At 41.3% G+C, this 1,084,705-nt stretch overlaps 3 protein-coding genes, 1 long non-coding RNA gene and 1 other non-coding gene across 24 annotated transcripts; 2 read left to right on the top strand and 3 right to left on the bottom strand.

Annotated features, from left to right (window-relative positions):
* Window positions 1–57,091: 57,091 nt before the first annotated feature.
* Window positions 57,092–135,680, bottom strand: LOC126353765 (reticulon-4-interacting protein 1 homolog, mitochondrial). Its single transcript, XM_050002846.1, has 6 exons — window positions 134,901–135,680; window positions 82,422–82,648; window positions 71,233–71,430; window positions 64,610–64,722; window positions 59,205–59,493; window positions 57,092–57,880 (listed from the first exon to the last, which is right to left on the bottom strand). Exons 1-6 carry the CDS (start codon window positions 135,178–135,180, stop codon window positions 57,731–57,733), a joined length of 1,257 nt encoding a protein of 418 aa, XP_049858803.1. The 5' UTR covers window positions 135,181–135,680; the 3' UTR covers window positions 57,092–57,730.
* Window positions 135,681–233,586: 97,906 nt separating this feature from the next.
* Window positions 233,587–772,279, bottom strand: LOC126353762 (serine/threonine-protein kinase tousled-like 2). Of its 20 annotated transcripts, none has more exons than XM_050002821.1 (20): window positions 770,903–771,620; window positions 769,559–769,620; window positions 546,874–546,975; window positions 535,704–535,832; window positions 406,656–406,741; window positions 362,692–362,811; window positions 276,230–276,320; window positions 275,524–275,783; window positions 264,455–264,574; window positions 263,940–264,032; window positions 258,351–258,598; window positions 254,916–255,141; window positions 254,630–254,833; window positions 252,400–252,491; window positions 252,162–252,309; window positions 250,486–250,597; window positions 250,013–250,151; window positions 248,958–249,069; window positions 244,505–244,612; window positions 233,587–235,687 (listed from the first exon to the last, which is right to left on the bottom strand). In XM_050002821.1, the coding sequence occupies exons 2-20, from the start codon at window positions 769,587–769,589 to the stop codon at window positions 235,454–235,456; spliced, it is 2,655 nt and encodes an 884-aa protein (XP_049858778.1). In that variant the 5' UTR covers window positions 769,590–769,620; window positions 770,903–771,620; the 3' UTR covers window positions 233,587–235,453. The 20 variants fall into 20 exon arrangements, with proteins under 20 accessions (XP_049858778.1, XP_049858777.1, XP_049858783.1 ...); XM_050002820.1 differs by having other exon boundaries at window positions 264,455–264,589; window positions 770,903–771,439; XM_050002826.1 differs by lacking the exon at window positions 535,704–535,832 and having other exon boundaries at window positions 770,903–772,279.
* Window positions 293,838–317,168, top strand: LOC126353766 (uncharacterized). The gene is made up of 3 exons (XR_007565200.1): window positions 293,838–294,166; window positions 306,723–306,904; window positions 316,914–317,168. It is a non-coding gene; the product is annotated as an uncharacterized LOC126353766 (long non-coding RNA).
* Window positions 674,563–674,637, top strand: Trnat-ugu (transfer RNA threonine (anticodon UGU)). The gene has a single exon. It is a non-coding gene; the product is annotated as a tRNA-Thr (tRNA).
* An 82,603-nt stretch (window positions 772,280–854,882) lies between the features above and the next one.
* LOC126355344 (cilia- and flagella-associated protein 61-like) lies at window positions 854,883–1,078,565 on the bottom strand. Its single transcript, XM_050005638.1, has 14 exons — window positions 1,078,558–1,078,565; window positions 1,067,359–1,067,523; window positions 1,046,735–1,046,939; window positions 1,034,100–1,034,338; window positions 999,313–999,459; window positions 984,283–984,404; window positions 975,073–975,224; window positions 948,303–948,504; window positions 938,906–939,069; window positions 903,507–903,710; window positions 893,859–893,963; window positions 863,109–863,303; window positions 862,947–863,012; window positions 854,883–855,110 (listed from the first exon to the last, which is right to left on the bottom strand). The coding sequence occupies exons 1-14, from the start codon at window positions 1,078,563–1,078,565 to the stop codon at window positions 854,961–854,963; spliced, it is 2,124 nt and encodes a 707-aa protein (XP_049861595.1). The 3' UTR covers window positions 854,883–854,960.
* Between the last annotated feature and the right edge of the window lie 6,140 nt (window positions 1,078,566–1,084,705).

Here is a 1,084,705-nt window from a genome sequence, read left to right as displayed (position 1 = left end):
GTGCATTGTCCTGTTGGAACAGCAAGTTCCCTTGCCGGTCTAGGAATGGTAGAACGATGGGTTCGATGACGGTTTGGATGTACCGTGCACTATTCAGTGTCCCCTCGACGATCACCAGAGGTGTACGGCCAGTGTAGGAGATCGCTCCCCACACCTTGATGCCGGGTGTTGGCCCTGTGTGCCTCGGTCGTATGCAGTCCTGATTGTGGCGCTCACCTGCACGGCGCCAAACACGCATACGACCATCATTGGCACCAAGGCAGAAGCGACTCTCATCGCTGAAGACGACACGTCTCCATTCGTCCCTCCATTCACGCCTGTCGCGACACCACTGGAGATGGGCTGCACGATGTTGGGGCGTGAGCGGAAGACGGCCTAATGGTGTGCGGGACCGTAGCCCAGCTTCACGGAGACGGTTGCGAATGGTCCTCGCCGATACCCCAGGAGCAACAGTGCCCCTAATTTGTTGGGAAGTGGCGGTGCGGTCCCCTACGGCACTGTGTAGGATCCTACGGTCTTGGCGTGCATCCGTGCGTCGCTGCGGTCCGGTCCCAGGTCGACGGGCACGTGCACCTTCCGCCGACCACTGGCGACAACATCGATGTACTGTGGAGACCTCACGCCCCACGTGTTGAGCAATTCGGCGGTACGTCCACCCGGCCTCCCGCATGCCCACTATACGCCCTCGCTCAAAGTCCGTCAACTGCACATACGGTTCACGTCCACGCTGTCGCGGCATGCTACCAGTGTTACAGACTGCGATGAAGCTCCGTATGCCACGGCAAACTGGCTGACACTGACGGCGGCGGTGCACAAATGCTGCGCAGCTAGCGCCATTCGACGGCCAACAGCGCGGTTCCTGGTGTGTCCGCTGTGCCGTGCGTGTGATCATTGCTTGTACAGCCCTCTCGCAGTGTCCGGAGCAAGTATGGTGGGTTTGACACACCGTTGTCAATGTGTTCTTTTTTCCATTTCCAGGAGTGTATATGATTTCCCTTACTTGGTGGTAAAAAAATTATGCGATGTGCACCTTGTAAGGGACTCTGAAGTCCCGCATTGGCTATTTTCCGCTAATTTACCTTATTCGCGTAACTCATTTCGAAACGTTTTTTTTCGTCTATCGTCGAAGCTTCCGTGACGTAGCGTGAAATCACGCACGTGGGCGCGGTCCGAATCCATGCGGGAGACGCTAGATTCACCCCGGTAACACTTTTCCATGAAGTCACTATGACGTGTGCATGCTCAGTTTTCGAACATCAGGGACGTTTATCGACTTCCTTGGTGGTATCGAGTTCTGAAATGTGTGAGAAGCCATATTCGATAGGTTTTAATCTACCATGATACGAATATAGGCTACTTCAAATATTCAGGATCTCACGTAAACGAGTCACTTTTGGTGTATTTTTTTTATAATTAAACGTAATGTAGAAACATAATGGGAGCTGACGTCTTCACGGTGTTTAATTTTGAAACCGCGTAGCAATCTGCACTGCTCCCCAGTGGAGTAGTAGTTAAAAGATTCGGAATATGAAACGAAATCTACCTGGTGTGTCGATATGCATCGTGTTACATATGAAACGTTTTTCCCCCTTCGCTTTATTAAAAGATTCTGGTCCTGCTATCTAAAATAAGAGACTTCTTTTGCAGACAAGAATAACTTCCACGTATGCAGACGTAATGTATTCTGGTACTGTTATAAGAATGGACCTGCAGCTTTTTCTTCTCATTGTTTCAGTTACTTTCAAATGTGCAAGGGAAGAAGTTCGTTTTTATCACAGTGAAATGTAATTTTTCGCGCCATTTATGTCACCATAGTTATGCCATTGGGAAAGCTTGCTCTACTACTTAATTACGGTACGTAAATAACGGGTATCAAATTGGCTGGCTCTCTTTCAAAGATAGAAAACGCAAGAAAAATTTTCAAAATTGCAATGGATGTACCAGCTGAAGATATGAGTCACTGCTTTAATTCGTGAGCAAGAATGGCTAGACCCTACTGCGATCACAACGATACTCCGTATTTACAATCTTGTTACAGTGGCAGAAGAGTGTTATGGTATTACTACATTTATTATCCTGGTGTGGAAAGCACATGTAATTTGGTATATGTAGCTAGAGAAAATTCTGTTATGTATAGCGTCCTCATATGAAGGTCACATAGAATGAGGAAGATGTGAATAGCCAACCAATTAATCCGCTTCCATTTTTTAATACTAATGAAGCACACATAATGAGTTGATGTTTGTAGACCATTTCTGTGCATACCAGTAACCTCGTTATCTGTACATTACGTTCAAGCTTGGAAATAATTAAGTACGGTATTGAAAACAGCGACCAGTCACATTATTTTATATTGGTAAAAAGGTTCCCTAGGTGGTGACATCAACACGATGATGGTGCCAACTCCCAAGTAAAGCCATAAGAGGCTCCCAGCGGTGATGCCCCTCCGTAAACACAAGACGGATGAACGTACCGCGGGCGACTCAGGGCGGTCAGCCTCGATACGACCACGAAAGATGACGTGCCCGACAGTCGAAACTGGGCATGAATACGTCATAGTGGCGTCACAGAGAACGGTCACCTAAGTCTATCTAGCCTCTCCCGAATCTCTGCACTCTTGGCACTTTCGAGCGTCAGTATCGTTGCAAGTGTCCGCCTTCAGCCGGACATTTCCGGCTTTTTACGGCCGTGTCCGGACCAGTGTATACAAAGTCCGGAGTATGTTAGGCTTTTTAGCGAAGGCCCATCCTAGCTAATGACGTAAGCGTGAGGCTCAGTACAAGGAGGAACAAGGAAATGTAGCATAAGAATACACAGGGTGATTCCATGATGTCACGAACTCTCAGTGATGATAGAGAAGGATACGAGGATGATTTGTTAAGTCTGATAAAAAAAGCAGTAAAAATGTTTATTTCATAAACAAATCACCTCCCTTCTCGATGTAGTCTCCTACTACATACACTTGTTCCAGTGTCCTCCAGCTTTTTCATCCCATCGGCAAAATAAGTTATGTGAGTCTCTACAAAATACGCGCTGACTGCAACTACCACTTTCTCATTTGATGAAAATTCCAGCAAGCCAAATTTTCGAAATGTGGAACAGGAAGAAGTCACTTGGGACTAAGGCTGGTGAATAGGATGGACGAGGAACCAGTTCAAAGCCAAGCTCATGCACTGTCGCCATAGTTATCGTCGATGTGTGAGATGACGCATTGTCCTCGTGGAAGATCACTTTTTACGTGCCAACCTTGGTTTTTTTTCGGGCAAAGTAAGTTTCAAACGATCCAGCAATGAAACATAATAGTGTCCAGATATGGTTCTGTCTTTTTCCAAGTAATCTATGAGGATTGTTCCTTGGAAATTTCAAAAACCGTTGGCCATCATCTTATCAGTTGACAAAATGTCCTTTGCCTTTTTCAGTACACTTTCACCATCCTTCGTCCATTGTTTTGACTGTCGTTTTGTCTGATGTGTAATGGTGAATCCAGTTTTCGTCAACGGTCACTAATCGGCGCAAAACGTCTTGTGGATTGCGATTAAATATCGCCAGACTTTGTGTTGAAATGTTGTGCCGAAAGCACTTTTGGTCGACTATGAGTAATCGCGGCACCAGTTAGCACACAGTTTCTTCATAGCCAATTCTCCGTGCGGCATGTTATGCACTCGCTCGTTTGAGGTGCCGTCAGATTCAGCAATATCATAAATTTTTATTCGGCCGTCATGTATTACCATATCATGAATTTTTTGCAGTGGTTTCCTTTGTGGTGACCTCAGGTCGACAGTGTATGTCTTCTGCTGTAAGTTCTTTGCTTTCCATATTCTGGGAGGCGATAGTGTGGGTGAAAAGAAGACAAAAATGTCCAGTAAATGTGGGCTCTAAAATGTATACCTTCAGAGCTATTGGCACTTGGTCTGTAGAAGAGACGTGTTTCACAGAAGCGATAACAAACAAGTGCTCACAGCTCTTAATGTATGCACTTTAGAGTGCATGTTAACTGGAGTTTCCGATCCGGCCGCTGTGGCCTAGAGCTTCTAGGCGCTTCAGTCTGGAACCGCGCTGCTGCTTCTACGGTCGCAGGTTCGAATCCTGCCTCGGGCATGGATGTGTGTGATGTCCTTAGGTTAGTTAGGTTTAGGTAGTTCCTTGTAGGGGACTGATGACCTAAAATTTTAAGTCCCATACTGCTTAGAGCCATTTGAACCATTTTTTTCACTGGAAACTGTTTTCTTGTTTTGATCCATACTACTTCCTCTCAAAATATGGAAAGCAAAGAGCTTCCAGGAGAAGAGATCCACTGCCAGAGGTATCAGAACAATTTTCGCTTATAATCATCGACTCACTCATTTCCGCACCAGGATCCCTTAGTTCAAATTGATACATTTACTCTTGTCCAACATCCCTGACAGTTTGTAACATTAACGTGGAATCACCCTGTATAAATACCAACCAACGTTACGTCTGTGTCCTGCGTTTTTCCCTGTGTGCCTAACGAGCCTAACACACAATGTCACGTTCATAGAGATCGAGCAAGGTATAGGGTGTTGCAGAAGCACATTAATATTTGAAAATGTATTAATTCATGGAATAATGTAGATAGAGAGGTACAACTTGACACACGTGCCTGAAAATGACTTGGGATTTTATTGAAGCCAAGAACGGGTGCAAAGGACGCTGGACAGCGACACATCATTGACCCGAATGAGAATCGTGTACCAAAGTGCAGAATTTTGGCTACCTATAACTGTCATGGAAACACATTCTATGACGAGAAAGTCACGGTATGATGTGGATTTACCACATCAATCGTGATCATACCCTTTTCCTTCAAGGAAAAGCTGGGTGCTGCTTTTCGAATTGTCAGCGTGACAGTTGCGAGGTACGCCGATGTGTTACAGAATAGCATCATCCTCAGACTGGCTAAAAACATCTGCTGAAAGATACCTCTTTTTGCAGGGTGGTGTTACATCCCATACTGCTACACCTGTGAAAGCTCTCTTGCACACAGCGTTTGTAGAGGATCTCGTCCTGAGCTGCCACTTCCGTCATGCTTCGCCACCCAGGTCCCCATACCTCAATCCGTGTGAATATTGGTTGTGAGGTTACCTAAGGTGCAGGTCTACCGCGATCGTACGATCACATTAGGGATGCCAAAGGACAACATCCGACTGCAAAATCTCACCATACCTACTGATACGCTCTACAGTGCTGTTCACAGCATTGTCCCTCGACTACAGGTATTATTGATGAATAACATTTTTGTTGCGCCTTCGCTGTTTGATTATTCCAAGCAAAAACACTGTATTTGCTAAAAATCAATTGATATGCTAATTCCTGCTCTTGTATCATATGACGTACCATCTGCTGATCATTTTGTGCACATTTTTTTGTTTCAATAAAATTACTTGTCATTTCAAGCACGTGCGTTAATTTTTACCCTTCTACCCACATTATACGGTGGATTATTGAATTATCAAATGTTAACAAACTCTTGGGTCATCCTGCAACACCAGCCTGTGCCAAAGCGCCTCGGCCCGCCGCCATAGTGCGTCTCTCTTACCTCTCCTACGCTCTTGTAGTGCGTCGCGCGTGCTTTCGCACGTGATGACTTCCTTTTTATTCGTGAGCGGAAGACCTCATTGGTTTTTTGTTCATTGCAAGACTTTTCCTTTATTTTGACATAAAGTTACCCATCTTGGAAGAAGATGAGCGATTGAAGAGATGGAGGAGCACTTAGCTGCTGTCACAATTGCTACATTATGAAGCTGTTTATTGACTGTATTTTTTATAATTTAAGCACGTTTAAGGTCGATCTTATAGAAACTTACTGTAATTGATAGCTAATGAATTTCTGAAAATACCCAACTGACTGCATATCTATTTTAGGATCTGGAAACAGCCGCGGGAGTTACACTCAACAGACTTATTCGGAAACTATTATTGGCACTGTCGAATTAAATCTCTTCACTGTTAAAAATAAATATCACAATTGAATTTTAAGCTCTGTTCCCGTTATTGCAGAAAATAATAATGAATTAAAGAAGGTCTGCCTTTTTTGCAAGAACATAATTCTTGTTGCGTGTAAAACCCAAACATGTAACACCACAGTAGTGACATCCTCATTGGACCATTTTTTTTCCTTTTATTGTTCCTTTTTGTCCATTATGTGTGCGCTGTCCTGGGCTGTACTTTGTTTTTTTATTTGCTAAGCAGACGTCGAATGCCCCGACGGCCCAATGCGGCGTCTTGTTTGCTGCGCGTTCTGTCTACTCTACGGGCCATTCAAACTGCTGAACCACGAAGATGACGCGCTACAGACGCGAAATTTAACCTACAGGAAAAAGATGCTGTGATATGCAAATGATTTGCTTTTCAGAGCATTCACATAAGGTTGGCGCCGGTGGCGACACTTACAACGTGCTGACATGAGGAAAGTTTCCAACCGATTTCTCATACACAAACAGCAGTTGAACGGCGTTGCCTTATGAAACGTCGTTGCGATGTCTCGTATGAGGAGAAGAAATGCGTACCATCACGTTTCCGACGTTGATAAAGGTCGGATTGTAGCCTATCGCGATTGCCGTTTATCGTATCGCGACACTGCTGCTCGCGTTGGTCGAGATCCGATGATTGTTAGCAGAATATGGAATCGGTGGGTTCGGGAGGGTAATTCGGAACGCCGTGCTGGATCCCAACGGCCTCGTGTCACTAGCAGTCGAGATGACAAGCATCTTATCCACATAGCTGTAACGGATCGTGCAGCCACGTCTCGATCACTGAGTCAACAAACGGGGACGTTTGCAAGACAACAACCATCTGCACGGACAGTTCGCCGACCTTTGCAGCAGCATGGACTATCAGCTCGGAGACCATGGCTGTGGTTACCCTTGACGCTCCATCACAGACGGGAGCGCCTGCGATGTTGTACTCAACGACGAACCTGGGTGCACGAATGGCAGAACGTCATTTTTTCGGGTGGAATCCAGGTTCTGTTTACAGCATCATAATGGTCACATCCGTCTTTGGCGACATCGCGGTGAACGCACATTGGAAGCGTGTATTCGTCATCGCCATACTGGCGTATCACCGGGCGTCATGGTATGGGGTGCCATTGGTTACACGTCTCGGTCACCTCTTGTTCGCATTGACGGCACTTCGAACAGTGGACGTTACATTTCAGAAATGTTACGACCCGTGGCCCTACCTTTCATTCGATCCCTGCGAAACCCTTCATTTCAGCAGGATAATGCACGCCCGCATGTTGCAGGTCCTGTACGGGCCTTTCTGGATACAGGAAATGTTCGACTGCTGCCATGGCCAGCACATTCTCCAGATCTCTCACCAACTGAAAACCTCTGGTCAGTGGTGGCCGAGCAACTGGCTCGTCACAATACGCCAGTCACTACTCTTGATGAACTGTGGTATCGCGTTGAAGCTGCATGGGCAGCTGTACCCGTCCACGCCATCCAAGTTCCGTTTGACTCAATGCCAAGGCGTATCAAGGCCGTTATTACGGCCAGAGGTGGTTGTTCTGGGTACTGATTTCTCATGATCTATGCACCCAAATTGCGTGAAAATATAATCACATGTCAGTTCTAGTATAATATATTTGTCCAATGAATACTCGTTATCATCTGCTTTTCTTCTTGGTGTAGCAATTTTAATGGCCAGTAGTGTAGTTCCGACCTCGGCCATACGTGGCTGTATGATGTTCTGGGGGAATTTGTCATACCATGACTTCGGCCCATTCGTTCTGATTGTCGGGAGACCGCATCCTCACATGGGACAAGACACACACACACACACACACACACACACACACACACTGACAAGCCAAAACATAATGACCACTGCCCACCGCGACGTTGGATAATGCCTGGGGGCATTACGGGCCCGTGACACGATAACGAAAGTGTGTAGGCGGAGCAAACACGGACGGGGGTCATCCTAGCGAAGACATGGTCTGCAAATGGAGAAATCCATTGAGATAAGCGACTTTGAGAAAGGGCAGATTATTATTGTGCAGAGCCTGTGAACGATTATCTCGAAAGCGGCGAAGCTGGTAGAATGTTCACGTGCTACTGTCGTGAGCATCTACAGAAAGCAGTAGAAGAACAGTAAACTACCACTAGGCGCTAAATGGTTGGACGTCTATGTCTCTTCATAGAACGTGGGGTTCGGAGGCTTGTCTGCTCCGTAAAGTAGGATAGATGATGACCCATGGCATCTCTGCCTCGTAAAAAGCACAATGATGGTGCACGCGCAAGTGTTTCGGAGCACACGGTTCATCTTACATTGCTGAACATGGAGGTCCGCGGCGGCCACACTTCGTGTTCACATGTTGACGCAACGACATCGTCAATTAAGAGTAGGGGGCTCGGGACCACCGGGATTCCACCGTATATCAATGGAAACTTGTCGGTTGTTCGAGTGAATCAAATATTTGCTACACTAGGTCGACGGTCGTCTCGACAACCGCCGTCATCGAAACGTGCAGTGCACCACTGACGCATGCTAGTAGGAGCAGTATTATGCTATAGCAGACATTCTCCCGCGCTTGTATGGGACCTGTGGTAGAAAGCGAAGACACTCTAACAGCTGCGAACCACCTGCATCCCTTCAGCCTGATGCCTTCCCCGACGCCGATGTCATCTTTCAGCAGTATAACTGTCCGTGTCTCGGAGCCAGAACCATCTTGCTACATTGGTTTGAGGAGCATTATAGTGAACTCACGCTGATGTCTCGGCGGCCGAATTCGCCTCATGTAAATCCTATGGTACCCATCTCGGTCGCCATCATCACGTATGCAAATCAGCGGCCCGTTTTTACGCGAATTACATGACCTGTGCATAGACATCTAATGCAACATACCTCCACAAACCTACCAAAAACTTATCGGATCCCTGACCGCAGAATCAGTGATGTATTTCTTTCTAAAGACGGGCAAAAGAGCTGTTAAACAGGTGATAGTAATGTTTTGGCTTATCAGTGACTATTTACTTTATACACATTCGTTTGCTTATTTTTTCATCCAGATGAGTGGAAGAAAAGGTAAAGTCTGCATTTACTTTGTTTCAGCGTTTAAGCTGCGAGCAGTTTGAGTCAGTATTCGGAGGTCGTTGTTGGCTGGCGTCAGAAGCACATGGATAGTTCAATAAATATCCGACTTTTGTTTATAAAACCAGTCTTTATTCGGATACAATTGGTGACACTAGTGGCCTTCTACACACCTATTCCAACGCTGCTGCCGCCGCTAGAAGCATCGCTGGAAAACCTCTTTTGGTATCGTGCGCAGCTGTTCTATTGAATATTGCATAATGCCTCTGTTCTGAAATCTGGGCCATTTCAGAACTTTTGTCAGTTTGGGGAAAATCCAGACGTCAGGAGGTGCTAGGTCAGGTGGACAGGAAGGCTGCCGAACCACAGCCGTGTTGTGTTTGGCCAACTTCAGAACGATGAGCGGGTCGCGTTATCGTGCTGAAAGTGCCAACTGGCCACAAGTCCGGCCATCTGCGTCTCACTGCTTCCCGAAGGCGACGCAGGACCTTTTGGTAGTACTCCTTATTGCCCTTAGTGCCTCCTGGGGCGTACTCGTGATCGACCAAGCCACTGGCGTCAAAAAAAGACTCTCAGCATGACTTTCACATGCTGCGAACCTGCTGAAACGTCCCCTTTGAACACTTATACATGACTGTGCTTAAACTGACACACAATATTTTTTAGCGCAACGCAATCTGATTTTCAAAAATCCCTACAAAAGAATGGCCCTGACTAAATTAACCTATACGTTTCACAAATCACTTACCTCACAAAAATCTTGGTTACTCGAACTACTGCAATACAGCGAGCGCCACTACTGCCAGCTAAATAAAAGATTCAAACTACAGAAGGCACTAACTACTGATAGGCATAGTTAGCAAATGAAAGATTTTGAGAGAGAACAAACAATGAATTTACCTTAATAGTGTTCAAAAGTCATAATATATATAGCAGTTCATGACATCCAGTCTTACAAATTTCAAAACTCCGCCATCTCTCTCCCCACATTCACCACTGCTGGCGGCTCACCTCCAACTGCGCAACGCTACGCGCTGTTGACATCCAGCTGCCCAACACTACAATGGCGAGTATTACAACAATGCCAACCAGCCACAGACTGCACACAGCACAGCCAGTGATTTTCATACAGAGCGCTACGTGGCGTTACCAATACAAAAAAAAAAACGTAAACCGCCTACTTACACTGCCCCACTGTTTTGGGTCTCGAGGAAATGAATGCTTCCATTACGATGACTAGAACTTCGTTTCTGGATCGTGCTCAAAAACTCAAGACTCGTTATCAGTGATCACAGTGTTAAGAAAATTGGGGTTACTGTTCACAGTATCCAGCGTATCCTGTGTGATCACGGAATGAAGTTGCTTCTTCCCAGTCGTTAGTTTTCTGAAGCTCATATTGAAGATATAAATGTGAAAAAAGCTTATCGATGTGGGTAGAATGGAAAGAAATACATGTGTTTACTGTAGTTAAATATAAAGTTTCTGTGTGGAAGTTCGGACATTTGTAATATGGCTGGGCCTAAATGCTCTTGCACCGGCCATTGTCTACGGCAGGGTCATGTTATGGGGGAAGGAGGCCTTCCTTAATTCTCCTAAATTAGTGGCAGATTGAGTCTACTAGGCTGTCTTACAGAGCAAGAAATTTCCCCATGGCGGCCGATGTTCGATGTTTCCAACATCCACGGCACAGAAAATCCCGCCAGCAAGCAGCGCCTTACAGAAGCGCTATTGGCGGGAGCGAGAAATGGCCAATGAAATGCCTACATTCTGCTCCCGATTCTGATTGGCTGGAACGCCTGTATAATTTAAGTAATTCCATGGAGCGCTCTGGAGCTCGGCAAAGCGGGGGAATCACGTGCTCTCTGGCTCGGAGTTTCTATTTCGAAGTCGTTACTAGTTTGGGAGTCTGGAATTAGTGAGCCTGTGTGACCAACGAGATTACGTTCCCGATACGAATAGATTACAAAGCATTCGAAAATGTATTCCTGTCACGGGTGTTGTATTCCTGGTTTTACCGTCGAGTGTTGCGGATTAGTAAATATCGACTTGTTCGATAAAAATAATTCGCACAGCACAGAATGGAGCCATTAGCTAGCTCGAGATGGTGCGGCCTTGACTAGTGTTAATTGATACCAAATGTATTTCATTGGTTCCGTGCAAATTTAATAGTGATGTTTTGGTGTGACTGAGTTCGAACTGTATTGCAGATCTGTTGTGTGGAAGTAGTAGACGGCAGCTGTTAGACGCCAGCTAGAGGCGGTATAAGAGCTGTCAGCTGTAAACCTGTTCCAGTCTAGTGGTCGGACCTTGGAAAATTTCCTGAAAGTACCGATTGGTTATAATTAAAGTGTAACGAGACTTTGTAGGTTTCTAATGCGTTAAATCGGAACCGATTTAAGCTGGAAACGAAATTAAATCGAATTGTAGCCACCAGGTGAAAATCTGACGCTTTACACTGTTTGTATGACGGCATGATATCCACACTGTTATCTGATAATCCATAACATCAGCGAGCAGTGTGGCTATTGAGAAGAGAGGCGGTGCGGTGTCAGTGAAATTGTTTTATATCAACAGCAGCAATTAAGAGTGCTACATTGAGAGAATATCGCCGACTGACCGTGAAAGGTCTGAGGAGAGGTCCGATGTCATTATATTGTTCGAGGAAGAAAACACGGGTGACCTTGGTATGGCACCTGGAAGAGCAAGGCGTCCTATTCCGGTGGAAGTTCTTTACGAGATTGCTGTCGTTGTGATTGGCCAGGCAGTACATGCTCTATGTAGTGCTAGTGCTCAAGCAGTGTCATGAGAATTCTTCATCCCATGGTCAACAATACGGGAAGTTTTGGGATCTATTTTATACTGGTATCTGTACGACATCCAGACAGTGAAGCAGCTGGAACCTCATGATTCACAGCAACGTTCTGAATTTGCTCTTCGTTTTCTGGCACAGATCAAAGTTGATGACATGTGGCTGGGCAATATTCTATGGAGTGGCAGGCACTACATGGTGCAATGAATACACAGTACTGCCGAATATGGGATTCTGTTAAATCTCATGTTCTGCAAGAAGAGCCATTGCACACGACGTATGTGACTGTGTGACGCGGATTCGCGTTTATTTTCGGTCCGTTCTTCTTTGGAGAGAATACACCCAGAGGGCCAGTCATATACCGTGACGCCTGCACTTTATCGAGACCTGCTCGTGGATCATGTGATTCCTGCTTTGGAAGAGCGCAACTGAGCGGAAGTCGTTGTTTTCGTGCAACATGGGGCAACACACTTCAAGCTGCTAGCCCAGTGGGCGATCTGCTTAATGCAACCTTTCACGAACGAGTTGTCCCCAAAGGCTTTCCTCGTGCATGGACTGCAAGATCACCTGATCTGAACCATGTTATTATGTCACACGGTTTAGGGGCACAAAACGCGTGGGTGTTTTCAGCTCGTTACTAAATGTAAATAAGTAGGAGGCCGAGTCGATAGGAGCTGAAGGAGTCCAGGTTGCAATAATATGCGGTACGGCACATAAAAGAAAGTTGTAAACATGGAAGAATCCTGGAAATACTAGAAGGTATGAGATAGATTATATAATGAAAAGGCAGAGATTTAGGAACCAGGTATTAAATTGTAAGACATTTCCAGGGGCAGATGCTGACTCTGACCACAATCTATTGGTTATGAACTGTAGATTAAAACTGAAGAAACTGCAAAAAGGTGAGAATTTAAGGAGATGGGACCTGGACAAACTGATTAAACCAGAGGTTGTACAGAGTTTCAGGGAGAGCATAAGGGAACAGTTGTCACAAATGGGGGAAAGAAATACAGTAGAAGAAGAATGGGTAGCAGAAGGCAGCAGAGGATCAAGAGGGGAAAAAAACGAGGGCTAGTAGAAATCCTAGGGTAACGGAAGAAATATTGAATTTAATTGATGAAAGGAGAAAATATAAAAACGCAGTAAATGAAGCAGGCATAAAGGAATACAAACGTTTCAAAAATGACATCGACAGGAAGTGCAAAATGGCTAAGCAGGGATGGCTAGAGGACAAATGTAAGGATGTAGAGGCTTATCTCACTAGGGGTAAAATAGATACTGCCTACAGGAAAATTCAAGAGACCTTTGGAGAGAAGAGAACCACGTGCATGAATATCAAAAGCTCAGATGGCAACCCAGTTCTAAGCAAAGAAGGGAAAGTAGAAAGGTGGAAGGAGAATATAGAGGGTCTATACAAGGGCGACGTACTTGAGGACGATATTATGGAAATGGAAGAGAATGTAGATGAAGACGAAATGGGAGACACAATACTGCGTGAAGAGTTTGACAGAGCAATGAAAGACGTGAGTCGAAACAAGGCCCTGGGAGTAGACAACATTCCATTAGAACTACTGACGGCCTTGGGAGAGCCAGTCCTGACAAAACTCTACCATCTGCTGAGCAAGATGTATGAGACAGGCGAAGTACCCTCAGACTTCAAGAAGAATATAATAATTCCAATCTCAAAGAAAACAGGTGCTGACAGATGTGAAAATTACCGAACTATCAGTTTAATAAGCCACAGCTGCAAAATACTAACGCGAATTCTTTACAGACGAATGGAAAAACTGGTAGAAGCTGACCTTTGGAAAGATCAGTTTGGATTCCGTAAAAATATTGGAACACGTGAGGCAACACTGACCTTACGACTTATCTTAGAAGAAAGATTAAGGAAAGGCAAACCTACGTTTCTAGCATTTGTAGACTTAGAGAAAGCTTTTGACAATGTTGACGGGAATACTCTCTTTCAAATTCTTAAGGTGGCAGGGGTACAATACAGGGAGCGAAAGGCTATTTACAATTTGTACAGAAACCAGATGGCAGTTATGAAGAGTCGAGGGACATGAAAGGGAAGCAGCGGTTGGGAAGGGGGTGAGACAGGGTTGTAGCCTCTCCCCGATGTTATTGAATCTGTATATTGAGCAAGCAGTAAAGGATACAAGAGAAAAATTTGGAGTAGGTATTAAAATCCATGGAGAAGAAATAGAAACTTTGAGGTTCGCCGATGACACTGTAATTCTGTCAGAGACAGCAAAGGACCTGGAAGAGCAGTTGAACGGAATGGACAGTGTCTTGAAAGGAGGATATAAGATGAACATCAACAAAAGCAAAACAAGGCTAATGGAATGTAGTCGAATTAAGTCGGGTGATGCTGAGGGAATTAGATTAGGAAATGAGACACTTAAAGTAGTAAAGACGTTTTGCTATTTGGGGAGCAAAATAACTGATGATGGTCGAAGTAGAGAGGGTATAAAATGTAGACTGGCAATGGCAAGGAAAGCGTTTCTGAAGAAGAGAAATTTGTTAACATCGAGTATAGATTTAAGTGTCAGGAAGTCTTTTCTGAAAGTATTTGTATGGAGTGTAGCCACGTATGGAAGTGAAACATGGACGATAAATAGTTTGGACAAGAAGAGAATAGAAGCTTTCGAAATTTGGTGCTACAGAAGAATGCTGAAGATTAGATGGGTAGATCGCATAACTAATGAGGAAGTATTGAATAGGATTGGAGAGAAGAGAAGTTTGTGGCACAACTTGACCAGAAGAAGGGATCGGTTGGTAGGACATGTTCTGAGGCATCAAGGGATCACAAATTTAGCATTGGAGGGCAGTGTGGAGGGTAAAAATCGTAGAGGGAGACCAAGAGATGGATACACTAAGCAGATTCAGAAGGACGTAGGTTGCAATGCTTGTACAGGATAGGGTAGCATGGACAGCTGTATCAAACCAGTCTCAGGACTGAAGACCACAACAACACCGCACACTGTTATAGAGAAGGATTATTATTCAAGAAACACATAGTACAACGAAAATTACTTATCTTCAGTAGTTTGTAGGACTGCAGTTACGGCTATAACGAACATAACATATTCTCAGGGACTAAGCCTGATGGGCCCTCCTCAGAGAATCAATGCAAACAGTACAGAACTGGCTGAGGGCCGATTATGAAAGTGCGTCTGCCTAGGTTGAAATCTAGCTAGTGGCTAAGAAGTGAACGAAGCACACTCCAGTTCCGTCTAGCAGCACAGCCCGCTAGAGTGCGCTGTGCTCGGCAAACGACGGGCTGCCAACATTGTGTTGGCGCGGTGTTGTAGTAGTTTCTGTGGCAATGATACTACACGTGACTTTTTGCTCTGGAAATACTAAAGAGAACTCTTTTACTGGGGACACGTTTGGCCTCTGTCTGGTCTAAAGGCCAACATACATGAAAAGGTTGCTCAGATTCCACCGGAACTGCCGCTAACAACTGTTGATGACGTCGTTTTACAGATGCAGTATCTCGTCAACGCCTCCAGCAGTACAAACTGTAAACGGCGGTTAATAACAAAATCAGCTTTATGTCTTTATCTCTTGTTTGACCTCCCCTGCCCACGTCCCATCTCTAATCCATTACATATGGAAACAGTACTATACGTTTTCTAGCAGTGATAGCGCCTGATTTGCATTAGCTTAACTACCAACTTAACTAAAGCCCACATTGGACATCTGTGAGTAGCTACACTTTAATTATAACCACTCGGTATAGGGGCAGTCACATGGAAAAAGTAAGTTAACTTAATTATTTCAAAATTAATCGTCGTAGCTGTTTATTGATTTAGCCCACGGTGAGGCAAGACAATCAGTGTCTTCGTGGAAAAATGTCTGCGTTTGCATATAGAACTATGATTGCACCCAGGCGTGTATCCCTTCGTCTGAAACAAGTCGCTGCCAGGTATGTCTTTTTTAGGGCTCCAGAAATATGGAAATCAGGTGGAAAGTGATCGATACTGTATGGAGAACGCGTAGGGGCTTCCCCGCGTAACTTCTGCAGCATAGTCGTAACAACCTTGGAAACAGTCCCGATCTCTCATCAAGCGATTTCCATGACCGTCGATTTGCTTCGGACGAAGAGATGCACGCCTGGATGCAATCATGGTCCCATAGGGCAGCCGCAAACATTTTTACTTAAGGCATTGTCTCACAGTGGGACAAATGTATTAACTACATTAAATGTATTCGCACCTGCGAACATTGACAACCATCAGCTGTATAATAAAATGACGACAATGAAAATTTATGTCAGACCAGGACCAGATCCCGGATCTGTCGCTTATCGTTAGCAGTTGTCTTTCCGTTTTTGTTTCGTTATTGATCGTTTTATGTGGTCGCCTACCGTGGTGACATGTTAGGCTATCCGAATGCAATCCACGACCAGACCCTAATTTCCATTTGTCGACAAACAATGTAATTCCTCTCATGGGAGACATTTTAATTGAATGTCGATTGCCCGGTGTCCGCGAATAAATACAATATTGCAGTGCATGAGTTGTTCAGAATTACGATGCAATGTTCCTTCAGACATGCATGCATGTCCAAAGGATCGTAATTCTATAAACCACAGGCACTCCAGCAACATAAGTGTGTAAACAGTTACGGCGATTACTTTTGAAATGGTGAACAATTTAGTGACTTTGTCCCATCTGGCTGCCCGTTATATATAGAAAGCTACAGGGCTTTTAAGTTGTGAAGTTTGTCTCGTGGGTAAATGCAAGCCTGGCGACACTTATTTAGAGAGGTTTTTTTTTAAAAAAAAAAAAATTATTGGCTCCTCGAACGGAGGAAATCTCCGACCCGGCCGGAATCAAACCTGCACTCTTTCAGTTAGCAATCAGACGCACCGCGCAGCAACTAAGGCGGACAGAGTGATTTTATGGTGTATTAGAACAGAGAATTAATCCGCCAATAAATTTCTGCGACAAAATCCACAGAGCTATACGTCATATTTGTCTCGCGCGCCGCACGTTGCGCGGAGTTCATGAATTAAGACCGCGGTCACACGTGTGGTTTCGTTTGATACCAGGGAACCTCCGAGGTTCAAGCGGAAGAAACGCTCCACAGTAATCGTGATATCTAGCAGACTACAGTGTGTGATGACTTTAGCATAATCTATCTTGGAACAATAAATAATCACTCTTTTGCATTAATTGTGTTACAGCATTATCAAACAGATCATTTTATGAACCATGTACCAATAACCCAGCCCTAAGAAAATATAGAAATCAGAGTGATGGAAAGACGATAATGACTGATAATTATAAGTAACAGTAGTTCAAAGTCAAACCAGTAATCAAAGTCTGTTATAAACTTTAAGCCAAGTTAAAGGCTATCTTATAATGCCGTATGTGACAAAAGAATATCACCAGACGGGATAGCAGTGCAGCGTACTGTAGATGGGAACCGACGCTTTGTATGCTTACCACACATGTAAATCAGGATGGTGAAGGAGGGTAGCACTTTCTTCTGTATCTTCATGATGTGTTTGCTGTGGATACCCCCATCTTCCAAGATGACAACAGGGCTGCACGCGTACATTCATAGTTGACGAACATTCAGGCACACTTCTGAACCTCGAGAGGCCCGCTGAATCATTCAATCTTAATTCCCCAAGAACCCACCTGAAACTATATGGAACAGCGGGTGAAGTGTAGCAATCTACATCCCCACAGCTTGGTACACTATGTGATCAAAAGTATCCGGACACCCCCAAAAACATACGTTTTTCATATTAGGTGCATTGTGCTTCCACCTACTGCCAGGTACTCCATATCAGCGACGTCAGTAGTCATTAGACATCGTGAGAGAGCAGATTGGGGCACTCTGCGAGACTCACGCACTTCGAACGTGGACAGGTGATTGGGTGTCACTTGTGTAATACGTCTGTACGAGAGATTTCCACACTCCTATACTGTTTCCAATGTGATAGTGAAGCGGGAACGTGAAGGGACACGTGCAGCACAAAATCGCACAGGCCGACCTCGTCTGTTGACTGACAGAGACCGCCGACAGTTGAGAGGGTCTTAATGTGTAATAGGCAGACGTCTATCCAGACCATCACACAGGAATTCCAAACTGCACCAGGATCCAATGCAAGTGCTATGACAGTTTGGCGGGAGGTGAGAAAACTTGGATTTCATGTTCGAGAAACTGCTCATAAGCCACACATCACGCCAGTAAATGCCAAATGACGCCGCGCTTGGTGTAAGGAGCATGACTTTGGACGGTTGCACAGTGGAAAAACGTTGTGTGGAGTGACGAATCACGGTACACAATCTGACGATCCAATTGCAGTGTGTGCGTAGGGCGAACGCCCGGTGAACGTTATGTGCCAGCGTGTGTAGTGCTAACAGTAAAATTCGGAGACGGTGGTGTTATGGTGTGGTCGTGTTTTTCATGGAGGGAGCTTGCACCCCTTGTTGTTTTGCGTGACACAATCACGACATAAGCCTACATTGATGTTTTAAGCACCTTCTTGCTTCCCACTGTTAAAGAGTAATTCGGGGATGGCGATTGCATCTCTCTACACGATCTAAGACCTGTTCATAATGCACGACCTTTAGCGGGTTGATTAAAAGACAATAACATCTCTGTAATGGACTGGCTTGCACAGAGTCCTGACCACAATCCTATAGCACCTTTGGGATGTTTTGGAATGCCGACTTCGTGCCAGGCCTCACCGACCGACATCGATACCTCTCCTCAGTGCAGCACTCCGTGAAGATGGGCTGCCATTCCCCAAGAAACCTCCTAGTACCTGTTTGAACGTATGCTTGCAAGGGTGGAAGCTGTCATCATGGCTAACGGTGGGCCAACACCATATTGAATTTCAGCATACCGTTGGAGTGTGTCACGAACTTGCAAGTCATTTTCAGCCAGATGTCCGAATACTTTTGATCACATAGAGTAGCTCTGCTGGATGTAATCATCAATGAGTGGTTTCAACTGGATATGGCATACATGAAGAAAGTTGTGGTCACTCTTCCTCACCGAAATGAGCGTGTTGTCAAGGCTGGATTTAGTGTTACATACTGTTGGTGTGACCTTTCCTGAGATGAGTAGCTTTCTTTCTTTCTTTTTTTCATCAAGCGTTTTGTTCAAAAGGCTCAAACGATATTGTGGAATGGCACCTTGGGCTGCATATGTACCAGTCTTATTATTAATTGATAAACTACAAAAGTTAGTATGTTATGAGCCGCCGACAGACTAGCTGTAGTATGGGTGCCCCTCGAAGTACAGATCGTTCGGTGTCGGCGCTATTCGGAAGACTTCGTGTCGATTGTTTTTTGTTTCTGAATGCTGCCACCCTCAGCTACGCCAAAGTCGTGGCTCTGTAATTACCTAACCAAATGTTGTTGTCTGTGTGAAGGGATAATTAACTGATTAATAACAGTAATTGTACTTATATTTAAATGTATTGTGTCAGCTGCTGCAGGAGTGAGTATGGACAGAAACAAGGAAGGAGAGAAAAATCGTTCAAATGATTCTGAGCACTATGGGACTTAACATCTGAGGTCATCAGTGCCCTAGAACTTAGAAATACTTAAAGCTAACTAACCTAAGGACATCACACACATCCATGCTCGAGGCAGGATTCGAACCTGCGACCGTAGCGGTCTCGCGGTTTCATACTGAAGCGCCTAGGTCCGGTCGGCCACACCAGCCGGCAAGGTAGGGGAGAAATTGCGATGACCGGTAGCAGGAATCCAAAATGATCTCTTCGTATTACATGCTGATTTATATAACATTTTGTTTCTAAAAAGAAAAGAAACATAACTTCTTGTGCCTCCTATGTGCAATTACATTACTAGCCAGTAATGCTCACAGGACACAGGCTAAGTAACGTCTTCCTATTAATCACAACTGATTCTCTCGAAGTCTGCTACCGAACTGGGGGCAAGCACCGATGGGCAGCTGGTTAAATCAGTGTTGGCAGGGGGCGTTGAACTCTGTCTTCCTGGAGTTGTGGCACTGCCGACTTTTTCCATTGGTGCACGGATCAGCGCCCTTTTGATACCGTTTCACGGCGATGTGCTAGTCGAATATGCATCGATGCCTTAGGAATACACAAAATTCATTATCCAATATGAGATACAATCATTGATGTTTACTAAATGTTGGGAATATCATTTTTCTTCTGCTCGTTGTGTAGTATTACAACAGTCTTAATTTCATATTCATTGCTACAAAAATGTACTGCATCTGAAGATGCTCATCTGACAAGTGCGCATTCACGAATCCATGTTACTTCCGGCTCAGAGTTTATACCATAGCAGTTTATCGATAAGAGCAGCACACGCATGTGAGTTATCAGCACTGGAACACAAGCAGATATCTTCAGAAAGACGAAAACCGAATTTCGGAAACTGTATTTCGCTGTCGCGTTTGCATGTTAAGGTCTGAAGTGGATTTGCTAAACCAGTTAGATATGGCGCCTGGAAAACAGCTGATACAATTTATGATTTAGTCAGCACAATCGCTATTTCTCTTCAGTTAGATGAGGTGTAAACAACTACAGTCTAATGTTTCTCCTTATCCTATACTTTACAAAAAGCTACACCATAGCTAACGCGTGATTAAGAGAAACGTTGGTGGCTGTTAATGCATTAGAATATCTTTAAGTTTAATTTAACGTAACTTAGTAGGGCCTTCCTCCAAGAGCGAAACAACACCAGTGTACATGTGCTACTGCTTCTGACCAATCCTCGCGTTTGTGTCCGTTTACATCAGGTTTATTCTTATGATGAGCAGAATTTAGTCACGTCCATTGTTTCAGTGGTTTTGTTTTTATTTGTATAAAGTTTAACGTTTTTACGTGTATTGTGTAACGTGTTGTGCACTAAGCCGCCCGAAAAAAGGAATGTCGTTTCGTGGATATATGACCATCCTGGAACATGTACATATGACAGAAATGTTTTATATTGTCGAGTTTGCGAGAAAACATTTCGTGCAAAAAAAAGTTCAAATAAACCAGCATGTCAAGACAACACTTCACATCGCAAAAATGCAAAAGAAGCGCCCACAACAACTTTTGACAGCGGCGGATAGCAGTATCAGTGATTTAACCTCCAAAGGTAACCAAAAACAATCGCTTTAACATGGATTTATGTGAAGCATTCATTGCAAGTAGTATTCCTCTTCAAAAACTTACACACCGCGTAATATGCCAGATGAATCAACACTGCGTAAAAATTACATACCGACAATTTACCTGCATGTTCTGGAAGAAATACGAGATGAACTCAAGGACATTATATGGATTTCATTTTATGAAAGGCGACACTTGTGACCGTTACATTGCAAATTTAATTGTTGGTGTGTTAAAACAATAACCTTCATATTTCTATGTAGTAACCTGCAGAGGACTTGAAAAGACATATCGTTCTACGGTCGCCTCTTCTCTGAATGAGAGTACTAGAAAAATACTTTCACACTCTTCTGCAGATGAAAGGATGTTTGTGTTTCTCTCAGATTCTGCTCCCTATATGATCAAAGCGGGAAAATCCCTCCAAGTATTTTATGCCAGTTCGATTCGTGTGACGTGCTTTGCTCACAGAGTACATCGCTTCGCTGTAGAAGTACGATCTAAGTTCGGGAATATAAATAAACTGATTTCATCCACAGAGAAAGTGTTAGCACTCATTTTTCCCATATACCCGCTAGTATTAAAAAAGCATGAAACTCAAGCTTTCGAGTTGAATGAATCTGTTCAGTTAGTGAGTAAAATTAGTCTAATGAGCTCCTTATTGCTGGAGGTATTCCTAAGAAAATTTAAAGAAAAGTTCGAAAACATTTTGAACGGTAACTCAGGCTTTAAACCCATGTCCCAAACTGATAGTTTTATTAATGGTACAGGTGAACTTTTTCCAGAAACAGTAAGTGCCAACATAGCACCCAAATTCAAATACTGCCCTCTGACCTCAGTCGATATAGAACGCTCGTTTTCTGCTTATAAAAATGTTTTGAGTGGTCGAAGACACAATCTTATTATCGAACACTTGGAATAGTACCTGATCCTTTATCTTTACAATAGCAGAAAATGTAAAAAAGTTTGTAAACGACATTTTATTCCGGTAATTTAAATTAAACGTTAATATACATCAAAAAAATTCCTGACTGTATGTTGTTTATGAAATAAAATACTACGGACTGCTTGTGCGTACACGCTGCATGCGATATATCTCTAAGTTGGACCTGTGCATATCGATTGTTTCCCGGCGAGTAAGTCATGCATTCGCTTGTTACCGACAACAGCAGCAAAGAAGGAACAATATTTGAAACACTGGGTGCGTCTTCTTTCTGCAGTCTTTTAAAAACTTATTTCAAAAAGGACCCTGCCTCACCTGTATGATAAAGTATACAGATGATTAGTTCAACATTCTGAATGTGCCGGTTCTCGCGTGGCCGGCGCTCTTCCTCACAATATATATGACACAGGTCCATAAGCCACAAGTGTATCAGATGAAAGGCTGGGGTCCTTCTTATATGAAGAATTAAAGGAAGCTTTGCCCTAGAAAGAAGTCGTGTTTGTTTAATAATGTCAAAAAGCAACTGTGAAAATGTATTTCTGAATGTTTGGGCGGTTTCAAGAGGAAATCAGCTGATTTTGTGCACCAGTTTATTACTGAAGATGATACGTGGTAACTGGAGAAATGGACAGAAGTCTTTGAAAAACTAGACGAAAAAAATACTTGAGACTACAAAAAAAAGGCAAATTTCACCAGGACAGTGCGCACGCCAATAAAAATGCTTTGAGGTTGGAAGATGTTTTGAGTCCAATGAAGAGCATGTGGTAGTTGTAATATGTACTTTTCAGACTTTTCCCATTCAAAACTGGGCTTACCTGATGCTCCACTTAATCGATCCTTATTCATAAGTACCTCCAGGGTTTCGGAGGCGACCGTGAGAAGATAAGACACGCATCATTGGATCTCTCAATGTGTATAAAATTCGCGCAAACAAAGTTGACACCCGGCGTCGTGGCTGATGGTAGCAGCTGTAAATGGGAAATGCCTTTACAGTCGCTCCCATCAACCACCGCGCCTAGTGTCAACTTCGTTTGCGCGCGTAGTAGCTCACATTGCATATAATCCAAATGGGCACTATTTGTAATGCGGCAGACGTCAACACGGAATTCACATTCTTGCAGTACGTCCCAACGAAACATCGTCGACCGCGTTAGTTGCACCTCATTGCAATTGTTCCAGACTATGGTAGTGGAGACAGTAACACACGCTCTTTGACATAACGCCGTAAGAAGAAATCACATAGTTAAGTCTGGTGGCCTTAGGGACTATTGAAGAAGAATCATGATGGAAAGTATGTCCAATCTAACGCTGAGTCAGTTCAGAATTGAGGTAAACATGAACGAGGTAAATATGAACACCTGAAAGAAAGTGTGATGGAGTTGTGTCAGGTTGCAAAATAAAGTCTCCACTGCCTTGCTGTAATTGTCGCAACCCCTTCCAAGTACACGACAGAGCCGTACTGACTCCCAAAACAAAAACTACCTTTCTACAGTGTTTTCTACACAAATTCAGAGAGTTTTGTAACTTGTAAGGTACGTTTAATAAAAAATAAGCTTTACTGAAAAATATTACTTACACTATGTGATCAAAAGTACCCGGACACCCCCAAAAACATACATTTTTATATTAGGTGCATTGTGCTGCCACCTACTGCCAGGTACCACATATCAGCGTCCTCAGTGGTCATTAGACATCGTGCGAGAGCAGAATGAGAAGCTCGGCGGAACTCGCGGTCTTCGAGCGTGGTCAGGTGATTGGGTGTCACTTGTGTCATACATCTGTACGCGAGATTTCCACACTCCTGAACATCCCTAGGTCCACTGTTTCCGATGTGATAGTGAAGTGGAAACGTTAAAGGACACGTAGAGCACAAAATCGTACAGACCGACCTCGCCAGTTGACTGACAGACTGCCGACAGTTGAAGAGGGTAGTAATGTGTAATAGGCAGACATCTATGCAGACCATCACACAGGAATTCCAAACTGCATCAGGACCCACTGCAAGTACTATGACAGTTAGGCGGGAGGTGAGAAGACTTGGATTTCATGATCGAGCAGCCGCTCTTAAGCCACTCATCACGCCGGTAATGCCAAACGACGCCTCGCTTGGTGTAAGAAACGTAAACATTGGACGATTGAACAATGGAAAAACGTTGTGTGGAGTGACAAATCACGGAACACAATGTGGCGATCCGATGGCAGGGTGTGAGTATGGCGAATGCCCAGTGAACGTCATCTGCCAGGGTGTGTAGTGCCAACAGTAAAATTCGGAAGCGGTGGTGTTATGGTGCGGTCGTGTTTTTCATGGAGGGAGCTTGCACGCCTTGTTGTTCTGCGTGTCTCTATCAGCACAGGCCTACCTACATTGATATTTTAAGCACCTTCTTGCTTCCCACTGTTGAAGAGCAATTCGGGGATGGCTATTCCATCTTTCAACACGATCGAGCACCTGTTCATAATGCACGGCCTGTGGCGAAGTGGTTACACGAGAGTAACACCCCTGTAATGGACTGGCCTGCAAAGAGTCCTGACCTGAATCCCATGAACACCTTTGGGATGTTTTGGAACGTCAACTTCATGCCAAGCGTCACTGACTGACACTGATACCTCTCCTGAGTGCAGCACTCCGTGAAGAATGGGCTGCCATTCCCCACGAAACCTTACAGCACCTTATTGAACGTATGCCTGTGAGAGTGGAAATGTCTTACAACTCAATTTTTTAAAAAAAATCTTTGCCTGACCATTATCTAATCGATCTGAAAACTTCGGTTGCTTTAGATCTCTTTCACACATACAACCCACTTGCATGATTCTTAAACCAACTACTGGCGATGATTAAATTATGCTCTGTTCAAAATTCTATTAGGCGGCTTTCTGTTTCATTCATTTTACCCAGTCTTTCTTTTCTTACGATCGAATTCAAATCATGCATCACAATTATATTTTCACTCCCTTGACTACCTAAATATTTCCGTTGTGCCGGCCGAAGTGGCCGTGCGGTTCTAATCGCTACAGTCTGGAACCGCGAGACCGCTACGGTCGCAGGTTCGAATCCTGTCTTGGGCATGTGATGTCCTTAGGTTAGTTAGGTTTAAGTAGTTCTCAGTTCTAGGGGACTGATGACCTCAGAAGTTGAGTACTATAGTGTTTAGAGCCATTTGAACCATTTCCGTTATCTCATCATGCACTGCATTACCCTAACCCTTTTGTGTTGATAACCTGGTTCTGGCCTGACCAGAAGCCTCGTTCTTCCTGCTGCTGCACTTCACTGATTCCCATTATATTTAACTTCAAACATTTCTTTTCCTCTTTTAATTTCTGTTACCCGATTAAGGGACCTTATAATCGATGCTCTGACCCGAAGAGTGCCAATTTTGTTTTTCTTGACATGGGTAGAATATCCAAATACGTTACACGAGTTGTGTCGGCAATTTGATGAACTTTCTCCTCCAAATGCGAAAATATTTTGTTGGCACCGACCTACAGAGGGAGAAATGATCATTGTAATAATATAAGACAAATCAGAGCTCGTACAGAAAGAAACATTCGTTTTTTCCGGCGCACTGTTCGACAGTAGAACGATAGCGAAATGGCTTGAAGGTGGTTCGATAATCACTTTGCCAGGCAGTTGGGCATTTATTGCAGTGCTGTCATCTAGACGTAATGTAAGTGTAGAGTGGTCCCCGTCCAGATATACGAATGGGGTATTATTTTATGTTGTTCAAATGTGTATGAATTCCTAAGGGACCAAACTGCTGAGGTCATCGGTCCCTAGACTTACACACTACTTAAACTAACTTATGCTAAGAACAATACACACACCCATGCCCGAGGGAGGACTCGAACATCCGGTGGGAGGGGCCACGCAATCCGTGACATGGCACCTGACGTGGCCACTACGCGCGGCTTATTATTTTATCCCTGGAATATTTTACACTAGAGGATGCCACCATTTACCTACACAGTAGAGCAGCCTACCCTCGGGAAAACGTCAGGGCTGCAGTTTGCCCTTACCTTCAGCGGTTCGCAGTACCAGCACAGCAAGTCCACGCTGACTAATGTTACAAGGCCAGATCAATCAGTCATGTAGACTGTTTCCCCTGCAACTCATGAAAAGGCTGCTGCCACTCTACAGGAAACACGTGTTAGTCTGGCCTCTTAACAGATACTTCTCCTTTATGATTTATGGTGTCACCGCCAGACACCACACTTGGAAGGTGCTAGCCTTTAAATCGGCCGCGGTCCGGTAGTATACGTCGGACCCGCGTGTCGCCACTATCAGTGATTGCAGACCGAGCGCCGCCACACGGCAGGTCTAGAGAGACTTCCTAGCACTAGCCCCAGTTGTACAGCCGACTTTGGTAGCGATGGTTCACTGAATAAATACGCTCTCATTTGCCGAGACGATAGTTAGCATAGCCTTCAGCTACGTCATTTGCTACGACCTAGCAAGGCACCATTATCAGTTACCATTGATACTGTGAATCATGTAATGTCAAGAGCGACGTTCACCATTAATGGATTAAAGTTAAGTAAAGCCTAATTTCCTTGTCCTGTTCCAGACCTCACGCCAGCCTGCGTGAGCTAAAACGCGTGCCTTTCAGCCTCCTCTAGTAACACGGTGTTGACTATCCTGCCAGTCACAACATTGGCGACGAGAGTAAAAGTGTTCTTATCGATATTGCCCTGATTTACTTGTGTAATGGCTTCGCCACAATCTCCAGATGTACTGTCCGAATTTTATCACTTACAGAATCAGCAGACGCAGGCCTTACTGGATGCCCTTGGACAGCTCGTCCAGGGTCAACGTGCGATGCAAAACGATGCGGCAGCAGCCGCTTCACCGCTAACGCAGCCACAACACGCTATTGCACCAAATTTTCGACCTTTTGATGCTGCACTGGAAAGCTGGGCGGAGTGGTCATGCCAATTTGGATTCCATCTCGCCGCCTACAGAATTCAAGATAAAGAGCGGCAGCCTTTTTTGCTATCGTCGGTCGGCGTGACTACGTACCGTGTGATAGTCAAATTATTTCCCCGACGCGACGTAGAAACTCTATCCTACGAAGAAATTTTGTCTGCATTAGATGCATATTTCAAAGAATCAGTCAATGTAGTTGCGAAAAGGTATACCTTCTTTCGTACAAAACGTACGGCAGGTCAGACTAATCGGGAGTGGGTTGCAACCTTGCAAGGCCTTACTAGGGATTGTGCTTTTAAGTGTCAATGTGGACTACCTTATTCAGATACTATAATACGTGATGCAATTGCACATAACGTTTCTGATGTTCTTATCAGGGAACAGATTTTGAAACTAGTCGATCCCTCCCTTCAACAAGTGTTGGAAATATTGGATCGGCAGGACACACTTGACTTTGCTCAGGAATCATTTGAAACTTCGCCAGCAGTGTGTCAGGTTAACCGGCCCGCCGGGCGAGCTGCGCGGAGCGGTAAACAGCCCTCACGCCCGGTCGCGCCGCTGCCGCCAGGCTCTCAGCCACGTGTGCCGGGCCGGCATGCAAATGCAGTGATCAAATCATGCCCGCGGTGTGCTACTAAACATTCGCGTGAGAATTGCCCTTCACGCCAAGCTATTTGCTTTTATTGTAATAAAAAAGGACATGTTCAGAGTGTTTGCCAGAAAAAGCTCAGATCGGTAGCTCAAAACCGTTCCAGGCCCTTTGCTTCGCGCCGGAATCGGAATCGAACCAAGGATACTCAGGCCCGCGAAACTTCGCCCATGGAAATTCATGTAGTTCATTTCACTCCGCGCAGTGCCACTCTCTCTAACAGTGACTGTGTTCGTCCCAAAAATAGTGTGCGTCGACATCGCCGGAACTCCCGTCAAGTCGCAAGTGATTATGTACCAGCGTCAGTTCACGTTGCACGAGACAGTCGCTCTTGTCGTCAGCAGGACAATAAACCTTTTGTAGACTTAGAAATTGACGGCAAAGTGATACCATTCCAGCTCGATACCGGAGCTGCAGTTTCACTGATCAATCAAGACACTTACAAACTGCTGGGCACACCTCCGTTGCGTGCCGCAAATGTTAACTAGCTTTTCAGGTCAAGATATCCCTGTGTTAGGACAGTGCAGCCTTCTTGCAACATACAAAGGACAAAAAAAACTTGTGTCATTTTACGTCCTTCATTCTTCTTCTGCAGTGAACTTGTTTTGTTTCGATTTATTTCAGTTGTTTAACTTGTCTATAGTAAATCAGGACCTATCAGTGAACCAGACGGTGCCTTCATACAGTGTTTTTCGTCTATGTGAAGAATTTGCAGACATTTTTGTACCGGGCCTCGGTTGCGCTAAGAACTATAAAGCACATTTGGAACTGAAAGTAAACGTGCAACCGAAATTTTTCAGAGCGCGCAATGTTTCCCACGCATTGCGGGATGAGGTCGCAAAAACATTATACGATTTGGAATCATAAGGTGTAATTGAACGTGTGCAGGCTTCTCTCTGGGCATCACCCGTAGTAATTTTGCCAAAACCTTCCGGCAAATTGAGGCTTTGTGTGGACTTCAAGGCAACAGTGAATCCACAACTAGTGATTGCAACTTTTCCTTTACCCCGCCCGGAAGATCTTTTTGACAAACTGTGCCCGGTAAATATTTTTCGAAGTTGGACCTCGCAGATGCGTACTTGCAAATACGGGTGGACGAAGAATCCCAGCGCGTTTTGGTGGCTAACACACATCTTGGGTCGTATCGATTCAAACGACTGCCACTCGGGTGTGCATCCGCCCCTGCATTGTATCAGCAATATCTACAAACGGTTTGTGCGTCGGTCCCTACTGCAGCAAATTATCTGGACGATATTGTGATCTCCGGAAAGACGGAAGAAGAACATTTGGCCAATCTCCGGACATTATTTCAGGTCTTGCGACAAAATGGTCTTCGCTTGCGGAAGGACAAATGTGTGCATTTTGCTCGGGACTTGCCATACTTGGGACATGTACTCAATGCCCAAGGCATACATCCCAGTCCAACGCACCTCCGTGCCATACAAGACTTGCCTTCGCCGCAGAACTTGAAGCAGCTACAGAGTGTGCTGGGAAAAATTACGTATTATAATAAATATGTTGCGCATGCCTCTTCCATTTCAGCTCCGCTTCATCGCTTACGCCGTAAAGGTGTTCCGTTCGTCTGGACGACGGAATGCGAACGCGCCTTTCGCCAGTTGAAATCGGCGTTGCTTTCCAATACTTGCCTTACGCCATTCGATCCCCAGAAGCCCCTTTTGTTGATGGTGGATGCATCGGATTTCGGGATCGGTGCTGTGCTTGCGCACAAAGATGGATCGCACGATCGCCCTATTGCCTTTGCGTCCAAATTGCTCTCGTCTGCGCAAAGACATTATTCACAGATCGAGAAAGAAGCATTGGCTCTCGTATTTGGTGTTACAAAGTTTCATGATTTCTTGTATGGTCGTCACTTTACCATAATCTCGGACCACAAACCTTTGACATCGCTTTTTCATCCGACCAAGCCTGTACCTCCACGTACAGCGCAGAAATTCATTCGCTGGTCTATTTTCCTCTCGCAGTACCGCTACGATATCTTGTATCGGTCCACTGCTAAGCACTGAAACGCCGATACGTTGTCCCGCTTGCCTGTTGCTGAGGATAGGGCATTCGATTCCTCTGAGCTTGCTTGCATATTTATTGATGTGGAAACCGATGACGTGGTCGAATCGTTTCCGATTGATTTTCGTCGTGTAGCTACAGCCACAGCTGCCGACCCTGTCCTTGCTCCCGTTCTGCGTTTTGTTGCTACGCAATGGCCCTTGTCAAAGTCTCGGATCGGGGACCCGTTGGTTCGCCGATTTTTTGCCACAAGGAGAGACTTTTTGTACGACGTGGTATTTTGCTGTTGCGTTCTGATAATTATCAGTCCAGGGTCGTGGTACCATGTTCGTTACAGTCCTCTGTCTTACAGCTGCTGCACCAAGGACATTGGGGTATAGTGAGAACGAAACAACTTGCTCGTCAGCACTGTACTTGGTTCGGAATCGATGCCGCGATTACGAATATGTGCTCTTCTTGCATGGAGTGTGCCGAACAACCATCAGCACCACCGCGGAAATTATTTCCATGGCCAAAAGCCACTTCCCCTTGGCAACGCTTACACATCGATTTTGCTGCTCCATTCTTGAATGCTCGATGGTTGGTTGTGGTAGATTCATTCAGTAATTTTCCTTTTGTTGTCCGGATGTCTTCCACGACGTTATCTGCCACCATCCAAGCGTTATCCGCTATCTTTTGCATTGAAGGACTTCCACAGACTATTGTTTCCGACAATGGCCCACAATTCATGTCCGCAGAATTTCAGTCATTCTGCAAGGCCAATGGTATTCAACATCTGACGTCCGCGCCGTTTTCGCCACAGTCAAACGATGCCGCTGAACGATTGGTCAGGACTTTCAAGTCACAGATGTAGAAGTTGCGAAAGTTGCATTCTCGGGAGGACGCGTTATTGCTCTTTTTGTCCTCGTATCGCTCTCAGCCCCGAGATGGTCGCTCGCGGGCTGAGTTGCTCCACGGTCGTCATCATCGAACCTTGATGTCTTTGCTACATCCGCCGAATCAGGTTCCTGTGCAGCGGCAGACACCTGCTTTTGCTCCAGGCGACGTTGTCTACTATCGTCACTATCGAGGTTCACGGCGTTGGCTCGAAGGGCGCATTCTTCGCTGCCTCGGACGCGCTATGTATCTGGTTTTGGGGGCCTCTGGTGAGGTGCGTCGGCATCTCAATCAGCTGCGCCTCTGTCGTCGCACGGGATCTGCCGCTCGCCGTCTGCTTTCAGCGACGGTGCCGTCCGATCGGCGCCCTGGGGACCCATCTACTGGCTCGCCTCAGCCCTAGGTGTTACCGACGCTGCCTTCCATTTTGCCCCGTGGCAACGCGCCGCCGCCGCCGCCGCCGCCGCCGCCGCCACCGCGCCGCCTGTTCTCCCGCCGGTGACGCCCGCAGTGGATGCTTCGCTGCAACCGCCGGGCGCCTCCCTGGGTCACGCGCCGTCGATCGCTTCCCGTGACGAGTTGTCCTTCGACATGGAACTCTTGTCCGCTCCGGACCATATGTCGTCTTCGCCCGTCGGGTGCCCCGGCCCGATGGAGGTCGACCCTTCGGCCCCTCCTGTCTCTCTACGGGCGCATACACCGCATGTTGGCGTGCACCCTAGAGCAGGTTTTCAGGCGTTTCCTAGCTCCCCGCGGTCCGAATGGCAGGATGCGGGTGGCACAGCCTCGCCCGTTGTTAGGCTCCCCACTTCGTCGCATACGTCAACATGGGGTCCTCCCCACGGCGGGCGGAAGCCTTATGCCACAACCGTACGCCGATTTGCGGGGGAGGAATGTGGTGTCACCGCCAGACACCACACTTGCTAGGTGGTAGCCTTTAAATCGGCCGCGGTCCGGTAGTATACGTCGGACCCTCGCGTCGCTACTATCAGTGATTGCAGACCGAGCGCCGCCACACGGCAGGTCTAGAGAGACTTTCTAGCACTAGCTCCAGTTGTACAGCCGACTTTGGTAGCGATGGTTCACTGAATAAATACGCTCTCATTTGCCGAGACGATAGTTAGCATAGCCTTCAGCTACGTCATTTGCAACGACCTAGCAAGGCGCCATTATCAGTTACCATTGATACTGTGAATCATGTAATGTCAAGAGCGACGTTCACCATTAATGGGTTCAAATTAAGTATTCCACCAGCTACGACCGTTTTTCTGAAGTCCTGTTCCAGACCTCACGCCAGCCTGCGTGAGCTAAAACGCGTGCCTTTCGGCCTCCTCTAGTAACACGGTGTTGGCTCTCCTGCCAATCACAACATGATTATACCTCAAGTACGATCATCTGCTAGTTGCGCCTACTACGGTCATTCGAAAAGAAACGAGGCAAAGGCTTACAGCCTCCGACTCGTTTCATTTTGTATGACTTTAATATACACCTTATTTACAATATATGATCAAAAGTATCCGAACACCTGGCTGTAAATGACTTACGTGAACCCTAATCATAATTTATTGGTTTGAAATTGCAGAAATTAAGGAGATGGAATAAGGATAAATTGAACCAGAGATTGTTGACAGTTTCAGGGGGCACATTAGACAACGTTTGACTGAAACAGGGGAAAGGAATAAAACTTAAAACGAATGGACAATTTTAAGTGAAATAGTGAAGGCGGCAAATGATCACATATATAAAAAGATGAGACATAGTAAAATCCTCGGATAATGCAGGAGAGATTGAATTTTACTGATGAAAAGAGAAAATACAAAAATGTAGCGAATGAAGCAGGCGAAAGGGAATACAGACATCTAAAAAGTGAGACTGATAGAAAGTGCATTAATATAGAGGATGGGATGGAGAACAAATGCAAGGCAGTGGAAGCTTACGCAACTAGAGAAAAGATAAGGGCTGCCGATAAGAAAATTAAAGAGATGTTTGAAGAAAAGAGAAGGAACTGTACGAACTTCAAGAGCTCTGGTAGCAAACCAATGCTATGCAAAGAAGGGAAGGTTGGAAGGTGGGGGGATATTGTAAGACTTCTACAAGGGAAATGAAGTTGATGACAGTTTAGGGTGTACATAAAGACCGGGAACAATGTCAATTATTTATTGCACAAGAACCAAGCATTGTACAGATATCATACGTATGTCATTTTGAAGAGAAACCCTGAAAGCTTTTTATGTGTACCGCCACAGCGTAATTAGGTAATTTGCCGATAGTCATTGCTAGTCGCAAACATGGCGAGTTCAGGTGCAGAGCGAGCTTTCTGTGTGTTGAAGTTCGACAAAAACAAGTGTGCTACAGCTGCTCGACGGGTGTTTAGAACCAAGTACAGTGAGGAGCCACCAACAACGTAGGACATTTACCACTGGCACAACAAATTCGTTATGACGGGTTGCTTCTGCCGGCAAAGACAAGCAGGCGTTCCAGTGTGAGTGAGGTGAATGTGGAGCGCGTACGAGAAACATTCATAAGGAGTCCAAAGAAAAAGGGTGCGTCGTGCATCTCGTGAACTCGTAATGGCTCCAGTGACAGTGTGGAAAATGCTGGGACAGAAGCTGTCTATGAACCCATTCAAATTGGAGCTGGTGCACAAGCTCAATGACGACGACAAAGACAACCGTTTTGAGTTTTGTTCGCAGTTGCAACAACTGAATCAGAATGTTGATCGGCTAATTTTTAGCAAGGAAGCCACTTTTCACACTAACAGGAAAGTGATCAGGCATAATTGTCGAATCCGGGTGCAGATCATTCACACGAATACATTGAATTTGAGCGTGATACCCCAAAGGTAAATGTTTTTTGTGCCTTGTCACGGCGAAAACAGTATGGGCCATTCTTCTTCGCCGAGAGCACTGTCACTGGATATTCCTACTTGACATCTTGCAGCAACAGCTGATGCCTCAAATGCAATTGGACTCTCCATTCATCTTTCAGCAGAACGGGGCTCCACCCCATTCTCATCGTGAAGTTCGTTGGTACCTGAACAAGGAGCTGTCGCATTGATGGATTGGCTGTACTACAGAAGGGGACAGCTGTTTCATGAAATGGCCTCCCCGGTCGCCATATCTCACTCCGTGTGACTTTTTTCTGTGGGGACACATTAAAGATCTGGTGTATGTACCGCCTCCACCACGTGATGTAGCAGAGCTCCGGGAGAGAATACGGGAAGCGACTGCCACTGGGACGGGTATGGCAAGAATTCGATTACCGTATCGACGTCTGCCGGGTCACTCATGCTTCGCATATCGAATGTTTGTAAAAAAAGCTTTGAGTTTCTCTTAAAAATGCAATATGTATGACATCTGTACAATGTTTAGTTCTTGTGCAATAAATAATTGAAAGTGTTCCCGGACTTTATGTGCATCCTGTATTATGGAACGGGAATAGGCAGTAGTTGAAGATGAGATTGGGTGTATAATACAGCGAGATGAATTTGCCAGAGCACTGTAAGACGTACGTCCATCACTTGTAGATTTAGGGAAAGGTTTTCACACTGTCGGTTCTCTCTGCGTTACTGAAATTCTTGCGAAAGCCAGCAATGACAAAATTATTCTACTTTGTGTGCAAGATATGCGACACAGGCGAAATTCCCTTTGACTTCACGAAGAAGGCATGTGATGATGGGCTGCGAATACAACTACTGGACCACAAGTTATGATTTAAAACACGTGCATGAATTATTTATAGAAAAATGGAAAAATAGGTAGAGGCTGACGTTGGGAAAGATCAGTCTGGGTTCCGGAGAAATGTAGAAACGCGTAGGGCAATACTGACCTTTTGACTTATGCTAGAAGAAAGGCTGAAGGAAAACAAACATACACTATGTGATAAAAGTATCCGGACACCCCCAAAAACATACGAGTTTCATATTAGGTGCATTGTCTGCCACCTACGGCCAGGTACTTCGTATCAGTGACCTCAGTAGTCATTAGACATCGTGAGAGAGCAGAATGGGGCACTCCGAGGAACTCACGGACTTCGAACATGGTCAGGTGATTGAGTGTCACTTGTGTAATACGTTTGTACGCGAGATTTCCACTCTCCTAAACATCTCTAGGTCCACTGTTTCCGATGTGATAGTGAAGTGGAAAAGTGAATAGACACGTACAGCACAAAAGCGTACAGGCCGACATCATCTATTGACTGACAGAGACCGCCGACAGTTAAGGAGGTCCGTAATCTGTAATAGGCGCACATCTATGCAGACCATCACACACGAATTCCAAACTGCATCTGGATCCACTGCTGTACTATGACAGTTAGGCGGGAGGTGAGAAGACTTGGATTTCATGATCGAGCAGCTGCTCTTAAGCCACTCATCACGCCGGTAAATGCCAAACGACGCCTCGCTTGGTGTAAGGAGCGTCAACATTGGACGATTGAACAGTGAAGAACGTTGTGCGGAGTGACTAATCACGGTAAACAATGTGGCGATCCGATGGCAGGGTGTGAGTATGGCGAACGCCCAGTGAACGTCATCTGCCAGCGTCTGTACTGCCAACAGTAAAATTCGGAAGCGTTGGTGTTATGGTGTGGTCTTGTTTTCATGGAGGGGCCTGCACCCCTTGTTGTTTTGCGTAGCACTATCACAACACAGGCCTACACTGATGATTTAAGCACCTTCTTGCTTTCCACTGTTAAAGAGCAATTCGGAGATGGCGATTGCATCTTTCAACACGGTCGAGTACCTGTTCATAATGCACGATCAGTGGCGGAGTTGTTACACGAGAGTAACACCCCTGTAATGGACCGGTGGCACAGAGTCCTGACCTGAATCCTATAGAACACCTTTGGGATGTTTTGGAACGCCAACTTCGTGCCAGCCCAGACCTCACAGACCGACATCGATACTCTCCTGAGTGCAGCACTCCGTGAAGAATGGCTGCCATTCCTCAAGAAACCTTCCAAGACGCGACTTAACGTATGCCTGCGAGAGTGGAAGCTGTCATCAAGGCTAAGTGTGAGCCAAAACCATATTGAAGTCCGGTGTTGCCGATGGAGGGCGCCACGAACAAGCCTTTTTCAGCCAGCTGTCCGGAGGCTTTTGATCACATAGTGTACGTTTACATCACTTGTAGATTCAGGGAAATGTTTTCACACTGTTGATTCGATTGCATTCACTGAAATTTTAAAGGTAGCAGGAATAAAATACAGCGTCCGAAAGGTTATTTGTAATTTGTACAGGAACCAGGCTGCAATTACTAGAGCCGAAGGAAATGAAAGCGAAACAGTAGATCAGAAACGAGTGAGAAAGGGTTGTAGCCTATCTCGATGTTATTCGATCTGAACACTGAGTAAGCTGTGGAGGTAACCAAAGGGGATTTTGTAAAGCTAAATAACATTCGGGAAGGAGAAATGAAAACTTCGTGGTTTGCTGATGACATTGTAATTCGGTCGAAGACGGCTAAGGGCTTGGAAGGGCATTTGAACGGTTTGGATTATGTATTGAAGACAGACATAAGGTGTACATCAATGAAAGTAAAGCAATATTGACAGAACGTAATCGAAGTAAATCAGACGATGCTGAGGGAATTAGATTAGGAAATGAGGCACTAATAGTGGTATCTGAGTTTCCTTCTTTGAGCGGTAAAGTGACTGACGGTGGCCGAATTACGAAAGAAATAAAATGAAAACTGGAAATGGATTAAATGAATTTTTGTGAAGAAGAGGGATTTCATTAAAATCTAATATAAACCTGTTAGGAAGTCTTTTCTGCAGGTTTCTGCGTCGAGTTTGGCTTGGCTTTTTATGGAAGCGAAAGGTGGACGGTGGGCAGTTCAAACAAGAAGGAAATTGTAACGAAATGCAGGAAGACCTGCAAATGATCGACACTTGGGGCAGGGAGTGGCAAACATGAAATGTTCGTATGGCATTGTTGGCCGGGCGGCCCCATTCTGGGGAGTTCGGCCGCCGTATTGCAAGTCCTTTTTAGTTGACGGCCACTTCGGCGACTTGCGAGACAATGGTGATGAAATGATTTTACCAATACTTGAATATTGTTCATCATTATGGGATCCGAATCAGATAGGGCTGATAGAGGAAACAAAGAAGATCCAAAGTAGAGCAGCGAGTTTCGTCACAGGTTCATTTAGTAAGCACGAAAACGTCTCAGATATGACCAACCAACTCCACTGGCAGAAGCTGCACGAGAGGCATTCTACATCACGGTTTGGTTTATTGTCAAAGTTCCGAGAGCGTACGTTCCTAAAAGAGTCAAAAATATATTGCTTCCTTTAAAGTTTATCTCGTGAAAAGTTCATGAAGTTAAAATTAGATTCGAGCCCACTCGGAGGTTTACCAGCCATCGTTCTTCCCGTAAATTATTCGTGACAGGTACAGGAAAGAGAGGAAGTGACAGCGATACACTAAGAGTCCTCCGTCACACACAGCAAGGCGGCTTGCGGCTTATAGATGTAGATGTAGGAAGATCGAATGACAAATAAGGAGTTACTGTACTACTTGGGAAAAAAAGGAATTTAGACAGAACTCGAGTAAAAGAAGGGTTCGGTTAGTAGGTCGCATCCTGAGGCATCAAGGAACGGTCATTTTCGTAATGGAAATAAGTGTGTGTGCTAGGAGGAGGGGGGGGGGGGGAAATGTACAAACTGTATAGAGAGACTTATGCTTGAATACAATAAGCATATTCGAATGGATGTAGGTTGCGGTTAATTATACAGAGATGAAGGGGCTTGCATGGAGAGCTGCAACAATCCAGTCTCCGGATAGAGGACCACAACAAAACATCAAAAAGATTGCACATGGTTACCTAAATGTATCATTGTTCTAAATAAATTACATACTGTATAAACTTTCTTTAAAAAATTGAAAGCAAAACCAAATCTACATCTTATTTTTTATGTAGACGACTGGTCACTTATTTTAGTAAGATGCATAATAAGTAAGGTTTTTACTTGCTACTCATAAATTAACAGTAATTTATAAATTATTAATTCGAAATAAAAGGAAAAGTGCTATAAATAAGTGTTGAAAACATCTTCCTTTTCAAGAATTATGTTTTTATTATAATTTTAGTCCCCATTCCCTTGCATTGATTATGCCCCTGAAGTAAATTTTAGCAGCTGTGTCGTATTGTGTCGACAAGAGCTGAATTTCACAGTCTGCTTTACTTATTCTCGATCGTAAGCAGCCTTTGTTTTTGGTTTTAGATATTTAATTTGCTAAAACTGCATTGACGAGAGCACTCTCTGGAACTGTCATAAATATACTCTGTAGCGGCGCCACCGTTTATGATAAGAAAGATAATTTTGTTTGATATTCGGAGCACGAGGTAGAGCCAAGTGCGGGCCGGATTGCAGTAAGTTACGCATACCAGCAGTTGCAAAGGCAAATAGACGCCACAGGGGCGTAGAACTACCGGACAGCAGTTTCCAAGGCGCAAGTCACAGGCAGAAGAGGGCCTCTGGCCAGCCTAAGTGTTAATGCATATGTGACGCGAAGTGACACGCTTCGAAAAACAGAGGCGCACAGCCAAGGTGTTGCTTTCTAATGAGATTCATTCTGGTGTTTCACCTCTCCTGGACCGCGAGGCATGTCACACTGCCAGGCTACACAGAGCAACAGATGGGATGTCAGCGTCCCAGTCCACGGCGGGTCGTTGGTTCGACCCTATTAGGCCGACGCGGGGTCGCAGCCAGCCAGGGTGAGCCACTCTCGGCTCGCTACCGCGGGCAGTCGTCTCGGCTCCCGACACACGCTGGAGACTTCCGAGGCGAGGGCCGCAGACACGGACGCCGGATGGCGGGCGGTCGTTGCCACCACGTTCTAAGCTACGCCAGCGAGGAACAAGCCGCAGCAGGGCCGGCCTACGGCTCCTGGCGGAGCAGCGTGGAGTCAATGGGGACGGTGGCCGTTGAGTGGGCTGCTGGCGCAGCCATCCAGATGTAATCGGAGCTCTGCAGGTGGCGTACAAGGCCAGCACGACACAGCTTTGCGTTGCACAGGCCACTGACGTTAAGGGAGCACTGCAGTGGAAACAAATAAATCATTTGGAAAGTTCTGGCTGAGTTTTAATACGGCACCTCCTGGCCACCATCCACAAGATTTGGTGTCAGAATAGTGGACGTCGTCTGTCCAGTACGACGTTTGAGCCCACCGACTGCAGTACAGTCACAAGATGTGGTGAGTGCTGACAAAATCGTGTTGGACGTTTTCTTTCATTTTTGTTTGTGTTTTGAGTATGAAGTGTCAAAAGCCACATTGTAGATGCTTTGCGTGGACATGGTATTTTTTGTTGTCAGAGTAAGTGTTAGTGCATTTGGGGCAGTAAGATTTATTATTTTTTCGTGGCATTTGATTACTTTTGTATTGGTTTATGTGATACTTAGTATGATGATATGGAGCTGTAGGAAGTCAGATTATTCTTGTACTTAGTCCCGAAACAAAACGACTAACTGCGATCGAAAGCAACACAATGGCAGAGTCAAGGATGCAAGGTGTGTCGGAACCAGAAGCGGTGCGCAACTTTTTTTGGAAAAAGTAGCACAACTGACAGCAGACAATACGCAGTTGAGAAATGAATTAACATCTAGAAGTGAGCGGGAAACCGCATCTGATTAGTCGTTGTTGCCTAGGGTGCAGGAAATCGATACAGCTGCCACAAGTTTGAAGAAATGGCTCTGAGCACTATGGGACTTAACATCTATGGTCAACAGTCCCCTAGAACTTAGAACTACTTAAACCTAACTAACCTAAGGACAACACACAACACCCAGCCATCACCACAAGTTTGATTATTCTGTTTTCTGGCAAGGCATATGAGATTGTGCGTTCATTTGTGGAGGACTTGGAGACTTCAGCGGTGATGAATGGTTGGTCTGATGAGCAGTTGTTACATATAGCCAAGATTAGATTAATGAATGAAGTGAAAACATATGTAAGGTGTTCTGAGGCCTTACAGAAGGCAGGACAGTTTAAGCAGTTAAAAGAAGGGCTTTTACAAAGGAACAAGAAACAGATTACCGCTCAGTACTTTAGGGAGAGGTTAAGTACAATGACAAAGAGACAGTGGGGGGAGAGGGGGGGGGGAGACGGTGGAGAAATTTGCAGACAGGATAAGGGACATTAACGAGCACACTTACGAGTTGGTCAGAGCGATGAAGCGAATAGTGTTCTGTGGCAGGAGGCCGAGCAAAGGGCACTTGATGCATTTTTGAGACGGTTACCAGCGAATATGTCACGGAAAGTGGGTGAAGGGAATCCAAAAGATTTGTATTCGGCCACGCAGCCGGCAGTTAAATGTGCGGAGATAGACGTGGCAACAGGGGGACGCAAGAGGTAAAAAGTATTTGTAGTGGGTATAAAATGTGTAAGTGTGGTCATACGGGACATGTGCAGAGGCAATGTACCCGTCACCAAGGAATAGAGGAAGGGGTGGAAATCAGCAGCATGGAGGATGGAGAAGTGGAGACAGGAGAGGTGGACATGCGTTAAATGGCAGAGGGATCTCCCATTTAATTTCGACGCTACGAATACATACGCAAAAGTGGGATGTTCAATGGTAGGATCAGTAGGAACTAAAAAATTTAAGATTTTGTTGGAGACAGGGGCGCATGTGTCAGTGGCTACTAAGAATATGATGGGACGAAGGAAGTTAGACCCAAAACGTTACAGGTTGTGTGGAGTGGGGGAAAGGAGGTCACGCTTTTGGGGTCTGTGACAGTTGACTTTCGCATAGGGAAAGTCTGATTTAATGCATGCATGGAGGTAGTACCATGGCTGAACGAGGGCTACGACATGATCCTACGAGTAGATTTCTTGCATCAACATCATGCCAAAATTGACCTTGACAACGAACTGTGGAAGTTGGTGGAATGTTATTTCCGCTAGGGCAAACTGTTGTCAATGCAGAGCTGTCGCGAGGGGCGTTCAACGTAATGAAGAAACCAATTGAACCGCGTACATTAGCATTAAGGCTTAATTCGCATGAGTGTGTGTCTAGTGGCACCAGGAAGTCGCTTCGGGAAGTGTGGAGTCGAATCTATAAAGGGACTTAACAATAAGACACTAGTTTCTCACTCCTACAGGCATGGACAGAGCATTGGTATAAGAGGTGACATATCAGATGAGAAGGGTCCTTCAGGCCCCTCACGAGACAGAAACTTGTAGCATAAGACACATTTTACAGCCACCGACACTGACAACAAAGAAGGACAATGCCAAATTTTAATGCCAACAATTAGTTTAAAAATGGTTCAAAGAGAGGGTAGACATTACCTGGGATTTTTGGGATATCTGGTAGGGGACAATGTTTTACAACATCAAGTTGTGGGTCACTACCTACATAATAATTTATGTTTATGAGCTCCTCCATTATTTTATAAGAATTTCTTTTTATTTTATGTGTGGTTTTGTAGGTGATAATTATCAGTGGTTAGGATTAAAGCACAGTTATTCACAGATGTCCAGTGTGGCTTGTAACTATCATATGGCAGTGAAACTTGGTAAGTATTCTAATGTGTTACTGCGGAACTGATTTACTCTAGAAAAAAATTAGTTCCAGTTTTGGCCACCAAGTGCAAATGTGGTGTTGCAAATGCTCGAAATAGGTATAGTATTGTTTCCAAATGTAATGGATTAGGGATGAGACGTGGGCAAAAAAGGTCAAACAAGAGAGAAAGGCACAATGCTGATTTTATTATTAATTGCTGCTTACACAGTTTGTTCAATATGAACACTGGAGATATTGATGAGATGCTGTGCAGTTCCAGATTTGCACTTGGTGGCCAAAATTGGAACTAAATTTTTTTTCAGCGTAAATTTGTTCCATATTAACACATTTACATATCTACCAAGTTTCACTGCTGAATGGTAATTACAGCCTACACTGGAACTCCCTGAGAAGTTGCACTTTTAATTACAACTACCTGATATTTCTCCAGGAAATAACTGTTCTACAGCTAAAATTTATATTTTCTTTTATTTCATTTTTCAGTTGGTTGATTTGGGGCGAGGGGACCAAACAGCAAGGTCATTGGTCTCATTGGATTAGGGAAGGATGGTGAAGGAAGTTGGCTGTGACCTTTCAGGGGAACCACCCAGGCATTTGGCTGAAGCGATGTAGGGAAATCACAAAAAATCTAAATCGGGATGGTCGGACATGAGTTTGGATCGTTGTTCTCCCGAATGCGAGTGCAGAGGGCTACGAACTGCACCACATTGCTCAGTATTTCATTATTTGCTTTGAGTTTTGCCATCACAGACTTGAATGGGAATGTAGGTGTGACACGAAAGCTAGTATAATACAACAAAAGAAAAAATAAAATAAACCTGTAAAACAGTTATTTCCAGGCGAAAAATGATGGGTAGCATCCGTTGGGTGAGCTTTACAAATGGGGTTGAGTAGCTGTAGAATGCAGCAAGTGGCAACCTTTGTCATCTTCAAAATGTCATGCAAGATGTTGGAAAGTCATCCATTTTGCCTCAATTGTCTGAACCCCCTGGTACTCCAATACCCTTGCAATTCCTCGCTCTTTCCAGTGAGATGGTCTTCATCTTTCAGGATTGTTTGACCACACTGGAAGTTCCTGCACGACCTAACCACTGCACCATATGAGGGTGCATCATTCTTGTTCATATCCAGCAACTGAACATGGATTGCTGCAGTGCTGTTCTCAGTGAAATGCAGAAAATGAACTTCACAGCACTCCATTTTATCAATGGGATGTGCCATTTTTTGGGCTCTTTTAGCAGTGTGCTATGGTACTGCGGTGCAAGGACTTCACTGTGTACCAGGGCTTCACCACTGCTCCTTCCACATAGCCAACTCTTGAGAAATGAATATTATAAATAAAGAGACAAGACGATATGCCAGAAAAAAGGTGACAGATACAGGTCAATAGTTTTGTGGATTAGTTCTGCTGCCTGCCAACCCCATTCCACTAGCCCCTTTGTTTTTTAAAGACTTGTTGAGTTTTAGCGATTTCAGCTGCTTTTCAACACAGCTATGCCAGTCAGCATTGCAGCAGTATTGCAACTGAATGTCAGTGTCATTCTTTCCATCTCCTTTATGAAGGAACATTTGAAAATAGCAGCATTTTGGCTTTCCCTTTGCTGCTGTATATACCACTAACCAGAAATTATAATAAATAACAAGAAGTGTGTGTATACTGTTTAGTAGGAAGAATATGTGATTAAAATTGTAGGTGGCTTGGCACCATACATGGCGCAAAATTGAGTACACAAAATTGCCAGCTCTGTTTGAACTCAAGTGTCACAAGGTTTCATCAGGCTATACCCAGAGCATGAAGACTGTTCACATGAGAAGAAAGGCTGCATTACCTACATATATGGATATATCTTAGAAGGCAATATAAGGTCTGCAGTCTAGGTGGGAAAATTATGTTAAAGATGAGTTACTTTTAGGCCTTTTAGGTACTCCATAAAAGATGGTTTATGAAAAACTGTGAGCATCCACTGTTTCCTCCACTCTACATAACGCAAACATGGTATAGTGCATGACTTGTACATGAGCTGCCAGTTGTCATTACTTTACATAGCTTCCATGGGGATGCGCTGGGTGGTGGGGAGCCCCATGTATTGACTGATCTCCACTTACAGTTTTGGCCCTATGGCTGCACCTCCTGCATCATATTTACTATCTCTGCTTGAAAAAAATGAAGTTAACCTCTCGGAGAAGGTGAAGGTGGGTGTAATATCCTCCTCAGTCCTGGTGTTTGCTATGGAAGACATAACACAAAGCATTATTTGAAATTTTTTCGCTGAGCTCGTGTCGTGTTAGCAATGCTGAAGAGTGTTTTAAAAGGCAATTTAGAGAGGGCAGTACCTCGTGCAACAGCAGTTCATCATCATTGTGTTGAATCACATTGTTGCCAGGCAGAATAGAAAATAGCTGACAGAAGAAAGTGTGATTTCAGATGAGAGGCTCTTTGTAAGTATTTTATTACTACTTTATTCCGTTTTAATCAATATAGTTTATATGGGATAATGTAAATGAATAGTCAGAGAAAAATAATTTTAATAACTGTACAATTGTCTTTGAAAAATGAATTTCAATTCGAGTGTACCTTGTAGGGGACATCAGGACTTAGTTTAACGTATAACGTCATTTGTCAACAAAATGTATTTCATCTCTCTCTCTCTCTCTCTCTCTCTCTCTCTCTCTCTCTCTCTCTCTCTCTCTCTCTCTCTTTATTTTTTATTTTTTTTTTACAAAAATAATATTTTAATTCTTCATTTTATATTCTGTAGTGAATATCAGATTAATATTAATTATGTTTCAGGAATTGTAATCTACAGGTGAACTAGGCCTGATTGAAAAAAAAAGACAAAGGCATTTGAGTATTTCGTAAATGAATTATCTGATGGAAATGTTAATGAACTGGAGCTCTCTGATGATGATGATGATGATGATGATGATGATGATGATGTCTGTACAGATCCAGATTACCATGTTAGTAATGAACATAAATTAGATAAAGCTCATGAAGATGAAGATGAAGACAGGAATGGTAGCAGATATGAAAGAATCTGCTCTAGTCAATCTACCACCACAGGATATTTTGGAAGAAGACTGGATTTTTTCCCCTTACCACCTGCACCTAACATGAGGAACAAGTGGCAGTCAGTGTGAACTTACCACCTCATGACTATGTGAGTAAATATTTGCCATAAAATATTTTTAGCACCCTTACTGAATATATGAACAGAAGGTATCTTAAAAATACTGGAAGAGAGCAGAAACGTACGGTAGATGAAATGAAAAGATTTCTCTCTGCAACAGTGATGATGTCATATTTGTGCTATCCTTGGATTACAATGTATTGGGCCAAAAAGACTAGGGTGGAAGGTATTGCTTAAAAATGGTGTGACAGATATTTTACAATTAGAACACATCTTAAACTTGTTGATGATGATGAAGTGCCCCTCGAAGTAAAATAAAATAATAGATTTTGGAAAATACAGCCTATTCTTGAAAGTGTACGGAATGGTTGCAGATTGAACCCCAGGCACACTAACATTTTTGTTGATGAACAGATGATTCCATTTTCAGGTCACAGTCCAGCAAGACAAGTCATAAAATCAAAACCTAATCCTTGTGGACTAAAGAATTTTGAACTGGCTGCAACTGATGGCCTTCCTTTAGATTTCTTCTTTTACCAAAGGAAAGGTGATCCTAAAGTGACTGACACTCAATGTGAACATTTGCATGCAAGTGGAAAATCTGTTATAAAAGTGACAGCCACAATTCCTCCTGAAGTGACCATATACATGGACCATTATTTCACATCGGAGTCACTTTAGACAAATTGCACAGTGAAGCTGACTGTCAAGTTACTGGAACATTACAGAACTCCAGAATTCCAAAAGATTCCTAATTATCATTGGACAAAGATATGAAGAAAAATTGTAGAGGATCCATTGATCAGTCAGTGAGAAGTGATGGGCAAGTTTGTGTAGTGAAGTGGTTCGACAATCACCCTGTTATCTTCATATCCCATAGAGGAGCAGTAAATCCAGATGATAAATGTCACCGCTGGTGCAGGAAAAAAAAAGTACATTCCTATGGACTGTACTGCAATTGTAAGCACCTACAGTTCAAATATGGGAGGTGTTGACTTTCTCGACAGGTTGATCAGCTATTATAAAATAAGTGCCCGAACTAAGAAGTGGACTGCAAAAGTGATCATGCACTTTACTGATTTTGCTATTCGTGCTTCATTGCTAGAGTACATGTGTGATCAAGCTGTCTTGGGTACACTGAAGAATGATATTCTAGATGGCCTCCAGTTCAGAAAAAAGTATGAGGAATATCTATGGCATACACATGAACCTGAAGTGATATCTGTTGATGATCTTTACTTCGAAAATCCAGCACCGAAGCATTCAAAATCTAGAGTTGATCACCCTCCTGTGGAGGACATCCATTTATAGGACTGGGAGCAATGAATGATTTTTTAAACATTTTCTTGTGTTTCTGGTATTGCTTAATAAGCAAATTATGGAAGAATATATATATATATATATATATATATATATATATATATATATATATATATATATATATATATTCTCAGGACTGAGGAGGGTATAGGACAGAGATCTAATAAGAGTGATATCTCATTGCCTAATATGCCTCTTAGACATACTTGGGTAGACTTTTAAGAAACTTTTGTGCCATACTGGAAAGTCATTGTGTGTTGCGTGGCATGAATGAATGGCAATTTCTTTTATCTATAACACTCTGTATTCTATATTAAAAACAAAGATTCCAAGACTTACCAAGCAGGAAAGCGCCAGTAGATAGGCACAATAAATAAAACACACAAACACACATACAGAATTTCTAGCTTTCGCAACCGACGGTTGCTTCTTCAGGAAAGAGGGAAGAAGAGGGAAAGACGAAAGGATGTGGGTTTTAAGGGAGAGGGTAAGGAGTCATTCCAATCCCGGGAGTGGCCTTTACAAATGTCTGCTTGTGTCTGTGTATGTGCAGATGGATGTGTGTGTGTGTGCGAGTGTACACCTGTCCCTTTTTCCCCCTAAGGTAAGTCTTTCCGCTCCCGGGATTGGAATGACTCCTTACCCTCTCCCTTAAAACCAACATCTTTTCGTCTTTCCCTCTCCTTCCCTCTTTCCTGAAGAAGCAACCGTCGGTTGCGAAAGCTAGAAATTCTGTGTGTGTGTTCGTGTGTTTTATTTATTGTGCCTATGTACCGGTGCTTTCCCACTTGGTAAGCCTTGGAATCTTTGTTTTTAATATATTTTTCCCATGTGGAAGTTTCTTTCTATTTTATTTACACTCTGTAGTCTATTATAATGCGTGCTGTATACTTCTTTATTAAATTACAGACATCAGTGTCTTGGTCAGATGTTAGTATACAGCCATCATCAGATCCAATGAACATGGCAGAGATGTGTAGGTGTGTAATCAGTACAACTAAACTATTCACTTTCTACATTGTCCGTGCACTCCTTGACTGAAATGTTTCATTTAATTTCTCACTGCAGTGCATTATTTCAGACAACAACTGTATGTTGAAAATAACACTTCCACAAACCCAAGCAAAGTCCTGGGCACCTTCGGAACTAAATGTGATCATCTGACAAAATTTGTACTGTTATTTTATAGTACAAGAACAGCATGTTTGTGTTTGTGTCTAATGTTATACTGAAGCCAGGGCCAGTTTAACATCATGAGTGGCATGTAGAACTGAAACTACAAGGCACCTTTCATACAATATGTACTTTTTTTTTTTTTACTCTATCAGTACATACTATGTAAAGATAACATCTAATAACATTTGATTTCACTAATTTAAGAATTTTACCACTAACAGAGGCTAGACACTTTAATTCTTGAAACATTATCTGATCAATGTATTAAAGACCCACCACAGTAAATTTTTACCAGCCCTGCTCACAAAACAAGGAGAAAACCATGATTGATATGTTGGCTGTCATGTGATCAGTGGCAGCCACAGCAGAAACATATGCATGACACTGAGTGTCTGTCAATGGCCATAGCAGAACCTCATACCTAAGACTGCGTGCCTGGTGGTGAAACATCCATCACTCCATGCGCAACAATCAGCATGTTAAAGAAGTAAAAAGATACAGGTTGCCCCGGGTTTTGTATGTTTACCAGCAGGGAATTTACTAACATGCTGTGATAGTATGTCAGGCGGTGTAGGCAAATGCAGTCCCAAATTGATCCCACATTGTTCTGAGTCTAATCTACTGGTAAGCCTCATTGTGATTTTAATGTGGTTGTTGCTGTCTTCATTCTGAAGACTGTTTTAATGCCTCTCTCCACATTTATCTATCCTGGATAAGTTCTTCATCTATAAATATCTGAGAGTATGAGTCACAGCCTCTGCTAAAATGTAGTTCATTATGCGGTCAGAGATATATATTTGACATTGTGTACAGAGTAGAGAAAGCACCCTCTGGTAGCAGGCAGATGTAACATCAGACAACAGATGCAGGAAGAGACATGCTGAGCAAGGAGAGGTTACTTTGTTTTTGGCTGCCACAAAAGCAACATCTGTTTATAGGAATGTACCTACGAATGTTCAGCACACATGACACTTTTTATTTCAACCAATCATGAGGGACTGATGACCTCAGCAGTTTGGTCCCTTAGGAATTCACACACAGTGGAAAATTTTGAACCAATCATGACTCTTCTTCAAATATTTAACAGTTCTTATTTTTAAAACGGTAAGAGGGCATAATAATATGATGAAATCACAAACACAAAGCTGTGATTGATGTGCAAAATCAAAAGGGAATTCAGATGACAAGAAATACTTAAGGTTCCTTCTAAAGTGTAAACAACTCTGGAAGCAACATCGGAAGCCCTAGTGGTTTTGGTGCATAGAAACTGCCAGCATCGCCATGTGGCGCAACTGAACAACTGTAGCAGATGGCACCAAGTAGTGGAAAATCTAGCAAGGGGCAGTGTCAACTATGCGACGGCATTTGGAAGGGAAGCATACCACAGCCCTATGGCTCTTAGGAAGCAGCATACACTCCAAAAGATAAGTAGAAATACCACAAAATGAACTTTCTTGAGTAGAGGTGTTTTTGTGGCTTTGTCGCATTTAGTAAGAATTTAAAAATGAAAAAACTAGCCAGAAATTGTATTAATAAAGTTACCAGCTACTGTAGATATTCACCAATTTCATCGGTGCTGCTAACAGCGGAGATGCTGAGTTGCAGATAGGCAAAACACAAAACCATAGAAAGTGAGCTTTTAGCCAATAAGTCCATCATAGGAAAACACACACACACACACACACACACACACACACACACAGTCTCTGGCTACTGAAGCCAGCCTGGCCTCAGTAGCCAGAGTTTTGTGTGGCCAAAAGCTAATTTTCTGACAGTCTTTTGATGTGCCTATCTGCTCATCATCTCCTCCATATGGTGAATAAAAACTATCCTTTTCATAATATTCCTTGTTTTATAATGCTATCCAAAATTCCATTCCTCTTTATAATGACAGATGTTTCATTGAACATAACCCAGCATTGATTTTCTAAAGCGTGTTCCGCCAAGTCTGACTTTTCAGGGTAGTGTAGGTGTGAAAATCTCTGTGTTCTGTCCGGGATAGCTTCACAGTGCATACTTTTTCCTGATGCAGTAGCAGCCACACTGGCATGGTATCTTGCACACTCCAGGCATTCTGAGGCCTTCACAGGTCTGATAAGCTACATCCTCATTAATTATTCGATCTTCCCATTTAATCTTAGCATTCTTCTGCAGCATCACATTCCAAAGGCCTCTATCCTCTTCTTGTCTGGATTGTTTACCATCCACATTTCATTTCCAAACAAGACTATACCCCAGAAAAAATATTCAGAATAATATACTTAAATCTATATTCAATGTTACAAAATTTTTCTCCTTCAGAAAGGATTTTCTTGTTATGCCTGTCTGCATTTTATATCCTCTCTACTGCTGTCATCATCAATTATTTTGCTGCTCAAACAGCAAAACTGATCTACTGGTTTTAGTGTCTCATTATTGCCAGATTTGAAAACAGTCAATTGCTATGTTTTACTTTTGTTGATGCACATTTTGTATCCTCTTGGCAGCCACTACTCGTTCCATTCAACTGCTTTTTTAAGTCCTTTGTGGCCTCTGTCACACTTAAAGTGACTTTGTAAAATGTCATAGTTTTTATTTCTTCTCCCTGAACAGGGATTCCTTTCCCAAATTTCTCTTTGGTTTCCTTTACTGCTTCCTAAATATAAAGACTACTAACATTGAGGATAGGCTACAACCCTGTCTCACGCCCTTCTCAACCACTGTTTCCCTTTCATGCCACTCTCTTCTCAACTACTGTTTTCCTTTCATGCCCTTTGACTCTTATAACTGCACTCTACTTTCTGTACAAGTTGCAAATAGCCTTTTGCTACCTGCATTTTACCCCTAATGCCTTCAGAAATTCAGAGAGAGTATGCCAGTCAACATTGTCGAAAGCTGTTGCTAAGTCTACAAATTCTATAAATGTAGATTTATCTTTCCTTAATCCATTTTCTAAGATAAGTCACAAGGTCAGTATTGCCTTGTGTTTTCTAACATTTACCTGGAGCTCAAACTGGTCTTCTCCTAGGTTGGCTTCTACTAGTTTCTCCACTCTTCTGTTTATAATTTGTGTTAGTATTTTTCAACTATGACTTATTAAACTGATAGTAATATTCACAGCTGTCAGAACCTGTTATCCCACCAACTGCCATGCACGGCACTGCTGTCAGATTGACACTCTCTGGTGGTTGTTTTCACAACCCAAGGCTTGTAGCAGCCAGAGATGAGGTCTTCTCAATCGTTACAGCAAATACTGCAGAGCTATCCACCAGTTTGATGCCACCTCCAACAGTTGTGTTATAGGTTTTCGTTGTTGTATCACTGAGGCATGCAGTCACATATGTAGTGGCAGTTGTGCCAGCACCAGCTTTGCTGTCATGGGCAGCCAAGTACAGTTGCATTCTGTGTAGTATTCTCCTACATAACAGAAATACTTGGATGATTTTCCTCAGTTGTTCGATTGATCGTTTATTTAGTAATAGCAAACTGATTGAGCATCACCTAGAGTGTTACATTCTACTGCCAGTAGTAAGTTGTATTTTGGTGTAGGCACCAGCATGCTGACACCTGTCTCACAATGACTTTATTGTGTGTGGTGTGTTCCTAGCTAGTCACGTATCACATATTAAATGCATGTTTCTGTCCCCTGGGTACGTCAAACATCTGGAGGTTTGGGCCTCAATAATTATTTGTCAATGTTTTGCACTGGCAGCTATACATAGAGATGTTTTTGGTTTGGGCAGTCTGATCTGAATTCTGCACTACTAGTTTCTAGCAGAGGTGGCACCACTCCTGCAGCCACTTAAGTGACTTGACAATGAAATCTGCAAGAGTCATATACTAAACAGGATGCTTCTGGAAGTCAAATGTTGATGAATTGTTCCCTCAGCTGTCACATGGCTTACTATCCCACGCACAAGTGGCTGTTGAGAGCTGTGTCCAAGAGAGAATCAATTTCGCTGGCTCTATTGCATCAAATAGTTTTAATCTTGTTGACTGTCTATTAACTTGATAAATGTGTGTGCATTTAGTTATGTTGTCATCTTGTGATGTCCTGTGCTCGTCTCCAGTATTCTCATCGTGTTCAGTGTCAATTGTGTAGGAGACACACGGGTGTATATTTATTTAAATCATTGCCCTGTGCTGATCAGTCTGAATTGCTTTTTGAAGTTGTGTTGGTTGGTTCAAAGGAACAATGTCCATGCTGCTTGTGTTTGGTAAAACTTTTGTACTCCCATTAGTTTTTTTTATTGTACTCATGGGCATGTACTTTATTGAGATGTTATCTTGCATTTCATCTGAGGGCAACAGACATGTCTTTTGTTGAGGTTCCTCAATGGCTATCCAGAACTCACATATCAAGAATAGTTCTAAGTCTTTTAGTGGTAAATTAGCCTAAAGTGTTGATTATTATGAAGCATGCCATTCTATAACTGTGTTATAATGTAGTTTTCATCAGACTAGTGCCTGTTTAGTTATAAATGAGTGAAGTCTTCGCTAAAAACTGAAAACTTATATTGAGCTACAGCTAGTGCTGATTACCATAAGAGAGTTATCACCTGATAGTCGAGTATTATCTTGTGATAAATGCCTACTGGCATAGTTGTAAGTGATATCAATTGAACAGTGAGCATGCTAGCTTAAACAGCTTAGGTATAGCTTAGTATTTCCACCTCTGTCTACTAATGTGCAGTGAATTTTAGCACTTTCTGGGTACATGGAGGGGTCTGTTATGTATGTAACTATTTTGTTGTCAACATTGTTCTTAATTATAGTGTGTGTTGCCTTTTCATTTAATATTTTACTGAGACCAGAAATTTTCAGATCATTAGTAAGTGCAGATTTGATTCAAGTTTAGAATTTTCTATGGGATATGATTAACCTTGTCAGCCAATGGAGTTAGTTGAAATCAGATCAATTTGCTTATACAGATCTCTCTGCCAGAGCTTGTACTTTCCACAGTTACATGGCATGTGCTGCCACTGCTTGAAATGAGCAGACTCTCACATCTGGTGCTTAGCTCACTCTGAGGATGTCAGCAATTCCAAATTGGCATCAGGTTACAAGACTTGCTAATGAAGTTCATATTGGGAAAAATAATAAAAATTATAATATTTGTTTCATCCCAACCACTCTCAGTCGTGAACAATCCAGTTCTCTGTTCCTCAACCATGATACATGGTATGAAGGATATCAGTAGTCCTAATGGAATATCATATACTCCAGGAGTCTTGTTTCAACTTACGTATTTCAGCGTTCTGTCAAATTCTTCTGGCAGTATCACATTTTCAGTCATGTTTGCATTTTCTTCCTCTTACCTTTCTGCAATATTGCTTCCATGGTCATTTTCTTTGTGTAGCCCTTCTATTCTTTCCATCTTTCTGTTTTTCTTTGTTCTCTTAGTACTGGCTTGCCGTATGAGCTCTTGATAGTCATACAGCCACTACTCTTTTCTCCAAAGGTCTGTCTAATTTTTCCCCTCATTGTGCATCATTTTACAGCCTTGCATTTATCTTCAAAGCCATTTTGCTACCCTGTTGATCTCATTTCCCTTTCACCTACTTCATTTCTGCATCTTTGTTTATTCTCAATTTCTCAATTAAATTCAATATCTCCAACGTTATCAAGGATTTCTATTGGGCCTTGTACTTCTACCTATTTAATCCTCTGCTACATTTACCATTTCATCAAACAAAGCTACCTATTTGTCTTTCGTTCTATTCCTTTCCCCCACTTCAGCCAAATGTTGCCTAAAGCTCCCTCTGAAACTCTCGATTATCTCTTGTTCCTTCAAGTCATCCACATCCTGTTTCCTTAATCTTGTATCTTTTTGCATTTTCTTCCATCATAACCAATAAATTATGATCAGAGTCCACATCTGCCACTAGAAATGTCTTACAGTTTATAACTTGGTTTCATAATCTCTTTCTTAGCATTATAAGATAATTCATCTGAAAACTTCCATTGTATCCAGATCTCTTCCATTTATACAACATTCTTACACAGTTTGTAAACCAATTGTTAATGGTGACTGAATTATGCTCTGTCCAAAATTATATTATACAGTTGCCTCTTTAATATATATCTCTCTGTCCATGTTCCCCTACTAATTTTTCCTTTTCTGACTATCAAATTCCAGTATCACACATTCTTTGAATGTTCCCAGCACCTGCAAAGGAAGTAAGCATATAAACTCGTATTACTGTGGTTGGTGTTGGCTTTGGGTCCATCTTGCTGCAATACAGCACATCCACATTCCTACTTCCTTATTCATCAATAGACTATTCTTCCGTTACCCCTATTCGATTTTGTAATTATAATTATGTATTCACAAGATCAAAAGTTGTGTTCTTCCTGTCACTGCACTTCACTAATTCCTACAGTATATCTAACTTCAACCTGTTCCCCAGTGGCTGACTTCTGCAATTATTTCAGTAAGCATTTGTTAATCCCCTAAGATTTTATGAATGGAAAGTTTATGTAGGTGGTCAATGTATTGTTCTGGGCAAAATAAGATTAAAATAAAAAATTTAATAAATTGATGTGATTCACCAAAATTTTAGAAGATGTTTAAAGTGAATACTGTTTATGATAGAAAATAACTGAAATCTGTGATATTTTCAGAAAACTCAATTCAAATACCAGTCGTTGTTGTGGTCTTCAGTCCTGAGACTGGTTTGATGCAGCTCTCCATGCTACTCTATCCTGTGCAAGCATCTTCATATCCCAGTACCTACTGCACCCTACATCCTTCTGAATCTGCTTAGTGTATTCATCTCTTGGTCTCCCTCTATGATTTTTACCCTCCACACTGCCCTCCAATACTAAATTGGTCATCCCTTGATGCCTAAACACATATCCTACCAACCGATCCCTTCCTCTAGTCAAGTTGTGCCACAAGCTCCTCTTCTCCCCAATTCTACTCAATACTTCCTCATTAGTTATGTGATGTACCCATCTAATCTTCAGCATTCTTCTGTAGCACCACATTTCAAAAGCTTCTATTCTCTTCTTGTCCAAACTATTTATCGTCCACGTCTCACTTCCATACATGGCTACACTCAATACAAATACTTTCAGAAATGACTTCCTGACACTTAAATCTATACTCGATGTTAACAAATTTCTCTTCTTCAGAAACGCTTTCCTTGCCATTGCCAGTCTACATTTTATATCCTCTCTACTTCAACCATCATCAGTTATTTTGCTCCCCAAATAGCAAAACTCTTTTACTACTTTAAGTGTCTCATTTCCTAAACTAATTCCCTCAGCATCACCCGACTTAATTCGACTACATTCCATTATCTTCGTTTTTCTTTTGTTGATGTCCATCTTATACCCTCCTTTCAAGACACTCAAAGTTTTTATTTCTTCTCCGTGGATTTTAATACCTACTCTGTACTTTTCTTTTGTTTCCTTTACTGCTTGCTCAATATACAGATTGAATAGCATCGGGGAGAGGCTACTACCCTGTCTCACTCCCTTCCCAACCACTGCTTCCCTTTCATACCCCTCGACTATTATAACTGCCATCTGGTTTCTGTACAAATTGTAAATAGCCTGTCGCTCCCTGTATTTTACCTCTGCCACCTTCAGAATTTGAAAGAGAATATTGCAATCAACATTGTCAAAAGCTTTCTCTAAGTCTACAAATGCTAGAAATGTAGGTTTGCCTTTCCTCAATCTTTCTTCTAAGATAAGTCGTTGGGTCAGTATTGCCTCAAGTGTTCCAACATTTCTACAGAATCCCAACTGATCTTCCCCAAGATTGGCTTCTGTCAGTTTTTCCGTTTGTCTGTAAAGAGTTTGCATTAGTATTTTGCAGCTGTGACTTATTAAACTGATAGTTTGGTAATTTTCACATCTGTCAACACTTGCTTTCTTTGGGATTGGAATTATTATATTCTTCTTGAAGTCTGAGGGTACTTCGCCTGTCTCATACATCTTGCTCACCAGATGGTAGAGTTTTGTCAGGACTGGCTCTCCCAAGGCTGTCAGTAGTTCTAATGGAATGTTGTCTACTCCAGGGGCCTTGTTTCAACTCAGGTCTTTCAGTGCTCTGTCACACTCTTCACACAGTATCATATCTCCCATTTCATCTTCATCTACATCCTCTTCCATTTCCATAGTATTGTCCTCAAGTACATCACCCTTGTATAGACCCTCTATATACTCCTTCCACCTTTCTGCTTTCCCTTCTTGGCTTAGTACTAGGTTTCCATCTAAGCCCTTGATATTCATGCAAGTGGTTCTCCTTTCTCCAAAGGTCTCTTTAATTTTCCTGTAGGCAGTATCTATCTTACCCCTAGTGAGATAAGCCTCTACATACTTGCATTTGTCCTCTAGCCATCCCTGCTTAGCCATTTTGCACTTCCTGTCAATCTCATTTTTGAGACGTTTGTATTCCTTTTTTACCTGCTTTATTTACTGCATTTTTATATTTTCTCCTTTCATCAATTAAATTCAATATTTATTATGTTACCCAAGGATTTCTACTAACCCTCGTCTTTTTAACTATTTGATCTTGTGCTGCCTTCACTATTTCATCCCTCAAAGCTACTCATTCTTCTTCTACAGTATTTATTTCCCTCATTCCTGTCAATTGTTCCCTTATGCTCTCCCTGAAACTCTGTACAACCTCTGGTTCTTTCAGTTTATCCAGGTCCCATCTCCTTAAATTCCCACCTTTTTGCAGTTTCTTCAGTTTTAATCTACAGTTCATAACCAATAGATTGTGGTCCGAGTCCACATCTGCCCCTGGAAATGTCTTACAATTTAAAACCTGGTTCCCAAATCTCTGTCTTACCATTCTATAATCTATCTGAAACCTTTTAGTATCTCCAGAGTTCTTCCATGTATACAACCTTCTTTCATGATTCTTAAACCAAGTGTTAGCTATGATTAAATTGTGCTCTGCACAAAATTCTACCAGGCAGTCTCCTCTTTCATTTCTTAGCCCCAATCCATATTCACCTACTATGTTTCCTTCTCTCTCTTTTCCTACTCTTGAATTCCAGTCACCCATGACTATTAAATTTTCGTCTCCCTTCACTACCTGAATAATTTCTTTTATCTCATCATACATTTCATCAATTTCTTCATCATCTGCAGAGCTAGTTGGCATATAAACTTGTACTACTGTAGTAGGTGTGGGCTTTATGTCTATCTCGGCCACAATAATGCGTTCACTATGCTGTTTGTAGTAGCTTACCCACACTCCTATTTTTTTATTCTTTGTCAAACCTACTCCTGCATTACCCTTATTTGATTTTGTATTTATAACCCTGTAGTTACCTGACCAAAAGTCTTGTTCCTCCTGCCACCGAACTTCACTAATTCCCACTATATCTAACTTTAACCTATCCATTTCCCTTTTTAAATTTTCTAACCTACCTGCCTGATTAAGGGATCTGACATTCCACACTCCAATTCGTAGAGTGCCAGTTTTCTTTCTCCTGATAACCACGTCCTCCTGAGTAGTCCCCGCCCTGAGATCCGAATGCGGGACTATTTTACCTCCGGAATATTGTACCCAAGAGGATGCCATCATCATTTAATCATACAGTAAAGCTGCATGCCCTCGGGAAAAATTACGGCCGTAGTTTCCCCCTTGCTTTCAGCCGTTTGCAGTACCAGAACAGCAAGGCCATTTTGGTTAGTGTTACAAGGCCAGATCAGTCAATCATCTAGACTGTTGCCCCTGCAACTACTGAAAAGGCTGCTGCCCCTCTTCAGGAACCACATGTTTGTCTGACCTCCGTTGTGGTTGCACCTATGGTACGACTATCTATATCGATGAGGCACGCAAGCCTCCCCACCAACGGCAAGGTCCATGGTTCATGGAGAGGTCAAATACCTAAAAAGTACCTAAAAATCATGAAAACAATGCTCTTGGAATGTGAAAGTACATGAAGTATGCTGCTGCCGAATGTTGTCCCAGTGCTACACTAAAAAAATATATTGCTGTATTGTTGTGATGAAATAAACCATGACTTACTCAACAGTGTTGAGTATATTAGTATATTACAGGAAGTTCTGAACACAGTCTAGTCCAAAATTACTAAAAACAAGCAGAAATTATCTTTATTTTCCAAAGTAGTGCTGACACTGTGATAAAGAGCTTTCTTTAAGTAAATGCTGGCACCTACTTAGAATAAGAAGAAAGAAAATCTTCTAACCCCAAGAACACTTTAATTTAATGCTCAGCTGAACACACTTGTACAAGGCAAGGTACAATACAATGAATGGGGATGGCACAGCCTTGTGCTCCTGTCTATACAGTCCTTAGTTCCAACAGAGGGTGCAGCTGGCAGGGTGTGCATGCGACAGCTGTTGTATTAGCAGGCTCAGTGGCGTCTAGTGGCTGAATCAAGCACAAACGTCACATGTGAACTACGAAGTGGTGCACACACAACACTAGAGGTTACAGTAGAGAACAAATGATTTACTGAAAGAGTGTGATGCAAAGAACATGCTACAATCAGGCACAGCAATTTCCCTTATTCCCTGTGATAAAGAAATATATTTTTGATGCGTTGTACTTACTGAGGAGGTTGGGATAAAACAGTGAAAAATGTTTACAAACTATATATTGTCAGACATAATTAGATAGACAACATCAGTTACATACACAGTTTTAGTGTGAGAATTGTACTGTAAATCTTCTGATTGACAAGATAATTAATGTGACGTTTATTTTTATCCATTTCCGTACAGTTAAGAACAAAAAATTACATTTTTAATATATATTTGTTTAAATGAATATGACAGTGTAAACACACTTTAGAAGGAATAATTTACACCCACAAATAAATGGGATACTGTTTTAGAGTGCAATGATCACACTATTTGAAGTCAGTGTTACCACTGAAAGTTCATAAATACATATGAGAAACAAGTTCACATTCTCAAGTCTGTACCCACAGATAGTTTTTGAGAAAAGTTCTTAAACCATCCAGTTTTTATCCAGGATGATAATTTCAGAGAAATGGTAGCATTACATAACATTCAGAGCAAGGGCTACAAAAGCAAAATTAAAGTTGAATAAAAATAAGTAGGTCTCAGTTTTAAGTGATTCCTGTAATGGTAAATGCCAATTTAAAGTAAAAATATTTCAACTGCTGTTCAACCAGTCTTCTTGTTATTTGCAGAAAGGTATTCAAACAGATGTGCCTATGGAAACTTGAAGTAATATAAACTAACACAAATAATTACTCTCTACTTTGAACTGCTTGCTCACTCTGCTGTTTAATGGAATCCATATCAACCACTACTTTCCCTCTCAGATGACCAGTTTTCATTCTATCAAAGGCAGCAGGTACTTCCTCAAAAGGATAAACTTTCTCCACCAGTGGAATTATCTGTAACAGGATAACAAGACAACTCACACACAAATTGTGAATCTACAACAAATACAGAATACATTCATTTACAATGAATACAGTAATAATTCTTCACAATTACTTTATATGTTACAAACTTCAATTACACAATGATAAGATGTTATAAAACAAACAATAGTGGTGAAGGTAACTACTCCCTGAACAGATGTTGTGTTGAGTGGCCAGTGGACACACAAACAGACTGAAAATATTGCTGAACTTTTCAGCAACATACTTTTACAGAGATAACAAATGCAAAAACAAACAAGCATGCATGCAAACACCCCCCCCTCCCCCCCCCCCCCCCCCCCCCCACACACACACACACACAAACTGCAGCTTGAAGGCTCATATGTGGGACACTGGTTAGCTCTGGAGGACGTTTCTAAAAACTAAGCAAGATTATCAATTTTGTTTATGAAACTTCCCCAGGCTGTGGCTAAGCCATGTCTCCACAGTATCCTTTCTTTCAGGAGTGCTAGTTCTGCATGTTTCGCAGAAGAGCTTCTGTAAAGTTTGGAAGGTAGGAGACGGATACTGGCAGAAGTAAAGCTGTGAGTACCGGGCGTGAATCGTGCTTCGGTAGCTCAGTTGGTAGAGCACTTGCCCGCGAAAGGCAAAGGTCCCGAGTTCGAGTCTCGGTCGGGCACACAGTTTTAATCTGCCAGGAAGTTTCATATCAGCGCACATTCCGCTGCAGAGTGAAAATCTCATTCTGGAATTTTGTTTATATTTACTGGACACTCAAGGTCTCAACTGTATGGGGTGTGCTTATCTTTCCTTCTCCTGTTATTTATATTCCACCCAGTACTTTCCATTATGAGATCTGTAAAACAGTTTGTATCTGTGAAAAAAAGATCTGTAAAACAATTTCAACTGCTCTTGAGTATTCAAGGAGGTTGAATCATACAGGTATTGTGAAATCTTAGCAAGCTGACTTGTTACAATTATCAGAGTATATTTTGCAGGGTAGTGTAATTCATATTTTACAAAATTTTGGCAAGTCAACTCTTACTGAGCTTGGGGAAATTTTGTAAAATCTAGTGAAAGCTACCTAGTGGAATGTACTCTAGATCATTCCAAAATCATCAAATCACCATACAACAGAAAAACATAAAAGTCCACATCACAAAATGTGCTGAAAAACCATGTGCGATATGTTTCACTTATAACATTTACTTGTGTGCAATAAATGTATTTCACTTTACATCAAGTTTGCAGGAAATAACAAATACCAACTGAAACTACTTATGCATTCATGACCATTCACATGCTTTATGGTGTGATATAACAAACACTTTACCTTTCCAGTCCCTACTAATGTGCCAATTTCTGTGATGGCGTCTGTTGATGGGATGAAAAAGCCCCATCGGACTGAACTTGTCGGATTAGAAAGCCCTGTTCTTACATTTGGAGCAACAAGTTCTGCAATGTTCTTCAGCATTCCACCAACAATTCCGAACTCATCTACATTCTTCAACAAAGGAGATCTCAATGTGATGTACTTTGAAAGGCTTAAGTTTTTGAGGCAATCAGCATATCCTGGTCCAGCATCAGCACCAAGTCCAGCAGCATCAAGTATAATATCGTATCTGTAAAATCACCACAAATTGTAGGTTACAGGAATAAAAACTGTCTGGAAATATGTAAGTTCAATTGACCTACTGTGTTTTATATGGGAACCACATTTTTAAGGAACTGTGACATGTAACACTACATATACCTAAACACTACAAATTATTATGAAGTGCTTGGCTATTGCACCATTTATTAGGTTTTCCTTCCATTCCCTTCACATATGGAACATATGAATCATGATATGGAACATATGAATCATGATATGGAACATATGATTGCTTAAACACCTCTGCAAGCATTGTGTCTAGTCTAATTTTGTTTTTGTGATCTCTATGGGAGCGATATGTGGGATTGTATTTGTATTCCTGGATTTCTCACTTAAAAAAGGTTCTTGAAACTTTGTAAGTAGCCTTTCACAGGATAGCTTGCTATTTTCAGGTTTCTGTTATTTCAGTTTTTCTGGCACCTCCATGACATGGCACAAACAAATCTGCGAGCATTCATGCTGTTGTTTTTTGTAAACATTCAGTATCCCCCTTTTCGCCTATGTGCAGCAACATGTATGCTGCATATTTTTGTATTATGGAAGTATAAATTCAAATTCCACCAACAGGAAAAGTTAATGCTTCAAGTCACTATACATAATGTAGCTACAAGAAAAGCAAAGTTTTCACATATAATATTTGTCTCGAAGATTAATAAGCTACAAGCGAAGCTACACTTTCACATATGTTGATCTGTTTAGCACATGTTACACTTGAAGATAAATCAAACAAATACGACAGTAAAATTTTTAATACAGACATAAATCTCTGATCTTCTGGGCTTGAAATTATACTCAATGGCCCGTCATCAAAGAGTTGATTTTTAAATGACAGCAAACACTCTTTGATTTAAGAAATTCATTGTACATTCTTGCACATAGTCCATTTTGCTTAAATGAAATTTACTTTGAAAATAATTCTTTTCTAACCACAATTTGCAATATTTTCCCGCAATCTGTTAGATTCATTTCAGCAGTTGCCAGATAAGAGGCATCACTGCGCTTGCGCAGCTACAGTGAGGTAGGAAGCTCATATGTGTAAAACATTAAAAGATCTTGTCATAAAAGAAACAAGACATCAGAGAATATTCCAAGAGCATCAGAATTTTGTGAACGATACTAAAATGCATAATTAGGCTTAAAGTACACATTCGTATGTGCAGATTCCCAATGACATCAGGCCTCGACCTGATGTTAAGCTTTTCGGTGAGGTTTTCGGGACGTAAATTTTCTTGGATAACCAGTACTGTATTATCTCATGTTTGGTTCTTTATTATGGCATAATGCAATGTATGCTAGAAGATGAAAACGTGCACTTGAAATGCAGTGAACAGTTGAAACTAGCCAATAGTGTGGAGTGAAACACTTCGTTTCAAATAAATTTACTGCCTCAGCAGCAAAGCTTAATAAAAGCCAAATTTCTTTAACAAACCAACAAAAATAACTTTATTGTTCTGCAAGGCAATTGATGCTGGACTGTCAGAAAGGTGGAAATAAAATAAAATCTGCCACTAGCAACATATTTTTAGCCTTCCGCAATTATGTGAATGTATTTTAAATTCACTTGATAGCTCCCAGCCACAGAAATCCGTCTTGTTTTCATTTGACATGAGAGCAGTAAATGAAGAGGAAACAGAAAAATCACTAAATGTAAACACGGGTCACATGGAGACTACCTCCTCCCCTCCCCCACCCCCCTCTATAACTCAGACTGCTCTGCACATCATAAAAAAAAAGAATAAAATAAAAACTTTTCAAAAATAGGTTCATTTTGTATCACACACATCTTTCTGAAGAGTCTGATACATAAAACATATGTACGGCATGTTATTTGGTCTTAAATGTGATGAAGTGCAGTGCCACGCCTCTGCGAACAACGTTCTTATACCGCACATCACTGTATTTCGCTCTGTAGAACTCAAACATGTATATTTTGTAATGGATGCCATCAAACTATTTCAAGACAGTGGAAATTAAAATGCCCTGCAGTGCCTCTCCTGCACCCAGACAGCTGGTTGGATGTCTTGCCCCTTTTACAAATAATAATAATAATAATAATAATAATAATAATAATAATAATATACAAAAGAAAACAGGGGAGAAAATTGAAAAATACATCCAATTGGCTGAGGAAGTCAAAGACATGTGGCATCAGGATAAAGTTGACATTATACCAATTATACTATCAACTACAGGAGTCATACCACACAACATTCACCAGTACATCAATGCAATACAGCTACATCCAAACTTATATATACAACTACAGAAATCTGTAATTATTGATACATTTTGAATTACCCGAAAGTTCCTAATGCAATATAACATATACCGTACAGTTAGAAGGAAGTCACACTTGATCAAGGCCTGCGTCACTTTCCATTTTTGACCAGACATAACGTCTGAGAAAAGAAAGAAAGAATAATAATAATAATAATAATAATAATAATAATAACAATAACAATAATAATAAATCAATTAATACTGGATGGGATTGTTTGTAACCGGGAGAACATGAACTCTTCAGAAAATATGGACACTCTATTGCCTATTAGCTAATAACTTGCTCTTCTGTGTGACATAAAATTAAATATAGGATACTTAAAATCAGTAAAGACAAGAGACAGGCAAGACAGTACACATTTCTTCAATCCTTAGATCGTAGCGATTTTTCTCTCTGGTCTTACTATAGCTTTACATGGCATGCTTTCCTTTCTGTGAAAGAACTATTACTTCATCATAGTTCATCAAACATTTTTCTGCGTGAAAAATCAAATTGTCGTCATCTAATACTGAAAAAGCTGTTGACACAAACAGTACCCAAGACTGTGTGCTGGATAAAACAAAATAGGCCTTTCTAGTATTGCAGCAATTGTAACATATACCAAATAAGTGAGACTGTCTTGAAAATAATGATCATTTTTATAGTACGACAATATTTAACTTAATCGTGTACGCTCCACCTCACATCAGCCTATGTTTGATGGGCCATGACCCGCCATAAACTGCAGCTACAAACAGTCGCTCCCTTACAAACCTGACCCGCTATCTACGCACATGTGCAAGACAAGGGAAGTTACTTGAATGTGCATGTGCATATGAATACGAGAAAGTTAATACATGGGTCGGGGCTAAACAGCCCATATATTCCCAACCGTGGATCAATGTATTTCAAAAAATGAAATGGATAGAACAACAGACAAGCTAAATAGGAGATGAAACCTAAAAATAACTGCACACAGTTGCTTATGCTAGAAAAGAAACTTATATCTGAAGCAACCTATGACAACAGGAGGAACTCTTAAAAACTATACCTAAAGCCAGTAGTTAGCCTGGGAGGGGGTGAGGGAGCGGGGGATGAGGGGACGTAATCTAAAGACGTCGTGGTAATAAAAATATAGGGATAAAACGTGAGGTGTTCAAAGGGCTAAAATCATCTTCATCATAAAACGAAAATGAGGATAAAAAGAAAGAAGACTAAGAGCTCAACCAACCACGCTCGTCAATCAGCGCGCGCATGTAATAATCCCCAGATCATCAGATTTACAAGTATGAAGAACAAAGTAAAGGGGCGAAACCTTCAAAAAATTTTCTTTTTCTTAGTAGGAGTTGGTCATTGAGGATATTGTTTTTAACAAGTTGCAGATGCTTAAAGATCTGCATTTCTTCCAAAACATCTAATTTTAAGCCCTTAACCTCGGCATGTAGTAACTCGATATTAACTGGAGGGCTCGGCACATGAGCCATTTGCACAAGGTGTTCTGCATAAGTAGAGCCCTTAGTACCATCACCGCTTCTAGTAGGAATATGCTCTTTATACCTGAGACCCAGAGCTCGCCCCTTTTGCCCGATGTCAAATTTTGGACAATCCCCGCATGTAATTTTATACACTCCTGATTGGGAAAGTTCATCGCTCTTACTCTGCAATGAGTGAATTAAATTCCTACGTAAACTATTATTAGTAGAATAGGCGACTCTGAAATTATGGGCTCGGAGTAAACACCCCAATTTGTAACTTATATTGCCTATGTAAGGGATAGATATCGTTGCCACCTGTTTGTCATCTAACACACCCCTAGGATGGAAGGCGTAATATTATCTTTATTTATTTTCTTGTTATACATCTGTCTTACCAACTGAGGCCTATAGCCATTATTTATAGCAATATTCTCAAGTGTGATCAGTTCAGTTTCTACCTCATCTGGTGCAAGAGGGATAGCTGTAACTCGACAAATATTCTAATGAAAAAAGGCCATCTTATGGGTGTACAGATGGGCCGAGTCTGCAGGTATAATATTGTCGGAAAACATGTTTTTCCGAAAAATATTAAATTCAATGCAGTTGTCAACCACAGTTAAAGTGAGGTCCAAAGAATTTAAGGACCTAGTATCGGATTCTCGCTCAATTGTAAAACTGATATTATGGTGAAGCTCATTAAAAATCGAAAAAATATGGTCTACATCATTTTGAGAACCATTAATGACTAATAGAAAGTCGTCAACATATCTTTTGTAAAATTTTATTCTCCTAAGAATCTCTCTGTCACTGGCAAAAAAATCAGACTCTAAGTAGTTAATAAAAATTTCTGATAAAATCCCAGCGAGAGGGCTTCCCATAGCCAAACCTGCAAATTGTAAGTAAAATCTCCCATTAAATGTAAAGTAGTTGTGTTTTAAAATGATCCAAAGCAGCATCAACAACTCATTGATCTCTTTATCCAGAAGTTTTTTATGGTGACGTAAATTGCACTCTAGTATTTGCAGTGTGTGGCCGACCAGTATATTAGTGTATAAACTTGTTATGTCAAATGACACTAGTTTAGAATCTTCAGAACAAGGTACCTCGCGTAAACTGGTAGCTAAATGAATGGAATTTTTAACGGAATAGTTTTTACTAAAAACAAAATTTTCTTTAATTTTAATATGCAAGTATTTCACCAGCTTATGATAGGCACTTCCTGTACTGTCAACGATAGGGAGAATTGGGTAATTTAACTTATGAACTGTTTCAGAATTACAGATGCTCAAGTAAAATTACATTTAGATACAAATGTAACAAATTCAAAATAAGTCATAAAATGTCCTTACTTTCCTGCTTTTCTGATAAGTATCTCTGCATCTGGATTAGTGTAATCAATGACCACATCTGCACCCAGAGATTCAACTAGTGGTACTGCATCAGTGGCACAGGTTGCAACAACCTTCACAGAACATCAGGTAAATCAGCAACTCTAGAATAACAGTCAAAGCAAGTTTTTAACATACACAGTTCAATTCAACAACAAATAGAATCCTTCATTGTTAATCACCCTGTTACGCACTATTTCTATACTTTTGTTTTGCCACTAAGTGTTACCGCAATACAGTGGAACTTCCCTTGACGGGCACCTCCAATAATACGCAATTCACATAACGAGCAAAACAAATTGTAAAAAAATGACTTGCTTACAAGTGATATTTCGCATAGAGAATGACAACGATTTAGTGTGATGTCACCAGTCATTCACGTGCAGCATGGGTAATGTTCCACAACATGAACACCTTTCATTGTCGGCAGGGGCATACGAACAATGTCTTTAGTGCATTCTTCAGTTCAGTGCTCTTTCTGCTACCATCTTAGTGCGGCTTGTAATCACATATTTTTACAAACTTGTGTTCACACAGTGTGTTGTTTTTTTTGTGCAAATTTTAATAAACTTTATAGAAATGTCCCCGAAGGTAAAATGGCAAGACGACGACCATAGGGGAAAGAAAATGACCTTAGAAACAAAACGTAAAATCATTGAAAAATGTGAACATAGTGTACGTGTCGCTGATTTAGCACACACGTACAATAGGTCTACATCAACTATGTGCACTATTATGAAGAACAAGGACAAGATTAAGGAGATAGATGCTTCAAAGGGGTGACAAGAGTGTCTTAACAATAGTTTGTCTTCTGTATTAAGTTGAAAGGTTGCTCCTTATATGGATAAATGAAAAGCAATGGCAAGGTGACACTATTAATGAGAGCATCATTTGCAAGATGAAAAGAATGATTTTTGCCGACCTTTTTAAGAAAATGCCAAGATCATCAGCAGGGAAGCTGTGGGTGGCTTGAAAAGTTTAAGAGAAGAACCGGCATCCACAGTGTTGTGAAGCACGGCACAAGGTGGTAGAGAAATTCATCAGCAACTTCAAGATGCTTGTAGACCATGAGGGTTATCTGCTGCAACAGGTTTTTAATTTGATGAGATGGGCCTCTTCTGGAAAAGGATGCCGAATCATACATTTGTAACAGCACAGGAGAATGCATTGCCTAGTCACAAGCCAATGAAAGACCGTATCATACTGCTATTCTGGCAATTTGAAAATTAAACCTTGCCTGTTTACAATTCAAAAACTCCATGAGCCTTCAAGAGGTGTAAGGCCCAGAATGTGATGTGGAGGTCCAACAACAACACTTGAGTGACACATGATCTTTCTTGCAATTGGGTCAGTGAAGTGTCTGGTCCTTGCTTGAGATGAATTTGCCACTCCATGTCTGGGTTGTTACGGACAACACTCCTGCCCATTCACCAGACTTACAAGACCACCGCCTTCAAGAATTTGAATTCATCAAGATCCAATTTCTGTCTACCAAGACCACTCCGTTACTCCACCTTATGGACCAGCAGATTACTTCTAACATTAAGGAGCTCTACACTAAAATACTCTTTGAGAATTGCTTTGAGTTGACTGAAGCTGCCAATCTCACTCTCACAGAGTTTTGGAACTATAACTTCAACATCACGTCATCTGTAAACATCACCGAAAAGGCAGGGAAGGGCTTACCGAGTGAACTCTCACTTCTGCTTGGAAGAAGCTTTGGCCAGAGTGTGTTGTCTAAAGTGAATCTTAGGCATTTGAGTCAGTACCTGTGGAACCAGTAGTCAGTGAGATTGTGTCTTTGGCCACAAGCATAGAACTAGAACTGGATGGCAATGATATTGATGAGCTCGGGGAAGATCACAGCCAAGAAATGACCAGCAAAGAGCTTAAGGAGTTGCAATGTGTTTCACAGCAGGAAGTTGTGAAGAGGAGCTCGGAGGAGGAGGAGGAGGAGGCAGTAACAGCAAAGTAGCAATCTTCTGGCACAGAAAGAGAAATGCTGAAAGCATGGTAATCCATTGCATCATACACTGAACATCATCATCCCAATAAAAGTTGCTATGCACGATACAAATTTATTCGATGATGATGCTGCATCATATATTTGCCAAGAGTATTGAAGCATCGGCAGAAACAAATGACTATACGTAGCTTCTTAGGAAAAAAAGAATTAGTTATGTAAGCAAATAGTAAAGTACATAATACTGTATGTATAATTTTCTTTGAATAAATGGCATGGAACATATATTCTTATTTCACATTAATTTATATGGGACAAATTGTTCAGCCTAACAAATGTTTTGCCCTATGAGTAGGATTCTAGAATAAATTATGCTCGCTATGTGAGGTTCCACTGTATATGTAGTAAAACAAAATATGTTTATCTGTCAGCATAACACAGATACAAAGTACGTAAGGCTAGCTCCTAACAGTTGTAATTCCCCAATCTCCCATATGCCACTTTAGTCTACATCACAACATCAATACTGACATCGTGCAACATCAATATCTTGTGCGTGCTTGAAGGTCATCTGTTATCACAATAAATCTAATGTAGTATTTGGAACAATCACTTCTTGAGTTGTAGAAAGGGATCAATGGTGAGAGTCTTGGTTATCTGGGTCATCACTGTCTTCGGTTAACATCATGAATTGGTTAGTGAACAAAATGTTTTCATTTCTGAAATGCTTTTTCAAGGGGAAAAAAACATACAAATCATGGTACCAATAGAATTTTGCTCTATTTAAGCATGCTGTAAAGCTTTTCGGGGCCCGAGTTGGAAGAACTTGAAGATGGTGGGCACATTTTACATTTTTCAGTATTTACTAAGTTTCAAGAAATGTTCTTTAGTCATCCAATTGCTTCACTTGGTAACATTAGTTTGCCTGTTCAATCACCTGAGCTGACTATGTGTCATATTTGTCTCCAGTGATGCCAAAGGATTAAGGCAGACACAAATAAATGAAACAATATGACATGAAGCCACCATTACTTCATCTGTAATAATCCACAAAGCTGCGTACAAAATCCATGAACAGTTTCAACAGTATATCAACAGTAACAGACACAACTGAAAGCTGTTCTCTCTTTTTAAAGCTTGGAACAATATTGTACAACAGGTAGCTTTATTGAGTAACAGGACTTTTTGTGTTGCATGTTTTGCTTGTGGATGTTATTTCTGCTGTGTCCTGCTTTTTATAAATTCTACCTTCATACAACTTTCTCTCAAACACCCAGAAATATAGCTGGTAGTGCTAAACTTAACTGAGTTAAGCTATGGTTATGAAGACAATGATAAAAATGATATACCACTACAAAGTTAACATTAAATCTAAAAATATTTTAAACAAAGGCTATATCATGTGGAAAAGGTATCTCCATGATCCTTCTTAAATGTACTGGGATAATTAAAAAAATCTACCCACGAAGTGGTAAAAGGAGAAAAAACACACACACACACACACACACACACACACACACACACACACACACACACACACACACACACAAAGAAACACATTGAATGGCTACAGATAGGATGTTCATATTCACAGGAGGTGTACATTAGAATATTCTGCAGAAATGATTAGCATTTGAGTCACTTTGGTTCAGCATGTATCCTGCTAGCTAGTAGCACAGGGTCCACCATGGGTTCTGGTAACTTGTCCCTGTGTGATGACATCAATGCACATAAGGCACAAATGGTGTTCTGTGGTACAGCCATCCATGTTGCATTCACCTGGTTCTAAAGTTCATCTGTGGTTGTTGGCACTGGGTCACAGTGGTGAACCCATCGTTTCATCATATTCCACGCATTTTTGATTGGCGACAAGTCTGGTGATCTGGTGGGCCAGGGCAAAAGACTGACATCCTGTGATATCAAGAAGGCCCATGTTCGTGCATCAACATGTGGTTGTGCATCATTTTTCTGAAAAAATGACACCTGGGGTGTTGTGCAAAAAGGATGTCATTCACATAGGTCACTCTGGTCACAGTGGCCTGGACATGCACTAATTGTGATTTGTGGTTGCACTCAATAGCACCCCATTCTACAAGACCTTCAGTTGTTGCTGTGTGTCTTGTACAAATACAGTCACTATGATGCCGCTCTCTGTCTGCAGCAAACCAAAATGCAGCCATCTTATTCAAACAAACATAAACTGGATTCAGCTAAAAAAAAAAAAAAAAACTATCTGATGCCATTCCTGTCCCCAGAGATGTCATTTCATACACCATTGCCACCTAGCATGTTCATGCACATTCGCCAAAGGTAGGCAGAGAAATGGATGACACACAAGTGACCTGTGCAAAAATAAATGGCAACAGACTGTCACATAGTCTAAGATGTGTTAGACTGTTCCAATGTTATGCCAGAGATGAGGAGGATGCAGATCTCTCCTACAATGCCATTCGGATGAGGTGTCGATCTACTCAGAGGTTCGTGTGGGTGGTGCAACCTGATCCATTTTGCCATGTTCTACGCCCTTCTGTGAACCATTCTGCATACATATGTTGCACTGCCACAACACCTCATCCCACAAGACCAGCAATTTTTCCGATGGATACTTTCTCACATGCCAATAACGTGTCCTCTTTCAAACTCACAGATCTGATGGTATGGTTCGCACATGTCTGCGAGGCATCCTACATGTCTCCTCAAGTTACACTGATCCATTACTTTCAATTTGTAGCGACAACAAGAGCCACAGGCACATTATACTGCAGGTGGTGTTGCATCACGATATTGATGTTGACCTAGAAACCATGGACCAACATGGCTCAAATGCTGATCATTTCTGGAGAACATACTAATGTACATGTTCTGTGAATATGAACTTCCAACCAACCTCTAATCATTCAAGGTGTTCTGTTTTTCTCTGAACACGAGTGTGTGTAAGGGGGAGAAAGAGAGGTGAAGGAAAAGGACTGGAGAGATATATCAAAAGGGTAACATGCAGGACACAGACTACTAAACATAGTGCATTGCATGCAATATGGGGAGGGGGGAGCGAGGCTGGACAGACAGGTCAGAAAATGGAAACTATAGAAAACTAAAATGGAGTGAAGAAAGAAATAGTTACTGTGAAGAAATGCTGAGATGGAAGAAATTAATGTGAATTAAGGCCAGGTGGGTGGCCAGAAACAAGAATATGTTGTAACACCAGTTCTACCTGCTAAGTCCTGAGAAACTGATGTCTGCAGGAAGAATCCAGATGTCACATGTGGTGAAACAGGCACTGAGGTCATGACTGTCATGTTGTGGCAAATGCTCTTCAACAGGATATTGTGTGGTGCCAGTATACACCCCCCCCCCCCCCCCAGCTCTGCCCTTTCATTCTAATTGATAACTTGGTGGTAGGCATGCCAATGTAAAAAGCCGAACAGTGTTTACATAAGAGCTGGTATATGACTCATTTCATTTCACATGTGGCTTTCACTTTGATAGCATTATTTTGCCAGTAACAGGGCTGTCATAAGTGGTGATGGAAGGGTGCTTAGGGCAGCTCTTGAAGCAGGGACAGTCACAGGGGTAGGGGCCTTAGGGTAGGGAAGTTGGTGCAGAAGGAGCTTAGGGACTGACAAGGATACTGTTGAGATTGGAAGGGTGATGAAAGCTGTTGTCTGTGTGGTGGGCAAAATCTCAGACAGAATGGAACTAATTTAAGGGTATGATTTTAGGAAGTTATGGCCTTGTCTAAGTAGCTTATTAATACATTCAAGACTATGGTCAGGATTTTTGGAGGGATTAGTGGCACCAGGATTAGATGTGACAGCCCAGGAAATCTGCTTTTGACCTAGGCTGATGGGGTAATTATGTCCAGTAAAAGAGGCGAGAGTGATGGTGTTGCTGTCAAGAGACTGCATCTGAACAAATACGTTTGACTTGAATGCCAAGGCTATAGGGAAGGGAATGTTTGACATGTAAGGGATAGCAACTGTCAAAATGCAAGTGCTGCTGTTTGTTAGTAGGTTTTACATGGACAGAAATGTGCAGCTTGCCTTCAGTGAGGATGAAATCAACATCAAGGAGAGCGGCATGGGACTTGCAATACAATCCTGTGCAATTTAATTGGGAGAGAGCATGTGTTGACAGATTCCATACATTTTAACAGTTCTGCCTCACTATGAGTCCATATAGCAAAGATGAAGTCAATGTATCCAAACCAAACCAGGGGCTGAAGGCTTATGTATTCCAGGAAAGCCTTCTCCAAATGACACATGGAAACATTGGCATAGGAAGGAGCCATCATGGTTCCCATGGTCATACCCCTGATCTGTTTAAACATATGTTTGCCCCACGAAGGTGAAGTAATTGCTGGTAACTTAAGTAGTGGTACTGAATGTAAATTCAGTATGTTGTAACATGATAGAATAAGCTGACAAAAATCCGTATCAGAGTGCTTATAGTGCATAATGACATGCTTTCTCATAGTTTTGAAGATATTTTCAATAACTTATAGCCATTACTATAGTATTCAGAAACGTAGCATAATGATGATCCAAAAACAAAAGCAACTATAGCTATAATAATATATTATTGTAAGATATAAAGCATTATTAAAATATGTAATCACAGTTACCTGTGTGCCCCACGCTTTTAACAGTTGCACAGCTACAGTGCCAACACCACCTGAACCTCCCAGAACTAAAACCCTCCTCCCATGTGCAGGTAAAAGAAACAAGTCTCCTGATATCTTGAGAGCTGACCATGCAGTTACACCAGTATATAATAATGATGCTGCCTCAACACGGTTCAGATTTCTTGGTTTCCTCTGCACCTAAAAATTCAGAAAGAAACAGCATACAGCACAAGAAAGAAACTGACCTAACTGTTATGCTAAAAGTCTGAGTCTGATGCTAAATTTTCACAAGGAAAACTCTATAAAACTCTACACAAGGCATAAGACAACTAGTTTCTTAATGAAGTCCAAGAACATGGGCAGATTCATTACATCTATGCTCAACAGATCAGGGTGAACAAAATTTAGTACCATTAATCTCCATGTCTGTCTCATGTGCAGTTGAATATAATTTTTCAAATTTTGCATTGTGTTTCACTACATTTACTCTGAAGAATCATCAGTAAGATTGAAACCATTTACATTTATACATACAAGGAGGCATCACCAGGGGGGTTGGGGGCTGACTTTTTGAAACCATCTACACAATGATTAAAATAAGGTCCCAGGTATCACACCCCTCACCCTGATGGGCCCTTGGGTACAAGCAATTGACAAAAAAAAATCAGAATTTTGCATGAAGCTCTACAGCTTTAAAGAAGAATGCTATGCAGACTGGTTGTGTAGCACAATGGTTAATGTACAGTCCTCGAATAAAAAAGGTTGTCGGTTGGAATCTCGTCGGGTGCTTTGAATTTTTTTTATTTGTAAATCTATCAAAATTACTTTGATAATTATTTTTATTCTATTAAATGGTTTACATGTATTAACTTTTACATTTGCTCTAATTTTTCTTCCCCTCATTCTTTTTCCACTGGGAATCTTTAGGCATGTGATTTTAATTATTTTTATGTATTAACCTTGATCTTATTTCTTTCCTTTTATCATCCTATATTTTCATCCCTGTTATTGTGTTCATTACTTCTACTGCTCATTTTGCTCTACTTATAATTCCTTTTTTTTTCAATTAATTCTCTATCTGTGATATTTTGTCTATAGTGTAGTAAGAATTCATGTTTGAAATATCTGTACGATGATTACTGCGCGAAAAAATTTACTTCTCATACAGTGATGAAAAATATATTATTGACACCATTCCACAGTCAATTTAAATAGATTATTTCATCTTTTGTTCTTTAACTGACAGAGTAGCATTTTCAAATGTTCAAATATTATGAGGGACAAACAAAATAATTAAATTCACATGCACAAAAATACCAAGCAGAAAAAAAGGAGAGGAGGAAAAATAAGACCAAGTGGAAAAATTAATACACTGAGTAAAATAATGTTACAGAGGCAAAGGAATGAAAGAATTAAACAAATTAATTGAATAAAAATACTGATGAATATCATTTTGATACCAAATTACAAATAAAAAAATTTTAAGGCACTTAACAAGATTCAAACCCATAACCCTTTGAATGTGAGGATTGTATGTTAACCACTATGCTAAGCAACCAGTAAGTATGGCATTTCTTTTTACAACTACAGAGAATCATGTAAAATCTGGAATTTTTTTCGTTAATTACTCATAAACAAGGTGAATCGTTGCAGGGACCTTATCCTTTATCACTATACAGATAGTTTCAGAAAGTAGATCCCAGCACCAGGTAGGACCTCTCCTTGTTAGACAATAACACACATTTATAAGAAACATTTTTGTAAACTTTATGGTTTTATATTTCTTCAGCACCTACACAATATTCTATTCCTGCACTACATTTATTTTTGATTTTTTGCAACTCAGAGCATGCATCCTGTCACTTTTAGAGAAACTTTGATCACAATGAGCAGCAACACAACATTCCTGTAACATTATTCCACTAAAGTTCATTTCGTAAATAGCTACAGGACACACAGTATCAACATCAACTGTCCTTAATTGCATTTCTCTCTACCCCAGCCATCATGAATTACTTTACTGCCCAAATAGCAAAACGCATCTACTACTTTTAGTTTCTTATGTCTTAATCTAAACCCCTCTTCACCTGACTTAATTCAGCTACAGTACATCACTATTGTTTTGCTTTTGTTCATGTTCATCTTATCTCCTCCTTTCAAGACACTGTCCATTCTATTCAATTGTACTTCCAAGTCCTTTACTGCCTCTGACACGATCACAATGCCATAGGCAAAGCTCAAAGTTTTTATTTTTTCTCCCAAAATTTGAATTCATTCTCCAAATTTTTCTTTGGTGTTCTTTAGTGCTTGTTCAATGTGGACATTGAATACTGGAGAATAATAGATACTGCCTACAGGTAATTTAAAGAGGCCTTTGGAGGAAAGAGAAGCAGTTATATGAATATCAAGAGCTCAGATGAAAAACTAGCACTAAGCAAAGAAGGGAAAGCTGAAAGATGGAAGGAAATAGAGTGGCTACACAAGGGAAATGGTCATGAAGGCAACATTATAGAAAGGGAAGAGAAAGGAGATGATGATGAGATAAGAAATATAATACTGCGAGAAGAATTGGATAGAGCACTGAAAAACCTAAGCTGAAACAAGGTCTCTGGAGGAGATGACATTCCGTCAGAACTACTGATATCCTTGGGAGAGCTAGCCACAACTAAACTATTCTACTGGGTCTGCCAGCTGTATGAGACAGGAGAAATACCCTCAGACTTCAGGAAGAATGTAAATTTCCAATTCCAATGAAATCAGATGTCAAAAGGTATGAATATTACTGAACTATCTGCTTAATAAGTCGCTGATGCAAAATGCTGACATGAATTCTTTACAGAAGAATGGGAAAACAGGAAAAAGCCAGCCTCGGGGAAGAACAGTTTGTGCTCCAGTAAAAACTAGCGGCATTCGAGGCAATACTGGTCCTATAACTTATCTTAGAAGACGCCCACTTCAATAGCTGAGTGGTTAGTGTGGCAGAATGTTGTGCAAAGGGGCCCGAGTTCAATTACCAGCTGGGTCAGAGATTTTCTCCGCTCAGAGACTGTGTGTTGTCTTTTCTTCATCATCGTATCATCCCCCATCAACATGCAAGTTGCCAAAGTAGCATCAACTCAAAAGACTCGAAACAGGCGACCAGTCTACCCAACTGGGGGCCTTACTCACACGACATTTCATTATTTGTCTTAGAAGACAAGTTAAGAAAAGGCAAACCTACTTTAATAGCATTTGTAGATTTGAAGAAAGCTTTTGACAATGTTGACGAGTACGCTTGGAACATCTGAAGGTAGAAGGGATAAAATATAGATAGTGTAGGGTTATTTACAAGTTGCACAGAAACCAGACAGTAGTAATAAGGCTATAAGGACATAAAAGAGAAGCAGTGGTTGAGAAGGGAGTGAGACATGGGTACTGACGATGGCTGAAATAAAGAGGACATAAAATGTACACACAACCGCCATAAAATCATTTCTGAAGAAGAGAAATTTCTTTACATTGAATATAATCTTAAGTGGTAGGAAGCGTTTTCTGAAGGTATTTTTCTGGAGTGTAGCCTTGCACGGAAGTGAAATGTGGATGGTAAAACAGTTCAGACAAGAACAGAATAGAAGTTTTTGAAATGTGGTGCTACAGTAGACTGCTTAAGATTAGACGAGTAGACTGCATAACTAATGAGGAGGTAACAGAATTGGCACACCCTGACTAAAAGAAGGGACTGCTTGGTAGATTACATTCTCAGAAATAAAGGAATCATCAGTTTAAAGTTAGAGGGATGTGGGGGAGGAGGGGGGGAGGGGGAGGGGGATGGGGGCAGGGGGGTAGAGGGTGAAAATTATGGAGGGAGACCAAGAGATGAATACAGAAAGCAAGTTCACATGGATGTAGGTTACAGCAGTTATTTAGAGATGAAGAGGCTTGTGCGGTATAGAGTGCTTTGGAGAGCTGTATCAAACCAGTCTTCAGACTGAAGACCATAACAACAATTATATTCCTAAAGGTGACAATTATGCATTTATGATGATGCCATGTGTCCTATTAGCAAAACAATAGTGCATAAACACACACACACACACACACACACACACACACACACACACAAACAAAAATCATAAATGCCAGCATTCCAAAAGAAGAGGTATTATACTTACTAACGAACTGTACTCTAGCTTGAATTTGACACTGTAAGAATTCCAGAATGAAACTTTCACTCTGCAGCAGAGTGTGTGCTGATATAAAACTTCCTGGTAGATTAAAAGAGTGTGACAAACTGAGACTCGGTCCAGCACACAGCTTTAATCTGCCAGGCAGTTTCACTCTAAGAATTATTGTGAGTAAAAGAATTTATCTACATTTCTTCAAGACACCAGTCTCACCATCTCAGCTTTTGAGAACTAATCATTTGTAAAATAAATTAATTCACATCTGCAGAATGTGAGGAATGTGATAAAATGTACCCAAAACATTTCACTATTAATAGGATCAACAGCAATCGCAGGTATGAGGGTTGAATGAAAAGTAATGCCTCCACTTTCGTTAATTAGGTTTGGATGGGAGTATTTTAATAAATGAAATGCAGAAATAATCCTTAGAATGTGATCTTTAATTACCAATACTCACTTTTCCACATAATCACCAGCCAATTGGATATATTTCTGCCAATGATGAACAAGTTTTCTGAACCGTCACGGAAGAAGTCAACACACTGTTTCCACAATCACAGTCTCACAGTTCTCTCGACATCTTCATCAGAAGCTTAATGATGACCCGCAGATCGTATTTCATTTTCGGGAACAGATGGAAGTCAGATGTTGCTAAATCTGGACTGCATGGAGGATGCCGTATGGTGGTGAGATTCAGTCTCTGAAGTTCTGCTGAGGTGGAATGTGAAGTCTGTGGTTTGGCATTGTCATGCTGCAGAAAAACATTTCCCTTTTCCTTTTGGACCCTTGTTAGCTGTTGTTTCGGAGTCCGCATGTTGTGATGTAACACTCTGAATTTGTTGTTGTTCCACGATCAAGGAAATCAGCACAGATAACACCATCTGGGTCCCAGAACACTGCTGCCATGATTTTTCCAGATGAGGGCTGCATCTTGAATTTCTTTTTCTGGGGCGAATCTGTGTGTCGATATTCCATAGACGTTTCATAACTGGGTCATAATGGTGTACCCACATTTTGTCTCCTGTCATAGTTGAATGGAGAAAAAAGTGTCACCTTCATTCTCGTAACGCGAAAGGAGATCCTGGCAAATTTCAAGCCTGTGCGCTTTCATTTCAGGAGTCAACATCTGGGGCACCCATTGTGCACAGATCTTTTGATAGCCAAGCAAAGTAATAATGTGACCCACACGTTCTTGTGAAATGCTGATTGCAATTGCAGTTTCTCTCTGAGTGATACGACGATCGTCATGAATCAACCTATCAACATTTTGGTTGTGAAACTTGGTGCTTGCTGTCACGGACATCCAGCTTTTTGTTTGTCACGCAGGTCAGATGTTCCCGCCGCAACATCTTTGAACTTACTCGCCCAATGACGCACAGTAGTCATGTCCACACAATCACCATAAACTGCTTTCATTCTCTGATGAATCTCCTTTGGGATGACACTTCCTGCTCTCAAGAATTCAATGCCTGCATGTTGCTTCAATCGCATAGACCAACCATGTTCCATACTTTACACTGTAACAAAACAACCGTCCAATGTCAAGGCTTCCCGCCACCTGGAGATGCAGAGATGAGGTTACAGAACAAACCAGTACCTGCTGCGTACCAATGCTGCCAACTGTTGAAGGGTTACAAAAGTCGAGGCATTACTTTTCAGTCAATCCTCATAGCAACACTCAGGTATTTGATTTACAGACTTACATACTGCCTGAAACATTTCTTTTGTGTATCAAACAAATATGACTAGTCTAATACGAATATTTTTTGGTAATATGCTGATTGCTGTAGATTCCTTTATGAAAGGACACAATCCTCGTCATAATGATCAGTAGTTGGCTGATAGGCAACAAGGTGACAGCTTCAGTTAATTATCATATCCGCTTTGCTGCCAAGACTTGAACTCTATTAAATATCGTAAGTAGCAACTTGGAAGATGTACGCCATGTTGGCCACAAAATTATTGGCTGTGGAAGAACAGGAAAACACCATTTTTGATGCGTGGTAAAATATGCATCAGAAACTCGTCAATAATTTTGCTAAATGAATGTCAAAGGAGACACAAATCAGAACTGTGCACTTAGTTGGCACACATTATATCAGAGAATAGAAACTACTGCTGCTTTTTCCAGTCTTGAACTATGTCTTTCTTGCAAAAAAGTGCTGTTTTAGTTCATGTGTCTTACAGACAATCATTACATACCACTTACATTAGAATACTTTAACACATCGGAAAGCATAGTCCAAGCATCTATCACATTACTGCTTAATTTTTCCATAGTACATTACCTACATCCTCTTTCACTTATGATTTGGGCATCACTCCTCCTCCCTTTTCCATCTTACATTTTCACCTATGTCAGTTTCTGCTGGTAATTGTGACACACACTGCATACAAATCTTTCATTTCAGCACCCCTCTCAATATGGCACCCCAAGTGGCTGTTACCAATTGTAATAAATTCTGTATAGAAATCTTATAGCTGTGGCAATTCTGGCATCCCTCTATGGCAGATCTAGCATCCCTCTTAGGTCAGCACTTCAAACGGTGGCATGTTTCACTTGGGCATTAAACCGCCCCTGTGAGTGGGTGAGGGAAAAACTGAGGCAGGGAGCAGGAGCAACGATTGAAGAAATGTAGTTGATGTCTCTGAGAGAGGCAGCATGTGTATGAGAAAGGAATGTGGGAGGGAGAGGCAGCAGATGCTTGAGTAAGGAATGAGACACACAGAAATGGAACCAATGAGTTTGTGCTAAGCACAGTGACAAATGACATAGGACAGGGGAATGGGAAGGAGTGGCAGAATAGGGTAAGAGGAGAATGTAGGGAAGAGATTGAGGCCCATAGGATTACAAGAATGACATATGTGTTGCAAAGATAACTCTCGTCTACATAGTTCAGTAAAGATGGTTCTGGTCAGAAGGCTCCAAATGGTATGAGTTGTGAAGAAGGTACTGAAATTGACCATGTTCTGTTCAGCAGTGTGTTGTGCCACTAAGTGGTCAACTCTGTTCTTGACCACAGTTTGTCGGTGGCCATTCTTTTGGGTAGACAGTAGGTGGTCGTGCCCACATAAAATGGTGTGCATAAACTAAAGCAGAGCTGGCATATGACATGGCTGCTTTCACAGACGACCTGGCCTCTGACAGAATAACAGAGTTGACCACCCAGCAGCAGAATACACTGCTGAGTACAACATGCTAGATTTCAATGGCTGCTTCACTACCAATGTCATCTGGATTCTTCCCCCAAAGCACCAATTACTCTGAACAACACAGATAGGAGTTTTCCTTGCAACACATCCTTTGTTCCCATAGTCCTCCTGGCATCTATCTCAGCTAACCACTTGCACCCACATCTTCTTCTCCATAGTCACCCCTTCCCCTCTTCTATCAAATCCTCCCAATCCACACCCCCATATTATTGACCTCATATTCTGCACAAACTCTCAGGTTTCAATGTCCAAGTGTCACATTCTTATTCAACGCACTTGCTGCCTCTATCTCCCGCATTCCTGTCCCGTATACCAGCTGCTTCCTGCCAAGCTCTTCTAGTGTTGAGTGAATGATGGGCACATGAACAACACAGAAATTGTTGCTTGAAATACTCATTGTCCCAATCAGCTGAAACACTATGTGTGTGCTTTTTGTTTGTTGGCTTTAAGAAAGGATGTTGCCATAAAACTAAAACAATTCCATCCATGCACCTATTCAATTCACAATGGAAATAAGAAAAGATGGGCATCTCCAGTTTTTGGACATTATTTTCATTATAATGTTTAAAATAAAGTATCAGATGCAAACCCACACACAAAAATCTATATTTAAAAGCCAGCAGTTCCCAGTTCCCATTCCGTTCACAAACAATTAGTGCCCTGAAAATTTTGGTACATAAGACACAGAGTGTCTTAGGTAAGGAGTCCCTGCACTCTACACAGTGACAGATAATTTTAGAACTGGGGTAGCCACAGCTTCTCTTTTTTTTTTCAAATTTTAATAATTTTAACACGTATACTAAAAAAACAAAAAAACTGTTCACTGTGTGAATTATCAAGTCTACAGGATGAGCAAGCAAACCTTAGAAATGAATGGATGTTCCCAGGATCAGATTTGCACTGCATTTCATGTGAAATCAAGTTACAAACCAGAAGATGAAGATGATACTTCCTGCCCTCCTATGAAGACTGCAATGCTGATCAGCTGTCTGATGAATGACTCATTCCTTCTAAAGGTGTGTAAGTACCAGATACCTTATGGAAGTTGTGGCAGTTCATGTACTGATATTGGCCAAACGAAATAAACTGTTCCTGAGAAAAACACTGAACACCAGTGGCACACCTTCTTGCAGTCACCAGACAAAGCAGCTGTGGAAGAATGTTGCACAGATATGGGCCACTTTATAAACTAAAACATTAAGATTTTAGCTTTCACTTCATTGTTTAAAGGGAATTAAGGATATTTGATTAGTGGTACATTCGATAAATCACATGGAATTGGATGCTCGATATAATTAAATTGCAGAGAAGTTGCCAGGATGTTACTGCCACATGAAGTACATAAAGAACAAGCACTTTCTCAACCTGCTACAGAACAAGCATCTACAAGATATACCATTTCACCACTCAGTGTCACTGCGGTAGATCATAAAAGGCTGCTCTTTGCATATGATATCATTATCTTGGCTCATTACAAGGATGGGCAGTGGATACATGGTCCCACTGAAGAACTCACTAGAACTGATTGCAGAGAAATTTGACGGTGCTCTAGTGGACCTGTTCAGTCATACACTGACATCCACATATTTCCTGTACAGAAACAAATATTATGAGCAAACTGAAGGTGTAGCTATGGGCAGCCCACTGTCCCCTGTGGTTGCCAACATGTTTATGGAGAGTTTTGAGGAGAGGGCATTGGAGACAGCCACATTTACACCCACATGCTTCTTTAGGTATGTGGATGACACCTTCGTGATCTGGCCACATGGGATGGACAGGCTCAATGAGTTTCTTGAACATCTTAACTCATGCCACCCTAATATCAAGTTCACCATGGAACTGGAGAAGAATGGCCAGCTGCCATTTCTGGACGTACTAGTCCAGAGGAAAGCAGATGGATCAATTGGCCACAGTGTGTATCGAAAAGCAACACACACTGATTTATATCTGCAGCCCAGCAGCAGTCACCACCCTGCACAGAATAATGGGGTTCTGAAGACTTTGGTCCACAGAGCACGTGCTCAGTCAGACCAAGAGAATCTACCTATAGAGATAGAACGTCTCAAAACAGTTTTCTCCAAGAATGGATACACGGACAGACAAATTGAGAGGGCACTCCAACCAGCCACTATACCACAGGTTCCTGAAGAAGACCAAGATGAAGCAAAGAAGGTGGCATATCTGCCCTATGCTGGCTCTATTTCTGCCAGAATCAGTAGGATCCTCCGTAAACGCAATATCAAGTGTGTTTGCTGTCCATCCAACAAGATCGGGGGACTGCTGGGGAGTGTCAAAGACGACCTGGGGTTACGAAAACCAGAGATTTACAATATACCTTGTCAATGTGGCATGTCCTACATTGGCCAGATAACAAGAAGTGTGGAGATCAGGTGCAAAGAACATCAGAGGCACACTAGATTAAAACAGGTGACTAAGTCAGCCATAGCTGAACACTGTCTAGAACTAGATCATGCCATGAAGTATGAGGATACCAAGATTCTAGCACAAACACCCAGATTTTGGGACAGTGTTATAAGAGAATCGATAGAAATAAAAATGGCTGACGATCTTATGAACTGCAACACAGGGTACCAGCTAAGCAGAGCCTGGAATCCGGCTCTGGAATTGTTAAAGGTACAACAGGGCCAGTTGCAACAATACACAAACAGAAGAAACAGAGACATGGAGATGAAAACGAGCCCCTATCAGACTGCCAGGCACACCAGACCGAAGATGGAACACCCAGAAGTGGGCCTCGGACTGCAGAGGGAACATCCAGAGCCGCAGCAGACGAAAAACAGAGCGGCAACACTCCAACAGGTTGTGGTGAGCGGGCGCAGACTGCAGGCGGAACGCTTGGTACCCCAGACCGTAGATGAAACCCCCAGAAGCGGGTTTGGTGGGCGCGGACTGCAGAGAGAACACCTAGAACCGCAGCGGACGAAAAACGGAGCAGCAATGCCCCAGCAGGTCGCAGGGAATGGGTGCAGACCACAGAGGAAGCGCCTGCAGCCGTTGGTGGAGGGGGAAGGCCATAAGCATAAATACTGGACCAGGTCCACTCGAGGAGCAGTCTCAGGTCGCACCTGATGAAGGTTACGAGCTACGTGACTGAAATATCATGCAAGTACGATGCTGATATCCGGCAGAACATCCGACAACCCAAGATGTCATAGATCGCCGGAAAATCCTGAAGAGTTGTAACATTCTTTTCATTGTGCCTGTCTCCAGCTCAACTTGTCATCTATATGGTGAATAGTAGTCTAGGTGAGTAGTAATATATTCTTTTCACAATACTGCTGTCATTTCAACGTGGAGTTTCCACTGTTTAAATTACTATATTTGCAATAAAACCCAATGTTGAATAAGCAAAACATATTTTCTAATAAGAAAATTATAGATGATCAGCATGTTCTGTTCTATAGCTTCATAAAGCATATCCACTGTTCGTAAATTATGCAATCTGTTTCTGAACTTGATGAAACAAAAAATTTAGCCATAATCCTGGTTTATGAATGCGTAAAGGTCTGTAACAATAGACAGAAAATCCCTATTCAAATTAACAGCATACTGAGCCAATACTTTTCTGAAAATTTTGCAATAGCTTCAGCGCAGTGTGTGATTTTTCTCAGTGATAAGAGTGATTGTATTTTTCAGTTTTCCTGCTGAGCTGATAATAGATTCACAGATCAACGAAATATATTTTGGTAAAGTTTAGAAAAGAACACAATTAATATCATCACACAACACTTATACTTAAGGTTACAGTCTTACTCTTTCATTAGCAAAATTATGTTACAGTGCACTTGATACCAAAGAACTTGGGGCAACAATCCTCTGAGCATGGCTTCCTTGCCTATGTGGTGGTAGTACACCCCATACTTCATCTCCAATACTCAGATGACGAACGCCTAAGCCTTTGTATTCCACAGTACCACAGAAATCTCGTCCAAGGGTCAGTGGAAATTCTATTACAGGAGTAGAAAAATCACAGCTCTCCACTTGACGCATTTTATTTAGCAACACTGACCCATAACCACCTGAAAAAAGATGAAATAATTCCATGTTACTCTATTATATTTTATAATATATACAACCAGTGCTTGATTTGTGATTGTATGCTCTAGTACACTGTACTGGTACATCTGACGAGAAATATATCAGAACCACAGATTTTGAATGTGGTACAATAGAACTTCTGATGTGATTGAAGTGATGTACAACAAAAGTTGTATGTATCCACACAATGCTCAGAAAAGTGTTAAAATAATGTTTTAAGAAATCTAAAGTTCAAAAACATCCTCTGAAGGTCACAGCATTCTTTTTTTTTTCTTTTTTTTTCAAATCAAGCACTGCATACAACAACAAAACAGTGTTACTCTTCTGTTTGAATTGATTAACAATTGACGGACAAAAACTAAAGTAGTCTGTTGTCTCAGTACTTCTTCCACATTAGCATAAAATTGGAAGCACTTGTGGGGTCAGAAGGATGGGGGTAAGGAATACAGTGCTATCAGTCCTTCAACATATAGTTTAATAATATCATTAACTGTGTGACATAAGTGTACCTGTGCTTCAGCTCCTCCTTCCTTCTTAGCATGCAATTATTTTTCCATCTACTGTTACAAAACAGTAGAACTAATCACCATTATATTTAAGCAAATATAAACACTTTTGAGAAATATTCTTTCAATACTTTTTTGCTCGCAGGTAACAGAAGTAACATCCATTGAGTGGAATGTTTTACCAAACCCAAGTCTTCATGTAAGACACAATTAGTTTTGCAACAGCAGCAAACTTGTGTACATTGAATAGCTGCATATTAAATACAGAACTGTGAATCGTTGCATTTGGTGGTGTAGAGGCATACCTAAATTCTGAAAATCATTTTCTAACTCTGAAAAACGAAGGGTAAAAATCATTTAATGTCAATACCATCTCATTTTACACTTGTGTGCAAACCTTGTTAAAGGAGGCAAGTTATTCCAGTTCATAATTCAGTTTTATCTTATTTTTTTTCAAAAATGGTAACACTTGATTGTTCATGCAACATTACAAACAAGCAACTTAATTATTATCTCAGAAGTTTCACAGCATACCACTTAAAAAATTGTACTTAGATTTGATACTTCTATAAAACCTCAAGGTCACCAAACACTAGGCTGTTCGTCCAAAAGAAAGTAAGAAAGTGAATGGCATGTAAGGTAGTAGTGTAAGATGAAGTCCAAGGATTAAGACAGCTAAAGAAAGATCACCATGATATCAATATATTGATGTATATTAAAAACAAAGACTCGAAGACTCACCAAGCGGGAAACCGCCGGCAGACAGGCACATGAACAAGACACACAAACACACACACAGAATCGCCAGCCCTCGCAACCGACGGCCGTCTCCCCAGGAAGGAGAGGGAAAGACGAAAGGATGTGGGTTTCAAGGGAGAGGGCAAGGAGTCATTCCAATCCCGGGAGTGGAAAGACCTCCCCTAGGGGAAAAAAAGTACAGGTGTACACTCGCGCGCACACACACATACACACACACATATATCCATCCGCACATACACAGACCATGTATATGTTGTAAATAAACGACAGTGAGTGGTAGTTTCTTTAAAATATAGAAATTTCCACTTGGTCTCCTTGCAGCGACATGAGAGTGAAACTAGCTAGCACATTTTGATGTTGATCTACACTTGGCCAGTAAAGTTATCATAAGGTAACTGGCCTGTGTATGTGCGGATGGATATGTGTGTGTGTGTGCGCGCGCGAGTGTACACCTGCCCTTTTTTTCCCCTAGGGGAGGTCTTTCCGCTCCCGGGATTGGAATGACTCCTTGCCCTCTCCCTTGAAACCCACATCCTTTCGTCTTTCCCTCTCCTTCCTGGGGAGGCGGCCGTCGGTTGCGAGGGCTGGCGATTCTGTGTGTGTGTTTGTGTGTCTTGTTCATGTGCCTGTCTGCCGGCGGTTTCCCGCTTGGTGAGTCTTCGAGTCTTTGTTTTTATTATGTTTTCCCCGTGTGGGGGTTTCTTTCTATTTTATTGATGTATATTCTTTGATATTAAGTGATTACTATATCTGTTTTCCATCACATTAAGGTAATCTAGCTGCCCTTATGATAACTTTACTGGCCAAGTGTAGATCAACATCAAAATGTGCTAGCTAGTTTCCCTCTCATGTCGTTGCAAGGAGACCAAGTGGAAATTTCTATATTTTAAAGAAACTAACACTCACTGTCGTTTATTTACAACATATACTTTATGAGTCTTATTTGTGTGTGTTTGCTAGTTGCCAAGAGTTGATGGCCATTTATGATCTACATAGTAGAGCTTGCCATTTGGCTTGGTAAGCACCAATGCCTGTACAAACAGTCCTCATTATTTCTCTGGTATTAACATCTCTGTTCTGGTGAGGCAACAATGAAATGCAAAGTTAGGTAACCTTTCAATCTTGAAGGGGTCACAACTTCATACTTTCTGCAACCTCTATCGCAACTTAGCCACACTGCATAGCCATACCTGAGTAACTGTGGACAGTGAATATGCATAAATGGTTCAAAAAACTATGGAAAACTCTGAATGTTTCTGCACAACCTTTAACCTATTGCTTAACAACTTCTAACTTTTGTAGATGGTTGCATTCTTCCTGCACTGTCAATTTAACATTTTTTTTTGTACTACTGTACAGTTTTAACCATAGATCATTTTCAAGCATCTACACATTTGTACAGAATACATCAGTCAAAAATTAGCGAATGAAGTATTGAGCTGAAATTATAAAAATCATACAACAAAGACAGTTGCATGCGCAATATGCAATCATTTAAACATTTTGTCACAGCTGTGAACCGAAAGTTTTATGAAAATCATTGTTTGAATTTTTTAATTCCATCATAAAACAAGCTATAAAATTTGAATCCAATTTTTCTAGTTTAAAACCTATCACAGACTTAAGGTAATTTTAATCACGGGGTAAGATGGACAAACTGCTACGGTTCATCAGAATGTTTATCAACAATCAGATTGGGACACTTTTCTTAAAAATGCTCTACTGAAGTACCTATTTTATCAGTACTACAGGATGCACATTATCACCTAAAACGTCAGAACAGTCCTTGGACACAATTCAGCTTTGACTATTAGCAACAGGTCCAACCAAACATCACAAAACTGCAGCTTACACACCACACAATCATCCCAATATACAACAGGAGCTGGTAAGCAAACTTAATGTAATATTCTTTCAGCATCATTATCTGTTGTTGGAAACAAAGCGAAGAGTTACTTACCAGACCATACTACTCTCTGCCAATAATCAGATCTGTGTTTTATGGTCTACATATACATCTACGTGATTACTCTGTTATTCACAATCAAGTGCCTGGCAGAGGGCTCAATGAACCAACATAAAGCTGCCTCTCTACCGTTCCACTCTCGAATGATGCACAGGAAAAATGAGCACAAGCCCTGATTTCTCTTATTTTACTGTGATGATCATTTCTCCCTATGCAGGTGGGTGCCAATAGAATTTTTCACAATTGGAGGAGAAAACTGGTGACTGAAATTTCACAAGAAGATCCCATCCCAACGAAAAACACCTTTGTTTTAATTATTGCCACTCCAATTCACGTATCATGTTTCTGGCAGTATTTCCCCTATTTTGCGATAATATAAAACAAGCTGCCCATCTATGAACATTTTCGATGTCATCTGTCAGTTCCACCTGATGAGGATCCCACCTTGCACAGCAATAATCTAGAATAGGGCAGACAAGTGTGGTGTAAGTAAGTCTCTTTAGTAGACCTGTTGCAACTTCTAAGTGTTCTGCCAATTAATCGCAGTCTCTGATTTGTTCTACCCACAGCATTATCTATGTGATTGTTCCAATTTAGGTTATTTGTAATTGTAATCCCTAAGTATTTAGTTGAATTTACAGCCTTCAGATTTGTGTGACTTATCGCCTAATCAAAATTTAGCAGGTTTCTTTTAGTACTCATGTGAATAACTTCACACTTTTCTTTATTCAGGGTCAATTGCCACTTTTCTCACCATACAGATATCTTATCAAAATCATTTTGCAATTCATTATGATCATCTGATAACTTTACAAGACAGTAAATCACAGCAGCAATTGCAAAGGGCTACTCAGATTATTTCCTACATCATTAATATAGATTACGAACAATAGAGGGTCTATAGCACTTCCTTCGGGAATGCCAGTTTTTACTTATGTTTTACTCGATAACTTTCTGTCTATTACTACGAACTGTGACCATTCTGACAGGACATCACAAATCCAGTCGCACAACTGAGGCGATATACCATAGGCATGTACAGTCTGATTAGAAGACTGCTTGTGGGGAACGGGTTCAAAAGCCTTCTAGCAATCTAAAATTATGGAATCAATTTGACATCCCCTTTCGAAACAATCATTACTTCATGAGTATAAAGAGCTATTTGTGTTTCACAAAAATGATATTTTCTGAATCCATGCTGACTGTGTGTCAATAAATTGTTTTCTTCGAGGTAATTTATAATGTTCGAACACAATATATGTTCCAAAAACCTACTGCAAATCTATGTTAGTGATATAGGCCTGTAATTCAGCAGATTACTCCTATTTCCTTTTTGGGTATTGGTGTGAATTGAGCAATTTTTCAGTCTTTAGGTATGGATCTTTCTATGAGCAAGCTGTTGTATATAATTGCTAAATATGGAGCTATTGTATCAGCATACTCTGAAAGGAACCTGACTGGTATACAATCTGGACCTTGCCTTTATTAAGTGATTTAAACGGCTTTGTTACATTGAGAATATCTGCCTCTATGTTTCTCATCTTGGCAATTGTTCTTGATTGGAACTCAAGAATATTAACTTTGTCTTCTATGGTGAAGGAGTTTCACAGAAAACCATGTTTAATAACTCTGCTTTAGTGCCTCTTTCATCAGTGACTTCACCCTTGTTATCGTGCAGTGAAGGTATTTATTGTGCCTTGCCACTGGTGTGTTTTATGTATGACTAGAATCTCTCTGGGTTTTCTGCCAGATTCCAAGAGAGAGTTTCATTGTGGAAATTGTTAAAAGCATCTCGCATTGAAGTACACGCTACATTTTGAACTTCTGCAAAACTTTGCCAATATTGAAGATTTTGCATTCTTTTAAATTTGGCATGCTTTATTCCTTGCTTCTGCAACAGCTATCTGGCCTGTTTTATGTACCATGGGGAATCAGTACCATCACTTATTAATTTCTGTGGTATATATCTCTCAATCGCCGTCGTATGTTTTACAGATTTTTTGTTGATATCAGGTAATGCAGCACACTTTATAAACAAATTAGAAGTATTTTGAATACTTTTGAACCCACTTAGGGTTATTAAAAAAAATTACGAAGAAATTGATGCACATTTTCCCCAAAATGCTTCCTCAAATTGAGGTACCATTTAATCCAATGTCATACATTTGAAGAAGACCAAATTTTTACCAGATATGCATGACATGATGGCTGAGGTACTAGACCTATTTAATTTCACCTATTATGTATATAAAAAATGGAAAATCCGGAATGGAATGTAACAATACTAGAGAAGTAAAGTTGCTACTCACCATATAGCAGAGATGCTGAGTCGCGATACGCAGAATAAAAAAATTCACACACTCATAGGTTTTGGCCATTAAGCCTTTGTCAGCAGTAGACACACACACACACACACACACACACACACACACACACACACACACACACACACACAAACTTGTACACATGTCTGCAGTCTCAGAGAGCTGAAACTACAGCTCTCCAAGACTGCAGACGTGTGTGCAAGTTGCATTTGCACATGTGTGTGTGTGTGTGTGTGTGTGTGTGTGTGTGTGTGTGTGTGTGTGTGGGTGGGTGTATGTCTGTCTACTGCCAACAAAGACTTAATGGCCGAAAGCTATGAGTGTGTGAATCTTTTATTGTGCCTATCGTGACTCCGCATCTCCGCTATATGGTGAATAGCGACTTTCCTTCTCTGGTATTATTATGTATATTACATGGATAAAGAATATCACATCTTACACTTTAATTTTTATAATTTTTTTCCTAATAAAAATGTTATTTTTTCTATAATTTAGTCGATTCTGCAATAAAGCTTAGGTCTACTAATAAGTATGGACTACTGCAAGTTACAGGAAAAAATTAGAACAATGCTTTGTAAACTTCAGGAAATATTTGTACCTGAATACTGAAAAACCCAACTTGTGAGGAATTGCGAAAAAAGATATGAGTCCAATTAAACTGTGCCTCAGAACATTCCTGAAGCTTAAGTTTTCATCCTGCAGCATCTCTTCATCTTCAAACTTCCTCTTGGCATTCCTTTTAGCAGTGCTTGCTTCTTTGGTGACTTGAAGAGCAAATCTTTCAGCTTCAAGCACCCATTGTCTGTCACATGCAAGCAGTTGATCTTCCCTATTAGAGCCACGTTTTTTGCCTAAATTTCTCAGGACTTCCTACCTTCCTATCACTGAAACATATCACTGCACCTAGTACACCAACTTTTAATGTATTTAGTCCTACAAAAACATTCTTGGGTAATTTTCCCATGTGCAATAGTTGAAACTTTTATTTGCACTCTGAGTGTCCTCATGGAGACATTTACTAAACAAAACAGGATCACTCAGATCTCTAAAAATTGGTTTTATTTCATTCATAACAGGCTCAGGAAGAGAATGCTTATAATGGTGTATTTGACCACTTTCTTTTGCTTTTTGGTAACCACACCAAGAATCTGCTCCTTTAGGGCAAAGTTTGTGAACAGGGTAGTCATCTGTGGACAACTTATGAAAGTAAGTGGCCCATACAGTTTTTCTCATTGCTGTACCATCATTCAGAGCTGCAGTTTGTCTAATGGCCAGTCCATAATAACTCTGAAGACTATTTCAGTTTCAGTCAATCTGCCTCAGCCAGACAGATTTTCCTTCAGATAGCAACTTTCCTTTCATGTCTCTTCATAGCTTTCTCAATCTAGCACCCATCCTCTTTTTCACATGTCAACAACACTCCAGTTTTGTTATCAAGGTATCACCATAAACATTGAACTCATTAATTTTATTGAAAGCTTCAGAGTCCCCATCGCCTAGATACTTCATACATTTAACGTTATAAACGGGCACCAACCTCCGAAATATTTTTAGAGCTCCATCACACTTCACACCTCCACTGTAACCATCATAATTCTTAGAACACTGATGTTCAATATGACCTTCAGTGTTACCATGGCAGGAATGGCAGTACATAGATAAGCACTCAACATCAACAACTTTACCATTCTCCAGAGAAGTAACACTTACACCACCATTCAAGGAATGGTGGTCTTGACATTGCCATGTCTCATCAAGTGCAACAGCAGTGTCTCTGGTTCCACTAATATTTACAGTTTCTTCTACTGCATGTTTCATAGATGCTTTAGACACAACTGTCAAAGCATCTAAAAGTATTTTTATGTACTTGCTGAATCTACTGGAGGAGGAATGTCCATTAAATCACAAAGCATTTGAGTAGCCTTTTTCCTTTTCCTATTGCATGCATTGCATACACTAACTTCAAATTCAAATCATATGAATTATGCACAGTGTTGGGAGTCATTTTCGAGGTAGATTTATAGATTTATTGCAGGATTTATGCAGCACAAATAATTTTGACGCTAAACCCTTCCTGCTACTTTGTTGTTCAGTTATTTCCAGTCAGCCTACACCATCACATTGTTTACATTTCGTCACTTCCTTTATCAAAGAAGATAAGATGCCCGCATCAACAACAACTGCTTTAAAATTTGGTATATATAGGTCATTTTTCATCTGAAACCCTATAATGTAGATGTCAATGTAATGAGGAAAGACTATAGAATTTAATAAAGCCATTCAAAAGTTTAGATTTTTCCACCATTTGTAAGTAACCTGTACCCTTAAGAGCATTTTTATCAGCTTTTTTAAATAGATGTACTTTTTGTTTCTTTTTGACGGTTGTGGGTGTTACGGTATTCAGCCTAGCAGCAACTGCCTTGTGGTCCCTAATCCCTGTATCCATCATGATACTCCATATTTGTCCAGTTTTATTTGTTGCTAAGAGGTCAAGTATGCTTTCACAACTATTTACACTTCGAGTGGACTTATGAACTAATTGTTCAAAATCATTTTCTGAGAAAGCATTCAGTACAGTTTCAGATGATGTTTTATGCCTGCCACTGGTTTTAAATGTATAATTTTTTCAGTATATCGACGGTAGATTGAAGTCAAGTCACCACTGACTATAATTGTGTGAGTGGATTACCTATTTGAAATGTAACTCAAATTTTCTTTGAACTGTTCAACAACTGTATCTTCTGAGTCGGGAGGGGTTTAATAGTTTAGTCTGATTGTCAAGTATAACCTCTGCCCATACTATTTTGCAGGGACTATCTACTTCAATTTCACAAGAAGGCAAACTACTTCTGACAGCAATGTATACTCCACCACCAATTGTATTTAATCTATCCTGTTAGGTTGTTTGAAAAAATTTCAGCTGAACTTATTTCTGACTTTAGGCAGCTTTCCGTACCTATAACTATTTGAGCTCCATTGCTTTCTATTAGGGCTTGGAGTTCTGGTTCTTTCCCAACATAGCTATGACAATTTACAACTATAATTCTGATTGTTTCTACAACTATCGTACTGTGTTTTACCTGCCTCCTTTTAGATGGACACCCTTTCTGTGGTTTCCTGAAACCCTCTAGCCCAAAAAACCGCCCAGTCCCTTCCACACAGCCCCCACTACCTCTGTAGCTGCTTCCTGTGTGTAGCTGACTCCTGACCTATTAAGGCAGAACCCGGAAACCCACCACCTGATGGTGCAAGTCAAGGAATCTGCAGCCTACACAGTCATAGAACTGCCTAAGCGTCTGATTCAGACCCTCCACTCAACTAGGAATCTGCAGCCTACACAGTCATAGAACTGCCTAAGCGTCTGATTCAGACCCTCCACTCAACTCTGCACCAAAGGACCACAGTCCATTCTATCGATGATGCAGTAGATGGTGAGCTCTGCCTTAATCTCGCAAGCAAGACTAGCAATCTTTACCATTTTTCGCTAGCCGCCCGATACCAGAGAGAATCTCCTCTGATCCAAAGCAACACTAGTCATTGGTACCGATATGAGCCACCACCTGCAGTTGGCTGCACCTTGTACTCTTCATGGCATCCGAAAGCACCCTTTCCACATCTGGAATGACTCCCACCGGTATGCACATGGCGAGCACACTGGCTTCCTTCCCTTCCTTGGCAGCCATATTCCTAAGGGGCTCCATTACGTGCCTAATATTGGAGCTCCTAACTACCAACAAACTCAACCTCTGTGAATGCCCAGACCTTGTGAGCTGAGAAGCTTCCTCTGGAACAGGGTCGACAACTGCATCTGGCTTAGAGAAGCCCAAAACCTGTTCATCAAACAAACTGGGGAGTCCATACGACTGGCCCCTCAGAAAGTCTTTTGCTGCCTGACAGACTTTGGAATGATCTCCCACTCGACCACAGGCGAGTGGTCAGCCTCAGTGCAGGTAGTACCCGGAGTGGCCACAGCAGTGGACCAATTGGGGGACATGTGGGACATGCTCGACATCCCTCACATCACCACATCTGACCCTCCACAGAGATGCCCATAGGCAACACGCTCAAGCTGTGTGACGGAAGCCAACAGCACCTGAAGCTGTCAGCAAAGGGTCACCAACTCGGCTCGCATCCATACATAGCAGTCATAGTTCCTATCCATTACTGAAGTTGGTCCGGTTGAAGCTCATAAAAATATGTAACAAACAAATGGTGAACTTGCCTTGTTAGCAGCAGGAAGTCGAGGTGCTCTCTCACTGGCGGTCTAACCAACGCATTATTTCCGTAATAGTGAAACATTCTTGATGGTGGTGGTGATATAAAAATTGTCACCACACTATAGGTTACCAATTTGTGTAATTTGCAAGAATGCCATTGCAGGAACATCTTTTTCAGGTATGTTGACTGTTCTGACATCATTTCTCTTCAGTTTTAAAGATTTCTCACCATTGTGGCTTAGTTTAGGTCCTCTATTACTGTTTCCTGTTATCTCACCATTATTTTGTGCCCTATTGCTCTTTAAACTTTTGATACACCATAGTCTTCAATAAATATGATCCAACCAGGTTGATTAAAAGTTAAAGATGTAGTTGTTACCTAGTTTTAGTTAGTTAGTTGGTTACATATTCCATAGATAATGTGAATGATTGTTTTATCAAAAACAGTTTACAAGATATATATAACATAACTAGTGTTAACATTAATGAATTCATAACTTTTTGGTCCTACTCATGAAACTATACTTAAAAACAAGGTTTTTTTTTAACAGGCTACCAGTCTTTAAATAGCAAGTCATCCAAGGAATTGAATGAGTCTTCTAGAAAAAAGGATTTTGGTTTAGACTTAAACCTTACTTTGCTACCTGTCAGACATTTTATGTTACTGGGCAAATGATCAAAAATTTATGCTGCTGTATACTAAACTCCTTTCTGGGCCACTGACAGCTTTAATAATGGGTAATAAAGGTCATTTTCTTCTTTTACTGTTGTAAGTATGGACCACACTATTGTTCTCAAATTGTGGTGGATTATTTACGATGAATTTCATTAGTGAATTATGTATTATAATGGTGCAGTTTAAATGCCTGACTGTACCTACAAGAAAACTACAAGTGAACTCCACATATTATTCTCACTGCTCACTTTTGCACAATAAATTTTTTTAAAGTGATGAGTTACCTCAAAAAATGACTGCACAAGACATTATTGAGAGTAAATATGCAAAATATTCAGGGGTTTGATTAATCTGTTTCCAAGATAGCAATTGTACAAATAACAAAAATGGCTGAATTTGTTTGAGAAGCTCAGTAATAGGCTTATTTCAATCAAAAGTGTTCATCAATATGCAAACCAACAAATTTGGAGCATTCTATCCTACATAATGAATCCTGTTCATGTGCTACATCAATTTATAATATTGTTACCTGTTGCACAGAACTGAATACATGTGTTTTTTTTTTTAAATTAAGAAAGTCCATTTTCACGGAAAAAATTAATAATTCTTGGGAAAAAACACCATTAACAACCTCTTCTGTAACACAATTTATTATAACAGTAGTATCATCTGCAAATAGTACCATTTCTGCTTCTGCTTGTTGAATGAGGACCACACACACACACACACACACACACACACACACACACACACACACAAAACAGGAGTGGACCCAAAATTGAGCCCTCTGGGACTCCCTTTGTGATTTCTCCCCAGTCATTAAAACTTTTTACCCTTCCAACAGTGTTTGAATTACTCAGAACAACATTCTTTCTGTGTAAAGTCATCAATTCCACAAAACTTAAGTTTTTCTCAGAGGTTCACATGATCTATGCAATCAAACATACCAACTGATAATATTCTATTATTTCAGGCTTGTAACATTTGATGAGTGACTGTATAAACAGCATTCAGTTGAGCAACCCCTCTAGAATCCAAGCTGTGGTGTGCTAAGTAAATTGTTTCTATTTAAATGTGAGACTACTCTTGAGTACATTACTTTTTCAAATATTTTGGAGGAAGATGTCAGTAAAGAAATTTGATAACAATTATTTAAGTCTTTCTTGTAACCTTTCTTATGCATAGGTTTAAAAATTGCATATTTTAATCTGGAAAAATGCCTGTGACATTTACGCATACATGTATCACTAAGGACATCACTTATTAAGTTAGAACAAATTTCCAAAATTCTTTTAGAAATTCCATCAACACCATATGACCTTTTGTTTTTTAGTGTTTTTACAATTCTATTACTTTCACTGAAAGATGTTGGTGCTACTTCAAGTTGTTTAAAGTTTTGAGAAATGACATACTTAATATATTTTTCTGCCTTTTTAAATGAACCATTTAATACTATTTTTTCTGCTGCATTTAGAAAGTAACTGTTAATAGAATTTGCAACTTATGAATCATCAATCACAACATTGGCATTTAGTTTAAATGTTATGGTATTTTGTTCACTCACAGCTGTCCTCTCTTGTTTGACAATATCTCATACAGTTTTACACTGAAGCGCCAAAGAAACTGGTATATGCATGTGTATTCAAATACAGAGGTATGTGAATAGGCGGAATACTGTGGTCGGCAATGCCTATATAAGACGACAAGTGTCTGGTGCAGTTGCTAGATCGGCTACTGCTGCTACAATGGCAGGTTATTAGGCTTTATGTGAGTTTGAATGTGGTGGTGTAGTTGGCACACAAGCGATAGGACACAGCATCTCTGAGCTAGTGATGAAGTGGGGATTTTCCTGTACAACCATTTTATGAGTATACCGTGAATATCATGAATCTGGTAAAACATCAAATCTCTGACATCACTGCAGCCAGAAAAAGATCCTGCAAAAACGGTACCAACAACAACTGAAGAGAATCTTTCAATGTGACCGAAGTGCAACCCTTCCACAAATTGCTACAGATTTCAATTGCTGGGCCATCAACAAGTGTCAAAGTGTGAACCATTCAACAAAACACCATCAATATGGGCTTTTGGAGCTGAAGGCCCACTCATGTACCCTTGATTACTGCATGATACAAAACTTTACATTTTGCCTGGGCACAACACCAACACTGGACTTTTGATGACTGGAAACATGTTGTCTGGTTGGCCGAGTCTAGTTTCAAACTGTATCAAGTGGATGGATATGGGTATAGAGACAACCTCATGAATCCATGGATCCTGCATGTCAGCAGGGGACTGTTCAATCTGGAGGAGTTTGGTCCATTCCCCCCTCCTTAAACCCACCAACCAAAGCTGGTGGAGGCTCTGTAATGGTATGGGGTATGTGCAGTTGGAGTGATGTGGGACCCCTGGTATGTCTAGATATGATTCTAACACGTGAAACGTATGTAAGAATCCTGTCTGAACACCTGCATCCATTCATGCTCATTGTGCATTTCAATGGATGTGGGCAATTCCAGGAACACTCTTCTGAGTTTAAACACTTCAGCTGGCCACCAAATTCCCCAGACATGAACATTATTGAGCACATCTAGGATGTCTTGCAACATGCTGTTCAGAAGAGATTTTCACTCCCTCATACTCTGACAGGTTTATGGACAGCCCTGCAAGATTCATGGTGTCAGTTCCCTCCAGCACTAGTTCAGGCATTAGTTGAGTCAATGCAATGCTGTGTTGTAGCAGTTCTGCATGCTTGCTGGACACTACATGATATTAGGCAGGTGTAACAGCTTCTTTGGCTCTTCAGTGTATTATCTTATTATTTGCATTTACACAAGTACTGTTGGATCTTGGCTTATTATGGCCTTTATATACATTTCCCTCTTCCTTTTACATAATTTTTTGATTTCCATAGTTGCCTGCAACCCAGTTGTCTTTTTAATGGAATTTCTGAATAACTTTGCCACAGAATAAACAGAATGTGACATTAGAATCTCTTTCTAAGTATACTTCTTCCCATACCACATAATTGTTAAAGATAAAAAATCTGCTTACCAAGCAGCGGCTCCATTTTTTGTCAGAAGGGTTGAAAAGCAAGGAAGACAGGTGAAGTAAAAGGACTGGCAAGATTTGGGAAATGGGGAGAGTTCAGAAAGTCACGCAGAACTAGCGCTGTGAATTTTAAAAATTTTGATACTTTTTCCTAAAACTACCGATATATTTCGGCGTTATTTTTCCCTGATATACCGAATATCAAAATGGCAATATCGAAGGCAGATATTTTTATTTTATATTTTTTTCGCAGTTTGTAGTAATTGTTTTCAATTTTAATAGAACATAATTTTACTTTCACTATGTGAAGAAGTCTTACTACTTTTTGAGCTTTCACCATGTCCAGTCTTTCTCTCCGACTGTGTGAGGCAAGTACAGGGGGCACAAAAGAAGAAATCCAATTGCACTGGGAAGTTGGGGTTAGATGGCTGTGTGAATAGAATAACAAGATTTCCAATGTGAAGAAATTATTTTTAAAGCAACTATAGTGCTATTTTTTTCACGTAGACATTCTTCAAAAACAGTTGCTGAAAATGATGAGCAAAAATCTAGATGACAAGCTTGGTCTTTGCAGTGAGCGGAGACGTGCAGGTAAGGTGGAAGTGTACATAACATGGCATTAAGGAAACGTTTCCACAATACCCACATCAAATAAATTAGTTGTAATAGTTACTTTCCAAAGACATTCGGGGAGGATTATGGATTAAGTTTCTAGTGTGACAGGAGTGGAGTCCGTCTCTGTGGGCTGGAAGTTATGGTGACACTTACAAATGCTGTTTTTCCAAGTGAACGTCATTTATGAAGCACTTTTGTTAAGAAATCTTGTGTAATTTAAATCTGTTTTAAAATAAAATAGTTTCCAATAATTTTATTTATTTTAATTTGAAATACTCAGTTTTCCATAATTTCAGCGAGTTTCCACATTATCCACACTTTTAAAAAAGTTGAAGAAATGTAGTACAAGCAGAAAGTATCTTTTTTTAATTTTTTACACATATTTTTATGTTTCCGAACAGGGGCAAAAACATAAACAAATAGCAATTGATATTCACCTATTCAGGTTTATTTGTCTCAGGTTGTTTAGCCCTGTCCCTCTTTTTTTTTCTGTGGGAAAGATTTTTATTTCTTGATGCGATGGGGATTCCTCTGGCAGAGGCATTAATTCACTATGCACACATTCAAAAATCAACTTATGACTAGGTTTTTTTCTTCAAGGGTATGAATTTGGTGCCTGGGGCAGATACCCTGGTTTGCTCCCTGCCCCCCCCCCCCCCCCCACAGATGTGGGCCTGTTTTATAGTATTAGATTTACTTCTAAAGTACTATTAATTAGTTCTGGGTAATTTTTGAAGTTAAAAGAGCAGTAAACATTTCTTTTTTACAGCAAAAACAAAAATCGTCTTCACATTTATACCCCCTCCTCTACTGTATTGATCCGGATCTGTCTGGTTTCAAGAGTTATTTTATGTTCAGGATAATGAAAAATTCATGATGAATGAGAATTGAGGCTCAAATTAGAGACAGGTTGTTCGCGAACTAACGGGTTCAGTGGAATGGTTCATCAAGATGAACGAATTCTAAGGAACGGTTCTTCATAATTCACTTCGGTTGCAGTTTTCTACTTATAGTTCCCAGGAACGGAAAATGATCGATCTCATTCCTGAAATTGCATGTCAGCCGGTCTCGTTCGAGCCTTGGTCCCATTTCCATCAGTATCGATCGCGAGGAATGGGAAACTGTCGGTCAGGTTCCTGCAACGGCATGTCAGCCAATTTCGTTCCAGCCTCGGTTCCGTTCCCATCTGTCTCAGTCTCACTCGGCCGGACTCGTCCTCCTTCACGTCGCCACTCATCACATTTCAACTGCCGACTGATCCTGGTTCAGTATAGAGTTGTTCATTTCGTTCACTGTGCACGCCAATTCTGGATCTGTTTTAAAACCTTTTTTGAATTCTGAACTTCTGGTTCTTTTTGTATTCTATTCTACGTCCATGACCGATAATTAAAATGTGCCATTTTCTGTCTCTTTTTGATCCAAGGTAAAAGAGCATGTTCATTGTTATGGAAGGCAGACAGACTTACAACCGAATAAACTCTGGGTTCCATAATCGAGTGTCTGGTGTCACATTTTGTAAAGAGAATGTGGTAACTTCTACAATATTATTTAAGTGGTACAGGGTGGCGCATGAAAAATCGGCCCTAAGTACTAGACTGCTCACTGTCACCTACCAATCGTCATCTATTGTTTCAAAGTAGTTGTTTGCATTACCTTATTTGCTATTTCTTCACTGCCTAATTGTTACATGTTTATCTACTCTGCTCACAGCGGTCAACAAATCCTGCGTAATTGGCGAGCAGTCTGTACTGGGCCGGTTTTTTGTGCACCACCTTATATTATTTCACTGTGGTCAGTCACATAATGCTATAGTTGACTAAACGCGAAGTTTTACAGAATCACGAAAATTACAAGTGTGTGAGAATTCTGTTATGAATAAAAACTCAGTACACCATGGCGGAGGCAAGTGCCTCCTCTTGGTGCCTTTCATCTTCTGTCACCTATGCTACTAATTTTCAATTTTTCATAACAACCGTATACCAAGAACAAATGAAAGGTGAATGAGTAAAAATGAATGGTTCCCAAGAAAGAGCGATTACCACTGAATTAGTTCCCAAGGATGAACGAGTTTGCCCATCTCTACTCAAAAAGCAGACTTACATATTAAATGCTATTTTGTCACGAATTGTAACCAGACCGGTCTTTTTTATGCGCTGGTTTCAAATAGTGTTATTTTCTGTATATAAATACCTGGTACAGCGAACTGAAAGCAAGAGAAAACTACAACCGTAATTTTTCCCGATGGCATGCAGCTTTACTGTATGGTTAAATGACGATGGCGTGTTCTTTGGTAAAATACTCCGGAGGTAAAATAGTCCCCCATACGGATCGCTGGGCGGGGACTCCTCAGGAGAACGTCATTATCAAGAGAAAGAAAACTGGCGTTCTATGGATCAGAGCATGGAATGTCAGATCTCTTAATCAGGCAGGTACGTTATAAAATTTAAAAACGGAAATGGACAGGTTAAAGCTAGATCTAGTGGGAATTAGTGAGGTATGGTGGCAGGAGGAACAAAAAGTCTGGTCAGGTGAATACACGGTTATAAATAGGGTAATGTGGGAGTAGGTTTAATAATGAATATAAAGAAAATACGAGCACGGATAAGTTACGACAAACAGCATAGTGAATGCATTATTGTAGCAAAGGTAGACACGAAGCCCACACCTACCATAGTAGTACAAGTTTATATGCCAACTAGCTCCGCAGATGACGAAGAGATTGATGAAATGAATGATGAGATAAAATAAATAATTCAGATAGTGGATCATCATCATCATTTAAGACTGATTATGCCTTTCAGCGTTCAGTCTGGAGCATAGCCCTCTTATGAAATTCCTCCATGATCCCCTATTCAGTGCTAACATTGGTGCCTCTTCTGATGTTAAACCTATTACTTCAAAATCTTTCTCAACCGAATCCAGGTGCCTTCTCCTTGGTCTGCCCCGACTCCTCCTACCCTCTACTGCTGAACCCATGAGTCTCTTGGGTAACCTTGCTTCTCACATGCGTGTAACATAACCCCACCATCTAAGCCTGTTCATCCTGACTGCTACATCTATAGAGTTCATTCCCAGTTTTTCTTTGATTTCCTCATTGTGGACACCCTTCAGCCATTGTTCCCATCTACTAGTACCTGCAATCATCCTAGCTACTTTCATATCCGTAACCTCAACCTTGTTGATAAGGTAACCTGAATCCATCCAGCTTTCGCTCCCATACAACAAAGTTGGTCGAAAGATTGAACGGTGCACAGATAATTTAGTCTTGGTACTGACTTCCTTCTTGCAGAAGTGAGTAGATCGTAGCTGAGCACTCACTGCATTAGCTTTGCTACACTTCGCTTCCAGTTCTTTCACTATGCTGCCATCCTGTGAGAATATGCATCCTAAGTACTTGAAACTGTCCACCTGTTCTAACTTTGTTCCTCCTATTTGGCACTCAATCCGTTTATATTTCTTTCCCACTGACACTACTTTCGTTTTGGAGATGCTAGTCTTCATACCATAGTCCTTACATTTCTGATCTAGCTCTGAAATATTACTTTGCAACCTTTCAATCGAATCTGCCATCACAACTAAGTCATCCGCATATGCAAAACTGCTTATTTTGTGTTCACATATCTTGATCTCACCCAGCCAGTCTATTGTCTTCAACATATGATCCATAAATAATATGAACAACAATGGAGACATGTTGCAGCCTTGTCTTACCCCTGAAACTACTCTGAACCATGAACTCAATTTACCGTCAACTAACTGCTGCCTGACTATCCATGTAAAGACCTTTAATTGCTTGCAAAAGTTTGCCTCCTATTCCATAATCTCGTAGAACAGATAGTGGAGGGAGACAAAAATTTAATAATCATGGGTGACTGGAATTCGATAACAGGAAAGGGAAAGTAGTAGGTGAATATGGACTGAAGTTCCTGGTAGAATTTTGCACAGAGCATAATGGTTCAGGAATCATGAAAGAAGGCTGTATTCATGGAAGAGGCCTGGAGACACTGGAAGGTTTCAGATAGATTATATAATGGTAAGACAGAGATTTAGGAACCAGGTTTTAAATTGTAAGACAGGGCAGATGTGGCCTCTGACCACAATCTATTGGTTATGAACTGTAGATTAAAACTGAAGAAACTGCAAAAAGGTGGGAATCTAAGGAGATAGGTCCTGTATAAACTGAAAGAAGCAGAGGTTGTAGAGAGTTTCAGAGATAGCATTAGGGAATGGGGGAAAGAAACACAGTAGAAAAAGAATGTGTATCTTTGAGAGATGAAATAATGAAGGCAGAAGAAGATCAAGTAGGTAAAAAGGCAAGGGCTACTAGAAATCCTTAGGTAACAGAAGAAATATTGAACTTAACTGATGAAAGGAGAAAATATAGAAGTGCAGTAAATGAAACAGGCTTAAAGGAATACATACGTCTGAAAAATGAGGTCGACAGAAAGTACAAAACTGCTAAGCAGCGATGGCTAGTGGACAAATGTAAGGATGTACAGGCATATATCACTATGGGTAAGACAGATACTGCCTATAGGAAAATTAAAGAGACCTTTGATGAAAAGAGAACTACTTGCATGAATATCAGGAGCTCAGATGGAAACCCAGTTCTACGTAAAGAAGGGAAAGCAGAAAGGTGGAAGGAGTATGTAGAGGGTCTATACAAGGGCAATGTACTTGAGGACATTATTATTAAATGGAAGAGGACATAGATGAAGATGAAATGGGAGACTGATACTGTGTGAAGAGTCTGACAGAGCATTCAAAGGCCTAAGTCAAAACAAGGCCCCAGGAGTAGACAACATTCCATTAGAACTACTGATAGCCTTGGGAGAGCCAGTCCTGACAAAACTCTACCATCTGGTGAGCAAGATGTATGAAACAGGCGAAATACTCCCAGACTTCAAGAAGAATATAATAATTACAATCCCAAAGAAAGCAGGTGTTGACAGATGTGAAAATTACCAAACTATCAGTTTAATAATTAAAATACTAACACAAATTCTTTACAGACAAATGAAAGACTGGTAGAAGCCGATCTCAGGGATAATCAGTTTGGATTCTGTAGAAATATTGTAATATATGAGGCAATAATGACTCCACGACTTATCTTAAAAGATAGATTAAGGAAAGGCAAACCTATGTTTCTAGACTTAGAGAAAGCTTTTGACAATGTTGACTGGAATACACTCTTTCAAATTCTAAAGGTGGCAGAGGTAAAATACAGGGAGCGAAAAGCTATTTACAGTTTGTACAGAAACCAGATGGCAGTTATAAGAGTTGAGGGGTATGAAAGGAAAGCAATAGTTGGGAAGGAAGCGAGACAAGGTTGTAGCCTATCCCTGATGTTTTTGAATCTGTATATTGAGCGAGCAGTAAAGGAAACAAAAGAAAAATTCCGAGTAGGAATTAAAATCCATGGAGAAGAAATAAAAGCTTGAGGTTTGGCGATGACATAGTAATTGTAATTCTGTCAGAGACAGCAAAGGACCTGGAAGAGCAGTTGAACGGAATGGACAGTGTCTTGAAAGGAGGATATAAGATGAACGTCAACAAAAGCACAACTAGGATAATGGAATGTAGTCTAATTCAATCGGGTGCTGCCGAGGGAATTATATTAGGAAATGAGACACTTAAAGTAGTAAATGAATTTTATTATTTGGGGAGCAAAATAACTGATGATGGTCAAAGTAGAGAGGATATAAAATGTAGACTGGCAATGGCAAGAAATGTGTTTCTAAAAAAGAGAAATTTGTTAACATCGAGTATAGATTTTAGTGTCAGGGAGTCGTATCTGAGAGTATTTGTATGGAGTGTAGCCATGTAAGGAAGTGAAACATGGACGATAAATAGTGTAGACAAAAAGAGAATAGAAGCTTTCGAAATGTGGTTCCACAGAAAAATACTGAAGATTAGATGAGTAGATCACACAACTAATGAGGTGGTACTGAATAGAACTGGGGAGAAGAGAAATTTGTATCACAATTTCACTACAAGAGATTGGTTGGTAGGCCATATTCTGAAGCATCTAGGAATCACCAATTTAGTATTGGAACACAGTATGGAGGGTAAAAATCGCAGAAGGTGACCATCAGATGAATACACTAAGCAGATTCAGAAGGATGTAGGTTGCAGTAGATACTAGGAGATGAAGAAGCTTGCACAGGATAGAGTAACATGGAGAGCTGCATCAAACCAGTCTCTGGGCTGAAGACAACAACAACAACAACAACAACAACAACAACAAATACCTGAGAAGTCATTTATTTCCAGTTATTGGTATTGTACAATATACGGCATAGCGTGATTTGGAAAGAAAAGAAAGACAAATGCACGGTGCGACATTGTACTTGCAAGTTACGGAATGAAAAAAGCCCCCTTTACAACAAAGATTAATGCCATGTGTAGCAACGTAGGACAAAGGCATCAGACTGGAAACTTAGCAAAGAAAGTCATATGTACAACAGCTCAGTTCCATTCTTCTCTTATAACTTTGTCGGTTGTTCTCACTGCACACCCGTAAATTATGTTTCACAAGCTCTATGTGATTGGATACCATTTAAGGTTTATTTGCATGCGATAATTTACATTTTGTAAATTTTTACAGTATCTCCTTCAATTTCAGAAGGAGGAGGGTAGAATACTATGGTTACTCAATCTTTAGCATATGTGATTATTAAGGACAATTAACTCTCATCTTGTATTGAGAAGGAAGGTATGAAAAAATTTGTTCATGTAGTATGTTCTCAAAATAAATGACTGTTAAGATTCAAGGTGTATCATATAATTTTCCTAATATTTTTATTTTTCAAAATGTTGCTAATTGTGTATTTTTTAAATTCAAGTCTAATTTCAAACAATTGATGATCTTTAGGTAACTGAATCAGTGGAAGATAAATACATTTGTGCAAAAATCATTGTTATCAAGTGACTTGTCAGAAATAAGATTCTTTGCCCTAAGCAGTGATATTGTTGCAATGACCAATTCCACCACAATATTTTTTAAATTACAACTGTCCACTCTGTCAATGTCACTGATGCAAGTCTCAGCTGCTGCAGTCTTACTGCTCATAACATGACACAGGTAAAGTTACTTTTAAATATTTTTGTCATGATTTCTAAGAAGTTGGTAATATAATGTTAACAATGTTATCAGTTATTTATTGCTTTTCAGAGACACATAAGAAAATATATCAAACAGTGTTTTGAAACAAATCACACTGGAATTCTCCATTAATAAAGAAAAAGTCAAATATTTCCATTGACAATGGCAGTAATAAGATAGCTGCTGTAAAGCCATTTTTGGGGGAAAGTAAAAGAATTCTCTGTGTTGCTCACATAATTGGTTTCATAATTGATGGTGTTCTGAAAAAATAATTCAAATTTTTCAAATTTGGTTGACCAAATAAAAGTGCTGTTTCAGTGCTTCCGATGAACTTAGATCAGAGCAAGAAGGAGAAGGGAAAAAAAGGTCAACTACTGATGCTTATTATAGCACTAAGCTCTCAGTGGTACTCATGCCTGGACATGATACAGTTGTGTTTGCAACTATGAACAATTGCTGCAAAAATGTTAGCAGAAAGAAGCAATCATAATATGCCAGACATGGTGGTGGCTTCACAATTTAACTATGCTACAAGATTTAATTGTGCTTTTTTCTCCATTTAAAATGGCAACAGAAGAACTAAGTGCACAAAAATGTGTCACAGCCAGTCTGGTTATACATCTTACCGATTTGCTCAGACATTAAGTTGAACACAGTACACCATCTACAGTAGTCGGAATATCTGTGAAACTGACTTATTAAAATGCATAGTTGACTGATTGGTGCTTTTGGAACACAACATGTTTTTTGCCACAGCCACTATAATGGATTCACATTTCAAAAGACTTCACTTCAGTTCCACTTCAGCTATTTCTGAGGCAATTTCAGATCTAGCCAATGAAATTATTATGGAATATAAAAGGAAAGGAAATCTATTACCTGCTGTAGGAACAGCAGCTAGGTCATTCTTGAGGGATAGACATAACAAAATGTCTTAAAAAAATATGTCAAATGAAGTGCCTAGCAAGAAATTTTAGTACTATGTCAGGCTTAATATTTCAAAGTTTTCCAATGCCCTTAAATTCTGGATAGAAAGTGGAATTTTATCCCTGTGTTGTCAAAAGTAGCTTTAAAATAATGGGTTTCTTCAGGAACATCAGTTGCTTCCAAGTGTGTTGCTTCAACACAGTCTCCCAAGTTCCTAATAACAGAAGCAGCCATATAGCTGAACGTATTACAAAAAGTGTCTTTCTAAAAAGAATACTTCCTGAAAAAACACTGGAATGTGTAACTACATTTTTTTTCATAGAAAATTATTCCAGGAACCTTACATTTTCATTTATTTGGTTACTTCCTTGGTTTTCTATTAACTGTCAGAGACAAATACCAAAGTAAGCCTATAGTTTGTTTTCCATTGATACTGACGATAGTGATAGTGAGTACTTACACAAACAAAATGTGAAGCTATATTTTTTATTTCAATCAGAAAATTAAACAATTCAGGAGTACCTTAACAGTGGATCAATGAACTACACATTTTAAATATCGAATAAAACAATACCAATTGCCTTTATTTAGCTTTCGATGATACACTATGTCATCTTCAAGCCTGCTCAGTCAAATAACCTTTGTGTTACAAAATACAACAGCACTTTTAACTGATCTCATAATGATTATTACAGGCATGCGTGCTCCTTGGACAACTGTCCAAGGAAACTGGTAGCCTAAAAATAAAACCTAAATAACGGCTATTGGTATTGTTGTATTGGATAATGACCAGCCGTAGTCCCATACTCCAGACAGAAGATGGAGTTACAGACACTTTGAATACTCCACAGGAGAAATATACTACATATAATTCAAATTACATCAGCGTATCTGCAGTATTGCTTTTGGGCTTTCCTTACACAATAACTGATTCTCTATAAATGATGAGGGTCAGGTTATCACTATAAAATAAATTGACATTTTGACACACTACAAATACAAAAAAAAAAAAAAAAGGTATTACAATCTGGTGTAGATCCTGTCTCCTGAGCAGGAAGCACAGGATCTGTCATTATTCATCCTCTTGACTGTGATTGGTGTGTGAGTGGTAGGTCAAAAAGTTCTGTACAGGGTACACAGGAACCAGGATGTCATATTGATCCCCCTAACCAACAAGTTTGAGGAGCTGTCTTTCACTGAAACTGAAGCTGAAACTAAGCCAATGGGACACACTTCAGTTGTTGCAAAACCAGATTTATCCTGAGTCAAGAGGGGGAGGGGGGGGGGGGGTAGAGAACAGGGTCTACTAATTGTTGACAGTTCAAAAGCATGATGGTACCCCTCAGTGATGCGGCATCCAGCTACTCACCTACTGATGGAACTGAAATCTCAGTTCCTTTGTAAGTAAGTTACCCAATCATAATGTAATCATCAATGGAGAATTTAATCACCCAACAATCAACTGGGAAAATTACAGTTTTGTTAGTGGTGGGTGTGATAAAACATCCTGTAAAACATTACTAAATACCTTCTTTGAAAACTACTTAGAACAGATAGTTCAGAACCTCACTCTTGATGGAAATATCTTGCATCCAATGGCAACAAATAGACCTGATGTCTTTGAGGATGTCCACATCAAATCTGGTATCAATGATCATGAGGGAGTTATGGCAACAATGATCACCAGAGTACAAATGGCAACTAAACCAAGTAGAAAGATATATATAATCAGTAAACTAGATAAAAAATAGTAGTGTCATATCTCAATCACGAACTCAATACTTTTAGCACAGGACAGGAGCATGCAGAGGAATAGGAATTACGGTTTAAATGTATAGCTGAAAATGCACGAGATATTTGCATATGGAATAGAACAGTTCATAATTGTGCAGTCACTGTCACGACACAGATACTACTGCATAATAGGTGTAAAACAAAGCATAGGACTATAGATAGAGAGATGCTGAATGAAACACATATGCCTCTCAAGAGATCAGTCACCACTGTAGCATGATATTGTCAGATGATCTTCCACAAAATCCAAAGAAATTGTATGGAAGGCTGTTGGTGGCACCAAAGTCAGTGTCCAGTCAGCTGGGTGTGGTATATGAACTGAAATTGAGAGTAACATCAAAAAAACATAAATGCTTAATTCAGTTTTCAAATATTCCTTTACAATTTAAAACCCACAAGAACTGCCCCAATTTAATCCTCATATCACTGAAAAGATGGATGAAATAAGTGTTAGAGTCAGTGGTGCTGAGAAACAGCTGAAATCATTAAAATTGAACAAAAGGTACAGGGCCCAAGGGATTTCATACCAGATTCTGTACTGAATTTGTGGCTGGGTTAGCCTCTCTTGTAACTATAATACAGCATAGATTCCACAAATAAAAAATAGCAGCCAGTAGTTGGAAGAAAGCACACGTGACACCCATTTTACAAGAAGAGTAGAAGTAGTGTTGTATAAAACTACCATCCAATATCCTTAACATCCATTTGTTGTACAGCCAAAGAACATATTCTGAGCTCAAGCATAATGACATATTTTGAACAGAATAACCTCCATGCCAGCCAACAAAGCTACCGAAAACATTAGTCATGCGAAACCCAACTTGCACCTTTCTCACAAAACATAATGAAAGCTTTGGATGAAAGCAGTCACACAGATGCTGTATTTCTTGATTTCCAAAAAGCATTTTACTTAGTAGCACATCTATGCTTAATGTCAAAAGTATAATTATAAGGTTATCAAGCAAAATTTGTGACTGGATTGAGGATTTTTTGGTAGGGAGACACAGCAGGGTATTTTTGATGGAATATTATCAACAGATGTAGAAGAAACTTTGGGTGTACTCCAGGGAGGGGTGTTGGGACCCTTCCTGCTCATGTTGTATATCAACGACCTTGTGGACAACATTAACAGTAAAATCAGGGTTTTAACAGATGATGCAGTTATCTATAATTAAGCACTATCTGAAAGAAGCTGTATAAATATTCACACAAGATATCAAAGTAGTGTAAAGTTTGAAAACTTGCTTTAATTGATCGCAAATCTGTAACTGTGCACTTCACAAAATACAAAAGGGTAGCATCCAATGATTACACAGGGTGTTTCAAAAAGAATATATGTATTTCGAATGCATATATTTATTAAACTTTAAGACATGTGAATATGAAAATTTACATACATATTTACGAACCTCTCAAGATCAGATTATAGATGTTCAATATGTCCTCCATCAGCGACACGAACAATATCACATTGATACTCAAATTACTCCCATACTCGAGCCAGCATGTCCTCAGTCACTGATGTTTTGGCAGTATGGATCTGGATCTTCAACTTTTCCAGGTTCTGTGGAAGTGGTGGCACATAAACATTGTCTTTAACGAAACCCCACAGAAAGAAGTCAAATCCAGTGACCATGGAGCCTGGCTGAGACATGATAAGTCGCCATCTCCATGAGGACCAATCCAGCAGTTCAGTAGAGTTTCATTCAGATTTTCACGAACTTGGCGAAACAAGTGAGGGGGTGCCCCGTCTTGTTGAAAAATGAAGTTGTCTTTGTGCAACCTCGAAAACAATCAGTTTTGTAACATAGCGAGATACTGCTGACTGTTAACCGTTTTCCCATCAAAGAAGAATGGGCCGTGAACAGATGATCGAGATATCGCACAAAACACAATGACTATGGGTGAATCTCACACATGTTCAATGGCTGCATGTGAGTTCTATAGGCCCAAAATTTGAATATTGTGTTTGTTTACCTGACCACTAACATGGAAAGTCGCTTCATCACTGAACACGATGCACTGAGTGAAAGTGTTTATTGTCAATAGCATCAAGAATCTTGTCACAAAATACCACACATTTGTGTTTGTCATTGGGACGCAGAGCTTATAACAGCCAACCAATATCTCAAAACACACCAAATTGTTTTTGGTAGGCAGTTGTAACTCCCGACTGGCATGACAAGTTGATTTTGAACGACTACGTTGTAAAGCACTTTGAATTCGCGCATCATTTTCTTCAGGAAGATGAGGGCGGCCAGGACCCTTTCCTTTACATACTCATCCTGTATCTAGAAACTGTCGATACCATCTGTGAATGCTCCACCCATTCAGAAGATCAATTTGGTACCTCAATCTGAAATGTCTTTGCACTGTAATTAGGGAATTGCACCAACAGGAGAACACAAAACGATTTCTACTGCGGAATAGCCATTTTAAACATGTAATGGTTACCAAGCAAAACAGAAGACAACTGACATCTAGCGGTTATTAATATAAACTAAACTATATATTTGTTTCTCCAATAGCTGAGCCAAGGCGCAGTGATCAATAGTTTGGGGAAAACAATATTTTGTAATACGTATATTTTTTTGAAACACCCTGTAATATCAACGAGTCACAGCTGGAATCTGCCAACTGTATATGATGCTCAGCAACACCAGTACTGGAGCAGCAGTACGAAATGCAGAAGTCGTCTGCATACAGAGGAGGTGAGACGGAGGGCCTGACAGCTGCTGCTAGACCGTTAATGGCCACTAAAAACAGAGAAACACTCAATACAGAGCCATGTGGGACTCCATTCACCTGGATATGGATGGAACTATGAGAGACACCAACTTGGACACGGAAAGTATGGAGCGAGAGGAAGTTTTGGTTAAAAATTGGGAACGGGCCCTGGAGACCCCACCCACACAATGTGGCAAGGATATGATGTCACCAGGTCGTGCCATATGCTTTATGTTAGTCAAAAAAGATGGCAACCACATGTTGCCGTCTGGAAAAGGCTGTTCGGATGGCAGACTCAAGAGACAGAAGATTATCGGTGGTAGAGCGACCCTGGCGGAAGCCGCTCTGACATGGAGCCAGTAGGTGTGTGTGTGTGTGTGTGTGTGTGTGTGTGTGTGTGTGTGTGTGTGTGTGTGTGTGTGTGTTTGAGGTTTATAGGCACTAAACAGTGTGTTCATCAGTGCCCAAGCACATAAAAACAGGAACACATGCAGTGAAGGGACTAAGACGAACAGCGATCAAGGAGAATGGCTAAAAGACGCAGACCTGGCGCAGTTCCAAATCCCCACATACAGAGGCAAAACAAGAGGAGATGGAACACACTAAAAAAGGAAAGGAAACACAAGGAAAAGAGAACAGAAACCGAAGGGAAACAAGAAGTTAATCGTGACTGGCGGACCTCTTACCTAAAACCTGGGTGAGCCAGTCACCCCGCAGCACATTAAAACCCTCTCCCAAAAATCCGAGGCAACAAATTGGACAGCACACAAAACCGTAAGACCTTAGCCACAGTCATTGCGTCATCTTGCAAAATAGAGGGCAGATCCGGTGGCAAAGAAACCACCACCCTCTGGTCAGAGAATAAAAGACAGTCAAGTAAAATGTGGCGGGCAGTAATCTGGACACCACAAGCATTGCAGATTGGGGGGTCCTCCCGCTGGAGTAAAAAACCATGCGTTAAGAGACTGTGCCCAATGCGGAGGTGAGTGAGGAGAACCTCATTCCGCCTGCATGACTGGTAGGACGTACGCCATGGTCGCGTAGTGGCCTTTACCAGACGCAGCTTATTGTCACCAACTGCCAGCCACTCCTCTTCTCATTGACGTATAACACGAAATTGCAAAAGGGAGGTAACAGCATGGAGCGGGATGGCACATTCAACAACGTGAGGGAGGGAACATGCATCTTTGGCAGCCACATCCGCCAGTTTGTTTCCCCTAATACTCACGTGCCCCGGCACCCAGCAGGAAGAAACCTCCTTCCCCTGCCGTTGCAGGTGGAGTAGGGCATCATGGATGTTCTGGACGACTGTATCCGCTGGGTACAAGTGTTGCATGGTCTGAAGGGCACTCAGGGAGTCAGAACAGATGAGGAACTTAACACATCTCATCTGCTCCAATGCCCACAAGATTGCAAACAATTTGGCATCAAAGATGGTAAATGCCGCAGGAAGCCTTAACTTGACGACTCGATCAGGGAAAACAACAGCACAACTAACAGAGTCCCCCTGTTTAGAGCCATCCGTGAATACAGGTACATGGTCTGGATGCTGGTTTAAAATATCGTAAAATAAGGAGGTAAAAACAAACGCTGGAGTGCAGCTCCTCCGCTTCTCCGACAAATCTAGAAGGATGCTGGACCTCTGGAGCAACCAGGGAGGCAGGCGAGTAAAACCTTGTCGTTGGGGGGCCACACGCTCCACACCAAGGGACTCAAGCAAATGCTTGGCACGAATCCCAAATGGTCTCGTTGCCCTGGGACGACTGGAAAAAGAGACGTTCCATAGGCGGTCGGGCAACGGTAGGGTACGCAGGGGAGGTAGGACAGGCAAGGAAATGACACACCCGTCGCACCATGAGGAGTTTCCGCCGGATGGCGAGCAGCGGTTCCCCTGCCTCAGCACACAGGCTGGGGATGGGACTGGTACGGAAGGCACCAGTGGCCAGCCTGATACCTTCACGGTGTACTGCGTCAAGGATCTTCAGATACAAAGGCCTTGCTGACCCATACACGGTGCAAGCATAGTCAAGACGCGATCGGACGAAAGCCCTATAAAACTGCAGCAGACGCACCTGATCTGCTCCCCAGGACCGATGGCTCAGACACTTCAAAATATTCAGTGCCTTCAGGGCCCGCACCTTGAGATCTTTAAGGTGAGGCAACCAGGACAACTTGGAATCAAAAGTTAGGCCCAGGAACCTTACAGTGTCTCTAAAAGGAAGAACGGTGTCCCTCAGACGCAATTCAGGGGAGGTAAAAGGACGCCGAGAATGATTAAAATGAACACACACAGATTTGTCTGTAGAAAAGGTAAAACCCGTCTTTGCAGTCCATGCCTCTAAGCACTTTATCGTAAGCTGCAACTGCCGACTAGCAGTGACAAGACTGGAGGAAGAACAGAGAACAGCAAAATCGTCCACAAACAAGGAGCATTGGGCAGGACTCCGGATAGTGGACGTGATACTGTTAATAGCGATGGCAAATAGGGTGACACTTAAAACGCTGCCCTGAGGAACACCATTCTCCTGCATGTACAAATCAGATAGCACGTTACCAACCCGATACCGAAAGAGGCGGTGAGAAAGAAAGGACCGAATGAAGATGGGGAGACGGCCACGAAAGCCCCACTCATGGAGTTGATTTAGGATAAGGCGGTGCCAAGTAGTGTCATACACCTTATTAATGTCAAAGAAGACACCTGGACAATGCTGGTTACGTAGGAAGGTCAAGTTGTCTATAGTGGAACAACATCTCCGAAAGCCACACTGAGAGGGGCTAAGGAGCTGCCTGGTCTCGAGCAGCCAAACCAGGCGACGGTTGACCATGCATTCCAACGTCTTCCACAACACAGCTCGTCAAAGCAACACTTCGATAACTACTGGGATGCGTTCGGTCCTTCCCTGGTTTGAGGAGGGAAGCAAAATCGCCTCCCTCCATGAGTCAGGGTACATGCCGGATAACCATATCATATTAAAACAGTTCAGGAGAACTTCCTTGGATGGCAGCAACAAGTGCCGCAGCATGCTGTACCGGACTTGATCATGACCAGGCGCAGCATCATGAGCCACAGACAACGCTGAATCCAGTTCCCACATTGTGAAGGGGCAGTTGTAGGGTTCAGAATTTAGAGACCGGAAGTCCAAGTGACCCCTCCTGATGGCAGTGCGGTAGCGACAGAAATCTGGATCACAGTTAATAGTGGCGGTAGAGTCCGCAAAATGCATGGCCAGTGTCTGGGTAATGTCTCTCGGCGCCGTGAGGAGACATCCCTGATGCAGCAATGCCATGACAGGTAGTTGGCTGAGTTTCCCAGAAATCTTCCTGATGGCTTCCCATACTTTCGTGGAACTTGTGGAGCAAGAGATAGAGTTCAAGAACGATTGCCATGACCCGTCGTTTGCTCTCGTTAATCACTCGCTGCGCTTTGGACCTTTCCACCCGAAAGGCCGCAAGATTGTCAGCTGAGGGATGGCAATGGAAGCGGCGCAGAGCTGCACAGTGGGGTCGGATGGCTGAGCGGCACTCAGTGGTCCACCAAGGGACAGGACGCCTCTTGGGATGACCGGATGACCGTGGGATTGACAATTCAGCAGCATGGGAGATCACGGCTGTAACATGGTCTACCCATTCGTGGACACTGGCACGGTGTTCCAAAATAGCCAGTTGGCTGAAAAGTGTCCAGTCAGCTCTGCAGAGGTGCCACCGGGGCGGCACTGGTAATGCCACAGCATCATCCAGGAGGCGAATCCAAAGGGGGAAGTGGTCACTAGAATGGAGGTCAGCAGCAGCCTCCCACACAGCAGAATCCGCGAGTGCTGGAGAGCAAAAGGAAAGGTCAATAGCCGATGACGACCTGGAAACAGTACAGAAATGAGTGGGAGCACCAGAGTTGAGGATGCACAGTTCTTCAGACATCATGAGGCTTTCCAGAATGCGACCCCTGCGGCAAGTAGTCGGAGAGCCCCATAAGACATTATGAGCATTGAAGTCCCCCAGAAGAAGAAATGGGCGGTGAGTTGGCTAAAAAGGTCTTTGAGAGCCGCAGAGTCTATTGCATCCTGAGGCAGTAAATAAACTGAACAGACTGTGAGCCTCCGACCCACAATAATGTCAACTGCAACTGCTTGCAAGTCGGTGACGAGAGGGAGCTCAGTTGAGGGGTGCACGTCACGGACAAAAATCGCAACGCCACCCTTTGCCCTTTTCCCCGTCAGATCATCTTTTCGATTTACGGTATAGCCCCGTAAAGATGGAGCATCAGTAGCCCAAAAATGTGTCTCTTGGAGACATGAGCACAAAGGGCACTCTCATACAAGGACATGTAATTCGGCCACATGCATCCTGAACCCATTCAGGTTCCACTGTAATATGGGAGCCAGTGATCAGGGTGGCTGAACTTTCACCCTGCCTCTGTGCTTTGGAGGAGAGCCCGTACTGGCCAGAGATTTATTCCTGGAGCGAGAAGATCGCCCCCCGGTCGACATCAATGTCCATCAGCTCCGATGACGACCCACGGGAGATGTCAGACAGTATGATGGCCTCGTCACCGGACCGACCCTGACTAGTCTCCTCAAGTGGCAAAACCTTCACCTTCTGCGTCTTTGTCTTGGGGAGCTTAGAATGCAGAGCCTTGTCAACAGTTGGAGCTTTACTCGCCTGGGAAGAAGGCGCCATATGGGGAGAGGCAGGAAGTACTCCAATGTCAGCAACCACGGCCTTGTCCGATGTAGCGGGGAGAGCCGCAGGTTGCAAAACAATCGCAGCAGCACAAGTGCACTGGCAAATGCAGGTATTAGTGCTAACACTAGCACCCTCCGTTTGCGTAGCAACAGTAGCCATTTGTATCAGTTTTTTCAGAGCAGAAGTGGAAGATGTTGAAAACACAGGAGGTTGCATGGCCTTAAAGAGCTACTTGGCCTCACCATAGGGGATGCGCTTAGATGTTTTAATCTCCTGTACATTCCATTGTTCAAGATAGATGGGGCAGATCCAGCTCCAGACAGGGTGACTCCCAGAGCAATTCACGCAATTCACAGGTGACGAATAATCGGCTCCGTCATGGGCAGGCTGACCACATTTACCACAAGTGGCTATCCCATTGCACCCCAACGTAGTATGCCCAAAGCGCTGACATTTAAAACAGCGCATTGGGTTGGGGAAATATGGCCGTACTGGCAAACGTAAGAACCCCGGTTTAACATGCTCTGGTAGTCTCGGGCAACTGAACGTGAGAATAAACGAGTCAGATTTGAGGAGGTCCCCATCGACTCGTTTCATAATATGCTGCACGTCAACAATACCTTTGTCTGCCCACTCAGATTTTAACTCGTCTATGGAGATATCCACCAAGTCCCTACACGTCACAACACCCTTACTATAATTCAAAGTGGAGTGGAGTGGAGCTCGGTCTCAATAGCGTACTCTCCTAGACAGGTTGCTTTCCAAAGGGAAGCGACTTGATGGGAACTAGAAGTCTCAACTAACAGAGTCCCATTGCGCACTCGCTTCACAGATTTCAGTGTTCCTGCAATCCACTCAAGACCCTTGTAGATGTAAAAGGGAGAAACCCTCTCAAAGCTACCCTCCTTCCGTTTAATAATCAAAAACACATTCTGATTATCAGCATGTGCTCCGTAACGACAATCTGTTAAATCTCTAGCAACACCAGGTGCTGGAGGACTCACAGGGCGTAGCCGCTTTTTTGATGGGGTGTGTTTTCCTACCAGTGGCCCACCCAAGCCACTGGTAAGGGGAAATGTAGAGGTCGAAGGGTCCATTGCGGTCCCACGAGCAGCTAGGGAACTAAAGGTCCGCTCAGACAGAGCCCCGCGTGCCTGAGTAAGCCTTATACAACTGGGGTGCGGGAGGTGCCCCAGAGGTTGCCCGCTTGCGACTGTTCCATCCCAACAGCCATGCATCTTCTAGGCGTGGAGCACACCGAAAGATTGAGGGGTTTTTATAGAGGTTGGCTTTCCTCGCAATCCAGGCGGTCAAGCCAAGATTACCATTCCCCGCAGCACACAACATTCCACCGCCGCACCATACGGTGGTCGCTGAAGCATGTCTGGGGGTTATGGTGACATGAGACTGGCGGCGCTGACCAGTCCCCAGCTCAGGAACCCTGGGGTCGCCAAGCCCGTATCCAGCAAATGAATGCTGAGCCCGTGGGGGTGCCAGTAGGTCACACGACTCCAAGACCCAACCCAACCGCTGACATACCATATGTTCCAGCAAAGAACATTGGTGAGGCTGACGGGCTGATAGCTATCCACATCAAGCGGGTTTTTACCGGGTTTGAACCCCGGAATGATGGTGCTCTCCCACCATTCCAATGGAAAGATGCCATCGTACCAGATCCGGATGTAGATGAAGAGGACACATCGCTTGTAGTCATATGAGAGATGTTTAATCATCTGGCTGTGGATCCAATCAGGCCCAGGAGCTGTGTCAGGGCAATGTGCAAGGGCACTGAGGAGCTCCCACTCTGTAAATGGGGTGTTATAGAATTCAATGTGGCATGTAGTGAATGAGAGGACATTCGCTTCCAGCCATCATTTGAGAGTGCGAAAGGTTGGGAGGTAATTCTCTGATGCAGAGGCTCGAGCAAAGTGCTCGGCAATCACGGTTATGTCGGTAGAGAACACTCCATTTATGGTAACACCAGGAACACCTGTTGGGGTCTGGTACCCGAAAAGACATTTGATCTTTGCCCAGACTTGCGAAGGTGCATATGGCACCCAATGGTCGAGATGTATCTCTCCCAACACTCCTGCTTGCGTCGTCTGATAAGTTGGCAAAAGCGGGCATGGAGCCGTTTAAAGGCTATGAGGTGCTCGACGGAAGGGTGATGCTTATGCTGCTGTAGAGCTCGCCGACGCTCCTTAATTGCTTCAGCGACTTCTGGCGATCGCCACGGGACTGACTTATGTTGGGGGCATCCTAAAGAGTGAGGGATCACATTTTCTACCACAGAAACAATTGTTGTAGTCACCTGCTCAACCATCACATTGATGTTACCGTGTGGGGGAGATTCAACAGTGACAGTAGAGGTGAAAGTTTCCAAGTCTGCCTTGTTGAAAGCCTATCTGTGCCTAGCAGTGTGGTATGAAAATGTGGACCATGCAAAATGTTTGATTACAACCATTTGCTTTGACCCATGACATAAGCATGTTGTGTGACATCATTGAGGCGCGGTGTTTTTGTTCAGGTCATGTTTGTAGTTGTATGGAAGGATAGGAACACAGCAATCTGTCGCAAAACCAACTAGTTTTTTATTACTCTTGCATATCCAGACATCAGCTATAAATAGTAAAACACTATATTATCCAATAGCAATGATCCATTCTAGTCAACTTACCATCTGAGTGAATTATAATCCAACAAGCTTGCAGCAGGACATCACCGTATGTCTTTACTGGTCTACAGGCAGAAGGAAACTGAGGTGGTTGTTTACAATAAGTACAGCAACCTCAGTTTGTGTCGTGTAGTATACATAATGCCCTCTATAATACCAAAATAATTAACCCAATTTCATTCCAGTATAGAAGTTTAAAACCCTGTTTTAATAAATAAAACCAGCAAAGTCTATCTGTATACCACTTTTAAACATTTCTGAAAATGCCAATTTATAATGTGTTTGTTCATATACTAGTAGTGAAGTTGATAAAATACAGTCACATATCAAACTGAAATTTTTCAAAATTAAAAACTAGCATACTCACTCATATCATAGTGATTAAGTGGTCCACTACATAATTAAGACAAAAGAAATATGCAAGTTCATACAAATCATTTTCATGAAGAATTGTTAACAATATAATGAAATACTGAAGATCAACATGAAAATGCTAATTTAATCAGTTACATTCATTAAAAGACAAATGTCCTATACTGACATAAATTTTGTACATAATGTATGGTGTAACTCCAACTGCGATGCACTGTTTGCAATGAACAAATTGCCTTATAACTAGCCCCTAAGGCTAATACTTTAATAGTGTTTTACTTGTTTGACAGTAAAACCAATATAGCATTGGATAGTACCAATAAAATGAAAAAAAAAACAATCCACAGATGAAAATAAAAATACTACAATGCCCAGTGTTGACGTATTAAGGGTAGAGCACAATTTGCAAATTAGTTCCCTCTCAGGTCTCCTGCCCCAAAGCAAGAGTCCATCTAAGAGCTCCTGAAAACAGTTACTCTTCACCAACACTTGTTACTTTGCCTAGTGGGATTGATAAAAGAAGTATGCACCACGGATCAGGTGTGTACAGGATGGGATGTCCAGACTGTGATGCCTGTTACATCAGACAGGCAGGCAGGCAGAAGACTTGAGATCAGTTTAGGTGAGCATGTAGGTTTGGACAGGCGCAATACAGTTCAGAGGTCCAACTCTGCTGCCCACCTGGCTGAGAGTAGTCACTCCCCCCCCCCTCCCCCCCCCCCCCCCCTCTCTCTCTCTCTCTCTCTCTCTCTCTCTCTCTCTCTCTCTCTCTCTCTCTCTCTCTCTCTCAGGTCAAGTATCAGATTATTGAATAAAGCTGAGTAAGGCAGAGTCATGGATCTCCTGCAAGAGATGGACACATACTGACCTCTGAGGTCATCTGGTGAAAAGCAGCCAGCTTTGGGAGCTCTTCATGTCTCTTGCTTCGGGGAAGGAGATGTTATGATCCAGGAGGGAACAAATATGGAATTTTGGCTTGCCTTTAATATGTCAACATTAGGCACACTAGTATATGATAACACACTGAGGTGATAAAAGTCATGGGATAGTAATATGGACATATACACATAGCAGTACTATCGCATACATAAGGTACAAAAGGGCAGCAGTGCATTGGTAGAGATGTCACTGGAACTCAGGTAGTTCATGCGAAAAGGTGTCCAACGTGATTATAGCTGCATGATGAGAATTAACAGACTTTGAACACAGACTGGTAGTTGGCGCAAGACACTTGGGAAATTTCATTTCATAAATAATTAGGAAATTCAATATTCTGAGATCCACAGTGTCAAGAGTGCAGAGAATACTAAATTTCAAACATTAACTCTAACCAAGCAACAGCTAATGGCCTACACTTAATGAAAGGGAGCAGCAACGTTTGCGTTTAGTTGTCAGCGCTAACAGACAAGGAACACTGCATGAAATAACTGCAGAAATCAAATGTTGGATGCAAGACAAACACATCCATTAGGACAATTCAGTCAAACTTGTTGTTAATGGGCCCTGGCAGCAGACAAAGGACGCAAGTGCCTTTGTTAATGGCATGACATCACCTGCGGCACTTCTCCTGGTCTCATGACCATATCGGTTGGTCCTTGGGTAACCGGAAAGCCATGGCCTAATCAGGTGAGTCCCATGTTCAGCTGGTAAGAGCTGGTGGTAGGTTTCGAGTGTGGCACAGACCCCACAAAGCCACAGACCAAAGTTGTCAACAAGGCACTGTGCAAGCTGGTGGTGGCTCAATAATGGAAGGGGCTGTGTTTACATGGAATGGACTGGGTCCTCTGGTCCAACTGAACCAGTCATTGTCAGGGAACGATAATGTTCGGCTACTTAGAGACCATTTGCATCTATATGTGGACTTCATGTTTCCAAAGAATGATGGAATTTTTATAGGTGACAAAGTGCCATGTCATCAAGCCAGAGTCATTTTTGTGGCCAATTCAAGTGAATTATTTGCCCACCCAGATTGTCCAACATGAATCCTATTGAACACTTATGGGACGTAATTTGGAGGTCAGTTCGTGCACAAAATCTGCACTATGCACTAGCAAAACTTTCGAAATTATGAAAGGCTATAGAGGCAGCATGGCTCAATATTTCTGCAGGGGACTTCCAATGACTAGCTGAGCCCATGTCAAGTTGAATTGCTGCAGTATGCCGAGTAAAAGTAGGTCTGAGGTGATATTAATAGGTATCCCCTGACTTGTGTCTTCTCAGTGTAACTTATTACTATCACTGGAATTGTTCTGTCATCCATTTTGTTACTACTATGCAATGCACGCAAAAGGGAATACAATCATCTGAAAAATGAGATGGACAGGAAATGCAAAATAGCTAAGCAGGAATGGCTAGAGGACAAACGTAATAATTTAGAAGCATATTTCACTACGGGAAAGATAGATACTGCCTACAGGAAAATTAAAGAGGCCTTTAGGGAAAAGAGAAGCAGCCCTATGAATATCAACTCATACGGTAAACAAGTTCTAAGCAAAGAAGGGAAATCTGAAAGATGGAAGGAGTTTACAGATGGTCTTTACAATGGAGATGAACCTGAAAGCAATATTATAGGAGAGGGAAGTGAGCATAGATGAAGACAAGAAGGGAGATATGATACTGTGAGAATAATTTGACAAAGCTCTGGAAGATCTAAGTCAAAGCAAGACCCTCGGAGAAGACAACATTCTGTAAGAACTACCAATAACCTTGGAAGTGGCAACCATTACAAAATTCTTCCATCTCATGTCCAAGATGTATGAGACAGGTGAAATACTCTCAGACTTCAGGAAGAATGTTGTAATTCCAGTTCAAAAGAAATCAGTTGATGACAGGTGTGAAAATTACCAAATTATCAGTTTAATAAATCATAGATACAAGATACTAATACGGATTTTTTACAGAAGAATGTAAAAGCTGACAGAAGAAGACCTCAGACAAGATCAGTTTGGACTGTGGGGAAATGTAGGAACATGGAAGGCAATACTGACCCTATGGCTCATTGTAGAGGACAGGTTAAGGTAAGTGTCAATTTATAGCATTTGTAGACTTGAAAAAGGTTTTGACAATGGTCAGTGGCATATACTGTTTGTAATTTTGAAGGTAGCAGGCATAAATGCTGGGAACAAATTGCTATTTTCAACTTTTATACAAACCAGATGGAAGTAATAAGAGCAGAGGGACAGGAAAGGGAGCAAGTGATTGAGAAAGGAGTAAGCCAGGGTTGTAGCCTCTCCGTGATGTTATTCAATCTATACATTGAACTACTGGTAAAGGAAATCAAAGAAAAATCTTCAATCATTATTAAACTCCGGGGAGAAGAAATAAAAACTTTGAGGTTTTGCCGGTGACATTGTAATTCTGCCAGAGACAACAAAGAACTTGGAAGAGCAGCTGAATGGAAGGGACAGTTTTTGAAATAGGATATAAAATGAACATCAACAGCAGCAAAGCATGAATAATGAAATATAGTCAAATTAAATCAGGTGATGCTAAGGGAATCAGATTAGGAAACGAGACACTTAAAGTAGTAAAGGAGTTTTGCTATTTGGGGAGCAAAATAACTGATGATGGTTGAAGTAGAGAGGATATAAAATGTAGACTGACAATGGCAGTAAAACATTTCTGATTTGTTAACATCGAACATAGATTTAGGCATTAGGAAGTCTTTTCTGAAGGTATCTGTCCGCAGTGTAACCACGTATGGAAGCAAAACATGGACAATAAACAGTTTTCATAAAAAGAGAACAGAGGCTTTCGAAATGTGGTGCTACACAAGAATGCTAAAGATTAGATGGGTCATCACATAACTAATGAGGAAGTACTGAATAGGACTGGGGAGACAAGAAATTTGTGCCACAACTTGACCAACAGAAGGGATCAGTTGATAGGACACATTCTGAGACATCAAGGGATCACCAATTTAGTATTGGAGGGAAGTGTTGGAGATAAAAATTTTAGAGAGAGACCAAGAGATGAATAAAGCAAGCAGATTCAAGATGTAGATTGCAGTAGTTATTCAGACATGAAGAGGATTGCACAGGTTAGAGTGGCATGGAGAGCTGCATCAAACCAGTCTTTGAACTGAAGACTACAATAACAATATCCAGTGCTGCAACAGTTTCACAATCAAACAAGTAAAATACTGTTAAACTATTAGCCTTAGGGGCAAATTGTTAAATCGTTCTTTGCAAGCAGTGTAATGCAATGGGAGGTACACTATAAATTACGTATGAAATTTACATCAGTAGAGGACATTTGTATCTTTTATTCCCCATGAACCATGGATCTTGCCATTGGTGGGGAGGCTTGTATGCATCAGCGATACAGATGGCTGTACCGTAGATGTTGAGAGGCCAGCCAAATGTGTGGTTCCTGAAGAGAGGCAGCAGCCTTTTCAGTAGCTGCACAGGCAACGGTCTGGATGATTGACTGACCTGGCCTGGCAACATTAACCAAAACGGCCTTGCTGTGCTGGTACTGCGAACGGCTGAAAGCAAGGGGAAACTACGATCGTCATTTTTCCCGAGGGCATGCGGCTTTACTGTATGGATAAATGATGAAGGCGTCCTCTTGGATAAAATATTCTGGAGGTAAAATAGTCCCCCATTTGGATCTCCAGGCGAGGACTACTCAAGAGGATATCGTTATCAGGAAAAAGAAAACTAGCATTCTACGGATCAGAGCAAGGAATGTCAGATCCCTTAACCAGGCAGGTAGATTAGAAAATTTAAAAAGAGAAATGGATAGGTTAAAGTTAGATATAGTGGCAATTACTGAAGTTCAGTGGTAGGAGGAACAAGACTTTTGCTCAGGTGAATACAGGGTTATAAACACAAAATCAAATAGGGGTAATGCAGGAGTAGGTTTAATAATGAATAAAAAAAATAGGAGTGCAGGTAAGCTACTAAAAACAGCATAGTGAACACATTATTGTGGCCAAGATAGACACAAAGCCCACACCTACTACAGTAGTACAAGTTCATATGCAAACTATCTCTGCAGATGACAAAGAAATTGAAGAAATGTGTGATGTGATAATAGAAATTATTCAGGTAGTGAAGGGAGACAAAAATTTAATAGTCATGGGTGACTGGAATTCGAGAGTAGGAAAAGGGAGAGAAGGAAACATAGTAGGTGAATATGTATTGGGGCTAAGAAATGAAAGAGGAAGCCGCCTGGTAGAGTTTTGCACAGAGCACAACTCAATCATAGCTAACACTTGGTTCAAGAATCATGAAAGAAGGTTGTATACATGGAAGAATCCTGGAGATACTAGAAGGTGTCAGATAGATTATATAATGGTAAGACAGAGATTTAGGAACCAGGTTTTAAATTGTAAGACATTTCCAGGGGCAGATGTGGACACTGACCACAATCTGTTGGTTATGAACTGTAGATTAAAACTGAAGAAACTGCAGAAAGATAGGAATTTAAGGAGGTGGTACCTGGATAAACTGACTAAACTAGAGGTTGTAAAGAGTTTCAGGGAGAGCATAAGGGAACAATTGACAGGAATGGGGGAAAGAAGTACAGTAGAAGAAGAATGGGTAGCTCTGAGGTATGAAGTAGTGAAGGCAGCAGAGGGTCAAGTAGGTAAAAAGAGGAGGGCTAGTAGAACTCCTTGGGTAACAGAAGAAATATTGAATTTAATTGATGAAAGGAGAAAATATAAAAATGCAGTAAATGAAGCAGGCAAAAAGGAATACAGACGTCTCAAAAATGGGATCAACAAAAAGTGCAAAATGGCTAAGCAAGGATGGCTAGAGAACAAATGTAAGGTCGTAGAGGCTTATCTCACTAGCGGTAAGATAGATACTGCCTACAGGAAAATTAAAGAGATCTTTGGAAAAAAGAGAAACACTTGTATGGATATCAAGAGCTCAGATGGAAACCCAGTTGTAGGCAAAGAAAGGAAAGCAGAAAGGTGGAAGGAGTATATAGAGGGTCTATACAAGGGCGATGTACTTGAGGACAGTATTATGGAAATAGAAGACGATGTAGATGAAGATGAAATGGGAGATACGATACTGTGTGAAGAGTTTGACAGGGCACTGAAAGACCTGAGTTGAAACAAGGCCCCAGGGGTAGACAACATTCCATTAGAACTACTGATGGCCTTGGGAGAGCCAGTCCTGACAGAACTCTGCCGTCTGGTGAGCAAGGTGTATGAGACAGGCAAAATACCCTCAGACTTCAAGAAGAATATAATAATTCCAATCCCAAAGAGAGCAGGTGTTGACAGATGTGAAAATTACCGAACTATCAGTTTAATAAGTCACAGCTGCAAAATACTAACGCAAATTCTTTGCAGACGAATTGAGAAACTAGTGGAAGCCGAGCTCAGGGAAGATCAGTTTGGATTCTGTAGAAATTTTGGAACACGTGAAGCAATACTGACCTTACGACTTATCTTAGAAGAAAGATTAAGGAAAGGCAGACCTACATTTCTAGCATCTGTAGACTTAGAGAAAGCTTTTGGCAATGTTGACTGGAATACTCTCTTCCAAATTCTAAAGGTGGCAGGGGTAAAATACAGTGAGCGAAAGGCTATTTACAATCTGTACAGAAACCAGATAGCAGTTATAAGAGTCGAGGGGCATGAAAGGGAAGCAGTGGTTGGGAAGGGAGTGAGACGGGGTTGTAGCCTCTCCCCAATGTTATTCAATCTGTATATTGAGCAAGCAGTAAAGGAAACAAAAGAAAAATCCGGAGTACGTATTAAAATCCATGGAGAAGAAATAAAAACTTTGAGGTTCACCGATGACATTGTAATTCTGTCAGAGACAGCAAAGGACTTGAAAGAGCAGTTGAACAGAATGGACGGTGTCTTGAAAGGGAGATGTAAGATGAACATCAACAAAAGCAAAACATGGATAATGGAATGTAGTCAAATTAAATTGGGTGATGCTGAGGGAATTAGATTAGGAAATGAGACACTTAAAGTAGTAAAGGAGTTTTGCTATTTCAGGAGCAAAATAACTGATGATGGTCAAAGTAGAGAGGATATAAAATGTAGACTGGCAATGGCAAGGAAAGCTTTTCTGAAGAAGAGGAATTTGTTAACATCGAGTATAGATTTAAGTGTCAGGAAGCCGTTTCTGAAAGTATTCATATGGAGTGTAGCCATGTATGGAAGTGAAACATGGACGATAAATAGTGTAGACAAAAAGAGAATAGAAGCTTTCGAAATGTGGTGCTACAGAAGAATGCTGATGATTAGATAGGTAGACCACATAACTAATGATGAAGTTTTGAAAAGAATTGGGGAGAAGAGGAGTATGTGGCACAACTTGACAAAAAGAAGGCACCAGTTAGTAGGACATGTTCTGAGGCATCAAGGGATCACCAATTTAGTACTGGTGGGCAGTCTGGAGGGTAAAAATCATAGGAGGAGACCAAGAGATGGATACACTAAGCAGATTCAGAAGGACATAGGTTGCAGTAAGTACTGGGAGATGAAGAAGCTTGCACAGTATATGGTAGCATGGAGAGCTGCATCAAACCAGTCTCAGGACTGAAGACCACAACAACAACAACAACAACAACATTAAATGTGCCTGGTTAAATTAGGCTTATCATGTTGATCTTCAGTATTTTAATATTATGTCAACAAATCTTTATAGAAACTATCTGAATGGCATTTTATTGTAATAATGGAGTGGATCACTTAATCACTACAATATGAATGACTACGATAGGGTTTAGCTTTTGAAAAATTTCAAATGGATATGTACCTTTATTTTATCAAGACAATCTGCAAAAATTTTGATTTCTAAAGTGGTATAATAATTCTGTATAGGACAATTGTAGGAACCTATTTTGATGTTTGTGTAAGGTATGGTAGTATGGTAGGTAACTTCACCACTAATATATGAACAAAAACATTGTAAGCTGGCATTTTTTGATGTATTTAAAAGTGATAGGCACATAAACATTGCTGGTTTTATTTATTAAAGCAGAGTTTTAAATTACTACATTGAAACAAAATTGGGTTAGTTATTTCTTATTACAGGGGGCATTAATTTCATTACATTATCAAACTGAGGTTGCTATACTTATTGTAAACAACTACCTCAGTTTCCATCTGCCTATAGACCGGTTAAGACGTATGACATGTACTGCTGAGAGTTTGCTGGATAGAACTCACTCAAATGGATTACCTGCGATTGGATAATGTGGTATTTTTCTTAACGTTTCAAGTAAATTTTTGCGTAAATCAATTCTGATTCTGTAATTTCCTTGTACTTTAGCACTAAAATTGCCATTTAAAACTGAAATCTGGATAGTCCAGAATCATAACAAACCAACAGGTTTGTGATAGACTGCTGCGTTCCTAAACTTCCTTATAATAGCATACAGCCACTGTACAAAACGATTCCTTATGAAATCAAAGTTGTGTTTGTAGATAAAGTTTTGTAGTATTTGATGTCATGCTCTTGTAACTGATCTTCGTGTTTGAAGATGTTGTGTTATGTGTGGTATTCAGTAATTTGACTTTATGTAATCATTCTGTGGAGTAGTAGTTGGAACAGAGTGCTGACTGTTAGTGAGTCATGTTGATTTACTGTTTTGGGGGTTTATGCCTTCATGAACGTGTTACAAATTATTGGTGTTCTGTGTTTTTTTAGGAACGTAAATGTAATAGTGTTTTTCTTGTTTTTGTTAAGAGACGGATATGATGGAAAAATTAATAGTTATTCACTCCGGGTTGCACTGGGTGATGATATGGTGATGATAAGGTTTTTGCAAATGTTTGGCTATATCTGTAATGAGAGTATGAAGTTGACCAGACGACAGGCTTCTTGGACCAGGGGCCTACATATGTGGTGGTGTCACCATGACAATACTTGAGGTAAAATTCTAGAATTGGGCCAGTGCCATACTTATGTGTTTCAAACAGGAATGTCGTCAGCACATGCCATGAGGTATGATGAGAACAAAAGAAACTGTGTCAGCTGTGTGTATTATGCAGCCAATGAGACAGCAGCAACCATACAATTTCATCTGAATACATTTGGAAGAGAAACTGAAATATTGCTGTAAACATGCAAGGACAGCATCACAACCCACGATGTAATTGAAAAAGCAGTGAAATATTTCTCTGCTCTGTGTTGATACACAATCAAACTGCATGAGCATACTGAATAAGTTGATCAATGTTTTGTAATTAAATCATGGAAGGAGGTAGATGGATCAGTGTTTTTCATTAAATCATGGGAGGAGGTAGGTGGAAACTAAATCTGTTAAAGCACTCCACTTCATAGCACTTGCTGACACAGAGTACCTCTCTCTACACTCACTAGTGCAAAAAAAAAGTTTCATTTTTGGCACAACAAATACACTGCGTATGTTCTCACGTCCCATTGGTCATTTAAAAGTATCACTGCACTGGCTATGCAAAACTGACATGTTGCCAACCTATAAGCAATAGATAATCTCGGCCGTGACAGCTGCTGGCACTGATCTAGGCTTAAGCCATATTTAGTGATCTGTCTAATGTGGGACATGGTTCAAGAGCTCTAGGTTGGCAGCCAGCGAGATGGTTTTACTTACATATTATTTTTATCATCTTTCGCCTTTACATCTTTGAGGTGTTACTATGCTTTATTTTCTGGCAACTGTTTTTTTTTTTTTTTTTTTTTTTTTTTTTTTTTTTTTTTTTTTTTTTTTTTTTGTAATTTGTGAGTGGTTTTAGTTTCTGTTTGTTCTATTTCTTTGTGGATATTGCTTTAAGGAGTGGTATTAAGTGGGTTGGTGAAAGGAGAATGGGGGTGGGGTGGAAATGGAAGGTTAGGGTTGTTTGGAGGATTTTGTTTCATTTTTGTTGGTTGTTTGTGTGTGTGTGTGTGGGGGGGGGGGGGGGGGGCGGTCAACTAAGTTGTATTCATTGGGTTTTTGGTTGGTAGAAATATTTTTAATGCATTATTTGTGTTTCATTTGTTTTGGTGTATAGCCTTTTGTTTGTATTTTAATTGGTTAAGTAAATGTCGGGGTTTTGGGTTTTCAAATTGTGTGTGGGGTTGTGGTATCATTGGCTTTGTTGGAGCTATATAGATTAATGGAATTTTCTGACACCGTTTTGAGGTGGTCTTCATGTGAGCTATACGGGTCAAGTGAAATGTATGATTCCAGTGGTTTCTGTGATTGTAGTATTATATCATATGTTGGGAATTGTATGTTGAATTTTGTGAATAAAATTTGTTTTGGGATTGTGCTGTTTTTCATATTGTCATATATTTAGCATGCCCTGTCCTAAAACTCATACTTGCCATGGGTGTCCCATTAGTTTCATTTTATTGCTGGAGAGAAATATTCTCTTTCATTATCATTGCTATTCACATGCGTATGTAGTGATGTTATGGTTGCCATATTGTACGTGCTGGAAGTAGGGGTGGTTGCCATCTTGACGTCATGGGTCAAAGCTACGGTCGCTTCCATAATGTCGGAAATGTAGAGTCTTAAGCAGCACCTTCCAGATCACTGTTATTCCATTTTTGGCTTTAAAAATCTCTTATGTTTGGTGAAGCAGTGACATTAAAGGCATTCCTATGTTAAGCTGTTTTCATATGACCTGTAACAGCATTCTTTCTTTTATGTGTGACAGAAAATTCTCCTGTGCATACTATGAGATAAACATGTCCATTGTTACTGTCATTACACAATTTCAAAAATTTGTATTTTTGAATAACCTGAAAGGTGCAGTAATGCTAAAGCCTTAGCACAATCCTGAACAGTAAAAAATTGTGCACCAGGCAAGTTACTGCTAAAGTCAGATACATTAGAGACAGGGCACCTATCAGGGACTATACAAGAGTTCAAAGCTGGATAATCTCCACACAGATTCTCCATGTTCAATTTTTTGCTGACCATATTTAGGGAAGAAGACCAAGCACTCGTGAAGCAAGAAACAGAACCATCACTAATCATCCTATCAACCACTTGTCAAGCACCATGCAGTTGACGAAGTCTACTAACCACTTGCAGTTCTGGTGTAGTTTTGATGTGATGGAGAGAAGAATGGCAACGCCTCTCCATCGCAAATGTTGAGTCAGTCGGCACTGGAAAATACTTCAGCAACAGCTGGCCGAGATCATTGCTTGCCACCTGACGAGCTTCAGGAGAGGGAGGGGGGGATGGCAGGTCTTTGATCTGCATGGCAGCTGATCCATCTGACTGTGATTATTTTTGGTGCACCTACTCCAAAGGCATTTGCACCTGGTCTGCTCAAACTCGCAAGAGCTGATTTTTCTCTTGTAGCTAAGTTGTCGAGACATTTTCTTCACACCACATTTCCGAACATTTCATAATCTGAGCCTCAAGTGTGGAACACTGTGCATCCAAGTCTGAAATTTGTGCTGCTATGCGCACAGAAGAAAGCAATGTCTTCTTGCATAATGCATGAGCGCACATTCCGCATGCGGACGAGTGCAACTCGGTGTGATGTACCGACGCAGAAACCACAGTTGGTCCAGATATCTTTGTGCAGTCCATGGCATGGACATTGCGCCAATTGCAAGCTGATGTAGTTGGAAGTTAAACACATGATGGTCCTTTAACTTATTCATCAAGCCTGGTACCAGAAAAAAATGAGGCAAGAAATCAGCATCAATAATAGGTCCAGAAACATCAGGAACAGTAAAATAGCAAGTAGCAGAAAAATCATTCTCTAGGGCCTTTGTTAAATTTGTTTACCAAAGGTTTTGACAGGTGAATTATTAGCCATTTTAATAACATGTTTCAAACCACTCTCATCTGGAGGAGTAACACTAATCTCTGATTTCATATCAGTCAAGAACACAGCTTGTGATAACTAGTTTTTAATGACCAGTCTTGCAGAACCATAAACATAAGTAACTGTGGCAGTTGAATAGTAATGTACGTGCTGTGACCAAGACTAATGAGCATGTGTGCATATTGGCACTCGCTCACGTTTGGATACGAGTGAGCTTGGTGAACTGTCTTGCTGACACCCCAAATGGTTATGGTACTGACACCACATGTGAGAGAGTTTAAACTTATTTCTTGCATGAACAGTAGACTCAGAGTTCTGTCTGTTTAACTTGGCATTTTGGCATGCAAGCTCATACAGATGGCTCTGTTGATGTCTTCTGCAACTGGCATCCATCTGCATGGGCTGTAGCATTCATGTGCAGTTCAGAGCTGCCATCTATAGCCTCTTTAATGGTGGGACAACTGTTACTGTCAGCACATGCAATAGCAATTGTGTCAGCTTTCATCGCCAGTTTGTCAATAGCCACATTGCAGTAAAGGCTGAAAGAACCGCCCTGGCATTTTGTGAGAGCCTGTGCATGCAAAAAATCTTTAACTAAGTGTCAGCCAGGAGTTCATTACCTGAGAGTGCACAAATTGAGAGAAGAATCTGAGATGGGGATTCACCTGCTGTCACCATCAACAATTTTCTGTAGGCAAATTTCTGATGTGGAAACAATGCATTGGAGCACTGTCTCTTTAAATATACAGTAAGACTGTTGGTGCAAAATATCACTGAGCTGTTCAATTACATTAAGATCTAATTTTGATACAACCATGATAAACTGGTCTGAGTCGGACATGAGGCCATGCAACCGAAAAATAGCTTGAAACCTGGATAAGGCATAATAATTTCCTCGTAGGCCAAAAAGTAGGCTACTTGATGTTAAAATTTCTAGTGGACTCACTACGAATTGGTGAAGCCAATGGTCTTGCCACAGTGGTAACACTGCTTTCCATCAAATCACCAAAGTTACGCACTGTCAGGCTTGGCTGTACCTCCGGACAGAACTAAAATACCAGGACTGTGCAAGCTAATCCTAGATGTATGGTAAGCCTGAGTAGATCATTACTGCAAAGAGAGCATGTGCGGACACATGCGCTCACATACACAAAATCATTATTGTCAAAACTACTTGAACTACAAGGTGCAAAAAGGGCATACCTAATAAAATTAGAAAATTCAACCATTAGTTGGAGTGCAACACTATCCACTGTGCACAAATGTCACATATACCCACTGGAATATGGCTTATCTGGCTGTTGATTGTCATTAAAGATGCAGAATGGACATACTAAGTATAGTAGTTCATTTCGGCAAAGCAAATATATCCTTTCTGCAGCCTATAGTTCAGTTGGGGGTCAACGGAAGCGTAAGATTCCAACCGTCGGTGTTGACCCGTGACATAAGGCTGTTGTGATGTATGATGTCACGACAGAGCAGAGTTTAGCTTGTGAGAGTGGCGCGTTTGTAGGTGTCGTTTTGATGTGATCAGTGGTGGTCTCTGGTGGTGTGTTTGTGTGTTAGGTGATTTTTTTGTTTAGTTTGTATGTGTGGCGTGTATATAGGTGGTGTATTGTTGCGGTCGGTGGTTCTTTCTGGTGGTGTGTTTAGGGGTAGCGTGTTACGGGGCATATGGAGTTCATTAGTGTGGTAGCATTGCATGTGTGTGTTATCGGCGGTGACTGTGCTTTCAGCAAAATATTTTTCAGTGAGTTAAAAATTCTGTTTTTGTTATGTTCATGTTATTGTAGTTTTTTTTCTATTCATTGTGTGTGAATTTTGGTAAATTGCTATGTTTATGCCTTTGGTAGGTATGGATATGACTGACAAGGCCAACAGTATTCGGTTGTCGGCGATGATGGGGGACAGTGCTTGTCTCTAATCAGCTATTCGGTCTGTTGACTGAAGTAATGAAGTGTTCAGTGTGTCGTGAGAAATGAGGCTTTTGCACGAGGTTTCTCTGTGTGAGAGAACGGTGCTTGATTGGTATTCTTATTGTCATGAGGTATGTTTTGCCCATTGATAATGACCGGGCCAAATATCTCATGAAATAAGCATCAAACAAGAAAACTACAAAGTCATCTAGGTTGAAGGGGAAAACCAGATGGTGCTATGGTTGGCCTGCTAGATGGCGCTGCCATAGGTTAAACAGTTATCAACTGCATTTTTGAAAATAGGAACCGCCATTTTTTATTACATATTCGTGTATTACGTAAAGAAATATGAATGTTTTAGTTGGACCACTTTTTTCGCTTTGTGATAGATGGTGCTGTAATGGTCACAAACTTATAAGTACATGGTACCACGTAATGTTCCACCAGTGCGGACGGTATCTGCCTTGTGATACATTACCCGTGTTAATATGGATCGTTTACCAATTGCAGAAAAGGTCAATATCGTGATGATGTATGGCTATCGTGATCAAAATGCCCAACGGGCATGTGCTATGTATGCTGCTTGGTATCCTGGACGGCATCATCCAAGTGTCCGGACCGTTCACCGGATAGATACATTATTTAAGGAAACGGGAAGCGCGCAGCCACATGTGAAACATCAACCATGACCTGCAACAAAAATATGATGCCCAAGTAGGTAATTTAGCTGCTATCGCAGCTAATCCGCACATCAGTAGCAGAGAAATTGCGTGAAAATCGGGAATCTCAAAAACGTCAGTGCTAAGAATGTTACATCAACATTGATTGCACCCATACAATATTTCTAGGCACCCGAAATTGCATGGCAACGACTTTGAACATTGTGTACAGTTCTGCCACTGGGCACAAGAGAAATTATGGGATGGTGATAGATTTTTTGCATGCGCTCTATTTAGCGACGTAGCGTCATTCACCAACAGAGGTAATGTAAACCGACATAATATGCACTATTGGGCAACAGAAAATCCACAATGGCTGTGACAAGTGGAACATCAGTGACCTTGGTCAGTTAATGTATGATGCGGCATTATGGGAGGAAGGATAATTGGCCCCCATTTTATCGATGGCAATCTAAATGGTGCAATGTATGCTGATTTCCTACATAATGTTCTACCGATGTTACTACAAGATGTTTCACATGACAGAATGGCGATGTACTTCCAACATGATGGATGTTCGGCACATAGCTCACGTGCGGTTGAAGCATTATTGAATAGCATATTTCATGACAGGTGGATTGGCCCACACATTCACCGGATTTCTTTCTGTGGGGAAAGTTGAAGGATATTTGCTGTTGTGACCCACCGACAACACCTGACAACATGCGTCAGCGCATTGTCAATCCATGTACAAACATTACGGAAGGAGAACTACTCGCTGTTGAGTGGAACATCATTACACATGTTGCCAAATGCCTTGAGGTTGACGGACATCTTTTTGAGCATTTTACATCTGTAACAACATGCTTTCTCAGAAATTATAAGTTCACAAAGGTTCATGTATTACATTGGAACAACCGAAGATAAATGTTCAAACATACCTACATTCTGTATTTTAATTTACAAAACCTACCAGTTACTGTTTGTCTAAAATTGTGACCCATATGTTTGTGACTATTACAGTGCTATGTATCCAAAAGCGAAAAAAAGTAGTCCAACTAAAACACACATATTTCTTTATGTACTACACGATTATGTAATAAAAAATGGGTGGGGGGGGTCCTATTTTTTTTAAAAAACGCAGTTGATATCCGTTTGACCTAAGTCAGTGCCATCTAGTGGGCCAACCATACCGCCATCTGGTTTCCCCCTTCAAGCTAGACAAGTTTCATTCTTTGTAGGTTTTTCGTTTGACACTTATTTCATGAGATATTTGGCCCCGTCATGATCAATGGACTACCCTGTACCTTAAGTACAGGGGTAGGTTGGGTAGGCCGGATGTTGCGGAAATTGATGAGTCACAGTTTGGGAAGAGAAAGTATGGGAAGGATAAGTCTTTGGTTAGTTTATGGATGTGAGGGGCTGTAGTATTGAGGGGTGGGTTTTCAGAATGTGTATTTAGGGTTTTGGAGGGCCAGACGAAATGGGAATTAGTGGGATTGATAGAGGATTTTACTGAAGAGGGTACCACTATGGTTTCAGATGCATTTTATTCTTATAGGGAGTTGTGTCAGCAGGTGTACAATCATTTAGTAGTGAGCCACAGTATTGAGTTTAAGAATTAAGACAGGAGCTTGTACGAATACTATAGAAGGGTTATGGGTGGCAGTTAAGTCAGCGATTGGGAGGGGGAAGAGACTCTGCTAACCTTCAGTCTCATATAGACGAGTACTGTTGGCGGAAGAGCGTACCTGAGGGTTACTGTATTTTTAGGGTTTTTTGTAAGGGCCGTAAGTAGGATGTATAGGCCTAAGGTTGTGGGCTAGTTTGGTGTTGGGTGGGGGGTGGTGGCTGCGGCTTTAAGGGTGGGAGTGGGTGGGGGGGTTGGTTGATGTTTTTTTTTTTTTTTTTTTTTTTTTTTTTTTTTTTTTTTTTTTTTTTTTTTTTTTTTTTTTTAAATGGTTGGTGGGGTGTTTGAGAGTTGTTTGTATTGGTGATTTGGTATTTTGTATGCTGTTGACTTATATGACTTTACGGAAGTGTTTGGTTGTAAGGTGTGGTTGTGGCTATGGCTGGCTTGGTATTGATAGTTGTTGTTGACCAATATACGTCAAGAGAAGTGTTCGGGTGGTGAAAGTTTTGAGATTTATAGTGTGGTATCAGTAGTTGCTGTTGACCTATATAGGTCAATAGAAGTGATCGATTCCAGTGGATTTTGTGTGTAGTGGAATTTGGGTTGGTTGTGGGGTCTTGTTATTTTAGTGTTTTTTTGTCGTTTCGTGTAGTGGCGTGTGTTTATATTTAGTTTGTCCCCACCCAAAAACCGCCAATTTTCCCCGCTTGTCCTGTTAGTTTCATTTTATTATTTTAGTGGAGAAATATCTGTTTGGTGGTTTTTCGATTTATTTTCGTGTTTGTTGTCATGTTTGCGTGGTGACGTCATGGGAGCGGTATAGAAGTTGTTGTGAATGGTCGTTTCCTCCATATTGGTGACGTCAATGGTCAAAGCTGAGGGGTGGAATCGGACGCTTCCGTTATCCCTTCAGTTGCACAGCAGATTTGCCGCTTATAATGTCACAATGCTGAGAAGAGTTAGTTTGTTGAAAAATGCACAGATAGAGTTTCTCCATCAATTTGGTAAGTTTAGATGATATTCTAGCTATCAAGAAATGGTGGACCAGGCATTACAGAACATGGGACAACATGTAGAGGTATTCCTAAGGAAAATAAAATTACTTATGGAAAGCATAGATCACTTGTAATACTCAACTAATAATAAAAAAGTGGAGAATCTGAAAAAAACTTTGAAAACATGTCCCTAAAGGATACAGTGAGTTTTGTGAGACACTTTTCCAATAGCCGACAACATACAAAGCAGAATATGACACTGAATGAGAAGGCAAACTGCGTCTATATGTTTTTTCGTGGAGATTCTTATTAATTTTGCTCACTGAATTATTCTATCATGTGAAATAATATTACAAAAGTTTTTTCTGACAGTTCAATGTTATTGCATTAAAACTTTTATTCCCGTGACAATAAAAGTCATATTTTGCTAAAAGAGTACAAGTACATATAATGCACAATAACTGGCTAATACATCACATGTCTCAGCAGTTTTCTTTCAGAGCTGTGGGAAATCGCGATTGCAAAGCTGTTAAAAAGTTCCATGTGAAATCTTTGTTTCGAACTATCTAAGAAGTGTTTAATGTCTGGTAAAAAAAATACAGTTTTGTAAGATATGTGATTCCTGCATTGTATTTCAATATATTTCGTTTCCTCCCTATCTCCTATAGCATCAGTTATTTTAAAACATTTAAATTGCAAAAAAACTGCAATTAAATGACGATTTCCCCTGCAAATTACGGTAAGACATGTAAAATGAATACACACTGCTTGAAATCTAACAATAGCTGAGCACCCATCAAATAGTACACAGTTATGTAAGTCAAAACTGTGTGTCACCCGAGATTTATTTCTGAGCCAATAACAACCAAAAGGCGAATAAATAAGAATAACACAGGCGTCACTCACCCAGAATTGCAACATCAATCGGATTGACCGATGCGGCGTGCACCTTCACGATAACTTCATCTGGCTTCTGTACTTTTGGAGGTCTCGTAAGGTTTGAAAGTTTTAATTCTTCCACACCGCCATAGGAGTGTATTTGCCAACACTGAGTTTCTCGCGTTTCTGGGGTCTCTTGAATATCAATATTAGGAGCTGTTGAATAGTATGCTACATTTCTAATTCTTTGGTGAAAGCAATAAACTCTTGAAAATCGGCTGAGAGCTACAGCTGTTTTTAACGGCATTGTGATCTGCTTTTTTAAAATATTTTGTTGACATAAATTATTCTTTCAACTGTTTTGCGTTGTTTCTTATATATATAACGCAAATATTTACGCCCGGTGTTATGACATAATGATGCACATCCACTCTGCAGAAATCAGTTTTGCACTGTTAACCACGCGAATCCCCCGCGCCCCTCTTTACCATTACGTAACGTGTCTATTTTGACATTATTAGCAGACAACAAAGTTGTTGTGTCAAAGAGGATCGTTTACTGATATGTTCCAGTGGTGTCTGTGTAGAAAATGACGAAATTCTAACGATATGTCTGCGCAAACGTCTGTGCACATCACATCTGCGCAGACAGATCACTGCGTGTGGACAGAAGATTTGCACCGACATGAGATGTGTGCAGACCTCGAAATTGGAGTTGGAGGTTTGAGCGAATCGTCTCAAATCTATGTGGGTTCAAACATCTGCGCAGACAATTTGGAGCGTGTGGACAGGAGATCGCAACACATCTGGCGCGAAACAGCTGCTTGTTCAGTCTAGTGTTTGTCTTTGTGCGCACGGAGCATTAGAATGGCTGACGCTCGTCAGTGTTCTAGACAGTTTATCAGTGAATTCATTGAACTTTATAGAAATGACCAGTGTTTGTGGAAGATTAAAAGTAAAGAGTACAGTGACAGGAACAAAAAGACAACTGCATACAATGCATTAATTGAAAAATTACGAGAAGTTGACGCACCGGCGAATTGAGAAACGGTAATAATAAAAATCGTTGTGGACTGTTTACTCTAAATAATTATCAAAAGTTGAAAAATCTCGAAGAGCTGGTGTTGGATTAGATGAAATATACCGGCCAAGTTTGCGGTATTTTATGATTCAAACACGTCTAAAACAGCAAAAATATTGTGATTCTTCATTAGCAAAAATATTATTTGTAACTCGACATAATTGGTTCAAATTGCTCTGAGCACTATGGGACTTAACTTCTGTGGTCATCAGTCCCCTAGAACTTAGAACTACTTAAACCTAACGACATCACACACATCCATGCCCGAGGCAGGATTCTAACCTGCGACCGTAGTGATCACGCGGTTCCAGACTGTAGCGCCTCGAACCGCTCGGCCACTCAGGCCAGCTAACAGAATTAATGTACTTGACTTGCCTTCATGAACTCGTCCTTCAGGATAGCGTAAATAGCTTCACTTGTGTTGGGTATAATTTCAGTCAATGCTTGTTTAGAATTTGCATTTGAAACTAAAAAGTCCTTATAACTCCGTCCTGTTGTCAGGGATCTTAATGTCACCGTCAGCCGTTCATGGAGAGAAATTACTCTTCTCATTCAAGTATTATTTCGTATAATATGAGAGGTTACGACAATTATAAGTTTCGACATTCATCTGTAAATAATTACACCAGTCGTTAGGGTGGCCCTGCAACTCTCGCAGTAAATGTACGTGCGAAAAATTCTTTCGGTTTAGCAGCCACTATGTATACCATTTTCACCACTCTCGCTGTTTCCTGCGTTTTGTCTGAATGTTTTTTGCAACACAAGTTGAGAACACAGACCACAACATAATTTCTTCAATTTCTAAATTTCAAAATAAATTAATTAAACTTCTGAAGTTTTCGGCGAGCGTAGTCGCTTGCCACCGATATTTCTTTTCTACACCGACAGATGGCAGGTGAGTAGTAGATTGGAGTTTGTGTCGTGTGAACACAACGTACAGACATCTGCGCCGATAGATCGTTACGTGTGGACCGGCCTTAACGTCCTTGGTTGACAAGGCGCTTTCTCGTCTCAGGAAGGAAGTAGCGCAGGGTATTCTTACCGTTGCTTCCCAGTATATTGAATCCTTAATGAAATTTGTTGCAAGTACTATATCCCTATTTCCAACCAAAACCTCAATACCTGTACATAGTATCAATACTAGGAATAAGAACAATCCACATAAAAACCTAACCACACTTATCTTGGTCCAAAAAGGCTCCTATATTCAGGAACACACATTTTCAATAAACTGACAGAAACCATTAAAAACTTGATTTCAGATAAAGCATTGTTTAAACAGAGTTAGATAGACTTTTTGATAGGCAAATCCTTCGAGTCTATAGATGAATATCTTAACATGGATTGTTAGACCAGCTTAAATAAAAATGGCTTTTAGACTTCATTTTTGACAACACTTGGTCACAACAGTCAAGATTAGGTATTTTGTCTGTAATAAATCTATTAAAGGTGCATAAAAGTATTTCATGTGATAATTCTGTGAATATCAGAAGTTCTACTTCACTAGTATGTATTCACATGTATTGACATCCTCGTGGCAAAGGATCAAGGTAGTGAGTATTACACTCAAATGTTTTGTGTTTTATTTTATGACTTTTTCCACACCCAACAGAAACATCTCATTTTGGGTCTATGGAGCTAGAACTGAATGTAATCTTTCCACGATAGGGTGCTCACTTAATTTCATTACTCGTTCACAACTGATTTGGATGAACATTTTTCATAGAATTTTAATTCATTCAGGCTGCTTCACTCTTCACTTTCATAGATCCGAGCAGTCTTGAACTTGAGCCCATATCTGCTATTCCTGTTGTTGACATTGTATGTTGTTCAGTTTCAGTTGAGAGTGACTCACCTTTTCTCTCACAATTGAAGATTAAGTATTACTGAAAGGCGAATTCACACTTGCTGTCATGGCAGAGTGCGTTCACACTGTCCATCACACCACATCATGTCAATTCGTTTAGCCCAGTACCAAACAGTGAAATAAAGATTATCATCTGTGATACAAAATGTTTGAATATTGTATCGGAATTGTGTAACTAACAATAGAAAAGTATATTAACAACAAAAGTAAACTTCATAACGTATGTTCTTGTTTAGTGTTGTGTAGTAAAGTGGTGAGAAGTGAAACATTTCTAAACATCGACATTTATTTGCTGGCGAAATCATATACATACAAAGGCATCAGACAATATTTATAAGAGAATAAACATAACCTGCTTACATTGTCCATGACTTTTTTTTGCATAACTAATAATTATAACGATATGCTTACATAATGTGAATACGTAAACATACAGTTATAAATGTCCCCATTCGTAGTCGCTAATTATAACAATATGTTTAATTTTGTGCTGTAACATATAGCAATAATCAGTGGGGGAAATATATTTACGAACGCCGACCGTGTGCGGCTGTTTCTTGTTGGATCGTCTGATCAGTCGGAAGTTGCATTGCATATGATTATTTTTGGATAGCGGAACATGAATTTCCTGAGGGACCGTAGTTTATCATGCATTTACCAGTAGAACATGGCGTGGAGAAAATATTTCGACGCATACAACTTCCGTCCAATTTCGACGAAAGAATTCGTGACTGTGAACTCTCTATTTGGCAGAAACATAAAGAAAATTAAATAACTTCATGAAGGAGTGAGACATAGATTCTATATTAAATAAATAGTCCATACACCAGTTCCATTAAACTCTGAATTTATGGCAATTAACAGATGAACTTACACTGCAATGAAGGATTTAACATGGATGCCGTTTTGACTGGCACTTCTCTTCTCGTAATGAAAATAGTTCCTTTGACGTTTTCACATACACGTCGCACAATAAATCTATTGCTTTGCAGTATTGCACTTTTAGTATTGCACATTTACTTTATACTAAAATAATATTATTTTAACCATAATAATACGGCGGCAAGACATGCGCGTCCGACACAAGTTACAAGAGACAATATAAGAATGAGTAACTGTTCATCGAGAATATCTCGTACATAAAAAAATGTGTAAAATTGTTCTTGTTCTGTCCGTTTATCGGGCCATGGTTTTCAAAGTAAATAACTCACTGCATCTCTGACAGCGCTTCAACAATAAACAAGTTACATCACAGGTTATTCACCTTTTACATTCTCGCAACATTATTTGCTAACTGTAGCTGTTGCCGAGCGACTGCTCGATTAGTGAATGATTTAAGATGACAAGGCAATCACATAATGTTACATTGCCTTCCATGGGAATCTTGGCAAGCAAGGAGATTACCAAGATTCACATGTCACCGTTAACATTATGGGATTGAGTACTTTACAGATTTACATTGATCAAGCACAGTATTCCTGCAATTTCCTTATGGGGATTACACAAATATGGTGATCTCTCATTCATAGACAAAGACAGTTCTTAAGGTAAAGATACACAAAAAATTTAAAAACTAAGACAGTAAATTTACGAAGTTTACAATGGAGATTCTACATTATACTCATTACAGTCTTTTTTTTTTTACAGAGTTCATAACGACTATCTTTGTGGCCTCAAGGTATTGTCCAGAGCTCAGAGGCTCTTTGCTCCTGAAATAAAACACAGAGGATTCATCTTTTTATACACACATAATTCTCACACATGGAATTTCTCACAAGTGTCCATTTTTATACACATAAAATTCTCACACATGGAATTTCTCACACATGTCCATTTTCCATTGCTCACTAGTTGTCATGATTTTTACGCTTTCGTTGTTTGTGTATTTGACAGGTAAATTAAAATTTGATTCTTCTTTAGGTGAAGCTTATCCCTTGAGAAGTTGGATCGCTTCTTTGCGTTCTCCGAGTAGAAAACTTTTCATCAGCTCTGGTCGGCGAGCCTCGCTCGCACGTTAGGTACACACATTACATGTAACAAAAAATATAAATATCCATTAGTCTAAGAACAAAAATTAAATCTAATTTTAGGACTTGGGATTCATAGGAATTTGACTTTGTCACTATTTGCGTGTGGTTTGGCTGTTCGCATTTCATTCACGGGACATAACATTAGCATAGCATGTGATATGTTGTGAACTCATATAAGAGTCTTTTATTTTTGGAGCGGCTTTCATGGAAAGTCCGTATCGTCGAACTGCAGCGGGAGTGCTGTGCTGGTACATAATTTTAAATTTAACGCATTTGTTGTGTCGATGGACGTTGGCACAGGCTGATTGTTCGAGTTGAATCGCAACTCTAGATGCTCACTAGCCTCCATGCGGTATTGCAGCTTTTCCACGCACGGTTCAGTGAACACGTTGCGTCGATGGTGTTGTGGTATTTTGTGGTTTTCTGAGCTGGTGCGGAGGGACTAGGATTACCATGGACAGAGACTCCATTGGAACCATCCCTGCCTCCACATTTTCCAGCCAATTTTGAAGATTTTAAGGTAGGCTAGCGCTCGCAGTTTACAAAGCAGCTAACACACTTGGTTTCCGATGCACTGCACATAATCACATCACCGCCTTCGGTAACACAACCGGACTATCACTGTCCGTCGGTCTACCTGCACGTTTAACACTTTTTATCTTCATCATGAATGAAATTATCACTTACTTATAACAATGAAGCATTGCTTCGTGTCCGTGGCAAATTTCCAGAGCATTTTAAGCCTTCACTAATACACTACTATGTACACAAATTTCTTACAGTTTATACTCAAATAGTTTGTGTCACTTTGTAGCTTGCTAATTGAGAGCTTCGATTATCATGTCCATTTCAATTTCTGTTGCTTTGTTGGTAACTACCTTAACATATCGCTTTACATTGTTCATCATCTTTCTCTAAGACTAATTATGCTTTTAGTTCACAGTCACAATACATTAGCTTCTCCGATCTACACTCCTGGAAATGGAAAAAAGAACACATTGACACCGGTGTGTCAGACCCACCATACTTGCTCCGGACACTGCGAGAGGGCTGTACAAGCAATGATCACACGCACGGCACAGCGGACACACCAGGAAACGCGGTGTTGGCCGTCGAATGGCGCTAGCTGCGCAGCATTTGTGCACCGCCGCCGTCAGTGTCAGCCAGTTTGCCGTGGCATACGGAGCTCCATCGCAGTCTTTAACACTGGTAGCATGCAGCGACAGAGTGGACGTGAAACGTATGTGCAGTTGACGGACTTTGAGCGAGGGCGTATAGTGGGCATGCGGGAGGCCGGGTGGACGTACCGCCGAATTGCTCAACACGTGGGGCGTGAGGTCTCCACAGTACATCGATGTTGTCGCCAGTGGTCGGCGGAAGGTGCACGTGCCCGTCGACCTGGGACCGGACCGCAGCGACGCACGGATGCACGCCAAGACCGTAGGATCCTACGCAGTGCCGTAGGGGACCGCACCGCCACTAGCCAGCAAATTAGAGACACTGTTGCTCCTGGGGTATCGGCGAGGACCATTCGCAACCGTCTCCATGAAGCTGGGCTACGGTCCCGCACACCGTTAGGCCGTCTTCCGCTCACGCCCCAACATCGTGCAGCCCGCCTCCAGTGGTGTCGCGACAGGCGTGAATAGAGGGACGAATGTAGACGTGTCGTCTTCAGCGATGAGAGTCGCTTCTGCCTTGGTGCCAATGATGGTCGTATGCGTGTTTGGCGCCGTGCAGGTGAGCGCCACAATCAGGACTGCATACGACCGAGGCACACAGGGCCAACACCTGGCATCATGGTGTGGGGAGCGATCTCCTACACTAGCCGTACACCTCTGGTGATCGTCGAGGGGACACTGAATAGTGCACGGTACATCCAAACCGTCATCGAACCCATCGTTCTACCATTCCTAGACCGGCAAGGGAACTTGCTGTTCCAACAGGACAATGCACGTCCGCATGTATCCCGTGCCACCCAATGTGCTCTAGAAGGTGTAAGTCAACTATCCTGGCCAGCAAGATCTCCGGATCTGACCCCCATTGAGCATGTTTGGGACTGGATGAAGCATCGTCTCACGCGGTCTGCACGTCCAGCACGAACGCTGGTCCAACTGAGGCGCCAGGTGGAAATGGCATGGCAAGCCGTTCCACAGGACTATATCCAGCATCTCTACGATCGTCTCCATGGGAGAATAGCAGCCTGCATTGCTGCGAAAGGTGGATATACACTGTACTAGTGCCGACATTGTGCATGCTCTGTTGCCTATGTCTATGTGCCTGTGGTTCTGTCAGTGTGATCATGTGATGTATCTGACCCCAGGAATGTGTCAATAAAGTTTCCCCTTCCTGGGACAATGAATTCACGGTGTTCTTATTTCAATTTCCAGGAGTGTATAATTATTTTTGGATAGCGCAACATGAATTTCCTAAGGGACCGTAGTTTATCATGCATTTACCAGTAGAATGTGGCGCCGAGAAAATATTTCGCCGCATACAACTTCCGTCCGATTTCCATGAAAGAATTCATGACTGTGAACTCTTTTAACTTCATGAAAGAGTGACATAGATTCTATATTAAATAAATAGTCCATACACCAGTTCCATTAAACTCTGAATTTATGGCAATTAATAGATGAACTTACACTGCAATGAAGGATTTAACATGGATGCCGTTTTGACTGGCACTTCTCTTCTCGTAATGAAAATAGTTCCTTTGACGTTTTCACATACACGTCGCACAATAAATCTATTGCTTTGCGGTATTGCACTTTTAGTATTGCACATTTACTTTATGCTAAAATAATATTATTTTAACCATAATAATACGGCGGCAAGACATGCGCGTCCGACACAAGTTACAAGAGACAAGATGAGTAACTGTTCATCGAGACTATCTCGTACATAAAAAAAATGTGTAAAAGTGTTCTTGTTCTGTCCGTTTTTCGTGATGCGGTTTTCAAAGTCAATAACTCACTGCATCTCTGACAGCGCTTCGACAACAAACAAGTTACGTCACAGGTTGTTCACCTTTTACATTCTCGCAACATTATTTGCTAACTGTAGCTGTTGCTGATCGACTGAATGATTTATGATGATAAGGCAATCACATAATGTTACATAATGTCATTACAATGGAATTTTTCTCCTTCATTAGACCTTACTTTTTCACTTAAAATGTTTTTAATGAAATTTCTTACATCAACTTATGTTCTTATTTATATACAGTGTTGGCAGCAGTTGTGTCCCGCTATTGTAGCCTGCCGGTGTGGCCGAGCGGTTATAGGCAGTTTAGTCTGGACCTGCGTGACCGCTACAGTCGCAGGTTCGAATCCTGCCCAGGACTTGGATGTTTGTGATGTTCTTAGGTTAGTTAGGTTTAAGTAGTTCTAAGTTCCAGGGCACTGATGTCCTCAGATGTTAAGTTCCATAGTGCTCAGAGCCATTTTGTCCTGTTATTGTAAAACCTAAATAATTTATCGCTTTCATATATCTTACCGCTTGCAGAATAACAATAAATAGAAATAAAGAAGATTTAAAAAAAGCATCAAACCCATAACTATAACATGAGTATGCACAGTGAAAAAAGGTGAATTTGCGACATTTTGCCCTAAAAATCTTGACATGAGGTGACGGTCTATTGGAACCTGTGTAAATGTTGCCATTTGAACTGCTATGTGGTATGATTTGAACTGTGGCCACTTAACTCAACTGATCATCAAGTCATGCCACATCACTATCATGTCTGGATGCATCCGCTCTTAGACATCAGACCCCTTCAATTCGCTAAGCCCAACAATGGGGAGAGTGAGATTACGCGATACCATCCTTGATACAAAAAGTAGGAGTACGATATCATAATTTGACTAACAATGATAGAGTTTACTAAGGAAAACTGTATGTCATGAGGACCCAAAAAATTAACTTTCTTATTTAATAAAATTCTGTGATTCTTTCTAACTCTACAAATACACACTTTATGTATAGTACCTCATCATTTTCGTATTTAAATGCCTTAATACAGCAGAGGCAGCATGGGAATGACTAACTGTCAAACACAAAACCTTGCCTACAATGTCTTGTTATTTAGAGCCAGTTGTACGAACATCAGATATATCCTGGAATAATTATATACCGAATAAGCTAACTGTGGTATAACTAGTAGCATACAATGCCAATTTATTCCCCAGTTAGCTATTTGACAAATAATGCTTAACCCCAGTTATATGTAAGCAATGCGGCGTGAAGCTTGTGGAGTATTTTTATGCATGATTTGTGTATTATTAAATTATTTTGGTTTTGTGTTTAGACCTCCATAAACGTTCAAACATTTATCTACATCTACATGACTACTCTGCAATTCACATTTAAGTGCTTGGCAGAGGGTTCATCGAACCACAATCATACTATCTCTCTACTATTCCACTCCCGAACAGCGAGCGGGAAAAACGAACACCTAAACCTTTCTGTTCGAGCTCTGATTTCTCTTATTTTATTTTGATGATCATTCCTACCTATGTAGGTTGGGCTCAACAAAATATTTTCGCATTCGGAAGAGAAAGTTGGTGACTGAAATTTCGTAAAAAGGTCTCGCCGCGACGAAAAACGTCTATGCTGTAATGACTTCCATCCCAACTCGTGTATCATATCTGCCACTCTCTCTCCCCTATAACGCGATAATACAAAACGAGCTGCCCTTCTTTGCACCCTCTCGATGTCCTCCGTCAATCCCACCTGGTAAGGATCCCACACCGCGCAGCAATATTCTAACAGAGGACGAACGAGTGTAGTGTAAGCTGTCTCTTTAGTGGACTTGTTGCATCTTCTAAGTGTCCTGCCAATGAAACGCAACCTTTGGCTCGCCTTCCCGACAATATTATCTATGTGGTCCTTCCAACTGAAGTTGTTTGTAATTTTAACACCCAGGTACTTAGTTGAATTGACAGCCTTGAGAATTGTACTATTTATCGAGTAATCGAATTCCAACGGATTTCTTTTGGAACTCATGTGGATCATCTCACACTTTTCGTTATTTAGCGTCAACTGCCACCTGACACACCATACAGCAATCTTTTCTAAATCGCTTTGCAGCTGATACTGGTCTTCGGATGACCTTACTAGACGGTAAATTACAGCATCATCTGCGAACAACCTAAGAGAACTGCTCAGATTGTCACCCAGGTCATTTATATAGATCAGGAACAGTAGAGGTCCCAGGACGCTTCCCTGGGGAACACCTGATATCACTTCAGTTTTACTCGATGATTTGCCGTCTATTACTACGAACTGCGACCTTCCTGACAGGAAATCACGAATCCAGTCGCACTATCTATGCCTGCCAAATATTTGACCATGTGCAACGCTCTTCAATGTAATTGTCAAGCTTAGATCGTGTTTGACGTGTTTGTAATCAATTTTGATTGACAGAAACTTTGACAATATAACGGATGTTGTTTGTGTCGATGTTTAGTGAAAAATTGTTTTATTACAATTTATCTCACTATATCATGGAAACTATAATCAAGAAAAAATACAAAATAGCACTCACAGTTACCAAAATGGTAGAGGAACCACTTGTTTCCCAGCTATATATTACAAATGAAGTGGTTATGAGTAAAATCAATATTTTACGCATCTAGTAACATACAGGTGGGAATGGAATAAAATAAAAGAAATCGAAGTTCTCCAGTCCTTCTATGGACTATGATGGTTATATGTCCCACAGTGTTCTATTTTAATAAACTGTTAATCTGTCAGGATCAAGTAGAAGAGAATAAATTTTCGCATGCTTGTATTTTTCAATGTGAGGGTATAGTTACATTAAACAAGTTATTAAATGTTTCAGTGTCTGTCAGTAGAAATTTGACATAATCATCAGGTTCTGGGTGTAGCATTCCTTCTAACAGGTTGTCATGCGTATATTTTTCATTTTAAACAATTCCCTGCACCAGTGTCCTGTTTTATTCTTATTTAAACACAGTACGAGAGTCATTGTTACAAGTTCCCACTAGTATCAAAATACAGAATACACGAAAAGGGCCTGCTTCAAAAGTAAGGTTACATTGAAAAGCTTTCATTGATGGGCTTTATTGAAACATCAGTGCCAGCCGGAGTGGCCGCGCGGTTCTAGGCGCTGCAGTATGGAGCTGAGCGACCGCTACGGTGCACTTCGAATTCTGCCTCGGGCATGGATGTGTGTGATGTCCTTAGGTTAGTTAGGTTTAATTAGTTCTAAGTAGTAGGCGACTGATGACCTCAGACGTTAAGTCGCATGGTGCTCAGAGCCATTTGAACCATTTGAAACATCTGTGACTTGATAAGAATGAACTTGCTCTTTTAGGAGGGCCTTAACAATTTTTAAGAAAGTTGCATTATCCATTCAAAGAAAGTTGAGTAATCATTGAGTTCTAAGATTTGGTAGATTTTCATGGACGAATCACTCATTTTAAGCCGTTCCCTGGAGCAGGATCTTGTTTTATTCTTCTTTCTTAAATCCACAGTGCCAAAGTCAATGCTAGGACTGCTTTATCTCTATTTGTGGCGGTTCTCACTTCTGCCAAAATACGAACAGCGCCTACTTCGAAGTGAGATTAAACTGACAAACATACACTCCTGGAAATTGAAATAAGAACACCGTGAATTCATTGTCCCAGGAAGGGGAAACTTTATTGACACATTCCTGGGGTCAGATACATCACATTATCACACTGACAGAACCACAGGCACATAGACACAGGCAACAGAGCATGCACAATGTCGGCACTAGTACAGTGTATATCCACCTTTTGCAGCAATGCAGGCTGCTATTCTCCCATGGAGACGATCGTAGAGATGCTGGATGTAGTCCTGTGGAACGGCTTGCCATGCCATTTCCACCTGGCGCCTCAGTTGGACCAGCGTTCGTGCTGGACGTGCAGACCGCGTGAGACGACGCTTCATCCAGTCCCAAACATGCTCAATGGGGGTCAGATCCGGAGATCTTGCTGGCCAGGGTAGTTGACTTACACCTTCTAGAGCACATTGGGTGGCACGGGATACATGCGGACGTGCATTGTCCTGTTGGAACAGCAAGTTCCCTTGCCGGTCTAGAAATGGTAGAACGATGGGTTCGATGACGGTTTGGATGTACCGTGCACTATTCAGTGTCCCCTCGACGATCACCAGAGGTGTACGCCCAGTGTAGGAGATCGCTCCCCACACCATGATGCCGTGTGTTGGCTCTGTGTGCCTCGGTCGTATGCAGTCCTGATTGTGGCGCTCACCTGCACGGCACCAAACACGCATACGACCGTCATTGGCACCAAGGCAGAAGCGACTCTCATCGCTGAAGACAACACGTCTCCATTCGTCCCTCCATTCACGCCTGTCGCTACACCACTGGAGGCGGGGTGCACGATGTTGGGGCGTGAGCGGAAGACGGCCTAACGGTGTGCGGGACCGTAGCCCAGCTTCATGGAGACGGTTGCGAATGGTCCTCGCCGATACCCCAGGAGCAACAGTGTCCCTAATTTGCTGGGAAGTGGCGGTGCTGTCCCCTACGGCACTGCGTAGGATCCTACGGTCTTGGCGTGCATCCGTGCGTCGCTGCGGTCCGGTCCCAGGTCGACGGGCACATGCACCTTCCGCTGACCACTGGCGACAACATCGATGTACTGTGGAGTCCTCACGCCCCACGTGTTGAGCCATTCTGCGGTACGTCCACCCGGGTCTCCCGCATGCCCACTACACGCCCTCGCTCAAAGTCCGTCAACTGCACATACGGTTCACGTCCACGCTGTCGCGGCATGCTACCAGTGTTAAAGACTACAATCACCATTACCTTGAAGGTAGTTTATGAAAGGTTCAAATATTTATTGACTAACCAGGAAAAGATATTTCTAAGTTTCAGAATAATGTTTGGGAGAATATAAGCTGGCTTACAATTCGCCAACAACTTGCCATCGATCTGGAGAGCAGCTCAGATAAAAAGATGGAATCTCTAACAAAGGAAATCAGAAAACATTATGATCAGCAGAGACAACAGAGACTGAGGTTGTTGGTGGTCCTTACATGGCGCAGAATATTAATTTAATATTTAGTAAAATATTAGGAATGATAAAGATATCAACAGAAGGTCAGCAGAGTCGAGTATATTAGATTCTGATGCAACATTCCAATGTAAGTTAACGTTCCAACACAAAGAGAATGTGTATAGTATATGAAATTTGAGTATTGTAAACATTCTGCCATCTGATTATGGCAAAGGTGTTAAAGCAGAACACTAGGTTTTCAAATGATCCAGTACAATTATACATAAGTGTAGTATGTGGTGCCTTAGGTTGACAGCTTGTATCCTTAAGCATATTTCATACTGTTGGTACTGCACTTGGCTCTCCATCAATAGAAGTAGATGATTCGGTGGGAAAGCTGTAAATCGCATGTTTTATACTGCTTACAGTTTCGGTGTCATTACAACACAGTGTTAAATACCAAGCTGTGTCCATGTCTTTTAGATGCACCAGGAAGAATATATGGCAAAAAATGCTTGTACTGCTAAAAATCCTCCATTTCAATACACAGTTTGTATGAACTGTACACAACTAATAAAAGTTGATGCTATTTAAGCTTCATTATTACCGTGTTTTCAACAGTAAATATTAACTGCAGATGAATCTCCCCAAAATACTCTTTAAATTTTAAAAAGTTCTATGGCAGTGACTGTAATACAGCTTCCACAGTTGCAATACAGATTTCAATCTGCTGACAGATGCAGCAAATCGTGAGTGACGTAATAAGTTACTGTGATTACAAATTTCACAATATTTAAATGTATAATAAAATAGAAGTAAACTCAACAATTTCTCATGGAGAACACACACCACCATCACAACCATCATTATATCACAGTAATATTTTCAACATTCAAAGGTAAAGCTACATAAAGTGTTAATGTATGTTTGTGTTGACATCTTGGATATTTGGGAATCCAGCCGGATGTTCGCAGCGTTCTCGCACGATATTTCAACATCGTGCCTCGCTGTCTTCTTCAGATGCTAACTGAGACTGGTCCTTGGGTCGATCGAGTTCAGTATTTATGCCTGGGAGGAGCTAGGCGTTTCCTAATCGGTCCGCGCCGGGTCGAGTGTTCCACCTGAGGTCTGAGCCTGCCAGACGCGGCTACATTGTCCCTCTCTTGTCGCCGGTGTTCCCTCCGCCGTCCGTGCCTGGCCTGGCCGTCTTCTGAAGTCGAATTCATGATCTTGGGTGTGTCAGATCTGGTCTCTAATGTCCAACACCATGTCTCACGGCTGTTCTCTCGGTCTCCACTTCTATTTCTTGTAGAAACCTGGAGTGTCATGCGTTGAGTTTTCGCAAGCTCAAGCGCTGGATTCCAGGCAGTGCTCATTTGGTATCCTGAGTCACGGTTGATTAGATTGTCTGTGACTTTAATCTCAATGGCTTCTTTAATGACACTGTCCCAAAATCTTGAGGTCAGTGACTGGCAATATGTTGATTACAGGCTCCTCTAAATTGCATGACAGGTCTACAGTAATATAGAATGATTCAAAGAAACCATATCTTTTGAAAATTAAATAACTTATTGAATACAAATTTTTCAAAAATACGTATTTGTTAATGTTATTTAATAGTAAACATAATGCCATTTTAGAATACATATAGCACAATTTATTTTTTGAAGATGATATCTTTCAGGTGAGCTCCTCCTCCACACAAACATTCCTGCAGCATTTCATTGTTCATGTTTGATGTAACATTTCAACTGGAATTTCGACAACTGCTTGTCGGTTCTTGGCTATCAGTCCTTTCACTTCACAGATCGATTAAGGAACACTTTGCTTTTAAGGTGACCGCATAAGCTGACAGATCAACGGATCTGGGAGGCCACTGAATATCACCATTTCTCGAAATTATATGGTCTCCAAACAACTGGCATACAGCAGACATCGATATTTGTATGACATTGCTCCACCTTGTTGAAACCAGAACATGTCAGTAATGTGAGGAAATTCCTGTAGTTGTTGCATAACATAAATTTCAGTCATGGTGACACAATAAGTGTGACTGTAAAAAAATTGGTCCTATGCACTATGCGATGATAGCTTACCACATGATAAATTTGTTCCCATGCAAGAACAGTGGTCTACCTCCATAGGATCGCCTTGTGCCCAGTATCTAAAATTTTGTTTATTAACAAATCCACTGAGGTGGAAATGTGCTTTTTCTGACATCTATAGCTTGTTAATAAACGCCCCATCATGTATCTTTTGTAGCATTAATTCACAGATTTGTCATGCATGACACAATCAGTGGGCTTCAGGCCCTGGACGATTTGGAACTTTCACAGATGTCATTGCAAGTCCTGTACTGATATTCTTCAACCATTTGAACTACAAACTACGAACACACTACGATGCTGTGTGACAATGGATTAACCGACAGACTTATACTGACAGCATCTCGAGCAGCTTGGATATTTTCTGGTGTACAAACGGTTCACACATGGCCTGGAGATTTCATTTTCACTGCCGAACCACTTTTAACTAAATTATCATGTTTTAAGTGCATATGCAAATGGAGCACGATCTTGGCATCCTAAATTAAAATAACGGTGGCATTCCCTATGTACCCCCTCCACCTGTCCTCGTTCTTGTAAACGATTTTATCGCAAATGCACGTTGTGTTTCACTCTAAGCATCGATATAACTAAATAGAAAGATGATGTTAGCAGGCTGGCATACGTTATTCCCCACTACCAATCGTCCATAGCTACCAACACAACTATCAACATTTCCTATTTCTTTCAATACCCTGTATTTTAAGTAAAACGACCTATGACACTATTGTTGTGTTTACAAAAACGATCTTTGCAAGTGTGAGATGGGGCTAAGTAATACTTTCTGCTATTAATGTAATGTGGCTCTGGGGAGATTAAAAACTGTGTATAATTTCAGAGGGAGAGAAAAACTCAGGCATGTCCTTTTTGCTGCTAATGAACTCTAAATGCTCTCTAACAATTGAAAAAGATATTAAACTAAATGCCGCCTATAACATCCGAGAGAAGAGTGAAGTTTTCCTTCAATTGGGTTATTTTACCATTATGTTTTATGTAAGACAAGAATACATTGCTTTCTGGTATCGTGATAACACTGGAGCAGTAAAGCGGAGACTTGCGTTAAAATTGACATATTTTTCTTATTGTTCTAATGAATAATAGAATTATGCAATAAGACACTTCCTTAGTTGTACCTGTTAGTCAGATGCTCCCGTTTCTGTTATATAAAATTGAGAAGACAGAGTACAGCTCCGTTGGACAGACGAAATCTAGTTACAACCCCAGAGTCGTCATATTCTATGAAGGAATTAGGATGGCGTCTCACTTTTCTTTGCTTCCTCTTTCTGGTAAACATTCCCATTAAAATCTCATCAACACAGCCTGCTACAATAATTCCTGCGATACCTTCAAGCTACAATCGCGCTGTTCTCCAAAAAAACGTCGCTAACCAGACCAAATAGTTTGCTATGAGGTTTATACTCCAGTTAGCGCTATTCTGTTCTGGTATAATGCGCTATTTTGAGAATAATCGCTAACTGGAGTTCCAGTGTTCATACAACTAGACTTTAAATTTGGCACCATTATTTATTTTTGCAGTAACCTTGAAGAACATATCGACTGTACTATGAGCAGGGATTTCTTGAATTCCATATTTCTGTCGATACAAGTAGATTACTTCAGTTTACTTAGGGTCAGTTTGAAAATCTTCGGTTAGCAGCCATTTAAGCTCTATTCTTGGAATAACGTGAGAAACGCGTTGTATGAATCCAGAATAACGCTGAAGGCTATATTCACAGTGGTATTGACAACCATCATCAGACGCCATAGCCAGAGGTCACTCAATAACATTGGGCGACAGCTTGGTCATGGTGCATCCACTGTCATTTCTCAGTTTCTGGTGGGGTCGAGCAGGTTACATCAAAATCTATTCTATGCTTGAAGTAGGTTAGATTTTAACCTCCAAGAGTAGGATGGATAACTTTCCATTGGAGATGGAGCATTTGCTGTTGAAAAGATGCCAAACGAGCTATATCCATCTCGGGGGAAAAAAAAACTTAGACTGGCTGTCATGTCACATCCTGTCCTGTCAAAATATTCCGTAATGCATTTCAAATGGCGGCAGCCACACTAGCCATTCATCCCATCATGTCATAGCACTGTCAAGATATCTCGGCAAAAAGCGTTTACTTCTGACGTCAACCATCCATTGCTGATCATGTGACACTCAGATACACAGCCATGTGCAGAGGTCCATATTTCGTTTCAATGTGGTTTCCATGGTAAATATCAGTCGTTTTTTGTTAATTATTTGTTATAAAATCGTTTCGCATCATTGCTTCTTTTGTTAAAATTTATAATAAATAACGAAAGATTAACTGAAGCAGTGAGGCAGCAGTCTGAATCGTATGTTATGACCATACTAAATTACTTGCTCTTTGCTACCTTTATAAACTGAATTTTTATACATATCATAACGGAATTTAATATTTTACAACGAAATGCATGCTATATGGTTGAAACTTGAAATGAAAAAAAAACTACTGTGTGTAGTAACAGATTGATTAGTAGGTGGAATTTATTTGTATTTTATCAGGCATTTCTAATATTTCATAAAGGAATGCACTGAACCCTTCAGACACTACATGTCGTTTGTTTATTTATGTGTTTATGGCAGGCTTATTTATTGTTAAGTAGTTCCCTGGATTCTATGTGAAACAGCTTTGCAGGTATCAATGGTGAATATTTGTGTAGTTTCACTAGCTAACTCATACAAATAAGGCACTCGAACTATTAAGAGCTAAAAACAGGACACAAAGAAAACCTTTCCCTATTGAAGGGAAGGATATTGTAAGAGCTATGACAATTTCACAAAAAATTGCACAGGACTAGTAACAAAACTTAACCTTCAACAAACTAATGTTTTACAGGAAGTGATAGTAGCTCATAACACTGCGTTTCTTTTAGTAATTAAAGGCTGCAATTTGACATGACAAATGAAAAAGCTGATGCTTCGACTTTCTAAAATATAAAATGAAGATGCCTCTTCCTTGGGCTCCTTGTATAGTTTGCGAAATTCCGGTTCTGTACCACGAAATGACATTTTTCCGACACACACTCTTTTTTGTGTTGTTTTGCACTTCTGTCTTCCTTCTCTAATATACAAGCCATCATTGCAAGCTGCAAACCATTTGAGATCAATAAATGTTATTTTCGTACAAATGTGGACTCCAACACTCATGTGCATAAGCTGACACGTTGTGTACGTGCACTTCGCATGTAAACACAGGTGATAATCGTTTCGCGAAGGTCACTATTCCTACGAAGAAGCTATTGAGCTCGTGTGACTTGAATGGACTCGGCATGCAGTGAAATGGCGGACAGTGTGAATACACCTTGACGTGACGGTGCCATGAAGGCAAGTGTAAATTCTTCTTCACCATATAAATGTGTTCAAATGTGTGTGAAATCTTATGGGACTTAACTGCTAAGGTCATCAGTCCCTAAGCATAAAGTATCCAAAGGACAAACACACACACCCATGCCCGAGGGAGGACTCAAATCTCTACTCGGACCAGCAGCACAGTCCTTGACTGCAGCGTCTTAGACCGCTCGGCTAATCCCGCGCGGCTTCACCATATAAATTTTACGAAAAACCTATGTATTGTGAAACTGTGTGGTTTCAGTGATACAGTGCACGATGGAGCTCTCCAAAACACGTTCAGAGTGTAGTTTATTATGCTACAGTGGTGACTACGGAGTACAAAGATTTTGCCAATGGGGTTATGAACATTTTGCTGTCGTTGTCTTCAGTCCTGAGACTGGTTTGATGCAGCTCTCCATGCTAATCTATCCTGTGCAAGCTTCATCTCCCAGTACCTACTGCAACCTACATACTTCTGAATCTGCTTAGTGTATTCATCTCTTGGTCTCCCTCTACGATTTTTACCCTCCACGCTACCCTCCAATGCTAAATTTGTGGTCCCTTGATGCCTCAGGACATGTCCTACCAACCGATCCCTTCTTCTAGTTAAGTTGTGCCACAAACTTCTCTTCTCCCCAATCCTATTCAATACCTCCTCATTAGCTATGTGATCTACCCATCTAATCTTCAGCATTCTTCTGCAGCACCACATTTCGAAAGCTTCTATTCTCTTCTTCTCCAAACCATTTATCATCCATGTTTCACTTCCATACATGGCTACACTCCATTCAAATACTTTCAGAAACGACTTCCTGACACTTAAAGCTATACTCGATGTTAACAAATTTCTCTTTTTCAGAATCGCTTTCCTTGCCATTGCCAGTCTACATTTTATAACCTCTCTACTTCGAACAGTTATGAACATGTAATGGTTAATTTACCTGGTGAAAGTAAATGTTTCCATTATCTGATGCATGGATAAACTGTGTGTGTAAGCTTGTGTTATTTGATTAATGAAAGGTACTGTTGTTTTTCACAGCAGCTCACTTTATTCTAAAAATGATGAATATTACTGCAATACTGGCAGTAGGTATATTCAGTTAATCAGATTCTAGTACTGGAAACTTCACTGCTCTTTGACACTTGTCCAGCACACTTGAGAAAGGATGTAAAAGGATTTCTGGTGGCCCTATTATTTCAGATTGAGTGTAGCTTTTAATGAAGAAAATGAATTATATTACAGCGTCTTTTAGCGCATTTGTATGAAACATAGTTATAGAATTCAGTATAGAATAAATTAAAAATTTCGTAGTATTTGGGACGCAAGAGTGAAAATATTAACTTTTAAATTAGTATTTAGGGTATTTTAAATAGCATCACACAAAACTTTGAATCTAATTTTCAGAACACAATATAGGCCTAATCACTGGAAAGATGTAATCACCAGATGTCAAATATCGAAGAGTCAGTTCTAGTTTTACCCAACCTAGAACTGCATCTTCACCTCGAATAACGGATTTTTTTAATTCAGCTCAAACCACATCTCTACAAGTACTCAATCTGCTTAGTAGAATTTATTTGAAGATGTGCAGCCAGACCTCAACTAACCTTCAATGACTGTCATTCAGCATATGTGTGAAAAACAAACATGAAGTTTGGAATAAGATACTCTGAACACCTAAAGCACTTGAAGTGAAAACACATACATACACCACATAATCACCAGTCTACTGGCATAAAAACGTCAGTAAGCAGTAATAATAATTTGTAGATAGGTAATATCCACCTACCAAAACCCAAAAAGATCCACTAGAGTAACTTTACACGTAAGATTCACCATCCTTGTCACCTGAACAAATTATTTTTCAAGGTTATAATCTACGCCTAAAATCTCTGATAAAGATTTTATCTAGTTGTGATTTCCAATAAATCTGTGGTTTCAGTCCATAGGTTTCGTACTATATCCTCATTATGACATTTTGCCACAAATTACTCCTGTGACTATACTTGCCAGTTTCTCACAGCCCACATTTCATGTTGTATGGCCCAAAAGAACGAACTGCTTTGAATTTGACAGGTTGTCATCCGATATCCTTATGTTCATGCGATGAGATCAGCTACTTTGTAACGGTGCCAAAGTAACCACAGACTAACTGGAAAATAAATTCGGGATAACTTAAATGGTAATTTCTGGCTGGTGTGTATAGCTGGGGAATAAGGTTTCAAGAACGCAGGAAAAGTGATAGATACAGGGCTGACTGTCGATTAAAAGATAACCACTGTTAAGTCGACATTTCACCCTGGTCAGTGTGAAATTCGACTGAACCAACCTTGGTTAAAGTTAAATGAGAGAGTTGATCATGGTTAAAGTTGACTGTGATTGGAGGTTCGTTTATCTTGTTGTGATCAGGGTTAGAATAAATTAAACACATACCCTATTAAGATCACAATGCATTTTGATGTTTTAGATGACATAGAAGATAAAAAAATTTATATATTGACCATGTGATCGTCGCTGCACCCATATTGTTGTACTTGTGAAAAGGGTAAATCCTTTCGAAGATTATGGGGACAGGACATCTGAAGAGAGTTCACTGTTCAAACGAAACAGTGTGTTGGTAATTAGGTCAAATCAACAAGAGTATGGTATTTCCTACTTATCGAAATAACCCTGTCTCACCCATGAAAAGACTTCTAGTGACATTAAGGGCATATGCAACTGGTACATTTAATATGGTTTTGATGGAATTTGTCATAGCTAAGTATCAAATATGACCTTTGCAGATATGGTCTTTATACAGTGTGTGCTGGTGCGGAGCCATAACTAGCCTGCCGAATCCATAGCATAACTGATAGTGTCATGAGGTGGGATGAGAAAGGTAAGTTTGGTAAATTTGTGGTAAGATCTTATGGGACCAAACTGCTTAGGTCATCGGTCCCTAAGCTAACACATTACTTAATGCAACTTAAACTAACATACTCTATGGACAACACACACACCCATGCACGAGAGAGGACTCGAAACTCCGAGGGGAGCTGTGCGCACCATGACAAGATGACACAGACCACTACCCCATGATGCTGAGAAAGGCAGAGGGTTCATAACCACCTCCTTCCAACTTATTTCTTGTTTCACCTTTTGTTTTCTACAATATTCTTGGTCTTTCTCCTTAAGTTAATAGAAGTATTACATACATTAGTTATATATAACAAATAATGTATTTTCTGCAATTCCTATTGCAAAGGTCAATGTCTGGAAGACGCACATAGTGGCACATTGATTTGAAAAGATTGGCTCTCTTTGTACAATGTCAGCCATTAGTAGAATCCATTGATATCAGTGCTGCTGTGACTGCGCCCTAACAGGAGAATAAATTTGAGATTCAGCAACCATAAATCTTAATGTAACTGTTAGTTTACGTTAGAAAGTAAACAAGTTACACACTGGAAGTTTTTGCTACTATGAAAGCTCGTGTAGAATATATATCACTATCTTTCGGTTTTATGGATCGCCTCATGTCTGTATCTTGTCAGTAAATATCTTTTTCATTGTTGTTGAGAGGCTTTGAAAAATCTCCTCTTCCATTCAAATGACATTACGGGGCGAATCTCAATCGTGAAGGCTATGTGATGAAGTATGTTACAGCAGAGTGATTGTAGTCAATGTAACATTGAGAACATTAATATTACGCATGTTCGAACTGAGATTAGACAGTATAAAGTGTATTAAATTTAAATCTGAAAACGAGAGGAAGATTCAACTGAATTAATATATATCTTCTACTAGTATGTATATCAAGTCATTGTACAGCATTATTCGCTGTTCAGGCTATCAATGTGGGTAGAAACTTCTTAAAACTACACTCATCCATTTTTTGCATTCTAAAACTTTCGTATAGGTGTTTCAAATACTGGGAAATTAGGGCTCCTTTTCTTGCTGTACATAGCACAGTAACAATACCAACATTAAAATAACAAACTTAGAAACGCACATAAGTAACACAGATGGCGATTATCATTAATGTTACATATATAATGGGCGTTCAGGTTTGTCACACATGGTGTTAACGAAAGTCAAATTCCCGGTTAGCTGAATGCATTTTACTAACCAGTGCTTAACACAGCTTTAATTGTGCCTACGAGATCGTCAGCTATTTTGCTTTTTAACTGATGGTGCTGTTGTCCATCAGTGAACAATGATGAGATTTTGCCTGAAGTGTAAATGAGAATTAGGAAAGAGAAGAAAGTGAGATGTCACCCAGCTATTTCGAGGTATTCGACGATTTCAAATTTATATTCAGATTTCGCTTAGCAAAGGAAGTGCGACTTCATCTTTTCAGTCTTTTACGTGAGAAACTGGAGCATATGATTGATAGGTAAGACTATTTCTCTGTTTTCTAAACAATACTGTTTACTTTAAATGCGAACATTTTTAGGTTAGGCTTTACCATGACTGTTATTGACATTAAATGAAACAATAAGTTACTGTTACCAGTCACTGTTTATTTGTGACTGGTAACAGTAAACTTATTGTGTCATTTAATACTGTTTATTTGTAGTAATGAGCATTTGATTTCTGTGTTTCGTGAATTCCGCCATGTTATTGTGTAAATTATGCACATTAAAAGACAGTTCATGCCAAAATAGTCTTTTTTATCTGGTGTGTATTACAGTTGCTGTGTTAGTGGAAAGCACTGTTTAGTTTCATTTAACAGCATAGTAGATTTAACCAAATCGAAAAACCACACGAGTTATGGGAACCATTTGTATTGACAGTTTTTTCAGTTTTAGACAAGAACATTGATTTTCAATGTAGCAAAATGTGTCTATAAAACAACAGTAGTGTCTCGGTTTCACTGGGAGTCATAGTGGCAATAGCAGCAATATGTTCCACTTCATTTTCTATTAGGAATGACTTGGGTTGTAAACACCACAAAAGTTTCAGAAGCGCTTTCCGTCTTTAGTGAAGAACGTATTAGGTTCATAGGCCCAATAATGCTTCAGAGCAACAACATTGTCACCCATCTACGATTACTCTTTGATCTATTTGGACTAACTCAAGTTAAGTTTAACATACTAAGATTAACAGGAAAGTCGGATTTTTAAAGAAAGCTGTAGGATATAGCTGTTTTGTTTTCGGTCATTAGTATTATTCTGATAACCATATACATATTTATCGTAAAGTAATTGTTATCTGTGTGTTATAAGGACATAGGTACTTGTCATTCAGCTAACAGTGGAAGGAGTGTCTGGGAAGTTATGCTTCTAAATTTGCGTTGAATCGTCACACAAACTGCATCATTTAATCTTTTCTTTCTTTCAGAAACGACTCTGTTGCACACATGACCCAGCTACTATTGACACTCGGTTATTTTTCCTCTGGTGATTTCGTTCAATTTATTTCAGTTCTTTGATGTAATTACATGAAAATAAAATAAACAAATGTGTATGGATTAATATATTTTTATTCTGAAATAATTTGTTTTAATTTTTATTTTATGAATAGGGTAGCTGTAGGTCTAGGACCAGTTGTGCAATCTCAGGATAAATCCAGGAATAGCTAAGCTTGGAGTAAGCTAATCACAAGTTAAGCACTGCTTGTACAGTCTCAGAATAAATCGAGGTATAGCTAAGCGAGGAATAGGCTAAGGGTTAATCTGGAGAGTGCATTGTATGGCGTGATTTTATCCCCCAGTTAGTTATTCCCTGAACATCTATCCCTTCCTGTTAACTGAGGCCACGCTGGGTATTTTGGAGTATGTCATTTCATATTTATTTAGTCATAGTCTGCAGAAATAGCGTGTCTATCATGGATGATAAGCGCTCCAGATCGCAAAACTATTCACTTGACGGTACTTTGAGGCTGGTATATACTGTAATGAGTACAGGAGTTTAGTGGAAAACGCGATAATACTGCATTCTCGTTCAATGAAAATACTATTGTTAACCTTTTAACTAAGTGGTATGTACAACAATATAACGATCTATCCTTAAATTTTTTGAAACATCATGTGTCTGTCACAAACGACTTTACATACATCGACAAACATACTAAATAAAAAATATTCGCTATAAGCATTCGAGATCATGGAACTGAGACAACAAGTGGACAATAAGAAAGGGCAATATTTTCTGCTATAGATGTATTGTGGCAGAGTGAACTTGGGACACTAGCACACTAACAAAATTTTTGTTTTATTTAAAATAATACAATTGTTGTGTAGTACTGAAAAAGGAATGAACACAAATAGCGGCCAAGGCTTGTGTGGCTTTTCGATTTGCATAGGTCTGTTTTGGCACTATTTGCTAAAAAACGAAGGTATTGTTCCTAACATTGCAATAATTGTAACACATGCCACATAAGTGAGACTGATTTGCTGTGATTTATGACTTTTATGCACCTAGTTTGTAGAATCGCAGGGCAGTATGTCATTCACAGCTACTGAAATCAACTGCATATTACTATAAACAAACATTGTATGCTGGTAAGTTTAGAGACAGTCTCATCTGCCATTGATCTGCCTCAGTTTCTCATGTTCAAGATCGCCAAGACGAACTATGTCTTCTTTCAATGGACGAAATCTAGATATAATTTCGGTATCATCATATTCTTCAAAGTAATTGGTGCAACATCTGACTTTCTTCTCCTTCCTCATTCTAATAAAAATTATGGCAAAATCTTGTCATCACTGCTGATTCTATCTCTCTTCTTGCCATCGTCAAAACTTATTCCCCATTTAAACTTCCTAAAACTGCCCGAAATCGGCGGTTACGTTACCTTGAGTTTATACTCCGGTTCGGCGTTATTCCGTGTTGGTACAACGCGTTTCTGCGCTATTTTGAGAATACAGCTTAATCGAAAATAGCGTATTGGGACTGTGACCGTCTGTGACTGTGCTACAGTAGTCAGACTGCGACTCTACCACAGTCTAAAACATAAAGACGTTGCTGCAAATTGTTGCACTACAGACGCTCCCATTTCTAAAAAGCATTCTACAGACCAATGCAAACAATTACGATTCGTTTACGCTTTCACGATATCTCAACAGTATAACTTCCTGGCTGCTTGGCGAGCTGCAATCGCAGTGGGTAAAGTGGCGAGAAAGCAGCCGTAATATTAAAGTTTGTTCTTAATCTTTTTCTAGTTAATTAGCGGAATAGTTACTAAATTTGTGCGTTCCGAGCATTATTAAATTATCATGACATGAATGATCATGAAATACATGTAAAAAACAGCCGAATAATCTTGATTCAGTGACGTAAGCTACAACTTAATGATGAAGAAATACTTTCGACTATGTTAATTATTGCATCTTACTCCACTGAAAACAAGAGAATATAAACACATACTGCATGCATGGGAAGAATGTGTTTTTTTATCTGTTCTTATTATGACAGGCACTTTCCTTGGCACATAACAGCTTTCATGCAGTCTTACACTTCGCAAGACTTTCTAAGACATAAATACTTTTGTACATGTAATTACTTCTGTATCAATCGTGAATGCGTCGAAGATCCTTGGTGTTTGTGTGGTTTAGATGCAGTAACAATTGTAGAACTAGCTTATTCTGCGTTGGGAAACAGTTTTATTGCTTTTGTTTTCCTATTGTTACATCTATGTAATTTTTTTCTTCAACTACAGTTGTGGTAGCTTGTCTGCTACGATAAATAATAGCATGAAGTGTTGCATTCCATACACGTTACCTGTTACTCATTCACTGATTTGACTGGAAGTGTTGTGAAGAAAACTTCGCGTTTTTTGAGTAAATATATGACGCCTTTCTGCAAAAGTTCAGATCTCCTACCGTTTACTAGCAATTTTTTCTTCTTAAAGAACACGACATTCTGTAGATTGCGAGAAAATCGTAAGTAAACTGTTCTCTCATCTAGTGGTTCACATCCTCTAGGGTCGTTAGGAAACCTAAAAAAAAGCAAATATGGTGTTTTATTTTTGTTGCTGAAATTTATTGCACTACAGACGCTCCTGTTTGTAAAAAGCATTCTACAGACCAATATAAACAATTACGATTCGTTTATGCTTTCACAATATCTCAACAGTATAACTTCCTGGCCGCTTGGCGAGCTGCAATCGCAGTGGGTAACAAAAATAAATAAAAAATTAAAAAAAGACGCAGTGTCAATGCCCATTATGTTTGACTGTGGTAGAAGGCCTGTACAGTTTTCTTGCTGATAAAGTCGCATGTGATGTCTTTACGACGTGTACATGCTGTATCGAAGACGACAGGCTGCGTATGGACTTCTGTGATCGTTTGAGACCCTAAACTGCGGTTGCCATTTTTGCAGACGAATTAAAGGAGCAGTTCGTTGTATCTTCAGCTGGTATATTACTGCAATTTTGAAGCTATTAATGGCTTTATTTTCTAAGTGTAAACCTGCGAACGTTTGGGAAAAAATGAGCTCACAATAGGCTCTGTAAATACTAAATGTGCAAGCGAAAGGTTCAGCATGACAGTGGCATAGTCAGTTAGATGAGGATAAGCAGCCACCCACAGAGATTCTGCGTTCCAAACTGCATAGGATCAAATTCAGTTTTAAAGCTAAAATTGCCGCCAAGTACCAGCGTGGTACGGAGTTCACGTTAAACTCGACGCAAGTAGGGTTTTGCCTTCAGAGATCATTAGAGAAAGCTTTGATGCAATAGCCACATGGAATGAAATGCAATATAATGTAAGTGGCACCACTGTGATAGCATTACAACTGGCACAAACTGTGAAATCTCAAACAGCAACACAGAGCAATAATAAGGGTGTATTCAAACTGTCCGTCATGCCACACGTCACATCACGACAGTTCGCTTAGCGCAGTACCAGACAGCGAAAATGACATTATTAGTGAATATTCGTGATATAAAAAGTATGAGTTAGTATCGGATTTCAGGAACGAACAATGATAACGTTCATTCACCACCAAAGCGAAATTTATAACGTATGTTCCCGATCAGTTTTGTGTAGTAAACTGCTGAGAAGTGAAACAACATTTAAAAACATCGACATTTATTTGCTAGTGCAAATATATACATTCAAGCATACGAAACGTATTTATAAAGGTAAAGGCACAGCCTGTTTATCACTGTAGATAACTGCAAGTAACACCTAGAAGCACTGGCATGTATAGTATATCTGATTATATGTTAACTGGCCAAATGAACTGTGTAACTGCAACCAAGTGTTACGTTTTCGCCTTTAAAAGCAACTACGAGTGCTTCTCAGGATCCAGAACCTCAACTTGCAAAAAGTTACATGACATCGTATTGTTAATATTTGCAACTATTTTTCCTCTGTTGTTATACGATATACGAAAGTGGACAGTGAAAATTTCATATCGACAAAAAGTAAGTGTGGTTTACGTAACTACTTCCTTCCGGTTTAGTTCTGTATTAATGGAAAAAGTGTGAAAATATTAAACTGCCACAGAGTACAGTGAGTGTTTGCATTTAGAATACAGATACTAACCACTTTGCTACTTTCACAGGAAGCTGAGCTGCACTTTCACTCGATATAGCTACAATTCATTATATCAATGGCAGTAGAAAGGAAGCAATTCCCATGGTGTCTTTACACCATCTTCGTTAGAATAAGTGTCAATGAGGCAAATGGATGATGGGTCTTAACCCAATCCAACCATAGATAAGTTCAGCATTGTATAGCGAACCATTCATACATGAACACACCCTCCAAAACATTTGCTTTGTGGCGTCGGCAACGCCTATATAAGACAACAAGTGTCTAGAGAGATAAAAGCCCCCCCCCCCCATTTTCCCCCAGAAAGAAAATAAACAGAGCCAAAACAGAATTAAATAAAACTCTATCGCTGAATAGTGCTCAGTCCCTAAGGCACTCGAACAGCCCACTTCCTCCCTAAGAGGAGGGAATGAAATGAGCAAAGAAGGATGCAGTTGTTAGATCGGTTAGTGCAGCTACAATGGCAGTGAGTTTGAACGTGATTTTCTAGTCGACACATGAGCGATGGAACACATCTTCTCCGAGGTAGCGATGAAGTGGGGATTTTCCTGTACGACCATTTCACAAGTGTACCGTGAACATCAGGAATCCGGTAAAACATCAAATGTCCGACATTGCTGCGGCTGGAAAAATTTCAAGTAAGAACGAGACCAATGACGTCTGAAAAGAATCGTTCAAAGTGACAGAAGTGCAACCCTTCCTTAAATTGGTGAAAATTTCAATGCTGGCCATCAACGAGTGTCAGGTTGCGAACCATTCAAAGAAAAATAATCGATATGGGCCTTCAGAACCGAAAGCCAACTCATGTACCTTTGATGACTACATGACTCAAAGCTGTACGCCTCTCCTGGGTCCATCAATACCGACATTGGGCTGTTGATAACTGGAAACACGTTGCCTGGTCGGAGCGAGTCTACTTTCAAATTCTATCGAGCTGATGGACGTGTACAGGTATAGAGGCAACCTCATGAATCCATGGACCCTAAATGTCAACAGGGGATGTTGAAGCTGGTGGAGGCTCTGTAATGGCGTGGGGCATGTGCAGGTGGAGTGATACGGGACTCCTGATAGATCCTAGATACGACTCTGGCAGACGACAAGTACATAAGCATCCTGTCTTGCCACCTGTATCCATTCATGTCGCTGTTTCCCGACGGATATGGGCAATTCTAGCAGGACAATGCGACATCCCACATGTCCAGAACTGCTACAAGTGTCTCCAGGAAATCTCTTCTGAGTTTAAACACTTCCACAGGCCACCAAACTCCCTAGACATGAACATCATTGATCATAGCTGGTATGCCTTGCGACGTGCTGTTCAGGAGAGATCTCCACCCCCTCGTACTCTTACGGATTTATGGACAGCTCTGCAGGATTCATGGCGTCAGTTCCCTTTAGCACTATTTCACACATTAGTCGAGTCCATGCCACGTCGTGTTGCTGCACTTTGGCGTGTTCGCGAGAATTTAGTACATACCACATGGTGTTGTGACACTTCTGCGTGTTTGCAGAGGCCCCACAACATATTAGGCAGGTGTACTGGTTTCTTTGGCTCTTCTGTGTATTAGTTCAATTGAACTCAATCTCATTTGGCTACCAAATATAGCATAAGTGCAGTAAGTGAAGCAGGCAAAAAGGAATACAAACGTCTCAAAAATGATATCAACAGGAAGTGCAAAATGGCTAAGCAGGGATGGCTAGAGTACAAATGTAAGGACGTAGAGGCTTATCTCACGAGGGGTAAGATAGATCCTGCCTACAGGAAAATTAAAGAGACATTTGGAGAAAAGAGATACACTTGCATGAATATCAAGAGCTCAGATGGAAACCCAGTTCTAAGCAAAGAAGGGAAAGCAGAAAGGTGGTAGGAGTATATAGAGGGTCTATACAGGGGCGATATTCTTGAGGACAATATCATGGAAATGGAAGAGGATGTAGATGAAGATGAAATGGGAGATATGATACTGGGTGAAGAGTTTGACAGAGCACTGAAAGACCTAAGGCGAAAGACTGCTGATAGCCTTGGGAGAGCCAGTCCTGACAAAACTCTACCATCTAGTGAGTAAGATGTATGAGACAGGCGAAATGCCCTCAGACTTCAAGAAGAAAATAATAATTCCAATCTCAAATAAAGCAGGTGTTGACAGATGTGAAAATTACTGAACTATCAGTTTAATAAGCCATGGATGCAAAATACTAACGAGAATTCTTTACAGACAAATGGAAAAACTGGTAGAAGCCGACCTCAGGGAAGATCAGTCTGGATTCCATAGGAATGTTGGAACATGTGAGGCAATTCTGACCCTACGACTTATCTCAGAAGAAAGATTAAGGAAGGGCAAACCTACGTTTCTAGCATTTGTAGACTTAGCTTTTGACAATGTCGACTGATATACTCTCTTTCAAATTCTGAAGGTGGCAGGCGTAAAATACAGGAGGCGAAAGGCTATTTACAATTTGTACAGAAACCAGATGGCAGTTATAAGAATCGAGGGGCATGAAAGGGAAGCAGTGGTTGGGAAGGGAGTGAGACAGGGTTGTAGCCTCTCCCCGATGCTATTCAATCTGTATATTGAGCAAGCAGTAAAGAAAACAAAAGAAAAGTTCGTAGTAGGAGTTAAAATCCATGGAGAAGAGAAAAAAAAACCTTTGAGGTTTGCCAATGACATTGTAATTCTGTCAGAGACGGCAAAGGACTTGAAAGAGCAGTTGAATGGAATGGACAGTGTCTTGAAAGGAGGATATAAGATGAACATCAACAAAAGCAAAATGAGGATAATGGAATGTAGTCGAATTAAGTCGGGTGATGCTGAGGGAATTAGTTTAGGAAATGAGACACTTAAAGTAGTAAAGGAGTTTTGCTATTTAAGGAGTAAAATAACTGATGATGGTCGAAGTAGAAAGGATATAAAATGTAGACTGGCAATGGCAAGGAAAGCTTTTCTGAAGACGAGAAATTTGTTAACATCGAGTATTGACTTAAGTGTTAGGAAGTCGTTTCTGAAAGTATTTGTATGGAGTGTAGCCATGTATGGAAGTGAAACGTGGATGATAAATAGTTCAGACAAGAAGAGAATAGAAGCTTTCCAAATGCGGGACCTCATGGCGTTTTTAATAGCTTATGTGCGATATGTGTGTATAATACACAAAAAAAATACTTGGAACCTTGTCCCTTACAGTATCTGATATAAGTTGTGTTTAATAACATTTCAGTAAGTGTGTTCAAATGTGGACTGAGTGTAAATTTTAAGCTGCGCTATACTAGATAGTAGGTCTATCTCAGGACAATCTTTGCTTGACATTCACAGTCGTTAGCCTCACCAATTCGCAACTGAATTTTCACCTATCAAAATCACACTCTAACCACCCATACCGATCCCCCTGTGAGGTAAAACAACAAGCGAATTACCATCTTTATTTATTCTTCGACCATGTGTAGGTTATACAAAAAAAAAAAGGTTCAAATGGCTCTGAACACTATGGGACTTAACTTCTGACGTCTTCAGTCCCCTAGAACTTAGAACTACTTAAACCTAACTAACCTAAGGACATCACTCACATCCATGCCCGAGGCAGGATCCAAACCTGCAACCGTAGCGGTGTAGGCTATATCCGCAAAGTCTCTCCACAGCGGCGAGCTCTGTGTATCTCTCCCTGCGGGTCGCGTAAGGTTGGCAGCACATTCACGTCCCTTTATCGGCCACCTTTTTTGCGGGGGTGGGGGGGTGGATTCACCATTATTACAGTCAAAATGATGAAATTAATTATATTCACTACAATTGAATACCCAGTACTCACCAATATCACAGCGGGTCCTGGAAATGTTTTCCTCTTTCTCGAAGGCATACATTTGCATTTATTTGCGAATTCCTTTACCAACGATGCACTTGTAATCGTATACAGATAATCAACTATCCTTGTCATCTATCGTCTTTGGTTCTTTTTGCACACAAATGTTTTAGCTGTACCGCAAAGTAAATAGTCGGGGCAAGTGGCTCCTTTGCATGAACCTTCCCAAGATTTGATTAGATTAGATTAGATTTACTTTCAGTCCAATTTATGCGTAGTGAGGAGGCCCTCCAGGATGTAGAACATGTCACAAAAACAACACATGACAAATATTTACGATTAAAACAAATAAGTTAATGTACCATTCCACAGGTCCCAAGTGGAGTGATCGTCATTTTTTAATGAACACTATATGAAAGAGTCATTTTACAAATACTAATGCACAGAATTTAAAATAAAGATTTTTTTATTTATAAGGTAATAAACGTGTAGTACAACTACTATAATACTTATTTACAATGAACACATGACTGCACTGAAATGGTGCCGAAGTTAGATTATACTTACGCACACATACACAAACACTGAGAAATTCATCAGTGGAGTAGAAGTTGGTGACCAATAAATTCTTTAGGCTTCTCTTAAACTGAATCTCATTGGTTGTTAAGCTTTTTATGGCTGCTGGCAAGTTATTGAAAATGTGTGTTCCTGAGTAATGCACACCTTTTTGTACAAGACTAAGTGACTTTAAATCCTTGTGAAGATTATTCTTATTTCTAGTATTGATTCCATGAACTGAGCTATTGGTTTGAAAAAGTGATATATTTCAATGACAAATTTCATTAAGGAATAAATATATGAGGAAGCAGTAGTTTCCCTAGTTCCCTAAGCAGGCTTCTGCAGGATGTTCTTGAGTTCACACCACATATAACACTTACTGCAAGTTTTGGTGCCCGGAAAACTTTAGCTTGGCTTGATGAATTACCCCAAAGAATAATCCTATATGACGTTATGGAATGAAAGCAATCATAGTATGCCAGCTTTTTCATTTTTATATCCCCTGTGTCCGACACCTTCCCCCCATGAACCATGGACCTTGCAGTTGGAGGGGAGGCTTGCTTGCCTCAGCGATACAGGTGGCCGTACAATAGGTGCAACCACAATGGAGGGGTAACTGTTGAGAGGCCAGACAAATGTGTGGCTCCTGAAGAGGGGCAGCAGCCTTTTCAGTAGTTGCAGGGGCAACAGTCCAGATGATTGACTGATCTGGCCTTGTAACTACCAAAACAGCCTTGCTGTGGTGGTACTGCGAATGGTTGAAAGCAAGAGGAAACTACAGCCGTAACTGTTCTCGAGGGCATGCAGCTTTACTGTATGGTTGAATGATGATGGGGTCCTCTTGGATAAAATATTCCGGAGGTAAAATACTCCCCCATTCGGATCTCCGAGTGAGGACTACTCAAGAGGACGTCGTTATCAGGAGAAAGAAAACTGGCGTTCTATGGTTCGGACCGTGGAATGTCAGATCCCTTAATCGAGCAGGTAGGTTAGAAAATTTAAAAACGGAAATCGATAGGTTAAAGGTAGATATAGTAGGAATTAGTGAAGTTCGGTGGCAGGAGGAACAAGACTTTTGGTCAGGTGAATACAGGGCTATAAATACAAAATCATGTAGGGGTAATGCAGGAGTAGGTTTGACAATGAATAAAAAAATAGGAGTGCGGGTAAGCTACTAAAAACAGCATAGTGAATGCATTATTGTGGCCAAGATAGACTCAAAGCCCACACCTGCTACAGTAGTACAAGTTTATATGCAAACTAGCTCTACAGATGCTGAAGAAATTGACGAAATGTATGATGAGATAAAAGAAATTATTCAGGTAGTGAAGAAAGGAGACGAAAATTTAATAGTCATGGGTGACTGGAATTCGAGAGAAGGAAATAAAGTAGGTGAATATGGATTGGGGCTAAGAAGTGAAACAGGAAGCCGCCTGGTAGAATTTTGCACAGAGCATGACTTAACCATAGCTAACACTTAGTCAAGAATCATAAAAGAAGGTTGTATACATGGAAGAATCCTGGAGATACTAAAAAGTATCAGATAGATTATATAATGGTAAGACAGAGATTGAGGAGCCAGGTTTTAAATTGTAAGACATTTCCAGGGGCAGATGTGGACTCTGCCCACAATCTATTGGTTATGAGCTGTAGATTAAAACTGCAGAAAGGTAGGAATTTAAGGAGATGGGACCTGGATAAACTGAAAGAACCAGAGGTTGTAAAGAGTTTCAGGGAGAGCATAAGGGAACAATTGACAGGAATGGGGGAAAGAAATACAGTAGAAGAATAATGGGTAGCTTCGGAAGGATGAAGTAGTGAAGGCAGCAGAGGATCAAGTAGGTAAAAAGACAAGGGCTAGTAGAAGTCCTTGGGTAACAGAAGAAATATTGAATTTACTTGATGAAAGGAGAAAATATAAAAACGCAGTAAATGAAGCAGGCAAAAAGGAATACAAATGTCTCAAAATGAGATCGACAAGAAGTGCAAAATGGCTAGGCAGGGATGGCTAGAGGACAAATGTAAGGATGTAGAGGCATATCTCACTAGGGGTAAGATAGACACTGCCTACAGGAAAATTAAAGAGACTTTTGGAGAAAAAAGAGCCACTTGTGTGAATATCAAGAGCTCAGATGGAAACCCAGTTCTAAGCAAAGAAGGGAAAGCAGAAAGGTGGAAGGAGTATATAGAGGGTCTATACAAGAGCGATGTACTTGAGGACAATATTATAGAAATTGAAGAGGATGTAGATGAAGATGAAATGGGAGATACGATATTGCGTGAAGAGTTTGTCAGAGCACTGAATGACCTGAGTTGAAACAAGGCCCCGGGAATAGACAACATTCCATTGGAACTACTGAAGGCCTTGGGAGAGCCAGTCCTGACAAAACTCTACCATCTGGTGAGCAAGATGTATGAGACAGGCGAAGTACCCTCAGACTTCAAGAATATAATAAAGCAGGTGTTGACAGATGTGAGAATTACAGAACTATCAGTTTAATAAGTCACAGCTGCAAAATACTAACACGAATTCCTTACAGACGAATGGAAAAACTGGTAGAAGCCGACCTCGGGGAAGAACAGTTTGTATTCCATAGAAATTTTGGAACACGTGAGGCAATACTGACCCTACAACTTATCTTAGAAAATAGATTAAGGAAAGGCAAATCTACATTTCTAGCATTTGTAGACTTAGAGAAATCTTTTGACAATATTGACTGGAATACTCTCTTTCAAATTCTGGAGGTGGCAGGGGTAAAATACAGGGAGCGAAAGGCTATTTACAATTTGTACAAAAACCAGATGGCAGTTATAAGATTCGAGGGACATGAAAGGGAAGCAGCAGTTGTGATGTTATTTAATCTGTATATTGAGCAAGCAGTAAAGGAAACAAAAGAAAAGTTTGGAGTAGGTATTAAAATCCGTGGAGAAGAAATAAAAACTTTGAGGTTCGCCGATGACATTGTAATTCTATCAGAGACAACAAAGAGCTTGGAAGAGCAGTTGAACGGAATGGACAGTGTCTTGAAAAGAGGATATAAGATGAACATCAACAAAAGCAAAACGAGGATAATGGAATGTAGTCTGATTAAGGTGAGTGATGCTGAGGGAATTATATTAGGAAATGAGACATTTACAGTAGTAAAGGAGTTTTGCTATTTGGGGAGCAAAACAACTGATGACGGTCGAAGTAGAGAGGATATAAAATGTAGACTGGCAATGGCAAGGAAAGAGTTTCTCAAGAAGAGGAATTTGTTAACATCGAGTATAGATTTAAGTGTCAGGAAGTCATTTCTGAAAGTATTTGTATGGAGTGTCGCCATGTATGGAAGTGAAACATGCACGATAAATAGTTTGGACAAGAAGTGAATAGAAGCTTTCGAAATGTGGTGCTACAGAAGAATGCTGAAGATTAGATGGGCGGATTACATAATTAATGAGGAGGTATTGAATAGAATTGGGGAGGAGAGGAGTTTGTGGCACAATTTGACAAGAAGAGGGGATCACTTGGTAGGACATTGTCTGAGGCATCAAGGGATCACAAATGTAGCATTGGAGGATAAAAATCATAGAGGGAGACCAAGAGATGAATACACTAAGCAGATTCAGAAGAATGTAGGTTGCAGTAAGTACTGTGAGATGAAGAAGCTCGCACAGGATAGAGTAGCATGGAGAGCTGCATCAAACCAGTCTCAGGACTGAAGACCACAGCAACAACAACATGTCTGACACAATTCGCATTGCAAATAGAGATTTGTTAAGATGCTTCAGCAGTTCTGTGCTGTGCTTCTCTCAGTTGAATTTATTGTCAAGCTGTAATCTCAAGAATTAACATTGTCCACCTCTTCAATCTGCTTGTCATCGTATGTTAGGCATATACTCGTGGGACACCCCTTGCAAGTTTTGAACTGCATGTAGTGTGTTTTTCGTAGTTTAGTGACAAAGAATTGGCTAGGAACCAGTGATTAAAGTCCACAAATATTTTATTAGTTGATCTTTCTAAGACTACACTTGATTTGCTATTTATTGCAATGTTTGTATCATCAGCAATCAAAATGAACTTGGCACCTGGTAATGTTACTGATGAAAGGCCATTGGAACATTGTGGGACCCCACATGTAATTATTCCCAGTTGGATGATGCCTGATAGCTTGATACATGTCTCTTTCCTAAAAACACCTTTTGTTTCCTGCCAGAGATATAAGATTTGAACCATTTTGCAGCATTTCCTGTTACACTGTAATATTCTAATTTACTTAAAAGGATATTGTGATTTACACGTCAGATGCATTTGACAGATCACAAAATATACCAGTTGCCTGCAATATTTTGTCTAATGAATTAAGCACATTTTCACTGTAATTGTAGATATCCCTCTCAATGTCAGAACCCTTTAGATATCCAAACTGTGGCCTTGACAGTATGTTATTTGAGATAAGATGGTTATAAAGCCAATTGTACAGTACTTTTTCTAAAATTTTTGAGAATGCTGGCAACAGTGAAATTGGACGGAAATTTGATGCTATTTTTTTATCTCCCTTCTTAAACAGTGGCTTAACTTCAGCATATTTCAACCATTCAGGAAATATTCCACTGATAAATGACTGGTTACACAGATAGCTTAATATGTTACTTAGCTCAGAATCACATTCTTTAATTAACTTTGTTGATATTGCATCATATGCACTAGATGTTTTTGATTTTGAAGACCCAGTCATTCATCATAGGGCGTACCACCCCCTCCTTCAGGATCCACGATTTTTGCCTTACCATTTATGGTCGCTCTATCCACCTCACACCTACCCTGAGATACCTTGACCTGGACTCTCCATCTCCTTACAGTTCAACATAAAGCCCACAGCCAACTCCATCTCTTGAAACTCTTCTGCAGCTGAACATGAGGACTGCATCTTTCCACCATCCTCCACACCTGCAAATCCTTGATCTGTCCCATCCTTTGCTATTTCAGTGCCACCTGGATTTCCACCCCACCCAGATTCATCTACATCTACATACATACTCTGCAATCCACCATACGGTGCATGGCGGAAGCTACCTCGTACCACAACTAACATCTTCTCTCCCTGTTCCACTCACAAACAGAAAGAGAAAAAACGATTGCCTATATGCCTCTGTATGAGCCCTAATCTCTCTTATCTTATCTCTGTGGTCTTTCCGCAAAATATAAGTTGCCAGCAGTAAAATTGTACTGCAGTCAGCCTCAAATGCTCGTTCTCTAAATTTCCTCAGTAGTGATTCACGAAAAGAACACCTCCTTTCCACCAGAGACTCCCACCCGAGTTCCTGAAGCATTTCCATAACACTCACGTGATGATCAAACCTACCAGTACAAATCCAGCAGCCCGCCTCTGAATTGCTTGTATGTCCTTCCTCAATCCGACCTGATAGGGATCCCAAATGCTTGGGCAGTGCTCAAGAATAGATTGTATTCATGTTTTATAAGCGGTCTCCTTTACAGATGAACCACATGTTCCCAAAATTCTACCAATAAACCGAAGACGACTATCCACCTTCCCCACAACTTCCATTACATGCTTGTCCCACTTCATATCGCTCTGCAATGTTACACCCAAATATTTAATTGACGTGACTGGTCAAGCTCTACACTACTAATGGAGTATTCAAACATTATGGGACTCTTTTTCCTATTCATCTGCATTAATTTACATTTATCTATATTTAGAGTTAGCTGACATTCTTTACACCAATCACAAATCCTGTCCAAGTCATCTTGTATCCTCCTACAGTCACTCAACAACGACACCTTCCCGTACACCACAGCATCATCAGCAAACAGACGCACATTGCTATCCACCCTATCCAAAAGATCATTTATGTAGATAGAAAACAACAGCAGACATACCACACTTCCCTGGGGCACTCCAGATGATACCCTCACCTTCGATGAGCACTCGCCATCGAGGACAACGTACTGGGTTCTATTACTTTAGAAATCTTCGAGCCACTAAACATATTTGGGAACCAATCCCATATGCTCGTACCTTAGTTAGCAGTCTGCAGTGGGGCACCGAGGCAAATGCTTTCCGGAATTCAAGGGATATGGCATCCATCTGATAGCTTTCATCCATGATTCGCAAGATATCATGTGGAAAGACGGCGAGTTGCGTTTCACAGGAGTGATGCTTTCTAAAGCTGTGCTGATGCATGGACAGCAACTTCTCTGTCTCAAGGAAATTCATTATATTCGAACTGAGAATATGTTTCAGAATCCTGCAACAACACAATGATAAGGATATTGGTCTGAAATTTTGAGGATCTCTCCTTCTACCCTTCTTATATACAGGCGTCACCTACGCTTTTTTCCAGTTGCTCGGGACTTTATGTTCGGCAAGAGATTCGTGATAAATGCAAGCTAAGTAAGGAGCCAATGCAGTAGAGTACTCTCTGTAAAACCGAACTGGAATCCCACCAGGACCTGGCGATTTATTTTGAACCCATTCAGGTGCTTCACAACCCCAGGGATGTCTATCACTATGTCCTCCATATGGGAATCTGTATGAGACTCAAACGGCGGTATGTTTGTACGATCCTCGTGCATGAACGATTTCTCAAATGTTAAGTTTAAAATTTCAGCTTTCGTTCAGTCTCCCGTTGCCAGGCCAGACTGATCAGTGAGTGACTGGATGGAAGCCTTTGACCCACTTACCGATTTTACGCAAGACCAGAATTTCCTTGGGTTTTCAGCAAGATCTTTTGCTAAGGTATGACGGTGGTAGTGGTTGTGTGCTTTGTGTATCACTCTTTTTACAGCAGCACGAATCTCTACTAACTTTTGGCTGTCCTCATTCTCCCGATCTTTCTTGTGCCGCAAGTGCAACTGTCTTTGCTTCCGGAACATTCTCGGAATGGCGCTGATAAACCACGGTGGGTCTTTTCCATCTGTAACTCCCTTTTTCGGCACATACTTCTCGAAAGTATGATTTACAATGTGTTTAAAATTTGCCCATAATTCTTCCATGTCCATCGTACCGGAAGTAAACGAAGTCAATTCATTTATTAAGTGGGATGCTAACAAATGCTTATCTGCTCTTTCTAGTAAGAATACTCTCCTAGCCTTCTTGACCTATTTTTTTTACTTTCATAACCATAGTTGTAATGACAACATCATGATCACTAATCGCTGTCTCAACACTGACACCGTCGATGAGGTCTGGTCTGTTCGTGGCTACCAGATCTAAAATATTTCCATTACGTATTGGCTGTCAATTTAGCTTCTCAAGACAGTTTTCGGATAATGTGATCAAAAGTATTTCACACAACGGCTTGTCTGTACCACCTATAATGAATCCATAGACATCCCAGTCTATACTAGGTAGGTTGAAGTCACCTCCAACAAATATACCATAATCCGGGTACTTCTGTGATACAGAGTGTAGACTCGCTTTGAATTATTCTAGAACTGTCACGGTGGAACCTGGTGGCCGGTAATAACACCCAAGAATTAACTCTATTTCTCCTAGCCCTGTTAAACGTGTCCAGATAACTTCACAATCACATTCTACTTCAACCTCAGTAGACACAATATTTTTGTTAATTGCAATGAAGATACCACCTCCTACAGTGTCTAATCTGTCTTTCCGATACACATTCCAACCTTCACTAAATATTTCAGAACTTCCTATCTCAGAGTTCAGCTAGGTCTCAGTCCCGAGAATAATTTGCGTGCCACACGATTCCTGGAGGGCAGTAAATTCAGGAACTTTATTCCGAACATTCTGAAAATTTACTGCTAATATCTTGATAGCTGAAGTGTCTTTACACTGAGTGCATCCTGATTTCCTGCATGTCAACTGGTGAGTGTTCATCAGGACACCTCGCACTGCTGCCTAGCCTAAAAAGCCCCATGTGCATGCCACAAGTACTCTGCTACCCAAGTAGCCGCTTCCTTTGTGTAGTGCACCACTGACCTATCTAGGGGCATCCTACAATTCCCCACCCAATAGCGCAAGTCTAGAAATCTGCAGCCAAGACCGACACAGAGTCGACGAAGCCTCTGGTCGAGACCCTCCACTCGGCTCCAAACCAAAGGACCCCGATCCACTCTGGGAACAATGCTGCAAATAGAGAGCTCTGCTTGCACCCCACATGCGAGGCCAGCGGTCTTCACCAAATTCGCCAGCCGCCTGTACAAACTGAGGATCGCCTCAGAACCCAAGCAACAGGCATCATTGGTGCCAACGTGAGCAACTACTTGCAGATGACTGCACCCCATACACTCGATAGCAGCAGACAAGGCTGCCTCCACATCTAGGTTGAGGACCCCCAGCAGACAAACCGAGTGCGCGCTGGATTCCTTTTCAGCCCTGTACGCTATATCCCTAAGGGGCTCCATCACCCGCCTAACGTTGGAGCTTCCAATAACCAGCAAGCCTTTGGCCCTGTGTGCCTGCTCAGTCCCTGCTGCAGGAGCAGCCACCTGCCCACCAACAGGAATAGGTGAGGTCAGCCGGCCAGCCACCACATTGACCCTCCGCCTCGAGCAATGCGAATGCATTGCAGTCCGCCACTAACCCTGAGGTGAGGGTGGCCACAACGCACCAGGTACACTAGAAGGTGCGTCAGCAGCTGAGTCGGTGGACACAGCAAGTGACACCTGGGGTGTCTCAAGTGACGTGCCAGACCCTCCGCCATCACTGCACCTCGAGACAGCAGCCTGATGGCAGCCGACCGCGGCCAACAGCATGCTCAGCTGCCCACGAACCGCGGCCAGTTCCTCCTACGCCTGCACACAGCATGCACTCACCCTATCCATCTTACTGCTAATATCTGGACATATAGAGTTGCAACAAACAAAACAGTTGCGTCACCAGCGCGAGATTGAGTTGTGATATATGAACAATTAGTTACGAACTAAGCAATCAAATGACCATGACCATGACTATGCCACTATACCGATATTACAATGTGATCCTACCCCTTTCTTAGTACAAATGACAACCACCCACATGATGTTACTCTCTACCATTATTAAAATTTGATACTACCCCTTTCTAATTCTAAAATATGCAAAGATCCAAAAAATTTCACCACGCAAGCACACAAACACACAAAATAATTTGAATTAAACTTACGGAACTAATACAAAAAACTGAATATATGACTAGTTTCTACTACTGCTGCTTGCACACGTCACTCTGCAAGCACAGATGAAACTGCACTGGCCTCTGTCTGCTGCTAACTGACTCTACAGAATGAACAGAAAGCACTGGCTGTCCAAAACAAACAACTGACTAATGATTCCATGAATTTATACTTTACAGCTATCAATAAGCAATATTTCTCCTCTCAAATACGAGAATACGCAAGGATTTTATGTAATTAAATATGCAAGCGCACAAACACTTGGAAAGAAATTTAGAATCAAACTACAAAACAAATACCAAAGCTAAATATGCGACTCACTACTGCACTGCTGCTACACTACCGCTGCACTGATACTTCACCAGTGGCTGCTCAAAGCTCACTGCAATGTGTCAAAAGCGCACTGGCTGTCCAAAACAAACAACTGACTATCAACTCCGCAAATTTATACTTAACAGCTATCAATAATCAATATTACTCCTGTCAAATATGAGAATATTCAAGGATTTTACGTAATTAAATATGCAAGCGTACAAACACTCAGAAAGAAATTAAGAATCAAACCTACAAAGCAAATATGAAAACTAAAAATGTGACTCCCTAGTGCACTACTGCTGCACTGATACTTCACCAGCGGCTGCTCAAGGCTCAAGATTCTATGAAGCCTTCCAAATCCTTGAACACCATGCACTCATCTTGCTTTCTGCATCCACCACCCATCCACCACACATGTCCTATGTGACCTCATCCCCTTTCCGCATCTTCTCCTCTTCTTCAAACACAGCCATGCCCTGAACATTGTCTGCATACTTGATCACCCCCAACCTCTGGTGTTTCCTGTCCTCTCTATCCTCTACCCATTGTCGTGCCTTTACCGTTGTGTCCCACCCTCTCTCCATCTCCATACCCTCCACCTCCTTTACCAATGTACCTTTGAGTGTGCCTACCACTCCAGGATGGTACCTACCCCTCCTACCAACTCTAACACCACCATCCTCCCCCCTCCCCCCTTCCCCGTCGTCCTCTAGGCTTCCTCTCCCCACTTTTCTTTCTCCTGAGTGATTTTTTCCTCCCTCCTAAGCCCCCTCCCTTTCCAGTGCAACCGTACTGCATCTCTGCACTCCATCACTTGCCTTCCCTTTCTCTCTCCCCCCTTCCCCCCCCCCCCCCCCCGCAGCCAGCCTCCAGCCCCTTGGTGTGCCCTGACCCTCTTTTCTTTTCATCCCACCCCTCTCCAGCCCCCCCCTCCTCCACTGCCCCTTCCTCTCCCTTCTCTTCCCTCCTCTAAGGCCTCCCCTTCCTCAACAGGTCCCTCACATCAGGTTTTACTCTTCATTATGTGTGCTCTGTCTTGTGTTTTTTTATCTTCATGTGGACCTTTTTTTACTGTGTCTTATAACAAATGCCTCCGTGTAAGCATATTTTTTAACTCCATTGTCTCTCCCCCATCTTATGTTGTCATATTCCCCTTTTTATCATCTTTTTTGTTTTGTTTCATCTTTTTAATCACTATTTGCCTCTCAGCTGAAGAGTGGCGGACTATGTCACTGACAGCCCTCCCCTGCCCATATGGGGTCAGTGAATGAAATTTCAATAAAAGAAAAAAAGGAGAAAAAGAACTAGCTGCATGGAGATCAGAGACCAGAGAGATAAATACTAAAATGGAGAGACTATTCAAAGGCCTCTTTGCCTAGAAAACCGTGAATCTCTCTAGTGGTGTTGCCATATTGTAACGAGGCAGTAGTATTTTTTATCGTTCTTCTGATTGTGATTTTAAAGTGATTCTGTTTCTTTTTCTAACAAACATGGTCAAGCATTGTGTTGCATAATGTTACAGAATCGATGCACAGCAGGAAGCGGTATTCAGTCTCACCTGTAAGTTATATATGTGTTGGTATATGGTAAAGGAAATAGTATTCAAGAAATTCCAATACTGAAAAAGATATCTAAAATCTTTTCAGTTTTCCTCACTCGCATCCAGGAATTTTAAAGAAATAGATGCATGCAGTACAAGGGGAATACTGGTCTCCAACGAAATATAGCATCATTTGTAGCTCTCATTTTGCAATAGACAGCTACATGTTTTGACCAGCAGCTGATAGACAGCTGCTGAAGGATGATGCTACACCAAGTTTACTCAGCTTTCCAGGCCATTTGCAAGTTAAAGTCAATCGGAGAAGGCAACTTGTTCGGAATAAACAATCAGTTTCTGAGGTAAAACCATGTATTTAACTAGCAACAAGGATACAAATTGCTGTTAATGTATCTTTCTGAATTTCTAGTAGCTCATAATTGTTGCTGGTGGATTCTTTTAATTTTGTTTCAGAAAATAAATGCAATCCAAACAGCAACTATGTTGTGTGAATCTGATGGCAATCGTGAGAAGTATGATGTAAGTATGTGAAGATAGTAACTGTTCTCGAAAGAACAGATACCATTAATGACTGTGCAGCTTCTCTAGAATAAATGACAATTAATTGAAACCCTCAGCTGTCAACAGATGTTGTTGATATACCTCGATGGGGACAGCTGAAAATGTGTGCCCCAACAGGGACTCGAACCCGGGATATCCTGCTTACATGGCAGACACTCTATCCATCTGAGCCACCTAGGACACAGACGAATAGCATGACTGCAGGGACTTGCATGCTTGCTTGCATGCTTCCCATGAGACCCACATTCCCAACTGTCCACAATCTACATACGTGATGTACCTAATAGATATTTGCCCATTCACTCATTGCTCGTGCACACCAAAATGATGATCCCGTAAGAGTTCGGGTAACCTGTCCGCATTCGCACAGACGAAGGTCAATGACTGGGTAGCCTTTAACTGTGTATATGAAGATAGTAACTGGTCTCGAAAGAACAGATACCATTGATGACCATGCAGCTTCTCTAGAATAAATGATAATTAATTGAAACCCTCAGCTGCCGACAGGTGTTGTTGATATTCCTCGATGGGGACAGATGAAAATGTGTACTCCGATCAGGACTCGAAACCAGGATATCCTGCTTACATGTCAGATGCTCTATCCATCTGAACCACCGAGGACACAGATGAATAGCGTGATTGCAGGAACTTATCCCTTGCACGCTTTATTTAGTTCAAAGCAACCATGAGGACCTAATGTTAGATTTTCAGCATCAATACTCAGACCACTAAACAAGAAGAATTGGAGCCATCTCAACATGTTGAGCAAAGTAAACTTCCAAGTTTATTGTAATTTTCGGCCCCCTCAAAGCTTCATAAAAGACTTTGATTATTAATTACTTGGACTGGGCATTGTTTAATGTGGACAATAGATGGAAGAAGGAATGAGGGGGGGAGAATACAGTGTGCATTAGTAGATCCACGAAAGAAATTTGTGCTGGGATTTTTAATGTGCATAAACGGTGTTACAAGCCTCTTCCAGCAATTTCTCTTTCAGAATATTGAACCTATAAAGTATGTTTTAAGAAACAAACTCTCACAAGATCATCTAGAACTTTTTTTTTGGTCTCAGATCTAGGTTAAAGACACACACAAAAAAGCAGCAGCTGCTGCACTATTCTGGCATGAGGCAGAGGTTGGGGAAGCTAATTACATTTGCCACTGTATGACATGAATATATACCAAATGAAGCAAAACACTATACAAAAATTAAAATTTGATGTTTACATGTTACTAATTTGAACACCACCTCCCCTTCCCAAAATTCTTGCCTGTAAATTGTGAACATAAAGTGATTCATATCACCTTTACAGATTTTTTTCGCCTGTTAGCGGCTAAAACTAGCAATAAAGCAATGCCTTAGCAGTTTTGTTCCTAATGATGTGTTCAGAACTTTTCTCGTTATGCGTAGAAAGAAATACACTTTGCATCAAATGTGTTATTGTGTGAAAGTTAACAACATATCTGATGAGGTAACTGTAATAAGAAATTTTCTATTTCAATGTTTTGGTCATATTGTACCACTATATAGTTTCATTATTCAGGAAATAAAATGTGAAAAGTGAAAGCAAAAATCTACTGCACAGTGGAAAAAGATCAGCCCTATAATTCACGCTTTCATTATGGCAACCCACACCATGATTTTCTCTGCATCAATGGCGTTTCTCTCAAGGCATGTGGATTTTCTGATGACCAAATTTATCAATTTTGGGAATTCATGAAGCTAGATAGATGAAACCAAGCCTCATCAGTGAAAAGGGTTGGGTCTAAAACATCCACTCCACGTCTGATAACAAATCAATGAAACCATTCACAATATGCTATTCCTTTCGCATGATCCATACACTATAACTGTAAGACAGCAGTAATTTCATGCAGATACATCCCCAGTTCTTTGGTTAGGGCGTTATGTGCTGTCGTATGAGCAGCTTTAGCCTCCTGTGGTAATCTTCTCACTTGACTTTATTGGACTCCGCAACATGATGTCCGAAATGTCATGAAGTTACCGTTCTGTTAAATTGTAGGCCTACCAGTTCGTGGTGCATCATGAATTGAACTTGTTGTCTGGAATGTGTGATTAACTCACATACAGCGTCACAATATGGACACTGTGAAGCAGGAAAACGCAATCTAAATTACCACCTCATATACTCTATAGTTTCCTCTTGCATAGGAAACCTCTTCCACTAAAACGCTTTCTCTGCAATAGTAAGCATCCTCACTACACTCGGCTAACACAAAACAAGACAATAACATAGCTAACAGGTACAACACTACTACCCCCAACCCTACCACTATAGGTCCACAGATCACGTGCAGATGAGATTCAAATATGCTGCCAACCTTACGTGCCCCTTAAGGGGAGACGCACGAGGCTTGATGCTGCAGAACAACTTTGCGGACGCATGGTACAGCCATAGGGAGAAACTTGAAGTTCTTGTAACGAAGTACAAATGCCAGTCAGCAGATGGCACACGGTATTTACATGCTTAACTCTGGTCAAACTCAAATACACATGGTGGAGTCTGCATCACCCTGAAAATCACCGGTGAACCACGCGAGGGGGAGGTCGGAGGGGGGGGGGGGGGTGTGGAGGTGGCGGTGAAGTACTCATTGATTAATCAATTGTTCCTTGTTCTAAAATCCTGAGCAAGAAAAAAAATTAATTGCGTCTCTCTTCTTATTCATATGCTAGTGTCTTGTTATGTCCAGTTGTGTGAAGTGGGTATTTTAGCTGCCGGTCAACCTCTATTCTTGGAATAACATGTGTAACTGGAGTGTAAACTTGGGATAAGTTAACAGGTGGGGTTATTCGAGGAATAGGATTGATGATTAGTCAGAAATAATAACAGAATTGGAAAATAATGATGAAATTTTGCAAATTATTCGTCATATAAGAAGGTGAGATGTTGGCCCAATTATTACGAAGAATACGTAGACTCGATATACAAGGTGTGGCAGTGTTCATAGCATAATTTGACTTGCGTAGTACAATGACGTACTGTGGCGACAGGAAGGGCATCCAGCCACCCCTTAAAATTAACCTGCTACGTCCGATTAACCAGCAGACCCTGCAAGTCGGGATTAATGTTTGGAAAGAAAGAACACCCAGAAGCACCCCAGTAGTCACACATTAAGAAAACCTGAGAGATCACAATTTTATACCTAGTTTAATTTCATGTAATGATTACTTTTTGGATAGAATATTTTAAAAAAGTAGCAGCCACAGCTGTATGATGAATTTCATACCAAAGAAATGCGCAAAAATATTTGAATAATGAAAGACTGCTTTGTCTCCTGAAATTTTTCAACCATATAAGCTGCCTTCTCTTTCAAGTACTCTTGATAGTTCAGGCTGAATTGACTTGACCACTTTTTGACACTCAATCCTCATTGATCCATGAAGTTTCTGGTTGTGAGGCAATTGTCTTCTGGTGCTCCTGTAATTTAGCATTGAGTTCAAAATCAAGCTAGCTGACTAAGGCAATGTCATTATTTTATCCGGTACTAGTAAAGAAAATAGTAAATCATGAAGTCGCAGCTAATCTTATGGACCTGATGCCTAGACATCTACAGAGAATAGAGAAAGCAAAGGGACTCCACATGAAGTATTAGAGACTGAGGATTGATAATGTAGATTGTATGAATCTTGTAAGCCTAGGCTTCCATGGCAGTTGTTACTGTCAATAAAATTCTCTTGTGAGGGAGTCCATTTGCAACAGTGGCCACAATGTCAGAGGATGACACACTGACAGTGTGGTCACATACACAGAAGAACTGTATTGACGGTATGAATACTGTTTTACTTTTGTTTCTACTTAATTATTTAATACTGTCTAGAAAATAATTTACATTTTTTGCTATTCAAAGACTGGATAGCTGCATTATTTTCAAGAAATAATAACAGTTTCAAATTAAACATAATACAAAAGTAAATGGAACAGCATGGGTGTATGAATACTTTTTCGATCACTGTACATTACATTTTGAGGGGGGCAGTGCACAAATAGTTTAATTCATACTTAACTGGAAGCATGCAGAAAATTGAAATAAGTGGTTCATGTAATGTTAAAACAACAGCTGATTCCTCCAACTGGGGGGCTATCAAGTACGGGGTCCCACAGGGTTCGGTCTTAGGTCCTTTACTGTTCTTGATATACATTAATGACTTACCATTTCATATTGATGAAGATGCAAAGTTAGTTCTTTTTGCTGATGATACAAGTATAGTAATAACATCCAAAAACCAAGAACTAAGTGATGTAATTGTAAATAATGTTTTTCACATAATTATTAAGTGGTTCTCAGCAAATGGACTCTTTTTAAATTTTGATAAAACACAGTATATACAGTTCCATACAGTAAATGGCACAACTCCAGTTATAAATATATACTTTGAACAGAAGTCTGTACCTAAGGTAGAATTTTCAAAATTGTTAGGTGTGTCCATTGATGAGAGGTTAAACTGGTAGCAACACATTGATGGTCTGCTGAAACGTCTGAGTTCAGCTACGTATGTTAGTAGGTTTATTGCAAATTTTGGTGATAAGAATCTCAGTAAATTAGCTTACTATGCCTACTTTCATTCACTGCTTTTGTATGGCATCATATTCTGGGGTAATTCATCATTTTGTAGAAAAGTATTCATTGCTCAAAAACGTGTAATCAGAATAATTGCTGGAGCCCACCCACGGTCATCCTGCAGACATCTATTTAAGGATCTAGGGATCCTCACAGTATATATATTCACTTATGAAATTTGTTGTTAATAATCCAACGGAGTTCAAAATTAATAGCAGTGTGCATAGCTATAACACCAGGAGAAAGGATGATCTTCACTATGCAGGGTTAAATCTGACTTTGGCACAGAAAGGGGTAAATTATGCTGCCACAAAAGTCTTTGGTCACCTACCAAACAGCATCAAAAGCCTGACAGATAGTCAACCAACATTTAAAAATAAATTAAAAGAATTTCTAGATGACAACTCCTCCTACTCGTTGGCTGAATTTTTAGATATAAATGAAGGGAGGGAAAAAGAACTAACCTAAACATTAGTGTCATGCAATATTTTGTGTGATGTAATATCTTGTACAGACATCTTTCATTAACCTGACACATTCCACATCATTACGAAGTGTCGTATTCATGATCTATGGAACAAGTGTTAATCTAATCTAATCTAATCTGATTTCACAACCCTCACATGTTCTTCACATTAGATAAATACGGCAGATAAATACCCTGTACATAGTCCTCTGTATTCACAGCTACCTTCAGAAAATTAACACCTATACAATGTGTTGTTTTGCAGAGGAGGAGACGACAGGATATGCGTGAACCCTAAACTCCTCATACTCCAGAACCTAGACACTACATATCCTAAATGGAAATTCTTGACAAGGAAGGTTGACTGTGTGACAAGAGCAAGAACCCAGTCCTGCTACACTCATGGGTACTACTTGCACCAATCAATATGTATCCAGCTACAGTTCTTTCATTTCAAAGGTCTTCATTGCGGTGAATTTCATACCCTAGAGATCCGTAAATATCATGTTTAATAGGTTTTTGAACAATTTTCTGCAACAAACAATGGACTGGAAATTAAATAACATCATAATTCTCATGGCTGCAAAGAACCTATAATTTCAGAAAGCTGTTTGAGAGAATGTCCATAAAATTAGAATGAGACATTTACACCTGTCTTGGAAGGCAGCAAGAGTGTGGGGGATAAGAATACAATACACAGGCATTGGGGCAGTGAATCTGTGCGATGCACAATGACTATGACATAAAGGTGCAAATGGGGGGAGGGGTTGGTAGGGGGGAGGAAGGAGACACACTTGAGAAGAAGGTGCAGTGCAGTGGATTAGTGAAGATTGAGACCAGAGTGATTACGGAAGTGAAGGATGTGCTGCAAGGATCGTGTCATCGTAACTGCCATCAGCTTCTCATCTGCTGTACAACGAGCTACGTTAATTTAAGTATTAACTGTATTTTTCTTACTTGTCACTTCTTCTTCCATGTGTTTTTGCTTTTAAGGAGCTTAATTGTCGAGTACTGGTAATAGTGTTCCATAGATTTTAAGTTTGTTTTGAATACAGTCAGAGAGAGTCTCTTTAGTCAGCTGTAGTGCCAGTAGTGCAAAAGTTTGTTCTGAATACAGTCCTGAGACAGGTAGTGCTTATTTTCATTGTTTTCAACAAGAAGTGTCTAATAACCACAGTTTAATCAGCTGCCTTTAGTGAATTAGCAGTCTAGTTAAAAGTTGATTAACTCTCTACAGTAAATTGATTTCTTAGGATGGATAGGATGTGTGACTGCTGTGTACAGACACAGGAGGATATGGCTACTATTCGTGAACAGCTGAACATGTTGATGGCCGCGATCAGCCATCTTCAGGCTGCTGCCTCGGAGTGTAGCGGCAGTGGGGAGTCTGGTGCGTCGCATGGTACACCCCAGGTGTTAAATGCTTCGCCCATAGCCCCTGCTGTCGAGACATCTTCGCGGGTGCTGGGTGTGGTTGTGCCACCCTCTCCTCAAGGGGAGTGGCGGGTTCAGCGGCGTTCGCGGCGCACGAGGCGGAGGGTCAATGTGGAGGCTGGTCATTTGGCATCGCCTGCTCTGCCTGTGAGTGGACATATGGCTGCTCCTTCAGCAAGGTCTGAGCAGGCACATGAGGGGAGGGGTTCATTAGTGATTGGGAGCTCCAACGTTAGGTGGGTGATGGAGCCCCTTAGGGAGATAGCAGAAAAGTTGGGGAAGAAGGCCAGTGTTTACTCTGTCTACTTGCCGGGGGGTCTCATCCGAGATGTGGAGGATGCCCTGCCGGCAGCGGTAGAGAGCACTGGGTGCACCCGACTGCAAATTGTCACCCATGTTGGCACCAATGACTCCTGCCATCTGGATATCAAAGGTCATCCTCAGTCCATACAGGTGGCTGGCGGAGTTGGTGAAGGTGGAAAGCCTCGCTCGCAGGGTGGAATCTGAGCTAACTATTTGTAGTATCATTCCCAGAACCGATTGCAATCCTCTGGTTTGGAGCTGAATGGAAGGCTTAAACCAGAGGCTCAGATGATTCTGTGGAGATCTGGGGTGCAAATTTCTTGACCTCCGGTATTGGGTGAAGAAATGTCAGGCATGCACTACATGCAGGAAGTGGCTAAAAGGGCAGTGGAGTACGCGTGGAGTGCACATGTGGGTTTTTTAGGATAAAGAATTCCCTCCCTAGGCCTGACAAGACACCTCCTGAGATGTGACAAGGTAGTAGTAGGCAAAATGCAATGGGGAATAACAATATTAATGTGCTTATAGTAAACTGCAGGAGCATCTATAGAAAGGTCCCAGAACTGCTCTCATTAATAAAAGGTCACAATGCCCACATAGTACTATGGACAGAAAGTTGGCTGAAACCAGATGTAAACAGTAAAGAAATACTGAACTCAGATTGGAATGTATACTGCAGAGAGACAGGCTGGACAGTGAAGGGGGAGCGTGTTTATAGGGATAAAAAGTACAATAGTATCAAACGAAATTGACGGAGATCCGAAATGCGAAATAATTTGGGTGAAGGTCACGGTTAAAGCAGGCTCAAACATGGTAATTTGATGTATCTAAAGGCCACCTGGCTCAGCAATTGTTGTGGCAGAGCACCTGAAGGATAATTTGGAAAATATTTCAAGTCGACCATGTTACAGTTCTGGGTGGAGATTTTAATTTGCTGAATATAGACTGGTAGACTCAAACGTTTAATACAGGTGGCAGGGACAAAGAATCCAGTGAAATTTTTTTAAGTGCATTATCTGAAAACTACTTTGAGCAGTTAAACAGAGAACCAACTTGTGGCGATAACATGTTAGACCTTCTGGTGACAAACAGACCCGAACTATTTGAAACAGTTAATGCAGAACAGGGAATCAGTGATCATGAAGCGGTTACTGCATCGATGATTTCAGGCACAAATAGAAATATTAAAAAAAGGTAGGAAGATTTTTCTGTTTAGCAAAGGTGACAAAAAGCAGATTTCAGAGTCCTTGATGGCACAACACATAAGTTTTTTCTCAAGTACAGATAGTGTTGAAGACAAAGTTCAAAACCATCATAGAGTATGCATTAGATGAGTATGTGCCAAGCAAGATCGTAAGAGATGGAAAAGAGCCACTGTGGTACAACAACCGAGTTAGACAACTGCTGCGGAAGCAAACAGAACTTCACAGCAAACATAAACATAGCCAAAGCCTTGTAGACAAACAAATATTGTGCGAAGTGAAATATAGTGTGAGAAGGGCTATGCGAAAGGTGTTCAATGAATTCAAAAGTAAAGTTCTATATACTGACTTGGCAGAAAATCCTAAGAAATTTTGGTCCTATGTCAAAGCGGTAGGTGGATCAAAGCAAAATGTCCAGACACTCTGTGACCAAAATGGTACTGAAACAGAGGATGACAGACTAAATTCCAAAATACTAAATATCTTTTTCCAAAGCTGTTTCACAGAGGAAGACTGCACTGTAGTTCCCTCTCTAGATTGTCGCACAGATGACGAAGTGGTAGATATTGAAACAGATGACAATTAAAATGGCTGAGAGAAGGAACTTGCCCCCCTTCTTGCAGTGGTGTACCGTAGGTCTCTAGAAGAGCATAGTGTTCCAAAGGGTTGGAAAAGGGCACAGGTCATCCACGTTTTCAAGAAGGGACGTTGAAAACAAGTGCAGAACTATAGACCTATATCTCTAACGTCGATCAGTTGTAGATTTTTTGGACCACGTATTATGTTCGAGTATAATGACTTTTCTAGAGACTAGAAATCTACTCTGTAGTAATCAGCATGGGTTTCGAAAAAGACGATCGTGTGAAACGCAGCTCACTCTATTCGTCCACGAGACTCAGAGGGCCATAGACACGGGTTCCCAGGTAGATGCTGTGGTTCTTGACTTTCACAAGGCATTTGATACAGTTCCCCACAGTCGTTTAATGAACGAAGTAAAAGCATATGGACTATCAGACCAATTGCGCAATTAGATTGATGAGTTCCTAGATAACAGAATGCAGCATGTCATTCTCAATGGAGAGAAGTCTTCTGAAGTAAGAGTGATTTCAGGTGTGCCACAGGGAAGTGTCGTAGGACCGTTGCTATTCACAATATACATAAATGACCTTGTGGATAACATCGGAAGTTCACTGAGGGTTTTTGTGGATGATGCTGTAGTATATCAAGAGGTTGTAACAATGGAAAATTGTACTGAAATGCAGGAGGATCTGCAGCGAATTGACGCATGGTGCTGGGAATGGCAATTGAATCTCAATGTAGGCAAGTGTAATGTGCTGCGAATACATAGAAAGAAAGATCCTTTATCATTTAGCTACAATACAGCAGGTCAGCAACTGGAAGCAGTTAATTGCATAAATTATTTTGGGGTAGGCATTAGGAGTCATTTAAAATGGAATGATCTATTAAGTTGTTCGTCGGTAAAGCAGATGCCATACTGAGATTCATTGGAAGAATCCTAAGGAAATGCAATCCAAAAACAAAGGAAGTAGATTACAGAACACTTATACACCCACTGTTTGAATATTGTTCAGCAGTGTGGCGTCCGTACCAGATAGGGTTCATAGAAGAGATAGAGAAGATCCAACGGAGAGCAGCGCGCTTTATTGCAGGATCATTTAGTAATCATGAAAGCATTACGGAAATGATAGATAAACTCAGGTGGAAGACTTTGCAGGAGACACACTCAGTAGCTTGATGCGGGCTTTTGTTGAAGTTTCAAGAACACACCTTCAGTGAGGAGTCAAGCAGTATATTGCTATCTCCTATGTATATCTTGCAAAGAGACCATGAGGATAAAATCAGAGAGATTAGAGCCCACACAGAGGCATACCAACAATCTTTCTTTCCACGAACAATATGAGACTGGAATAGAAGGCAGAACCGATAGAGGTACTCAAAGTACCCTCCGCCACACACCCTCAGGTGGCTTGTGCTGTATGGATGTAGATGTAGATGAAGGATAATTCCCATCTGCACAGTTTATAAAAGCTGGTGCTGGAAGGAAGGAGCCATACAGCACACATTGTTATGCAGTCATTGTACATATTGTACTCAGTAGTGTATTCTGCCACTGGTTGGTCAACTCTCTTTTTGGCCACATTTTCAGGGTGGCCATTCATACTGGTGGACAAGTGGTTGGTAGTCATGCAGAAACAGCACCAGAACTGACATATGTCATGACTGGTTTAACAGGTGGCCCTGCCTCTGGTTGGTTATGTAAGTGTAGAGCAGGACGAGCTAGATGGGTAAATCTGGCAGATCTTACACTTTGGTTTTCTGCAGGGATGACCCCTTAGACCAGAGGTTGGGAATTGGAGTCATGTTCCCATCACCCAGTATCATCCCGGACTAGAGCAACTGAACCATGACCTCCGTAAGGGCTTCCATTATCTGTCATTATGTCCGGAAACCCACAATCCTTCTGCTGTTTGAAACTGGCATTCTGATACCAGCCGCCCCCCCCCCCCCCCCCAACCTACATATCATCCTGTCCATCCCATGGCATTCGCATTCTCAGCCCCTCGACAGAGATGTCATATCCCTGCAGAAGACCCATGTGCAAGACCTACCTAATTCATACACCCAGCACATCCTACTCAAGTAATTTTATTTCACAGGCTTATCCTATCCCATTGGAAACAGTGCCAGCTTGAAAAGCAGCTGTGTCATATACAAAGAATTTTATGTGAGCATGATTACCAACCAACTGTCCACCAGAATGAATGGCCACCCCAAAATGTGGCGAAAACCAGAGTTGATCACTCAGTGGCAGAATACACTGCTGAGCACAACATGCACGAGATCAACAGCTGCACACAACCAGTGCCATATGTATCCTTTCCTCCACAACCAGCTTTTCTGAACTGTACAGATAGGAATTATCCTTGCAAAAAATTCTTCATTCCTGTAATCCTCCTGGCCTCAGTCCCCAATAACTCACAGTATCCGCACCCTCTATTCAAGTCTTCCATTCCTCTGTACTGTGATCTCACATTCCATGCTTTTATGGCACTATCATTGTGCAACACATGAACTGGTCCTGGTGCCTTGTGCTCTCAAGTTTGTTAAACTGTGTTCATCTTACAAACTGAACACTACTACTATCTGGTGAGCTGTCTCCTTTACTACTAAATTGTGTACACCTACCATAACTTTCTTAGAAGTACATGTAACAATAAAAGTAAATGGTTTATCTGACAAAAACAGCAGAGCAAATATATTCAGACTATGTAAAAGAAAGGGAAAAATGAAAAAGAAAAGAAAAAGGTAAAAAGTCAAACCACTGTTTATATCAAGTGTAACCCGAAGGAAATTTCCAGAATCATTAAGTCACCAAAAGTAGGAATTATTTTGGTGTGACTGTTTTGTGGCAAAAATTAAAATCTTGTATTTTTCCACAAATAACTTTTTTTACTGCCTCATAGTATAGGTTTCATAAATTATTATTTACAAAGTAAAGTGAAACAGTGGAAAATCCAGGATGAAATGACAACAATATGAAGAGAGTAGATTGTTACTCATCACTAGGGCCCAGATTTTAATTACCTAAAAAGCAGTGAAATATGCAAGCATTTATGACCTAAAACTTACATAAATATGACCTTAAAAAATAAAATATGACTTAATAGAAGTTTATTTAAAGCATTCTTGTTTGTTTATTTAATTTTTATTCGCCATAAAGTAATACAAAATTCACTTCTCAAAATATTGTAGTATAGTTCTTTCTTTCTGTAGGGTTTGTGGCTAATTCGCACATATTTTTTGAATGTCTGACTGTTTTATTTTCTAAACACAAAGTACAGTGAAAAGATCATCTATTGAAACAGTAAAACAATGTTTTTATTTCTACATAGTATTTAAAGTGTTTCACATTATTTAATACCGTATGTCAATCTCCAGTATCTTCAAAGTTGCACTGGATCATAAGGTGCATTTTCAGGTTTTCCATTGTCAAAGATCTACGGTCGTCACTGAGTATAGTTTTGTACCTGGAAAAGCTCCTCTCCACTTCACAATACGTCACTGGAGCATATTTGAAGGCAGCCAGGTCACTGGATTTCAGCTTTGTTTCAGTACCTTCAAATGCTGCGGCATTCCCTGAAAGACTGTCACTAATTTTGCACAGTGTAGAATATCCAGGATTCCATTGGAGAACACTTTGCAATTTGGTTTTCACTTTGTCAGCCACATGACCACCAGCTTGGCCCAACTCACTCTGAACATGTTGCACAATACTCAGGGCCTCATATAGCTGAGTGTCAACAGGTTCCAGTCGTTTGACGGCTTTTGATATCACTGAAAAATTGGCGTTGATGTATGCCAAGTTTCGAGATAATGTATCTGTAAAAACTTCTTTCACAATTTTGATAGCACTTGATTCATTGCTATCAAGCTCACAGAAGATTGTCTTTATTTGGGTGTAGTTGGTGCAGTAATACTCCACAGCATTAAGCCAAGAACTCCATCGTGTAAGGACAGGTTTAGGTGGGAGGGGCGTTGAAGGTGCTTGTTCCTTGAATTTCTGCACCCTTAGTGGAGCCTTCACATAGATTTTCTTGCCAAAGGAAATTAATTTGTCCATGTCAGGGTAATTTGATTGCACCTCTTCAGCAACTCTGTGCAAGGCAAGTGACAGACACCACACTGAGGTAGAGAATCTGAAGCCCTTTAGCTACTTTAGCCATATATGAAGCACCATCTGTTAAAAGTAGCAGAACATTGACTCTTTTCACACCATACGGCCACAGTAACTTCAGAGAGTTGTCAAACAAAATAGCAATCATCGAATTGTTTACTCTATCGAGAGCTTCACACGTTAGTAGGAACATATCTCCAGGGCCATCAACTTTTAGAACACCAACAACAATGTTTGCAATATACTGCCCACTAATATCCGTAGTTTCATCTATCGACAGCCAGATCTTTTGCTCAGCAACAGTAATTCGTATTTTGTTGAGCACATCATTGTAGCATACAGATAAATAGTTCTTTCTCAGTGTACATTCATCTGGAACTGGATGTGTTGTATACTTCTCCAAGAACCGTCTGAAGTGTGGACTCTTTAGCTTTTCCAATGAGATGTTGCAGGACACCGTCATCTCACACAAATCCTTGCAGAATGATTGCACGGTTGAAGATTGACCTGTCTGTTCAAATAACAGCATTTGCTGCTGTTATTTTCCGCACTTTGTTTCACACATCTGCTGTGTATAGCAGTATTACAGTGCTGTTGCACATTAAAGCACTTTTCTGCACTAACTCTACATAGTTTTCAAAATAATATTTTCCCATCAGTACTCGCAGCTTCACGCTGTAGGAGCACTTTGCTTTAGGCATGTTGAACAAGGCAAAGACTGTATTCAAACTGGTTACTGGGAACACCTGCGTGACTGTGATGATTATTATGGCAGAAGCCACCTTTGTTGGCTCTGAGAGTGTACTGTCGACTCTGTGCAAGAATGTTTTATGTTCATGAAACGACTGTTGTGGTACACCGATTTTCTGCTACAGTCCTGAGAAATGAAACTGTGGACTAATTTTTCTTTTTATCTTTCATAATAGCACATTAAATATTGTCTTGTGAGCAACATATTCATTTTCTTATTCGTGTGTCCCGAAAGATACAAGAAAAACGACATATGCATTTTTGGCAAAAGTTGACAGAAATATGATTTATTGTATTAAAAGTTAGCCACAATATGACCTATTACTAAAATTTGTTGAAATATGACTTTATATGCACTATCAAAATACATTTTCAACACTAAAATGCCTAGATTTGTGTAAAAATTGTTCTAAAATTCACCCTATAGTTCAGAAAAAAAAATGACTTGTCATTAAAATCCAGGCCCTACTCATCACATAAAGGAGCTGTTCAGTCACAGGTAGGTACAATGAAAAAGAAGACACTCTTTTTCATTGTGGCTGTCTGCACCTCTATGACGTAGATCATAAGTAACCTGACTAAACTGCTGGCCAGAGTGGCTGAGCAGTTCTAGGCGCTACAGTCTGGAACCGCGTGACTGCTATGGTTGCAGGTTTGAATCCTACCTCTGGCATGTATGTGTGTGATGTACTTAAGTTAGTTAGGTTTAAGTGCTCAGAGCCATTTGAACCATCTGACTAAACTGTAAACATTATCATATTCATACATTTACTGTATCACTTTTCAGAGCTCTTAAATTATGTAAACTATAAAATTCTACATGTAAAACTAAAGATTTACAGCATTCACAGCATTTCTCAAACTTGGATTGAGTCTTCGTCTTGAAAACATAGATCAGATCACAATGACTTCCTACCCCTTAATAGTAACAGTAAAATCTGAATGTGGAAGATAAAACAGAGAATACCACAATGTTTAGTGTTGGACTATCTTCTGTTTCCCCTTGATACAAATAACCTTCCAGTGACTTTAAACAATTGTTCAAAAACTGTAATATGAGCTCTGTTCAAAAAATTCCAGAACATACATAATTTTGCACCAATCGTGTGGTGGAGTGAAATGTGATTGGTATCCATGCACATGCCTGGTGTTTAATGGATAACTGCTGAAAGTTTCATTATTGTATGTCTGTTATTGTTCAGAGCTGTATTGAGTAGAATGTCGTGTCACACAGTCTGTGAATTTTGAGATGGCAGAGTTAGAAGAGCAATGGGTCTGCATTAAATTTTGTGTGAAACTCAAGAAAACCTTTACAGAGATGCAACAAATGTTGCACAAAGCTTACGGTGATGAGTGGTTAGACCGTACTCGGTGTTATGAATGGTTCAGATGGCTTAAAAACAGCCAGATGGAAGTTAAAGATGACTGTTATTCAGGATGTCCTTTGACACCTACCGACAATGCTCAAGTCAGGAACATCAACAAAATCATGCAAGCCAATTGATGACTGACTGCCCAAGAGACTGCAGAAGAATATAACATTTCAATTGTATCATGTCATGAAATCTTGGCACAGGATCTAATAAAGCATCATGTTGACACCAAGTTTGTCCAACTCATGAGTCAAGACCAGAAAGAGCTTTGCCTTGCAATCTGCGAAGAGCTTCAGATCATGCAAATGAGAATAAGTTGTTCCTTAACAGAATCATAACTGGTGATGAGATGCGAGTCTACGATTACAATGTTGAGACCAATGTTCAATCTTCACAATAGATTGGGAAAGACTTTCCAAGACCAACAGAAGTTCATCAGGTTAGGTCAAATGTCAAAGCCACATTGATAGTTTCCTTTGACTTTGAAGGATTAGATCATTATGAATTCATGCCACACGCACAAACCGTTAATTGAAGGTACTATCAGAACGTTTTGTGATGCCTGCAAGAAAATTTGAGAAAGAAATGGCCTGAAATGTAGTGAGACAATTCATGGCTCCTGCATCATGATAACACATCTACACATTCATCCCTGTTGGTGTGTGACTATTGCACAAAATACAGAATCACTGTGCTGTCTCATTCTCTGCACTCTCCAGACCTGGCCCCTGCAGACTTTTTTATTTTTTATTTCTAAAGTTGAAATCCTGTTAAAGGATGAAGATTTGCCATGACAGATGAGATAAAAGAAGGTTCACAAGATGCCACTTTGTGTGACCCAGCAAGAGGTATAGCTAGACTGCCTCTGGAAGTGTTTTTTTTTTGTTTTTTTGGTTTTTTTTTTTTCACCCAACTACAATGGTCATTAGCGCCCAGACTAAGTTAGGAATGCACCGCAAGGCACAAGGTTAAAACAGCAACTAAAAGGGACGATACTATAAAAGACATTGACAGGCAGAGGATTAAAAAAAAACAGCATAATCAAATGTCCTTAGACAGGTTTGTCAAGTTGATAAAACAAAGAACATGAGCAGCTGCTCCTGGGTCATCCGCTTAAGTGGCATCCAGAGTATATGGCAGGCCAAGATCAAGAAGCAGTGTATTAAAATCCGGACAGGACGTTGAAATGTGGTGGACCCTCAGCAATTGTCCACACGTGCAGAACGGCGCCGGCGCAGCCGTCAGCAGATGGCAATGGCTCAACCGGTAGTGTCCAACTCGTAACCGGGCCAAAATGACCTCCTCCCTCCGAGAAGGGCATGAGGAGGACGTCCAAGCCGCGGGAAGAGGTTTCAAGGCCCTAAGCTTGTTGTCTGTAAATGCAGCCCAATTGGCATGCAACAGCGATAAAATGCGCTGACAAATGACCCTGCTACAGTCTGATGAAGGGACACAACAAGAAGCTGTCTGAGGCTGGAGGACTGCAGCCTTGGCCGTGGCATCTGCAGCTTCATTCCCAGGGATACCGACATGGTCATGAACCCACATAAAGCTAACCGGAGAACTGTCTTCCACCAGCTGCTGAAGTGAGCGTTGGATCCGGTACACAAAAGGGTGAACCCGATACGGATCACTGAGGCTCTGGATGGCGCTCAGGGAATCGGAGCAGATGACATAAGCAGAATGTCGGTGGTAGCAGATGTAAAGAACAGCCTTGAAGAGGGCAAAGAGCTCAGCTGTGAAGACCGAACAATGGCCATGGAGCCAGTATTTGAAACTATGTGCCCCGACAATAAAAGAACACCCGACACCATCATTGGTCTTAGAGCCATCTGTATAAATGAAGGTCATATTAATGAACTTCGAATGAAGTTTGACAAAACGGGAGTGGTATACCGAATCGGGTGTAACCTCCTTTGGGAGCGAGCTGAGGTCAAGGTGAACGCGAACGTGAACCTGAGCCTGGAGCCAAGGTGGTGTTTGGCTCTCGCCCACTCTAAAGGTTGCAGGGAGTGAAAAATCAAGGTGTTGAAGGACGCGATGAAAGCGAACTCCAGGGGGTAGCAGGGCAGAGACATACAACCCGTATTGACGGTTGAGAGAGTTGTCAAAAAAGGAATGATAAGATGGGTGGTCGGGCATTGACAGTAGCCGATAGGCATACCGACAAAGCAGTATATCGCGCCAGTAAGTGAGTGGCAATTCACCGGCTTCAGCATGAAGACTCTCAATGGGACTGGTGTAAAACACTCCGATCGCAAGACGTAAACCCCAATGTTGTATGGAGTTGAGGCGGCGTAAGATGGACGGCCGTGCAGAGGAGTATACGAAGCTCCCATAATCCAGCTTGGAGTGGACGATCGACCGGTATAGGCAAAGTAGGACGGTTCGATCTGCTCCACACGACATACCACTGAGAACACGGAGGACATTTAGGGAACGGGTACAACGGGCAGCCAAATATGACACATGTGGAGACCAGCTAAGATTCCTGTCAAATGTAAGACCTAAAAATTTTGTTGTCTCCATGAATGGGAGAGCAACGGGACCGAGTTGTAAGGACGGTGGTAGAAACTCTTTGTAGCACCAGAAGTTAATACAGACTGTCTCCTCAGCAGAAAAACGGAAGCGCTTGGCGACACTTCAGGTGTAAAGGCGGTCAAGACAACGCTGAAGACAGCGCTCCAGGAAACATGTACGCTGTGCGCTGCAATAGATGGTAAAATCGTCAACGAAAAGGGAGCCTGATACATCAGCTGGGAGGCAATCCATTATTGGATTGATCGCTATGGCAAAGAGAGCGACACTCAAAACTGAGCCCTGTGGCACCCCATTCTCCTGGCGAAAGGTGTCAGACAGGACAGAACCCACACGTACCCTGAACTGTCGATCCATTAAAAAGGAACGACTAAAAAGAGGGAGGCGACCATGAAGGCCCCATGTATGCATGGTGCAGAGAATCCCCGCCCTCCAACAGGTGTCGTAAGCCTTCTCCAAATCAAAGAACACAGCCGCGGTCGGGCGCTTCCATAAGAAGTTATTCATATTGAAGGTCGACAAGGTAACCAGATGGTCAACAGCAGAGCGGTGCCTACGAAATCCACATTGTACATTGGTAAGTAGGCATCGAGATTCAAGCATCCAAACCAAACGAGAGTTAACCATTCGCTCCATCACCTTACAGACACAGCTGGTAAGCGAGATGGGTCAATAACTGGAAGGCATGTGCTTGTCCTTCCCCGGCTTAGGAATCAGTACAACAATAGACTCGCACCAGCATGCGGGAACATGTCCCTCAATCCAGATGCGATTATAAGTATGAGGAAGAAAACCTTTACCCACAGGAGAAAGGTTCTTCAGCATCTGAATATGAATAGAATCAGGCCCTGGAGTGGAGGACTGTGACCGGGCAAGTGCATTTTCGAGTTCCCGCATGGTGAATGGGACATTATAAATTTCACGATTCGAGGAAGTTAGGTGGCCTAGCTCCTCTGCCTGTTTTCGGGGGAGGAAGGCAGGGTGGTAATGAGCGGAGCTTGAAACCTCTGTGAAAAAGCGGCCGAAGGCATTGGAGACATCCTCAGGGGCCACAAGGACGTCATTCGCGACCATCAAGCCAGAAACTGGTGAGTGGACCTTAGTGCCAGATAGCCGGTGCAGGCTACCCCAGACAACAGAAGAAGGAGTAAAACTGTTGAAGGTGCTTGTGAAAGTAGCCCAGCTGGCTTTCTTGCTTTCTTTAATAATACGACGACACTGCACACTTAATCATTTATAATTGATACAATTCGCTACCGTAGGGTGGCGTTTGAAAGTGCGTAAAGCATGCTGCGTTTCTACATGCTGCGGTCCACCAGCGCACTGGTACGCGACGTGGAGGGAGTAGTGTGAGGGATGGAACATTCAGCAGCAGTGAGAATGACTTCCACGAGGTGTGTGACCTGACTATCGCAGCTTGTGAAGGTTTGATCCTGAAAGGTCACCCTGGAAGAGGAGAGCCCCCAGTCTGCTATGGAGATGTTCCAACTAGTTGAGCACGGAGAGGGGGTATGATGCAGGAGATGGATAACACACGGGAAGTGGTCGCTAGAATATGTATCAGAAAGTGCATACCACTCAAACCGGTGTGCAAGTTGAGTAGTAGATATAGAGAGGTCTAAATGGGAATAGGTGTGAGATGTGTCCGAAAGAAAAGTAGGGGTGCCAGTATTGAGGCACACAAGATTGAGGTGGTTGAAAATATCTGCTAACAGGGAGCCCCTCGGGCAGGATGCTGGAGAGCCCCAAAGGAGATGGTGGGCATTGAAGTCTCCAGTTAACAAAAATGGTGCAGGTAGCTGAGCAATAATTTGCATCATGTCTGCCCTGGTAACGGCAAACGACGATGGAGTGTAAATGGTACAAATGGAAAATGTAAAAATGGGGAGAGTAATTCGGATGGCAACTGCCTGCAGGCCGGTGGGCAATGTGATGGGATTGTAGTAAATATCATCCTGGACCAGCAACATAACCCCTGCATGAGCCGGAATACCTGCCACAGGGGGTAGGTCAAAACGCACAGAGGTGTAGTTTGCCGAGGCAATTTGATTGCATGGGCGCAGCTTCGTTTCCTGGAGGGCTACGACAAGCGGACGGTGCAAGCGGAGCAGCAACTTTAAGTCCTCTCGGTTGGAGCGAATGCTGCGAATATTCCAGTGAATAAGTGCAATCGTCAGAAGAAAAAGAAAAGGAAGATGCAAGAAGGGGTCATCTCGACGGCCGCTGAGGGCCTGGCTTCAAGCAAGCACTGCCACCGCTATCAGTAGGCAGAGAGTCATTGTCCATTGGTTCAATAGGTTCATCGGCCATCTTGTTAAGATGGCCGGGAGGGGGAGCTTCCTCCGCCGGTGAACGGCCAGATGTTCGGCTACCAGCGGTGCGGCCAGGTGAAATGGATGACGGCCTGGGGTGGCAACCGCTGAGTGGCGCAGGAGAAGAAAGGCGCCGTGGCAGAGAAGGAGAACTGTGCTTCCTATGAGCCTTCTTGGAAGGTCGTTTAGTGGAAGTACTGGTCGATGGCTGGGAGTCTGAGGTACATAGGAAGTCTGCACGGGACAGTTCCTTCTTGAAGGCCCGTGCATCTGACTTCCGTGTCTTCGTCTTGGCAGAAGCAGATGAAGGTGCTTGTGTCAGAGGGGTGATGGGAGGAAAATGAGACATCGACCGGGCGATCTTAGCACTGGCCGAACGAACGACTGAAGGTCAGACCACATGTCTGCTTCGCCACCTCCCTGGTAGTCCGAGGAGAGGCGAGGACAGTACTGTATTTCCCTGCTGGGAGCAGCGTGGGCTTCCTACTAGCAAATAGCTTGCGAGCAGCTGAGGTGGACACTTTCTCTTTGACCCGAATTTCCTGTATACAGTGTTCTTCCTTGTAGATGGGACAGTCGCGGGAGGATGCTGCATGGTCACCCCGACAGTTCACACAACGAGGAGATGGTGGTGGACAATCACCCTCATGGGCACCCTTGCCACAAGTGACACATTTAGCCACATTAGAACAAGACTGGCGAGTGTGATTAAAATGCTGACCCCGGTAGCAGCGCGTAGGTGTCGGGACATAGGGGCGAACAGAAATAACCTCGTAGCCCGCTTTGATGCGTGACAGCAGCCAAACACTATCAAAGGTCAAGAAAAGTGTCAGGGTCAGTACAAGGTCATTGTTGACCTTTTTCATGACCCTATGGACAGCCGTCATGCCCTGCTCAGCGATGAAAGACTGAATCTCCTCATCAGTCAATCCGTCGAGTGATCTAGTATATACCACACCACACGACGAATTCAAAGTGCGGTGAGCCTCCACCTGGACAGGGAACGTGTACAGGAGTGTGGCCCGAAGCAGTTTTTGTGCCTGAAAGGCGCTCTCAGTTTCTAGTAACAAGGTACCATTACGCAACCTGGTACAAGACTTGACAGATCCGGCTATGGCATCTACACCCTTCTGAATAACGAATGGGTTGACAGAGGAAAAATCCTTTGCGTCCTCAGATCGAGAAACTACGAGGAACTGTGGGGCGGGCGGTAGTACTTTTGTCACTGGTGGCTGGCCAAGTTTCCATTTTTGGGCAGAAGTCGAGAGAAAAGAAGAGAAATCCATTGTGGAGGAATCCCCCATGATTGCCAGTATCTCCGATGGCACGTTCCTTCCTTGTGGGGACCCTCTCAGAGGGCACTCCTGCCTTAGGTGAATGTTTACACCTCAGGTCACACCTCCCGAGAAACGGACGGCGGGACCAATCGGCATGGGCGGAAGGTGTCAGCTCAGGCAATCACCCCTCCCTGGGCCTGGCCTTTACCAGGGGGTACGTGCGTACCTTACTTGTCTACCCAGGGCAGGGAATTACGCATTACCCCGTCACCGGCTACGCGTCCAAATGTGTGGGTTGGCCTTCAGGCACGCACAGGGAGGAAGGAAGAAGAGGAGAGAGGGAGAGGGAGAGAAAGGACAGACTGTCTCAAATGCCGAGACGGAGACCAGAGAAGGCAAGGAGAAGAAGGCAAGGGAAAAAGTAAGTAAGGCAGTGAGATGGAGAAGAACAAAGAAAGGAACCAACCAAATGAAGGAAGAAACCAGAAGAAGTTAAAAACCAAAATGGCCACAAATATAGGTTGTGGAACCGTCCGTCTCCGGACGCAGGCACTAACTACCCCCTTGAGGGGGAGGGCCCCCTTTTAGTCGCCTCTTACGACAAACAGGAATACCTCGGGCCTATTCTAACCCCCGGACCTACAGGAGGGCTCTGGAAGTGGAAATGCCATTGGGAGCAGTGTACCAATTGTGGAAAACAGTATTTCGAAGGACACCATGTACAATAATTAAAAGGTAAGTGTAGAAAATTTTTGTGGACAAAGTTCCAGAATTTTTTGAATAGACCTCATATTTGTTGGTGATACAACCATACTAATTAAGGGTCCAGATAGAACCATATCAGTCACAGGCCAAATGAAATCTGAGCGAGTCTACACTTGATTAATAATAAAGAGTCTAAAATAATGGAAAGGCAACCACACATCTGTAGCTGACTGATGCATGGTGCATAGGAACACTCAACAGATTACAGTATTTACCCCAGCTTTTGAACTCTGGCTCTTGCTCTGCAAAAAATACACATGTTCACACACACATAACCACATGGATATTCTTATGGTTGTTCATGTGAATTGTGTTCTTTTGCTAGAGACAAATCAAAAGCTTGGAAACTAGTGTAAATACTGTAATTTGTTGAATGCTTCTGTGTGCTACACATCAGTCATCTGTGGTTGCCTTTCCTTTATTTTACATATTATTCCTTTCAGAAATTTTCACTGACATTAATAGAGTGTCTGTCTTGGTCTCACAAAACTAAAATTGTGCTACTTCAAACCAATAAAAATGACCTGCTAATGCCAAATAAGGATATTAAAGACAGTGTATTAAATGGGTAAATATTTGTAAAATTCCTTAGGATCCAATTTGATTATAAGCTAAAATGGAGGGAATACATATAAAAATGAATGAAGAAACGCACATAAGGATGCTTTGCACTTAGAAGTATTTATTGCTGTGTTGACTTGAAAACCAGGAAGCTGCTTTATTTTACGTACATCCTCCCCTTTTCATTCCAATGTCTTTTGGCTCATTTTCTGAAGCAATGTGAATAAAGTTAAGAAAGTGTAAAAAAGAAAAAAAACTAAAATTGTGCTACTTCAAACCAACAAAAATGACCTGCTAATGCCAAATAAGGATATTAAAGACAGGATATTAATAAAAATTAAGCAGCCTTCATTAGACAACCTTTTTAAAAAATTATCTAATGGTCTAGATCCAAATACCAAGTATTCCTTTTAGCTGCAAGTAGCAATGTTTGTTCTGAAGAGACTCCTATTCTTCACAACAAAGAGATGACTATTGTTCTACTATAAACGTGGTCAAGCAAATTTACAAGGTGTACATAAATCCGGGAACACTTTCAATAATTTATTGCACAAGAATCAAACATTGTACAGATATTATAATATGTCTTTATGAAGAGAAACCCTGAAAGTTTTTTTTCCATGTGTACCGCCACAGCATAGTTTGGTAATTTGCCGATAGTCAGTACTAGTCGCAAACAGTGCAGAGCGAGCTATCTTTCTATGTGTTGGAGTGCGACAAAAACAACTGTGCTACAGCTGTTCAACAGATGTTTAGAACCAAGTACGGTAAGAACCCATCAACAAGGAAGGCCATTTACCACTGGCACAACAAATTCGTTACGACGGGTTGCTTGTGCCCAGCAAAGAGAAGCGGATGTCCCAGTGCGAGTGAAGTGAACGTGGAGCACAAATGAGCCACATTCATGAGGAGTCCAAAGAAATTGGTGCATCGTGAATCCTGTGTACTTGAAATGGCTCCAATGACAGTGTAGAAAGTCCTGCGGCGGAAGCTGTCTGTGAAACCATTCAAACAGGAGCTAGTGCAGAAGCTCAATGATGACGACAAAGACAAGCGTTTTGAGTTTTGTCCACAGTTGCAACAATTGAATGAGGATGGGAAGGGCATTGTCGGTACCTCAATTTTTAATCACTTTTCACACTAATGGGAGAGTGAACAGGCATAATTGTCGAATCTGGGGTACAAAGCATCCACACGAATGCATTGAATTTAAGTGTGATTCCTCAAAGGCAAATGATTTTTGTGTCTTTTCACATCAAAAAGTGTATGGGCTATTCTTCTTTGCTGAGAGCACTGTCACTGGACATTCCTACTTGGACATGTTGCAGCAATGGCTGATGCCTCAAATGCAATCGGACTCTTCATTCATCTTTCAGCAGGATGGGGCTCCACCCCATTTTCATCGTGAAGTCCATGGGTACCTGAACACAGAGCTGCCACATTGATGGATTGGCTGTGCTGCAGAAGGGGACAGCTGATTCATGAATTGGCCTCCCCGATCACCAGATCTCACTCCATATGACTTTTTTCTGTTGGGACACATTATAGAGCTGGTGTATGTATCGCCTCTACCATGTGATGGAGCAGTGCTCCAGGAGAGAATACGGAAAGTGACTGCCACAGTCGACGATGCCATGCTGGGATGGGTATGGCAAGAATTCGATTACCATATTGAAGTTGGCTGGGCCACTCATGATTCACATATCAAATGTTTGAAAGTGTTCCTGCACTTTATGCAGACCCTGTATAACTATGTAAATACTCTGTACAACACTTTGAAGAACGTGGCAGATTATGTCCTATTGTACCACATATTGTTTCTTCCTATTTTGTAGCAGAAGGAATGACTGCTTAGATGCATCTGCAGGTTGTAATTAGTCTAATTTTGTGTTCACAGTCCCTACAGGAGTGATACATAGGGCGCTGTTGTATATTCCTAGATTTATCATGTTCTTAGCTTTCTTGCTCAATACTGGTTCTTGAAACAAAATAGTGAAATTTCCCATGATAGTTGTCGTCTGTCTTGAAGTGTCAGCGAGCACAAGTGTGTCAGCATTTCTGCTGCTCTCTCCCTTGAACCAAACTTGCGACTATTTGTGTTGCTGTTTGTATACATTCAGTAAGCCTTCTTAGTAATGTCTGGTATGGTTCCCACACACTCTACCAAGATTCTAGGATACATCATAGGGGTGTTTTGTAAACAGTCTTCTTTGCACACTACCTGTGTTTTCCATGTATATTACCAACCAACCAAAATATTCTACCTACTTCACCTAAAATTGAGATTATATGGTCATTCTACTTCATACTCCAAAAACTGTTACATCTAGGTATTTACCAGAGATGACTGATACCATTTTTTATCCCACAGTTTTAAATTTCTAAATACTTAAAAGCAAGCTAGCAATCTTTGCAACATTTTGAAATCTTATCAAGACTTGACTGGATATCGTGCTTTTTACAGATTTCATTAACCTTCAACATGACAATAAAAAATTCAGAACAGAAAGCGGATAGGCAAGCATATATCATTTCATCAAAAATAATCTTAGTAGCTACCAAAAAAAAATTTTTAAATCTCAAAAACCAGAAAGGGAAGAAACAGATTGTAATAGAACATACATGAACCACCTATGTTTGTGGATAGATAACAGTCTGCCTGTAGTGCACACAAACATCAGACAACTAATGGAATAAGTCTGGTAGTATTTATGAAAATGAATTACAGTAAAGCTAAAACAAAATACAGTCAGCACATCAAAAAGAAATAGACAGGGAAAAACAAACAGAAGACCAATAATGGCTTGAAGTATTTTTAGTGAGTTAAATTGGGTTTTCAGGACTGGGCTTTTACATCTGCATTTACACTTCACAAGCCATCTTGCAGTGCATAGTACAGGGCACTTCTGGTACCACTATATTTTCCCTTCATTCCCATTCCATTCATTCATGAATGTCACATGGTAAGAATCGTTGTTGGTGCAGCTCTGTACGAGGTGTGTTCAAAAAGTATTGAAGCATTGTCTTTCCCATGTAAATGTGTAGATGTGTGTTGGGGGACATTCATGTGCAATGAAGGCTTTTTTACTGCCAGCAGAAAGTATCAGTCACTGGCAGTTGGCCTATTAAGTGAGAATACAAAAAGCTGTAATGAGCACTCATTAGATTCATGTGAACTGTAAAATGACATAACTAACTGAGAAGCTATATTACATCAATTTTGCCAAATGCTTGGCAAAATTCAACTGGAAACCATTTGCTAGATTCAAAAGGCTTTTGGAGATAATGTCATTAGCCACTCATAAATAAAGGAGTGGCACAACCGCTTTAAGGATGGCTGCAGATCAGTGGACAGTGGAAAGCTTTCATGTAGATCCTCAACAAGTCAAAATTCTGTCACTGAGCAAGAGTGGACTTGGATCATATCAGACCATTGTATCACAGTATGAGAACTTGTGAACATGACAGAGGTAAGTATTGAATCCGCACATTCAATTTTGACCGACAGTTTACACACAATGACAGTTTGTGCAGAATACATACCAAAACAGTTGACAATTGAGCAGAAGTAATGCTGTCTGGAAATCACTCATGACATGCTGGGCAATGCAAACAGTAACCCCAACTTTCTGAATACTGATATCATGGGCAGTGAGACATGGGTTTCTGGGTATGACCCAGAAACCAAGATGCAGTCATTACAGTGAAAACATCTGACAAACCTAATGCCCAAAAAAGGCATGGCAAGTCCACAGTAATGTCAAGGTCACATTTAGCACTTTTTACAACTCTCGTGGGATGATACATCATGAAAACACAAAATAAGACCAAAACATCACAAAGGAATACTACCAGGATGTCATCTGTTGTCTTTGTGACACTGTGCAGTGCTAAAGGCCAGATGCATGGGCAGTAAAGATTTTGAAGCTCTACCACAATTACGTTGCCACCTCATTCTGTATATCTGAATCAGGCTTTCTTCTCCTGGCACAACATGCTGCTTGTGGGTGGTCAGGCTTCCCACTCCCCCAATATGCATCTGTATGACTTTTGGCTGAAAATGACCCTGAAATGAACGTAAATTGAGGCAAGAGAACATCATGTGGAATGCAACAACATGCTGATCACTATTACAAAAGATGTGTTCCGAAAGGATCTTCAACAATGGCAGGTGTAATGGAGAAGTATGTGTGTTACCAAGCAGACAACTCTGGGTAGGTTTGAGGTTCTCTAAATCAATAGATGTAGTTCTGGCAATCAACTGTTCAGTACTTTGTGATCACACCTCATACAACCTCCAATTTACCTGATTTTCCCATTGTGATCATTTCACAAGATGTATGTGGGAGGAAGTAATATGTTGCTTGGCTATTCTCAAAACTTTGACGGTAAATCCCTCCATGATGCACAATGTCTCTTGTAGTGTCTGCCACTGGAATTGGTTGAGCGTCTCCATAATTCATTTGTGCCAAGAGATTTGAGCGCGCATGGAGGCTTTCTGGCAGTCATTCTTCCCGTGAACCATACACAAGTGGAACAGGAAAGGAAGGTAATGACAGTGGCTCATAAAGTGCCCTCTGTCACACACTGTTGAGTGGCTTGTGGAGTATAAATGTAGATGTAAACAATCCTGTGATGAAATGCACAGCTTTTCATTGGATCTTTTCTCTCTCTTCTATCAATCCTACCTGCTAAGAGTTCGAGGTTGATGAATAATATTCAGGAATTGTTTGAACATGTTTCTTGTAAGCCACTTCTTTTATGGATGAATTAAATTTCCTTAAGATTCTCCCAAAGAATTTAAGCTTGAAATAAGCTTATCCTACTGTTTGTTTTATGTGGTTATTCCACTCTATTTGACTCAAATGGTATTTTGTACAAGCGTATCTCTTTATTTATGCATGTTACATGACATTAATTTACATTCATTGTCAACTGCCAGTGTCTGCACCAATCTTCAAACCTCTGCAGGTCTTCTGGCGATGCAATCATGCTGTAGACAATAGTATAATCCACAAATAGCCTCAAGGAGCCTCCAACATCATCTGCCCCATCATTAATATAAATTGTAAACAATAACAACCCCGTAACTCCCTTAGCGTGCTCCTAAAATTACCTTTACATTTATTGATTTTGTTTAATTAAAATGACATGTTGAGTTCTGTATGTAATAAAAAGTCCTGTATCAAATCACGGGTCTGATTTTACACTTGGTAAGTTCATATACTGTTCACTAAACAACATTGGAGAACTGTGTTAAATGCTTTCTGGAAGGCAAGGAACATGGCATAAACCTGGGCATCTTTGTCTGCAGCACTCTGTATTTCATGGATGAACAGAGTGAGCTGTGAGCCAGAAGATCTGTTTGTGGAAACCATGTTGATTTTTATACTGGAGATTCTTATTTGACAGACTGATATCAGTGGCGTAACTTTATAATGGTGTGAACTGATCTGATCACACTCCTTGAAAATAGAAATGATCTGTGATTTTTTGTAATGGCTAGGTACCCTTCATTGATGCAGCAACTGACAACGAACTACTTTTAGAAGGGCAGCAAGTTTATTCCACTTAATCCCTGTAGAACCTCATGGGTATCTCATCCAGTCAAGTTGCTTTTCCACTGTTGTGCGATTTTAGTTGATTGGATGATTGTGTCTTTAAGAGACTATCACCCCTTATCACAAGAGAAACATTTCAAAAGGTAAAAAGCAAAAAAGCAAAAACGACGGGTACTAGGCTGTTCAAACTATGTAAGCAGGTCAAAGAGTTTAAAAGGGGATGACAGTAGTTGTACCAAAATAAGTAAAAGAAAAGAAATAATTCACGCAGCATCTTGCACAAGGGAGGCTAAAAGCACAACAAGGTGAGAGGGGAAGAAAGGAATCTGCAGCTGCTTGATGGGTATCTGCCACAAGGGGAGGGTCTCACCTCCACAAGTGCCCCTAACACTGGAGGTAGAAGAGTATTATAGGTTAGAGTAAAATTCGTTCTTCCTCAGGAATTGCAACACTTTGGTAGTGGCTGTCACATCATCCACACACACCTGAGGTAGGCAAGGTGAGAGCATTCTACAGATCAGCCAGCAGAACACACTCAACAATAGCATGTGCTATCATCAGTAGACTACCACAGCTGCAGTGAGGAAGATCCTCCTGATGCAGAAGGAACTCATGGGTGAATCTCATGTGGTCAATCTGTAGTCGGCACAACACAATGGCATCTTTCTGAGAGGCCTGGAAAGATTTATGCCACGCCTTTGTGGACCCTTTAATCACTCTCAACTTGTTTTTGGTTGTAGTAGCCTGCCATTCCAATTCCCAGTGCCTCAAAATATTGCCTTGGAGTTGTTATCTTAAATCTGGGCCTGGCATCCTGACATCAAGTTGATCTCCTGGGTTGCATCTTCATCCAGATAGTAGGCGAGTTCATGTCCTGAAATGCTTATGTGGCTCAGTGTCCAGATGAAGCTCACTGTCTTTCTAGAGCTGTAGAGGTCAGCCAGTAGGTCCTGGATGTTATGACCAAAAAATTTTTGGAATAGCACAAGGCTACACCTTTTAAGTGACTCATGGAATTACTACAGATCAGAAAGTTCCCTGTGGCCTGGCATATGATGTACCACAAAGTCTAAGAGATCGCAAACAATTCTGTAGGCACTTGGCATAGATGCTTCTCGTGTCCTCAACCCGGTTGTCGACTTTCGACCCATTTGTGTAGGTGCATATCGAATTAGAATAATCATGTAAGATTGAAAGAAACAGGTGCCATAGAAGGGTAGGAACAGCATCCTTGTTGTTGTTGTTGTTGTTGTTGTTGTTGTGGTCTTCAGTCCTGAGACTGGTTTGATGCAGCTCTCCATGTTACTCTATCCTGTGCAAACTGCTTCATCTCCCAGTACCTACTGCAACCTACATCCTTTTGAATCTGCTTAGTGCATTCATCTCTTGGTCTCCCTCTACGATTTTTACCATCCACCCTGCCCACCAGTACTAAATTGGTGATCCCTTGATGCCTCAGAACATGTCCTACCAACTGATCCCTTCTTCTGGTCAAGTTGTGCCACAAACTTCTCTTCTCCCCAATCCTATTCAATACTTCCTCATTAGTTATGTGATCTACCCATTTAAACTTCAGCATTCTTCTGTAGCACCACATTTCAAAAGCTTCTAGTCTCTTCTTGTCCAAACTATTTATCGCCCATGTTTCACTTCCATTCATGGCTACACTCCATACAAATACTTTCAGAAATGACTTCCTGACACTTAAATCTATACTCGATGTTAACAAATTTCTCTTCTTCAGAAACGCTTTCCTTGCCGTTGCCAGTCTACATTTTGTATCCTCTCTACTTCGACCATCATCAGTTATTTTGCTCCCCAAATAGCAAAACAACTTTACTACTTTAAGTGTCGCATTTCCTAATCTAATTCCATCAGCATCACCCAACTTAATTCAACTACATTCCATTATCTTCATTTTGCTTTTGTTGATGTTCATCTTATACCCTCCTTTCAAGACACTGTCCATTCTGTTCAACTGCTCTTCCAAGTCCTTTGCTGTCTCTGACAGAATTGCAATGTCATTGGTGAACCTGAAAGTTTTTATTTCTTCTCCATGGATTTTAATACCTACTCCAAACTTTTCTTTTGTTTCCTTTACTGCTTGCTCAATATGCAGTTTCAGTAACTTTGGATATAGGCTATAGCCCTGTCTTACTCCCTTCTCAACCACTGCTTCCCTTCCATGCACCTCTGCCATCTGGTTTCTGTACAAATTGTAAATAGCCTTTCACTCCCTGTATTTGACTCCTGCCTCCTTCAGAATTTGAAAGAGAGTATTCCAGACAACGTTGTAAAAAGCTTTCTCTAAGTCTACAAATGCTATAAATGTAGGTTTGCCTTTCCTTAATCTTTCTTCTAAGATAAGTCATAGGGTCAGTATTGCCTCACGTGTTCCAAAATTTCTACAGAATCCTTAACTGATCTTCCCCGAGGTTGGCTTCTACCAGTTTTTCCATTCATCTGTAAAGAATTCACATTAGTATTTTGCAGCCGTGATTTATTAAACTGATAGTTTAGTAATTTTCACATTTGTCAACACCTGCTTTCTTTGGGATTGAAATTATTATGTTCTTGAAGTCTGCGGGAATTTCGTGTGTGTCATACATCTTGCTCACCAAATGGTAGAGTTTGGTCAGGACTGGTCTCCCAAGGCTGTCAGTAGTTCTAATGGAATGTTGTCTACTTCCGGGACCTTGTTTCGACTTCAGTCTTTCAGTGCTCTGTCAAACTCTTCACACACTATCATATCTCCCATTTCATCTTCATCTATGTCCTCTTCCATTTCCATAATAATGTCCTCAAGTACATTGCCCTTGTATAGACCCTCTACATACTCCTTCCACCTTTCTGCTTTCCCTTCTTTGCTTAGAACTGGGTTTCCATCTCAGCTCTTGATATTCATGCAAGTGGATCTCTTTTCTCCAAAAGTCTCTTTAATTTTCCTGTAGGCAGTATCTATCTTACCCCTAGTGAGATAAGCCTCTACATCCTTACATTTGTCCTCTAGCCATCCCTGCTTAGCCATTTTGCACTTCCTGTCAATCTCATTTTTGAGATGTTTGTATTCTTTTTTCCTGCTTCATTTACTGCATTTTTGTGTTTTCTCCTTTCATCAATTAAATTCAGTATCTCTTCTGTTACCCAAGGACTTCTACTAGCCCGTGTCTTTTTACCTACTTGATCCTCTGCTGCCTTCACTATTTCATCCCTCGAAGCTACCCATTCTTCTTCTACTGTATTTCTTTCCCCCATTCTTGTCAATTGTTCCCTTATGTTCTCCCTGAAACTCTGTACAACCTCTAGTTCTTCCAGTTTATCCAGGTCCCATCTCCTTAAATTCCCACCTTTTTGCAGTTTCTGAGGTTTCTATATACAGTTCATAACCAATAGATTGTGGTCAGAGTCCACATCTGCCCCTGGAAATGTCTTACAATTTAAACCTGGCCTTTTAGTATCTCCAGGGTTCTTCCATGTATACAACCTTCTTTTATGATTCTTGAGGAAGTGTTAGCTATGATTAAGTCATGCTCTGTGCAAAATTCTACCAGGCGGCTTCCTGTTTCATTTCTTAACCCCAATCCATATTCACCTACTACATTTCCTTCTCTTCCTTTTCCTACTGTCGAATTCCGGTCACCCATGACTATTAAATTTTCGTCTCCCTTCACTGCCTGAATAATTTCTTTTATCTCATCATACATTTCATCAATTTCTTCAGCATCTGCAGAGCTAGTTGGCATATAAACTTGTACTACTGTAGCAGGCGTGGGCTTTGTGTCTATCTTGGCCACAATAATGCATTCACTATGCTGTTTGTAGTAGCTTGCCTGCACTCCTATTTTTTTTATTCATTATTAAACCTACTCCTGCATTACCCCTATTTGATTTTGTGTTTATAACCCTGTATTCACCTGACCATAAGTCTTGTTCCTCCTGCTACGAAACTTCACTAATCCGCACTATATATAACTTTAACCTATCCATTTCCCTTTTTAAATTTTCTAACCTACCTGCCCGATTAAGGAATCTGACATTCCACGCTCCGATCCGTAGAACGCCAGTTTTCTATCTCCTGATAACAACGTCCTCTTGAGTAGTCCCCACCTGGAGATCTGAATAGGGGACTATTTTACCTCCGGAATATTTTACCGAAGAGGATGCCATCATCATGCCCTTGGGAAAAATTACGGCTGTTGCTTCCCCTTGCTTTCAGCTGTTCACAGTACCACAACAGCAAGGCCGTTTTGGTTAGTGTTACAAGGCCAGATCAGTCAATCATCCAGACTGTTGCCCCTGCAACTACTGAAAAGGCTGCTGCCCCACTTCAGAAACCATAAGTTTGTCTGGCCTCTCAACAGATGCCCCTCCGTTGTGGTTGTACCTATGGTACGGCTATCTGTATCAGTGAGGCATGCAATCCTCCCCACCAATGGCAAGGTCCATGGCTCATGGGGGGGGGGGGGGGGGAGGGGGGGGGCATCCTTCTTAGGGTCTCAAAAGAGGTCCACCCATATCACAGGACATGGTACAGCACACAGGGGATATTGAGAGGGCACTCTAGGAATACAGACTACGGAGCCTGTTGGAGGTCCTTCAGTAGAAAATCAAGTTGCATCCCAGTTGGTCTTCCCAGTTTTGGGCAATGCTCAAACAATCTGAACTGCTGGTTGGGGAACAGTGATAAGTGACATGGATAGGTAGGCATCTGGCAGACTGTGACTGCGTAACTTGCCAGAAGCTGCTGTTGTCTACCCTGCAGCGGTGGGACACCAGCTTCCACCAGATGGCTGTCTTCAGGTCTTGTATGGAAGGACCCCATTGCCAACTGCACACCAGTGTGGTGAACAGCATCCAGTAGACTCAGTACAGCAGGTGCTGCCAACCCATAGGCATAGTCCAAGTGGAATAAATTCACTGCTTTCTAAAATCTCAGAAAAACTGCATGGTCTGCACCTAACAAGGAGTGACTAAGAAAATAGAGCATTCAGCTTCTTCATGCAAATTGCCTTGAGCCAGGGGACATGTGACATCCAAGTTAACTCATGGTCAAATAAAATACTGAAGAACTGGAAAGTGTCAATGACTTCTAGTAACTGGTCACCAAGAGAAATTTCTGGTTGTGGGTGCACAGTCCGTAGTCAACAAAAATGCTGGTTTTGCGGGGGGAAATAAATACCAGTGGTTCAGGGCCCAGTCATGGACTCTCTAGACAGCCCCCTGAATCTGGCACTCAGTGGTGTGCAGTGATGCAGAGGCACAGTACAAGCAAAGATAATCCACGTAGAGATTGTGGTGCCCACTGCATTAATGATATCATTGATGGTGATAGCAAACAGGGTTATGCTCAGAACCAATCCCTGAGGGACTCCAGGTTCCTATTCATAGTGGTTCCTGAGAGTCAGATCTATCTGGACCTGAAAAAATTGGAGATATAAGAAAACCCCCATTCACACAGTGTAGAGAGGATGTGGCATTGCCAGGTGGTATCATATGCCTTCTGCAGATCAAAGAACACAGCAATCAGATATTGGCATGCACAAAAGCATTGCGCCCTGCAGATTGTAGATGAACCAGGTGATCTGTAGTGGACCAGAAAGCCCAAAAGCCGCTTTGGAATTGTGATATATGCCCTCTGGCTTCAAGGCACTAACAAAGATGGCAGCTAACCATTCATTTGAATAGCTTACACAGCCCATTCATTAGGAAGATTGGCTGGTAATTAGTTAAAAAGTGTGATCCTTACCTGGTTTTAGGACAGGAATAACATCATCTTCCCACCATTGAGAGGGAAATACTCCCTCCCACCTGATGTGATTAAAAGCCAGAGGAAACATTTCATGCTATCAGTGCAAAGTGGTTGAGCATTTGGTTGTGGATTTTGTCAGATCCAGGGGCTGTGTCACAACACACTGCCAAAGTGCTGCAAAGCTCCAGCACAATAAAAGGGACACTGTACGACAGAGAGCAGTGTGCATGGAAAGATGGCAGATGGTGCTCAATAAGGTGTTTCCGAGCCAGGAAATGAGGACAATAATTACTGCAAGTGGACACTTCAATGAATTGTGCTGCAAAACATTTAGGAAGTACCATGGGATCAGTGCAGATATTATCATTGACAAGGATGCCAGGAATTGTGCATGGCCAACTAACGCGGAACTTGGGACGATGGGGAGTGAGATCGCGTAGTTGAGACATATTGCTCCCAACACTCCTGCTTCCTTATCTTTACTATAAACCACTCTTAGGCCCAGAATCTCTTGAATGCTATTAAATTATCCATAGAGAATCAGTGCTAGTGATGTTGAAGCACACTGCGGAGTTCCCTGATAGCTGTTACTGTATCTTCCAGACCACCATGGCACCGATGTTCATCAGGGCGAGCCAGAGGAGTAGGGTATTGTTGCTGCTGCAGCACGAGTAAGAGTATCAATAGTATTCTGTACCAATTTATCAATATCTGCCACATGACTAGCTGCAAAAGTGGGTGCAGAAGAGAAAGCCTACCAATCAGCTTTCCGAATCGACCAGTGTGGAGCATGTTCTAGATGTCTGTGAATAGAGAGGGAGATAACGATAGGAAAATGGTTGCTGTCACAAAGATCGCCATGGGCATGCCACTAAATCCAGGCTGCAAACTGCAAGATCAATAGCTGAAAACATTCCATGGGCCACACTGAAATGGGTTGCAGCTCCAGTGTTGAGTAGGCACACATCCAATTCTGAAAGGTGTTCTAGTACTTAGACCCTATAAGACAGTGTCGCTGCCACACAGAGGATAATGGGCATTAAAATCTCCCAATAAGAGGAAGGGGGGCAGGGAGCTGTGCCACTAACTCTTGACAGTCCCTGATAATGGACAGGTCAGTCTGGGGGTAATAAACTTTACATATTGTCTCCGTACTGACAGACACTAATGGTCACGGCTTCTAGTGCAGTGGTTAAGGACAACTGCTCAGTGAAAATATAAGAGTGTTTGAAGATACACACCCCAGTGGCTGCTCTCTCAACACTGGCAATTGGTACAATAGGAGTGGTAGTTTTTCAGAGCAGGGAGGTGTATTGCTGTAAACCCTGTTTCCTGAAGCACTATGCCAATTACGGAATAAGTAGCCATTACATGATGGAGTTTGGTCAGATGGTAATAGTAGCTGTTACTGTTCCATTGTAGAAGCGATGGTGTCAGGTCTGAGAAAGTGGCTAATGGAAAATACGGGTGTGATTACTTTGCTACCAGGTTGTGGTCTACCTGACTGTGTGACCATTCATCTGTATGCAAAGGCTCGACTGTTGCAGGGCAGGAGAACAGAACACCCAAAGCCTCAGAAAGTAGTTTACCTTTCTGCTTACCCTTCTGAGACTTAGATTTCTGTGAATATTTTCCCATTTTACCTTTCGGGAGCAAAGAGGACCGTACTTTTCTTTGGCCAACAACCTATGGCTGCTGGTCCTTGTCTTGACAAGGGGGGGCACTTAGACAGGTGTCCTCATCCCTGATGTCAGAGGACGACTAGGCATCTCTGGCAACACCAGTGATGTGGGAGCCACCAGTGCTGTAGGTATACGGAATAGAGGAGTTGATACTCCCTTCCCCCCTCCCAACTGGAGGGCAGCCCCTGGAATATGACCAGAGCCTGGAGTTGTCACATGAGTCATTGTCATTGCATGAGGTGTGGATTGTAACACGACAGTTGCAAAATTGGAGATCATATTAGTTGGATGAAGTCGTTTTTCCCTTGCATCTTGGTAGACCGGCAATCAATTGTTTTATACTCTTGAATTTTCTTTTTCCTCTTGAACACTTGAGCATTGCGATGAATGAGGAGGGTGCGGTTCAGAACAGTTGATACATTGTGGGGTTGATCACAAGGGCCTCCCTTGTGGGACGCCTGTCCACATGCCTTACAGATAGTCTCATTAGAACAGTGGGAGGACATGTGTTTGAACCTTTGGTACTGTACCTAAAACATCTCATCAGAGGAGGAAAGTAAGGCCTGACATCACACCTATAAACCATGGCTTTAACATTCTGAAGCAAAAATGTTGCCATCAAAGGCTAGGATAAAAGCTCATGTCCGCTATAATCCTTGGGTCCCTTCTGTATGTGGCAAACAAAATGGAGTCCATGTCACACCGGATTAGTATGCAGCTCTTCATCAGTCTAAAGTGTTAGGTCCCTGTGGGAGATAACACATTGAATTCTATTGAGCTTTTTATAAGGAGAAATGGTGACTGGTATATCACCTAACTTGATACAGACCTGAAGTCCCAGTGATTGATTGGCGTGTGATGTTTTGATCAGAAAAGATCCATCAATCATCATCTCTATTGCCGTAACCTCCCCAAACCGATCTTTAATACACTCCTGGAAATTGAAATAAGAACACCGTGAATTCATTGTCCCAGGAAGGGGAAACTTTATTGACACATTCCTGGGGTCAGATACATCACATGATCACACTGACAGAACCACAGGCACATAGACACAGGCAACAGAGCATGCACAATATCGGCACTAGTACAGTGTATATCCACCTTTCGCAGCGATGCAGGCTGCTATTCTCCCATGTAGACGATCGTAGAGATGCTGGATGTAGTCCTGTGGAACGGCTTGCCATGCCATTTCCACCTGGCGCCTCAGTTGGACCAGCGTTCGTGCTGGACGTGCAGACCGCGTGAGACGACGCTTCATCCAGTCCCAAACATGCTCAATGGGGGTCAGATCCGGAGATCTTGCTGGCCAGGGTAGTTGACTTACACCTTCTAGAGCACGTTGGGTGGCATGGGATACATGCGGATGTGCATTGTCCTGTTGGAACAGCAAGTTCCCTTGCCGGTCTAGGAATGGTAGAACGATGGGTTCGATGACGGTTTGGATGTACCGTGCACTATTCAGTGTCCCCTCGATGATCACCAGAGGTGTACGGCTAGTGTAGGAGATCGCTCCCCACACCATGATGCCGGGTGTTGGCCCTGTGTGCCTCGGTCGTATGCAGTCCTGATTGTGGCGCTCACCTGCACGGCACCAAACACGCATACGACCATCATTGGCACCAAGGCAGAAGCGACTCTTATCGCTGAAGACAACACGTCTCCTATCGTCCCTCCATTCACGCCTGTCGCGACACCACTGGAGGCGGGCTGCACGATGTTGGGGCGTGAGCGGAAGATGGCCTAACGGTGTGTGGGACCGTAGCCCAGCTTCATGGAGACGGTTGCGAATGGTCCTCGCCGATACCCCAGGAGCAACAGTGTCCCTAATTTGCTGGGAAGTGGCAGTGCGGTCCCCTACGGCACTGCGTAGGATCCTACAGTCTTGGCGTGCATCCGTGCGTCGCTGCGGTCCGGTCCCAGGTCGACGGGCACGTGCACCTTCCACCGACCACTGGCAACAACATCGATGTACTGTGGAGTCCTCACGCCCCACGTGTTGAGCAATTCGGCGGTACGTCCACCCGGCCTCCCGCATGCCCACTATACGCCCTCGCTCAAAGTCCGTCAACTGCACATACGGTTCACGTCCACGCTGTCACGGCATGCTACCAGTGTTAAAGACTGCGATGGAGCTCCGTATGCCACGGCAAACTGGCTGACACTGACGGCGGCAGTGCACAAATGCTGCGCAGCTAGCGCCATTCGACGGCCAACACCGCGGTTCCTGGTGTGTCCGCTGTGCCGTGCGTGTGATCATTGCTTGTACAGCCCTCTCGCAGTGTCCGGAGCAAGTATGGTGGGTCTGACACACCGGTGTCAATGTGTTCTTTTTTCCATTTCCAGGAGTGTATTTTCAACAAAACATTGGCTTTGTTGAAGCAAAAGAGCCTCTGTTGGTGTGGGAACAAACCAAGAATTTGGCAAACTGACCACTTCCATTTCTTTTTGCCTGACACTCATCCTGAGGCATGGTCAATGATGGAAATCTGTAGGATTGTAAACTTATGCATTCAAGTCACTATTCCTGACATGAGACGGCTGTGTTGGCTTGGCCACAAATAAGTTTGATCTGTTTCATTGTTGATCACCTGCCTCAAAGCCATTTACACTGACTGGAGGCTCTCCCAGTGTGCGACACCACACCAAGGCGAAGGCCACCTGGCACAGTAGCTGTTGCCCCGAGTCCCGGTAACTCGAAGTGGACAGGTGCCTACTTCTCTGACACAAGGAAGTGACAGCTCAGGCATCACCAGTGTGATCCCTGCATTTACAGGGGACTGCCTCTAAGAGAGTACAATGACAAACCCACTGCAATGGACTGGCCACTGCACGGGATTTTGGGTGCAGAGGTAGATCCACAAGATAAAAGAGCACAGTGGAGAAGTAGTGCACTACAGTAAGGCCTCCTTCCACAAATAGCCCACACTTTGGTAAAATTTGGAAAGTGGGCATCAGACCCAAAAAGGAGGCCAGAATTTAGAAAATCAATAAAATGGGGAGCAAAAGTGTTAAAAAGAAAAAAGTGAAAAGAGCAAAAACCTTCAAAAATCTGAAAACAGTCACAAGATCAAGCTACAAAAACTCGATTAAAAAAAAAATTCTATTAGTCGCCTCTTCCGACAGGCAAGGAAGAGCTGCAGGTCGATTCTAGCACTCCCGGCACCATGGGGGAGGGGGGTTGATTTTCTTTTCAGTGATGACTTATATCTGCCATTTCAGCATTCTTTTGAGGACCAAAAGAAATGACTGCATTCCAGTTTCCGACAGTGATACATTTTCAGATGAATGAATTCAGTATTTCAATCTTTTGGTTTGGAGCCAGAAAGATCACAGAGCAAAGGACTACATGTTTTTACTGACTTCACATGACACAAACTGTTTAGGCCTCCCGTTCAGATCATTTGGCAAAATTTTAATTTCAAGTACATGTAATGCTTCTCGTATCACTCTCATTATAGATTCATTCAGCTTTTGTGTGCCTGCTTGGCTTGATTTTGCTTCAGGTATGAAGCTCTTCTCTCTGCTTTGACAGCTATTTTTAACATACTTATTAAATCATGACTGGTCTTATCAATTCTTCACCATACTGCTCAGTACATAATTACCTAAGACATATTGTACAAGGCTTCCGAGTTTCATCCATTTGTGCTCCACGTCGTGGTCCTCAGATCTCAATATTTGATGTAGCCTACTTAGGTACTCTGCAATGTGTATCCTGTCACTCTTGGTAACAAAAATTCCTACTTTTTTTAAAAAACATTCTTTGTTATACAAGTAGTTACTAATGCTATCACAGCCTCACACACTCTGATTCCCTGCTTGACATGGTGTTGTTGTTGTTGTTGTCTTCAGTCCAGACACTGATTTGATGCAGCTCTCCATGCTACTCTATCCTGTGCAAGCTTCTTCATCTCCCAGTGCCTACTGCTACCTACGTCCTTCTGAATCTGCTTAGTGTATCCATCTCTTGGTCTCCTCCTATGATTTTTACCCTCCAGACTGCCCTCCAGTACTAAATTGGTGATTCCTTGGTGCCTCAGAACATGTCTTATCAACCAATCTCTTCTTCTAGTCAAGTTGTGCCACAAATTCCTCTTCTCCCCAATCCTATTCAATACTTTATCATTAGTTATGTGATCTACCCATCTAATCTTCAGCAGTCTTTTGTAGCACCACATTTTGAAAGCTTATATTCTCTTCTTGTCCAAACTATTTATCGTGCACGTTTCACTTCCATACATGGCTACACTCCATACAAATACTTTCAGAAACAACTTCCTGACATTTAAATCTATACTCAATGTTAACAAATTTCTCTTCTTCAGAAATGCTTTCCTTGCCATTGCCAGTCTATATTTTATATCCTCTCCTTGACATTAACTATTCCGAAAAGTTTGGGTATGTTAGTTACTTGGTGGCCTAATACATTTCTCTTGCATGTCTGTTCTTTACTATCTGCTCAAACTAATTTTCAGACAAGACTTTCAGAACAATACCATGCAAATCCCTTTCTCTGACATCAGTTTTAATTATGTAACTATGATTCTATAGCTTCCGATGCGTATGAAGATGGAAATTTGTCACCAGTGTCCACTAACAGTTCTGACTTATAAAAATGAAATAACTGTTAATGTGAAAATGATTCAAAAGTTAGGGTTGCTTAGCAAGCTGTGGGGAAATACATGTTGAGAGACAACAAAACAATCAAATGGGTCAAAGGACAGACTTGATTATGATAGTGATGGAAATGAAATGGATGGGGGCAGGATTCATATCAACACCAATAGGTAACAGATGAACCAAAGAGATTTTTTGCTTTCTACCAGGCATGGAAAGGTAAGAAAATGAGTGAATGGAAGTACGGTAGATGACAGTAGGAAAAATGCAAGGGAAACATGGGCACATATAGCTAAAGACCATAATGCCTTGAGAAATCTAGAGGGGTCCTTTGGCCAGCAGTGGATGTCAAATGGCCGATGATTACGATGAATGAACAAATGAATGAAAATGGATTCATCTGAAATGATCTACCTATCACACTCTTAAACACCAATTAAAACAATATGTTGGGATTCACATACTTGTTCGAGAGAACACAGCAATATTCACTTGCTGCTGAAATGCTTTATGAAGAATCTAGTGATTCCCAATGTGTGGCTCGAGAAACAGAAGAAAAATTCACAGAAAATATGATAGGAATTTATCATTTCAATAAAGGTGTCATTAAAGTATTTTACTCAAACTGCTTCATCACAAAATGAAGAAATAAATGATGAAAATAATTAAAATATGATCTATTTTTCTCAACATTTTTGTGCAAAAGAAATGCTCATCCTCAGTGTAAACTGATGACAGCTTAAGAAGTAGAGAGATCGAAGTATGCAATTTGCCTTAAGAAACAGAAATTTAAAAACAATAAATAAAATCTAACAAAGACAGAAAAATACAGTAAACAAACTTACTGTGCCTAATGAAAGAAAGTCAAGGGTAATACCTTGGTTGTTTCTGTATTTGATCAATCAATAAGTGCTTTATGTCATTAACTGACAACAGCTCTTGGCTGTAGGAAAGGTGAAAAAGTATTTATTGTTGACTGTGATCTATGCAGCCAATTTTTGTGGCAGCTGATACAGAGTGGGTGGACAAAAATATGGAAACACCACAAACACAACATATTACCGTACCTAATATGATGTAAGAAAACTTTTGGCATTTAAAACGGTTTCCAGTCATCTTGGAATGGACACACAAAAGCCCTGTATGGTTTTCAAGGGAATCTTATACCATACTTCCTGCAGAATAGTGGCAAGTTCAGGCAACGATGATGGAGATGGACAGTGATCATACACCGTTCTTTCCAAAGTCTTAATAATATTGAGATCTAGTGATTGTGGCCAGGGAAGATGCAACATTTCATTCCTGTGCTCACAAAATCCACTTTGAAAGACGTGAGCTATGTGAATTGGGGGGTTCTGTAATCTTGGAACACGGCATCACCATTAGGGAACAAACTTCGTAGTGTTAGATGGACCCGATCAACCAAAATGAGCTCTATGGGACTCATGGAATACCATGTCATGGCTGCCAAAATCACCACCAAACCCCAGCCATTTTTCACTCTTGGGATGTAAACGCAGCCACAAGTTGCGAACAGTGTGAAACACAACTTGTCCACCAAATGACACTCTTCCATTGCTCATAATTTCAAATTTTATGGTTTGAGCACCACTTTTTCCTGTTAGACTTATGCATCTCTGACAAGCAATTTTTGAGTTCTGGTTCACCATGCAATTCCCTGCTTATTGAGCTCCCTTTGTTCTGCTTTGTTGCTAATAGGGTGCACAAGTGTGACATTCAGTTCTGCACTAACGTTTGCACCTTCCATCTGCTGCTTTTTGTCGCAATCCTCTTCAATGACCATGGTTCAGGTCTTCCATATGGTATGACTTGAAACACCAAACAGTTCGATTACCTTGGTTACAGAAGCACAATCAATTTGCCCCCATTCGAATTCACTTAGCTCTTACATAATACTCACAACTACACAGAACATTGTTTTGACCATAACTGACACTTGGAATATATTGAGGACATTCCACAGATACCGTTTGTGGCCAAATATACAAGTGCAACCTGCAAGCACTTACATTCAAGCACACATTTATTTTGGTGTTTCCATATTTCTGTCCAACTCCTGTACTCGGTATGACAGTGCCAATGACTTGATTACAGAAATTTGATTTATTTGTCACACCACTAAACAAAGTGAAAGGCACTGGGAATTTTGTTTCATTACAGTGTTCACCATGGGAGGAGCTTAATTGGACAAGAAATACATTTGCAGCAATTTATGTAGGAAATGTTTATTATCAAGACAATACATTTGAATTGGATTATAAAGGACCACGATGATGATAGGAAAAAAAATCAGACTCATAAGGGCAAAAAATATACTATATGAAGAGGCCTATATAACATGGATCTGCTTCTGCTTGGTATAGCTGGTTACAGATTGTTGTTGTCCAGCAAACTTGAGGCATTAGAAGAAACATGTAAAACCAATCAAGGGAAAGAGAATGCCAAAATAATTTTACTTTGGTGCAACAACAATTAAATTACAATACACTGCTCAACAGCCGGCCGGAGTGGCAGAGCGGTTCTAGGTGCGGCCGCTACGGTCGCAGGTTCGAATCCTGCCTAAGGCATGGATGTGTGTGATGTTTTTAAGTTAGTTAGGTTTAAGTAGTTCTAAGTTCTAGGGGACTGATGACCTCAGCAGTTAAGTCCCATAGTGCTCAGAGCCATTTTTGAACTGCTCAACAAAAGTATGGAATACTACTATAAAATGTAGTCTACAATACCAAAGGTCTCATTAACTTAGGTACTTCAAACATTATCCAGTTAGAGGCGATATACTGGATCACGTTTACTATTGGCATGCTTTGTGGCTGTTTCCCAGTCATCGCAAACATACCACTGCTGCTGCAGCAGCACACCATGAGCAGTCCAGTATCAACAATAGCTTCATTCAGTTTGTGTTCAGCACTGCAGTAACTTGCCACATTTTTAGATAGTCAGGATAATGGCTTTACTTTCAGCAGGTCATACACAGCAAGATGTTGCCAATTGGTTACATGTCACTCACCTTCATCCTTTTGTCTTTCCCTCTCCTTCCCTCTTTCCTGATGAAGCAACCGTTGGTTGCGAAAGCTTGAATTTTGTGTGTATGTTTGTTTTTGTTTGTGTATCTATCAACCTGCCATTGCTTTCGTTTGGTAAGACACATCATCTTTGTTTTTAGATACGTTTCAATCTTTTGTTGAGGTGTGTATTTAACAAAAGTAATTTGTTTTAAATTTAATTATAAAACATGAAAGAAAATTTCGATTAATAAAACACTTGAAGCTAAGCTCTTCTGACTAATATAAAGAACAGTTAATTGATTAGGTACAGTAAAGTTATGGCTTTTTTTTTAAGTGAATGTTTTGTGAAGTAGCAACAAATATACACTAATAGTTGCTATTGTGCCCACTCAGGAATGTTTCAAAAAGTGAAGCAGCTAGCATGCGGAAATTTATTCATTGAGACACCATACACTATCGAAGAACAGGTATTCATCTATCTGTAATCTTTGGTGCCTTTTCATCATTATTTAATTTATGTTCCATAAAGAATGTTAATGGCAGACTACTCATGGGAAGATTAGAAAAGAGTTTAATTCTGATCAGTGGTATATTAACAGGAGTTTCAAGTATCAGTTTGATTATTTAGACAGCTTTTTCTGTAGGCAAAGCTCTGTTATGCTGTGGGTCGTATCTCTGTAATAATGAGCAACTGAATTGAAATAGCTGCTATGTTGAAGACATAACACTTCAGTCACCATAATAAATGGAATACTGTGTGTCACATGACTGGTGTGTTATCAGAATGTATACTGGCTGTCAACATTTGTTTAGTGGATGATATACAAAATGTGCAATATCAGAGTATTTCATCATGATCGGTTCATGAACACCTAACGCAAGGAATGCTCCACTTTAAGATTGCACCAGGTTTTGAGTTTTTAAAGAGCTACTGTGTCAAGAATCTGCCAAGAGTACAGCAGTTCAGCTCCACCCCTGATAAAGACAGCCATCATGGGCAAAATATTCATAATAGGAATCACCTTTGAATATTTTAAATTATAACAGCATATAGATAGATCATACTGCAGCAAATTCCTTGTTAATTCAGTACTGAAAGAAAACAGATGATGAACAGCCATACCATCCAGAGCCGCCACCTCATTGTGAGGTACAGAAGCCACAACACCACATGTGCACCCTGCTCAAATGGCACATGGGTGAACACCTATAAAGAAACAATGGCACTGGACGCCTTTATCATAGAAACAGGTCACCTGGAATGACTAGTCATGACTGAAATGGGTACATGTTAATATTAGGGTACAAATACAATGAAAAACAATGATTTGGTGCACACCACTTACTAACAGGGCAATGTAAGTGTGTAGTGAAGGTATTGACCAATTTACAACTATGGAATGGGTTCCCTGGTGTGTGTTCCATCATTGCTCCCACCAGTGAACACTATATGAACTTCCTGTCTAAACAAGTAATCTATTTGTTTACCTCTTGCACGGCACAGCACTACTACATCAGCATCGAGCCGCATCTAAATGGGTTTGGCCAAAACACTAAAAATATGGGGATGCTTCTGCAATCAGCCACCCACCTTCTGCCGCCACTTTCAGCTCAACTGCCCATTTAGCAAGTGTATTAGGTAGATCAAAAGCAGCATGTGCACACTCTTCAACCTATCTCCAACCATTATTCGTGTATTTTAGATTGCAGTCATCTTAAAGATGAAATGTTGCAGACAGGCACAACAGAATGACTGATACATATAGTTTTTGGCCAAAGTCTACTTCAGGAAAGAAAAGAAAAGAAAAGAAAAGAAAAGAAAAGAAAAGAAAAGAAAGAAAGAAAGAAATACACACACACACGCACACACAGCAATGGCAAAAATAAAAACAAAGGCTCAATGTGTCTTTACTAATATTGTCGATATTCCAACCTGGAGTTTCCATTTTTAGGTTTCAAATGAGCAGTCCTGGATCACAATCAATCCTCAAAACTTTTGGTATGAAGTCCATGTGACATCATGTTTATGCCATTGTCAGTGTAAAAGAGTGCATCACAAGCTACGAAGTAGAAGAAAGTAATTCAATTGCTTAAAAGTGTGTTAGTGTGCAGAGTCAATGATTCCCAGTTGCTAGATGAATGTACTGCAGCACACAAAGAGCTCCAGCTGACTGATACATCAATGACTATTATGCCATGATCCTGTCATCTGGTTGGCTAACATGCTTCTTTTTCTACCTTGTGGCCAAAGAGTCATAAATGTCTACTACATTATCTATCCAAAACAAAATAAATTGTTTTAGAAATGGAGAGAGATATTTTCCAGTTAAAACAGATTTTGCACATGAACAGGATTTAGCCTTAACAGGAATAGTAATACTTAAAATGTAAATGTTTCCTGGTTTTTATTTCTTTTTGGTGACACAGACGCACCACCATTTGCATCCACTAGATCATGTGGTTCATCATTTATCAGAATTGTAATATTATTGACTAACGGAAACAACTTTCAATAACAAATTGCAGGTATTTATTTACCTTTCATGTATATTTTAATCAATGGGATTGTAGTGAGTAACTACAAAGAAATTTTCCATAAAGGAAAGCATTAGCAGTAATAAAATATGAGGTTTATTCAGAAGGTAAAGCCCAAATCACCACAGCTAAATGAACATTGAAAGGCAGATACACACCAACTCCCAGCATGCCCTGCTTATCAGATGACACCATTTTCACTGGTACTGTCAGATTGCTGTTCACAGTGTCAGTTCAAAATGTGTAACATCAGCCCACAGACTGTGAAATTCAGTCAGTGATTCAGATTTAACAGCAAGGGACATCACAACAGCAGAGATTCATAAACAGGTAAGTGAGGTGTATGGCCACAAAGTCATGAGTGACAAAGAGTGTAAATGGGTGAGAACTTCAAGGACAGATGAAAAAATGTCCATGATACGATGAACCACAATCAGACTGACCATCAGCGTTCTCAGAGATTTGGCCAAAGCCATGGATGAAAAGATTCATGAAGGTCAGCAATTCACACTTTCAACTTCACCACCAGAATTTCTGAATGGAGGCAGAACAACTTTGCACAAAAATGTATCTGAGAAGTTGTAACTTCACAAAGTATGCGTACCCTAGGTTCGCAGGCTGCTTACTGAGAAACACAAAATGTAAAGAATGGCTTTTGTTCTTGATATTTTTGACCAATGTCATACAGAAAGCGATAAATTGCTAAAGAACTTTATCAGACGGAATGAAGCATAGGTTTCATTTGACCCCAGAGACTGAACATCAGTCAATGGAATGGTGTTGCACTACATTACCAAAGTTATGCCCAAGCTGATAATGTCAACAAGCTAGGTTATGACAATTTGTTTTAGGATAGACATGGAGTTTTATTAGTTGAGTTTATGCAACAGGGCCAACAATAAACACAACCACTTCTTGCACTAGCCTGACTAAACATGACGTCCAATACAGAATATGGAACACAACCTTCTGATATTTGGAGTTTTCTTGCTTCATGAGAATGTTAGACCCCATTCTGCTATTCACACCCAAAATGTGGCCAGACCTTTTGGACAGAAACAGACTCTCCATCCACAGTACAGTCCAAACTTGGTGGTAAATGATTTTCACTTGGACCACTACCTAAAGGAGTTTCCTGGTGTCAAGTGCTTCGAAACAGGATGAGATGAAAGAAGCAGTTAAAGAGTGGTTACCCTCAAAAGTGGCATATGTTGATGACCTTGGGGTACAAAAGCTTGTAGAACATTGTGACAAATGGTAAAAAATATGGAAAATATACAGAAAAACAGCAAAACACACGTGGAATTAAATAAGAACGGATTTTTGAAAAAAAAAGAAAGAAAAAGAAATCTGATAGTTTGTGTTTTATAAGAAATTGGACCTATGTAAGGGCATTAATAAGTCATTATGTCAGTAGTTAGCACATCAGAAGTCAGTACACATGAGAGTAAAAATAAATAAGTAAATAAACAAACACATAAATATGGAAGCACAATGGACAGTCTATGAACATATAAATAATTTCCCCAAGTGAAAATCAAAAGCAAAGTTTTTTTAGGTGTAGAGCTAGGTCATGTAGTAAGATAATTGTCACTAGCTGGGTTTTAAAATGCATTTTATGGCCACCATTAAAGGGGCTTTCCACGAGTATACTAAAGGAAAAAACACTTGGAAGATTTGTGGACATGACACACTTACAGTTTCCCACATAGTTCCTGGAATATGCAAACTTAGTTTCAATAGTAAACATGACAGGCCACATTATAATCAATAATATGCAAAGTCTCCAATTGCCATTGTCGTACACAGGGGATAGGACAGAAATGCTTAACACTTCTAGGTGAGAAGATAAAGTTCAATGTAACTATTTCATATAATTTCTACTGCTCATGGTTCTGAAGAGCCATATTCTAAAAAATCTCTAAAAAAAATCTGTTGCTTCACCTTTTAATTTTCATACAATTTGTTTGGCCTCTAATTAAACTTAATATTTAACTAGGTTGCCTGATGAAAAATATGTATCACCCACAACACGATTGGATGTCAATGTGATTTTGTACACACAAACACCATAAGTAGGGACATAAATAATCGAGTTACACCTCTCTACAACTCATACAATTGTCACTAGTGTTGCATTAGTGGTGTTCTTGTTTATTGTTACCAGGTCTCTCAGGACATATAAGAGGCAAAACCAGTGTCAGATGTTGAGTGTTTGATGGGAAGGACAAAGAGATGTCACATATTCATGAGAGAAAGCATTTTCAGCACCTGACAGAATTTGAAAGGGAACTCATTGTGAGAGTACACTTGGACAGTTGGTCAAAATATTTTTTGGAGATTCAGATGTGACTATGGCCCAAGGTTGGACTGCATGGGTACGTGAAGTCCATCATACTTGCTGTCCAAGTTCTGGACGACCATGTGTAACAACAAGGAAGGATTGCCATATATGCACCAAGCATAAAATAACCCTTTTGCAGCATTCTGTGTACCATTGGTTGGAGACTAGCAGCAGCCGGACTATGGAATTGCTGTCCCGTGCATAGGCTGCCACAACCACCAAACAGAGACAGTACCTTGACTTGGTAACATGGACTGCTGTTACATGGTGTCACACTGTGTTGAGTGATGAATCACAATTCTGCATTACTGAGGATGAGCACTGTTGGTGAGTGCGATGGTGACCTTGGGAGAGGTCCCATTCTTTGAATATTTTGGAGAGGCACAACAGGGTTACGTCTAGCGTTACGAAACAGGGAGCCATTATGTGTGACTTCAGGTCACGGCTGGTACTGATTGAGGGAACTCTGGTGGCACAGTGGTAAAATGCAGATATCCTGCATCCTCATGTGTTACCTCTCATATGACAATGTTGTGCTGCTATTTTTAAACATGACAACATCTGTCCACACACGTCACGTGTTCCTACGAACTGTCTGTGTGACCAAGAGGTACTCTGCGGTCATCGAGATCCCTAGATCTGTCCCCAACAGAACATGGGTGGTACCAGCGCAGTATCGTTAATATCAGGAACAGCTACAACAATCGGCGCATGGATCCAGGCCACAGGCAGTGCAACACCGTACTTATAAATTTCCTTCACTTCACGTCTATAGTCACAAACTTTTTTTAAGTCCTCAGACTACTAGTTTCAGTCAGCAATGACCATCTTCATCTTCAGACCTGTTTTATATAAACATATCCTAATGTATTGGAGCCATAGTGGCATAATCAAGTGCTGAACACAAAATCAGTGCCAGCATCGTCAAACATATATAAATAATAGTATACACAAAAGTTGTCTTTGTCAGCAGCACTACTCTAGTGAATTTGGGTCACAGCTTGTGATAACACTGACAAATGGGCACATACAGCCAAGTTCTTTAGAAATGTGACTCAATATTGTAACCACTACAATAACATCACATACCTTCTCAAATATGAAGTTTCAGTTTGTTTCCTCCTCCTACCCTTCTGGGTAATTCACTTTTTTTTGTCAAGCAGTATAGCTGTGCGGAAAAAAATTTTAGAAGTCACACTTTGCATTATAAAAAAGACTGCAAATATAAACAATGTGTGTAAATATTAGTAGTACATTTCTTCCCACGATTTCCACATAGTAGCCGTCAATATGCAATGTATTCAGTAAAGATAGATAAATGAGAGACTGTCTGGTCCAAACCTTTCTACACAACCCTGCATCAATAAATCTCTTTATCACTTTCTCAAGCAGTTCCTCTGTTCATCCTCCCAAGTTAGACTAAACTCAGATTTTTCCCATCTGAGTTCTTGGTATTCACGCAGCTGGGTCTCTTCTCCAAATGTGTGTCTAATCTTTCTAAACAGTGTCTTTCTTTTTCCTTAGCTATAAATGCTTCTGTAGCCTTGCATTTGCCCTCTAATTTGTAACCATAGTGCATTTTGTCAAGCACATTTTTAGATGTCTGCATTATGTATACACAATACCAATCTTGTTATTTCATTTCAGTTGAGCACTCATGCTCAAAGTTTTTCCTTGTGTGTATTGTATTTTCTACCAGTTGGTTAATAATTTATTAACTCTATTAGTGACAGCCTAACACCACATTGGCCAAGGTGCACATGTACAAATTCTCAACTGATCACATAACCACAACATAAACAGAGTTTATTTTGTCAGGTCTTCGTGAGACATGACTTCATGATGAAGTAAGAAATTATAAGGCTACCAAGGTGTGCCCCAATTTCATATAGTTCATAAATATGACAATTATTATTTGTGCCATAGGAAAATTCAGTCAAGAAAACTAATAAATTAGGACAGTACTTACATTAAGGAGTTGAACTGTCATACAGGCTAGAGACATACAAAAGTTGCGAGTCACTTTTTCATTTGTGTCTATTAGCTGTAGTGCACATACTGTCCCTGAAGGTTAGCAGTGGGCAGCAATTGCATCTTTTTCATAATTTGGTGGCTAAGCTACTTCTGCAGATGCTTAATGACAATGTGTGTTAATGATACATTATTTCATTTGCTATTTGTGAAATCACAGTTGTATATTGACACTTATCACTTCAATAATTTCTCTATCCCCTTAATTCCCCAGAATTATGTTAACATTTAGTTTCAACTGCAAATATTAGGCAGTGTTTTAAATGATTATTTTATTTCATGTAATAAAGTCAGTCTGATTTAATTTGAGTAGATAAACTTTCAGCCAGATGAAGTTTTGACATTGATATCTGCCTTTTACTAGCTTCAGTTTAAAAATGTGTGTTCAAAAAGATAAATGGAAAACATAAGAGCTTGGATACATATACCTATTATTAAATTCAATAAGAATTATGAGTCATGCTCCAGGATGCTTAAGGTTATGTGCTGTTTTTGCTTGTCTTATTTATTGAAGCCTGTGGGCTGTGCAACGAAGACATTTCTGAACTGGTCATTGAATCACAATGTGGTGCTGTGGGTCAGAAGACTAATTCAGAAAGTTGTTCACACAGATCAGACTCAAGATATCATGAAAGAAAAAGTATTTTTGGGTAAATATACGGAAAGTAATTTCAACCATAATCAGCTTTAGGAAAAAGAACAGAATTTAGGGTTAATTTATTTTGATTGGAAGCATAAAATACCAATATTTTAATAAGATGTGTTTAACTGAAAATTACAAATTTAGCAGTCAAAAAACACCGACTCCAGCTGCTGTGGCTGGACTGCCAGATGCATTGGTAATGTGAGAGAGATTTGTGAATGTGTGTGTCTCCTATTTCATAAGATGGGACTTTTGGTACATTAGCCTTTTTCACTTTATCTGCCTGCAACTCAACATCTGTGTGGTTTTTTTTTTTTTTTTTTTTTTTTTTTACTTTGGAGCACACTACTGATCACTCACTGGAATGTATTAATCAGCTACTCCAATGGGGTCATGGCTTCCTAGATCATGCACTGAACTAAGATCCATTCTGTCTGAGATTTTGCCCGCCACACCTAGAATAGATTTTTGACACCCTCCCAATCTCTGCAATATTCTTGTCAGACCCTACGCTGCTCTTGCACCCTTCTCCCTACCCTATGGCTCCTGTGACCACACCTGCTGCAAGACTTCCCCTATGCACCCTTCTAGCACCACTTAATTCAGTCCTGTAACTGGCAAAACAAACTATCAAACACAGAGCCACCTGTGAAACATGTCACATACCAGCTGTTATGTAAAAGCTATTCGGCCTTTTATTTCAGCATGGGTACCACCAAATTATCAGATAGGATGAACGGGCATAGACAGAGGAGGGTGCATATTGGCAGCACACAATATCCTGTTGCAAAACATGCTTCAGCAACACGACAATCGTTACCTCGGTGTGTGTTTCACCACATGCATCATCTGGATTCTTGCCCCAGACACCAGTTTCTCAGAACTCCACAGGTGTGAACTAGTGCTGTAACATGTCCCTGGTTCTCACCACCTATCTGGCCTATGTTAATTTCTTCCATTCAGAGCAACTACACCTTTCCTAAATTGTTTTAGTTTTCTATATCATTTTTTTTGCCATCCCTCTCCCACCACTGCACATATAATGCACTTAGCTTTTCACACATATTAACTTGTTCACAATGTTTTAGCAGTAATGTCTCTTACATATTACTCTGTCTTCCACCTTTAAGCTCTCAAGTTTTCCTATCCCTTCCAGTACAGTCTCCAACAGTCAGTCTTTCCTTTTCATCCCATCCAGTAAGTCTCCCTTGACCAGCAGTTCTGGATGACTCTTCCAAAATCTACCCCTTTTCCTGGACATTTGTAGCACTTTTCTTCCCCCCTCTTCCTTGTGTGCACACGTTGCCACAGCTTTGTGTGTAGATTTTTTTTTATCTATCCACTTGCAATCGTTTTCGTAGTTTTGGTGTTCCATCCTGGATTTTCCACAGTCTGATATATTTACATGTGCAACAGACACAGCCTTGGTGCGGATCAGACTCCAAGAGAAATTTTCTAGTGTTGCAGCTTGCACTTTTCCTGAATATTAATATTTTAATTTTACTGTGTAACTATGTATTGCAATTATATTGTTTGTATGCAGAGTAAATACTGTGGTCAGGAACATTTAAACATTTGATATAACTGTACTTATGGGCTCTTTATTGTGACTGGAGAAATTGATATGTTCTTGTCACACATCTAGTAGCCAGACTTTTTGAACTACCTAAAAGATTCACTTGTAAGTCTCTGCATGCTTAAGGATTAGTTTTACAACCTCCACAAAACACCAAACTGTGGTCTAGTCCATTTTTCTTACTCAAGTCTACATTCACAAGTGGATGAAAAAACAGTTTGCACTGATTCCATTTCACCACTAAGTGTTTTACACTTGATAAGCCACACAATCAAATGTGAGAAAGAACCTACAGCTTATTCAAGTGGTGTTTTTTTTGCCATGCTTATTACAATTTGACTTCATGCTCCCCAATTATCTGTACAGTTTACACTGCAGACAAGCTATGATTGAAAAACTGGTTGATGAGCCAAGGTACAACAAAAATTACTTGGAGAACACAGTATTTCATAAGAACTCATCTTGGGTAATACTCTCTGTGCTGAGTATGCATCTCTCAAAATTATGTATTGAATTTTAACCATCCTCATATTTTCTACACTGAATAAGAATATAATGGGTAGATGCAAAATCCACGTTTTTCTTTAACTAACGAAGTTTTTACACACAATGTACATCAATCCAAAATTATTAAATGTTCTTGTCTCCATTATCTAAGATTATTTCCAAATGCTGCAGCAGCTTCTCAAATATCTGGAGAATTCTGCTGGCTTGGAGCTGAAGTTACCATGCACCCAAATGAGTTCCGGTAAAGATTAATGGGTAGAGCATAGTAAGTCGAAGATTGGAAGATGGTGGTAGAGGGATGTGTAATTACAGCTTGATGAACTTCTTTTATGAACACTGTAGTCAAAGCGCAAACGTTAAGTTACTGCAATAATTCAGTTTTCTCAAGCAGTTCTCTACAAATGTGACTGCAACATATCTAGTTATTAGTAGCTCTTTAGTATTATTTCTGGCACCAATATGGAGTGTAAGCAACATTCTAACAACACTGGGATATCTCTTCTAGAACTTTTGTATACATTGATGCTTGTTATTTGACACAGTTGTAGATTCATTTCTTTTCTAGTGGCTACAACGGCAAGCACTTGGATTGAAATAGTCAACGTCAGTAACATGAAAGAGGCATCCACAAATTTCTTTATTCATTTAAAGTGTGCCATATTCACACATCTTGTTTGCAGAATGGAAGTATCTCATGATAACTTGTCATGATTTGTAATGCTCGCTAGCAGTTGAATTCATGGATGTGGACTGTCGCAGGTTAAAGCCCATAATCTTCGTGACTACAACAAACTTCACACATATTAGTGGACTCCATGAAAGTACATAAATGGTTCCTTCCACCTCTTTCAAAATTCTCTCTGCCTTGTAAACAGGTGAATTGTTTTTAGTCCCCTATTACCTACGTTTCTCAGTTCAATCTAACAATTTTGTAAGTGTTTTTCTTTGAAACTATATCTTTTGCTCACTAGAAGCCGTAACTTACTTCCATCTGTAACACTTACGGACTGCAAAAGAACCTGATGCTACAAGTGGTTAATTGTAGACCGGGCCCAGCAACAATTTTATGACAAAAACCTATAGGTAAGGTGCTGAGATAATATTGTGAACATTACAGAATGATCAGAAGGCAACGTTTACAGACAAGAAGACCTTACAGATTGATCTATTTTCTTCATATTTGTGCGATATGGAGATCAGTCCCTGGACATCAAGTTCCTAATGTAGTTCAACAGTTCTAAAAAAAAACCTCTAAAACCTGTCTTTGAAGATTATGTTAGCGAGTGCTGTAGAGTACAAAACATTTCAGGAATTTAAATAGTCACTGGTAGCTAGTGGGCAGTGTAAAAATTAAGTAATTGGAGAAACTGGTTTGGTACACCAACAACAAATAATTATTTGAAGTTCTATATTTATTATCAAATGGAAATGCTAATAAATGTTAGTTATAATTTTTAAAATAAAAGTAACTTTTATTCTGATGTCTTGAAAAATGTAAACACTCACAGTAAATTAAAAGTAGTGTACCACAATACAAAACATTACGCAGAAAAAAAACACAAATTTTTAATTCCAGATATTGCACAGTGTTATCACTGTACAAGTTACAGTAATTTAATTCATATATCTGTATCAATTTTAAATTTATTTCCATGTAATTAGTAATTAAAGATAAATTTCATAAAAATTATTCAATTTTGTTATTTAACATTTCCATTTGACAATAAATGTAAAATTTAAAAAGTGAAGAGAATTGAAATAGCAAATTCAAGAACAAACTTGCACACTCCCCACCCAAATACCAGAGATTTTGTTGATAAGCTTAGTGGCATTCTGGTATGTTCAAATGTGCTGTTTCAAATTCATATTCTCTCTCTCTCAACAGCTTAACTGCTTTATGGAACTGATGTTGGGCACTGACCTTCAAATCCTGCATGAAGAAAATGTAAGAGTGCCAATATGTAAGGTTGTTCAAAGGCAAATATGCTTTTTTTAGTGGGGTTGCCTTTTTCATTTTTGGAAAATGGAATTTGACTGCAAACTGTATGGTTTCCACACACACTCACAAGAAATATAACCTCCACACCAAAATTTTAAAAGCTAAAATTCTTACCACATTTTTCTTCACAATTAACACAAACCAGAAAATGTCCATCTTCCATGGCTTGTGTAGCACAGATAGACCTTCAGTAAAAACTGTCCTAAGTTACTGCTTTTCTCATGTAGTACATGGAGTGATACTTGACAATACATTAAGCTTAGACTTAATGGTTTTCATTTCTATACATTTTTCAAACAGCTAACTTCAGGCAAAGGAAAGAAATAAGACAGCTGTAAAATTCTGAATTAATTTGAGTTGCCTTTTATATAATTTTAAATACATTACCACTTTTTACTCAGACTATTACACAATTCAGTGGTTTTCATGTTGTAAAAATTGTTTTCGAAATCAACAATTATGTTTTTACAAAACCAGACAGGAAATAAAATTTAAATCATATGGACCAGTGACATTTTGTCAACACGGAAGCAGCAGAAGAAGCATCAGCAGGGGGATGGGAAGAGAGAAGTGTTGAAATATTCACGGAATACTTCACACACACCTGCACTCGCACTTTTCAAGTTACTAAAGCTTTACACTACATATGTATACACAGTGTTCACTTCCACACGGGAATAACAAAACAGAAAACATACACATCCCTACTTTTATGATCCAGTAGAGAAAGTCAAACAAACAGTTCACTTCATTAACACTTCAGTGAACTTTGATTCAACGATAAGCTCACCGAATAACTTTGCTGTCCCAGCAGATGAGGGCAGGGATTTGTTTTATTTATAGATATATACATATACACATACATACACAAGTATTTCTCCCCCCCTCTGCTCTATACAAGCATCCCACTGGCAGTGCCTCTACACTACAACGAGGAACTTCTTAAGGTGCCGCAAAAATATTGTCCTGCGCACATTCTCCCAGGAGGAGCAAACATCATCGAGCACCAATAAAGCACTTCAGTATAGGGAACTCACTATTCAAAACAACAGTAAACAACATGATTAAAGACGTGTGGTGTGCAACACAACAGAACAGAAACATTTACCAGTACTAGAAAGACAGATTTCCTAGACCAGAACATTATCAGTTGATCTGTTAAGTTCTATTATGAATGGTTTACATTATTCTGTGCAAATGTAGGTCAGAATATGTATGTATTATATAGAGATTTAACCATAAATTTCTTGCTCCAAATATTAATTTGCCTGAAATACCGCAGAACATCACATTACTTCTTGCAAACTTATTTCATTTAGTCAGTTCCACTGTACAGAAATCATGTTAAAAATCTTCCTGCACAATTCATTTACAAATGCAACTGAAAACTGTATCTGCTTCCCACCTGCCAAAATAATGCAAAACAATACAGCTACAGTTTTAATTTTACAAAATATATGGCAAATGGAAAACAATGTAATTATGAGCTACAACATGATAATAAATTAAACTGGACATTAAAACATATCAGTTAACTAAAATCTGTCACGTTCAAGAAAATGTGTACAATCACATTTATATCACAGATCATTCATTAAAAAGTCAGTTCATTCATCAGACTAACATCACAAGATTTTCTATTAAGTTTGAGCACATATAAATTCACTGCTTAACTAATGGCATGCATTCTGCAAATGACACTGTGCCAGGTGGAAAGCAAATGAGCACTCCATGAGATTTACTTTCATGTAATGTTCTGCATTCCATGTAAAATCTTCAATATTTATCTTAATATAGAATTACTGAACATGTCTAAAGCAAATATCATTTAGCATCAGTTTACATATCCTACTGCCTAGTGACACAAAATAAATGGAGCACTGTCCTACGCTGGAACTATACCAAGAGTTACGTACTTGAGAGCACTTTTTGGAGTTTTATTTCCTGCTTCTAAAGATGTAATATATTTGTAAAGGAGAATAAATAAAATAAACTGCGCTTCATGGGTGAAAACAGGCCTCTGCGAGGGCATAAAATGAATAAAAACCAGACTGGAAGAGGAAAATGAGCAGCACTTTGTCCCATAGCTGGTCTGTTTTGCTGAAAATATGTTTGTTTATTAACGCGTAAATAAGAAAATGTCATCCACGTTGCCCTAAAACTGTCTGTGGGCCCCCCAGCACAACACGGCACGGCACACGCGCCACACATACACTACGATGAACTTGATGCGTTCATGCCACCGAACATTCCTGTGCTGAATGACTGTTGCTGTTGCTGCTGCTGCTGCTGTTGCTGCTGGGCTGCAACAGCCTGCTGCAACTGTTGCTGACTACTGTTCTGCCTTACATGCTTTGGCATGGGTGGCTGCAGGTACTCGTGACGAGCTAATGCGAAAACATCTATTCTGTCTTCTTTTCGGTAGGCCAAGCAGCTTCGGATGAAACTCTGCAACAGAGATAGTTCTTAAAGTCTGTTTAATAAAATCACAAAAAACATCAAGTTAGAACCCATTAAAAACTTTAGAGCTGGTACACCCATTTAATCAGCTTACACAACAAGAAGTCACACTCAACCCAAAGATTTTAAAAACAGGTCAACCAACTGTTGGCACATTTCAATAATGCTATCAAACACTGCAGACTAGTCTTAAAGGTCATAACTGAAGAACCTGATACAATAGCAGAGATGCAGAACCATTGGATTTATGAATCTGAACATTTTATCTTGCCTTTATCAGTAATCACTGTTGACAAAGTATTCTACTCTTTGCCACACTATCTGCTGCAGTGCAAATTTGTAGTGAACACTATGTGCTGAACCAAACCTTTACACTAAATACAAGCAGTACTCTTCCAATTGAGTCTATTAGCACATGTTGGTGTCATCAGTCGTCATCTTCTTCAGTCCAGAGAATGGTTTGAGCAGCACATATCGGGAATTAAATCACACATTAGAGTTAAAGAACAACTTTCTTTCCCTGCTACGAAAATAAGTGCACTTAGGAGACAGGAACTGCACAGTGCCCTTATGACACTTTCAGGGTTGGTGCTCCAATGGAGTCTTAGTATCCAATATCATATAAATACATACCGTGCCATGGATAATTAGATGAAGTGTTAGAAATTTCGTAACTAAAAACGAAGCTGTGAAAGTCAAATTCCCCACAGTTCCCTTTTGCAGGACATTAGTCCAATAGTGAAGTCATAGAAATGAAAATGAACCAGAGGTGATCTATCTGATGAGTGTTTACGAATATTTCCATCAAAATCTGAAGGGTGTTTGAATTCCTATACAATATCACAAATAAGCAGAAACATCTACAATGTTTAACAGCTGCCACATGTATCAAATTGATATACACATTCCAGGCCATGTGTATAATTTGTATATAAAGCTACATCCTATTTATATGGATATATATAGTTGCCTTGGCCTCCTGGAGAGACAATGCAGTTTTGGTTCCAAAGTTAATTGACAGATAGTGTAATAGTTGACCCTTGCAGTTTTCCATGTGGTCAGCTGTTTCCTTGCATTTACGAGCTCTGATACACTCGCTGCAACATTGCTAAAGACTGTGTGTTTGAAGTTGTTTTTCTATGAAGATTTGAGCTTGTTTTCTTGTGAGTTTGTAACAATATCAGACACGAAGACAAAAGCAGGTTGGTTGGATGAGGAAAATGAATTCAAAGAGTGAGGCCAATTTGTTTGGTGAAGTATCAGACAGCAGTGATCCTGAACACACTCCTGAGAGTAGTTGTTATTCTGACTATTCTGATGCAAGCAGACTGAGGAAAAGAAAAAGAAACACTTGGGGAATCAGCGAATGTGCTTCCCAGATGTATATCTGGAGTTACTCAGCACGATTTAACTGGAAATACGAATCACAACTTGTAATGAAGGCGCTGTGGATCATGTGAGGCTGAAAAAGACTGGAAGACGTGATTAACTGTGATTACTTTTTGATGATTGGAAATGATTGTCATCCAGGCAGTTACGCTGAGGAATGAATTATTAACAGCATTGTCGATGAAATAGGTACAGAACAGAGCAGACTGCAACAATCAGTGGATACAAATAATGAAGAAATGTTAAGTTTCTTTGTATTGTATTTGGTTTGCATTGAAAACTTATACTCCAAAACTAATGGTCAAAGAACGTACTTTTATGAAAATGGAGTGAAGTTTTGTGCCGAACAGGTTGCATACTTGAGTATGTTACATTTTTCAGAAAATATTTGCACAAACAAAAGCAAACTACAAAATTTCACCACTAGTTGATACAATATATGACAAATTGCATGAAATGTATTGTCATGGTGAGAAAGTGTGCACTGATGACACTATGATGCCAATAAAGAGGAAGGCTGGTGTTTCTCCGTGACAAACAATGGAAAATCCAGGATGAGATATTGTTATAACTATCTTATCAAGCTATTGAGATTGTTTGTTCACGGAGACTCTACCTGGCATGTGAATGTTTACACTAGAAAGGAGATTGCTTCCACAGATGAAGTGGTGTCTTCCTGTGGAGTGGTGATAGATCATGGGTCCATTGTTGAATGTTGGATGCACTTTGCATATCAACAATTACTACACTGCCTTAGCTCGTAAGTTGAATGAACATTCAATCCGCCTCGTTGGGACATTGAGGAGCAACAGAAAGTGCAATCTAACAACTGTAGTGAAAGTCAAGAATGGTGTAACACAAACGTTACTGTAGGAAAATGGAAGCACAAGAGACAGATCTTATAGCTGATCAGTAAAGTTTCAGACATTGTAGCAAAAACCTCCAGAACCAAAGAAATCATCTACATTTTGGAATATTATCCGTTAAAATCCTTCATATATGTGTAAGATCGAATGGCATCAATGCATCAACTTAACAAAAAGGAGTAGAGTGAAAAGATAAAACAAGAGTGTTCAAGTTCCTCACAAATATGGCAATTCTCAATGCTCATGCTATCTACAAGTAAGTAACTGACAAATGTGCAAGTAACTGAATTTCGAGAGAATGTTGCACATGCATTGATAAACATTGAACAATTGAAACCAGGAACTAACCATGTCTTGCAAGACATTCAGCAAAAGAAACAGGTGCACATTATGTTACCAAAGATACTCTCAAAAATTTGCTCAAGCTGAATCTGTACAGAAATTTCAGCAAGTCATCACAAACTGTATGGATTGACCAAATTAGAAGTTCAGGTCCTTAGAATATTTTTTTCATTTGAATGTTTTTTCATTATTCACACTTGTAAAGCAAAGCATATAAACCATTAATTAAAATATATTGTTATACCTGATGTGAATTTGTAATCCAGCCTGCTGCAGTATTAAATATTCAGCATTTATATACTTTTTGCACTATTTGTCCAAAAGATATATGTAATTCATCTGAAATGCTGGAATGAGTGTTGAATTGTAATTAAAGCTTGTGCTTAATTCCTCTACACATGGCCTAGCAGGAATGATACTGAAGAAATTAACTTCAGAGGCCATTTGTCTAACAAACAAAATTGACAAAGGTCTCAGCCTGGCACATGATCTCAGGTCTGGCAGCCAATGTGTTAAGTTTTCTATTTGTGCGCCTCTTGACTGCGATGCTGCCTCTCTACACAGAGGCAGCTGACTTGTCTTACATGAATATCTCCTAGTAAAGCAATACCATATTCCCAAGAACTACCGCATATATATCAATTGGAAGCTTTATGATATTTCAGCAACAGACTCTACCTAAATATAATGACCATTTCTACCACATAAGTTGTTTACAAAACTTATCTTACTAGCAATATTTATCACAAGGTTTATGATTTAAAATAACTACATTGTAGGAATTTCGGGACATGGTCAACTTCAGACGTACTAATGAACTTCCATTCCTCTTTGCATTAACAGTTAATTACCTGGACAAAAAGAGTATTACACAGTGAGAGGATCCTGTATCCTCCCACATCACAATATCAGTTATATTTTATCACATTTCTTGCAAATTTATCGATCATTATCACATTATATTACTGCAGCTACAATTGGTTAGTTGCATCCAGCATTTAACAGTAATCTTTTCCCACTGGCAGTACTTTTCAAAATTGTGGTTGTTTCATGTGCGGACTTTGTGTAGCACGGCAGCAGTGAGCGGACAGTTGTAGCGATGAGTTGGCATTTGTAGGCTATATTGACTAATGTGTTGGGCTAATTATTTATGTCACATTCTTATAGTTTCAGTGTGAAGTGATTAATGTTGTGTCATGGAGTAAAGGATGCTGCTGAAACAGTGTAGTTAAACTGGATTGAAATGAATAACAACTTCCATAATTAATCCAACAATCAATGATTCATCAGTAACTTGTCAACTGAACCTTGTGCTTCCTAAAAATTATGAGCAAAAGAAAGTATGTAATTAGATCCTTTTTGTGAATAGAAGTGCCTCGATTGATACCAGACCAGAAAGTTGTGTTGGAACACCAACAGAGAGAAAATTAAGTTTCACAAAGATAAATTAAAATTTATGAAAATTAATATTTAAACAAAATTGTGATCTGAAGTTTGAACCCACATTTAGAGAGAGCTGTGCATCATTAAAACAAGTTGGAACTTTCGTCCAAATTTTTCTGTATTTCTTTTCATTTGTCCAATGATGATTTTTCTTGTGGAGACCAACTTTATGAGCAAGTAATCCGACAGTGCTGACGATCCTATCTGATTGATTGTGACATGTAGTTCATGACCGGTCTACTGGCCTGACTGCAATCAGGCTGCAAGAACACGCAATAATCATTAAAAAGTTAAATTTTCTTTAGGTGTGAGGTAACATCAACGTTCAAGGTTAAATACAATGAAAATTTTTTGCTACACCAGTTCCAAATTTATGAACTAACTTTTTTTCTGTCTGTTTGGTGAAATATTGCAAACTGTTCACTATCTTACTAAAAATTTTAGAATTTTTTCTTACACAAGTGTTTACTCCATTATTTGACGCATGAATGTTGTCTCAGGTGTGTGTATAAGAAAGTAAGATACAGTTCCCACTGTGGGTGGTATGATATGCCACTCATGATACAATGCAGAAGCAACCTGTGTTGGTATAGCCCGCCAAAACTTAGTGAAGCAGTTTAATTGGTTCACACTGGGACTGTCTCAAAAATCATTACTTTGTGTAAATCAGATGAAGTTACATCAAACCCTCTACTTAGTTTCTCAGTAAAGCTTTTGCACTTTGAATTTTTTTAGGTTCGCATGTTTCTTCTACTACACATGATCTCTCATTCGACTATAAGGATACTATGTGGTAAAAAACTGATTTTTCAGATCTGTAGTCACACATCATGCCTTGATGGTAAATAGCTTTTCTTTCTGTGGTTGTGATATTTCAAAAACAGCATATATTTTGCAAAGTTTGCAGTAAAATGTCAGTCTCTGGATAGTTTACTTTTAGTGCATTTTAGATCATATATTTCAATACCAAATGTAGATAAGGTATTTAAATTGTTTTTAATGCTGAAAGGAGAGCCTTATCTCTTTCCAGTCTCAAATAATTATGTGACCTACTTGGAAGTTGTTCCAGACAATGCTGGCAGTGATGCACCTGCTATGTATTGTTGCTTCTTGTATCATTCCTGTGGGAACAAGAGCATCGTAGAAATAACAGTTGTGTCCCACAACCTTTATTGCAATGTATCTTACTGCTTATCATATTGCCTCAGTAAGAACTCTGCCCAATACTTTCTTATTATTTGAAGTTTACATTGACACTAGAGTGTAACTAAAGTGACATTATCTGAGGGATTCCACCTATTGCTTGTGAAACAGAGGTCAGTTTCACAGTTTCTATCTGCCAAGAAATTTTAACCCTCGAATCTTTTTCCATACCATTTTATATCCTTGCAACTGCTTTGTGAGTGCATATTCTGTTGACCTAAACTATTCATTAGGTATCACTATTTGCACACCGTCTTACATCACTCTATAAACATGAGAACAACTGTAATTAGCGTAAGTACTGAGATGAGCACAAAGAAGACAGATGGCGGGGCACTGTGCAGAATCATGGGGCTCTAGTACATCAGCCAATAACACTGATCTGTTGTTATTTTGTCTGCAGTGTGCTCTTCAGAGCATGTACAATATTAAACAATAATTTTTATATTAGTGTAGGTATGGAGACGCAACTTACACAGTTTAGTATAAATGGATGTCTATGCAAACAAATCAACATTAACGAGCGAGTGACAGCTCAAGTATGTAAATTTTCATTAAAAAATCATAAATGATAAGCATGTCATGTGTGTTGCCATGGAACTGAACAGCTGGTATGTGTAGATTTTTTTTAGAACAAACTGTTACTCTAAAACAAAACAAACTGAGGCAATCCATTACAGGTTAAGTTACACACACACACACACACACACACACACACACACACACACACACACACACACACAGTCTGATTTCTTTGTCCACCTTTCCACACATTTATGTCCCTCTCAAACTACTACTAGCCAACTCCAAGTGCAATATTAGTTTTATTACTACTTGTTCTGTTCCATACTGCTAAAATGCCCCATTTAATACTGCTAGCATGAATTTGTCCTACTTCATAAATTTCACATATAACTCCACAAGAGATTTTGTGCAATACTTTTGTCGTCATATTCTGTTTAAGACACCACATGCTTAAACACAATTCCAAATTTCCTGCAACAGGATAATCCAGGAAAGTTAAAATAAAAACTCAACAAATTAATCTACATTATACATGTGTTTATAGTAATACAGAACAATTTTTCTGCATTATCTAAAAGGAATTTTCCATATACAGTCTGCTCTTGATTATTCGTGCATCAAAAAACAAATAGAAAGTAAATAAAATAAAATGTGAAATATTTTTCTTTAGCATACAGCAATAAAAAACCTGTAATGTTATAAGTGTGATTTCCATTGTTTAAACAACTGCCGCATAACGGAGTACAGTTTCCATTTTTATCGGCCAGTCTGTTCCACGTGTATTGAAAACGAACTCAGTTTACTTATGTTAATGGTGTGTTAAGTGTCAACGTAGTATGTTAAAAACTAAGTGTTGATTATGTTATTGGATTGCATACTACAAACAATTTTGTCAGGAAATGGGGGTTTAGTTCTGGACCATCTGCACGAAAAAGCATGAAGGAGTCTACATTTGATGAATTAGGTGCTGCTATTTTGCAAGGTGTTGCAATTTCAAATGAGAAAGTTAAATTTTTTCACAAATCTCTAGGGTTTGAGGAACTTAATGCCTCATCTGGATGGCTAATCAGATTCAAACAATGTCACGGAATCCATGAATTCCCTGTGCAAGGAGAGCAGATTAGTTCAAATGTTATGGTAGCCAGTTCCATCCACAACTACTTCCAGGAATTAGTGGAGTAAGAATTTCACATCAAACCAAATTTAAAATGTACACAAAAGTGGTCCATATTGGACATATCTATCAACCAGAACCCTTGCTTTTAGGGGCAAAAGTTCGTAATCCTTGATATAAACTGTCTAAAAGAATTCATTACAATTTTGTTCTGCACTAATGCTTCTGGAAACCACAGAGGCGGAACTGCATGTGATTGGAAAAAACAACTGAGATATCACAGCTGAAGGAGTCCCTGTGCATTCTTATAACCAAAATGTTACATGGATGGATAGTGAAATTTTCTAAAAAAACTGGTACCACATATGTTATACAACAAGCTCAGCAATTTCTAGACAAAGAAATATTGCCTCATAAGAATGTTTAATTGTTCAATAACACCCTTCACACACCAATGATATTATTCTTGTATCTGATGATGGTCTCATCATAAGTAAATTTTACCTTCTACTGTGTCTGTCATTGTACAGCCAATGGATCAAGGTGCAATTGCATCAGTAAAACAGTGCTACTGGGATGGTCTACTGAGAATGTTTGTTCATAATGATAATTTAATGCATTCTGGAAGAAGAAAATTCTAGATGCCACACATGGGATTTCTGATGCCTGGTAGGAAGACAGACCACTTTCACTAGTTCTATCATGGATAAAAATTCTTCCGGGTAGAGAAGAAATTAATTTTCACAGCTTCAGTGACGGAGAAATAAAAACTGAATACATAATAAATATGGCAGCAGGTTTAAATGGTTTTGGAGATGTCAATGAAGAAAACTTGACAGTAACTGAAGATCGACACATATGAACCCGGTTTCCAACACTTGACACCAAAATTGTGACTGCTGCTTTACAACAAAACAAAGAGGATAGTGAATGTGAAAGTGGGGATCAAGACAGTGACCTTGTCAGTCACTGTACTGCAGTGTGTTGCTGCTCCTGTAGATTGTATGGGCAAGAGGATGTTACAGTGCAATGACATTGCTGCAAGAAAAATTCTAAATGCTGCACAAAAAAATGCCAACTCCTTTCAGAAGTAGACTAACATCACAAACCGTTTAACAAATGAACGAGCCTACAGCACCAGTGCACAGAACTCTGATAAACTCCTGGAACAAGAACACGTATTTGAAAGTATAACTAATGTTTTTCAATTATTCATGTATCTTGTCCCCCACATTACCCCCAAATAATTGGAAGTATACTCTATCTGCTTGTTGCAGAATAGTTAAAAAATTCTGTAACTTTAGTCGAACAATCATCAATGTGTTTTTTTTTTCTCCAGCCACCAAATGAACCCTTTGAAATGATTCAATCACTTGTGTTAAGTAATCTAGCTTACCTCTATTTTATCGATTTCTTTAATTTAATTTTCACACACCTATTGAACAGTGATTCACTTCCTTTCCCACCTCTGGAAATCTCACAAATCTGTCCATGATCTAGTGCTATCTTTAACACATTTGTAAAATGAACTTGTCAAAATTGCTTATGCAGCATCTATTTAGAATCGCTTCATAAGCATAAGAATCTGTTCACCAACGTGAAGGAACAAATTAAGGTATTTGCACTTCGAACAAAACATGAACCTTCACAAGTTCAGAACAGTTGACTTCATGTAACCTTTCATATACTAACATTAGAGAGTAACATTAAAGACCTATGTGTAAAGGAACTTTTGGGACAGAAATCATTCAAGATATTTGAAAAAATTAGTTGTAGGGCCTGTAAATTAGCCCAGGAATTTTTATAATAATGATATTTAAGGTAAGACACGCAACATTTTTTTCTAGTGCAATTGACATAACGACTACAATAAAAATATTTGACAGCATCAGAAAGTTTGGGTCAAAAGTAAAATATTCATACCTTGGCTTCATTTGTAACTGTTGGTTTATTTGCAAACTGAACTTCAGTTGCTTTCAGTATTGTATTCTCCTCTAGGATTGTAGCTTGTGACTGGTTGTGTCCAAATGGCTATAAAAATAGTAATAATATAATAAACACTATGACCAATTAACAAGAATTGAAATGTCACATCTTTCATAAATAATTCTCTCTCTCTCTCTCTCTCTCTCTCTCTCTCTCTCTCTCTCTCTCTCTCTCAAATCTTAGTTACTACAACATCTTTCATTAAATGCCTACATATCAACTTCATCTAACACTTATTTTATTTTCAAACAGGACAGTTGAAAAGTGTATTCCTTCCTATAGCCTACAAATACCTCGGTGTTCTGAAAACTCACTTCAGCTGCAAAATGAAAGACTCAAGATATTTAGCAAATTTTGGCTCATTGGACTTACTGTGTGATACTAATGAAACTACTATGGAATTTTCACAGAGTGCTACACAATATTGAATATATTGGCCAAAAGCTGTAAGTGTGAAAATCTCTGTTAAGCCCATCTTCAACTCAGCATCTCCACTATATCGTGAGTAGCAAGTTTCCTTCTCCAATATTGTAATATTGAATACAACTACCTTAAACCATATTTTACTTGAGAAGAGGATGAAAAAGGTCTGAAGAATTCACTAATCATATCTCTGTCTCACAATATGGCACGCAATGAGAAGGTTTCTGGAGGAGGAAACTAAGAAATTGATGATTTGTAAAAGTACGTGCAGTTATTTCAGTGATTACACAGTCAAGTCAGATTCACAAAGAACTTTACAGTAAGCCCTCATTTATCAGTAAGACACTGCATCCCACCTGACCTTGGTGCACGCACTGATTCAATTGGGAATTGTGTCTAAACAAGTGCCTCTCCTGAGATAAGAAGGGCCCCACAATGGCTGGAGCCAATCCTAGACTAGTTGAATACTAGCACTGGGGAGGAGTTGACATCCGAGCAGATCCCATACATGTTCTATCTGGTACAGACCTGTCGATCTTACTGGCCAAGAAAATATCTCAACATCATATTATTACGAACACAAGCTGTGTATATGAGCGTTGTCCGGTTGAAAAAACAGTCACAGAATACTGTCCCGTAACATGAAACATGTGGACATGCATGTGTGTGATGTACCATTGTGCCACCGTATTTCCCTCAATCACTGCCAGCTGAGATCTGTAATATCCAGTGAGTCCCTATTCCATGTCACCAGGAAAAACACTGCTGTGTTTCTCCAAAACATTGGAAAAATGGGAGCTCCTTGAAGATAACCGACATTCTCACTGACGATGGTTAACCAGGGTAATGCATAAACCTATTTTAATGCAGCCTATGCATGGGACAATAATCCCCAAACCTAGATGCTGCTAGTCTCTGACCAATGGTGTGCAATGACAAAAGTTGTAAGGAGCCCATTACTTGTTCTCAGATGGCAGGTGCTTATGTGGAAGGGTTATAATGTGCATGGTGCACAATATGGTGATCCTAAATTGTGGTGGTCAACTGTAACCTAGACAACAAGTGTGCCAGCCCTCACATTCCCATGCAGCCCAACATTGAGCCAGCATCACATCTGAAAGCCTGATAAGTCTAAATATTGCACAATTTGATCAGCTGACTAATCTCAGACTCACAGTTAGGCCCCTTTCAAACTCTGTCAGTCACGTATAATGCTATCTCACTGAAGTACAGGGCATCTGTACATGCTTCACAGTGCTCACTCAACATCTGACACGATTCACACCCCAGCCATGTATCACTTAAACCAACAACACTAATGGACTAAAGTCCATTCTGTCACAGAATTGCAACTCTATAATCATTTAGTTACCTTCCTCAGGTGTGCAAATGTACTAAGTTACCTTGTTTTGGGGATGCTTTAACTCTCTTGTAAGGCAATGTATTTACCAAAGATACTTTATTTGCTCATCCTAATGCGTTTCATTTACATCATTACAGAATGAAACATTACTTTGCTATATTGAAACATATCTGAATTATACGGAAACAATGGAGCTAAACCCATGCTCTGTAAAACTGAATTGTCCATTTCATGCTCTTTCCATTCATTTGCTGCAGAAACAGCACAATATTCAATTTGGTAAAAGATTTTTATAATTTACATAATGTTAATAACCAATATAAAACATCTGGCACCACAAACAAATTAGACAAATATACAGTAGGAGTTGCAAATGGCAGTCTCAGAAGACACGAAGAATTTAAGTCATTAATACTGTCGTACTACTAATTAAGATGAAATAATACAAAACTTCTTTTTACAAAATCTGTAAGGACTAGGATATTTTTCCCTCAAACTGGGTTTAGCTGTTGCACATGGAAGAAGTAGCTTTATATTACAATTTGAAATTTTTTGGCCAAATACATGTTCTGTAATTACAAAGCCATCATTGTGCTGGACCTGATGTAGAGTTCAGCATGAAAACTTCGAAGGTTTTCTGAAAACGCTACCCAAAGTCTTAAAGAACCACTTGTCTTATTTTAAGCCCAAACTTAATTTCTCAACCATCTACCTGGTTTACTCTAATCTAAGCTGCACTTTTTTCCGGTTTTTGTAATCCAAAAAACCACCTGCGGCTTAGAATCGAGTGCAAAGTAAACGGAAGTTCTGAAAAATGTTGGTAGGTGCCGCCACAACTAACTTCTGCCGTCTAATATATGTAGCGCTACACAGGCATGCTTTGCAGGCACAAAGGTAAATACTGGCGCCAAAACCTCTGCGTCATAAAAAAAAGAAGGGGAGAGAGAGAGAGAGAGAGAGAGAGAGAGAGAGAGAGAGAGAGAGAGAGAGAGAGAAGGTGGAAGACTAGCCTTTTTCCTCCGCCCCGAGTTTCGACCACTGCATTTTCATACATTATCCATCGAAGTAAATACAAATTCCGTATTGTTCATCTTCAAATGTTGCAGCGTTTCAATGTACTACAAAAATCCAACTGGCACGACTGTTAGGGATGTTTGTCAATATGGCCAACTCTACGTTCTGAATTTATTCCTACCTGTGAGAAGAGATGGTTGCTAATAGGAACTTTTATGAATTGTGAATCACATGCAGTATTCTCTTCACTATAAGAATAATACGAATATAAACATTTTGCCACGTATTCTTTCTTGTTTGCTGCTATCTCATTTAAATTCTGTCTGCCTAATAAACTACGAAACTGGAGTGAGACAACAGCAAACGCGGAAGAATATACATATCATATTCGTATTATTCTTATGCATAACAGTGATACAGTCAGAAATGAAACATGGCAATTGACTAGATTTTTAAATCAAAGATGACTAATTTATGTGCAGAATGTAATGTATGAAAGAGGCGTCTGCAAAGATTTTCAAATGGAGAAAAATTTTCGGTAAACTCTTGTTCAGAACATCATCTATCATACGCAGTCTATTATTTGGTTCCTGTTGATCATTATCCAAAAAAAAGCAGCGGTAGTACGCACAAAAGCAAGCGACAGGCAGTAAACACTCATTATCAGAATGCGACAAACAATGCATGACAGTACAGTAATGCATCTTAAGATTAGAGTGACGTAAACACCTATAACAAAGAGAACGGCACTTATCAGATCAAAGAAAAATAAGCAATCAATTCAAATCAGACGAAGCACGTGAAAAAGGAAGGGTACCCGTATAAATACGGACGGAGTGCCTGACACATAGCAATGGCTACCTGGTAAAGATTAACAGCTAAGCTTACGTCTGGAACCAAACTACTGTACCTGTAACGTCATTCATTCAACCTAAATTGTGTCTCATATTACAATGGACCAACTTTGTTTCGATTTGGAGGTGCGGCCTAAAACTTTTGACTCCCCTTGAATTTCGAGTCTCAAATTTCAGGTGCGGCTTAGATTCGGGAAAAAATTTTTTCCTTGATTTCGAGTCTTCTTTTTCAGGTGCAGCTTAGATTCGAGTAAATACGGTATACTGTTTTTTCATGTAGTGCTATAGCTTAGCTTGGAGCCCAATTAATAAAAACACTAAAAAGGAACTACTGCAAATTTCTGTTTGCAAAACACTAATTTAATTTCCATATTACTCCTGTATTCTTAGAAAAAGCTCAAAGGGCAGGTTTATTAAAAGAAGTTTCCTATGTCAGTTTTGCCAGGACATGAAAATATTCATTAAATGGGTGGATTCTTTAAAAAGGGATATGTTAATGGGTTTTCTGTAATCAACAGTGCTGTATCAGTACTGGAAGACACCACAGAAGTAACCCACTCATTAAGTAATGTTACACTTAACTGTACATCTATTTACACTGCTTAAAATTAAGTAACAAAATTCAGGATTTTCTAATGCTCACTTCATGGCAGCATGACAGGCTGAAATTTAAAGGTATTTTATATTTCTAAAAAATATACACTATGGATATAACATGAAGATTAAAATACGGTACCTTTTTTCCATAAAGACACTGATAAAATATTACTCCCACACTCCACACATCAACCTTCGAAGATATTTTTGGGGGGTTCTTTCCTACTACAAAACACTCTGGAGGCAGATACCTGCAACAAGAGCACAAACGTCCAATGTAATTTCATCAATGTGAAGCATGGAAAATGAAAATACAATTACTTAAAGGTAATGAAAATTTGATTGGTAATGCTAGCCACTGTTCGCATTTAACACAAATCTTGGCAGATGCAATTTAAAATAGGGTCCTACTGATGAGCTGGTGATTTAGATAATGAACTGTGTGTTATTGGTTCACTTTTCATTGTAAGAATTCCACTAAGGACTTTCCAGAATCATTCCTTCTCAGAACAGGTACTGTCAACTACCACTGATCATAGCAACTCTTACATTACAAAAAACAGAAACATCTTTGTACACTGTCAAATAGATATGTTCATCAAAGAAGCTAACAGCACTCATTATTTTGATATTATATTGTACGCAAGAGCAGCAAACTTACAGCTTCATTGCTAGGAATGGAAGAGCAGGAGGGATTGTTCGTTTAGCTAATGCATATTCTACTCATACACCTATGTACTTCATTCTATAACTTTGGTCAATATTTCAAGTGACTGACTACAATATTTTCAAGGCACATAAAATGCTGAAGGGTACTATAAGGGCATGGAGGACAATCATTAAAGGAGGCTTCGCTCTGCTGCTTTGGATATTTGTCATAACCAACCACATGATGCAATTTTGTTTGTGGATTTTTGTAGCTTTGTTGGTAACAAAGATTAATTCAAAAACTAACAAAATTATTCAAACAAACAACAATTTTATACTTTTTATATAGAACTAATTTCTGATAAATGCAATGGCATTCCACAAAACTGATGTATTTGTAGTCACATAATTGCCAAGTGAAAGGAGACAAAGAACACACTGAGGATTTTAATCTGTGTGATAGTAACTTAACTCCTTGTATAGCAGCTATAGCTCTTTCATACTTCCATGAGAACATTCAAAAAGTGACGAACTGTTAAAATTTACCAGTAAGTGCCAGCTCCTTGTGATGTCAAATCCATACCATGATCAGGATTATAATTTTCTTCATCCATTACTTTACTCAAACCAAAGTCTGTAATTTTGATTTCTCCACAGACATTGCCTTCAGTAAGTAAGATATTCCCTGTAACAGAATAAATATGTTAATTTACTCTTAATACAGTGTTCAATAACATTATTTCTTGAGGATATCCTATAAAGTTAATCATGTGACAATAGAAAAGAAACACTATTTTTTTCCAATAGGAAACCTCTGGGAAGAAGTCCTACTGAATCATAAATTACTTCCCAAAAATTCCAATCCAAGAAGAAACACACACACACACACACACACACACACACACACACACACACACACACACACACACACACACACACACACACACACAGAGAGAGAGAGAGAGAGAGAGAGAGAGAGAGAGAGAGAGAGAGAGAGAGAGAGCACACAAAATACTTACCAGGTTTCAGGTCATAATGAATAACAGGGGGCTTTATCTCATTGAGGTATTTCAGAGCAGAGACAACCTGCATCACAATGGAGCGAGCTTCTCTTTCTGGAATTGTTTTATGCTGGAAAAATTCAAAAAGTTATTAAGTTTGTGTACTTAATTCTACATGGCAGCATAGCAAATCTGATTAAAAATATGCACTGCCTTCTACATACAGTGCAAACTACACAAGCACATATGATGCTTTAGAATAAGTAAATGAAAAACATATTTTGACTAACCAAAATTACTAACTTTTATGGATGTAAGGTCTTTGCCTTAGTAGTTAACAATGCATCTCTTCCAAACTTATTTATAGATATAAAATAAACAAAAGGAAATGATTAATATTAATTTTTATCCTCATTGCCTTTTTTGCTTCCTGTTGCCTGTGGTATCACTATTTTTAATCATCATAATCACCACCCTACAGGGGTCAGCTCTCCCTGCAATCTAGTGACTTCTGTTGGTACAATCTCCACAATACATCTTTCCACAGTAACTTATTCTTGTGATAACAGCTGCAATCGGTTTGATTCGAATTATTTTGTTTATTAAAAATAAAGATTCCAAGACTTACCAAGCGGGAAAGCGCCGGCAGACAGGCACATGAACAAAACACACAAACACACACACAGAATTACAAGCTTTCGCAACTGGCAGTTGCTTCGTCAGGAAGGAAGGAAGGAGAGGGAAAAATGAAAGGGTGTGGGTTTTAAGGGAGAGGGTAAGGAGTCATTCCAATCCCGGGAGCGGAAAGACTTCCCTTAGGGGAAAAAAAAAGGACAGGTATACACTCGCACACACACACACACATATCCATCCGCACATACACAGACACAAGCAGACACAAGCAGACATATTTTGTTTGTTAGACATTTAATACTGTATTAATTTTCTTTATTGTTTCACCGGAATGATACCATCTTGGTTTGAAGTTAGTGATTTTTACCCTCAGTTTTCTAATACAGCTTATGAACGATGACAGAATTTCTGACTTGCAACTCACTTGAGAATAATTAAAGTTTCTCATAATGAAATTAAATACTGACTTTGGTTCAAAATCAAACAATGGTTTTAAGAGGGCAAGATTTTCCCATCTGAATGTTACATTTACTTAAAAAGCAGCATAAATGTATGTATATATTGTAACAATACATTTACAAGAATTGTTATTGCAAACCTATTCAAACCAAAGTTTGTAAGGTGACAGAATTTAATACTATTTCTTCCTACGTTTCACAAAACTGTCAATATTTAAACAGAGGTTTAGAGTGTTGTAGTGGTTAGTTCATAGCTTCTCACATCCCTTGCACTGGCACTTAACGAGTCAATTGTCACACAATTGTTTGGTGTAGAGAAATCTCTGGCCTATTTGAATGAAGGCATTGCTAATTTGGTACACCCTACCCACTGGAATTCTTCAAAATAAGATTGTGTTTCTGTAGCCACAGAAGTGTGCGTGTACGTGTGTGTGTCACACAAAATCCTTCTTACAATCTGAAACGCAATTTCCTTATTGATTTCATTTGCCTGACAAGCAACAGAAATTATATTTTCTAATTTTCAACCATTTGAATTTTATTTCAGTGGTTTATACACATGTAGATTGTACCATGTGCTAGCTACTACTTGCATGAACTCACCTGTTTCAAATAAAAATCCAGGTCATGGCCATCACAGTATTCAAGAACAGTACAAAACGAATTGGCATCTATTTCAAATACATCATACAACTTAACAACCCTAGGATGATCGAGCGCTTTATGAATGTTGTATTCCCTCAATGCATGTCTGTAAAAAGAAATTCTAATTGCAGAATTATGTTTTCAATGCCTACTGACAACTAACAAAGTTCACCAGTTAAATACATTTCACACTTACTTGATGTAATTAGCTTTCTTATCTTCCTTCCAGTCTTTATTTAATTGGTGTACCTTGCATGCTACGTACCTCTGCTCTTTCAAGTCAAAGGCCTGTTGGAATGATTAAAAAAATGTGTGTCAGTGGTCACACTTCCACGAAACTTAAAACAGCATGTGGAAAAATGACAAAACCAAAGTAGTTTGGTACTATAATAGTGCTATCAATATTCTTTAAGATTAGCGTAGCATTTTATTGAAATTTGCTCTACAACAGGTAGTACATACAATTCTTGAACTATATTTCGAACTGTTATATGACCTGTAAGTCAGATGCATGAAACTTAATCACTGCCTTTTAAAAGGCAGTGCAAGTCATTTAAACTTATCAGGCAAATTTTATCTGCCACTTCATAATTCATACACAAATTCTGCAACTTCAGTGCAGGCAGAATAGAACTGATCCAGAAAATATTTACAGTAAGGCTGGCACAGAACTGACTTTTCCCAAAGAAGATCACAGAATATGGCCACTACTGACATCAATGCTGCACTCTGCTCTATTTATTGTTGGACACATTTAACAGTTTGAGGAACAGCAGCAACAGGAACTATAACACTGCTTTTTAGTCATTCCAGTTTCTGAGGATTATTTGAATACTCCTGACCATTCAATTTGTTCCCTAGGTAAAAGTCATGGGAGGAGGAGACAATGGAGGTGGCTCGAAGACTGCACTGCCTCTGTAGAGCCATCCATCTTCAGTGAGCTGATACCCATATGGAGTAACTAATTTCTGGATTTAATACTTGGAATTAACAGTTTGGTGAAAGAACTGTGGTACAATGCAGACACTTGAGATTGTGCACTGAATATCACTTGTGATTATGGAACAACTTTTCAAAGAACCAATGCAAATTTTTGAAGGATACTGGTGCACATTCTGTGAGTTCACATGCCCTTGGAGTGGGTGAACTCGCGTATCATGAAGAAACGAAGAATTGAGGACCCAGAAGTTGTTTCTACTGTGCTCCGTAACTTTGAAACATGTGGAAGTTCCTCGGGACACTAAATGTGCAACACTAAATATTTAACATGCAAGTGCAGGCAATCTCTGAATTCTCACTTGCACAGATAAACAGCACTGAAATTTTGTCGGACTGTTCCAAGATTTCCTTCACTCAAGCCACATTTTTTTTGGTGTTAGAACTCTGGATCATTTTACTCACTATGCAGCCTGTTTCAGCCATTTTTGTCACTAAGTGTTGCAATAGATTTAGCTGGAAGTTTTGAAAGTACAATGTTTTAAGCTCTTGAGCAAAAAGTCCCTACACTTTTTTTACACTGACTGTAAAATAAGACACTGGGTATGTGCTGTTTTATTGTGGGTAGTAAGGATCAAATTCTTTATCATTTTTATAAATTTTTCTGAGCCACTTTTATTTGGCCCATCCTGTATTTTCTTTTAATATCCATGAAATAGCCATAACAGCTTTTGGTTACCTCAACACAAGGATTCTGCAGCAGAATTTGCATGATATTTTTCTACTGAATTATGTACCCAACATTTACACCATCAGTTAATTTGTCCATAATAGCATAGTTTTTATTTTGAAGTATTACATATCACAGCAAACTAATTTATTATTTTTCAGACATTCAACTAATTCAAAGGTGTCAACACACCTAGAAAGCCCTATTAAATGGAGCATTCTAATTTACACTATTAATTGGTTTGGAAAACAATTAGCTTACCACTTATGATTAATTACTGTTAGCACACTGTAAACAGACATTTTGACTTATGTAGAATTATAAAAAATAGAAAAGTTAGCTAAGAATATGGAAACTAATTAAGTACATATTTTATATTAAAAACAAAGATTCCAAGACTTACCAAGCGGAAAAGCGCCGGTAGATAGGCACAATTTGTGTGTGGTGTGTGTGTGTGTGTGTGTGTGTGTGTGTGTGTGTGTGTGTGTGTGTGTTTTATTGTGCCTATCTACTGGCACTTTCCAGCTTGGTAAGTCTTGGAATCTTTGTTTTTAATATATTTTTCCCATGTGGAAGTTTCTTTCTATTTTATTGAAGTACATATTTTTATAGTGATCACCACAAATCTGCTCAAATTACATATTTTCAGACAAATTATTGTATTTTTCTTTATTAAAAGACAGAGAAAAAATTTGACTTTTCATCGCTGGAAAGGGTCTGAATAAAAAGTTATATACATGGATACTTTCAAACGTCTTACCTTATGAACTTCACTGAATCCACCTTTACCCAACAGCATTAACAAGAGGTACCTTTCATTCAGCACAGGATGGTTATTGAAACGAGACTGGTCTTCATTGTGAATTCTTTTCAATTCGCGAATATGAAGGTTTCGTTCCCGTTCCAGTTTCTCCATTTCTAGCTGCAGATCTGAGTCTTCTTTTTTCAGCGCACTTTGCCGCAACTAAACAAATGTATTTATGTCATTCATCATGTAATACTGGGAGAGGTGAGAGAGTGAGTGGAGAGAGTCAGTGAATACTCACCTTAAGAATTTCATCAGACTCATAGTATTCTTGCCAAGAGAGGCCTGGAACAGCATCAGGCTTCAGGAACGTGGCATCCGTACCATTGTGCAGGATAGCTGCTCCTTGACTTGCTTGACCACTATTACGTTTCCGACCCGTTTCATTATTTGATGGCCTCCTTTTTAAGAGCATTTTCTTTTGCCTATCTATTTCTTCTCTTTCTGCAGTAATTTCTTCTTGTCGCCTATTTACATACAAATTATTGATTACTAGACAAAATAAGAATTATCAGAAACTCATAGTTACAGTAAATAGCAGACTCTCCCAAGGACTGCAATTTCCAAAACTTTCACATTTTTCTTTGAATGCTAAAGGTGTCCAGGATAGTAATTCAACTTAGTACATACTAAACATACAGCTATCTGAATGCACTGCAGGTTGCTACACTATGTGATCAAAAGTATCCAAACATATGGCTGAGAATAACTTAGAAGTTCGTGGGACGCCTCATTCATGCTGGAATTCAATATGGTGTCTAATGACTACGGAGGTCGCTGATATGGAGTACCTGGCAGTACAATCCACTTAATATGAAAAACGTGTTTTTGGGGTGTACGGATACTTCTGATCACATAGTGTACATTTGAGATAACATCCAATTAAATCCAAGAAAAACTGAGTTTGCATGTCGCAATGGTTTTTAAGTTACTCGAGGAATCTCTATTTCCATTCAGCCAAGCTACACTTTTGAGAAAAACACACACATTAAAAGAAAAATTAACCAAACCTTCACTATTTCTAATTTACAATTTGGTTGTGCAACATTCATTTGTACATTTCATTTCTTTTACATTTCCAAGAGTATCCTATACTGTATCACATAAACTATAGTGTGTGTAAAATTGGTTATGACATTCCACGTTTGGCTCCACAGAGGCAACAGGACACTACTTACTGTCCAGGCAACAGCCATAGTGGGCCAGGTTTCCCCTACTATACCACCAGATGTTCAATCTGTAAAGTATCTTTGTTGCCATGCCGTAGATATACACTACCACATGGTGTCATCCATTAGATGCATTGATGTTTGTCAGGTCTCATTGCAAGATGGTATTTTTTGGCATTGAATGTTCTGCTGTCATCAGGTATTGTGAACCAGTCTTTTGAGTTGATTTTTATTAATAACAGTGCACTACACCGGAACACAAAATTAACAACAGTCATCATCCAAGAACACACACACAAACACACACCAGCTGTGAAGATAATGTTCTGCAGCAAAATTTTTATTTGAACTTGACAATAGGACAATAGTAATGGACAACATGCCATGCAGCTGTGTTGTGATTGATAAAGCAACAATGCCATGGAGGGAAGTGGATATTTTGGTCTGGGTAGAAAGAAATGTTATGTTACATTGGGTAAAGGTGAACCTAGCATGTGTGAAGCAGAGCTATTAGAACTTTTAGTGCCATATAAGCTGAGAACCGCATGTTACCAGGTCAACAAACTAGCTATTACTGAAGGACAGTTTAATGTGGTTTCCGCTGTGTCATGCCTATTTTAATATATTTGAAAGTGTTCGGGCTCAGGTAAAAGTAATGTGGCAAAAAACAGGAAGTTTATGGTAAGAAAGGCTGAAATGCTGGCAAACAAGCTACTGCAAATCTGACACCACACAACCATTTTTGAGTTGTCAGTCATATTAGTAACGTAGTTGTGGAAACATAAGTTCACGAAGGACTGTGGCAAGTTTTGGGTAGTTGTTAAATTCTCTTGTTCCCATGTTATAGTCTGCTTGTTTAGGCAAAACATGGGAATATACAAATATTCATTCACTAACATTCTAATGCAGTTAACATTACAACAACCCTAAAAACTTGTATTATTCACTCAGTAACTGGGGACAAGATGTGTCAATATTTTATGAATAGCCCATTCTCAGTACAAAAGCAAATGAGTAACTTCACTTCTATATTGTTGCAAAACCTACAGTAATTCTCATTTCACCAGCTAACTTAGCCCGTTAAAAATTGCACAATTTCGATGGAAAAAAAATCTGTAGTTACTAGAATATCATGCCAGATATGGAAGTTTCGTGTATTAATCATATGGCAAAATACTCTTCTCTTTGTGTGCTATCAGTTTTCAAAATCTTGTTTCATTATCTGAAGCACTTATGAGACACAAGTGATTTATGAATATTTCATTCTAGCTTTATCACTGGCATAAGCATTTGTGACAGTACTTTATATACATTTCATTTTCTCAAGATTAGAGACCTAATGATATCCTTCAGATTTCATATGCAACAACATGTGACCATGCCAAATGAAAATTCGTAACAATCCCTATTTTTCACTGCAAATCTTAAGAATATCTTGCAGTAGTTTACGTATATTAAAATGACAACAGTGACCATTAATGAAATCATAGGCAAATCATGAAGCTGACAAACGGAACTATAAGATATGTGGGGATCACGTATTACTTAATAGTTTCTTTAAAATCAACTGAATGAGCAGACACTGGCAGCTACACTTCTGGTCACCTGCCCTGTACCGAACTGTCAAAATACATAACTTATTTAAAATGCATTGTATACACTTAAATTTAAAATATCCTATCTTTCAGGGAAAGCCAAGCACCTAACACTTGGCACTAATTTCTCGTAAGATTTATAGGCTAATTTCCATATTTTGCAACAGTAATGAGTCTTATTAAGACCAGACATGTTTCACTTTGTTCTAAAGCATCCTCAGTGGTCACTGTTACAATATGCTTTTTCTTCTCTAACAATTTTGTTTGCTATGATAATGAACAGCAAACAAAACTATAAGGAAAAACAATATTACACTGACCACTGAAAATGCTTTCCAAGTTTGGTTTGCGTGTACTGTCACTACTGGGGTCTAGCCACATTCTCAACAATCATATCGCTATAAATTAAATTGCAATGCTCGCCCAACCATCTTTAGTAGAAAACCATTGAATCTACTAACAACAATTCATCTACGATCAAAGTTGCTGAGTACTTTTATCTCTAATTCTTCCCATATATGCTGAAATTTCTTATTTGATCCCTTTTAATGGAATTATGTAATGAATAAAGCCTAATTTGTAACAAATTCACACACAAATTACTTACGATGAACTGCACTCAACCAACTAAAATTGCTGATAAATCAATTTTCTTCTACTTTTCCAAATTTCATGTATCTCAATGTTATTCTACCTCCTTACACTCTGAAGTTTGAAATTGTCACCTATTCTCTTGTTATTGTTAGGTTCCTACAGCCTTAAGGTACAAGGAGTCTTGTTGCTACAAACACAATTAGCACAGTTTTCATTGGAGTATAGTTTTTATATATGTATACCATACTAATACCTATGGCTAATACACTACAGTAATACAAAACAAAATGAAAATGTTTAGTGCAGCAGGTCACATACCTGGCAAGCTCCTGGAAAGCATATCCATCTGTCCAGTTCTCTTGGAAAGTTGCCCCTACCCTCTGAGTAACAAACTGACCCAAACGCAATCTGTTTTGCATACATTTCTGCCGTGCTTCCTTCTTCTCAATATTTGATTTCTCCTTTAGTAACTTCTTCACAACGTCTATACATTTATTTATGTGAGATTTATGCTGCTCCATTTGTTTCTGTTGATGAGCTATTTGGTGCCTCATCTCCTCCATTGACTGTAAAAACAAAGGCTATCCATAGACGATACGTTACCACTTTTTTTCCAATTGCTATAACTTAAAATTTACAGAACTTTTAAAGTAACAGTACAAATTTTTACGAGAGCGAAGTTTTTTTGTACTTAGACTCTGAACACCACGTGACTTCACTTTCCTCCACACCACTGTGCCCTTTAGAAAGTAAAACTTCATTTTCAGCTAATCAGTCAATACCAAAATATAATCTATAATAATAATTAAAAAACACCACTAACAAATAACTGGAACGGGACAGAAATTGGTACATGTGATGTACACAAACAAACGATTAAAATTTCAGAAAAACTGGATGACTTATTCAAGAGAAAGAGCTATGCAAATTGAGCAAATCAATAATGCATTGGTCCACTTCTAGCTGTTATGCAAGCACTTTGCTTCGCACTGACAAATGTTGGGTGTACTCTTGATGTATAATGTGCCAAATTCTCTCCAACTGGCTGATTAGATCACCACAATCCTGAACTGGTTGGAATGCCCTGCCCATAACACTCCAAACATTGTCAATTGGGTACATATCCGAAGACCTATCTGGCCAAGATAGGGTTTGGTCATCACAAAAACAGCAATAAAAATTTTGCTGAGTGCGGACAAGTATTAATCTTGCTAAAATGTAAGCTCAGGATAGTTTGAAATGAAAAGCAACAAAACAGGGCATAGAATATCATCAATATACCACTGTGATGTAAGGGTGCCATGGATGACAACCAAAGGGATTGCTAAGAAATGAAACGGCACCCCAGACCAGCACTCCTGGGTGTCGGGCCATGACAGGCAACTGTCAAGTTGGTATTCCACCACTGTCTAGGTCGTCTCCAGATATATCTTTGCTGGCCATTGGGGCTAAATTTGAAGCCAAACTCTTCCCTGTAGACAATTCTACTCCAGCTAAGGAGAGTCCACATCAAATGGATATATTTGCATACTGGACAATGTGTGTCTTTTGTTTAATCGACAACGAATACTGCATGAAAAAGCACAAGTATGATGTAACAACACTTAAGTATCTGAAGGGGAACTGCTGCATTTTTTGTGTGCAGTAATTGAACAGACGAATCTAGAGCCCATTTTATACAACATCTTTCTCGTTAAAGTCTACTACTCTAAGTGTGTGCTTTTGTACCTCTATAAATTTCTCAATATGCTGCACATTGTGCACGTACAGAGACGAAGGACCCTGGCAGCGTTGCTAACATTGGAAGTTACAATGTGTTCTGGTTGAACTCACTCTTAGTGAGTAAACTGATTTTGTGCCTCATGCCTTTTGACTTCTTATGCTGATTGCCCGTTTTTGTTGCACATTAAAAAGTGACAGTCTCTTTTTTCCCAGCTGATATCCTACAAGACAGATGGTATCTCTACAAGCAAAATTTTTTTACATTTTACTGAAACAACTACACAGTTCTAAAATAAGAATGTAACCAGATAAACATGTTTTAACAAAAATTATTTCAACAATAAAAAATCAGATTTACTGCACAAAAAATTTTCATTGTTACTTGCCACTTCGCAAGAAAATGATATAAAGGACAAAGCAACAAGGCACTACTGACTGCATTCAAGATACTGCTTGTACACGTTTTCTTGCTGAAATCCTCCCCACTCCACCAAGAGTGTCTTTCCGCCGTCCACCTAACCTTCCAACCTCTTGGTTCATTCCTATGAAATCTCCAAACCACCTTCCTACCCTCTGGCTCCTACCCTTGTAACCACCCCGGTGTAAAACCTGTCCTATGCACCCTCCCACCACCTCCTCCAGTCCTGTAACCCGGAAGGTGTACACGATCAAAGGCAGAGCCACGTGTGAAAGCACCCACGTGATTTACCAACTGACCTGCCCACACTGTGACGCTTTCTATGTGGGAATGACCAGCAACAAACTGTCCATTCGCATGAATGGACACAGGCAGACAGTGTTTGTTGGTAGTGAGGATCACCCTGTGGCTAAACATGCCTTGGTGCACGGCCAGCACATCTTGGCACAGTGTTACACGGTCCGGGTTATCTGGATACTTCCCACCAACACCAACCTATCCGAACTCCGGAGGTGGGAACTTTCCCTTCAATATATCCTCTCTCCTCGTTATCCACCAGCCCTCAATCTCCTCAAATTTCAAGTTGCCACCACTCATACCTCACCTGTCTTTCAACATCATCTTTGCCTCTGCACTTCCGCCTCGACTGACATTTCTATCCAAACTCTTTGCTTTTAAATATGTCTGCTTGTGTCTGTATATATATATATATATATATATATATATATATATATATATATATATATATATATATATATATATATATGTGGGGGGGGCGGGAGGTGGGGGGGCGGTGGGGGGGCGTGCGCGAGTATATACCTATCCTTATTTCCCCCTAAGGTAAGTCTTTCCGCTCCTGGGATTGGAATGGGTCCTTACCCTCTCCCTTAAAACCCACATCCTTTCATCTTTCCTTCTCCTTCCCTCTTTTCTGACGAAGCAGCCGCCGATTGCGAAAGCTCGTAATTTTGTGCAAGTGTTTGTGTGTTATTTTATTGTGCCTGTCTACCGGTGTTTTCCCACTTGGTAAGTCTTGGAATCTTTGTTTTTAATATATTTTCTTGAGCAAATACGCACATATGTTCTGAAATGTATGGATGACACTTCTGCTGTTCTTTCAGTTCTCAGGAGTGTGGAGTGTTTACCACACAACTGTTAAGAACTTCCACTACGAATAACTCCACAGCCGACAGCTCCCACAACACCAGCAAATTTGGTGTTTACAAGTACCGTATTTACTCGAATCTAAGCCGCACTTTTTCTTCTGGTTTTTGTAATCCAAAAACACGCCTGTGGCTTAGAATCGAGTGCAAAGTAGGCGGAAGTTCTGAAAAATGATGGTAGGTGCCGCCACAACTAACTTCTACCGTCAAATTATGTAGTGCCGCACAGGCATGCTTTGCAGTCAAATATAAATACTGGCGAAAAAACCTCTGCAAAGTGGAAGGCGAGCTTTTTTTTCACCACCCCGAGTTTCGACCACTGCATTTTCATACATTATCCAACGAAGTAAATACAAATTCCAAATTGTTTATCTTCGAATGTAGCCCCATTTCAATGTACTACGAAAATCCGACTGGCAAGATTGTTTGGGATGTTTGTCAATATGGCCAAATCTACGTTCTGAATTTTTTCCTACCTGTGACAAGAGATCGTTGCTAATAAGAACTTTTATGAATTGTGAATCGCATGCAGTATTCTTTTCATCGTAAGAATAATACCGTACGAATATAAACATGTTGCCATGTATTCTTTCGTGTTTTCTGCTATCTCATTTAAATCGTGTCTGCCTAACAAACTACGAAACTAGAGTAAGACAACAGCAAACGCGGAATAATATACATATCATGCCATGTTTATATTCGTATTGTTCTTATGCCTAATAGTGATACAGTCAGAAATGAAGCACGACAATTGACAAGATTTTTAAATCTAAGATGACTAATTTCTGTGCAGTATGTAATGTACTACAGAGGCGTCTGCAAAGATTTTCAACCGAAGAAAAATTTTAGCCAAACTCTCGTTCAGAACACCATCTATCATACGCAGTAAATTATTTGGTTTTTGTTGATCATTATCAAAGAAAGCAGCAGTGTAAGTAACAGCAAATAGGAAGCAGTCTCTTGCCATTGTTTTGCTAACGAGACAATTCCTTCCTTCGTTTTTATTGTAAGCGGCGGTAGCGTGCACAAAAGCAAGCCATGCCGCGAGTGGCGACAGGTCGTAAATACTCACTATCACAATGGGACAAACAATGCATGACAAGACAGTAATGCATTTTCAACTTAGAGTGACGTAAACATCTATAACAAACAGAACGACACTTACCAGATCAAAGAAAAATAAGCAATCAATTCAAACCAGACGAAGCACGTGAAAAAGCAATGGTTCCCGTATAAATATGTACGCAGCACCTGACGCATAGCAATGGCTACATGGTAAAGCTTAACTGCTAAGCTTAAGACTCGAACCAAACTACTGTAGCTGTATAGTCATTCATTCGACCTAAATTGTGTATCGTATTACAGTGGACCAACTTTGTTTCGATTTGGATGTGCGACGTAAAACTTTTCTCCCCCTTGGAATTTCGAGTCTCAAATTCCAGGTGCAGCTTACATTCGAGAGAATACGGTAAATGAAAATTAGCACTCAAACAGATAAGACTCAGTATGACAACAGCATGCCCATGAAGGTGCAGGAGGCATGCTTCTCTTGTGTAATCAATTGCAACAATACAGCCAACTGTGTACAAGGAGATTCTAATCATTAAGGTTAATGACTATTTTTCCTTTGAAGATTTAAGACTGACAAGCCTAATAATTTATCAAACTGGAGAAACTCCGCAAGTACAAGAAAAACATTAATTTTGGATTTGCTACATCTATGAAGGCAGTTGTAACGCTTTTTGGACTTGTTAACAACTTGAGCAGTTCTGTACCTACTCCCCAGTAAGCACAGAAAAATGACTGTGATATGGTAGTTGGTAGGTTCACCTAAAAATTATCACGTCTCTCTGCCATTACCTTGTGAACTCAGGCAGATAATTTTCTTTCCCCTTATTAGATAACTGACTAGCTTCAGTCAGAAAATAAATCCAGCAGTGTCAACTCCATACCACAATTCCCATAGTTGACCTAGCATTTCAATCAATTCATAGTGTTTCACGCATTACTCTTACTAATCATTTAACTGTTAGCTTTGTATTAAGACTGTCTTAAGTGAACAAGACTTATATTTACATAAATTTCACTTTTAAATAAAAGAAAAAGAGCTAGTCCAAATGTGAGCATCATTGTTCAGTTTTACACCTAGTGCTCACATTTACATTACGTTACTACACACACACACACACACACACACACACACACACACACACACACACACACAAAATATGTAGTCCACGTTTCGCAGTTTTTAGTTCTATCAATTGCTGTCTCGTTATAAGTGTCAGCTACTGTTTCATATCACATACAAAAATTTCTCACTTCTTTATTATCAATAGCTAATCAAAAGTCATTTAAAGCAAAGTAAAGCAGACTTACTCCACAGAAACTGAAGTGAAAATTAACCCATCTGAATTAGTCTACACTATGACAGGCTTTGTGAATTTTCTGCAGTATGGAAGTTTCATAGCACAAAAGTTTCTGCAAGGCAAACTGTGTCTTGTCTTTTTTGCAATGTAATTGATGTTCAGTGACAATGTGCAAAAACATATGAACCTGCTCCATGTAAATTAGTTACTACATATCATTAATATTCTTACATACCCGGTTCAGCTCATCTATTTTATTGTTCCGCAACTCGAGGTCAGACGAAGCCTGTGTCTCAAACTCTTGTATCCTTTGGCATGTTAATTCAGTCTGCAGAGAGAGAGAGAGAGAGAGAACTTTATATAACATTTTTGCCACTCAAATGTCTGAAGCAGTAATCATGATAGCATCTATTCCTTAGGTTGCTATCAAGAAATTTAAGTCTTAGTTTCTCACCATGTCACTGATGCTATGATTAATCTAACAACTGTTCATATAAAATCACATAAAATCTATTAACTTCACTGCCTTGGGTTTCACTCCACCACCTCTCTATACACCTTTGCAAGTAAGTTCTCTAATCTACTAGGTGAAATGGGTGGTCTGAATTAGTTAAACTTTTGTTCTTCTCTACAAAATATAGTACTTACCAATAATGCACTGTACATAAGCTCAAATTATTGCAACTGCTGATTCCAGAATTATTAATATTTGTCCAATAAGTAATAATTAAATCATATTTATTGAGTTACCTGAACATGCTTGCTGACCGTAGGTGGAGGCCTAGGAGGGTGCATCATACTGTATTCTGGTGGTACTCCCTGAACTGGTGTCTGTGGGGACTGCAGTATTGGTTGTGGTGATGGTGGGTACTGCAACAAAAGTGACTACTTACTCTTATTAACTCTCTGAAGTGAATAAAGTTTTAATATTAAGTTACACTAAAATAATCTAATGAATGGAATTTAAACGGAAAATATATCGATTTTGGAATAACTGACTGCGGTTTAAGTATATGTATAATTTTTAAAATGCTGATCATCTATAATGTACAGAATGAAATCTGTTTATGCTTGCATCTTCAGCAGCAGATTAATTATTATGGGAATACAGCCAAACCATTCTGTAAAATACTCAAGGACCTTGAAAGTGTTGGCTGTCTCCACCTTTACACTCCCATTTTTGCATATTTTTTTATCAATGTGATACAATTTCTTCAACTACCTATGGAAACCACAAGCAAAACACATTGCACCACAGCACGTATCTAACTTCTGCGCTTCACAAGATTATTTCTCTAAATGATTACATCAAAATACTCGACTCCCGTGAAAAAATAAATAAATTCCAACATTCATGTTTCACTGAAACTGAAGAAAGATGATGAATTTATGCCCACCATCTTGTTGTAGTTTACCATTTCATTTCATGAATGTAATACAAACATTTGTTAGTAAACAGAAAACTTCAGCTGCTGGAGATTTCATAGTAAGATGGAAAACACAAACATAATTATAATAAAATGTGCAACAAAATTGTGACAAAGGTAGCTTGAAAACTTAAGTATGATGCCAAAACAAAGTAAATACAAGAAAAAGAGGAAGAAGGTGGCAAACAGTAAGAGAAGAACTGAGGGAGTACAATGGAGTTTTACACCAAGAGTATTATTCTGGTGTAAAAACAATAGAGCACTGAAAATTGTGAGTGTAATGTATATTCAAACTCTCAATTATTTACACCAGCCAAGACATCATTCCAGATTACTGTCCTCAAACAACTATGATTACTTAGACATTATGTTACCTTACATGCCCAACTTATGAGTCTCAAATTAACTGAATTGCTACATTATAAGAGCTAGCTTTTTGTGGAAATTTGGTCATGCACACTATTTCTTTGACACTCTCACTAGGTTGTTTGTGCTTAAAAGATTAGCCTCTGGTATACATCAACTTTTCTTTTTACATTCCGTCATACTGAACTATCACTATTCAAAAACTTTCCAAAGTCTAACATAGCATGTGAAGATATCTGTTCTGCTGCTTTGAACTCTTCAGTTAATAGACAGGCCTTACATAATTTGAATGTACTGTTATGGCAAGATCAAATTTTTATATAGTAGTTAATTACAATCATCATTAACAATGAGCAGGCCTCTTGGTTTCATCTCCTGCCAGTTGTCGTAAATCCTTTGTTTTAACTGAAGTGTTCTGCAAGGTGGCAATGTATGTTGTTTTATCAGCGTGATGGGTGAACGAGTTATTTTAGGATTTCTAATCTAAGAAACAGAATCATCGAATCTGCTACAACACCAAAAGCATACTATCACTGCAGGTAGTTATCAGGGTTTCTTTGGTTCAACTGTTTCATAAGTCTCTAAATGGAAATAATCCTTTCATGGTCCCCTTTACTCAATCACAGTACAGTTGTTTCCTAGACCACTGTACACATGTATTCAACTGGGAATGAGGGTATTAAGGGGGCAGTTTGAAAAGCAGCAATAAAATAATAATTTGTAATTGCTAAAAAAGGGCAGTTTGAAAAGCAGCAATAAAATAATAATTTGTAATTGCTAAAAAAATTATGCTGCCAAGATTTAATGCCCAGAGAATGGCTTCAAATTCTAGTACTGCTTAATATGGGAAACTGTGTACTACTACACTAGAATAAATTTGGTTGGCTTGAATCAGTTGAAGTATCTCCACTTTTTCTTATGTTTAATAAATTCAGTGTGTTAGCCCCTTTTGTACACATACATGTGGTCTATAGTAGCAGAGAAACCACAGTGAACAATGTACTCAGTTCACCTGTCCAGCTGAGACTTCACAGAATAGAAAAATGCTAGTACGAGCCAGGAAACCAGGCACTGCTTATGCTCTACAGCAACCTGCTGCATATTAGTGTCTGAAAAGTAACTTTCATTCAAGGTATTTCCAATGGAAAAGAAAGTATACCATAAAAAACAAAGACAATAAATTAGTAGGTTTACGAAGAGCAGGACGGGATTAAACACATCCTTCACAAAACGAAGGAAAGTAAGTCTTGACATTCCAACAGCCCGTGAGAAATAATTCCCTGTTTCAATATATGTCAGTATACTGAAGAATGGATACGTCACATCTACATATTCTATTAGACTGTCTGTGAGAAATTAAGAATTTAAAGCGGTGTTCAACACAGATATTCCTTATGAACAAAACTATTCTGATCAAGATTTATGTTCCTTAAACTTGAAAACTTAAGAAGGAATGTGCGCCAATGAAACATATGAACCAGCTTTTGCAAATGACATTATAATGTTCACCTCAAATGCAGATAAACAACAAATGGAAAACTTGACACAGCAAGTATGCGAGTAGGCCTGAAAATACGTAACAGAAATAATGTAAAAGGCACATATAGAAATTAAAAATTTACAATGTGTCAGAATCAGTTAAGTTGTTGATATTATGGATAGGATAGATTGCTACTCACTGTAAAGATAGCAAATTGACCTGCAGACAGGCACAACAGAAAGACTGAGCTTTTAGCCAAAGTCCTCTTAACACCTCTCCCCCCCCCCCCCCCCCCCCTCTCAACACGCACGCGCACACGCGCGCGAGGCATGCTTGCTTGTGCGAACGTGTGTTTTTTCTGAAGGTGTACTGGTCAAAAGCTCAGCGTACAATAGTCTTTTCCTTGCACCTGTTAGCAATTCAACATGTCATCTTTATGATAATTAACAATCTATCCTTTTCATAACGCTGTTGATATTACAACCTTGAATTTCCATGTCTGATTTCACAAAGTTGTTTTTTACTTTGGACGGTTGAATCTGGCAACTGAATGGACAGTTGCTATTTGTAGGTAGAAATTGTCTATAAACTAGATACAAATTATCTAAATGAGAATTGTAATGTGTGTTAAATGAGAAGGTAAGAAGTTCACATTATCATTATTGGCAATGAGACATTTTCAATAGGAAAAAAAAGACAAAAAACAGATGGTTGCTCTGCCTGATGGGAAATATTTGCAGAGCAATGAGAAGAAATATACCACAGAACAAAATGAGTTAACATTGGAATTATGGCTCTAATGAAAGTGAAGTGACTACATGTAAACAGGTGAGCATGTGGTGAAACCGATCGTAATTCCAAGATCTGATAGATTAGATTAGATTAGTGCTTGTTCCATAGATCATGAATATGATACTTTGTAATGATGTGGAACGTGTCTATACAAGATATTACAGTAGACCAAATATTACCTGACACTCAACATTTTTAATTTTTTTATTACGTACTATATCCAAAAATTCATCTAATGAATAGAACGAGTTGCCATTAAGAAATTCTTTTAATTTCCTTTTAAATGATATATGGATATGTCAGACTTTTGATGCTATTAGGGTAAGTGACCAAAGACTCTTGTGGGAGCATAATTTACCCTCTTCTGAGCCAAAGTTAGATTTAACCTTGAGTAGTGAAGATCATCCTTTCTCCTAGTGTTGTAGCCATGTACACTGCTATTACTTCTGAATTCCTTTGGACTGTTAATAACAAATTTCAGAAGTGAATATATATATAGTGAGGCTACAGTGAAGATTTCTAGCTCTTTAAAGAAGTGTCTGCAGGATGATCTTGGATGAGCTCCAGCAATTATTCTGATTACACGTTTTTGTGCAATGAACACATTTACTCAATGATGAGTTACCCTAGAATATGATACCACACGAAAGCAGAGAATGAAAATGGCATGGTAAGCTAATTTACTCAGATGTATATGACCAAAATTTGCAATGACCCTAATAGCATAAGTAGTTTAGATCCTTAGTGTTTTTTCCAGTTCAACCCCTCATCAATGCATACACGTAGAAATTTTGACTATTATACCTTAGCTACCGATTTCTGATCAAAGTCTATATTTATTAATGGTGTCATTCCATTTACTGTGTGGAACTGTATATACTGTGTTTTGTCAAAGTTTAATGAGAGCCCACTTGCACAGAACCACTTAATGATTTTCTGAAAAACATTTACAATTTCACCAGTTAATTCTTGACTGTTGGGCGTGATAGCTATACTTATATCATCAGCAAAAAGTACCAGTTTTGCATCTTTGTGAATACAGAACGGCAAGTCATTAATATATATTAAGAACAGCAGACGACTTAAGACCGAACCTTGCGGCACCCACACAACCTAATGTGAGGTTAGTGGGCGATATCAGAAACTTTGCATGAACATTGACACTTACAGTTCAAGACCCTGCTCTAGGGATAAGTGTAGAGGCTGCCTTTATCCACCAGTGGACATCAAATAGTTGATGACTGCATGGGATCAGACATTTTATTCTTTCTCTGTCATCTCAAGCAGCATACTACATGCCAGCTGCTAACAATTTCACATTTCATGTACAGATACATGAAGATGAGTTCTTTTGCTAGAAACCATTTTTGGCCAGTGCCATAGTTTGAAGTTATAGACAAGTGACAGATACAAATATTTGATTGACATCAACAAGCTCTCGTTCTTTCCACCTAAAGTTCAAAATGGTTGGAGGAAAAAAATTGAATTCATAACAAATTATATATTCTGTAAGAAAGATTTATAGCTAAAATATACTCTCACAGTGCTAAGTGACAGACTTCAGGAAAACAGTCTTTACTACTGACCCAAAACCTAACCACAAGCTGTTTTAATGTGTATGTGATCAAACGTTTCATGCAGTGTATTTGAGTGTAGTGGTGGTGGTGGTGGTGGTGGTGGTGGTGGTGTGTGTGTGTGTGTGGGGGGGGGGGGGGGGGGGGGGGGGGTGGGGGTGGAGGGGGAGAAGAGGACATAATTGTGTTCTTCCTCTCCCTAGGAAGGCAATCTGCAAATTACATCCCCTAGAACCATGCTGAGGTTGGCACTGTGGAGTAATGCCCACATCAGCTCCCATGCCGATTTTTGAACATCGGGCTGACATTCCAAAGCAGTTGGGTTTTAAGCAGCTACAGCAAAGTTCTTTCATATCCTTTTTCCAACATTTGAACATTATAGCCATCCTCCATAGGCACTACTGTGGACAAGACTATAGCAGCATATGGAAGTTTTAGATTACAAATAAGTAAAAAAGAATGCTAGTAGTTTCATTTTCTGTCAGCAAGATTATTGCAGGTTGCACAAGTTCAGACTTGATATAATTAGAGCAGCACCATGGTCATGGTCTTCTCAAAGTAAAATTTCTAGCATACACCAAAAATTATTTGATTCTGTATACTGAAGTCTGCAATAATACTCCCTTTAACCAATGCTCTCACAAATGGCAGTAAATGGAGATATCTATAATACAGCCTAAGGTCTAGGTAAGACTGAGATGGAAGTTTTGTTGACACCACAGACTGTGTAATCTATCGTAATTTTATGGATTATATTATGCATTTTTCCTTCGAAAAATTGCCTCTAAAATTCAACTGTTTCAGTTAAAATTTTTGCCACTCTTAAAAATGGCCATATATTTGATGTCACTAGTAACTTCTCTCTATCTTGAAACATTGGACTCAACTGGCAGTAGCAGTGCACTGTGACGAACATGAGTTGTAGATATTCACAATACTTGTGTTACTGGTAACAGGACAATATTGTCAGGAGTTACTTTTGTAATGGAAAAAAATAAAAGGTATTTATATGATTTTGCCCATAAATTGAAAGAAATAGCATATGCAGAACATCATGGAAACAGAGCAGCCGAGAGGCTGACAGAGGCATTTCAGCCCTCCACCAACAAAAAAAACCGTTTTGTGATTGGCGCGCTAGCGAAGAATAACTGAAAATAAATAAATTGATGAACTGTGCTAATAGAGGACTGAATGGAAAATGACCAAAACTTGATGTAATGAAATGGATTCAAGGATGCTGCCAAAGTGGCAATGGAATTAATACAAAAATGATTCGAATACACATTCCTAAGCCACAGTGGAAATTAACAAATTTTAAAGGTGGAGTGAGCTGGTGCTACAGGTTTATGAAGTGTCACGGACTTAGCATATGAACTGAAACCAAAGTATCTCAGAAAATGCCACAAGAGTATGAATATAATATTTTATCTTTCCATCACATTATTATCCAACATAAAACAAAACCAGTGTGGAACTAAGCCAAAACATTGAGTATAGACTAACAGAAATGTTGACATGAAAGGCGCTAAAACTAACTAAAAAAATAAAGTAAACATGAAAAAATGCTTTACAGTGTTGTCCCTTCATGTTGTACTGACGGTACGAAACTTAATCCAATAATCATTTTTAAGAACAAAATGGCAGAACCTACTGATTTACCTCCAGGTAGTGGTGGTCACGTACATGATTAGGGTTGGATAAATGAAGGTGATATGAAATTATAGATTAGCAAAGTGCAGGAGAGAAGGAAAGGTGCTTCATTGAAGAAGAGTTCTCTTCTTGTGATACATCAGTTTAATCATCATCTGGAAAATTCGGTGAAAGAGAAACTGAAATAGGGAAAAAACAGAGCTTGCCCTTATTCTCGTGGGAGGACTTAACAACTGCTACCTCCTGATTTCTATTTATCGAGACTTTAAAGTGAATGTGAGAAAGGAATGGAAGATGGATGAAACCCAATATGAATTCATGCCGAAGGGAGCTTTAAAATGACCTACAGTCAAACAAGTGTGTGAGTGGATAAAACAGGTGTGGTCTAGAGTGAGAGAAGACATTATTGTTAAATCTGTCAAGAAGCATGACATAAGCACTGCTCTCGATGGCAGTGAAGACCATCTTATATATGAAGAGGGGGACGATGACGGAGGAGGAAAGTTCAGATGATTTTTTAGGGCGTTTGGAGGTCAGTTCAGCTTTATAACTTAAGAATTTTTTATTCTAGCTTTGCAATCTAATAATGGTAAAAATGTTATTTTCAAATTGCTTAAAAATTATGGTGTGTCTTATGGTCTACAGCATCTTACAGTCTGTAGAACACGATAACTACATTACACCTTCCTATAAACACCCCTACAATTCCACAGTGGTCTGATACTTTCACTTTTTCGACAGGTCTAAAGGCATTAATATCAAGAACCATCTCGGGCGAAACCTTCGCATTCCCACAGATGTACTAGATACTTTGATTGCCGAGATATTCACGATTATAAGAGACAGTTGCATATTGATTTATTATGTTACTGCTGGAAGCTGAAGGAATGTATTAGGTATCAATATTGTGTTAAGCTCCTACGGGGCGAAACTGCTGAGGTCATCAGTCCCTAGGCTTACACATTATTTAATTTAGCTTTAACTTACATTAATGACACACACACGCACACGCCTGAGGGTTGCCTTTGGCGGTGTGGGGTGAGGGAGTTGTGCAAACTGGGGCAAGACACCGCAAACCGTGCAGCTAGCCTCTGCGGAAGATATCAATGAATCCAACTTGTCTCCTTTTGTCTCAAAACCTTTACCACATTGCCACTTTGTTCATAGTGTCTACTAGATGCTAACAATCTTTAGTTACAATGAAAGGAAGGTAAGGAGTTAATGTGATACAATTCTCTTAAATTTTCTGCTCTTTTCATAAATCAAAGATTGGTTGGGAACACTACTAAGTCACAATTTACCGTTTCAGATGGAAGGTCCCAAGTTCATCATAACCTAAATTTTAACAACAGTTGGTCCCTTTGTAATTTTTGACTACATAAAATTACTTTAAATTCTCTGCCTCCTACTATATTTGTCTTTACTTGTACTTACATTACCAGCTCTCCTCATGCCTTTCAAGTTTTTGTATTTGGGTTTTCTGTTAGAAATTATGCTCAGCTTTACAAACATTTATTGGAAGCCAAAACCACCTTTTATTTGTAGTCAGACTCTAGGTTTGTTGGGGATTACCTCAATGAAATAGTCCTGCAAAGCCTGATGTGGGAGCACAGCTCAAACCAAGTTAAAACTTTTCTTTTTATAAGCAAAAAAATGGTTCAAATAGCTCTGAGCACTATGGGACTCAACTGCTGTGGTCATCAGTCCCCTAGAACTTAGAACTACTTAAACCTAACTAACCTAAGGACATCACACACATCCATGCCCGAGGCAGGATTCGAACCTGCGACCGTAGCAGTCGCACGGTTCCGGACTGCGCGCCTAGAACCGCGAGACCACTGCGGCCGACGTTTTTGATAAGCATTCTGGATTATTTGAAGGATCACAGTCAATTCACAAGGTCAAAATACTTTGATACAGATAACAGATCTCACCCAGACAACATTGTTCAATTTGATATTAATTAAAACATGGATACAAATGTGTTAGTTGCAAGACTTTCCCCTGAAAAAGTCTAGTGCAGATTTGTAATTGTGATAAAAATGCAATCTTTTAATATACATGTGAATCACATTTTATCTGTAATGTTAATTTTTTAGTGTTTACATTTTTATATCATTTTAGTATTTCTGCTCTATGTAAACCCAAGTCAACCGAAACACGATCTGCAGTCTAACAGAACCAACAACCAGTGAAAGGTCAAGAACGTAATTTTGATCTCCTGAATCAAACTGAAAATTGGTCTTCAGCAATATTGATAATTGGAGAAATATTCATTTCGTTTAAAGTCACTTTGTAACATAGGGCTTGTTCGATGCCTTAAGAATAATGGAATAAGGTGCCATATTACGGTGGCAACACTGCCATCATGCTGAAATGGGGCTATGTGCCTGTTTTGTAGTGAATAATGATGAATATTATAAAAGTTTTTGGTTTTTCAACCACTACAAATCCCTTTAAACATTATATGAACCACCCTTTGACAAACTAACAAGTACAAATTAAGTATAACTAAATAAAAGGGAATTGTGGATTTGAGACACTACTGAGGGCCCTCCATTTGTGAACAAAACAACAAAGTATATCATGCTCTCCACTCCATCAATGTGAAGATCATTGAGACAGTGCACAATGTCAGGTCTGCAAAAGATATGGAAAGAAATTGGCCGTTCCCTTTCTAAGAAACCATTCCAGTATTCACCATAAGCAAATTAGGAAAATAGAACATTTAAGTCTAGGTGGCCTGATAGGGATTTGAACTGCCATCCTCTCAAATACATGTCCCGTGTCTTATCACACTGCCAATTAGTCTGCCAGTACGATGACGCCTTCCAGCTTTCAGGTCATCTATTTCAGTTAACAACTGATCAATACTGAACATCTGATGACACTAGACCAGAGAATGATGCTAAGACTGAGAAGATGAAAGCATTTTATAAAAGAATGCAATGGCAGTGATACTGTCAAAGGTTATATATTTTTTTTAATTGGATAGTTATAACCAACTCCAGCAATGACATCACAATTCACACATTTATGAACAAATGTAAGAATGAGAAGAAGATAAACCATTTGGCAATTGATGTTTGTGTGAGACATTAAGTAAACCATTATTACTTTGAAGTCAGAAGCAGATCAATTGGAAACATATCATCTCATTTATTACATACAACAGGTGTCTCCTTTTGTGAAGCGTGAAATGAGGCCTAGATTATTAGTCAGAAAAGGTATTTTTCGCATGTAGTCTGTAACACAGTATCTCCAAACACAAGCCAGAACCATGTGAATGTTACCTCACAAAACTGAAACGTTAGCCACTTCCACAAAATAAGTGACAGTAATCAACATTAAGAACAAGCTTGAACAATATTTCAGTTAGCTGAAGGTACTGTTCAAGAGGACTGGCTTATAATACTGCGCTTAAAGTTTATCAATGAAAATATTTGTAATTCATAGTAGCTGTAATAAAATTTTAGATCGCTTTTTTATTCCAAAGTATCTTTCTTGAAATTACTAAACTCATAGAAACCCAATTAAGAGTTTCGTTGAGGTACATCAGCCTGACAGCTGGAGGAGGGGTAAACTGTGCCTGTGAAAGAAGGAAAATATTACTGTAGAAACATTTTAGTAAGCAGAGCAGGCATCACTACACTATGCGTTATAAAAATATTTTCACTTTCTCCCAAAGACCAAAATTTCACTTTCGTTTAAATTTTACAGTAAAATTACAAATTTTGAGTCACGATTGCGTATACTGAATTGTACAAGACATAGTAGACATTACTATTGACAAATACTTTGATAAAACCCTTTTCACGAGTTTGTAGCTGGCAACTCTTTTTGCACCACACGTAAGATGTCAGGACTGTCATTCAACAACTTGTCACACTTAATACTTGCAACAATGGCCTACATTGAGTGACTTCACTACATACTGTGCAAGTGTGCTAATTCAAAACAATATTCACAGTTAAGCAATTTATGTGCAATTTCAATTTTACTGAAGAGCTAAGACTAACGAAATTTATGTAACACAAACATATTGGACTTAAGCACTATTATTCTGTCCTTTATATTTGAAAGATTACTCCTATATTGCCTCCCAACTTTTAACCTTGATTCTTGCACATTGGTTTCTTATAAAAGCTTCACTTACATTCCACACTGTTTACTCCATGCAACTCAACCACAAATGCTAATGTTTTCCATTTTATTCCACCCACATAATTTTCACAGGACACAAACACCTGACATGGCATGTTAAAAAAATCACTAAAAAAGCTGATCAGTTTTGTTGCTCCCCTTTTCTTACATTATTCAGGAGCCAAGTACATACAGAAAGGGACTGCAGAACACCCTACATGATAGCATGAAATGTTTCGCAGATTATAGCAACAAACTGTTTACCACTACATAATATTTGCTGTTTTAGAAGAAAACTTCTGGTTAAAACGAACACTATGTTTGTCTAAATTGACAGTCCGGAGTGGCTTCAAAATTATAATGCATAAAAGCTGTGCATACACTTACCATAAACCCTTGCTGTGGTGATGGACTTTTAGAGCCCCCGTGCCTAATCGGACTGTTGCTCGCATGCTTTGGGAAATATTCTGTCATCTTCTTGTTGTCACTTGCCCTTGCCCCCTTTGCCCCCACAGGTACTCCCGCACCCACAACCGTTCCTCCTCCTCCATCATCCACCTTTCGCTTACGCTTTCTTTGCTCTGAAGCTGAACGAGGGAGTTTCTCTGGAGTATTTGGGTCCACCTCTTTGTCACTGTGAGATGAACCTGAAACAAATGTTTATCACATTTAGCAAACACTACAGACAGTAGCACTTTAATATGTCCCTCTCCTAAATACCTCTCCTTACTCGCTACATTCTACAAAGTTATGTCCACTGTCCTAACACTGTAAAGGGAGTTTTGAATGTATTATATGTCAATAGTGATATTTGATTGCTGACTACATTAGTCACAATATATGCAGTCAAGAATGACAGTGTATCAACTGGATTTCACTCAGCATTTACCTTTTAATGATAATCTTATCAGTGAAAGAATGAAACTAAATTAGTAAAACATGTGTAGATTAAAACTATGAGTCAGGTCTGCCATAGAACTAACATTACAGTAAGGAGACTAAATGGAAAATCAAGAACACAGGAAAGATTTGTTGCATTTGATAAATCTTAATTGTCCGTAAACTAGAACAAATTATTTCTTTTAAAACTTACCTGTACTCATATTGGAGTCTTGACTATGAACTGGTTGGCCCGAATTGACATTTGTCTGTGGTGCCATCTGAATTTGAGAACCAGCTGACATCTGAAGAGAGGAAATAAATTAGTGTGTGCATTTGCCAAGCTTAAGAGAATTGTCAGTATTAGAAAGTGGGGAACTGATATTTTTAAAATATCATTTGTTTTGATCATAACCTTCCATAATAATTTATAGTGAATCAACAGAATGAAAGTGACAAGGCTAAAGAATATTCGATGAAATGTGACTTTCATTATAAATGTAATTACTGTAAAGTTAAACAAGAAAGACACACATCTGGCATAAACGGCTCAGTTCTGAGTAACAAAATTATGACAATATCTGTAATTACGCCCGAATAATCAACATATATATATTGATAACGTACCACAGAAAATCATTTCATAAATGTAGGTTTCCAGTCTGATGACTCTCATACGAAACTCCCAGTCAGCTGGTGGCATTCTTCTAGGTCGAGGCCTGGCCTCACTTATCTTTTCACAGTTTCACTGAAGGTTAAGAACATAGCTACCATCAATGTGTTTATAACCTAGTTTTAGGAAATATGCCCATACACAACGGCGATCTACATAACATTTTAGCGTTACACATTTTCAGTATGATCTGTTCCTGTATGAATAAACTTAAGTAACAACACTTGATAATAGTTACGATCAGAACAAAATTTACGGCTGATGGATCAGATTCACGACAAAATGGAGGAAATGCGGGAGAGGGGAGAGTCGTTCGCCCATCTCGACCTTCTTCCAGATATTCACTCGCGTTTACACACGGTCACATTCGGCTACATCTCTATGACAAGCGCAGAATTAAAAGACGACACTGCTACCACTACTGTATTTACTTCCAGGAACTGCCGATCTCATCGGAGTGCAACCGACGGTCGGCGGAATTGAATGTGAAGAAGTGCACTATTCTCTTGGCACACACGTACGCACACACTTAAAACAATACGGGCAGAAGATAACAGTGTCCGCTGCACTGTCGAGTTACGCACAGGAGCAGCGGAAGAGCGGGCGGCCATATTTGTTTCCGTAACAGCGAAGGTGGCGATTTAGGAATCCGCCTCATACTGCTACAGGTCACAGCGGCGACGCGAATACAGGAGGGCAAGATGTCGCCGCGCCATGCCTATCGCGCGGCGGCAGCAGCAGCATATACAACACACTTGACTATACGAGCAGGGTCGCCCCTCCTCCGGCCGTGCCCCCTACCTACTCCTCAACGGGACAGAGAGGGAAATATTCCGACATTGACTGAGCAAGCTCTAAAATCAATGGTGGCAAGCTGCGAGTGTAACGCATATGTACGCAACAATGTTTTTATTTTGCTTTTCGAAAGCACAAAGTTAGTGACTCCTGCCTGTCTTGATGGTTGCTCTAACATGAAACACCATGACGGCCAGCATAGCAAAAACAGACATTCTACCCAGACGAGTGCACACTGTATTTAGTTTCTGTTCACTGGAGTTACACAATTCGTCGTCCACCACATGATCAGCAGAAAGCACGCCGCATCGTCACAGTCGTCCTGTGTAGTCACCCGGCCTCCCACGGTCGCAGAAACCGGTCGGTCAGTGGCCGCTAATTACCTTCTGGTACTCCCAATAGGTGAGCAGGAAGGAGCGCACCATGCTGTCCATCACAGATACGGCGGCGCACGTCATAGCTGCTGCTTCTGCGAGCGAAGGGTGCGCGAGCAGGGCGCGACGGCGGCCATGGCAACCGCTAGCGGCGGTGGCGGCGGCGCAATGCCATTCAATTCGTGCGGCCCGCCCTGGTGGCCCTGCGCGGCCGTCACCGTCGGCTCGCCCCGCTCGTCTCGCCGTCGCTGTCTCCGCCGCTAGCTGCGGCAACGCCGGGGCGCCCAGCTGGCCAACCATGCGCTGTTGCCACCGCACGCGCACGTACACACAGCTTCGGGCCCTAATTGATTACAAAGCCAGCCCGCTTGCCGGGGCGTCCGCGGCTGTCGGCTCGCCTACTACTGCTCGTGTTGGCGCTACGAAAACCGAGCCACGGCAGGGCAGCGCTTCTAGTCAAGCCTCGAGGCCAGAACTTTTAATGACGCGCGTGTCAGTAATGTAGGGATTACTACTTCCCCTCCAGGAAGTGTGTCAAGCCCGCGCACAAGCAGTAGCAGCAGTAGTTGTTCCGACAGCTGCGGGCGTCCCTGTGTACGCCTTGCTTTACGCAGCGCTGTTTTCCCCTACTAACCGTGGGCTGGACGGCGACTTCCCCGTCGACGTACGTGAGCTCTTGCCGGTATCGATTCCACTGTGCCAGCTGCATGTTTTCACGGACGGTCGGCGGTGCGGGAACAGCGACGCGCTACGAAGGCTTCTGTCACCACGGAAGCAACATGCCAGCCAACTTTTTACTGACGATAGGCGCCTCTCGTTTTAAGACAAGGGCACAGAATGGCAAATATTGCTAAATCCGCTTAATTGGTAATCTCGACCAGCGGAGAGACGAGTGCATGGGAAGTAGTGCTAAATTTACCCGTCGGCCTGCAGTGCCGGCCAATGGCAGTTCACGTGTGTGTCCGGCCCTTCTGTCTCTCCCCACCTCTCCGCTCCCTCCCCCTCCTCGCGCAGCCACCTCCGCCGCTCCTCTCCCGCACACTCCAACACCCGGATTGACTCCCGTGTACCGCCTGGAACGCCAGGCAATTAGGAAGCGAATAAAGCAGCCGCCATTTCTGCCTGCCGAAACTTAACGAACGCATCTCCCATCTGCCGGCAGTGCCAATACTAAAATGTCTAATATTTTCACAACACGTTCTCAAAATTGTGTGGATTTAAACGCTGAAAGCAGATATAGCGTATCATCCCGCTTTGTTACATTATAGATTATTTGCGCAGCTAATTTCAACAGCCCTCTGTAAACAGGTGTGGCCTTGACTTGTTTGTGTATGCTCTTACCATAAGTCATTGATATACGCATTTTTTTTTTTTTTTACATTTACGTACAAACGTTATCTGCTAAAATAATATATTAAAAGCACTAAACTGCCATTTCAAAATTGTGGCTGGGCGAACGAGTATACGATTTTTTCATGCTCCTTAACAACGTAATTCGTGAATTCAAGATTGCAACCAACTGCAGTGTGGCTTTGATGCCTACGATCCTCTAGTAGAACGAGAAAATCTGAAGATATTCAGAGTGAAAAGCTCTTTACTACAGTAAAACATCCTAGGACGCGCTACTTAACCAGCTTGAAAGTATGCATGATTCCACCACTTTAAAAGCAGCCATGACTAGCGAAGTACTGATGCACAGGCCAACTTTCCGTGTTCAAAACAGCGAGTGGCGCTATAGAACACTTGAATAAATGGAAAGGAATGGGCGCAAAGACACGCACCTCATTTCTCAGGGGAAAACTTGGAGCGTAAAAATTAACACTGTTCTAGTTAACACTAAATATTTAATAAATTCTTGTGCTTCTGCTGGCGCCCTTTCGAAAACAGCAATGAAAAATGGGTCAGGCCTTTAACGTAAACATTCGAAGGCAAAGTAACCACTGATCTAAATTCATTACTAGTGAAACATAGATCAGAAGTGTATAGAAAAAGCAAGCATAATTTGTTCCAGAACCTAATTCAGAATTGGTCGGCAGACTGCCAGACAAGCTACCTTTAACTTAATTTCACTGCATATCAGCTGTCTGGCGCCTTGCGACTACGATTAATTAGAAGCGACGAAAATCTAGTTTGAGTATTTAGGAAACAATCACCACTGAGTTGTCTTCAAGGCATGATGACCAAGTTCAAATTTCTCCCACACAACAGTTCCCTAAAAGGCATTACTTATCGAAAGCAGCTCAAAATAAGAGGAACGAGTATTTTCTTTTTTATACACAGTTAAGTCCGCAATCACCATCGAAAACTAGGGAACTGGGCTAGTTTCTCGCATGCCTTCAAAATAACACTTTATGGTGCGATAAGACATTAAAATAAAACAAGAGATTTTAGACATGCGCCAGACTAGAGAACGGCTCGCCCGAGATTTGTCAACACGTCAGCACTCCAAAGAGAGCAAGTGAGCAGAGAGCACACTCCGTCGAGCCGGCTGTAAAGAATGCGCGTGGAGGTGGGGCCAGGCCGGGTAATCGAACCCCGCTGCAGTGCTCGCTACGCTTGGCGTTCCCACAGAGCTGCTCGGTGCTCTCCTGCCGAGCGTTCCAGCCCAGAGGCGTACGCAGCCTTTGCAGAGGGACACATCAAATGAGCCGAGAGCCAAACTACAAGGTTTAATGAATATTGGTAACACATACAATGACTGCGTTTTACGTATCTGGTCGCAACATACTCCAAACCGCCCTACTACCAGCAACACACACACACTCCGAACTTTAAAAAAAGGGTTTGAAAATTTTCCCACGAGAAAGAAACGTGGCTTGATTTACCTGCTCTCATCTGTAGCAGTAAATAAACACGTTCGAAGATACGCGTGGCTAAAATTTAGAAGTCTTGTTTAGCCGCTCAGAAGGAAGACAGATGTAAAAGAAATCACGATTCACTTTAGCTGTCGAGGAACTGACACAGACATCCACAAGGCTAATCCTGCGCGTCGTCCTGGCATGAGCTGTTGCTAGTTCATGAATCGCTTTGTCGTCACGAGAAGAAAAGTCATCACGATTTCTAGTTTTGGCTCCGGATTCTCGATGGCTCAGAATTTCATTGCTGATAAGAGACGGGACATGAAAAGATCCACTTCACGGATATGTTTTGAAGCTCACAACAATGATTAACTAGTAGTATCCATTATGAACGAATGACTGTTTAAATTTCCAATAGTTAACGCAGGATTACGAATATTCTTTTATTATGGTTTTTAATTATGGGAAATACGTCTCTTAACTAATTTCGCTTACGTAATACATTCGCTTCAACTAATGTACGGAATTACGAGAATCGAGTTACAGTTAGCACTTGAGATATTTTGCTTCTCTGCTGAAGGGAAGTAGAACTCGCGTTTTGGGAAAAGCCGGGTTTAAAACCGGCAAACCGTGCAGATTATCCAGGTTAAGTGTTGTAAGGTTGTATTCGCGTTCGACTCTAACTAAATTCGATCAACCAGACTTACGTCCATGTTTTCGAAGAAACCTTACTAAATAAGACTATGCTCCATTTCCCCAGTGCCCTCGGCGTTGGGACGATGCCCTTTATCTTGGGTTCATCCTCCAGCGCCCGCCCTCCCCCCCCCCCCCCCCCCCTGACCGCCCTTCTTCCATTTTCCAACGTGATTAAGACATTAGTTCCAAACTACAATTTTTTCTACAAGTAACATTCATCAAAACAGAAAACCTGAATATAAAAACCAATGAAATTCATCGATGAGAAGGCATGAAATTCCGAAAATCGTTGAAGAAAGTCGTTAAGGATTTTGAAATACATAAGGAAAGTTACGTATTTAAAAAAAAAAAAAAAAAAAAAAAAAAAAAAAAAAAAAAAAAAGTATGAAATTCCATGAAGCATACTGTATACTCTAACGTGTATCTCATCTGGAAAAAAAAGTAACGGCGTTGAAATTCTTAATAGTCGAAATGACGATACCCAAAGAAATCGGTGCTCTGAACAATGGAGCGCCCTCGTAATCTCACCCTGTAAGTGCAAGAAATCTTGTAATAACAGTTGTCAGTTCCACGGAACTACAGCCCGCCTATTTCGATAAATTGAATCTAGGGCCTATCGCAGAACAAAAGAGCGTTTAACACGAGCGTACGTCCTTAAATTGTAAGCTATATGTCCAGGTTATTTAGAAGGTTCTGTAGGTAGTACAAAACGTATGAAGAAGATTAGACCACAACGTTCTACTGACAACATCTACGACGTTGGGATAGGGAAGTAAATCGGAAGTGTAGTTTTTAAATCAAATATCCGGGCATTTGACTTTAGCGATTTAGGGGAAACGTGGGAAAACTGAGTATCTACTATCGTAACTACTACAGAATGCTCTTCGAAGTAGACAATGTAAAGTGACCTGAGCACGAAGATAAACAACATTTCTGCACCTGAAAGTTGTTTGCGGAGCAGAAGAGTTCCGGCTTTAGATCTTATACTAAAATTTACTTGATATTTAGCTCATCTCTGAGCCAGCTAAAGGCTCATAAACAATTTCTCTTGCTGCCCACAGTAAATGGGAGACCTTTGTGTCAACATGTGGTGTTATACTGTAGACCACGGGCCACGAACCAGACGTTTACAATGCCCGCCATATGTCCGATCAATCCGATGATAATTTTTATGCTCATTATTCTTTGTGCGACTCTTCGAAGCTGACCCTGTGATCCTACACACCCGACTTCCTTGAATTGATTTCTATAGTACTTTGCAACACTAAGTCAAATTTCCATGTCGACATCCTACATCTTCAAAAATGTGGCAGATTTAATTGAAAACAAATCTTAACCTGAAAACTAAATCTGAGTAGGAGATTAACAATATAGGGCACAGTGCTGTTTCGTCTGCTCTAAAAATAGGAAGAAGCGAAGTGAAAGCCGGCACTTTGGAAGGAAGTACGCAAGCAGTCCGCCTTAAGAACGTAGACGCCTAAACACTACAAGACCAAGGTGAGTGGTGGCAGCCTGGGGTTGCGCGAGGGGCATTGCAGGGGGCGAACAATAGTCAAGCTGGCAGACGCTTGCCGAGGGTCGGTTGGAACCAGTTGCAGGTATACGGGGACGAGCAACGCACACAACGAACCGTTCGCAGTCATTCAGTACGTCTCTCTCTCTCTCTCTCTCTCTCTCTCTCTCTCTCTCACACACACACACACACACACACACACACAAAGAGAGAGAGAGAGAGAGAGAGAGAGATAGAGAGTACAGGCACAACAACGTCTGTGGTTACTTTATGAGACAGAGGTGCCACATTTCTTAAACAGTGAATTCGAAATGCTGTTAGCACATTAGGAAAACACTAATTCCGGTCAATGTAACCTTTTAACCGTTAACAACTAAACAGATCCGTTAAAGGCACTATTTTACACAAGGAGGGAAAAAAAGTCTACCATCTTTGATACTTCGTTTTTTTGTAGATCATGCGAAGACATAAAGCTGTAATCGAATATAAGAAACAAACATCTCTGATAAGAACTGAATGAACGGAAACAAATCTTTACTACTTTAGGCGTAACGTAAGCCATATTGAACCATAATACGCAACACTCAGCTGTGGAAGAAGTTTTGGGCAACTGAGGTGAAAAAACAAGGCACTACAACTGCAAATAAACTAAGAAAACTTAGGTTCATAAGAGGACAATCATATTCAAAACGTCATTAGTCATTATACTGAATTTTTGCCATCTGCTATCCGAAGAACACCTATGATAATTCCTGATGTAAAACGCACGCACAGACCTCATCAGCGTTAACAACCAATCGTTAAAAAGGGAACGATGGTGAAAAGAAAGGGGGGAAAAAAACGGACTATGACTGTATAAACCATCCTTGTAACTGTAGTTAGTTATAGAATCAATGAAAAACGAGAACGGAAATACAAACACTGTGCTTGGAGCATCAGACTGTTGCAATTTCAGTTTCGGTTTATTTTATATAAAACAGTAACAGAGAAATTTAGCAAAAGCAAAATCATACAAGCGCACGTAAGAATCGGTCCATGCACGACAGTGCACGGTAACAAAGTGTCCCAAAAAGCTGCTGGCGAAATGCTATTTTTTTCAGGGGATCATATTTCGAGTTCTACTGTCACAGACGTAAACGTTCAAGTGTTTTGGGTAGCCCTACGCCTAGCGCTCATTTGTACACCTGTCGGAAGGACATACTGCGGTTATCCTACAATATAGGGTCAAAATTTAAACACTACACACTACCTCCAGAACACATAAATTAAGAAAATCTTTTGCATTACTTGTCTACCACAGACCTTAGGCGGCTTATAAAACACCGCTTGTTCATAGGCGGTTCTCGAGGAAACCTCGAAAAACCATGATTTTTGAGTGCGAAAACTATCAATTGTGAGGATGGAGACAGAAGCACTGGGAGCAAAAAAGAGAAGAGACAGTGCAAATGGAAAAAAGATATGAGTGGGCCCCATCCAGACTGGCTAACTTTAACACGTAGGTATAGGGAATGGCGCATTTTGGACCGAAATTTTAAAACGCGGGTGTACGGAAAATAATAATTTTGACCTCCCTAAACTTTTGAGTTGCCGAGTTACGGGACAGGCAGTGGCAGTGGGAAAGAAAGACAAAAGGAGACTGTATAAGTGAGAGAGGAGACAGTAGCAGTGGGATGTACTGTAAATCAATAGGAGAAAAAGGAGACCCTGTGAGAGACGTGTATAGACCCTGGCAGTCAGACGGAGATGCTGAGTATGAAGGCGTAACAACACAGAGAGAGAGGCTGGGTAAAATGATTTAAAATGTTCTGCGTTAAAACAGCGCATACCAAAATTTTTGGTCAGGAAGGCGGAATGAGGATTGAAGCATGGCAGCTGGTTTTCCACTTTCCTGTCAGAGTCTTTTAAAGAGGAACATAATCACCTTTGTGTTCCGACAGGAGCATTTCTCCGCTGGTAGTTATTATTCTTAAATAGCAGGATCGAAGTGCTTTAGTTTAGGATCAAACCATCGTTCAGGCGCGCAACGTGGTTGTGAGACAACGGCTGCCTAAATTCCAAGAAAACAATTGCAGAAACACAGGGTAAAGCTTTCACGTTTTCGTCATGAGGAAACGGGAGTTTAGACACAAAGGATTCACCGTACAGAGGAAAATAATGAACTATCCCTTATTTTAAAAAATCAGTAAAATAAAACTTAAGCCGTGCAAGGACGTTGGAAACACCGTATCCTCGAATTACATTCGTGTATCCCGTTGCCATGTATCCTATATTAACCAATGAGTAGTGAATGCATAGTAACTATATTTGGGAAGACGATATCACATTGGTCACGAAAAAACAAGTGACTAAAAGCTGTCTAGGATTCGATTTGCACTACTTATTTGCAGTACCCTCGCCAGAACGCCGCTACCAAAAAAATCTGGCTATTCTCACAACTGAAGGAATGACACCCAAACTTTCGGTTATTTAAAACACTGAACAGAGAAATCGTAAAATTTCTAGGTGCGTCAATCCTGTGCCGCATTCACATTATTAAAATAAATGGTAAGACACCCTAATGTTACACCAATCAAATGGCTACCACAAAACATGCAATGGTAAACTTATCAAAAAAACTTCTGGCTGGGTTAGAGCAACGTTGAGTTGCAGCACCAGCCTGTACTAATCCAGGAGAGGAGTAACTTACTGAAGCCCCTGTTCTCCTACACAAATTGTGAAACGGCCCGTGTGAAGCTTCCGGTCAGGCGAGTTCCGCCGCCTCGATACACACTGAGCTCCGTGGCTCGACTCAAACGGAATATTACGCAGTGGCGTAAGGCAAAACTAAGTGGCGCTAACGTACGTAGATAAAGGAACTGGAAAATGATTCTTATGGTTAGATAATACGCTTTACACACTCGTTTGCTGAAACAATACAGCAAATGTATTTAACAAACTATTAATTTCACTATACCACAACTTACTTCCGTAAAATTAGAGACAAATATACAGTGCTAACATAAATTCATTTGCTTTCCATGTTCTATATTTTCGTAAGTATTACTTTTAAAAATATGACCGATGCATGCGTAGAAGTGTAAACTCACCGACTTTGCTTTATACCCACCAACTGGTGGCCGGCGCCTTCAATTTTGCATCATAATGCAGGAGGCAACTGAAGATGGACATTTAGCCTCCAAGCTGATATTCTGCGACAAAGCAACCTTCCATTTATCCGGAAAGGTTAATCAGCACAACGTAGGCCGTTTTTCTTGTGGAGAAGACTGTGACGGGTTCCTCTTACCATGATATGTTGCAGTTGAGGTTGTTTCCCCAAATGACCGCTGTTCTCGAGAATTGCATCTTCCAACAACACGGGGCACCCCGTCATAGGAGCATCGATGTTCGTAGCTTTCTAAACGAAGAATTTACGCATTACTGGATTTGGCTTAATCGTGAATGTGAATATGATCTGGCTCTGTTCTTTTGCTGGCGCCCGCCTCCCTCCCCCCACGTCGTGTAACCTAATGCAGTGTGACACTTTTCCTTGTGGGTACACTTTGGATAGTTTTACGTAGCCCCACCGGCAGGACCACTGTTAACAGCTCACAGAAGGCATCAGTGCTGGTGTGATGGCCACTGACATGACGTTGCTACATAAGGTATGAAACAATCTGACTACCGCTTGCACGTGTGTCGTGTGACCAGAGGGCACACATAGAACATTTGTACAGAGCAAATACAAACTTGGTACATTAATGGTTCTGCTCATGCAATCAATCATATTTGTAGATGTAATAGTTCGGAGAATTTAGAACTCTGAAAACAAATGAATCGTTTATAGAAACCCTGTATACAGAGTGTACCAGGAGGAAATGTCAATATTCTGGGACATGACAAGAACGATCATTCGAAGCAAAAACGTCTGGTAAACACAGGCTCTAAAAAGCATACCTTATGAGCTATGAGCACTTGTAACTGTAGCGAAGACGAACAAAGTGCTCATAGCTCTTAAGACAGCCATTTTACAGCCCATGTTTACACGGCTTTTGGTCTGAATGGATGTCCCTGAATACTGACAATTTCTCCAGGGACACATGTAAGACACAAAAAGAAATCGGCTGTGCATCATTGATGTGCCTACCAGACGACTCAGATAAACGACGAAAGAACATGCGGATTGCTGTGGCAATATGCATCAAATTACTAGTACATACAGACATAGTAGTAGTAGTAGTAGTAGTAGTAGCAGCAGCACTACTACTACTACTACTACTACTACTACTACTACTACTACCACCACCGACAATATCATAATCATCGACAATGATGATGATGATGATGATAATAATAATAACAACAATAATAATAACGATAATAGAAACCAACTGACAACAAGCTTCGACATTCCACCGAGTGCACGAAATTTGTAGGCGCAACTGCGCAACTTCCCCTAAGCTCATCAGAGAAGTTTCACGCTATGGGCCACTTTCACTATACGCTGAGGGAAAATCTTTACTCCTTTAAGCCTCTCGAGAGTAAAAGGAGCCTCTCAGCAAACTTTAAGGAGCAAAATATAGTCTTCGAACAATACAACGACGACTTTGGACCCATGAACCACTTAAGGTCAAAAATAAGTAACTGGGTAACTGAAATGATAATACGATAGCCGAGTGTAGATTCTGAATCTAAGCGCCCCATCCTCTCCAAGCAAATTAGATCAAAACGCTAAAGAATTCGATTTTTTATCATCTTATGCAGCGTATTTTTAAGAAGTACTCCTATTCACTTAAAAGTTTTTTTTAATTAAGTTAAATTGTGTCGTCCTTTATCCAGCCAATTCCCTGACTGATCAAAACTCTATCAGACACCCAGGAGATGTGAATCATGCCAGTCAGTGGGGATCTACCAGACAAACATGTGTAACGACAGGTAACGCAGACATCATTTCAGTTTAATTAACATTATTTGGCGACTAGGTTGGAACAAGGTTTCTTCAGCTGTTTCTTGACCTCCGCTATATATATTGAAGAACGTCGTGCTGGTTATTTTACCAAAGAAACAGGCGCTAACTAGTATGTTCCAAAATGCCGCGCACAAAAACGGGAGTCTTTCGGGACTTATACCGTGGGTTCTGATGGTGACAGAAAGGTATAGTCAAATGTTTTGGATACCCTTTAACTAGAGAACATTTGTACACATAGCAGAGGGGTCGCTTTCGTGTCACTATCTATAGTACAGGGTCAAAGAGTGAATATTGCACCACTTCCTCCTGTTCAAGCAAATGGAGCAAACCGGTTGGTTCTTTCTGCATTTGATGTGGTCTACGATGGACCGTAGCGGATATGGAGGCACCATTAGTTCGTCGGCGGTTCCTTGGAAAACCCAAAAATTCTGTTTCTTACCACTTTTTCATACCAGACCGAGCCGCGGATTCCAAGACGGCTATGCACAACAAATGCCTTTATGATCAGAAAGGTTCTGGAAACCCCATTTTGTAGTACTGAAGCACATGCAAAATTTTTGGGAGCGAAAAATCTTGATTGAGGTGTAAAATTAGTTCTACGTTATTTGAGTTTCACATAACTATCAAAATTTTACTGAACCACAAAGTTCTTTTCGTAAGAGTGACGTGCCTTGCAGTAGCAGGGAAAAGAAGGGAAACCAGCCGGAAAATGTTCCTATTGGAGCTCCTCTTTATTAAAAGGCTAACTGAAAAGTGGGGTTCCATCTGCCTCGATCTAATTTCGTCAGAACCACTGAAAATTTTTCCCAAAAGTTTGGCATGCGATCATATTCGCGCTTTTTTTATGCTGAGAGAGATGAATGTAGTGTCAGTGGGATAGAGGAGGGGAAGTACTGGAAGGTAGTAGACAGTGGTTGTGGTATAGAAAGAGCAAAAGAGACAATGGCAACGTGAGAGAAACAGAGTAGCATAATGGCAATGGCATGTAACTGACAATGACAGAACAGTGCTAGGAAAAGAGTGTTGGTGACAGTGCCAGTGGGAGAGGAATAAAGAGAAGGAGAAAGTGGAAGTAAGTGAGGGCCAGTGATAATCAGAGGCACAGTCTATGTCAACGACAACGAGGCGAAAAAAAAAGTACAGAAAGGGATGACAAATTGCTCATGAGTTGGGCTGAATGAATGAGTGAGTGAGAATATGTAAGTGGGAGTGGACGAGTATGAGCGACTTACAGTGATGGTCTAGTGGATGTGAACGAGTTACACTTAGAGTAGTGTGTGAAAATGAGCGGTGCTTGCATTTTAAAGAGAATATGTTTGTATACCAACATTTTTAGGAAAACTTTTAAAGGGGCTGAGGAAGGCAGAACGAAGCAGCTGATACCCCAATTTCACTCAAGAGTATTTTTAAACAGGACCGTATTCACGTTTCTTGTGCTAGGAAGGAGCATTTTTCCACTAGTGTTCTATGTACCTTACTTATGGACGCCGCGCACAGCAGTTTAAACGAAGAGGCTGCTCTGCAGCTATGAATCATCTGGAGACCTTCTCTAATAGAGCGAAACAGGTGATCACTGACCTATACTTGTATATCCGTCTTTTCCTCTAGGTGTATTTACGCATAAAATAACAAACATTTGTCTTATTATACTCACATGAAGTTCTCCACTTATAGAACGCTTTCAAGAACCATCACCTTTCCTAATTTCGCGTTCTTTCATTAGCGCACAGTTTCTAACTTACAGGAAACTGTAATTCTACTCCAGATCACGCTCTTTTTCAAAGTTATCCTTGACTGTCGAATTAGTGTTGTTGTCGCATTACCAGGTAAGACACAGCTCACAGTAAGTGACGAAACTCATCGAGTAGAATAGTGATATCTGGCGTACCTCAAAGAAGAGTTAAACGCCCTCTACTGTTCCTAATCTATACAGACTATTTAGGAGACAATTTGTGCAGCCTTCCTAGATTGTTTGCGGATGAAGCTGCCTTTCACAGTCTAATATAAAGTCACCAGAAAATCTAAACCAACTGCAAACTGATTTAGACAAGATTTCTGCATGGCGCCGAAACTAGCAATTGACTCCAAACAATCCCGTTAAATTTCGGATACATGATAAATCACACAAATCTGAAGCTGGTTGATTGATCTAAATATCTATGTGGTAAAATTGCAAACAACTTAAATCGTCAAATAGTAAATGTTGTGGCGAATACTGCTTTTTATTGATATGATGCTTTGAATATGCAACAGATCTACTGAAGAGACTGCTTACACTACGCTTGTCCGTCCTCTTCCGGATTACTGATACGCGGTAAGGGACCCTAATCGGATAATATTGACGGAGGACGTCAACGAAGTTCGAAGGGCAGCTCGTTTTGTACAGTCGCAGTGTAGGGGAGAGAGGATAACGGTTATGATACGCGAGTTGGAGTGTCCATCATTAAACCAAAGGCGTGCTTCGTTGCGGCGAGATCTTTTCTTGAATTTTCAATCACCAACTTGCTCCTGCAAAATTATTGTTCTAACCGCCACCTATAAGGAAAAAATCATCAGTGTGACACAAAAGAGAAAGGCTTAAGTGTTCGTTTTTCCCGCGTGCTATTCGAGAGTTGAACTGCAGAGATGTTGTCTGACGGTGTTTCAATGAACCATCTGCCAGGTACTGAGGTGCGAATTGTAGGGCAGTCATGCAGATCAGAAGTTTGCCAGGATAAAGCAGGGACACGAACCCAAAGCCTCCGTATAGTAAGGGATGTACTTCTGCAGACGACTGGTTATTCCTCCTAACAGAAAGAATGACGAAATAGATATTACAAGGATGGGAGGTAAATGCAGTTGGCTAGCCTAGCAGGGGGCGGTACTGTAAGGGTGGGAGGGGGGGGGGGGTGACTCGAGGCCGGAAGCTGGCAACGGCGCGGGGCTGCAGCAGTGGCGGCGGCAAGATGGCAGACAGCAGCTTCCCTTATCTGGCGCGAGGGGGCGCGACTGGCGCGACGCCTGATTACAGGAACGTGAACTATGTGGTGGCGAGGGGCAGCGGGCCGATAACCTCGGGATCCGGTTTACCGGGCGCGGCGCAGGTGGGTCGCGAGTCCGGCACGGCGCCGCGCTGCAGTCGCAGTCGCCATCATGTGGTCACTGTTGTCAGCTCTCCACTGCCTACGCTCCTACAACTCTAGACCGACACCCTGACGTCATCGCTGTCGTCTCCAATTTGACGTTCCACGATCGTGGTTCGATACCTACAAATGTTCTATAGCGCACTCTATGGAAAGGAAGGTACATTTTAATGCTCTGTACAGGATATCACATCAGACTAAATTGAAAGAATCCCAAACTTTACGCAAATTAGTCCAAATACGGAAAATTGTAGTATAGTTGGCAGAATGGAGAAGAGCTCAACGTGAGACAGTAACAACTTTCAGAACATCGTGGAAAACCTAAATCAGGTGACCACAGAGATAGAAGTATTAATAAAAAGTCTTTCCAGTCTGTACAGCTTTGTACAACTTCGAACAATATGTCCCTCAAAAATACGCAACTGTTACAAAAACGAGCATATTCACACATCCAATTGTTTAAAAAAGTACCATGGGTTAAATTTTCTCTATTTCTTCAGTTTCACATACTGACCCGCTCAGGATATGTGAGTTGCAGTAACACAAACCATTGCTCCGGAAAAGTTCGGGTTCAGTTGTCTACGCTGTTTGATTTTGGAATCTGTGACGTTCTAAAATCAGTACGCAGTCAACGCCAATGCAATTTATCCTCTAGTCCTATCCTGACCCGGATGAAACACTAGTTCTGAACAAAGGAGTGGAACACAGTCTCCCTGAACTTTATGTTCTGATACATTAGTAATAAAATTCAACTATTTTCTCTCCATCTATTTCTCGTATTCTTTTCAGAAAGGCATCTTGGTGTCTTTTGTACAGTGGACTGTTAACGTGAAACAGTAGTGAACTTCCCGCCCCTCCACCTTTCCTCCCTGCCAGTTGGAAACCATATACGAGCTTGTCTTCTTAATCGGACTACCTAGGCTTTCGGAGTACGCAACTGGAATGGCAAGTACAAACCAACACTATGTAACAATATGGCGCTTCACAAATGAAATAAATTGTAAATTGGGGGGGGGAGGGGGAAAGTGTGAAGAACACAGAGGAAATTAGTGTACAAATTACATGACAGTTTATGCCTCTAACAGTACAGCATTCAGTTTAGACATTAGACATAGACATAAATCTTTAGACAACCTGTTTCTATTTCGCTTTCACAAAGAACTATTATCGGAAAGTAGAACAAGAAGCACTACTACTATTTCTCGCCTGATCAAGAACATGGTTAACTCGAAAGCCCAATAAAACGAAAATGACTGTCACTTGTCCGCAGTCGCTCACAGTATAACACTGAGAAGGGACTATCGCATCAAAAACATATCTGAAATGTACTGCTTCAATTTTTTTTTCTTCTGGTGCAAAATCGTATCGAAATTATTTTCTAATATGAGGTTCAGATTAAGAAAACAAAGGTGTATTAGCTTTCAATTTTTGTGATATTTCTGTTGATTACAGCGTGTCATATGGACACTTTATGAAATCCACAATCACGCTGAAACATGCAAGAAAAGCTTTTTGTAATCCTAATTGTCCCCAGAAAATAATTTCATCTAAATGTATTAAAAACCACGGAATCAGCCTCCGCTACATAGTATACTGTAACCGTTCCCTTACCACAATATTCTCAATATACACTATAATTAAGTGTAAGAGCTTCCACTGATCAGGTTTGATACTTTCACGACATGTACAGCTTGTTTCATCCATAGCTACATCGCGGTGTTACTTGTGCAACGGACATGCAGTTGGTCGGCTGGTTAGCTCTATGGGCAGGGTCACCCAAACATCACGAAGTTTCTGTCTACTGGCAGCCTTAAGATCATCAAACTTCCAAACAGCAGAGAATGTGCAGAAACGACGTGAAATGACTCAAAAAATTGTGATAACGCATAAAAAGTAATTACGACGCCTGAGTGTTTATGAGTACTGCCATGTAGGAGAAAGAGTGACTTACGTAAGACTGACAAATCAGTGCAAAAATCTTGAACTACGCAGCTTTCAATTTAATTTTTTATACATACATGTTGAGAGGCTTTAAAACTGGAGTGCAACATTGTCAAGTGGCTAACTCAGTGTAAGAATGATGGGCAGTAATATCTAGAACGATACTCCGGAAGCAAAATGATAGTAAAACATAGACAGTAATCGTACATACACCCTTATTAACCGAAACAGCACAAAATCGCTTCTGTCATGTGCATGTGTAAGAAGGAATGAGATGGGATAGACTCTTGCACCTCACCGTAGGAAAGACTAATGAAGAACGGATCAAAAACTGATGTTAAGGAGTAAGCTCTGAACAAGCCAAAGCAAACAGACGTTTTTACAAGGTTTACACTTTGCTACTATCAGTTTCAAGCAATGATGAAATTGAAGCAACATATCACCACTTGTAAGTAAAAGACACATTGGCAACTAAATACCTGATACTGACTGACAAAATTCGTACATGAACGTAATACACCCTTGCCTCTTTAACTGTCCTTTTCGCCTTTTAACAGAATTCATAGGCATGGAGCTGCGTCAAACGAAAAAAGGCGTACGTCGTATGTTATTCGGAAGTATCTATTGCCTCCCCTTAGACGGACAAAATTTGTGAGTACTCTGAGTGCACTCTCGATTTAGAGTTGTCTGTAGACTAAAATCAAAATTAAACCTAGTGTTTACTGTATTCAGCTCATTCCGAACTTAGAATGCACCAATCCACTACTTCCCCCGTCGTGCTCCACTGACTGTGTGTGTGTGAATTCATAGGACCATGCCCGGCATTACTGTGCAGAAGTACTGTACCTGATATTACCACGGGAAAGTATTAAATTTCCGCAAAGGAAACAGCAGAGGGGCCAGTGTGTCGACCGCGGGCTGTGCTCGGTACCCTTCGGTCGAGCTCGGGAGCTCTCGGATATTTGCGGCTTCGCCCAGCGCCTTCACCACGTGCTGCCGCCAGTCGCCTCTCGCGCGTCGGCGGAGGCGGTTCGGTAACAATCTGAGAGGGGATTTATATCATGCAACGAACCGACAGTCACACATGGCTCAATCTACGTACGAGTTTTCAGCAGAGTGACATGTAATTCAGCAAATCTCGTCGCTTGCAGCTGTCGGCTTAAAACAACGCCGATTCGCCAGCGAAAAATAACTACCAGCTCGGGCATAAGCACTGTTTTCACTGTGTGCCATGCTAGCAGCGTCAAGGCGGACTTCATGGATAGCCGCAAAAATACCAACGTGGACGATGTCGGTAATTCAGTGTCATGCGACTGCACTTTTTTTGTTGTACGTGAACGTGATGTTACTTGTCTTCATATTTCTTGCTAGTCGGAATCTGTCAGCAAGTCATTTGCATGCCTGTGACCTACGTGTGCGAATGGGAAACGTAATACGCTATTAGGTTGTAAGTAACAATGTCCGTATCAATATGTAGACGGTAATCCCTATCAGAAATAAGTTACTCTGCATTTTAACCAACAAGCAACATCGTACTTATTTTAATGACCTATCCCCTGTGTGTCAAAGTAATGCATGTATTCCTCACTATTTTTCGCTTGATGTCAATGAAACACATGGAGCCGAGCTTCCGGAGTGGAGCAAGATGGCGTATCATTTATCCATTGCATCCAGCTGATGTTTACTACCGCGGCGCGATACCAACGTGACGTCAAAGATGCTGACTGTGAGACAGACATCTCATCGCCAGTTGGCGTGACAGATTCGGCGCAGAAAACAGTTTGCAGGCGATCACTGAGCAACAAGACGCTGTATTGCCACAGCTGAAGGTTGTTCTTTATTAAACTGCATTGGCGCAGAAGTCCGGATATACATCGATTTCATCCACAAAAGTTTAACTGGTAAGATTACTAACACTTCGAATGTTTTGTCCAAGTTGCAGTATTTGAAATTATTAAAAACAAATGCATTTGCAAAACGTGAAGTCTTTTCCCTGTTGGAACTATGCCCCATATTTGTTCGTGAAGCGTGAATTTGTGTTATCTTTAGATACTACTGTTGGTGGCACTTAAGCCACAATTTGAACCATCTGAGAAGCAAAAACCGCTACACACTCCCGGACGTTACAGTATATTATATAGAGCCAAGGAAACCTTAACTTCTTGATCACCAGGAATGGTAAACAGATCAAACTAGCTAGGCTTGTATCTCTTCCCAGTCGAATCTTAGCAAAGGAGAGATCACTAGCAGTCATCCAGCCGAGCCTGCTTCTTCTACCCCCCTCCGCTCACCGTCTTTTCGCGTAAGGTTGCCACTAACAACATGCAAGAAAGTAATAAGCTGCACAGAAAGGCGACAAATCCTGTAAAACACGCAGTGACCTCCGACACTTTCACAAAAGCATTCTCATTTAATACAAGGAAGAGCTGGGGTAGATTGTCAAGTGGTGTGGCCGGAGGCAGATAACCAGAAAGAAAAGCACGAACCTTCCAGGAAAATATTGGTCGTCTCGTAGTCAAATGGCGATTTACGAAATGTGAGTTTGGCTTCCGGACAGTCTTCTCATATACTTTACGTCGCACTGGTCCCGCTAGTTAACTTCTCTCTTCTTCGAGGTCTTCTTTCACTTGATGCCATAGTCCGTAGCACGACCGCAATCTCTAACTTCATTCACCATCTTAAACGCTCTCCTCTTTTTCTCACTCCCCCCTCCACGGCGGTTTGTCACGACTGCTCCAAAACCAGCTGTGTGATGATACGGCGTGGGCAACTGCTGAGCGGCCTTGGCAGCTTGCAGTGTCGCCAACAGATGGCCTGCCTGCATTCAAAACTTTCATCTACGCACGACGCAGCCCAACAACATATACATTATATTCCTATAATCTTATGTATCCAGTTTGCTTGTGAAATGGCAGTTACTCTTCAAGTTAGTGTTTCTCCTCTTTTATTTTTTATCATAAATCTAAGGGGCATATACATAAGCTTTTTTCACATCAACAGCCCATTAGGCCATTACTGTTCTTTTGTTTTGTTATTTCTGAGGCTATCTAAACATTTCTTGGCATGCGGGTACTCTGAATGGCACAAAATCTACGGCAAATGTCAAATTATTTTCTGAATTTAAAACCAGGACACTATGCCTAAGGTAATTGTTACGAGTGAGCAACTTTTAATTATCATACTCTCTGTGTCACAATTTCTTCGCATGTTTCAATTATTATGTTTTAACGCGAACATACTTTTTTGGTGAAGGTGCGTTAAACATCGCAATCTGGAAAAGTAAAAACTACAGAATCACTGTGACAATAAAGAATAACTCCGCTTGCTTTGATCACGAAAAACCTTGTTGTGACACTACACTATTGCATTACGTACCTTTTACATAAAGAAACTAAATAAGAATATTCGTTTCCTCGTTAATATCCCGTGACATACGCTGGTTTATTTTATTTGCGGTATTCTATCAAAGTAACGGTCTTCAAAATCCTATTGACAGAAACTCCGCTCTACGTAACCGGAAGTTTTTTTTCCGTCGTTCATGGCTAGCTCCCATACATAATCCATTTCGTTGTTCCTGTTGAGGATTTTCGTACAGCTCGTCGCGTATCTTCGTATCCAACCTATGAATGTAACTGGATATGACTTCTGGCCTTTCCATGTCCCCGGATTTCTTCCATTCAAATCTGTTCCACAAGCAACTTTACACAAGGGGGGGGGGGGGGGCGGGAAATAAAACTTCTCATTCCTCCCACTGCCTGGAAACTAAACTCCATTCTGCACTCTCAGTTTCAAGACATACTCTCCCCACCACCTAACTTCCTTTGATTATAAAATTTAACTTTCGTTTCACTTCTCACAATTATAAACTACGAGCTTGGACTGAGCCCACTTGAGCTTTGATTAATATTTAATTTTTTCATAGAGTTAAGTTCAATGTTACAAATTGCTGTTCAATGCACTGTTGTAGTTTAGCTCTGTAAAAGAAAACATCAATGCAAGAAGGAATAGTTCAAGTATTCTTAATAATGACAAGGTTTTTTTTTTTGTAATGTACTATGTCCTACAGAGTATTTTATCATAGACAAAACATGTAGATTTGGGAAAAGAAATGAGAAAAACGAAAAAATAAATAAAATATGTTCCGTTAACATTTTGTGGCCGTGAACAGCAGAAGTGGTTAAATCCTGGTCATTTAAACTTCCAGGGTTTACAGAGTATAAGAAGGCGATTCCAGTATTCATTTAATACACAACATCAGGGTGCAAAGCTTACTTGCAATATAAATTTGAGAGTCTAAAATCTTTCCGCTCAGAAGCTCACTCCCCATCCCTGACACACACACACACACACACACACACACACACACAAAACCGCGCGCGTGCTCGTGAAGAAGAAACGAGGGGGGGGGGGGGGGAAGAGGGGGAAAGAGAGAGAAAGAGAGAGAGAGAGAGAGAGAGAGAGAGAGAGAGAGAAATACATATTAAAAAAACAACTGATAACTGCGTTGCGTTCGATCTCAGTAAGGGCTTTGCTACCCAATAGAATTTCGAAAAACCATCTATTGAGTTATCAAAGTTTCTGTGCATTGGCTGAATACTTCGTAACAAGGCATGCGCCTGAACATTTAAGGGTTAGTTTTACACTTCAGCAACGCTGACTAAGCTCTCAGTTCAGAAAGCCGCAGCTTTTATCTGCTTGGCAGCCTGAACGTAGGCACTAGACGGCACGCTCCCTTATCGTAAACTGTGTCGCTCTCAAGGAGTTCCTCGCAATTGTTATCTGAGCCAGAAACCGACAAATGAAGGATGGTGCTGGCTTACTTGCTAAGGCTACAGAAATAACACGTCGCATCGAAACTGCAGATTATTGTTAGCATTGAACATGCGGCTGATACAGTTGTTCGGGTACGTAATGGATAGAAAGGCTTAAAACAAGTGTTTCCACTAGGACACTACATTAATTTGTCGAAAATTAAAATTTACCGGTATCACGACAAACCATTTTCATATGACACAGCTTCACTTCAGATTACGTGCGTCATGAGCTTTTGTACACGTGGACAGTTTTTAAACATACCAAAGCTATAAATCATCGGAAGAGCTAATGCATAAAGAAGCCGACTATTATATCACTGCGATAATCATACAAAACACAGTAGAACACGCAGACAGGGTAAAGCACGTCTTTCTTTCACTGATAAAGTAGCGTGCTTCAATTGAATGTTAGTGTGTTTGGCAGCTTCTTCAGTTATTAATTCGTTCAATGATTGGTATGTTCAAAGTCCGTCAACTTACAAAAATGTCTTTTTACACACAAAATCTTAAGTGAACATGGCTCACTTGAAAATTCTCAGTGGTCAATCGTGATAGCCAAAAGATTTAAGCAGGAACTGTGGTTTTGACGTTCGCAAAGTTCTTAGCCCACATGGACTCTAAGAAAAATCTAACAGTATCTGGTAGACTGAAATAAAAACAGGAAACATGCGAAGGTAGGTAAACAACCTAGTCTTTCGCATAGGAGAAACATACGCCACGAAAAAAAAGTATAATTTCCACCAAAAAGATTAGACTGACATACCCGTTTCTCCGAAAGGCATAAGAAGCTATTCTTACTGAGGCACACACAACTACTAGCACCTCCACACGAACGTATGTTTGGAGAGTATGCGTCAACTGATAAAACGTCACTGCGGCAAGCGGCTACTTCAGCATTGAGTTGTCGTAACGAAGATATAGTCTGGCTGAAAAACATCTCACACCAGGACTCATTCGACGTCCTCAGTCATTTTAGCGGTGACATACTTACCGTGTAACTTCGAGATTGATACAGAAGTAATGTCAGAAGGAAAAATTATTAATTTGTATACAAATCGCTTCGTCATAAGTGGACTACAGACGAGTGTAGCAAATCATAACAAAAAGATCACCCACACAACTTTTCCGTAATGCATTCCTGGCAACATAGGCCATTAAGTTTTTACGTGCCTCCCGGAGACATGTCGATTCACGATACAAACGAAATATTAGTTTTCAGTTCTCGGATAATCTAAACGAACCCTACAATGGGTTTTACAAATACAAGGACCATTTCAATAATAGGTTTCTTCACAGTGTTTCACAATTCCTATTCCAATCTTCCAGGGATTGTAGAGATGACTTGCTATATGAAGTTTTGATAAGGAACCTACCTCCGGAAATGTACAATTTGGATGTAGAATAGTTTGGAGATTGAACCACTTTCAAATCATGTTTCATGACACGCACACAGGGGAGACAATAAGCTCTGACCTGTACGCTCTACGGGCGACAATGGAACTCTGATTAACTTTTCCAAAATTCGTCGCCGGTTTCTCTTCTATGTGACGAAGGGCGCATCTTTTTAAAAATAGAGTGCGGCGCGTCCATGGAGCAACACAGTTAACCCTCCTACTTGCGAACGTGCCAGCTTTTTGCAGCCGTTGTAGTCGGACGAAAATGGTATGTGAACTGGTGATCTTTCCCGGGCAAGTGTTCCTTGTCTACCACGTTCCTTTCACAACGTCAAGAACCCAGTAACAGGAATTGTGACGTACCCTACACACACACACACACACACACACACACACACACACACACACACACACACACACACTTGGGAATACAGCCTATTAACTGGTGCATTCCAGCTATTATTACAAGATATGTTGGTCAGATTTTAATCTGGTACATCATGTACAGGTATGGTGGATACTTCAGCTACGTGATAAGAACTTGAGCTAATGTTGGTTGTCTGTAATCGAAACTCAAATATTAGGAAGTAAAGTGTCATCCGAAATTCACAGATCTTGGCTGTTAAGTATGGGAATGCGGATTTTAGGATAAATGCACGATGGTCCGCCCACTTACATGAATCTCAGGAAAAACGTGCACAGCAAACAAATGGAACAACCGAGGCGCTTGTTTTTGCTAATGACACTTCACCAACAACAGAAAACACGAGACAACGACTGCACTGCAAACAGTTCCTCCAATTCACGTTGTGTCTGGCGATTCCTCAAAGACGACCCAAAAGCACTCGCAACTTGGTGCCTCAAATTGTATGACCGAGAAACAAGCGTTAGTCCGGCTTCAGACGGGAAGAACTGGCTAACGCCGACGTGGCGCTCTACGAGTTTTGTGACTCACTTCCTGCTATTTCAAGTTGAGGAACCATTTCGTCACGCTAAACCAAACATATTTCGGCGACGTGCCGCGTAGAGAAGAACCAATAAGAAGCAAGAATGCACTCAGTGTCACAAGAACTTATGAGATCACAGACTGTATTTATTGTGTTCAGCTGAATTCCATATTCGGTAGGTTTTACGTTATTACTTACATCCTATGAATACGTGCCATTTCTAAGCACCAGAACATTAAATCTCTCGAGAACGCGTCGTTATTAGTACGATTTGTTGTAATGAAATAACGGAAAAATGTCACCGAGGTCGTTAAAGAATTTTCATATTCAGTTACCTTGGTGTTATACCATAAAACGGGTGTTGTAAAATATGCCGTTTCAAAGCAACAGAGCACCGAATATTCGTCAAGAAGTGGTGTTCTTTGTGGGATTTGTTGTAATTAAATGTCAACAACACACAGGCGATTAGATCCTTCATACGACCGAAAAACAAAATATAAGGTCGCTGATTTTAGAACATTACCATAGCGTAATTGGTAGGCTTGCCACGTTACAAAATGGTGAGTAGCGGGCTCGTGTCCTGCTGTAACCAATATTTTTTTTCATCTTCGCCTTTTTCTAAAAAGTAATGAGACTTCCTCATTAACTTAACAGAAATAATTGCTGTAATATATATAATTGTGAGAGCACACTTCGCGAGGAGTGAGTTCGTTTGATTTTGTGACCTTTTACTGACTGAACCTGTTACTTTTTATCGTATTACGTGTTCATGGATGCTGATGTTTTCATTTATGTATACTACAAAGAGAGCATGACCAGCACATGGACAAGGGAGGAAATATGCGTGTAATAGACCTAAAGTAGGAATTTCACGTGCGTCCATTTCCGTAAACGAACTGTATGATTTGAAAGCCAAATAAAGACAGACAACTGCCGCTGGAGAGCCCTAGAGCACAGAATCATGTTAACTAGCTCGTTCCGTGTGCTGACGTCATTTAGCTCCCTCGTCCCTCGTGTGACGATGACTTCGAGTAATAGCTCTGTACTTAATTGGCATTAACACAAATGACATACATGTCACTCTTTTGGAAATTTCTGGGATAGCCGCTCAATTTTTATCACATAATCTATATTATTCAACATTACATTACTTTCAAACACACAAAAATAGCCCTCTCCCACGCCCAAACATAATGCAGTCAATGAACAGCAAAGTATCAACATCTAGAGTGACAACATATAATCTATATTTCGTATGAGACTTCATATGCCCTGATACGAAATACTGTGACATTTCCTCCCCACTTCTTTTCAATGAAAACAACAATTTTCTGCATCGTCCTGGTGCCACAAACGTCTAGTAAGTAACCTACAGCCATCATTTGAGATTGATGAAGACACTAATTTATAGAAAGAGTGTAATATTTCAGAATCCGAGGCTGTGAAAGCTAGCGTTCGAAAGCTATTTATGGAGACACACATCGAAATTGTCTGAAATCGTAAACGAAACCATAAAAAGCTGAAGTTTCCTAACATTTAATCATCGGCGGTCGTGCTAGAATGAATCTAGTTTTCAGAAAAGAAGTCAATTTTTAATTTGACTTTTTCAGCACTTGCTAAAAGTGTCAAGCATATACACAACATTTATAAGTTGGCACCTAGTACACTTATGTGACAACTGGTAAAGTATCTGATAGTAAAGTATTCCTAGGGATATACCAGAATTATTGTGACAGTTCTGCAGAAATTTAAAAATGCGTTCACGTATTTAGCCCCAAACATCAAATGGTGTTTATAGCCATTACTCGCAGATTCGACATCCAGCATGAGCTAGGTGCTGACAATACGTTGTGCTCGTACTGGATAGGAACAAGTGTTACTATCCTGTCCCACAGAGTCGTTACACCTACCTTTCATCTTCCCCAACATAAAGAGTTTCTGCTAGTGCTCTTTGTCTACTGCTTCACTAAATGGGCTTCAAATCTTAACATAATACCAAAAGAAGGCGGAGAACTGAGGTCGATCTTTTCGCCACTGCAGTGACTAATTCCAAGGAGTGTTTACACCAGCACTTCATTTCACCTAAGAATCCGGACCACTTCACTGCTTCCACTTCACGAGGTATGGTACTCAGCACTGTCACCACCACCAAAGGGAGGGGGGGAATATATATATATATATATATATATATTAAAGAAAGAAAAAAACGCATCTGCTTAGAAGACGAGGCAAAGCTCACTTTAACGGCAAATAACTACCAGTATTGAGTTCTTATTTCTTAGAAGCCCATCGCTAATACAGCCAGATATCCCGGTAAAAATAAGAGCGAAGTGGGACTAGTTATCAGAAACGGTCAGTTTACACTGATCTCCGCATTTCGAGGTCTCGCTGCTGTGAACCGCCATCTTGAATATAACGTTTACACGAGGTTCCCAAAACCTGATTTCCAAACCAATTTTCCAGTACCGCTTCAGAATCGATTTTGCACATCCGTAACTAGCTGCCGGGTTTCCACTACCACAATCGACTTTTCACTCTCATATAAACGCACAATCTTCTGTAAAACACGCTTAGGTTGTCAGCTTACGTCTTTTTTTTTTTAACTAAATATGGAAGGAGTGACTCCTTGTGCAGTGAAGGAGAAGCAGAAATATTAGACTGAGCATGATGCTGTCTACCACTGTTCATATCTAATTGAAGAGAAATAGTGGTTGTACTGACTAAATCAGAAGCTGAAAAAGCTGTTTTTCGGACGTCATATTTAACTGCGCTAGGAAGTCCTATTCCGGCCTTAACATGTAAATACGAAAGCGAAAAACGGTTTCCGAAATTTGATTACCGTCTTCCGGAAGATGTGTCTCCATGTAAACGTAGTCATAGACGCATGCTAGAGTACCGTGCTCTGTATGTCCGCTGAAATTCGAATGATGTAAGTGCAGGATCACTCAGTTCAACAGGAAGATGAGAACTATGTGATGTAATTGTCTTGGAATATATCGTTCTGTTTAGAGAGAGAATATGGAAAGTCCCTTCACATCATGTTATCCCGTGTTTTGGAAAACTTCGGCCACATCGTACTGATGCAGTGCATTCTTTTGCAAGTCAGTTATTTTATCTATCGTGTTATATTTGTATCTGAACCATCTGATTAGTTTCAAGCGTGATACGCGCAGCGATATTAAAAAGATTTTGCTTTCCCTTTGCTGATAAACAAACTAGCTTGAATGATAAGTGCCACATAACTGTTACCGTGTAACGGGAGAAAATCTAAAATGAAATAAAGATTGAATGTAACAGGACGTCTAGATGTTCAGTGATGACCTGGAAGTCTATGCTTCCTGTGACAGATGAACGTCCATATCTACAGTGGAAAACGTTATATGCTCTCCGCAATAAACAATTCTCGGAATAATTCGTTTGACAGTTGATGAAGCTTCCACAAAAACATTAAAATCTACTCACATAAGGAGTGTTCGCTCAAATTAAACGACATTACAAATTTGACCCAGGGCACTGATTTTAGCGCCTTATCTCTGTATTTCGCGGACTACACTGGTCCAAATGAGCTGTTCGAACTCATCACGGGGGTCCCATCCTCAGATTCGATCAGTGATGTTTTTCTTTGCTTCGCACAGCCTCTCTTACTAAGGTGCGAGTCTTCTTCCTGTGGAAGAGAGGATAATGGGTACATAATGGTTTTCATATAGCCTATAGTTTGTTTCTGGTGGTGGTACTGCGAGTGCTACGACAGCCTGGTCGGATTAGGTACTGCAGGAGATAGGAATTGGATCATCGTTTACGATCTTCGCTATCAAGCGACTGCACCAATTATCTGAACGTTCTGCACATCAGAAGATGAAAATCCTGTCGTAAATACTCTATTATGCGATAGTGAGCAAAAGCTAACTATATTAATAAATCAGTCTTACTGGTTTTGATAGACTGTGGTGTATGTACTGGAAGTCCCTATTTAATTTTATTCCCTTTCTGTTTGATTCTCATCAGAAGGCTGCCCAAGACTACTGCGCAAAAGGTTATCACGTGATAGCTTTATCAGAGGAGAAGCTGTACCGAAGATTCTAGTTACTGACCTACTGAGTGTAGCTCTTCGTGGCCAGAATACTGTTCGGTGTACAAAAACAGCATCACTGCGGACACGTTCAACCGGCGCACAAGCACTGCTTTTTTAGCGGTCGGACGATCCTCGAGGCGCAACACTGTAGTTACGTAAACGAGAAACCGCATGCGAATAGCGAACCATTACGCAACCTCATCGCAGAGACAACCGCGCGGTTTTCCTGCTCTGCAAGTTAGTTCGGGGCGTCAGACCATCTTCTTTCCGCTCAGCTTTAACAGTGAAGGGGCAGTCCTGTCGCTTTCCTTACAAGAAGCAGGTAGCCCAGTCGCCCCAACACAACACATAATAAAATATCTCTTGTGCTGTCACGAAGAAGGCTAGCTCGTGTTTGTGAAACCAATAACAACTAGCGTATGCGCTGAGAGAAAGGCATATTCGCAGCAGCGCTACTTACGCCCATCTTGGTGGTTAAATAAACTATTTAGAATGAAGTGCAGCTGGCATGAACTCAAAAGTTCGTTTGCACAGCGTACTGTCTACAGAGGATAGGATCTAATTGGAGAGAGATGTACCCTCTGACCATTCGTCTCCTACGCAATAACCAAGTCAATTACGGAAGGGGACTGCAGTTACAGTAGAATTTCAATCCCAGTACACTTCCAGCCTTATACAGGTGTGCTAAATACCAGAACCAAGTGATAGTATAAGAATTTCCATTTAGTTACGTTAAACGCAGCAACTGAAACAGTAAATTATACTTATTTCTTCTCCGTTATAGAAACAATTTCAAAAACGGTATAATGAAATCCACTTACCACACGAACTACTCTTGTTTTATTCTAACTCGCAGTAATAGCTGTCCTTTTCAACGACTGCTCTGAATAATTTTCCTTTATGTCCCACTTAGCGCAAGTAATATAAACTACGCAATCACAACCACATAACGCAGTACTAAACATGCGGCACAAAGAATCAAAGAAACGATTGAACACACTGACGTTCAGAATTCGTCGACATGAAACAATTATTACATATGTCTATACGTACGTGGCTTATACTCGTGTCCTTGTAGATATTCAAACCATATTAGACTTTACTCATATTGAAAAGTAATTAAGGGTGGTCTCGGTGCTCTCGGATACAAAGGAGTGATTAGAATTCTAGGTTGTGTCTTCAAATTTATAAATTCAATTCTTGCATAACAATAGGTACAAGAGAGAAATGAATAAACCTTATTTCTTACTGTAATCCAGTATTACAACTAGAGCGACAGGCAGCAGCGTAGACCAGTTGCGATATAAGGGGCCATGTCGTAACGGTTGAACGTTGTGGCGCCAGATATAAACGTCTGAAGTCCAGGCAGGATATACAACTAGACCCTTTCCAAACAGTTTAAGTGAATTTGCTCAATACCTTATTGGAAGTCAAAATAAGAAGCCTAAGATTCCCAACTTTTCTGTGGCAGTTCAAACAACGTTAAGTCTGTATAAGTGTAACTGTATAAGGCTACTTGCCGCGAGGTCTTAGGCGCTGCAGTCATAGACTGTGCGGCTCGTCCCGGCGGAGATTCGAGTCCTCTCTCGTGTGTGTGTGTGTGTGTGTGTGTGTGTGTGTGTGTGTGTGTGTGTGTGTGTCCTTAGGATAATTTAGATTAAGTAGTATGTAAGCTTGGGGACTGATGACCTAAGCAGTTAAGTCCCATAAGATTTCACACACTTAGATTAACTCTACTTACACCGTATTTGGGTTTTCACGTTGAACTGTAGGACGAGGTATAAGCGGCTGTGTGAACCGTTCTCAGGTCGAAACGAATCATCAGGCTGTTTTAACGAGATGGATGTAAATTAAAAACAGTGTCACTCAATTTTGATAGTAATTTAAGTTACTTATAAACGAGGAACGAGGTGCACCAAGAACAGGGAATTTTAGAACTGTGTAATAGGACAATCACAATATCCGACTATACAACAAATAAAGAGGAAGCATTAATGTATGCCACAGAATACTTATATGTGGCTACGAAAGAGGAAAAACAGAACACAGGATATGAAAGATCGCAAGACTAAGGAAAATTACGAGTCATTAATGAAGGAGATATTTGAATGTAAGATGCATCAATGAATTGTGCAGTTACACAGATAGCATCACAAGTACTATGCCTAAAAAAAGAGGGCTAATGCTCCAATGAAGACGAAATCTCTCTGGCCGCAGTGTTTGCTGTTTGTTGGTTGTTGGTTGTCTGGGGGGGGGGGGGGGGGGGGGGGGGGGGGGACCAAACTGCGAGGTCATCGGTCCCATCGGATTATGGAAGGATGGGGAAGGAAGTCGGCCGTGCCCTTCCAAAAAAACAATCCCAGCATTTGCCTGAAGCGATTTAGGGGAATAACGGAAAACCTAAGTAAGGACTGGCCGGACGCAGGTTTGATACGTCGTCCTCCCGAATGCGAGTCCAGTGTGTTTCCTGTTGTCGATAGTTTTGTGTTGCCTGCAATTACCAAAGGCCGGCCAAAAAGAAATGCATCATCTAATGTAGCTACGTAACGATAAGCACTACGTTAATGTTATGAAGAGCAGCTGATTTGTCTTTTATTATGTAATCAATTTCCTGATGTTTCAGAATTACTACCATGATACTTTACTACGCCAACATGCCGCGAGCAAATTCCTCAACAGATGTCAGTGCACGTCAGCACCGAAGATTCACAGAAAGGTGTTACCATCTATACAGACAAGACGCTGAAGGGAAGTAATAATTTCGTCGGTTTTATGACTGCAAAGTTCAGAACCAGCTACTTTCAGGTAAATCGTCGATAAAATAGTATCTGCCTTTAACGAACTTATACAATATGAGAAGGAAAGATCACAACAGGAGCACCTCTAAGGTGCACGCACAACAATAAGATTTGCTAACTGGGATGGACAGTACTGCCACACCACCCAAACAAACGCGACCTACCTCTTACCTCCCTCAGAACGTCGTCTAATTGAATCAACAGGTGTGGAGGGAGCTAGATTAGGAAGGAATAAGTTGTAAGCAGAAGAATTTGCTATATGGGTAGCGAAACAACTGACGATAGCCGAAGTAAGAAAGGGACGATCACATAGATAATATTGTGGGAAGAGCAACCCAAAGACTGCGAATCGTTGGCAGAACACTTAGAGGGTGCAACAGGACTACCAAAGAGACAGCTTACACTACGCTTGTCCGCCCTTTTCTGGGATACTGCTGTGCGGTTGTGGGATCCGCATGAGGTGGGACTGACGGCTGACATCGAAATAGTACACAGAATGGCAGCTCGTTTTGTATTATTGTGAAATAGGGGAGATAGTGTCACAGACATGATACGTCAATTGGAATGGCAATCATTAAAACAAAGACTTTTTCGTTGCGGCGGGATCTTCTTATGAAATTTCAATCACCAGTTTTCTTAAAATGGCTCAGAGCACTATGGGACTTAACATCTGAGGTCATCAGTCTCCTAGAACTTAGAGCTACTTAAACCTATCTAATCTAAGGACATCACACACATCCATGCCCGAAGCAGGATTCGAACCTGTGACCGTAGCAGTCGCGCTGTTCCAGACTGAAGGGCCTAGAACCGCTCGGCGACAAGAGCAGGCCCAGTTTTCTCCTCAGATTGCGGAAACATTCTGTTGGCACCCACCTACATAGGGAGCAATGATCATCACGATAAAATAAGAGAAATCAGGGATCGCACAGAAAAATTTAAGTGCACGTTTTTCCCGCGTGCCGTTCGAGAGTGGAACGGTAGAGAGACAGCTTTGAGGTCGTTCACTAAACCCTCTGCAATGCACTATATTGTGAATAGCAGAGTAATCACGTAGATTTAGATATAAAATGCAATCTGGCAGCATCAAGAAAAGAATTTATGAAAAAGAGAAATTTCTTAACGTCCAATAGAAATTTAAGTGTTAGGGAGACTTGAGTGACGACTTGTACAATTGCGAAATGTTGGAATAAAATCCTTTCAGTCAAGACGAGAACAGTAGGCTTTGAAACGTGGTGCTGCAAGATAATTCTGAAGACTGTACGGTGGGAGATCGGATAACTAATGAGTAGGTACTGCATGAAATCACGGGAAAAAGAAATTTATGGTACAACTGAAGTAAATAATGGGATCGATACATATAGCACATCCTGAATTACAAAGAAATAGGGATGAGGAGAGGGGTGGGGGATGAGGAGAGGGGTGGAGAAGACCAAGTCTTGATTACAGTTAGCAATTCCAGATTTATGTAGGGACGATGAAGCTCAAACAGGAAAGACCGGTGTGAAGAGGTGAATCAAACCAGTCTTGGGACTGAAGACCACAACGTTGGACCACGGAAGCCATATCTGTAGGCTTCGAGAGTAACGAGGACATCGTGTGCTTGTTAAAGAAGTGGAACGAAAGACGTAAAGAATTTTGCGAAAGTGAATTCCTACTGGGGAAACAAAACCAGCTGCAGTTCAGAGAACGACGGAAGGAATAAATGAGTCAAGTCTATGTGCTTAGAATTTCAGAGAGTGGATTGTGCACTGCCCTCAGACCACCTGCCGGCTACTTCCTGACCAGATGAACGTGAGCGCCTCGAGCGCAGCGACACGGGCGGGGCGTGCCCGGCAGCGCTCGGCGCTCACGGCAACAACGCGGGCCGCCATTGTGGACAGAAAGTGAAACGGCGCGTCGCGATGCGCAGAGCGCCTGGCGTGGCGTGGGAGGCGCTCACTTCCCCTTATATGGGTCGCTGGCGCTCCTCTTCAACCCCCCCCCCCCCCCTCAAAACACACACACACACACACACACACACACACACACACACACACACTAGCCTTACCTTTCAGTACTGACTCACTCTGAAGATGCCTAGCGTCTATCATTGGTGCCAACTGTGTCCCTTGTGCACCAAAAGACAAACCACTTTTTTCTATTGCACAACGTGATGACATTAGAGACGTGCCAGAAAAAGCAAAAGATACAATGCGGTTAATTTTAAATTCATTTTTTGTGACATTTTAGTATCTTGCCGCTTCATACACACGTAAATACGTACATGGATGGATGGATGGATGGATGGATGGATAGATAGATAGATAGATAGATAGATCTACGTAGATAACCAATATTAATATGCTCTTGTACTTGCTCCTACACATAAAAGTTTGGCTTCGTAGTCCCTAAGGAAGGTTAAGCACGGAAATGAAGATTATTCGCAGAAGCCGGCCGCCGTATACAGTAATTTTTCTTCAATTGACCTCATTCAGGTTTTCAAGAGTTTATTCTATATTCTCCAAATATATGAATAAGCGGATGGCCATTTGAGCTGTCCTATGTGTGTGCTCCACGTAACACGGATGAAGAATGAGAAACGCCGTCCGGGTCACTACACTTTTTATACCTGATGATCATCACTTTCGATCTGACTAGTAGATTATCTACAGATACAGAAAGGGACAGGACAAAAGGATGAGAGACCATACAAATAATTACGAAAATACAGAGCTACACGTAACACCTTCAATGGTACTGCAAATAATATAAAACATTATGAAGTTATCCGTTCATGGTTGTGCAAGATGCAATTTGTCAGCAGCAGTAAGAATGACATAAAACGAACATAAAAACTGTGGAGGTTGCAATGGAAAAAAACTGCATAGTCTGTCACACAATAATCCCTCGCTCGTCACTCAACCCGCTATGGTATGTGATTCACCCTAATGACCACTCTGGATCGTCATGATGCAACTCCTTCGTGAATATGTAGTAATATTGTCTGTCACAAGTTACGATTGTTTCTGTTGTCAAATTTCTTTTTTTTTTCACTTTTATCTTACAGGAAAAGTCCTGAGTAATATTTTAATGAACCCAAGCGCTTAAAGATGCATTAACAAATTGAGGACTCGGTGCAATGGTGCTTATTTATTTCATGGTTTTCGTCTTACGAAATGTATAAAAAATACTAAAACGTGAGATGTATAATTTATTGTGTGGCTGTTCCTCACATGTGTATTTGATATAATAACACATCATATACACTGAAATACCACACTACACGATCAAATCTCCCGCACTTTCGGCGACAGATTAGAGTATTATGTACGCCATTCATCGATCACCTGATGTCCTATGCCCATTACAGATTTGTTTAAATGCCATTCAGTTCCGCCAGATCCCTTCGCACTCCTTTGCACCAGCGGGCCGACTGTGGTGCCCCACCCGTTTGAATAGGCTTTACTTCACGCAGTGTGAAAAGCGCGATGACTAGTACCAGAAACACATCAGGTATTATATTCAGCACAGCGATGTGGTAATCTCGATATGGTGGCAGCACCGTCCTGTTAACGCCCGAAAAACATTCTGAAGAGGGAGGTCGTGGGTGTGGGAGTAATACTGGCGTACAGTCTAGTATTCTTACAAGAAGGTCGGTGTCACACGCCATCTGCCTAATTACCAGGTCGACAAGCAACACAATTTGCAGAAAACGAAAATCTAATTTCGAAATCCGAATGCGATGTTCTCTGCCATGTTTACATGGTAGTCCCGAATATATTTTGCTAACCCGGTCAAATCTCGGTTTCTGAGTGCCATCCGCCTAACACGAATGGATTTTGCTAATCTACTGTTGCGATTTGATCAAGTCAGTTATGTGAGATTATCCACACCTAATCAAAATTCGCGTGATTCTCTAGAGCTGGATTAGTCAACCTATTTTACCTACCGCCCACTTTTGTATCCCCATAAGTAGTAAAATTTTCTAACGGTCCGTCGATTGCACAATAACGGTACTTTATAAAGTAAGGGAGAAATTTATAAAGCAGAGATAGAGCAAGTTAAAGCATATAATCAATACTTACCAAGTAGTTTATCTCAGTATCTTATGAAAACCTAATGTGTGTGTTTTTAAAACCCCTACCGCCTCCAATGAATGTTGGAACGCCTATTAGTGGGCGGCAGGGACCAGCATTAACTTTGGAGCATTAAAATTAGCAGCGTTGTCCAGAGCAGTGCTGTACCGTAGGGGTTAAGTCATATTCTTACTGAAATATAGTCTGAAAGTTCGAATCGCTACGGATACCTCGAAATTTTCATTTTTAATCCTTTATCAAAATAACTCATTATTTTACTGCAATTAACTGAATTTATTTTATTTTTGATCCTTTGTCACGTTGTTTTAATCATCGTATTAACCTTACAAATGGTTTCAAAAAGGCGATCCCACCCCTCCCACTGTGTGTTACCGAACATTTTGTCACCAGCAAAGGATTGTGGACAAGAGCGTTTGCCAGTAAGGGGAAAATGTTAAAATAATTTACAAATTAGCCTGCAACGAAGAATAATACCGTTGCCGTCAATTTGTCTCGTTTTGTTTAAATTTTGAAAATATTTCAGCATTTGTGCATCTTGCTTCCGCAAAGAAAGATAAAATGTGAGTCTACTCAAATAAATTAAAAAAAAAAAAAGAAGTTCAATTTCTGAGCTATAGTCGACGTACTGGTTTTTGAGTAATATAATTGTGAGAAGTCAATCTTTAAAGAAATCCCTGTCACCACCTGCATGCTCAACAATTAAACGCAGACCAGCACTTTTATTCGACAATACGCCGCGTTGCACTGTCCCTTTTCCAACATTTATTTACGGTACAATTTGTGCGAAAATCCATGTTTCATATAAAGCCACTGACTGCTTTGCTTCTGATGCTTCATTCTTCTGCCCGCATCTCGTGGTCGTGCGGTAGCGTTCTCGCTTCCCGCGTCCGGGATCGATTCCCGGCGGGGTCAGGGATTTTATCTGCCTCGTGATGGCTGGGTGTTGTGTGTTGTCCTTAGGTTAGTTAGGTTTAAATAGTTCGAAGTTCTAGGGGACTGATGACCATAGATGTTAAGTCCCATAGTGCTCAGAGCCATTTGAACCATTTTTGCTTCATTCTTCCGTAAAAACCTAATGTAGCACTTTCTTTTTGCAAGTCCTCTCGTTCGCACATAACAGCGCCTTTTAAAACTAAATCCCATAGACAAAACAATTCTTCTGTGAGCTTCCTTGGTTGCCTTTAGAAGTGACAAAACCTGCGCAGTTTTTGCAAAGCTGGTATTTCTTTATATTGTGCGCAACAGTGTAGAAACTGCTGCCTGATAACATTATCCATATCGTCATTGGAATACTTATGATTAATACCTTTCATTTTCGTCTTGGGCGTAGAAACCTGAAATCCACCCTGTCCGGCTTATTGTCCCCCGTTCCGTAATGTGCAAACCAACTTTAACATTTCGGCTGCACGTTCCGTCGCCTTCTCTGCCGGTACGATAAATTCCTTAATAACGTTAACAGGAAGCCATTATGCCTGCTCGCTTTTTCCACTCTCACCTTCCATGTTTGTACTGCGCGCTTACTTTACTGTTAAGATTTCCATGGGATCGTGTTTTGCGAAGTATCAACTTTTAGTGTTTTGCATCCATTTTCAGAGATGTCTTGTTGCTGTGGTGTAGGCTGTTTAGTAATGCCTTACGGTTGGGATGTGCTTCTAAAGCAATAACGTGCACTACTTTAATAGAAGAGTGATTGTACCGAGTGACGTGATCAAGTTAGATTCCGTTACTGTCGCATTACCACTTCGCCTTACCGGGTAATAGACTGTGTGTTCATCACCGAACTGTGTAGTGTGTCCTACGCGAGAGCAGCTACAACCTTACTATGCGCAGAAAGTACAGCCAATGCAGCCAACAGGATATTGTGTCATTAACCCACTTCTGCACCTGGTTCTTGCACCTTTGTGTGTATGAGTTCAATTTCCCATAGCGTATCGTTTCCACAGATGAAGCCGAGTTCACCAGGGCACGTGTTCTCAGTTCCTAAAACAGTCATGTATGCGCTGATGAAAACCCGCATGCTGCGCGCCCTCGTGGATTTTAGGGACGATACGATCTGAACATTTGGACAGAGTTCCTGGAGAGACGTGTGATTGGGCCATACTTCTTTCACCACTCCACAGGTACCGCGTACATGCGATTCCCCGGTGCGTACTGTATGGGCTCTTGGACGATGTGCCACTACATGTGCTTCAGAACACGTGGTCCCAGAACGATGGCGCACCACCCCTTTTTCAAGTGCGGTCCGAGATCATCAGGACCAACGATTTGGGCAACAGTGGATAGGGCGTGGTGGCCCGGTTGCTTAGCCTGCACGTTCTCCTGACTTGAACCCGCTGGACTACTATCTTAGATTTGCGAGACCCATGTGGAATCCGATGAAGACCTACTGGAGTGGGGTATAGCTGCGAAGAATCCTGGAGGACCAGACACTAGTGATCGTGTGTATGGAAATTGGTATGGAGGTGCAGTATTGTGTTGGCGTCGGTGGTCGTCACAACCAGTCCTACTTGTAATCGGGAAAACGGTACGCTTCCGGACACGAGTTAATGTGAAAAACCGAACTGTCTTTGTCCCCACTACACGTCCTGAAAATATGTAAATGGAATTTAGTTATACCAAGTGTATGGGGTGATTACATGATTTTACAAAATCTCAGTCTTTCTGGGATAATGGAGATGTATGTATCTATCAATTTGAAGCAAGGGACCCAGGTCCGGAAACGACCGAGTTGAGAGTTATGAGCGAAAATCGCTTTCATACTCTGACAGTGGGATACATGTACCGGTACTGTCATTGCTAAGACTGTAGGGTAGGCAATCACCAGGAGCACTTGGGTGCAGGGGACCGGATAGTAAATTGACTAATCCTCTACAGACGGCTTACTGTGTACAGACATGAGCAATCATGGTTTACTATGTCTGTACAGTAATAGATTGCAGTCCGTGTTTACAAGTTGAAGTACTAACGCCGGTCACCCCAACCAGAACATGATATTCGTTTATGGACAAACAAATGGAAGCAGCGGAGAAGAGAGAGGTTCTACAGGACCAAATATCCTCGTAAAAGACATCCACCTCACACCATATTTCCAAGACGTTGCAACGATGAAGTGAAACAGGACAACTGGTACCACAGTACAACGAACGAGGAGGACGACGAACTACACGGATTCCAGACTTAGAAGATGCAGTGCTTGCTCAAGTGGATGAGGCGACGATCAGTTGCACATTAAATGAATGTTTCGCTGAGCACTGTGTGTAGAGTATCACGGGTAATGCAGCTGCACACCTACCATCCAAAGGAAAGTGCAAGCTTTGATTCCCGCTGACTTCGGATCTGGTGTCGAGTTTAGTCAATGATTTTTGCAGCGCCTTACAGTCGATCCTCACTTTCCTACGTGTGCACTTCTCACGAACGAAGTTCGTTTCACCAGACCCTACAGTCTCTATAGTGATGTGTTGGCCTATGAGAATTCTCAAGCCACAGTTGTTAAGAGTCAACGACACAGAATATCAGACAACATGTGGGCATGTACAGTCAGTGATAAGCATTAGGCTCGTTTGTTCCTCCTACCCGCTTTACTGCACCAACGTACACAATGTTTATCAGACAGATACTACCCAGGTTGCTGCTGCGTATCCCATTTGTTATTTATCAGCAGATGTAATTATGATATGGAGTCCTGCCGCACTTTGAACTGAGGGTTCTTAAACACCTGGATCAGACAGTCCCTGAGAAGTGGATTTGGGGGGGGGGGGGGGGGGCTGTTTAGTGGACAGCACGTTCACCTGATCTTACGCCCACTTCATATCTTCTTGCAGGGCTGAACTGTTGTAAATGTTGCAGCTTCTGAAACTTGTGTAGGTAAATGGACTTCTTTATTACTGTACCGGTCTCTCTAAGGTTTGGTACGTGCACCGTTACTAGTCCATCAAGAGCGGAAATTTCTGGGGCACTGGCAGATACTCAGCAGGCAATCTATACTTCATGATCTGCGTTCGGAAGCACGTAAGTAGAGGGTTGCGCAAGGCTAAAGCAAGTCCATTTTCGTTGATTTTTTCGGCGCTTATTTCCGGACTAGGACCTTTAACCAAGGTTTGTTTTGGCAAGCACGAAGCCAAGAAGTAGAAACTTCAGTGGTTTGCGAGCGAGCATTATCTTCGTGTAATTAAAGTCCACGATGGCTTGCCATGTAGGACAACAAAACTGGGTGTGGAATATCGTCGACGTATCATTGTGCTGTGAGGGTTCCCTGGGCCGCACCCAAAGGGTAACTCCCCCCCCCACACACACACACACAAATAAATAAAAAAAAATGGCACCTCAGACCATCACTCCTGTTCGTCGGGCCGTATGGCAGGCGGCAGTCTGGGACGTCTCCAGACACGCCTTCGGCCCGGAAACTCACGGCCTGGTGTAAAATTGTCCTCAGGGATGAGTCCCGCCTCAAACTGAGCCCCGGTGACAAGAGAAAAATTGTGTGGACAACGGTGGGATACTAGTCTGACTGTCGCCCTCCATACAAGCACGACAACCAACACAAGAATAAAGGCCACGAAAAAGAAGGAAAAGTACAGGTTGTATGTGCACCATAGCAGCTATTGGGCCGGAATGTATTGATTTATAAGATTGTTTTCACCTAAGCCAGATGTCTCAGTTAAATATCCAAGGAAGTTGTACGCTGTATACTTAGAAAACAATTAGTCAAATAAAGGAAATAATCATTCCTGTAAAAGACAACTAGGTAGACGGCAGGTTTGTTGTAGAACGCAGACTATTAGCCTTCTTGCGGAGTTATCAAAAAATGGTGCAATTGGCTCTGAGCAATATGGGACTTTAACTCCTGAGGTCATCAGTCGCCTAGAACTTAGAACTAATTAAACCTAACAAACATAAGGACAGCACACACATCCATGCCCGAGGCAGGATTCTAAACTGCGACGTAGCGGTCGCTCGGTTCCAGACTGTATCGCCTAGAACCGCACGGCCACTACGGCCGGCGCGGAGTTATCAATGTAATTCCCGAGTTTGATGTAGGGATTTTGATACGTCTATTACTGTTCGCGACGTTTGTGAGTTACTTAGCAAAAAGATATCATTACAGCTTGAGCCATTTCACAAAAGTCGTGGTCGCCTTGGAAAAATGGTTACCTAATGAAAATCATTGTATTAAGGTTTAAAACAAACTGTGTTTTAGTTCTGCTGATAATTTTTAGAACCGATTTTCGCCTTATTGGACCATCTTAAGTAAACAACTAACTAGCGTCCACAAGAAAGATTACAGTTTAGGAAACCAATCATGAGAAACAAAGCTACTATCAAGACCCACAGATTCTTTTGTCATGAGATTAGGCAGAAAATGTAAAATAGACTGCTCCTCACTCGCATTAGTACCATTATATTCATAAACTTGTAAGGTGTGAGCGTTTAATTGTGTGTGAAATTATCGATACCGTATATAATAATGTTCGGCGCATGATAGCAGTGGTAAATGCTCGACTTCATAGTTACCATCAAATGTCATGGCCAAAGATTCTGTGCGTGTTGACATTTCCTTTGTTTCTGATATTTGATTTCCTACCCTCTAGGGTGTCTTGTGGATGCTAGTCATTTGTTTCTTGAAGATGGGAGATAAGCTGGAAAGCCCAGTTCGGAATAAGCAGTATTAGCAGAACAAAAGCGCAGTGTCGTTTTTTCAGTCTTAAATATGAAACTGTTGTACCAAGAAATGACTAAAGAATTAATAAATATGGTAATTATATTATCGAGCTACATCCGAAGAGAGCATATCTACCTAATCAACAGTGTCCGTCATCTAGCAAAGCACAGTTAAGTTTTGTTTGCTCAAACATGTTTCACCACATCTCTGGGATACTCAGTGTCTTATTTATTTTCTCTGAAAATACAGGGTGATTCCGTGATGATTATCTGAACTTCCAGGGATGACTGAGAAGGGTGAAGTGTCAATGTAAGGTAAGAGAGGTCGCCGGATCTCTTCCAATTGAGAACGTTTGGACCATCAAGGGCAAGATCCGCCAACCATCTCGGGATTTTGACGATCTAAAGCGCTAACTGGACAGAAATTGGCACGATATTCCTCAGGATGACATCCAACAACTCTATTAATCAATACCAAATGGAATAACTGCTTGCGTAAAGGCCAGAGGTGGATCGACACGCTGCTGACTAGCTCAATTTGTGAGGCTCTTTCTCTTGAATAAATCATTCAATTTTTCTGAAACTGTAATCATTTGTTTGTCTGTTCATGTACAAATCACCTACCAATTTCAGTCTCATTCCTTAGCGGTGCGTCTTAGTCACTGCTTTTTATATTTTGACGAAACTGTGTGGTAATGAAAACATACTACAGAAATTGACATACGACTTTAGCAAATAAGATTATATAATAACGGTGCAAATTTCAGAGGATCAAGTTTTAATTTCTAAAAGTGAGGACGGTCTACTGACAGGTGACTATGAACTACGCAAAATATTGGCCAGGGAACATGTCAATATCACTACAAGAAATAAAAACAGTGGCTTTCTGCGGAAAAACAACGCAGTAAGCACACAAAAAATTGTATTACTAAACCGCTAACCTGGTTCATGATAATTCTCACGTAGCAGATTGCCTAACTAACGGTTTTCAGGGGCAACGAAAATTTAATATTATTCTTTCACACACTCACCGAATTCAAAAGTTTAAAATGATGACTTAATCTACTCAGTAAGGGATATAATCTTGTGTTAAAGGTTTAATACAGTGAGACAAGTATCACAGCTAGAAATTATGCGTATATCTGAAGGCAAAGTAGCTAACGGAGCGCAAATTACCATGTATTAGAACACTTAGCGACTTCCAACAAATTTCACAGATAATTTCAAACCTTAGTGAAACTCTGCTGAAGTTCAGAACAGACAAAATGAAGAAATTGGTAAGTTCAGTTACCTAAATGGTATCACTGAGTAAACGACAAAAAGATAAAAATGAAACGCAGCTGTAACAGGTCGAGTAAGGCCTGACAAGTGACAGTAGAAAGACAACACACTACTTGAATAAATGTCTCAGTTTACCGCGGTCTGCATTTTTGTTTGTTTATTAATGTAAAAACAACAGAGAGATGTTGAGTAGGCGCTGTTAGATTGCTGGACACACCTATTTTTGTGCCTGAAAATAAAGCATCCTCAACTAATTAGTTGGAAATACATCGAACATTTTCATAGAATCCAAATCTTTAACGAAAATATGAAATACAACAGGTAAGAGCGGGGAATCCATTAACACCAACGTGAAACTAGGATTGGGGAAATGCATGACGGGAGTAGCTTTTTTGCTTTCACGAAACAAAGGCATCACATTCGGTCTACCGGACAACACACAGATTCCGTACAACGCCAAATTCGTGGAATATGGAAATTATTAAGATCAAATAAACAACAGCCGCACGAGTCTAGCGTTTCTATTCCTCAGTTCATATCCGCACAGAGAGAGACGTGAACTCATGGGTAATAAATATCTAGTTATCTACTGTGTGTGTGTGTGTGTGTGTGTGTGTGTGTGTGTGTGTGTGTGTGTGTGTGTGTGTAAGGGCCCACAATAACGAAGTTATTAGCGCTACCGCCCGAGTAACGAGTTTTTACACGATGTCATATTCTCGAAAACACAGTACGACCATTTTGACATTATTTAGCAACATTGTGAGTCTACAGAGTCTTTACCGGCACCGTATACACATATAATTACAGACTTCTAGTTAGATACATTCATTGGATTTACTCCTGGTATACAATACTTTTTTTTTACAAATCACTTATAAAATAATGTAATGCCACACTGTTCAATCATATCTCACTATCAGTCACTGCATACACGATACAGAGTGGTCTACTAATCGTGACCGGGCAAACTATCTCATGAAATAAGCGCCAAGCGAAAAAAACTACAAAGAAGTAAGCTTGTCTAGCTTGAAGGGGGGAACCAGATGGCGCTATGGCTGGCTCGCTAGATGGCGCCGCCATAGGTCAAACGGATATCAACAGCGATTTTTAAAATGGGAACCCCCATTTATATTACATATTCGTGTAGTACGGTAAGAAATATGCATGTTTTAGTTGGACCAGTTTTTTCGCTCTACTTGTGGTACTGTTCGTGTTAATACATATCGATAAAATAAATATCGGACTAGACCTATTTGGTATAGCGCTGTCAAATGGATACATAAAATTCAACTTTAAAAATAATTTTCTTTGCAACGGAAACAAACCGACGCAATCCGTCGACTCCGAACGTCGCATAAAAGACATGTTGAACTACATTTGTTTTGGCTGACTCCAGACTCCAGTAACACATTGCAAAAACGAATACGCAAAAATCTGCCGAAACAACACAGAAATGTGCCTGATGATCTTGAGAGGTTCTTTGTTATGGGTAATGGCGATACGTATTCGTTGCCACGCTTCTGGAAATCGAATAGAGCCGGGGAAAAAAGTGACAATTTATGTAAATGTGATGTGAATTGTTTAATGTTGTGGAATTACAGTGTGTTAAGTAATAGATATTAAACAGGATGCCGAAACACAAATGATGTGGGGATCTTGCCACTGAGTTGAACAGAATTTCCATAATTATTCAATATAATTGTGAAAAACGAGTTAAGACTATATTTAACGAAGACAAATAGGAGAAGCTGGATATCCTAAGTACAGAAGACAACCTCAGGAAATTGGTGATTTCACTGCCAAACTACGAATGCGATGTAACCTAAGAGACAGGAATAGATAATCAATGGGTGATGTCACAAAATCTGCTTCTCTCAAAAATACGTCAATAAATGTGGCGTACTGCGACCTTACTAAAATCAATTAAATGTGTGTTCAATTATGTTGACAAAGGCAACCGAAATATGAAATACATCAGTATAAAATGAGTAAATACGTCAACTGTAATGAAGCAACTCTGCGAATATTGAGTTTCCAAATGCATGATCGAGAACCAGCAGTTATTCATTTTGCAGTGCATTTAGAAAATGGCCAAAAGATATATTTTACAAGAGAACGAGAGAGAGAGAGAGAGAGAGAGAGAGAGATCAGTCAGTGTACACGATGATAACTCCGTTCTTCCAATTTTGTCACAGTGAACCGTATGTAAAGGACGTTGCTTTATGCTGGTGTACCATCATATTATACACGGAACGTAACAAGCCGAATCTTTCAACGAATAAAGCAAGGAACTCCTGTCGAAGATCACGTATCAATCTTCGGATGTTACAAGTGTACAGGGTGCATTCAAAAATGTTGATTGCTTATATCTACGAATGCTACTACATGAAATTCGAGGAAAAAATGTTTCACCTATTTTTTATGTTTATTTTTTTTAAATAGGCGACTGATACACATGTGAAAAGTACACACAGGCGTGTCAGCGTTTTGGATTATTAGAAAATGAATACCACTGGGTGTTGGCACTTCAAGAAGCCGAGTTGACAGCAACCGCAGGACAAGTAAAATATCTCTATGCAATAATACTGACAAGAAGTATTCCATCGTATCCTATTATATTATGGGAGAAATTCAAAGAAGGAATTAATTATGACGTACAGCATCAAGATTAAATATCGTGTAGAATGAAGAGATACATAATCACTTATTCACCTTTAACTGAAATCTGAATGCAAGCGCGACGAAGAGTTGGAGTCGACGCATTGAATTCCAAAAGACAGAAAGAGGGAAGTTACAATGTTGATTAATGATTGCCATTCATCGTTCAAAGCAAACTAAAAGTAGAAAACAATGTTACATTTTCATCATGTAAACAAAGTTACCAGCGGAAAAACCTGTTTGTAGGCATCTAGAGAGAAAGACATTTGCTAAGTTCAATATTGACTGAAACAAGCGTAACAAAAGCACTGGAATAGTCTGGAAATGCGGCAACATCAATGCAACGAGACGAACACCTCATTCTGCTTTGAAATGCCATTAAAGGTTGCAGAACAAGATTTTCCAGTCTGTAATTTATTGCGAGCGTCTGGACGAGGTAGCTTTTAAACCGTGTTAAGTATAGTAAACATATGGGACAAATGCACGGCACAGTAAGTGATTCGAAGTATTACATGGAAGTAAGTATTACAAAATCTGCGATATAATTCAGATTTTCGGCAAACCCTTCCAGTACTTCCACTTTCAACTCCAGCAGATGAAATCAATGTTCTGTTCTAAGCAACCACTTATTTTGTTTGGAGTGAAGGCACTACACTTAAGAACAGATATGAGTGTTCACGTTTCGAGCGATTAAGAAGCGAGAAACTTTTGTACGTTGGTGAAGGCACTTACCCGACTAATTGTCTAACTGACCAAATGGAACTTACAGATCATTTATGTCACATCTTGTAAAAGTCAAGATGGACTAACAGATGAAGTCTATCCAAACGATGTTCAAAATTACGCAAATTCAAATTGGTTGCCTGAGAGAGCCGTTTTAGCAGTAAGAAATGAAGCAGTTGACGATATTAATTTAAAAATTCAAATCAAGTTTCCTGACGAGACAAGACTGTATAAATCAATCGATTCAATGTACAATACAAATGAATATGTCAATTTTTCCACAGAATTTCTGAATTCGATTCAAGTAAAAGAAATGAATTTACATGGCTTAATATTGAAAATACGATCACCAATTATTTTGCAATGGAACAAGTATAGATACCCAATAATACGATTTAAGCAAAAATCTTAGTGAAGGATACACAGTACTTATTCAGAGGACTACTCTCATATCTATCTCACAGCTGTTTCAATTCAAAAGACTACAATTTCCAATACGGTTAGCATTTATTTTCACAAGGGCAAACGTTGAAATATTGTGGTATTAATTTCGAAGAAAGACGCTCTTCTTACGGCCACTAATTGTTGACTGTTCTGGAGCGGAAACCCAAAGAATCTATATATACCGTAACTAAGTAATACGACATAAGTAGTGCATAAGCAATTATTGTAATACATGCAATTAAGTATGAAATAAAGTGAAAACAAATACTGCTTTCATTCACTAAATTAAACACAACTGTATCGAGAAATGGTCGCTATCATACTTTGGTGGTCACCAGCTCTTCTGTTTCATTCACATCAATGTATATTTCAAAGGATAAAAACTAGTGAGTTGTACGTAATGTTCTCGAGATTACTGCATTTCAGGTGTCTTTATGCAAACAACTGTTTCGTTTAAAACCCAAACACGTACAATGAATGCCACTGCGCCATCGTCGGTGGGTACTTTTACACAGTTCTGTACAACGTGAACATGCTTTAAGTAATAATTATTCGAACAAAATTAGGGTTAAAAACAGTTTGTGTTGTTGTTAAGTTAATTTTTCTACATTGTTGAGTTATGTACGGCACTCTGTATATTGCTGTATATTTGTAGCTTGTCATCTGCACTTACGTTACTTTGAGTTTGGTCGACGGATTAAGAAATCACTTTCTCTATAAACGTAATTTTGCTGTGCGGAGGTATTTCACGACTATTTTGCGACTACTTACAGATAGTTTCAAAATATCCGTTCTCATCTGTATTCTGATCTGTCGTTGAAAACCATACGCATGCAATGCACGTTTGAGGAACTTAGCTTGCATGTTACTCTTTCATTATTTCTACAAAAATTTTTGAATGTTAACAAATGTTATCGGATATTCTAAAATATTCTCGAGTGTTCTAGAATACTCCAGAAAGTTTTTGATTATCCTGGAATGGTATTCATCGTTTACAAACGTTGCGGGATGTTCCAGAAAATTTCAAGAGTTTGTCTCTAACGTTCACGAACAGTCACGAAAGTTTTGGAAGATTCTCTATCGTTTTGGAATGTTCTCTGTGTTCCGAAAAAGAAGGAAAAAACATGAATAAGTGAGGCAGAAAGTACTCTATTTCAAATTGGGGTTACTTAGGGGTATTTTAGAACATTCAATAGTACAATACTGAAAGAAGATATGTATTACAAGTATATTTCAAAAATATAGATCGCGCCACGGCTTGGTTATTGGAGGAACGAATATATCGTCTAGTTCATATTCATTGCCGTTAGATGTCGGTTGTATTATGTCTGATTGGTTACCGTCACACGTTCTACAGCAGAAACAATTTCGCGTTTCCGAATCACGAGATGGTTATAGTGCGAAGACGTTTAAGATGGAGGTACCAAACTGATCCTCTCATTGGATGCAACATTCGCAGATGGTATCGATAGTTAGTAGACACAGAATGTGTATGTAAAGGAAAGTGTCCTGGCTGTTCTCGTCGCGTGAATTCAAACCGCTTTCCAGCGTAGTCCTACAAACTCAACTCCTTGTGCTGGTCTTGAGTTACAACTGCCTACAACAACAATTTGGCGTGTTTTGAGACATCGGTTGTTTCTGAAGCCGTATAAATTATAGCTGTTCCTGACTCTAGGCAAGACCATAAACGCAAACGTGTGGCATTTTTCTAAAGAGCTTTAGAACGCTACTGACACTTTCGCACAACGCATCGCGTTCTGTGATGAAGCATACACAATATTCGAATTTTGGGCCTACAGAACCCACATGAGCACACTGAAAATGTACGAGATTCAACCAAAGCCAATGTGTTTTGTGCGTTATCTCCACTCATCTCTTTGAGGCCCATTATTCTTTGATGGAAACACGGGTAACGGTCAGCAGTATCTTGCTATGTTACAAAACTGGTTGTTAAGTTGAACGAGGACATCTCAATTTCTCATGATGAGGCACCCCCTCACTGCAGTCGCCAAGTGCGTGAATATCTGCATGGAACTATCGAGTCATTGGATTGGTCGTCAAACAGCCGGCGAATTACTACTCAGTTGGCCTCCACGGTCGCCGGATTTGACGCCCTATGACTTCTTCCTTTGGGGTTTAATTTAGGTCAGCGTTTATGCACTGACAATACCACAGAATTTAGAAGCGTTGAAGAACCAGATCCGTTCTGCGATAACATCGGTGACGATAAGACATGCTTACCTGAGAATGGGAGGAACTCAGTATCGATGTGATTTTGTTCGTGTCACTGGTGGAGGATATACTGAACATTTCTAATCTAAACTTGGATGATTCGCAAATTTGTGCCCCAAATTTCATAGGTGCACGCCTTACTTTAAAAAATACACGCTTTCGAAATACGTACATTCTTTTCGGACCATTCCGTATTTTACCGTGAAACACTAACATTTTTTATGATTTTTTAAATGTTCGTTTGTAAGATGTTCTCAAGTGATCTGGAGTCCTGTCAGAGGGCCAATGAAAATAAAGATCAATTGAAGAGGTTCTTTTCATCTAGTTCAGTAATAAGAGGTAATGCAGGTTAGATTGTAGCGCGATAAATTCAACAGTGATCAGGATTACGACCTCAATAGGAAATGGGGTCAGCCGCCGGAAATCGAGTAAAGACAAAGAGCGAGCCACGAGTGTTTCAGAGGGAGACAGGAGCTACAATTTCAAAGCTGGCGCCGGTTCGTCGCGCTCCGTAAAGTCACGTGGTCCCTCGGTGAACCTGCCGCATGCTGCTTGTTACGCCCTCGCCGCGCATGCGTCACCATCGCCCCGCGTCTGGAAAGTTCTGGACACTGCCGCTTCAGGCATTCAAGTATGACGCCATGCTATTTCCGAGACTGTATAGTCTAATTCCTTGGTGATACCTGTCGATAACTAGAAAATTTTATCCGAAATGACGCAGTTGGAAATGGGAATGATTTTATTCTTACGCCACGTTTTTGTACTATTTTGCCTTTTTCCTATGAGTTGTGTGACAACGCCACTCACACGATCACCTAACGTAAGTCGGGAATTTCTTCCTACATTTCAAAAGAAGGTCAATGCAGCGCACGAAACATGCAACGATTAGATGGCAATATTTCTTACAGGCGTTCTTAAAGTCCACATCTAACACCACGAGTCGCAGTTAGCTGAGCGGAGATCCTGTTGAAGTGATTCTTCGCTTGCTCACGAAAAGAGATTCCCAGCAATTAGACCTCAATTTGAAGGTTACTTGTACCAAGGAGCGAAACTACTAACAGAATAAAAACAAAAAGTCGTCAGGACGATGTTTGTCGTTTTTCATAGATGACACTCGCGCCTGTTTGTCAGTTAACCTTTGCATGCTGACTGTGAAAGATGTTGAACCATTTACGAGTATAACTGTACAGTTTTAAAAAGTTGTACTTATTTGTACATACTGTACAAAAAAGGTAAAAGAAAAACTATGTAGACATTTATTTTTATATTAAACGTGTTGTAGAATTAGTCATCAGTATCCATACTACAGTTTACTGCAGGCTACACATACCATTCACAGACTTTCGTAGCCGGCTGGTGTGGCCGAGCGGTTCTAGACGCTTCAGTCTGGAACGGCGCGACCTCTACGGTCGCAGGTTCGAATCCTTCCTCGGGCATTAATGTGTGTGATGTCCTTGGGTTAGTTAGGTTTAAATAGTTCTAAGTTCTAGGGGACTGATGACCACCGATGTTAAGTGTCATAGTGATCAGAGCCATTTGAACCATTTGAACAGACTTCAGTGGCACCGATGGCCTTTGTAGTCTAGACAGCCGTAGCATTTCGTTAATACATCCTAGTAAGTCTGCCTTCTGAATGTGGCGGCGGATAAGGTCAAATGCATTATCTTTCGCGTTAAATTCAAACTGGAAATTGGTTATTATTACGGCCTCCCACTCATTAAAATAATGAGGGACTGGGAATGTGAGTCCTCAAAAAGTTCACAATTCAGTATGCTGTATTCAAGTTGTTATCAATATGATACTGTTATAACATACTGGGAATGCTGATATCAATCGAAGTGAATATCTGACAAAACAAACCGTTAGCAATAAGAAACATACACCTCGTGAAATGCAGGGTGCCCCAACTCTTCCTAACTAGTCAGTGTTCCACGAGCCTCGTTTCTTTGGATATCTACACCAATTTACAGACTGCTAAGCTCACATAACATACAGTACACGGGCAGTGCATGGCATTAGCAAACAGGTGGGTTACTTTGTTATGTGAGGACTAATTTGTTACGGTTAGAGTCGTCACTTCCCATAGAGACGAATACAGACGTTTAATTATAAGGCCAAATTTGCGTTCTATATAAGCTGTGCTACTAATTGGGAGGCAAGAAAAAGTAATGTTAATTACGACTTACGTGCACTCTACTAATTGAGCATATACGGTTTTCACAGTTTTGCCTAGTAAGAGACACGTGACAAACGTTGCTAAATCTCGTCGGAGTGAAATATTTCAGTTGTCATTTACGAAGCACTGCCAATTGCAGTCGGCTGTGTTCCTAATCAGTTAAAAAACTGCAATTTATGGTTATAGATAAAAAAACGCACACACATTGTCTCAACTATGCCAGCGCCAGTTTTGAGGTTCTACCTAGAGAGCAGCTCTATTATTAAACATATCTTAGGAGCAGCGTTACCTCTTCAGAGTCACTGCCATACGGATGTCCTGATTCGGTATCCTCCATCTTCTCGTCGTTTACCTCCATCATCCAGCGATATAAATCAGGTGTTCTCTTTACGGTCGTCTTCTCCCTGAGGCTGCTTGTGGGCGGCCGGTGGCGCAGATAAGTGGACAAAGAAACTAACTGCCAATATGCACCTTTCGGTTTGCAATCCCGGCCTAGCTCTTTTTTATCGTTCGTGTTGAAGGCCTTGACTAATATCCACTCTATTAACCTAAACAAGTGAAGCTGAGTATCTCAGCATAAAACTATACTTAGACAGTCGTATAAATTCTGCCAAATCTTAATACTGCCCACTGCCTGTGATGTTCTCTGCTTACATCTTAATTATTTACCGTTTCCTTCCACGTATTACTCTCCTTTGCTGTAATCTAAATTATAAGTCAACTTTTTGTTACTAATTTAAACATCTTTCCTAATTGCATTTCTTAGCAAAAACATTCGCATTCCGAGATATGCCCTTTCATTTGTATCTACAAGACAAGATCAGTCAAGTTGTCCTAAGTCATTGGTATATGTTAACTCAAACTAACATAAATCATAAAATAAAACTTCTCTCATCAGTAAGACTGGTAATTCACAGACAGTGAAATAAAACTTTCATTGTAGTAGTGCCAATGAATCTTGAGACGGTCTAGGCAGTGAAAAATTTGAGTTATGAAAAACAGGAAACACTTTATGTGAAGTGGCATAAGTGACAATATGGGAAAACACGAACTGGAAAGAGCGCTGCCGAAATGGCGATGAAATATCTGTTCTGCGAAAAAAGTATCACTGGAAGTTTGAATATGTTGTTTTGAAAGACCAAAAAAGGGCCAGTCAAAGGTCTTCTACCGGTAACGTTAACAAGAGACAAGGGCGTATGTTCTTCAGCACAGGTAATTGGTTAATGTGTTAAGGAAGGCCGCGGCGAGTGGTATGAAATTTAAAGAAGAATATATCTTGCGGGTCAGACACTGTTACTGATATTTACAATGTATACGCAGATGCCGCAAGACAGGTTGCACACAAAGAATAAAGGGAGACTTTGCCAATAGTTAACAATACTTGTAACGCCGTTAAATTCAAGACCTAATACTCTCACGATGGAATATCATATAATATGGGAGTATTTACAGTTATCATTGCTAGGATCTATGAAAAAAAAATGCACACTGATCGACCCTATTACTTCACCTCACACGCGAACGCAAACGAAACCGCTCACGAATTCACGAGTCCAAATTTCAACTATCACTGAATCACTCGCGCACATCTTCGACTGGAATAGTGTCACGGACTGGTTTGAAACCTAAATTTCTTGCTTTTACAGGTCTCCACACTCCCCTTTCCTCGATTAAAACGTGGTAGCCTCTCATTGGTGCGTAATATCGCTCCCGAGCATACCACCGCTACAACGTTACTGATGACTCTCCATTATCCTAATGCCCTCATGTCCGTCCCTTTACGTAGCACCAAAAATTTCACAATACCTTTGCCTGTTTCAAGATAATGCAATTAGGTGGGGTAGTAGATACTTCCTGGCGGACCCGTCCCGTCAAGAACAGCTCATTCAAAGCATCACCTGGGACTTAGGAGAAAGAAATAATTCATTTTCTTCATTTACTGTCCGGGAATATAGCAAAAGAGCTCTTGATAACGTGCCAAATTCCAGATGACTCACCGCGTGAGTGTGTACTCACGCACACCCTGAGCAATTGCACACGTAGCATCGTAACTTGTCCATGACCTGATTCTGGTTTTCGTAAGCATTAGTTCCGTTTCGCCAAAATGGTAATTTCTCTCGGATAAAATGGTTATAAATTTTCTCCAATGTATACTAAATTATATTCTGGATCGCCACTTCTGGTAACTGAGGGCGTTTCTATTTCTAATAAAATTTATCATCATTCTCCATGTGGCTAAACGTGGAAGGCGACTTGTGGAATAATTAGTTCTCGTTTACAATTATTAACAGGCGCAAGAGATTCGCGTACAGCAAGGGAATGTTCTTAAACATTGGACTGTCCTAGTATCTATCGAAGACGCCGACACCCGAAAAGCCGGCCGCGGTGGTCTCGCGGTTTTAGGCGCGCAGTCCGGAACCGTGCGACTGTTACGGTCGCAGGTTCGAATCCTGCCTCGGGCATGGATGTGTCTGATGTCCTTAGGTTAGTTAGGTTAGGTGATGACCACAGCAGTTGAGGTCCATCGTGCTCAGAGCCATTTGAACCATTTTTTGACTCCCAAAAAAGGCATATTTGTGTCAAATATGAAATAAAGAAATAGGAGTCGAAGTGAAAATGGATTGCAACCACTTGTATGACACGTTCAATGGATCTCCATGAACGGTTACACGGCAACATACACAATAAGCCAAAACATTATGACCACTGACCACTGCGAGATTGTATGTCGCCTGGTGAAGTAGCAGGCACGTCACGCAATAAGGAGAGTCCAGGGTGAGTCAAAAAGAACTTTCTCAACTTAGGAATGATACATAAATTTATTGAGATAGCTTCCATAATTTATAGATGAGTCATTTTGTCGAAAAAAACCTCAAGTTTGATGCATGTAGTGCATCCGCACCCCATTCCGCCACCAGGAGCGCCAGCGTAGTGCACAGTTAAAATGGTTGCTTTTACTGTTGCGGAGCGAGTTCGCTGTGTGTTTTGGTTTCATGAAACGAACTCTGCAACAATTGTTCAGCGTAAATTTCGCACCGAATACTCTGAAGTGCCTCCAAGCAGGGAAACTAATTCTTCGCACGGGTTGTTCACTGCAATACGATAAACAACCAGATCGCTCCCGTGTCATTGATATTGCATATCTGATCACACTTGGGAACTTTTTAACCCCACAGGCCGAAGAAGATGACAGAGATGGGATGGTTTACTACCAAGAAGACGGTGCAGCATCTCATTTCCTCACGAAAGTTAAAGGTTTTCTCGATAATCGCTTCCCAGGTCGGTGAATTGGCCGTGAAGGGCCAATCGCATGGCCACCTTGCTGCCCAGACTAGACACCACTGGATTTCTTTCTCTGGGGTTTCATTTGAAACGGTATATATGTTCCTTGCCTACCAAACAATTTAGCCGACCCGAACAATCGAATCTATGCTGCTGTTGCACAAGTTACGTCCGATTTGCTGCAACGAGTGTGGGAAGAAATTGATTGCCGGTGGGATGTTTGCCGTATCAGAAATGGTAGTCAGATAGAACCAAAATGACACATGACTCTTCCATGTGAAGCTTGAGGTTTTGCTAAAAAGTAATATCTACTGATTCTATACGTTATCTCAATTTCTACATCGTTCCAAAGGTGTAAAGTCCTTTTGTCTCGTCCTGTACATAAGCGAAGCAGACACTAATAAGGAGTCATTTCAGCGTCAATACAACCGCAAATGGGGAACTCGACTGAAATAAGCGACTCTGACAAAGGGCGTAATGATATGGTTTGGGACCGGGGACTAACATCTCGGAAACGGCGATGCTGGTTGCCTGTTCGTGTGCTACTTTCGTGAGCATCTATGTTAAGGGCGGTGAACCAGGTGCAGGCTTGTACGTTTATGTCTCGTCACAGAACGTAAAGGGGGGGGGGGGGGGTGACAGCTTCTTCGTAAAGCAGGATATACGATGATCTGTGGCAGATATGACGACAATGCTTGTACAGGCACCATTCAGTGCCTGTTGCCGAATATGGGACTCGGCAGCAGACGACCCGCTACGTATTCCCATCATAGAGATCAATGGAAACGTGTCTCCTGATCGGACGACTCACGTTTCTTGTTACACCGTCGACGTTCCTGTCTGTACACGCCGTCACCCAGGCGAACGACTGTTGGACGCAGGCCGGTGGGGGCAGTATTATGCTGTGGGGGACATTCACCTAGGCAGTGGTAGTAATTGAAGACTTCGTCAACATTATGGCGTACCTTATGCATCGCTTCATGCATAATGTCTTCCCAGACGGCGATGACATCTCCCTGTCCGTGTCGCAAGGCCAGAATCGTGTTACAGTGGTTTGTCATCAGAACCCGATGGAGCACATCTCGGACCCTATCGTGTTGCAGTTGCGCGCCCACAAACCACCAGTACGTAATTTACGGTAAATGCATGACCTGTGCGTAAACATGGGGTATCACATACCTCCGGGAACCTACCAAAAACTTTTCAAATACCTACCACGCAGAACTGTTACTGCATTGCGTTCCAATAGTAGACCAACACGCTATTGAGCAAGTCGTCATAATGTTTTGGCTGCTCAGTGCATATTGCTCGAACATGTCCCGTTTCGACAATCGACAGCTATGACGAAATTACGGCGTGTTTTTACGTTGTTTCAGTACGTCTGATATATGAAACTTCCTGGCAGATTAAAACTGTATGCCGGACCGAGACTCGAACTCGGGGCCTTTCCCTTTCGCGGGCACTTGGTAGAGCACTTGCCAGCGAAAAGCAAACGTCCCGAGTTCGAGTCTCGGTCCGACACACAGTTTTAATCTGCCAGGAAATTTCATATCAGCGTACACTCCGCTGCACAGTGAAAATCTCATTCCGACTGACATTGGTTTTCGTAAAACCCTACAACGTATTGTATGCAAATGACGCATAGTGAATTTGTAAGCAACTTATTAGCTGAATCGGTTATTTAAGGCACATTTATTTGTAATTTTTCAAAGAACTATAAGCAATAGACGTAACATTAACAAGTGCACCATTTCATGTGGATGTAACGGGTGTCGAGGATTAGAAGTTAAAATTTATGTAAGGCAATTCAGAGGGTGAGGAGCAAAACTATTTATTAAATTAAAACATCTTCCGCTACAAAATTAACACTCCGTGCGCACATTGGACTAAAATACCTTCCACTAAAATATTAACACTCAGTGCGCAAATCTTTTGAGTAAAGTTAGTAGTTTACTGTGACAAAATGAAGGGAAGGAATCAAATTGTTTAATGTCCGGTAGACTTGGAGCTAATTAGAGATGTAACATATGCTAGGATTACGGAAGGATGAATAAAGGAATTCGGCCGTGTCCTTTCCAAGGAAGCCATCCCGGCACTTAAGCGAATTTAGGAAATCACGGGAATTCTAAATGTGGATGGACGGACGGGTCTTTGAACCGCTGTCCTCCCTACTGTGGGTCCAATGTCATTGCAATGCGTCATATCGCTTGGTTACAATGAGGACTTTTGGACAGTACACGTAGTTCACGGCAATTGAAGACTGCTTTAGGTCACAACGTGAATCGGTTAGCAAAGTATTCTTTTGAGGTAAACTGTCGATTCAACGGTTTACTGGTACTTCGTATGATGGCCATTACAAATATCAGAAGTGAGCGTTCCTCCGAATCATCATCAGAACTCTTGATATTCTCTACAGTTAGCTGTTCGTTAGGTGGCTCAGAGTTCTATTGCAAATAAATTATACCTTAATGTAGGATATATATTTTCAAACATACTTGGCAATCAAATATTAGACGCCACACATACGCAAACGAAGGAAATAAAGACACAGTATTTATTAATCGATACGAAAAACTGCATCTCAAACAAAGTATCTATGAACAGCATTAGATAATGTAGCTATAGTAATCAAATACCACTTTTTGTAAATGCGCGAGCTGTACACAAAAGCAAGAAATGTTAACAAAGCCGCGCTATCTCTGCATCGAATTATGAGAAGGGCATACGAAGTTATCAGTGCTCTGCCATGGCGCACAGAATGGTTCGCGGAGTGTATTGCAATATATTTCATAGGAATATGCACGATAATTCGTTATTATTTCGAACATAACAAAGCTACGTTGTAAACTCAATATGGTCTGTTGCTTAATCATCATCATAATAATAATATTTCTTCCAAGTGTTAGACCTCTTTACCTGTTACGGTCTCGTTAAGAAGTTCTCCTGCCATATGTTCATTGGCCGATCTAGTGATCTAACACCGCTGGGGTGAAAGATGTAGCATGGATTTTGGTATCATCATTGAGCTCGTTTGCTACACATGTTTTTTGACAGTTTTGAATCTAAAGGGTAATAGGTTCCATTTTAATTTTCTTAAACACATCTTCATCCCTTTTGTGATCCCCTCTGGTGTGACCAGCTTTTCCACTGTTAATTTAATTTTATTGTCGTAACTGCTATATTCAAAACTTGTACCGAGGATTTTTGATTTGTAAACTACTACTCTGTATAAAATATAGCATGAAATCAATCTTACAACTCTCCTAGTCCTAACCATTTACATAATTTCCTTTTCTTGCCGCACTGTCTATCTAATCCACGAATTCTCAGACATTTCTCAAGTGTTACACCACGACTTTGAAAAATTGTTATTAAAGATAAATAAAAATTAATAAGGAAAAATCCACAAAGTCAAGACACACATTAGTTTATTCAATCTTTGGACATTGGTCGTTAATTGTTTTTTTTTTTAATTTCGTTTCACTGAGATTTAGTATGTTACTTTTTGCGGCCGCTTGTGCAGTGTGATCAGAGTGGCTATTTCCTGTTGGCTTAATTTCTGTATCACAGTGTCGTCACACACAATCAGGTTATAAATGTACTACAGTTATCTAATTCTATTCCACTTTTCTGAAGAGATTTTATCAGTCATATGCTCTTTATTACTTGATTATTTGCAGTTAGGGCGACATTGGCGTTTTTGATCGCCATAAGATGGTCGATGCCCGAGGCTTCGGACACCGCTACGCCTCTGAGCTCGTGCAGGCACTGGGGGTTCCACGTGCCACAGTCTCTCGGGTGTACTGTACTCCGTTCGAGGAAAAAAGCCGCTATCTGAGGCAGCTGCAGTGGCAACAACGCACAGATGACAGGTGTCGCAGTCCGCTATTGCTGATTCTAACAGTGGATAGAACTGCCACAGAGCAGGAGATCTCGCGCACTATTTAACGCTCGACACCACCTACTGAGGAACAGCCTTACTATCAAGAATTTCCTGTCTCCTATGGACTGCAAAAAGTTAGTGCGCCACTTTCGTGTGTCCGCTCACCTAACAACAAATGGTAGAGATTAGTATGGGTGCAGAGCACCGCGCCACTACACGCTCGGTAAAAGAAAAAAGGTTATCTGCACTGTTGTGTCGGAACTGACGATACAAACCGATGACACAACAAGGGTTCATCCAGAACCAAATGAGACGGATCCACAATTGCTAATACGGCATCATTCTGAAAGGAGTTAAATTCGTTCTCATGCAGGGGATGTTCATGTCGGATCAATGTACTAGAGTACTATACTGTACATCTGTTTCTTTGCCTGCAGCTACCGGCAAGCGTCCTGTACCTTCAGTATGCGAATACCACCCCACTGCTCCCAAACTCTACAAAACTGCGACACTGGTGTCCGAGCGGGAAGCACGCGCCACACCCTATCAATCTTCCCAAGTAGTGGACGGCGGTTGAGTAATATGAATCACGGTGGCTTCCCAACTACATAAAGGTGTGTGTCCAGTGGAGACGCGCATCCGCCGTCATCAAATCGAGATGAGTGTTACACTGAACTAGGTAGCTGTGTGTGTGTGTGTGTGTGTGTGTGTGTGTGTGTGTGTGTGTGTGTGTGTGTGTGTGTGTGTGTTTAATGAGAATAATTATTAGTGATATTTCGAAATCACTTCCTTTATCTGAAGATAAGAATAAAATATTGAAATGTGAGTAAAATATTAGGAAATTCTCTTTGACTGACAGCACGGCAGATTTTAAGGGGATTCTTGACGTAGTTGATGCGTTACGAACAGGGTTTTGTTTATAATGATAATTATAAACGATATGCAAATATTCACAGGTAGCTGTTCGTATGTTTGTGTTCTGTAAATATTCACAAGAACCTGTTCTCATGTTTGTGTTAGATTACTATTTCAATTATGTTAAACTTGTGGTTAAGTTTAACATGCATGGGAACTCTTTTCCCCACATTACTCCTGCACAAATAGCATGCCGATTTACTCTCTCCCCCTACCATTCTCCAACAACTGGTTGACAGAGTCAAACAGCGTTCTTCCTATTGTGTCCACCTCACGTATGCATCACTTTGCTATTAGTTTTTTAAAATCCCTTCCATGTTCCAAAGAATAGATTGGGAAAGAGAAATGAACTGAAGTTCTGCGCTGGTTTCACTTCGAGAAGTAACGCCTGGCAAATGTAAATGTACCACTATCAGACTGACACGTAGTTGAAGCCTGTGCTGAACGTTGCATCGTGCGTACAGACTTCTGTTAGTAGCACGTAACAGGAGAGAAACAAATCCTCATTTTGCAGTACTGAAGTTTATTGTATCCACGAAGTACGTTCTCGATCACGTCATCGTCAGCTGTATTGCTACGTCTAGTCCTATCAGTCACATGTACATGAATGACTTTGCCCCATAGGTGAGAAACACACAGATATACACTATGTAATCAAAAGTGTCCGGACACCTGGCTCAAAATGACTTATACAAATTCGTGGCGCCCTCCATCGGTAATGCAGGAATGCAATATGGTGTTGGCCCACCCTTAGCCTTGATGACAGCTTCCACTATCGCAGGCATACGTTCAATCAGGTGCTGGAAGGTTTCTTGGGAAATGGCAGCCCATTCTTCACGGAGTGCTGCACTGAGGAGAGGTATCGATGTCGGTCGGGGAGGCCTAGTACGAAGTCGGCGTTCCAAAGCATTCCAAAGTTGTTTTATAGGATTCAGGTCAGGACTCTGTGCAGGCCGGTCCATTACAGGGATGTTATTGTCGTGTAACCACTCCGCAACAGGCCGTGCATTATGAACAGGTGCTCGATAGTGCTGAACGATGCAATCGCCATGCCTGAATTGCTCTTCAGCAGTGGGAAGCAAGAAGATGCTTAAAACATCAATGAAGGCCTATGTTGTGATAGTATCACGCGAAACAACAAGGGGTGCAGGCCTCCTCCATGAAAAACACTGAATTTTACTGTGGGCACTACACACGCTGGCAGATTACTTTCACTGGGCATTCGACGTACCCATACCCTGCCATCGGATCGCCACACAACGCTTTTCTACTGTTCGCTCGTCCAATATTTACGCTCTTTACACCAACCGATGCGTCGTTTGGCATTTACAGGCGTCATTTGTGGCTTATTAGCAGCTGCTAGACCATAAAATCCAAGTTCTCACCCCCCATCTAATTTTCATAGTATTAGCAGTGGACCCCGATGCAGTTTGGAATTCCTGTTTGATGGTCTATTGGCATTCTCTGTCAGTCAACAGACGAGATAGGTCTGTACGCCTTTGTGCTGTAGGTGTGCCTTCACTTTTCCACTTCACTATCACATCGGAAACAGTGGACCTAGAGATGTTTACGAGTGTGAAAATCTCGCCTAAGACGTATGACACAAGTGATACCCAATCACCTGACCATGTTCAAAGTCCGTGAGTTCTGCGGAGTGCCCCATTCTGCTCTCTCACGATGTCCAATCACTACTGACGTCCCTGATATGGAGTACCTGGCAGCACAAAGCATCTAATATATATATATATATATATATATATATATATATATATATATATATATGTTTTTTGGGGGTATCCGGATACTTTTATCACATAGTGTAACTAAGGATGTAAAAGACAAACTGTACTGGTTAGGGATATGAAATGAAAAGCGAAATACTCCTCCATCTGTGCACAGTCTCAAACGTTAACTCAGGCGAATACGCTGTTATCAGTGGGGGTCAATTCCTATAACGAATAGATTAAATTCCAGTAACCTTTAGTGCAACGATGCGGAGTTGCATTTTTCTTTAGAGCTAGGTTACCAGTCAGTCAGTCAGCAGCTGTGGATTTGTCTCAGAACTGGATTCAGAATGTCTCTATGAGACCTTACGCATCTTGTATCTGTTCTAAACAAGACGTTTCCTTAACCTGAACATAATTATTCAAAACATTTTAATAGCCATGGCTCTCGTTCATGTGCTTTAAAATTAACGTGGCTGTAGGAAAGAACCAGTTAGAGTATGTAACTCACTTTTTCATAGCTTCCTGACACGAAGAAATGTACATTTTCGTAACCAGGCAGCAGTAAGTAGTTAAAGAGTGTCACAATAAAGATCTAATTTATTTGTAGGAGCTCTGACTAAAAATCATAAAAAATCTAGACGTGGCAGCTCGTTAGCATAGTAGATAGGTGCCAGAGTAGTAATCCAAATGTGCAGGGTTCGATACCCAGTCGATCTTACAATTTTTCTATGGCTTATCGCGTATTTTACCTATGGCAATGATTTGTTAACGTGAGCAATGCTCGACTAAGCCCCTCTACAACTGGCTGGATCAGTCAGTCAGAAGGTCGGAAGACCTAACGGTGCGCAAGCTCCACACCTATTAAATCATTGCGCTACCTACGAGTTGAGAACAGCTTTACTCTCTTTCAGGGTACACCAGTAAACCCTCTATCCTTTAAAGATTCCACTTCCCATGCATAAAACACCTTCAAACGACTGATAACTTAACAAATCAGTTGATATTATTTAATTATGTAAGCGAGAAAACTTTTGTGAAAGGTTTAAAATTATGCTTAAAGTTTTCTGGAATTCGCTAATTGTTCGCATATAGTGGATGAATGAAGTCCGGGTAGTTGCGCGCAGTGCAGTCAGTTATGCTGCCTCGAGAAAAACACAGTATTGAAAATCAATTTTTTGTTGCCCTTGCAAGTCTTTAGATATGCAACCTGCAACAGGAACTGGGTTCCAGGACAGTCACTTAGAAATATAGATGTTTAGCAATGGACGTATTGATTATTGCCCGATCAGGCGACGTATGGGCCTAGAGACGATGACACAGTGTTTCAGATGGAGCTATTAGTGTACACGTGCTAGATTAATAAGTGAAACTCATCATTGTACTTAACATTCCTTCTTGTTCTCTTCTCAGGAAAAGAAAATTAAATTCGTATGGCATGACTGTGGGAGTCCCTCAAAAGGGGTGTTCAACCGCCTGTTTGTAATTTCTTTCAAGCGGGCGCCACTTCGACTTGCGCGGCTATAACCTACCCCAGTAATCCTACCGGGGAAAGAGGCCATGCAGTTTAACGTGGAATGTGAATCTCGTATTGTTCCTGGCCTATCTTTACATCGCTGAGAGGCCTATCTTCACATCGTTGAGAGGTGAAGTTTCGCGTAAAGATAGACCGGAAAATCCCGGTGTCTGGTCAGGTTTCGGTCCCGCATCCTACCGACCTCCACGCTTGCACTATCATCAGACCATCAAGTTTCTAGAGTAGGAAACCAGAGGAGCAAGGAAGACGGAAGATTACAATTTAAAGATCCATCGACGATGCTGTAAGAGACAGAACACAAGATTGGAGCGTGGAGAAAACAGTTCTCTGCTTTTCAAATGAACGATCCGACCACTCTCCGAATGAATAGAGATATGAACTTTGTTTTTAGCGAATGCATGTCCAGCACATAAGCACTGTGCTGCCTCGTTAGATTATAACAGTATATTAAGACAGGGCACTGCACCTCAGGTTGTTCCAAAACGCTCGTTGCCCTACGGTCACACTTCGCGTGGTTACAATAGACCGACGTCCGATGTGGTAACAACACTTTATATACACTGAGGTGACAAAAGTCATGGAATACTTCCTAATATCGGGCCGGAGCTCCTTTTGCCCGGCGTAGTGCAGCAACTCAACAAATCGTTGGTAGACCCCCTACTTAAATACTGAGCCATGCTGCCTCTATACCTGTCCACAATTGCGAACGTGTTGCCGGTGCAGAATTTTGTGCACGAACTAATTTCTCGATGATGTGCCACAGATAATCAATGGGATTCATGTCGAGCGGTCTGGGTGGCCAGTTCATTCGCTCGAATTGTTCTTCAAACAAATCGAGAATAACTGTCACGCACTGCCATCTATACAAATTCCACCTTTCTTTGGAAACACGAAGGCCATGAATGGCTGCAAATGACTGGTTGGTTGATTTGGTGTGAAACGGACTAAACTGCAGTGACATCGTCCCAACTGCAGATGACCTCCAAGTAGCCGAATAAAACCATTTCTGGTCAATGATCGGTTCAACTGGACCAGAGGACCCAGCCCGTTACATGTAAGTACAGTCCAAACCATTATGGAGCCACCACCAACTTGCACTACGCCTCGTTGACAACTTGATCCAGGGCTTTTTGGGGTCCGTGCCATAGTCAAACACCATCGTCAACTCTTAGCAACAGAAATCGGGACTCATGTGACCAGTCCATGATTTTCCAGTCATATAGAATACAACCGATATAATGATGAGCTCAGGAGAGGCGCTGTAGGCGATGCTGTGCTGTTCAAAAAATAGTTCAAATGGCTCTGAGCACTGTGGTCATCAGTCCCCTAGAACTACTTAAACCTAACTAACCTAAGGACTTCAAACACATCCATGCCCAAGACAGGATTCGAACCTGCGACCGTAGCGGTCGCGCCGCTCCAGACTGTAGCGCCTAGAACCGCTCGGCCACTCCTGTCGGCGCCGTGCTGGTAACAAAAGACACTCGCGTCTGTCACCTACTGCAAAATTACGCCACGTTCATCGCCCGCCCCACATTCATTTCTGCGGTTATTTCACACAGTGTTGCTTGTATGTTAGCACTGAGAATTCTACGCAAACGCCGCTCCTCTCTGTCGTTGAGTGGCACTGCGTTGTTCAGTTTGGTATTCTCAGCACATTCTTGACACGGTGGATTTCAGAATACTGAATTCGCGAACGATTCCGATATGGAATGTCTCACGCATCTAAACCAACCACCATTCCGTGCGAAAGCTGTTGATTCATGTCGTGCGGCCATAATAACGTGGACACGTTTTCACATGAATCACCTAAATACACACCACGGCTCCACCCTCCACCAAATGCACTGTCCTTTTAGACCTTGTGTACGCGATACTGTCGCCTTCTGTGTAAGTACATGTCACTATCCCACGACTTTTGTCATCTCAGTGTAAATAGCTTTGCTGCTTGTATAAGCAATAACTACACTGTATATTCAATACCATCTCTCGCAGTCAAAATCTGGAAAACGATCAGCTAGGTTATACTGGACCTGTCGTGTGCATGTGAGAACGTCGACGTCAGCAGTGTTCGACACATTTAATTCACATCACGTCTTCATGACCAAACAGGCAGGATGAGGAACAAGTCTCCCACGCTCCTACGTGGCAGTCAAGAGTTTCCAGATGTTTTGTACAAAACGACGAATTTCGTGTCGGACCGAATGGCGAAGTGTTGCAGGCGCTCAGTCTCACTGGCACAAAGCAAACAGGAATCAAAGTGGAATGATTCGTGGAAAAGTGGCAGGTCAACGACCTGGCACGCAGCGCGATGGCGGCGCACGAACCGCTGGAGACAACATGGCGGAAGAAGAACGCCGAGGGCTGGGGCTCGGAACGCGGTTCTGTTCCGCTCGCCGGCGACCCCGCCGGCGCCGACACCTGAGACCGGCCTGCCCCGGCTGCGGCAGCCGCTGCCCGGCGCTACAGTACTGTTCCCATTACCCAAAGCAGGAGCTACAGTACAGTTGCTTGTTGGTGTTTATCAAGTTACTCGCCGACAGTCTCAGTAGGCGCATCTCTCTTCGTTCAGTTGTATACAGCACCTCGTTTTAGGGGAGGAAAACAGTGACCGGTTAAAACCGATACCAGTATTTTTGTTCTGACTAACCGGTGTTTTTCGGCATTTGTTTGCTCTCGGTTATAACAAGTGTTCTTTATGTTTTCCTAATCGTGGGTAAAAAAACTGAAGTATCTATTACCCATAGCAACAGTGCTAAATTTTTTTGATCTTTAAATAAATATTTTTAGAAAAGGAGTAATTTTTATTCTAAAATTTACTTTGTTTTGAAATATTGTATTATAACACAATATAGGAAAATGGATCAGTGATATTGTAAGAACAATGCCGACAGAAACGAGCAACAAACATTGGTATAACGTTGCTGAGCCAACACTTTACCTGTTAGAATGTGGCGTGGCTTAAGGTACGCGTGTACACGCAGTGTGCAAGACTTGTCTCATCTGGTCTATATGGTAGTTTCTCACTGTGGTCGTCAGACGTTAGGTGTATTTAGAGAACGGCGCCATCCCCAGTTTCGAAGTAGTTTTCTAAGTGCGGTACCAATGCAGTGTGACACTCCATTGCCTTTAATAGATTTAACATCATGTAAGGAGAAAATTTACAACTCAATAGTTCATACTTTACAGTAAAAATGGGAAGTAGCTGATTTTCTGCGCGTGTCTAAATATGCCTTCATCTGCTTGTAGCCCTTGAAAATGGACAAATTGACATGAAAAATAAGAGTAATATCCAAATAGTGGTATGATCCTCGATTACATGATTTTAGAACAGTTTCAAAAAAAAAAAAAAAAAAATTGAATCACCAGGGGAATATTGGTGATTTAATCTGAAAAATGAGCAAACAGTGGACAGAGGAAGTTTTCACCTACTTGCTTATTTAATTTAATATTTTGATTTTATGTACCTTGAAACGGAGTCCAAATTTTTCCATCTTTGTTCCATTTTTCTGTTTTTTACAGGAAATAACAGGGATAAAAAACCGACAATCTGTTATTTAAGAAACCGGTTATTTTGAATGGTTTTAACTGTGACGTTAAATTGGCGTCTAGAAAAGCTCATACAGCTGAAAACTGGTTATTTCAGCGATAACCGCCATCGTGAACGTTTAAAATGACTGTCCAACCCAGTAAGAAATCACTAATAGGGAATTTTACGCTCTAGAATAGGTTTATTTTACAAGTAACTTTTTATAAATTTGTCTAGCTTCCCCTCCTCCCACCATCAGTCAGTCATCTCGGATGGAGATTCTTCGTTAGGATATTTCTCAGAATGGAGAACACTTATTTTTCCCAGTGTTTAGCTGCCGAGTATTTTTCCCTATTTCTGTCGCATATGCCTAAAGCTGCCAATTATTTGTACCTGTTCCGTTACCTCCATGTTACTGGAGATAAAACTGCGATAGCTGGCTGTGACGTCACTGATTTTGCTGAGTGACACTTTCAGTCACGCATGCTTTATGATTATTCCGAATGCTAAAACAATTTTTAATGTTTATCATAGATTGTCAGATTTTTTATACGATGAATGCAAATACCTCGTTTATTACATTACTGACCAGTTTCGGTTTGTGCCGCTTTTCAAAATCAGTTGCTTCGGTGATGTGTATGTGGTTATATGTAAAGATTATTAAATGTTACGAGATCTGTTCCCTTACACGCAACGAAAATTTACGTATGTCGTCTAACGTTACATACTGTGTACAGGAACGTATTGTGTAGCTTGTGATACAACTGAAATGCTGTTGGCATCTGGTTTCCGAGTTCTAGCTTAAGGTTTTTAACGGCACAACTTACCCTTTTGATTTCACAGAAGTAAATGCAGTCACCACAAAAACGCGGGAGCGGGAAACACCATTGGACGCGTACAGTCACACCAGCTTACATTTTTTTAACCCGTAAGTTTTTGTATTTCTGCGGCTATATCCGTGGGGAGGGAAGGGGGGGGGGGTATAGCAATCTAAAGCTGCTTCAACCTCCGCCATAAGGCATCACTGGGAGGCAGGGGTCACGACAAGGATTTCCGGCCCTTAATATTGCCATTTTACAAACTAATATCGCTAGGATCCTACCACATAGTTCGTCAGTTATTTCCACGAGACTGTGCATCCTTTTCCAGTCGTCCGACAAGGGAGTTACTGGTGGTAATCGGATCGAATCTGGGTCCGCCATGTGGCACTCAGACCACAAGTGACCAACAGCAACAAAAAGAGGGCCTACAAAGGGGACTAAAGATGTTATGGCAGGAATAATCATTTACTTCGTGACACTTAATTTCAAGATTGTTATCATAATGACTGTCTCTTGCCACAATAAATGCTTTACTGCAATACGGCTCACGGTGCAGTGCTGTCATGCGAAAAAAACACCAGACAAAGAGTTATCACCGAAACCATGCTAACACTGCGTAACGTCTCCTCTTGCATTAATAATTGCATCAGTTCGGCGAAGAAAAGAGTCCAGAAGTTTCTTCAGGTACAGCAAAACCAGCTGAGGCCAACCATTGGTGATTAGATTCCGAAAAGTTACCCATTTGCAGCGATGTTGATTGCGACGCTTCACCTGCTGTTCCAAATACTATAGTCCCTGACAATTTTCCATAGGATTACGATCAGGCCTGTTGATGTGCGCTAGTCAAATCAGAAACGTAAGCGTGCAGTTTTATTGACCACGGCTGTCATCACCTAGGAAGACGAGAGTGTTCACTGCATACTCATCACGTTTGAAACCACTTGAGATGGATCCGCAGGCACTGACAGCAGCTGTTCCAATCGGTTTTGAAACCGACTGTGAAAGACAAGATATGAGATTCATCACCGTTCACTGCTGGTTAGTATCTTTTAACGAGCATTCTTCTTACGCCATGATACATGGCTGTGGATTGCACACCATTCCTTGTGGACAACACTGACAGTTCGCGCTGATATCCCAACAAATGAAGCAACTTCATTCATTGTAAAGTCATGAACTCATCCAAAGAAGTTAGCAAATTTATCAGCCGATTCCACACTACCGACTGGTGCGTACAAGGTGTGATCAAAAAGAAGCGGGAATTTTTGTTTTTCTTAAAGAATTTTTATTTATTCAGTAACTTTATCCCCGTCAAAGTAATCCGCCTCAGATATAATACACATCTGACACCGTTTCTTTCCAATCTTGGCCAGCTTCTTCAGTGATTCTATTTTTATCTCATCAACGGTAAAAAAGATGTCCTTTCACGGTTCTCTTCAGCCTTTTTAGTTTTTTGCCAAAAAATCACGAAGAAGCATTCAGGTGTGAGCGGGAGCATTATCATGTTGCAATTTGCACGAGTGGTTCTGCCATAAATCCCAAATTTCCTTCTGAGTGCTTCATGCGAACGCCGAAGTACTTCCAAGTACTAGTACTCATTGACCGTACGACCATAAGGCAGGAACTCATGATGCACTGTCGCACTGTGATAGACGAAAACCATTTACCGAGCGAGGTGGCGCAGTGGTTAGCACACTGGACTCTCATTCGGGAGGACGACGGTTCAATCCCGTCTACGGCCATCCTGATTTAGGTTTTCCGTGATTTCCCAAAATCGTTTCAGGTAAATGCCGGGATGGTTCCTTTGAAAGGGCACGGCCGATTTCCTTCCCAATCCTTCCCTAACCCGAGCTTGTGCTCCGTCTCTAATGACCTCGTTGTCGACGGGACGTTAAACACTAACCACCACCACCACAATGAGAAGAACCTTCATACGTTACCGAGTTTTATTCGGTCTTGGGCGCTTCAGGCAGTTTCTATTGGGACGAATAGGTCTTGGTTTCGGCATCATACCTGTATACTTATGTTTCGTCACTCGGTATAATCTACTTCAGAAGTTCTGGATCGTTGTCGACCTCATTCATCCACTTCAGAGCGATGTCTGCACGCGGTTGTTTTTGGCCAAAATTCAAAAATTTCGAAACAATCTTTGCTGCTACACGTTTCATGGCCAAAGCTTCCGAAATAATTGCTTGGCCTGAGCCAATGGATATGTCGACGTCATCAGCAACCTCTATGTTGGTGATTTATTGATTTTTCAGAACCATTTTCTTTACTTCTTACATATCGTCGCCAGTAATTGATGTGCTAGGCCGTCCACAGCGGTCGTCATCTTCAACGCCTTCTCCACTCTCTCTGCAACGTTTATACCATTCGCAAACTCTTTTCTCACAGTAGACTCGCCAAAATCGACAGTCAAAATTTCGAACGCGCTCCTACACATTATTCCATTTTGGAAGCCAAATTTAATGAATTTTCTCAAACCCACGTTTTTTTGACGTGAAAATTCGTGGAGCACTCGAAAACACGTATAACCTGTTCGGCTGTCAACAACAAACTAAATATTCAAAACAGCTCATCATTTAAATATAGATCAAGAACATATGTACCAACAAGATAAAAAAATTGAAAATCCGATTATAAAGGCCGCGAAATTAAATGGCACCCGTTACTTTTTTATCACACCTCGCGAATACTTTCGCACTGCGAGTGGTAGATGGCCACAGAATCGCCTGGTATCAGTTCTGCATTATCTAGAGCGCTGCAAAGTGACCGGTACCCCCCTTTTTTTTTTTGGGAAGGTGACTAATATCCTATCCCGTGAGCTTACCTTAAGGCAGCGTAGCACAGATGATGTGAACTGTTCGTAATTAAATAACAATCTGAATCATTTGAAAGCAGTCATTTAGAACCAAATACATGGATAATTCTTGGACTACTGTTATTGGTCGCAGGTGTCCGCCAGACGGTGAGTAATTTGTGTTGCGGGGCCGACACTGGTGGCGCCGCTGGACCGCGACCGCGGGACCTGCGTGCTGCCGTCTGGCTCGTTGAAATAATGAGCACGTCCTCGAGTCTCCGGGTGAGAGGTAAAACCGGCAACTACGCCCGATGAACGACGCCCTGCACCTTAAAGAGCGCGTTCAGGTTACGCGCACATCAGACAACGTGGGAGCGCCCCTACACAAGAACACGCGTGCTCTTTAACAGGAGGCTTCACCGGTGGTACATATGAACAGAGTATTATATTTACATTTGCCTGTGTGGCGCGTCCCGGGTGCCGAGCGCGGCGTGCGGCAGCGGGGGCGGTGCGGCGGCGACAGGCATTGTGCGCCGGTCGGCGCCGCAGAAAACGGGCTGGGCCGGAGCTGGTGCCGCACCGCTGCGCGATGAGCCAGCGCTGCGGGGCCGCGCTCCCAAGGTCAGTCGCTGGGGCAAGGAACTGGACTCACCGCCGCAGATGCTGCCAATCACATGCGAGCGCGGACGCACCTTAGCAACGCGGCCGCGGCGGGGGGGCGGGGCGGGGTCGCTGCAGCAGAGCGCGCTGTTGCGCGCCGTGCCGCCTTTTCCAAAGGTCGGGTCACTAGTGCGCCATGACGCTCGGTTTGACCTTGGGCTTCATTAGGCAGGGTTCGTAACCACGATCCTAGCATTTCGACACACGTTGGCAGAACCGACAAATATTCTGCACGTCAGAAACTTAAGACTTTCTGCGAATCATCAACGCATACACAGCGACTTCATTTGCCAAGTAGACACTTTGGACGACGTATTGGAATTGCAATCGGTTCCACTGCCTCAACAGTTGCAGGGAGAGCTCTACAGTACGCTGCAGGTCGCATCTACAATTAAGCTTTCTTCTGGCGCACTTCGTCTACTCTATACAAAACTATTTCAGTTTATTGCGCTACACACACACACACACACACACACACACACACACACCGAAGTCAAAGAAGTCATGCGATACCTCGTAACATCGTTTCGGACCTCCTTTTACTGGGCGTAATGCAACAACTCGACGTTGCATGGACTCAGGAAGTCGTTGGACGTCCCCTGCAGAAATACTGAGCCACGCTGTCTCTATAGCAGCCCATAATTGCGAAAGTTTTGCCGGTGCTGGGGTTTGTGGAGGAGCTGACCTCTCGACTTTTTCCCATAAATATTCGATGGGTTTCATGTTGGGGGATATGGTTGGAAAAATCATTCGCTCGGATTGTCCAGAGTGTTTTTCAAAGCAATCGCGAACAATTGTGTCCTTGTGAAAAGTTTGGGAACATGAAGTAAATAACCATTTTCACCAGAAGACCCAGTCCATTCCATGTAAACACAGCCTACACCATTATGAAGCCACCAACAGTTTGCACAGTGATTTATTGGCAACTTTGAGTCCACGGCTTCGTGGGGTTTGCACCATACTCTACTTTTACTATTAGATCTTACCGATTGAAATTGGGACCTATCTGAACAGGCCATGGTTTTCCAGTGTCCAGGTCACGAGCCCAGAAGAGGCGTTGCTGGTGATATCGCGCTGTCAGCAAAGGCACTCTTGTCAGTCGTCTGCTGTCATAGTCCAATAACGCCAAATTTCGCCGCACTGTCCTAAGGGATACGTTCGTCGTACGTCCCGCATTGATTTCTGCGGTTATTTCACGCAGTGTTGCTTGTATGTTAGCACTGAAACCCACGAAAACGCCGCTGCTCTCTGTCATTGACGTCCCACGCGTCTAGCTCCAACTACCATTCCGCGTTCGAAGTCTTAATTCCGCTCTTACGGCCGTAATCATGCCAGAAATCTTTTCACATGGATCACCTGAGTACAAACGACAGCTCCGCCAATGCACTGTCCCTTTATACCTTCTGTACGCGATAATGTTCCTTGGTTGGAACAGAGGGACTGAAATCTTTGTCATTCCAACAATCTTTAAGGTACAGCATCCTTGTCAGCCATGCCCGTAATATTAGCATGTAGCAGTCCAAAGTAAGATGTACTCTAAGCATTGCGAGCATGACATTGGTTTCAAGATTGAAGCCAACGCAATATTACTGGCACGGCTCTGTAAGTGTTAACATTTATTTGGCTTTCGTACCGCCACCTGTATATGTGCATATCGCTATCCCACGACTTTCATCACCTCAGTGCCTTACAGCTAAGTTCTTGTTGTATTTATCTTCTACTGAAGTACATAAGGACAGTACTTCTATGGGTCAGAAACGTTGTCTTTTCGTTCATGCCGAAAGTGCTGTTTTGATGCATTTGATATATGATGCTGTAGGACGCCGGAAAAGATATCGTGGACGACAAAGCTGGCATTTTAAGAATTTCTTAGAAGACGAAATGACGGATTTGTTCAATAAACAGTATGAAAATGAAGATCAATAAATTAGCCATCTCTACCGATGTATAGGTTTCTAATTACTGATTCGATGGGAGTGGGGTAGAGGAATACGTAGACCATAATACGCGAGACATATCGGAGATTATCTAGGAGCTGACTCAAATGAGGAAACATGGAGACTAACAGGGAACTGAGAGGAGTGGAGAAGAAGAATTGCTGTCAACCAAGCTTCGGATTGAGAATTAAGAGTGAACCGTGACTCTGTAGACTGTCGAAGTAGTGACTTGTTCCATAACCGAATATGGCTTGGTTCGGTCTCAAGAAGCATGAGAAATAAAAATGAACGTGTTCCAGTAAAAATAGGTCAACTTCCAGCAGTACTGTTTTACTACACGACAATCTTATTTCGGATCGAAATCATTGTCTCTTGGGTTACACACCTTTATTTGCTGATATCTACTGTGAGCCGAAGAAGCATAATCTCGCAGACAAGCAGTCCTGCTTGTCTGGCGGTACATCACTTTTTCGTAAAACACGACTCACGGTTTCGAGCCGCCCTTTGAGCAGGTCTTTAATGACTTTATTTAGAACGTGAATCACCGGCAAAATGCGAATACATTAAGCAACAGATAAAGAATAACAAAACTAAGAAAAATAAATTGGAATACATAAATATAATTTGTGACATGTACATCCAAATGATGGCTGAGATTCAAAAATGAGATACAAAGATTGATGACCGACCGAATGACTGAGTAGCCAAATACTATAGCATGAACTCTCAGATTTGAGTCCTTGACCGAATCACAATGAAGCTGTTAATAAATTACAGCACCCTGGTGTCGTTCTTCACGAAGTACAGGTGTTCATACTCCCACCAGTAACTGAATGGATCCACTATACACAAAACATTCACTAAAAATGAACGTGTTATTTACTAAGACGAAGGACACACACACACACACACACACACACACACACACACACACACACACACACACCTATCTCTATTATTTAAAATACCATGTTTACTGTTACTGGGGGAAAAACAGCTAAGTCTAAAATAACTTATCTGTTGGACCTTATGTACACGTTATGTATTTTTGAGAGCATTTATACATTGTGTTCCATTAGGAATGTTCAATATTCGGGGATATTACAGGAACGCTCATCTGAAGCAAAAAAACTTATTATGGATATATGTCCAATTCCAAATGGTTTCCGAAATAAAACAAATTTAATATACACTTGTTTCTTGGCTAGTGACGCGCAGGTATGTCTCACCCACTCAATTTCTTTTACATTCTATTTTAGCCCAACCTATCACGTTGCTTGCAACCTTTTTGCTCGCAACGTCTTTCTGTCGTAGGAATAGGAGTGGACCAAAATTGAACTCTGTGGGACTCCCTTCGTGATTTCACACCAGCCAATATTATCTTTCGTTTTAACATTGTTTGAATTACTTAGTACAGCTTTTTGAATGTTTGTCAAGTATGATACAAACCAGTTGTGAGTGAAGCCATCAGTTCTATAAATTAATGTGTTCTATATATTGCTTCAAATAAGCCTTCCTGGCATAACCCTGAATATTGACCCTTCCTCCTGGGACACCCTGCATACTGCTGATACAGCCCTTAGAACTTAAGCCGCAGACTTAGGAACTGCGGAAGCCACTTTCAGAAAAAATCTTCTGGAAGAAGATAATTGCAGCATCTGGTGATTAAAACCCAATGCATACAAAACTGAGATTAGCACCTATCGTCAAGACAACAGAAGAGCCCATTACATACGTTTACTACAGTTCATGTATCAGCAGCTACAGTTTTTACTCAGTCAATGTACCTGCGTATTGAGTCGGATCAGTTCAAGCCTTAAAAAACCCTCTGCAAAACGGCAACTGAAAACAATGCGAGAAACATTTTTTACAAATTTAGGGTCAGAAACTGGGGAGCACGCACAATTGTCTTCCGAAAAACAAGCAATGCCCTAACACGAATAACTGCAAAACACTGAAGTCCTATTTGTACTAACTATGCACATACTGACTGTAACGCTAAATGACTGATTGAGAATATTGACTCACATAAGCGAGGGAAATTAAACTCCCGATAGCTCATGTCCACCTAGGTAAGAGGCTTATCAAAGTACACCCTGTGCTACACTTTTATATAAGAGATGGCTGCATTAGAACCTGAACACCTTGGACATATCTCCGAGCGTTGTAGGCACATTCAACTTACCAAAAGGAACCTGTGGATCAACGGAATTAATTTGGACAGACCATGGGGTATGAAATTTCTGGTTTCACACAAGCACAAAAAGTTCAGGGTCTCAGCGATACTGTGGAGAGAGACAACACTGAAAACGGTGAAATACGTACCATACTCATCTTCAGCTAAAATAGAAGGCAGGACCCCACCTAAATATAATGCTACCATAGTGTCAGAATGTGGGTTAGTGAAACATGTACAACTTGAAAAAGGGGTTCCTCTGACCACAGTAAACGGCCATGAGTGAGGAGAGTGGTTGACGCAGAGACTTACCTGCCACTTCAGTGATATCGAGGGGAAACTCTACAACCATGTCGTTGTTTTCAATGTCTACAGCTTCCTGTACCTTACCTCCAGTTATTTTTTCTTCTACTGATCCATGGTATCGGTCTCTACTGTGTTATGGTAGATCTCAGGGGATTGGCTCAGCATTAAACCTATCACTCACACAGACCCATTTGGCTTTTAACTCTTCCGGCTCCTTTATCTTCACATTCTTGTGTGTTTAACACCCATTAGAATGCCTATTTTCCTTGCTTTTATAACAGGAGAAGGTAGCTCCATATGTTATGGGCAATTTTTTCTCTATTTGTTGCATTTTCTCGAGGACCTGACGGTTAGTGTGGTAATCTGACTAGACGAAAGACTTTCTCTCTGGGCAACATATAATCTGCTATAGTGTCTTAGGATATCGTTTAACTCCAGTGTTGTACATTGAAAGTATGTGACAAGCAAATCCTGAAGACACTGCCAGAAAAAAATAACGAAGCCACCAAGGACGTGTCTCGATTTTGATCTGTCAGTGTACAAGATGTAAGTTGGGTACATCGAGGAGGGACACGATACGAAATTAAACAATACCAAAAACTCTTCAGATCAATCTCCCGTAATAAACTATGGGCAGAAGCAAGGCGGGGTTTGGCCGCGATAAATCAATGGGAAAAGAAAGACTAGTGAGAAGAGCTCTGGAAAGAGCAGAATCTGGAAGAATACCAACAGAAAGACCACAGTCAAGTCAGAGACAGAGCAGATGGAAGATGAGGTGAATTAAACAGGACTACAATGGGAGGAAACGCTGAAAGATAGACTGTGGGAGAGAAGACAGGGCTGGAAACGTTCCTGTGAACGACCTGCGTAAGCACAAAAGTTTGAAGAAGAAGAAGAAGAAGAAGAATAAGTATACAAGATGGCAAGATTGACATCTCAAATACTATCAAACTAGGATCTAAGAATTATATTTGGGGCGACTTAAAACTTCATCTAAGATGAAATTCTTTAGTCTGTCTTAAGACGCGATTTATTCAACTCATTCCAGCATTATTCGTTTACAGCAACTCTCAAACTGCAGGAACCAAGTACAATTTACTTAACTTTGAATAGTAATCAGTACCATTATATGATCAAATTTGTTAATTACTGCACCACATAGGTGTCAGATCAAAATTTTTCTCGTCACTTACAAGAGTATGTAGTTAGAGTAAATACAATGAAATATGGTTAAATGTAAAAGCAACATTATGTACCGTGCACTGCTAATATATAAGCTGCAATCTCCCAGGCTCACGTGCAAAGAAAATGAGAAAAAAACTCACCCACTCTTCGTTTTTGTAAGTATATGAGTGCGTGAAATACTGTATGATGACTGAGTGTTACATACAGCTGCGATAGTAGATGCGCCGGTCGCCATTGTGAAATTTGCCACCCACGAATTCAAAGCGAGCGGGTGCATTTTTTGAATTAAAGTCCCTCACGTGGAGTAAGAAAAAAAATATCTTCCGCGTCGCCCTAAGTTTTTGTAACGATTGGAAGTAAACAATTCAAAGATATAGACACTAATCAAAGAAGTATTTGCATGTCAGAGAGCTTATATTTGCAGGACTGCTTCGGAACAATGTAATACGCTGACATCGCAGATACCGCTTGGAATTTAGAAGTACTGGGCGGTTTCAGGCTCAAAGACTACCACTGATCAACTTGGTTCCAGACAAATTACGTCATTTTTTGTGCAAGTTATAGTATCTTACGGTGATTTTGTTCTATATAGACCTATTAATTGGGATTACCGGGATGTCTCGTGTGCAGAACACTAATCTATTTTATTTGTGCATCCTCTGTTATTATTACTTCCACGCCCCTTTTTCTACTGCTTGTAGCAAATCTCATCAGCCAAGTAACAGACTAGTCGTAATCCAGTGTCTTGTTTCCGCTACTTTGCAGCAGCAGAGGTACGAAAAGACAATATGAAGTCCTTACACTGTGATTTCGGCTGTGACATCCAATAATACATGCTATTTTTAACACGTATCTGCAAAACTATTGTCCACAACAACAGTACAGCGAATGGTACAATCTCGTTCGTTTGGCGTGAAGTTTATTGTACACCCTGGCGGCGCTTCTATCCGCTGGCATGGCAATACACTAGTTACGAAACAGTTGGCACGTCTCCACGTGCAGTTAGAGCTGAGTATGAACGGTCACTCGTTTAAAGCCGCACCCCGTCATTCGGGAAGCTGATTGCTATGACTTACTCTCATGCGAAGGAGCTAAGTACAAAATGAGACACTCAAACGGTTGTAGAACAGAAACGCGGAACATATTTAAACAAATTTACTAATCATGTCAATGGATTATTCCATCGCTTCTTGGTAGAAACACACAGTAATAATTGAAAAGCACAATACCGTGTACATTCTACGGAAATTATTTAGTTAAACCTACCTTCGGATTAGAAGGCCAGGCATCAAACTTTTCACTTTCCATATGGTGGCAGAGCATCAAAGGAGAAATTAACAGCGAAACAGAGTAAACCTTTACCAAGAAGGATTTTTTTAACACCTGTTTCTGTACCGGAATGGTAATGCACATCAAGTATTCTAACCACAACTATACTTTATACGGAAACAGAGGAAATAACTTCCTACTTAATTTCTATGTTTTCAGTGTAAAATTAGGAGCTGTTAAGTGTAAGACATTCCACTGGACATTGGATGTGCCATTTTCTTTTATTTCTTCCAATTCTATTTAGAGGAAAACACACTATTAGCAGTCCTTTAGTCATCATTTTCTCAATGAGATTATATTTCTGGAGATTTGATTCAAGGAATATATGTATTATTCACTGAAAATCAACCCAACTATTGCACAACTTAAGTATCAACCAATTTCTTGAGTTGCAGTTCGACCTGCATTCCTAAGCAGAGATCAAACTTTTTTTATGATGCGTAACCAGAAAGCAGTACAATAATTTCATTTCTACATCTACAACTACATCTACATTTATACTCCGCAAGCCACCCAACGGTGTGCTTTACGTGCCACTGTCATTACCTCCCTTTCCTGTTCCAGTCGCGTATGGCTCGCAGGAAGAACGACTGCCGGAAAGCCTCCGTGCGAGCTCGACTCTCTCTAATTTTACATTCGTGATCTCCTCGGGAGGTATAAGTAGGGAGAAGCAGTATATTCGATACTTCATCCAGAAACGCACCCTCTCGAAACCTGGACAACAAGCTACACCGCGATGCAGAGCGCCTCTCTTGCAGAGTCTGCCACTTGAGTTTGCTAAACATCTCCGTAACGCTATCACGCTTACCAAATAACCCTGTGACGAAACGCACCGCTCTTCTTTGAATCTTCTCTATCTCCTATGTCAACCCGACCTGGTACGGATCCCACACTGATGAGCAATACTCAAGTATAGGTCGAACGAGTATTTTGTAAGCCACCTTCTTTGTTGATGGACTACATTTTCTAAGGACTCTCCCAATGAATCTCAACCTGGCACCCGCCTTACCAACAATTAATTTTATATGATCATTCCACTTCAAATCGTTCCGCACGCATATTCCCAGATATTTTACAGAAGTAACTGCTACCAGTGTTTGTTCCGCTATCATATAATCATACAATAAAGGGTCATTCTTTCTATATATTCGTAATAAATTACATTTGTCTATGTTAAGGATCAGTTGCCACTCCCTGCACCAAGTGCCTATCCGCTGCAAATCTTCCTGTATTTCGCTGCAATTTTCTCTTAACAAAATGCAGTTAGCTACATCACTATTGAGAAAGTAACAAGTATTTCCAAGACAATATGAATACAGCAATGTAATGACACAGCAGCTGTGTCAGCCTAAGCAGACCTCGTGTTACCTCGCATACAGAACAAAAACACAATTGGTCTGTTCCGACAGGTTAAGACAAATTAGATTTCATTTTTAGTTGGACGACTTTAAAGAACCTGTAGCTCAAAAAGGTCATATGCTATTACCGTGTTGCGTAGCGATGATGAGAATAAGAAATTAGGCCACGTACAGCGGCACATGGACAGTTCTTTTCCTCTTGCTCAATACGCGAATTGAGTGGGAAAGAAAAGTGATTATAATGGTACACTATGCCCCCAGCATGCACTACTTAAGATGAATACATTCGACGACAGAGATTATCTTCTTTTTACAGCGCCCTTGCCCCAAGATGCCGTAGGGTCAGCATGGTCAAGAATCGATTTGGCATAGTTAATTGAAGGGGTGGCCAGATGTCCTTCCTTTCGCCACCCCGTTACCTTCTAGGACAGAATGTGTGTACCCCAGCTGTCTGTGCGTTGTGTTATTCGTATGAAAGCGAAAGTTGTTCTAAATGTCTTCAAAGGAAAAAGGCGGGACTTTGGTACCAGTGTGCTATCTACTTAATTGGCTGTGGGAAACCGCCTAAAAATCACATCCTGTCTGGACGGCACACCTACTCTCGTCGTCAATCTGCCGGACGGATTCGATTCGGAGCTGGCATACCTTCCTGTACCAGACCCGGCGCTTTAGTACGCATGGCTATCTGGGCGAGTATTCGACGACGGATGTAAGGGATCAGAATATGACAACTTGGCCAGAAGAGAAAGTCAGAGAGAATTTAACAAATAAAAACTTACGTTGTTTGGTGTCCGAAAACTGGTTTGATGCAGCTTTCCACGCTAGTCTATACAGTGCAAGCCGCTTCATCTTCATATAGTCGCTACAACCTACACCCGTTTGATCCTGTTAACTGTAATCAAACAATGGTCTCTCTATGCCATTTTTATTCCCCACACTTCCACTGAGTATCAAATGGACGATGTATTGATGCCTCAGGATGTATCCTATCCTCTGATCCCTTCTTTTAATCAAGTCGTGTCATAAATTTCTCTTTTTCCTGAACTTGTTGCAGCACGTCATTGGTTATTGGATGTATACCTCTAATCTTCTGCTTTCGTCTATAATATCACATTTCAAAAGTTTATATTCTCCTTTTGTCTGAACTGCTTACGACCACGTTTCACTTCGTATTAGGCTACACTTCACATAAAGATCTTAAAAAACTTCGTAACACTTAAATTTGAAGTCACTGGTAATAAATTTCTCTTTTACGAAAACGCTTTTCTTGTTATTGCAAGTCTACATTTTATGTCCCCTCTGCTTCTGCCATCAGTTTTTTTGCTGCCCAAATTGCAAAACTCACCTACTACTTTTAGTGCCATTTTCTAAGCTAATTCCTTCAGCATCGCTCGATTTAACTCTACTATATTCCGTTACCCATATTTTACTTTTGTTGATGTTCGTCTTACAACCTCTTTTCAAGATACTACCCGTTCCACACAAACATATGAGACACTGCTTGTGGTCATGTACATAGCTGAACTTTCGCCACATTCATGGTCATTCAAATGGCTATATGGTTCCTAAAACTTCATCCGACTTGACTCCATGCGCGTTTTGCGCCTACCAACAGAACGACTAGAGGAAGACGGCATTCTGGTATGCAATGCACAAGTAAGTCGCCTGTCCGCAATATTGGTGTAAAACTGATGTATGCATGCTTGGTCAACATAAAATTTGTATTATCGCATCTATCTACACGAAGTAATTTAAGTCTCGAATTGGTGCACAGTCTAGGGAAGAAGTTCAACCATAACACCTTAGCTCTGTTGTCCGAAGAAAGGACCTATGTTCTTGGTAAGAGCAAGATCATCAGTACCTCCTACAAGCAAAGTTGTGTAACGATCGGAGAAGGAACTACCTGTGGCCTTGTTGAGGGCATGTCTCCGGCAAGGCTACAGGAGAGAGCTAAACGAGGCTGGACTGAACAAGATTTGAAAGCACTTGCTGTTGAATATACCAGCACAAACAAAGATGATAAAATATTTCGAATAACTGTCGTAATTTCCCAAGCGAGATTCCTCGCAAGTATTTCTGGGACGTACCACGTTACGACTACAAATTAGGTTCTTCTGAAGGGCACGCATGTAATTACTATTTTATTTTTGCAAGAAGAGAAATATAACGAAAATGTTATACACAGGGATCCACTGACATATACGGGGCAACGGTGTGCTTGCTCTTATATAACTCAATTGACTACTAATCGTGTATGGGTCGGAAAAAAAAAACATTTGCTTGCGTGGCAAGATAAGAACGTTCATAAATATCGCTGTAGTTTGTGCATGAAGATAAACAGGGCTACTAAACCGTCCGGTTGTCTTCAACAACAAGCGAATACATTCTACTACTGAGAAACTTCCACTAATTAGCTCTGTTCAGTATCACATTACGAAAGAATAATTTCACGCGTTTTAAATACACAAATAATGTACAGGATGTTTTACTTTCTGTTTTTTGATCTTCCGCAGTTTTGTAGCTGCTGCCTAGGTGTTGATTCAACTTTTTTATGTCCATAACGAAATTAAAGGTTTTTGCTCGTTCTTTTAGCCCGTATGTTGCCATAATTTACGCATCATGTATTAGAATAAAAGCAAGAGTTGCGTGTAACGACCGGCCGACGACTATATCATTAGAGATGGAGGACAAGGTGTGAGAGACCAAGGATTAAATCAGGCGATTCCTTATTCAAGGGAACCATCATGGCATTCGCTTATATCACAAAAAGAAGTCGCTTATAAATTCATCAGCGAATGCTGGCGTTATCTCAACCAACATCTATATGACTATTATAATTGGCATACAGTACTGAAATGATTTACAACGCACTGTTGGGATCAACAGTTAGAACATTGCCGTCCACGATCTGTTTCACAGTTACTAATTATTTGAAACAGAAATGAGAAGCACGTGCACGATAAAGCTTTTAAGAGTTTAATTTTTTTGTGGATGGAGAGGCGGGGGAATGGAGGGTGGAGTTGGTAAATGGAGACATTTTATCTTTCAGACTCTAAAGAGAACATGAGTGGTGTCGCGACCAGTTTTCGGATGTTCAAATGCTAAGCGCGTACCTGATGAAAGTAAAAGCTCGATTAACAGTAAGATAGGAGCAAGTACGTAATGACATAAAGCTGTCCTCAAACAGAATGTTGGATTGAACAGCGCGGTGTTTTCGTAGATATGATCCTACTGGTGATTGTACGTCCTTGTTTTCCTCCACATCTGAACAGACTTAACCGGCCAGTTATATGGGTCCATAACAGCTTAACATGGACTCCGAAACACGGTGCATTGTTGCGTTTTTAACTATGGTAAATCATTGCTAGAAGAGCGAGAAGCGATTAGCGACCATTGTGGATTAAAACTCGCCCCTCTGAGAAACAAAATTGTGAGATGCGTGCACAAGTTTATTAAAACAAACACATATTTCTATACAAATGGAAGCATTCCGAATTTTGGTGGTTAAATGCAGAGAACAGGATACACCTCTTTGTTGTAACGAACATGAACCATGAGTGAGCGCGAACACCACTGTGATTTTTTTTAAAATACCTAAGTCTACTTCCACATACATACTCCGCTAGCCACCATACTTGTGTACTGCAAAAATGGTTCAAATGGCTCTGAGCACTATGGCACTTAACTTCTGAGGTCATCAGTCCCCTAGAACTCAGAACTACTTAAACCTAACTAACCTAAGGACATCACACACACCCATGCCCGAGGCAGGATTCGAACCTGCGACCGTAGCGGTCACGCGGTTCCAGACTGCAGCGCCTAGAACCGCTCGGCCACTGCGGCCTGCAGTGCACTGCAGAAGGTACCTTTAATCATTCCTTTCCTCTCCCCAATGCAAATGGGAAGAAAAATGACTATATTCTTCCGTATTATCTGGTTTTTGTGGCCCTTACACGAAATGTATGCTGGTAGCAACAGGATCGTTCTGCAATTACCTGTTCTCTAAACTTTCTCAATAGTATACTACTATGCAGAGAACAACAGTGGACGTATCACACTTTCCTGGGAAACTCTTGACGACACCCTGTCTTTGCTGAACACTCACCGTTCAAGGATCACGTATTGAGTTCTACAACTTAATAAATCTTCCATCTGAGAAACTATTCTGTATGTTGGGACCAACCAAAATAATTAACCGAAACCACAAATCCGATGGATACGTAACTGCACAAGACACGCGAAAGTGGGTCGTACAAATAGGAACGGGGGAAAAATTAAGTAACCCATACTTTAAGGTACAATGTACGACAGATTACGTACAGTGTGGGAGCTGTGGAAAAAACAAATACCGATGTACAGAGTGTAAAATTAGACGCATTAACTGATAAAAGTTTCTACTAAAGTAGACTCGTATCAGCAAGCAGTGAACTTACAAAAAGGTACAGGTATTTTTAAGTTACAGGACGTACTGTAATAAATTCGTCTACGTATGTGCTGTACTTTCAAGTGGCCCCTCAATTAAGCTGTAAATGCCACCTATTACAGCACGAGTACAATATGATAATGCTCGTGCGTTCCCGTGGATTAAACCAAATGTATGCATCAAGAGTGGCGCCGTCCACGGCAGAGCACGACAGCTGGGGGCACGGCAGGTAGCCGACACGCTTGGCCCGGCGGCGGTCGGCGGGCGGCGAGCAGTTCCGGCTCGGGGAAAAGCAGCCGGCGCATTCACGGGGGCAAGCACGACACAAGGTGGAGCTATTTTCGTGCTCTGGACTACGCGCCACTCCCTCCGCGCCAGCCGTCAGACACCGACTCGTGCTAAAAATGGACGTTGTGGAGTCACAACTACCACCCCCAACAGCCAGTTAAACTATGGAATCTACCATTCTCCTCCTACAGATGCTGCTGTTCCACAGTCAATCTCTCTTCACATCCGAGCGTACAACAAAAATTACATACTTAATTGTCTTGAGTTGTTACGTCCACAGTAATGGCCCAGAACTAGCGCTTTTATACGCTTTCGTGTAGAACTCATTTGTACAAACGGATATTAATAAATACATTCCCTTCTTGAACACATCATTCTACAGATTACACGAATCTGCAACCGAAGGTAGTGGCTCAATGGTTCAGACAGTGAATTTACATTCGGTATGAGCGAACACCAAATTTCTGACTGGTTATCCCGATCTAAGTTTTCTATTATATTTCAGAGAGGTGCGTAATACTTACGCCAGGATGGTTCTTTTCCAAGGCGTACGCCCAATTTCGTTATTCAAGCCTAGAATTTGCTCCGTCTCAAACGAAGTCTTCATCGATGGGACGTTAAACAATCTTTCAGACTTACGTAGCAAAACATCAATACAATTTTTCGACTATTTCTTGAAACACATGCTTCTGAATTAAAGTCTAGGATGTATGTAGCAAGCTTCTCTTTTTTCCCCACAGTTCATCATTTAGCATTTCCTCCCACTGCAGTCCTCTTCTGTTATCATCCTTCACCTTGTCTTTCCATCTTGTTCGAGGCCTTCCAATCACTATTCGTCCAGATTGTGTGCTGTTCTTGGAGGGCTTTCTTCTACCGTTCTTTTAACTTGGCCAAAAACCGTAAGTCTATTTCTCTCCACAGATTGGTATGAACGGTGCTTCGTATTGTTTCATTCCTTATCCTGTTCCTTCTTGCCTTATTCAGGACTCCTCGTAGAAAGAGGATCTCTGTTGCTTGTATTCTTTCCCCATAGTTCAGAATTAGCAAGTTATATGGCTTTTTATCATATTCTCTGCTTTGTCAGGTGTTTTTCAATTTTCTAATTACGTCCGACGCACAATAAAAACACTCGACAACTTTTTATTCTCTCCGAAAATTCATCCTTTCTGTTTCTTTTCTCAGTACTAATCGACAGCTGCACATCATTCCTTAATGGGAAAAAACTGTGCCCTAGATCAGAAACCATATTTGATTGCTTCTGCAGACTCGTGACAGAGTGGAAACTGCTCACTCTCTGGTATGAGTCTTACTTGTTTATTAGCAGCGTTATTTCCAAGGGGAATCGTGGTTACCATTCCGCTAGGCATTTACTCGCGCACAGGGAAGTACACAATTAAATTACCGGTGATTTAGCTTTCCGACCACTCGCTAACAGAATTAAGAACAACTGACTGCATGCATGTGGGAGCGCCTTATTGAGGTTGGGTTGTTTGGGGAAGGAGACCAGGCAGCGAGGTCATCGGTCGAGCGCCTTATTCTCTAATTTTTTATTTTTATTTGATACTTACAGTGGAACGGAATGGTCTTGGTATGGAGAATATGGTCTTTTTTGCAAAAAATCGCATGTAAAACCCTTGAACGTCTCAATTTTATAATTCTAATTCTTGCACTTCAATCTTTCTCTACATAATTTCGCGAAAACATCGCCGTCAAAACTGAAGAGATTCCCGTCTTAGCTCCGCTTCCGTAACACACTCTTAAGGATCGGACTGGCCAGTAAAAAATTTGCAGTGCATCTACGGACTGTATAGGCCTTCCTTCGATCCGACCGTAGGAGGATTCCACGCATGCTAGCAGTACTCAGGAACAGCTCGCACTAACGCTTTGCGTAGTTCTCCGGAACTCTCGCACTAAAACAGTCGGCAGTTCGCCTTCCCTAGGTCTGACATTAAATGCTAGTTCTATTTCATGTCGTTTTACAAAGTTTCGTTTAGATATTCAATCAACATGAATGAACCTAGCAGCAACCTATTAATAATGTATTCGAGCATATAGGAATATTTCTGGTTCTCATCTGCATTAAATGAGATGTACACACATCTAAAACCAGCTACCATTCATTCAGAAACTGGGATGTCTACCCTAGCGCTCACGAATCCCCCTACACCCACTGAACGAAGTCTTTCCTGTCGTAAAAGCGTCAGATACTTCTCACCTAGTCCGACTGACAGTTTACCTTCGTGGATAATAGGAGAGCTCTTGCCTCATAGTGCTCTGGGGCACTCCTAAAGTTACTTTTTCCTCTGATGAGAACCCGTCATCCAGGACAATATGCTGCGATCTTCTACTCAAAAAGTCTTGGAGCCAATCACATGTATGAGCGGCAAGTCCAAAGCGGCTGAAAAAAATTGTTAATAATAAAAGAGGGCGGGGGTCTCCCGTACGAAAGAGTAACCACTTTGCTGCAAAATTCTTGAGCGTGATCTAAATTCGAATATAATAAATTTCCTAGCGACAGAAGAGGAGCTGTCCACAAATCAGAGATTTAGACAGAATCGCTCGTGCGAAACTCAGCCAGCTCTGTTCTTGCGTGATATCGTGAACCAAGGATGCAAGACAATCGACAGATTCTATATTCCTAGATTTCCGAAACGCGTTTGACACATTGCCCCCATTGCAAATTGTTAATGAAAATCGAAACATACGAAATAGGTCCTCACATAGTCGCTTGAAGATTACTGAAGTACTACAACCCAGTACGTTGCCCAGGGCGGTGAGTGTTCATCAGAGAGAAGGGTACCGTCAGGAGTGCCTCAGGGGTGAGTGCTCTTATGCACAATATATGCAAACGATCTGACGGATGGGTTAAGCACAATCTCCGACAGTTTGCTGACGTAGCTATAGTGTATAAAGAAGTCGCGACAATGAGTGCCTTTAAGTTGGTACTTGAGTACTTTGACAGAATTTCTATTTGATATGATGAATGTCAGCTTGCTCTTGCTGAACAGCTGCCTGTCAGAAACGGCGTTTTTTCTGCGTGCACACTGGCACCTTTCCTTGCCGATAAGTGAGAGTTGTGTCGTATGTGTATTTGTGGAGTGTAGTTCATTGTAATGGATGCGTGTATAGTGTCGTATTATGTTTGTGTTGGATGGGTGGTGGTGGTGGTGGTGAAGAGAGTGTGAAACCCTGTGCCAGCACATAGCCTACTCCTCTCGAATAGCACCAAAGAGGCCGCAAAGCTTCATGTCCCCATCCGACGGACGCATCACCACCAACAGTGTCACATGCCCTCTCTCAATGGTGATTATAAACCACCACTTCTCTCCTTGCTGGCCAAATACTGGCAGTGAAAATTTCATCCACCACCACAATTCGAATCGGCTTACTTCCGAGTCGAGCGCCGTTGCACAAGCGTACGTTATCGACCTCGGCTCCAGAGGCAGGTAGTTGTTTGAGGTGAGTAGGAAAAACAATACTACAATGCTGGAACACAGTGGTAGTGGTGCGCTGCTTGACTCTCAGTTATATTCAATATGTATGCCTGTCGTAACAAACCGATATGAAATGGCTCTTAGCACTATGGGACTTAACTTCTGAGGTCATCAGTCCCATAGACTTAGAACTACTTAAACCTAACTAACCTAAGGACATCACACACATCCATGCCCGAGGCAGGATTGGAAACTGCGAGCGTAGCGGTCGCGCGGTTCCAGACTGAAGCGGCTAGAACCGCTCTGCCACCAAGGCGGCGATATGAAATGGACCGAGGATGTAACGTCAGTTGTAAGGAAAGCAAATGGTAGACACCGGGTCATTGGGAGAATTTTAAGAAAATATGGTTCATCTGTGAAGCAGACCGTGTAAGAGAACTAGAGCAGCCCATTCCTGAGCACTGCTGGAGTGTTCGGCATACCTATCAGGTCGGACTGAAGGAAGACATCGGATCAATTTAGAGGCGTATTGGCAGAATGGATACTGATACGTTCGAACGACAAGCGTGTGTTACGGAAATGGTCCGTGAACTCGAATGGAAATCTCTGGAGGAAAGACTGTGTTCGTTTCGCAAAACACTACAGAGAATATTCAGAGTACCGCCGTTTTCGACGAACTGCAGAACGCCCCCTCTGCCACCAACACAGATCTCGTGAATGTACTAACTGGTAGATGTAGTAGATATCATAGAAATTTTTCTTTTTTTGCATGAAATTAATTCAACAGTGAGGTCTTAGATCCTCCAGTCCTTGAAGCAGGCTGCAAGCAGAGCACAGAAAATTTACTTGTCACCAAGGCACGATGAGGATTGAGACAACAGGAAGTTTCCTGAGGCCAGACCAGAAGTGACCAGCAGCAGCAGCAGCAGCGCCAGAAAAGTTAGTATGCAGTTAGTTACCTGTCGCTCCCGGGAGTTGGAGACGGCAGCCCAGTCAACGGCCGTGGTAGTGGGCAGGCCGCAGCGCGCGGCGGGGCACTGCGGGCAGCTAGCGGACGTCCCGTACTCCGCCCCGCCGCCCTGCAACACACCACACGGAGAGCTGAGCCGCAGCACGGACACTGCTGGGCGCCGCGCCGCGCCGCTGCTCCACAAGACAGGAGAACTCCTCTGCCTATTCTGACAGCTTGCTCACAATCAACACTAACAGCCTCGACCGCAAAAACACTTATTTCCATAGTAACTGGTTTCGATCAGTTCTTGACCATTCTCACGATCGTCTGCTGCTATGAGCAGTTGGCGTTCGTGGAGTTACAACACCCGCTCCAATCACCGCCACGGGTTAACATCGAAGTAAATGTTTTTGCGGTCGACACTGTGTGTGTTCATTTTTAAAGAAATTTTTCGTCACACCGCCGCTTCTCCACGAGAAATGTTCTAAAAAATTATTATATTCATGCCCAATGGAGTAACTTCAACACATGCATATGTAAATAAGTTAAAATTAATAACTCGTTCTCTGCAAAGGGACTCCCACTGATTTTGTATAAAACACAATATATGCAATTCTTTACTGCACAACATCTGATCACTACGGCAGAAATAGTGCATGAAGGTATATCAGTAAATGAAACAGAATGCTCTAAATTCTTAGAGGTCTGTATTGACAGGAACTTAATTGGAAGTCAGATGTTGCAGATGTTAAACATCTTGCCTCTATTTATTTGTTTACCATTTATCTAAGATTTTATAGACGAAAGTTTTTTTAAAAAAAAGGGGAGTTACTTTTTCTATATTTCATTCACTAATGTGAACACATCACATTTTGGCGTAAGTGCTCATTTAGGAAAAAAAGTGTTTGTTTCACTGGAGCATGTAATAAGAATTATGTGTATTGTCCACTCAAGAGCACCTTGCAGTCGGCTCTTTCAACTATTGGGATGCATCGCTGCACATTTACTCCCTTCTGAAGTTCGTTGTCTCTAATCAATCACAGTTTGAAAGCAACAATGGCACTCAAATTTAATACTAGGAAGAGCAATGATTTACACTTTCCATCATTCGGTCTCAGTGCGGCTCAGGTAAGAGTGAGGTATTTATCAGCCATAAAAATCTTTGACAATCTACTCAACGATATAAAGGATTTAATGAATAATATAATTAACTTCGAACACAAACTGAAATAATATTTGCTTGATAACTTCTGTTACTGCATAGAAGAAGTACGCAATGTGTAGGGGAGGAAAGAACGGAGGGAGGGGGGGAGGGAGGGAGGGAGGGAGGGAGAGTTTAAAATACCCTGAGAAATCATTTAAATGGTCAGTATGTTGCCACTACTGTAAAAGTGACTTATCACAGCGAGAGGTCGTCAATATCATTCACGGAACATGCAAATAACTATCGGCATTAGCAGTGGCTGAAGTACTGAATCAACAGCTCTCGATAGATGACGGAACAGCTCACGCCTTCCTGTGTTGTCGAAAAGCCTTCAACTACTTTTAGATTTACAAAAATACATGAAAAACAGCAGCAGTCAATGTGTTTCAACGGTGATGTTAAGCGAAAACAATGTAAACACGGTCATGACTTATTACGCCCCTTCCACGCTGACGTCCTGGATCAGGATGCTGGTCTCTTCAGCCGGTCATCGGCGTAATGAGTCGAAGTCCCGGTCGCTGCAGCTTGTATATTACGTGATAGCCGAACCCCCACATGTCGGCGAGTTGTTTACTGAACAAGTCAGTTACAATGCATTATCCACAAAGAAAGTAATTTAGGCTGCGAGTGTTTTGACCATGAAGAAACCCAATACACAGGAAATATAGAACTGATATGCCCACCCAGAATTAGGATTTCGATTTTCATTTGGAAGTTATCACTTCTTTCACTTATGGCAATGTTTATTAACGTAAAAATACCGAGCTGCATCGTGGTTCGGAAACAACGTTAAGCTATAAGCCATTCTACAACTGAGTAGACTTTCGGAAGTCAGAGGAAAGCAACGGCACAACACATGCAAAAGAACAACGCCTAGTAAAGCTCTGTGCTGTTCAAATCAACATTCGGACTGACAAGAGCTTTACTTTTTTAATGTAACACCCCCAGTCAACTCTCGATTGAGATTGGCACAGAAGACGTCTACCACACGGTATCCTGGCGATCAACAGTGGGCAGAAACAGAGATGCTGACTTAAGTGTACCGAAATTTAAAGAAGATAAATGGCGACGAATACGACAGGTGACCATCGGCTCACTGCCTTCCGTCTGGAGATTTTCATCTGTCTTCGTGCAATGCAAGTAGTGGCGATTCATTTAATAAGCTACACGAAGGCTACAGTGAGCCAAAGACGAATCTCCGTGCGTCTCTTCCATTGCACAACCCGGAACTGACGCCCATCGACAGCTACCTCTTTAGTCCAAAATGGCCGGAAGGGAAGTAAGGTCGGATCATGACCAACTTTGTGTCTCACCCGCCTCGCCGCTGGTGGAGAAGCAGAACATCCGTGAAAAAGTTGCCCCACACCCATTAAATAATGCCTTTGCAGGTACATCTGGCGTCAGGTTAAGTGTTGTCGTACAAAGATACGCGAAGAGGAAAGTACGAGGACAGGGTGAGGAGAGAAACTGCGTTTGATTTTCACATTTTTTTAATAATAAGACGAAATAAAGGCTATGTCAAAAACTTCCTGTGTTGAGAGAAAAAACTTTTTAGTCCACATACAGCTATGACAATTTTCATTTTTCGTATATCAATTCGAATCTCTCCTGTAACACACTCTTTCATCAAAGCGCCGACTACTCGAGAAGCTGTAAGATAATTTGATGTGTTGGATTACTTCCACCTAACTTGCGTTAGTAGTTTCGTCTACGTCGTCAAGCGGTTTCCTCAATGTACGAGTACAGTGCAAGACAACCGTTGGTATGAGCGACTAACGGTCTCGAAATGCACCTCTAGATAGATTTAATTTCCTTGCCTAGCGTCCTTTTCGTTCTGTGAAAGTGCTACACTTCTCGTTCCCGTCGGGGCACGTCTTTCACCTGCCTTCGGGGCCACGCCTAGACCTTGACTTCCGGCCGCTGCCGCCTGCAGGGCGCAACTGCTTCGATCTCACGTTTTGCGACTTTCGATTCGAAAATTACTACACTCCACAAAAGCTGAGTTTCAAACAGTTTACACAGTTTTTCGATACGAAACTTCAACAATCGCTTAGAAAGAAAGAAGAGCCAGCTCTGAAAACAAATAGTTTCAAATAGGATGGAACGTCAGAACATTGACATGTAATTTGGATATTCAAGCATGTACAGCTGATGGCTTCACACGATATTAATGAGTTTTCCTAAATAGCATAAAATTAACGTTGCCACTTCAGATACGCATGTTCAGACGATTGTTTATAATCCACACGATGCTCGTCACTTAAAAAAGATGTACTGTTTCTTATTATCCAACTAGCAAGAAGAACTGAACTCCAAGCAAATGTAATGTTTTAACCATCAGACATTTTCCATACCTACGAAGAAGATTCCTTGAGATATGGGGTGTAGTACCAGTATATAGAAAAACATTGGCTGAATACAGAAACAGACTGACGAAGGAATCAAGTAATGCGAACTACTGACGATCACTGTAACATTACACAAAAGACTTTGCACCTACGCGGGTTTTATTATTTCCGAAGGAAGCCGATAAAACTTTCTCTGTATCTAACATTCAAATTCTGCACGAGTAAAGCAGAAGAGCCGAACTCACGTTGATACTAATAGAGTTTGCGACTAATAATCCCTCTTTCTCCATTTAAGGACAAACCGTTGATATCCGGTCAAGCACGGTGACATCAGTGTATGAATCACCAAATGCTGAATGCATGTTCATGGAACCCCCTAATTTTCAATCCCAGTCAATAAAGCTGGTCGCGAGTGACTTCAACTGCCACAGCACATCGTGGGGTTACTGGGAGACTACTAAGTATGGTGAAGATATTTAAGAATGGGCTGAACAGTGGGGTAGATGTTAATACATGACCTACAGCTGCCATCATCCTCCAAACATGGGAGATGGCGTGGCCAGTGTAACCCAGGCAACATATTTATTCGTGACCATATTGCCCGGCAGGCAAAGAAGGAAATTTTGGAGTCTCCCTTACACTCACCAGCGACCAGTGATCTGCACTACGGCAGCTACGTTGCAGCAAGAAACTGCCCAATTTAAAAGACGATTCAATTTTACGAGAGCCCAGTGGGACAATTTCAGCCACAAACTCGTTAAGGAAGTCATAAAGCTTGAGCCAAACACAGAGATGTATGATATGCTTATGAAATTAGTTAGAATCATCTCTCATATATATTCCTAGAGGATGCAGAAAATCTTACATCCCTGGACTCCATAAGGATTCAAGATATCTCCTCCGGAAATACGAACACCTGTTTGAAACTGACCCATTCTCTGAAGAAACAACTCAGGCAGGCAAGGAACTATTGAATTCTATATCAGCAACAGGCAGAGAGAAATGCTGTGGCTGTGGTATAGTGACACAACTAGACATGAATCAGAACAACCGTAAGGCATGGAAGCTGCTGAAGAGACGTAACAGTGATCCCGCAAGTTCTCTTCCAAACCTATTTAATGTAACACCTGCTTCAATTACACATCAACTATTGTTGAATGGGAAAACTAAAAGAAGAACTGTGCACAGGAATCTTCAAAAAAATACTGATGTTAAAGACTACATTGGAACTCCCTTCAGCATGGAACAACTGGAAGCAACTCTTCAATCTGTGGAGAACAATTAAGCTACAGGCGCAGATATCTAAGACCAGAACAAATTAAAATGTCTGGACCAGTAACAAAGCAATAGATCTCAAATGTAATGAACACCTCAATTTCAAAATGATAGGTTCCTAAGATCTGGTTCAAAACCAAAGTTGTAGCACTTCCCAAGTCTCGAAAGGAACCAACTGATTCTAAATCTACTAATTTCTCTTCTTTGCCAACTGTCCGAAGTACTGGAAAGGCTAATCCTCAATCGCATCTCCCGACATGCAGATAGAAATCTTATAAATGAGCAGTTTCTGCCCAGGAAGGCGATGCTGCAGTCAAATCCTCACTCTGATTCAGTACGTAGAAGATGGATACGAAAGAGGACATGTCACAGGAGAGGCATCCAGAGGTCTGTCAGCAACGCATGAAATCGTCAACCGCAATTAGAAATGTATATTCAGTTACAAATTGCTACCACTTGGCACATATCATCTAGTTTTTGGTGCAAAACAGGTTTTTTGTCACTCTACATAACACGAAAAGCTGATGGGGGAACTTTGAGAATGGTAGTGTACTGCCACCCATGCTGTACAACATCTACACTAAAGACCAACGAATGAACCCTGAAACAAAAACATTTATCTATCCAGATAACGCAGCAACTGCAGCTCAAGGCAAAACCTCTGAGGAAGTGGAGACGAAGCTGACAGCAACCCTAGAGGATCTCAGCAAGTATTATGATGATAGCCACCTGAAGCCAAGTCCCAGAGAGACGCAGGACTGCGCCTTTCATATGAGAAACCGGGAAGCCACGAGGGAGTTAAGTACTACCTGGAGAGGGGCAACACCTATGTCACAACGACACTCCATAATACCTGTGAGTAACGTTGGACCGTAGTCTCTATCATTTAAATATCAGTGCCAAGAAACAAAGCTGAAAGTATCTGCTCGGAACAATCTCGTACGTAAACTTCCTGACAGCTCCTGGGGATCGCAGCCTGACGTGCTCCGTACATCCGCCCTGGCACTATGGTTCTCTGCAGAAGACTACGCAGCACCAGTCTGGCGCAATTCTACAATTCCACAAATGCATTTAACGAGACAGGACGCGTTGTGACTGGCACCTTACGACCAGCTCCTGTCACCAAACTCTGATCACATTATGGGTATAGCGCCATCTGACATCCTTAGAAGAACAGCTGCAGAAATTGAGGAAAAGAAGCAGGAAACCTATCCCAGGCATCCCCTGTTCAGGCATGAAGCACAGGGATCTAGGCCGAGATCAAGGAGGAGCTTCATGCACACATCATCAGCAATTTCGTCAGCACATGGAACTCGCAGAACAGAGCTGAGGCAAGATTCGTTAAGTGGAAGGGATAGAAAGATCATCATCAAAGAGGAACCTGCTGTGGGCTTTCGTTTGCCATTTGCTTTATGGAAGACTAAGTCGACTAAGAACACGAACGTTAAGATACAAGGCGAACCTCAGGAAGTGGGGCTACACCACTCAGGAGGAATTATATAAGGGTGGCGACCTTCAGGAAATAGTCATCTCCCGGTCTGCAGAAACCTACCCGATCCTTACACCACAGAAGATCATTGTGAAACAAGAGATAAGGCCATCAAAACCACGGAATTCTGGAGCTTGCGGTCCAGTGGTCTTGCTTTATTGTGTTATTACTATCAGTATCTTGTATTACCGTGCTGTACTTTTATTTACCATGTTGCATTTTCATTATTTTGTGTATCTACGTCCTGGACACGTAAAATAAAAAAAAGTAAGTAAATTGCATGGAGTTAACATTCTACCATTCGAAGGTTTCTGGAACTTTTCGTATCATAGAATTTTGCTTACTTATTGAAGCAATATGGAAAAGCTGTATAAGCAAGTTGAGGCTACGATGTTGAAAGTAAACTTGAGTATTTAATTCGTATGGAGATAGCTATTAAATCATTGGTGTGGTAGGGCAGGAACGAGACACCTCGCCGTAACTTGCCGAAATGTTTAGTACAGAAACACAACTTTATTGTTCCTACAAAGAAGAATAACAGCAACGCCCTACATTAAAATCTTAATAGAAAAATAATGAGAGAAATAAGAGATAAGAGCAAGACAGGTTGAACAGCTGCTTTTCCTCTGAAATTTACAAGATTAAGCCAAACAAAGACCGTTATTAGAGGCTAAATACAATAAATGTGGAATAGCCGCACCTATTCACTCCGACCTGACTGCAACCGCATGCAATTCAATTCAGGTCCCGCAAGCATCAGGCGTTGTCCGCTATCTGCAGAGGCGTCTGCAAATGAGCCAGTTTCGGGTGGCAAACCAGCGCATCATCATCAATAACAACCAACAACGCGGCTTGTTATCGCTGAGAACCCAGGACCGCTACCACTGCAGGCGCTACTCTCGCGAGACGCAGCTAGCATAGGACTCTTCCCTCCCCGCCAGCACTACTCCGAGAAGTCAGTCATCGGTGGGAAATACTCCAGAGACATTGTGCTGAAGGCTCCGCGATCACTCACTCGGAGTGTACTACCGACCACCGTCGACAATCGCCAATCATGGACGGACCATTAGCTCAGTGCAAATCACACTTTTAGACGTAGGGCTCGTGTTACACCTCACTGCGCTGGGGATGCACCATGAATGTTCCCATAGAACTATCAGCTAAGTGCAATGTCTTCCTGTAACCCATACAGGCGGAACGGTTGTCTGTGATTGCAGTCATTCCTGCGTTTCACCTTTCACCATTCGGATACGCAGATACTGGATGTTTTTAACTGAAATGCAGCTACTCATAGAGGTCCAGTTTCGGCTGGAACTACTGTATGGCAAAGAAAATGTCAATGCAGTAATTTACGCAGGAAAAACATTGGTTCCAATTTTAGCCTCCAGGTGCACATCTGGCGCTGTGAATGCAAGAAAGACGTACAGATTTGTTTCTGTACGTACTTGATTATGCACGAGACATAGGCACAAAAGATCAGACAAGTAAGAAAGGCATAACGCTGATATTATTAAAAGCCCCTTATACAATTTGTCGAATATGAGCACCGCGAACGTCGACGATGTGTTGTACAGCGCCAAATTTGCACCTGGTGGTCAAAATTGGAACTAATCTTTATTCAGCGTAAATCTGTTCCGCATTATATCTAGTAAGTTACGCTGCTATACGATGATTACAGCCCGCAATGGGCCTCTCTGCACTTTAATTATAACCAGCCAGTACTTTAATGGCGACGAGGATGGTTCCGGACCCATGTAATCTTCTCTTATTTGCCACACTTCTTAATGTCGATTAGGATGCAGTTTTAACCACTTATCAAAGCCTCGTCCGCGGAATTAATGGCGGCGTGGATAAAAATCTTCTTGGCAACATCTTGTGCCACAAAGTTCAACCTTTCATTGTCGCAATTTCATCGCTGACAACAGAGCTCTTTACATCGTTCTCTTTTCAATAATGGAACTGGCAACGATCATAGCGCTACAGTATGAAGTCTGCCATCCGACTGCCGCCCCCTCCAGTCTACCTATGAGGTTTTACTGCCGCATCTGCCAACTGCAGCCATGACAGGTCCTCTTTTCGAGGGTAGCACTGCTTCAAGGAAAGGTCTACGTGACGAGATCGCACATTTCGGCGACTCCAGCAGCGCTTCTTACAATCTCGCCCAGTCCCAGGATTAGCGACGGGATACGACATTTTCGTCGTCGGTCGTACTCAAGAAGGCTCTCGTTGCTTCTTCGGCCTGATACTTCTTCCATTTGGTGCTGGTACCACCTTTTCAGTTCTTGTCCTCTCATTAGCACTACGTCTTCTGTTGGCTCTGGCCTCTCTGTGACATTACATTTTCAGACTGGACCTAGTACGGCCTCTGATTTCGGTCAGCTCTCCTTAAGTGTGTCCTCTGACACTGCCTGTGGTTGTAATCTCAGTGTACCTCTGCGATGGATTGTTGCACTCTTTTTGTTTTCGTGTTCTAATGTCTCACCCTGTGTCGAAAATTTACATCTGTCGCGATCACCACACCAACAGGCCTCCACTATATTGGCCTCTGTCCCTCTCAGAGGCCACACGGCCTCTAGCTGTCTGAGGATCCAGGACTGCCAGGATAACCAAATCCGGGGTTATGCCAGCCAGTGGTAGTTTTGCGCACAATGGACTCCTCTGGCGCACCAACCTCTATTTCCCGGCCTTACTGGCTCCGCCGGTCTCTTCGTCTGAACGGGTCACTATTCGTCATTCCTTTCCCGAGGCTGATTCTTCCTTTTCTGTCCACTTCGCGGAACAACTCTCCGATTCTCTGACCTTTTCTTTTGCGCATTCCTTCCTGCCACCACCGCCATCGTCCCTATAACAATGTCTTATCCTTAATCTGTTTCTTTTTCAGTCGTGCCTGTTCTCACGCCGCCTCTTAAACTGTGGTTCCAGTTCCTCGAGTGTGGACTCTGGCTGCCAATGCTTCCCCCCAGGACACCCGTCGGCGCCGCTCGTTCCGACTATGGATGGGTACTGCGCACTCGCTGTCCCTCCCTCCCCCTCCTGTGGTGAGGATGGGGGAACAGAATCGCCGCAACAATACCACGGCTTTGCTATGGAGAAGGGCATGCAGGATCTTCAGCTACCAGAAAGGTGGCTCTGTGATCTCCCCATGTAAGAAGTGCTGCAGTATCCACACCTACAATCCGACCGAACTGCAACCGCATGCACACCGGCGTCTCGCAGGTGGTCTAGCCTCAGGTGTTGTCTGCTACCTGCACAGTGTCGGCAAGCCAGTTCCGATCACAACAAATCCGGATAGCAAGCCAGAGAATAACAAAGCAACGTCTTATCACCGGGAACTCGGTATGCTACCAGTAGATAGTTGGTGCGCCAATCGATTGTAGGAGGTGCAGCCAGCTCGTGACTATTACCCTCCGCACATCACGTGCCTGAAAATACTCTGAGCTGCATACCTCTGCATCCGCAGTACACGTGCTTTAAGTAGTCAGTCATTCTCGGGGGTTCCCTGCTCGGCAGTCCCTCATTTAGAGTATACTCCCGACGAGTCCCGATCCAGGAACTTATGTCAGCGGACATCCAATCTGCAGACCTAGGCCTCGTAGCATGCCTTACTGTGCTAGCGCTTCATTACATGCCTTTTCACGACGTTACATGCTAAGCCCTACATCTTCCTGTAGCCCACTCAAGACTATATATTTGCTGGATAGTTTCATTTTTCTTGTAATTGTACACTGAATACTCTTATTATTTCCAGTTTACTTGAATGCTGTCATTGCTGCTTGCGCCTTCACCATTCACGTATGCAAAGACTTAAAAATCCATCAAATGTGATATGCAAGCGATTAAAAAGCACGTGAGAGGTACACGGCGTTACACATAATATGCTGCTCAGATTATCGCATGTCAGTTCTTCAGCGTTTGACTGGTCTTATTTGCCCCATTTACATCATCTCCATTAGGCACGGCGAGAAATTAAACCATACAAAGACTACTACTTGATTCTATGTTTCTGGTATGGAAAATATCTCTTCTCAATTCACCATTGTAGAAGAAAGAGCAATAAAAAAAAAAAAAACAATGATAGTGTTACTGTCGAAATGCGACCTCCTTCCGCCTCAAATATCGAGCGCAAAGCGCAAGCTGCAACAAAAATTCACAATGCATCTCGGTAAAGACCTGTCGCAAAAGTTTTCATATGTGCACAACAATAATGCTGTGGCAGTTACTAATACTGGATGACACTATGCTGCCGCTGTTCATTATGGCAACATAACAAAAAGTTCAGGAAGAACGAAAACGTGAGATGAGGATTAAACGCAAATTTTCTTATACGAAAAATTGAAGAGAGCAAGGGCACATCTGGCCTACAGCTTAACACAGTGACAAGTGTCAATATCGACAGCAGTTCCTCTAATAGCACTGACGTTCGCCTCCAAGGCTTGATACTGTAGAATTTCGAATTCTAAAATTAACGCTTACACACTCAGTAATAGTTCTCATAGTTGTCTACAGTATTGCGTCCCACACCTGAACTGGTGGCAGTATACTGCGGTATTCTTCAGCTCAAGGGCTTCGTTAAAGTCCAACAGTAACCTATTTACGATAGGATCAATCTTCAGCAAATTCACTTTCTTTTAGACTTGATGCAAAATGAGACGCTTTATTTCCGTAGTTAGTTTCATTTAAAGCACCTTCTCTACATCTGAAGCACCTTCTTCACAACCACATTTCAAAACTTACTATTTTTTCCTCTTTCTGTTGATTTCCCATTAGTCGCTGAAAACACATGGTGAATATTTTTCTTAGCCTCGTGATGTCAATTCAGATCGAGAAGTAGCGGCCCCCGGTCATAAAAAATGATAACGGCTGGGAGAACGGTGCGCTTGTGCACGGAGTTTACGTTTACGATACTTTGACAGAAACTTAATGTATGTGAATCCTCATCACTTTGGTATTTCCTACATTTATTTACATTTCATACTGTTTTCCTCACTTTTACCATCTTCCGGCCATCTCACGTTTATGTATTACTAAGCAATGTATTCAAATCACTTGATGATGACTTCGTAAAAAGTCGAACTAGTAAAATAAAACTTTCTTACCCGAGACTGAAATACGAACTAAAGGAATTTCTGCGGTCACCGTGTTTCCGTAAGGCAGTATGGTTCTTCCGTGCAAGACCTCATTTCACCCCAAGTCTGCTGGATATCGATTTCTATTTCTTACAAGATGTCCGAAGTATTCATTTTTTTTACGCTACGCTAGCTACATAATCAGACGCCGCAGAGTAGCTCAGTGGAACGACTGGTACGAAGATAGGTCGGGGTTATTTTAAAATAACTATAAGATCACTTATCATGAGTGACTCAGATGAATTCTAGGTCAAACTATGCGAGCTACTCTTAGCGAATAAGACGCTAACAGTCGAGTTGATGAGTGTACTAAATCTTAGAATCTTCGTTATCTTCCAGAATAGGAGTAAATTTGCGCTGTTAAGATACAGATTTAATTAACAATCAGCCGAGTAATCTACGAAATCACTCCCCTGAATATGGGCCCTAGTTCCAAATATACTCCGTCTCTCAAGACTTCGTAATTGAAGATTCATTAAACCTTAATCATTTTCACAATTGCTTCCCAATTATGTACTATCTTACCAACAATGTAGCGGAACGTAACATAATATACGAACGAAGTATGTCAGATTTCACAAACAACTGAAAAGTTTAGCGGAGAAGTTTCAGGAGCACCGCACACTAGCCGATTCAGCTTCGTTTGAAGCCTATATAGATATCGTTTAGGTACAGTTTCTAACAGTGTTATAGCTATTAGACAAAACTAATAGTCAGCTCACACTGAAAATTATCGTCTAAGAGCATCAATATCTCACAGCAGTCATGAAAAGCTATCGTATCAACACAATGAGCTTCCTGTGAACGCTGTTTTTGCAGCAAGTTACACAATCTTTTCAGCTGAGACACTACAAATCTAAAGCCTGCTGGACAGCACTTCTCTTGGTTTTACGGTCCAAACCAAGAGACAAAGAACAGCACATCGTGATCCACATCAGACGACGGCGTGTGTGTCCGTTAACGAGAAATCACCGCCAGCAAGTGCATAAGCTGTTGTAACGGCAGAGACACGCAGGGTCGACCATCATAGAAGACAGCCTGGTCAACATGCGGCGTCTGGACATCTCGTCTTCCAGAAACTTCGCCGCCGTCAACCAACCTCACCCGGCTCCAGAAGTCTGCCTACTTAGCCCAGCTGACGTTAATTGTTCTAAGGAAGGACGGCAAACATCTGCGCGCTGTACCCGCAGCACTTGGGCACTCCGATGAAGTCCGCTCTCATAGTACTAATGTGTCACCACGTAATGTGGACACCATGGACAGTTCAGTTCAGCAACTGTTCAAGGCAGTGAAACGAAGTTCTCAATAAATGATAGTATGCAGCAGATTAATTTTTTCCTCGTATGATTAACGCTCTAACTTACCCCATCAAGACAATCAAACAACTATGGTTCTTTTAATGGAATAGTTTAGCTCCTTTAATTAACGATCAAAAGCTGATGAAAACTTAAGCTCAAAAATTCAAAACTCATCAATGTTTTGAGTGAAACATATTGCGAAAAAATGAAAACTGCTAAAAGAGTACGCCAAGATTGCTGGCACCGTGCGGTATCAGCTTGACTGCTACGTAAACACTGCCTAACTGAATTGGAAAAGCAATGAGCCAGTACACTTGGAATCACATTTTGCGCACTTTACAGTTATGTCTGCGAAACCTAAACAGACGTATCAATGTACCGCTACAGCCAGGAGGTATCGAAAGGCGATGAAAAGTAAATACGGCCATTAAAAGCACAAAAAACATTGCTCCGATATCTAATCCCATGCAAAAATATACTGAATATTAACGGTATGGCAAAGTAGTGAGACGCTATTGGAGTTATTGCTTGGTAAAACCCTGTTCCATTACACTGACTCCTTATGAAATATTGGAACGTCCGTCTTACACAGCATGTCTTTTATATGTTTTGTAAGTCTAAAATCCTGACACATTACTCCAGAGTTCACAGTAGCATAAAATAACACATGACAGTATCTGTGCATGAAGCTCCTTTGTCTACAAAATGAACGCTGGACTAAGCGAAAACAGGAGAACTCTATGTAAACTGCAAGAAAGAATGTTCCTTAATGGTATTAGATGTAATCTATAGCTGCCAAGAGGATATCATACTAAGAAGTGAGTCTTTGGGACACAAAATATATGAACATGTATATATGTCACGTGTCCCTCCTAACAATCATCAACCGCATTTTCTCTGTTGTTTCCGCAGATTTTTGAGATTTCGTTTTTGCAAGTACAGTTGGAGTCAGCTAAGCAAATACTGCTCGTCAGGCATTTCATGCAACGCCCAGTGTTGACGACTGTTCTTGTTTGTCCCCATTACGAACAAATTGACTTTAACGTGCGATTTTACGCGGCCATTCGATAGAACGATCCCAAATTAGTGTAGTGCGATTTTTGTTTTATCGATACATATTAACAGTGACAGGAAAACAAGATAAATAGCCAGTACTCCAGCAGCAACCGAGCAGCGCAGTAGCAGTCAGTACCTGTCAACGGCGGTACTATAGGTTCCGGAAAACATCTTACTCTTCGCGTTATATTTTCCTTGTTCATACACATCGAAGAGGAACGTAAAATTCCGCTATAAAAATTATTTTGTTTGTTATGGGAAAATGCCGATGCTTTCCGTCGACACTGGGCGTTGTATGAAAGACCGGAAGGGGAGCATTTTTCTTTCTTTTGACTGACTGCAACTATACGTTGCAAAAACTAAATTGCAAGTATCAGCCTGAACATAACAGAAAATGTGCCCGACAAATCTGGGCAGGAACACCCCATAAGAAGAGGGTGTCCTGGGAGAGATGGTTGAATATTCAGAGACCAGGAACGATCATTCTAAGTAAAAAAAAATCTAGTAAACAGGAGGTCAAATGCATACATTAATAGCCAGAACACTTGTTCACCTCTGACACTGTGAAACAAATCTCGTCTACTGCAAGCACTTTGCTTTCCATTGTTTGGGTGGTGGTAGTATGGCCCAAAACAATAAAGAACAGCCTAGTAATAATGGGCTCTAAAATGCGCATTTCAAGAGCTATGAGCACTTGTTCAGTAGAAGGTACGTGTTTGACAGTCGCGAAGACGATCAAATTTTCAGAGTTCTTGAATATGCATTTTAGAACTCATATTTACAAGTTTTTCTTGCTTCGAATGATCGCTCTTGTCATATCCTTGAATACTGACCACTTCTCCTGGGACAATCTGTATATTGTTGCACTAGTAGCATTATAATATAAAAATGTGCAAACAAGAAGAGGATCCTATGTACTGGAATGAATATGTCTCTCAAGTTCATCAACATGGCTAAGATCCTGACGCCTTCGAAAATTGTGACGACGACACACACTGGAATGAAACACCCAGAATTGTAAACTGCGAGAAAAATAATTGTAACAGTAATTATCGGTAACATGTTTACTTCTACGGTGTTTTAAAATATAAAGTATTCAAATGTTATCAGATAGACAGTGGTTGAAGTGGTGGTACTGGCTTTACAATATACTGGAAATGGTCATCAATAAAGATTCCCTTGTTATTTGCTCAATTCTGTTTCCTACAGTTGACTTTTTTTTCGGTCCCTTTTAGAGTTTCAAGACAAATGGCAACTAATTGTTTGATCAAAAGGCCAACAGCGACAACACTCTGTAGCGGACATGATGTTATGCGGTGGTTACATACATAAATATCATAATCCATTAACGACGAGACCGCCGGTAGAAGTAAGTAACAAAGTTCATGATCATGCTTTAAGAAATAATATTACTCTGGACTAGTTTTAACGAGGGCACTTTTGTGCGCCATGGAAAGGTTTGAGCTATTAAAACACTTCGAAATTTCACTATTTCTCGCTAAACGACACGTTTCCGTGGCTTAAAAATATCAAACAACTGAAAAGGCTGGTACCTTCCGCCTTTTTTATTTATCCTTTTTATAAGAAATCAGCAACAATAGATATGAGCAACTAAATGCGGTCAAATGAGAAGAGAGGCGATAAGGAAAAGCGAAAGACGTGCGGGTGTATCGATCACTGTGGCAGCCATCTTAGCAGATACAAGAGGGACGTTAAAAAAAAACTCTGAAAACAGCTGGGCATTAAATACGGTGTCAGAGCGCTGGAGGGAAAGCCGAGACTGCTGAGCAGCGTCATTTCGTACCTCAGTGAATTCACTTTCGCCTGTACTACTCAGTGTGGAGGTTTACAACGCTGAGTTCTAGCGGCCTTCACTGTAGTCCCCCCAAAAATTGTGTTCTATCAAATGACGCACAAGGAACACTAATGACGGCGAACGAATGAAGTCCCCTTTACGCTCAACTGTAAACATATGCACAGCTACACTCACGGATCTTCAAATATCTGTACTCAGCCAGCTGATCTCATCGGCTGAGTCAGCGAGGAACACTGGACGTCTGTTGCCTCAGAGCAGTATTTTTCCATTTAGCACGACTATGAATACGAGTATATGGTGGTGTATGGAAAATGACTATTGTGCAGTTATGACCTCACAAAGGCTTACGTGTGTGTGTGTGTGTGTGTGTGTGTGTGTGTGTGTGTGTGTGTGAGGTAGGTAGGTTTGTTTCTACTGAAAGTGAGACAGTCCGTATCTAGTGATTACACTACACTTGCACCTCACCCTATCCAGAAACATGTCTCGATGCCTTTATTAGCATGACAGGGCTATAAGTCAAATATTTATATCCAAGTACCATAAAAAATGTTTTTCCTACATCAACTTGGCACATTACGTTCGGTTGGGAAATACACACACACACACTACAGTATCCGTCTCAAGGCTCCAGCGGGATTCTTTCATGAAAGTTAGCAACCTACAAAAATCCAGATTCCCTCTACCCTAATGAACAACTTTGCAACCGAGCGAGGTGGCGCAGTGGCTAGCGCACTGGACTCGCATTCGGGAGGACGACGGTTCAATCCCGCGTCCGGCCATCCTGATTTATGTTTTCCGTGAATTCCCTAAATCGCTCCAGGCAAATGTGGGATGGTTCCTTCGAAATGACACGGCCGACTTCCTTCCCCGTCCTTCCCCAATCCGATGAGACCGATGACCTCGCTGTCTGGTCTCCTTCCCCAAACTACCCAACCAAACAACTTTGCAGCCAATTGTGTTTGAACTTTATTCCAACATTGTACAGCACAAGAACTACCTTTCCTTGTTTCTCCGGAGCTATTGTGATTGTGCCTGGTAACTACTTTTCTCTGCTACTTGCTGGTTTTCCTTTCTGACTGTACACTGGATTTAATGTACAGCGTAACATCAGTTAGCAATGGAGATAAGTAATGATGATTTCCATACAGATTTTCAGCAAGACTTAAGCTCCACAATTACTCTCACGATGTAATGGAAGGAGTCAAGATTGGTCCTGAGTTAAATTACAGCTCCTTGTACCTATATGGAACAGACCACATCAGTTTAGTTCCAATGACAGGAGAGTTTTGGCACTATAGAGACTCCCACTCAATTAATGATGTTAGACAATTTTCAGATTACGTCATCTGTTTAGAAACTCTTCTTCCCATTATTCCCTACCATCCGCATATTTGCTGAAAGACAACATAGCTGCTTCACTTTCCAAGCAAAAAAGATGGAAAATGAGTTAACTTGATAAATATTTTAACATTAATAGAACTACCGGTATGTCTCACAACCAAGAGACTACAAGCGATATAACGAGAAATAAGTGTATCTGCTGTCCCATTCTCACATACACAATGCTCGCGTCTAAAAATTACATTTGTTATTTCAAGTAATGTATGCCAGTCTGTCTAGATGATATTTTTTTAATCATTCGTTCTTTATCACTCTACAGACGTTGGAACAAATTTATTATGTAATAGAATAGGCTCATATTATCAAGTTTGGTAATCATCTCTTACATAATGTACTTCAACTAAGTACGCGAAATATCGGTAGACATTTTTTGAAAGAAGGATCTGGTGACAAGAATCTACCAGTTTCATCATGATGAACGCAAGGAAGAATAAAAGATCCTGTCGGCTTCGAGGTCATTACATAGGCTAATAAGACTCAATGCAAATGGCTCTTCTGAAGAAACAATCAAATCACATTCGTGTAAGTACGAGACACGTAAGTCGGTAAAGCTGTGCAGGATATGATCCCCAGTCTTTTCGATGAAGCACCCATGGTCTTTAACCAATGCACTAACTCTCTCGGTGAAACAACTACTTTAGTAAGAGGTACTGGACTCCCAACCACAGACTCACGATTAACAACGCACTTGCTTTTGTAATATCCGTAACCACGTGGCAACACTGGCACAGGAAGTCCTGCGGGGTGCTAGTCTGCTTATCTATCACGTACTTTGTCACCGCTCTTTGACAATACCACGGCAATGTAGCTGATACAGGCCGTCGCATGAACTACTGGGAGATAAGATTACAGCTGCCAAATCCGAAGCTTACTAAGGATGCCTAATGGAATCAGTTTTACACGTTGTATAGTGTGTATTTTACTGTCAATACTAATGTACATCGCTGTCTTTTGCAAAGCTCCCCATTGTGATGTATTTCATTATACCATACAAAGCACCTAGTATCGTTCACTGCTAATTACACACACAAGTCAATTACGCTTTCCAATTTTAATGCACTTAAATGGTATTTTGAAAACAAAATTTCTTCATTTACCCCCATAAAGATCTGTTAGCACCTACTCACATACGCTGCATACCTTCATACCTTTAGTATGATATAGATTTTCAGATATTAATAATTACTTTATTTAGAGTGCTACCGCACGTAAGCATACAGGTATTTAACTGCGTATCATGGGTACTTCACAAAAAAATTATAAACCCTAAACTCCAAGCGCTGTCATTTGCACTACGAGCCAAGGATAAAAACTCTGCCACCTACAAGCCTAACAGGCGAAACATTTCTGTAGAGATCACACACATCGCACGGAAACTATCTGAAGTGGACAAAAATTGTTAACCGCTTTCACATTCAGTAGGAGAAATTAAAAATTTTTTTTGTTATTAGGCAGAAGTCGAGAAACAGTGTGTGCGATGCAACTTTGTAACAGCGCTGGCTGTCTTCCTTTTGGCGATTCCAAATACATCTGCTGCAGATCTAGACGTAAAGAAGCAGTCTACAGAACAAAGCACCGTCAACAGTAATACCGGATGTCCCCAAAAACAAACTGAAAAACTATAGGGGGGGGGGGGGGTCTTTACACCAAACTTTGTTTCTCTTTAAGGAACGTCTCCCTAAAGATTGTCGATGTACTTTTGTCACACACTGTGTAAACTGGCTATGTGTGCTCAGAGTCGTCAGGAGCATTTTCTATGGTGTTTTAGCACATATTTGCAATTTCGATTTTGCATTGTGCAGCTCGAGTCAAGCCAGACAATTTCTGGTCGTTACGTCTTTCATGCGACACACAGTGTCAATAGAAAGCGTCGGTTTGCTTCCTATGAATAAAAAAAAAGGATACAGTGATCTTACGTGCCCACTAGATAGAGCACTTCCAACTTAGTGTATTCTGATATTCATATTAGCAGGCACGAAGAATAAATAGCAGTGCAACAACGACTCAGAAGACTGCATGCTTAGCGGTAGCAGTCAGCGCTGTCGCTGCTGGAGTTACTGTGCAAGCTTTACTGTCCCTGTTGAATACACATCGCACTAGACTAATCTGGGACCACTCTGTCGAATGGGCACGTGAAACTCCGTTTTAAAAATAGTTTTGTAATAGGAAACAAATTTATGCTTTCCGTCGAGACTGGGCGTCGCCTGAAAGACGCGATGAGCAGTACTTGTTTGGGCTGATTTCAGATACACAACGCAAAAACGAAATTGCAAGTATCTGTCGAGACATTGGATGAAGTGCGCCTGACATTACATTACAGTGCTTGATTTGTAATGTATATGTATAATCTGTGTGTGTGGCGGGGAGGGAGTACATAGAGCGCTTGATTTGTGACGGTACGTACCGGCACTTCTGACGAAAAGAAATCAGAAGCGCAGATCTTGATGTGTGGTACGATATAATTTTATTTTTTACCAGTGCAAATATTGCATTCACACTTTCAAAATGCGCAGAAAAGTGTTGAAATAGCGCTTAAAGAAGTTTAAATTTCCATCTCCTCCCTCCGTCCCTCCCGGAAGGTCACTGTACCTGAACCACCTCCCTTTTTACAAATCAAGCACTGCAAAGCACTGTAATGTCTGCCCTAAGAGTAGTCAGGCGCACTTCCTCCAATGTCTAGACAGATACTTGCAATTTCGTTTTTGCGTTGTGTATCTGAAATCAGCCCAAACAAATACTGCTCATCGCGTCTTTCAGGCGACGGGGAGGCGGGAGGGGGCTGGTTGGGGTGCGCAGAGATGCAATGTCTCTTCGAAAATTTTGAACAACGAAACGTCTGTTGGCGTATTGTCGAATATAAAAGTGAAGAGCATCGCAATGACAGCTCCTTGGCTTATGGGTCAATGCTTCTTTTAACCCCTGATCTGAATGCAAGGTGGCTATCAGACCATTAACACGATATTTGTTGCTGTTTTTAAAAACAAAGGCTCCACCTCAACCCAATGATTGGTCTGGAAACCACAGCGATGGATCTAATGGTGCTTGGCCTTACTCCGACATCTGGAAGAGCTCATGCATACGTTATCGGGAATCTCAAATTTAATGGACAACCCTAACCATAATATAACTTTTTTTACACATCTGAATAGCACTGGCAGAGGCAAATTCCGTGGCACTTTTTTTAATGGCAACATTGTTGCACGAGGTTTGCACCATTATATAGCATTCACTTCTGTCATATCATTAGTAAATTTCAGAGCGATTTTTAAGAAGTCTTGAAGGAACACAACCTTAAATTCATACGTCGTCTGCGATGGAAAGGTTGGACGATCCCAGAGCACAAATAAATGCAAGTCATAAGACTTTCAAAAGTAAGGGGTCCACGCCCACAAGTAACGAACCAAACTTTTGTTCCATATCAAGAACAGAAAAGAGGCTTTTGAAATGTGATGGTACAAAATACAGATTAGATAGCAGATCTAGTAACTAATGAGATGATACGAAACCGAACTGCCAAAAAAGGTTTATGGCACACGCGACTGAAGGAATGGATCGTTGGTAGTACACGTCCTGATGCTAGAAGAAAATTTCTACTTGGTTATACTGCGAAGTAAGGGGTTAAGCTGTAGAGGGTGAAACAAAGGGATGTATACAGCAAGCACGTCCAAATGGATGTAGGTTGTAGTATTCCGGAAATAATGAGGGATGCACAGGACGGAGTAGCGTGGAGAGCTGCGTATCAACCAAGTCTTCCGACTGAAGATTACCGTTAAAAGTCAGCAAATCCCTTGAAAGCGGGAAATTTATGTCCACGCGAATGGATGCATAAACACAATCATTGGTATTTACACAGTCCGGAAAAATAAGGTTGTCATTTGAAATGTACTGGGAGAATGGTGGGAACAAGTCTGGAACAGTTTATCACGCTAACTTGCGAAAAATGTGCTGGGACCAGCTCGGACCAAATCGTGGACCTAACGCAGCAGTTAATTACGCAACTATCAGGTCGCAGTCAACAAGTCAGCCAGTACATCACAGACTGTCATAGCTAGGGTTGGATATTAGCAATCCACTTGTGCATCACCTACAGACCAACCAGCAGTGACAGCCGCTGATGAATCGACACGAACATCAGAAGGCTGAAGTGATAGACCTTTCTGGACTATTTCGTGTGGTGTGCTGGAGACGCGGCGACGTGCACACTTTGTGGAGGAGTGAGGGTCTATTCTGGGAGCGGCGGCCGGGCGCAGACGCTGCCACCGCCACCGACGCCGCCCCTGGCGCCGAACGGTGCATGACGGGGTGTCGTTACGACACTCCGTGCGTGAGTCACGTTAATGATTCATTGGTGGCCACCGAGCGAACTGCCTGACGGTCTAAGAATCTGCGCCAAGATCAATAAAGCCGACCGAGGCTCGGCGACCCGTGTGTGTGGGGACTAAGCGGCGGGGCCAGCCGTCTGTCCCTAACGCCGAGTGGCCTAAGGTACTGATGACTTTACAGTACACCAACGGAAAAATTCAACAGGTTTTTAGATAGGCGAATGACCTGAAGCTCTAAGAACTAATCTCGTTACTGGGAAAAACTAACCAGTAGTACGTAAACACCTGAATGCTCTACGCCGGCTCAGTGCTGGCATGCCATGTCGTTGCTAGTAAAGAATGTCATATGAAGAGAGGAAACGGCTGACAGCTTCAGCAAGACAGAATCAGGGTGACCGTACATTACACGGCGCTTCGGATTCCAAGGTCAACGCCGTTCGTCATTCTGAGACCTGTTTAGGCGCTCTGAACAGAATGTGCGCCTTTGGCAACACCGCACTTGGGCCGTCACCTGCCCTCACCATTTCGGCATCCTCCCCCCCGCCCCCCAACACACACACACACACACACACACACACACACACACACACACACAAAAGAGAGAGAGAGAGAGAGAGAGAGAGAGAGAGAGAGAGAGAGGGGGGGGGGGTGGCTGAAACTGTTAAAAAAATAGGAAATATTTACACGACTTTTATCAAAAGAGATTACCAGTTGCACACATGTTGCCTCAGTCACAATAACTTAATAACTAGTGCTGGCATTACTCGAGGATCATGAGCACAGTAGTTACCACGACCGTTCATGTTCTTATGAATCAAAGAACATGGCCACTGATATTTGTTCATTACACATTCTGGCCTTTCTTATGTCATACATTCCTTGACTTTCAATCGCAGTCAAGACACTTCCATACAGTAAAAGTTGGAAATTTTCTAAAATCCCTAGCTTTGTGAAAAAGTAGTAAACCATATTTCTTAATGTTTATTTGCTGTACTACGATGTGATGGTACCCTCTCCCAGCACTAAAATAATGGCCGAGATTTGGTGGTAGTAAAACTGGCCAATATTATTACGAATGCTGGTGGTTATAACACCGACATTCATGTTAAGCAAACGTCATTGGCTGTGTAAAAGAGACTTATATAGAAATGAACACAGTTTCTTCTTGTTTCCGAATTTCTTCGCTACAATGACCTGTTTCGCACTCTTACACTTAAGACGCACTGGATGAGTTGCACAAATATGGCGTAAGCACAGTACAACGCCTCGCTGACGTAGGTGTTCACTCATCGGACGCATAGTGGAAAATTCCTAGCACATTCTGGCGACACGTTGTCGCCTAGCAGGAGTCTGCTGACGCATTACGCTCTTGCCCCCCAACCCACTCTGGGCTGCTTTCACAGCAGTGGACACACAGGTGATTATTTGACGAATAAACCAATATGGAAGCTACAGTGTGGATCTATTCGGCGCTACTCTGCAGGAAAACGATAATTAACACACCGCTTGCTTAGCACGCACGAAGACACCCAAGTGTCACACACTCTGCAGACATGGCGCCGCAGTCACAGACCGGTCGTATGTTTCCTGTCTGTGAAAGAAACCCGACAGGGTGTTTCGCCACAGTGGATTTGTCACTGTCGATTTTCAAAGCACAATTTAGTATACGCCGGTACGCCTCTTGGCGTTTTCACAACCTGTTTATGTCAACATAGTAGCTCATAAATAAGATTCAAGGAATTTTACTCGTAACTGTAAATTACAAAGGGCGCTGAAGAATGAAGGAGTTCAAGTACACTAACACCACGCAAAATTGTAATGGTTACTCCGTAAATACTGCGTGGGTATCCAAAAGGAGCTATATCTGTGTCACCGCCGAGCGTTACAACGCGCGTAAAAATTAAATATGAACCACAAAACAGTACGGGGGACGAAAAGTAAGAGTGTTGTTTAACGTGAAAGAGGATACCGCATATTTACATTCACATCGAACATAAGGTTGAAGATGAAAAAAGAACAATAGCAGCAGCTGTGCGAAAACACTGCCATCTAACGAGAGAAATACCGCCAGTTCACTGACGTAGCTCACTGAGCATGCGCTGACGAAACCAAAACACTGTCCAAAAGTTTCTGGCGGCAGGCGCGGCGCACAGTTCGACGACAAATCATTCATCACCTGCACAGCTGACAATTCACCGCCGGCACACTGCAAACATCTCCAAAGCCACTCGCGTCCGAAACGTCACCACCTCTCAAACCGCCGGCCAAGTCACGTGTCGCCAGAGGAGACAGCGAGAACGGAACGCATCACAGAGAGACACTAATGCAACACTTCCTGCGCTGAGCTATCATCGAGAAGAGCTTTATTTCGGGATACTCACACAGAACATTTTGTACTCTACATCCTGGTAAACGAAATACGAGGAGTGCGGCTGCGGGTTGTAGTTTTCGGAGCAGTACCACATGCGGCGGGCGCGCGTCTCCCTCGTGTCCGGCTTTCCCACCCTCCCACTAGCGCTCCCGTCAGGCCGTGGCGGCGGTCAGGCTCGCACAGTGCACCGAATCGTGACGGCGAGCTCCGACGGCGGCGGCGTGGCGAGGCGGCGCTGCGAGGCGAGTCGGCGCGGGCGCGGGCCGCGTCGGTTTGCGATCCGGCTGTGTCGCCGGCGCTGCCGCTGCCGTCTCCGCCCGCTGCGCGCCGCGTCGCACGCGACTGGAAGTAATGAGTGGGGCAGGAGGCGGGCCCGGCCGGCTGGGCTGGCGCTGCCGCTGCCGCCGCGGCTCAAACTGCGCAGTAGCCTGCCGCTTAGGCAGCCCGCCGCACGCGGCCGGCGGGCGGTAGGCGGCGTGCTGCGACCTGGCCGAGCATCTCGCGAGCGCCGCCGACACGCGGCCGCGCTATAAATAGACGCAACGTGCCGCCGTACGCACTGCTATCCTGCATGCACGACACACTTTCTCACAGCTCTGTTTCACTAAACCACCACCGACATAACGGCTGCACTCGCATTTCTCCCACGTGCCTGTCGTCGTGGTCCTGAAGTCCGAAGAGTTACGAAGATCTTCACGTTACTCTACTAGGGATGGGGAACACCTACCGGTTAAAATCGATACCGGTATTTTAGTTCGGTATTTGTTTGGTCTCGGTTATAACAGGTGTTTTACTGACAACAGAGTAAAAACAGAAATATCAATTAGCCGTAGGAGTAGTGTTAGATTTTTTCGTTTTTACATGAACTTTTTTTTTAAAAGTAATTTGTATTCGTAAAATATGTGCTGGCTTGAAATATCAATGTAATTATAAAAAATAGCAAAAACGATCAGCGCTATTTTAATAGCAATGCCGACAGAACCGAGCGACGAACACATGGCATAAGAAATGGTACAGCATTGCTGAGACAATAATGTCCCTGTTGCTGTGTTGTAACTTAAGAGACCCCAACATGCAGAGTGCAAAAGACTTGCGCCTCCCCCCCTCCCCCCCCCCCCCCCCCCCGATCCATACAGCAGTTACTCGCTGGCGTCGCCGGGCATCCCTTGTACTGCAGTCCAAAAATATTTTTACAAAATGACGTAGCAGTGAAGTACAATGCTTCATTTTCTTTAAAATGACTAAATACCTGTCTGGCGTTTCTAAGAAATAATAAAATGGAAAGGAAATTATGCTAACAGTAATAAATTAAAAACTTAATCACAATTCGTTCATACTATACAATAAGAATACAAAGCAACTTATCTCCTGCCTTTGTCTACAGAATATGCCTTTATCTGCAAAAAACATAGTTCTTCAACCCCAGTTTTCACCCTTTAGCACTGACTATTCGTAATGCTCAAACACTGGTGTGACCCTTGATTACACTACCATTTTTGAGCACAGTCTCAAGAAATTTGAATCAATAGGAGAACACTGATGGCTTTTTGTTGTATTCAACCACTTACCACTTTTTTTTTTAAAAAAAAAGCAGCGAACGGTGGACAGACTAAGTTTTCTTTTACTTGCCTATTTAATTTAATATTTTGACTATGTATCTCGAAACTGAACCAAAATGTTTAAATCATTCTTCTATTTCTACGTTTATCACAGGAGATGACATTACTACAAAAAACGAAAATCGGTTATTTAAGAAGCTGGTTAATTTGAGAGGGGTTTTACAATTAGGTGAAACTGGGGTGTTACAAAAACCGATGCAACCGAAAACCGGTTGTTTCGGCGATAACCAACATCCCTACACTCTATCCTGGGGAAATCTCTCCATCACTGCTTAGGTACTATTTGGGTTGCCACTTGCTTTGTAGAGAAAGGAAACTTTTTGATGGACATTTTTTAATGACTCATGGATTCACATTTTTATTAAACGCCATTTTCGATCAAAAATCACTCATATTTACGTCTTAAACCTTATTGCTTCATATCACTGTGGTATTTTGAAATTGTTCCAGGTTAACCTAGACATGCACTGTAATTCTTCACTGGGTTAAAAGCTCTTTGCAAGAAATGTCAAAATTTATTAAATTGTGAAGCTCTTATTTTGCGTGTTTCTGGTGAACACCTGTTCCTATCAGTAGTCCACTTGTTCATCATCATAGAAAACTCTCATTCCACAAAAGCATTTGAAACTGGTATCCTTAGTATAACACACGCGAGTGGAGAGACATTTGTCACTTTTTGCTAAGGCAGTAGTGTGAAGAATTTCAACCACTTAGACACAACATCAACATCACCATCTCTAGCGACACAGTCAGTAAACGTAACTTTCATATCACAAACATTGTTCATATAGCTGATCCAGGCTGACAATCTTGTACATTGAATATTTCCACTTCAAGTTCTAATTCACAATATCCTATTTCCCCACTCAAAGGAAGAGATTCCAACATTACATACTTATTACTAGCCTAGTGATCATAACGGGTTTTCGAGATATTTCAAGAAGTGTCATAGAAACAATAAAACACACTTGAAACCTTATTAAGGAATGTTTATGAAATATCTCTAATTTCTTGGTCTCTCTCACATAGAATTTATCGTTCTTTCTTTGTGAGTTCTTAAAGGTTATGCACAGACTTACGTGATTCAATAACACTTAGCTCCTTTTTTCCATGTATTTTGATACTGACTGCTTTTGACCTCAAAATATTTACACACTTATGTGGGCTGAATACTTGCTTTCTCCTTATGGTGCCTGAGACCAAACTGTCCGCCATGTCGAATTCCTTTCTCCACAACGTACAGACATCATGCGTATTAGAAGCTGAACCTTGTCTAACACATATGAAATTATCTTCCCATTTCTTTAAAAACACTTGATTATACTGCCGTTAATTGTTTCTTCTTAGCTGGTGAATTATTGCGATTCTGGAACAAAATTAAATGAAGAAAACTACAGTAAGTACTGTATGGATTCAAAAGTTATCGCTGGAGTGAAGTTTACGAACATGTGTGTAGCATCACACGGAAATTAAGTTGTCGACAACACTATCGACTGTGCGATCGAACGATTTTAAGTACCAAGCTACACATAGACTTCCTTAAAATCTGTGTTAGAACGGTAATAATAACAAATATAATCAAAGTAATGCGCATTTTTGTTATATGTATTTCAATGGGAAGGACTATGCTTGGTCTACGATTGGCCAGCGCCATATATATATATATATATAACTGCTGTATGGAGAAATAAAAAACCTAAGGCTAAATTAACAGTAAGAAAAGCGTATGAATACGAGGAACAGCCTGGCAACCTTAGACTACTGCAACTTATATCCACTATAGCCTGCTTATTGTAATCAAGGCTTTCTGTCTCTGCAACTTTTACATCCCACGCTTCTCTCCGCTAATACACTGACGATTCCCTTATAACACCGGATATGTCCTCTATCAACCGATCCTTTCTTTTGTTCACGTTGTACCACAAATTTCTTTTTACTCCAATTCGGTTCGGTATTTTCTCTTTATTTACACGATCTATCCATCTAATCACCAGCATTCTTATGTAACATTACATTTTGAAAGCTCGTACTCTCTTCTTCTCTGAACTGTTTTTCGCCCAGGTTCCACTCCCGTACAAGACTACACGCCACACAAATACTTTCAGAAAAAACTTCAATTTCTATTCGATGCTAATATATTTCTCTTTTTTAGGAACTTTTTCCTTGCCTACCTATTTCGGCCTTCCTCAGTTATTTTTCTGTCCTAATATCAATACTTTTCTATCAAATTCCGCATCTTATGTCCTAATCTAATTTCCTTTAATAAGTAGAAGATAAACATAGGGGGTCTTCTTAGATCTGACTGCAGCCTACGATAACGTCTGGAGTGACAAGCTCCTGCTCGAACTTATCAGCACTATTCTGTGTCAGAAACTGATCACTAACTGCTGAACAATACACACTTCCAGCTGCTCTTAGAAAATTTTAAAAGCAGAATTCACAAACTATATGACTGTATCGCAAGACGTTCTGTTCTGGCGCCACCCCTTTTTAATTTGTATACACACGGCCTTCCGGAAAAAAAAGTCGACGAAATTTATTTACCATGACGATCTTGCTCTGGTCGCTCAGGATGGAAGCTTTAGGGAAACTGAAGCAACATAAGCATCTGACCTACAGACATTGTCGTATGTCAACCGACCGCCTACAAAATAAACAAGCAAACTACAAACCTAACATCTCATTTAGATATCAGACTCTCCAGTACTGCAATATTCCAAAATACCACGGTGTGACCCTAGATAGGTCTGTGATATACACAATACAACTCTGGAATCTGGCAGTTAAAACTCGGAACAAGTTAATAAGAACTGTCTTGTGTGCCCATTGCAACAGTCCTCTGATCATCAGCCGTAGTACTTTCATACTCAGTCGCATAATACTGATATTCTACATCGCTAGACAGTGCTCACACTAAAATAATCGACACACAGCGCAGTCAAGCAATGCGCTTCACCACAGGGTGTATTCGTACCACGAACACGCATTAGCTACCTGTTCTTCGTAATATTTCACAACCATCTTTAAGAAGACCGCAGTCGTTACTAAACGTGTGTACAAGAATAAAAGCAAACCCAGAATCGCCTATTCACTCAGCATTTTCATAATCAACATAGCCCAGCGACTATTGTGGCACAAAGCAGTCAGCCTGCCGGACAATAACTCCAACATGAAAGAAGATTGGGACAATTAATGACAAAGCAATCTTCCGTGAAGCATCACCAACTAATCAAGACTCCCTCAGGGCCACCAGCAGGTTTCGTCTACTCCGTCGACATTGATGCACAAAGAATCGGATCGGAACTAACTGAGGCAGATATGGGGCATTGCGCTCGAAGGGGGATGGAAGTCCTCCACTGAATGTGACTGCAGTGAGGAGCAGCAAACAGTACATCAAATAACATTTGACTGTTCCCTCCCTCAGATCATTAAAAGGTACAGTGGAAGACCTTCACAATTTGGCTGCGGAAGCTTCTTATTGTATTTCAAACCTGGACTTGGAACTATGAACCCATTAAGAAATTTGAGATATACATGATGTAAATCGGGTATAGATTTAAGTGTCAGGAAGTCGTTTCTGAAAGTATATGTGTGAAGTGTAGCCATGTATGGAAGTGAAACATGGACGATAAATAGTTTAGACAAGAAGAGAATAGAAGCTTTCGAAATGTGGTGCTACAGAGAAATGCTGAAGATTAGATGGGTAGATCACATAACGAATAAGGAAGTACTGAATAGGATTGGGGAGAAGAGTTTGTGGCACTACTTGACTAGAAGAAGGGATCGGTTGGTAGGACATGTTCTGAGGCATCAAGGGATCACAAATTTAGTATTGGAGGGCAGCGTGGAGAGTAAAAATCGTTGAGGGAGACCAAGAGATGAATACACTAAGCAGATTCAGAAGAATGTAGGTTGCAGTAGGTACTGGGAGATGAAGGAGCTTGCACAGGATAGAGTAGCGTGGAGAACTGCATCAAACCAGTTTCAGGACTGAAGACAACAACAACAACAACAACAACAACAACAACAACATGACGTATATACTTGTGTAGTATCTCTCCTGTCATCAGACGATAGATAAATAAATAAATCTATTGCATAACATTCAGCACACACATGTCTAGCTTCTCTTGAAGGCCCTACCCATTCCGTTCAACTGATCTTTCAATTCCTTTGCCACCTCTGAAAGAATTCCAATACCACCGAAAAATCTTACAGTTTTTGTCTCTTCTCCCTGAACTTAAACTCATTTTCTAAATTCTTCCTTGGTTTCCTTTGTGTTTTCTTCTATGTACAGACTGAATAACACGAGGGACACGTGGCAGCTTTGTCTCACTCTCTTCTCAACTAATGTCTCCCTTCCCCTCGACTAAAACTAATGGATGGTTTAATTTATAAGACGGCTCAATATTGTGCACCTGTGCTGTTGCGACGTAGTCTTACGTCGAACCGACGCCAAACCTCGTCTACTTCTCTCCGGTCAGTCTAAAGCGAAACAATACGCAGTTAACAACATTACAACAGTGAATTCCAAAAATAAGTTCATGCATGAGGATAATATTGCCGTGCCAAAGTTTAACCGCTGTAAGTATCAAATAACGATGCTGCGAAAGTACTTCCGGTGCTGAAAAAACAAGTATTATTGCAGACTGGGTAACATTGCATAAAAGTCCACTGTAACACGTGTCCACTGTAAAATAAAATTAATTGAGGAGAGCAATCAAACAAAAATGTATGGATACCTGTGATGGAGAGGTGTACTGTTACAAGAAATGTGTTTATATAACCATAGTCTCCATTCTTGAGGGGGGGGGGGGGGGGGGAGAGCTACTGAGAGCCCGAAGTTGATAATATTACAGGGAATACATCTAAGACAACTACAAGTGGCTTTTTTTTATTCTTAGGTCTTCAAGATAGTCAATAAGATATTAATTTCTGGTCTGGCTACAGGGAGATAAGTTATTTACTTCTAAGGTGCCTTTACAAATACTGAGGCTGTGCGGTGAACGTTTGATAAAGAAGCTTTATCCTCGAAACTGATGATGACACAATAAATAACCCAAATGTAGCTGAACAAGATTTATTCTCTGAAACTTGGTGTGCTCGTCAAATACGTGGCAAACAACTGTACGCTCTCTCCTTGTTCTAGGAATCTATACGCCTGAGGGCAGTGACAAATCCCGAAGCGAATTAGAAGCACTGCTGTACACTTCTCTAGTTGCATTTAGGATCGCAGCCATAGGGCATTTCATTTGCCTTAACTTCGACCACTGATCCTCTCCAGAACTCAAAGCCAGTACCTCAATAACGAAGTTACTTTGTGTAGGGAAACGTAACATGTCTGCTGCACCCGACAATTCCCTACCCTAAATTCTCATTTGTCCTGATAGCCAGAACAATTCACTTGGTTCCATATACGTTGAAGAAAAATCAGTCTGGATAGGCTGGATTGGTTTCAAACAAATTAATGATGCACCTGCCCCGGCGGCGAACGGGATCGTACTGTCCAATAACGGGAATTTTTTTTAACCTCCTTTCTGTTTCTATTGTTTTTCTTTTACACTATCGACTAGCAAGATCGCCCGAGGTGGGGTCTCTGACATTTAACTTTCAAATGTCACGCTAAACTGAATATGAAGACAGTGGAATGAGACTGATATACTTCTGTTTCGACTGGGGCTTAGTACGGAAGTGCTTTACGCAACTAAATTACGAACGCCATCTTTATATGAGCAATGTATTGTGAAAACATTTACGCATAGTAAAATTAGAATGTGAAATGTATTAATTCGAGTGTGGGCTATGTAACATATTTAGTCAAGACAAATCCTTAGAGCGTTACAGAAGGTAAAGAGATAAACTAAAAGCAGCCAAATCTATCTGGATGGATTAATTGGTTTCTACGTGAGAAGGCGTGATATGAAAAGAATCACGAAAAATACAAGGCGCCAGGTCACGACATACGCTTTTTGCTGAATGTGAAATGTAGTAACCGATAGTTTTCCCTGCTCACATTTAATAAAAATTTCTTTGTAGCGAAGAGTCACACGAGACTGAAAAAGTGTTGTGGTCACCATAGTTGGCAAAAGACCTGAAACAATATTTGTACACAATTCCAAACCAATATTTTAACACTCGTCTGTTGCAGGATTCTAGAACATATTCTAAGCTCTAGTTTAATGGCATTCCTCGAGGACACGAAGCTTCTCTCGAAGAAAAAGCAAATGTTCGTGAATAGCCGATTTGTGAAAAACAGTTCTCGTTCCACAAGCGGTATCTCGTAGATAGTGGACTCAAGTCAAGAGGTAGATTCTCTCTTCCTGAATTTCTGAAGTCTTCAACCACTGAACAACAATGCAGATTGGTGTCCTCAAGAAGGCGCAGTAGAGCCTCCGAGTGTTCTGAATACGCAATCGATTTACCGGATAGGATCAGCAGCACATGCAGATCGTTCTCTATTGATGCTGTTGTCAACAGAATAGTAGCGTGACTGCATTATAATCCAATACAATAATTACTGTGTGAAACTGCAGAATTACGTGGATAGTACTTCAACTTGGTGTAATGAACGGCTTCTCTCACTGAATGTTGACAAACACGAGTAATGCCAAGGGCACTAATAAAGAACCCAAACAAAGCTTAAGTCCTACACTTTAGGAGCGTATCACATCGCGCAAATACCTAGTGTTAGCACTAATAAGCAATGTAAAATGGAGCAAGTACGTAAAAGGTATTGTAAGAGATTGTACGGGAAACGTGATTTTTCGCGCGGCCGTTTTCGTATACCATCTCATCTCACTGTTTTTGTCTTCTAAGTTTAGATGATAATGCAAGCTTTCGACGACTTCCTTCCCGTCATCGTCAGGCGTTTACTGTCCTAACAGATGCTGCGGTGGCGTTTCAAATGTAACAGACGGTCGAACTATGATGTATGTCGTCATGCAGAGGAAAGGTTAATTACATGGTCAACCAGAAAAATGCTAACAGGACCGTACGCGGCATGAAAACAGAACTGTATCTGAATGTAAGACTAGCTTGTCAAATGGGAAGTTCATTCAGACTAGTAAAAAAAAAAAAAATAAATAAATAAATAAAAATAAATCGTAAACGAAAACCTGGTCTAGAGTACAGCTAATGTGTTTCGAGGTGCCCTTACTATGAATTAGGAAGTAATAAATGACCAAATCAATAGAAGTGCCAACTCACTGATCACGTTAGCAACTACAAAAATAAGAGATCTAGAACATAACCTGACTAAATACTGACCTTAATCTCACCAACACAAACATTAATATTACTATTTGCGACTACCTCCACTAAGATTCTTCCTTTCCCAGAGAAGACCCCACCACACACAACACCACATGTTCACATAAAGAAAACAAAGATCAAACAACACACAGGCACCACATCGAAAACAAAAGATTAACGAAAAAACAACACAGTGGCAATTTTACATGAACACACACTATCATTACACAGTGAAAGTGAGGTGTTCAACTGAAAGTGTTCGAAAAGGCCAAATATCCGACGTATTGTTGAACGCAGGCCAACTAAGTACAACTCCAGGACGACGCATGTGGAATAATAAGATTATAATGTCTCAAGTAGAATCAAATAGTAATTTAAACTGACAAAACTTGCGCTCCAAAGAGTTATTTCTTACCTGGCGCTAGGAAAACAACAACAAAAAAAGGATCTAAGAACTATGGGACTTAACATCTGAGGTCGACTATGAACTACTTAAACCTAACTAACCTAAGGACATCACACACACCCGTGCCCGAGGCAGGATTCGAACCTGTGACCTTAGCAGCAGTGCGGATCCGGACTGAAGCGCCTAGAACCGCTCAGCCACAATGCCGGCAAAACAACAAAAACAACTGTACTACAGCAACATATCTGGAAGCACACAAAACACAATTATTACATACACAAAACTTTTATTACTGGGCACAGAAGACGCTTCATAAATAAAAAGAAACGAAACGCGTGTGGCACAAGGAACAGTTTTTCATTTAGTAGCACGACTCCATCTCTCCGAGAATAATTTATTAATGTAAAAATTATGACGCGAACTGTTCTCTAATCTGTAAGTATCGCTTGCAAAATTATAATTGTATTAATATAGATTAAATCCACTGAAGATGCCTTAATGTAAAAGGCGAAACGCGACTAGGATATAAATAAACAGACTGCAGCAAGAAATGTCTTTTCAGTTTATGAAACCAAGTCATGAAGATAGTTCATGTGACACAGCGGCACTTAACAGTGTTCCACTGAAAATGAGGGCGTGCGGCAATATAACAAAGTTTTTAACATAAATTCTTTGCAGCCCATGTCAACTTACTGCTTTATCAAGTTCCTGAAATTTATTCCAGCTGTCTAACGCCGTTTGTACAGGCTCAACACAAGGTCATAACTTCGGGAAGCTTTCTCATTGAAGTGTGACATGGGAGGAGGAGGAGGAGGAGGAGGAGGAGGAGGAGGAGACAAGGAATAAGCAAAAAATTTCCCTATCAAAGACAGTAACTGTAAGACTTTGACGTGCATAAGAAACATACACACTTGGGACAAGACTAGTACTTAAATATTTAAAAAATCACTGCGGACCAACCCACCAAACAAAGTTTTCAAAGTCGCTAAGAAGAGCATAGATTATACTGACTTGAATGAAAATTAGTGTAGTGTAGGAGTATAAGAAACGGTACTAGACGCCCAAATGTCAACAAATTAAATAGACGAATCGGCTATTTGTGTGTGGAAATGACTAGACGCCCAAATGTCAACAAATTAAATAGACGAATCGGCTATTTATGTGTGGAAAGCGTGCATCCTACAATGACCCGAAGAAGCTATATCTCCACCTTCAAAAAAAGCAACGATACACCAGCTGCAAAAATTAGTCTAATTTGTGTCGCTCAGAATTGTTTCGTCTTGCATAGAGATCAGCAAGTGGTGGAAGACCAAATAAATAAAATTAACGAGAAACATCTTAGACCTTATACAGACTGGTCAAGGACACGTCTTTGCGACGGATGTCGCTTGCCCTACGCACAGTTTTAACTATCACTGCCTTAAGTTTGTAGTAACTGCCATCAGTTCCAACCATCAAAGCACTTTTCACTGACTAATGAGATGATACGGTTTCTTCCTACCAGTCTCACATTTCGAACATACTGTTCTCGACGAGGGAGGGTAGGCGGCAAAATGTGGAAAAAAACTATGTACGAGTGATTTTCGAATGTAAGGAAAACTAAGATGCAGAATCTATACTGTAATTGGAACACTGTTTTAATAGTCACGACGTTCAGTAGTATTCCGCATCTGTAAATTATTTGTCAGGATTTAACTTTCACCTATGGACAATTTCTTCGTCGACAGCAGAATTGTTCATGATTAAAGGATTATGGCACTGAGAACCACAAGAGCGCAAAGCACAGAGACGAAGTTTTGAGAAACGTAGATGTTTGTGAAAATCAAATTTGTAGACAAACCATCAGTCTCATAGGTGTGACTTTTTGTTGTTGTTGTTTTTTTAAACCGACTGTCACTAACCTATACTTCCTATGAAAAAATAACGTACCTACTTCATGTTACGAAAATTCAATTAGTATTTAGGAGTAAATTTATTATACTCTTAATTCGTAATTAATGTGAAACTGGAATCAAACATAAAGAACAGACACTAAATTTCGTGTGTACGCACACACACACACACACACACACACACACACACACACACACACACACACACACACGACCTATTACAACGCGTCAGGGTCCTCGTTGTCATTTTCATTATGTACATCATCTGGCTTGAGGCTATCATAAAACTGCCCATATACTTCTGATTATGAACTACAACTGTGTAGGCAACCCTGTAACAGAACCACTCTAAACGCAGCCATTTCTGTTCTTGTTTTAATGGCAGCCTATACATGCGAAGGTAATTCCTTAGTCCGACTGCTTCAAGTCTCGGACTAATGGCGCAGGATGAGACTAAATATTGCAGGGAGTCCATTACTTGCACTCGGATGTCAGGTTGAGACGTGAAGGGGTTATGATGCGCTTGGTGCACAATTCGGCGATCCTCCAGTGTGGTGGTTGTACGCTGTCGATCGAAACCTCATGACTATTACGCCTGGCCTCACGTTCCCGTGCAGTCCAACATCGGGCGATTGTCAAATGCCAATTTTCTTCAACGCAGAATATTTCAGGATTCGAACAGCCGGCTAACTGCAGATCCACAACGCGGCCCCTTTCACACTCTCACGTGCTGCTAACTGTGTCTCAGACGAGTAGGCAGCATCTGTGTGTCCTTAACAGTGTTTACTTAACACCTGGCAGTGTTCACGCCCCTTTTACACGGTTTCCCCACCTGACTCTGGCATCTCATATATTTCCGAAAAGAAACGAAATGTGGAAAACGCAGTTGGCCAGAGATGTACCTATGTCAGCGACTCACACAGTTGGCAGGAGCGCATAATCCCCAAAAGGTTAACGAAGGTCACTTTCAGCCCTAAGTTAGGTTTTTAAACCCACATGTCAGTTTTCTTCTGCAAAAATGAAAACTAGAGGTACAGTTAGCGATGGCAGACTTCGTTTCACTGTCCTAAACCTCACACATTCTGAAATATTAAGACTATTAAGGACTGCAACGGCGCCGCGGTTTCTGCCGTAATGCACAGGTCGAAGGTTGTCTCCACTGTCCTGCAACCTGTTGTCAGGGCCTTACATAATGGGCAGCAATGCACAATTCATATAAGTAAACAAACATCACTTTCGACACAAAGTTACGTTTATTTAAGTGAGATACGAATGTTTTTTTCGACAGAAATGAAAACCATACGTACAATTTAGAGGTAAGATGTGTTCTTGGGTCCTAAACATAATTAGTAGTGGCATATGGCCCACAGAAACTTCAAATTTGTGCATGACATCCAGCACGGAAAACACCCAAACACACAACCGGTAGCGTCACGTCCAATGAACCTGATGTTCGAAGTGACCACAGTTTGCAACAATACGCTAGTGGAGATGGTGAACGAGTCAGCGTTGCACAAATTGTACTGCTTCCACACATACTGTCACACACGCAGCGGTAATGCGTTGTTGCATATCCTCTGGTGTCGTTGCGGATTTGTGGCACACACTCTTTCACTGCGCCCCACAGAAAGAACTAACTGCATCCCGTCGGGGAACCAAGCTGACCAGCTCACTTGCCTCCCCATCCTATCCATTTAGATGAAAACATTGGATCCACTACTCCACGGGGGTTATGTGCGGGACATACATCGTGTTGGAGTACAATGATAGACGCATTTCCAATCTAATGTCCTATTTGAGAAGGGGTATAGTCTTGCAGAAATTCCCGTTAATGTTCCCGGATAAAAATAGGGATCTAAAATACGGGTACCAACGATGCCGTACCAAACATTGACACATCACTGTCGTTGATCAGCAAGGGCGCAAAGCCGGAGGAGATTTCGCACCGACCAGTAATGCATGCTCCGCAGATTCGCGAAACCATGAACTGAGAACGAATTTCACTTTTTAACAATGTATCATGTAGGATGTCAGGATAACCTGCACCAAGTGAAGCGCAAAACGCCGTAAATTAAAATTACTAAATTACTAAAGACCGTTATATCGACAAACGACGGCAAAAATCAAGAAGCACACAAAAACGGGGAAAGCACTGTTAGAAACGTACTTGCCATGCGTCACAGCGAATTTTCCTGTTTGACACCGACAGCAGGCTTAACAGTGTAAGTAGAACGTACGCACTGATAATGGTCTGTTTACAGCAGGATGCAGGCCAATACTTTGTACAGGCAACCCTTGCCTGCACATTAGAGCAGCAACTGCGGCGCCGTTATGATCCTTTAAAAGTCTAATATTTCACAATGTATGAGGTTTAGAACACCGAAACCAAGTCTACCATCACTAACTGTACCTCCAGATTTCATTTTTGTAGAAAAAACATACATGTACTATTAAAAAACCTAACCTTGTGTTGAAAGTGGTGTTCGTTGACCTTTATGGATTATGCATTTCTGTCCACTGTGTGAGCCCCTGACATAGGAGATCCCAGGCCAATTGTGTTTTTCACATTTCGTTTGTTTTCGGATATATGAGGGTAATCCTAAAAGTAAGGTCTCCTATTTTTTATAGGTACATAGACTGGTTTATTTCTACAACGGTTTACATCAGTTTATAGCTTGAACATTTAGCTATTTTTCGATATAATCACCGTTTCTGTCAGTGCATTTTTATAGATGCTGTGGCAGTTTTTGTATGCCCATGTCACACCAGCTCGTCGTCATGCTGTCCAGAGAGTTATGAACCTCTTTTTTCACCTCGTCGTCGGTTCTGAATCGCTTTCCGGCTAAATATTCTTTTAACCCAGGTAACAAATGATAGTTACTGGGCGTCAAGTCAGGACTATAGGGTGGGTGGGTGATTATGTTCCACTGAAACTGTTGCAGGAGAGCAACGGTTTGCCGAGCGATGGGTGGGAGAGCGTTGTCATGGAGAATGTGTATGCCCTTGCTCAACATTCCTCTTCTCCGGTTCTGAATGGTCCGTTGGAGTTTTTTTTTTCAGAGTCTCACAGTACCTGTCAGCGTTAATTGTGGTCCCAGCGATTCAGCTCTGACGACGAGGGGAAAGAAGAGTTTCAGAACTTTCTTAACAGCATGGTGGCGAGCAGGTATGACATGGGCGTACAAAAACTGCCACAGCGTCTATAAAAATGCATCGACAGAAATGGTGATTATGTCGAAAAATAACTAAACGTTAGAGCTGTAAACTGATGTAAACCATTGCAGAAATAAACAGGTCTATGTAATTATAAAAAAATAGGAGACTTTACTTTTGGGATTACCCTCGTACATGAGGTAGCAGTATTAGGTGGGACACACTATTTACACACGGTAATAGAAGGTATGTGAAAGAAGTTACATTGACGTCTTACCGTGTGTTTTGGCTGTTCCACTTTTTTCAGGCCGCGTAATAATGATAATATTAATACCAGTAACTGGAGCTACGAATGACATTAAGTTAATAAATTAATAGAACTGGGAGACTATACAAAATCATCATTGAAATATGATATATAAAACAATCATTAACCTAATTTGGATTTTAGTATATTATCAATATACAGATGACGACACCTTCACAATGCTATAGACAGACTCTGTAGGATACTATTGAAATTTGAAGAAGATCTGGACAAAAAAGCTTAGAGACACAAACATATAAAATTCAGAAAGTGATTACAGAACGTACACGTCGAAGGAACTCTTCTGAAGCTGCTAAAATTATTAACAAAAGAAACAAGAATTTTGAAATATCTTAGGAAGTTATCATCAAAGCGTTGTACAAATTAGTATCTGGGACAAAGCTTAATGGTCATTGTCATAGCTACCAAGTTCATTAATGTAAGAAGTGGTATGGCTGCGAGGAAATGAGAGGAATTTTGCTAAAGATAAAATATTTAAGACAATGCACAAGGCGGGGGCGGACATTAGGAAGTGGGTCAGAGGTTTGTATGAAGTCAGACTTCGACAGCTTGCTGAGGAAATGGCGGAACAGTAATTGCTGAACGAAGACAACACACTCTGGCATCAAGGCGACTAGCAGACGCTGGCATACGTACGACCAAAATGTTCGAGAACCTTCTGGAATGTTCTCTAAGAATCTTACCGAAGACCTTCGGGGGGGGGGGGGGGGGGGGGGAGGGAGAGGGAGAGCGCATCTCTATGGGAGTAACTCGCACGCAAGTCCCTGAAAAAACAGTATATAAATACCCGGTGCAAAAGGCAAAGACAGTGATCAGCAGAAAGCAGACAGGAGCAGTACAACAGCAGAGTCGCCGGAAGCAGTCACTATAGAATGTCACTTAGATGCTGATGCAGTAAAAGCTACAGGACGTCTGTACAGGTTCGAGGGAAGACGACAAGTTTCCAAAAGTGTCCAGCAAGAGCTACCCTCTTGAGTCTTTGGCCTGTTGATAAAGAACATGCTATATAGAGTTTGTCTCTAGTAGTAGCAACGACTAACAGTTGATATTTTCTGTGTGTCGGAATACAAACAGGAATAAGGGCTGTATCACACTCGTCCCTCATTGTGGTTAAAGGATTTTGATTGTGTATTGCCAGAAAGAGTTGCAAGCAGAGCGCTCGCTTCTCATGGCGAACGGTGGAACTCAGGAACTGCGAGATGCAAGGAAAGACCAACATAAAAAGTGGTAGCGTGTACTTTATTTGCAAAGAAATACAGCCACTATAAGACATCTCTCCAAATAAGTCAGAACCACTGGGAAATAAATCGTTCTTAAATTTAATCCTTACGGCTTTGCACCCTTATTCATTTCCTACGAAGCTAACAATTCCTCCTCTCCGATCCAAAATCACCAGTGTTAGCATCTTTTCAGACTTTCTGCCTCTCACTCAATTACAAGTAACTCAGTAGAGTTCAACGAACAATGTTGTCAGTTCTTATTGTGCCTTCGTAAAAATCTGGTGATAGGACCTGTGCCAGGACGCCGCAATACTGCATTCTTATTAAGTTAATGGCAGGAACACATTAAACCAGAGATGGTCCAAGTACAATATGTTTGTTCATTACGTCACGGCACGGCTCGGCTTCGAGCAGTTGTACTGGCAAGGCTGAAGATTAACAGATCTGAAAGCAACAACACACAACCATTTGAACCGAGGAAATACAAATCCACAGAAGAAGCCATTGCCTAATCTGTACAGACGGTAATCACAACAATGAATAAATACGCTGTTGTGTTGATGTTGAACACCAACGCAGCACTTAATCTCTACAGAAACTATATTGGCCGTCTTCAATGACTCGGTAACTCTGACGATGGAACTTTAGCTCCTAAACACACATCTGAGACAAAAACCTAAAAATCGATATACAGTCAATCGACCAGTTTTTATTCATGTAACTTACCTCTTTCACCGACTGTGTGTGAACGTAAAAACCATTATAGATTCATTAAAAAACTGAATAAAAAAGAAGAGACCACACGCGTTATTAAAGAGACTGCCATACTACGCTTGTCGGTCGTCTTCTGGGGTATTGTTGCGCATTATGGAACCCTTATCGTGTAGGACTGACGGAGGACATCAAGAAAGTTCGAAGGGCAGCTTGTTTTGTATAATGTCGAAATAGGGGAGACAATGTCAGGCATATAAAACACGGTTTAAAGCGTTTAGGATTGCGATGAGATCCATTCACGAAATTTAAACCTCTAATTTCTCCTCCGAAGCGAAAAAATTTGCATACTCCCACCTACATAGAGAGAAATGACGTAATTTTGTTCAAAAAAGTTACCCCTCATTTAGAACGAGCTTCAACCCTGACGAGTCGTGGGCGGTGCCTGCAGGCAATCTTGGAATCCCAAAAGGCGCCCCAAAGTGGAGTCCCGCGAAGTCGACAAGTCAGAGGCACCCAGACGAAACCGTCTCGTGTTACCTTGCGCTGCTGCTCCATTCCATATCCTCCCATGTAGTTAGTGTTCCTCTTTATATACCTGTGGCGATTTCAGCTCTCTTATCTTTTATTCTGTATACTATTACACAAACATTCAAACGTTTCTCTCAGTCAGTTACAACTGTTAGTTCTATTTTTTTCTGTCGGTGGAAAATTTATAGTCCTGAGAAACGTAAAATTCATCCATTACCTCAGTTTGTCGGCCCTCACATTCTGATATGTAGTCGCGTACGGAACTTTCCAATCAACGTATGCGAGAATTTGTCACTGACGTCGTATAGGTGGCGTTCTTGGAAACATTCTCTTTTGATATGGCGACAATGCTTACTTATCTTTCTTTGATCTACGCAGAAGCTGACACATGCCGAAATTTTATCTGCAAGTGTCGTGAAATTTTTGACTCAACTGTCCTCTTATGTTTCCTTATTTTGGAACATGAAATAAGAGTAAATTATATTAAACATATTTTCTACTGTGTTCTTTCTCCTCTTACATGTAAAATAGAAAAAAAAACGTCATAAAAATAAATCAACTTAATGAGAGAAAATTTCACAAACACTCACGAATTTCACAAACACGTCACCAATTTCAAAGTTAGAGATTTTTGGATGTGTAGAATGTTGAATCTATAAACTGTAACAAGACGGTGCTAAACGTTAGTTTAAAAAAGATATCAGCAATCTCCATTACTTACTAAAAGAAACTGTGAGACAAATCTGGCCTACCTTAAGTTCTACTAAGCATCGGAGCAAAAAAAGTAAATCTTCAAACAGAACATAGTATTTAAATTATCTGCTTCGCTTCTCACTACGATCTGGACAGCGTTTTGAATGTATTTTGTGAAAGTTGGCTGAAGAGAGTCGACTGCCTGAAAAAGGAACTGCCCAGGCGATTGCGAGTGCAAAGTAGCGCGTGCAATCCTCTACGGCTAACAGCCTGCTATTGATTGGGTGACGTCATTACGTCCGTTGTGTCAGCACCATAGGATACATCGATGACCACACCCGACATATGGTGTAAAAGGTTGGTTTTTTAAGAGAGGAATCCGGAGAGCTGTGCTCTTTGGAATCAATGAAATTTACATATTTTTACAAACAATATCTATCAGGACTGTCAAATTCCTCGGTTTATGTATGTTCGGAAGCAATTATTCACGAATGTTTCCTCAATCGAAAAAAAGCGGTGAAATTAAACGATGAGCATTTTCAGTTGTCTTATTTTGTAAGCTTGTACTAGGGATTTTCCCAGCGCTAAACGGAGGAAATCATACTGGTTCATGTCGGAAGAGTTCAAGTAAATAATTAAGGAAGGAAGGAAGACAGAAATTAGGCGTCCTGACGACACCGAAATCGTTGGAGACTGGGGATCTAATTTCGCAACTGCTCTTTTATTATCGGTACATTTTTTTGAAAAACGTTGATTTGGTGCAGTGTGTTTGTTTTAGGGAAACCACACAAAATGAAACAGTGTAATATTTTTACTGACTAAAGTTTTCGTGATACATGTGAATAATGCGAGTTGATCAAGAATAGTACGCAGAGGACATTTCTGTACTATCAATTTCCAGATAACGAGTTCCTGCACGTAAAGCAATGGTCCATCCTGGTTTATTTACGGCACTAAGACAAATTAATTACACCCTAGATATTATTTTATGTTTGCATGCGTGTGCGGAGAATGTCTAAATGAGTAAGCCGTTTTATTAACGCTGAATAGTATTCTAGTGCGTAATGCTAGCAGCTTGCTGAACGTATGTGGAAACAATACAGTAGATGTAATGTGTTCAGTAGTGGTGAGAACAGTGTGCACCACAACTCGTCCTCCCCCCACCACTGCCCCCCCCCCCCCCACCTTCTACCTCTCTCTCTGCCACTACGCTCAGTTTTCATTCCTCTTAATGAACAGCATCTCGATCGCTGATTACTATCAAAGAACTGTGTGGAGACATGGATGTCGGCTGTAATGTCTTAGAAAACATGTTACTCAACCGTGATTACCGGAAAGTGAGAGAGGCGTGTCCACGGTTTTAGACCTACTGAGACCTCAGAGATCTCTTAGAACAACACGAGGTTGAATGCAATGGTTTTCTAAAGACCATGATCACTAAAGATATGAAATGAAATGTCTTGTGACGAGGGCCTCCCGTCGGGTAGACCGTTCGCCTGGTGCAAGTCTTTCGATTTGACGCCACTTCAGCGACTTGCGCGTCGATGGGAATGAAATGATGATGATTAGGACAACACAACACCCAGTACCTGAGCGGAGAAAATCTCCGACCCAGCCGGGAATCGAAGCCAGTCCCTTTGGATTGACAGTCTGTCGCGCTGACCACTCAGCTACCGGGGGCGGACATCACTAAAGATGAGACGTGGTATTACGCTACACGCAGGAAACCAAAATACAGGTCATGGAACGGTGAGTAGCGAATTCACCATCAAAGAAGTAGTTCAACGCATCTTAGTTCTAGACACGCCTACTTGCAGGCAAAGTGAAGTGCACAGAGTTCTGGGACGGGCAGGGGGTAGTTCGTTTGCGTGTCTTTGAACCTAAATCAATTCAGAACGCCACATTGTGACATTGGCTAGGCTGAAACCCCAAATTTTCAGAGGCAAGACAGAGAAGAAGAAATACTCTGCTTCCAGCCAGATAACTGCAGACCCCACAGTAATTTTGCGACCACGGATCTTACGGTCAGCTATGTCTGAACTATCTTACCAAATCCTCAGTACAATCCCGATTTAGTACCTTCAGGATTCTCTCTCTTTGGGCCCATGAAATATGAACAAAACGGCCAACATTTTCTAGACTGAGAAGCTGTCGTCAAAGCTGTACGACCGTGGCTAGCCTCAGCTGGTTCAGGTTTTTACGAGACCGGCATAGAGTCTGTAGTACGCCGTTGGCAAGATTGTACATCAAACAATAGTGGGGACTATGTGAAAATGACGGATGTATTTATGGAACGCGCTTTTATCCGTTCCCAAGCACCGAAACCAGAAAGATGCTAAGACAGAGAAAGAGCCTCGAGACTTGGGGCGACTGCGTCCAGAGGAGGTGTGCAGGCGCGTGACAAGTATCGACCTGGGAGCGGCGCGGAGCGTGACGCACGAGCGTGAGCCGCAGTACTCACCCTCTGGCCCAGGAAGCGCGCCTCCAGTAGTTCCTGTTTCCTGGGGTCCAGCACCGCCTGCAGGTGCTCCATCTTGACACCCGCGCCTGCGCAAACAAAACATTGGCGTCAGAAATATTCTCAATATAGGCTTGACTGGAAGTCTGCGAGATATTTTATTATTCGTGAATATCATAGCCTATTAATAATTTAACCATAAGGTTTATCACAACGAAGTTGACAAGAGAGACAATTACCGCAAAGTAGTGTGTAGAGGGAGTGCTAAAACAAGAGTAACGTATCTCCGAAATGTTGGTTGGAAATTGCCTGGAAAAATCCAGCAGAATGTCGTCGTGTAGAAGAATACGACGCCGTTTGTTTACATCTAGATACAGCTCAAACAGTTTATCGTAAATAATTCCCGAACAAAATGTTCCATTTGTCTTCGTTCCTGCCATCATCATACATTAATAATTTTCTTTGTGGCTTCCTGGTGTTTTAGCCCTCAGTCTGGAGACTGGTTGGATGTAGCTCTCCACGCGATTCTATCCTGCCCGCATCTCGTGGTCGTGCGGTAGCGTTCTCGCTTCCCACGCCCGGGTTCCCGGGTTCGATTCCCGGCGGGATCAGGGATTTTCTCTGCCTCGTGATGGCTGGGTGTTGTGTGATGTCCTTAGGTTAGTTAGGTTTAAGTAGTTCTAAGTTCTAGGGGACTGATGACCATAGATGTTAAGCTCCATAGTGCTCAGAGCCATTTGATTCTATCCTGTGCATACCACCTCCTCATCCCCGGTAGCTAATACATCGTACATCCTTTCGAACCTGCTCACTGTGCCGGCCGGTGTGGCCGTGTGGTTCTAGGCGCTTCAGTCTGGAACCGCGTGACCGCTACGGTCGCAGGTTCGAATCCTGCCCCGGGCATGGATGTGTGTGATGTCCTTAGGTTAGTTAGGTTTAAGTAGTTCTAAGTTCTAGGGAACTGATGACCACAGATGTTAGTAAGTCCCATAGTGCTCAGAGCCATTAAGCCTGCTTACTGTATTAATCTCTTGGTCCCCCTCTACACTTCTTATTCCCCGCGTTTCTGTCCAATTTTGAACTGATCATTCCTTGATTATGAATGTTTCCTCTTTAGGTCCAGTTATGCCACATATGTCGATACTCTTAAAGCACGTTGGCGTTCAACGTATGTGGGTGAGCGTTATTCTGTAGGAAAACAGCCCCTGGAACGCTGTTCATGAATGGCAGCCCAACAGGTTGAATCACCCTACTGTCATACAAAATCGCGGCCCTGACAACAACTCCAGGTGCAGGTGTAATGTGTGTAACGCGCGGGTCTTCACTGACCGGTAGCTTGACACAACTGAAGTCGCAAGTGGCGAAGGTTTGAGATCAGTGGAATGCACGCAAAGGGCGTCGGGGTCGGAGCTGTTCCTGAAATAACCTATTTGTAACAGTTCGTAGTGCCACTACGGTGCCAATTGCAGTTCAAATTGCTGCTTCAGATGCAGTACGATGCGCCACAGCAATACGCCGAACACTATAGTTTTCCCTTTCAGTAGTGAAACGTGCCAGTCCACAGCCCAGTCTCCTCGCGAACATAAATTCTCGTGACCACATCTGCCTGCAGTATGGCCGAAGGGACATTCAGCTTCTTGTAGTCTTATTACACGACGCTGTCCAAAAACGGTGAATTGTTGATATTGGCATCTTTGTGGTCTTAAAGGCATTTTTGACTATAAACAACTCACCATGTCAAATATCAAACCTTACTAACACTCAGGGCAGCGTGTATTTAAAATGAACCTGATTTGCATCCTCACAGTAGCGCTACTCTCATGCGACTGGCGCGAAATCTGACCGTACCTCATCTTTCAGATGAAGAAACGCGGATACTAGCTTTCGTTTATGTCGCACAACTCGTTCCTAGCATTGCGATTTGTTTTCTGTCAGTGTAGTTTCAGTCGAAGCGTTGGCACGGCGTCGCGGCTTCGCACTTTTGCACCCTTTGTTCGAAAACTTTTTTTAAAATTTTTGGTTTTCATTTATCTGCCCTTGTCCATAAAGGATTACTACATAAATCATCTCCAGTGCATACTGAAATACGTAGTCCTTATTTGTCTACTAATTATATGGTAAATGCATTAAAAAGAAAAAAAAGACAAATGAACGGAAAAATATGAAATTGTTTTGTTGCAATTCCTGTGGTGTATCTTGATTCTTAACAAACTGCAAGCGTCAGTTTTTGGAAAATGATCTGTTATGAGTGGTTTGCCGCGAAAGTACTACCAATGCGTGAATCTTCCGCATTGTTAATGACATTTCCTTGCCGAGGGAGATTCATACGAAGAAATGTCGCTGTGGCAAACCTACCTTCTAGTGATACTCGTATTGTTCGCAATTTGTTTCGAATATTTCTACGATCGGTGTCACCCAAAGGAATGCACCAAATCTTCCTGAAGAATAAACATAAGAATAAAATGTAAGAATGAAATGTAAGAATGAAATGAAAGAGTTTGAGAATTTTAAAAGATAGTAACCCCTGGAAATACCACAACACATATTATATGATAAATGAACGACATTGTGAAACCCATTTGTAATTTTACAATTAATGTAACTTCCTTGTATCCCCTAACAAGATAAGAAAATCCGTGTAGTAATTTTCTACGGACATGGGAAGATCAATGAAAAAATAAAATAAATAAAAACAATGATATTGTTTCGAACACGGAACGCCAAAGTGAGAGGCCGCGACGCTAACCACCTGTGCCACCAGTTGGGCTGAGCTTATCGCCCGCTAAATGGCATCTAAGTTACGTCGAAAATTTTCATGGTCGTATTATCAGAAACGTCAAGTATCTACAGATTAACTGAAACACCTGTTTGCTTATTTTGACTCCTCTTCCTCAGAGAGAAGTTTCTGGGAAATCTGAATATGCCACTTGCCATGTTCCCCTCGTCAGTACCTCGTCATTGGTTACACGATCTAACCTTCAGTATTCTTTTGTAGCGATACATTTCAAAAGCTTCTATTCTCTTCTTGTCTGAACTGTTTATCGCTCCCGTTTCACTTCCGTACAGGACTACACTACAAATAACCTCACAAAAAACTTCCTAACACATAAATCTACATTAACTGTGGACGAATTTCTCTTCTTCAGAAAAGCTACTCGTGTCATTGGCAATCTACTTTTTATATCCTTTCCGCTTCGGCCATCATCAATTATTTTACTGTCCAAATAGAAAACTCATTTACTGCTTCTACTGTCTCATTTCCTAATCAAATTCCCTCAACATCGCCTAATTTAATTGGACTACATTCCATGACCCTGCTTTGCTTTTGGTGATGTTCATGTCATATCATCCTTTCAAGATACTGCCCATACCGCTCAAATGCGCTTACAGGTCCTTTGCTCTGTCTGACAGAATCACAGCGTCATCGCCAGTCCTCAAAGTTGTTATTTCTTCTCCCAAACCTTAAATTCATTCTCCAAATCTGTCTTTGGCTTTGTACACTGCTTGTTCATTGCGCAGATTGAATAACATCCGGGATACCTACGAGCCTGTCTCACTCCCTTCTCAACCACTCATCACTCTTCATTCCATCGCTGCCTGTATTTTTTACTCTTTTACCTTAAGAATTTTAAAGAGTGTATTCCAACAGACATTATCAAAATCTTTTTCCAAATCTACAAAAGTTATGACAGTACGTTTAACTTTACTTAACCGATCTTCTAAGACAAGTCATAGGGTCAAAAATGCTTCGCGCGTGCCTAGATTTCTCCGGAATCCAAACTGGTCTTCGCGAAGGCTGCTTCTACCAGTTTTTCCAGTCTCCCGTAATTAATTTGTGTTAGTATTTTGCAACCATGAATTATTAATTGATAGTTCAATAATATTCGCAACTGTCAGCGCCTGTTTTCTTTGGAATTAGAACTATTACATTATTCTTGAAGTTTGACAGGATTTCCCCTTTCTCACCTACCTTGGATATTATCAGGTGGAACAGTTTCCTTATCGTTGGCTCTCCGAGGCGTATCAGCTGTTCTGACGGAATGTTGCCTACTCCAGTGGCCTTGTTTTGAGTTAGGTCTTTCAGTGCTCTGTCAAATTATTCTCGCACTATCGCATTCGCTATCCCATCTACAGCTACTTCCTCTTCTCTTTCTGTGATACTGCCTTGAAGTTCATTTCCCTTGTATAGCCCTTTTATGTATCCCTTCCACTTTTCAGCTTTCTTTTCTTTGCTTAGTGCTAATTTTCCATCTGAGTTCTTAATATTCTTTAACTGCTTCTCCTTTCTCCAAAGGAATCCAGCTATCCCTGCTTAGCCATTTTGGCTTTCCTATCCCCAGTTTTCTCCTTCCCTCAATTAAACCCAATACCTCCTATGATAGCTAAGGGCTTCTATTCGGTCTTGTGTTTTTATCTACCCGACTCTCTGTGCCTTCACTATTCCCCCCCCCCCCCCAAAGTTATCCATTCTTATTCTACTGTATCCCTTACTCCTGTTCTTGTCAATCGCTGTCTAACGCTCCCTCTCTCAACCACCCTTTGTTCTTTCAATTTGTCCAGACCCCATCTCCTTCATTTCCCACCTTTTTGCAATTTCTTTAGCTGTAATCGACAGTTCATAACCATTAAATTGTAGTCAGAGTCCACATCTGCTCTTGGAAATGTCTTAACAGTTTAAAATCTGGGTCCGAAATTTGTTTTACCACTATACGTAGTGGTTATAAGTAAAGTGCAGCTATTCACGGATGTCCAGTGTAGGCTGTAATTATCGTATGGCAGCTCAAAAATTGTTCAAATGGCTCTGAGCACTATGGGACTTAACATCTATCGTCATCAGTCCCCTAGAACTACTTAAACCTAAAAGGACAACACACACAACCCAGCTATCACGAGGCATAGAAAATCCCTGACCCCGCCGGGAATCGAACCCGGGAACGGGAAGCGAGAACGCTACCGCACGACCACGAGATGCGGGCTAGTATGGCAGCGAAACTTGGTAGATACGCCAATGCAATTGTGGTAGTCAGGTGCAAATCTGGCGCTGTGCACTGTCTGTCTGACGGTATGACATTCACGCTGTGATTTTGCAAACCATAACGCGAGTGAACAGTATGGCTATCGAGAAGAGACCCGTGCTGTTAGTAAGTGAAACTTTTTTATGGAAAGGGCAGCAATTAAGGTGCTGCATTGAGAGAGTATCGTCCAATGAAAGGTCTGGGGAGAGGACCGATGTCATTAAGATGATAATGAAATTCTAAAATACGAATGAGCTTTGTGTGGCACCTGGAAGCGGAAGGCATCATATCCCGGCGGAAGCAATTGACGAGGTTGCCGATGCTGTAAGTGACCATGCAGGAAGTGCCCCAGTCGTGCAAGTGCAAGTGGTCGTACAGTGTCACGATAATTGTCCATCACACGATCAACAGAACGGCAAGTTTTGCGATCTATTTCGTTCTGAATTTGCTCTTCAGTTCGAAGTTGATGACATGTTGCCCGGCAATATTCTATGGAGTTACGAAACATATTTTACCCTTTCTGGATGCAGTGAACTCACAGACCCGCCGAATTAGGAGCACTGTTAAACCACATGTTGTGCACGAAGAGCCACTGGAGTCGACGGATGTGACTGGTGTGGTATGAATGCACAAGCACATTTTTTCTCGGTCCGTTCTAATTTTAAGAGAATACAGATGCCGGGCCTGTCAGGTGTACGTGTCGTCAGCACGTTATTGAGACCACCTTGTGAGTCCTGCTTTGGATGAGCGCCACTGTGTGGAAACCACCGTTTTCAAGAGGGTGCAACACCTCATGTCGGTCGCCCAGTGGGAGATCTGCTTAATGCAACCTTCCACGAACGTGTTATCCCCAGAGGATTTCCACATGCATGGCCTGCAAGATCACCTGGTCTGAAACGTGTGACTTTTGGCTCTGGTGGTACCTAAAAGTACGAGTTTGGTCTCTACCTGACCTGAAAGCCAGTATACAAGAAAACGTTACTCAGATTCCACCGGAACTGCTGTGGGCAACTTTTTATCACGTTGTTTTAGGGATATATAATCTCGTCGACGTCCCCGGTGCTCATACTGAACAAACTGTGCAAGCGGCAGTTAAAAATAAAATCAACTTTAAGCCTTTGTCAATTGTTTGACCTAACCAATTTTATAACGGAACATTTCTGTACGTCTTTCTTGCCTTCACAGGGGCAGACTTGCACCTGGTGGCAAAGACTGGTACTAATTTTTTTTCAGCGTTAATCGGTTCCGCAATAACATATTAGAGTATCTAAGAAGTTTGGCTGCCTAACGATAAATACAGCCCACACTGGACCTCTGGGGTATCTGGACTTTAATAATATAACCATCCGGTATATTCAGTCTTCCGGTGTCTCCAGCTCTCATCCACGTATACTCTCTTCTTTCATGATGTTAAAGTGTTAGCAACGATTAAATTATTCTCTGTGCAAATTTCTACCAGGCGCCTTCCTCTTTCATTCCATTCTCCCGTTCCATATTGTTTTTCGTTGTCTTCCTTTCTTACAATCGAATTCCAATTCTCCCCTCCCCTCCCCCCCCCCCCATCACCATTAAATTGTCGTTTGCTTTAACTACCTGAATAATCTCTTTATCTCATTATACTTTTTTTCCTTCCAAACAGTCCATCATCTGCGTAATTAGTCGGTATATAAACGTGTACTGAACAGATGGGTGTTGGTTTCGTATCTGTCTTTGACTACAATAATTCCTTCACTATGCTGTTTGTAGTAGGTTACTTCCATACCTATTTCCTTAACCGTTACTAACCTAACTCTTGAACAACAATATTTCATTTTGTATTTATGGTCCTGTATTCACGAGACCAAAAGTCCTGTTCATCCTGCCACAGAACTTCATTAATCCCCACTACATCTAGCTTCAACCTATCCATTTCCCTATTTAAATTTTCTAAACTACCTGCCCAATTGAGGGATCTAACATTCCACGCTCCTAATCACAGACTGCTGGTTTTGTTATTCCTGATGGTAGACTTACGTCCGGGATATTTTACCCAAGAGGATGTTCTTATCATTTAACCATACAGTAGAGCTGTATGCCCTCTGTGAAAAATTATGGCTGTAGCTGGTTTTGGTTCATGTAACAAGGCCAGCAATGTCAATAATCTAGACTGTTGCTCCAGCAACTACTGAAAAGGCTGCTGCCACCCTTCAGGAATCACACGTTTGTCTGGCCTCTCAACTTTTGTGCTTCAACAGCAACATTTTCCCGCTGGTTTCCTTCTTTTCCTTGCCAGAGCAGGATGAGCCGGTTATATAAAAAGAATTCTATAGGTCAATCAGGTTTATTTATGCAGTTCGACACAGTTATATACTTTCACACATACAAACAAAAAGTAAGTACGCATATATAAGCCTAACACAAAAAAACTTTGCTTTTAATTTTTTTTCTAGACGCTTTCCTCATCGGTTTCAATTCACTGAAAACGCCCACCTCATGATTTATATCTTGAAATATATTGAGGAATTTGACATTTTTCCTAATTTACTCAATTTTTGGTAGTCATTTTAAGTTTTTCCAGGCATGTTAGAATCCCTTTTAACCCAGTTTTTGTAATGGCAGTGCCCCTTCGGGCATATTCGTATAGGCGGTAAGTGTCCCTACAAAGAGGCAGTGTATAAAAGTTTTCAGGGTGAAAAAAAAATTGTAGCCTAACAACATACTCGCAGTCTGGTGACCTCGGAACCCTTGCGATGTCCCTTGAACTTTCTGTGTGTTCACTAGGTTAGTTAAAACTACAGTCTGAATATTACGTGCATATTTTAAATTATAAATACGGTATCTCTGGACCTCAGGATTTCGGCAACGGATAATTATATAAAAAAATTTTCGAAGTTTTCCTGGAGTTTCATCTTAAGAACGTATGGTTGGACTATCTGCCATGAACAGCAATTATAGAAATGGCCTCCCATCCCCACAATTGATACTTTTCGTACGCAAAAATCATGTTTTTTCGGGATTTTCTCAGGAACTGCCGATGAACAAATGATATTCTTATAAGTCGCCGGAGGCCTACTCTAGAAGATCACACATAGTGCGAAATAACCAACCGATTTGCTCAATTTGCATGGGTTGGAGGAAATGCGCAATGTTTAAATTTAGACCCTAGCCGCAGGGTAGCTGCATAATGCCCGCTCTTCCGTTAGATATGAGAATGGTCGCTTGGGTATCGGCTATCCATAACACTTGCCCTTCATCTCTGTGACTGATAGAACCCGAGATATGACCTGAAAAACCTTATTTTCGCGCGCGCGGATTCTGGGAAAGTAAAGTGCACGGACTGATTTACAATGTGACATATGCCGTTTATCAATGTTCAAGAACAAACTGCTCACGTCATTCGTTAAGAAAGGCAAATTTAGATTTCTTTTTAGTGGTATAGGGCATGGTACAAATCAAGCATGAGGACGATATATAATATACGAACCATGATTCCAGAAACATGTAATTTTAGATGCTGTGGTGAAGCAAAATCACCTGTTCGACAGTAAATTTGAACACATCACCGGAGTAGTGACTTAGAAGAATTGTGATCTACTGAATTATACTGGTAAAACTCGGGACAAAACTTTTTGTAATCCTTTTTTTTTTAAAAAAAAAAAGGCCTGTATATCTTTCGGGGGTTTGAGAAGAATGTGATTTCCCCATAATCCGCATGAAGATATCTACGTCTCATGACTGTGGAGAATCCGCTCGCTGCCCCAGAGGGCAGAAATGCAGGTGTGGCAGGCGTGCCCTTGCTCGCCCTTGCCTGCAGCAGCAGCCATTACTACACCCAGGCCCCGGCGGTGGATGCGTGGCCTGCCTGCGGCGTGGGTGCAGAGAGAGAGAGAGAGAGAGAGAGAGAGAGAGAGAGAGAGAGAGAGAGAGACGCTGCCGAGACTAGCCGAGGCACGTGCTGGAGTGGAGTATTGAGCGCAGTCCGTCTCCACTAGCCTTCTGACCACAGAGCGCGCCCTGTCGTCCCAAGGGGGTGATACGCCCGCTCCTCTGCTCTGCTCAGACCCCGTTCCGAGGGTGCTCTAGAACTGTGTGCGTTTCACTACAGTTTCATTCAACTCCTAATCGGACTTACCTGTCGTATAATCTGTAGCCCAAAATTCAGCATTATTTCAGAATGACTTCTTGAAGATGACAATCTGCTAATGCTGCCTTTCATAAAGGTATGAGAATCCTTGGGATGCTTACGTGAATGAGAAGACGGATCCACAATGACGGCTATGATCAGTTCCTTCTCCTAGATATTATCGGATCTTGCAGGGCATATTCCGCAGGATGTTGGCAACCCAACACTAAAATACGAACGCCCGCATCTCGTGGTCGTGCGGTAGCGTTCTCGCTTCCCACACCCGGGTTCCAGGGTTCGATTCCCGGCGGGGTCAGGGATTTTCTCTGCCTCGTGATGGCTGGGTGTTGTGTGATGTCCTTAGGTTAGTTAGGTTTAAGTAGTTCTAAGTTCTAGGGGACTGATTACCTAAGATGTTAAGTCCCATAGTGCTCAGAGCCATTTGAACCATTTTTGAAAATACGAACAGCAACATTTCAAGTGAGGATAGTCCCTGTGCAGTTTTAAAAACATAGGAAGTGTATGCGGTACCATCATGGACGAAATGAGAACGTCATTATTCAAGTTACAAAAATCAATCACCGCTAATGAACATCTCACTCGAGCTCCAAATGCTTTTACGAGAATAAAGGCCGAGGAGTGTGAAAAAGAAATGATATCTGCATTAAAACACGTTGAGACGAAAAAGACGGGAAGAGATGTGTAAAAAAATTATAGAGTTCGGATAGAGGAAGGACTGAAACCAAGGATGTAGGGCGGAGCTAATGATGAGGAAAAATGAATACCAGGGCTTAAAATCACGCTGACGATGAGGTCGCTGGACGGAACAAAGGTCAGATCGTTGAAGGTAGTCAGTGCCCTTTCGCAGAAACAGTTCCGCTATTTATCTTAGTGATCTATGGAAATAACTGGCAACGTAAATATGGACAAGGATTTAAAGTGCAATCCTCCCTAACACTAACTAGAGATTAGTAAGCCTGACAGTCTTTGAAGCTGACAGCAAAAAGAAATTTAGAAGTAGTACAGTATACAAGAAGGGTCCTGCAAACAGGAAATGGAAATTTCCCTTGCTGATGGAGAGCGAACGATTTTGGGCAAGATAAAGAAAAACTTTACATTAAAGCATTCATGTGCAATATCAAATGATGTTCAGGATAAGGTTTCAACGGACAGATATTGGAAATACCTGAGGAATGTTTGAAAGATATTGGTTGGTGGCGCTGGGGTAGAGGAAGATGAGCAGACTGAGCAAACTGATGAGAAGGGAGAGGATAGGCCAATATAAACCTTCAAAGTTAGCAGCTGCGGGCGGTAATGTGATAGAACATGGCTTTCCTAGGCTGCGTTATTGGACGGGACCGGTAGGTGCGTCTGCGGACAGACATGGCGACGCGCCAGGTCCTGTGATCCCAGCAGCGCCTAACGATCATTGGCCCACAGGCCAGCACGCTGCTGCGCGAGACGCCCGCCTATTGGCACACTAATGCCTGGCCAGGACGCAGCACAGAAAACGCTGGCATGTGATTCGTCAGATCAATCATGCCACTCACTCAGCACCTCGTAATGACGGATCAGCCTCACAGATCACGATCGGGTGCTGACCATTTCGTTGTAAACTACCTTCAAATGGCAAGTGAAGTACGAAATCTTTTTTGGGAACATTGCGTTCTCCGTTACAACGACAAAACTCGAGCCGCAACTCGCAAAACATGCAAGAGGAAAAATTTGTTTTAGCCGTGTAATCTGTCGCCACAGTATACAAACTGAGGTCCACGCGAGGGAAAGGTCAAATATATGGCCGTGATACTTAAATTGAAATGAAGTGATATTCAATGGACGGGGAGACAAACAGCCCCCATCTAAATTAAAAAAATAAATAAATAAATAATGAAAAAATGAAATTGCCTTCAGTGATTTAGGGAAGTGAAGGAAATATTAAAATCTGGATGACCTGAGGGCCATTCTAGAATTAAAGTCCAGTGCTCAGTGCCGTGGATGTAATTCTGAAAAACAAAAATAAATTACACTGTATTTCCAAAGCTTATCCAGTGCTGTTTCTGGAAGTCACGCCCCCACTGACAATTCCGGCATCTGCCGAAATAAGTGACTGGTTTTCGGCATCTACTTCCGCTCATCTCTTAAGAAGGTTTGATATGGTGTGGTTTTGTTGACATATCCCTTGAAAGGCTAGATGTCGCCATTTTATTCCAGCATGTGCAAATCTCTTCGCGTCTGCATACCAGCTACACAATACGCCCTGTACACAATACCAAACACACTCTGATCTTTGACGTCCCGTACTTTTTTCTCATTGCGCTTCCCCCACAACGTATCCCGTACAAAAAACTCTTCTCCGCCATCGTTTAAATGACGCGCGCAAAACCTAGCATCCAGCACATGCGCTTTACCTCTACATACGTACAGAACAACGGTCCCCCTCGGGTCGGCAGGATGTCTGGCATCTAATGTGTCTCGAACAGTCACGAGTGTTTCCACAAGCAGAACGAAGCAGCTACCACGGACCCGTAGTACCCACAATACAACTGCTGTACAGGGAACTGTCCACTTCCATCAGCTGCGTACAGAGCACGGACGGCGTAGCCCTCGGCTGTGATACCGGCGGTGTCGGCCGGACGTGAACTACTACGCTCGTTCTCGCCGGGTACCTGCAGCTGTGCTCGCACGGCGCTGTACAGGACACAAGGGAAGGGTCAGACTGAGCGGTCGAAGACCTCGCCGTGGGCAAACGCGCTTGTCTGGCCAGTTTCTAGCGACCACTGCGTGACGGTCGGGTCGCTCTCCCAAGGGGTCTGCCTACTTCTACATGTTTTCCCCAGGGAATGGACACACTCGAGCTAAAACTATGGGGTGCGTGTCTTCTATGCCTTTGCAAATGTATCCTGACTCTATAAAACAATGAAGTATCCTGCGCCAAAGCTCGAATACGCCTCAGAATGAGCTAGCATAATTAAGTACGTAAATCTGAACACTGTTCTTTCCATACTTACTACGGCGTTATGGTCAACAATGGAAAACAATAGAAGCAACGAAAGGTAGTAGCATTTTATGGCTTCCTCTTTCCTGAAACTGTTAGTTACACTTGTCACTCTGTTTTTCATGTTCTCAACTATTAACTGCAATATTTTTTAACTTTCGCCTCTCTGTGCCCTATCCCTCCTGATCTTTATAATTCGTTCTCGTACCCGGTCCTGCAGCAGAACCTACTTATCCTTCAAGAAGACTTGTGTTTGAAAAAGGCCTTTCGAATGACTAGTACTCTTTACGACGTGTACGTGCACAAGGGGGTTTGACTTTATATGCAATAGTTATCTCGTAATACTGTCGCCAACTCCTTGTGTGGTACAACAAGGATGAAATCAATATTAAGTATTCCAATGACGTTTGTGGGAACATTATGATTAAAAAGATTGGAAGTATTACCAGAGCTCTCATTCCTGCAAGTCGACGCCACTTAGAGATGGTGTACAAGTCAGAGGGACAAGGATCGGACAGGAAATCGATGGCTTCCTTTTCCAAGAAACCTCTCCAGTTTTCCTTTCAAGTTATTGACAGAAATAGTGCAGAACCTCCACTACATTAGGCAATTTGTAACCGTAATACCAGTTTCTTAAAGACTATGTTACCACACAGACCAGGTGTCAGAATATAAGGCACCTCATAGGAAGAAGTTTCGGTCAAGATCAGCTCTAATCCTGGTTTATGCTCTGGCACAATACTCTCTTCTTTTCAGCTTCCTTCAGATCACTTCAATTATTTTCATTTCAGCATCCATTTACTCTTTGTTGGCTACGCCCTATTTTTTCGCTAATCAAGTCAACCTAGACTGAAGTATTGAGTTTGCTTCTATTGTGTGTACATTAATGTGTCTACATCTAGGTAAAAGGGTAAGTTCACCGAAGTCCGCAACTGATTGAGTTTTTGTATATCAACTGAAAAGTAACGTTCAACTGCAACGTACATCGCCTCATGCGTGCATCAGTTGAATATTTTGCCGATGTCAAAACGATCAATCCAACACATTCATATTTTTAAGTGATTTGGGGAATGTTGCACTTTTAAGAATGAAATCAATTTCCTTCCAAAGTAGTCAAAATCACAAAATGTCGGCATCAACGTGGCTTCCATAGACATCGTTTACTCTGAGTCGCAAATTCTGATGCAGAAAATCGACTCAAGCGATCAGCATAACGTAAGATTTTTCACATATTTTTTGTACAATAAAAGGTTAACGAAGAACGCGTGCGAAACGAAGTTGCGAATACTGTCAGAAGAAGACTAAACAGACAAACATATCTGCAGTTCACCGATTCCAAGTAGCGTTTGTGGAATTATTTGACTGAGATCCATGTGAAAAATGAACATGTGAGGGAAATATTCCAGCCCAACGCCTTTCCATATCTAAAAAGATGGCGATCTTATATCCCACTTGCCTGTTGTACTTCACCGTAATTCCCACCGTAAAAGAAAAGTTTAATTGTTTTAACCGTGAGGAATAGCGGAAGGGACTTACAGGGCAAATAATAAGATTATTAAACGGATTTTTACAGGCATTATATCGTAAATGCAGTTATTCTGTTTTTTTTTTCCCTACTACATCAGGCTCTCAATCAAACTATTCATTGGCACAATGATTTATGCCAGGCAAACTATGGGTTAAAAAAGTATTTATCTAAAAGCCTCGATTGTGTGTGTGTGAGTGAGTGAGTGAGTGAGTGAGTGAGTGTGTGTGTGAGAGAGAGAGAGAGAGAGAGAGAGAGAGAGAGAGAGAGAGAGACCCAGAGGGAGGGTAGTGCAGGATAGACTCAGAAGTTTATGATCAAAATTTATATTATTGCTTTGATAGCCGCGTAGCTAGTTACATAGTCACATAACCTCGCAGTCCACACGCCAATTAGTTATAGTTGTGCTAAGTGGAAAGCAACCGAACGTTGCATATATGCACAAATTTACGACATTCTTTCCTATACATCACCACGCGTTCAGAAACCATTCGTTAGTTAGCAAACAAGCTTCTCAAAGAGTTTGACAGTTAATAAAATTCAAGAGGACAGCGAGGTAATTTTAACTAATGATTTGCATAAAAAATTCTAATGAAGACGACGAAAATTCTGGCTACGTTGTGCACCGTTTTTTTTAGACAATGATTAGAATTAATCAGTCCGGTAAATCTGCAATTTTTCGGGTGAAATACGAAATGGTAGCTTCCAAAGAGCTTGTGAATTTAAAATCGAAAATGAACTGGTCCACGGGGATTGGTGACAACTGGTCACTCCCGAACAGAGTTTACCTCTGAAGGACCCATGGTGGATGTATTCGTTGCACGTACTCACACGTAAGCGTGAATACGTCACGACATCCGGCCACCGTCTGCTTGAAAAGACCTACTGATGAAGTCCTTGCGCTGACGAACGAACAGCAGTCTGACTACGTTTCGAGGTATGGTGTCAGCTGCTGAACCTCGAGCCCACTGCATACCGCCAACAGCCAAAAGCTATGTACATCGTTGTTGAGACGGCGGAAATGAAATCCATACGGCGCTGGAGCGCCGTATACACCGACGAAGGAAGTCGGCAGGGGCAGGAAGGAAAGCCGAGAAGGGAGGCGAACGATTTTTTTTTTTTGGCAGGGTGTCCTAGGAGTAATGGTCGACATCCGGGGATATAACAGGAATTTTCATTCGAAGCAAAAATGTCCAGTGAACATGAGCTTTGAAGTGCCTGTCTAGTGAGCTATGAGCACTTGTTCATATTCGCTACTGTGAAACATCTCTTACACTGAAGCAGCTTACAGTATAAGAGATTTGTTCCACTGTATCGAAGATCAGGTGCTTATAGTTTTTAAGGTACATATTTCAGAGTCTATGTTTACAACACTATTTTGCTTCGAATGGTCGTTCCTGTCTCAGCCCTAAATATTGACCATTCTTTCTGGAACAATCGGTATAATCGCTGATATATATGCGGTGAAACTTCAGCGAAAATATGATTTGAAAACAGACTGTAGCTGCCTGGTCTCCCGCCCACACCGTTCCGCTCAATCGATAGAAATTGTGCGCGCAAACGTAGCTGGGGAATTTGAAACCCACTGCCCCGTCATACGTACAGCTGTAAAGAAGTAGCAGCAACATGGCAGTAACGGCCGAACAAAGACCCATACAACATATCCTGCCGTAACTAACAGGTTTACCGAACAGCGTCCTTCACGCTGTGAGGATTTCTTAGCGGTATACTCAAGCTCGTTCCCTCACCCTTCCTTATAATAAATGTTTCTCCGATTGTTGTTACGTTAACGGGAGAAAGACGGGAAGAAAAAATATATACGTACTGTCCCACACCCAACACTTCGGAGTAGCTAGAGAGCACCAGCCCATAATGTCTACAAACACAGGATAAATATCTGTCTTTAAATAACGAGGTACGAGCAGAGCGAAAGGCAGCGGAAGTTGTCACATGCAAAGTTGAAAAAAAACCAACTGCGATGTATGACTAGGAAATGACTGATCTTCTTCAGAAATGCTAGTAAAAAGTTATTAGTAGTTATTGAACAACAACACTCAAGGACTGGAAGCAAGCGCCAACGGCGGTGCATCAGCAGTAACAAGATTCCTGGAACAAATCGTGTCACTTAAGATAACGGCAGTAGTTTAAAGCGGATTCAGAGAGAAAGTGTGCACAGGAACGGCCTCCACCTGTAAAAACGACTATGCTACCTACCCGTAAAAGGCACAAAAGGAGAGTAGAAGCAAAGTAAGCAAAAGGCAATACCAAATGGTTTCGCCGGCCAGCTAGTCCGTGCGACGGAGGCCGCCGTTATAAATAAAGCGGCCGCTGGTCGCAGATGTGACGTTGGCGCCCTTACACATACTAGCGCGCTACGTCAGGCGGATTCCACCGGGGTCCGAGCGAATTGTCTCGTGACTGATATTCGTCCTCCGTGCGAGTGATACGTGGCAACGCCGCGGGGGCCCGTGTCCCAGCTCGGCTCGGCCCGGCCCGGCACGCCTGTTGCCGCGTGTGACCGAGAGATGGCGATAGCGATGCAATCACGCCGGGACGGCCGACCGACAATGCGCCAAGTTCGCGCATTACACGCGCCAGGCCAGCCCGGCAGCCCCGACCGCGGACGCGACTTTCCTCCGGCCGGCAGCCCCACTCTGCGTCCCCACGCAGCGCTATACACCGCCGCGCCGCTGCACGGCGGGCTTCACAATTAACGCGTCATCCTTGCCCACACCGGCAAGCAAAGCCATCAGCCGATGCTTTACACACCGCTACCTCGAACCCTCGTTACAGCGAGAGCTCTAGGGAACAGTGCTCAACTGCTCATGCGAAGTACCAGGGGAATTTTGGCAGAAAGGAAACAGTTGTCACCTTTTCACTGTCTAATATTTACTGTTTTCAAGGATCAAAATCAAACCTAACTAACCTAAGGACATCACACACATCCATGCCCGAGGCAGGATTCGAACCTGCGACCGTAGCGGTCACACGGTTCCAGACTGAAGCGCCTAGAACTGCACGACCACACCGGCCGGCTTTCAAGGATCGTCATCCAATTCGATCACTTGGTGATATGGTCTCTTTGAGTCGGCACCGTGCTAATTCTTTCATTTGTGCCGGTCTTCAGCATCCCCTTGCCATTTCAGTCTGGCTGTATTTTCAAAGTCTCTGTTCCTTATGTCCCGCGGTCTTCCCCCTGGTCGCTTTGGTAAATTGGGCTCCAGTATGGTACTTGTTTTGACTACCCGCCTTCTTTTCTTCGAATGACATGACCATCCCACTGCCATTTCAAGGTATTCACCTATGCCATTATGTCACTGACCTTTGTTGTCTGCATGATATCAACTGCTTTCTTTCTGTCGGTCTGTCTTTGTCTGGGCCAACACTGATCGTCCCATTCCTCTTTCGGTTACTATTAGTTTCCTGACAACGAACTCACTCAATGTCCATAGCTCACAGCCAGTAGAAATCACCGGCAGTAGAAATTGGTCAAAAACTTTTTTTTCCATCTCGTCCGATATTTTTAACTTCAAAACTAAGGAGTATCTTACATTATATTGGCAGCCTACTTTAACATGTCGAAATATTTCTGATTTTAGCTCTCCTTTCATGTTTACTGGTTGACCCAGATATACATATACTGTAACCCTTCGAAGTTGCATATATCCAAGAGAGGTATTTCCCTTCCGTATCCATTCGATTTTCTTTATCTTGGTATTATCTTGGTTGATTTTCAGACAAACTTCAGAGGAGATTTCAGAGCAAGATCACAAATCAGTTTTGAAGTTCTTGTATACCACCTATACATAGTACTATATCATCAGGGAACGTCAGGTTATTTAATTTCCCGAATTTGGATTCCCGTTGTTTTCCCATCTAATTTGGACATTGCTTTTTCGAGGATTGCTGAAAATAGTTTTGGAGATCTAGTCACCTTGTTTTAAGCCCTACCCTTGCTAAGTAGGGTGGGCCAGGTCAAGTGCAGTGCACAATACGGTATTCAAGACTCTAGAAAAAAAACTTTGTTAAGTACGGACACACGGCTGACATACAGACAGTTCTTTATATCTTTAGTACGAGTACTACCTTTCTTACGTATTAGGATTACTTTGGCTTTATTTCATGCACACCTCACGCAAATTCCAGGTTAATGCTTAATCCTGGTCGCCATTAATACCAACCAAAAACACAAATTGCTATAACATGGTACGTTTAACATATAGGGTTGGTGCGTAAGTTCATAGCGTTTGTGTTTTGGATATTGATATCCCAGTTGCTATGGGTTTATTTATCGATTGTAACTATTTATGTCGTTCACTCTTCACTGTTGCTATCTGAGTTTATATATCGTCATTTTGTCGTATGGAGATAATGACCGGGGCTATGGACGTTAGAAAATTGAGTGTCAAGTGGAGAAATCGGAACGTTTCCAACATGTTTTCTTTTTGAGTTGAACAGAACGGTGACAGTAGCGAAGGCAGGCAGAAACACTTGCGCCTTCTATGGGGGTTAGCGCCAATGGACAGAGCCTCGTTTTGAGGAGGATCGTTTTAACATTAGTGACTCTTCACATTCACGAAGACTTTCAAGGCTTGATGAAGATCGTTTAAACGCATTAATTCACAATGATACAGATCAGTGTACTCAAGAACTGACAAATGTGGTCATTTCATCATTGAGACATTAGTATGCAATGAGAAAGGTTCAAAATTCGAGTGTGGGAGGTTATCGCATGTTCTCAGCCAAAAATCACAAAAATCAGCGGCTGGCCATTTGTGCATCTCAGCTTGCCCGTGATCCATTGGCTCATGAACAGCAATAACTATTCTTACCCTGAATCGTTACTGGTGACGAGAAATGGTGTCTTTATGCTGACATAAGGAAAAGAATGGGCGAGTCCAAACAAAGCAGCAACTCCCCATACAAAGGCGCGTGCGCATCCACAAGAGAATGTTACGCAGCAGGTGGAGCAGTACCCTCAGATTTTTCATCTTTTCCGTCCTCTATCGCACAACCTACAAGGAACTTCCTTTATCCCAGCTTTAGCATGAAGGTGAATATATTATTGGTGACTATGGTCTCTAATGTTTATCTGTACTTAAGTACCAACCCAATATTGCATCTTCCATCGTGCGTTTCAGAGGATTAACCCTCAATCATTAGGTGGACTTACGACGATTAGTACGTCATGGATGTATTGTAAGGACAACCTTTGGGTAACATACGGTAGTCTGGTAGCACAAGACAAAATATATATGCTGATTCTTGTGTTTGCCATTGGCGAACAGTACCATAGGTTACCCAACAGTTGTACAAACAATAGATCCATGACGAATTAACTGACGTAAATCCACCTAATGATGGAGGCATAATCCTCTAAAACGATTCGAGGAAAGTGCAATATAATAAATGCGACTGGTTAGAGAAATTTGTACTTTCAATTGAAACGTCCTGATCATAAACACAGGCGTTCAGTAATTTCGGGTTTATTCGCCCCCTTGGTGAATTTTATTTTATGGGCATTAGGCCGTGGTCCAAACCAAATTTCCGTGCCTAATGTTGGTCTCCCAATGCTGGAGATCTCAGAGACTTGAACGACTCAAGCAGCAGTTGAAATCTGAACAAGCTAGGAAAGCTGAATTCCTTACGCGTATCCACGCAAAGCTCGGTTCGTGACATCAGACTGCTGCCTCGAAACGCGATGTCGCGCCGACGTATGTTATGGAACTTTAAGTGGAGAAGAGTTGCCGCTGTTTGCTCTATTTAGCACCAAGGCCCACAACTTATCTAAATCCAGTCCTCCTCTTTCTCAGTTAAAGATGTGACTGTACTTTTGAATTTCTATGGCCTCTCTGTATATCCTATTATAGTAGCGATGGCGGATCTTAATGAAACCATAGTATAGAAGGAGCGAATTTGGCGGTCCCTGGTCCCAGCAGTGATCTGCCACTGCTGACTTCTGTTTCCCCAGATTCTATAATCCGGAGGGGGGGGAGGGGGGGGGGGGGGGGGAGCGGCGTAGGTCATTCGCAGTGTTCAAATATTCATGCACGTTTCTTGTTTAAACAGTGTTTCAATGTCGTCTGTTCTTGGTACTCTGACGATGTGATCTTTAACTGTTTTTACGAATGGGAGGAAAACTTTCCCTTTAGTCGGTTATTTTTTGCTAGAGCTCCAGATATTTTAGGATGTAGTGCTCTATTAATCTCTTCGTCAGAGTAGCCGTTTCTTTAACTATTTCTTAAATGATCGACATTTCTCTCTCCACAAGCACTGTGGCTCACAGAACCTTTTCGCTCGCTCCACTAGCTTCCTTATAGCCTTTGATCATGTCCACAGCATTAGGACACTGTAAGTTAGGAACATAGATTTGCCTTGGACCACGGCCTAATACACGTAGCATGAAACTCCATATCTGTCACTGACTGTGTAGTCATCAGTGCGAGAATTGCTCTTATGTAGCTTGGTACTTAACGAAGGCATGTAGCTCTACTGTACTGTTTAACAATGACGAAATACTTCATGGTAAAATATTCCGGCGGTAAATTAGTCTTCCATTCGGACCTCCGGGTGGAAAGTACTCCGCATGTGGCAAAAAAATCTGACATACTAGGGTCGGATAGTGAAATGTTAGGTCCGTTAATCGTATATCTAGGTCAAAGAATAGGATAAATGGGACAGAGTTTCCATTCATTGAGATTTCTACAGGAGCTAGTGTAACCACGTAGGCGTACAACTATTTTGAAGGCAATTAAGCCGAAATCAACTTTGGGTTTAATACGCACAGTTCTTTATGATGTGATTCTTGCCCCCCACCCCCTCACCCGTATCTATGGAGAGTTACTGACGCAGTGACTGTCACTGAACTCTCATGAGAGAGGGCTGGGGTTCAAATCCCAGTCAGACCATCGAGATTTTAGGTTTTCCATTCTGTAAGTAAATCACTTCAAGCGAACCCGAGGTTAATTTCCTTGAATAGGGCTAGTTTACTTTACCATCCAGTTAAACTGCATTAATCTGATGTATGCTAGAGTATGTGCTACGAAGAACAGCGCCATCTATCGTTGCAACCAAATACAAAATTTCCAATTACCGTGTAGATCCCATACAACAACAATAATGAACTAATGAAAACCCCACTATAATACAATCAAATTCCTTAGCTCAAGATTCAACAGAAAGTAAGGAGCGGCGTGCATAGAGATGCCTTGTTCTACTTGTTCACTAATTCGGTGAATACCTGGATCACATTCACTACTCTACTCACTACAACTGCGACCACGAAATTAGAAACGACGAGATCATAGATCGATATATGACCTCTGTGCCAATTTAACTCTATTAGCTCAGTACTGCCTATCAAAAACCAGTTGAGTATGGTAAACATCACGACCAATGTTAGTTAATCATTACTAATATATCTAACAGCTGAATTTTCTTATAAAAAATACTCCAGGCAATTTACGTATTGAAACTTCCTGGCAGATTAAAACTGTGTGCCCGACCGAGACTCGAACTCGGGACCTTTGCCTTTCGCGGGCAAGTGCTCCACCAACTGAGCTACCGAAGCACGACTCACGTCCGGTACTCACAGCTTTCCTTCTGCCAGTATCCGTCTCCTACCTTCCAAACTACGTATTATTACACTTCAGCAGCTTGTTGAAGATACTGAAACACACCACCCGAAGATGAGGTTTTAGAGTAGTTTACCCTTAGCCTATAAAGTGAATGTCGGGACTATAATTTACCTCCTCAAACCACAAGCCAGTAGGAAAAAAAAGACAATGAATTCCAAAATTTCCTCCTTCCTGCCAAAAAATAAATTGTCGCAACAGAAGAACTAAACCTGTCGCTGAAGAGAGAGTAAGTTCTCTCAACAGTCCACTCTTCCATGAGGAGCGAGAATGAAAGATGGAAAATGACACTCATCTATATAAGGTTCAAAAACAATAATAAGAAGTACAACAAATATATTAAAAATGTACTTGAAGAAACTTCATCATTAAGGTTAACGACGATTTCCGGCGTGTAAGACGAATGCCACAAGAACTCGACGTCCAACCTATATCCTTCACGGGAAAATAACACTGCTAAACGCAGTGGGATTAAACAAATGTTATAAAAGTAGAATTCTATTATTTCCCACTCTGAAAAGTAAAATCCATATCTCGATTACACTCATACGCCGCCCTCAGGTGCACGTAGATAAAATCCACAGTGTCTGGAACCGCGTGATTGCTACGGTCGCAGGTTCCAATCCTGCCTCGGACATGGATGTGTGTGATGTCCTTAGGTTAGTTAGGTTTAAGTAGTTTTAAGTTCTAGGGGGCTGATGACCTCAGCAGTTAAGTCATATTCTGCTCAGAGCCATTTGAGCAAGTTTGATAAAATCCATACGTGTTATAACAACAGATGTATGTATGTATCCAACATCTCAAATCAAACTTTTTACACTTATCACTTACTGTTTGGGAACAATTGCTGTGGGGGTAAGAACAAACTTCCCGTCAAAGGGATGGGAGTGAAAAAGTAGCGTACTTCGCAACGCACGAATAGCCAGATTATATTCATCCAGTATTTGAGGATGAGAGCACTTAGTGACTTGCCGTGAACTTTACATATTATTTCAAACCTTTACAAAACTACTACTCGCTGATAATTCCCATAATATGATTAAAGGAAAAAAAAGTGTATCGCTCACTACATTTTTCGCTGTTCATGCAGTAAAACTACTGCATCAGGCATGTCGCTTTAATTTATTAATTCTTTACTACTAACTGTATTAGTGACACATTTTGCAGACAGCACTCAGATTAAACGTACCAGCGAAATCATATCACTGTGTGACACATAGTTAAGGATATATGACGTCATAAACATTTAACTGTGTGGAAACTAAACTGTAGGGCTGATTTCGACGTAGAGAAGCTCCCACTGCATCCTTGATCAATTTAAAACAAACTTTGGGCAAATATTACTATCTAGAAATAAATACTGTGGGGTAAGTACCAGCAACTTCCTGTTGTGGTGGAGGTGATAATGTGGAGAGAGATGGGAGAGTAGGAGTTGGCAGACTGAGGGGGGGGAGGGGTGATATAGGAGACACATAGATGGGAGATATGCAGAAGGATGGTGGGGGAGGGAAGCTGACAGATGGGGAAGAGGAGGAGATGGACAAAGAAAGAAAAGAAAAGCAAATAGAGACAGGGGTAAGAAGAGATGGGCAGAAAGAGGGGGGAGGAGGGAAGTGGCAGAGAGGAGGAGCAGGAGATGGACAGAGAATGTAAGCAGGAGGAAGAGGAGGACAGAAAAAGGGGGGCACGAGATGGACAAAGAATGGCAGGAGTAGGAGATGTCAGAAAGATGAGGGAGGAGATGAACAGTGGGAGGAAGAGGAGGATTAATGGACAGAAAGTGGGAGGACGAGTCGGGCAAAGATCGACAGGTGGAGGGGTTGTACAGGGAAAGGGACAGGAACAGGTGAATGTGGAGAGGAAGCGAAGGAAGTGGACAGAGATGGCGGGAGTTGACGGAGAGGGAGAAATGGACAGAGATGGGAGAAGGAGGGAAGGAAGCAGCACATGGCATGAAAGAGGGGGGAAGCAGGAAATGGACAAATAAAAGACTGGAATAAATACATACCAGGGCAATGCCGGCGACGCAGCTAGTGGCAAGATAAAAATACACTGACAAGAAAATAAGACAATAACATCAAAATATACTTTAATTGACGTGAAGTAATAAATTTTCAGGAATACATTTGTTTGGATAACATATTCAAGTGGTTAACACTGCAAGATTACACGTTAATGTAAGCACGAGATAAACCACTGCAAATATGAAATGCTGGTACATTAAGAACTGGTGCAACAGCCAGAATGTTGAATGTAAACTTGCATGCATTGTGTTGTACTTGGTCGGTCATTACACGGACAGTTACTGCTGCTAGAATGTGTGAGACAAACACGAGAGTGCTCTTGTTGTCATACGAAATCGCACCCCAGGCCATAATTCACGGTGTAGGTCTAGCGCACAGACTGGTCGGTTGCAGACCCTCAACCGGCGCCTCCTAACCAACACGCAGCCATCACTGTCACCGACGCAGAAGCAGCAGCAGCAGCTTTCATCAGAAGAAACAATGGACCTCCACCATGCCTTCCAACGAGCTCTTGCTTGACACCACTGAAGTCGCAAATGAAATGCATACTACAGGGCGTCTGGCTCGGAGCTGTTCTTGAAGTAAGCGATTGTGTCACTGTGGTGTCAACTGTTGCTCGAATTGCTGCTGCAGACGCAGTACGATGCGCCTGGGCCATACGCCGAACGCGATGGTCTTCCCTCTCGGCAGTTCCACGTGGCCGTCCGAAGTCTTTTTACAATATTGTGGAGGGAACATGCCGCTTCTCGTAGCCATATTACACGACAACGTGCAAACTGATTGAGGTGTTGACAATGGCGTCTTTGCCTCCTTAAAGGCATCCTCGATTATCATCAACTCACCACGTCCCATCTCAAAAGCAACTAATACTCATCACCGCTAACGCGTTAATTGAAAGCAAACTTGATTCGTATACTCATATTGGCGCTAATCACTCATACGAGACTGGCATGAAATTTGAGCAACCATCATCTTTCAGATGCAGAAACACGCCTACCAATTTTCTTTTATGTCTTGTAACAGTTTTGGTCATGCGATTATTTTTCGTCAGTGTATATTACGCTACTCGAGACTGTTTTGTGTCTTGTTTCTTAGGCGATGGACCAAGGATAAACTTTAATATTTATATTGTGATACCCAGAGCGATTTTGTATAAGTGTGCATATGAATTATGGTACACTTCAAATTATTAACATCGCGCTTTTGAGGGAGGGGGAGGAGAGACAAAGGAGGGGAGTGATAGAGTGATAGAGTGACTGACCCACACTCTATGCTCTCTTATTTTTAAATAAGGATTGCGAATACCGAAAACTGCATTTATCAAATTATGGTGTACCCACCGAATTGCTAATACTGTACAGAAAGATACATTTGTTTGGTTATAGTAATCTTAACTGGTGGTACCAAAAAGAAAAAAAGAAAGTCACAAAGAAAAATAGCAGCCGCCTGCTTTCAAAAGCAATGAATACAATAGTTTCATCTGAAGCCAAAGTAGCTACTGGAAATTATTTTCAAGCTTTTAATACCGCATTAAATAATTGCTTTGTGAATGTGTGTGATCAACAGCTCGTCAAGGTCATCAGAAAAGAGCATTCGGGAATCAGGGTATTCCAATTATGTCATTTACCAAAAGCTGCTTATTTGCTACTGAACTAATTCAGTACTGAAATAATTGCATTTCAGATCCATGATTTTTTCCTCAACGTTTTCGACTCCTGCTGTAATCGAGAGAGGGGAAAACGGCAGCTAACGATAATGCTCTCTGACGAAGACTGTGCAGAGAAATATATATGCGAAAGTTTTATTGATCGATCTCAGAGAGCAAATTTGCCCACTGTTCTATAAAAATGCGATTCGCCTTTTTCCTCACTACACCACGTGTAGATTTGTATTATTACATTCATCTTCCCTCTTATAAATAAGTAGACGTTTCATACTATAATGCTGACCTTTGCTTCGGGCCAAGTGAGCAAAGTTGCGACGTTTGTGTATCTGAAAATTTCGGACCACTTTTGCTGCTAACGGTAGTTTTCCTGCACAAATATTCCAAGTCCCTTATTCTTTTCCTTCAAATTCTGCTCTCGAAACTGTATATCCACAGATGCTGCTGTCTTTCATGCGTGACTCGTCTGTGTCTGTAGGAGGAGAATAAACGTTCTATCGTATTAGAGCGGCGCGGCGATTGTACAAAGCCTTGAGCACAACTGCTCTCTCGCCCCACTCTAAGAATGTACGAAGAGAAAGTAGAACTGACTGCGTGACACGCAAATCAAAGCAACAGACTCGTCATTCGGGGTTTGATAGACGTCTACATTGATCCACAACATGATTTCAGTTACGGAGAACTAAAACGGTGCGTGAAATGTCTCATCGACCATGGGATCGTTACAGTCTGAATTTTACACTTACTGTAGAACGACGTGAGAACAACTGTCTGGGACCGGCCAGTTGTCGTAAGAGCTAATTTAGCACAAATCTGATTTTTAATTCCAGGTGTGTGATTTTAACTGTCATAACCCATCCTTGGGGATACCTGGAGACTTACAATGATGGAGAAGATCTTTAAGAATGGACTGAACAGATGGGGCTGATAATTATACACGATCCAAAGCTGCCATCATCCTTCTGCAGTGGGAGATGGTGTGGTCAGTATAATCTACATAACATCTTTGTCAGTGAACACATTGCCCAGCAGGAAAAAGGAAGTTTTGGAGCCGCAGAGTCAGTACTGAACAATTACCTGCATCGCTGCAGCAGTGGAATGCTGTGTCAAAAACTAGAAAAAGGAAATTGTGAGGGACAGTGTCACAATTATACATAAAACAGAACAACCGCAAAGCATGAAAGATGAAGAAACTTATGTGATCCAATAAGTGCTCCCCAAGCATATTTAAATTAATTTCTGAAAACAAATGCACATCAACTACTGCTGAATGGGGAAACTAAAACAACAACAGTGAACAGCAAGTTTCTAAGAAATACTGATACTTGTCACTCTTTTCAACAAGGAAGAACTGACAAAGTAACTTTTCAAACTATGAAGAATATTAAACCTGCAGGCATACATAATCGGAGTCGACAACAAATTAAAATGTTTGGGTCATTAACAAAGCAAATGGGTCTTAAATTTAATGAACACCTGCATTTCAAAATTATAGATTCCTAAGATCTGGTGTAAAATCAAAGTTGTAACATTTCTGAAGCCTGGAAAAGAACCAATAGATCCTAAAGCTTCCGACCAGAGCAGTCAGATTTCCACCCATGAGTCATGCTTTGGTCAAATCCTTAAACTTACTTAGTACACAGAAGATGGATACGAAAGAGGACAAGTTACAGGAGTGGCATTTATAGACCCGTCAGCAGCATATGACACCATCAACCACAAGAAGTTGATAGGAAATATATATTCAGTTACACATGACTACAGCTTAGCACAGGTCACCTAGTGTTTGCTACAAAACAAGGGTTTTTTTGGCCACTCTGCATAATGAGAAGAAACCGAAGGAGGACATTTAAGAATGGTGTCCCTTTGGGTATTGTATTGGCACCCCTGCTACACTTCTACACAAACGTCAAACCCATCAGCCCTGGAACAAGAGCATTTATGCAGATGACACAGCAATTTTAGCTTAGGCAAAAGCTTTGAGGAAGTGGATATGAAGCTGACAGCAGCCTCTGAAGATCTCGCCAAGTAGTATGATGATAACCACCTGAAGCCAAATGCCAGGTAGACGCAGGTCTGCGCCTTTCGTATGAGAAACCGGGCAACAGCTGTGTCACTACGACACACCAAAATAGCTGAGAGTAAAGATGGATCGTAGTCTCACATTCAAAGATCATTGTCAAGAACCAAAGCTGAAATTATTCGCCCGGAACATCACCCACAAACTTACTTGTACCATCTACGGCTCACAGCCAAACGTACTTTGTAGGCCCCCATATCTGCCCTGGCTCTATGCTTCTCACAGCAGAATACGCAGCACTAGTCTGGCGAAATTCCACACATGTCAAACAGATATGATACGGCACTGAATGGAACTGGACGCATTGTGACTGGCTGCCTACGACCAAATCCTGCCACTTAAGGTCATGAAATTATGGATAGAGCGTTAACTGACATCCGCTGAAGAACAATCAGAGAAATGGAGAAAAAGAAGCAGGATATCGATCCCAGATACCCTCTGTTTTGATATGAACTACAAAAACCTAGTTTGAGGTCGAGGAGCAGCTTCGTGCACACATCAGCAATTTCATCAACTCCTGGAACTCGCCGAACAGAGCTATGGCGAAATTCATTAACTGAAGTGATTGAGAAAAACATCAAACATGTACGTCCTGTGGGCTTTCATATGCTGTATATGACACGGAAGGCATTAAATCGATTGAGGACAAGGGTGTCACGAGCCAGGGTGAGCCTAAGGAAGTGGGACTTCATGACTGAAGATGAGTCTTGTGAGTGTGGAGATCCGCAGGATCCACATCTCCTGATATGCAGAAAAAAGTCCGATTCCTGCACCACAGAGGATCTATATGCACCAAGTGAGAAGGCCTCAAGATAGCGGAATTCAGGAGCTCACTGTCCATCTAACAGAAAATCAGCAATTCCCGTAAAAACTTTTATTTTGTATTATGTAACTCCCGGGCATGTAAAAATTGTTCAAGTGGCTCTGAGCACTATGGGACTTAACATCTGAGGTCATCAGTCGCATAGACTTAGAACTACTTAAACCTAACTAACCTAAGGACATCACACACATCCATGCCCGAGGCAGGATTCGAACATGCGACCTTAGCAGCAGCGCGGTTCCGGACTGAAGCGCCCAGAACCGCTCTGCCACAACGGCCGGCTCCCGCGCATGTAAAATAAGTAAACAAATAAATAAACAGACGGCAATCTGAATCAGAACTGGGATTTAAATCTAGTTTCTTGGTAACTAGATTATAGAATCTTTAACAAGTGCGCCATCTTGCTCAAAATTCAACGCGGTGTGTGCAGCTTATCAAACGGGAACTTGATGCTGAAAGGCAACAGAGAAATAAGTTATCCTCAACCATCTAACAAAATCAATATTGCTAACAATGTTCTTTCAGTACAAGTCTCGTCATATACTCCGATAGCGTATGGAAGTTCCGTGAGTTTGTGGCGTCTCCGTGGCATACATACACCTCGGCCAACAATTTTAGAATGTCGCCGCGAGAAACTACGAGTACGTTGTCACATTACACGCAAGGAACTCAAACTTTGTATAGTGCGCTACCTAACTGCGAGGCAATAAAACTGTCGTATCTGTTTGAAACATCATACACTTGGATCGCGAAAGAGAGCCCTGTTGGCTCTGTGAGCAGGCTACTCTGTGTGTGGCGAAGTGTGGGCGTCTAAACAAAGCGCGGAGCCCACTGACGGCGGTTTAACGTGGCCATTTTGTCAGGATACGGGCAATTTGTGGCACATGCAGAAGAGCGGCGGCACCGCCCTCTCGCCCAGTCTGCACCCGTGTACCTCGGTGCTTTCGTTACTACACCGGACAGTAAATACCTCTACGCCATCAATGTCAACAGGAACATGGTACAGTGCTACTTGGTTGGTAGACAACACTTCAACTGTCCTAAAAAGATAATAACGATGTTTTGATCTTGAGACACATTTTACAGCCAGCAAGATATCAGTGTTAACGTCCAAGCAGAGGTTATAATCTATTTTTGTGCTTGGTACACCTTGTTTTTATACTTAGTACCAATTTCTAAATAATTCTGGCAAGTGGACAGTGTCCACAGTGTCATCCATCACAGCAGCATGGTAACTGGCGGCGAGTCACAGCAAGCTTAACAATCTTTGCAACTACGGAGGGCAGTTATGTACAACAACGCATATACAAAGATTCCACTATAACAGACTGGGTCGGAGGACGTCTGGCTGATATTACTCTGAATACGATCCTCCTAGTAAAGCAATGAGGCATTCAAACCGCCCTTCTACATACACATACACTGAGGTGATGAAAAAAGTCATGGGACAGCGATATGCACATAAAGAGGTAGCGTTAGTATCGCGAAAACAAGATATAAAAGGGCATTAGCAGAGCTGTCTCTCTACTCCGGTGACTCATGCGTAAAGGTTTTCGACGTGACCACGGCCGCGCGACGGGAATTAACAGACACTGAACGCGGAATAGTAGCTGGAGCAAGACGCACGGGACATTCCACTTCAGAAATCGTTAGTAAATTCATTATTCCGAGACCACCAGAGTGTGCCGCGAATACTAAATTTCGGGCGTTACCTCTCACCATGGACAACGCAGTGGCCGACGGCCTTTACGTAACGACCGAAAGCAGCGCCGTTTCCGTAGAGTTCAGTGCTAACAGACAAGCAACACTGTGTGAAATGAATGTGGCACTTACGATGAATGTTAGGACAGTGTGGCTAAACTTGCGTTAATGGGCTATGGTAGCAGACCAAAGCGAGTGCTTTCGCTGACAGCACGACATCGCCTGCAGTGCCTCTCCTGGGTTCGTGACCATATCGGTTGAATCCTAGATGACTGGAAAACCGCGGCCTGGTCAGATGAGACGTGATTTCAGTTAGTAACTGCTAACGGTAGGGTTCGAGTGTGCCGCAGACCTCCCCTAGCATGGGCCCAAGTTTTCTACAAGGCACTGTGTAAGCTGGTGGTGGCTCCATAATGATTTGGGCTGAGTTTACATGCCAAGGAGTGGGTCCTCTAGTCCAACTGAACCGATCATTGACTGTAAATGGTTATGTCTGGCTACTTGGAAACCATTTTCAGACATTCATGGACTTCCAAATTCTCAAATATGGGATATGGTCTTCCAAGTTTCCAAAGATGGAATTTTTATGGATGACAATGCGCCATGTCCCAGGGCTACAACTGTTAGTGACTGGTTTGAGGAACATTCTGGACAGTTTTTTATTTATTTTATTTACACGTCAAGTTCCGTAGGACCAAATCGAGGAGCAAATCTCCATAGAACGTTTCAGTAAATGAAATTGCAACATAAAAGTAATAACAGATGAACCCGAAAAAAGTCTATCCATAAGCTTAAGTAAAAGAAATCAAGAATACAAGAAGAATCAGCTTACTTTTTCAAGGAACTCCTCGACCGAATGGAAGGAGTGACCTATGAGGAAACTCTTCAGTTTCGATTTGAAAGCGCGTAGATCACTGCTAAGATTTTTGAATTCGAGTGGTAGCTTATTGAAAATGGATGCAGCACTATACTGTACACCTTTCTGCATAAGAGTTAAAGTAGTCCGATCCAAATGCAGGTTTGATTTCTGTCGAGTATTAAGTGAGTAAAACCAACTTATTCTTGGGAATAAGCTAATATTGTTGACAAGAAATGACAATAAGGATTACATATATTGAGAGGCCAATGTCAAAATACTCAGACTCGTCAACAGGGGACGACAAGGCGTTCGTGGGCTTACACCACTTATTGCCCGAATCGCCTGTTTATGAGCCAAAAATATTCTTTTAGATTGGGAAGAGATACCGCAATATAAAATACCATGCGACATAAGCAATTGAAAATAAGCGAAGTAGACTAATTTTCGTGTCGAATGGTCACTCACTTCAGATACCGTTCAAATCGTAAAAATGGCAGCAGGAAGTCTTTGAACAAGATCCTGAACGTGGGCTTTCCACGACAGCTTGCTATCTATCTGAACACCTAAAAATTTGAACTGTCCAGTTTCACTAATGCCTATTCTGAGAAATTAAATCGTCAGGTTTTGTTGAATTGTGTGTTAGAAACTGTAAAAACTGAGTCTTACTGTGATTTAACATTATTTTGTACAAGCCATGAACTGGACTATTTGAAACAGAGTCCATGTTGCACACAACATCCTTTACTACCAAGATAGTGTTATCAGCAAACAGAAATATTTTAGACTTACCAGTAACACTGGCCCCAACACTGATCCCTGATTTATCAGAAATAGAAATATTTTTACTGCGAATTGACTATTTCGCCGACCTCGTGCCGCTGACCAGACACTTCCTTCACAACTGACGATATGGTTTTTATCCTGTGAATTAGCTATTCTATTTGCATACCACATACTCTTTGCTTCCTGATCTGGGCATCCACATTGCCCTACATGAATCCCATCGGTCATTTATGGGACGTAATAGGTCAGTTCGTGCTCAAAATCTTGCACCGGCAACACTTTTGAAATTATGGACGGCTATAGACGCAGCATGTCTCAGTATTTCTGCAAGCACTTCCAACGACTTCTTGAGCCCATGCCACGTCGAGCTGTTGCACTGCGCCGGGCAAAAGGAGGCCCCACAAGTTGTTAGGAGCTAACCCAAGACTAGACACCTCACTGCATATATTCCGCCTCCGTAGCGAAGCGGCAGCCTTACCACGCAGGGTTCGATTCCCGGAAGGGAACTGGGTGTTCTGTGTCCATCATCATTGAGTCGCAAGTCGCCGAAGTGGCGTCAACTAAAAAGGACTTGCAATACGGCGGCCGAACTAACCCGAATGGGGCCTCCCGGCATACAACGCCATTCGATCATTTTCATTTTCATGGTGATGAACAAGTAGTATCAATAATGTTTTCTTTGCTACTCCATTCGCTTACTTAACGATGGGGAAAATGACTGTCTACCCGTTTGTACGCGCCCTAATCTCTCTTATTTTAGTCTCATAATCCCTAGGCGGGGTGTATCATTATGATAGCGTAATTGTCTCACCGTCGTCTTCAAATACAAGTTTTCTAAATTTATGCAACAGTGTTTACCGAAAACCACGTCGTCTTTCTTCCAAGGATTCCATTTACGTCCCCCGACTATTTCTGTTATACTTTCGTATGGGCTACATCGATGGGCTACATCGACCTCCTACGATCCTAGCTGCGCGTCTCAGAATTCGAATCGGTGTATGTTGGCCGGCCGCTGAGACCGAGCGGTACTAGGCGCTTAAGTGCGGAATCTTGCGCCTGCTACGGTCGCAGGTTCGAATCCTGTCTCGGGCATGGATGTGTGTGGTATCCTTAGGTTAGTTAGGTTTAAGCAGTTCTTAGTCTAGGGGACTGATTACCTCAGATGTTAAGTCCCATAGCGCTTAGTGCCATTTTATGTGTCTGTTGTGTTGTCACGTCTACTTGATAAGGTATCCAAACACTGGAACAACACTCTACAATTTGCCGTACTACCATCTTGGGTGCAATTGCCGTTACACATGAATTCCATTTTCTTACAACCCTTTCAACGAAACTAATCCTCTTCCTTAATACTGATTTTACGTGGTCGTTACATTTCACATCACTTTTAACATTATACCTAGGTACTTGTATGGTGTGATGTGTTCGAGAAATTCAAAACTGTTCTTCTTATCAAATACTATTGAGTTATTTCTCTTTCTTACATCCATTCCCACTTTTAAAGAGAGCTGCCACTCGAAAGTAAATGGAACTTTGCCCCCAGTCTTTCTAAATTCCCTGATTACGATCCAAAAACTATACTTCCTCGTAGAAACTTCACTGTCAGGGAAGAATGTTTCAGAGCTGCCGATCCTAACTGATGAATAATTTATGTATAACGAGATAATTAAGGGTTGCACTACGATTCCTTGGGAAACACTCTATGTTACTTTGGTTTCTGTACAGTATTTGCCGCTCAGTATAAATCACTTCTACGAACACTCGGGTTCTCTACATTAAGTGTGGAAGACTGGATCTAAACTACAAAGTACCTAACACTTGAGTATAAAAAGTTCGAAGACTAAAATGTACTGTATTAGTTCAGCAGCACAGTTATGAACATATGATCATGATGAGACGAACCTTATCCAGGCTTTGTTAGGGAACGACTCTACTGTTAGTAGGATTATATTTAAAGCAGTGTCTAGAGCGACATCAGATTCTGTCGATGTCAAGCGACAAATTTCTGAAAAATTGCTGACAAATTTCATGGAAAGAACGGGTAAAAGGCTAGCAGAATCCCAGATTCTTTTAAATGCTTAAGAACTTCTTTGTGTAATAATGCAAATTATACATCGAGTTGTTATTTTCCATATCTATTGAAACTGATGTAGAACATAAAATTACGTATAATTTACAAAAATTCCTTTTACCTACCTTAATGCAAATGAAGACAGAAAATATTACTGCAACGTACTGCCCGCAATGAGCAAAAGGCGAGTACTTGGTAATGTCAACACGTAGCGAAATTAGCATTCTGGTTATATAAGTAAGCTGCAGTGTACGCGACTATCGTTTAGACACACCTGTTTCCCTGGTTTTTGTTACGTAGAGAATCAGCGTTGCGGTAATGCGACTTTACTGTTTGCTACCTCATCTGATGTCGCTATCTACCTGCGAATCACCATATCTTACTGAAGCCATCGTCTTATAACAAGAATTAATAAAGGTCTTTGAGTGGTGCACATAGAGGTACATAAAACACGCTACAGGGAATGCATGACTGCTTTTAATGGTACATAAAAAGGTTTCAGAAAATATTTGTTTCAGCTTAAGTGGGACAGAACGTCATACCAAAAAAAGTACTCCACAACTAAGATATTTAGTTTTCATTGAGCTGCCATATTTTATGCTTTCAGTATCAATAGGGAAGTTGATTAAAAGTGGTCGCTCTAAGGGAAAGATGATCTTCACCAAACCATTGTTGTTGATAGAAGTTTGCCGCTTGCGCATTTTCAATATACATTTTACTAAGTATTACAGTAAATATTTGTAAGCGAAAGAAATATATAGGAACATATTATTCTGAAAGTTTACAGGATGACGACCTTTCCCTACCTATTAACAGAATCTTCCGTCGGTTATTAGTAGAACAACATTATAATAAATGAAAAGCACCAGTTTGCTTTTGTTCTACAATATTACTTTTATTGTTAACCGGTTGTCGGCTTACAAGGCCACCTATGTGTGAAGATGGCCTTGTAAGCCGAAAACCGATTAACAATAAAAGTAATATTGTAGAACAAAAGCAAAATGGTGCTTTTCATTTATTATTTCCCTACCTATTTGGGGTAATGTGGTCAGTGCCAAAGCAAGAGGATTTCATGTTGGTTGTTCTGATTTCGGCACATATTTCCTAGGCATCTTTAAGCCCTAGTTTCTGAAACAATACCAAACGATGTAACCGACGGTTTTCAATCAGGTTTTTGTATTTGGCCAAATATAACAAGACAGTTTTGAATACTATAAATTAATTAATTCAGAAGCGTCACGAAAGGATATACTTATAGATGACAGTTTTGTATATAAAAGATTTTAGAAGTCAAACATATCAGTAGTATTAAGCGTAATACATGGAAGTAATTGACTATTATTGGGGTTAGCACGTTGGCCATTTTGTCCCAACGAGTAGCGTGGCCACTTTTTACGATGGGATGTCATATCGACGTTAGCTGTACACAGATGAAACTACCGAATCTAAAGAAGTCACAAGGCATTATATCTGTAAGCGAAATGACGCTTAATCAGAGATTATGTAGGAAAGTATTCCTTTACGCCACGAGAAGTAACAAGAATAATATAAATTTTATTTATTTTGCATCAAACGATTGAAGATCAAAAGAGTTCTCACTACAAAATAGCGGAACAAGCTTTCCCTGTCAAACTCACTGACAAAAATTAGGGTGCATGTTACAACTAGCCTGATCACTTATCGGCATGCAGCAGCACTCTCCGGGGCAAAAATATGAAATGTACACTTTTCTCGCCGTGGCCGCGTTATCCCATTTTCCCTGCTGACATGGTGTAATCACGTTTCAATTTTTTTTTTCCTTCAGTGTTTCGGATGAGTTTGACTACCATAAGCACGTCTGCAGATGTAACTGTGTAATTCGTGGAAAGCTGCACACCAGAGCACACTCACAGCTTCGGGTAAATATTTGTTAACCTTTTCTAGATCATTTTTTTCCATTTTAAGCTATCACTTATTGTCCCTTCTTTAGGACGCAATTATTTTACTTATTTCTACGTAAGCAATGAAACTTTTAGCTTCTATAGTAGTACCTCAAGGACGAACTGACTGCTGTGACGCCTGTAAATACAAAATAAATATTTTTCTCTAATTACTTTATATTAGCGAAGGACTTAATCAGCCTATTTTCTGTCTTCGCGCTTGACTACACCGTATGTCTGCTGGTAGTTCCTCTGCAACAATGAATTGTGATTTAGTTGTCTGGGTGTGTTTGCTATGTATATACGGATGTCCATGTAAGACTCAGAATATTTTAGATTTCCTGAAGTTAGTGCAATATCAGTTCATTTTATGCATCACAATAATGTGGCAATGTATGTTACATTATCTATCTTTCGTTGATGTGCCCTATTACTTTATGCACTTTTATGTGCAAAAAACAACTGTTTACATTCTAGAGATTTCTTTATACAGTATGAGACGTTACCTCATTCATATTTTACGATTCCAACAGAATAAAAACATGTCGCATGGTCTTACAGTTTGAAGCGATTCCACCTTAACTGGAGAGCGATGAAATGGGTTAAGATGAAGATGATGACTTAGAATTGGTCAGTTACCACCCGATACAGATAAAATAATATGATTTTTGCCAGCGTCCCTTAACTGGGACGGCCTCTAACTTTTATTCTAATATATTGAAATTTTTTAAAATCGCATTTTTTCTTTTTTTCGTCATCCAAGGCACCATATTAATGTAAAAAATGATGCAAAAAAAGCTAATAAAGTTTTGGCAAGTAATGCCATATTGTTTATTTATTGCTGTAAAGATTTACGTAAAATAAAAACTTTCCATTCAGTAAACAGCAAAAGATAACAGGTATGCCAAATCTGCAGCATGTGATCCATGAACAGCGACTGTGGATAAACGCAAAGGAAATTAAAGCTATTTGTATTTGCAATAATAATTTTCAGTGTACGAACACAGTCCATCGTGCCCTTAGAAACTGGCAGCTATGTCGCTTGTAGTGCCTCAGAAAAGAAATTAAATGATCTTACGTTTCGGGGTGATTGCAGAGCAGCTCGTCCCAGCCCCCGAACCACATCAGTCTAAAGCCTGCGGCACAAGAGAGCAGAAATGACTCTCCCACTGGGGTACCCCCATTGCCCACACTAACGTCAGCGTTCATTACGTGCCACTCAAAAGAGCAGAATATCGTCCTGAGGGCATCTGGCGGCCACAATGACGGCACGGATACCGTCTCTTTGTAACGTGATGTCTGCGGCGGGTGAGCAGAAAATGCGGCGCCAGGCAGACAGCAGACAATTCGCCAAACCGCGTCGTCGTCTCTGCTCCTTGCTGGGAGGTGCCTTTCAGCAACCACCACAGGCCATACAACCCAAAAACAGGAGAATGTGATGAGAATAGAAACATACCAGTACTCACGTAGTATATCAATCCTTGTAAATAAGACGGGATTTGTGCACTTCATTAACGTCGCGTGGCTCCAATTCATTAAGGTCGCGTGGCTACCAGCTCTTTCAGTCTCCTGATTTGCGGCACTTGGGGGACTTGCACATCAGTCTAGTTATTTATTAAAGCATCGTGTCAATTAGCGTCGCACGGCTCACAAGGAGGCCACACGGCAATCGAAGTTTTGTAATTTTATTATATTAAAGTAAGGGAAGTTCAGAACTCAAATATGTCCCCCAAATTTGCTCGATGCAACAGACTAAGTTTATACAGCGTCCTCAAGTCAGTAAAACTTTGGATAACTTTTTTCGATGGGCTGCGAGACCTTAGTACAGTCAATCCATGCCTGCCATCCTTGTGACCAGGGTTCAGTTCTCGGTCGACGCAAATTTAAAAAAAGTTCATGTTCTACAGGCATTGCCATAAAGCATAAAGATGAAAAATCGGTAGCACCTGGGACTGGTTATCGCTGGTTCGAGTTCTGTTTCGGTCATTATTTTCTTGTTTCTTTTTCCTTCATTTCGAATACCTACGTCTTTTAGATACAAAATTCATCAAATGCATGCTAATTAACACCTTTAATTACTGTTTTAGGAAAAATGCACGTGAGTTGATGGTGTCTTAAAATGAGGCACTTGTACAGGGTGTCCGATGCCATGAAAGTTACTGTTTTCCGTGTTTTTACGATGCTTATCACGGGCTCGTGTGAGACCACAACTGAGGTCTAAGGCAGTGGAAAGAGTAATTGATTTTTTTATATTTGTCCCAAAAATTTAATTTGTACCGTTTATTTAATTTAAATAATATACATTAATAATCTTTTATAAATGATGCTTAGTTAAAAAGTTATATTTGCAATGAAACTGGAATTGTGTGTGCAACATATAATTTGAAGTAAGAAAGCATTTTTTATACAAAACGTTAATAATTTGTGTTAATTAATATACAGTGTGTACCATTTATCTTTACCACCCTAAATAACTGTTTGTCCAGATGCAAATTACAGAATGTTTCAATCAAATGTCTTTCAGCCGTCAGGGGGACATCAATCAGCATGACTGCCTTCGTTGTAGCTGTATTTTTTTACAAAGATATGAACAACGGTAAGAGTTTTTTAAATGGCACCCGGTATTTTTTATTCGGTAATCCATTTCCTCTCCTAAACACTTATTCAAAAATGTATCACAGTGTACCATTCACTGAAACACAACGTTATTAAATACGTAACACAACACTGAGCCCGGGATCGAAAAACTCTTCCACTTGCTGGAGTTGTAAGAAAACAAATGAAAACCATGTAAAAACATAACACAAAATTGAGTTTGACTCTCCTGTACCACGAGTAGACCATCCAAAGGTGCTCAAAGTGCTGACCCTGGACACCGACAAACTGGTGCACACGTTGAATGAAAGAATTATTTACTGCTTCCAGTGTTCCCTGCTGCAGAGAATTACAAGCAAGCACAATACGTTCCTGTATGTCCTCTGCAGTTGTTGGAATATCGCGATAGGCAACGTCTTTAATGCATCCCCAAAGAAAAGAGTCCGGGGGATTTAAATTAGGAGACCTAGTAGGCCAAGTAATTTTTCCTCCTCGACCAATCCATCTGGCAGGATACCTTTGGTTCAGAACACGACGTGCGCGCAAGACATTATGTGCTGGACATCAATCGTGTTGATACCACATAGGCATTCTGGTTCTTAGCGTTACTTCATCCAGAAGAGGAAGAAGAATTGGTCTGAGGAAGTTGGCATACGCTGTGCCGTTTAGACTACCATTGATGAAATAAGGGCCACTAATTGTCGTACCAAGCATTCCACACCAGACGTTAACGCTCCATCGACGCTGATGTTCCACTTGTCTAAGCCATCGTGGGTTGTCGTTGGGCGAATAATGCATGTTCCTTGTATTTACCTGTCCTTTGCTTGAGAAGGAACATTCATCGGTAACGGGAACATTGGAGAAGAAGTTCGAGTTAGTGAGGATTTGTTGCTGAGCCCCTGACAGAACTGTAAACGATTCTGGAAATCATTTCCATGCAATTCTTGGTGTAGGTGTACACGGTAAGGATGGATCAGGTGACGTGTAAGAATACATTGTACAATGGTTTTAGGAATGCTAATCTCGTGTTCAAGCTGTGGTGTGCTCTCATGTGGATTCATAGCAACGGAAGAGAGAACAATAATTTCAGCAGCTTCGTCTGTGCGAGTACTATGATTGCGACGTCGTGGGTTGAAACTTCCCGCTTCCTGAAACGTCGCAACAAGACGAGAAAACATCCTTCGGGAAGGTGGGTTCTTGTCAGGATATCGCTTCCTGCCTGAGTAGCATTTCGCCTACCTTACATAACAACAATAAAATAAACGTTAGCCGGCCGCGGTGGTCTAGCGGTTCAGGCGCTCAGTCCGGAACCGCGCGACTGCTATGGTCGCAGGTTCGAATCTTGCCTCGGGCATGGATGTGTGTGGTGTCCTTAGGTTAGTTAGGTTTAAGTAGTTCTAAGTTCTAGGGGACTGATGGCCACAGATGTTAAGTCCCATAGTGCTCAGAGCCATTTGAACCATTTTGAAAGAAACGTTATGTCGATGCAGTTTGTAAGAAGGGCAGCCTTTACTGTAGGCCTACTCTACACAACAGTATCTAAAAGGACTTAACTACCGTACTAAATGTACCCGACCATAAGAAAACAGTATTGTAATTACTGTTCTGCTAACTTACATTCCCCATAGATAAGTAGCATTTCTACCTTCTCTTCGTCGGTGTACATTCTACTCACACAACTCTTCAATTGACGATGGTTTACGGAGTGACTGGTGTGCATTCTATTTATGCTTACATTTGTCTTCTGTCAACGTCAGTCAGCACGTGGATGTGTTCCATTAGCCCGAGTACCTGCACTAAGCGCTGGAAACGTCAACGTCAATGTTATGTTATGTTATGTTATGTAATCAATAACGTCGTGTTTCAGTGAATGGTACACTGTAATACATTTTTGAATAGGTCTTTAGGAGAGGAAATGAATTACCAAAAAGCGATACAGAGTGTCATTTAAAGGAGTCATACCGCTGTTCGTATCTTTGTAAAATACTAATCTACAACGACCGCAATCATGTTGATTGATGTCCCCCTGACGGTAAAAAACATTTGCTTGAAACATTTTGTAATTTGCATCTGGACAAACAGTTATTTAGGGTGGCCAAGGTAAATGGGACACCCTGTATATTCAAAGAATTTTATATTTAAATGACATAGGTATTTGAATTGAATGGGAAGAAAATTAAAGAATAATGACCAAAACAGGACTCTAACTAGCAACCTAACGACTACCAGTCTCTAGCGCAACCTGTGTTTTACTTTTTTCCATATTTATGTATTTTATGCTTCACGAAGAAAAGCCCATAACACGCACAATTTTTTTAAAAATTTTCTTGGGTCGGAAACTCAACCCGGGCCGCCTACGTACCGATCAAGCATTCTACCACAGAACCACTCAGACAATCCAGAAATTGTCCAAACCTTTAGAGACTAAGGACTCTCGGAAAAATTCAAAGTCTATTTTCTCAAGAATTTTTGAGAGTTGCATCGAATGCTTTGGAAGAGCAGTATTAGAGTTTTGAACTTCCTCTAAAGTAAATATAAAAAATTACAAAAATCGGATTGGCGTGTGGTCTCCTTGTTAGCGGATTCCGCTCCACAACTTCCCATCTCATAAACCAGCGAGGTAGCCAATATCGCTTAGTAATACAAAAGACATTCCACCAGTAATGGTTCTAGGTCCTAAGAGATACCTACGCTGTTACAGTACTATGCTTTCATTAGTTCATCTGCAATCTCTATGAAGCATCGAACTGGAAGGCGGACGAACAGTGAGCTACATATTTTCAGCTAAATCCAACTATAATTACGCTTATTTCACATATTGCCGGCAGACCAAACTAAGGCGATGTTTGCTTGACTTCGATAAACGAACGAGTCGTCCAGCTGCACTCTGCGGTTTACATACAAAATCATTCGTCATCAATGTTACATACAGATTTGTTACGAACTGAAATAGCGGAGTTCTCAGTACGATTCTTTTGTCATTATTTCTACTCAAGTGTGAGTTCTGTCTGCAGATTCTGTTCTTTACTTCCAGAGAGCATAAAGGTACACCTTCATCTTGACTGCCAGTAAAGCATGTCTTCAACAGAGGATACTTTTAACTCTGATGCAGTAAAGGTCAAACCCTCACAAAACGTACGATGACAGTATTAAGTACAATAGTCAACTAAACTTAGGAGGATAAAATGGAGGAGAGAGAACTGGCTAGCACTGCTGGCGTTAACGACTTGTTTGGAGAGGCGAAAGAGAACGACAGGAGAAAAACAGATGTTTTAACGTCTCGTTGACAACGTGGTCATTATAGGAGCAGCACAAGCTCGGATTGATGAAGAATTGGGAAGAAAATCGACCGTGTCCTTTCCTAACGAACCATCGCAGCATTTGCCTTAAGCAAATTAGGGGAAGCATAAAAAAACTTATATCTGTATGGCTGAAGAGGGGATTAGGGACTCAATCCAACCGAATGCGAGTCCAATATCTTAACACGGCGGCATCTCTTTCGGTGAAAGGGGATCTGACGCCACAACTGTTTTTTCGAGAAAGATATCTCAGGTTTTATTTTAATGGTGACACACAAGGAATGGTTTGTGATATTGCGTTTCTGCACACTTCAGGTACTTCATTCGGGAGAGGCAGAGTGTAAATCATTGACCGGCAATCCACAATTTCCGCATTTTCTGTAAATCGTTTAATGCACCTGCTGGGAGGTTTTCTTAAGAAAATATTCCGCTGATTTTCTTCTCCGATACGAGTTACTGCTCTATTTTTATGACCTCATCGACGGGACTTAAAATCATTATCCTCCTTGGGTGTTGATATACTTTCCGGGATGTGAGGTCGTGGTCCAAGAACTTTTCTGCTCCTTACGTTTCGTCCAGGACTGCGCTGGACTTCCTCAGAGGCGCTGCTCCGCTGAGTCTTGCTGATTGACTGGTCGGGTGTCTGAGAGCGACTTATATATTGTGAGAAAGAGGGGGCGTGGTTCAGGGAACACGTGATGAGCAGTGATAATCCATAGGAAAGTTAAGGTTGAATATGGATTACCACCTTGTCAAAGATAAAAATTGTTAGCAATTTTGTAGAGCCACTGTCCATATACCGCTAAGTTTCATAGCCTCCTCTTTCCTATTAAAATTATCGTGATGTTTATAAATTTCAATAGCTTCTCTATATATCCGTGGATAGTAATTTAACGTTGTAGATAAAACTTCAGTATCCGATAACTTCACTTGGTGGTTGTCTGGTTGAAGAGCATGTTCCGCTACAGCTGATTTTTCTATTTTTCCAAGTCGACAAAGATTTTTATGCTCTTTCAGTCGCGTATTTACCCTCTTTTGGTAGTACCAATATAGACTTTTCTACAGGTACATGGAATTTTATACACACCACATGTCGCCAGGGGAGGGCGTTTATCCTTCACCGAAGTTTTATCTACAACCTTAAATTACTATCCACGGTTATATAGATAAGCTATTGAAATTTATAAACATCACGATAATTTTAATAGGAAAGAGGAGGCTATGAAACTTAGCGATATATGGACAGTGGCTCTACAAAATTGCTAACAATTTTTATCTTTGACATGGTGGTAATCGATAGTCAACCTTAACTTTCCTATGGATTATCACTGCTCATCACGTGTCTCCTGAACCACGCCCCCCTTTCTCACAATATATAAGTCGCTCTCAGACACCCGACCAGTCAATCAGCAAGACTCAGCGGAGCAGCGCCTCTGAGGAAGTCCAGCGCAGTCCTGGACGAAACGTAAGGAGTAGAAAAGTTCTTGGACCACGGCCTCACATCCCGGAAAGTATATCAACACCCATGTCACCCGGTCGTGAAAGCCTTCATTCTATTATCCTCCTCACCAGAATTGCACAGCGGAACACAATACGGCTATCAATGGGGTCTGGCCTCAATAGCACCACAGTTGGTAAGTAGTGGAATGAGGACTGTACCTGACACCGGCATGCAAGGTTCAACAAGTGATGATCGCGAGCGTCCCGAGGCGTGGAACAGAGACTCGTATAACGTGCCTCAGTGAAGTTCGCGACTTATTTTGTTACGTGGAGCTAAGCAAGTTTTAATAACGAAATCTGTAGCATGTCAGGGAATTGGTAGACGCTGTCTGTAAACAGAGCGTTTTCTTAATTTGGAAGTCACGAATTGGGCAGTCTTGTTTAAAATTACTGTACACGCTCTTTTGAACTTGTCAAGCGGTTGCGCATCAAGGTCGTCTGATGATGCCCCGGGGGTCGGGAAGACTGATATTTATAGTTGTTCATTAACGGACGAACTGCATCATAGTACACGATATAACAAGGACAAAGTCAAATAGCGGCCTCTAGAGACAACAACAGAAACATTATTTGACGAGTACTGGGTCCAAAATCTTACTGCACATATTGAATGAAGTCATTACGCAATTGGCTGTTAAAATGTGATAAAAGTAATTATTCTAAAGTCTGACCCCACACTGACTAACAAATTTTCACGATACTTACAAAAACTTCGAGAAATGCGAAGGTGGGTAAGTGGATTCCCAACGACTCCACTGAAATATGGAAGATGTGAACAGTAACTTCCTTTGTCAACTAACATTAATTTACTTGTAATGTAGAAATAATCGGTGAAACACGGCACTAAAGATCTATCTTTGTCGCGTCATACGGGAGTTGACAGTGCCTTAGAACCCTTCCCCAAATACAAGTATCAGTTTCGAGAATGGTGAACGTGATTTTGTCCCGATGATTTTCTTATGGACTGATAAAACAATGAACGCTGTAAAGTACCGAGCATGACGACAAAAACCAAAAAAGGAGTTATGGGGTTCAGAGTGAGTAATAACTGAGGCATCACAATTTCTGGACAACGAAAAATCCCTAGATACCAAAACAGTACAAAATCTATGTACCTCTCACTAGCGCCCAAAATATTAACCAGTTCACTCCTCATTTAACTGCTACTGTGAAACACTTATGTGCATATGTGCATCTTGACGGCGAAAGCGTGCGAGAGAGAGAGAGAGAGAGAGAGAGAGAGAGAGAGAGAGAGAGAGAGAGAGAGAGAGAGATATTGAGATTTAGTTCCGCATATATTTGGTTTCTAAAGTGAGACTTGTAAACACTTTCACTTCGAAAAGGAAATTTTAAATATCGTGTAAAATTTTGTTCTACTACCTAACCTTTTCTGCAGTTCAGTACCCAGAGCAACAAAACAAAGAGCTTCTAGACCTTGTAGCGACTACCCGTAACTAAGCCAGTTTCCTTCTCGAGGAGACTTCGTGAGAACTGGCCCATATGATGGTGCCACAAGCAGTCAGTGCTTAAAAGAATCAGAACGCACTCAGTGAGGCTTGGTGAAAGATGTCTTTCTCGGGACAGTAGATGAAGACTTTTACATGAAAATGTCCCACGAGAAATGGTCAATATTCGGGGATATCACAGGGACGATCGTCCGAAGCAATAAAGAGTAAACATGGGCTCCAAAATGCGGATCTTAAGAGTTATGAGCACTACTACATCTTCAGAACCGTGAAACGTCTTCTGGAAGCTCTTTGCTTTCCATTTTTTGAGGTACTATGCACCAAAAGAAGGAAAGAATGTGCATACCTTAAGAGCTACGAGTTGTTCAGTAGAAGAGATGTGTTTCACAGCAGCGAAAATAAACAAGGGCTAATAGCTCTTGAGGTATGGATTTTAGAGGTCGTATTTACTGATTTTTTTTGCTTCGAATGATCGTTCCTGTTATTTAGCTGAATAATAACCGAACCGTCCCTTATGGGAAAAACCTGTATAGAGCAAACAAGCATGTAAAAACCATTGTTTTCTGACACACGAGGACGTTTTGTTAAAACTATGTTATAATGGAAGGGGGATCTCGAAACCAAGAAAGATGCACGCAATTCTTGATCACTGCGAATTATGTTAAGCTAACGCCAATACCCGCGGCGTATTCTGTAAACACTGGCACTCGGCGTGCGCAGGTGGAGAACAACGAGAACAAGGCCGCGGGCCGCGGCACAAGCGAGCGGCACACACCTGAACGGGCCGAGAATAGCCGGGGATGATTCGATAACGACGGCAGTACTTGGCAACAAGGACTGCTAGGCTCGTTCACTGTCTGCCAGCGCGCTGACCGCCTTCTTTAGTGTACTCCGCGGTTACGGTGGGAGGCAGCGTGAAATCGAGGCAGCAGGAACTGGTTTTTTTTTTTTTTCCTTCCCAGCCGCAGCTCTGACCGTCTGCAGATGGCAACCGCGCCCACATACACAGACGCATTCCATGTTGGCAACATAATTCTTGATTCCTATCGCAGGCGCTATCGCAGCGCGCAAGAGCGGTAACTAGCCACGATCGGGTAGCAGTGAGGAAAATAGATATATTCAATTTTTGATGTTGCGTATTCGTACAGTACAGTACGTATACTCCGCCGAGGGTCACCGTGCTTCTATTTAGTGACAGCCATTAATGCGCAGATTTCTATTAGTTGCCGTTGTTATGAAAAACTGACAAGTGAAAAGCTCTAGGAAGTACTGTTCCATTATATTCCAGCTTCTTGCGACTATTCTGAAGACGTGTGTAACAGACTGTTACGTACTTTTATTCTGAATACGTATAAACACTGTGGAACACTGATATATTTATTATCGGTGGGTTCGATCGGCATGCGAGTGTTACTGAAATGCTCTGTTTACTACAAGTAAAATGAGAATCCCTGGAAGGAAGAAGATGTTCTTTTGGCGAGACTGTATTGAGATTTAGAGACCCGGCATTTGTGGAAAACGGCAGAACAGTCTTACTGTCACCAGCACACATTTCGCCCAAGGACCGCGAATGAAAGGTAGAGAAATCTGCGCTCGTTCGGAAAAACACGTTCTTTTTTACCTCGCTCCACTTGCGAGTGGAACGGAAAAGAGAATGCCTATCCGTGGCGGTACAGGGTACCCTCTGCCATTCGTCATATGGTTCAAAAATGGTTGAAATTGCTCTGAGCACTATAGGACTTAACTGCTGAGGTCATCAGTCCCCTAGAAGTTAGAACTACTTAAACCTAACTAACCTAAGGACATTACAGGCATCCATGTCCGAGGCAGGATTCGAACCTGAGACCATTGCGGTCGCGCGGTTCCAGACTGAAGTGCCTAGAACCGCCCGGCCATCCCGGCCGGCTCGTCACATGGTGTCTTCGAAATATGTATATAGATGGAGATAAATAGCGCCGGCTGTAAGCCCCGGAATCAGTAAAATGTATATTTGTTACTGCAAGCTTCGGAGGACGCAATGACGGTACGGTTTTAAATCTCGTGAACGGCGAGGTCGTTAGAGTTGGAACATGAACGCGGAATGGAGAGGAATGTAAGAGCACAGAGCAAAATGGCGACGTCGTGTTTATGGGAATCGTCCAGATATTTGGGACACCACGAAAAACCCCAACAGGTATCCCTGGGGAGAAATCTTAATCCTGGTACCGCGTGTCCAGCGTCCGTGTTACATACTTCGTTTGGAAGCTTCGATATTTCTTATTCTTAACTATCAGAACTATCTTGTTCCTTCTTTTCCCTTAGAAAATTACGCAACTGACGTGCAACCAGGAATGTAGCCATGGTATATGATTACCGACAGCTGTGGTCACGAGAATGTATGGTTGCATGAAGACCGGACTCTGGACGGGCGCGTGGCACTACCGAGGGGGAGACAATTGTGTTGGGCATATTGCTCTGGTGCATAGTACTGCATCTTTGGTACTATGACATTCATGAATGCCGGCAAATGGTCTCCAAGGAGTCTAGCGGCATGATCGTAGGACAAACCAATTCCGCGTAGTCCACTGAGTGTTAGGCAACAAAAAGCTTACTGCTACTTATAAAGCATCAAATTGCTCTACATTTATGTTTATATTATAAGTGGTTTAAGTAATAGATCAGCACTGAGGTGACAGCAGTCATGGGATAGCCCCTAATATCACGTCGTATCTCCTTTCGGCTGGCATAGTGCAGCAACTCAACGTGGTATAGAGTCAGAAGTCGTTGGAAGACTGCGCAGAAATATTGAGCCATGCTGCCTCTACAGCCGTCCATAATTGCTAAAGTTTTGCCGGTGCAGGGATTTGTGCACAAACGGATCTTTGGATTATGTCTCATAAATATTCGATAAAATTCCATCTTTGGTACTATGACATTCATGAATGCCGGCAAATGGTCTCCAAGGAGTCTAACAGAATCATTCCCGGTCAATGATCGGTTCAGTTGAACCAGAGGATCCAGTCCTTTCCATGTAAACCCAATCCACACTATTATGGAACTATCTCCAACTTGCACGAGCCGTTGTGGCCGAGCGGTTCCAGGCGCTACAGTCTGGAACCGCGCGAATGCTACGGTCGCAGGTTCGAATCCTGCCTCGGTCATGGATGTGTGTGCTGTCCTTAGGTTGGTTAGGTTTAAGTAGTTCTAAGTTCTAGGGAACTGATGACCTTAGCAGTTAAGTCCCATAGTGCTCAGAGCCATTTGAACCATTTCTCCAGCTTGCACAGTGTCTTGTTGACAACTTGGGTTCACGACTTCGTTTTTGTGCGACCCACTCGAACCCTACCATCAGCTCTTACGCCCCTGTTACATTACCCCGCCAGGCGGCGCAGCCAGCCACGCCACCGTTGGCAGTGCTCGTCATTGGGAATAGATTGTTATGGAGTTTATTAGACGAGTCTGACTACTGACTGGCTGCCATGCCCTGCCACTGGTGGCCGAGAGTCTTGGTGGGGCGTTGTGACAAATGGAGGCTGCGCAGTCAGTCCAGCCACCACTAATCTGTTTGGCCACCACGTCGTCAGTACGCTGTGCACAAGTGACCAGTGACCGGGAGCATGTCGAACAACGGCTATATATACATGCTCCTCCTAGCACTTTTAACGAAAAGGAGAAGGCGAAGGGAGAGGAAATGCATGTCCACTCAATGCTATCGTTAATCGAATATAAAGGGTTGAATTATACTCTTTTTGATGAACTGTGTTCCGACGACAACAAGTTTTTTTTCCAAATACCTACGAATGTCTAAATAGTCTGAGTTATTGTCGTTAATAAAGGCTGATATCACCGGGAAAGAAATGAAAATTGGAAAGTGTGTTTCACCAGAAGAAAAACTCGTAGTCATTTCAGGTAAGTAAACCGATAAATTGTGTTGAAAGTTATTAAATTTTTTGCTTTAAATGCTTTTAAAAGCTATTGCTCTCAACCAAGGACTTGCTCAAAATCCAGTAGCAGTGAACAAATAATTTCATTCCAAGCTTTTAGATTTAACTGCTTATTACTGTAAGCTTCAGAACTGGTGTCCCAAATTGCTGGATGTTGTTCAACTGCACTAATGAAATCTTCGGTATTCACTTGTGTGTCCAATAACTTCTGGCATTCTTTCAGTGTTTCTTCCAGCTTTGTGTGTACCGTATCACTTTTGTCGTGTTTACACTTTCACTCCTTTCCAAAGTGACACTCTGCAGCTCACCAGACATACTGAAGGAAATGAAATAGTGCGCAGAAAAGTGTGCGAGGCAAACAGGCTGCAGGTCGTTGTGGCCAAGTGGTACTAGGCGCTTCAGTCTGGAACCGCGCTGCTGCTACGGTCGCAGGTTCGAATCCTGCCTCGGTCATGGATGTGTGTGCTGTCCTTAGGTTGGTTAGATTTAAGTAGTTATAAGTATAGGGGACTGATGACCTCTGATGATAAGACCCATAGTGCTTAGAGCCATTTGAACCATTTGGAAACAGACTGCTCGACTAAGCGACATCTGCCGAACTACCGTAGGATGAACAAGTGATTGTTGCGCCGCTGGCGGCCTAATGTAATAGGAACAGCGTCTCATGTGACGTGGCTGGCTGCGCCGCTTGGCGGCCTAGTGTAATAAGGCTCTCACCAACTGAAACTCATCTGACCCCGCCGTGGTTTTCCAGCCATCTAGAGTCTAACCTATACGACCACGAGCCGGCGAGATGCGCTGCAATTGATGTCGTGTTGTTAGTAAAGGGGCTTGCGTCGGTAGCTTGCTGCCGTAGCCCATTAACGCCAGATTTCGTACGCTCGTCGCACGTCCCACACTGATTTCTGGGGTCATTTCACGTAGTGCTGCTTGTCTGTTAGCACCCTCCATACCAACGGCGCTGCACTCGGTCGTTAAGTGAAGGCCGTCGGCCACCCACAATGTTCTCCGTGACGAGAGGTAATAACTGAAATTTGTTATTCTCGGCACATTCTCGACACCGTGTTTCTCGAAACATTGAATTCCCTGTCGATTTCCGAAATGAAATGTCCCACGCGTCTAGCTCCAAAGTCTGTTAATTCCCGTCGTACGACCATAATCACGTCGGAAACCGTTTCACACGAATCACCTGAATACAAATGACATCTCCGCCACTGCACTGCCGTTTTTTACCTCGTGCACCGATGCTACCGCCATCTGTATGTGTGCATGTTCCTATCCCATGACTGGTGCCACACCATGGAAAGGGCGAGAAATGGAAAGTAGAAACCGCAGTGAATAAAAAATAAAATAAAATAAAACAGGTAGACAATATATGGACATGAACAACGTCCACTATGTCGGTTTTTTCTGTTCAGTATATATTGATGAACTTTAAATAAACCATAACAGAAAGAGAATATAACTGTTGCCAGGTCATATTCTTCACACTACAGTACTTTGCTCACGTTCACAGTTAAAGGTAATAGCTGCTGCCTAGCATGGTTTGGTCTCCATATTCACTATCTTTATTTCTGCCTATTTACTCATAATAATCAAAGCTGCTTAATCATACATGGTGTCCGTTTGACATAGTAACAATGTTTATTACTCGGAAAGACGAATTGGTAACCCGGCAGTCTGTTCTATAACGCTACGTATAGAAGGTTCTCCGTACAAGAAAAAAAGTAGAATATTCCCGACTTCTCTCGAACAAATGCCAGCAGAATAAAGTATTGAGATCACTGGAATGGCCGCGACTTTTCTCGTAGGTATGTGTTAGTTGTCTAGGTGCCAGACACAAGCGTATAAAATACGATGACGAGGACGCGCGTGTTACATAGGAAAATACAACTACTCGATTCAATCGAGTAGACTGACGAAAGAAACGAACGAATAGCGTGCGGGCTGACTGGCGGGGGCGGTGAAGGTGGCAATACAGGCGGTCCCGCAAGGGGCGGGGGTGGGGTGTGGGGCGCCTCCCATATGTATCCGCAACTACAGCAGACTAACTATAATAAGGGCGCGATAAGTTGATCGCCGGCCCAAAGTACTGATCGTTGAAAGTCGGCACCTTCCAAAACACTTCATGTCGATTGTTTTCTGTTCCAGATTTCTGCCACACTCACAAGGGGGCCGTACTAATTATTCCCCTCACCGGTTTCATTCAGAAGAACAGCATGTGTGGGGACACAACTAGGACTTCAACAAAATCTAAACAGGAAGATGCTGCTCGCAAGTGTTTTTCGAGAAAATCGAGTTGGTAAATTTTAAGCGTGCTTATATACTCGCGACGTCTCTGGATCTAATCTTGCTGCTGGTACTACTTTTTTCCATTCACACCTAGAACAGATTCATTATGTTTACGAAAATTATCAATATCGAATATACTATTTATTATTTCTATAATCTTTATACCGAAAAAAGAATAAAATTTTGGAAGGCGATACGAAAAACCGGGATACACGATAACTTTCAAACAAATCAGTATAGTAATTTTATTTATAATATTGTATCTACATTCGTGTGAAGTGTAATGTGTAAATCAGGATGATACTGATCGCAGGAACATGGAAAACAATATTCAGGCAATATACAGCATATGATACGGAAGAAGACTTCTTGTAAGTGCATGGTTTTTTCAACGTGTCTATTGGAAAACAAACTTGGTTTGTATTCATAAATGCTGCTTGGTCATCGCACAGTTTCGCGGCGTACGGTACCACGCATATCGAAGCATATCAACGAATGAACATTGGTACAGAATTGATGGAATTTTGATGCAGTCTTCTCTACACGCTAGCACCCTGTTCAGTTCGATGACGTAGACGTCATTTTGTAGACGTTATATATCGTTTTTCACCTACCTCTTAAAAACAAACGTCGCAAGGCTGCATCAGTGGCGTACATTTTGGAGGAATGACTTAAATACTGCACGTTAGCACACTATCTCCATCTTGAAAAGTATTCATAAGAATTAAAAACGAAGACAATGCCGGCAGCGGGATTCGATCCAGGGAACTCGTGCTTATGAAAGTAAGCGCGTAGTTGTTCAGCTACGGACTCCTTGAATACTAGCGACCAAAGAAAATATGTAAGTATGCCTAAAATTTTCGAAATCTATTTCCTCGGAAACACATGAGAGTTGTCATGGAGCAACATTTCGTATTCTCCCCTTGTCCGTGGCCCAGAAGTTGTGATGATGTAATTGCCTGACAAAGTTGTGGTGTGTTGTCTGTGTGAGCAGATTATTACATGATTTAAAAAACCAATATTGTACTTTTCTTCAAAGGCATTATGCAATACGAGACATGATCACAATGTTTACTAAATGTTTTGAATGTCATTTTTCTGGTACCACAGCTGTAACTTAATTTCATATTTCTTGCTACAAATATCTACTGCATTTGAAGATCACCATCTCAGAGTTTATACTATAGCAGCTGACCGGTACGAATCGGTTAAGCCATTCAGTTGTCAGTACTGGAACGCAAACAATAAAACATCTCCCCCTCTGACATCCCCTAACCCCGCAGTGGCTTACTTACTGCCGGCCGCGGTGGTCTCGCGGTTCTAGGCGCGCAGTCCGGAACCGTGCGACTGCTACGGTCGCAGGTTCGAATCCTGCCTCGGGCATGGATGTGTGTGATGTCCTTAGGTTAGTTAGGTTTAAGTAGTTCTAAGTTCTAGGGGACTAATGACCACAGCAGTTGAGTCCCATAGTGCTCAGAGCCATTTGAACCATTTTGCTTACTTACTCCTCTGTCCCTAAGGCAAGCCGTGAAATTCAGTTAGCTCAGGTCGAATTCACCAACGTCGATTAATATTATGTACATCTTAAAATATTACTGTCTCTTTAAGCAGTTTTGTTTAGTATTGAGCAGGAAGAATTCCGTCTTAAGGAGATCTTGACGTTAGTTGCTTGATGCATCTACGTATATTAATAAAAAATAAATTGCAGCAAGTATGGAAGATCATTGCCTGAGAACGGCTTGATCGACATGGTTGATGTTTTTTTGTGTTGGTTATTGTTAGGGCAAGGTTTGGACGAAAGAAATTTTTTGAAAAATACGCCAGGAAAGAATTGAATTAAAATCACGTGTGGAATATCGTTCGTCACTTTGAAACAGCTCGACCGACTTTTTTTTCCTATTGAGTTCGAATTTGTGGATGGTAACGGTATTTTTGCTGTGAAAAAGCAAACAAATTTTTGCGTTCGTTTGACAGATCTGCTGTCACACGTTTTCATAACACGAAAATCTGTTTGAAACGTTGTTACTAAAAATCCCTAGGATTTATTGACCTATTTACTACAAATTTTACACAACACTCTAATGAACGATCGGACACACATTATATACATGGGAAGCGTAGTTACCACAAATCTAGAAAGATTCTTGACGATTTGCTTCGAAATTTTACGTGATACTCTACTGAACATTCAGACAGAGACGGTCATACAGAAGGGGAGGGAGGGAGGGAGGGACGGAGGGAGGAGGTTATGCTCAGAGAGATGTGAGAAAGAGGAAACTTACGGGGGGTGGGGGAGGGGGGAGACATGGAATTATGCAATTCCAATATGTAGTTAGCAATAGTAAAGCATTGGGGGGTTCGCTAGAATTGTTATAAAATACAGCTGAGAACTGCGGGCCGCAGTATGACGACCGCTGGTCTAGAGGCATCAAATTGAAGTTTATGGCAAATTCTGTGGTCTATAGGAAGTGTAAAAAATGTAAGTTTGTAATCAGTGTAATCAAAAGACACGGCCGTATATGTCACACATGCTGAAACTCGCCAACTCACTGATCAAAATCTGTAGATGTGCTGACTACGAGTATACACACATTAAGCTTGTACAGAACGGTTAATGCGCAAGTCCTACCCGCACTTGTCCTTTTTAATAGAATGAGTACACATTGCTACAGTGATATGGTACAGTCGATTTCTCCGGCCATAACACAGCGTAGCGCAAACATAAGAGTATGTGTAAGTGCTGAGGAAAGATATTAACCACTTCGAGATGGGATAAGAAATGCTGATTTATTTTACACACATAGTTAATAAATACAGAAAATTATATTATTAATAAACGTCATAATAAACAGCTTAGTAAATAATGTTTCCTTGGAAGCACATATTGATTACTGTATTTTGTAAACCATTTCCGAAACCAACTTTCACGTTCTGCGTAACTAGCGAACTGCTTGCCGGGCTACCTCGTTATACTGATGGACTTCACTGATCTCTTTGACACTATTCTCAGCATATTCGCCTGATTCACGTGAGGCACTACTTGACTGGGATTCCAACGGGTACTAGGGCAAACAGTGGTGTTGTTGCCCGAGTCAGATTTCTTAAATTAGCTGTGATATCCTACGCCTTAATATTTTTATTTGTTGGTCACTCATCTCAGTCAATTCAGATAGTAAGCTAAGAAGGCATCTTCATGTCTGTTCCTCTACCAGCTTGGCGAACTTGGAGTTGTTCCGATTGCCTGTCTTCATTCAGCTAATTAGCTACAGTCCTTGGAAAGTATAATGGTATTTCTGGAGGAGGTGATGATGTTGACGAGGATGACGGAGGTGAACATGAAGATTCGGAGACGGGATTTCTTCACCGCTTGCAATGTCGGAAACATTCCGTTAGGCATAGGGGATGTCTGGCAGCAGAAGTTAAGGTTTTAACAAAGGATAATGCTAAGTGAATTGGTGCCATCAGGTAAAAAGGCTACTTTGCCTTTGTCACGCTGCTACTTTGAGCAGGTTTCATGTTCCGAACAGACAGTCTATAACTCTTCCACACTTTGCATTGATGCACTGAAACAAAACTAAGACCCCTCACTTAATAGTTAAAAATGGAATACAATATAGTCACGAAATAAATTAACACAAACTTATACATCGTTTTTTTTTTCATTTAGAGGTATTTCGTTTATGGTTCAAAATCTATTTCACTTTTACTAATTTGCATGCGAGGCGGCCACTATTGGATGCATCGTAGTGTAGACCACGTAGTGTAGTGAGGTCTTATGCTGAAAGGAATGTGACGGAGATATATTTTGTGCTTTAGCAGCCAAGCACTAGTTAACACATGCATGCCTTGATATTCTATTCCCATGGAGATTAACGTACGATGAGGGTGACGGCCCTTTTCCCTATTATTTTGTAGCAGATGAGAAGTTCCCGTTATCACGCTACTTAATGGGACCAATGTCTCGACAGGTTAAGGAGAGGAAGAAAAACAACTGAACGTGCATTTGAAACGACTTCAGAAAACTTTAAAGTTTTAAACGGTGCAATACGTTGTAGGTATCCCGCCAGAGTAAATGGTATTATCAAAACAGTTGTGTTCTCCACATTATGTAGGTAAACGAGGTAGTGTAGAATGCACATCGACATACTTGGAAAGAAATCATTAAACCGCTACTGATAATGCAATAATACGAGCATCTCAAAACCTTACAATTTGTGCAAATTCATGCACAATTATAAAAGAAATTATTTAGCTCCCATACCTTATCTGCACATGGGCGATTCTCCTGCGAGTGTCTGGCCTACGTTGCCACTACTATATTTACAACCATCGTGTAATATTTTAAAAAAAATGTCTTCATCGTTCTTTATACTGTTAACTCTACAGTCTTTACAGATCCGCAATCTGCTCTTCACATTTGTTTCTGGTTTCTGGAGACAATATTAACGCAAATATCTTACTGTTTTAAATGATATCTGCAATAATGGAGGAAATACCAAATTTCAGATCAACTGACCACCATATTTGGCAAAATTGGATACAAAATGCGAGCGCACTTATGGCTTGCACCCACTCGCAACGATGAATACTGTGTTTTGTTTTCCTGCCGAATGAAAATGAGTCGGCAGCAATGACATATTTGCTCAAGTGAGCGCTCAGTCGAAGAGGCACGAACGAAAAAATAATACAGCAAACTCTACATCACAATCACAATACAAAAGTGACTTATGTCGCAGCTGGGCCTGTTCGTCATCAAGGCCGTCGACACCAGGAATTAAATCTACTTGTTCCTTAATAGGCAATGTAATATTGTGTGTGTATGGTTTTCTGCAACATATCGTCTCAAGTTTGCTTGCCCAGCGTGAATGTGCCTTGGAAAAACTGGACAACTGTAGGCGGTGTAGCCAGCAGAAAGGGTTGTAATTCGCAGAGAGCTTTAATGTTAAAATTCAAATGGCCCATGTTCCTGTTCGACATGATAATGTAGCCCATCTTGTGAAACGGTCGGAAGAATAAATTTAATCACACAGTTGCTTAAATAAAGGGGATGCCGATCTGTCTTCCGGCATGCCATCCACGAACAGGAAGATGGAGTAATCACACACACACACACACACACACACACACACACACACACACACACACACACCTCTGCATTACGTGCCCTCCGCCGACGTGGGCCTGCTGAAGACATTATCAGAGGCTGGGGAAATGAAAGCGAGCCGCTGTAACAGTAGGCGGCGCTCGGTCGCGGAGCCGCGCTGCCGCGGCAGCTGGCTGTGGCTGTGGCCGGCAGAACGCGGAAGGCGCGCTTAAAGAGGAGCGCTCAGTCTGCGTCTGGTGTGGTGTGGTGTGGTCGGTGCTGCGCGGCGCGCGCACCCGCTGCTGGTAATTGTCGCATCTCGTCGGCTGCGGCTGCCGCTGCTCCCGCGGGGGCAGATCAATATTGAGTGCAGGAAGGAAGGTTACTCACCCGCCACCAGCCTGCTAGACACGCCTCTCTCCCGACAAAATTTGTTACCACAAACACGCCCAATCTGACAACCAGAAACGAACAGCTTCTTGTGCTCCAATTTTGTTCTCGTCCCTTCTATTAATTCTGGCATGCACTTCTACGGACAAATTCTAGTTGTTCCTAAGACTATCAGCGTCATTTAAACAAAGTTTAAAATGACTACTGAGATATATTTTATGAATACATTGCAACTGGATGAGACGGGACACGATATATTTGTTTCTGCAACATTGTGTTCATATACTTAACTGAGCATTGTGTGCCATTTACATGTGTTCTTAAACCCCAATTAACTACGCAAGGGCAATGCAAGTGGAAGGTGTTCCCTATTTCAGCCTACTGCGTTAAAAACACGGGAAAATCCAGACTGATTGGATGATACATCTCTAGCCACAAAAACTTATACCTGTAGTAAAATGCTTGTCGATGACTTCATCGATGTAGCAAAAGGTTGGAGAGAAAACAAGTACAAGTTAAGAGATGATGATGTGATCCATTCTGAACCGAAATAGTCGTTGAAACATGTTCTATGTTCAATGGTTGATACAACTACTTGAAAGACGTCAGGAATGAGAAATGCGCAGGTCATGGGAGCTCAGCAGTATCTTATCACGTTTCAATGTCAATTTCGCCTCACACCCGACTTTAAAAATTCCGCACCTTGCCACCGACTTAAATGCGTTGCTTCTTATGTGGATAGATGCTGGTGATACGCATCGGAATTTGTCTACATTTCTCTTTAACATGCTCAAAAGCAGTTTAATAGTGAGCAAGCACTTTTCCGTTTATTTACAAGCTGTCTCTCCAACCAACCCACTGTCACGTGCAGAAACATCAGGAGTCCTTGAAAGTCGTGCAACCAACAGCACAGGAACTGAGACAACGCCCAGAACAGATGTGACTGAGGCAGTGCACCACTAGCAGACAGGTAAACTTACGTGCCACTCAAAAGTGCATTCCCTTGCTAGCTAAGGCACAACCTGCAATTATGATGTCCCACGTCATGTGTGAAATGGCTGTACCTCTGACATCATCACCGTATATACATCTGTCGTCTGACGTTACGTATGCTGATTTCATCGCGAGATGCCTTGCACAACGCTATGCACATACTGTTAACCGTTATCAAACTCTAATGTAACACACCTAAAAATAGAACATCACAATGTGAACAGCGAATCATTAATCCGTATTAAGCTACCGTTTCTAGAATATATGTACAAGTAAAGAACGACTTCGGAATGAAGTTCTCCAAGCGCAGTAAACCTTGTAAAAGATAATTTTTATGTCTAGAAAGTTATAATTACGTAAAAAAAATCAAACTGAGCCAACAATACAGAAATATTCAGATGTCTCAGTGTTTCTGAAAAGTTCTCTACTCCGTACGTCAGCAAAGAGTTGCCGAATCCTTCCACAGTTGTTTGATACCGATGTGTTACCGGCTTCAAGCTATCTTTTTAAGGGCAGTTTATTACGCGACTCTCTAACGATGCGGAAAAAACGAGCTCTGATGGCCCTTATTTTATTGTGATTATCGTTACTATGTACGTCAGCGTCAACAAATTTTTTTCGCATTCAGAGGAGAAAGTTGGTGATTGAAATTTCGTGTGAAGATACCGCCGCACCGAGAAACGCCTTTGTTTTAATGATGTCCACCCCAAATTCTGTAATACACTCTCTCCCCTATTTCTCGATAATACAAAACGTGGTACTCTTCCTTCAACTTTCTCGATGACCTCCGTTAATCCTATATGATAAGGATGCAACGCCGTGCAGCAGTACTCCAAAAGAGGACGAACCAGCGTCGTGAAGGCAGTCTCTTTAGTAGATATGTTGCATCTTCTAAGTGCCCATCCAATGAAACGAAGTATTCGATTCTCCTTCCACCACAACATTTTCTGTGTGTTCTTTCCAATTTAAGTTGCTTGTGTTTGTAATTCCCAGGTACTTAATTGAATTTATGGCCTTTAGATTTGAATAATTTATCGTGTAACCGAAGTTTAATGGATTTCTTTTGGCATTCATGGGGATGACCTGACAATTTTCATGATGTAGGCTTAACTGCCAATTTTTGCACCATACAGATATATTATCTAAATCGTTTTGCAATTTGTTTTCATCTTCTGATGACTTTTACTACACGATAGAAGACATCATCTACGAACAACATAGAACGACTGCTCAGATTGCCGGCTAAATCGTTATATAAGGAACAATAGCGGGCATATGACACTGCCTTGGGAAACGCCTGAAATCACTGCTGTTTTACTCGATGACTTTCCGTAAATTATTACGAACTGTGACCTCTGTCACAGGAAATCACGAATCCAGTAGCATAACAGACGATATTTCGTACGACAGAATTTGATTACAGGCCACTTGTGAGCTACAGTGCCAAAAGCCTTCTGAAAATACGGAATCAACCTGAAATCCCTTATCAGTAGCACTCAACACTTAGTGTGAGTAGAGATAGTCGTTTCACAAGAACGACGTTTTCTATTTCTAAATCCATGTTGACTGTGTGTCAAGACCGTTCTCTGCGACGTAATTCATGATGTTCGAACAAAACATATATACCTTACTGGAATACTCCTACAGCCTTCCTTGAATGTTGGTGTGACCTGTAAAACTTTCCGGTCTTTGTGTACGTGTCTTTCGTCGAGCGACAGTTTGTATATGATAAGTACGGAACTATTGCATCAGCATACTCTGAAAGCAACGTAACTGGCATAACTTGTTTTTGTTAAGTGATTTAAGCTGCTTCACTACTCCGAGGAAATCTACTTCCACGTTACTCATGTTGGCAGCTGTTCTTGATTCGAAACTGGAATATTTACTTCGTTTTCTTTGGTGAAGGAATTTCGGAAGGTTATTCTTAGTAACTCTGCTTTAGAAGCACAGTCACCGATAGTACTTCCATTGTTATCACGCATAGAAGCACTGACTGAGTCTTGCCGCTAGCATACTATACACACGACCAGAATCTCTTTGGATTTTCTACATGCTTCGAGACCCACGTTACGTTGTGGAAACTATTATAACCAACTCGCATTGAAATCTACTCTAAATTTCGAGCTTGTATAAAAGATCACTAATCTTGGCCGTTCAATCGCCTTATGGTCCCGTATCAATGGCTGAAAGTACGCTACATGTAAAGTTATCAGGAAATAATTTCCAAGACCTCACCTTCACTCTTTATTTAACTCATATTATGAACAGTGTGAACTACGCAAAGGTACGCTAGGAAGTTTTCTAAACAGAAGTGGCGAACCAGGCAAGACGACGCTATCTTACGTCCATAAAGCACGGCGCCCGGAATCAGGCCGAGCCTGGTAAGGTAGGTTGCTTTCAGAGGTCGTAGCAGGGACCAAAACAAGGAGAGAAAAAAAAACTCTGGTGAACATGGGCTCCAAATTATGTACGGTACAATAAGAGCTATGAGCAGTTGTTCACCTTTGATATTGTGAAACACATCTCTTGTACTGCACGCTCTTTGGTTTCCATATTTTTGGAAGAGTGAGGGAGAGTGGGTCAAAACAAGAAAAAACATCCAATAAATATAGGCTCTAAAATGCATACCTCAAGAGCTATGGGCACCTAGCCAACAGAAGTTTCGTGTTTTACAAGAGCGAGGATGACCACGTTCTCGTAGCTCTTATGATATGCATTACAAAGCATGCAGACCACAATCAAATGTAGCCAAGGCAGAAGTCTGCGCATTCCACCTAAACAACAGAACCGCAAACCAACAGCCTAATGTGAACTTCCCTTCAAAGGCGCAATTGGCACTTTTTCCACTCTAAATACCTTGGCTTCACTCTGGATCAGTCCAAAGCCTAGGCCCGAAATGACACCGTAAAGAAATTGGCAAGTTCTGAAGCATCCACTCTATACACTGCTGAATCTGTGCCTCAGTATTCATACAGTATTAAATGATCCTCTTCCAGGCCACTTGATATCACGCACTCCGCTGTGGAACAGTGGAAGGAAGAGGCAGTTTGTCATTGAAGAAGTGTGTTTCAAGAGGCATGCTACATCAATAAAACATCAACGTGTTCAAGATCCACCTGCCGGCCTACCAGGATCTGATCTGAAGAGCAGTGAGTCGACAACAATGAACAGGACAAGAACGGGTCACGTCATGTGCAATGACGAACAAGTGAGGTACTCAAAGTCTTCAGCATAGGACTGTGGGGCCCAAGAACAAACGGTTCAGTACATTGCCAGAGAATGCCCTCTGAGAAAATATCCACAACCATTCAGTGACTTTATTAATGCTTCTCTTTCTGTTATCCACTGGCTTCATTCACTAGATGTTTAAGTCTGATTAAACGTACGTACTTTAATTAATAGTTCTAATTGTTACCGGTACCTTTACACCAATATTTTTCAAAAATTAAACACAATAGCATTATGTATAAATCCTTGAACGTATAATTGTATACTATATGTATTTCTTAATATTTATAGTACATGTAAAAATAAATTTTAGAGCTTATGTTTACTAGACTTTTTTCTTGTTTTGGTCCATACCACTACCTCTGACACTTGCCTGCACTACACTCTTAGAAATAATAGTTTTGGTGCATGTATTCCACTGTCAAAGGTATCGGAATAATTTTCGCTTATAACTTTCGACTTTGTCATTTCTGAAGCAGGGTTCCTTACCTCAAGATGATACATGACCCTTCTGCATAATCCTTGAAAGTTTGTAATATCATCACGGAACCACCCTTTACGGACCATGGGAGCAAAATATCCCTTGTATTTCGTGAACGGCTGAAGATATTTGAACAAGATTTTCGGCAAATCCTGTTAATACTCTTATCACCAGAAATACTGAAGCAATTATTTTTCAATAAACCGAGAAACCTTTCTAACCACATTCCAGAGTTCTTAAAAATACATTGTACAGTGACACTAAGTTCGTTAATATTCCCGTAGAAACTTTTCGCAAAGGTATTTCAGAAACGTGATGAAGTTAAAAAGCAAGAAGGTGTAAATAACGCTAAGCGGGGCACTCATACTAGCCTCCGTCCTTATATGCAACAAGATAGATACAACAACTCGATCAAGATAAAAATTATTTCTTCCTGGCCTTAATTCATACGACACACAAAGGGTCAGCTACGCTGTTTGTTCGTGCAACTTTATCTTAACTCCTAGCATATCAGAAGGGGCTTAGGAAAAATATTCCAAATGTGTGTATGTCCTTGTGTTAACAGTTGCATTTTAGTTGCGTAGTATTCCGTTTGCGCTCCTTCAGTGGCTGCTTGTTGCTCATCTCTGAAACAGAGGCTTCACGCTTCTAATCTCGATAATCAGTAAGGAATTAAGGTATATAAAAAAAAAGACCCGGGTACTATTGCATTAACTTCTGGAGGTGACGAATGTATTGTCTGACCTGCCTGAGACATCTGACTGCTTCTTAAAGGTGAAACACGTGTAGTGGGACATACAACAAATACATTCAGTATTTAACTTTTGTTGGTGTGCATGCCTGTGCATAAGAAATGTTCAAGAAAGAAAGACCTGTCGACAGACGACACACCGTCCTCCTAGGTTTACAGTGCAGACAGTAAATTGTCTAGCGGCTTCACCCAACGAAGAAGCCTGGCATCAACGCTGCGACAGGCGTTGACTACACTACAATAGTCACTTCCTGCCGCCTTGCTTTTCAGTTTCATGGCATTTCTCAGGTATTTTTTGGGAAACGTTTCAACGTTCAAGATTAATAAGCTTTATACACACATTAAAAGAAGTTTTGCGTCACCTTGGTTCCGGAAACAGTAAAAACAAAAAAAAAACGGGATATTAACATAAACATCATTTCCGCCCTTTTTATTGCTCATGAAAACCACACTTTGCGTGCTGTACCACAATACAGGGAGACCTTCACAGGTGGTGGCCCTGACTGCTGTACACACCGGTATCTCTATTACCCTGTAGCACGTCGTCTTGCACTGATGCATGCCTGTATTCGTCGTGGCATAATATCCACAAATTCACCAAGACACTGTTGGTCCAGATTGCCCCACTGCTCAACGGCGATTCGGCGTAGATCCCTGAGTGGTTGGTGGGTCACATTGTCTATAAACAGCCCTTTTCAATCTATCCCAGGCATGTTCGATAGGGTTCATGTCTGGAGAACATGTTGGCCACTCTTGTCCACCGATGTTGTTATCCTGAAGGAATTCATCCACAAGATAGGCACGATTGAAGATGAATGCCTCGCCAATATGCTGCCGATATGGTTGCACTGTCGGTCATAGGATGGCATTCACGTATGGTACAGCCGTTACGGCGCCTTCCATGACCACCAGCACCGTACGTCAGCCCCACATAATGTCACCCCAAAACAGCGGAGAACTTCCACTTTGCTGCACTTGCTGGACAGTGTGTCTAAGGTTGCCTCCAAACACGTCTCCGACGATTGTCTTGTTGAAGGCATTTGCGACACTCATCGATGAAGAGAACGTGATTCCAATCCTGAGCGGTCCCTTCGGCATGTTGTTGGGCCCATCTGTACTGCGCTGCATGGTGTCGTGGTTGCGAAGATTAGCTACACCATAAACGTCGGGAGTGAAGTTGCGCATCATGCAGCCTATTGCGCACAGTTTGAGACGTAACAGGACGTTCTGTGGCTGCACGAAAAGCATCATTCAACATGGTGGCGTTGCTGTCGGGGTTCCTCCGAGCCATAATCCGTAGGTAGCGGTCATCCACTGCAGTAGTAGCCCTTTGGCGGCCTGAGCGAGGCATGTAATCGACAGTTCCTGTGTCTCTGTATCTCCTCCATGTCCGAACAACATCGCTTTGGTTCACTTCGAGACGCCTGGACACTTCCCTTGCTGAGAGCCGTTCCTGGCACAAAGTAACAATGCGGACATGATCAAACCGCGGTATTGACCGTCTAGGCATGGTGGAACTACAGGCAACACGAGCCGTGTACCTCCTTCTTGGTGGAATGACTGGAACTGATCGGCTGTCGGATCCCCTCCGTCTAATAGGCGCTGCTGATGTATGGTTGTTTACATCTTTGGGCGATTTAGTAACATCTAAAATGTGTGTGTGAATTCCTAAGGGACCAAACAGTTTAGGTCATCGGTCCCTAGACTTACGCACTACTTCAATTAACTTATGCTAAGAACACCACAAACATCCATTGCACGTCTTATCAAGAGCTTTCGAATGCAAACAAATAAACTTGCTTCACTATCTGTCAATACGGGAGTTAAGAATATTAAGTACGCAATAAAATTTCGTGCCCACTGTGTACCATAATTTGCAGCAACCGCGTTTCGACATCTTGAAGTGCTGACGAAACAAAACGAATATTAAGCCTTATACAACTTACCTCATACATACAATGAGAAACACAATATTTTGTGGTGACAATCATACATGGGGTAAGAACAGATTCAAAATAGAAAATTATAAGAAAACTGTTTTAGCAGTGAAAAATCACGATTAACTAACAAAAATTAATGAAGATCTAACGGCGACTTTTGTTCCTGAGGAAATCAACTGAGGTACATAAACATTTAGTAACAGTCAGTGAACAGAAATATGCTGAATGGAGTACAGAAATATGCAGAAAGGAGTACAGAAATATGCAGAAAGGAGTACAGAAATATGCAGAAAGGAGTACAGAAATATGCAGAAAGGAGTACAGAAATATGCAGAAAGGAGTACAGAAATATGCAGAAAGGAGTACAGAAATATGCAGAAAGGAGTACAGAAATATGCAGAAAGGAGTACAGAAATATGCAGAAAGGAGTACAGAAATATGCCGAAAGGAGTACAGAAATATGCCGAATGGAGAACAGAAATATGCCGAATGGAGAACAGAAATATGCCGAATGGAGAACAGAAATATGCCGAATGGAGAACAGAAATATGCCGAATGGAGAACAGAAATATGCCGAATGGAGAACAGAAATATGCCGAATGGAGAACAGAAATATGCCGAATGGAGAACAGAAATATGCCGAATGGAGAACAGAAATATGCCGAATGGAGAACAGAAATATGCCGAATGGAGAACAGAAATATGCCGAATGGAGAACAGAAATATGCCGAATGGAGAACAGAAATATGCCGAATGGAGAACAGAAATATGCCGAATGGAGAACAGAAATATGCCGAATGGAGTTAGGAGTGAAAGAATAAACCAAAGACGAGGCTAAATGATTAACTTCTCATCGTTGTAATTTTGGAGTTCGACACACGTGTTGAAGCAAAATCTTTTGCAGTACTACTTGACAATGGCCTTAATGCGGAAACTGCAATTGTGAAATGATCTATACAGGCAACGACGATTATGATGTATTAAGAAAGGAACTAACTTGCCCTTCAGTTGGGCACAATGTTTTGGTACTTTGTAACCATTGTTTAGCATATTTTTAGCCAAGTGCGACTGACGTCATAGTCTGTATGTCATTCTTTCAACTGGATAAATGGAAACATGCTTTCATTATTTATGTCGTTCATATGAAAACGGCAAAGAGTGAATTCACTTCGAAATATTGTCACAAATGCTTTCTTGCTAATAGGGGAGTAATTTGCTAGGACCTACGTATTGCTTATCTGTTATTGTATGAATAAACTAAACGTAGCTACAGTTCTTTATGACTGGTGCACTTCTTATACTCTTAATATGGTAATGTCAAGTACTAAAAGCGAGCGAAACTTAAAGCATTCACGTGTTACTTATCACAGATTGTGTGTCTTCTTCCCGTTCCTCTGCGACAAGTTAGCTTTGAATATCCGCAGTCGCAGTCAGCCGATTAACGGAAACCGCACTTCTTCAGGGTGCAATCACTCCTTCCTTGCCCGTTCTAACGTGGTTCAGCCTCCACTACATTTAGCGCTGTAGTTCGAAACTCGCAACTTTCTTTTCAGATCTCCAATAAAGTGAGCGTTGTTGGGTGGATGTTCGTTTCAGGTTTATCGCCACCAGAACAAAAAATTTCTGAACCAATCCAGGGTGGCTGAACTGTTTTCCGACGAGTTGTTCGTGTGTCTTGTAGGACATCATACACGCGTGAGCTATTGTCGGCTATAATATTCTAGAGCAAGTTTATCTTAGCCGCTTTCCTCCATAGGTCTTGTAAAACAATATTAGCTAGGAGACGTAACCACTGAATGGGGATGGACCTAACAGCCCGAGTGACAAGTAACATGGCTTCATTAAGCTGCACAACAGTTTTACTTCTGTGGATCCCATTTTCCAACACCGGAGTGCAATATTCACCAGAAGAATACACAATAGCGAGTGTATCAAGAGCTTAGAAGTACTGGCATCCGCGCCCCAACTGCTTCCCGCAATCTTGCAAAGTAGATTCACTCTTCACCCAGGCTTCAAGGTAACTTTATGCACTGTTTCGATGTGAAAGACCGATTCAGGGTGATTTCAAGATACGAGGGCGGTTTGAAAGATTTTCGGAATCGCCACGAGAGGCCAGCGTTGGCGCAACGAGTAGTTCACGTGATATTCATTGAACTTTTGCTTGTAAACACGGGCCACATCAGTGCTCTTGGAAGAGAGCTGTGGCGGTGACTGGACTCCCAGGGAAGGTTCAATGCGCAGACTGTTTGAAGCGTTACTCCCCCGGACAGAAGTCGGCATTGTGCCTTTTGTATTCAATCCCGATGCAATTTCTGTGTTTCATCGTCAACGTGAAGATCCGAGGGTTACAGTAAACCTGCAGTGGTGCATCGGAATCTACTAATGGATTCCCAGGAAAGTTTCAAATCACATACTGTTTGAGATAATATTCCCTCTGTACAGAAGTCTGCATTGTGCCTTTTGTATTGTATCCCGATGCAATTTCTGTGTTTCATCGTCAATGCTAAGGTCCAAGGGACACGGAAAACCTGTAATGGTTGTTCCCACGTAGTGATTTGCGAAGATGGGGGAAAAAAAATCGAGATTCCAACAGTGGTTAAGTACTTCGTAAATAAAGGTATGAAAGCAAAGGACATTCATGCCGATTTCCAGAATGCACTGGGGGACTCTGCTCCTTCATATTCAACTGTTGCCAAGTGGGCAAATGAATTTAAATTTGGTCGGGAGAGCTTAGATGATGATCCGCGCAGTGGTCGGCCAAGATGTGTCACAACCCCATAAATCGTTGCGAAAGTGCACAAAATGGTCATGGAAGATCGCCGATTGAAAGTGCGTGAAATTACTCACGCTTGCCACATGTCATCTGAAAGGGTATCTCAGGTTTTAACTGAAGAATTAGAAATGAAAAAAATTATCTGCAAGATGGGTGCCGCAACCCTTGACGCTGGATCAAAAACACATGTGAATGGACATATCGGAACAATGTTTGGCCCGTTTTAGGAAAAATAAACAAGATTTTTTTGCGCCAGTTGGCGACCACAGATGAAACTTCGGTGCACTACTACACCTCAGAGACAAAACAACAGTCAAAGCAGTGGAAACATACTGATTCTCGCCACCAAAGAAAGCAAAGACAATTCCTTCGTTGAGAAAGGTCATGGCATCAGTGTTCTGGGATGCGAAGGGGATGATTCTATTTGCAGATTATCTCCCTGCTAGGCAAACAATTACTGGAGAATACTATGCTAACCTCCTAGCAAATTGCAACAAAAGATAGGTGAAAAAAGGCCAGGTTTAGCAAGGACGAAAGTAATATTCCATCAAGATAATGCGCGCCCGCATATATATGCCGTTGCCATGGCACAATTACACGAACTGAGGTGTGAATTGACGCCACATCCGCCTTTTTCGCCTGATATGGCTCCGTCAGACTTCGATCTCTTCCCAAAAGTGAAAATGTTTCTTGGTAGACAAAGATTCATTTCAAACGAAGAATAGCCGGAGTTGACAACTATTTTGCAGGCCTAGAGAAAATAGATTTTCGAGGTGGGATCAAGGCACTGGAACATCGCTGGTCCAAAAGCATTAATCTACAAGAAGACTACACTGAAAAACAAAAAAAGTCTCAGTGATGTAAGTACTTTTTTCTCTTCCGTTCCGAGAACTTTTCAAACTACCCTCGTAGTTGTGCGGTATTCCAATTCCGTCGGAAGTCACACGTATCTTCCTTTGAGCTTCTGAATTATTTTGGTAGAACGCAGCAACGTCAGTTACTAGGGCAAAGATAAAATCTGCATCTATGGAACTGGTCACTCAATGTCGTCAGATCACTTGTGGACCCATTCCCAAAATCCATAAGATCTGCACTCTGGATGACTAATTTTAGGCCGTCTGCATATTGGATTTTCATGGAGTCTGTGTGCGGCATGGCATGTCATGGATATACAGTTTAAACAGTAAGGGGGGGGGGGGGGGCAGAACTGACACCTGAGGTAAACTTATTTAAAGTCATCCATCTCCTAACTTGTCCATTCAGGAACACGTTAAAAGTCCTTCCACAAAGCAAGGTTATTTTTTTTAAACGCCAGCTTTTGGCATGGAATGAGTTTAGTGTTAATCCGTCTCCCCACATTATATCACAATTATTTAGTTGATTAAAATGTAATAAAATCCTGGAAGATACATTTTTAAAAATATTTTTCAGTTTCAGCAAGCGTCTATTCAGAAGGATGCCTATACGGAACTGAGAAAATGAATGTGAATCGAGTCCCATCGTCGACTTGCCTAACCAAATGTCTCCCTAGACTTAGGTGTCAGGTTTGACATAACTCTCCGTAAACAAAAGACACAGATGGTTCAAATGGCTCTGAGCACTATGGGACTTAACATCTATGGTCATCAGTCCCCTAGAACTTAGAACTATTTAAACCTAACTAACCTAAGGACAACACACAACACCCAGCCATCACGAGGCAGAGAAAATCCCTGACCCCGCCGGGAATCGAACCCGGGAACCCGGGCGCCTGAAGCGAGAACGCTACCGCACGACCACGAGATGCGGGCAAAGACACAGACATTACCCAAACTGGAACAGGTTATTTAACAGGATGTAGTGGTGTTGTTAATAACTGCTGTTCGGACTGACAATGTTTTATTGCCACCGTTTTCCTTCAACGTTTCTTTGTATGGTATTTCATCCTCTAGATGATATTTGCTTTGTTGGCCGCTCAACTGCGTGGTTATCAGCGCCCGTACAAATTCCCAACCTTTGTTTAGTCCAAACTCGCCACTGTCATGAATGATGATGAAATGATGGTGACAACACGAACACCCAGTCATCTCGAAACAGGTGAAAATTCATCAACTACAAATGCTCTGGTTTGCGCACGGAAGTAAAAACAGAGATGACATTCATAGAGTATCGGAGTGAGATAGGAGTTACCGAGGAGATATTGTGTGTCTTATCAAGGGTAGGGCAAAATTTATACGCGAAATTCGTGTGCGAGCATGTATACAAATTGTAACAAGGGATTTAAGAAATTACATCTCTTCCTTTACCCAGATAGTTTGGAACAGGTTACTAAAATAACTATTTTTCACCGTCAGTTAACTCTTAAACGATCGGCATATGGCCATTACTACACCGACACAAAAATGACGAAACACCAAAAAATAATGTATAATAATGAAATTTCGAGAGTACATCTGCTTAGGTAACATATTATGTGATTAACATTGCAACATCACAGGTTAATGTAAACGCGAGATAAGCCATTGCAAATGTGAAATGTTTGTACATTAATAACTTGTGCAAGCGCCAGTATGTTGAATGCAAGCAGGCAGACCTGCAAGCACTATGTTGTTTAGGTACCGGATGTCGGTTTGAGGGATGGGGTTCCACGACTGTTGCACTTGGTCGGTGAATGCAGTGACGATTAATGCTGGTTGTGGATGACACTGACGTTGTCGTCTGAAGATGTCCCGCATGTGTCGATTGGAAACAGATCTGATCATCGAGCAGGCCAAGGCAATATGTCGACACACTGTACAGCATGTTGGATTACAAAATCGGTATGTGGGAGTAAGCGTTATCCTGGAATGCTGTTCATGAATGGCAGCAGAACGTGTCAAATCACCAGCTTGACGTACAAATCTGCAGTCAGCGTGCGTGGGATAAACACGGGAGTGCTCCTGCACTCATATGAAATCGCATCCCAGACCGTGGAGGTCCAGCCTGTCTATGACGAAGACAGTTCGGCTTCAAAACCTCAACTAGTCTCCTCTTAACCAACACAAGGTCATCACTGGCACGGAGGCGGAAACAGCTTTAATCAGAAAACACAACTGACATCCACCCTGTCCTCCAATGAGATCTAGCTTGACACCACTGAAGTCGCGTATGTCGACGGTTTGGGGGTCATTGGAATGGACGCTACACAGTGTCTAGTTCGGGGCTGATCTTGAAGCAACGATTTGTAACAGTTCGTTGTGTCACAGTGGTACCAACTGATGCTCAAACTGTGGCTGCAAATGCAGAACGATACGCCAGAGCCATTCGCCGAATACAATGGTCTTCTCTGTAGGTAGTGCCATGTGCTCGTCCGGAGCCCGTGTTCTTGCGACGTACATTATCGTGAGCAACTCTGCCAGCAGTCCTGTACAGTGGCTACCGTCCTGCCAAGTCTTGCTGTAGTATCGCAGAAGGGGAATCCAGCTTTTCGTAGCCCTATACACGACATCGTTCAAATTCAGTGGGGTGCCAAGAATGGCATCTTTGTCGTCTTAAAGGCATCTTTGACTAGCATCAACTGCATCCTCATACAACGCTACCAGCGCGCGAAATTTGAATAGAGATCTTTCATATGTAGAAACACGCCTACCAACTTTCGTGATGGTATTGCAATTTTTTTCTGTCAGTGTATTTGGAAACTTCTCTTCTTCACTAAACAGAATTATCTGTCGGTGCACACGGATGCAGCAGACGAACCTCACGACGTAACAAGTAGTACTGACCAACTCATTAAATACCGACCGCTGCACAGTAATTATTAATGGTTTTAATCTCATTAACGGAACACAAATTGACTAATTATATTATACATTCATAACACAAAATTCTGATTTTTATCACTTTGGTGATTTAATAGATCTACTTACTCTGCAAATCATACCGAAGTGCCTGGCAGAGGATCTTTGTACAGCATTTCTGTACAGTATTCTTTGTACAGCTATGAATTCTCGGTGAAGTTGTGTGGACTATCTGTTGAGCATTAAGTTATCTTACGATTGCCTAGTAAGCGTAAAGCTGATTCATAACTAACAATAATTATTAATGTGGAACATTAATACTTCGTATTTACGTTATTAACTTTCTATAATATTTCGTTTCCAGGTTTTTTCATCTTTATTTACTAAATTTAAATTACCGCCTTCAGTTAACCAGTATCCTAAAAATTTGAGCCACAGAACCCTTCATTTACTTCATGAAGTTGTTCGTGGCAATTTTTATTTGCCGTTAACCATGATTCATGTTTTAAAGGCATTCAAGGACCATTCCTGATTATATTTCTTTTCCAAAGCCATAAGAATTATATAAAGACAGTTTTCAAAGGATTCGTAGCCGGGTACGGTGATTCATCGATGTCTTACAATTTGATGTCTACCTTGGGGAAAAGAGCACGACGTATTGCAATCAGATGATCATTGTGCGAACAGTACCGTATATGCACTGAAATATTTTCATTGGCAGAGGCTCTGCATTTACTTGTGAATTTAATAACCCATTTCGTTTTTCGGCTATATGAGACAGGAACTAGTAGCCTTTGTACAGATGTGGCATGCGTGTCAATATTTGTTGTTCCCAATCTATAAACCGTTTATTATTACGCTTTAGTTCCGAAACTTCCCGATTCTGAGGGATATGGGCGATTGACTTTATCTTTGTCTAGATTAAGGAAACACGATTTAGCCAGCCAGTATTCAGTCTTTACTGTTCTCATCTACTGTGTTGCTTTCATTTCTTTAATTCGTGGATTCATCGAAATGCTCAACCAAAATACAATTCGTTCTCGTTAGTTTGCTTCCAGTAAAACAGTGGTTCCCAACCTGGTGGGCGCGCCGTGGAGGGGGTGGCAAAAAGCTAAGAAGAAGGCAGGAACATGTGGTCACTAAGTTCAAATATGTTATCCTCTTGTTACAGCAGCGAGTGGATTTTCTGTACTGCTGGCAGCATCATCATTGCCTCGCGTGCCACCCTTCACAACTGATGTGCATGCACTTCCTGATAAAATACATGGGGATACAATTGAATTGAAATGTGATTAGATTGCTAAAGAAGAGTTTCAACAAATGGGACTGGAAGAATTTTGGTATAGTGTTCTTCCTATTTATCCAGAACTGGCAAACGAAGCCTTAATTATTCGAACGGTTCTTACCTACATACCAATGCGAGACATCATGAAAACAAAACAGGGCAGTTGCCTGAACGTGGAGAGTGACCTTAGATGTGCTTGAACTAATTTTAAACGAAAGATTTAGGACCATCTTAAAGAAAAACAATTTGAATAGTCTCCTTTATGTTCTGAATTTTTCTTGTGACTTTCAAAAAAAAAAGTGAAAGTGTAATTCATCTCAAAACAATATCATTAATTATTGAAGTACGACGACCTAAAGATTTATATTCGGTTACCAAGTCCTTTGAAACACTGTAGTTTTTTTACTATACATTTGATAATCCTCTATTAGTACAGTGTGGATTGCAGATTACTGTGAAAGTTTTCTAAAAAAGCAATACATACACACATACATACATACATAACGTAAAGTAAATACCCGTAGGTGGCATGATATATCATGGGACTACAAAGAGAGGGGGTGAGTGGGGGGAGGCGCACCAGGTAGAAAAGTTTGGGAGTCACTGCTCTAAACAGATCGATAATTAGATCTCTTAGAGATGGACAGACTATGTGCACCTGCTTTCTTTTAATCATCATCTTAAAACTAATAAATATATACTAAATTATGTGACGAATACGTATTCTATTGCCGACGTAAATTCGTATGTTGCTGTCTGTGCTCTCGTCTCCTTCACTGATGCAACTGACTTATGAGGTGAGGTGTTGCCTTCTTTGCATAAGCTCAGACTTTCTTTGGCTGCTCTGCTCAGTTACCAAGTTTGCACCTGTATTCATATGTTTCATATTAAGATGTTGCGTAATCAAAACTTACTGTGTTCTTGGGATAGATTCAAATTTTCTGAGGCGATAACTTCAAGTCACGGAATAAATCGTAATCATGGTACAACTTTGTGTCTACACTTCCATCTACGAAACAATTAAGATTAACTGTAAACCTGGAATATGATTAGCAGCTGTAAAACAACAAAGAAAAGGACAGTCAGTTCATTCAGGTCTTTTACTGGCTATCTCCTCTAGTTGGCAAACGTAATGTCCTGTGCCATCACTGGGTTCAACAAATAAAAACCCTTGTTGACGCCAAAGGCAAGTATAGGCAGATAAACCTGCAACGTAAAAATATCTTACTTCAAATATTTGCCGCAACATACGATGACACACAATCGTAACGCTGTGGTGAAGAATATATGTTCTGGCCACAACAACTTTCCTACAAGATAAGAATATGATCGAGGCGCCATGAGAGCTTAGAATCCATATAAATGTGAACACGGTGCTCCAAATCTGCGGCATACTCCGGTTAGCTGCAAAGTAATCCTACTGACGAAGATGAACGATAAATAAATATTCAATCTTTCATTTTGCTGTGAAGGGGAGGCTGTTGATGAACTCCCCAACATACAGTTTTGCTCTCTCTCACTCATTCAGAGAGCGCTGGTGAGGGTCGGTTAAAAACTGTCTTGGTTCAACAGTAGGTCGACCTGGTACCTACCCAACAGTGGGCGTTCCAGCTTTCGTGGTGGACGATAGGGATCAGGGGATACAAAGATATCCTCATCGGATTTTTATAAAATTTTGAGAAAGTGCTCAGTACGTAATTATTATTACATGTTTTAACTTGCTGAAATCTTCTACTTCCCAACTTCATAAAATCACCAATACTGTGGAACTAGTGGGCAAATAGAAACTATTAACAGAGATACAAAAGTGGACGGTAGATAAGGAAGATTGACTACCCCTGGTCTAGTTATTACATTCTGCTGCGTTTGACATAATGTGGGCGTCAAGGTCATTAAGGGAAATAATATGCCTCGACGTATGGGGGTCTGGGAAATAGGCTTTTTGCGAATCTCCTTGAAATCAGTGCACATTATTCCTCTGAGCTTTAATGGAGAACGTTAACGAAGCCAGAGTCATAGTCAAAATCAGTCAGTCAGCCAGCCAGCCAGGCAAGCAACCGGCTTAACTGTTTGCCTGCTAGTGTCAGTCAGCATACCAGAGCCAGGGTCGAACTTCTAGGTACAAATGAGTGACACACCGCAGCTACACTACGGGAAAAAACAAAAACAAAACGAAATATAGCAATCAAAACTATATTCATATAATTGCAGTAATTATGCTTTGCAAGTTTCAAATGATGAATATTTTTCCAGCAGAACTCTCTCTCTCTTTGCGGGTTACCTGGGGGCGGAAAAAAAACCTTCATTATACTGGAAGGTCGCTTGCGACAAGACGGCTCTGAGATGGTACCTGTTACTAACTTAAAACGCAATCGATATATACCTGCGAATGAACATAGATTTATAAAAGTATTTCTAAAGACCACAAGGCCGTGTTGATGTGATTACAAAATCTACACAGGATCTAACGCTGTGCCGCTCTAGGACGTAATTTAACATACGTCCTTTTAAACTGCAGCTGCAATACAGCTACCGCGCTGCAGCAAATTACTCCGCAACTCTCTACCAGGTTATAACGCACAAATACCGCTAGCGCAGTAGTCGCGGCAGGTCAAAAATCGATCTATGAAACCGAAGGGATCCTTCTTACGGTTCCATCCCCACTGTCAACCTGCAATGAGTAGACAGAACTACAGCACTGTTTGGCAGTACTGTCGTTAATGGATAGAACTTACCAACTAAGAGTGCGTCCGCTTCCAACAGGCAGCCAGAGGAGTTAAGGCCAGATCGGGCGTATTTAACGGGAGCACGTAGAGGCTCGGCTGGGCGCACACTGCGATCGATTGCACGGACAGCGGACAGCGCCGCTGGGCCACGCGCAGCGCTCAGTTAGCCGCCAGAACACTGTCTTGAGCGACGCTAAGCGAAGCTTCCTCACAGCCGAGCCTATCAACTATGCCGCCCTACTGCGTCCCCTCTCCCTCTCACAGCGTTTTAAAACAGTGTTTACTCTGAAAATTCCAACTTCGAGCAGAATACCACTTGTTGAGCCAAGCACAGTCTGCATGTGGAACAAAAAGCAGTTCACTGTGGACGACCGACTTTTGCCTGAAGGAAGGAGATCATTTTCCTGGTCACCTGCATAGCATTTTTAATTACTTGCAGCACTGTTCTTCAGGATCTGTAATCTTGTCGTACCAACGAGGTGTTCCACTGGCAACAGACCCATACGAAGAATTTGTTATATAATACGGATATTATGCAAGTTTGTTCACAAAGTCGATGCCAGAATTTCTCCGCCGGTATTAATTACCTGCTCAATATGTCGGGTGAACTAATGAGCTTTAAATGCATGTTTTACTACACTGATTAAATATCAGCTGGCAGCACATATGGTTTTTTCTCCCCGCCCTATGCATTCTACCATGTTTGATACTGCATTATTTTGGATTTTACACGTCCACACCGTAGCACACCATAAACAAAAATCGAACTTACGGTTGTAATATCCGTATTTTCAATACATTAAATATGTAACGCTTTTAAAGATGAATTATATATGGTAGACTGAATGGTAACACTGGTCATGTTGGGAGCGTAAAAACTAACCATTTCGTACATTAAATAATATTTTCAATTAATGGTGTGCTTCCGGTGTTTTGACTAAGCACATCATTAATCCATCGCTCCGACAAAACTTGAGAGATAACAATATTCCCACGGGTTCAGGCTTCACCACAACCAATGTAAAGTCAAGAGCTTATTGGGCAGTTCACTGTTTTTGAGGCCAGGAATGAAGTTCTCTGTCAATATAATGATTCGGGGCACTTCTTAAACTGAAAATAATTTGTGACATCTATTTTCGATAGCAACAGATGCTTCGTAGGACTTTCGAATTTATTTAACAACCTGCAAACTTTGGTGGAACAGTTGAGTGGCTGAATCAGACTGAAAATGATTGAAAACTTTATTATCAAGTCCGTTTATCTTTTAACTCACTGTCCCGGTCTACGAAAAATAGCCGCTTTGGCTACCATGAAACTGGTGTAATTACTTTTAAAAACGGAGGTTGTGTTACAGCGCTCTGTATGGTAATTTATCTTAGGGAACTCTGCATGTGTGTACGTTATACGTTTCAAGGTTAACAAATGTAGGACTAGTTTCGCAGCTAAGGACGCTGAAGAAGCAGTACCCCATAACGCAAAACAATTCATATATATGAAATGTATTCGTAATTGCGAATATGAACAACTATCAGTTGTATAATGGAATAACGACGACGAAAATTCCTGGTGGATCGGGACTCGAGGCAGGATTTACTGCCGCTTACCACGAGCGGTCTCCTTACCATTACGCAATCCGAGCATACTCACGATCAGACCCAAACCTCCACATATCGTCAACCGAGTGTTTACAACCTGCACTCATACATTCATTATTTACATTCCCGTACAGGTGAGACATTTTAAATTAAAGTCGCTTGCCCGGTGTCAGTTAATAAATACTATATTGCAGTACCTGCGTTATTCAGAAGTACGCCGTACAGTTCTTTCCCTACGTAGCCCTCCAGATAAGGAATCGCTATCAATGGAGATGACGCATTAATTCATATTTGCCAGAACTAAGAAATGAATTAACCTCATTTACTTGAAGCAGCTGAAGACAACTGAGTGACCATTTCTTATCAGCAACACACTGTTTTTTTACCAACGCACCACGACCACAAATTCTCGATCTACCAATATAATAGACACTTATCCACGGCAACGAAATGAGTGGAGGTCTACAGAAAATCTTACTTCTCGAGAGAAAGTTCAATAATTGTTACAGCTTTGTCAGTGAGTTATTCTAGACAAAATGAGCACGAAAAGGCAACAGAACGTTTGAATGAAAGATCTATGGCACAGGTAGTTTAAGTGAAAAGATACAGAGACTGCTCAAAAAGAGTGTCCTATCAACTTCGGTTTATAAAGTTCTTTTAAGTGACATAACTTACTTTTACAGAGGGTGACTTCGAAAAGAGAGAACTTTATTAAACGTCGTTTTACATTTCTTATCAAAGCTTCATCGGTGAGCTTCTACAAACTAAATGAGTTAGGACATGTAATTTCATTGCGATGATGATGAGATGGAACCGCATATGTAAGGGATGAACTGGTACCGGGAATATTGCATCGCGACTTACACGTTCACTGATCCACACTGTAGACGTATTGTTAACTATACATTGATTATAAAGATTTTTAATAGCTGTAGTGGCGTGATAGCTCACAGGTAACTTCACGAGTGCAGGTTATCAGTGTAACGAAAAGTAAATATGAAAGTTTTAGAGTAAATAAAAGAAGTTAGCGTTTAGTGCCTGATCAACGCCAATATTCTTGGAGAGGAACAGGAAATAACAGAGGAAATTGACCGTGGCTTGCTGTAACAATTATGCAGTATTTCCATATTGTTAATTAGGGGCGTCACAGAAAATCTCAATTAGCATTTGGGGATAGTGTACGAGTTGCAACTGGACACTCGTTATAAGAAAACGGCAACGATTATAACGTGTTGGAGGACACGCCGCATATTTCCACAAAAGTGTCAAGATGCTGCAAAACGAAGGAGAAGGAAATACAGCATCTGGAGCCCTGTTACGTGCGAATCACAGAGCTGTTTTCCAAAGGCTATCTGTATAGTAACTAATAAAATTTCTGAGTTTTCCCCATATCAACTCACATCAGAATTCAAGTCGACTAGAACATGGTGAATTATTCTAAGTACTGAATCTGCATTTTAATGGTTTGGTGCGGCTTGGAGAGAGTAATGGCACTCCACATCCAACAGGGTTATGCCTAGTAAAGCGTTTGGGCGGTGTCCAAAGCTACATTCCGATAGTGATCTGTAGACTAAATTGCAGGAATAAAGATACAACCAAAGAATTTAACAGTCATGAGATAAATTTAAATAAACTACGGCGTTCCTAAATCCGCGTTCCCACAAATACTGCCCAGGTTTCAACGAGAAAAGGGAGCAACCAATGATGCGCAACACCATCACACGACGAATTGGCCACCGGTACGGCCATTTTGCCTATCTTAGTGGACTCTTGGGGCGACGCAGTGCAGAGGCTAACAAGACCGTGCAAAGGCGCGGGGGCGAGAGGGTGAGCCACTGAGCAGGGTGGGGAAGGGAAAATGGGTCAATATGGACGACAGGAGCAGGAGGAAGAGAAGTGGCAACGAGAGAGAGAGAGATAGCAAGAGAGAAAAAGGAGGTGAGGGACGGAGAGAGGACTGCGGCGGGATATTTCGCGACGAAAGGAAACAAGGAGGCTGAGAAACAGGAGATGGGCGGAACCGTCGGAGAACACCCGACTCGCAAGCCCGCTTTTATTTCCTCCTGTCACGCCGCACACGGAATCCGAAGATGGTGTGGGCTGACGCGACGCCCGGAAGGAGAAAAAGGACATGCTTCCTCTACGTAGAGCCTGACGCCCCAAGCGAAAGCAGATGAAACCGAATCTAGTTTCCTTCGTAAAAATCACGTGTCTTATTTCGAAACCTCCTGTGACAATCTTACCACTAGTCGCATTCAAACCTGGAAAAAAAAATTATATGCACATACCATTGTCCAGTGTGTGCTACACTGGATGCGAAAGTAACAGTTCCCTGATACTAAATGGTGTTCAACTTGTTCTCAAACGCAGACATTACTATAACTTAATACTGGAACATCATATTGCCGTAGGGAAACACTGTGAGCGCCGCATAAATCTTTTTATTGTATATTTCAGCCTCCAGTCATTCAAACGGTATCATTACCGGCTTTCGACTTATTACTATGTCATCTTCAGACAATCTGTTTCTCAAGAAATAAATAAAGGGATAATAAAACAGTAGAAATCTAAATGACATATCAAACTAAATTCTATACACATCTATGCGTACTGAGTAAGCTGGATGGTAGTCAACTGAAGGGTTCGTCGTTGCGTTTCGGCAGATCGAATGTGTCAGAATAGGGAATTCCATTATGATGAAGACGCGATGGAACCATGTGTCTGTGAGTGAAATGTTCAGTTGACAAGTTACTACGACAGGTATTCAGGTGTGTATAGCTGTGCATATAAATTACTTTTTCATTTAGTTTCCTCATACTTTTCGGTCCTCTTTTTCGTTTCAAGCAGATCATCTGACGACGACTCGGTAACAAGCCAACACCAGTAATTATCTGTCGAACCTGAGAAAGATACAAGAATCACAAAAATAATGAAACGATATAAACCAAGAGACAAAAGATATTTCAGAAAACCAAGGAAGAGATAGTCTGAACAAATTTGAAGGAGTGAAGCAGATCAAGTGGCTTAACCCTCGTGTAGGTGATGGTCCTGCTGCTACTTAGCTATTCGCGTGGCCAGAAATGCTGAAAGACATCATTTAAAAAACTTCTCAAAGTCCCTTACTACCAAGCACGGCATTGCTGCAGAATACGAGACAAACGATGACGTACATTACCTGATCGAAAAGTATCTGGACATCTATTAGTGGACATTAATATCGAATGTGTCCTCTCACACTCTTTATGATGGCTTTAACTCTACTGGGAACACTTTCAATAAACTTTCTGAATGTCTGTGGAGGGATAGCAGCCCATTCTTCCTCAAGAGCCGGATCAAAAGAAGGCGGTGATGTTGGACGCTGGGATCTAGAGCAAAGTCGACGTTCTAACTCATTTCATAGGTGTTCCATTCGATTCAGGTCGGTCCTCTGGGCAGGCCTCTCCACTGCAGGTGTATGTATGTCTGCAAACCATTGCCCCACTGATGTTTCTTTATGACAGGGTGCACTGTCATGCTGGTAGAAACAATCATCGTCTAAAAACCATTTCTCTACAGTACGTAAAACTCACTGCCGTCAAATGTGTTCAAATCCTTCCACACTTTGCGCTTTAGTAACCGCAGTTAGGGGACCAAAGCGTAATCATGAAAACACCCCCCATACCGTAACACCACTTCCTGTGGAATTCAGTACTGGCACTACACGTGACTGCATATAACGTTCTCCATCGGATTGTCACAGGGTATGGCGTGATTCATCACTCCAAATCACTAGTTTCCAGTCCTCCACTGTCCAGTGGCGTCGCTCTTTACTAAAGCATCTCAAGCGTAGGCTAACACTGTAGAAAAAGTGACTTATGAGAAGCTGCTCGATCACTGTGACACATTACTTTTAACCCTCTACGCAGAATCATTTTTCTAGCTGTACAGCTCGTAGCACTTTGGATCCTTCCGCTGGTTTCATGCGATATTTTATAACCACCCTCCGCAACGCTCGACGGTACCTGACCTTCAGTACATGAGGTCTGCATGGTCTTTGTTAAGCTACGGTTGTTCCTTCGCGTTTCTACTTTACAATCACATCACCAACAGCCGACTTGAGAAGCTTAAGATAGCCTGAAATCTTCCTGATGGATTCCTTCCCCATTTGGCATCCAATGACTAGTCCACGTTCGAAACCACTACACTCTTCTTACTGACCCATTCTGCCGTTACTGCTTTTTCCACTGACAACACAACACTCCCCTCCTCCTTTTATAGTGGCAGGTCCGCCTCTCTTGACATTCAGTGGGCAATTCCGTATTACATAGAAGTGTCCGGATACTTTCGATCATATAGTGCATTCATGTAGAGTGTTTCACGGTGCTGTGGCAACTTACAGTCCGATGTTAACAATATTTACGTTTGAAAATTGTTGCGTCTGGTTGTGTACAATTCATAGTTGCAAGGACAGAGCGTAGTGCTCAATTGGGAAAAAAAACGGTAAAGCTGTCCTCAATCCGATGTTTGAACACCGCAGAGCTTCATTGGCGCCGTACTTTCGGAGCTGGTGTGTCCTTGCTTCAAACTGACGAGCGAGGTGGCGCAGTGGTTAGCACACTGGACTCGCATTCGGGAGGACGACGGTTCAAATCTGCGTCCAGCTATCCTGATTTAGGTTTTCCGTGATTTCCATAAATCGCTACAAGTAAATGCCGGGATAGTTCCTTTGAAAGGGCACGGCCGATTTCCTTCTCCATCCTTCCCTAAACCGATGGGACCAATGATCTCGCTGTTTGGTCCCCTACCCCTAATCAACCAACCGACCTTCAAATTTGCTTACCAAGCCAGTTGAGGAACCTACATTCAAATGAGCAACTTGGCATTTTTTGCCCGAGGTGAAGTAACCAGGAAGAGGCGTTTAAGGAACTGGGTACTTAATCTGGAGGAGCTGGCTTTAATACTCTGTCCGGGCATCCTGATCTGTTGCTTCCTTGCTTCCCTCAGTCATTTAAGATGCATACTGCAATGGATAACGGAATAAAGCCTCCGATAATTTCCGTTCTCAACCTTGTTCAACTAGGATACGTTCCATTTCCAACAACACCGACCTCAAGGAAACGTTTAATTCGCCCTTACCTTTCTTGTATGTCTGTTCGCTTTCTGCTTGCGGTAGCAGTTTCAAACTTGATAAGCATCGAGCACATTCTAGGCGAGACTCAAATTTAATAACATGGTTTTTTAGCGAACAAAATGAAAATAAATGTTCATCTGACACTGGTGTTTATAAAGCAGCAACTAAAAAAAAGCGCTATCGACTTCAATTCCAAGTTTCGTAGTTTGGTGTGGGTCCTGAGCCTTTTACTATCTTTCATACATGTCCAGTTGCAGATGAATTTTGAGCAAAGAGTTGTAGAATAAGCCGTTCCTGTACATGAATGTGTGGAAGCAACCTTCCTACTCAGAATAGCAACAAATATTACATTTTATAAGCAGTTATTTTGATGGAAAACTGTGACATCCAACATGAAATAAATAAAAAAATTCTGCGATGTTTAGGTGGAATGAACAGCTGGTCGAGCATCTATTCAAGTTTCCACTAAAACAAATGACATATTGTTGGAAACGAAATCGATGGGTAACTTTATAATAATATTGTTACAGGAAGCAAAATCAGGGTGTAAAATGGACGGTTATAGCTACTCTTGATTCACATGCTTCTTTGGAACGAACACACTATACAGTTCTTGTACTCGACCTTAGCTTCGCACCCAAGGACAGGGGAACCACTTTAGCACCTGACGACGACTTTATTTGCAGAAAATTATAGTGCACAAAGAAATAATGTATGAAGATACCAGTGCAATAAGAATGAGCTGCTTAGTAGGAACACAAAATGTAGAAAATGCGTCGAGAAACACAAATGTAGACATTAATAGAGAAACAGTTTCGTAGTTGCATACATGATGATTAAGGCTTGAAAAAATTAAATCATTTTCCATTTTCTCCTGCAAATACTTCACGGGTAAGAGTTTTAGATCAAGAAACAAGTTGGTCGATTACTTATTAATTTCTCTGAAACTCTGAAATTTAAAAATTAAAAACACGAAAAAAAAGCGACAACTGTGCCGAAGGTCAAGGCTTGCAGTCTGTAATGAATTTCATACTTTGTGATGCCAGGGATTCCATGTGCATTAGTGGGCGGCAATCACGTGCAGGATACAGCTGAATGTTTTTGGGTGCATAAGATTTTGTAAATGAGAAAATTATTTGTATTTATTGTAACAATTTCGCGGAGTAACATCGCCTGAAGTACAATAGTATGCAAAATTCATTAATGGACTTCAGCTAGTTGCAGAAAATATAAAAAAAAAATGCAATATACTAACACAAAACAAAGCAAAAAACTATACTTTTTGTTGAGATATTACGAACATTAACTTCCATCAGAGCTAGTTTCACTACATTCTTTTGAAAACTTTATTTCTTTCAGGATTAAATGTATTATTTTTAATTTCACCATCACGTGTTAACTTTTATTTGTGAATAATAAGGTCCAATTTCTATGTAGCTGCAATTTTAAAATGGAGATAGCTTCTGTCAATGCTTTATTTTTCTCTGTTTCTACTTCGTTTGTAGATCGAGGAGGATTTTTCAGTCGAATTCATTCGAAAAGATAATCGCCACAATACATAATTTTCCTCCAATATAACACCGCTAATAAGACGTAAGGTTGGCTAAATACAGTAAATCTTTACTTTAAAATTCAAATAAAGAATTAATGAGTCATGCAAATAATGGTCAAAGAGATCTAAAGCCAAAAGAGAAACCACTGCGACTGAACACCCATCCAAAAAGAAGAAAATTCTCTGCAATCTCAAGACGCGAAGTGACCGTTTAGGTCTACTTAAGGGCAATTTGGACTGTCGAACGATACTCTGTTGGAAGCGTAGTTCACTAAACTCGAAGAGCAGCATCAGTTTGGCTCTTTCAACGCAACAATCGCTTACTGGAGCAGATAAATAATAATGATCGTACTTGGCACACTGTTGATGCCGGTGGTTAGGAAAGGAGATAGGTCACGACCTTTTAAGAAACCACTTTCGCATTCACATAAACTGAATAAAGAAATCTCCAGAAAAAACCGAATCACGATAAACGAACGATGATTTAAACCGCATTGCAGCCAACGAGATACCAGGGTTATGCTCACAGCAATTCACGTTGTAAATGAGAGATTGTGTTCAGAGAATGAAGAAAGCCGTGATGTATAACATACTTTGAGGAAGGTCACACAGTGATGGCTTACTGGCTGGGGTGTATAATGACAAAGGTTCGAATAATGGTATGGTGATGTCTTCAGAGTCGTTCGAAAGAGCGTGGATGAACATAAAATCGCCAACAGAAGACAAAGCATTGGAAATTTGCTGCGCAAGAGCAAAGAGCAAGAGCAATGCTGGGGGAGGCAGTGGTCACGATTCCTTGTTTAAAATGTAACAGGAATCTGCATATGTGACAGGTTGGATAACTGAAACCGCCACTGCGTAATCGTATTTGGTCATTTGGTTACAGGTAACTCCAACAATGAATGAGGAGCTCTGAGAATCCATACGTATGTGAAGAGAAGTGACTGGAGAAATGGTCCAGTATCGGAGTGGATATCTACTGCCGATACAAGCACATACTTCAGATACGATAAGGTGGTGTTCTGTTACACATCTGGTTTCCGGTTGCACACTTGGGCTCCTTGTTTCCCCCCACTTCCTCTTCTCCGGGAAACCACCAAGAATTGATCGAGCTCACCCATGGGAATCACCCACACAATAATTTCCCCTCTCGACTAATGAGGATAATGCATTCCCTACACACCATATTTCATAAAACACGGCCACTTGTGTGGGAACGGTTACTGAGGCGCTAAACAACATAGGGAGAGGATGTATCTATTTGTTAATAACAAATGACCTTAAGTGACATTACTTGAGCTCTCTTTGTTAATACTGATATTACGTGAGACCAGCAGAGGCTACACCCACCAGCAGAGGCTACATCCTAACAGATATGTCACAATGTCGCGTCGCGTCACTGTCTTGTAACGCGACACGACGTGAAGCTGACTCGTAACTCACGTAATTGGGTACGATGTGCAAAATTGTGGAAAATATGTAAAACTGAGAGTACTTACATATTATCTGTCTGGGTGTGGTGACCGCTAGTGCCCAAAATATTAAATAAATAAACCTGGCGTGACGTAATTTGTTATAAACAAATAGACACTACCTCTACCTATACTCCAGAGGGCCTCTACTTATTCAATAGAAAAATGGGTGAAAAATACGTAAACAGGAGAGACAATAAAAAATATTGAAAAGTGTGTAAAAATGAGAGCAGTTGCACGTCTATCTGAATGTGGCCTCTGCTTGTGTCCCCAGTATGAATATTAACAAATAGACGTATCCTCTCCCTATGCTCTTCAGCTTCTGTGTAATTCCTCCCTCATAAGTGTCCCAGTTATAAAAGATTAAAGTGTAGAGCGGGTGCATGATACTCGTTAGTCCACTGGGGAGATTCCCTGGGTGACCTCTATCAAATCCCGTTAGTTCGCAGGGGGAGAGGGAGGTGGGAAAACAAGGAGCCCAATGTATGTAACCTGACACAGGATGTGTAATGTGATACCCACTTATCCAAGGTACGTGCCCGTACTGGGAGTAGGTACCTACTTGTCGCTTATCTACTAGCTTTGTAATTGTGTCGTTTTCGTATTCTATTTTGTCTCTCTTGATGTCTCTTGTCCTTTGCTTTCCCACCTCTACGTACACCGCCGAGTTAATTTCTGTTTTGTCGCTGTTCCACTTGATGTATGCTATTTTCTGTTCTCAACTGGTTTATCGAATGTGTCATTCCACGATTAATGTATCTTCTTCTTGATTAGAGAATTTTTTAGGTTTACTGATTATATTATCTTTAAATTTTTTCCGGTGTCGCAGCTGTTTCTTCCTCTCATTCCTTTTTGATCGTTGATGATTCTAATTTTGTCATATCGAATTTTGGTGTCCGTATGTTATTCATGACTTTTCCGTGGTTCTTGTGTGTAATTGCTCCTTGGGCGATCAGGTGTTCTCTTAAGGTTTTCTTGATCTCTTTCCTGAAGTGAATTAACATTATCTTCATATTGTGTTGGTAACATAGTTCGACCAGTCTCTGATCAGTCTTGTTAGTTAATCTGTGTCCTGGGTATTGTCCTCTCGTTCCTCTGAACGTCTTTCCTCTCTGCTTAAGTAAGAGTTTAAGTCACCTAAAAGAATTTTAACTTCTCCTTTAGGGATTTTTCTCATAGTTATCTCTGCTTCATCCCAGTATTTAGTAACTCCTTTGTCCCTCATGTTACCATGTTTTACCTGTGCTTGTGCCTTGACTATCGTGTACGTTTTATTAGCATGTTTGAGCATCATCACCATCATCATCACATCATCACCTCTATTGTTTACAAGTTTCACTTCCGTTACTGATCGGAGGATCCTCTTGTTGACTGCAAAAGCCATTCCCAGAAACTGAACTCCTTTGTCTATTTTCCTTCCTATTTTATTACTGAACAGTCCTTTGATACGGAAGTCTATAGTGTTGCCGTCTATTATTTTTTATTATCATCGTCAGCATATTAAAAGAGGGGATGATGGCAAGGATGGGGGGGAGGGGGGAAGGATATAACTAACTGTGAATCTCTCCCCCCCCGCCCCCCGGCAAAGAACCCAGGATTCATACCCGTCTTAGGATTGAGGACAGCTTTACTTACCACTTTCACCTTTCGTTCAGCAGCTAAATTAGTGTAACTTACTTTTGTCCAGCGGTGTCAGTGACGTCACCGCGACTATTATTTTAGGATAAAAAAGAATAAGCCAGCTTCAGTCACTATTTGTGCCTTTTCTTTCAATGCAATATCCATTTCGAGACCTGAGGGCACACCTCAAGGTGCTTATCAGTTTTTCAGCAATTTCAAATGTTTTTTTCTACAAAAGTCACATTTTAACAGATACAGCCATTTCCAGTGGCAAGCTGTCCAGGTTCACCTGGCGAACTGAAGCCGGAAAATGGTGATCATGAATCCTTTTACAAAGTAAATCACATATGAGGGACCGGAACTCCAACCCATGATTTTTGCCCTTCGCAGTCAAGTGGTCTACCAACTGAGATACCCGAGCCCAAGCCGTCGTGTTTGGGTAGCTGAGTTGGTAGACCAAGTGCCTGCGCAAGGCAACGGTCCCAAGTTCGACTCCTGGTCCGACTAGGAAGTATCATATCAGTGCAGACTCCGCTGGAGAGCGAAAAACTCTTTCTGAACACACTAACTTGTTTAAATTTTGTGAAATGTGATTTGACGCTGGAAGTGTTCATATGCCTACAAATACACTGAGGAATTGTACTTAGGCGTGTTTCTACGTCTGAAACATATCTACTAAAAGATCGCGACAGTAGCATTAGAGTGGCACTACGTGCCATACCTCCTGAGTATGGTACGTAGTACTGCATTCGCAGCACCACAGCGACAACGAACTATTACAAATCGGTTACTTCAAGGACAGCTCCGAGCCAGACGCCCTGTAGTGTTCACTCCACTGATCCCTAACCACGCCATTTACGATTTCATTGGAGTCAAGCGAGAGCTTCTTGGAGGACAAGGTAGATGTCTGTTGTGTTCTCTGACACAAGCTGTTTCTGCCTCGGTTCCGGTGACGGCCATGAGTTTGTTAGGAGGCGGCCAGCTACAGTCTGCAAACGATCTGTCTGCGTCCTAGACACATTTGATTTACACTTGGAGTTACGATCTGGAGTGCGATTTCAAATGACAGCAGGAGCATTCTCGTGGGTACCCCGAGAATGCTGACTGCTAATTTGTACGTTAATCTGGTTTTTCGACCTGTTGTTCTGCCATTCATTAGCAGCATTACAGGGGGCGTTTTCCAACGGGATAACGCTTGCTCAACAACCGCTTTTGTAATCCAACATGATCTACGGAGTGTCGAAATGTTGCCTTGGGCTGCGCGATCAACAACCTGCCTCCAATCGAGAAAATATGGGATACCATCGGAATCCAACCTTAGCGTAATCCAAAAGCAGTATTAACGGTCCCTGTATTGACAGACGAAGTCCAACAGGCATGGAACTCCAACCCACAATCTGACATCCGGCACCTGTACAACACAACGCTTGCACTTCTGCCTGCATGTATTCAACATTCTGGCACTTACACCAGTTATTAATGTACGAGTATTTCACAATTGCAATGGCTTATCACGCGCTTAAATTAACTTGCGATCTAGTAATGTTATTCACTGGAATAGGTTATCTAGGCAAATGTATTCCAGAGATTTTATTACTCTATATTAATGATTTTTTGTTAATGCGTTTTTTCCGTTAGTGTGTTTATACTTGCTGTACCTGTAGAACCACTGCTGGAAACAGTGTGAAATTCCATTTTTGTCATCGTTTCGTAAAAATTTTTGCTGCTTTACAGAAGAGCATACAACTTTTAATAGACTTAAATACGGTTAACAGGGCCAATGGTAATCTAATTCTTGGCATAATTTAAGGTGATGTGGAGGTGAGGGCCTTAGGGCTTGAAATGCATCGTGCACTGAAATAAAAATCGCACCAGTGAATTTGTCAATTAGAGTAGTTGCATTGTTATTGTTCTGGTGTACCTAGCAGCTCTGAATGTGTAATAGTAAATTATAAAAAGGTTTACTGCTGTGTCTCTGACAGCGCAGCGCTTGTGCTTGGCCCCAACTTCGTTCCTTAATCAGGATGAAAGTTATCCGTACAGCCGCTCACTACTGGGTTCACTACGTGACGTAGAAAGTAAAACATCCCGCATGTACGCTCGATCGCGTGAAAAACCGCCGCGTGGTTCAACAGCGCGGGGCGCGCGCGCTTAGCAGCCTCGGCGCTGGCCGGCTGGCGGCGGTAACTTGTTGAGCCGGCGCGGCGCGGCGCGGCGCAGCGCAGGGAGTCTGGCGCGGCCTACACTGGCCGCCCTGCTGTCGGCGAGCCGCAATCGATGAGGTTGTTGCCCGCTTCCTGCGCCGCTGCTCCGCTCTCCCTAAAGCGCGATGGACCAGCGTAGCGCCGCTCGCCGCGGCGTCAATACCGACCAGCGGTCCGACCCAGCGACCAGCGCGGCCGAGAGAGAGAGAGAGAGAGAGAGAGAGAGAGAGAGAGAGAGAGAGAGAGCTTGCGAAGCGGCGCCAAAGCAGACGAGGAGGGACAGAGAGAGAAAGCGAGGACAGGACAGAGGTAGGAGGGGAGGGGGAGGGGGAAGGGCCGGTGACGCCCAGCGTCGCTAGGCGCCCAGGGACGGGGGCATCCGGTGGCGCCACTCTGCCTCCCGAACTCTGGTATGATGCTCTGTTCAACCATTGCTGCCACTCCCACAATATCACACACTGTCTAAAACTTTGGATCTTTGAGGAACTAATAGTGTGAATGAATGTAATTTACTGCCATACTCTTATAATTACTTCTCAATGGCACAACACGTTGTTAGGGCACGCTCACATCAGATACTTTTCATTAAAATGGTTTACACTGACGTGGATACTCTTACCTCTCGTGCCCTCGAGCCAGAACTATATGCAACTGTCTCCATGTACACATAAAAACGACCTATCGTTAACGACGTACCGTCTAAACATGCAGTCACTCAAAAGTAACAGTAAAGTAGTGACCAATGCAGTACACTATTTTCAGTGCTTACGATAGTTACATACCGTCTACACAAAAACAATGGAAACCGTTGAGACGATCCCAGTACTGTCCCCACTCTATTTAGAGGAAACACGTTCATCTGAGTAACTTTAGGCGACGTAACTTTTACGATTTCTACTGATGTACTAAATTTCAAAATTTCGGAAACAATCCCCTTTAGAAGTCTCTCCTTAGCAGCAAAACAAATTAATTCCATTCTTGTGTAGTTCTGTGAACATGCTTTTCATACTGTAATACGGCAGAGATCACTGCCATAACCAATTTAATCTGTTTTAGAAGTTTCAATCAGCAGCAACTATTTCCTTACCGTAAGTCTAAGTCATCACTGTAAACCAATGAGAGTGCGATGAAAAAAAAAAATTACATGTTAACCTTAATACTTGCCGTTGATCATTTGGCAAGAAGTGTAATCAGAGCCTTTTTTTGTTCGAAATGTTTATCCATTAAGTCGCTTTAAGTATCAGCAGGCGGTTAATGAAAGAACTATATTTACAGGACTACAGAGTAAACACTTTGTGATTATTTCTGCAAATTTGCTACCTTACATTAAACCTGCCACAATTTGGTAACTACTTAACGAATATACGAAAATTTCAAGAAAATAGTTGTTTCACTTTTTTCAATATGTAGGTTCACTACAAGAAAAAGTCGCAGAGTTCAACTATGTCCACACCGGGTATGGATAAAGTAAACAGTTGCTTCTTTCAAGGTCAATGACGAACTTTTCGTTTAGGAAAGTTAAAAAATTCTAAAACTACTAGTTCTAATATGGGAGAAGTGAACGTCCTCTACCACATCTGTGAAAGTGCTGAAAAACGCAATCGTGTAGGGTCTCGTCTCTAACCCAGAACAGGAAAACGCCACACCGTCTTCCCTTCGCCACTTGCTACCTAATTCAGATTACCAAATACCAGGAGAAGCGAAAACGCAAGCTGAAACATACCAGTAATTTAATAAAATATGATTCTCATCCTAAGTACCGTTAAATTTGTTCCAAATGGAATGACTACATAACTAATGTCTCCGCGTACCATTAAATAATGCTTACATGTAGCGAAGACCGGGTACTGTCAGCTGCAAGAATACACCGAAAGATATGGAACACGTCTGAATAATACGTTTGCCCTGAAACATGGCCCGCGTTGCTACTGAAATTGCGCGCTGTCTATTCATTCACATACAAAGAAGAGATAAATTTTCAAACTAAGATTGCTTTCCAATACGAAATGCTTTAATATATTATCTACTCTCTTGTCCGACAAAATAAATATGCATCTTAATGTTATGACATTATGAGAATTATACTCTGTTCTAATATACTGTTTACTAGAATCCCTGAACATCTACATACTTCTATTTTTTTTTCAAAATAAAGATCACTGCGATAAGTGTAATGCGTTGCTAAGACAACTAGTCTGTCAGAAACAAATGGACGCAATTTTGAAACTTTTCAGAATTACTGAATATCCAGTATTTAAAATTAAGAAGGTGTTATTTCAATCACCTAAAAATCATTTTGGCTGAGCAGAAAAATAATGGAAATAATCGGTCAACATGAATCTGAGGTAATTACGTCGAATAATTTGGAGTGAACGCCAAGTATTTATGGAGCGTAGAACTCAGCTATTATTTCAAATAAGAATAGAACAGCAATTATGATGTTTCAGCTAACAAATGAGAATCTCCGGGATACTGAAAGGCCACGTACTATAGCAGAAAATATCAGAAAATTTTAACAGCCAAGCGATCGAGAACAGGAACTTTCCGAATGTCATTTCCAATCGCATCAAGCTGGAGGACATGGATTCGGAAGCCTGTCTCACTTTGAAAGGTATCTTGAGACAAGCGAAGGAGACACAATAGTCAGTTTCGAAGATGTCGCTGACTCCCAGTCACGACTGCAGATCTAAATTTATAGCTACGCCTTTCCGGACCAGCTACAGTAACAGGGACACAAGAAAAGTGCTCGCCTCCGATCTATTTCGGACCATTCTAATTCTGTTCGTCTTGCTAACTACGCGCAACATTCGTGGGAGGTTGATCAACGTTAAATGACTGGTTCATTATATGGAACTTACACCGTACTCTGACCGATGAAGATGTTGGTAATTACGATTTCGTTTTTCAGACTTCAGACAACTTGAGGACTGAAAACATTAGCCAATATCTAGCTGAGATTGCTGCGTCTCTCTTTGTGTGTGTTAACTAGCGGCCGAACGTTTTCTGTGACATTCAAATAAACTTTAAAGTTTATATTAATATAGTTTCCGACAGACGCCGGGGGGTTACAACAATCCACAAGTAAACTGAAGGAAGCAAGTAAAATAGATTAGGATTGCTAGTACTGTCTAAAACAAAGTCATTGTAGGAGCAGCATACGCTCGGATTGAGAAGGAATTCGGCTGTGTCCTTTTCAATGGATTCAGTTCGGCACTCATCTCAATCGAATGACGGTAACCAACAAAATTTAAAGTCTGGTGGCCGGAAGGGAATCTGAACCCCGCTCCAGACTGCGAAAGCAGAGTACGTCGCTTCCTTCGCTGAAGGCTACTGGACAGCTCTGCTAACATGTAGCGGCATATGACGAAGGGCTAGTAACTAAACTACCTAACCAAACACATCATCTGACACGGAAAATACCAATATCGTTAATCTGCCTCTGGATGTCACTAATCAGACGAACAGATACATTTGTTATAATAATCTCATAACCAAAATCTTCGGACATACTAAATATGATGCTAGCCAAGAAACATACTTTTTCTGGAATGCTTAATGGCTACATTATAATGAGTACTGTATGAATATCTACTGCCGCACTGAATACATTATCTGCTTTTAGGCTCGGGTTCCATAAAAACTGGGTAAATCAGAGAAAACGTCACGAAATCTTGTATCCTGGTGGTAAGTGTCTAGCGCCAGTGAAATGTATAGGGTGTGGTGCAATGTACAGGATACGGTGAAATAATAATATCCAGACTATTGGGCATTCAATCCTGACGGTTGTTTTGAATATCACAGTGCTTTGCTATGCATTCTAACACAGGAGGTGCTTACTGTCCACCTTTAATGCGTTTTACTAGCTATTTCGGAGAGGAAGGGGGACAGGGCTATAGTTTAACGTAGACTGAGCCATGATAAAACGTGAAATTTTTACATAAACAAATCATTACCAAAGGTGAAAGGAAAAGTGACATTAACAATATACATTATTTGCATTATCTGATGCAAAGTATTCGGGCACCTATTTATTGGACAACACGGTGTGTGTACACCCTTCGCCTTTATGACTGACTGAACTCTGCTTGAGATACTTTCAGCGACGCATCTGAGTGCCTTGAGGGCTGGCAGATCGTTCTTCCTCAACCAGAATAAGCAGTGTTGTTTGAGGCTGGGATCCTTGCATTCAGGTCGGGACTCCAAGCAGCCCAGGCCACTATAGAAGTGCTATTGTCCACAAAGAATTGCCTTACGGATGCTGCTTGATGACGGAATGGACTGTCACGCTGGTACAAACAAATCACGTCTCTGAACTCGTCCTCTACTATACGCAATACACAGTACGATTAAGTATGTTCCTATCTTTACACATAATAAGAGATCACACTGTCAAGTTCTCTATACATCCATCAACCCTATCCTTCCATCTAATTACCAGAGGGTATAGCGTGATTCAACACTCCAAATCACTAGTTTCCAATCATCCACTGTCTAGTGGCATTGCTCTTTAAATCATCTCAAGCATCGCTTAGCAATGAATATACACTCCTGGAAATTGAAATAAGAACACCGTGAATTCATTGTCCCATGAAGGGGAAACTTTATTGACACATTCCTGGGGTCAGATGCATCACATGATCACACTGACAGAACCACAGGCACATAGACACAGGCAACAGAGCATGCACAATGTCGGCACTAGTACAGTGTATATCCACCTTTCGCAGCAATGCAGGCTGCTATTCTCCCATGGAGACGATCGTAGAGATGCTGGATGTAGTCCTGTGGAACGGCTTGCCATGCCATTTCCACCTGGCGCCTCAGTTGGACCAGCGTTCGTGCTGGACGTGCAGACCGCGTGAGACGACGCTTCATCCAGTCCCAAACATGCTCAATGGGGAACAGATCCGGAGATCTTGTTGGCCAGGGTAGTTGACTTACACCTTCTAGAGCACGTTGGGTGGCACGGGATACATGCGGACGTGCATTGTCCTGTTGGAACAGCAAGGTCCCTTGCCGGTCTAGGAATGGTAGAACGATGGGTTCGATGACGGTTTGGATGTACCGTGCACTATTCAGTGTCCCCTCGACGATCACCAGAGGTGTACAGCCAGTGTAGGAGATCGCTCCCCACACCATGATGCCGAGTGTTGGCCCTGTGTGCCTCGGTCGTATGCAGTCCTGATTGTGGCGCTCACCTGCACGGCGCCAAACACGCATACGACCATCATTGGCACCAAGGCAGAAGCGACTCTCATCGCTGAAGACGACACGTCTCCATTCGTCCCTCCATTCATGCCTGTCGCGACACCACTGGAGGCGGGCTGCACGATGTTGGGGCGTGAGTGGAAGACGTTCTAACGGTGTGCGGGACCGTAGCCCAGCTCCATGGAGAAGGTTGCGAATGGTCCAACAGTGTCCCTAATTTGGTGGGAAGTGGCGGTGCGGTCCCCTACGGCACTGCGTAGGATCCTACGTCTTGGCGTGAATCCGTGCGTCGCTGCGGTCCGGTTCCAGGTCGACGGGCACGTGCACCTTCCGCCGACCACTGGCGACAACATCGATGTACTGTGGAGACCTCACGCCCCACGTGTTGAGCAATTCGGCGGTACGTCCACCCGGCCTCCCGCATGCCCACTATACGCCCTCGCTCAAAGTCCGTCAACTGCACATACGGTTCACGTCCACGCTGTCGCGGCATGCTACCAGTGTTAAAGACTGCGATGGAGCTCCGTATGCCACGGCACACTGGCTGACACTGACGGCGGCGGTGCACAAATGCTGCGCAGCTAGCGCCATTCGACGGCCAACACCGCGGTTCCTGGTGTGTCCGCTGTGCCGTGCGTGTGATCATTGCTTGTACAGCCCTCTCGCAGTGTCCGGAGCAAGTATGGTGGGTCTGACACACCGGTGTCAATGTGTTCTTTTTTCCATTTCCAGGAGTGTAGAATTATGTGGTTAATGTGGAGCTGTTCGTGCATGTTACCCCCGTCTTTTTCGCTTCCTACACACCATCGTTGTGCTAGTTGGGCTAGTCTTAGCACTTTGGAATATACAACGGATTCCTTTTGCTTATTTTATACGATTTTTTACAACAAACCTCTGCATTTCTAGATGGTCCCTGTATCTTGAGTTCTGCTTAGTCTTTGTTTTGTTGTTGTCGTTGCATCGCTTTTAAACGTGATCATCGCATCTCCAACAGTCTACTTGCGCAGCTTCAGAAGGATTGAGATACACCCGACGAATTTTTTACTCAGGTGATATTCAATGAACGGTCCAAGTTAGAAGTGACTGAGCTCTCCTGAGTGACCTATTCTACTGTTTACTATTCTCTCTACGGACAACACAATATTCGTCGCCTCCTTGTATACCGGCGGATTCACCTCTCGTGCCATCTAGTGGCCAATTCCGCGATACTTGGTGTAGTGTGGCATTATTGGACGCAATATACTAGTTCATTAAAGAAAGTTAAATAAAATAATACACTTAAAATCTTCTAAATGTGCTACATATTTCTTAGCTGAAATTTCCACTAGTATATGATAATTTTCCGCACTCAACATTACCGTCGTCAGTGCATACAAAAGCTGTTGGTTGCATTAATTTTCTGAGGTAGAATCTTTCAGCATCACAGTTTTAACGTGTTTCCATAAAAAGTTTTCTAATAACGTGTGTGCAATAAACTATGAAATTAATAATGCTGCCAATAATAGAGCTGAAATGGGAGTAGTTTGTGGCATAACTTAATATTTTCAAAATGAGTAAGCACGAAAAAATGTCTGGGGCAATTAACATTTTCTGCTTCGGGACACCTACTACCACATTCAGCTAACACACGAGTACTTCGTAGCAAAGATTTTTAGGCAGTGGATATATCGTTCAAGAACTGGATATTGACGCTGCTTCAGTTCTGTGAATAATCATGTCAGATTGGCCAACTCTAAGCTTCGGTGAACTGACGCTTGTGTAACACATGGAAATACTCAAAACGCATCACCAATGTAAATGCCGCTCTCTACCTCCTCCTCCTCCACCACCACCACCACCACCCCCACCACCACCACCACCACCACTGTCTCACATTACGTCGGTAAAGAGCAATACTGAAGGAAGGAAAAGATTATACAATCGTTTCGCGATAAATTTTTTGTTGGAATGGTGTTAAACCGTAAGAGTTGAGAGATTTGTTTGTTAAAAGAGCAAAGCAGGAAAATCTTAGGTTAGTTTGGGTGCTACTGAGGCACTAGTATACTACGGTGCGACCCTACACTTCACGTATTACTTTAGGTGGCACCGCAAGTATCCTTTCTCAGATCAAATTGAGAGAATAATAAAGAAATCTCTCATTAAATGAATGTACGTATATATCCAAGATTTATGAGCTTCATATACTTCCAAATGTGATGTAAAAAGCTTATGCAAATTTGAGTTACACAGGAAATGACACTGTGTAAAAACTTTATCTTCACACTTAATCGAGTTTCACTCTTTCCATTTGTCTGTAGCGTTAGGCGTTTTTCTTTTGCCTTTATCCCACAACTATACGAGATTGGCATGGGTATTATGGGATTACTAATGTTAGAGGTTGGCCAGATGCCCTTCCTGTGGCCACCTTTTAACCCCCGGTATGGAATTTGTGTCCCCCAACTAACTACGTGTAGTGTGATCCATGTGAAAGTGGCCTAAAGTTTGCGGAACAGGTAACTGAGGCAGGACGTGAGTACAAGGCCGGTATTCAGCTAGTAGGATGTGAGAAACCGCCTAAAAACCACCTCCAGGCTGGCCGGCACACCGACCCTCTTCGTTAATCTAACGGGCAGATTCGATGTGGGGACGGGGCGCCTGCCAGGATCCTGCAAGCAGGGTGCTAAAACGCACGGCTGTCCCGAAGGGTTAGTGTTTCTACTGTTAACAGTCTTTAAAGCTCCACTTTTCCATAAAGCACCTGGAGCGTTATGAATTACTGAAGCACAAAGGTAATGTGTCGCCTGTGTCGGTCTCTCAATTCTGACGGCTGTGGAATAAAATACTTCATCTCTACTAGTTGACCTCATCAAACAAAGCGCAACTTATCATCTGGACAGATTCAAGAATCAGACAAATTATCTCCGAATGAAATGAAGTGGAGATACAAGTAAAACGGTATGATGCTTCCATGAAGTTGAACTGCAACAATTCGCACAGGTACGAAAAGTCTTTCCACATCTTCTGTAACTATAGATGTTGTATAAATAAATTTCAGGAACGTTTTCCTCTAACAAATGATGTTATTCTTTGGGAACGGCATCTTAATATTAATTCCTGTGGTAAAAAGCCTAAAGCGTGATTGAGTCTGTAGTGTTTTAACGCTTCACTTCAGGTTAAAGCCTGTTCTATGAAGTCTTACTGTGACTGCCTACATTTCACAGAAGTATTCAACTGTCCCTTTCTACAGCAAAAATATTAAGTTCCGAAAATCCTGTGCTGTACCTCAGAATTACTACTTAAACCTTTAAGACCTGTGTAGACATCTTGCAAATCGCTCGGGAAAGGTGTCTGGCATTTTATTTTGAATAATCGAAGATATTTAACACATGATATACATCCTATCACATTAACAGGAGTTGGACAAAAATATGGAAACGCCGCTAGAAATACATGCTTGATCATGAAGGCAGGCGCTATCGAAGCCTGCAGATGTCGCTGTTGAGTTTGTCAACCAACGGCACCTGTGGAATGCCCGCAATACGTTGCAGGTGTAAGTCGTAGTCGGAAAAGTGTTGTTTGTAGCTGTGAGTGCTTCGTGTAGGAGCTAAGCTAATTCGAACGTGGGCAAATTGTTGACGCCCGTATGATGTGTGCTTGCGTAACCAATGTGGCCGCAGTGTTTGGTGTTTCAACAGGCATCTTATCGAAGATTTATTCCGCATACACGGAAAGCGGAAGATCATTATCCGCTAAGTAACAAGGCGGACGAAAATGTGCTTTGAGCATCTTAATAGACTGTCATTGAAACGGATTGTGACGAAAAACAAGACAACAGCTGCAAAAGTCCCTAAAGAACTGAATGTGACACTAGCGAACCCCTTCAGCACCAAAAGAAAACTAAGGGAGCACCGTAAGCGGGGAACGGAAGTACGAAGTGGAATTCCAAAACCACGTGACACAAATGCCCGTAACAGGAGAACATCGTTCCCAAGTCACAGAACCAGACTATGGAGCAATGGAAGAAAATCATTCGGTTGGATGAGTCTTTTGTTTCACCCTGTTTCCAACTTCTCGCTGAGTTTACATCCCAAGAGTGAGTGAAACACGACGGGGGTTCAGTGACGACCTGAGCAGCCATATCGTGGTATTCCACGGGCCCCATGGTTACTCTGCAAGGTCGCATACAGCAAGGTTCATGTGACCATTCTGGCTGACCAGGTCCGACCCACAGTACAATGTTTGTTCCCCAAAGGTGATGCTGTATTCCAAGCCGACAGGGCCCCTGCGGACACAGCTCGCATCGTCCAGGACTGGTTTTTTGAGCAAAAGGATTAATTTTCGCCTCTCGCCTAGTCACCACCGTCAACAGATCTGAATATTATTTGAGCTTATTTCTGAGTAATGGGTGAGTGATTGCTATCCACCTCCATCATCGTTACCTGAGCTTGCGATTATTTTACAGTTGGAATAATACAAGATACCCTCTGATATCATATGGGACCTCTATTTACCGATTTCGAGAGGAATAGAACTCATTTTGGATGCGAATCGTTCTCGTACATCGTGATAGGCATGGTAATGTGTTTTGTTTTCTGTGCTTCAGTATTTTTGTCCACCCGTTGAATGTCTGCTTTCTGTTCGTGACGACATGACGCGAACTGCGTCAAACGGATATTACTGTAAAGAGCAGATTCAGTTGAAATGTTGAGCTACAAAATTAATTGTGAATATCTCATGCAACGTATGGTGTCAACAGTGGGAGAAAGGAAGTTTAAGGTTTAACGTCTTACCGACAATGATGATGTAAGCGGCCAGGCACAAAATAATATTGGGAAATGGTGGAAACACGTCAATCCTGATGAAATCATTCCGGCATTCGCGTGGAGATATTTAAGGGATCGCGGCAAGCCGAAATCGAGGAAGTAGGACGGATATTCGAAGACCATTCGTCGCAAATACAGATCAATGCATTCACCACTGCGCCAACTCTATCCATGTACCACTAAACATAAAATTAAAGTAATTCCTGACTATCCATACCCAAATGCTGAGGACGACGACATGAAATGCAAAACTTTGCACGATGTTGACTGCTGTATCCACTAACGCGACTCAAGTACATCACCGTAAACAAATATTGAATCGCGACGGGAGTATCACTTTTTAGGCAAATCAGAAGTAAGTCTTACGGTAAAACGTCAGCCAACGGGACTGTTTGTAAGCCATATCAAATTCTTAAGGTGGCAGGAGTAAAATACAGGGAGCGAAAGGGTATTTACAATTTGTACCGAAACCAGATGACAGTTTTAAAGAGTCGTTGGGCATGAAAGGGAAGCAGTGGTTGGGAAGGGAGTGAGACTATCTCCGATGTTATTCAATCTACATATTGAGCAAGCAGTAAAGGAAACAAAGACAAATTCAGAATAGGAATTAAAATCCACGGAGAAGAAATAAAAACTTTGAGATTTGCCGATGATATTGTAATTCTGTCAGAGACAGCAAAGGACCCGGAACAGGTGAACGGAATGGACAGTGTCTTGAAAGGAGTACATAAGATGAACATCAATAAAAGCAAAACGAGGATAATGGAATGTAGTCGAATTAAATCAGGTGATGCTGAGGGAATTAAATTACGAAAGGAGACGCTTAAAGCAGTAAATGAAATTTGCTATTTGGGGAGCAAAATAACTGCTGATGGTCGAAGTAGAGAGGATATAAAATGTAGACTGGCGGCAATGGCAAGGAAGGCTTTTCGGAAGAAGAGAAATTTGTTAATATCGAGTATAGATTTAACTATCAGGAAGTAGTTTCTGAAAGTATTTGCATGGAGTTCAGCCGTATATGGAAGTGAAACGTGGACGATAAACAGTTTGGACAAGAAGAGAACAGAAGCATTCGAAATGCGGTGCTATAGAAGAATCAAGATTAGATGGGTAGATCACATAACTAATGACGAGGTATTGAATAGAATTGGGGAGAAGAGAAATTGGAGGTACCACTTGACTAGAAAAAGGGATCGGTTGGTAGGGCATGTTCTGAGGCATCAAGGTATCACCAATTTAGTACTGGAGGGCAGCGTGGAGGGTAAAAATCGTAGAGGGAGACCAAGAGAGAATACACCAAGCAGATGCAGAAGGATGTAGGTTGCAGTAAGTACTGGGAGGTGAAGAAGCTTGCACAGGATAGAGTAGCATGGAGAGCTGCATCAAACCAGTCTCAGGACTGAAGGCAACAACAACATCAATTTGTAAGAACAAGGTAGCACCGATGCGGCGATACATTATGCACACAGCCTGTGTATCTTCCAATGAGATCCATAAGCTCTCGACATCTTACAAATCACTTCATAATAAATACATATGTAAATATGAATATGCAAATTATCTAATTTAATACGGTGAACCCCACGGCTGCATCATTTTTATCATTCACCAATAAATAATGCTGTCGACGAAGAGGTGGAAGGAGAGAGTGGTCCGTTTGTCCCTTATTTAATCTAGTGTTTACAAACTCATTAAGAACACCGATTTTCTTCTCATACCAAGATAAAACGAGATTAGCGGGTCCGAGAAAATTATAAGCAACCTGTGCATGCCATCTACGAAGGCTAAAAGGTATTAGTGCACCATGGCCTGCAAGTTTACCTTACATTCCGTCGACTGAAAAATATCTTGCATATGATATGTCGACGACTTAACTGCCTCGGTCCTCCTGCAACCACTGCAGACTTAACAAATAGCGTTGTGGGAGATTCACGAGGCGCATATTGACTTCGTTTCTGATTCCACGAGACTCTGTTTAGAGGCTGTGACTGAAGCACAGTAGAGTTTCACACTAAGCAAATTCCTTAAGTACGAAATTTGTTCAGTTCACTAATTCTAATACCTGGTTCATTGTCACGTACACAATGGGGTACATGAAAGGAGCCTCCACGAAGACTGCAATGATTTCCGACCAAGATAAGACTTGCAATCGGGCGTACCCTGGGCGTCAGGTTTCTCTCGCGCCTGATCCTTTCACACTAGAAACATCATCTTGGTCCTTTTCAGGACCACAGTTGACCATCATATCGATGAATATAGAAGGTATATCGTCACCAAAAGAAGAACTGCTCCAAGAGCTGTGCAGACAAACCAAGTGCGATGTACTCTGCATACAGGAGACCCACAGAAGCTGTGAAATGCGCAGACCAAAAATAAACGGAATGCGATTGGCTATGGAAAGACCACACCCAAAATACGGAAGTGCTATATTTGCCCAACCAGATATACAGATAATATCATCAGCCTTTACTGAAGCAAATGATATTGAAATCTCAACTTTGGAAATCAAAGGCTGTACAGTCACATCCGTATACAAACCACCGTACGTTGATCTAAAAATCAATCTACCTGATAACTTTTATAGTCAATACACACAAATAGTGACTGGTGACTTCAACTGTCACAGCACCACGTGGGGCTATGAGCATCATGGTGAGAATGGTACAGTATTACAAGAATGGGCGGAAGGCAATCATCTGAGCCTTATACATGACCCTAAGCAACCTGCATCTTTCAACAGTAGCAGATGGAAACGCGGATACAACCCCGATCTGATATTTTGCAGCGAGAACATCTCACAACAGTGCATAAAAACTGTCTGCAACCCTATTCCAAATACACAGCGCAGACCGATCATGTGCGAAATTTACGCAGCAGTTACACCACAGACAGTTCCGTTCAGAAGGAGGTTTAACTTCAGGAAAGCCAACTGGCCGAAGTTTACAGAAACGCTGGACGCTGCAGTTCTCAAAATTGAACCTTCACCTGACTCGTATGATACTTTTGTGAAGGCTGTAAAGCGGTGCTCCAGAATTGCAATTCCTCGGGGTTGTCGAAATTCATACATTCCTGGTCTAACTTCAGAACTCGGTGCTCAGTGCTCAATTTACAGAGTATAAGGTACTATTCGAAAAAGATCCATTCAGCGAGACAACGCTATCGGCTGGGAATAAACTTATTGCATCTCTGAAAGAATCCAAAAGGAATTCTTGGGTTAAAACTATGGAAGAACTTGATCTCACGAGAAAGAGTTATAAAGCGTGGAGATTACTGAGGCGCCTCAATAATGACCCAACCAGATCCACAGCACACTGCAACATTACTGCAGATCAGATAGCACAGCAACTGCTCATGAATGGGAAAGGAAGCCATAGAATAAAAGTGCCCTCTTCTCATACCCGAACAAGCAGGATTTCGACCAAACAGAAGCTGCACAGGGCAACTTTTGAATCTCACTCAGTTTATAGAGAATGGTTTTGAAACCCGTCAAGTAACGGGCGTGGTCTTCGTGGATCTCACAGCTGCGTACGATACTGTCCATCATCGGTTACTCCATGCAAAACTATACAATATGATCAACAACGCCCACCTCGTTAGACTACTCAGCACCTTCCTCCAAAACAGCAGGTTTTTTGTTGAATCTCAAGGCCAACGCAGTCGCTGGAGAGCGCAGAAAAATGGTCTGCCTCAGGGAAGCGTCTTGGCTCCACTTCTCTTCAACATCTATACCAACGACCAGCCATTGACCCCAGGCACAAGGAGATTCTTATATGCAGATGACCTAGCCCTTGCTACGCAGAGCTCATGCTTTGAAAGAGTGGAAAGAATCCTGACAACAGCACTTAGAACACTGTCAAGCTACCAACTCAGACCAAACCCTTCGAAGACACAAGTGTGTGCCTTTCATTTAAGGAACAGGGAAGCTAATCGTGAGCTACATATTGCATGGTCAGGCATCCAACTCCAGCATCATCACGCACCTAAATACTTGGGAGTCACTCTCGATAGAACTGTGTCATTCAAAACTCACTGCAAGAACACCAAAATGAAAATCTCCGCTCGGAACAACCTAATTCGCAAACTAGCGGGGACACAGTGGGAATCACATCCACAAACTATTGGCTGTTCTGTAATGGCACTGTACTTTTCTACTGCTGAATATGCTTCTCCAGTCTGGTACAGGTCATTTCATGCCAGACAAGTAGACATTGCTCTCAACGAAACCTGCAGGTTGATTACAGGCTGCTTAAGACTTACCCCAACTGATAAGCTCTACTGCCTGGCTGAAATAGCGCCACCATGGATACGCAGACCAGTGGCTGCCAACATGGAGAGACTGAAAGTGGATCAGTACAGTGCCCATCCACTGCACTGACATAATCCACCACAGCAACGGCCGAGATCGCGAAAGAGCTTCCCGAGAACATCCGAGAACCTCACTATTTCACCAGAGAAGGCAAGGCTGGAGTTATGGAAGAAGCCGACGCCTCACCTGCAGACGCCAGAAGCTGAAGAACTACCACCTGGACACAACGAGAGCTGGCTGGTGTTGAAATCTTTAGACATATTACGATCAGGAGTTGGAAGATCCAGAGACAATCTGAAGAGATGGGGCTTCATAACAGAAGATACGTCCTGTGATTGTGGACAAGAACAAACCACAAGCCACATGCTCCAGTGCCTTTTGTGCCCTACATCCTGCACGAAGATTGATCTCCTGCTAGCCACTCCAAGCGCCTTGGAGGTTGCAGAGTACTGGGCACATGTAATATAAATACAATTTTTGTGTGTGTGTGTGTGTGTGTGTGTGTGTGTGTGTGTGTGTGTGTGTGTGTGTGTGTGGTGTGTGGTGTGTGGTGTGTGGTGTGTGGTGTGTGGTGTGTGTATGGCTACTGTAAATTTGTATGTTTCTTATTCGAGAATAATAATAATAATAATGTGCACAATCTTCCATGATGATCTCCTTTATAATCGAAGAGGCTTTTCCGTGTGGGTTCAGAGCAGGTAAAGCTATGTTTTGCTAACAGGAGTTATACAATGTTTTTTATTTATATTTCATTCTTTACGACAAGTTTAGGGGTCGCGACCCATTCTTAAGCGTTCTTGCTTGTAATCAGTCAAAGTACAAGCTGAAACCTGGCATCATCATCGATCGCACACACGCCAATGTTCATGCCAGGTTCCAGCTTCATAACTTGGCTTATTACAAGAATAAGAACGTATAACAAGTGATGTATTGTGTCACGTCTAATGAATTGCTTGTAAAAGTAATAGAGTTACCGACACGTTTTCAAATGGTTGTAGCATGGAAAAGACGACTTCCCGGACATGGGTTCTAATTCAAAATATTATCTACTTACGTCGCTCTACACATCCTCGAAGTTTATAACGGGAATTTCCGAGTTCACTATATTAAAAAACAACAATAAGGTGTAGCTGTGGAACAGCTACTTCGTAAAAAATATCAAATCTGCGGTGCTTTGTTGTCGTCATCGATCCGAAAACTGGTTTGATGTAGCTCTCCGTGTTAAGTCTTTCCGTGCATGAGTCATCTCCACATCATTACCCCAGTCTACGCTCACCGACCGAGATGGCGCAGTGGTTACCACACTGGACTCGCATTCGGGAGGACGACGGTTCAATACCACGTCCGGCCATCCTGATTTAGGTTTTCCGTGATTTCCCTAAAATCGCTCCAGGCAAATGCCCGGATGGTTCTTTTGAAAGGGCACGGCCGACTTCCTTCCCCGTTCTTCCCTCATTCGATGAGACCGATGACCTCGCTGTTTGCTATCTTCCTCCAAACAACCCAAACCCTTAGTTATTCACGATATTCTACGTCCATTACAAACTGCTTACTGCAGTCACGTTTTCAGTCATATCCATACTTTTTACTTCACAAACGATTTTATTTGCAGTGGAGCATTGTTGTTTCTTGTTACGTGCATTAAACGTCAAAACTAAGTGGAAGGAAGTGGCAATACGGATTACATCCAGACAAGAATAGTGGTGCTCTCGGATTCCGGCAGCAGCTCCCGGAGAGGGCGGGCAGTGCCCTGCAGGACAGCAGGGACGCTTCGGGGACACCCCAATCACAGCGGCGGCGGCCATCGATTCCGCGACCCCAGGAACGCTCACCTGGTGCGCCCCCGGCGTTATCACCGCCTATTGATTCTGCCATCCCACTAGCTGGTTCGCTGGCACACCTTTTTACGCCAAAATTAAAAGCGCAAATTGCCTCTTGCGAACGGGAGCGAGTGAGAGTGGAACACGTACTCATCGACAAGTAAACTACAACACTTACGCAGCATCCCAAAAAAAAAAAATCGGCACTATCGCAAATCGTTTACTGCGTCGACAACCTGTTAATCCAAAAAGTTCTCCGTGTCTCACTTTAAAATCCTGTACGTGTATGCAGATTATGACAAAACACACTTCAAACAGAGCCGATAACGAACCAGACAGGGTATAAAAGTAATTATCGACGGGGCTGAAATCGATGAAACTGTATCAGTGCAAACCGTCAGCTATTTCTGCATCTGCACAGTGATAAATATGTTGAAATAATTGTAAATTTGTGCCACACTGGGACTCTAATCCGAATTTCCTGGTGATCGCAAGCAGTCTCACCATTAGGCTATCTGATCAGACCTCTAATCCTTACAAGGCTCACACGGTCACTAATGTTTGCACCTATGATTTCGGAATGATACTACCAGGTATTATCTCGCGGGGTATGTGGGAGCTACAGTCTCGAGTCTGGCCTGCAGGCGTGTTCAGACAGCATAATTGTTGTGGGTACTACTCATACCAAGTAGGAAATCGGGCCCCGCCCCAGAATACATATGCAGCTGCCACGACATATTCATAAAAACACGACTTTATTTACACAAAGACGATACCTTCGTTTCTCTGATAAAAAGTATTCGGAACGGACACCCCTCCATAATGTGGAACTGGCCACTAAATGAGACTAGATGCGGACACCCTAGTATAAAAGTGGGGTTGGTCAAGAGAGATCAGTGACTATCCACTGGATGTTAGTAACAAATCCGTCAGGGACCATTCAACTATTCTAAAGTCGACTGTTGATGATGTGACTGACGTTGAAAAGCTAAGCATTGCACATGGCAGCGCAGCTAGTACAGTAACTGTTGCGTAGGGTGTAAGAAGGAAATGGGTACAATGGTCGAGCAATTCCTCGTAAGCCATACATTTCTGTAGTCAGTGCTAAGCAACGCTTGAGGTGTTGCTCTGTAGCAACACTGGATGAATAGAAACTAGTGATTTGGAGTGATGCATCACGATACAACCTCTGGCAATCCGGTGGATGAGCCTGAGTTTGATGAATTTCTGGAAAACTTTGCCTGTCGTCATATGTAGTGCCAATCGTGAGGACCGTAGGATATGGTGGAGCGGGTGGGGGTGGTTTTTGTGGTTACGGTAAGGTCCCCTTGTTGCACTTAGAGAAACCTTCATGTGAAAGAATAAGAATACGTTTTACAGCATTTTGTACTGCTTACAGAAGAGGAACAGATGATGACTGATTTTATCAGCATGACAATGCACCCTGCCATACAGCAGCATCTGTTAGACAATGGTTTGTGGACAATAAAATTCCTGGTCTGCCCAGAATCCAGACAAGAATCTTTGGTATGACTTAGAACATCGATTTTGCTCCAGATCCCAATGTCCACCATCAGTAGCTTCTTCGATTTCGGCTCTTGAGTAAGAATGGGCTGTCAGATAGTTGTTTACGCGTTCCTAAATCATTTGAATGATTCTTTTATGGAAATGACGTTGAACGAGTCAGTTTAAGGCTATGTATACCTGGTTAGCGTCAACGTTAATGAGCATTTACATTTTAGTTCTACTCATGCAACTACATTTAAAAACTATTTTATTTTCAAGCTACCATTTGTAAATAGAATTTTCCATGGAATAGAACGAGTTGTACAGAGAAAATGGCTTTAGGTTAGACTGAAAATTTCATTTGTCACCTGCCAGATATTTTACGTTATTGGACAAATGTTCAATAATTGTTGCTGCGTACTGAACCCCTTCGGAGCCACTGACTTAATACAGGTAATTTTTTCCTCTAGTGTTGTGGGTACTGATATAGTTCTCCAATCGGGATAGATTACTTACAACGAATTTCATTAGCGAATATATGAATTATGATGGCACAGTTGGAATGCCTAACTCCTTAAAGATTTGAATGAAAATGTGCAAGATATATCAGGAGGTTGAATCGTTAGTTTCCAAGACTAGCAAACATATGAAGAACACAAGTAGCTGTGTGTGAATCCCTAAGGGACCAAATTGCTGAGGTCATCGGTCCCTAGACGTACACACTTCTTGAACTAACTTACGCTAAGAACAACACGCACATATCCGTGCCCGTAGGAGGACTCTAACCTCCAGCTGGAGCACAAGTAAGTAAACTTGTTTGAGAGGCTCAGAAATATGCTTCTTCCAGATCAAGTTTTCATCAACATATACACCCCAAGATTTGGAGCAGTCTACCCTATTTACTGACTCCTGTTAATGTACATGAACTGTTGGTATGACTATTTGTTGCACAGAATTGAATACAGTTTTTCTTTTCCGAAATTAACGTTGTCAGTTTTCAGAGACCATTTAATAATTTTAAGCGTAGGTTTCTGTTAATAAAATTCTCCTGGGCTGTTGGCAGCATTGTCAATTTGTCTGACGTTTCGGCCACTAGTGTACGTGGCTTTCCTCAGGGCTTTGTGCTAAGGAAGGCCACTTCCAATAGTGGCCGAAACGTCAGACAATTTTATATATTGACAATGTGGTCAACAGTACAGAAGAATTTTGATACTTAAGAATTCTTTCGTCATTAACTATGTCTTATGTTGTTTTCTCTCTAATTGGATCTATTCAAACAGTGGTATCGTCTGCAAAAAGTATCAATTATCCTTGTTGGATGTTAAGTGGAAGGTTATCCACATATATAACGGATGGGAGTGACCACAAAATTGAACCATATGAGACTCCTTTCGTGACTTCTGCTCAGTCACTGAAAATTTCTACCCTGACAACGTTGTTTAAATTATTCAACACAAAATTTTGCATTCTATTTGTTCAGGATAAGTGATTCAAATCGTGTGCAAAGCCATCAATTACATAAACACGAGTTTTCGTAAGAGTGCAACACGATGTATACACCAGCCCTTACCTGGTTACTGTTGACATTAATGAATAATTTTTAGTACTACTCATGCAAGTACAATGCTTCTCGTGTATTTTGTTCAAATATGTAAACTCCAGTATTACACTATCGTTGAAGTTTTTGTTTTGGACGGTTTATCACCGACGGAAATTCATCCAAGTTGGCGGAGGTACACTTTTCAAGCGAAACATTGAGTGTACTGAATGGCGCCCGGTGGTGTGTGACGCTGTAAGTATAAAGGCGGAGCAGACATGGAGAAACGTAAAACATAATGGAAAAAATAAAGTTCCCCCCCCCCCGACAGACTGTCGACATTTTAAGCAATCGCGACGCAGGGTCGAATTTAATTCATCGCTGAGATGCCGTTTAATAATCTGCTGTGCACGTAGGCTATCAATGATAGCGCTAGAGTGTCTAAAACTGACGACTGGGAAGTACCCTCACTCCACATTTACCTTCCTCCTACTAGCTGGTTCCCTGTCTCGTGAGTAGGTCCGTAACTGGTCGTCCACACCTGTCTTTTAAGGTCTGCTTTTATACGCTTGGTACGCATCCAAATGGAATGATAGATCCGTTTTCAGCAACGTTTTCCACGAACAATGTAATCGAAAAAATGTCAATGGGGCGAAATTTCGTTCGTGTGTTGCGCACGGTGCTGTTTTGTATAATAAATTTCACCCCACTGATTGCTAGAACCCTCACGAATGTTCGATCAGTTAGCATTACATAATAATATACTCCGGCGCATTTTTGTAATGTGTATCGCCCAGAAATAACTGCCAATATATTACAGCATGTACTTATTTGATTATTAATCCCCCCCCCCCCCCCCAAAGTTTTACTTAAAAAAAAAGTCAAAGAAAAGTTTTCCAACTCTCAGAATATCACTGGATCCATCGAATAAAACGCCGAATGAAAAAGTGCCACGACAAAGAATAGAACTTGGAGCAGAAGTTTGGTAGTCAAATGTCTTGAGCGCTTTATCGCCGACCTCGCTCTGTAAAGGCACACTGCATAACACGTACTCATGACACAGCATGAAAACAGAAAAACGTGAATAAATCTAACATTATTAATTTGGACTATATATTACATTAATAAAAAAATGTTTGTTTTGGACGACCTTTCGATGTGTAACATTGAAAATGCGAGTTTGCATCATCAGCTTTGGCATTTTTTAAATAAAAAATTAGAGTGTTTCTAGCAGAAAGCCGAAACACGTGTGTGTGTCTTATTTTCTATATAGAACATCCTCGTAAAACTTTATCAAAATCGGTGACCCACATATCAGACCCTCCAGTCTTCATTGCCCGCACGCTGTATAGAAATAGAATAACGATACACATTTGACTTGTCAGTTCGGTTACTACGTACGCATCAGAAAGTCCGCTGCGAGCCACATAGATTTCACATTAGTGGCATGGTGCTAATATTCAAACTTCTGTTACCACAAGCAAAGCCTTGGGACTTCTGAAATGGCACTGAGAGCATTTAACATGGAAGGTGCATCCATTACGCGACGAATCGAGGTCCGCAATATGTTAAAGATGGACTAACGTCGTGTTTATAATGTTCAGTGCATTTAATTGGCAGCCATGTGTTTCACGTAAAAAATTTCATACTTGTTCTTCAACAGATCCAGCGGTTGAATCACGTAAAAGTTATTACTTTAACTGATATCAGTTGTTATGACTATTTTTGTCCATAGTTTTCTTTTTACTTGTGGCAAAAATTTTAAATCCCGGTTTTCCCGCACCTTCACTGTGTGCTTCTGGTTCTTTTACTTTGGAGGCCGCTTCTTACAGTGTGTTTGCTTCTGTAAACCTTATTCTGGAAGGAAATCTATCCGCTATCCGCCAACTTATTTTAATCCATTCAATAAAGCAGCGTTGGCGGATTTTCAATTGTTTGATTTCTGATGATGGCATGTAGTTCCTGATCAACTTATTCGCTGTCATCCTTCTCTGTTAAAAGCCCATTCATACCCGCTGCGCCTTATGAACTTAGAGAATACCTCACTTTGACAGCAACTCGTTCGTTTCACAATTTAAGCCTGACCTACGCGCACCTTGGTTCTCTTTTTTTTTGCAATATACACGTTCCCGCCACGCGTACCACTGTTTCTCCTAGTTCTACCTTAAGTTCGCGTAAGTAGTTGAACGCAGTACTTAACATGAGTTCTTGACAGCCGTTTGAGCTCCAATGACGTGACTAAATACACGACAAAGATAGAGTGTGCACCGGGGCCACTATTGTGTGGTGTAGTCGATGCTCTTAACTGAACGGTTACGATCAGAACTAAAAGGGAAGTAAACACAAGTCAACAAACTGACGCATCGGACAGGTAACGCTGAAAAGCCGTTAGGTCTTATGTTGACATTCCTAACCCACTAACCGCACATGTCTTAACGCTGAGTTTAAACTCTTCCAACAATATGCATTACCATGCCACGTCGAACTCCAGGACATACAGATATCTTCAGAAGTCAATAAACAAAATTCATTGTTTCATTAAACTGCCGCTTCTCTAAAATCTGTAGGTCTATTACTAGCTTTTGTTCTCCAGATTTTTTACTCTGTCAAAGATAAAGTTTCTGTTCCCTGTTAAAATGAGTTTTTAAATTCTAATTTCAACATTCTCTTTCTTCTTTGACGTCAAATACTGACGTGTCTTGCTACTATTTGCAATTTGATGTTGGACTTTTTAAGGATTTCCCAGGAGAACAAAGTGATCGATAGGGCTACTTTTGTCACGCACTAGAAGTTCTACACAAATACTATTAAAATGGTTTTATGCTACTACTAGCGTTAGTCCACCAATCTTGCGCCTGTCTCATTACTGGGCCTGGTGTATGTATGTCACGTCAAAGCAGCTTCATTCCGAATGCTGCTGACACCCCATACCCTTGGTATTCAAGGCCCCGCCCGCACCTGCAACTCGGTCGCATGCCTACATTCTTCTACAGGCATAGTAAATTACACACCTGCTTCTATAGTTTTTCGAAGAACCCTTCGGTAGTAATACAACAATGTAAAAACGCAACGATAAAGTACTGCGATTAAGCCTAGAGATCGAGTAATGACCATAAAAGTTTGGAAAGATTAAGGTGCATGCCGAAACAAACCCGCCAGCTTTTTTACCGTGCTCGCTAGTGCAATAGGAAAAAGTTTATTAATTACGATAGTAAGTATCCTCCGTCACGCATTGCACAATGATTTGCGGAGTAGACTGGCATTCAAACAAAACATTCCATGTCCAAAATGACGCGTAGAAAGCTACTGTGGCTTTCATGGTGGCAAAATAACGTGCACAGAAACAACGATAAAGGTATACAAGAAAAGGGGTTTACAGAATATTAAAACTGGGTCATCCTACTGCTTTCGTGTCAGCGTAGCTCGGCTAACAGAGGATAAGGGAAAAAAATAAAAACGTGAACACTATTTTTTTTTCCTCCACAGTGATTCGCCTTAAGCGTTAATGGCAATACATGCAAATGAATTAATCATTTTTGGCTTAAAAACGAACAACAGAAGGTGTACGAGTGTTATTCGCCGTGGAAAGAGATCCGTGTATGAGTGAAAAGAAGAAGAAGAAGAAGAAGAAGAAGAAGAAAACAAGCTACACGAAGTGTTACCAGTGCATTCCGTAGTGAGCAGTAAGCATTAACTAATGTTCACTGAACTGTGACCAGTTCCAAACTATCACTGAAGAATGTCCCTAAAATTCTTGTAGTGAATGGAATGTATTTTACAAACTTCTCTGAGTATATGGCACTTCCTCAAACTTTTAGAAAGTTTACCGGGTGGCACAATCCCGCTACAGTTAATATGTTTTACCGGTACAGTATTATCCTACAATTTATTTCTTAATACGCTCTTGTTCGAATATTCTTCAATAAATCTGTAGAAACAGACGCCTCGATTTAATAGTACTTACTGGTACTCGGAAAATCGTCTTATTGGTTTTGTATCAGGAGTGGTACTCGGAAAATCGTCTTATTGGTTTTGTATCAGGAGCCCAATGCACAGGTGCACTATCTGGACAGCAACACTATTACTTCCCATGACAAGTCGTACATCATTGATGACAGTAACCGTTTTGGGTACTTTTACTTAAAGCAGGATGGAGATCCCTTCCATTATGTTTCCAACCAGAGTGTCGTAGAACGGCGTATGACTCCTTTAAAAGCCTGAACCGTTGCATGAAATGCCAGCGCTTCTTCCCGTACAGCACTCCAGTTATCCAAAGTCACAGTCACAACAGTCTTCTCTCTAAAGCTCCATGCGTGTTTTATGTAACAACACAGCACCTGTACAGCGATGCACCAGTTCACCTGTTTCCATGTAGTTTTCCCCACCACCTTTGACGCCAGCTGTTGCGTTTCGAATAAGAGCTTCGCTACTTCCAGTTCTTCCTGGCCTTATGTTGTAACAATGTTCCTTTTCATACGTTGGTCTCCCCTGGCCTTAGTGGGTGACAGGTTTAGTAGGTCTGCGCGAATTAATCCACTACAAGTGGAGTTCTCTCAGTACGGTACGGCGGGCAAATATTTGAGAGTAGCAGGATACAACTGACTGGAGATTATGCAGTAGTACTACGGTTGTCGTTATGGCAACATTTAGCTGCGCAGCAACTGGCTAACATCAGCACTTCCCAGCCACATGATTATGCAGCTCCCCATGCTGTTCTATACTGTGAGAGCCTCTCCATCTGCGAATAATCATTGCAACCTACACCCTTCTGAATCTGCTAACTGTATTGATCCCCTTGGTCTCCCTGTACAATTTTTACCACCCATACCCCCTTCCAATATGAAATTGGTGATCCTTTGATGTCTCAGTCTGAGTCGTACCAACTATTCCCCTCTTCTAGTCAGGCTGTGCCACGAATTCCTTTCCTCCTCGATTCAGTACCACCTCATTAATCTCGTGATCTATCCATCCGATCATCAGCATTCTTCTGTACCGCCACATTTTGAAAGCTTTTATTCTCTTTTTGTCTAAACTGTTTACCGTCCATGTTTCCACTTCCAAGCATGGTTACATTCCAGGCGAATACTTTCAAAAAAAGACTTCATGACTAATCTATACTCGATGTAAACAAGTTTCTCTTTAGAAATGCTTTGTTGCCACTGCCAGTCTAAATTTTATATCCTCCCTAATTCGGCCATAATCAGTTATTTTACTGTCCAAACGGCAAATATTGCCGGCCGTTGTGGCCGTGCGGTTCTAGGCGCTGCAGTCCGGAACCGTGCGACTGCTACGGTCGCAGGTTCGAATCCTGCCTCGGGCATGGATGTGTGTGATGTCCTTAGGTTAGTTAAGTTTAAGTAGTTTTAAGTTCTAGGCGACTGAGGACCTCAGCAGTTAAGTCGCATAGTGCTCGGAGCCATCTCAACCAACAAATGATTAGTAGTGGTACGGGGTACCCTCCGCCAAGTGCCGTACAGTGGACTGCGAAGTATCTACGCAGATGTTCTGCCTGCGACGTACTACGATGTCGTATCTGATTGGCCATGTCCCTCTCCACGAGCAAAAATCTGACATGTGACAGTCTTTATTTCACGCTTCGCAGTGTAGTCTAGTGTAGCGTGGAATTTCACGTTTTGACTTTACCAGCTATTTGTCCATGCGCGTTTCACGTTCTGTGAGAGGACTGCTTTACAATGTACTGTGGAGCACTGCGGAGATCTCTTGGTCCTTCAGTGAAATGGTGAAACAAAGCAAACGAAGCTCAGGTGTGGTTTGGCCGGCGTGGCAAGGCTGGCGAGAGTGAGTGGCGGCGAGCGCGGGCCGGCGACCGTTAGCGTAGCGGTCAGGGGGGTCAGTGCCTCGGGCCAGTCGCGGCTGGCCATCCTCCGCCTCCGCGGCCGCTGCCGCCCTTACAATATCGCGATCGGCCGATCTGCACGGCGGCGGCATTCCTCGCGGAGCGGCAACACTGGTCCAAGTGCGCCGCAGCCGCCGGATCGACACTTGTCTCAGCAACAAAATGAGTCCAGTGAGACAGTGGTTGGGTCAGAACAAGCGACCGGGGCGGGTACTCTGGTTTGTTCATTCTTGCGCAGTACCGTTTCTGAACCTCTCAATAGATAAACTCGAGACATATGTCACAGAAAAATGGTTCAAATGGCTCTGACCACTATGGGACTTAACATCTATGGTCATCAGTCCCCTTGAACTTAGAACTACTTAAACCTAACTAACCTAAGGACTTCACACAACACCCAGCCATCATGAGGCAGAGAGAATCCCTGACCCCGCCGGGAATCGAACCCGGGAACCAGCGCGTGGGAAGCGAGTACGCTACCGCACGACCACGAGATGCGGGCATGCACATGCAATGCCGTACAAACACAATAGATTATAACAGTAAAATCCTTTTACAAGGAAGCACCTAGCAGTCGGTTAATGAGATTTACGAATGCCTAATTCAAGATGTGCGAAAGCCGATATGAACTACTACTATCGAGTGACAGTGCAGTGTCCCCACTGCGTATCTCGATTGGTTATTAGGCTGATGGAACACATTCTTACGAAAGAATGAGGAGAGGGTCGACATCTTGCCATCGAAGGTAGGTAGGTAGGTAGGTAGGTAGGTGTGTGTGTGTGTGTGTGTGTGTGTGTGTGTGTGTGTGTGTGTGTGTGTGTGTGTGTGTGTGTGTGTCCTTAGGATAATTTAGGTTAAGTAGTGCGTAAGCTTAGGGACTGATGACCTTAGCAGTTAAGTCCCATAAGGTTTCACACACATTCGAACATTTTTTTTCCTTTTCAATTTCGCGATCACGGCGTGTATTATGATGTTGAGATGAACATATAAAACAATCCCTACGTCAAGATTCACATACTTTGTCAGTTGGTGAACATCCATAAAAAATTGTGTAACAACACTTAATTTCAAAATTATTTCCATCTTCTATATTTCTGAGTTCAAAAAGTGGTGAGGGAAGAGGAGGATGGGGGGGGGGGGGGGAGTGGGAGGGTGAAATTTTCGTTTGGCGTCTAGTCTATCATCATGGCAACTGAAAACAAAAAAAGAATAAAAAGCTTAAGGAACGAGCGAAAGGCTCCCAAACACCATCAGCTCCATACATGAAACGTTGTCTTCCTGGTTTGCAAGGAAACTGAAAGAAAGACGACCCTTCCGTCATTGAGTAATAACATCATTTACGTACAGCGCTTTGAACACACCTTTCGTCCAGTTTTTCTTATTATTCTTACATTCCACGTCCTAAGTTACTGCAGCTAACTCCGTCACAAGAAGTAACTGATTCTTACTAGTTATCCCTAGAAGCGTGTCTACTGTAGTTTTAAAGCTGAAGAAAACAGAAAAGTTTTACATTATCTCTGTGTTACTGAAAAAAACAAGGCATGTGTTGAAATCACTCGAGTCGAATCTGACCAGTCATGCGCAGATAATATTTCAATGAAACTTTTACTAATTAAGATTCAAAAGCTGTATTGGCGAACTCTCCTAATATACTGTAACAGGTTAACGAACATACATTTCCCAGCACTTATTTAGTATTAGTGACGTATGTTTACATCATATTGTCCTTCTGCAAAGTGTCAGATACAGAGAGAAAAAAAAGTACTCTAAAGAAGTAATAATGTGTGTCACAAAAGAAAGTACGGCACCCGTTTAATCAGGAGTATAGCACTAAAATGTATAAAACGGTAAATTTGAGACCGAAACTCTTACTGTAGTACCGAACGTCAGCTATGTATTTAGAGGCTCGAGACATAAGCCCTCGCTCAATATTTCTGACACGTGTTGTGTCAGCTCCACGCGATCGATTTCACAGCAACTCCCCGCGCACCGCAATACAGTAGATATCTCCTTTCTCGTGGGCGATCAAGGACCTTCCAGAAGACTCCCGCGCCATTACGTGCTTGAGGGGTCGCCCGCGCATGCGCCAGCAGTGCGACGGGCGGTTTAATGCAAGTCCACACGCGTCATTGCGTGATCACTTCTTCCTCGGGGTCTTACTCCAACGCCCCTCAGTCAAGTTCTTGCAACACACAGACAACATCCAGAGAAGAACAAAATCTTTATCATTACCTATGATGCTATTATCGAATATACGGGAAGTGATGTCGCCAGTCTAGCGGTTAAGGCGCTCGGTCCGGAACTGCGTGACTGCTACGGTCGCAGGTTCGAATCCTGCCTCGGGCATGGATGTGTGTGATGTCCTTAGGTTAGTTAGGTTTAAGTAGTTCTAGTTCTAGGGGACTGATGACCACAGCAGTTAAGTCCCATAGTGCTCAGAGCCATTTGAACCATTTTTTTTTATGTCGCCAAAACGCAAACGAAGAATGTTTGTGTAAATAACTTTAAGTTAACTTCTTAAACTCGTGTCCAAACACAGCGTACACATTGTAGACTTGTACCAGCGTTTCGAAGTCAGTAGACATAAACCGTAATTATCATATTATTTCGTAAATCAAAAGCGAACTACGTAAAAATGAGCTGGGTGTATAGTTTGCAACTATTCAAAAGCCAATAACAATAGAAAACATGAAGTGTATTTCCAAATACTGGATATGCGACCAAAAATATCGCAGACTGATCGTATTTTCAATTGCAGATCACACACTGCACCTTGGTGTCAAGTATCCTCAAACATTCAGTTTGAACCTCATTCCAAACCTAGTCACTTGATTTTTCTGTTTTTGTTCCTACATCACTCCTGACGATAGCCGGACACCACGAACATAGAAAACTTGTTATCTGTCGGGGCGTTGGCGTCATTGGTGCAATCTCCTAAAACCGTGGTGGTTAACGAAAAACAAAAACAATTCTGGAGACTTGGGTCACAGCGAACTCTTTCCAAGCTGATCCTTTTCACACACTCATCGATTACCATTAAATTCCTCTGTGTCCTTTTCAAAATGTGATTGGTTATATTTTACGGAATTAATGCACATCCTGTTACCGAGCTAACTGGCGCAGTGGTTAAGGCGATAGACTCATTTTCGTAACGAATGAGATCCAAGATCCGTTCCAACATTCTGGTCTCCACAGGCGAATTCCGGGACGGTGCGGTGCTTAAACAAAACATCGTCACGTCCTACCTAATAATCTGGATATCGATGAGACGTACTCCTTCCTTCGTTCTCTTCAGGTAATTTGCACAGAAACCCTGACCATCAAAAGTTACAGACATATTTATTTTGGAGACACTATTTGTATGGACGAAAGTACTTTCAGTGCTACTTATTTTCTCATTCCAGTTCAATTCTCGAATGGGGCGCAGGAAGTAAGACCGTCGGTTATATCCCAAGCTGAGCTTCAATTTGTCTATTTTTCTCGTCGAGGTCAATTTCCAAGATTTATGTGGAAGATAGGAACATGTTGCTTCACTATTCTTGGAACGAATAATTTTGAAATTTTAAGAATGAACCCCTTGATGCACAGTGCCTCTATTCAAGAGTCTGGCTTAGGAGTTTGATGAACGTCTCCCCGCTTACTAAACGTTTCCGTGACGACACGAGCCGCTGTTCTTTGCATATTATCTACTAATTTTCTGTTAATCTTGACTGTTAGAGTCCCTCTGATTAGTAGGTTCTCAAGAATGGATTCTGTAAGCCACTTCTTCCGCTGATGTACATAGAATTCCTTAGAATTCTTTGAACTGTACCTCTATCTTGCGTCTGATTTTCCTGCAACTAATTTTATGTGGCGGTTCCACTTTGGGTACCCCTGGATCTTTAGTTTCGGAAAGTGGTGCCTGCTTCAATGGTACATTAAATCTTGCTAACTAAAGAAGTCGTTTTGCCAACTGATTCTATAAGTCAATTTATTTAAGGCGAGGGTCAACAGCTAGTCGCTACATGAAGCGTAGGTCCTCAGCAGGTCTTTCTGAAATTCGCTACAATTTTCTGGCGTTGCGATTTTCCTATACGCAGTAGCATCATCCATACAGTGCCTCATGAAGCTTTCGGCGTCACGAACCTGCCTATTAATATGTAGTAAATAGTAAAGGTTCGCGCAAAATCACTTTCATATGTTACGATTTCTCCCTCTTTAAGCACGATGAGTTAACCACAATGTGTTACGGCACCCATGAATCCAATAACAAAGTTGGTCCAATATTTCCCAAGTTCGTATCTTGTTCAGAACGCGACAATGCATAACGTTATCGAATGCATTCCGGAAATCAATGAGCAGATCATCAACGTAGGCGCCTTTATCCGCTGTTTTCTGGATCTCACGGGCGAACATATCGCGCCTTTATCCGCTGTTTTCTGGATCTCACGGACGAACATATCGATATGAGTTGCACACGAGCGATGTTGTCGAGAACTCTATGTAGATTCCCAGAGAAGATTTTCCTTCTGCAAAGAAGATTGTAGCAAACGATCATGAAAGGTATTCTATAATTCGGCGACAAACTGAGGTCAGCGATACATGTCTAACATTGTATGTACCTGCCTAACGACTCTCTTTCAAAATGGAAATGACTTAAGTATTTTGTAGTCACTTGGAACGCATGCAGTTAATGCAGTTCTCTAAAATAAATTCCTGCTAAAAGGAAAGTAAGATTTTTTTCGCAAAAGCCAAATGTAATTGCAGACGCACATCAGATAAAGTTGACTTTCTTCGGTTGGGTGATTTTAGTTTTTATCTCAATCCGTCGATCCTACAGTCTTGTTATAATTGGAACATGGCCTGTCGGTACCTCGACAGATCAGAAGATGTAATGAAATGATCGATGTCATTGATGGACTGGGCAAGTTCGGAAGATCGGCCACCGAGTTGCAAGTCTTTTCAGTTGACGTACTGGGTGACTTGCGTATCGGTGACGACGATAAGATGACGACGATAAGATGACGACGATAAGATGACGACGATAAGATGACGACTCAACAAAGAATCACAGGGCGCAGAAAATCCTCGACCCGGCCGGGAATCGAACCCGGGCCCCCTGCATGGCAATCAGACGCGCTGACCACTTATTTTAGGGGCGGACAATCTAAAGTACTCTGTATATCCTATGCTACCATAAGCTACAGAATTATCTAAGAACCAGCACCACCCCCAACGTTAATGACGAAAAAATTACGTAGAGTGCCCCTTCTTGCAAGGCGACTCGACCCATCGAATTATTTATTTATTCATTCTTCTTTTCGGACAACTGTCAATTGAACTGACTTTTTCCGAACTTTAACTACAGCCCGAAGTTCCTGCATTCGTCTCTGATGATGTTTTTTCTCTCTGGTGTCCATGCCTTCCCTGCTAGCGTTCATAATTTTTCCTTACGCTTATGATGCTCCTATATACACACTTCAAATGAAAGTTTTGCTTCATCAAGGTTCTAAAAGTTCCGGAACCTGTACAGAAAACTGGGAGAGAGATCAACATAAACAACATTTCCGCCCATTTTACTGCTCATGAAAATCACACATTGCATGCTGTACCACCATATAACGAGACCTCCAGAGGTGGTGGTCCAGATTGTCGTATACACCACTAGGCTACCTCTAATACCAAGAAGCACGTCCTCATGCACTGATTCATGCCTGTATTCGTCGTGGCATACATCATACACATACAAGTTCATCAAGGAACTGTTGGTCCAGATTGTCCCACTCCTGCCGGCAGAAGTGGCCGAGCGGTTCTAGGCGCTTCAGTCTGGAACCGCGCGACCGTTACGTCGCAGGTTCGAATCCGGCCTCGGGAATGGATGTGTGTGATGTCCTTAAGTTAGTTAGGTTTAAGTAGTTCTAAGTTCTAGGGGACTCATGACCTCAGATGTTAAGTCCCATAGTGCTCAGAGCCATTTGAACCATTTTGCTCCACTCCTCAACGGCGATTCGGCGTAGATGCCTCAGAGTGGTTGGTGGGTCACGTCGGCCTTGAACAGCCCTTTTCAATCTATCAGCGGCATGTTCGATAGGGTTAATGTCTGGAGACCATGCTGGACACACTTGTCGACCAATGTCGTTATCCTGAACGAAGTCATTCACAAGATATGCACGATAGGGGTGGGAATTATCGTTCATGAAGACGAATGCCTCGGCAATATGCTGTCGATAGGATTGCACTACCGGTCGTAGGATGACATTCACGTTTCGTACAGCCGTTACGGCGCCTTCCATGACGGAAGGCCCCACATAATGCCACCCCAAAACAACAGGGAACCTCCACATGGAGCACTCGCTGGACAGTGTGTCTAAGGCGTTCAGCATGACCATCGGGTTGTCTCCGACGATTGTCTGGTTAAAGGCATATGCGACACTCATCAGTGAAGAGAACATGACGCCAATCCTGAGCGGTCCATTCGGCTTGTTGTTGGGCCCATCTGTACTCCACTGCATGGTATCGTAGTTGCGAAGATGGACTTCGCCAAGGACGCTGGGAGTGAAGTTGCGCATCATACAGCCTATTGCACACAGTTTGAGTCTTAACACGACGTCCTGTTGCTGCACAAAAGCATCATTCAACATGGCGTTGCTGTCAAGATTCCTCCGAGACATAATCAGTAGGTAGCGGTCATCCACTGCAGTAGTAGCCCTTTGGCGGCCTGAGCGAGGTATGTCATCGACAGTTCCTATCTCTGTATCTCCATGTCCGAGCAACATCGCTTTGGTTCACTCCGAGACGCCTGGACACTTCCCTTGTTGAGAGTCCTTCCTGACACGATCGCACCGCGGTATTGAGCGTCTAGGCATTGTAGAACTACAGACAACACGAGCCGTGTACCTCCTTCCTGGTGGAATGACTGGAGCTGATCGTCTGTCGGACCCCCTTGGTCTAATAGGCGCTGGTGACGCATGGTTGTTTACATCTTTGGGAGGGTTTAGTGACACCCCTGAACAGTCAAACGGACTGTGATACAATATCCACAGTCAACGTGTATCTTCAGGAGTTCTGGGAACCGGGATTATGCAAAACTATTTTTTTATGTGTGTATCTTTAAGAAAAATATCCAGTTCTCGTAGATCTTTTTCGACTTCTGTACACCATGCCTCATTTCCTACCTTGAAAGTAGGTTAACATATTAAGATATCCTGGCTGGCTTCAATCATGTTGCGTAGCAATAAATAAAAGGCAATGTTTTCCGAACCCTGTAACGTATCTTCTTCCTGTGTCAATATAATTCACAGTTGCTAGCTTGCTTTTGGTAAGAGACTAAATAGCGACGTCGTAAGTCCCTCGATCAAGTGTTGCCTTGTTGTCCTACAGCGCTTGGATGATAATCCCGATTTCTTCTTTCGTAGGTGGAGACAAAGCTGTGTGGATGTTTGGCTTGTTTTCATAAACGAATGGCGTTTCTGGAGCCTCGCTGTTAGGGACACATTCAAGCTAACTAAATTGCTAGAATCTGGCAGTTTCGTTTCCCCTTGGAATCGTCGAACTGTAGACTCTGAGGCTGTATTTGTTCCGATTGTGCTTGAAAGTTTACTTTACGTATTTTATTTTTGCAGTCTTGCTCAATCTGAACTAACTGGTTCTTACGAAACGCTTCAATCCGCACATGTTTGATGCAGATTTTCTCGTGTTTAGGAAGCTGAGACCCTGGTTCGCTTCATTTTTCTGTCAATTTCACTTCTATGACAAGTTGCTTGGCAGCTGTACTACAGCAACGCACTATTTGTCCCGTCATCAAGGAACTTCGATTTAGTGAGTGGGGTTGCCTCAGCTAACTGTAGCTCTTCTTCCCAGTTCTCCGGATTTAATTTCCAACTTGTGGGTGAGTTACTGACTGCTCCTTAGCTTGCTACGTCGAACTTTTGAATTTTTCTTTTATCATAATTTTTATTTTACGTATTTATTTACTTAATTATCAGGCCAAGTGATGCGTGCCGAAGCTATTCGGTCAGGAATGCTGAATATCATGAGTCTTCTGATTGGTTTGATGGGATCTGCCACGTATCCTCCTCCTGTGCCAATGCCTGAACCTCAGAGTAGCATCCAGCTGAGAAAAATTGTGAGTATACGAATAAACAACACATTATAAAGGTGTTTGTATGTAGTGTGAAGACTCCTGTACAAAACAGAAGTGCTGCAACAAAACATTCTTCCCTGAATTTGAAGACTTGGGGTTTATCACATGGTTTCTTTTCGGTTCTGCTCGAGAATGGAATCTGCTGTCCAGTGCATACTTTTCTGTACAGTGTTTAAGGAAGTGTTATTCAAATACGAATTATTTTCCCGTCCCGTGTTCGCTGAATGAATGTTGAACAGACACTGTACATCTGCCTGACCAAAGATCTTCGTGAATAAAAACTTTGTTGGTGAGTTCATAGAGTTGCCCCAAAATATACCATAGGATATTAAGGATAAAGGTAATAAAGGCATGACTGATTTCAACTGAGTAGCATCAGGATAAATCTTATGACGTTGTCTGTGCGCCCAACACCATCTAAATACAAACGTTGATGCGCCCTAGTTTCCACGACAGTACTCGTGCAGAAATATTCAATAGATACGAGATGTGATCAAAAGTAACGAGAATTTGTTTTTCTTAGAGAATCTTTATTTATTCATTAACTTCACCTTTGTCCCCTTCAAAGTAAACCCCCTTAGACATAACAATTGCGCCAGTGCGTTTTCGAATCTTGAAAGCATTTCTGTAACCCACTTGTTATGGTGTTCAGCTGCTTCAGCTATCCTGTTTTTATCTCGTCAATGGCGACAAAAGGACGTCCTTTAAAGGTTCTCTTCAGCCTCGAAAACAGAAGTCATAGCACGTCGTATCATGCGTATACGGTGGCTAAATCAACGGTTTTCGTTTTTTTGCAAAAAAATAAAAAATAACTAAATCAAGAAGAGTACCACTTCAAACATCATCTGCCGACACTGACGCTATCTCAATAATCTACGGATACCAGTCACTGAATGCTGGCCCCTATTTTGACTGGATCAAATGTAGCAATCTTCTTACACGCCGATCAAGGGTACTGAAAATTGCGTGATGTATCGCTGAAACTGGTAGCCCAACAAAATATTAATTTGAAAATTTAGAAGGCTGAGAGATGTCTGACTTAACACTCTGGGTGCCTATAAAGTCATCGCTAAGCGTGACATCGATCTGCCCCAATCTTCGGTTACTCATTTGGACGACTATCAACGTTGCTCTTACATCTTCCTGCGACACGTTTGTAGCAAATATTATTGGAAGCAAATATTTCACACACATAACCGAGCCGGCCGCGGTGGTCTAGCGGTTCTAGGCGCTCAGTCCGGAACCGCGCGACTGCTACGGTCGCAGGTTCGAATCCTGCCACGGGCATGGATGTGTGTGATGTCCTTAGGTTAGTTAAACAGCACATTAGGTTTAAGTAGTTCTAAGTACTAGGGCACTGATGACCACAGATGTTAAGTCCCATAGTGCTCAGAGCCATTTGAACCGTTTTGAACCACATAACCTACGTGAAAAAAATTAAAAAGAACAACCAGGTGCATCATGGACACAATGCTCTGTTTGCTTATACCCTACCATGCTGGCTGCCAAAAACCACCGGCTAAGGAAGATGTCTACTTGTGTAATAATTGTGAACATTCAAGTTATGAAGATGAGGGTTGGTGCAGAATGGTGAACGATTTTTTGTGTTGCAGAATAATCTTACCTATTGCGAAATTACCTTCCTGTGTATGCTGCAAAGTTATTTACAGGTTTGAACAGTGCCAATAATAACAAGCATGTGATATATTTATAGAATAGGGCTGACATATGTAGGTATCTAATAAAATTGCAACATTTTTGTTGTTTTGCTCTAATAGAACAATACGTTACGGAAATGGAAAACCCAGGACGGAATAATGACAGTATTATGAAAAGGAAGAGCGCTACTCACCATATAGCGGATATGCTGAGTCACAGAAAGGCACAACAAAAAGACTGTTAAACTAAGCTTTTGGCCAAAAGTCCCGGATAGTAAAAACAAATATATATATGAGCACAGCCTCTGGCTGCTGAGGCCAAACTGACTAGAGGCAGTCTGGTTCAAAAATGGTTCAAATGGCTTTGAGCACTATGGGACTTAACTTCTGAGGTCATCAGCCCCTAGAGCTACTTAAACCTAACTAACCTAAGGACATCACACACAACCATGCCCGCAACAAGATTCGAACCTGCGACCGTAGCGGTCGCGCGGCTCCAGACTGAAGCGGCTAGAACCGCTCGGTCATCACGGCCGGCGGCAGTATGGAACTTTTTGGCCAAAAGCTTTATTTGACTATCTGGCTCAGTATCTCCGCTATATGGTGAGTAGCACTCTTGCTATTCATGATATTGCCAAAACAACACGTTTCTTTGAAAACATTGCCAAGTTACTTCACCTTACGCTATAACCTTTTCCACTGTTAACAAACTAAATATTCAAAACACCTGAAAATACGAACTTGCACCAAGGGCATGCACACCAAAACTATGAAGAAAAATCCCCGTTACTTTTCAATCACGCCAGGTACATGAAAGGAGAGGCAGCGGCGGGTGGCGGGAGAGTTGTACGTCGAACTGAATTTCACCAACCTCGTCGCGTTGTGAAATTAACTTTCAGTAGTTACAACATCAGTTTACGGGGTGATAGTGTGGGTGGATCTTGGAAACTAAAATAAAACCAAACGCGGACGTACGTGTCTGGCGGCGACTCTCGAGGCTGAGAAGTGCTGAGCACTCGCAGGTGAGCAGTGCACCGCTCTGTTGGCGGCTTCCTTTTAATTAAATCAAACGCGCGTTTCGCAAGAGCGCGGGCGCGCCGGGGCAGGAGAGGGCTATTGGGGAGCCGGCCGGGCAGCCGGCAGCCATGCAGCTGCCGACGGCGAACAAACCCGCGCCGCCGGTGGCGGTGGCGGCCGCGGCCGGCTGCAGATCAATGCGCTCGGCCGCCGCTGTCACACTTGTGTCCTTTTTTCCCTACTCCGCCCTTCCATCTCCCACTCTTCACCGGCTCTTTACCGCGAGCACTACTACGACCCGTGAGCGGCTAGGGGCAGAGAAAAGATAGGGAAAGAGAGCGAATGTAATGGGATGGGACGGGACGGAAGAGAAGAAAAGAAAAGAAAAGCGCTCACAAGAGTGAGACAGAGATGGGGATGCGGGGATTTTCCCCCATTTCCCGCGGGAAGTGACGCGCCCCTCCCGGGAAAGCGCCTCGTGCGCCTCGCGCGGACGGATGCTCTCGGTGCTCGTTGCAATTAAAGCTGCCGGTGCGGTACTGGCGAGCCGACTTATTGACTGCGTTTACGCAATAGAGCAGCGGGAGAGCTAGCATCGTCAAGCCCCAGCTCTGCCGCTCAACTACCGCCACTACACCGCAACACGCCCGCTTTCTGACAATTTCGTCTACAATCTGCCTTTTAAATTTTCGTATTTAAGAAAGAAATTACAAAGTTTAAAGACTGCCATTTTCCACTGATCGAAATCGCCTTCGACAAATGCTAGGTACTGCCTACTAGCGACAGCGGTGAGCATTATAGGGAAGAGTTTACTCCACAAATTTACAGTGATCGTCGGTATCTTTCTATTCCGTAGTAATGCCAGCATGACTCCTACATCAACGTTCATAGTGGTTATACAATGACTCTCTCGCTTCCCGTAGAATTTTTTTTTCCATACCGCTCCAACATTAACTAGTGATCTCCGTTCACGTGTCTATCCAACGAAGCAAGGCCTCAGGAAACTTTTGGCATTCTTCTACGATATCGGATTAAAAATGCTTATACAGAGAGAAACTAAATTCCTCCCACAAATTTACGAAGTTATTCGCTGTTTGAGTATTTGGAGCAAGGGACCAATGTGATCTCAGGAGGCTCATAACAGAGTAATAACTATTATCATTACTCACAGAGATGACAAAAGTCATGGCATAGCGATACGCACATGTACAGATGGCGCGGTAGTATCGCGAAAACAAGGTACTGAAGAGTAGTGCACTGGCGAAGCATCTGTCCTCAAGTATTCATGTGAAAAGGTTTCCGACGAATTATGGCCGCACGACGGAAAATAATGTACTTTGAATGTGGAACTGTAGTTGGGAACAGACGCAGTGGGCATTCTATTTCGGAATGTGTTAGAGAATTTAGTTTTCCGAGAACCACAGTGCCTGGAGCGTGACGAGAATACCACATTCAGGCATCACCTCTCACCACGGTCTACGCACTAGCCGACGGTCTTCACTTAATGATCGAGAGAAACGCCTTCGCGTAGAGTTGTCAGTGGTAACAGACAAGCAACACTACCCGAAATAACAGGAGGAGCCATGTGGAGAGTACGACGAATGTATGCGTTAAGACAGTGGGTGAAATCTGGCCTTAATGGGCTATGCCAGCAGACGAGCGATGCGAGTGCCTTTGGTAACAGCACGACATCACCTACAGTGCCTCCCATGGGCTCATGACCACATCGGTAGGACCTTAGACAACTGGAAAACTGTGGTCTGGTCAGATGAGTCCCTACTTCAGTTGGTAAGAGCTGGTTGTGCACCCTTCACGAAGCCATGGACCCAAATCGTCAATAAGGCACTGTGCAAGCTGGTGGTGACTCCACAGAGGTGTGAGCTGTGTTTACATGGATCACTGATTGGACATTGTTACATTTGCCTAGTTGGAGATCATGTTCTCATACAACGACGGAATTTTCATGGATGACAATGCACCATGTCACCCGGCCACAATTTTTTGCGACTGGTTTGAAGAACGTTCTGGGCAGTTCGAGTAAATGATTTGGCCACCCTGATGGCCCGAAATGTCAGTTCGTGCATAAAATCCTGCATCTGCAACACTTGCGCTATTATGGAACGCCGTAGTGTTAGCATGGCTCAGTATTACTGGAAGGAACATCCAACGACTTGTCTAAGTCCATACCACGACGAGTTACTGGACTATGGCGGGCGAAAGGAGGGCCGACATGATATCAGGTGTCCCGTGACTTTCGTCGCTTCATTGTAGTTCATTTCTTTCTTTACTCCAGTTTTGTTCCTGTGAAAATACCGTGGAACACTTCAAACGTCTGAAGTATGCCATCACAAAAACTTATAACACGTAAACAGAGTACGGCACAAATACTGTGATGTAGTTGTCGTCGCTGCGGGAACAGTTCAGAATAGCAACGATGTGCAGCTCTTTCACTGCCTTTAGCGAACCAATATAAGAGTGCATATCGGTCCGATCTTCACGCGTAAACCTATTCATACTGCTGTATATCATTGTTACTTCGTGAAAGTGCCGAAAACAGATCCCGAAACAGAACCCCGCGGTACTGAATGCAAGTTTAAGGCCGAAAAGTAAAGTGGGCATTAGTATTGCTAACATTAACAGCTGCGAGTGAATGGAACAAATTTGTTACCAAACAAGACGCACAGCGCATATAGTCCACATTCTCACTGTCGTGGTTATTTTCAGCGCAATAAAGATGCAAAGATAAAAATCGAAATTCTATTACTTTCCAGTACGTATTCGCGAGAAACTGAGTGGTTACTCATATTCACTTTGTCATCTAGTGGTAGTTTTGTTTTCTGCCTTTGTGTTTTTTATGTGGTAATCTTCGTGTAAAGTTAGTAGCTATCTCATAATTTGTTCCAATTATTTGCATGCTTTCTCTACTGTAGTTGGCTTGCGATTCATTTCTTTTATTTTCATTTCTCAATTACTTCGTAAAGAGCCACTGGAGATATCAGGTCGCTTATAACAAAACACTCATAATGTATGTATAAACAATCTCCGAAATTTTGTCGCTGTAGTTCAAATTACAATTAACAGCTGCAATGGGCCGTATTCACGAAGCCCTTAAAAGTATTTCAAACAATGCATGACGTCCCACTAAAGTAATTCTTAGGATCTGCCTCCGAGTTTTCCTAATGAGCACCTGCAAGATAACTAAATCCTTGGGGACATGCTGTGCGTACCAGTATTGACACAAAATTTAGCAATTCTCTACAGCGAGTGTTATTAGGATGGCACAGAGAGTTTAAGGGAAGATAACGATCTTATCTATAGGTCATGGTGTAATATGATTACCCTCGTCTACGCTTCTCGGGCAGTAGTGTGCGGTACATTCAGCATTACGATGTAACCTGTTATAAGTCACATGTCCGTTCAGCTCAAGCATCTTCGGCGATTGCTTGACATCAAAATGGCGGGCAAATGGGATGGGTGACCTCAGCCATCCACTGTGCACGTTGTAGCACAGATAATGACCCAAGAAGAAGTCACCAACCAGTAATGTAGCTTAACAGGGCTACTTATATGGGCGGGAAATCCTACCTTCCACCTCCCACTTTGATCAAGGGCAGTAGGAAGGCAAATTCCCTGCTTCCCAACTCCTTTCTCAACAGAGCCATTGTGTGAGTTTCGTCATTTGTGCTTTGTGCACGGTAGTGAAAAAGAATCAGGGATGGTAGAGATCAGGGATTGCGCGTTTTTGTAAACAACAGGTATAGATAAAATTTTGTATATACTGCATATGTGTAATGTGTACACCTTTGAGTTTTTTCTTTCTTTCTTTCTTTTTTTTCTTTCCTTTCTTCACCTGCTGCTAATCGACCCACTCAGTATTACCGTATCGTCTCCCAAGCAAATACGTACCTGTATATGTGCGCATATAAGTTTCTATTAAAGTAGAAAAGTAATGCTAACAAAAATGTATTGTCAAATACTTTGTTAGACAAGAAAAAATATTGCTAACATACCAGAAATTAAAAACGCATTCTAAAACACCTCGCTAGGAAAAAGAAAATCCAGAAATGAATTTGTTATAGACCTATTATTAATTATTTACGAAAAACCGACACGCGGATCGCAAGCAAATCCGATCTTTTCACTACAATGCACAGAGCACAAATGACGAGGCTCACACAACTGCTCTTCCGAGGAGGGTAGAAAGTTTCCCGCCAGCTTATTGTCTTCCCATTGGCCTTGATCAACGTGGAATTTGGGGGGGGTGGTAAGATTTACCGCCTTTTTATGCCAGCTTTTTCACCTAGATCTGTGTAACCTTATCTTAAAACATTATCTGGGCTAGAACCCCATAGCAGATGGGTGACCTTCATTTAGCCACTATTTTTGTCACATAATTGTCCAAGATGATTGGGTGGACACCTGATGGGTATCATGTTACCTTGTGACCTAGAATGTGCCACACACAATTGCTAGACAGGTGTGAGAGGGGTATCATGTTGACTGAAGGTCTGGAGCAACGTTTAATGGAGAACAAAAATCTTAAAGGACAAAATTAAGACCAGTAACTAACATGTGTATTAGAGTATTAACTTATGCGTCATAGGGTCACACACACTTTAAAACGGAAACAATCGTTCAAGATTAATAGTAAGAGCACGGTAGTGGCATAAAATTTATCAGAGGTTCGCTTTCACATTTTATAACAAGAATCTTTACTCAAGTACTCTTCAACTTCTGGAACACAGTACGTACAGCGACTCAACAGACCACGTAGTATCAGCCACAGTGCACACAATTACGATCCACGCATATTCCTATCTTCGGCAACTGAAGTGGACACGGTATCTTTACCCTTGGCGTTGGAGTCTAGAGGACTCTTGGCAGACCTATTTTTGTAGAAAGAGATTCTTCTTTGCTGTCGTCACTTGTGCAGTCAATGTTCGACGACACTATATAATAATAGCCGAACCACCTCAATCAGAAGTTGGTTTTGCACTTTAACCTCTTGGCATCAACAAACTCAACATATCATGATAGCCTTCAAAAATGTACTCTTGGGGCACTCTTGCGCCAGCTAAATATAGTCTTTAAAAACTAAACTTGACCATTTCGAACAACCTGTTCAAAATTTGTTTCACAGTGGAATTTTAAATGGACTACTAACTGTCGCTAATACGTTGCAGTATTTATTGGGCATCTGTCATTGTTCAGCGTTTCCAAGAACTACATGTTTGGCTGAGACGTAAACTACGTCATCGTCGATAAAATGTTTAAAAGTCTGATTTCTGTGACGACATACAAAATCAAATTCACTCACTACGGCACGCTCATCCTCTTCCACAGACGCAGTGCATCTTCTCTGAGCTTCCGTTTTGTGGTACTGACCATGGTACACAATTATTTGTAATAAAATGATTGTGCTTACCTGTACTGTCGACTTGTATATGTCTATTTAATGCTTGTAACTCTGCAAGCACATTAACATAATTACCATTAAGGACCAGTGTCGCTATATATCAGAAACACAGTTACATTCCGCTGATAAAAATTACTGCCAAAATAAAAGCATACACCTTACAAGCTGCAGCTGTTACACCGGAAAATAGGTTTTCATAGCTGGAAGCTGTGTAAAATTATAGAGGCATCAACAAAAAATGCGTGCAATAAAGAAAGGCCACAGAGCAGGCAAAGGACAATTCGGAGCTGGTAAATACTACTGTGTTAAAAGGAAAGTAACGAGACCTACAGAAGAGACTCAACACCTACGCAAAAATCAAAGTGCAGCAGGAAGAATTACGGGAAAAGCAAAGAAAATTTTCTATTTGCTTCTAATTATTCAAGAATAGAAGAAATTAAAATTTGAAATATAAAAATGTGTCACGCAATGAGAAGCTCAGTAATGGTAGGAGCTCCGTGTAGGAGGAAAATCGGCAGGCAGTGTTAGGTCTACGTGTAGCGGGACTTTGAGGTCCACGTGTTCACGACGCCTACCGCGATATAACCGGGCCGCCCCTCTCGATGTTTTAGGCGAAATGTTTTCCAGTGTGCTGCTGCGGTTGAATCCCAGGTTGGATAGCGACGTGTGGACGTCGTTGATTTTCGCCCCGAGGACGGCAGTTACTGCAAAGAAAGAAAGATAAGAAACGCCAGTATTACAGTTTGTCGTTAACGCAGATAACAGCGGACCAATAACCACATTCTTTTACATAGATCCTCTCTTGCCTCCCAGTCTTTTCAGGTAATCGGTTATTTCTGGGAATGTGAATGTTGGGACTCAGTGCACAACGATAGGCTTTATTATCTTGAGAGAGATTGAAAACGCATGAAGGCAGCGAAATGTGTCAGTTCGTTGAAGTTGGGGAAGTTTTAGGAGGAAACCCTCTACATTTCAGTGTTCAATTATCTATTTTACCTTAAATCTGTGAAATTTTCAATAAATCATAGAACCTTGTGATTTCGAACCGAAGACGCATTGTAGAATCACGTTTTGTTAACACTATAGACAATATTTTGAGCTATACGAATGAAAAAATAAATACATCCGGGCATGGCTGGTGATGAAGGAAGAGAAAACCATCATCATCAGATGACGACAACGACCACCACCACCACCACCACCACCACCACCACCACCACCACACCAACAACGAAATAGGACGACGACCACCACCAAAAAGAGACTATGCAACAACAATCAAAACAACGATGACGACGGCGGCGACAAAAACAACCAGAATATGATCAGATTTAGACAGAGTAATACGATGAAACGGCAACTTAACCTTGTAACTCAAATTAGCTTCACAGAAAAATCAAGCGCTATGGAAGTTTGTTTCGAAGGGGCTGTTGATTTAGAAGCAGAAATAACTAATATTCCTTGTGTCTGACAGCAAGATGAAATAAGGAAATAGAGCGAAAAGGGGTGCAATGATTATGGGGAGATTGTCACTCGCGTGTTTTTTTGGGTCACTGTAGCTGAACTAGCTACCGTGAAGATTTTACTTTTCCGTTTTTCTGGGAATGTGGCGGCAGTTGTTCTTGTACAAAACATAGCAGTGTTGTTGCAGATCCGTATATCAGCTTTGGGGAAGGTTACACACAACTGCTGCAACAGCATAAGCACGGAATTTAATCCTCACGTGGAAGGCTGATCAGCGGCCCTTGGATCATAGTTCTCACGAGACTGTCAAATTCATCTTGACCTACGAAAGAGCTGATTCTCATAGTATTGTTATTGGGGCTAATTTGGCTCGTATAAACATGAATTGGTCGTTGGCCTAACGTATATAGCATAAGACAGACCGAACATCGCTGTTAAAACTATGTATCTGAGCACAGGCCAATCAATATTTTTTCGAAACTGAAATAAAATCTGTATCACATATTTATTTATCATCACCTTTCGGGTTATCACCACCACCACCATCATCATCATTCACGGTACACGAAAGTAACAATGTGGACCAGCACGTTTCTTCGTTTTCTTTTCTTTTTTCTTTTTCTTTCGCAAGTTTACGAAGTTGTATATCCACATTTACAGATTGCAGATAATAATCATTCTTTGGCAATTTCTAACATTCTCTGATAGGTTTCTTTTTGTTGTGCTCCTTTTTTTTTTTTACAACTGTAAAGTTCAAACGCGTTTTCCTTTTGATTTCTCGCTAACGTCTTTTTATCTACTTTAACAACGACATGTATGTGACTCCCCAAGCTTTCCCGGGAGATGTGTTGTAAATAGTCTTCACGGGTTTGCCGCCGGATCACGTTGTGCAAATTCCACAATATTTCTTCGGAGCAACTGTTAGACATCTTCAGGTGGTTCCACCTTGCTGGTGGCTAGGTCACTGTAATAGTGACAACATAGACAGAAAAAACCGTACAAAATCCACTTTTAACATTGACAATTCTTGGTGTCTGAAGATTCTCCTCCTCCGAATGGTTTCTGTCAAATTACTCTGACCAGAGCTCGGAAGTTCCCGTTCGGACTTCTAGACAAATTTTACTTTTCATGTGAATTGTAATGCGCTCAATACCTGAAGATAATTACACTTATTTACAACCTATCAACGTCAACAAAGTCCACCATCTCTGTAAAACTTCCCGATGGATTGAATGATAGCAGCCGTAAATATAATGACTTGGTTTCTCGAGAGTATAGTCCACTGGAGTTCTCCTTCACACTACCGCTATTTAGCTGTATTCGAATTTACAACTTCCACTTTTTGTGTCTTAACGATAACTTCGAAAAGAAAACAGTACACGTCAAGAGTACCGTAAATTAACCTTTTCCACCATACAAAGCAAAAAATTACATGACATGAAGTACCACAAAGTATCATATGAATACCAAAATGTATTATGCAAGAATACGGCTTTGAAATAGCTCTCAATGTTTCTTATTTGATTTCTTGATCTCTTCCTCTCTTTAGATTAACCTCCGATAAAAAATCGGAGACTATTATTACGAAACATACACCACGGGACATTCCGGTTAGAAGTGAGGTACTGATCATAATAAAATAAAATTGGACAGTTATTAGGCCTAGTGACTTAATTTCACAAGGGGACCTTACGAACAGGTCCTCTTCCATTTTCATCAAACTTCTATGATCGGAAGATCTGTGCACGTCGTCTGTTTCGTAATGCAGTACTACAAAATTCTCAAAAAAAACTCAACTGCCTTTGAAGATCAGAATATTTCCGAACACTGTTAAGTATAAAACATTGTTAGTTTACTAACACATTCCGTGGTGGGTGAAAGCACAGCGTTAAACGATTGCAATCGTGAAGTGGTTGGTTCGGATCTTTCTAGTAGCATGTTTGTTTACTTTGATTTAAACTCCATATTTATTAACAAATAGGAATATTAATTAACAAATACGGGTCGTAATTTTCAGCGAAAATAACATTTTATATTTAATTACCGGTCTTAAGAAAAACAAAATTTCATACAGGCACGTCAAATACAATTTTGTTAAATTAAAACGACATGTGCATCATCAATTTTGTTCAATATATATATATATATATATATATATATATATATAAGTATTTTATTTTCTATTTGACGTTTCGCATTTTTGTACCAAATTTTAATATATTGTGGACGAGATTTTCATACTTTAGTTATTACATCCATTAAATAATTATGATTAATTATTTGTTAACATTTCCATTTGTTAATAAATAAAATGTTGAAACATCACTCACTGAGTTGGTTTCACGCGTGTTCCCAATCGCCAACTGCTGCCTACAAGATCGAGGGAAATGTGTGATCAACACGTCGTTAATCCCTCCATTTGTTATTACCAGTAGACGAGTTGTGATGATGCCGCTGTTTCTTTAATCAAGCAGCTCTTAATTTGGCCCCACGGGGCAGTGTGTATCATGTCCCAGACCTAACTACCTCTGGAAAATACGAGGTGGTTCCGGAAGTCGAAACCGGCACCCTTCGCACCGAAGGCAGCAAAGCCAACCATTCGGCTACGGAGGTGGTCTTGTTGATAATAAGGCTTATTGTTAATAAACATGTTATTTAAATAGAAGTAAAAGATATATATGTTACTAGAGAGATTCGAACGAGGGTCTTTATGGCAGTTACAACACAAAACATTATTGTACGGAGTTAGTGTCAAACGACACTGCATTTTCGCCATTTACAGTATTCCACCGATGAGAACTGGAGAAGAACTGCTCCTCTGCCGACCTCACTGAGAGGATTGAGCACATAGCTGTTAATCTCAAAAAAGCTTTTCCTTCGGTAACATTTTGAAACGCAGCACTCGGCATTTAACATACAACTTATATTGTCTTCAGAAAAGTCTACTGTGTGTGTGTGTGTGTGTGTGTGTGTGTGTGTGTGAGAGAGAGAGAGAGAGAGAGAGAGAGAGAGAGAGAGAGAGAGAGAGAGAGAGAGAGAGAGATGTGCCAGCTGGACCGATGCGAAATTGCTCTTTCCACATTCCAATCTTCAGAATAACTAATTTTAAATACGGCGTATTTGCTTGTGGAAGATACACTGTTCTACTGAACTCGTTGAGTTATTTAGAATGTTGGTAGAGTGGGAACCATTTAGTTAAGAGCGAATGTTTTTCGAATCATAACAACAGCCTAATCTTTAAGTGTGTAATATGCGCATTCTTTTCAATCACAAATTACTTTTAATTTGGAAACGAAAGAAACTTCAAAATAGATATTTATCTTCAAAACCACCTCTGTGCCCTGTCAACTGGTCCAATCTAAACAGGGTTTTATCCTTACAGCAACAAGCCGTACTCAGATAAAGTTTGTGTCTACCATAAATCTATTTCAATAAAGTCTTATGCTGTGTGTATCGTTTCTTTTACATTAATGATGTAACTGTTTCCTGCCGCTTTACGAAACGCATTAGACGGCAACAACTTCACCTCCAGTGGAGAAACTGAAGTTTTCTAGGTTCAGTAAACATATTTCTGGGGATTAATAGCATTAAGCGGGCACAGGTAAGGATGTGCACGATTGAACAGACAGAAACAGCAAGTCAAACTGCTGCATTGAAACTGCTGCACTAGTACTTACTACTTAGCTCCTCTTCTTGGTAACAATAAATACGGAAGTTGATGCGCTAGACAACCAAATAGAGATAGCTGGGTAAGTACTGCTAAATAACTAGAATATGATTTAACCAACACTCAAACGTTTGGATTCGAAGTAATCAAAATTTTCGTAGTGAAATCAATAACAAAGCACAGACAGAATACCACGAAAGAAATAGTTGCTGAATTACAATCAGGAAGGAAGATGAGCCCTACTATAACAATACTGTGAATGTTGGAGACTACGATACAATTACGATAACAGACTTGAAAAGTAGTTTGAAGGAGATCAGGAATAGAAAGGCTAAATGTACAGATGGAATAAATCTGTAACTTATAAAATGCACCAGTATTAAGTGGAAAAAGTTATTTGTGCAGTTGTTGAATGATATTTGGTGCTTCGGAAAAATCCCAGACGAATGGAAGGTTGCAAGAATTTTAAGTATACACAAGAAAAGGGTTAAAAAAAGAATGCTCAAATTGCAGGGCACTGTCCATTTTGAAGGCTACTTACAAAGTCTATTCCATCTGGCACTAAAAGGAAACTTCAGTCAATAGCAGAAACATTTTTAAGAGAGGAGCAATGCGGATTTTTTAAAGATAGGTCATGTGCAGATGCTTTTGTTTTAAAACAATTGACAGAAAAGAGAATTCAACATGCCACTATTTCTGTTCTTCCTACAGTATCAGAAGGCTTACAATGAGGTAGGTACAATGTAATTATGTAATTGATCACTGACTACAATGTATCTATAATTTGTTGAACGTCATTAGATTATGAGATAATACCAGTGTTACTGACTGTAAACTAGGGGTGTGGTCTCTCATCGATCCTTTTTGATATTAAATATCAACAAAGTTATAGAAGAATGGAATTTTAGAAACCCTGTGCAGATGGACCTGGGATGGAACCAGTTTAGTGACAATTTTGTTTCCAAAACAACAAGTTCTCTTGACAGACACCCCAAGGGCTTTACAAACTTATCAAATGGTTGTGCGTGTAAATAAATCAAAAATAATGATAAATAATAAAGTAAGCAAACAGGTAAAATCTTTTAAATACTTCAGGACAGAGATATCAATGTACAAAATTAGTTCAGATGTCGTTCAGAATACAAAGAGAGATAATGCTGTAAGTGTGTGTGCGTGTGCGTGTGCGTGTGCGTGTGCGTGCGTGTGTGCGCGTGTGTGCGCGTGTGCGCGTGTGTGCGCGTGTGTGCGCGTGTGTGCGCGTGTGCGCGTGTGTGCGCGTGTGTGCGCGTGTGCGCGTGTGTGCGTGTGCGCGTGCGTAAGGAGATATCTACGTACAACTATGAGGAAAGAGAAAACACTAAGGATACACGTTTGCAAAGCATGCTAGTAGGTATGGTACTGAAACCTGGGCCCTAAGAATGAGAAATGAACGAAGAATTGAAGCAGCAGAGTTGAGATTTCTGAGGCCTCTCCTAAGTTTAATGCTACGAGATTGAGTGCGGAATTAAGATATAAGACAGGAACTAGCCGTAGAAACGACAGAAGAAATTAGACAACAGAAAATCGCATGACCACATCAAAAAGATGCCATGCGAACGTCTGCCATGGCAAGCACTACATTTGGAACAAACTGGAAATAGGATACAGGACGGCCAGTAAGAGATGAAGACAACAGTTTTGATAAAATGGAATGGGCCAATGCTCACGCCTTGAAATGGAAGATAATTTCGTTATTAAAAAGCTTTTTTTTGTTGCTATAACATAGTTCCTGAATTTGACCATTTAAATAGCCCTCTCAGTATTCGATATAGGAAAAGTCCCAAAATAGTCTAACAACTCTTGACCAAGCGGTGGCCTATTCGGACAGTGGTGGTCAAGAAATTTTCGTGAGCCATATGTCGCAAGGAATGGAAAGAATTATAAGCACGGCAAAATAATTTGTACCCATATCTTGGATTAAATCCGAAACCCTTCACAGCGTCTCATGGGGTGATGACAGTAGGTTCTAAACTCTAAGACTCCTTGGTTCAGACAGAATACGTGAGCTTTTTCTGTGTGTAGCCACTGGGTTTTGCCCACTACTTTCTCCCTCTTGCTGTCCTCGACAACATAAGCACGACTCCACACATTACACGCACTTGTTACAGTAACCTACACAAAAAGTTACTCTTAAGGGGAAGCATTCTCAGTTTTTAAACGACAAGTGCTTTCCGGTATAGGCAACTGAAATCCTAGGCGATTTACCAGCATACTATGCCTTACGGTTTTACTTTCACCCTTCAACTTTCCTTCCACCCGACAAAGGTACGAACTGCACCAATAAAGACAGAGCCTGGTATCTAGTACTAAGCGCTACGAAACTTGCACGACAAACAGCCCGACCGTGTTCGGCAACGCGAGGAGACAGGCGAGCTCCTGTGACAGGATTGCGCGACGCAGGATTTGACCCAGTTCATTGTTGCTCACAGCAGCAGCCACGCTTCAGCTCAGCACAGTCCGCATACTCTAAATGCAGCAACGGACTTCTGCTCCCAAATTAAAATAAAGACAACCTCAAGATTAAGCCACGATCTCGGCAACAAGTTTTGATCGTATCACATGTGGAATTACAGATATGAACGAGATTTCTAACAATTACAGCTCTTGTTACAATTATGTTAATTTTGATCTGCATCACACATTTATTCGAACACACAATTTACGAAGAAATGAGTGCAAAACCTTACTATGGTCGAGGAAACACACAGTAAAGTAAATTTGGGTACGATCTGCTCAATGTCTTGACAGTCTTAAATTAAGTGAACTGGCACGTCTCTGGCACGTATGACATTATTAAGGTTTTTCTAGCAGATTGAGAAAGATATGCGGTGTTTTGCTCTGACTATGTACGCCCCGACAACCCGACATGGATCCGCACACGCTATCAGGGTATGGTTCAAAAGGACCTGAGCACTATGGGACCTGACTTCTAAGGTCATCAGTCCCCTAGAACTTAGAACTACTTAAATCTAACTAACCTAAGGACATCACACACATCCAGGATTCGAACCTGCGACCGTAGCGGTCGCGCGGTTCCAGACTGTAGCACCTAGAACCGCTCGGCCACCTCGGCCGGCTATCAGGTTATGGTCAAAATATGGTGGCTTGCCAATATCAGCGCTGACCACGTTTGCCATGCATTCTCGTAGTGTGTGTCTGTAGAGAGCTTTTCCGCAATTATGTGGAAGGCTTGATAAGATAAACTGTAGTCAAAAAGGTAGTAAACATATTCGAGTGTTGCACAACGAAAAACTAACGATTTCGCCATTAGCGTTAAAGCTATTTTTGCGTCAATGTTTTCATAGTTATGGGTCGGAATGAATAAGGCGACTTGCAACGCCAGAAACTAACCGTTAATTGCCCCTGGACGAGAAGCAATATGTGTTACAAGAAAACGCGATAGCCTGTATAGACGACTACTCTCCTGTGAGAAAGGAGACTGCTGCTCAGACTGTCCCATATCCTGACGACTACACTGTAGTGAATACATGTTTTGTAGGTATCTAAATGTTTCACATTATTTCTAGCAGTATGGATATACACAACACAGAGGTTGTCGACGGATTTCTAAATTATTTCATTAATTACCGGTCGTAACCCAAAGGCGTTTGTCGCTTTTATGTCGCTCTAATCTTCACAGCAAATTCTCGATGATGGCAGTAGTCGAATCGGCGTAATAATTAAAGAAAATTCTATTAGCAACTTGGATGGTTTTATTCACAAAATTTTCGCAATGATCGCGGACTAATACTGGAAAATCATTTCCTTTACTAACAAAGGTATCGAGATGGCAAAGACGAGGGGCAGACAGCATGCTATGCACTAATTACGAAAAGTGAGGAACGTCCGCAGAAGCCACAAACATGTTTATCCTAAATACGAACCGTATACTTTAACCAGTGGAGTGTCCGTTGCAAGAACGCCCCACTTCAAGAAAAAGTAACGGCTTCGAAATTGAGTTTCTAATGTAATTTCGTTATGCATGTCCCTTGATTCATAATCAACTGAATGGCCTATATTAAAGTGGTAAAAGAGATTTTCAACATAGTCCTATTTTTTTCCACACTTCCGAAACAATTGCCACTGCAAGAAAATCTAGCTTAAGGAAAGGCATTTGGATCTCTATAATCGAGTTCTTTCATGAAAAAAAAAAAAAAAAAAAAAAAAGCATGGTCTTGGACGGATGATTTTGAACACACACACACACACACACACACACACACACACACACACACACACACAAGCGCACGTACGCACGCGTTACAAGTTTGTGATTTACTTCGAAAATCTCGGAAATAAGTAATGGAACGTGTATTCAAATTTATAATGTCATTCACATAACAACACAGCGAAATACGGCCCCTTTCAATTTTCTTTTAGTATTGCCTTGTAAGGCAAGAATAGAAGCAGCAAATAACACATGCTTTGCTTTACAGGACATGCCGTACAATAGAGCAGTTTTAAAATCAGACTGTAAAAGAGTGTAATTCTCCCGGTACCTCTCTATATGGGTCTGAAAACAGATGAACAAACGGTGTAACGGAAATTATTTGGTTCCCATTACTGGATTGGAGGATACTAAAAAACTAAAAACTGGCACAGCTATACTTACAAGCTGATGTTGGCTGAAGGATGAAGAGGGAAGACTAATGTGGACAATATACCTGACTAGGATGGAAGAAGAAAGATTACCGCGAGTACCATTCTCAGGATCCGTGGAACGCCACGGACCACAAGGGAGGAAAGGAAAATAGGTCACGAAATCCTCGAACAGAAGTGACTGGTGGAGGAACGTAGATAATTAATATGGTCCCCAAGGGCAAAGTGACAATGAAGAAGAAGAAGAAGAAGAAGAATTGCCTTCGGATGTGCATTTCTATCTCTGAACAGCTATTAAAGCAGACCTACATATTAATATAGGTTTACCTAAACTGTATGTGTGTGTGCAGATAAAATTATCCGGAAATAATTTTTCACTCTGTAGCGGAGCATGCGCTGCTTGTAACTTCCTGACGGATTAAAACTATGTGGCGGACCAGGACACTAAACCGGAACGTTGCCTTTAGAGAGTAATACTCTGCATAACTCAGCCACCCTCACAGGTTTACTTCCGCTAGCACCTCTCTCCTACTTTATAAGACCGCCAATAATTCGTCTATCTGGACCTGCGTCACATTCAAGTTGTCCTGTAGTTTCCGCACTACACCAGCATTCGCCTCAGGATGGAGTATCTTAATGAGGACCAACAACAAAACTTAAGTTGCCCCTCCTAATCCACACAAACGTTTGAATATTTTAGAGCGATTTAGGTGCTATAAAATCTGGGCTTATTTTTCTTCAAGGAATGTTCCACTGTCGGATTTTGTGAAAATTGTACCGCAGAGTGCCTTGCCACTGTTCTCTCTCCAAAGAAATATTTCTTGATAATAACACAGAACAGTTAACACAAGTTCCACGAGTATCAGTGCTGTGATAGTCATTTGACGTGGAAGGCTAAACATTCAAACAACTGACGCAGTTTGTCCACCTAGTACCTCTGATTGTAAAACGCTCCAAGTACCTCACGGATTTCAGGAAAGGCTTTGATGTGGCTAGTTGTCCTTTTAAACATTTTCTTTAATGAATTCATTACGGCACATCATTGATTTCTTCAGCTTCATTTGGGTCGTGTATGCTACCTCGGCATACAGCGTACAGCCGGAGCATAGCGCTTCGCAAAATATTTTGTGACACGGAGAAACTTGAAATATTGTATATAGTCAAGTGGTACGTGTGAAAAGCTTTCAATACCTTCAGAGACTTTTTCGGAATTTGATCTGTAACATTACTGATGTATTCCAAGTCTAAGAGACAAACAGTAAAAGATCCAGTGCTAAGAAAGGCAAAGATAACACTTCCGACTGCGTATGATAACGTATTGGGATCTGAAACTGCAGGATGCGGTAGAAACATTATTGTTACCTCACAGATGTTCACTGCAGAGTTCAGTCGTTCGATTTTAGGTGATAATTTCAAATTGTGTAGCGCAGCCAACGGTATTACAATGAATCCGAATTCATGCTCCACCCTTGAGTACAAAAGAAGTAAAATCTGATACGATCGAACCACCAGCCTCTTCCCTGCCTTGCATAAAGTTATTCATCTGTATACGGTGACAAGTTTCAGCGACAACTTTAACTACACGGTACGCCACAGCGGGAGTTTCGTGGTCGTCTGCGTAAATCACAGCGTTGGAGCAGATTGCATAATGGAAGCATTGGCGGACTGAACACTACTGATGTACTACGTCTCTTGTAGCTCTTCAACTGCCAACGAAATAGCATGAAACACCGCCAGTGCACTAAAGTCGAGGAGACACGCTAAGCGGCGACACCCGAGTACAGAGTTCGAAACGTTTCTCAATTACGTCGACTAGAACGGCGAAAATGGGGACAGGAGCGCTGTTCTGTGCGCATGCGGCCCCGACTTTCACGTCGTCTAACAAATAAACAGTCTTGAAAGAAAACATACCTTTGTGGTTTCGAACATTTCGAGCACCAATGTGTGGCGACCGTCAGATTCGATGGTACACTTACCTCCCGCTTCGTAAGCAACAGGGGCAGGCGGTTGAGGGCTTAGCTCGGACGGTCTCCTCTGTCCGATCGTCGTTTGTAACGCAATTTCTGCCGCAGACATCCCTACCACACATACACATTACCAATTACTAACATGATCATGGCCACAGCAAGATATGGTGTTAGTCAACTTGTACTAGAGCTAAATGGTTAGTCAAAAAAACATACAAATAAGCGACGCGCGCTGAAAATACCATAAAAATGACGCAGCTAGTATTTTAAATAAGGTGTGTAGCTGTTAAGACATCCACAGCAAGAACTAGGCGCTCCGCACCATTCACTGCGCCCGGCGAGTCGGAAGAAGAAAGTAGGTTGCAGCGCCTCCACGCATATCAAACGGTCGTGCCACTCCACGGCCATACAGCTTCCCGGGTGGAATTTCGCAAGAATCAGTAACCGAATGTAGAAGCTCTCAAGGTCGGCTAACAATATATTCAGGTTTTACCAGAGACGAACCCCACGACAGTAACCGGAAATGATGTAGACGCAACAGCGGCCCAGTAGTTGTGGCGAGAGATCAAGTAATGGAACCCAGCTGTTGTAATTTATGAAACATATTTTAATTGCTTAAGAAGCAGAGTGTACTTTATTTTGTGTCTGTGAATCAGGGTAGACGAATGAAAAACTGAGACATCGAATGTATGGTACTCTACGACCTGAAGGGAGTATCACAATTAAGGAGAAAACGGATAAAGAAATTACACTGCGAATGATCAGAGAATAACAATTTATGTCTTCTGAGATGAGGAACGTGACGGGGGGAAGCAATTGCCACCTTTGCTCTATATGTAGCTTCAGCTTAAAGGGGGTATTCTTTTCGACTGGCCCTAGGTCGAGCTTTAGTATAACGTATTTCACTGAAGTGGATACGATAATTACCCGTCAGAGCTGATTTCTTGGAAGAATTCGTAGACCAGTTCTCCACTCTCTTAAAATCAATTATTCCGGAAAGAACAAAGAGGGCTTCAGTGTCATAGGCTGCAGGTCAAACAAAAGACTAGAACTGATCTAGGAACCATACAGTAGAAAAGTTTAGTAGCTGTGTTGGGAAAGAATCAGAGCTCCGAACGCTCATAGATACCACTGAAGCCTAAGTCGTTTTAGGCACTGTAAACTGTCCAAAGCCGGAGATAAGTTCATTCGAAATTGACCTGCGCCTTACATAAAGGATAGATTAAATACATGTGGTGGTGGCGGCGGCGGTGTGTTTGTTGCAGTTGGAAGTAGTTATCTTGTAACGAAATTTAAGTACATAGTTTCCTGTAAGTTAGTGTGCGTAAAGATTATACTTGACAACAGGACTACATTGATTACTTGTTCCTTTTACCCATCTCCCAACTCATGAAATGCAGTCGCTAAACAGATTTTTTTTTTTTAAAAAAAAAGAGAGTCATGTCAAATAGGTGCTCCACTCATACAATTATATATGGTGGTGACTTCATCTATCCCCGATGTGTTGGTGATATTTACGTTTATAGTCGGTGATATGGATAAAACATCACTCGAAATCTTACAAATGCTTTTTCCGAAAATTATTTTGAGTAACTGGTTCATGAGCCCACTCGAATTATACATGTTTTTGAAAACACGCTTGATCTTTTAGCAACAAATAATCCCCAGAAATTACGAAACATTATGACAGGTGCAGAGATTAGTGACTGCTAGGCTGCGGTACCCAGAGTGGATACCCTAAACATCCAAATCCAATAAAAATAAATGCAAAATGCATGTCTAAAAAAGCAGATAAAAATTCACTTGACTTTTTTATAAGAGACAGCCTACATTCCTTCTGAACTTAGTAAGTGTAGACAAGACTTTGGCTTACATTCAAAGAAATAGTGTGACAGCAATGGAGAGTTTGTACCAAATAAATTAGAAGAGATGAACTGATCAGCCATGGTACACAAAACAGGTCAGAACACTGTTGCTGAAGCAACGAAAAAAGCATGCCTAATTTAAAAGAACGCAAAATCCCCAAAGTTAGTTTTATAGAACCTCGAAATTTAACGCGAACTTAAATGCGAGATGTTTTTGATACTCTCCACATCGAAATTCTTTCTCGAAATCTGGCAGAATAATCAAAGTGAAGGAATTTGTGCTATATGAAGGGGATGCCGAACATTCCTTATTTCTAGAAAGCTTTAGACAGCGTTACTCAAAAGCGATTTCTAATAAAACTGCTTGTCTGGGAGTATCGTCTCAGTTGTGCCACTGGATTCGTGATTTCGTAACAAAGTAGTAAGTGGCGGAAGGTCATAGACGATAAAAAACATTTGCAAAAAATTTAGAGAAGATATGTGTGTGACGCGAAAAGTGCAAACTGATCCTAAATAATGAAAAATGTGAGGTCACCGATATGAATACTGAAGAGAATGCGTCAGATTTCGGTTACACGATAAATCACAGAAATCTAAAGGTTGTCAACTGAACTGAATACCTAGGTATAAAAATTATGAGCATCTTATATTGGAACGATCACATAGATAATGTTGGGGGGAAGGCGAATCAAAGATTGCGTTTTACAAAGTGGCAGAACACTTAGAAACTGCAACAAATCCGCTAAAGAGACTGCCTACACTATGCTTGTGCGTCCTCTGCTAGAATATTACTGTGGAGTATGGGATCACTGCCACACAGGATTGGCGGAGGATACTGAAAAAGTTCAAAGAAGGAACTCTCTTTTTGTATTACTGCGAAATTGAGGAATGTGTATCACGGATATGACACGTGAGTTACAATGGCAATTATTAAAGCAAAGGCGTTTTACGTGGCGACGCACGTTTTCACGAAATTTCCATCTCCAACGTTCCCTTTCGAATGCAAAAATATTTTTTTGACACCCACCAACATACAGAGAAACCATTGTTTGCCGCGCGCTGTCAGAGTGGAACGGTAAGAGAAATAGTGAAAGTAGTTCGATGAACCCTATGCCACGCACATAAGTGTGAATTCCAGAGTAATTATGAAGACTAACAGAAAGAGCGAACATCCAATGTAAGTAAATTAGGGAACTATGATTTAACATATATAAGATAATTAATAAGGTTCATAGATTAACGGACGACTGCACTTCGTTGACAAGTCTTTCCATTTTTAATAAGTAATCTGAAGTGGTGAATAGGGTATGGCTTTGAGAGAAACGAGTTAATAAGAATCAGAAAACTGTTAGCACATACATGTATTACCTAATTTCTTGTTTACATGCTAAAATTTCCGTGCCAAAGAGCAGCCATTTCTCAATTTTCTATTGCTGGAAGTCGACGATGGTACTCTTACCTGTGCAGTTGTAACAATTATTTAAAGGTAACGTAACATAATATTCAAATTACACCTGTTTCTGCTTATCTACCGGGTTTCAATTTCTTACGTACAGTTCCTTTATCACGAAAAGGTGCACAGATGTCTCTGTTTCCTCGATGAACACCAGTTTCGGCATACCGTCTTTGCCTGTACCCATTAACGTGCGGAATCCATAATCGACGGGATACGGTCACAACTCATGTATGTTTACCAAAGGCCCTTAGATCGTTTACAACTCTCCCGAATACGAGTCAGCAAATGAGACCACTTAAAGTAAAGTGCTGAGAGCACTGGAGAAAGATTTCCCGCAGTTTGGTTGAAAACGGCTCGCAATAAACCCCATATTCCCTCTCGAGGTAGTGAGGGCTGCACGTGAGGAACTTAATGTCCCACAATATCCCCTGTGGAAACTGCTAGTAAAGAGTTGAAGAGCTCCTACGAAAGGACGAGGAAGTACACTTACGTGCAACACCACAGAGGGTTGTGAGCTTCTGCTCGCTGCAGAAGTGTCTGAGATCAAGAAACTTGCGTGAAATCATCACCAGCGACGCACTATTCATGCGCACTTTTCCGTAGAAGAGTGTGACAGATTAGCCAGCTCACTTTCATTTCGTTTCTGGACAAATCACAGACGTGAGGTTAATGCACAGAGCCACGATACAAAACTTTTTACGTTTTACTCTGTATCGCACTTCCCGTATTACAAGGTTATAGGCGTTATATTATTAACAATCTCAAGGGCTCCTTTGTTATTTTAGTCCGGGATTTTTGTAAAGAAAATCTTGTCTATGGACCAAACAAGCACGGAACACTCAACAGTTCACGTTGGTAACAACCCTCGGATGTCACTTGAATACTGAATTGGTTTCATCTGCTGAGAGTCGATATCTCTCACGTCTGGTACTTCAGAATGCTGTAAATTTTATAGTGACACAGGAGACTCATACCAAGGATGACACAGATTATTACAGAAAAGAAATATATTCGGATAAGTTATGGTTGGGGCCATAAATAATGAACAATACAGCATTGAAACGTGTATCAGATCCAGTCTAGCTGATAATAAAGTAACTTACCAAGACAGAACATCACATGTCTGTTTTGGCTATTTAGGTTGCCGGAATCACTGTTGTAAATATTCAAAAATCACCTGTCAGGTCCTTCAGTCACCCAGCTGTGTATGCTGGTGATTTCAGCAGCAATAGTCATGTCTGGGGACGTCAGGAAGAAACAGCAATGAAGCTATTCGAAATGAATGGATGGAAACGTTCAATCACCAGCTGTGTAGAACGCTACAGATCCAGGAACGTTTGAACCTTGTAAGTGGCAAAAACATTAGTCTTCTGATTTGTGCATCTTATGTAACTCTAGAAATAACATGACGTAACGAAAGAATGTGTTTCTCACACAGTTAGAAAAGGCAAGTCATATTTTCATTATTGTACTGATATTCCATTAGTCACGTCCGTTCCTAAAACTCGATGGACTTTTCAAATTGCGAACCGGAAAGGCCTTGATAATACCTTTAAGTGGATCCGTCCCCCAACTCCACCCAGTTATGAACGATTTCTGGGTGCAATTAAAGTTAATGTCAGGAAATTGATTTAACGTGGTTCTGGAAGGAGTACGTCCTCAGATGGTCTCCAGAATAAGATGGGTTATATGCAAAATATTAGGAATCTCAGAATGACAACAGCTGATAACCTTTTGGGAGCTCCCAGTAAGAACAGAAGAGAAAAATAGTATAACAGAACGGCAAGACTCAACTTTACACATCTACGTCAATGTGATCACTCTGCTATTCACAATGACGTGCCCGGCAGAGGGTACAATGAACCACCTTCAAGCTGCCTCTCTATCGTTCCAGTCTCTAACGGCACGCGGGAATAACGAGCACTTAAAATTTTCAGTGCGAGCCCTGATTTCTCTAATTTTATCGTGATGATCAGTCTCCCTATGTAGGTGGGTGCCAACAGAATGTTTTCGCAATCGAAGGGTAAACTGGTGATTGAAATTTCATGAGAAGATCCCGTCGCAACGAAAAACACCTTTGTTGTAATGATTCTAGCCAGAAAGCCTGGAATATTGTAAGAAAATCTGGTACAGTCCTAAGGTTGTCAAGCACGACACGTGAATGCCACTTATGTTGCAGCCAGACAAATGAATATTTCGGAAAGTAAGAGAGACAAGGTACACACACGAACTACAGAAATGAGTTTTACATAAAACACCCTATCTATAATCACATGCAGTCTACTCATAGGACTTCTGCGTTGAGGAACTTTATGTAGTCTTGAATACATTACAGGTAATTAAAGGAATTGGTTTTGATAGCATATAACCATTGTTTCTTAATCGAATGTAAAACAAAATTGTGGCTCACTGAATGTTTGAATGAGACTCTTGAAAACTGGAAAATTACCAGTTTTTCAAACAGGGCTAAGACAATTGCCATCCCGAAGCCACGCAAAGACGGAACCGATGCTTCTCACTACTTACCAGTTTCCCTGCTCAGCATGACCTATACGCTATTTCAGAGGCTTATCCTAAATCACATTCAATAAGCCATTGATCAAATCGTCCCCGTCGAACGAGGTAGCTTCAGGAAATGTCGGAGCTGCTGCGACAAGGTCTTAACGTTGACAGCTCTAGTAGAAGCTGGATTTCAAAAACGTCTCAAATCAGCTGCAGTTTTTGTGTATCATACGGCATCTTATGGCATTGTATGAACGCAGGTATTGATGTCAAGGATTACTGAAGTCGTTCTACGTCAAAAGAGGGCGTTTCTGAAAAACAACATGCTCTCTGGCAGGCATTTTAACGTGTTCCTTAAAGGACAAGGTAGCAGATTGAGGACTGTTCTACTTCATGGATCAGCTCTGCCAGAGACTGACTCCACGAAAATCCTATAAGCAAAAGATCTACCATTAGCCTTCTAGAGTAACGATCTTACGCACTCTGAGAACGAGCTGGCAAGTGCTATGGCGAAACTGAGTGATTACTGTCGTAAATGGAGACTTCACCCTAACTCGGATAAGACTGAGGTTGCTACATTCCATCCAAATAATTAAGACGCTCAAAGGAAGCTACATGTGACTTACGACGGGATCAAACTACCGCGAAGCTCCAACCCAATACATCTAGGAAGCACCGAATCTGTCCTTGGGATTCAAACAACACTGCATCAAGTTATCTGCGAAGCCTGACTCCCGAGTGAATCTACTTCACAAGACTACTGGAAGCAATTGGGGTGAGGACGCCAACACGCTATGCTGCAATCGTTCTTACGTATTCTGTAGGTGAATATTGCGCACCTGTATGAGAACACAGCACCCACACAACGAAGGTTGACATGCAGCTTAATGAAGCCATGGGGATTATCATTAGGACTTCTACATCTACCCTCATTCAGTGATTACCATTCCTAGCTGACATTGCTCCACAAGACCTAAGGAAGAAAGCGGCTAAGATAAATGTACTTTAGAAGATCTCATAAGAACTGCCACTTGTGAGGTGTGCTATAAGATCCATCAACACGTCCGAAATCCCGTAAACCCCTGGATAGAGTCAGAAAATATCAGTTCTTTCGACGTGACATCCAAGTGGCGTCAACGCTGGATCGTAGATCGAGACAGCAACACTCGCCTGATTCATTACCAAATAAAGAATGTTGAGGGATTCCAAGTACAGCGTCAAACCTGGTCGATGCGGAACAGCATCAGGACGGGTCAATGAAGGTGTGGTTGCGCCTTGAAGAAGTGGGGCTCCCGTTCATCTGTTGACTGCGATTGCGGAGCAAGCAGAAGAGCAAACAATAGAATACATTGTTAAAGAGTGCCCACTGCGAGCATTTGACGGTGATTTGAGGAATCCACACCAAGCGATTCCGAGTGCTCTCGACTGGTTGCCACAATCTGACACTTCCATTTCATTATGCACTGAAGAGCCGGAGAAACTGGTACACCTGCCTACTATCGTGTAGGGCTCCCGCGAGCATGCAGAAGTGCTGCAACACGACGTGGCATGGACTCGACTAATGTCTGAAGTAAACTAGAGGGAACTGACACCATGCATCCAGCAGAGCTGTCCATAAATCCGTAAGAGTGCGAGGGGGTGAAGAAGACCTCTTCTCAACACCACTTTGCAAGGCATCCCAGAAGTGCTCAATAATATTCATGTAAGGCGAATTTTGTGGCCAGCGGAAGTGTTAAAACTCTTTAGAGTGTTCCTGGAGCCACTCTGTAGCAATTTTGGACGTGTGGGGTGTTGCATTGTCCTACTGGAATTGACCAAGTCCGTCGAAATTCATAATGAATATGAATGGATGCAGGTGATCAGACAGGCTTCTTATGAACGTGTCACCTGTCGGAGGTATATGGGGCCCCTTGACATGCTAGATACGACTCTAAGTACACTCGCACGGCACCATTACGGAGCCTCCAATAGTCTGAACAGTCCACTGCTGACATGCAGCGTCCATGGATTCATGAGGTGTCTCGATGCCCGTACACGTCCATGCGCTTGATGCAATTTGAAACGAGACTCGTCCAACCAGGCAACATGCTTCAGTCACCAACAGTCCAATATCGGTGTCGACGGGCGCAGGCGAGGCGTAAAGCTTTGTGTAGCGCAGTACACGAGTGGGCCTTCGGTTCTGGAGGCCCATGACGATGTTGTTAGGTTGAATGGTTTGCACGCTGACACTTGATGGCCCAGCGTCGAAATCTGCACCGATTTGCGGAAGGGTTGCACTTCTGTTACGTTAAACGATTCTCTTTAGTCGTCATTTGTCCCGTCCTTGCAAGATATTTTTCCGGCCGCAGCGCCGTCGGAGATTTGATGTTTTAACGGATTCCTGATATTCACGGTACACTCGTGAAATGCTCGCATGGGAAAATCCCCACTTGATCACTACCTCGGAGATGCTGCATACCATTGCTCGTGCGCCATGTTCAAACTCATTTAAATCTTGATAAACTACCAGTGTAGCAGCAGTAACCGAAGTAACAACTGCGCCAGACACTTGTCTTATATAGCCGTTGCCGATCGTAGCGCCGTATTCTGCCTGTTTACATATCTGTGTATTTAAATACGCATGCCTATACCAATTTCTTTGGTGCTTCAGTATAAAAACTTCTGTGTAACTGCAAAAACTATACGACAATTAAAATAAAGATGTAAAAAAATTGCGTTTAGGCATATAATTTTCAATTAATGATATCAAGCTTTGTATGAATATAATTCTGGATATTCTATATTGCCAAGACCAACACTTCTTCATGCAACTCTTTTCCCAGGATGCTCATTGTCGTCTTCAAGAAGTATCAGAGTACTCGTTTCCAATGCTTAGGCTCCATGAACACCGTGAATCGCGATATGGCAGAACATACAATACTTCCGCCCCCTCTTCCCTCTTCTCTCTCTCTCTCTCTCTCTCTCTCTCTCTCTCTCTCTCTCTCTCTCTCTCTCTCTCCCCCCGTCTCCCCACCGCTTAAGCAGAATCCGATGCACGATGCATGCATCCTCTGGACACGTTTCTCAGAATCAGATGGTTTACAGCAGCTAAACATTGTTGTTAAAGCGTTTTACAACTAGTACCCTTACAAGAAACCGCGATCGTTCATTTCTGTGTGATACCGGGAAAAGGAAATTACTGTGCTGACATTCGTGTTACAGCAGGAAATGAGCTACAGAAACAAAGTTATGATATGGACGTTTGGAGTCCAAGCATAAAGCAAATATCGATCTTCCTGAAAGCGAATGTTATCACAATTAGAGCGATACGACTCTGCAACATGCGACTGCCGTTCGAGATTTATGAACCAGATACAACGCAGTGTGATTACTTAGGTGGTGCATACCATGAAAGGAGGAACCCACAGTTAAAACTCTAAGACAGGAAAGAACAGAAATTGCGCCAAACATCCGAAGGAAATTATTTGCACTTTATCAGACAGAAAAATAAGCCTTTTATAATTATTTAATGATTAACCTCAACCCTATCTCTGTATCTATTTACGACTAAATACTCCTTTTGACGTAGAGTACAAGAATTTTTCATAGTTTCTCATCAGGTAGACTCTTTGTAAGTATTTAGCAGAGCCCACTGTCTGCTCATGTAACTCGCGTTTCTCCCCGATGAGTATAGGACGACGTCATGAATAAGACCTTTGGACGTAACGGAAGAGGCACAAAATAGTTTCCCAAAACAACCACAAAAAGTTTTATTAATCAAAAGAGCTTCGTCGCTTAATTAACACACACTACATGACATCCACAATTCAAGAACTTACCACGGAACTACATGGAGCAAGCCTCCATATCAACCTTGCAAATATCAATTAAAAAAGAGCGAACGTCCCAGAGGAGGCTGTAATGCTAACGCCATCAAACGTGCCAGTGAAATAACTGAACACAAGTCTAACAAATGACGAACAGGCATCACAGAACTACGATCAATCTCGATAGCTAATATGCTGAGCAGTAGAAAGGAGGTCAGTTTCTTCCTGAATAGGAAAGTGCTAGACAAAATCTGTGTCCCAGTCAAGAATTCGAACCCTTCTGTCTTCCTAACAAATGCTAAAACCACTTTTCCATACGCTTAAGAAATATAGAAGGTAACCAAACAATTACACAGGAGATTGTAGACATGAATAATGTCGTCGTTTCGTTGGTGCGAGATGGCCACATCTCCCAATAAATGAAGCCCTGTGGAAGCACTAGCTTACGAGTTGGCATTTTAGCGAGAACTAAAGTGGCGACGTTTTGATAATATTGCGAGGATAGGAGTAAGTGATGTCACCAAACTTACGGTCGACTGGGGCGGTGGAGCGAGGAGAGGGCGGGAGTGGAAGGGAGAGGACGGGGGTGGAAGGAAGAGGGGAGGGGAGAGGAGATAAGAGAGAGGAAGATGTATTACGTACATGACTCTCTCTCTCTCTCTCTCTCTCTCTCTCTCTCTCTCTCTCTCTCTCTCTCTGAGAAGGAAAGCACGAGTAATGGCAAGCATAGGGCACAAGCGAAAGGTCTGTAGCTCTCCTATGCTTCACTAAGAAATAAAAGGAACAGCATGATCCATGATCATTTCTCTTAAAGTAACACTTACTACCCTAATGTAGCTGTCCTATTAATGAGTTCGCAGTCCTTCGAATATAATCACCGTACGCCAACAATATACTCCAACAACCTTCCTTACTCTACGTGCAGAGAATACTTAGTGTACCTCTCTCTGTTACCCCATTTCCTGTTCTGTCTACTCCCCTATTTCCTGATCCAATCAAGTCGTGCGCGTGAAGAACGATATTTGTTAAGGTCAAATTCCTCTCATAGTGAGTTCATCGACTTTTTGCGAGATAGACGAAGGAGCAAGCAATATGTTGGATGGCTTCTAATAAGAAGCACTCCGCTTTTGCACTTACTAAATGAATCTGTGACGAAAAGTGCTGTTCTTCTTTGAACCTTCTGTTTCCTCTGTCAGTCCTGTCTCGTAAGAGTCTCATACTCGAGCAATATTCCAGTGTCGGTATAAACTACCTCCTCCATCAGTGGTAGGAACTCCCTTACCTGCCATTCGCTTTATCAAGTCGTTCAACTTTAAACTGCTCCATATGTACACTCCTAGATATTTAATGGATGTGACTGCTTCCACTGAGTGTATGATTACACGATCGCCGAACAATAATGCGCCTTTCCGTAGATTTACGTGCAATACACTTTTGTTTATGCCAAAGGTCAACTGTCAACCTCTCCAAACAAGCGTAAAATCTCTGTAGATCTTCCAGCGTTTAGCTACATTACCTAACGTCGCGACTTCTTTGTATGTAACAGTATCATTCACTAACAGCCGCACGAAGATTCCCACGTTATTCATTAGGACCTAGACTAGGTCACTCATGTATTGTGAACAGTATGATGGTCCTGTAACTTTTCCTTGTAGCACATCCTATGGTATTTTAACGTCTGAATGTTTCTCTACGCGAAGAGTGACATGCAGTGTACTGTTAGCCAAGAATTCTTCAATCCAATCGCACGCTGAGATGTCTTTATGTACATCATGTCCTTTACCGACATACGGCCTTGTTTTCTTTCGGACGACCACTAACTGAGGAAGTTTAAAAGCTGGCAACCACGTAAAGCTAGCAATAGCAGCCCACGGGATGGGCACGTGCTCGCTGCAGCTGGCGCACGACGCCATTCAGCAGAGACAAAGAAGGCGTTCTGCGGCGGCTCGGCGTTATCTGGCCGGCGAGCGAAGCGCCTGCGGGAAAGGTATTGCTGACGCACTCCGTTTTTGTAACCTGGTGAGCGGCCAACGTTATCGCCAGCGGGAAGCCAACATCACATGGCATGAAACTGCATCTAAAATTCACTGTCCTCTTCTGCATGGCCACCGTACGGTCCACTTTGGTTTATTGGGGGAATTTTAGGAAAGTGAGGTTCATCTGTGAAGTAGACAGCATATAGCACACCAGAGCGAGCCATTCTACAATTACATCTATATTCTGCAATCCACTGTGAAATGCATGGCAGAGGGTACGTCCCATTGTACCAGTTATTAGGGTTTCTTCCCGTTCCATTCACGTATGGAGCACGGGAAGAGTGAGCGGTTGAATGCCTCTGGGCGTGCAGGAAATGTTCTAATCTTATTCTCACGATCCCTATGCGAGCGATACGTGCAGGGTTGTAATATATTCCTAGAGTCATAATTTAAAGCCGGTTCTTCGAATTTTGGTAAACTTTCTCGGTATAGTTTAGGTCTGATCTTCGAAGTCTGCCAGCTCTGTTCCTTCAGCATCTGAGACACACTTTCCCATGGATCAGATTAATGTGTGACCATTCATGCTGCCCTTCCCTGTGTGCATTCAGTATACCGTGTTAGTCGTATTTCGTACGGGTCCCACGAGCTCATTCTAGAGGAATATTCTTGTCGCACGAGTGCTTTGTAGACTGATTGCACTTCCCAAGTATTCCACCAATAACCCACGACTGAGCCCATGTGATCGTTCCATTTCACATCCCTGCGAAGTGTTACACCCAGTTATTTGTATGAATTGGCCGATTCCAATACTGATTCACTGATATTATAGTCATAGGATACTACAGTTTTTCGTTTTGTGAAGAGCAATATTTTACATTTCTGAACATTTAAAGCAAGTTGTCAATCGTTGCACCACTTTGAATATTATCAATATCTGACATTGTGCAGCTTCTTCCAGGCAATACTTCATTATAGAAAACTGCTAAGAGGTTCTTGTCGTATGTGGCAAAAAACAGTCAATACCCTCACTAAACGATAGCGATGGAAATATTAGCGACGATGGTGTCACTAAATCGGAGGTACTAAATACAGGTTTCCGTAATTCATTCACGAAAGAAGACGAAGTAAATATTCCACAATTCCAAACCAGAACAGCTGTTACCACGAGTGACATAAAAGTAGATATCTTACGTGTTGCGAAACAAATCACTTAAGAAAGCCAAGTCTTCCTGTCCAGATGGTATACCAATCTGGTTCCTTCGGAGTATGCAGACGCAATAGCGCCTTTCTTAGCAATCATAAACAACCGCTCACTTGACGAAAGGTCTGTTCCTAAAGACTGGAATACAGCACAGATCACACCAACATTCAAGAAAAGAAATAGGAGTAACCCATTGAAATACAGACCCACATCACTGACCTCAGTTTGCAGTAGGATTTTGGAGCATATACTGTACTCGAACATTATGAATCACCTTGAAGAAAATGACTTATTGATACATAACCAACACAAATTCAGAAAATATCGTTCTTGTGCAACACAGCTAGCTCTTTATTCCCATGAAGTAATGAGTGCTGTCGACAAGGGATCTCAGATCGGTTCCATATTCCTAGATTTCCAGAAGGCTTTTGATACCGTTCCTCACAAGCTACTATTAATCTAATTGCGTTCATATGGAGTATCATCTCAGTTGTGTGACTGAATTAGTGATTTCCTCTCAGAGGGGTCACAGTTTGTAGTGATCGATGGTGAATCATCGAGTAGAACAGAAGAGATATCTGGCGTTCCGCAAGGTAGTGTCATAGGCCCTCTGCTGTTCCTGATTTACATAAATGGTCTACGTGATAAACTGAGCAGCCCTCTTAGATTGTTTGCAGATGACACTGTAATTTACCGTCTAGTAAAATCATCAAGAGATCAATTCCAATTACAAAATGATCTAGAGAGAATTTCTGTGCGGTGCGAAAAGTGGCAATTGGCACAAAACAAAGAAAAGAGCGAGGTCAACCACATGGGTACTAAAAGAAATCCGATAAATTTTGGGTATACGATAACTCTCACAAATCTAAGAGCTGTCAATTCCACTAAATACCTAGGAATTACAATTACGAGCAACTTAAATTGGAAAGATCACATAGATAATATTGTGGGGAAGGCGAAACAAAAACTGCGGTTTTTTGGTAGAACAAACCCACTAAAAGGACAGCCTACTTTACACTTGTCCGTCGTCTGCTGGAATACTGCTGCGCGGTATGGGATCATTACCAGGTAGGATTGACGGAGGACATCGAAAAAGTGCAAAGAAGGGCAGCTCGTTTCTTGTTACCGCGCAATAGGAGTGAGAGTGTCACTGATATGATACGCGAGTTGGGGTGGCAGTCTCTGAAACAAAGGCGACATATATTTACGAAATTTCAATCACCATCTCTCTCTTTCGAATACGAAAATATTTTGTTGACACTCACCTACGTAGGGGGAACTGATCATCACAATAAAACAAGAGAAATCAGAACTCGAAAGGAAATATTTAGATGTTCCTTCTTCCCACGCGCCATTCGAGAGTGGAATGGTGGAGTAGTAGTAAGAGGAGGTAGTAGTAGTAGTAGTAGTAGTAGTAGTAGTAAGATAATGGTTCGATGAACCCTCTGCCAGACACTTAAGTGTCAATTGCGGATTAACAATGTAGATGTACATCTGCAAAAAGTCTGAGGTTACTATTAATATTGCTTGCAAAGTTATTAATATAAAACATGAACAGAAAGGATCCCAACACACTTCCCTGGGGCACACCCTAAGTTACTTCTATATCTGATGATGACTCCATCCAAGATAACGTTCTGCGACCTCAGTCTAGTCACAAATTTCACTTGATATCTCATATGATAGTACTTTTAAAGAAGCGCAAGTGTGGTACTGAGACAAATGCTTTACGCAAATCAAGAAATATTGCATCTAACTGACTGCCTTGGTCCAAAGCTTTCAATATGTCATGTGAGAGAAGTGTGACATGGGTTTCACAAGAATGATGTTTTCGGAATCCATGCTGTTTTTCATTCAGGAGGTCGTTCTGTTCCTCATTATGTTAGAGCTCGGAATATGTTCTACGATTCTGAAACAAATCTGTGTCAAGGATATTGGACAGTAATTTTGCGGACACTTCTCTTACCTTTTTGTAGACTAATGAGGATTGCACTTTTTTTCTTCCAAGAACTGGGTATGATTTTCTGTTCGAGACATCTACGATAGATCATAGTACGAAAAAAGGCTAACTCAACCGCAAATTCAGTATAGAATTTGGTAGGTGTTCCATCGGACCCTGGAGCTTTCAGATGTTTCTCAACGTCACGGACACTAATACTTATTTCATTCATCTCTTCAGTAGTACGAGAATTAAATTGGGGAAATTCTCTTGGATTTTCCTTTTTGAAAGAACATTTAAAAATGGAGTTAAGAATTTCAACTTTCGCACTGCTACCCTCAATTTCAGTTCCTGTCTCTTTCGCTATGGATTAGACACAAACTTTGGTGACACTAACAGCCTCACATACGACCAAAATTTCATTGGGTTTTGATGAAAGATCATTTGACAATATTCTGCTACGGTAGTCACTGAAGGCATCATGCATTGCCCTCTTGAAAGCCAAATGCATCTCATTCAGCATGTCTCTATCTATTGCCCGACACTATGTTTTATAATTATTATGCGGTAATTGTTTCTTTAGAATTTTCTTTACGGTGACCGTATACCATGGAGGATCCCACCGCTTACAAAGTGTTCTACTAGGTGGTTTTCTAGCCATGGTCAACTATTCTTTTAAACTTGAGCCATAGTTCCTCTGAACGATCCTGTCCTATGCTGAAAGTTTCATGTTCCCCATTGACCCACTGTTGAGTACTGTTCGAGTTATTTACGATATTCACCAGGTCGGATTGAAGGAAGACATCGAAGCATTTTAAAGGCGGGCTGCTAGATATGATACCGGTAGTTCGAACAACACCCAAGTACTACAGAGTTGCTTCGGGAACTCGAATGGGAATCCCTGGTGGGGAGGCGACGTTCTTTTCGACGAGCACTACTGACAAAATTCAGGGGACCCGCATCTGAGGATGACTGCAGAACGATTCTACTGCCACCAACGTACATATCGCGTGTGGATAACCAAAATAAGATTAGAGACATTAGGGCTCCTTTGCAGGCCTACAGACGGTTGCTTTCCTTCACTCTCTTTGCGAGAGGAACAGGAAAGGAAATGACTAATAGTCGTACAGGGTTCCCTCCGCCACGCACCATACAATGGCTCGCGGAGTATGTATGTGGGTGTATGACGGAAACTAATTTCCGTCTACTCGCTGACTTACTTATGTCCCATTAAAATGCTGGACGTCTGACATCACTGGTTAGACATATGCAAAAGACAGTTTTTTAATTAATGTAACCCGAATCCATGAACAAGTGTCAAAGGCAGCCATCACTCTTCTATCCAACAGTTTAATCCCCATGAGGGTAGTGGTGAACACTATTAATAACCAATTTAAAATACCTAAGTTTCAGCTTCAGAGCAGAAGACATCTCCTCTCGAAATTTTACTATTTTTTCGCCAAGATTACGAACGCCCTTTATATTCTGTGAGGTCCAACACTGTCAAACCCCAAAGATGAAGCAGTCTAAAATGATTCTCGGAAAAGGTCGTAGTGAAAAGAGTAAGTTTCTTGTGTTGTACATTGACGTACCTGTACACTGAGAATGGGACCTGAACGAACATCGACCAATCTCAAAGAGGAATGTTATGTAATTTAGCAGCCAGTCGACATACAGGATGCGTTAAAAATACTTTTACAAACTTTCGGGGCGGATTCTTCACACCAGTACAGGAAAAGAAGTAATCCATATAACCACATGCCTATAAATACTTTACTTTTAAATTATTAACGAAAGAACATTTTACACGGTTGTCAAACTTAAATGTTTAAAATGTCCTCCGCTTGCTTCAACACATGTCTGCAATTGTCGGATCGTGGACTGTCGCATCCTTTCAAATACTCACTGACCGTATCTGACAGTTTGCAGGACTATGACACTGTGAAGAAGTGTCTTGGCGTTGTGAATTTACTTAGGCGAGCCCCTCGAGTAATACTGTAAATGAGTACTAGTGGGAGAGCGTTCGTACCATGGAACTGGTGCTCTCAAACCTGTCCACCTGTCAGCGAGGAAATCAAACATGCAGTGCAAGAAACAATGTAACCGGAATATAAATTCCTACACCACTTGCTTCCGCTAATTTTACAGGAACGCATTCTGTAGGGAATGTGGAAGATTGTCCTACGCAATGTCTTTCAAGATTGCATCTGTGAGATATGCTGGAAAAACACTTGGGCCTGCCTGTCACATATAACTCCTACCTACGCATAAATCGTAAACGCTGCTGGTGTATCCACTCTGGATTGAAATATGAGAACTTTCTTCTTTAGAAAGAAACTGAGGAGATTTTGATAATTTGTTACGAATCTCTGACTTCAGGCCTTATTTGGCCTTTTGTTGTTTTGGTATGAATGATACACGCAAAAGTTTGGATAACATTAAATCTATGAGAATAGAGATGGTAACTGAAGTTTGGCACAGAAAAATGAGACAATCTTAAGTACTGTTGGATGTAAATCTACTTATACCGTCTTCGGCATAAACAGCGGCCAACGATCCGGGCATGTGATCTGGTGAGATTTGAAATAATCATTTTACTGCACTTGTCGAACATTCGTAACTGTTTAGAAACATGTGCCCAACGATATCTCTAAAGACTTTCCCCAATTCCTCGCGGATGCGGTCTTCACAACTGACTCATGCTTAATGCGTGCGAGCTGGTAGCCAGACACAGTGCTGGTGGTGAAAGATATTTATTTATATTGGTTTGTCGCACCATTTTAATCATCATATCAAATTCAATTTTTCTTACCATTCTTTTTCCGCTTGAAATCTTTGTTCATGTAATTTTAATTTACTGTAGTAATTTCGATTTGATTTCTTTCACTTTATCATGCTATTTGTTTGGCCATGTCATTTATTTATTATTACTATTGCTCTTTTTGCTTAAAAGTTCGTTTTACTTATAACCCCCTTCTTTCGTTTAAATCTTCGCCTGCGTTATTTTGACCACTGCGCAGTTGGAGTTTAGGCAATGTTCCAAATGACTGTATGACGATTACCTTAAAAAAAGAAAAATGCACATCTTGTGATGAAAAATAGATTGAGCCAATTGTATAGTCAATATAAATAAATTATTTCGTCTTTTTGCTTTTTAATCGGGAGATTGGGTTTCAAGGATATGTAAGTATTATAATACGTAAATATTCAATTCACATTCTCAAAAATAAAAGGAATAGAAATACAAAATTACATTTCAATGAATTATAGTACTGGAATAAAAATAATGACCATAAATATTTAAAAATAAAAAACTTTAAGTATCTGACTGGATTCAAACCCAAACCTTCCACGAGTGAAGACCGTATCCTGTCCATTACACCACACAGCCACTCCAGTCCAAACTTCCTTCTTAACGCTATTCAGCATCGCGCAAAATCCCGAAATTTTTTATCCGTCGACTACTCGCAAACGACAGTCCAGCAAGGCGAATGGCTGCAGGGTGTGATACCTTGGACTTAACATATATCACCGTACAAGTGGTTTCATAACGTCGATCCTACAGCTGGGAACCTTTCTTTGTTGATACTCTACGTTATACATCGTGATGTAACGCAGGTATAGAAAGCTGGGCACAGAGAGACTACTGCTGCGGTCTTCAGGTTTGGTTCACAAATGACTTTCCCGTAAGTGGATTAGTGTCATCAGGAGGAATCTTTTCTAGAAAGGCTATCGCGAAAGGCTACAAACCCGACCTGGGAACATCTGTCGTGAAAGTTTAACCCTCTAAATGGCCTGCTGATAAATTACAGAACTCGCTCCACTGTACTATGTAAGTAAGTCCGTCGAGCTTCGTAACTAAACACTGAATCAACTGGTCTGTTTGTGGACATAACTACCATACCAGTACTTGATATAATTCTGCACTGCTGTCATAGCGTGAATCAGTAAAACACGTGGAACCGGTCTAGGACTTAGGCGAGTAGACCGGAGCCCTATTTCGGAAGCGCGCTCTTCCTCCGCCGGCGATAATTACACGTCGGCGGAGAGGCGGCAAGACCGCAGCGTCGCGTGCTGGGCGCCTTTCCTGGGCGCGCTCTTCCGCAACGCCCGCGGCCTCGCTTTCCCGGACGGTCCAACAGGCGCGCATTTCTGTCGGCCTTGCTGCTTGCGTCACGCGCTGCTCGCCAAATCCTCTCGCCGTGTGTACGATTACCTCTCCTGTTGCGGTTTCTCTCATCATTGTCCCCTCTAGTTTTTCTCCCTTGTTCCCTAAATCTGGGCGACTGAACTGAGAGGCAGCAGAATTCGTGTTTACCTTCGAATGAAGCAACAGCTAAAGTTCTAGAGATGTAGGTAGAGTAGATACATACTGTTACTTGGTCCCTTCAAAATAGTTCCTGCAATTTTGTGAGAAAAACATTAAAATCCATAGTTACGACTAAATAGTTCATTTCCTCTGTGTAGGTCCCATATCATCAATAAATTTGAAGAACGACATTTTTTCACCAGACGGTGTGTAATTATTTTAATTTTTCACACTACCAGTTTAGGGCATTGTCCATTCTTACAAAGGAACCTCCCCATCGCACCCCCCCCCCCCCCCCTCCTCAGAATTAGTTGTAAGTTGGCACAGCAGATAGGCCTTGAAAATCTGAACACAAATCAATCGAGAAAACAGGAAGAAGTTCTGTGGAACTATGAAAAAATAGGCAACATCAAGGAGAATGTGAGCTCAGGAGCGCCGTGGTTAGCGTGAGCAGCTGCGGAACGAGAGGTCCTTGGTTCAAGTCTTCCCTCGAGTGAAAAGTTTACTTTTTTTATTTTCGCAAAGTTATGATCTGTCCGTTCGTTCATTGACGTCTCTGATCACTGTATTAAGTATAGTGTCTGTTTTGCGATCGCACCGCAAAACCGTGCGAGTAGTAGACGAAAGGATGTGCCTTCTCCAATGGGAACCGAAAACATTTGATCGCTAGGTCATAGGTCAACCGATTCCTCCACAGGAAAACACGTCTGATACATTCTATACGACACTGGTGACGGCATGTGTGTCACATGACAGGAATATGTTGTCGACCCACCTAACTTGTACACCTGGCGAATGGGTAAAAAGATTCTTCTACCTTGCCCGATTTTTTTTCCCCTTGAGGATGTGATAATCACTCCCAAAAAGTGATGAAAATATAAGAGTTTGTCACGTGAACTGCAACAAATGAATGCAACAGTTTCACAGTCGCACAGTTTTCCCTGTGCTCTGTCAAAGTATATGTTTTTAACGTTTTCAACTTTTCCGTGTGGAGACAGTCAAATCCTGCATATGACCATGCAAATCTGAAGATGTCCTGGAGTTTTGGAGAGAGAAGTTGATTATGTATGAGTGCCTGAACTTTGACAATTGTCTGAAAATAAAAATTAAACTTTTCACTCGAAGGAAGACTTGAACCAAAGACCTCTCGTTCCGCAGCTACTCACGCTACGCTAACCACGAGACCACAGCGCTCCTGAGCTCATATAGTCCTTGATGTTGCCTATCTTGCTCATGGACTACTCAGTTTGTATATTTTGCTTATTTTTTCATAGTTCTACACAACTTCGTGTTTTCTCGATTGATCTGTGTTCAGTTTTTCAAGGCCTATCCACTGTGCCAACTTACAGGGTGTTTCAAAAATGACCGGTATATTTGAAACGGCAATAAAAACTAAACGAGCAGCGATAGAAATACACCGTTTGTTGCAATATGCTTGGGACAACAGTACATTTTCAGGCGGACAAACTTTAGAAATTACAGTAGTTACAATTTTCAACAACAGATGGCGCTGCAAGTGATGTGAAAGATATAGAAGACAACGCAGTCTGTGGGTGCGCCATTCTGTACGTCGTCTTTCTGCTGTAAGCGTGTGCTGTTCACAACGTGCAAGTGTGCTGTGGGCAACATGGTTTATTCCTTAGAACAGAGGATTTTTCTGGTGTTGGAATTCCACCGCCTAGAACACAGTGTTGTTGCAACAAGACTAAGTTTTCAACGGAGGTTTAATGTAACCAAAGGACCGAAAAGCGATACAATAAAGGATCTGTTTGAAAAATTTCAACGGACTGGGAACGTGACGGATGAACGTGCTGGAAAGGTAGGGCGACCGCGTCCAGCAACCACACAGGGCAACGCGCAGCTAGTGCAGCAGGTGATCCAACAGCGGCCTTGGGTTTCCGTTCGCCGTGTTGCAGCTACGGTCCAAATGACGCCAACGTCCACGTATCGTCTCATGCGCCAGAGTTTACACCTCTATCCATACAAAATTCAAACGCGGCAACCCCTCAGCGCTGCTATCATTGCTGCACGAGAGACATTCGCTAACGATATAGTGCACAGGATTGATGACGGCGATATGCATGTGGGCAGCATTTGGTTTACTGACGAAGCTTATTTTTACCTGGACGGCTTCGTTAATAAACAGAACTGGCGCATGTGGGGAACCGAAAAGCCCCATGTTGCAGTCCCATCGTCCCTGCATCCTCAAAAAGTAGTGGTCTGGGCCGCCATTTCTTCCAAAGGAATCATTGGCCCATTTTTCAGATCCGAAACGATTACTGCATCACGCTATCTGGACATTCTTCGTGAATCTGTGACGGTACAAACTGCCTTATACGACACTGCGAACACCTCGTGGTTTATGCAAGATGGTGCCCGACCACATCGCACGGTCGACGTCTTTAATTTCCTGAATGAATATTTCGATGATCGTGTGAGTGCTTTGGGCTATCCGAAACATACAGGAGGCGGCGTGGATTGGCCTCCCTATTCGCCAGACATGAACCCCTGTGACTTCTTTCCGTGGGGACACTTGAAAGACCAGGTGTACCGCCAGAATCCAGAAACAATTGAACAGCTGAAGCAGTACATCTCATCTGCATGTGAAGCCATTCCGCCAGACACGTTGTCAAAGGTTTCGGGTAATTTCATTCAGAGACTACGCCATATTATTGCTACGCATGGTGGATATGTGGAAAATATCGTACTATAGTTTCCCAGACCGCAGCGCCATCTGTTGTTGACAATTTTAACTACTGTAATTTCGAAAGTTTGTCTGCCTGAAAATGTACTGTTGTCCCAAGCATATTGCAACAAACGGTGTATTTCTATTGCTGCTCGTCTAGTTTGTATTGCCGTTTCAAATATACCGGTCATTTTTTAAACACCCTGTATAACTAAATCTTAGGGGGGGGGGGGGGGGGTGCGATGGGGAGGTTCCCTTTTAGGTGGGTAATTTCAAAGAATGTTTACCTATCGAAGCTGCGGGCTCCAAACAATAGGCATCGAACGTGCGATTCTAAATCGATTCCAAGGCTGTGGTGGTCGGCGTTATGATAAATGATTTGTGACACTAGGAAAACCCAAACGATTTATGACGGTAGTGAGTAGGATGTCTGGTATTGTAGACATTTCTTCGGCCGATTGCCTCACGTGGAAGAATATAATTACATGGTTATGCAATGTAGAAAATTGTTTAATTTTTGTCGGAAATGTACACTCTACCCATATTTTTGCGTGACACTGGCAGAGTCTACACAGGTTACGGCAAAGAGGGAATGCTTCCCGTAGCAAACACATCAAACGGACTTTCTCATGATGACAACATCGACGACGAGAGGGGTAAGTCGTTTCCTTTGTAATTACAACTCTTTTAGTAACGCTCTTCTTTTGTCATTTTGTAGTCATAAACATGCACATCACGCCTGCCGCCACAGTCGCATGATCGATTTAGAATCGCACATTCGACATCTATCGTTTGGAGCCCGCGGCTTCGATAGGCAAACATTCTTGGAAATTACCGTTAGGTGTGTGGCAACAGCAACACACCATAGCAAAAACCATCGAACACAAATCTTTTTACTACATTGGATGTACCATTACACAAACATATTTACCTCTAGTAAAATGTGGCTACATCTTCGTCATTAATTTTAAAAACACGTGCCATACGTAATTGTGCAACGCACAGTTGTCACACGTCCCCATCTAAAATATTAAAGTGCAGGCAGTGAAAGTGCTTTTTCGGAACAAAAGTATTACCAAGTTATTTAAAAGTCACAATCCAGCCAGAAGCACTACGAAAATAAAACCTTGCAATATGTCTTACGAAACATACTATGTACGCTCACTCAATGAACTGTTACATATCCAATTTCCGTGGGAAATTTTGAGCAGTTAGTCAGAGAATAAATATACAAGGATCTTACAACTATCGATACGAATTGAAAAATCTCTCTTTCTTAGTAACAGCTACTGAAACGTGTTACACAAATAAATCGGTGTCGTACGTATACACCGGTACTTTAGTTACTTTACGAACTCGATATTCGACATTACGTTACATCTTTTAACAATATTATGTTGAATATCTACGATGCAAATAATTTTTGTTCAGCGCATGAAATATTATTCAACATAAGTATTACGGATTCTGTAACGGTGCTTTTGTGCGACACCGATTTATTTATAAATCACGTTTCACATAAGTTACTGAGAGACAGATTTATTGAAATCTTTAAGACAATTCTAAGATTCTTGTATTTTTATTCTCTGACTTACAGTTAAAAATTTCCCAAGCAAATTGCACATGTGACAGTTCGTTGAGCGATTGTATACTGTGGGTTTCGTGGGAAATATTGCAAGGTCTGTTTCTTTAGTGCTTGTGGCTGGATGTGACTTTTAAACAACAGGTAATGTTTTCGTTCTCATAAGCCCTTTCATGTCATGCACCTTTATACTGTAGGTGAGGACGTTTGACGACTGTGGTTTACACAATTATACATGGCCTGCTACTTTTAAATTAATGACGACGATGTAACAGTATATATTACTAGAGATAAATATTAAGTTTGTGTAATGGTACGTACTATGTAGTTGTACAATTTATGTTTAGCTAGATTTTTAAAAATTGTTATTTCAGACACATTTGAGACTGGTCAATGCCGGAAACAAGTAGTGTAAAAAAATAAATAAAAATAGCTGCTGGTAGAAAAATATCGTTCTTCATGGCTGAATAGTATTTAGCATGAACATATTTTTGACGTGCTTAATGAAACAATATACTAAATAGCGGACAGACAGAAAGATGATAGAGGCATGTGCCAATAGAAAATATACAATATTTTATGACGTGATCAAGAGTGGAAGAAAACTACCAGCGGTTTCTTCCACAGTGCGAAATCTGTTACACTGATGCGCACTAAGTAACGCGAGCGCCCCATGCGTTTTGCGTACACATACGCAGAATACAATGTCACGTTATCAGTTGGCAGCAAGCAATCTCTGCACCACGTCAGTTACTTCAGCTTCTCTTGCCGAACAGTTGGCATTGGAACTATGTTCCAAATAACACTTTATGCAAATTTCGTCTTGAAAAATTTATACGTGGTAACTAATATATTTTTCTCTTATTTGCGAGAGTTTAAGTGCTTCCATTCTCAAAATAAAAGAAATCTTCCACAGTAAAACAGTGGACACGAATCGGGCAAACACGACAGTAACGGATGAAACTTTAATACACAATCCGAAGTACACGCGACAAAGAGAAGCGGGATAAAGGATGTTATTGGCTGATCTTTCAGGGTAGAATACTTCACCTTAATACTCTGAACCCCCCTTCCGGCCGCCGTATATGCAAACCACAAAGAAATGAATATTTCGTTGCAAATAAAATAATCTACAAAATCTGCTTGCTAATAACGATATATGGAACAAAAAAAGGGCAAAGGAACGATTATAAAAGACCAGTGACATGGCAAACAAAGTATCAAGTGGGAAACGACTGCGTCGGCATACAAAAATAGAAGAGAACACACTGACTAATAAATAGTAAAACGAACGGCTGACTATTTAACTCTAGTTACAATTTGTGCCAGACCGCAACTGCAATCCGGACAGCTCTCTACAGCAAGACCTGCTCGGACAAGGAACTAACAGGTGCGTCTAAAAAGTTCGGTGAATGGTCTCAGAAAAAAAAGAAACACGAATTATAAACATAATATTTTAATAGCCTTCAAAGTAATCCCCACTAGCCACAACACTCTCCTTACAATGGTTTAAAACTGCTTTTGGAATAACTTTAAGCAACATCATCATGATAACAGTAATATCACAAATTGAGTCCGCCTTGATGCAAAACACCTTGTTATTCGTTTATTTTTTTACTATCCCAAACTAGTTTCGGCGACAAATATCACCATCATCAATGTTTTTTTAATCTAAAACATGCAGAAAATGGTATGGTTGTACGAACACAGTAAAACATTATTACATTTTTACATATCGTCTTTTGAAACATATGTTTTATATTGATATTTTCATAATTTTATTATATATTGTATGCTACAACATGTTTTTAAGCAATTATTGGCGCAGTTTGAGACTTTTCTGTGCTCTTTTTTTCTGTTGCCGTCTTTTTACTTAGCGAACATCATGTCATCTGCAACCATGTGAGCGGCTGTTAGCAAACCCCAAGTACATTCTGCTGACATACGAAGTTCACCTTCGAGTATTTGTTTACTAACAGCCACTCACATGGTTGCAGATGACATGACGTTCGATAAGTAAAAAGACGGCAACAGAAAAAAAAGAGCAGAGAAAATGTTTCACAAATAGCGCCAATAATTGCTTAAAACATGGTGTTGCATACAATATGTAAGGTAGTATGAAAATATCAATATAAAACTATTTTTGAAAAGACGATTTGTAATAATGTAATAGTGTTCTACTGTGTTTGTACAACCATACCATTTTCTAAGTTTTAGATTCAAAAACCCCACTGATGATGGTGTTATTAGTCGCCGAAACTAGTTTGGTATAATAAAGAAATAAACGAATAACAAGGTGTTTTGCATCAAGGCGGACTCAATTTGTGATATAACTGTTTTTATATGCAAACACGGACCAAATGGAAGAGTTCCAAGATAATATTATCGTCATGATATTCGCATTAACACGCCAGGTAAGACTTTCTGGTACCAATACAATCCGGAGACCAGGCTACAGACGATGGTATGTTGTCCATAGTCTTCCCAGTCTCTATCGGGTAGAAATTCGTGACGATCAAGTCCTTGCTGCCAAAAAATGTGATCGGCGTCGTTTTAATCTTCGATTCAGACAGCAGACTTTTCTGAGAGACGGAGACGACGATGAACACCATGCCACCGATTGTAACTTGGTCTGGACTCGCATTCGGCAGGACGACGGTTCAATCCTACGTCCGGCTATCTTGATTTAGGTTGTCCGTGATTTCCTAAATCGCTCCAGGCAAATGCCGGGAAGGTTCCTTTGAAAGGGCACGGCCGACTTCCTTCCCCGTCCTTCCCTAATCCGACGAGACCGATGACCTCGCAGTTTGGTCTCTTCCCACAAACAATCCCAATGTAACTTGGTCTCAGGATCGCACTGGTAGCACCAGGTCTCATCCCCTGTAATGATGCAGATATCCAACAATGCGTGACGACAGTGCTTTGAGCGATTACACAAGAAGCGTCTGCTGACAGTTTCCAACAGCTTTACAACCGATGTCAGAAGTGTTTTGTAGCTAATGGTGATTACTTTTAAGACCAGTAACAGTGCTTTGTTTGCAACTCTTGTTTCCTTCGTTTTCTGAGGCCATTTATCGAAATTTCGTATGCACCTTGTAGGTTGAGCGGTATCCGCGAAAAATAGATATCCGCATTGGATCCCCCGTCACGCACAACTTTATAAAATGACAACGTTGAATGTAAAAATGTACTTCGCATTGTATACTGTGATGACGTGTAACAAGTCACGTCAACGATGTGATGGTTTGAGCATGTGAAGTCAGTGAAAGACGATGAATCAAAGCCCATCCACTTACTAATGAACACAGTAAGTACAAGATGGCCGTGAATGAGGTTGACGAGGTCATCGAAGAAGTCAAAATATCTTGAGCTACAAATGTAACTGTTGAGGTGGAGTCGCATGGGGACTATTAAAATGGGGCGAAGAGACCACACTCTCGCTTTGCTGCAACTAAATGAACACGAATACAATTATTAATAATAACCAAAATTCTCCAAGTTTTATACTAGCATACTACGCCTTTCAGTATTTGATATGGCTTTCGACATCTTCCACTTCTTTATTCCTTTTACTTGCTTGGCTCTCCACTCTACATGCAGTCGTTCAATAAATTGATCTACACTTGTCATTTTTCTGTGAAAGTACAGGTTTTATTTGGAAGCGGACAAAGAAAAAAAATAAGGCTAGGATTTGTGCCCGCCTAAGACAATGGCATTATAGGCGGACGACAAGCTTTTTCTGGATTTGGCGGCTCGATTTTCGAAAGCACCATTCCGGCATTCGCCTAAAATGAATTTGGAAATCAGAATAGTAAATAAGAAGAATGACTACATATAAGCTCTAATTCCAACGATCATTTCCTTTAAGCTATGCAAATTTCATTCCAATTGAGCTCATACGTAAACAGAGTAATGAAGTGTGTGTAATTTCTCTTACAACGTATTTATAGCATATTGCACACAACCTTTAAGCAACATTTCCTTGTCGCAATTGGACTCTTCCACTTCCTGTATTCATAAAGGCTGTAATGTAGCAGAGTGGAACAACGTCTTCAGAATACTTCCAAGTCAACCGCAAACTACGGTGCACATGTTGGTCATTGTGTATGTACGTTACAGTTTATCATCATTTTTATATCCAAATGTCGATGTACAGAACGAGTTCCTACGGAATTTCTGAGGAATACACTTACAGAAGTAAAAGACGGAAACAATAAAACGCAACCAGATCCGCGATAGATTTTATGAAAGCAGAGAGAACGTTATGCAAATCACTAGTCTGGAACAGCCGATGATGCTTCCTACAGCATTAACGCATCTACCACGGTATAACAACATTACTTTTCCTGTGCCAGATTTCGTATACAGAATCCATCTCACAGTGAAAAATCTGCCAACAGAAGTGGAATAATTGGAGAAGTTATTCAGTCAAGTTTCTACCAGAAGAAATTAATTATTCTCCTTAGATACGTTGTACAAGCACTTTGTGACGACGCATGGTCGTGTAGTATGGGATTACAGGCGGCAGGGCAAGATCGTCGAATATATACCTATCATCCCGAATGGGGATAAAGATAGGACAGCTTAATGCCATGAGATGTGTCAGCGTATTTCATGAGGCTCGAAGAGTGGGCAGTTCGATGTATTGTGCCTCCAAGAACCATACACGAAGACAGGAAAGATCCCAGTATGCCAGTTACTGCCCGAATAATCACACAAGGGCAACGTGCTTTGGCAACAACAATGCTCTTTAACAAGGTCATGACAGTGACAAAAGTATCACAGTACTGTGAAGCACACGTAATCCATGTGGAAATGTTAACCAGGTGGGAGAGTTGCATCCTGGTTTCCACGTATTTTCAATTTACTGATGAGATCGACTACTAAAGATTTAGTTACCTACGACAAAGTAAACCTCTTGTGTACTCCACTGATGTAAATGGGAAGTCAGTATGATGGCATAGCCACGTGAATGATGGCCGAGGAAGACGAGTAGAGGAAGTCATTGTGGAACTCAGCCTGAAGGCACGTGACAAACCGCCAACCTAGGAAGGGAGGGTCGGAGAAACATCAAATACTGACGTCACTTAGAAAATACGGCAGCGGCGCGCCGTGTGAATGACTGGAAGGTTTAGTGTGGAATGACGTGAAGTGACCACAATGTCGTACACTATACGATCACTGGAAGGAAAATCCAAGACGCCGCAGACAATATGCAAAAAGGACCAAACACAACTAGAACGCTCACTAACTTGGAAGAACTAAGAAGGGTTTTTCAGTATCGGGGAAGTCAATCGCTGGGTGATAATGTAGATGATAAAGGGTAGTAACTGGCAGTGGCTACACATAGAGGAATGGAGGCATCGATACCTGTCACCAGAGGTCGTTCTAAAGGAGTGCCTTGCATATGGATCGAGGCGCTGTGGAAATTAAGATGCGAAACAAGAAGAGCCAGGAAGTTTTTAGCACCATTACCCAAGAAGAAACAGTCCGAAGGTTGGTTAGGTACAGGTATATTAAACAACGTTTTAAGGAACATTTATGTAGAACAAAAATGGAACGATGGGAGCAATCCGTAGCTGCTAACGTAGAAACCGATCCCTGGGATGTACCATATAAAACAGTCTGCGAGAAAATATGATCTTCTCCAAGTTCAAAAAGAACGGTCGGACAGTAACAGAAAGTTGGGAACTGTCAGCCGCAGTACCTAGGCGGGCCAAGAAAGACTTTACGAGTCATTCAAATGTAAGTGAACATGCTGCCATCCAGTCTACACAACATACTCGTACTCCGCAGATGGAGCGAAGGCAACTGAGGTCGTCTATCACCGAATGAACTAGTGGCTCAAAAAGTCTACACTGCACTGATGCAAATGATCATGATATTCACCCGTTACCTACACTCGCTTAGTACCAGGATGACCTACTTGCGACGCGGCGGTCAAAGAACAAATACAGGAATGACAAGGAAAATATACTGCAGCCGGAACAAACGCAGTTCAATTGACAGTAGACAGAAGGGAGCATGTCACTGTTTAGAAAATGCTGTTTCCTATTAACATGCACCAAACAAACAAACAAACATCTCACACGTCCTGGTTCAGAAAGGACTGGGATATAACTTGACAAAAAATTGTTAGTTCGACGGATTTTCACTTCCCGACTGCCTTAACAGAAACTTGGTGATTTGAGGGTAAACTGAAATATTTCTCGAACAGATGTTGCCAGCTATGTAAATGAAGCGTCAAGAAGTTCATCTTTCCAAATCCTAGTTATTTTGCGTATAAAATGTTACACTGACGTAATATTTCGCCGTCAATAAAAAGAATGAGGAAAAGAAAGCCAAATAATTTGCCTGAAAGTACGGAAAAACACACGTTAGGGAATCATTTGACGTACTCTGATGTTCGAAATCATATGCAGCAAATGAGGTGCCGACTGATAACCTAAAAATTCAATGTTTAACTTAAATATCTTGTAACGTTTTTTTTAGAATCTGAGTGGTGGATTGTGTACTCATGCGTCTCTTCTGCTATACATGATTTATAGCATCATTCGGAGGCGCATCAAGTATTTCTCTCATTTTCTTAGTTTCGTACTATTAGACAAATCATTTGACCGATTTTTCCTCTTCCCTAGTAGGAGTCCAATGGCACATCAACGCGTCTCCATGCCCCATATGACTAACAATTCAGCGAGTCACATACAGCACGCAAAATGCTGAAACTTCAGGGTTATCCCACATCAGAAATGAATAAATCAGAAAAAAACTCCGAAAGAGAGGGAATATAATAGAATCCATTGACAGGAATACGTCACAATGGTATGGCCATTTAGAACGATTGGATGATAATAGATGGACAAAGCAGGTAAGGAAGTAGACCCCACAAGCGAAAAAAGAAATGAGGTTGACCGCCTAGAAGATAGATGACAGATGTCAAGGAATCAAAAGAGGAGAATTGTGAAGACCGTAAATGGCAATATAGACAATATACCATTTACGGTTTTCCCAATCCCCCTCTTAAGAGTCTTCGGGCCCCTAGTTTCCTTATCATCTGTCACCTATCTTCTAGGCGATCAACCTCCTTTCTTTTTCACCGCTTTTATCTATCTCTATACCTTCTTTGGGCATCCATTCAGTCTAAATGGCCATTCCATTGTAACGCCTTCATCTCAATAGCTCCCATTATATACCTTCCCTTTTCGATTTTTTTCCGATTTCTTCATTTCTTATATGGTCTAACTCTGTGGTTCCAGCACTTTGTCTCCAATAATTTTCTCCATGAACAGCCATGTATCTTTTCTGTATTTGATTTCCCAAAGTTCTGATCCATAGAGATACATGATTTCTACTCTTATTTGTATGTATTTTGTTTAGTATGAGAACTTATCACGCCAAGGAATTGAGTTTATCAATGTTTCTCTTGTCAAACCCTATTTTTAATTAATTTCAACCAGTTGCTATTTAACTATTTGTATATCGTATGACTAAATTTATCCATTTAAAACGCCAGTGAAATACGCAGTACGTATTACGTAGTGGCCTGATGAGATTTCGAACGGGGGGGGGGGGGGGGGAGAGGAATGTAACTACGTAGAATAAACCCAATGTATAAACGCCACCAGCGGCAAGATGCGAATGGCCAAAGCAAGACCTTTATACACATGCAAGCACGAGGGTGAGCGAGTGAGTGACCACCTGGTCGCAGAGCTGGCCCCGGGCGCCGGCCGCGCCCGCTGAAGACGACATATCGGCCGGTATTGATCTGCGGTATCTAGTTTGGCGGGCCGGCCCGTCCTCAAAGGCGGGTAGGCGGGTGGGCGGGCGCGGAGCGGCTGGCCCGGCTGCTGCGCAATGCTTTGTGCTAAGCACCGCGACCCGGGGCGCCATCTTGTTAACACTGCTCCTGCTCCGCCATCCCGCACCTGCACGCCCTGTCAGCGCTTCACATCTACCACCCAGCCGAAAGCGGGGCTCGCGAATTCCGTGCACAAACAAGCAACGTGCAATCCTGCACTTATTAAGTAAGCGTTCCCCCTTACACGCTCTGTATCTCTACCAGAAGCAAGATTAAAAGTACTTTTTAGTTAGCACTTCAACGCGTTGGGGTTGGTCCTTCAATCAAAGAGCTCAACTCAAGATCAGTTCACTTCCTTGTCCGGCGTTCTTTCTCGATGTGTTTGGGTCCCTAACCGTACGTAGGTCTGGCACTTTTATGTCGCATTTCATCATACATAGCGAAATACACACGTTTCGTACACGGCAATAACTAAAACGCTACTGGATACTTCCGCAGAAAACGTGATTCAGCGTCACATATCCAGTTATGATAATCACAGAGACCGGCTTACATTAGATAACCTTAGCACCGACTTTGCGTGATACAATTTTTGAAGGCTGCAATTCATCGTTGTGACTGGGTGGCCACAGTCACAAATAAAACAACTTGACTCAGTGTTTCACTACAGCGTAGTGGTTAGCGGATTAACCTGCGATGTTAAAGGTTGTGAGTACGAATCTCGTCCAATGTTTCTAATTTTTTTTTACTTCTAAATCTAATCAGATGAGTTTATCATTCTTATTCAATTAATTGGCTTAAATGTAATCTTTTTATTTCCAATTCTTTGCAATGTCATTTATTTGCTCCTAGTTTTCTACGTATCATGCTTTTTTTCGTCTGGATTCTCCCAGTGTAGCTTATAATCTACAACCAAGTGCCAACGAGGACTGCTTATCAATTGGTAACGCGGCAGCTCGTGTAGGCAATGAGAGGATAGTTTCAAGTAACTCGTTATTCAGAGAAATTACGGTTTGTGTTTAGTGCCGAAAATGAACTTTTTCTGTCTTTGAGAGGTTAGCTTTAACAGCAGGGAACAAAGCAATTGTTCACCGCTTTCTTAGATACATTGCACATCACGAGTTTGAATTCCGGATGCAAAACGCGTCTCCTGCACTGGTCACCTAAATCAGCTGCGACAGAGCATCTCGCATACTGACGTACCTCGTGGCGGGTCGCTTCCAAGATTGCTCTGCGTTACACATTAACAGCGTTTGTGAAGTGACTCGCCTTGTTTGTTTGTTACCAACAACCGAGCGGTAGCCGGCGGCAAGTGACAGACGTCATCTATAGCGTAACTTTACACGGACTATAGTCTTAGAGGACTCGTCGACTGGTGCATGCTTGTCAAACTAAACTTGTCACCTGTCCGTACGTATTTGCTTGTATACATCAATTGTTATTTTCCTTAAACTGTAATAGAATGATTTGTCAGTTATCCTAAAAGTGACCCACGGATGAGTAACACTGCTGTTGTTGTTACTACTACTACTACTACTACTACTACTACATTTCTACGCAATCGGTTCAGCAATTAACAAGGTAACGCGACCGCCCGAACACAGCATCGCTGCCATTCCGGAGGGCATATCTGAACAGACAAATCAGGTCGCACGCTCGCATGTTCCGAAACTCCCTGTCGCCTAACTATGCGCTGGACCACGACCAGGACTCTAACCTAGGACCTTTGCATTTCTTGAGCAACTGCCCTACGAACTGAGCAATCCAACCAAGACACACGACCTACCCCCACAGCTCTACTTCCGCCAGTACCTATTATTTTACTATTGTTGAGTGGGAGGGTCGTGGATTGTACTTCGCTATCTCAGTCGGTAAAGTACATGCCCTGAAATAGCAGATTCTACAGCAGAGCGGTCCGGCACACAGACCAGGAAGCTTCAAATCAGCGCACACTCCGCGCTGCAGAGCTGAATTTCATTCTGGAAAAGGAAATTTCGTTTCAATGCTCTGGTAACTTCCTTCTGACGACAAGCCATGTTTTACTCATTAGGTGCGCTCACAGAGTTCATTTTCAGGCAGGAAAAAAGGATATTGTAGGTACCAATATTACGAGAAGAAGGCTGTTACCTTCTTTAAAAATACATTTAGCCTCAGGTCATACAAATTGTATCATTACAGATTTCGAGTTCTTAGCAAGTAATTCTTAGCAGATGATTCGAATACGTTACACAGTAACTCTTCGAAGTCCAACTAAACAAGTCAGGAGAGGCGCCTGTAATGATGGCATTTGTGTAACTGAGGCTGAAATACATATATGATAAAATTTCACATAATGGTCACAGTGTTTCCCTAAGCCATTATGCCTTGTCTTTGAAAGTTAACCTCTGAAGTGGCAAAACTGCAAAGTATTCCAGACAACAAATCAAAAGATCCTGATTCGATTCCCAGACTATTCAAGTATCTTCTGTAACTTCTAGTTTCTTTTACTTCTGACAATCACTTTTCACGGTGAAATATTTCCAGTTGCAAAGAGGTTCAGAATCCACGTCTAACTTTAGGTCCCTGCAACTGACTGGACAAGCAAGCTCCAAGGTCCGTGCAAGGCGAAGTAGTAGCCAATGTTGTGTATTCAAACTGCTCTTTCACCAGCGTCAGAGCTTTCTGCTGATTGTTTCTTCAGATACCAGCAGCTGTTACTGGGAAGTTAAAACTGTCACCAGATACTTCCTTCAACAAATGACTTTTGGCAGACGACAGTGGGATCGCTGCCATTCTGCACAGGCGTAATGGCGAAGGATCAAAGACGGAAAAGAAGAAAGTAGCAGTCTTTTATCGACTACCACCTAATGATGCACTATCCTCAGCTGTGCAGCGTCGTGGCCTCAATTGGAGTCACTCATCAAATGCAATCCAGCATAATGCCGAGGTATATTGGTTGCCACCATAGTGACAATGATCCATTTCAGCGCCATTTTCCCGAAGATAGTCTAAGAACCTTCGTTCACACATGTAAAGCTAGCAAAGATTAAACTTGAACCTTTAATAGATCGTCCGGGAGCCATAAAACTGGTGTATCTATTAAAAGAAACAAAAATTTGCTTGGGTACCTGATGTAACATGATAACAATAGAATAATTATTCTTTTAATTTTGGGTAACTGATTTAGCCTCAAAATTCTGCTGCAAAATGATTAACAGCGCAAAACTGCACGAGCACAGTCAAGACAACACAGGTGTGCAATGAGAGTACACAAGAAGCCGAAAGTGGTTTCACAACGCTCTAATAATCCCATTAGACAGCACTGGCATATTGCTTTAACTAAATACCTACGGTTGAAATTGTTAGTCATAGAAAAAATATAAGTAAAGACCAACTACGTAAACGCCCATTAAAAATGCAACATATGTGGCTGAACACGTTTGGACAACCAAACATATCTGTGTTTTGCTAGGAAGCTGACGCTGTTAGTCATATCTCTTAGGTTTGGAATGGACGTCGGAGTGAAACTAGGCTCTGATTCCATCACGCAAATAACTTGAAATTCCCATAGACAAGAGAAGGAAAACCACTGTTCTGTGTATCTCGACGGCCAGATGAAAAACCTCGAGATGAATCCCACCCAAATAGGAGTGCAATGTAGACGTCGTCATATTCTAACATTAACTTCAGTATTGACGTTCAGAATTCATTCACTTCTAATCGTCCAGTATTTGCTCCGCATAAAGGATCTTGACAAATTACAACTGTGTTTTTAAGTCGTGACTAGTCTAGTTTGTGGCCTGAAACTTTTTAAATACAGGACGGTCGGGAACAGTCTGAAGAGTGTCGCAGGAGAGGTTGTGCTGAGAAATAACTGTCAAGAAACAAATTTGATAGTTACACAGTTACAGAGTTATTTAGCACTGACGTTAGCCAATCAGGTCATTGCAGGCGCAAATTATAGTACTTTTACGAGCTGACATGCGGTAAAATAATGCACAGACATCTGTGGGTCCCCGAGTTACCACTTATTGAAATGCTTATTACCGGTTATAATATGCCTTTTCGGAAGCAACACATTTAACCTAGGTGAGAAAAAGCTAAGTTTTTTCGGTTTGAGGAAACCAAACGAAGAACACATTTGGCGACACCTCTAGCACGCTGCTTGTATTTGCGCGTGCGACGACCAGATTTGCTACCTTTAGTGCTAAATAACTGGGGAACAGCGGAACGTACAGAAGCATTTTCAGAACAATTATGTCTCAAAATATCCACGGGTGTACTGCCGGTCTATAGTGTCCAACGGATACAATATTTCGGCGATCAAACATTTCGCCATCATCAGGTGAACTGACGGACTGAGCTCCTGTGAACGTGCCGGCACGGTGATCTGTACGCTACGGCTGCTCAGAGGGAACTGGGTTCGGTCGCGGCGGCGGCCGATTGAAATACCCTCCGCCCGCGGCGTGCACCCTCCGCCGTCCGCGCCCCGCACCACGGTCGCGCGGTGGAACAGATTGCGACGGCGTCTGAGATGACGTCCGTGTGATGGCTCTGTCCCCTGTGGTCGTCACAACTATAGGTTTGCTCGATTTACTCTTGATTAACCCAATCGCTGTATTATAGCCACAGTCACGGTTTATGAGGTCTTCATTGGTGCGAATTTCGATGGCCTCTCTAACAACGCTTCCCAGTATCTCGACGTCTGTACCACAATCCTCGTGCGGTCATACTCCATAGCGTGATTTTCCGACAAACAATGTTCAAGGACCGCCGACTTGCTCGGATTCATCAGTGGAGTGTGCCTCTGGTGTTCACGGCATCGATCCTCGACGGTACGCATCGTCTGACCAATATAAGACTTGCCACATTGACACGGAATCTGGTACACGCCGGCCTTCCTCAAACCGAGGTCATCTTTGGCGCTCCCCATCAGTGCACGAGTTTTATTCGGAGGACAAAACACAGTTCCGACCCGGTGTTTCTTCAGAATGCGGGCGATTTTCCCCGAGAGTGCGCCTGTGTATGGAATAAATGCAGTGCCTACCTCCTCCCTCGTGACTTCATCCATCTCAACAGGTTGTGTTGCAGTGGTTGGGCGGAGAGCACGTTGAATCTGCCACACTGAGTACCCATTTTTTCGAAATGCAGTTCTCAGATGTTCCAATTCCTGGGGTAGACTCTCTGCGTCAGAGATAGTGCGCGCCCTGTGTACTAGAGTTTTAAGTACCCCATTCCACTGTGAAGGGTGGTGGCAGCTGTCTGCGTGCAAATACAGATCAGTGTGCGTTGTCTTCCGATACACCCCATGACCTAGGGTGCCGTCAGCCCTTCTCCTGACCAAGACGTCAAGGAAAGGTAATTTACCCTCCGTTTCAGTCTCCATAGTGAATTTGGCGTTGGGGTGTATGGAGTTTAGATGTGTAAGGAAGTCAAGGAGTCTATCCATACCATGTGGCCAGATGACTAACGTGTCGTCCACGTAACGGAAAAAGCTAGCAGGTTTCCATTCGGATGACGATAGGGATTCCTCCTCGAAGTTCTCCATGTACAAATTCGCTACCACCTGTGAGAGTGGGCTACCCATGGCGACTCCCTCCGTTTGTCCGTAGTATTCTCCATTAAAAAGAAAATACGTGGAAGTCAAGAAATGCCTAAAAAGTTCAGTGGTATTCTCGTCAAACTTCTGACTAATCAATTCTAGCGACTCTCGCAGGGGTATCCTCGTAAACAAGGAAACGACGTCAAAACTCACCATGATATCTGACTCATCCAACCTGAAGCTATCAAGGCGTTTAACAAAATCCACGGGATTACGGATGTGATGAGGGCATTTACCCACATAAAGACTTAATATTCCCGTCAGGTATTTGGCCAACAAGTATGTAGGTGCCCTGATGTTGCTGACAATGGGGCGTAATGGTACCCCCTCTTTGTGAACCTTCGGGAGTCCATATATAGTCTAGGCGGTACCGGACCTTGGGGTAACAATTTATTAGCGTCACCCTCCGGTAAATCTGCGTCCTTGAGAAGAACCCTCGTCTTGTTCTCCACCTTCTTTGTAGGGTCAACGCTGATCTTCCGGTAGGAATCGTCATTTAGCAGGCTCTGCATCTTATCAGTGTAGTCCTTATGGGAGACAACAACTGTAGCATTGCCTTTGTCCGCCGGTAGGACAACAATTTCAGAGCGTTCCCTCAGATCACGAATGGCCGCCCTCTCTTTACTGCTGATATTTGACTTCATCAGCTTGGATTTCGTCAACGCACGACAAGTTTCACGACGTATTTCCTCGGCTGATTCTGGCGGAAGTCGAGCTGCAACCTGTTCATTAGCACTAACAATTTCTGCGACCGGAGTGAACTTGGGGGTGGGAGCGAAGTTGAGACCTTTCTGCAAAACCGAGACCGCATCATCACTCAACACCATGCCACTCAAATTGATGACAGCCTTGCACGGAACCTGCAGGGTTGGTTTGTCAAGGAAACGTGAGAACTTAGCTGTTTGACGTCCCGTAGCCTCCTTATGGGCGGTATCAGTTGACACCCAGGTGACACCATGAATCCAATCCCAGGAAAAAGAAGTGAACTTATTAGTCATTTGCAAATGTAGTTTGAGTAATTCCTGTACTGGTACAGACGTCGAGATACTGGGACAGCCTTGTTAGAGAGGCCATCGAAATTCGCACCAATGAAGACCTCATAAACCGTGACTGTGGCTATAATCTTAGCAAGGCTTGGGAACCAGCGATTGGGTTAATCAAGAGTAAATCGAGCAAACCTTTAGTTGTGACGACCACGGCGGACAGAGCCATCACACCGACGTCATCTCAGACGCCGTCGCAATCTGTCCTACCGCTCGACCGTGGCGCGGGGCGCGGACGGCGGAGAGTGCGCGCCGCGGGCGGAGGGTACTTCAATCAGCCGCCGCCGCGACCGAACCCAGTTCCCTCTGAGCAGCCATAGCGTACGGATCTCCGTGCCGGCACGTTCACAGGAACTCAGTCCGTCAGTTCACCTGATGATGGCGACATGTTTGATCGCCGAAATATTGTGGCCGTTGGACACTATAGACCGGCAGTACACCCGTGGATATTTTGACTATCAAATACGCCGGGAGAAACTCAAGAATCACAATTATGTCTCAGCCCAACCTCCCCTGCAACAATGTTACATGCTTTTTAGACTGTTTCTGATCTCTCTGTATAAGGCGTGCTTCCGTGACTACCACTTTGGCACTGTGTTGGCGCAAGAGAGGTGTGCCCGCAAAGCCGCGCGGGATTAGCCTAGCGGTCTTAGGCGCTGCAGTCATGGACTGTGCGGCTGGTCCCGGCGAAGGTTCGAGTCCTCCCTCGGGAATAGATGTGTGTGTTTGTCTTTAGGATAATTTAAGTTCAGTAGTGTGTAAACGTAGGGAGTGATGACCTTTGCAGTTAAGTCCCATGAGATTTCACACACATTTGAACAATTTTTGTGCCCGCAGACAAACGCCGGGTCCATTCGTGGAGCTTACAACTTGCTCGTATATCTCAGTAACATCCCTGCTCGTGTAAGGCATATATAGCTTTAAAGTCTGATGTGACAATAAGTTCTGATCTGTCAGACTCAATTTTTCGTTTTTCGAACAGGATTTCTTTTCCTTTGGAAAAATGGGATAAAACCTATGCCACTACCGTGAGGCCAATTTTTATCGTGTCATATCCTTCGCTTTCATAATCAGCCCATAGAATTTAAATCTCCACACAATAGATAACTATATTGTAAATGCATATTTCGTCGGGTGGGAATTACGTACTCAAAAGCTTGAGCACAGTTTACATCCGCAGCTAGCGGTGCCGAGGGATATGCGAAACGTTACACATACGAAATTAAAGTGACTCCGCAAAGGATCTATTACCGTGAAGCAGTAATTTTCGTGCGGAGGTGTTAACCATTTACCACATTTTACTCCCTTATTAAGAGCACGGCTGCACATCTTAAAGGAATTTAACTGGCGGCGCTTAAAAATTCTTGTCGGCGGGGGAGACGGACATTCGTTGGGCATTGTCGCGCCACCAATGAGAGTTTTTCAAGCACAACAGAAACCGAGAGTCGAGTATTTAAGCGCACATAGAGAGTACCTTGTGTGAAATACAGTTATAATGAATACCTATATTGCAAATATTAATATGTAATCGTCAACAGTAGGTAAGATGCGAAAGTTCGATTAAAAAAAGCATATGTACAAAATTCACGAGAAGGTAATATAAGTTATGAAGGCATTCATGTCTAAATCAACTGACCCTTGTTTTCAAGATTAACTATCGTGCAAGCATGATAAGAAATTGTGATTTATAGAAATTGTAATTTTCTTAAACGTTGTTTGATTTTGTTTCAATAATTTTCATGTGGAAAATGCCACAGTAACAGTTAAGAGCATATAAATGGTTTGCTAATGGGATGTCCATTGTGAGTGCACATTAACTTACTATAAAATTGTTGTCTAGAAAATAGTGACTTTCAGTAAAAGTGCTTATGGTTAATTATTGAGTCCGACACAGTATACTACATTATCTAATTAAATTAAACTCAATACTAATCCAAATGGCAGTAGACGATCTAGAAAGGGACACGCATGGAACGGTGACAAGTCCATGGTCATAGTTCTTAATCTTATTTTTTTCACCCCGAACTTAATTTCCGACAGCTTTTAACTAAATTTGTGATCTTTAAAATAAAAATTCTAAACGTAGCGACAGAGGGAGAAATGCCACACACGCAATTCTATCTGTGTATGTTTACACACTAGTAAGTACTCTGGAGGTATTTAAAAGTGTTTAGTTCACATCTGGATACCTAGCCTTTTTCATATTTAACTGAAGTTAAAATCATCGGTATCACAGAAAGGACCGAAGAGGCTCTCTCTCACGTCGGAATGCAGAGCGCTGTTCTCCGTGAGGCTCAAAATGTGTTTCGTTTTAGTTTGCTGCTTACCTGGTATGCTATACTTCGATTTACTGCTCAACATTAAACGTCTAAAAAATTTTTAATACCGATAAAAGCGGTTAACAAAATGGACGTGCATTCGGAAGGGGCTGGTTTTATTTCACATCCGGACAAAAATATTGCGTTTTCCATAGTTTCCCAAAATCGATTAAAGCAAATGACAAGATCGTTCGTTCGAAAAAGGACACAGCCATTTCCTATCCATCCTTATCCTATTCGTGGCTTCTTGTGATTTTGTCGTACAGGAAGTTAAACCCTAATCTTCTTTAGGTTTTCTGTGATTTCTCTAAATTGCCCCAGGCAAATGCCGGGATGGTTCCTTTGAAAGGGCACGGCCGACTTCCTTCCCCATCCTTCCCTATCCGATGAGACCGATGACCTCGCTGTTTGGTCTCTTCCCCCCATATCAACTCAAGCCCTAATCTTCCTTCCGGAAGCGTTAAAGATTTTATATACATTATTGCTCTGCAAAACGTGAGGATGAGACAGGTAAAGTAACATAGCATATTACGAACTCTGTAGGGATGAATGAAAGTGCGGGATCATGTTGTCATACGTCTCCCAGTCGTGGACAGATGGCTAGACTTCATACGGCCAGAGTTCAGCGAGCAGTTATTGTGCACTGTGGTGGTAGTCTTCGTTACGACGTGGCCCGGTGACAACATTTGGATGGCTTCACACGGCGAAGAATCGTCGGGACATTGAAAGAAAGACGATGTGTGAAGAGTGTAGCCCAGGTGTTTAGTATTACTCAAAGCACTGTTTCATTTGAATGGAGAGCGTTCCGCAACAAAGGCACTGCCGCTCGGAGGAGATGCTAGACCACGTTCAATCGTTGCGGCATATTGTGCAGCCGGCGAACAGGGAACCACGTCAAACAGCAGGTGAACTGCAACCGTATTTGACAGATTTGCGAAGCACAATTTCACACTCTACAGTGGCACGACGACTGCATGCGAGTAGTTTCTTTTCACGACGACCTGTACGTTATCTTCTGTTGACACCCGCACATCGGCGGCATCGTCTCCGATGTTGCGAAGAGCACAGGGACAGGATGAACGAGGAGTGGGGACGCGTGTCGTAGGGGTTCTGGACATATTCTCGTTTGCACCCCGGAGCACTGTCTAACATTACCGTTTTGGTGGTCCAGATGCTATGGTTTGTGGAGGCATAATGTTGCACCGAGGTATTGACCTCATCTTTGAACACGGTACGCTCACGGTTTATCATAATTGTAACACTTTACTCCTTCCCCAAGTGCATTTTTGAAATGCGCATTCGGCTTTGACATTGTTTTTATGGATGACAATGTGCGCGACCCCATCGAACAGTGCAGGCGGAGCAACTCTTGCGGCGAGAGGATATTCGATGAATGAACTGGCCTGGCCCCCTCCCCCGGCCCACTTAAATCTCATCGAGCACGTGTGGGACGCTTTCGGACACTTGCTGCAGCACGTCCACGTGTACTAATGACCAACCAGCACTCGTCAACCTCGCTGAAGGAAGGCAGGAACACTCTACCACAAGACTCCTATACCAACCTTGTGGCCAACATGGGAGCAAGTTGCAGAGCATGTACTGTCGCCCGTGGTTATCACACACACACACACACACACACACACACACACACACACACACACACACACACACACTAGTAAGAAATATGCCCCGCCTTTTTTGATGTCCACGAAGCCATAATTTCCCGCGGTAACTTCAGTCTAACTACTGTCTTTGAATAAAAGTGTAATTTGTATACTTCTCATTGCGTATTTCTTCCAGTAATATTTTTACTATACAGAAGCATTACTTGCTATGTATGGTGCAAGTTTCATCGAGCTACGTTACTTGGCAGTGACACATTATGCGAAAGTTAAATTTGCACACCATTATACTTTGTGCGTGCGCGTGTGAAATGTATGTATCGTACGAAACTAGAGCGCTGGTGTTGCTGGTAACGAAATTTGTTTTGATTCCGTATCATCTTTATTTAGTCTGTACAAGGTTAATCTACTGAAGTATGGATATTGCGGATCATCTAAGAATCTGTTCCTTCTGCGCATCCCGTCGGGGAAATGTATTTTACTGACAACGACAGCCACCGACTCGACCAGGTACGCCTTGCTAATTTTTTTCCAAACATCGAGAAACAAACCTCCATGTGTCGCCTCTGCAACAGTCTTCCAAACGTTTTGTGCATCGGAAGCATATTTCGAGCAAAACGCAGGCATAATCCGGAAAAACAAGCGCTGTAAGATGTGAAGCAGGTCGTGAGGAGGCTTAGCAAGGTCCACGGGAAGCTGCGCCCCCACGAGGTCCCGGTAGATTATAGGGTGCCATACTAACAGACGTTTTCGGTAATCATCCCTTCCCGCCGTCGCTGGTGAATTCCATCAACTCAGGATAATGGAAATTCACGGTCACTTCCTACCGCGTGGGGGAGCCCAACAAGGGTGAAATACAAATAAGCATTAGGAGCGCGGATGGGGACGCCCGTGAGGCGGGGGGCTAAGCCACGGTAGGGGCGGGCGACGTGTCGTTCTGGCGAGTACAGCTCTCAACGCACCACTGTGTCGCCTGTCACTGCCGTCAACGGCAAACAGTTAAGGCAGACTTCGTGTCCCGAGGCTGGTCTCTTCCCGATGAAAACTTTAAATGCTGCTTCTGTTCGATTTTCTTTCCAAGCAACTTTTCTCTGTCCCACCGCTTCTCTCAGATAACGATCGCAATCCCCACTGCTGTCAGCTCCAAATAAAAAACGTGTCGACAGCAGAAAAACACCGTTTTCCATCCTTAGAGAATCGCATATGAATTTGTCAACAGAAACGGGATGGGAGTTGGAGACGAAGTATACAATGGATTACATTGTACAAAAGCTTTATGCAACCTCACTCAAGATCATTACTGGGTCAGGACTTAACTCCTCCTTGGATGGCAACTGGAGTGCGTCGGTTGGAATCCAGCAGCGGGCAATAGCGTGGGCTTTAAATATTCAGAACTACTACTCAAAAACTGAATTATATGGAAAGTATACACGTGCATTTTTTGACGGCTGATTTCAAGAAAGATGTGCTTTCCTTTCAGCTAAATGAAAGCCACATTTCGTTATTTCCTTTCCCCTTAAATCAATCTAACAGAAACAAGATGTGGATCTGCATGATGAGACAAAACAGTTCTTTGTACCGAGCAATCCCTCCTGATACACCGTTTCTTAGCTTCCCTAAAGCAAGAAGATCATGGAATGTCTCCCCAACGAAGCCAATTCACAACGCTTTAGCGTAGTGCAGGCACTCTTACCAGAATCAATCTGATAAAGGAAATCGTCTCACACGCTTGAAGAATAACGAATAACAGATTGGTAATTAGTCTATTAAGCAATATTCACGTGAATTTGATCCACATTTCTAACAAGTTTCAAAGCGCCTCGTAAGGATGAATAGTACACTTCGTGGCAGAGTACCAGTGTTATCACGCCCTGTACTACTTGATTTACTTACTAGGGTCGCGTTGCAAATGACCAAGCATAAAGGTCGTCATTAAGCAGTAGAAGTTTGCTAAGGCCAGTGTACATTTTAGAGCAATATTCCTGCGATATTACAAGTACTTCTTAAGCATCAGAAAAATCACATACGAGATGCTCTATCTTTTATACAAGGGTTGGAACTTTAATAGTGGCAACTATTTATTTACAGCTCACACAAAATAGACAAGTGTTTCAAAATTTTACTGGCCTTCAAAGTAGTCACCAGCACTGTGTATAACCCGTTGCCAGCGACGTAGAGGTCGTAGGATACTCTTAGCAGTGCCAGTTATGTTGACGGTTCGAGCGGCGCGGTCAATTGCCCGGCGAATTTTTAGCAGTTCTGAAGCGAATGCCGGAAGTGTTTCCTTCAGTTTAGAAGTCGAGTTGAACAAGAGGGCTCAAGTCAGGGGAGTGCAGTAGGTGATCGTCGACAGACGCACTCCTCTACCTTTCCCTTGCAACGAGTCTTTAATCGAAGAGTAATGCTACGAATTTACAGCAACGTTTCCACAGTTACAAAAAGACGTCAAGAATACGTTCAAACTAGAACTGAGGGTATTATATTGATATGTTAGCGATAATTTAAACTAATTAATTCTATTTATAATTGCAAACAGTGTCACCAACCAGGTAGCGGGTTGCACACGATTCGCACCAAGACGATGGCGATATTCAACGGTGGGTGTCTACGAAACACAAAGAGCATGGGGAGCCATTGCGAACTGCTCGATTACTGAACTGATGCATGTAACGCTCGGAGTCTCGTCTGAGCTTTTTTCAAGCCTCCTGCATTACAATGGTGTCCAGATGATTAGTCAACTGGCTTAAGGAAGACTCATCTGTGTCTCCATTACGACCTACCTAAACGTCTGCCATCAATGTGAGCCGCGATTCATGGGGTTTAGAGATCATTTCTCTCGATTAGGACGCCCAATTTCGATGTACCTGCGGCCACGCTAATCTCCGCGGCGTATGATACGTAGGAGCAGACGTACTGGTATGAGGGCGATAGCTCCTGCAACAAAGAGTGTGTTATTCGTTCTGGATGATATGGTTATCAGTTATAGTTGTCCAGCACTGAATTTTAGTTTGTTGTCATATCTGCTCCGTGTATCAGACATCTATAAATCTGTATAGACGATGGGGACCCCTGTCACCCGTATGCTATTTCCTACGGTACTTTTCTCTAGCAGCAGCGTACTTCCCATAACAGCGGTGATCACATCACACCCCCTTGACAAGATAGAAAAAAATAAATAAAAGAAGTCCCTGTGCTCTCTCTTTGCGATTAAATGCACTCATACTGGGGCGTCTGGCCTATCCTTTGCTGGACCACAACATTAACGACCAGAGCAAGGTGTGACGACATCCCAGGCACATATCACGATGAATTATGCCATTCGCCGTGTCGAAAGGTGACCTCCCTGTCCAATACAGCGACTGTTCCTAATTTAATGTCACGAGTGGACGAAATTCAGCACGTAGTCTGACCCGTCTTTTAGTTCCTTCTACAGAATGACTTCTGAGCCGGAATATTTGTACGTACAACTGACAGACAGTGAGGAGTCGCCCGACATCCTGATGGTACCAAACAGTATCAGTCAGGAGCGGCCCATAAAAAAAACACTGTGTTACAAACCCGGAACACACAGCTGCGAAACGTCGAAGTCTATTTTCCCTATGTGTCATACTATTTTCTTCAAACAATGTCATTTACCAAAGTGTTTTGGACAGAAATAATAGATTTATCTTTTAAATACATTTTTCTAACTATCAGCCAACTCTTGTTGAGAGATATATTTAAAGTTATTTAAAGTTTATTAATTTAACTGTCGAAGGGAGTGATTTATATTCCTGTTGCGTGATACAAACATTTATAGAAGAAATGCACTTGCAAACTGTTCCATTTTCCAGTTACACATCACGGGTCGTATGTTTGTTAGGTTTGTATTCCTGGAATATACAGGGTGAATCCAAACTCCAACGGCAAAATTCCAGAGCCTGTTCAGGGATACTCTTCTTTAGTGTTTTAGAAAAAGGGATCCGTGGTCTCCACTGGGCCGTTACTGAATTTTATTTGATTTCTTACCCCAATTATCCTATCAATATTACCCTAAAACGTATCTGCACAACAGTGCAAATGGCAACAGCATGCGCTACATATCTTTTTTGTAAACGAACTTGTTCCACTTACGGTACTAGCTGTTTACAACAGCAATGCTCACTTTACTATTCCTCCTCTAGCAGTGCTCGGTTCTGACCCGTGTTTGTTTCTCCAGTAGTGCTAGCTGTATGTGAACAATGATACACGGCAGTACTGCTAGGTTACCTATGAAGAGAGTATCGATACGCAGAGAGAGCGTGGGCTGGACTGAATGGAATGGAGAAGCTACACAATGACGCTATTCTGGGCTGTTCCCGCAGAAACGGCAATCACTTGACACTACTTTCCCATTTATACACCGGCACCTACGAGAAGTCAGATCCTTCCGTGTTAGAATGAAAGATACTGGCCGTGTAACGAGTCAGAACACCCGATCTTGAAGAAAATGAATTACACAATCGTGCCAGCAGTAGTAGCGCTTTGCACGAGCTCTGAACACGAATTCCGAGGGTTGTTGCTTTACTGTGTTTGCGTAGTACGTTTTGCTGATTGCATATTAAGGTAATTTTTCATTGACGAATTCATTGTCACGGAGTCAAAGGCAATTTGAGTGACAAAATGAATAAATCGTAAATACCGAATTTCTCTAAAGAAGCACCGGAGACCATGGGCCCCGTTATACTAAAATAATCAGAAAATATCTCTATACAAGATACAAAATTTTGTCAATTGAGTTTGATTTCGCTCTGCATTCTAGGCAACAAGTGTGCGTTGGCTTCCGCCTCCGCTCAGTATATGAACACCGAAACAGTACACAGATGCACGTCTTAACTGTCCCAGACTGATGTTGGGAGCTGCGCAACTAAAGATGTGGACCGATGGAATTTTTGAAAATGCAAACTGCATATCACGATCTGTGCTACACGATTAGTTAAAATTCTCGGACTACTACTTCGAATGACTGCAGGTTAATACTGTACGATAAGAAAAAAAATTCTAAAGTAGTAACAAAGTCACATCAAAAACGGCGGATCGGTGCCACATCGAATTGTTTCACCTCACCCACAATAAAAGCCAAAAATGGCACCAGCAGCGCAATGATTATTTACATGAATATGTGGCCTGATACCGTAATAAACTGTTCAAACACATTTTGAGTGAAAGTTAGCTCACTATATTAGAAATTATTCAGAGCTACAGACAACGATGCTTATTTGGCAAGATCAGGAAGGCAGAAGACGAGGAAACCTAACAACAAGGCATATCTTGGCTGCCTTCAACGAAAAAACTGAAAACCGCATCCTCATTTATTTGTAAAGATAGTGTAAGCATTGTAATTATATGATTTACACTAGCACATACAAAATTTTGTGAACACTTTATAGCAAGGATGTCTTACATAAGACAGCGTCCCCTGTATAACAATATTTTAGAATACTTTAGGATATCCTTCTCTGAATTACATTGTCACATCTAGAATGTAATTGTGTAAATTCATTTTGTGTCCGAAAGACATCTTTGTGATTTACAAAGTTAATCTCAAGCGTCCTGTCCAGTGTCTTTTTTCGCACTCAGACTGATGATCATTTGGCAGCCCAACGCATTTATAGAAAATTGCGTACTAAAGGAAAGTTAAATTTTGCTCGTCTTCTCTAATACAGATGCATAATAGTAAACAGCTGTCCACAGCATGGGGACTCTTGTAGCTCGGCCACATAACGTCTTGAAATGCAGAGCAGCGGCAGTAAGCGAAACTCTGCGAAACTGTGGCAAGATAAGGGTGTGGATCCGAAATCAATATATCCGCTCGAGAGAGAGAGAGAGAGAGAGAGAGAGAGAGAGACGGGAGGAGGTGAGGGGTAGGGGGAGAAGCTAGGGGCGGGGGCGGGCCCAACCAAGACTTGCACCGGCGGGTGCGGGCGCGGGGTGGCCGACACCCAACTGTGGAGCACCCTCCGGTGACGGTCAATACGCGCCACCCGGCCAGGCAGCAGCCAGCCACGCCGCCCTTCTAATAACAGACAACCCCTCCAGCGCCACGGCGACGCTCTAAAAACCGCACCGGGAGCAAGGCCGCCGCTCTAACACACCGTATCAAAACCACCCTTCCTTACGATAACTCCGATTTGAACCGTATCAAATGCATAAGCGCTCAATGCTCCTCTATGAATAAACCAACTTACATCAATACCACCCTGCTGATTTACACGGCCTCTCAATATTTATTGCCGTGCTAGACTCAAATGTATCGTAGTTAAAAACTATCAGCATTTAGCATTACAGCAGCATTTGCAAATATTACACACACGGCGCGGGACCAAATATCGGTTCGACGTGCGTTCTGCAGCAGCATCAGTATCACGGTTTTTCTTTGACAAACCTCAACAGATTAAATATGAGTGCGAATGGGACATATAAAACAGAGCATTAAAAATCACCGACCACGCAAGGGTAGGATCCTGGTTTGAATCGCAGAGGCATCTATTTTAATGGTATTTATTAGCTAACCACCACTCTAAAGATTATCAACTACACAATGTGGGTTTTCCCACTCGGTAACCTAAAATCATAGCGGAACAAGACATGGAGATCATTAGAGACTGATCAGTAATTAAGTTGACTACGTAACAAAAGGTTGGTCTGAAACCTGCGCCCGATATTAGGCATTGTCCTACCGGAGGTGGTATGCCATTTCCTTCTTCAGACCTTTGAATCAACTCAAGAAGCCGAGCCAGTTACAGAGGGACCTGCAGTTCACGTGGATCCGAATCAATGCGCAGCTTGACATTCTTCACACGTACAAATCATTGCCAGAGGAAGTGACGGAAAGAAAATTTAGGACCAATTAGGGATCGAACTACGGAACTGATCGAACATGTCGACCAGCACTTACCTACTGTGTACAGATGCATACAACATTATCCCAGGTGTGGCACAGAAAATTCATAGCGGCCGTTTGCAAGGAACCTTCTAGGCACTCTCAATGCTATTTAACGTGGCTGCAAGTTTGCTACTTCACGACGTTCGACAGACATTAAATCAATTATCGTCTCCAATATCTTAACCGCTGCCCCATACCGTTCAGTAATTAACAAGGAAGTGCCCATAGTTATTTAGTATTAGAGCTCAATGAATTAATCTTAAATCTTCAATAAATTTCTCTCCGGCAGAAGAGTGTGGGAAACAATCAAATTCTTTGCCAGACTGGGTACGAAGTATTTTTCAACTCTTATTAGCAGACTTCTTCAAATACGCATCAGAAGTAAGGCTAACGAAAGAAATATGTCGAATACATGGCAAGATCTGATAGTCATCAAAAGCAATGGGGCCAATTACTACATACACACACACACACACACACACACACACACACACAGACACACACACACACACACAGACAGAGAGACAGAGAGAGAGAGAGAGAGAGACAGAGACAGAGAGAGAGAGAGAGAGAGAGAGAGAGAGAGAGAGAGACAGAGACAGAGACAGAGAGAGAGAGAGAGACAGAGACAGAGACAGAGACAGAGAGAGAGAGAGAGAGAGAGAGAGAGAGCTCATCAACGCGTATGTATTTTTATTTTCTTAACATTCATGAATCGCAAACGACGAAGGAACGGAGAACCGTATTACGGGAGTAAATTATGCACGCGGCGTACATGTATTTTCGAAAACACGTAATGTTATTAGAAGTTACTTATTTTACTCCAGCAATCTCCCTGGACTGACAACGTAGCATGTAGTAGCACCAGAAGCACATAAAACGGGCTTGCCGAACTTTCGTTCCCTCGTGCGGAAAACTAATGTTGCTCATTAAGCTAATATTCTAAGTTCAGTTCCCGGGCATATTCTTTACAAGTTTTCACTTTAGTAAGATAGTAGAAAACCTATGGAACTGTTAATCACTAAAAGATGACTCTCATGAACACCTAAGATCTTTTGGTGGTGTTGAAGTTTTAATTATCGCGTCGAAAATTAATTAATTTTCGTTTCTTTAGACATAAATGTTTGCAGTCTTAGTACATATTCAGATCCCCCCTCCCTCGGACCGCCGCCACATTCCCGTAACCAAAACGGCATAGTTACTGTTAAAGTGGAGTAACTCGTTTTGTGCATTAGATGGGGAACGACACTGCAGTAATAGATGCTTAGTTGGTGGAACGTTACCGAGAAGATGCCTTATCATATGGTGCAGGGTGGTGCAGACACTTACACCCTGGTCAAACAAGCCTAAAAGGCTAAAAACGAAGTGGCAGACCACTTGTCTGTGAAGAATCGGGAATCTCGGGAGAAGTTGAGGTCCTAGAAGAAAAATGACCGCCCCGTTAAAACCGCGGCGATAGTACAGAAAGTGAAAACCAGTAATGCATCACTTTCAGACATACTGCGACTACTGACAACCATACTAAAGGTCTGCCGAACTGTGGCAGCAACGGATATGATTCACCGTTGTCACATCAATCCATATGACTTCTTTACCCGCCTAATCGCAATGGAAGAGTGCTACATGTATCACTGTAACACCGAGACGAAAGAGTAAAGAGAGCAGCGGTGACACGGAGCTGCACCATCGCCGAAAAACGCGAAGACCGAACTACCACCGGGGAAGATGATGCTTAGCGTCTTTTGGGACTGCCATGGCGCGGTGATAACAGAGTGTGCTCAATAAGGGGGCAACCGTCACACGAGCATGCGGGAAGCTGTACTAGCGTGTTTTTTTTTTTCCTCTCTATGGCAACACACCAGTTCATTCTACACAGGGCCCATTCACATATGCTGCTTCTTTGGGCTACCAAACTTTGCCTCACATCCCCTGACTTCACCTCTCCCAGGATGAAAAATCATTGAGTGGCAAGCATTCCAGAACGGCGACGAGGTGATTTTCAACGTGGAACGTTATCTGAACAGTCAAAGCGCAGACTTCTGAAACCAAGGTTCTGCGCCAAGTACTTCATCATTGTGAAAAACGTGTCGTATTGAAGGATGAATATGTAGAGGAACTCCATCACCAAGATTCGTGGTCACAGCTTCATTGTTCCGAGTTGATAAAACTTTATGACTCCACTTCGTAATTATCAAACCGCACACTTCTTTCTTTAGCATCCTCTCTTCTCTGGATAGCATCGCTGCCTGACAGCGACGGCCGCGGGTGCGAGTCGCATCTCAGGCATGGGAAGAACCTTGAATGTGCGTTTACTGTGTGGATCTTTTACAGCTACAGACTCGAGGCGAAAATCTATGTAAAGCATGTATGCAAACGACAGTAAGGAAATTCACTGCAACTACTAATACAACATTAACGTGTGTCATCAGTTAATATTCAGGAGACCGAGTTTTCCACAACAGGTGATGTGATGGCTCTATTATCTTGCAGCTAAGTGATACAAATCGTTCCTTTTTTTTAAAAAAAATTTCCTGTATTTCGAAAATAACAAATACAGCCAATCACCACGTGTGTTACTGAGGTGTACATGTAGTGTACCTGCGTCGAAAAAAACATATTAAAATAAGGAATTTAACATGGTATAACTTAACACGGTGTTCTGTAAATGCTAATTACCTAATTCATGCAGCTGAAACTTCGTCTATCTCTGACACAATTACGAAGTTGTATACATGTATGTATGTGGTTATTTCGTTTGTCGCCAAGATGTTTTTCACCTTCGCTGGGAGTTTGCTTCCCGACTACATCACTTCTTGCAGTAATTTTGTTGTTGTATGCTATTTTTTGCTACATTTGAAGGAAATACTGTGGAGATCTTCTTCGGAACTGCAGTCATAGCGGGCAGAGGGGACAATATTGAGCCGACATAGGCGTTGGCGGAACGTCCCGCCATTAAAGTTGATGTACGATATTGTCACTTGCAAGTTTCTGTCGCAATTTTGTCTTAGGTGACTGACCAAGTGAGGTGGCATTGTGGTTAGCACAAAGGACTCGCATGTGGAAGGACGACGGTTCAAATCTGCGTCTAGCCATAAAGATTTACGTTTCCCGCGATTTTCTCCAATAGCTCCAAGTGAACGCCGGGATGGCTCCTTTGAAAAGGGCATGGCCAGTTTCGCTACACAGGAAGTCGTCAATTGGCAGTTTGTCGTATTTCGTTGATCCGGGATACATTGCTTCTTAAGCAGAGACAGCTACTTTCTCACAGTCTTTAATTTCACTGCGTTCCTTAATCCAGAACATGATAATGGTTTTACTACAGCTTCAACGTTCCTGTGCTGTTTCTAAGATGCAGCACATAAAGTAATTGAGTTGATAACGTGGCGCTTTAAACCATCAGTGCCGATCGTCAGCCTAGTTTCTAATTTGTGGTAAATTCTTATGGGACCAAACTGCTGAGGTAATCGATCCCTAAGCTTACGCATTACTTTAACTTTCGCTAAGGTCAACACACAAACACCCGTGCCCGAGGGAGGGCTCGAACCTCCGACGGGGAGAGCCACGCGGACTGTGACATAGCGCCCTAGACCACGCGGCTACCGAGCGCGGTGGTCTAGTTTTTATTTACTTACTAAAGTCAGAAACATGTTAAATACATGTTGTTAAATATATACATCATTACATAACAATCTTAGACATATGCACATAGGTAACAAAAAAAGACTGAAGACAAACGAACTGACTAAATTTACATTCAGATAACATTTATTCAGAATCCTACAACATCTATTACAAACAACGAATCCAGCACATATGGCGACGATTTAACCTTGCTAACACCAGTTCTTACGAGGTTAATCCTGCCTAAGCGTGTCCCTCCAGGATTGATGTCAGCTGCAAGGATAGGTACCAATATACTGGGGGCCTAAATTAGCCGTCGTGCGCTTATTGGGAGCTCCTGTGGCGACGTTTCACTTGGACGCCGTTACAGCATACAGGATACTAACATAATACGTGGGGGGCGCGAGTCACCTCTAAATTAAGAATATCGATTCCGCCAACGCATGACGCCCAAACAAACGGAAGGCTATTCACTCTACACCATAGTTGGGACACTACTAAAATTAGCACAAAGTCTGCTGTCACGTTATTTGGAGTAGTCTAACATTCGTAACGTGGTAACTGGAGTTCCGTGCTAAGCTCAGTACCTTCATACAGTAGCAATAAAAATTGAGGGAAAAAGGAGAAATGTCCACCTTTCTGTCGAAGTTATTACATGGTCAGTTACAGTAGCTTAAGGTTTATTACACTGAACAACTGATTTAAGAAAGAGATTAGCCACAAAAATACTGACTTTATAATGTAAATGTACAGCAAAATACGGAGGCAAGCCTGAGAAACAAGAGGAAATGTCGCACTGCATAATATCAAGAATAAGGTGGTAGTTTCAAATAACCCAATCTGCACCTAGTTAAACAACGGCAGCTATTTTATCCCTCACTTCTGTCCTAATCTTAAACCACGTCACTTGTTTCACTGTATTTATTATTGTCTTCTGAGTAACGTGATTGTTAGTGCAGTGTTATTAGTGACTCAAGATGATCTGCGATATATTTTCCTTTTATTTCTTGTTTCCTGCACGTTGCTGGAAACGCTGACATGCCAGACACACACAGTGAAATGTATTGAACACTATTGCTTTGTTAAAAGTAATACACCTTTTGTTGTAACTGATTTAAATTTCGATTTTTTTTTACACAGATACACGTAATGTGCACATGCAAATTATACTTCTTTTACTAATAACAGATGTAAATTTGTACATAGATAATAGTCAACACTGGCAGCTGTTACTGATATGTGTAAACTATGGTTGGTTGTCTGGTCATAAAACCAAAATCCGCTAAATAAATAATGTTTACATGCCTACATCTACCAATCATACTGAGAATTTGAATGACATAGGAAGTTTAAAACTGTAAAATGTGGCTCGGGGTGCAGTTGCATAAATAAAGTAAGCCTTCCAGTCGCAAAATGACGCGTTTTTGCAACATGCACTCAGGTGACCAAAGCGAAGGGATAGCAATATGAACATATACAGACGGCGGTAGTATCGCGTACACAAGGTGTAAAAGGGCACTGTCATTTGTACACGGGTGAGTCATGTGAAAAGGTTTCCCAAACGGTTAAGGTTCGAATGGTTCAAATGGCTCTGAGCAATATGCGACTTAACTTCTGAGGTCATCAGTCGCATAGACTTAGAACTCATTAAACTTCGGCTAGAACTTAGAACCAATTAAACCTAACTAACCTATCAGACACATTCATGCCCGAGACAGGATTCGAACCTGCGACCGTAGCCGTCGCGCGGTTCCAGACTGTAGCGCCTAGAACCGCTCGGCCACATCGGCCGGCCCTCTGGTCCAACTGAACAGATCATTGACTGGAAATGGTTATGTTCGGCTGCTTGAAGATCATTTGCAGTTATTTATGAATTTCATGTTTCCAAGAAACGACGGAATTTTTATGGATGACAATGCGCCATGTCACAGGGTCACAATTGGTCGCGATTGGTGTGAAGAACATTCTGGACAATTCAAGCCAGTGATATGGCCACCCAGATCGTTCAACACGAATCCCATGAAACACCTATGGAACATAACAGAGGTGTCAGTTCGCGCACAAAATCCTGCACCGGCAACACATTCAAAACTGCGGACGACTTTAGGGGCAGCATGGATGAACATTGCTGCAGGGGACTTCCGACGACTTGTTCAGTCCATGCCGTTTCGAGTTGCTGTACTGCGCCGCGCTAAAGGTGGTCCAACACGATATTAAGAAGTAATCGGTGACTCCGTGACTTTTGTCGCCTCATCGTACGTACATCAGAAATGTCAAAGATAACTGAAGATTGTAATACTTCTACTTCCTTGAAATCCAAAACTGTTACGCTTTAACAATATTTTCAAAAACTTTATCAATGTCAAGCGGTTAATAGTAAGAAAGATAAATTCTTTTCACGTTTTTGTAAACATGAAAACCTCAGATTAAAAAAAATATTTTTAGACATAATTTGGTATTATCTCTCTTGATGCTGAGCAATAGCTTTTTATGTGCTGTAAAAATGCTTGTATGACAGCTAAAACATGTAGCTATATTTTCTCCCACAAACATGTACTAATAAACTGGATATTAGTGAATGTATTTTTGTGTTCCATGCTTGGAATTCTCCCTCGTAAACGTTATTCACAAGAACTATTATAGGCCTTTTCCCACGGTGGTCTTCTGTTTCAAGGTTTACCTGCGAATCGATGCCACCATTGCAAGGTAAGCAGGATCCGTATGCCAACGCTGGCACTGCGGCGAGAAAGGCGGTACACTGCGGCAGAGGGAAGCTGCAGGCCAATTTTCTAGCAGAGAAAAACGTGCGTGGCTGGCAGTGATCAATACGGGCGGTGTGCGGCGCTGCAAAACTCGCTCGTGGCGGCCGAGCGACGGACGCGCGGCAAGGCGCAACGCCGCCGCCGCCGCCACCGCCGCTTCCGACCGCCCCCGCCGCCGCCAACACCCATCGCCACGCGCAATATTCCCCGGGCTCTATCGATCCGCATGTGCCATTTTAATCAGATACCGCCAATGACTGTGAGCAAACAGCGCAAGAGGCGACGCGCCAGGTGCATGTCACGAGAAGTACACGCAGATCATACCCTGTTCACAATGGGAGTACACAACACACTGAACGACCCGAAGTATGCACAGATTGTCGTCGTGGAAAAATTGAATCATGCTCAGATTTCTAACTATAACCCGATCAGAGGTATCTGGGATTGCCTGAGTAAAATGAAAATCAGTCATTACGCCATAAGCTCACCATTAATGTAAACCCTGACATTTTTCCTACATTGCTGGAAAAGATAAGTATGTGTGGAAGCTAGCGTCTTCCGTTTTTAACTTGGCTATTTCTTGTTGTCAACCCTTCCACCATTATTATTTCCTTATTATTTGGAGTCACACTTCAGTATAACTGCATAAATGTTAATACTTAGGCCGGCCGCTGTGGCCGAGCGGTTCTAGGCGCTTCAGTCTGGAACCGCGCGACCGCTACGCTGGCAGGTTCGAATCCTGCCTCCAGCATGGATCCAAGTCCCATAGTGCTCAGAGCCATTTGAACCATTTTCGATAACACTTTTCCTACCTGACTTACTGCATTGCTGCTGGATATATATTTCAATTTTGGCTTTGTAGCTATCGCCGAGTGAGTCACTATTGTTTTGGGAATCGGGCACACTGCATGTCATAGTATATCTGATAAATGTGTTCAAACAGGGATCGTCGTGTTAATGTCACTTGTATGATACGTGAAAGTACAAAGTGAAAGCATCAGTTGTCGACAACCTACACGATACATTCACTTAGTGATCTAACGCACCATTTAAGTGACAATGACATCATGATCTCTGCATGAAATCGATAAGCTTCAGATGTACTAAAACATGCAATTTAATTAATGTCGAAAGCAAAATTATAAAACACTTGACAATGGCTACAAAGCCGAGACTGTAATAGGGTATACAAGAGAAACACCAACCAAATGAAGAAGGTATCATTTAGACATTTCTGCTATTACTTCGTCGTCCAGATTAGTTTTCACGAGGTATCCAGCAAAGAAGTTTCCCTCAATTCATTTTTATGCGCTATGCTCAACTCCATTTCACTTTCTCATCACTCACAAGGCGTAACTTTTATCCTTTTATTCGCCTTCCCAATGATTCTCATTATTCTCAATTTGCTTCTTTAGTGCAAACAGTAATTTTTGTACGCTTAGCATACGAGGCTCTGAGAATCGTAAGGTCTTCTACCACACCGTCGACGAACCCATATGGAAGCGAACATCATAGAAACCGGTGAGGCAGCTTTTTGTGAATGTTCCTATACACGATAAGGAGCTGCAGCACAGATAAATCTGACTCACTTTAAGGTCAGCAGATGTCAAGAGAATGGATACATGAAACGGTTTCAAATTCGACGAACGTGGGTTTTAGGCCCTTAGGGTTCTCAGCATCTCATATTTACTGGTAACAACCTTACTCCACTATAAGAAATTAGAACCAGAAAACAACCACCTGTTTGAAGTGAGATGCGCGTTTACTTTATAATATGGAATTCCATTCCTAAAATAAATTCCAAATCGTTTCAGTTTTCCTATTTACTACCTTTCAGTGTCGACCTGCAAGCTGTTTCCGGTAAACAAATTCATCAACTGTTAAATTTATTGCAAAACGTCACTAACTTTCAACATAGTTATTAATAATTTTAGTATAACTGAAGATCTTTTTAGGATTTATGGTAAAAACACGGTTTAATGAGTTCATTGTTCGTTTACTGAAGATTTTTTTTTTTTTGCAAGTGAAGTAAACAAAATACCGTTCGAACATCAAACTATTCTAAGGCAAGATCCATTGCAGAACATAGTTTCCATGGAAAAGAATTACTTTTGTCGACTCATTCCAGCCTGAATCACCACCTATCACTTACCCTATTCTGCTCCCCTTCCACACCTCCTTCCACTGTTATGCAAAAAATGTTCAAATGTGTGTGAAATCTTATGGCACTTGTAAGGTCATCAGTCCCTAAGCTTACACACTACTTAACCTAAATTATCTTAAGGACAAACACACACCCATGCCCGAGGGAGGACTCCAACCTCCGCCGGGACCAGCCGCACAGTCCATGACTACAGCGCCTAAGACGCTCGGCTAATCCCGCGCGGCACTGTTCTGCACTATTTAATCTACTTATATGAATTAAAATAATAATTACCACTTCTTTAACATACAAAACCAAATTTGGTAGTGGTATATTGACATAATTGCAATTCCAGTCAGCGCTGACCTGAAGAGATTTAGGTGATACATTTTCGTCACAAAGTATCTACGTATTAGTTTATTTCAAAGAAAACCACGTAACGTCAAGCGAATATTGTAGCTTAAGCCACTGCAGTGGCCGAGTTGATACTGTGAACAGCCGTAATTCGTAACAGTCACTACCGCCAATAAACTCAATTATGCCTATATACAGAGCACGCTGGTCGTCAGTACATTGTCCAGCGAGTGCAAAATAGAAACCGTCCGGGAGTTTATGCACGCAGCGGTCCAACTCAGGAACCTGCATATTCTGTCAGTAGTACCAGAGTCAAATTTCTGTCCATATTCTAGTCTAGTTACATACAGAAGGCCACCGTAAATCTTCGTCCAATATCCTATACGAAAAATGAAGCTTGACCTAACTTTTAACGTGTCACCTTTCGATCCTTGTAGTCTGGTTCTATGGTGGTTTACCAAGAACACGTGGGCGTCCGCCTCGATAGCTGCGGTCTCAGTGCAGCCAGTTACTAACCGAAAGGGGCCGGGTTCGATTCCCGACCGGATCGGAGATTTTTTCCGATTGATAGGAGACTTCGTATAGTTGTAACTACAAGAAACTTTTCCAATAGACTATTGTATCGTCTTTCCATTACTGAGATGGGTGAATGGGCACAAACCGAATGCAAGAATAAAAATAAAATTAAAAAAAGCAGGAATTGTGTTTCTATTGGATATTTTACACATTACTAAAACCGAAGTCTTAATCAAAGGCTCCGGAAGAGACATTTACAGCACATCAGAACGCATTGGAAACCCTAAATGTGTGCATTACCTCCATATCATTTCCACGATCTAGCAACTTTGCCTTACCCCCCTCAAGTTTGACTTAGTATTTCCTGAAAAATACGATGAAAACCCGAGAAACGCGAAAATTCTTTGCTCTTCTCTGAGTTCTACTCCAGAATTTTGATCTCGTACCGTATGTGAAAAGGAGGCGTGGAAGCAAATTTCTTCTCTTTGTGTTCGCCTTATTCTGGGAAGATAACATCGAGCGCGCACAGATAATTTTGTTTCTCCGTCTCAAACTGTTCCATTCTTCCAAGTTTAACGAAGGCCACCTGTTGCAGCATCCTTTCAGCCCTGTCACCCGAATTCAATTCTTCACTTACTACTGCAGCTTTAGTGTGCGACGTACTGATTCTAATACAATGTAAGTACGTGTAACAACGTGCCTTTACACCCTGTGTGTTTCACGTCTGACGTCGTTCAATGCCAACAGACGTTGAAAAATAAAGAAGCACGAGATTCCAACTGACTGTGCTAACTGAAACCATTTCATTTACATTGTATGGTTCCTGTGCGAAAACGATAAAAATAGTATCACTTTGAAGGTAACGCACTGGATGTGCCACAGCAATAAAAATTGCTGTACTGCTACATTTAACTTCCAGCAACGAACACTACATATGACATCTCAGATGACTGGTTATTGTAGAACTGCATTTCCAGTATAGGTGAAAATTCAGTTTCCGGCGATTTCAGCAATGCCGCGGTTACTTACTGTGTTACGTAGGCCTGAAGTATTCAGAATAAATCGACGACCTGTTCTATCATCGTCGCCGTATTCGTTCATACACTCACGAAAAGAGATCACTGCTGCTTTGGAGAGAATGAACCTCGTGTCGCAACGACGAATGGAAAAGCGCGGTGTGTCATGATAGTGGAATGTTGTCAGAGCATGTAATGGTCGCTGGCGTCACAGTCAAGCGCTAGATGGGCAAAACGTGAGATATCAGTGCGGCCAGTTTGTGAGTGTCCAACACATGGAACACTATAGTAGACTCTAGGCTTTTCAGGTGCCATCGTGTTAAGAGCGTACCATCAGCAACTCGATACGGCGTAATCAAGCAACCGTCAATAACTGACTGTCTTGAGCGAAAACGAAAACGCGTTTGTGGTAGGGGGCGCTGTCGACTACAGTGAATGGATGAGCTATAATGCAACAAATCACTTGCTAATACAGTATTGGACGACACAATCGTTGAGCAGTTATACAACACACAACCTCCACCTTACGATGAGTTGCAGAAACCACAATACCACGTTCTTTTCTTACCTGTACTTTCCACGCGTCACAGGGCACAGAGGTTAGCAAGGACGCAAGAATAACACCAGTGGACACTCGAAACACAAACACAAAGTTAGAAAGCCTGGCCTGATGAGTCGCGGTACACTACCGCAGGATACGATCAGGTCGGAACCACACCATGGGATAAATTCAGCCATCAAGAGGGTATCGTTCAGCCAGGTAACGGAGAATGTTTGCATGGCATGGTGTCGAACGTCTCTTGTCTAACGATACAACCAACCTGTGCCCAATGATGTGGATCGATGATGCCCGCTACAGTGATTCGTCCTATCGCTTCAGTATGGTTTCACGATGGTTTGGTGAACATCCACGGATATTGTTTCTGTGCCCAGCCATCTGTCCCGGTCGCCTGACTTCCAATCCTGTTTAGCCTTTCTGCAATACCATCATACAAGATGAGCAGGCCTTGGACATAACCCCGACTGGTCCACAAGTTCGAACAGCGGTTAAGAGATCGAGGCTGAGAACGGCTTCCCAACTCGTTCGGTGTCACGACACATATTCGCAGTCATTGCAGCGGAAAGTGAGCGCTGCATTCTTGCTAGACACTGATGGTAGTGTGTAACTGCTCGTGAGTGTAAACTAAAGACATTACAGTAAATGAAAAAACGTTGTGTTATAGGGTGGATTTTTACGTCAGTGACGGCGAATTTCTGTCTCCCTTGTCTCCCTCATTAGGTATTCAGCTGGTTTCCCTCCATCATCGTAAGCAGAAGCTAGGGCGTTTTCATGTAATACCTATAGCAACACCACCAAATTGGTCATTTAATGAGAAAGTACCCAGTCTGTAAGGAACCCTTACAACTAAATGTCTGAGTAAATTAAAAAGTGTTTGTCGGACAATATAATGAATTATTTTGAAAACTTCGCGCTGACTTGTTGCCAATTACAGCATTTCAAAACAGACACAATAATGCAAATATCTCGTATGTTGCGGGATTATAGCTAGGAAAAACGTGTGATGACAAAATTCCTCACTGCAACGAATTCTGATTTAAATAAGTGATATGAGGCGTTCTCTCTCGGTAATTATTAATGAATTTAGCTGGGAGAAAAACAGTATTTTTAAGATTAAATCAGGTTACTATTTGTTTACGAAATGCTGAAGTGTAATCACTTGAAACTTCAGATTTTGTTTGCTAGGCGATAGCGTGAAACCTAAGGTTCAATGGGAGTAACGAACTGAGGATTGAAAGCAACAAGCTTCTAAATGTGGTATCGGATATTGTACTGTTTGGGTGTTCATAACTAATTTGTAATCGGAGTCAAAACATGTTTGTCCACACAATGGTGGTATTTTCGCTCATTATCTCAGGAACACTCTTGTGTATCTACTTAATGTGTTTCGCCACATGTGGTCTTGTCCACACTGTTAATCACAATCAATGAATACCTGTAGCAGCTTTAATTTTGACGTCTTAATCGAAAGAACATATGCTTCAGAGCCACCTGAAGCTTTTTCTACATAAGTGGCAAATGGCTGTCTGTTAATCTGGTTGAAATACTGTAAACGGCAGCTTTCTTTACTCGTCAGAAATTAGTGAGGAACCTTCCAACATGAGATGATGACCTAAAATGGACATCTTCACACATGGAAAAAAAAGGGTCGCCGTTCGTTCTGCAAGATTCTTACACGAGTCCTGTTCGCATCCGACTATTTGTAACTGCTGTTGTTTACAGCAGTCTCCCCTCTCCCTCTCTCTCTCTCTCTCTCTCTCTCTCTCTCTCTCTCTCTCTCTCTCTCTCTCTGGAGGCGGCCGCACACATAACAATAGGTAGATGGGTGTGCCGGCTTATTTATATTTCATATTATGTAAGAAAAAGACTTCCAATAAACAAATATCGCTAGCGTCAGAGTTTCATGAACCAATTTAGGAAGGGCGATGCAATGAGTGCTATAAATTTTGTGAAGCTTTAAACAGTTGGCTATTTTCCATTCTTTGCGAAGAAATGGGTTCTAGACAAGATTCACTTCTATTGCATAGGGAAATACGTTGATTGTCTCGTAGTTAATTTCTTCTTCACTTTGAAGAGCTGAAGGGACAACTTTGTCTTTTCCTATCGTGCAGCATTTTTACATTCGTGGGTCTGTTTCTGAATGTAAAAAAATGGCTTCTAATTTTGAGCTACTTGACCTACGTCTTTGAGAAACTGAATGATCTTAACGTATCACATCATGGCCGAAATATTAAGATCATCATAGTGCTAATGTTAGAGAGAAAACTTGGACTTTGGAAAATCTAGATGGAAAGGGGTAGCTTCGAGATGTTTTCTTGTCCAAATGATTTCCAGAAGGAAAGTGAATTGGTTACATGTAAAATTAGTAGAACAAGAATAGTACATCTCGAACACCTTCGTCAAAAATTCGAAAACAAATTTCCAGAATCTTTGAGTATGTCTGGATCCACAATCCGTTCGATGTGATCATAATAGAGCAGTACAACAGCAGCAGCTATCATGACTTTCAAGTGATAGAATACTTCAAAATGAATTTAATTGGAGTCGCTCGAAAATTTTTGGGTGCAGAATCGGAATGAATACCCACATTTACAATGAAGGGCAATGGAGTTGTTACTACTCTTCACTCGAATCAACTTACTTCAGTGAATCAATTTTGACAATTGCATCAATCAAGATGAAACATCGGTCTCGACTGTTGCTGGAAGGCGATCTGCGAGTTAATGTTTCGAAGACCAACGAAGACTGGATCTGGTTTTTTCTCCCCCTTGACAAAAACAAGCACACAATCACATTAAATTTGCAAATGTTGGAACACTTCCGAATTTTGAACGATGTTCATTTTTACCCCTGTTTATTTTCTTCTTGGATGATCAGTTTGAATAGGAAAGCAGTTAAATGTTTATTACTTTTCTGGTGTCATTTGTCAGTCGTAATCTTTCGTAGATTAAAAAATTCTGTAGGAATTAAAAGTATCATAAATGGAAACAGGTAAACTTCAAATAGTTAATATGTGAACCAATTTAAAAAAAAAAAGGTATTGAAATACACTACTAATAACGGCACACACAGTCGTGATTATTCATAAACTTGTTATAATTTTTAAAATGGCTCTGAGCACTATGCGACTTAACATCTGTGGTCATCAGTCGCCTAGAACTTAGAACTAATTAAACCTAACTAACCTAAGAACATTTACACACATCCATGCCCGAGACAGGATTCGAACCTGCGGCCGTAGCAGTCGCGCGGTTTTATAATTTTTAACTTCCATCACTATTAAATAGCACAAATTTACGACAATTTACAAACATTAACACTGCTGTGCTCGAAGGGCACTCCGTAATTACTGTTACAATTATTATTATTATTATTATTATTCTGTAACTGATAATTGACAGGCTTGAATAGATATCATAGGCCGTTTTTCGCCAAGTATGAAAAGTGCTAAGGAAGGAAAGAAAACTAGGGATTGGGGGGGGGGGGGGGGAAGGGATGGCGGGGGCGCAAATAAATTTATGTCTTAAAGGGGGAAGGGCGCAACGGGTGTGACAGTCCCCGGTTAATATGGCAGCTTCAGGGTGACAATTATTGAACTGTATGAAATAAAATCGTCGTAACTTTTGACTGGTTTGCATTAGGACGTTCGAAATGCGCGGTTGGCCGCAGGACATGATGGGAATTAGTATGGCTTCGTTTAGCGAAGAAGCCCACTTTCATTTGGATGGGTTCGTCAACAAGTAAAACCTACGCATTTGGGGGACTGAGAATCCGCGTTTCGCGATCGAGAAGTCTTTTCACCCTGAACGGGTGACTGTGTGGTATGCAATATCCACCAGTCACGGAATAATCGGTGCGATATTCCTTGATGGCATGGCAAGTACCTAACGGTATGTGAACGTTTTGGAAGATGATTTCATACCCATTATTCAACGTGACCCTGATTTCGAACAGCTATGGTTCATGCAGGACGGGTTTCGATCCCGTCGAAGGAGGAGAGTGTTTGATGTCCTGGAGAAGCACTTGTTGATCGCACTGTGGCTCTGGAGTGAGCCTCGACTGGTCACCATGTTTTCCGGATCTGAACAAAAAAAGTGGCTCTGAGCACTATGGGACTTAACATCTATGGTCATCAGTCGCCTAGAACTTAGAACTACTTAAACCTAACTAACCTAAGGACATCACACATATCCTTGCCCGAGGCAGGATTCGAACCTGCGACCGTGGCGGTAAAAATAACTTCCGAAGAGCGTAGATGGTGCAGGAGGGAGAAATTATATTTGTGAAGGATATGTATTTGCTCAGAAGCAGCACACTCCTACGGGAAAACATAGATGGATCGTTAACTGATAACCACGCTGTTTAGCGCCCGAAAACCTCAAACCACACACACCACACAATAAGCGTATCTTAGTTTTCATCGACCACACAGGGATCATTTAGGCACGGACTGAAACCTGTGTAGTTGTGAAACCATTATTTTTGAATATTTAATCAGTCTGCATCGCGGGAAACTGCAACAGTTTAAAAACTATGGAAGGAAGAACACTGCTAACAGAACCTACCTATACCAGAGTGTATCATCATAATGACAAGCCACACTACATACACTGAAATAAACATCTTACCACTTGCGAATGAAGGAGAGGGGTGGGGGGTGTAATGGATTTTGCTAAAAAAAATCATGTGAATTTTACCGTGAGAGCTACTTTAGAAATGCCTTTAAATTGTTAATCAGTTTAACTCTGCACTGATGGCCACTCCCAGCTTTTCCGACATTTGGGAAACTGCTTGCTTCACCGGAATTTTTGTCAGTGTGAAGGCTATTTTCTTTCGATATATTTGGCGACATCTATATCTCTGGCTGACATCTATATCTTTGCCTGAAAACTTTACAGCATGTGATTTATTTAAGTTTTAACAATAACAACACATATTAGTAGGTGGAAGGTTGAAATCGCAAAACTTTACGTGGAAGTCAACATTTATTCATCATAATGGGTGGTGGGAAAACTGTGTTTAGGAAACGGAGGTTTCATGGAAATCGGTTTACCAACAAAAAACGGGGAAGCAGCTCGAAATGAAGAACATAAGCTCTCCGTTTCAGCACTGGAACTTGGGACACGAGAATTGTACAGGTGCGTGATTGATGTTGATCTGGATTCTACTGGATGCAGACTTACTGATTTAGAGCTTCTCTGTCAGGATATAAAATTTTCATGTTCATGTGCTAGCTGTAAAAATACGAAATGCATGATTGTTGTTGGAGAAAGAAAAGTGGGAATGGTTTGTGATTTTAAATTAATTTGTAATTCGTGTGGCTATAAATTTTCAATTTCTTCCAAAAAAAAAACAATTTTAGATTAGCGTATGCTCTGGGATGCCTTAGACAGCACGAAAGAAGCTAATTTATTATGTGGTTTTCTGAACATGCCTCCACATTGCGCAAGATTTGAAAAATTTAACAAAAAAAGTCTGATGCTGTATGCGATACTGCGAAAGTTAATGAAGAAAGCAGTGGAGGAATTGGTGGAAATAAACTAAAAAGAAATAGATCCTGGGGTAGGTATTCATGACAGTGAATCTCCTACAAATGTTACTTACATGTGTGTGTCTGTATATGGAATGTGGATAAAAAGAGGTCACACATCTCTGTATGGAGTTACATCTGTTGTTGGTATTGACTCAGGCAAAGTTTTAGATGTAGAAATTAAGTCTAAATACTGACACCAGTGTGCAACAAGGAAAATGCCCAACAATGAAGACAGTGAGAAACTGTGGCAAGAAAAGCATACAGTAGCATGCTCTAAAAATTCAGTGGCTCAATTGAGGGCATGGAGGCTGCTGCAGTTGTGGGGATGTTCTCCAGATCTGAGGACCTGTATGATGTTTAGATATACTAAATATCTTGGTGATGGGGACTCCTCTTCGTTCAAAGCTGTAACAGATAAAAATCAGTACAATGCAACAATAGAAGAGTTGGAATGTGTTGGCCACATCGAAAAGAGGCTTGGTGGTAGGCTTCGTCACTTGCTGAAAGAGAAGAAAGATAAGTACTTGAGGATGGAAAACAACTAAGAGAAAAAAGTAGGCTTACTCTCAAAGAAATTAATTCTCTTCAGTTATCATAAGAAAAGCTAGCAGGAAAAACACAATTTAGAGGCAATGAGGCGTGCTGTGTGGGCAATTTTTTCCCCACAAACAATCCACAGATCAAAAACCAATGCACAATCTGTGTCCGAAAGAGGATTGGAGCTACTTCAACAACAGACATGAGACATATACACATAAACACGAATTATGAAAACTCGTTAGGAATGCAATTAAGCCCACATTCACGTTTCTCGCAAACGCTGATTTATTGAGGAAGTGTGTTCACGGATAGAAACAAAATTGCAAATGAAAGCCTCAATAATTTAATTTGGATTAGATGCTCAAGATGGAAATTCTGTGGACTTTAAGAACTCAAAAAAGGTGTCTATGACGCAGTTTTTTTGTTACAATAACGGAAATAATGGCAGAATTGAAGTGCTGAAGAGAGCTGGTATTGATCCTGGTGTGTTTACAACAAAAGCATTTTACACCATCGACGGGAGCAGGGTCAAGAAAGCTAACAGATCAGTGTGTTACTTGCAAATACAGGCCAGGCAGATCGGAAGAAAAGAGAAACCTGGAGGATGACCAGTATCAGTATGAAGGATTTTAAAATTGAGGTAAACTTATTACATGAAGAAGTATGAGAAGAAAATCTTTGAACTTCGTTTTCTGTGTTTAACATTTTTCTCGTTATTATAAGGCTTTTCCCAAAAAGTATGCGCTAATGCTGTGAAAATTTCAGGAACTGTTCGCAACGTGTTGTTGCCTCTCTGGAACTAAAAAATATGATATCCTACAACTACATTCTGATTTTTAGATGATAGTATGTAGAAAAAAGTTAATTTTGGATGTGTAAATTTAAAAACTTAATGATACAATTTGTACCATAAATTAGTAATGTAGTTCATTGGTCATATAATCTTCTCAGGACAATACAATAAAATTTTCAGATTAATTGTATGACCAGAATTTAAGTTATGACTTTTTATAAAAAAAAGAGAATAAAAAATTAAAAATTCAAATTTCTGGCATGATGTTAATCCTGAATATTTTAATATATTTTCCCGTTGTACACGGCTCTTTTGCTTTACACATGCAAAATTTTAAATTTGTACATTAACAAATATGGTTGTAATGATTTTTGAAATAAATGTTTACGTTTTACGTTTTCCGTTACAACCCCCCCCCCCCCCCCGTTTAACGTTTAATGCCCTTCGACATGTAACTCGATGCGCGCGCGCGCGCGCGCACACACACACACACACACACACACACACACACACACACACACACTCTCTATTTAGTTCAGTTGTATCAAGAATGAGGTAAAGAAACGGTTCAAATTACTACACGAAATGTAACCTACAAAGGAATGCCAGGGATGGGATTTGAACGTGTCCAGATCTTACCCATTAGTTTCAGTACTTGACTCTAAAGAAAACAATTTTCGCGAAACAGATAGGGAAAAATGTTGTCTTGAAAGTCAAATTTTCCACAAAATACGTTACTGCACTGCAATGGTAACAATGAACATTACATTTCAGCACTGAACGACGCGATTCATTTATCAATTTCAAACATTATGTAGGGAGGCTATTTCAATACATGTTTCCTCTCAATAGATCTCGAGAATAGACGAGTATTACACAGTCGTTTCAAGCCGTGAGTATCTTCCACAAATATGAGAACCTGTTATTTGCTACGCTTATTACGAGGGTCACCGACATCCCGAAGGCGATCAATACAGTTCCGCACTGTGACCTAGTAAATAAAATATGAGCTTACGAAATATCGGAAGTTTTTTTGACTGGACTGAAGGCCTCCTAGCAAATAAATGCTATACAATATAGTAAAAGGCAATGACAGAAAATTTCAACTGGAATGTACACTGATAAGCGAAAACATTACAACCACTGTCCACCGGGACATTGGATGCCGCCTGGTGGCGTTGCGGGCACGTGACGCGGTAACAAAAGTATGGAAGCGGAGCAGACACGGACGGGGGATCACCCAAGCGAATGGGCTGCAAATGGGGAAATTCACTGAGATAAGATACTTCGACAAAGATAAAATTATTATTACGCAAAGCCTGAGAACGATTATCACGATAACGGCGAAGCTGGTCGAATGTTTACGTGCTACTGACGAGAGCATCTACGGAAAGAGGTAGGACAGCGAAACTACAACTAGGCGCTAAATGGCTGGAGGTGCACGACTCTTCACTGAACGTGGGGTGCGGAGGCTTGTCTGCTCCGAAAGGTGATCCGTGACGTCTCTGGTGCACGTACTAGTGTTTCGGAGCACACCGTTCATCGTTTCAGTGGGCACGGGACCATTGGTATTCGACTGTCTATCAACGGAAACGTGTCGAAGATCCGGGTGAATTACATTTTTGTCGCACTAGGTCTCTGGTCGTCTCCACAAACGCCGTCATCGCGGCGAACGGTGGCTCGAAAAGTTTCCAAAGAAACAGGCTGGTGGGTACAATATTAAGCTATGGGAGACATTCTCCTGCTCTTGCATGGGGGCGTGTGGTACAATCAAAGACACGCTGACAGCTGCGAACCACCTGCACCCCTTCATGCTTGATGTCTTCCCCGACGACGGTGTCATCTTTCAGCAGTATAATTGTCCGTGTCTCTGAGCCAGAACCGCGCTACAATGGTTTGAGGAGCATTATAATGAACTCACGGTCCATGTCTCGGCGACCAGATTTGCCTGATGTAATTCCTATGGAACCCATCTGGGTCACTATCGGGCGATATAACCGCGTACGCAAATCTGCGGCCTGTTATTTATACGAATTACATGATCAGTGTGGAAACATCTAATGCCACATACATCCACAAACCGACCAACAAACTGTCGGATCTCTGACACGCATAATCAGTGGTGTATTTCGTTCTAACGACAGACAAAAAAGTAGGTAATCATAAAGCTCTGTCTCATTATATGAAATATCTAGAGGTTTTTTGGAAATAGGTTTCCCAAACGAAAGAGGTGATCTACAAAACCCTCGTTCAGATGTTAATGACTATTGCTCTTCTCTGGGGCCCTTACTATGAATACAAGTGAGACAGGCTTGTTGGTTGCTGGTAAAATTCCACGGAGAGAGAATGGACATTTTACTTTATCCTAAATGTATCTCGCGGTGTGACACTGACGGGACGAAAAGATCATGATGTACTGACACAGTGTAATAAGACCACGACGTCCACTTCGCTTTGACGCCTGCATCACATAATCGACGACGTGTTACGTGATGCAAAGTAAGGTGATTCGGTGTGCTAGGGAAGAAAGGTTTCCTATTCGGCATTTCGTTCACTACTGTCATCAAAAAAGGAAGCCATTTGTAAGTGTTGGAAATAAATAACTGATGATCTACTATCAGACTGAAAGGAACTGAAGAGTAAGGAAACAAAATTTTTGAAACGGTCAAGTTTGCGAACCGTTCAAGTATCTCTATGGTTAAACTATCATCAAGGGGATAAAAGCATAATTTCGAGTAATAGTCATATAAATCGCGGTGCTCCACGTCCCAACAATGTTATGTGTCACTACTTAGAGGCTAATCACTTCATCCGTCACAAGTAAATATTAGTCCAGACAGACCGTTCTATCATAACAGCAGCGCGAGCCGAGGCGCGTATGAGGATCCGAAGCAGATATTCGTAAATTACGAGTGAGGGAACCTTACGGTCTGATATTCTCTTAAGATGACTTGGATACGAATCCACGCTAGAATACTATCCTCCTCGGTCGTTTACGGCTGCTTTCCTTGAGGGGGGTGGAATTTTTTTAGCTGACTGCATACAGTCACACAGGAGCGTGCATAAACGACTATAACACTGTCGGAGAATGTAAGTATTTTATTTTCCTTCAAATTCTTTGGATTCAATTTAAAGCCTGTTGGAGGTGCATTGCATTTATTAAGACAGAAAGGAATTACAGGCATTGGCTGCGACCAGACATTATAGAAATTAATAGGGAAGTTGAAAATTTGTGCTGGACCGGGATTCGAACCCGGATTTCAATCAATGCCCGCTCGAAGCCAATGTCTGTAATTCCTTTGTGTCTTAATTCATAATGGCTGTAGTATAAAAATGGTGTGTGTTCGTTTCGGTCATATCCGACAGGATACCACCCACTCACACAAATTTTTATATACCGGGTGATAAAAAAGTCAGTAAAATTTGAAAACTTAATAAACCACGGAATAATGTGGATAGAGACGTACAAATTGACACATGCTTGGAATGACATGGGGTTTTATTAGAACAATAAACACCCCATATTGCTAGACGCGTGAAAGATCTCTTGTGCGCGTCGTTTGGTGGTGATCGTGTGCTTAGCCGCCACATTCGTCATGCCTGGCCTCCCAGGTCTCCAGACCTCAGTCCGTGCGATTACTGGCTTTGGGGTTACCTGAAGCCGCAAGTGTATCGTGATCGACAGACATCTCTAGGGATGCTGAAAGACAACATCCGACGCCAATGCCTCGCCATAACTGCTTTACAGTGCTGTTCGCAACATTAGTTCTCGACTACAGCTATTGAGGAATGATGGTGGACATATTGAGCATTTCCTGTAAAGAACATCATCTTTGCTTTGTCTTACTTTGTTATGCTAATTATTGCTATTCTGATCAGATGAAGCGCCATCTGACAGGCATTTTTTGAAAGTTTGTATTTTTTTGGTTCTAATAAAACCCCATGTCATTCCAAGCATGTGTGTCAATTTGAACCTCTCTACCTACATTATTCCGTGATTTATTCAGTTTTCAAATTTATACCGACTTTTTGATCACCTGGTGTATGTTGCAAGATATACATTGGTCGCAGTGTTACGATCGCAATCTTCTTGGAATATAGGCGCTCTAAATTCACTCAACAGAATTTCGTGAGAACAACGTAGTCTTTCTTCCAAGGATTCTCATTTAAGTTCCCAGATAATATGTCACATTTCCTTACGAATGGTATAGACCTTTTACAATCCTATCAGTGCGTCCTTGAAATCGATGTCTACTGTCAGGAAGAAAAGTTTTTATTTTGCCAGAACCCTTTCAACAAATCGAAGTCTTTCACTGACCTTCCCACATACTGCTTTACTTGACTGCCACAATTCATATCGCTTCTTAGTACTACTCATAAAATCTCATCTGCTGTGACTTTCTCAAGATGAACATCAGTAATGGGATACTATGAGGTTCTCTTTGTTACAGGAATTATGTTTATCCCTACTAATCACCACTCCACCTCGCATAGCTGCAAGAAGCACTGCAACAGCACGGAGCCCTGTAAGCAGCTGAGAGGAGTTCCCTCCAGTTTGTCTACTTGCTGTGTGTGCGTATGCGTAACAACCCGCGGTTTTTCGGAAAAAGCAGGTGGTCATAATAACGGCGCTTACATGTGCATATGACCTAGACTTTAAAAGTAGTGTTCTCTGGCGCCAGTATCGAAAAATCTGGAAAAATCGTTAACATGCGTTAACAGCAGTGACTTGCAGCGGATCAGATTATTAGGCTACGCTAGGTGTGCGCCGGCCGTGATTGGAGGGGGCAGGGTCGATAGTGGCACGGAGGGAGGCTCCACCCGGCCGGAGCAGGAGCCGCAGAGGGCCGCATGCACTGTGACCCGCATCTGTGCGTGCTGGAAATCAATAGCAAGTGTCCGCCGGCACGCTGCCACTGCCGCGACACCGCCGGCACGCTGCATGCTCGCCAGCCGGGCCCTCTGCCCCCCCCCCCCCCCCCCCCATCACTCCATACTACTCACTTCAGTTGTTACAAAAAAACAACACGCAATTCCCCTAATAAAGTCTGTGTTTAAACACAGCGTAATCCTGAATACTTCGCTTTCTTTTTTCCTAACACGCAGTCTTCGCGAAAATAACGTTCACCTGAAGCTGAAATGACTCATGAATAAAATACTAAGTAGAGAAACGTTATCTACAGAAAACCATAGAACAGTTGTTAATCTTGGGGCATGAAAGCAAAGCAGCAGTTGTGAAGAGAGTGAGAGAGTGAGAGAGGCCAATAGCTTATCCACCATGTTACTGCCGGCCTGGTTGGCAGAGCGGCTCTAGACGCTACAGTCTGGAACCGCGCGGTCCCTACGGTCGCAGGTTCGAATCCTGCCTCGGACATGGATGTGTGTGATGTCCTTAGGTTATTTAGGTTTAAGTAGTTCTAAGTTCTAGGGCACTGATGACCTCAGAAATTGTCCCATAGAGCTCAGAGCTATTTGAACCACCATGTTACTCTGTATACCGAGTAAGCATTTGTGGCAACGAACGGCGAAATGGAAATTGAATTAAGTTCAAAGATGAGCAAATAAAACTGAAATTTACTTATAACACTGAAATTCTACCAGAGACGGCAAAGTAAGCTGAACGAAATGTGTAATGCCTTGGAAGAAGGTTCTAAAACTAACAACTGATCTAAAACTACTCAATTGAATGTAGTAGAATCGAATCATATGATACAGTGGAAATTAGATTAGCAAATGGGACATTAAAGGCAGAAGACGAACAGCTAAACAACACACGATTGTCGAAGTAGAGAGGATATAAATGTAGTTTGGCGACATCAAGAAAACGGTTTCTGAAAAAGAAGTTCGGTAACATCTGATATAAATTGAGATATCAGGACTTTTCAGAAGGTGTTAGTCTGGAGTGAAGTCTAGTACGGAAGCGAAACGTGGACGGTGAATAGTTCGGACAAGAGGAAATAAGAAAGCTGTCGAAATACGGTGTTACAGGAGGCTGCTGAAGAGGAGCTGGATAAGTTAGATAGCTAATGAGGCGGCACTAAGTCGAATTAGGAAGAAAAGGAACTTATTGCACAACTTGGCTAAAACAAAGGATCGGTTGACAGAAGTCCTCTGAGGCATCAAGGAATATTCCATTTAGAGGGAAGTAGGAGGGGTTCAAATGACTCTGAGCACTATGGGACTTAACTTCTGAGGTCATCAGCCCCCTAAAACTTAGAACTACTTAAACCTAACTAACCTAAGGACATCACACACATCCACCCTCGAGGCAGGATTCGAACCTGCGACCGTAGCGGTCGCGCGGTTCCAGACTGTAGCGCCTATCACCGCTCGGCCACGCCGACCGGCTCTCGCAGTTGGTTACAGAAGGATTATATTTACGTCGTATCAGCTTATAACTAGAAAACTACTATGCAATAAGAATTTGCGATAACAATAAACACGGCTCAAGATCACAGAAAGGAGGAAGAGTGAGCTGATGGGCAGGGAAGGGGGGCAGAAAATTGATATAGGGGGGAAGGAGGAAACGGACAGAGGGGAAAGAAGGAAATATATCCAATTCCCGTACATATCTAGCAATTGCAAAGCATTGCTGGGTTCGTTAGTTTAAGACAATGATTCAAAAATACTGCCGCAACTGCTACTGCGCTAAAGTAGATCCCCAGTTTTCACGATTCCTGCCGATGGTGGATGGGCACAAAAACGCCGTCACAGGTTGCTATGAGGCAAAATGTATTATTACAGGGCGAGTCTCTCTACTGTCTGGCCTACATCTACGGCCTTACACATTTGGATATTGCAGTGGTGGTCGCAACGAGCCCACTTTTGTACCATTGCCGACAATACCACGTGCTCTGGAAATGGGCACCACTGGGTTACAACATCCAGTGTCCTTTCTTCCGTGTTCAGCGAAATTTGAGCAACTACTACAAGGTGATTTTAGAGACAGAGATACTTCCGGTTCTTCAGACGAGTTCGCATGACATTCTTCAACGGGTAGCTCACGGCAACATGTAGCGAGGAAGGCGTTACAGTCCTTCGAAGAACAAGTGGCAACGCTGCGTCTTTGACCTGTACATTGGCCTGCCTTGTCGGGAACACGTAATTATTTTTATTATTTTGTGGACTGGGGTACAAACCTTGTGCGATGGTCTTCCCCAAGAACATAGAACTCACTCAGTATGCTGGGAGTCACACAATGTCGAATTTTCGGAGTCAGAGATTTATTTATCATCGTGTAACTTATCTGTGGTATTACGTTCATTTGCACGCCGTCCTCTCAGTGCAGCAGTTTTGAAAAACTGCTTTTAAATTTTCATGGACACAGAGGTTTATACCGAGCGTGAAGAATATTGCTAGACTGCACCATGAAAACGTATCTTTAGATCTTTCCTATGGAATAATGACAAAATATTAAGCATATGTTTCTGAATTAAGACCAACCGACGCTTGATATGTCGTGAAGAAAGCATGTTTTATTCGCGTTGCCTTAAAAACAGTTATAAATCATATTCGCTTCAGTTCCGTTTTGTCAACGTATGTTTTCGTGCCATGAAAGGGAAATGCAGTTATATAGCTCGTTTCATGGTTAACATACTGTAATTATCTGACGAGACCACAAATATAACATTTTAGAGTAATATTCGAGTAATAATTGACCAAATGTGACTCTTCAAGCTTTCAAATTGGATCAAATGGCTCTGAGCCCTATGGGACTTAACTTCTGAGGTCATCAGTCCCCTAGAATTTAGAACTACTTAAACCTAGCTAACCTAAGGACGTCACACACATCCATGCCCGGGGCAAGATTCGAACCTGCGACCGTAGTGGTCACGCGGTTCCAGACTGTAGCGCCTAGAACCGCTTGACCACCTTCAAGCTTTTCTTACGGATATGTTGTAAATAGTCTGCATGGCTTTTCCGCCGGATCACGTCGTGCAAATTCCACAATACAGTCGTACCTACCCACCAGCAAGGTTTAACCACTTGAAGATGTCGGACAGTTGCACTGAGGAAACTTGTGGAATTTGCACAACGTGATTCGGCGGCAAACCCGTGAAGACTTTTTACAATTACTGACCAATTTCCAGTAATAACAGAATTACAGTTGACCATTTTTTTCTACACAAAGTTGCGTAACACTCCCAGGGGACTTAACGAAAATAAAAGAGCAATGAAACAATCAGTGATGGACGACTGAATTAGAGGCGGTAGATGACGGTATGAGTTCACATCACTCATGTGCTACACGGTTCAGACATTAACGTGACCACCGCCAATGTTCGACGTCACCGTTGCAATAATCACTCCCAGACGGCAGGTGGCACCACTTAGCAGTGAGGGTATCTACTCCTTGTGGACGTCTATGGTGACGACAGGCGGCCTTTTCAGATGAATCAAGTTTCATGTTCCATTGGACAGCTGGCCGGTGACAAGTACGGCGTGACCCGTCTGAAAGCAAACACCTTGCACCTACTGCTGGAAGGGTCCAAAGAGGAGAGCAATCCCTGGGTGATCTCTTCATTCTGAAAGACGCAATGGATCGATACAAATATGCATTTATCCTTGCGGACAATGTCACGTTACTTTTATAATAAATCCCAACAGAAAGAAAGCAACATAAGAATTTGTAAATTATATTTTCCAATGAATTAAGTTTGAAAATGGACTGTCCCGAAATTTTGAATACACTGAGTTCTCTACATAAATAGTAATACCAATTATTGATGGGCAGGAATCAGTAAACAGGGTAGAATGATCCAAATTATTGGGTGTTTACTCTTCGTCCGACTTTCGTTCCCGTGACGTTTGGCCAGCACTGGCTTCCACGACTGACTTGAGTTATTCATGTCTGACCAAAATTGTTATTCAAAGTCAGACTCGTCGAAGTACGGCAGAGGATTGAAGATCCAAATTCCTGAGTCACGCCAGAAGTCACTGCATCTGGCATTGGCCATCTGCCCAAGATAAAGCGCTGCGTTTTCCCAACTAATAAATCCTGAATCCAGTCATTAATTGTGTTTAATGCTGCGACGGAGGGTGCTGCTACTTATACAAACATCAACCTCTGGAATAAGACATGTAAAGAAATTACACACCGGACGAAAATTTTAGTACAGAAGAATCCTTCATGAAATATAAAGGACGTTTAGCTTATAAACAATTTTATCCATCGAAAAGAGCGAGGTTTGGATTAAAAATTTACTTACTATGAGAGGCAGGCACAGATTATTCAAATGGTTGAAGTGGCTCTGAGCACTATAGGACTTAACATCTGAGGTCATCAGTCCCCTAAACTTGGAACTACTTAAACCTAACTAACATAAGGACATCACACACATCCATGCCCGAGGCAGCATTCCAACCCGTGACCGTAGCAGTCGCGTGGTTCCGGACTGAAGCGCCTAGAACCGCTCGGTCACCTCGGCCTGCACAGATTATTGTTACGCTTTCAAGATATACACTGGGCTGGACAAAATTGATCGGAATCTCAGTGCATCAGAGAATGGACTTGGCAAAATGTATTTCGAATAAGGGCTATATTTTTCTTTCAACTGGAACTTCTCCCCAACCTTTTTTTAAAACTCCACCATGAAAATACTAATGTTATGAACACAGTACGAAGCAATAGGCAAAATGTGCTAAAAATATTAGAAAACAATCTTTGAAGAAGGAAAATGGTTAAGGAGAACTTTGTTTAATTTGTTGGCTCTTGGAAAGACGGACGTGACGTGTGTATGAAACAACAAAACACGAAAGCACCGATGTGGCTGAACACGTAGACAAACAGTTTGGAAAATCAATGAAGTCCAAATGCATCCTCAAATACTATAAAAATGGAATGGGCGGAATTTATAGTCAAGATCAGATTTTAGTCTGTTTCCCAACCAAGAGAAGATTCCTCAAAGGATACAAAACACTTTTGTACGTGGGATATGGCTCTGTTAAATACATAATTCATGCATAAGGCAATAGCGATCAACAAAAATAAACATACGTCCGAATAAACATGGTAGAGGTAATTTTAAAAGATGTCCCCTTGCAAGACTACAAAAAGCCTGGAGAAGTTTAGCACTTCTTCTTGCAATTAGTTCTTTTTCTTTCTTTCTTTTTTTTTTTTACAGCATCGTAATTTTCGGCGTCGTGTAACATTCCTTCTAAGGAACTCACCCCTGAAGAAGGCCAAAAAACATAATTTCTATTTAAGTAATGTTTATGTATAACAATTTATATTTTGAAGTATTGTTTTATACATAAGGAACTAGAAATAACTTAATGCTGACGTCCACACGACCAGTATCGCTTATAGCTACACAACAGACAGCCGAATGTCTGCTTGTTGTGTGACTGTCTCGCATATCACGCTGGTCCGTGTGGCACAACACAGATCGTCTCCAACCTCTTGGCCACGGATTTCAACAAAAGAAATGATACTGCCATGGGTTCGTGTTAATGTTGCGTAACTCCGCGAGCTGTGCTGTATGCACGTTGGAATAACAGCTGGCTGTATCTGCTGCGAGTCGCTAGTTCAAATTCAACCACCACCAAATATTTCACTTCTAAAAGGTTCTAGAAATTTGAGATGCTTGTATAAAAAGCAGCACCCTCCGTCCAGGAGGACGTTCTGTTGTGTCTGAACCTTGGTGACCGTAATAAATCTTTCAGTGCTAACAAGCAGAGGTCCCCTGCGGTGAACTTTTTGAAACCATTTATAGATTGACGAAGGTTAACAATCGAGGTATTGCACCCTGCAGCCGTTCGCCCCAGGAGACCCTTGATTGTGAGAAATCGAAGAAACGAATTTACTGAATTTCGCGTGATGCTCTACAGCTTTCAATAAGGAAAGATCGACACACTGGTTGCGTAGCGTTATGTTTGAAGTACAGGCTTCACATGCAAAAGGTTGTAGATTCGGATGTCTTCAGGTGTTTTGAAATTATTTTTTAAAAATATTTTTCGAAATGACATAATAATAACAATTATTATTACTCCTAGATTAGTTGGATTAAATGTATTTTTTATTTACATTCATCTTTCACTTCGTTTTCATCATTGTATTAACTTTATATTTGCTCTCATTTTTCTTATCACTTTTTCCACTCTGGGTGTTTGTGCACGTGATTTTAATAATTTTTATATATTAACCTAGATTTAATTTCTTCCGTTTTTCATCTCATATTTTCGTCCAATTTAATGCATTCCTTACTTCTGTTCCTCATTCTGTTCGATTTAGTTTTAGTTAAAATCCGTTATTCCATTGGAATTTTCAATTATCACATTTTTAAAATATTTTGATAGATAAATAAAAGCAATTCACACGCACAAAAATTGCAAGTGGAACTAGAGTCACAGGAACAAAAAAATGACAGCAACTGAAAACCGTGATTAAAATGATCGGACAAAGGAATTGAAGTATGAAAAATTACATTTAAAACAATTGAATAAAAATAATGATCAAAGCCATTTCGATAAGCATTAAAAATAAAACATTTCAAAGGACCCAATGATATTAGCCCCACTATCTTTTACATGCAAGACCTGTACCATAACCATTACGCTACGCAACAACACTCTACAACAAGCTATTTAGAAAGCTGTAGACCATCACGCAAAATGCCAAAATTTCTTTTCACACATTACTCGCAAGTAGGGCACAAAGGCTGAATGGCTTAAGGGTGGTACCTTAACATACATCACTGTGCAGATGGTTCCAAAACGTCGACCCCAGCGCTGGGGACCTCTAATAATAAGTGTTTTAATTCTTGAACTCTGCTTTCACTTTTGACCTTTACTTTGCTTATGAAGTGAGAATGACATGGCAAACAGAAGAAATAGTAATCTCAGAATTTTTGTACATTATGCACTTACTTACGTTTTAGTATCTCTGAAAATATTATGTAAATTGAAGGTGAAGGGAGGAGAAAGGAAAGGGAAGCAACTAATGATACCAACTACATCGGGACAACATGCTGAATCGACGGCGGCGAGTGAAAATGTGTGCGCGACTGAGGTTCGAACCGGCGATCACCTACTTATTAGGCACTTACGTTAACCATTGTGCTACCGGGACGCAGTATTTATTGCAATCGCGTAAGACTACCACGGCACGCTCCCCAGTCGACTGACACACCTATCCGAAGTCTCCAGCCATGCCCTCAACGCTCGCTAATTTTAAATTACCGCTGGAGATCGAACGTAAATGTGCATCCTTATTGAAGATTGTGGATTCATTGCCCATCGAGGCGAATCAATTATATGAATACTTGGAGTCGGTTCTCTCGGACAGACATTACGCATTTGTACCTGAGAAATGATGTACAAATATTCCGACAATCTTCATAAGATTTCAAAATGGTGCTAATATTGGCAACTTGCTTTAAATGTTCAGAAACGTCAATCTGCACATTTCACAAAACGCATAAATTTAGTACGCTATGACCAAAAGAGCAATAAGCTATAAATTTATGAACTGTCTGATGCCAATTATAATAGATGAATACGAAATGGCTCAACCGTGGGTAAAGCAAATGGTAGATTTCCGTTCACTGATAGCATACTGGGAAAATGCAATCGAAGTAGACACGAAACTGCATACGTAAGACTTGTGCGCCCCATTCCAAAATACTGTTCAAGTTAAGGGAAACCACATTTCCATATCAAGTGATGTTAAACGTATATAAATGAGGACAGGACGAGCGGTCACAGAGGAACCACGTGAGACAGTCGCTAAAAATACCCAACTATCCTGCCAAAGCCTACATCTACATTCATACAAAACTTCAAGAAACAGCCGTAAGCGATGAATCTAGGAATATTTATGTCTCCTAAGTATCTGTCCCGAATGTATAGTGAAGATAAGACTATTATAATACAGTGCGCATGGAGACATTTAAGTAATTATTCTTCTCAAGCTCCATATGCGAATGAAACTGTACGATAAAGTGTGGCAAAGGCTGATTTGCTTAAGTTATTCAGTCAGAGTATAATGGTGTTCCCTGAATCTTATTTCAAACCTTTTACCCGTGGCCAACATAGAATTTGGGACAGCTATTACAGTTCAATTTATACATTCCTACCTCAGGACCTGACCTAATGTGTGGACATGTGTATAGCTCTTCGCTGAAGTTTTCTATTTTAGCAGGGGCTTATTGTTAGCAATTCTTGCGTCTATTTTCGGACAGTGGCAGGATTTTTTGCAGACGCAATATATTAATTCACTGAAAACATGGCCTATGCTCAAATCTGAAAGATGATTCTATGAAGAAGTAACAGATGTAATTTTAAGATTTTTCTAATGAAGCTAATTTAATATTTTCAGTACTTTATTTATAGCTTAACGGGGTTATTTCCAGTAAGCCTACGTAATTAAAGAAACGCAACGGAGCCTATTATTCTTGAACAACAGCTGGGAAATTCACTTTGTCGTGCAAGACGGATTAATTGATCTCAATCATCTATGTGTTGAATGGGCAACCCCCACGCCGCTGCAGATGTATTTTCAATTTCACTTAACACGTTTGTGAACTCTCATTTTGGTACTTCAGCGTTTAGTGATCATATACAGTCTCAGCACCAACTCCATTCCGCATCTAAAGCTGACAGTGGTGGCGAAATCGTCGGTTACATCATCATTGAAATTAAAAGGTTCATAAACATTGACAGCATATCAGCGCACCAAGTATTGTTGCGAAAATGCTTGAGAATTTTACCAAAGTCGGTGTTTCTTTTATACTCACTTAAATCACAAAGTTGTATATTTTTCAGAACAAATAAATGCATTCGTGTGTCATTTAAATGCGGTTATTCTTGCATAATATCCAAACAGTTATTATATTACCACACCTATTCGAGGTCGGATAAAACTTTGAGGAATGGGCAACCTTGGTGACCCGCGTACTGATTCTGATATTTACTGAAGTATCCATTCCAAAGTTCGCCAAATACACCGTTATCGAGTTACAAGGTGGCTTCTGAAAATGCGTCTCCGAAAAACCATTTGCGTCGGGAACAATGAAAGCTACGGCCTTTAACAGGCATTATGGAAATTATGAAAGAGCTCGAACGTGAGACTGAAGCAGCTTGTTACAATTTCTGCCGATGAAAAGCGTATCGAGCGAGCAGAGCTGAACAGCTAATGACAGCAGTTACCACAGATGGCGGTATGACCACCAGAACCACGAAGAAGATGAAAGTGGACATGCTTTTGAATCTGGAGAGATTGCTGTATGGTCCAGCGATCGCTTTCTGGAGGTATGTTTAACTTAAGTACAAAAATTGTAACATAAAATTGAAATGCGTTTTCGTCGAAACTATACTTTTCAAATCGATGGAGGACATAACTTGACTATGGTACATAAGGATTTTGCCGGTATTCTAAATTGAAATCTCTCAGCATAGGTAATCGATTTAATGTATCTTTGAAAGTCAATTTTCGGTGCATGCTTTGGTCTCTTTTTCCGCAGAGAATGACGTTTCAGCATGTCACCATTTTGTTAGAACCTACTATGTTTTTCCAATTATCTTATGTATGCTGATAGGAAATATATTGGAAATGACACACAAAATTAATGTTACAGGTCCAATAGAAGGGTTTCGGAAATTCCTGCCGATCACCAATGTTCAAGCTCCAAGGAGTCGTTCCAGCTGCTGCAGCGCTTATAGGGAGGGTCCGATATGAATAAAGAAACTTGAAGACAAAAATGTAAGGAATAAAACTATATCATCAAGATTTAACAATACTTTTTACTTCTATTGAGAAAAAACACACGAAAATCATCTATTTCTTTCTCCTGCATTCAAGAGTACACTCTTCGCAACTTGACAGGAACGAGCCTAGCGCATGAAGTCCATGACTTTAATGTTTATGGGGTATGATACCGATATGAATAGCAAACCTGTCCGGCACGACACACAAAACATACCTCAAAAACACATTTCTGAGAAAAGATTCATTTTATGTGAACCCGCAATTTCTTCCGCGGATCGAACTGATACCAGTCGCAGCCCGGTAGCGGACCGCGGGTTGCCCGAGGGTACTCTGAATGAATCTTTAACTGAAAATTGCTGAAATGCGGCCTGTGATAAATTTCATAAGGTTTTCCTCGCTACACGTAACAAACTCTTTGGCCCTAAGCAATATTTTTATCAACGGATTTCCATTTTTTTCCTTACACATACGACACATCTAAGACAACAGAACAACACTGCTGATTGCTTACTGATTCCACTAACACCACACAGTTCGACCGAAATTGTATTTTTACATTCCTGAAGGAAACTATGATTCGAATTTGGAACCTCTTTAATATATCACCCCATATTTTGTAACCAAGAACAGTATCGTAACAACTACAGACCAGACGGGAGGTCAACACATTTGGCTAATTTGAGAACTGCATCGCGTATTAACGAAGAAAGCAGTTGTGCAATGTTTAAATATAATTACACGACTGTTTTGAAAAGTAATATTTATTCAGCAGACGCTGGAGGACAGAAGATTATCTTTTTACACATACAACTGTAACCGAAATGTATCAGCTGAATATTACGGAGAACTGAATACTATATTTTAGAATTGCAAAATCTAATGCCAGTTTTGGAATCAGCACAAAAATTTCTTTAAGATGAGAGACTTTAACAGACAAATTTTCCGTTGTTTTACACTTCGCACAAAATTCCATTATTTTATTTTGTAAATACCGCAGACTGCTTTGTGGAAATAGAGTCCTAAAGATGGTTGCTACACCACTGATTTACAGTCAAACAAATTTAATATGCAACTGTAAAATTCTTTTCAATACTAACATAAATTAAAATAGCGCTAGCCTTTTGGCAGCTTAATTCCATAATTAAATACATGTTTTACTTAGTTTTGTGGCATTACATCCCTTCTATAAGTACACTCCGCAAGCCGCCTTATGGTTTGCGGCGGAGAGTATGTTGCATACTACTGTCTCTTTCCCCTTTACTGTTCCAGTCGCGAGCGGTTCGCGGCAGCACTCATTGCTGGTAAGCCTCCGCGTGGTCTCGAATCTCCGTGATTTTATCTCCATGGTCTTCGCGCTAGATACAGGGCGAAAAAGCTATACATCTGTTCGCTTCTACATCTACATACATACTCCGCAATCCATCATACGGTGCGTGGCGGAGGGTACCTCGTACCACAATTAGCATCTTCTCACCCTTTTCCACTCCCGAACAGAACGAGGGAAAAATGACTGCCTATATGCCTCTGTATGAGCCCTAATCTCTCTTATCTTTGTGGTCTTTCCGCGAGATGTAAGTTTGCGGCAGTAAAATTGTACTGCAGTCAGCCTCAAATGCTGGTTTTCTAAATTTCCTCAGTAGCGATTCACGAAAAGATCGCCTCCTTTCCTCTAGAGACTCCCACCCGAGTTCCTGAAGCATTTCCGTAACACTCGCGTGATGATCAAACCTACCAGTAACAAATCTAGCAGCTCGCCTCTGAATTGCTTCTATGTCCTCCCTCAATCCGATCTGATAGGGATCCCAAACGTTCGAGCAGTACTCAAGAATAGGTCGTATTCGTGTTTTATAAGCGGTCTCCTTCACAGATGAACCACATCTTCCCAAAATTCTACCAATGTACCGAAGACGACTATCCGCCTTCCCCACAACTGCCATCACATGCTTGTCCCACTTCATATCGCTCTGCAATGTTACGCCCAAATATTTAATCGACGTGACTGTGTCAAGCGCTACACTACTAATTGAATATTCAAACATTACGGGATTCTTTTTCCTATTCATCTGCATTAATTTGCATTCATCTATATTTAGAGTTACCTGCCATTATTTACACCAATCACAAATCCTGTCCAAGTCATCTTGTATCCTCCTACTGTCACTCAACGACGACACCTTCCCGTACACCACAGCATCATCAAACAGCTGCACATTGCTATCTACCCTGTCCAAAAGATCATTTATGTAGATAGAAAGTAACAGCGGATCTACCACACTTCCCTGGGGCACTCCAGATGATACCCTCACCTCCGATGAACACTAACCATCGAGGACAACGTACTGGGTTCTATTACTTAACTTCTATGAACATACGCTCTTGAAACTTTAACAATGAACCATAAGGCGATGCAAGACGCCTCTCATGCAGCGTCTGTCACTGGAGTTGGTTGATCATCTCTGTGACTCTTTCTTTCTTTCTTTCTTGCTTGCTTGCTTACTGAATCTGCAATGAAACGTGATGCTCTTCTTTGAATCTTCTCTATTTCCTCTATCTATCTACCCGGTACGGATCTCGTACTAACTAGCAATATACAAGTATTGGTCGAACTACTGTCTCGAATGCTTTGTGAACTACTTCCTTTGCTGATTGACTACATTTTCTGAGGGATCTTCCAATGAGTCTCACTAAGGCACCTACCTTAGACAAAATTGATTATATGTGGTCGTTCCATTTCAAATTGGTCCGTACACATATTCCTATATATTTTATGGAATTACGTGCTTCCAGTGATAGTTCTCTAATTTAGTAATCATATAATAACGGGCCTTTCTATATATGTATTCGCAATACGTTACTTTTGTTTATGTAGAGTTTTAACAGCCACTCTTTGCATCAAACGGGGATAGTCTGCAGGTCTTCCTGCATTTCGCTACAATTTCCTACCCTTGCAACTTCTCTGTATAGTAAAACATCACCCGCAAACAGCTAGGAAGTTTTCAGTCCAATCACACAGGTGGCCTGATATTCCGTACGCACTTATTTTGTTCATTAGAAGGCAGTTCGGAACTGTATTGCATGCCTTCCCAACTCAAGGAACGCGACGTCCACCTGAGCGTCTTTATCTACTGCTTCCTGCGTCTCGTAAACGAACACAACGAACTGTGTTTGACACGATCTTTGCTTCCGGAAGCCATGTTGGTTCCTACAGAGGAGATTTACGGCCTTCATAAATGTCATAAAACGCGAGCACGTTCCAAAATTCTTCACATGACCAACGTCAGAGATTTGGCCCATAATTTGGAGCGTCTGTTCGCCGTCCCTTCTTGGAAACGGGAATGGCTTTTGCTTCTTTCCAATCACCTGGAACACTTCGCTCCTCCAAAGACCTACAGTACACTTCTGCTGAAAGATCAGGAAGAGCTTTCGCATATTTCATGTACAATTTTACTCTTATACCGTCAGGTCCAGAGGCATTCCCTCTGTTGAGCGATGCCAGTTCCTTTTCTGTGCCGTCCTCCGTTCCAACGCCTGTACGATCTCTCAGTGTCTGGACAGATGGCTCTGATATTTTTGTATACATGATGAAACATACATACTATTTTCTGACAAGGCGGTAGACAGAATTTAACTTTCGGACACTTCACGCAAAACTCTACTTACGCTAATCTTTGCTTCGCTTGATTTTCATTTGATCGAGAGGCTTTGACTAATTTTAAATTTGCTGTGAAACTCCTGTTCCTTTCGTAGATTTCTAAAATGACTGTCTAACCTCGGTGGGTCTTTTCCATCCCTCATAATTTTGCTCGGAACGTACTTGTCTGTAGCATATTGCACAAGGCTCTTGAACTTACCCATTGATACTCAACCTGTTAGTATCGTCTCACAGCTTCTGTTACTGCTAATAACTAGACACCAATGCATACGAGCTTGAATTTGTACGCTACAGCACTGAAGATGATCATTATGTGAGCGACAATCGATTTTGCTGTTAATAAATCATCAGAATTATGGCCAGTGCTGACCTTCCTTCTAATCTTAGTTTCTTTTCTTATTGCGCATGCAGCAGCTTTATTTTTTCCTGGCATAGTAACTAGTATTACCAAAAAAGAATTACTCACTCTGACGCAGGCTGCGTTTATGCAAGATTTCCCGAGGGTTTAAAAGATTAACATGTGTATTCGATCGTGACAATTTACGGGTAATGTCCTGCCGACACTCCTGAAGAGTTGCACGAATTCCACAATGAACACTAATCGGTACTCGCTGTGCACGTACAACAATGAAACGTAAAAACTAGCAACTGGTCTGATCTTCTTCATTATGTAACTACAGACAGAGACACTCTCACAGACGTGATCCTCGCTATTTCGCTAACATCCCTAAGTCGCTTGCCGCATGTGCGGCAGTTCCACAGATGCTTTCCGACGTCACCCCCCCCCCCCCCCTTTTATAACGACGTTACCACATTTCTCCATGTTACGTTTCGTGAGTGCTAGATCGGAAGGAGGGTCCCACTGGCTGGCCACCTCGGTCACCCGATCAGACTGCGCTGGATTACAGTGCATGTGGGTTTGTCAAGGAAACTGTTTACGGAACAAGGGTTCGAGATCTGGCAGATTTGAGACAACGGACATACGCCGCAGTGGAGACCATAATACTTGTACGTAATTCTTATGAACAGTTGGCGAGAAGCTGAGTACCGTTTCGGTATCTTTCGAGCTACAAACGGTGCCCACAGTGAACTGTATAAACATGCATAAAATTTTTTGAGCTCCTATGTACGATATTGGACAAATGAAGTTATAAGCCTTAATAGATAGCGAAATATGAACCTGTACCTACAGCACGGACACCTTGTACGTTATTCAATGAAAGCTTGCTTTCCGGCTTAACGTTCAATACCGCCTGTATGTAAAAATGACACTGATTCGCTTTGTACAGTCACAAGAATTTACTCTTTATGAATTTGTACTCTTCGCACAAAATATTGAGCACCTTCACGTTCCAGCTATTCTAAGCTGCGTTTCATTATTGATGTTACTCGTTTCAGAACTATGTCTCAAAGACACTTTAAAAATATTTGCTTGGCTCTGCCGTCCGTCGTAAGCGACTCCAAATTTATTGATAGTTCATGTGTACAAAATTATCTTTCACAAGTTTAGTGCGGTGACTTAGTGCCTAAATGTGAGATAAGAAATCCAAAAAGTCTGAGTTCAGTCTTCTGTGGGTCATCGGTTCTTTTGTGTCAGCTATCGCTTCTTCCAATTCTGCCTATGATTTACATGTCCGGATTGTAAGTTACAACACAAGGCAGAGTTAATTCGAAGGCTTGAAGAAGACAACTACTTAAACAGGGCTGCCTGGTAGAGCGAAGCGCTGTCCAAACCAACCTGGTTGTGGGTAGTTTCACCTGACCTTTCTATGACCTGAAAAATCTCTAGAGAAAATACACCAGCCAATTATTTTATCATAGAGTTCAGCAGGCAGACTACTCGCTCAGCACACGTAGCTCCGTCGTGTTGGGCCTGAAGGGGGGTTCACAGATGCTGAAGGTTTTGGTAGCCGTGGCGGCGTGGGCGGCAGCGGCACGCTGGGGTGAACAAAGGCGTGGCAACACGGCTCTGAATACGAGAGCTGGCTGTTTCATCCGGGCGCGTAGCGAGGACCACGCGTAGGTGGCGGCGAGCAGCCACTTATCGGCACAGGAAGCGCCGAGGCACAGCCGCCCGATTACCCTCTTCTCTCCTAGCTCCTGCCGGACAAAGCTTGCTGGCCCCGTACACGGCTTCGCTCCCCGCACGGCTATCCTATTCAACAGTCGCGGCAACTGCGACCACGTCACAAACAGACTTTTATTCAATGAGTTTCTCTTAGTATAATCTGAGGTAGAAGTAAAAATCTGCTTAAATTACTGCCTCAATGGAACTAATAGGCTTCGCATATTGCAATAATTCTATGATTTCACAATTTTCCCTTTTCTAGTCAACTTTGTTTCCCTTTTGCATAGCAGTTCATGGAAGAATGGTAGAGAGAGATCAGCGCTCTAGGGGAAATAATTAAGTGTTTGGACCCGAGACGACTAAACTGTCGCGTAGCGAGATTTTGCGTTGTGGCGACAGCGATGCGTCCAATTGGCGCACTCTTTACAATATAGACTACGAATATAAGATGTGTTAGATAACGTCGGAAACTGCATAAGGCTGCTCGCGAACGGTGCTGTCGGCTATAAGAACGTTGCACTGACAAAAGATTATAGCGAAATGCAGGAAGACTTGCGGAAGGCCAACGAATGGTGCAGAGACTGGCAGTTGACCTTGGCGCATATCGCGCAGAAATTGGCAGAGAGATCAGTTACTGATGAAACTGCTGCAGCATTCTGAAAGAAAGAGGTGAAATAGTGTTCGACCATATTGTTGACGATATGTTACTGGAAACATTAACAACCGTAAAATACCTAGGAGTAACACTTCGCAGTTATCCAAAGTGGGATGACTATACATGAGTAGTGCTACGAAAATCAGGATCCAGACAAATTAACCGGACAAATCTTAAAGACATGTAATGCATCTACGAATTGTCACATAAAACTCTCATTCGACCGATTCTCGAGTACTATTCACCAGTCTGGGATCCTTACCAGATAGAGGGGGAAGGGAGAAGAAAGACAGCATGCGAGTGAAAGCATCAACTCTACAAACAACGTAGCGCAAGTTACAAGAGTGATGAATTATCGTCACGGAGGGGATTATTGTTACAGTTCCGAAAGTACGAGTTATAGGATGAAAACACCAACTCTTCCGTTGAAGGTAAGGAAAACGAAGATTCATACTTCACAGATCAGTAAAATTCTCAAGGATTACTTCCTTTTTATTATGCATATTTACGTTACTGAAATGAAAATAATTACGCTTATCACATCTAAAGGTAGCGAGACAGTATTTTACTCACGATGTAACTGTGTGTGCAACAAGCAGTTTATACCATCATACTTCTCACTGAGCTTAATGTGATCCATTCAATTTGGCCACTTAGAAGACAATAACGATGAACAGGATATCGTAAGCAATTCAAACGTGACTTGCAACCTCTATAACTATTCGTTTCAACCGCCAGTTTAAAAAATAAAAGGTGTGTATGTGCGCTATAAAATCTGGTCGACGGAGACCATCCAGAAACATATCACAATCCAAGTCTGGTTCCCAAACAAAATCCGTGTACCAGAACAGTAAAATCACATCTAGATGGTGCGATGACCCGCAAACACACACACACACACACACACACACACACACACACACACACACAGTGGTAAGATCGCTAGTAACACTAAAATTAGTATTAAACTTTTTTGAAGTTAACTTTCTTCTTCATTTAAGACGTCCGGAGCAGTCCACGACGATATGTTACTAAAAGCCGCCAGCAATTTGTATAGTCAAACATCTACATTGATGGTGCAGCAAGAATGTCTCTCACGTACATTTATTTACAATTTCACCGCAGAAATCAAGTCGTCTTCATTGTCCTCGACAGTCTGAAGTACAAAGGACTTTACTACACTATCACGCATCTGCAAACGGAGCCGAGACAAACTTTCCTGCGAATTATAGCGTACATATCGAACTCCCTGGATGAACGTAATGGGCTTTCGACATCTAAAAGAACTTGTTTGAATCTCTGTTAAGAACGCATTGTGGATTGATAGCTGTCAATTCTTCCTCGCACACCTGGGACAGATTACTGGAATAAACATATGGCAACCAAAAAACAGCGCTGTTAAAAATTAGACATAGCCAAGCAGGAGAAGATTGCGCTTGTGTAACTTCTGGCACAATTACTAAAGCAGCCGCGAAGTCAAACAGCATGAAGAAATACAGCTTTTTGCAGAAAGCACACTATGTGAACGTAAACAAATGCAAACCATACTTCGCTACTACGGTTGCAGCTTACATTCTGTTCGATCCTCGACAGAGGTCCTGCTTCGGTCAACACAGAAAACATTAAATGGTTACAAACTAGATTAAAACACTGAACGTCTAAGAATTTAGTTCTTTTAGTAGGTGTGGATACTCATCTCCAATCTCAGTGTACAGTTTTGCTTTGGAATTTTAGTATAAAGCAGTGTTCTATTCCTCTGCACCGTCATGAAGGCAATTATAAATTTCTTCATTTGTGTTGCCTTTATGGTATTTCCATTGTAGCATTCTTCCTTGCTTCTAAGGGTGGGACAGTGGTTTGCAGCGCTGATATTATTTGATGAAGTTCCAAGTACTTTTCGTGGCTGAAGTCTTCAAAGCAGTTTCCAATCACACACAAATTATTATAGAGTTCCATTAAAAATAAAAGCTCTGAATCATAGTTCGGCATTTGCAAACGTTAAGATTATTTGCATTGGTTCGGAAACCGCACTTCGATGTACTTACTCGTCCTGAATATAGAGGGTGAGTCACCTAAAACTTGCACCGTAAGTATTTCGATACTGGAAGGCGCCACTGATATACGGATTCCACAAATTGGAATGTTAGGCAGGGACCTGCCTACGCAACCCATCCACAGACTGTAATGAGTTTCATATACGTATTTATTTTTTTAAAAAAGGTACCAATAATTCAATGGGACAATGCTACTGACAGTACAAGGTAGACTAAATTGGAATGCCTATGTTGTTTGTTGCAGGAGTCTAATGCAAGTAGTTTACAGAAATCGTAGTCGCAACATGGAAAACACCGACAGTTATTTGTTCCAAGTTGTAGTACAAACGAACGTGAATTTCATATGGATGCGGCGACTGATGACCTCGGAAGTTAAGTCCCATAATGCTCAGAGCCATTTCATATGGGTGCTCACGTGCAATCTTCTAGAGATGTTAGTGTGGCCCCGGAGCTGTCGTGTTGTTAAATGTGACATTGTCTAGGACAAACGAAATTCAAGCAAAGGTGAATGCAGTACCTCTGCAGGGTCTGACAGGTAAAGAGCAAATGTACCCTCGAAGACTGTCGTCAAAATGACCACCACCAGCGTCAATACAAGCTTGCATTGTCTCATGCAACGATTGCTGCTCACGTTCTAGCATTTCAGCGAAACTGCACCGCAGGCAGCTTAAGTACCCCGTTTCATGTCATCTGTAACTGAAGAAATTAAGAGGTTGACGTCTATTGGGATATCTTTCGGCGTATCCGGTACACAAACGAACGGAATACTTCCTACATTCACCATAAACCATGAGCACGTCCGCTTCTTTTCCCCATTGGGCAATACCACTTCCGAGCACATCTTACTGCCCCCACTACCATACAAAAGTTACAAGACGTCGCAATGCAGTCGCAGGGTACACACAATTAAATGAAAACAAACATAACATCGTCACCTAGCATCTAAGCAATATGTTGGAACAAACAACCGTAGGTGTTCACAATAAGATAACTCGTAAACTATTTGCACTAGCTTCCTGCAACGAATATAACTGACATCTTCATTTACACTAATTTTAAGATTTCACTGTTAACAGCCATTGTCCCGTTAGCAAATTTATAGCTGTTGTAAGAAACTTCACTTTCGTCAACATCTCAGAATATGTATATTGAGTGAAAATATGCGCCCTTGCCTACAGTTCAATTATTTGGGGTGAAAGTGTTTTGTAGTAGCCTGTCTTAGATACCTCCCTTCTTAGAAATTTGGAGTAGCATCCGAAATATCTGCTTTATACTCCTTGCTACCTTGAGATACGAAAAAGATATTTGTTTTGGTCTAAACAACAAGACGGCGAATTCGGGTAGTGAGTGATGGTGTAACTCACTCGGAAAGCGTATGCGTGGGCAAACTGTCGGCTGACGACACTGGGTTTGTGCGCTTCGAAGTACTGAAATACCGACAGCAATGGCCGCGAGGCTGGCGTGGAGCAAAGGGCACAGCTCTGACCTTTGTCATTTTGCAAATGCTAATTGGTCACTCGTAGCCAGAAACGCGAAGCGGCCGTAATCGAAGGGACAGGAGTACCACGGTTCTCGTATCAAAAGAAATTCCGACCTAAACACAATTACACACACAATTTTCACCTGCTTAGTGCAACAGTAGCGTAACGGAGAAATTAAGTCATCAACTAGGTAAGTGTTACACCATTCGCCAAATTAAGACCACGACCGATTTAAGGGCTGACTAGTACACTGAAAAAAAAAAAAAAAAAAAAAAAAATCGCAGCACCATTAAGGAGTTGTGCCACACCAACGGAATTTAGTGGGCGTCTTTCTACATCTGAAATATTATGTTTGTTTAATATTCGCGCAAGTCGCATAAGAGTTGCGCTGGTAGCGTCAATATGAAGTTGCAAATTAAGCTTGCCTTAAATAAAGGCTATAACGATCGTTAGCGTTAGTTACCTGTGAGACTGGACGTGGTGGGTTGATGATAATAGGGCCACGAGAAGTTGGAAGTTACTTCTGCGATACTGAAGAAAGATTGGCAGCAATGTAGACAGCGAACGTTGATTGCTGGCGGCGGTGGTCACGAGAATGTACTGTCGCAAGAAGACTGGGCTTCGGAAGGCCACATGATACTACGGAGAGGGAAGACCATCGTGTTCGGCGTATATTTCTGGCGCATCGTACTGCATCTGCGGCAGCAATGTTGGCAGCAGTTGGCACCACAGTGACAATGAAATCGGTTACTTTAAAGACATCTTCGAGACTGACGCCGTGTAGCGTGTAATCCACCTGAGCTCAAACCACCGTCGTTTGCGACTTAAGTGGTGTCAAGCGAAAGCTCATTGGAGCACAGGGTGGAGGTCTGTTGTGTTTGTATGATTTCAGGTGGCAGCAGGAGCGCTCTCGTGGTTACCCCACGTATCATGACTGCAACTTTGTACGTCAGTCTGGCGATTCGATCTGCTGTGCTGCCATTCATGAACAGCAATCCAGGATGTGGTTTTAAACAAGATAATGTTCGCTCACATACCACTGTTGTAACCCAATGTGCTCTACAGTGTGTTGATATATTGTCTTGGTTTGGTCGATCACAAGATTTGTCACCAACCGAGCACATATGGGACATCATAGGAAAACAACTCCAGCGTCATTCACAAGCAGTATTAACCGTTCCTGTACTGACCGACTAAGTGCAACAGGCATGGAACTCAATCCCACATAATGACATACAGCATATGTATAACAATATGCATGCATATGCATGCTTGCATTCAACATTCTGTTGGTTACACTGGTTTTAATGTACCAGCATGTAACGTTTACAATGTCTTATCTCACGTTTACATTAACCTGTGATCATGCATTGTTAACCACACATGTTACCTAGACAAATGTATTACCAAAATCTCATTACTCTACATTAACTATTTTTTCCCCCCCCATGAACCATGGACCTTGCCGTTGGTGGGGAGGCTTGCGTGCCTCAGCGATACAGATGGCCGTACCGTAGGTGCAACCACAACGGAGGGGTATCTGTTGAGAGGCCAGACAAACGTGTGGTTCCTGAAGAGGGGCAGCAGCCTTTTCAGTAGTTGCAGGGGCAACAGTCTGGATGATTGACTGATCTGGCCTTGCAACATTAACCAAAACGGCCTTGCTGTGCTGGTACTGCGAACGGCTGAAAGCAAGGGGAAACTACAGCCGTAACTTTTCCCGAGGACATGCAGCTTTACTGTATGATCAAATGATGATGGCATCCTCTTGGGTAAAATATTCCGGAGGTAAAATAGTCCCCCATTCGGATCTCCGGGCGGGGACTACTCAGGAGGATGTCGTTATAAGGAGAAAGAAAACTGGCGTTCTACGGATCGGAGCGTGGAATGTCAGATCCCTTAATCGGGCAGGTAGGTTAGAAAATTTAAAAAGGGAAATGGATAGGTTAAAGTTAGATATAGTGGGAATTAGTGAAGTTCGGTGGCAGGAGGAACAAGACTTCTGGTCAGGTGACTACAGGGTTATAAACACAAAATCAAATAGGGGTAATGCAGGAGTATGTTTAATAATGAATAGGAAAATAGGAATGCGGGTAAGCTACTACAAACAGCATAGTGAACGCATTATTGTGGCCAAGATAGATACGAAGCCCACACCTACTACAGTAGTACAAGTTTATATGCCAACTAGCTCTGCAGATGATGAAGAAATTGAAGAAATGTACGATGAAATAAAAGAAATTATTCAGATAGTGAAGGGAGACGAAAATTTAATAGTAATGGGTGACTGGAATTCGAGTGTAGGAAAAGGGAGAGAAGGAAACATAGTAGGTGAATATGGATTGGGGCTAAGAAATGAAAGAGGAAGCCGCCTAGTAGAATTTTGCACAGAGCACAACTTAATCATAGCTAACACTTGGTTTAAGAATCATGAAAGAAGGTTGTATACGTGGAAGAACCCTGGAGATACTAAAAGGTATCAGATAGATTATATAATGGTAAGACAGAGATTTAGGAACCAGGTTTTAAGTTGTAAGACATTTCCAGGGGCAGATGTGGACTCTGACCACAATCTATTGGTTATGACCTGTAGATTAAAACTGAAGAAACTGCAAAAATGTGGGAAATTAAGGAGATGGGACCTGGATAAACTGAAAGAACCAGAGGTTGTACAGAGTTTCAGAGAGAGCATAAGGGAACAATTGACAGGAATAGGGGAAAGAAATACAGTAGAAGAAGAATGGGTAGCTCTGAGGGATGTAGTAGTGAAGGCAGCAGAGGATAAAGTAGGTACAAAGACGAGGGCTGCTAGAAATCCTTGGGTAACAGAAGAAATATTAAATTTAATTGATGAAAGGAGAAAATATAAAAATGCAGTAAATGAAGCAGGCAAAAAGGAATACAAACGTCTCAAAAATGAGATCGACAGGAAGTGCAAAATGGCTAAACAGGGATGGCTAGAGGACAAATGTAAGGATGTAGAAGCTTATCTCACTAGGGGTAAGATAGATACTGCCTACAGGAAAATTAAAGAGACCTTTGGAGATAAGAGAACCACTTGTATGAACATCAAGAGCTCAGATGGCAACCCAGTTCTAAGCAAAGAAGGGAAGGCAGAAAGGTGGAAGGAGTATATAGAAGGTTTATACAAGGGCGATGTACTTGAGGACAATATTATGGAAATAGAAGAGGATGTAGATGCAGACGAAATGGGAGATACGATACTGCGTGAAGAGTTTGACAGAGCACTGAAAGACCTGAGTCGAAACAAGGCCCCCGGAGTAGACAACATTCCATTAGAACTACTGACGGCCTTGGGAGAGCCAGTCATGACAAAACTCTACCAGCTGGTGAGCAAGATGTATGAGACAGGCGAAATACCCTCAGACTTCAAGAAGAATATAATAATTCCAATCCCAAAGAAAGCAGGTGCTGACAGATGTGAAAATTACCGAACTATCAGTTTAATAAGCCACGGCTGCAAAATACTAACGCGAATTCTTTACAGACGAATGGAAAAACTGGTAGATGCAGACCTCGGGGAGGATCAGTTTGGATTCCGTCGAAATGTTGGAACACGTGAGGCAATACTGACCTTACGACTTATCTTAGAAGAAAGATTAAGAAAAGGCAAACCTACGTTTCTAGCATTTGTAGACTTAGAGAAAGCTTTTGACAATGTTGATTGGAATACTCTTTTTCAAATTCTAAAGGTGGCAGGGGTAAAATACAGGGAGCGAAAGGCTATTTATAATTTGTACAGAAACCAGATGGCAGTAATAAGAGTCGAGGGGCATGAAAGGGAAGCAGTGGTTGGGAAAGGAGTGAGACAGGGTTGTAGCCTCTCCCCGATGTTATTCAATCTGTATATTGAGCAAGCAGTAAAGGAAACAAAAGAAAAATTTGGAGTAGGTATTAAAATTCATGGAGACGAAGTAAAAACTTTGAGGTTCGCCGATGACATTGTAATTCTGTCAGAGACGGCAAAGGACTTGGAAGAGCAGTTGAACGGAATGGACAGTGTCTTGAAAGGAGGATATAAGATGTACATTAACAAAAGCAAAACGAGGATAATGGAATGTAGTCAAATTAAATCGGGTGATGCTGAGGGAATTAGATTAGGAAATGAGACACTTAAAGTAGTAAAGGAGTTTTGCTATTTAGGAAGTAAAATAACTGATGATGGTCGAAGTAGAGAGGATATAAAATGTAGACTGGCAATGGCAAGGAAAGCGTTTCTGAAGAAGAGAAATTTGTTAACATCGAATATAGATTTATGTATCAGGAAGTCGTTTCTGAAAGTATTTGTTTGGAGTGTAGCCATGTATGGAAGTGAAACATGGACGATAACTAGTTTGGACAAGAAGAGAATAGAAGCTTTCGAAATGTGGTGCTACAGAAGAATACTGAAGATAAGGTGGATAGATCACGTAACTAATGAGGAGGTATTGAATAGGATTGGGGAGAAGAGAAGTTTGTGGCACAACTTGACTAGAAGAAGGGATCGGTTGGTAGGACATGTTTTGAGGCATCACGGGATCACAAATTTAGCATTGGAGGGCAGCGTGGAGGGTAAAAATCGTAGAGGGAGACCGAGAGATGAGTACAGTAAGCAGATTCAGAAGGATGTAGGTTGCAGTACGTACTGGGAGATGAAGCAGCTTGCACAGGATAGAGTAGCATGGAGAGCTGCATCAAACCAGTCTCAGAACTGAAGACAACAACAACAACAACAACTATTTTTTGTTGCTGCGATTTTTTTCCGTCACTGTACTTGCATAATTATGAAACAAAAAAGTATCTGTACTTTGAGCTTTACAGTATTAATGAAGTTTAAATATAGGATACCCTAATAAATGATAAGGTCTAAAACTATGATAGAAATTCACTTTTGAACACCCAAGTGCATAAGACTATTCCAGAACCCTTCCCCGAGTTACTAAGGATGAAAAGCTGATAATCAGTCAAATGGCGAGTCATTTAATTGCTGTACTACACGCCAAATCTGTTAGTGGGCAATTGTACGTTCATGTACAGTTTGGTTCGTGGTTAAACGTCAGTTGCCTTGGAGCGTGCACTGCACGAGGACATAGCGTGACTGAATCTTGCACGAAATTTATTTAGGAAACCCGCACATGAGTAGCTTCCCTACACACACACACACACACACACACACACACACACACACACACACACACACACACACACACACACACACAAAGAGTACGTTTTTCTAACAGAAAAAGTATTTATTTTACGATATTGCAGTGCCGGTGTTATTCTGATGATGATGCACTATGGCGACCACAGCCGTTACTAAACACATCAGATGAATTCACAAGTGCGAATAATGACTACCATCAGCTGTAGAATGGAATTAAGACAATGAAAATTTGTGCCCCACTCCAACACAAATTTCCCGCTTATCGCGAGCGGTAGCCTTCCCATTTGGCTAACCGAGTACAACTCACGGCCTAACCCAAACTTCCAAATGTCGTCAACCATTCGCAATTACGAATTCACCTGATGAGTTTGGTAACGGCTATGGTCGCCGCAGTGCGTCGCCATCAGGATAACACCGGCACTGCAATGTCGAATTTATTTGCTGATACCGGGCATTCGACTTTGAAGCACAAGTCTGATCTCAACGGGAATACACATAGTGGATGTGCGAGTATAGATCGTAGACGTATGGTTGACGATATACGGAAGTTTGGGTCTGGCAGTGAGTCGTGCACGAACAGCCAAATGGTAGGGCGATCGCTAACGATAAGTGGAAAACTCAGGTTCGAATCCCGGTCCAGCACAAATTTTCACTGTCATCATTCCATTCTACAGCTTATGGTAGTCTTTTTTCGCAATTGCTAATTCATCTGAAGTATTTATTTTACTCTTGCGTATCGATATTCATCTAAGAAAAACAGTACCAACATTAGTAAGACTGCAAGCAGTTTTGTACCTTCTTACTATCGCGTGAAAGAACCACCGTGAGTAACGCCCCGCCGACAATGAGAATATTAGAGAAGAAGCACAGACTCGAACTGGGGAAGGAAGCTTGCCGTCACTTTTTCGAACCAACCATCCTGTTATTTGCCTAAAGTGATTTCGGGAAATCGTGTGAAACGTAAATTGGGTGGCCGGACGATGATTTGAAACGTCGCGCTCCAAAATTGGGTGTAGTGTAAGGACCGAGAACTATGTATTTAGAGTAGAAATGTCCCTAACAGATGCTTTTGATCTGCTCTTTAACCTCGAAAGCCTGGTATTCTTGGTGCCTTCACCAAATCAGCAACTGTTGCTGCTTGGGCTTTTATTTTTTTTGTACAGGAAAACATTTAAACGTGACCATCATCACTCCAACGAATCTTGTCGGTTCAAAAGGAAAAGATGACTGAAAAACTTCAAGAAAGACCGAAAACTACTACACTATACTAAATAAATACTTTTCACACTTCGTCAGTGGTTCGTCACTCATAAGTGAATGAGTTACAGAAATCTACTTGACCGGCTACAATTCAGCTGATTGAATTTCACCAATTTTACCGAACTACTTGACTAAACAATATTGTCAACACGTATTTAGTTATTAAATCACTCGCTACTCAAAAAAATAGCTCTCAGCATTATGGGACTTAACTTCTGAGGTCATCAGTCCCCTAGAACTTAGAACGACTTAAACCTAACCAACCTAAGGACATCACACACATCCATGCCCGAGGCAGGATTCGAACCTGCGACCGTAGCGGTCGCGCAGTTCCTGACTGTAGCGCCTAGAACCGCTCGGCCACCTCCGCCGGCACTCGCTGCTCGCCATCAGTAATCGTCGAGTGTTTTGCGCCACAGATAATGAATGGAGGCAACGAACGTTACAAGTGCATAGGTACTAGCGATTAGAGCGACTTCAATTACACGTGATGATAACTTGTGCGTAGTGTTACTCAAATTATTGGACCCTGAAATTATCAAAGCTATCGCGTAAGTAAAGGTTAGCTGTCATGATGCATTCTCAACTCTCTAGCGCCGTACATATCTACAATGAATGTAACAGCGGAAAATAATTAAGAGAGCAACTGCGCTTTGAATCGCAGCAGCGTCATTAATAAAATGGCCCACCTCAAGTGCCTTCTGCCACTTCTCGAAACTTTCAATGTCAAAATCGTAACCGCGGACGACCTACGGCGTTCACAATGGCTCGTACTCTTTATTACTGTTACAACTTCCTACGAAGGACGAACTTAAAAGCTAGTGCTACAAACGACGAAGAACATTCCTAATCATGAAATTAATGAATCATGTGGAAAACTTCTTGATTTTACGTTTTGCCTGCTCAAAACTGTCGTGTGAAGTCTCAGGAACATGTACATAAAACTTTAGCACTATGGGGAGAAGAAAACTATACTACAATGTTCGCCCCCAACTTCGTCGCAATACCACAAGGACAATTTCGTCTTAATAAACTAAGGTCATGAAACACCGTGGTAGCTACCCCCTCCCCCCCCCCTCTCTCTCACTCTCTCTCTCCCCCTCCCCCTTCCCTCCCTACCTCTCTCCCGCCGCCTCCTCACTCCTGAAAATACAATTAGGAACACCATCCATAGTCACGGTGCGTCTTATTTTCACCAAAATACCACCGAGCTGCAGCGTAACTTACATGGTTGACCCTTTTCCACTCAGAGCGTAGCTTTCGGTTCTATCTGACTGTATCTAGTGAGCTGTGCACGGTTTAAAATTATATACTGCCAAAATGCTAACTTGTTCGTTCACCACCGACTTCCTAAGTCTGCTTTAGTTTCAACCCTGTATTTAACGAGTAAGAAGTTCTTTTGAAATGCTTCATGAAATACCACTTTGCTCTAAAGCACTCCCCTCAAAATACATAGTTAGCAGCGGGAGCAACTACCAAAATACGACGTCCTGAAGTATAAATAGACACAGGAAACAATTTGAATTTGCTCGAGAAATTAAATCAAACAGTGAATCTCGACATTTTCCTGGAGAATTTAAGATTCAATTAACCAATCGAGAAAGTCTCAGCTTAAATAAAGGTGGACAATTTTGAAGAGTTGTCTGTCCACTTAATGGTTTGACATCGTTTCATTCTGGCTTAGAGTGAGCTATGACGTCAACTGATGGTTCTCCAAGGGTACCATGTTTCAATGAAGGGCTAGAAGAGAAAATACGGAGAGACTCATCGGCGAACTAGCGCAGGTGTTGTCTCTCTGTTCGTCAGTTGCTAAGTTAAAACAGAGCTAAAGAAAATGCCAAATATAATTTACAACAGTGAGAGAAAAGAAGCCATCATTTATCTTCATTGATGCTCGTGCTTTGGGTGCCACCTGTAGCAAAAGAGCAGCGGAAAATTACAGACAAAACCTTACAATTTTTTTCCTTTTATAAATAACACCTTAAGCAATTATTTATCTTCATGTTTTCGCAGCTCAATGCCTGATCCATCAAATTTCAGGCGTGCAAGCGCAAAAAAAAAGAGGCTACGTTTTCGCGGTTGCACGCCTGACGTTTAATCGATCACCTTACGCAAAAAATCTGCTATAAACTGAGCCGATGAAGAAAACGATGTGTCTTCTTCACACTCGCAAAAATCATTCCTATCCAGCAAAAGGCGACATCTAAAGAAAACAAGTCAGCTACAGACAGTACTTATAGTGGGAAAAAGTTCCCGCAAGGGTCGATCAGCTAAGAAAGCAAACTCAAGACAGCTTTTTCTGATTACAAGAAATTTTTGTTCCGTTTTCGTCTAACTAATCTGATTTTCACATACTGACAATGGGCAGCTGAATGTACTCGTTCATAGCAATTGAATTTAAACCGTTGTCAAATACTACCAAATACGTCATAACAAACCATCAGAGGGTGTACTGGGAGACGACCGTTGTTGGATACAAAATTACCTCTTGTATCCAGTTCTTCGATTATAGGATGCATTCTACGAACACTTCCAGTATTTTACACATAGCTTCCAGTATTGTTTGCGTGACTAGAAAAGACAATAGCGACTAATTACTGAGGAAATATTTACTCATACACCCTGTTCCTGTTTCTTACGCGAAAGTACAGGTGGGAGAAGATAAGCACCCTACTTTTAGTGGGTTTCTTCGCGAAACTGATTTGGACAAAATTCGGGACATTGAAATTGCGTTGGACGGAAGAAAGGAAGGAAGGAAGGAAGATCAGAGTTTACCATCCAGTCAAGGGCGACATAATTAAAGACAGAGCACAAACTGATTAGGAAGGTTGGGGAAGGAAATTGGTGGTGTCCTTTGAAAGGAACCAGCCCGCCACTCTTCTTAAATGATTTGGGGAATATCACGGAAAACTTAAATCTGGCTGAGTGGATGGGAATTTGAAGCACCATCCTCTCAAATGCGTTTACAACGGCTTACAACCACATCATCTTGTTCTGTCCCACTCCGCTGGAGATCAGGTTGACACTTTTAAATACTACACACCAGGTAGACTGCAGAAATGATTTAAACAATCCAAAAGTTCATCCTGGATGTCAGTCTAAAAATTCATTAATTGCTGAAAAGCCCGATACCGATACAAGTACTGCAAACCTAATTTTGATAGAGAGTAACTGTTGGAGCATCAATTTTAGTGAATTATGCAACACCCTTCCACAACTGTCATTCAATAAATTCAGTACGTTGTTCAGTGTGTTAGAGACCACGAACCCACTACCATGTTTTATTGAGTTTCCATAAGCAAGGTGATTCAGAACTGAATGTGGGCCAGAGGTTATGAGGTGTTAGAGTAAGTGGACAATACAGAAAGGATGGAACAGATTGCACCACTTACTTACCTGACAAACACTGAATGAAATAATAGCGTTTGTCCAGAGTGATTTTCGAAAGTTACGAAAAATCTGTTCGGGATGGCTAGATCGGTAACTGAATCGCGCTCCAGCCTGTGTAAGAGCCCCGCATCAACACGGGGCGCGATTAAATCGGCACGACTTAGAATAAACGAGTGCGACAGTCGGGAATTAACATTACGTTATGCTAGCTATTCTGCTTTATGGTAACTATTAATACTGACTACACGTGTAAGGAGAGGGCTGAAAATAAAAAAAAAGAAATAAGTTTCTTGTCAAAAGCTATGCATTAATTCTGCGTAAGAGATCGTGTCTTTTGCTATACATAGTAAGGCACATTCCATTCTTAAGTGATGTTCCCCAAAGCATTGTCATGTCATATAGCCACAGTATACTTTCGATTATTTATGTGTACCATTTCCCTGAAGGATACCAAGGTACCCTGCTCAAAACAAATCACAGATCGTTCTCTTGCTTGGTGAGCTGTAGGGTACGTTGGATCTAAAGATATCTGACGCCACGATGTTTTGGGGTGGACGACATTCGCACGCACAGAGAGAAGTGAACAGTAACAAATTCCATTCATCTGTACAATTTTCGGTCTGTAAGTTGCTATGAGATGCTGATTCGTAGCGTAGCCCAGGGTCTAAGTTAGGTTGGAAGGCGACTGTCTGGTTATTATGATGAAACTTATGAATAAAGCTGTAATTACTGCTATGACCCGTATTTTCAGCGTATTGGATTCTGACTAGCGGTTTATGTCCGTCGCTTTGATGACTTCATGCGGCGAAGCAGATGGGTGTTATCGGCAGGTTCAGCATTTCCCGGCCTATCAGTACCTGAAGTGCCTTTACTACTATCCATCTTGTCAGAGTCAGGAGTAGGACATAACGACGGCGTTGACTGCGGTAAAACAAGTGAAACATTGCAAATTAGGTGCAACTTCTGCATCAGAGGAAGGAATTTGTGAAACAACTTCCCTAGCGAATCGTTAAAAACATATTCAGACATGTCTATTTCAGCTTCCTATCAAGTAATGAACTATTACTCAACCACTGTCTTCTCAGGATCCTCAGACCGGCACTCACCATTTTGATTTGTTAATCAAGAAGGGGAAAAGGGTAGCAACGGCGCTGGGTGTGCAGTAGTTATCAACACCATCTCGGGTGTCGCCAAAATTATGCTGTCCCCTTGCGGATTTATCACGGCGGCAGAACTAACAGCCATGTTACTTACCTTCGAAAAACACCAATGACGGTGATACCACCTTATTCACAAACACCAGTGCAATCACTACAGCATCACCGTATGTAACGCTACAATAATCTCTCAGTGTGTGAGATTACGCTGCAGGCGAACATCATACAACATACAAATTATATTTATTTGGGTAAAAGGAAACTGCGGCTCTCGGGAAACGAACTCGAAGACAGGCTAGGACTGGCCGTGATAATTGCGGGCAGCTACGAGTATGATGGGTTCCGAACTTAGGCTTCTTTGGGACTTAGAAAGAATCACTACGAGATCAGTAGGACAACATACAGAAACATGTTGACGTCTCTGGGGGCGGTGGTGATCCAATAGCGAGGTACATCCCTGCGTCCCAGCCACACGATGGTATTCCAAACATCAGTCGCACACACGTTCTATGCCTGGAATTCATAGCGTCTGCTGCACCGATTCGGTAGAATGGCCTGTCCCCACCTTACCGCGGAGAGGGCTAAGACCTGAATCATGTGATACTTTGGTTCCAACGCCGGAAATGAGCGACCGACGCTCTACTCTGCAGTTAAGGAGCGTGAGATACGGAAAAACGTTTTCAGCGTGAAAACGTTGCTGGGAACAGCGGTCATTAAGGTTTTCAAACTACTGTCGAACTTCTTTGTCTTGGTGGAAGTGGACCATTGGCAGCGCCTAGATCTCCCACAGCAGAGAGATGTCTTTTGACGTTATTAAGTCACGATTTATAGAAGGTCGCCGAACAGAACATTTTTGGCATGCCCTTAAAGGGGCCTAGTTGTCGCTTTGGAACGCTGTAGATAATATACAGATGGTACGAGTCAGTTATGTGATCCTCCACCGCTGTAAAGCCGGGGCAGTTAAGTGGCCTGTATGTGCCAGTTGACTGTGTGAAATCAGTAAAAGGAGTGGACGTCACAGAACGGCAGAAACGAACTATCTTGATTTAGCGTGTTTGTGACCACCCATTTGTTAGTATATCAACGCTAACTGTCCTCTGTGACTACAAGGAATAGTATAACACTCGCCTATTACTCCTTGCGACTCGTCCGAGGAGTAATTGAGACAAATTTCAGACATTTTTATTAGAGTGCCCGCAATCCATTCTGGCAGCTTGAGATACACTTTATCACTAATAATGATAATCTCAGGCATGTCCGCAACGAGTAGCAGGCTGATTTTTTTAAATTTTAATTTCTTCATTATTTATTGCAATAATCGTGACCAAAAACACATGACAAAACTACATCTTTGTTTCAAACGTCCGCCATTTTATTATTTATTCCAATTTCAAAAACAGTGCGTTGTTACTCCATGCGTAATATTATAGATATTAAGAAAATTTTTTTTTCTTTTTGATTTCTGATACAATTTGCAGATTGCAGAACTTCCCCCAGGGAACACTCCACGGATGGCGGGCTTAATGATGACTGAAATTCTTTAAGAAATCATAGAATGATAGCCAAGAATCAGGAAATAATGTGCAAAAGAATCAGTAAATAATGTGCACAAAGATTTACCTCTGTTGCTCCATTACTTTTTTCTAAAAAAAAAACTGTAAAAATCACTTACAGTTTGATTGAGGAAAAGGCTGGAGGCTGTGGTGCAGATTAGCGTGGTGCCCCCAGGTAGTGACTAAATTTTCGTTTACTGCATTTTTTTATACTTCGTGTTAGCGCCTTTGTACGAGACGTCGTGAACCTAACCAGTGATAATGGAGTAAGTCAAGACGAATTCTGTGCCACAGCTAGAGTATGCATTCAGAAAGAGCGCCCATACTATAGTTGGGGACGGGGGGGGGGGTGAAGTATTTTTAATTTTTTGGAAAATGAATGGTGATTTGTAAGTAGCCACAAAAAAGTTCCAATTCCGACCATATAAAAACCATGCGTAATACAGTCCTTTACATCATTTACTTTAAAGAAAATCACCTGATTACACTATATTTTCTTCTTTCCTTGAGAGCTTGGGGAGGGGGGGGGGGGGGGGGGGGGGAAGGCGCAGCGCCCCCTTGCCCTAGGGTATGCGCGCCCTTGGTCTTGAGCAAACAAGTCTTACACTGTCGATGACTTTATGACTGAATGTGAACTTTCATGACATATAAAAATGGCGAAAAGTTCTGATTTCCTGTCAGGTGGCAGCATTATGATACCGCGCAGTTTCGTCAAGCGTCGTACACATCATCTGATAACAAAAGACGTAAAATAATGTAGACAGTGACGTCTTAGGGAACATGGGATTCTAGGATAAAGAGTGCAGACTGCGACCATCGGGACCAAAGTTTCGCAGAGATTCGGTGTGTTTTCGTGTCAGGTAGTCGTGGACGGCATTTGTCGTGACTAAGGGTTGGCTGGGCGAGCTAATAATAGGCCGTTTCCATCAGCAGCGGCTGTGGCTAAGCCTGAGTCCGCGCGGCCGGGCCGCTGACTATCCCAGCTCCGCGTCGCCGCCTCCAAACACGCGCTAGCTGCCCGATGCTACTTGCCAGCACACCCAAACAACTGACCGCCACGGCAGTCTGCAACGATCGTTATTTAGGGAATCACCAGCCAACCTCAGACACACACTCTCCTCCTGTCATTGTACCCGCAGAGTCGAAGATGTCTGTCACCTTTCGTTCTTCACGTATCTTTTACGATACAATCACGTGAACGTGTCTGGTTGCGACAAGCCAGTGATTATCTGCAGACTGTCAATGGACAGAAAATCATAATAAATTTTATAAAATCTGACAAGTGACTATCAACTTAATGCTACAAAAGGAAAAAAAAATTATACTTTAAGGCAGAAGCTGCAATCAATTCGCATAGAGTTGTCTGTAATACTACATCATAAAAATAAAACTGATGTAAACATTAGGCCATGTATTCTTCCGCGTTTGCTTGAATCTTATTGGAATTCGTTTCAGGTGGAGCGGAAGCCAAGTTGTGTCCCGTACAGTCAAGTACGATCGTAAAGATACGTTTTATCCTGTGTTACGCTCGCCTAGACTGAGCGATAATACGTGACAACAGCTTTACCGGCGCATTAAAGTTGGAAAGCACTGGCAAGCCAACAGGTCCAACTAACCTGCAATCATGTGAGAAGTCGCAGCTCACACACAAGAAGAGACGAGCAAAGAAACAACATCGCTTCGGATGTCATTTAATTTTCAAAGACAATGAGATAATTCGGCGAACGCCCAGCACAACCAAACGCGTTTTAGGTGACCAGACGAAAAGCATAAAATGCTCTCGTTCTCAGCTAACACAGTAATTTCCATCACTCTTGTTTGTAATTAGAATACTAACATAACACACAATTTTTCTGAGCGAACTATGCGTGATGCGATAGTATACTGCAGAGATTTCACCGTATTGTTGAATACTGAACCCACTGAAGGTATTAATTAGTCAGTCGTCTGTAAACTCTTAGCTCCTTCCTTATCCAAATCCAAGAAACACATTTCAGTTCTGGAACTGCCATCTGCTCCTCTTCTTTTATGACGTGCTGTTCTATATCCCGATAACTTTCGGCAGTGACATGTGAAGAAGCTGCGTGACTTGCTTCCAGTACTTCTGACAGCTTAACAGTTTTGTTATTTCTCGGGCCAAATCCCTTAACCTGGCTTCAGGTCCGTCCAAAATGGCTCTGAGCACTATGCTACTTAACTTCTGAGGTCACCAGTCACCTAGAAATTAGAACTAATTAAACCTAACTAACCTAAGGACATCACACACATCCAAGCCCGAGGCAGGATTCGAACCTGCGACCGTAGCGGTCGCTCGGTTCCAGACTGTAGCGCCTAGAACTGCACGGCCACTCCGGCCGGCCAGGTCCGTCCTATTGGGTTCATATTCTAATGGTACAGTGGCAAATGTAAAAGTGCAGAATTTGTTTCGTGCGCTCCATATTGTGAAAATGATTTTTTCATGTTTCTACGACTCTTATCACTCTGTTTCGTGTAAGACTACATCTATGGTATAAACAATGGGCGAAGTCCGAATGAAGTGTGTTTCATTTTTGCCATAAAAAATTAAACTCTTATTTTTCTTTATTTAAGCAGCTTTCATTAACAATCTTTCATAAAATATCTACAATTAAGAATTTATATTTGAAATGAAAACAGGAATTTCGCATGCAATATATAATTAGAAACAAGAAGACGTGCATTATTCATAAAAATGATGAATTATACAATTACGAGATGTGGGTATTGCAAATTAAATGAAAGAAAATGGCTAAGGCGAGACTTTAACCAGCAATCCATGAACTACACTTAATTATCAATCCACTACGCTACCGATTGCGCTGTACATCCAACGTGTACTACTACCTAAACTGCACCGAATGCAGTCCCTCGGAAAACTTCACAGGCAATTTTTTTCTGTAAATTTATAAAAAAACTGTAAGAAAAACCTTTTTCTCGGCGCTTTCGAACAGTGTTCTACACGTCTGTTTTACTACGGAAGAGCAAGCAGCCTCAGCCAATTTCATATTGCGTATTAACAGCTCGGCCATCCGTACACAACTGTACAGAGACTGTGATTGTACATGATTTTTGAAGTCATAACTACATAGCTAAAGTGTGATGAGGAAAAACGTTGACGGCCGTCAGTACATTAGAATATCTTAAAAGTCTCATTTAACGTAACTTACAGTAATATATCTAATACATAAGCAGGACCTACTTCCAAGAGCCTAACACCACCAGTGCACTTGTAGTACAACCTCTAACCAACCATCGCTTTTTTATTCGTTTACATCAGGTTTATTTTTATGATGAACAGAGTATGAAAGCAATTGTAGGTAGGTAGTCGACGTTATGTAGGCGAAAAGAAGACCTCAGGCTATCATATCTGTATTCGCGAAAGCAACTGCTACTTCAGCAGATACTGGAGTTACAGTAATTGCAACAACTTAATATGATTTTTACACAAATATGTAAAACTTTAAAAATTAAAATATTTTAACTGATAGCACTTATAATTAAGCGGAGGAGGAGGAGGCATAGAAGGGTGTTAATGTACGCACATCATAATATATCTACGAGACCCATCCCCCCAGGATTTAAGTTCTATAAGGGTTATTTGGCTTTCCGTCTATGTATTAATAAGTAGAATTCCCGGGAGTCCTCCCGAATCGTATCGTAAGTACTCCACTTTATTTCGGCAAACAGTCACTACGGTTTCCAGCCTACTACAGTCTGAAGATCATCACTGACTGGTCGAAACCGGTTACGGCATTGTGAAATGCTCACGTGATTGTATCACGAGAGATATTAAAAATAAAGCTACTGTTGCCACTTTTCCATGTACGCGACTTAAATGACATATGAGACACACAGCCAGTTCTACGGTTAACATATATCTGTGATATAGGAGACAACAATAAAGTAGTGTAGTTTATTGCACTGACTTTAATTTTCATTAGTTAACTTAGTAAAAGTTCAGATAGATTTTCCTGTTCTACTGCAATATCACGTAATTTCGGCTACTAAAACGAGATATAACGAACATGGATAATTATCACTGTATCTTTTTTGTGGTTGCCCGTCGCTTTGTTACCAGAGATGTTTCGCGGATGAGGGAAAAGGAGAGTTACGTAAGGATCTGAATAATGCTTTAGAGATATATTTCGTATGTCCTACCATTCTGACCTACTTACAACAGCCTACAGTCCCTACAATGTAAATTATATTGCTCTTATCTGGTGTGTATCTTGTACGTGCTAAAATTCATTTACAGGGACCCGTGTACATTTTAATATGTTATTTTAGTTTCACGTTATATATAGGGTGGTCAAATACCTCACGAAATAAGCATCACACGAAAAAACTACAAAGAACGAAACTCGTCTACCTTGAAGGGGGAAACCAGATGGCGCTATGGTTGGCCCGCTAGATGGCGCTGCTATAGGTCAAACGGATATCAACTGTGTCTTTTTAAATAGGAACTCCCATTTTTTATTACATATTCGTGTAGTACGTAAAGAAATATGAATGATTTAGTTGGACCACTTTTTCGCTTTGTGAGAGTTGACGCTGTAACAGTCACAAACGTGTAAGTACATGGTCACTTAACATTCCGCCAGTGCGGACTGTATTTGCTTCGTTATACATTATCCGTGTTAAAATGGACCGCTTACCAATTGCGAATCTATATGGTGTTGATGTATCGCTAATGTGACCAAAATGCCCAACGGGCGTGCTATGTATGCTGCTCTGTATCCTGGACATCATTCCAAATGTCCGGACCGTTGGCCGGATAGTTACGTTATTCAAGGAAACGTCAACCACGGCCTGCAACAAATGATGATGCCCAAGTAGGTGTTTTAGCTGCTGTTGCGGCTAATCCGCATATCAATAGCAGACAATTTGCGCGAGAATCGGGAATCTCAAAAACGTCGGCGTTGAGAATGCTGTATCAACATCGATTGCACGAGGACCATATTTCTATGCTCCAGGAATAGTATGGCGACGACTTTTAACGTCGTGTACAGTTCTGCCACTGAGCACAAGAGAAATTACGGGACGATGACATGTTTTGCACGCGCTCTATTTAGCGACGAAGCGTCATTCACCAACAGCGCTAACGTAAAACGGCATAATATGCACTACTGGGCAACGGAAAATCCACGATGGCTGTGACAAGTCCAATATCAGCGACCTTGGCGGGTTAATGTATGGTGCAGCATTATGGGAGGAAGGATAATTGCCCCCCATTTTATCGATGCCAATCTAAATGGTGCAATGCATGCTGATTTCCTACGTACCGATGTTACTACAAGATGTTTCACTGCATGACACAATGGCGATACACTTCCAACATGATGGATGTGCGGCACATAGCTCACGTGCGGATGAAGGTGTATTGAATTGCATATTTCATGACAGGTGGATTGGTCGTCGAAGCACAATACCATTGCCCGCATGTTCACCGGATCTGACGTCCCCGGATTTCTTTCTGTGGGGAAAGTTGAAGGATATTTGTATCGTGATCCACCGACAACGCCTGACAACAAGCGTCAGGGCATTGTCAATGCATGTGCGAACATTAGATGTTGAGAGGAATGTCGTTACACGTATTGCAAAATGCACTGAGGTTGACGGACTGAGCATTTATTGCATTAATGTGGTATTTACAGGTAATCACGCTGTAACAGCATGCGTTCTCAGAAATGATAAGTTCACAAAGATACATGTATCACATGGGAACAACCGAAATAAAATGTTCAAACGTACCTATGTTCTGTATTTTAATTCAGAAAACCTACTTATTACTAACTGTTCGTCTAAAATTGTCAGCCATATGTTTGTGAAAAAAGTGGTCCAACTAAAACATTCATATTTCTTTACGTACTACATGAATACGTCATAAAAATGGGGATTCCTATTTAAAAAACGCAGTTGATATCCGTTTGACCTATGGCAGCGCAATCTAGCGGGCCAACCATAGCGACATCTGGTTTCCCCTTCCAAGCTAGACAAGTTTCGTGCTTTGTAGTTTTTTTGTTTGACGCTTATTTCGCGAGATATCTGACCCGGACACGATCAATGGACCACTATATATATAATAGAGGGAGGAAAATCTAACAAACACACAAAATTCAAGCTTTCGCAACCCACGGTTGCTTCGTCAGCAAAGAGGGAAGGAGAGGGAAAGAAGAAAGGATGTGGGTTTTAAGGGAGAGGGTAAGGAGTCATTCCAAAAAAAAAAAAAAAAAAAAAAAAACACACACACACACAAATATATATACAAAGCAGACGTATGTAAAGGCAAAGAGTTTGGGCAGAAAGGCAAGGATGATGTTGAATGACAGATGATTTACGAGGGGCGGCAACTTAAAATTAGCGGAGGTTGAGGCCTGGTGGGTAACGGGAAGGTTAAGTGGACGGCTGAAAGACACTCTTGGTGGAGTGGGGAGTGTCTTTCCACCGTCCACCTAACCTTCGTAACCTCTTGGTTCATCCCTATGAAATCCCCAAACCAACTTCCCTACCCTCTGGCTCCTACCCTTGTAACCGCCCCCGGTGTAAAACCTGTCCCATGCACCCTCCCACCACCACCTACTCCAGTCCTGTAACCTGGAAGGTGTACACCATCAAAGGCAGAGCCACGTGTGAAAGCACCTACGTCATTTACCAACTGACCTGCCTACACTGTGAAGCTTTCTATGTGGGAATGACCAGCAACAAACTGTCCATTCGCATGAACGGACACAGGCAGGCAATGTTTGTTGGTGACGAGGATCACCCTGTGGCTAAACAAGCCTTGGTGCACAGCCAGCACATCTTGGCACAGTGTTACACCATCTGGGTTATCTGGATACCTCCCACTAACACCAACCTATCAGATCTCCGAAGATGGGAACTTGCTCTTCAATATATCTTCTCTTCCCGTTACCCACCAGGCCTCAACCTCAACTAATTTCAAGTTGCCGCCCCTCGTACATCACCTGTCATTCAAGATCTTTGACACTATACTTCCGCCTCGACTGACATCTCTGCCCAAACTCTGCCTTTACATATGTCTGCTTGTGTCAGTGTGTGTGTGAGTGTGTGTGTGTGTGTCCCTTCGTCTCCCTAAGGTAAGTCTTTCCGCTCCCGGGATTGGAATGATTCCTTACCCTCTCCCTTAAAACCCACATCCTTTCGACTTTCCCTCTCCTTCCCTCTTTCCTGACGAAGCAACTGTGGGTTGCGAAAGCTTGAATTTTGCGTGTGTGTGTGTGTGTGTGTGTGTGTGTGTGTGTGTGTGTGTGTGTGTGTGTGCGCGCGCGCGCGCTCGCTTGCTTGCTTGCTTGTATATAGCCTCTTCGTGGTTGATTTACCTCTGCATGCAGAATTTATCATTCAACGTCTCCAGTCAGCAGAATATTGTTTTTCCTGAGGTAATTAATGTTCAAGGATAAGCTCTGTTCTTCCTTAGTCGGATAAGATCTTTGCAGTGTGCTGCGTTTTGGCGGTCTACGTTGTCATGTGTGTTTCGATTGTTTTATCTATTCCCTATCTTCATCACTGTTGCGCTTCTTAAAAGGTAAGCATTTATCTTTACTGTTACTATATTGTATGTCCCATACTTCAGATTATGCCGATCTTTATCGTGACTCCCTCGCTTTCCTTTTCTTGCGCTACTAACAACCTTTCCATTCCCATTGCCACGCCTTTTCTTTAATTTATTGTGTATCATTCATACTTTTCAGTGACCGAGGAACTACCAAGACTGTCCCGAAAATCAAAACTAATGGTCAGATGCCGAAAACTGGAACAGTTAAAAACATGCAATTGTCTTAATTTAAACGGTAACGATCTTATCTTTTGCATGGAGAAAAAAGCGCGAGTGTTAGGTTACTATTACGGATTTTAATCTAACAGGCACATTTCTGAGATATGAAAATGAAAATCATGGAAAAATTTCAGCGTGAAACTCTAGAAACATCCGAGTTCTGAAATCATTGCAAAAAGTATAATTATGGTAATTTACTTACATTACTTTGTAGTATCTTCGCAATCGTGTGCGGGAAGCAACAAATCAGAAATGCAGCTAAAATTTATAAACAAAATTCGAAAGTGAATAATTTGGCCTCAATAACTCAACAAATCATCAAAATTTTTTGACTAATCATATTCCACCTGTATTTTTGTGTTTTACATACGCTTTAGACTTTAATAACTGACGAAATACTGTAGCTAAATCACACTCAAACTAGTTCACAAGTTCGTGGTAACTACCGTTAATACTAGTTACTGAATGGCACTGTTACTGCGTTTATACTATCCTGCAGGTGCTCTACGTACAACGTGTGGTTGGAAAAATTGACGACTTAAAAAAACAGTAAGTCAAAGTCATCAAATGCCAATATCATAACAGACAAAAGAATACACTACAGCTCTCAAATTGACTCCACTTACAGAATTTCTTCTTTCATTAAATCTCCCATCTTAAACGTCAACTGTGCCTGACTAGTTAAACGTGTGAAAGCTGAAATATATGTATAGAGACGACGACTTAATAGTTTGGTTCTTTAACCTTCGATTTTTTTTAACTACTGTAACACTGTACATGAAGCAACGCATGCCTTAACTGCAGAAATACTGCCGAATGCCTAAAACTGGCAACAAGCGTGTATCTGACATGTTTCCCTGCTGAGTACAATTCACATTGTAGACAAAGTTATCAGTAGCCTCAGATGAAAGCGCCAGCCTACTGTGTGGCGCGTCCACTGATAAGACAGCTAAGTCGTGTTGTAGCACCCACACGGCGTAAAATTTGAGTGTGATTTAATAATTTCGGACATCTAAGTTTCCTGGGACATTATCCAAATCACAATAGTAAACCAAAAAGCGGACAAAAAGTCACCTGTAAAAAGTGATTCGTGAGTTTCATTAAAGTCTGAAAAGCGAATACTTCAACGTCTCCCGGTAACTATGCTCAAATATTATTCGAACTATTACCCGCTACATCATCTGAAGATTTTTGTTGAAAAGCCTGTTACCAGTAGCGAAGATAACATCGCATTAAAGAGGCAATTCACGAAAATACCGGATTTGAAATTTATTTCTCGAGAGGAAGAAACAGGCAAGCAACTGTACAGACATATCGAAATTGGCCAAGAGAACAAAGCGAGTCTGAAAATGTAAATGGTGGCTGGTTGATGCTTTTTTTTTTTTTTTGCATCCCGTCGTTTCTATATAAACAAGCAATCAGTTTTACCTATATTTTCATCTTCACTGCCACCATAGTTTATAGTGTTAACTGGTACAGTTAAGGACTTCACACATAATAATGGTTTACGTTTATCCGTGATTTTTTTTCCGGAAATACTTAAAATTTGAGCCACTGTTACAAACTTTTTCCAATCATGACCGAATTAGTCGTTCTTTACGGTGTATGATGAAGTACCGGAACACTTTCATGCATAACACTACTCGAATTTAACTCTTCGTCCTGTTCTTATTGTTTTTTTAACCGACGTATCAATGTGGTCAATTAAGATTAATCCTAAAAGTCTTCGTTCGCAGTACGGTCAAAGAGAAACGATGCTATGGTACAGAGCCAGATATGACCTAGTAAGACAGGATATGAATAGCGATTCTCCATTCACGGGTAAAGTTGAGTACGGGCGCCTGTTCATGCTTTGTAGACGCACCAAACCAATGTCCAACACTTCGTCAGCGAGACATTCCACATTTGAGTGGTGATGTTGTCCAAGTTATCTTCGCATCAAAAATGTTTCTCGGAGACTTTACGTTTTAATGGGGACGACAGGATCTGCACCTGAGCACTATCAGTGATCAAAACCAAAGCTTGTGAGTGTGGTACATTATTGTGACATCTTCCCACGTCTACTTAGCTCCATGAAATGGCGCTAAGTTAGTTAGTTCTTCGTTAGTTCTTCGCCATGTCAGGAAGGCATTTGCGCGTAATCGTTGAGTGTCAATTTTGTTAATCACAAAAATTAACAAACAAACTCATGACCTGAAGAAGTATTTGAATTTACAATCAAAATTCAGGAATATACTCTGCAATGTTCATATATATGAACGAAATGGAGACATTTCCGGCAGCCGACGACAGCAGAACAAAAATTGCGTCCCTTCGGAAAACAGACTGTTTACAGAGACAATCGTAACCAGGATTCCGGATTCATCTTATCTTCACTGCTCGAAACAGGTCGTCAAGATATCGGGATACGTCCTGGTGAGGATCTGTAGCGCCTGGGACAGATTTTAAGGACAATGGTTCAACTGTTGGAGTAAAACTACTAAAAATTGTGCCCCCTCACACACACGTTTGAGTGATCACCCGAAGAAGGCTAGTGGAAATACGCAGCTAATTTCATGAATGTGAAGTTATTAGACGTGCCTCTGCAAACTTTCTACGAGCTTTTGCAGGCTCGAGTAATAGCAGTACTCCACTCCCGCTTATTAGATAATAGCACTCCGTCTTCAGGCCACGAGTGGCCTACCGGGACCATCCGACCGCCGTGTCATCCTCAAGGAGGATGCGGATAGGAGGGGCATGGGGTCACCACACCACTCTCCCGGTCGTTATGATGGTATTGTTGACCGGAGCCGCTACTATTCTGTCGAGTTGCTCCTCAATTGGCATCACGAGGCTGAGTGCACCCCGAAACTTATTAGATAATGATTGAATCTATTTACAATCTATTTGAAGACTTCGGTAAGACGAACTCTTCCGTGATCTTGTTGATTGACTTCTCGGTGACCAATGCATATTTTTCTGAAACGGATTCCATTCAACTTCTTGAGACCACCTGAGAGTTACTGCTAGCCGATATTAGTACGGAATCTTACGTGAAATTCTTTTTTTTTCCTTTCTCTAAAGTCTGCATCACTCAGGGAAGCGTATGACATCTATTGCAGCGGTAAGTGACTAAATCATATGTTTTGAGAGAGAATATTAGGGAACTTCGAGTACTCTAACATAATGCAATATTTCCAATTTCACAGAATTTCAATTACATGTCACGAGTGAAAAGTATCAGTCAGAGAACCGATATGGCTAGCAGAATGATTTAACTAAACATTAAGAAACAATGGTTACACTTTACGTAATCTCATTAATTCAAACGAACGTTCATAACAGATACTAAAAGGACGTTACGTTGTTTAGAGGCAAGTAACGCAGAAAATTTTCTTACGTTCTGTGTCATTTCGAGAAGTGGTCTCACCGGTTAGTTCGTATTTAAAGTAATTGTTAGGAACAGTCAAACCTACACACGTCGCGGAAACACGGTTGTTTCACCATCTTCGCTCCAGAGGTACACGACTCCGTATCCTTCAACTCAGTTATAATATTACGCGAAGCAAGTTCTGCGCTCACGCCTAGCATCACTAGTTCCCCTAACCTTAATAAATATCTACAAAGTAATTCACATATATCTGTCTGGCAATATGTGTGCAGTGTAATCACTTCGCAGCGACCAATTCATCTTAACGCCAATATGTATTGCATCATTTGTCCACATACATCATCTTTCACGTATCTAACGACCATTTAACGTGTATCGTAACAGAAACTTAATGCTTCTTTGTAGCGTTCAATCCATAATCTTTAAAATCCAAGATGAGCACTATATGCTTTGGAACAAGTAACTAGAACTGAACAATAAGCTTTCTACTTCTTGAGATTTAATATTCAGTTGAGTGTGATCTTACAAACGTAGCACAAGTTTTTTATTTTGTGTGTGTGTGTGTGTGTGGGGGGGGGGGGGGGGGTCACGCTGCTGACTGTGACATTATACCACTTAATATTATGTACTACGAAACCCTGCCACCAAAATATTCAGAGACTTGAAACCAGTTCCACAAACGAGTTTAGTGCCATACCCACATTGAAGAGAGAGAAACCTATCTGACTATTAATTTTTAAAATCAGAGTTTTACTTTCATGATGGCATACTTAATGCTTGTAATTTTACAGAAGGCAAACCGCCAAATACAAAGCTGCAATATCAACGCTGGTTTCATAACATGTGCTCGGTCTATTTGCCTGGCAGATACTGCGCGTTAACCGACCGAAGCTATATCATCTATCCGCTGACACGTCCAGCCTGGCCAGCCAAGTCACATGGCGGGCGTTCACCCACGCGTCTTGATCGAATATGCTCTCCATTGCAATAAACTCTCCCATCATGTAACAAATTGAAACGCATAAATAATTTTTAAAGGATTTCATAACTGACGTAAATTATTCATCTTCACAGTGTTGTATCGAATACTTACACTTAATATTTAAATCACCTAGTTATATTTTTTCACTTAATTCATCAAGCATGCCCCAAAGAGACGTGCAATTCCGTTTTAATTACAAATTAATAACACTTTCGTAAATATGACAGTAAGAAAGACCTACCGACAACTCAAAGAACAGCTGGACTGCTAGAGGAAGATTTTGTTATTACTTAGTGTTATAGTCACGCAGAATTGTGCAAATGATGCTTTCGTCATTGGTCTCTTTCCTTTTGGAAATACTACTGCAATTTCGTCTTTGTAGCTTGTGCCAAGCAATTCATTATTGTTTCTGCGAAGTTAGTTCCATTTCATGTCCTTATACATATCAAGTGTATTATATGACAATATAGAAGAGACTTTTAACATGACGATCTCTATATGGTCAAACAATGAATATGATGATTTTTGACATTTAATAGAACATGAAATGTAACTACGTAAAGGCAATAATAAATCCCTTGAGTGGGCTACGAAGTCTAAACAGCAATAGTGTATGCAAAAGGGAATGGAGTCAGCTGACTACAGCATCACCAATAAACCCCGATACGAACTATGACGTATAAAGCAGCATCGGACGTCTGATACTTTACAAATGTGTTAGTATGTTAAATATTTGACTTCATGTATGTAACAGAGAAAGATGTTAATAAAGTTGACGGTGCGACAGTAAGTCGCGTAATATGAATTAGACGTTAATGCATAAGTAAAATAGTATTGTTCAAATGCTGGATAGGCCACTCAATGAAACGTCATCAGTTGGTGAACGAATAATTTTAATATAACAAGTTTCGGGTTTACCCAGCATCAAACATTCTAAAAAAGAGGAAACATTGTCATGAAATAATAAATCAACAGCAGTGACATGCCGTATGAAGAAACGCTAACATTTGTTACAGCAAAATGAACACACTCCAAATACATCAATTTATTCAAGTGAACTGAAATTACACGTTGAGTATATATAAATGACATGTTCGTGATCATAATGAAGTATTGATTCCTATGTGAACAGCTGTATTTTAGTGTTTCCGACGGTTGCTTCTCTCAGCTTCTGTGTTGCGGAGATACTACGGCACCAAACACGTCGAATTGCCAATATTTGTATATTATATGGTTTACATTTGTTAAAAAAAAACTGGTTGTATAAGAAACACGTACAAGATTATAAGCTTAGAGCCACGATTCCTTCTAGGATAGTATTTTATGCTGATGTTTTCCTACAATTCCCATTATCACCGGTTGTGTTCTTTTGCAATCCAATTTCCATAAATTCTTATATGCCCGTATAGCTACTATAAAGCTCTTATTTTTCAGACTTACCAACAGTATCGTTACTCTGACGTGTGAACATTGTCATCAATTGTACATGTGTATGTCTGGCACTTATTTGAATGTCTATCACTCTAAATAACATTGTACTGATGGCGCCACCTTGGACAAACTAGTGCCCTGTATCGGTAGGTTTTGCTTCATGGTGACGTCACCTTACTGGCACTACCAGCCTGCCTCTGACAGGTTTACGCTCAAGAGGCACTTTCAGTTCATCCCAACAACGTGATGTGTTTATTTTCTTGTAACAAATGTTCACACAGAATGTCACTGCTGTTAATTTCTTGGTTCATTTTCGGAATATCTGATGACGATAAACCCGAAACGCGTTATATTTGAGTCATCTGTTCACCATGACATGGCATTACAATGAATGACCGGCCCGGATTTTGTGCTGTACTGTTTAGTTTAGGGAAGGTTTGAAATTAAAGTTTGCTGGAAATCACTGAGTGCTCTCATTGTGAAACGCTGGATGAATGTAGTCTGGTTAATTCATGCTTTATTCTAAGTAAAAGCTAGTTTTTGACGCATCTTAATGTTTATGACATATCTCCTGAACAATGTTTCGTGCTATTACATACTTTTGCAGGTACATTCAGTGGTGTATGCGAATGCTGTATGCAAACAGTGTTGTGAATTGCGTCGGTGGAAAAGAACTAATAAATTTAATTAAAACAAGTCTGATGCTGAAGTTTTATTGTATGAACGGCGGATATGTAGTAAGTGATTAATTTTTTTTCTCTTTCATCAATCTCCGCGGGGTGTCAACGGGAAACGATTTCGTTAAGGGTTGAGATTTTGCAGAAAGTAACTAAGTGTTCTCATTCCCGAATACCTGATGAATATACCCCCGTATTTTCCCGCCGTCAGTTAAGCTTCCCCAAACAGTTTCCGCCTGTAAGATTTGTCTTTTTGTGTTAAATTTTTTAACATAAGACATACCTCTTAAAGAGTAGAATATGACAGCATTTTTGTTTCCCAAGGAAGTCGTTAGGTAGGTAACATACAATTGCACTAGGTTCCGGGACAGCGGCTTAATAATACAGGGTAATACAGGTAGGGGCCAAAGACTACGCAACGTCATTTTTCGCTAACATTGAGGTTTTTCAACAACTGTAGTAGCAAATAAAACAAATATTCGGGCGTCTTGTTAGGGAAGTGGGATATGAAAGAGGTATTTGTTCTATCCATTATAATAATTCTTGCTTTCATAGCCCGATTAATTCTCAGTGGTCGGTTTGACATGGCAAACGGCAAGTGTAATATCTGGCACTGAAGTACGTATGGTGTTACCGTGAATAAACGTGGTAGTTATGATCCATTAGAAATAGACTGTCCCTTCGTGACCTGCATAGATGACCAGTATGGAAACTCAAGTAGTAGTTTAGGAATACGGCCAATATTACGTGCGCATTGCGCAAGACGAACAAAGGCCGCTGGCGAATGTACTGCGTCTCGGATGCTGCTATCCAGCCGCTAGCAGCTGCGATGACGGATGACCTCGAGGTGACCCTCGTGAAGGCCTGCTGAACAGTTCTGGCAGTTGCTTCTAACAAGTTAACCGACGTTTCACACAGGAGGGCATTTTGTGAAATCAACAGCTGAGACGCCGTCTAGGAGTGGTCTGTGTGTGAGAGAGTTGGCACTACAGCAATTAAAGCGCGATAACTAGTAATTTATTCTCCTCCGTTGAATTATAAATTTTTATCGGACTACTGAATGCGAACAAAACATAAGATTGCTGACAAAGCAAACTTGTTACTTCTGTAACGCAGAGACGTATCTGAATATTGTGCATTCTTTCTTCAGATCCTTCATGTACTTGTTGCCATTCGCAGGGCACTGACTTCGGAAATGCAAACCCATAGCCTGTTTATCATCACAGCATTAGGGATGAAGCTTAAAGATTAACGTCCAGTCAACAACAAGCTCGAATTAGGAAAGAACACGGAAGTCGGTTGTGCCCTTTCCAAAGGAATCATCCCTTATTTGCTTTAAGTAACCTAAGAATGGATAACCCAAATGCGAGTCCCGTGTGCTGATCATCGTCCAGTTCTTGACTGTAAAAAGCAGGTATGACGGATCGTAGGCTTTTTCATTCGTGAACCCTGTCTTTTGTAGGCAACAATGCAAATGAAGATTCACCCTCGCCGGCCGCGGTGCCCGAGCGGTTCTAGGCGCTTTAGTCCGGACCCGCACTGCTGCTACGGTCGCAGGTTCGAATCCTGCTTCGGACATGGATGTGTGTGATGTCCTTAGGTTGGTTAGGTTTAAGTAGTTCTAAGTCTAGGGGACTGATGACCTCAGATGTTAAGTCCCACAGTGCTCAGAGCCATTTGAACAATTTTTAGATTCATCCTCTAACCGTACCACATTCTTCCAACATCTAGTGTCCAAATTTTATGATCGTGTCACTTCTTTCGTAGTTTTGTGTTCGCTCCCGTGATTAAGGTTATCGCAATATCAGCCCTTGATGTATGTTAGTCTTGTGGAAGTCCAGCCGCACTGTTTTTGTCGACATAGTATTACTCAACTGAGTGTAAGTTCTGCAATCACTTTTGCCGCAGCAGTTTATTGCTGTACGGCCACAACCCTTTTTTGGTAACCCCTCTCTGTTAGTGAAGTTCGGCTTTCGCCCACCATTGTAATTCGGCGATGATTTTTTAGCATGTTTTCGATATGCTGTCATTACCACGGATACTGTCGCTCGTGAAGCGTTAAACAGCTAGTCGTTTCTGTGACACATGCTTCCGCTAACCACATACCAGCGTGTTGCCCTTTTTGGAAGCCTGAAAGAATCGTTTATTTCACCGATCGCCTGTGTGAACTGTAGCAGAACAAAGTGTATAATGCAATGAAACATAACCTCCATCGTCTGACACCTCAATTGCACTGCACCAGCGCCATTCTATTTACAAGTATGCAGTGTATTTACAAGTACGCAGTCTATTTACAAGTACGCAGTCTATTTACAAGTACGCAGTCTATTTACAAGTACGCAGTCTATTTACAAGTACGCAGTCTATTTACAAGTACGCAGTCTATTTACAAGTACGCAGTGTATTTACAAGTACGCAGTGTATTTACAAGTACGCAGTGTATTTACAAGTACGCAGTGTATTTACAAGTACGCAGTGTATTTACAAGTACGCAGTGTATTTACAAGTACGCAGTGTATTTACAAGTACGCAGTGTATTTACAAGTACGCAGTGTATTTACAAGTACGCAGTGTATTTACAAGTACGCAGTGTATTTACAAGTACGCAGTGTATTTACAAGTACGCAGTTGTGCCAACTTGCAACTAGATGTACTATATTGAATTATTGAAGGGTGTTCATATTATTCCGTCCACTCCAGCCCCTCTCCCCTCCACCCCCCGCACATCAAGTTCTTAAATTAAAGCTCTCCAGCTTCTCTCGCAAATTCCGCCTACTTCCAGCATATGGATTTTTTTCTAAGTGTTTTTATAAACCAGACTGTAATATACGACGTGGGTGATGAGTTATGCACGGTCCACTCACGGGCAATAACGGCTCTCAAAAATGGTTCAAATGGCTCTGAGCACTATGGAACGTAACATCTATGGTCATCAGTCCCCTAGAACTTAGAACTACTTAAACCTAACTAACCTAAGGACAGAACACAACACTCAGTCATCACGAGGCAGAGAAAATCCCTGATCCCGCCGGGAATCTAACCCGGGAACCCGGAACGGCTCTCGGGCGGCAGGTGGAAGCACCAGCAAAGTAGGGTGCACGAAAAGGGTCGAAGGAACTCAGAAAATAGTGCTGTGGTCGCGATGCACAAAGGAGAGACTTGTTAACGTCCAAAGGGCATGATCGTTGGCTTTCGGTTGAAGGGTGGCAGCCTTTCCAAAACGGCTACGTCTGTAAACTGTTCGCGTGCCGCCTTTGTTGAAGTAAACCATGCGTAGCAAATTGGCGCTATCCAAAACCAGCGCCGAGGCAAATGCGGTGCACCATGGGTCATAAATGGCAGGGATGAACGACAGCTCCAGAAATTTATATGGGTTAATAGATGTGCAACTGTTAAGCAAGTGACCGCCCATATGAGGCAAGGGGGGTACCAACTGTGTCTCGTGAACGACCGTTCAGCAAACGTTTCTGCTTATGGGCCTCCGCAGAAGGTGCCTGGTTAATGCCCCCATGCTGACTGCTGTTCACTGATAACGAAACCTGAAATTTGCACACCACTATCGAAACAGGACGTACACTGAGTGGCGGCATGTGGCCTTTTCAGATGAACCACGTTCCGTGTTCCATCGGACAGATGGGCGTTGGCGTGTACGACGTAAAACATCAGAAAACAAACACCACACAACAATCGTCCGTAGGGTACAGGGCGGAGGGCATTTCCTGGGTGATCTCGTGATTCTGGAAGGCAAATAGATCAGCACATCTATCCTTTGAGACCATGTCCACCTCTACACGCAGTTTGTTTATCATACGAGGTTCGAAGAGCACCAGGAGGCCACGAACGTCCCCGGATTTAAACCTAACAGAATCGGCGGGACCAACTCGATGGGGCTGTTCGCGCCATTGATCCTCAGCCTAGCGCAGCCAGCTATGGCACTGGAGACGGCATGGCTCCACTTCCCTGTCGGTACCTACCACAACCTCACTGACACGAATGTAAAATTGGAGAGATTCGAGCGCGCACGGAGGCTTTCCGGCAGTCGTTCTTCCCGCGAACCTTACGCGACTGGAACAGGAAAGGGAGGTAACGACAGTGGTACGTAAAGTGCCCTCCGCCACACACCGTTGGGTGGCTTGCGGAGTATAAATGTAGATGTAGACACACTTACTGCAGTCCGCGCTGCAAAAGGTGGTTATTCAGGCTTTTGACATGTCACATTAATGTGACTGGACAGTGTAATTACAGTGTTATAGATGGTATGTATTGTAAGAGACTCACATTTTTCCATGCAGTACATACTGCTGCAGCATGAAGTCGCTACTAGCACAGTGGAGTGTGAAGCAAAAACTGCGTTTGATGTGTTACTCTCACATCGTGAGCCATTTGTTGACAGATGATACAGATCGAAATGTTTTTCCAATAGTACTAGAGGAGGGCTAAAACTGCTTTTAACCTTGCGGAAGACCGACCATGTCGACAAACGATGGTAGTCAATTCTACCTTTAGCCCTAAAATAACGATTCCTGAAAGTTGGCCCGTTTTTTCGAAGGAAGTGTTAAGATAATCATGTAATGATAATCAGAATTGACCTATGTAGATACTATCTGCATCTATATAGATCGACAACATGAGGTTTAACTTTAACAAAACAGCCTCAGCTTTTGTGTGTGTATAAAGGCCATATAAAAATGGATACAGGCTTTAAAACTGACTATACAAACCACACACTTTCAAATCACAATGAATATGGGTTGAATGTTTAGTACGATGCCTGAAGAACAGATGAAAGTAGTATTGTGACGCGCCAATGTGTACAAACTAAGACCACGCTGCAAACAAGACTGACATTCAAGCAGCGAGAAAGCATGCTCAAATGATACTGGAAGTTCAAAATCATCAGTGGAGTGCAACGACACTGGAGGCGGGGATATGGAACTGAACCACCAACACGCGTAAGCATCGCTTGCCTTCATGATAAAGTTCGAAAATGTTGGATAAATTACGGACATTCATATAGGGAGGCCAGGCCGGCCACACACACTCAGCAACAGGTGAAGAGTGCTCCGCTCGGGTGTTAGATGCACTTAGACACGAACCACAAAGAAATCTGGACAACAATAATGTGCTCGTCAAACAGGCGTGAGTAGGGCAAGCGTAAGTACCATTTTGTCCAGAGTAAAATGGAAGGTTACATCCACTGACTGAGGACGACAGACAGGTAAGCCAGTTTAGTGAATGCTTTGTCGCGCAATCTGAACATGGTAATTTTTTTCCCAAAGTGGTGTGGTGGGATGAGCCATAGTTTCAACTAAATGGCACAGTATACAGGAATAAATGTGTGTAATGGTCCCTGCCATATCCAGATGTTTATGTCGAGAAAGCCGTCAATGTTATTATCAAAGGGGCCTGATTGGACCTTTCTTTTTCGAGGTTAAAATTACTGACAGGAGTTACCTGAAGACGCTGGAATCAATTTTACCACTCATTTGTACTTTGGTGATGAACCTTTTTTCTTCCAACATGACTCTCTACCCCACTTTCATAGGGATGCGCGCGCCTGTATGCATAATGCACCGGGTCTTAGGATTGGACGAAGGGGTCCCATCGAGTACCCCGAACGTTCTGCTGACTGCACTTTATTTTTGTTTCTGGGGTACCCTCAAAAACGTTATGCATTGCAGGAAACCATGCACACTAGCGGAACTGCGTCATGAAACTGAACCGGCTTGTCAAACAATTCCTGCAGCTACTATGGAAGTTGTGACCTTGTGTGTGCGACATCATGATCAGAAATGTTAGGAGTCAAAAATGGTTCAAATGGCTCTGAGCACTATGGGACTCAACTGCTGTGGTCATTAGTCCCCTAGAACTTAGAACTACTTAAACCTAACTAACCTAAGGACATCACACACATCCATGCCCGAGGCAGGATTCGAACCTGCGACCGTAGCAGTCGCACGGTTCCAGACTGCGCGCCTAGAACCGCGAGACCACCGCGGTGTTAGGAGTCGGTTGTTTGTAGTTTGAACGTTTATTGTAACTTTCATTTTGAGTCATTATAACACTGATGGTAATACAAAGGATATTAGGTTTATAATACAAGTATGGTGATCATTGGTTCTTAATATGTATACACTTCACTATGTCAGCCGTTTTTGCTCTGCAACTGTCTTCCCCGAAACACATCATGCATTCGGGAGCACGACGATTCAAACTCGCGTCCGGCCATAGTGATTTAGGTTTTCCCTGATATCCCTAAATCACTCCAGGCATATGCGAGGATGGTTCCTTTAAAAGGACACGGCCGATTTCCTTCCCTACTCCGATGGGACCTATGACCTTGCTGTTTCGTCCCCTCCCCCAAAACCAACCAACCATCACGTAATTTCGTTCCTGATTTTTCCTGCACGGTCGTCAATGCGTCGCGAAGTGGACTACGCAAGTCAGTATAGACTAACCGTTTTCCATCCACACGTCTACACTTCAATACGTGACCATGTTCCCAAGGGGAAATAAATATTAATGCCATGTTGTTCATTATTCTCTCCTCAGTCGCCAACAGAGATATCCATACTTATACTCCTAACAACCTGTATAAGCTTATCTTTACCGAAGTGTGTATACATTTTTTATCTACCTTGTATAATTATACGGGATTTTCTGCTAAATTCACCGTACGATCTCTAATGCAGCATGAACTATACAGAGTATTCAAAACCACTACTATTTTCTACGTCTGAAGTGTCATGTAAAATGAAGTGCATGCAGTGAACACCCTCTAAACCATTTCTTCTGCAAGTACGTCAACATACAACCACCCTCCTTCAGTATTTACAGTAAACACGTATCCTATATTCTCATTTCGTATCCCCATTTTTCCTTACTGCTTCCATGATTTTTATGTTCTGTGTGTAAATTATTGTTACCCTATCAAATTCTTTTACCTTCATTCAGATTCATCACAAAGTCAGAGAGAATGTACAAAGTGTCTGCAAGATCGCTGCCTCTTCCAAGTGTAAGATAGGCAATAAGAGTACAAATATTCTTTGACATTTATATATACTATGTGTAAAATTATGGAACATATGAAAAAATATGGAAAAATACCGATACGAAATGGGAATACAGAATATCTGTATTTACTGTAAAATACTACGGGAGAGTGATCAACCGTTAACATACTTCCAGAAAAAAAGTTTTCAAGAGTTTACTACGTGCACATTAGTTTACATGATACTCCAGAGAGAGAAGATAACTAGGTCTCCAGAATGAGATTTTCACTCTGCGGCGGAATCTGCGCTGATATGAAACTTTCTGTAAGATTAAAACTGTGTGCGCGACCGAGGCTCGAACTCGGGACCTTTGCCTTTCGCGGGCAAGTGCTCTACTAGGTCTTCTGGATATTTGTGTAGTTTACGTTGCATGAGGTAATTTACGTTGCATTACATCCTATGGTGGAGTTAGCAAAAAATACTGTATAACTGAGGCACTGAGAACCACGGGAGCTTAAACCACCTCGGCATAGACTTTGAGCCGGCCGCTGTGACCGAGCGGTTCTAGGCGTTTCAGTCCGGAACCACGCGATTGCTACGGTCGCAGTTTCGAATCCTGCCTCGTGCATGGGTGTGTGTAATGTACTTAGGTTGGTTAGGTTTAATTAGTTTGTATGTCTAGGGGACTGATGACCTCAGATTTCAAGTCCCATAGCTCTAAGCCATATTGAGCATAGGTTTTGAGATTGTAGCATGTATGTATGCTCCTGACATCATCATCTTATAGCGAACGAGCTTTGTCTGTGCTGCAGGCGCACACAGTATACAAAACCATTCATTAAATCCTATCTCAGCTTTTTGTCTGATATTTACTTCCGTATGGGCCCAAAGCACAAAGCATAATTTTGTTGCTCTGCGCTGCTCAGTTGTTATCTAGAATTGCCAACATGATTCAATGTCTACATCACGAATGTAGCAGTAATGTTTGTTTTGGGTAGCTGCTGAAAATGAAGGTTACAGCTTGTAATAATGCAATGGTACCAAATAAAGACGAAAAACTTTTAAGGAACGAAAAGCAGTTGAAAAAAGTCAGAAAGAAGAAAAGACGAAAAGCAGTGGGAAAAATGTCAGAAAGCAACAGAGCGTGCTTAATCAAAGTACTGATAACAAGGAGCATGAAGTGCTGGAATGTGTCATACTCTGTGTGGTACATTTAGTGTTTGTTCTTTGGGTTCTGAATCTAGTTTCACATTAATTACAATCTTTACAACTGTTAAAAAATGCACTGTCACTAGCCTATGTATGAAAATTTTGCAAACGTATAATTATTACGACTATTAACTAAATTACTTCATTAATTTCATGAGAAAAACTGGATATATAATTTTTTTTCGTAAGAAATAAGGTATCTGAGACTTGATTAGAAAAACGTCAAACATATGAGACGGGTGGTTTGCCTTCAAATTTGATTCTTAACGCCTCATTCACGAAGTTTGTACCAGGAGGAATGGTCAGTACCCAAGAATACAGGGTGTTACAAAAAGGTACTGAAAAACTTTCAGGAAACATTCCTCACACACAAATAAAGAAAAGATGTTATGTTTCCTGAAAGTTTGGCCGTACCTTTTTGTAACACCCTGTATAACAGGAATGATCATTCGAAGCAAAATATATAGTAAATACAGGCTCTAAAATGCAGAGCTTAAAAGTTACAAGGACTAATAAATCTTCGATTCTTCTTTCCATGCACCATTTGCGAATGGAACAAGGATGCATAAAGGTCGCAAAAAGTAAGTCTTCGGAACGAAACGTAAGTAAAACTAACATTTTCTTCCCACACTTGGCGGTAATAGAAGTTTAATTAGCAAGATAAAACCCAGCAAGTGTGTCGATTAGACTCCCACGAAGCTGGCAGTTATCGTTGTAATCCCTATGTCGTTACTGGAAAGGACTTTCGTACTCTTAAAGTATACGTATGCAACAGTAGTACGTCAGGCCGACATAAAAAAAAGTTAATAACGCTTTATTTCTGGAAAGATTCTCAACGATTATGATAGCAGTTCTCGAAAGAACAGATACCACTGATGACCGTGCAGTTTCTCTAGAATAAATTATAATTGAAATCCTCAGCTGGCGACAGGTGTTGTTGATTTACCTCGATGGAGACAGCTGAAAATGTGTGCCCCGACCGGGACTCGAACCCGAGATCTCCTGCTTACATGGCAGACGCTATATCTATCTGAGCTACCGAGGACACAGATGAACAGCGCGACTGCATGCTTCCCGTGAGACCCACATTCCCAACTGTCCACAATCTACATATGTAATGCACCTAATAGATATTTGGCCATCCACTCATTACTCATGCACATAAGGTGACGATTCCCGTACGAGTGCAGGCAACCAGGGCGCATTCGCACAGACGAAGGTCAATGGCTGGGTAGCCTTTAACTATATATATATATATATATGAAGATAGTAACTGTTCTCGAAAGAACAGGTACCACTGATGACCATGCAGCTTCTCTAGAAACGCCTGTCGACATTTGAGGGTTGCAATTTATGCAATTTATTACCATTTATTCTAGAGAAGCTGCACGGTCATCAATGGTATCTGTTCTTTCGTTGGACAGTTACTATCTTCATATATAGTTAAAAGCTACCCAGCCATTGACCTTTGTCTCTGTGAATTCGCACCGGTTTGCTCGAACTCTTGCGGGAATCGTCACCTTAGTGTGCACGAGTAAAGAGTGGATGAGCAAATGTGTATTTGGTACATTACGTAAGTAGATTGTGAACAGTTGGGAATGTGGGTTTCACGGGAAGCGTGCAATGGATAAGTCCCTGCAGTCGCGCTATTCATCTGTGCCCTCGGTGTCTCAGATGGACAGAGTGTCTGCCATGTAAGCAGAAGATCCCGGGTTCGAGTCCCGGTCGGGGCACACATTTTCAACTGTCGCCATGGAGGTATATCAACACCTGTCGGCAGCTGAGGGTTTCAATTACTTATCATTGATTATCTGTATGCCCGCCTACAGAGTTCCGCTACTTCCTCTGTACATGGGCGCTGATGATGGGGGGCATCGGGCAATGGAGCGCGATGGGTCCTTGGCGACAGTAACGACTGATTTTCGGAAGAGGCAGGCGCGTCTTCTGCGGTCTGCGAGTTGCAACTTGCTGGCTCTTACCTCGTATCTGGGATGCTTCTGGCCATTGCCCGTGCGAAAAAGAAGCCACATCCCTCCAACTGATCCCCCAGGAATCTCTCTCTCTCTCTCTCTCTCTCTCTCTCTCTCTCTCTCCCATTAGCATTACTAGCGTAATCTATTAGGTGCGGGCGATCCTGACAGACCCCAGCCGTCGCATGTTCGCTGCTAGTTACAGCTTGCCGACTCTTATCGAGACTGCAGCTTCTTCTGACGTATGGGCACGCAGCCACGGGACAGGCAGCTAGCAGTCGCTGCAGTAGACATTGACCCACCACTCAACGATGTGCTATGAGCGAGATCAGCGCCGCCGACCGCTGAGACGATGACATGTGTGTTTGCACTTCGAATTTTTTTAGTTTGTTTAAATAAAGTGCATTTCATCTACCATTCCCATCCAATACCAGAGCTAACGGTAACAGTACAGGCGCCGGATGGTTCAAATGGCTCTGAGCACTATGGGACTTAACATCTGAGGTCATCAGTCCCCTAGAACTTAGCAGTACTTAAACCTAACTAACCTAAGGGCATCACACACATCCATGCCCGAGGCAGAATTCGAACCTGCGACCGTAGCAGCATCACAGTTCCGGACTGAAGTGCCTAGAACCGATCGGCCACATCGGCCGGCCTGACGAATACAGCACACAAAATTGCCCCAGAGGTGGACAGGGCATCAGGCTACTTAGTGACCTTGAGATGAGATCGTTAATCTATTTTTAAGTGGAACAGCATGAAATTAAGACAAACGTCACGCGGTGCGGATGAGATAGATTACCAAGTAACTTCTTTGATTATAGACTTCACGTGTAACTGTTAGCCTAGCACCTTGTATGCTATTCTGAACAGATATTAAGAGAGAGTATTAATTGTTTTGGCCCGTCCGACTGGCCGTGCGGTCTACCGCACTGCTTCCCGAGCGAGAAGGCGTGCCGGTCCCAGGCACGAATCCGCCCGGCGGGTACGTGTCTAGGTCCAGTGTGCCGGCCAGCCTGTGGAATGGTTTTTAAGGCAGTTTTCCATCTGCCTCGGCGAATGCGGGCTGGTTCCCCTTATTCCGCCTCAGTTACACTATGTCGGCGATTGTTGTGCAAACACTGTCTCCACGTACACGTACACCACAATTACTCTACCACGCAAACATTGGCGTTACACTCATCTGGAATGAGACGTTCCCGGGGGTCCCACTGCAGGCCGAACCGCACAATAACCCTAGGTTCGGTGTGGGCGGCGGTGGGGTGAATGGACTGCTGTATCCTGTTGTGGGGTTGTGTACCACTTAGGGCTACGGCAGGGACGAAGTCGGTCCGTCATTTTAAGGTCCCCAGTTCAGTACATACATACATACTAATTGTTTTGGTTAGAGATTACAGGTGTAGTTTCTTTCAAAATTGTGTAGACTGTAAGAGAGGTCTACGCTGGTTGGTAAGTAACATCACGAGTCTGCAAAAAATGCATGTCATGTGATTTTATGTACACCGGACCTGTACTTCAAGACCAGTGATAGGTCACAGAACCATCTACAAGCCTATGCTCAAAATATTCACTCTCCCATGAAGTGTGTATGTCCGCTCCTGGACATACCAGAAATGCAGAAACTGATGGGTGCGTGGAAGGTATTTTCCGCTCATTATCGTGCAGAGAAACTATCAGCTAGTCTTCTATGGCATCTTAACATATGAAGCCTTGACACGATTCCCCCTGGCTTATGTTTTTGATTCCACATTTTACTAACGCAGGCACGCAGACTTTTGAAATAGACTTTCGCCTTGTTTTTTGATTTGTATGTTGCAACTCTAGCTTGTTTCAAGAACATAAATTTGGAAAACAGCCAAAGAATTGAACACCAAGGAAATGTATCTAAGAATATTTGTGCAACGAAAAAAGTAGCAATTATGATCGCAGCTAAAATTACGAACGTAAACAAATAACGTGCGGTAGCACAACAATCGAGGAAATTAACAGTAACACACACAGCATAACCCTGCCCTGAAAACCAAAATGAAAACGTAGGATGCATTTGTTAGTTCTTAGCCACATATAATGTTCTACAGTGGTCGTAGGTTCTCAGAGATCATTATCCCGAAACAACAGGAAGGCGCACGTAAAAAAAGAGTAGATCAAATGACTGTCTACCTGTACACACCTTCTGTACCAGCAAGAGCTACATCCGTAATGTGCTTATTTGTCTTTAGGTAATCTCTTAAAGCGTCAAGAAGTTTCGCATCTGTATTGCACCTCGAATCTGTCAGTAGTTATTTGATAGGTAAGGAATAAAATTTTCTACACGTCAGTTAATGGCATCTTACTGTAAAAGATCTCTCTCTTCCTTCTTTTTCACCCGTAATTTCCGATCGCAACGAAGAGGAAAACGAAGTTAAAAGTTCTCGTGCAGTAATGCTACCTACGTCAAGGAAAATATGTTTAGTTTTGGCAGTTCTATGGCCGATATACAACAACTGCTTAGTACCTTCGAAGCACTGGTATCTGGTAAAAATAGATAATACCAAGCGTTATTAGAAAATACCTTATACACTTCAAACTCACAAAGTCTACGATAAGGAAAAACGGAAGGTCAGCTGGAGGGCCGGTGGGTATAGCAAATGCTGCGTGATATTGCAGCCAGCCGTAGCCCTCTGTTCGGCTGATCTGGCAGGCTGCTTGCCTGCCTGTGACGAGACAGGCCAGCACGGGTCAAACGCGCAATTATTCAGCTGCGGTCCGGCCGCCGCCATCTTGAAAGTGGCGCCGCAGCCCGGATACGCCACCTGGCATCACGAAAATCGTGTAATTTCCCGGCGGCGTCTTTACATCTCTGTAACAATTATCTGCGCATGCAAAATACATGTGTAATACGTGGTCTTGTCAGTCGCTCTTCACAAGCTAAATCTGTCGCGTGCAGAGCCAGCGCACATCTGTTGCGTTGTCACGTAATCACTGCGTGCGTGACGCAGCTTTTTGTCAGCAGGTTTAGCAGTGTTCCATATTGTTAATCAAAGGGAGCGTGAAATAGATTTTTCGTACTGGTCAGAAAGCGGTCTGGTTTTGCGTAAGCATCATGAGTGACAAGGTCGCAACGAACAGCATAGCGCTAATCAGGCTCTTTGAAATAATTTTGTGAAAAATCCTTCCGCGATTACTTCCACCTGTATTTAAGTCAATTTGGGATGCTGGAGAACCTCTATACTACAAGCAGTATGCTAGAATATGTTGTTAGGAGTGTCAAACATAGCGTCATGTGGCCGACAGAGTGTTATCTGCGGGCATGTAGATTATCAATTCGATGACGAACATCAGGCGTGCGACGGGGATCTGGGTACAGGTGTTTGAATAGTCCTCCGAGCTAGCTGGTTGACTGGAGACAAACCTACTTTTAGCAACCAATGGCTTAGTATCTCCGATTTTCATCGACAATGACGAAGTGATTCTTGACCGGAAAAGTGACAAAAAGATCACAACGCATGTCCGCGAATGGGCAGAGAACCAGCAATAAAGCAATTCGTAATTGTACTTTACATTACATATTATGACGTATTAATTTTTTACTTGATTAATGTACATTTGCTAATGCACAGATAGTGATGAGCAACATCATTTGCGTTCTAGGTTGTGTGATTTAAGCAAAATCCAAGTTCAGTAGTCCGTTATTCACTCCTGAGCAAGCCGAGATGATTTCGTCTATAGCCAATGACGCGGGAAAGGTCTATAGTCTACAAGGATTTATAGAATCAGTTTAATCATGGCAGGCAGCCCTCCCAACACACAGAACCTTTGTATCTATTCTTCGAAGTTTAAGGGATTATGGATCGTTCCTGGGAGATGAGCAGCTTGGGCGACGGTGGGAAAAATACGTTCTACAAGAGAAGATGTATTTGTGGGTGCATATGAGACGTTGAACCAGTTGCTGATGTGGAAACACTTTAACAGGTTGTGCGTGTAGCCCGTGACGATATTCGGCTACAGTCTGGGACAAACTAAAGGGCGCGGCAATCAATGGTGCGACGTGTAAATGTTTGCATTGCACCACAAGGCGGCCACTTTGTATATCTTTGGGAGAAATTAATGTACCAGTACCAAATGCTTCACTGCAGATTCACCGTCCATGTCAGAACATACGTTAATATGAGCTTTTTGTTCTTTGTCGATAATCATCTCCTGAAGTTTGCCCCCGTGTAGGTGATAAAACTGTGTGTATGGGTAGGGATTGGAATGTAGCTACCAGCCTTTGGTACGAAGTGTGTTACTCAAGTACCTGTAGAGTTTGAAACTACCTCCCTACCATCCACACTCAAAGAGTTCCATTCAGTTCGAGTGGGAACATTGAAGCCGGAGAAGCCAAGCTGCCCACTACATTCATTCCCTTTAGGTGCCAATACCAAAGCAGCACAGAATCTCTGCGGAATTCCGAAAGAAAGAATGGAAGCGTGTGGAGAGTTGAAACGGCTTATGGAAGCGCTGTACCCATGTAAGCCAGGTTTCCATTTCCAGTCCTGATCCGGAACAAAACGTTAAATTGTCGTACAACGGTTGTCGTAAAGAGAACGGCGACGATGACTTCCCAGTTAAAACGCCAAGGAGAATGCTCAGATTCCACTGCTACCCTCGTTGACGTCGCAGTGGGAACGAGGCACCGCTGGAAGCTGTGAAGCCACTGTCTCTCTCTCAGCCCGCCCAGGAAGGGGCCTCTGAGCAGACTGGACTCGCAGCAAAACCGCACTTACGACAGGTCCTCCGCCGCAAGGTAGCCATGGCGACGTCCGGCGGCGGCCACGAGAGGAAGGGGGCGGAAAGAAGAGGTGAGAGTACAATGCAAATCCAGCGGGCGCGGTCCTAATCACCGCGTGCCGACACCGACGGCAGGCCCAGGTTGACGTATTGATCCGCGGGTGCGCACTCGGCTAGACGAAGCCCGTCGGCGAATGGCATAAACAAAAAGCGGGGAGAGCTCGCGTACGCCAGCGCCGGCGGCACGCACGCAAAAATAGCAGCCCGTGTGGCCGCGTGGTGGCCGACTGAGGCGGGCCGGCGGCGTCGGCTGCCGCTGTGGCTGCCGGGGTTGCGCGCCACCTCGTCGAGCACGGTCGGCGCCACTCGAGCCACTGCCGGCCGCTTCGCCTCGCTATTTCGTATCCCCCTTTTCTCTCCATCTGGTTCGTGCCGCCTCTCCTTCCTTCTCCGAGTTCCACGCCTACACCACACGCCATTATTTGCAACCAATGTAAAATGGCGACTGCGTTTTCAGTTCTCCCTGGTCCGGCAATCTTCGGCAGTTTGGATGAGGGCTCTCTGTTAGTCATCAACTAAAGCCGTCCTCAGCACCGAGATTGTTCTTAACGCCGCACTGCGTCCTTCTGTTGGAGGGGGCATGACTTCGCCTTCTCCCAGCTTTTGAACTGACTCGCCCAGGCATTAGACAAAATGAAGGAATTCTGCTACCTTGGAAGCACGTAAAGGACGAAGCAAGGAGGACATAAAAAGCAAACTACCACACGCAAAGAGAGCACTTTTGGCATAAACAGGTCTAATAGAATCAAACATCTGCCTTAAATTAAGGAAGAAATGTCAGAATAAACGTTTGAAGCACAGCACTGTATTGAAGTCGACTGTGGGGAAATCTGATAATAAGAGACTCGAGAGGTTTTAACTGTGGTGTTAAGAGAACGATGCTGGAAATTATGCGGACCTATAGGCAGTGCCGGTTTAAGGCCCAACCGACGCAAACCACCGCGCGTATCACAATTAGTATCAAAAACTGACGTGGGTGACAGTGTACGAGAAAAAAGGGGAAGGGATGGAGACATGAGAAAGGGAGGCGCCAAATGAAAAGTAGCTTGTGTGAGAAAATATTCTCGAACCGGACCTGCCTATAAGGCAACATACGAGAAGGTTCTCCGTGGATGGTTCAAATGGCTCTGAGCACTATGGGACTTAACATCTGAGGTCATCAGTCCCCTAGAACTTAGAACTACTTAAACCTAAGTAACCTAAGGAGGTCACATACATCCATGCCCGAGGCAGGATTCGAACCTGCGACCGCGGTTCCGGACTGAAGCTCTCCGCAGAATCGATGGGTACATGAACACGTGGATAACATTGTCAAGAAGAAGGGATACGATCAGAGCACATGTGTGAAGACATCACGCTGAGCGCTAGAAGGTGAAAATTGTGGGGAAAGACAATGACTGGAATACATCCAACAAATAATTGCAAACGTTGGATGTAAGTGCTGCTTTGAAATAACAGAGTTTGGCAAGGGACAGGAATTCGCAAGACCAGTCAGAAGACTGCAAATGTTCTTTGTGTGCGTCCTCGCACATCCTGTAGCGTCGCACAAAGTTCCACTTGCGGGCGCTACGAAAAGTCAGCAACTCTTATCAACGTGCGGCACACGACAATTTACGCGAGGTATTCTCGAAGGGCCTTAAGGAGACACCGGGCATTCTGTAGAGATCACTCGCTTTTGGAAACAGCGAGTTCTCTCCGACCATCATCCAGTTAGGTGGATCAGGGGAAAACCAGCTCGTCATATCACCACCACCATTACTAGCACCACCACCACCACAGGCAGGAAAAGAAAAAAATCGTTCCTCTGCGGCCGGAAACTGGCTAAGGCTACTACAACAGCGAACATGGTTATCACATATGGGGGGCTAGAAAACGATATGTTATAGAACATCCAAGAGCTTATTTCATAGTCACGTGCAGCACATTATGAAGAAACACATAGGCATTGAGGCACTCGGTAAGGCAAGATATCACCACATCTGGATACTCTTAATGCTAAGGTGAATTATTTTACTATCGTTAGTCATGTGTATTATACAATCCGTGTTTTCTACGCAGAACGTAAGAATGGATGATGGTATTTTACATGTACGTAATTAAAATGATGATCACTATCTAAAAAGTTGTATGCAGACATTGGAAGATTCTGACCGATTTTTTTTTTTTTTTTTTTTTTTTTTTTTGCCAACGTCCAGACTCTAGAGACGATCTGCACATTATCAACAAATAGTTCCTGTTTCGTACTAACAATACGAAATTGATTCTCTAGTGAGTAGGCCGTCTGGGCGTCTTTTAGGCTCCGTGCGGCTCCCCCCTTCGGAGGTTCGAGTCCTGTGTGTGTGTATTTCTTGACCAAAGCGGAAGTTAGTTTAAGTTGGATTAAGTAGTGTATAAGCTTAGGGACCGATGACCCGATGACCTAAGCAGTTTGGTCTCATAAGATCTTACCACAAATTTTATTCTAGTGAGTAGCCAGATATGTACATTACGGAATAGACAGTACACTGCGATTGTTACTACCCCTCGTCACTGACGGGACATTAAACCCAAATCTCTATTCCTTCATCCTTCACCAGCACCTAGCTTTGACCCTTCTAATACCGAGTATTTTTTGTTACACCGAGTACCATTGGGGTCTTTAGTGACCCCAACAGAATTTATTTTTTATTAAGGATAGTTTTAATAATGGTAGGATAAAATCACATTCCTTATTTTTCCACAATTTAAAACATGATGTCAGTGGCATTACATTAAATTAAAATGCATATTTTTTAAATTATTTGTTTCCGTGAAATTTACAAACTATCTCATGAAACTACAAACATTTTTGATTAAATTCCGAATTGACATTGATGTCACATTACAACTACAGCAGTAAATTGCAAAGTGGTTTTTACACACAGAACATCCACATTTTGAACATTTATGGGTTAATTTTATATCCTCAGACTTTTTTTGTCTGTACTGTTGATGGAAGTACTGCAGAAATAATTTTGTCTGGCTTTCTTCCGACGAGCTGCTTTCCTAATTTATGAGAAATGCCTGTCTCTTGTAGTTGGTCCTTTCTGCCCAGTCTAGTGTAAGATGTAGCCATATGATAAATGCATTCAGTGCACTGATATCAATCATGTTGTAAAATAATACCATTGGCCACCTTCTGCTCACCCTCTTTGTAGTGTACGTTCTAACTAGCTTTTCCATGGTATCTACTCCTGATTTTGTTTTATTATAATCCAGAATGACTGCTGGCTTGCATTCTTCACGATCTTCCATTTCCTTCCTTTAATGCATTGTACTGAGCAAAGTTACAACTTTTCCCTTTTTCGGACAATATGAAACATTTGAAGCATGCTCTTGGAATCCAAAAATAGGTGAATATTTGACTTGACCTTTGGTCTGAGTGAAATCTTGTGGTAGTTCTCCTTTATTTTTCTAATTGTTCCTAAGAGTGAGAGATTGACTTTCAGAAGCTCTCTCGCCAAACTAAGGCTAGTGAAAAAATTGTCAGTTGTTACATTTCTGTCACTATTTTCTAAGCCTTTCACCATATCTAAAGCAACTCTCTTGCCTTGACCAACTTCACGAGATTCATTTTCTTGTCGACCAGTGTAATCTTGGAGACTGAGAACTTAAGACGTTGCACTATCACATACAGCCAATAATTTCAACCCATATTTTCCTGGTTTTGAAGGAATGTATTGCCGAAATGGACATCTACCATGAAATGCCACAAGTCAGAAATATGTGTTACTTCCTGTTCAGGCTGGACATCTGCGCTGTCCAAATCTTCTTCTGAACTTCCTTCTGATTGAGGAATATTCTCTTCTAAGACGATAATTTCTCCATCGCTGCACGAGACATCAGAAACTATATCGCTGATATCACTACTTGATTCTCCAGATAGAGGATTATCCAGCAGTAATATTTCAAGCACTTCGTCTTCGGAAAGTTGAAGAGACATTTTCCACTAAACGCAACACACACAATAGTAGTCTCCACGTGAATGGAACAAATAACTGTCGGCTTATAAAGTATTGACAACAATCACACATTAGAACAATAATTACAAGAATAAAACAAAGGAAATACAGCAACAGTTACGGGTTCAATGCAGCATTATTGTGTAATAATACGGCAAGAGAGCATTGGGGTCGCATTTGACCCCAATGGTATTCAGTGGTTCTTTCTTGATTTTCTGCAATACTAAAGATTTTCAAAAAGTTGTATTACTATATTATGAACTCATTACTTAATTCTAGGAAAGTCCGAATTTTTCATAATTTTTAGGAATAGGAAATAAGGTATATTTTACAGAAAATTACGGCCTGGGGTCATTACAGACCCAACGGTATTAGAAGGGTTAATTATTAATCGGACACCTCAATACACGACTACCTATTTTCCAAGTCAACTTTAGACTTACGTGAAGTTACAATCGTTTCAAACTGTAGCTGGCGACTAGCCCACGATTAACAAAACAGGCAAGAAATATAGCAAAAAGAAGAGATCTTAATTGTTGATGATGATATGTGTTACTGTGTTCACGCATCTAGGTCTTTCGCGTCCAACACACACACACACACACACACACACACAGCAACATAGTGAAGCCTCTTACCTAACAGTTTAGAGCGCTACATTTAGATTTCTACGGCACTTGAGCTGGAGAACACGATACGTGTATTATCGCGGCATTAACCTGAAGCTATTTTGGAATACAACAAAAAATTAAATAGATGCTGATGATGATATCAGGGCATTCAAATGGGTTGTTTTGAGAGACGTTAAGGTTTATTCCCAAAGGATAAATTCACATGTACGAGAAACCCCTAATGGACAAAGCTCGAGTGCCAAATACGATTAGTTTCTTAAAGGTGGTCAGCTTAACTCAATTACACACCAGTATCGGGATGCGAGATATGATGAAGCAATGACCCCACATTCATGCGAGAGAATTCTAGAAGGCCGGCCGAAGTGCCCGGGCGATTCTAGGCGCTTCAGTCTGGAACCGCGCGACCGCTACGGTCGCAGGTTCGAATCCTGCCTCGGGCATGGATGTGTTTGATGTCCTTAGGTTAGTTAGGTTTGAGTAGTTCTAAGTTCTAGGGGACTAATGACCTCAGAAGTTGAGTCCCATAGTGCTCAGAGCCAATTCTAGACAGTTCCATGAAATGCATTATTTACGTAAACATGCAGTGTCCATTTGCCTTTTACACATTAATACGTGCACCCAGCCCCCTTTGTAGGATAATCTGCGGCTAAGCTAAATAATCTTCTGAATCCTTGAAACCAGCAGGACAGAAGTTTTAACAAAATACGTAAAAAATAACGAAAAATGAAAAAGATTATAATCTTAGAATATAGAAATATTGTTAATGGTGTACAGCAACCGGCAACAAATTAGTTTTATTTTACTTTATTCAAAAAGCTCAGACATATTCTACGAAATGATAGATGTGTAAATGTAGATGAGAAAGCGTTTGTAATCCTGATGAGCTATTTGAACAGTGACAGTGACAGTATATTACAATTTGTTCATATTTAGTACTATGGAAATTACTTACTATTGTGGACATATAATATTACAAGATTTGTTACCTGATCCGCAGGTAGGTGTAGAAACATTATTATTGCATTTAAATGGACTGTCATCATCACTGTTCAAATAGCACGTAAGTATTAGAAATACTTTTTTATCTACATCATTTTGTAAAATGAGAAATTCATAAAGTCCCACTCACCTTCTTGTATTTAATGTCCTACATCTAATGAAAAGTACTTTTTTCAGTTTAACGTAACATTGATTTGCATTTCCTTTCCCAAAATGACATCTTTTAAAATACGTCGTTATATCGCAGCATATCTGACACATACTTTGTGAACTCCATTTGTTTTCATGTATTGTAAATGTGTCAAAACATGTGATGCACACTGGAAATTCATTTGTGACCGAACTAAAGTGTTTAACAAAACTGGCGTACGTGCTGTGATAATACAAACAAAATTACGATTATGATTCGTTGGAAGAAAACTGTGCAAGAAATGCTCCAGGCAAACATTTCACGTAAGATGCTTTGTACCAAGCAACGATCTCTATTACATATTTGTTAACTATGAATCATTGTTTATCCTACGGAAGTTTACCAGTAACCTAACAGTTTTGTTTTGACGGAAGCATGAGAGCCGTCTAGTGACGAACTGTACAACGGTGACGGTACTTTTTGGATAAAGTAGCCTGAAGCAAATTAGTGGCTCGTAGCTGCACATCATTAACCATTTATTTCATGTAACAGCCACTGTCTCGAATCAAGTATTTGACAAAATTGCAAAGAAATATTGACTTATTGTTAAACATATGCACCACATCTAACATAAAATGGGGCAATGACAACGAACTCTTACAATCAGATTTTTTTTTAACATTCTGAGCAGAGAAACAGAAGCGTAAAACCGGATTGGAGTCTTTTTGGTGTACTAAATAGAGTTTTTAAGACTCAACCGCTGAAATGTTTGAAACTGAAACTTTCCGCTCAGTGTGTTTTTTCCCCTCTACGGCTTATGGAAGTAAGATATGGGCTTTTAATGCTCAAACCACTCAAATACAGAGCTGTTCAGTAAGATATGGAGAGGTGCGAGTTGGGAAAACGATCAAATGGATCAGGGAAAACACGTCAGTGGAAGCCTTCATTATGGTTGTAATGAAAGTGAAATGTAGGTGGACGTAACATTTATCAATGTGAAACCATGGAAGACAGACTAGGTTGAATGAGATACGAAAAGACCAAGGCGACTTTTTAGTGCGAAGTTAGTAGATTGTATTAGAAAACATATATCACCAAGGATGTGTATTGCTAACGACACTAATTCACGGAAAAGTCTGCTAAATACATTTATTCTGCGGTGGATGATGATGATGTAGTAACTCAATGAACACATTGAACATCAAATTAACCGAAGACCAGTTGAATCAGTTAATCGCACTGCTTCGGATCGTCATATGATTCGCTCAATAAAATTGCCAGCGGCTTTTTCAGTGATACAAGTTGGAAAAGTTGCCGAAAGATAATATAATTGGGAAGATTAAATACTTAATATTCTTCATCTACAAGGCATAGCACAAGTCTGTTTCTAGGGATTTTATGACTGTGCTGTTCAGGAATTACAGTGGTATCGTAGGACAGATTCTGGGACGAAAATTATGTGAATATAGGGTGAAACTATTTGGACTGTCATTGGTCACTAAATCTAAAAATAAAAAATAAAATAAAAAATAGAAGAATAAAACACACCACGTGATGTTACTCACAACCTCAATACGACATAACCCTTTTGAAACAGCATTTAAAAGTGCATATTTCATAATGAAAACTTACGAATTCTACACGAAGAGCTCTTTGCAAGTATGGCGTTAGCTCGCCTAGCTCCTTTCAGTGCTTCCTCTTGTGTAAATGACGGTCTAGAGGCCCATTCGAGTCCTCTGGGTGTGTGTGCTCGTAGACACTGGGTGGCTTCGTTAGCTTGTAGGTAACTCACGGAGAGCCCTGAGTGTTTGCTCTATTGATCAATGCTTCACTGCTGGTAACACGCGTCGAGAAAGCTTCGTTAGTAGATCATACACTGATGTGTAAGCCGTCCAAACAGTTTGCCATATTTTGTGTTACACGTAGGTTTCCTATCCCTTTCCGCTGTCTCAATTGTTGAAATGTTAGCTTCGCAAAAGAAAGAGAGAGAGAGAGAGAGAGAGAGAGAGAGAGATCATCGACATCTTATTACCAAAGATTTCACTTCTACCTCTTTTTCGCCTCGTCGTACCACAGAAGCTTTTTGGTGAACAGTAGGAGAGTTTGATGCAAACCAAGAGCACAAATGTTATTATACAAACTTGTAATTTAACGATAATGTTACAGCTGTTTTTCTGTAGTGGAAGCGTCAACATTCAGACCGATTCATGTAAAATCGACTACACTCGACATACTCAAAGGGTACTATCGAAGTTTTACAGCTCCATGTAATGTCAAAAATATGAGTTTAAGCCTCTTTACACCGCCGTATGCGCTAATCGGGAGGCTCGGGTTTTATATTTAACATACTTCACAATAATGGACACGTAATTTATAACATTTTAGTCCTTAAAGTCTGCCAGATCACGATGAAACAGACCGAAGTATTCGAACGAGGAAGTTATTTCTGATGGACCAGTAGCGTCATCCCTCAATCACCATCACACTATCTACTGGTAAGTCTCAAGTGACTGCAAACACCTACAAGGATCCTCCTCCTACTGTGTTTTATTTGGTACTTCCTGAGCACAACTGTAGCGTGTGCCAGTCACAGTATATCCTCTCTGAACCCATCACTGAGCCTTTTATAAGCCTGCCCCGAGGTATCTTTACTACTAGGAGACATATCGAGCAGTTTTACAGGCCATCAGCGGTGCCATTTCGAATGGTACAGCCTGCCCACACTAGGTCAACAAACGTGCATTTGCGCCGCTAAAAAATTCAGTTAAGTGCGAGCAGGACTCACCCATGGTGCATTCCGTGAAAACTTAATTATGTACACAGATATTTCATCTATCCTGGGAATCTAGAATTTAGACGACTTGCCTCTTATCGGTACCGATAACGCCAAGGTATCAAAATATGTGATACAAATGGCCGTATCGTTTGGTTCCGTTGATGTAGCAAATTTTTTTCACACCGCCAATGGACCTTAGTGCAATGCCTTAGTACGTGGCATAAATTTCAACTTGATACGTCCAAACGCTCCTGAGAAAAATGGCTCTTAACAGACGGACAAGCAGTTGGATTAATTATTTTTTGTGGATATAATTACAAATTAACAATTTTAGTTTTTTCCTTACATTCCGTGCGAAAGCATTCTTCTTGCCAAATTTGATGGTTTTAGCCAACGGAAAGTACCATCTAGATTTTGGTGAGGAGTTTGCGAGTGTCAAAATATGTAACGTAAGTTAAATGGCCGTATCTTTCGTTTGTATTGGCACAGGAGCCAAATTTCTTTACAGCGAAAACTCTCACAAATTACAACTTGATACGTCTACCCATTTATAAGAAAAAAGTCAACAGTCGGACAGGCGGTCGATTACATTTGTTACATAAACGACAACACTACTTAACGGAGGACATACAGTTGGAGTCATGCGTTGGATTCTGTCTGACATATGCGTGTTATGTGAAAACTGCCCACCAGTACTTTAAATTTTCCGGCCTTTTCATAGAAAGATCTACCTAATATCAGTGGTTGTAGTAGATCCCTCGTTCCGGCTTGATCCCTGCTAATGATGGAACAATCTACTTTGGCCTCTTTTACACGACCTATTTCGTATCTCCAACGCGCCAGCTCATTGCCTTATCCTCGTCGCTGCAGTCAACATGCCGTCGCGAAATACAAACAGTTCTTCCTCGGAACTGTACAAAACAACTATATGCCACAGTGGATTCTGTATTACCCGTCTACAAAGGGGGCGTCACGGAACGGCTCTCTATGATTTTCTTCATATTTTTAACATTTGATAATCAGTGCCCAGACAACAATTCATGAAAAAAGTCGAGAAATCGCCTTTGAAGATTTTTGAACGCTGTCGAGTGAAAAACGTTAGTATTTTATTAAGGGATTCGCCGGTAGATAACGCATAACATAAATGTTCTATAATAATGAAATCGCTGGCTCGAATCTCGCTAGTAACAGCATCTCTTTATACTTTTATCTAAATTCAATATTTATTATCAAATGGAAATATTAATAATACGAAGTAAAATTTTTGAAGAAAAACACCTTTTAATTTTTAATTACTGATAGTATGAAAACAGGATCTGATATAGACATGTGAAATGTCCTATTGTGAAATGATTATTTATATATATATATATATATATATATATATATATATATAAATTGTTCAATCCATTATACAGGGTGAGTCATATAACGTTACCGCTGGATATATTTCGTAAACCATATCAAATACTGACGAACCTTTTCCACAGACCGAACGTGAGGAGAGGGGCTAGTGTAATTGTTTAATACAAACCATACAAAAATGCACGGAAGTATGTTTTATGAACACAAACCTACGTTTTTTTTAAATGGAACCCCGTTAGTTTTGTTAGCACATCTGAACATATAAACAAATACGTAATCAGTGCCGTTTGTTGCATTGTAAAACGTTAATTACATCCGGAGATATTGTAACCTTAAGTTGACGCTTGAGTATCACTCCTCCGCTGTTCGATCGTGTGTATCGGAGAGCATCGAATTACGTAGGGATCCAAAGGGAACGGTGATGGACCTTAGGTACAGAAGAGACTGAAACAGCACATTACGTCCACATGCTATCACCTTTTTATTGGTCTTTTTCACTGACGCACATGTACATTACCATGAAGGGTGAAGTACACGTACACACGTGGTTTCCGTTTTCATTTACGGAGTGGAATAGAGTGTGTCCCGACATGTCAGGCCAACGTTCAATGTGGCGAGCATCATTTGCTGCACACAATTGCAATCTCTGGCGTAATGAATGTCGTACACGCCGCAGCACATCTGGTGTAATGTCGCCGCAGGCTGCCACAATACGTTGTTTCATATCCTCTGGGGTTGTAGGCACACCACGGTACACATTCTCCTTTAACGTACCCCCACAGAAAGAAGTCCAGAGGTGTAAGATACGGAGAACGGGCTGGCCAATTTATGCGTCCTCCACGTCCTATGAAACGCCCGTCGAACATCCTGTCAAGGGTCAGCCTAGTGTTAAGTGCGGAATGTGCAGGTGCACCATCATGCTGATACCACATACGTCGACGCGTTTCCAGTGGGACATTTTCGAGCAATGTTGGCAGATCATTCTGTAGAAACGCGATGTGTGTTGCAGTGCTCTCCGATACACACAATCGAACAGCGGAGGACTGGTACTCAAGCGTCAACTTTAGGTTACAATATCTCCGGATGTAATTAACACTAACGTGGTTCCATTTTTTAAGAAAAACGTAGGTGTGTGTTAAAAAAACATACTTCCGTGCATTTTTGTGTGGTTTGTATTAAACAATTACACTAGCCCCTCTCCTCACGTTCGGTCCGTGGAATCGGTTTGTCAGTATTTGATGTGGTTTACGAAATATATCCAGTAACGTTAGGTGACTCACCCTGTATATTTCAATTTTTTGTAACGCGTTTACATGGGAAGAGTAGCCAGAAATGTTATTTTGTTAAAAAATTTAAATATTTAATAAAATTTCTACTTGAAAATGAATATACAACATAAATACAAACATAATAAGTTGCCATTAGAGACATCAGGACACGCGACAATATTTATAAGATTGGCATCTTTTGCACTTGAAAGAGCTCGGAAATAATCTAATCTCAAAAGCATTATTTTAAAAAAGAGAATTGTGTCGCATTGCTTTAGAAGTGGATGTCCCGACATTGAGCTTCAAATTCTGTAAGTCTGAAGCAAATCGAAGAACGCCAAGTCCGTAAGGTCCCGTTGTCAGTCATTAAATGAACTTCCTGTGATTTGAGCCCTCGTTCCATTTTACCCTTTTGAGTTAGGCTAGTTATGCACACTAGCCAAAATAATGAGTTTCTTAGGTATTCCAAATTCGATCAGATATTTTACAATGGTATCACGATGACTAAAGTAATTCCGCAATAAATGGAAATTCAGTTCATGCAATTTTGTCTTCGCAACGGGCACCGCATCGTGCAAGCGGAAGAACAACTAATGTGGACAAATCTTGATTGCTTCTTTTTCAACGTACTAAGTCAACGGTCCTATAGCTTTGATTTATAACAAATCACTGTTTCGCTCTTTTGCAAATGTGCAATCGTTGACAATCTGTGTGGCAAATAGTTTGACTCAATTTTACTGCCGTGAAAACAATTTTAACTTGTTTGTACTTTTGCCATCGCCATAACACTGGTTGGATCTAGTGGATCCACGTATCGTCTATAATAACGAAACGCCTGAAACCCAGATAATGCTTCAGTCCTTCGCGACTTCATTTTCGAAGGTTCCTCCCGAACCCTGTTTTTTTTTTTTTTTACTGTGGTTAAGAAACGAAGCAACGGTCATGTACTTATTCAGAATGTCACGTATTCTTATGAGATGCCTACCACTTAATCTGTCGAATCGTAATGTGGCAAACGCATGAATTTCATTGACAATTTCTTCAGAAGGAAACTCAATAGTGTCCCAGGATTGCGCCCAATTTGCAGTAACATTTATGCAATTAATGACTGTTGACCCTGAACGTAAATAGAGCTTATGTACTGCGTCTAAACAGAAGAGATCCACCACTGATCCATCACAATTAGCGACAAATAGCTGAAAACAGTAGTAAGTACCGTAGAAACCATTTGCAGCCGCCTGAACTGTAATAACTACCTAAAGAAACTAATGGCAGATATAGAGAGAATCTCTAGGTAATTAACTCGTCCACGAAAGAGTTAGGTTACAAAACACTCGTTCGCCGTATTCTTGAGTACTGTGCATTAGTCTGGCCACCTAACTAAATAGCATTAACATAAGATATAAGGAAGTTCTAACGAAGAGCCGTGCACTTCACAGGATCGTTTACTCGGCGCAAGAACGTTATAGAGATGCTCAAAAAACTGCAGTGGTATGCGCTGTAACAGATGCATTATGCATCGCCGGCCGCGGTGGTCTCGCTGTTCTAGGCGCGCAGTCCGGAACCGTGCGACTGCTACGGTCGCAGGTTCGAATCCTGCCTCGGGCATGGATGTGTGTGATGTCCTTAGGTTAGTTAGGTTTAAGTAGTTCTAAGTTCTAGGGGACTGATGACCACAGCAGTTGAGTCCCATAGTGCTCAGAGCCATATGAACCATTATGCATCACGGAGAGGTTTACACTTGAAATCTGAAGAACGTACGTTTCAAGAATAGTCAGGCAAATATTACTTTCACTCACGTACATTTCACGAAATAATAACGACGAGAAAAATCGAGGAGTACCCTACGCCACACACCATGTGGTGGTATACAGAGCTTACATTTAGAGGTACGTTACAACGTATGAAATGTGTGTGTATTACAGTCGTCGTCGTTGTGACGAAACGTTAATGGTCCAAGTTAGAAAGATGAATATATTTCCTTCTGTTTTCTTCTCACATAGACCTCACAAAAATCGAGAAACTTCGTTCTCGGTATCACATCATGAAACTATTCTATACTGTAATCTCGGAAAAAATGCTAAGAATATTCGAATCGTATTTTATAACATACCATTTAGACATTATCGATGGTTATATGTATTAATGTCACGAATACACTAGTGTAAAACAAAGAAACCCAGCATTGTCCAGGTATGTATTTGTAACTGTGGCCAGTCTTTGTATCCATGGAATTAATTTTTTACTTGTAAAGCTTCTTTGAATACAATATTTGAAGCTGTATAATTGTCGACATAAATGAAGAGTTCTTTCATTTCACTAACATGGGAGAGAGCCACGTAAAGTAGGCCGTGCGAAAAGCAATTGACACTATGCTCCGCGCTCGCAAAACGCAGCATCTGGCCTTGTGCTTTCTTTGTGATAATGGCATTAACATAAGCTCACCGGGAATTGTATAAATTTAAAGCAAAGTGGTAAATTGTTAGGAATAAGCGGGATTCGGAGTACAAAAACTCGCTCGCCTGCACCATTTCCCGTCAAAATTTACGCTTCTATGAAGCTTCTTGAAGCCTCTGCGAGTGAAAGGTTGCGAGGAGTGAGTTAATGCATGGCGCTCTCCATCAGACTTGCCTTGCTTTTGGAAGGACTTTCCAAAGAGCTAGTTAAACCCGGAGCATCTTGAGCTGCAGCAAGTCTCTAATCACGACCTTTGTTAGGTCCTTGACATCGAATAGTTCTTTTATCCGTTCTGGTGTGTTCAGAAAGACACGATCGCTTCTAGGCATTTTTATTCGTAAACAAAACGAAACACAAATGTAACAAGCAGGCAACCAAACCTCAAAGCAAACTTAATAAATTCGTTTTTCCTAGCATAAGATATACATAAAACGAAATCAGTAAATCCGTGTATTATAGCCAAATAAATTCGCTGTTAGTTTGTATTTGTAAACATAAGATATCCGCCTTAATTCTGTCACTGACGCAAACTAATATAGGGTGTATGCAGTAAGTGCCATGCATTGGTGTGGATATTATCTTGTGCACAGAATTTAGCATCTTTTATAACTTCCACTGGGCACAATGCAGTTCTGTAATCGTGTATAGAAATGATCACAGAGGTGACGGACGTCATCTTGGTTCTAAGCGTTCACTTAGCTTCCAGCCGGTGTCGTTTCTATATATACTTCTAATATTGAGTAAGCCACCTTACTGTTTGTGGTGGAGGATACGTTTGGTACCACAATCATCCCCCCCCTCCCCTCCCTCCGTTTTTCCCATACGCGGATGGTACGTGGGAAGAAAGACCTCGTATTAGTTCTAATTTCCGATTTTTCGAGTCGTGATCATTTTGCGATCCGTATGTGGCAGGCAGTAGTATGTTGCCCGACTCTTTTTGAAATGTACGTTCTCCAAATTTCAACAGAAAATCTCTCCGTGATACGCAATGCCTCGCATTTAGCGTCAGACGCTGGAGTTTGTTAATGGTCTCCATTACGCTCTCGTCTTACTAAACGATACCGTGTCGAAACGCGCTGCTCTTCGATGGATCTTCTGCACCTCCTCTATTAATGGTAAGGGCCTCAGACTAACGAACAATACTCAAGAATCGGTATTGTAACCGGCTACGTTGATGAGTTATATTTGCTTAGGATTCTTCCTATTAATCTCAGCCTAACATCTGCTGTTTCTGTAACTCTTGATGTGGTCGTTCCGCAATACATCGCTCATGATGGTAGCTCCTAGGTATTTTACGGCTATTACTATTTCCAGTGATTTACCGCTAACAACGTATGTCGCGTATTTGCATGCAGTATGTTAGGTTTGTTTACGCCGGGGTCAAATACTGATCTCTGCATAATTCGCCGTCCCTTTGCAGGTATATTTGCATTTCTCTACAGCAAGTATCCTATGGGCACCAGCATAGTCCGCTAGAAACCCCACGGAGCTCCTAACTGTATGCCTTATATTACTGATGTATATTATGTAATATAAACAGTAGCAGCCCCTGTAAGATACTCCCTTGCGGTACTTCCGAGTAAGGTCGGTCATTTTTGTTCCGTTAAGAACGATGATTTGGAGAGCATCTACTTATAAGTCCTAAATCCACACACATGTGATCGGATATTCGGCAAGCATTCTAATTTACATCTACGTGATTACTCTGCTATTCACAATAAAGTGCCTGGCAGAGGGTTCAATGAACCACCTTCATGCTGTCTCTCTACCGTTCCATTATTAAACGGCACGCGGGAAAAACGAGCACTTAAATTTTTCCGTGCGAGCCCTGATTTCTCTTATTTTATCGGGATGATCATTCCTCCCTATGTACGTGGGTGCCAACAGAATGTTTTCGCAATCGGAGGAGAAAACTGGTGATTGAAATTTCATGAGAAGATCCCGTCGCAACGAAAAACGCTTTTGTTTTAATGATAGCCACTCAAGTTCACGTATCATTTCTGTGACACTATCTCCCCTATCTCGCGATAATACAAAACGAGCTGTCTTTCTTTGTACTTTTTCGATGTCATCCGTCAGTCCCACCTCATGCGGATGCCACACCCAACAGCAGTACTCCAGAATAGGGCGGACAAGCGTAGTGTAAGCAGTCTCTTTGGTTTGCTTCACCCACAATATTATCTATGTGATCGTTCCAATTTAGGTTATTCGTAATTGTAATCCGTAAGTATTTAGTTGAGTTTACAGCCCTCAGATTTGTATGACTTATCGCGTAATCGAAATTTAGCTTATTTCTTTTATTAGTCATGTGAATAACTTCGCACTTTTCGTTATTCAGGGTCAATTGCCACTTTTCGCACCATGCAGATATGTTATCTAAATCATTTTGCAAGTCGTTTTTATCATCTGATGACAGCATCATCTGCAAACAATCTAAGACGGCTACTCAGATTGACTCCTATGTCGTTAATATAGATCGGGAACAATAGAGGGCCTGTAACACTTCCTTAGGGAACGCCGGATATTACTTCTGTTTTACTCGATGACTCTCCGTCTATTACTATGAACTGTGACCTGTGACCTTTCTGTCAGAAAATCACGAATCCAGTCGCACAACTGAGGCGATACTCCGTAGGCACGCAGTTTGACTAGAAGACGCTTGTGAGGAACGGTGTCTAAAGCCTTCTGGAAATCTAAAAATATGCAATTAATTTGACATCCCTTGTCGGTAGCACTTATTACTCCATGAACATAAAGAGCTAGTTGTGTTTCACAAGAACGATATTTTCTGAATCCGTGCTGACTGTGTGTGTCAATAAATCGTTTTCTTCGAGGTACTTCATAATGTTCGAATACAGTATATGTTCTAAAACCCTACTGCAAATCGACGTTAGTGATATAGGCCTGTAATTCAGCGGATTAATCCTACTTCCCTTTTTGGATATTGGTGTGACTTGAGCAATTTTCCCGTCTTTAGGTACGTATCTTTCTGTGAGCGAGTGGTTGTATATAATTGCTAAATATGGAGCTATTTTATCAGCATACTATGAGAAGAACCTGACTGGTATACAATCTGGACCGGAGGCCTTGGCTTTATTAAGTGATTTAAGCTGCTTTGTTACACCGAGGATATCTACTTCTATGTTTCTCATCTTGGCAGTTGTTCTTGACTGAAATTCAGGAATATTTACTTCGTCGTCTTTGGTGAAGGAATTTCGGAAAACCATGTTTAATAACTCTGCTTTAGCGGCACTGTCATCAATGGTTTGGCGTAACTGTATCGAACGCATTCGAAAATCGCGGGAAATGTATCAATCTGAACACCGATTTCTGTGGCGTTTTGGATCCCATAAACGAGCAGAATGAGCTAACAAGGTGACCGTGGCTACTTGTCATCACAGATTTCGCTCAAAGTTATGGTGTATACAGGGTTTGGCGAGAAATGAATTTGAATGGCAGCTAAAGATGGCCAAGCGTTAAAAAAAATAAATAAATAAATTAAATTAAATATTGGCGCTGGTCGATTGAGGCAGGAGCCATTTCTGTTGGCGTAGGTCCCGGGCAGCTGTTGGCGCAACGGAAAGATTACAGAACAGTAATCCCAGGGTTGTGGGGACAGAGGCTTTCAACGGAAACATTTTTATTTTATTATTTTCATTGTTTAACTTGCACTGCAAATAAACCGTAATAATGCTCACCGTATTGTTTCCTAATATTTTTGTAATAGGTGTAAAAAGGTACTTTAGTTATTTTACAGCAGATGAGTTACATGTGTTGGGGGTCATATTCACGGTAAAAACACAGGGATCAGTAATTTTCTCGACATCTCGCACGTTATGAAGCTGCATTTTTACAATTAAATGGTTGTTTACGTTCCACAATGTAATATATACACCAGAAGAAGACCTTGCCATGGGCAGTTGTTTAGCAGAAACCCTAGCCGACATTTTTATAAACACATTAGAAACTAGATTTTTTTTACAGAATTCCAACAGACAATAGATAAAATTCAATACTACAAAAGATATGCAGATGATACATTCGTAATTTCTGAAGGCTCTATACATCATTTAAACATAATGCATAACCAACTAAACGGCCTACAGCCAAACAAAGCTTACAAAAGAAAGAGAAAATAACAAAAGTATAAATTTCTTAGACCTCCAAATCACGAACATAAATGATCAACACAAATTTGGAATCTTTCGAAAACCCACGACAACATACTATATTATAAGTAATGACTCCTGCCATCAAAAACAACATAAACAAGTCTACTTCAACTGTATGATACACAGATTATGTACCCCACCGCTGAGTGACGACGAAATACAAAAAGAACTAACGATATTACAAAAAGTGGCTATTAACAACGCATTCGAAACCAAAATAGTTAAGGATGCCAGAATAGCGAAATTATGTTAGAGAGTACAATTCTCGCAAAAAGAATAAGAATGCTACTTCACCATAATTAGGCACAGTATCAGATAACATCGCGCAGGCTTTTAAGAAAACCCCTGTTAAAATCAGTTTCCACACCAGTAACACTCTAGCTAATACACTAATACACAAATACAGTAAAACTAACCAATTTAAAAAGTCTGGGGTTATAAAATTCAATGTGACACGTGCGAGAAATGCTACATCGGACAATCAGGGAGAACATTTATAGATGCATTTAAAGAACACGTTAGACAAACCGGAAATAGCACCTCTACGTTTAGCAAACACTTAAGTGAAGCCGGCCGGAGTGGCCGTGCGATTCTAGGCGCTACAGTCTGGAACCGAGCGACTACGGTCGCAGGTTCGAATCCTGCCTCGGGCATGGATGCGTGTGATGTCCTTAGGTTAGTTAGGTTTAAGTAGTTCTAAGTTCTAGGCGACTGATGACCTCAGCATTTAAGTCGCCTAGTGCTCAGAGCCACTTGAACCATTTTGAACTTAAGTGAAAATAAACACACTGTTAGTAACATAGATTCAGCCCTGACAGTACCACACGCTGTACCCAAATGAAGAGTGATGAACGTCCTTGAAGACATAGAAATATACAATCACTTCAAAAATGATCGTGATAACCTTTTAAATGACCAAACCGACTTCAGAAATAAACGATACCTAGATAATCTTTACTCGATCTCACTATGTACCCACAAATAGTAGCTCAAGTAAAAAAGCAGTAGATGTAAAACCTTCACGTATTTTAACTACGAAGTTTCTAAAAAACCTATGACGAAATAAATTATTTCCTGTTCCTACACCCATCTAACATTAAGAGTAGGTTTTGTAGGATATGATAGTACGTTCCATAACTGTAAAACGAGTGCATAACTCCATGCATGCTAGTACAGTCGCTGGACTGCAATAGCGCTGTACTCAAAGCAAAAATAATATCTGTAATCCGTTTACGCGCCAAAACAGCTACCAGTGGCCTGTAAACAGTTGTTCGCTGCTGTGGTATAGTGCAAGCTACTAGTGATGGTGGAACGAACATATGTATGTACACACTGTGCTGTTTTACGATATATGATCATGTGTGCTCGCACTATTTAGCAGCGTTACGTATGTATACAACAGCAAATGACAACGACATATAAATGTGTCAGCTTGTATAAAGTAGACATGGCTTAAAGCCAAAACATGTATGTAAACATGGTTACATAGCTGCATTTTTCCATTTTGTACAATCGGCCGAATGTCAAAATACACAACGATTTTTGTAAAATATTTTATAAGCATTTTGTATTTCAGCTGCACTTGATAATGGCCTCAGGTCGAAATTGCAATAGTGGAAATAAAAAGTTTAACAGTCACTGGCGTAAATATGATGTCGCAAGAATTTTCACATGACTGTGAATCCCAATTACGAAAAGTTAATTGGTTGTTTCGAAGTCCCTATATAAAAACAAATGTGGTTTAATGTCCTTAAAGGTTCTCACTCATCGCACAATTCAGCAGCAAACCACACATATGAATCATTTCTTGAAACACGGGGACGATAGCTGGCGATGTACAATGGAATGTATTTTGATGCAATCCTCTCCAAGGACAACATGAAACTAACGGGATACGAAGTCCTGTACGTGTTAATTATAATCCTTTATTGAAATTTATTTGAGGAGCATGCACACAGTAATCACAGTCCTTTCTTGGAAATTTATATGCGATCTCCGATTTTCCTCTGCCTTACCTTTTCGTGCGTTTTATGAAAATATCAATAAACGGAATATATTGCAGGATAACGTTAAAATTGAAAATAAAATAGTTTTTCCATAAGGATTCGACCCCACGACCGTCGGATCACCGTGTTCTAACCTGTCCTCTGTACCGCCCACTGCCGGGTAACTAAGTTAACATAAATGGTTCATGCCTCAGCCGACCCGCACCAAAAATGCTGTTCTTCCCAAACTCTTGGCGTTCTAGAGCTCCCAATTCTGTCACAATTTCTTGCCAAGCCCTGCAAACATAAATTTGGACGAAATAAGTGACGAGTACACGCGGTCCTCTTGTGAGTCAGTGAAGCAGACCAAAACAGACAGCGTCCCCAAGATGTCCCATGCATACTCCATGGGATACAAGTCTGTTGATCATGGGAAACAAGTCTGTTGATCATGCTAGTTTCGTGAGATGATGAACTACTTTGAAAACATAGTAACTTCGAAAATGTACTCGATCACTCTTATTTTCTTTCGCTTGTGCCTTCATCCAGAAGTTTGGCAGGGTCGGCATGGTTTGGAACAGATTTGGCAAGGTTAACGTTAAGGTGTCCCAGATGCCCTTCCTGCCGCCACTCCATACTCCTCGCGATGGAATTGACGTACCTAAGCTGTCTGCATCTAGTGTAATCCATGGAATAATACGAACGTGTTCAGATGTCTGCGAGTCGTGTAACTGAGGCGGGACGTGGGGAACAGCCCGGTATTCACCTAGTAGGATGTGGAAAACCGCCTAAAAACCACATCCAGGCTGGCCGACACACCGCCCCTCGTCGTTAATCCGCCGGGCGTATTCGATCCGGGGCTGGCGCGCCTACCAGAGTCCAGGAAGCGGCGCATTAGCGCTATCCACTAACTTGGCGGGTCCGTACTCGGTCACTATTATTGAAATAATACAGGTGAAAGAGACCAATTCTCGGCTCGACAAGGCCTCACCCGAGCCGTTCACCAAGAAAAGCATTTGCGTTTCCACGCTGCCGATATCGTCGCTGTCATTAGATTATATTTTTGAAATCCAGTGCTGTAGATGAGATGGTCTGTTCACGCAGGATTTGTTTGAAATTATGTACCATGCATTATCCTTTCAATGAAGTTAGTGTCATCTCTATGTCATGACTCAGAGCGTTTTACTGCACGTCCTTAAGAAACCAACACCAGGCACAGAAGTAGCAACATGAAGGCTAAATGTATTTATCAATCCTATCTCTCTCTCCCACTGTAAGAATAGCACTAAGCTCATTATGGCCGGATGACGTTCTGGGTATATCCTGCGCACTTCACTGCTGTATAGTGACTGTAGGATATGGCTTTCGTCACAATATTACACAAAAATGGTTCTTTATGTCGCTACGTGTAACACTGGTAACCGCCTTTCCTAGCCACCAGCGCACTTAAAGTATCACTGTTAATGACGCCAAAGCACAATCTTTTCTCATCACCAAACACAGCTCAGTGTAGCTCATATCTTTATTTAAGCTTCTGGAAAATAGGCTTTTCGGCGACAAGGTGAGGGAGTAACCCTGAACAGTTTTACTGCAGCCCTTAGTCCACCTTTCAGCAAACGATTCGTAATGCCCTTAGCTGACACTACATGTACTACATTCGTCCTGGTCCTGATCTGTACTGCGATCACCATAGCGTCAGCAATGGATGCTTAACAGACTGCTATATACGCCCACGCGCTAATGTGTACGTCGTTGCGGTCTGGAATCAGGACGATGAGCACGTGCGCTTCCTTCAGCCTATTGCTGCCAATTCCTACACATTCCTCGACGGGACCGGGCAGCCTCTCGCCACAGATCCACAATACCGACTTGCTGAAACACAATTAAAGATTTTTAGTCTCACACGATTGATGGTAAGTCTACACTTTACAATGTTCACTATCCTCAACAAATGCTCTAAATTAAAAAAAAAAAATAATCTTTCATACAATTGAGGACGCGCAGTATTACGTCACGCGATTAAGGGAGTTTATTTTTAGTTTCTATTTGTGCACTTTTAAGCCAATAATGATCCCACACCATTTAGCTAACATCTAAGCATCATTTTTCAAGACGCGAATTTCTCGTTGACCGTATCACTATCCATCAATTAAATCAAATTGCGAGAGAAGAAATCGAGTGACAAATTAACAGGAAAATGTGTATTACACATTATTTGTAAGCTTATACGGAATTTTAATTTCATTAAGAAGCAATACTTTTGAGCACATACTGACAATAACGGCTGTCTTGCTTTTCTATTTCCTGAAGATTCCGTTTTACGCTTTGCGCTTCGAACGAGGACGACTTTACACCAGAATAAAATTTCATTACTTTAATCTACGGTAATTGCTTCGACAAAGGGAACCGTTCTTTTCCTATCCAACGCTGAGTTCCTCTCGGCCGTGATGGTCTTCTACTTATGTGTTTCTGAACCGTGGACTTTTTCGTAAGAAACACCTGTGCAATATTTTCCATATGAATCAGTGCCGACAAATCCTGCAGTACAAATTAATTGTGGTTTGTTTATTAATATAGACTTTAGAGTTCGGAACAGTGACATACCGAAACTGAAATGAAAGACGTGCGTCAACCTGCGACTCTTACATTCGTTTCCTGCATATGCAGGAAACATTAAAGAAAAAAAATTACGTCCAATGTCCTCGATCAGGTCCGAAGTGCCACAGCATCACTGAAAAAAACCATTTTCATCTTCAAAGGCATGTTTGTACGGCAGAGGGCTTTCTAGATAAACCAAAAACAAACGCGATCTACGAACTGCTCTCGGTTCTCTTTCAATAGCATTTGCGTTTAACTAAAGGTTGAATCGTATCTCACTGCAACAATGATTTGATCTATCAAATGGATCTCGCATTTTTTTTTTAAAGGAAGGCACCTGCAAAAATATTTTTACATTATACGCAGTCGTAACATGTTAGGGTAGCAAAGATTTCCTCACGACTATGGTAGAAATTCAGAATGTTTCCCGAAAGAAATTTAACTACCTCGATGAATCTCGGCACTTCGGACTGAAATGAAGTGGCGCTTTTATTAACCAATGAATGACGTGGAACGCATCTCAAACGGTTCAAACGGAACGCAACACATATACAAAGTCTCATCTCCAGTTGCAACGGATAAAATCATGTACGCTATTAGACAAGTCACAAACTACAAAACCCAGAGTCCTGACACTCTTAAGAGGTGTGGAAAATTTATTCGTCTACAGGACGAAATTAATCATGTGTTTTCTCTTCGCTGCGAACGATAACGCGTTATCACTTTGCCATTTCGTTCCGTCTTTTATTGTAACGTAACATACACCAAACGATTATGAACTCGCATTGAAAGAGACATTTAAACATTCCTTTCAATGTGACGAATTTCTGAAATAGGGGTAATAAAAAGCTTTAAGAAACCCCAAGAATAGCTTTGATACGACAATGCAATGCACACAATTTCAAACTACTCACAAAAAACGTTAATAACTTTCTAATGCATGGAAATCATCTTCCCAGCAAACATCCATCATCTGTTTCATTCGACTGCAAACATGTTCGCCAGTAATGGCGGCGACGATATCGATAGATGTAGAAATGCGATTTTTCTTCTTGTCGAAGGTGAGGAGGCAAGATTTCCGTTCCGTCTCAGATATGGCCTTGCTAAGGTGACCATTGCCGCATTCATCTGGAGTATTTTATAAAAACAACGAAAACAAAGCAAAGCAAAGAGGAGGGACGGAGGTTTTGTTACAGCGCGTAGCGGCGGGAACATTGTAAGCGACAAAGGTGTAACTTTCCTGTCTCCCAGCTGCCAGAGTAAATTCTAATATTAGTACTCATCGAACTAAATGAGTCTTCAGTATCTATGTTCACTAGGAATTTTATGTAGCACTGAAACGCCTCTTCCTCCCCAAGCTCTGTATCTAGCTCGTGAGTTTTTCACAGAAGAATTCAATGAAGAGTATCTGACAACACGAGGCAAACGTTTTTACATTACATTCCAGCCTAAGGTTGAGAGACTTCAGTTTTAGAAAGTTTTGTCTGACAGTATATTATTATGAATACTTTTTAAATATTTTCAGTATAAATTTCAGTCATCAGTGGCAAATATTTGAAAAACGAACACTACAGCTGATGAAAATAACAGCCATGAGTAAAATAATACATATTTTATAATATTATATTTGTGAGTTAAGCGTTACCAGCTACATCTAGGCCCTAACACGAGATGGACTAAAATATGGAAACCAACACATTACCATGCCTAATATAGGTAGGTAGACTTGTCATTCAAAAGCGCTTCCAGTCGTCTCCTACAGGATACACACATGTTCTGTACAGTTTTTAAGGGAATATTATACCATTCTTGCTAAAAAATAGTGTAGAGTTCAGGAAATGATGGTGAAAGTGAATAGTGATCATACAGAGTGGATGAAAAAGAATCATCAGATTCGGCACGTCTACATTTCTGAAATATATACAAAGACTTTTGTTTTTTGATGAACGGGGAACTCAGTTTCTTTTTTCCTTCATACCTTTTCATAGGCGTATAGTATGCCTCCCTTGAGATGCACGACATACGTCAATACGGTTCAAATTGTTCCCACACTACAGCGAGCATGTCTTAAGTAACGGCTTCCACAGCTGCTATTATGCGAGGTCTCAGTTCATTCGTAGGTTTTGGTAATGAGGCACAGAAACAGCATCTTTTATAGCCCCCCCCCCCCCCCCCCCACCGCCCCAAGAAATAATTATACACAGTCAGGTGCGGTAATCTTGAAGGCCAGTAATCTAAGGCTGAATCATTTGGTCCAGTGTCACCATCACAAACTGCTTGGAGTAGCTGAACTTTGTATTGTTTCATGTGTAAACATCGACGCAACACATACCACACGGACATCTGGAGCATGTTGAGTTGTCAAGCTTCATGTAGAAAAGGATCTCTGCGGACTTCATGTAAAACTATGGCGGATTCATTCGACGTCTGTATCAGACATTCGGGGACGGTCCGGCGATTTGCCTTGACACAAACAATCTGTTTCTCGGAATCGTTCATGCCATCGTCTAATGCTCTGTGCTGTGAGAGGATCCACATCATACCTAGTACGAAAGTCAGGCTTAAAACTTATTATTAACCCGCACTGCGCAAAACGTGGAACACAAAACGCTTTTTTTTTGTCCCGATATCATTTTTACTAGAACTGAAGTGGGCGCACACTGCTGCTACCCAGCGGGTTTTACTAGAACTGAAGTGGGCGCACACTGCTGCTACCCAGCGGGAACCATGTAAAACTCGAGAGTTTGCTCTTTCCAATAGTACGTCGTTCACGAACGTATCTCAAATATAACATAATAGTTATGAGGTTTAGAAATCGGACGATTCTTTTTGATGCACTCTGTATTGAGATCCAATGACAGTAGTGGCCAGGCAAGATTCGACGACTCGTCTTCGCGCACAAAAACTAGTCCTGGGCGATGCGAGCTGCGTGAACGTAAGCCCTGTTGTCTTGGAACACAGCACCACTAATAGACAACACTGTACCATGGGATGGGTCCGATCTGCCAAAATCGTCACATAATCCTTGGCAGTAATGCGACTCTGCAGTACTGACGGAACCCATGGAATACCACGATATGGCTGCCCAAACAAGACTCATCCGACCAAAAGACTCTTCCGTTGCTCCGTAATTCAGGTTTTATGGCGTCAGCGCCACGTTTTACTGTTACGAGCATTTTCATCACAGAGTAATTATGGCCTTCTACATCGCTCTTAGATTCTGCAATTATGGAGTTACCTACACTTCTGTAGCGGCTTTTGCGGCTGTCATCCTCTTATTATTCATCACAATTCTTTTCAATAACCGCGTGTCACTAGCCGCACCTAACAGTTTTAGACACAATCTCTGTTTAGAAATTGCGGCAGTTTATGTATTACGACTGAGGACAATGTCACACGTTACCCCAAAGCCGCAATACAACGCCATTTAGTACTGAAGAAGAATCGACCAAATGAACATAAAGCTTGGATAATATCTGCACTCAACAAATAAAGTATTTTGGGCCTGCAGCTCTAAAATGGATTGTACGGTTAATGAATAGCTGTATAACTATCACGCGCATCCCTAATCTCTGGAGGGAAGTTAAGGTGGTAGCCCTGCTACAATCAGAGAAAGAACCAACAGATCCACATAACTTCAAGCCTGTGTCACTTGTGTGCATTTCTACAAAGCACTTGAAACAACAGTTCTTGACAGGATTTTTAGCACAATAGAGACCAAAATGGTATTAGAACAAGTAGGATTCATGTCTGGTAAATCATGTTGTTGCCAAAAACTGAATCTCATCCAATCCACAGGACGGCTTCGAAGGGAAGCAGGCAACTGAAATCGCTTCTATAGGTCTCTAGGCTGCCTATCATACCGTCAGTCACTAAACGCTGCTCGTTAAATTTTATAACATGACTAAGTACCTCCGAATAACAAAAGTAGTGGAATGTTTTCTGCAAAACAGGCGTTTTTATGTGATGCTACAGGGAGAAATTTCTGGTGGGGGCCGCAAATGAATGATCTATTCCACTGCAGTGACCTGTCACCAATTTTATATGACATCTATACAAACGACCAACCTATAAACGCTGAGACGAAACAGTTTGTATATGCGATGCCATCGCCGCACAAGGAAAATCGTCAGAGGAAGTGCTAAGAAAACTGATGCGGACTCTTTAAGACTCAGTTTTTACTACAGAGTGTATGCCTTCCAAATTAGAAATAAAGATGCACTTAGGTAACAGAGTGATGTGGCAGGGTCAGGAGATTAAACATGATGATGCGCCAAAATATTTGGATATCCCACTTGCCATAACTCTTGACATTTCTGAAGCACTGTCAAAATTTTAAGGGAAAAGTACGTGCGAGGTGCGAGGAATAAGATAATTCAAAAACTCACCAGCAGGAAATGAGCTCAACCTCAAATTGTGATAACATTGACTCTTGCACTATGATTGTCTGTAGCAGAGTAGTTGCAACTGACAGGTACAGCTCCGCACATGCTAAATACGTCGACGTGGCAAATAACGAGACAGTGCTCATTGTATCAGGATGCCTAAAAATCAACTGCAGTTCAACAAATTTACCGCAGTGTAGGCACAGCTCTACCCACAATCAGAAGGCAAGTTGCAGGTAAGTCCGAAAGGAGGAAACAGTCTGACGATCACAGGCACCTATTACACAGCTAACAAATGCAGCAAAGTCGACTGAAGTCTCGACGAAGTTTCATGAGAATGAGCAACCCTTTAGACGAGCCGCATAAAAAAGGGGGAGAAAATTTATGGCGAAACTGTATTAATCAGATATAAATAAAGCCTAAAGAACAACTGGCTGCTGCGATCCATCTACCGTTTCCGACATCGAGGGCGTCTGACGGCTTAAGAACTGGCGTCACACGACGCAATACCAGCCTGAAAAAAATGGCGATATAAAGAAAGTTACTCCTGTGGGTGTGGTGCAATATAAAAACAACAACATTCAATGACAGGCCCAAAAAGAGGAAGAACTTGCGCAGCGACAGCCCTTATAGTAAATGACAAAGTTAGAAATACGCAGTGTAGTTGATGGGTCGGGCACGTAAAGTAAGTAATAAGGTACGATTACCATTCCCATCCTTTCGAAAACGGCGGATTATACAACGAGTTCCGCTATATAACACAGTGGTATGATCTACTGTTTTTATAGGTGTTGCAACGGCGCTTTTGATATAATAAAATTCCAGCTTTCCACAGTCGATGAGAGTAGAATCAAGTACTTTGACAAACAAGCAGGTGTTGTACAGAACCTCATCAAGCAGGTTGAGAAAGTTAGAACGGCAGGTAACGTTACACTATTTTGTAGACTGTGGCACTGTGAAGGCGACGGTTTGGCCGACACAGTTCCGCGGTGCCACCGACTGCGTATCAACGACGGAGGACAGCTGGAATAGTGCCAACAGCAGCGCGAAAGTCAGCCAAAACAAACCAGTTTTACAGTATGGAACCCACTTCGAGTTTTTTGAGGCTACTGTTCTCCCAAAAAGCTTCCTCTACGGATGTGTAACAGCAGGCAGCAACGAGAGTTTTCTACCATATGCACAAAGCGGGCCATATAAGACGTCTTTAAAAATCAGAAATATTACCCCGTTTTCCTTTGGAGTAGGAGAAACAGCTCCAGCTGGAGAGACAGACCCTCGGCTAAAATTGTGACATATTCCTTTTTGTTTAAACCACGAAAAAACTAAATCTGATTGACTGAATAGGCCTCTGACCTTTGCGTCTCCTACCTCGGTATGGGTAGAACACTGTAACAGCACCACGCGATTAAAACTGCAGAGATATACAAGTAAGTATGCACGGTACATTTCTCTCTTAGTTATCCGGAAAGTTCAAAGTTATGCTGATCTCATACGACGAAGAGCTGTCAAATGAGTAGAAACATTAAAGCAGAGTCACTGCACTTCGCCCAGGTCGAAGGGTGCAATATCAGAAATGTCGAAGTCAAATTTCAGATGCTTTTTACAAAGGAAATTTCAAGAGTCTAGACCCAGTTTAATTCTCTTATCATTGCAATGGCGAACGAAATCGATATTAGTATCAGTGAGAAAAACTGAATCGTTAAAACTGTATAAAGCTCAAGAATCCTATGGAATTAGGTTCTAGATGGAGTATGTGGTTGAGTAAGCCATGCTGTAACCGTAATATACCATAGATCCCTCTAACAAAAATCTGCCCAGTAATACGAAGAAAGCAACACGTCACATCCGTCTACAAGAAGCGTAGCATAACTGATCCACAAAACTATCGTTATATATCCTTGACATCAATCTGTTGTATCACAGAACATATTCTGAGCTCATATGCAATTTGGTATTTCTAACAGAATGACCACCATTGCGCTTACCAGTATTGATTCCGAAAACACAGGTCATGCGTAACCCGACTTCTCACATTACTTCCCCGAAAGTCATGGATCACGGTCATCACATCAGATGAATGATATATATTTTTCAATTTCCGAAAAGGATTTACCTCAGCAATACACCAACGTTTGTAAACATACAAAAGTGGATTTTGTATGTTTTTTCTTTAACATCTCCTCCTAAACCACTGGACCGGTTTCAGCCGTACTTGGCATGCGTATCCCTCAACGCCAGGCAACAATCTGACATGGCAAGAGCCTCCTACCATCATAATTCAGGAGATGCGACGTCATAAACACTGTGATGGATGAAAAAATGCCGCATCATGCATGAAGTTTTAATACATTTTTTTCCTCCACTACTAAGACACTCTTACAGCTGAGTGAACTTAACGAAATTCCTGACACCTGGCAGCGCTTTTGACAGTTTTCAACTGCGAAGCGCAAATGTCTGTAGGCGAAATCAATAACAGTCGTCTATAGAGCTACGAAGAGGCATTGCCGTAGAGACGTTTTGAAAATTGCGTTGTAGACATGCAAAGCGACTTTACTTACACATTTGTGCATTATGCGTATTTATTTGCACAACTGTTCCATTATTGCAAAGGTGTTTTCACAAATACACTGAAATGAAACTTTTTCGATTTACACTACAATCGATGTACATTTCTTGTTGCCGTTTCTAATAGAAAATTGGCAAATTGAATACCTCGGCAATGCCGGGTTTATCAGTCTATATACAAAATATGTCAACGTTATGAACTATGAAGCTTTATCCCAACTGCACAAATATTCGGTGAGATTGTAGTGGCGCAAAGATAGAAACCTTGCTTCATAAGTAATATCCTCTGATTACAACATCAACGAGTCAGCATCATTCAACTAATACAAAAATCTGGATCTAACAATTTTTAGGGATCGATCGCATTGTCTCATTCGTAAGTAAAGCAGATAGAAGACTTCGGTTCATTGATAGTTTACTGGGACAGGTGGTTGGGGAAGAGGGGTGATGTGACAAGATTAATTACAGCGCATACAGAGGCATTTAAGCAATCGTTGCGCTCCTTAACGCGAACAGAAGGGGAAGAAGCCGTAATAAATGGTGCAATGGGGAGTCCCTTCTGCAATGCTCTTTACAGTGGTCTGCAGAGTATATATGTAGATGGAGGCTATCACTATGTGAGTTCGAATAGGGCACAATGATTGCCCACGAGAAACTTTTTTACCAAACCGTGGAATTTCAGTTCGTGCAAGACAGGTTGTTAGGAAATGACAGATAATACAATCAAAGGAAACATGACAGTCGTTCGCAGGAACGAGCGGGTACCGGACTACGGAACAGGATATCTGCCCTCTTGTATTGGACGCATCGGCGTAACGGACTATAGTGAATAACGCTGCGTACAGTGTCGGCTCGACACTAGAACAACGCGATGTATGTTGATCTGTGTGCACGGTTCAATGCTGGGGTGGGCTGGACGAGGTGCAAATGAAGTGACTTTGAACTAGTCCCGTTACCGGCTGCCTTGGTAACCGCGAATTGTTCGGTGGCTAATTCCAGGTATGACAAAGGATAGTCTGTTATAGATGTGAATAAGCAGCCTGCGTTCTTTCTCCACCCCTGCCCCTCCCTCGCCTCCCCCCCCCCCCCCCCAAAAAAAAGGACACTTTCGTAACCGAATTCGCAACCTGCCCAGGCAGACAGATGTATCAGTTAAATATCATTTTCAATAAAAAATTAAGTAATGGTTGCGACTTGTAGCCAACGTACTATTTCATCTTCACTGCGAAACTAACGTGAATTGCCTTCCACTCCTGAGTACGCTGCAGAAGTAATCAATACTTTGTTGAATGGTACCAGATACTGAGTAACTCCAACATCTTAAGAAATATCTCACTAGCGGTATCACAAGTATCGAATGGTGTTGGAGAAAAGAATTTAACTTTTCATGCCAACAGCTGTGTCGAGGTGGATGCACCGGTTCCTATTCCTTGGATGGGTGAACGTTCGCGTACGCCACGTGCTACTGACAATTTTCCCTTGGACTTTACGGCAGAGGGGACAGAAGGAGTCGTGGCGTAACGTCCCTGATCACCAGTCTTTGCGCCAATGTCCTGGATTGAATTCCAAATCTCTCCGCATTGTCTAATGAAGCGAGGGCACGCGACACTTGATTGTAATACATCAGTCAGATGAGGACGTTACGCTCGGCGGCCACCTTGGTGCTCTTCAGGGGGAGTACGCTATGTGCCGGCAGACGTGTTTCACCCTCGCCCTTTTCTCATCATCTCCAACACCAAACTGACACTCCACCCCACGCATTCACATTACAGTCAACTACACTTAACAGGTACACTTACCTACACAACTCTCATTCTTCGCTAAGGGAAGGTGTCTGCAGGCACAAAGGATAGGAAAAACCTTTACAATTAGGTGGCTGAAACTGGCTTTCGGAGTGTCCCAGCTATTCATGCCTTACGACTTTATTTTACTTAACCTTATACCTAGTTTAATATGAAATTATATACAGAATGAGTGTAGAACTAGAGAACTTATGTGTAGCTGTATAAAATACACACTATCTGTTTCATAACGAACATGTACTGTTTCAACAACATATACTAATAATTAAGTTTGGCCTATTTGTCCTTTATTGTTTGCGTTGGTATTTTATATTAAAGTTGGATCATGAATACATAGCATAATTTCAATTTTAACCTTGTTTCTTGTTAAAGAAAAGCTTAAAATGTACGTAAAACTCAATAGCAATATCCATACAATTTTAGGTACTCGTATTAACAACAGATATTGTATCTAATTTGGTATAGGAACGTCGCTAAGTGTGACTATTCGAGGCTCCATCGGATACAAGATACGACTTCAACCGTATTCAGGGTAACACTAACAGCAGCTTCTGCACAAAGGAATTTTCGGAGGGTGAATGGTTTCCTCTTCCTCAAACAACTCCCCGTGACCAGTTTCAGCAATAGTATTCCAGATTACAAACACTACACCTATTTGTTCTTCATGGCCCTCTCCAACAACCACTTGCGTAATGATTAGCACATTAGACTAGCATCCCGGAGGACGGCGTTTCAAATCTGTCTGGAATCCAGATCTCGGTGTTCCGTGGATTCCCTAATTAATCTAAACAAATGCAGTGATGCTTGTTTTGAGAAAGTCACGGTTCATTTCCTTATGTTCCCCAATCCGAGCTTAGTCTCTAAAGACCTCAGCGTCGACGGGACAATAACTACAATGCTGCTCCTTTCTTACTAGCTATCACTGTCGCTTTGTGTACAAACTATGTGCAGGATCATTTCCTAGAAACATACTCATGTTCTCTGATTTATGTCACGATGTTTGGATGTTGTCACTGCAGCTCGTCCGGACTTTACACCAAAGCGAATTCTTTAAGTCAAATGTTTCATTTCAACTATAGACATGCTCCTTGGTACCGCAAGTTTCACAAACATCAAGCGATTTACAGCGCCACTATATAGGAAAACGTGAATTAACATGCGGAAACATTTAATACCCAAAAATGCGTGACAGCCAAGACAACCCGTCTAAAACTTGCCAGCTCGTGTGTAATAGTTTTGTGCAAGAGATAATTCACATTCGCATCGGAGGTTTATTAGTTTTATACGTGTACTGTCTGGAAACAGACACGTACATGATACTAATACCACGTTATATATAACTTTTGAATTGCGATTACACTTTTCGGGTGTGTCGCCAGCGGCAACCCGAGCACTGTGCTTGCAACAGATCCTCTGGCAAAGCCTAAGTGAAAACTATTTTAATTGTTTAATTTTGTTCGTAGAAATAAGTATTTGCTGCTGGCATACTATAATTTTTTCACCTATAAACTCAGTAACCAGAAAATGATGGTGGGAAAATGAAACATCTAAAAAATTCGCGCACGTAACATCACTGGGCTCCGACAGCAGCAGGAAGTAATTCTTCTAGGGCACATTTGCCTCCAGTTTCGTAGTGACTGGCATCTCCTACGTGCCAACTATCTATTGTCTCGACACGCGTCTCCAATAGACATAAATAGTCGCCCTTTCTACTCAGCAGTGCGGACCACTTGTCTGCCTTGAAGATAACAAAAATACTCTATTTTTATAGCGGTGAAACGTTGCGTGGCAGCGAGTCGCAGCCGCTAGCGGAGAATGCGTTCGGCAGGTACTATGTACTTAGTCCTTAAAACGGATCAGCTATTAATGCGCTATCAGTAGCTTGCCTGGATAATTCCTGACTCTTAACGATAATGATACCATTGTGTTTAGATGGGTCTGTTACGTGAATCAAGTGGTCTCCCTGCAGAGATGTTTTAGAAAATTACGGATTAGCGCACGGTCGGATTTCACCCGACTGCTTTGACCAATGACGTCGTGTCTGGAATAGACAGCATGTTTTACATTAATTACATTTAATAACGCGGTACTTACATCCTTCAAGACGGCGACCACAAAATAGACCATTAACGCAGCAATAAAACAAAAGAAACACGCGAAATACTTCAGTCACGAAAATGAAACTTACGGAATAGCAACGGGAATTAAGAGCTTTTGGGCGGGGTCAAACAAAAATTACTGGAATAAGACGAACTTCATTTCATGACAACCATACAATCGAAAAGTAACGCACACGAATTCCTCTAGAACACCAAACAAAAAATACAAGATACAAACAACTAGAATCGAATATTTCACGTGACCTATATCACTCAAACGAAGACAGCGATACCAGACACCGCCCGCCCACCACTCCCCCTCCCAAAACCATAATAGTCAGAAACGCGAATTCACTTGACCGTAGCTCAAACGAAGAAAGCTATACCAGACATCCCACATTCGCACAAACCCATAATAATCGGTATCACAATTTTCACTACAACTATACAGCTCAAACGCAGATATCGATACGAACCTTCTTCCCCCTTCCATAAACAATCCCCATCTCACAGTGAATCAAGAAGATCACTAACACACACACACACACACACACACACACACACACACACACACACACACACACACACACGCTACCGTACTGCAAACAACGAAATAAATACCACCACGGCAAAACTCAATACAAACAAACGAGAGAGAAATACGTAGCACTCAACTTAAAAAACCAACAAACTGCAAAACAGGTAAAAAACGAAAAGCAAATACATGAACGGTAACTACCAAAACACTGATCCCACTCAACTGAGCCATTATTACAGACCAAATAACGAACGCAAAGATTCACCCCCAGAGGCCGCCACTACTAACAACGAGCCCCTTACAATATATTTGAAATACGTCGCGCCTACACGAAACCATTTGAAATCCGCGCCACCACAAGTCCTCACATATGAAAAACCAGCAAATATTTGTACGAACCAAGCTAACAAATATGATGAATACTCGTTTCGATGGTAACTATTTAAGCTACGCTCTTAGGTTCCTGCCTTACACTCGAAAAAGTTCCACACTCGAAAAACAACCAAATATTTGAGAGACAAATCTAATCACTAATCGTCCCATTCAAACAATTTCAGCTGTGCTCTTAGGCTCCTGCCAAACCTTACCCTCGGAAATGGTGCCAAACACGGGAAGAACCAACAAAACATTTTTTGAGAACCAAGATGATTGCTAGCGACAATTTAAGATATGCTCTCAGGCTCCTGCTTAACCGCACCCTCGTATTTCGCGACGTATTTGGAATAAACCATCTATTAGGGGCATTCAAATGAAACCGGGTCAAAAGTGTAAAGTAACGGCAACGATTTTGCTAACTCAAATGTATTTATACACTGTACACATACTCAAAAATAGCCGCTAAAAGTGTTGGCACATCCCACTGCGACACTAGCAGGCCGATTCCATCCTTGAAGAAACTAGTAGGTTGCTGTCGGATCCAGGCCTGGACCGAAGTCACACACTTCGTCGTCCGTTGCGAATCGATGTCCGCGAATAGCTTGTGTTGGAGATCCAACACATGGAAGTCACACGGTGATACGTCGGAACTGTACGGTGGATTGTCCAGCGTTTCCCACCGAAACTAGTGCAATGTCGTTTACACCGCATTGGCCGTGTGTGGGCGGGCATTATCATGCAGGAGGATAACACCATTGGACAACATGACTCGGCGTTTAGGCTCGATGGCTCGTCTAAGGTTCTGTGAAGTGGTTTGATAACACTGGCCATTGATAGTGGTTCCCCGTTCCAGGAACTCCACAAGCAGTGGACCGTTGTGGTAAAAAAAAGAGCTTCATGACCTTACCAGAACTGGTGTCCAAGTTCTTCGATTTCTTTGGAGGTGGTGAAGTCGCATGTTTCCACTGCTTGCTCTCACGCTCGCTTTCCGGTTCAAAATGGTGACACCATGTTTCGTCACCTGTGACAGTACGCGACAGAAAGCCGTATTCCTCCTCATGATAACGTTGCAGATGACTCCAAGACAGCGCCATTCGAGCATTGCGCTGTTCGTCGGTCAGTTGGTGGGGAGCCCACTGCGCACAGATTTTTCGAGAGTTCAAGTGTTTATGCATTATAGATGGCGGCACGATACCCGCAGTTACCTGGTGCCACCTTACGTTTAAGGCAGACGCACTGGCCAGATTTCACCTGAATGAATCTCAGACTACAGCAGTTACTGGGACAGTCATAGATAACAAATAGCAACAGGCCGCTTACATCCTTCACATCATCGACTCGTGACGCTACTGGTCAAAGCCGACGAGTGGAGTCAAACCGTGCGCTTGACCGAAAATGGCATCGTACGTAACACCCCATTACACCGATTTCACTCATAACTATACAATGAAAGGCAACTGTTCAGATGATCAGTAGAAAATGGACGTCAAAGAAATAACAATGTTATTAGCCGTAAGACAAATATTAGCATCTGGTGCATTGCATAGAATTTTTCGTTAGAATATTCTAGTTCAAGTGTTCTATTTCGGGTCTAAGTGTAATTTTTTTACTATTTAATTTTCCTCCGTCCAATAATAATGTGACATACGCCGTTTCTTAAATAATACGTATCCTAAATCCACAGTTTTTTTTAACGTTGAACTTAATTATTGCTCAGGCATTTCAGAAATTGTCACTAAGAGTAGTAGTCGGTTACAAATTAATTACCAGCCACGGGACAGAAACTTATCAATGTGGATAAGTAAAACATAAATGCTACATTAAATAGGAGATGCAAGTTTGAAACTTTAATAGACTATCAGCGGCAGCGTGTCTTTCACAAAACATACATTAGCCTTCGGTGCTTTGTGAATGGCGGAATGGCATACAACTGAAGAAAAGTAATGGTGATAATGGACAGGAAAGCATGCACAGGTGCAATTCCTGGAACAGGATATACATTTTAAGGAAAAATATATCTTTAAAAGTAGAATAATAAAAACGTCTATTTTAATTTCTGTGTTGGTATTAAATAATTGCACATGTTTTGTCCAAGACATGCTGTAACAATTAAAAAGCCAGATACTGTACCACGCAGCCCAAAATCAGAATATATAAATAGGTACGCGTAGACCCAGAATTGAACTCTCGAACATTATTATTCTAATGCATAACATTATCCATTGCACCAACTAAGCAGCATAGTTACTTTATTATAGTAATGCATAACTCTATGCACTGCATTAATTAGGCAGCACAGTCAGACGTACTGAGTTAAAATCCTTATGGTACACATGATTACAATTTTGCCAAACTGACTCTTTGACGTCTATTTTCTACCAAAAATATGCACACGACTAAATTTCGTTACAAACATTTTTGTACTATTAGTATGCGATGAATGTCGTTGCGGCGTCGTAGTGCGCGATTTTTGGTTCACTCTTTATGAGACAGGAACAAAAAAAAGACAGAACCCACAAGAGAATGCATTTCCCCGCCTCCTGCCACAGGAGAAAAACCACTTTTGAAACAAAAAAGGAAGATCTTACTCGAACCTATATAAGGACTTTAATCAAGTACTGAATTCTTACACTGATAAATAAGGATAGGTACTTTATGTTCTCAAGTTATAACTGGATATTACTGCAAATTTTACTGGATGGAGTATTCTGTCAATAACTGCATCACCTGCGAAGGATTGCAACTGAGGTATCCGCTTACCTATCAATACAAAAGATGAACTGTAATGGTCATACTACACTATCTTTGGGCACAGCAGTCTGTACACAGCGTCTGTAAGTGACTCCTCTCCTAGGATGTGATGCATCCCGAACGCCACGAAATTCTCTAACTAGCTGCAAATCTGTTATACATCGCTACAGGAATTTATTTTCTTTATGAGGCGTCGATGTGATACTTAATCCAAAGGTTTTCTAAAGTCTAGAGATGCCGAATCACCTGCTTTCTCCTAGCTGCAGAATTGAGTATATCGTGTGCGAAGACCGTGAGATAAGTGTCCCATAATCAACATTTACGAAAACTACACTACATCAATACTCCGCAAGCCACCTACCGGTGTATGGCGGAAGGCATTTCTGGTATCATAACTGACCCCCTTTCCCTGTTTACTCGTGAATGGCGCGTGGGAAGAATGACTGTTGTTAAGCCCCTGTGTTAGCTCTAATTTCTAGAATTATCTCGCCTTGGTCATTTCGCGAGATATATGTGGCAGGAAGTAGTATGTTGTGCGGCTCTACCAGCAAAGTGCCTATCTCGAAATTTCAATACTAAACCTATCTTGTAACGCTGCCACTGGAGTTTGTCGAGCATCTCTGCAACGTCCGCATGCGGTCTAGACGATCCCGTGGCGAAACGCGCCGCTATTCGTTGAATCTTCTCCCTACTCTTCTACATTGTAAGGGTCCCCTACTGATGAACAATATTCAAGAATCGGTCGAACAAGCGCCTTGCAAGCCATTTCCTTCGTGGATGAGTTACATTTCCTTAACATTCTTCCTATGAATCACAGTCTGGCGTCTGCTTTTTCAACTATTTATGTGTAATTCCGCTTAAGGTCTCTTTTCCTATGTAAGCGCAGTAGGTTACATTTACAGTATTTACATTCAGGATCAACTGCCAGAGCCTTCACCATTCATCAATCCTCTGTAGGTCATTCTGCAAATCGATTCTGTCTTCTGGCATTGTTGGTTTCTTACCGACAACCGCATCATCTCCGAACAGTCTTAAAGAGCTTCCGACTCTCTCTGCTTCATAATTTATGCGCATTATAAACAGTTACGGTCCTATCACACTTCCTTGGGGTAGTCAGGATATTACGAGGGCTGTTCAACAATGAATTGGCATAATTTTTTTTACAACATACCTTTACTCATCCTCATAATTTTGATGGTCCTTCTCAACGCAGTATCCCATGAATACGATGCACTTGTCCCAGCGTTTCTGCCAGTCTTCAAACACGTGCAGGAAACCATTTTTGAGAGGTCCTTCAAAATCGCCTCAGCAGCCTTCACCACCGTTTCTGATGATTGATAATGCCTCCCACGACGACGTTTTTTCAGGTTAGGGAACAGAAAAGTCACACGGGACTAAATGCGGACTATAGGGAGTGTGACGGATGCACTTCATGCTGATTTTCGCAAAATACTCAGCAACTACATTGGCAATATGCGGCTGCGCATTATAATGGCGCAGCATCCAGCCTGCTTCACAGAATTGTGGTCTTTTGCGTCCGGTATGGACTTGCAATGTTTCAGGATATCCCTGTAGCATTGTCCAGTTACTGATGTGTGTGTGCGTGTGTGCGCAGGTACAACATACTGATAAACCATTCCATACATATCAAAGAATGAAATGATCATAACTTTCCCAGCCGAAGCAACCATTTTTGCTTTTTTGGAGATTGGTGATGAAGGAGATTTCCACACTGAGCTTTGTTGTATGCTCTCAGGATCAAAATGATGTAGCCAAGTTTCATCAGCAGTGATTACATTTCAAAGAAACTCCGGATCTTCCTCTAACATCAACTTAAACTGCATGTAGAGCTGCACGCGAATGTACTTTTGTTCGGGAATCAACAGTCTTGGAACCTATCACGCACGAACGCGTGTCATGTGTAACTTTTCTGTCACCAACGTGTGAGTGGCACCCAATGGAATGTTCCGTATTTTAGAAAGTGATACTAAAGTAATTCGACGATCCTCTCTCACAATGACAGCAGCAATGTTGATGTTTTCTTCCTTAAGAGCAGTAACTGGAGCAGCGGGTCCACCTGCCATTAAAATTGATTATCTCCCCTATTTAAACATTTCACCTTCGAGCTGTGTTGTAGGGAAGAACAGACTCACCATAGGCCTCCTGTAACATTGTATAGGCTTCAACTGAAGATTTATTGAGACGAAAGCAGAATTTCAAAGCCCCATTTGTTCCTCGCGTGTTACCTCCAAAGCATCGGTAGGCGATACTGAACATGTCTGGCTGACCTTGCCTGCCTCTCACAGGCGGGATCCAAGAGTCCCAACAATGAAACCACTATGGCGAGTTTGTTGCACATTAAGCAAACAGAATATCGTTAAGTTTAAATTTTAGCGCGAGAAATTATGACCATAAAAAATTATGATCATTCTTTTCTGAACTGCCCTCGTACTCTCTCGGTTTTGTTCCGTTACGAGTGACGTGCTGGGTTCTACAGTATCTGCAAGAAAGTCTCGAATCCAGTCGCAAATCTGGTCCGACATTCGGTAATCTCGTATTTTTTCACTACATGGCAGTACGGGACGGTCTCAAATGCCTTCCTAAAGTCAAGGTACATGGCATCAACCTGAGCGCCGTTGTTTCCTGCGTTATTGATTTCTTGGAGGAACAGTGCGAACTGAGTTTAGTAAGATCTCTTCTTGCGCAATCCATGTTGATTATAGCAGGGATTTTCGTAAAAAAAAAAAAAAGAAACGTCATAACTGTTGAGCATAAAACATATTCCTTAATTCTACAACACATTGACGTAACGACATAATGTACGTCCGTCCTACGACCCTTCCTGAAAACGGGAATGACCTTAGCTTTCTTCCAGTCGCTAGGCACCCCTCATTTTGCCGCAGTGGTAACAGCGATTCCCGTCACATCACAGAAGTTAAACGCTGTCGGCCTTGACTACTACTTGGATGGGTTGCCGCCCTGTCTGCCGAGCGCTGTTGACAAGCGAGGTGCACTCAGCCCTTGTGACGCCAATTGAGGAGCTGCTTGACTGCGAAATTGCAGCTCCGGTCACGAATACTAACAACGGGCGAGAGAGCAGTGTGCTGACCACATGCACCACCATATCTGCACCAAATGACGCCTATCGGCTGAGGATGGCAAGGCAATCGATCGGTACCGTTGGGCCTTCCGATGCCCGTTCGGACCATAGTTTTTAGGTACCCTTCGAAGCTCCAGCAAACTAAGTTAAACTGTTAGTAGAAGAGGAGCAACTTCTTTCCATTAACTTTGCGGAATTTTATAGGTATCTCACCTGGTCCTGATGCATTTCCAGGACTAAGCTACTATAGTTGCTTTTCTACTCTTAGGTCGGTTATCTCAATGTGTCACTTCGACGTTCAACGATGCTCACCAAGAATCTTTAACTTTTCGTGAAGTGTGAAAGCTTTTAAGAATGTCAAATGAAGAGCCAAAGAAAGAGGTACACCTGCCTAATATCGTGTAAGTCCCCCGTGATCACGCAGAAGGGCCGCAATACGACGTGGCATGGACTCTACTAATGTCAGAAGTGGTGCTGGGGACAATTGACACCATAAATCCTGCAGGGCTGCCCATAAATCAGCGAGAGTACGACGGGGTGGTGATCTGTTCTAAACAGTATGATGCAAGGCATCCAAGATATGCTCAATAATGTTCTTGTCTGGGGAGTTTGGTGGAGAGCGGAAGCGTTTCAACTCGGAAGAGCGTTCCTAGAGCCAACCTGTAACAGATCTGGACGTGTGGGGGATCGCATTATCCTGCTAGAACTGCCCAAGTCCGTCGGAATGCACAATGGACATGTTTGGATGAAGGTGATGTCACCTGTCAGAGTCATATCTAGACGTATCACATATCACTCCAACTGCAGAAGCCCCACACCATTAGAGAGTCTCCACCAGCTTGAACAGTTCCGTACTGAAATGCAGGATCCATCGATTCATGGTGTTGTCTCCATATCCGTACACGTTCATCTGCTCGATACAAAAAATGGTTCAAATGGCCCTGTGCACTATGGAACTTAACTTCGGAGGTCCTCAGTCCCCTAGAACTTAGAACTACTTAAACCTAACTAACCTAAGGACAACACACACATCTATGCCCGAGGCAGGATTCGAACCTGCTACCGTAGCGGTCGCGCGGTTCCAGAGTATAGCGCCTAGAACCACTCGGCCATGCTCGATACAATTTGAATCAAGACACGTCTGACCAGGCAACATGTTTCCAGTCATTAACAGTCCAATGTCGATGTTGACAGGTCCAGGTGAGGCGTAAAGCTTTGTGTCAGGTAGACATCAAGGGCACTCTAGTGGACCTTCGGCTCCAAAGCCCATATCGATGACGTTTCGTTAAACGGTTCGCACGCTGGCACTGTTGGTCCCATTCTTGCAGGATACTTTTTAGGCCGCAGCGACGTCGGATATTTGATGTTTTACCGGATTCCTGATATTCACGGGGCACTCGTGAAATGGTCGTATGGGAAAAATCCCCACTTCATCGCTACCTCGGTGACGCTTTCATCGCTCGTGCACCGACACCACGTTCAAACTCACTTAAATGTTGATAACCAACCATTGTAGCATCAGTAACCTATCTAACAACTGCGCCGGAAATTTCTTGTCTTATACCGGCGTTGCCGACCGCAGGGCCGTATTCTGCCTTTTTACATATCTCTGTAATTGAGAACGCATGCAGATTGCCGTTTCTTTAGCGCTTCAGTGTATTACGCAGTGACACTGATAAGCCAATACATTATGACCACTGTCCATTGCTAGATTAAACGCAGTCTGGAGGCGTGGCTAGGAAGTGACGCCGTAAGGAAATTGTATAATCAGAGCACAGCCGAATCTGCAATCATTTTAACGACGACATATGGAAAGCTACTGACATGTGCAACTTTGACAAACGGCGGCAAATTATTATGACTCGGCACTTTGAAACGACCTCCTCGGTAGCGGCGCAGCTGGTCAGTTGTCGTATGCCACTGTAGTTAGGATCTGTGGAAAATGGTTAAGGGACTGCGAAACCACGAGCAGCCGCAAGTAGCTGGAGGACCACGCCTCATCACAGAACGTGGAGATCGGAGTCCTTTCCGCCCTGTAAAGCGGATAGATATGGATAGGTGGCAAATGATGACAGAGTACAACGCTGATGCACCACACGTGTTGCGAAGCACACTGTTTAGCATACTGTCGAACAAGGGGTTTCCTATGTGTTCTCATGTTGACCAACAAGAGTGTCAGTTACGATTGCAATAGGCACGGATCATCGAGATCGGATAGTGGATCAATGGAAACACGTCGTCTGGTCATATGAACTACGTTTCTTGTTATACCAGGTCGCCAAATATGCCGTCATCCAAGCCAACAGTTGCTCGAAACCCACACTGCACCACGGTAGCAGGACGATGGAGCTGTATTATCCTTTGGGAGACAACCACCTGGGTTACCACGGGACCTTTATTGGTTATCGACAGGACGTGTAGCCGTAATCGAAGGTTCCACAACAGATGTAGACTACGTGAACATAACTGCAGCCCATCTGCATTTTTTCTCATTTCATCAACAGCAATGGCATCTTGCGGCAGGGTAACTGTAAGCGTCACGATCGTGCTACAGCGGTTTGAGAGGTATGATCGTGAACTCACGTTAAAGTATGGGGCACCAAATTCGCCTAATCTGAATCCGATGGAACACATCTATCGGGTGCTAGCTCCGCGCCCACAAACTACCGACGTGTAATGTGCGGGAATTGCGTGATCTGTGCGTAGATATCTGGAAGTGTAGTACAGTCTTACCGAGTCTATTCCACGCAGATCGCCATTATGTTGAGTTCCAGTTATAAACCACAACGCGATTTACGTATGTGATGTTAATGTTTTAGCTCGTCGGTGTACGTTCGGTGATTGAATGGGTCGTGGTCCTAATAATGGAAGATATTTATCTCATTAAAGGTTGAAAGCCAGCCGGCAGGGGTGGCCGAGCGGTTCTAGGCGCTACAGTCTGGAACCGCGCGACAGCTACGTCGCAGGTTCGAATCCTGCCCCGGGCATGGATGTGTGTGATGTCCTTAGGTCAGTTAGGCTCAAGTAGTTCTAACTTCTAAGGGACTGATGACCTCAGCAGTTAAGTCCCATAGTGCTCAGAGCCATTTGAACCATTTTTGCTGAAAGCCACCAACTATATACTACGCCCATTGTGGGTGGGGTGTCAAATTCTCAAAATAAAATGAAATGTTGCAGCGGTAACTCACCGATAGAAAAAAAAATCGCAGCACCAAGAGGAGTTGTGCGAGATAAACAAAAGTTGATAGGCGTGTTTCTACATCTGAAGGATTACGTCTATTCAAATTTCACGCTAGTTGCGGATACTACAAGAGTGCAAATCAGGTTTGAGTTAAATACGTGCTGTAACGACCGTGAGCATTAGTCACCTTCGAGATTGGATGTAGTGAGTCGACGTTAGTCAAGAATACCTTTAAAACGACGAAGTATCAACAGCTCACCGTGTTCGAAAGAGGTCGTGCAATGGGGCTACTTGAAGCTGGATGTCCCTTCAGTGATACTGCAGAGAGACTTGGCAGGAATGTAGCCACTGTATGTGATTGCTGGCAGTGTTGGTCACGAGAATGTACGGTCGCAAGAAAACCGGGCTGCGGACGGCCACATGGCACTACCGACAGGTAAGACCCCCAGTTTTGGCGTATGGCTGTGGTGCTTCGTAATGCGTCTGCAGTATCAATTCGAGTAGCAATTGGAACTGTTACATATTGATTACTTCAAAGACAGCTGCGAGACAGATGCCCTGCAGCGTGTATTTAACTGACCCCAAACCACGACCGTTTGCGACTTCAGTTGTGTCAAGCGACAGCTCGTTGGCGGGAGGATTGGAGGTCTGTTGTGTGTTCTGATAAAAGCCGGTTCTGCCTCGATGCCAGCAATGGCCGTGTGTTGGTTCGAAGGTGGCTAGGTGAGGGCCTGCAACCAACCTGTCTGCGGCCTAGACACACTGGACCTACACCTGGAGTTACGGTCTGGGGTGCGATTCCGTATGACAGCAGGAGCACTCTTTGAGGTTATCCCCCGTAACCTGGCTGCAAATCTGGACGTCATTCTGGTGATTCGATCTGTTGTGCTGTCATCCATGAACATCATTCCACAGAGTGTTTCCAAATAGGATAACGTTCGCCCACATATCGCTCTTGTAATCCAACACGCTCTACAAAGTGTCGATATATTGGTTTGTCCTACTTGGTAAGCTGATCTATCTTAACTGAAAATGTATGGGCATCATTGGACGGCAACTCCAGTGTCCTCCACAACCAACATTAACTGCCCCTGTATTGACAGCCGTGGAACTCAATCCCACAAACTGATATCTGACACCTCTACGACGAAATGTGTACTTCCTTTCAACATTCTGACTGTTATACCAGTTAATAATGTACATGAATTCCACATTTGCAATGACTTTTCTCGCGCTTACATTAACATGTGAGCTTGCAAAGCTGATCACTTAAATATGTTACCTAGACAAAGATATTCCGGAAATTTCGTAACTCTACATTGATTATTCCCTGGTGTTGCGACCCTTTTTCCGTTGGGCGGAGGGGACCTACTTCGATGGGTTTTCTAAGGAAATTCTGAAAAGGAAAGCGAGCGAAACTGAGAAGGTGCAAAGACAAACCGAAAAAACAGACGAACGGTTGCAGCGACGAGAAATTGTCTCGTGATTTAACAGATGTAATTTAATACTGCGCATAACTTTGCGATATTACCGACGCGCTCTTTGCACGGTTTCCTGCTGCCCTTTGCTTTCCGCACGCGGCAGCCAGCCTTGGTGCATTATTAAATCGAAGCTGGGCGTACGCGTCCCACATTCCTTGAAGGAAGACGGAAGGCTTGAATCAATACGGTCAGTCTCCGTGCCGCACCGCGCCGCGCCAGGGCGGGCTCGGCCGTGCTACTTAGCCGCCTGCCAGGCACAGAGCATCACGCGCGCGCTCGATACCGCCCAACACAACACTGAAAACACTTGTCCTTTCCACACTCATTCTGCTCCTTACTTGACGACCAAAAACGTAATCGCGTTCGATGTTGTGTCCGAATAAGTTCTTGCAAGGGACCCTTAGTAGGATTTGATTTAAAATAACCTAACTCATGGGTGCAAAATACCGAGGCGAATTATTTACAGAGGAATGGAAAAACTGGTAGAAGACGATGTCGACGAAGATCAGACTGAATTTTGGGGAAATACAGGAACACACGGGGCAAAAATTACGCTACGACTTATATTTGATAATCGGTCAAAGAAAGACAAATCTACATCCATAGCATTCGCATATGTCGAGGAAGCTTTTGACAAAATTGACTGGACACCACTCTTCGAAATTCTGAAGATAGCTGGGGCAAAATACAGGGAGCAAAAAATTACCTGAAACTTGTACAGAATCAAGGTACAGTAATTCCACGTGTTGACATACACGACAGAAGCAGTAGTTAAGGAGAGAGTACGACAGAGTTGTAGCTTATCCCCGATGTTATTCATCTGCACATTGAGTAAGATGTAAAAGGGACTCTAGAAAGAAAAAAAAAAAGGTCAAAATGGCTCTAAGCACCATGGGACTTAACATCTGAGGTCATCAGTCCCCTAGAACTTAGGACTACTTAAACCTAACTAACCTAAAGACATCACATACATCCATGCCCGAGGCAGGATTCGGACTTGCGACCGTAGCAGCAGCGCGGTTCCCGACTGAAGCGCCTAGAACTGCTCGGCCACAGCGGCCGGCTCTCTAGAACGAAGTTACACATGTCGTCCCACGGAAGTCCATAGCGCAAGAAGAATGGCGAATCGTCAGAAGAGAGTACATGTTTCTGGTTTCCTGCTGACCGTTCTCCTATGATAAGTATAGCAGATGCATCACAGCGGCAGACTGAAATGCGCAGCAACTGGAAACCTACTCTAAAGTATACGGGACAGTACAATTCTTTTGGGCAAAACGCCTAAATTGCACACGGATTCATTGTGATTTTCTTGCCGTATAGGGACCAAATGCAATGTCGCATCTAACAGTAGTGAAATGATGCCAGCAATTTGACCAGGGCCGCAGAGACGTAGGTGACGCTGATCGGGAAGTCCAGCCTTGCGCAAAGTGTTTTCCATTTTTCCTGCAACTTCTGAAAGAACATCTGCGGGTAAGCTATCTTCCAACGATGAGGACGTTCACACAGCGGTTCTTGAATGGCTTCGTGACCAATAGGAGGCTTTCTATCGTCGAAAAATTGAACGACTGGTAGAACGTTCAGATTGTTATTTACACACAGTTGGTGACTATGCTGATAAATAGTGTCATGTATCTGTGTTATTCCGACGTGTTGTGTTGCATAATGAAAATACTTGGCCTACATTAATAGTGTGCAACTTACTTTTTGAAGTCATCTGGTAAGTTGCTGTCAGAGATGTTCAGGGACTTTGGAGAAAAGCTGAACGGATTGGATAATATCATGGAAATTGCTTATAATATGAACATCAACAAAAATAAAACAAGGATAATGGAATGGATTCGAATCAGGTGACGCCAAGGCAATTAGACTAGGAAATGAGGAACTAACAGTATTGGGTAAGTCCTGCTATTTGGATAGCAAAAGAACTGATGACTAAGTAGAGAGAATAAAAAATTGGAAACAGATAGGACAGAACGTCAGGAAAAAAGAAATTTGCTAACATGGAATATAAATTTCAATATGAGAAAGTATTTCATAGAAGTAATTTTGTGGAATGTAGCCTTGTACGGTAGTAATACGTGGGTGACAAATAGCACAGACAAAAAAAGAATACAAGCTTTTCAACTTTCGTGTTGCAGAAAAATCCTAACAACAGCGTTGGACGAAAAAACTGAAATAATAGCTACTTAATGGAACACAGTAAAAAGGAACTACTGGAACGGCAATACGTGAAGACAGGCGATAACAGAGTACAGTGAACACTAATGACTTAGCAATCGTAAAACGATCGAATGTTTCCGCTCATAACAGAATGAGCCGGACTGTGTCGACTGTTTTCACTCGATTGTTCCCACAGACTGGAGTCAGACGAAAAAAATTAATAATATTAATCCTAAGAATCAGTAAAGCTATAACAAACGGAGTCGATTATTTTCATTCGGTTGTTCCCACTCCGAATTACTATCCTTACCATCAGAGCTATCTGGTAAACAGGATCTGAAAGAAGTATCTCTACGTCCATTTAGTAAAAAAATCACTGAAGCGCCATAGAAACTGGTAAGCCTATAGGCATGCGTATTCAAATACTGAGATATGTAAATAGGCACAATACGGCCCTGTGGTCGGCAAGGCCTATATGAGACAAGTGTCTGGCGCAGTTGTTAGATCGGTTACTGCTGCTACAATGACAGACCTAAGTGAATTAGAACGTGTTGTTGTAGTCAGTCGGCGCACGAGCGATGGGACACAGCATCTCCGAGATAGCGATTAAGAGGAGTTTTTCCCGCGCGACCATTTCACGAGTTTACCGCTGAATATAAGGAATCCGCTAAAACCTCAAATCTCCGACATCGCTGCGGTCGGAAAAAGCATCCTGCAAGAACAGGTCCAACGACGACAGCAGTGCAACCATTCCACAAATTGCTGCAGATTTCAATGCTGAGCCATCAACAAGTGTCAGCATGCGAACCATTCAACGAAACATCATCGATATGGGCTTTCGGGGACGAAGGCCCACTCGTGTACCTTTGATGAATGCACGACACAAAGCTTTAAGCCTCGCCTGGGCCCGTCAACACCGACGTTGGTTTGCTGATGACTGGAAACATGTTGCCTGGTCGGAGGAGTCTCATTTCAAATCGTATTGAGCGGATGGACGTGTACGGGTACGGAAACAACCTCATGAATCCATGGACCCTGCATGTCTGCGGGGACTGTTCAAGCTGGTGGAGGCTCTGTAATGGTGTGGCGCGAGTGCAGTTGGAGTGATATGGGATCCCAGATACGTCTAGATACGACTTTGACGTGTGACACGTACGTAAGCATCCTGACTGATTACTTGCATCCATTCATGTCCATTGTGCATTCCGACGGGCTTGGGCAATTCCAGCACGGCAATGCGACACCCCACACGTCCAGAATTGCTACAGAGTGGCTCCAGGAACGCACGGAACACACGAGTTTGGTCACTGGCTGCCAAACTCCCCAGGCATGAACATTATTGTGCATATCTGAGACGCCTTGTAACGTGCTGTTTAATATCGTCTTAACTTTCACAACGCAGTACAGGGATATTGTATCATTCAAATAAAATAAACAGAGTTGAGAAAATCACTGCCACCGCATTTTCATAAATATTACCAAATGACGTAGTATTTTCAATTAACACACACATTTGTAATAAGAACATCTCCAACATTTTGTTGCGGCAATTGCCATGCCTTTCTGATTGCTCTAATTTACACTTCGTAGCGCTTTCCATGTGTTAACTTTGAGATATAATACACTCCTGGAAATTGAAATAAGAACACCGTGAATTCATTGTCCCAGGAAGGGGAAACTTTAGTGACACATTCCTGGGGTCAGATACATCACATGATCACACTGACAGAACCACAGGCACATAGACACAGGCATCAGAGCATGCACAATGTCGGCACTAGTACAGTGTATATCCACCTTTCGCAGCAATGCAGGCTGCTATTCTCCCATGGAGACGATCGTAGAGATGCTGGGTGTAGTCCTGTGGAACGGCTTGACATGCCATTTCCACCTGGCGCCTCAGTTGGACCAGCGTTCGTGCTGGACGTGCAGACCGCGTGAGACGACGCTTCATCCAGTCCCAAACATGCTCATTGCGGGACAGATCCGGAGATCTTGCTGGCCAGGGTAGTTGACTTACACCTTCTAGAGCACGTTGGGTGGCACGGGATACATGCGGACGTGCATTGTCCTGTTGGAACAGCAAGTTCCCTTGCCGGTCTAGGAATGGTAGAACGATGGGTTCGATGACGGTTTGGATGTACCATGCACTATTCAGTGTCCCCTCGACGATCACCAGAGGTGTACGGCCAGTGTAGGAGATCGCTCCCCACACCATGATGCCGGGTGTTGGCCCTGTGTGCCTCGGTCGTATGCAGTCCTGATTGTGGCGCTCACCTGCACGGCACCAAACACGCATACGACCATCATTGGCACCAAGGCAGAAGCGACTCTCATCGCTGAAGACGACACGTCGCCATTCGTCCCTCCATTCACGCCTGTCGCGACACCACTGGAGGCGGGCTGCACGATGTTGGGGCGTGAGCGGAAGACGGCCTAACGGTGTGCGGGACCGTAGCCTAGCTTCATGGAGACGGTTGCGAATGGTCCTCGCCGATGCCCCAGGAGCAACAGTGTCCCTAATTTGCTGGGAAGTGGCGGTGCGGTCCCCTACGGCACTGCGTAGGATCCTACGGTCTTGGCGTGCATCCGTGGGTCGCTCCGGTCCGGTCCCAGGTCGACGGGCACGTGCACCTTCCGCCGACCACTGGCGACAACATCGATGTACTGTGGAGACCTCACGCCCCACGTGTTGAGCAATTTGGCGGTACGTCCACCCGGCCTCCCACATGCCCACTATGCGACCTCGCTCAAAGTCCGTCAACTGCACATACGGTTCACGTCCACACTGTCGCGGCATGCTACAAGTGTTAAAGACTGCGATGGAGCTCCGTATGCCACGGCAAACTAGCTGACACTGACGGCGGCGGTGCACAAATGCTGCGCAGCTAGCGCCATTCGACGGCCAACACCGCGGTTCCTGGTGTGTCCGCTGTGCCGTGCGTGTTATCATTGCTTGTACAGCCCTCTCGCAGTGTCCGGAGCAAGTATGGTGGGTCTGACTCACCGGTGTCAATGTGTTCTTTTTTCCATTTCCAGGAGTGTAGTTTTAAACGAAGGGAGAAGGAGAAGAAAAATGAGAAGAAAGAGTGGAAGGGAAGATTAGAACTTATCATCGAAGACAAGATTATTGAGAGCGGAAACAACCTCGGGAAGAACAACGAGGGCTAAAGAAATTGTACATGTGCTTTCCAAAGAAACTATTCCAGCATCCGCCGAAAGTGGTAAAGGGAAACAACGGAAACGTAAATGTGGATGGTTGGATTCTGGGTTTGAATTGTAGCTCCCGAAACCCTGCCTGAGTCTGGCTAAACTATGCGCCACATCACTCGGTGGTCAACAAATTATTTTCAGTTCCATTCCGTTGCATATTTGTGTCGCGGCCGAAATTGACAGTTATGCGCGCGGATGGGGAGAGATGGGTGCGGAGCCCGCTCAATAATATGTAATTCATGTCTATTTTTATGAGTGTATCCATTGTCGTGTTATGTTCTGTCAAATGGGGTGTGTTTGTTACCAGCTTATCACATTCTCGGTCGTGACGGATACTCCAAATATTGTATAATTGAAGTCCGTACGAACAGGCCTCGGCAGATTCAACAGTATCGACCGACCGCCGTGTCATATTCAGCCGACAGGCGTCAACGGCTGCGGGTATGGAATTCTACGTGGTCAGCACACTTCTCTCCCGGCCGCTGTCACTTTTCGTGACCATAGCCGCTACTTCTCAATCAAGTAGCTCCTCGATAGGGCTAAAGGGGCTGATAAGGGGACCGTACCTACTTGCCCTCACCGATTTGATTAATATTGATATGGTGTGTGGAACATGGCTGATTTCAAAGTATGTAAAAAGGAAGGCGCAGCTCGCAACCGTTTTAGAGAAAATCGAGTCAAAGTTTTAGGCGCGCATATGTGTGGTCGCTGCCGGCCAAGGGGTGCATAACCGACCTAGTAAATTCTTGGTTTCATAAGTTGCGAGGACTCTTGATCGAGTCTCGCTCCCTCCACCTTTTTTTTTCGTTCCCACGTAATTCTAATAACAGGTTTATTACGACTGTGCAAATTACCAGGATCTAAAGGAATCACTTATTGTTAACATAATTGTCACCCTGAAAATTCGGGTTTTTTTCTCACGTTTGGTGAGTAGTTTATCATTATATCAGTATTCCGGCACGTACGTTTCAACCTACTGTAAGTCTATTTTCCCGGTATGCGTACAGGTACGGTACGACTCACCGTATGAACCCATTTTTCCGGCACTCTTGCAGTTTTGATCAACCAGAAACAGCCGCGTGTGCACAAACAACTTTCGGTTGGTGGAGGGAGGAAGGGTACAGCGTTTAGAAACATCAAGAGTAGTTCAATCGTTTGTCAGCGTTCCAAGATATCTTGATTTTACGAGTAAATGTAATGGTGTGCCTGGAACTTCGACAGCAAGAGAACGCGAGCCTGATTGTGTAGCCGAATCACTTTAAAATGAAGTTTCAAAAGTACGATTAAAAACGGCAAGCATGTAGAATAGACAGCTCCTTCTCCAAAACAATGTCATCTCTTCGAAACCTTCAGCAGTAATAACGCAAGAACACACAGAAATTACAGAAGTGTTTCGCAGAATTTTCGAAATGCTAGCGGACAAACAATAGTGGTACAATAAGAATTGCCCTCCAAGACATCGTTGATGGTTCAAATGGCTCTAAGCACTACGGGACTTAACATCTGAGGTCATCAGTCCCCTAGAACTTAGAACTACTTAAACCTAACTAACCTAAGGAGATCAAACATATCCATGCCCGAGGCAGGATTCGAACCTGCGACCGTAGCAGCAGCGCGGTTCCGGACTGAAGCGCCTAGAACAGCTCGGTCATAGCGGCCGGCCATTGTTGATGGTGTGTTTGAAGAACATGAAGAAGTCGCTTCACCTTCATCAGACGATTACGAGGCCGAAGAGAAGCAGTCTAAAATAGACAGCGATTACGTTCAGCAGTATTACAAAATTAGAGTCGTCAATCTAGCCGGAGAACATCCAGGATGGCATTTGGCCACTCTTCGTAGAAGGAGAGCTTCACGCCTCGAAAGCATTAAAGGTTTGAAAAGTTGGGGAGAACATATACAAAACAAGGTGGAACAAAGCATGAACTACTTAAAACAATTTATTTGTGGACCTATGCTCGTTTCATAGAAGTTCGAGACTGTAATCAGCGGATGACGGCGAGAAACCTGTAGCAATGAGTTCTCAATGCTAACCAATTTCCTACAAACTTTCAAGCTTCTGACTCGTGGGTCGTGCTCGACGAAGACATCAGATTCGTCAGAGAAAGTCACAAGATATGTATCCGAGAGGGAAAGCGCTTCACTACAGCAAGCCCTTGATGCAGTAGCACATTTTCGAATGCAGACTCGATTCCTCATAACATAATATTACGAGGTTTTTGTTATTAACACTGATCAAACAGATATGACACATAAAAGTACCTGATTCATTTACATCGACTGTAGTACTATATTTATAGACCATACTATGCTAATTTGTGAATTTGTTCTATGGTGCCAATATCAACTTATGACCGAACTCTCGCCGGAACAAAAGTGGTTCTTTTGTGCAGCCAAGGGATATACACAAGGTGACACTCATACACTGCGTAACACATTGTCACCTTATCTGGAAAATTACTACCAACGGTCTTCGTTTGCTTGCAAGAGACTATTGGCTCATTTGGACCAAGAATGCAGAAAGCTGTCGGGTACGCTTACAAACACGTTATGATTACCTCTTCGAAAGTCCGGAAAAATTCACAACAGTAGTATACAGGAAATTTCTAATTGACATCTTGAAGCCACACGTCAGAAAATAATTTCTTTTGTTCTTTGATTAATTGGGAGGGCAAAGGCACCCGGTTTTGTACGACGATATTTTTTCAGGGCAGACAGGGTCAGCCAACGTGCAGTATTAAAGTAACTCCTCCACAATGTTCTCCACCGGTGCAGTCCAGCAACGTTTATTTTAACAGGAACGTGAAAAACCTTATAAAGCGGCTACAAAATTACTCGTACATCATAGAACACAATAAGAGATAGCTTCAAGAGGAGACTGCACAACAAAATCAGTCGTATACCATCAGTTGTCTGCATCTATGTTAGCTGATATGATCAGATATGCGTGGTACGCTGCGAAGCTGTGTGATATCCGAGAGCCATTTATGAATTTAAACAAAGTTCGTTTTGCAGTAGAAACACTGAAAAAACCATGCTCGTGCAAAAACTGTTTATTACGTGTGCTGTACGCCACAATAATTATTGTTTTACATGTTTCTACAATCAGTATTATCCTGATTCGTGCAGTGTTCCATTCGTGTAACAAATGTAGACATAATATAAATGAAAAGACTATACTGACTTTATTCAAAATGATCTCGTATAGTTTGTTCGCAGTGTCCTTACAAAAATAATTTGTTTTCCTATTTTTCAGGATTAATATGCAAATAGTAAATGTATTATTAAATACTGATAACCTGGGTAGTCATATTAAGTCTCTTGTTAGGATTACGTGGGTATAAAAAAGAAATCACCAGCAGCTAGCTTCGATCCAGAAATCTTATGATTAAGTGACCTTACGAAGCTAAACAATCACTTGGCTACCGACCCTCTGCCTGGTTGCGACCACACAGTAGTATAGATACGGTGTACCTAGAACTTTTGAACTCCATTTTCTCGGAAGTGGCTGAAAGTTCCGCCTTCCTCTTTACATTTGAAGCCCTAGCCATGCTGTACACATCCTGTCAACATGAATCAAATCGGTGAGGGACACCCACTCGCCAACAGTGCCCGTCGGACCCGGACTGTTAACCATTTAAGTGCCAGCCAAGCCCGACAGCGCTTAACCTCTGTGATCTGATGGGAACCGGTGTTACCACTGCGGCAAGGCCGTTGACATTGTATAATTAACACAGCCTTATATTCGGTACGTGGATGGGAAACTGTGGTTTCATGAGATTTGAAACAAACAGATGCTGGCTGCGACTATCTTTATTGTTTTGTCACCAGTGCTCATATCATTGCGCGTACATATTTTCATACAGCCAAGAGCACTAACGAACAAATTACAACTGTTATCCGACAGGTTTTTACAATATTACTTTCACAGGCCGCCATTGTAGGTTTCCCAACAAAATAACACCATCACTATATGGTGCTCGAGTTGCTGTCCAGTGTATTTCTTCGACACCAGAAGCGCTTGCGCGTGTGAATGATTTAATACAATTTAAAAATGAGAATTTACATAAATAATTAGCACATTTAAAAATATGTGATCTTGTAATTTACCTGTGAATGACGGGTCGTTTATTCGGGGATGATATCCCTACGTAGTCTACTGTCGTACTTAACAGCTTTATGTTTTCTTACAGACTGATTGTTACTGAAAACAAAAAGAATACTACAAATTCAAACAATATCATTTGATTCATAGACTTTCCTTTCGCTGCAAAGATTATGTCACCATTACAAATGTTGTGCACTACGCCATTTTTTAAAGAAATACTTTTATATTTTACTATTAACTGTTTCAAATTATTTATGTGGCATAAAAGCAATAACAGTCCACTGTCTGTCAAGAAGAAAAAATGTTTTAAGTATTCCTTACGTAAGCAATCACTGACCTATTAGAACATGTAACTGTGTCATGACCTCTGCAACAAGAGAAGGAATATGATGTTATCATACGCTGTAGTATTGTTTTTGAATTTCGTGGATACAAACAGCACATATCACTGTATTTGAGTTTCTGGAGTGAGTAGAAGTTGCACTGCCGTTCTAAACGCAAAGCAATTTTACAGCGCTCACAGTATATTACAACCTGAAATATTTCTCTATGCTTTCACGACCTTCAGGTATAAACCACTCGCTCGTTATCCCTAACTTGTGCAGACTGTAAAATGAGTGTGTTATAATGGGCAAATATTAACAAAAGAAAAGCAGCGCAGTGTTATCTAAGGAAATACGCTTTATACTGCTAATTCTGATACACGGGTGACAATTTTGCAAGGAATTTTGAACCTAGTGCAGAAAATTTTAGTCTGACCAATCAGGTTTACCTTATTACAACTGTTAGTTTATTAGAACATACAGGACAGTACGTAAAATTTAATCTTTTTTAACGTTGTCTTAATCCAAAAATAGCCAATAAGTTGAAAAAAAACTGCTCTGCATTTCTTAGTGAATTGCACCCATGCGGTGCATCATGCAACATAGAGAGTTACTGAAGATGGAAATTACTGAAATTACAAGATACATGCAAGTAAACTCGTAAATTTACTCTACACCTTTTCACAAAGAATAATCGTACCATTAAGAAAAGCATCAACGAAAGCTGTGCGATGTGTGAAACTTTAGCTACATAATATCAAACGTTTAATCGTACTCTACATTCAGTCCGTATACATACACCTCCGTGGGACGTCCTTGTGAGACTGTGGCAGGATAGAGTACTACTTAGAATTTTTACATTGTGTGTTGAACGGCAGCTAGCTCTAAATATAGATGAAGTTAATGCAGGTAAGTACGAAAAACAATCCCACAATGCTCGAATACAATACTCGAGATGTGCTGCTTGACCTGTCACGTCGATTAATTATCTAAGCATAACAAATGTAAACTGATACGAAATGGAATGAGCACATAGTACAGAAGGCAAATGGTCGACTTCGGTTTATTAGAGGAATTTTTGGGAAGTTTAGCTCACCTATAAAGAAGACCGCGTACAGAACACTAGTGTAACCCATTCTTGAGTAATGGTCGACGGTTTGGAATCCCCAGTAGGTCGGATTAGCCCTCTCAATGCCACTAGTTTTAAATGGCGTTTAATAATTTATTTACCATAAACAATCGATTGTACTGGTATTCATACACTGATCAGCAAGGACATTATGACCACCGACATAAACCCGCCCAGTCGATAGCAGCGTCACATGGCGAGGAATGGCTGCTAGTCAAATACAGGCATGGGGCATGCAGTATCAGTGGGCGTATCATGTGCAGAACGGCGAAGGCGCGCCATATGAGTTTGAGCGAGAGCAGATTGTAATGGCCCAGAGGCTAGGCAAGACCGTTTAAGTTAACTGCACGACTTTTCGGGTGTTCGAAAAGCGCTGTGATGAATGTGTTCAACACGTGGTGAAACCAAAGTACACTACTGGCCATTAAAATTGCTACGCCAAGAAAAAATGCAGATGATAAACGGGTATTCATTGGACAAATATATTATACTAGAAATGACATGTAATTACATTTTCACGCAATCTGGGTGCATAGATCCTGAGAAATCAGTCCCCAGAAGAGCCACCTCTGACCGTCATAACGGCCTTGATACGCCTGAGCATTGAGTCAAACAGGGCTTGGGTGGCGTGTACAGGTACAGCTGCCTATGCAGCTTCAATTCAATACCACAGTTCATCAAGAGTAGTGACTGGCGTATTGTGACGAGCCAGTTGCTCGGCCACCATTGACCAGACGTTTTCAATTGGTGAGAGATCTGGAGAATGTGCTGGCCAGGGCAGCAGTCGAACATTTTCTGTATACAGAAAGGCCCGTACAGGACCTGCAACATGCGGCTGTGCATTATACTGCTGAAAAGTAGGGTTTCGCAGGGATTGAGTGAAGGGTAGAGCCACTGGTCGTAACACATTTGGAATGTACCGTCCACTGTTCAAAGTGCCGTCAATGCGAACAAGAGGTGCCCGTGACGTGTAACCACTGACACCCGTACCATCACGCCGGGTGGTACGCCAGTATGGCGATGACGAAAACACGCTTCGAATGTGCTGGCTCTGAGCACTATGGGACTTAACATCTGTGGTCATCAGTCCCCTAGAACTTAGAACTACTTAAACCTAACTAACCTAAGGACATCACACGCATCCATGCTCGAGGCAGGATTCAAACCTGCGACCGTAGCAGTCGTGCGGTTCCGGACTGAGCGCCTAAAACCGCGAGACCACCGCGGCCGGCTTCGTATGTGCGTTCACCGCGATGTCGCCAAAAACGGATGCGACCATCATGATGCTGTAAACAGAACCTGGATTCATCCGAAAAAATGACGTTTTGCCATTCGTGCACCCAGGTTCGTCGCTGAGTACACCATCGCAGGCGCTCCTGTCAACGCGAGCAGCAATGTCGCGATACGATAAACCGCAATAGCGATAGGCTACAGTCCGACCGTTATGAAAGTCGGAAACGTGATGGTACGCATTTCTCCTCCTTACACGAGGCATCACAACAACGTTTCACCACGCAACGCCGGTCAACTGCTGTTTGTGTATGTGAAATCGGTTAGAAACTTCCCTTATGTCAGGACGTTTTAGGTGTCGCCACCGGGGCCAACCTTGTGTGAATGCTCTGAAAAGCTAATCATTTGCATATCACTGCATCTTCTTCCTGTCTATTAAATTTCGCGTCTGTAGCACGTCATTTTCGTGTTGTAGCAATTTTAATGGCCAGTAGTGTAAAATCAAGTCCAGACGTCGTGGGGTTGAGCGGCCACTTCTCATTACAGATGGACCTCGTAGACTGGACAGACTGGTAACGAAGGATAAGCGGCGAATTGTGTTTGAACTATGTACGAATGCATCTAACACACACTTTAATGCTGGGCAGAGTACAAGTGTGTCTGAAAACACAGTACACCGAGCACTCCTAATGATGGGTCTCCGCAATCTACTACCCACACATATGCCCATGTTAGCACTACGATGTAGGCAACTACAACTGAAATGGGCGTTGGCGAAGTGGCAGAGCGATACCTTCTTCATCATGCCGATGGGAGGGCGCGAATCTGTCGTCTTCAAGGGACGATCTTCTTGGCACCTATCCTACGGGACAGAGACAAGCTGACGGCGGCTCCACTATAGTCTGGGGAACATTCACGTGGGCATCCATGGGTCCAGCGGTGCTCGTTGGAGGCACCGTGACGACCAAGGAGTATCGTACATTTGTTGCAGACCGCGTACACGACCCCCAGCTCCCAAGGCTACGAGTGTGATGGAGTAGTTCGAGAAACACAGTGGTGAGTTCCAATTGACGTGCTGGCCCCTCCAACTCGCCAGATCTGAAACGATTGAGAACATTTGGGACGTGATTGAAGGTGGCGTCTGAGTTCATCGCCCCCTCCACGGAATTTACGGGAATTGGCTGACTTGTGTGCGCAGATGTCGTTCCATCTCCCTCCAGCGACTTACCAAGACCTCATTGCTTCCATGCCACAACGCGTCACCCCTGTTACCCGTGCCAAAGTTGGGCACACCAGCTATTAGGTAGGTGGTCATAATGTTCTGGCTGATCAGTAGATACACACGAAAGTTTCTCTGTTAAGTATGAACACCATTTGTATGTTTCGATGTTGGTAGACTTGAGGCATCAGCCAACAAGTGAGTTACTGACACGAAAATATACCGATAGCCTGAGTCACTTGTCTTCAGCGCTGATTTTGTGTTCAGCTAACATTTGTCCCCTGTGGATTTACTCTTCTGATATAATATGACGGTACGTGTAATTCACAGAAACAGTTCCTACGTTGTGTAAAACCATTAAGATGGTAGTGTGTAAGGATATTTACAGCCAGGTTTCTTTTTCGCCGTACCTGGGAGCCAATAGATTGTCGTGAATTCAGTATCTAGTTACATGATATTTTAATAATTTTTTTCTTTGAAACGCAGCTTCTTATGAAGAATGCAGATAATATTCTTTCATGAATCATCTCGAAAATGTTAACCGTTGAGTAATATAAATCAGCAGTTATCAACGGCGACAGTACCAAGTACGGGTCGGCTGTGACAAGGACGCCCAAGCGACAATTTGGGGGAGGGGGAGAGAGGAGGGAGGAGGACGCAAGACCTGGGGTATGGAATATTTCCAGAACTGTATTTTACAAGGCGAATGGCGACTATTAAGAAGCCAAACAAATGTTCCCGTTCCGAACCTGTACAACAGAAAAAAAAACCTACGCAATACCGAGTTTTCAATCAACTTCTTGAAAGAAAAACGCAGAACTATAGTTTTTTTTTCTTTTCCCTCAGAGTTAGGGGAGAGGTGGGGGGGAGGGGACGCAAGGCGTACACGTCCCAGTTTAGTTAGAGAGCATAAGCTGTCTTCTTTTATGCTGCTATCTCTGCTCCGGTACACCTTCTGATGCACCCCGGTATCTTAACACATGCGCGCAGTGAGCAAATGCAACCCAGTCAAATTATACCGAATTTTGACGTTTAGGGGGAAAAATTTGTAATAAGCTGGATTTTGGCACAGACCTTCCATATACCTTTTCAAACAACATACTAAAAGTCCCCACCGACCGGGCTGGAGCTTCGTCAGCCATATTGGAAAATGGCGGCAAAAATCACCTTTTCTCATTTTTATGAGGAACATTGGTATTTATGAGCAAAATACTTCAGTGCAAAATTAAAGTTATGTACAAAAAAGGTCCCATGTCCTGTTTTATAGGATTCACGCACTGACCACAAAGGCCCTGAATTTGGTATCTTAATCCGAAACCGCATAATATGTGTGTGTGTGTGTGTGTGTGTGTGTGTGTGTGTGTGTGTGTGTGTGTGTGATGCTTCTGAAGTGCCTGTGTTCCTCTTCTAAGGAAATTATACGAACAAAACGCAGCTCATAGCCCTGCAATCTGAAAAACTTGAATAGCAAGGGCAGCAAGGGACCAAAGTGAGACTAACGCAGGACGTGGTGATACGTTAATGGGGCTGGCCGCGGTGGTCGTGTGGTTCTAGCGCTGCAGTCCGGAACCGCGGGACTGCTACGGTCGCAGGTTCGAATCCTGCCTCGGGCATGGATGTGTGTGATGTCCTTACGTTAGTTAGGTTTAAGTAGTTCTAAGTTCTAGGGGACTGATGACCTAAGATGTTAAGTCCCATAGTGCTCAGAGCCATTTGAACCATATTTTTTTTTTTTTTGATACGTTAATGGTTCAGAAAGCAGCCGAGACCAGCAACTCTAACGCAGCTAATGAAGTTATTGTTGTAGTAGGAGAAGGTGTAGATTTGTTGGTTCTGAATGTATCATTATCTCCTCCTCAGAAAGACATCTTCCTTAAACCAAGAAAGGAAAACAAGGCACAAACGTTATACTAATCAAAGGATCTACAAACAAATGAAAACTTCCTGAAAGTTTATCTTCCTTGTCTTCAGTGGATGTGGCAACATGCAATCAGCAATCATGAAAGGAAAAAAAAAATCTTTTGAGTGCTGAAGAACCGTAAATATATGGTACCTCCAGAGTAAGGAGGTGGATCCCATCACGCCGTTTTTGAGGCCTGCTGTCGATGGTTTATGGCACTGTATGGGACTTCTGTTAACGAAACATCTCTGAATATGTTGCGTTACCGTCGCTTCATAACCTCTGCGACTAGGAATAAAGTGAATCTTTCACCACTTTCCCCAAAAGAGGAGGCTGCTAGGCGAAACTCCTACAGCGTACCGTCAGGTACAATTATGTGTAAGTGTTGCAAAGTCCTCTGAGAAGTGGGGATGGAGGAAATCTGTTAACACACTAGTCCCAGTAACTACTCAGCTCCCTCCTGCCCCAGACCACCTGCCGAAGTTGATAAGCTGCAAGTGTGCAAAATGATTGCTACGCAATGTTCCAAAACATGCAGCATTAGCCGAAGTGTATCTTGCCTTAACAAATCTCCACACTTCCACTGTAAGATGACGGTACAGAAACACCTGCAGCTGAAGGTAGCAGTATAACAACAGACCAAGATCCTGACGATCAAGAACGTTACGACACTGGGTCACAGAAAGATGACCAGCCTATCTTATGGAACATAGCACTACCTATGTGATGTTGCTTAATATATGAACAATTAACACTTAAACAATAAACGTTAATTCAATTTTTACTATGTGCCATTCCATGCTCTTTCCACAGCAATTACATTGACGCTCGCAATAAGAAATGGAATTGAGACACAAAGGAATTAATATTAGCTGCAAGTGGGCACTGATTTAAATCAATGGGGAAAGTTGAAAATTTCTGTCCCACAAGGATTCGAACCAAGGTCTCCTGCTTACTACGCAGATGCGCTGACCACTGCGCCATACTGACACAGTGGCCAACGCAACTGCATGCACTACCCTACCACGCCTCCCGCCAGATTCAAAATTCTCAACTTATCCACACACTATTGATGTAGTGCCCCTTGCCCATTATTTTCATTACTCGTGGTATTTTGCCGATTCCCGTATGAGTTCAAGCATGGTGTGCATCTGCACTGAAGGGGTCAATGGTCGTCCACGTCTGAATTATATATGTGGTGTCTGTTCTTTCGGACACGTGGATATGGTCAATGTTTCAATACAATTCATGAAGCCTGTCTATATCAGAACAAGTTTCTCGACCTCTCCGAACTCTGCGTGTACCAATTCCACTACAAGCTTGCGAAGCCCAACTTTGACAACGCCAAGTTATTTTATATGGATACAGGAAGTTTCATCTATTGGATGAAGGGCTGTGCTCCATATGAAGTAATTAGGTACAGTCACGAAGAATTTGACAGTGTAGATGTACAGCCGATAATCCTTTTGGCATAACATAACAAGAAAGTTGTTAGCCTGATGAAAGATGAGGTGAGGTGAGTAGTTCAGAGAGTGTAGAGTTTGTGGGGTTCAGACCAATGATGTACGCATACCATATAGATGCAGGTGCCATCCATAGGAGGGCTAAGCTGTGCATCGTGCGGCCTCAAAGTCTCTTACAACTGAAGATTACAAAAGGTGACTCCTTGAGTGCGCTGGCCGAGCTCCACATACGGTGCGGTGCGCCAGGTAATCTTTCGATCGAGAAGCCACGAGGTGGATTCTGCACTGAAGCCGAAAGTACGACTGTGCGCCATGACGACAGGCTGTTCATCTGTGGGTACGGTAGCGGCACCCTATCATACTCTCGTTATTCGTTGGAATGCTTAAGAGTGTTGCTGTGTACTTATTTGTACATAATTGATGTTCTATGTGCAAGTATGTGGGGAATATTTGGATGAACCACTTGTCATATGCGCGCGCAGGGAGATAGGTTTCCCGCCAACTTTATATCACGTGACCAGTATCGAGTTGTGTCATGACCTCGAATATAGCTCACAAAATTGCCTTTGGTGCGTGAGGGTTCTCCGGGGTGTCATGGGTGTCTCCTGAAAGGGGAGGGGGGGGGGGGGAAGGGGGGCTTTATTGTAAGTCGTCCAAGAGGGTAACCTGATACGGATGCGTAACCTGATATCCCCCTTATTTACCAGTGACCTTGAGAAAAGATCGTTATCTGGGCGTTAACATAGACTGAATAACTACTGCTTATCAGCCGCGGTGTTATGTCACGGACAGTGATGCATCGTCCGATGTTCACCTGTCTTCGTATCGGCACTGCTACCCTGTTCTCGGCTACAGCACCACCCAGCTTGTTTCAGATCCAAACCGATTGCTAATCGTAAATAAAGTGCAAGTTTAAGGGACAGAGTGCAGTATGGTAAATGTGGGTTTACTGTCTAAAGATAGCCGTACTAGAGACGACAGTGTTAATGTCCTCGCGCACGATCTGCTGCCATTTCCTGTGTTGTGATTTATAAGGTTCTCTGCGTTACGGTTTAATGCTGTGCTTCCGGCTGTTCTGTCGAATTTTTGACTCTTGAAAGCACACCATTAATTTTCTTTGTTACTGCGAAGATTCCTAGCGAATGTATGCTACTTAAAAATTATGCAACGATAAGAACGGAAAAGAACAGATGCTTTTGAAATATGGCATTAGAGAAGAACGTTGACGGTTGGATGGATAGATCGGATTAGTAACGAGGAGCTCCTGAATCGAATTGGGGAGAAACGCAATTCATAGCCCAACTTGACTAAAACCACAGATCAGTTGATGGGACACATCATGTGGTATCATGGAAAAAGTCGAATTGGTAATGACGGGAAGAGTGGAGGGTAAAAACTGTACACGAAGACCAAGTTTCGACTACAGTAAGTAAGTTGAAATGGATGTGCGTTGCAGCAGTTATGCACAGATGAGTCTTAAAAATGTTTCAAATGGCTCTGAGCACTATGGGACTTAACATCTGAGGTCATCAGTCCCCTATAACTTAGAAGTACTTAAACCTTACTAACCTAATAACAGCACACACATCCATGCCCGAGGCAGGATTAGAACCTGCTACCACAGCAGCGCAGTTCCGGACTAAAGCGCCTAGAACCGCTCGCCCACATTGGCCGGCTGATGATGAGGCTCGCACAGCATATAGGAGCGTGGAAAGCTGCATCAAATCAATCTTCCGACTGAAGACCGCAGCAAGTAGTAAAAGCTGATTCCGAAATTGCTAACCAACAGAAGACCAAGAATAAGGAAACAGCCCCGAACACACTTCTACAAATAAAATAACCAAAGTCAAACCCAAAGTGCTGATAATCCTGTTTAAATCACTACGATCGGGTCGGTAAGCAGAAAGCACGTTTTTCTGAACAAGCTTCCGAAATAAGTCTAATTGTTGCAGACATTAGTGGGGAATTCAGACACTGTCAGCAAAACGTCTAGCACAATCAGAGGGTCGTTCGAGACAGAAGGCTTCAGAGTATAAATTAAAGCTCCGATTCGATTTGAAAACAAACGCGTGGGCAATGACAATGGTAGGCGCTAGTAACAGAACACGGTAGCGACGGCACCACCATGCCGCCGAGCAGGCTACTTTCTAAACGCGTAAATGGGCAGTGGGTATCTCAACGAGACTACTTTTCACTACCGCTCACGCCCACGACAACAGAATGCCATTACCCGTCTTCTGTTACTGCTGTAACTGAGCTTAGGTGGCCTCCCCTGGTAAGATCAGGCAAGCTGACGTGGTTTTCCGACACCAGCATTATGCAGTGCGGAAAAAAATGTAGTCCTCCTTCGATCTTTTCAACCAGCTAGCCTTGAAATAAATTTCCAGTAAATTTAGCTGCGACAGTAAGTAAAAAAGCACATCAAACTGCTGTCTACATTTCTACTTAGAGAATGTCTCTTGCTGGTTCATTACTCAAACTATTTCTGTGCTAGTTTTTACGCTGTCAACTGACAAAATTTTTTAGTAGAAACTACGACAGTAAGCAACGTGACATGTTTCTACTGTCTTGTGCAGTATTCGGTTCGAATACGTTTCACAGACAGTATGCTACCAGTTACGTATAGGGGTGAGCCTCTCACGTGTTCGTAGGATGACGCTTTTCCTTGGTCTTTGAGGCGCGTCATACTAGCGTAACTAGTGGCAAAGCTCCCTCAAGTTTAAGATCTACGTTCGAGTCCTGGGGCGGCATACAGTGAACTTGCCACGTATGTTCAGTCCAAGCTTAGTATCAGACTAGCTTGGCTTTGGAGCTATACTGAAGGATGAGTCACAGAGTTTTTCTGATCGCTCATTTCACAAACTGGCTGCTACTGGAGAATGACTTAAATCTGGGTCTGAAATCCGCTCTAAAGTATTGTTTTAACCAATTAATTTTTGCAGTCGCGTGACATCTTTGTCAATAGCTATACGGCACTCTAATGAAAAGCAGTGATGCTTTCCATTTTTACATGTGGTTCTTCGAAAATGATATTTTTAGGATTCCGTACCTCACTCGGTAAAAACGGAACCCTTATAGAATCACTTTCCTGTATATTTGTCTGTGTCTGACTGTCCTTCCAACTGTTAAAAACTTCTTTTCTCACGGATGAGTAGACGTATCATGTTGCAATTTATGTCACATATTAAGTTCTACTGCCGTTTGACGGTAAAAAAAGAAAAAATTAAGCTTCTAAGTCAATGGGATCACATATTTTGGTGCTCGCAAACTCACTCATCAAAACCTATAAGGTACTTCCCATTGATCTACAATGATGAAATTTGGCAAGAAAGAAGGTTTCACAGTACCAAGTAAAGGACAAAATCTGAAAATCGCTAATTTGTGATTATATTACACGAAAAATATTTGTCATTTGTTATCCAACGTCAAACTTGAAAGAAACAATCAGTAGTTATGCATTCACGCTGTGTCGTAATGGTAGAACTCAAACATCAGACAGGGGATAACTTTACTGCTCATATGATGAGTTTCTGACTTTTATCCATCATCAGATATCCAGGTGCGATAACTGCGCGTAGATATGGCGTTCCACGTACAGTTTGAAGCGCCATATCTAAGTGGAGTAATCGCTCCTGGATATCTGAAAATGTACCAATTTCGAAATGCATCATATGAGAAATCATTCATTGCCTGATGTCTGACCTTTATTGGTGCGACTCAGTCAGCCTGAATGGACAGCTACTGATTATTATAATAATGGTCGACAGTCGCCTGCATGACAATATGTAGCATTTATATCGTTGAAATAAAAACATTCTCGAAAATCTTGGAATCCCTCGGACAGGTATTTTGCCACTATCAATGTCGATAACAGCCAACAATGGTCGAGATTCTTAATCCCCTGAATGGATGACCGATCTATAGGCAGTTTGTACAGAACCCTAAGTGCGCGAGTCCAACTCGGACCTGGCCAATTTTTTAACAGCGTTTATTACATGCAAATCTTTTGATCTGAAACTGCTGCAGCCGCTAGTCTGTCAATTATGCTACATCCTATTCACGATACAAACGATGTTGACAATATAATTCTAAAACATCGCAAAAAATAAGATACTGTGGAAACCTACTTGCCGGTATGGACACTCGTTTGTGAAAAACAGCCATGCAGAATGATCAGTCTGCTTCCGTAATGGCTGCACGTAGAACCATGCAGTGGTCTTTCTGTCCTCCGCCCTAGTGATCTGTGACGGCCAGAAGTCAAGTCGTGTTATGGTCATACATATGTCTGCGTCAAGGAGCTCTGCCTCACAGATGTTATCTACCATCTTCTAAGGCTTTCAGTTTTCGGACGTAGCAAACGACGGACACAATACTTACGAACCATAAATTACGCAGTGTACAATCGTTTTGACTAACTTCGGAAAAGCAAACCTGTAGCATGTAAACATCAATTTTTGTCCATAGTAGATTTGGTGAAACTTCAAGAAGAATGTAGTAATTCCAGCTCCAAAGAAAACAGTTGCTGATAGGTGTGGAAATTACCAAACTATCAAATGATTTTTTTTTCCATAGTGGATTCTGTTGTACTCCGTGACTGTTCCTTTACAGGGTGTAGAAAAATTTCTGGTACCAATCACAATAAAAAGTTATTTATTTGTCACACGACCGGTTTCAGGCTTGCGCCCATCCTCAGGTGTTTGTACATTCATGTAATGATGAAAATGATAAGTGTGCAACTAAGTGGAAAAACTGTCACCACAGCGTAACTATAATAATGATGCTTCATCTTGTATAAGTACAGATATATTTCCGACAAATGCTGCCTTGCCACTTATAGTTGTCCCACTTGTTTCTGTTTAGTCACCAGCAAATAATTTTTTGTATTTATATAGTGATCTCCAGCAATATAAACATGTACATGAATGTGTAAACTCCTGAGGATGGGCGCAAGCCGGACACCGGTCGTGTGACAAATAACCTTTTATTGTGACTGGTAGCGGAAATTTTTCTACACCGAAATATCAGTTTAATAAGTCAGAATTCTTTACAGAAGAAAGTGGAAGAACCATCAGAAGCCGACCTCGGGGAAGGTCAGATTGGATTCCGAGGAAATGTAGGAACACGCGAGGCAATAGGCTATCTTAGAAGATAGGTTAACGAGTGGTAAACCTACATTTATAGCATTTGCAGACTTTAGAAAGCTTTTGATAATGTTAACTGGAATACTCTCATTGACATTCTGAAGGTTACAGGTGTATAACGCAGGGAGCGAAAGGCTACTTACATCATATACAAAACCCAGACTGTAGTAATCACAGTCCAGGAGCATGAAAAGGAAGCAGTGCTTGAGAATGGAGTGAGACCAAGTCGTAGCCTACCCCCGATGTTATTCAATTTGTACATTGAACAAACAATAAAGAAAACCTAAGGAAAATTTGGAGCAGGAAGTAAACTTCAAGGCGAAGAAATAAAAACTTAAAGGTTTGCCGATGATATTGCAATTCGGTCAGAGACAGCAAAGGACTCTGAGTAGTTGACCGGAATGGACAGTGTCTTGAAAGGAGGATATAAGATGAACATCAACAAAAGCAAAACGAGGATAATGGAATGTAGTCGAATTAAATCAGGCGATGCAGAGGGAATTGGATTAGGAAATTAGAAACTTAAAGCAGGAGACGAGTTTTGCTATTTGGGCAGCAAAATAACTGATGATGGCCGAAACAGAGAGAATATAAAACGCAGAGTGGCAATGGCAAGAAAAGCATTTCTGAAGAAGAGAAATTCGTCAACATAGAATATAGATTTAAGTGTTAGGAAGTCTCTTCTAAAGATATTTGAAGTGTATCGAAGTGAAATAAGGACGATAAACAGTTTAGGCACAAAAGAGAATACAAGGTTTCAAAATGTAGTGCTACAGAAAAATATTGAAGATTAGGTGGGTCGATTACGTAACTAATGAGGTGGTACTGAACAGAATTGGGGAGACAAATTTGCAGCACAACCTGACCAAAAGAAGTGATCAGTAGATAGGACACATTCTGAGATCTCAAGGGATCACGAATTTAGTACTGAAGGGAAGAGAGAGTGTGTGTGTGTGTGGGGGGGGGGGGGGGGGTTAAAAATCGTAGACAGACCAAGAGATGAATACAGTAAGCAGATTCAGAAGGACGTAGGTTGCAGTAGTTATTTGGAAACGAAGAGACTCGCACAGGATGGAGTAGCATGGAGAGCTGCATCAAACCAGTTTTCGGACTGAAAACAACGGCAACAACATTACAGGAAGTAAATAGTTGAGTCACTTTTAAAAAATGTTAAGTCACTTTTAAGGAACATAGTAAGTCGATTTTAAGGAAAATGTTAAATGTCAAAAAATCGATGCTTATGGAGTAAAACGGACGAGCTGCTCAGTATTCTTTGCGGGCAGCAGCCTAAAATTACTTCTCGGGAGTTCCCTTTCAGCTGTCAATTCGATGGAATATGGGAAGGTAGAATGCAATCATTTAACCTCTTAGTAGGTGTCAACTAGTCTGCATATGTCCAAAAGAAATACTATAGTGGGTCTGTAATTTAGAAACCTACGTTCCCTAGAGCGATGTGAATCGTACTTTGAACTGCTGAATTAATAAAGAGAAGTACGATGTGACAGCACGTCTGTTTCCAATTTTCACTTTCATTTCTTTGTTGTTTACGAGGACGCTGCAGAACGCAAGGTCCCAAAAAGCATGCGCGGTGCGAAATGAATGCATCGATTGAATCGGTCCCACATCAGCTCTGCTGACAACTCCATGCAACGAACGCTTCTGCTGCTCAGGAAGTCGAGGCACAGTAACCTTACTTTGGAAAGTACCTGCACAGATACGAATGCAAACATTTTCTGGGTATTTTTATAGCTTATTAAGTAACAGGAAAGATAAAAATCTAGTATCAGTCCTATTTCGGCGTATACTTATAGCGGACTGAAGTGCTACAGTGATAAGATGTGGGACAGCTGAGAACCGTGTTGAGAACTCCAGACTGACCACCTAAAGGAACAATTTCCGTGGTTTGTTTCTCAAATCATGTGCTTTCCCAAAGTTCTTGGCAGATTAAAACAGTGTGGTAGACGGGAACTCTAACCCGGAACCGTGAGTTCCACTGGGAATTCTCTTGGTTTTAGCCACAAATTTTCGTCACCCTGCAACTCAATTTTCTCCACTCCTTCGAAATTCGCCAGAAGCTAATGCCAATAATTTATTTAATAATATAATCGCATTTTTAGTCCTTTATTCACATACTGGGCTTATATATATAAAGTTAAAAAAATAATTGAAAAGTTTGAACGAATAATATAATGCATGACACCATACGTCGCTTGCGATTATTTGAGAAGAATGTATAATAGTAATGAACTGTTTAGAAATCAAGTGCTGTTAGTCATGTAGTCGGTATTTTCGTCAGTTAGGATGATACACTTAATCGGTACAGTTTTCTCTGTTCTAAAACCGGCTACTGATGATTGTCAATTATCAAGTCGGGTGTTCGAACAGCTACGGAGAACACAGCTCAAGGCAGTGATTTGTTGATCACACTGCATCTGAACAGAGCTAAAATGCGCGTCGGATAGGCTTTTTTGGATAACCAGCATGGAGACCAGACACACTGCGAGGACAAAAGCGAGGGATGATGCAAAGAACACTAGTATGTCTTACCATGTGAAATCCTGGTTACTCAGTCACGTACTAACGAATGCAGTAGTGTTGGAAATTGCCGCCCGTGTGTCGACTGTAATACGAGCAGTTAGCACACGAATGTAGTTGCGCAGGGGGATTGGGTGGCGACAGAAGGCAGTGAGAGAGGGCGTATGCCCAGGAAAGCATATCAGTATTTTTCTTTAAGCTTTTGCCGACGGTACTCGCATTTCACTTTACAGAGCACATCAAGTTACTTTCGGTGCTGTTTTAACTATATTTCAGTATCAAACGTTATTTCGTACTCGTGGTCTATGGGCATTACTTTCGCTAGCATGGTTACTTTGAGGGCCCGGGTTCATGGGCAACAACTGCTTACATTTTGAATAAAAGTCATCAGCACTGACGACTGAAGACTTCCGGTATAGGGAATCATCCTCGCCCCGTCAAACTACCTTTTGAGTGGGCGAAGAAGTGAATAGAACTTCAGGTCACCGTCTTGGTCCTGGGATGGGAAATTACCCTAAAAAGTCAAAAAACCAGTAATGAAAAACGGCACGAGGACGCAGAAAGCACTGGTTACTACTACTTTAAAGATATAAAGCATATCAACAGGACAAGCATTCTACCAAAAATAATCTCACAATGACCACTTCCTTCGCGAAGAATTTCGGAAGTAAACTGACTCCGAGTCTGGACTCGCCAACAGGAAGCTATGAGGACGCCGACGAATAAGACTAACGTGCAAGGAATTCAATGCTGCAACGTTGTAAGTCTCGATGTTGTAGAGGAACTGAATCCGAAAGGAGAGATGAGCATACTTCCATTAAATACTGTAAAGACAAGTGAAGAAAGCAATGACGGAATAATTATTCCGTGGACTGAAGATAAGCCAACACCAATCACCATTGTACATGAGCACAACACAAGCTGACGGTACACAAATACAGGAAATATATGAAAAAAAGAGAGGAATCGATCAAGTACGTTAATGGTAATAAAAAAAATTGATGCTCCTAGGCGACTGAAACGTTGTTTTAGAGTAGTGGATGAAACGTAAAATTACTAAATATACGTTGGGGGGGGGGGGGGAAGAGAGGGGGGAGGGAGAGAGGCTTCTTGAGTTCTGCCGTATCTTTCTTCTGGTTGAAGCGAAATCTCTATTACAAAATCACAAGAAGAGAGCGTATATTTGGAAAATGCCTGTAACACAATGGAAGATACCAACTGGACAACACTATCTGATCAAAAGTATCCGGGTGATCGTATAGAGTCACCTTTACCTTTATGGCGGCTTGGACAGTGCTGGGGACACTTTCAGTGAGGGGTCTGGATGTCTGTGGAGGAATGCAGCCCATTATTTCTCAAGCTATGGAACCACAGAAAGTAGGTATGTTGGGCAATGGGGTCTGGAGTGAAATCGACGTTCCATTGGGTTCAAGTAGGGACTCTGGGCAGGCCACTATTTCAGGAATATTAGTACCCACAAACTATTGCCTCAAGGATGCTGATTTATGAAATAGTGCACTGTCATGCTGACACTGTCATCGTCTCCAAACAGTTCTTCCGCTGTACATGTACACAACGCTTAAAATGCCTTCATATCCTTCCGTTTTTAGCGTTTTCTTACACGCAATAAGATGAGCACATCCTAACAACGAAAAACCATAACACCACCTCCGTCGCACTTCACTTCTTTTTAACTCCCTAGGCACTGTCTCATGTGACTACTAGATTGCTCGTAGCGCTCTGAAACTAACCAAGTGTGTTCTTCCGCTAATTTCATAGCAGTCTCTTTATATTCACCCTCCGCAATGCTCGAGCGCCCCGTCCCTCAGTACATAATGTCTGCCTGGTCTTAGTTTAGTAGTGGTTGTTCCTTCGAGTTTCCATTTCATCATCTGGTCAACAGTCGACTTGAAGGTTGAAATGTTGCTGGTGGATTTGTTACTCAGGTGACATTCAATGACTAGTTCGTGGCGTAGTGGTCTATTCCGCATTACATAGCGGAATCTGGATACTTTTATCAGATAGCGCATATCATCATTGTTAAAGATTTAGAAATCAAATCCGGGAACGCAAAGAAAACGAAGGCGTGAACACATATTATAGATTGATGAAATATCACGACACCTTCGTGGCATTTGTGGGTCTAGTGAAAGCCTTCAACAATGTAAGGTGGATTAAGATGTTCACAGTTCTTAGACGATTGGTTCTAACGTAAAGATAATTAACAAAATCGACAAAAAAAACTAGTGGGAGCATAACAAATGGAAGGAAACGACAGACAAGTTCATGTTAGGAAGAGTGTAAGGCAAGACTGTAGCCGATAACCACTGTTGTTCATTTGTACGTCGAAGAAGCAAGAGATGAGATGAAAGAAGGTTTCGGAAAATAAATAAAAGTTCACGGGAAATAAATGTAAATAAGATTCGCTGACGGCACAGTCCTTCTGGTCGGATGCAAGAAATACTCTGAAGACCTCTTGAAAGAAAGAGATAATATACTTAGACGGAATGTGATAAACAGAACTTACTTGACATTGAAAATTGCGAGTGGCACGGCATTGGAAGAAGAGAGAAAGCTTTACCTAAAAAGTTCTATTACGACGGATGACCGAAGCAAGAAAGATGCCAGAAATAAATGGCGCAGTCAAAGAAAGCTTACTTCAGTAAGAGTTGAACTGGTATCAGATACTGATATGAGACTGTGGAAATTCCTGAAAATCGTAAAAAAAAAAATCAAGTGAACATATAAAACTGAAATTACGTTGAAGGCATTTTCTGAGTGCGCAGTAGAAGTAGGAATGATTCCAGTATATAAGATATTTTTCTGCCGAGGTTTCGATGTCAGAAGGTTCACATAATGATTCCCAGAACGTTTTGAATACTAATCACAGTGGATTTCTCTACGACGGTATTGTGGTCAGAGATATGTCACGGGGTTGGATCTGCGAAATCCGTCTTCCAATAGACTTCCATACCTTCTGCATGTATTAAATCTTTTAGTCACAGCAGCACAAGAATCATTTCGACAGTAGCAGCGCCGGAAACCTACATTTGTCGTGTGAGACAGCGATGTAGTGGCCTCAGGAAAGGATAAAGATTCTGAATATTCAATGTTATTCTGACATACAGAGCTGATAGTGTCTACACTTATGCAGTAACATTAAGTAGCTTTCAAATACTAGGCGTACAGCGCTAAGAGGTTTAAACACTAGATATTCCCACATTCGTTTTAAAAAAACACTAATAACATACTTCTCGTCAGGTAATCGGGGCTGTCCACAACCACTTCAATATTCTTGTAAAAGAGGAATAATCTGAAAATGAGCAGCACGGCATTAAAAAAGTAACCTAAAAAAACCTTGACGAGTTTCATTAATCTTGTTCGACGCAGTGGAAAAGTAAATTAACTTATATCTCATCGACACGAGTCTTGCAGGGAAGAGTGTCTACACGTGTTTCTAAAAGTCCGGCTGTACTAAATGTGCCCATCCCGCCACGATCACGAACACAAACACCTAGAATTTGTAGAGAATAAACTTAACGAAACTAACATAGAGTGATGCGCATTATGAAGCTTGTATTCCATAAAGTAAACAGTACTTCACGAGTACATCTCACTTAATATACGCAATTTCTTCAACGCCGAATTTATTCCCTGTCCCGGTTGGGCTTGCCTGTCGGAGTCAAGATGGCTGTGGCCACGGACCAGAGGATGAGACGTACAGGGCGTGTCCCAAGTGGCGCGGTAGTGGGGGAGGGACGTAATGATGGACACAGGAACAGGTCACACCCATATGCCACTTGGCTGACGCCCGCTACCGCGCTGTTCGCAGCGCATACGATAGGGCAAAGAGATGCAAAACAATGTGCGCATTCGCATTCAAGACATTCACCCATAACATTTTTTCAACGTCTTCGGCGCAGTCTCCCGATGAATGTTTTTCAGAAACAAATACATGCATGTGTATTGCATCCTGTGCGTAACACTTAAGGATGGAGTATTCGAGTTTCCGGCTAATTTATAGACAGATTTTTCGTGACTCTGAATGACTGTCGTACAAGGTCTCTCTTGAAGTTACACGACCTCCGCTAGGAGCCTGTAACATACTTCGAAATTCACCACAAAACCGGTAATTTAATTTTTGTCTAACTCTGTGCATCCTCAAATTAGGAAAAGAAACTTGTGATCAAATGCAAAGGAATGTCTCATAATAACAACATGTCAGACACGATAGCACTTCAATACGTTTTAAAAATAAAATGATCGCAACATCGTTTCAACACTTCAAATGCAAATTTACTTGTTAGATAATCTTTCCTGAAGATATTTGTCTTGTACAGATGTGAAACATGAATGATATACAGATCAGCCAAGACGAAACTAGACTCTTAAAAATGTATTGATGTCCAAAATTAGATGGGTGCATCGAACAACAAATGAGGTGCTTCTGAATCGAACTGTGGAAAAAACATTATGACAACTTCAATTACTCAGTGGGTTGGTGGTTGTTAGGACACCACCTGAGGTATCGAGAAATTGTCGTCGCAATGTAAGTGTGTGTGTGTGTGGGGGGGGGGGGGGGGGGGGGAATTGTAGAGAGAGACAAAAGGATAAACTGTCCAAATGGCTGTATGTAGGTTGCAGCAGTTATGCTGAGGATGAAGACGCTTGCACAGGATGGAATGGTGTGGGCAGCTGCATTCAACCAAACTTTGGGCTGAAGAAAACATGTATGATTTCGATATTTACGAAGGCCTTGACAGAAGCGTAATTTATATAATTCTCTTAAAAAGTACTTTCTGTGATAACTTATGTACTGTCAACCTTGACACAACCCATCACAACTACTATTCTGTATGAATTTGAATATTACGGAACTTGCAGTGATATATTATATATCTGAGAGTGTAACATTCCCAGAATGAGTCTTTTACAGTGCATCACAGTGGTCATACTTCATGGCAGATTAAAGCTGTGTGCCAAACCAGTACTCAAACCCAGCCAGGCCTTACCTATCATAGGCAGTGCTCTGGAAAGAAGGAGAACAGTAGTGGCAGAAGTGAAGCTGTGAGGGCAAATTAAGAGTTGTACCTGAACACCTCAGTTGGTAAGACCATTGCCCACAAAAGGGTAATTCCTGGGTTTGAGTCTATCTGGTCTACAGCACAAAGCAAAAACAACTCTCTCCTGTCACTCTGATGACCCAACCACATACAAATTTACATGCTTCTGAAACTGTTGCTTGGTGTCATTCAGGAGCCTCTGTGATGTGGTTAATGGAACTGTAGATCATTTACAGTACATAGGTGGAAAACTGGGAACACTTTAATTGCAGGGTTTTGTCATTCTCATGAATGCTGATACCGCAGAAATAACAATATATTTCTACTTATCCCCCCCCCCCCCCCCAAACACACAAACACACACACACATACACACATAGACAACAGATAGATGGAGGGAGGATTAAGGAAAACAATTTTGCTTTCTACTCTACACAACTGCCTCCTCAACAAGAACCTATTCCATCAGTGCCTGACATGTATAAGCACCTGTGAAAACTGAAATATCTTGGCAGATTGAAACAACACTGATGTTAATCTATGACAAGCTAATTCAATTATTCTCCGTGTAACATGCCTTACCCATTCAAATAAAAGGGTTATTTATTCTGCCTCAGCCAATGGCCTTGTTGCTAATTCTGGTCTGTATGGTCTGCATGTTGGATTGTACAATGCCCAGAAATGAGGGTTAACAGTGGGTCAATGTTGAAATGAATGGGACACCACACACGCCTTAAGGGCTGCTGTCGACAAAGCCCAACCACCTTACCTACTATTGTGTATCAAACGTGATGTAAGACATTCACATCTGCACCTGCCACCCAGGCACAAATAATGGAGCCACTAAAAATCCCCATCTCATGCCTCACACCATGTATTGGAGGCAAGATGAAGGACTACTGAACTGCCATCCAATGAGAACACTGTCATCAAGTCACCTCTGGCATTGACAGTATGAGCTCTGGTAGCACAGCAGTACATCAAAAATATAATGCATCCTAATGGGTTACCCCTCACAATACAGTACCCTGGTATTATGTTTCAACAGGAGAACATCAGTACTCACATGGCATTTGTGTATATTATTCAAGAGCATGACATTGAGAAACTCCCACATCCAGCAATATCCCACTGACTTTCCCCCAGTAGAATTTTGGTGGGACTAGCTCTAATGACAATTACTTCCCAGTGGGAATATCCAGAACATCAAAGGCCAGCTTCACCATCCAAAGGGATGCACCCTCTTACAGACCTGCAGTGTGCTCCTTCTGGCAATTTAATTGTTCATTTAACTTCTCTCTTAATCACCAAAATAGAACTACACAAGTCATGAATACATTAAATTTCATTAATATTCCTCCTCTCCTAGGTGCTTCCTCATTTTGTCAGTGAATGTACTACACACACTGCATACTGTGGGCAGCAGTAGAAACAGCAAAATAAATTCAAGGAAGCCTTGCTGACTGTTCACCACAACTAAAAATAATGAATAAGCTGACATGAATAGTTAAACAATGATCAATCTCCTCTCAGTAATGTCAGAATTATTAATACAGATGTTGGATGTTTGTGAGTAGCTCAAAATTAACCTACGCACTTAGTTATATAGGTATATCTGCCAACACACACTATACAGCTTCTTTGCTGGAACTTTCATGTTACAGAAAACATCTCGGCAATTACAAGACGATGCTTGGCTGTATTGCTCATGAAATCATGGAAGATAATCCCAGTTCTTAGAATTACTTCAGTTCACACAGTTTCTGTATGCACTTTTGTGTGTTTTTTGCCTCCCACCTCCCACATTCATTACTTTCTCCTCTTATCTTACCTCTAAGCCACAATTCCTAACTCATAACATATAGCTCACTTTTCCTTTATCATTTGTGCTAAAAGAGGACCTAACATTTTTCAGGCTATGTAGCATAATAGTTCAGCCTTCATGTTTTATGATATTTAATATGGTGCAGATTGATCAGTAGAGTGGCTTACTATTGTCTCTTACATTCTGTACTAACTAGCTTACCAATAATTACTTTACCTCTGGAGGACACATATACAAACAGATCAGTGGGAAGGCCATGGGAATGAGGATGGCTCCTTCTCTCGTCAATCTTTTCGTGGATGTCTTGGATGGGTTTTCCTGGGATTCAAAAGCCTTCAGTGCCTGCTTTGGTTTATATACTGACTACCTCTTTGCCATATCGACTCATGATGAGGCTAACCTGCTAAAATTCTGAGAATTTCTAAATACATTCTCCCAATTTAATTCTGTAATGTCCTATACTGAATTCCATCCTCACTTAAAATTGGCAATTGTCGTTCTTTACAAGTCAAACACTCCCTCCCATACAACTTTGGCATTTGAGGCAAACATTTGTTCAGATGCAGACTCTCTTCAGCAATGCACCGCTGTACTACTGATCCCTCCAAAAAGCAACTTAGGATACACCTGTTGTTGCTAAATGTTAACCTAGACCTGAATGTATTAATTAGCTACTTTGACAAGGCTGTGACTTCCTAAAATCATACCCAGAAATGAGGTCTATTACGTCTGACTTTCTGATCACCCACCACACCTAGAATGGCTTTTGTCACCTTCCCAACATCTGCAATATCCTTGTCAGACCCTAGGCTCCTTCCATGCCCATTATCCTACCCTATGGCTTCTACCTACGTGACCATCCCTGCTGTAAGACTTGTCCTACACACTCTCCCCCCCACCACCTATATCAGCCTTGTAAGTGGCAAAACATGTACTATAAAAGGGAGAGCCACCTATGAAATGACATGCCATTTGCCACCTGTTATTAAACATTGTTCAGCTTTTACATTGGCAAGACTACCATGAAGTTATCAGTTAGCATGAGTGAACAAAGGTAGAGGGTGTATACTGCAACACACAATATCCTCAAAAATTATTTTCAGGCTACAGTCAACAGCATCTATATACCTCGAGAAATGCATCATACACACTGTACTGCCTTACAATATATTTTCTCACAACTAGTTTCAATCATCAACAGCCCACATTATGGAGTTAAGTATTTTTTTTATGACATTTACATGTCAGCTATGGTATATACTTTTCAGGTTAAATAGCATTACGACATGTGAAGTTGTCACAATTGATATTTTTCCACTGTGAAGATGATTGAAACTGGCTGTGAATGAATATATTCTAAGACTGCACAGTGTGTGTGACATTTCTCCAAACAGAAGTTGTGATCTCAATGCCTGTTTCGCCACATGTGCCACACTGATTCTTCCCCAAATACCAGTTTCTCAGAACACCTTGTTCAACCGATAACTGAATACTGCTCCTCAGTCTGGAGTCCGTACCAGATAAGATGGCTAGTGGAAATAGAGAAGATCCAAAGATCACCATTTGCGAATGGAATAGCAGAAGAGGGAAGTGACAGTGGCACACAAAGTACTGTGTCACACACATTGTGAGGTGGCTTGCACAGTGTAAATGTAGATGTAGGCTCTTAAGTATTATTTGCTTTGTGGAAACTCTGCATAAAAAGACTGGTAATTTGCTAAATTCTTCCAGAATTGTTGCAAACATATCTGTTGTTTTGGAAATATTTTAGTCTATTTCTCTGGACTTCTTCTTAACATTCCCTTCTTTTACCTTTATCATTTTGGAATAATTTTTGCGTATTCAGTGGTATTTTCCTTCTCTGCCACTCAATCGATGTTCTTCAGATTCTACATTTTAACTAATTGTTCCATCCTAAATAGCTCCTTATGCATACTCCTAAATATTCCATGGATATAACTACTTCCAGTGATCTCTGTCGGTCCATTACGGCCAGAGGACATTGGCTGGTACGTACTTTTCAATCTTTACCAACAGCCGTATACTTTAGGTTATTTTATTTTATTTCGAACTGCAACCAGTTTCGGCAATTCATTCTGCCGCCTTCGGGCCCCATATGCTTTTTTCAAATCGACGAGCTTATCGTATAGCGCCATAAAACTGGATACCATGAATCCCAATCGTGCAACAGATTCAACAAAAGTGTGACACCAACTTGAGTGCTAAAAAGAGCATCACAATGCCAAGTACTTTGGAGAGCTCACAAAAGATGGCCTTTCTATAAAACCATGCCAAATCCAGATTCATCTAACAATACAGGAAATATAAGAGATCCTCTCCTGTATTGATACATTGACTATAATAAAGGGAATACAGCAGAGCTCCATACCTACGGAGACTTATAGTGATCAAGCTGACACAGTGATATGACAATGGACTTACAATCAAGAGGGCTGTGGTTCATGTATGTGTCCAGCTACTCTGAGTCACATTTCCTATAGTTTCCCTGAAACACTAGAGGCACATGCGGACGGTTCCTTAAATACAGAAATAACAAAATTTCTTTTGTAATCCTTGCCCAATCTAATGACATCAATAGGAAGTTGAACTTTACTCTTTTTCTAGGCACTTACAAATTCTTTTCAAAGCTCTATTAAACTGATTAGAACCAGCAGACAGACCATGTGATGTTGAGTAATAAGCAGACATCAGGAAAAGTTCAGTACAGATCAGACATGGAGCATGGAGAGAAACATATTATGCATTTCAATGGACAGGGGAAGGTTCAGCATTATGGTACAGAAGCACTGTTTGTTTGTAGCAACATGGCAGATACACCACAAGATAAATCGCTGTGTGTATTGGATTTTGCACGAAGTCAATTTACTGTTTAAGTGCAACATGCACTCCGCTGTTGATTCAGCAGGAAGCCACCTCCACCTAAGTTGATTTATGACTGGAACACAAAAGTTTTGGAAGTTGGTTGCATATGCAAAGAAAAGAGCACTGGTTGGCCATACATATCTGATGAAAATGTAGAGCGTATCCAAGACGCATTCACATGGAGCTCTCCAATTCCACAAGATGGGCAGGCCTGGAACTTCAACTTCCTCAAACAATACTGTGGAGTGCTCTGAAACGAAGCCTGCATATTAAAGCCTTACGAGTTGCAGTTACTGCAGCAACTGCATCCCAGCGACCATAACAGAAGGTACAAATCTTTCATTTCAATTCCCCAGGATATGGCAGAGGGCACTTTTTTCCAAATGACTCATCTTTTCAGACAAATCAACATTTCATCTATTGAGTAAAGTAAATCGCTGTAATGTAAGAATTGGGGGGGGGGGGGGGGGGGGTCACAAAATCCTGGCTTCATTATTGTACATGAATGAGAATCACGAAAACTGAATGTGTTTTGTGCTGTTTCTGTCCACAATGTTTATGGAAATTTGCTTTTTGTGGTGGAAACTGTGACAGGTCTGTCATACCTGGACATACTGCAAAATTAGTTGTTTCCTCAACTTCACGATGTTTCCAGTGACTTCAATCTTATGCACGATGGCACCCTGCCTAAGTTTCATCTTGAGCTGTGACATCTTAACAACACCAGCCCATAATGTTGGATTGGAAGAAGTGGACAACAAGATCTTTTCATTGTTTTTGGCCTCTCAGGTCATCAAACCTCATACCTTGCAATTTTTTTCCATGGGCATACATAAAAGACATGGCCTTTGCCCCACCTATGGCAGCTATTCTTCAAGATCTGAAAAATCAAATACTTGAAGCTGTCGATTCAGTAAACAAATTCGGACTTTTTGATTCATGTGTGGAAATGGACTACTATTTTGATGTTTCTCAAGCAATGCATGGTGCTCATGTTGAGTGCATTTTATAGGGTCTGTGCGAACATAAGACTAAATCTTTATCTGCCCAATGACATGTGCATTGTTCAAAAATGTGTGAAATCTTATGGGACTTAACTGCTAAGGTCATCAGTCCCTAAGGTTACACACTACTTGACCTACGTTATCCTAATGACAAACACACACACCCATGCCTGAGGGAGGACTCTAACCTCCGTCGGGACCAGCATGTGCATTGTGTTTGTCTTTTATAATTTGTCTGTAATGAACAACTGAAACCTGTTGTTTCTGTCTGAATCATCCTGTATATGGACAATTTTATAGGTATTCCTTTACCACTTTGGAGAAATGACAATGCCAACAGTATAGGATAGTTAGCCTATTTAAAATAAGTCAACGAGCTCTGACAGTCACCCAGTTCAACGTGGACTTACAACTCCTGGGACAACATGCAATGTTAAACTGCTACCTCATAAGACAGTTGTTTTGGTGTAAGCTCTTGTGGGAGCTGAGCATAATTTACATATAATGAATAGCAAGGATGGACAATATGTAGGAAAGTATGTAGCACTACACACCAAAAAAGGGATCCTGATCAGAAAGAGACCTCTGAATGCTAATTACTTAAAAGGATAGACGAGGGGTTCCTCAGATCTTCAGCACAGTCAATATCTGGTGACTATGGAGAGCAACAAAGTCTTTGAATATGTACCTTGGGTTAAAAATCAATCCTCGCAAAAATGATAATAAAGCGAAAGTGATGTCAGACGATGAGTTTATAATCAAATTACTCAGTCCATGGCAACAGAACATTTCACTTGGCCAACACTGTGGCACAAGACAGTCTGAACTGTACAGGTGAAGATACTGTCAAACAAGGCACTGAACGTATACACAGAAGGTTCTTCATGGAATTAAATATTGTTTCACAGAACTTTCATAAATGTGAAGGTATTTTTTTGTGGTGTGTTATGAGTTATTAAAGAAATTAAGTTTCTAAAGATGGTTTTTTTAATTATGAAACTGATTATTTGCATTAGTACCAAAAATATTTAATGGAAATTTTTAAAATATTTAGATGTTTAGAAAACATCTGAAACTGTGTGTTCTTAATGATTTGTCTTACTAAAACATGGATAAAAATTCAAAGGTTATGAAATTTAACAGTGTGATCACATTTTCAGTTACGCAGACTAACAATTTGTTGAACTGCATAACTGACTGGCAACAACAATCGCAAAATTCGTAACCAGTACTAACAAAAATATAGTAAGTGCACTTTCTTACATAGTTTATCATCTCTTGTTCAGCATTCTGTGTGTGACTGAAATAGCTGCCTGCAGTTTGCATCGGAAATTCAGTCAATCACCTCGATTAGCATGTGACCCATGGTCTAGGGGTAGTGTCTCTGACTGGTAATCAAATGTCCTCTGTCGCAGGTTTGAACCTAGCCACTGTCTAAATTCTGAACAAAAAACATCAGCAATGACAGCCAGTGATTCCAGCACAAGAAGACATCCTCAGCTTGACAGATGCAGAAGAAAATTGAAAGCACTGAATTAAAAACACAAGGTGTATCCACAAGACATGTGGCCCATAATTGGAAAGATGTCATGATGATCCTTCCTTTGGCAAAAAGATACTGGATTTGTTATCCTTTTGGATCTCTGGGAAGGACCTGCCAATGGGGAGGTGGTCATGAGAAAAAAAATGCAATAATAAACAAAAGGGTAACATTTTACAAAACGGGCAAGGCATGTCAAAGTTTGTACATGGTAGGGAAGCTAGAAAATCTGAAAACGGAAATGCAAAAGCTGAATCTAGATATAGTGGGAGCCAATAAAGTGGATTGGAAAGAAGACGAAAGATTTCTGGTTTGACGAATATAGAGTAAAGTCAACAACAGCAAAAAATGGTGTAACAGTAGTAGTATTTGTTATGAATAGGAAGGTAAGGTATAAAGAGTGTTCATGTGGACAGGCTTGTGATAGGTTTGTTCTCATCAGAATTGACAGAAACCAACTCCGAGAACATCAGTTCAGGTACACATACTGATATTGCAGCAGATGATGATGATGATGATGATGATGATGATGATGATGATGAGAGAGAGAGAAAGTATACGTGGATAGTGAATGAGTAATTCAGTACATTATGGGAGAGGAAAATCTAATAATAGTTATGAGGTATGGGAATGTGGTTGTAGAGGAAGGAGAAGAGTAGAAAAAAGTATTGAGGGAGAGTACAGGCTTGGCAGTATGACAGACAGGAGAAAGATCAAGCGAGTTCTGCAATAAATTTCAGCTAGTAATGACAAATACTTCGTTCAAGAATCACAAGAGGTGCTGGTAAACAAGAAAAAGGCCCAGAGATGTGAAGATTCCAACTGAATCACATGGTAGTCAGAAAGAAATCAGATTCTGGATTGTAAGGCAAACCCAGGAGCAGATATAGACTCAAATTGCAATTTAGTAATGAAGAGTAGCCTCTGCACGCCCACCTTTTCAGAGATGGTTGCAGGACCTCAGCTGTTCGTATGGAGTGTCACATCCAACACCATTCAGCCATCTAGTTTCCAAGCTGTTATTTTACAGGCCTACCAGTTTCGGCGATATACGGGGTGTTCAAAAAGTCTCTCCGCAGAGCCATACAATAGTTAGGCGCATATGCCGTATGCCGCAGTGAATACACTGAAATGAAACTCAGTGAAATACAAGTTATTAATTTATTGAATATTCAGACCAATTGTATGGCACGCATGGCTAACAATCACACAGCACTGCGGAGAGACTTTTTGAACACCCCATATTATCCCATCTTGGTACCCCAATAAAATAACAGCTTGGAAATTAGATGGCCAAAAGGGATCTGATTTGACGTTCTGATGGAGACTAGACTGAAGTTTATGAAAATAATACAGAATAATCAGTATGGAAAGAATTGGGATACTATAGTACTGAGGAATGATGAGACACGTCTGAAGTTCGCTAAAGATGTGGGTTAAAGGACACCAATGTTTGACCTAGCATTGATAGTGCAAATTTAGCAGCCAACGTTCTGGAAAATTCGACAGTTACAAAACTTGTTTTGGCACCTGCATCTGCCATAAGTGTACTGAACATAAAAAGTCTTTACAAACATCCAAATCTTAAACAAAGTAGGCAAACAGCAAAACATTTGAGTGAACCTAGTTCCAAATAGAAATTCAACATTTCACATTGTGACATCTTTACTGGTCAGGAGCACTTTATCCTCCACACTAACTCAGAACCTCAGAAGGCAAAGTCAAATGTTACACCAAAAATGAGATCATAAGAGACTGAGCACTCACTCAGAACCGAGAAGGATCCCAAATATTCCAACAGTTCCACACTGTACAATCATCTCATATACAGTGTACAGTCGTCTCATATGTAGTTGTGATACTCCTGCCACAAGTCCTCCATTACATTAATTTCATCTGCCTGTTTTCTTTACAACTGAATCTGTCTAGTAATTTCACATTAATACATGCAGCGAATGTGAGCAGTTATATCAGAATTTCCTGGAGCACACTCCAATATACCTTTTGTTTCTAACAAAAGCTTTTAATGCTGAATAATGAACCTAGGTCTTTCCAACAAGAATTCTTTAAACAAATTGCTTGTTGGGCAACTTACCAGAGTGTTTATCACCTCCTCAGAATTCAATATTATGTTTAATGTGACTACGAAATGCATCTTTTTTCCACCGTCTTTGCACGCACAATAACTTGCTTACTAATTCCACATCTTAAGGACAGCTTTTCATTCTCAAGAAGTTTGTTACATTTCAGCTTAGGATATTTTTCAAAGCTTTTGAAACAGATATGCATTAAAGATATTGGTTTGCTATTCTGTGTACTTGTAATATTTTTTGTATTGGACGTGATCTTTAGCCTTTTGGGAATAATTGCTGGATGAAGGTTCAAGATAAATGTGAAACAAGAAACACTCCAACAGAATTACATCAAAGCATACTTTTAACACCACTGAAGATTATTCCTTAAGGAGTGATCGAAAAGTTTCCATTTGAGAGTATTGCAGCAGTGTATGTGCGCATCCTTTGCGGGCGTATAAGCACCAACATGTAAGCAAGGGACTAGTGTGACATTCGTGTCTTTCCTAAACGTGTGTGGTAAATAAGGAAATGTGAACAATGTTGAAATTATTACCAAATGTGTCCAAACAAGACCAATATGTTGTTATTCTTTTCTTGGAAGGACAAATACTGGCAGCTCAAAGAATGAAGAAAGTGAATGGGCGCAGCACGCCTGTCAAAAATCGCCACTGGGCAATGGTGTGCAACAAGTGCTACTGCTTCATTGTAATGCATGACCCCATATTGCAAATGTCATAATCTGGAAGTAACACAAAATCAAATGAGAGACACTGAAGCACCCACCCGAGAGTGCTTATCTCTCTCCATGCAATTATCATGCCCCCTTCGCTCCCTTAAAAAATCTCTTGAAGGTTCGACAATTCCTGTCTGACGAGGATGTGCAGCAGGCAGTTACAGACTACTTAACACAGCAGGACACAGTGTTTTAACAAATGGGTATTTTCAACCTGGTGCATCAGTGGGATGATTGCTTCAACACTCATGACAAATTTTGCCTGATTGGCATACCAATTCTGGATTGTATGGCCATCGTACAGAAACTTTTTAATTGGACTTTTATATATTACAAATTTAAGGGTTCTGTAGCAGTCGAACAAATGTATCTTTGCCTTACTGCCTAAATGAATTTTTCACAGTAGAATTTAAGACTGGCTGTCTTCTGTTTCAATGTAATACTGAGCAATTAGTGACTGCAGGTATGATTTTGATATGCTAGGTTTGCATAAGGCTACAATTTCCTGGACTTTATGATATTTCACTAACTTATGAAAGCATTGGCATTACAGATATGCATGTTGCTATTTATTTTTGTTGTGCAAGTCCTCCTTAATTCTCTTGCATCCAAAGTGCAACAATGTTTCCTTAATATCTTTAAACATCCTATTAAACCAAGGTACATCTTTGCAGTTTTCATCCTATTGTTTGTATCATGCATTGATCCATAGTATGAGATATGAGGACTAGGAGAAAATTTTTCAGTCTACCTCACAGATTACATACAGGTCAATGAAATTTTGCTATTGTTGCAATGCATAAACTGTATATTAACTGTCAATTTTATATGTGGAATAGTTTTCTTTCTTCTGCTTTTTAAATTATTCATGTTGAATGTGTTCTGTTCAACTAGATAAATATGAATATTATGGCAGCACATAACTTTATTTGAAAAATTTCATGATTACCACCTTGAGCTGCTGATAAAATTATTTATTTACCAACCAGTTTCAGTTGATAAGACTATCATCAGGCTCTTCAAAGCATTTACAGCATCATATTTGGTAAATAAAAATCACTGATGTCGGATAATAAAACCATGAATTTGTCACTGTTGTCACATTGTAATATAAATTACAGCATCGATAGATAAACGGTGCAGGCGGTGCACAGTTTATATACTGACAACGTATTTTAGAGTATGATGTAACAACAGTGACAAATTCACAATTTCTTTATCTGGTGTCAATGATTTAGTATTCACCTAATATGATGCCGTGAATGCTTTTAAGATCCTGATGATGGTCTATCAAGGAAAACTCATTAAAACAAAAAATTTTCTCAGTAGGTTGCGGTGGTCAGTATGACATTTTCCAGATACTTACAAGCTGTGGGGCGCAACCTCCTAAGGATATAACTTTGTATTACCAACAGTTTAACATCAATGAAAAACTATCTAGGCCCTAATGGTGATTAAGGTTTATAATGAGTCCTTCCCTTTTTTAATAGTTACAGAAATGGACAACTGGATTCAAATATTTTTAGGCCTGCACTTCTCTTCAACTTCATACATATAAAGAACACTAACCACAAGAAGACAAAGTCCACAAAATGGAACTGGAAGATCACAAATTAAAGTTGGGTGAAACAAAACTTCCTAACAGATTAGAACTGCATTTATAACAGGTGTTAATGTGATAGGATGTTTCATACCAGCAAACGCTCTACTGTGGGATGAAAAATTCATTCTGGAAACGTTCTCCAGACTGTGACTAAGCCAACGCTCTGCAAGATCCTTTATTGCAGGAGTGCTAGTCCTGCAAGTCTCGCAGGAGAACTCATGTGAAGTTTAACAGGTAGAAAATGAGGGAGTGGTGGAAGCAAAGTTGTGAGGGCAGATCGTGCACTGTCCGTGGGTTGTTCATACCTAGGGCACTTGCCCATGAGAGGAAGAGTCCTGGTCTGGCAAACAGTTTTAATCTGCCAATAAGTTTCACATAAGTGCACATTTGGTAGCAGAGTCAAAAATTCTTTTCAGCGGAAAGAGTTTAAACTTTACGTGTATCAGATGTAAAAGTACTGTAATTTTTACACATGACAATTATGAGGAAACATGATGGGACACATTTACTGAATATTTAAATAAAGCAAATGAAAAAATAAATATTACATTGGATTGTATTAAAATAAAGAATTAATCACACCAGCAGAGGGGGGGGGGGGGGGGGGTGAGCTCTTTGCTCTGCATCAAAAGAGACAAACTTTATTTCTTTTCTTGAGAAGTTTCTGGAATGTTGCCTTTCATTTACTCACTGCAAAAGGCATTTACAGATCTTAATAGTAACATTGTACACAAATTATAAAAAGAAGATTAAAAAAGAGCAGTCTGCAGTTAAAGATACACTTATTAAAATAATAAAACCAAATTGAAATATATTAATGTTTCGCTCTTGTGCACTACGTGAATTTAAAATACTTTTGATACACAAGAATTGGTGTCTAACTACAAATCCAAATCTCACTGACTGAATTCCCAACAGATTTCTTGATATTATTTTTCGCTATTACTAATCACTTATTTCACCTCTGGCAATTATCTGTATATGTGAAAAATTCTAAGTTGCACCATGGTTCGATTCCTGTTATGCTTTAGGGCCTCCCAAACTAGTTCGAAAGGTAGCCGAATGGCAAGGGCACACTACTTCCAATAATGCATACCTAGAAAATCCCTGCAGTGTTCATACCAACCTTATACTGACAGAGAAATTTGGAAGCCAGCAAAGATTTAATAAGATGTCAAGCTCAAGAGAGATGGACAGTAGATGACAACATTCATAACCCTTGACAGCTTTTTGATAGTATAACAGACAAACTGTTGTTTAGATAAAGCACCTACAAGATGTACATGAACAATAAGGAAAGGAAATGAGATACATCACTAATGAATCCTGCAACATTTCCAAACCTTAGAGGCAAGTGGCTGCAAGTCCAACTTCCTCTGTTTCAACAGAAGTCCATATTTGCAGTTGCCCCATAATGGTTCATTTCTTGAGGAAATGCAACAGCCCTGCTACACCCCACTGCCAATTCAGATAGTGTTAAAAGGGCATTTGTCCACTAAACAGTGCACAAAACCAAGATTACATACAGCACTACTGCCACACTTACTTCAAGAATTAACCACTGTGAGAAGGTTACAACATGGACATAAGTTGAAATTGTAGAAACTGGACAGACTTACCCTACAAAATAAATGTGATTTACATCACAGAACACAAACAGTAACAGGTTAAATCTTGCAAATTAAATAACACAGTACTTTATGACATTTATAATGCAATATTCGTGACATATTTCATAAAAATGTGTCACACACAATGTAAGCCCACAAATGCTTGCAATAGTGGACATTTAATGATACTAAAATGTAAATAAATGAACTGGTCTCCACCGGTTTCCTTGAAGTAATCTCAAAACAACATATCAACAGCACGCGTCACAGCATGAGTAAGTTTCCACATATAGTTGGAAGGAAGCATCTTTCTGCCAGGTGTAATGCATTTCTTTTTTTGTTTATATTTAGAAAAGAAGAAAAGAAGATTGTCACGTAAATCTTTCTTCATACTGCCAAAGACAAAAAAGTCAAGACGCTAAGCCCAGTTAGTATAAAAAGAGGGATGAGATATTAACATTTCATCAATAACTAAAACAACAATAAATAAGATGCAATGCAGCTGTATACGAATTAAGAGATAAATGTTAAAGTCGGAAGAAACTGAAGAGGATCAAAATATTATGATCACAGAACATTATGTAAGTTTCTGTATCATCAGACAACTCATCTTAATATTAGATGAGGTAAGATTGGTTTGGTTTTGTTTTGCTTCAGGGTAAAAAAAACAACTGAGGTCATAAATGCCCATTTCAAAATTATACAACACGAAGACAAAGAGGAGTTAAAAAAGGACTATACGTTAGTCCCAATTGACGTAAGAGAAGACAGCTAAAAACAAGAACATAGAGAAAGGGCTAAGAAAGACACCTTACAGAAACAGAGGTACTAAGCTAAAAATGAAGTGACCTTCACCATATTGCTTTGGCGGATAAAAAATAAAACACAGTAAAAAACTTGTGCGCCATTTGCTAAAATGGCCGATAACTCAGACAGCAAACCCAAGTGGGAAAATAAACTGTTAAAAAATGGGGTAAGAGCCGAGTTTCACTGGATACGAGATCTAATACTTTAATAAACAGAAATTTTCAGTTTGGTAATGTATGATGTGTCTTAACAGAACATATACTCCTTTTAAGATAGAAACAAAAATAAAGAGATATTATTTCAACTGAACTTTAACAAATACACAACCACACCACATGCTGCAATGAACGCAAAATAATTTGATGTAATATTATATTGTGAAGATTGGAATCGAGAGGGATAGAAGTAACTTCAAGTGCGTCCCAGTGAAGTGTGTTGAGGCTCTTGCTGTTCATATAGTATTCATGACAATATCAACAATAATCTCACATTTCTGTAGATTATGCAGTTATCTGTAATGAAGTACCACCTGATAAAAGAGCCGAGTATTCTTTCAAATCTTGATAAGGTTTCAAAGTGATGAACAGATCGGCAACTTACTTCAAATTTTCAGCAATGTCGAACTGTGCATTTCACAAAAAGAGAAAATATTTACACCCTATCCTATGATTATATCATCAGCAAGACACAGCAGGACTCATTCAACTCATTAAAAAAATGTCAGGGTGTAGCAGTTTGCAGGAGTACGAAGTGGAACAATCACATACATTCAGTCGCAGGTACATCAATTGATAGACTTCAGTTCACTGGTAGACTACTATGGAAATGCAATCCGTATACAAGGCAAAATGCTTACAAAACATTTGTGCATACCATCCTAGAATATTGTTCAAGTATGTGGAACCTGTACCAAGCACAACTAACAGAGTTATTGAAAGTATAAAAAGAAAGGCAACATGAATAGTCACAGGTTTGCAGGTCACATGCAATAGCATCACAGACATGCTAAAATTACTGAAGAGGTAAACACTTTAAGATATATGCAAACTATACAGTGAAGTTTCACGAACTTCAAGTGATGAATCTAGGCCTATACTACAACTTCCTGTTCACAGAGATTGTGACAACAAGATTAGACCAACTATGCACAGAGGCATTTAAGCAATTATTCTCTTTATGCTTTATATTCAAATGAATCTCTAAGAAGCCCTAATAAATGTAGATGTAGGCAAAAACAAACTATTATCTTTCAAACAACAAATTAACAAGCCGCATGTAATTTTATTGTGGAAATTGTTGAAGTTATGAGACAAAACAAAATTTGTTTTTGTAAGAGGTTCTTGTTGGGTTTAACCTGTTTGTTCAACGCCCTTTACTTAGAGTTTCTTTTCTACCTAAGTATGTCTATGAATTTAACTGAATAACAGAAATTCTTATTTAAGAAAGCTTCACGCACTCAACACCTGTCATCCTGTGCTTGTTACAACCAATCCATTTTTGTTTAAAAACAATTTTTGAATTGTGAGAACAATGTAAACTGTGTTGTTATATAATGCAGCAGCTCTGAATCCCATGAAGAAATTGCTACTGCTCATAAATTTACATTCTTCATTCACAATCTTACAAACTATACACAAAAATTTTCTTCGTTTGTAAACATGATAATACTCACCACCACCAGAATTCCAACGATTATCAGTCATCCCAAATACTGCATTCTATGATCTCTGAAATCTGACAAAAATTATCATGTAATTATGGTCCACTCTGAGTACTAACAAACAGATTAAGATATGCTGACCTAATCAATACTGTGTGAGACAGAATAGAACATCTATAGGTGTTATTGAATAAATAAAGTATTCTGTATGTGGTTGGACACTAAAGTTTATAGAATTTAGTTAAACGGCAAGAAGCTTCAATTATTTCCATTCAGTGAGAACTGATCACTGGCAAACACTGGATTTTCTTTTCTTATACCATTCCTTTTACCTAAGAGGAATTCCTTTTATAACGAAAGAGCAACTAAAAAATTATTTGTGAATTTTGTTCACAGATATCCAACAGCCCAAACATTACTTATTTTATCAATTGACCATTTCCTGCATGTCATGCAAGACATGCTACATGAATGAAATGTTGTCATAACCAACACAAGCAAAACTAACTTACACAGCAAATAAAACTATATTCAACATTTCATTGGAATATAAATTACAAATTGCTTCAACAGAAATACCATTAATTTCGAAAAACAAATCTGATTATTCAACGTTAAGTAACACACAAAACATTATGGAACTTCCTATGCATTAGGCCCCTATACACAGCAGACAGTTGAAAAGTTAGTCGTGTACAGCTTGGCATGTGATTAACAGGATACAGCTATTAACTTCAAAATATTTCAATGTTATTACTAACAGTGGCAATAAACTGACCATTTTATAAGTTTTTGTATTATGAGTTTTCATCTGAATTACTCAAAATGCGACGAACAGTGTTCTCTCTTCAAGTTAAGACCGAATATAATAATGTCTTCTGCACGTGAGAATAAGTACTTACATGAAAATAACTAATGTAGGTTACTCTCTTCTCAAACAAAATACAGGAACCAAATTGCTACGCTTTATTCTCTTTAAAAAGTGGACATACAGGTCCAATAGCGTCATTACAACGTTTAAAGAAAACGGGAATAGACTCTACGTAATATTTCGTAGTTTTAATGTGTGTTGTCACTTGATAAATGTTTAAAGTGATCATTAACCCTCAAAACGCACATTTGAATAGCGAATTGTACCACTTTATTGCAAAATTTAGTTTACCCCATCGGTTTTAGGCGATTTAATTGACTGAGTTTGTTAACCTAGCACTTTAGGACAATTTTTCTGAACATTACACTACCAATGTAAAAATTAAATAGTGAACGAACGCTACGTTTACTGTCAATTCGGCAACACAAGTCATGTACGTGCTAAATTGTTTCACAAAATTATCCCTTAAATTGCAAAATACATACCTTGAGACTGAGTCTTAAGTGTTCCTCGGAGAGTATTCTTCCAACTCAAATCAACTATTAATCAATTTAAACGCCCTGTTGCACATATTAATTGAAATAAAATACTTGGTTTTCGCCAGAACCAAGAAAAACTCATCTGGAAGATGGCGGCCGCCCGCCTGTCGTAGATTTATGGTCATTCACTTGGATGGCTCGTACTACACGGAAACGTCTATAACTCTTAAAATACAAACGTCTCATAAAAAGTAAAAGGCCAACATATACTCCTAACAAGAGAATGGCCGTGACAGTTCGTGTTTACGCTACGCTGTACTACGATTATAGCATACTCCCATCCTCTCTACTATCAAAATTACCCCGTTTCACAGGTGACTGTGACGTCAGATTCATCTGGTTTTTACTATTTCATTATATTAGTAGTTGTTTATAGCTGTGACCTAAACTAGATACAAGACTTTTAAACTGCATGATCAAAGAAGTCGAAATACATCACGGTGTGGAAGTGTCAACACTGTTACAGTTTGTATTTAGCGTCGTCGCCATTCATGAACTGAGCGCGACGAGACAAGAAATAACTCACGAACTGTTAACTGCTCTGCCTATCATTACGGCGACCGATGTAATACGGCACAATTGAAATTTGTTTGTTGTTTTTATCGGTATGCACGTGTTGCCTTACATTCACACTGGAGGTGCGTAACTACCATGCGCTGTGTTATGAATGGAAACTTGTTTCTAAAGACTTCTTGGCGCAATGTATGGATGTATTCTGGGTGAAAATTGATTATAGGCTTTCGACGCTCGATAGCGAAGTATTTATTTACAGACAAAATCAGATGAATTGTAAATACGAATCGATAACGCATGTGTATTTCGTGTATGAATATACATCTCAAATGTAAACAAAGATTAAGGGAAGAAAAAAGATGAAAAGAAGAATAAGTAGTTTAATAGTAATTAGAAGAATAAACAGAGGAAAGGGGAACACGATAATAATGGTGAAAAATAAAGACTAAAGTATGTTGTTAGTGGAAACGCATTGTGGGCAGATGCTCTTATGCAGTGTAAATATACTAAAGTGATTTTCAAATCAATTTGAGGGTTTGGCAGCGTATAAGAATCTTTCCTAATTTCCATTTGGTTCAGCTTTTGGTCCAGATTTCTGATAACAGTTTGCACATTCTATTTGTTTCAGTAACCGAGCCCTGTACACAAATCGTCATCATACTTAGACTGTTAGCTTGGGGTTTCAGAAGTTCTTCTCAATGGAAAATGTTTAAACAATTTAGTGTCACTGAACATTCAAGCACAAAAAATCGTTACGCTTCATTGGCTCTACGCGCGCAATTTTTGCGTTGCGTCTGAAACGAATAAGGACTGCGCGGGCTCATGTTTGAAATTATCGATACCCGTAGAGTATCTCGATAGACGATAACGCGATAACGACTGGCAGTACGAGGGTAAGGAATCGATAGTTTAGATTGTCGCGTACAAATTGTTTGGTTCAATTTTTTGAAGCACTTGAGAGGATCGTGAAGTTGGATTTTGCAGGAAATTAATAATAATAAATTGAATGAGAAGTAGTTTTTGGTGTTTCAGTTCGGTGGTGTAACAGTCTGCAGTAGAACGACTTAACGCGATATTATGTTGTGCAATGATGGCGTTTCGTATATTAAAAGTAATTAATAACAATAATATTTTGCTCATTGCGTATTAACTTGTGTGTTTTATTGCTCCAATTGTTCGTAGTGTATACTGTTGTTCGTTTCATACGTAATTAGCTTAGAGCTTTTCTCAAAATTGTGACTCCAAACAAATGGGTGCTTCTGTACTTCTGTATCTAATTGAATGACACATATGATGCTGTTTGTAAAAGGCCTTTGTAACATTGGCCGGTGTTCAAAAGAAACCTAAAATTTAACTGATTACATCATAGTGGCTAAAAGTTGGGTAGTGACCAAAACGAGAGCCGTGATGCTAAATACTAGTATAAAAACAAATGCTCTAAACTAAAATATGTCTTAGTAGATGTGTCTATCATACTGTTTTGATCCAGTTGTTAATCATTCATTAATTTCCCCTGTGAATAACATAGTGGTCAATCACAGTGACAACTTTCAAAAATTATTTGAGAAATTCTACGAGCCGTGTTGGTGTATTAGATGAAACTAAATCAATGAGTCCTCATTTAAATATTCAGTGTATTAGTGAGACTTTTTATGATACCTGACTGGTTATGAGAGAACAAGACCTGCCATTGTGTTCTGTTGACTCCGCAGTTAAGAGGCAGCATCTAACAATGGCTGTTGAAGTTACTCATTTAATCATAGAGAACTGGATACCTTTCAGAGTTCTTATGATATGAAGCTAATAGTTTGATCTGTTTGGGGTGTATGACTCTTGGGCCATGGATAATTGTTACACTATTTATAGTGTTGGCTGTTAGAAGTTTAATTTATTTTGCATACTGGTATTTGATGATAGGCCTAGTTAATATGAGAAGCTGCATGCTGATCACATGCAGCCTCTCATGAAGCGCCTGTATTATTGGATACACTGGATATGCACCGGAGCAGTATGTTTACGTGTAAAATGATTGCTATGAAACACCACAAAGCTGTTGAAATGCTGTAGCCAAATACTATCTTGGCAAGTTGTTGTCCTCTCTCAGAAGACTGGTTTGATGTAGCCCTCCACACTACTATATCTTGTGTATGCCTCATCATCTCCAAATAACTACTGCAGCCCAGCTTACATCCTTTTTTACCTGCTTACTGTATTCATCTCTTGATCTCCCTCTACAACTCTTACTCCCTTCCCCCTCTCTGCACACATTCAGTATCTCCTCTATAGTTACATGATCAGCCCATCCAGTCTTCAACATTTATCTGTTGTAGCTGTTCAAATACTTCTATTCTCTTCTTGTCTGAAATGTTTTATTTTCCAATGTTTCACTTTCATAAAAGGCTACATTCCATAAAAATACCCTAACATTTAAATATATATTCGATGTTAGTAAATTTATCTGCTTCAGGATAACTTTTCTTGCAAATGCCAGTCCACATTTCAAATCCTCTCAACTTCGGCCATCATGTAGTGTCCTGTTTCCTAAACTAATTACTTAGCATCACCTGATTTAATCTGACTACATTTCATTACCCTTGGTTTGCTTTTGTCCATCTTGTATCCTCCTTTTAAGACACTGTTCATTCCATTCGGCTGATCTTCCAAGTCCTTAACTGACTCTGCCAGAGTTATGTCATCAGCAAATCTCGAAGTTTTTATTTCTTCTCCCTGAACTTTAACTCCTTATCCAACTTTTTCTTTAGTTTATTTTACTGTGCTCTCAGCGTACTGATAGAATAAAATCAGGTACAGGGTATGACCCTGCCCCCAATCCCTTCTCATCAATTGCCTACCTTTCATGCCCCTCGATTCTTATAACTTCTGTCTGGTTTTTGTACAAGTTGCATATAACCTTTCACTGCTTGTATTTTACCCCTGCTGCCTTCAGATTTTCAAATATTGTTTACCAATCAGTACTGGCAGAAAAACAAAATCAACAAAAGTTGATTTGTCTGTTCTTACCGCATCTTCTAAGGAAGGTTTTAGAGTCAGTAACTCATTTTTTTGTGTTCTTAGATTTCTGTGGAATGCCAGTGATCTTCCTCAAGATCGGTTTCCTCCAGTTTTTCTGTTCTCCTGCGAATAATTTGTGTTAGTATTTTTTGCAACCATGACTTAGTAAGCCAGTAGTTTAACCATATTCACACCTGACAGGACTGACTTTCTTCAGAATTGGAATTAATACATTCTTTTTGACGTCTGATGAAATTTAACTTGTCATACATCTTGTACATCAGGAGAAATTGTTTTGTCATGGCTGATTCTCCCAAGGATTACAGTAGTTCAGACAGAATGCCATATATTCCTGGGGCCTTGTTTCAACTTATGCCTTTCAATGCTCTTTCAGATTATTGCAGTATCATATCTACTATCTCATCTTCATCTGTGTCATCTCCCCTTTCTATAATATTGCCTTCAAGCTCATTTACCTTGTATAGCTGCTCTATATGTTGTTCCAGCTTTCAGCTTTCCCTTTTTTATCCACTAGCCAGTCCTTGTTCGCTGTGTTTTCAATTCCTGTCAATCTCTTTTTAGACTTTTGTATTCCCTTTCACCTGCTTTGTTTGCTGCATGTTTATATTTTGTGCCTTCGTCAGTTAAGTTCAGTTATCTCCTGTGATAGCCAATGATTTCTGCTAGACCTTGTCTTTTTACCTATTTTATCACCTTCTGTCTTCGATATTTCATCTATCAAAGCTACCTGTTCATCTTCTGCGCAGTATTCCTTTCCCTCTTTCAGTCAATTGTTGCCTGGTGCTTCCTCCAAAATGCTGAACAACCTCTGGTTCATTTATCCAGAGCCCATCTTCTTAATTTTCTACCTTTTTGGAAATGTTCATAACCAATAAATTGTGGTCCAAGTCCACATCTGCCCCTGGAAACATCTTACAATTTAAAATCTGGTTCCTAAATATCTGTCTAGCAATTAATTGAAACCTCCCAGTGCCTCCAAGTCTCTTCAATGTATATAACCCTCTTTTTTATTTTTAAACCAAGTGTTAGCAATGATTAATTATCCTCTGTGCAGAATTCTTCCAGGTAGCTTCCTCTGTTGTTCCTGTCTCCCAATTCATATCGTCCCAAGTATTTTGCTTTCTCTTCATCTTCCTGCTATCTAATTCTAGCCCCTGTCACAATGAAATTTTCTTCTTTCTTAGCTATCTGAATAATTTCTTTTATGTCAGCATACATTTTTTCAATATCTTCATCATCTGTGGAGTTAGCTGGCATATAAACTTGTAGTACACTATTGTGGGTGTTAGCTTCCCACCTGTCTTGGTTACTATAATGTGTTTAATATGCTGTTCATAGCAGCTTACTCACATTCTATTTTCTTATTCATTATTACATCCACTCCTGCATATATCTGACTTCACCCAGCCCATTTCCCATTCTAAATTTTCCAACCTACCCGTCCAATAACGGAATGTAACATTCCACACACCAAACTGTAAACTGTGAGTTTTACTTTTCCTCCTGAGCCCAAATGGGGGACTGTTTTACCCAAGATGATGCCACCATTATTTAACCATACAATAGAGCTGCAGGTTCTCAGGAAAAATAAGTTATAGTTTCCCTTGGATTTCAGCCATTTGAAGTAGCAGCACAGAAAGGCCATGTTGCTTGCTGTTATTAGAACTGATCATTCATTCACCCAGCCCGTTGCCCTGCAACAACTGAAAAGGCTGCTCTGCTGTCCCTCTTCAGGAACAACCCATTTGTATGGCCTCTCAACAGATTACCCTCTATTGTGGTTGAGCCTATGGTATGACCATCTGTATCACCGAGTCACACAAGCAACCACCACAGTGGCAGAGTACGTGGTTCATGGGGGTCTCTGGAGATGTGCTGCACTAATATACAGTAAACTAGATAACATAAGGGCTGGACCAGTGACATCTTGACTATTAGTTTATAAATAAGACTTTCAGCTTAGGAAGCAGAGTACGTTCTGCTTGCTGGTAGAATAACAGTCAATACAACATGCCTTGCTGTGCTGGTACTGCGAACGACTGAAATCAAGGGGAAACTACGGCCGTAATTTTTCCCGAGGGCATGCAGCTTTACTGTATGGTTAAATGATGATGGCGTCCTCTTGGGTAAAACATTCTGGAGGTTCAGTGGCAGGAGCAACAAGACTTCTGGTCAGGTGAATACAGGGTTATAAACACAAAATCAAATAGGGGTAATGCAGGGGTAGGTTTAATAATGAATAGGAAAGTAGGAATGCAGGTAATCTACTACAAACAGCATAGTGAACGCATTATTGTGGCCAAGATAGACATGAAGCCCACGCCTACTACAGTAGTACAAGTTTATATGCCAACTAGCTCTGCAGACGACGAAGAAATTGAAGAAATGTATGATGAAATAAAAGAAATTATTCAGATAATGAAGGGAGATGAAAATTTAATACTCATGGGTGACTGGAATTGGTCAGTAGGAAAAGGGAGAGAAGGAAACGTAGTAGGCGAATATGGACTAGAGGGTAAGAAACAAAAGAGGAAGCTGCCTGGCAGAATTTTGCACAGAGCACAACCTAATCATAGCTAACATTTGGTTCAAGAATCATAAAAGAAGATTGTATACATGGAAGAAGCCTGGAGATACTGACAGGTTTCAGATAGATTATATAATGGTAAGACAGAGATTTAGGAACCAGGTTTTAAATTGTAAGACATTTCCAGGGGTAAATGTGGGCTCTGATCACAATCTATTAGTTATGAACTGTAAATTAAAACTGAAGAAACTGCAAAAAGGTGGGAATTTAGGGAGATGGGACCTGGATACACGGGCTAAACCAGAGGTTCTACAGTGTTTCAGGGAGACCGTAAGGGAACAATTGACAAGAATGGGGGAAAGAAATACAGTAGAAGGAGAATGGGTAGCTTTGAGGGATACAGTGAAGGCAGCAGAGGATCAAGTAGGTAAGAAGACGAGGGCTAGTAGGAATCCTTGGGTAACAGAAGAAATATTAAATTTAATTGATGAAAAGAGAAAATATAAAAATGCAGTAAATGAAGCAGGCAAAAAGGAATACAACCATCTCAAAAATGAGATCGACAGGAAGTGCAAAATGGCAAAGCAGGGATGGTTAGAGGACAAATGTAAGGATGTAGAGGCTTATCTCACTAGGGGTAAGATAGATATTGCCTAGAGGAAAATTAAAGAGACCTTTGGAGAAAAGAGAGCCACTTGTATGAATATCAAGAGCTCAGATGGAAAACCAGTTCTAAGCAAAGAAGGGAAAGCAGAAAGGTGTAAGGAGTATATAGAGAGTCTGTACAAGGGCGATGTACTTGAGGACAATATTATGGAAATGAAACAGGATGTAGATGAGGATGAAATGGGAGATATGATACTGCGTGAAGAGTTTGACAGAGCACTGAAAGACCTGAGTCGAAACAAGGCCCCTGGAGTAGAAAACATTCCATTGGAACTACTGACGGCCTTGGGAGAGCCAGTCCTGACAAAACTGTACCATCTGGTGAGCAAGATGAATGAAACAGGCGAAATACCCTCAGACTTCAAGAAGAATATAGTAATTCCAATCCCAAAGAAAGCAGGTGTTGACAGATGTGAAAATTACCGAACTATCAGTTTAATAAGTCACGGCTGCAAAATACTAACACGAATTCTTTACATACGAATGGAAGAACTAGTAGAAGCCGACCTCGGGGAAGATTAGTTTGGATTCCGTAGAAATATTGGAACACTTACAGCAATATTGACCCGACGACTTATCTTAGAAGCTAGATTAAGGAAAGGCAAACCTATGTTCCTAGCATTTGTAGACTTAGAGAAAGCTTTTGACAATGTTGATTGGAATACACTCTTTCAAATTCTGGCAGTGGTAAAATATAAGGAGCGAAAAGCAATTTACAATTTGTACAGAAACCAGATGCCAGTTATAAGAATCAAGGGACATCAAAAGGAATCAGTGGTTGGGAAGGGAGTGAGATAGGGTTGTAGCCTCTCCCCGATGTTGTTCAATCTGTATATTGAGCAAGCAGTAAAGGAAACAAAAGAAAAATTTGGAGTAGGTATTAAAATCCACGGAGAACAAATAAAAACTTTGAGGTTCGCCGATGACATTGTAATTCTGTTAGAGACAGCAAAGAACTTGGAATAGCAGTTGAATGGAATGGATAGTGTCTTGAAAGGAGGATATAAGATGAACATCAACAAAAGCAAAACAAGGATAATGGAATGTAGTCGAATTAAGTTGGGTGATGCTGAGGGAATTAGATTAGGAAATGAGACACTTATAGTAGCAAAGGTTTTTTGCTATTTAGGGAGCAAAATAACTGATGATGTTCAAAGTAGAGAGGATATAAAATGTAGACTGGCAATGGCAAGGAAAGCATTTCTGAAGAAGAGAAATTTGTTAACATCGAGTACAGGTTTAAGTGACAGGAAGTTGTTTCTGAAAGTATTTATGTGGAGTGTAGTCATGTATGGAAGTGAAACAAGGACGATAAATAGTTTGGACAAGAAGAGAATAGAAGCTTTTGAAATGTGGTGCTACAGAAGAATGTTGAAGATTAGATGGGTACATCACATAACTAATGAGGAAGTGTTGAATAGGATTGGGGAGAAGAGAAGTTTGTGGCACAACTTGACTAGAAGAAGGGATCGGTTGGTAGGACATGTTCTGAGGCATCAAGGGATCACCAATTTAGAACTGGAGATCAGCGTGGGGGGTAAAAATCGTAGAGGGAGACCAAGAGATGAGTACATTAAGCAGATTCAGAAAGATGTAGGTTGCAGTTGGTACAGGTAGATGAAGAAGCTTGCACAGGATAGAGTAGCATGGAGAGCTGCATCAAACCAGTCTCAGGACTGAAGACCACAACACCAACAACAAACAACATGTTGCAAAACAATATGGTACTCTTTGAAGCTATTTCTTAAATAAATGATTCATTGTTGTCATTGAATCATAGATCCATCCATAACTCTAAATCTGAAACAAAGAACAGTGAAAGCAAACATGATCGATATTAGTATTTGGTTAGGTAAACAATAGTAAACGGTTTTGTAACTTCAGAGATATGTTATCAATAGAGTATTTGACTGTTCTTTTGTAAGTACATGGTAGATCCTCAAAAATACTAGAGAAGAACATGTGGCAGTTTTTCTAACAAAGCCAAGACCAGTTCCATCCCATTTCTTCCTCACCTAGAGCTAGTGCTCCAAAGCTGATGATCTGATTGCCAAAGAGAGTCGGTGTATAAATTCTGTTTTGAAATATCTATTTTATAAATAATGTGTGGAATTACTTTATTTCAGAGTTTATATTTTTCATATATTATAAACAAAACTGATAACAACTACAGTTTACATTTCTCAAACACACAATTTTTTTTTCAGCAGTTTTACCATTAAGTTTACTTTGCATATTTGCCATATACTCTGCAACAGTAAAGAACAGAACACTTATGAATCAAGTCAGACATTGAATACACATTATTTTACCTTAGTTGAAGCAGTTGAGAGTTAACCACATCATTTAACAACAGAAGAAAAATATTTGTTCTTGAGAGCTATGAGATGCTTCCTTGAAAATGAAAGGGAAACAGAAAAAGAGAAGAAAGGTAGCAGAAGAATGGATAAAATGAATAAGCCAAGTAGTTGTAGCCGTAGCAGCTTTATTTATCCATAAGGATATTGGACCTACTTTGGTATTAAGGACAGCAGAATTACAGTAATTCACTTATGAGCTTACAGGTCAAGAATGATGAGGGTGGGACAGGTAGTCAGCCGTGACCTGAAAGTATTTAGGAAATCCACACAAAACCTAAATCAGGATGTTTGGATGAAGACTGGAGCCTCCACCTTCCCAAATGCAAGGCCAGCCTATTTAAAACAGTGCTACATCATTCAGTTTGTACCTAGTGCACAATACTGCTTTACAAATAAGTTACTTGATAATGTAAGAGGCTAGTGTTAAAATGTTCATTCCTTTCCCATTCCCAATTACTCAGTACACAACACATTGTTTCACATCACTACACACATTATGTGCTCAGAAAGAGAGGATAAGCTGTTTTTATTATACACTCCATAGCTTTCTGGGTATATTTTTCCAGAAAAAGAAGAACGAAGGAAAATATATAGTGTGAAAGTGTTACATAGAATGTTAGATGTTTTATTATCACAATTATTGTTTTTGATACATTTTTTATGAAACCCCTACTCTGTGTTGTCTAAGTAGTCCATTGTATAGAATATCTGGGTTAATAGATAGGTATTTTTAGCTGACTTTTAAAATAAGTTTCTTCTGGAAGTTTCTTAATTTCTCTTGGTAATTTATGGTATATGTTTATTCCTTGGTAGAAAAAGCTGTTTTGAATATTATGTTTATTCTGTCTTGGTAAATGTAAGTTCAATCTATATCTTGTTCCATAGTCAGGAACAGAATAGTTTGTGCATTAATTACCAATGTCGTAAGAATTTTTTGAAACATTGTCCTTAGGAAAGAGTGATTGAAAAAAATTTTAAAATTATTTCAATGAAGCAATCAAGACTGCATGTGAGTTGCGTATATTTAGTTTGGTGGCTGGTTTCTGTTTTTTATCAGACCAGTTTTTACTCCTTGGTGACAGCAGAAGGAAAAAATGATAAAAAGATCGAAACTGATCACCAAAAAAAAATATACAACTCACATCCAAGCAGGACTGTTTTACTGAAATGACTTTAATTACCAATGTTTTTTTCATGTGTAAAGCTGACTGATAAATGTATTCACTCGGTGCAGGTAAAATCCCAGGTGTTATGAACAGATCTTTACAGTGTTCTTGACTACTATTTTTTGTTTTATTGTCCCATGAACCATGGACCTTGCCGTTGGTGGGGAGGCTTGTGTGCCTCAGCGATACAGATAGCCGTACCGTAGGTGCAACCACAACGGAGGGGTATCTTGTCAGTAGTTGCAGGGGCAACAGTCTGGATGATTAACTGATCTGGCCTTGTAACAGTAACCAAAACGGCCTTGCTGTGCTGGTACTGCGAATGGCTGAAATCAAGGGGAAACTACGTCCGTAATTTTCCCCGAGGGCATGCAGCCTTACTGTATGATTAAATGATGATGGCATCCTCTTGGGTAAAATATTCCGGAGGTAAAATAGTCCACCATTCAGATCTCCGGGCGGGAACTACTCAAGAGGATGTCGTTATCAGGAGAAAGAAAACTGGCGTTCTACGGATCGGAGCGTGGAATGTCAGATCCCTTAAACGGGCAGGTAGGTTAGAAAATTTAAAAAGGGAAATGGATAGGTTAAAGTTAGATATAGTGGGAATTAGTGAAGTTCGGTGGCAGGAGGAACAAGACTTCTGGTCACGTGACTAAATGGTTATAAACACAAAATCAAATAGGGGTATTGCAGGAGTAGGTTTAATAATGAATAGGAAAATAGGAATGCGGGTAAGCTACTACAAACAGCATAGCGAAGGCATTATTGTGGCCAAGATAGATACGAAGCCCACACCTACTACAGTAGTACAAGTTTATATGCCAACTAGCTCTGCAGATGACGAAGAAATTAAAGAAATGTATGATGAAATAAAAGAAATTATTCAGATAGTGAAGGGTGATGAAAATTTAATAGTCATGAGTGACTGGAATTCGGTAGCAGGAAAAGGGAGAGAAGGAAACGTAGTAGGTGAATATGGACTGGGGCAAAGAAATGAAAGAGGAAGCCGCCTGGTAGAATTTTGCACAGAGCACAACTTAATCATAGCTAACACTTGGTTTAAGAATTACGAAAGAAGGTTGTATACATGGAAGAACCCAGGAGATACTAAAAGGTTTCAGATAGATTATATAATGGTAAGACGGAGATTTAGGAACCAGGTTTTAAATTGTAAGACATTTCCAGGGGCAGATGTGGACTCGGACCACAATCTATTGGTTATGAGCTGTAGATTAAAACTAAAGAAACTACAAAAAGGCGGGAATTTAAGGAGATGGGACCTGGATAAACTAAAAGAACCAGAGGTTGTACAGGGTTTCAGGAAGAGCATAAGGGAGCAATTGACAGGAATGGGGGAAAGAAATACGGTGGAAGAAGAATGGGTAGCTTTGAGGGATGAAGTAGCGAAGGCAGCAGAGGATCAAGTAGGTGAAAAGACGAGGGCTAGTAGAAATCCTTGGGTAACAGAAGAAATATTGAATTTAATTGATGAAAGAAGAAAATATAAAAATGCAGTAAATGAAGCAGGCAAAAAGGAATACAAATGTCTCAAAAATGAGATCTACAGGAAGTGCAAAATGGCTAAGCAGGGGTGGCTGGAGGACAAATGTAAGGATGTAGATGTGCATATCACCAGGGGTAAGATAGATATTGCCTACAGGAAAATTAAAGAGACCTTCGGAGAAAAGAGAACCACTTGCATAAATATCAAGAGCTCAGATGGAAACCCAGTTCTAAGCAAGGAAGGGAAAGCAGAAAGGTGGAAGGAGTATATAGAGGGTGTATACAAGGGCGATATTCTTTAGGACAATATTATAGAAATTGAAGAGAATGTAGATGAAGATGAAATAGGAGATATGATACTGTGTGAAGAGTTTGACAGAGGACTGAAAGACCTAAGTCGAAACAAGTCCTCAGGAGTAGACAACAATCCATTAGAACTACTGACAGAACTTGGGAGAGCCTGGCCTAACAAAACTCTACCATCTAGTGAGAAAGATCTATGAGACAGTCGAAATACCCTCAGACTTCAAGAAGAATATAATAATTCCAATCCCAAAGAAAGCATGTGTTGACAGATGTGAAAATTACCCAACTATCAGTTTAATCGGTCACAGCTGCAAAATACTAACACGAATTCTTTACAGACGAATGGAAAAACTGGTAGAAGCTGACCTCGGGGAAGATCAGTTTTGATTCCATGGAAATGTTGGAACACGTGAGGCAATATTGACCCTATGACTTATCTAAGAAAGTTGATTAAGGAAAGGCAAACCTACGTATCTAGCATTTGTAGACTTAGAGAAAGCTTTTGACAATGTTGACTGGAATACTCTCTTTCAAATTCTGAAGGTGGCAGGGGTAAAATACAGGGAGCGAAAGGCCAATTACAATTTGTACAGAAACCAGATGACAGTTATTAGAGTCGAGGGACATGAAAGGGAGGCAGTGGTTGGGAAGGGAGTGAGACAGGGTTGTAGTCTCTCCCCGATGTTATTCAATCTGTATATTGAGCAAGCAGTGAAGGAAACCAAAGAAAAATTCGGAGTAGGTATTAAAATCCATGGAGAAGAAATAAAAACTTTGAGGTTCGCCGATGACATTGTAATTCTGTCAGAGGCAGCTAAGGACTTGGAAGAGCAGTTGAACGGAATGGATACTGTCTTGAAAGGAGGATGTAAGATGAACATCAATAAAAGCAAAACGAGGATAATGGAATGTAGTCAAATTAAGTCGGGTGATGCTGAGGGAATTAGATTAGGAAATGAGACACTTAAAGTAGTAAAGGAGTTTTGCTATTTGGGGAGCAAAATAACTGATGATGGTCGAAGTAGAGAGGATATAAAATGTAGACTGGCAATGGCAAGGAAAGCGTTTCTCTAGGAGAGAAATTTATTAACATCGAGTATAGATTTAAGTGTCAGGAAGTCATTTCTGAAAGTATTTGTATGAGGTGTAGCCATGTATGGAAGTGAAACAAGGACGATTACTAGTTTGGACAAGAAGAGAATAGAAGCTTTTGAAATGTGGTGCTACATAAGAAAGCTGAAGATTAGATGGGTAGATCACATAACTAATGAGGAAGTATTGAATAGGATTGGGGAGAAGAGAAGTTTGTGGCACAACTTGACCAGAAGAAGGGATCGGTTGGTAGGACATGTTCTGAGGCATCAAGGGGTCACCAATTTAGTATTGGAGGGCAGGGTGGAGGGTAAAAATAGTAGAGGGAGACCAAGAGATGATTACACTAAGTAGATTCAGAAGGAATTTACGTTGCAGTAGGTACTGGGAGATGAAGAAGCTTGCACAGGATAGAGTAGCATGGAGAGCTGCATCAAACCAGTCTCAGGACTGAAGACCACAACAACAACAACATTCTTATGGCCCTTTGTTGCAGTCTCAAATTGTGTTCATATTTTTGTGTATTTGATCCGCAGAAAAGAATGTTGTAGATAATAATTGAGTGTGCATGTGAATAGTATGTAACTAAAATACAGTAGCTATTACACACTGGTAACAAGACTGCAGGGGTCTAACACATTTATGACATTCTGTTTGCAGGTATCTATGTGTGCTCATACCACTTCAACTGAGAATCAGTATCCATTCATAGAAATTTTGAATTTGTTGCGTTATCTATAGATAGACCATCTACATTTAATTGAATAATGTCATTTTACCTCTTCAGACTGAAAGTTGTTGCATTTGTTTTCTTTATGTTTTATGTCATTTTATTACTTGTGACGAATTGAAAAGTTTTTTAGGGTTTCTTTGGCTTTCTGTGCAAGGCAATACCTTGTTCCCTCTGTGACTATAATATTGCTATCATCTGCAAAGAGAATATGTCTTCTCCATGACCAGCACTAGTGGAAAAGTCATTGGCATGTATCAGGAACAGTATTGGCCCAGAAATGCTAGTCAGAGGGATTCCTGTATTCATGTATTTTGGCTCTGATAAGTGTTTCATAAAACTTCAGAATTATTGGAGGTATGTGTTACGTCCACTCTTTGTACTCTATTGCTTAGGCATGACTGGAACCAGTCATTAGCTAGCTAGCTTATTCCTAATGCTTCAACGTTATGTAGTAGAAACCTACTGTCAGCAATATCAAAAGCCTTAGAAATATCTAAAAATATGCCTGTGATGCACTCATCTTTGTCAAGAACATCAAGTGCCACTTTTCTTAATTCTTTCATGACTGAGTCCCTACTTCTATGACTTGGCTGATTCCATACCTCTACCACTTTGAAAACCAAACTATGATTCACTCAGTAGAATGTGTTTATTCAAGCAACTTATTACTCTGTCTTTCATAACTGATTATATTATTTTACTTCTATGACTTGGCTGATTCCATACCTCTACCACTTTGAAAACCAAACTATGATTCACTCAGTAGAATGTGTTTATTCAAGCAACTTATTACTCTGTCTTTCATAACTGATTATATTATTTTTGAGAATGACGAAAGTAGAGAAATGGGCCAGTAACGTTTTTATGTCTTCCGCACTACCTTTCTTTAGCAGAGGTACAACTCTTGCGTGTTTCAAATACTCTGAAAATGTCCATGATGTGAGGGGTTTGTTTATTATATTTATGAAGGGAGCTTGTATACTCTCTGTGCATTGTTTCAGTACACACATTGGTGCTTCACCTAAGTCTACTGATGTTTCTTTTTTTAGTTTCTGTTCAGTTTTATTGACTTTGTGCTCTGTGATTGGTACATCTTCATCGTGCTTTGTGCATAATTATTGAGTTTTACTTAGTTTTATGTACCATACATAATTTTGCATGGTAAATCATAATGATGCAGAAGAAGTCATTTTACACTGCAACATCACCAATTAATTTTTTAATATGGCTATTTGCTGAATATTTATAAGATTTTTTTGTAAATATACATTTGTGAGAAATTGACCAGGTGACTACAGGGTTATAAACACAAAATCAAATAGGGGTAATGCAGGAGTAGGTTTAATAATGAATAGGAAAATAGGAATGTGGGTCAGCTACTAAAAACAGCAAAGTGAACGCATTATTGTGGCCAAGATAGATACGAAGCCAACACCTACTACAGTAGTACAAGTTTATATGCCAACTAGCTCTGCAGATGACGAAGAAATTGAAGAAATGTATGATGAAATAAAAGAAATTATTCAGATAGTGAAGGGAAACGAAAATTTAATAGTCATGGGTGACTGGAATTGGAGTGTAGGAAAAGGGAGAGAAGGAAACATAGTAGGTGAATATGGACGTGGGCTATGAAATGAAAGAGGAAGCTGCCTGGTAGAATTTTGCACAGAGCACAACTTAATCATAGCTAACACTTGGTTTAAGAATTACTAAAGAAGGTTGTATACATGGAAGAACCCAGGAGATACTAAAAGGTTTCAGATAGATTATATAATGGTAAGACAGAGATTTAGGAACCAGGTTTTAAAATGTAAGACATTTCCAGGAGCAGATGTGGACTCTGACCACAATCTATTGCTTATGACCTGTAGATTAAAACTGAAGAAACTGCAAAAAAGTGGGAATTTAAGCAGATGGGACCTGAATAAACTAAAAGAACCGGAGGTTGTATAGAGTTTCAGGGAGAGCATAAGGGAACAATTGACAGGAATGGGCGAAAGAAATACAGTAGAAGAAGAATGGGTAGCTTTGAGTGATGAAGTAGCGTAGGCAGCAGAGGATCAAGTAGGTAAAAAGACGAGGGTTAGTAGAAATCATTGGGTAACAGAAGAAATATTAAATTTAATTGATGAAAGAAGCAAATATAAAAATGCAGTAAATGAAGCAGGCAAAAAGGAATACAAACATCTCAAAAATGAGATCGACAGGAAGTGCAAAATGGCAAAGCAGGGATAACTAGAAGACAAATGTAAGGATGTAGAGGCTTAACTAACTAGTGGTAAGATAGATACTGCCTACAAGAAAATTAAAGAGACCTTTGGAGATAAGAGAACCACTTGTATGAACATCAAGAGCTCAGATGGAAACCCAGTTCTAAGCAAAGAAGTGAAAGCAGAAAGGTGGAAGGAGTATATAGAGGGTCTATACAAGGGCAATGTACTTGAGGACAATATTATGGAAATGGAAGAGGATGTAGATGAAGACGAAATGGGAGATATGATACTGCGTGAAGAGTTTGACAGAGCACTGAAAGACCTGAGTCGAAACAAGGCCCCTGGAGTAGAAAACATTCCATTGGAACTACTGACGGCCTTGGGAGAGCCAGTCCTGACAAAACTGTACCATCTGGTGAGCAAGATGAATGAAACAGGCGAAATACCCTCAGACTTCAAGAAGAATATAATAATTCCAATCCCAAAGAAAGCAGGTGTTGACAGATGTGAAAATTACCGAACTATCAGTTTAATAAGTCACGGCTGCAAAATACTAACACGAATTCTTTACATAGGAATGGAAAAACTAGTAGAAGCCCACCTCGGGGAAGATCAGTTTGGATTCTGTAGATACACTGGAACACGTGAGGCAATACTGACCTTACAACTTATCTTAGAAGCTAGATTAAAGAAAGGCAAACCTACATTTCTGGAATTTGTAGACTTAGAGAAAGCTTTTGACAATGTTGACTGGAATACTCTCTTTCAAATTCTAAAGGTGGCAGGGGTAAAATACAGGGAGTGAAGGCTATTTACAATTTGTACAGAAATCACATGGCAGTTACAAGAGTCGAGGGGCATGAAAGGGAAGCAGTGGTTGGGAAGGGAGTGAGACAGGATTGTAGCCTCTCCTCAATGTTATTCAATCTGTATATTGAGCAAGCAATAAAGGAAACGAAAGAAAAATTCGGAGTAGGTATTAAAATCCATGGAGAAGAAATAAAAACTTTGATGTTCGCCGATGACATTGTAATTCTGTCAGAGACAGCAAATTACTTTGAAGAGCAGTTGAACGGAATGGACAGTGTCTTGAAAGGAGGATACAAGATGAATATCAACAAAAGCAAAAGGAGGATAATGGAATGTAGTCGAATTAAGTCGGGTGATGCTGAGGGAATTAGATTAGGAAATGAGACACTTAAAGTAGTAAATGAGTTTTGCTATTTGGGCAGCAAAATAACTGATGATGGTCAAAGTAGAGAGGATATAAAATGTAGACTGGCAATGGCAAGAAAAGCGTTTCTGGAGAAGAGAAATTTTTGAACATCGAGTATAGATTTAAGTGTCAGGAAGTCGTTTCTGAAAGTTTTTGTATGGAGTGTAGCCATGAATGGAAGTGAAACATGGACGATAAATAGTTTGGACAAGAAGAGAATAGAAGCTTTTGAAATGTGGTGCTACAGAAGAATCCTGAAGATTAAATGGGTAGATCACATAACTAATGAGGAAGTATTGAATAGGATTGGGGAGAAGAGAAGTTTGTGGCACAACTTGACCAGAAGAAGGACCGGTTGGTAGGACATGTTCTGAGGCATCAAGGGATCACCAATTTAGTATTTGAGGGCAGCGTGGAGGGTAAAAACATAGAGGGAGACCAAGAGATGAATACACTAAGCAGATTCAGAAGGAATTTAGGTTGCAGTAGGTACTGGGAGATGAAGAGGCTTGCACAGGATAGAGTAGCATGGAGAGCTGCATCAAACCAGTCTCAAGAATGAAGACCACAACAACAACAACATTTGTGTGTGAGTAATAGCCACCCAACACTTTTTACTCAAATATGTAACATACGACAACTTCCTGATTTGTCTCCTTCCAAGATTTTCAATGCTCGTAAGTGATAATTTGACTGAACTAAATTGTTTTAGGAGTGTCAAAAATGTGCCTTTTTCACTTTAAATTCTCTTCAGTGTGGGCACCTAAGAATTTGAAGTTTCCATACTGTTTATTAATTCCTCACCAAGGGTTACATTTATCATTGTTGTAATACTCATAGAGGTATTTTTAATGACGCTGTTTACCATTTCTCCTGATTCTGCAGGTATGCTCAGATTGATTGCAATACTAGTATCATCTACAAAAAGAAAAATGGTGCACCTAAGATTGTACATTGGGAAACCCCATATGCGATTTCTACTCAGTCATAATAATGTCCGCAGACTAAATTGGCAAAATTACTAAGTACAACTTCCTGCATTCTGTTGGTTAAATACGACTTTATCTGTAGGATGGCTAAACCATCACTCCCATAAAACTTCAATTTATCATGGTGAATAGTGTGATTCACACGTCCACACGCCTAAGATAGGTTTCAGAACATACTAAGTGGTGCTATTTTATTATCTATTGTTTGTACAGTTTGGTGAGTGAAAAAGTAAATGTAATTTTCAATAGTACAGGTCTTCTGAAATGCGGACTGTGATTGCTGAGGATATTATTATTGCTTACATGAGATACTATTCTAGAATCCACTACCTTCTCAAAAATTTTAGAAAGTGATGTGAGCAGTGAAACCAGTCAGTAGCTATTAACATCTCTCCCATCACTTCCTTAAATAGGGGTTTGGCACTGGCACAGTCTCTCAGGAAAAATGCCTTGATTTAGTGATGCTTTATATGTTTCAGATAAGACAGGGCTTATAACATGGAAAAAAATCTTTATTACTCTGTTGGAGATGCCAACAAATCCATATGAGCTTTCATTTTTGAGAGAATGTATAATTTTCTTAATTTCAGGAAGAGAAGTTGGTGATACATTCATATGAAAGATTTTATGAGAGCTGCTTTCTCAACATACTGCTGTGATTTCTGTCTTCAACTGTTTGTCCGTATACTTTCTACTATATTTAAGAAATGATTATTTAATAACCTGCAGCCTGTGACCAATCATTTATAGCCCTTCCATCCAGTTCAGTAGTGATGTTATTCTGGTCTGTGGCTAGTTGATGTGTGTCTAGTAAAACTATATTCCATATAGCTTTTAAGGCTGTTGTTGGAATTACTGATTTCTGATATATTGTGCATCTTCTTCAATTTTTTAATAACTTTTGTTAGTAGTTTTGAATAGTTTTTGTAGTGTGCAACTACTACAGGATCTCTACTTGTTTTTGCCAACAGGTACACTTCCCTTTTCCTTACACATCCTTTAATCGCTCTAGTGATCCAGGTTATTTTTACATGGCTGTTTAATGTCCTTTCTAATTAGCTTATGTGGAAAGCCAATTTCAAATAATGATGTGAATGTATTGTTGAATAGATTAAATTTTATGTTAGCATTTGGTTCATTATAAATTTCATCCCTTGTTATCTCTTGTAAACTATTCTTAAAGTGGAGTGCTGAGTCTTAGATAGATACAACAAAAAGACTGTTAATAAGTAAGCTTTCGGCCAAAAGGCCTTCTTCTGAATTAAACAACATACATACAAATGCAACTCGCACACACATGATCACTGTCTCTGGCTGCCGATGTCAGACTAGCCTCAGCAGCCAGAGACAGTGGTCATGTGTGTGTGAGCTGCATTTGTGCGAGTGTGTGTGTGTGTGTGTGTGTGTGTGTGTGTGTGTGTGTGTGTGTGTGTGTGATACAGGAGGAGGCCTTTTGGCTGAAAGCTTACTTGTTAAGGTTTTTTTGTGGTTCCTATCTGCAACTCAGCATCTACGCTCCATGGTGAGTAGCAATCAATGTTTTTCATAATATTGTCATTATTCCATCCTTGATTTTCCATTGTTTGATTTAAACCATCCTCAAAACAGTTGTCCTGGAGTCATTAATTATTGTAATTGATTTCCACCAAGGGGTATCCATACTGTCAGGCACTATGTTGTTTTCTTAACTGTGCATCATGGACAGAGAAAGCATTTGTTACTGGGTAAACAGCTTTGCCAAAGGAAACATTACCAGTTAGGGCCATACTGTCTTTATCCATCTGCATTGGAAAGTTAATTTCCGAAAACAAGTTGTAGAATCCATACAAAGTTTCCAGATAATTTTTCCTATCAGAATCCTTTAGAAAATCGACACTGAATTCATCAAAGACTATTAACTATTGGCTGTTGTGTGACAGATAGAGTAGTAAGGAATCCAGATTCACTACAAACAGTCCGAAATAGGTGTTACAGTAGTTTTTATATGTTTTTTATGTGACTTCTTTGAAATACTTGAAAAATACTCATTTACATAGTTTGCTAGGTAGTGTGAATCATTTATTACTTTATCTAGCTTCACTTATCTATATGTTGTTTGCCTTTTTTTGCTGATCCTTGGCTCTTTCTTTATGATATCCCACTCTGCTTTGCTTTTATTCTCTGCAGTGTATATTATTTTTTCATTAAATGATATTTTTGCAACAACCCACTTCTTCCCATGTGTAAAATTACGATATAAATTTAAGAACTGTGGCTCATTATGACTCATTTTTTATCGAACTGCGGGACTTAGGATTGTCTAGAAATATATAGCAAGTATAAGTATTGTTCTGAATTCAAATAATGAAAAAATAACCTTAGTTGTGATTTGTGACTCTGATTTATAGAAAAGAGTATTGGTATTTTCGTTTTGGCACTTTAAAATTTTTTACTTTTTATCTAGGAAGGTAATTACCAGTTTAGTCCATATTCCACAACTTTCATTCACACACGTTTTAATAAAATTGAATGTTTTGTACTAATTATTCTGTTACACCTGTTGTAAATAACGGTGACTTGTGGTGTCCATCTCTGGATACAGCTGTATATGAAATAAATGGGGAACCCACAAGTAAATTCTAATACGAGCAAAATTTAAACTACAGGTCAGTGGTGCTGTGAATGTGACTCAGACCTGTCAGGAAAGTACTAAAGTATATCATTTCATTGTTTGATTCTTAATGAAATTGATGAGCTACAAATTATGCTAAAAAACGTGATGAAATATCAATAGTGTGCATCTATGAATATTGGAGCAAAGCTATGATCATTCAGTTAAAATTACATGATAATTAATTAATATATGTTACTATGTGTAAAATTCCAACACCATGAAGGATAGCAAATAATGAATTTTTACTTGCTGTGTGCGTATGAAATAGTAGGAAGAATGCATGATTAAATTAGTAGGATACAAAATTTAGTTCACTGAGCTGCCACCTCTAGTAGCAACTACAGATCTAACATGATTGTGCGTTAAGTCAAGCTGAGCTTGGATGTCAGATATAAATACTGTTTCAACTGGATCCTGGAGACCATCAGTTGTAGAGGCTAGGCAATGGTGGTATGCCAGTCCATTGACAAGCAGTGATTGGATATTTTTAATGGTTGAGAGGTTGGGAGAACTTGCTGCACAGGGCAAGAGTCAAATATCTTCTGTGTCAACGGAAACCACAACAATAGACAACAGTACATGGTATTCCAGTTGTTGTCCCACTGTCTGTGTGAATGCTTCTCTTCCTGCCGAAAAGGCTATTTACTGATGCAAGGTACATGATGTGGATGTAAGAAGCTGTACAGCTGAGTGAAAAACACGTGTATACTCTCGTGGTACAGTAGCTTTGGGCCACTAAGATACTGCTTGGCATTGAGTGTAGCTCAACTGAACCCATTGAGTTTATTTTCATATGGCAGTTATGGAATCCCGACCTTCATTAGTAGTAGTATTGTGGAACAATAAACCGCAGTCTCAATAGCCCACGATCCTGCGACTGTTGAATTTCAACATATGCTGGTAACCCTTACATAAGGCATGATATGATCCCTCAAACAACCAACATTCAAATGCAATTTCTCAACCAGAACCCTGCTGTGTAATCTTTCCTCATATGCAAAATGTAGATAGCATAACCCTACCAACTTTGAGCAGTTGCACCAAACTGCTAATCATTTGCATATTCAAGTGTGTAGTACAGTTCATGGCAGTTTGATATTTGTTGCATCCTTTCTTCATGGTATTGCAGTTTTAATGTCTGCAGTGTAGAACTAACTTCAAGCATTGTGTAGTAACTACCTGCAGTAAATAAAACAATGAATTATTACTCTACCCAAATACACCCAAGTTAAGAGAAAACCTAACACCTTGAACAACTAGTGCTAGAATGTTCATATTGACAGGATGTGCACATCTGTATGTTCTACAGAAATTATTAGCATTTGAACCATGTCGGCCCATAGGTTCGAGGTGAACATCAATATTGTGGTGCAACATCACCTACTGGTAAAATGTGCCTGCGGCTCATGTTGTCACTATAAAATGTATAAGTGTGACTTAAGCAGATGTGCAGGATGCCTCGCAGACAGAAGTGCAAACTGTACCATGAAATCAGTGAGTTTGAAATAGGGCGCATTATTGGCATGAGAGAATGTGGTGCACCCATACGGGAAATTGCTACTCATGTAGGATGAAGTGTTTCAGAAGTGCAACAGATGTGTGCAGAATGGTTCATGGAAGGGCGTAGAACACCAGATCGGTCAGGTCACACCACCCAGGCCACCCCCGAGTAGATTGACACCATATCAGAATGGCATTGCAGGACAGATGTGCATCGTCCTTGGTTCTGGCATAATAGTGAAACTGCAACACCGTCATACACTCTCAGGGGTGACAGTCTCTCACAATTTATTTCAGCATGGGTTATGTGCATGTCGTCCATTTCTCTGCCTACCTTTGACGAATGTGCAGAAACAAGCTAGACAGCAGTGGTGTATGGATCAATGTTACTGAGGAAAGGAATGGCTTCAGATACCTGGCTGAAAATGACTTACAAGATTGTGGCGCCCTCCATCTTGGCCCACCTTTAGCCTTGATGACAGCTTCCACTGTCACAGGCATGCGTTCAGTCAGGTGCTATATGGTTTCTTGGGAAACGGCAGTCCATTCTTTATGGAGTGCCGCACTGAGGAGAGGTATTGATGTCAGTCGATGAAGCTTGGCATGAAGTTGGCTTTCCTAAACATCTCAAAGGTGTTCTATAGGATACTTTGCAGGCCAATCCATTACAGGGATGTTATTGTCATGTAACCACTCCGTCACAGGCCGTGCATCATGAACAGGAGCTCCATCATGTTGAAAAATGCAGTCGCCATCCCTGAATTGCTCTTCAACAGTGGGAAACAAGAAGGTGCTTAAAACATCACTGTAGGCCTGTGCTGTGAGAGCACCACACAAAACAAGAAGGGGTGCAAGCCCCCTCCATGAAAAACACAACCACACCATACCACCACTGCCTCTGAATTTTACTGTTGGCACTACAAGTACTGGCAGATTACGTTCACCAGGCATTCGCCATACCCACACCCTGCCATCAGATCGCCACATTGTGTACCGTGATTTGTTGCTCCACACAATGTTTTTTCCACTGTTCAATCATCCAATGTTTACGCTCCTTGCACCAAACGAGGTGTTGTTTGGCAATCACCGGCGTGATGTGTGGCTTAAAAGCAGCCACTCGACCATGAATACAAAGTTTTCTCACCTCCCACCTAACTGTCATAGTACTTGCAGTGGATCCTGATACAGTTTGTAATTGCTGTGTGATGGTCTGGATAGATGTCTGCCTGTTAAACATTACGACCCTTTTCAACTGTCGGCGGTCTCTGTCAGTCAACAGACGTTGTCGGCCTGCACACTTTTGTGCTGTACATGTCCCTTCACGTTTCCACTTCACTATCACATCAGAAACAGTGGACCTAGTGATGTTTAGGAGTGGAAATCTTGGTAAAGATGTACGACACAAGTGACATCCAATCACCTGACCACGTTCGAAATCTGTGCATCCCACAGAGCACCTCATTCTGCTCTCACGATGTGTAATGACTACTGAGGTCACTGATATGGAGTACCTGGCTTTAGGTGGCAGCACAATGCACCTAATAAGAAAAACTATGTTTTTGTGGTACCCGGATACTTTTGATCATAGTGTAGTGTTTCTGGACGAATCCAAGTTCTGTTTGTTGTAAAATGATGGCTGCATTTTGGTTTTCTGTGGACATGGAGCAGCATCACAGTGACTGTATTCATACAAGACATACAGCAACACCTCAAAGCCTTATGTTGTTGGGGATGGGAGGGGGGAGGGGGCTATAGGATACAATCAAAATCCACAGTTGGCGTGCCAGGGCACTGTCATCGGTGTGACCTATGCGAATGACATCCTTTGACCAGTAGTCATATCCTTTCTGTGAAAACCCCAGATGCTATTTTTCAGCAAGACAATGCACGACCACATGTTGCTGCACAAACACATGCCTTCAAAATGTATGGGATATGCAAAACAATGGGTGCAGCACTGTGACCCAATGCCAACCACCACAGATGAACTTCAGAACCAAGCAGATGCAGTATGGATGGCTATAACATGGCATGCTATTCGCACGTTATGTGTGTCAGTGCCATCATGCATGGAACAAGTTATCAGGGCCAATGACGGACTCTGTTGCTTACTAGGCAACAGTAAACATGCTGAACCAAGGTGACTGAAATGCTAATCATTTCTGCAGTCATACTAATATACATGTTCTGTGAATATAAACCTCTCTTGTAGCATCTGCCACAAGAGTTTGTTGACCATTTTCTGTAGAGCAATCAATTTTGTTCCATTAAGGACAACTTGTTGTTATATTCCTCCAAAGAAATTCTTATCTCAGCCACAAATCTGGTATGATATTCAGTAATCTCACAATCTTTCATTAAATGACAATGCAGAGTTGTTATCAGATGTCTTCTGTAAGTCAGGGAACACAGCATCAAACTGGATGCTTTTTAACTACAGCAATCTAGCTAGATCTTGTGGTTCTTCAGATCAACATAAGGCATGAGCATAAAACATGGTCCATAGTTCTGCAAAAGATTGATCTAATGACCTACAGTTAACTACTGCTAGATAGAAGCATACCTCATCTGGCCCAAGTTGTCTTTCCTCTGTCAAGAAGTTTAGTTGATTTTCGATTCCATTATCACTTACCGCAATATCTGTTATTTTGATGTTCATGCAGCAATTGAAAGGAGAAATAATATTACAATCTTTCACTGTAAAACTCTTTTGGAGGACCAAGTTCAGTATTTTCACCCCCTCTTTGTCATTTTCTGTTTTGGTTCAGGTATGGCCACTGAGTGACTGGATTGATGCTTGCTGATTTTACATTAGCCCATAACTTTTTAGGATAGCTATCAGATCATTTGGCAAAATTTTACTTTCAAATTCATTGAAAGTCTCTCACCTCGCTCACCTAATTCTCATTTTCTCTTTGTGCAGCTTTTGGTTGGCAGCTAAGCTTTGACTTCAATTAAATCAGACAGGAAACACTCTTTCCTTTTGTAGCTACTTTCAAATACAGCTTGAACCACATTGGGTCTTTCCTGTTGCTCACTGCATAACTTGTGTAAGGTATCTTTTACAATACTTATGAGTTTTATCCGTTTATGCTTCACAACTTCAGCCTCAGAGGTGCATATTTGACAAATAAATAAATGTTTACAACTCGGGTATCCTGAATCTCGTATTCTGTCACCCTTGCTACACAAAATGTTTTCCGTGTAGTTCCTGATGTTGTCACAGCCTTATTTTCACTGATGCTCTGCTTGACATTAACTGATGTGAAAATATTGGGTCTGTTAGTTGTTTTAGATCTGTGACATTGCCATCATGTTTTGGTTCTCTGTCTATTCAGTCATGTTTAGACAAGATATTCAGAACCTTCTCTGTGATACAGTATTCAGTGATTACCTTGCCCAAATGTACTAAGGTCGATATAAAGATATACACTAAAAAGCTCAATTTCAAAACCTTTTAATGGATTCTTCACTCAGAAAAAAACCTTAATGCTTGTAATAGGCTCTTAGGTATGGACAACCATGTATGTAATAAGTGATGTAAGTGAAAAATGTAGGTTTTTTTTCCATATAGACTTTATCTCACCACTTCCAGATTGCAGCTAGCAATGCTAGCAAAAGTAACTGGTTCACAGCAGGGATAAGAACCTTCTGCCACAAAAATACGTTTCTCTACAAAATGCATTAGCAACTCAGCACGTCAACTTGTTATTCACTTACTATAAAATTTGTATTAACATACTAAATTAAGTAATAATTAATACAGCTACTTCCAGTACATCGCATACACTTATTATTCAAAGTACAATCACATGTGGTATTAGGTGAGACTTGTGACTGCGTTGAGGATTTCTTGCTGGGGAGAGCACTGCATTTTATCTTGGATTGAGAGTCATAACAGGTATTAAAAGTAACTTCAAGTATGCTCCAGGGAGGTGCGTGTGAACCCTTCTTGCTCATGTAGTATATTAATAACCTTGTAGACAATTTTAATAACAGTTGATTCTTGATAATTTGAAACTCCCAATAACTTGTAATTTTTCTCAGTACATTGAAAAGTATTTGATAAACTGAAAAAAAATAAATCAATGTGTTTTGGTCCCTCAATAATTTAAAATTCTAGTAATGATGGCATTGTGCCAACACTTTATGATTTGAAGTCATGGCTCCCGCACTGTCTGTAATTTGAAGTTCCCTACTTTGGCGATTCTCAGTACAGGCTTGGACCATCTTTCCCATGTTTCTGTGACACATAGCCGTTCAGTTTGCTGTCTGCTTTAATACTATGGTGTAGTCAATCTGTGTTTCTTGAAACTGAGATGCCATTAGTGCTAGAAGGAAATTTCAGTTAATGAAAAGTTCACGTCAGGACGAATATCCTCATCTTGAACATAAATCAGTGTAGAGGACGATACATAATTGTGGATGGATTCATGTTGAAGACAAAAGCCAAGTCTTGCTCATTCTCTTGGGATTGAAGGATTTGCCACAAGTGAAGAATGGGTCTCAAATTTTTAAAAAAGCACCATGAAATCACATTTTAAAAACTCTGCAGAGAGAGTGCCAGCATGGATAATTCCCTTTGTACCAAATGGACTGATGAACTAAAACAGCTTTTGAATGGCTATGGCCCACGCCATATCTTCAACATAGACAACACTTGCATTTTTTATAAATATCTTCGTTTTTCCTTATATACTTTCATAAATAGCACCTTAGCATTCAAAGATGTATGATCCGTGCTAAACAGGACTGGTAAGGGATATTAAATTTATACAAATAAGGGCAGCACAAATGGTCACAGGTTTGTTTCACTCATGGGACAAACAATTGAAGATAAGATATAAGTGTCCTGTGAAAGCCTACTTAGAAATTATCTAGACTCACCTTTAAATGATGAATCTAGAAACATTTTACAACTCCCTACAAATCGCTTCCATAGGGATTGTGAAGACAAGGTTGGACTAAATACAGTGTGCTCAGAGGCATTTAAGTAAACATCTGTCCCATGCACTATATGTAAATGAAACATGTAGAGCCGTAATAACTGGCAAATTCATGTGTTTATTCATCATGTTCCATAAATACAATCAAGAACCACCTTCAAGGAAGTAGAATAAGTCCAGGTGTTCATTAACAAGAGACAAGAAAATCATAGAAACTTATTCTAATCACTATACTGCTTAATACTGTTTATGCTTATGCCATCTAAATTTAACCAACTTTGGTTGAATAGGTACTATTGCACACAGCAACCATAGACTATGAGGAATGAGTGGCACATAGCAGTCAGTTACAATCTCATTAGCTTTTATTATTCTTGCAAATCTAGGTTTCAGCTGTAAGTATCCATCTTCAGTGCATTTTCTTTATATTTCAGCAGACTCATGGCAGTTCTTGTCACCATATGTTCTTACAGTTGTATAGGCAGAGCAGCCATCTCGGTGTCCTTTTGCCTATACACCTGTAAGAACACATGGTGACATGAACTGCTAGAGTCTGAAGATGGCTATTTATAGCTGAAAACTAGGTTTGCAAGAATAATAAAAGGTAATGGGATTGCAACTGACTGCTGTGTTCCTTTCCTTACATCTAAATTTAATCAAGTAAATTGAAAAAGGAAGTCGCTTCTATGAAAAAATGCTGCTTCCTCCTTAGTTATTACTAAATAACTGCTGTTTATCTGATATTGGTAGCTTAATACATACTTGACTGCATTAGTATCTTTCAAAGAAAATAGTTACCAACATCTTTAAATAAAGAGTCCTGTTCATAGCAGACTTTTCTTGTCACGCAGTTTTGCAATGGACACTGCTACTTGCCATTACTGATCAGCATTTTCTGTTCTTGAATGTAGATATTCAGATAATTTGTAGAAGGAGTGACTCATATGGCATGTGTTTAATTTTCCTTTGAACTGTTACAAATTCCCAGTTTGTTTGTGTTAGATGGGAGCTTGTTGAAAACCTTTGTGCTAGACTGTAGAACCTTAGACAAGAAGACATAACGTGTATGAATTGTTTTGTGTGTCTTGTATTGTGCTTATGTGGATCACAGTAGAACAGAAACAGATTAAAAAAAGTTAAGGTGTAATGTCTGGGGAGGTGACTCTAAGAATTCCAAGGCCCTCAAACAGTAGGGATGGATGATAGGCCGGCCGAGGTGGCCGAGCGGTTCTAGGCGCTGCAGTCTGGAACTGCGCGACTGCTACGGTCGCAGGTTAGAATCCTGCCTCAGGCATGGATGTGTGTGATGTCCTTAGGTTAGTTAGGTTTAAGTAGTTCTAAGTTCTAGGGGACTGATGACCTCAGAAGTTAAGTCCCATAGTGTTTAGAGCCATTTGAACCATTTGATGGATGATATTTAATGTAACTATTAAAAACAATACTGTTACTGAGTTCCATGCTGAACCCTATAACATTTTTAATTGGATATATAGGATAGGATTCACCAAGAGGGAAGCAAATTTTCACTGCTCCTTCTGTCTTTCGCTAGTCATGAGAAAACTGTTCAGTTTTGTTACACTGTTTTTGTTTTAACATAATTGGTAGCCATAGACTTCCTACTACATACAGATAGCTTTGTGTGGTCAGAGTCTTAATTTGTGTGCCACCAACATATTTGTTCCTTTTGAAAGCAGTTACCTGCTCCATCACAGCCATTTCAATCAGGAACTGTGACTGTTAACAGCTCAGCCTGGGGATGGTGGTACTTATTACTGTGGTAAGAATTTAGGGGAAAAATTGCCAAGCACTTGCTTATTCCATTGCACAAGCAGTGTCACTTTTGTCTTGCAGAAGCAGACACATTTACAACTCCAATTAGGTTGTCTCTTCTTGTGAGCAATCCTGTACTCAAATACTGTGACAGAAAAATTTCACCAAAAATATTTAATGTAGCATAATGAAATTTGGGAATACATTTGTCTAGGTAACACATTCAAGTGATTAACATTGCAAGATCACAGCTCAATGTAAGTGCAAGATAGGCCATTGCAAATTTGAAATGTTGGTGCATTAATAACTTGTGTAACCACCAGAATGTTGAATGCAAGGATGCAAATGTGCATGCTTTGGATTGTACAGGTGCTAGATGTCAGTTTGTGAGATGGAGTTCCATGCCTGTTGCACTTGGTTGGCGAATACAGGGACAGTTAATGCTGTTAGCTGATGATGCTGAAGTTGTCTTCAGATGATGTCTCATATGTGCTTGATTAAGACAGATCTGGTTATTGAGCAGGACAAGGCAACATGTCAACACACTGCAGCATTACATGTTGGGTTACAACAGTCGTATGTGTGTGAGCGTTTTCCTGTTGGAGAACACACCCTGGAATGCTGTTCAAGAATGGCAGCACAACAGGTCGAATCACCAGACTGACATAAATATTTGCAGTCATGGTGCATGGGAGAACCATGAGAGTGTTCCTGCTGCCATATGAAATTGCACTCCAGACCATAACTTCAGGAGTAGGTCCAGTGTATTTAGCATGCAGTTAGGTTGGTTGCAAGCTCTCAACTGCCTCCTCCTAAATGAGAAACTGTCACCACTGGCACTGAGGCAGAATCAGCTTTCAGCAGAAAACACGACAGACCTCCACGCTGCCCTGCAATGAGCTCTCGCCTGCTAACACTGATGTTGCAAATGGTAGTTGTTTGGGGTCAGTGGAATGCACGCTACAGTCTTTTTGGCTTAGAGCTGCCCTTGAAGAAACCAATTTGTACGGTTCGTTGTGTCACTGTGGTGCCAGCTGCTGCTCAAATTACTGCTGCAGATGCAGTATGATGGGCCAGAGCCATATGTCGAACACGATGTTCTTCCTTCTTGTTAGTTCCATTGGGCTTCTGGAGCCCAGTCTTCTTGCAGCTGTACATTCTCATGACCACCGCAGCCAGCAATCATGTACAGTGATTACATTTCTGTGACGTGTTTGTGCAGTATCACAGAAGGAACATCCAGCTTCTCGTAGGCCTATTACACGACATCATTCAAACTCAGTGAGGTGTTGATAATAGTGCCTTTGGCACCTTAAAGGCAGTCTTGACTAATATCAACTCATCATGTTGAATCTCAAAGGTAACTATCACGTACAACTGTTAATGTGTGCATTTAAAGCAAACCTGATTTGCATCCTCATAGTGGCGCAACTAGTGCCATTCTTATGCGACTAGCGCGAAATTGGAATAGCTGTCATCTTTCAGATGTAGGAACAGCCAACCAACTTTTGTTTATGCTGCTTCTTGGTGTTGCATTTTCTTTTTCCATCAGTGTATTATGCTCTAAAGATTTCTATGCTTTTTGGGAATATTAGAATTACCCTTAAACCTATACAACTATTTCACTGTGTTTATTACACTTGACAGCGTAAGTGGTACCTATTAACCCTATTGAGATGGCGCCTGAGTTTCCATGATTGAGACTTGGGTGCTGTCTCATAAGTGTTAAATAATTAATTGATGTTTGGAGCTTATTGCCTGGTTGAAATTGGAATGTTGTAACTTAGTATTTGTAATTAATGATTTAACCCTTCTATATTAAAAATATTATGCAAGATATTTGGTTATTTGCTTTCCGCAATATTCTTACTGCTTGCTTCTGTTGAATGAACACTTTATTTCCATTAGATGCACTACCAATAAAGATAATTTCACAAGCCAACAAGGCATGAAGGTATAGAAAGACAAAACAAGGAAATACTGGCCTTGTATAAAGGCTGACAGTGCCACCAAAATTAACATTCATACACTCATCAGTGGCAGAACTGGAAATAAGGGTAGGAATGCAAAACTAGAAATGGTGAACTTCACTTTCAAACGTTGCTTTACAAAGAAAAATCCAGGAGTTACGTCCCCGGTATACTTCTTGCATTAATGCAAAGATGAGTAATATAGAATTTTGTGTTAGTGACATCTACAAGCAACTAAAATAGCTGGAATGGAGAAAAAAGCTCCAATGCCCAATAGAATTTCTATTAGACTGTAGCAGTATACAAAATTTGAAGATAGTTACCCCCTCTTTTAACTGCAATATATTATAGATCTCGTGAATAAAAAAAACTGTTCCCAGTAGTTGGAAGAAAGCACAGGTCATATCTGTTTACAGGAAGGGTGGCTGAAGTGACCCACAAAGCAACCTGTAAATGGGTCTTAAAACCTATTTTAAGCTCAAATGTAATAAGGTTACTAAAAGAGAATGACCTCTTCTATACCACCTAGAATGGATTTCGAAAACGCTGGTCATGTGAATCCCAAATCACACTTTTCACTTATGAGATCCTGAAATCCAAGGCTCAAAACAGATAGATATAGTATTTACTGAATTCTAAAAAAAGTGTTTTACTCAGTACCACACCAATGCTTATTAATGGAAGTATGAGTATTTGTGTATGAAACAAAATTTGTGACTGGATGGAGGAATTCTTGGTAGGAGAATCATTGACAGATGTAGAAGTAACTTCAGGGGTGCCCAAGACAACTATGATCGAACCCTGTATGATAGTGACGTGACAATGTTGATAGTAATCTCATAGTTTTTGCAAATAATGCAGTTATGTATAATGATGCTCTATTCAGAAAAAGCTGCACAAATATTTTGTCAATTCTTGATAAGATTTCAAAATGACACAGCAGATGGGCTACTTGCATTAAATGTTCAGAAATGTAAAACTGTGCAAAGATTGGGTATTTGCTTTAAATGTTCAGGACTATAAACTTGTGCACTTCACCAAATGCAGAAATATAGTATTGTATCACTACAACATTACTGAGTCACAAATGGAATCTGTCAACCCATACAAATACTTGGGTGTACAAGTTTGTGGGCATATGGAGTGGATCACCACGTAGGCTCAGTTGTGGGTTAATCAGGTGGTAGGTTTTGTTTCTGTGCAAGAATACTAGAAAAATGTGATGAGTGTACAAAGGAGACTGCTTACAAACCATATTTACACCCATCCCCAAATACTACTCTAGGATGTGAAACCAAGACTAAAAAAGTACTAACAGGTGATGCTGAATGTATACAATGCTGGGCAACATAAATATTCACACGTTGGTTTGACTCACATGAGAGTGCCATGAAAAATGCTCAACCTTAACTGGTGGACACTTAAAGACAGAATCTAACTACCGCTTGAAAGCCTGCTTACAGTGTTCCTACAACCACAATTATGCGAGGAACATGTTGCAGCTGTACATTTGCTTGTGTCACCAGCAAATTAATGGAAGATCACTTATGTATGCGAAGAACAAGAGTCGACCCTGTACCGACACCTGTGACACACCACATGTTATGTTTCCCCAGTCTAAAGTTAGGTTCATGCCTTTAACACTGTCTCTCAGTGAGACCTTTTGCTTCCTGTTACGTAAGTATGACTGCATACATGCAAGAGATATGTCATTAGCGGCACAACACTTTAGATTGCTAAGTAGAATTTTATGACACAACAATCACAAGCTTTGGCAAGGTCACGGATATACCAGTGTACCAATATTTTAAATGTACTTTTTTAGCTCTGCTAGCACTTCATGTATGAAGTCTTTATGAAAGCCACAATGAAATGCTGACAAGAAGTTCTGCACAGATATATGAGTCAGTATTCTACCTTTTAGACTCCAGTAAGAACTTCATCATATCTCTACTGTCCATTTACATAATAGTATGTCCCACACACCTCCATGTCACCTTCATTACAGTCATAATTACAACTTCTATTGTAGCTTGTTTCCTGATCCCTTTGTTGGTATTCCTGTATTTTCTTGCAAATTCCTACATGCATCATTCCATTACTTGCTCAGTAACCCTCATTTTTAAGTGGTTTTTGAACTGAAATTCTGTTTCTCTGCTTTAAGTAAAAACTGGTAATATATAATGATTATAAAATTTCTATTTCAAACACAGTGGAAGTTTTGTTACCTTGAGCAGTTCACACCACTTTGCCTTTCTCCTTATTAGTTTTTTGTCCACACAGTCATTCTTTTCAGTTGTCCTAGATAAAAAACTCTGCAACTAGTTCTGTGACTACAATCTTAATTTGTAGAATTTTCAGTATGTTTATTTTGCATTATTTTGGTCTTATTACAAGTGGGTTTAGATACTCTTTCAAATTTGCTGTAATAAGTTTTTCCTTTAATTGTAGAAGGTTTTCTGCATTGGAGGCAAATGGTACAATGTCATCAGCAAAGTAAAAGGTTGGTTCAGATGTATCCCTTCCTTGTAATCCCAGTTTAAGGATCCAAATATTGTTCTAGAGCTATCAGAATAATTTTAATGTTATGGAATCTTATTTCTATTCTGAATTTTCCACTATCTTTGTAAGATCCAATGCAAGCTGCAGCACACTGACGTGAATATACTTCAGAATATGAAGACAGCTAGTATTAGTGCTTTGCCTCTCAAGTTAAAATTGAGTGAAAACCATTCTCAAAATCCATGTGTGCCAGAAAAAGCAGTAATTCATATCCATTGCTGTGTTATATAAGGCCACTCAAGACTTGCAAGTGGTCCTTTGGGCCTATGTCTGTTTCTAAATACAGCATTTTCTTTCAGTTGATTGAATGTTAATGTTTTCAGTTTTTTCCTTGTGGCCATGAAAATATTTCGTATTGAATCTCTCCACTGAAGTGAAAGTAATTAACTACTTCAGGTAGTCACAATTTTTCTGATGGTCACTTCAGTTATGTTCTTGTGTAGTTTAGTGGCTTAGATTGTGTGTCACCATGTATTTCATTAATCCTTATTGACAGCCATAAACGCAAATGTGTCAGTGGTCCTCAAGAGCTGAAAATTCGTTACGCTGTCTCAGAAATTTGGAGTATGCATCATGATAGTGATTGTATCATATCTCATTTCAAGATTGCATACCAGGCAGTGTTGAGTGTCAGCTGATTTGCTTGGGTGTTTACTTGTGCATAGCTAATGTTCTTTAAAATCTCTGTGACTCTTTTTGCGCCGGCTGGTGTGGCCGAGCGGTTTTAGGTGCTTCAGTCTGGAACTGTGCAAGTGCTACGGTCGCAGGTTTGAATCCTGCCTTGGGCACTGATTTGTGAGATGAGATGTCCATAGGTTAGTTAGGTTTAAGTAGTTTTAAGTTCTAGGGGACTGATGACCTCAGATGTTAAGTCCCATAGTGCTCAGAGCCATTTGAACTCTTTTTGCAGTCATCCCACAAATTACGTGGCATATGGGCATGGGAGGAAGTACACAGCCAGTTTTTGGAGCCCAAGTTTATCTTCAACATTAAGAGCAGATATTCTATGTTGAAGGTAGGAGCAAAAATAAATACTTTGTTTCTGCAGATATCTACTGTATTTGCTGGAATTTGGCCAAGCATTGGGCAGGCAAGTGACCATTAGATTTTCTCTCTCTTTCTTTCTCAGTCTTCCATAGGCATTCTTGATCTCAATCTCAACATTGACTTTGCTTTTTTTAATGAGAGTCTGTATTCGTTTTCATACTATTCAAAGGTGTGATAGATTTTTGATGAAGATCTTCAGTTTCATAGTTCACAAAGTCTGTGTACTGGGACAACATTTTTTAAATTTCTGACACATTGTAGTCAAGTGATGTATCCACTCTTCTCTCAACTGGTACAGGGAGGAAAGGGAAGTGGAAATATTTTTCAAGTTCCATCAGTTAGAAGAAGGGATAATGTGCAAGTATTTTTAAAAGTTATGAAGTTTCTCATACCATATTGTGAAGTGTAATATATTCCACTATTATCCTCTTAGGCCGACAAAAGATGCTTGTGAAAGTAGAAAACTTATTTTAGATAGTTTGTAGGTAGTGAACACACAGTTATGCACGATTCTGTTAATATGTGAAGAAATGATGAACAAAGTATGGACACGGGACATCAACAAAGTGTTTTGATGATTGAGCATCGCTTGATGCTTTGGCATCATGGATTGGTGGCACTTTGGATGGCAAAGAGAATGGGACATTGTCTACAGTGTCAATGCCCAAGAAAACAAGTGTAATGTTTTAAGTCTGATAGGTAACTTGACTCAATGTAGTCTTTGGGGTGATGTCATAAGATTCACTCCATATATGTTGCTTGAGTTAATGTGGGATCTGTCCACCCAATTGTGTCATGGTCTTATTTTTGCAACAAAACACAAAAGAGATCTTGCAAAGGCAGTTACATCATTTCATAGTGAGTTGACATAGTTTTGAGCACTCTTACAGCCATCGACCCTCTGCAGGTGGCGAAGATGTCTGCGTGGTGTAATTAGTGGAACTGAGTAGCATGCATGTCCTCACCTTGAATAAAATACAAGGCAACAGTCAAGACTGAATAAGGTAACTTCTGTTATGAACAACATTAGGGAGATCAGTCGAGAAGTGAAAACGTCGTTGCAACACATAACAAGAATGTCCCACATCGTACAGTGTGGCGTGTGTCCACGGACTCCAACCGCGTGCTGAGGTAGTCGATGGTGTAGAGCTGCTACTGCCACAGATCTTGCGACAGAGTAGACACACAATGCGATATAACGTCAGTCCCCTTACATTAACTGGAGAAAAAAACCTAAAAAACTTCTGAAATGGCGGTTCCTCGTGTAGTCGTTGTATCTCAATTACAAGTCTGCAGCGTTTCCACTTATGCGAACTTGTTTAATTAATGCTTTTTATTATAAAATATTGTATTGTTAATTGCCTAGATTTTCAGTAGTTATTAATTCTTCTCTCGTTTGCATAGCACACACCACTGATTGCGAGGAAATATTTTAGTTAACAGTTTTTTCTTACACTGTTGTCTCGTTGCTATGGAATTATTGTGCTGGTATGCAGCGAGATCCAGAGATCTTTGATTCAGTCTTTGTAAGATTGCATCGTAATATGAAAATATTTTAAAGTCACTCCTCAACTAATGACGTGAATATTTGCACTTCAATGAAATAGTTTTTCATGAGTAGTCGTTGATTTAGTCATTTATCAAACTATTTAATAATGTAGTCCACAACGGGTATTAACTGGTAACTAACAGTTTATTGTTATTTTGTCACTAAATACTTATAACTCCCGCACCACACGCACACGGAATAGTTTAGTTAAGTCAGTCCAATTGAGTTATAATTTCTTGGCAATTACCACAACTCAACACTTTAGTGTAATTGTTTTATCTTCATGATGTCGTGTACTTGGGTCCTACTCAAGACTAATTGCGTGTATTCTTTCATAGAATGTTCACTTCTCCTCAAGGTCCAACTAATTTAAAATCAAGTCCAATGTTCACTAATTCCATTATTAGATTTCAATTAACATAGTGCATGGTTAAATGAGTCTATCTGTTCCTGTCTCAGTTCATAAAACCAGTTTCTTAAGCCGTGAATCCCGTCACGCAACACACACTTTTAAACTGGAAAACAATCTCGTCACGATTCGCAGTCTCACTAATTCAGATCAGAACTGCTCTCGTACGTCTGCACTGGATGAGTTCTAGCAAGCGACTTCTTCTGTGGAAGAGCATTGTAGGCACATTGAATTTCTTCGTTGCGCTTAAAACTCTCTTCCACATACACTCCTGGAAATTGAAATAAGAACACCGTGAATTCATTGTCCCAGGAAGGGGAAACTTTATTTACACATTCCTGGGGTCAGATACATCACATGATCACACTGACAGAACCACAGGCACATAGACACAGGCAACAGAGCATGCACAATGTCGGCACTAGTACAGTGTATATCCACCTTTCGCAGCAATGCAGGCTGCTATTCTCCCATGGAGACGATCGTAGAGAAGCTGGATGTAGTCCTGTGGAACGGCTTGCCATGCCATTTCCACCTGGCGCCTCAGTTGGACCAGCGTTCGTACTGGACGTGCAGACCGCGTGAGACGACGCTTCATCCAGTCCCAAACATGCTCAATGGGGGACAGATCCGGAGATCTTGCTGGTCAGGGTAGTTGACTTACACCTTCTAGAGCACGATGGGTGGCACGGGATACATGCGGACGTGCATTGTCCTGTTGGAACAGCAAGTTCCCTTGCCGGTCTAGGAATGGTAGAACCATGGGTTCGATGACGGTTTGGATGTACCATACACTATTCAGTGTCCCCTCGATGATCACAAGAGGTGTACGGCCAGTGTAGGAGATCGCTCCCCACACCATGATGCCGGGTGTTGGCCCTGTGTTGGCCCTGTGTGCCTCGGTCGTATGCAGTCCTGATTGTGGCGCTCACCTGCACGGCGCCAAACACGCATACGACCATCATTGGCACCAAGGCAGAAGCGACTCTCATCGCTGAAGACGACACGTCTCCATTCGTCCCTCCATTCACGCCTGTCGCGACACCACTGGAGGCGGGCTGCACGATGTTGGGGCGTGAGCGGAAGACGGCCTAACGGTGTGCGGGACCGTAGCCCAGCTTCATGGAGACGGTTGCGAATGGTCCTCGCCGATACCCCAGGAGCAACAGTGTCCCTAATTTGCTGGGAAGTGGCGGTGCGGTCCCCTACGGCACTGCGTAGGATCCTACCGTCTTGGCGTGCATCCGTGCGTCGCTGCGGTGCTGTCCCAGGTCGACGGGCACATGCACCTTCCGCCGACCACTGGCGACAACATCGATGTACTGTGGAGACCTGACGCCCCACGTGTTGAGCAATTCGGCGGTACGTCCACCCGGCCTCCCCCATGCCCACTATACGCCCTCGCTCAAAGTCCGTCAACTGCACATACGGTTCACGTCCACGCTGTCGCGGCATGCTACCAGTGTTAAAGACTGCGATGGAGCTCCGTATGCCACGGCAAACTGGCTGACATTGACGGCGGCGGTGCACAAATGCTGCGCAGCTAGCGCCATTCGACGGCCAACACCGCGGTTCCTGGTGTGTCCGCTGTGCCGTGCGTGTGATCATTGCTTGTACAGCCCTCTCGCAGTGTCCGGAGCAAGTATGGTGGGTCTGACACACCGGTGTCAATGTGTTCTTTTTTCCATTTCCAGGAGTGTAAAAGTTATCTCTGATGATATTACTTTGGACTTAACGTTTGAGATATTAATTTCACATTTGTCTCATGGATATTTATCCGTTGCTGAAATACGATGTTTCTTCTTTCTCTTTTGCTAACAAATATTGCCCAGTGGTGTACAATGTAGTTGTTGACAAAACTCTTTCATGTTAACTCATCGGCAAAGATGTCGAACTGCCAAGATAACTTTCCCTACTTCATGTTCTTTCTTAATTGACTTTAAGGTTGTCCTTGGGCCGTTACAACAGCTTCAATGGCTATGCTGCATATGTGATATGCATATCAATGAAAAGACACTAGTTGGATGTAAAATAGATCCCTATCGAGGTCAAAGTGTGGAGGCTACTCTGGAGGATGTCGTCATCAAGAGAAACAAAACTTGCATTTTACAGGTCAGAGAATGCGTTAGATCCCTTATCACATAGGTAGGTTAGAAAATTTGAAAAGGGGAAATAGTTAGGTTGCAGTTAGATATAGTGTGAATTGGTGAACTGTGCTGAAAGGAAAAACTTCATGTCTGGTCAGGTGAGTATAGGTTATCGACATAAAATCAAGAGATGTGGATCTAACAATTGATAATGGTTAAGCTTCTATGAATGATGTGAATGCATTGGTGCAGTCAAGATGTACATAAAGCCATCCATCCCCATAGAAGTTCAAGTTTATATATGCCTTCTAGTTCTGCGGATGAAAAGCTTGAGGAAAAGTACGATGAGGGAAAAGAAATTACTAGATAGTTAAGAGAGATGAAATTGTGATTATGATGGGGAACTGGAATTCAGTAGTATGGAAAATAGTAAGAGATCATGGACTAGTACAAAGGAAGGTAAGGGAAACCATCTGGTAGAATTTAGCAGAGCACAGTATAACAATCATTTCTAACATTTGGTTTAAAAATTATGAAAGAAGGTTGTATACATGGAAGATACCTGGAGAAACCGCATGGTTTAGGAGAGATTGTGTAACAGTAGGGCAGAGATTTTGAAACAAGAATTTAGACTGAAAAACATTGCAAGGGGAAGAAGTAGACTGATAATAATTTATTGATTATGAACTGTAGATTAATCTTGAAGAAACTGAAAGAAAGTAGGTAATTAAGGAGATGGGGCTTGGACAAACAGAAATACCTAGATATTGTCGAAAGTTCAAAGATGGCATCATGTAACAACTGACTGAAACGGGGAAAAGGATCACAGTTGACAACAAATTGGATTTAGAGAAAGCTTTCGAGAGTGTTGAGTAAAATAAAATAAAGATTTCATACAACTTTGAGAAACCTGAATGCAGTTATAAGTGTTGCAGGACATGGAAGGGACGCAGTAGTTGAGAAGGGAGTGAAACAGTGGTGTAGTCTGTCCCCAATGTTGTTCAATTTGTACAATAACAAGCAGGAAAGAAAGCCAAGGAAAAATTTTGAATAGGAAAGTAAGCTCATTGAAGATAAATAAAAAAATTTAGTTTTCCCACTGACACTATAATTCAGTTAGAGACGGGAATTGAATGGAATGGATAGTGCCTATAAAAGAGGTTATATGATGAACATCAACAAAAAAGTAAAGTGATTTGGGGTATTGCAAGCTATATATTAAGTTAAATTAAAAAACAATAACACAAATACAATGAGGCATATTTATATAGTAGTCCCAACTTTCTTGTGGTATTTATAGAACCACATATTACCAGTGGATTCAAAAATAACAATGTTTTTTGAGAGAGATAGAGAGATGGGTAGGGGGTTGATGATACCCAGCTCTCACAGTCAAACCGTCAGTTTGTTTATAATATTACCTCTCAAGCAGAAATAGATTAATGGGAGATACTACCTGCAGCATTTGTTAAAGCAGTAGTTACATTTTTCAGTTATTAGTTATAAAAGATTCCAAAAGTGATACTTTTCATAAAGAGGGCAACATAATTGAAACTGACCATAAGACCTGTGTCACAGAAATGCAACTGACAAAAGCATGTGTGAATTGAGTGATGTTTCAAATCTGGTGTTTGCACTATGCCAAATATTGTCCAAGAATGAAATTCACATATTTTGTCAACTGGTACATGAACCCACCAGTGTAGCTTAATAAATAGTGGTGTCATTGCTACTTATGTTATGAGACCCCCTCAATGACAATATTTTGAAAACCTGGTGAACTAATGTAAATAATCAACTTCTCCTCAGTTTTATTTGTGAGTTTATTGCCTGTATGTGTGTAGGAATTGTTGTTCACTAGATTGAAAATCTGCTTCTCATGGTCCACACGTACTATTAGGACTGTAATGTTACTTTGTCAGTTAGCAAAATTAATGTTTTTTGTCCACCCAAATGTTCTAAGTTGTTGTTTCTTGGAGATTTACAACTTTGAATGTCCACTTGGAAAGTGCTGGACAGGTTACATGGTGAGGCTCTTGTGTGGCATTTGATGGGAGTGAAGCATTTAGCTTGCAGCCAAAATGTTCTTTGGAAAATGAAACACACACACACACACACACACACACACACACACACACACATTCAAGCACACCTCATGCACACATGATGGCCATCTTCAGCAGCTCAGATTGGAACAATATTTTCCGTTGTTTGAAACATTGTTAGACTCTTATGAAAACATGGTATCCTATCCATTTAATCCCTTTTAATGTTGAAGAGAATCTAACAACTAAGCATATACCACATTCTGTGCCAAAATGACATGATATGTAGGGTCCATATTCTTCAATATGTTCTCAAATTTATTTTAAACATATCACTTTATTTCTTGTAATAAGTAATGTTAATGTTTAACACAGTTTTCTTAATGTGCTATGATACTGGATCTTGTAACCATTATATCATTAGCCATTTCGTATTTGATTTTTGTTAGCTACATTCACATAGTGAGGAAATATCAATTATTAGAAAAGTAAATAGATGTCACCCACTTTTTTCCAATAAGAAAACAGTTAACGAAGTAAGGTGGCTATGAGGTGTGAAGACACTCAGATTGTGGAGTCAAATGTTACCTCCAGCATGAATTTTCACTTTGCAGCAGAGTATGAGCTCACCTCAAATTTCATTAGAGATTAAAACTGTGTGCTGGACTGGGACTTGTATCTGGGACCTTTCCCTTATATGGGCAAGTGTTCTACAGACTGTTCAATCCAAGCACGACTCACTACATACCCTCACAGCTTTACTTCCATCAGTACCTCACCGCCTATATTCCAAACTTCACAGAAGTTCTCTGGATATCATGAGGACTAGCACTTCTGAAAGAAGGAATATTTTGGAGACATGACTTAGCTACCACCTGGGGGATAGTTTACAGAATGAATTTTCACTGTGCAGCAGTGTGTGTGTTGGTTTGAAACTTTCTGGCAAATTGAAATTGTGTTCCGAAGCAGGGCTCAAACCTGGGACCTTTGGCTTTTTCAGGCAAGTACTGCACTGACTGCTCAGTTGCTCATGAAAGGCTAAGGTCCTAGGTTCAAGTACCAAACATTTCTTTGCCTCCAGTTTGTCCAACGAATTCTCAAAAAGTCTACAGAAGCCTACGAGTAGCACAACACATGTAGCTGTTGATGGGAGGGCAGGGATTAATGATAGCAAACTATTCTATTCATATTTAATACAGTAGTTTTTTAACTTACATTTGGAGAAAATTTGAAGCAAACACATGTGACTCTGAAAATTTGAGTCTGTCTAGCACTGTGTCCATGTTACCTAATTGATAAAAGTGACCCCTAGTGATAAAGCTCTGGTTTTTAATCATGTGTCAGGAAATCAATTTTAAATGGGCTGTTAAATCAAATAGCGAATACTCAGCTCTGTATTTATGATGTACTTCATGTAATTCTATAAGGTCAAGAGAACCACAAGTTCAGATTACTTGTAACTGGATTATCTCTGTCTAAAAAGGTAATTCAGCCAGCCTTTTATGAATAATGGCATCTCATTCATATATTTGAAATAATATTATTGGATCAAACTTACTTATGTTGTGTGTGCACTAAAACTGACTAAGTTACCAAGGTGTTTTACTCTTGTTTTTACTAAGTGGCAACAGTAAAATAACCACTGTTCCAAGTTACTATCATTGCTCAGATTACCAGCAATTAGAACTGATAGTTGACTCATCATGCAGGTATTGACTTATGCAGGCCATCTCAAAATTGATTGTGTGAGGGATGTTCAGTAAGTAAGTCAACACATTTTTTCTGAAAGCAGGTCGGTTTTATTTAGGACTCCAATACACCATATTATTCTTCACTCTTCTGGCCGCAAAACCCTATTTTTTGACATAATCTTTGTTCAATGCAATGATCTTATGCAACCTTAGTGGGTGAGCTTGAATGACTACACAGTACTACTGTACTGGTTAATGCCAGAGCCAGTGTCTTGCTGCTTCAGTAACCTATCATCTACATCCTGCTTTCTGCAGAGCGCAACCTCCATTGTGCCAAACAGCTGGAAATTGGAAGGTGCGAGATCCAGGCTGTTGGGTGGATGAGGAAGAACAGTCCAATGAAGTTTTGTAAGCTCATCTCGGGTGTGCAGACATGTGTGAGGCCTTGTGTTGTCATGGAGAAGCAGCTCATTTGCATTTTTGTGGTGAAGAACATGCTGATGTTGATGCTTCAATTTCCTGAGGGTAGCACAATATACTTCAGAGTCGATAGTTGACCCTGGGGGAGGACATAGAATAATCCCTTCAGAGTCGTAGAAAACTGTTGCCTTGACTTTACTGTCTGAGTGTGTGGCTTTGAATTTTTTCTTCAGAGGGAAGGTGGGATAGTGGCTTTCAGTGGCATGCTATTTTGTTTTCAGTTCAAATTGGTTAACCAATGTTTCATTGGCTGCGATAATGATTAACAAAATATTGCCATGATCAGCTGTGTAACATGCAAGCAATTCTGCACAGATGGTTCTTTGTTGCTCTTTATGGTCTTCTGTTAGGCGGTGGGGAGTCCGATGGGTGAGTACCTCAACTGGTGGATGAGTGTGTCAGCACTACCAATAGTGACATCTAGTTGAGGAGTGAGGTATTACTGATACATCAATCACCATGAACGAGAGTGTGTGCAGTTTCCAACATTGTAGGAGTCACAACTATGTGAAGTCAGCTGGCATGCAGGAGATTCGACAGGTTTACACGGCCTTGTTGTGACGATGACAGGCGGGTTGCCCAATGACTCACTGTGCTTTTGTTCACTGCTAGGTCTCTGTAGACATTCTGCAAGTGCCTATTAATATCTCTGAAACTCTGGTTTTCCGCCAAAAGAAATTCAATGACAGCTCTCTGCTAGGAACACATCCCCATTACAGACACCATTTTAGGCTACATAGAGTGTTGCCACTATCTGAACTTTGTGAAACTATAGTGGCTGAAGTGGGAATATTCCACAGTGTCCCACAACAAGTTCTGCAGTTTGCCAACTGAAACTAGCTGAGGGGGGAAAAAAAGTGTTGCGTTACTTATTGAACACCCCCTGTAAATTAAACAGCTAAAAAAATAGGTAATAATAAAAGTATGTCTACCTGCATATTTATGAATGTATATGTGTGTGGGGTCAAGAAGACAAAGAATGAAAAAATAAACCATATGAAACTTAAAAATAACTTTAGTTTAAATAAAAATTAAAGTCTGTTCACAAGTATATATCTTTGCACATCTGTGACGTCAAAATAGCTGAATAACATCCAATAACAGTGGATACTCCTTGGCATGCTGTCTACATGATGGTAGGTACATTGCTGCTCGAGTCTGTCCCACACTCTGAAAGCACCCCTCCTGAGATCATTTAGTGTGTGGTGACACTTCCTGCAACAATACACTACAATGTTCAACTGGTCTGGAACTGGTCTGCGTTAGCAGATACCAGAGGGCTTTCCATTTGGATAATTCCTGCCTCCTGGAGGAAGGAGTCCATGATGTGAGCATGATATGATCGCGCATAATTGTCTTGAAAGGGGAACACATTGCCACAAAATTGTCTACAGAACTGCATGTAAGGTTGGAGGATCCTGTTGCAATACTGCACAGCCTTCAAAATTACCATCTATAGCCATGAGAGGTGTCAAACATTCATACGTGATACCAACCTAAAATATGATTGAGCCATCTACATGCTGAACCTATGAGACTGCATGCCTGTGATGTGCAATGCTATGTGGTCACCTCCACAGTACTGTAAAACGATCATTAATTACAGACAAACCTCAGTGAAGAGAACCAAACACCATTGATCCAGGTTCTATTCCAGGTGCCCCATGTCCACATTCTTTGTGTGCTACAGTACTAACTGGTTTTGTACTGTTGTTTGTAATGGATTTCGCAGGGGACAGACTGATTGTGGGGAGAAGGTTGCATGCAATATGAGCCAACATAGCCCTCCCAGATGCCTCCAAAAGGCAGCATACAGTTCTGTTGCCTTCTCCTTGAGGTACCTATGAGCTAAAATATGTAGATAACTGTTATCAGCTGCTGTTAAAAACTTGGCTCTCAACTTCATGTGGTTTGACAACCTTTCTTGACATAAAATGACAACACATGCAAGGTCTCATCTCGAAATGATCTTTCGAGGCATGTTGACAGACAGGAAAGTGTATTCAGCCACACTGTCACACTCACAATTGGTGATACAGAGCACTCCACAATCCATAGGACTATCCCTTATAGTAAAACATTAAGATACACCAGGTTCGAAAGCCTGATCTGCATCATGCTTAGCAATGAAAGCATTAAATCTAATACTGTAGGATTTGGCTGAAGTGAATGAAGATGTTTGTGTATCTAAGTGAGCTAACCATTAAATCATACACAAAGATTAAAACATTGTAGTCAAAAATATAATAAAGGCACACTGTGCAGGAACATAAAACATAATTGCAAAAATATTTGTTTGTAAGGTAGTCTATAACTAGACTAAATTGCAATGAATACCTGTCAGATTGTTAGAGTATTCTGGTTGTTGAACTGTTTTGCTAATGTAAGTCATTTGGAATGAAGGTGTTTCAATAAACAATTTTAAGCAAACTTTGTTGAGAATGCAAATCAAAAAGTGTCTGTCAACAATGTTGTGGTGCAACTTCACAATAATGCACAGAGTGGAACATAAAATATTAATAAACACTTCTGCTAATTTGTAATGTGCAAAATGCAGTTCAGTAAAGATGAATTACAGTGAACTTATTCTTTCAACATTCAAAAATACACTATATTTGAACCAATGATCATTATATCAGATGCTCTCAAAATACTGCACTTTCATGTCTGCATAATTTCAAACAGTTTCACAGTTTTTAAATCAAAATTGCTAATGGTTAATTTCCCCCCAAAAAACTAGGCTGTGAAACAGACAAGCATATCAACTGTCACTAAGAACCATCTGGAATATAGTGATGAAATGAGATATGAGAAGACCAGTATCATTATTCAAGCTTGCAGTTGCTGAGACAGGATAATTAGAATCTCTATCGAAAAAAAGTTGCAGAATGTTTATAATTTTATTTGTAACTGTAGTATGTATTTCTGATAAAAATTCAGTCATCAGTTGCACATATATCATTATTTCACTTCACTGGTTTTGACAGATTGATTTGTAATCTTCAGAAGCTTAGCACTGGTTTAACAGATGTCACTATATTCTTAACAGAAGCATAATGTCATGACCTGTCCATTGCATGTGATTATTGTAAACATTTTTGGACATGTTGTGGCATTATGGTTCCATAAAGAAGATATTAGTATCTGCTAAATCCATACAAAGCTTCTGAAGATGACAAATTAGTTTTTTGAAACTGGTAAAGTGAAATAAAAATATCTGTGCAACTGATGACTGATTTTTATTCTGAAACTTTTATAAAATGTAACATAGATTATGATTTAGCAAAGCTTCTTATCTGGAACTCCCTTAAAAAGATCATATCAGTCTTTTCATCCTACAGAACAGTAAAATACTATGCAGCCCACATTTCATGGAATATTATATTATTGGGATCTCCCCCCCCCCCCCCCCCCCACCATGAACCATGGACCTTGCCGTTGGTGGGGAGGCTTGTGTGCCTCAGCGATACAGGGAGCCGTACCATAGGTGCAACCACAATGGAGGGGTATCTGTTGAGATGCCAGACAAACATGTGGATCCTGAAGAGGGGCAGCAGCCTTTTCAGTAGTTGCAGGGGCAACAGTCTGGATGATTGTGTGATCTGGCCTTGTAACAATAACCAAAACGGCCTTGCTGTGCTGGTACTGCGAACGACTGAAATCAAGGGGAAACTACGGCCGTAATTTTTCCCGAGGGCATGCAGCTTTACTGTATGATTACATGATGATGGCATCCTCTTGGGTACAATATTCCGGAGGTAAAATAGTCCCCCATTCGGATCTCCGGGCGGGGACTACTCAAGAGGATGTCGTTATCAGGAGAAAGAAAACTGACGTTCTACGGATCGGAGCGTGGAATGTCAGATCCCTTAATCGGTCAGGTAGGTTAGAAGATATAAAAAGGGAAATGGATAGGTTAAAGTTAGATATAGTGGGAATTAGTGAAGTTCGGTGGCAGGAGGAACAAGACTTCTGGTCACGTGACTACAGGGTTATAAACACAAAATCAAATACTGGTAATGCAGGAGTAGGTTTAGTAATGAATAGGAAAATAGGAATGCGGGTAAGCTACTACAAACAGCATAGTGAAGGCATTATTGTGGCCAAGATAGATACGAAGCACACACCTACTACAGTAGTACAAGTTTATATGCCAACTAGCTCTGCAGATGACGAAGAAATTGAAGAAATGTATGATGAAATAAAAGAAATTATTCAGATAGTGAAGGATGAGGAAAATTTAATAGTCATGGATGACTGGAATTCGGTAGCAGGAAAAGTGAGAGAAGGAAACGTAGTTGGTGAATATGGATTGGGGGTACGAAATGAAAGAGGAAGCCGCCTGGTAGAATTTTGCACAGAGCACAACTTAATCATAGCTAACACTTGGTTCAAGAACCATAAAAGAAGGCTGTATACATGGAAGAAGCCTGGAGATACTGACTGGTTTCAGGTAGATTATATAATGGTACCTCCCCCCATGAACCATGGACCTTGCCGTTGGTGGGGAGGCTTGCGTGCCTCAGCGATACAGATGGCCGTACCGTAGGTGCAACCACAACGGAGGGGTATCTGTTGAGAGGCCAGACAAACGTGTGGTTCCTGAAGAGGGGCAGCAGCCTTTTCAGTAGTTGCAGGGGCAACAGTCTGGATGATTGACTGATCTGGCCTTGCAATATTAACCAAAACGGCCTTGCTGTGCTGGTACTGCGAACGGCTGAAAGCAAGGGGAAACTACAGCCGTAATTTTTCCCGAGGACATGCAGCTTTACTGTATGATTAAATGATGATGGCATCCTCTTGGGTAAAATATTCCGGAGGTAAAATAGTCCCCCATTCGGATCTCCGGGCGGGGACTACTCAGGAGGATGTCGTTATCAGGAGAAAGAAAACTGGCGTTCTACGGATCGGAGCGTGGAATGTCAGATCCCTTAATCAGGCAGGTAGGTTAGAAAATTTAAAAAGGGAAATGGATAGGTTAAAGTTAGATATAGTGGGAATTAGTGAAGTTCGGTGGCAGGAGGAACAAGACTTCTGGTCAGGTGACTACAGGGTTATAAACACAAAATCAAATAGGGGTAATGCAGGAGTAGGTTTAATAATGAATAGGAAAATAGGAATGCGGGTAAGCTACTACAAACGGCATAGTGAACGCATTATTGTGGCCAAGATAGATACGAAGCCCACACCTACTACAGTAGTACAAGTTTATATGCCAACTAGCTCTGCAGATGATGAAGAAATTGAAGAAATGTACGATGAAATAAAAGAAATTATTCAGATAGTGAAGGGAGACGAAAATTTAATAGTAATGGGTGACTGGAATTCGAGTGTAGGAAAAGGGAGAGAAGGAAACATAGTAGGTGAATATGGATTGGGGCTAAGAAATGAAAGAGGAAGCCGCCTAGTAGAATTTTGCACGGAGCACAACTTAATCATAGCTAACACTTGGTTTAAGAATCATGAAAGAAGGTTGTATACGTGGAAGAACCCTGGAGATACTAAAAGGTATCAGATAGATTATATAATGGTAAGACAGAGATTTAGGAACCAGGTTTTAAGTTGTAAGACATTTCCAGGAGCAGATGTGGACTCTGACCACAATCTATTGGTTATGACCTGTAGATTAAAACTGAAGAAACTGCAAAAATGTGGGAAATTAAGGAGATGGGACCTGGATAAACTGAAAGAACCAGAGGTTGTACAGAGTTTCAGAGAGAGCATAAGGGAACAATTGACAGGAATAGGGGAAAGAAGTACAGTAGAAAAAGAATGGGTAGCTCTGAGGGATGTAGTAGTGAAGGCAGCAGAGGATAAAGTAGGTACAAAGACGAGGGCTGCTAGAAATCCTTGGGTAACAGAAGAAATATTGAATTTAATTGATGAAAGGAGAAAATATAAAAATGCAGTAAATGAAGCAGGCAAAAAGGAATACAAACGTCTGAAAAATGAGATCGACAGGAAGTGCAAAATGGCTAAACAGGGATGGCTAGAGGACAAATGTAAGGATGTAGAAGCTTATCTCACTAGGGGTAAGATAGATACTGCCTACAGGAAAATTAAAGAGACCTTTGGAGAGAAGAGAACCACGTGTATGAATACAAAGAGCTCAGATGGCAGCCCAGTTCTAAGCAAAGAAGGGAAGGCAGAAAGGTGGAAGGAGTATATAGAAGGTTTATACAAGGGCGATGTACTTGAGGACAATATTATGGAAATAGAAGAGGATGTAGATGAAGACGAAATGGGAGATACGATACTGCGTGAAGAGTTTGACAGAGCACTGAAAGACCTGAGTCGAAACAAGGCCCCCGGAGTAGACAACATTCCATTAGAACTACTGACGGCCTTGGGAGAGCCAGTCATGACAAAACTCTACCAGCTGGTGAGCAAGATGTATGAGACAGGCGAAATACCCTCAGACTTCAAGAAGAATATAATAATTCCAATCCCAAAGAAAGCAGGTGCTGACAGATGTGAAAATTACCGAACTATCAGTTTAATAAGCCACGGCTGCAAAATACTAACGCGAATTCTTTACAGACGAATGGAAAAACTGGTAGATGCAGACCTCGGGGAGGATCAGTTTGGATTCCGTCGAAATGTTGGAACACGTGAGGCAATACTGACCTTATGACTTATCTTAGAAGAAAGATTAAGAAAAGGCAAACCTACGTTTCTAGCATTTGTAGACTTAGAGAAAGCTTTTGACAATGTTGACTGGAATACTCTTTTTCAAATTCTAAAGGTGGCAGGGGTAAAATACAGGGAGCGAAAGGCTATTTATAATTTGTACAGAAACCAGATGGCAGTAATAAGAGTCGAGGGGCATGAAAGGGAAGCAGTGGTTGGGAAAGGAGTGAGACAGGGGTGTAGCCTCTCCCCGATGTTATTCAATCTGTATATTGAGCAAGCAGTAAAGGAAACAAAAGAAAAATTTGGAGTAGGTATTAAAATTCATGGAGACGAAGTAAAAACTTTGAGGTTCGCCAATGACATTGTAATTCTGTCAGAGACGGCAAAGGACTTGGAAGAGCAGTTGAACGGAATGGACAGTGTCTTGAAAGCAGGATATAAGATGAACATTAACAAAAGCAAAACGAGGATAATGGAATGTAGTCAAATTAAATCGGGTGATGCTGAGGGAATTAGATTAGGAAATGAGACACTTAAAGTAGTGAAGGAGTTTTGCTATTTAGGAAGTAAAATAACTGATGATGGTCGAAGTAGAGAGGATATAAAATGTAGACTGGCAATGGCAAGGAAAGCATTTCTGAAGAAGAGAAATTTGTTAACATCGAATATAGATTTATGTATCAGGAAGTCGTTTCTGAAAGTATTTGTTTGGAGTGTAGCCATGTATGGAAGTGAAACATGGACGATAACTAGTTTGGACATGAAGAGAATAGAAGCTTTCAAAATGTGGTGCTACAGAAGAATACTGAAGATAAGGTGGATAGATCACGTAACTAATGAGGAGGTATTGAATAGGATTGGGGAGAAGAGAAGTTTGTGGCACAACTTGACTAGAAGAAGGGATCGGTTGGTAGGACATGTTTTGAGGCATCAAGAGATCACAAATTTAGCATTGGAGGGCAGCATGGAGGGTAAAAATCATAGAGGGAGACCGAGAGATGAGTACACTAAGCAGATTCAGAAGGATGTAGGTTGCAGTAGGTACTGGGAGACGAAGCAGCTTGCGCAGGATAGAGTAGCATGGAGAGCTGCATCAAACCAGTCTCAGGACTGAAGACAACAACAACAACAACAACAAGACATTTCCAGTGGAAGATGTGGTCTCTGACCATAATCTATTGTGACATGTAGATTAAAACTGGAGAAACTGCAAAAAGTTGGGAATTCAAGAAGATGGGACCTGGATAAACTAAAAGAACCGGAGGTTGTACAGAGTTTCAGAGAGAGCATAAGGGAGCAATTGACAGGAATGGGGGAAAGAAATACAGTAGAAGAACAATGGGCAGCTTTGAGGAATGAAGTAGCGAAGGCAGCAGAGGATCAAGTAGGTGAAAGGACGAGGGCTAGTAGAAATCCTTGGGTAACAGAAGAAATATTGAATTTAATTGATGAAAGGAGAAAGTATAAAAATGCAGTAAATAAAGCAGGCAAAAAGACATCTCAAAAATGAGATCGACAGGAAGTGCAAAATGGCAAAGCAAGCATGGCTAGAGGACAAATGTAAGGATGTAGAGGCTTATCTCACTAGGGGTAAGATAGATACTGCCTACAGGAAAATTAAAGAGACCTTTGGAGAAAAGAGGAGCACTTGTATGAATATTAAGAGCTCAGATGGAATCCCAGTTCTAACCAAAGAAGGGAAAGCAGAAAGGTGTAAGGAGTATATAGAGAGTCTGTACAAGGGCGATGTACTTGAGGACAATATTATGGAAATGAAAGAGGATGTAGATGAGGATGAAATGGGAGATGCGATACTGCGTGAAGAGTTTGACAGAGCACTGAAGGACCTGAGTCGAAACAAGGCCCCCGGAGTAGACAACTTTCCATTGGAACTACTGACAGCCTTGGGGGAGCCAGTCCTGACAAAACTCTACCATCTGGTGAGCGAGATGTATGAGACAGGCGAAATACCCTCAGACATCAAGAAGAATATAATAATTCCAATCCCAAAGAAAGCAGGTGTTGACAGATGTGAATATTACCGAACTATCAGTTTAATAAGTCACAGCTGCAAAATACTAACGCGAATTCTTTACAGACGAATGGAAAAACTAGTAGATGCCGACCTCGGGGAAGATCACTTTGGATTCCATAGAAATGTTGGAACATGTGAGGCATTTCTGACCCTACGACTTATCTCAGAAGAAAGATTAAGGAAGGGAAAACCTACGTTTCTAGCATTTGTAGACTTAGAGAAAGCTTTTGACAATGTTGACTGGAATACTCTCTTTCAAAATCTGAAGGTGGCAGGGGTAAAATACAGGGAGCGAAAGACTATTTACAATTTGTACAGAAACCAGATGGCAGTTATTAGAGTCGAGGGGCATGAAAGGGAGGCAGTGGTTGGGAAGGGAGTGAGACAGGGTTGTAGTCTCTCCCTGATGTTATTTAATCTGTATATTGAGCAAGCAGTGAAGGAAACAAAAGAAAAATTCGGAGTAGGTATTAAAATCCATGGAGAAGAAATAAAAACTTTGAGGTTCGCCGATGACATTGTAATTCTGTCAGAGGCAACAAAGGACTTGGAAGAGCAGTTGAACGGAATGGATAGTGTCTTGAAAGGAGGATATAAGATGAATATCAACAAAAGCAAAACGAGGATAATGGAATGTAGTTGAATTAAGTCAGGTTATGCTGAGAGAATTAGATTAGGAAATGAGACACTTAAAGTAGTAAAGGAGTTTTGCTATTTGGGGAGCAAAATAACTGATGATGGTCGAAGTAGAGAGGATATAAAATGTAGACTGGCAATGGCAAGGAAAGCGTTTCTGAAGAAGAGAAGTTTGTTAACACCGAGTATAGATTTAAGTGTCAGGAAGTCATTTCTGAAAGTATTTGTATGGAGTGTAGCCATGTATGGAAGTGAATCATGGACGATAAATAGTTTGGACAAGAAGAGAATAGAAGCTTTCAAAATGTGGTGCTACAGAAGAATGCTGAAGATTAGATGGGTAGATCACATAACTAATGAGGAAGTATTGAATCGGATTGGGGAGAAGAGAAGTTTGTGGCACAACTTGACCAGAAGAAGGGATCGGTTGGTAGGACATGTTCTGAGGCATCAAGGATTTGCAAATTTAGAATTGGAGGGCAGGGTGGAGGGTAAAAATCGTAGAGGGAGACCAAGAGATAAATACACTAAGCAGATTCAGAAGGATGTAGGTTGCAGTAGGTCCTGGGAGATGAAGAATCTTACACAGGATAGAGTAGCATGGTGAGCTGCATCTAACCAGTCTCAGGACTGAAGACCACAACAACAACAACATATTGGGATCTAAGAAACCAAACATACACCAGAGGATATAATGTCCATTGTAAGTCAAAGTTGACGATAAACAGGAGCATGGGGGGCAACAATACACTACATTCTCCCGGGAGTCCAAACAGTGAACTAGAAAGAAAACCAGTGCTCAGGGCATCTAAGAAAGATTGATACATCCTTATCTAAGAATTGTGCACAAAATGGAATTGTCAACTTAGTAAAATCTAAAAACTTACTTTAGAAATGCCACTATGTTCCACCTGGACAGTTATTTATTTGTAGTTGTATATTTTAATTATTCTGTCTATTATTATTTATTTTCTATCAATTTCAGTCATAGCAACCATTTTCACAGCTGTACATTAGATGAATATGCAATTCAGCTTTCCATGGCATAAACAGAAGATCTCCAGACCCATAAAATGTTTACAGAACCTTGTATAACACACTATGATTTTCATATGAGCACAAAATTGACTTCACTATGGTTAAACAAAACCATCATTAAGGTGGTAACACAAGGAGAGTTCATGATGTAACTGCAAAGTGAGCATTGTTTCACCTGTTATATAATGTGTAAAAATGTTATTTCCAAAGTGAGATGCATAAAGAAGCATTACACACGCAAAAATGGTACTCTAATAGGTGAGATAAAGTATGAAGCCCACTGTGTTGGGTAGTATTATTTACAGTAATTGCTTATTTCATGAAAAATTATAGTTGTGATCTGTAAGTACCCTTTTGACTAATATACAGTGTAAATACATGTTGCAGCTACACAGTACAAATTTAACTTCTTATCCGTATTCCATTGTAAAGACATCATGGAAATGTTATTTGCAATTTCTCAGAACTGACATGTGACAGTTCACATAATTATGTTTCTGAAATGATGTAGAGCTATGATCTGAGTGTGATAAGCTGCTGAGAGTAAAGAACAAACTTTTTAACATATTTATCACAGAGGCCAAATTTAACATCAATAAAGATGAGCTATATATATGTATTCGCCTTAGGGCAAGTTTAACACAAACAATTATGAACCATTAAGCTCATCTTTTTTGTAATCAAATCCAAACTAACTCTTCGAACTGTAAACATTTGAAAATGGCCTGTTTGCACTTACTGGATCTAACAATCATTTTGGATACTTGGAAATCAATGCTACAAAGATCACAAGATGAATACACTTAAAAAAACAGAAAAAACAGTTAAAGATATCAGAATATGAAACTTCAATACAGGCTTGAAAATAAAAAAAGTGAGAATCAACATATTGACACGCATAAGTAGTTACTCACAAGAGCAGCCAAGGACAAATCAAAGCAATGTACGATAACCGGTGTGAGCCACGACCCACACACTAAACAGCTTCTTGATTCAGTACAGATTTTATAACCTACACACATAAAATGTATTAAATTTACACATTATGTAAATCACCAATGTGGGCCTCCAACAATGACAAATAAAATAAAGGCAGACAATTAAATCCATTTGACCTGGAAGCACATGGGTGTTAACAGAATAGAATTTAAGTAACAAAATAAATTGTTACACTTACATGGGCATTTTAATCTTATCTGGCAATGAAAAATATTGAAATACCTATCCAGAAGAGGATGTGAACCAGTGGTGCAAGTAAAGGCAAATCTTTCTAGATCAAAGTTTAAAATGGAAATCCTCTTACACTCAAGTAAGCTTAACTTGAGCACTTTGTTATTACTGTAATGCTAATCCATGTTAAGGTTGTAATCCATGGTAAGGTTGTAATCCATGTTAAGGTTGTAATCCAAAAAAATGGCCAGCAGTATAGCTAAATAATCAAATGAAATTCAGCAGTAAAAGCAAAAGGGTTTTCAAGAACTGCAGCAGACACTTGACCATGCACAAGAAATGCCAGTCACTGTTATTCCTGTGTCAGACTAGACGAATTAAGGATGGATTATGTGGCCATGTCTAACAATGAAGGCAGCAGGAGACAGGTCCAGTCAAACTCCACAATATGGCCCTACTATTGCAAAGGCCGAGGGAAGTGATGAATCTCCAGCAGGTGTAGACATGCGCCTCAAAGTAAACATCTGCCATTCAAATACAGCAACGGACCTCCACGACTAGAAGCTCAGGCTGTGCTCCAGAGACACATCTTCTGAGACAGTCAGCTGCCAGCAAACAGACCACTAGTGTTGGAGGTGTTCACACTAAATCCAGCTCGAGGCACCACTAGAGCACCACCTACTATAAGCCAGAGAACTGTAGCTAGGGAATGAAATTCAAACAAGTTCTGCAAGCATGAGCAGGTGAGAGACTCAATTCTCTCCCTGATCCCCCCCACCTCCATCTCCTTAAAAGGAAAACACTGGAGGGTGGTGGTGAATACCAGACCCTGGGATTTAAGGGAAGCCTATGGTTCAACATCTCAATTACCAGAGCTAATTTTGAGCTGACTTGAATGTGCACTGAGCTCTCTCTTAGTGGCTCAGCTGTGAACAAGGAAAATGACTAGGGACATCACCTTGATGACATCAAATGGCCCCACAAATTGAGGTTCATCTTAGCACTAACCGTCTGGCTAGCCTCCTTTAAGTCCAGAGTTTTTAAAAAAGTGTCACCAACCTTCAGCAAGACAAGGGTACCTGCCCTATTATATCGATCAGCCTCCCTCTGTTGTGCAAGGTGAATATTGTAACTATCAGCTTCCCAGTTTTTCTTGATGATCTAGAAATTCATATCCTCAGGAAGGATGTCATTTATTGACCACAAATTTGATTCAGCAAGTTAATCAAAAACAAAAACATAAGCTTGGTGGGTGCAATTTTATCGGCTCCATGCAGAGTTGGGTTGGATGCAAATTAAGTCAACTGATATGTATGTGGGTAATGGGAGCAGTCATAATGCATGACATTGGACTCCTAAAAAACAACCGTCTGAATTACTGGGCCAAAACGGCCAGTGCATTATCACTAAAATCTTGGGTGCCCCAGGCACCCGAAACAGTTTGGCCAGGTGTTGAACAATAATCACAATTGTCACAGATTTACTCGGAAACAACCATACAGAATGATTAAATGTGTCAACCTCCACAAATATATAATGGTTACCACTGTTAGTGTGGGTTAGAGGCCCCTATAGTCAATAAACAGCTTACACATAGGATTCTCACCCTGACTAGCACAGACTGTGCCTATGGGTAGTAGAATTATGTTTATCCGTTTTGTGTTCTCGGTATTGGCTAACTAGCTTCCTTATGTTGCCATTCAAATTGAGCCAAGTGAAATGCTCTTTCGTCCATATGATGTTTTTTAAATATAGAATTGTCCCCCGTGTAGAGATTGGTGGCAGTATTTAAAAACTGCTGAGATCAATTCCTTTGGAAGACAAATCTTAAACCTCCCATCATAGCAAGTATGGTAACACAAGAGGCTTTTATTGATGGAGTAACCCAGCATCTGTCGACCATCTCTAAGCTGTTGATTGATGTAACTTAATCAAGCTCCTCATCCTGTTTCTCTTTTAAGTTAATCAACAGTGGAGGAATCTCTCCCAGAACAGCAGAAAAAGTATGAATTGCTTGCTAATTTGTGGGGTCTCAACTCCTTTTGAGTTAAATTGTAACGTGGACTGAGAGCATCAGCCACTTGCTTCTCTGCACCGCTTGTACTCCACTTGAAAACACAAGGTGGAATTTCTAATTATCCAGTGGGCAACCCTTCCTGTTTTATGGGGCCCAGCTAATACTCAAGTCAAAATCTGGTGATCCATATCCAGCCAAAATAATTTGTGTTCAAGGTAGAACTTAAAGTTCTTAAGTCCAAACAAGGCAGCTGAGATCTCCAGCTCATATACAGAGTACTTGACTTTTGTGGATGATAGGGACATCAAAGTGTAAATGACTGGCTTCTGATCCCCTTCACACACCTGAAGTAGCACGGCCACTATCCTCTAATTAAACACATCAGTTTTCAAGGCAAATTCATGGTTGAAATGAAGAACAGCTAAGATGGGCATGCCAGCCAAGACCATTTTCAAGATGTCAAACATAGATTTCCGAGTATTGGTCCTCTGAAATTTTTCACCTTTTTGGTGCAGCTGAGTTAGGAGTGTGGCCAATTGGGCAAAATTAGTGGTAAATTTTCGAAAAAATATTAACCATTCCTATAAACTTAGCCACAATACTGATCAACTTTGATTCCATTGCCAGACACAATATATCCCAACAAGGAAATCTTCTGGTAGGCCAAATCTATCTTGAAAGGTTTCACAGTCAGTCTGTCTTCATGTAAACAGTGGAAGACAGTGTGTAAATGATCACATTGTTCAATGTCATCTAAATAATTGTAAACAAATTTAAACTTGAGCTTCCCTAACACTGAATCCAGCAAACCAATAACACAACCAGCGTGGTGGCAACCCAAAAGGGACACAATTATATTCAAACAGATTCCAGTCAGCAAAAACTATAGTGAGGGGCTTTGCCTCATTGGCCACAGAGGTCAAGTAATGGTACCAATTCTAATACTACGTCTTGGTTGAGGGAGTGGTAATCAACCACTGGCTTCATTTTCAAAGGAGACAATCAGTAAGTGGATTAGCTGACAGGAATTTGATCAATGAGCTGAATTTGTACTCAATATTATCTGTGACTCCTAATTTATCCAATGCATTGGGAAATTTCCCAAGTACTTCCAGGATATGCTGAGCCTCAATTTCACTCAATGATCTATGTTAAAAGGGGCAGCATCTCTTTGACATTAGACACCCCTTGTTTTGGTTACACATTTAATACCTATTGTTAGGCTGACACTGACAAAAGGAACTATCTGCTTCCAGAATCTAGAATATGCCCTGTCTGCTTAAAAAAAATAATCACAATCAAGCAATACATTGGTTGAGAGGCCCTTGACAACAACAAATTTTATTGGCCACAACAGCCTATGACTCTAAATTACCATGGATTTTGCTCAAGCCAGCCAAAAATGCCATTTACTGATTACCTTTTGAAAAGTAGAAAGCTTACAAATCTGAAGATGCTTGCTATATCACTGATTAACAATCAAAGATATGTTGCTAACTGAGTCAAGTGAAGTGCATATTGGCTTGTGATTTAAGATGGCAAGGCAAATGGTAAACTTGAGATGGGAATGGCCTTTACTCTATTACAGTCCTTGAGCAGTGCCTGGCACTTAACAATGCGCACAGAAAGAAAGTGGTTTACCTGCATAGCGAAGACCAGTACTAGGTGACTTGAACAAGCACAGAGCATATCTCCTAGTTTTCTAATGACAGAGTCCACAATTGATGCCAGGGGAAACCACCAAATGGTCCAGAACTGCACCTGTCGGCGAGCCATGAAATACGAGACATTGTTTGGCCACTTTGACACCACTGCTTAGGCAATCTTTCTCAAATGATTTTACAGAAACTGTTCACCAATACTTATAGAAAACAGGATATTATACAAAAATGCAACGATGAACACGCAAAAGCTGAATACAGAAGACTAAGGAATTTAGTTAATAGAGAAGCTAGGAAAGCAAAAGAAAATTTTCTTGAAGTAATGTGCAGGGAAGTGGAAGAAAAAATGCAAAACACAAGAACTGATTTAGCCTACAGAACAGCAAATCAGTTTTTTAACAAACATAAAACAACACTCTCAGGCAGAATAGAAAATAAAGAGGGGAAAATGCTGTTTGGTGGAGACATGATGAAGAGATGGAAAGAATACATAGAGGAGTTGTATGCCGGAACACCTCCTTTGGAAGACGTGATAGGAAGAGTAGACAAAGATGACAAGGGGATGACATTCTGCAAGAAGAATTTGACAGAGCTCTAAAAGAACTACAGGACAACAAAGCAACAGGTATTGATGACATCCATGCAGAACTAATAAAGAATGCTGGTGACAGCATGAAAATGATACTGCCTAAACTTATTAGGTCCATCTGTAACACAGGAGAGATACCGACAGACTTCCAGAAATGTATCATTGTTCCTATACCAAAGAAGGCAGCAGGTACAAAATGTGAACACTACTGAACTCTAAGCCTAATATTACATGCATCAAAAATTCTCATAAAAATAGTTATGATGAGAATTGAAGATAAGGTGGAGGATATGCTGAGTGAAGATCAGTTTGGTTTCAGAAGGGGATTGGGAACATGAGAGGCGATTCTGGCACTGAGAATCGTTATTGAAAAGCAATTACAGAAAAATAAACCAACTTATGTTGCCTTTGTAGACATGGACAAGGCATTTGATAACGTTATCTGGCAAGAGATGTTCAGAGTGCTGAGAAAAAGTTGAATAAAGTACAAAGACATATGTGTGATACTCAGTTTCTATAAGAATAAGGTGACAGTGATAAGGAACTGTCACCAGGAACAAGAAGCAAATATCAAAAAAATGAATAAGACAGGGATGTGCCCTCTCTCCTCTTATATTCAATGCTTACATCCAGAAAGCTATAGACCAAGTTCAAGAAACTACTGAGGTGGGGATCAAAATTAATGGGCAGAAGATAGACGTGCTACGTTATGCAGATGATACTGCTTTAGTCACAGAGACAAAAGAAGATCTAGAGGAAGTCCTATTCTATGCAATTAGTATGGAATAAAAATAAACAAGAAAAAGACTAAAGTCATGGTATGCAGTACAGGAGCAGAATATGAACCTCTGAGAATGAGAATTGGAAGAGACTAGCTGGAAGTGATAGAGGAATTTACTTATCTGGGAAGCAAAATCACAAGGGATGGTAGAAGCCGGAAAGAAATTGTGAGCAGAATACAAAAGGCCAAAATTGCATTTAATCGGAGAAGGAACTTGCTCACAAGCAACAACATCAGCCTGAAAATAAGGAAACGTATCAGGAAAGGTTTCGTTTGGAGTGTGGCCCTATATGGATGTGAAACTTGGACAGTTGGAAGAGAAGAGAGGAGATGGTTAGAAGCCCTGGAGATGTAGTGCTATAGAAGGATGATGAAGAGCAGCTCAAGAGAGAAAGTAATAAATGAAGAGGTGCTTAGAAGAGTAAGGGAAACCAGATCTCTGTGGAGGCACATCCAAACAAGAAGGAACAAACTTGTAGGGCGCATCCTATGACACAACGACATCATTGTAACAATAGCAGAAGGAGCTGTTGAGGGAAGGAATCGGTGGGGGCGATTTAGCATATCATACATGCAACAGATCATGAATGATGTTGGATGTAACACATACGTGAGTATGAAGAGGAAGGCAGACAGAAGAGAGGAATGGCACTCTGCTGCAAACCAACCTCAGGGTTGAACACAAAAAGAAAAAAGAAGAAAATTCACAAAAAAAATGACACTACTTATAAGCTAAAACATAAGCTTGGAAATTACACACTTACTTTTATACCATGAATGGGATTTTTCATAAACTGTTGACCTGTCTTGCCTTCAGTTGATAGTTTATATGACATGGTTATAGGATTCTTCCCCAGTTTCAACTACATTATCATGATAGTGAGATGAATCTTTGTAGACTGTACTGTGTTTTGGCAAAAGAAGCAAATTTTAAAATAGCAACACGGAAAGCATAGGTGTTACTCAAAATTCACCACTGATAACACTTCTCTGAAAGTAAAGAAATGTTCTTTCTACACCCTCCAAGAAAAATGAAACAATCCACAGTGATAGTGCATCACCTTTTTGTTCCTACCCCCATTCAAAATGAATTCCTGAACTGTTTCACCTCAAATAATTTTTGATGTGTTAAATATACAATATATTTTCATCTTGATGAACAATCATAAGCAGCTCATAAAAGGAATTGACTATATTTTTATGAAAGAACTATTCTTCTTTTTGACTCTGGAATAATAGTTTTGTTGAGACAATATTTTTTGTAGCTTTGAAGCTGTGATCACACTGATAACTTCCAGAATCCTATTGGCTACCTGCCAAGGGAAAAACAGATTGCCAGTATCTTTGATGAACTAAAAAATATACGAGGTGAAGAAATTTAGTCCTTCACTCATAGGATGAAAATCATGGTTTGCCATTTGGTGTGAATTGTTTCACGTTTTTAAGATCACTGAAGCGTAGAAAGAAACATCTCTGATGAGTTTCAGCATCAGCTGTTCATTAGTAAAAACACATTGGGTTACATTTCTTCTTCAGAGAAACATCAGCAGCCGAAAGTTTGACTAAAAACCTACATTTTCTAGTTCCCATTTTAAAATTTGCTTCTTTTGCCAAAACACAGCATAATTTACACAGTGTATTTCACAAACATTCCAATGCAGGTGCAAGTTGAACAGAATGCTGAAACTGTGGTTTATTAAGTGGAGAACTGAGGATAAGTCAGGTCAAAAGCTTGTGAAAAAACCCACCCTTATTATAAAAGTAAATATATAATTTCTTCACATATGTTGTTACAAATTGCACAGCAATTCTTCTTTCACAAACTATTGATGGCCCTTAAAAACTACACTGTTACTTGAAAAAAGCTATAGTTACTTGAACAATACAGCAGATAGTGAAGTCTCATATATTAGCCATGTGGCCAAATACTCCCCTCCTTGTTTGCTATCATTTGCCAAAATCTTGTTTTATCATCTCAAACTATTTACGAGATATGAGGGATATTTCATACTGGCTTTGTTACTGACACTTTAGTCAGATCTGAGTGCACTACATTAAATCCTTTTTCTCGAGATTGGAGATGACAGACACCTCTGTCCAAGTCATGTATCAAAATCAAAATCATAGCAACCTCTATTTTTCATTGCAAACTTTTAGAATTTTGCACCGTGTCTTACTAAATATAACAGTTGTGCCCATCAATGAAATTATGAGCATTTCAACCTTAAAGTTGACATATAAAATTATAAGTAATGCAAAGTCAAATTTTTCTGCTGAATAGTTTCTGTAAAATAATTTGAGAAAGACTGCTGAGCAGCTGGAGCACATGCAGCATTCTACTTGTAGTGGAACTGCTGGACCTTGACAAGCAGGGTAACCAGAATTCTGTATACGAGGGCTGTTCAAAGAGTAAGGTGACTTTTCGAATTGCATGGGCAACGTACATTCGATTATCAATCTTTTTGTTCTTGCTATGTTGGTACACATGTAATGAACATATGTTCACAGTTTCAAGGGTACAGCATACTTCATTTGTTTTTGACAGATAGAAAGGTTAGACATGTTTTAGTGAGTTTGGCAATTTTCGATTATTATAAAAAATGCATCAAATTTTGTGTGAAAAATGGAATCAAGTACTGTAAAACACTTGATATGTTGACAGTGGCATATGGTGAGTCTGCTCTAAGTAAAAAAAATTGTCCACAAGTGGTACAACCTCTTCCAAGATGGCCGAGAGAGTCCCAATGATGAACCTCGCTCTGGACATCCCAGCACATCAACAGCAGATGATAACATCAAAGCTGTGAAGAAAATTGCTTTGGAAAATTGTCAGATTACCATAAGAAAAGTTGCTGAGGATGTTGGCATATTGGCTGGCTCACATCATACAATTTTTTAGGATGTTTTAGGCATGAGATCGGTGTTAGTGGAGTTTGTTCCAAAACTCCTCAGTTTTGATCAGAAGAACCATGGCATGAGCATCGCTCAAGATCTCTTTAATGACATCAACGGTGATCTTGATTTGCTCAAAAGGGTCATAACTGGTGACTAAACATAGGTTTACAGTTATGATGTAGAAACAAAAGCCCAATAGTCCCAATGAAATCATCCTGGAGAGCCAAGACTATTAAATGTCAAAGTTTTGCTCACTGTTTTTTTTTTTTTCAACTGCAGCGGCGTAGTGCATCATGAATTTTTACTTCAAGGCCGTACGATCAATAACCTTGACAGTATGTGCTGTTTGTGAGAATCATTACACAAATTGTGGAAAAACAATTCATGGCTTTTGCATCACGAAAACACAACTGCTCATTCATCATTGCTTGAGAGAGCCACCATATTCACTGGATTTGGTCCCCTGTGACTTTTTCCTTATCCTAAAACTGAAGAGACCTATGCAAGGATGAAGATTTTCGATGATTGGGGAAATAGAAACTGCATTGCTGGCAGTACTCGAGGTTGTACCAAAAAGTGCTTATGAGAAGATCTTCAAGGACTGGAGGAAGTGTTGGCACATGTGTATTGTATCTGAGGAGGTTACTTTGAAGGTACCAACATGAATACTGATGAATAAATAAATATTTTTTCATAAAAATATAGTCACCTTACTTTTTAAACACACCTCGTATGCACACATAGGCAAATTAAACTTTGCTGTACAGCGTGGTGAGTTAGCAGGTTACTGGCTTTCTTTCTGTTCTTACACCAAAACTGTCCCTAATGCCAACTGTGCTTTACCAAGAGTCAAGTTTAAAAAATCACTGTGACTTAACTCATCATTTGAAATTTTGACCAGTGGATATACATCACCAACAATCTTCAGTTCTCCCATTGTAATGTCCTCAGAAAAAGTCATGGTCGCCGTGGGAGTGATAGTTGCAGTGGCATTGGTTTAGTTTGGTCTCACTTTAACAAACATTACCAAGTTAGTTTTTTTTCAGTTAGCATATTCTTCAGCTAATTATTAGCTCCCACATCTAAGACAAAACTGCTGTTGAATAACAACACAATACTGGGCTAAATTGTTATACACTCTTGCCACACATCAAAGGCTGAATCTTATCAAAATTATGCTTTGTGCTGTGTGCTCTATGTAAACCATTCATTGAAATTTGGATCTTGTCACTAGTTAGGATGTATAAATTTGTATTCTGATACTTTGGAGATGCAAGAAAGCTTGTATATGTTTTTTTTTAATTATGAACAAATCCCTGAATTTAAAAGTCAGTAGGGGCTTATGATTCACATTGGCATTTACATATGTTTGAAGCATAATACAGTGATTTATTAGTATGACAAAGATGAAAGTTCCAAGAAGTATATTTTAGTTCTATACTAATTTAAGAGAAGAAAGTGAAGATATTACAGCTTAGTTTTGCTGAATTGAAGATTATTGAATGTATGAAAACTTGATTTACATGTAAGAAGGAGTGGATTAATAAGTTTGAACATGATGTTCAAGTTCTGTGCTGCTGAGGAATGATTCTTATATTTGACTTCTTTGAAGATGAGTTACCATAAAAATTACCTACAACCACAGTGCACATACAACCATCATGCTTACTCTAATTCTCCTAACACTACGTTGATTACTTATGCATTTTAAATTGAAATTGAAAATTATATTGACACTGCAGGGCTGACACCTATATGACAAAGAAGGAGCAACACCTCAATAGGGTGCTGAAGAATATATGAATAAATTAATATTGATTTTTTTAACTTTGTATGTAGTATTTCTTGGGATCCTCAGGCAACTGCTGATTCAGGTTTTTTTTACTTCTAAGATACTCAGCGTTGCTCACAGTGTGTTGAGTCCGCTAGCCTTGGTTTTCGAGGTGCAACCTCCTCCACCAGTGGTCTTTCTTCATACATGGTGGCCCCTGCAATGTCCCTCATACTAGCAAGAGCACAATCCTCATCCCGTCTCCCCACAGTGTCAGAAAGTGACTGAGTGGTAATGTAGTGGGCAGTGATCCATTACCCCATGCTTGTCTTCACTCGTAGCTGCTACTCTGAGCCAGCATTGGCCTTCTGTAGTGGCGGCTCCAGTATCAAACATCTTCAGGGTGGGCTAACTTGGCATAAATGCAAACTGCGGACCTCGATCAGCATCACAGCTGACACAGGCCTCTTGGTATTAGAGTTGTGGTACTGAGAGAAGTGATTTTAGTATAAATGCCTTGGCTACATATACTCCTCTGAGCTGATACTCCTCTGAGCTGATACTCCTCTGAGCTGCCCATGTTGGGCCTGTGCTACATATTTTGATATGTACATTAAACACTTTGGCAGCTGCCAGTGTGGAATGGCTTGTGATGCTTTGCTACTTGAGCACTGCTGCTTTAACTACACAAATCAAAAAAAGTTTTGCTTCACCCCAGTTCCCAGAAATCTTGAAGATAGACATTGACTGTGCATATTATATCACAGACACAGTCCCTTTGACTGTTCGGAGATGTCACTGAACCCACGCAAAGATGTAACCCATTAGACGGAGGGGGTCTGACAACTGATCAGTTCCAGTCATTCCACCACGATGGAGATACACGGTTCGTGTTGTCTGTAGTTCAACCATGCCTAGATGGTCAATACTGTGGTTCGATCATGTCCACAGTGTTACTTTATGCCAGGAAGGTCTCTCAAAAAGGGAAGTGTCCAGGCATCTTGGAGTGAACCAAAATGATGTTGTTCGGACATGGAGGAGATACAGAAAGACAGAAACAGTCAATATCATGCCTCTCTCAGGCCACCCAAGGGCTACGGCTGCAGTGGATGACCGCTACCTACTGATTATGGCTCAGAGGAACCCTGACAAAATGCCACCATGTTGAATAATGATTTTTGTGCAGCCACAGGGCGTTGTGTTATGACTCAAACTGTGCACAATAGGCTGCATGATGCACAACTCCACTTCTGATGTCTATGGTGAGGTCTATCTGTGCAACCATGACACCATACAGTATGGTACAGATGGGCCCAACAACATGCTGAATGGACCACTCAGGCTTTGGCATCATGTTCTCTTCACCGATGAGTCTCACCTATGCTTTCAACCAGACAGTTGTCTAAGACATGTTTGGAGGCAAAATGGTCAGGCTGAATGCCTTAGACACACTGTCCACTGAGTGCAGCAAGGTGGAGTTTCCCTGCTGTTTTGGGGTGGCATTAAGTGGGGCCGACATACACTGCTGGTGGTCATGGAAGCCACTGTATGATACGTGAATGCCATCCATTCCATTGATAGTGCAACTGTATTGGCAGCATATTGGTGAGGCATTCATCTTCATGGACAACAATTTGCATCCCCATTGTGCATATCTTGTGAATGACTTCCTTCTGAATAACGGCATCGCTCGACTAGACTGGCCAGCATGTTGTCCAGACATGAACCCTATTGAACATGCCTGGGATAGATTGAAAAGGGCCATTTATGGACGACGTGACCCACCAACCACTCTGAGGAATCTATGCCGAATAGCTGTTGAGGAGTGGAACAATCTGGACCAACAGTGCCTTGATGAACCTGTATATAGTATGCCACGAAGAATACAGGCATGCATGAATTCAAGAGCACATGATACTGGGTATTAGAGGAACTGGTGTGTACAGCAATTTGGACCACCACTTCTGAAGGTCTCACTGTATGGTTGTACAACATGCAATGTGTGGTTTTCATGAGCAATAAAAAGGGCAGAAATGCTGTTTATGTTGACCTCTATCCCAGTTTTCTGTTCAGCTTGAGAAACTCTCAGAACTGATGCAAAACTTTTTTTATGTGTGTATTTCCATACAGTACCAGGCTGGCTTGCCTCGGAACATTGCAATACCTATGTTACATTTTGTAAAGCACTATGCCTGTGCTCACCTGCAGCTGGTGGTGCTTCAATTCTCTTTCTAACTTCATGCATTTGTGACCAAATATGGATTGTTACATTACCTTCTGTCATAGCAAAACCTGGTCTCTTGGATTACATTAAAACTAGCTTACATTTTTTCATTCTAAAGTGACAAGTACTCTGGCATCTTAGCCAGTTGGCTCTATTCTGCTTTCATTTTGGTATTAGTCTTACCACTATAATTTTCTTTAACACTATTTATTCTAAGCTCTGACTTCCTTGCTAGGCTCCTCTGGCTCATTCACACTTCTGCTTAGCCTGTGTTTATATTTCCTCCATTTCCTTGTAGGCTCTGGGCATTCAATCCAAAGGGACCTGAACAATGGCTAGTTCTGTCCAGTGTTCCATGTTCTGCTTCTTGTAAATGAAAGCAATGACTATACATAGCTAAGCAAGTGTCATTGTGGCACTTGGCATGATAATAGTACATGTAGTTCTTGTCATCCCTGAATTTGTTAAAGTATTATGTTAGTGTCTCCACAGAGATTCACACATCATGCTCATTAATGAGTACACCTGTGGAATTCATTAACTCAAGTCTCAAAGTCTGATTTAGGATAGTCAAATTCACATCTTGGTAGCACATCTGTGGGCTCCTGTGGCCAATAAAACTGAAGGTGAGAAATGCTCAATGTGTCATTCCTTAGATTGTGGCAGATAGTTGGAAAGTAGGCCCCACTGCTTTTCATGACATTTCATTCAGCAACAATCCAATCCCATCCAGTTCTACCCTTTATACTGCTGTAATCTTCCCCTGCTCATAACAACTTGCTAATACTATAACTTTATCACAGGTGGAGTGCAATCAAGCCTGAGAACTTCTTTTGTACAATCTTTCTCTCCCTTCTGTTACCACAACTTCACTGTGCATGAGTTTGGCCTTTACTTACTGCCCTGCTTGGACACACTGTGACCTTCTGCTTATAGCACATCTGAAACTCTACTTCCTTCATTTCTGCAGGCCTGCTTTCATCCTCCAAAATTAACAACAACCACTGCACCTTTACCTGGACAAAGTTCTTGAGCATTTCCATTTGACTGGATATGCATGGACTGCATAACATTGACACCGTGCTTGCTTTCCTGCTAGTGGAAAGGAGATTGAGATGAATACTCTTGCTCCATCAGTTCTCACTTCTATTGTTGAAATACAAAGGTAGGCTTTTATGACTAGGTTCCACAATCAGGTTTATCTCTGGTGGTAATTCCATTTCCATACCCCTGCAGGTACTGATCCTGTGACAACAAGCACACTCTCTATTGCCTTCATAATGCAAGTTTTATGGCTTCCCATAATTCTGATACTACTTTTGCACATCCCACACAATGTTTTCCAATGATTGCAATCACCTTGTCATTATTAATACCTTATCCAACACCTCTAACTGGCTTGCAACACCTTTAAATTCTGATTTACCGTCTTCCACAGCTCTAGCATAGTTTATTATTGAAGCTGTCAGCTTGCGTAGCAACCGAGTATTAGTCAATACATGTTTCTCTAAATTTGCAATCCGTGTTGTGTGCTGCTCACTTACTGCTTTGTTCTGATTAGTCAGTACCATCTCAGGTACTCCAAACTTCTGTATCCAATTGTTAACTAGTGTTTGTGCTACTGTTACTGCCTGTTGGTTTGGTATAGTAACCGTTTCTGCATACCTGAAAAAAAATTATCTATAACTGTGAGTACCTACTTGTTTCCTGTAGGCGTTTTGTTGGAAGTACCTAAGACAGCGAGCCCAAATAACAGAAATGAAGCTAATGCTCCAGGCATTCTTTGTAGTGATACTCTCTGTTCATGCAAATTTGTCCTATGTGCACACTGCATGTGATTCTGCACATACTGATCCACATCCACCTTTCTATTCCTCCACCAGTACCTTTCTATTCCTTCACCAGTACCTCCCTGCTATTCTTCTGTTGGTAGATCTACACTTCCCATGTCCTGATAACATGTGACCATGTGTCTCCTTCAATATATTTTCTCTCTACTTTTCTGGCACCACTACTAGTGGCTCCAACTTACAAGCAAATGGTCCAATAAGACATGTTGAAATTCGCCCAGAATTTTTTTACACAGGAAGGAGACAACAAAATAAATGCACTATCAAAGTTTTAGCTGCTAAGAGGCACTGCATGTATTTAAAAGAATAGCTGAAAATTTCCAAATTCATAGCATGCCAGATGGTGGTAGAAATGTATGCACCTTCTGGTGCTTTAGCAACTGTGCATGTGCAACTAGGCACAGACACACAGCTGTGGTTGGCGGTACATTTGTAAAAAGAATACAACCTAATTGCAATCTGTAAAGGATGTTTCAGGTTAGCATTTGTTGATAGTCTCTGGCACTACAGTACACAGTTACTATTCTCTCAAATTAGCCACTCAAGTAACATCTATCACAAATTGTCAGTTGCTTTTTGCAGTATTGGTAAGTATTGACAATACAGATAAAACTGAATTAATATTTATTGTGCTTTCATAAGGCATGCCTGCTTATAGTACTTTCTTTTCTTCCAGTTTCACAGTAATGTGGAATCCAATTAACATTCTGAATTTAGTAATGATGAAATATGAAGAATGTGGTTTTCAGCTGAAATCACCTACTTCTCCTGAGGATGTACATGTGTGTCATCTGTTAGTTGATTTCCTTGACATTCATTTGAATGATATCGACATTTCATTTGAAATTGTGGATATGTTAGAAGAAATAGGAAATAACTGTGATAATTCCATGAATTGCAGTTTGTATGACATCAGTTGTGCCATATACAGTTCTGAAGAAGAATGCCTTTGAAGCATAAAAAAAAGGTACTGTAACAGCTTTCAGTGACAAAGAAAAGGCAGTGAAATATTGCTTAAACAAAGGAGGGAAAAAATGCTTGAAGTTATGCTGTTCTTGTTGGACAGGGTCCCAAGAGGCTCAAAACTGTGTCAGTGTATGACATATCTGGATGATATATTGTATTTTCAAGTGCCATGGAGCAGTACAAACGGTGCTTAAGGAAGCTATTCTTGAGAATGAGCACTGTAAATTTGATGTTGAAAATGGGGAAATGTAATTCTGTGTTGGAAGAGGTGACTTATCTTCACCACATTATTAGTAAAGATGGGTTTAAGATGGCCCTGATGTTAATGATGGCTGTGCATGAATTTCCTATACCTGAATTGGTGAAGGGACTGCAGCAGTTTCTTGAGTCGTGAATTACTATAGGAGATGCATGAAAGGATTTGCCAAACCGTTAATGCAGTTACTGAAGAAAAGTTTGAAATTCGTATGGACAGGTGATTGTCAGCATGTGTTTGAGGAACTGAAAGAAGTTTTAATGGCAAGTCCAGTTTTGGGGTTTCCAAATTTCAACAAGGAGTTTATTTTTTCATGAAAGATGTGCAGTCATGCACTTAGTTGTGCACTGAGTTGAGAAGTTGAGGGCATGGTACATCCAGTAGCCTGTGTGTTGGGAGAGATGAAATTGGTGAAAAAGAATTACTCCATGACAAAAAAAGAAATGTTGAGTCTTATTTATGAAATCGTCGATTTCAGGTGTTATTTCTATTAGAGGTAGTTTCAAGTCATAATGGCTCATGCAGCATTGAGATGGTTGCTGGGGCTGGAGGATCCATCTAGTAGGTTGCCACAATGGGTGATGAAGTTGAGTGAGTTTAGTTATGAAGATTAACCAGAAAAGTGAGTGTACTAATAGTTGGTAATGAACTTGAGCAATGCAGAGGACAGATGATGAGTGGAAACAGTTTTGCAGGCAATCATAGTTTTTTGTACATGATAGACTGTTGATCAGAGAATCTAACAAGGGAATGCTCCAATAAGACATGTCGAAACCTATCTTGAAATTTTTTACACAGGAAGAAGATGACGAAAGACATACACTGCCAATATTTTAGTTTGCTAAGAGGCACTGCAAGTATTTTGTTAAAATATGTTTAAGTTACACATTTTTGCCACACGAAGAAGCTTATAACAGCGGTTTATACAGCTCTGTCCACCTAGCGTGAGACTCAGTGAATCATTCACGCAGCGCCACCTAGGGAAATTATCCAGAGTTCACAGACACCAATTTTAAGCACCTAAATCTTGGTTTACAATTGAGCAAATGGAAGCAAATATGTGCATATGAGCATTTGCATAAAACTCACTACAATTTTCTTGCATATGGATAGAATCATTTATACTAGAGGGAATGGAAGACAGCACGAGGTAGCGAACTCTGCCTATCAATGCTGTGTTATTAGCTTTTAGTTTTTGGAGCTAATATTCAGCATACAGGATACAATGCTCTCTTGTTAGAGGCACAATTTGAAGCTTTGCTCTTCAGTAAGGATTATTTTGCATGGCAAGTGCACTGTTCTTGACGGAGTATGCAAAATGGTGCAGGGAAGGAAGAATTTAAATGTCTCAATTTGTATGGAAGTGTGACTTGTGGAGATTGTGCACTTTCCATGGAACTGCATCTCCATTTCTCCTTAGAAATGGTCCAAATTTTTGCTCGTATGTCAGCTGCCATTTTACCCTGGCTTCTCATTACCACTGAGGGGAAATTAATAAACAAGAGGTAACACAGCTAGTGTTTCCACTCCACGTGTAAGGGCTAATGGTCATATTCTACTTTTTTTTCCCTCTAAAACAAAAATGGTCTAGTGACAAAGCATGCACTTCTTGATCGAGAGAGCACGGGATCAAATCTCATTCAGACCACAAATATTTTCACTATGATTTTTAACTGAGTGTTCTCAGAAATGTTGGAGTCGAAACAAAAGACATGTGGTTCAGATTCCTTAATAAACTGCAGGTTCCATTTTCTGATTAGGTAATTGGGGAAGGTTAGGGACACGTAAGTAGCTGCAGTGGCGTCCCGTTGAAAGACCTGCAAGAGGCCTGCCAGGTACACCACACAGAATTCTCTTTTGCTTGTAATTTGTTTGTTCTGATGAAAGCCTAGCTTAAATTATACGAACATTTGTTTGAATAACTTCATATCAACAGTTAAATTCTTGCACGTGTAATTCTCATAAAAGTGGCTCGGGCCATTCCTTATAATAATGTTTGAATGTTGTACATTTGACTATCAGTGAAACAGTTCTTTGTTTATTACCTGCAGTCATCACAAAAATGCAAAGTGTGTATTAACTGACAAAAACAAACATTTTTCTTGCACCAGGCACACTGGACAAAGAAAAAATTAATGCAGTCAGGCACTTCACAGTAACCACCAGTTTTAATGTTCAGGTGCATTTTTCAATCCTAAAAGCATCCTCCTGAAACAATAATGTCCCCAGTCCGGAAAACTCTTTTCTTCAAATGGCCTTCTAGAACCACCTCTAGCTAATAGTAACCACTTTTCAGGTCCATTGTCAAAAAATATTTGCACTGACCCAAATAGTCTATAGTTTCCATAACATTTATCAAAAGGTAGGCACCTCTTAAAGTCTTGGCATTAACATGTCAATGTTTGCAGCAATTGATCTTTCTGACCCTATCTGCAAATTCTTCCACAGACCCTCCATGCTTTTCAGTACCATACCTAATTGCTCTTTGAAATGTCTGGCACTATTATGCTTTCTGTACCTTTGTATCAACCCTTTCTCAAAATGCTCAAATGTCTCTGCTCCCTTAAGAGCTTCCATATATCCCACATAAGCCTTTGCTTCTCCCATTAACCTTAACTCTTAAAGATCCACGTCATTTCAATCTTCCATCTCTACCAAATACTTCAGATCTCCAACAAACACTTGCACATCATCATCAATTTACCAAGTAAAGGATCAAGTAGACCTGCAGCTGTCAAATCTACATCTTGCTATACCCACTGCACTTTCAATAGACCATGAAACTCTGTATTAATGGCTGTTAGTTGAGCTAACCTTTCTGACAATTTACATTCTGCCTCTGGCTCTGACACTACTTGTGTCCCTCATTCTGCCATGTCATTGCCTAATTTTTACTTGTTTTGGAACACCAGTAAATTATTAGTTCAACTGAACAAAACATATCAGCTTAATTCATACCCACTTTGACTCCCAGCACAGTTTAGCTATGTAGTCATGACACTTGCATTTGAAACATTCCACTGCTACCAACCTTGTAAAAAGTGCTGAATGATTCAGCAAATTACACTGTGTACATCTGACAGGTACTAACAAATCCTGTTTTATGTATCCTCCTCTGCCAGTGGTGTTTCATCATGCTCAGCAGCCTCCACAGGGGCCCTTATGCTGGTGGCAGCATGATCCTCACCCTGCCTCCCCACAGCATCAGAAGATCACTGTCTGGTGATGTAGTTATCATGGCTGCTACCCTGAGCTGGTGTTGGCCTGCTGTAGCAGCAACTCCGAGATCAAGCAGCTTTGTGGCAGGTTGCCGTGGCGTAGATGTGAACTGCTGTTCTTGATCGGCATCTCATATAGTGACCAGATAACACAGCCCCCACGGTAGTTTATCTACTCTTCCAAGCTTCATGGTTTGGTGTGTGCTATGTCTTTTGGCACGAGCAAGGCTTGGGACACCTTGCTGCTTGAGTACTGCTGCATTATCTATTTTCACACTGTACCTGGCTAGGCCACCTCACAACGCAGTGACAGCTGTCACATTTTGTAAAGCACAACACCCACTTTTGCCTGTGGCTCATGCTGCTACAATCTTCTCTCTAACTTCATGCATTTATGGCCAAGTATGTTTGGTGTGCTACAAGAAAGACAAGATATACTGTTCTTTACAGAAACCTCAAAACGTTCTTGACAATTTACAACAAATTTTTACATGTTACTCCAATAAACATTCAGATGGACATGAATTACAGGTTTTTCAATATATATGTAAATATAAACATATACAGGGTGATCGGAAACAGTCTGAAAAGCTTGTAAGGGTCTTGCAGAGTAGGTTGTGGTGAGAACTAATTACTGAGAAGAATTTCATATGTTGCACCATTTATAAGTTAATCAACATTGAAGTTAGCCAATCATTCCATTGCATGTGAAAATTCAAGTGGCCTGACAGATACGATTAATGGCAGTTGTTGTCATTAAATAGCACAAATGATACTGTATGAGACTGCTCAGCCTTTGACTTAGGTTTGATTCTTGTCCAATGTGTAATTTTTGTATACGTCTCTTGTTAAGTTTTAGGAACACAGTTGGTTACACCATAGGTGACAAGCTGCTTGATTTTGCACATGCAATGGCTGATTTGCTAACTTCGAGGCTAATTACTTTGGAACTGGTACAGCCATCAATTTTTTTTCTTCTCAACACAACCTATCCTACAACACCCTTAAAAGCTTTTCAAACTGTTTCTGACCTCCTTGTATATTTATCTATACCACTATATAAAGATGAAACATTGCTTCCAAGAACCCTGGAAAGTTCTTGATTGGTTTACTTCAGATTTTTATACAATGCTCTAATAAACATGGGCATAGGTTACATATTTACAGAATGTACAAAGTTCAGGTTTTCTCATAAAACTGACTGTGAGGATGAAAATGCTGTGCTGTACTGTGAAAATTTGTACTTTCATTTTCTTTCCTGCAAGAAATTTCAGCTATGAAAATATGTAGGCCAATTGTTTCTACCATATATTATTTCTCCTTGTGTATAATTTTAAACAAATGATACCAACCAATTTAACCATTCATTTTAAGCAACTTCAATTCCCAATCAAGGTTTCATTTACTATAATAATAAACAAGACTCAAGGTCAGAGAAAGGGGGAAGACGAGATTGACTGAGAGAGGGGAGCGAATAAAGATTAAAACATTTAGGAGCCAGTCAAATGAAAAATAATGAGCATGACATATGGCATGGACATTGGTAAGGTGTGTGTAGAAATGCCCTGTAATAGGGATAGGGAAGTAAGTGTGAATGTTCACTGAGGTGCTATTTGTCTGTTACACATACTCAACATTAGGTCAGCAAGTTATGTGTGTGCCAGACTTCACTGTGGAGGCTGGGAAAAAGGAATAGCAAGATATAGTGCAATTTTTGACTTTGAAAGGAGTGTCAGGAAGTGAAATTCATGGCAGAATGTCTGCTGTGCATGGTGAACACAATATGTCACATGTGCATCCGTTTACATTGAATAAATGATTTTGAGAAGGTTGTAAGTTATTGAAAGACAGCAGTTGGTGAGGACAGGCTCATCATATTGTTACTTCATCTGTCATTGCTGTAGTGGATGCTGCTTTCAGACATGACCAGTGGCAAATGGTGCAAGGCATTTGGCTCATTTTGGGCATGAGTAAAAACAACTGCTCACGCCATCATGACAGAGCATATGAAATTCTGGGAAATCTGCGCAAAGTGTGTTAATCAGCAGAAATTGTAAAGAAAGTCAACATCACTGGATTACCTGGAACAATCATACAATGAAGAATGTTTCCTGTCCCATATTTTCTTGGAAGATAAAACCTGGTGTCATCATTTTGAGCCAGAGAACAAGCAACGAGCCAACAATGGTAGCACATGGATTTGTGGTTAACAAAAAAATCCAACACCATGCACACCAGCTCTGGAAAAGTCATGAAGATGTTTTCCTTAGACTGCAAGGGCCCTTTGTCATTGGCTCTCCGGAACATGATGCTACAAGTAATGCATAATGGTACATGAACACTTTGCAAAAATTGAAGGATGCCATCAAGTCCAAACACCCAGGGATGTAAATGGATGGCATCATTCTGCTGGAGGATAATAACCAACCACATGTTGTCAAGATTGTTTTCACTATGTTGCAGAAGTTTTTCTAAGAAGCTCTTATACATCCTCCACAAAGTCCCAATCTCAGCACATGCAATTTTAATATTTTTGAAGTTCTGAAGAATGACAAAAACCAAAGGCAAACAACCAGCAGAATGGAAAATGGTTTTGATCTATCAAATCCATAAGGAAGGTGATAAATTGAAATGTGACAACTACCAAGAAATCGTTGTGCTTAGTCTATGCTACTAGATCCTGTCCAAGTGCCTTCAACACTTGGCGGAATCAGTAACTGGAGAATAACAGGGAGGTTTTCAGCCAGGCAAGTTAACAGTAGATTACATTATCGTTCTGACAACTCACTGAAAAACTGAGAGAATGTGGTAAAGACCTACACATTTTATAGATATGGATAGAAATCAATGGAGAAGGGAACTTGTAGCAGCACACAGTCCATTGGGCCTGATCACATGAAAGTAGAAGAAGACAGACATTCACAGCTGCTGACTTGCTTCAGATGAGGAGGTGCATGCCTGGATACAGTCATAGTTGTGTAAGCAATCACAAACATTTTTTCACAAAGACATTGACTGTCTTGTCTCACAGTGGGGTAAACATATTAACAGCTACAGTGATTACTTTTGAAATAGTGAACAGTTCACTTACTTTTTTCCTCCTGTCTTGTTTTCATTTGATTGCCCCTTATATACCCAATCCCCATACATATATAGCAATTTTTAAGCGTTAGCAATTTCACTAGATGTAAATAACTACATGATGCACCTAACTGCTCCTGACCAAGGTACTATCAAAGCTCCCATGCAGTCCTACGTGTCTTCTGAAGATCCCAGTGGATGCTTGTTCTTATCTCAGGGAATATGGTGACTTCTCACTGTGTGATCTAAACTGGATTGAACGCCACAATAAATAATTTTTTCTTAGACAACCAGTTTGTAGGTGTTTGGAAGAGATACTTAATGAGCTAAGTCACAAGGACTAATCAACAAGCAGTTGAAGTTAAATGGATTGGGAATAAAAGCCAACCAGTTGTAAAATATTGATTTATTAAAATTTGACCATGTTTTCTACAGTTTTAAAACAGTCTTCTTTAGAAGGTACTGCATCTCTTAACAAATATTATGGAATTGTGTGTAGAACAGATATGGTATCCTTAGAATAAACAAAATTTCAGGTAATGTTTACAATAATTTTAGTGAAGCATACTCACTTTGATTCACATTATTTATATCCAATCTTGGAATCATTGACTCTGTCTAGTACATGCACATGTTATACACTTAATCATGATTTAACCTCTCTCTCTCTCTCTCTCTCTCTCTCTCTCTCTCTCTCTCTCTCTCTCTCTCTCTCCCCCTCCCTCTCCCTCTCTCCCCCTCCCCCTCTCTCTGTAACAAGCTTGAGTGTCCAAGCAGAAATGCTTTAAGGAAATATTACCCATGTATAAGAGTCCCAATACTGATGTATTAAGTTGGCTCCTGACATGAAGGAAACTGTAAAAAGACCCTCCATGACAGAGAAACTGCAAATATTAAAAGACAAATGCAGACTGGTGAAAGAGAAATGGGTTAGGGGGGAGGGAAGTGGTAGTAGATCATCACTTATGAAGCATCATGGTAAAGGAAGGGGTGACACTGAGAGAGCATGCCATATGAACAAGCATACTAGAAGGGAAGTGTTGTAAAATACCTAATATTGATAGAGTAAAAAAAAAAGAAGAACATTAAACAGAAGGGGGTATTGTTCTACAGTGGCTCACTAGTAAAATGTTGAACAACTGAACTGTGAAAATGTATATTGTAAAATAACAAAATAAAAGACATAGGGAACATAATAGTCTGTGTAGAACAGGCCATAGTTCTGTATGTAGCATATTTATGCTCTGTAGAATCAGATGTTATGTTTTCTGTTTAATGTAATATGTATGGCAGAGAGATCTATCAAGTGGCACACTAAACACTGTTGGATCCAATGTAAAATATGATAATTTGAGAAGCTCTAAGACAAAGCTCTACAGTAGAGCACTACTACCTTTAAATCATGCATTTTAAAAGGCAATTAGGTGAATGACACACACTTGTACTAGACAGATTCAGTGACTTCCACAATGCACATAAATAATGTATTTCACTGGATTAGATAGATAGTGTCAGAAGTTCCATGCAGCTTTTCGCAGATGATGCTGTAGTAAACAGAAAAGCTGCAGCATTAGAAAATTGTAGCGAAATGCAGGAAGATCTGCAGCGGATAGGCACTTGGTGCAGGGAGTGACAACTGACCCTTAACATAGACAAATGTAATGTATTGCGAATACATAGAAAGAAGGAACCTTTATTATTTGATTATATGATAGCGGAACAAACACTGGTAGCAGTTACTTCTGTAAAATATCGGAGTATGTGTGTGGAACGATTTGAAGTGGAATGATCATATAAAATTAATTGTTGGTAAGGCGGGTACCAGGTTGAGATTCATTGGGAGAGTCCTTAGAAAATGTAGTCCATCAACAAAGGAGGTGGCTTACAAAACACTCGTTTGACCTATACTTGAGTATTGCTCATCAGTGTGGGATCCATACCAGATCGGGTTGACGGAGGAGATAGAGAAAATCCAAAGAAGAGCAGCGCGTTTTGTCACAGGGTTATTTGGTAACCGTGATAGCGTTACGGAGATGTTTAGCAAACTCAAGTGGCAGACTCTGCAAGAGAGGCGCTCTGCATCGCGGTGTAGCTTTCTGTCCAGGTTTCGAGAGGGTGCGTTTCTGGATCAGGTATAGAATATATTGCTTCCCCCTACTTATACCTCCCGAGGAGATCACGGATGTAAAATTAGAGGGATTCGAACGCGCACGGAGGCTTTCAGACAGTCGTTTTTCCCGTTTTCCCGCGAACCATACGCGACTGGAACAGAAAAGGGAGGTAATGACAGTGGCACCTAAAGTGCCCTCCACCACACACCGTTGGGTGGCTTGCAGATTATAAATGTAGATGTAGATGTAGATGTAGAATTGTTTGTAAACATTTCCTGTAATTCTGTTTATAGTAAGAATACCATATCTGTCTACACAAAATGTCATAATATTTCTTAATTGGCACAATACATTCTGAAGAAGACAGTTTTAAAATTGTTGAAACTATGGCCAAGGTTTAATAAACCTGTATTTTGCAACTGGCTGGCTGTTATGCCCAATCCATTGAAGCTCTTGCATCATAGTTGCTGAAGTGCAGCCACGTTCGAAATCATAGTTGAGATTAAATTAGGCTGATCATTAACTCATGGGAAAACTCATTCCAAAATCTTACATTAAAAAAGATTGTGCTGACAAGGGGAAGGCCTCAGACACGGTCAACCAATTCAACTCATAACTGGCAGAGGATATTTTGACTCAATCATGGGAATTAATTTTACCGTATATCATGTGTATCACAACACTGCCTGAAAAATTGGTGCTGGAAGTTAATAATGAATTATGCTATGAACTGCTGTCGCACCCATGTAGTTATGAACTTTCTGCTAGGATTTCAGAAGCACAGTGCGGTTCTGAAACCTCCAAATAAAGATCGGTACCACATATTACTATGTATAAGCATTGCATGGTTGGCTTAAAATTTTAATTTTTCACTAATCTGGTTATTTGAAAATTTCATTTGCATGCCTTATTATTATTATTATTATTATTATTATTTGTTGATTATCTTATTAACTCTCCTATTTCTACCAGTTTCAATATGGAAAAAAATACAAATTAAAAAACTACATAATGCATTTGAGAATTGAACACAGGTTCTCTGCTGTGCAGCCAGATACCTTTGTCGGTATGCTAGCAGCACTTTTGTTGTACAGTGTTTACTAATGAGCACATAAGTGACACTTGGAACAGTTCATTTCATAAGTTTCTAGAAAAAAAATGTGTTTGCGGATCCCATCAATTCTGAGTTGACTGCATGCCATGAACTTCAGGGGTGTTAAAAAAGAAAACCTGAGGGGTATTGAGCCAAAATATCTTACAATCCTTCATTTTAGGTTGTACACAAGTGAACTGCCAAATATGAGCTGAATTGGTTGGCGAAGTGTGAGTACTGCTGCTTGTGAGAGTGAGTAGGCATTATGTGATGCCTTGTGTATTTAAGTGAATCGTTTTCATATAGCATGTTATATGTATGATGTAAGTGCCATCTTTGGTGTTGCACGGCAACCAATACCCCCATAGGCAGGGTTTGATCACCTCATGATTGTGTTCCCTGTTTCGTGAACAGTGTGCCTGATGGTCTATTGGTTAACAGTGTATATTGTGCCTTGTTTACAGTGCAATCATGTATATGTTATTTTTCCTTTATCATTGTGTGTAGTTTCCATTCACTATGATATACACTGTCATGCTGTGGGTGGAATATCATGACACAGAGGAATGTTGAGGCAAAAAGATATATATACCATCCCTGAAGCACATGGCTGATGATACGCTAGACCTACAAACTGACTCTGGCATTACATCAATTTCTGGCAAAACTCCTGCAACTAGGTGCTGAAGCAGCACTCATGCACACTTTCTCCATCAGACAGCAAAACAACTTAGTGCAGAGATGCCATAAATATGTGGTTTAGATGACTATGACCAGCAAAGAGTTTGGCAACAGAGCTCATCAGAGCTGTGTATTGCATCAGACAGCCTTTGATAGTTGCTGACCACACTACTTAAGGTCTGACATTTGATGTTGCTGGGCTCTCCATGGAATACTGTGAACACAGTGGAACTTCGCAGTGTCACCACTGGCACCAGTAACTGCTCCCCCCTTGCCTGCAAGGGCACTGTGTTGGTAACAGACGCCCTCCAGTGCATAACATTATCAGCACACTGTCTCCTAGGAGTGCGAGAGAGCTTGTAATGCACTATCCCGAGATTCATTTAGTTCACTACTCAATACTCACTTATAACGAAGTAGCTGATCCAGTATTACGACCGTTATAATTTCATGTATTTATTTCCAATACTTTGTTATTCAAAGTCTGATATTGTAATGAAGTGGAAAACATTATTAGACTTGAAAAACATATTATTTCTGTTCTAAAATTGTTTCTCTGTTAAAAACAACAACATGAATTTATTCATATTCACAAGCATATTTAACTGTTCTATTCTGTAACAACTGTAGCACAAGGTATTTGCACATGAGTTTGAAAACACTTTAGTGATTTTTGTCTTTATATAGTTAGAATACACTTCATATCTAACTAAAAAACATTGTTAACTGTACTGATTTTGTAAATTTTTATAATGAGGAAAATTGTCTGTGAAGATTGTTTCTAAAAGTGGGAAACAATTAGTATGACTTGTAAAGGCCATGGCATTTATGCAGAAAGCCTCCACTGACAGGGAAATGCTGTATCCTCTCAATGTGATTGTGATTAGGCTATCAAGCACACTGTAAGAAGCTGTAGAAGATTTCTCTGTAGTGACAGAGGCAGTCATTGAATGGACTGAACATTTAGATATTAATGTGTAGGTTTAGTCATTGAATTCTATTTATTTTGTAAAATTATGCAATTCATGAATGTACATTTCAGTTGAGTTTGTATTTCCATATACTAAATAAATAAATGAAATACTTTTACACTTTGAGTACCTATAAGACATACAGATCGCATGGTTGAGTCCACCAAGAAAGTTGCTTGTTTGTTCTTTTGGTCAAATTCAGGTGTTTTACAGAGGAAACAGTAATTTATTAAAATGGAATGTTAAAATTAGTAAACATATGGCATTATAATTGTTGTGTGCATGTTTTGTCAGCTTATTATTAATATGATAATGAACAGTTAATTACTAGACACATATTGCTCCACTGTCACCATATCCGAATTTATAAAGTGCTTTGTGTGTAATCTGAAGCAACAAACAAATCAAAGATTTTAAATGCATCTACTATGCAGTTGGTAACAGTTTGATCACAAGCTGCAGGCGCCATCCTCTGTACCAGCTATGACAATTTTAGGGTTGATGCCGGGCTGTGCTGACAGGATCAGATGTACATCTGTGTCTGCTTCACCTGAATGTATCAATAATGGGTTTTATAGTAATCTGGCTATTTTGCTGCAGCTACCCTCACCTTCAGCAGACTTCTGAATTCATTGCCTGCTGATCAGATCTATAATGCCTGCAAAATGAATGATCAATGAGTGTTTCTTGTGATGAACTATGCAAGAACAGTGTTGTATGTGGAATATCACCATTTCTTCGTAGAAAAATTTCTTGGTATTCACATGCTCAGTAATTCATAGACACACAAATTGGTAAGGAATTTTTAAGAGACTGAATCCATAATAGACACAAAAATAGTATATATATATCGAAGTGTTTTAACTAAGAGTAAACTAGACAAGTCTGGATAGGCCTCGGAAAGAAGTCTGAGAAAATTTTTGTGCCATTTAGCACTTCGCACTGGAAAGCCAGTAGCATCCACAACTGTAGATCTTTATTTAACCTAGGTTACTGTTTTCGCTTAGCACATTCAATTTAGGAATAAGTTTGAAACATTCTGAATTATAGAATACTGAAGATGTGATGCACACTTTGATTAGAAAGAGCATTTTTAGCCAACTCTGGTAAATGGACAAGCCTTACAACTCATATCAAATGGAGGATACATGAGTGGTGCAGATAAAGCTGGATAAGTTCCACTTATCAAGAGCTGAAGGTACATATAAAGTCATACAGTGATTAGTCCACACTGGTCATAAAGAATAAAAGCATTATCTGACACACTTATGGTCAACTCGGTACCAAGTCCACAGCATAATTCCAACAACAAAAAAGCAAGTGGCATACACTAACCATTTCAGATCTAGTCACAGTGCTGCAGAATGACAAGTGAGTGAAACTCATATCTTCACACTGGTAGTAACTTTTCATTCCCACTCCTTTATGCTGTCCATACTGATATGAAGCCTTGAGGCTACCTGTATTAGGTGGCGCAATACAAGAGTATCCTTGTGTGAGATGCACAGACTTAATGGTTTTCCATGTGGAACTGGGACCCTACATGTCTACTGAGATGATATCCTTGAACATTATTTTCATTTGTCACACTAGAGCATTATATGATAATTTCAGTAGCAATCGATGGTACTAGATGTGGTACTAGATGTGATAGTTACATGCTAGAGAACAATCATCTACATTTATGATCTGTAATGTACGAATTTAAAATATCTACTGAGTATGTCATGCATGTTGCAAGCACATGACCACAGTTCACATGGGATGTACAGTGGCTAGTTTGCTCAGCAGTTGCCACAGAAAGGCTCAGAAAGTCTTCCCTGCCTTGAACATAAATAAAGGCAGTTCAACTAACTTAAGCTTACATTTATTTACAGCAGGTGCTCAAAATAATCTCTCCCTTTAGCAAGGGCAACCTGACACCTTCTGAATACATTATAAACTACTCATTTACTTTTGGCTGACAAAATTCTTGAAATTGGAAACCGAATACTGCCTTCTAACTCTGGGAATGTACAGAGTTTGTTTGCCTACATCTTATCTTTTAATGCCCCAAAGATAAAAATCACATGGATTTAGATTTGGTGAGTGAGGAGTCCTAATTCTACCAGCTTCTATAATGAAACTCATCAAACAGACCGTTTACAGTACATAGGAGGAAAAGATCATGTGACACTTTCACAAAAGAATGTCTAACCACATTTTAAAGCTTTTGTATGTCTTGCCAATGAACGGCAGCAGTCTAGCAAAGCTGCTGCTTGGCTGGAGGCACCAGATGCAGTTTGACCATCTCTGCCTATGCCAGAGGCCTCATTCACAGCAGTAATCCCACTTCATTGTGAGATTAGCAGGATAGGCACACTCTACATCATCATGTGGCTTTGGGTCTGGTAGTTCCTGTCCATTGAGGTCATGGGTAGCCATGCTGCACACTACCAAAATCCACTCTGACTATAAATGCTTAATGAGCCCAAGGGCTGTTTTGCCATTAGTTGAATTCCCAGAATCACCAGGGCTACCAATGGCCCTCAAGTATCATGCCTTCATTGAATGGGGCCAAAAAGTTTGTTTCTGGGTAGGCTATTTTAAATGATGTGGTACACGAAGATTACAGTTCAGACACTTTAACTCAACTTTGATTACTGAATGAACTAATGTTTATGGTCAAATCAAGTCTCATCTACTTAAATTAACCACAGGTAATCGGCTAGTCACATACTACACTGATTGATGATCTGCAATGTAGTTGTTCAAATGCAGTTATCCAAAACTGAGGTAACAATTCATCAAAATTAATTTGTGGCAAACAAATAATTAGTACAGTCTCCAAATTATGCTCACTGCCTTTCAGATCTACTGGTCATATCAATACAAAGATGAAGGGATGTACACTGGCTAGTTTCCTTAGGGGCATAATTGCATAACTGATGCAGATAGTTACTTTCCTAGTGGAATAAGAAATGACAGCATACTAGTATTTGAGGGTTACAGTCAGTTTTGTTACTGTTAAATGGAAACAGCCTCTAACAAGAGCTTAATCTGAGTGACCCACTGAAATTAACTGAACTAAAAGGGTTTGGTGAATCACTTGTGTGGAAACTAAAGGAGAATGTAAGTAGTTTATACAAATCAATTTTGGAATAGATCTTCTGGCTGTTCCAGTTTTCTCCGAACTTGCAAACATTTGAAGAGGAATGATTAAAAAAGAAATCACAGAGTTCTGCTGTTAATCATACACATATATTTATTTAATTTGGGAGGGGGTGAAGTAGTTTTGTGAATGTGTGGAATACAAGATTTACTCAGATCGGAAAGTAGCTGGGTCAGCATACATTGGCAGCGCATCACGGTTCTGCCTCAGGAAGGCCAGCATGCGCCCCTCCACATCTCGCCGTAGTGGTGATGTCCAGAAGCGGGACACCAGCTCTGCACGCTTACCATCTGGCATCTGCAACACACAGTTCTTACATTTGTCCCCCTCCTTCCTACCACCACCTTCCATCTTACCTTTCTATTGCTGTCTCTCTCTTTTCCCTTGTCTCTTCCCTTATGTTGAACTCTCTTTTCCATATCTCCTTCCCCTCAATGCATTCCCATCTGCCTACTCTAACCTCATTCCTTATCTTCCCAATTCTCACTTTTCCTCCTTCCACCTAACATTCTCACTTTTCCCATCTTATACCACACTACCTCTCCTCCAGACATTAATACCTCCTGTTCCCACCTTGCACTTCCACATTTCTCACCAGCTTCAACACCTTTTACTGCCTATAGTGTCTTACTTTCTCCCTTTCCTGTCCTCCTCCCTCACATCCATCTCCAGCTTCTGCCTTTCCCCTTTCTGTTCTCAGTCTCTTCTTTCCTCCTCCCCTTGACTTCCCAAGCTTCCTATATGTTTGTCTCCCCATCTCACTCTCCTTAAATTACTCTCTGTATCACCTCTCTTCTTCTTTCAAACTCTCTCGTCCTGTCTCTCCTCTTCCCAGCCTCCTCTCTCACTATGTACCAATCCCAGAGTCTCCTATCCGCACTTCACACCTCTACTATTTCCTCTCGCCATCTGGCCTTTCTCTTGACCCTGCGTCTCCTTTCTGCCATTCTCATTTTTCTAATTCCCCTTTGAGTGGTCCCTGCTTTCCTCCACTTTTCACTTCTCTTTTCTACTTTCATTCTACCTTTCTCCAATTTCATCTCTCTCCTTTTTCTACCTCTGCTTTGCCCTTTTCACACTTCTCCTCTCCCCTCTTCAGCCTTTTTCTTTCATCGATCTATTTGTGCCCTTCTTCTCATGTCGCTTCATGATTCCTCTCCTTCCACCTACATCTGACTCTGATGACTCCTCTACAATTAACACTGAAATGCCTGGCACAGGGTGTTTTTGAACTACCTTCAGACAATTTTTTACCAGTCCACTCTCTAACAGTGGGTGGGGAAAATGAACACTTAAATCTTTATGTACCAGCTCTGATCTCTTATTTTGTTGGGGTGATATTTTTTTCCTATGTATGAGGCATATTCCAAAAATAGGGCCTGTTTGGTCAGAAAAAAAGAAGATAACGTGAAAAGGTTTATATTGGCAGTGAAATATTTTGCTACATAATCTACTTTGCTTTTCCACGTAATTGCTGTAATACTCCTCTAGCTTCTTTAATCCCTCTGCATAAAAGTTTTCCATCTGGGAACTGAACCAATTGGTAAAAGCAGTCTCAATTTCATCGTTGTTTTGAAATCATCGTCCACCCAACCACTTTTTCAAATGGAAGAAGAGGAAATAGATGCTTGGTGCAAGGTCAGGACTGTAAAGAGGGTGCTCAAAAATTTCCCAACAAAAATCTTGCATGTTCCCCTTGGTTTTGTCAGCAGTGTGAGGGTGTGCATCATCATGAAGAAGGATTATGCCAGATGACAGTTTCCCATGGTGTCAGTTTTGTATCACATGTCGCAGTATGGGTACTGTTTCAGGTGTAACTGCTGACCACAATTGACGAAATCAATCAAAAGGGTGCCTTTCTCATCCCAAAAAATGGTAGCCATTTTTTTAAGTCAAGAATGGAGACTGCTTAAACTTTTTTTTGTTTGCACAAATCTGCATGGTGCCACTGCATTGAGAATGGTTTTGATTCTGTGATGGTATATGATACCCACATTTTGTTGCCCTTAACAATGTGGGAAAACAAATTATCTCTATCTTTTCTATAGCACTGTGCATTCTTTGCTCTTTGTGCTGATAAGTGAACATTTTTGGAACCACCTCGCACACAGTTTGTGATATTCCAGCTATTCAGTAACAATCCTGTAAATTAAGGTTCGGGCAACATTTAGGAAGTCATTAGCCAGATCACTAATCATCAATTGTGATCAAAGTTTTTTGTTCACTTGATCAATGATGTCATTGGTCCAAATATTGGGCCTCCATTCTGCTGTTCATCATGAACATTTGTGCAGACATTCTGAAATTCTTGACACCATTTTTGAGCTTTTTTGATACTCATTATTTCAGAACCATACACTAGGCATAACTTACATCTGATTTCAGCAGCTGAAGATCCTTTTGCGAGCAAAAATCTAATTGCACTATGCACTTCATAGCTTCAGGGATCTACAACTGTCTCGTCCATTGTGATCTGCTCTCACCGACTGGCAAATGATTACTGAATCAAACCAACATTGCAGTAATTTTTTAAAGAGTTTGTAGACAGCACAGAATGTGTGAAACTTCATTCACGCCTACTATCAGTTGAATATTTATCACTGTTTTAGTTTTGGAATATGCCTCATAGGTTGATGACTAAACTATTTTCACCTTTAGAGGAGAAAATTGGTGATTGAAATTTTGTGAAAAGATCTCATCACAACAGAAAATGTGTGTTTTAATGATTGCTACCCAAGTCAGTTGTCATATCCATGATACTCACTCTTCTATTTTGTGATAATATGAAATGAACTGCCTGTCCGTGGGCTCTTTCGATGTCCTCCATCAATACTATCTGGTAAGGATCCCTGATAATTTCCCTCTTTCAACCTCTTATTTTACCTCATCCTGATCCAGTTCCACTGTCTCTCAATATCCATCCTTTTCTCTCTCATTCTCTACTTCCTATGTCTCTTTTTCATACACCTTCCCTCTCTCTTGGCCTCCCTCATGTTTCCATCCATTCTTGTTCAGTCGCCCACAATGCACACTCTTCCATCATATGGCCCTGTCCACACTCTCATCCTGTCCTCTTCCTTTTTACCTTTCGTTATGTCTTCCTTCTCCTGTTCCATTTCTCTATCCACTGCCAAAGATGCTTATATTGAGACATACATACATCAAAAATTGCAGCAAAGTAAATGGTACTCAGAAATCCTGAGCTTTCCATACATGATGTAGTATTGCAGTTCTCCTAGTATGATCTGGATGTCATATGGACAATATTAATTTCATTGTTTTGATGTCGTTATCACCTCACTTAGCATCAGTATGTTGAAGGATGAAGGCCAAAATGATAGGAAGGTCGCTTCAGCTCTTCACACTGCTAAACTTGATGTCACCACTCTTACAAGCTTTTTGAGTTGTTGTTTACAAGATGCTGTTGTGCCCAGTAGTATGCAGCATTAGTCTGGAGTAATGTAACAGAAACACACCTGAATCAGAATCACTCTCTTAAACTCACTTTGTACCTACCAAATAGTCAAAATACTTTATCTCATGGACAGGTTTAGACAATCGACTTGTGACTTCAGTGAGAAATGGAGTGAGAAATTGAAGATGTCACAGAAATGATTCATCCACAATCATGGCATTGGTGCACAGTGTCACAGCTACACTATGTAGTCACACCTTCTGGTGAGTTAAATACATTATTCCAATATGTAGAGTGTTTTTTGCTACAAATCAACAACACTGAAGGACAAATGGACACTACCACCCATCATCCTGACCACCATCGTGATGTCATTACATCCACAATGCTAAATAAAAATAAATAAATGTCATGTGACATCATGGTCTTTCAATTGGATGCCACTTCGGTGACTCGTATGTCCTTAAAATCAGTGGCACATGGTTTTCCTGATACAGTCATCCAATTGCTTAACTTCCGTGACTGGATGGGAACTAGTGTTACCAACATGGCAAGGCTGTTGGCATCTACAGTGATTACTAGAGTCAACAAATACATCAAGAAGGCTAGGACTGGGTTTATGCTTTGCAGAGTAATAAGACATGGCTACCATTTCACATAAAAAACAAATAGGTATTATTCAATTTGAATGCAATGGATGTAGAGGAATTGTGGGGAAAGTTTAAACTTACCTTGCATTGCTCTAGGGATTAGTATGTGTCAAGTTAAATTTAATAAGGATGGGTAAATTTCAACCGCATTTAAGAACAACTATCAGAAAAAGCTGAGGAAGTGGTAAACAGAAATTGTCACATTCTTGATTCAGAACAGTTTAAAGAAATACTGACAGGTAGAAGTTAGGATGAGTTCCTGCATCTGTCAGAAACATACAACATCTTCCACCATCATGTAGCCACAGAAGATCTTTTCAAGAATAGCAGAAAATTCTGCTCTTATGTAAATTTACTAAGTGGCTCAAAATCTTATAGTCATTCACTCTTTGATCAGTCTGGTATGTGCATGTAGAAAATGTCACATCCATAAGCATAGCTCGCCTTTTCACCTGCGATACCTCATAACTGCTGTACACAGTCTTATCTGTATTGTATCCTAGGAGTATCTGCACTTAAAATGTAAACTTTCTCCATCTTTCTCTCATTTGCTGCTACCATTTTACTCATACTTTACATAGGTACACTGGACAAGAAATTATTCACTGTCATCAGACTTCATACTAATACTGTGGAACATCACTTCTTGCTTTAATATTGGTCTCAGTTTGGTGAGGTAGCGAGTCCACAAAATTCTTCAGGCATTCTGTATCCAGCTGTAGCCACTCATTGATGATAAGATCCCACGGAACAATGAAATTTCAGTGACATTGATTGCCATGTTTCACCTACTGATCCAAATGGGTCCAAACTTTTTCTATGGAATTAAGATCAGGTGATTTAGCAGACCAGTCAATGTGCAATAGGGAACCTGAGTGTTTGTCAAACCAGCAATGTATGTGTGTCACTCTGTAAGCACTGCTATTTCCATCTTGGAAGATGGGAGTGTTCCCAGCGTAATCATCATGAAGATATAGAATGAAGGTTTAACTTCATCACTGAGAAAGTTGAAATAAATATCCTGGTTCATGTTCATGGTAGCCCTAAGGACAGGCCGCAGATCATGGTATGAAAAGCAACCCCAAAACACCACAGGACCACCTCAGAACTGAACAATACCCTCCTCACAATGTCAGTTAAATGCCTAATCGGGCCATGAGTGTACTCAACAACTTCTACCATTTGAAAAGAGGTCAAACTGTGACTTCTCAGACCACACTACATGCCCCCAGTCAGTTACTATCCAAATTTTGTGCTGTTTGGACCACTGAAGAATTGCATCTTTATGTTTTACTGTGAACAGTGACTTTTGGTGAGGTGCCCAATTCCAAATGTCCATTATATCCCATTAACTCTGTTACATTTGATTGGAAACTGGTTAGATAGATCTGTATTCATTAACGGCAACAATTCATGTTGCATTTAAAACTGATTGCCATTGAAAATGCATGGCTCTTATCTCTGGTCCCTATCAGTTAGGATCTTTCCTCTATTGTATTCTTACCTCATGTTCCATTGCAGCGAGTGTTTGCCATTCTTCATATGCTCATTGGGCAGTCCACCTTGATGTGACAAACTTGACAATGTCATTCACTGTGTGGTCATAAGCACATCGAAATATGATAGCTTCTTTCTGCAATTCTGTCAAATATCCATGTCGACCTATCTTACTATGCTGATTGCACACAACCAACTGGCACATACACAACACTTTGCCATTTATTAAAATACTGGTGGGGGGGGGGGGGGGGGGGGGGAGAGTCAAATGATCATCTGGTACAGTTCTACACCATTTACAGTGCCCGAAAATGACCATTGTTCTCTTTTAAGGGACTGACTAATATTTTGTCCAATGAGCCTATAATTAAATACAATAATAGCTTTATGGACTTATATTATAGTCTGATACAGAAGAAAATCCCATTATGGTCTTATTACATTTGTTATTTCCAGACTTTTTTATCTCTTTGTCCTAGACTTCGAAATTAATTCATCACAATTTACCAGTTTACATTCTTCCTACATAAGTAGTACTTATTATCTCCCTGTCTCTTGTTGCCTGCTTTTAAACCACTACTACAATTGTCCAGCCCATTACACCAATTTTTATTTTGGAATTAATACTATTGCCATTCTGACACTATTAAAGCTAAATGTAAATTTCTGCAGACTGAGTTTATGTTGTCATCGCTGCAACTGTCATTGTTATTACTTTTCCTTTTTATTATTCCTCTACTTGACAACACTACTCATAAACTTATTATTGTATTTTGGTGTCATTATTACTTTTATCTACATCTACAGCCATAATCTGAAAACCACTATGAAGTGCATGACAGAGAGTACTTCCCATTGTACCCTATATAAATATTACTGTATGTATAATTTGTATATCGAGTGTAGGAAATAATATCTTTTTAAATACCCCTGATTGTACTGTAATTGGTCATATCTCATTGTACAGTTCCTATGGGGAAATAATGAGGGGCATTCAGTGAGCAATGCAACACATTTCAATTTAAAAAATGTGGAATTTGTTGTGGGACATCATGGAATATTTCCACTTCAGCCCCTTTAGTTCCATGAAGTTCTGATAGGTGATGGAACTATATGTAGCCTTCAAAATGGAGTCCATAATGGTGATGTGTTCCAAGTTGAGAGCTGTCATTGAGTTTATTTTGGCAGAAAACCAGAAAATTGCAGATATTCCTAGGTAGTTAGAGAATGTTTGCAGTGATCTGGTAGTGAACAAAAGCATGGAAAGTTGTGGCGTAAGGTGTTGGTCATCATCACAACAATGTCGTGCAAACCTGTCTGACCACCCATATGCTGGCTGGCTGCATGCAGCTGTGACTCTCCAATGCTGGCATGTGTGGATAGTCTCATTCAAGGTGATCAATGGATCACAATCAAACACCTCACTGCACAACTGGATACCCCTGCTGGTAGTACTGATGTGCTTGTCCACCAAGTGGGGTACTCAAAAGCTTCTAGATTCCTCACTGCCTAACAGAATATCATAAAGAGGCCATCTGTGTGGAATTGCTTGTGTATTGCAAGGCTGATCACGACAGTTTTTTTGTCACAGGAAACTGAAAAAACTGCTTCAGTGTGTTCATTACCTCAAAAATGCAAGTGAACTTCTCCTTCTCCTTCTCATTCTCCATGACAACACAAGGCCTCACACAAATCTGCACATCTACGAGGAGCTCACAAAACTTAATTTGAGTGTTCTTCCCCATCCACCCTACAACCCAGATCTCATACCTTCTCACTTCCATCTGTTTTGCCCAATGAAGGTTGCACACACATTACATGGACGATGGGGAAATTATTGATGCAGAAAGACATTGGCTCTGACATTGACCAACAGATTGATACCATGCTGACAGACAGGCCTTCCTAGTAAGGTGGCATAAGACCATCTCATTGAATGGAGACTATGTTGAAAAATAGGGTTTTGCAGTCAGAAAAATGGGGAATAATATAGTGTATTGGAATCCTGAATGAAACCAACCTGCCTTCAGAAAAAATTATGTTTCATTACTTACTGAACACCCCTCGAATATAGGGCATTTTAATGTATTCCTAGATTCTTCACTTAAATACAACTGTGTTAGTCCCTATATTAATCATAATATACCAAAGATCTGTCAAACAAGCAGCTGTGTCTAGAAGTTGGATGTTTATGATATTTGACAGTAGTCTTGTTTATCACTTCTGCTACCAGTCTTGTAGTCGGGTGTGACTTGGGCTTTCGTCCAACCACTGGACACATTTGTTCAAGGGATCTACCACATAGTATGATTAAACAGGGTACTAACTCAGCTGCACATTCTGTATAATATCCAACAAGAGTTCTGCGAAGCCCTTGAGCCTTGTACAGTTTTGTTATTTGTGCTAAGCAATATCTACTGTTCTATTTCCCAGTAAAAAACTAAATGAATTGTAGGATGCATTTAAGAGAAGTTGCATATCTCTAAACCACCATATACACTAAACAATAATAAATAAAATAATGCATGTGGTATTTAGGATAAAGAAAAGTAAATGTGTCAGAAAGCATGCCTTCTTCCAGCTTGTTTCTTTAAGGTATGCGCCAATTTCATCTATTATGGTTTCTCCAGGATGTCCCTACAAAGAGAGAGACTAGTATTATTGATTTAGCCACTTTACATAATGATAGTAGATGTGTACAATCAATATCAGAATTAGTAAAAGGAATATTACCTTTCCAGAAGAAATGATTTTCAAATTTTCAGCTTGGAGTTCTGAAAAGCGGTCGTGATAAATAGCGTAGCACCAAGGTTCTCTAAAATATTCAAAGAAATCTGAAATTTCTCCTTGTTCATACCGAAACTTAAGATTATTAAGTAGGCTTTCATGCTTCCCATACAAACATATGAGATTATCAGCATCAATTTTCTGCAAAATATAAATTACAAAACATTGATATTATATTACAATTATATTATGACTGTAATTTTTTCAGCTATATCTGGAAAGAGTGATTGATTGATTATAGTTGCAGGGGTAATGTTTACCAGCTCACAGCCAGCCAAACCTGACCAGGTATTATGTGTACTGAAAAACAGGTAACATAGCAAGCGCATGATGCTCGGTAAAGAACTATGATCTGCAAGCAGCTGACCCTTACTTTTCAACTCGCTGAAACATCAATAACAAAACTACTTTAATATAAGTTATTGGCATCAAGAAAGACAAGGGGCTCACCCTCACAGAGCTGCCTGAAGGAGACAGATGCATTTCATGTATTTCTTTGTCGCACTCGGGAATGAATGAAACAGGTTTTGTAATCTCTTCTCACTTGGTGGATGTGGAGAAGAAAGATCCTATCCCACAAAATCTCACATCTTTTGGACAGAAAGTTCCCTTTTGGTATCAAGTATAGATGCACCATATCTATGATGGTTGACCAATGTCCACGACATTTGGTAGAAGCTGATGAAATCTTCTTCCAGTCTTTAGAAATCCCATCAGATGTGCAAATGGATGATAAAAACCAATGTGCAGTGAGGGCATGTCTGGAGGAGTGCAGCCACTACTGCAGGCTCATCACCATTCACAGTGGGTCAAATTTTGTTAAAAAATAACTAACAGTTGCTGTGTCTGCCTTCAGTTTGCTGTTATCTAACCACCTCCATAAGTGGACCTTGTAGAACCAATTAGATGTTCCATGCAAAGAAATCATGAGCTTGTCTTTTCCACTACCTCTTGCCTGTACGAAATTTTACTTAGAATGGGTGCACAAAAATATGGAAACGTCATGAGAAATTCACGCTTGAACATAAATGCAGATGGTAGCCAAGCCTGCAGTTGTACATACCTCAACAAAAGTTTTGCATCACCCTGATATATTTTGCAGGTGAGTTGCTATTCTTACTGTTGCTGTATCAACAACAGTTACCAAGAGTGCTACCTATGGGTAGACTACTGCAGTCAAATGGAATGCAGCATTTCAGCTGAAAGTACAGTGTCAGTAGGGATGCTTTAGAGATATCTACGGAACAGTAGAGTAAATATTCATCATTCCATGGAGGACAACCATCACTAATGATCAGGTCCACATCATCACATTATGCACAGATGGTTTGTCAACAACAGAAATACCTCAATGTGTGCACCAGAGTCAAAGTGATGTGATACAGACATAAAATCAGTTCCAATTGACAGGTAGTGTTGAGAATCTATATCACACAGGACTCCCACATTTATTGAATGATCAATAACTATGACTTCTGAGTCAAAGGAACCATGGGTGTTGAGAATCTATATCACACAGGCCTCCCACATTTATTGAATGATCAATAACTATGACTTCTGAGTCAAAGGAACCATGGGCTGAGTGCTCTAAAACATAATTTGCCATTCAAGGATGCTACAGGACATCATGTATCACCTCAGACTGTTATAAGATGATTGCACGATGGGAATCCATTCCTGATGACCATGACCATACACCACAACACCGTGGAGTGTATTACAGCTGTGCAAGAAATCAAGCAGAATGTTTGCTCCAGGATTGGTGCCAGATGTTGTTTATGGATGAAACTCAGATCTGTTTGTACCCTGATAATCACAGAAAATCTGTTTGGAGACAACCTGGTAATGTTGAATGCTTCCGACATGTACCATAAGGTGCTGGTGGAGTGGTGTTCTGGTGTGCCATTACATGGGGCCACCATATACCCCTCGTAGTTTCTGGAACAAGAATCTACAGCCAATAATGTGACTGTTTTGGTGAAAATTTCATTCTGATGGATGAAAACTCATGTGGTCACCATAGTGTTCTTATGAACACATTCATTCAGTATGCTAGGACTGTTAGAATGGAGTCGCTAGCCTGCGCCTCAGTTAGGAACCCAACTGAACCAGTGTGGGATTGATTTAAATGAGCTATTTTTGGATGTCAACAATGACCACATAACCTGTGCAACTTACGCAGAATCACCATTGAATTGGAACAATCTGGAGCAGAGATGGCATAATGATCTCATTGATGGTCAGCCACAATGGTTTCAAGCCTGCATCCGAGTAAGGGGATGTTCCACTATGTAATGGAATTGCTCAGGAAACAGACACTATTGCAAATGAATATCTATGCATACCTCAGAGCCAATACCTCAGAGCCAATTTTCGTTTTCTGTGCCACGAATTTCAAAGTAAAGGGGTGATGCAAAACTTTTGTTGATGTGTGTATTTGACTGTGAATGATATCTGTGCAATGTCCTCAATGTGCTGTAAGTGTCAGTTATGATCAGAAAATTGTTCTGTGTAATTGCGAATACATAATGTCAGACTTAAGTGAATTTAAAAGTGGGTAAATTGTGGGCATTTCTGTGATCAAGACAGCCATAATGTTTGCTGTTTCAAGAGGTATATTATTGAAGATTTATACCAGCAGAGGAACATTGTCTGATAAGTCATGAAATGCACGAAAGAGTATGTTGAGTGTGCATGACAGATGGTCACTGAATAGGATTTTGATGAAAAATAAGAGGACAACAGCTGCAAAAGTCACTGCAGAACTGAATGTCACACTTGCAAACCCTTCCAGCACCATGACAATATGAAGGGATGTTCATTGTTCAAATAATTTATGAGAATGCAGTCAGGTGGTGATGTCAACAACCACCAATGTTTCAACAGGTACATACATTTTCAAGGCAAAACTGCAGTAAGTAAGCATTGTGCAAGAACATTTCAAATCTCAGTTTGTGCTGCAGTTCTGGAAAGATAATACACATAATCAATGGGTGAGGTAGCATTAACCATGTCCCCCTGTTCTTTGACAAGCGAGAAGCAGAATTTAAGCAAAAATCTTTATCTCTATTTATATGATTACTTGCTAATTTAATTTCAGCTGTCTCTTAATAACACTATCCCAATAGATGGAAGTGCATGCAAGAATTCTGTGTTATTATATTCCATAGGATGACCAGCGCCCAGATAATGTTCTATAATAGCACATTTGCTTAGCTGTTGTAAGTGTGTGTGATGCTCATGCTTGATACACTCGGCCTCCATGGTTCTAATAGTCTAACCAATATTTGACATGCCACAAATACAAGGAATATGATAGACAACCACCTTATGCAAACCAAAATCATTCTTTACAGAACCTAAAAAGACCCTCCCTTTGATGGTGGTCAAAAAATACATACTTCTGCAAGATATGACCTGTCCTGTTGTAAATGCTCTCTGTGTAAGGCAAAAAGGCCATAGACTTTGGTGCCACCTCGGTATTATCATCACTCTTCTGGTGCACAGCTGGTCACTAGTGCAACACACATTTGATCTGCCTTTCACTTTGACCATCTTGATGAAGAGTGACCTTAAGATAGGCTAACTTGACTGACGAATTCTTATGGTCTAAGATGATGTGGACCCTGTGACCCAAGGTATGAATTTCCCTTTCATGCTGAGCTGGATGGCAACAACTATCAGCCTGTAGATACATCACTCTAAGTAGGATCCCTATTAACAACATGTCCCAATGTACCATCAACCTTCCTCCTAATCAACACATCAAGAAAGGGAAAAATGCTCAGGTTTCAAAGCTGCCAATGCAAAGGCACATCCCTCAAAGTCTTTCATAAACAAGCTGGCAACAATAGGTGAGAATGGGCTTCCCACCACAACTCCATCTGTCTGCTCATACTACTGGTCATTCAATGAAGCTCACTAATGCAATGTGTGACGTGTGTGTATAGTTTGATGCAATGTTACTTCAGGCAGGGATGCAAGCATGTCTGCAGGAACATTGCATCAGACTATACAGACGCTGTCAAATACAGACATGTGGTAATGTATTTCTTGCTGAAGCTAAGGAAACCTATGTAAAAAATAAATAAGTCTCTCCCTTTGTGGGAGCCACATAATTGTGTGAGCACTATGGGAAGCAGACACTGGAACATATGGAGATTTGGGTCAGTCGTGGATGTGTGCTCAGATAGCTGAAGTGTTAAGGCAACTGCTTGGGACAACAGGAAATCTGGGTTCGAGCACCGGACCACCACAAATTTGAATATGTTTCCAGTAAATTGTATAGCTGTTGTGGTACTGTATTTGCAATTTGCAAATACATTTCATCATTGAATAAAAATAAGTGTAATTCAATACATGTTGAAATAGGCTTTTCAGTTCAACACTAAACCTAATTGTAACGAATCACACAGAGAAACGAGAGCAAACAGAGAGACCACATCAACAGAATATCAGTCTCTCCTGCTGCCAGTCTCATTAAGCAATGTTCTGGCCTAGCTCTTGTTTGTGAAAGAAGCCATTACACTCATCAACAGATGGATTTTATTTCTAAGGAGTTTTTTTGGCTGATTTAATGATGACTTCAACAATTTTGGCTTTTTTTTTTGGGATTGGCTGGATGGTGCTTCATATAGTCACTGTCTGACTGGGAATTTCATTGTGTAACTGATCCGCATTTGGTGAGGTCTGAACGTTTCCATGGCTCAGAGTCTAATACTATATCTGTGACAAATCTCACAGAGAAAGTTTTTGATGACACAGTTTTATCTGTGCTAGGGAAAGGGGTAAATTTTTCACTGATAGCCGAGCATTTGCCAGGCTTAGTTCTGTTGAATAGGCTGTTTTTAAACTACTTCCTGGTGTTGCAGAGGAAGATAAAAGGGAAACATGTTGTGTGCTGGCTGGGGTACCTCCACCCAAGTGTAATATAAAAACAGCTGAGAAGGCTTTATGTTCATTATGTTAGAGTTAATCCAGATGTTGTTATTTTATCTGTGGACAAGAGCAATGCTACACCTGTTTTGGACAAGCAGGGTTATGTTCAAAACTGTAGTGTTTACTATATGCTACAGCATATTGCAAGATCTGTGCTGAACCCACAAAAAGTGTTGAGAGAAAAACTAATAGAACCCCGAAGAAAAGTTCCTTGTCACAGGAAACAGTCAAGGATCTTAATTCTTATTGTGCTGTTCCCCCAAGGTTATATGACCTTTCGAAGGTCCACAAGGAACAGATTCCTCTTAGGCTGGTTGTGAATAACATTGGTGCTCTCATGTGCCATGTCAAAAAACAACTTGCTACTCTGTTGAGCCAATTAGCAGGGTGGTATGAGCATCGCATTAAGAACTCTATGGATTTCTTACATCAATTAAAGGGAATGCATTTGAATGCATGCAGTAAGTTCTGATGTAGTCTCTCTCTATGTTCATGTTCCAGTGTTTGATTCATTTTGGTTAATTGAGATTAAGTTTGGTGCTGTAATGACAGACCTATTTTGACACATGTTTACTTCCACTTACCTTTTATTCAATGACCAGTACTATGAGCAGACAGATGAAGTTGTGATAGGAAGTTTGTTGTCACTTATTACTGCCAAATTGTTTATGGAAGACTTCGAGAAGTGTGCCTTGGATACAGCAGCATTAAGCATGTATATTTTTTTCAGATATGTAGACGATACTTATGTTATTTGGCCTCATCACAGTGAAAATTTGAATGACTTTTTAGAAATGAAGGAGGTGGAAAATGATGACTGCCTCCCCCTTCTTAATGTGTTACTCAGGAGGGAGGTTTAAGGTACCTGGGACATGGCATTAACAGGAAGCCTACTCCCACTGACTTGTATCAACAGGCTGATAGCTGTGACCATCCATCTCAGCATGAAGGGATACTTTGTACCTTGGTTCACTGCGCCCACATCATCTCAGATGTTGAAAATTTGTCAGTTGAGTTAGCCCATCTGATGTGAGATGTGTTTTTTGACCGCCATCTATGGTAGGGTCCTTTTAGGTATTGTAAAGGATAATCTTGGTTTGCATAAGGTGGTTGTATATCATATTCCTTGTAGTTGTTGCATGTCATATATTGGCCAGACTATCAGGACCATGGAGGACTGGTGTACCAAGCATAAGCATCACACACACTTACAGCAGACAAGCAAATGTGCTATTACAGGACACTGTCTTGGCACCAGTCATCCTATGGAATATAACAACATGGATATTCTCACATGCACTTCCATCTATTGAGATAGTGTTCTTAAGGAGACAGCTGAAATTAAATTAGCAAGCAACCATATAAATAGTGATAGAGATTTTTGCTTCACTTCCACATGGAGTCCTGAGCTCTCCCTTGTCAAAAAACAGAGGGACAGAGTTAATGCTATCTCATCCATTGGTTATTAATTTTGACTATCAATAATCAGATACCCCAGCCCAACGAGTTTGAAAGCTCATCAGAATGCTTGGACATAGAAGACAGCTGCTAGGTGGTGCTCTTAATATTTGTGAGTTGCTTGGTTCCAGATACCACTGTGCCTAGGCTTTCAATATGGTTTTCATTCTGGACTTGTTATTCTGTCATGTTGTCTTGTTGTTCATCTATTGCTATTGTTGTCATTCGTGGTCTTTGATGATCCTTCACTGAACCCCTCGGCAAGTCTGCCAGCGTCTCCTCGCTATGTATAGTTCTATTTACTGTAAATAACTTCTGATATCAGTCATTTTTGGCTGTGTGGTGATGCTAGTGTTTACAGTCTGCATATGTGTGTGTGTGTGTGTGTGTGTGTGTGTGTGTGTGTGTGTGTGTGTGTGATCTGCCTGGAATTGAGTTTTTAAATTCCCTTCCACAGCAGTCTCTTGCTGCAGTTTGTCCTGAAAATGACAGTTTGTGCACCTCCCGAAATATAGTGGTTGTTGACTATGTCACCCAGCTGCATTTCTGAAAGTTATGTGAACAACATGAAGGCAGCTCCATAAACTGGCAATTGCAGGGTGAGCTGGTATTCTAAAACCACTCATCCATGATGCAAATGCCTGTGACATGAAGATGGTGTGCCAAACCCATAAATTTGTGCTATGTAGCAATGGATGAGTCATGTGATGAGCCTTGTTTCACACTGTTTCCAGCCTCTGATTGAAATTACTTTGCATGAGTGAAATATGGCAGTGTTTAGTGATGATTCAAGCAGCCATATCATGCCATTCCTTGAGCCCCATGGTTACTCTGCAAGGCCGCAATACGGCCAAGGATTATGTGACAATTTTGGCTGACCATATCCATTCCACAACAGTGATGCTGTGTTACAAGTTGACAGGGTACCTGTTTACACAGCTTGCATAATCAAGGACTGGTTTTGTGAGCAGAAGGATGATTTGTCCCTTCTCCCCTGGGCACCACAGTCATCAGACCTCAGTATTACTGAGCTTTTGTGGTCTACTTTGGAGAGAAGGGCGCATGATTGCTATCTGCCATTGACATCCTGAATTGAGCTTGTCACTATTTTACAAGAAGAATGGCATATGATACTCTCGAAAATCATACAGCACCTTTACCTGTTCATTTTGAGATGACTGGAATCTATTTTGTATGCTAGCATGTTGCCTCTGTCATAATGGCCATAGTAATGTCTTGTGTTTCTAGTGTTTTCATATTTCTATCTGACCTCTGTATGAAATATGTGTTAACCGGTTAGTCACACATGGACCTTATTCTTCTACTCTGCAGTGATCTCCAAATAGTTTCTATTGTGACTCAGATGAATATTCCTCCAAGAACAGTTTCTGCTTGATTCATTGACTAATTTGTTATCTGTTTGTTGTTACAAAAGTTGAGGGTTACAACACAGTCTCTGATGCCTTCCATAAATATTGTACTATCATGAAGGCTTCTATCCATACATTTTGAGAATTACTTCTTCATGCATTTTGTGGGCTGTTAACAATTCAATACTATGGTGTAATTATATATGTACTGTAATGCAGATGACTTCTTTTTTGTGGGATGGTTTAGTGCTTTATGCCTTTGTGTGGATGAACAATAGTTTGATATTATGTAGCGATGGGATTTTCTAGTGGGTTTGAGAATGTTCTTGTTAGGTTCCATCTGAAAACTGGTTATTGTCATTTATTAAGTAGGTCTTCACAAGACTTTACGCATCTCAATTGTCTCTCAGCACATATTTTTCAGTATTTTCATAATAATTTCCCGTAAATTGTACATGCCTGTAGTTATTCACACTATCCTTCTTCGTATTCTAGCAGTGTCCCCCATTTATCCAATCTGATAAGGACCACCTACACTTGAACTTCATACCATTCTAGCCTGTACAAGTGTTTTATAAGTTACATCTATCACAAACAACTAAACTTTCCCAGTATTTTATCAAAGAATCAAGACCTGACATTTACTTGACTTGAAACTGAACCTAAACGATAATTCCACATTATATCCCTGCACATTATGTCTTCCAGGTATGATTTCATTGGGGACTCAAAAACCCAATAGTCAAAAGGGCTACAACAATTTTACAAATGCATCATTCATTCATCCTGGGTGTACCCATCAACTTAAATCAGGTAGTAACATGGATATAGCTGTCATCATCACTCGACAATCAATTTATTTAATAATATTATGAGAAGGAAAATTGGTACTCACCATACAGTAGAGATGCTGAGTCGCAAATGGGCAGAACAAAAAGATTTTCACACTTAAAAGCTTTTAGCCACATTTGGTCCATAGCCCAAGGGCTATCCAAAACACTTGACCCTAATTTTTCTCTTCATTAAGAGCTAATTGACTTTCTTCAATGATGTTGATAACTTAACCAGAACTGCTGATATTATTAGAATTTTTGTTGGATAATACTTCCTCTCAGTTCTCATAATATGCAAAGATCAGCACATTCCTCAAACTGGGGAACTATCAAGAATGGGCTTCCACAAGGGTCGGTCTTGAGTCCTTTGTTGTTCTTAATATATATTAATGACTTGCCATTCTATATTCATGAAAAGGCAAAGTTAGTTCTCTTTGCTGATGATACAAGTATACTAATCACACCTGACAAATGATAATTAACTGATGAAATTGTCAATAATGTCTTTCAGAAAATTACTACGTGGTTCCTTGTAAACGGACTCTCACTGAGTTTTGGTAAGACACTGGACATACAGTTCCGTACAGTAAATGGTATGACGCCATTAATAAATATAGACCTTAGTGAGAAGCATATAGCTAAGGTAGAATATTCAAAAATTTTAGGTGTGTCCATTGGTGAGAGATTAAATTGGAAGAAACACATTGATGATCTGCTGAAATGTTTGAGTTCAGCTACTTATGCAATAAGGGTCATTGCAAATTTTGGTAATAAACATCTTAGTAAATTAGATTACTACGCCTATTTTCACTCATTGCTTGCATATGGCATCATATTTTGGGGTAATTCATCACTGAGGAATAAAGTATTTATTGCACAAAAGTGTGTAATCAGAATAATAGCTGGAGTCCACCCAGGATCATCCTGCAGACATTTATTTAAGGATCTAGGGATATTCACAGTAGCTTCTCAGTACCCAGGTGATTCAAAAAGAATACCACAACTTTAGGAATTTAAAACTGTGCAACGACAAAAGGCAGAGCTAAGCACTATCTGTCGGCGAATTAAGGGAGCTATAAAGTTTCATTTAGTTGTACATTTGTTCGCTTGAGGCGCTGTTGACTAGGCGTCAACATCAGTTGATGCTAAGATGGCGACCGCTCAACAGAAAGCTTTTTGTGTTATTGAGTACGGCAGAAGTGAATCAACGACAGTTGTTCAGCGTGCATTTCGAACGAAGTATGGTGTTAAACCTCCTGATAGGTGGTGTATTAAACGTTGGTATAAACAGTTTACAGCGAATGGGTGTTTGTGCAAAGGGAAAAGTTATGGACGGCTGAGAACGAGTGATGAAAATGTAGCACGCATCCAGCAAGCATTTGTTTGCAGCCCAGGAAAATTGACTCACAGAGCTAGCAGAGAGCTGCAAATTCCACAATCAACTGTATGGAGAGTCCTATGAAAAAGGTTAGTTATGAAACCTTATTGTCTGAAATTGGTTCAAGCACTGTCTGCAGCTGATAAGATTAAAAGAATCGATTTCTGTGATTTTATCCTTGCTCAAATGGAAATAGATGAATCTTTCATTTCAAAGATTGTGTTTAGTGATGAAGCAACTTTCCACACTAACGGGAAAGTCAACCGTCACAATGTCTGTATATGGGGCACTGAGAATCCACGGGAAACAACTCAGTATGAACATGACTCGCCTAAGGTGAACGTTTTCTGTGCCATTTCAGCCAATAAAGTTTTTGGTACCTTTTTCTTCGAAGATGCTACTGTAACTGGACTACAGTATCTGGAGATGTTAGAGAATTGGCTGTTCCCTCAGCTCGAACAAGAAGCACAACAATTCATATTTTAGCAGGATGGTGCGCCACCACATTGGCACTTATCTATCTGTAACTACCTGAACGTCAACTATCCGAGGCGATGGATCGGCCGCCAGGCAGCCTGTGACAGAGCACTTCATCACTGACCTCCAAGAAGCCCTGATCTTACCCCCTGCAATTTTTTCTTATGGGGGTATGTTAAGGATATGGTATTTCGGCCACCTCTCCCAGCCACCATTGATGATTTGAAACGAGAAATAACAGCAGCTATCCAAACTGTTACGCCTGATATCCTACAGAGAGTGTGGAACGAGTTGGAGTATCGGGTTGATATTGCTCGAGTATCTGGAGGGGGCCATATTGAACATCTCTGAGTTTGTTTTTGAGTAAAAAAAACCCTTTTTAAATACTCTTTGTAATGATGTATAACAGAAGGTTATATTATGTTTCTTTCATTAAATACACATTTTTAAAGTTGTGGTATTCTTTTTGAATCACCCTGTAAATACTCTCTTATGAAATTTGTTATTAACAACCAAACCCAATTCAAAAGTAATAGCAGTGTGCATAACTACAATACTAGGAAAAAGGATGATCTTCACTATTCAAGATTAAATCTAACTTTGGCCACTAAAGTCTTTGGTCACTTACCAAATAGTATCAAACGTCTGGCAGTTAACCAACAAGTATTCAAGAAGAAATTAAAAGAATTTCTGAATGACAACTCCTTCTACTCCGTAGAGTAATTTTTAGATATAAATTAAGAAAAAAAGAAAAAAAAAACAAACAAAAAAATTATAATTTTTTTTAAAAAAAGAACAAAAAAGTTTTTATATTAACTTAATTATGTTGTTAAATTAACTTAATTATGTTATGTATTGGAAAATTTGACTCATTCCACATCATTATTCATGATCCATGGAACTTGTATTAATCTAATCTAATCTAATCCTCATAGATAACCTCATAGTCTTTAAAAAATCTGCAATTGTAACTTGCTTTATCATATATGGTATTGATGTATATCATGTTTAAAGAAATGCCACATATTCTTACAGTAGACAGACCTGGTCAAAACTAGAAAAAAGTCCTACAAAAATGAGTCTCAAACATATAACTGCTGACATATGGGCTGGTTTACTTGATGTAAGAAAGGTCAGTATTCAGTGGTGTGTTTCTGCATATCACTCCAAAAACTGAATGTCAATGATAGACACAAATGAATTACATTTAGCTGTTGGGTTCAGCAATCTATTGCTCAGAGGCCAGGAATATTGCAGTACATATGGTTCAGTGATGGGGCATGGTTCCAGCTCTCTGGCTATGTAATCTCTCAGAATACACATTTGTGGTGTAATGAAAATTCACATGCGCTGGTTGAGTAGCCCGAGTATTTTTTCCTCTGGGTTGGCCTAAAAGGGGGCAAGGTCTACAGAACAAACCACATAACTTGGAAGATTTATGAGAGAACATCATCCGTGAAATCCAGACAGTGAAACCAGAAGTTATGGCAGTAACATTTGAGAATCTGCAGTGTTATGTTCAACTGTGTATTCAAGTCGAGGGCAGTCACTTTCAGCATCTTTTAGGATTCACCTTTATTTCCCTATGAACAGGGTATGAAATGTTCACTTCATTTCCTGATTTTTATGCACTGGCTTTAATGTAATTTAAGAAAATGTTTGTGGGCCATGTGCAGTTCTGATGAAATGAATCCACAAAATTTACACAAATGCATCATTCATTCATCCTGGGTGTAACCATCAATTTAAATCAGGTGCTCCCTAAAGCCATTGAATAAGCAGCTGCAGCAGCAAGTCGTATAACCCTAGCTTACTTATTTGTTAGATAGTTTAATTAATTTCGTTGCGTGTTTTTGGGTACTTGCATTGTTTAATTCATATATTTTGGGCGTATTATAGTATTTGAGGGTTGTAGCATCGCGCCTTAGTACCTGAATAGTGTAAATTCGTGTAGTCGTCTGTCTTCTGTTTTTGTTTTGAACAGCCAGTGTCGGTTGGTCGCAGCCATTGTGCTCCCTGCCGCCGTTGGATAAGCTGCTGCAGCAGCAAGTCGTATAACCCTAGCTTACTTATTTGTTAGATAGTTTAATTAATTTCGTTGCGTGTTTTTGGGTACTTGCATTGTTTAATTCATATATTTTGGGCGTATTATAGTATTTGAGGGTTGTAGCATCGCGCCTTAGTACCTGAATAGTGTAAATTCGTGTAGTCGTCTGTCTTCTGTTTTTGTTTTGAACAGCCAGTGTCGGTTGGTCGCAGCCATTGTGCTCCCTGCCGCCGTTGGATAAGCTGCTGCAGCAGCAAGTCGTATAACCCTAGCTTACTTATTTGTTAGATAGTTTAATTAATTTCTTTGCGTGATTTTGGGTACTTGCATTGTTTAATTCATATTTTGGGCGTATTATAGTATTTGACAGTTGTAGCATCGCGCTTTAGTGTTTACTTGGTAGATTCTTATTTAAATTGCGTGTGAGTTTCGTATAGGAGGTGCAATTTCGAGTTTTAGTTACTGTCATCGTAAATTCAGCAGACTGTAACGCAGTCGTTAGGCATTTGTACAGGTTAGTTGATACATTCTTTGCGTGTTTCGCTTGCGTTATCTAGGCACGGACTCGTGTTTCAGTAACTGTTGTTCAACATGGATTAGAATGGACAGGGACTGCGATTGCTGTGTTCGGATGAGGGCTGACTTGGCATCCCTTCGCTCACAGCTGCAATCGGCGCTGACTTCGGTCGCGCAGCTTGAGGCTGTTGCCAATGGGCACCACTGTGGGGAGCCGGACTTGGGTATCACGGGGATGTCAACCTCGTACCGTCTGCCCCAGATCTGTCAGCCGCTGTGGTTGCCCCGGTTGCTGCCCGCAGTGGGGCTGAGCCCTCGCCTGTGGTTGATTGGGAGGTCGTTCCAAGGTGTGGCAGGCAGCGAAAGGCGTCCTCGGAGGCTGATCAGAAAGCCTCCCCGGTGCGTCTGACAAACCGGTTTCAGGCACTGTCTCTGGCTGAGCCAGATGCAGCTGCCTGCCCTGTTTCAGAGGATCATTCTCAGCCTTCAAGGTCCGGGCAACCGCTGAGGGTGGGCTTACTGGTAGTTGGCAGCTCCAATGTTAGGCGCGTAATGGGGCCCCTTAGAGATACAGCGGCTAAGGAGGGGAAGAAATCCAGTGTGCACTCCGTGTGCATTCCGGGAGGAGTCATTCCTGACGTGGAAAGGGTCCTACCGGATGCCATGAAGAGCACAGGGTGCAGCCAGCTACAGGTGGTGGCACATGTCGGCACTAATGACGTGTGTCGCTTTGGATCTGAGGAAATTCTCTCTGGATTCCAGTGGCTATCTGATTTGGTGAAGGCTGCCGGTCTTGCTTACGAGATGAAGGCAGACCTCACCATCTGCAGCATTGTTGACAGAACCGACTGCGGACCTTTGGTGCAGAGCCGGGTGGAGGGTCTGAATCAGAGGCTCAGACGGTTTTGCAACCGTGTTGGCTGCAGATTCCTTGACTTACGCCATAGGGTGGTGGGGTTTCGGGTTCCGCTGAATAGGTCAGGAGTTCACTACACTCAGCTGGCGGCTACACGGGTAGCGGAGGCTGTGTGGCGTGGACTGGGCGGTTTTTTAGGTTAGAAGGCCTCGGGAAAGTACGGGGTGGGCTGCAGTGTCAAAGGGTGCATGGCAATTAAGGGACGTGCTTGGATCAAGGAACAGTCAGAATTATAGTTGTAAATTGTTGTAGTTGCGCTGGAAAAGTCCCTGAGCTTCAAGCGCTAATAGAAAGCACAGAAGCTGATATCGTTACAGGTACAGAAAGCTGGCTAAAGCCTGAAATAAGTTCTGCAGAAATTTTTATGAAATCTCAGACGATGTTCAGGAAAGATAGATTAGGCAGAATTGGTGGTGGAGTGTTTGTGTCTGTCAGTAGTGGTTTATCTTGTAGTGAAGTCGAAGTAGATACTCCGTGCGAATTGGTATGGGTGGAGGTTATACTTAACAGCCGAATTAAGTTAATAATTGGCTCCTTCTACCGACCCCCAGACTCCGATGATACAGTTGCGGAACAGTTCAGAGAAAGTTTGAGTCTCGTAACAAATAAATACCCCACTCATACGGTTATAGTTGGTGGGGACTCCAACCTAACCTCGGTATGTTGGCAAAAATACTTGTTCAAAACCGGTGGTAGGCAGAAAACGTCTTCCGAGATTGTCCTAAATGCTTTCTCCGAAAATTATTTAGAGCAGTTAGTCCACGAACCCACGTGAATTGTAAATGGGTGCGAAAACACATTTGACCTCTTATCCACAAACAATCCAGAGCTGATAGGGAGCATCATGACTGATACAGGGATTAGTGATCACAAGGTCATTGTAGCTAGGTTCAATACAGTTTCTTCCAAATCCATCAGAAACAAACGCAAAATAATTTTATTTAAAAAAGCGGATAAAGTGTCACTAGAAGCCTTCCTAAAAGACAATTTCCATTCCTTCCGAACTGACTATGCGAATGTAGACGAGATGTGGCTCAAATTCAAAGATATAGTAGCAACAGCAATTGAGATATTCATACCTCATAAATTGGTAAGAGATGGAACAGATCCTCCGTGGTACACAAAAAAGGTCCGAACGCTGTTGCAGAGGCAACGGAAAAAGCATGCGAAGTTCAGAAGAACGCGAAATCACGAAGATGGGCTAAAATTTACAGATGTGCGAAATTTGGCACGTACTTTGATGCGAGATGCCTTTAATAGGTTCCACAACGAAACATTGTCTCGAAATTTGGTAGAAAATCCAAAGAAATTCTGGTCGTATGTAAAGTACACAAGCGGCAAGACGCAGTCAATACCTTCGCTGCGCAGTGCCGATGGTACTGTTACTGACGACTGTGCCGCTAAAGCGGAGTTATTGAACGCAGTTTTCCGAAATTCCTTCACCAGGGAAGACGAATGGAATATTCCAGAATTTGAAACACGAACATCTGCTAGCATGAGTTTCTTAGAAGTAGATACTTTAGGGGTTGCGAAGCAACTCAAATCGCTTGATACGGGAAAGTCTTCAGGTCCAGATTGTATATCGATTAGGTTCCTTTCAGATTACGCTGATACTATAGTTCCCTACTTAGCACTCATATACAACCGCTCGCTCACCGATAGATCTGTACCTACAGATTGGAAAATTGCACAGGTCGCACCAGTGTTCAAGAAGGGTAGTAGGAGTAATCCATTTAACTACAGACCTATATCATTGACGTCGGTTTGCAGTAGGGTTTTGGAGCATATACTATATTCAAACATTATGAATCACCTTGAAGGGAACAATCTATAGACACGTAATCAGCATGGCTTCAGAAAACATCGCTCTTGTGCAACGCAGCTAGCTCTTTATTCGCACGAAGTAATGGCCGCTATCGACAGGGGATCTCAAGTTGATTCCGTATTTCTAGATTTCCGGAAAGCTTTTGACACCGTTCCTCACAAGCGACTTCTAATCAAGCTGCGGACCTATGGGGTATCGTCTCAGTTGTGCGACTGGATTCATGATTTCCTGTCAGGAAGGTCGCAGTTCGTAGTAATAGACGGCAAATCATCGAGTAAAACTAAAGTGATATCAGGTGTTCCCCAGGGAAGAGTCCTGGGACCTCTGCTGTTCCTGATCTATATAAATGACCTGGGTGACAATCTGAGCAGTTCTCTTAGATTGTTCGCAGATGATGTGTAATTTACCGTCTAGTAAGGTCATCCGAAGACCAGTATCAGTTGCAAAGCGATTTAGAAAAGATTGCTGTATGGTGTGTCACGTGGCAGTTGACGCTAAATAACGAAAAGTGTGAGATGATCCACATGAGTTCCAAAAGAAATCCGTTGGAATTCGATTACTCGATAAATAGTACAATTCTCAAGGCTGTCAATTCAACTAAGTACCTGGGTGTTAAAATTACGAACAACTTCAGTTGGAAGGACCATATAGATAATATTGTCGGGAAGGCGAGCCAAAGGTTGCGCTTCATTGGCAGGACACTTAGAAGATGCAACAAGTCCACTAAAGAGACAGCTTACACTACACTCGTTCGTCCTCTGTTAGAATATTGCTGCGCGGTGTGGGATCCTTACCAGGTGGGATTGACGGAGGACATCGAAAGGGTGCAAAAAAGGGCAGCTCGTTTTGTATTATCACGTTATAGGGGAGAGAGTGTGGCAGATATGATACACGAGTTGGGGTGGAAGTCATTACAGCAAAGACGTTTTTCGTCGCGGCGAGACCTTTTTACGAAATTTCAGTCACCAACTTTCTCTTCCGAATGCGAAAATATTTTGTTGAGCCCAACCTACATAGGTAGGAATGATCATCAAAATAAAATAAGAGAAATCAGAGCTCGAACAGAAAGGTTTAGGTGTTCGTTTTTCCCGCTTGCTGTTCGGGAATGGAATAGTAGAGAGATAGTATGATTGTGGTTTGATGAACCCTCTGCCAAGCACTTAAATGTGAATTGCAGAGTAGTCATGTAGATGTAGATGTAGAACATGGATATAGCTGTCATTTTCAATTGATAATCAATTTATTTGATAGTATTATGAGAAGGAAAGTTGCTATTCACCATGTAGCAGAGATGCTGAGTCACAAATAGGCAGAACAAAAAGATATTCACACTTAAAGGTTTTTGCCAATGGCCTTTGTCAACAATACACACACATATGCACAAACACACTCATGCAAACACATCTCAATCACATGAGTTGCGTTTGCGTGAGTGTGTGTGTGCGTATGTGTGTATATTGTTGACAAAGGCCATTGGCCGAAAGCTTTAAGTGTGAAAATGTTTTTGTTGTGCCTATCTACAACTCATCATCTCCACTATATGGTGAGTAAGAATTTTCCTCCTCATAATATTGTTACATTCCAGCCTGGATTTTCCATTGTTTAAATTTTATGTGTATATTTTACACATACAAGGAGGGCAACTTTGAACCTCTGTAGCTGGAAAATTTTCTAGTTTGTTCAAGGGTGAGATCTCAGGAATATATTGTCAAAATTTCTGCAATTTGCTGTGCATAGCCACCTCAGAAACCTTGGCTGGGTTTTGGTCCACTGGCAACAGTAAAGCATAGTAAAAAATCCCTTTTTCGGGGTTTTCTGAGGAACTGCCCATGAACTAATAGTGCCTCCATATGTTCTGTCAAGAACACTATAGACCACATCAAAAACAAAAAGAACCAACCAATCTGCATCATTTGTCTAAGCAGGAGGAAGTGTGTAATGTTCACACTTCGGCGCTGTACTCTAGGATAGTGATACTAAGACAATCCTTCTATTGGGTACACAAATAGCCCCTAGCACAAATGGTCCACAGCCCAAGGGCTATCCGAAACACATGACCCTAATTTTTTTATCACCAACAGAACCTGAGGTGTGAGCACTGGAAAATCCTGTTTTTATGTGTCTCATTTTGGAACATATTCATAAGCATGCTGTTGTATGTATACTGATGATGGGAAATTAGTTATCAGAAATAAAGTGAATGATGCCAACATGTGCAAGACACACAAGTTTGGCGAGAAACCATATAACTAAGACACACCAACTCCTTATGGTGTTTGGAAACTACATGGTTCTGTGCTGGAAAAAATTCCAATAATACAAAATGTGTCACTGATTTGTAAAATAGGCACATTTCTGACTTTAAATTCTGTGGATTTGATGTATCATATTTTTTAAGTGAAAGAGTATCAATGTTTTGTAAATGCAGAATTGTGTTTGCTTGTGATATAAGGTCATGTAGTTAAAATACGAAAGCAGATGTGAAGGGAGAATTAACAGTAAAGTGTAGAAACATAAGCATGTTGATTATAGGCACAAAAGATTCCACTAATTGTACTAAAAGAGAAGTCACAGAGACAGCCTGGTGGAGTAAATGTAATACAAGGTCATTAGTGATGCAGAGAAGTTTATCTCCACGAGAGACCAAAAGTAGTTTTTATCCTATTTTCTGTATGAGTGGTACTTTGGATGTGAATAATGTTTATGTTGGTATGTATGTTGGAGAGAGATAGTTTGATCACTATTTGAGGCTTTTGACTGCTTGGTGTTTGGAGACATACTTTAATGTGAATGGCGAATTAAAATTAACTGATTTTCTACTTTCAATGATTTTGTTGTAGGTTTAAGTTCACGTAGACCTGTTCTACATTAGAACAGGACTTATTGTGTGCAAAACAATATATAAGTAATGTGGAAACAGTGATAAACGAACTCAAACAAGAACAAAAAGTGGAAAATGAGTCTTTTCGAGGCCTAAGAAAAGTTGGCATGTCAAACAAAATGAAAAACATTTTGAACTGAAAACATTGAACAAATATGATCCACTACATGAAAATGAAGATAAAGTCATCAAGGGAAATAAGAAAAATGATTTCACATCTCAAAGAAGTACCTGGAAGAAGGGAGAAAATACTGAACATTCACAAAATCTTGTGCCAAGTGAGAAAAATAAGAAAGGTGACATTTACATATTTTCAGCTAGCCATGGAAAAGGCTTAGCAGGCATTATGACCACTATGCAAACTGAACTAAAAGTAACTGGTTTTACCCATCTGGGCACACCTCTAAATGAAGTTCTAAAGGACTGTGAAACAACAGTGACATATGGTTCCAAATGTGTTATTATTGGGGGAGGAAAAGATGTATGTAAGAATGAAAGTGTAAATTCAACCAGGCCTCTAAGAGATTCATTAGGAAAACGTATACATTCTGATGTATATGTCGTAAGCATTCCACACATGCATAACCTGACAGAAGCTTCATGTGTAAACAGAGAAATTGTCAACGCAAACAGAAAATTCAGGAAGGTATGTAGCTATTTCTCTAATGTTACATTTATTGAAGCAACAAGATCAGTGAGAGAACACTTCACAAAGCATGGCCTGCAGAGAAACAACTGTTGTTGTTGTGGTCTTCAGTCCTGAAACTGGTTTGATGCAGCTCTCCATGCTACTCTATCCTGTACAAGCTTCTTCATCTCCCAGTACCTACTGCAACCTACATCCTTCTGAATCTGCTTAGTGTAGTCATCTCTTGGTCTCCCTCTATGTTTTTACCCTCCACGCTGCCCTCCAATACTAAATTGGTGATCCCTTGATGCCTCAGAACATGTCCTACCAACCGATCCCTTCTTCTAGTCAAGTTGTGCCACAAACTTCTCTTCTCCCCAATCCGATTCAATACTTCCTCATTAGTTATGTGATCTACCCATCTAATCTTCAGCATTCTTCTGTAGCACCACATTTTGAAAGCTTCTATTCTCTTCTTGTCCAAACTATTTATCGTCCATGATTCACTTCCATACATGGCTACACTCCATACAAATACTTTCAGAAATGACTTCCTGACACTTAAATCTATACTCGGTGTTAACAAACTTCTCTTCTTCAGAAACGCTTTTCTTGCCATTGCCAGTCTACATTTTATATCCTCTCTACTTCGACCATCATCAGTTATTTTGCTCCTTTACTACTTTAATTATCTCACTTCCTAATCTAATTCCCTCAGCATCACCCGACTTAATTCGACTACATTCCATTATCCTCGTTTTGCTTTTGTTGATGGTCATCTTATATCCTCCTTTCAAGACACTATCCATTCCGTTCAACTGCTGTTCCAAGTCCTTTGCTGTCTCTGACAGAATTACGATGTCATCGGCGAACCTCAAAGTTTTTATTTCTTCTCCATGGATTTTAATACCTACTCCGAATTTTTCTTTTGTTTCCTTCACTGCTTGCTCAATATACAGATTGAATAACATCGGGGATAGACTACAATCCTGTCTCACTCCCTTCCCCACCACTGCTTCCCTTTCATGTCCTTCGACTCTTATAACTGCCATCTGGTTTCTGTACAAATTGTAAATAGCCTTTCGCTCCCTGTATTTTACCCCTGCCACCTGCAGAATTTTAAAGAGAGTATTCTAGTCAACATTGTCAAAAGCTTTCTCTAAGTCTACAAATGCTAGAAACGTAGGTTTGCCCTTCCTTAATCTAGCTTCTAAGATAAGTCGTAGGGTCAGTATTGCCTCACGTGTTCCAGTGTATCTACAGAATCCAAACTGATCTTCCCCGAGGTGGGCTTCTACTAGTTTTTCCATTCCTATGTAAAGAATTCGTGTTAGTATTTTGCAGCTGTGACTTATTAAACTGATAGTTCGGTAATTTTCACATCTGTCAGCACCTGCTTTCTTTGGGATTGGAATTATTATATTCTTCTTGAAGTCTGAGGGTATTTCGCCTGTCTCATACATCTTGCTCACCAGATGGTAGAGTTTTGTCAGGACTGGCTCTCCCAAGGCCGTCAGTAGTTCCAATGGAATGTTGTCTACTCCCGGGGCCTTGTTTCGACTCAGGTCTTTCAGTGCTCTGTCAAACTCTTCACGCAGTATCGTATCTCCCATTTCATCTTCATCTACATCCTCTTCCATTTCCATAATATTGTCCTCAAGTACATCGCCCTTGTATAGACCCTCTATATACTCCTTACACCTTTCTGCTTTCCCTTCTTTGGTTAGAACTGGGTTTCCATCTGAGATCTTGATATTCATACAAGTGGTCCTCTTATCTCCAAAGGTCTCTTTAATTTTCCTGTAGGCAGTATCTATCTTACCCCTAGTGAGATAAGCCTCTACATCCTTACATTTGTCCTCTAGCCATCCCTGCTTAGCCATTTTGCACTTCCTGTCGATGTCATTTTTGAGACGTTTGTATTCCTTTTTGCCTGCTTCATTTACTGCATTTTTATATTTTCTCCTTTCATCAATTAAATTCAATATTTCTTCTGTTACCCAAGGATTTCTACTAGCCCTCGTCTTTTTACCTACTTGATCCTCTGCTGCCTTCACTACTGCCCTCAAAGCTACCCATTCTTCTTCTATTGTATTTCTTTCCCCCATTCCTGTCAATTGCTCCCTTATGCTCTCCTTGAAACTCCGTACAACCTCTGGTTCTTTTAGTTTATCCAGGTCCCATCTCTTTAAATTCCCACCTTTTTGCAGTTTCTTCAGTTTTAATCTACAGGTCATAACCAACAGATTGTGGTCAGAGTCCACATCTGCCCCTGGAAATGTCTTACAATTTAAAACCTGGTTCCTAAATCTCTGTCTTACCATTATATAATCTATCTGATACCTTTTAGTATCTCCAGGGTTCTTCCATGTATACAGCCTTCTTTTATGGTTCTTGAACCAAGTGTTACCTACGATTAAGTTGTGCTCTGTGCAAAATTCTACCAGGCAGCTTCCTCTTTCATTTCTTTGCCCCAGTCCATATTCACCTACTACGTTTCCTTCTCTCCCTTTTCCTACTCTCGAATTCCAGTCACCCATGACTATTAAATTTTTGTCATCCTTCACTATCTGAATAATTTCTTTTATTTGATCATACATTTTTTCAATTTCTTCGTCATCTGCAGAGCTAGTTGGCATATAAACTTGTACTACTGTAGTAGGTGTGGGCTTCATATCTATCTTGGCCACAATAATGCCTTCACTATGTTGTTTGTAGTAGCTTACCCGCATTCCTATTTTCCAATTCATTATTGAACCTACTCCTGCATTACCAGTATTTGATTTTGTGTTTATAACCCTGTAGTCACGTGACCAGAAGTCTTGTTCCTCCTGCCACCGAACTTCACTAATTCCCACTATATCTAACTTTAACCTATCCATTTCCCTTTTTAAATTTTCTAACCTACCTGCCCGATTAAGGGATCTGACATTCCACGCTCCGACCCATAGAACGCCAGTTTTCTTTCTCCTGATAACGACATCCTCTTGAGTAGTCCTCGCCAGGAGATCCAAATGGGGGACTATTTTACCTCCGGAATATTTTACCCAAGAGGATGCCATCATCATTTAATCATACAGTAAAGCTGCATGCCCTCGGGAAAAATTACGGCTGTAGTTTCCCCTTGCTTTCAGCCGTTCGCAGTACCAGCACAGCAAGGCTGTTTTGGTTATTATTACAAGGCCAGATCAGTCAATCATCCAGACTGTTGCCCCTGCAACTACTGAAAAGGCTGCTGCCCTTCTTCAGGAACCACACGTTTGTCTGGCCTCTCAACAGATACCCTTCCGTTGTAGTTGCACCTACGGCTATCTGTATCACTGAGGCACGCAAGCCTCTCCACCAGCGGCAAGGTCCATGGTTCATGGGGGGGGGGGGGGGGGGGGCGAATCAACTATGGTAAACAAATTCTGTGCAAAGAAATATTAGAAAAAATTAGCAGGACACAAGAACAGGTACATAGACCTATACCACTGTCAGTGAGTGAAGAAATAGAAGATACAATACTGCATACAGTATCAGACTCATAACAACCACAAGATGAAAGAACAGAAGAGGAAACTATACTATGCCCTGAAAAGGAGGGAAAAGTAGTGTCATCACCAGCGGAAAAAGAAACAGTGTCATCACTAGCAGAAGGAGTAGTGTCATCACGTGCGGAAGAAGCTGTGTTGCTACCTGCAGAAGAAGAATCTGTGAAAGTCAAAACATCAACACAGGTATTAATAATATAAGAAGCTTGCAGCAGAATGTACAGTATGCATCCAGTAAATTAGAACAGATAGAAGTACTAGTAACTGCAGAGTTACCACATATATTTATTATGTCAGAACATGGGCTGAAAGGAAAAGAAATCAATGTTTACAACATACAGGAATATAAAAGAGTTACAAATTTCCACACATCTGAACATAAGGGCGGAGGGGTGACAGTCTATGTACACAGTAAAATAGAGGGTACCATTCCATGGTCAGTAGATAACTGTACAGAAATGCTGTTTCAAGCTGCAGCGATAGAGACAACATATTATGAGGAGAAGAGATCACCAAACAGTCAGATAAATGGATTTCTAAATCAGTTATAGGTACTGTTGGATAAGGCTAGCAGGGAATTCTCCTATATAATTGTAGCTGGTGATCTAAACATTAACACACTAAAGGACAATTGTTGTGCAAAGAGTTTTCAAGTCTGATTAAAACTTATGGACTTTATTTAGCAATAGGCAGTCCCAAGAGCTACTGTAAAAATATAGAAACATTAATAGATCACGTGATCACTAATGTACAACAGAGCAGGCAAACTGAAAAGGTCATAAACACAACCATTGCAGACCACTAGGGGGTAGTACACTCATGCTCATAAATTAAGGATAATTGCAGAATGTGGTGCCTCACAATGGGGCACTACACAAAACTGGCACTAATAGCATAGACACATAGGAAACACACACAACACAGATCTGTAAGTCCACGGTATTGGTGATAAGTTGAGAAAACCATCCCGAAACACATGTGCTACAAAACGCCACTGTTTCCTGCACATGTACCCCAACATCAATATGGGGTATGATCACCATGCACACATACACAGGCTACACAATGGGTTGGCATACTCTGGATCAGGTGGTCGAGCAGCTGCTGCGGTATAGCCTCCCATTCTTGCACCAGTGCCTGTCGTAGCTCCTCAAGTGACCTAGGGGTTTGAAGACATGCAGTGATACATCGACCTAGAGCATCTCATACATGCTCAATGGAGTTTAGGTGTGGAGAACATGCAGGCCACTCCATTCACCTGATATATTCTGTTCAAAGTTACTCCTCCATGATGGCAGCTCAGTAGGGCTGTGCATTATCATCCATCAGGAGGAAGGTGGGTGCAACTGCACCCTGAAAAGGCAGACATACTGGGGCAAAATGATGTCCCAATACACCTGACCTGTTACAGTTCCTCTGTCAAAGATGTGCAGGGGTGTGCATGTGCCAATCATATTCCAACCCCACACCATCAAACCATGACCTCCATACAGGTCCCTTTCAAGGACATTAAGGAGCTGGTATCTGGTTTCTGGTTCATGCCGGATGAAAACCTGGCAAGAATCACTGTTCGGACTATACCTGGACTCGTCCATGAACATAACGTGGGACCACTGTTCCAATGACCATATACTATGTTCTTGACACCAGGCTTTACAGGCTCTTCTGTGACCAGGGGTCAGTGGAATGCACCTTGCAGGTCTCCGGGTGAATAAACCATGTCTGTTCAGTCATCTGTAGACTGTGTGTCTGGAGACAACTGTTCCAGTGGCTGTGGTAAGGTCCCGTGCAAGGCTACCTGCAGTACTCCGTGGCCATCTGTGGGCACTGATGGTGAAATATCGGTCTTCTTGTGGTGTTGTGCACTGTGGACATCCCATACTGTAGCGTGTGGACATGTTTCCTGTCTGCTGGAATCATTGCCATAATCTTGAGATCACACTTTGTGACACATGGAGGGCTTATGCTGCGACCTACTGTGTTTGACTAGCTTCCAGTCAACCTAGTATTCTACCCCTCACAACGTCATCAATATGTATTCTTTGAGCCATTTACCGAGCGAGGTGGCGCAGTGGTTAGCACACTGGACTCGCATTCGGGAGGACGACAGTTCAATCCCGTCTCTGGCCATCCTGATTTAGGTTTTCCGTGATTTCCCTAAATTGCTTCAGGCAAATGCCGGGATGGTTCCTTTGAAAGGGCACGGCCGATTTCCTTCCCCATCCTTTCCTCACCCGAGCTTGCGCTCCGTCTCTAATGACCTCGTTATTGACGGGGCGTTAAACACTAATCTCCTCCTCCTCATTTTTGAGCCATTTTCAACACAAACGTCTGAAAACGTCTGCATACTTACTCGCTGCACCATACTCTGACATGCACCAACACACCTCTATGTATATGGACTGCTGCCAGCGCCACCGTGCAATGACCATAGGTCATATGCACCGTATGGTCATACCCGGAGGTGATTTAAACCCGCAAACCACTCACCAGATTGTTGTTTCACCAAGTATCAGCATTATCCTTAACTTATGAGCATGAGTGTAGTTGAATTAGCAGGCAACATAGGAATTCCAGAAATGGTTACAATGGCTACTGGAAATCGAAGACGGTAGTGAAGTATACTTAACAGAAAACCTAGATAAAGGATGGGAATCATTCTGTGAAACATTAGGCCATTACATAGATGTTGCATGCCCATTAGTATGTAGAGAAATAAATAAGAAGAAGAATAAAAATTGGGTCACAGTAGAGGTAAAAAGGGAGAGGGCAGAGGTGAAAAGCCTGTAAGATAAGTGTCAGTTAAGGCCAACCCAAGAAAATAGGGATGCATATAGGGAAAAGAAGAAAACATACACCAAACTGATAAAAGAGACTACATCGACATATTATGAAAAGAAGATAGCAACCTCAACAAATATCACTAAGACCATATGGTCTCTCATAAATGAAATGAGGAAAGGTGTAGGTGAGGAAAACACTGATAACATAACACTTGAGGTAAATGGGAGGGAACTGAGGGATGCACAAAATGTCAGCAATACTTTAAACAAACATTTTATTGAAGTTGTGGACAAATTGATAACTCAAAATAATATTTCCAAAATAAACACAATAAAAATTCTATGTGAGACAAAATGCTTATTCCTGACCCCAACTAATGAATCAGAAACAAATTTGGGGAATACATTTATCTAGGTAAAATATTTAAGTGATTAACATTGCAAGATCACAGATTAATATAAGCATTAGTAAGCCATTGCAAATGTGAAATGCTGGTACATTAATAACTGGAGTAACCACCAGAACGCTGAATGCAAGCATGCAAACGTGCATGCATTGTGTTGTACCAGTGCCAGATGTCAGTCTGTGGGATGGAGTTCCATGCCTGTTGCACTTGGTCTGTTAGTACAGGGATAGTTAATGCTGTTTGTGGGTGACACTGGAGTTGTTATCCACTGATATCACATATGTGCTTAATTAGGGACGGATCTGGTGATCCACCAGGCAAAGGCAACATGTTGACACTTCGTAGAGTCTGTTGGGCTACAACAGCGGTATGTAGGCGAGCGTTATCCTTTTGGAAAACACCACTTAGAATGCTGGTCACAAGTGGCATGACAAAAGGTTGAATCATCAGACTGACATAAAGATTTGCAGTCATGTTGCAATTGGAAACCACAAGAGTGCTCCAGCTGTCATATAAAATTGTACCATAGACCATAACTCCAGGTTCTAGGTGTAGGTCCAGTGTGTCTAGCTTGCAGGCGGATTTGTATTAGGTCATTAACTGGCCTCCCTTTAATCAGCACAATGCCATCACTGGCACAGAGGCAGAACCAACTTTCATCAGAAAACAGAAAAAGACATCCACCCTGCCCTCCAATGAGCTCTCACTTGAAGCGACTGAAATCACAAATGGGGGTGATTTGCAGCCAGTGGAATACACACTACAGGGCATCTGGCTCATAACTGCCATTGAAATAACCAGTTTGTAACATTCATTGTGTCACTGTGGTGCCAGCTGCTGCTTAGATTGCTGCTGCAGATACATTCTGATGTGCCAGAGCCATAGGCCAAACATAATGGTCTTCCCTCTCGGTAGTGCCACATGCCACCCAGATCCCAGTCTTCTTGCGACCACAAATTCTAATGACTACTGCTACCAGCAATTGTGTACAGTGGCTCTGTTGCTGCCAAGTCTTTCTGCAAATCCACAGGAGGAACATCCAGCTTTTCATAGCCCTATTACACAACCTTGTTCAATCTCAGTGAGGTGTCGATAATGGTTCCTTTGCTTCCTTAAAGGCATTCTTGACTAACATCAACTCACCATGTCCACTCTCTAAGATAACTAACACTCATTGCCATTACAGCTTGTATTAAAAGCAAACCTAATTTGTAACCTCACAGCAGCACTACTAGTGCCTTTCTTATGCAACCAGTGTGAAATGTGAGTAGTCATCATCTTTCAACTGTAGAAACGCACCTACCAAATTTCATTTGTGTCACACAACTCCTTTTTGGTGTTGCAATTTTCCCCATCAGTGCAATTTGTTCCATTACAAACTTATAGGTGCAAAGAATTTTTCTATTGCTATGTATAACTAAAGTCAATGGCCCTGCCACAGTGGTAAGACGGGTTCCCGTCAGATCACCGAAGTTTAATACCATTCGACTTGGCTGGCACATGGATGGGTCAACATCCAGGTCTGCCAAGTGCTGTTGGCAAGTGGGGTGCACTCAGTCCTTGTGGGGCCAATTGAGGAGCTACTTAATAGAGAAGTAGCAACACTGGTCATGAAAATGGACCACGGCCAGGAGAGTGGTGTGCTGACCACATGCCCCTCTGTATCTGCATCTGGTGACACCCAAGAGCTGTGTAAGACTGGTTGGTTTTGTTGGGCATTCAGCGTCTGTTTGGATGGTGTTTGTTTGTATGTGTAACTAAGGGAGCATTCACCAGTAATGATGAAGCCAGATTATGCATGTCTACACAGGTACTGTTTTACTTGGAGAGTAATGAGTATTGATGAACTGTAACTATGTATTATGCCATCAGTAATTCTGTTGCCATCTTTGCTATTCATTCTTTTCTATCTTACGTCAGTGTCTATTAATTTTATTGTCAATATGATTAAATATAGTATTATTTCAAGATAATTAAGAAAGTTAATTACTTTGTCTAAGAAGTGAACAATTAAAAAAAAATGTAAACACTGTTTTTCTATGGCTTAATGAAGTACAGTGACTGTATAAAGACAGAACTTACTTATGTTGTAAATTATCTTGGCTGATTGGATATACCGTGATTCTCTTTTAAGTAACATACAATGTATGTAATTAATGACTAATTAAGAATGCTTCTGGCAGTTGATGGTATACAGTGACATAGGGGATAGTGACAATTTACATACGTCACACTCTGCTTCATCATGATCGGATACAAGAATCAGTAATTTTAAAAGTACACTGTGATTATCTGACTAAGAGTATTTGAAAATGTCTAATTCTGAAGTGTCACTGGTGGTGATAAACACCCTCAAAGAACAGGACTTCCAGAAAACATTTGACCGGTGGCAGAAGTGCTGGGACTGGTGTGTATGTTCTGGGGGAACTACTTTGAGGGTGATGGTGACCATTAGTCCAAAGGTAAGTTTTTCAACAGATAGCAGCAGCACCAGTTCCAAAAATTTTGGATAGCACATCATATATCTTTTTTTCCAAGGGCTCTTGCTACAGAAATACTAGAAGTGAATCTAAGGCTTTCTTGATTCCTATGAATCCCAGGGAAAGTGGTAATTCACACTCATTGTTCTATCAAACTATAGAAAATCCAGGATGGAATGTAAGTGTGTGTGGTCTATTGTTGACGAAGGCCTTAATTGCCGAAAGCTTTAATTGTGAGAGTCTTTCTGTTGTGCCTATCTGCAACTCAGCATCTCCGCTATATGGTGAGTAGCAACTTTCCTTTTCATAATTGTTACACTCATTGTTCTGTTATACAATTTCATACATGACTTGGAAATGGTGCATTCTGCTAGATATACTCTGAAGTGTTTAGTAACTGCGTATAATAATTATGTGTTATTTATGATTGTTCAAAGCAGAGATCTGTCTGAAAAATATGTAAAGACTTATTATAGGATAAGTGAACATTTCAGAGACTTTGGCACATTCAACCACAATATTTGGATTGGCAGCAGTCAAACAAGGTGGTCGATGACCTGGGGAGTTTTAGCAGCAGCAGTGATCACTTTGACACATCAACAACCGAGCAGACAGGCAATACTTCTAAGAAGAACAATGACCAGCACAGTTTGCACATCAGCGGTCAATGCTCCAGGAACTGTCAGCATACTGAACTCACATGTGTGATGTATCTGGCGATGTGCAGGAGAATGACTGGGTAATGACCTACCACACGACCATGTCAAGATTGTTCACATTTCTGCCCAACATGAGCAGCATAGATCAATGATCACCACCCTAGAAAGTTTGCAACTGGTAAAAATGCTGAATAAATACCTCCAACAAAGGGGCATGAGAGGTCCTCTGAGAAGAGAAAGGAAGGGGAGAAAGCCTGGACAGATGGACCGATGGTTAGACAGCGAACATCATACTTCACTAAGGCTTAGCCGCTACACTGCTCAAGAGAAGATGTCAGTATTGCACCAATAGGTCAACATAGAAGACGCTGTATTAGATGTTACTGGAAACAAGTTCATGTGGTACTTACCCAGGTGGCTGGTGAGGACAAAAGGACTCCAGCCTCATCAAATGGGTCACCTGTGAACCTAGAGGTTGATGAACTCCACCAGAAGATGCTGAACCTGAGGGTCACTGGTTCGATTCTGGGACAGAGCACTCCATGTTGCACCACAGCTGCTTGTTAATAATGCAGTGCACAAATTCACAAAGAGAAGACGGCACCACCACCATTGCAGAGGGTCACAGGAACAGTACTGAATGGAAGAATATGGAACCTGGTGCTCCACTGCAACATGAGCCATTGCCGTATCAGTGGTCCATGGAATCTGCACGCTATGCCCCATGCTGCTCTGCTGCCATGAGGAAATTAGTGAATTAAAATGCATTGTATTACTCTGCTTGTTTAAAGCTTGTACTATCAGTACATGACTGATAGTGGAACCACCAACGTTTCACTCACACCTCACCCACTGAGCCATGAAAAGTGCCCACTTCAGCACCCATGAAGTGTCGCTTTCCCTCCTGCCATCCCTAACAAAATAACTACCTTTACTCCCCCCTGTCACTAACGCTCAGTATCTGACATCACTAAACCCAGACCTGCTACAATACTTCTAAAGCCAGCTTGTTCTTTTCATTGATATAAACATCCTACATGAGTGTTTCTTTCTTTAGTAGGTAATGCAGTAATACTTCTAAAGCCAGCTTGTTCTTTTCATTGATTAAAAAAACTACATGAGTGTTTCTTTCTTTGGTAGGTAATGTGGTAATGAATGTGAATGATTCTGAAATCCTATAACACAAAATTCATGAGCATTACCCAAGGCTTTTAGAATACAATTCATTAGGTTTCCCACAACTGGGGCTTTGGAATTCATGCTGCCTGCTGTGAAAAAGTTTGTTTAGTTCCAGGTGAGTACAGTGTTTCTTTTCATAATATTATCACTCCACCCATGATAGAATGTCTTTCCCATGGATGTGTGAAATACATGCAATGGAATTTATTTCATATGACTAACTATCTTTGAACATCAATCACATGTTTTTTTTAGAAAATCATTAATTGTAGTCAAAAAAATTTAATAACCCATCTGCTACAGAGATTTCATTTCTTGCATTAATCTATTCTCAATAGTACATAAACTAACTAATAAACATCCAACCACTATTTTTTATATTACTTACATTTTGAGAATAACACGTTATCTTCCTCACTATATCACACCGATCAAAATGGATCCTGAAATATCCCTGTGGTTTCGTACAACTGCCTGTGATGAATATGGTATCCTGCAAACAGAAGAACAAAAGCTATGAAATACATAAAAAGTAATAGCTGCCTCAAAACTAAATATGGTAGTAGTATGATCTCAAAAGCGACTACATCCTTTCCCAAGGAACCATCCCAACATTTGCCTTAAGTGATTTACAGAAACCACAGAAAACCTAAATCAGGATGACCAGACAAAATTTTGAGTTGCCATCTTCATGAAAGCATGTCCAATGTCTTATTCACTGCACCACCTTGCTCAGTTGAAGGGGTTTCAGATGGGAGTCTTAATTCCATACAGCATATTTGGGCACAAAATAAGTGAGCTGCACTTTTTTAAACTGTGCTTTATCACATCACATCACTCCATGTTAATAATTAAAGCTTTTTCTTCCATTCATTCACTAGTGGACCATTTTTATAAGAGTTATCAATGCTTATATCTCCTGGTGTTTCTGTTACACAATCTGCCTCTTTGAGTTACTTATTCTGCAGACACCCAACATTAGAATTGATTACTCAGCAGCTGTAAAGGTCACACTAATACTTACTTTGCTATTCCATCTACAACCCACCTGTAAACATCATACATCTCCACAGATAGGTCATATATTACTGGACTTGTGCCTTGAGCAGAAAATGCTGTAGATGAAATTATATGAGGAAAGTTCAGCTTTCTTAAGACTGAAGCTGAAAATTAAACATTTATTTATTTGTTTTTTATCCATAATGGATGTAATTGAACTCTGTGAGACTAATAACTGCTACCAGTCACAATAAACTGATGACTGGTGTGACTGATAGTGACTTTTATTCTACCCAAGTTATGTATTCGAACACATGAATTGAAATATCATTCTCATTACTAAACCTAAGATACAAATTTTAGTTAAAAGTTTTGTTGCTTAACTTTGATAATTACTTCAGTCAAAGATCTTTGTCTCTACATATTTAATATTCCTTACATGTTATTAGATAAGATTATCTGTCTTCCACAAAAAATACTGTTTTTAATTACCCACTTAAGTCCTTTGTTCTCAGACATAAAATACAATCATTTAAAAAAGTTTCTCTTTTAGAAGCAGTTATTTTTTATTGTCTCTGCCTTCTTCATTGCCCATTGTTGATTAATCTTTAAACTGTTCGCTATACTCTGTTTCATCGTGACATTCACAGAGTGCATATCCTTCATCTGGTAGTAATGTTTTACACTGCAGACATCTTGACATAGAGAAAAGCAGAGAAAAAGAAAACAACTTTTGAATCTTAATTGGGCCTTAGCATACTAAGTCACAAGACTGTCCAGCTCCAACAAAGATCAAATCCCAAATGTCCTGCACCCACACAACACAATAGCGAAGACCATGCTACTCAACTCCCCACTATCCTCAAAAACTGCAAATCAGCATTAAGTGGTGATCCCAAAATTCCCCCACACTATCTCAGAACATCATTCATGCCAATAGCGACCATTCCCTCCAATTTTGAGCAGGGCTTTATAACGTCAACTGGCCTCAGTTTAAGTTGACCAATCATGCCTCTGCTATTTGGCTTGGGGAACTGATCTTGCCGTTTGACCACCTACAAAAACAACGTGCCTAGACCACTGGCCATTTGGCATCAGAAAGTCATGCCAAGCAGGGCACGGTTCACGAGTATTCTGAGAATCATGAGGAAAATGCTGTTAGACAGTGCCAGTCTTCATTCTAGACATGCCAGAATGGTAAACATATTAACTGCAGTGACACTCTGATGGCTTGCATGTCGTTTCGACTTGCCTACAATAAGCAAAACTTGACCGAGGTCGGTCATCCAACCAGTTGCTCAAGCCCATTGGTGTACAACCCTATCAGTATTCACAGAAGTGCAGCCCCTACACAGGGTTTGTCGACCTGAACCAATTCAAGCAGCCCACTGAAACAATCTTCTAAAAATGAACTGTAGAATGTGCTGTCATAACATACCCCCTATGCTCTCCACAAACCCCTTCCAATCATTCTATATTGTAACTGGTCACCACAGTGGGTAATATTTTGCCATTTGGGCTAGCAATGATAGAACTGTGAGTAATTTTTTTGAAGAACTGCAATCATCATCATTTAGGCAATATTTTTGTTGATCGATACTATTTTTGGGTGACACTATCAAATTGAAGTGTACTTTTATGCACTGTTTTAATTTAATCTTATTTGTAATAATGTTTATCACAGCTGAATTTTACTTATGGCAGTGGCATAGCGTTCTAATGTTGGAAATGACTGTTGAATGCTGGGAATTATGTGCTGCTGGTGTTAGTCAGTCGGGTGATAGTATGCAATATCCAGTGACATTTGCTGGTTTGTTTTGGCAGAATACACAAATATGAAGCCCAGTGTGATTACTTGTGCTGATCTTGTTATCATGAACTTTAAGGCGCAATTACTCCTTTCCATATTTTTCAGTTTTTTGTGATTATGGAAGTGACTGCTATAAAGTGGACTGATTCAAGTGATTTAGTTCTGCACAGAGATGTTGTCTGTTGGTGTATGTCTCATGGATTAATTGCAGAGACACAAAAATGTATAAAATGTGATGGTGAAAAGGCAATGGAATCAAACTGCATAAGCACACTAAGTGGATCAATGTTTTTAAATTAAATCATGGGAGAAGGTAGGCAGATTAATGTTCATTCATAATAGAGTTGTACATTCAATAATTTAAAAAAAAATCATTGATCCATCTACCTTCTCCCATGATTTAATCAAAAAACATAGATCCACATATCTCCTCCCATGATTTAATTAAAAAAAAAACATTGATCCGCTTAATCAATGTGCTCATGCAGATTGACTGCATAACAATACAGAGCTGAGAAATATTTTGTTGCTTTCCCAAAAATAAGATATTAGCACAGTTTAAATAGCTTCAGCTCAAACACAGAGCAATTAAATTTATAATCTTCATTTACAGTAATGTTTGACCCTTTCCTTTGAAAGTATTGCTTAGAAATATGTCTCATATGCCTGCTGCTCTCTCATTGGCTGCATAGTACAAACAACCGACACACATTCTTTTGCTTCCAGTATTCAATAGTCATTACCAGCATTAGCATGCTATACCACTTCCATAAGTAAAATTTTACCTTTATCACTCTGCTGGCTTGTGTAATATTGAAATATTGGAACCCCAGAGTTCTACCAGTCTTCAAATAAAAACTCCAGTGCTAACATCAGTCGGCTATACAGAGGTAATTAGGCTATTATAGTAGTACATACATATTTTAAGTTACTGTAATGCTAGTGGGTGAATCAAAATTGGTTTTTCTCTTTTTTCTTGTTAGAAAGTTATTCACAGTTCAAAACTATCATAACAGCACACAGCACAAAAGCAATAAATGGCAGTGCTTACATTAAATTAAACTACAAGTAACAGCTGGACTGATCAGCAAAACGACAACAATGGTCAAATAAGGCCAGCAGTGTATGGTAGTTGGTCCTGGCTAGAGTAGGGATGGGTGATAGCCAATAGTGCTCTCAATATATCAATGATTTAAATCTATAGGTGCTTCTTTTGAGGATCAACAGAGCACATCCCTTTTATGCCATATAACTGCACAGTAACTAGGTCACGTGCATTTTCATTTAGGCGACAGCAGGGCTCTGGACCCTCCCAGGCCCTCCCTTTGCCTATGTCCTTGCAATTACTGACAACAATGTGGAAGAAGTAAAGAAAATGGTTCTGTAAAATCACTGAATCATCATCAGAAAGGTTGCTGATGATGTTAGCATATCCTTAGGTTCAAGCCAAGCAATTTTTTGTGGATGTTTTGGGCTTGAAAAGTAGGTTGTAACAAGTGATGGAAATGGGTATATGGGTATGACATCTAAACCAAGACCCAATCACTCCAATGGAAATAGCCTGAAGGGCCTAGATCGAAAAAGAATTTGACAAGTTCAGTCATATATGAAGGCTCTTCTCACTGTTTCTCTGATTACAAAAGGATACTTCATTATGAGTCCCTGCCTAATGGCCATATGGTCAGCAAGGAATACTGCCTGGAAGTTATGCACCATTTGCATGAAGCAGTCCAAGGAAAACAACCTGAACTATGGCAAAACCACTTGTGGAAATTACATCATGATAGTGCTCCTGCTCACACTTCAATGCTTGTTCATGATTTTTTTGGCAAAATTAAAAAAACTGTTATGTCCTTTTTACTAGACATGGTCTGCTGTGACTTCTTTTTACTCCCAAAGTTGAAGAGTGCCATGAAAGGACATCATTTAACACCTTTGATGAGATGAAACAGAATCACTGAATGTGCTGCACACCATACTGAGAAGTGATTTCCAGAAGTTTTTCCAAGGTTGGAAAAAGCAGTTGCACAAGTATATTATATCTGTGGGGAATTACTGTGAATGAGACGATGTTGATAAATAAATAAAGATTCTTTAAGAAAAACAAAAATTCCCATTACATTTTGACCACATCTCATTCATGGGCATATTAATGTGAGCATGAGCAGTGTGTTGCAGCAGTGCTGATGGTTGGTGAGCACAGGATGTTGGCACTGCTGTAATTCTATAAGGCCAGCACAGTGTAGTGAGACAGGTTAGCTTGCTGGATCAGTGAACACAGCGGCACTGCCCTGACTAGTGCAGCAAGGGACAAGGCAGATTTTCACACAGACTGTGGCAGTTAGTAATGGTAATTTTTGTAATAGAATTATTCTGAGTCTTGCAGCCCAACCAGAATGATGGAGCTGTGCCAGGTGGTGATGCCCCGTGGACCTACCAGCAGAGGCCACCAGTTTGAGGCCACAGTGGGGCAACAGCTCTGCACACTAAATCCCTCACCGGACTTTGCACCACAGCACATATGGCCACACCAGTCAACTGTTGCCCACGGGGCAGTGGGTCCTGTGTACACCAGTCATCATCCACTCCTGCCACTGGGCACTACCTGGAGCTGCAGCAGCCACAAGACCATCAAGTTCATGCTCTACTGGCACAGGGTCCATGCAGACATGGCTGCTGGTGCAGTGTAGCACTGTGTCAGCAATGTGCAGTGTGTAGGCAGTCAGCCCTGCAGAATTCAGTGGCCTGCTGACCACTGAGCCAGTGTATCAAGTAGTGCAGATGTTTCAACAAATTAACATTGGCAGCTGCCCTTCTCTGGAGCCACCTGGGCACTCACTTTGCTTCCACCACTTGCTTGCACTATCCTGGCCCATGACCAACACACCGTGGACCAGGGGTCACTATAATATTATTCAATCATCTGCAGTGGATTAATAATATTCTGGCAATTCATTTTGGCACACAAACAGGTGCAAGATTATTTTCCCTGTTTAAACTGTCAATGTGATACTTACTACTAAATCTTATCCACTCTACATGAGCAAGGATAACATCGTTTCATTTCTCCTCATCTGAAATGTTATTCTCTCCAAAAGTTCTCTCCCACTTACCTTCCTCCATTTTCAAACATTGCCTATTATTGGAATAACTGACCTTTCAAGCTCAGAAAAACACCTTCTGCTTGGTTTCTTTTGTTCCACAGCATTGAATTCAGACTCTTGCTTAAATAACTGGTGTAAAGCTAATAAAATGTTCATATTTGTCTTAGTTAATATCAACTAAGATTGACTAAATGTGTATTACTATTGCTAAAATTAATGAATGCTTCTTTAATTATAGTAGGAAAGTTCTGGTGGAATGTAAATACTTTAGGAGCAAAGCAGATCATTCTCCAAAAAAGAGGAGCATTGAGTTGTTGACACACACACAAAAAAGGAGACTTGCCAGCTTTCAGGATAAATTCTTTCTTAAGCTGGAATATACGGACACATGCATGTACAAATGTGTGTCCACAGACACACACACACACACACACACACACACACACACACACACACACACACACACACACACACACACACAAAATCATGCATGACTGCACCTGTGCCTGTACAAGGTGGGGGTTGTGTCAGGTGGAATAGGTAGAGGGTGAGAGAGAGGGAGAGGGGGGAGAGAGAGAGAGAGAGAGAGAGAGAGAGAGAGAGAGAGAGAGAGGGGGGGGGGGGGGGAGATAGGAGGCACATAGAGGGGTTGGGGGTAAGTAGCTAGTGGTTTGGAATGAAGCAACCAGTTTGCTTGCTAGGAATGCAGGAGGGAGGGATGGCAAACCATGGGATAGGCATTTGATGCACTGGTATTGGAGATGGTGGGTTGAGGTAAGGAGAGTAGGAGAAGCAGAGGGTGAATTGCAAGGTTAACTCTCATATGCATAGTTGAGAAGAGCTGTTTGTGGAAGAAGGATCCACATGACCCAGGTTGGTAAGCAGCAATTGAAATGTTGTGCCACCAGGTGGTCAGCTTTGTTCTTGGTCACAGTTTGGTGGTGGCCATTCCTTCTGGGGATAGCTGGTTGGTTATCATACCAACATAAAAAGCTGTGCAGTGATTGCAGCATGGATGGTGTGTAACATGCCTGTTTTTACAGGTTGCCATGTCTCTGATGGGAGAGGATAAGCATGTGACTCCAATAGGAAGTGCTGGGTGAGTGAATGTGGAGGTGTTGCACATGGGTCTTCCAAAGGGATATAATACCTATGGCAAGGCATTGGGAGTGGAAGTGGCATATGGATGAAGTAGGATGTTGTGTAGGTTGCGTGGGTGATGGAACACCTCTTTAGGAGGGTTGGGAAGGATGCAGGGTAGGATGTACCTCATTTAAGTGCATGAAGGTACATAATGAGAGCACTAGCAAAAGACAAATCAAAGTGCTGTTGGAGGACATGTTTCAGTTGTTCCATTCTAGTGTGGTACTAAGTGATGAGGAACTGTTCCTCTGTAGCTGATTCTTGGGGATTGTGGGAGGATTAAGTGTGTGAGAGCAAATTACATGGGAAATCTGTTTGCAGACAAGGTTTGGGGGGTGGGTCAAGGCCCTTAAGAGACCTACAGCATACCAGGCAAGTGAGTTCTTGTAACTGCAGATATGGCACCTATGGGTTGCCAGACAATGGGAGGGATTTTTAGTTGTGGAAGGTACTACAGCTGTTGAAATGCAGGTACTTTTAGTAGTTAGTGGCATTAATATGGGCAGAGCCATGGACAGAGCCATCAGAGAGGAGGGGGGGGGGGAGGGTTCAATGTCCAGGAAGGTGGACTGTTGGGTTGAAATCTGTTTGCAGACTAGGTTTGGGGGGTGGGTCAAGGCTCTTAAGAGACCTACAGCATACTGGGCAAATGCAGGTACTTTTAGTAGTTAGTGGCATTAATATGGACAGAGATATGGACAGAGCCATCACAGAGGAGGGGGGGGGGTCAATGTCCAGGAAGGTGGACTGTTGGGTTGAATAGTACCATGTGAAGCAGATAAGAGAGATGGTGTTGAGATTGTGAAGGAATGAGGATAGGGTTTCTTGGCACTGAGTTCAGATCAAGAAGATGTCATCAGAGAACCTGAACCAGGCAAGGGGTTTGGGATTTTTGAAGGCTAGGAAGGTTTCCTTCAGATGGCCCATAAAAGATTGGCATGAGATGGGGCCATGAAGGAGTCCATGGCTGTGCCATGGATTTGTTTATATACCTTCCCCTTAAAGGAGATGTAGTTGTGAGTCAGGATATAGTTGGTAAGGTGTATGAGGAGATACTACATCATTCCAGGCTCATTGGGTTGCTACAAATCTAAACTTGCTAAAAGTATATAATTTTAATAAAATGTACAGCTCTGTTAATGGATATCAGCATTGCTGTAAAGACACTACATATGCCTGACAGCAAAGCATATTCCATCCTCTACATGGTTTTAGAGCCATCAGTGTAAATGATACCCTGATACATCTAAGAAACTGAGAGGAACAGACACAAGGTCATGGAGCTGATTGAAACTTTAGGTACTTGAAACGGATCAGTACTAACTTTGCATGGGTACTAACCTAGGGAAGGTATGCAGGAAAACACAGGGAATACATATTAAGGAGATGATGTGAAAGTTTGGATGGAGGGCCTTGAGGAACATTCCAACAGGTAATCTCACCTGTGAGTGGATGCCAGAGAGTATATGGCCCTTGTATGGAAAAATAATTTGATAAGTTGGATGATTATGAAATTGTCAGATGGTGATTGTATAAGTGAGCAAGAGAGCTGGTACTGCTGGAATTGAAGATGTATGATCCCTACTTTGGTGAGGAGACTGTGTGTAGGATTAGTTCAGAAGGCACCAACAGCCAATCAACATCCATGGTGATGGGCTGAGTCCACTAATTTCAAAGCTGAAGGTGCCACTGAGTGTTAAAACTGGCAACCACAATCCAACAGGAGGAGACCAGGGATAGGTACAATGGAGTAGAGCAGTGTGATCCACATCCCAAGAAGTGTGAGCAAGGAAGCAGAGAGACAGGAAGATTATGCTTGCAGATTGTCTTAAGCTGACAATTATTGGACATTATGTCAAATTTTTATTGAAGGGAATCCCAAGAATCAGGACTGCACAATTTCTAACTGCTAGGACTCAATTACAGTTCTGGGCCTGAATGGGCAATGGTATGACAACAGGTATGCAAATTTGCATTTTTGTGTGAGAGAATTGGAAGCCATGGCAAAAGATCCATTCAGAGGCCCTTCAGATGGTCCACTGGAGGTGGTTTGCAGCAGAGGTTACAAATTGGGAGCTATACCAAATGCAAAGTCATTGACATACAGTGCAAGATGACCACTAATCTGATGGAGGTAACTAATCCACAGATGGCAATGAGGAAGAGACTAACACTTGGCATGGAGCTCTGCAGGATGCCACTCTCCTGTACCTGTGGGAGCCTGAGTGATGTACTAACTCTAACCTGAAACAACTTCTGGAACCAAAACTGATGAATAAAATCCAGCAGGAAATCTTGAAACCCCAAGTCACTAAGGGTGAGTAAAATGTGATGGTGTTAAGTAGTGTCATATACCATATGTAGGCTGCAAATGGCTACAATAAGATGTTGGTGTTTAGGAAAAGTCTGTCAAATTGCTCTTTTTAATCTAGCAAGATGGTTGATTGTGGATCACACCTCTTGGAAACCACACTGATAGGGAATAAAAAGTCTCAAGATTGGAGAACCCATCATAATCATCAGGCTACTGCTTCAAGCAGTTTGCCTGGCACTTCCAATCACCAGAGTTGCCTTCTCCCAAGAGTTTTTCGTCTCCTCTTTCACTTCTTTAGGCTATGAAGAATCTTCTGAAGGATTATCTTCTGTGAATGTGGGAGTAGGAGAGGAGCACGCAGAGGATGATCTCTCACTTACTTTTACAGTGGGGTGGAGGGAGGGGGGGGGGGGACGTGGAGGGCACAGTTATGGCATTCTGTCAGAGGTGTAGGATTGCCCTAATGTGGCTCTGGGTATTGGGGGGGGGGGGGGGGGGGGAGAGGTACAGTAATGAATTGAGCAGTGTCATCTTGTAAGTGCTTGATGGATAGAGCATGTGCAGCTGGCTTATGCAGGTGTTAGGTCACAGCTGCCTAACTTTGGTGATGTTACCTCATGCTGTGAGGCCTGTTGTATGAGAAGACGGGAGTGAACTGGTACTTACATCTTCAGGACAGTGTGCTTTCTGTGCTTCGAGTGGTACGTCGATCCCCGGCTGGCGCACACGCAAGTAATAGGCGCCACCTGGTAGCTTGCAATAAACAACCATGGGTCGGTACCACTGCTGGCCAACACGCTTCTCTGGCTCCTCCACAACACCGCCTGTGCCAAACTCATTCTGTAGACGCACCAGTAGCTCATCTGCCACCTGCCGAAAACACACCAGCTAAAGCCTCCTTCTGTCTATAATAACCAACCTGATGTACACATGATGATCATAGGTAAATAAGCATATTGCACAAAAAGTTTGTCACCCGCAGGGCACCACATGTTAATACCACTTCTAACTTCTAACTTTGATAATCTGCATCTACATCCCAAATTCCACTGCTAGGTACTGGAAAAGGACTGGATGGGAAAACCAGGAAAACCCTGCAGCTAACAGGCACATAATCATGGTAAGATGTGCCAGATGTCAATGGTTGGTGGCACAGTGATAAGATGATAGCACAGCATTTGCCTGCGAAAGGCAAAGGTCCTGAGTTTGAGTTTCAGTCCGTCACACAGTTTTAATCTGCCAGGAAGTTTCATATCAGTGCACACTCTGCTGCAGAGTGAAAATCTCATTCTGGAGACACATAAAGTACCGAAAAGGTATAGTATTATCATCTATGGATGAGTCAAAGTTTGACGCTATAGTTAGATCCTTAAAATATTGAGAGGGATTGAATGACATGTCTCCTAAAATAGTTAAGTATATTTCTAAATACTAAACAAAGCATACTCAATTAGATTAGATTAGATTAGATTAGATTAGTACTTGTTCCATAGATCATGAATACGAGACTTTGTAATGATGTGGAATGTGTCAGGTTAATAAAAGGTGTCTATATAAGATATTACATTACACAAAATATTACATGACACTCTTTTTTGTGGGGGTTACTATATTCAAAAATTCATCTAGTAGAAGGAGTTGCCATTAAGAAATTCTTTTAATTTCCTTTTAAATGCTATATGGCTATCTGTCAGACATTCAATGCTATTAGGTAAGTGACCAAAGACTGTTGTGGCAGCATAATTTACCCCCTTCTGAGCTAAAGTTAGATTTAACCTTGAGTAGTGAAGATCATCCTTTCTCCTAATGTTGTAGCCATGTACACTGCTATTACTTTTGAATTCGTTCGGATTGTTAACAACAAATTTCATAAGTGAGTATATATATTGTGAGGCTACAGTGAAGATTTTTAACTGTAGGATGATCTTGGATGAGCTCCAGCAATTATTCTGATCAGATGTATATCGCCAAAATTTGCAATGACCCTAATAGCATAAGTAACTGATCTCAAACGTTTCAGCAGATCCTCAGTGTGTTTTTTCCAGTTCAACCCCTCAACAATGCATACACCTAGAAATTTTGAATATTCTACCTTAGCTACTGATTTCTGATCGAAGTCTATATTTATTAATGGTGTCGTTCCATTTACTGTGTGGAAGTGTATATACTGTGTTTTGTCAGAGTTTAAATGAGAGCACATTTGCAGAGAACCACTTAATGATTTTCTGAAAAACATAATTTACAATTTCACCAGTTAATTCTTGACTGTTGGGTGTGATAGCTATACTTGTATCATTGGCAAAAAGTACCAGTTTTGCATCTTCGTGAATATAGAATGGCAAGTCATTAATATATATTAAGAACAACAGAGGACCCAAGCCCGAACCTTGTGGCACCCCATTCTTGATTGTTCCCCAGTTTGAGAAATCACCAGTTTTTTGCATATTATGTGAACTGTTTATTTCAACTTTTTGTGCTCTTCCGATTTAAACCATTTGAGCACTGTCCCATTCATACCACAGTACTTGAGCTTATCTAGAAGTATTCCATGATTTACACAATCAAAAGCATTTGACAGATCACAAAAAATCCCAATAGGTGACTTCAAGTTACTCAGAGCATTTAATATTTCATTAGTGAAAGTATATATAGCATTTTCCATTGAAAAACCCTTCTGGAAACCAAACTGACATTTGGGTGAAACTTTATTTTTATAAAGGTGTGAAGCTACTCTAAAATACATTACTTTTTCAAGAATTTTGGATAAGGCAGTCAGAAGAGAGATTGGGCAGTAGTTGTTGGCATCAGATGTATTCCCTTTTTTATGCAGTGGTTTAACAATGGCATACTTCAGTCTATCTGGGAAAATACTCTGCTTCAGAGAGCTATTACATATGTGGCTAAGAATCCCACTTATTTCTTGGGAACAAGCTTTTATTATCCTGCTGGAAATGCCATCAGTTCCATGTGAGCTTTTATTCTTCAGAGAGGCTATTATCTTCCTACTTTCAGAAGGAGAGGTGGGTGGAATTTCAATTGTATCAAATTGTATGGGTAAGGTCTCTTCCATTAACTGCCTTGCTTCTTCTACTGAAGATTTAGATCCTATTTTGTCTACAACATTTAAAAAATGATTATTCAAAATATTTTCGACATCCGGCTTGTTGTTTATCAAGTTTCCATTCTGTTTGATGGTGATGCCATCATCCTGTACTCTTGGTTACCCTGTCTCCCTCGTAATAATATTCCAAATTGTTTTGATTTTGTATCAGAGGTATTAATCTCAGACATGATGCACATGCTTCTGGACTTTTTAATAACCTTTCTTAATGTAGCACAATAGATTTTATAATATTTGGCTGCTTCTGGGTCATTACTCTTTCTTATTGTTAGATAAAGTTCCCTTTTGTGGTTACGAGATATTTTTATTCCTTTAGTAAGCCAAGGTTTTTTGAATGGTTTGTTATAATTAGATTTAACTACTTTCTTGGGGAAACAGTTTTCAAATTCTCTTACAAGTCTATCATGAAATAAGTTATATTTTAAATTAGCATTGGGTTCCTTGTAGACCTCATCCCAGTCTAAATGCTGAAGATTTTCTCTGAAATTTCTAATTGTTGAGTCATTAATTGAACACACAACCTTGGAGGGTAGTTTTTAATTACTGAATGGAGCTATGTCATGTACTGTAACTAGCTGAGCATCATGATCAGAAAGGCCATTCTCAACTTGGATGCCTTGTTGTGGTATCTGTCAGATAGGGGAAAGCAAACTATTACTTGTGGGGACTTCAATGTTGAGGAAGGAATATTTCCAAATTTCTTGAAGAAAAGAAAAGTAATTCCTATATATGATGGGGGAGACAAAGGGTATCCTGGCGACTACAGATATATTGTTACACATCTGACTGCCTAAAACTGTAAAAATAGCCATAAATGATATGACAGTGAATTCATAGGGAGACAGGTTAATAAATAGAGCACAGTATGGCTTCAGAAAAGGTCAATACACAGACAATAGTTGCAGACTTCGCAACATATGTAGTCAGGGCACTAGAAAGACATGAACAAGTTTGTATTCTATTCCTTGACCTATCGAAGGCTTTTGATTGTGTGTGTCACACACTTCTATTAGAAAAATAAATTAGTGTGGCATTAGAGGCTGAGCAAAATATATTATAAAGACATTTGTTGAAAGTAGGCAATAATGCACAGAGATAAAATATAAATAGGACAACAGTTTAGAAAATGTACACTCAAAATTCAAGAAGGTAAAACGTGATGTACCACAAGGTTCAGCACTGGGTGGACACCAGTGAATCTGCAAAGTACCTTAAAATTAAGGACATTTTTAGAGACAGACAGGGCATAAAAATATTTTGTGGGTTCAGGCTCTTCACAAATGTTTGAGGCTTGGTCCGTCACAAATTTTCAACTTGTGCCATTGGTTAATTTCAGTGCCCTAACGTGGCCACCATTGGAAAAATTTCCCTGACACTATTGATATTCACAGTTGCTGAATCATAATAGTGTGTGCTGTCCATTCAGTTGGACATGTCTGACAGAATAGATATCACATACATATAAATGTAATACTCAGCAAAAATCAGTACTTTGTAAACAGGCATCCACCAAATCCTCCACTTTTAAAAATACTTGTTTGAGCACCTCGTGACTAATTTTAAACCAGACCTGTGTTTGAATCTTCACTGACTGTATTTTATTATCTACTGCACCAAAGCTCTTGATGTTTCTAACTGGTAGCATCAGAATTTCTTTGTTTTTCTTTCACTGATTGTACCTTACATAGGAAATTAAACTCACCTCTGATCTATTACCTAGAATTGGTCCTATGTTTTTTCCATTACATTTAATTTTGGTGGCAGCTTGGTTCAAATGATGTTACTTATTTGTAACTGGTTCCTGATTTAAGGTGTTTCATTAATTCCCCATTCTGGTGCCTAATGGAATGGGTCTGCCTCTAGCCCACATAATTCCCTATGGTCAGGCAAGCAGGATATACATGTGGGCCCATTGTGCACTTCCTTGTCTGAAATCATAATTCCCTTGACTTTTATGTGCTGTTGCTGGGTGTCACAGTTCCATTAAAATCTCTGTCAATCCTGGTTTCTTTCTGCCCAGTTTCGTATATCATCATGTCTTCATGTCTGTTGCTTCATCTTTTTTCAGTTAAAGTTTCTCCTATCTTTACTATTTTGATACAGCATGTGTAGTGTTCAGATGCATACTGCACTTCTCGTGTCATGCCTTCCTCATACTTGGCAGTTGTCACATCAGCCAGTGTCATCATATCTTCCTCTGAGATCATCTGTCCCTCATAAATGTGTTCTCCATCCATTCCCATAAAAAGCACATTGATCATCTTCTAACATGTCCAAAGACTCTACAGATGAGAGAAGCGTTTCAGTATCTTCATGCAGTACTGTTAATAGCTTCTCTCTGGTCTCTATGGAGAGAAGGTTCTTTAAAATTTTCAAGATGTTGGTCAGCGGAATCTCCTGTTCCAAATATTTAGCCTTCTTCAAATACTTTTCAAAATAGTGTTGGAGACTGCCTTAACACTGAGTGGATGGCTCTGGATGCATTACTCTCTTCCCTAATCTTTCTTGTGTTCCCTTGGACCAATATCTTTGTAGAAAACCATTTTCAAACTAGAAGTATATATTACAACTATCTCCAGCTTTGGCAGCCCACTATGCTTCATCTCCCTGCTTAAATCCTTCAAAAAATTAAACCAAACAATGGAAAATGCAGGATGGACTGTAACAATATCATGAAAAGGAAAGTTGCTACTCACCATATAGCGGAAATGCTAAATCACAGATAGGCACAACAAAATGACTGTCACAATATAAGCTTCAGGCCAACAAGGCCTTTGTCGAAAATATATGACACACACACACACACAAATGCAACTCACACACGTGTGACTGCAGCCTTTGGCACCTGAACTGGCTTCAGCTGCCATAGGTTACAGTCATGTGTGTGTGTGTGTGTGTGTGTGTGTGTGTGTGTGTGTGTGTGTGTTGGTCACCTGTTTTTGACAAAAGCCTTGTTGGCCAAAAGCTTATATTGTGACAGTCTTTTTGTTGTGCCTATCTGAGACTCAGCATCTCTGCTATGTGGTGAGTAGCAACTTTTCTTCCAAAAATTTAATTTTGTGTGTGTCACTCCAGCTGTGGGGAAGCATGCCATAAAAATATTCATAAACATGAGTGGATGTATATCTTTCCTTCCTGGTGTGCTTCAGCATATTATCTTCCATTAAGTAAATGGTTAGATTTGGTTCAGTGGTCCCAAGTTTGTGAACCAATGAATTTAATCTCTTTTGTTGCTGAGTGATATCTGGACATGTATCTGTGAAAGAACATTCTATGTAACTAGATTGCTTTATACTGGCCCATTCATTTTACATTTTAGTTCATCTAATTCACTTTGTATGGATTGGATGTCAAACTTTATTTCTTCCACAGAACTGGATATAGCATTCATTTTACAATCTGTATCTGAATTCATGTTTTTCAGCTTAGTCTATGTTGTATGTGAAATGTCACTTATTCTGGCTTCAATTTTACTGACGTTGCATGGGGATTGCTTTTGTATTCTTCAAACTTCTGATTACAAATTCTACTAGATGTCAATCTGTTTTGGTTAAATACCTTAACTAGAATTTATCCCACTCTGCATTTTGTATTATCCTCTATTCATTAAATTTTGCGTCCAATATTTCTTACATTTATTTATCCTTTTCTTCTGCTCTCTTCTCGAACCTATGTATGTGCATAGAAACATCAACTACTTTCTTTGAAATGTCATTAATTTTACTAACTACTTCTGAAAATACCTTTAATTTTCCTACCTGCTTTTAAAATTGAACTACTTTTACGACTGTGGTCGACATTAACTTCATTTACTTTTTTGAAAAGATCATTAAGCTTTGCAATTTTATCATCCTGTTTTACAGGTATTATCATACTGCTTTACAGGTATTCTTGTAATTATCTTCTCAGAGCAAAGATAAACACAAATTTCTTATTCTAAGCACACCAGGTAAATTACCCTCACCAATTTATTCTGAAATTAAAATTTTTGTGCTACATTCTGTAATGGTGACGTTCTTCTACTACTCATTCTCAACAATGCTCATTGCTCACCAGGCAACTATTGTCGGCCATTACACTCAAAGAATTTCAATCTGCATCATTTAGTAATATTAAATTTTTAACTTTCTTTTTGTGCCTCTTCATCTATCCTAAAATCCACATCTACACAGATTTACTTTATGTACTTTTTCAATGTCAAGTAGTTGGTAGACTTTGTGACTTCATTTGACATTATTTCTTTTCAGTCATAACTGGTACTGGCTTTATACTTTCTTACAATTACATGCTCTCCTCCCTAGGATTCAAGACTGTGGCAAATTTGCTGAATCCTAGGGAATGGTGGCCACATTCTCACAAACTTCATTCTTGGGAGTTCTGGATTTGCATTCTGTATGAAGGCAATTGGATTTTGCTGGGAATTAATTACAGTTTTACCTCTTGTCTTGCTTTCAGTGCCTTATTTTTGCCAAAAGGATCTGGTCAAGATCTGCTCTTTGCAGGTGCTATAACTTTAGAACTATAGAATTTCTTTGAGTTCATGATTTGTCATATATGTAATTAATAAATAAAACTTTTAAACAATCATCTTGTTTTTATGAAGTTCTAAAGGTACTTCTTCACAATAATAATATTTCACCTAGGGCTAGTACACACAGATATGTCCATATACCAGGCTGCCAGAGAGGGATGGGTTTGTACAAAGCCCAACTTGATTAGCATAGAAGCTCCAGGAGAAAGCTAAGAGTGCAGACTCTTGTAGCAGTATCACTGAATAAAAAGTGACTGGGTTTCCAACTGGGTCAAGTGATTAAAATTACACAACCTTTCAGCCAAGCACTCCTTGGCCATTGTCAAGTGGTATGACTGTGAGTGGGCTGCTGGTACACCCTTATATACACTAGCTCCTGGCTGTGATGTCATTGGTGCTCACAGCATCATCGTATATGGGCATGCATCAACTCAGCTTTCAATGTACCCGTGTCAAGAACATGATCGCTAGATTCCGTGCTGCCCTATTCTCCATTAATGGTGTTTTCAGTAATTTTTATTTCAACAGCTTCTTTAATTACAGAGTACTAGAAGCTGTTAGAGCAAGGCATGACAGAGATTTCATTTTCTAAAGCACACTCAGCTAATGCGGATTTCTGTTGGTAGCATAAACATAGCCAATGGTGGTAGCATAGCCAATAAAACATCTCATGCTCCATCCTGCTTTGTTTTACAGAACATTCCATTTGTACAATTTAAGACTGGCCACACTCACAAGGTACTTTGCAGACCTCAGCCTGAAGACTGATTTCATCTTGTGTCTTTTCAGTAGACAGCTTATTTTACCCTACACAGAGCCACAGGGTAACAAGAAAGCAAGTTTCTTCTCCTACTCCTCCTTGGCAGTCTTATTGCGATTCTTTCATGAAATCACTTGATTTATTTGATGAACATTGTAGATGTTGTTTCTGTAGACCTTATATAGATGGCTCAGCTCATAGGGCTGGTTATCAGCGTCTTTTTTTGTAATACAGTGTGCTTCTGTGCCAGATGATGATGGCTGATGCCATGCAAGTACAGATCAGCGTGGGGAGATTCTCTACAGACACTGCAGCCAGAGCACCCATTTTGTTTGCAGTGAACTAGGACATTGAGGAATGGCAATACATACTCTTTTTCTAACTCCACGGTGAACTGGGTGTTAGTGTTAATGTCACTGAGATGGTCTAAGAACTTGTCAAGTTTTGAACTGGGTGTTAGTGTTAATGTCACTGAGATGATCTAAGAACTTGTCAAGTTTCTCAAGGCCAATAGGGGGCCAAATAATGAATATGCCATCAATGTATTGAAAGAAACAACTGTGCTTTAATGGCACTGTATCTAAAGTGTTTCCTCAAAATTTTCCACAAAGAGGTTTACAAGAACTGGAGCTAATGGGCTTCACATTGCAACACTGTTTGTTTGACTATAATATTGGCCATTGTACAGAAAATAAGAATATGTAAGCTAGTGTCCTAGGTAGCTCAACCACATCACTTACAAAGAACTGGGATACTAGGTCTGAAGAGTCTTTGATAGGCACATTTATAAAAAAAGCCACCACATCAAAACTGATCATACTGTCACTCTCACTACATGGTAGATAGTTAATTCACCTGATAAAATCTTCTGAATTTTGAGTATGATGTTCATAGAGTCCCAAATAGTGAACATGATGATGCAGAATGGTGTCTCATCCTTGTGAATCTTTGGTAAAGCATAAGCAGCAGGTAGTCTACGTACCTGTGAGAGAAGATTCTTGACCACACTGTCTTCTACTGAAAATTGCTTGAGAATTACAGATGTCATTCTCATTATTCTCAATGCTGGGTCACTTCGGAGCTTCCAGTGATTATATTCATCCAATGGTGTAGACATCTTCATACTGTAGTCCATGTATTCCATAATTATGGCTGCATTACCTTTGTCCTTAGGAAGGGCCACAATGCTTTCATCATTGCACAGTACTTATATCCTGGTCATGTTGGGTGCTGGTAACTTTTCTTTCACGTGAATAAGGCTTCTTTCATGCTGTATTTTGTCTGCAGGCTCATGAAATCAATGTTACCAGGCCCCAACATGACCATGGCTGATTGCAGTGGCTCATGAGCACTATACAATGATGAAAGCTTTGTGGTCCTACCTGCTGACAAAGGCAATGCAGCTGTAATTATAAAATACACTGGCTATGGTATAATGATATGTGCATTGCTGGGCAAATATACTTACAGGTAGCCCCCACATGACCCAACAATGAGAATAATGTAAAAGTTATCTGAGTTTCTCAAGCATGCTTCAGTGGAAGACAATGTGGTCAAGAATCTTCTCCCACAAGCACCTATACCATCTACTGCTTAAGCTTTACTGAAGATCCACAAAGATGGAACACTATACTGCCCCATTGTATCCACTGCTGTTTCACCAACACCCAAGCTGATAAAATAGTTGGTCATGCTCCACATGCAGGACACTGTGAACATCACATTCAAAACTCAGAAGATTTTGTTGACGAAATTAACAGTATTTGACTTGGTGAGGGTGACATTATGGTCAGTTCTGATGTGGTGGTGCTTTTTACAAATGTGCCTATCAAAGCCTCTTTGGACGTAGTATCTCAGTTATTTCTAAATGATGTGGTCCAACTATTTAGGCATAAACTTATGTATTCTTATTTTCTGTACCATGGTCAGTTTTATGATCAGACCATTGACGTTGTGATGGGAAGCCCATTAACTCCAGCTGTTGCAAACCTCTTCATGGAGAATGTTCAAGATATAGCCTTAGACAAGGTGCCATAAATACTAGTTGTTTCTTTTGATACAGTGATGACATGTTCATCACGATGCAGCAGGAAGGTTAAAAATTCAGGTACTAGTAAAACCAAATGCAAGATTAAGCCAAGTTGTTGACAGTGTTGAAGAAGAATGCAAGAATCTATCTTCAAACGACTATGCAGTAATTATAGGAGGTGCTAATGATGTGTATCACAACAAAACAGTTGCAGCAACAAAAGTGCTGAAAGAGTCACTGAGTAAGCTAACACATACCAATGTAATAGTGGCTAAAATGCCTCACCATTATGATGTAATAGAACAATCATGTGTGAACAATGAAACTAAAAAAGCAAATAACCTCTATGATTCAGTATGTAAACATTTCAAAAATGTAACTGTGATGACATGAATGATATTTCAGACTGCTGCCACACCACAATTGTGCCCCTTAGCAAACTGTGTCACTCTAACAGAGCTTGTCATACAAGCCATGGTCAGCATCTAAATGGCTTAGGAAAGTCACTTCTAAGCAAAAAAAAAAAAATACTTGGGATTGTAAGAGACAAATTAAGCTCTGCTAATAAAGCAATTTATAGGCTTCAGTTCAAAGATATGGTACAGGGAAACTCCCAGTAGTGACCAATTCTAACACAAGTTGGATTTGGTCACAACAGTTTGCAAGGGACAGTAAAAATAATGCAACAGAAAAAGCAACAGGTATTCCTCCCAGTAACAAAAACAATTTAATGTTATTTCATGTTAATGTACAATGCCTAAGACATAAGGTTAATGAGTTACAGTACTTGGAAGACAAAATTAACTGTAGCATACTGTGTATTAATGAGCATTGGTTGCATGACTCAAAAATAGATATGTGTGTACCTTATGGCTACATATTAGCCAAAAAATATTGTAGAACAAATATTGCACATGGTGGAGTTGCAATCTACATCAAAGCAAACTTAAATCTGCAGCATTCAGTGATAGACCTACACAAACATTGCATTGAAGGTGTATTTGAAGTAGCAGCCATAGCACTGCATACTCAAAAAATTATAATTGCTTCTGTGTACCATACACCAGCCTCTGGTGAGGAAGTTCTTATAGATAAACTAAGTTCACTAATTAAATGATTCACTAAACTCAAAAATCACAAAATTTTTATTGCAGGTGACTTCAATATAGATATAAGGGAGAGTAGAAAAAATGTAAATGACATGGTTAACAGCCTAAAGGCACTAAACTGCTACTCTGCTACGGTATAATTGGAAAACCTACTAGACTAGATGCATGCCTTGACAATGTAATCAGTAATGTAAATCAGGATCAACTAAAGCATGATGTGATTAAGTTAGAGTTATCTGATCATGATGGGATATGGGTCAGATGGGCAGTATGAACCCAGAGAGAACTAAACAGTTAGTCACTTTCAGAATACTAAAAGAGAGCAATATTGTACAATTGAAACATGAACTGAAGGTGGTAGATTGGCCAAATACACTACACAATATAAAAAATCTTGATGAATGTTTCTCTATGTTTTTATATATCATTAAAAATGTAGTAGGTAGTCACTGTCCACTTACCACAAAAAGATGCACCCCTAACAACAGAAAAAGCGCAGTGCTCTAACAAGTGGTACACTCCAGAGCTCAAGCAAATGAGGACACTGCTACTTATACTAAAAAATAATAGTGATAAAAATGAGGAAGCCAGCAAACGCTATGTGACCCTTAAGAAGCTGTACAAATATGAAATAAAATCAGCAAAATGTAAGGTAAATGATGAATATATTGCGGTCTCAAAAAAAGCCTGTCAAGCAGTTTGGAATATAATAAAAAGTGAAATCAATATGAGCAAACAGGAAGCCACAGTGCCTACAGATTGCAACATCCTTAACAAATATTTTATAAATTGTGCCAGGTCTTATTCTTCTTCTTCTTCTTCTTCTTCTTCTTCTTTTGGTAAAAATAATTCTGATAATATTTCAGCTGCTGTAACCCTTCTTAAACAATAAGCACCAGCAACCAAGAAATTCTCTTGGTCAAAAATCACCTCCGGCCACATTATGAAATCAATAAAGAAACTAGAAAACTCAAAAACAGAGGACTATTATGGACTTAGTAACAGTATTGTTAAACACATAGCCACTGCAATCTAAATGCCAATAACATATCTGACAAATTGCATACTTGAATAAGGAATATTCCCTGAATGTCTGAAAATGGCAGTTACACTCCCAATCTATAAGAAAGGTGACAGAAAAATGCCAAACAATTATAGACCTATATTAATAGTTCCCATTATATCAAAAGTAATAGAAAAGTAATAGAAAACTGCATATGTATCCAAATTTACAATTATTTTGAAAGTAATAAATTATTGAGTAATAACCAGTTGGTCTTTTGATCTGAACTATCGACAACCAAAGAAGTTGAATGCCTCTTTAGTAATATATATGAAGGATATGAAAACAAGAAACTCACTTGTGCTACACTGTTAGATTTAACAAAGGCCTTCGACCCAGTCACACATGAAATAATGATAAAAAAACTAGAAAATTATGGTATTATAGATATACCATAACAATTTTTTCAATCATACTTAAGCAATAGGGTAGAATTAGTAAAAACAAAATATCAATAGTCAACACCCATGAAAGTAAAGAGAGAAATCCCACAAGGCTTAGTGCTTGGCCCTTTCCTGTTCATTGTTTACATCAATGACTTCTCAAATTATATGCCATGTAACAATGTACGATATGCTGATGATATATATGCAAAATGTCATAGAATACAACAAAGTAGTAACTGAAATGAGCAGTGACTTGTGCAGAGCCAACCTTTTATCAATAAACAAATTGAAAACTGAAGAAATTTACTTCACCCTGAAACCAATTGAACAGAATACAAAAAATGTCAAGTTACTAGGTTTACATATGGATCAAAAACTTACATGGGACAGACACACAAATTATCTATGTGGCAAACTTGCTCAAACTCTCTTTCTATTACACAAGCTGAGACACATTATCAGTAAAAATCTGCTAATCTCCACATACTTTGCTTTTTTCCATTCGCAACTGCAATACGGGTACTTCTTTGGGGCAACTCAGTAGGTTCAAGTACCATCTTCAAGTGGCAGTAGAAAGCAGTCAGGTGCATTTTAGGACTAGCACCAAGACAAAGTTGCAAAAATCATTTTAAAGAACTAAAGATAGTGACACTACCTAGTATATACATTTATAATTGTTTAATATAAGCTAAAGGGAACATAAGAAACTTTAATTTAAGATCTGAAATGCATGTTCATAATACTCGAAATAATAGTAACATAGACCTATCATACACAAGGCTGACATAAACACAAAAGAGCCATAAGCACCTTAGCTTGAAATTTTATAACAAACTCCCAAAGGCTGTGAGCAAACTACTGATGAATAAGTTTAAGCAAACAATAGAAGTGTGGCTCAAATGTATGCCATATTACTCACTTGATGAGTTTCAAAACAGTGACACAAAAGAGATATGCTACATGAAACAAAAAACTGCCATATGAATTATACGTATACGTTTGTGACAGTAATGTACCAACAAAGACTTTTTACATGGATATGTAAGATGTACCACAAAAATATCTTGATACTATTGTATATTTAACTGTTATGATTTATTATTATTATTATTATTATTATTATTACTATTGTGAATGAATAATTGTTGTATTATAAATATTACTTTAGCATACATATCTGCTTGCCCTGCACAGGCAGAATTGTGTACAGTAATAAATATTGTAAATAAAATAGAAAGAAACTTCCACATGGGAAAAATACACTCCTGGAAATTGAAATAAGAACACCGTGAATTCATTGTCCCAGGAAGGGGAAACTTTATTGACACATTCCTGGGGTCAGATACATCACATGATCACACTGACAGAACCACAGGCACATGGACACAGGCAACAGAGCATGCACAATGTCGGCACTAGTACAGTGTATATCCACCTTTCGCAGCAATGCAGGCTGCTATTCTCCCATGGAGACGATCGTAGAGATGCTGGATGTAGTCCTGTGGAACGGCTTGCCATGCCATTTCCACCTGGCGCCTCAATTGGACCAGCGTTCATGCTGGACGTGCAGACCGCGTGAGACGACGCTTCATCCAGTCCCAAACATGCTCAATGGGGGACAGATCCGGAGATATTGCTGGTCAGGGTAGTTGACTTACACCTTCTAGAGCACGTTGGGTGGCACGGGATACATGCGGACGTGCATTGTCCTGTTGGAACAGCAAGTTCCCTTGCCGGTCTAGGAATGGTAGAACGATGGGTTCGATGACGGTTTGGATGTACCGTGCACTATTCAGTGTCCCCTCGACGATCACCCGAGGTGTACGGCCAGTGTAGGAGATCGCTCCCCACACCATGCCGGGTGTTGGCCCTGTGTGCCTCGGTCGTATGCAGTCCTGATTGTGGCGCTCACCTGCACGGCGCCAAACACGCATACGACCATCATTGGCACCAAGGCAGAAGCGACTCTCATCGCTGAAGACGACACGTCTCCATTCGTCCCTCCATTCACGCCTGTCGCGGCACCACTGGAGGCGGGCTGCACGATGTTGGGGCGTGAGCGGAAGACGGCCTAACGGTGTGCGGGACCGTAGCCCAGCTTCATGGAGACGGTTGCGAATGGTCCTCGCCGATACCCCAGGAGCAACAGTGTCCCTAATTTGCTGGGAAGTGGCGGTGCAGTCCCCTACGGCACTGCGTAGGATCCTACGGTCTTGGCGTGCATCCGTGCGTCGCTGCGGTCCGGTCCCAGGTCGACGGGCACGTGCACCTTCCGCCGACCACTGGCGACAACAGCGATGTACTGTGGAGACCTCACGCCCCACGTGTTGAGCAATTCGGCGGTACGACCACCCGGCCTCCCGCATGCCCACTATACGCCCTCGCTCAAAGTCCGTAAACTGCACATACGGTTCACGTCCACGCTGTCGCGGCATGCTACCAGTGTTAAAGACTGCGATGGAGCTCCGTATGCCACGGCAAACTGGCTGACACTGACGGCGGCGGTGCACAAATGCTGCGCAGCTAGCGCCATTCGACGGTCAACACCGCGGTTCCTGGTGTGTCCGCTGTGCCGTGCGTGTGATCATTGCTTGTAAAGCCCTCTCGCAGTGTCCGGAGCAAGTATGGTGGGTCTGACACACCGGTGTCAATGTGTTCTTTTTTCCATTTCCAGGAGTGTATATTAAAAACAAAGATTGCAAGACTTACCAAGAGGGAAAGCGCCGGTAGATAGGCACATGAATAAAACACACAAACACACACACAGAATTTCGAGCTTTCGCAACCGGTGGCTGCTTCGTCAGGAAAGAGGGAAGGAAAAGGAAAGATGAAAGGATGTGGGTTTTGAGGGAGAGGGTATGGAGTCATTCCAATCCCGGGAGCGGAAATACTTACCTTAGGGGGAAAAAAGGATAGGTATATACTCGCGCGCGCACACACACACACACACACACACACACACACACACACACACACACACACACACACACGCATATCCATCCATACATACACAGACACAAGCAGACATATTTGAAGGCAAGTGACCTATGCCAACCTATTCATGGGTCACTTAGAGGAAGCCTTCTTGGTTACCCAAGCCTGCCAACCCAAAGTTTGGTACAGATTCATTGATGACATCTTCATGATCTGGACTCACAGTGAAGAACAACTCCAGAATTTCCTCTCCAACCTCAACTCCTTTGGTTCCATCAGATTCACCTGGTCCTACTCCAAATCCCTGACGTTGACCTCCATCTGTCCAATGGCCAGCTTCACACATCCGTCCACATCAAACCCACCAACAAGCAACAGTACCTCCATTATGACAGCTGCCACCCATTCCATATCAAACGGTCACTTCCCTACAGCCTAGGCCTTCGTGGTAAACGAATCTGCTCCAGTCCTGAATCCCTGGACCATTACACCAACAACCTGAAAACAGCTTTCGCATCCCGCAACTACCCTCCTGACCTGGTACAGAAGCAGATAACCAGAGCCACTTCCTCATCCCCTCAAACCCAGAACCTCTCACAGAAGTACCCCAAAAGTGCCTCAATTGTGACAGGATACTTCCCGGGACTGGATCAGACTCTGAATGTGGCTCTCCAGCAGGGATATGACTTCCTAAGATCCTGAAATGAGATCCATCCTCTATGAAATCCTCCCCACTCCACCAAGAGTGTCTTTCCGCCATCCACCTAACCTTCGTAACCTCTTGGTTCATCCCTATGAAATCCCCAAAGCACCTTCCCTACCCTCTGGCTCTTACCCTTGCAACCGCTCCCGGTGTAAAACCTGTCCTATGCACCCTCTCACCACCACCTACTCCAGTCCTGTAACACGGAAGGTGTACACGATCAAAGGCAGAGCCACGTGTGAAAGCACCCACGTGATTTACCAACTGACCTGCCTACACTGTGATGCTTTCTATGTGGGAATGACCAGCAACAAACTGTCCATTCGCATGAATGGACACAGGCAGACAGTGTTTGTTGGTAATGAGGATCACCCTGTGGCTAAACATGCCTTGGTGCACAGCCAGCACATCTTGGCACAGTGTTACACCGTCCGAGTTATCTGGATACTTCCCACCAACACCAACCTATTCGAATTCCGGAGATGGGAACTTGCCCTTCAATATATCCTCTCTTCTCGTTATCCACCAGGCCTCAATCTCCGCTAATTTCAAGTTGCCACCACTCATACCTCACCTGTCATTCAACATCATCTTTGCCTCCACACTTCCGCATTGACTTACATCTCTGCCCATACTCTTTGCCTTTAAATATGTCTGCTTGTGTCTGTGTATGTATGGATGGATATGCGTGTGTGTGTGTGTGTGTGTGTGTGCGTGCGAGTATATACCTATCCTTTTTTCCCCCTAAGGTAAGTCTTTCCGCTCCCGGGATTGGAATGACTCCATACCCTATCCCTTAAAACCCACATCCTTTCATCTTTCCTTTTCCTTCCCTCTTTCCTGACGAAGCAGCCGCCGGTTGCGAAAGCTCGAAATTCTGTGTGTGTGTTTGTGTATTTTATTCATGTGCCGATCTACCAGCGCTTTCCCGCTTGGTAAGTCTTGGAATCTTTGTTTGTAATAAATATTACAATTTATTTAAAAAAATGTATTTAGCACACTGATGATGCCAATTGTATTGAAAACATACTGAAAGGCAAATAAAGATTCTATTGTATTCTATTCTATTCATTTGGCGACATGGATGTGAGAAACTTGATGAGTTCTTAAAACATCTCAATGGCATTAACAGTAACATACAATTCAGCATTGAGGTAGAAAATGACAATGCATTGCTGTTCCTGGATCCTAGTTTGCTGCAGACAAAATGGATGCCTTGGTCACTAAGTTTATAAAAAAATCAACCCACACTGATTTGCACTTGCACACCATCGGGCACCATCACCTGACACAGAAGCACACTGTGTTACAAATATTGGTGCATTGTGCAACAATGATACTAGATGGTGAGAACTTGTGCTATGAGTTGAGCCACCTATGCAAGGTCTTCAGAAGCAAAAGCTACAATGTTCATCAAATAAATAAAGGGTTTTCAAGCAGCAATCACAGTAAGACAACTGACAAGGAGCAGGAAGAAAAAAACTTGCTTTCTTGAGTTCTGTGCCTCTTTGTTAGGCCAAATAAGGCCCCTGCTGAAATAACAGAAGATCAGATCCATCTTCAGGCATATGACAAAAATTCGACTGTTACTGAGACCAGCTAAAGATGCAGCAGGTCTCGGAACACCTGGGGTCTGCAAGGTACCTTGCAGTGTAGCCAGTCTTACATCAGACAAACAGTACACTCTGTAGAACAACACAGGAAGGAGCTTGAGAGGTTTTCTTACCTACGCTACCCCAAGAAATCAACTTTAGCTGGGCGTGCTTTAGAAATTGGTTACCATATCAAATTTGATGAAAATTCTGTCACAGTTAGAACTAACAACTTCTGGGACTGTGCAATTAAAGAAGCCATTGAAATGAAAATCACTGATAACACCCTTTAACAACCTTAATAGACACAGTGAACTGCAGCTCAGTGCTGTACAGGAACCAGTGATGCATGGCTGAAGCAGGCATATCAAATGCTGAGCCTACATACACCCATATATGGCAATGGCATGAAAACCAGTGACGTCACAGCGAGCAGCTAGTGTATATAAGGGTGTTCCAGCAGCCTGCTGGCAGTCATACACCTTGATGATGACTAAGAAGTGCTTGGTTGAAAGCTCATATAATTTTAAGCTGGGAATCCAAGAACTTTTTATTCAAGGGAGAAATCATTGCAAAATATTAATATTGTTGCTCCACTTATGTCTTTGCATCACTGTCTAATTAAATTATTTTGTCACCTGGAGATGTTGCAGAGAGTGAGGGAAAAATGAATGTCTGTATGCTTCTGTTTGAACTCTCCTATGTTACCTTCATGGTCGTTACTCGAGATGTATGTTGATGGCAGTAGCATTATTATACTGTCTGTCATTGGTGCATTTTATGCCTTACATCATCTGAAAGGAGAGAAAATCCTGACTCGCAGACTACACTTCACACTTGCAGTCAGCCATTGCCCAGTTTTTGTGTTTGGCCCATTGTGTGTTGCCATGAGCAGTGACTTTTTGTGAGGTACCAAACTCCAAACACTCATTGCATGCAGTTTCCTTCACCATGTTTGCTAATAAACTGGTTGGTAGATGGTCAGAACCACATGTATGAATATCAAGAGCTCAGCTGGCAGCCCAGTTCTAAGCAAAGAAGGGAAGGCAGAAAGGTGGAAGGAGTATATAGAAGGTTTATACAAGGGCGATGTACTTGAGGACAATATTATGGAAATAGAAGAGGATGTAGATGAAGACGAAATGGGAGATACGATACTGCGTGAAGAGTTTGACAGAGCACTGAAAGACCTGAGTCGAAACAAGGCCCCCGGAGTAGACAAAATTCCATTAGAACTACTGACGGCCTTGGGAGAGCCAGTCATGACAAAACTCTACCAGCTGGTGAGCAAGATGTATGAGACAGGCGAAATACCCTCAGACTTCAAGAAGAATATAATAATTCCAATCCCAAAGAAAGCAGGTGCTGACAGATGTGAAAATTACCGAACTATCAGTTTAATAAGCCAAGGCTGCAAAATACTAACGCAAATTCTTTACAGACAAATGGAAAAACTGGTAGATGCAGACCTCGGGGAGGATCAGTTTGGATTCCGTCGAAATGTTGGAACACGTGAGGCAATACTGACATTACGACTTATCTTAGAAGAAAGATTAAGAAAAGGCAAACCTACGTTTCTAGCATTTGTAGACTTAGAGAAAGCTTTTGACAATGTTGACTGGAATACTCTTTTTCAAATTCTAAAGGTGGCAGGGGTAAAATACAGGGAGCGAAAGGCTATTTATAATTTGTACAGAAACCAGATGGCAGTAATAAGAGTTGAGGGGCATGAAAGGGAAGCAGTGGTTGGGAAAGGAGTGAGACAGGGTTGTAGCCTCTCCCCGATGTTATTCAATCTGTATATTGAGCAAGCAGTAAAGGAAACAAAAGAAAAATTTGGAGTAGGTATTAAAATTCATGGAGACGAAGTAAAAACTTTGAGGTTCGCCGATGACATTGTAATTCTGTCAGAGACGGCAAAGGACTTGGAAGAGCAGTTGAACGGAATGGACAGTGTCTTGAAAGGAGGATATAAGATGAACATTAACAAAAGCAAAACGAGGATAATGGAATGTAGTCAAATTAAATCGGGTGATGCTGAGGGAATTAGATTAGGAAATGAGACACTTAAAGTAGTAAAAGAGTTTTGCTATTTAGGAAGTAAAATAACTGATGATGGTCGAAGTAGAGAGGATATAAAATGTAGACTGGCAATGGCAAGGAAAGCGTTTCTGAAGAAGAGAAATTTGTTAACATCGAATATAGATTTATGTATCAGGAAGTCGTTTCTGAAAGTATTTGTTTGGAGTGTAGCCATGTATGGAAGTGAAACATGGACGATTACTAGTTTGGACAAGAAGAGAATAGAAGCTTTCGAAATGTGGTGCTACAGAAGAATACTGAAGGTAAGGTGGATAGATCACGTAACTAATGAGGAGGTATTGAATAGGATTGGGGAGAAGAGAAGTTTGTGGCACAACTTGACTAGAAGAAGGGATCGGTTGATAGGACATGTTTTGAGGCATCAAGGGATCACAAATTTAGCATTGGAGGGCAGCGTGGAGGGTAAAAATCATAGAGGGAGACCGAGAGATGAGTACACTAAGCAGATTCAGAAGGATGTAGGTTGCAGTAGGTACTGGGAGATGAAGCAGCTTGCACAGGATAGAGTAGCATGGAGAGCTGCATCAAACCAGTCTCAGGACTGAAGACAACAACAACAACAACACAGATGGTCAAGATCTTTTTATGAACTCTGTTAGTATGAGATGACCTTGATTTTGAGTATCAGGTTACACTTCCGGTATCAAGTAACATGGATTAGTGGATCAATAGGATGGCTTGAAACACCTGGACCGATAGGACTTGAGTTTTACCTTCCCATACCCTCTATTATATTATGGATCCAGTTGTCTGAGCCCCCTTAATTTGAGTTTTGAGTGTCATACTAAAGGGCTCATCATGCAGAGCTAGAAGGGACCAACCAGTGGCCCCAGGCATAATAAGACTGTCAGATTTGAGAGTAAATATCTGTCAATAATATTGTTATTAATAATTCATAAATATATTTGATTATTCTTAATGACACTATTATGAAAAGGATAATTGTTGCTCACCATATAGTGGAGATGCTGAATCACAGATAGCCACAACAAAAAGAGTGTCAAATGAAGCCTTGGCTTCCTCTCTCTCTCTCTTTCTCTCTCTCTCTCTCTCTCTCTCTCTCTCTCTCTCTCTCTCTCTCTCTCTCTCTCTGTGTGTGTGTGTGTGTGTGTGTGTGTGTGTGTGTGTGTGTGTGTGTGTAGTAGCAATTATCTTTTTCATAATAGTGTTATTATTCCATCCTGAATTTTCCATTGTTTGAAAATATTTACATTTTGTTATTTTTTTATTCCAGCAGTGTTGCAACACACATCTGCACATCTGATCCTATACGAGCACAGCTGTTGGACAAGGGCAATCAAGTATTCAGTATGCCATTATCTGCCACTGCAGCAGCAGCACCAGCAGCAGCAGCCACCAGCAGGTGGTCTTCCCAATTTATTGGACCTGGTATTCAACTGTTGTGTACTGCCACCACAGCAGCAGCCACAACACAAACTTCTGCATCTCAAAAAGTCTCAGCTAAATCCCACAAGAATACTGTTATTCGCCACCCCATACAACGTGACTGCTAGTGGTTCTAAACATGTGAATGTAGGCCTAGAAATTGGCTTTGAAGTAGTTATAGGAGCAGAAAATGCAAAACATGTTGGTTCTAAAGTGCAGTATTCACAGTATGAATGGGGCTATCGTAGTAGCACAATAGAGTATATAGTGAAGAATACGGTGACTGAATATGACCCATCACACACTCCTATTGATGTTCCTATTTTTGGATGTAAGGTGTCCACAGTTGATATGTATGGAGAATAAATGCTTGCATTAACCTAATATGTGATGAGTGTATGCCTAAAACATCCCAGTGTAGTAAAAGTGAATTTATGATCTTATCCTTTTTTTGATCTTATTTGAAGTGTTTTAAACTCTGACTGTATAGTAGTAAAGCCATGCTAAAACAATTAACCTGTGTGATTAAAAAACAAATTCCATAAAATTACTGTACTACAAAAAGACAAATTTTTGTTTATGTGAATATATATTATCATAATTGTTCTATTGTGCTCCTGAGTGAATTTCATTTTCTGTAAATTATGTCCTATTTAATGTTCCATGTTTTGATCTTTACCAATGTACTTTTGAACAATGTCAACTGTGTGCGAGTGTTGTGTGTTTCTGGCAGGAAGGAAGGAAGGAGGGATGTAAACTTTTTCTGTTGTGTTCAGTTATTGGACAATTTGCAAATTTCAGTTGTGTGCAAATGGAATGTATTTTGCTGAGTGAACATTGCAATCGATGGCAGTAAGTCATCTAGGACTATTAAATATGAAAATTACATACTAATCAGTTTGTGGTCTATGTTATTCGAGAAAAATGTCAACCTATTAGTTTTCCAGTCCTACAAGAGAATCTGGGTTCCAGATTCTACCACTAGAACTGGCCAATATTTTTACTCCATGAATATTATTACAATTAATGGTCATCCAAATGTGCGTAACAAAGGAGGTCATTAAACTGGTGCAATCGTGACCAGGATACTTGTACATTTGGATTTTTTACAGTGTTTATTTTTCAGGTGACCAAAAATCATATAACTGTGTTTCAAAGTGAAATGATTTTAAATCAAATATTTTTGACATAGTACATGTGGTGAAGTTTTGGAATGACACAACATTATGGACATACATGGTTGTAAAGGTTGAATCGCTATTATTAAAGTTGATGCCACCTGCCCAATTCAGGACAATAATAAGCTAAGTACCAATTAAAACATTTAATTTTATATTTCCTTAGTGCAGTGTTGTGTGAACATTTTGACCAGTTTTTTTTTCTTTTTAGCACTGATAGCTCATGAACAAATTTACAAAAAATGGATCATGATCAGAACAATGAAATAAATATGCCGAACCTGCTAGCTTCAACTAGTGACTTTAAACAGGATATAGCCAGTAAAGACATGTTCCAGGATGTATTTGACAATAGTCAACCAAAACAGGTATATGAAATCAGTGCAGACTCAGGATTTTTAGACAGTAGCATGTTAGATTCGAGTCCAGACCATGAGAAACAAGTACAGTTGCATGTAAGTAAAACAATTCTGGCTGAAAAATCCAAACAGTTAAATTTACGAGACATGTTTACTGCATTAATGTCATCAATGGAAAAAATAGTGAAAACTTGAAAAAAACTGTCATCAATGGAAAAGATTAGTGAAAAACTTGAAAAGTCAATAGTCTCAGAATGTAATTTCATTAGAGCAGAACTTGATGCACAAATTTCAAATGTTAAAAAAGACTTATTTGGTGTGTGTGTTCTCAAGTGAAAGCTATAGATGAATGTGTGAAAAAAGTACAGGGGAGGGTAGAGGCTTCAGGATCCAAAATATAATCATTAGAGAGTAAAATAGGGCAAGCAGACAAGGGTCTCAGATCTGAGATAAGTGCTGTTGAAGTTAGATGTAAAGATGCTTTTGGAGATACTAGTAAGCAAGCAGTAATCTTTACAAATAAGTTAAATGAAAAAATAGACAGTGATGCCTCAGATGTAGATGAAAAAGTTCAGAAGATCGCTGAGATAACAGACTCAGACATGTCAGACTTACATAGTGATGCCACTGTTATCAAAAAACAGGTATAACAGTTACAAGATGGGGCTTTTCTAAAACATCCTGTAATGCAGGGCACCCGAGTTTTCCTACTATGCCACTAATGTGTATCCCTAGTGACAAGAATTTTCTTGCAGTTGATTTTATATGACATTGCTGTGATAGTTTTCTGCCTGATATGAGTGATGAATTAAAAATTAAGTTTATTAAAAGATCATTAGAAGGTGAAGCCTTGTCATGTGCCAACCAACTTGACTGTAGAAATTTATCCATAGATGAATCTGAAAAGTGTTTCTGAACAGGCAAGGATAAAGAGTGAGTTTTTAAATGGTCTGATGTACAGGGACAAGAGAGAGGGTATAAAGAGTTTTGCAAAGACCAGATCATGAAACTTGTACACTTAGACCAACCTTTTGATGAATTAACTTAAATAGATGCACTTAAGAGAAGGCTACCAGAAAGAATTCAAGTGGGGTTAGTTTATGGGCCAGATGATTCTGTAGACCAGTTCCTGAAATATGTAGGAAAGTTGGACAGGCTCTATAACAGGTTTGGCCAACATAGTACTGATTTCAGGAGGCCAAACTGGAGTAACCACAATCATAATAGAAATACTAATAATAATGACAATTTTAACCAAGAACATAACAACAGTCTGGGAACGAATGACAGGAATCCACATAATTTTAGAAATTATCAGGATGTAGGACCAAACCATGGGGACCAACAGTTTTATGAGAATAGAAATTCTGGGAACAGAAATGGTGATAGAAATTTAGAAAATAGAGGTGGACACTTGTGAGATATAATGATAGTACAGGTGATAGGTTAAACTCAAACCCTGTCAGTTGCCAGTCCACAATCTGAGAGATGCCAAATATGACAAGGTAAGGACCAAATATAATCAATGTGAAAACAGACAAAAAATAAGACAGGTTCAGACTAGGAATAGTTTTAAGGTAAACAAAATATCTGTAGATGAGAGGTATTGGTACAAGTTTTGGCAAGGGCATATAATGAATCAGAGTAATTCAAAGGAGGTAAATGATGAGTTTTGTCTGGACAGTGGAGATTTAGAAAATCTGTTTAATCAGGAGCCTGTGAATGAGCATACTAGCTGCAGTGAAAATAATATTCTTGAAAATCTATTTGAGCTGAAAGAGAGTAATAATACCAAGGGTAATAGTGTAACATATAGTTCTGTAAATGATGGTGTTATTGATAATGATGTTGTAAATGATGCAGGTGTTGATGATACTGATTGTACTATTAGTGATTATAATGAGTTAGAAGCTAATGATGATGGTGCTAGAGATGTGAAGTATTTTGTGGCCGAAAGCTATGTTTGTGTGAATCTTCTTATTGTGCCTATCGCGGCTCAGCATCTCCGCTATATGGTGAGTAGCAACTTTCCTTCTCTCGTATTGTTACTTCTGACTTAAGAAATTATTCCATATTTATATAGGAGCCTTTGAAGTAAATGAAATGCCTTGCCCAATCCGTACAGACAGGTATACCATAAGTCCAGAAAACTCCTAGGTTTGAGAAACACTACTGATTTGAAGCCTTACATCCAAAAACTTAGTTTTCAAAATTTGCAGAAGATATGTAGGGGGGTCCCAAGATCTGTTTGCAACACTGCAGTGGCAATGTCACTCACTCTTCTTCCTATCCTGTCATTAGCTTGTTAAAAGTTAGGTAGTATCTCCAACTGTCTTAGATTTCAGGTAATGTATAGTTAACATTTTGAGAGAGTGACACATATATTTTGAGCAGAAACATTGGTGAGCAGTCATTTTTGACAGTAAATAGAGGCATAAAACCTATACAACACTGGTTATGTAAAATTTAGAGAGTTAACACCTATTTGATTATTTTCTGAGGACAAAAGTAATGGAGGAGGATGTTTTTCAGTTTGTAGTGAAAAAAAAAAGTTTTTCAATTATGCCAAGAAAGTAAGATAATGGAATTTTACAAAATGTACAAGTATATCAAATTGTGATGAACACCCCGAGTAACCAGTAAATATTAAAGTGTAAAAGGTTGCATTATTGCAGGAGTAATGAGGTTAGTACACAGTGTATACACAATTTTTGAAAAATCCTGAGGAAGTATATGGTATATATACCTATTAATAGAAGAGTACATCTGAGATGTTTAGTGTCATGTACTAGTTTTCACAGTGTTTGTATAATGTAACAAGTGAAAGTACAATGTATTAGAAAGTAATGGAGTGATCGTAGGCACTGTTACCTTTCTGACCCTTACGTTGAAGTAATATGAGTATATACAGTAATGAGTAATGCAAGCAATGCAGTGATTACAGTAAAGTAATAAAATATGTAAATAATGTAGTGTCTGTTTCTATTGTTGTACAACGGACTTGCTGCATTGGATGCACCGGTTCCTGTCAGATCACCGAAGTTAAGTGCTGTCGGGGGTGGCCGGCACTTGGATGGGGGACCATATGGGACGCCATGCACTGTTGCTATTTTTCAGGGTGCACTCATCCTCGTGATGGTGATTGAGGAACTACTCACCTGAATAGTAGCGACTCCGGTCAAAGAAAACCATCATAACGACCGGGAGAGCAGTGTGCTGACCACATGCCCCTCCTATCCGCATCTTCAGCTGAGGATGACATGACAGTTGGATGGTCCAGATGGGCCACTTGTGGCCTGATGATGGAGTGCTTTTTTGTTTCTATTGTTAGAGGAAAAGCTATACCAGTTCTGCTGCTATGTGGTGTTATTTTGTGAGGTTGATCTGTTGTGCAGTATGAAGCAGGTGATGTTTCTTAGGTGATTAATATTATGGAGTATTTAGTGGAGTAATGAGGTGATATTATGAGGACAGGAGAAGAAGTTATTATGTTGATGCAATGGGGAGATATTTGATGTATTTAATGAAGTATTGATGTATTACTGAAGTAATAAGGAGAATGAAGTTAGGTAGGGACTATTCAGGGCCTGTATTTTCTTACTGTGGAGAAAGTTTATGAAAGAAACACATAATCAGAAAGGTTAGTAATGTAAGTTGTTTTTGATCTGAAGTGACAGATTCAAGTAAATACTCAGCTATAATCATGTAGAAATGTTGATTCAATGTGATGTGTGACATCTTTTGTAATTTGGCAACATGTCGGTAATCTGTACAATGAAAAGTGATTAAATATTTTGTTGGTAATTAATGTGAAGTACATGACACTTGAAAATAGAAAGTAAACTGGAGAAAGTTTTTAGTGAAGTAACAACTAAATCTATACCGCATTACATACTTGTACACTGTTGAAAGGTAATGAGAAGCGAAAACTGTTTATTTCTGAACGTATGAAATTTTTTATGCTTACACTAGGCCATATAAGGTAAGTCAGGATGACACATCTGAAAATTTGATGGTTGATGTACTTAGTACTCAAGAGGGTATATGAATTGAACTACTTATTGAGACATGTAACTGCTTTGATACCCATCATCATCATCATCATTTAAGACTGAATATGCCTTTCAGCATTCAGTCTGGAGCATAGCCCCCTTATAAAATTCCTCTATGTTCCCCTATTCAGCACTAACATTGGTGCCTCTTCTGATGTTAAACCTATTACTTCAAAATCATTCTTAACCGAATCCAGGTACCTTCTCCTTGGTCTGCCCCGGCTCCTCCTACCCTCTACTGCTGAACCCATGAGTCTCTTGGGTAACCTTTCTTCTCCCATGAGTGTAACATGACCCCACCATCTAAGCCTGTTCGCCCTGACTGCTACATCTATAGAGTTAATTCCCAGTTTTGGTTTGATTTCCTCATTGTGGACACCCTCCTGCCATTGTTCCCATCTACTAGTACCTGCAATCATCCTAGCTACTTTCATATCCGTAACCTCAACCTTGTTGATAAGGTAACCTGAATCCACCCAGCTTTCGCTCCCATACAACAAAGTTGGTCGAAAGATTGAACAGTGCACAGATAACTTAGTCTTGGTACTGACTTCCTTCTTGCAGAAGAGAGTAGATCGTAGCTGAGCGCTCACTGCATTGGCTTTGCTACACCTTGCTTCCAGTTCTTTCACTAAGTTGCCATCCTGTGAGTATATGCATCCTAAATACTTGAAACCGTCCACCTGTTCTAACTTTGTTCCTCCTATTTGGCACTCAATCCGTTTATATTTCTTTCCCACTGACATTACTTTCGTTTTGGAGATGCTAATCTTCATACCATAGTCCTTACATTTCTGATCTAGCTCTGAAATATTACTTTGCAAACTTTCAATTGAATCTGCCATCACAACTAAGTCATCTGCATATGCAAGACTGCTTATTTTGTGTTCACATATCTTAATCTCACCCAGCCAGTCTATTGTTTTCAACATATGATCAATAAATAATATGCACAATAGTGGAGACAGGTTGCAGCCTTGTCTTACCCCTGAAACTACTCTGAACCATGAACTCAATTTACCGTCAATTATAACTGCTACCTGACTATCCATGTAAAGACCTTTAATTGCTTGCAAAAGTTTGCCTCCTATTCGATAATCTCGTAGAACAGACAATAACTTCCTCCTAGGAACCCTGTCATATGCCTTTTCTAGATCTATAAAGCATAGATACAATTCCCTGTTCCACTCATAACACTTCTCCATTATTTGCCGTAAGCTAAAGATCTGGTCCTGATAACCTCTAAGAGGCCTAAACCCACACTGATTTTCATCCAATTGGTCCTCAACTAATACTTGCACTTTCCTTTCAACAATATCTGAGAAGATTTTACCCACCACGCTGATTAAAGAGATACCTCTGTAGTTGTTACAATCTTTTCTGTTTCCATGTTTAAAGGTTGGTGTGATTTCTGCTTTTGTCCAGTCTGATGGAACCTGTCCCGACTCCCAGGCCATTTCAATTATCCTGTGTAGCCATTTAAGACCTGCCATTCCACTGTATTTGATGAGTTCTGACTTAATTTCATCCACCCCAGCTGCTTCATTGCACTGCAATCTATTGACCGTTTTCTCCACTTCCTCAAATGTGATCCTATTTCCATCATCATTCCTATCCCATTCTACCTCGAAATCTGAAACATTACTGATCGTATTTTCACCTACATTGAGCAACTCTTCAAAATATTCCCTCCATCTGCCCAAGGCATCCACAGGATTCACCAGCAGTTTTCCTGACCTGTCCAAAATACTTGTCATTTCCTTCTTACCTCTCTTTCGAAGACTGCTAATTACACGCTAGAATGGTTTTCCAGCAGCTTGACCCATAGTCTCCAACCTGTTTCCAAAGTCTTCCCAAGATTTCTTCTTGGATGCTGCAATTATCTGTTTGGCTTTGATTCTTTCTTCAACATAACTTTCTCTGTCTACCTGAGCTCTAGTATGTAGCCATTTTTGATATGACTTCTTTTTCCTTTTACAGGCTTCCTTGACTGTGTCATTCCACCAAGCTGTTTGCTTCATCCAAGGCATTCTTTAGCCACTTCTAGTATTGTGTCCCTGTACATTGTCCATTCCTTTTCCAATGACTGTAATCGACTACATTCAACTAGCTAGTACCTTTCTGAGATCGCTGTCATGTACTTGTGCCTAATTTCCTTATCCTGAAGTTTCTTCGCTCTTATCCTCCTACATAAGGACCTGACCGTTGTTACTGTTTCTGAAAATCTGATGAGAGGTTGGAGTTATTTTGTTACTTTTCTGAAAGCATGATGAGGTATATACTAAGTGTTTGAAACATTGTACTCCAGATGGGAGACCCTATACTGAACTTGTCTTGTGCTTGATGTGTACCAAGTGTACAACCATACAGTGACTTATTGAAACATGTAATGATCAACATTTATCTGTGCAGAAATTCTAGTTCTTAAGTGTTACAACACAACCATATCCCACACAATGACTTGTAAATATCTTAGTGCCATTACATATTTACTTTTATATTTTGTTATTTATGTAACTGACTATGAGTATGAGGCTGATTCTTGAAAGATACTAACAGATACAAAGACTACTTTGCTATTTAATACTGTACCCACACCCCATAAGCACTGCATAACATTTATCATTTTTGCAAAAACCTTGAAGATACTGTCTGATATCTAGTAATACATGTATACTATTCTTTGTCTTTGAACTACTTGCAAACAGTGCAGAATGCACCATGCAATTTTACATAGGTGTCTATGACACAGAACTCTGAAACAAACAAATCCTATCTTCACAGAAGTGTGTAAAAGATATCAGGGAAGTTATTGAAATCTGTGGGCACTTGTTTCCCAAAATCTTATACATAGTATCATCTGTATACAGTATATAATTTTGCGTATTACCTAAGTGGACATTTCCCAATTCTATCTAGCTTTAAGTGAATTTTCAACCAGAAATGGTATGTAAATTTCAGACAACTCCTTGATTAGGGGAGAACATTTTCATTTTTGTGCTTTAAGTGTTACTTACATAACATGTTTTATAGACATTCACCATAGTGCTTCTAAGTGTAAAGTTTGCAAAATTATTATTCATCAGAAAAAATAGGTTTGTAAATAAACCAACAAAAGGATTAAAATATTGTAACCAAAGCATTGTACATAAATAAACTAAAAATGACTCTGTAAATAAAGCAATGGAAGGATTAAAAAGAATTGTTAATTAAAAAATAGCAGGCAATACTGTTAACTAATTGTATTGTAAAACATTGTTATTAATTAACCAGTAGTTAATTTTTTACATATCACTGTTATTATTTCTTGGCCCTTTCACTACAGAGCTGTAGAATTATTGTTAACAATAATTTGCTGATAATAAACATGAACCTCTGATAATAAACCTAACCCTCTCTCTAAGATGCACAGACCTCGAATGGAGGAGCTTACGTAATTGAGCTAGTTGTAAAGGTATGGACAGGAAGGAGGAGTTGAATCTTATTGGTCCTGGGGAGACAGAAGAGGTTTTCTGCCATTTTAATGTGTTCCCATTGGCCGAGAGAGATGTGGGCTTCCCACCAATTTTGTATCGTACAACACTATGTTAGCAGCATTGAGTTACATCATGACCTAGTCTAGTTGTCAGTCGTCCCAGGTGTGTGGGTAAGGCAGGGTTCCCCTTTGTGACCTTAGAGATAGCTCACACAATTACCTAAGGTGGATGGGGATTCTCCAGGGGGAATGGGAGGGGGGGGGGGGGGGAGGGTCACCCTTGAATATAACTAGACAAAGTATGTAACCTAACACCAGAAGTGCAACTTGATACTCAAGGCCAAGGTCATCTTGTACTCTTAGTAGATAACTACTCACCCCTGTTAAGTGAGTGGGTGGAACACTATTCCTTATTGACTTGTTGGACAGTCCATGTTGATAAGGCAACTTCATTCAATACACCTGTTCACTGCCATGACTCACGTCAGCAGCAGAATCACATGGCAGCCTGATACCAGCTCTATACCGTCTATGGTGCTCCAAAGTGACTGATATGCTCCTTATGGGGGGAGAGGAGTGGAATTAATATTTTTATCTGGTGAGCTCAGATGACAACTATTATTATTCCCTTTGTATCTCACCTTCACACACACAGGCAGTCAGGTCAGCATTCAATTTCACCTGTACTCCACAATCCATTGTAAGAAGAACAGATCACCATATATAGTTCAGGACAAATTTTAATATCAGATAGATTTTTCCTTCATTTATTAGAGACTGGTGTCTAGATTCCACAAATCACTTAATTTACACATATATGCTACAGTTGCCTATGTCCTGCAAAATTTGAGTCTTATTAAAAAAAGTCTCCTCATGATGCTGATGCCATTTCAAACTGTGGTCATTGACTGCATCTGACATTATGTTGGGGTAAACATGGCAGTCAAAAGGTGGGGCTTTAGTACAAGCACTACATGAATATCTCAAGTGTGATCTGAATGTAAATGAATGTTTGTGGATATATTTGTCTGGAAGAGTTCCAGAACCTCTGGGGAAATTTCAAGCAAACATAACTTACTTAGTAGAATACATGGTAGGTATCACATTCAGATGTGCTGACCATCTCACCTGATAGCACTGCATAGAAATATGTAGGCACACTGTACACACATGTTTAACTTATACACAACTATGAACAGAATTGGGATTTTTCATGTTATTGTGTATTATTATTATTAATAAATTATTTATTTGTTAAATAAATAAATTTTCCATCATTTAACTGGTTTCTTGCATATAAGAAATATTTAAAGGATCGCTCCCTAAAATTTATCTAGACTATTTTTCTGTGGTCAGTGAAATGTTAGCATAAAGTCTCTGAAAGACGTCAACCTCTTTCATCAAATTGGAGAGTATATTACTTCTTTTTCTGGGATAAGAGGCTCATACAGAGTTATACCACACAGACCTGTGGTGTAGAGGAAGTCACAATAATGTCATTATAAACTCTTTGTAACAGTGAGTTTCAATTTTTAAAACGTTACATATCAATCATATTTATATACTTCAAGGGGTTGTAGAAGTGACTTCATAGTTAAAGTTTTGATAAGGTACTCATATTTGGAAATGTACTGTTTACATCTAAAATAAATTGGAAAATCATATCACTTACAAATCTCTCGCTTCACAGTACGCACACAGCAGAGTCAACGAGTTCTGACCAGTGTGTTCTACAAAGGTCATGGCATTAGCAATTTCAAAAGTGTGGCATGTCTGTGGAGCACCACAGTCAACCCGTCTATTCGTGAACATACCAGTTTCCTGCAGCTGTTGTTCTACTCTGATGAAAATGATATGTGATGTGTGCTGCGGAATGGGAGATTTGAAAATGATCTGATCTTCAAATGTACACTCTAAGAAAAAATAAGAATTATACACCATGAAGGAATTACCTGAATGGGATGAAACTGCAATAGTGAAACATGTCAGGCGTATGGCTGGTCAAAATCCCAAGTTCATGGGAGGGCCCTGCCACATAATGCTCCAAGTGTTCTTGGCCAAGATAGGGTTTGATAAGCATGAAGACCAGCTGTAAAATTTATCGCCGTGAGCAGGCAGGCATTATCTTGTGGAATTGTAAGTCCAGGATGGCTTGCAGTAAAAGGTAACAAAATAGCATAGAATAACATTGACATCCCACTGTGCTGTAAGGATGCCGTAGATGAGAACCAAAGGGGTCATGAAATGACGTCCCTGACCGTCGCTACTAGTTGTCAGGCTATGTGGCAAGCAACTGTCAGATTGGTATCCAGCTGCTGCCTGGTGGGTCTCCAGATATGTTTCTGCTAGTCATCAGGACCAAATTTGAAGCAAGATTCATCACTGAAAACAATTCTACTCCAGTCAATGAGATTCCAGGCCAAATGTGATGACACCACTGCAAACAGGGCTCTTTGGTGTACAGAGGCCAATGGTATCCAGTGAAAGGGGCGCTGTGAGCTCAGCCTCCATTTTGTGAGCCACCTATTAATCGTCCTTGTGATCGTTGGAGCACCAGTTGCATGTCACACTGACAATAATGATGAACTGATGGCACTGAGTGCCTCTCTGACAACTGCTCGATCCTCACGTTCTGTCGTCTCTCTAGGTTGACCGCTTCCTTCTGAACGCTGTGTCCAGCTGTGGTTCACTCATTCCTACCAACATCATTGAATAGTGGCATTGCTCCTATTCAAATGTCAAGTGATTTGCTGATTACTCCAGCTGGATTCTTTGGGCCCAACTACACATCCTCTCTCAAATGCTGGCATCTGTGTATATAGTTCATACGCTTGTTGGTGAGGCACAATTAGTGTTCAACTGAGTACATGGAAAGAAATTCACATAAGACTTTATGCCATGGCACTGACATGTCCTCTGTTTACTACTGAGTACATGGAAAGAAATTCACATAAGACTTTATGCCATGGCACTGACATGTCCTCTGTTTACTATCCTTGGCACTTGTACGGTGAAATTGCTCATCTGCATCACACATTCATCCATCAGCTGGCAACGTTTAAAATTTGGAAATTTGTGATAAGGTCTTATGGAACCAAACTGCTGAGGTCAGCAGTCCCTAAGCTTACACACTACTTAATATAACTTAAACTAACTTACACTAAGGACAACACACACACCGATGCCTGAGGTAGGACTCGAACCTTCGACGGGGAGAGCCGCGGGGACCGTGACAAGGTGCCTCAGACCACTCGACTACCTCAAGCGGTTAGCCAACATTTATAATTTAATTTTGAATTCCCCATTGATACATGTATGAGTATCAGTTTGTGACCAATTTGCATAACTCCTTCATGGTGCACCTTTTTTTTTTTGTCTTACAGTGTATTTTATATCCATTAGGTATGTTTCTGGATGTGGGTTCCTTACCAAAACTTTGTTTACTAAGTCCCCTCCCTCAAGTTGTGAAACGCCCTGTATAGTTGATATAAATTAAGTTTCTATTTTCACACCACAACCTTTAACTGTAGAAACAGGTTTTTGTTTCTTTACTCTGAGAACTTATATTGTAACTTTTTTCATTTTCTTAACTTTTTGTCTTTGTTTGATTTCAGCCTTCTTTATTATTCTTGCTTTTTTTCCCTTGTTGATAGCTTTCATTCTGAAGAAAGTGCATGTCCTTACAAAACACATTGCAATGAAGTTTCCTATCACTGGATATTTTGAATTTATAATGTCATTTAACATTATAGAATCTACTGAGTTACCATTATGAAACCATCATGGAATTGTTGAAATTCACTTTCCATTTAAAAAAAAAAGAAATTCTATAAACAGCTCTGTTGGCTTCATTTAATACCCATGGAAGTCGAAACTTGCTGGCAGATTAAAACTGAGTGGAAGACTAGGACTTGACAGTGGAACCCTTTACCTTCTGCAGGCAAGTGCTCTACTGAGTACTGACTGAGGCAGCCAAGTAGGACTTGTGACACATCCTGACAGCTTTACTCTGCCAATATCTATTTTCATACCTTCCAGACTTTACAGAATCTGCCAGGAAGTTTCATATCAGCCCGCACTCTGTTGTAGAGTGTAAATTTATTCTGAAAACTCCTGGAAATTGTTTGAAGCCAGTTCTTTCTGAAAAAAATTATGTGTTCACTTAGGTTAAGTACAAATTATGCATGTTTACATTTAACTCTATAAGCAACACAAATTGAAAATATGTCTAACACTTCAACATTCAGATCTGCAGCATTTTCCCTTTTGTATTCAGTGCAGTACTTTAAGAAGACCATTTCTGAAATTATTTCCCCAACCTCCTCGTTCTTGCACTCGCTTTCTAAGCTTTTGTGAAGACAAAGCATTCTGCTTCTTATAAAATGACACCCCTAAAGTCGATATTAAGTTTCCAATGATATATCAGCACTTAAGATGTAACTGATATGGGTTTGTACCTATATTTTTGTTTATATTGCTACAGTATCGGTATCAAAATCAAATGTTTGATAATTTGCTGTATGGTAAGAAATGAGAATATGTAATGGTCTTGGGGAAAATATTTGCCATTCACATCACAAATAATGAGAATTAAAAAGTAGTAGTGTCTAGGTAGTGTATAGGTAATACATATGCAGTAGTAAACATTATGCGACACAAAGGAGTTACAGAGTGGGCATTGATTTAAATCAATAGGAAAAGTTGAACATTTTTGCTGGACCAGTATTCGAACCCAGGTCTTCTGCTTACTAAGCAGATGCTCTGAGCACTAAGCCATCTGGACACAGTGGTCATTGCAGCTGCATGGACTACACTAGCACACCTCCTGTCAGAACCAAATCCTCAACATGACCACACATTACTAGTGTAGTGCCCTTTGTCCATTATTCTCATTACTCACAGCATTTTGCCTTTCCCATAAGAGTTCAAGCCTGGTGTGCATCCGCTCTGAATGTCCAAATGAACAGACACCACATATTTACAATTAAGGAAAGGATCTCTTCAGTGCAGATGCACACCAGGCTTGAATCCTTACAGTCATTCGAAGCTGGTGTACATCTGAATATATAAAATTAAGGGGAGGAAGGGAAATGATCTCAAACAGTGTTTTAACAGTCAGTTTCGCTGCGTAAGTTAAAATTCGGAAACATCACGTACCTGAGCAAATGATACCTTGTGATGCTGTGAGTATCCATCTTTTTGTGCCAGTATTACTGAGGTATCAGTATAATTATGGGTTCTGTTATCAATACTAAATATGGTACTGGAATGCCTGGAGACTGACCCGTTCGCCGATCTCCTCCGAGTCGTATCGGTGCATCGGCAGCGTGCACAGCTGCGGTGAGAACCGTGTCACGGGGCCGGCGGCCAGCACGTACGGGTCAGGCGTTCGGAAGTGCTCGTCCACCAGTACACCACCATCGAAGGGTAGCGAAGCGCGCCGCAAAGCTGCACACGTGACACACCCATCACTCCCTTTATATCTATACTAGCTTAGCGTAGACTGTATGGTCTGTACAGATTTTATTTTTCTTTAATCGAATTATTATTTGAATGTCTTTTCCAAATGTACTTGTTAGTTAAAAACGATTCTGGTAGCTGGAGTTGGAGGTTTTTCTTAATCATGCCTACGTTTCCACATAAACTTTCATCCCCTAACACACATGTCTCTTTATTTCTAAGCGAGAAGTGAAATACCAGTTTTCATAGATTTAGCTTAAAAATAGTTCAACATAACGATATGTTTTCTTAAAGTTTTTATCCCCTATTTCAACCCCTTACAGATTGAATTTCCAAAATCGCTGCAACAAGTATTTCTTTATTTCTAAGAGAGAAGCTAAATACAAATTGTCATAGATTTAGATTAAAAAATTATTTTACAGTTAAATATTTCCATAAAAACTTTCATCTCCTATTTCACCCCCTTGGGGGGTTAAGTTTCCATAAACACTGAAAGACGTATTTATTTGTTTCCAACCGAGAAGTCAAATACCAACTTTTGCAAATGCGGCATTAAAAAAATGCAGCATTAAAAATGCTTTACTTAAACTTTCACCCACTGTTTCAACTCCATAGGGCTGAAATTTCCAAACATGCTAAAGTAAGTATTTCTTTATTTCTGACCCAGAAACAAAAAATTAGGTTTCGTTGACTTATTTTCAAAAAATCTTTCATTCCCTATTCCACCTTTTTAGGGGTGCAATTCCGAAAAATCTCTTCTTAAATCATGGCTACAAATAAGATCAACACCCTCTCCAAATTTCAAGTGTCTATTCTTAACAGTTTGGGCTAGGTGACGATGAAGCAGTCAGTCAGGATATTTCCTTTAATAGACAGAGATATACAAAAGTACGTATGTGTGTGACGTCCAAAAACGTTCTGGAATGCCTGGAGCAATTTAAGGACCTGTTCACGTGCGAGGCCGTGCACCCACATTCAAGACGCAGATAGCTGAAGCAATTCGTTTCACGCTGACAATCTTGCACGCTTTCATACGAGAGGCGCACAGCTTCGCCTTCGGTTCACCCGTAGCCAACGTGTAGCATGTCAAGTGAATCGTGGCTACTCACTGCGGCTACTCACTTTAGCCTCGATGCGCACGAACTACTTAACAGATGTGAAACAATGGAGCCATGCACACAGCGACAGTGCTGCTGCGAACCTGCCACGGAGACAGTAATATGCTGCGAATACATAGAAAGATAGTTCCCTTATCAATTAGCTACAAAATAGCAGGTCAGCAACTGGAATCAGTTAATTTCATGAATTATCTGGGAGTACTCATTAGGAGTGATTTAAAATGGAATGATCATATAAAGTTGATCGTTGGTAAAGCAGATGCCAGACTGAGATTCATTGGAAGAATCCTAGGAAATGCAATCCGAAAACAAAGGAAGTATGGTACTGTACGCTTGTTCACCCACTGCTTGAATACTGCTCAGCAGTGTGGGATCCGTACCAGATAGGGTTGATAGAAGAGATAGCGAAGATCCAACGGAGAGCTGCGCGCTTCGTTACAGGATCATTTAGTAATCGTGAAAGCGTTACGGAGATGATAGATAAACTCCAGTGGAAGACTCTGCAGGAGAGACGCTCAGTAGCTCGGTACGGGCTTTTGTCAAAGTTTCGAGAACATACTTTCATCGAAGAGTCAAGTAGTATATTGCTCCCTCCTACATATATCTCGCGAAGAGACCATGAGGATAAAATCAGAGAGATTAGAGCCCACACAGAAGCATACCGACAATCCTTCTTTCCACGAACAATACGAGACTGGAATAGAAGGGAGAACCGATAGAGGTACTCAGGGTGCCCTCCGCCACACGCCGTCATGTGGCTTGCGGAGTATGGATATAGATGTAGATAGATTTAGAAAACATCGTTCTTGTGAAATACAACTATCTCTTTACTCACGTGAAGTGTTGAATGCTATTGACAAGGAATTTCAATCTGATTTCGTATTTCTAGATTTCCAGAAGGCTTCTGACACACTATCAGACAAGCGGCTTGAAGTGAAATTGAGTGCTTGCAGAATATCGTCTCAGTTATGTGACTGGATTTGTGATCTCCTGTCAGAGAGGTCACAGTTCGTAGTAATTGACGGAAAGTCACAGTAAAGCAGATAGCAGATGTGATTTCTGGAGCTCCTCAAGGTAGTGTTATAGGTCCTTTGCTGTTCCTTATCTATATAAACGATTTAAGAGCCAATCTGAGCAGCCGTCTTAGATTGTCTGCAGATGATGCTGTCGTTTATCGATGGGTAAGGTCATCAGAAGATCAAAACAAATTGCAAAATGGTTCAGAAAAGATATCTGTCTAACGTAAAAATCGGCAACTGACCCTAAATAACGAAAAGTGTGAGGTGATCCAGATGACTTCTAGTAGGAACCTGTTAAACATCAGTTACACAATAAATCAGTCAAATCTAAAGACCGTAAATTCAACTAAATATCTAGGAATCACAATTACGAACAACTTAAATTGGAAGGAACACAAAGACAATATTGTGGGGAAGGCTAACCAAAGACTACGTTTTATTGGCAGGACATTTAGGAAATGTAACAGATGTACTAAAGAGACTGCCTACACAACGCTTGTCCGTCCTCTTTTAGAATACTGCTGTGCGGTGTGGGATCGTTACCAAATAAGATTGACGGAGTACATCGAGGGAATTCAAAGAAGAACAGCACATGTTGTCTTGTGGCAAAATAGGGGAGAGAGTCTCACTGAAATAATATAGTATTTGTAGTGGACATCTCTAAAACAAACGCGTTTATCATTGTGGCACAATCTTCTCGTAAATTTCAATCACCAACTTTCTCCTCTGAATGCGAAAATATTTTGTTGGCTCCGACCTACACAGGGAGATACATAATGAAATAAGGGAAATCAGAGCTCGCACGGAAAGATATAGGTGTTCGTTTTTTCTGCGCACTGTACGAGATTGGAATAACAGCGAATTCTTGTGTAAGTGGTTCGATGAATCCTCTGCCAGGAACTTCAAATGTGATTTGCAAAGTATCCAGGTAGATGTAGATGAAGATGAGGCGGGAGAATGAGCTTGCCAACCACTGCTACTGCGCAGCGACTTCATCGCCCTACTGGAGAATTGGGCAGCGCACACGTGTTCGCCAACTTAGCAACAGACGCCTCCTGCCTGCTATGGATCCAACCGGTTTGGATGTGGACTGTAGAGTTCCAAGAGTGTAAAACGTTTTGTGAGGGTTTTGCTGCGAAACCGGATCAGCAGAGAAATAATCCAAGCAGGTATTGCTGTTCACCTATTTTGTGTTTGTGTTCTGATGGTGGCGTTGTTGCTCGATAATGGCCCGTGCAAAACTTGAAACTGCCCTAACTCGCGAATACACTGCTCTCCCTGGAGAGAGGCTTTCCATCTATATGTACAAGTCTTCAGTCAATAATAACAATTAAAAAATATATCCTGATGTTTCAGCCGGTTCGGTACAGTCACTGCTTTACTGTATAGCAGCAACACTGTCTGCTTTCTTTATACTATGGGTGTAGTAAAGGTTTCTTGTGCGTGTCTGACAACAGAGAAAACAGTGACTATATTAGATGCAGGATGTTTCACTGCGAAAGGCAAAGTAGGACAATACTGTGGAACTCTTCCCTACTAGACTATTCAAAAATGTCAAAAAAGGCTGAAGCCTGGAATTAAATATGCAGATTATATAAAGGAGGTTTTGAGATCTTACTACCACAGGGGAAAAATCATAGGTATGTGAAAAAATTCGTATTAATCTTTACCAAGGCGTTCACTTCAGAAACGTGTACGTCATACTTTCTTCTACAGTTCTTTCCGTGTCAACTGACGATAAGAAACAAATTTTCTTTCTTACGTACAATTTTTCGGACTTAAACACGAGATCACTGCCATTCGCGTTCTCCAGTAGTGTGCTGCTAAAGGAGTGGTGTGCTAAATTAATGCGAATAGTTTTCGCTGCTCTTGAGCTGCAGTTTGTAATCGAGCTAAATTCGATGTCTCTGAAACCATCGGACTGCAATTTTACTTCAAATTTTACTCTGTCCAGAGTGCGAGCAAAATTGTGAGTTGCAATGCAGCATTTTATGATGCTTTCAGTAAATTCGAGGGAAAAAATTCGTCACTTATCTATCGGATAACGTTCCAAATGTACATTCCGTAAGAAGTCTTACTCTAGACAGATTTCACTACTCCATTTTCTAAAGACAGAGCTCTCTCCCAGCCAAAGAACAAATTACATTCGTGGGCAAATCGAATGCCCTCATCTGCGAAAAACAAAAAACGTGGAGGCCCTATATGGTATTGTAGGTGTGAACTAGATATTACGATGATGTTCTAGAATTTTCGTCTTGAAAGTCTGTTTAGCAACCAAGAGCAACGGCTCTTTGCCCCCAAGACCACTTCAGGAAGCGCCTCGCTGCATCCAAATGTGCGGTAAAAGGTGCCCTTAACATCTGCTACAGTCGACTCTTATTAATTCGAACCAACATAAATCGAATTTGTCGACAAATCTAGTTACACTTCTCTGCAGAACTTAAGGATGAGATAGATAAAATAACATACCACATTAACAACTCGGTGGAGATAAATGAAAGTGCGGGAGAATATTGCCCGAAGGCACGTAAAGCTGGTCGTCAAATGACGTGAGGTCAGCCTGACTGTAGTGCCATATGGGGCTAGCAACGCAACACGAGGCAGTTGAAGGAACGGGAAAAGGCAGTATATGTCAATCAGCGAGCTGTTACGTTACACTGTGGTGGCGTTCTTCATTACAACAGGTCCCGGAGGCAACATCTGGATGACTTCACACGGCTGAGAATCATCGGGAAACTGCAAGAAGAACGCAGTGTCACGACTGTTTCCAGGATGTTTCCAGGATGACACTGTATGACTTCATCGAACAGTGCAGGTAGAGGACCTTTTCGAATGAGAGGATATTCTGGGAATGCCGACCGGAGTGGCCGAACGGTTCTAGGCGGTAGGCAGTGCTCAGAGCTATTTGAACCATTTTATTCTGGGAAGGAACTGGTCTGCCTGTTCTCCCAGCTTAGATCCCATTGAACACATATGAGATGCATTGGGGAGACGTGTTGTAGAACGTGCACATGCACCAACGACCATGGAACAGTCGTCAACCACGAAACTTCCTGGCTGATTAAAACTGTGTGCTGGACCGAGACTCGAACTCAGGACCTTTGCCTTTCGCGGGCAAGTGCTCTACCATATGAGCTACCCAAGAACGAGTTACGACCGGTCCTCACAGCTTTACTTCCGCCAGTACCTCTTCACCTACCTTCCAAACTTCACAGAAGCTCTCCTGCCAACCTTGTAAGGCTAGCACTTCTGGAAGAAAGGATATTGCAGAGACATGGGTTAGCTACAGCCAGGGGGATGTTTCCAGAATGAATGCACAGAGTTTTAATCTGCCAGGAAGTTACATATCAAAATTTCATTCTGGTTGTCAACCACGTTGGTGGAGGAATGGAAACTCTATCATAAGACCTTATCAACCTTGTGGCCAGCATGGGAACACATAGAGCACGCATAGTCATTAGTGGTGATACACCCTATTAAGTGCCATATCCTAACTTTTGTAATGTCCAGGCGACCATAATGAATTGCAATGACTTCATTGCAACCATTGAATGAAAGTGTCATTTCTGTTCGTCTCATTGAGGATTTTTTTCAGTTGCCTCATGTAGTATACTGTAGCAGTTCTTTCTATGTATTGTCCAAGCTTCATCGGGCCATGCTACTTGGCAGTAACACATCGTACGAAAGTCATTTTCGTCCTTAAGTTATGCACGCCAGTGTAGTTGTCTAGTTCCTTGGAGCAACTGGAGCTGACATTTGGGGAGCCACAACACCTGTCCCGTACACTGCCCCGTCCTGCCATCACGGTATAACTGGCCGACAGTTTTCGGGTTCTGTACGCTCACTGGCAACAGACCTGATTACATTTAGTACCAGGTTAATGAAACTTTTTCTGAGGTCTCTTCAACTTTGAATTATCAAGAGGTAACAGTACTTATATGACTTAAAAAGGCGGGAAAAATACTGTTGTGATAAGAACACTTAGAAACCTTAAGTGTGACAACCCTATCCGAGGGAAGCGTAAAAATAACAGAAAACGAACGATATTGGTGTTAAGCCGACAGTTTTCGGGTTCTCTACGCTCACTGGCAACAGACCTGATTACATTCAGTATCTAGGTGTAGGGGTTGTAGTAGACAGGGGTGATATGAAAAGCATAACTATGGAACACGTCTAGTAATATCAACTACATACGGTATTCCTCCTACCGGAAAAAAATACTGATGGGCTATAATACCCTTATCACTCCTAGTGATGAGGGTAGGGGTAAGGGTTATTTTAATTGGAGCTCTAGTACTTACTTTCTGCTTCCTTTGTAAATAGTGTGGACATTATTAATATTACAGTGATAATTTTTAACTTTCTGCATTTAGTTTGACTTTTCCTTGTTTCCACCATGATCAGTCAAACTTTCATTAAACAGAATTCTCAATTATGGGAATTGTTTCAGAGGTCCCTTTATCTTTGAATTACCAAGAAGTGACTGTACCTACATGAGTTAATAGGTGGGAAAATATCGTTGTGCTAAGACACACGTAGTATACTTACTCGTGACGTATCTATCTGAAGGGAGTGGCATGGAAATAATCGAAAACGAACGGTTTAGTGACAAGGCGGCAGTGATGGGCTCTATATGTTGACTGGTATTAGTCTCGATTACATTTAACCTCTTACGTGCAGGAGTAGTAGAAGAAATGGGTGGAATGCAAAGCATAACTACGGAACACTTGTAATATCAGTTACACATTGTGTTTCTCCTATCTGTGGGGGGCTGGGATACCCCTCCCCCCTCCACGAACCATGGACCAGCATTATTGTGACAAAAATAGACACGAAGCCCACGCCTACTACAGTAGTACAAGTTTATATGCCAACTAGCTCTGCAGATGATGAAAAAATTGATGAAATGTGTGATGAGATAAAAGAAATTATTCAGGTAGTGAAGGGAGACGAAAATTTAATAGTCATGGGTGACTGGAATTCGAGAGTAGGAAAAGGGAGAGATGGAAACATAGTAGGTGAATATGGATTGGGGCTAAGAAATGAAAGAGGAAGCCGCCTGGTAGAGTTTTGCACAGAGCACAACTTAATCATAGTTAACACTTGGTTCAAGAATCATGAAAGAAGGTTGTATACATGGAAGAATCCTGGAGATACTAGAAGGTATTAGATAGATTATATAATGGTAAGACAGAGATTTAGGAACCAGGTTTTAAATTGTAAGACATTTCCATGGGCAGATGTTAACTCTAATCACAGTCTATTGGTTATGAACTGTAGATTAAAACAGAAGAAACTGCAAAAAGGTGGGAATTCAAGGAGATGGGATCTGGATAAACTGAAAGAACCAGAGGTTGTACAGAGTTTCAGGGAGAGCATCAGAGGACAATTGACAGGAATGGGGGAAAGAAGTGCAGTAGAAGAAGAATGGGTAGCTCTGAGGGATGAAGTAGTGAAGGCAGCAGACGATCAAATAGGTAAAAAGACTAGGGCTAGTAGAAAACCTTGGGTAACAGAAGAAATATTGAAATTAATTTATGAAAGGAGAAAATATAAAAATGCAGTAAATGAAGCAGGCAAAAAGGAATACAAACGTTTAAAAAATGAGATCGACAGGAAGTGCAAAATGGCTAAGCAGGGATGGCTAGAGGACAAATTTAAGGAGGTAGAGGCTTATCTCACTAGGGGTAAGATAGATACTGCCTACAGGAAAATTAAAGAGACCTTTGGAGAGAAGAGAAGCACTTTTATGAATATCAAAAGCTCAGAAGGGAAAGCAGGAAGGTGGAAGGAGTGTATAGAGGGTCTATACAAGGGTGTTGTACTTGAGGACAATATTATGGAAATGGAAGAGGATGTAGATGAAGATGAAATGGGAGATACGATACTGCGTGAAGAGTTTGACAGAGCACTGACAGACCTGAGTCGAAACAAGGCCCCTGGAGTAGACAACATTCCATTAAAACTACTAACAGCCTCAGGAGAGGCAGTCCTGTCAAAACTCTACCCTCTGGTGAGCAAGATGTATGAGACGGGCGAAATACCCTCAGACTTCAAGAAGAATATAATAATTCCAATCCCAAAGAAAGCAGGTGTTGACAGATGTGAAAATTACCGAACTATCAGTTTAATAAGTCACAGCTGCAAAATACTAACGCGAATTCTTTACAGACGAATAGAAAAACTGGTAGAAGCCGACCTCGGGGGAGATCAGTTTGGATTTCGTAAAAATATTGGAACACGTGAGGCAATACTGACCTTACGACGTATCTTAGAAGAAAGATTAAGGAAAGGCCAACCTACGTTTCTAGCATTTGTAGACTTAGAGAAAGCTTTTGACAATGTTGACTGGAATACTCTCTTTCAAATTCTAAAGGTGGCAGGGGTAAAATACAGGGAGTGAAAGGCTATTTACAATTTGTACAGAAAGCAGATGGCAGTTATAAAGAGTCGAGGGGCATGAAAGGGAAGCAGTGGTTGGGAAGGGAGTGAGACAGGGTTGTAGCCTCTTCCCGATGTTATTCAATCTGTATATTGAGCAAGCAGTAAAGGAAACCATAAGAAAAATTCGGAGTAGGTATTAAAATCCATGGTGAAGAAATAAAAACTTTGAGGTAGATCACATAACTAATGATGAAGTTCTGAATAGAATTGGAGAGAACAGGAATTTGTGGCAAAAAGAAGGGACCGGTTAGTAAGACATGTTCTGAGGCATCAAGGGATCACAAATTTGGCATTGGAGGCCAGCGTGGAGGGTAAAAATCGTAGAGGGAGACCAAGAGATGAATACACTAAGCAGAGCCAGAAGGATGTAGGTTGCAGTAAATACTGGGAGATGAAGAAGCTTGCACAGGATAGGGTGGTATGGGGAGCTGCATCAAACTAGTCTCCGGACTGAAGACCACAACAACAACAGGATACCCTTGCACTCCTAAGGATGAGGTTGGAGGCAAGAAAGGGAAAGCACTGACTTTTAAGCTTTACTCAGTAATTCATGCAAATATTGAAGCAAGCATTGTGCAGCTACAGGTAACTATTTAGGAAAAAAACTAAGATGGGGTTACATAATTTTTTACTTACTCACCTTTGTATGTAGTTCTGCTTATAGTTTTCGGGGAATAGTAGAAGAATGCTACACAGTCGAGAGAAATGGTCTTGGTCATGGAAACAAAAGTGGCGCTCAGCACTCTGGGTTCGGTCTCGCTGAGAACCCAGCTGTGGAAGTAAAAGCCGCTGTGGACTCTAATGCCCTCAGAGCGCAGGTTTGACATCACTGTGTTATCAATCTGAAACATCATTTTCACTAACAATTTTTCTGCTTTATTTTTCTTAGGTTGCAAAAATTTTTATTTCTCTCACCGACACAGATTGCACAATTTTTTTTTGCAGATGATTACTATACGTAGATTCCAACCATTACCACGTTAAAAAAGCTGCTTCATGTGACCCGCAAGAAGAGTGTCCACCAGCGAATAACACACGTCAAAAAAAGTTTAGCATCACCTCGGTTCCGCGAGTTCTAGAACCTGGAGAGAAAATTGGAATAGAGATCAACATAAACATCATTTCCGCCCTTTTTATTGCTCATGAAAACCACACATTGCATGTTGTACCACCATACAGCGAGAACTTCTGAGGTGGTGGTCCAAATTTCTGTACACACCGGTACCTCTAATACTCAGTTACACGTCCTCTTGCACTGATGCATGACTGTATTATTCGCGGCATACTGTCCAGAAGTTCATCAAGGCACTGTTGGTCCAGATTATCCCACTCCTCAATGGCGATTCGGCGTATATACCTCAGAGTGGTTGGTGGGTCACGTCGTCCATAAGCAGCCCTTTTCAATCCATCACAGGCATATTCGACAGGGTTCATGTCTGAAGGACATGCTCGCCACTCTAGTCCAGCGATGTCGTTAACCTGAAGGAAGTGATTCACAAGATGTGGACAATGGAGGCGTGAATTGCCAACCATGAAGACAAATGCCTCGCCAATATGCTGCCAGTATGGTTGCACTATCGGTCGGGGGATGGCATTCACGTATCGTACAGCCGTTACGGCGCCTTCCATGACCACCGGCGGCGTACAGCGGCCCCACATAATGCCACCCCAGAACAGCAAAACCTCCACCTTGCTGCACTCGCTGGGCAGTGTGCCTAAGGCGTTCAGCCAAACCGGGTTGCCTCCAAACACGTCTCCGACGATTTTCTGGTTGAAGGCGCATGCCCTACTCATCGGGGAAGAGAACGTGATGCCAATCCCGAGCAGTCCATTCGGCATGTTGTTGGGCCCATCTGTACCGTGCTGCAAGGTGTCGTGGTTGCAAAGATGGACCTTGCCATGGACATCGGGAGTGAAGTTGCGGATCATGCAACCTGTTGCGCACAGTTTGAGTCGTAACACGACGTCCTTTGGCTGTACAAAAAGCATTATTCAACATGGTGGCGTTGCTGTCAGAGCTACTCCGAGCCATAATCAGTAGGTAGCGGCTATCCACTGCAGTAGTAGCCCTTGGGAGGCCTGAGCGAGGCGTGTCATCGACAGGAACTGTCTGTATCTCCTGCATGTCCGAAAAATATCGCTCTGGTTGACTCTGAGACGCCTGGACACTTCCCTTGATGAGAGCCCTTCCTGGCACAAAGTAACGATGCGGACGCGATCGAACCGCGATATTGACTGTCTAGGCACGATTGAACTACAGGCAACACGAGCTTCGTACCCCCTTCCTGGTGGAATAACTGGAAGTGATTGGCTGTCGGACCCCCTCCGTCTAATAGGCTCTGCTCATGCATGGTTGTTTATATCTTTCGGCGGGTTTAGTGACATTTCTGAACAGTCAAAGGGACTGTGTCTGTGATACAATATCCACAGTCAACGTCCGTCCATCTTCAGGAGTTCTGGGAACCAGGGTGATGCAAAAGTTTTTTTGATAGTATAATATAAATTTCACTTCAGTGCAGCGAAGTAGCATCTAAAAGAAGTTTAAGAAGTGCATGGGGGCTTAATTAAATATAATGCAAATAATTTTTGTTTTAGTCGCTGTTCGTCCGGTTACACAGTCTCGTAACCAGTTGGCCCTGAATAATATTAGTACGCAATCTGACTGCATAGAATAACAACACAGAATGAAAGAAAATTTCCGTTAACACAATTAATTAATTAAGTCCCCAGCAACTATAAAAGCTACGAAACAAGAAAGTATACGTGTAACTGTTCTGTGTGTGGAAGTGTGATTCAACGTACAAATCTGGCACGGTTCTACCTCAATAAGACAAGATATTTTAAACACGATTTACACTGAAGTAATTGAAAAAACTAGAAATACTTTTGATTGCACATCGAAACCAGAATGACACTGTAATACATTAACACAAGCCAGATGCTTTGTTGACTGAACCTGTGACCAAGAGGCATTGTTATTTAGGACTGAAATACAGAACAACTAGTACTCTATCGACATCTCAACAAGCACAGATCACGCCTACCTCAGAACTACTACTGGCTTCAGCAACTTTTCAGTGGAGGCGGCTGAATAATACTCTTTGGCGCAATCTCTGGCGCTGTGACTCAGTGTAGCCACCTTTCATATGCCCCTCCTCCACGGGCTAGAATTTGATGGTATTTTTGCCAGCATTGGCGCTGAAAATACCACCAAATTCGTCCAAAAAAACAATACAGACAAAATAAAAGATAATATTAAATAAGTAAATAAATAAATTTTGGCTTTGCACTGACCCTTCAATAACCTAATATATAAAATACAGTAAGGAATACAAATGCTTGCATACATGTGATTTTACATAATAGTTTACACAAGTATCATGTGATTAAACAATGCAATCAATAGCGTCAGCAATGACAAATAGGTGCAGGTAAGAGTCTCATAACATTTCATAAACAGTAAACACACAAAAAATCTGTTTATACAAATATTCACATAAAATTCTTTCAATATTTCAGTAAACAAGTAGCACTCCTCAGAGTAGTTGACAGTTCCAACAGTATCACCCAGCAATGGTCAACAGGTGCAAATAGCAGTCTCATAACATTTCATCAGCAGTATTTAAACAGCTCCAACAGTGGCACCCAAAAATGGCGAACAGGTGTAGACACCAACAAGTGACATTATCTCAGTAGAAGCAGTTCCATCAGTGGCACCCATCAATGTTGAGCAGGTGCAGACAGCAACAAGTGACATCATCTCAGTAGAAGCAGTCCGTCAGTGGCACCCAGTAATGTTGAACAGGTGCAGGTAACAGTCCATAATATTCACTGTCACTAATCAAACAGTTCATCAGAGTTTATCAGCAGAAATTAAACATTTCCAAGTGGCACCCACCAATGTTAATACGTGTAAGCACACACAATTGCTTTTACAAAATTGTTATCAATGCTCTTACACTAAGCATACAAATAATAATAAACACACAAATGATATCAGATAATTGTCATATTAACTATTACAAATACACAAATAACAGTAAACCTATAATATTTATGGGTGGCAGTGCAAGCCACAACAAACAAGTAAAATAATATTTAGAAGGTAGTTTGGTACCAATTATTTGGGATTAGGAAAGGAAAACACACTCACTCATCTCTCATCCACATTTAAGTACTACTGTGTAATTGAATAGTGTTAACTGTGTAAATGCAGTTCTGTCAAAATTTGATGTTGAATATGTGTATCAAGTAGTGGTGGTACAGTGTATAATAGTTAGTCAACGTTATAGTCATCATGTCAAGACCAATGTTTGCCAAGCCAACTTTTTCTGAACAACTGTCAGTGTGTTATGATAAGCAAATACTTTCTTTCTAAAAAAAAATTTTTATATATATATATATATATATATATATATATATATATATATATATATATACTGCTTATTGATTTAACAATGTGTGTGCAGACAATCTTCTAGTGTTCTAGTCTGCCATCTTCATCCTCCTTGTTCCATATAAACCAACAAAAAAAATATGCTCCTCACTTACTTTACCTCTTAGCCACCAAAACTCCAATAATCATCAGCATCACATAATCTTAATACCTCAATAATACCTCTTCAATACGTCAATACATATAAACCTTATCGCCAATATCATTTCACTTCCATAACAACTCTTTCCTCTAGTCAGTCTCCTCGAACAAGTACAGATAAAATCCTAGTGCAAACTTCAGTTCATCATCCCATACAATCCAAAGACATAATGTCCACACATAACCTCTGTGTAATCCATCTGACCCAAATCTTCTACTCATTTTGAATTATAAAATACATTTTGGTTACCTTGTCCATCATTAAATAAAAGAAATGCATACATGACCTCTAACAGCCTTTAGTTTGAATAACTTTCAGTAAGTAAGGACGAGTACGGAGTGTGAATGATCGTAATATTTCACAATGTGTACACCACTTCAAGAATCATGGCAAAACAGAAGCAAACACGTGGAGTATTTATTGTGTCAAGTGTCACTTGTTACTTCAATTGCTCACGAAGAATGCAGTGTAATAACAGTCAATGGTCTAAACCTAGTGTTGGTATGCCATGTCATTAGCTTCCTTCCTATTAGCATAAATTTATACAGCTTTCATAAAACCTCCAGCGCATGTGACGTCAGTGAAGTTTCATGTACCAACGTCGTTCGTAGAATTATAGCAGTTCATTTTCTTATCTTAAATCTAAAGCACTGAGCGTAAGCAAAATATGCGATAGCGATTAAATATACCAGTAGAGAACAGAATGTTAACAAGTGAATGTAGCACAATCCCTATAATGAGGCTGTGCAAAGCAAACAATTTATAATTAATACCATAGTGTGACCTAAACTCCATGTTCGTACACCGTACATCAGCATTTCTATATACCAAATTAAAGAATAGTTATGACAGCAAAGCAGAAATGTGTAAATATGCAATCCATATGCAATGCAGCAAATATATATCTCACATACTAAACAGGTCATTAGCATCATATCAGCATAAGCAAATAAATGTTCATATGTAATCTTAATAAGTAAACATGAAGGAGCAAGCAGATAAATCACAAAGTATAACTTACATACATAACCATATCAGCACAATTAATCAGGTGACAATTATAATTTAAACAAATAAGCACAGCAGACACATAATAAAAAGAAAATGTGACATTAGTGAAAAAGCAGTGCAGCCAAGCGATGCATAATATACATAATTAACAACCCTGTTCATTAATCATTAATCAATCATTGTCAAAATCAGTTAACACAAAGTATAAATCACGTAATCGCGAGCAGCAAATTACGTCTAAAGTACGTACCTAAGTGGAAATATGTTGCCTGAAAAATAAACTCAATTAATAGTTACCTTTTTAGTTTATTACTTTCTTCTTCGAAATTACATTCTTCCTGAAATTTTCTCGATAGCAAGTCCTCTTAACGTTAGACACAAACAGAATTTACCTGAAGTTCTTAAATATTTTATACAACTGTATCCTGAAAATTACTGAACGTTAATAACATAATTTATCAAGTCACTATAGCTTTATAATGAATTTATTCGGAAAAATTTGACTGTGTATTTGTTTACGGCTGTCAGTGCATTCGCACTGAGCGCTCGATCAGCTGTAGGTACACGTAACATAAGAAGTAATTGTCTGCGGTCAACGACTGCCTTGTGCGGCGCGCAGACTTGACTGTTGCTTTGAGTTTGTGCCGCCGCCGGAAGACGGCGCGGTATCCTTGTACTCTCCGTGTGTTTACGTATAACTGTTAGTTTCTCTAAAGTATGTCATTCCACAAAAATTTTAACGTTCGATATATGATGTATTCCCTTAGAGCGGCGAGATTTAAGAGTTTCTACTTCGACAGTGTTATCATGAATAATTTTGCGAACCCTATATGGACCGTTATAAAGCAGAAAAAATTTGCGACACAAGCCTTTTCCTTTGTGAGACAAACGATGAGAGTTAATTAACACCTTTTGACCAACTGACAAGGTTTTTAAACGACCAGGACGTTTAGCTGATTTCTCTCTTCTAGCAGCCGCAGATCCAATATTTTGTAGAGCCAGAATGACAACTTCAGAATGCCGCAGTTTCCGTGAAGGCGGAAAAGAAACGATTTCAGAAATGCGATTTGTCGGTGCTTTATTTTTTAATATTAATATAGGCGGCAAAGAAGTTGAATCATTAGGGAGTTCATTCAGAACGTTTTGAAAAATATGAAGATACTATTCTGATGACAATAAAGCCGACACAATTTATTGATTTCCTTCATCCATCTCTCTGAAGCGTTTGATTGAGGGTGAAAAAGTGAAATGAAAATTGGTTTAATTTTACGACGCCGTAGAGTACGAAGCCAAATTTTCGAGCGAAACTGTGATCCATTATCTGATATAACCTTACCAACATGACCCACTTCTTTAAGAAAATGTTTGATGAAAGCTTTAGATATTGAACGAGCTGTTGCTTTGCGTAAAGGTGTAAAACACACATATTTTGATGTCAATTCCACTGCTACCAAAATGTACGCAAAACCATTAGTAGAACGAACCACTGGACCGAACAAATCGACTGCAGCCATATCCTTTAATTTCGCTGGAATGATAGGAAACAATTGTGCTCTGTGAGAAATAGTTGGCGGCTTAGCCATAATTTGCATTTGGCAAGAACAGATCGAATAAGTTTTTCCATATTACTGAAGTAGCCATTTTCTCGTAATTTATGAAAGCATTTCCTGGGACCAAAGTGTGCATAACTGAAATGTGTATACCACATCAATTTATTAACCCAAACTAACCAGAGTTGTCGACCGATTTCCGTTTAAAAAGAATATCATTGCGAACTAAATAATACTGTCTAATCGCTACACTTTCCTTTCTCCTCCACTCCTCCTTAATGTCCTTCCAGACTGGGTCCTTGTTTTGCTCCTTAGCGATGTCCTGAAGCGAAGACGAAATAACATTTTCAAACGCAACACCTTGAATATACATCAAACAATAATTATTTTCTTTGCAGTCCTCCTCAGCACTTTGTTTCAAACCCATAGGTGCACGTGATGAAGCATCCGCAATAATATTTGAAGAGCCCTGTATCTAAACAATACTTAAGTCAAATTCCTGTAGATACAGCGCCCATCGTGATAATCTTCCATGTGTTAATTTTGCTGACATAAGAAATTCCAGAGCTCAATGATCGGTGTAAACCTTAGTGTGTCTGCCATACAAAAAGATGCTAAATTTTGTGAAAGCCCAAACAACAGCCAAGGCTTCAAGTTCTGTAATCGAATAATTATTTTCTGATTTAGAGAGAACACGACTTCCAAATTCCATAGTTTTCTGTACTACAACGTCGTTTTCTTCTATCTCTTGAAATAAGTGTGCACCTAGGCCTTTGCATGATGAGTCCGTCGCCAAACAAAAATCTTTAGATAAATCCGGATGTGAAAGAAGTGGAGCAGCAACTAAAGCATCACGAAGTTGTTCAAATTCTGATTGAGCTTCCTCATCCCAACACCAATTAGAATTCTTTCCAGATAGTTCACATAAACGAGGTGTGGCCAAATCGTCCAATCTAACAAAGCGTCTAAGAAAATTACAGACACCAAGGAAACTACGAACATCACGTTTTGTAGTAGGAACAGCATAATTACAAATAGCGTCTAGTTTCTCTGGATCAGGAAGAATACCTTCTGTAGAAATAATATGACCAAGAAATTTCACCTGAGAACGACCAAATTCAGATTTTTCCAAGTTCACTGTAATGCCAACTCTTGCAAAAATATGTAATAATGAGTCCAAAATTTTGTTGTGCTCACTCCAAGAACGTTTAGCAATAAGAATATCGTCAACATATGACGTAATATTGTCACGAAGATAAACAGGTAAAATTTCGTTTGAACTACCAATGAATGCTGCTGAAGATACAGTAAGTCCAAACGGTAATTTCCGAAATTGGTAACAGTTACCAAAGGCTAAAAAGGCAGTGTATTTTCTACAATCAGGGTGGAGTTCTATTTGCCAAAAACTTGCGCGCATATCAATCGTGGATAAAACTTTAATTCCATGGAAATGTTGAAGAAGTTCATCTAGATTTTGTGGACGGTCAGTTTCAGGAATGATGATATTATTTATCTGTCTGGAATCCAGAACCAAACGAATTGATCCATTCTTTTTAAGAACGACGTGTAATGGGCTGGTATAAGGACTGACTGCTGGCTCAATAATGCCTTGATCTAACATGCATTGAAGTTCACTCTTAACCTTGTCTCTATAAGCCAAAAGAATAGCGTACGTTTTTCCTCGAATTGGTGTGTGTTCTTTTACTCTAAATAAATATTGAAAGCCTAGTATAGTTCCTGTGTGATGACTAAATACTGTAGCATGTGACGTCAAAATTTGGTGCAGTTCTTCTCTTGCAACGTCATCTGGCACTTCAGCTCTCTTAACCTTTTCATTAATTAATTCTTCGCTATTAATTATATCATCCATCTCGTCTCTGGATCTATTGTCGTTACCATGAATGAACACATTGTCGTCATAATGCTCAGCGAAAACATCAGAAGTAAGAAACCTTAAACATTTTGTGTCTGATTCAGATTTTGTTAAACACTCGAAAAATTTCAAACATTTCGGCATTCTGGCAACAGTCAAGTTCACACTTCCTTCCTTAAAGTTTAAAATTGCCTTATGTGTGTTAAGAAACTCCATACCTAATATAATTTGTGTACTGAGTAATAGAACAATAATAAAATTAGCAGAAAATTCATATCCTTGACAAATGAAATTTAAGTTGGTCTGTTGTTTGACTTCCACACTTTTTCCAGAAATAGCTCCTCGAATTGTAGTTTTAGAAACAGGTAACACAGGACAAGCAATAGTTCTTACACATATACGAAAAACTGATTCACTAATAACATTCAATGGGCTCCCAGAATCTAAAACTGCAGTGAACTTATTCTTACCCACACATACTTCAATAACAGGATGTAAAAATGCGTCCAATTATTTTCCTTTTCGTCTAGCAAAATGTCTCTCATGTCTTCCAGGCGTACGTAGTGTAAAGTCGTAGTGTCATTACTTTCTGAACCGTCTATACCGCTGCCAGAAGCCGAAGCTACAAGTCATGGTCGATTGTTCGCGTCACGTCTTTGATTATTCCTGTCATTTCACGGATCAATTTCTATGATTTGCACTTGTCTCTCTGAATTTCTGTCACGCGGAGGATGCCAATGAGGTCCCTCCTGTCCGTTAGATGTAAATTCTTGGTGTGTCTGTCATTAAAATTTCTATTTTCCTGTCTATCTGCATGTCTGCTTCTTGTGTAATTTCGACTGTCACTTCTGAAATTATTGTTATATCTACTACCCTGGTTATTTCTGTAGTAGGAATTTCTATTATTGTATGAATAATTTCTGTCTTGATGATACCGATTACTGTTTTCGTATGATTGATCATTCCGGTAAGAATTTCCGTTATTATAATTGTCTGTGTAATTTCTGTTAGAACGTCTGTTATTGTCATAAGGCTGGTATCTATTATCCTTTCTATTTCGTCTGTCATTCTCAAAATTACCGCTATAACGTCCGTTCCGATCACTATCCCTTTTCTCTTAAAATCTATTATAATTACTGTTACTGAAAAAATTACAAGAAGTCCCGTCGTCGTTTTCATACTCAAGTTCTTGTAGCAAAGTCTTAAAAGTCTCAATGTCGTATTTACATCTTCCGGCTAAATCAATTTGTCTTATCGATTGTGGCACCTTAGGTAAACAAATGCGAATTAATTCAGTCGGGCTATAAGGGTTGGAAAGGAACTGATTCTTTCGAATCGTGTCTTCAAAGTATTCTGCTGGCGTGCGGAACTCAGACTGTGTAAAATTACGCTGCATAATAAGACAATGTTTGACTCTGTCTTGCGTGTTTTTGGACCAATATGCCGATAGAAATGCATGATAAAAATCATTTAAATTATGACAGTCTCTAATAAGTGCGCGCATGCGCGTCGCCGGTTCGTTTTCTAAATATCCACACATAAATTCCAGTTTGTGACTTAAGGGCCAATTTGGTGGAAGTGCGTACATAAATTGGTCTAACCATGAACATGGATGTATGTCATTCTTAGAATTGCGAAAGATCTTAAATTTCCGAACAGTTAAGAAGTGTTTATAGTCAAAGTTTTCGCCTCGTGGCAACAAAGACCTACTGCGTCTGTCCCCGTCCCAATGTCGATTATTGTCAAGTTCGCGCGCCTGGCGCTCTTGTTGCTTCTCGTAAATGAAATAAATTACTTTCTTCAAAGCCCTCTGCTATCTGTGATTCTAAATTTCTTCTGCTGTCTTTTCCTACGATTTCGCTTTCAATTTGTTTCACTTGCTTTCGTAACGCCTCAAATTCCCTTTTAACGCGTTCATTAAATTTTCCCTGATTTTCAACATGTTTGTTTATGTTCTGGTACTCTTCAGTTTCTGCAAATGGCAATGGAGCTGTATCGTCTGAATCTCTCTCCCCATTTAAACTAAGACTTGTCAATTTATCTGAAATCTCCTCAACTCTTTCCGACAAGTCACCTATTTGTTCTTTCTGTTTATTTACGTCTTCCGTAAGTGTCGCGACTCGGGTTTCAGTATTAACACATTATGTAGTTACCTGTTCATACTGTTGTGTTAGATTATTTATTCTGTCATTTGGTACGGATTCCTCGATTCTTTCAAATATTTCTTCCTTATCATGTGCGCGTTGTAAATTTAACTCTGAAAATTTTTGTACTATCACGCTATCTCTTTCTTCCTGTTCTCTAGCCTGTTCCTTTTGTCTGATTTCTATTGAAATTAATCTATTATTGTGAGCATTCAAAATCGGTTATACTTCTTCCTTCTCTAATTTCTTTCCTTAATGCATCTTTCATGTTTTTAAAACATATCCCTATTCGTGAGTCTAACCGTGTTTCCATAGTTCCCGCATCAGTTTCTAACCGTGTTGCCAATGTTCCATTATCAGTTTTAATTGTTCCTATTTGTGATCCCACTGTAATCATTTCGTCACTATACGAAAATTACACACAATATGACACTTTATCACCAACAATACCATTCACACGAAATGCTTACCGAGAAACACGATTAACGAACAATTGAAATGTTCATAATTGCACAAAATGTTCAAACCCGTATATAAGACATCAAAAATTAAATTCTGCGAAGATACCATTAGAAGAATGACAAGGCAACTACAAATGTTCATTACCAAATCTACACATGCAATATAGACTACAGTTACTAAACTACGAATTACCACAACAGTACTACTATTTGTTACTTTTACTATCAAAAGAATTCCAAAGAACGATCCGAAGCAGCGGTCGCCACGTGCATGGGGGCTTAATTAAATATAATGCAAATAATTTTACTTTTAGTCGCTGTTTGTGCGGTTACGCAGTCTCGTAACCGGTTGACCCTGAATAATATTAGTACGCAATCTGACTGCATAGAATTACAACAAAGAATGAAAGGAAATTTCCGTTAACACAATTAATTAATTAAGTCCCCAGCAACTATAAAACCTATGAAACAAGAAAGCACAAATGTAACTGTTCTGTGTGTGGAAGTGTGATTCAACGTACACATCTGGCACGGTTTTACCTCAGTAAGAGAAGATATTTTAAACACGATTTACACTGAAGTAATTAAAAAAAACAGAAATATTACAATTGCATATAGAAACCAGGATTACAGTCTAACACAAGAACACGAGCCAGATGCCTTGTTGACTGAACCTGTGACCAAGAGGTATTGTTATATAGAACATTAAAAATAAAAAAAATTTCTTTACCTTCATATATATTGACGAAAAATACATTTTGATCATTACAACACTCCCAATCGAATAACATATGGTATCTTGCCCAACAGAACAAACAGTACTCTATCGTCGCCTCAACAAGCACAGATCACGCCTACCTCATAACTACTACTGGCCTCAGCAACTTCTCAGTGGCAACTGCCAGTGGAGGCGGCTGAATAATACTCTTTGGCGCAATCTCTGACGCTGTGACTCAGTGTAGCCACCTTTCAGAAGTCACTAATATGTACTGTTTAGACATAACACAGGGCTTTTCAAAAAGATCAGTTCGATTTCACAAGACTATATCTTCCGATTTAATGAAGATAGAAACTTGTAGAAATTTTGACCTACGCAGAGGACTACAAAGTTTTTGTTTTCAAAAGAATGAACAAATTTTACAAGAATATGTCTTTTACAAAAATTACTGTACAACATTGGAGCATTTTTCACAACAACGTTTAGGGCCTTAGTTTCATTAACCTTTCATAAATTTTGGTAAATATTCTACCACCGAATGCACGACAGACATCCAGACAAAATAAGCTTGTCTAGACCTTCACTGATGTTGCTACGAGCCGTCGTGGTTCGTCTAAAGTTACTGTTTGGTGAGACATGTAGACGGACTCTTTCACAATGTCTCCCATCCCCCAAACAAATCACATAACGTAAAATCAGCGGACCTTGGGAGCCAATAGTGCAATGGGCGATCTGTACGCCGCTTACGGGCTATCCATCGTTGATGAAGTACATTGTTAAGAACAGCTATCACATGGACACTCCAATGGGATGGCACCCCTTCCCGTTAAAAATTAAATTTTCGGATGTTCTACTCATGTTTGGTAATGAACGAGCGTGCAGGCGAAAGAGCGAGGTAGCTCCATCAGGGAGACCCCCAAGGCAACAACATGAGCATTTAAGTTAACAACTATCGCCAAGGTAAACATTAAGTTTCGATTGGTTACTTAAAATTTGCATTTATGTGCAGGACAAAATACTGTGGAATGGACTGAATTTTTTTGAAACACCCTGCGACTTATATCTATTATAATTCTATTTGAATCTGTCGATGGACCTTTTGCAAAATATGTCTTTTTTATTTGATGTAAGCAGTGCTTGATTAGTGATGGAATACACTGGTACTTCGTAGAGTTACTTCTGACGAAAAAATTCAAAATTGCAAATTTTGAGAGGTACGGTAGAACTTTAATTTTTACCAGTACAAATGTTGTATTCGCACTTTTAAAATTCGCAGAGAAACGTTACAATAACGTTTTAATAAGTCTAGATTTCAAACTGCCCCCCAACACACACACCAGAAGGTCACAGTACCGCAACGTCTTTTCTTTTTTCTAAATCCAATGCTGAATGCAAGCAATAATAAACTGTGATCTAGTCCGAACTCTGTACGCTGTATTTTGATAGCTGGTTTCTAATTAATGTAAATATGCAAATCTCTTAAAATTTGCATAAGCATCCAACTGGAAGTATTGTTTCTACATTGCACAACACAATTTAAGGATCACTTCCTCGAAACCCAGTAATTATCTCCTATGGCGACGTATAAGTTTGAAATTTGGCTCAAAGGTGCCTACAACTTTCTTCTGTAGTGGTGCAAAAGCGCGGCACCCTGCACCATCATCCTCGGATTCGCCGACGCTTGAAACAACAAGGTGTCGACACATGTGAAAAAGCCAGAGCTCGCGAGTTCATGTGAGCTGTAAGGTGGGTTGATGACGTCACATTCGCACCAAATTTCATTATAACTACGCCGGATGCCACTGTGGACACGTTACATGATGAAGAGGACGTCACGAGCCCTCTTAGACACATCTCGCCTCTTGTTTCGACGTCTATGGAATGTGGGTCAGAACCGTGACATCCAGTGTTGAAATCACGCAGTTTCCTTATGGGAATTCACACGAAACGGCCTCAGGAGGTGGCAAAAAGGGCGTCAGTTGTAATCTCCCCCTCACTTATCGACCTTAGTGACAGTGAAAAATTAAACCGCGTGTACCTAATGCAAATTTGGGAAAAGCAATCGTCACCGAAGTTAATCTGTCGGTGAAGAGGGAGGAAAGGGTTACATCTAAATGAAAGTAAAATTGCAAATGAAATTGGTGGAAATTAATTTTAAAAACGGGTTAAGTTAATAAAGAAAATAAATGTGCGGTCGTTACGTTAACAATTAATTGGCGTTAATTAGATATTTGTGATTTGGGGATAATTACGGTCGCCAGTCCCATGGACAACTACTATAATAACTGAAAATGAAAGATTAATACACATATAATTAGCACTAAAAGAGTGTCAACTGAAGGTTGACAGGTGTTGTGTGAAAACTGAATGTTTGTCAGAACTAATAAATTTCGCTACACTCTGACTTAATTTAGCAAAAGAATTAATAAAACCGGAAAATTGTAAGTTAATTTAGTGACTGAAATTAATAGTGAACTTTGCTTCTGAAACACTACGAAATTCAATAAATAAGGTTAGTCATGGGTTACCTCAACAATCGTTTCAAAAGCTACTTGAATCTACGCAATTTAGAAATAAGAGATTTAACTTTGAACTTGAATTAAATGATTCTGAACAATTAACAATAGTAAAATTTAGTACGTACCAAACTGAGCTGCAGTCACAGGTAAGCTAAAATTGGTAACAAAACTCGCACTCTTAATTTGTGCTTGTGTAATCTAAATATTGTAGCCAGCTACGAATACTTTAACTTAACTTCGAAATTAAAGCAGTGAAATGGAATGATATTACTTTAATGCTGGCGTTTGAATTTCAACGACACTCGGGTTCATTCCGGAAAAGGAAGGGACCCTGCTTGGTAATGCAATTGGGACAATGAGCAACAAAGGTTCACGCTAAGTTGCTGTAATTTTGTGTGGCAAATGGGAAAATTTTAAAAGCTGAGTTCTGCCATACAGTTCTAAAACTTTACGTGCTTCCAGTCTTCCTTGTTGGTTTGATTGAAGGTTTGAAGTCGTCGGTCGAGGAGTTGGCGACAGTCCCTCATTGTCGGCCGTCGCTGTTGCAGAAGCTGGATGTTGGCGCGCCTTCTTCTCGACACGGTCACCAGGCGAAACGGGCTCTTGAAGTGCGCCACCTAGTGCTTCCCGTCCGCGACACCGAGTCAGAAACTTTCATAGCAAGTCGAGTGCAATTACATGCTGCCAGACCCCGAAAGCGCGGCAACTCGCGGGAGCGTCACACAACACACTTGCTCCACCGCCCTGCTCCAGCCAGACCCCCTCTGCCCGCGCTCCATACGGTAGAGTTAACACTACCAAAGATCCTCAACACTTTGGTTCTCCACACGACGTATCGATGTAATCGTTCGATAGCATAGTTTAAAATTATAGCACAACAGATGGAAATAGGAGGATATGCATTTCTGGCGTTACACAATGAAACCACCCCTTTCCTTGGGGCAATGATTCCCGCACATTTCGCGGTCGAAAACGTCAGTTCACAGCGCGATGAGGAATAGGAAGATGTTGATGACAACCTATGACACTGCTGAAACCCTCGGACGTTTCAATCCTACATTGTGGACATTGTGGGGCTGCATCCCCACTGAATGAGATCGTACACATTTGAATTACAGTGCGACTTCAATTTTTGGCCTCATGTACGGGCTCGAACCACTTGGGGCCGTTCAAAACCATTTGACGAAATATGAGCATGATCAGAAGCATCAAAGGGTACCCATGGTTTTTCAAACCTTCTACACTCCTGGAAATTGAAATAAGAACACCGTGAATTCATTGTCCCAGGAAGGGGAAACTTTATTGACACATTCCTGGGGTCAGATACATCACATGATCACACTGACAGAACCACAGGCACATAGACACAGGCAACAGAGCATGCACAATGTCGGCACTAGTACAGTGTATATCCACATTTCGCAGCAATGCAGGCTGCTATTCTCCCATGGAGACGATCGTAGAGATGCTGGATGTAGTCCTGTGGAATGGCTTGCCATGCCATTTCCACCTGGCGCCTCAGTTGGACCAGCGTTCGTGCTGGACGTGCAGACCGCGTGAGACGACGCTTCATCCAGTCCCAAACATGCTCAATGAGGGACAGATCCGGAGATCTTGCTGGCCAGGGTAGTTGACTTACACTTTCTAGAGCACGTTGGGTGGCACGGGATACATGCGGACGTGCATTGTCCTGTTGGAACAGCAAGTTCCTTGCCGGTCTAGGAAAGGTAGAACGATGGGTTCGATGACGGTTTGGATGTACCGTGCGCTATTCAGTGTCCCCTCGACGATCATCAGAGGTGTACGGCCAGTGTAGGAGATCGCTCCCCACACCATGATGCCGGGTGTTGGCCCTGTGTGCCTAGGTCGTATGCAGTCCTGATTGTGGCGCTCACCTGCACGGCGCCAAACACGCATACGACCATCATTGGCATCAAGGCAGAAGCGACTCTCATCGCTGAAGACGACACGTCTCCATTCGTCCCTCCATTCACGCCTGTCGCGACACCACTGGAGGCGGGCTGCACGATGTTGGGGCGTGATCGGAAGACGGCCTAACGGTGTGCGGGACCGTAGCCCAGCTTCATGGAGACGGTTGCGAATGGTCCTCGCCGATACCCCGGGAACAACAGTGTCCCTAATTTGCTGGGAAGTGGTGGTGCGGTCCCCTACGGCACTGCGTAGGATCCTACGGTCTTGGCGTGCATCCGTGCGTCGCTGCGGTCCGGTCCCAAGTCGACGGGCACGTGCACCTTCCGCCGACCACTGGCGACAACATCGATGTACTGTGGAGACCTCACGCCCCACGTGTTGAGCAATTCGGCGGTACGTCCACCCGGCCTCCCGCATGCCCACTATACGCCCTCGCTCAAAGTCCGTCAACTGCACATACGGTTCACGTCCACGCTGTCGCGGCATGCTACCAGTGTTAAAGACTGCGATGGAGCTCCGTATGCCACGGCAAACTGGCTGACACTGACGGCGGCGGTGCACAAATGCTGCGCAGCTAGCGCCATTCAACGGCCAACACCGCGGTTCCTGGTGTGCCCGCTGTGCCGTGCGTGTGATCATTGCTTGTACAGCCCTCTCTCAGTGTCCGGAGCAAGTATGGTGGGTCTGACACAACAGTGTCAATGTGTTCTTTTTTCCATTTCCAGGAGTGTATTTTCCGTACTCCCCTGTGTGATCATGCAGGAGCGCAACATTAACGTGTGTATATGCAACAGCAAAGGGCTTCACTAAGACCTCTGATCCCCTTCCCTCCACAGTTCAGCAACACCCTCGGTTTCACCCACGCACCTTTGGCAAGCACTATAAAAATGTACCTGTCAGAAACTTCGACACCTAAACATCCTAGCGGTTGCTCTAGCGCCTGAAGGTGGGCAAAATACAGCCAGGCCATGTCGAAAGCGTTGCCTAAACGTCAGGCGCTATGGCAGCGGCCACGCTGATTACATATCTAAATTTTAGCGTGCTGAACAAAGGTCCGTGGGTTGCACTGACGATGTTACCGAACTGAGGGTCTTAGAAGAACCCATTACCGTTTTATTGACGCACATGTTAATGTTGCACTCTACATCTACATTTATACTCCGCAAGCCACCCAGCCACTGTCATTACCTCCTTTTCCTGTTCCAGTAGCGTATGGTTCGCGGGAAGAACGACTGCCGAAAAGCCTCCGTGCGTGCTCGAATCTCTCTAATTTTCCATTCGTGATCTCCTCGGGTGGTATAAGTAGGGGGAAGCAATATATTCGATATCTCATCCAGAAAGGCATCCTCTCGAAACCGATCTGGTACGGATCCCACACTGATGAGCAATACTCAAGTATAGGTCGAACGAGTATTTTGTAAGCCACCTCCTTTGTTGATGGACTACATTCTCTAAGGACTCTCCCAATGAATCTCAACCTGGTACCCGCCTTACCATCAATTAATTTTATACGATCATTCCACCTCAAATCGTTCCGCACGCATACTCTCAGACATTTTACAGAAGTAACTGCTAGCAGTGTTTGTTCCGCTATCATATAATCATACAATAAAGGATCCTTCTTTCTATGTGTTTGCAATACACTACATTTGTCTATGTTAAGGGTCAGTTGCCACTCCCTGCACCAAGTGCCTATCCGCTGCAGATCTTCTAGCATTTCGCCACAATTTTGTAATGTCGCAACTTCTCTGTATACTACAGCATCATCCGCGAAAAGCCGCGTGGAACTTCCGACACTGTCTTCTACGTCATTTATATATATTGTGAAAAGCAATGGTCCCATAACACTCCCCTGAGGCACACCAGAGGTTACTTTAACGTCTGTAGACGTCTCTCCATTGATAACAACATGCTGTGTTCTGTTTGCTAAAAACTCTTCAATCCAGCCACACATCTGGTCTGATATTCCGTAGGCACTTACTTTCTTTATCAAGCGACAATGCGGAACTTTATCGAACGCCTTCCGGAAGTAAAGGAAAATAGCATCTACCTGGGAGCCTGTATCTAATATTTTCTGGGTCTCATGAATAAACAAAGCGAGTTGGGTCTCAGACGATCGCTGTTTCCGGAATCCATGTTGATTCCTACAGAGTAGATTCTGGGTTTCCAGAAACGACATGATACGCGAGCAAAAAACATGTTCTAAAATTCCACAGGAGAGTGGACAACAGGAGGCTGAAAAAGCGTTAAGTACCCTTTGCTGCTGCGGATCACGTTCAGAATTGTGGAATTTATTTTGAACAGTTCCTAGTGGTTCCAGCCTGCACACGAAAGTGAAAATAGCGGTCACATTGCCTGCCAAAGAGCTGCGATTACGTGCAGTGGTGATGCAGCCCCACAATGTCCACGTCAGATGGTGTCAGCAGTGTCAACAACACATTCCTGTGCTCACCACATTGCGAACTCTCGTTTTCGACCGCGACATGTGTGCGAAACAACATCCCAGGGAAAGGGTGGTATCACTGGCGCCCCCGAGGCGGGGCTGTGTCTGGAATGCATTACTTGGCCACTCATTAGAAAACCGTTTGATTTCAAAGCTGACGTCCATAACAGAGAAGGGGTGAAATGTGGGTCAGAAGGGGTACGACGACGTTTCCATCGTGTGACACGATCCACGGTGGCGATGGGTTGTATTGTGGTGAAATTTAGTGCCATGAAACCACCTTACACCTCTCATCAGCTTCTCAGCTGTGGCCTTTTTTTCGTAATGTCTTGACACCTTGCCGTTTGAAGAGTCGCCAACGCGAGGGGGATTGCGCTGGGCGCCACACTTTTGCACCATTACAAAGGAAAGTTGTACGCACCTTTGCGCGAAATTTCGAACTTACGCGTCGCAATAGGAGGCAATTACGGCGTTTCAGAAAAGCGATCCACTAATTTTGTAGGTCAGTGTAGTATAAGACGCACATTTAGCAAGAGCTCATAGTGCGATATTTTAACTCTTGTGTCTACATAATTTTTGCCTATGCCTAACAATTTTAAAATTAAATAATTGGAGACACGTTTTGGAAGACTTTCTGCAGTGGGGGCGGACCGTGAGTTTTAACGACAGAGCACAGTCAGTAATTGCAAGGCGCGCTAAATTCATTCCTCTGGCTTCGAGTTTCATTCCAGCAGTTTCATTCTTGAATAAATGCGTCGAGGAGTTCTTTCCGGGTCAGATTTGTCAGTCTCGAGTTTTGGACGACTTCCTTCTTCGTGATCGTTAGAAGACTTCAGTAGCCCATTACGTACTTCAGTTATCAAATATATTCGTATTTTGTGCTTGAGGCTGCGTTCAGCAACTGCAGATTTGTCGAAATCACGTTACTTAACGTGGCCGTAGTGCTCTGTGCAGTATTCTACTGTCGTATTCACCAATGTAATTGTTACCTTGTCCACGTCCACAAGGTGTTTTATAACTTTCAGTAACACCCAAGAAAATGAAAGAGATGCTGCACCCGCTAAAAGACAGCCTTCGTCTCGGTGTTCCTAGAGTTCATAAAAAAACTTGTAAACGTGATAGCAGTTACATTAGTTAATTAATACGACTGTTTTCAGAATACTGCGCAGTTCACCGACGCCACATTAAATATTGCGATTTCGTCAAATCTGCTGTTGCCGAACACAGCCTCATGAACAAACATACGATAATGTTTGCTAAAACTAAATTAACTGGTGCGCAAAACCAAAGTGCAAAAGGCACATTCCCGTGATGTGTCATTGCCAAGTAACACAGCTCCATTAAATTTGGGCCACACGTAGAATGAACTGCTACAGTATTGCACACAAGGTAACTGACAGAAATACGCAGTGAGACTACAGAAATGACCCTTTTATTCAAAGACAATAATTACATTGAAGTCACCGCTATTCATGAGGGTCCCCTGGACGTTACGAAAGGCGGAACATGGTTCTTAATAGGTTGTGTGATCATCACGGAGGGCAATGTATGCTCTGCTACGCTTTCTCATGCTATCCACAAGGTTACTAAGGAGTTCTTGTGGTGTGAACTTGGTAGCAGTGATCACACATCCAATTAAGATCCATGTCGTGCCTTTTGTAATCTGCAGGGAACTATCATGAATCGATGCGACGTCAGTCTAATTATTGTCTTTGAATGAAATTAACATTTCTGTAGTCTCGCTGCGTATGTTTTTGAGTTACGTACTAAACTATATTCTAGCAGTTCTTTCTTTGTATTGTCCACGTTTCATCGAGCTACGTTACTTGGCAGCGACACATCATGCGAAAGTTACTTTCGTCCCTTTGCGTCTATCTACTGAGAGTGTGTCACCAAAGAAGCTGTCAAAAAAGCTGTGGCGATCAGGATGTGTACCAACAGATTTTACCGAAACAGTGGCTACACCCTTAGTGATGCATGGAAACAGGCGCTTTATGCTGAAAGGCAACAGAGAAATCAGTTGAGTCATGTACTATATAACGAAATCAACATCGCTACCAATCGACGTAATCTGTGGTAGTATATGGAAGTTCCGTGACTTCGTGACGCCTCAGTGACACAGTCTGGCCAACTAAAGTAAGCCTACTGAAAGCTCCCGACGATCACGACGAAAGAAGTCGTTGAAAGTTCGAGAGTGAAATATTTGACATTGCAGAAACTCCGTTGACAATTTAATAAAAAATGCCTACCCATAAAACTCTGTTGTCATAGTTACATTCTGCAAGAGCTTTGAAAACCGCCCACATTGTCCTGAAGAGGGAAAGATTAATCCTGAAATTGTTATATGTTATTCAAGCGGTTAAAAATGGTAAAGCTATCACCAACTGAAGATTGGCATCAACACCACGGTGCTTTACTAGGCATGGTCCTATTGGAGGTGGTACCGGGTGGTTATAATTGAAGTACAACTATTCACGAAAGTCCAGTGTGGGCTGCTATAGTCGTATGATTATTCTAATGCGGAACCATTTAACACTGGGAAGAATATTAGTTCAATTGTGGCCATCAGGTGCAAATCTGGTCCGGTACACTCTTTGTACGTCATCCACGCTGTCATTTGACAAACCATAACGTGAGTGAACAATATGGCTATTGCGAAGAGAGACTGTGCGCTGTCACTGAAACTGTATTATGCGACGGTGGCAATTACAGTAAATGAAATGATCGTATGGCATTTATTGGCCAGGATATCCCCTTTGGGGTTCGGCCGCCATATTGCAAATCTTTTTAGTTGACGCCACTTGCGTGTCAATGATGGTGGAAAAGATGATGAAGGGCACACAACACCCAGTCCCCTGTTGGGAATCGAACCCGGGACCCCCGCGAGATAGGTAGTAACGCTACCGCTGCGCTGTTGAGGAGGATGGCAATTACAGTGCTGCACTGAGACAGTAGCGTCGACTGAAATGGCTGAGGAGAGGTCTGACATCATTGAGAGGTTAATTTGTTGAAATTTGACATTTTCATTTTCTACTTCCCCTACGCTCTGTCACGGAGTGTGGGACTTCGTCGTCTTCATCATTATCACTCCATAATATACTTTGAACTTTCCTGAACATTTTTGTGTATAATACATTAAAATCAGACACTTGTGAGACGTTCAAATAATATTTTGAATGTTGACGTGTGACTGTCAAATTTCATGGCTATGGATTACTGCCACAGTTGAGAAGCCATATCTTGGGAACTAAACAGTCTAGAAGCCTGTGAATTGCTTTGCTTTGTGCCTACTGATATGTCTCAGAAGTTGGCATTACGAGTAAAACAAATCTGTCCTTTGTTTCTGATATTAGTTGTCATTGAAAGCTTGGGGGGGGGGGGGGGAGGGGGTGGCGCAGAAAGCAATGCGCAGAAAGCAACGTGTTTCTCAGTTGTGCCAAACAGTACACAGTTCGAATTGTGTGTGATTGTTGTTGTTGTGTTGTGTTGTGTTTGAAGGAGTATTTTTGATTGAGTTCTTTCTTCTGAGGTACTCAGTCAACAGTGGAAACATTCGGGAGTGTTACGGTTTTTGATGTAATTGATATTTGGTTCGGAACTGAAATAGTTAGTGATAGTGGACAGCGGGATCAACGTTGTGTTCGCCAGCTCTATAGTTTATGGTTCGTCCCGTGAAATTCTTGTTGGAGAAACTACAAGTGAGTGGGAAAATTAATTTTTACAATGCCAAGCTGTGCTGTTACGGGCTGTTTTTCCTACAACTGGAGCACAAAGGGAACTGGCGTAATGTATCACAGTTTGCCACGTAATGAAACATTACATAAACTATGGTTTTCGAAATGTTGTAGGAAAGACAGTGTATATGTTGCGCATGCACGAATATGCTCTCGACATTTCGCGGAAACAGATTACTTAAGGGATTTACAGTCTAAATTGCTTAATTTGCAGTCCCTTCGTGCAATTTGCCGGGCAGTAGTGCGACTGTCAATGTGTCACCCGCAACAGAAGACGGAACGAAACGGTATAAGAAACGCAAACTACATAAGAGATCTCTGGAAACTCTGGAAGAGCTGTCACCAACATCATAATAAGAGCACATGTACAGATGACAGTTTTTTTTCAGACACAGATAAAGTTACTTTGTGAATACTATAGTGGCATTAGAAAGAAGGAATGCTGTTCTTACAAACAAGTGTGTGCAACTTCGAGCTCTTAAATAAATTCATTTCAATGCGATTAAATGAATAGTTTCTGATTTATTTGAGCCGAGGTTTCGAATTTCAAGTATATGTCAGTGTCGTTGTGATCTGATATTTTACCGATGTGTAAGGCATAATCTGCGAAAGAATATAAATCATCAGTTTTAACTATAATATTTTAGCAGCAGAAAAGCAGTTTAGACATCTCAATTCTGGTATAAAGAAAATCTTCCGCCAAAAACTTGACGTAAACGCGCATGTCGTGTCGTCTGCTTGTGAGCGCTTGCTTAGACGCTGGCGTCAATAGGCCAGCCAATGGCAGAGCAGAGCAGAGCGCTTACTGCCCAACATTATTATTTAGTAACCTTGGTTGAAAGTAATTTGATTATCGGCTATTGTTGTAGTAAGATAACTTCTATTGCTTTCTATGAGTAAATAAAATGACTCAGCATAAAAGTAAGTTCAAGAAACGCAAATTTGCGGGTAACAGATATTTGAGAACTGCATTTTCTTCTGAAGTACCTGAAAACACGTGTGCTAGCAGTGAAGGAAACCACGGTAGTGTTTCTGAAATGACCACGCCCCCTAGTGCTTCAAAAGGAAAGTAACTTTAGAAACGGGTGACAGGTGTGAAAGTAATGATATTATGGACAAAGTCATTACTGATCTGTAAAGCCTTGCACAAGTTCTTTCTGAAACTGTCGCTTGCTGTCTTTGTGGTTGTGAAGTTAAACTTCATGAAGGTATTGGAGCTAGAATAGGTGTTGTGCCTAAATTAATTATCAAATGTAAAAAGTGCAAAAACGAAAAGCATTTCATACTTCATCAAAGTGTTCAGGTAATGAATTGTATGAAACTAATGTGAGACTGTTCTATGGCCTTAGATGCAATGGTAAAGGTGCAAGGGCTGGTAATGTTCTCTGCACTGTGTAGAATTTGCCAACTTCTCGGTATACGAAATATGTAACAGCAATTGGGGACTCTGTAAATTCTGTGGCTGAAGATTCAATGGTTGTTGCTACATCAGAAGCTGTTGAACAGAATGAGGGTGACACAGACATCAGCATTGCTGTGGATGGATCCTGGCAAAAGCGTGGGTTTAGTTCTGAAACTGGTTTTACATCTGCAATAAGTACTGACACTGGAAAGGTTTTGGATTTTGAAGTTCTCATTAAGTACTGCCAAGGTTTTACAGTGAACCAGAAGAACAGATTACTTCATAAGCACCGGTGTATAAAAATTATGATAGCACAAGTAGAGCAATGGAGGTAAAAGGATTAGTTAACATTTCCCAGCATTCGCAGAAGGTGTCAGATATGTGAATTACTTAGGTGATGGAGACAGCAAGGCTTTCATTGCAGTACGAAACATTAAGCCATGTGATGTTTCTGTAAAAAAAAAAGTTGAGTGTGTAGGACATCTCAAGAAAAGTATGGGAACACGTTTGCGTAACCTAAAAATCAAGCTGGGAAACACAAAACTGCCTGATGGCATGACAATAAAATGTGATGGAAGACTAATGGACAAAGTAATTGATGAATTACAGGAATATTATGGGAAAGCCATTAGAGATAACTGTGACAATTTAGAGAAGATGAAAACAGCTGTGTGGAGCACTTTCTTTCATCGAATATAAACTGATAAAAAGCCATGTCATGCTTTGTGTCCAGCTCCACCAAACACTTGGTGTAAATATAGGCAAGCTGAATTTTCTGGCACTCTGCATGAATTTACACATAAACATTCTCTTCCTTTGGCAGTAATGGAGGCTATCAAACCTATCTACAGAGATTTGGCAAATCCTGAGCTACTAAAGAAGTGTTTACATGGGAAGACCCAGAATGTGAATGAGTCCTTCAATAATGTTGTGTGGTGCCGTGTGCCTAAAATGTATTTGTTGGCCTTATGACTCTAAAGTTATCAGTGTCTGATGCTGTAATAACTTTTAATAGTGGGAAATATGAAAGACTTAAGGTTCTGGAAAAGTTAGAGGTAAGATTTGGACAGAAACAGCTAAAGGATTGTGGGAACTGGATGAGCTTCGCGAATGTGAAACAGAGTTAGCTGCTCAGCAAATGACAAAAGAAGCAAGAAAGAAAAGGATGGGGCAAGGATGGGCTGTTGTGACACTGAAGAAGACACAGACTATGGGGCAGGGCAATTCTAGTGCACAAAAGACGCAGAAATGTAAGTCTGTATAAGAATTAGTAATAAAAAATGTTTTAAACATCAATATCTCTGGACTAGATTTTTTGCAATAAATGACAAGTTTTCTAAAAATGTACTGTTGGTAGAGACATGAAATTTTCACAGCATGCCAAGTGTGAGATTCAACACATATGGAATTAGAATAATTAAAATATCTCCTGTTGTTTTATGTTTATGTTCGTTTATTTACAAAACTCTGTCAAAAAATTGAGCGTTTGAAAAAAAAGATAACATCCCCAACAATACAATTTTAATAATAATTCTAGTTCAATGTATCTAGAAAGGTGCATTCAATAATTATGGAAAATTGTAAGCTGGTGTCTTAAAAAGTTTCCACGATAATGGGTCACAAAATTCGATCCTCTAACATTGGTGGCATAGGACTTACAATGTCCACTTAAAGAGGATTATACGGAAATTAAAAATAAATGTAAGGTTGTCGTGGCACCTGTAAGAGGAGGTCGCCATATCCCAGTGGAAGTTATGACGAGGCTGCTGTTGCTGTAACTGACCATGCAGCATGTGCCACAGGTAGTGCTAGAGCTGGTTTGGGGTCACGACAATTGCCCATCCACTGTGTGGTTACACACGTACTTCCATTCTTGGCTCATTCTTCCTTGAATAGAGTATACCCAAGAGCCTGTGAGGTGTATTGTAACATCTGTACATTATCGAGACCGCCTAGTACAGCTTCCTGCTTTGGAAAAGCGCAACTCTCCGGAAACCACTGTATTCATGGAAGATGGGTCAACACCTCATGTCGCTCACCCAGTGAAAAACCTTCTTAATTCAACCTTCCACAGACATGTTACTGCCAGAGGTTTTCCACATGCACGACTTGCAAGATCGTATGATCTGAATCCATATGTCTTTTGACGCTGCGGATATCTAAAAGAACACATTTACTGGGGACACATTCGGTCATTACCTGACTTGAAGGCCAATATATAGGAACAAGTTGCTCAAACTCCATCGGAACTGTTTCGAGCAATTGTTGATCACATCGTCGACGTCTGTGGTGCTCATGTTGAGCAAACTGTGTAAGCGGTAGTTTATGATAAGCTCAACATTATGTATTTCTCATTTTTTAACCATTTCTGCCCACATCATGTTCCTATTTCATCATATATGGAAACATTTCTGTATGTCTTTCTTGCATTCACAACTCCAGATTTGCAGCTGGTGGCCAAAACTGGTACTAATTTTGTTCTAGCGTAAATCAGTTCGGCATTAATGCAGTAGCATATCTACCTAGTTTCGCTACCATACGATAATTACATTCACACTGGACTCCCACGAGTAGCTGAACTTCTAATTATAACCACCCGGTATGTCTTTGCTTTCCTCTGACGCTTAGACTGACTTACCCAACCATTTATGAGAGAGCTATAGTTCAACGTGGACTCCGAACTGCGGCGCACCTTGAAATTTTTCACATTAACAAAAATTGTGAAGGGTGCAACAAGTGATTAGTGACAGTTAAAAATAGTAAGACCGACCTATAATCAAAGCTGAGATCATTGGATCCATAATGAGGCATTTAGCCTGTGAGGCAGTCAAATAAAAAATATTGCAAGTACATGAAGTAGTAATTTGCTTTTAATTCCGAAATTCGATGCTAACTAGCCTTTCATAACAACTAGACTTTGTACAGTCATTCGTAAAATACTACAGCATTTTAACATGTTTTTACACTCCCGTACAAAGCTTTTCAGACAAATCTATGTAATACCAGTAAAAATAAAAATACTTACCTCTGGATTGTTGAATATTGTGTTTGTAGAACCCGTCATGTGGTCTGGAAAGGATTCGATAAAAGTTATGCAAGGTCCCGGAATCCCGTACTCCAAGAGTGCAGTCATACAGCAGAAAGAATTGATGGAGTGTCCAAAAACAATAACATTATCTGAAAAAAGAAAACGAGCAAATAATGCTACCAACCAAACGTAAGTTTCCTCTATTTCAAATGTTCTTCTGCTAATGTAGAAGACAACAAAAGGCCTCAATCTTGCAGTTCCTTTGTCCATGAAGTTTTGAGGTACTGTGTTACCTTAAAGCATTTACTGCTCTACAGTAATACCACGACTTATGTTGCCCCGTTTTACGCAAATGAGGCGTCAACGCGATTCGTCTGTATGTGCACCGCGCTCCTCTATTCCCCATACCACTCACGCAGTGTTGAACTTAACGACAGGTTCGGAAGTGTTTCGTGCGAAATCATTTATCCACGGAGCTAGCTTGATTGAAACATTCTCAGTAAGTCATCCAAACGAAGCAGGACTGATTCGTTTGGATCGAACAAGAAAAGAAAATCATTGTGTTTGGAATGTAAACTTGATATTATCAAAGACTTCGATTCAAAAATTAAAATTAGTGAATTGGCAGAAAAGTTTGATCTTGCAGAACCAACACTCAGAACAATTATAAAAGGTAAAGAAAGAATTCTGTAAGCTGCGGAAAATGCTCAGTTTTTGAATACAAGCATCGTTCGTAAAAGTCATGGTATTATTTGCTCAGATGGAAACAATGTTAAAATTATGGCGTGACAGTCAAGTAAGAATGAGAAATTTTCCTGTTGATCAGTATGATGTGCTTTCAAGCTGATTTTTGAGAGCGTAATAGAAGAATGTGGGGAGGCGATCAGAGATGAAATCTTTAAATATAGTACATAAGGGTTGGTTTCGCCAATGCAAGGTCATTTTCCTGTTACTCTAATTAATTTCCACCCATGTGTGAAAGTTGTTGCATGCTTCAACCGCAAGACCAGGTAGTCATTAAAACATTTAAACCTTACTGCACGAGACGATCGGTCGCGCATCTATATGAAAATCTGAGACAAAACTACGAATTCTCACTTAAAGACTTGTGGAAGCACTTCAGTGGTTTAGATGCCGTGAGAATTATTGAGCAATCTTGAAATGAAGTTTCACAAAAAACTTTAAATGCCGTCTGGAAAAAAACAGTGTGTATTTTTTTCACCATCAGCACTATCAAATTGATAATGTGATTGAAGAAGTGGTCCATCTTGCCACACAGATTTAGAGGTTGTGATGATGACGCTCAAGAACTGCTGGATACACACAATCAGGAGCTGACAATTAATGAGCTTATAGAAAACAATGAATAAGAGCAAAACATTTAAGAATCTGATTCTTTAGACACAGTTCAATGAAAAGATCAAATTCAGTTGAAAAATGGTTACAAATTTTTGAAAAAAAAATAGAATACAATGCTGTTCCTAGTGCGTTCCTCTGTAACCAAAATGTGAGTAATAGATAAACCCACAATGATTCCATTTTATATTGAATTCCAAATACTAATCCAGGATATAAATCGGGATCTTCAGTGCATATTTGTAAATTAAAAGGCTGTTGTATTCAATTTTCACTCCAGAGGATGCAGTGTCGCTGTACTAGTCATTTTTTTAGCTCATTTATTAGTTAAGTCACTGTAAGTACTGAAGAGACGTGCCATAACCTTTCGTAGTTCGAGGCACAAAGAAAGATGACTTAAGAGTGAGATGGAGGCGTGACGTGGCAACTTCTAGAACCCTTTTACGGAGGCACTGCTTGGAAAAATGGAGTCGACCGAAAGACGCATTCCAGGGGTAAGAAAATAGTGCGTATCTCTAAAATGTATTTCAAAGCTCTTTTCCATAAAAAATATGGTTACAAATAAGGCTAATTCTGTCGCTTTCATCATCTGTAGAAATAGATAAATAATTAAGAGGTAGCCAAGTAAAGATTAAAAAAGCATCAAGCGTCAGCGGTCTTTGCACTTTCTTCCCCTGGTGCATACTAACATCATAGTATCAAAAAAATGCCACACTTTTAGTTTTTTGAGCATGTGTCTAGAAGAAATTTTTTGTAATATTTTCAACATTTCGCGGCCCTGTCAGCAACTGTATAAATATTAATTTTAAATTAACAACAGCCTCAGTTGCAATGTTTACCTGGATTTACCTTCGTGTAAGTTGGGATAACCCAACCTTCTTCAGAATAAAAGGAACTACGATTTGTCCGTGAAATGAAATGATCGTATGGCATTGTTGGCCGGGAGGCCCCATGCAGGTACGTTCGGCCGCCGTATTGCAAGTCCTTTTTAGTTGACGCCACTTCGGCAACTTGCATGTCAATGATGATTAAATGAACACACAACACCCAGTCATCACGAGGCAGAGTAAATCGAACCCGAGACCCCGTGCGCGGGAAGCGAGAACGCTACCGCTAGACCACCAAGCTGCGGACATAGTGGACAACGTCATATTGCAATAACATATCTGGGAAACAGCCTCGGCCCCATTTCGCGACCGCAGTACGGCAGCAAAGGATGTTGTTCTGGAACTCCAGACCGTAATGCTCTTGTCTGAACAACATGGCAGAAACAACCGTTCCCATCCAAGCAAAATCCTTTCTGTCCCACTCGATCGTTCAGCCACCCATCGAAGCCCTTCTCAGTCAGGGGCAGGAATTTTGGAATAACCTCCCACATATTAGAGAACTGAATAACATGCTCAGATCCAGAAGACAGTTAATGACACGTCTACTGAAGCAGCAATAGTGACTACCATTGTCACTGTATGCACTCGTTACCCCTCTACATCCTTCTTTCCAACCAGATCTTCCTCATTTCCCAGTATTCTTAGCTAGTAAAGACCCCTTAAATTTCCTTTCCTCAGGACTGACTGTATCAGAAAACTTCAGTTTTATACTCCTATAAATTCGTTTTTTATCTGTCAATACCATTATTGTTATTATTGTCATTATTATTATTACTATTATTATTCATTTATTAGTGGCAACAGCACCCACAGTAGAAGTGTTGCCAGTGTTATCTTTATCAGTTCATAGTCAGTATTATTTTTTCAAATTATCTCTATCGACACCCAAATAATTTTAATACTATTTATCATACTAAAATTGTTATTTCTTATGTAACTATGACATAAAATTGTACTGTATTTGTGAAATCCTGGCCCAATGAAAGAAAGGGCCTGAGGCCCTAATCAGATCAGGTTAAAGAAATAAAATGTCAAGTATACCTGTGAAGAGACTCTTCTATGGAGTATAAAGAGCTGCTCAACAGGAAGTTGTTCAATCTTAAATTTCACCAAACTACCCATGTTCATGCAATTTTTGTCGAATACATGTTTTTCTATATATCTGACACCTTTCTGCACTAATGTTAACACCCTGAAGTCTTTGTAAAGGTTGTCTTTGGTCTTAGTGTTATATCCATATTTTTCGCTATTTCAAAGACTTATTCTAGAACTAAAACAAGATACACTGCCTGACAAAAAGTTAAGCATCCAGCATTGGAGGAGGAAAAGAAATGAAATTTTATAGGTTGAGAAATGTGATATTTCAGTGAGTATGAAATCGAGTCAAATTTATAAAGAACTTGGTAATAGGAGCCCTCTTATCAGTATGACGTTGAAGCCCCTGATGCACTGATTCGGTTGGGAAGGGTGTCACAAAGCCACTTATCCTTTCCTGTGGCAAGCCGGCGTACAACTGTTGTAGCTGGGCTACAATTGTTGTAACTGGTCCTTGATATCCTCGATACTGGCACTGGGATGGACTTGAAACTCGAGGTGGTCCCACACTTTTCTACTGGGGCAGATCTAGCGATCGTGCCATATACGGATGAGCATCAGGCTGCTAAAAATGGCACCACGATACTGTGGCGTGGAAGGTACCACATGAGGATGCAAGTTGTCTGTGACGTACTTTTGTGCTGTCAGAATTCTCTCAATCAAGACCAGCCGAGAAATAAAGTCATCTGGCTGGTGTGGCTGTGTGGTTCTAGGCATTACAGTCTGGAATCGTGCGACCGATACGGTCGCAGGTTCGAATCCTGCCTCGACCATGGATGTGTGTGATGTCCTTAGTTTAGTTAGGTTTAAGTAGTCCTGAGATCTAGGGGGGTGATGACCTTAGAAGTTAAGTCCCATAGTGCTCAGAGCCATTTATACCATTTGTTTCTTAAAAAAAAAAAGTCAATTGATATCCGTTTGACCTAGGGCAGCGCCATCTAGCGGGCCAACCATAGCACCATCTGGTTTCCCCCTTCAAGCTAGACGAGTTTAGTTCTTTGTAGTTTTTTCGTTTGATGCTTATTTCGTGAGAAATTTGGACCGGTCACTATCAATGGACGACCCTGTATATTTTGGTTTGCAAATGTAGTGTATGTGTTTCCACTTTTCAGCGCTTTAGGTGTTCAGAGTGTCTTTTTCTAAAAAATGATCGTCTTTCACAGATATGCTGAATGACAGTCATTGAACGTTAATTGTTTATTTATTATAATAAAATAGATCACGATTCCTCAAGCATGCCGACAATTCTATAACTGACTTGTCTGATTTGGCGAATTTATTTGAAATTGTGCAGAGTATTTGTAATCTTCCTTTTCACTGTCATTACGAAACATCTGGAAAATGTAACAGAACATTTCTCTCTTCATCTCATATATTCGTAAAACTTATCTGGTTTTCCAGTAACTGAGGAAATAGTATACAGTACTCGCCACGTTAGAATAAATTCTAAGCTCATTAATAAAATAGATTCTAATTAGTGGATCAAGCCAAGAATTCCTGAAGGAAATCGGAGGCAGTGTGATCAGGCTGTCGGCCGATGTTATTGGGTGGCTTCTGGTGACGGCGTCTGTCGACATTTTTTTTGGGCAACTGTGACCACAGCCTTAGGTGCCCATGCAACAGTACTGATGCAGTAGGGCAGGAACTCTGGGATTATTCTATTGGGGTACAGAAGGTCTAACTGTGAACGAGGTCTGCACCCATGCAGAAATTAAGACTGGTTTTCTTCTCTTGACAAGGGAGGAGTAACAGATGACGAGGTCTGCAAAACCTTTCGTATTTGTGTCTTAAATGTCACTCCGCCTCGGAATTAGTCGCTGAGTGAAAGAGGGCAGTGGTCAGGGGCTCTATGCCATTGCGTTGACAGAGCAGCTGCAATGCACAAGCTATAAACTGAGGGCCATTTTCAGAAACAATACCGAGGGGTGTTTCCTCTATTAAAATATCGATGCCAATTCCCAAATTGTGGCTGTTGCTGATGTGCTGGACATGAGTATCCACCGACATATGGAAAAATGGAGACTGCATCACTGATGAGCAGCCACATCGCTTCTTCGTAAGAGATCGCAAATTCTACCTTAATCCTTTCCCCTGGTTGTTTGGGTTTAGGCCACGGTTGGAAATATTGCGCTGGGATACACTGGTTTTGGGCACAGACGTGAGAAGACTAGAGAGGACGCTCTACTCCTCCAGCTAAAGACACCAAAATATAAGGTGTGCCCAAATGAAAAGGAGACAACAGGTGATGTTGTTTTTGTGGTTTTCAGACTTGATTGCTGCAGCTCTCCATGCTACTCTATACTGTGAAAGACTCTTCTTCTCCGAATAATTACTTCAATCTACATTCTTCTGGGTCTGCTCACTGTATTCATCTTTTGGTCTCCTATGATTCCACCCCCCTTCCCTCCTGCACTAAATTGATAATTCCTTGATGTCTCAGAATGTACCTTCCAAAACTGATCCCTTCTTCTTGTTAGGTTGTTCCACGTATTTTATCCCTCTCATCTTTAGAATTTGAAAGAGGGTATTCCAGTCAACATTGTCAAAAGCTTTCTATACGTCTACAAATGCCATAAAAGTAGTTTTGCCAAATCTATGTTCTATGAGAAATCGTAGGTGCCTACATTTTTCCGGAATCTGAACAGTTTCTATGTTATTCCGTTAATCTCTTTAAAGAATTCGTGTTAGTATTTTGCAACTGTGACTTATCTAACTGACAGTTAGTAAATTTCTCATCTGTTAGCAACTGATTTCTTTGGAACTGTTACATGTTGCTCACCAGATGGTAGTTTTGTTATGGCTGGCTCTCGCAAGGCTATTAGTAGTTCTAATGGAATGTTTTCTACTACTGGGCCTTTTTTCGACTTAAGTTCTTCAATGCTATGTAAAATTAATCACGCAGTATTGTATCTCCCATCTCAGATTCCTCCACATATTCTTCCACTTCCATAATATTGTCCTCAAGCACACTTCCCTTATATAGACTCTCTATATATTCCTTCAACCTTTCTGTTTTCCCTTATTTGCTTGGGACTGGTTTTCCATCTGAGCTTTTGAAACTCATACAGGTGATTCTCTTTTCTCCAAATGTCTGCTTAGCGGCATCTGTCTTTCCCCTATCGATGTATGCTTCTAAATCCTTGCACGTGTTCTCTAGCCATTCCTGCATAGCACTTCTTAACAGTCTCATTTTGTCAGAAGTATGTATTTCCTTTCGCCTGCTTCATTTACTGCATTTGTATATTTTCTCCTTTCATCAGTTAAATTCATTATCTCTTCTGTTACCCAAGGGTTTCAACTGGCGTTCGTCTTTTTACGTACTTCATCCTCTGCTGCCTTTACCATTTCATCTCTCAAAGCTACCGATTCTTCTTCTACTCTATTCCTTGCCCATGTTCTAGTCAGTCCTTCCCTAGCACTCCCTCTAAAGCTCTCTGCAACTTCTGGTTGTTTCAGTTTATCAATGTCTCATTTCCTTTTCTAGTTTCTTCACTTTTAATATACAGTCCATAACCAATAAATTGTGGGCATAGTCCACATCAGGCACTGCAAATGTCTTACAATTTAAAATCTGGTTCCGAAATCTCTGTCTAACCATTATATAATCAATATGAAACTTTCCAGCATCTCTAGGTCTCTTCCACGAATATAATCTTCTCTTATGATTCTTAAGCGAAATGTTAGCGATGAATAAATTATGCTCTGTGCAAAATTCTGCCAGGCGGCTTCCTCTTCCAACCATTTCCCCCCAGTCCATATTCACCAACTACTTTTCCTTCTCCTCCGTTTCCTAAGATGGAATTCCAGTCCCCCACGACTATTAAGTTTTCGTCTCCCTTAACTATCTGAATAACTTCTTGTATCTCGTCATCAATCTCTTGATCATCTACAGAGCTAGTTGGCATATAAACTTGTACTGCTGTGGTGGGTGTGGACTTCATGTATATCATGGCTGCAATAATGCATTCACTACAATGTTGACAGTAGCTTACCTGCATTCCTATTTTCTTATTTATTATTAAACCCATTCCTGCATTACACTTATTTGGCCTTTTTTAATAACGCTCTATTCACCTGACAAGAAGTCCTGTTCCTCTTGCCAACAAACTTCACGTATTCCCACTATATTTAACTTCAACCTGTCTATCTCCATTTTTAAATTTTCTAACCTACCTGTCTAATTAAGAAATTTAACAATCCACACTCCGATCCCTAGAATGCCAGTCTTATTTCCCCTGATGAAGACATCCTCCTGAGTAGTTCCAGCTGGAGCTCCAAATATTTTACCCTAGAGGGCGCCATTCTCATTTAACCATACAGTAGAGCTGCATGTCCCTGGGAAAAATGAAGCCTGTATTTTACTCTTGCTTTCAGCTGCTCATATACCAGCACAGCAAGGCCATTTTGGTTGATATTACAAGGCGAGAACAGTCAATCATCCAGACTATTGCCCTTGCAACTACTGGAAAGGCTGCTGCCCTCTCCAAGAACCACATGTTTGTCTGGCCTCTCAACAGATACCTGTCTGTTGTAGTTGCACCTATGGTATGGTGATCTGTATCACTGAAGTGCACAAGACTCCCCACCAATGGCAAGGTCTATGTTTCATGGAGGGGGGGGGGTGAAGATATTTTGATAACAATATTGTAAGTGGAGTTCATTTAGAACAAAAGAACTATAAATAATTGATGCTGACAGTGATACACTGATCTCAGTGTGTAGAAAGGGAGCTGATGGCTAAAGTGTAGACATTTATAGGTTGCTGATGGATTCGATTTTCCATGTTGGCTAGCACTTCTTTGTCACAAGCGAACCTCTGACACTTCAGATATTGTATTAAGGGGCTGAAAATATATGCAAGTCACGTGGAAAGATGTTGGATCTGTAAGGAGAATGTTCCAGGACCTCACATTGCAATTTTTGAAGGAATTTGAGAGTCCTCTTAGCTACACATCCCGTACCATGAGGCTAACACAACCAGAATACAGTGCACCATGCGAGACACCGCTCTCATCTCGCTTAAATTTATGAAGCATGCACACCTTCTCCATCAAGAAAGCGGATAACAGGTGTTTGTGCTGACTGCAAGGGATGCATTATGCAAAGAACTTCGGAAGATGCTATCTAGAAGTGAGGAAACTGCAATGCAGCCATTAACTCCACCTGTGTTAATGGGAATACCACTGCAGCATCACTCAGTAAACACATCCGCACACTGTGACTACACACAAAGCTGCATATTGATGCAAATGAAAAAAAAACTTATGAAGCAAATGAAAATAGTTTATATACTGTCGATCGGTGCCTTTTTGTTGATGCGCTGACCACTAGTGTTGCATTGACTGTATTAACAAATGGAGGAATGGATCCTCCATTGTGGCCACCTCATTTTCTATTGTTAGAACTCAATCTGCGACCTGAGACCTATAATTGTCAAGTTATAACATCACAACAAAGATTACATTATCGATTCTAAATTAAAACTGACTTTATTTAAGAAAGGGTTGACTAATTTGCCAACTAATGCTTTGGTCACTTATGTAATCATATAAAATATCTTTTAAGCACTAAAGCTAAATTGCAAAGTACGCTGAAAAGTTTCTTCTTGCCAGAAGCATCTTATGTTGAAATTTGTATCTTATGTACTCTAAATGTGTTAAAGGCTTTCTTCTGTCATTAAGATAAAAATTTTTAATTGTTATCCAAAATGGTGAGCATGGAGCTATGTTTGAAAACGATTTTCGCTACATCATTATGATAAATCATAAAATACATTTGTGGAATGTGTAACTAAGCAGCTTGATAAGAACAAGCGATATGATGCTGTGTATGCCATGATGGCTATCAGCATGTTTTGTGGCTCACTTACATTTTTTCTGGTCGCCAATCAGACGATGAAGAGTCTTCAGCGAGTGTGCAGCTTCTTTTTCTGTATTTACGACGAAAACGTTATCAGGGTATTCTGCTGGACCTTGTGGAGATTTCTTGTACCTAAAACCAAAAAAGAGTAAGAAATAAATTTAAAGCAAATGATTAAATGTGGCAATTTTCTCCTGGAAAAAACGCTTATCACCAAAAGGATGAGGGCCCTCTGGAAGGTAATATTAATGAAAGAAAATTTGCTTTTTGTACTGTTGGCGTAATTTGTACATGATGACACTTGATTCGACGTCTAAATTACGCAAAACATCATAAAAATATAGTGTGAAAATCAGCTACAAAACCGGAATTCACATTTGAACTTAGAGTGTGTTCGAAATTTGCAAACGTGATGTTGTCTATCTGGCATTGGATAATAACCTAAGTACAGACCATGATTAGACTGGGCAAGCAACATGGCAGTGGTTGATGCTGTTACTGATTAAGTCCCATTGGTGATTATGCTTTTCAGTATGAAAGCAATACAGTGACAACAGATTAAAGTGACTGAATGCAAAAACAAGGTAATTTTGATCAGGTTTTCAGTAGGCAATATACATTCAGCACATCACAGGTCCAGCATATCTGACCGGTCTGCACCTATATCAGTTCATATCATTGCATTTTCACTGATTTCATCACCATTCACCAAGTTATTTTATTTCAGTGGTTTCATTCATGCAATATGGGGAGTTATTGCCTGCAAATTCTAAATTCAAGTTCTACAGTATTTCCATAAGACAGTAGATGATAATTGGGGGCCACTGCCTGAGCAGGGGGTGAGCTGTGCAACGGCCATGTACTACTGCTGAAAATTTTTTCCCTCATCATCTTCAACCAAATAAAAAAATTTAATGGAATTAAATTAATAAACCTAAATAAAAAGTCACCTACTTAGAAATTTTTAACTGAATAAAAATTTAATACATTTTTGCCTATAGAAAAATAACATTTTGTATAAAACTTTGTTTTAAAAATGTAATAACTATTTCAGTTTCTTATTTTTCAAATTCTAATTATTGTTCATTTTTAAAATCTAGTACAAACTTTATTGCATAAATTACAATAAAAATCATATATATAGCTCGTTTTTCCATTTTTTAAAAACCAATATATTATAACAAATAAAACATAACTATTATTTGGAACAAATCTAAATTTCACAAAAAATTGAAAGGCACTAAAAAGCAAGAGAAACAGCAAGTTAAAATTAATATTTCCAAATATTATTTTAAGCCATCATTAATTACACAACATTTGAGAAATGAAAACACAGTGATGGAATTGATAATTTTATAGGAGTTTCTAGTAAAGAATATTATGTATGGATATTTTATAATTATAAGAAAAGATATCATTGAAAAAAAAGGAAAAAATTCTCTCGTTTTTATGACTATAAAAAATAGCGAATTATTATGAGGAAAGAAATATAGATTATTGGGATAAATTTAAAAAAACCTCTCTCTTATTTATGACTACAAGAAATACAGCAGGTTATTATTATTGTGAGAAGATAGTGAAGAAATATTAATTTTATAATTTACCATAAATATTAAACAATTTTATTTCTGCTTACATATTATTTTTAAAACCTTCCTGCTCAATAACCAAATAATTTGAATCTCAATATTTTTTCTACAATGGCAATAAATGTGGTGGAGAATTATAATTTTCTAATTTACCACAAATATCATGATTAAAAATTCTCAATATTCTATGTTGAACATCATAAGTTAAATACTATTTCTCATGAAAAATTATTTAAGCTACACAATCATTAGCAGTTTTATCATTATAAACTGTACATGATTTCATAGTCGTTTTTTGATTTTCCACAATATTTTGTCTTTGAGTAATTCATAATGAGATTATATAAATTTATTTCACTATCCCCTTTCAATTGTGTTACTTGTTTAAAAATCATGAAATAAGTCGGAAGCTATTAAAAATTATTTGGGGGCAGGGTCTAAATGCCACATTAAGGGAAAAACTCATTTCTTCCATTTCTTAATAAATATTCTACAATTTGACATCATCAAAGATAAAAAATCAATCGACTATTTTTTCTCGGGGCCTTATCTCGACTTAGGTCTGTCAGTGCTCTGTCAACTCTTCACTCAGTATCATAGCTCCCATTTCATCTTCATCTACATCCTCTTCCATATCCATAATATTGTTCTCAAGTACATCGCCCTTGTATAGACCCTCTATATACTCCTTCCACTTTTCTGCTTTCCCTTCTTTGCTTAGAACTGCGTTTCTATCTGAGCTCTTGATATTCATACAAGTGGTTCTCTTTTCTCCAAAGGTCTCTTTAACTTTCCTGTTGGCAGTATCGATCTTACCCCTAGAGAGATAAGCCTCAACATCCTTACATTTGTCCTCTAGCGATCCCTGCTTAGCCATTTTGCACTGCCAGTCGATATCATTTTTGAGATGTTTGTGTAATTAAAACTTGTTCTTGCTTTATATTTAAATTTGCTGTTTATAATACCTAAAAATTAACCATTTATTATATTTTTTTAAATATTTAATTTTCATTTTTCTAATTAGTATATTCCATTAAGTCGAATCCATTAATGCAATTGTAAAAATGTGGGGTTGAGAAATCAACTGTTTATTTACAAAATGTGGTTATAGAACAGTTAATGGATCTTGTTAAAATAAATATCTTAAAATACTACATAATAAAAATCTAATGGTTTAAGCATGTTGGAATTTGTTTCTAAATATCATTACAATGAACATTTAAAATTAATTAGAAGTGAGGAATACTCAAAAATATTGATGAACACTCAAAAATGTTGTTATCATTTAAGAATGATCAGCTCTTAAAAAATGATGAGTACATACCAAAAAAAGTTTAAACTGAAGAGAAATTTAAGATTTAAATTTTTTATAAGGATATAACCTCGCAGACAACTATGCTAATGACTGTAATAAAGCACTATAGAGCATAACAAATAAAAAATGTAATCCTGGTCCTCAGTGATGTTTAGCTAGAGTTAGAAAATTTAAACAAAATATATATTTAAAAAAGAACATAAAATTTGTTATTTGAAAAATCTGTGGAACGTTAATCATTGTATGCACATTACACTGAGAATTATGATAATTTTTTTCAAATTTTAATGTAATTATGAGTTTAAAAATTTTTATGATGGTTGAGTATACAGCTTAGGAAAAACATAAATATATGAAGTGTTAATTTTATGTAATTTAAAAAGAATTAAGCCAAGCTGATTTATTTTTGGACAGAAAACATAAATATATCAAATGTGACCTTCATAATGTCAACACTGCTATGTATCCATTTTATATTGTAAAATAAATCCACTATTAGCATATGGACTCGATGCTGTTTTATTGTCCTCAATTGCATAAATTTCATTTTTGGAATTTCACATCGAATTCAAAGTTCCATAATATGGTTTATTGTTAAAAAATATTGTAAACTTATTTTATAGTGAACTACACATCTCTTTATTGCTTTTGATTTTTCCACTGCATTCATCTAAGACATTTATAAAAGTTTTCATTGACCTGATGTATATAATAAATATTATTTCCTGTATAATCAATACTATCAAAGTAATTAATCATAGAATGTATATCTTCATAAATGTCTTCAACTTCTATATTATAGACTGATCTGTCAGTATCTTAATACCAAACTTTGAATATTGTCTCCATATTTTGGTTTTATGACACTATAGTGAAATTCATACATTAGCATTTTGATAAACAAATTATATCAATTCTAGTATCAATGGGTTTACTACATGGAATTTTAGTTTTATTCTTATTAATAGCAACTAAATTTTCTTTAAATATTGTTCTATTTTTAAAATTTAGGTTAACTAGTAATTTGTTACATTTTCAGCTTTAGACTATTTTTATATCTACTCTCTTTTTTTATATTTTTCGACATGTTTCCAAAAACTGGATTATTCATCAATTTGTATTAATCTTCTTCAAAATCATTTTTTGCTTTATTCATCACATCTGTGTATAAATTGGTATACTTTTTTAATGAATCACATTGTTTAAATTGTAAGAGCTTACGAATTTTTGCTATTTTCATTCATAAAGATAAAATAATTTAAGATTTTTATAAAGAACAACCTAATTACATATATCATCTAAAGGAGTTAATCATTTTTTCTTCAGTTTGTGGAACAATTTCATTTTTAGGAGCTAATGGGAAATCTTTATGTAAATCATGTACTTTTTTTTGCATTTTCCAATCTACTTAGAAAATATAGACGATTGTAGAATTCTCTGAAATTTTATGTGAAATTATCTGAATTTTTTTAGAATTGAATGACATTGGGTCACCCCTATTTGAAACCTCCATATGGCAAATCTTGACACATAGCACATCCACACAAGTTATTTGCATCTAGATATCTTAAAATATTCAGTACAATATTTTTATCAAAATTCTTTGTTTCTTTATTACTCGCTTTAACATATCTTTTACTACATTGTGATATACCTCCTTTAGTCCTTTTCAACCATTACAATCATATCATAATCATCCAATAATTCAAGTGCATGTTCAGTCATTTTTAACATCAAATTTATAGATAAAAGATGTGGTGTAAAATACCTAGCTGGATCTATACCATAAGCTTCCAGGCAAGTTCTTCCAAAATTTCAAAAACATCAGCTAATAATAAAACATCAGTTTTTAAATATAGATCATGATACTCTCCTACATTCTTTATCTTAAATTTGTCCCAAATTAGTTTAATATGATTGTAATATTCTTCATTAATATAACATTAATTTAATTTATTATGAAATTCTTCTTTTAGTGGAAGTTCTCTTTCTTCAAATTTTTCCCAACTGTCTATGAAATCATAAAGATACACTCCTTTTTTACTTACTACATTCCTTGGATCGCCTGGAATTTTTTTTTAAATTTTGCATCTAATTCTTTCTTAAATTTGAAGAAAGTTTATGAAAATTTGTACCCACCAATCACATTTTTAGCTTTTCTGTTTGGATACCTAAACTACTATAGCTTCTTCATTATTTGGTATTGAAGCTATTTTTTTTCAATATTATCAACTTGTGGCACAATTTGACTAGAAGAAGGGATTGGTTGGTAGGGCATGTTCTGAGGCATCTAGGCATCACCAATTTAGTACTGGAGGGCAGCGTGGAGGGTAAAAATCGTAGAGGGCGACACTAAGCAGATTCAGAAGGATGTAGGCTGCAGTAGGTACTGGGAGATGAAGAGGCTTGCACAGGATAGAGTAGCATGGAGAGCTGCATCAAACCAGTCCCAGGACTGACGACCACAACAACAACTACATTATCAACTTATTTCACAACAAGATTAGGATCATTGGCAGATAAATTATGTAAATAAATTGGTACAAAATTAGGGTGTTTTAATTGTAAAATACAATTATTACATAATGAATTGATGTAATTTCCTGTCAAATGATCATGAACATGAACATTTGTACAATTTCTTTAATGATTTCGCCATAAAGATAAAATTTTAGATTAATTGTGACTGATTGTTCTTCAAACTTTAGTGGTCTCATTTATTCAGTTTCAGAATACATTCTCCCAATTTCTTCAGCCTCTTTTTTCATACATTTGAGAAATTTTTTGGCTGTTTGGTCCTCTATATACAAGTGGATCTTTGTAGTGTCCATGTCTATATTTAATATAATAACAAAAACCACTTGGCTCATGTTATGATAATTTATATTAGAAGAATTTTCTGGATGGACTGACAATTATTCACATTGAATAACAATTTTCAAAACGTGCATAAACAACAAATAGTACGTTTTGAGTATACTTATAATTTTTCAATTTCATGTATCCATTTTCTTCTGGTATTTCTGTTTTGATAGGTTTATTAGTTAAACCATTTTTAGTAATTGTCTAATTTTTCTTTATTATTAAAATGTTATAAACGTAATCATAAATAAATTTTGAGTCTTTACATTTTGAAATTTTGCATTAAAAGATATCGAGATAAATCTTTTATCCAACAGTTGTGTGAATTATTTTCTTTTTTTAAATATAATAATATATGTTTTTCTGTATAAATGATTGTTTCATCAAAATCATAAATGTTAATAAATATATTAGTTTTTTCTCACTTTTTGGAATTTCATCAATTTTAACAGAGAATCAGATATTAGGTAACTTTTTCTCAAATTTGATTTCATTTACAATACAGATATTAGTTTTTTTCACATTTTGGAATTTTAACAGGGAATGCGATATTAGGTATATTATGGAATTTCTTCTCAAATTCGATAACTAATCCCTTATAATTGGTTGTTCTATCTGGATTTTTAAATTTCTATATATCTAGTTGATTTAATGTGAAAGTTACAGACCAAGAAGACATTGTTGATCATAATTCTTTACATTAATGCAAGCTTTTTTCTTTTTTTCTGGTATTTCAATGCAAGCTGAGCCTGTTAAAGGAAGATGTCTAGTCATTGCTAACTGTAGTCCAGTAATTTAATATAATATCTAACCAGTATCACTTTTTTCTGAAAATATCTATTTTCCTTCTCCTACATTTTTTATATATATCTTTTTCTGTGGCGATCGTATAATTTTGGGTTTGATATCCATATTCCATGATTTTAGTATTAGTTTGCATGTTGTACACACAAAACAAATTTAAATTAATTTTCACACCGTTAAATAATTGTATATGTTTCTGACTGTCCCAAAATTTTTTGTTTTGCAGCAATTAAGAAATGATTAAGTTTAAATGAGTTTACATTACCTCTGAAATTTATAGTATGTAATCTTTTTCAAATGCTTTTTCAAATAAAAAACCATTAACAGTTTTTCTATTTTTTGTTTTGTAAATATAGATTCCATGAACACAGAAAATTTCATTCCAGAATGAGATTTTCACTGTGCAGCGGAGTTTGCGCTGATATGAAACTTCCTGGCAGATTAAAACAATGTACTGGACTGAGACTCGAACTCGGGACATTTATCTTTTGCGGGCAAGTGCTCTGCCAACTGAGCTACCCAAGCACAACTCACGTCCCTTGCCCACAGCCTTAATTCCGCCAGCACCTCGTCTCCTACCTTTCAAACTTCATAGAAGCTCTTCTGCGAACCTTGCAGAAGAAGCACTCCTGCAAGAAACCATATTGCGGAGGAGATGTGGCTTAGGCACAGCCTGGGGGATGTTTTCAGAATGAGATTTTCACTCTGCAGCGGAGTGTGCGCTGATATCAGCTAGCAGTTTTTTAAAGATATAACGCAAATATCGCAAATATGGCGTATAGTGTTTCTTAGCAGTATTCTGTAATGAAGTAATCATTAAAAATACGAGGTGTACAACTTTGCTTCAGCCGTTTGCCGATAGGTGGCAACAACGGTAAGTAGCGGTCGAAAGAAACAGATCGCAGACGTTAGGCAATTAGCTTGGACTTCGGTCAACATAACCTCATTCAAACATTAGTCGATTTGTGTCTGCACCATAAAGTTCTTATTGATTGAAAACATCAGTTAGGAGCCTAATTCTCGTCATTTGCGGGAGGTATTACTGTTTTGTTTCAATATGAAGAAAACAGCGGCTGAGTCTCATCGAATGCTCTCAGGTACATATGGTAAGGACGCTATTTGTGAAAGAACGTGTCGTGACTGGTTTTAAAGAACGGTGATTTTAACGTCGTAGACTGGTACAGTGGTGGAAGAGAGAATGTTTTCGAAGATGCAGAATTGGAAATTGCCGAGTGAAGACTCGCTTCAAACTCAAGAAGAATTGGCACGATTAATGGGAGTGACACAGCAAGCCATTTCAAAATGTCTCAAGGCTATGGGCATGATTCAGAAAGAAGGAACTTGGGTCTAGTGTGTGCTGAAACCAAGGGACATTTAACGGCGTTTGTGTGTTTGTGAACAGTTGCTCCAGAGCAAAAACGGAAGGGATTTCTGCATTGCATTATGATAACCCTAAACGCAAAAAACCATGGGGATATCCCAGCTATGCTTCCACGCTGACGGCAAAACCGAATATTCACGGCTCCAAGATCATGCTCTGCGTCTGCTGGGACCAGCTCGGCGTCGTGTGCTATGAGGTGTTAAAACCAAGTGATACAGTCACAGGTGCTCGTTATCCAACGCAGTTAATGCGTTTGAGCAGAACATTAAGAGACAAACGGCCGTAATACAGCGAGAGGCAGGAGAAAGTGATTTTGCAGCACGACAACACTCGAACCCACGTTGCAAAAGAGGTCAAAACGTACTTGGAAACGTTAAAATGGGAAGTACTACCCCACTCTCCGTATTCTACAGACACTGCTCCCTCTGACTATCACTTGCTTAGATCAATGGCGCATGGCCTGGCTGAGCAACACTAACGATCTCATGAAGAAGTCATAAACTGGATCGATTCGTGGATCGCTTCGAAAGATGAACAATTTTTTCATCGCGGGTTTCGTACACTGCCCGAAAGATGGGAGAAAGTAGTGGCCAGCGATGGAAAATACTTTGAATAATACATGTGTAACGAATTTGTTTCATTGAAGCCTCAAATGTTGGGGGAAAACGGCAGAAGTCAAGTTGTATACCTTGTATTTTATAAACATTTCAGACTTTTACAGGTGTATATTTGGAATCATAGTTGTTTTTAAATTACGTATTTGACTTTTGAAAAGAGTCTGTGTACTGCAACGACAACCGTTGTGCTTGTGGTCAGTTCTTCTCATGCATTGGCTTTTGACATTTAGTCATGGGCGCCCTGGTAGGCATGAAGTTACGTTATGTTACGGGAACAATGTTTTGGCGAGTTGTGGTGTACATAGTAATTTTAATTTTGACGGGCCAACGCATCACTCATTCCATGTTTTATGTATTTGGAAATTCAATGGAAGGATTTTGTGTGTAGATAGCACAAGATCTTTACAGTAACCTTTATGAAGACATGTTGACATATGGTTCTTCTATGAATTAATGTTGCACTATTTGTATAACTGTTTTTAGCACTTCTTGCAATTTCATGACAGATCGGAAGATAGTAACTTACTGTTACAGAAACCGGTTGTCTACAATAAAGTTGTTTTTTTATTGCAGTTATTTTTCAAAATAAATAATTACTAAAGAATTACTAGATGATTTTAAGGCTACATCTATAAGTGGTATTTCACTTACCGATTAGAAATTTAAAAAATACGTGCTTCTTTGTTGCCAGAAACTCAACCCCTAAGGGAATGCAGTAGCGATGAAAATTTTTAAGAAAATATTGCGCTACATTTAAAAAATTTAAAGGTAAATTAATGAAAATTAGTATTTCACCTCTCGGTTAGATATAAAGAAACATTTGTTAGGAGATGAAAGTTGCTGAGGAAGTGTATCTGCACAAGAACGCACAAATCATGATTGACAAAAACAGTAGACACGAGCTACCAGAATAGGTTTTTGGTCAGAAATACATTCGCAAAAGACCCTGCCTATATGGCCTTAATTAGCGTGAGATGCTTAGAATGTACGCGTTAAAAAAAAAAAAAAATCTTCAGGCCATACAGTCTAACGCGTGCGAAGTAGCGGCAGCTACCTAGTACATGATCAAAATTATTTGCACGTTTGCCATAATTATAGTGTAGATTAATATTGAAAATATCCACCCTTTGCCTTTACAGCAGCTCGAACTCTGCTGGAGACACTTTCAATTATGTTTCTGAATGTATGTGGAGGAATGGCAACCCATACTTCGTACAGAGCCGAACCAGAGGTAGTGATGTTGGACGCTCGAGTCTGGAGTGAAGTCGAGATTCTTCTCATTCCAAAGGTGTTCCAGTAAGTTCAGGCCAGCCCACTTCAGGAATGTTATTCTCCACAAACCATTGCCTCACAGATGCTGCTTTATGACAGTGTGCTTTGTCATGCTGATACATTCACCATCTTTCAACTGTTCCTCTGCTGTATGCAGTATAGAGCGCTGTAAAAAGTGTTCACATTCTTCACATTCGTCTGCCCTTAGCAGCTGAGTGGTCAGCACGACAGAATGTCAATCTTACGGGCCCAGGTTCGATTCCTGGCTGCGTCTGAGTTTCTCTGCTCAGGGACTGGGTGTTGTGTTGTCCTAATCATCATCATTTCATCCCCATCGACGCGCAAGTCGCCCAAGTGAGGTCAAATCGAAAGACCTGCACCCGGCGAACTGTCTACCCAATGGGAGGTCCTAGTCACGCGACATTTTTTATTCTTCCACATTTAGTATTTTCATAAATGCAGTAAGAGGTGCACAACGCAACCGCGAAAAAAATCCCATATCGTAACATCACCTCCTATGCACACCCCTGGTGGCAGTACACCTGATGGCAAGTAACGTTCTCAAGGTATTTGCCAAACCTCAGCACTTCCATCTTATTGCGACAAGGTACAGTGTGGTTCGTCACCCCAGATCACTCGTTTCCAGTCGTAGTACTTTGCAATTCACGAGTGGTTCGTTCCGCTGATTTCATAGTATTTTTACAACCATTCTTCGCACTGCTCGCTGGTCCCTGTCAGGTATTACATGAGGTCTGCCTGGTACCGGTATGCTGTGGTTGTACCTTCGCGTTTTCACTTTAGAATCACATCACCAACAGTCGAATTCGGAAGATGATTTGTTACTCGGTTGACATCCAATGACTAGACCACGTTCGAGGTCGCTGGGCTCTCCTGACCGACCAATTCTGCTGTTACTGCTTCTCTATTGACAGGACACTCACTCACTCACTCACTTAAAGCACGGACTAAACATTGAGTCGGATGGGGCAGGAGTCTAAGCACTTAGAGAAGCTGTTCCTCCATGGTAGGAAATGGTGGTAACGATGGCCTCTGGTACAGATGGTCCTCAGGCTAATTTCAAAGATTTTCGAAGTAGGCAATGGCGGCTACGTCCTCTGGGAAGGTTTTCTTCTACCGGAGCGCCACTCCTCCTTGAGCCACTTCTCAGCGACCTGGTAGATGTGCTCCCAGCCGTCGGGGATGAAGATAGGGAGGGCGCTGATCGCTCGTAGCTCCTTCCGAGATACCACCTCGTGCAACAGACCACGTGTGTGGCGGAGGTCGCACGGGTGGTGGGGAAGGGGAGGCTTGGGCACGTCTGGCGGCGTGGGTTGTCCCTATGAGGGTACGACCCATCCGCAATGGACGCCGTGATCTTCTTGAGGAAGGGCTGCACACTGCGCTCATCAGGGAGCGGCAGGCACAGGGGCAGCTCCTCCTCCTCGGAAGTGTCTTCCTCGACGTGGGAGGTGACTGGCGGCGCCTTTTCCTTGGTCCGTGGGACTGCCGTCACAGGGAGAGGCAGTCCAGGTGACTCGACGTCCATCGCCATGCGCATTTCTGAAGGCGGCGAGGTGATGGGCGTCTGTGTGGAGGCGGGTGCGGGAGCGGGCACCTTCTTCTTGAGAACTCGCAACTCCTCGCGCAGCTGCTGGATCTGACGATGGACAGCTACGAGCTCTTCCTTAAAGGCCTGGCCAGACAGAATCCGGCCTGCCGCTGAGACGGACGGCGCAGCGGCAGGCGGGTCCAGTCAGCGGCCAGGGACGCCACACAGGCAACGGCCGGCCGCAGCGACTCTTGATGCGTCAGCTGTTACACTGTGGAAAGGGCCGAACCCCATTATTATGCTTAAAGTGCAGAAATGAGTAAGCTCGCACTAGCGATAAGAATTGGCACCAAGAAGAGGAGATGTTGGGTGCACGACATTAATAGCAAGAGAGAAAGCTTAGGAGAATACCATCAGCTGTGTATTGATCTAGAGTCTGACGAATATAGGTTCTTCAAATATTTTCGTATGTCGCGAGAATGTTTAAGGTCTAAGGCGCTGCAGTCATGGACTATGCGACTGGTCCCGGCAAAGGTTCGAGTCTTCCCTCTGGCATGGGTGAGTGTGTTTGTCCTTAGGATAATTTAGATTAAGTAGTGTGTACGCTTAGGGACTGATGACATTAGCAGTTAAGTCCCATAAGATTTCACACACATTTGAACATTTTTGAGAGTGTTTCGAGGAACTGCATCGCCTGATGAAAAGGTAGCACGGAGGAGTGCACAACGAACCGGAGAAAGCCAGTTGATACAAGGCAGAGACTAGTCATTTGTTTGAGGTAAGTTTTACCATTTGTGGCCTCTTTGTGCTTCAAACAGAAGTCGTATAATTTATTCCATTTCAGTTTTGCAGTATCATATGAAAGGTTTGGGGGAAGAAAGTGCTATCCCACAATGTAGTTACGAGTGAAGTGATAAATTTATCTGCAGTGTTTAGGAATGCAGCAAACGATAGTAACATCTAGCATCCGTATGTCGCGCTAGAGAGAACTTTCTACTTAATAGATTGTTTTGTTTCATTGTATTCATAACATTGTCATTGAATTTAAACAAACATATCTTTGGTCGTTAACTTATCTATTCGTTCTATCGGCATAATTTATCTTAATCTTTTCCAGATATCCTGACTACAGGCGACAGTCACCAGATCAAGGCTTTTTCTTTTCGGTTAGGACGTTCAACAGTCTCAGAACTTGTGGAACAAGTGTGCCAGGCAATATGGACTGTTCTACAACCCATGTATTTACCTACTCCTACAACAGAGATGTGGAAGAAATCTGAAGAAGGATTTCTAGAACTTAGGGGGTTTCCGAACTGCCTTGGAAGCATAGACGGAAAAGATGGTTAAAATGCCCGAAGGATAGTGGATCCCAGTTCTTCTGTTACAAACAATTCTTTTCGCTGCTTCTCCTGGCGATCGTTGATCCATACTACGAGTTTACAATAGTTGATACTGGAAATTATGGACGTCACAGCGACAACACTATTTCTGAGAATTCAGCTTTCTATCAAGAGTACGTCGAGGGCAAAAGTATTCTACCTCCAAATCAGGATCGCGTGGATCATACAAAAATTTGTATTGTCTCACCTCCTATATAAGTCTTTCTGTGTCCATGATGCATGCACTACGAGCTGCAAGACAAAAACCGCCTCAAGCCGCTGCTTCCTGTGTGACCGCAGAGCAGTTGAGTGCGCCAACAGAGGCAAGCAGCCGCTCCGGCGTGCGGCGAGTCTGTGATCTGTGACAACCCGGCGCCGGTCGGAGCGGCAGGCCGCTTGCCGGTGCGTCAAAGCCGCACTCTGTGTGACCGCCGCCGTACAATAACGAGCGATTCAACAGTGCGGCCTGCCGGCTGCGGTTCAAGGCCATAGGCCGGACGGCCAGGCCGCATTCTGTCTGGCCAGGCCTTGAAGGCCCGTTCGGCTGCAAAGGCGGCTTGGAAGCCAGCCATGCGTCGTCAGTGGCCGCTTCGAGTCGGTGCGGCTCGCACCCCTTGTCAGAGCGGGGGGGAGGGGGGGGGGGGAGGGGGGGGGGGCGTCATGGCACCAGACATCGCCTCAGGGCGTCTCGCGGCGGGCTGGCGGCGAAACCCCTTGAGATAGCCGCAGCTACGCGAGTTGGCGGCGTGTGAACCGCCGCAGTTCGCGCATCTGCTGGCCACCCCTCGTGGCTTGGTGCAACTGCGAGTGTCGTGCGCTACCACGCACTTCAAGCACGCGACGGCGTTCTTGCAAGCATTCGCAGTGTGCCCCAGTTTCTGGGACCTGTAGCACTGCACGTCCTTGCGTTTCCGCTGAGTGTGCTTCAGGTTTCGTCGGCGGCCTCTGTTGCTCCCCATCGCGTTGATGAGAAGCTCAAATGTGGCCGCGAGCTGCTTTCCCTGGCGTCCAACCATGGCGTTGGGCTAGTGGCGTTGGTGTGCGCGGGCGACGGTAACGAAGGGTATACATTACAAATGTAATGTATTGCGAATACACAGAAAGAAGAATCCTTTACTGTATGATTGTATGATAGCGGAACAAACACAGGAAGCAGTTACTTCTGTAAAATCTCTGGGTGTATGCGTACGCAACGATTTGAAGTGGAATGATCATATAAAATTAATTGTTGGTAAGGCGGGTGCCAGGTTGAGATTCATTGTGAGAGTCCTTAAAAATGTAGTCCATTAAAAAAGGAGGTGGTTTACAAAACACTCGTTCGACCTATGCTTGAGTATTGCTCATCAGTGTGGGATCCTTACCAGGTCGGGTTGACAGAGGAGATAGAGAAGATTCAAAGAAGAGCGGCGCGTTTCGTCACAGGATTATTTGGTAAGCATGATAGCCTTAAGGAGATGTTTAGCAAACTCAAGTGGCGGACTCTGCAAGAGAGGCGCTCTGCATCGCGGTGTAGCTTGCTGTCCACGTTTCGAGAGGGTGCGTTTCTGGATGAGGTATAGGAGATCACGAATGTAAAATTAGAGAGATTCGAGGCTTTCCGGCAGTCGTTCTTCCCGCGAACCGTACGCGACTAGAACAGGAAAGGGCGATAATGACAGTGGCACGTAAAGTGCCCTCCGCCACACACCGTTGGGTGGCTTGCGGAGTATGTATGTAGATGTAGATGTACAAGTGAGCCGCAGCGAGTCGAGTAGCGGAGTGCGTATTGATAGCACAATACTCTCTGCCTCCTTTTATTCTGGCCGGCCGGTTGCAGTGACATCTAGTGGTCAATTCCTTACTGCATAGGTGTATCCAGGACGTTTGATCAAATAGTGCAACTGAAAATCGAAATCACTCTTCACACTCATTTCATGATTCACACAGAAGTATTCTATACTTTCAGCTTATTCCCTCCATGACACACTTAGTAACTTTCTCCATTCCTCTCTGCAGATACAAGAAGAACACGAGGCCTCAAGCATAAAACTGTAAAATCAAGGACAAACAAATATCTCACATGAACGGCCCCACGAAAAGCCGTAACATCACAAAAAAAGAGATGGAGTTTTACTTTGACATGTCACTAAAATGTTAGCTCTGTGTAAGTGCAGAATTTTTTTAAAATTGAGAGCACCAAGAGATATCTTTTTGTGAATCATTTTATATTCCGAAAATAAATGAAGAGACGAAATAATTAATTCTCATGGCAGTGCAGAGCACAAGTACTTACAGTATCAGGCTGTGGCACTCCTCCGCGTTGTACACATACTTCAGTCGGTCGTGAACTTCCGGCTTCTGGAACTGCCGTCCACAAAACAGATACAGGTAGTCGTACCGCACGACGCACTGGCCGTTGATCACTATGCTTTTTCGTTCCCTGTTTGGATGGAATGAACTTTAATGACACAACTCTCAGTCAAATTAACACATTAATAGAATGAAGTTGCCGTCCAGCTATATCGCAGTCTGGTGGCTGATCGTCAACTTGAATAAATCCAACAAACATTACGAGTATATGACATGGAAATGCCAAAGGAATTTATTCACTGAAAAAGACAGTATCTTGTAGATTCATGATTTAAAAACAGTTTAGGATATATGTCCAGGCACTCTGTTATGCAACGACTGGGGTCTACAGTAGTGCTTCCGTGGAAGCCCTAACCCAAAATGACAAAAAATATCCCTGTAGTCTTTAGGTCGTGGTTCCACTTCACAACATCCGTATCGTTAGGGGAGCAACATGTTACTAAATTAAGGAGAGGAAAGCGCAAGAGGCCTCTCCCGTTTGCGCTGTTTCGTTCCACAACAGCAGCTTATGTCGGGTGCAGGGTCACCCATTGGTGTGGTTCCTGTTGATTCTCTCAATAGGTGGGATTATACTAGGCATGGCCTTCACGTCAACAGGAAAAGGAAGGGTAAACTGGCTGAGAAAATAGCAGGAAAGTTAACGGAGGGAGGCACTGCCATGAGTGATAAAATACTGGTGGTTATGGTGTTCATAAAAGATCCTTTTTAGGGTAGGGAGGACAGGAAGAAACCAAATTTTAAGAGAGGTTAGGACTGAGACGAATCTTCAGTTTGAGAAACAAACCAAAACACATAATTCTAACTTATTACATTAGCATAAACAGCTACTGGTTAAGAATTTTTAACAATCAGCAGATATTTCAACTCTAGCCAATTTTAACTCAGTCAATGAGATATGTCTGCTATCTTTATTACATCGAAATATTCGAGGACTGTGAAATAAAATTAATGAATTAATTATCTGCATAGAGGAATTAGAGTCCTCAAACCCAGCTGACATAATTTGCCTCTCTGAACATTGTAATGTTATGTGAGCCTCACGGCCCCTTTTCTTAATTTTTAACTAATTTGTGTCTGATTTTATTCTGAGAAGCTTAGTAATGTATGTAAATACAGTAAATGTAAATTTGATTAAAAAACTACTTGAAGTGAAGTGAAGCGCAGCTGGACAGCAATAAACTCTTTAGCACGCAATCCCCGCAACGATAGTAGCTGTGACTCTTCGAGTATGGACTCTTTTAAAAAAAAAATTAAAAAAAAGAGAACTGTTAAAGTGTATCTTGTGGAAAGAGGACGTGTTGCCAGGCTATCGCTCACAACGTACTGTTACATTTAATGAAAATCGATATTTTAGTGATAAAATCGAGTAAAGTATGTGTAAAAGTTGCCAGACATTTATGTATACAAATTTTCTGGAAATGAAGAATACAAATCTCTTGTTTTTGGAAAAAGGAGGTGAACTTCATTGTCGTCGCCGTCAATCAATCGACAAAATTGTAAGTGTACAAAGTTCACTAAAATACAGGAAAAGAAATGCAGTCTCTATAGTTTTCATTCAATAAGTAACAACCTCTCATAATTTCTTAATTACAGTAATTGGATTCTGTTCTTGTACAAAGTTTGGTGCTGAACTCCACTGACCAATTTTGATGTAGCTGGACGTGTAGTTTGAAGGAAGTTCGTGTGCCACGCAATCTCCTTTTCTCACGAAAAGCAGATAGCTGTTTGATCTTATTTACTTACAATAGTGATCCCTTAGGTATGAAAAGCGACGAAAACTTGAGCTCAAAGCTATTCGCAATACGGCCAAGTAACTAACAAAGTCGTATTTTAAACCTCAAAGAACAATAACTTCCTCCAAATTGTAATACGTCACCAACTGATGCAGAAGCTGATCATTCAAGGAGGCAGCAAGTTACGACTTAAAGTAAAAATCTCAATCAAAAATCTCTCTCTCTCTCTCTCTCTCTCTCTCTCTCTCTCTCTCTCTCTCTCTCTCTCTCCAAACACATATATAAATATAAATATCATATAAAAAAGTCATTTTATAACATGTGACCACTGGTAGAGAACTTTTACGTGTTACAGGGTTTAGGTTAGCATCTCGATTTTGTAGAGCAGAAATGGAGAAAGGAGGAGTTGCCACATTCATCAGAAACTGAAATTTAAGAACATAGACATTCATAAATTTTGCTTAGAATAGCATATGAAAGCATGTGCAACAGAAGTAGAATCTCACAAAAAATCCTTCATAATATTAAGTGTATATCGAGCACCTGCAGGTAACTTTAATCTGTTCATAAACCACCTTGAAGCTGTACTGGCTCATTTAACAACCAAAAATGAAGAAATAGTGGTTGCTGGTGATTTCAATGTAGATTTCCTTAAAGACTCTCCCAATAAGAACTTATTTGAGTTAGTAACACTATCATTCAACTTAATTCAAACTGTAAGGTTCCCCACTAGGGTAGCCAATTGCTCACAAACAGCCATTGATAATATCTTTATAGAAAAGTCCAATGAACAAAATTATGTCACAAAACCAATAGTCAATGGCCTCTCAGACCATGACATGCAGTTCCATCTGTAAAATGTTAATACTGAACAGGATATAAAATTTGTTAAATCTGAGCTCAAGAGGGTAATCAATAAGCCAAAAATTGATTATTTTAGGACAGTCCTCAGAGACATTGACTTGACTGATGTTCACAGTGCTCATGGCATGAATGAAAAATATAACACTTTTGCTAATAAAGTGCTTACCTTATTTGAACACTGTTCTCCCCCAAAACTAACCAAGGTTAGAGCAAAGTCTACTAAGAAGCCATGGATTACTCAAGGAATAGGGGTATCTTCTAAAACAAAAAGCAAACTGTATCTGTCAATCCGAAACAGTTATGATGTTGATGCTATATCATATTACAAGAAATACTGCAAAATATTGAAGACTGTAATACGAACATCAAAGCAAATATAATACAAGGAAAAGATAGTCATATCAGGTAACAAAATAAAGACAATATGGGATATAGTGAAGGAGGAGACCAGTAGAACCAGACATGAAGAGGGACAAATGGCATTAAGAGTAAATGATACACTGGTGACAGATATGTATAGTTTTGAAGAACTTTTCAACAAGCATTTTATAGCTGTTACTGAGACGATGAGGTTCTGAGGTTCTGTAGAAGCTGCTGTGGAATACCTTAGACCAGAAATTTCAAGTAACTTCCATAATATGAATTTGACCCTCACTACCCCAGCAGAAATAATGTCAATCATAAAATCTTTAAAATCAAAAACATCTAGTGGGTATGATGAAATATTAACAAAGTTAATTAAAGTATGTGATTATGAGTTAAGTAACATATTAAGTTCTTTGTGTAAGCAGTCGTTTATCAGTGGAATATTTTCTGAATGGTTGAAATATGCTGAAGTTAAGCCACTGTTTAAGAAGGGAGATAAAGAAATAGCATCAAATTTCCGTCCAATTTCACTTTTGCCAGCATTCTCAAAAATTTTAGAAAAAGTAATGTACAATCGGCTTTTTAACCACCTTATCTCAAATAACATACTGTCAAAGTCGCAGTTTGTATCTCTATAGGGTTCTGATACTGAGAAGGCTATCTACACTTACAGTGAAAATGTGCTTAATTCATTAGACAAAAAGTTGCTTGCTACTGGATTATTTTGTGATCTGTCAAAGGCATTTGACTGTGTAAATCACAATATCCTTTTAGATAAATTAGAATATTACGGTGTAACAGGAAATGCTGCGAAATGGTGCAAATCTTATATCTCTGGCAGGAAACAAAGGGTGTTATTAGGAAAGAGACATGTATTAAGCTATCAGGCATCATCCAAGTGCGAACTAATTAATTGTGGGGTCCCACAAGGTTCCATTTTAGGGCCTTGCTTTTTCTTGTGTATATCAATAACATTATCAGATGCCAAGTTCGTTTTGTTTGCTGATGATACAAACATTGCAATAAATAGAAAATCAAGTGTAGTCTTAGAAAGATCGGGTAATAAAATATTTGTGGACATTAATCACTGTTTCCTAGTCAATTCTTTGTCACTAAACTTCGAAAAAACACACTACATGCAGTTCAGAACTTGTAAGGGGTGTCCTGCGAGTATATGCCTAACATACGGTGACAAGCAGATAGAAGAAGTGGACAGTGTTACATTCTTGGCATTACAGCTTGATAATAAATTCAACTGGGAGGAGCACACCACAGAACTGCTGAAGCGTCTTAACAAATCTCTACTTGCAATGCTAATTGTGTCAGACATAGGGGATATAAAAATGAAAAAGCTGGCATACTATGCTTACTTTCATTCCATAATGTCATACGGGATTATTTTTTGGAGTAATTCATCAAGCCAAACAAAAGTTTTCCATGCACAAAAATGTGCAGTGAGAGTTATATGTGGTGTGAACTCAAGAACATCCTGCAGAAGCCTGTTTAGGAAACTAGGGATACTAACTACTGCTTCCCAATATATTTATTCCTTAATGAAATTTGTCATTAAAAATATATCACTTTTTCAAACCAACAGCTCAGTTCATCGAATCAATACTAGAAATAAGAATAATCTGCACAAGGATTTAAAGTCACTTACTCTTGTACAAAAAGATGTGCATTATTCAGGAATACACATTTTCAATAACTTGCCAGCAGCCATAAAAAGTTTAACAACCAGTGAAATTCAGTTTAAGAGAAGCCTAAAGGATTTATTGGTGGCCAATTCCTTCTACTCCATTGATGAATTTCTCAGCAGGACTAACTGAATTATATATATGTGGGCGATTGCACGTATCGGCATGCGGTTTTCGGTTAATCATAGCGGACTATGGGGCACATACATTGGTACATGCACAATAATCAAAAAGTTTATATTGACGGAGATAACGAGGTAAGTACATGTTTGTTAAATGGGACGCTGTACTTTTTTTACCATAATTCGAACACTCTGGAAAAGACGCATATAGTGATGTAGCGCATGTTGCTATTGTGATTCAAACTTTGCTTGTGAGATGATGGTGAAGTTGCGGCGACTTACGGCGTCACCATGGACATGGAGACAGCATGGTCGCCCCCTACTGACCACTGATTGGAATCTCTGGTCGCTGATTGGCTAAAAAGTTTGAGACAGAAAGTCTGGTGTCATTGCTGGAAGGAGTTGAATGGTAGCGGCATCATTGAAAATCATGCGCGTAAGGTTTTGTAAAGGACCTCATCAAATGCGTTAATTATTTCATTCTAGGTGTTAATTGCATCATGAAGGTGTGTTATAGGAGAGGACTGGCAGTGTCCACAGTGTCTGGTCGCACAGGTTATGACTCTACCCAGCTGTTTAGAAATACTGCATAATTTGACAGACGCAAACCGGTAGTGAGTGTAGTACTCTATGATTAGCAAGGGGGTGAAGTAGTGTCGTTTATTATTATTATTATTATTATTATTATATGGTGTTATATTATATGGTGTTATATGTTGCATGCTGTGTAGTACCGCACATGTAAGTTAACACAGGATGCATACTCGGACACGTAAAAAACATTCCCAGATTTTTCCCGAGTTGAAATGGCTCTGTGCACTATGGAACTTTACATCTATGGTCATCAGTCCCCTAGAACTTAGAACTACTTAAACCTAACTAACCTAAAGATATCACACAACAACCAGCCATCACGAGGCAAAGAAAATCCCTGACCCCGCCGGGAATCGAACCCGGGAACCCGGGCGTGGGAAGAGAGAACGCTACCGCACGACCACGAGATGCGGGAACCCGGGCGTGGGAAGAGAGAACGCTACCGCACGACCACGAGATGCGGGCTTCCCAAGTTAAAAATACACTTTTCTTCGGATGAAAATACACTTCTTCCTGAGTGAAAATAATGCCTTTTCCGCGTTAAGTGACAGTATACTTTCCCTTGTATAAGTGACAGTATACTTTCCCTTGTAGCTGTAAAACTTACCAGTCCTTTGAATGGTAAACAATTTATATAGCAGCGTAGAATTTCCCGCCACTTTACGAAACAAAACCCAGCAAAATATTTCGTATTACGAAAGTATAAATACGAATCCCACCAAACGCAGCACGTTAGTTTCCGAAGCTTTGAAATCGAGTTTGCAATGACCTTTTGTCAGTCAGTCTTAGCTCCCCTCATGTAACATCGCCAGCTAATGACAGCAGATATCAGAGCATAAGACACGTGATGTAGTCATCCAACAGCAATATCACTGTTACGTAGCGTGAACAAACAAATAGGAGAAGTTATTGGTTTAAATTAATATAGATATAGTAAAGCTACAAGAAAAGCTAAGCTTTCACTTTTAATAATGGTGTTTTTTGCGTTTGTTACCTTTAAAGATATATCAAACAGAAATGTGCCAGTAAAAATATAATTAATGACATAAATGTCTGGTCTTCTGCCCTGAAATTTTTCTGCGTGGCTCGTCCTCAAAGTGCTTGTTTTCGAAAGACAATCACATGCTCCGTGATTTAAGAAATGCATTGCGCATTCTCACACATGACAAATGATATGCGTAAAAGTCAATTTACTTTGAAAGTAACGCTTCTGAAACCACCATTCCCAATATTTTTCCCGTGACTTAGAAATGTTAACAGTCGTTACGTCATGCCCATACAAGCAGTTTGTTGTAACGAAGTATTGCGTGAGCTTCGTCCTAATGCGTTTGACACATTTTGCTGTCGGTAGACGGTTGGATGCGCACTTTTTTCTTTTGTTTTGTAAATGGGTAAATGGTACATTTTCCTTAATTTTGAGTTTTTCTATCGTTTGTGGTTTTATTGCTGCAGCACTATTCTGCAGTTGCGGGCTAAATTAAAGCTCTTTGTTAGGCTATCAGTTAGTACGAGCTAAAATTACAAAAATTTAACTGAAAATTAAAACTATGAAAAATTCCCAGAATTCTAAAAAATTCCCGGGTTTTTCTTGGTTTTCTCCCAAATGGAAAAATCCCTGAGCTTTTCCCGGATTTCTCGGTTGTCCCGGTGCATATACACCCTGTAACAGTGCTATGTTAAGAAGCACATTACAAAATAAATGGCATCCATTGAATCGAAGTTTAAGTGCTCTTTACTAGACGCTAGCGCCAGATTTCCCTATGATTCTCACAGTTAAAGTATTACTTAATCAAATATCACATGTCCGAAAATCATTTTCTGCAGCGTGAGAGACGTCTTTAGAAGAGCCAGGAAGGAGAACTAGAAAAACTGAGAGACGTACCTGATGTAGTACATCTCAAACAACAATCATCATGTGTACGGGAGTCTGTTGCAACTAAATATGAGGCACTTCGCACTAACGAGATGCAGGTGTTCTATATGGCATCCTTCGTGGCTGTGTCATTGAAGGATTGTACTGAAAGTGAACAATGAACCTGCAATGACACTGACTTCAAATTCTAGAGTAGTGACTTGGATAGGCTAGACAGTGAATTTTAATAAGTGCAGTAAACAGTACATGTTTTCTCCATGGTAGAAGATACTTGTAGATTAATAACTGTGAGAGTGACTTTGAAGATTTTTGTTGAGGGTTAAAATTTCGCGACATTTTTGCGGCAATAGGAGGTTGCATACAGTTACACAATAGAAGTGCAACTGCAATAGATGTTGACTAGCTATTACCAGCAGCTGCACTTGCATAACAGTAGTTATGATGAGTGATGGTAAGTATGCTATTGTATGTATGACATCAGCTGCTTCCACGTGTCTGGCTTATCGATAAGAACAATTCGTGATGTGCACCCTGCTCTCTCCCACCTCACAGCTTATGATGTGCACCCCACTCTCTCCCCTCTCACAGCTCATGATGTATACCCCTCTCTCCCTCGCCTCTCACAGCTCGTGATGTGTACCCCACTGTCTCCCCTCTCACAGCTCTCGATGTGCACATTGCTCTGTCCTCTCTCACACCTTGTGATGTGCATCCCACTCTGTCCCCTCTCACACTCGATGTGCACATTGCTCCGTCCCCTCTCACAGTTTGTGATGTGCACCCCACTCTGTCCTCTCTCACAGCTCATGATGTGCACCCCACTCTCACCCCTCTCACAGCTCATGATGTGTACCCCTCTCTCTCGCCTCTCACAGCTCGTGACGTGAACCCCGCTGTCTCCCCTCTCACAATTCTCGATGTGCACATTGCTCTGTCTACTCTCTCAGGTTGTGATGTGTACCCCACTCTCTCCCCTCTCACAGCTCGAGATGTGCACCCCCCTCTTTCCCTCTCACAGCTCATAATGTGTACCCCGTTCTCTCCTCCCCTCTCACAGCTCATGATGTGCCCCCCGCTGTCTCCCCTCTCACAGCTCTCGATGTGCACCTCGCTCTCACCCCTCTCACAGGTCATGATGTGTACCCCTCTCTCTTGCCTCTCACAGCTCGTGACGTGCATCCCGCTGTCTCGCCTCTCACAGCTCTCGATGTGCACATTGCTCTGTCCCCTCTCTCAGCTTGTGATGTGTACACCACTCTGTCCCCTCTCACAGCTCATTATGTGCACCCCGCTCTCTCCCCTCTCACAGCTTGTGATGTGCACCCCACTCTCTCCCCTCTCACGGCTCGTAATGTGCACCCCGCTCTCTCCCCCCTCATAGCTCATGATGTGCACCCCACTCTCTCCCCTCTCACAGCTTGTGATGTGCACCCCACTCTTTCCCCTCTCACAGCTTTATGTTGTGCACCCCGTTATCTCCTCCCCTCTCACAGCTCATGATGTGGTCCCCACTGTCTCCCCTCTCACAGCTCGTGATGTGCACCTCTCTCTCACCCCTCTCACAGTTCATAATGTGTACCCCTCTCTCTCGCCTCTCACAGCTCGTGACGTGTACCCCGCTGTCTCCCCTCTCACAGCTCTCGATGTGCACATTGCTCTGTCCCCTCTCACAGCTTGTGATGTGCACCTCACTCTGTCCCCTCTCACAGCTCATGATGTGCACCCCATTCTCTCCTCTCTCACAGCACATGATGTGCACCCCACTCTCTCCCTTCTCACAGCTCGTGGTGTGCACCCTGCTCTCTCCCCTCTCACAGCTCATCATGTTCACCCCGCTGTCTCCCCCATCAAGCTGCCCAATGCATGATGTGTCAGCAATTGCAGTATTGCTGCTGAGCAATGCATATAGTAAGACATGGAGAGAAGGTCGTATATATTCGTTGTTCTATTGAAGTAGTTATGCATTTCACATATTGTACATTATGTAACAAATAGTGTGAAGTAATGGTTTATACATACTGGAGATTGTATAAGCATTGTATTGTATAAGCAGTGTATTAATTACTTTGAATCATATCAAGTAGCACATATCAACCAACAAAAGTGTTTTCACAAATATGATAAAGATCCAAAGTCAAAGAGCAAATAGATTTTTCAATGAGGAAATATTTGTCCCTAATTCACACAATATTCTTCACAATGACAGGCACATTGTGCCATAGACTTTCTAAAGCAGCTTATGTTCTTCCTCAGGTTTCAAGCTATCTCCATACTAGATTTCATCGTAATCAGTCCAGCGGGTAAGTTATGAATCCAATTACAATATCTTTATTTCTGTGATCTGATTTTGATGAAATAAAGCCTCTACGATGCCCCAAGTAATGTTCAAGTTACCTGCGAAAACCCCATGAAAATTCGTCAAGTACTTTTGGAAATTAACGTGTTCAGACAGAGAAACATACAGACAAGATGGGTTTAGCAAAACTGTAAATCACGATATTTGGTTTTTTTCGTGATCAGATTTGGATAAATAAAGTGCACACGGTGCCACAAGCTATGCTCAAGTTTCTAAGGAATCTAATTAAAATAGCGTCTATAGCAGTGAATTGCTAGCAGAGGAACGAAGGAACACTAACGGATTTGAATTTTTTGGGGGTGGGGGTGGGGGTGGGGGTTGCTATCAGTACGACGGGCTTAGCAAAAGGTTGACAGCTGTGCACAGCTGAAGTTCAACCCTGCCCTTAGCAGAACAGGGGTCATAAAACATACAATAGAAATACAGAATACATGTCAAAAATGCAGCTAGCTATTTAGGCAGTGATTGCACAATCGCTTTTGGTGAGAGAGAAAGTACTTACGATGACGTTCAAGGTAACTGAATCTGTAGCGAAGAAGGAGCAAGACTGGTTTAATATTAAGACAGCAATAAGTTTGAGTATATGAGATGGTTTGTGCAATAAAGACGACAAAGAGTGAAGAAATGAAAAGGGTTGATATTAATGGAACAAATATTAAGTAAAGTAAAACTGATATTTTACAGTAAGTAACAACATTACCCTTATAGTGATAGTATTAAATGAGGAAGTATCTCATGATATTGAATGAAGGATTTGTCAAAGGAGTTCCTGGCTAGTTACTTTTCAAAATTTTCACTGTCTGTTAGAATGAGATATTAAAAAAAAAAAGAAAGTTAAGTGACGGATGTATAAACTTGTGGAAAATTAGAGTCGACACAAATGTAATAAGATGCAACATGTAACAAGTTCTAGAGCTGGGGAAACCTTTTATGAGGTAGGAGCTTTGGAGCGACTCAACAATGTCACAACGCACCTGGACACAGCACATTCGCTCCCTACTGGCTGAGAGAAGAAGAACTTTATTTGGCAGCAAGGAAGTTGATAAGACTGCCTTGCTCTACCCAGTAGTGCACGATTATCCGAAACTGAGCAGAATTTGAAATCCTCTACCACACTAGAAATTTATCTTTGAGGATATTTGTTAGTTGCTCACGCAGAATTTTGGTCATTGAACCCATGTGGTGGTGGCACAATTACAGTATAAACTGAACCATAAGTGCCCAATGACGATGATGTTGGTTTGTGGGGCGCTCAGCGTCGAGGTCATTAGCGCCCATACAAGTATCCAATCTCTTCAGTTCCAACCTCGCCACTTTCCGAATGATGATGAGGACAACACAAACACCCAGTCCCAGAGCACAGAAAATCTCCGACCCGGCTGGGAATCGAACCCGGGACCCTGTGATCCAGAGGTAGCAAAGCAAGCCACTAGACCACGAGCTGCGGACACAAGCGCCTGGAGGCAATCGTATGCAATGTGGATCGCCAAACTGAAACGTCTCTCAGACAAGAGTCAGTTTGAGTGTCCTCAGTTTGCTACGTTGCGTGCGGGCTTAATAATTAGGGACGCGATTGCCCGATTAACACCCGATCTGCAGATCGAAACTAAGGCGTTGGCCTTGTCCAACTATTCTTCAGCCAAAGTCGCTAACATTGCGAAACCACAAGAACTTACAGCAGTGGCAAGTGACGTTCTTTACGCGAATTGACAAGTGGCAAAGTTAGACTATGTGGCAAAGTTAGACTATCGTGGTAAACAGCCACTGGTACCCTGCAGGCTCAGGCAGGTGGTCCTGCCTTCTTCTGAGCTGCCATGTTGACGCCCTGGACAATTCGAGTTCAATGACATCACGGCAATGCCCATCTGCACCTGCGTCAAACTCGGCGGGAACGCGTCAATAGAAGCTCATGACCCTTAAGGCTGCGGCAATACCTAAATTTTGTCGCCCCCACCCCATGACCTCTCCATGCGCAGCAAGATCAAGGCAGATTTGCAGCATTGGCAGGACCTCAGTGTCGTTTACCCTATTTCATCAAGCCAGTGGGCCACTCCCTCGGTGGAGATTCAGAACCCAGACGGCGCGTGCGCCTTTACGGCGATTTTAAACAGGCAATCAATATCCAGTGTGTTGCCGGCCGGAGTGGCCGAGAGGTTCTAGGCGCTTCAGTCTGGAACCGCAAGACCGCTATGGTCGCAGGTTCGAATCCTGCCTCGGGTATGGATGTGTGTGATGTCCTTAGGTTAGTTAGGTTTAAGTAGCTCTAAGTTCTTGAGTCCCATAGTGCTCAGAGCCATATTGAACCAACCCAGTGTGTTGCGGACTCATATCCTATTCCTCGGTCAAAGGAGTTGTTGGCAAAGTTGTTAGAGGGCCAGTATTTTTCACGCAGTGACTTGCGTCACGCATACCTGCAGTTGCTGCTGGAGGCCACTTCTCGGAGTTACTTTGAGCCCAATAACACCTTATGGTTTTATCAATTTAGTCCTTTGGAATCCTGTCTGTCCTTTTAATTTATCGATGTTATTTGGAGCAGTTGATTCAGGACATTCCTTACTGCGTTTACTACCTCAGCGACATCTGGGCCATGGGCTACATGCCAGAGGAGCATTTATAGGATTTTACAATACCTTCTGAAGGATGGCTTCCATTCCAAATTGGGAAAATGTAGGTTTTTTCCTCAATGGTGCATTGTCTGAGTGATGTGCTCAGCCAAGATGGCCTCGTCCCTATGTATGAAAACTTCAAAGCCATCGTCAACTTATGGGTTCCGAAGAACATGAAGGGTTACCAGCTTTTCAGTCCCTCAAGCAGTGTTTGTTCTCAAATCCCAGTTTGGCTTCTTTCACACTTGGCAAAACTTTAACCCTGGCCTGATGATGCATTTCTGTGTGGAATTGGATCAGAACCTGGATGGCACTGAACAGCCCATCACTTCCGCATCAAAGACACTTTCCGCAGCGCAACGTGGTTATTTACAGCTGGAAAAGTGGGCAATGGCTATCATTTTTGGAATCATGAAGTTTCACGTTATCTTATATGGGGCAAAGTTCCAACTCATGATCGACCACGAGCCATTGCATTCCTTATTTGGCCCTCATTCCAGGCTGCTGGATAGGACTGCCCAGTGACTACAGAGGTGGGTGGTTTCCCTTAGCAATTACATCTACATCTACATCTACATGACTACTCTGCAATTCACATTTAAGTGCTTGGCAGAGGGTTCATCGAACCACAATCATACTATCTCTCTACTATTCCACTCCCGAACAGCGAGCGGGAAAAACGAACACCAAAACCTTTCTGTTAGAGCTCTGATTTCTCTTATTTTATTTTGATGATCATTCCTACCTATGTAGGTTGGGCTCAACAAAATATTTTCGCATTCGGAAGAGAAAGTTGGTGACAGAAATTTCATAAAAAGGTCTCGCCGCGACGAAAAACGTCTATGCTGTAATGACTTCCATCCCAACTCGTGTATCATATCTGCCACACTCTCTCCCCTATAACGTGATAATACAAAACGAGCTGCCCTTTTTTGCACCCTTTCGATGTCCTCCGTCAATCCCACCTGGTAAGGATCCCACACTGCGCAGCAATATTCTAACACAGGACGGACGAGTGTAGTGTAAGCTGTCTCTTTAGTGGACTTGTTGCATCTTCTAAGTGTCCTGCCAATGAAACGCAACCTTTGCCTCGCCTTCCCGACAATATTATCTATGTGGTCCTTCCAACTGAAGTTGTTCGTAATTTTAACACCCAGGTACTTAGTTGAATTGACAGCCTTGAGAATTGTACTATTTATCGAGTAATCGAATTCCAACGGATTTCTTTTGGAACTCATGTGGATCATCTCACACTTTTCGTTATTTAGCGTCAACTGCCACCTGACACACCATACAGCAATCTTTTCTAAACCGCTTTGCAACTGATACTGGTCTTCGGATGACCTTACTAGAAGGTAAATTACAGCATCATCTGCGAACAATCTAAGAGAACTGCTCAGATTGTCACCCAGGTCATTTATATAGATCAGGAACAGCAGGGGTCCCAGGACGCTTCCCTGGGGAACACCTGATATCACTTCAGTTTTACTCGATGATTTGCCGTCTATTACTACGAACTGCGACCTTCCTGACAGGAAATCACGAATCCAGTCGCACAACTGAGACAATACCCCATAGGTCCGCAGCTTGATTAGAAGTCGCTTGTGAGGAACGGTGTCGAAAGCTTTCCGGAAATCTAGAAATACGGAATCAACTTGAGATCCCCTGTCGATAGCGGCCATTACTTCGTGCGAATAAAGAGCTAGCTGCGTTGCACAAGAGCGATGTTTTCTGAAGCCATGCTGATTACGTGTCAATAGATCGTTCCCTTCGAGGTGATTCATAATGTTTGAATACAGTATATGCTCCAAAACCCTACTGCAAACCGACGTCAATGATATAGGTCTGTAGTTAAGTGGATTACTCCTACTACCCTTCTTGAACACTGGTGCGATCTGCGCAATTTTCCAATCTGTAGGTACAGATCTATCGGTGAGCGAGCGGTTGTATATGAGTGCTAAGTAGGGAGCTATAGTATCAGCGTAATCTGAAAGGAACCTAATCGGTATACAATCTGGACCTGAAGACTTGCCCGTATCAAGCGATTTGAGTTGCTTCGCCACCCCTAAGGTATCTACTTCGAAGAAACTCATGCTAGCAGATGTTCGTGTTTCAAATTCTGGAATATTCCATTCGTCTTCCCTGGTGAAGGAATTTCGGAAAACTGCGTTCAATAACTCCGCTTTAGCGGCACAGTCGTCGATAACAGTACCATCGGCACTGCGCAGCGAAGGTATTGACTGCGTCTTGCCGCTTGTGTACTTTACATACGACCAGAATTTCTTCGGATTTTCTACCAAATTTCGAGACAATGTTTCGTTGTGGAACCTATTAAAGGCATCTCGCATCGAAGTACGTGCCAAATTTCGCCCGTCTGTAAATTTTAGCTCATCTTCGGGATTTCGCGTTCTTCTGAACTTCGCATGCTTTTTCCGTTACCTCTGCAACAGCGTTCGGACCTTTTTTGTGTACCACGGGGGATCCGTTTCATCTCTTACCAATTTATGAGGTATGAATATTTCAATTGCTGATGCTACTATATCTTTGAATTTGAGCCACATCTCGTCTACATTCGCATAGTCAGTTTGGAAGGAATGGAAATTGTCTTTTAGGAAGGCTTCTAGTGACACTTCATCCGCTTTTTTAAATAAAATTATTTTGCGTTTGTTTCTGATGGATTTGGAAGAAATGGTATTGAGCCTAGCTACAACGACCTTGTGATCACTAATCCCTGTATCAGTCATGATGCTCTCTATCAGCTCTGGATTGTTTGTGGCTAAGAGGTCATGTGTGTTTTCGCAACCATTTACAATTCGCGTGGGTTCGTGGACTAACTGCTCGAAATAACTTTCGGAGAAAGCATTTAGGACAATCTCGGAAGACGTTTTCTGCCTACCACCGGTTTTGAACAAGTATTTTTGCCAACATACCGAGGGTAGGTTGAAGTCCCCACCAACTATAACCGTATGAGTGGGGTATTTATTTGTTACGAGACTCAAACTTTCTCTGAACTGTTCCGCAACTGTATCATCGGAGTCTGGGGGTCGGTGGAAGGAGCCAATCATTAACTTAATTCGGCTGTTAAGTATAACCTCCATCCATACCAATTCGCACGGAATATCTACTTCGACTTCACTACAAGATAAACCACTACTGACAGACACAAACACTCCACCACCAATTCTGCCTAATCTATCTTTCCTGAACATCGTCTGAGACTTCGTAAAAATTTCTGCAGAACTTATTTCAGGCTTTAGCCAGCTTTCTGTACCTATAACGATATCAGCTTCCGTGCTTTCTATTAGCGCTTGAAGCTCAGGGACTTTTCCAGCACAACTACAACAATTTACAAATATAATTCCGACTGTTCCTTGATCCAAGCACGTCCTGTAATTGCCAAGCACCCTTTGACATTGCAGCCCATCTCGCACTTTCCCGAGGCCTTCTAACCTAAAAAACCGCCCAGTCCACGCCACACAGCCTCCGCTACCCGTGTAGCCGCCAGCTGAGTGTAGTGAACTCCTGACCTATTCAGCGGAACCCGAAACCCCACCACCCTATGGCGCAAGTCAAGGAATCTGCAGCCAATACGGTCGCAAAACCGTCTGAGCCTCTGATTCAGACCCTCAACCCGGCTCTGCATCAAAGGTCCGCAGTCGGTTCTGTCAACGATGCTGCAGATGGTGAGCTCTGCCTTTATCTTGTAAGCAAGACCGGCAGCTTTCACCAAATCAGATAGCCACTGGAATCCAGAGAGAATTTTCTCTGATCCAAAGCGACACATGTCATTAGTGCCGACATGTGCCACCACCTGCAGCTGACTGCACCCTGTGCTCTTCATGGCATCCGGAAGGACCCTTTCCACATCAGGAATGACTCCTCCCGGAATGCACACGGAGTGCACACTGGATTTCTTCCCCTCCTTAGTCGCCGTATCCCTAAGGGGCCCCATTACGCGCCTAACATTGGAGCTCCCAACTACCAGTAAGCCCACCCTCTGCGATTGCCCAGACCTTGAAGGCTGAGAATGATCCTCTGAAACAGGGCAGGCAGCTGCATCTGGCTCAGCCAGTGACAGTGCCTGAAACCGGTTTGTCAGACGCACCGGGGAGGCTTTCTGACCAGCCTCCGGGGACGCCTTTCGCTGCCTGCCATGCCTTGGAACGACCTCCCAATCAACCACAGGCGAGGGCTCAGCCCCACTGCGGGCAGCAACCGGGGCAACCACAGCGGCAGACCGATCTGGGGGCAGACGGGACGAGGTTGACATCCCCGTGATACCCAAGTCCGGCTCCCCACAGTGGTGCCCATTGGCAACAGCCTCAAGCTGCGCGACCGAAGTCAGCGCCGATTGCAGCTGTGAGCGAAGGGATGCCAAGTCAGCCCTCATCCGAACACAGCAATCGCAGTCCCTGTCCATTCTAATCCATGTTGAACAACAGTTACTGAAACACGAGTCCGTGCCTAGATAACGCAAGCGAAACACGCAAAGAATGTATCAACTAACCTGTACAAATGCCTAACGACTGCGCTACAGTCTGCTGAATTTACGATTACAGTAACTAAAACTCGAAATTGCACCTCCTATACGAAACTCACACGCAATTTAAATAAGAATCTACCAAGTAAACACTAAAGCGCGATGCTACAACTGTCAAATACTATAATACGCCCGAAATATATGAATTAAACAATGCAAGTACCCAAAAACACGCAAAAAAATTAATTAAACTATCTAACAAATAAGTAAGCTAGGGTTATACGACTTGCTGCTGCAGCTGCTTATCCAACGGCGGCAGGGAGCACAATGCCTGTGACCAACCGACACTGGCTGTTCAAAACAAAAACAGAAGACAGACGACTACGCGAATTTACACTATTCAGGTACTAAGGCGCGATGCTACAACCCTCAAATACTATAATACGCCCGAAATATATGAATTAAACAATGCAAGTACCAAAAAACACGCAAAGAAATTAATTAAATTATCTAACAAATAAGTAAGCTAGGGTTATACGACTTGCTGCTGCAGCTGCTTATCCAACGGCGGCAGGGAGCCATTTGAACCATTTTTTGGGACCGTAGAGACATCTATCGGTAGCTCGGCGTCTGAGCGTTCACATATCCGTTTAGCACTACCATCGCCCACTATTAGCGGGCGAGGGCACTACATGTTCGTCGAACTGGCTGCCAGCGTTTCACTTTCCGATAACGGTTGCCGCAGCTTCTAAATGATTGAAACAATCAATGACATCGCTTTTCCCACCAAAAACAGCACTGGTATTGTTCGTATTGCAATTACCAACACAAAAAAATGAAATAAAAATCTTTGGCACTCTTCCATGTTCTCAGCATCGTAAAAAAAAGAAACTACATTGTCAATGAAAAAGTTTAGGCTTAACGCGTTCCCCCAGAAAAACAGAACTGAGTGACGCAAATGCACGTAACAGAAAAATGCGGTGCCGAAGCCATGAAACTTGGACTATGTAGCAATGGAAGAAAGTCACTTTGTCGAACGATTCTTGTTTCACACTGTCTCCAACTGCTGACCAAGTCTACACGAAACATGGCGAGGGTTTAGTGATCATTTGGACTGCCATATCGCGGTATTCCATGGACCTCGTGGTTACCATGCGACATCGCGTTATCCCGAAGGTCCTTGTGACCATTTTGGCTGATTAGGTCCTTTCCATGGCACAATTTGTGTTCTCCACTGGTGATTCCGTGTTCCAAGACAGCAGGACCCCTGTTCACATAGCCTGCATCGCCCAGAACTGATTCAGTGAGTACAAGGATGAACTATCGCATCTCCCTTGGCCACCATAGTCATCAGATGTCAATACTATTGAACCTTTGAGGTTTACTTTGGAGAGAAGGGTCCGTGGTCGCTATTCATGTCCATTATTTTTACCTGAACTTTCCACTGTTTGCAGGAAGAATGGTATAATCCTGGCAGGTTAAAACTATGTGCTGGACCGTTGCCTTTTGCGGGCAAGTACTCTACCGACTGAGCCACCCTAGCACGACTCGCGATCCGTCCTCACAGATTCATTTCTGCCAGTAACTCGTCTTCTACCTTAGAATCTTCACAGTAGCTCTTTTGCGAATCTTGCAGACCTATAACTCCTGGGAGAAAGGATATTGCGGAGACATGGCTTAGCCCCTGCCTGGAGGATGTTTCTGGAATGAGATTTGCACTCTGCAGCGGATTGGCACGCCTTTTGCGTGCATATGCTCTACCGGTAGAGCACTTGCGAATTTTCTATTAGAAACGAACACAGTATCTAAATTAAAAACCACGACCCCAGGCGGTTTCTGTATACTGGGTGCAGCTACTTCGCGATTTTGTAAACGTCTCTATGGCAACGTCTCTTCGGTACTCTATAGAAGCTACCATTTTCGCCTACAGCCATTTGCACTTCGCAGCTGAAGGCTGTCAAAAGTGTTGCCAGATTTCAGGGATTTCCTTACGTTCAGTACAGAACAAATGTATTAAAACTCCTCGTATGATGCGGATTATTCACGTATTTCAGTGTTTATGACGTCATATCTCTTGAACTATGTGTTGTACAATGATATATTTGTATAGATACACTCAGCAGTATATGTGGTTACTGTAAGCGAAATATGTTCTGAATGAAAATTAAACGTCATGCTTGATGCGGCAGTTTTTCACGCATTAGAGTGTTTGTGACGTAACATCTCCTGGTCTGTGTATAATACAGCGATATAATTTTGTAGGTAGTTTCTGTAGCAAATCTGGTTTTGTCTGGAAAATGTATTGCGAATAGAGTTATTAAAAAAAAGTAAGAAATTTAAACGTCAATCACAATGCAGCAATTTTTTATGCATCTCAAGTGTTTATGACTTCATGTCTCCTTAACCATGACAAGTAGGTTGTTCTTGTCCCCCACAGCAATTGTTGCCTAACAGTAAGGGATATGTGCTCTAAGTTTGCTTAAAATAGGTCGTACAAACTTACAACCATACATACATTGTTATGATATACACTCCTGGAAATTGAAATAAGAACACCGTGAATTCATTGTCCCAGGAAGGGGAAACTTTATTGACACATTCCTGGGGTCAGATACATCAAATGATCACACTGACAGAACCACAGGCACATAGACACAGGCAACAGAGCATGCACAATGTCGGCACTAGTACAGTGTATATCCACCTTTCGCAGCAATGCAGGCTGCTATTCTCCCATGGAGACGATCGTAGAGATGCTGGATGTAGTCCTGTGGAACGGCTTGCCATGCCATTTCCACCTGGCGCCTGAGTTGGACCAGCGTTCGTGCTGGACGTGCAGACCGCGTGAGACGACGCTTCATCCAGTCCCAAACATGCTCAATGGGGGACAGATCCGGAGATCTTGCTGGCCAGGGTAGTTGACTTACACCTTCTAGAGCACGTTGGGTGGCACGGGATACATGCGGACGTGCATTGTCCTGTTGGAACAGCAAGTTCCCTTGCCGGTCTAGGAATGGTAGAACGATGGGTTCGATGACGGTTTGGATGCACCGTGCACTATTCAGTGTCCCCTCGACGATCACCAGAGGTGTACGGCCAGTGTAGATCGCTCCCCACACCATGATGCCTGGTGTTGGCCCTGTGTGCCTCCGTCGTATGCAGTCCTGATTGTGGCGCTCACCTGCACGGTGCCAAACACGCATACGACCATCATTGGCACCAAGGCAGAAGCGACTCTCATTGCTGAAGACGACACGTCTCCATTCGTCCCTCCATTCACGCCTGTCGCGACACCACTGGAGGCGGGCTGCACGATGTTGGGGCGTGAGCGGAAGACGGCCTAACTGTGTGCGGGACCGTAGCCCAGCTCCATGGAGACGGTTGCGAATGGTCCTCGCCGATACCCCAGGAGCAACAGTGCCCCTAATTTGCTGGGAAGTGGCGGTGCGGTCCCCTACGGCACTGCGTAGGATCCTACGGTCTTGGCGTGCATCTGTGCATCGCTGCGGTCCGGTGCCAGGTCGACGGGCACGTGCACCTTCCGCCGACCACTGGCGACAACATCGATGTACTGTGGAGACCTCACGCCCCACGTGTTGAGCAATTCGGCGGTACGTCCACCCGGCCTCCCGCATGCCCACTATACGCCCTCGCTCAAAGTCCGTCAACTGCACATACGGTTCACGTCCACGCTGTCGCGGCATTCTACCAGTGTTAAAGACTGCGATGGAGCTCCGTATGCCACGGCAAACTGGCTGACACTGACGACGGCGGTGCACAAAAGCTGCGTAGCTAGCGCCATTCGACGGCCAACACCACGGTTCCTGGTGTGTCCGCTGTGCCGTGCGTGTGATCATTGCTTGTACAGCCCTCTCGCAGTGTCTGGAGCAAGTATGGTGGGTCTGACACACCGGTGTCAATGTGTTCTTTTTTCCATTTCCAGGAGTGTATTAGCAACGAAACCAACAAGTACTACAGTCAAAATTGCAATAGAAGGAAACTGGATTTAAAAATACCAAGTTTGTCGACTTTACGGGACTCGAACTTAGAAAATGGTTTGGTCTTGCTATCCTTAAGGGAATTGTAGAAAAAAAAGCAAGTTTCGATAATTATTGGTCAACGAATCCGTAGATACACACACCGATATTTCGCAAAACGATGTCCCACAACCGATTCAGACAAATACCATTTTTACATTTTCCCGACAGCAACAATAAACCGGAAAATGCCGACCGGCTTGTCAAAGTGCACTTCGTAATTAATTATTTTTCCAAAAAGTTTAAAGAACCGTTTAATCTAAGTCATGACAACTCAACTGACGAAGGAATGTTACTGTGGCGTGGACGATCAAATTTTAAAGATTACAATCCATCGAAAATTACGAAATACTGCATACTCATTCGGACGCTGAGTAATTCGATTACGGTATACATTCCGTCATTCAAGATACATGCCGGCACTGGACAGCCTTTAGTACAAACAGTGATGGACCTATTTACACCTTCTGATGGGAAGTGGCATCACCTTTACATGGATAATTATTGTAACAGTGCAGAACTTGCAGAGAAATTACTTGAAAAGAAAATTCGAGTTTGTGGAACGATACGGCAAAATTAGATTTTCGGAAAATTAAAGCGCGCAGAAGTCATTGTGTTTGAAACTTGTCATCGACGGAAAGGTGACAATCGGCCGGCGACAAGCCAAGTAATCCGAATTAGCGCTGTCAGCGCCAAGCGTATAAATTTGTACGAGACGAGCGGACGGCAAAGTGTTAAGAGTATACACATCAAGAAAATCTAGGAAGTTTCAATTTATGGTGAGATTTGATAATTTTTGGCACATCACTTACACAGGCAGCAGCAGCAATTCGAGAAATATTTGAATTTTTATTCGTATCACTAATTTAGTTTTCTTAACTACCCAGATTCATTTCACGCAATTAAACCTCTTATTCGCAAAAAAAAAAAAAAAAAACCTCACGCTGATCCGTTTGATGCCCACTTGTCCATTTCCCTCTCTTAGTTTGTCTACAGGCACTGCGTCAAAAATTTCCTTAACATAAAAAATTAAGTTGTTCTTAATCACCCTGATTATTTTCAACCACTTAATCTTTCTTTGCAAAAACAAGACCTTGCGCCGCGACATGGTCAATTTGATGTCCAATTTGTCAATTTCCAACTCTTCGTTTGGATACAGCAATTGGGCCGAAAACGTCCCTCACATGACTAATTAAGCTTTTCTTAATTAGCCTGATTATTTCAACCACTTAAATCTTTCTTTGCAAACCTGTACCTCACCCTGGTCAATTTGATACCCAATTTATCCATTTCCAACTCTTTGTTTGGCTTTGGAAAATTGGTCGAAAATTGCCGTCATGTAACTTATGCAGTTTTTCTTAATTACCCTGATACTTTCGACTACTTAAATCTTTCTTTGCAAACCTAGACCTCCCAATTTGTCCATTTCCCTCACTGTGTTTGGCTATTCGAACAAAATATCCACTGTGTAATGACTAGGAAGTCTTGTTTTCTTTCCACTCAAACATTTGACAAGAAAATGGTCTTTGAATGGTTCTTTACCCTCCGTCTCTCCGCCCTGCCCTGGGTGCCTATTCTGTATCTTTCCGCCATTGTGCCGATCGTTTCGGTACTAAAGAGCACCGAACGGTCCAGCACTCGAATTAGAGTCCCATCTTTATTCAGTATGCATTTCGGTAGCGATACCGTTCGGGTCTAGAGAACCGAAGCGCTGTTGTCGGTTCGCGTTGCGCAAGCCAATCAAAAGCAAGCGGCCGCACATCCGCGTATGCGCAGTGCAGCGCGCACAGTGCCACGAGCACAAAGCGGCTAGCAGACCACACAGGCCGGCTATGCAAGCACAATAACGATAATGTTTTTGACTGTATTCTGCAGATTGTCGTAAATTCCGCATTATTTCATCTTATTCTCATTCACACTGACATAGTGTTTTGGATTTTACATTTTGGAAAATGAATTAGGAATAGTGTGTAGTACCACAGTGCACTGATACACCTATAAAAACACCCGAAAAACTGATTGAGAGCTTCAAAGAATAAGAAGATAAAGAGAATGCGGTTATAACTCGCTCATAGAGATCCAAATGATTAAGTAGCCCATTTCCCTATATGATACGTCAACGATTTTGGTCTTAAAAACAAAACTCAAAAAACGAGTTTTCCAGAGCTCACGCAGCTCATTGAAGTTTATAACATGCAACTCATGAATGAAAATGTTTCGTATATGGTGCTACAGTCTAAAAATATTACGGCGGAGATCTTTAATCTCTGTCTACTGTTGTTGAGGATTCGATCGCAGATAAAGAATTGTGACAAGCAAGATTATGAAAATGACTGCTGCTAGTTACATTCCTAGTAATTTAAGTTGTGTTCTTAGATTCCTATCTAATTGCATACTCGGAAATCACTACATATTCTGACAAAAAAAAAATAAAGGTTACTGTTGGTTGTTTTACCCACAGCAATTTCATATTTCGTATTTTAAACACACAGAAATCACGAAATCATTACTAAGGAAGTGCGTTCTTACATGTAAGTAATAACTAATATTGCAGAAAAATCTTAACTTACACGAATAACAATGTCTCAGAAGGTATTGCATATACGAAGAGGAAAAAAAAGTTTCGCATCCACCCATACGCCTTCCTGCGCGCTAACCACTTGGCCACGCCAAACAACAGAGAGGCACTGCTCAATTCTTGTAGTATTGTGTAGAGGAACGTAGGCTGACTTCGTTGCCAAACGGTGCTGCGTAAGTCATAAATGCGTGATATTTTGGAAGGGTTCCAATATCAGACTTCACATAATTGCTTTCCATTGTTACTTGAAAGTTGTAAACACGTTTAGGTAATTACTAACTAACCCATCTGTGGAAAAAAGTACACAAAGGCACTAGTAACGTCAGTTCACACTCATGTAATATAAGTAAGCAGAGCCGATGTCTTGATATTTAATGATGATTAAACTCTTATTTGCATAAAAATAACACTTATTTTGAGAGAATATTGGCCGAAAACTTTTTTTTGATGTAATCATTCACAGTAACAACCTAACCTAACCATATTTCTAACAAAGGAAAATAGTCTATTACGAACTCACTTTCCAACTGGATGAGTCCTCTGGTGATTCTTTAGTAACATAATCACTAAATCCAAAGCTAAAAGCGCTAAATATGTTTAAAATAACAAATTGTAGGTGAACATAAACCACAGCTCAGCGACCGACACGGCCAGACCGAAATCCAAAACCTCTCGGTACAATTGTCGTAAAATCGGTGGGAGGACCGTTCGGTAACAGGTCTCAGAAGCTTACTGAATAGGATATTTCGATAAAGAACCGAAAATGACGTCACTACCGAAACGAACCAACTACACCGATCGGTATGAACGATACAGAATTGGGCCCCTGGACTCGCGCCTGCTCCTTCAGCGGTAGCTCGATTCCTGTGCCAGTGAGTGTGGTGTACTGGCCTCTGTATGTCGGTCATGAGGCCGCAGACGACGTTGATCCAGACGTGGAGGCCGAGCTGCATGGTGCGGCGCGGCGTGCTGCGGCCCCTCCTCGGCAGCAGGCGCTGGAACACGCCGCCCACGCCGCCCCCTGGCAGCCCGTCCCGGCTCACCAGTGTCACGTTGCACAGTCGCAAGCCCATCAGCGACGACCTGTGCGACCCCAGCACTCCGTTACAACACTACACAGCGCCAGCTGCTAAGTGCGCACTGCTCAGCACATTGGACAAATAACAACACTCAACAGCCATTTTGCATCTGGCGTGTGATGTATCAAATAGTACTGGGTCACTACAAAGTGCAGCTACACACGGAGATCAAGTGTTGGCTGTAATTACAGTATGGCAACGAAACGTGTTTCCTATGCTAATCTGTTAATGCGGAACCTACACTACTGGCCATTAAAATTGCTGCACCACGAAGATGACGTGCTACAGACGCGAAATTTAACCGACAGGAAAAAGATGCTGTGATACGCAAATGATTAGTTTTTCAGAGCATTCACACAAGGTTGGCGCCGGTGGCGACACCTACAACGTGGTGACGTGAGGAAAGTACCCAACCGATTTCTCATACACAAACAGCAGTTGACGGGTGTTGCCTGGTGAAACGTTGTTGTGATGCCTCGTGTAAGGAGGAGAAATGAGTACCATCACGTTTCCCACTTTGATAAAGGCCGGATTGTAGCCTATCGCGATTGCGGTTTATCGTATCGCGACATTTCTGCTCGCGTTGGTCGAGATCCAATGACTATTAGCAGAATATGGAATCTGTAGGTTCAGGAGGGTGATCGGAACGCAGTGCTGGACCCCAACGGCCTCGTATCACTAGCAGTCGAGATGACAGGCATCTTATCCGCATGGCTGTAACGGAGCGTGCAGCCACATCTCGATCCCTGAGTCAACAGATGGGGACGTTTGCAAGACAACAACCATCTGCACGAACAGTTCGACGACGTCTGCACCAGTGTGGACTATCAGCTCGGAGACCGTGGCTGCAGTTACCCTTGACGCTGCATCACAGATAGGAGCGCCTGCTATGGTGTACTCAACTATGCACCTGGGTGCACGAATGGAAAAACGTCATTTTTTCAGATGAATCCACGTTCTGTTTACAGCATCATGATGGTCGCATCCGTGTTTGGCGACATCTCAGTGAACGCACATTGGAAGTGTGTATTCGTCATCGCCATACTGGCGTATCACCCGTCGTGATGGTATGTGGTGCCGTTGGTTACACGTCTCGGTCACCTCTTGTTCGCATTGACGGCACTTTGAACAGTGGACGTTACATTTCAGATGTGTTACGACCAGTGGGTCTACCTTTCATTCGATGCTTGCGAAACCCTACATTTCAGCAGGATAATGCATGACCGCATGTTGCAGGTCCTGTACGGACCTTTCTGGATACAGAAAATGTTCGACTGCTGCCCTGGCCAGCACATTCTCCAGATCTCTCATGAATTTGCCGAACAACTGGCTCGTCACAATATGCGAGTCACTACTCTTGATGAACTGTGATATCGTGTTGAAGCTGCATGGGCAGCTGTATCTGTACACGCCATCCAAGCTCTGTTTGACTCATTGCCCAGGCTTATCATCTGACTCCATGTGACTTTTGTCCCTGGGAATGTCTACCGTAGCAGAACATGTTTATCAGGGTCACGTTCGGTCTCTACCTGATCTGAAGACCATTACATAGGAAGACGTTGCTCACATTCCACCTGAACTACTCCGAGCAACTGTTTATTACGTCGTTTTACGGATGCACGTGCCCAGAGCTCATACTGAACAAGGCGTGAAGAGGCGGTTAATAATAAAACCAACACTATGTTTTTCTCACTTTGACATTTTTGACCAAGCCCCGTTGCTAATCCATTACATGTATAGCATTTCTGTACGTTTTTATTGCATTCACAGCGATTTCCCTAAATTGCTCCAGGCAAATTCTGGGATGACTCCTTTGGAAGGGCCGGCCGTTGTGGCCGAGCGGTTCTAGGCGCTTCACTACGTAACCGCCCGACCGCTACGGTCGCAGGTTCGAATCCTGACTCGGGCAAGGATGTGTGTGATGATCTTAGATTAGTTAAGTTTAAGTAGTTCTAAGTTCTAGGGGACTGATGACCTCAGATGTTAAGTCCCATAGTGCTCAGAGCCTTTGAAAGGGCACGGCCGACTTCCTTCCCCGTCCTTCCCTAATCCGATGAGACCGATGAACTCGCTGTTTGGTCTCTTCCCCCACACAGCCCAACCCAACCCATTCACAACGCCACATTAGCACCTGGTGGCCAAAATAGGAGCTAATTTTTCCCAGCGTAAATTGGTTGCGCTTAACGCATTATAGTGCCTGCCAAGCTTCGCTGCCATAATTACAGCCCACACTGGATCTCTGTGGTAGCTGCGCTTTGACTATAACCATCTGGCATGTATTTTGGTGTTTGGTATCTGAATCTACGTTTGACAACGTTGTAGCATGTATGATTTTTCGATTTTTAATGGTTTTTATTGTTTATTGGTTATTTCCCGTATTTCTTTTGTTTTAGCGTTCTTTTGGTTAGATGTCTAAATTATTAATTTTTTTTCAAGGATGCTAGAAGACCTACAAGTCGTCACCAGATAGTAAGTGTGATAAGGATTCTAAACTTTACTCACCTGGTAGTAAGGCAATTTGTAGGGCGATAAAATGATATAGCTCCCGTTAAAACACGCCTGGTGCAGTTCTCATCATACATGCCACGGCCCAACAGCCGTTTGCGAGTTTTTATTTTCTCTATGAGTGTTTCCTGACCGAGGTAATGAAACATCGTGCTGTTTAAAGCTTACACTACGTAAAAATGGCAACTCGTGTTGGTCGTTGTATTTTAAATCACCAATAAAACTATTGCTAAGGTATGGGCAACTCACTCCGGTATCTCAGTGGAAACTAATCACTGATTTATTTAAGAAGGCATAGGCACTGTATTTTTATTGTCCTGTTCGTGATGGAGATAAAAATGTTGTATCTCACCATTGACTGCACAACCTGTGCTACCATTTTAACCGATTGGTTGAAAGGAAAACGACGATCCATGCTATTCGTTGTTTCAGTGGTGTAGTGTGAGGCTAAAGACAATTTTTGAGACTGCTAGCTCTGTATCACAAATATTTCTGAGCATTCAAATAAATCCAGTTATAAAATAAAGTATCCAAATATACCTTCAGTGCATTTGCCTACGCCTCGAGGGGAAGGCTTGCCTGTTCCTGTTTATAATTTGGAAGCCACAGGTTTTCAGTGTGGGTTCACGATTTGGACAGCTATGACAGCAAGATCCACTATACAGTCAAGAAATAGCCCATAAGGACATTATATGTATCTGGAACGGTAAATGTGAAACACTCCACTGGTAGAGCCCGATTAAATCATTATGGCTCCTCTTCATCTTAAGTTGGGCTTTATGAAGAATTACGTAAAAGCTACTGATAAAAGGGATCAGGCCTTCACTCACTTGACAGAAAGTTCCTTAAACTGAGTGAAGCAAAGCTAAAAGAAGATGTATCTGTTGGACCACAAATAAGAAGATGAAAGATCAATCCTTTGATACCAAACCTACCAATATCGATTTAACTGCTTGGTTCTCTAACAAAGCGATTGTGAAGCACTTTTTGGGGCACAGAAGAGATGGTAACTATGTTTATGTGGTGAATGATCTGTTAGACAGCTATAAGAACATGGAGGGAGAATATGCCAAGTTAAAATAGAAGGGATCAGCAGCAGCAAAACCTTAGCCAGTTGGCATGCAGTCTTAAAGTTAACGCCATCACAATCCACGAAACACATAGCTGACAAATGGCAAATCCAATCACGAAGCTATATACCAGGACATAATCTCACTGCAGCATTAAATCATCAAAAATGTGGAATTACCACCTATACAAGAATTAGCTCAGTACCCGCTGCTTCACTTGCGAATACAATAGGCCAAAGAATTTTTTGTTTTGTTTTTATTTAATCGGATTTTTAGGTTGTTCACAAACTGCAACACCTTCTATGATTTTCATGCTATTTAAGGCGATAAAAGCCTGGTCTTTTCCGAATGTACTTCTGGCCAAAATACGATTCTGGTAGTTGTAGTCCAAAGTTTTTGTTAATCATGGCTTTTGCGTTGTTGTGGATATATTTCCATAGCAACTTTCATTCCATAACAAATATTTCTTTATATCCAACCGAGAAGCGAAATATCAGTATTTATAAATTTAGCTTTAGATTTTTTTAATGTAACGAAATATTTACTTAAAATTTTCATCCCTATTGCAGTTGCTTAGGATTTGAGTATTCAGAAACACGGAAACACTTTTTTTTATTATTTCTAACCGAGAAGTCATACACCATTTGTCATAGATGTAGTCTTAAAAATTGCTTAGTAATTCTTAAGTAATTATTTATTTTCGAAAAACTTTAACCCACTTTTTTACCCCCTTAATGGTTGAATTTCCAAAAATGCTAAACAGGTATTTTTTTATTTTCTGACTGAGTAACCAAACACCAGGTTTCTTAGTTCTAGCTTCAAAATTCCCTTGATAGCGACATACTTTCAAAAAGGCTTTCATCCCCTATTTCACCCCCTATGAGTGACATTGAGGGCAGTTCCTTCTAAAACTATGGCAACAGTAACAAGGTCCACACCCTTCCCAAACCTCCAGTTTCTATCCTCAACGGTTTGGGCTGGGTGATAATGAGTCAGTTAATCAGTCTGACCCTATTTCACCGCCACAGGAGTTGAATTTCCAAAAAGAGTGAAACAGGTATTTCTTTATTTCTAACTGAGAAGCCAAATTTAAATTTTTAAAAATACTTTCATAATGAAATATTTTTATAAAAAATCTCACGCCCTATTTCACGCCCCTTAGGGGTTCAATTTCCAAAAACACTGAAACCCTTTTTTTTATATTTGTAACCGACAAATGAAATACCAATTTTGGTAGATGTAGCTTTAAAACACTTTAGTAGTTCTTTAATAGTGATATATTTTCAGACAAAGCTTCCACCCAACATTTCATCCCATAGGATTAAATTTCCAAAAATGATGAAACACGTATTTCTTCATTTATGACCGAGAAAGCAAATACCAATTTATGTAGGTCTAGCTTCAATATTGCCTTAATACCGACATTTTTAAAAATACCATCCATCCTCTATTTCACTCCGTTATGGTTGGAATTTCGATACATTCCTTCTTAAACGAAACCTACAGTATAACATCCACACCTTCTCCAAATTCCAAGTTTCTGCTTAGCGGTTTGGACTGGGCGTTGATAAGTCATTCATTCAGTCAGTCAGTCAGTCAGGACATTGCCTTTTATATACCGAGAAGATGAGAGAGGCATCGATAATATCTCGGCAATATATACTCATCTTTGTAAAACGCGAGGAAGCGACAACTTGCAATATTTATAATCTCCAAGCGACCAATGGGCCAAATGTGTATTCCCCATTTTCAACAATCTTGTAATGAAGAGGAGATTTTAACTTGCACCTACATCTGGAGATGCACGAGGCACGACCGTCGCAGACTAAACTACAACTTCTTTTTTATGCCAAACGGAAACCCACCTTCGAACCTGCAAGATGGAGGAAAGGATATAATCCTGAATTATTTTTTTTACCACAGGCACGCAATCAAAACATGCTTTTACAGAAGTACATGACATCTTTCTCAGATCTCAGCAACGGACAATTTTTATTACACTAGGCATAACCGTTACCATCAGCTTTTCCCTTACCCTATCTAGTCGAAATTTTAGAGGGACTAACTGGAAAACTTATGAGAACAACTAGAAAATGATATTATATAGATTCCACTAAAAACAGAAAGCTATGAATGATTTGCTGCCTTTGCAATGAGATCTGCTAAAAAAACATATCCCCGAGGAGCAAGGAAATCTTACATTACTTATTGGAGTGAAGAATGCCAAAAACTGTACGGTGCTTATTAATGCACAAGGGAATAGAAAGTAGCTGAAGAACTGCTAGAAGCCCTTAATTGGGCAAGGGGCCGGCCGGAGTGGCCAAGCGGTTCTAGGCGCTACAGTCTGGAACCGCGCGACCGCTACGGTCGCAGGTTCGAATCCTGCCTCGGGCATGAATGTGTGTGATGTCCTTAGGTTAGTTAGGTTTAAGTAGTTCTAAGTTCTAGGGGACTGATGACCTCAAGAGTTAAGTCCAATAGTGCTCAGAGCCATTTATTTGGGCAAGGGCAGACAGATGGAAAGAAACACGGGAAAGCCTACACATTAAACTCAGCAGCCGAAAAGCATGGCGTTTTCGGCACAAACTCCACTGCGCAACTCAGTTAAAACATCACTTTTGAAGCCCGGTAATGGTCTCCCACTGCGACGCATAAATTTGAAATTGTGCTCAAAGTTGTCTACAATATTCTTCCGTAAAAGCGTGGTGCCCTGAGACATCTTCCACGCGCTCGGAGGTGCTTCAAACAGGGAGATGTCGAAACTTGCGAAAAAAAGCCCAGAGCTCAGAAGTTCATGTGATATTTAAGGTAAGTTAATCATGTCAGAATAGCATGAAATTTCACCACAATTCTGCCCAACGCCATCGTGGACATGTCACGCTATAGGAGGGTCGATGATGCATCCCACCTTACATTTCAACCCCCCCCCCCCCCCACGCCCCTCCCCCGTTCTGCAGCGGAGTTCAGGACTGCAACGCCGAGCGTTATAATCACGCGGTTTTCTTCTGGGTGGCCGAGAAACATATTTAGGATACACCACCGCTCAGAATCGACGCGAAAAGTGCTCAGGGGGTGGCACACAGAGCGTCAGTGGTGAAATTTGGTGGCAATGTGACAGTAACCCACCTTACATCTCACATGAATTTCTGAGCTTGGGCTCTAGCCTTTTTTTGGCATGTGTCGACACCTTGCTGTTTGAAGCGTCGTCCTGCCAGAGGACGACGCCTCAGGGCGCTAAGCTTTTGTACTGTCACAGAGGAAGACAGTAGGCATCTTTAAGCCACATTTCAAATTTATGAATCGTAATGGGTGACATTTACGGGGTTTCAAAAAGGTGATCCTTTAATTTTGTTGCACAGTCTAGGAAACAGCAAAATACAGAAAAGGTGCAGAACTACACAACATATACTCTAAATTCATTAAACATATGGGTACAACCACGCGACAATGGCTTTTAAATCTTTCAAAATATGGTTCAAATCACTCTGAGCACTATGGGACTTAACGTATGAGGTAATCAGTCCCCTAGAACTTAGAACTACTTAAACCTCACTAACCTAAGGACATCAAACAAATCCATGCCCGAGGCAGGATTCGAACCTGCGACCGTAACGGTCACGTGGTTCCAGACTGAAGCGCCCAGAACCGCTCGGCCACAGCATCCGGCTTTAAATCTTTACAAACGTATTCTGCGAAGAGGCAAGCTAGCAAAATCTTTCAAGAGAAGCGAAGTTATTGCTATCCCTAAGCCTGGGAAAAACATCGTTTTGTCGTAAAGTTACAAGCCAATTTCACTTTTTAACGTTTGTTTCAGGCTTTTGACAGGTGGTCACATTAATTTGACTGGGCAGTGTAGTCCACGGGTATTAAATCAGAATGTAACAATAATTTGCCGCTGCCCCGGCACCAGTCACCAGTCAATGTGACAGTAGATGACAAACGCAATGCGATGGGCAGGGGTGGTGCGAGGTACTGTGTGTGTGTGTGTGTTTATAGTATACCACAGATCAGCTGAGCTTCGTTCCGAAGATGTGACCCGCACACAGCACCTTACGTTCATGACTACCAGGAACCTCAGCGATCTAGCTGCATGGCGACGTCTCGTGTTATGCCTGTCATTGAGCAATAAATAACGGAAGGATTGTTTGAACATTAGCGTCTGTATAATGTACTTTTACGAAATCTTGTTTCTTCCGTGTCGTAATTTATACCATAGCTGCTGATCAACTGCACGTACTGCGCCAAGCACCTGTCAGCTGCTATGGTACAAGTAGCACAAAATCAACGTTCCGTGAAGACAGATTATAGGCACGTTCGTGTTCAAATGTGTTTGTTATTTATAGTAATGAATATGAACTGAAATCAACCCAGTTGACAAAAGCTCTCTAAGGCATTTACGACACAAAACTCCGTGTCTCAAGGCGCATCGTGTTTTGTTTTTCGTACCTCTTCGGGAAGTCACAACTGTACGTGACAGCGATGGGCCAGGAATATCTTTATCGTCATTCATCGCTAAATGCTTTATTAATTACTACTGGACACACGTTCGTGGAGCAGCAATAAACGGTTTGAACTCTTTGAAAACATAAAATCATAGTCACGAAGATCACCGACTGGTGCCGACATGTTCGAGCAGAAATGGGTCGAGTAAAGGGACAATGCTACAGGGACAGGTGGTAGCACCTGTTGTTTATATTACATCTTGTGGTTTTATTGTTTGATTATAAGAAATTATGTTTTAAAAGCCTGAATTTCAGAACAGTATCCTGGAAGATATTTGTTCTCATTGTAAGTTTTACCTCAAGTTGTCAATTTTTTTTAAGAAGGAGATTAGTGTTTAACGTCCCGTGGACAACGAGGTCATTAGAGCCGGAGCACAAGGGATTAGGGAAGAACTGGGAAGGAAATCGGCCATGTCCTTTCAAAGGAACCATCCCGGAATTTGCCTGGAGTGATTTAGGGAAATCACGGAAAACCTAAATCAAGATGGCTAGAGACGGATTTGAAACGTCCTCCTCCTGAATGCGAGTCCCATGTGCTAACCACTGAGCCACCCCGCTCGGTTTTGTTAAGGCTGGGGCGGGGGACAGTGGTGTTGTGTGGCTGCAGGGGTGCGTTCCGGCACCTAAAATTATAGGCGTTACCTACTGCTGCTTGGTACTTGAAAATGGCCAAAGACCGATTTTTTTTTCTTCAGCCTTCAGAATTTGTTTTAAAAAGATGACGATAATAAATAATAAAAGTAGGCGATAAAATCGGTGACTTAAATGGTAAAATGGCGGAAAATTGTAGAACTTAAAACATAGAACAAAGGGATGATGATGCAAATAAAATACATATTAAGCAGACAGGTAAAAGAATAGACAACTAAAAAAACATGGCGACAGTCTGGTTTCTGTTCACAAGAGATATAAAATTTACACCCAGCTACAGCATGGTTTCTGTTTGCAACACTTTGGAAAGACGAACAACACTGAACATTCACTTGAACACTGCACTAAAAAATTGGCACAAATATGATATAACGCAGCTGATGGCAGATCAGACTCGGAGACGGGAGGCAGAGAGAGGTTAGGAGGGAAGAAAACAGGATGGAAGGGGGGGGGGGGGAGAGGGAGCCCAGGGAAAGGACAGGAAAAGAGGGGTTGGTGAGGATCAGGGTTGGGATAAATGGAGGGAGGGAGGGCATCATCCGGGAGGGGGAGTCGACAGAAGACACCTTGAGAAAGGAGATGAAGGGTGTAGAGATGGAGGGTAGGGGGAACACAACAGTAAAGGCGTGGCAGAGGGCGGGGATTGGAGAGGAGAGGAGCAACCAGAGGGGGAACAAGGTGGTGGGAGTTGTAAAGTATGTGGATATGTTCAAGGAATAGGAGCAGATGGGGGAAAGGAATGAGGTCGTAGATGACCTGCATGGGGGACAGGAGGCATACACAGAAGGCGTGGCGGAGTGAATGGCTTTCGAGGATCTGGAGGGACTTATAGAATTTGGGGGGAGGGGCGGATATCCAGGTGGGACTGGAGTAACAGAGTATGGGACGGATTAAGTATTTGTAGGTGTGGAGCATGGTAGAGGTGTGCAACCCCCACGTCCAGCCAGAAAGGAGTTTGAAGAGTCAGAGGCGGTTGTGGGCTTTGGATTGGATGGAGTGGAGATGAGGGATCCAGGTGAGGTGACAGTCAATGGTGAGGCCAAGGTAGGTGAGGGTGGGTGAGAGGCGGACAGGACGGACACAGATCGAAAGGGAGAAATCCAGGAGCTGGAAGGAGCGAGTCGTACAACCTAAGATGATTGACTGGGTCTTGGAAGGATTGATTTTCAGGTGCCACTGGTTACACCATGCAGCAAAAGGTCAAGGTGATTCTGGAGACGGCGTTGGGACCGTTGGAGGGTAGGAGCGAGGGTAAGGAATGCAGTGTCATCGGCATACTGCAGAAGGTGTACTGGAGAGGGGAGGGGTTGGGGCATATCTACCGTGTGCAGGAGGTAGAGGAGAGGGGAGAGGACAGAGCCCTGGGGCGCACCTGCAGAGGGGTAGAAGGCGTGGGTATTGGCATTATGGATGGTAACGTAGGAGGGGCAGCAAAGGCTGAAATAGTGCAATAGGGCATAATTAAATTAAAACTGAACAACTGCGGCAAGTGTAAAGTCGTTTAAGAATTTTACGGCAACCACGGTTACGACTTTTAACAAAATCCCCAACAGGGGTAACGTAAAAGACAAAAGTTAGATAAATAAGGAAAACTGACTGGTAGATGAGACGCTGGATGAAGCCGAGCCCAGCCTGTGAAGCGCCGACGACGATGATGCGACAGTTGACGTCCGTGCGCGGCGCTGCGAGTGAGGAGCTGGCCACCAGGAGCGCTGCCGGCGGCGCCACTCGCAGCAAGTGCCCCCGCGGCCGGCCGCAAGGCAGCGACGGCAGCCAGTACTGGATCATCCGCCGCGGCAACACCGGCGTCAGTTCGCGCAGCGCGGTCACGCCGCACTGCCACATGCCATAATTTTTGTCGTCTTCAGAGGACAACCTCCATAATGATATCAGACATTGAAGACGACACCATCTTTACAACTGGTTATAGTTACTAAGGATCTTTTCACTTTGTAAATCCAGTATAGCTCCTATAGTGTAGAAATTCAGGCATGGCAATAAGCATTCATACAGTAGATGGTAACAAACTAAGATGGTGTGTTGGGGTAGTAACTCACCCACAGCGCCGATACGAATAAGTACGATGATGCAGCGTCAGATAACCATGTTCTAGGTAATGAAGCTTCCCGTATGCTATGAGTCGATTCTGGGAAAATAAAATATGTTACACTCCGCACGGTCTACGACAATACGTGTCATACGGGCAATACGTGTTCATACAGCGGACTACTTTCAACCAAACAAACGGCTGACGCAGCCCCGGAGTGCATGCCACACTTGTGTAGTGTGGCGGACGTGAAGCAACAGCACGTCGGACGTGGGTACCATGGAACAGCAGAATGGGCCGCAAGGGGAAGAAAACGACCATTGAGGAACGAAACATTGTTGTCGCCCAATATCTTCAACAGAAGTCGTATGCCGAAATTGCGAACATCATAGGACGAAGCCGAGCGACTGTGCAATCTATCATTAAGCGATGTAAGGACAGACATGTAGTAATAAGCAGTGAACGACACGGTCGTCCACAGAAGCTTACAACAAAAGAGACCAGAATGCTACTAAGAATCATCCAGAAAAAACCGAAAACGACAGCGTCGGCACTATCCGCATATGTACATGACCACTTCCGAAAGGACATCACTCCAAGGGCAGTTCGTACCATTCTCAATCGTTCGGGGTACACAGCTAGGGTCCCGAGACGAAAGCCCTGGGTCAGCAAAAAGAACAGGAAGAGGCGGATGGAATTCGCGAAACAGCATGTATCCAAGACAGCAGACTTCTGAGATACTGTATTGTTTAGTGATGAAAGCAAATTTAATATCGTGCACAATGATGGTATTATCTTGGTCAGGAGAAGACCGAATACAGACCTCGACCGAAACAACATTCAACCCACGGTGAAGCACGGAGGTTGGTGGATTGATGGTATGGGACTGTATGTCAGCCTCCGGTGTCGGGAAATTAGTGTTTGTGGAAGGTACCGTGGACAGATTTGTGCATATGAACATTCTGGAACAGAACTTACAGCGGAGTGTTGACGCCTTGGGTCTTCCTAGAAATTATTGCTTCCAACAGGACAATGATCCCAAACGTGCGGCGCAAACTGTCCGGTTGTGGTTGCTCTGCAACACTCCACACACTCTTAAAATACCAGTTCAGAGTCCGGACCTGAATCCCATGGAACACATGTGGAGTGAGCTGGAAACACGAGTGAGAAAACACGACATCTGTAGTAAGGCCTCTTTGAAAGCGGCTCTCCTTCGAGAATGGGAAGGTATCACGTCGGAAACTACAAGAAAATTGGTCCATTCCATGCCACGGAGGTTGCGAGAAGTAATACATCGGAAGGGTATGCATACGAAGTATTAAACATGTTCTAGCTTTGTTAGAAGTGTCATTTTCTGTTGGTGTAGGAATACTTAATTCCCAGCGCAGTAGAGAACTTGGCAGACGTTTTTGTATTTTGATTTGTAAAGACTTGTGTTGTGATTGGCAGGAGAGCCAACACAGGGTTACTAAAGGAGGCCGAAATGCAGGCTGGCGTGAGGTCTGGAACATGACAAGGGAATTAGAATTGAGAAAAACGGACGTAGCTGGTGGAATACTTAACTTTAATCCATTAATGACGAACGTCGCTCTGGACGGTACATGATGCACAATATCAATAATAATAACTGATAATGGCGCCTTGCTAGGTCGTAGCAAATGACGTAGCTGAAGGCTATGCTAACTATCGTCTCGGCAAACGAGAGCGTAATTTGTCAGTGAACCATCGCTAGCAAAGTCGGCTGTACAACCGGGGTGAGTGCTAGGAAGTCTCTCTAGATCTGCCGTGTGGTGGCGCTCGGTCTGCAATCACTGATAGTGGCGACACGCGGGTCCGACTTATACTACCGGACCGCGGTCGATTTAAAGGCTACCACCTAGCAAGTGTGGTGTCTGGCGGTGACACCACAGCTTGTTCATTCTCGTTCTATATACCAGCATAGCTGCATTAGCGACTGGCCAATGTGTATAGTGCATATCCAGGTAGTGTTTTTGGTTTCGTATTGTCAATAAAGGCAGTTTACTTTAACATGCTCTAGTGTATGAATACTTATTTCCATTACTGTACGTCTGGCGTGAGCATTCGGATGCGCAGAACAGATTTCGTGTTGTCAACACGTGCCTTTATTTGTATTTTCAAAGATATACTTTGGCTTTCTCGAACGCATCGCTAGACGTCTCTGTTGTGAAGATATCCCTGTGACTACAGCAGCCATTCTAGCAGATGAATTAAAGCAAAAACTATTTATATGCTAGTCTGGTTGATTCATTGCAAATATGGGAAGTATTATTGTCTTTTCTTTCTTTGATAGTGACAACCTGCCCACTTCATACTCGTTATTTCATACTGGTATGTATTACGAAAAGTACTTAAAAATCTCCCCGAACGCTATATAAGCGTGCTGGTTGTGTGAAGTTTGTTCTAGTTTGTGCGAAAAGTTACAACTGTTGCTGTATTTCCTTTGTTTCAAAGTGAGACCCTGTCAACTACATACTGCTTATTTACATAACGTAAATACTTAAGGAAAAGCTCCCACACTATGAAGTACAGGGCGTTAAAACAGATACTGGACAAACATTTGGAAACACCAAGGACACAACACATTATCATATCTAACATGGTGTAGAAAATTACCGTCCGCTTAAAACACCTTCCGCTCTTCTCGGAATGAATAAAAACGTACCCTGTATGGTTTTCAAGAGAATCTTATGTCATTCTTCCTGCAGAATTGTGGTCAGTTTAGGTAATGATGGTGGAGGTGGATAGCGATCATGCACCCAGCTCTCAGAAGTAAACCGCAAAGGCTCAGTATAGTGAGAGCTCGTGATTGGTGGCCAGGGCAGCTGCAACAACTGATCCTAGTTCTCACAAAGCCAGTTCTGCACTATTCGAGCTGTGTGAACCTGGGCCCTGCGTCTTGGGACAGATCATCACCACTGGGCAACAAACAGTGTACGATGGGATGGGCATGGTCGGCCAAAATGGTCACATAACCCTTGGCAGTAATGCGACCTTCCATAGTAGCCGTGATGATCATGGAATACTACTATGTGGAGAGCCATATCGCCACGGAACTCCATCATGTTTCACTCTTAGGATCTAGTCATAGCCAGAAGTTGGAAAAAATGCCATCGAGTTTCATCCCACAAAATGATATTCTTCCACTGCTCCACAGTTAACGTTTGATGGAGTAGGTATCACATTTTCCTGTTACGGGCATTTACTTCACTGGTGAGTGGTTTTAGAGTTCCAGTTCGCCCTGCATTTTCCAAATTGTGGAGCTCCTTTTGGTCTGATGGGGTTCGCCGGCGCGACATTCAGTTCTGCAGTGTCTCCTGCAGCTGTCGTCCTCTTATTTTTTTGTCACTGCCCTCTTCAATGAACGTCTGTCACGATCACTCGACATACACTTTCGCCCGCGTTGTGACTCAGGACATGATGTTTTATCGCTTTCCCTGTATGTTATTCCGCATTCCCTTTATGCGGTGTAAATTTTGGATAAAAATGGTTCAAATGGCTCTGAGCACTATGGGACTTAACTTCTGAGGTCATCAGTCCCCTAGAACTGAGAACTGCTTAAACCTAACTAACCTAAGGACATCACACACATCCATGGCCGACGCAGTATTCGAACCTGCGACCGTAGCGGTCGCGCGGTTCCAGACTGTAGCGCCTAGAGCCGCTCGGCCATACTGGCCGGCTCTTGGATAAGATGCCTCTCGAAACACCAAACACTTCGGCTACCTTGGTCATGCAAGCACCCCCGTTATGAATACCAACAATTTACCCACGATCGAATTCACTTAGCTCCGACAATGCAGTCACTACACAGAACATTGTTGTGACCACGGCTGACACTGGCAATATATTGAGGACATTGCACAGGTTCCTTTAGTGGTCAAATAGATCAGCGCAACCTGCAGCCTTGGCTGACACCTGCAATTACGTTCAAGCAATCATTTCTCGCTGTGTTTCCGTGTTTCCAACCCCTGTAACTGAAGCGTGAGCCGGGCACCGGCATATCCCTGCAGTTGAAGGAGGCGGTTCAGCCGGTTTGCACGTAGAGGATGAGCAGCTGCTGTCTCTCCATGCTGCTCTGCAATTGTTGTACGTTTCACTGGTGTTCGCGTATCTTTTCTACGTAATTCTATGAGGTTCGTTCTTCTGTGGCACAAAATTACTTACGATGTGCAGCTTCTCTTTGTTGAAACTGTGGAGTTGACCAAATACTGTACAGCCGGCCGGGGTGACCGATCGGTTCTAGGCGCTGCAGTCTGGAACCGCGCGACCGGTACGGTTGCAGGTTTGAATCCTGTCTCGGGCATGGATGTGTGTGATGTTCTTAGGTTAGTTAGGTTTAAGTAGTTCTAAGTTCTGGGGGACTGATGACCTCAGAAGTTAAGTCCCATAGTGCTCAGAGCTATTTTTGAAATACTATACAGATAAATGTGTACATAAAAGAAGTATTTTATTTACCTTAAAGTAAGCATTCTGGACAGTTCAGTCCATTTCAGGAATGCCATTGTCCTCAATATCCTGTTGTGTTATTGCACTATTAGTACTTTGTCCAACATCCGTTCTTCCTAATTACCTCAAAAGTTCTCTTGGCCATCGATTTTGCTAAGGTATGTAGTTCTTGTGATGAAACTGTTGCCCACTCTTCTCGCAAGTAATAGGGAGCTGGAGGTGTCAGCACACTTTTGATATCAAATTGTTATGCAAATTAATTAAATTGATCAATTAATACCCCCGCCTCTGACCACGCCCACCCCCGCCACCAGATGACGTTACGTATTTTTTCAGCTGCACATGTACCCAAGCCCCCTCTTTCCCCTCACACCTCCCCCACTCCCCTCCCCCTAACCTACCCTATTGCCGGGAATTTCCTATTTTTACGGGAATTTCGAATTTTTGGGGGAAATTCGAATTTTCGTGGAAATTTCTTTGTCCCAGGGTTCTGCTGACATCCCACCCCAACCCCAACCAGAAATTGGAGGGAACTTAAAATTGGCAGTACCCTTTCTGGGACTTGAACCCTGGTGCTCCTGGACAGAAAGCCCAAGTGCACCCCTTTAACACAATTAAACCACCAGAGGAGGTTGCAATTGACGGGAAATTAAAAATGGCTACAACCTTTCTGGGACTCGAACCCTGGTCCTTCTGGGTGGAAATCGCAAGTGTACCCCCGTAACACAATTAAACCATCAGAGGTGCTTGGAAAAGACGGGAAATTAAAAATGGTGGTGCCCTTTCTGGGACTCGAACCCTGGTGCTCCTGGACAGAAAGCTCAACTGTACCCCAAACATATGGAAATTGTCCAGATGCTCGAAAGGAAGGTTAGGTTAGCGTACTTTATTTATTGTGGTTGGTAAACTGACGCAAAGATCGATCCTAATTACTTAATTAATCACAAAGATTAAGCCTGATTGCACAACCATATGCATAGTGCTACACAAGGACGGCATAAAATCGCAATACATTTCAAAAACTGATGATACCATACAACTTGTATTATTCTGCTGGGAAAAAATTTCACAATACCATTCGAAACTAGCGACAGACACACTCAAACTCTATCCTACCACAAGCTGGTGGGGAAAAGGCTGGGGTGTAAGGCACTGTCTTTATTCTTTGTGGCAGGAAATATGTTCAATTAATGAGATGCTGGTGTTGGACGGAGAGGAGTTTAAAAAGTGCATTACCTGTAAGCATACAGTATCTTGATTGACGTCAGAGTTCGCTACAGATGTCTCCTCAAAAACCATCCTGCTGCCCAGGTAATCGAAGCCACTACACCCTACCACAACTGATGGAAAAACAAAATGCATCACAGTTCTAATTACAGTTCGAAATTGTCGTGAAAAGACCAGCACTCGTAATGAACGGGTCATAATGCAGCACATGTACTGGGTAAAATCGTCTTCCTAAAAGACTGCAGAAGAAGCGGTAGTTGAATGTGCGTTCCCCTCGATAGCCATCCACAAACTGCAGATAATCTAGGCCCCCTTCCTTCCTACTTCCACCCCTTCCAACCTCCATCTACCTACCGGTGAAGAAGAGGGGAGGAGGGGGGGGGGAACGACGACACTCATTCTCCTTCAAATGGCTAGCTGCTCCGCTGACCGCCTCACTGCGCGTGCAGGACGCTATCCACCCTTTGCTGTCACCATCTGGCCACCACCGCCTTAAGGCGACGCAGCTAAACAAAAGGAGATAAAAGGACGGCCACCTAAAGTGCAAATTTTTTGTCTAAAATACTGTGACAGAGCCCCCACGCAACGCAACGCCCGCCCCCCTCCCCCACCCGCTTGCTACGCTACCCTTTGCACCGCTCTCAATATGTGGCAATCCGTCAGATGATGGTCCTAGACAACACAAAAAGGTAATTAATTAGCATAACCCCGCCCATTCACAGAATGGTCCAGTTGGCTCGCAAAACTCGGTTTTCCACCATCTGACCACCACCTTAAGGCGACGCTCCTGAGCCAACACAGTAGCGTATATAGTCGACTAAGCAATAGGAGATAAAACGACGGCCTCTACAAGTGCAACATCTTTGTCTAAAATACAGCGACAGACCCCCCCAAGCAGACCCCACATCCCCCCCACCACAGCAGACACGCCTCCTCACCCCCCTCGCCCACAGCAGCCCGCCCTTTGGTGACAGAGAACAATTGTATTTGATGTCAACGCACCTACAATCAAGCATCTGTTAAAAAAAGCAAAACACGTTTGCGACCATAATAAATGTCCTCTTTCCACGAAAATAGGTAAAGCCCATTTTCTTTTAGTTCTATGAGCAAAATCGGTATAGTTTTTACGTTCGACGGCAGTCGCATCTCATTACTTTGTGACGTCCACCAAAGTGTACCGCCACCAATCACAAATGTTCAACAGAGACATGCCCACCCTGCGAAAAATCAGGAAAGAAAACTTCGATTATTCTTATGTAAGAACTACCAATCACTGCAGAATGTCCTCATTATTTCGAAACAGTCATCAGAGTAAAGCAAAAGCGAGAAATTAAACTCCAAAGAAAAAAAATCTATATTAAGCAATTTCTTTCAGCTTGTTGAACAAATTACAAGACCTGAGAGCATCTCTTGCATTCATAGCTGTTCTGTACACTATGACAGAGTCCCTTTTACCAGTGTGATGCTATATCATACTAGCGTTTACAAAAGAAATCGTGAGAGCCCGTCTCGCCCTGTGTAGGTGGGAGATTGAAATTTCGTTAAAAGAAGAAACGCTTGCCAAGAATCATTCCGTGGTGCCCTTGCCACCTCTTCCACCTGCCAGGCGGCACGTCATTGATATCAGTTTGATAGACTAATTAATTAAATTGATCATGAGAGTCACTTTGCATGTCGTATATTGTTTTTCAGCAGTCGGATTATACTCACAAGCTAGGACACCTAGAAATCCATGGAGGGAACATGATGTTCCTTTCAAGGAACACTACTGAGAAATGACATTTGAAGCTGACCACAGAGGGATTCTCCAGCCCACAACACACAATTCGCATAAGAACTGCGATATTAAAACACAATCATAACGCCTATGTTACGGTCACCCTGCATAAAAAGCGGTCTTGAGTCTACAGGCACACACATGAGTCACTGATTTGGAATCTAGTCCATCCATTCTACCACGTATGAATGTTGTATCTTGTAGAGACGTCTTTTAATGGTTACAGCCACTGGTGAATCATATTCGTGCCACTTTCGTATCTCGAAACGGGTCACTCTTTTTTTCCGAGTCTCTCTGCTAAGCATCCCATACCCCAAGAACTCCAGCGATGTTTTTAGACAGTCCCTCTACATCTTGTAACTGTTCCTAAGTCTCTGCTCCACTTTCCCTGCAGCTTAGTCCATGTGATCATTCCAATTTAAGTCTGACCTGTACGGAAGTCAGAGAGCACTATAATATAAGAGCTTCTGCTTACTGTGGGGAAACAGGACGAGCTGCGTTAATGCACAGCAGAGCGTTTTGATCACTTGGTGGAAATGGGAACACCGTTTCATAGCTCAGCCAACCGTGTACAGAGTGTAAGGCCAGCGCCAAACGAAGCTTTCCCCTGCAACACGAAGTAGTAGAAGAGATAGTACGAGCAGTGACAGTGGTGTTTCTTCTTGGGAAAATTAGGAAAGACTACACATCATACGTGGCACATCTCCAAAACACATACAGGTAGTCCGAAGGAGATCTGTGTCTCTCAGGTTACATTCATGTCTGTCACCCAAACATATGTGGCGATCACCGAGCGAGGTGGCGCAGTGGTTAGCACACTGGACTCGCATTCGGGAGGACGACGGTTCAATCCCGTCTCCAGCCATCCTGATTTAGGTTTTCCGTGATTTCCCTAAATCGTTTCAGGAAAATGCCGGGATGGTTCCTTTGAAAGGGCACGGCCGATTCCCTTCCCAATCCTTCCCTCATCCGAGCTTGCGCTCCGTCTCTAAATACCTCGTTGTCGACGGGACGTTAAACACTAACAACCACCACCACCAATATGTGGCGATCCTATTAAATATACAGGTATTGGTTCATTGGAGCAGGTGGTTCGTGATCGAAGTTGCTTCCACAGACCAGTGCTAAGTTTCATCACCTGTACTGTAGGATGACCATATCCAACGGACTATCAATCACATGAGAGGGTTCCTGTATTGCTCCTTCATAAGCAGTTTAATACTCTTTTTTTCTCAGTTGTAACACACCCAATCAGTGTACTCTACCATACTCCCGTGTCAGCAGCTGCTGATTCTCACAGAAATGTGAACATCGCTTGGCTTAAACTATACAGCTTACACATCACAGGCTGGTAGATATAAAACACAGATGTGATGTTTCTCATTGACAAAAATGTGGAAGACATTGCAACATATAGAAACTGGAAGAGTTTGCTGTATTGTAGAGTGATTCCAGCAACTATTCGAAGGTGAACATCTCTACAGTTAATCTCATCTTCCAGCCGAAAGGGTAGCATATGTCTCGGTGCTCCATTTCGAAAAGCACTGTTCCTTCATTTTGCAATCAAGTATATGATTACTGTTCTGGTGTTGACCATCGCCGGAAGGTGCTGTTTACAACATGCGTGAGGTAGCACATATAAAAACAGGTACTGTTATCTTGTTGGTGAAAAAAATATAAAAATAAAAACAGTGCTGGTTTTTTCACGATAATTTCGAAGTGTAATTAGAGCTGTGACATATTCTATTTTTCCATCACTTGTGGTAGTGTGTATTGGCTCCAATTACCTGGGCTGCAGGATGGTTTTTGAGCACATATCTGTAGCGAACTCTGATGTCGAACAACGATATATACTGTATGCTTACACGTAATACACTTATTAAACTCCTCTCTGTCCAAAACCAGCACCTAGTCAGTTGAATGTATTTCCCGCCAAGAAGAATAAAGATAGTATCTTACAGCCCAGCCTTTTTCCTGCCAGCTTGTAGGCATAGGGTAGAGTTTAAGTGTGTCTGTCGCTAGTTTCGAGGGGTATTGTGAAATTTTTTCCCAACAGGATAACACAAGTTGTATGGTATCGTCAGTTTTTGAGTTCTATTGTGATTGTATGCCGTCATTGTGTAGCACTATGCATATGGTTGTGTAATTAGGCCCGATCTTTGTGATTAATTACGTAATTAGGATCGATCTTTTAGTCAGTTTCCCAACCAAAATAAATCAAGTACACTAACCTAACTTGAGCTTTCTGTCCAGGAGCACCAGGGTTCGAGTCCCAGAGAGGGGGCCACCTTTTTAATTTCCCGTCAATTCCAAGCACCTCTGGTGGTTTAATTGTGTTAGGGGGGTACACTTGGGATTTCCGCCCAGAAAGACCAGGGTTCGAGTCCTGAAAAGGATACCGCCAATTTTGGTTTTTCACTAATTCTTGGTTGGGGGTGGTGTGGGATTTCAGCACAGCCCTGAGACAAAGAAATTTCCACGAAAATTCGAAATTCCCACCGAAAATCGAAAATTCCCGCCAATAGGGTAGGTTGGGGGTAGAGGGATAGGCGAGGAGTGAGGGGGAGGAGGGGGCTTGGGTAGACTTGCAGCTGAAAAAACACGTGCCGTCTTTCGGGGGCACAGGTGGGCCCGGTCGGAGGCGGGGGGTGATTAACTGATCAATTTGACATCAAAAGTGTGCTGACACCCACAACTCCCTACTACTCTCGTATCGCTCTTTTCAGCTCACAATTGGCCTCAAATTTTCTTCCATTGTGATAACACGCCTTGCAAGTATTTCTCAAAGGTTTTCGTCGTGGTTCAAATCCAGGCTACGTGCACTATATCAACATCTTTAGCTTGAAACCACTTTTTGGTTGTAGCAGAACCATGCAGATGCATTATCTTGTTCAAACATTAGACAGTCGTCCGCTAAGTTCCCATAATTTCTAATCAAATCTCTCTAGCATTTAAGTGTGCGTGTCAGAGTTCATCCTAGTGTTCAGTCAAGCAGCGCGTGATTTACTTTGAGCACAGAAGGCTGCCCAAATCACAACAATCCACCACCAAAATTTCTGCTCATTATTAACTGTTGCTCTGTTCTCCGATCGAGCCAGTAATAGTGAAATCCATCGGACCCATCTAAATTACATTTCTTCTTCTCACTGAAGATGGGTTTCGATCACTTTGAAGTCCATGACATATGTTTTTCAGAAATCCTCAATCTAGCATGTTTATGTGTGTGTGTTAGAGAAGGTTTCGGCAGTCGTTTCCTGAATGTTTGACCAAATTTGTCGTACACGCCTGACATTTACTGGCAACTTTAAATCAGCAACAATTTGTGGCCTTTGTTTTGCGCAAAAGTGACCATTTATATGCCTCAGATAACTTCCTACCTTGCCTATATTTTCTGTTCTGTCCATATCGTACACCCTAACTGAAATTATAAATCACTGTACTTGAACGGTTCAAGTTCTTGGCGATTTGACGATTAAAGAGTCGCATTTTCTTGTACGCAATGATTTTTGATTTTTCATCACATGATAACTGTTTCCCGCATGGCACTGTCACAATAGTGGTTTATTAGTGGTTTATGTGCACAACATCCACTGCCACTATTGTCAGCAGTAGAGGCACATACGCACATATTAACACTGCACAGAGCCGACTGTCTTTATGGCGAGTCCGTCCCTCTGTCACCTGAATCGTTAATGTCTTGTTAAATACTACACTACTCACATCAGATACGATACCATTTGACTGCATTTGTCGGCACACTGGATCTCATAGTATTGCATATAGAGGGTGACAGTTATTGAACTATATGAAAAAACTACAGTTTGTACACACTTTATTCAACATGTAAACGTCACTACAGATATTAGGATTTAGGTTATGACATGTTCGATATGCCTGTCAGCATTGGCGATGATCTGGCGCAGACAGATAGCGAAATTCTGCATGATCCGCTGAAGTGCTGGAAAATCGATGCTGTCCATGACCCCTGAGTGGGTGTTTCCAGCTCAGAAATGGTTTTGGGGTTGTTGCTGTACACTCTATCTTTAAAATAGCCCCACGAAAAGGAGTCGCATGCGTTCAGATCCGGAAAATATGGCGGATAATCGAGGCCGACGCCAATGGCCTCTGGATACCGCAGAGCCAGAATGTGGTCCCCAAAGTCCTCGTCCAGGACACCAATCATTCTCCTGCTTCGATGAGGTCGAGCTCTGTCTTGCATGAACCACATCTCTTCTAAATCAGGGTAAGTTTGGATAACATGGATGAAATCATCTTCCAAAACCTTCACGTACCGATCGGTAGTCACCGAGCCATCAAGGAATATCGCACCATTATTCCGTGACTGGATACTGCACATCATACAGTCACCCGTTGAGGAAGAAGAGTCTTCTCGGTCGCGGAGTGGTCATTTTCAGTGCCCCAAATGCGCTGTACTGTTACATTTTCGCGCGCGAGTGGCCGACAACACCAAGGAACATGCACAAGCGCATACTAATTCACATAATGCCCCGCGGCCAACCGTGCAATCTGAACATCCTAACGCAAATCGTTCAGAAGTCATGACGATTTTATTTCATATAGTACAATAATTATTCCCCTGTAGATTGTGCACATCTATTTCAACCGACAGGGTTAATTTTCCTGAAAACATCCATGCCTTTGAACTGATTTCTACTACTGTAGCAGTGCTGTACTGGAACAGGAACGTACGTACCCTGCGGTCGGCGAGCAGGAGGTAGTGCAGACAGATGGTGTTGCTGAAACGCAGCAGCTCGTCCAGGAAGAAGCGCTCCCAACTGGCGAAAGGCGGATTCACCGCCAACAGCCGCAGCAGCGCGTGCCGGCCGCTCTCCGCGCTGTTGCCGCACACTGGCCGCAGGTCGTAACGCTCCGTCAGGTCGCTTATGTCGAACTGGGACCTACGCCGTGCAGCCGTCACAAGCGCGCACTCGCCAAGTGGGCCAACTATTACAGATCATATATGAGGTTTGTATACTCGCTTTCAACTCGCTAGCGGGTCCTATGAAGCCATTTCCGAACTAGCCTTCTCTGTATGTTCAGAGACTCGACTCACCACTATCTGATGCTGCCTATTTACACTACTGGCCATTAAAATTGCTATACCAAGAAGAAATGAAGATGATAAACGGCTATTCATTGGACAAATATATTATACTAGAACTGACATGTGATTACATTTTCACGCAATTTGGGTGCATAGATCCTGAGAAACCAGTACCCAGAACAACAACCTTTGGCCACAATAACGGCCTTGATACGCCTGGGCATTGAGTCAAACAGAGCTTGGATGGCGTGTACAGGTACAGCTGCCCATGCAGCTGCAACACGATACCACAGTTCATCGAGAGTAGTGACTGGCATATCGTAACGAGCCAGCTGCTCGCCCACCATTGACCAGACGTTTTCAATTGGTGAGAGATGTGGAGAATGTGCTGGCCAGGGCAGCAGTCGAGCATTTTCTGTATCCAGAAAGGCCCGCACAGGACCTGCAACATGCGGTCGTGTATTATTCTGCTGAAATGTAGGGTTTCGCAAGGATCGAATGAAGGGTAGAGCCACTGGTCGTAAAACATCTGAAATGTAACGTCCACTGTTCAAAGTGCCGTCAACGCGAGCAAGAGGTGATCGAGACGTGTAACCAATGGCACCCCATATCATCACGCCGGCTGATACGCCAGTACGACGATGACGAATACACGCTTCCAATGTGCGTTCACCGCGATGTCGCCAAACACGGATGCGACTATCATGATGCTGTAAACAGAACCTAGATTCATCCGAAAAAATGACGTTTTGCCATTGGTAAACCCAGGTTCGTCGGTGAGTACACCATCGCAAGCGCTCCTGTCTGTGATGCAGCGTCAAGGGTAACCGCAGCAATGTTCTCCGAGCTGCTGGTCGATGCTACCGTAAACTTCGTCGAACTGTTCGTGCAGATGGTTGTTGTCTTGCAAACGTCCCCATCTGTTGACTCAGCGATCGAGACGTGGCTGCACGATCCGTTACAGCCATGCGGATAAGACGCCTGTGATCTCGACTGCTAGTGATAAGAGGCCGTTGACGTCCAGCACGGTGTTCCGTATTACCCTCCTGAACCCACCGACTCCATATTCTTCTAACAGTCATTGGATCTCGACCAACGCGAGCAGCAATGTCGCGATACGGTAAACCGCAAACGCGATAGGCTACAATCCGACCTTTATGACCTTCATCAAAGTCGGAAACGTGATGGTACGCATTTCTCCTCCTTACACGAGGCATCACAACAACGTTTCACCAGGCAACGCCGGTCAACTGCTGTTTGTGTATGAGAAATCGGTTGGAAACATGGTGTGGGACATGTCAGCACGTTGTAGGTCTCGCCACCGGCGCCAACCTTGTGTTAATGTTCTGAAAAGCTAATCATTTTCATATCACAGCATCTTCTTCCTGTCGGTTAAATTTCGCGCCTGTAGCACGTCATCTTCTTGGTGTAGCAATTTTAATGGCCAGTAGTGTAGCTTAAAATTCTTCGCCTGAGTCTGTCGTCGGGTGCAAGAGCACTACGGGAAAAGAGGACACGAGTTCAGAAGTATAAACGGCGGCTGGTGGCATTGCCACAACATGCAGGACTACTGGCCCTAACTGTATTCGTCCAAGCACATCTGACGGGATAGTGTACCTGGAGATGTTACAACAATTTTTGATACCACAGATCGACGAGGACGACCAAGAACGAAATGTTTACTTCATGCAAGATGGTGCACCACCCCACTAACTGGCTGACGTCCGGGGTATTCCCAGAGACTGTTTTCCAGGTCAATAGATCAACCATGGTGGGCCAATTGCATCGTCCACACGTTCCCCAGACCTGAGACCACTCGAATTTCTTTCTATGAGGATTCGTCAAGGATGTCGATATTGTACCGCCTGTGCCGGTTCCCTACCTGAACTTAGAGCAAGAATTTACGACACCACTGAGCAAGTTACTCCTGCAATGCTATATCGAGTTTGGGAAGAAATTGACTTCCGATGGGACATGTGCAGGATAACCAACGGAAGCCACATACAACATCTTTAGTTTAAGATAAAAAACCTTGATGTGTTTCCCTACAAAATAATACTAAACCCATCTCTATATCTTCTTTCAATAAATTTATATGAATTTTTAAATTTGTTAAATCCTGTTTGAAACACCTGTATATGCATATATACATTAAATCGGCAAAGAAAGTAGTATAGACATGTGTATTCAAATACAGAGATATATAACCAGGCAGAATACGGAGCTGCGGTTGGCAATGGCTCTACAAGACAACAAGTACGTTACTGCTGTTTCAATGGCAGGTTATCAAGATTAAAGTGAGTTTGAATGTGGTGTGTGTATTGTGTATTAAACCGGGGACCTAGAAACGATGGAGAGGCTTTGTCCCGCCGTAGCCCTCAATGGTTCACAACCCCACGACAGGCCACAGCACTCCACGTACCCCATCGCCGCCCCACACCAATCCCACGGTTATTGTGCAGTTCGGCCCCCAGTGGACCGCCCTGGGCACGTCTCATACCAGACGAGTCTAACCCCAAATGTTTGCGTGGTAAAGTAATTGTGATGTACGTGTACGTGGAGACAGTGTTTGCGCAACAATTGCCAATATAGTGTAACTGAGGCTGAATATGGGGAACCAGCCCGCATTCGCCGAGACAGATGGAAAACCGCCTTAAAAACCATCCATAGGCTGGAAGGCACGCCGGACCTCGACATTAATCCGCCGAGCGGATTCGTGCCAGGGACCTGCACACCTTCCCGCTCGGGAAGCAGCTCGTTAGACCGCATGGTTAGCCGGGCAAGCCAAATGTGGTGTTATAGTCGACGCACGAGCAATGTGTGACAGCATCTCTGAGGTAGCGATGAAATGGGAATTTTCCCGTACGACCATTTCACATGTGCACCGTGAATAACAGGAATACACTAAAACATCAAATATCCGACATCGCTGCAGCCGGAAAAAGATCATACAAGAATGTAACCAACGACAACTGAAGAGAATCATTCAACATGACGGAAGTGCAATCCGTCCGCATATTGCTGCAGATTTCAATGCTGGGCCATCAACAAGAGTGAGCATGCGAATCATTCTACGAAACATCATCGATATGAGCTTTCGGAGCCGAAGGCTCACTCTTGTACCCCTGAAGATTACAGGACACAAAGCTTTGTGCTTCACCTGGGCCCATCACCACCGATGACGGAAACATGTTGCCTGGTCAGACGAGACTTGTTTCAAATTGTAGATTGCAGATGGACGTGTACAGGTATGGCGACAAACCCATGAATCCATGGACACTATATGTCAGCAGGGGATTGTTCATGTTGGTGCAGGCTCTGTAATGGTGTGGGACATGTGCAGTTGTAGTGATTTGGGACTCCTGATACATCACTCTAAAAGGTGACACGTGTATAAACATCCTGTCTAATCACCTGCATCCATTCATGTCCATTGTGCATTCTGACGGACCTGGGCAAATCTGCCAGTACAATGCGACACCCTGCACGTCCAGAATTGCTACAGAGTGGCTCCAGAAACACTCTTCTGAGTTTAAACATTTCTGCTGGTCACCAAAGTCCCCAGTCATGGAAATTATTGAGCATACCTGGGAGCCTTGCAACGTACTCTCACTGATTTATGGACAGCCCTGCAGGATTCATGGTGTCAATTGTCTCCAGCACTACTTCAGACATTAGTCGAGCCCATGCCATCTCGTGTTGTGGCACTTCTGCGTACTCGCGGGAGCCCTACACGATATTAGACAGGTGCACCAGTTTCTTTGGCTCTTCAATATATATATGGAAAACGTCCAGTTACATTTATGTGATCACCTGTGAAAAGCCTGAATAACCACCTTTTGCAACACGGACCACTGCACGACGGCATAATAGCCCGGAACATTTTATTAGCTGTGACATTTCCGCCGTGAAAGTTTACATTTTACAATGATTAGAATTTCAGAAAAATTGGATAAGTTATTCAAGAGAAGGAGCTTCACAAACTTGCATGTCAATAACGCGTTGGTCCACGTCTGGACCTAATGCAAGCAGTTATTCGGCTTGGCACTGATTGACATGTTCTTCTGAGGGATATCGTGCCAAATTCTGTCCAAGTGGCTCGTCAGACCACAAAATCCTGAGATGGTTGACCCTTTAATGCTCCAAGCGCTCTAAATTCGGCAGAGATCCAGTGACCTTGCTGGCCAAGGGAGCGTCTGGCAAGCAGAAAAATAAGCAGTAAAAACTTTCGCCGTGTACGAGCGGGCATTATCTTGCTGTCCAGGGCGTCTCCAGACACATCTTCGCTGGCCGTCGGGATTCCATTTCAAAGGGGGACTCATAACTGAAGACGATTCTACTCCAGCCAATGAGATTATAGGCCGAAGATATATCTCAAGACGCCCCAGAGAGCTCTCCGTACAGCCATATGACCAGGAGTGATGGTCTGATATGACACTTCTTATCACAGCAGGGCCCGTTTGGTTGTCATTCACGGCACCCTTCTAGCACAGCGGTACGTCGACGATATTCTAAACCCGTTTTTTTGCTCCTCATTACAAGTCATCCTGGGTTTCCATTTATCAAGATAATGCCAGAAGAGAACGTTTGGAGCATTATGGGCAGGGTCCTCCAACCATCTCGGGATTTTGGCGATGTAACACGCCAGTTGCGCAGAACTAGCATGATATCCCGAAGGAGGACGCCAACAAATGTATCATTCAATGCCGAGCCGAATAAATGCATGCATAAGGGCCATAGGTTGAAAACCACGTTTCAGACTTCTCAATTTGTGAAGCTCTTTCTCTTTAATAAATCGTACAATTTCTCTGAAATTTTAATCACTTTTCCGTCTGTACATGTACATCACATTGATCGATTTCCGTCCCATTCGGATAAATCCATCGTGGTGTGTCGATTTTTTTTTTTATCTTAGAGTGTATAATGCCAACAAATTCCGAGTACTTTGTAGAAATAGTTCATGGGTGATTCATCAGATGTCATCATGATGTCCCCACGTTTCACTGGCGCAACTGGGCGACATCTTCACGTACAACGAACACACTACTGAGCTATGACTGAAGCCTCCTATTTATGCCAGTCGAAGGCTGCATTCATAGTGCCACCAACAACGGTCGCCAGACTTCGTCACCCGACAACATGGGCCGACAGCTTGATCACAATATATTCAGTCTCCTTCGATACATTATGCCTCCCTTCCCCATAACATCTGAACCACCAAAACTATCATGTTCAACAATGTATCCTGATACTGCGTAAGTTTTGGCCGGGGTCAAGGAGTTCAGGATCTATTCTAATCCACACTGAAGAACCCAAGAAACTGATACTCCCACCTAATATCGTGTAGGGCCGGGCGAGCACGCAGAAGTGCCGCAACAAGACGTGGCATGGACTCGACTAATGTCTGAAGTAGTGCTGGAGTGAACTGACATCATGAATCCCACAGGGCTTTCCATAAATCTGTAAGGATACGACAGGGTGGATATCCCTTCTGAACAGCACGTTGTAAGTCGTCCCAGATATGCTCAATAATGTTCATGTCTGGAGAGTTGGTAGCCAGAGGAATTGTTTAAACTCAGAAGAGCGTTCCTGGAGCCACTCTGTAACAATTCTGGACGTGTGGTGAGATGCATTGTCCTGCTGGAATTGCCCAAGCCCGTCGGAAAGCACAATGGACATGAATGGATGCACATAATTAGACAGAATGCTTACGTACGTCTCACCTGTCAGAGTCGTATCTAGACGTGTCAGGGGTCCCACATGACTCCAACTTCACACACCCTACCCCATTAAGAGCCTCCGCCATCTTGAACAGGTCCCTGCTGACGCGCAGGGACATGGATTCATAAGGTTGTCTCCATATCCGCACGCGTCCATCCGCTCGATACAATCTGAAACTAAACACGTTCGACCAGGCAATATGTTTCCAGTCATCAACAGTTCAATCTCGGTGTTGATGGGCCCAGGCGACGCGTGAGGCTTAGTGTCGTGCACACGAGTGGGCCTTCGGCTCCGAAAGCCCATATCGATGATGTTTCGTTGAATGGTTCGCACACTGACACTTGGTGGCCCAGCATTGAAATCTGTAGCAATTTGCGGAAGGTCTGCACTTCTGTCACGTTGAACGATTCTCTTCAGTCGTTGTTGGTCCCGTACTTGCAGGATGTTGTTCGTGCCGCATCGATGTTGGAGATTTGATGTTTTACCGGATTCCTAATATTCGCGGTACACTCGTGAAATGGTCGTACAGGAAAATCGCCACTTCATAGCTGCGTCCCGTCACTAGTGTGGTGACACTAACACCACGTTCAAATTCCCTTAGTCGTTGAGAACCTGTCATTATAGCAGCAGTAACCGGTCTAACAACTCATCCATACTCTTCTCTTATATAGACGCTGCCGACCGCAGCGCTGTATTCTGCCTGTTGACATATATCTGTATTTGAAAACCCATACCTATATGTCTCTTGGCGCTTCAGTGTATATCGCTGTCAAAAAGAACGGGGCGAATGCTGCACACTCTTTTCTCAGTTTTCGGAATACCCAGACACGTATGACGAACATATGAGACGAAGGCAGAAACGCTCTATTACATACTCGAGATGATTCATAGTAACATTGAAAGGCAAGACTACAAAAACGCTGCACAACTTCAAATAAATTCAGGAAAACAGATATGTGTCAACTAATTTTCAGTGACTGTTATTCAACATATGTGTTAAAAACAAATATAAATTTCAGAACAAGATATTCTGAACGCCTAAAATAGTGAATAGTGGAAACACATACACCACATTTGTAAACCACCTCATATAACAGAATCACCACCCTACTATCAAAAAAACACCAGTAAACAGACATAATAACTGGTAGACAGCTAATGCCCATCAGCCACAACCAAAAAAGAACCACTACAGTATCTTCAAGCATCAAAATAGACATAGGCCACTTTTATCAACTGAAAACGTAATTCTTTGAAGCCTAAAACTTCTGGCACAGATTTTGCCTCTGTTGCATTAAGATGACATTGCATTAAGGTGACACGGCCTTTAAGTAGCATAGAGATGAGGCTAAAGTGGCTAGACAGCCAAAGGATATGCACAATGTAATATAAGATAACGCTCAGTTGATTATAGATAAATTTTCAAGCTATTCCAAACTTCCAGTTTCCCTAAAGTAATAATTTCAGACCATAGATTCCGAAATATATACCTGTTATTAAATTTCTCATCCTCAAGATGCCACAGACTCCTTCTTTCCTGTACTAGACTTAAAAATTCCTCACAATCCATGTTTTGCACTGGGAACGTCGTCCAATTCAATACTAGAATGCAAACTGATCTGAGTTTCGCCGACTGTTGTCCGAAGTCTGTACGTTCAGCTTTGAGATCGGTTACACCGAGACAGCGCAGTTACTGTCGTACTGATTTGAGGAGATAGGCCGTCTTCGGTTGTCGATGGAATGGAGTGAGCGCGCTATATTCGGTGGCCAATAACGAAGGTTTTGTGAGCGGTACCGTGAAGGAAGCTATGCCATGCACTGTACGATGAACCAAGGACTTGGGCAAACGCGCAAAGCCGGTCGTTCCTATTCTGCACTACTACTAAGCCACCTCCTCGCCCCCTGTCGACAGCAGTACACCGAAATACGAGTCCACAAGTGCGTTTGGTCATCATCTCAGTTTTCATCTGAATATTTAGGTCGCCGCCAAAGCGTCATCTCCTGGATGACCAATAGTTCCCCTTTGTAGTCGTTGAATCTTTAAGATTTTCTGTGCTGAGATGATGGGGAGAGATGTTACCCCGAGCACGTCGTAATGCACTGCACATTTCTCATAAAGGCCATACTAATAGGGCACACAAACGAGGACTTGCACAACGCGATTAGAGGGAAAATATCATGGAAAGAAATCAACAGCACGGGAATCTTCGTCTCAGAGATCCTCCTCCTTCAGGAAGTACACTAACGACAAAATATGTCTGACGTGAGACCCAGGACACAGCAATCAACAAGACAGACACCTTAGACGAAGTTACTGAACCTGACCCAAAAAACAATACAGACGATGATGAGCACGGCTTCCTTGACAAAGTCACCTAGTGCTTAAGCCGTGACAGATATTGTAACCAGAGCCACGAAAAACCTGTGCAGTAGATATTGGCACATAATCTAGTAACAACAAGCAACAGTGGTGGGTAAATGTTTCGATGTCTTTCCGAGGTATCCTCGCTCCACTGCGCTTTGGCGGTTGGAATCTAAAACTCTTTTTTAATATTTCCTATCATCTTGAAACATCCTTCTTTTTCAACAAATTACTGACTGTCTTAATTAACACTCTTCATTTCCATCAATTAATTTAAATTTTTCTCTGTAATTCACGATTATTAGTTTTTGTTTCTGAATAAGATATTTGCTTGAAATAAGGAACAATTTATCTTATCACATGAAAAATTGTATAATATTCGACAACAGGTCTCTAAGCAATGCAATAAATGAAATGAAAAAGGTGCTAAGTTGGAATCCTGTATATCTCTTCACAAGATTTGCTGCAGTGCCATTTCCACTGCTTCCTTAATTACACTGTCACAGTTCGAAGACGGTGAGGATAAAATGTTGGTACTGTTATAGTCCATATTATGCTTCATATTGAGACAAAGTTTGGCCGCTGTAGATTGCTCTGGTTGGTCGAGACGTGCGTCGTCGATTTTGACGCATCTGTCATCCACGACCCGACAAGTCTTTCCGATGTATGACTTCCTGCATCCACAATGAATCTTATTAAAAAATCTTTGCTGCTGGCCACTGAATTTAGGACCTTCACACTTGCACGTTTCCCACCTACACTGGAATAAACAGGAGGCTTCAGTCATGCCTCAGCAGTATATTAATTGTACTGTACCAATGAAATATAGTGAGGATATCACGAATCTGACGTTTTGCCCAAAAACCATTTGTATGACGAGTCTGTGACGAAAGTCTCAAGCAACACGTCTCTCAAATTTGATGACGTCATATTGACGTGTGCACTAACAATTATCAATATTTCACGAAGCGCTACGATTATGAACATTTATCTGCACACTATGTGGGGAAATCAGTTGTTTCCGGTTGTGCTCCTAAAGTCAGTTTTTCCCTCATTTTTGCCCTAGTGAAAGATGTTTCTCTGTCTGCCACACTTACTCATTCAGTGGTTTGCTGGTTCTACTGGTGGTTTCAAAAACTGTATCAGATTGTTATTGACAGAAGATACGATCAACCTGTGCGTCGTTACCAGGCTGATAGCTTATGAGCAAACTCTCATGCAAGCACCTAAGATAAACGTAGCTAATAAGTTCCAGAATTCGTTGCCATTTTTCGAGATTGTTAATTATTATCCTACTTTATACTCCAAAAGTTAGCTATCAGCTTTGGAAATTGTTGTTGTTGTTGTCTACAGTCCTGAGACTGGTTTGATGCAGCTCTCCATGCTACTCTATCCTGTGCAAGCTGCTTCATCTCCCAGTACCTACTGCAACCTACATCCTTCTGAATCTGCTTAGTGTACTCATCTCTCGGTCTCCCTCTACGATTTTTACCCTCCACACTGCCCTCCAATGCTAAATTTGTGATCCCTTGATGCCTCAAAACATGTCCTACCAACCGATCCCTTCTTCTAGTCAAGTTGTGCCACAAACTTCTCTTCTCCCCAATCCTATTCAATACCTCCTCATTAGGTACGTGATCTATCCACCTTATCTTCAGTATTCTTCTGTAGCACCACATTTCGAAAGCTTCTATTCTCTTCTTGTCCAAACTAGTAATCGTCCATGTTTCACTTCCATACATGGCTACACTCCAAACAAATACTTTCAGAAACGACTTCCTGATACATAAATCTATATTCGATGTTAACAAATTTCTCTTCTTCAGAAACGCTTTCCTTGCCATTGCCAGTCTACATTTTATATCCTCTCTACTTCGACCATCATCAGTTATTTTACTTCCTAAATAGCAAAACTCCTTTACTACTTTAAGTGTCTCGTTTCCTAATCTAATTCCCTCAGCATCACCCGACTTAATTCGACTACATTCTATTATCCTCGTTATGCTTTTGTTGATGTTCATCTTATATCCTCCTTTCAAGACACTGTCCATTCCGTTCAACTGCTCTTCCAAGTCCTTTGCCGTATCTGACAGAATTACAATGGAAATTGATACGTGTAAAATATAAAGGCTTCTACATTGTTTTCTCCTTTTTTGGGGGAGAGGTGTCATGATTTCCATGAACCCTCCCCCCCTGTAGCCACAATCCTTCCCTTTAGCTCCTCGCCTGAGTTTTTAATATTCCTTCGTGCCAGTTGTTACCTCACTGGAGCCTCCTTCTTGCAGACCAGCCAGAACATTATGACCACAGACCCACTATCGGCATAAACCCGTCCAGGCGGAAACAGCGTCACCTGGCGAGGAATGACTGCTAATCAGACACATCCAGCCCCTTCCAGTGGCCCACCAAGGTCTCATTGCTTCCTTGCTACGACGCTGTCATCCATTCCAAAAGTGGACATACCTGTTATTAGATAGGTGGTCATAATGTTCTGGCTAGTCAGTATAAATCACGCCCTGTGGAGTACAGTCGCGTACGATTGTTATGCAACTTTTTCGCTGCAACTTCGCACAGCACCTTACGCTGTGGTCACAGTGGCACTGACAGCGGGGGTTGGCCAACTAACGACATCGTATGAAGACGGCCTATCTATTCAAATCAGTACACCCGTAGTGCGCGGTCTCGCCGCAAACGATGTCAATGTCTAAACACACAGACTTCAGACTATGTCGGTGGAATTCAAATCAGTTTGCTTTCTTCTGTCGAATCGGCTGTCGTCCTCAAGGATTGAGAGAAATTTTTAAATCTAGTACAAAAAGAAGGAGTTTGTGGCACCCTGACGATGAGTAAAATATGCCACGGAATCTGCGGTCTGAAATCGCTGCCTTATTGGACACTACTCGTTTCGAACAACTTCGGCGCTATAGACTGGGCCACATATCCAATAAAATTCCTCGCAGTTCACAAATGTCCGCACAAGAGCTGTCTGCTACGGCCTGATAAGTCTGTATACAGGGTGTTACAAAAAGGTACGGCCAAACTTTCAGGAAACATTCCTCACACACAAAGAAAGAAAATATGTTATGTGGGCATATGTCCGGAAACGCTTACTTTCCATGTTAGAGCTCATTTTATTACTTCTCTTCAAATCGCATTAATCATGGAATGGAAACACAAAGCAACAGAACGTACCAGCGAAACACTTTGTTACAGGAAATGTTCAAAATGTCCTCCGTTAGCGAGGATACATGCATCCACCCTCCGTCGCATGGAATCCCTGATGCGCTGATGCAGCCCTGGAGAATGGCGTATTGTATCACAGCCGTCCACAATACGAGCACGAAGAGTCTCTACATTTGGTACCGGGGTCGCGTAGACAAGAGCTTTCAAATGCCCCCATAAATGAAAGTCAAGAGGGTTGAGGTCAGGAGAGCGTGGAGGCCATGGAATTGGTCCGCCTCTACCAGTCCATCGGTCACCGAATCTGTTGTTGAGAAGCGTACGAACACTTCGACTGAAATGTGCAGGAGCTCCATCGTGCATGAACCACATGTTGTGTCGTACTTGTAAAGGCACTTGTTCTAGCAGCACATCATGATAACGTGCTCCATTGAGCGTAGGTGGAAGAACATGGGGCCCAATCAAGACATCACCAACAATGCCTGCCCAAACGTTCACAGAAAATCTGTGTTGGTGACGTGATTGCACAATTGCGTGCGGATTCTCGTCAGCCCACACATGTTGATTGTGAATCGAGGAAGTACAGTACATACTGACGAAACTAAAATGAGCTCTAACATGGAAATTAAGCGTTTCCGGACACATGTCCACATAACATCTTTTCTTTATTTGTGTGTGAGGAATGTTTCCTGAAAGTTTGGCCGTACCTTTTTGTAACTCGCTGGAGAATCGAGCCGTTTACGCCTGGTTGCCTGCCGCTTTAGGTCGCATCAGGAGTAAAGATTCTCTCGTCAGGGAAACTGTGATACCGCATTAAACGAAATATACTGTACGTTATAAGACAACAGGCCGCAGCCACAGTAAAGGAAATTTAAAAAAATGACGCATTATTGAGACCGTGATAAGTGGTGTTGGCAGTAAGGAAGTTTATTTATCGAAAGTTTAGTTTTTTTTGATCGACCTAAATTCGCCAGTAGCATGGAATCTTAGAATAGCCGATAACTTCTCATAAAAAGTAATTGCTTTTCTCATAAGAGTATCCTGCTTCATTAATTTCTGTTGCCCAAGGTCTAGCACGAACTGATGATTACGCACTCTCAACCTCACTTAATTTTGAAAAGAGTACTTTAAAAGAAGATCGTTTCGAAGAGATATTAAGCTCTCCTCCTCCCCCCGTATGTTCATCCCTTTTTTTCATCCATAACAACAATTTTATTGTTTTCATGCTATTCATTGCCACGGCATGTAATACAGTGGCTACAAAGAAAACAAGAAAACATCACCATTTAAAAAAAAAACTTTTAATATGACACGTTTTTAAAACGAACTAAAAAGTATTAAATCATTTCTATTTGCGTACATACAGTACTGAAAATTTGTTATTGAGAATTTTTAATAGCTATGAAAACACTTGTAAGACTTATAAGGAAAAACGCGGGGCGCGTGTAATAGATAATAATTAGGAGGTGAAATATTTATGTATCAATTATGCATCATAGCATGCGCCCCTCATTTTGAGTTGTACACTGAAGCGCCAAAGAAGGTTATCAAGATTTAAGTCAGTTTGAACTTGGTGTTATAGTAGACACGCGAGGGATATCAGGAACCCGGTAAAATATCAAATCTCTGACATCGCTGCGGCCCGCAGAAGATCCTGCAAGAATGGGACCAACGACGTCTGAAGGGACTCGTTTAAGGTGACAGAGGCGCAACCCTTCCGCAAACTGCGGCAGACTTCAATGCTGCGACATCAAGTGTCAGTATGCGAACCATTCAACGAAACATCATCGATGCGGGCTTTCGAAGCCGAATGCCCACTCGTGTACCCTTGATGACTGCACAACACAAAGCTCTGTACCGCGCCTGGGCCCGTCAACACCGACAATGAACTGTTTATGACTGGAAACACGTCGACTGCTCGGACGAGTCTCGTTTCAAATTGTAACTAGCGGATGGACGCATCCGGGTATGGAGACAACCTCACGAATCCATGGACCCTACATGTCAGTAGGCGGCTGTTCAAGCTGGTGGAGGCCCTGTAACGGTGTGGAGCGTGTGCAGTTGGACTGATACGGGACCCCTGACAAGTCTAGATACGACTCTGACTGGTGGCACGTACGTAAGCACCTGTCTGATCACGTGCATCCATTCATGTCCATTGTGCTTTCTAACGGACTTGGGCAATTCCAGCAGAACAGTGCGACACCCCCACATCCAGAAATACTACAGAGTGACTCCAGGAACACTATTCTAAGTTTAAACAATTCCTCTGGCTACCAACTCTCTAGACATGAACGTTATTGAGCATATATGGGATGCCTTACAACGGGATGCTCAGACCAGATCTCCCCCCTCCCCCCTCTCGTACTCTGCAGGGTTCATGTTATGTCGTCAGTTTCCTCCGACACTACTTCAGACATTAGTCGAGTACATGTCATGTCGTGTTGCGGCACTTCTGCGTGCTCGAGGGGGCCCTACACAATATTCTTTGGATCTTTTTGAGTCTGAATCTTGTGAGTACTTACATAGCTATTAAAAAATCACTGTCTCCAATTTTTGGAGGTATGTGATGGGGTTAGGAATCTCTACGGAACTAGGAGAAACTGTTTTATACTTTGTAAGTCGTTTTGAAAGGTGTTACATTAAAAAGAAATTTTTTATTGACATAATAGGCCTGGTGTGTGAGTGAAATTTTTCAATAGTTTTTAAATATAATGATGACATTATGTGGAAGACATGTGTTAGATTTAAGATTCATTTTAGTGTCTTTTCACCTGTTCATATCTTAAATACACTCCTGGAAATTGAAATAAGAACACCGTGAATTCATTGTCCCAGGAAGGGGAAACTTTATTGACACATTCCTGGGGTCAGATACATCACATGATCACACTGACAGAAACACAGGCACATAGACACAGGTAACAGAGCATGCACAATGTCGGCACTAGTACATAGTGTATATCCACCTTTCGCAGCAATGCAGGCTGCTATTCTCCCATGGAGACGATCGTAGAGATGCTGGATGTAGTCCTGTGGAACGGCTTGCCATGCCATTTCCACCTGGCGCCTCAGTTGGACCAGCGTTCGTGCTGGACGTGCAGACCGCGTGAGACGACGCTTCATCCAGTCCCAAACATGCTCAATGGGGGACAGATCCGGAGATCTTGCTGGCCAGGGTAGTTGACTTACACCTTCTAGAGCACGTTGGGTGGCACAGGATACATGCGGACGTGCATTGTCCTGTTGGAACAGCAAGTTCCCTTGCCGGTCTAGGAATGGTAGAACGATGGGTTCGATGACGGTTTGGATGTACCGTGCACTATTCAGTGTCCCCTCGACGATCACCAGAGGTGTACGGCCAGTGTAGATCGCTCCCCACACCATGATGCCGGGTGTTGGCCCTGTGTGCCTCCGTCGTATGCAGTCCTGATTGTGGCGCTCACCTGCACGGCGCCAAACACGCATACAACCATCATTGGCACCAAGGCAGAAGCGACTCTCATCGCTGAAGACGACACGTCTCCATTCGTCCCTCCATTCACGCCTGTCGCGACACCACTGGAGGCGGGCTGCACGATGTTGGGGCGTGAGCGGAAGACGGCCTAACGGCGTGCGGGACCGTAGCCCAGCTTCATGGAGACGGTTGCGAATGGTCCTCGCCGATATCCAAGGAGCAACAGTGTCCCTAATTTGCTGGGAAGTGGCGGTGCGGTCCCCTACGGCACTGTGTAGAATCCTACGGTCTTGGCGTGCATCCGTGCGTCGCTGCGGTCCGGTCCCAGGTCGACGGGCACGTGCACCTTCCGCCGACCACTGGCGACAACATCGATGTACTGTGGAGACCTCATGCCCCATGTGTTGAGCAGTTCGGCGGTACGTCCACCCGGCCTCCCGCATGCCCACTATACGCCCTCGCTCAGTCCGTCAACTGCACATACGGTTCACGTCCACGCTGTCGCGGCATGCTACCAGTGTTAAAGACTGCGATGGAGCTCCGTATGCCATGGCAAACTGGCTGACACTGACGGCGGCGGTGCACAAATGCTGCGCAGCTAGCGCCATTCGACGGCCAACACCGCGGTTCCTGGTGTGTCCGGTGTGCCGTGCGTGTGATCATTGCTTGTACAGCCCTCTCGCAGTGTCCGGAGCAAGTATGGTGGGTCTGACACACCGGTGTCAATGTGTTCTTTTTTCCATTTCCAGGAGTGTAGAATAGTGTTACACCTAACTACTAATAACACATCAATATGTTTAATTGTTATTTTCCTAAAAAGTAAAATAAAGACTCAAGAAACAGAAACGTAGTACCCTTCGGCGCACACCAGACACAGCGAATTAATATCGCATTGTCGTCCAGTTCTGATGTGGAAAGTTTCAAGTCTATAGCTCGAGAGGAAGTTAGTTTGAAATCAGTTGCAAAATTAGTTCCAAACACACAGACGAGGTACCCCCGCCACTTAAGTGGGTTAATATTGCAATGCCATACAGTTCTAGGGTATATTGAAAACTCGTAGTCTCTAGCTCGTCAGGAACTTAGTTTAAAATCAATTCCAGAATTTGTGCCGGAACAGACAAACAGACAAGAAAACGTCCTAATAAAATGGTCTTAAAATGATATGATCGCATGGCATTATTGACCGGTAGACCCTACCTGGGGCTGTTCGCCAGCCTGATGTAAGCCTTCGAAGCCTCTTCCGCGAATTGCGCATCGATTAAGACGAGATGAAATGAGTAAATGCGAACTTTCCAAGAGCAGAAAATCTCCGACGCGGGCGGGAATCGAACACGTATCTTCACGAGCTAGAAGCAGCGACTGTAACCACAAGACCACAGCAGCAGCTGAGGCGCCCTTTGTGCGATGCCTAACCACATGCGACCTTTCCCCTTCGCTTTAGCGGACTGTGTAACACTAGAACGCGCAGAGGGATCAAATAGACCATTTTTTGTGTATTAAATGAAGTTAATGTTCCACAGAATAAGTGGAGTAACGTTTCCCTTTATGAGTGTCATTCATTTGAAATGCACTTTGATTGTAATGAAAAACAGCATATTTTGCACAACTGATTATAATTGTTTGCACGTTTCACCTTTAATGCACAGAGTAATCATATTGACCCCTCCAAGATAATACTATAATGTTGTTTATTGATTTGCTTCACGCTTATTTCATGCACTCCCAAAGTTCAGCTATTTTATTTTGTGATGCAATAATTAACTTTTATTCATATTGCTATTGTATGAATGGACAACAATGGACTCAGTACAATTTACTTTTGTCTGTCACTCCCTTGCAAAAATCGCAAAAATCAGTGTCATTCAGGCACTCCCTCGTTAAAGCCATTTTATTTTATGATGTAGTAATTAACTTTCATTTACGTTATTTCGGTACTAGCTAACAACAAAGGTACGATGTACTAGTACTTTTGATTGTCACTCCCTTGCAAGAATCAGTGGCCTATCATTTCCTGTGGAAATCGTGAGTAGAAATGGATACTGTAAAATTCTGAGATTCCTGAGGTTCGACAAGGAGTCAACAAGCTCTGTACCCTTACAGATTGATAAATTTTCAATGGTTCTGTTGTTTGGGAAAATGCATAGAAAACTTCTTCGTGTGTTACAGTTCATAATATAAATGGATCAAATGGCTCTGAGCTGTATGAGACTTAACATCTATGGTCATCAGTCCCCTAGAACTTAGAACTACTTAAACCTAACTAACCTAAGGACATCACACAACACCCAATCATCACGAGGCTAACAATATAACATAACGACAGAAGAGCAAATCTGCCCAAGCAAAACTAGGTGCTCGCTCACACAATTGATGGCTTTGAAGTTTGACAAGAATGGACAAAAGTACTGGTTAGCTGTAGAAGTTGATAGCAAGTAGACTCTCCATTATTTCCCTTATTTTGGTAAGAATATTGCACTATCCCGAGACGAAAGTGTTTCACATTACGTAGTGACGCTTCTTATGGAACAATTTCTATCCAAAGGCAGGAATGTCACTACAAATAATTATTTCACTTCCATCAAACCTGCCAAGCAATTGGAAGTAAAGTCAAACACCATCGCAGGAGCAGTAAGTAAACAGAGCAAGAAGAGAAATACCACATGTTCTAAAGTTTGAAGGCCCATTTGTATTCGACAAAAGATTTAAAACATGATGATATTTCCTTGACTGTCTGTCACGCAAAGAAAATCAAAGATGAGCTCATGATGAGTTCCCTTTCTGCTAGTGTTACTATAAAAACAAACGAGAAAAAAACTCCGGAAAGAAGATTAAGTTTAGGTTTGACGCAGTAGACAAAATGCCGAGATAGTACTGAGTCAAGGCTTCTTCAAAAAGATCGCCAGTACATTCTTTTTACTGTATTCTTAACCTAGCAAGAATAAATGCAGGGCTGTTACTGGGAAGAAGATAAAAGGAAGACTTTTATTCAGCAAGTTGCAGAGGAACTACAATCTTAGTATGTGAAGAGTTAGTCACTTCGTAGGACCACAGACGATTGTGAAAAGAATGAAAATGAAAATGACGACTAAATAGCACAGAAACGTGGTAAATATAAAGTTCTTACATTCTGCAAGTCTAGCAAAACCACTTCCAGCTATACTGTTTGTAAGAAGGTGGTGTGTGGATAGTGCACAAAGAAAACTGAATACGAATGTCAGTTGTGTGGAAATATGAACTAGCTAAAATTGGTGTAAACGTGAATAATTCCATTTTTCTAAGCATTTAAAACTAAGTAAACCCCCTAACTAGCTTACTCCTGTTTGGATTTTATGGGGTTTGGTGAAGATTCTTTATCTTTTTTTAATAACCATTGTTATTTGTGCTCTGTTGCATTTTATTCATAATTCTGTGACTTAAATGGTGTGTTACTCATGTATTACACATGAAGGATTCAATTTTTCTATGCATTTAAAGCTATGTTAACCCCTCACTAGTTTACTCCTATTCGAGTTTTATGGGGTTTTATGAAATTTGTTTATTTTTTAAATAACTGATGTTATTTGTGCTCTGTTGCATTTTATTCATAATTCTGTGACTTAAATGGTGTGTTACTCATGTATTACACATGAAGGATTCAATTTTTCTATGCATTTAAAGCTATGTTAACCCCTCACTAGTTTACTCCTATTCGAGTTTTATGGGGTTTTATGAAATTTGTTTATTTTTTAAATAACTGATGTTATTTGTGCTCTGTTGCATTTCACTAACAATTCTGTATCTTAAATGGCGTAAAAATCATGCAAAAACATTAAAACATAATAACTGCTTACAATTTTGAAATAAAAATCCAGAACATTGTTGCTATACAGGGTGTTCAGAAATTCCCGTTACAAACTTCTAGGATTTGTAAAGGGAGTGCATGATGTTTCGAGTAGGAACCCATGTCCAGAAACGTACCGGCTCGGTGCTACAGCCGTTTGAAAACATGTTAGCTAGGTACGTATGCAATAGCGTAGTCACGGTGAGTGTGGTTACGTCGGATCGGTTGACGTCTCCAGTTCGAGCCTCATTCACGTGCCTGTGAGTGTTAGAGTAACGTGGTTGATTACACATATCAGGAATAAACAGAAATGATCCTTCTGTGTGACGAAGCTCACGGTAACGGAAGACCTACTCGCCGTCTTTATCAAGATCGTTCTCTACAACATACGACTCCATCGCATACCCTTTTCGCCACAATTGCGCAATGGTTTCGAATAATGGTACCTTCAGCGTCAGTAGACGTGACTGTGGTGCTCCAAGGAGACGCCGCACACCCGAATTGAAAGAGGCAGTTCTACATTCTACATTTATACTCCGCAAGCCACCCAACAGTGTGTGTGGCGGAGGGCACTTTACATACCACTGTCATTACCACCCTTTCCTGTTCCAGTCGCGTATGGTTCGCGGGAAGAAGGACTGCCCCAAAGCCTCCGTGCACGCTCGAATCTCTCTAATTTTACATTCGTGATCTCCTCGGAAGGTATAAGTAGGGGGAAGCAATATATTAGATATCTCATCCAGAAACGCACCCTCTCGAAACCTGGACAGCAAGCTATACCACGATGCAGAGCGCGTCTCTTGCAGAGTCTGCCACTTGAGTCTGCTAAACATCTCCGTAACGCTATCACGCTTACCAAATAACGCGCCGCTCTTCTTTGGGTCTTCTCTATCTCCTCCGTCAATCCGATCTGGTACGGATCCCACACGGATGAGCAATACTCAAGTATAGTTCCAACGAGTGCTTTGTAAGCCAACTCCTTTGTTGGTGGACTGCATTTTCTAAGGACGCTCCCAATGAATCTCAACCTGGTACACGCCTTACCAAGAATTAATTTCATATGATTATTCCACTACAAAGCGGTTCCGTACGTATACTCCCAGATATTTTATAGAAGTAACTGCTATCAGTGTTTGTTCTGCTATCATATAATCATACAATAAAGGATCCTTCTTTCTAGGTATTCGCAATACATTACGTTTGTCTATGTTAAGGGTCAGTTGCCACTCCCTGCACCAAGTGCCCATCCACTGCAGATCTTCCTGCATTTCGCTGCAATTTTCTAATGCTGCAACTTCTCTGTATACTACAGCATCATCCGCGTAAAGCCGCGTGGAACTTCCGACACAATCTACTATGTTCTGAATCACTTTGAAGAGACTCTTTCAACTAGTAAACGGGCAGTCTCTTTGGCTGTTAACGAGCAGAATGGTAAAACAAGCGATGTATTAGGTCACGCCTAATCAGTTTTTCGCAAAAGTGGTCGCATTGCCAATATGTTTTCAACTGTTCCGGAGATAGATTCTAATTCAATATTTTACATACTCGGTCCCCTCCGCAAGTCCTGGAAGTTTGTAACGGCTATTTCCGAACACTCTGTGCATTAGGGGTCAAAATGACCTCTCAGGCGTTAGAGAGCGCAGGGAAAGGCTGGGCATCCAAGTGTTAAGGAGCGTGTAAGTGAGCACTTGTGGTTGGACTTGGGATGAACAAAGTTTAGACGGGAGCAGCACCTGAGCACGGCGACGCCGACGATGACCCCGCCGCAGAGCAGCACGTAGCCTGTGAGCTGTGGGTCCTTGGCCATGCTGCGCAGCACGTCCGTGCGGCCCACGGCTGCGGCCAGCGGACGTGCCTCCCGCAGGTCGCTGGCGCTCGCCTCCCGCACCTCTGGTTCGCTGTTCCAAAAAACAAAATGTAACTGCTTGTCATACCCAGTGCGAGGACAATGATTATCGTCATCACTTTCTCGTATGTGACTTGCCCTACAAACTACACCCATGCACAATTGAATTAGAATTGTCTACTCTAACGGAAAAAATAGCGTCTCCAAAAAATAATTAATATAGAGTAATGACTCTAAGTAACATATTTAGGTGATTAACATTGCAAGATCACAGGTTCATGTAGGAGGGGTGTTTGAAATGTCCGTGCAATGTCCTGGCTCATATCGAGGTCATGTTTAGTTAGTAACATCTTTGGAAAGAACGCACACCAAGTTTCAGCCATATTGGTCTATTTCTTTGTGTTTGGTATTCGTGTGAAGCAAGTAAGTCGAATGATTGTCAAAAAATGGACGAAAAAGAATTTCGTGTGTTGATTAAACATTACTTTATGAAAGGCAAAACTTCTCAGGAAACTAAATAGAAGCTTGATAAACATTACGGTGACTCTGCGCCTTCGATTAGAATAGTTTGTAAGTGATATCAAAATTTTCGGAGTGGCCATATGGGCACAAGTGATGTTGAACGTTCTGGACGCCCTGTGGAGGCTGCGACTCCAAATATCATTGATAAAATCCATGATATGGTGACGGATGACAGAAGAGTTAAGGTGTGTGAGATTGCTAGTGCTGTAGGCATCTCGAATGAACGGGTACATAATATTTTGCATTAACATTTGAACATGAGAAAGCTATCCGCAAGATGGGTTCAAACGGTTCAAACGGCTCTGAGCACTATGGGACTTAACATCTGAGGTCATCAGTCCCCTAGAACTTAGAACTACTTAAACCTAACTAACCTAACATTACGGTGACTCTGGATGCATTGTGTTTTACAGGTGCCCGAGGCAGGATTCGAACCTGCGACCGTAGCGGTCACGCAGTTCCAGACTGAAGCGTCTAGAACCGCACGGCCACAACGGCCTGCGCAAGATGGGTTCCGATTGCTCACGCGTAACCAAAATGGAAAGGTGTGAAGTGTTACAAGGATGGTTTGCAGCTGCTCAGTAAGGATCCGCAGGACGAAGCGTCGTTTCATCACTATACTCCTGAGACCAAACAACAACCTAAACAATGGATTACGAAGGGAGAATCTGCACCAAAAAAAGGCGAAGACCATTCCTTCGGCCTGAAGGGTTATGGCGACTGCCTTTTGGGATTCACAAGGGATAATCCTCATCGACTATCTGGAAAAGGATTAAACTATTACAGGTGAATATTATTCATCGTTATTGGACCGTTTGAAAACCGAGCTGCAAGAAAAACACCGGCGATTGGACTGCAAAAAAGTCCTTTTCCATCATGACAATGCACTAGCACACAGCACAGCAGTTGTGGTCGTAAAATTAGATTTGGCTCCCTCGGACTATTATTTGTTCCCCAATTTGAAGAAATGGCTGGAGGCACAGAGATTTTATTCAAACGAGGAGGTGACTGCAGTAACTAATAGCTATTTTGCAGACTTGGACAATTCCTATTATTCGGAAGGGATCAACAAATTAGAACAGCGTTGGACGAAGTCTATAAGCCTAAAAGGAGACTATGCTGATAAACAAAACAGGATTACTCCAAACACAAAAGTAGTTTTTAGTTTTACACGGACTTTTCAAACGCACCTAGTAGTAGAGAGATAAGCCACTACAAATGTGAAATTCTGGTACATTACTAAAAGAGTGCAAGCTTGCAAACGTGGATGCATTGTGTTTTACAGGTGCCGGATTATCAGCTTGTGGGATGGAGTTCCATGCCTGTTGCTCTCGCTCTCTCAATACAGCGATGGTTAATGCTGGTAGTGAATTACACTGGAGTTATCGTCCAGTGATGTTCCATATGTGCTCGACAGGAGACAGATCTGATGATCGAGCAGACCAAGGCATAATATTGACACTCTGAAAAGCATGTTGGGTTATAACAGTGGTATGTAGGCGTTGGAAAACGTCCCTGGAATGCTGTTCACGAGTGGCAGCACAACAGGTCAGGTTGAGCCTCAAATAGTCTAACCAACACACGGCCATCAATGGCACCGGGGCGGAACCAAATTTCATCAGAAAACACAACAGACCTCTACCCTGGCCTGCAATGAGCTCTCGCCTGACACCACTGAAGTCGCAAAAGCCGATGGTCTGGATCAGTGAAATGGACGCTACAGGGCGTCTGGCTCGGAGCTTTCCTTGAAGTAATCAATTTGTAATAGTTCATTGTGTCACTGTGGTGCTAACTGCTACTCAGACTGCTACAGCAGCTGCAGTACAGTTGCACCAGAGCTATACACCAAACACATTGCTCTTCCATCTCAGTATGGAGACCGGTCTTCTTGCGACTGTTCTTTCTCGTAATCACTGCTGGCAGGAATCATGTACAGTGCGTATATCCCTACCAAGTGTTTCTGTAATATCAAAGAAAGAATATTCAGCTTCTCGTACCCCTATTACACGACTTCGTTCAAACTCAGAGAGGTTCTACTGGCGTCGATGTCACCTTAACCCTTTATTTGGCAAATGGAGAAAATAAAAACAAAAAAATATTTTCATTGCTTATATTTATTTATTATGTTTAAAGAAATACAATTCAGTCACTTTTAGAAATTTTTGACAAAAATTATGAAAATTATGAAGTGTTGCTAACAAGCAACATTGCCAGCAGTAGACCACATTTATACATAATACAGAAAAAAAAGTGTTTGCCAATAACCTCAAGCAAAAGGTTTCCTGTACGCGAATAATTTAATTTATAAACACATTCATGCATTCCTGCTGTGTAATATAACTGTTTCATTTTCCCTTCTATTTCTTCTTGCAATGGAATTTTTGGAAACAGTTCCTCTTTGGAACGAATTACAATACTAGATTGCATTTTGAACACATGACTGTACAAAATCCAGATGGACAATAACGACAACGGCCTTTCGGACCGTATACAGGCCAATGCTCCATATTATCATATAGGAAATCTTGTGTAACAGTCGGAGCCGTTGGCTTCCTCCTCTTCTTTTGTGGTGGTATTATGTCTATTGAGGGCCTTCCTACTTTCCTTTTCCCTGAAAACATCAAACCATTGGCAATATCTGCCCCGAATGACTTCAGTGAGGTCTTCTTGTCCAGAGATTCTCTTTGAAATACCAGCCAGGCATTTACAACACTCAGATCTAGGATAAATCCAAACAATCTCATGTACCAACACCTAGTTTTCATTGTTACTCTGCAGAGCTCTATCAGCATACCAGCAAGATCAACTCCTCCCATATGCTTGTTGTATTGACGTACAATACTGGGACAGGGCACATCAATTCTTCTTTTTTCATTGCTGTCCCATCATTTTACCGTTGAATGGAAAACCTTGAACTATTACAACAGGCATTCGCAGTGTGTAAAGGCACTGGGAAGTGTTGTTGTCCCATAAGGCCAACGTAAATTTGAGGTTGCTCGAGAGCAACACTGCCAAATAAAGGGTTAAAGACATTCTTGACTAATATCAACTAACCACGTCCAATCTCGTAGGTAACTAAAACTCACGACCGGTACAACGAATATTTAAAGCAAATCTGATTTGCATCCTCTCAGGCGATTGGTGCGAAATTTGAATAGGCATCATCTTTCAGATATAGAAATACGCCTACCAACTTTCGTTTATGTAGGACAACTCCATCTTGGTGTTGTGATTTTTCTCGTAGGTGTATTACCTGGCATAGAGACCTGAAAGCTTAGGCATTGTGGCAACACCGTCGTGCTTAAACCCGAGCAAAACGAGAGGAGCGACAGTAATAGTAGTCTTAGAATTGCATGCTACATATCTATACGCAAATGCCCTGCTTAGCACACAAATTAAACATGTACCCAAGACCGGTTTAAAGTTCAAGCCACACATGCGGCCACTTGTGGCGCCAAGCTGGGAGAAGCGTCACAGACGCCCAAATGTAAAATTTTTACACGAGTTGCTTCATAATTAGTCCCGAAAAGTGACAGAGGTGAAAGCGTACGATAATAGAAGCTAAAACGTTCCAATTAATGTGGGTCCTTTTGCGAGATAACTGCCAATGCGTAGTTATGCGCTGCCACTTTGGTGTCAAATATTGTCCTAGATAATAAAAATGTTAATTTTCGATAAAGTACCAATATAATTGGGCTCCAAATTTCAGCCATGACCTACTTTAACAAGAAATACTATATCCGGACATTAAACGTACTCTATTCTTGTATCTGTGAACAGCCCTGAACATACTAATCAGTATCCACTAGGGACCACAAAAAAGTTATTTTTAGTGATACTGCTGCAACTCAAAGAGTCAATTTATTCTTGATTTAAGAGATATATTACATAATTAGATTTATGATGAGTTCGTTAAAAAAAATATAACAAAAAAAAACATACTCCGGTCCCTGGCAGCATCCCATTTGGTATACTACATTAAATATTTCGATGGATTTATTTTTTGTGATTTTTCATAATGTGAACGCCACAAACATTCAAAAATGGCTCCCGAGCAAATCTCAGATGATGAAGTTCTTCAGATGCTGGTTGAACGTGATCTCAGTGACACGGAACAAATGTTGAACGAATCTGATGAGGATTTTATTCCGCAACAAGTTGCGTCGGAATCGGAAGATAATCCCGAAATGAATTCAAAAGAAAGCGACATTTCTAGCGACAATTCTGATGGGAATTCGGGTGAAGGAGATAAATTTATTCAAAGTAGGGACGGAAAAGAACAAGTTCAGCGTCCTGGTGAATTGCCGTCATAGTATAACGTTGTCAAAGGATCTCCTGGACCAACGCGCACGAGTAGTCTTGCACCCACAAGTTCGAAGTTTCCAACATGTCCCTTGACGACCACATTGCAGATAAACGCACCTTCACCATGCGAAAGCGCCACGTGTTGTTCAGTATTACAGTGCAAATTCTGCTCTGAACAGAATGAGAATTTGGACAGATGCAGATACTGCGGAACTGACAGCTTGTTCTGCTGATTGCTGGATCTTTTAGAAGCCGAAAGGGATCGATATGGGAAATGTGAACAACAGATGGAAATATTTGTCATGCAGTTTTTACTACTTCTATGGCACGGAATTGATTTGCGCGTATTCGTCAGCTTATAAAGTTTGACTATAAAGCAAAGCGTCAACAGTGCTCACATAATTTAAATATACTTTTACACAACCAGAGAACCTAATATGAGAAACCTTCTACACTACCATGTTGAGAAACTAAGAAAAAAATGGAATCCCCAGAAGACCCGAGCTTGGTAACCAACGTTGACGACATATGGTTGCTACGTAGGGTTAAAGGAACTGTTCCAAACGCTGTCTTTGCCTTTGAATACAATATTACACTCGTCTTTGCACGAGTTAAGAATTCTTTCAAACACCCTCGGACACCTTGTTAATCTCGACACGCGTGTACAATTCACAATTACAGTTTTTTTTTCTCTGTATCAGTAGGAGCGCTGATATTTCACCTTCCAAATGAGCCAGGACAGAAAAATCCAGAGGATTGAGGTCAGTTCATCTTGGAGTCAGCAGCAAAATGTGTCCAAGCCCCAAGATCATGCATAATTCATTGTTGCCTAAGAGAAACACACTTAAGCAATCGTAGAAGATTCCACCGCAGAACCGAAAGTAACCCCACCCCTTCATACAGTTTTCTTGCAAGAATGTGTGGCCCAATGACATATACACAAACTTCTCCTAACCACACACTCAGTATGAAACGTTGTTAGTGGTGACTCATGAACAACATGTGGATTTTGTTAAAATTTGAGCCCCATTAGACATAGACTTAATCAAAAAGTATAAATTTGAAATACAATTCTACTAACTAGGATAATATTTCGTACTGTAGTCAGCGGTGCAATCATGTTTACTGGAAAGTTTTTTTTTATTGTACACTCCTGGAAATGGAAAAAAGAACACATTGACACCGGTGTGTAAGACCCACCATACTTGCTCCGGACACTGCGAGAGGGCTGTACAAGCAATGATCACACGCACGGCACAGCGGACACACCAGGAACCGCGGCGTTGGCCGTCGAATGGCGCTAGCTGCGCAGCATTTGTGCACCGCCGCCGTCAGTGTCAGTCAGTTTGCCGTGGCATACGGAGCTCCATCGCAGTCTTTAACACTGGTAGCATGCCGCGACAGCGTGGACGTGAACCGTATGTGCAGTTGACGGACTTTGAGCGAGGGCGTATAGTGGGCATGCGGGAGGCCGGGTGGACGTACCGCCGAATTGCTCAACACGTGGGGCGTGAGGTCTCCACAGTACATCGATGTTGTCGCCAGTGGTCGGCGGAAGGTGCACGTGCCCGTCGACCTGGGACCGGACCGCAGCGACGCACGGATGCACGCCAAGACCGTAGGATCCTACACAGTGCCGTAGAGGACCGCACCGCCACTTCCCAGCAAATTAGAGACACTGTTGCTCCTGGGGTATCGGCGAGAACCATTCGCAACCGTATCCATGAAGCTGGGTTACGGTCCCGCACACCGTTAGGCCGTCTTCCGCTCACGCCCCAACATCGTGCAGCCCGCCTCCAGTGGTGTCGCGACAGGCGTGAATGGAGGGACGAATGGAGACGTGTCGTCTTCAGCGATGAGAGTCGCTTCTGCCTTGGTGCCAATGATGGTTGTATGCGTGTTTGGCGCCGTGCAGGTGAGCGCCACAATCAGGACTGCATACGACGGAGGCACACAGGGCCAACACCCGGCATCATAGTGTGGGGAGCGATCTCCTACACTGGCCGTACACCTCTGGTGATCGTTGAGGGGACACTGAATAGTGCACGGTACATCCAAACCGTCATCGAACCCATAGTTCTACCATTCCTAGACCGGCAAGGTAACTTGCTGTTCCAACAGGACAATGCACGTCCGCATGTATCCCGTGCCACCCAACGTGCTCTAGAAGGTGTAAGTCAACTACCCTGGCCAGCAAGATCTCCGGATCTGTCCCCCATTGAGCATGTTTGGGACTGGATGAAGGGTCGTCTCACGCGGTCTGCATGTCCAGCGCGAACGCTGGTCCAACTGAGGCGCCAGGTGGAAATGGCATGGCAAGCCGTTCCACAGGACTACATCCAGCATCTCTACGATCGTCTCCATGGGAGAATAGCAGCCTGCATTGCTGCGAAAGGTGGATATACACTGTACTAGTGCCGACATTGTGCATGCTCTGTTGCCTGTGTCTATGTGCCTGTGTTTCTGTCAGTGTGATCATGTGATGTATTTGACCCCAGGAATGTGTCAATAAAGTTTCCCCTTCCTAGGACAATGAATTCACGGTGTTCTTACTTCAATTTCCAGGAGTGTATATTCTCATCTGTATCAGTTCAAATGGTTCAAATATCTCTGAGCACTATGGGACTTAACTTCTGTGGTCATCAGTCCCCTAGAACTTAGAACTACCTAAACCTAACTAACCTAAGGACATCAGACACATCCATGCCCGAGGCAGGATTCGAACCTGCGCACGTAGCATTCGCGCGGTTCCGGACAGAGCGCCTTAACCGCGAGACCACCGCGGCCGGCAACTAATAATTCACGTGTGTCTCACAGCTCAGCGTAAATATTTTCATGTGACGGCATTGTAGAGATGCCGCTGAAAGTTCACATTGAAATGACACCAATAATTGAACCCAAGTACAAAGAGTGAAAAGAGTGACCACTACCATTCAGTTACAGAGGGTATTATTACTTTTCTAATATGTGTGAAGTGCGTAAAAGCCGAAGGAAAGGCAGCTAATGTCTGGAGGGGAGTGGGTGTGGAGGGGGCGCAAATGATACGTCGCCTGTGTTGAAAAATGTTCTCAAATCGGACCTGCATTTACAAGTACTTTTGTTCACGATACTTCACGCACATTATCACTACAACAACTTTAAAACAATGTACTGTCACAGGCGTCTTTAATTATGAGACTTAATTTTTTCGCAAAACTCTAACGTACTATGTACGACCTTTTTGAAACTCCTTAATCTAGTTCGCACCTGATGACTCGTCTATTCTGGTAATTTTTTAAACAAAATCTTACATACAGAAGAATATTTTTCACAGCTACTTTATAGCCTTGAAATCCTGTTCTGTGTAACAAAACTTGTGAATATTCCGTATAGTTGGTATTTCATTATATTCTTTATAGTACTGCAGAAATTGCTGTTCGCTCATACATATTATCAGTGAGGTAGTTCTTCCGTGCACGCAAACAACTTCGTTAACTTCAACATTTTACTTGCGTTTCCTTTTCCGTCAATAGTATCACAACTTTTTGCTTCTCGTCACCAATAAATTTAATGTCATTGGCGAAAAGCAATTGCGTTTGCTTCTTAAGAGTACTTTCGCGATCACTTTTAGTGCTTTCATCGTGAGATAACGGTAGTTCAATTTTGAGCCGCGAAAGTAACAGCCTGTTCACGAGACCATGTTAGTTATCAATACATTGGTGCTACTGATCACTGAGTCGAGTAATACCTGCTTGTTATGACTGCATAATACTCGCAAGCATTACCTGCAAAATAATGGAATGAATGACAGGAGCTCAATTCGAATACGATCAGTCTTGGGTCCCGGAATAATGCAGAAACAAGGCATTTCTGATTCTCCTACTTACCGTAGAGGATAGACTGACTAAAAAGCTTTATCGCAATGTTGACTGGGGTACACTCTGAAATTCTGAAGTTATTTGGGGATAAGGTACAGGAAGCACAGGCGTCCAACAACGAGGGATGACAGGATGTGGAACGGGGGCGAGGTGGTAGACATTTGCCAGGAATCTGGAGTACAACCTTTTTATTCATTAAACCATTCTTTCAAATTTCTAGAAATGAATGTCTGATTCTACTGAGTTGTAGATTCAGTGTTTCTGAGGCGGGAGTACTGTGGGCTCGACATTAACTACATAACATATGTTTTTTTAGCTTTCGGGCTGTTCACAGAAAGTTCCATCGTTGCCATGGTGCAGAGGTCGTTTTTGGCACTATCCTGCGATAACAGCTTCTCCGATTGAGCTTCCCTTTTCTCACATGATATACTGCGACCTATGAATGAAGGCCGATGGGCAGATTCCATATTTCTAAATTTCCAAAAAACATTTGGCATGATGCCCCGCTGCAGACTGTTAATGAAGGAACGAGCTATGGAACAGGTTCCCAGATATGAGAATGGCTCGAAGACTTCTTAAATAATAATAGAAACCAGCGTGTTGGCCTTGATGGCCACTGTACACCAGAGGCAAGGGTATCGTCGGGAGTGTCCCAGGGAAGTGTGATAGAGTCACACTTATTTTCTATGTAAATAAATGATCTGTCGGACAGGGTAACAGCAATCTGCAGTTGTTTCTTGACGATGCTGTTGTGTATGGGAAGGTATGGAAGTGGAGTGGCTATGCGAGGAAACAAGATGGCTTAGTAATATTTGTAGTTGGTTTCGTGAATGGCAGCTGGTTCTAAATACAGAAAACTTTAAATTGATGCCAATGAGTAGGAAAAACAAACCTGCAATGTTTGGATACAGCATTAGCAGTGTCCTGCTTGGCACAGTCACGTCATTTAAATGTCTGGGCATAACAATGGAAGCGAATTGAAGTGGAACGAGTATGTGAGGACTGTGGTAGAGAAAGTAAATGGTTGGCTTCAATTTACTGGGTGAATTTTGGGAAAGTATGGTTCATCTGTAAATGTGCAATCTATTCCTGAATACTGCTCGAGTGTTTGAGATCTGCACCATGTCAGATTAAAGGAAGACATCGGAGCAGTTCAGAGATTCGTTACTGGTAGGTTCGAACAATACGTAGAAAGTAGCAACTACATTAAATAATACAGTGTGAATGTACCCCCTATGTTTTTGACTTTCAATTTAATTTTTAAAAAAATCCAAGAATAATATTTATAATAATAACAGAATTTTACCGATAATTAAACCGAACCAATTCACAACATCCATCAGGTGACATGAATTATTTTATTTGCTTTATTGTCCAAACATAGGTAAACAAGAGTACTCCGATGATGGGACAGGCATAAGTCAGAACGGTGTGTATAGAGGGCTCTGAGTCACACAGAACGGGCAGGCGCAGTGGTTGACCTGGCTGGAACCATTAGAGAATGCTAAGTGTGTGGGAAAGTAAAAAGCTTCTAGTAGCTGCTAGAACAAATTCTGTATAGGAATACCTTTCCGGTAGCAAGAAGGTGCACAGGATTGATATTTCTGTGGGGAACACCATACGAAAATGTGCGATATTGTGAGTTATTCTCATCGAGACAAAATAGTCTCAATTATTCTTAGTCCCTTAGGTTAAGAAAAATATAATTTAATAATTATCTAAAGAAGGTAATGTGAGGACAGTCCTTGAAAAAAACGATTTCCTCTCTTACATTTCATATTCTTTGATTTCGTTTCTAAACTGAGTGACTACCTGATTACTCATTGGCGCAGATGTATAGGTGCAGTGGAGGAGGTGCATGATTAGGGGTTGGCGCGCTCAATACAGAGGATCACTTTTAGGCCATCATTGAACATACAGCACGTAAGATGGCCAACTGGTCGAGTGCATATAACACAATCCTGGTTCATTCTGTCTCGTTTGAATGTGAAGGCAAGCAAATGGAGTTGTGGTTTCATTATTGAAAGACCCATGTGGCAGAGTAAAATTAACTACAGTATTTATGATTACTCTGAGTGAAATCAGTACCCAAATTATGTGTGCTTTTAGGATAGACAAATTATACTAGAATTAGGAAATGTATATCAAATTTTTTGAAGTAGTAGGGACTGATTCATAGTGAAGAATAATATGAACATGAATGGTGGATGTGTCATCATATGGCACAAAAGGGAAGACATTAGCCTGATACTCTGTCATTCGTGTGGTCTCAGGTTCAACACTAGGTGCCACGCACTATTGTAATAGCAATTCCTTGCTGATGTAACATGTGTTTTCTTTTAGGAAGATCTCAGTTACATTTCAGTTATCATGGTAGATCCATTTTCTTATTTACAACGCACCTGTTCATTTCCAAAATTACTTTTTTTATTTATTTCTTTTCAGAAGAGATTCCAGTGGGTATATCAAGAGCAGAAGAGCTGGACTATCTTTGGGGGCAACATATCTTTGTGACACATAAAGGTCGAGGTCTGTAGTGCTTGCATCACTTAAAAATCTTTAAGTGGTTGTTAGCCTGCTACACGCCCTAATTAATGTAATTTGTTTGGCACTCCTTCTCTCAAGTGACTAACCACTGGCATCAACACATAGCAACAATAATAAAAATTATTTTCAATCATATTACAGCATTTAGCTACCACAGTAGTCAGGTGGAATAAGTCTCAGAGTAATGAACATCTCCGCCAAACATGCTATACCAGCAGGTATAGTGGAGTTGCTTCGGAAACTCAAATGTGAATCCCTGGAGTGAAGGCGACGTTCTTTTCAAGGAGCACTATTGAGAACATTCAGAGAACTGGAATTTGAAGCTGATTGCAGAATGATTCTACTGCTGCCAACATACATTTCATGTAAGGATCACAAAGGTAAGGTATGAGGAATTAAGGTTCATATTGAAGCATATAGACAATTGTTTTTCACTCACTCTATCTGGTAGTTCAACAGGATGAGAAATGACTAGTAGTGCCACAGGGTATCCTCGGTCACGAAGCATATGGTGGCTTGCAGAGTATGTATGTAGACGTGTATACAAATGTGAATTGGTGCAGAAAATTGCCAAAATATGGTTTCCAGTCTTGTCTGTGCGGCTTACTTGCACAACCCTTACTGACTGTTTCAACTTCCTGGCATACAAGTTCCAACGCCAATTCAGAGAATAAGTAAAACATGGCTGCAATAGAACTAAAATGCCAAAGTAGTAGTTAGAATTTCAAGATATGAAAGATACCTGCCACAAGAATTGTGGCCTTAAACTCTGTAAGGTGGAAAACACCGCAACAAATTGAGTGTTACGGATTTTGCAGTCCATTTGGCATGGATGCACAATAAATGGGGAGCTAAAGACCATCTTAGTGAAATCTAGGCTGTTGAAGATATAGCAAGATGGCGGCGCATATGGATGTAGTGGCAAATCGCTCCGTGAATATCGGTAAATTATCATCAGTGAATTGTATGCAATGTGCAAAAAAAGTGATAAAAGGTGTTAAAATATGTGTAGTGGCACATAAATGGTATCATTCTTGTTGTTTCGTGGAAGCAAATCTCGGTCAACATAGGCCTACATGTGACTGTGGAACTGAGTGCAACGGTCTCGAAACTGCATTTGAAATGTGCAACGCTGGACTCGAAATAAGTGTGACGGAAGAACTGCAAAGTGACTTAAGTAAAACTAGACAATATGCAGAAATGCTAAAAAGTTTGTTTGACTAAATGGACCTTCCCACAGATACGCAAACAGGTAAACGAGAGTGTGTATATAATAGGCCTAAGAAAATCTCTAGACCTGTGTTAAATACCAATGTTTTTCATGTTCCACTAATGAATAAATACGATGTTCTAAGTGCAGACAGCTCAGAATCACGGACAAAAAATCTCAGTGTAACAGGTAACTGCTCAGAAAGATCTGTTGAACAAAAAAGTGCCAGCAGAAACACGTTACCATCAAATACTATTAAACGAAAAAATCGTGTGAGAGCAACTTGTAATAAAACTGAATACGAGACAGAAAAGGAAACAGAAAAGAAGAAGGAAGAAATATACATATTATCGACGAGTCATGGAAAGGGACTGGCTACAATCATGTCTGATATGCAGTCTGAATATAAAGTGACTGGAATTTCGAAACCTGGTGCTCCTCTACGAGAAGTGCTGAAAAACCGTGAAAGTTCCGTGAATAGCGACGTCAACTGTGTCATAATCGGAGGGGGAAACGATGTCTATAAAAATGAAAGCAGCCTTGCTGTAAGAACACTGAAAGAATCGCTAGGAAAAATTTCACAGGCGAAGGTATTTGTTGTAAACATTTCCTACTGACACAACTTAACAGAAGACTCGCATGCAAACAGAGAAATCATCCCAACAAATCGGAAATTCAGGAAGATTTGTAGCGGTTTTATGCACACAACTTTCATTGAACCAACGAGTTCAGTAAGAGAGCATTTTACTAGACATGGACTGCACAGAAACAACCTAGGCAAGAAAGTGCTGGCCAAAGAAATTCTCCAGGTGATAAAGACAGCAGGAGTGGATGCCTATGTAAAAATAGCACTACCTGCAACAGGTTTTCTGCCAATGACAACATAAAAGAAAAGTGCACCAACAGCATATGAGGAAGAAACATCTGCAGATACACTCTACGGTGAAAAAATTACAACTGTGCAAACATGTAAAGCATCACAGTCACCAGTGGCATTATCAGTAACAGCAGTGGAAAAGGAAGTAACAGTAGCAGTAACAGCAGAAGTTTCACTAGCAACAGTAACTACAGTGTCTCTAAAAGGAGAAAAGAGAATTGCAGCAGGAGAAACAGCATCAAGTGTTATGGGTAGACAGAAAACAGCACGTCCTGTCTGTCTAAATGATTTTTGAGTGGAAGGCAACAAGATGAAGAAGCCCTCGAGATAAGTAGTGTAACAAATTTCATAACACCTCACCAAAACGTTCAATCTAAAATAAACAACAATTATGATCTTAAAATTTGCTATCTGAATGTTCAAGGACTAATACATAAAGAATTTATTGTAAACAGTTTTGGACTAGATAACAAGTTTGATATTTTCTGTCTGAGTGAACATTAGGTTACTGAGAGTGTACTTCCAGTTGTCAAACTTGATAACTATAATGTAGCAAATAGTTACTGTAGAAAATTTCATATAAGAGGTGGTGTGGCAATATATATTAATCAGTCATTCAGCTGCTCCATTGTTAAGTTGGACCTAGATTATTTATGTGAGGAACAGAACTTTGAAGCCACTGGTATAGTTATGGACAGTCTTAAGTTAGTAATAGTACCCCCTTTACAGGTCACCTAAGGGTACCATCAATGTATTTCTGGAAAAATTGGACATGCTGTTGCATGTTCTAAGAGGGACCAGATGGTTGCATTATGACATAGTAATTGGTGGAGATCTGAATGCAGATTTTGATATAACAACACATAAACGTACTGTGACTGAGTTGAAAAACCTTCTAAGACAGTGCAATTTGCACTCAATCAATAACAGGCCCACAAGAGATAAAGCATGTCTTGACAATATTTTTGTCAACTTTAAAACTACAGAAGAATCATGTGATGTTACAGTATTTCCATTTTCAGATCATGACTCTGTATCATTAAACTATACAAGTAGGTTCTGTATTGACAATAGTAATATTCCTAAGCCTGTCCCAAAAGTTATAATCACCAGACCTGTCACAGATGACAAAATTGTTCAGCTCTGTAAGTCCCTTGCTGAGAGAGAGACTGGTTCAACCAATGTCATGGTGACACAAGTTATAGTCTTAGCACTGATTTGTCAGGGAAACTATTATTTGAGAGATTTTTTAAAACATTTCTGACACAATTTAATGACAACATCCCTATAAAGAAATGCAAATTAACTGACAAACGCTTTACAAAAAGGGCTACAAACAGACAAAATTCATGGTTCACTAAACAATTATCAAATATGAAAAAGCAAGCTATGGTGTTGCACAATATATGTAGCAATCAGAAAACAGAACATGCCAGATTAGCGTATATAAAATGCAGGAATGAGTATCAAAAAAGCCATTGTGGAAGCCAAAAAAGCACATAATTTGAATACCATTGATAATTCCACAAATAAGTGCAAAGCTGCATGGAAATTAATAAATGGAGTTGCTAAAGATGTAAGAAGCAAAAAAATTAATATAATTCCCCAAAAATTCAATGATTTCTTTATTAAATCTGTTGAAGATGTAGGAAATACTATAATCAAACCTGACATCAGTTCATTAGCGTCACTTTCTAAAAATGTTTGCAGAACACCAACAGACATAGGTACGTTTATGTTCTCTGAGGTCTCACCTAGTCATGTCCTAAGCATTGTAACACAGATGAAATCTTCAGACAGTGTAGATATATATGACATATCGTGTAATTTACTAAAGAAAGTAATAGACTATATTGTGTACCCCTTGACATTCTGTATAAATAAATGCATATCTGATTGATATTTTCCCGAAGAACTCAAAGTTGTCTACTGTAGATGCTATAGACTTTGTAGTCAAATAACTACATCAAGTGTTTGAGGATAAGGGCTATGCTCAACTCACATTTTGTGATCTAAGCAAAGCTTTTGACTGTGTAAAGCATAAGCCACTCCTAGAAAAACTGGAATTCTATGGCATTAGACATAACAGCCTTAAATTAATGAAGTCATATCTTCAGAATCGTAAGCAAGTTGTTTGTGTAGGGAGAGAAATGTCGAGTATAGAACAAATCAAGGTAGGTGTTCTACAGGGATCTGTGCTGGGCCCCTTTTTGTTCCTGATAATGATAAATGATCTGCCGTCATTTATCAAGTCCACCACTGTGTTGTATGAAGATGATACAACATTTCTTCATGCTAGTGATGATTTCAATAGCCTTAAAAGATGTGCAGCAAAGACAATTGACCAAGCATCCTATTGGTTCAAGGCAAATGAATTCCTGCAGAATGAAAACAAAACACAGATATGGTCTGTAGTCTTAGAGACAAGCTTCTGTCAGATGATCCAAGTTATGTCAAATTTTTGGGGGTATACATTGATGATAAATTATCTTGGGGTCAACATGTACAATATATTAGTGGTAAATTGTCAAGAGATATTTACCTGTTAAGGCGACTTATGGATTCTGTTCCTGAAAAATACGTTAGAACATCCTAATTTTCATTCCTTCAAAGTATAATAACATATGGAATTGTTTTGTGGGGGAACTCTAGCTGTGTACGTGACATATTAATACTGCAAAAAAACCTATTAGGATAATTACTGGTTCTGCATATAAGGCACACTGTAAACCATTGTTCTGTGAACAGAAAATCATGACAGTTATAGACTTGTACATATACTATGTTCAAATTTATACGAAGAAGAAATTACCAGAAACAAAAACCAGAGAAAATGTATGTAGCTACAATACAAGAAGGAATAGGTGCTTCTATATTCCTTACCACAGATTGTCAAAGACACTCAACAGCTATGAAATCATGGGGTACAAATTATTTAACAATCTTCCTCAATCTTTTCAAGAATTACCTGAACAATTATTCAAACAAACAATTCATGACTGGCTAGTCCTCCACCCATTCTACAAATGTATCAGCTGTAATATAATACTATAATGTCAACAACAAACCTGTTGTTTCTTTCAAACTATCAATTGCATTTTAGTATGTATATGACGTTGTCTATTGCTGTAATGACCGAATGACAAGAAAATTATTATTATTATTATTAATTCTACTGACTAATTTGAGGATTGTCTTAAGATTTTTCAGTGGTGGGTGCCAGTCAAATTTCACAACAAAAGCTTTCAAAAGGAATTTTTTTCAACTTCAGCTAAGCCACTCTATGTTGAAAACAGGTGGCATGAAAATAATTCAATAAACCCATTAAAATCATCAGATGTGAAGTATTATAGTCAAGCAGTATTAATATGATGGGAGCATGACAACAAGGTCTTTAGTGCCCATATAAACTGTTATGAGTATTGGTAAAATAAAAGTCACAGAATATTTAAACTTCGACTACAAACTAAAACTCACAATAAAAAAGGAAAAAAAATAGTTGAATTAATCAAAATAGCCTATCAGACAGCTGTGAGTAAGCTGGCTGCCTACTATCCAGCACACTCTGACCTTAAAATAACTTTAAAAGTACATGTTTTTGCTCAGGTTGCCTACATGCCATGACATCATCAATTGCCTTAAATGCATGATGTCATTAAGATAGTGGATGCCAGGAAATTTAAAAATCAAAGATGTCAGAATGGGCGAAATAATAGATGCAGGGTACGCAATTGTTCCTCAGTTTGCGACTATGATGATTGTCATGCCCGTCTCAATGCAGGATCATGTGCTATGGTAAGGAGAATGATGACTGTGCACCAGTAGATCTGCAGAAGTTCTGGACACTCAATGATATGAAAAAAGATGTAGGTCCTATGTTTATCAAAGGTCTGGACAAAACATAAAGGAATTCGAA

This window comes from Schistocerca gregaria, chromosome 3 (assembly GCF_023897955.1).
Source record: "Schistocerca gregaria isolate iqSchGreg1 chromosome 3, iqSchGreg1.2, whole genome shotgun sequence".
In the NCBI taxonomy this organism is placed as follows: Eukaryota; Metazoa; Arthropoda; class Insecta; order Orthoptera; family Acrididae; genus Schistocerca; species Schistocerca gregaria.
Note: the sequence above shows the minus strand (reverse complement) of the source record. Positions and strands in the feature narration are given on the sequence as shown.

What these genes read in the sequence shown, in the direction of transcription:
- LOC126353762 (XM_050002820.1), bottom strand. Translation starts at nt 769,589, where the DNA reads ATGACTGATAATCGTTGGAATTCTGGTGGTG. An exon ending in GGCGGCCCGGTTATATCGCG is followed by an intron (nt 406,742 to 535,703) that starts GTAGGCGTCGTG and finishes TTGTTTGCGCAG; the next exon opens with GCGCGGGTGTCAAGATGGAG. An exon ending in GATTCAGTGAAGTTCATAAG is followed by an intron (nt 252,492 to 254,629) that starts GTAAGACGTTTG and finishes TCATTCCAACAG; the next exon opens with GCCTTTGACTTGAAAGAGCA.
- LOC126355344 (XM_050005638.1), bottom strand. An exon ending in ATCCAGCGTCTCATCTACCA is followed by an intron (nt 999,460 to 1,034,099) that starts GTCAGTTTTCCT and finishes CCATCCAAACAG; the next exon opens with GGAACGAAAAAGCATAGTGA. An exon ending in CAATATTCAACAATCCAGAG is followed by an intron (nt 948,505 to 975,072) that starts GTAAGTATTTTT and finishes ATGATGTTTCAG; the next exon opens with ATTGATAACACAGTGATGTC.
- LOC126353765 (XM_050002846.1), bottom strand. Translation starts at nt 135,180, where the DNA reads ATGCCGTTAAAAACAGCTGTAGCTCTCAGCCGATTTTCAAGAGTTTAT. An exon ending in TAAAAGCGTGGGGCACACAG is followed by an intron (nt 64,723 to 71,232) that starts GTAACTGTGATT and finishes TGTTCTGTGAAG; the next exon opens with GTTGTTGCAACCTGTGCCAC. An exon ending in CATTAGTAGGGACTGGAAAG is followed by an intron (nt 57,881 to 59,204) that starts GTAAAGTGTTTG and finishes ATCCTGTTACAG; the next exon opens with ATAATTCCACTGGTGGAGAA.